Source organism: Cyprinus carpio, chromosome B5 (assembly GCF_018340385.1).
Source record: "Cyprinus carpio isolate SPL01 chromosome B5, ASM1834038v1, whole genome shotgun sequence".
Lineage (NCBI taxonomy): Eukaryota > Metazoa > Chordata > Actinopteri > Cypriniformes > Cyprinidae > Cyprinus > Cyprinus carpio.
Genome location: NC_056601.1, coordinates 19,926,883 through 21,065,920, shown reverse-complemented (window position 1 = coordinate 21,065,920; position 1,139,038 = coordinate 19,926,883). Strand labels below are relative to the sequence as shown.

The window sequence follows — 1,139,038 nt, the reverse complement described above, 5'->3', positions numbered from 1 at the left end:
CTCAGTCGTGGTATTGCCGGCCCGAGACTTGAACCCACAACCTTAGGGTTAGGAGTCAAACTCTCTAATCATTAGGCCACGACTTCCCCTAATAGAAAAACACCTAAACTGCAAGCATAAGTTAACACATAATTTTAGAAATAAATTATAAAAATGAAAAAAACATTGAGATAAATGTTTGAGATGACGTTTTGAGCTGCAAATCATATGTTCACAATGATTAGAAATTATTATGTGATTTGTCTAAATTTAAATGTTTAATATAACATTTAAATTTATGATCACATGCCTTAAGACAGTAAACATTTCAAAGGGTTATTTTGACTTTTTTTTAAACAGTAGGAGTGAGTGATTTCTTTTGAAAGTCAGTTGCTCTTTTTGACAGCTGTGTGTTGCTGTAAACTGTTTCATTAAACCCTTTCAGTGAAGCTTCAAGTTGGACTTTTCTATAAAAACCACATCATGAGATTCATTTCAGTTAGATTACTAAACATGCATATAGGTGCTTGCACCCAGATGTTTGCTCCTTGCAGCTTTTTGTTTTTAATTATAGTATATAGGTTGTAGATTATATAACATACTATAGATTAAGTAGGCCTCACAGTCCTCATGCCACCCCCTTGCCACCCTAAAATAATTTTCTAGATCCACCCCGCTTAGTGGAGAAAAGGAGAGAAGCATCCTCAACTAAACATTGTTAGAAACAAAAAAATAAATAAAAAGAGAAAAACACAAAAAGCTAAATTAAAGACATTTTAAGTATTAAATTATTTACCTGTCGAGACTGTGTTGACAGTCTGTGTAGTTGGATGGTTGAACCCCAGAAAATCAGTAATGGGGACATTACAGATTTTAAATAAAAAGAAAAAAGGCGGGAATAAAGAACCCTAAACTGAAACACAAGAACATTTCAGCGTAAAAGTGTTCTTCGACTATAAGGTTCTAAATAGAGCTATTACAACGTGTAATAACAAACAAACATGTATAACGTACAAACAAATAAATAAATACAGCTTTTAAAACGTTACTATGCCATTACTTCAATTAACCATCTTATCATAACATTGTAATAAGGGGATAAATCAAAATTAGGTTTATGTTCCTACCATTTCCACTTATAAAGGAAGAATCTGCATCCAACAATTAAGAAATGTAGCCTATAAGATGTATAAGTTTGACACCTTTGTGTCAGTGTGTTGAAAACTGTAAAATATAGACAAAGTATTCTATAGTATTTGATATAGACTATATTTCGCGTAAGCATTTTGTAATAAGTAATTTTATTTTATAGCTCTTCGCTGCCCTCCAGCGATCTTCAGTCAACACTGCACTTAAATACTGACATTATCACGCCGAGTAATGCGCATGCGTCCTACAGTGTGCGTCCATTAGCATCATCGCTGTTGGTTTTCAAACAGGATGAACGCGCCACCGGCATTCGAGTCGTTTTTGCTATTTGAGGGAGAAAAGAAGTAAGTGCAGTACACCGCAGTTTTAACTTTTAAGTGATACTAACTGAACTAACTTAAAGCTGTAATGAAACAGTCAGCTAATACAGGAGTAAGCTTGCAAAGCGTTTAGCTTGTTGGCTGACGACAAGTGGTAACATGTGTAACTAGTTGTCTGACTACGTTTTGTACTCATTACATGACTAAATACCTCACTGAGCTTTATATTTTACAGGCTATGCCCTAGACATAAATATATATCTAATAAAAATGTTTATTATGCTCTCTCTCTCTCCCTCCCTCCCTCCACACACGCACACACACACACACACACAAACGTTTTTGGACATGGTACCATGACATTTTTTAGTATACCGTGTAAATAACTACTGTGTATATATCAAAGTACCATGTTATTACCATTATTGTACCATGGTACCTCACAGTACTGTTTGTAAAGGGAAAAAACCTGTTCAACTTCATTTTTCAGGATCACAATAGTTAAAGACACCAAGGTGCCAAATGCATGTCTGTTTACACTGAATAAAGAGGATCACACTCTGGGGAACATCATCCGGTCGTAAGTGCACCAGCATCTGATGGCCAAACATATCATTGTGATCACTGTGATGCTCTGGTGGTTTGTATATTCAACCTTTGACACTTTTGTGTAGCAACTGCTGAAGGACCCGCAGGTGCTGTTTGCTGGATATAAGGTTCCTCATCCTCTGGAGCACAAGATCGTGATCCGTGTTCAGACGACACCAGACTACAGTCCCCAGGAAGCATTCACTAATGCCATCACTGATCTGATCAGTGAACTGTCCCTTCTGGAGGAGCGATTCAGGGTATGTGACGTACATAGCAGTCAGTTTCAGTTCAGTGAGGGGTGCTGTGTTTTATTAGTGGTGTTTGCTAAGACAAGCATCACTGTTACTATTGCTCATACATATAGTAATGGATTTGAACAACCTAGAACTCCAGGTATGAAATTTAAGTGTATAAAGCCCTGTTTGGTGCGATAATTTTAAATTTAAAGAACAGCTGTTAAAGTGTCTGTTTAGACCGACACTTTAACAGCTGTTCTTTAAATTTAAAATTATCGGCCAACCAATAATTTTAGTGCTTTTTTTTTCACACATGCCCAGAGCTGCTGCTTTTATATAAAACTATGACTTGATGGCACTCACAAATAGAATATTTGGCTGAGGGACAGTGAATAGCTGTGACTTCATTGTGACAGAAATTGATGTGACTTGTTTTTTATTGTAGGTTGCCATCAAAGACAAACAAGAGGGAATAGAATGAAGACCATCACACTCCATTGGAACACAACAACTGATACACAATGGACTGAACTGTAAATCTTGAGTTTCTATAATGAACTCGGTTTCTATAATGGACTACAATATTCCTATTTATTTATTTTCTTGAAATCTTATGAGGTCAGTTGACAAGCTCTCATAATGAATAATAAGAGCTCTTTACCAGCTTCTAACAACATTGAGGTTAAGATCTGTGGAGTTCCTCCTCCAATATTGAAGCATGTTGGTATAATGAATGATCAAATCTGAACATTCCTTGAAAATACTTCATTGCACACCAAATTTGTGTACAAGGAAATCATTTTCTCTTCATTGTCCCACTCCATTTGTGATGTAGTTCATTTTTTGTTATTATAATAAATTGACTTTTTTAAATGAAATACAATAACTGGCATTTATTTGGATCTCAACATTGTGGCTTTTATTGTTTCATGGATTTGTTAAACTCGTAGCTTTCAATGTGGGAACTATTTGGGACCTTCAGTTGTTTCGAAGGGGACGCATTAAAATGATGCACAAATGAGACTTGATGGCTACTGGAGAGATGCAGAATATCAACTGTGGTTGTAAAGGAATAAGAACATGCCTAAGATGCGAGGCAGAGGAGTCTAAACAACATTTCCTACAGAAGAACGAGCTGGTGAGTCCACAACACCACGTTCACAAGCGCTCGTCTTGAAACGCGGATTTTGCGCTAAAATGAGCCGACGCTGACTCTCTCCATCAGCAGGAACTGAGTCGAACTGGGTTCTCCGTTCAAATTAAGACACAATTTTTCTGCCCTGACTCTCAAAACTGTTAATAATAAGCTAAACACACTTTCGTTCAAACGTTTGTTGACAGTAATATTGTGTTTGAAATAATTCTCTTCTGCTCACCAAGGCTGTATTTATGTGATCAAAAAATACAATAAACGTTAACATTGTGAAATGTTACAGTTATTTTTCTATTTTAATTTAGAATTTATTCAAATGTAATTCATTCGTGTGATGGCAAATTCGAATTTTCAGCATCATTGTTCCAGTCTTCAGTGTCACGTGGTCTTTCCGAAATCATTCTAATATGCAGATTTGCTGCTCATGAAACATTCCTCATGTTGAAAACAGTTGTGCTGCTTAATATTTTGGTGAAAACATTGATACTTTTTACCGTTATAAATGTATTTACTGTCACTTTTGATCAATTTAATGCATCCTTGCAGAAGTATTTTTTTTTTTTTTTTAATATTAACCTTAGTAGTATATAAGAAAAAAAAATGATTTATTCTGTTGCAGATACATTATGATTTCACCTATGATCCAGTATCAAAGTCAGCAGTCCAAGAGGAGGAAAGCGGCACTCAACAGTCCTTTGCGTTTCCAGGAATATTTTTGTGGGAGAATTTTGTGTCAGAATATGAAGAGAATGAGCTGATTGCTAGAATGGATCAAGATGTCTGGAGAGAATCTCAGTCAGGCCGTCGAAAACAGGTAAATGAGGGGAAAAAACTGTGAGAGAGTAAACGAATAAATACACTCTTTTAACCTTTTATTTCTTAGCGGTGTGATTTTAAGTGGATATGGAAGTCAGAATAATTCTGATAAAGTCAGAAGAGTGGTTATGAATGTCAGAATAATTCGGATAAAGTCAGAATTGTAAGAAAAAGTCACAAGTACCCGTTTCGTTTTATATTCTGTGGCAAAAACAAGCTTCCATAGATAGAAGACATTGTGATTTATTATTTTATTTTTTTTTCTATTTCTTTTCCATCTCCTTTTAGGATTTTTGCTGTTTAGTTCAGAATTTTCATTTAGTTTCTCAGTTAATGTAAGGTTATAAAAGTTGTTAACCAGTTCTTTTGTAATAACATCCAGATAACAGTATGTGTGTGTATATATACATGCAGTAGTCTACATTTGAAGTGGATCAAAAAATTTGGTCAAAGTTGTTCTAAGACAAGAATGCATTTTGATTTTAGGTTTTAGGACAACTTTGATGAAAGGTTTTGATCCACTTCAAATGTTAACTACTGTTTATATCCACAGGACTTTGGGCCAAAGGTAAATTTCAAGAAACATCGTGTCCGTGTGGGAAACTTTACTGGCCTGCCTGCTATCAGTCGTCAGCTGGTGGACAGGATGTCAAAGGCACCTCAGTTGGCCTCCTTCAAACCAGTAGAGCAATGCAACCTAGACTATGATCGCCTCAGAGGCTCTGCGATTGACCCTCATTTAGATGATAGCTGGCTGTGGGGAGAGCACCTGGTCACCATTAACCTGCTCTCAGACACTGTCCTCACGATGAGTTTAGATCAAGGCTGGGGAGACATGGGCGATGGAGAAGTGCGAGTGGCTGTGCCTTTACCACGCAGATCATTGATTGTACTCTATGGAGAAGCACGTCATCGGTGGAAACATGCCATCCACAGGAAAGACATACAGGGGCGCAGAGTGTGCAGCACCTTCCGGGAGCTGTCTGAGGAGTTTCTACAGGGAGGGGAGCAGGAGAAACTGGGCTCAGAGTTGTTAGATATAGCACTGAGCTTTAAAGGTATACCTTTATAAATTGCCTTTACTTTGATATGTGAATGTATGTACAGTTTTCTGTACACACAACTGTAAAGTGATCATTTTTAACTCTTAATTTAAATAAATGCATATTATTTTTATTCTGTGTTGTTATTTTCTGAATGAATTATGGATCTGATATGAGATGCAAAAATATCTGACAAGGTCTAACACCCTGACGAAGGACTGCTTGGGTTGAAACACATTGGTGTCCTTTTAATATGTAGCCCTGTCTTAGAATAAAGGCTTCGTACTTTGCTTACTGTGTGTGTGTGTGTGTGTGTGTGTGTTTTGCAACAGGATCCAGCTATCAGTTTTTTAAAAATTGTTTTATACTTTGTTATTTTGAGTGGTGACATGCCATATCCTCCTGACTACCAGCTATAGAGTTTTGTCCTCTGTAGAGGACATAATTCTTTAGCAATTCCTCTGAGATGTTACATGTCACAGTTTTGAGTCTGGATGTCCTGTAAAAAGCACTCTCAGGACTTTTCAGTTTTTTTTTTTTTTTCATGTTTCACAGTAACCACTCCCTCTCTTTGGTCTTTAAAAATGGCTGACATTTAGTGATCAAGTGTAACACTTCTTCTTTGGCTCTCAACGAAGGCGGTCACATTTTCTTTCCCTCTCCTCCCCCTTACCTTACCTTCCCTGCTTTGCTCCTCTCGTCTATTGTCTTATACTTTGAGAGACTCTCTCCGCACTCCTCTCCAAACTAAAAATCTAAGAAATCATGGATTTGATCAACTGGTCTCTCAACGCAATTGACACCATCTTCTCGACGAGAAGCTTAGGTTCGGGGGAACCTGACTGCCCTGGCGGAAAGTTCGCAGTTGGCTACATGATGGACACGTGGGAGAGGTGGCGGGTCGTGTGTCTGGCGGCTCTTTCCGTGGAGGACATTGAAGATATCTACCTATTCGGAACCATGATAACAGGTCTTCTGCTGTTTGAATTAGGCATTTCCCTGGTTTATCGAGGAATTCAGGAAATGGTAACAGCTGTCCAAAGCCTCACAAGGCTGTCCGTCATGATTGAAGCAGTGGGCAGAGCGGTCAGCACTGAGACTGGGACTATTATCCGCAATATGGATAACATCAAGGAGAAGCTCATGGCTTTGCAAAGGCAAGTGGATCGATTCGGAGACCAGAATGAGTAGTCGTGTAAATTGGAATGTGGCTAGTCGCCCAAAGACCAAACAATCTCAATCTTATCTGCTTTTGGCTCCCCTCAGCCAGCACTGGCCTCAGCCAAGGCCGCTGTTGGAACAACAACTCCCCCGGAAGAGCACTGCAGTGAGACGCTCTTGCGTTCCTCCCCCCAGTTCCACAGACACCTGCCGATTGTTGACTCTGTCTGGGACCTGATTAACGCTGTCTCCATGGCAACTTGCTGTGTATCGCTATGACAATCCTGCTGACTGAGGCACCTAGATTTGATGCCAGGCGTGGCGGCTCTCCAGGCCTACACATACAAGAACTTCTACATACATACACACACACGTACGGACACATATAAAGATATGCATTCACCCCCAATCCCTTGCCTTCGCCGCTTTGTTCCGCCAGTCTGACAAGCGGGTCTGTGACCAGCGCCGAGAATGGCTGCAGGACCGGATGGCTGCTTGCCTGTGCTGGATTACCTCCACCCCCCCACTCCCCTCCCCTGTCGTGTGTTTTTCATGCTGTACTGATTATGTGCTTATGTTGCTGAGGTGTTTTTTTCTGTTCCCACACTGTACTCCCCACAGGAGCATAGTCTGGGGGTTGTTGTTTTTTTCTCCTCCCCTCCCTCATGTTATGCTGTATTTCTTCCTCAATTCCCTGTCTTCTTGTCCTGTCTACCCCCTTGTCATATTGTATGTATGGACAGGTTGATGGCTAATTTCACGGTACCAGTGACAATAAAGGCTACTGCTACTACTACCCGTATGGAAATATGATAATATTTTGTAATAATCATTTAAATTTGACAAATTTTTAAATTGTTTGTAATCAATCAATATCTCAGGAAAATGTTATGGGGTTTCAAATCAAAATATGACCTTCTGTTATGAAACAGGACATTGATTTCATACATGTCCTCATATAAGGAAACTGGGACTTAAAGCATGTTTATTACACATTTTGGGAGACACAACAAATGAATGGAGAAAAAATTATATATCAATATTCCTATGAAGTATTCGATATTATAATGAAAATCTTGCTAATTATTACTCCCATTATTGCATTTATTTGTTCATTCTACGTTGTCCCAAAAACACATTAATATGCAAATTATAGTTTATATATATACATTGTACATAATGGGAAAACGCTCTTATGGCCATTTTACATGCATATTGCATAAAGAAAAATGGTTTTTAAAAATATAAGGATTTCTATATAAGCCAAGAGGAGACTGGTTTTCCTTTGCTAAAGTACGGAAACTTTGCTCCTGTTAACAAACGTTGGTTTTCACGAGACTCACTGGCCCTGATGTTTAAGCCTTTATTTTGGGTAAGTTTCACTACTCACTGAAACACTATGAAAATCACACAGCGTCAGTGTGACATCAGTAAGAAAGTATAGTTTCATAGATACTTTTAATAATAGTTCATATTAAAATATGTATGAACTTAATACATGACAGACTATTTATTTATCAAAATCCTGTCATTTTAATAAATATTACACAAAATGTATTAAAAATTGTGGTAACACTTTACAATAAGGTGCCATTTGTTAACATTAGTTAATGTATTAACTAACAATGAACGATAGGCCTACATTTGTTACAGTACGCTATTTATTCATCTTTGTTAATGGTAATGAAAATACAGTTATTCATTGTTCATGTTTGTTCACAGTGCATTAACTGATGTTAACAAATACAGATTTTGATTTTAATAACGTATTAGTAAATGTTGAAATTAACTAAGATCAATAAATGCTAAGTTCATGTTAACTAATTCAAGTTAATTAATGAACCTTATTGTAAAGTGTAACCAAAATTGTTGCTGCTCCAATTAAGCTCAATGTGCTCTTCCACACTGAATGTCTATGTAAATAATTCATAAACAGATTTTAAGTATTAACTGAAGGATATCACTTAAGTTAATCTTTATAAAACCTGTCATATCTGTCCAGGAAAAAAACAACTAAAGGCTGTAATACACTACATGTCATTTAAAATTTGAACAGATTTTTAAAACACCAGGCATCATTCACTTACCGACTTTGTAAATCGTCACAAAGGAATATGAAGCATTATACATTAAACGACTGAGGATCACTGAGGACTTTAAATTCCTTCCAATCACAACAAACTCGCACAGAAATGTAAATCGATGAAAAATCGGGGCAAAAATCACGTAGTGTATTCCAGCCTTTACATCATAATAAGGCTAGTTTCTATGTTCATCCCCATGAAAGAAATGTTTTATTGGTTTATTTTATTTGATTTTTGAATATGTGTTACTTAGCTGAACATGTAGTCTAGATGTGCAATGAGCTTAAATGACACTTCACTATGAAAACATAACTGATTAGATTGAGTGCCTTGTTACTTGATTTTAGTGTTGTTGTTTTTTGTTTTTTTGTGATTGACTTTGTACCTTCAAACAAAACATTTTTCAATTATTCTTTAAGAAGGTTGTTTAAAATACACAATAATTTTTAATAAAACATGACGTGAGTTTAATGGGAATAGGGGTGTGCTTAAAGGATACAGAAATGTACCCATAAAGCACAGCCAGACTTTTTGCATTTAATGATGTACATCTTAATTGAAATGCTTTTGTCATTTAAAATGAAATTCAATATTTTTGTGTGCATGATTAATATTTTAACATAACTTATTGTACTGAAAACAATATCTTGTGCACTAAAAATCAGTTTCAGTGTAGATTTTGGTGAGCTTAGGTACTTTTACCATATGTTGAAATTAATATTAAAGCCCTCCATGTTTACACAAGATGGCGATAAATAGCTATTTTTGTATGTTTGTGTAAGAAAAGAAACAGTGGAGTGGTATATTGACCAAATACAGAAACAAGACACTGTTATATTTTCAAATAATTATTTTAAATTTTATAATTACCATAAAACAATAATCAATTTAATAAAAAAAATATTAAAAATGTATTTTAAAAGTAAATCAAATATAGATTATAAAATTATGGAAAGCTAGAGCAAATATTTAAATTCAATCACATGGGTTACACTCATATATTTTATATAAAAATATATATTTTTTACTTTTTATTTATTTTATTTTATTTATTTTTTTGTCCTGTCCTCAGGCATTTTTGTGTAGTTGGATCATATTAGCCTGTAACCGTTGACTTGCGTTTGTCGGCCACGGTCTCCGCTAAAATATTTCCTGTTCTACTTAAGTATCTCTTAAAGTACTTCTGTGCTGAGCTTCACTCTTCAGGGGAGTAATATTCTTCTTTATCATCATCAGAAGCTGCAGCAGCTCCCTCAGACGGAGCCTCGCGGTCTTCAAACGCCTGGCACAGGACTGCGTGCAAGTCGATCATCACAGGCTTCACTAAATGTATTTCAGTGGCGTGGCTCTGGATCATGTAGTTTTTGGGCTCATCTGGTTCTTCCAGAAGCAGACTTCTTATAGGCCACTCCTTCGGTATATCCAAATACAAGACCCGATATTCATGTGGAGGTACTTTTGGGGGTAACATGTCCCACCACTCATGCTTCTTTTTGAATAAGGTTTTGAAATTCTTCCATTTAAATAGGCTCTTTTTCCCACGCAATTTGATTTGGGTCTTGTCCCTAATCTCTTCCCTCCAGTCAGGTTGATAGCCTGGCATTATGACGAACTCTCTTTGAAGTAAGTTCTCGCGTCTTTTAAACTTCCGATGCCACTCTTCAAACTCCTCACGCTTTTCTTTAATCAGTTTTTCCCACATTTTGCGTTTTGTCGTGTTCACTCTATCACAAGAAATCGCGGTAAAGGAGCTCAAGAACAAAGGGACTCGAGATTTTCGCGGCTTTTATATGCCGGGAAAGGTCTAAAAATGACGTCGTCTCATTGTGACGTCACAGGGACGCGCCGATGTAATCTCTTCGTCATCATCATCATCGCGATCATCGCGATGGCCAATCAAATCAAAGAAGGCGCGTTTTACTGTCATAAACGGTCAAAGAAGGGCGACTGTGAGTTGTTTCTTTTGGTGTTGTGTACAAAGACTGTATAAAAACGGTTGTGTCTAGTGATTTAGATCCTTAGTCCACACTCCAGATGTGTGAATTAGCTAAATTATTAGTGAATCAGTTAAATTCTGAATTAGCCTAACTGCACAAGTTTTATTAAAATCTTTAAAAACAAATTACATTATTTATACTTTAATTTCCTTCAATAAATAGGAAATCGAGTAAGACGATGTAAAAGGTGTGTGATTGTGGATTAGTAATCTGGCCCCTTGGTATAAAGGAGAAAAAAGCTGACCCTCATCACTATCAAAGTTGCCCATCTCTGCTATAGAGCATGTAGCCTATGAGCACTATATTAAAATCCCAGGACACCCCTAGTCCAAACGTTCACTGCTATTTATTACTTTGCATTGTCTGATATGAATATTCCATTCATTCATAAAGAGACAGCAGCGATTCTACAATGGGTTACATTCGAGAGATAGGTCTACTGAGTTAGAAAATAGAGTAAATGAAATCGCCTAAAAGGTGATAAGTCTTATTAACATAACACACACACGACACACAGACATGTGAATACTCAAATTGAAGAATTCTGTTGTTTCAGGTTCCTAGATTCTTTGTTTATTATTGTCATATTATACATTTTTTGTTCTGCTCTTTTTATAGATTTCAAGTATTTTAGTTCATACAATAATAGATTTATTTAAATCCCCCGCTGAAAAAAAAATAGAAACCATCACATAATTTGTAATGGTTTTACTGGTTATAGTGAAATTGTATTGGTTTTAATGGAAACTGTAATGGTGCCTGTTGGTCTCTACTGGTAAGTGGTCACCTTCTGTTGGTGGCTTCTGTTAAAACCACTAAATCCTATGTAATATGTTCCAAAACACACTAAAGGATACCATTATTTAATGGTTTTAATGGTTAAAAGTTAATGGTTTGTAGTGGAAATCATTCTAATTTCTGTGATGGTTCCTATTGTTTTTGTCAGCGTAATATTGTGAGATAGTAGCGACTGTTTGTAGTTGAGGTGGGCCTATTTGGGGGAAAATCCAGGGCCGTTTTTCACTCCCAGTCCGTCCCTGGTCTGGTGTAAAGGGTGTTAAACCCTTGCGGTATCAAACTGCTACCAGCTAAGCCTATTTGTTTTTTTATATAACACATTGATTAAAAATACATCATGAGACATGAATGTAATTTCACATAGCCTATAGTATGTTAACACACATGCAACATGAAGTTTATGTTCTATGCATTTTTAAAATATATTTTCAACATATATTTCAATATATTTAGCAGTGCTTCACATATATGCGAATATATTACCTTTCCGTATGGGAGTGTGTGGCGGTAATGCACGCGAAAGCTGTTTGCCAACCGCTTATAAAAACAAAAGAAGAAGAAGCCTGTGAGGTAAGATGTAATTACCTGTAGCTGAACTTTTAATATTTAATAACTGTTTCTTGATGGAAATGTTAAGAAATTGTATGTTTTGTGAAGGGATGATGTTATTTGAGATGAAAATTTTGTAAAATGATGTGATACTTTATGTAACAGATTTGTTTGAAAACATTTTTGAAGTTGTGGTTAGGACAGTCATTTAAATTTTTACACGTTAAATTGATAGGTATGAGTGGTTGATTGGTAAAATTGGATGAAGTGTGTGATTGTTGTTAGAAGGAGTTTCTTGATGTTAAAAAGAAATTGATAGGTAAGAAGCACGAGCACAGAGAGACTTTCAGAGAGATGTTTCTTTCACAGCTTATAGCACTTTAATAGTAAATAAACACAAAGTTATTGGACAAAATGGCTTTTGTGGTGAGTATAGTCAGTTGTGTCTTTAATGAATATAAATACAATTACATACTATGCATTTTTGAAGACTGAACCTAATTTTTCATCTCAGAACTGATTTTGCATTTGAATCCAATTTTGTGTTATTGTGATTTTGAAGTTCATTTTTTTGTGGATATTTATATGTAGATTTTTTGTTTCTGTGTACAGGTACCGCAGTATGACTGATCTACTGATGGGTCTGGTTCGGGTCTTGGAGAAGACAGTGAATATTATATATGTTATATATAATATAATATGATATAATATTATATTATATTACAATTATTAATATTAAATTATTAAATTAAAAATTATTATTATATATTATACTATTATATAATACTAATATGTTAACTTAGAATGTTTCTTAAATATCTGCAAACATATTGTGGTATTTTTATGCTTTAGTGGAGTCAAAATCTTACAAACAGCACCTTTAAGACTTAATTTCTGCAGAAACTCCATCAAAAATACAATGCACAATAATTTGATAAAAATTTCATGGTGTCTGGTTCTTTATGTGAACCAGCAATGATGAAAGGTTTAAAATGTTTAGGCCAAGTATGACTTTATTACATTTTTAATAACTTATTACTCTGTAATTAAGAAATGTGTATATTTAAATGTATTTATATTATGTATATTTATGTATATGTATTTGTATCATATATCTTTATCATATATATTATTCAGTCACTTAAACTGGCAGGTGGCAGGAGCTGTAAATCTGAAAATATAATATCTCTGAAGTTTGTTGTCATATGTAGCATAATTAACATAAAAGTTCTGCGAAGAGAAATGGTTCCAAAAATGCTAAAATTTTAGTATTCACCATAGAGTAAACGTACCTATTAAGCTCACGTGCCTTAAAGCACACTTATTAGATAGAGCCCAGATTATAAAAAGAAAAAAAAATTTTATTATCCTACTTGATGTCTTAAAGGGGTCATATGATGCGATTTCAGTTTTTCCTTTTTCTTTGGAGTGTTACAAGCTCTTGGTGCATAAAGAAGATCTGTAAAGTTGCAAAGACAAAAGTATCAAATCCAAAGAGATATTCTTCATAAAAGTTAAGACTTGTCCACGCCTTCCTAAAACGCCTAATTTATACAGTCTATGGTTTAAACACGCCCCACATCTACGTCACTGTGTGGGAAGATTTGTGTAACACTGCCCAAATGTTCACGCAAAGAAAGAAGGCGTAACTTTTATTCTCGCTGTAGTATTGTTGTTGTTGCTGCCGCCATGTTGTGGAGATGCTGTGGGTTTCATTGTGAAAGCGAAACTACTTTGTTCAGCCTTCCAAAAGAGGACCATATCCACTTCGTCATGCCTAGAGCTGATCCGTACTGGTCGCTGAGGAAATACATCAACTTTGCGCTGTGGATCGCTGGATCGGCTTTCACCGTGGAGTCCAGCCCGGGGTTGTCACATGTGGTCACACACAAGCCCGCTGGCCGTTCGTTCCTCACTCAAGCCAGCAGTGAACCTGCAGAGTAGCCTACAATGGGTCTGTGCTCAAAGGCTGTTTCTGTAAAGTGGGACAGTCTGGCGCTTCTGACTCACAGACTGTAAATATATATTTTTATATTTAAAGAATTTGCCACTGATGATTCAAACGCAAGTTTTGAGCAGTGTAGAGTGGCACTTTGTTGTTTGTCGTTTCTCCAATCACAAATGCAGACATGGTTTTATGTTTACGCGGCGCTATACGCAACGCGTAAAAACACATTATAAGTCATTATAATCAGTAATTATGTCCCCACTGGATGCAACAAATGCCTCGATTGTAATGGGTTTTATTGATTTTGTCTCGTTGTGCCGGGAGACGGCATCACAGTATGTTAAGGTGCATAACATTTCCGTCACACGCTTGAGGTATTCGGCCAATCACAATGCACTGGATAGCTGGCCAATCAGTGTACACCTTGCTTTTCAGACCGATGAGCTTTGTAAAAATTGACGCGTTTCGGAAAGGCGGGGCATAGAGGAGCAACAGTAATGTACATTATTGTGGAAAATAATGTGTTTTTTGAACCTTAAACTGCATAAACACATTGCATTAGACCAAATACACAACATAATGTTCTTTTTAGCAACGTCATATGACCCCTTTAACCAATGTATATGTTTGTTAATATATACCTCTTGTAATTTCAAGTCAATCAGATCATTGCACACTGAGACATGGGTCTCCTAGGGTGTCTATATTTTAGTTTTTCAAAAAGAGGACAGTGGGGGTGGGGTTTGTAGGCGGGGACAGGGGTGGGGCTTCATGTAACAGTATACATAGCAAGGTTTTATATATATTGTGACGGGGTGAAGAAGCACACGACATGAGGATGCAGTTAAGTTCCCAGTAGGGTGGATTTTTATTGAGAAGTGATGGGGGAAATGACCAAAGTGAGGTGTTCTGGTGCTCCGTGCTCTGCCTCTCTCTCTCTCTCCTCTTCCTATTCTTCCGTGCGCTGTGAGGTGTGGGTCCATGTTATCCGTTTGTGGCGGGTCTGGCGGTCACAAACTGCTGTCTGCAAAATAACAGAGGGTACGGTTAGCCGAGTCTTTGGAGACATCTCTCACCTCTGTGCTTATGAAGCCGGTGCCTGATGGGGTGCAGGTGTGGCCGCTCAGCCCGTGATGAGCAGGTGCAGGTGTGGCGGCTTGGTTTCCAGGGTGACGCTGACGAGAACTCGGGACACGTGTGGAGTAGCGGGGAGATTGGGGGAGGGCAGGGAGTGGACCCTGACAGACCTGCGAAAGCTGCCCATATCCTGGAGAGACCGTCGGCGTTCGCGTTTGTAGTAGCCCGCCCACCCCAAAAAGGCCCATACCTGAGTCTTGGAGGCAAGCCGCAGCACGGAGAGGATAGCCGTCACCTTCTTTTCTTGGGGTCTAATGAGACCGCGACCCACCTGGTAGCCCAGGTACTTTGCTTCAGCGAGGGCCAGGTGACACTTCCGGGGGTTGGCGGTCAGGCCAGCCCGGCGTAGTTCCAACAGCACCTTCCGCAGCCGCTCCAGATGGTCCTCCCAAGTCTCAGAGTGGATAAGGACATCGTCGAGGTAGGCAGCCGCATAGGACTGGTGTGGCCGCAGGAGGACGTCCATTAGGCGCTGGAAGGTGGCGGGGGCCCCATGCAGACCGAAGGGAAGGACCCGGTACTGCCAATGGCCGCTTGGGGTCGAGAACACCGTCTTCGGTTTGGCCTGCTCCGTTAAGGGGACCTGCCAGTAGCCTTTGGTGAGGTCTAGGGTCGAGATAAACCGGGCCCTTCCCAGGCGGTCCAGTAGCTCGTCAACCCGTGGCATCGGGTAACCGTCGAACTCAGAGACTTTGTTTAAGCGGCGGAAGTCATTACTGAAGCGGAAGGTGCCGTCGGGCTTTGGAACCATGACGATGGGGGTGGACCATGGGCTGCATGATGGTTCGATGACCGCTAACCTCAACATCTCCTGTACCTCTTCCTCGATGGCGTGTCGCCGAGCCTCCGGGACACAATAAGGCCGCTGCCGGACAATGACTCCAGGTGGTGTGCGGACGTCGTGCTTGAGGACTTGGGTCCGCCCAGGCTGGGGGGAGAACACATCGGAAAACTGACTGACCAGGTGTTGCAGCTCTGACTTTTGGGCAGCCGAGAGATGAGGGTCCATGTCGACAACCACGGGAGGTGTGTTAGCAAGGGCAGAGAGCTGGAGTCCGGTCCCGACCCAGTGCTTCAGGAGATTCACGTGATACAGATGGTCCTCTTTTCTTCTTCCTGGCTGCCGTACTCGGTAGGTGACAGGGCTGACTCTTTCCGTTACGGTGTATGGCCCCTGCCAGCTGGCCAGGAATTTGCAGGCGGCCGTGGGGACCAGGACCATAACGTGGTCTCCGGGCTGGAACTACCGTGGCTGGGCCGCCCTGTTGTAATGTCGTTGCTGGGCTTGTTGGGCCTTGACGAGGTGATCCCGGACTATAGGCATCAGTTTGTCGATCCACTCTCGCATCTCCAGCACGTGTTCCACGCTGGTTCGGTGTACCGCCGGTTGTTGTTCCCAGGCCTCTCTGGCGACGTCAAGCAGGCCGCGGGGCTGCCGGCCGAAGAGGAGTTCGAACGGGGTGAAGCCAGTGGATGCTTGGGGCACCTCTCGGATACCGAAGAGTACATAGGGCAACATCTTATCCCAGTCCCGCTTGTCCTCGGCAGCCACCCGACGTAACATCCGCTTCAACGTCTGGTTGAACCGTTCAACCAGTCCATCGGTTTGGGAGCCTTCAGGAGCCGGCAAAGGTCAGCCATTAGCCGGGACATAAACGGGGTGCCCTGGTCAGTCAGTATCTGGTGGGGTATGCCAACCCGACTAAACAGCAGGAACAGCTCCTGGGCGATGGCTTTCGCAGTGGCTTTACAGAGGGGGATGGCCTCAGGGTAGTGGGTGGCATAACCCAGGATGACCAGGATGTGTTCGTGCCCCCGGGCGGACTTTGGTAGCTGCCCTACCAGATCTATCCCGATCCGCTCTGAGGGCACCTCAATGATGGGCAGCGGTATCAGCGGGCTGGGGGGACATTCGTTGGCAGGTTGGGCAGGCCTGGCAGAAGCGCTTGACCTCAGCCTCCAGGCCCGGCCAGTGGAAACGGTCGCGGATGCGTTGGATAGTGTTCTGGGCCCCCAGGTGGCCTGCCATGGGATGTCCATGGGCTAGTTCCATCACCGCTTCCATCTTGGTCCGAGGGACTACCAGCAGGGTTTTTTCCTCCCCCCCTATGCTGTGCGACACAGTAAAGCAGGCCATTTTGCACCACAAAGTGAGGAGTTGGATGGGGCGCTGGCTGGAGCTCTTTCCCTTCGGCGATCCTCACCTGGGCCCAGCAATGTTTCAAACGGTCGTCCTCGTGTTGCTTTCTTGCGAACGCTCGGCCCCAGTCACCTGCTGGAAGAGATCAAAGTAGAGGTTAGGATTCTGGGAGGGTGACTCACCATCTTTGGGGCTGTCCGAGGCCAGCAACACGGGGCTCCGACGGGGCTTCCTCACCGTCCTCCGTTTTTGGCGGTTCCCGGCAGGGCTGTCAGGCTGAGTAGCGATGGTGAGCAGGCGGTCGAATCCCGGCCAGTCCCTCCCGAGGTATGATGCAACAAGCTTTGCACATCATCATTTGGCAATTATCTGCCATTCTTCTCCATATCTCTTCACCTCTTAAACTCTGTCAGGTTGGATGGGGACAGACGCACATTTTCAGGTTTCTCTAGAAATATTTGATTGTGTTCAAGCCCAGGATGTGGCTGGCCCACTCAAGGACATTCACAGAGTTTTCTATAAGCCACTCTTGCTGTGTGCTTAGGGTCACTGTCCTGTTATAAGGCAAACCTTCTGCTCAGTCTGAGCTTCTGAATGCTCTGAACTAGGTTTTCATTAAGGCTATCTCTATATTTTGCTGCACTGAGTGTTCCTTCTACTCTGACAAGTCCCTCAGTCCCTGACACTGAAAAACAGCCCCACAGTATGAGGCTGCTATCAGCACACTTTACTTTTGGGATGGTATTCTGCAGGTGAGGAGCAGAGCTGGTTTCCTTCAAACATGATGCTTAGAATTGAGGTTCATCAAACCAGAGAATATTGTTTCTCACAATCTAAGGGTCCTTTAGGTGCTGTTTTGCAAATTCAAAGTGTGTTTTTGAGTGTCTTCACTGAGGAGAAGATTGAATCTGGCCACACCTCTGTAAAGTCCAGATCGGTGGAGTGTTGCAGTGATGTTTGTCCTTCTGTAAGTTTCTCCTATCTCCACATATGATCATGGAGCTCAAATAGAGTGACAATCAGCTTGTTTTCTCCGCTCTAACCAAAGCCCTTCTCCATCAATTGCTCAGTTTTGCCAGGAGGCCAGCTCTAGAAAGAGTCCTGGTTGTTCCAAATGTCTTCCATTATGGATTATGGAGGCTACATGCTTCTGTGAACCTACTTCTACATATAACCTACATAACCTACTTCTGTAAAACTACATATATATTGTAGTTAGGCTTACTCTCTATTAAATTTGCTCTTAAAGGGGTCATATGATGTTTTTTTAAAGATCATTATTTTGTGTATTTGGTGTAACAGAATATGTTGACATGCTTTAATGTTCAAAAAACACATTATTTTTCCAATACTGTACATTATTGTAGGTCCTCAATGCCCCGCCCCTTTTGTAGTTTTCTACAAAACCCCTCCTTCTGACAAGCGCAGTCTGCTCTGATTGGCCAACTGACCCAGTGCATTGTGATTGGCCAAACACCACAAGCACTCATCGGAAATGTAAGGCCCCTCTCCATTATCGTGAGCTTCATCTTTCAAAATAAATGTAAAGACAATTAATAATGTTCTTAGTTTTATCATCAGTTCAAGCCCGAAAGGGGAACAGAGTCGTGTGACAGACACAGTGATGAAGCTCCTATGTGTTTGCAGTACACAAGCCACAGACGGTTAAGACAGCTGACTCCACTGTGTGACCCTCTCTCTCTCACACACACACACACACACGCACACGACGTGCAAAACTCTGCATTTGAACAGTCAATAGCAAATACTTAAATTAATAACAAAACATACTTACAGTAGCTGATTCAGAAGCGCCAGATTGTCGTAGTAAAGTCAGAATAATCTCCTCTCCTAGGTTCACGAAACGGTCGTCCATAAAATGTGTGCTGTTCTGTTGTAAGTAATCTTAACAATTCCTAAGTGCATCTACTTTTGAATGGCAAATAAAGTGCTTTTGCTTTCACCTAGAAACACAGCATCTCCCTGACATTGCTGCTTCAACACTAACTGCTGTTACTGAAACCACGCCTTCTTTCTTTGCGTGAACGTTTGGGCAGCATTATGCAAATATTTCCACATCGTGACATAGACATGTCGGGGCGTGTTTGAATGAGCCATTTTAGGGGGGCGTGGACGAGTGTTAACTTAGTCTTTACAACTTTACAGATCTTCTTCATTCACCAAGAGCTTCAAGACAATCCAAATAGAAAGGAAAAATTGACACACTGTGGCTTTTCTTCTGTCTGATACTGAAGGCAATAATGATGTTTGTAATATTTCCTCCCATCATCCAAGAGCCACATGCAGGGCTCTATCTACCTGTGGAGCTGGAGTGCCACACAGGCAGAAAGAAAGAGGTGCCAGCTGTTGTGCTAGCAGAGCTGCAGTGGTCCAGCATTGACATCCCATACCTGTTTCTAGGCACCTGTCCAAGTATTCATGATATTTAAATGAAATATGGGAGAGCTGCGCAATAAAGCATATTTTAATTGAGATCATGATTTCTGCTTTTCTCGGTTAATTAAACTATCTTCTGCTATATTTGCCTGCTGAAAAATTTTCATGTGCTTTATCTTGCATTGATAACAAGCCTCCATAAGCTTTCAGGCTTGCAGCTGCCAGCGTGTAGGTCCCACAATCAGACATTTTCTGTTAAATGGATACAAGATTCCGGGCCAGTGTTGTACTTAATCTTCCCATTCTTCTGCTCTGAGAAAAAGCGCTAATGATCAGAAAACTCTAGGCAACATATGTTGGGATGTGTGAGCAGGCCTCAGTTATGAACTGTAATAAATCTGAACATTATGACTATACTGTGTGCGGAATAAATGCATGCAACATCTGTGCCACTATACAAATTAATTTTTGTTGTTGTTTTATTAGAAATGTGTTAACATAATGTGGAATTGAGTTAATATTAGGAATTTCAGTGGGTTAGCTATTGAGAGAAGCTTTTTGTTTTACAAGTTTTCATAATGTAGAGTGTTCATTTATATAATAAAAATAATACAAATTTTTTTTTTTTTTTACATTTCTTCTTTATTACTAAAATATGTAGGATATGCCTAAGCAGTGCTCATAATAATGTACCAAATCACTGGTGAGATTTTTATGTGTATTTATGCACGTTCAAACAGCCGAGAAATATGGTGTCAGATATGCAGAAAATCTGAAAGCAAAACTGATGTGGACTGTTTTTCTTGTAGGCTATGGTTATGTGGTGTGGGGATGAGCAAGGCAGGCTGTGGATCTACCATATCACAGGCACCATGATGGAAAAGTTCAAGAGTGGAAAAACAATCTCAGCTACTGAGGTAAGTTAATCATTGCTGGGTGAGCGATACAGTATGTGTTAATGTAAGATCTTGGATTGGGAATTAATGATAATCTTACATGTGCCAAATAAAAGATGGCATGTATTCACAGTTTTGTTTTATTTATTTAGCCATTTTCCGTCATGCAGAAACATTTATAGGCATTATCTCTCACTAAAATAATCCTATTAGCTACAGTATAGAAGCATTAAATCCTTTAAGAAGGTATTCTATCTTTTCAACATGTTAACTCTAGAGGAGTGGTTACTGTTGATGTTTGAATACAAAGCCCCTGGATCTTATTTTCCTCATTGCTCATGTTATTTCAGGTGCTGGAGTTGCCATCACGGGTTAGAGCTGGAATGGACCATGTAGCCATCATGTTAAATTTGTTCCTATTCCACTGTGACTACTTTTTGTAGGTTAAAGTCAATTGTTTTGTAACCTCTTTCATAATTTTAGGACTTTCAGTATTTTTTCTTGTTTTAGTTTTTTAAACATTGTTTTCAAAATATATTTCAGAGATGTAAGAATAAATATTTGCAGATATGTAAGAATAAATGGCATTGTTAAAAACATGACGACTTAAGTTTTCGTTTTAATTAATAAAATGGTGCCATACACCATTTTCTTATTTAAATGATTCCCATTTGTGCCTCACTCTTAGATGTGAATGTGTCCAAATAATTGTCCTAATAATAGTGTGTATTCTGTACGTTTGAGCCTGCTTTGTTATCGTGTTTTTGTACATATTGTGACCACCCTAAATATAGTTTGGGTCACATATTAAATTATTTATATATATTTCCTTTTTATTTTTACATATGTTCATTTCTATTTACATGTATATATAAGTTGTATTTTAATTACTTAAATATATGATGAGTTTGCACTGAATAGTTCAAACTCATCAGAGTTCATTTTCTGAACTCTGGGTGGCAGTTGAGAGAGTAGAGTTACCATGACGATTGCAGCGCATCCTCAGACAACAAAGAGGACCGTTAAGGAAACAACTAACTCTTGTCTCTCTCTCTCTCATTTAATGTCAAGGTTAGTTAAATTAATTAAATTTCATACCAAACTGTAATTTACATGTTTTAATGTCCAAATAATTTGTTTCAATTGATTATTTATTTAATTAATCATTTTAAGACACTTACAGTATGTCATAGAAAAGTTTACTCATGTAACATTATCACTTACCTGAAATAAGTTACTCACTTGAGTTGTTTACTTAAGATACTTAACATTACCTGAATTCAGGCCAGTTGTAAGAATTAGGGCATTCCTGTACATTTGGTTAAGGTTGTTATCATTTATTTATTTATTGTTTATTTGATCTATACAGTGTGTATTATTTTGTACCAACATGTTTATGAATCATTTTGTGATTCAAAGTGTCTTACTGACTCTGAAATGCAAACGTGTATGTGTATTAAAAGACAACAAAGAGGACCGTTAAGGAAACAACTAACTCTTGTCTCTCTCTCTCATTTAATGTCAAGTTGATTACTGCTTACAGTCTTCCCGACTGCCCGGGACCTGTAACAATATACTGCAGTTTTTAGTCGTTTGGTGCATTTAGAATTTTTATTTTTTTTGCTACAAACATGTTTTTTAAATTATGGATAAGACTGCAGTCCTGTTCGTTGTTGCTTACTTCTTTAGGGTTGCATTTTCCTGCATGTAAGATAGTGAGCTTCAGCTACATCCTTAAATATCACTATTAATTTAACCCATTACTTACAAGTACTTCAAATTATACCATGTACCACAAGTAAATACATGGTATTGCACATATCTATGGTATTACAATGGTATACTTCTAAAACACTTGGTATTAACATTTATACGTTATAATGTTATATGCCCTTTGTTCAAAATGTTATATTCGCTCAATTTCATTTCATATGCAGGGCTTTGAGGCTAGTGTTTTGTGACGTCACAGTGCAAGATCGGTATTTATTGATGGCTGCCGTGCGATACTCCTGTCAGTGTGAAGGTATGAAAATAGTTCTTCTAACGTTTTATCGCAGTTATGGTTCGTTTACAATTTGCATATTGCAAATTTTCCTGTTTCTATTTGGAGTCATTGCTGCTTCAAAAAGAAAATAAGCAAAAAACAATTATTATGTTATGTATCACAATTATCCGGTGATAGAGGCTAACTTAAACTGAACTTCTCCACTTATTTCTCTATATTTGTTTTTCTGCTTTAATGTAACCGACTTCACAGGTCTGACCATGCAGAAGAAAAAATTTAACAACACCTCACCTTTTTACCTCTGACAAATCTCTGGATATGAGAGACAAAATAATTTTACCAGTGCTAAGTCTTTATAAGAAAAATCAAAAGTAACCTTGAAAAACCTTATTTAATATATATGTTTAGAATACATTTTAGAGACTTTACTTGGCTTAAATAATATGTTTATCAGTGTGTGGCTTTTAAGCTGTTCTTAGTACAGTACTAGCATCAGTGGACAGAACAATCATCTGTAGGATCTTAAAAGTCATTGTTGGAGAAACATTCATACACTGAGAAGTATGATTCAGTCATTTCCAAGGATCACCTGTGCACAGAACGGTCACATTGGTCATGCTCATTGTTCATGTCAATCTGTGTTGGAGCCAGGAGGATGAAAGACCCAGATGGAGCCATAGAGAAAATGAACCCCAGCAGAGCCAGAGGAATCGATGAGCCATCTTTTATATTTGAGTCACCTATGCTTCATACTTTGTGCTTGCTACATCTCGTTCATGTGCATTTTCCTATTTTTATTTATTTTGATTTTTTGGTCATCTTTTACTCACATCAGTTTGAGTGATCAATGCTTTATACTTGTGCATTTGTGTCATCTCTTCATATTACAGAGGACCCCAGTGGAGTCGGAGGGTCCAGACACAGCCAAAGGCCTAGAAGTTCATGTAGGACCCAGGGGGATCGACAACCCATCATCTGTTTCATGTGTATTTTGTTATTTTGGATTATTTTGCATGTATATTTGGCTCACATAGGAGTTTTCCATCTCATGTTTGAGTCATCAGTGTCTTATAGTGTATGCACACCAAAAGCTAATTTAATTATTTGTGTGAGTAGTTTAAATACAAAGTCAATGCAAAGAAGCAAATGGACGCAAATTTCAACTCATGTGGAAAATTCGCATGAAGCGTAGTCACGCAAGCCAATCAGCGAAGACCTTATTGACACGTCCTGTTTGACATGTCCCAGAAAATCAGAAAATGTTTTTTTATTGTTATGTTTTATTTCATGCAAAAAAAAACATCCCGCAAGTAATCTAGAGTAAGTAACGTGATATTCGCTTTAATTTTGGTGTGCACACACTACTGTATTTGCATTTTGGAATATTCACAACTGTATTTTACATTTTTAAATGTGCCAGCCAGAGGAGGATCGCATTGTCTCCTCATATTAAAAAGGACCCCAGTGGAGGCAAAGGGTTGAAGGGTCCAGATGCAGCCAAAGGCCCAGAAGTCCATGTTGGTACCAGGGGGGCGACAGACCAAGAAATTTCCTATTTAGATTTTTTTAATCTTTTGCTCACATTGGCACAACATTGTTCTTATCTTTGAGTCATCTGTGATTTATACTTGCGTCTCCACGTAATTTTACATTTCTTGTCTTCGTTGTCACATTCGTATATTTTGAAGCAGTTTTTGCATCATCTTTGGCTCACATCTGGTTGAGATATTTCTCCATCTCATGTTTTACTCTTATACTTGCATATTTGTGTGATCTCCTAATAATTAGCATCTCCTCATCAACATCTCATTCATGAGGGGGACAACAGAGCAAAGCAGAACTGAAGAGATGCAGAGACCCTGCAGAGCCAGAGGGATTGATGAGCCATCTTTTATCTGTGAGTCACCTGTGCTTTATATTTGTGTGTTCACTACATCTCCTTCCATTTCTTGTCTTCATCGTCTCATTCATGTGCATTTAGTCTATGGGTTCTTGGGACCACAGACCAAGGTGGAGTCATAGAGATATGGAACCCCAGCAGAGCCAGAGGGATTAACGAACCATCTACTTTTTCATGGGCATTTTGTTGTTTTGGATTATTTTGCGAGTATATTTGGCTATAAGCGAGATTGTTCTTCCTCTCATGTTTGATTCATCGATGTTTTATGCTTGTGCATACATGTCTTCTCATATTATGGAGGACCCCAGTGGAGCCAAAGTGTTGGATTTTTTGTCTTTATTATTTCATTTATGTGCATTTTCCTATTATTTTTTTGCATTATCTTTTGCTTACATTGGCTCAACATTGTTCTCGTTGTCATGTTTGAGTTACTGGTGTTTTGTACTCGTGCATTTGCATTGTCTCCTCATTTTAAGAAGGTCCCAAGTGGAGCCAAAGTGTTGGAGGGTCCAGAAGTAGCCAAAGGCCCAGAAGTCCATGTTGAAGCCAGAGGTATGACAGACCAAGGTGGAGCCATAAAGACAATGAACCCCATCAGAGCCAGAGGGATTAACAAACCATCATCTCATTCGTGGGCATTTTGTTATTTTGGATTCTTTTGCGAGTATATTTGGCTCACATAAAAGTGAGATGGTTCTTCCTCTCATGTTTGAGTCATTGTTGTTTTATACTTACACATTCACGTCATCTCCTCATATTAAGAAGGACCCCAGTGGAGCCAAAAGGTTAAAGGGTCCAGACACAGCCCAGAAGTCCATGTTGGAGCCAGTGGGACAACAGACCAAGACGAAGCCATAGAGACGAGGAACCCCAGCGGAGCCAGAGGGATCAAGGAACAATCTTTTTTATTTGAGTCATCTGTGCTTCATACTTGCTTATTTGCTACATCTCCTTCCATTTCTTGTCTTTATTGTCTCTATCATGTGCATTTTCCCATTTAGATTTTTTTGCATCATCTTTTGCTAACATCGGTGCAAGAGTGTTTTCTCAGTCATGTTTGAGTCATCTGTGTTTTATACTTGTGCATACATGTCTTCTCATATTATGAGGGACCCCAGTGGAGCCAAAGTGTTGGAATGTGTTCGCTACATTTCTTGACTTCATCATCTCGTTTATGTGCATTTTCCTATTTTGAATTTTTTTAAATCACCTTTTGTCAGCTCCAGTGGTGCAGGTGGTTAAGCGTCTGTCCTTGACTTTTGGGGATGTCGTGGCTTAATGGTTAGAGAGTTTGACTCCTAGCCCTAAGATTGTGGGTTTGAGTCTCGGACCGGCAATACCACAACTTAGGTGCCCTTGAGCAAGGTACCGAACCCCCAACTGCTCCCCGGGCACCGCAGCATAAATGGCTGCCCACTGCTCCGGGTGTGTGTTCACTGCTGTGTGTGTGCACTTTGGATGGGTTAAATGCAGAGCACGAATTCTGGCTGTATGTCACATCACTTTCACTTTTCACACTTTCACTTTTGCTCACATTGGATTGACATTGTTCTCACTCTCATGTTTGAATCATTAATGCTTTATACTTGTGCATTCACATCATCTCCTCATATTAAGAAGGACCCCAGTGGAGCCAAAATGTTAGGGGTCCAGACACAGCCAAATGCCCAAAAGTCCATGTTTGAGCCTGGGGATGACAAACCAAGATGAAGCCATAGAGACGAGGAACCCCAGCAGAGCCAGAGGAATCGGGGAACCATCTTTTATATTTGAGTCATCTGTGCTTCATACTTGCTATTCACTACATCTCCTTCCATTTTCCTATTTGGAATTTTTTGCATCACCTTTTGCTCACATCGGTGCAAGAGTGCTGAGGCGGACAGGGGGACAACGGACCAAGGTGGAATCGTAGAGAGACAAGGAAACCCAGCAGAGCCAGAGGGATCGACAAGCCATCTTTTATCTATGATTCATCTGTGCTTAATACTTGAGTGTTTCACTACATCTCCTTCCATTTCTTGTCTTGATCGTCTCATTTATGTGATCATCCGTGTTTTATGCTTGTGCAATCATCATCTCCTCATATTATGGAGGACACCAGTGGAGCCAAAGTGTTGGAGTGTGTTCACTACATCTCCTTCCTTTTCTTGTCTTCATCGTCTCATTTATGTTAATTTTTCCGTTTTGAATTCTTTTGCATCATCTTTTGCTCACATTGGCACAACATTGTTCCCACTCTCATGTTTGAGTCATCAATGCTTTATACTTGTGCATTCGTATCATCTCCTCATATTAAGAAGGACCCCAGTGGAGCCAAAATGTTAGAGGGTCCAGACGCAGCCAAATGCTCAGAAGTCCATGTTGGAGCCTGGGGATGAAAGACCAAGACGGAGCCATAAAGACAATGGACCCCAGCAGAGCCAGAAGGATTAATGAACCATCATCTCGTTCGTGGGCATTTTGTTATTTTGGATTATTTTATGAGAATATTTGGCTCACATATAAGTGAGATAGTTCTCTCTCATGTAAGAGTCATCAATGTTTTATACCTGGCATTCACATCTTCTTCACAAAAACAGAATGTGAAAAAAGTATGTCTGAAATCACAGGAAAAGAGTACCCGGATAACCTAATAGCTCCAGTGAGATTCTGAAATGTGCATTCAGTGGAAACTTTACTATCCCATAAGGCCACAGGAGAGGATTTGTGAATGGCAGTGAAGCATTGCAGCTGTCATTGGTAGGTGATTTTGATGATGATTTTAGGATGATGAATATGATGATTTTGGGTAGACGTTTGCTTTATCTGGTTTATGGAAATGATTGTATTTTGTGTGCATTTTAGTTCACTTATTCCCTAATGATTTAACTTAGCCCTTGATATTGTGAAGCAAATTGTGTCACTGAACTATATTTTAAAAGTTCTATTTCTATAGTCCTATGATGTAGATTCCTTCTTTTAATTTTAATTATGAGTATTGGTTTTACTTACATCTTTCACATTTCCCATTGTGAACAACTTGAAGGAACAATTCACCCCCCAAAATTACCCACCATCATGTTGTTTCAAGCCTGTTCCAGGCCTTACTTTCTTAGTGTAACACAAACAGAGAAGTATAATGACAATGACTGACAGTCTCAGTCATCTTTCACTTCCATTGCATATTTTACCATACAATGAAAGCAAACAGTAAATGAGATGTTTCAATAGCATTCCACTAAAGGTTTAGAACAACCTGACTAAGTAAAAGAAGAAATCACTTTTATGGGTGTATCTCTTTAAGTATAACATTGCAGATTTTAACAACCCCCCCCACCCCTGCTAATGGGTGTTGATCCTTTGAACAGAAACTTGAATTTATATCTACATCAACATACTACAGAGCAGAATATATAAAATAGTCTTGCTTTTGTAATTTTTATTTCTCTGCAACTTAATGCATTTCATAGCATAATCTGCGAGTGTTAGTCAAAGGAAGTACACCCTGTTCTCTGTCTGTCTCATTGTCCTTGCAGTGCGCCGTGACTCATTGGCTTTTAGTTGCTGCTGAGGTCGTGATGACCCAAAAGCCCCGCCTCCTCTGCTCGCTGATTGGCTGTTCATGAGGGTCTTCAGATAAAACACCAGAAGAAACGGGTATTTTCACATTTAGAGACGTGATGGTACCAGAGACGTGCCTTTGTGCACGAATGAACTCGCTCCATTGGATGGCGAGGTAGACGGTTTTTAAGCTACAGGCAGGGGATTGAATTTTGTTATTTTCGTTATCAGAGAGTAAAAATGCGCGGTCGTGTGACAGGCCAGGCCATGGAGCTGCTGGGCAGCAGCGCCTCCAGGATCAGCGGGACCAGGCTCTTTCTGTCCACACCGGCCAAAGCAGCCGCTCCGCTCAGCGACAGACGATTTCGGTCTACATCGTCCATGTCCAGTCACACTGAGCTGGCTCGGGAGCGGTCCAAAACCGTTACGTCTTTCTACAACCAGTCTGCCATCGACGCCTCTGCCGAGAAGGTCAGTCACCGTTTCCCGATAAGTTTCCATTAACTGCTGGGTAATAACGTTATGCCGTGGTCTCCATCCATCCATCCATCATGGTTTGGATGGCCTAAGGATCACACTTTTGTGGGTTTTCACGAGCCTCAACTAAACTTACAGTTTTTACGTTAACTAGTCTCAAGTGTTTCAGTGGTCCAAGAGTAAGTTAGTATTTACTGAAACATCCGGTGAAATGCCATTTAGCTCTTTAGCAGCTAATAACCTCTATGATAAAACCCTCTATCGCAAAACCTAAACCCAGTGACCATAAAAACAAAATACAGTGGGCCCCCAAAATAACTGATCTTATCAAATTTTCATTGCATTTAATTAAGCATCAAACTTCACTTTCTGGGTGCATGGCATCAGTGCACTAAAGAGAAAGTTAGTTGCTTTGTTTGCCTTTTGAGCGAAATGGGTCTTAATAGTAAGATTATTATTATTATTATTATTATTATTATTATTTTGTAGTGAGTGCTTAAGCTGTGTGTTGATTTCTGATATCTTACATCAAGGCAGATAAACATCTAGTATATTAGGTGTCAGCAGTTACAGAGTCACACCAAGTTACGGGTCACACCAAGGGCAGAAGACTTCATAAAGGTGCCAATCATTTGGGATTGCATTTTATTATTTCAAACTCTTGGTTTTATGTTAAACGTGCATCTAAAGATGTTGTGTTAAGTCATGCTGGTGTGCACAGTATCCTTATGTAACCTGTCTACTTTGAGCATCTCACTGGGGACTGTGTTAGTGACTCAACAACAAAACCCAATGTGATTACCACTCTGCCACAGCTGAACCAACACACAAGAACCAATGGTGTTTTACATTGTTAACCTTGTGAATTGAAAATATTAAATATAGATTTGTCCTTTGCTGCTGAACTCTCATGCACTCCCTTCACTTACACACAGGCCTATTAATAAATGTAACTATACCCATGAATCACTCCATGGATAATTATATTTACAAGATACAGATCTAGCTAGATCCTATAAAACTAAATGGAATAGTTAATATTTCTTTAACTTTTCCAACACAGGCTGAAACCTAGATTAATAGACTATTCAAGTGAGTGAACACTTTTATAGTTCGAGTATATGCTATTTTTAACAGTAATGTTCTCTTCACAGCCTTCTGTCAGACTGACACCAGCCACTATGCTGTATGCAGGGAAGTCTCCTGATGGACATCATATCCTGGTAATTACACACTCCTGTCCTCTGTCCTGCATTTATCCCAACCCACATTGGAGCCGGTCTTCTAAAAACTAGTCGTTTGTCAGTACATAAACCATACTTTGTGTCTGTTTAGCATCATTATGTTGATTTGTCATGGGATACATCTTATTTAATTTTTTTTTTTTTTTTTTTTTTTTTACAAGCAGTGGTGGTATTACGATACATTTATGGTGTGAAATGGTAATACTGTGATACTTTGATATATGTAATATTGCACATAATTAACATTTTCACATACCATGGTATAAACATGGTACCCGGTCCATAAAGTCCCTTTTACTTGGCATTGGAGAAATGTTCATTATGACAGTTAATATTGAGTTCTAATTTGATTCAATGCAGAGCAGTGCCAAGTATCTACACAAAGAGCTGCCTGTCCGTATCGCCCATCGCATCAAGGGCTTCCGCAGCCTGCCCTTCATTATCGGCTGCAACCCAACCATTCTCCAAGTGGTAAGTCCCCCTTCATCTCTGTGGGATTTCTCTGCTATCATACATTGTTGTGATAGGTAGTGTTACCGTCTCCCTTTCAAGCTAGTTTATTGGAGAAGCTCCCCCCTTGACTCTCTCAGAGGGGATATTGAGTGATGAGGAGCTGGGGCTGGTAGGCGTAGTGTTCAGACAGAGAACTGAACTGATCATGTTCGGTTCAGTGCCAGTCTTATCAAACCCCTAGTGTTCTGAAGTGACGTCTTGCTGAGTGTGACTTCACTTGAGTCCCTCAAGCAGAGTCCTAGTATTGATTTTTGATGGACAGAAAAAGGCTTTGTCAATACAAGGAAAGAAATTAAACTGTTTATTCAGCAAGGATGCATTATGAAAAATGACAGTAAAGACATTTATCATGTTAAAAATAATCATAGAAGACATGTTATTAATCAAAGAATCCTGAAAAACAAAATTCTTTAGTCAATAGAAAGTTTACTCTTCTCAAATTAAGCAGCATTCAGCTGTGATTAATTCTGGATTGATTTCTGAAGGACTATGTGACACTGAGGACAATAGTGAACATTCAGCTTTGCCATCACAACAATTTCATTTTAAAATGTATTTAATAGAAAACAGTTATTTTAAACTGTAATATGATTTCACAGTAATTACAGTTTTTACTGGATGTTTAAACTAATAAATGCAGCCTACTTTCAATAAAATTTAAAAAAGCCCACATTTTATGATTTCCTGGCCTCCTTGAGCTGTTCATCTCTACAATACAAAACCATAAATAACTATAATGAGCATTGGAGGCAATTCTCGCTTTCATGGTTCACTAACAGACAAAATAAACACCAAGTGATAAGCAGAAAGAGAAAACGGGTTCCCTCCCCTTACTCCTCCTTGTTTACTTCCTTCAGCAAGTTCTCCTCCTCCTGTGAACTTTTACCTACATCTGCCCCAGAAAAGAGTCTCGTCTATAGCTTGTTTTGTTTTCTGAGCTCACCAGTTGATTTCAGAGGTGTTCAGAACAATTGAGTCTGCAGAATTACAAATAAAAGCTTAATTAGTTTATTAATCAGTGTTTTTTTTTTTTTTTGTAAATGTATCTCAACATCCTCAAGTCAAATACTACCATTTAAATGTTTGGGGTTAGTAATACCCTTATTCAGCAAACATGCATAAAATTAACCAAAAGTAACAGTAAAGATATTTCTAATGTTACAAAAAAATATTTTTTTATAAATTATTTTTATTTTTTTTGTTTCTGTTTATCAATGAAATCTGATCCATTTCAACACTGACAATAAAGAGAAAGATTAAGAAAAAGAATGAAATATATATATATATATATATATATATATATATATATATATATATATATATATATATATATATATATATATTTATTATTATTTATTATTATTATTATTATATATATATATATATATATATATATATATATATATATATATATATATATATATATATATATATATATATATATATATATATATATATTTTTTTTTTTTTTTTTTTTTTTTTTTTTTTTTTTTTTTTTTTTTTGCATTTGCATTTGCAGTGTATATCATCCCAACCAATGAAAGTGGAAATTGGCTATAAGTCAGTTGCTTTCTCCATTATGGTCATTCAACATTCAGCACGTTTCTGTGTTTCCCAGTCACTCCTTCTTAATTTGTTCCTCGAATCAATAGAAGAATGTAAGCCATGTGCTTCTAGAGGGTTGGTGAGGGGCCAGGAATGGGATTCGGGGAAGGCTGGGAACACCAGCTCTAGGAACTGCACCACAGCACATTTGTTACCCATATATTGTACTCATTCATTCTCTCTTTCTCCACAGCATGAGCTTTATATCAGGGCCTACCACATGCTGAGCGACTTCCCAGCTGTAAGTCCAAGATGACCAAACCTCCACAAATGAATTCATACACAGCCTAGTCAACTGTTGACCAGCTTGCAAATTTCCATAATAAATTCTGTAACCTGAGAGGCCTGTGAGTTTAGTGTACTGATTGAGCCGCTGTAGAAGCTGGTGTGGAGGTATCAGCTCTCAGCAGTGAAACATAAGTCTTTGTTGACTGACTATGTAAAATCTTGGCTTATGAATATGGCAAATGTGAGTTCAAATGAAAAATACCTATGTTGCACAATATCTGCTAACTGTAAATATGAAACAACTGAAGGTTACCTCATTCTGTTACCTTTGCCTTTTCCCATATTTTAGAGCAATAGTAAAGTCATCCAAACTTTGAAATGACACACGTTCACTAATTGTGCACTACAAAAGTGGGGTCTGTAAGATTAAAAAAAAAAAAATGTTTTTGAAAGGTGTCTCCTATGCTTAATACATTTATTTGATCACAAACACTGTAGTAAAATGTAATTTATGCTGAATTTCTTAATACTTTGTCAATAGTATATTGAAGGAGCTTCATCTCCACTGTCTGAAATGTATTTTCCTGACCATCCATCTTTTTAGAATTCTTTGTAAGAAGATTTGTAGTCGCAATTTATATTTCAATAATTCAAGTGCAACATTTACATCAAAAGATTGTAAAGATAACAAGAAACAAATTCATTAACGTGTATCAAAAGCATTTTCTGTTAGCGTAAATGGATCCATGTGTTTGTTTCTTAAGAAGCCACATAATTAGGGAAAATAACAGTTAAGATATGATTATTACCCAACCAGACTTTATTTATAATTTTAACTATGACTGTAAATTGTCTATTACATATGAACGTTTAACAATTAATATTATTTTGCTAACCTAACCAATATTATTTTGCAAACCTTTATCTTCAGATAAAAGACCAGGAGACTGAGGCTCGCTATAGCAAACTTGTAAAACAGCTTCTTGATGATCACACAGATGTTGTCACCATGTTAGCTGAAGGATTCAGGGAATGTCGTAAACACATAACGGTAAAGTTCACTATCAGCAGAATAATCTTACTGTAGCATCTTTCTGCATGGTGCATATATTATACTTTTGTTTTGGTAATCATCAGTGAATTGGACCTAGTTCTTTCTTTCTTTTATTATTTATTTGTTACATTCTGTTTGTTCAGGACGAGACTCTGGTTCGTAATTTCTTGGACACAACGTTGACGTCTCGTCTGGGCATACGCATGCTGGCCACACACCACATTGCCCTGCATGAGGATAACGTACGTCCCTTGCTTAATATTTTAGCACCACCACCATTTCTTACAGTATTAGGGTCATTTCCAGCAATTAGGGATGAATCTTAAATTTCTTTGCATTAGATAAGTTCAAATGTGCTATGTACAGTAAACAAATCCATATTAGGAAACTTTCCGCTTCTTCTTTAAAATACCCATGAGCACATGGACATCACAGCAGTAAGAGCAATGCAGTCCTGTGACGTAAGTGTCTCCTGCAGGCAGCCAAGTGGACCACCAATATTTTCGCATGACCCACATGCATAAACTAAATATACAAGTGGAGACCCCCACCCACATCTGCTGTCAAATTACAAAGAGCCCTGTTGCAACATACAATATATTTGCATACTTGTGGAGTCTTTTGAGAGCTGTAATGGTTCTGGACAGGAAGCTCATTTTCTAGTTGATTGCTGTAATTTAATCAGAGATAAAAGCAGGCTGATTTATTGAGACTGAATTACTAGAATAAATAATAAAAAGTAGGAATTGTCATCTTCAGCTTTCACAAACTGAATATGTACTTTTTAATGCTATTGATGTTTATTACTACATTTTGGTAATCAAGACTCAAACTAGTACAGACTGACTCAAAAATGAGATTGATTCAGCTCATGAAAAACATCCGAGCTGAACTATGAATGACTCAAAAGCAGTATAAGTGATATCTCTTTCAGTTGGCATGTTTCTGCTGTAGCACGGTTATTACAGGCACATTACCCAGCATTAGTACTGATGCTCATTTACTGTGTGATTTTGTTACTTGACATTTTGTTCTTTGCACTATTTCAGCCTGACTTTGTAGGCATTATATGCCGCCGCTTGTCTCCTAAAAAGATCATCGAGAAGTGGGTTGATTTTGCTCGGTGAGTGTGCCGTCCTTTTAATGTCTGTTTGCATATGTGAGTGCTGTTTTAAGAGGTTATTGAGCTCTTTTGTTCTGTTATCAGCACAGTCAGCTCCATTTACAGCAGCTTGTGTGTGCGCTCTGTTTGCCCAAGGAAAGGGTCAAAGCCCAGTTCTCATTTGTGATTGACCAAGATGAGTGTTAAAGGTCACTGTTTAACTACTGTCTAACATTCGCTGTGGGAGCAAAACATGTATTTACAACTTCTACATGAGTTTAATGTGTCAACGGTCCAGGAATGATTTGGATGATATACATGTGAACATTTCTTTCACTGTTTGCTACTGTTGGGAATTTATAGTGCCATAATTTCTTGCTATTATTCTGAAGTAGAAAATAAAAGAAAATATATTAGAAATAATTTTATTGTGAAGAAATCTTAAGGTTTAATATTTTCTGGTGAATGCAGTTACTGCATACCATGTTGAGCCAGCAAATGAACCAGCATAAAAACAAACAAAAAAAAATTTCCTTATTTTTGACATTGAGGTCTTTACATTCATCAGAGACCTTGAATTTTCATAACATTGCTACTCGCGCACATTTCCTAAAGATTATCATATATAGTGACTCACCTTTATCCATTTATGTCTTGCATTTTGTAAATTCTGCCTCATAAATCATCTCCTGTAAAATGATCATGTAAATGACTGATTTAACAGATTAACAAGAAGTCACCATAACTTTTTTTTGTTTTGTTTTTTTTGCTTCTGTTGTAAGAGAAAGAATTACCTTAACTGCATTATCCAATCAGAACACAGTAATCTTGTTTTGTTTTTTTTCATGTTTCCCCTATTGTCAGCCTACAAATGGACAGAATATCTCTGTATTTTTATTCTGATCTGAGAGATCAGTTTCTCCTCCTCTATACTAAGCTGACTTTCAACCTGAAGTCTGGTGCAGTTTGCAGCATATTCTGCCCAACAATAGTATGTTTGTTTTGGTTTTCTGTTGCTTTCATGTGGATTGATCTGAAATAATGATCGATTAGTTGTTACAGTCCTAAAAACCTTCTGCAAGTTTGGATGTCAGGCTGCTCTGCTCATCTCATGAGAGTCTGACAATGAATATGCTGCATCAGCAGAGCTGCCCTGTTCCTCTTCACGGTGGCATGATCAAAGCCTTCCATCAAAGACCAGACAGAGACCACATGTTTCTGGCTATGAATGAGACACTCTCTTTAATTAGTGTCAAATTATTTGAAAAATGGCTTTAGACTAAATGAAATGCTCAAGACGGCAATTCATTTACCAGTACTTGTGTAACCTGGCGAGGCAGAACCAGTGGCATGTGCCTCATTTTCTCTGTATGCAGTTTTGTTTGTATCATGTATAATGCCAGTGTTTTGACCAGTTCATTTTATGCTTCTCATAGTCTTAAAAACATCTAATTTTGAAGACTTGTGCTTAAATGTGGAAATAAATTGTGCTAAATTTCTTTAGAAGACTTGTAATGGTAGTGTAATGTCTTGATCTCCTCTGTTCCCCTCAGACGGCTCTGTGAGCATCAGTACGGGAACTCTCCACGGGTTCGCATTAATGGCCATGTGGCGGCCCGCTTTCCCTTCATTCCACTGCCGCTGGATTACATCCTGCCTGAGCTGCTAAAGAACGCCATGAGGTAACATTCCTGTCACATATAGGTCAATGTGACACACACGAGTCGGCACACCTCTCGTTCTACTATGCTATCTGAACTATCTAATCCTGTTGTGACAGTCAGATTTGCTGTTAAAGCAGTTGCTTTATTTGGACTGTGGTGAGTGTTGTCTTAGCAACCACTCATATGGATAGTATTGAACTTTTACCAGTATAGTACAGTGTTTTTCTGTTGCTGCATGAAGTACAACCAAAAATATATGCCTGAGCAATTTCTCCTGTCTGTCAGTGCATGATGGGGTTATTGTAGTGTAACCATGTGTTAACACTATAGCCTTTGGTGAAACGCCAGGAAAAAGAAGTCGTTTACATTTCAGACACGTTATGCAAGAAGCCTGGAATGGAATTTGAATTTGGAACTTTTCCTGGTGGTACAGGATTGTTGGCCCTTCAATCTGAGGCAGTTATGGCAAGCATGGGTCATTGTGACCCAGCCATCACATGCACAAGTTATGAAATGCCAAAAGCATTTCAGCTAAAAAGAGACAATATAGTGCCAGATATTATAGTGAGAAAAAAATAAAACATGGAGCTCTGTCACTGTTTAGAGACTTTCCTCCTCTAAATCCTTATTGAAAAGGTCAAAGTGAAATATTAATTCTGAAAAAGGTTTAATGAAAAACGTTAAGGTTATTTGAAAGGTTTTGCCTAACACATTTATCTTGATTTATGTGGCTTCACTGGTACTTATTAATTTAGCTGGTTATTTTTCTGTTACTATGTTAAAGGGATAGTTCACCCAAAAATGAAAATGTGATGTTTATCTGCTTACTTCCAGGGCATTCAAAATGTAGGTGACTTTGTTTCTTCAGTAGAACACAAACCAAGATTTTTAGCTCAAACCGTTGCAGTCTATCAGTCTTATAATGTAAGTGGATGGGAATCATGGCTAAAACATACAATAAAACAAAAAAAAAACATACACAAACAAACCCAAATTAAACCCTGCGGCTCGTGACGATACAGTGATGTGTACAGATACAAAACGTTATGACTTTGCAAGAAACTGAACAGTATTTATATAGATTTTACCTCTGATTCACACAATGTCCGAACTATTAGAACTCTCCTGAGCGCGTCCTCAGCAGCAGGCGCTTGAGGCGTCTTCTTGTTTTATGGCGGATCGCAGACTTATAAGTGCATTACCGCCACCTATCTCTCAAATGAACCATTGACACTCCTAATTGAGACTGTAAATATATGTCATTGCTCTTTTGTTGTTTTTGATTGCTTCCATTGTCCTCATTTGTAAGTCGCTTTGGATAAAAGCGTCTGCTAAATGACTAAATGTAAATGTAAATAGTGTCAATGGTTCATTTGAGAGATAGGTGGCGGTAATGCACTTATAAGTCTGCGATCCGCCATAAATCGAGGTAAAATCGATATAAATACTGTTCAGTTTCTTGCACAGACGGGTCGTTTTGTGTCTTTACACATCAATGTATCGTCATGAGCTGCAGGGTTTCATTTGGTTTTGTTTGTGTATGTTTTAGCAGTGATTCCCATCCACTTACATTCTAAGATTGATAGATTGCAACGGTTTGAGCTAAAAATCTTGGTTTGTGTTCTACTGAAGAAACAAAGTCACCTACATTTTGGATGCCCTGGGGGTAAGCAGATAATCATCATATTTTCATTTTTGAGTGTACTATCTCTTTAACAGACCTCCTAAACGTCTTTTAGCTTGCTTAGACATGCATAACTGTCACTGGTGCTGATATATTTTTTTACCTGCTGGATGATAAAATCAGTGCAAGTATCTCATGGACTTGAGGCTAGGCCCCCTTTTAACTTTTGACCAATAAGCAACTGCAAAACAGTGCCCTAACAACACTTGCCCATATAACATATTTTAGAAAACCTTAACATCTAGTTGAAAGCTACTTTGATGAGGACACAACTATGAGGTCTTTATAAATGTATCCATAAGAAAGCTGAAATTCCTGTTATGGGACCTGTCCTAGTATAGCTCCCGTCTCTCTCTCTCTCTCTCTCTCTCTCTCTCTCTCTGAGATTTGCAGTCTTAGTAACGTTCATATAAGGTCATCCACACAGACTCCATGCCAAGTTCAGTCCAAGTTCAAAGGCAGGGTACAGGTTTTCTATGATGGTGGCAAACTAATCAAAACAATCTCTAGAGCTAAGCCTCTCAAAATAATGCAGTGCACTGAAAACCAACCTAAAATCAACTTTTTATTTTTAATGGATCTCCATACAATGGAGGAGTAAGTAGGTCTATAGTTATTCTACAAATGAGATGGACACCTTTATATTATGGAATGTTCTGGTTTCTATACAAGTTCAGCTCTATCAACAGCAACTGATATGTTGTCGCCTAAGGCAAAAAATAATTCTGACTCGTTCCTCTGCTTTTAAAAAAAGAACAAATCATGTTTACCTCATGATGACAGACTTTTATCTATTTGTTGTACAACACTTTGGTTGCAACTCCTGTTATTTTTAAATGTGCTTTGTAAATAAACTAAACTAAACTTCAGGGAAAAATATATTACATTGGGATAAAAATTAAACTTAATTTTTTTAATGATTTAAACTTTATGTGTGGTAACATGAGACTAATGCGATTAAATTGTTTACTAACCTTGTCTGTGCAAGTAATCACGGCTAAATAGGACCGCTAAACTCTTAACTTTCATACAATATGCGCAAGCGTGAAACAGGACTGTTTACTTGGAATGTTTAGATGCTCTTCATCTGTTGTAGTACAACCTCCATGAACATAAGCAGAGAAATATTCTTTTACAATAAGTATAAAGAACTTTAAGCCTTGGCTCAAATACCTCCAAAGCCCTGTATTGTGCTTGTCTTACAACTTGAGAGAGATGTTTCTGGTCTGGACTCATCTTCAGCCAGTCACTAGAGAACGGCATGTTCTTGGCAGAAGAACAAGTCACAGTTGGTTTACTGAGAGTGACCCAAGACACAGACTGTGATACTTATCACATCCCTAATTTTTTTGATTTCTGGGCATGGGCATGACTTTGTATTAAAATTGGTAGGGACAGTGGCAGCTGAAGAGCTTTTGATTGGTGGAAATTTATAACTTCACAACATTTTTCTTATGGATATTGATTAGGTCTTGTTCAAATATATTAATATGAACTAATATTACTTTGGACAGTGATGTACTGATCTGGCCTGTAGTAGTTTTACTGCAGAAGATTAGAATTAAGCAATAGGGATGCACAATAAATATTGGTACGATATTTAATGCGCATCTCGTCAGCGGTAAATCTCTACACGCGCGTGCATTCACATGGAACAGCACTTACTACACAGAGCCATTGTTCACTGACAAGATGCGCAAAATATGATCGTGGTTTTGCGCAGCTTGCATTGCACTTATGATCAGTGCAATCTAACAAAATTTCCGATGCCTGTCTTTAGTAAATCCTGACAATAGTTAAATGGTAAAAGAGGGCATGCGCTGGTGTAAATCTATCCCTAGGTGTTCAAATAAGAGTATTTGTCCTATCTTTATGGCAGTAGATGTATATCAGCACTGTATACTAGCCTATATATCATAATACCCACAAAGGAAATGAACTTTCTGCTCAAGATGCTTCCAGTCCCTTAGATAAATCCCTGTCACATGCAATTTTCTTGCTCACAAAACTTTTTATTATGTTTCTCAGTCAGAGGAGAGCTTTCACAGTTATTTCAGGCCTCTACTGAGTTTTCATCATGAGTTTATGATCAGATGTTCATACGAGATTGCTCATGAATGGATTCTTTTGTGTTCTTCAGGGCCACAATGGAGAGTCACTTGGACACTCCTTACAATGTGCCTGATGTTGTGGTCACAATCGCCAACAATGACACAGACTTTGTCATAAGGTGAGTCTAAGCTAATGCTATATAAACATCACACCTGCATGATAATACATTGTATGACTTTATGCAATAAAGCAATTGAGTTGCCGACTGACCATTCACACTGAAACATACAATACAAATTTCAAAAATCCGATTCATGCTGAGTTTTCATGTTGTTCGGAGCACGAAATTTAAAGAGAGCTGAGTCAGATCTCTTGGCAAAACTTTGATTTATTGGCTGTCTGAATGAACACATGGACACTTAGGCTTTTAGGTGTGGTTGGTCTGCTTTAAACTCAGCAGAATGGAATTAATGCTTTTTCCTGGAAATAGTGAAGCATTGATATTTGAGCTATTGTTTGCACAGAGACCTCGACATGTGGAGTGCTGCTGTCTTTATAACCAGGTCCATTATCCCACTGTGCACACTCAGCAGTCCGGTTAAAACCTCTTTCCACACTGAGCATATTTACTCATGGACCATGTTTATTTTACCATAAACTTATGGGAAGCGTGAATCTCCATGTCTGTATTTGACTAGTTTCAGTGGTGTTTGGTGGATGTCTGAAGTGATGATGCAAAGTCCTCTCTGTTTCTGGGTTTTTGCTCCAATGTAAATTCATGCTCTATTTGATGTTTACACGGTTTTCAGAAGGTTAAAGGTTTATGAAACATGATCGTTCACCTTACAATTTCAACAGGAAAAGTCATGTTGTTGTATGTATATGTGTATGTACACTACCATTCATTCAGGATTTTATTTTTGAAAGATATATATTTATTCAACAAGGACACATTAAATTGATCAAGTGTGGCTGTAATCGTTTAGAACATTATAAGTGTCTTTACTATTTCACATAAATGACATTGCTAATTATCAAAAAATCCTACAAAAATGTATCATGCTGATTTTCATTCATATGTTCGGGGGGGTGAGTTGTTTACATCCACTTGGCCATTTAGGCTGATTTTCAGACTGGTTAAGAATGCGATGGTAATTTTTCATCATTGTTTGATGAAATATATGTAAATGCATTGCACAAGTATATGAAACTGATTTGTCTGAAACAGCAGAGTGATGTTTGTATTACTTCGCAGGGCTTCAGACCGTGGCGGTGGCATTCCTCACAGCATTTTGGATCAGGTGATGGATTACCACTTCAGCACCGCTGAACAGAGCGCACAGGATCCGCGCATGAGCAACCTTTTCAACAACATTACCAACAGCGGCCCCCAGTCTGGACCCATGCATGGGTAAGAGGAGCTAGACCTATGTGAAAAAGAGCACAAGCTCAAATCAAAAGCTGCTTCAAAGGTTTGGTGCTAAGGTTGGGGTTTTATGTAAATTATTGATGGACTCTTTTCATTTATAACATGCTTTTCACCTTTTCAGGAGTAAATATTTATGTCTTGTCCACATGCAGCAGCTGACTTTGCAGATTCTGTGCATTCTTGCGAGATCAGTATAGTAGCTAAAGTGGCTTAACCAGTTCGATCTGGATCTATAAGTGTAAAGTGTTAAGCCATCACTCCTCACTACGAGCAGTCTCAAATCACAATTACAGAAGACCAGGTGGCAACTGGCATCTTTTTCTAATTAAGACAATTAGTTTTTCTGCTTAGACTAGTTTAAGTTATTTGGCACAGTTTAAGGTTCATTTGAGGATATGGATAAATTAGGATGCGCTGTGGTGATTTTTAATGGGAATTGAAGAACCTCTCAGTCATGCCACTTGTTTTCTCCTCCAGGTTTGGCTTTGGCCTGCCTACATCTCGGGCGTACGCCGAATACTTGGGAGGTTCCTTGACCATCCAGTCGATGCAGGGCATTGGCACGGACGTCTACCTGCGTCTCCGCCACATTGATGGCAAAGGAGAGAGCTTCAGAGTTTGATGTCGTGGTCTGTTCATAGAGCTTTTGGTCATTTTCTAAGCTGAAGATTTTAAGGCTCGAGGTCTAACCGAAACCAGGACGTTCAACAGTTGTCCTTTCTCTCATATTACCCACCACTGCATCAGTATCACATTTCTGCAGATTATGGGTGTCATGCTTGCGGTTCGCACTGCCTTGTGTTTGTATAGTGCACTGTGATTTCTGTAAAACTTTCAGCCTTACGATTACAAAGTGATTTCATGATTCAAACCCAATGTGTTACTGTCCACCGTCTCCAGTGGGACGAGTCCTTACACTCCAGACGGCTGCAGAAGTTGCTCTCCAGACAGCCATATCCTGCTTTTCTTCAGAAATATGAGTGAATTTTGAACTCTTTGGAAATTGTTCACACTCCACTGGTGAACACAGAAATCTTCTGTGAACTCTGAATAGAGATTGACTGCCTTACGAAAAAGACTCGTTCAAAAAATGTTGTCATTCTTGCTTTTGACATTTCACATTAACCACATGAGCTTAACAGTTAGTTGTAGATTTCATGCTTGAAATTGTTTGCTAAAAAGCCTCTTGGGTTTATAGCACAGCGTAGAATATAAATAGTTGTTTTTCTTTCTCTCTCCAGCAAACAGTGTTTATAGAGATGTTCATGTTTGAATGGATGTTTTTAAACTCTACCCCCCTGCACGTGGTCTGTTGATCATTTTGTTTAGCTCATTTTCTAAAAGGATGCGAACTTGTATGAGACTGTGAGAGACCATGAAATTTGTTTACATGAATTCATTTGAATTTTACCCCAAATTACAAAAGTAATATTGAAATACCAATTGAACTGCTGGAGGAGTTCACAATACACATACACAGTAGAGGTAAACTGTAACATTTTGTCTTGTAATGTTGTGTCTGAGGTTTCTTTTCTCTCCTTTTGAAACGATTTTCAAGATAAGGAGCCTTCGTGTGTTTTCTGCTCATTATCTGTTCTCAAGAGCTGCAGATTTGTTGCCCCGGTTTGCCCCCTACTGGTGGAATCTGAGTATTAACAATACGGACGTACTGATGATTTAGTGTAAAGAATGATGTTCAGTGGGTTTTGGGTTATTTAGAAGGACTAACACGCACATATTAAGATGTTCTTTTGTTTATATTAAAGGCCAAATTGTGGCATTGACGCACCCAGAATGATATCAAGGATGGGATCATTTTATTGTATTTTGTTTTCCTTTTGATGTTGAGTTTGCATTACATAGATGCCAAATACGCATAGTTTTTTGGGCATTATAAAATTCTGGATGAGAACATTTGTCTTTTTCTTGATTTCCTTCTTTTCTCTGTTGTTTGTTGGTTTTAAATGAATGCACTGGCACTGTTCGTGTTGTGACATTTTCTGGTTGTTGAATTTTGGTGGACTGTGCTCAAACTTAAGCATCTGTGTGAACAGGACGGAAACTGACTTCATTTACTTAAAAGATTCAAGGTAGGTTGGAGAAAAGCTTTTGCATAATTTGCTTGCGGATGCCACTTTGTATTTGTGGTTTGATATTTTGTATGCAGAAGAATGCCATTTATAATGCATGTACTTATAATACTTTTTGAGTCACTGTAACCGTTTTTTTTAATGTTATTATTATGTCTTTTAATAATTGAATCACGTTCCCAGTTCTAGACTGTGAACAGTAAAAGGAGGAGTAAGGGGCCTGGCTCACTTATTAAACTGGCCAATCAGAGGACGCTTTCTGCCTGTCACTCAAAAATGCTTTAGCTAAAAAAAAAAAAAAAAAAAACATTTATCTAAATCATAAATTGCGAATTAAACAACACTTTAGCTGGTAATGAAGAGGCACACCCTCGTCACGTGTTGCATTCGGAGCCCATAGGGGAGATCACGTGACAGCTACAGAAGCCTGATTAATTCCCGCGAACCGGTTCTTTCGAATGGTTCAATTCATGAACCGGTTTGAACAACTGATTCAGTGATTATTTTATCTCCGCACGTATTTACATTTTGACATGGTCCCTGACATCCTTGCGTAGCATACTACCTGTTCTAAACGAACATACATGAATATCTGGCTGTTAATTGTGTTTTTCTATAACATTTTTGAACTAATGGTATTTCATGTATAAGTTTCCTTTTTTAGTTCTTGCAGCCAAACTTCGGCGCATGAAGTTCTATAGAACCTAAATATAATTTGTATTTACATTACGGAAAATTCATCATCGATATTTATACTCTTATTTCTATGGGTTGATAAAACTCAGTCAAATCATAAACATATTTCCAGTAGATTTTTGTAACATTTCTGCATTTGGCTCGTTATGAGTCATCGCAGAGACGGTTCTCAGTTCAGTGAACTGGTGACTCGAGAACCGCACAGACTGATTCAGTCCAACTCGTGAACGAACAATTCAAGTGAACCTGTCTAGTTCAACCGATACATTATAAAGATCCGATTCAAAAGAACCGATTCGCTGGGGAATCGGACATCGCATTCGCTGAACGGAAAAGCGAGTCCAGCTCTAGCTGTCAGCGTCCATTTCTCTCCCAGATCTCATGTGGATGTGAATGCAGAAAGTGACTGGCAACAAAGGTGAGTTGGATGCGAGCGCAAAGATGATTTCAGTCCAGCTGTGCAGTGTGATCGGTGATGCTTTTATATCGTGTACTTGTGCTGGTCTGGAAGGGAAGTTGAAGTGTGTGCTGAGAAACACATCTTTGGCCTGGCGTTCATTGTGCTCCGATTTGCAAGTTAATAAGTCGACCTCACAGAAACACACCTTGTTTTGACGTAACGTTGTATGTTTGCACAGCGGCTGTTCACTAACAACCTTTTTTCCTGCAGTTTTATTCTGGTCCCAAGCGTCTGACGTGGCGCTCATTTAAATAACCAACACACCGCAGCTACATTCATCTGTGAAAATAACCACACGCTGTTGTAAGAATGTGGAAAGCATGTGAAATGTATTGTGGCTCAACTGTATGATCTGACTTGAGAAGAAGGTGCTAAAATATTGCGGAAATACCATTGTTACAGTGATGGTGTCAGATAGTAGCATTATGAATCTTTGATATGCAAGGTTGCGAAGTCATTACCATAGTTATGTTCCATGATATTCACATGCTACTGTAAAATACTACACCTGGAAATATATCAGCTTCCTGTATTCAGTTAGTTGGCTTAATCTTGTTGGTATTCACAGTACTTTTATTCTGTTTTTGATGACACAACTCATTCTGTGTATCACTTAGGAGGTTAGAAAGATTAATAGTCATTCTTCCTCATAAAGGAGTCGGGAACCAGTAAATGAAACATGCTCTTCTCTGTTTAAATGGTTAACACGTGTGTAGACAGTCTCTGTCTACAGCAGAGAGTGTATTTTTTTGTCTAGGCCCCTGGCTGGGCCCCTGATAATTTTTAAAATAACATTTAAAACATGTCAACTGGGCCTTTTGAATTGCTTCCGCCTTAAACACTATAAGCTACAGCCCTAGACTTGCATGAGGTAGATCAGAAAGGATATTTTTTTCTATTTTCTATTTTACCAGGCTGTAGTAGAAAACAATGCAATACAGATGCTGAGATGCACTATATTTGCTTTCAGTGCAATTAAAAGCGAGTATGTCTGATGCAGATGTCTGTGAGGATGAAGATAAGACTAGAGTTATTGTGTGAGCAGTCAGGGAAGAAAAAGATCTCCGCCTGCAAGATATCAGGATCTGTTGTTGGGGTTTTAGTTTAGGTATTTGATAAGTCTGTGTAATGTTTAAAATTGATTATTTTTATATATTAATTTATTGTTAAATATTTTACTTTTTAAAATACTTTTTATTTATGCTATTTTTAGCATATTATTTATCTTTGTTAATTTTAGCATTTATTAATTCTAAATGTTAATTGTAATTTGTAATTATGTAACACATTAATTTTCTGTTTAACCAGAGATGTGTGATGAAAACCAGTCCTAAAGCAGGGCAAGGCCAATCAGGTATGTTTCACATTTTTAAAATAATTTCTGCCATCTTATATATATATATATATATATATATATATATATATATATATATATATATATATATATATATAGATATAGATAGATAGATAGATAGATAGATATATAGATATTTTGTAATAAAGGTAGCAGATAGTAATACCATGACACTAAATGATTGACTTATTCATATAACATGGTATTTAAATAAGGCTCTTCAAAGAATACCATGGAATTATCATGATACATATTAAAAAAATATTAATATGTATACACCTCTTTTATGTTATATAAAAGTGAATGTGAATGAAGTATATGATGTTATGTTCACAAACTGTTATTCACAGTTACTATGAGCAGTGAGCTCAGTGTGCCAATGGGCTCCCCCGCGCCCGGGGGCTCAGACCGGGTGCAGGATGGCGGTGGGATGGACTACAGGGATTGGGTTCGGCGCAGCTATCTGGAGCTGGTCACCTCCAACCACCACTCGGTCCAGGCTCTCTCATGGAGGAAACTCTACCTCAGCAGGGCCAAGCTCAAAGCCTCCAGCCGAACCTCAGCCCTGCTGTCTGGCTTTGCCATGGTGAGTATATGACACTCTGTGATGAGTGTGGGATAAGTGTGGGAGCTATCAAATGTATGTGAGTCTTATCATGGCCACACTCTTGTGTAGATTGTATTTCAGTGAATTTATCAGGAAACTGTTGCTAAACTGTGGGTGGTTAAAATTCTTAGAAGTGTGAGATGGTTTTGGAGATAAGTTTGTCTTGAATCATTGTCTGATGGAACTTTGTGTCTAACCACTTTTGGTCAAGATCGAGCATAACAGTGACCACCCACTTGACTTGACTGGAAGTATTATTACATTCATTTTCTCCACAGGGACTTGAGACATTCTTCAGTAAAGAGTTATGAAACTGAATTGTAACATGACAAACCTTGATCTGAAGCAAACAGAACACTCAGTAGTTCAGTTATTATAATCCTAGCTATTTTACTATAGGATACAATAGAATCTTTATGTAAGTGATTTACAGTTATTGACTGAAATATAAAACAAGTGTGACAGGACAGATTAGAATTGACAGGAAGTGAAGTTGGAGAGAGTGTAGGGGTGCAGGATCGGGAAAAGTCCTTGAGTCTGGATTCGAACACGGGACGCCCGTAGCGCAACGGCACTGTATGTTGGCGCGCTGCCCACAAGGATATTGATGCCGACAAACTATTTATTTTTAGTTTATCCCAAAATATTCAGTCATAAACAAGATCGTGTAGTTGGTGCCAATAGCCGCTATGAGTTGCACTCAAATTTAAGTCCTGCCTTGTGGACCTTTCCTGATCCCACCCCGCTCCCCCTCCCACTTCGCTTCCTGTCTACAATGCTGTCCTTTCCTAATAAAAGCAAAAAACGCCAAGAAAAAACAAACAAAAAAACAAGAGCGTGTAGGCCAACTGCATCATATGCAGTGATTCATGGGAGTGGGCATTAGTTATTGAGCTCAATCTCTTCTTTAATTGGTGGATTTTTATTCAGGATTGCAGGAAATTCAGGCTGCATTTATTTGATTTATTCGATCAAAAACAGTGAAAGTATTATTGTGAAATATTAACATTTTAAATAACTTCTCTATTTTTTCTAAATAAATTTTAAAATGTCATTTATTCCTGTGATTCAAAGCTGAATTTTCAGCATCATTACTCCAGTCTTCAGTGTCATTGGAATAATTCTAATATTATGACCTGCTTCTCAAACATATTCTTATTATTATCAATGTTGAAATCCATTGCGCTGCTTAATTTATGTATTTATTTTTATTTTATTATTATTTTAAACCATGATTCTTTTTTCATGTTTAATTAATGAACAAAAAGGTCAAAATATCAGCATTTATTTGAAAATGGAAACCATTTGTAACATTCTAAGTGACCATTGGCAGTTTTATTTTCTTGTTTCTAATGTGGTTGTGACCAGGTGGCCATGGTGGAGGTGCAGCTGGAGATGCAGTACAACTACCCCCGGCTCCTGCTCATTGCCTTCAGTGTGTGTACCACAGTGCTGGTGGCCGTCCACCTGTTCGCCCTCCTCATCAGCACCTGCATCCTGCCCAACGTGGAAGCTGTCAGCAACATCCACAATCTCAACTCCGTCTCCGAGTCTCCCCACGAGAGGATGCACCACTATATTGAGCTGGCCTGGGGCTTTTCCACCGCTCTGGGGATCCTTTTGTTCCTGGCAGAGGTGGTGCTCCTCTGCTGGATAAAGTTCTTGCCGGTTGACTCTGGGGCACAACCTGCGTCAGTCCTGGCAGCCCTCAAGCAGAACTGCAGCTCTCCTGCGGTTCAGCCCGGCCACAGCGGCTGGCAGGCGGCTTTGGCCTCCACCATCATCATGGTGCCGGTTGGATTGATCTTTGTGGTGTTCACCATTCACTTCTACCGCTCGCTAGTGCGGCACAAAACAGAGCGGCACCATCAAGAGATCGAGGAACTGCACAAAATCAAGGTGCAGCTAGACGGCCACGAGCGAGGCCTGCAGGCGGTGTGAGATCCAGGGATGCTCTTCGTTTGCATCGCTTGACTCTTCAAGCTTACAAGCACATTTAAACTCCTGCTTGAGTCTTTCGTGTTTATTTTCTGTTTTCTTCTGCGACGAAATGCGTTGTTACCTAGTGGGAGGATTACTTGTGTAGAAACTGAGATTGACTTACAGAGAAAAGGCGCACATTTACAAGATTTCTACCGCAAGGGCTATTTATTTTGTATTTCTTTAGGCTGTCGGTCAGTTGGACTTGTTTTTGAGTACCATTTTCTGTTTCCATGCCTCTAAATATACAAAAATGGATATCACAGAGTGGCCTGCTTTAATATTGTTTGCCTTTTTCTCTTCCTTTTATGGTGCCATCCTGGATTGATAGTGTGCCACAGATAATGAGACCAAATGAGTTGGTCTTGGATCCATGATGGATCAAAGCTGCCAGAGTCACTGCCAGAGTCTCTTTAACTGCAATATCCAGCTTTTATAATGTACATGCCTCTTTGAGCTTCAGTTGAAAGTGATAGTTCACTCAAAAATGAACATTGTCATCATTAATCACCATCATGTTGTTTCTTCCAAAAGAAGATATTTTGAATTGCTTTTGTCCATACCGGGAAGGTCAGTGGTTCAAAACAACACTGGACTTTGTTGTCTTTCACTGTATGGACGAAATAGCATGTAAGAAGGTGATTATGCATTATGTGAGGGCGAGTAAATGACCAAATGTTCATTTCCCTTTAAGAAAACCGAAACGGAAAAAAATGAGGCACCCTGTATAGGTTGTCTGTGTTAGTAGTGGATCTATAATACTGTAATCTTCCAGCCTGCAGAGGATTCATCTTCAATCTGTTACAGAAGTATCGCTCGTACTAGGTCTATATGTAGTGCAGTATTTTTAGCTTGGGTGTGAAATGTAGACGCTTTAGCCAGACTCACTGCGCGCTTGTATTTCATTGAAGGTTTTGCATGTGTGATATAATGCACTGTTACTTATCAAGCACAAAGATGGAGTTTTTATCCATATTTCACAAAAGGCCTATTGAATGTTATTCCTGTGGGCTACTAGAAGTTTACATGGTCGATGTCAGTAACCAGGGTCAGTGATGATTTGCTCCAACAAATGACTTTAATGGGCAGTTATTTATAAAAATACTTACGAAAGACAAAAAAGCTTTGCCGAGCTGAAACGGTTTAATGTGAACCAAGTTGGCAGTCCTATCATCAAGCTCAAAATAATGTCTGATATTTAAGTCAATTTGAGGAAAACATTCCAGGGGGGAAATGAAGTCGGACCAATTTCTGCCTGCCTTAAATACTTAAACTGACAAAAGTGCACTTGTAGTATAGTCCATGGAAATGATGTGTCCGGTGTGTTTTCGGAGTATGCAGACTGATTTTATCTGCTGTTATGGTTTGCTGCTTCATTTCATGCCTTAAGCATTAATTTAATAATAAGTTCATGAGTCAGTTCTGTAACCAGGCATAGTGAAGCACTACTCGTTTCATAGCTCAGACAAGTGAACTTGACCACAATCGTGTGTACTCTGCTTGTGGGGGCTTTAAAAAAAACATTTTCTTTTTGTGGATGTGTGGAAAAATACTGTTAGTGTCATTTTTGATGCTTCTGTTGCTTTGTGCCACAATATAAATATATAAACGCATATAAAATGTGAGAGGTTTTTTTTTTTTTTTTTTTTGCATTTAGAACATGTAGCCGACTATTATCCAGTTATTTTGTTGAGCATGTCCTTTCACTCTGTCTGTACTTGTGTGTTAATTTATGTCAATAAACGCAACTTATTTTGTTTACTTCAAATCTTTATTTATCATTTCTGTGTCCAATGGAACATTTGACATGCCTCTGTGATCTGTTCAAGAACAGACTGCTGTTTTCTTTCTGATTTTCATATTATCTTGTTGCAATAACTGAATCACCAGACAACCTTAAGAAGATGAGTCATGAAAATGCCTGGGTCATACCACTCAAATCTCATGTCCATTACGGTATTTTATTAAAATTGTTAATTACTTATAAATCAATGTAACTAATGTCACAATGCAAAAAAATTGTTACAATGCAAAATGGTACAGAAATGGGATTCATTTTCTCTTCATGCAAAATCTCTTTTTTTTAATTTTCAGTTTTTTGGTAAAATATGGCTGAACAAGTTTGTGTGAGATTCACATGATCCTGGTCAGTATCTATTGCACCGGGGGAAGCATGTGAATGGTCAGGTTTCACAGCTGTGATTGGCAGGCACACATGAAGTGAGGCCACACGCTGGCTGAGAAAGGCATTGCAAATGAGATTAAAACAAGAATGCGTCTAGTTACAATGCAGAAAAGTGCTAAATGCCTAATACAGCTTCAAAAAAACAAACAAAAATAACAATAAAACAGCAGCTTTTAATGGTGATTGGAGTTATTCTATAATTATATGGATTTCTCAGCTTCTCCAAAGTGATAATAATAATAATAAAAATACATTTTATTTGTAATGCGCTTTTCTTAAACCCAAAGCGCTACAGTAATAAAGTAATAAATAAAATAAAATAAAAAACACCAAAAGCAATACAACAATTCATTAGAGAAAGACAGTCTTAAATAAATGTGTCTTAATCAACTTTTTAAAATAACCCAACGTTGGTGCATTTCTGACGGGCAGAGGAAGGTCATTCCATAGCTTAGGGGCTTTGTATGAAAAGGCTCTTTCCCCCATGGTCTTTAGCTTATATGATGGCTGGTGAAGTGAAAGAGAGTTAGTAGAGCGAAGAGAGCGTGATGGAGTATAAGGACTGATGAGATCACAAAGATACTCAGGTGCAGTCCCATGAAGTGCCTTGTATGTTAAAATAAGAATTTTAAAATCAATTCTCACATTTACGGGAAGCCAGTGTAATTGTGAAAGAACCGGTGTAATGTGTTCACGAGGAGAAGTACAAGTGAGCACACGAGCGGCAGAATTTTGTATATACTGAAGCTTGCTCAACGACTTAGCTGGAAGGCCAGAGAACAAGGCATTAGTAATCTAACCTAGTTGTTATGAAGGCATGTATAAGCCTTTCTGTGTCTGCAAAAGAGAGAAAAGGTCTAAGTCGAGCTATGTTTCTCAGGTGGAAAAATGCAGTTTTAGAGATGTGTTTTATGTGTGCTTCAAATGATAATTGTGGATCAAAAATGACACCAAGATTTCGCACCTGTGAAGTGGGGATTACTGTACAGAAATCAACAATCAAACTGATCTTCTCGGCCTTACGAGTAGCTGCCACTGTACCAATCTGCATCAGTTCGGTTTTGGAGCCATTCAGCTTCAGGAAGTTGTTATGCATCCAGATACTGATCTCTGCTAAACAACCTCGCAAAGCTATTAATGAGCAATGGACATCAGGACTAGTGGTGATGTAAATCTGCGTATCATCCGCATAGCAGTGATACCCAAGACCATGTTTCCTAATGATCTGCCTAAGTGGAAGCATATTAATGTTAAATAATATTGGACCAAATACTGAACCCTGAGGAACTCCCTGTTGAACAGGCACGGTATCTGAATTGTAGTTACCCAAGCCAACGAACTGGGCACGATTCGTTAAATAAGACCGAAACCAATTGAGGACAGCTCCAGAAAGACCCAACCAATTTTCCAGCCTGTCAAGCAGAAGAGACTGACATATAGTGTCAAAAGCAGCACTGAGGTCTAACAAGACCAAAATACTGCATGTACCGGAATCCGCCGCCATAAGAAGATCATTTACGACCCTAATTAAAGCGGTTTCAGTACTATGCCCTCTTCTGAACCCAGATTGAAAAGGTTCAATCTGAGACTGTTCAGAGCTAGGTGATTATTTAACTGAACAGCCACAACACACTCAAGAACTTTAGCCAAGAATGGGAGATTAGAAATCGGCCTGTAATTGGATAAATCAGAAACATCACAACCAGTCTTCTTAGGAACTGGTGTAATGGCAGCTATTTTTAGTTCTGGAGGAACAATTCCAGAAGTCAATGACAAGTTCACAATTGAAGTCATAAAAGGGCTGATTGATGCAAGGCAGTTCATAATGACCGAGCAGGGAACTGGATCTAAAATACTGGTTGTAGAGTTCATGGACTTCACTGTACTTATAATAAAATCATCTCCGACCATTTCAAAGTTTGAAAAGGTAGTAGTTGGGAAGTTTGAAGGCTGGATATTAACTATCTCAAGAGGAGCGATGGTATTTAAAGTGCTATATATACCCTCAACCTTACCGGTGAAATAATGAAGAAACTTATTACACTGGTCAACAGAGGGATGAACAACGGCCTTAGTTGGTTTGAGAAGATTGTCAACAGTCTTAAATAGCGATTTAGAATTTGTTGCAGCATTACCAATGATGCTTGAATAGTAGCTCTTACGTGCACTATTCAAAGCAGAATGGTAAGCAGACTGTTGTTCAGTGTAAAGAAGCCTGTGCACTGTCAGGCCAGATTTTTTGTACTGCCGTTCTAATTGTCTTCCGGCGGCTTTCATTAAACGTAAATCCGGGGTAAACCATGGACAGGGTTTCCTAAAAGTAACAAGCCGTTCTCGCACAGGTGCGAACTCATCCAAAAGTGAGGAAAGCATGGAATTATAGTGTTATAGTGCTCAGGGGCGGATTTAGTGAATTGGGGGCCCCAGGCAAATATAGGAATGGGGCCCTATACATTTGCACACATTTACCTAGATCAACCCTCGAGGTCCTTTTTTGTCGTGATGCTTGCTGCTGCACAATGGTGCCAGATTGTTGTGTCCAATGTTTCTACATTTTTTATGTACATGTTCTAATGGGATTCTTTAATTTACATTTATTCATTTAGCAGATACTTTTATTATTTCATGTTGTAGACCACGAAATAGCAATTGATTTACCGTTTTGTTTTTTTTTAACATAAAACAAAATAAATTATAAAATGATAAACCTCACAATTGAAACTTTATATTTCTGGGATGAGTCAGAAGTATAAATTATTATATTATTTAAAACAGATTTATGTGAGTGAATGTTCGCATTGGTCTGAACAAAAACTGCAGACTGGATTATTGAAAATGCACATTCATTCTCTGACAGTAGGAGGTGCTTTTGGAGTCAGAAATATAGTGGTTTCCCCGGTAACAGCTCTAAACAAAACAGCTCAGCTCATAAATTGTACTTTATCAGGTAAAATGAAAATGTGAGTTACCAGCGTAAGCCTACATTTTATTTTAGTCATTTTAACTTAGGGCTGTCAATCAATTAAAATATATAATCACAATTAATGGCATGATTGTCATGAGTTAACTTGTGAATAATCGCAACTTAATTGCACATTTTTATCTGTTCTAAATGTAGTACCTTAAATTAATATTTTTCCCATGGTTTCACAGACAAGGCTTAAGCTAGTCCCAGACTAAAATGCATGTTTGAGCTGTCTCAACTGAAAATATCTTGCTCTGACATATCTTAAAACTCATTGTTCTGTGTCAATATGCACACCTGTAACACTTTCTTTTAAGGCATTTTTGTAATGCAAAAATTAATTTATGCAATAAATGTTTATTATTAGTGAAACCAGTTAACAGAGCATGAAGAGTAGACATGTTTCATAGGTCATAGATGTTTTTCAAAGAACTTGTTCATGTCTATTAGACACATGAAAAAAAAAAAAAAAAACAGAAATACTAGCTTCCTATTACTTCTCTTTCTTTCCACTGAGCACTTTACACAAACCTGTTTGCATTTTCGCATGACAGGGCAGCTCACTTCTGAACATGCAAAATGTACATTTATTATTTATTATTACATTTGTTTGCCTCTCTGTGCCACATACTGTATTTTGATGCAGCTAAATTCTCAAAACTGTTTTCATTGATACATTTGACTGTTTGTTGTCAGACAACGGGATGAATATGAAATAGTGACTGAAACGCGACCCATTAAGACTAACCAGCTCTCCCTTCCGAGAAGTTAATCTGCACAAAAAATATATAATCGTGCCGTCGTCTGATAAAAATCAAATAGGCTACAGAATAGCTTGAAGACAATAGCTGTGCTGTGATTTCAGCTATACTTTTATGTAAAATTAGAGAAGCAACATATCAGTGTTTTAACTGAAAGCGCAGCTCCTTTCAGCCGCGCGCTGAACGCAGAGAGAGAGAAGAGTGTGCGCGCGCTGGGAAAGAGGGACCTCGCGCTCGTGCGGCAGTCAGCTTTAGATGCATAAAATTTTATTTTGCTACAAGCTGAATACACAAGAAGCACGTTCAACTCGGACGCGCAGACGATTGTCGTGCATAAACACCGTAAACAGCAACCGTTCGCGTGTCCGCGCTTAATGCTTATCTCCTATATGAAAAGCATTAGGGGGCCCTTGGCTTTTGGGGGCCCAAGGCAGTCGCCTACCTTTGCCTAATGGGTAAGTCCGCCCCTGATAGTGCTTAGATTGCAGTGTACGTGCAGTTAACAGTATGCTTGCTTACACTTCACACACAGCCAACCCTCCTGAGCCTCCCCATATCAAAATCCACATTCAGTCCCGAAAGCTACAAAAGCTGATGTTTGATTAATTTAATGTGGGTTGAACTGTTAAAAAAGCTCTCGTTTTTTATGTTTTTGATAAGTTACAAATGTCCAAACCAAATGAATTAGCAGCCAGGAGTTTGGGAGCAGCCTAACCTCTTTCGACCTGAGTGACATGAATTAACTCTCGTAATTGCTGATGATCTCTTGGGCTTGATTAGTAATTCAGGTGAAGCTGTGTTACGCCGCAGGCTAATGATGATAAATGTGAACAGGTGTGCAGAAGAGGCCTCTAGTGATTAGACAAACTATAAAGGTTAAAGGGGAAAAGTAGTTTCCTTGTTACCTAATCAGTCAATAATGACTTGACAAACAGTGGTTTTGTGTGACGATGCTGCTAAAAACCAGTTTCAAGCAGGTTTCCAAGATGTTTGAAGTGTTAGATCAAATTCACATGTGTGAAAGCAGGTTTGAGGGAAAAAGTTGTGATTTGAAAGTTCAGTCTTTGGAAACTGAACAGACGGTGACGTCTTCGTTAACTGAAAAGATCATTTATTTATTTTTAAATGCTTCTTGATGCCAATTCCTACTGTGACAGGTTTTGGTTAAAGTGTTTGTCAGTTATTCAAACTTTGGTAGATGTTCAATGGTAAGTGATTCTGCTTAATTGTTGAAAAGGACCATGCAAAGTTCCTGCAGCGATGATGAAAGAACTTAACTGACTTGGTATTGTTGCCCTTTGGCATCATTGACCAAGATCTGATTGACTAAGTTTAATCTTCTCTCTGAGCTGCTGACATCTCATGTTTGAGTTTGAGCAGAGAGCCAGTTTGCATTACTAATACGACAAAGGTAGTAACCAAAGATAGTTTAACTCTGTACTTTGATGTCCTTATTGTCTTATTCTCTTAACTTGTGGCACATTCTGTAATGCATTTCAGCAAGTTTTCAGGGAGTGGTAACACCGGTCTCATGGGTTTGGGAAAATTCCTTGGCCCTAGATGGGAGTATGAATCTACCAGTTCTGTGACCTCGCTGGTTTAAACGCTCTTGCAGTCTCAACACTCAATGTCCTGGGCCCCTGAGAGCAACTGCCACCTCCCATTTGGAAACAACCAAAAACAAAGTGTGAGTGACGATCTAAATGTTCTCTGCACATTTTTTTTTTTTTTTATTTTTTATTTTTTTTTTTTTGTAGCATAAGCTACACATGCTTGATTTTCAGATTGCAGCTTTTGCTTCAAAACAGTGTATTTGATTTATTTTTGAGCTGATTGGATTTGGTTTAGCTCACTGTTGTGCTCTGTTGAAATATGCTTTTGGTTCTGGAGTGACCTTATACCTGCTTGTTTTAAACCAGATTATTTACTTTATTCAAATACACACAAACGAGCTAAACCAACCAGGTTTACTTGAACATAAGCAGGTATATAGAGCACTGCAGTGATGTATTTTTGTAGGCCAACCCAGAGTTTATTTTTTTTTTCCATTGGCTTATGGATTATTGCAGAAAAGCAGCTCTTTGGCCAACAAATCTCATGATGACTTTTGCAAATAAACTTTTTTTTTTTTTTTTTTTTTTTTTGTAGCCTAAACATAGGCTATAAATGAACGCCACAGTTGCATGGCATCAGTATCACCATAACAAAGCTTCCGACAACTCTTTCAGTTTGAGTTAGACTAGTTTTGCAAGAGTGTGAGAGCAGACTATTGAGCAGATGTGTTTATCTGTTTTTATCATCATTAAATGATATTTTGATGCATATCATAAAGAGGTATTTAACATCCCAACTTCTGTAGTCTTATTTAACCACTTGTTAGCAACAGCCTTTTTCAAGACAAGTAAAAGTACTACTAGTTAATGTCATAGAGGAAAACATGAAACTATCCAGAGCTTGTTAACCACAGACCTTATTTCAGACAATTAACCACAAACCTATTCAAAAAAACCTCCCGACTTCAGGACAATGAAACCACAAGTGGTAAAGTGTAAACTCATTTCCTGGTTTTGACCTACAAAAAATAAATTCTCCATGCAGTGCTCTGTTACAGAAAAATCAACTTGCTTTTCCTCCATCTGTAATCAAATCAGTGATGTAAGGAGCTTCGCTATCCTTTGATCATTTGGTTAATTTTTCAAAACTTCATTTCTCTGTTTCTTGCACAATGAATCTGCCAGTCAAGACTTCATATCAGTTTTCTCTTACAGTTTGAGGCGTTCAGAGGCCCCTCGGCATGCATGTTGATCTGTGTTTTAGTCAGCTGTAAATTGCTGTGACAGGAGGCTTTACACATTTGCTGTCACTAAGCTACAACAGATGGCAGAGTCAGACCCTGTAAATTTGAGAATAAGCTCTGACTTGTTGCTATATATAAAATGTTCTGTTAAGATTAATGAAATGGCTCTATTTGAATGTAACTGTGAAAATAGCACCATATGAACTGAATTAGTTTGATCAGCTGTCATCAGTATCATAGACTGTCCTATGCTCTTCTGTAACTGTCTGGATTCAATAAACAAGTGGTTTGAATTATCATACTAAAAATTAATATAAGCTTATGATTAAAAAATATATAAAAATGTGCAAAATACACATTTCAAGTGATTAGCCTACTTTTGAATTCATTTTACAAAAAAATAAGTTTTCTGAGAAACTGATCAAAATGTGTTTATGATTAAAACAAGAAGAAATATCTGGGGCCCAGAAAAATCAACACAATTCAAAAGGGACATCTTCATACCCCACTGACAGATACAAAAACTCACTTGTGAACAATGTCTGAGAAAACCATTTTTCATCTAGTAAATATCTAGTAAACTAAATATATCTTGATTTAACATACTTGTACTGGAGAACAAGACAAATATGTATTTTTGCAATCAATGCTCCATTTAATGCCATGACTTTATGGATTTTAGACTTTCCGCATCAACTTGTCAAGGCTTGAATTTGCGGCAGGGTGAATTAAGACTCTTTATGGCCCACAATAACCCTGTTCTGGTGAGAATGACAGACTTCTTGAGTGACTAGCCTCCACTTTTGACTGCAACGAACATCTCAAAATCCAATCGACAACGAGTGCGTTTTTATTTTTTTCCCCAGGAATTACATTTGAATGCATGTCACAATATGAAAGAAAAGATCTGCCATTACTTCCATTGCATTGCAACTTTAAATAAGAGTCGGCAATGATGATATCTATGCAAATGTAATATTTACACATTTCACAAATTAATTATCCATTATAACCGTATCACAAAAATGAATTATAGTAACTAATAAAAAGTATTTTAGCTTCCTTAGCATAACAATTAACACTAAACCTGTTGTTCACTTGAACAATGTGTAATAATAATGTAAAATCAGACAGATCCACATTAATAATGCATCTTGGAAACTAAACTAAACCGATGTTACCAGTCTATCCATCAGGTGAGTATATTTTAATGAGGTGCTGCAGCCCTGAAGGGTAGCCAGTGAGAGGACACCTGTGATTGGCTTTTACATACACATATATACACTTGTAACAAAACACGTAGCCTGAAGTGGCCAGCGCAGTGTCATTGGTGCGCACTTTCCTGCAGAGCGGGCAGACTTTGATGTGTGTGGGTGACGTCTCCTGGCTGTGAAGGTGGAGAGGTGGCGGAGGGGTTGGAAGGGAGGTCAAGGATTTAACGGTGCTCTGGTTCTCGGATGAATACCACCACTCCAGGAACTGCAGGAAAAACACTCCAATCGAGAGGCTGGTTGACAGAGACACAGCCACACCACCAACCGCTGTAGAGACCCAGCGCTGACATTTCTCTCTCAAGCTGAAAAGAGAGATTTTTGCTTTAATTAAACGTCTTTATATTTTAATAAACCTCAAGAAAGTAATGTAGCATGGACTCATAATAAACTCACCTTTGACTGGGACTCAGTGCGGGGCCCGATGGCTTAAGATCCAGGCTAAGGATGTCATTAGCCGTGAGATATGAGAGTTTAACCCCTGCCAGCCACAGGAGCGGAGAATGTGTCCGTGTTTTGCCGAAAACATACAAAAGCTGTTGGCAAAAGACCCAGCCATCCCAAGCCATGCACACAAAGGGGTACGCAGCCAAAAAAGCCCTGTACAACTTCTGCATGAAGGACTGAGGCAAGCGGATGGAGAAATCGTCCTCGTCTCTCTGTCGAGCCAGGATTTTTTCCAGTTTGGTGTGTAGGTAAGGAAGGAGGGTCAGAAGGAACAAGGAGCGCCAGTGCTGTCTGCGCCGGAGTCCCAGATGAGCTGCACGTGTGCCGTCTTCTCCTGCGCGCTTCAGACCGTAGAAATTCTCCGAAAATGAGGCGCTGGTGCGGGAAAGGAAATGATGCTGCAATAACACGTCCAGGATAACATAAATCTCATCAAACCTCCTCCAAAGAACTCCATAGCGAGCGGGGTTAGACGTAGCAAGGATCTGTGGACAAAGACAGGGTTTACATATCAATGTTATTCAATGCCAGTAAATACTGTAAAGTTTATTTCATTACTATATTTTAATATATGTAAAACAACAGAGGTATGTTTGCAATGGTACACTAGGAGGTCCATGGAAATGTTCAGAGAAAAAAAAAAAAAAGTGTAAAAAAATTATTAAAAATAAGATTAAAAACTAATAAAATTGATTTAAAAATCTGATTAATTTAAATGAAAATTAAATTAAACTAGATTAAGATTAATAAATACATAATATACAACAGTACAGGACTAAATTAAGTAGAAAAATAAAGTAAAAATGTATCTTAATATAAACAAAATATTTTCCAATTTATGATTTAGATGTATTATAAAATTTTTGTTTTTCACGGTACAAATTCAGTCTCTATACAAGGAACTCTATAGATGTCTTTTATATTTTATCATGTGGATCGCTCACATGAGAAAGATCATATTTGGGGGTCTGTGGCATCTAAAAGATGGCCTATGCTCACAAATGTGGTTATTTTGTGTTTTTAAATTAAATTTTGTGTAAATAGCTGCAAGTCGTCTAATTCAGCCTTTGTTCATTCTTCTTGCTGGAGATGAAAGGTCAGGTTGAACCCACTGCATTGTGGGATACTGGTTTCAAACAGTGTTCTTGGGTTGTATTCTGCTCATTATGGCAAATATAGTGGCTCATAAGGTATTCAGTGCGTATACTGCTAGTATTGTATTTGGCACACAGTTTCAGTTCTTGTGATTCACTTTATAATCTGTCAGGTATGTTAGAGCATGAGGCAAAGACAGATGTTTGGAAGCAAGATTAATCTTATACCATAATGTCATTTACTGTACAGTGGTGGCAAATGCAGTACACGATATATTAAATGCGTAAGCATACCTTCACAGCATGCAGTAATGCAGGTTTAACAGCACTCATCAAAGAGTCCTGAGCTAAAACCTCAAACACAGAGGGCCTGTCTTCGGCTGGAGCCGCTGTTGTTAAGTGTGCTCCTCGCTCTGCCATTACACTGGGATCAACACAGATGTGAGCAAGCACGGAGAACTTCACCGTTCCGACAACAAAGCGAGCGATAATATTATGATTAGTCCTAAGAGTCTTTTAATACTAATATTTTCATCGTTTTATTAACCAAGACAATTTGGGCAGAAAATTACCCTGCACAAAAACAATGTACGATGCAACGGTCACAAGCTGTAGCAATACGCGATATTAGCTAAATTGGGCCACTTTTTGGTAAATCGTTTGGGACAATAATACAATACCATATATGCCTATTTCATGTGTATTTATGATTAATAATGACTGTTTTTGATCATTTTGTGTTGAAATTATGTAATAAAATATAATTATTTAGGCCCTACAGTTCTTTAAACATCAGTTGTGCCAACTTTTTTTGCATGAGCAGTTTCAGGTAAATGGGCCAGCTGTTTCAGGTAAAATGGGCCAGTCAAACTGCAAAGGGAAATAGTAATTTATCATCAATTTTAATTTTAAAACACAACTGCTTATACAGCCACATAACATTTAAACTGCATTAAACAAACATATTCATATGTGCCATTAAAAAAAAAATACATTTTGGGTGCAAACCCACATATTCAAATGTGCAATTAAAAAAGTCCATTTTGTAACAACATAGATCAGTGAACTGATGTCAGTGGTGTGTGTGTGTGTGTGTGTGTGTGTGTGTGTGTGTGTGAACAATACATTTAGAATGAAATGTGCAAATTACAGAAATTCACATTCAAAATTTAGAACTGATTTGTGTGTGTGTGATGAAAACATTTTTCAAACACAGTCTTTGCAAATGAAACCATCGTCATCACAGATACCATTCTCTTCACCACAGCTCTCATGAAACCAGGCAGAACATGGATCACATTTTACCCATTCCTCAGTACCCTTAGGGTCATTTAGGTCACCCATAGTGGGTGTTGCAGGCTTTGCAAGGTGATTTGCTTCTCTTGCCCTGCTTTTTTTTTCTTTTGGTTCTCTTTCCACAGATTGTAGTTGTTTGGTCTTACTTTCCCTCCCTGTTTTATCTTTGTATCCTTTCCTCTCTGGTCCTTGCTCCTCATCTCTTTTCTCTCTTTGTGTCTCTTCTCATTTCCATTGCATTCCTTTCTGCTCACCTGTTCTCTCACTTCCTGTCTCCTCTGTTTGCTTCCTCTTTATCTTTCCTCCTCCTCTCACTTCCTCTCTTTCCTTTTCCCTCTCTTCTCTCCTCTCGCTTCCTTCTCGTTTGCCATACTCACTGTAAATAAAATATCTACTACCATTATTACTGTTGGGGGGGGGGGGGGGTCATGGTGAGTGTGTGTGTGTGAGAGAGACACACACTCACACTCACACACACACACACACACACTCAAACACATGTGTATGTGTGTTTGTGAGTGACACAGATGATGGCCCATTTTAGCTGAAACCATGTGGCCCATTTTACCTCAGTGGGTTAAGGTAAATTGGGCCGCCAAGAAAAAACATCACTTTTTTCAAAAAAATATGTTCCTATACCAAACTAACAACATTATTTCTGATTGATGCCATTAAGACCAATATTATGCATAGTTTTTTTATGTGAATGTTTTTTTTATTAATATATTTATCATCCTTATAATAGTTTAGTTAGATTTGGTATGCCAGGCTACTTACCGTGCAGCTTTCTGGTGCAGTCTTGATAAGAATTATTGCCCCGCCCACCATAGCAACCATAAACCAATCAAATCACCTGTTACTTGTCAAGCACAGTTACGACAACAGTTTGAAATCCTTTGTAGTCATTGGTTATAAATTCCAGAGGGGCTGGGGACCCCCAAACCTTAAATGGCCCATTTTACCTGATGGCCCATTTTTACCTGATATCACCCTGTAGCAAATTTTTCCTGTTACTGGTGTTATTCTTCTGTCGTCTGTAAGTCAACAAAATAGGTTCATACTGCCACCTACTGTGCTGGGGTACTCTATAAAATATTCTATTCCGTTCCACTGATTCTAATGAATGGATTCTGAAACAATCAAAAACTACATTTCTCAATAAAAGTTAAAAGCAAAAACGTTAGATAGTAATGTCAAACTTCAAAACCAATCTATATGCATTTCATACATTTTATTTTTTAGGATACAGTGCCTTGCGAAAGCATTCATACCCCTTCATTTCACGTTTTATGTTGTTCCACATCAGTCTACACACCATAGGTCTGCACCATAATGACTGTCACAACTTTGTAAATTTATTAAAAAGAAAAAATCAATCTCAATTATTTTTGTGTATGATGCGCCAAGCTTTGCACATCATCATTCGGCAATTATCTGCCATTCTTCTCCTCATCTCTTCACCTCTCAAGCTCTGTCAGGTTGGATGGGGGCAGACGCACATTTCCAAGTTTCTCTAGAAATATTTGATTGGGTTCAAGCCCAGGCTGTGGATGGGCCACTCAAGGACATTCACAGAGTTCTTTATAAGCCACTCTTGCTGTGTGCTTAGGGTCACTGTCCATCTGAGCTTCTGAATGCTCTGAACTAGGTTTTCATTAAGGCCATCTCAATATTTTGCTGCACTGAGCGTTCCTTCTACTCTGACGAGTCCCTCGCTACAAGACAACACTACAAGAAATATCAATGCTCCTGAGCTAAATTTCAACTGTCCCAGATGAAAATGAATACTTATGCAATGGAATAATTTAAGTTTCTTATTTTTAATAAATTTGCAAAGATGTTAAAAACCTGTTTTGTTTTTTGCTTTGCCATTATGGTGTATGGAGTGTAGAATGATATGAGAATATTTTATTTTACTAGATTTTACTAATCATAAAAAAGTAATTTAAATAAATTTAATCTAAGGCAGCAACATAACAAAACACAAAAAAAAAAAAAAATGAAGAGTATGAATACTTTCGCAAGGCACTGTAAATGTATAGTACAACTAATAATGTTACTGGGAAATACTATATGCACAAGAAAATGTGGGCTCTTTGAGCTAGAATTTATATGTGACTAAAGCTATCATTTATAGCCTATGACTTCTGTTCAAATTTATTTAATATATTTTGTTGGGGGACAAAACATCTCAAAGAATACATGAAAGATCTTCCGTTAATACGTTTATTCTTGCAATGTTAATGTGGTTATTAATGGTTATTAAATGAGATTAAGTACAAAATTCAATTAAAAAGGTTTTAGCATTAAAGGTATTTAATTAAAGGTATCAAATACTTGTATTTATGCATTAAAACAGTACTTTTTATATCTTGTTTTAACAGCACATACCTGCTTATGTAACTATATTTGGTGTTTCTGCCATAAAAGCGAAATTGATAGACTTATACAGTGTACTTTGTGTTGACGGCCTTTAATACCCTGTAGTAATACAGTTTTCCCAATTTACAATGAGGCAGCACTTAAGTCCCCAGTACTGCCAAGTTCTTCGCTCACCATTAAAAAAAAAACAGCTGCACATACATTGTGATGCTGCTGGTGCTACTGGAAGGGGAATTTACATAAGTATATAAAGATGTGCTGTGTGTTAACCTCTCAATAACACAGCAAACACAAACTTGATAGAAGCTACAACATGCACCACAATATGTGGCAGAATAGCAAGATGTTCCAAATACAATGACAAACAAGTAAAAAAAAAAAAATAGATATTACGAGTCTTTGCTTCAGCTTCCTGAACTACATTTGAGAACACAAGAACATTATGCAAACAACTAGTTTCATAAAGTAGAATAAATGAACTAAGAGTAATACACATGCATAAGTAAATTACGTGAAACTTTAGAATAAAACGTCTTTTGGGAGGAACTCATCTCTGCTAATTTACTAAAACTCTTCTCACTTGGAGGGCAGCGTCTGCAGCTTCTCTCTAGTATGGATCCCCTCATGTTTTTTCATGTTTCCCAACAAAGAGAATCCCTTGTCACAGTGCGAACACTTGTAAGGTTTCTCTCCAGTGTGACTGGTCTGGTGCTGTTTCAGTTCAGTATTTGTAAAAAAGGACCTCCCACACTCAAAGCACAGAAAAGACTTCACAGAGCCGTGTCTTCTCTGGTGCAGTTTAAAAACACTCAGCAGACTAAAACTCTTGTCACAGAAAAGACAAAAATAATTTCTGACTTTAGCATGAACTTTCAGGTGGCTCTTCAGGGTTGATTCCAGATTAAAACCTTTGCCGCATTGATCACAGTAAAACGGTTTATGTTCAGAATGGGTTTGTAGATGTTTTTTTAGCGTGGAACTGTGTGTGAAACTCCTAGCACATTCATCACAAGCGTGTAGCTTTTCTCCAGTGTGGATTTTCTTGTGTACCATAAGGTTGGATCTTTGTGTGAATTTCATCCCGCATTGCTCACACGTGTGCGGCTTCTCTCCGGTGTGAACTTTCATGTGTTCATTAAGGCTTTTTTTGAGTGCAAAACTCTTCCCGCACTGATCACATGTGTGTGGCTTCTCTCCAGTGTGGATAGTCATGTGTACCGCAAGGACGTTTTTTCTTATAAAACCCATCCCACACTGATCACATGTGTGCGGCTTTTCTTCAGTGTGAACCAGCATGTGGCTCTTAAGGGATTGCTTTAGAGAGAAACTCTTTGCGCACTGATCACACGAGTACTCCTTCTCTCCAGTGTGGATAAGCATGTGTCTTTGAAGGTGTTCTTTTCGTGTGAACCCCTTCCCGCATTGATCACATGCGTGCGGCCTGTATTCAGTGTGGATCGTCATGTGTTGCCTGAGATCTATTTTGCATCTGAATCTCTCCCCACACTGCTCACAAACATGTGACTTCTTTCCATTGTGGATTTTCATGTGTGATAACAGGCTTCTTTTGACGTCAAAACTCTTCCCACATTGATCACATGTGAATGACGTCTCTCCAGTGTGGATTGTCATGTGTCTCTGAACGCTGTCTTTTCGTAGGAAACTCTTCCCACAGTGATCACATGAGTACGGCCTTTCACCGGTGTGGATTTTCATGTGCTCCTTAAGGTGTGCTTTTTGTGAGAAACTCTTCCCGCACTGATCACATGTGAACGGCTTCTCTTCAGTGTGGATTCTCGTGTGTATCCCAAGATGTCCTTTGAGTTTGAAACCCTTGCCGCACTGATCACACGTGTGGAGCTTCTCTCCACTGTGGATTTTCATGTGTTTCTTCAGGTCTTCTTTGCATGTGAAACTCTCCTCACACTGATCACATGTGTACAGTTCATCTCCAGCGTGGATCCTCACTTGCTGCCTGATGGCTTTTTTGTGTTTCTGCTTCTTTCTAGTACGAATTCTCGTGTGAGAAGAGCCATTGACAGATTTTGGGGTTTCTTTTTTTCCTTTCTTGCTCACTTCCATCAGGTCTAAAATAAACATTACAAATCAAAAGAGATACCAATTAAAATTGAGCACCACAGTTAATGAACTTACAACACAAACATCTTTTCACGTTCTCATGTTTGATGTGCAATAACTGCACAAATATCAGCATTTTTATGAGCGTGATTTGTAATGCTAAATGATAAAAATATATTTCTAGGACATATTACAGCTGCCTTGTAACATCTCTAATTCCTTTTTACAGTACTTTTAGCATAAGAATGAGGAAATTTTAAACTGAGCGATCTTTTGAAGGCCCTTTTAATTCAGAAATATGGCAATATCTCCATGGTCTCTACGTACTTACAGTAAAAAAGGGAAAAAAATGATGTCAGTCATCGTGATATTTAGTTGTTTTAGCTTATTTTAAAAGCATTTTACATCTTGAGGCTCCATGTTTGGTGAGGCCCCCTGGTGGCACCTGGGGCATCGGTTGAGAGCAACTATACACACACACACACACACAGTAATATGGTGGTTCACTGGCTGGGAGACAAGGATATTTTTTATGGATTCTACTGAAAGAGAAGCTTCGGGATACTGAATACCTTGCTTTTATGAGAAAACCTCTTTTTGCTTAATGAGTTATTATCAAATAATTATTTTGCAGTGAGCTACAGTTTGTCTACAAAAAAAATGCTGTTGTATTAGCAAAGTTTTTGCGACAGCTAGTATCAAAAACTGCATAGTACATCAAGATGTTTCACTATAACTATAATCTCTGCATTCTATATAAAAGTGCTGATCACTAGTTGGTAATGCATCTCTGCAACTTCCACTAGAAGCTCTTGTTCTCATAAAAACAGTTAGCAACCTACAATTCATGCATAAACATTGGCTGAACCATCCTAAAATATGCATCTTTTCATTTAACACGATTTGACCATAAGAAATACCATATGAGACAGTTCATGGCTTATGTTATTGCTGATTTGAAATATGTTATTGAAATAGGAGTTTGGCAAGCATTTTTTTTTTGTTGTCATTTCCCCATTCAAACAGGTAAAAGTTGGTCTTGCACGCCTGAAACATCTTTATGCAAATGACTTCAATGCATTCATGAAATGCAAATATTTTATTTAAAAAATTTTTTTTGGCTTCTGCTCATATGTGTGGGGTACGAAGAAAAATGCAACTTCATGTCTGATCTCAGTGTGCTAACACCACCAGATACTACTGCAGTGCAGGACATATGAAATAATATTATAACTTAGTGGATTGAGCACACTTTCTGAATAAAAACAGGGTTGCTTCAAGAAAATACTTGTGCCATGAATGGCTTCATAGGAATACACTGGTTCAGGTCATGTTTTGAGTGGAAGGGCTTATAGAATTTACAGTAGCCTAATGAAGTTTCAGGAGCAGACACCGACCTCTTTGTTCTTCAGTCTCATGCGGTTTCCTTCTGCAGAGATCACTCATGTTCTCAGTCAGTGTGAAATGTGATTGTTGGGTGGCAGTTCTGCTAAAAACAAACAAACAAAAAAAGTTACAATTTCCATCAAGACATAATAGTAGCGTGGTTTTGAGTTAGTTTAGTCAACTCAGTGTTTGACTTTGAAACTCGTGAGTTTATGTTTATCTACGGACATGCAAACCTATCCATTCTCAACAGAACGCCGAATCCAAACCACCACAGAAGCAGGCAGTAGCTACTTCTTTAATTTATATATACTTCTTAATATGTTTTTGATGACTGTGAGCAATGTTTTCTTTGCTTAAAACAATGTATTGTATTGCTTGTTTAATGCTAAATAAATAAAAAGGAAAGCTTGATCCAAAGTTAAAAAAATAAAAAAGTAGGAAATGAGACTAGCCTATACAACATATAGGAGTTGCACTATGCAGGTTTTCTTTTTACAAGTTAAAATTAAGTTACTTACATTTTAGACACAATAGTGTCTGATTTTGCTCTTTAGTCGATGAAAATAGATTTAAAAATTCACAGCACAGCCACTGCGCATCTTCTAGCAACACACAGTAAAGTTAGTGATTATTTGCTAAATGAATCCGTCTTCTGAATGCTTTAATGACCCCTTCATAGGTTACTTCTCAGACTTATGATCCCAGTGAGGCTGTGTCCTGACTCCTTCCTAGACCAGATCTTTTGAGGCTTCTAGGCTGCTCAACCCCCATCTCACACGCCCTTTTAACAAACGCATGAGCTTACCGTGCAAACCAGTTTGAGACAAGACTTTTTTCATCTACATTTTTAATCTTACATTATTTGTTTGTTTTTAGTAGATCTCATTTTAAGCAAAATATAAAAATGGTCCAGACTTCAAGAGGAAAACTCTGAACCCCTATTTTCTGTGCTTTACGTATGTATCTAAATGTAAAGAAAAAATAGTCTGATAAAACATCTGATCTTACATTTTAATAATCATATCTGAATGAAATTAATTTATTTTTTTTACTACATTGCCCTATGGCTCTGAGGACCCAATATCCTAATTTATAAAGACTATCCATAGTAGATACTGGGTCTCTTTGAACTTTAATTGAACACCCCTGGGGTGTAGAGGGTGGGAAATGAAGAGACAACAACCAATAAAACAGACATCTGCACACCTTCAACACACTCGTTATGCAGAAAATGCATTTTTAAGTATTTGCACATTTGTGGTATCTTTTGAAGGGAGACATTTGTAATAAGGTTGAACCAAGTACAGTACAGTAAGAAATTATATATATTATAACGTGATAATAAGATTGTGCACAATGTGTAGAGTTATGCCATACTTAATCAAAACAATCAAACATGCGATGGTTGGCAGTGTTCAAGGGATAAAATGTAACAAAATTAAACAAAAGAAAAAAGGGGAGGCTCTTTAGGCACATAGTCACAAATATTTTGGAATCTAGTCTAGATTTCTTGACTTTATGTAGCACACTCACTGGTTTCCACGCAATCTGAGACAAATAACACTTGCCGTGATATTTCCTCCTGCATCACTGAATCTAATATGACCTCGTGAACTGATGTAATAAACTCGCCGGGTTTGTATGAAGCCCACTCACGTTATATAAGAATGGTGCATGATTGCAGCCACACACCCGTGCCCTGTCTGCATCCGGGGTAACATCTGTGTGGCTCCGGTCGGTCTCACGCGATCTTCCCGGTCGTTGGTTCCGCGCTTCATTTTGTTTTTCCGGGTGCGCTCCATCTTCCAGGGCCGACCAAAAGCAGAGGAAGCAACCGTATCTCCCATATCTCCGGGAAGAGCTCCAGTAAACGAAGATTTTCGTATATTGCGTCGATTCTTACATCCCTTGTGCGTATCGGATTTTTTTGTGTTTTCATCACTTGTTTGCGTTATAATTTTAGAAAGGACAGATGTCTGTATTTCAGTCGATAAAGGTCCTGCTTCCAAGGTTTTCGCTAGCATAGCATAACGTTAGCTGGATAATTTTTGGGTCACGCCCAATTAATAAACTTAACAGTCATAACATTTGTGAAGTACAGCTGCAGATATTAAGTTTGACGTATATTTTCAGTTTATGTAATCGTTTGTAATGCAAGGCTGTGTTACTGTGTATGTTCATGTAGCAAATGGTCTACATAACTGTCCCTGATGATTTTCTGTGTTAATTGGCAATTACAGGCACGTTTCACATTTGTATCTGTATTCTAATGTCATGAAAATTGCCAGCCGTCAATAAAGGATCATTTGAGATTATACTGTTGCTTTTATGCGTTTTTAAAATGTTGATATGTAAATGTGCTTTATTTCCTCTTCTTCAGATCTGAGAAGCTGTCAGAATGACTGACTCCAAGTATTTTACCACCAACAAAAAAGGCAAGTAAAGAGCTTAAATTTGTTTGTTTAGACTATGGGATGGTATTAGGATTAAAAAAAAGAACTGATCTAAAAGCCCTGAACAATTTACAGTTTGATATGATATTTTAGACCATGTTTGTTCGGTTCTGGTGTTTCGTTCTTTATTATGAGTCGTGATAGTTTGGGTTGGACTCGGACTGAAATCCTGAGATTTTTAAAAATACTTTGAACCAAGACAAAATAAAGAAAAATTATAACTGAACTCAAAACCCAACACCATATAAAAATAATTGTCTGTAATAAAAATGTACTTAAAGTTTACTGTAATAATACTACAATGTCTTCAGATCCCATTAAATACTTTTAAATTATGAACTGGAACAGGAACAGGCATTATTAATAAGATATTATCATTGATTCAGTATTTCAGATCCCCCCAACCACCCACGTGTAAAAACTCATTGGATAAATATGCACAAATCATAGAGGCTAAAACACACATTTTGGCTTCAAAATGTGAATTTCACCAAAAGCCACTGATTCTGAGGCATTATAAGTTCTGTTCCTGCAATAATCGTGGAATAGAATTATAAAATGTAAAAATATTTCATTTTTGTCTTTTGAAATTTGCATTCAAATATGTTTGGCTCAAAAATCTGAAAGGCAAGTGCCCCGAGCTTTGAATGGTCACGATGCCTCTGCATTTGCACGCTCATTTCTGTAAATGATCCAAGTATAAAACACACACACACAGTTCCTCGATCTTTTCAGTTTGCATACAGGCACTCTGACACACCACCAATCTTTATTAAGTTGTTGATTTCCAGGTCATTTTAGGGGTACATTTGTATCAAGAACACTGTAGCAATCATTTTTGATTAATTTAAAAGTGGAAATATGACGAGTAAATATTTCAAGAATCAGTGGAATAGTAGTAAAATAGTAAACAAAGTTTATTTTGACTAAATATAGTGTAGAGTAATTGTGAATTTAATACTACCCTTCTGCTCTATAGAACTTGTATAAGCATTAACACTGATCATGTTACTCTCTGTTACAGGTGAAATCTTTGAGCTGAAGGCCGAGCTGAACAATGAGAAGAAGGAGAAGAGGAAAGAGGCAGTGAAGAAAGTCATTGCAGCCATGACTGTGGGCAAGGATGTCAGGTGCTTTGAATCTGAATCAGATATGCACTCTTACGTCCCACATTTCTTAAAAGATGATTATTTTCACCCTAATAGTTATGCTAATACCCTTTTACTGGTTTATTTAGTTCCTTGTTTCCAGATGTGGTAAACTGCATGCAGACCGATAACCTGGAGCTGAAGAAACTGGTTTACCTGTACCTTATGAACTATGCCAAGAGTCAACCTGACATGGCCATCATGGCCGTTAACAGCTTTGTCAAGGTGAGAATTGCTGTTAAAGTCTGGATCTAATTTGGATATGATTTTGTCAAATTCCACCAAGAGGTCTGAATATTCTTTCTTTCTTTTTAGGACTGTGAAGATCCAAACCCTCTGATCCGAGCTCTGGCTGTGCGTACAATGGGCTGTATTCGTGTGGACAAGATCACTGAGTACTTGTGCGAGCCTCTGCGAAAGTGTCTGAAGGATGAAGACCCCTATGTGAGGAAGACCGCTGCAGTGTGTGTGGCTAAACTGCATGACATCAACGCCCAGATGGTGGAGGACCAGGGCTTCCTGGATTCTCTCAGGGACCTGATCGCTGATTCCAACCCCATGGTTAGATACTTTGGATCTAATTGTCCTAAATGCATACTTCCCCATTCACAATTCTTTACTGATATCTGATTTTCACATAGGTTGTGGCTAATGCAGTTGCTGCCCTGTCTGAGATCAGCGAGTCTCACCCCAACAGCAACCTTCTGGACCTGAATCCTCAGAACATCAATAAGCTCCTGACGGCCCTCAATGAATGCACTGAGTGGGGTCAGATCTTCATCCTGGACTGTCTCTCCAACTACAACCCCAAAGATGAGCGTGAGGCCCAGAGGTGAGGGGCTAATAATCCTCATAGTCACTGGTTTCTTTATCTCGTCAGGTGTATGGAGATAATGGAGAGTGAATGATTTTATTTTGTTTATATATGTATACATATATTTTCTGTATCTTATGTGTATCAGCAAGATTTGAATGATTTGAAGGTTTTGTACCCTTTAGCCAAGGCTATTTTATTTATATAGCACATTTTTCATACCTAGTTAAATTTTAAAATAGGCCCAATTTGGAGAAAAAATCTTATTGCAATTGCGATTTTTCTGATAAAATTTGCATTTAAAAAAAAAGTTTGCTTTGTTTATTTGTTTTGCTTGTTTGTAGAGCTTCACAATTTGGCCAAAACTGTGATTACAGCTAATCAATATGACTATAAAATAATGATTATTAATGTTATTGTTATTTACTATTATTATTATTAAATAAAATATAATACTTACTAAATAAAAACAGAAATGACTCTTGTGAAATTTCAATGTGAAATAATAAAATGGTAAAATATTATTATAATAATAATAATTTTATTTTACAGCCCAAGTGTAAACTTAAAACAATACTAATATTTATAGCTGTCTTAATTTTCAAACATTAATCCACTGAAGATTTATTTTTATTGAATACTTAATTAAAACTACATTTAAGGAAATGCAATGCACATTATTTTAGAGACTGCACAGGCAAACTAATATCTTAAGACATTTTATAGTTTATACGTATATGTGGCAACTAGTATCTGAAATCTTATGAAAACTGGTCTCTTTAACGGTCTGGAGCAGTTATGTAGTTTACAGGTTTTCTTGTCCTGTTACTATGAATTTGCATTACAAAAAACCTGAAGTGGATTAGAGACGGTAAAAAGCTTGTTTTCTGCTTTGATCGGTTAAATCAGACATGTCAGAGCAATTTTCTAGCCGTTAAATATCAACAAGTTGATTCTTGTACTTGTGATTGTCAAAGAAGATTAATTACATATACCAGGCATATAATAATATTGCTGTTTATTTTAAGACTGCAAATAGAACAGCAATAAAAAGTGTTAGTGCTACCTTAGATTGAGCTGTTACAATTCATTTAGTCTCCTCAAAGGCTTATTTTAAGATGAAATTTCATTAGAGCTGAGATTTTATTCACATGATAGTCATTTTCCTTTTCAGACTGTTATTAAGAGATAAACAGATTTGTTTGGGGATATGTCTCTGAGTTGAAATAGAGACTTGCCTTTAATTTGTAGGTGTATTGCTTTGATTATATTCATAGAATTCATATGTAATTTTTAGAGAAGCATGAAGAATAGTTCAACACAGGTCACACAAAGTGCTTATGAATTGCATAGATTATAACAGGAAATTCAAGGGAAGATCAAACAGAAGAAATTCAAATCAAGGATTTGCTTTTTAATGCAGGGATTGATTTATTTAGTCCAAGGCAATTCAACAAATTACACTCTTTCTCTGTCTGAATGTTATTTATTAATATAAATATTAAATAATAGTAATGTTAATATTTTTGTGATAACCCCACATGTCAATTTTGTCCATGCGGCTGAAATCACATGGTAAAATGTGCTATAACTAGCTAAATGAATGAAGTATATAGTGTGGGGTTTTGTTTGGTCAAATAAAAGTGACATAAAAAATAAATTAAAAAAGCATCCAGGATAGAACCTTGAGGTACTCCACAATTTATATTCCATTTTGTTCCATTCCATGCCAACTTTAGTGAAACATTTTGAAATCATCCAAATCCAAGGTTGAAAAACTGCAAACAATTTGTTGTAAAGAAATAGGGCTTTTGTCTTCCTTGATCAATCTTTTGATTTTGGCAGGTACTGCCTCAATAATAGAAAATATATCAAGTTATCTTTTTCTGAAAATAAATATAGTAAACCTTTTCTGCAAAAAATACCAGCTCATCTTTCTGAACTCCCTCTTTCTGTCTCTTTTAGTATCTGTGAGCGTGTGACCCCACGTCTCTCTCATGCTAACTCGGCCGTGGTGCTGTCAGCGGTGAAGGTACTGATGAAGTTTCTGGAGCTCCTGCCCAAAGACACTGATTACTACAACACTCTTCTGAAGAAGCTCTCTCCTCCCCTCGTCACGCTGTTGTCTGGGGAACCCGAGGTCCAATATGTGGCCTTGAGGAACATCAACCTTATTGTGCAAAAAAGGTTAGTCTGTTCTCCTTATATTTTTCAGTCTTGTTTATTGTTTTCTATGGCACTAGTTTAAGAAATTTGCTAATCACTGTTTTACACATGAGCACATTCTGTATTGTCACTAGATGGCAATATTGTCCTGTTGTCTGTTTGCTTAGCAATTATAAATGTTTTGACTGAGCCTCAATGGTGATCTCTCTCTCTCTCTCTACCTGCAGGCCTGAGATTTTGAAGCAAGAGATCAAAGTGTTCTTTGTCAAGTACAATGACCCCATCTATGTCAAACTGGAGAAACTGGATATCATGATCCGCCTGGCCTCTCATGCCAACATCGCCCAGGTATTTCAAACTGAGTTTGACTCTTAGCTTTAAACACAGCGTGAACAGGATATTTACACTGTAAGAAAATGAGTCATGGGTCTTGTAATTTTCATTAAAATAATTTAGCTGATAATTAAAAATAGTGTATATATTATTAAAAAAATTGTGGTTCAGTGTTGTATATAAAATATTAAGAACTTTTCACTAATAAAACCAATGTTTTCCTCATCTATTAAGAAAACTTATGCAGATTTGAGGCTTGAATTGAGGAACTGATTAAACTGAAAAAAAAAATAAGGAAAGAAGGCTACCTATTTATTTTAAGAGAATTAGTTAAACTTTACAGTTTTATTTTGGCGGTGATTGTTAGTCCCCAGCATGCATAAAGCATACTTTATGTTTTTGAGTAAAGGGAAACATCTATTAATTACTGTTTAGTGTTCAGTAGTTATGTTTGACATTTGAAAGTGTTTCTGTTATGTTGAAGTTTCTATCATTACCATTGTGCAGAAGAGTAGCGCTTATAGTTATGGATAACTGCATGTACTACTACTATGAGGCATGATGCTCTGTTCAATGAGCAGTAGCTTTGCTAATGTTAGTGCAGTAACAAGTTTTTTCCTGCTAGAGGTGTCTGACTATATACAGTCTTTTAATTGTACAGAATAACTCAGTCAAATACAAACAGGCCTTATGCAAAAGTAATAAAATTAAATTTATTGTGTCATAGATGAAATAATTCAGAAGATTTTACATGATTTATTCAGGTAGATTCCATTAAAAAAAAATCAAGCCTTAAAATCTTTAAAATGTGTTAAGCCTTAAAATGTTACGATAATTTTTTTAAGTAGATAGCTCATACCATTTTTACAGTGTATGTATCACATGATCTTATCAAGGACAAGGTCTGAAGTAAACAAGTTTGAGCATTTAAGAATCGGTAGTTTCTTTAGTTTCATTAGTAGCCAGAGGCAGTCAGCTAATCCAGGCCTTTAAAAGCTTCAAATAATAGATGTATTTCTCTAACTCTAATTAAAGCTGCATTAATAACGTCATCTTTAATGATTTTTACTGTCATTTATGTAAAAGTAGAGATCACAGTCTCTCTCTGATAGATCCACAAAGTCCTACATTTCCTGTGATGCTAACAAAAAAATGTTGCTAGGATATTGGCCACAGTCCTCTGGGATTTAGATTGCATTAACTGGAAAATAAATCAACAGTTTATTTCAAATTAAAAATTAAATGTTTAGCTGAATGTTACACAACACTGCAAAATGGGCTGTTATTTGATTTTGTCTTTTTTGTATGAGTATGTAAGACCTAAATTGCAAAAGATTACAAATTCAGCTTCAGTAAAGCTGCATTGTTGATTTCTTCTTCTATTTACATTGCTCTGAATTGTGCCTGAAAGGAACATAGTCCCTTACACTTTCTATTCAGTGAAGTCTATCACTGTGTTCAGCAAAAAACACTTGCTTAAGCCCATCAAGCTCTAACCTTTCTCTCATAAATTGAAAGCTGTGCTTACACTGCATATGACAACAAATTACTTCATTGCATTTTCATTCTAATGCATCTCTTTGCTGTTTTTCATTTAGCTATTAGCCCCATAAACATGTCTATTTGTTAAATGTTAACATCAGACTCTTCCCGAACTTTTCCCCCAGAGCTTATAACCTTGTGAGAGACCGAGCTATCCATTTCCTGTTCTTTCTCTTGTGAAGGTCATTCAGCATTTCATCTCAGAAGTACGATTGATTTCTATAGAAATCCACTCAAAATGATGTTGATTTCCATAGGTATTGGCTGAACTGAAAGAGTATGCCACTGAAGTGGATGTAGACTTTGTTCGGAAAGCCGTTCGAGCTATTGGCCGTTGTGCTATCAAAGTGGAGGTATGTCTTGCCTCATTTTTCAGCCCTGTATCTTTTTATATGTCACCTAATTCCATAAAGAAATGTTTGAAAATCTCTACTCTTCTATAAGCAACCTCATAGCTTTTTTCATTGTGCATCATGGTTGAAGTGCTGTAGTGCTGTGATGAGTTTTGTCATTGTGATGTGTAGCTAACACTGAGTTTTCTTTTTCTATCTGTGAGTACAGCAATCTGCCGAGCGTTGTGTTAGCACTCTGCTGGACCTCATCCAGACTAAGGTCAATTACGTCGTGCAAGAGGCCATTGTGGTCATCAGGGACATCTTCCGCAAATACCCCAACAAGTCAGTCCACAGCTCTCATCTCAACTAATTTCATTGAAACTTTTAAGTACTCTTCCACCACTTTGGATTTATTTTTGTCACTCAGCTTGACACAATGTATTCTGGGATTGCATGTTTTGTACAGTGTACATTCTGTGCTGCCTTACAATTAGACTAAAAGGTATTTTAGGATTATTAAGCAATGCTGTGTATGCAACTCACTATGTTTTGGAATTGAGTATATATTACATTGTCTATCTAAAGAAAAAGAAAAAGTCCATGTAGAATGAAAGAACATATAATTAATGGGCAGCTTAAAGACCTCTCTGTTGTCTGCGCAGGTATGAGAGCATAATTGCCACTCTGTGTGAAAACCTGGACTCTTTGGATGAGCCAGACGCTCGAGCTGCCATGATTTGGATTGTGGGTGAATATGCTGAGCGTATCGACAACGCTGATGAGCTCCTGGAGAGTTTCCTTGAGGGCTTTCATGATGAAAGCACTCAGGTTTGATATATATATATTTTAGTTTGTTTTCTATTTTGTTTTTGTTCTTTTTGTTTTGTATTGTTTTTAGTTTGTTTTGTTTAGGTGTGTTTTGTTTGGGTGGTGGTGTTTGTTTTGTTTAGGTTTGTTTTGTTTTGTTTGGGTGGTGGTGTTTGTTTTGTTTAGGTTTGTTTTGTTTAGTTTTTTTGTCAGTTGTTTGCTGTTATGGTGTTTTTTGTTTATACGGTATGTAGTTTGTTTAAAAGCAGGGCTCTGATTCAGTATCTGCTGCATTTGTTTGTTTCAGGTGCAGCTGACTCTGCTGACAGCCATAGTGAAGCTGTTCCTGAAGAAGCCCTCAGAAACTCAGGAGCTGGTTCAGCAAGTGCTCAGTCTGGCCACGCAGGTGAGATGGAGATGTGCTTGGGGATAATAAACTGTAGTGTTACACTATAATTTGATATTAGCAGCTGAAAATAGCACAGATACATTTGTTTGGTCTTTAGTCACCCGACATTTTGAAAATACAGTTAACGAATGCTGGCACACTTTATATCAGATAAAGGTTTGTTTATTTGAATCTATTTGTAATGAAAGACAATTGCGTACTTATGCTCATTGTATACAACATTGGGTATTGTTGTCCATCAGCATCAGAACACATCCACACCATCATAAATATTACATTAACATGCAGATGATAGATAAAAGTCAAATCTCAAAATGAGCTCAGCGTCTGGCTGTCAGTGTCACGTTTCCTCTCCATTCACACTATGCTTTTTTCTTCATCTCGTCAGGACTCTGATAACCCTGACCTGCGTGATCGTGGCTACATCTACTGGCGTCTGCTGTCTACTGACCCTGTGACTGCTAAAGAGGTTGTGCTGTCTGAGAAGCCTTTGATTTCAGAGGAAACAGACCTGATTGAGCCCACCCTGTTGGACGAGCTCATCTGCCACATCGGCTCGCTGGCCTCCGTCTACCACAAACCCCCCAATGCCTTTGTGGAAGGAAGCCACGGCATTCACCGCAAACATCTGCCCATCCAGCACGGCAGGTACTAATACGGCTAAACCTCCTAAAAGGTTAATTGACTGAAAATGGCTCTTTGTTAGTGTGAGCTCTATAAAATGGTTTAAAAAGTCTTTATCACAGATCTGGCATCCCTGTTATTAGTGTTATTGTTGTGTAATTCCCAGTTTTTAAAAAAGGATGTCTGAATCCGTCTCAGTGCAGTAATACAATGGGGGACTCATCGAAAGTAGTGCCACAAAGAAACTATGTTGTCCTCTCTCCACTAGAACAATGAAGAATCCTTTGTTCACTTCGTCATCTCACTGTGAATCATCATTCTTTTGTAGTATCGACACCGGGGAGAGCCCGGTCAGTGCCGGCCCGGCTGCATCTATCGATCAACCCCAAGTCATTCCATCTCAGGGTGACCTTCTGGGAGACCTGCTTAATCTGGACCTCGGTCCCCCCGTCAACGTGCCCCAGGGGTCTTCCATGCAGATAGGCGCTGTGGATCTCCTCGGAGGTGGTCTTGACAGTTTGGTGCGTGTTCTTCACTTATAATTGTACTGTCTTGTGTAATGTCCAACATCCCTTAGTTTAACTCTGTACAATGATAACCATAGTTTCCACTGGAGTGCCATGGTTACCTCAGATATTGTTGCTATAGTATGCAAAAATCAGTTTAATATTCAGTATTTTTGTTTTGTTTTTCAGTACAAATATATAAACAACTTTTAAAACTATGTTTATCTGGCAAAATTGTGATAATAAAGCCTCATTTCCACCGAGCTGTATGGTTCAGTTCAGTAAGGTACGTAATTATTTCTGTTTCCATTGACAAGTTGTGAATGGTACCTAAATAGCGAATCATACCGTAGCACTCTTTGGGACCCTTCTTTTGGGGTACCTGTCACAGAAGTCTGGTACCTAATGGGTGACCTAGACTTACTGCAGATCATTGATTGTTTGACAGAGAATCGTCACTTGTGCGTGCTACAAGGAGAATGACAACACAAAGGGAATGAAGCGTCTCCTTCACTCGTTCCACCATGCTGCTGGGTGTTTGGCTTGTTTACATCAGAGGGCGCAAACATAAAAAAATACAACATTGTATTTTAGAATTTTATATTTTTACACACAGGCAATGTTGCGCTTTCTTCTTTGTGCGAGTATGACGTTGATCACTACTTTCCAGCATACACTATGTTTCCACAGTGGAAACGAAAGTTTGATTAAGGTGTGCTGTCCCAAATCATACTGTACTGTACTGTACTCTACCGTACTGCTCGTTCGAAACGAGGCTTACGATTTTTTTTTTCTTGTCTCATTGCCAGTTTTTTTATTTTATTTTATTTTAAGTTTAGAAATTTATTTTTAAGGAGTGTTTAGATTTTTTATGCAAAATATTTATACAAGACATTTATACGAAATATAAATTTTGTCAATATTTATTTAATTTTTTTTTACAATGAAAGAAATGCTGTTTAAAGTTTTGATATCAATTTGTTATGATTTTACAGTAGTAACACCCGTATTACAGTAACTATGGTATTTTGGTAGAAACTATTCTTACTTAATTGTGAATATGAAGGGAGTGCATATTTGTTTAAACAAAACAGTGGAAATGTTTAAATGTTTTAGTCTATTTTATTTTCAATAATTACATTTGAATAGGTTTTGTAATTATATTGCTTCACAAGTGAGCTGAAATTTATAAATCAGCAACGTTTGCCGCAATCATGTCCTCAGGTAAGCTCATGCAGCTGTTTTCACTAGTTTCTCTGAGGCTTGTGTTCAGCCTGGATAGCGTGTTCACTGGTGCAGGTGTGGTTTCAAGGTTTTAGGGCACTCCACTCAGCGTGAGATGATTGCAGCAGTATATTTCACATTTGAGCGATAACCACACTCGTTACCATGGCAACCAGGTCTCACAAGCTTCTGCCTGATGACAGTGAACAGCAAAGTGAAGAAGCTCAGAGTGAAACAGCAGCGAGGTCAGCGCTTCTTAACTGGAATGTGAATTGCGTAAGCGTTCTGACTTCCAGTCAAGCGCTCATCATTTATTGACACGGTGCTGAATGCTGCTCGGTACTGCAAATCCAAACTTGAATAATAATGAAGGATGATTGTGACTGTGCAGTTTATGGTGTACATATAATGGAAATGATTTTTCCAGTTTGATGCGTGTAGACATACAGTGGGTCCAAAAGTCTCACTCTGATGTGCCTGTCCTTTTAAAATATCATGCTGCTGAATTATAAATTATTATTTTGAGCATTGATCATAGCTGCAGGACTTGTGTTGAAGTGGAGAGAGTGAGGTATATGAAGTGTTCTGACTCTGTTTGAGAGCTCAGAAGTATTATATCATTCCCTGCTCTCCCAAACTCACCGCAACCACAGCACCAGAACCCCAGGGCTGAAAGTCTTGCCACTTTATACGCAGTCATCAGCCCACGTAAAATCTTCCACTCAACACACACATACACACTTCCTGAGGGAAGTAAAAAGAAGATTTACATTTTTGGTCAGTGTTAAAAATTATTTAGCTCTTTATCTTTCGATGCAGTCCGACTGTTCTCAGTCCTTGCATGGGCCCATAGGAAGAATTATGAACATGAAGCCAAATTGTCTGTTCACCAACTTCTTCTTAGTTTATTATTACATCCATACATTATTGAGCATTGGCACTTACCATTTAAACCCTAAGTATCCTAGACATGTGAGTATACATTGAGAGGAAACACAGATGGAAGGAGGGAGAAGCACAAGGGGCGAGAAAGGGAGGGTACGAGAGAGAGAGCACAGAAAGGCAAACTCACAAAATATCTTGCATATAATCTAACAGTCAGGATCTGTGCAAATCATGCTCTCTAAATGGATATCAAAATATTAAAAAAATCTTACTTTATACACTTATTTTAGTATTAGCAATAACACTTAATTTTAAGATTACAGTTACACGTACTTATATTGTTAATAACAGTAAATTATATATGATTACAGGTGACTAACCTTAAAATTAACCCAATAGTAAGTAAATGTAACATACTTATTTGTGTAATTACACTGTAACAACATCACCTTAAAACATTTAACTTTCTTCTGTGGAACACAAATTAAGATATTGTACTGAATGTCTAAGTTGCTCTTTTCCCAAAATTGCTGGTAAATTTCACATTTAATTACAAGAAACGACAACTAACACACTGAATGAAATGTGAAATTTTAAAGTAGGAAGACTGAAATAGTATTTTCTTGTGTGACATACTCCAATAATCTTTGATTTATTTACAGCTTTAAAAAAGGCAGTAAATGATGGGTGTTGAGCTTTAAAAATAAAATGCAAAAAGACTGGCACACTATTACTTTTGCTTCTCAAAGAATGCTTTATTATTTAATGGATTGCAATGTTTCGGCCACAAGTGGTCTTCGTCAGGCTTTGAATTGAGAGCTTTCAAAATTGAACTTCTTACCTTTCTTTAACAGAATACCTTATTTTGTGCTCCACTAAAGAAGATTGTATTGTCTGGAATGACATGAGGGTAAATAAATCCTGACAGAAATGTTTGGGGTGATCTGTCCCTTTAATGAATATTATTGGAAATATTGTGTGTATATGCCAGGATCTTCACATCCAGAAACGATTTGTTCATTTATTTTTTCCTGGAGCCACAAAAGGCCTATTTCCTCCTCCTTGTGTATAATTGGATTTGTCAAGCAGGCATCTTGCAGGCATTACCAGCATGGCACATGTGAGGCGTTTATATCTGGGCAGCGCAGGTGCTGCTCCTCAGTTCAATCTTCTCCCAAATTGGAGGAGTTACTGTGTCAGAGCTTTGCACGGGTGTCCTATATAAACCAGGATAGAGAGACATGCCACTTGCTGTGTGAAGATGCTGTTCTAGCTCAATCCGTGTTGAACAGGGTGTTAGGAAAGGTGTTGCAATCCAGTCTCTAGACTAGTGATATACTCAAAATTGAGTTTCCCTGCTCTGTAAAACTCCTGATGAATTACTCCTCTGCCAAATGACAAAACACGGGTGGTGAGACTTGAAATGATGGGAAAAGTCAAGGTGCTGATTCTTGTGCCCCAGGCAAGATGAGATAAGAACTTACAGTAAGATGGGTCACAATGGTTTTCTGACAGACTAGTCACTTTAGATTTATTCTCATATACATACAGTGCAAAGAGTTTGAAACATATTTGGTATATTTTGTTCTGGTTTAATAATTCCGCCACTGATTTCTGTTGCTGACATTGACATTTTGACCTAAGTAAATTCTCTAAATGGACATGAAATCCAACAAAAATCCAAGACTCAAAATGGACTGGAGTAAACAAGATTTAGAATGGATTGTCAAACAAATTGCCAATTTTTACCTTTTCCACCCAATTGTTAAAACTGGTTGCAACTCGCAGCTTAACAGTGGCACAAAGCTTTGTATTCAGTCTGCTGACTAAATGAGTCAATATAAATGAAATACCAATGTGTTCGTCATCCTTGTCAAGGAGACAGTGTTCAGAGCTGAGGAATGTTAAACACTGAGCAGTCTGCAGAGCCATCTGACTGCTCAAGGTCATGAGTGTTTCAAAGAGACGAACACTGCGGACTCTGCACCTGAATGGATGCAACGGCCTCTTTAGCTCATATCAGATGTACATTGACATGTAGCAGGTCTCTAAGTCTGTCTAATCTGAATCATATTATGACTCAGAAAGTATCAAATGTTTTTTTTTTTTCTCCTCCATTGAGATTTGGTTCAGAATATTTGCATTTGACATAACCCTCCATTTCTGCCGTACCCTAAACGTTGCTTGTTGCACTTCATGGCTCAGCTTGTGATTTGTGTCCTGCTGAGTGTGAAGCTGCAAGGTTGTTTAATCTCACTCATTTCCTCAGTGAGAAAATCAAGGTGACTGTACAGCTGAAGGTCAGCAAGAAGAATGTGGACTAAGAGAAAGAATTTACATTGCTTTAGCCATCATAGAATCAGAAATTACCCTGTTTACTTTCTAAATGCTTATTTATAGTATTATTGTGCGTGATGCATCAGTGAACTTTATTCCGAAGAAAAATAAATGTTTGTCTTTCATCCAAATGTAATACTTTGGTATACTGAAGCATGTTTCCTTTATTGCTGATATCAGTAGGGGTGCACGATATATATCGGCCGTTGATTAATGTGCATCTCGTCAGTAAAGCCGGTTCTCTAATCAGCAGTAAATTCCATCAGGTGCATGATTTCACATAGAGCAGGTGTTACTACACAGAGCCGTTGTTAACTGACAAGCTGCGCAAATCCAAGCTTATAATGAACGTGGATTTGCGCAGCTTGTCTGTTTACAGCGTCTCTGTCTAGTAAAAGCTGCTCAATGTGAAATGCGCATTAATCATCGGCCGATATATATCGTGCACCCCTAGATATCACCAAACCTCTCGTTTTTCAACCTCTCCAACCACCTGTTATATAAAACATTTACACAGTCCGATTTATGTCAATGGATAAAATAGTCTTGTCTTGCTTTTATAATAGTTCTCTTATTTTTTGTTTGTATTATTTGTTTTACGATAAAATAGCTCTTATAGCAATATTTCCCTCAGGTTATGGACATGGTTACATTTTTCATTTGTCATATTGTTCAGAAAGTCTAGTAGATTTGTTTTTATTTTTTCCTTTCAGTATTTCAGTGCAGTAACGTCACTCACAAATCAGTTTTTTTCTTAAGTTCTGCAACACCCAAGCTGAATCGTTGCTTTCAGACTATGACAGGAACACAGGAGCGCTGCTCATCTCTTTCTTCCTGCAGGGACGCCTCTGTCATCAGCTTCACTCGTCTTAGTCTCGGTCAACAGCTGAGTTAATGGCTGCGGGTGTCTCAAAGATTACATTTTCAGGTTGATTTTAGCCATGGCAAAAACAAAGTTTAAAATAGCAGGCTTTTTAAGTTGTTTGTGACATGATGTCTTTTGTAAACAGGAAAACTCTGTTATTAGTGGATCCTTGACGTGTCTCTCTGTCTCTCTCTCATGTTGTTTGTTGGCCTGGAAATGGGTCTTCTGTTCCCTGTTTTAGCTCGGGGGAGACCTGGGAGGAGGTGTTGGGGGCAGTCCTGCAGTAAGTGAGCTCCTCTGTCTCCGCTCGTATCCGTCTGTCCACACTCAGCATGTTGTGTGCTGTTTATATGATTCTGTGTAGAGTAGGCACCTAGCTGTGTGTTCTGCTTTGTTTCTGTCTTTTGCATGCACAAAAATCCATCCTGCTTTTGGATGAAAAGTTCTTGATATGATGAACTTCTCTAAAGATTTTCTCTAAAGACCTACTTTGTCATTGGGGTTTTTTTTTTTTTTTTGGTACCTAAATGCCTTGTTTTTCCTTGGACTGCTCTTATTTAGACTGCTGGTCAAAAGTTTGGAATGATGATTTTTAAAATGTTTTTGAAAGAACTCGCTTATGTTCATCAAGGCTGCATTTATTTGATTTATTAATAAAATATGAATATTGTGAAATGTAATTACAATTGAATATATTTTAAAATGTCAGATTTATTTCTGTGATGATAGAGCAGAAATCTTTGCAGCCATTACTCCAGTCTTCAGTATCACATGATCCTTCAGAATGAATCCTTTCTTATTATTAACTAAGTGGTGAAAACCCATTTTTTGCTGCTTATTATTTTTTGGAACCCCAACCGCTACACTGATTAAAAATCAGTTATTATTTCATTTATTAATAAATGAGCACCAGTGATATTTGATAATAACTGGAACACCAAATCAGCATATTAGAATATTTTCTAAAGAATCATGTGAGACTGAAGACTGGAGTAATGACTGCTGACATTTCAGCTTTGACATCACAGGAATAAATTACGTTTTACAATATATTAAAATAGAAAACAGTTCCTTTAGGTTAAAATATTAATATATTTCACAATATCATATCAAATAAATTCAGATTAGCTGAGCAGAGGAGACTTCTTTTAAAAACACTGCAAAATCTTAATTATTCCAAACTTTTGACTTGTAGTTTTGGTTTTTCTGGTATCGCCTGCATGAAGAAATCCTGTTGCTGTTGTTTTAAAGATTACACAGATACTTGCTAGAGTGATTTCAACTCTTTTGACACTCAGAAGTCTTACTATGCTATGTTTGTGTCATGCAGGTGGGCCAAAACTTCATCCCGTCGTCGGTGCCCAACACCTTTGCACCGTCTCCTACACCTGCTGCTATCAGCAGCGGCCTCAATGACCTGTTTGAGTTGTCCTCAGGAATGTCCATTGCTACAGGAGGATATGTGGCACCTAAAACTGTGAGTATTACTCGGCGTTAAACTGTAAACCATAACACCTCACCCGTTTCTGATCTTTTTTTAACACCTCTCAAACAAACAGCCAGAACCTCTCCAAATCCAATCCAACAGCAGAGCAACTCACATCTCAGAATTAACTAGAGCATAATCTCACTAGCAGCCATTTCATTCATAATGAAGAGCCTTTCAAGAAGGGAAGTTCAGTCTGTTCTCGTTCTCCAGCATGAGCATTAACTTCATGTGCTACATAAATACAGGCGTACAGAACGGCTCCCGGGGGAACGACATCATTAATAAGAGCTCCATTAGAGCCAGAGTAGGTCAGTAGAGTAGGACAGAGCACAATTAGTTCTTATTAGGATACTTTATAAACTACCTTGTAGAGTTCTTCCAATTCCCCTGGTGCTCTGGGTGCCTCATGCTACTTATATAGATGTGTTAATTTGTCTCTTTTAATCTGATTTTGTTTCTTTTTGGATGCCAGCTCAGTTCTTGTATGCAACAGTGTTTGGGTGAGTGAGTGAGTGTAGGTGAATGTCAGACTCCTCTGTTTAACTGCCCTTCAATTTAGAATGACTGTAGTTATCCTCTTAGAGAAGATCATAGCCTTACTTTATTAGTTAGACAAACTGTAAATTAGAGAATGTACCGCGAACACTCATTTCTTTGGTTTGTGAAGTATGGCTGCCAGCAGTCAAAGCAAAAGGACTGGAGATATCTGGAACCTTCTCTCGGCGTCAAGGTCACATGTACATGGACATGTCCTTCATTAATAAAGCCCTGCAGCACATGACTGACTTTGCCATCCAGTTCAACAAGAACAGGTCTGTGCGTGTGTTTCTGTTTACAGTCATTGTGATAATAGTTGATGATGATCATTGTGGCATATTTTCTTATAACCATTTTAGGAATGAAGCTTTTAAATTTAAGCAATTGTTTATTTATATTAAATAATTCAAATATCTTTGGCTATATAATTGAATTTTATATATATTGTATTTTATAAATTAGAATATATATAATTGTATGTAGTATTTTTGTTTATAGATTTTTTAATTTATGTTGTGAAATATATTTTTATGACATTTAATACACTACGATTAAAATATTTTTGGTCAGTAGGATTTAAAGGAAATTATTATTTTAGCATGGCAAATATGATTTAAATTGAACAAAAGTGACATTTATAGTGTTATAATAATCAATCTGTACAACTGTTTTCAGCATTAATAATAATGACACATTTCTTGACTATTTGTTGAAATGTTTTCTGATGTATCATGTTTGCCATCACAGGAATACATTGTTTTAAAATGAATTAAAATGGAAAACAGTTTTGAATTGTGATGTTTCACAATATTACTGTTTTTAGATATTTTGTATAGTTTGTGTATTCAGTGGTTTTATATATTCTTTTCCATTTATGTATTTTAGCCACTACAACAACAAAGAAAATTAATTACTTGACAACTTCTGATGATCATTTTCTGCAAAGTTTAACAGTAGATCTGTTGTTATTAGATAATCTAAATATCTAATTAGACTTAGATGATTATTTTCACATACCTCGCTGTTTAAACCATCAATTGGTTTTTTGAATCTTAAAAGTTAGAGGCCACATAGCCAGGAACTTTAATTTTTGCTCTTGTTGCCAAGCGTTCATTTGCCTTTTCTGTAACTGATACATGTACATAGAGCAATTAGAGGCTATGTACATATGTTTTATTGTCTTTTTTTGTGGGGTCATTAGTTTTGGAGTGATCCCCACCACACCTCTCGCCATGCACACTCCACTGATGCCCAGCCAGAGCATCGACATCTCCCTCCCCCTCAACACCATCGGCCCTGTGATGAAAATGGACCCACTCAACAACCTACAGGTACAGTGCATTATTGCCTTTTGCCATGAATTTTTATGACCTCATACACACCCACACACGCCCATTGGGTCCCCCCGAGGTCCTTTCTTTGCATTAATCATCCCACAGGAAATAACACATTACAAATATGCGGTTAATGTTTAAATGACATCTCTGTGTATCCAAACCTCCGAACTCTCAACTGCACATCACGCACGATTGAGTCTGTCATCCCCACGTGCTTCATTAGTTACTGAGATCATTTGTGTGAACAGCGGCTGCAAAACATTCAATTTCATGCCTTTAAAACACTCTAGATAATGAGTACTTGCCCACGGCATCTAGTCTACTAATGCAGATAATCAATCAGATACAAATGTCATTATGAATCATCATTGTTTCATATGATTAGTATCGACATGTTTCTGCCTCATTACTTTTACACCAGTGTGTCGGTTTATCTTCAGATGGACGTCCAACAGTGTTTGCTCTGACTGTTCCTTCCTTTAGAATTCATTTACACCGTGATGTCCCACCTCTGTTTTCTGCCTGTGACATCCTGCTGGGTTGCTCTCTTTGCTTCATGCGCCCCTGTTTAAAGATCACCTTCTGTGACTCTTCTCCTCTTCACTGTTGTTAGTGTCAAGCATCTGGGTATTCAGTATTAAACTGAGCTGCCTGCAGAGTGTTTATGACTTGTGTTAATGAGTTCAGATTTCTCATGAGCTCAAGAGTCATCACTGTAAACAGCAACTGAATGACCTTTGAGTGGCCGGGAGATGCTATGACCTGTCCATGTCCCAGTTAATTAAACAGGTGTATTTAATATCGTCCTGTCATCTCAAACCTGTACCAGTTTCTTTCTTCAGTGGAACACAAAAAGATGCAGTTTGCTGAGTGTACCAGCTGCCCTTTTCCAGAAAATTTTAAGTTGGCATAAAATAAAAATTCAACCTCTATTTTGTACATGCATGTTATAGATTACTCTGAATTATTCATACAAGTATATATTATTATTATTATTAGTAGTAGTAGTAGTATTTTTTAAACATCTGTTATTTAAGGAGGTAGAATAACCAAAAATGAAAAAATGTACTCACCCTCAGGCCATTAAAGATGTAGATAACTTTGTTTCTTCATCTGAACAGATTTGGAGATATTTAGCATTCAGTAAATGGGTGCCATCAGTCCAAAACAGCTGATAAAAGTGTCACAATAATCCACAAGTAATCCACACAACTCCATTCAATCTATTTGCGTCTTGAGAAGTGAAAAGGCTGCAAGAAATAAATCCATCAAACTGTCACTTCTGGCCAAAATATGAGTTCATAATTCATAATAATAATAAAAAAGTCAATCCTCTTTTACATCAAAATTCAGCGCTATATTTGTTTAGGACTGTGTTTTTATGAATTATGGACTCATTTCTGAAAAAAAAAACGTTTGAAGTTAAAACAGTTTAAAGATGGATTTGTTTCCCACAAACACGCAAATTTTCACTTCACAAGATGTTAATAGATGGACTGGAGTCAATTACTTGTGGATTATTGTGTTGTTTTATGATGTTTCTGACGGCACCCATTCACTGCAAGTGATGTAATGCTAAATTTCCAATTCTGTTCCAATGAAGAAACAAACTCATCTACATCTTAAGCAAATTTTCATTTTTGGGTGAATTATTTTTAAAACCAATCCACATTTTTTCTTAATTAGTCAGAAAATACAAAAAAAATAAAAAAATTCTGCCAATTGTGCTTCTGTGTCTAACCAAGAATAAAAATGATCTTCCTTTCCAACAAAAGATACTATGGGTGTTTAAAAATAGAGGTCAGTTATGCCATAATTTATTTTTTGGATTTCTATGGCTTGATTTGCAGTCTAATAATATTTTCATGGTGTGAAATATGAAAGAACTCATCAGCGGGGTGCAACCACTGATTTCCGCCACCCCTTTCTTCTGCTCTTGTGCCTTTCTTCTTGTTTCCCTTTCCATGCAACTGAAAGCTCTTTTTCCATTTGGTGAATAAGAACAGCATCAAAATGCAGTCGGGCTGCAGAGGCATTTTAGACCCTTATGCAGTGAAGTATATTTAAAAGTCTGACCACTCAACCTTTCTCACCCCAGGTGGCTGTGAAAAACAATATTGATGTCTTCTACTTCAGCACGCTGATCCCTCTCAGCGTCTTCTTCGTGGAGGATGGCAAAATGGGTACAAGCACTCTGCACACACATGCTCGATCTAAAAACAGTTACACACTGAAGTTTTGATTACGTTTGGGTTTAATAAAAGAGTGGATTGATTGGATATAATTAGGATTGAATACACTTTAGACATTGACTGGCCAATCCCACGTGATAATCTCTAAACTTTTCTTCAACAGAGCGTCAGGTGTTCTTGGCCACATGGAAGGACATTCCAAATGAGAATGAGCTGCAATACCAGATCAAAGAGTGCCACTTAAACGCAGGTGAGATCAACTAGCCCTCAACATGCATGACTCGGGAGTTTGTGTTAGAGGGGTTTTGTGATGTATGGATCTGTGGTCATTGAATCAAAGGCAGATAGAATAGAGGAAAGCTTACAAATAGCAGGGTAACTGGAAAGGACTTTTGATCTGCTTGCCAGAACGCTCATACCTCTTTGTAGTTGGGGCTCTGTCCATATCTAACTGGCACCTGATACAGATAGCTGCAACCTGCTACAGTGTCTCTGCTTGAAAAGCACTCCCATTTTTCTCATAGCACAGATACTAAAAGCCAGTTTATTTTACTTCAAAAAATATCTTAATAGAGAAACTAACTTCTTAGCATTCTAACAGGTGATTACAAATCATGAAACGGGTGTATGTTCCCTGACTTGGCACAATGCAAATGTAAATTTATTCAGTAACAAAAACGGTAACATCTGTAAAAATTACAACCTCATATTTATAGGGTATAAAGTTAGGAGTTAGGACTCTAATTGGATTATAATTAACCATTGGTTAATTATTGGACATCTACAGTATCACACAATTAGATCATGATAACCAAAGGTAAAACCACACAAAGCACCTCACTACCATGGTAAAATGTAACTATGTGGTTTCTACAGTATTTGTATGAAAGCAGCCTAAATACATTTAGTATAAACAAATGCTATAGTTTAATAACACAACCATTAGTCCTTTAATACATTTAATATACGTCTGCATTAATATAATAAAAATCCGTATGTATATCCCATATTTCAGCTACAATACCATGATGCAGTTAGTGTTAATACAGTAAATCCATGTAAAAGCCCTATATGGGATTGGTTATGGCACAGTGTTTCTCATGTTTGTCAGCACTCTTGCGTTTGGCTTTAAACTAAATCAGAGACATTTGTGTTCTTCACTGAATCCAAGTGCTTCTTAAAATTGATTGCTATAAATTTAGTTTGTTTAATAATTAAATTAATTTTGATATCAAAGGGTATATTTTTAGATGTTTTTTGATTCTGATATTGTGTTTGTGTGTATATATATTATGGCTGTCAGCTGATTACATTTTTTAATCTAATTTATTACATGATGTGTCGATTAGTTAATCTAATTAATCGCAAAATAGATTTGACTGTGAAAATACCCACAAACAATTATTTAAACATATTTTTGTGTTAAATTAGAAAGTATCAAGTAGACATTACAAATAGTAGCTTTAGAAAGAAATATTTTATTTGATTCAACATTAAAATTAATTACACAGCATTTAGGTTACAACGTCCTAACATAAATTTGGAACATAAAAGAAGATAATTTAAGAAACATCTCAGTATTTTTTGTTCATACAATGAAAGTCATTGGTAACTGAAACAGCTTTGTTACCAACAGTCTTCAAAATACTTTCTTTTATGTTCCACAAAAGAAAGGACTGAAACAACATGAGAATGGTTAATTAATGACAGAATTGAATTTTTTGGGGTGAACTATCCCTTTAATGTTTTTTCTGAAATTATACTCTTAATAAGAAACTAAATCTGCCAGCAGGTGGTGGTAAATGTCTTCACTCGATTCATTCAAATGGCTGATTCATTCAGGAATGAAGTAAATGGCTCTCTTTATGAATGGGCCTTTGAATCATTGATTCACACTATTCTTTCAAAACGCGGATTCATTCAGAAACTAAACACTGCTGTGTTGTTTGGAGATGCAAAACAATTCTGCTATGGCCTTAAAGGTAATATGTTCTCTTCAAAATTAAGCAAAAACATAATCTTGTGTTTAAAATATAACACAGTATCAACTTCTAATTTACTAAACTGTTGTTTAAAATCACATTTAAACTTGTGATATTCAGGACAAAATCAGTACTCGTGTAATACTGCTCTCCCTGTGATATAGTATGATATATAAATATGTGACAAACCTCATACAGGGGCATTTTTTGCACCGATATTTTGAATTTTAGGGCATAACTAAATTATGGAGTTGCATCATGGTCCTGCATCATATTTCTCGACAGTCAACAGTATGAAATGTAAGATGACATACAGGTCTGGCGGCGGGGCCAGTGCGTTAACTGCATAAAAATATTTTAATTGTGTAATTTTTTTCATAACTTATTAAGTTAAATAGTTAAACTGACAGCCCTAAGATCTGGGAATGGTTCACAAATTTTATTCAGTATAAGACATGACAATGTAATACATTCTAATCTTACTATTACGGTTTCTTTTTTTACACTCCTGGTATTAATGTTTGCACACGCCTCATTATAGTCACAGACAATGTTGAATAGCATACATTATTGATTTATGACTGTGGCTTCATGATGCTGTGATATTAAGCCAACAATTGAATTGTTTGCTTGAAGCTTTATTACACAACATCCTCTGCACAGTTTGAGAGTTCAAATTAAAAAAAAACAAAAAACAGAAAGAGTCTCTTGACTCCAAAGAAAGAAAAAAAAGAGTTCTCACCATTCTGTTATTATTCATACTTTATTATTTAGTCTGGTGGCAATGTTAAAATGTTGTGGAACGTGGCGGGTTGTGCACAGACTCTGACAGAGCTGGTTTATTTCAAGACTTATCATCTCGCTATTTGTATTCATCAACCTGGAGCCAATTTGAGCATGCAGACACAGATGTGGGGGGGGTGGAGGAGCGCCGAACACAGGGACCAGCACAGAGAGCCTGTTTCACTCTCTGGAATTACTGATCAGACGCCCAGAGGTGCCTTAATCACCAGACGTCAGACAATCTCCCTTTCCCTGCTTTCATCTGCTCTCATTTTAGAAAGCACACACACGGCACACAGATGCACGGTTTTAACCAGCCGTATAAAGTGTTTGTGATCAGATCTTCACACGTATTTCATGTAAAAACAGCAGTAGTTTGACAAATCCAGGCTTTGATTCCCCCCATCCCCCTTTTCCTCTGATGCCTTGTTTTAGGAGGAGAAACCATGCAGTTCGGTTTCAGTCGTGTTTATTAGTATGTAGAGAATAATCGAGTGCTTTTGTGAGATGCCGATTGGCTCTTGCTTGCCATGACTTGAATACCAATGTGAATATAATGGAGCGCACAAACGAGGGCAGGCTATAACAGAATGCCTTTTCCCACTCCGTGTCCATTGCTGTTATTTGTAAATGACTGAATGTTTTCTCGTAGAATTGAATTAATGGGAAGGTGTTTGGCGTTTTGTTGTTGTTGAGACTGGCTGATTTGTTCTTTATCAGGATGCAGTCGCAGTTCTCGAGTCCAGGAGGAGGAGATGCGCTCGCGTCCGTGTATCAACAGATTCCTAATTATGAATAATTTCAGCACTTAATTCAGCAGAAAATAAACATCACTAATTAGTTTTCAGCGTTAATGTTTTACAACCATTTACAAACGCCATTGATATTCTGCAGAATTGCTGCGTGTACATGAACATTACAAAGATTAAGAATGATTTCATCGCTTCATACAGGTTCTCATCTGTGGTGTGGACAGGATGTTCTAATACTTAACAATTATGAATGCATTTATTTGAAACTTCTTGAATCTTGGCTGATGCTGATATTACTAGACCGATTCAAAATTTAGATATTTGTCATTTCCCTGTTGAAAAAGTTTTTTTTTTTTTTTAGTATGTTCAAAATGTAATTTATTCCTTTGATGGCAAAGCTACATTTTCAACCATTACTTCATTCTTCAGTTTCACACGATCCTTCAGAAATCATTCTAATATGCTGATTTGGTGCTCAAGAAACATTTATTATATGTATTATTAGTGTTGAAAACCTTTGTGCCAGTTATCTATTCAAATTGTTTGCAAAAACTGAGATCATCATTTTTGCAGCAAGATGTGACAGCAATGACATCTGTTATATTACACTCATATTTTGTGGTGCTTACTGAGACAAGTATCACCATAACTGTTTTTCATATTTTGGTTGAGGATTTATTGAAATCCCTAACCCAGGGTAATAAACATTAGCCTGTAAATCACTACAGTTGTGAATGATACCTCAAGTCATGTGGCTTTGTTGAGGAGAGATGTGCTAATACTTTTCTAAGCGGTTAAACATGCAGTTGTCACCTGGCAGGTGATAAAATGGGTGAAAATATCCCATAATTGACCAAAATATCACAGAGATGCAGGTGGACTCTTCAGCAACCACATAGCAACTGCATAGCAATGTGCTAAAAGTCATTTTGTACACTTAAGCAACCACATAGCAATGCCTTGGCAGCCACCCACAAAACCTAGCATTGTAGCAGCATGTTTTGCATTTTCTTTCTCAAATTTTTATTAATATTGCACCGTGTCCCTCCTTATCCGCATCTCTCTCCTGTCATGAGCAGCTCAGTGTGTGTGTGCTGTGTATTGTGAAGGCAGACTCGCAGGACTGACAGCAGTAGTGTGAACTGGAGTGAGTCACCGCACGCTCCACATGTTGCTAACACCAGCTGTCATCACCTGATTCTGTGGCTTATAACACACACTGACTGCCACCATCCTCGGACCTCCCTCTCTCGGAGAATAAATGTTTTCCATCTTCTTTGTCCGTCACCCTTATGGCTTTTTATTTCCCCAGTCCCATCTCTCTGCTTCTTCTAACACTTCATTGCGTTTTATTGTGCCCCTTTACTTTGCTCTTGCGTCCTTGTCTTTCAGCGCATGTCTATCTCTGTTGCCAAGGGTTTCATCATTCCCTCTCTCTCGTTCCATGCCGTCCAGTGCTCCCAAAATGCAATGATATGGCTCAGGAGTGATTTGTTCCAGAGCAGCATCACTGAGGAGTTTCATAGTATTATGTGTAAATTAGTTTTAGGACAGTCAGTTACATGCAGTAAATTACATTCTAATGGTAAAAAGAGGTTTTTGTAAGCAAGTTATTGTTTTTTTTTTATTATTATTATATATTTTATGTTTACTTCATTTGTTTGTTGGTGTGCACTCCAAAAAAAAAAAAAAAAAAATAGAAGTTAAGATGTGCAGACTTTCTCTTCCATCCATAATACAAACAGGTTATTGCCATGTAGTATAGTCCTATTTCATAGGAAATACTCAACAAGTGCTCATTAGACCATTTCATTATGTTGTTTTTTTTTTTAAATGGACAAATTGTAGCTTTTCTTCTGATAACTGTACTCTAGTGAGAGACTTCTGTGAATATCTTGTTGGGTAACCATGCGTTTGTGGTATTGGCAGATACGGTGTCAGGCAAACTGCAGAACAACAACATCTACACCATCGCCAAGAGGAACGTAGAAGGCCAGGACATGCTGTATCAGTCGCTCAAACTTACCAATGGGATCTGGATCCTCGCCGAACTCCGCATACAACCTGGCAATCCCAATTACACGGTAAACGCTCGCAGCAAAGAGATTGACCAATTGTGTATTCAAACAAAGTCCTCCTCGAGGAGCGCATGCCAATTTGACGCAAAATAAATCTTGTCCCTTGACAGACAAAATGCTTTTGATATAGTCCAGAACATATTCAAGGACATCCTTCATCCCTAAGTTTGATAGAATGCTATATTAGCACCTGGCTTTTTTGTCTTTTCTCTTTTTTAAAGACCAATCCACTCCAAGGTTTCAGCACATTATTATATAATTCAGTGCTCTAAAGATCAGGCTTTTAAATCATGATAAATTTATGACAGTGAAAGTTGTGCTTTCTGCTTGACTTGCTTGCCTAATGCATTAAATGAACAGTAAGGTCAAGAGCTGTGTGAAGCATTCAGAAAAGGCTTGTCGCACGACAGGTGGAGTATTGATCCCCATTTTTAGCTCATGCAGCCCCTTTGCCCTTTGATTCTATCGTATCAAATAATTGTTCATTTGTGTCAGTGCTATTTAACGTTCCTGAATTATCTTCACAAACAGCGACATGCATACATACCATTACAAAAGCAGAATCTCAGTAAGTGGCAGCACTCTCCTCTGTGGTTTTGAATTGAGGTAACAATTTTAATGAACTACATTTAGTCTACTTTTTCTATTTTAGAGTGTGGCAGCCTTTGAGAAAACATACAGTCTATAAGTTAATCAGCTGTTTATTTACGAACCGCTTTGAATCAATTGAACAAATTACTCGTTGAATTTGTCAGAGACCTTTGAGTGAATCTTTTTAAAGGTCACATATTGTACACCTTCCAGAAGTTTTATTTTAGGTTTTCATGTCCATAAGAATATATATTTGCGGTATAAGTACCAAAAACCATGTCAATTTATTTTTACAGCTGCTTTCTCAGGAGCTCTGCTGAGAACAGGTCGATTTTGGCCTGTCTAATTAATATTCATGAGCCTCTCTTCTGATTGGCCTGTTGTTTTCTGAGTGACGCACGGCCAAGCCAACCCACAGGTAACTAGGGTCAGCCGACGTCACAGCGCTAGCTGGAGGCAGCAAAACAAAGTGGAAATTGGAGGCGTCCCATTCAAACCAGTGCAGATTTCTTGTAATATGATTCTTGCATCTCACGACTATGTCGTGTGTGAAATAATGTCTGCATGTGTGTAAAACAGCAAACTGACAATTTACATATAATCATTTGTACTTGTATATACATTGTTCTGATTTATTTGTGGCTGGAACAATAATGTAGCTGTAAAAATAGTTGCCTACTGAAATTTGGAATGTATATACATCTTCATCCTGACTAGATAGACACGGTGAGTTTGTCTTTACTAAACACTTTAGATGTGATCCACCTCACAGTAACAATCCTGTCAGATCATGAGAGTGTAACATTACAGGTCGGCCGATCTGGTTTTGTGGTTAAAGTTAACCTTTGCGACATGTTTCTGTGTTGTTGTTGCTCAGCAATGTTATGGATGCAATGTTGTCTGGGGGTTTGGCAAAAGTGGAGTGGGACGTGGACGGTGGGCGGTGCTCGGGGGTAGTGACTGAAGGCAGTGACTGTGACAACGGTTCGTGAAAAATCACAGCTACTTTATGAAGGCTTTGTGCATTTTACTGTGGACTGACTGTTTTGAAACCTATATGGTAGTTAAACAGCCCCTAGACCTCAGTTCTAGTGAAAAAATCAGGAAATTTCAGTTTTGACAATATGGGACCTTTAAGAACCAGCTAAAGAGATATTCATTTCTGATTCGGACAACATTAGTTGTGTGCAGCCAATAAGAAAAATGCATTAGAAATTATTTATCATCTTTGTATATTCTGTGGTTTCCCACACTCTAAAAAATGCTGGGTTAAAAACAACCCAACTTGGGTTATTTGGAAACCCTGGGCTGGGTAAATATTGGACTGAACACATACTGGGTTATTTTTACCCAGCTGGTTGGGTTAATGTTTTTACCCAACATGCTAGGTTGTTTCATTTAAGTCAACTATTGTTCAAAAATGATTATATTGTTGCCTTATAGGGTTTTTTCACCCAAAAATGAAAATTAGCCTGTGTTTTACTTAACCTCAAGGCATCCTAGGTGTATATGACTGTCTTCTTTCAGACGAATCCAGCCTGAGTTATATTAAAAACTGTCCTGGCTCTTCTAAGCTCTATCATTGCAGTCAGTGGGTGTTGCATTTGAATAGTCCACAAGTCATCAAATAAAGTGTGCATTCATAATAAACGTGCCTCACAGCTCCAGGGGATGAATAAAGGCCTCCTGTAGTGAATCCATATGTTTTTGTACAAAAAATATCCATATTTCAAATGTAATAAACACTTTTCTCTGGGCTAAACACAGGCTAATAAGTATTCAGAATTCATTAGAATAATTTTATGATTATAGCCATTTTATTAGTAGCATTTTAATTTAAGTGTATTCAACCATTCTCTGTAATCACTTTTTACCGAAATAAACCATACTTGCTCTTGTGCCAGTGTGTCGCTGAAATCTGAGCCGGTGGAGGGCTGCTGTTCGCAGAACAAGAACTGTGAACTTCAGACTGCAGCCACGCTTCACTCGTAGCTGAGAGATGCCATGACTGACTCCATAACCTGCCCAAAAACAAACAGAACTGAGATTAGAGAACATATTTTAACATCAAATTAAATTTAACTCAGTATTATAATGAATAAAATCCAGTTGTGTTATGGAAGGCAAAAGGTGTTTCCTTCAAGTGAAGTGACTGCTGCTGATGCAGCTGACTGACTCATCCTTGTGTTACGTTGCGTAAAATAATATAATTTACAGCACAGTAAAGACAAATGTAACAAAATGTATTACAAACCTTTATTTCGTTGGAGTACACCAAATCGGCGGCGCTGAGAACTGTTCTCTGCTGTAGAGGACACAAAAAGTTACACCAAATACACAAAATAATGATCTTTACCAAAGCATCATATGACTCCTTTAATTATAAGGTAACACCTAACAGTAGTTTTATTTGTCAACATTAGTTAATGCATTAACTAACATGAACTAACAAAGATTAATAATAATAATGTAGGTTCTCTAGTATTAACATAAAACATATATAAAACTTTAGTTTTTAGATACATTTCTCCTGTGATAACCTCATATATATATATATATATATATATATATATATATATATATATATATATATATATATATATATATATATATATATATATATATATATATATATATATATATATATATATATGAACCTTTTAAGTTTTTTTTTAATAATAAAAAAAACATACATAGTTGTAGTTTTTTAGACTTTCTTGCATTAAACAAAAGGATATATTTAGCAGAATGTCCAAGCTGCATTTTTCTTATGAATATGAATGGCAATGACTGCTGTCCCTGCTCCCCATCCATTTTCATTGTGTTAGGAAAAAAGCAGCTTGGACATTCTGCTAAATATATCCTTTTGTGTTTCACACAAAAAAGAAAAAAACTCAGACAGGTTTTACATTACATTATGTTGAAACAATTTTAATTTTTAAGTGAATCTCTTTAAGGTCCCTTTAAGTGTAGGTACATATAAACATGTATTATTATATACTTCATATCAGCCTATGAGCAGCAGCGACTCTCAGTATAAAAGGTGCTTCACAAACCTCTCATCTGGTATCAAATCTGGTTGCATTTTTGAAATTGAGATGCCAAATATGGAAGTGAGTGCTCATCATCCGTTCGAGGTCTGTACTTACATGTTTTATAATTCATGCGGAGCCAAACAGCAGCGCTCTGCTCGATGCTCTGCCTGGTGAATTGAAATCTCTTTTGCTCAGTGAGGCACAGAACACAGGTTGAGCACCTGCAGTGAACCTTTCCTTGGCAACAGCATGACACTGGAGATTGATAAGCTCCAGCTGCACTTTTGACAGTGGTTTGTTATAATCATATGAGTGAGCAAATGACTGCTTCATATTCAACCGTTTTTAATGCTTGTTCATCCAACACAAAGCACTTGGATAAAACTGGCTTTATGACAAGCTAGACAGAAAATCCCTCTTCAGATCTTCACAACTCGCTGCTAAGCATGCAGTGATGTGTAAATGTGTGTTTGTGTGACTGAGAGTGTGCATGAACACAGCAGATGGTCAGCGTCTGAAACCTGATAAATGCTGCCTGTGCAGGTAGTGAAGGGAAGGAAATCATAAAGAATTTAAAGGTTCTGGATTTGATTCCATTTATTCTTCTAGTACTTTGAAGGGATAAATATTTTGTTTATTTTATATATATATATATATATATATATATATATATATATATATATATATATATATATATATATATATATATATATATATATATATATATATATATATATATATATATATATATATATATATATAGATAGGGATATATATATATATATATATATATATGTATAGAGAGAGATATAGATAGATATATATATATATATATATATATAGATATATATATATATATAGATAGATAGATAGATAAAAGTAATATATAAATGCAGTAATTTACCTTATATGTTAAATATAAAGCAAATAACGTGATGACGTGCCATTAATTAGGCTAATATTATAATAATAATATTATTAATATAAATTAGTATTAGTATACTAAATACTACTGACAAAATGTTTACTGTGTATGGGACGTCCCATTTTGATGTCTGCATCAAATTAAGTTTACAAAATTGATTTTATATACTGTAAATAGAAAAGGTTTCAAAAAACTTTTGTGAAAATGTTAAAACTGGGTGAATTTTTCTCATTCAGCATAACATATATGTATGTAAAAATTTAACAACATTTTATTCTGATATTTACTTTTAAAAATGTTTATAAGAATCATACTAAATGTAATATTTTAAACGATTAAAAACATCTTGGTTGCTCTTGCTTGTTTTGAAGGATAGTGCCAAAGATTGATAAAGATTTCAAATTACAATGAATTAGTTTTTGGGGCTACACTGTGATCTTTAAATAGAGACTTTTAATGTCATCTAATGGTTCTTGTTGTAAATATGCCTGACAAGATTTTTTGTTACATAAATTATTGTTACACTGAATGACATTTTAACAATTTTTTTCTGCAAGTAAGTGTAAAAATGTATGGAAGTCGTTATTTTTGTAGCATGGAAAAATTTAAATTTAAAGCCATATAAAACTTATTATGATGCTTGAAAGCCCCTTTTCATCTTTGATCCATATATATATATATACAGTATGTTTATGCATTTTTTATGCATTTTAGCAGACGCTTGTATCCAAAGCAACCTAGTGCATTCAGGCTAACATTTTTTACTAACATGTGTTCCCTGGGAATCGAACCCACTAACGCAATGCTCTACCACTGAGCCACAGGAACTTATGTAAGAGCAAAAGCTGTTTGGATTTGATTCAATCATTAGTCATTCTAAATCACTTTGTTTTTGATTCACTTTTTATTTTGATTCACAATCTCACAAGAGTCATTCCTTTTTTGACTACAGTAGTTGCACTGATTGTTGTGTTGATTCACTAAAAAGAACTCACAGTCAGCTCTGTTTCATGCTATAGACTCAGGAACAGTGTTGTGCTTTATAATTAGTGCAGGAACAAAGGTGTCAGGACACATCCAGATTTAATGTGTATGGTATAGATTTTTTTTTTTTTTTTTTTTTTAAGGCAGCATAGATTGCTGCCTCTGATTTCCCACAATCCTGTGTGTGTGGTTGGCAGTTGGTGGAAATAATAAGAATGGCATCTGATGGAAGAGTTGAAATAAATCATGAATGTAATTTTTTTTCAACTAATGATTCCATTTCCAGTGAGAAATAAGCATTGTAGTCCTTAGGACAAAAACCAGTCTCAACTGACTGACCAGCTAGTCATCTGCTTTCAGCAGCCAATGTTCTCTATACAATTCTGTTGGGAAGTTGGTGGTTAAATTAAGAGTCTGCTAAATAGATTAATCTGTTGATTAGGAATAGACCCTTCTTGATTATTCAGAAGGCATCTGTTCAGCCACCTCTGCTGAGTTTGATTGCCTGTGGCCCCCTGAGGCCAGGTCGGCTCAGTGCGATCAGAAACCCTACCTGATCCCAGACAATTGATTTTTAATGAGACTTCGGCTCTCAGTATTCTGGCAGCAGCTGGCTCCGATCTGAACAGATGATAACTGGACACCATCGAGCCAGCGCGGTTTAACCTAACAGCCGGTGATGGAGTGCTGGTGTCTGCCAAGAGCCGAGGCCTCTGGAAACACATTCCTCAAGCAGAGGTAACCAATACAAGCCCTGCTGTACGAGGGATGATGTTCCTGGTGGTCTGAGAATTACTCCGTGCAATCAATTGGATAAAAGTCACTAAAGCCACTTATTTATCTTCTGTCAGTCTGAATAAACGTAGTGACATTTAAAGGGAAACATTCATTGAGGAAAAAAAAAGATAGAAATATGAATTTTCTGGTTAATTTTTTGTGTCCTTAAATTTGCTTCTCTGGGTGAATTTAGATCACATTTTGTGGTGAAGTAAATCCTACATAAAAACAAATGTCATTTCTACATTAAATTCTTGCCTTAACTAAATTATTTAAAAAATTTAAGTAAATTCTATGTTAGTACTCGATTTAAGCTTATAGAAATTAAAGTTGGAAATCATAAGTATATTTGACTTGGAACTTTTTTTTATGTTTACAAGGATTCTTTAAGTAAATATTAAAGTTATGATCCCATATTTCCCATCATTCACTGGGGCATGAATAATAAAAAATGTTAAATTTTTCGCTGTTTTTGAGTTGTATTTACACTGTTTTATGGTTGCTTCTGATGTTAGGTTTAGTAACTTACTGTTTTGTGACATCTGGAGTTCATTTTCTACTCAAAATGACCCATTCATACTCCATTGTTACCGTCATTGTGTATGGTGAACCAAGTATTGAGGTCTCTGCGTTCATTTGGGTAATAATTATATTGAGTGGACATATTATCTTAAAAGGATAACAATCTGTCTATTTGCTTACTTACAGATTTCATTTAATTCAATACTTAAATTTTACTTAAAATATAGGCCTATGTGTGCAAACCTTGCAAAAGAAAGAAAAATGAAGTGAATCTTACTTATTGTTTTTTTTTTTTCAGTGCATTAAAGTACTGTTATTTAACAGCACACTTTTTTACAGTGATGAGCACTATTTAAGTACAATTTACAAACAACGTGTCAGTAAAATTTACTGGGAATTCCCAAGTAAACTTAACTTAAACATTTCTATTTAAAGCTACTAATAATTATGTTTAGGCTTTTACTTGTCAAATTGTTGTAAATTAACTAGCCTTTTCTGAGTGAGAATTGTTTCCAAGCTTTTTTCAAGTAAATCCTACTCCACATTTTTTTTTTCAGTGCAATTGCAGCGTTCACAGTGCCGTTTTAAAAAGGTCCACTGAAGTGCTATGAAACAGGTAGCATTAATCTATGTGTTTACATCATTTTAACTGAAACAGGAGGACAGGACGGGATATATCAAGCTGCCCCTTCCCTGTTTTAAATAGCCAGTAGCGTTCGTTTATATCCCAGCTTGGGATAGAGCTGTTGAGCTGTATTATGAGCTGTCTTGTATGACAGCCACAATCTCATCCATATTGCTATAAAATATAGCATTCTGTAGAATTCAGATGGTTCCAATACATTTTGTGGTGCATACGATCCGCTCCATGCTATCGTGTCTCTTGAAAGGCGCAGACTGTAAAAATTGCATTTTGAGTTCTCAGTTCATGGCCCCTTGTGTGTGTGTGTGTGTGTGTATGTATATGTAGACACCTCTTGGGGGGTCAACTAAAAACAGAGAAATAGATTAATACAGTGTAGTCCAAAGGTCTGTGACTCACTTTCAGAATCTAATTTAAACCAGGAAATAACATTTTTTGGGTTTTGAAAATTTTAAACCAAGAAATGTTGGAAAATAAAATAAGAAATATACTGCACTGTTTCTGGATCACTAATCAAATAAGTGAATTGCTGACATTGATCATGTGGCTCTTTGTACAGACAGGCAGAAATTTTTGCCATGTTTGTTCTTTGGATCATCTGAAATGATTATCAGCTTTGACAAACTTGTGTAGTTCATGTTGTTGTCATTAAAGTAAAAGGGGCAAATTCTGTGATGTGAACTCAGATCAGCTTTTTTCTCAAATTTTGCGTATTTTACTCTAATTATGTGTGTGTGTGTGTGTGTGTGTGTGTGTGTGTGTATATATATATATATATATACTTTACTTGTCTGTCTTCACTCAAGGCTTCTTGAAAAGGTGAAAAACAGCTATAACTCCAGTACAAGAAAACCTCTTACAGCTCTCATTTATAGCACATGTTACTGTATTATTGCATATATGTAGCCCACAAGAGTGGTGGGTCATGACCCAAAAAGCTGCCCAGGTCTGTTCTGATCGCAATAAATGCAAAGAATGAATATTTGTGACACTTTTTCCACCTTTGTCTTATTAATTTTTCATTTTATTTGTAATAGTAATAATCGCCAATGTTTGATTATAAGGACTTTTTTTTTCTTTTTTATAAAATGAAAAAAATTATATTTGTATGACTGTACCAAAACAAGCACTTTGTTGCACATTTTTATTAGAGCACTCCGCATTTAATTTTTAAGTTACTCATTGCTATTTTTTTCTCTTTCAGCTCTCTCTGAAATGCAGGGCTCCAGAGGTGTCTCAGTATGTGTATCAGATGTACGATGCCATTTTGAAGAATTAAACATCTCTATCTTCCTTATCTCCCTCTACGTATTTGTCCGGGGGGTCCAGCTCTCCATGTTTTCTGCCATTGTTTTAAATCCATCTTTAGGTACCGGTTTACTCCATGAGCCCACTATGTAAAAATCATGTTCTGTTCTAGCCAAATGTCTTGATGTTGTTGATAAAGTGTTGAAGGGAATTTTGGAACACAGCTCCATTGTGATTATATATTTTTTAATGCCTTGTCAGTACTTCACCTTCACATGCCCCGGATTGGTCATATGCAAAGAAGGGAAAAAAGTGTACGAGTTGAATCTATAAATAGCATCAAGGGAATGTAATGAAGCAGATGTCTGGCATAAAGAAATGTGATATGGATGTACTTTTAAAAGTTATCCTGTTTTTAATGGTAATCACTTTAAAACCACTATAGTTACCGTTTTTGATTGACATCATGCATTTTGGCATTAATGCTTTTGTTTCATTCTCTGATATGCTGCAGTGTTGCTTTATGCAATTGTACAATGTGCCAGCTATCTGATATTAGCCTTGCATGCTTTGACCAACAGAAAAATGCCACATTCCTTTTACTGTTTTGTATACCTTGTTCATCTTAACCACTGTATGAACATGCAACACTCCATCAATGTCTTATAGTGTTTGAACTGCTATGAATCAACTTAATGTGATAGAAAAGACTGAAACATGTTTCCTATCGATCTTATATAAGTGGGCCATCCGATATTCATTCCCAGACTGAATCCATCCATATGTAATGTATTGTGCTTGTGAAAGTGAGTAGGTTTTGTGAGGTAGTTTTTGGTCATCTTGGAGTGTTAGAAATAACTGTTCAACATTATTATACAACCTTGCTCAGCTTTGGTTCAAACTAATACACTAACAAATAGAGATGCTATAAAAAAAATGCATCAATATAGACTCAGCGATACAAGGATGGATCACTTTTGGACTGTTGAGTAGAGTTTGTTTTATTCCCTTAAACTGTACTAGTCTTCATGGTGGTGCTAAATGTGAACTTTTTTCGTTGCCATAGTTGCTAATGTGCCTGTGAACCTGCATGTAAGCAGCGTCCAGTAAACATCTGCCAGTATCACACTTGTGTAAGAAGGTGAAATATTAAGACAGTAACCCTTATATGTGCAAATATGAGTTTTAATGATTACCATGTTGCCAATGTGATCAAAGTGCATCTCAGTACTGAAATGTGACGTCTGACATAAAGAAATTGAACAGAACAACTGATCAGATTGTTTCCGATTTATTTTATGGATGGTAATTCAAAATAAAGTCTGCAGTGTGTATTCACCCTCATTATCTTTGTCCTTGTGTAACCTACCTGTTTCTCAGATCACCTTTTTACTCAAAATATGTAGATAATATAACAATTACAATATGATATATAATTATATAAGAATTACAATAGTATGTAACATCTCTCTCACTAAAAGTAGCTGAATGCGTCTGAGTAAATGATGTCATGTTTAGTGAGATCAGCTCTGTGCTGGAGGTGACGCAGGCATGGCGTAATCACACTCAGAGCCCAAACTGAATACTGAACAGCTCTTACAGCACATGCACAGAGATTTAGGGGGCAGTCAAGGTTCATTCTCTAGATGCGTTTGAACAATTTGGAATGGCTTGTCTGCGTACTCATGCGTCATACTGGCATCTTTGGACATTGAACATCAAGTGCCTGGCGTTTTTTTTTTTTTTTATCCACTCAGAAAGGTAAAGTGTGTAAACATGTCTCAAGACTCTTTCAGTTCTATTTCATTGTGCTAAGTGGTTCTCAATCAGGGGCCTGGTGCCCAATGAAGGGCCTCAGCAAATTTCCATGGATAATAATTACAATTATTACAAATAAGACAAAAAAAGAAATCAACACATACACACAAATTCTAAATAAAACTGTTATTCTTAATTTTAATTTGTTATTTTCCCCTCAACACGTCATTTTTATTAGAGAAATGGTTCCATACGGTCATGAAAATCCTGGAATTTTAAAACTGACTAGACCTAATAAAACCCAAAATAAATATAAATGAAAATGTAATGGAAACTTCTATAATATATATGAATTGGCTTATTGTATAAGTAAAAACAAGCGGTGCTTTTGATTATTGTCTTGGAGCCAATTCATAAAGGAGCAAAACAAAGCGACAAAAAATAACTCAATCGTGGTCAGTGGTTCCATGTGATTGAATGAAGTTATTTGGACATGTCTAATTTCAGTGGAGTTTACTCAGTTTGCTTTAGTTCATCTTATATGAAATATTTCATAAAGATAACATGTTCTCATCATGCAGAACCACTGTCCATGCAACTTCAGCCAAAGCGTTATGATAACATACTAACAAAGTTACATAAAACTTTTCTTCACACATACCATGTTGGATGTTAGCAATCTAAAGATATCACTGTTTACATCCCTAGCCCTCCCATAGAGTTGTTGTTTTTTTATTAAATCAACTTGAAATGTTTTTAGCTTGTCCCCATCAGCCCAAGCCCATACTCCATACTTCACCAAAATGGTAATTTGCCCCAAAACACCAACATAACAGAAAAGTATTTTAAAATACCTACATAATAGAACATCAGACATTCACAAGTCTCCCTATTTTCTCTTGATAAAAATGCATAAAATAACACTTTATTCCAATATTTTCTCTCCCCATATCCAGCCCCTTGCACAGAATGACAAGAAGTGTAAAACTTATTTTGAGCTATTTGATTGAAGCATGTCCTTTAAAAAGTAAAACACGGATTTAAGCCCTAAAGTTACCATTTCAAATCAGTTTAACATGATGCAATTGTGTTTGAATAAGAAATCTGAGACAATGGCATTAAATCAAAAAGAGGTGTTTAAATAAAGTGAACAGCGTCAAAAAAAAAGTTTTTTTTTTTTTTCTTTTTTCTTTCTTTTTGGAGTTCCCAAAATTTCATAGTTAGATGCTACATTTGAAAATGAGCTTACTTTCGCACTATTAAAAATGTTATGTAGTGTAAAGACTAGATATAGCCTACTAAATTCGCCATGTTCTCATTGTCATAGAAAAGCTTTTAACAGCTAAATGTTATTTGTTTTGTTGTATTTGGAAATAAAGGTGAAATGTACGGTGACCATGAGGTGACGTTCGGTTCACTTAATTTTCTCGTGGCCACGAGTTTAATGCGGAAACAAACCTGTGTGACCATAGTAACTCGGGACTATATGGATAAACCATTTTTAATTAACATTTAAGATTTAATTTATAATAATAATAATAATTATTATTATTATTATTATTATTATTATATTAACGCTTTTATATTTATTGTTATATATGCCTATTTCCCCTTTTCTGTATGGCTTTACTTAATTAACGTTCTGTATAATTAGCCTATGCTATTAATTGCCACCACATATTTTGCAAATAATTTAAACTCCTGATAATTATGCCAATAAAGTTTTAACTTTATGATTGTATTTATGCCCTGTGTGATGATAAATGAGCGTGCATGTTCATTTACAAATGAAACTACGTGCATGATGATTCATTCCTCAATGAAACACTATAGTATTTATAAATATAGTCTATTAATGAGCCGAAATAAAATGAAACATGTTACATTTAAACTGCATTCCAATAAAATTCCAGCGAACCGAACATGTCACCTCACGGTCACCGTAGAAATAACATCAGATAATGGAAGTCATTACCTGAATAAATGGGATTAATAATTAGCTATGAACCTGCTCTCTTTTAACAGTACTGAGTTGAATTCCTGTCGCACCTGGATACATACAGCGACTGTAAGAGTGACGTGAAGCGAACAGGTAACAACCACGTGGTTACTTAGCAACAGAAGGAAAGATGAGGTTGCTAAGAGACAGCCGCGGTACTCACAGACTGTTGATACAGAGTGTGTTCATGTTCAGATAGTAATGACAATGGGCAATCACGACAGAGTCACACAAACAGAAGCCGCTGAGAGGGGGTGATCATTTATGTGAAACGGGTATCCATCGATTTTGAGGTAATAAGTGGTATGAGTTTTCTTGTACACGCTCTTCTTTCGCGTGCTGGTATTTACTCGCCGCTGTTTACCGCTCATGACGCGCAGCGTGTTTACGAAGGAGACCGAGAATGCTGATGACATCTATGGCAAGCCGTTTGAACATTTATTCTTTCGTAGTTTAAGACCGGTAACATACAACACACACGCAGACCCCTGACTTGATAGATGTCACTAAATGTCATCTCAGTAAATGTATGCTCTAATTTTATTAATCTAGACTTTTTATCTGAACATCAACAATTCCATCTGAAATGAGGTTGAATTATCTTTTTTTCCCCTCTTTGAATGAAATAGTTCTGTGGATTTATAAACTCAGCAAAAAAGAAATGTCATCTCTTTTTCAACTTCTTTTATTCCCTGCAAATTTCTTAACATAAAAACAGAACTAATTTTAATATTAGAAACAGTACTAATGGTATTAGTTAGATGCCAGATATATTAGTCTATGTATTTTTAAGCTATGATTCTCCCACGATTCTGAAAACAAATCAGACAACCAAACAAAATAAAAATTACTTGAGTTTCTAGCAATATGTTTTATTAATGTTATAAATGAGTCTATTTAAAAAATATTTATTAATTAAAATGATTTAGCCTAATTACGTAAAATAAAAATCTTTTACAAATAAATAAATGGAGACTTGTTTAGTTTTGAAATCTTGAATGAATGATTCAGACATGAATACATTTTACAGTCACTGTTTGCCACCTACTGGCATAATGTAACATATACAATCATTATTTGCAGCGTATCATTATTTCAAAGGCCAATTACCCATTTTGATCGCGGCTGCCACAACATCAGAGTCTGTATCCAGATCAGGGCTGTCCTTTGGGCGGTGCAACTGGTTTGAGGGGGCCCCGCGGTGAATGGATTGAACGCAATCATGAGCGAACTGACGTGGACCAAAACCCAAAACTAACTGCCATTTTGACCCCCTTGTAATGATTGAGGTGGATCAGACACAAGAGTATTTGTTATATTTGACAAATATTGGACAATACCCCTCCCCAACAAGCAAAACATGTGGTTGAGAGAACCAGGCCTCTGGTTACCGTGGTAACAAAGACACACATCAAGATAAGATTGTTTTAAAGGTCTATGGTTTGTTTGGTTTTAAATATATATTTAATTTTAAGATTGTTTTTGTATTTTTTTATTATGGGTTGGATATCAATTATATCGATCTCCCTCTAGATATAACCACTTGAGAAATGTAGGGACATGTATCCAATTTTCCCTATCTCATTATTTTTCCTCTTATGGTGTTTTGCTTATGTATTGATACAAACTCTTTTAAATGAACATTTGAGAAGTTTTCAGATGCAGAAACTCCAGGGCAAGATGCAGAGCTAAGAGTCCTCAAGAACACAATCTAAGCTTGTAGGTTTTGGCCTAGTCTTTCCATTTTAAGATCCTTTTACTCAAACTGGTTCTTTTTCATCAACCAACTTCAACAAAGATCAACTTGAGCCTTCAGGTTGCATCAGGACTCTCTTTCAGACAGACAAGACGTGCAAGTATCAAACTTAGTGTTATTAATTACATTAAGTATCATTTGTACCTTTAACAAAGGTGTGTTTGAACTAAGAAACTGACGTTTCCTTCAGGCTGTAGATCTGCTGAATATCAAATTTTACCATAACTTCATGCTTTATTTCTTTTCTCTTTACTGCTTAAGCTTTAAAGGGGTCATGAAATGAGAAACTTTTGGAATATAAGAGGTCTTTGTACCATTAAAACGTCCTGCAAGTTTCATAGCTTAAGACGTCCTCCCCATTATAAACGAACCATTTATTTAATCAAGCTCTAAATACAGCTCGTTCTGGATCCATGGTAAGAAGTGACGTCACGGTGCGAAGTGACGTTCCAACTATTTGCATATGACCGCCTCCAGCACAAGACAACTACGCTCATTTCGTATCTTTGTCGCGCCGCGCGCCTCACAAGTGTTCAGTCGACGGACAGCGAGTGGGTCTGTGTACAGGAAAACTACAATGCCACGCAGATGTGCTCAAACATATAAGGTTTTATCATTGCAAGAGCCATCGCTTCGAATGCATCACCCGCTACTAAAACAGTTACGCTCAATCCGCAAATTTTCTGGCTGGGGGTGTTAATAATTGATCCATAGGCACTGTCGTTAGCCAATCATAACAGTGGGCTGGGCGTTAACACTGAACTCTTAAAGGGGAAACAACCCAAAAACAGACTGTTTGAATCAAAGGATGAGAAACAGGGTGGGAAAATGTCATAATTCACTACATTTTAAAAGTTTCTTTTTTTAAAAAAAAACTATAGTAATACTATGATTGCACCTAGGGGACCATAATAATAAAATAAAAAACCCATGTCATGGCCCCTTTAACACATTTTCCTATCCCAACTGTATGTGTGTGTGTGTGTTATGAATAGTTCAAGTGTTTATGTAGTTAATAAAGTCTTACTTGTATCACACTTGAGGTTGTTCATTGTTTACTCAAAACTGGAGTCCCTAATTGTGCAGATTTTTGCTACATGCTCTGAGTAGTATTGTACAATAAAAAAGTTATTTTTAGAATAAAGAATTTATAGTCTACTATTATATTCTGCTTCAATTAAAGTCCTGTATTACAGATGCATCTTCAAAGTCTGAAGACTTAATGCTGCTGACAATTATAGCGAGCAGGAGCAGGAGACAAAATGACCGCAGTGGTTTACTTCTATCATCATCTAGGCAGTTAATGAGGGGATGCTTTCTGATGTCAGTGAGGCTGTAACTAAAGATTATTTTTCAATAAAAAAATCATTTTCGTTTATTCCAATTCAAGACCAATACATAATAACTGTAACTTCTGCTGAGAAACAAAAACTTTCTTATGCTTAATTTACAAATAAAAAATAACCAACGTAAAAGATTCAGTAATACAGACATTTGTTTTAAGGAATAAATGTCAACAAGGCTTGCCATAGACAAAGCAGAGCTCTCAGCTTTTTTCAAATTCAATTAACCTGTGACGCTGGCCCGTTTTGGCGCGGTCCTGCGCTCTGATTTTTCGCGCAAGCGTTGGTTTTATCTGTCTGTTAACACGGGCGAACATGCGCGCGCCGTGCTGTGCGCGAGGTCCACATGACGTGAAAGAACAGGATATTCCTCCAGGACAGTTTGAGGGTTACTTCTGCACCTGAATGCGAGCAGAGAGTGGGAACTCGACGAGAAAGATCGCGCAGGTGTTCAGCAGCCCGATCCTCGCGAAGAATGTAACTTCTCACCTGCGCATAAGGTAAGTCACCGGAGCCGATGCTGCTGCGCTCGCGATACGCTTGAACCGACAGTCTCCTGCTCCAAATCTAAAAATCTTTATGGGGAATGATGAAGTGTTGGATACAGTACGGGTGGGGCATTTAGACAGGTATTTAGCGCTTATATATGTAAGTAATTGAACAAATACATGACAAGTGCGTCTTTATTCTACAGGATGCAGAGAATGCGTTACATAAGCTTTGTGTCCATTATTATTGCTCTAATCACGCTATAGCTTGACACTGAGAAGATTTATAGTAAACTCTTGAATTAGCATCATTAATCCTGCCCCCTGCAGAAGCTCTATATGAACAGCTCACAAACATAGAGGTGCTGCTGCCAGTGTCTTATGGTTATATGTGGCGATTTCTATTAATATCTTTGCTCCATTTAAATAATCCCAACCCACTTTAAGTGCTTTATATCATGGGAACACTGTGACATATCATGAAATTAACAGACTATGATATATAAACAATAAATCAGATTACTATAAATATGTAGACTTATTGTCTAATATTTCTGCATAGGTGTAATTAAATGATTTGCTAGATCACAGGAGCTTTATTCATATTTTATTATTAGTTTTTTATTAATATTATTTAAATGTTTATTTTTGTATTTTTCTCTTCTTTTTCTTTGTATCTCATTTTGCAATTTTAATATTTTGCTTTCTGAATTGTACAGTAATCGGCTGCTGTTTTTAAATGTGCTATATAAACAACAATTTTAATTATTTTCTAGTAGATACACTACTAGATACCTATAACTAGTAGATACCTATTAAATGATCATACATTTGAACTATTTTGGAAAGATGTATGTGTCAGTTTATGTGATGTCGAACTAAACTGCATCCACATCGAACAATAATGACACTATTTCCTTCTGCTTATAGCTAGCTGAATTGAACTTGTTTAAAATTGATAAACTTAACACAGTTATTGAACTGAACTGGGCTGTGTTTATCAAAAGCATAGTAAGCATACATTGAACGCAGCCCTGAACCAACTCTGAGCTATGACACTGTTGCTTTACTTGGATTTATCTCGTATTTGATGTATTTTGTATCACTGTATCACTGATTCACTCTCTTTCTTAGAGGCTGCTGGCCTGTGAATGGGACTGTGCTGTGGCCAACACTGCTTTCGGTACTTCAGTCAGGACTATGTGCTGCCCATGTGCCACTCTGAATGCACTGGCCAGCTGTTTGCGAGAGCAGGGAGGGTGGGGCGGCCCACCGGGGGCGAGGTGGAAACAGGGCAATGCCCCCTCCGTTCCGGATCGCGGTGCTGGGAGCTCAGGGGGTGGGCAAGACGGCCATTGTGCAGCGCTTTCTTCACGATGACTACAGTGAGGTGGCGGTGTCCAGTAAGACACGGCGGATGCATCTTTCTGCCGCAGTGCTCGATGGTCATGTGCATGACCTTCAGATCACAGATTATCCAGCCATCAGCAGCTTTCCTGTCAGCTCTCTACAGGTACAGTTACCAACATACCACAACCCTGGACAGAGTCTAATAATATGACTCTGATCTGACCCTCTGTCAGGACAAGGTTTATAACATTTGAGGTACCCAAACGAACCCACCCATAGGGAAGGGAAATCACTAATGAGATTTCTGAGAGAAAATGACCCTGTGTGTCGCTAGAGTAGCAGAAATCTGTAAAAAATGGTATTGTTGTTATTAAAGTAGGGATCTATTTCTACCTGTTCTGGTCTAAAAATGACTAATTCATTCATTTGTTTTAATTAAGTTATGGACTTGTCTTTTCCCCTGCATGTCATATGTGGACCTTTGTACATTTTAGGGAAAACATCTAAGACATTTTTTACAGTGTGTGAAAAGATTGTCTACAGATCTAAATATCAACTCTAAAGATTTTGAAAATCGTCTGTATGTGTGTCAACAGTTAGTATAGTTATTGATAGTTATACTATTTTTTTATTTAAAACATAACTCTGTTATGCCTGTGTGAAAGTCACATGTTCATATTCATGTACGGCAGGTATTGATTCAGTTAATAATAGTGGTAATAACATTTACTGTACAAATAGTATGTTGTAAAAACAGTTTTCCTCACACTTTTTTATGAAGCGTAGCTGCTATCAAATGAGAATTCTTATTTTTTTTTTTAGCTGATTCTGATATGCAGTCTTGGACACTTTATAAACTCTTAATTTTTTTTAAAGCCATAAAAACATGCAATGCAATGAAATGCTTAATTTTAATCATATGTCCATGCAAAAGTCATTTTATACAAATTGAATGGTTCATGCACAATCTCTGAGATATTCAGTCCTGTGAGATATTCAGATGTAGCAACAGTGTCAGAGGGTGGAAGAGCTTTGCGAAGTGCCAATGAAGCAGAATATTTTCAGTATTTGATATGGGCTTTAGTATTGTAGAATGGTTTATAATGAACCAGTAGCTTGAGAGCGCATAGTTCTGTGTAACACTTGTGATTTCAGACAGCTCGAAAGGATAAAAGAGCCACTTGAGCAGCGAGGCCTTTTGTCTCAGTTCACTTTTCTTTTTCAGTGGTGTCATAATGATTCAGTGCTTTAATTAGTGACAATGGGAAGAGACGATTCTTTCATAATTTTACATTTATAATTTTATTCCCAACTGGAGTTTCCTGTCAGAGAACTAGAAGTTAGCTTGGGCTATCATTAACTAAATGATTTAGACAACTGTTTTTCTTGCTTCAATTGCAAAAGCTAGCATTTCTCCTCAAACCATGTCCATTATAACCATAGTAACAGATTTGATCTTAAAAAGCACCTTCTACTAAAACATATCATTTGTTTGTAACTTGCTGAATGTGCCTTCAGTGTGCCCTCTATCTCTATATTCTGTCTTTGTCTCATGTATCTTCACATGTCTGATATACACAAATAGATGGGGAGAATAAGAATAGGGTGCTCATCCTCTATCCTGTTTTAATTGCTAAATTTTATGTTTGTTTTCTGTATTTTTAAATTATTGATTATAATGCTTTATTTAGTATAGATGATTTGGTTAAGTAGATTTAGTAGTGGATATAATTATATTAATGAACTATAAGAATATGAAATAAACTATCAATCAGACAGCAGAAGGCATGTAGTACATTGTGTATAACAGGTTTGATCATGTTGATAGAGGACTTATGTAGGCTAATGTTAACTGAAGTTTGGATTTGTTTCACATGATTGCTCTGTGTGTGTGCAGGAATGGTCAGATGTTTACTGTCGAGGCATTCGGAGCGCTCATGTCTACGTTCTGGTTTATGACATCTGCTGTTTCGACAGCTTTGAGTATGTCAAGACCATGCGGCAGCAGATCTTAGAGACCAGGTACGTGATGCGAATACAGCCTCATTTTATTCCTTCACACCTTTACATCTTTGTGCCCTTCTCTCTTCCTACTGCACTTTATCTGCTTGGACCTCTGTTTTTGTCTATTCCCTGCTTTTTTCTGTGCTGCTTTATCTCCCTCATGTTTCCCAACCCTTCTTTTCTTTTTCTTCAATGTTTGATGCTTGCTGTAATTACACTCAAAAGGCGAGACCCTTCTGTAATCATGCGCTGCCAGCACACTGGGTCATTTCTTCATCATTTGGATCCAAATCAACAGAAATGCCTTCCCTTCTCCTCTGCTGATTGCAAAGGGCATGTAATGTCATCATCAAAAGCCAATTCAAAAGCCTCAGAGACTTTTTGCTTTGTACCAGAGTAGGTTTGATGATGATGATGATGATGCCTAATTGTGACTGGTTTGATATCTCTTTGATATCATTCACTGTTTGACTTGATATCCATATGTCAGCACTTTTAAAGAGGTGCAGCTTTAATTCATTATCACATTAATGTGTGAACAAACGCTTTTTTTCTTGCTCTGATTAAATAAGTTGGTGTTTTATAATCAATAACATACATATCTGAGCATCCCTTACACCACTTGACATGTGAGACTAATTTGTTACACACAAACCATGCAAGACCAAATAGGGTATTTTTAACAAGTTAAATGTTTTAGAACATATTTATATTTATATTGTCACAAACTGTAAACTATTATTGCACAGCTCTATTTATAAAATGAGATATTGTAACTTTACCCGCTTACATACAGCACACTCAAATAAAGTGATATAGCAATTCGCAACTGCCTGATATTTTTTAATTGATCACCAAATGCAACTCTTTTACCATCCAGTTATTTATATAAAGTTGGATTTATAAGTACATCCAACATTATCAACATTCATCATATAGATAAGACGATGTGTACTATTACATTATATCTCAACTGCTTGATTGCTTGTATCACTGCAATGTAATATAATACAATACAATATGACTTGTTTTCAGAGAATATATCTATGTACACAGTTAGGGTTTGTGAGATTTATGCTTAAAGATTAGAAAAATATTTTTTAAATAGGAAAAATAACAAAAAATATTTCTGAGGTGTATAAATTAGAATTGCTTAAGAGAGAACAAATTGGTTTGCAGAAAGAGGATCCAAGATGCCATGTCTATGAGAGTAATACACACAGAGGCAGTGATGCTTCATCATTATTGAAATTCAGCTCAGTCACTGATTGGCTTAAACGGTCCGTGTGGGCGTCCGCGGTGAGCCTGTCACTCAGAGGCAGATTTATTGTAATCAATGGCGTCAGCTGTCATGCTTCGCTTGCGTCAAGGCCTGAGCTGTGAGGCAGGCGCTTCCGGTGAAAAACATTCATGTTTTATTGATCCAGGCAGAACACAGTTAAGTCACCTTGGCCCGACACTGCCTCACAGCCTCTACCGTACAATACTCAGAGGATGGGCTGGTTCGATTCACTGATCTGATCTGCTAATACCCAACAGAAGTGAGAGCACGGGCTGTCAGTTGTTCCTGTGATAAGACAGACCATGCTACAGTAGTGTGAGGAATTAAAAGAAAGACAGTTAATTAATCTTTGGTGAAACAATAGCCATTGTCCTCATCTCAGAGAAAGTTTTGTATTGAGCTCTGTTAACATTTCTTATGGGTCCATGTACAGTAGCTGTCCAAAATGTACAGTAACTGACAGAATTTTAAGGCTGGGCAGCAACATTTTGTTGTCTTCTTAAGTTACCATCCTTTCAAGGTTTTTTTTTTTTTTGGTGTGTGTTAAATTCATATCTTCTCTGACCTTTGGCATCAACAAGGCATTTTAACCCACATTACTGCTACTAACTACATTTACATTTAGTCATTTAGCAGACGCTTTTATCCAAAGCGACTTACAAATGAGGACATTGGAAGCAATCAAAATCAATAAAAGAGCAATAATATGGAAGTGTTATAACAAGTCTCAGTTAGTTTAGCGCAGTACACATAGCAAGTTTTTTTTTTTAACTAGATATTTTTTGGACCATTCTCTGTAAAGCCTAGAGAGGGTTGTGCTGCAGGAAATTTCCAGCCGATTAGAGTTTATGAAATACTCAGACCAGCCCGTCTGGCGTCAACTGATGCCAAGTTCAAAGTCATTTAAATCACCTTCCTTCCCCATTCTGATTCTTGGGTTGAACTTCAGCAAACCTTCTTGATCATGTCTACAGTCCTAAATGCATTTGGCAGTGTGTTTGGCTGATTAGACATTTGTGTTAACAAGCAGTTGAACAGAGGTGGCCGGTGAGTGTATAGAGAAAGAGAGAGAGAGAGAGATGATAATAAATTAACAACAGTTTATCCGATTGGTGGACTTTTCTTAATCATTGTGGTGCTGCTGTGATTAATACAGGATGTTGTGGCTGTACAGCTTCACTGGAGGAGCATTATAGTGTGTGGTGTTTCTGCTTATGTAGAGCATCTCTAATTAGACGCCTATGGGATTCTGTTAAGGTTAGGACATAGACAGGCGGTTTTGGAACAGACCCTTTGAGTTTGTACTGTAAGTCCCCAATGGCAGTTAATGTTATAGTCCTTGCTTTCAGTCATGTCAGTCAGATCATGTCAGTGAAGGATGAATTGATGTACGCTGCACAGCAATCCAGACTGACAGTCAAACCATCTAAATTTTAATGACTAAATGAATGAATCAAAGAACAGATCGAGTTAGTGATTGAATGAAGAATGAATGCAGTAATAAATGAATTCTGTTGCAGAGGGACTCTGCTGTGTTTGAGAATGAATTGAGTGTGTCAGAGATCAGAGAACAGAGCTGTCTGTCACAGACAATGACTGATGGACAATGCTGGTGGTTCCTGTCGATTCAAGACCCAGAGTCACCCGGTGACTGACAGCATGAGGTCTAGAGAGGTTTGGGGCTAATTGTGTTTACGGTCCAATCTTCTTATCAGTACACGGACACACATCAGACACATTTTCTGAGGTCAGCTTTGAATGACTCTGAAGTTCTGTTATGAATCCACATCTATGGACACCCAGAGCTGTAGCTGTTGGCTCGCCATTTTTTCCATAGAAGAGATCTATAGTTAGCTTTCCTGCCCAGTTTATATCAGTCCGGTGCAGCTCTGTGGAAAGCCTCTGTGAAGTGCAACAATTGGAAATCTATTTGTCTTTTTTCAGAGCTGTCAGAAGCACAGGTCATCTCAAACGGAGATAAGCGAGGAGACATGAGCTGCTCTCCGGGATCTCTGCTCTCTGTTGGAGACAGGAAGAGAGGCCGACAGAGCAGCCCAGCTCCCTGTACAAATGACGGCTTCACTTCCTGACAGCTTGTCACCGGAGCAGTCTGCACACGCAATGCGTGCGGGAGGCTGCTTATAGTCACCGATGAGCTAAAGATCCTGTCTCAGACCAATTTCGCTGTAATTGGCATTCCATTTAAAATTGGCTGGCTTTTTTATTTTTGGTTGTATTTCAACACTGAACCAAAGGTTTTCATATTAATGTAAGATTTAGTTTACTTTTATTTTTAAAAATTTTTTTATAATAAATATTTTAATGTTCTGTTTAAGGACCCACAGAGAATCAGAGTCAGGAAATGTATGCCAAGGGATATGAATTTGTAAAATTATTTGTGTGTGAAGTGTGCAAGAGTAGTATATAACAAATAACACAGCAAATGTCAATGTTTATTAATCTTTTTTGAAAAACAAAGTATGTGCAACCTTTATTATATATCCAAATGATGTCTGTACATTTAGAATATAATGGAGATGTGTTTGGATTATAATAAGACATTATTATATGTATTATGCACAGGCAAATGCATAGATGTATACTGTACACAGAAAGTTGCATAAATATCTGAAATTTAGCGCAAAGGGCTGTGGGTGTGATGAAATAATTTCTGCATCTTTAGTCAGCTGAAAATTAAAGTAGTTTTCAATGGAGAAGTCGTGTGATCTAAAGCCATCCAAGGGCTAGTTGTGTCCTTGTATCATTTACACCTTTCAAAGCCCATTAACAAATATTTTCTAATATTTCAGTGTTGTGATGCAAGATCATCTCTTGCATCTGTGAAGTAACCACAGAGACAACAATTTGCCTAATTTCTATCCATACAAGCAATATGTGATATAAAACATTCACATAATACTTTTATAATATTTTTTCTTTTAATATTTTGAAGAAAAAAAGAAAAATGACATGCAACATCCTGACACAAACAGTTTAGGCATATTTTATAATATTTTTCACGTCTTTCCTACAGAAGATGACGTGTGATACACAAGCTTTAGGTTTAGGTTCATCTTCAAGGTAACAGCAATACAATTTGATTTGAAAAAGTATTTTCAAAGGCTTTTCCTAGAAAGTTGAAAAGAAGTTCTTTCATCAACATGAATGCTGCTGTTCTATATGTTTCCATGGATTTACACTAATATGCGCCTTGATGCATGATATGCCACTTTCTTCTGAAAGCATCCAGAATAGATGGATGCAAAGAGAGCTTCAGACAACACTGATATAGAGGTTGCTGAGTTTGGCCCAGACCACATTTATTGTATCAGTGTGATGAAATTGCAGACCAAATTGATTCTTTTGATGAAGACATTCCACTTCATACAATCAAAGCAGGACCTTTATAAAATATGCTATATTAAAATACCCATTTGAGGTTATTATTAAACCACATTTTATGAGCTGGAGAAACAGATAATGTATTAAAATCTGTGTTGCCAAAATGAGAAACTCTTAGTTTGTTGCCTTTTTCAAACTAAACGTTTTTTTTTTTTTTTTTTTTACATTTACTTATTTTTAGTTTTTAGTTTTTTTGGATGTCTGTAACAGAATCCTGTTGCAGAAAGACCAAGAGTCACGAGACACAATGTCTGTTATATTTTCCATTTATGTTTTTATGCGGGTGTTAGTATTACAGTACAGTATTATATCAGATAAATTTCTTATTATTAGCCGATACATTGCTGAAATTAAAATATAATGCTATTTTTTAGTACGTAATACTGTCATTTTAAATGCTACACATAAATTTAAACATAAAATTATTTTGTAGCTACTGTATGAAGTTGTATATTAATTTTGATATTTGCTAAAGATTAAGCAGTGCAATAAAATTATTAGTGTTTTTAAAGATTAAGATGACTGCAATGATAATCTAACGATAAATGTAAAAAGTAGTTGGAATGAGCATGAACAATTAAATATCCAAAATTCTGTGATACTAATATTTTTTTTTTTTTTTAAATTGACAATATGGTAACATTATATTGTGCATCCCTAGTTCTTTTTATTAAATTCCACTAGGGAACAAAAACATTTTAGCATTAGCCCTTCCTTTGTGTGTTAATTTCAACATATCTCCTAACGTCAAATAATGAACTAACAAGTCTAAGACTTTTTTTTCAAACAAACAAACAGAATCAGAAATACGTAAGGAAGACCTGACATATGAATGTTGAATTCACTTTTAAATGTAGCTCTCCCAAAAATTAGAATTCTGTCATCATTACCAAAGCGTTTTTTCCAGAGGCTAGCATATTTTTTCAGTTGTTTTAAATGGGAGCGCTGCATTTTTAAAAAATGCCAGGAGCATTTAGTGCTGAGTCTTTTCAAGCTGAGCGCTGGGCAAACAATAGTGTGTTCAGTATTAGGATTGTTAAATCTTGGGTATTTAAGTTTTAAGAGAAATAACAACATTATGTGCAAACAAATTGCAACGAGGTGGTTGTTTTGCAACAAGGTGTACACAGTTCTGTTAATAAAAGCTGACCTGCTGGTAAAGAAGTGACAGGTGTAAGAAAACAGGTTTATTTAATTTTGTCCCAGTCCATCCCTGGTTAATCTTTCTTGTCTCCGAGTATTCATGTCTGTACCAGATGGGATTACCCCTGAACTGCTACGAATATTGATATGAAAAATAATGCTTGCAATATTTAATTCACGATGTGTCTGCCACATTTATTCTGCCTATATTCAGTATCATAGTAACCAAAGCGTCTCACAGCTATGTGTTTTCAGCAGAGCGCCCGGTGTTTTCATCTGGCTTAAAACGCTTTTGTGAAAACACGGACTAACTCACTTTCATGTTGTTCCAGACCCGTATGACTTTCTTTATTCCATAGAATATAAAAGAAGATATTTTGTGAAACATTTCAATGTTTTTTGTGACCATCATTCATCAAAATATCTTCTTGTATGTCCACGGGAGAAAGAAAGTCATACAGGTCGAGTGAGTAAATGATGACTTTTTTCTCTTCATTTTGGATGAACTATAACATTTTTTTTTAATTGTCATTTTGGTTCCATAAAGAACCTGTTACATCCATAACAAGTTACTGAAAGTTGTTTTTCTGTGGTGTCTGTGGATTATAATTAGATTTGAGCCAACTTTATATTTAAAATTGTTTTTGTTTTTTATATTTATAGCATGTGTGTATCTTTCCACAGACTCAAGGGCTCTGGAGAGACGCCCATTCTGATTGTCGGCAACAAGCGTGATCTGCAGCGAGGTCGCGTCATCCCTCGACACAGCGTATCTGACTTAGTCCGAAAGAGCTGGAAGTGTGGATATGTGGAGTGCTCTGCCAAGTTCAACTGGCACATTTTACTGTTGTTCAGAGAGGCTCTCCGCAGCGTGGGTTGTGCCCGCTGCAAGCACGTCCATGCCACCATCCGTTTCCAGCGGGCGCTCAGGAGAGAGAGATGCGTCCTAATGTGAGGTCACTGTTTCTCTTCTACAGAGCTCATTCTAAAGCGGTTTATGTCTATGGACACTCTATTATTGTGTGGGCAGCTGGAACTTAACATTTGGGATTCTAACTATGGACAGACAGATGTGGTCTTATAACAGGAAGTCCCTGTTGCTTCATTACTTAAGCCTTCAAACTGATGTCTCTGCTTTTGGCCTGGAAGAACACAACCAATATCTCTGCCTCTTATCTTAGAAATCCAAACTGCCAAAAGGCTGGTGGAAGACAACTAAATTCAGCTTTAATATTACATTAATACACTTGCTTACGTTCAGGCCAGGACAGCACAGCACATAGACGCTCCTCTATGCTTATGAGTTTAAGGATCTTCCAGTTCCTGCAAGCAGAAGTGTTTCCCAGCTCAGGTGCCGCATGCAGGCACTGATTCTGCAATACACCACACAACACAAATTATACAAAGAATCTATGTTCTATGGATACTTCTGTGTTTTTAAAGGGATAGTTCAATGACAAATGGCATAATTTACTCACCTCTGTGTTGTTCCAAACCCGTCTGACTGTCTGTCATTTGTGGAACACAAAAAGATAATGTACTTTTCGCTCTTTTCCATGTAGTTATATACAATGGGGAGCTTTCAAGCTTCAAAAGGGATGCAAAAAATGATCCATACTGCTCCAATACAGTAGCTTTATATAGGAATTTCATGGGAATTCACCAAAAATCTTCCTCTTCAGTGATCATGATGATGTGATAACCCTCTGCTGCAACCGGAAGTAGATCTCAAACCAGGGTCCTCAATAAAATAAAATGAAACTGTCCTACATTTGATCATACGATCATTTCTCAAATGTGCATACGTGTGATTCAGAGAATGAATGTACGCACAAAAAACATGCATACGCTTCTCTTTCAGATGTTAAATTTATTAATCGCAAATAATCTTGAAATTGTGCACAGCTGAATGCTTTCAGATTTCATCTTGTAAACGCAGCCTAATTAATGTCATTAACATATAATAAGCAGCAGTCTACGTCCAAATCCTTTATTTGAGAATATGTACCTCTGCGCACTTTTTGTGCAACACCGTTTTTATGTACCTTACTGTACAGTTTCAAAGAGAAATGTCTACTGAGTGATGGTAAAACACTGGTTCAATTCGTGAACCTTTTTTTATGTTGAAATAGCTATGTATTTCTGTGTTTTTATTATGTTGCTTCTGGTATGTATTGCGGCGGTTCAGAATTCAAATAACCGGGGACTGTCGCTAAAAGTTAATGCTCTGTCGTGTTGGAAATACACAAAACCCAACCCTAAACCTACCCGATAGTGTTAACAAATACAAAACTGATATAAAAACACATTTGATGATGCAACCGTGCCATTTCAACTTTCTTATATGCAGATTTAAACTGCTTTGTTGAACCGTGGTTACACGGAATTCGAACCGGAGTTCCTCACCTCTCAAGTACATCTCCGTACTCCATGAGCTACCGAACGAACCAACTGCCTCTGAAAACCCATAGATATGAAGCTGGATATGTGCGATGCTAACATTCAAAAGCATCCGTTTTCAAATCTCCCAGCATATTAATATTGTTTTGAAGTCATAACCTGATTTTCTTCAAGTAATTGTGCGAAAATTTACTGCCTCTAGTGTTCATTTATTTTGGAAACTGCAGTGATATGTACTTATTGGTACGTATTTAGCGTCTCACTAAAAAGTGCACACAGGTACATTTATGCCATGAGACCAGGTAGGCTTGGACACTGACATGATAATAATCAGTTCTCCACAGACCGTTTTTATAGATCTGAAAGTTGGTGTGGATTTAAGCGTACACACCCTCTGAAAACAGTTTTGTGAATCAGATCAACCTATTCATTGAAAAGATCTAATAAAGGTTCATTCATAATTCAGACATTGCTACTTCCAAGAGCTTGGGCCTTGGGTAGATGTAAAGTTTTTTAGTGAATAACAACTTGAATTTCAGGCTGTTTGAGATACAAAGGTCTCAGATGGCTTTAGAAGACGTGCAGTACACTCTTAAAAATAAAGGTGCTTAAAAGGTTCTTCACAGCAGTGCCATAGAAGAACCATTTCTGGTTCCACAAAGAACCATTAAGTCAAAGGTTCTTTAAAGAACCATCTCTTTCTTACCTTTTTATAATCTGAAGAACCTTCTTTCACCACAAAGAATCTTTTGTGAAATGTAAAGGTTCTTCAGATGTTAAAGGTTCTTCATGGAACCATTTAGACAAAAAAAGGTTCTTCTATGGCATTGTGAAGCACCTTTATTTTTAAGAGTGTATAGTGCAGTACAGTATTGTTTAAGCATTATTTTTATACTATTATAATATTCATTAATATTTTGAATTCACTTTTATTTTTATAATTTCAGTGTTTATTTTTTTATTTGTCATTATATATATATATATATATATATATATCATGTATGATTGTATATATAATATATGTGTGTATATATATATGTGTGTGTGTGTGTGTGTGTGTGTATGTATACTGATATATATAAACAGCTTCTATATCGATTTATTTTATTTATAATTATTTTTTTTCTATATAATTTTAATTTTAATTCTAGTTTTGGGTTTAGTACTTCAAAATAAACGTGTTTCAGTTTGCTACCTAGGCAACATTTTAAATTTTTGAAGTTTTTCATGTTCATTTAATATTCATATTTTATTTCAGCTATTTCAATTACTGAAAACAAATTTTTTAATAGTCAAACACTTTTGTGGTGCTTTTGCATCCCTTTTGATGCATGAAAGCTTTAGTCTTCATTCATTGCATTTGCATGGAATAGTGACTAGAAAATAATTAAACATTCTTTTAAAAAGTCATGAGGATGAGTAAATAATGACAGATTTTGAACTATTTCTTTAGGGTATGACTTGATACTGTGTCTTATCCCAACGTAATTTTTGCCACGGTATGAGAATTTGCCCTACTTTGAAATGGTGCAGGCATATTAAATCATAAAGGAAAAAGGGAAATATCATTTCAATGTAAATGTGTTCTAAATGTATGCTCTTACATTGTGAAACCCACTTTGTCATGCTGAGGCTTGAACGATGTTTGTGTGCGGCAAGAAACAAACTAAAAATATACCCTACTTTAATAATTTAACTCACCACATCTCTGGTGCACATACAGACCAGCTTCTGCTACACACCCCTAGTCCGATCAAATATATGTTCAATACAAATGTCTTCATGTAAAGAGCACATTATTCAATAAATGGACACTGGACACAAAAAAAGCATCGTCGTCTGTGTGTTGTATGAGTACTAAATCAATACCTACATCAGTATCTGTTCTTCAGAAGTAATGTGTCTGCCCTGCTGTTTATGCAATGCACTACACGTACACAGTTATTACAAAGTGTGATTCACAGCTTGTACTATTTAAATCAGCGAGGCAGTGCGTAATATTGTGGCTCACTGAGGAACGACTGGTGCTGGTGAAGATTACTAATGTTCATTAATCTTTAAATTATCAAAGAATAATTTCAGGTAACATGACATATGGAAGCATGTTTTCACATTTTTATTTTACGTTCTAAGTAATTGGATGAGATTCTGCGTAATTTCAAAAAGCTGAATTTAATCTTTTTATCCCGAGTCCACAAAATTGAGGTCCCCACAGTATCATGCTCTCACAGTCCTCTAAAGATATCTTCAAAGTGCTCCTCTCCACTGACAAGAGTCAGGGGATGTTAAGGAAGGGGGAGCGGGGGATGAAAGGGGACTGGGGTTGGAGGGAGAAAACAAGGAGAAGAAAGTTGCAAGGGAGCACAGCTGCTGTACTGTGACAGACTGCAGTTCTGACGAGGCTATTATTAACTCCAGACTTATGCCGAGAGTTATTTATAAAACCAGCAGCCAAAACACTGAAGCACAAGGTGACTGGAAAACGCCAAGGAAGAAACGCTAGCGGGATGCTTGGTGGAGCTGACAGGAATAAACCGCATACAGGGCAAAAACCTTGTCCGGTCATGACATATTTACAGCATGTTACAAAATGTTAAAACATAATTCAAATCTGTTCATGGACATGAATTTTGATGTGGCAAACATTCACATAGCTCTGATGTCAGTGTATCGGTTTTTATTAAATGGGGCGAGTTCCTCTCTTTCATCATCCTCAACTATGAAACACCGGATTACATGGAACATCTGATCCGTCACGTCTACAGGCCTCCCTACTGCCCGAGTGTGACAATGAGGAGAAATGCTCAAAGAAAAAAAAAGGATATCAATTCAGATGACTCTCTTTGCAAACTTTATAATGTCTAATAAGTCAAAACCAAATTATATGTTAAAAAGCTCTGCATGGATATAGCATAGTCAAACCAAAAATAAAAATTTTGTCATCATTTATTCATGCTCATGTCATCCCAAGCCTATATGACTTTATTCTGTAGAACACAAAAGAAATATTTATTTAGTCCATACAATCAAAGCCAGTGGGCTCTTGTGTTTTTTGGACCCCACTGTTTCTTATAATAGACAAAAACAGTTGAAACATTCTTACAAATAGACTTTACAGAGTAGGAAAGAGTGGAACTGATGAAGTAAACATCTTGACAAAGAGTTAACATTTACATATTAATTCATTAGACACTAAAGAATAATGAAAAACAAAACAAAACAAAAAATACTTTGCTATGGCATTAACTGTTGTCAATGAGGTTTTGATTAATTTGTGTACTGTACTTTTTGATGTACAGTATGTATGTGTGTAAACAATATATGTACAAACAATTAACAAGCCACCAACATCTCTAATTTTAGTTAAGGCAACTTCAATCTTTGATGAAAGTGCTGTGATTTTTGTAACTGATCTTGAAGGCTTTCAGAAAAGTGCATTTTTAGCAGGTAAAACAGTCCTTGACCAACATATGGCTCATCTGAACTGGCAGTCAAATTTTCAGTAAACTCTAAAATGACAAAACTGTGAGTTTGAGTTGTCGGTTAAACCCAGGATTCAAGATCTTGATCTGCATGTGGCTCCTTGTTTGATCTTTGGCATGTTGTTGTACTTGGTATTGGGATCTGGGAGTTTGGTTTAGTCCAAGTGTTTCCTCCAAGGTTGTCTGTACCAAAAAGCCCACGTTGGGAATCGTTTCCTCTCTGGTTGGGAGAGTGTTCCTCGTTACTGTTTGTTCTTTTGTAGAAAACTGGCGTTGGGATCTTTGAAGGCTTTTGGTCAGACCTGTGATCACGTCTCGGTCGCACACAGGGTTTTAGTTTTATCTTGAAGATTGATGGCACTCTTTCTGGCTTCCTTAAGGATCTCCTCTGTCTGAATGAAGAACTCCTCTGTTTCTTTACATGTTCAGTTCTTAAACTTGATACTTTTCCTTGAGGAATTGTGGTCTCAGCATTGGAGTTGTCAAATGACACCTTCACAAGTTCAGCAGTCTCCTTTGAATCCATACTGGATCCCAATGAGGACCAAGAACTGGTCATGCAAGGTTTAGAGACCTTAAGATGATGTGTGGTTACGTGGTCTTCTTCCACCTTCCCTCTGAGACCGTGAAGAGTGTTCACCCACTTCTCGACTGACACCTTCTCCAACTTCCTTGGGCCACCGGAGAGTTCAGCAATGACTGCATCAAAAGCCCTGTTTCCACTGTTGGGTGTCGCTCGATCAAGACTTGCTGATCTGTTAGATCTTTTACACTGGGATGGGATCTCTCTGGAATTGTTGGGATTCTCATGGTTCTTCTCATCAGAGCTAGTGCTAGTTTCAGAGTCAACGCTTAGCTGCTGTAGATTAGACAAGATTTCCTCTTCTAGGCTCTTATAGACGATGGCTTCCTGAGCAGGGCTGAGAGGAGGAGGAGTGAAGAGATAACTTCTCTCAATTCCTCCCTCTTCACCTCCTAAATCTCTTTGAGACTTCTGAGAATCACGGAAGCGTTCGGAAGATTTACTTGAGCTGTTAATGTGAGGAGACTGCACAATGTTCAGCACCGGTACGGCCAAGTGCTGTACCTTCTTGCTGACTGATCTATCTGCTGTTTGTTCAGTTTGGCCTTTCTCATTTATATCCAGAATATGTTTAATTTTATTTGGGGACTCTTCTTGAGAGATCTTAGCTGGTGTTCTAGGTCTGGTGTGTCGTGCTTCTGAAATGGCCCCCACTAGCCCTTTAAAAGGAGAAAAGGTATTGATGAAATGTGAACTCTTTTTGGGACCCCCGGTGTCCTCTGGATCATGAATGGGGATGTTCGGAGGTTTGTAACATGTTTGTGTATTTCTCAGAGGATTCTGAAAGGTTCTTTCTGGACTTTCTTGCGGATCTGAGACAAGGTGTGTTTTGTCCTGGTTCTCTCGTCCTTTTAATCCAAGTGTGGAATTTTGTCTCAGTTTGGAAACAAACTGTGATTTGGTCCATGTTTGTCCCAGGTTCTTCTCAGGCACTTGCTGGGGTTGGATTTGACTGGCATTTCTCTGAAGGACCAGAGGAGTTTGAGGACGCTGTATCTCAGGCTGTGGTGTGGTAGGATGATGGGTGGCCCGTGGAAGACTGCTCGTGAGACGAGGTGCTGGTGACGCCCTTACTGCTTCTCTGCCTTTCCTGCTGGAGGAGTTTATTTTCAAGCTGTCTTTACTGTCAGCACAAGTGTACACACAAGATGGAGTACTCGGTCTCTCTCTTAATCTGGAAAAACACCCACACAGAACCTTGTCAGTGTCAGTGAGTCTGTGCTTCCTCAACAGCTGCTAATACTATCATGTATTTACAGATACATATATTCATTATTAAGCATATGGCCATTTTATATAATCAGAAGGGATTAGATGAAATGGACATTTCATGGAAATACATTAAAACAACCTATTTATTGGCCCCATTTAGACCTGGCATCAGCATGAGCTTTCTTTTGATTTGGCCTGGGACTGATTTTGACCACATTTAATGTAAATGCAAATGGATTTTTGTTATTGGCATTCAGTTATTGTTATTAGCATTTGCTTTATATTCTACTTCCACAATTTAAGTCATTATATGTCAACAATATTCAATTATTTTCCAATTTTACTGATTGTATTGCTCATTTCTCATCCCATAGATCCCACTTTTCTACCATTTTACTTATAATTATTATTATACTTTACTGACTGGGTTTATAAAGAAAGCAAATGCAAGAAATTACAGAAAGTTTTTCAAGTTATCTAGCAGTGTTTTAAAATTTGGTAAATGACAGCAATTAATGCAAACTCTCATATTATATGCGAGTATTATATATATATAATTTCAGAGAATGATTTTAATGAAAGTCATTTAAGATCATGGTTGCAAAAATGCAAACTGATGATTAAAATAGCAGTCTAAAATCCTTATGTTAAGAGTTACTATAATACTGCACAAATCAATGCACAGCATTAACATTATCAGGAGTGAAGCATGAATGTTGATTTCTTCCTTTTGTTATTCTACGAATTTTAATAGAACAAGTTAATAGCCAACATTAAATGTGGTGGTCATTAAATGTGTGTATGATAGAGACTATGGTATTAAGAATAATAATAATATGAATATGAATTAATAGCCCCTGTAATTACATGCTTGAAAAGGTCTTTGCTGAAAAGCGTGAAATTGCTAATGAGATGTCATGTTGAAGTGGAACAAGTTTGGTTTCTAGTGACTGTTTAATTGCTAAAGAGGCATGCACAGTTGTAAATTAAATAATAATAAAAAAAAATCTCAGTCCCTGTTTTTTGTCTTGCACACAAACTCTGTCTTGCTATGTTAATTCCTTAGACTCAGTGTGTTGTTATTGTTGGGGCTTTCAAACCTCAGATGACAAGTAATGTGTCTGTGAGAATCCAAGGGATTCAAGTGGATTTCTATCATCCTGTTAGCCAGATCTATGCCTGGGGAAGATTCTTTAGTAACCCAATCACATTTCAAAAAGTTCTGACTATATATACACAAGAAAATGTTAATTTAAAGCTGCAATCTATCTGAAGTAGTAACAGAAATATAATTTCAGTTTTCTTCCGTATTGTGTCATACACATGAGAAGAAGGATTATTGGGGGGGTGGGGGTTGAGCGGGGATTTGGTTCTATGCATCAGTTGTTGATTGAATGGAGGCAGATCTGAATGTCAATTTATTATTGTCAAATTATGTCAAAAGAGAGAATCTGCTCCACCGGAAGATCCAGTTATGATATTTTGATTAAAAATTACAAGGTCAAAATTTGCATATGCATGAACGAATCATTCACAATATCATCAATAAGATGATATTTGTGAATTTTCATTTCATGCCGACTTGACATCGTCACCGTGAAATCAAAATAGACCATATTTGTTGTCATAACACCAAAAGTAAACAGCTATTTTGGTAATGCTCATCAAACCGGAATTCAAGTATGAATGTGCTGTGGTCTGAAACGCCAACATTTCATGACCCAATCAGTAAAAGAGTCTCCAATGTTTCATACCAATGGTAGCTGACATCCTTTGACCTTACTCCAATAGAGAACTTACTTGTTAGGAGAGGGGCTGTTTTTTCGGCGGCTGGGCTGATGTTCAGGGTTAGGGGAGCAGGAGGAGCGTGGGGGAGAGGGCCTTCCTCTCTGGGCCCTGTAGGTGGCTGAAGGGGTCCAGACAACTGGCTGAAGAGGGGACTGAGTTCGGCTCAGCATAAGAGTGGTCTGAGAAGCACACTGGCCATCAGGTTGTGTTGTGGTAAACCGCTCTTTGATCTCATGGACCAGAGTACCTGGACGTGTGGTCAACTTATGTACTGATATGTATATGTGAAAGAGAAAAAAAGATAGGAAATACTGATTCAAGTCCTTAAAGAAGCTCTTTTAATATGCTCCAAGTGTTGAAATGTAATGAAATATTAATGAAGACTATACAAACACTATGCCACTAGGCATGATCCCACTACAATGTCTCATAATGTACCTCATAAAGGCAAACCAATCTTAAAAGGATAGTTCACCCAAAAATGTTTGGGTTGAGATACATGATAAACAACCACACACCTTTCACTGTTTATATCATTTCTTATACTCATTTTTGTAGGTAGTTGTAGGTGTGTGTTTGTGTGCATATCCACGTACCGAGAGAAGTGCAGCGGCAGGGATCATGTTTGTCGAGATAGTGCTCCAGGGTGTCCCATCCTCCGCCCACTCGCACCATAACATGATTCCTCAAAATCTACACACACACACACACACACACATCTTTATGAGCAAATGTCATCTGCAGTTGAGTCTGAGCCATTTATCTCTTGTTATCATATCCACAAAACAAACACTCTTCCATTTCTTTTCAACAAAGCTTCTGAGACAGTAAAATATCTGTTATTGACCATGATGGGTCAACACATATTTCTGCTTGTCTGTGCTGGAACAAGAGTAGTGCTTTGAAAAATGATAAATTGACAGTAAGTGATTTTATATACAGTACCCGCACAAATATGAGAGTGTTGGAGTCTCCAACCCTGTATTTGCCCTCTGATACCTTCACCATGGGGAACTGGGATGGGCAAGTGCATCGGCTTATCAGAAGCTGGACCTGCACACACACACAAACTCAGAAATGTTACTGGCATGACCCACACACCTCTGACAGTGTATTCTAAGCAGATGGAACCTGCCACTTTGAAAGCCTCCATAAATCAGTGAGGAAAGCCACAAATCAAAATGGCAGTCTAATTCAAAGTTCCTCTCCTTTTTCCTATCCCTGCAAATCATTTTAAATGGTTCAAAAGAGGCATGAATCTTATAGGTATAGGTGGATGTTAAGTTTTGACCTTTTGGGAGTCCTTGTTTCTGAGACATTCTCTTGCATGCCATATTGGTTTAATAACAGTGGGGCTTGTGTTATGGGGGGTGTAATGTCACTGGAAGGAGCAAGTGATGAGCTGCGTCACTGTGCCCTTGAGCAAAGCACTTAATTATAGATGGCTTGAGTCTGTAATAAGTGTACTTACACGCAAGTTGCTTTGGATTAAAGTACCTGCTAAATTACTAACGACTAACAACAAACAGTGACTGTGACAGAGAAACTGTTCATTAGACTTCAAGAGAGAAAAATATATATATTTTGAAAGCCAGAAATGTTTCTACAATTCTTTCTACAATTAAACATATTTCCCCTCTTAAATTCTCTTTAGTCTTATTCTCAGTACTGTACATACAGTCATGAAAATCATTTTGCCTGGACACAATTAAAAAAAAAGAAATAAAAAGAAATAAAATGTTATTTAAAATTACCATGATAAATAATTAGTTTATAATTTAAATATTTGTATATTACATTAAAAAAATTAAATATTATATATTATATAATTTATATTACTGAAAATAAGAGTGGGGAAGTTCTCAGTTGTTGTCAAACATGTTACAATGCAAAATCTTTATGATACTAATGTAGGTTTTATTTTCGTTATGGAGTTTTTGTTCTTTTAAATTTGCGGTGGGATGTGAAATATGTTCTTGACAGGCTTTGTGAGATTAACCTAAAGGCATCATTTCATCCAAATGCATAAACTGCTTAGATACTCTTATAAGCAGGTCATCCATTTTTTTTCTTTAACACTGGTCATAACTTTTTAAAAATCATTTACATAAAAACATATACTTTAATTTGAATCCGAAAAGTTTAATGAAGTTGACCGATTACTTCTTGGCTAACTGTTAGTCAGTTAGACTAGTTCTTAACACGTAGTTCTAATACAGTGGCTATGTTTGTGCAGCTGGCCCATCAACCGAAAGTGAATCTATAATTTTGACAGAATCAAAAATTGCTTAATTCATATTCTTTTCATAATTAAAATGCAATGCCTTCAGCACGTCAGTAAACATTAAGTAAATTTCATCTTTGACGCATCACCATCTCATCCAGATTGTGAATGTTTATTAGGCTCCTCTGTGGTTTGGGCTGAGCAGGCAAGTCCTCCATCTCTTCACGAATCTCCTCCTCTATCTCCTGCTCCAGCTGAATGAGGACCGGTGAAGCCATGCCGAAACGCGAGGCCCGTCTGGCCACCTCAAGAAGGCATAGCACAAAATTCTTCTCGTTCTTACGCAGGACAAGGTCATCCGTCTCAAACATCAGTACATCTGCATGGGGGAGAGTTTAGGATGGAAACAGAAAACAGAGTCTATAAGAACAGGTCTAGGACACTATAGTTCATTTATGTAAGTGAGGATAGCAAAATAAAGTAAACTATGACATATTATAACCAAACATTCTTCATACAGTGGACTACCAGTAAAACTGATAAAAATTTGGGACCAAAACTTATTTAGACACTTTGACCTGACTATGTTTTGCTTAAGTGTTTTATCTTTAATTGCTAATGTGAACTTTTTACAACACAGACTGAACAAAATTAAGCATTGCTTGGTAACTGGTTGACCTAAATTGGTATATCGTGTACTTAAATGTAACAGCTGACAGCTATTCAACCTTATTCATTACATACCTTCCAGTCAGAGTTATCTGACATTATCAAGATTAATTGGTTCTGACGGTTTAACTCAGTTTGAGTTCTTGTCATATTTTATTAACATTTTTTATTCACTAAACTATATCAAATAAACTGTGATAATGTGAGAAATGTTGAAGGTGTCTGATTAGACTTTGGTTTGACAGTAAATAAAGCAAAAACAAAGTTTCCTGTTAAGATAGATAGCATATAATAGAAAACATGTATTCAACTGGTCACGTGATTTCAGTGGTGGTCCCCATCTAAAGCTTTTATTAGACACTATAACTGGCGTCTCATGTGAGTGAAAATATGACATATTTATCCAATTCACTATTCACATTTTTACGTATAAAAAATTCAATGAGGAAAAAACTCGTTTAAACGTGAACAGCCAAGTTTCTCTAGTATCGTGAGTTCACAGCACTCTCTAGTGGTTCGTGTCATAATTGCAAATACGTGATTTTCTATCAAACTAATTGTATGCTCTGTTGAGTAATAATTTTATATTAAACAAATATGAAACGTCTCATTTACATTTAAAATAATAAAATATACCTGGAATGCCCATCTCTTTTCGACACCAGTTGATGAAATTGGTGACATTATCCCGAGCCAGGAATGTTGCCGGATGGGCAGAGCTGACGAAAGTGACTCCAGAAGCGGGCAGATGGATCTCCGTGGGTCCGCTCCTCTTCTCAAAATCATCCGCCACGCGTGTCACGTTATTTGCGTGTGCACACAGCAGCGCACCTGTCTCTAACACCTCCAAAATATTATTCACGTCAATCTCCATGCTGTATAACTCTCCCAGCCACTCTGCCAGGTCTTCTTTCATGGCATAGAGATATTCCTCACTCGATTTAAAAGGTTTGATGCTTCGACTGGATGCATGCTGAATTCCAGACATGGCTTGGATTGTATCAAATCAATTTAATCGATTAAAAAAAAAAACACACACATCTAGGATGACCCAGTATTATAAGGGGAAAAGACAGTCGTAAAAAATTACGTTAGCAGCCTAAGTTACTAAACTGACAACAAACCAGTACCACTTAATACTCTACTATTAAGTTAAAAGTGTACGTTTCATCGACTCCAAATGAAAAATATATATATATAGTCGTTCTAAAATTTAGTGTAAATATAATTTCATGAAATGAATCGGTTGTGCAGTGTTGTGTTGCAAAGTTTCATCGCTTTTTGATGTGTTGTCAGGGTGTGAGCGCAGAATATCGTCCCTGGTTACCACACAGCGTCTAAACCCAAACACTCCACTTAACCATTTACTGCCCGCGACATTAACACCAAATATCGAGGAATATTATATAAAGAAGATGAATATTTGTATAAACTCTACCGAAGTGTTACCATCTTAACTATAGCATAGCGAGATAAAACCGCAAAGGGGTAACGTTATATATCATAAACATTAGGACTACTGGTTAACATTTATATGTAAACAATTGTGTGCAAAAAATTAAAATAAAACCTTCTACAACTATCATATGGTATCTACCGCCACTCATAACAACACACTTTTTAAAATCGAAAATTAGGTCATAAAGCACATATTGTAAGAACTAGAATAATGTTAAAATGGTTTTAATTGAAATATTGCACGTATTTTGAGATCTTGTTAAAAGTTTTTAATTAAATATGACGTCACCCTGAAGGATCACTGCCACTGCCTGAACTGCCATGTCAACAACTAAATGCACATAAAAAAAGACATCATAATAATGCATATTATTAGAGGAAATGTAACAAGAAGGGAGTTAAAAGAGAAATTGTTGTTTCAAAGGAAACATGATTTACTTTAATAATATAATGATAGATCTTGGATGCTCATGCAAAGTAAATACAGCTTGTAGCCATTCATATTTATACATTTCACTGAAATGAATTCATCACATTTTTGTTTATCAAATTAAATAGTGCATTAAGTCATTTGAAACATTAAATAATAATTATTTTAGCATATTCCATGATTATTAGTGTCTTATTTAAGCATTTTAATTGGGAAATATTACCTCCTTTTAACATAAAGCTCTTTTGTTGTGCTGTTAGTTACAAAACTAGCACTAAATTTGTTTTTAATTCTGTTTATTTTTCTTCTTCTTTCCTGAAAATTCTCGTCTTCTCTTTCTATAATGATGACTACCTCCTCCCTCACTGCGACTGGTGAAGCTGGGCATCGGTGGCTCAATCTCTCCTGGACGTCCCCCTCTGTCTGGCACACTGCCCATCAGTACCTGCAGAAACAAATCTTGTGCATAAATCCATTTTTAAATCTTTTCTTATGCACATTGCAACACTGAATTTAATGCATTCAACCCTGGAGAAAAAAATCAATTATAGTTACAAAAATTGAGGTGAAGGGCACCTTGTGAACAGCTGTTGAAGGCCCTGCTTTAACAGGCCTAATGCGAGACTCATCCTCTCTGGCCGCCAACAGCGTAGCAATGGAGACGGAGGACTCAAGAGAAGTTGTGAAGGTTTTCATGGAAGAAAGTAAAGCACTGCGTTCCTTGAAAGAAAATAGGGAGAATTTGCTCAGTGAAACATATTATAATACATGCTGGCAGATTTGCAAAAGAGACAATCTTTATACCTTTCCCCTCTCTCCCCAAGTAAAGGATTGTAGTGTGACATGGAAACGCTTGATCATCATTTGGCGCCGACATTCATAATCCTTACAGAGAGCTCTGTTGATGTCATTAATCTTTTTCTAAGAAAAAAATTTATGTGAAAATATTTGTTTAGGGACACAGCTCTAAAAAAAAGGTCAATGTGACTCTGTAATACATAATAGAACAAAACGACAGCATACTGCTAAAATGCTCTAAAATGCTGTTTAAATAGTAGACAAAAAGTATTTTGGCCCGTTTGGTGTTTGTCAGGTAGTCAAAAAAAATTACAACTTGAACATCTTTAGAATCCAAGATGTAGTTTTCAAAAGATTTTGAGAAGTTTGGCGTTCCATCATTTGCTCAGCAGTGGATCCTCTGTAGTAAACAGGTGCCGTCAGATTGAAAAACTGAAAAAGCAAAACACTGTTTTTGTAATAAACAAACCTATCATTAAGATGTTTTTAACTTCAATCCTTTGCTTATAGCGAAAATCGATTTAAAAATCAATCTTGTCTGAATCAGAAGAGAAATATGCACAGATCAATTACTATTTACAAGTGAAAACAGTTCTAAACAAATATTTTGGTGGATTTTGGAGGACAACGGGACTTTTTCACTGTATGAAGTATTATTATGGACTGGTATTTAAGCTGAAGGCAATGGTACAAAAATAAAAATGCCTTAATGATGGATTTATTTCTTACAAACACACAGTTTTTCACTTCACAAGATGTTAATGACTCTCATTCTGATGGCACCCATCCACTGCAGAGGATCCATTGATGAGCAGGTGATGTAACAAAGTCATCTACATCTTAAATGGTCTGAGAGTGAGTAAAGTTTTAGCGAAATTTCACTTTTGGGTGAACTATACATACATACACCTGAGTAGGTATAAACAACAAACAATACATAACTACAAAATAAATTAATAAAAATAATTAATCAATATAAATCAACAATTTCTGGTCATGCTTCTGCTCCAAAGTTTGTTTGTTTTTCTCAGATGTGCACATACCATTTCACTTTAATACATACCCATTGCTCAGAGTTCAGACTGGTCTTCAGTAATGCTTCTGGCACTTCACCTTCTGGAAGTGATGTCAGCCGTGTCTCCACCTGAATACATGACGCACATGTTAGAGATCACCCAAAAAAAAGTAAAATCTCACTGGTGATGTTTCTTACCTCTGCACAGGTATCACTCATCTGAGAGGATGTTTCTAAGCCAAGAGTCTGAAACAGTTCTGCAAGATTTTTATTTACTTCTTTCCAATTAGTTTTATCCTCTTGTGCTGGACTGATTTCCTGATGCTCGTCTTTATTGCCCACATTAAGACTTTCCCACTGTCTTTGCTCTTTGCCCTTTGACTCACAGCTCTGTTCTGTGTCTTCTGGATGACTCTCTCTGTACGTCAGCATACGTGCAGCCGCCAACTCTGACACCAAAAACTCTGTCAATTGAAAGGTAATATGTACAGTAGCTCTTCACAGAAAATCCTAAAAATGCACAGATTGAAATCCAACCTTACCAATCACTCTGAACAGCAGAAGTGGGCTAAGGTGCTCTGATGTAAGAGCATTTTGAGGACAGGACATCTGCTTCAGCATGTCCCTCAACTCCCCGAACAGAACTGCGCCACCAACATGTCGTGCTGAAACACAGTTACATTTTATCCATAATGTAACACAATGAAGGGGAAAAAAAGGGGGATGGGGGGATGGGATGGTTAACTAAAGTTGTGCAAAATGTTGTCTTATTGTGAACACTGAATTTTTTTTTTTTTGTTTTTTTTGGTAATAGGTTTAATTCTGTTAGCACGCAGGCCTAGAATTAAACCTAAAAATAAATGATTGTTATTAGATTTCAAATTCTATTAATTCAAATAACTTATTTCTTTAAATTATTATTAATGATTTAAATATGATAAATTGAAATCCCTTATGCACTCATAACATATTACTAAAAAAAAAAAGAAAAAATATGTAAATTCGTCAGTGAGTTTAGGAGTGTGTAGGACAGGTCTCGGCTGTGTTACCTGGAGCATCAGGACAACTCTCTCTTAGTTCTGAGACCAACCAGGTGAGCAGCGGGCAAGGTAATTCGTCACATTTACATTTCTTCAAGCACTCTCTGCTTTTATACCTTTGAAATATTAAAACAGCTGTGACTGAAATTATCTTGACATAAACAGAACAACATTTTAAATTGTTGTTTATTTCAGCGTTACTCACCCAAGAGCTTTAATCAAACTGATTATACCAGTGTCTCGCTCCATTGTCAAAAGTTACACTGGTTGTATCGTGAGTTTTTCACTTCCTGTTTCACTATCTATGCCTGAAAACAGACGTCGAATAAAAGTCACGCTCTGCCGAATGCCGATAACCGACTGCAAGACGAGATTAATCGATCACAATTGATAGAAACAATTCAGTCGTCCTAATCAGCGACTGCGCGGATTCCTTTTGTTCTAAACTAATCAGATATTGCACAAATGTTGCACTTTAAGACACTGATTTTGACGTGTTGATCTTTCAGTGTCTTGACTGTTTTATCTTTTGCTTGCAAATGAATACCTACAACTTAAATAAAACGTAACTTTAAACGTAAGTCAATAAAATATACAGTAGATACAAGAAGATAAGTAATAAGTGATTAAAATTTTAAATATGTGTGACAAAAAATGAAATCTTTATTATTATTATTATTATTATTATTATTATTATTATTCTTTTATTGGCATTTATATTCCAGTTTATAATTGAAGAAATCTAGAGTGGATATATGGAGTAATACTAATTAATTATTAATTGCTTTGTTTATTTGGGAAGAAAATGTTGCATGGTTCTTTTAACTGAGATAAAAACATAATGTATTTAATTTACCTTTTTTTGTTTAACAAATTGGATCTATGTACCTTTTCCAACCAGAAACCCATTCTCTGCCTGTTCTCTGTGAATTAAAGCAGTACTTTAAATCTCTACAAAGATGTGATTTGTTGTATTTGACACGTTTACGTTGTTTTTATATGAACTTGAGAAAGGCTGCGTCTGACGAATATGATTGGCTACAGCGGGTCAGACAGACAGCAGCTTCAGCCAATCAGCTGCGGGGACCGAGAGCGCGCAGACCGTCGTGAGGCGGAGGAAGTGGGCAACCGCGGTCACCCTCCATCTTCGATACCACGGTAACGACAGTTTGCTTGAGGGGGAAACTGACAGAAAAAGGTAAATATTGTGTTTTCTGGTCACACGAGGTAGTATGTATGTTCTGTTAGTGACTTAAAATGATATTTGATTCTTTGAGAGTATGCATGTGAGGCGGGTGGATTTTGCGCGCTAATTCCTTGACTCATAGTTCGCTGCAATGCTAAGTGTGCAGACAGTGCATACAACGAAACATGACAATAGATTGTTTTGACACTTAAACGAATGGATTTTGATCTTTGCATGTTGTTCCGTTTGATGTACTAAAGCCTAAATACCCGTCCAAATGAAGTGAAGTTGTTTTTTAGCTGCAAAGACCTCGGCCTCTGTTGTCCTGTTAGCACGCAGGCTAATATTTTAGCGAGTGTGGAGATGATCCGCCGAGCGCGTACAGTAACCAATCAATGCCTCGCGTGTGTTTACTCTGACTGTACAGGCGCACAGTTTGGGATAAACTGCTGAAGGGGTGCATGAATCATGAGCGGGCTGAATGTCAAAAAGCTCAAAGTCAATGAGCTGAAGGAAGAGCTCCAGCGGCGAGGCCTGGACACCCGCGGGCTGAAGGCGGACCTGGCGGACCGATTGCAGGCGGCGCTGGAGGCCGAGGCGGCGGGGTCTGCGCCATCGGACGAGCAGGATCAAGACTGTGAGGCTGGCGGGGAGCCGGGAGAGGGCAATGATTATCAGGAGGAAGGTAATAAGGCTATATTATGAAGCTGCAGTGCAGGCTGTGTTGTTGCGAATGGAGATGTGCTTCACAGAGGTTAGGAGAGATCAGTTATTAGGGTCGCCGTGTGGCAACGTGTCAGGCCACCACAGGGGGACCCCTTCTGATGCAGGATGAAATACAAGAAGCAGCATCTAAGAAGTGCTTTGATTAAAGTGGAAAACTTAAAAATTTTCATTGTAAAACAGAAAAATTCTGGTAGCATAAAAAATATTTCAGTAAGAAATTATTAGATTCTTAAAAGTCATGGCTATTTTGTTGAAATTTCTTCTGTGTGAATTCTCTTAAAATTATTTAATAATAATTAAAATCTTTTTTGAGCACTTTCAGATAACTGAAAAATTTGTTGAAGACAATTTTGCAACAAACATCTGTGTGTGTGTGTGTGTGAGAGAGAGTGAGAGAGTTTTTTTTTTTAGGGATGCTTAGCTTCAAAATAAATATTTTTTTTTTTTTTTTTTTTTTTTTTTTTTATAAAAGCATCTGCTAACTGACTAAATGTAAATGCTTTGCTCATTTCCAGAGTGTTTTTATACATGTTATTAACACTGACCTCACACTAACACTAAACCCAAAAATAAAGTCAAACTATTGCAACTTTGACATTAATGTAGAAAAAAGCCATTTGCAATTTCCTGGCATGGGAAAAACGAATAAAAAAATAAATAAACAAAATTACTTGTCAAATAGAAATGTAATGTTGAATAAACCGTGATATGTTGTTTAGTTATACTCAGCTTTACATTGCTTTTTGTTGTCGTTTTGGAGTTGCTCTTTTTGATTATCTTAAAAAAAAATTACTCAAATACACACACTTGTGTGTGTGTGTGTGTGTGTGTATATATATATATATATATATATATATATATATATATATATATATATATATATATATATATATATATATATATAATTTTTTTTTTTTTTTTGAAAATTGTATTTGAGTAATCATATGACTGGAACAATTTAGTTCTAGGCATTAATGCAACAAAATATGTTTTTTCTGCTTAATTTCTACACAGAATTTGCAGCCAAGGAACAAGATTATGGAGAAGAGGCCAAGGCACAGTTTGATGATGGAAACAGCACAGACCTTTACCAGGGTGGATTTGATGATCAGGGAACCGAGAGTAACGAAGGCAATGAGGACAGCACCGAGACCCCCATACCTGGTTTTGGAACAAGTGATTATTCATCAGATGCAATGCCAGGACAGATGACGGAGCAGTCCTCCTATGACCAGGATGAATGCCAGGAGCCTGAGGCCAAGCAGCCGTATGCTGAGGAACCAGCCAGGCCGCACTCTAAACAGGATGAGGTGAAGCAGGAGTATGAGGAGACTCCTTCACATGCAGAGTCACAGGCTGAGCAGAAGGTCGACGAGCCAGCGTCACGGGAGATCCCAGAAGGAGACGCAAGTCAACACAGACAGCAGGAAGAGTCCGGTAAGTCTGGTCAAGTGTTTAAATAACAATGTAAAAATACACCTGCTGTACCATTAAACTAGCACATAATGCTCTTGATCAAGTCAGACTGTGTGCCATTAGTTAATATTATGCTGAAAAAAACAAGAAAAAATTGTTTTCATAAAGCTGTTAATAGAATCACTGCGTTAAAATGGTCCAACTAGAGAATTCATCACTTGTGGTTTAAGCTTCTTTTTTGTGCAAATTGACTTCAAAGTCAGTTGTAACATAAATTGTGCTCTAGAGTGCTTAGCGCTCAACCTCTTTTTCTGGAGATATTTTTCCCATAGGGATTTTTTCAAAGTCTGTAATCCTTAAACCAAGCCAAACAGCCAAAAGGTGCATCATAACATTACAAACTTTTCTTTTGGAATTTTCTGTACAGTGTCACGGGTAATGTAGTTTTTCACCAAGAACTATATTATTTTACAAACAAATTGAATTAACATGAACAGATGGCTTTAACAAAAGCGCATATAATCAATTAACAACCTTAGAGTTCACAGCAGAGTTATCAGTAATGGTCAAAAATCTATTTGCCCTGTAGAGAAAATGAATGGAGTTTTTACTTGCAGAACTTCTGACTGTTGTGATCTATTACCACATAAATATATTTGATGTAGCTTATGATATATTTATCCAAATCTTTGCAGAGGGTGATGAGGTGAAGACTGAGTATAAGGCCGACGAGGATGTTCCACAGCAGGCCGCTGACTGGGATGCACAGGTCAAATCAGAGGATGATAGGTGCTCGTCATACAGTCGCAAGAGGTCATATGATGATAGTCGAGGATACGGTTACTATGAACATCGTGAGGAAAGGAGGTAAGTTAGGTCTCATTGGATTTACTTTGTTTTGTATTGCTCAATCTCATAGTTCTCTTTGGTTATTATAGGGGAAGGTCACCACAGCCCCCAGCTGAAGAAGAGGAGGAAGACATTGATGATAAACTTGTGGTCATTGACACCTGTGAGTATAATTCAAGAGAGATGTTCTTGTGATGGAGCGGTTTGTATTCGCAGTAGGTGTGTAACAGTACTCAAAAGTTATGGTTTGGTATGTTTTCAGTACAGCAGAGAAAAAAGACAAAGTGCTTACACTTTTGAATGCAAGATATTTTAGTCAGAATTATTTTGCTCCCATTCTACTTCTGTTTGTCTGGTGCATATGTGTGCCTGCACTTGTTCGTTAAAGTATGTAAAATGAAACAGACTTGCTTTCTGTACGGTTACTCCTTTATACAAAATAATTAAATTTTTAATATTATAATTTATACTGTATCTGTACAATACTTGGTCTGGAAAAAAGTGATTCAGAGCATCCTTAATTTTCTCCTAGTCTCAAAATTAAGGAATAGTTTGTTTATTTTAAATGTGCTTGATAGTGTTATATTCACTGTTTTATTCACATTACAGAATGGCTTCTTATTTGTTTGTCTCTAGATAACTGTGACCTGCACTTCAAGGTGGCTCGTGACAGATACAGTGGTTACCCTCTGACCATTGAGGGCTTTGCCTACCTGTGGGCAGGTGCTCGAGCCACTTACGGTGTTACTAAAGGACGTGTGTGCTTTGAAATGAAGGTAACAAAGATGCTATTAAGTGTTTGAAGCCATGTTTGAGTGCCTGAGATAGATCACAGAGATCTTTATTGTCCTGTTCCTTGTTTAGATAAATGAGGAAATTTCAGTAAAGCACCTTCCTTCGTCTGAGCCTGACCCTCATGTGGTGAGAATCGGATGGTCCCTGGATTCTTGCAACACTCAACTCGGTAAATGACCAGACTTACAATAACCTTGCTTTATAGCATTTCTAACCCCTGATGCAATTTTCTTTAGATAGATTAATCAAAATGCTGGATAGACTTTGCTGGAAAGTGAGTTTTTTTTATTTTTATGCTGCATTATCGTTTATGTTCCTTCATGTTACAGGTGAAGAACCCTTTTCGTTTGGCTATGGAGGAACTGGCAAGAAATCCTCCAACTGTAAATTTGAAGACTATGGGGAAAAGTTCAGAGAAAATGATATCATCGGCTGCTATATTGTAATTATGTTTTTCTCTCATACTTCTAGATTAGATTACACACAATGCAGCTTAATATGGGCTCAGAGACTATTATTAACCATATCACTTTTCTTTTTTCCACTTGGATTGTTTTCCATAGGACTTTGACAGCAGTGAGGAAGTAGAAATGACATTCTCCAAGAATGGCAAGGGGCTGGGCCCATGTTTCCATGTCTCTCGAGAGGAACTGGCCGGCCGCGCTCTTTTCCCACATGTATTGGTGAAGAACTGTGCCGTGGAATTCAACTTCGGACAGAGAGAGGAGCCCTTTTTCCCTCAGCCAGAGGGCTTCACCTTCATTCAGGATATTCATCTAGAGGAGAGAGTCAGAGGGACACTGGGACCTGCTACTAAAGCTGATTGCGAGGTTTGATGTGGAAATGAACTTTTAAGAAATATAATAATGTACTGTAATCTAATCAAAAAGGATTTTATAATGAAAGATAATTGTGTTTTTACATTTTCAGCTGTGGCTGAAATGTATGCATCTATAATGTAATTCCATGGAGACTAATAATTTTAACATTTGTTGGAAAGTTATGCCATTATTTAATGTTGTAAAAACTATCTACCTTATTAGACTGGACAATTAATTCTTGTCAACAAAACCTCATCTGTGTAAATCAGCTATGTAAATATAGCATTGTAATGTTTAATACATAACAGTAAACCAAATGTTTACCTTTTAAAAGACATGTACGTGAACAGTGGAAAGAAGATATTGGTGATACCTAGCTTGTAAAATGTTGACTCCATATTTTCTTCTTAGATCCTGATGATGGTTGGTCTGCCTGGTAGTGGAAAAACCACCTGGGCCATAAAACATGCTGTAGAAAACCCTGACAAGAAGTACAACATCCTGGGCACAAATGCAATCATGGAGAAGATGAAGGTATGTCTGCTGAATATAATCTCTGTTATTATGGCAGCTGTGCATGGTCAAGTCCTCTTGAAAAGTTAGGTCCTCTTTAAAGTCCATGTGAACTGGAAGTAGCTAGCAACTTTGCTTCAGTAATATTGGAATATTGAATAGAGGATATTCTGTTAAGGTTTCATTTTAGCACACCTCCTCAGCATCCCTCGCTCACAGCAAACTATGTGTTGGTTTAGGATAGAGTGGGTAAGGATATTCTCCCCCCAAAAAAGGTTATTCTATCTTTTTTTTTTTCCCCTGTGCGTTAACTTGTACAGATTAGTTATTACCTGAAGACTAGCAATGTGAGCTAACAAAATAAATAGTAGGGCCTTTCGCACCGCTTTAGTTCCAGAACTAAATGTACAGTACTAAAGTACTGGGATTATTTTGTGTGAACTGTTTCCCAGTACCATTTAAAGGGTTGCATTCGCACCGAGAGCATGTACTAGGACGTGACGTAAGCCGGTCGACAGCATTTTCACTTGTGTATGGCTTTCAACAACGTTAACAAATGAAGAACAACGTTAACAACAGAAGGATGGAGGACGCTGTCATCAGAGTTGTGTTTTTGTTGTGTCTCACGGGTTTCACAGTAATGGACATGGAATGTCAACCTATATGTAAAGCGATTGAAAGAACGCAAAGGAGGACTAAGAATCTCCAACGACAACTGGCAGTGCTATATCTGCTACATGTGTCTGCACTTTGGCGTCCGTCCATCTATCGCTGTTCATCATACTTGCAAAATAAGTTGACACAATGTTTACAGTATGTTAAACAGCGTTTTAAATCATGGCGGGTGAGGGCGTTTTCGAACGCGTCTGGCCAGTCAGTGTCTACTTACATAATGGGTAGTACCAGTTGTGCTGGTTAGACCCTGCTTCGGAGTAGAAGCTAATTTGGTTCTCAAAAAAGGCAGTCCGGTACTAAAATCGCACCCAGTTCAAAAACACCCAAAAGTGGGTAGTTCCACAGTTAGTTCTGGTACTATGAAAAGGTTCCTGTGGTTCAAAAGGCCCTAATGTCAATTTTGATTTCATACAGGCTTTAAAGAACCACCGCTACAGCCATACACATTTAGGCAGACGTCTTGGCAATGGATGGGCAACTCTGGCCCTTGAGATCCACTGTCCTTTGAAATGTAACTTCTATCTAATCAAAAACAACCGCCTGTAATTTTCTAATAATCTTCCAGACCTTGATTAGCTGGTTTTAACATGGTCTGCAGGATTGCGGAACTCAAGAGCCAAAGTTGCCTACCTCTGGTTAAAACTAGTGGTTGACCGATATTAGCAGTTAATATCAGAAGCTGTTATTAAAATTCACAAATTGCACTTTAGATGTACTATTATAAGAGAGTCATTTTTTTAAATTATTTATATTCAAGAAATTTTTAATCATTTGACACTGAATTAAAGAATAAATGTGTAAAATAAACATACTTATACTTTAGATTATATAGTATTTTTCACAAATAAATAAATATTAAATAAAAAATATAATTAGAAAGGAAGTAAACACTAACCAGCAGGGCACTCAGAATTCTGGGGAGTTTGTGTGCATTGGGAATCATATTTTTCAAATAAAGCAAGGGTAACACTCATTTTACATACAGCAAAATGACATGAATATGACAGTGGGCAAATTTCATAAAGCATAATTTGAAATCATGAGTTTAAAGTTTCAAGCATTCAATTCACACGGACCGACCGTCACACAGAGAACACGCGATCATGCTGGATAAATAAAAATAAAAGTCCGGCCTTGAACACATCGGCCAAGCAGAAAAACTTATCGGCTGAAGCCGATATTTTAAAAGAAATGCCAAATATCGGCCGATATATCAGCGTTGACGATATATCGGTTGACCACTAGTTAAGACCAATAACTCATCTAGTTGTTCAGGCCATCCACCAATGAATCGTTTTGAAAATATGTAGTTATTCCAATCAAAGTCTATACACTAAAGTTTTATTGCTCTGTTTCCATCAGGTCATGGGACTTCGTCGTCAGCGCAACTATGCCGGACGGTGGGACATACTTATTCAGCAGGCCACGCAGTGTCTCAACAGGCTCATCCAGATTGCTGCCCGCAAGAAGCGCAACTACATCCTGGATCAGGTACTGCTGTACTTGCCTTCCTTTGCGCTGTCCTCACAGCTAAAACCCTTCCCCTTCCTTCTCAACCCTCCCCCCAAAAAAAAGCACATCCACTGCTGCTCACTGATGCACATGTTCATTAATGCACTTCTGTTCTCTCTGTAGCATTGGTTAGCCTATTGTGCTTCTGAAGACTTGTTTTTTCCAGTCCTTTTTCTTTGTCCTGAACATGTTGCTGAATTATGATTTGTTTTGTTTTGCTTAAACATTTAAAAAAAAAAAAACAATCAGGGAGAGAATGCAGTATAGTATGTTGCAGTGAATATTTTTGACTTTATGTATTGCCTTGTTGTAAAGAGATCTTTGCCACACTGTACAAGTAGTCCATGACATTAGTAAGATGTTGAAAAACAAGTAATCACTGCCTGGTGAGTAAGAAAACGCCTTCTGTTGCTATGGTAACTGTAAAGAAAACAAGAGAATTTTCATTAGATAAACTTGGAACTTTACATGAATGTTGTGTTTAAAAATGAATGGCAGGTAAGTGGAAAAACTAACCTGCTTGAAGTTTACAGGTGGACAGTTCCAGAGGTTGCAAGGTAGGTAAGGTCAAAGGACATGCTAATGGGCCCTAAGGAGTCAGTGAGTATGAACAGGTTGGTACTAAATGTTTGTCCGTGTCAGGCACGCTGGCCTTTTGAACAATGGGGAAGTGAAGGTAAGGAAGGGGACCCAGGCATTATTTACGTTCTTCAGAAGTTTGAGATAAAGGACTTTATAAAGTCAGGACAATATGTACCAGCAGATAATGTGTTAAAATCTCACTCACTGATGTTTGGAAGTGATTGATGCAAGTACATTTTGAGCATGACCAACAGTTTGGTTAGTTTGAGAGAAAACACCTCCATTATGAAGCTGTCATATTAGAATTTAATTTCATGTAATTTCTTGTAACTTGGATATTTGAAAGTATTTTATAGGAATACACCAGTTCTCTGTAACATGTAAGAGAACGGCTTCTGTTAATACTGCTAGTTTGAGGGAAGCAGAAAGGGTCCCCTGTACAATGTCAGTCATTCACAAACTCCCTTGTGTTGGTCTCTTCCTAATTCACGGTAAGTCAGTTGGGGTTGTGAGAGACAACCGCTAGTCATTCCAGAGCAGTAACTATAGACATGAAAGAAAAAAAAACTCTCTCACTTTCATCGTTGCAGGAATCCAATTCCCCTCCTACGGAACGCAAAGCCGTAACAAAAGCAAATAATAAACAGCTTCTACTTCTTTCTTGTCACCATTGCTAGACAAATGTATATGGATCAGCCCAGAGACGAAAAATGCGTCCTTTTGAAGGTTTTCAACGCAAGGCTATTGTAATTTGTCCCACGGATGAGGATTTAAAAGAGCGAACGTTAAAGCGAACTGATGAGGAAGGGAAGGATGTTCCCGATCATGCTGTGTTAGAAATGAAAGGTAGGAATGCCACGGATAACCAAAACAAATGTTCAAAACTACACACCAGATCTGCTTTTGCCTTTTTTTTTTTTTTGTTTGTTTGTTTCTTTATTTTAAGACTTGGAAGAACCCACCCGTCCCTCCTTCTGTTAAACCTTTTTGCCAGAAAAAAGAAAAAGAAAGAGCTCCTCTCTCCTTTAAAAGAGCTCCTCTCACCTTTTTTTCATCTCTTCCTGCCCTGTTAACCATATTTTCTTACATTGTCTCTCATGCCATTCCTCACCACTGCAAACCAGCTCAGATAATCAGGATTGAGGATAAGGATTGCTGCAATTGGCTCTGGCTCTCCAATTCACTTCAGCAACCGAGCAGTTTGTATAAGCTGTATTATTAAACGTTGAATAAATTTAAGGACGGCTGTCCTCAGCTAGGTACTTCTTAATTTAATCATAACGCTCTTTTTCTGGCAACTGTTTTTAGTTAAATTTTCATTCCCTAAGACCCCCCCTACATTGTCCTCATATTTCAACTCTGGGACAAGTGTTTTCTTACACAGCTAAGGCAACGTTTGTCCTAGAGCATGTTAACTTTATCACCACATGCTCTAGTTCTCTCTCTCTTACTCTCTCTGTCCACTTGTTCTGTCCCCTCCCCTGTATTTTTGCTGTCACCATTGTATGGTGCTGATAATGATTCTCTTTGTCTTTTGCCGGCGCGGCTGTTCTGTCCCTCATTGCGTGCCTCTGCTCCCGCAGCAAACTTTGTGCTGCCCGATGTCGGCGAGTTCCTGGACGATGTGACATTCGTAGAGCTTCAGCGGGAAGAAGCCGACGCTCTCATCAAGCAGTACAACGAAGAAGGCCGTAAAGCTGGCCCTCCTCCAGAGAAGCGCTTTGATAACCGACAGGGTGGTTTCCGCGGCCGTAGTAACTTCCAGCGCTATGACAGTCGCGGTGGACCTCAGGGTGGCAGAGGTGGCTACCAGAACCGGGGCGGCTCTGGAGGGGGAGGCTACCGAGGAGGTAAGAGTTTTGTGCTTTTCAGATTTGGGGACAGTAAATTATTATTTTTTATTATTCATTTATGTATGTATTTATTTAGCTTGGACACATTAAAAGTGACAGTAAAGACATTTATAAAGTTATAAAAAATATATATATTTTAAATAAAGGATGAATGTTCTATTTATGAAGGAATCCTGAAAAAAAGTAAATAAATTAATTAAAAAGCTTTTGAAAGCTGCGTCTATTAGCAGATCCATAATATATCTGCACATAAACTGATCCGCTGATAGAAGCGGCTTTCTTTTTAGCCAATCACAGTTATATCTGTTGAGATTACACAGAGAGAACACTATGGTAAATCAGTGGTGTTTAAGAATCTGCTCAATAGCGCACACATGTAAGTCTGTACTTTTGACAACACTAGTATTGGCCGATTTATTTAAACAGTATAATGGGATAATATTGTTTTTTTGTTGTGGATTTTTTAAGATATTATGGTGGTAATTTTATAGTGTTTTTGAGTCTAATATATATTTTTTTTTGCGTTTTGTTCTGCATTGATGGTTAGATTCTGCCTACAAGTTGTTGATAATCAGTCAATTAATTCATTAGGATACAACCGTGGAGGCTACAGCCAGAATCGCTGGGGGAATAACCACAGGGATGGAGGCTCTGGAGGCCGTGGTGGATACAGCCGCAACCAGCAGTCTGGAGGCAGTTACAACCACAACCGCCAGGTCTCCTACAACAAGAGTGGCTCTGGATCATCTGGAGGCTACAGCCAGTCACAGGTATAAAGACATGGCTTACATTCTCTAAGTTAGCTTTTGAATCTAACAGGACATGAAGTCATTGCTTGCATCCTATTTTAATGTTTTATTTTTTGTAGCCTCAGTCGTACAATCAAGGCTATAACCAGGGCTACAACCAGAGCAACTACAACCAAGGGTACAACTACGGCAACTACAGTCAATACCCAGGATACAACCAGAGCTACAGTCAAACTCCAGCACCCACTGGACAGACCTACAACCAGCAGCAGCAGAGCTACAATCAACAGTACCAGCAGGTGAGAGAGTCTGTGGAAGAAACTGCACAGTCACCAGGGCCAGGAATCCACTCTTCCATTAGGGGGCATTATACATTTAACTATATTTCAGATATGTAAATTTATTGCATTACCTAACATGCCAAGAACCTTTATGAATTTTTTTTTTTTTTATGCATTAGAAAATTAGTTATTTTAGTAAACAGTTATTCATACTAGGAATACATTATATACAAGCAAAGAACATTTCTCATCACTGAAGCGATTCCAAAGTTATACATTCTTGCAAAAACTGTTATATATGGTTATATATATATCGTTATATCACTCAAGCGGTCTCGTACTTGGTTTGTATTTGCACTTTGTTGTTTATGATGAGAGAATTCATGAGTGCAGAGACTCCTAAAAAGAAATCCAATGCAAAGTGAGCAGATCTAGATGTAATGCCACAATCAACACTTTTCACATTTTAACCTTAAATAGTGACAGCTGTAATGGATTTAGTTTAGGAATTTTTTGCATGCATGTATTTTTATACACTGTATCTTACTTCCCCCAGTATGCTCAGCAGTGGCAGCAGTACTACCAGAACCAGAGCCAGTGGAACCAGTACTATAACCAATACGGCAGTTATGGCAACTATAACCAGCAGGGCACCCAAGGCAGCCAGGGCGCCCAGGGAACACAGTAGTAGCATCGCAGCAGTTTCAGACGACCCATTCCCTAAGCAGCATTCCTCATGCCTTTTTTGTGCTCCTTCTCTTACCCAGTCTTACCCTTTTTTTGCCTGCTCTCTGTATTTATGCCAACCTTAAAGGTAACCACATTTCGGTGGCCCTCCATTGCTCTGTTTGAGTTTTGGTGAGAAGTATCCCTTTTTTTGCTCTTCTGCTACATATTTGTTTACATAAAGCTTGATCTTTTTTTCCTTCTGTATACTTGTAGATGAGAGGTTCGACATTTGATTTTAGTAATGTGTGGTTTAGTCCGCTGCAAACAGCTCACACTATGATGTGCTTGAATGTTTCAAAATAGAGCAGGAGGAATTTGAGAGCTTTGCACGCTTAGATTTACATCTGATGTATAGAGCGAAAGAGAGGCGAGGTGTTTCTGTGTTCCAATAGTTTTACCACTGATTTTATTTTATTTTGTAAGATTAAAGAACCACATTTTGCGGTAGATGGTTATGGGTGTTGTTCTGTGTATGATCACATGCCTGTATGTATACATCGATGTAAGACCATGTAACACTTTTGTCTAGGTACATCATATTGGAAATTTTAATAACCTAAATCTTGAATAACACTTTTCTGATGTCTCAAGCCTGTGAAGGTTATCATTTTCCTTTTTATATACCATTTTTAAAATGACTCTGATTGGTCTGATGCACATCTACTCCCAGATTGCAGATTAGTAATGATCCGAATTAGTTCCTTGTGTGGATGTTTTTACCTTGTGTCTTGTCTGTAAAGCAGTATCTGCATATGGTTTTGTGTCAAATCAAAACACATTATTTTGTATTTGAGAATATAATCAGACGAACCATCCTGTTGTTCTGTGTTCTTGTTTAAATTAAGAATATGTGAAAGATTAAATATTAATTTTTAATTTGTTGGCCATTAAGTTGAGACAAAGGGTCAGCCATTTTATTCCAAAAATGTTTACATTTTATTTCCACTATTATTTCCTCCACAAAATCCTAACAAACAAAATGCAGTTTGTGATGATGCAAATAATATTGTTGAAATTTTTTTAACATTTAAAAAGGTGGCAAAATTAACGATTCCCATTTGATGCATATGTTTCAACATTTGGGACATGTTTAATATACTAACCAACGTAACTAGGCAGAATGTGAGGAAAAAATACAAAAACGCAGAGTTGTGGGTGTGTCAGTGAGAAGACATGTCGGCTGCAATATAGATTTGCAGTGCTGGTAAATATGTTGAAATGAATAAAATTATTTTTTTGTCATGTACAATAAAACTATAAGTTACATATACAAAATAGTATATTATTGTATAATTACCATAGAGTATACAATGATTCAGTTTACATCACCTTCATCAATTGAATAAAAAAAGCAAAAACAATAATGCACATTCTTTATTTATCAGTTTGTAGATGTTGTAGAGTTAAAAAAAAAAGGTTAGATTTATTTAGAAAAGTTAAATCGAAATCTTGTTCTGACCAAAGTGACTTTAACGCAGCTGACGTGATTACGACTCTTAAATACGAACTTTTTTAGTTCCATCTCATACAAGTACAAGGCAGATATAAGGCAATGTTGTACAGTTTAAAGCATGTAAGACAGAATAACAACAGCAACAACAAAATTTTTTATAAAAAACAACAATAAAATTTAATACATTTTAAAAATTACTTTAGCCACGGAAAGAAGGAGGAACACACACACACACACATATATATATATATATATATATATATATATATAATAGGGCAGTTACATTCATTTGAAAAGCTTTAGAATTTTTATTTTTATAAGTTTCTTATTTGGTGATCTCATTAGAAAGGGTTTCAAAATATATTTTAAGATCAGTGTTACAAAAGGTAATATATGATGGTTTCTTTTGAATTATTTTGACTTATTAATATAAAACTTTGCTAAGATAATCAGCAGATTAATGATGCAATTTTTGTTTATCAAAAAAATATAGGTTTTGAAAGCAAAGTAAAATGTGAGGTTCTAAATTAAGGGCTTTGTTTAATTTTTTTATGTTTTAAAGTCAACACAAAATTAAATTGAAAAAAGGCAATAGAAAAATAAAAGTTCAATATCTTCAACTGATATGTTACAAACGGTACATTTATCACAAACACTGAATATATCTGCTAACGGCTACATTTACAGGATAACGTGTGAATAAAAACTGTTTATTAAATAAATTAATTATTAAATAAAATAAATAAATAATAAATATTAAATATTTGTCAAAAAAGCCGAGACCATTTACAAAAAGTTGGGGATTTTGTAGGGATGTATTATTAATATTTACATCTGAGAATTTGGTTAAAATTATTATGCCACTGGGAATAGCCTTAATTACTTAAATTATTTTTCATTTACCAAAATAAAATTGCTATAAAATATGTGTATAATTGCCCATTCTTGTCAATAATTCAATCCCAATTTTTTAAAAAAGTTATTAATGGTATTCAAAGCCAGAGGTACGTCAGAACTATCACCAAGAAAAACTGTTGTCATCAGCAAGATACCATATTTTAAATTGTCTTTCATTAATTTCAATACCTTTGAAGGAATGTTGATTATTATGCTTACTTAAAACTTGAGCTACTACCAAGAAAAGGAATGCAGAAATTGGACAACCTTGTCGGATTGCCCGATTTATTTCAAATCACGAACTTCCCAGGAGGAATTAATGCACCATCTGTTACCCAACCCCTCCTGCTTTTGTGATGTGTACAGGTGTACCTCGCGTCTGAGTTAAAGACGCTTCAACCTAGATTGATAACACTGCTTCAAAACGTCCTGCTCTGGTATTTTCAAGATAGTGTCTGCTTTTTGAAGAAGGCCACGAACGAGATGGGTTTGCTTGTCGAATTAAGGGTAGGATAGGCAACATATATAGCGCTATATATAATTTTTAACGGTACTAAAACGAGGATGTGAGGGACAGATGTTGGTGCATTCAATGAAAAAAAAAAAACTTTGTTAGAGTTGCGTGATCCACAACATTATTACAGTGCGTGCTACTCGCATTCATTCATTCTCATTTTCATCCACTTTAAAATCAATATGGCATGCATCTAAACTTACTCGTCTACACTGATTGAAAGTCTTTTCCAATCCTGTTAGCAATCAATAATTAAAGTGCTGTTTTGTCCAATCATTGCATGCGGTCCGTATGCATCGATAAAAAAAAAAGAAGTGCGCTGACTCTGAGAGAAACTGCCACTGTATAGATGTATTTAATTTTTTCCAACAACATATCCAATATAAATCAGCAATTTAATGCAGATTACCAGCTTGGAAGGGGAGCTGGTTATGGGTCGCATCACATCACTGTTTATTCTTCCCATTTTCTGACAAAAGAAATAGAAAATTATATAAATTATATCAGTTTTATTGAGAATTTGTCTGTTTTAAAAGACAGTATTTAGTAGGAGAGAATATTACAAACAAATGTAGAAGGTTGACAGGCAGAATGCAAATATGACGCAATGGCATCATGAATATGCAAATTAGTGTATGACATTATCAAGTGACATTTAGCAAGTTTTTGAGCCATTTTCCATTAAAAGAAGTTTTTTACACCTTTATTTATATAGCGCTTTAAACAATACAGATTGTGTCGAAACAGCTTTACAGTATCAAATAGTGTGTCAATAATGCAAAAAGGACAATAGTAAAAACCAAATTTTCAGATGTCATCATCCAGCTCAGTTCAGTTTAAATAGTGCAATCAAGTCAACGATATTGCTGGAAATGAAGTGTCCCCAACTAAGCAAGCCAGAGGCGACAGCGGCAAAGAAACAAAACTCCATCGGTGACAGAATGGAGAAAAAACCTTGGGAGAAACCAGGCTCAGTCGGGGGGCCAGTTCTCCTCTGACCAGACGAAACCAGCAGTTCAATTCTGTAGAGGTCATCTCTAGGTGCTGATCCACCATCTGGGCTGGATACGTACTGAATCTGGTGGCTACGTTGACCTTGGAATAAGAAAGAAACAGACTAATATTAGCGTAGATGCCATCTTCTTATGATGTAACAAGTACATCGGGGGTTATGGGAAGTGTTCCTGGTTCTGGTTGACCAAATAAATGCAGCCTAACAATCCTTTAAAGGATTTAAATATTAGAAACTTGTTAGTGTGTTATGTATAAGCCAGGTTAAAGAGATGGATCTTTAATCTAGATTTAAACTGACTAAGTGTGTCTGCCTCCCGAATAATGTTAGGTAGATTATTCCAGAATTTGGGCGCTAAATAGGAAAAGGATCTGCCGCCTGCAGTTGATTTTGATATTCTAGGTATTATCAAATTGCCAGAGTTTTGAGAATGGAGCGGACGTGGAGGACTACAATACGATAAGAGCTTGCTCAAGTACTGAGGTGCTAAACCATTCAGGGCTTTCTTTCTAAGTAATTAGCAGGATTTTAAAATCTATATGATGTTTAATGGGGTTACTCCACCCCAAAATGAAAATTTTGTCATTAATCACTTATACCCATGTTGTTATTAAAAAGTAGTAGATTTTTTGTTTGTCTTTGGAACACAGTTTAAGATATTTTGGATGAAAACCAGGAAGCTTGTGACTGTCCCATAGACTGCCAAGTAAATTACACTGTCATATAAATGAGTTCTCTAGCCTATGAACAGATGAGCGGTGTAAACACAACACATTTCCTTTCTGAAAACAACAAAGCTGAGCTTATCCAAAGAGTGAGAAATGTTGATGTCATTTTAGATCACCTTGGTGACATCTTATTGACAACTTATTGTTCACAAACAGGTAAATAAAATCAGAGCAATGGGAACATCTCAGGAAAAAATGAGGAATATCTCTGAGATCATAGAAGGACAAGGTCTTTCATCAGAATGGAAGTTTTTTAACTTGCTTTAGAAGTTAGAACCAGTTCTTATGAAAGATATGATTACAAATAACTAAGGCCACTAATGCACGTGAGATGAACAATAGAAAAAAGGCGGAAGAGTATAAATGTTTTTTTTTTTTTTTTTTTAAATCTTTTTATGTTATTGTGTGTGTAATATTGTGTTATTTTGAAGTGTATGTCAGTCTTTTAATATTTTTTGAACTGTACTGCTACTGAAATGTGAAAATGTTTTGGATTGTGATTCGATGGGTTTGTCTAATTTATGATCACCTGTAAGGTAAATAACAGAAGTAGAAGTGACATTTAGAAATCACTATCTTTTATTTCCTATTTCACTTCAGTATAAAGAGGTGCTGTACTGTAGATGATCAGCAAATTATAAATCTTGTTAATTTAAATGTATGTTAAGTTTGGAGTAATAATATAAACTGTTGATTTTTTACAGCGATTTGGTTCAGTTCTTTAATAGCATTAATATTTGTAAATAAAACAAACACAACAAGTTGTGAAATATGGTTATGAAAAAAGAATATTCATCATATTAATCTATTTGACGTTCTAAATAATATTGCTGATGCTTATGATACGATGTTTAATTCATAAATGCTAATGAGTGATGACTGTCCCATTATACTCAAACCAATTTTTTTTAAACAAATATGGTTGACCATTTTAACCTTTTAGTATTGTTGTTATAGGCTATCTGTAGTATGCCTGTGTGTATGTTGCTCGAGTTTGTCTCAGTCTTTACTATTGTTTGAATTCGAATAAAACAGCAACAACAACAAATGGATTTCAAGTAATTTATTACCGGTTTTGTCAAGAGGATTAAATGATTAAAAATACATTAAAAAAACTCAATATCCCATGAACCTCACGTGCACGCTCAACCCCGGAAGTAGATTGTTCTCCTCTTAGCATGGCGCAAATCAATACATTGCAATAGTGATTGCTAGTACTGGTGAATTTGTAACAAAATTAATAATATGGATATGTAATTTCCACGCGAGAAGTTATCATAAAAAGACTGAGTAAGGTAAAATACGTTTTGTGCTTTTTTTTAAACTCTTTTCTTGCCTAAAAGTTTTCATAGTAGCGTCAGTGCTAACCGACAGTTGTTAAGTCTATGAAATTTATTTTAAATTTCTTTTAAGTGAATTTCTATTAAGTGTCTGTGTTATTCATCATATACTAAATACGCTAATTTAGGACAGTCAGGAGGCCTGAAATCCAACTAACGTTACAATGAGCCCAATTATGTAGGAGAAATTAACTATGTGCACTCTTCTGTAGTCTGTGTAAGTTAGACATTCCTAAAATTATTTAAGCCATTTATTTGCATCATGGACATGGTATACCCCATAATTGTATTTCTCGCTTTTGGAGTGTTTACTCGAGTAGTGGAGTAGGAGATGCTGAAAAAAGCACTGAAGGTAACTAAGTGTACTGTTTAATATTACAGTACATTACTGATTAAATCTGTCTAAAACGCGTATGCTGTAATATCTGTCTAAACTGTAACCATTAGGCATGATAAATGAAGATATAATACGGTGATAAAAGTATTGAAAAAGTATTAAGCACCTTGAGGAATTACTATTCTTGCCTAAATAATCTAATGTCTGAACTGACAATTGACCTTCTCAGATTAGGGCAATGTCTATTGTTTCACTAATTTGCATACATTCACAGACATCTGATGTGCTTTTTTTTAGATTTTATTGTGATGGCGTTAGACGTGAGAGAACAAGCTCATGGTAGCGTGGCCTCCCAGTTACACAGCAGTGAGGAAGACAGAGCCTTTGACATGACCACCAGCGAGAAGGTAACACACTGGGCCATCGCTACTTATTAAAAAGTAACCACACTAGTTAGTGCTGTTTTTTGTTAATTTGGTGTTGATTGCATTTCTCCGTCAGGTGGTGGAACTGTTGAACCAGGCAGCACTCATCTCTACAGAGGAAAAGCTTATTGTTCTCAAACAGGTTTTGAAAGCATTTTTATATTGTATGGAAACATAAAAATCAGATGTTTAGTGTATATGATTATTTAGGTCTGTTCCCTATATTTTTATTATTAGGTGCAGGAGTTGATTATCAACAAGGACCCTTCATTGCTTGATAATTTTCTGGATGTAAGTACTGAACCATCTTCACCAGCGTGTGTGAGTAAGTAGATGGGAATTACATTCACACTTTCTGTTTTATCCATCCTCTACAGGAAATCATCGCATTTCAGACTGATAAGTCAATTGAGGTGCGAAAGTTTGTCATCGGATTCATTGAGGAGGCATGGTGAGTGCTGGCCGATCTTGCATACGGGACAGTCCATCAAAAGTGGTCCAAAATCTCTAAAGTTGGTTGTCTGGTACCTCTTAAGAAATAATTGATCTGAAAGTAAACAATTGCACTTTCTTGCCCCCATAAAGTCTAAAATCATGCACACTCAAACGCATCCCATTATGAAAGTGGGAAAAAATATCATTTGTTGTGGGCCAAGACAGCAAGATACAAAACAAAATGTAAAAAATGGTGGTTTTGAATTACAATACATACAAATAACTCAAATTTAAAATAAAGGACAATAAAAATGGTCAAGTAACCTCCACTGGACCACTTGAGAAATAGATTGACCCTTACTGCACTTTGTACAAAATTCTTTCCAATACTTTATATACTCTTCATGACTAGTCCTTAAAGAGTTGACACTTGTTTATTTAGTAAAAGAGACTGTGAGCTTCTGCTGAGGCTGATTGCCAACCTGAACATGCTGATGAGAGATGAGAGTGTGAATGTGGTGAAGAAGGCCATTCTGACGCTCTCTCAGCTGTACAAAGTGGCTTTACAGGTATCATTCGTTTTCACTTAAATATACAGTATTCATTGTTTGGTTGGGCTGATATTTTTAAGTGTCTGACATGTTCTGTATTTGTTCTGTTAGTGGCTGGTGCGCACTAAGAGTGTCTCGGACATGCAGGAGGCATGCTGGGATATGGTGACCCAGCTGAAAGAGGATGTTCTGGCATTGCTAGACTCCGATAACGACGGAGTTCGCACTTACGCCATCAAATTCACTGAGTCCCTCATCATCACTCTGTCACCACGGACACCTGACTCTGATACGCCCAAGAAACAGGAAGGAGACATCAGCCTGGACAAAATCCCCAAAGACCACACGTATATTCGATATGGTATGGTTTTCTTAATTGTTTAATTACACTGTAACAAGGACATCTTAAAATAAAGTGTAACTGTTTTTGTGTATTCAATTTTTTTAATCACATTTAAGTATTGAAATTTTGTTTCAAAAATTTTTTTTTCTTTAATAGTCATATTGATATATAATAACAAAAATGACAAATTTAGCAGCCAAGCACAGCAAATCTGGAATTTATTTTTTTCTCACAATTTTTATTAGAAAAATCACTTTTTTTTTTCCCCCAAAGCGTACTGCCCTGATGTCAAGACTTTTAAAAGTTTTACAGAAACAAACAATATCATTCTTTATTGTTGCTTCCATTTCTTCTCTCCTCGTCTTCTTCACTTCCTCCTGTCCTGCTCAGACACCTTGTGTGATGAGGGAAAGTTGGCTCTGGAGCAGCTGTTAAAGTTTATGGTGCACCCTGCCATCTCCAGCATTAATCTCACCGCTGCACTGGGATCACTGGCTACGCTGGCCAGACAGCGGCCCATGTTCATGTCTGAGGTGGTGCAGGCGTACGAGACGCTACATGGTGAGTTCCGTCCACTGACGTTATTCAGTCAAACACAAATCTACTACTTTCTTTTGTTCTTTATCTGTTTTGTTGTGCTCCCCAGCTAACTTGCCCCCGACTCTGGCTAAGTCTCAAGTGAGCAGTGTGCGCAAGAACCTGAAGCTGCACTTGGTCTCGGTGCTGAAGCACCCCAGCAGCGTGGACTTCCAGGGCCAGATTTCCACTCTGCTGCTGGACCTTGGCATGTCTCAGAGCGAGATCTCCCGCTGCACGCCAGCCACCGTACAGCCCCGTAAGAGACTCCACCATGAGCCCTATGTCGAGGGCAAGAGGACCAAGATGGGTGAGTTGCTGTTTTAATGAGCTGGGTGGGTCATTGTTGTGGGTCAGTTGTTGGCATTGATTGATTGATGAGGAATAATGCTTTCTTTGTGCTTGCAGAGGCCACTCTAGTGGAGGATGATGATGATAAGGAAGAACCAGCTCCAGTCGTCACCCCAAAACCATCCTCCTCCTCTGGCACCCAATCATCCATCGATCTCACTGCTGAGTTCCTGTTGCCTCTGCTGAACCCAGAGAATGTGGCCAACCTGGTGTGTACTATGCTGAAATAATGATGCATTTTAATAATTAATAAATTGTTTAATGTTTTTTTATGTAAAAGTTCTAAATAAATGAATAAATTTAAACTATGAAATATGATTTCAAATTAAAAGTATTTTAAAATGTAAAACATTCATATTTAATAATTATAGTATTGTATTTTGTGCTATAACTTATAATGCAAATATGTCTCAAATTCTTAATTTACAAACATTAAAAAGTCTAAAGCTTTATTTTGGTGGAAAACTGCAGGGAGATCTTGAAGTATGTTTAGTTGATACTTCTTGCTATAAATATGGTAAAATGCTAAAAACATACGCACAAAAAATGAAACCGTACAAATGTGAAAATAAAAAGATCCTGGTGCATGTTTCTAAATGCACATAAGCAACATGCAGCAACAGAATTTGTGTGGAATAGTACTTTCTGCAAACCGAGTCACAGGAAGAGTGTAAATGAACACAGTGCCATGCTTTAATCTCAGACAGGCAGCAGAAAAAAAAAACTAAATCAGTATTTTTTATTTTTATTTTATACCTGCAATTTTATTTTTTATTTTATACCTTTGCATTAATTTATGTAAATTTTACATTTTTCATTTCATTTATTATATTTTCATCAACTCATGAACCCCCTGCAGTTCCCTTATGAACTCTGTTTGGTAAAATGCTGGTGTAGAGAAAAACCTGTTCGCAAGCATGCATAATAACATCAGTTTTCCATTGTGGGACTTTTTTTGAAAACATCTAAAAACAATAATCATTTAAATCTAAATCAAAAGACTAAATATAAACTAAGTATATATGCAAAAAATTATTTGTCAAAAAAATCTGAGAAGTGTGATGAGTAGCTTATTACTATAACTTATATGTGTAAGAAAAAAGATGTTTATTGCAGCATAGCAGTGACAAAGTACATGTAGCACCTTGGGTTCAACGGAGTCGGAATGAACCACGAACATCCCAAGCTCAAACATTTTATACACTTAGAGTTTACTACCCTTAATGTAAATGAAGTTGCTCTTGTCGTTGCAGCTGTGGTCTGTATGTTAATTAAGTTCTGACACCCCTTTGTCTGAGGTGGTTCTCAGTGTCCCACACCTGCTCACATTGTACAATTGGTCACCATTTGCACAGGATGTGATCATCCCAAATGGTCTACAAACAACATAACTGTTGACTTTCTTCCTCTCTATAATAATTAATCTGTTTTGGGAAATTTTGATCAAACCTATCATAGAGTGAAATCTGGTTCGGGGCAGACTATAGATTCTTACAAATGTGTGTTAACTTAGACATTTTCTATATTTTGTTTCAATGCAGGTGCTCATCAGTATGGTTTACCTGCCTGAAGTGATGCCGGCCTCTTTCCAGGCCACCTACACACCTGTAGAATCGGCCGGCACTGATGCTCAGATCAAACATTTAGCCAGGCTGATGGCCACACAGATGACAGCGGCTGGACTGGGACCAGGTGAAGGAATCATTATTTAAAAGCAAGGAGAGATAGACTCCTTTAGTTCTTGTCAGCACAGCTGTAAAGACTGTGAGGGGGTTTGTGTAGCATAACATTATATGATGTACATCATCTCCTCTCTCTTCTCCTGCGTAGGGCTGGAGCTGTGTAAGGCTCGAGATGAAGAGGTAAAGGAGGAAGATGGCGGAGTGGGTGAGTCCAGCTCCAAAGACCCTCTCATCATCCGCAAACTGTCTGCTGTGTCCCTGGGTCAAGCCATCTCAGTGGTGGGGGCGCAACAAGCGGCCTACAAGAGCCCTGTCACCGAAGAGGCACCTCAGATCAAGAAGCTTCCTGAGCCCATACTGCCCACCACACAGCCCAAGTAAGAGTGTCCCCATAGCACAACATACAGTTTGAAATACAGAAATAAATATTATCTATTCCAAAACCTAATGAGCTGCCTTGCTCTCTACGAAACACCTGGACAGCTGCCTTCTAAGGCAGCATCCTAATTAAAACACAGTCTCATAAGAAACTATTTTAGAGAGGCAGAAACCTAAATAGTTTCTGAACTTGAAGTTAAGCAGGGTAAAGTTGTGACTCGCATGCCACTAAGCTAATAGTGTGATACCCTAACAATCATAAAACACAGCACAGACAAATATTCAGTAAATAAACTTATGTGTATGTGTGTGTCCTGCCATTTCAGAGCTAAGCACTGTGTTATTTACACATGTTTAATAGGCTTGCTGCGATAGTCAGTGTTGACGGTGTTCAGCCGTAATGGTTACATCACTTGCCCACCGCGGCTCTGTCCCTTACCGTCGTTTTGATTTTTTATAGTAATAAAAATTATTTAGTTCAGTTAGAGAACAGACACTACAACTAAAAAGAAACACGGCTGCTCAATGCAGTGTGCCGAACAACAGTCATTTCATTTTTTCACGTGAGTCGAGCTGACTGACAAGAAGAGTGGAAGAGAAAGTGAGAAAGACCTGCTTAGTTTTGAAACGAAATGCAAAAGCACCTGTTTTAAAAATATTTTGGATTTTGGAGTTTATCTTAGGTGATTTTGGAAATTTTTTTGAAACATTTGTTTCTAATTTATTTGGTTCCACCGTGTTTGCTGATTTTCAGATTTTTTTATATTTAAACTTAACAAATAACTGCGTAAGTTATTTGTCATTTTATATTAGGCCTATAGTATGGTGTATTTTAATATTGTTAATAATTTAAATTTTCAATGTTTAATAATAAGTGAGTTTGTTGTACTGTTTTGTTGTTGTCCATTCATTCAATTGACGCTGAATTGCCACTAATTCGAAAATGCGCACATGCATTTACAAGCTATTTAAAGGCACAATATGTACTGTAAGTCAGTCCATGTCGCTGGTAATCGCTTATATCGCTGGATTTAAACATTCTTCAAAACATTTAAGATAATGTAAGTACACAAGTCAGCAAATTATATAACACTGTTCTAGTGGTTTTTGCATATTTTAATAAAATCGTACATATTGTGCCTTTTAAAAGCGAAGAAAAATGAGTAAAAGAGGGAAGACTCTAGCGAACTACCCCCACGAATAATTTTGCTATGGCGACCCCTAATGGGAGCAGCAGCAATGTTGTATTTGTGTGTTGTTTCTAGTTTTAATCATCTAGCTGGATAGATTGTCTCATTTTGTTCTCCCCGTTAACCCTCATTCAGAGCTCCTGGGGCCAGTGGCAGAAAAAAAGTGTTCAAATTGGCTGACGTGGTGCAGCCTTTCTCAGAGGCTCAGATCGAGAAACTCGCCAACATGGCCATCAAACGGATCCTTCAATCAGAAAAGGCCATTGCACAGAGTGGGATGTCCCATGTGAGTCTGTTTTCGGGTGCTTGCTACCTCAGCCACTATATCCGTTCTACTAAGTCCACATCTCGGTGTTTTAATCTTTTCCCAGGTTCGTGTGAAGTTGCTTGCACGGTTGGTGACCCAGTTTGAGGGTGGGAAGAAAAATGACTTGTTGCAGTTTATTTTGGAGGATATGCGGGGCAGAAGTGAGCTGGCCTTTTCTCTGCTGTTCCATGAGTACAATGAATACCTGGGTCAGCAGCCCTCGGGTTCTCTGGACAGCTATGAGCACTGTCTGTTCACACTGCTCTCCGGCCTGCAGGAGAAACCTGAGCAGAGGGATGGGTGAGAATCACCTCATAACACTACAAATTATTTATCAACATGATACAATCAGTCAATTAAAATAATTCGTCAGAATGTTAAAGGTGTGATTTTTTTTCGCTTGCAGATATGACAGTTCTCATACATTAGGAGAGTCTTTTTGTCACCTGAATCCCTTTGACCTAAAATTCTTATTTAAAGTCCTCTCTCTTCACAAATTCGGTGCTTGTTTTATGTGAAATAATAAAAATGTGTATTTTGAAATGTTTAAAATTTTTGTAACTATTCCTGAATTTCCTTTATCACAGGCTTTTCACTAAACTTGTGTTGGAAGCTCCGGTTATTACAGACTCTGCACTGGAGGTGATTCAACGCTACTGTGAGGACGAGGTTAGCCACAATACTACACCTAACCCCCATTATAAGTTTCTGATGCCATCATTTATACAGTGTTTTCTTCTCGACAAGCAGCGTGTCATCATCTGCATATACATTTACATATAAAATGTTCTTGTAAGGAACTCAAATGTTCCATATTTGTCTTTCAGTCACGTGTTTACCTGGGCATGTCCACATTAAAGGAGCTTATCCTCAAACGCCCCTCCAGACAGTACCAGTACCTCAATGTCCTTCTGAACCTCAGCTCTCACGAAAAAGAAAAGGTTAACCTCTAAGCATCTGTCATTCATTGTTTCATTAATTAATTTCATAGCAGTATAATAACAATCCCCCTTGATGTTCAGGTGCGGTCCACTGCTCTCAGCTTCATCAAGCGCATGTATGAGAAGGAACATCTGAAGGACTGCATTGAGAAGTTCGCTCTCACCTACATGCAGTTTCTGGTCCACCCAAACCCACCTTCTCTTCTGTTTGGAGCAGGAGAGGATACAGGTTCAAAGACTTTTCCTAGTCTTCAGATCTTTCACTTTTTTTATATATATAATTGAGTAGGGTTATGGTCTATTTGCTCATACTTGTGTATTAAATATATTTAATTTAGAAAGTAACTTGATACTATGATAAAGTAGTGTAAAATGAACTTTCTTGTGTACTGTGCCCTAATGCAGCAGTTCTCAATTCCAGTCCTCGCGACCCCAGCTCTGCACATTTGTTATGTCTCTCTTTGTTAACACACCTGATTCAGATTATCAGCTCGCTAGAAGTGAGCTCCGTGCATGAACTGTGTTGCCATTGACATGGTCCCTACACGGTGTCCATTGCTTCCTACTCCCTGAGCAGGGGAAATCTGTTGAAGTTACCTCACTTCAGAACATTCATTCATGGACAAATGTGACATCATATACCTCTGTAAATAAATACAATTTAAATTCACATACATTTAAAATTTATGTTTGCTTCGAACTGGATCATGGCGGAATATCCTGTGATGTCCACTTCGCAGGGCACTTACGTCTAAAGCGATAAGAGAAACATACAAAATGTTCAGAGCAGGGGGGCGTGAGGACTGGAATTGAGAACCGCTGCCCTAAAGCATTGTTGATTTTGTTCCATCCTTCATCCATCTTCAGAGGTGGCGGCTTCCTGGACAGAAGAGACAGTGCGGCAGTGCCTTTACCTTTATCTCTCCCTCCTTCCCGTCAACCATTGTCTGGTACACGAGCTGGCTGCTGTCTACACCGAAGCCATCGCCGACATCAAACGCAGTGTGCTCAGGGTCATTGAACAGCCTGTAAGACCTTCTCTTCCAATAATGTCTCTCATCCAAAACAGTTTTTTTCTAGGGCTGCCCCTTAATAGTTGACTAACCGTTAGTCGACCAGAACATGTTTAGTCGACCAAAATTGTATTAGTTGCTCACTGCATGACAGAGGCACTGGTGCGGCCACTTGCTCTTAAAATACTCTGTCATCTTTCGAATCTGTAAGGACTATGTTTATTTGTGTGTACTCACAATAACAACAAAATATTGTGCTATTGTAAAATAATGAAAGCAAACAGGATGCGCTTTCTGTCGTCTCGGTCTCTGTGAACTTGAGCGCTAAACTACAAAACTCCACGTATGCTTGCCTTACAGACATGAAAAATATATCTATAGAGAATGAAATGTCTACTTTTTAATGAACCAATTCAAATGGAAAACAGTAGGGGTGTAAAGGTACACGTATTTGTAATGTACGGTTCACGGGGCAAATTCCAAATGGAAGTGATCATCCCTATGCCTTTGAAGGCAGAGCCCTTGGCAGGCCCGGGAGCACTGGGAGAATTCCTGGTGGCCTGGCGGCTGATTTGGCACGCTGCCCTGTTTTTTTTATTTATTTATTTTTATTATTATTAATAGTATTTTATATTTATGCCTCCTCAGTGTACTAAAGTGATAATTTTTAATTTTTTCATTCGATAATAAATCATAAATCGGTTAGTGTTGACTGTCAGTGCTGCTCTGTATCGGATCACATCTGTTACGTTTTTCCGTTAAACGATTCCGAACAGAACCGATGCGCGGGACACAATTAAAGAGAGAAAGCAACCAGAAGAAGCAGTGAAATGTAGCTACATCACTGATCTGTTTATGGCTTCAAGTGCAGGTCAGTTTCATCTGTAAATATGCTAGATAGTTTTATCTTTATAAACTTAGTTAAGTATTAAACTGCTAGTATCTGGTAGGCTACCAGTAGCACCCCATTATTATCATCATTCAGAATACTGTGCTAAAGGACATCAATATTTATTGTAAAGTTACATTAAAAAAATGAGCAGAGATAGATATTCACATGGATTTATTGTACAGGGAGGAAGAGAGCTAGAGACAGCAACACAAAAATAATATGAGTCACAGCCTGATAATTTAATAGTGCGTTCAGTATTAGAATATGATATAGATCAACAAATATATCATACTAATTTTGACATTGTTTAGGCACTTTAGAAAATGTTTTAACACACAGTCAAAAGGTTTTGATCAGTAAGTTGTCTCTTCTGCTCACCAAGCCTGCATTTATTTGATCCAAAATACAGCAAAAACAGTGATATTGTGAAATATTTTTCTATTTAAAATAACTGATTTCTAAAAAATATTTTAAAGTGTAATTTATTCCTGTGATTTCAAAGCTGAATTTTAAGCATCATTATGTCAGTGTCACATGATCTTTCAGAAATCATTCGAATATTCTGATTTGCTGCTCAAAAAACATTTTATTATTATTATTATTATTATGTTGAAAACAGTAGATTTTTTTTCAGAATTAAAGAATATTTCAAAAAGTTTTATGTATTAGTTTTCATAATTATATAGCATATTTTTAAAAACTTTTTAAAATATATAATGCATGTTTATTTGCAACAGTTATGCTAACAACAATAGAAAAACACATATGCCAGTAAAACAGCGGATCAGCTGATGGACATCTGCTGCGTTGTCACGCCAAGGGGATAGGGATGATCACTTCCATTTGGAATTTGCCCTGTGAACTGTACGGTATGAATAGGTGTAAATCACATCATTTGCCTTGTTGTATGTGGCTTTCTGATTTCATTTGTTGGCTGAAAATTTGTGGACACCCTTGTGGACAAAATGTGTCATTGTTTTTATTTTATTTTGAATGCATAAATCTGTTAAGTTTATTTTGTCAGTGTTTTAGGAGTACACTACAGTGTTATTTTAGTAATATTTATATACTATTGAAGTAATTATTTATATTTTGAATTCGAATTTATTTTTAAATAAATGCTATGTTTTTTATTCCTTGAATTTTAATTTTAGTTTTATGTGCTTCCGTCATTATTTCAGTTATTCAGTTTTATTTCAGTACTTCATCTATATTTATTTGTTTATCTATATTTAGATTTTATTGCAGCTTTTTCAATTAACAATTTTTTTTTAATAGTTCTAATTTGAGTTAATAACATCATTGTACACTAGCATAAAACTAGCTTCACAATTAACAGATGTGGACTAAAAAAAAAATAAAAACCTTAATTGTGATTGCATTTAAAACAGTTCATTTTTGATCATTTTAATAGTTTTAGTTTAATAGTTTTTTCATCACTGTTTTTATAGATAAGAGGAATGGGAATGAGCTCTCCTGACCTGCTGCTCCTGGTGGAGAACTGTCCTAAAGGAGCCGAGACGCTGGTCACTCGCTGTCTGCACATACTCACCGATAAAGGTGTGTGTGTGTGTGTGAATTAGAGAAAGTGAATGTGTCTATATGCATCTCTGTACAGTAAATGCTGCCCTTTGTGGATTGTTTCATGTTCACAGTGCCTCCATCTCCTGAGCTGGTGGAGAGGGTGAGGGATCTTTATCATAAGCGAGTGCCAGATGTTCGTTTCCTCATCCCAGTTATCAATGGCCTGGAGAAGGTTTGCTCATGTCATCTGTCCTACTTAAAAATAAATATTTAAAACATAATAATTAATCACACAGATTTCTTTAATGAATCGCAATTAATTGCATCTAACTTTGACATTTCAAACACATTCACATTGGATCTGCAAATTAATGTGGAAACAACATAAGTTCAATAATAGGAATATTTGACATTTTTAATATTTTTAATGGCATCTTTTCATTAAGTCATGTCAAAGAAGGCAAGTATCGCTGATATTGATGCCTTTTATTTTTTCTACTTTCTGGGTATAAGATTAGTAATTATAACTAGTCATCATTACAGTATAATTAAAAAGCCAGGCCTAAACTGCAAATTGCTTGCTTTATATTTTATTTCCTAAGTGAAAAATGAAAAGATGAATTGCTGTGTTATTTGTCTTAATTAACTTTAACATGTTAATCACATCTACTCCTAAATTTAAAATTTGCATGGCTTGATTAAAGGTGGTAGAAAGGCAGTTTTAAGGTGAGAAGGGCTCTTTGAAGACTGCATTCATGTTGGTATCTTGATTGTGTTGAACAGAATGAGGTGATCCAGGCTCTACCCAAACTCATCAAACTCAATCCCATTGTGGTGAAGGAGGTGTTCAACAGACTGCTGGGCACGCAGCACAGTAATACCTGCTTATTCTCTTGTGCATGTGTGCTGCTACTGATAAAAAAAAATATATATCAGATCAGTAGAATTGTAGTGAATTGAATTGTTTGTCTGTTCTGTAGGTGAGGGCAGTCCCTCCATGTCTCCGCTCACTCCTGGAGAGCTCCTCATCGCCTTACACAACATTGACTCCTCCAAGTGTGACATGAAGTCAATCATCAAAGGTAGCATCTCACATTCATTCGATTCCCTGAACATAAATCCAGCCTTTTGCATCTTTTTCTTTCAGCAAATATGGAAAAAGATAAAATAACTTGTGGTGAATATTTGTTGTTTAAAGGGATAGTTCACCCAAAAATGAAAATGTAATGTTTATCTGCTTACTCCCAGATGTAGGTGACTTTGTTTCTTCAGTAGAACACAAACCAAGATTTTTAGCTCAAACCGTTGCAGTCTATCAGTCTTATAATGTAAGTGGATGGGAATCATGGCTAAAGCATACAATAAAACAGTTCGGACATTGTTTGAATCAGAGGTAAAAAACGATATAAATACTGGTCAGTTTCTTGCACAATGTATCATCATGGACCGCAGGGTTAAATTTGGAATTGTTTGTGTATGCTTTTTTTTTTTTTTTTTAGTTTTATTGTATGTTTTAGCTGTGATTCCCATCCACTTAGATTATTAGAGTGATAGACTGCAACGGTTTGAGTTAAAAATCTTGGTTTGTGTTCTACTGAAGAAACAAAGTCACCTACATCTTGGATGCCCTGGGGGTAAGCAGATAAACATCAGGGCCCGTATTCATAAAGAATCTTAATGCAAAGAGTAGCTCCTAGTGACAAAATTCTAAGAAAATTCTTAGAAATGTGGGCGTTTACTCTTAAAATTAAAGAAAAAATCCTAGTAAAGAAAAAAGTAATTCAGAAAGCATCTTAACCCTTAAAAGAGGTCTTAAGGTCAAACTTGTTAGGAGCACGGACGAGGACTTTTAAGAGGCTTAAGAGTTTCTTTAGCAGAGGAGAAAATGGCAGAAAGACGAAGAGGGAGAAGAAATGTGTTGCAGACGATGGATGATGGGGAGTTAATAAGACGCTATAGATTAGATCGTGCAGGGATCATGTTTGTGACTGATCTTATTAGAGACACGCTAACATCTCCGACACAGTGCAGAAATGCCATAGCTCCAGAACTGAAAGTAATCACTACATTACGATATTTGGCAACTGGGAAAATGCAACAATGCAGTAGTGATGATTTGGGTCTGTCACAACCTTCTGTAAGCAGAGTTATCACACAAACAATTACAGCACTTTCAGAACCTCTTATTGTGTCGCAGTTCATTTCGTTTCCACTGGACATTCCCACCTTGCAGGCTCAAAAAACTGCATTTATGAATATAGCAGGCTTCCCTGGTCGGCACAAGCAGGGGGAATGAACCGTTAATAGTTTGTGCTATACGCTCCCATGTCTGCTTCTTGTCCCGTGCTGTGACACCCGGCCCGAATTTTCCTTTAAGAATGGCCTTGTGTTCATCCACTAACTGGGCTAACAGTAAACACTGCTCCTCTGTCCAGTTGGGCTTTCTCGCCCTTCTTGGTTTTGATTCCATGTTTGATACATTAAAACCAACATTCAAACCACCACTTAAATAGACAGCAATCAGTGTAATTGGAATGAGTGGAACAATTTTTATCATTCTAAGCCAATCAAATGCCTTATAGGAAATTAAAAGCATGGTCAATAAAAAAAGGATTTATATACACACATATAATGTATGTGTGTGTGTGTGAGAGAGAACCGGTCAAATAGGAAAAATTACGCATGTAAATACAAAGTGAAGGATTAGAATAGACCCTATACTTAAAATCACTCTTTTTTTCCTTCTTGGACAACCAACAAATCACAGTCTTCAAAAGATTGTGTCATACATAGCAACGGGGTCAACCCCGCCTCCTCACTAAGATGAAAGTTTTTGTCTTTTCCTTACTCAGAGTTGCTCTCAGATCGGTCCCGAATTGATCTTAAGCTAAGACTCCTACGTAAAAGTTTTTAAGCTAAATTAAGAGTTTTCTGAGAGGATTCTTAGAATCTTTATGAATACGGGCCCAGATTTTTATTTTTGGGTGAACTATCCCTTTAACACTTGAAATTTTTTTTTTTTTTTTTGTATTCAGTAATTTTTAAACTAATATGGCTTGGTTATAAATAATAATTTTATCCCTAGAATAATAATAAAAAAAAAAAAAAAAACATTTTTGTAAATTGCTGTATGTAAGATTTTGACTCTACTAAAGCATAAAAATACCATAATATGTTTGCAGATATTTAAGAAACATACTAAGTAAACATACTTGTTTATCTGAAAAACAATGCTACAGTCAGTTATTCTCCTTTGAAAATGTGCGTTTCAGGCCAGAATGTCTGTCGTTGTTTTGGTTTGTGAAACCCACCCACTGCCAGTTTACCCAATTGTATTTTGGCACCCCGGGTTGCTAGTTGGCGGAAAACACAGCATACTTCATATCATTCATCGTCAAGTGTGCTCATTCCTGTTGGTGTCATCAATCTGGCAACCTCAAGTCAAGTCTGAGGAGGAGGGGCCGGGTGAAAATCAAAAAAAAAATAAATAAATAAATAAAATCTATTAATGCATCGAAACCTGTGTGATTTAATCATTTTTTTAATTGATCCACAGCCCTAATATATATATATATATTTATAGGTGGCCTCTAGTTTAATTAATTGAATTTATTGTAGTTTGTTTAATTAAATATATTAATAATTAAAATGTAAATGGCTCCAACATAGTGGGAACTCTGTTACTGCCTCTTTTGCTTTTCTTGTCGTTCTTTTTAATGTTTTTTTTCATCACTTTCCATGTTGTTCTCTTTTCCTCTGTAGCCACTAACCTGTGTTTTGGGGAGAAGAACGTGTACACCTCCGAGGTGCTGGCCGTGGTGATGCAGCAGCTGATGGAGCAGACCCCTCTCCCCATACTGCTGATGCGTACTGTCATCCAGTCCCTCACTATGTACCCTCGCCTGGCCGGTTTCGTCATGAACATCCTAGCCCGACTCATTCACAAACAGGTCAGTGGACTGAACTCTTTATAACTGCTCATTATTCACGCAAGTTCTCAAACATAATCTCATCAAACTCATCTCTGACTGACTGATGATTGATTGTACAGGTGTGGAAGTATCCTAAAGTGTGGGAGGGCTTTGTAAAGTGCTGCCAGCGCACCAAACCCCAGTCCTACAACGTTCTCCTCCAGCTGCCTCCACCTCAACTGGCCAGTGTGTTTGAGCGCTGCCCGGAGATGAGGGAGCCCCTCCTACAGCACGTTCACGCCTTCACCCCTCACCAAGTGCGTATCACAAAACTTGCCGGTTTTATCCCAAACAGGTGTTCTCTGGGAAATGATTTGTTAGTGAGACACAGTATAGTGTACACCCTTGTTATTGTCAGCAGAAACGATTAAATACTGTTTCAATTCATTCAAATAAAGCTGAAATAAAATCTAAATAAATTAATGAAAATGAGAAATGTTAATAAAATACATTTGAAATATTAAGATTATATAAAAAATGTAATATAAATAAAATATATAATATAAAAAACAATAAAAATGACAAGCACATATAATGACTAAAACTAAAATTAAACTGAATACTAAAAATATAAAAATAAAAGCTGATTCAAAATATTATTATACTAATATTATAGTATATTATAATATTAATTTATAAATGTTATGTTAACAAAAACATAAAATGTTTTTGTTTTTGTTAACATAACATTTATAAATTAATATTTATAAATGTTATGTTAACAAAAACATAACATTTATAAATATCAAATTAATTAAAAACAAAACCACATTAAATAAGTTTTTTATTAATTTGATATTTATTATAATATTTACAAATGTTCTGTAAAAACATTTATGCATATTGTTATTATTATTTTAGAGGATACATGAAACATGTACAGTATTTTTTTTATTGTATCATAATGCTATTCCAAAACATGGATATAGATAATAGGAAGTGGAAATAGTCTTTTAGAAGAGAAAAACTGTTACCTGTAACTTATACTTCTGTAACTGTTATACATTTTCACTTGGTGTTGTTTTATTGTTTCTGTAGCAAGCCCACATTCCAGCATCTGTAATGGCTGTTCTGGAGGCCAACAGCAGGAAGCCAGAACCAGAACCACAACCTGAACTTCATCATCCAGAAATAATAGAAGAGAGAGAGGTATGTTGCGATGAAGCTGAAGTAGCGACAGATCTTTTCTTCTGTTTTGTGATGTATATCCGAGTGTAACAGATTTTCAAAAGGAGACAAAATGTAGGTTAGGTTTATGATTCTACTCATGAGTTGTTGATTTACATTTGAAGCAGTGGACATTGAACTCCAAAGTAAATGCAAGCTTGCAGTCGATTGTGTAGGGGCTGTTTAGGCAGACTAAATGACTGGAGAAGTCTGACATGTCACTATTGAGAAGTCTTTAATTTACACTGGACTTACGACATTCTAATTAAATTTGAATGATCAGAGTTATCAACCACATAAATGGGTTATTATATGTCAGTTGATCTCTACAAAATACAACGAACATTACAGAAATGAGTTGGATGTCCATGACTTTGGATTGTCCACCAATAAAATGCTGTCTTGCCCACTTATGTTCATTAAGTGCCAGTACCAAAGCATATATCAGTGCCTGCACCAGTATCACAAGCAGAACCTCCAGCCCCGGCTCCCATAGTGTTTACTGAACCACCACCACCTCAACAACAACAACAACAGATCCCGGCCAGGAGGGAAGAAGAAGAAGAGCAGTCCATGGAGCAGGGAGAGACGGACCATGCTGCTCTGGAGGTCACGTCTGAAGCCGCATTGCAGGTAAAACATCATCATCACCATTATTCATGGCACCCATGCAGACCAGTACAAGAGTGAATAGCACTGGCTGACTAATGACTTTAACCTTCAGCAGATGGAGGTGTCTGAGGAGGCTTCACAGTCCAACTCCATTTCAGAGAAGACAGACGAACCCATGGAGGAGTCAGCTGCGATGGCTATGGATGCGCCTGACCAACCCAAAGATGAGTCTGAGGATGTGCTTCCAGAAGCAGAAGAAAGCACTGTGGACTGATGCCATGTGAAATACTGACTCTGAGAAGATGTCATTCTATATTGCTTTGTTCAGGTTACTATGTATCTTTAAGTTAGAAGTAAAAATTAAATGGAATATTTTGGTTAATTTCTTTAAAGTTTATCACTTGTTAAAATTACTTGGAAAATAATTTGCTTTGTATGTGCCACACTGTTTTCATTTCTAGAATAAAATGCAATCTCCAACCTGTAAAAATGAGAAACAAATCATTGGTCTCTGCACTTCAGTCTCTCGTTATTATGTTAATTTTGACAGCATTTGGCAGGGGTGTAAAATACTTGAGTAATTTTACTAGATTACTGTACTTGAGTATTATTTTAAGGTATATGTACTTCAAGTAAAATTTAAAGTGACTACTTCTATTATGTTTCTGAAGGAAAAACAGTACTTTTTTACTTGAAAAGTACTCGTTACAGTTTTGCATTTTTAATTGATCTTACACACATTAAATATGGTACATGGACTCAAACATGCACACTAATGAGGTTTGTTTTTATGCACCAAGCACATCCATTTCAGCTTCGGTTATAACTTTCATCAGGCAGATTTCTAGCTTCAAAATTTCTTTGGCATCAAATGTGAGGAAGCATATTAAGGTAGCTAAGTTTATTCATTATTAAATTGTCTGTTCTGATTTAGCCATTCGCTGTCTGTGTACTATATTAGCTGAATGCACAAGAATAAAATCATTTAAATACACGTCATCATGTTTAATGTCCACGATTACTCTTCAGATTAGATGTTACAAAAATCTCAAAAAAGTGAATGACGTGTGTTAAATTAATTGTAAATCATGGTTAGTGATGTTCTGTTGATAAGTTATGATGATATATTGAGTTACAAGTAGGACTGTCAGTGAATCATTTAATCTAAATAATTACATGATTTGATGATTAATTCATCTAATTAGTTGTAAAAAAAAAAAATTAGATATTATATAATTTTATATATATTACAGCCGGGGCGTTAAGTAGACAACACAAAAGAGTGACTTTTTCAAAAGGTCAATATTGTATGTTTTAATTTTATGTCACTCATCTTTAATTCAACACAATTTCTTATATTCTGTCTAGAATATATTTCTGGCCTCTGCATCACATCTGGTTCATTAAAGGGATACTCCACCCAAAAATTAAAATTCTCTCATTTACTCACCCTCATGCCGTCCCAGAAGGATATTACTTTCTTTAGATGAAAACAAGATTTTTAGTGCATATAATGCAAGTATACGGGACCACTTTAAAAAGTGAATACAACGGTAAAGTAAAATTTTTTTTTTTTTTTAAGTATTTGTTTTTTACAGATGCTTATTTATCCACTAAAGAAGAAATCAATAGAGGTTACATGGGTTACTGTTGTCTTCTCTTCGTGTAGTTTTTGAAGAATCATCTTTGCACATGCCATACACTTGCATTATATGCCGAAAGATATTTTTTTCTAAAACTCTTAGTTCGTGTTCATCTGCGGAAAGACAGCTGTATACAGATGGGGTGGTATTAAGGTGTAAAGGCTTTTGTGTGTGTGTTCCACTGTGCTGCATTTTAATTGTTGTTGTTGCAGATAGGTGTGTTTGCCATTGCCACTGCTTTTGTTTTCTCTCTTTAATCAAACCTTTGTATGTCTGTCTGACAAAACATTTTATGCAGTTTATTTTTAAGCAATTTCACTTTCCATTGAGATGGTTCAATATGATGAAACAAGAATCTCCTTTTTCTGTTTTGTTTTGCTGTTCTTCATACTTGAATTTAAAACTTGAATTTAAAGTTGTACTTTTTGCACTTTTTCTCAAGTAAATTTTTGACCAGACAACATTTTCACTGAGTATCTGTATTTTTGTATAATGTTTAAGTAGCCTCAGAATAAAGCCAGGTAACAAGTTTGTTGTAGTTAACGGAATAGCAACGGAAGTGAGCTGCGGGAAATGCGCTGATGTATGTGCTAAGCCAGTTTGATGATGTGCCATAAGAATAAACTCTGAAAAAATATACAAATTTAATTAGTCGGCGACAGTTTGTAAGTTTTAATAAAATGGAGATGGCCGGCTGCGGCGCGTTTTAAAGCTTTCATGATGAAGAACAGCACAAAAACAAACCTGAACCTGTAAGTTCATCATCACATTAACGTTAGCCTCACATAGTAAAATTTACTTTACTTGCAGGCTGATCCTCCACCCAAATCGACATACAAGACACCTCCGCCTGTGCCAAAGGAAGAAAATCACAGTGGTGTCAACAAATACACTTATTTTGTGTGTCAAGACCCAGACTACCAATGGTCACCCCTGCTCAGATTAGAGTAGCCCGGCAGACCCCCAGGTTCATCACAGGAAGGCTCGATGGCACGCACGTCAGCCCTCTGGGATTCTATCAGTTTGGGGAGGATGAAGGCGAGGATGATGAACTTTGAGACAGCTATGAGGAGAATCTTAACTTTAAGGGCATCCGTGTAAATGAGTCTCTTAATCTATGGGTCCATCATATACAGCATATACTTACACAGGTAAGATACAGACTGCCTGCTGAGAATTAATCTGCTTTAAAATGTCTGTGTGGATCATACGTCTGTTATTAAACTCTGGTGCATTTAACTGAAATTAACAAAAATTTAACTGAATTATTACAATTAAAGTACAGTGATCTCCTCTAACCTCATTCCTCAGTTTTCCATCGCTGTGCTGCGCTCTCTGGCCTGGATCGTATGCTTATGCTAGTGGCAGGTGAGAACCTTGCTTTTCAAAATTTACTGTCTGATCAACAATTTCCATCAAACCAATACATTTTCTGCTGAGGCAAACCATTCTTCTGCCCCCTCTCAGGAAGTTTGGAAACATATACAATAGGCTGGGGGATAAAATATATTGGAGAGGCATTCTTTCACCACCCAAAAATGGGTAACCCCAGTGGGCCTGAAATCACAGAGGCCCTGGACCCCAGTGTGAAGGAAGAGGATGAGACAGAGGATCTGGAAGATGAGGAGGAGGAGGATTAAAGCAGGCAAAAATAAACCTGCTTCAGAAGGTGTGTTGATGGTCAGATGCTTAAAGTTTTATATGTGCAGTTCCTTAAACAATCCATTTCAATCTAAACACTTTGTACTGTATGTATGCCCACATCGTTGAAATATTAATACTAAACAAAAATGGAGGGAATCAAATAATTAATTAGCTTTTTAAATCAGTTTAACATAGATTTTGATGAATTAATGCATGCTTCCACTGCTTGCCTTCAAACATTATACTTCAGGTTACACTTCATTTTTTGATACATTAAGCTTATTCTGCCATGCTTTTTCCATGCTTAAGTTCCTGTACTGGTTTATGACTAGTCATAAGCATCTGAACATGTATGTAGATGAAACTGTCAACACAAAAAGCACTGAATTGCAAAATTTAATAACTTAATAAATAAGAAGCCTAATAATTCAAGTTAATTTTAGATAACAAACAGTATGACTTTTTATTATGAGCCTATTGTGATACATCAATAAATTAAACTCAGCTGATATTAGCTTAAGAAGAACTAAAACATTTTCATACCAAGCTGGTTCCTCAGATATTTCATTTACTATACATGACAAAACAAATTGCACAGTTAACCAGTCCACCTTCAGACAGAGTGGAAGGAGGACTGATAAATCCTCACATCCTAGAGTCCTGCGAAATACATTACCACTCTTGTGTTGGTACAAAATAATGTAAGCTAAATTTACTATCAGTTTTTTTAAAATAAGTTATTTAATTTAAGATCTAACTGAAGAAAATTACTTCTTGATTATTTCCTCCATAGAGGAAAACGAAGACAGCAATTAGTACTGTTTCAGCTGATTCAAGCTGATCATCACAGTTACACAGTTTTGCACAAATCTAGAATTATCTTCACTAATAAACACTATTAATAAATATTGACACATACAAGCCTTGTGACTTGGTCAGTAACAAATGAAAATCAAATGATTATTTACAACCATTGATAAAAGAATAATAAATAAAGCAACTACTGAAGCTGCACAAGCATGAACGCAAATGGTAACACATAAAATAATCAGATTTACGCATTTACAATAAAGGAACGTTGTGGTCATAGCTTGTAACCTAAATTCTACCCAGTGTCATTCTAGAAGACTTCACAGTGTACTTTTGGATAACAGTTAAATTTCTTTAGTAGGATTTGGGATGTGACCTTCATTTTCACATATACAGTGGTGTGAAAAAGTGTTGGCTCCCTTCCTGATTTCTTATTTTTTTGCATGTTTGTCACACTTTAATGTTTCAGATCATCAAACAAATTTTAATATTTGTTAAAGATAACACAAGTGAACACAACATGCAGTTTTTAAATGAAGGTTTTTATTATTAACGGAAAACAAAATCCAAAACTACATGGCCCTGTGTGAAAAAGTGTTTGCCCCCTAAACCTAATAACTGGTTGGGCCACCCTTAGCAGCAACAACTGCAATCTAATGTTTGTGATAACTTACAATGAGTCTGTTACAGCACTGTGGAGGAGTTTTTGGTCCATTCATCTGTGCAGAACTGTTGTAATTCAGCCACACTGGAGGGTTTTCGAGCATGAACCGCCTTTTTAAGGTCATGCAACAACATCTTAATAGGATTCAGGTCAGGACTTTGACTAAGCCACTCCAAAGTCTTCATTTTGTTTTTCTTCAGCCATTCAGAGGTGGACTTGCTAGTGTGTTTTGGATCATTGTCCTGCTGCAGAACCAAAGTTCACTTCAGCTTGAGGTCTCGAACAGATGGCTGGAGATTCTCCTTCAGGATTTTTTGGTAAACAGCAGAATTTAGGGTTCCTTTTATCACAGCAAGTCTTCCAGGTCCTGAAGCTGCAAAACAGCCCCAGACCATCACACTACCACCACCATATTTTACTGTTGGTATGATGTACTTTTTCTGAAATGCGGTGTTACTTTTATGCCAGACGTAATGGGACACACACCTTCCAAAAAGTTAAACAGTCCACAGAGTATTTTCCCAAAAGTTTTGGGGATCATCAAGATGTTTTCTGGCAAAACTGAGACAAGTTTATGTTCTTTTTGCTCAGCAGCGGTTTTCGTCTTGGAACTCTGCCATGCAGACCATATTTGCCCAGTCTCTTTCTTATGGTGGAGTCATGAACACTGACCTTAACTGAGGCAAGTGAGGCCAGCAGTTCTTTGGATGTTGTTGTGGGGTCTTTTGTGGTGTGGAATTACAAATTTATAAAATGTTAAATTTAGGTTCCAATGTAATAGTATATAAACTGAAAAAGTTATGTACATTGTGTTTTACATTTTGAGGTAAAAAAGGATCAAATCAGGAAGCCCAGGTGTCTGAGATAATGACCTTTTGTCTTTGTGCTCTTCCTTGCCATTTGGCTTTTTAAGACTGATTGGATTAGCACCTATGCATTTGAATGACACTGTTTTGCTGATGAGGTCAAGGCTGGGAAAATGCCAGTGTCGGGCTGATCCCTGTACTGCATTTGCATGCTTTGTTTAGATTGTCTCCACCTCTATGTCTCCCTCCCCTTAGAAATGTATATAAACTACAAATGTGTCAATGACTAGTTAGACTTTTGATGACTACAGCGCCACGCAGCGGCGTAAAGAATTCTACTGAAGATTACCCAAGAATCTCCTGGTTTTCACTTTTGAGTATCCAACAGTGACCTCTTGGATGAGTCGTCGCTGTGCGCTTGGGGTAATTTTGGTCGGCCGGCCACTCCTGGGAAGGTTCTCCACTGTTCCATGTTTTTGCCATTTAATGGCTTTCTCTGTGGTTTGCTGGAGTCCCAAAGCTTTAGAAATGGCTTTATAACCTTTTCCAGACCGATAGATCTCAATTACTTTCTTTCTCATTTGTTTCTGAATTTCGTTGGATCGTGGCATGATGTCTAGCTTTTAAGGATCTTTTGGTCTACTTCACTTTGTCAGGCAGGTCCTATTTAAGAGATTCTTGTTTGCGAACAGGTGTGGCAGTAATCAAGCCTGGGTGTGGCTAGAGAAATTGAGCTCAGGTGTGATAAACCACAGTTTTAACAGGGGGGCAAACATTTCTTCACACAGGGCCATGTAGTTTTGGATTTTGTTTTCCCTTAATAATAAAAAACCTTCATTTAAAAACTGCATGTTGTGTTTACTTGTGTTATCTTTGACTAATATTTAAATTTGTTTGATGTTTTGAAACATTAAAGTGTGACAAACAAGCAAAAAAATAAGAAATCAGGAAGGGGGCCAACACTTTTTCACACCACTGTATGAATAAATATTAAACATGGTAAAAAAGGAATCACAGTTAAGTGAGAGGAAGAACGGGAGAATGGGAAATGAGCTTGGAATCATGACTTCACATTAGCGAAGGTCATTCTCCTCGTCCTGAATGGTCTTCTTGATTCTTAGTAACATAGTGGTCTGCCACTGATCAAGCCGGGTGATGGAGTCAAATTCCCTTACCTAATGAAATAAAAGAAATCCAGATGGAGTAATTCATGAATGAACTACCACAGTTAAAATGTGTGCAGTGAATTATGAAACAATATACTAAGAGAACTTACTGCATCAGCATATGCATCAATATTCTGCTCTTCATGTGCATCAAGAAGTTTCTGTTTAGTGTGAAATGCAGAAACTTAAATTGTGATTGATTACTTTGTATAAAGTCTTACAAAATGTTCAAGGACTGAAATAGTTTTCAAAAGTTGGTAAGATTTTTATGTAAAGTCATTAATACTTTTATTCAGCAAGGAACCATTAAATTGATCAAAAATATCAGTAAAGACTCACATTATTGCAAAATATCTATTGCAACTTAAAGAATACTGAAAAAACTATAATGGTTTCCACCTAAAATATTAAGTAGCACAACTGTTTTCAACATTGATAATAATAAGAAATGTTTCTTGAGCAGCAAATCAGCATTGAATGATTTCTGAAGGATCATGTGGCACTGAAGACTGAAGTAATGGAAGACTGAAATAATTCTGCTTTGCCATCACAGGAATAAATCAATTTTTAAAAACACCTATATTTTTACAATATTACCGGGTTTTTTTTGGGGTTTTTTTTTTACTGCATTATAAATAACTTACCAACTCCAACCTTTCAAATGGTAGTGTATAAAATACAAAACAATATGACAATAAATAGAGACAATGGAAACCTAAAAGACAAGGATTTTGGCAATACAGCCACCTTCAGTCTCAAATGGATGTTGAGCATGAATCTGAGATCACAATTCTGTTCTACAGGAGAATCATTAAGCAACTAAATGTATTGGCAAGAAAGACCCCAACCTTAAGAAGTTTGCACTCTCTAGCATCTGAGAAGGCTGGATACATTTCTTCATACTTCTGTACAGCCAGCTATTGAAGAGATCAATGGTTCAATAAAGAGAAAGCGCAAAGTTACAAGTCATTGTAAATGTTTTCAGATGGGGAAGGGAGTAAATCAGTCACCTTGCAGTTGAGCATATCCACGCAGAAGTGACACAGAGCTGCTTTGAAGAAATGGTCTTTAGCACCATACCTCAGCAAAGTAGTGTCCATGGAGTAAGTCCCAATCTGAGCAGTCAACATGAAGGATGAATGAGACAAATGAACACAGGCTTTCAAAAGAAGATCAAATCGCACAGACCTGCTCAAATATTTCAGTGGCTTTCTGGTACTGTTCCATCTGAGCCGCATAGGTTGCCACTTTGAGAAGACATTTGTTGGCTGCACTAAAGAGAGAGAGAGAGTTAATTTAGTTTAAAAATACTAAATTCAATCATTTAATTACAACACAGCATTTGTGCTCAAACCTAAATGGTTCTACAACACTTATCAACACTGATAAAGGCTGTATCCAAAATCGCCCCTATATCCTCATTCACTATTCCCTAAATTAGTCCACTCATTCAGTTCACTTGAAGAAGTAAATGGTGCACCGGAAGGACTGCCGCTTTAGAATAGTTTGCTTGCTGTAATAATAATCATTTGAAATGGGCAGGTCCAGTAGTAAGATTAAAGGAATTATCTTGAACTGTCATGTAAATTATGTATAAACCCTAGTTGAACAATTTAATAGTCAATTTACAATGAATTTGTACATGTGTTGTATTAATTACGCCGTGGACAAGCGCATTGTAAAATGAATGGATGATTCAGCTGCAGATGCCATCTTCTGGTGAGACTGACATGGGAATAGACTCTATGCACGATCGCTTCCGCGTTTGGTCTCAGCCAGCTCAGTTACATCCGGTGCAGCGCCAGAAGCCATTTTCGCTTTTGCTGATAACTGTGTGAAAATGGCAATCAGCTGTTACACCCAACAATGAGAAAGAGAAGGGCTTCAAATTATATATTTCGAATTAAATCAACAATTTTGAGGGTGAGTATTCTCATACTATATACGAATAGCGATTCTAGCTGTCTTCGTTTCTCACAGTTCATACCTGTCTTTGCATTATTTGTATTTATTTATTTATTCTGCGCGTGACTCTCACAGTGCATTATCTGTTATCTCTGGCGGTTGATTGTACAATGGTTGTACCCTATTTGAGGGTATAGGGGGCATTTTCGAATATAGATAAAGAGTACCTGGTGGACTCCTCCCCTTTGTAATAATCTGCTGCCTGTTCATAATGAGCGATGGCCTGTAAACAAATTAACATAAGTTTTCTGGTCACAAATAATAGTAATTTAACAATTAATTTTCCAGAAAGGGCTCTTATTTTGGTCATTATGGTATCATCTGGATGCATTAAAAACACTACTTTTCAAATGTAAACACTTTTTTTTTTTTTTTTTTACTAAACATTACTACAATGCAAAATAACTGTTTTCTACTTTAATGTATTTTAAAATGTGATTTGCAGAGCTGAATTTTCAGCAGCCACTACTCCAGGCTTCAGCATCACATGATCCTTCAGAAATCAGTCTAATATGCTGCTCAAGCTGAAAACAGTTGTGCTGCTTTCTGGAAACCCTAATTTGGTCAGCACTCTGTGATGAACATAAGAGCATTTATTTGAAACAGAAATCTTTTGTAACATAAACATATTTACTTTTATTTTTGATCAATTTAATGCATCCTTTTCTGAATAAAAGTATTATTTTCATATCTTCATATCTGACCCCAAATGTTTGAGATGTAGTGTATTTTTTTAGTTATACTGTCGATATTGATCTGAGCCACTTGTTGATACATGTGTACGTTTACATAAATAGACCACTTTCCACTTACTTTATCTATGTCCAGTAACTCAGATTCATAAATTTCAGCAATTGATATGTGGTGTTTCGCTGCAATGTTGAAACGTCCCTGTGGAAACAGATTTATGAGAAAAAAATCCCTAAACAGATATTTGTATTTGAATGCTTGAATTAGACATAATTTTTCTCACCATGTCTGTGTAGATGTCAATGGCCTGACAGAAACAGCTTATGGCCTCTGTGTAGAAAAGTTGTAGAAAAGTTACAGAAAAGCCATAATAGAATTGCTTCTTTTGAATTACAGACACTCACGCTACATAATGAGAGATTTTTATTGCTCATAATGTAAACAATGTGAGTTGTACCTTGAGGATCAGCCTTTTTGAACGCATTGCCAGCATCAAGAAAGTTCATGGCTGCGTTGTGCTTGCTCTGCACCTGTAAATGCAGCTGTGCAGCTTTGCAGAAGGCATCTCCTGCAGCAAATGGAGGAACAAAGCAGCAATACAAATGACACGTGCTTATTGAACACCCTCATATTATGGTGCAAAAGTTGCTGTGTGTCGTACCACCCCAGTTCTTTGCCATCTTGAACATGTTGGCAGCTCTCACGTACAAGTCACAGGCCTCCTCGACCTTGGAGGAGCTCCTAGAATGAACAAAAGCAAAGGGGAGGTTCATTCATTCCACTGAAACCGATAGGAGGCGCTATTAGCAGCGTTCGCTTGCACTCACACAACGTGTTTCCAGACCTGATATGGCCAACATGAAGCAAGAGGAGTTAGAAATCAGTCCGAAATCACAGGCCCGATATTGCTCTGTAGCCTGGAAGTACTACATCAAAAATGAGAGCAATGCCACTGTTTACTGCAGGCTGTGTAAGACGAACTTTAAGTTCTCTTCGAATACAGCCAATATGATAAAACACCTCAGAGTGAAACATCGACTCAACATCCCCACTGTAGCCAACGGCGGCGAGAGACTGTGCACGGAAGAGCCCAACGAAGGCAGCATGGGTGAGTTTCAAAAGTGTTATATCGAAGCAAAAGGAGCTGTATATCTCAGTGAGCATTAGATTTGAGTTGCGTATGAATGCAGGCGAGAGGGAAACGCTACATTCAGCGCACGCAACTTTGTTTATTATGACGCTTTATACGTGCAATGCGATGCTACTCGGCTAACTGGCTGATTTCACTTTTGTGCGATCTGGAAAAATAAACTCTGGTAGATTGGCGACAGCTAAATGCGTCATTTGCAACATTGCATTACAAATAATGCAATCACGAAAGTATTGCTTATCGATTATATTTGTTAATTAAAATTATATTTTAACATTGCTTGTAGCAAACGAATTGTATTTGATACCTAGTATTTTTGTTAGATTGTTATGTTCAGGATTGGCACATTCAATATTGCAGAGGTGCAAAACCATCATTAATGGATTTACCCAAAAAACGATCCGAATAACGAATGTGACGTTTTCATTTTCTTGTCTGCCTCAGCCATGATGGCCATAGCTTCCTTTTCTTTTCCAGAGTAATCCATTTTGTCGGATTAAATTTGAGTCAGACTGTAGGGAATGATATCCAAGCAATATCCCATTCACATCGCCTGAAATGAAGTTATTTGTTTTATTGACACATCATGCGGAAATCGGAAGTAAATTCGCTAAGACTTTGGGGATTGTCTTAAAATAGTTGTTTTCAAAACAACTGAACTGTGGTTTCTGCATTACTAATTATTAGTAGTTATCAGTTAATAATTGCACATTTACAATTATGTAACGATTCATATATCATACATACACGAGCAGAATCGAGCAGTTATGATGTATATAAACGCGACTGATGTATATTTTCGTTTCTCTTGTCCGTGTACAACTTACCCTGGTTCCCTAGTGGACACCGCGCCAAGCACATCCAGTGTGCAGGTCGCAGACGAGCGGAGGGTTAGCAGGAATTCTGAGATTTTTTTTTTTTACAAAAACAATGTTATTAGCAAGGTATTATTTCTTTTCCGACGAGAAAATAAATTAGTTATATACGTCAGCATTGCGGAAGCGTGTACTATTTATTGGTGGTAACACACGAGCTGGAAGCGGATGAAACCGTAAAGGCCCTTCTGCTCGCCCGGAAGAACATCCAGAGACGTTTGATGTGAATAATAGCGGAATTGTTTCTTTAGTATCATATTGCATGTTTATTGTTCTCTGGCTAAACACTCTTGTAACGAGCAAGAGACAGCTATACCTGACATGGAGTTAGTCTCTTAATACAAATCTTATTATTTGTTCTAAATATTCCCGCGAAAAAATTCTATGCTTTTTGTTCAACATTTACAACCGTTTTCTGGTATAATTATTATTCAAACAGTTTATCAAGTAGTAAAAATAATAACAACATAAGTTACTAAGTGGATGGTATATTTGTAGTTTTAAAATAATTTCACACACTGTCAGACCTTTTGATATAAATTGCAAATAAGCCAAAAGTTGAAAAACTTATGAAATAGTGTCAAGCTACAGAATCAAAAATATCCAAATTCACCTTTCCCTCATCATACAATTGTGCTTTTATAGTATTTCACTGTTGCATTTTGGATGCATTTTTATGTTATGTGACAACAGACCACATCTGAGATAAAACAAATAGAGGACTAGTAATTAAGGTATTTGGATTAAAAACAAAACAAACTACATATTGATAGCTATATTTCAGCTGCAAAAACATCTTAATTTTATATAACCAAATACAAATACTTGTACATTGTGCAAGAGATTTTGAGCAGCTACAAAAACATTTTTACAGTGAACAAAAATTCAGACCAGACTACAATGTTTGTATATTTTAGCTAGACATTTTCATTTTAGATGGTTAAATAGCTTCTATTTCTTTCTCTCTCTAATACACACAAATGATTTTTACAACTAATTTTGCAGTGACTTGGACAGGTGAGGTGAGACACTTCAAGACAAAATATTAGAAAAGCTCTATGTGAGTATGTCACAGCATTAAAAAGTTACAATTAAAGGAATACCCAACCCCAAAATGAATATTTTGTCATTAATCACTTACACCCATGTCGTTCCAAACCCGTAAAAGCTCCGTTCGTCTTCAGAACATAATTTAAGATATTTTGGATGAGACTGCCAAATAAATAAGTATCAAGGTCCATAAAAGGTATGAAAGTCGTCGTCAGAATACTCCATCTGCCATCAGACGTGCAATCTTGGTTATATGAAGAGATTGGAACACTTTTCGTAAGCGAAGAAAACAGGACTGCTGACAAAGGAATTATTGAATAAAGTCGTTATTTTTGTTTTCTGTATTCTGATGATGACGACTTTCCTACCTTTCCTGGACCTTGACACTGTTATTTACTTGGCAGTCTATGGGACAGTCTCAAGCCTCCAGGTTTTCATCCACAATATTTCAAATTGTGTTCCGAAGACGAACAAAGCTTTTACAGGTTTGGAACGACATGGGGGTAAGTGATGAATGACAAAATTTTCATTTTGGGGTGAAGTATGTCTTTGAGTCAGAATATAAATTTGGTTTTGGTGTTGGTTATGTTATTTCTTTAGATTTACGAAGTTGTATACAGCACTGGGGTTTCTGTGTAATTGTGACATTTTGTTGACCCCAGTAAACAAGTTTGCAAGGACCACATTCTAACCATGGACTTATTTCTATGAAAATGCATATGTTATAAAAACTCTTGAGATTCATCACAATAAGGATTTAGGATTAAAGATTTTATCACATCTTTTTCATTACAAAGTAAATTTAATTGTAAATGTGCTAGTTGCATAATTACATAAGTTCCTGTGTAATCATGACAAAGACTCAAAAAAAAATTTTTTTTTTATTTCTCTTTCACCACAGACATGGATCTCCCACCTCAAAGGCATCCTGGAAGTCACAGCGGTCAAATTCTTCGTCGGAGAATGCAGCGTTTTTTGCCATTTTCTGATCGCCGCACGTCAAAAGTGTGGAACCACTACACACAGTTAAGTCTGTATCGTGTTGAGTGCAACCACTGTAAAAGGCAGCTTTCCTTTCACAACAGCACTACTTCCATGAGAGAACACTTAGGACGCAAACACAGCATTCGGGAAGGAGCAGTTCCCCCTCACAACACAGCAGGCATCCCCACTCCTGCAGCTTTGCATTCTCACATTCAGACCTCTTTACATGGTAACAGATGTAACACCACAGGTAATGTTCCATTTCAACCAGTGCTACCTGTTACTGTCAAAGAGGAGCAGGAAGAAATACTGCCAACTGAAATGGCAGAGACCAAACCTGCCCGGACAGCATATGCCCCTGATTGTGCTGCAGGAAGCGGTGCTTCCGGTTCAAATGCCATTGTGCACCAAGAAACAGATTTGGGCTGCCTAATGTATAATTTTCCTGCAGGGGAAATGAGCAGCACTGCTGCAGGCAGCAGCATCCGCAGTGGCACAAGGGCCTGCAGTGACAAGCGAGCAGAGGTATTGACCGATCTTATCTTGGAAATGGTCTTCAGAGACCTTCAGCCGTTGTCTGTGGTGGAAGAAAGGGGGTTCAAGCTCTTACTGAGTTGCCTAGAGCCTAACTACCCTGTGCCTTCTCCATCTCTGCTTGGCAGTCTACTTTGGCATCGCTACCACAACCTCAAGCAATGCCTTCAGCAGCATCTACAGACAAGTCTAGCTTCTCACTGTCTGACCCTCTGCACCGAATACTGGCGATCCGTAGATGGGTGTGGGGTTGATGGGGACGGTCAGTACTACCTTACAGTCAGTGCGCATTTTGTTGACTCTCAATGGCGCCTGGCTCATTGTGTGCTCGAGACCCGACCGATAGCAGAATTCAAAGGAAGCCCTTCTGAGAAAGGGCAAGCAAGCTTTGCGGACACCTTGAGAGCAGTCCTCTCCGAGTTCCAGCTTCCAGAGGACTTCGTTTTCTGTGTCGTGCATGACACCCCCAGTGGATCTGAGTCCAGAGGGCAGGACAATATGGCCATTGATCAGGAATATCAGCAAGAATTTGCTGGACCCAGCCATCCTCCTCCGGGTAATCTTCCAGAGGGATGGGCACCACTGCTTTGTGCAGGACAAGCCCTGAAACTCTGTGTCCAGGAAGGACTTTGTGTGGAGACTGTCAGACAAGCTCTGGCAGATGCTCGTGCCATCGTCCTACATTTCCAGCACGATGTGAATGCTTCTACAGCACTGAGCCAGAAAGCAGAGGCTGTTAATAAAGAGTCCGCATCCCTGGTATTAAACGATCCAGGGCGCTGGACCACTGCCATTGAGATGTGCGAGAGTCTGCTGGAGCTCAAGTGGGTAATAAGCTCTGTCCTAGAGGAGCAAAAAGTAGCAGCAAATCTGGCAGATCACCAGTGGCGTCTTGTACATGAACTGGTTCCCGTGCTCAAAACGGTTCGCATTGCAGCATCGTTTTTGAGCGAGGACATCAATGGACCCATTTCAGCCCTTATGCCATGCCTGCAAGGAGTGTCTCGGCTCCTGGGACAGAAAATTGCAGAGTGCACCTGTCCAGTGGTTAGGGGAGTTATGGAGAGAATTCGTGCTGGTATGGACAAACACTGGAGTCTGAGTGATGAAGATGCTCTTTTGGACTGCCCTGCTGTATTTTCCTCATTTCTGGACCCGCGTTTTAAAGAGTTGCGGTTTCTCAGCCCACATGCTCGCAGCAAGTTGCACGACAAAGTGAAAGAGCTGCTGTCTGTTCAAGCTTTCACAAGTAATGAAGGAATGAATGCAGAGAGGAGACAAAGCATGGTAATGGAAGAGCCTGTGGATGAACGTGGAGAACCTGCAGATTTTGGATTGGATGATTCCTTGCCAATTCCTGCAATGGCTTCTTTAGATTCTCCAGAATCGGTTGGATCGGCGGAGGAAGGTGACAGCGTTGAGCTGCAGCCGAGTGAGCCCTCTGTTGCCGTATCGTCTCCAGAACAGGTCAATGAAAACACGCTTGAGGTTGGATCACCTTTCAAGAATGCCAATAACCGTAAAAGACGTTCTAGTGGGACCAGTATGACCTCGCCACTGAGAGGAGATTTACAACTTGAGCCTCGTATACGGATGAGTCCTCTCCCGCAGAGCATGTACGATATTCTTCTGGGCGAGGATCCTACTGAGCGAATGCCAGAGATTCACCAGCAGCTGGAGAATTACATCGCAGAGCCACTTTGCCGAAGGAGTCTCTCGCCCCTGCAATGGTGGCGCAACAAGGAGCATCGCTTTCCTGCTGTGGCCAGACTGGCACGGAAATACTTGTCCATACCTGCAACTTCTGTGTCCGCCAATCGGGTCTTTGCCCCTAGGGAGTCCCCAGTGACCCAACGAAGGGCCACACTGGGGTCTAAACACCTTGACCACATTTTGTTTCTTCATCAAAACACTGACTATGTGGATCTGCTGAAAGGTGGCTCCTCTGCACGTGATATTGAGCAGTGGAACAGTGTCAGTGGAAACCAAAGCAGAGAAAGTCTTTACCAGACTCTAGTGTCCTATGAAAGTAAGGTTCGTGTGTCTGAGGAAGAGTCATGATCACTGTTTATGTACATATGTACAAAATCACGTTAAAGGGACAGTTCACCCAAAAATATAAACTCTGTCATCATTTACCCTCAATTTACTCACCCTATAGAAAAAATACTATGGAAGTCAATGGGGACCACAATGGTTTCCTTAAAGAGATAGTTCACCCAAAAATGAAAATTCTGTCATTAATTACTCACCCTCCTGTCGTTCCAAACCTGTAAGACCTCCGTTCATGTTCGGAACACACATTAAGATATTTTTAATGAATTCTGATAGCCCTCTGATCCTCCCATAGACAGCAATGTAATTAACACGATCAACGTCCAGAAATATAGCAAGGAGATCGGTAAAATAATCCATGTGACATCAGGGGTTCAACTGTAATTTTACAAAGCTACGAGACTACATTTAGTATGCAAATAAAAATAACGACTTTATTAAACAGTTAGTCTCCTCCGTATCTTCCTAGCACCATTTTGGAGAGTATCCACTGAACGTAAACAGTGTATTCTGTTCTGTTAGCTACGTTGTTTATGCTTTGATTTGAACAAAAACAACAAATCTGCATGGCGTGGCTAACACAGAACAGCATACGCTGTTTACGTTCAATGGATACTCTACAAAATGGCACTATAGGGTGACGCGGAGGAGACCGATTGTTGAATAAAGTTGTTATTTTTGTTTTCTTTGCATACAAAAAGTAATCTCGTAGCTTCGTAAAATTACAGTTGAACCCCTGATGTCGCATGGATTATTTTACCAATCTCGTTACGTTTCTGGACATTGATCGTGTTAATTACATTGCTGTCTATGGGAGGATCAGAGAGCTCTCAGAATTAATAAAAAAAAATCTTAATTTGTGTTCTGAAGATGAACGAAGGTCTTAACGGGATTGGAACGACATGGGGGTGAGTATTTAATGACAGAATTTTCAATGACTGAACTATCCCTTTAACCACATTCTTCAAAATATATTATTTTATGTTCAACAGAAGAATGAAATTCATACAGGTTTGAAATAATTTGTGGGTGAGTAAATGGTGACAATTTTCATTGGGGGGGGGGCTATCCCTTTAACAGTTTTATTTTTTTATTATTTTTATTTTTTTAATCAACGGTTTCCTTTGAACAGTTGTCACATCCCACAATAAGCTCCTTTAGTTACTTGGTTATTTTAGAAACAATGGTTATGATAAATACAGTTATACTGCTATGTAAATAGGTTTTGAAATGGCACACTCCTTTTACAAAGAATTTGTGACACTCATTTAATATAGTCTTTGGTCTCTAAGAGGTCTGAGGATTCGTTTAGTCATCGTCTTGTCACTAATGTAGATAATGTTTTACTAAATTTTGTCTAAATCTGTTTTACTACATTCTTAACTTGTCTCTGATGCATTACACAATTACGCAATATGAGCAACCATGCTGCTGTTCTGAATATCAGCACGGCTGTGATTTGGTCATAGAAAATCACAGCTGTGCAGATATCAGGCTAACTTTGATCTTATGGAACACCACAAATCAAATTTGGTCAATCAATTTCCAGGCCAGAAAGTAACTTGTATTATTGATTCATTCAGCATATACTGTTAGTGTTACAATATTATTGTTACTTTACACAGTGTTGTAGGCATTACATGGAATGCACTGTCAACCTCATGCATGCATTTCAACGTTATCACTTCCTCCTTTATATTTATGGGGGATATTATGTACATTCAAATGAGGTGTTAGTTATCTTTTTCATACTTGTAACAGTAGAAATTTACAATGTATCCTATCGATAGCATGTTCAGATTAAAGTGATCTATGAAATATTATGGAGTCTGGGAATACCAATGGAAAATGGTGTTTTTCAGTTCTCATTTATTTTGTATAACATTTAACAATACTAGTAAAACATTTGTTCTGTTAGAACAACAAAGGAATGCTTAGACAACCAAACACTTTATAGTGATATCAAAAACAGCAAACATGTTATGCATTGACATTGTGTTGTACATGGACATCATCAGCTGTTTTAATGACATAAGATAGTAAAACTGCAATTAAATAACCTTATTACAGGTTAAATGGATTGTAGATAATAAATGGAAAATCAGTAGAATTGTAAAACTATATAGGTTTGTAATGAGTGGTAGTGACATAAATCTAAACTCAAACTTGTCAAACAGTTGAACAAACATCGAAAATAAAAACCAAGAAACCTTTTTTATGAAACCCTGTCATGTTAAATTCACCAGTCTGGTACATTTTAAAAACATCAAATACTATTAACTTTAGTTCCTTGTGCACTTCTCAAAATTTGAACAACAAAAACTTCTTAAAGTTGGCTATTATTTTGATGAGAACATCTTGGATAAAATTTATGCCTAATTTCAAGGTCCATATTAATCGCTGGACAATAAGTTGATTATTGTAGTCTAAAACACACTTCATAAAGGATTTTTATGAAATAATGATTAGAATCCAGTTCACTTTAGTCTTCTGCTCTGACCTGTGTCCTTGCTTGCCAACCACCATCTGGAGTTTCTATCCAAACTGAGCCCCTCACACCTCTGGATTTAAAGGTAAAAGTAATTTTGATGTGTCATTTTTAAAAATGGCTAATATTTATGTAATGAATTTGTTGATTGTTTCATGTCACAGCTGCTGGTTAGAACAAAAATCTCATAACATGTCCTAAAAGTACCCATTATTACTATGAAGAAGAGACTAAAAGTGACAGGATAGTCAAAAATGTATTATTTTTAGCTTAATTTTACAAAATGAAATATTTTCTGAGTGTGTTGTGTATATATAGATATAGATAGTGTCTCTAACCTGGCACACACCTCACTCTGAGCAGCTGTTGTCTTCTGTCCTGTGTTCCCATTTATCTGTTTAGGCTTGTGCACTTGAATGCTTTTAGGAAAATAGCAGTACATGACCAATTTAATAAATAATCTGTTTAGATGTCTATAGTTAGATGCAATAACCGATCTTGTGTCCATTCACTGAAATGAAACTTACAGAGATCTCTCCACCTTCATCCTTTTTATTTGTGGCTCGGACACATTGCTTGAACTTTTTCAGCTTCTTCATGTTATAGTAATATTCCACACACTGGGCTATTGATTTTGTCTGCAACTATATAGCAAACACCAATTCAGAATATTTAGAGACTCAATTTTGTAGGCATGTAATAACAATAGACCTTTTTTCAGGTGTTTAATCGAAAACCCATGAAAAATGATGAAAAAAGAAGTTTAGGTCTCAACTTTTTTCTGAACTTTCATACCACATTATGAATCTGTTGAAAGTCCTTATGTTCAACCAGAGCTTTCTTGAACACTTTCATCTCTTGCACTGCCCAGTGGTCTGAGCCTGCCGATTACAATGAGCGACATCAAATTTATGAAGGACTTATGAATGCTTATCGTATTTGGACATATAGTAAAGAGTTTGTACCTGTGTAGTGGTAATCATTCAGAGGGTGCCAGGAGGTCCGAACATCTCCTCTCATTAAGAGTAAATCCAGTGCTGCCTGACAGTTGAATAACTGAGACGTTTTAAAAGAATATCTATAAATGACACACTCTGTATGATGAATAAGCTTACCATTAAGTTTCCATGAACTTCATGAAGGCAGTGGAGAGCAAATTCAATGTTGGTGCCTCCTCCTGGTAACAAACTGGAACAGCACATGTCTAAGAGCTCTTTGACTGAAGCACAGAAAGGACCAAGTGTGATCACTTTTAATCCTTTATACATGCTTAAAGAATAAAAGGCTACAAGTTGTAAAATTGCAACTTTGTCAAATTTTAAAGTATGATAATTACATTTTGCGAAACTTGGGCACATCCAGTGGTTTAAACAGTGGTTCTCAACCATTTTGAAAATGTTTTAAGTAAGTGTGTGTGTTGGTGTGTTTACCCCTCTGTTGTGTTTCTGTGTTAGTAGAGAGATCTTTCCAAGGAGTCCAGACAAGTTGAGCGGGGTGTTCTTCGTACAGCATGTACAGCGTGTCCCGCACTGGGGGGATCTCTGCTTGAAACCGTGAACCTACATTTATCCTTCTAAAGGACACAAGAAACTGCCATTAGCACAGAAGGAAATGAACAGTCTTGTAAATAAGAGAAATGCAAACAAAAGCATGATCATCTGTATCTAGGTAATTGATTCTAAATTCTAACTCTAATACTCTGTCTAACTTGGTGGACTAATTAAAAGCTTTAATTTAATACAAATTAATTTATTACAGACTCACGGCTGTATGTTGATGGCTGTGTTGTCGATTGGGAAGGAGACACCATCTGTGGGGTTTCAAAGTTGAAATGATTTGGCAAGAAATTGAAGCTACAATAAAAAGCATTTACATTATTTTTCTCAGTTCTGTACAAAAGTGAACTCAATCATTAAATATAGGTCGGACATCGAGTCAAAGCTGAAATCTTGGGTTGAGTGCTCACCAAAGGTGCTGGGTAGAGATGAGCATGGCTGATGTTGCGGTAGGCTTTTAGAATAAAGGCCTGTCCCAGAACGGAGAGGGCTCAGCATAGGCTGAGGGGTGTATGGTGGGGGATGAAAACTAGGGCTCAGCGGGTGGTCTGCCAGATAGTTTGGCGAGCGCAGCTGACTGGGGTAAATGCCTATGCCACAGCTTCTCTGCAAACCCTGGGTTTGCTTATTATCGGTGCATTGTGGGGAAGATAGGCGAGCCAGAGGTGGACTGGGGATGATGAGGCAGTTTAAAGGGTCAAGATGACAAGACCTCCTAGATGCACCTTTATGAGTCTGTGACCTCTTGGCCTAGGGAAGACAAAAACTTTGAACAATAAGTCATCTTGGCATATCCAATGTATATTGGTATTATATTGTTATCAACTATAACATTACTTCTTGTGTGGAAGCTTGGGGGCCTAAAATGTTTGTTGCAGAGACTGGGGCAGACACAGTATTGATAAATGGAGACAGGTTTGTCCCTTTGGACTTTTGTCCTGAAGCCCCCTTCTGTCCATCATCCTGTGACAAAAAATAATTAGGTTTCAATGTAAGTATTGTGCTTGTCACAATAATACTTGAGTTAATGTTAGCACCAGTGTTGAGGTGGATACTTTTAAATCATGTTCCTCAACAGCTTCTTGAGAACATGAGGGCTGCGACTGAGCTCTACGAACAGATGAAGTTCTTTTATATGTTCTACAGAGAAACAAACCAGAGTAAACTGCAATTGCAACAGTTAGTGTTCCCACAGTTGTGGAAACCACAAAATAACAGCAAATCATACAATTGTGATTTCAATGATGAAAAAAATCATTAAAATCCCAAAGTATCTTTTGATATATATTTTTCAGCTTTTTCAGTGTTCTAAAATGTTACATATAACTACTATATAAATACATATTTGCCCTTAAGTGAGCGTGATAATTTTCTAACCTGCAACCAGCCTTTGGTTCCTCTCCTTTTGATTTCAAAACGGGCTCCTACACGATTAAATGTAAAACACTGATTATCAAAACACTGATTATGATGGCATATGGAAAAAATGCAATCTTGTGTACCTTTTGTAAAAACTCTTTGCCGAGGTAAGTGCTGAAGGATGCAAGTGCCACTTGACTTGGTGAGACAAGGTAGGAAGAGCGTGGTCGTGCACGTTTATGACAAGTGGGCTGAGGAACAGGCAGTGGAGGAGTTGGAACATCAGACAGGATGTCCTTGGAGCAGGACTTCCTCTTCCTACTGTTGGGCAATGTTGCAGGAGGACAATCAAGTACAGGATCGGCAAGATTACAGTCAGAATCACTCTTTGGTTCAGGGTATAATACAGCAGGATAATTGAAACTGGAAAAGGTGTGCCGTCGCTTTAACTTGCTCGGACTGTGTTTCAGCAGTATGGGACAATGCTGTTTGGAGTAAACTGAAGCTCGCGGCCTCACAGGAAAACTCATGCTGGGGGTAAATGCCTCTCTGTTAGGCCGAAATGACAGCATCTCTTTCAATTCTTCTGGGTAAGTTTCAGGAAAATCAAGACCGGTTTCTAAACCATGGACATCAAATGGGTTCCGTGAAACCACTGGTTTTCCAGAATAACTGGAGTTCTTTAGCACAGGAGCTGAAACAGGCTTTGGTTGAGAGGTAAAGAGGTAGTCGGATGCAGTTAGATTAACCGCTGGCTCCCTCGCTGAGGCCGGCAGGTCATAGTTGGAAGAGAGGTTGGAGGAGGAAGGAGACATGAGGTGGATTCTGTGTCGAGAGGCACAGTGATGTTTTAGGGAGTTTTTGTCATCGTAGGTTTTGTGGCAGCCAGACTGAGTGCAGGTATATCTCTTTCTCTTGTGGTGGGTCATCAGGTGAGAAGTGCTGCAAAGAAAAAGGAAGGCAATGACACTGACACAGTTATAAACTGTAAAAAAAACAACATTTTATGCACACTGCAATTCCAATTTGAACTGCCCACACTGTTTTTTTTTTTCCTCCCTTCTTTTTTTCAGACAGTTTAGGAAATATCCAGTAAATTTACACTGGTTGTCATAGTAAGCACGGCTCAAAAATGGATGGCCCCCTCACTCAAGGCCAGTTTAAGTGTGTTTTAGGTCAATTTTGTACTTCTATGTACATGCAAACATAAACCTTTCATACATATATTCTTCATCAATTTCTGTCACCAATATAATTTTGATGAATTTACAAAATTCAAAACTACAAACCAATCAGTATTGTTTTGCATTGCATGGAGTTACAGTATAATGATAGCTATATAATAAAAATTGACAAAAATAATGGGGGGCGGGGATGAAAAATATTAATATTTGTAGAAAATATAAAAATAAGATTAGTGTAATTTAAAAGTGTATTAAATTAATATTTCCAGACAGTAGTCTGTTATACAACAAACCTATTTGTTATATTGCCTTTTACATGTTTTCTAGCTAGATTAAGCTGGTCAATTATGAACATGCTCTTGCAAGAGACTCCCAACCTTTAAATTTAAAGGAAACTATATTATATATGAAAAATATTATTTGGAAAATATGTAGTTTCTATTGTAACTACATTATTACATATTATTTCCACTTTTTACAGAAGTGTACTATTAAATGTATTAGTATTATTTGAATCACTTACTTTTTGTTTAAAGGAATAGTTCAACCAAAAATGGAAATTCTGTCATCATTTACTCACCCTTAAGTTTCTTTCTTGTGCTGAAAAAAAAAAAAAAAAGATATTTTGAAGAATGTTGGCAACCAAACAGTTGCTGGTCCCCACTTACTGCTATAGTATGGAAAAGATACTATGGAAGTCAATGGGATAAATGTTTTTTGGTTACACACATTCATAAAAATACATTCTTTTGTGTTCAGCAGAAAAAAAGAAATGCATACAGATTTGGAACAACAGCCAGTTGTTGTTAAGCAGGGGTCACCAAACTTGGTCCTGGAGGGCCGGTGTCCTGCAGAGTTTATGCTGTGTTCCAGGCAGGTTTTTGAGCCCATAAATCACGACTTCAAACCACGACTCACGACTTTGTAGCGTTCAAGGCAAGTCACGCCAAACTGCCTGAGCGCAAGGAATTGTAGCTAGATTATTAATTTTATTGCAACGTTATATTGTCCTAAAGTCTATTTCTCACCGTGTACCACTTGCTTAAACACCGCATCCGTAGGCAGTATTATCCGTAGGGGCTGCCATTGTTGTTTCTCGGGCTATGTGACGTCAGAGCTTGAAACTGGGAGTACATCGATCTCGTACGAGTTCACAGGTGGGAAGTCACAGGTTTGACTGCCGTTCTGGTGCACTTTCACGGGTAGAAGTTTGGAAAAACACGGGTTACGGGCCGCCTGGAACGCGGCATTAGTTCCAACCCTAATCAAACACACCTGAACCAGCTAATCAAGGTCTTGCTAGGTATACTTGAAACTTCCAGGCAGGTGTGTTGAGGCAAGTTGTAGCTAAACTCTGTAGGATCTCCAGACCGAGTCTGGTGACCCCTGAACAGTTTTCATTTTGGGTTGAATTATCCTTATATTATTATTATTATTTTTTTTACTTCTTCACAGAGCAATAGCACGCCCTTGTGGCCCCTGGGAGTCCCTGAATCCCTGTTTGAAAACCTCTGATCTAGAGAATCAGTAATCATTAATAACTGAATCACTCAGATGCCAGCATGTGTGATACGTACAGCTGATGATGGTGTTTAAATGCTCTCTGACAGACGCCACAGAACTGAGGCCCATCCTGTCTGTGGATCAAGAGGTGTGTTTTAAGTGCACTGGTTGTTTTAAATTCTTTCCTACGAACACGGCACTTCTTCACAGACACCCTGGTTCTCTTCCCTGAGCCCACAGGTGTCAGACACTCAACATCCTCTGCTTCAGGACAGACAAGGGTTGATGGAGGGGGTGTGGAAGTCTTTCTGCTTTCTGTATCAAATGAGAAAGACATACATTCTGGTTTGGACATGCAGGAGAACACAAAGAGCACAGAGATTAAACTTGCTATTTTTCTTACTTGAATCAGATATGGTGTCTGGCCACTTTATGACTGGGTCTTGCAGGTTTGAAGGTGATGGTATGATGTTGGTCGCATCTCTGGACACATGATTCTTGGACGATGAGAGCAGAGACAGACTCGGATCTGAAGGGTCTTCCATCTCCATTAACAGCTCAGTCGAGTCTCTGTTGATCAGGCGCGAAATGCATTCAGAAAAATTAAGTAATAAAGAAATGCAGTTCAGTTTGTTAAAGAACCACGGTTTAATATAACTATCAGTTTCGGTCAAAAACTTATTAACAGTCTCGCGAGCTAACTCGAAAAGCATATTTTTTTAATTTTTGAACCAACGGAAATTAAGGTCAAACGATGTTTTTTAACAGGTTAAAGCATTTTCCCCTAAAGATAAACAGCTCATAATTTCTGGGTGGGTACGTTAGGTAACTTAGCATGTATAACTTACTCAAGTCACATAACAAAAAAATATGCATGCAGCAAAAATAACGTCGTCGTTTATAACTAATACAAATCGCATGAAGACTAAATGTAAAATAAACAAGCCTATTTAATGGTTTAAAAATCAATAGTTATGTCTTTACCAAGCTAGTTGCGTGTCCCCTCAAAAGTTTGCTAATTAATAAATGCTAATAGCGCAGAAAAGCCAGCAGAGAGCGCGGCGAGTGATGATGTAGCGGTTCTTGAATTGTTCGATTCAGTTCATTCGAAGAACCGATTCATTTAGTTGCGCAAACCGTACAAACTGTTGCGAGTCTCAAAGAGTGCTTTATTATTCTATTATTTATTTATTTAGGCTATGTATTTTATATTTTAGCGGTGTGCTGTTTCATTTACAGGTGAATCGATACACAAAAAAGAAGAGGGAAGAAAAATAGAACAGTTAAAAATGTAAATTTCTATTTCATGGGATTACTTAAAGATTTGATGACAATCACACCGAATAGATTTACTTTTTAAAGAATAAGGACACTGTTATATGGGAAAACAAAAAAGGGAAAAAAAAGATAAACTAGAAATCATTTGTATTTTATTAACGGGTCTCATATGTATTTGCATGTTCCTGGTATAAATGTGTTTTAAAATTAGCAGGACTTTTTAGTAATGTGACTGAATATTTAGGATATTTAAAAATTTAATAGGCCTAAAAACTGAATGTGTTTCAATTGTGATACCAGCAGAGGGCAACCAAATGTAACTGCATTTACAAGAACATTTTGTTAAAACAATTCAAGGTAAAATTCATTAGTGACATAGGTTTGTTTACCCCTTGATCTTAACAAATCTGCTTTACATACCATTACTGATTTTTTACACATTATGCAGCCTACATAATGATGTAATAATTAAAATTAATAATAAAAAAAATAATTATTCACAATTTTCAATGAAATGCCTAAAATGAAATGGGTAGGGAATGATGAGGGTTGGTATAAAATAATTTAGTAAAAAATAAATGCATGTACAAAATTCAAACTGATTTCCATGTTTCCATAAATGTCACAAATCATCTTACTGTTACATGTGACTGAGGAAGTTATAACAAAAACATTCTTTGTACTTGCTTTTGATTTGCACAGTTTAAAGATAACTGTAGATTGAATAATTATATATTCAACCTTAATTTGTAGCAGATAAATGTGGGGAAATTATATCAAAGTCTATTGAACTTTTGTGAGAACAGTGATTTAAATGATACCTAATGATTTAAAGGCTTAGTCAGACGTCTTCCTTATAATGTCTCAGTAAATTATACATGTAATATAAGAAGATAGAACTAGAGGGACTGTTAGTGCTGAACAGGCGTGGAAAATGGTTGGCGATGCTTTACAGTTTCTGACTGGGGTGGAGGAGATTTGTCTTTATCCTGCATTGGATCTCTGCACACAATAGACCTCTACAAACCACCACCCTCTAAAACCTGCAAATACAATACTTACAACAAATAGTTTTAATGAGTGCAACTTGACCAAAAGGAAGAAGAGATGTGATAAAGTAAACTACAATTGCCGTTGCATCCATGAAGAAAATCCCATCTGGCTGTAAACGGGTAAGAGCTCCAGATATGGCTTAAGCATTAAGTTTATGATTTGTTTTGCCATTTTTGTACATTTTTAATATGACTAATTTAAGTGTGTATGTGTGTGTGATTAGCTTTGTTAATCAGTTACCATTATTGCTAAATAAATTCACTATTTCTACTTTTAAAATGTTAGATTGCTTTTGTAATTTAAGCCTAAAACAAGATCTGCTTCCCATTATTGTCTAAGCACTGTAATTATTGCTGTTTATAAAGACTTACATAACAGTGTTTTTGCAGTTTAATGCATTACATAAAACATTGTATGTACATGTCTCTATTATGAAGTAATTTGAATTAATCCCCACAGTCTGGTGTCCACCCTCAGCACTTTTTTCCTTTAAACCCATTGCTCCGGATCCATATCCACATGCATGTTTATGAGCTCTGAGGCTAAGATCCAGACACCAGATGCCATGACACTATCATATCTGAATGTTTCATATGTCTCACTCCACCCACTTAGACCACTTTCTTCCCATCAGGCAAATTTGAGAGTGTCCTGAGAAAGAGCAGGCTACGCCCCACTGTTGTCTATGGTAACCATTAGGAGCACATCTGTTCAGCTCTACAGCGCTGTCGAAGTGAGTCCAACTACATTTTAATTGCTAAATGTGATCTCTGAAACATGCAGTATAAGATGTTAAACGCCATAGTCAGTTAATAATTAATAGTTAAGCAGCGCCTTGATTAAAATATGATCGGATGGATTTGGGCCAGTAGAATGAGTAGTTTTTTGAACCACTTTAAAACTGTGCAGTCATTCTTACACTATTATGTACTTGGGTTTTATGAACTTTGACTCATTCAAATGCAGCTGTGCTTTGTGTCTTGCATTGGTCAACCACAATGTTTATAATCTTGGGATTTCTTCCTTTTAACATGCCAAGACACCTGCAACAAAAATGTCAATAAATGCTTTATGTCATATTAGTGCTAAACTTATATATTAAAATATGCATTATTGTATCCACACATACAAAGGCAAATTCTCTACTGAAGTGCAGCGGCTCAATGGCTGGCAAAGAAATGAAGAACAGAGGTGGTAAATGTCTGAAGGAAGTTCATACAGTAACTGAAGCTCTGAAGAGCATCTACCAGGAAAAACTGCTCCCGCTGGAGAAGTATTATGACTTCTCCGATTTCCACTCATCAAGCCTTGAAGATGCAGATTTTGACAACAAGCCCATGATACTAGTGGTGGGTCAGTGCTCTACAGGCAAGACCACTTTTATCAGGTGAACATTGTAATAATTGCTTTTAGCTTCAGAACAGTATACACAATAATAAGTGCTATACAAATAAATTAACTTCAAAAGTTTGTTACATGTCAATTAATCAACTGACTACATAAAAGTAAAAGCATACTAGCATTATACAGTGGTGGACAAAATGATCAGAACACTAGTATTTTCAACAGGTAAAAAATGGTTTTGAGTTCAAAATGAAGGTTTGGAAATGTAAACTTATATTTTCTCCTGACACACTACAGCAAAAGATAGAAATAACTGACTTAAAACCAATTTTTGCTGGTGAAAATACTAGTGTTCTAATCATTTTGGCCACCACTGTAATCATAATCGCATTAAGATTAATTTCACATCTGTATCCAGTTAATCTGTAATCTCTCAAGAAATGTCTGGGTCATTTTCACCCCAATTTTTCTCTTATGTGTTGCAGATATCTTCTTGAACAAGAGTATCCAGGAAGCCGAATAGGCCCAGAGCCCACAACTGACAGTTTCACTGCCATAATGCATGGAGAGATTGAGGGAATTATTCATGGCAATGCTTTAACTGTTGATCCCAACAAGCCTTTCCGAAAACTCAGCTCTTTTGGAACAACCTTCCTCAATCGGTGAGTGAGACAGAAGCAGTAACGCAATATGAAGAAATACAAATCACAGGGGGAGAGCTATGTTAAACTTGGACTGAAAGAGTCAAAATGTCTCCGCCAGCAGAAATCACTCCTGTGAAAGGGTGGACATAGCCAAGAGAGGAAAACATTAGCTAATGCATCACTATTTGGCTCAGCTGACTGCATCCCTTTAAGGGAGCATCTGTGGATGGGTTTTTCCCATGTCATGTCAGTTTAAAGGATACTGAATTTGAATGAAATTTTTTCAGATTCCAGTGTGTGCATCTGCCCAACCGAGTCCTGGAGAGTATCAGCATCATTGACACACCAGGGATCCTGTCTGTGGCCAAACGCAAAATGAGCAGAGGTACAAAGTGTCCTAAACAGTGCTGGAAGCAGCCAATTAAGAAATAAATCGACTTGCATGCAAATCATAATATGCAACCTAAGCCGTCTTTTATACTTCATGTTTAAGTAAACTCAACAAAACATATTTGGCATCTTCCACAAAGAACCTTTAACATCCATGGAACCTTTCAGAAGGTTCTTTATAGTGGAAACGGTAATTCAGATTATTAAAATATTCTTCACCATTCACTGAAATGTTCTTTGTCATAGTTCTTCTATGGCATCACTGCAATAAATAAATAAATAAGTAAAACCCTTTTGGAACCTTTTGTTTTTTAAGAGCGTGAAAGGGTGGAGTTGAATTTCTTCTCACTGATGTCACCCTTAAAAGATTTAAGTGCCCTTTGGTGCACGTTATGTGACACTAAAGTGTCTCGTATATCTGATCCAACACCTGTGAATTTCTTCAACATCTTATTCTTTTTTTCAGGGTATGACTTTCCAGCAGTCATCCATTGGTTTGCAGAGCATGTTGACCGCATCATCCTCTTGTGTGATGCACACAAACTAGAGATCTCTGATGAGTTTTCACACACTATAATGGCATTGCGAGGCAATGAGGACAAGCTCAGAGTGGTGCTCAACAAGGCTGACATGGTGGACTCCCAGGAGCTGATGCGAGTCTATGGCGCACTCATGTGGTCACTCGGCAAGGTATTCAGCACACCAGAGGTTCTGAGGGTCTACGTTGGCTCCTTTTGGTCCTCTCCAATGCGTATGACTGACAATCGAAAACTCTTTGAGCAAGAAGAGGAAGACCTTTTTGCAGACATTCAGAACCTGCCACGAAATTCTGCACTGAGAAAACTCAATGATCTGGTGAAGCGAGCACGACTTGTGAGGGTGAGATTTGGTTCCATGAAATCACAAGTTAACTTTAATAACTATTAAACCATGTCCATTCTTTTTGAGGTCATCTATATGCCTGTGTATTCAGAAACATTGACAAAGTTGTCATTGTACAGTCTTTCTCTTCTAGAAAAAAAAAGAAAAAATTATTATTACACATCCACATTCAACAACAGTCTTTCTCTTCTAGGAAAATGAATAAAAAATAATTACGACACATATACATACCACTTACTTTGACTACTGATATAAAGTAGCAAATCATGATGTGATTTAAACTAAACTATTAGCTTTTTTAATTAAAAATGGAACCTCCTGTTTCAAATAAAGCAAACTGGGAAAAATGTTCATCAATGTTTGTATTTGGATAAAAGTATAAATTAAATTATATATTTAAAATATATATATCCTTACATACCTCTAAATATCTTTAAATATCTTCATTTGTTGTTTCGAAGATAAACTAAAGTCTTATGGGTTTTGAATGACATGTGGGTAAGTAAATGACATAATTTTTCTCTTATTTAATATGCTGTATCTCTACTACACAATATCTGTTTTTATTTGAGAATGCAAGTGTGATTCTCTTGAAGGTCACAACATATGAAATGTGTGAAAGGTTTCTTTTTGAGAAAACAAAATACACTTTGTGTCTAATGTAGTAGCTGTGATTGAAATCGATCTGCATCCACCTGCTTGTTTTGTTTTAGTCAGTTAATATAGTCCTACTAAATCATTAATCTGGCTCCTCTTATTTCTTTTCTTCACCCACAGGCCCATGCTTATATCATTAGCTCTCTAAAAGAAGAAATGCCTTTAGTTTTCTGCAGAGAAAAGAAGAAGAGAGATCTAATTTATGACCTTCCTATCATCTATTCAAGAATCCAACAGAGATATCGGATTTCACCTGGAGATTTTCCAGATTGTGCCAAGATGCAGGTGTCCAGATACTTTACAATCAAGCATGCCCATTATGAAATGCATTTTCTGCCACTACTATATCCATGAGAGTTCAAATTGAGCAAACATGTATGATATATGTCTGATAAGCATCTTAATTCTCACATCCCACACAGGAGCGACTCATGAGTCATGACTTCAAGTTTAAAGCCTTCAAGCCTAAGCTCTTAGCAGGCCTGGATGAGCTCCTAAACACTGACATAGCCAAGCTGATGCCTCTTCTGAGCCAAGAAGAAGAAGAAACAGCTGACCAACTTTTAGTGCAAGGAGGACCTTTTCTAGGGTCACAAATGGGACCTTTTATTGTGGGGAACCCATTTAATCACTATGGATCCAATGGAGAAAGTGATCATGTCTCGAATGTAGAATGGGTGGTATTAAAAGATAAACCAAAGTACGATGAGATCTTTTACAACCTCTCGCCTCATGAGGGAAAGCTGAGTGGGTCTAAAGTGAAGGGCTGGATGATGAGCACTCATCTGCCCAGCTCAGTTCTAGGACGAATCTGGAAGCTCGCAGATGTGGACCGTGATGGCATGTTAGACGATGAAGAGTTTGCTTTGGCCGGCCATCTCATTGAGGTAAAGTTGGAGGGCTTTGGGCTCCCTCATGAGCTACCAGCGCAATTGGTACCACCATCCAAGAGACAGCGCAAGAACTCTGGCACAGAGATTAGAGACAATAATGATTAGTCTGCATGTCTTAATGTTTACAATGACAGCGTTTATTCAACATTTAAATCATTAATAATATTAAACAAATGTATTCACAAATATAATACCTAAAATCGCTTATTGCTTGCAAAGTTTGGATGTATAAATCCTCCATAGACAGAAAGAATCTCAAAAGACAAGTTGTTTTGATGTTTCAGATTGCCCTAGGGTTGAGAACAGCTTATTCTGTGAATCCTGCTTGGCTAGTTGCAGAAACCCCCTCGAGACTGTTGCTATGAGGCACACCAATGTCAACACTTAAAAGTGCCTTAGGGTGTTTCAAATACTATTTGTCAAGTGAAATTTTGTTTGTTCAAAAAATTGTTGGTCAATAAGTAATTAAACTTGTATGGTAGAGCTCTTTGTGTGTTCATGAGCTGTAGCAAAATATTTTCTTTGTATGATTTTGAGCATATCGTGGGATGTTATTTTGTAATAGCTGTATATTATTATTATTATATGTAATAATGACTGACCACTATCACATGTACAACGGACCTATTCAGGAAACCGAACTGATGAATATCATTTCAAGTCACGTCCATTTAATGCAGAATAAAATGTCCTAAACTGCCTGTTAGGAAAATTACCGGCTGATTGCAAACAAACTGTAAACTGTATAACTATACTGAAAATTCCCTCGTTAGGTAAGCACATAAAATCTCGCGAGAGGTGCACCACTTGCTCCGCCTCAAATCTTTTATAAGAGTCCAGGAAACAGCATTAAAATATTTTCCAGACGCGAAAGTGGTTCGCTCAGTTCAGCATCTGCCCTCGCCACAACACAACCAGCGCTTGATCCAGTCAAGAGCCGCAGCATGACCGTCAAAGTTCATATCATTTACTGGTAGGTCACTCTGCTGTTTATGTTGCCTCACTGTTGAGGCTCAATTCAGCTATTCGCCTTGTACTGTTTTTAAGAATCCAAATGACTGACTTAAACCATACGCCAAAATTTAACTTTTTCGAAAAAACAAACAACTAAATCGATTACCTGATTAAAGCTCTTTTAATTTTTGTCATGCAACAATCACGACAAGAACAGGCAGCGTTGCTGTTGTTGTTCTGGTTGCTCACGAACACCCGTGCGTTTCTGTTCACCAGCATTGTCCAGTTGAATTGTTTGGTTTCCAGCATAGATTGAATCTTTTATCTTTACATGTTCGCGAGCCATGTCTTGTAGATTACAAGATTGGAACCAGGAAGGTTACTGTAAAAAAAAATTGCATTCCTCATTCACTGGATCTCTCTTTTCACGAAACAGTCCCATAGGTTAAAAAACATAGTTACCATGTAAATTACTGTTTGACCAATGAGGTGAATGTTATTTAAATAATTGTGTGTGTGTGTGTTTGTCATTTCCTAGTGGTGGATGAGGGTACAGGCCCAAGGTAAGTTTTATTTACACACATTATCAACACAACAAACATAACTTGTGGGAGAATCTTGTCCAACTATATGACTGTCTCTTCTGTTTTGTGAACAGTTCACCAAACTCAAGACGTTGCTTGAGGATGAATTCCCAGGCGAACTTGAGATCGTACGTGTTTTTGATGATTGTTATTTGTTTTTAATGTATAATAATTTTGAAAATAAAACATGTATTGTTAAATGTAAATCTACAAAAGCTCAACGTATTGTTTTCTTATAAATATCTTTCTAATTTTATCAACATTTCCCATCCTCAGACCGGTGAGGGCACACCCTCAAGCACAGGCTGGTTTGAGGTAGAGGTAAACAAGAAGTTGGTGCACTCAAAAAAGGTAAGAATGAATCTTCTTTCACTGTTTTTACTTTCAAAGATCACAGTTTTCTATATTGCACTTACCATGATGTGGCAGATGTTGCCTTCATACTGTTTCTCACTTAAATTGCACGCGTTTGTGAAATTGTGCAGTTCTGTTTACTTCTTTCTGACCGCCAGAGGCAGTGCTTCACACTGAGTCATATCTCATCACAGATGCACAGGTCGAGTCTAATTCAAACAAAGTCCCTCGTGACCAGGATGAGTCTGGGTCCTCCCCTACTTTACCCTGTGACTTCCTGCAGACCGTCCCTATAATCTTCTCGTGTGCACGTATTACAGGTCGGAGAATATTAAAGTGCCCCTATTATGGGTAATAAGATTCATGTTTTGGTTTTGGCAGTCTCCAACAACAGGTTGATATGTATGCAAGGTCAAAAAACACTTTCATTGTCTTAAAATATGCATGTATTTTTTTCCTTTTTTGCTCAATGACTCCCAAACGATTAATTTTTCCAAACTCCTCCTTTGCATGATGCTAAACTGCGGTGATTGGTCTGATGACCCAGTCTGTTGTGATTGGTCTACTGCGTGCAGTGCAGGTCAATAACAGAACACCCATCACCATTACTGCGCCCACAGCTCGGTGGTAAACGTGTGTTTAAAAAAATGTTAGCCCAACGCAGAAACATATTGATAAAGCACTGCAGTTTGCATGCTAACATATTGCTCTATTCTTTATCAGAACTACAAGTAATAACAACGACAAACATTCACTATTCATCTATACAATACTAGAAAATTGTGAGTGAACAGATATTGCTGTTATACAGAGACCTACAAGTTGCGCGGAGCGAACACAATACACACAACTAAATACGTATTTTGCATGCTACAGTAGGCTTCAGAGTACATGACGGCAAGTTTTTAAAAGAATTACTCCACTTTCAAAATAAAAATATCCTGATAATTTACTCACCCCCATGTCTTCCAAGATGTTCATGTCTCCCTTTCTTCAGTCGCAAATAATTTATCAGTCGCAACTTATATAACAAAAGATTTTTTTTGGTAAAAAAAAAAAACTTTTTGCTTGTCTTGTTTAGCTCTGCGATGCGCATGCCAACTGTGTGTACAATGGTTCAAGACAGGGTATGTCTAAAAACTCCCAACACTTAATTTTTTTGATTTATAGAAAGAGTGTTTGACCACCCTTGCACTAAACACTGAATCAGTGCTTCTGCAGTGATTTCGGATGACTTTTTAGATTAGATTAGATTCAACTTTATTGTCAATGCACATGTAAGGTACAAGGCGATGAAATGCAGTTAGCATCTAACCAGAAGTGCAATAAGTACATAATATACAGTGTCGACAATGTTACAAATGTACAATAAATGTACAAATAAGGCAGTATTATGGACATAATTTACAGATTTTAAATACTATCAGCATGATATACAGAGAGGTGTACTATGAACATACTATACAGATGGATTATGTATAAGTGTATGTACACTAGAAGTGTGTTGGGAGTTGGAGTTGGAGGAGAAAATGAGTTGGGAGTTTTTCGACACCCCTACTTTATACATGGTGCACTTTTAGATTTAAAACTTTGCAGGATGTTTTCATTCACTTAGAGCTGTGTAACACTGCATGAAAGGTCATTTTTAAAAATCCATAATAGGGGCACTTTAAAGTAAGACACTTGGAATCCGTTTTTCAGTTTCGCAACAGATCAGCTGTTGGTGTTTAATGACTGTGCATCCTACAGTGACTGCATCAGATTCAGTTGAATTAACAGTGTTGGGGAAGATACTGTGATATTTTTGGTTTATAAGCTAAGGGCTTTTGGTAAATTAAAGTAGTTAAGCTACATTCAAGCTACCCTTGTGAAAAAGTTGCTAGCTACACTACAAGTTACTATCAAAAAGTAGCTAGCTGCATTGAAACTACTTTCAATTTTTATTATTATTTTTTTTTTTACAATTAACATTACAAATAACTAAATTATTAATGAAGACTTATAATGAAGTTATAAGTAAAATATTTGGAGTTTAAAACATTACTGCAATGCTATCATGATTTCAAAGAGCAGGGTGAATTCAGGTTTATTGGTACACATTTTCAAAGCCATTTCAATGACAAAGTGTCCCAATCATTTGATTTTTGTAAACGATCCAATACGCACAATAATAAAATAGGCTACTGTATAGTTATATAGTTATTATCTTAAACTGACTGTCAAAGTGCAAAATTGCTACTAACGTTACATCAATGCAAAAACAAAATGTATGCAACTTATACTGGATACTGAGGAGCAGTGTTGGGCAAGCTACTTGGAAAATGTAGTAAGCTAAGCTAACAGCTACTCTTCATTAAATGAAGCTTCACTACACTAAAGCTACAGCCCTGTGAAATGTAGCAAGCTAAGCTACAACAACACGGCAAAAGTAGCTTACTGCATCTAAGCTATTTTTTAAAAAAAAATCATTTTTATATTGAACCAACATCATACCAAGTCAATGCTCTCTCAGTGATCAATACAACTGTTAGTCAAGCAGATAGACAGGCATAATAGTTCAGTTTAGTTGTTTATTCAACAGCTGTTCCAAATTAATTTGGCAACAAAAATCAGTCTTAACCATCTTCAAGAATCAAGAAATAAAAGACTTGCACTCTAAAAAACTATTAATTTACTAACTGCTTGTTTTCTTAAAAAAAAAACTAACACTTGCTTCTCTAATCTTTTTGTATTCTATCTTTGTTTTCTTTTTATTTATTATACAATTAACAAAAGCAAAAAAGGCCTCTAAATTTAAAAAAAACAAAAAAAAAAAACCTTGCTACATGTACTGCGTTAAGCTAACTAAGACTTTTTATAGCACTTATATATCATTGCTCTTTTGTTGATTTTGATTTCTTCCATTGTGCTCATTTGTAAGTCGCTTTGGATAAAACTGTCTGCTAAATGTCTAAATGTAAATGGTAACACTTCACAATAAGGTTCATTAGTTAACATTACTTAACTAGTGTAGGTAACACGAACTAAGAATGAACAATACTTAAATTCAACATTTACTAATGCATTATTAAAATCAAGCTGTGTTTGTTGTCATTAATTAATGCACTGTGAACTAACATGAACTACAAATGAACGACTGTATTTTCATTAACAAAGATGAATAAATACTGTAATAAATGTATTGTTCATTGTACGTTCATGTTAGTTACATTAGCTAACATTAATGAAATCTTACTGTACTGTATAGTGTTACCATACAGATGTATAGGCCTACAAATAACTTAGGCTACGTTTATTTGCATCGTTGCATGTGTCATTCATTATATTATTGACGTTTCACCAAAATCAAGTTTAAATACTAAGTTTTTGAATGTTTCGAATGTTTTCCCCCGTCAACGCCACATTCGAAGGCAGAACGGGCATCTACGGGCATCATGAACTTGCAGGTTGTACAGTTTTCTGTCGCTATGTGGGCGCTCAGTTTTTTTCTGTTATTTGGCCAAAGTATCATATTATAAAAGATTCAGCGCTTCTCACAAGTTATCTGACTGTGACTTCACAACAAATGCTAAGACACTCTTCTCCGCTCCTCAAATACAAAAAACATTAGCCTTTATAAATATAGTGTTTCTTGAGTAAAGAGAACGCTGTACTTATTCAATCAACAGTTATTTTATTTACCTTCATACTGCAAACAAACTAAGATCCTCCAAACTGCGCGCCGCACTTCATTCACGAGAGAGGCGGGAAGAATAATGAGGTTTGACTGTTTGAGGAGCCAATGATGTTACGAGGTTTAGTGGTGGTGGCGTCACATTTACTGGTCCAGGATCAGTGATCCTTAGCTGTTATATTTCCGATTTGAGCTTGAGTTTCAGAAATGCTTTGGATAATGTAACGTCAGCTTTTGTTGACGCTACCACGCTACTTGATCAAAAAAAGAGCTTAGCTACTGAAAAGCTATTTATTTAAGAAAGCAGCGACGCTACCACCACGCTACTAAGAAATGTAGTTAAACTACTAGCGTCACTACTTGTAGCGACGCTACTGCCCATCACTGCGGAGGAGTTAAATAAACAGGTTAAACTCACAGCTTATGCGGTATTTATTGACTGTGAATGGAGATGTCAAGCATCAGCTGCGAGCATGAACACTGCACTTTGCGTGAATCCCGCTGCAACCATCCTTTGCCAAATAAGCACACTACTATAACATGATTTTATTTTCTGTTCGATTAGTGTTCATTACAAAACTGCGGGGCACAGATTATATTATGACCGTTCATCATTGTAAAATAGACGTTTGATCTAGAGTGCAATAAAGAAGAAAACTTAATCAGTTTAAAAAGGCTATTATTCACCTCCTGTATGTGCTTTAAGTCTTAGACGCAGACCGCATTTTAATCTTTTTAAATTATAGGGAAAAATTGTTTATTCAACTGAAAAACAAAGTGCAAAAAATGTAGGTTCATTTAGAAATCAACTTGTACTTTATGAAACTGAACTTCTATTTTGTTGAATTATTATATGCAGCAATAAACATGTAAACTAGAACTGCACAATTCCAGATAAATTGAGAATCATGTTTTTTTTTATTTTTAATATAAATTGGAGATCAAGATTCTCTCACGATTCTGAAGGAAAAAAGATTAGAAAACTAAACAAAATTATGTCATTTACTAGTGGTTCTGACAAAAATGTTCATTGCTTAAGTCTTTTTAAAAAAATATATTCATTTGAAAAAAAAAGTCAGTGTCTTAAATCATAAAGACCTGTTTTACTTAGGTCTGGAATCCATGGCAGGTTTCAATGGCTGAGGCCGTTTGACTGGCATGTCAAACAACCAATCACAGTTCGTTTCATTCAGTGTCACGTTTCGGGGCGTGGAAATGTCGCCGCAATAACTGTGTGTGTAAAACTCTCTGACGTATTTTAAAGATTCTATACAGCAAACTTATTTTTTTTTTTTAATTGAAGACTGTTTGTGTTGCTCTTTCTGGATCAGCAGCAGCATGAATGATTCATAAACATGGGCAGCGACAAATCGTGCTTCTCGCGCTCCACTGACACTCACGATGTGAATCAGACGTAATAGACCTAGCTGAATCGTTGTCATTCAGGAATAAGTTTGCATACGTGTTTGAATTGAAATCGCAATCTTTAAATGATTAATCATGCAGCTGTAATGTAAACACTGCAAACTGTTTTGTGAGGATATCGCCACGTTCTTGCGAGACCAGTCGGATCTTAGCGATGAGATAACATTCAGTGTGATGCAACTGCCTCTGGCGGTCATCCAGAACTCATAGAACCGCAGTTACATTCGTAACTCTCGTTCCATTTCTTAACTATTGCACAGAACAGTATTTTTGATTGACCACTGTGCTACCAAAATCTAATATGGCAAAGTACATCTGTAATATTTTACATTTGGCCAATATTTTCTTTGACAGAATGGAGATGGATTTGTTGACTCAGATTCAAAATTCAAAGCAGTTGTGACTGCGATCGAGCAGGCCATGGGGAAATAAGCATGAACTGATCATAGAGGTGAGAATAATCTGACATAGAGGTATTTGGTTGTAATATCAGCAAAATGCACACATTAAAGGGATAGGTCACCTAAAAAAGGGGTAATTTTTTTTAAATTTTTTTTTATTTATTTATTTTTTTTGCTATTATTTACTTTCATGTCGTTCCAAACATGTTTGACTTTCTTTTTTTGTTGTGGAAAGATATTTTGAAGAATATTGGTAAACAAATAGTATTGGTTCCCATTAACTTCAATGTGTGGACAAAAAATCCAGAGGAAGTCATTGGGCACTATCGGGTGACCAAAATTCTTCAAAATATCATCTTTTGTGTTCCAAAGGAGAAATTAAGTTAAAATGAGTAAGTGTAAATGATGACAGAATTTTTATATTTGGGTGGCCTATCCCTTTAACACCTCCTTTTCTTGTCTTTTGTCTTCTAATTCCAACTTTTTTTTGTATTTTCTCAGTAGGTTTTCTTCTGTTTGTTGGACTCCCGGGCAGTGCAACAATGATGGTGACGTCCAAAGTGTTTTTAGCACGGATGTTGCTTGATGCTCCCTGCTCTTCCTGGGAGAAGACACTCAGAGCCGGAAACTCCCTATGAATACTGCTTCAGATAAATGCTTCAACGGTTGAAAATAATAAGGGAAAATAAAAAGGGAAATTAGAACATTAGACAGAATTTGGACGGAACATGTCAAATTGAAGTACTTAAAAAAATAAAAAATAAAAAAAAAAAAATCTCTGTTTGCTTCTGTTACAACGCACAAGTTTACTAACTGTTTTGGTATTGTTCCAGATTTTCATGCAATAAAAGATGTTAATGGTGAAGTGTTTGTCTTTCATTCATTGGTGCGCTAACTAAAAGGTGGCAGCACAGACTTTGTCCCTGTACGTTTGAGAAATAAAATAGCAATAAACTATGTCACAAAGTGTTATATAGCAATGCATAATCTGAATGACCCAGAATATATGTATATCATGAAAATTTGTTCTTAAGAGATATTTGGTAATAATATCATAGGGCACATAAATATACATAATACCAAATAGTTAATTAAATGATAAATAAGAGTATGTTAGTAGTACGCAATTATTAAGTTGATTTGACAATGATACATTTGTAATGTCTATCCTACAACGACTGGAGTGATGCAGTCAGAATGTCACCGAGCTGCAGGAGCCTGCTGTCACTGCTCGAGATCTCATGTCATCTGATAACACCATATATTCTTCAGGAGATATTAACACGAGATATCTTATTTGGTATGTGCAGGAATGAAGTCTTTTCATTTGTCAGGTCTTTTCCCATAATTCCAGCAGCAGCGTGTGCCGCAGACACTCCGGAAGTGAGCCGTTTATTGACAATATGGCGACCGGGCCAGCTGAGAGGGGACTGGACGTTTTTGGGTTTTGCCAGTGACCGCAGATGTGGACGATCAAAGCGAAAGATGTGCGCGACAGAGTGTTATGAATGAAGGCACTCGGGAGCTGTCGGGATGTTGTGTCTGAGCTGAGCGAGCCTTCACAGCGTCTTCTTCATCATGTCGTTCTTCAGGCGGAAAGGTAAGGAAGTGCTCCGCTCGATCATGACGGGATGGTCGCCGGATAGAGTGGGCTTTCTGGACCGATGCTGAGCTCATGTCCACATGAATGTGACATTAAATCTATTTTATTATTGTTATGGCCATGAAATTCCTCTTATGCATCGCTGTCGGCTGCACACCGTCTACATTAACTCCAGAGAGATGGGATTTTCCTCTTTCAAGTGAACATTTTTGTTATTTTAGATTCCCACATGGTAAACTTTGAGTTTTTTATGAATTATAGACATGCTATTGTTCAAATTCATGCTGCTGACTAAAAAAAAAAAAAAAATCCCGTTGTGTCTTCGGTGTAAACGTTGAAGTAACACGCCTGATGTAGTGCAGTTAGGCTTGTCATGTCAGAAAACCCTCTTTTTGAAATGCTGTTTCTATTTCATTTGATTTAGATCAGTGGTTTTCAACTTTCTGGACTCCAAGGGCCCCTTTGTCCAAGACAATATTTGAAGGCCGGCCTATTTAAGCTGATATGTAACGCTGGAATTAATATTATGTTAATATAATTTAATTTACATAATTTTAAGACTTATTGGGGTGCCATTGGAAATTAGCTGAGGTTCCCAAGTTGAGAAGCACTCATTTGAGAACATTCTACAGGATTCCCATGGCCATAGAAAACCTGGAAATGTCTGCAATTTTTAAATTGTGATTTCCAGACATGTAAAATCTTTGTGGTGGAAATTTCTAAATAAAATAAAATCCTTAACTGGTGAGAATTCACTGGTCAATATAGTTGGGAACGCCGCTGTCTTTAGATGTTCCTACATACATAAACTATAATAATCTGTAGTTTTGTATCTTTACTGAAAAGAGTAACCGATCATCCAGAATTCCCAGAATCCCTGCCCACATGACAAAGACCATATACATGTATCCTGTGACTTCAGTCAGTGTGCATTAATCAATGTGGCTGGCCTAAGGGAAGGAAGGATGCCCTCTTAGCCCAGGTCCTATTTAACAGGGACATCACTTCTCTTTGTTCTTAGTCTGTGTAGTCTTTGTACTATAGTGTATGTTTTCTTCAGCCATCAGAGATCTGTGGGTTAATGTATGTTATTAGCACAGCAGAGGACTATGAAATGTTTGAAATTATGTAATACATGCTGCTCATTGTAAAGACAAATATCATCCCCACTTTTTGCTTGCACTTCTCCCAATAATGATAGGAATGATGGAAATTCTTGTTGTTTTGTGCTTCATGATGCAAGACTGTTTGCCACAGGAGTTGTTTTTCCACGCAAGGCCTCACCCCATGCAAATAATGCAGAAAACGGAAAGTGGAAAGAGTCAGAAATGTGGGCTTTCCTGGATTAACCCATACTGTTTGGTTTTATTTTTGGGTGTCAAAGAAAGACGGCTACTGTTCTTAAGTGCTGAATAAGCAGGTGCGTTAGGACAAGATGCTGTAAATTGTAAATTATATTTCCTATGTTCTTTATCTTATAGCTAAAGGAAAAGAACCTGAGAGACCAGCAGATGCCAAAGCCAGCAAAGGTGAGAGTCCTGTGTTGCATTACTGTGCTTATTTTATGCTGTTTATATACTGTATTATGTACACTGTATACTGGATATTTTCATCAGACTGTGTTTTGCATTCCAGCCTCACTTGTTTTTATGTTAGTCCTTTTTCATCTTAGTTTTTCATCGTAGTATTTTTTGTCAGATTTGTAACGTTGTAGTGAGATGTCATAGAAGATGCTGGACTGTAGAACAAAAGACCAGGTTAATGTGTATCAGGTTATAGTTTTAGTTCCTTGTGACCCTACATGTGGAAATGTTGTGTCTCTAAATGTGAGAGACTAATGGGCCATCTAATGACACTGTGAAAATGAGTTCAGCTTTTAAAAATGTATCTAGATCTTGCATATTTTTTTGTATAAATGGCCATTAAGACTAGCATGTTTTTTATCATTTGTTTTTTTATTTGAAATAATGGAAAATCTCTGCAAAGTAAGGATATTGAATTATGTTATGAATAGATAGGATTGGTTAATATGAAGAACAGATGCACACACAGAGCACATCACATATGGTAAACGCAGGAGCTCAAACATGTTTCCATGTTGACCATATGTGATGTGCTCTATGTATGTGTGTTCACATGTAAATAAAAGCCTGTATTATATGTCATATAAAGAGACACTATGTATATTGTTGTATATGTATATATATTGTTATCATATAAAGAGACACTATGTCTTCCCAAGACTCGGATTAAACACCAATAGAGGGACGGAAACCTCAGTTTTCATTAAAAATATCTTGTTTAGTAGATTAATCAAAGTAGGTAAAAATAGGTTTGGAATGACACATTTTTCAGTGATCTCTTTAAATGAATAACTAGCCAGTTGAGGCTTAGGCTAGGTTAGGACATGCTTCGGTTTATTCAGTTGTGTATTAATGTTCCTGCTCTGTGTGCTCCTCTCCAGCCCAAGTGTTGCCCCACTCCCCCTCTCTTAGCGGCCGTAATCATCATGCTATCCTGGAGGCAGCGGGACCCAGCCATGTGGCCATCAATGCTATCTCAGCCAACATGGACTCCTTTGCCCGCGGCCGGACTGCTATCCTCAAAAAACAGCCTAGCCACATGGAGGCAGCACACTTTGGAGACTTAGGTACACCAGCTATGAATTACACACACTGATTCAAAATGTAGAGTTAACATGTCCAAAGGGTCTTTTAACTTATGTGCTAAATGGCTTTTTCCCATCAACTGTTAAAGTCTGTAACTGAGAGATTGAGCCTGAATTTTTATTATAAACTGTTTGATCTCAAAGCTGCTGTATTTTTTTTTTTTTTTACTTAAGGTGTACTTGGTAGCAACATTTGATCTATGACTCACTGTTCTGTGCTGAGCAGAGAGGGAGAGAGAAGGAATTATCACATTAGAGGAGGGATTTTGTGAAGCTGTTACTGAAATGGCTTTTGCAGCGCACTGGCCTGCTGGATTTGTGTGTGAAGTGCCGTAATCTCTTAACCTTGTCATAGCTCTGTGATTGGTGAAAACCTGCACAAGCTCCTCCACTTTAACCTGGTTTTAAAGAAGACGGCGAATATGTCCATGCCTATCGGTCTGTTTACTTCTCCAAGTGCTTCTTTTTACAAATAGGTCTGTCACATTAAATAACCACCTGTTTGTCATTATGATTAGTATATGTTATCATTATTTTTAAAGACTAAATATGTAAATTTTAAATGCATATATTTTCTAAAAGTTAATTTTATCCACTTTTGTTAGTATACTTGCATGTAAACCTTCGTCAAAGACAAAAAGTAACTTATCACAAATTAAAGTGAGGCTGTGAAACATTTTGATTATACAATTAACAAAAATGCTTCATTCAAAAAAGCCAGAAGACTTTTGTTCCCTGCAGCCTGGGGGGGTCTAAAAACATTGAAAAAAAAAAAAAAAAATTCAGTGTGCTTGAAATCTAAGTGATTGCCCTACAGTGATAAAATGTGTGAAGTTTACAGAACTTCAAAAAAATGGTAGCTGTGGTTGCCAGATTACCATCTGGAAAAACCACTCTGAAAACACAGACGAATACAGAAGAACACAGAATACACAAAAACAAATAATTCATTTAATAACACAAGATGTAACAAAGCCCTAATGTACATAATTCTACATAAGTAGTACTAAGAATAAACATACAAACCCGATTCCAAAAAATTTGGGACACTGTACAAATTGTGAATAAAAACAGAATGCAATGATGTGGAAGTTTCAAATTTCAATATTTTATTCAGAATACAACATAGATGACATATCAAATGTTTAAACTGAGAAAATGTATCATTTTAAGGGAAAAAAATAAGTTGATTTTAAATTTCATGGCATCAACACATCTCAAAAAAGTTGGGACAAGGCCATGTTTACCACTGTGTGGCATCCCCTCTTCTTTTTATAACAGTCTGCAAACGTCTGGGGACTGAGGAGACAAGTTGCTCAAGTTTAGGAATAGGAATGTTGTCCCATTCTTGTCTAATACAGGCTTCTAGTTGCTCAACAGTCTTAGGTCTTTGTCGCATCTTCCTCTTTATGATGCACCAAATCTTTTCTATGGGTGAAAGATCTGGACTGCAGGCTGGCCATTTCAGTACCGGATCCTTCTTCTACACAGCCATGATGTGTTGTATTTGATGCAGTATGTGTGGTCTGGCATTGTCATGTTGGAAAATGCAAGGTCTTCCCTGAAAGAGACGACGTCTGGATGGGAGCATATGTTGTTCTAGAACTTGGATATACCTTTCAGCATTGATGGTGCCTTTCCAGATGTGTAAGCTGCCCATGCCACACGCATTCATGCAACCCCATACCATCAGAGATGCAGGCTTCTGAACTGAGCGCTGATAACAACTTGGGTTGTCCTTGTCCTCTTTAGTGCGGATGACATGACGTAACAGTTTTCCAAAAAGAACTTCAAATTTTGATTCGTCTGACCACAGAACAGTTTTCCACTTTGCCACAGTCCATTTTAAATGAGCCTTGGCCCAGAGAAAACGCCTGCGCTTCTGGATCATGTTAAGATATGGCTTCTATTTTGACCTATAGAGTTTTAGCCGGCAACGGCGAATGGCACGGTGGATTGTGTTCACCAACAATGTTTTCTGGAAGTATTCCTGAGCCCATGTTGTGATTTCCATTACAGTAGCATTCCTGTATGTGATACAGTGCCGTCTAAGGGCCCGAAGATAACGGGCATCGAGTATGGTTTTCCGGCCTTGACCCTTACGCACAGAGATTGTTCTAGATTCTCTGAATCTTTGGATGATTTTATGCACTGTAGATGATGATAACTTCAAACTCTTTGCAGTTTTTTCTCTGAGAAACTCCTTTCTGATATTGCTCCACTATTTTTCGCCGCAGCATTGAGGGAATTGGTGATCCTCTGCCCATCTTGACTTCTGAGAGACACTGCCACTCTGAGAGGCTCTTTTTATACCCAATCATGTTGCCAATTGACCTAATAAGTTGCAAATTGGTCCTCCATCTGTTCCTTATATGTACAACTTTTCCGGCCTCTTATTGCTACCTGTCCCAACTTTTTTGGAATGTGTAGCTCTCATGAAATCCCAAATGAGCCAATATTTGGCATGACAATTTCAAAATGTCTCACTTTCAACATTTGATATGTTATCTATATTCTATTGTAAATAAAATATAAGTTTATGAGATTTGTAAATTATTCCATTCCTTTTTTACTCACAATTTTTACAGTTTCCCAACTTTTTTGGAATCGGGTTTGTAGTTATTTCAGTGATAAACCATCATATGCAAAGTATCACACAGAGATTTCTGGGAATATCAATTTACAGCTTTTTTCCTTTTCACTTTCCAAAACTGTACATTTCACAGTATTTTACTGTAAACTTACATTAAATGCCACATTTCAACTTATATATATATATATATATATATTTTAACTATTAAAAGAACAATGATGATGATATGTAGAACTTTATTTATTTCTATTTTTCACTTGGCCATGCTTAGAAGGTTTGGTTATCATACTTGGTGTAGAAGTCATCTTCAGTGTTATGATCTGCCTTTGGATAGAATGTCTTTGTTATGATGTCCTAACCCCTCCTTTACATTTAAAAAGATATGTAACATTGAAACGTATGTGTTGACAAACCAGTGTTGCAAGGTAACTTTGGTAAAGGCAATGCTTCTAACGTCAAAAGTGTTGCCTCCTACACAAAGGAGATCAGTATTTTTTCATCTCAAGTACCGTCCTTTGTGTTTTCTGATACTGGACTCATTGTGTGGATCCCTGAGTTCACATCTCAGTAAATGTTTTAATCAGACCATCTTCTGGTGTCCTGTGGTGTTGAAAGAGGAAGGTGTGGCCTTTCAGAGCATTCAGTGGAGGTCACGGCTCTATTATAAGATCTGTTTTGTGTGTGTGTTTATTTATGAAACAATGTCTGTGCTTCTACTGAATATTATAAATGGATGGCTGGGTGTGGTCTGGAGAAGGCATGGTTCTGAAGTAGAGGCATTAAAGGTGCTCTGAGTTCAGTGTTGTATAGCAATTGCTAGTTAAAGGCATCACTATTACTGTTGTTGAAACTTTAGGGGATTTGTACGAACCTCTAACCCAAAGTATTAAACATTAAACATAAGCTGATTGGGAATACCAGAATATGGGGACTTGTGGTGGGCTCTTCTGACTTTAGACCAGTTAGCAACTGCCTATAGAAACAATCTAGAACTCCTTATAGCAACCGTAAAACAATGTCTTGGGATTATAGTAGAGAGGTTTGGACAGGCAGGGAGCACTTCATTTTTTATTTACTTTTGTCAAGTCAATTTAGAAAACCAAAACAAACCCCAAAATAAACAATATAAACATAACTAAACTAACAACCAAAAACAACACAAAACAAAGCAATCATAGCACATTTTAAACTTGTTTAGCTGATTTGATTTTAATTATTTGTTATTTTTTTATCATGTTTTGTTTTCGTGTTTTCTGTTGTTTGTTTATTTTGGGGTTTGTTTTTCATTTTGTTTTTTGCGTGTTTTTTTTTTTTTTTGCTGTGTTGATTTTAATGATTGGTTATTGTTTTTATCGGGTTTGTTTTTCTTGTTTTGTGTTGTTTTTGATTATTGGTTATTTTATATCTTATTTATTATGGGGTTTTGTTTTTTATGTTTTGTTGTACATTTTGTTTTATTCTGTGTTGTTTTTTGTTATTTTTTGTTTATTTTGGTATTATTTTATTGGGTTTTGTTTTGTTTTTTTAATTTTCCCTGTTTTTGTAAAAAAGGTGAAATGTAATCAGACATTCGATACACAAATCCGTTAACTGGTTGTTACCAGTCCAAATCTGTGATTGTGGGTTTTTAAGTAGGTTGTCTCTACATTAAGGAAATCTGGATTGTAACAATGGGGTTTAAAAAGTGTCTTTGCGTTTCAGGTCGCTCCAGTGTCAACTACCAGGTTCAAGAGACTCGGTCTCGGCTTTCTAAAACCGTAGACCAGATCTTGCGGGATAATGTGGCCATGCCCTACTTCATACAGTTTATGGAGACCCACATAGCTGAGCACCTGGTCCGCTTCTGGCTTGAAGCTGAGAGCTTTCGATCCACCACCTGGTCTAGGGTCAGAGCGCACAGCCTCAACTCAGTCAAACACAGCACCTTGGCTGAGCCTGCGGCTTCCCTGGAATCCCCCGACTCGCCAGACTCCCCAAACGACCCCAGCAGACCCTTAACTCTGGATCAGGGAGATGAAGAGGACACTTTCTCCTCCCAGACTTCTTCCAGACCTCACACCCCCAGCCCCCAAGACACTAACTCTCATACCGGGGCTCTGATTGGCCACCGGAACTCTGTTAGCTCAGAGGGGGCGGCCCGGCCTGGGACTCCCCACCTGCAGCCCAGCCTAAGATCAGAAACACCCACCAGACAGCCCTCCTCCAGGACAGGCACTCCAGTTAAAGGCCAGTCTACTAGTGGCCTCTCTGACAAACTAATGAAAAGTGAGTACAAGTTATGGTAGCCTCATTGTTGAAAGTATTTTACTTGTTTGTTTTGACTGTATTACTGCAATTAGTCCTTCCAACTGGTATTTTTTAACAAGTACTGGCTGAGATGATCTCCTGAGTAATTTAGGGTTAAAGGAGGACTTTTAGTTAAATTCTACTTAAGTAGCAGTAGCATGTTCTGTGGCGTGCTGTTGATCACCACAGTAAAAGCAGGTGACGTGTTTGTTGTATTGCATTTATAATTTAAAGCAGTAATTCAAAGTTTTAATTTTTTTTTAAGCACTTTTAAATGTTTGTTACTGGATACACTGATTTGTCTAAAAGGTCTTAAAGTGGCCCTACTTTATTACATTGATGAATCTCTGGTTATGTGTTATATTGTTATATAATTCCTTCACTTTCAAGGTAGTTATGTCACATTTCTTCCTGGTATTCTGACATGAACACTAGGCAGAGCTTAGTGTGAAACTAGTTAAAAGATAAAGCTTTGTCCGGGGCAAGGTTAGGTGATTTTATTACACTATTTACAAGTTTCAAAAATTGACCCTTATGATTGGTTATTTGGTCCAGGGTCACATTTAGATATTTGTATGTTTGTGCTCTTTCATGTTCTCAATTTTTATACTTTGATCAGAAACATACTACTTTAAAAACTAAATCTTTTCTACAATACCTTCCAGTATTTTATTATTGTGCATCATGTTTTAAATGCTTATGATGGTGCATACTTGCTTGCTTGGCTTTCTTTTCAAGTTCATAATGATAAATACATATTTAAAAAAAAAAAAAAGTTAAAGTTGGGTGAATTCTGACCTGCAAATTTGATGTTTGTTCAGTATAGCATCCACCTACATGACCTTTTGGCTGAGTTAAGAAAAAACTACTTTAAAACTGCAGGGTTTGCGGTATTCCTTAGTAATTTCACGAAAACTGTTTCTTAAGCTTGAGTTTTTATGAGCATTCCTTTATATCCGTAGGGAATATCCTGTACTTAAGTTTTTCATGGTTAGTGGCCTTTTACCATTACAACATATTCCTTTCGTATCAGACGATGACTTTTAATATCCATGCGGCATTGGTTTTATAGAGCAAGCTTGGTAAATGATCTCATTTAGCATCTTGGCAGTGGACTACAGTGAACAGAAGTCAGGAGCTGAGTATTCATTAATGGCTAATACAAAGAAGCTCTTGGCTGTAAAAGCAGTGATTGGAAAAAGTCAGTTGAGCCGAAAGACATCAAATCAGCTTAGAAGGGGAGTCAGATCCTATCAGTCCATGGCTTCTGCTGCGAGAGCCTTCGGTGTCTGAAAAAAGAACAAGACTTTGTTCACTTCATTGCGTTTTATAAGGCTGTCTCTGGCTTTTCTCAGCATCTAAAAATGAATTTTATGAAAATCACTTCAACATTTAAACATGCTCTGATGAGATTCCTCATCTCACAGACCACCATTAAACTTAAACACTTTCAACGTGGCCTTTAAACACAGTCATACTGCTCATGATGGCTTATCGTCAACCATAATTCAAATAAATCATTGGCCTTATATATTCATTTCATAAATATAGTTACTATATACTTTTTTTAGTTTTTCTGGTGTCCCAAGCACACTGCATACAAGCATACTGACATGCTTTTCTGTATGAAATATGCGCCCATCCTGTATTTGAGTTTGATATTAATGTTTAACAAGGTGTAGATGTAAGATTTGTCCCTAGGCCTTTGCTCTAATGGTACTATTCATTTGTTTGATTAATATTGACACTTAAGCACACATGAGGCTTTGATGAAAATGTGAACTAGTATACTTCTGTAAGTCAGTGAAGAGGGATGTTGATTATGATAAAGGTGTTTGTTGTGGATGGAGTCTGATTTGTTCTTCATCTTTATCCTCTGTATCCTATTTTCAATTTCCATATATACTGATTTTTCTCATTTCTAGGTATAGAGAGGGATGCCGTTAACATTTTCACTAAGTACATATCTCCAGATGCTGCTAGGCCGATTCCCATCACCGAACAGATACGCAACGACATTGTGGGTAAGAAAATTCCTTATCACAATGACGTCTCTCTTTAGATGGCTGAAGATGTCCTCCAGTGTTTTTTCTCTGTTTGAACAAGATAATTATATTTATAGGAGATACTGGATGATTAGAAAATAAGGGCCTGGTTTTATGGATTTATCTGCAGGGAGCTTGTTGTCCTTACATACCTTATTTAAGTTTTTAAGTACATTTTTTTATGTTAAATATCTTAAAATAGACATTTTTTGATTGGATGGAATAGAAGAGCTTTGCTCTTTAGGATGTGAGAGCACTCATACATGTTTAATTTCCTGTTTTCATGTTTCAAGTTTCTGTTAGGATAGAGTAATCAAAAGTTTTTTTCTTTTGTTAGCGAAAATCTGTGGGGAAGACGGACAAGTGGACCCTAACTGCTTTGTCATTGCACAATCTGTTGTGTTCTCCATCATCGAAGAACAGTAAGTAATTTCACTCTCAGTGTTTATCCTTCACACATATTGCTCTCATATCAAATCTGTAAGTGTACATTTATCAGTTTTTATTCATTACATCCAGTGTACTCAAGAAACAGACTGTATAAACATGCAGAGAGATGTCTTTGGCCATTCATTAAACATTTTTGTGAAGAATAATTTTGCCTTAAAGTAAACCTTATAGACATCTTGGGCCTCATTTACGAAACGAACGTACGACAGAAAATTGTTTCAATGCAAAACTTGGAATTTATCAATATGGACGTGAGCGGTGGCTACGATCAAATCTCACGTCTGGTCTCAGTTCGTGTACGCAAGTTTTTGAGTTACCTGAAATTGTGCGCAGCATAGTAAATGTGGAGAATTTTAGAATGGCAGCATTTTGTGCATTTTTATTTTCCTGACCATAAAACGAAGCTCATTAACCAGTAAGATTAGAATGTCTTCTTTTTTGGTTTTATACAGGCCTTTAGCTTTATATGTGTGAATAGCAGCGTAAACAAGACCATGAGGATTCAGTCGTTGATCATGCACCTGCAGTGCAGGTGAAAGATGCAGAGGTTGTGTTTAAGAAAGAAAGAAAAAACTGAAATTAAGTCTATAAAAGGAATAAAATCTATAATATAATTAACAGTGTAACAAAAGGAAAAAAAAAGCTTGTTTTTGTGACACTCTTAATGCATTTTATTTATTTTCTTTATATCTTTATTTGATTTAATCCATCTGATCACAAAGGCGCCTCACACACACACAAACAACATTAGTTCTAGCGTTGTCTGACATTTCAGCCATTCATCATCAAACTGAAATGCAGTCAACCAAACATAAAAGTTACACTGTTTATTTTAAAAGGTCAGCTGTAAAATCAGCGTGCAGCACCCAAAGAAACAATTTTGCGCATGTGAAGGATTTTACACGGAGCATGAGTGAAGTATAAAGCCATGTTTAGGCTACATAATGAATAATAGTTATGCAAACAAATGTTACAAATATGACAAAAATGGAAACATTTGGATTCTAGTGGTTTGAGACAGGCTCGTGAGCCCAGTGCCGTTTCAGTTTTGCTTGACACTTGTATGCTGTTTATAATAAATGCCACTATAGCCTAATTTGTTTTATTTTATAGTTTAATATATAATTTTATAACTACTTATTCTTCATTCTTGTTCTGTTCTGAATACCGTTAAATTTAAAATATTTGTTGTATGTAGATTGAGGGGAACTAAATAGGCTGTTTATATTTACCAGTATTTTAATATACATATAAATTACATAAATTAATATAGCCTAATTGTTCGCAAATTACAAGGTTAACGGGTGTTTTTGGAGTAAGATCAATTTCTCTTTCATGAGATTACTTCCTCTTTTTGGCTGAGTTTCGTTTCTCCGTGTCGTAAACTCTAGGGGCGAGGCTTCTAAACCGGGGTGTTTTTAGGGGCGTGATATTCAACAGACGATTGTTTTCTGCAGCCACATTTATCAACGTGCGATCATTCGTACAATGAGTTTGCCGGCATATCACTGTCTCATGAATCACACATGAACTCAGTTGTAAGTTGATTTGTGTGCACAGATCTGCGCTTGTTTCTATGTTAGATTGATAAATGAGGTGCATAGAGTTCTTATACGAAACTCTAGATGGCACAAGTTGACAGGTCCTTTACATGCAATATGCTAGCACTGCTGATTGCTGATTGATTAACAGTCATATACATTAACATGCTATTCAGAGAGTTGTCATGATTGAAATGTATTTTGTTCCACCCCATTTGTTCTCCTAACAAGGTGTAGAGTTGGGGCTACAAGGTTTCTCGTAGTGGAACTGGGGCTTTAAAGGGATAGTTCACCCAAAAATGAAAGGTTTGTCATTAATTACTCACCCTCATGTTGGTCCAAACCCGTTAAGACCTTTGTTCATCTTCAGAATACAAATTAAGATAATTTTGATGAAATCTGAGAGCCCTCTGACCCTCCATAGACCACAAGAGTCCTACCACAGTCAAGGCAGTGGTTCATCCGTAATTTTATCAAGCTACGAGAATACGTGATATTCTCGATAATGGTTGCGGAGACTGACCTGGGAGAGAAGAAATCATTTAATAAAGTTGATATTTTTGTTTTCTTTGCACACAAAAACTATTCATAAAATTACAGTTGAACCCTTGATCTCAAATGGAGATGGATGGATCTCAAATTAATGGATCTCAAATTATAAGAAGTCCTTACTACCTTTCTGGGCCTTGAACATGTCAGTTGCATTGCTGTCTATGCAGGGTCAGAGGGCTCTCGGATTTCATCAAAAATATCTAAATTTGTGTTCCAAAGAAGAACGTAGGTCTTAATGGGTTTTGAACGATATGATGGTGAGAAGTTAATGACAGAATTTACATTTTTGGGTGAACTATCCCTTTAATTGCTTGTATTTACAGGTCAGGGGGCATGAATTGTTATTATTGAATTCCATTGTTATGTTGTTATTTTTTTTTAATTAATCATACAAAATTGACAATAAATTGACAGGCCTAGTGTTTCCTCTCTATTTATTTGAAATGTATTTGAAATGTTTTACAGGCACTTTAGTGAGTTCTTGCGGAGCCATTATTTCTGTAAGTACCAGATCGAGGTGCTGACCAGTGGCTCTGTGTTCCTGGCGGACATCCTGTTTTGCGAGTCAGCCCTCTTCTACTTCTCTGAGGTGAGGGCACTCACTTCAGCCTCTGTTTAAAAGGAAATTACAGCATTAATGCAATTTTAAATATGGTTGTACAGTACATTTACAGCTTAACTTGTATAACCCAAATTTTTCCTGTAGATTATCTTTCTTATATGCACTTTTAATTATATTAGTATAGATGTTGAATTATATGTAATATTCTTTACCTTTTAAATGTGCTTTAAAATTGGATTGGAAGTGTTTTATGAGTTCAGATATTATGTGTCCTGTTAGAACACATTTTCAAGTTGAATTTGTGTTGAATTTATGCATAGAGCTGTAGAAGCACATGAAATATGCTGAGCTCGACAATCTGCCCAAAACCTGTTTCTAAATGGCAGAATGCACCAAAAGTGCAAGTGTGCGTAAAAATTGATGGACTTCTGATCCAAGTACATTTGAAGTGCCAAGGGATTATAAAGTAGGATTGAAAAATAATTCAAAATGTGTGTGTGTGTGTATATCAATATAGTACATGGAGAAGGAGGATGCAATGAATGTACTGCAGTTCTGGCTGGCTGCAGAAAACTTTCAAGATCAGTTGGCTGCCAAGAAAGGCCAGTACGATGGACAGGAAGCCCAGAATGATGCCATGATTCTCTATGACAAGTATGTCCTATTTGAAGTTCAGTGTAATCTTTGTTTTGGCACGTTATTTCAGTCTGCAGTTAGGGATGGATCAGGATGGGCAACTAAACAACTAGTCATCCAATTATCACCCCCCTCCCTTGATTAACTCATTAGTAGAGTTGTAAAGGTTTTTTTTTTTTTTTTTTTTTTAAGTGGTGTCGCAAAAAATATAATGGATTAATAGACTTCTGTCGACTTCTGAAAATTTTATTTTTATCCATTTTTATGTTTTTTTTTTTTTTTTTGCCCCTCAGTAAATACTGTTAAACTTAAATATTGTTATGCTGCTGTGTTTTTTTTCCTACACTAACATACAAATTGAGTTGGTCTCTTATGCTCACCAAGGATGCATTTGTGTGATCAAAAACATTCATGTGAAATATCATTACAATTAAGAACAACTTTTCTTTAGTTTAATGTATGTTTAACATATTTTAAAATGTCATTTATTCCTATTATGTCAAAGCTGAATTATCAGCAGCCATTACTCCAATCTTAGTGTCACATGATCCTTCAGAAATCTTTCTAATATGTTGATTTGCTGTCCAAGAAGTATGCCTTATTGGGGAGAAAAGCAAAAATCAAAGCAAAAAAAAAAAGAAAAAGAAAAGCTTCTTAATATTTCTGGCGGAACATTTCTTTTCAGGTTGCATTAATGAATAAAAACTTTAAAAGAACAGCATTACGTACTCCATACATAAAATAGTACTCTTTTGTAACATTTATAAATGTTTTTAGTGACACTTTCAATCAATTTAATGCATCCTTGTTGAAAATCTTAATGACACCAGACTTAAATATGTCTGTTTGGTTTATGGTGGACATGATTCTAAATCAGCATTTTTCTACAGAGCTTCCTTGTTGCTAACTAGTCATTAAGGCAACCCATAGGCCTGTTGATTTTGATACTATGTAATTATGCACATGCCTCTCTAGTGTTTAAGATGTGGCAAAATCATAACCATTACTTTTGGTAGACAGAAGACATGACAGTTCATGTGATCTGCTTAGGTATTTTTCACTCCAAGCCACAAATCCGTTGGGTTTTGGTGACTCTGTGCGGATGGAGATTGAATCCAATATCTGTCGAGAAGGCGGCCCTCTCCCAGACTGCTTCAACACTCCACTAAGACAGGCCTGGACCACCATGGAGAAGGTGGGTTATGTTGCCACAACACTTTTCTATAAAAGTATACAAAAAAATATGAAGTTGGAAGCTTGGTGTTGGGAAGAAAAATCCTTATGAAGTCCTTTTCTTGTTTTCTCAACCTCAGGTTTACATGCCCGGCTTTCTGTCAAGCAACCTTTACTATAAGTATTTGAGTGACCTTATCAACTCCGTACGGGTGGACGAGTTTACTGGAGGAAATGCCAACACGACCCCAGAGGTCGACCGCAACTCAAGCGTCACAGAAGGGTCACAAGCCCAGGTGATTGACTGGTTTGATGGTCACCAAAAGCTAAAATTGCACTTGTTTTTCATAATAATACAAGGATTCTTCAAGAATATGGTTGCATGTATGGCTAACTTTGTCCTGATCTTCAATTGCAGCAAGGTACTAAAAAAGCGGCAGTCAAGATCCTGAAGAACTTCGATGAGGCGATAACGGTGGACATCGCCAGTCTGGACCCTGAGTCTCTCTACCAGAGACCATATGCTGGGTGAGTCCGGGTTTAAAACCTTCATGCTACACTTCCTTCCCATCACTCGACCTCAGATTGGTACAACATAAACATCTTTAATCTTCAACAAAAAGGATTGTTCAAGGCCATTACTACATTAAACATTCGTTGATCATCGATATGTTTTTAGGCCTTGCAAAGTTGAACACTTTATACATCAAGGTAATATTTTTTCTCATTTGCTGACATAGATGAAAGTGAAAATACCTACTTTTTCAGGCACATAAAAAGTCAGCTAAAAATATTATGTGCATTTTTTATTGTGTGGTCCGCTTGGGCCAGCAGAAAAAGATTCTTATTGTTGAAGCCTGGTATTATGCACGAAAAACACTGGATTCAGATTCAGCTTTTCTTGCTTTCATCTCAGAAGATGACCTTTGGGAAGGTGAATGAGCTGGGCCAGTTCATCAGAGAGGCTGAGCCAGAGCCAGACGTGAAGAAATCCAAGGGTAGGACACACACACACACACGTGCATTTGCTCTTGAGAACTTTTTTTCTCCTCTCTCTCACTGATACACACTTGCACATGTTTTGTATTGTGCGAGTTGGCTCTTAGTTATGACTTCCGCTGAAAAGCTCTTGATGTCTTCAGTTTGTCTTCAGTGCAGAGAGTGTGTTGCCATGGCGATAAGTAGCCTGTGATTGTGTTGAAGAGCAGTGAAAAGCAGGATTCACCGCTCTGTCCAGCTCACTCACTCTTACTTTATTTCCTTTCTATCAGGTTCCATGTTTTCTCAAGCAATGAAGAAATGGGTGCAAGGGAACTCGGATGAGGTGTGCACCTGCGTATTTCATTCAAATCACGTGTCATCTTTTCTAATGTCTTTTTATTAAGTGGAAATGGATTTAAGCTGCTTATAGTTGATGATATGTACTGTCTTTGTTTTTGGTGTGCAAGCACAAGAAGAGATGGCATGGAAGATTGCAAAAATGATCGTCAATGATGTCATGCAGCAGGGACACCAGGGAAGCCCTGAAGTGAAGGCAACAAAAGTACATCTTTTTTTATCTTTGCATTCATAAAGATTTGTTTCTTGAACTTCACCCAAAAATGAAAATTCTGTAATTTATTCAAGTCGTTCTAAACCCAGACTTACCTTCTTCTGTGGAAAACAAAGGCAGTTTCTTTAGAATTTGTGCAGTTCTCTTTTTTTTATAGTGATGCACCAAATTTTTTACCAAATTGTTTGAAATTTTCGGGTATTAATTTTTTTGTTATATTTGGCCAATTGCATAATTCAATCCGGTATACTGTTCAGAGTGTTATGTTTTTAGACAACAAATTAAATCAGTTCTTCAACAATGATTTGCCTCTCAATATTTCAGCTTAAAAAAATGTTATATATAGTTCATATACATCATGTGTATCTGTTATATCTTATCCACATTATGTATATGAAATAGTCAAAATGCAGGGAAGTGCTAATTAAATCCATGCTTTGATCCATGCTTTTGGTTCTCCAAAAAACTATTTATTTATTTTTATTTATTTATGTTTCAGCTGAATATTTTTGGTAGCTTAAAGTTAAACGCATTACTATTTTTCACACAATAAATGTTAGTGTGGACAGATGCTTTCAAGCAATAAAAAAAGACAAATTTACAAAAGGCACACTCAAAAAAAAAAAAACATTTTAGAAGTAGACCATACAAATCTTTTGAAGACATACAATAGCTTTGTGTGAGGAACAGCTCTACAATGGAATTCATGTTAATTATAGTGAGTCAAGAAGTGCGTGACATTTTGTTTATTACACTTTAATTAATTTTAAGATAATAAACATGAGACGTTAAAATGGTTAACCTTGAGTCACTGTTTCATGTCCACGTAATTATTGATATGGACATGAAAAGCTGTGCAAGAAGTGGTATGACTGTACAACACATTATCTCTTTTATTTTAGTCATGTTTGAACTTATTTTAGCCATGCAGTAAATGGGATAATATACATCCTATCGGTTTTTATGGCCTGGCTGGGATTATTTTGCAATAACCAGTTGTTAGTATATTTTCCCTTACTTAAGTTACTTAGTGGATGCCTCAGCAAACCACAGTAAGGCAAGTTTAAATATGTCGAAATGTGCATTTTTCTTGTATGAAAAAAGCAGTCTTATCATTCCGCTGAACATCTCCATTTATAGATGGAGGTTTGGAAGAAAACTATGACAGAATTTTATTTTTGGGTGAACTAACACTTTTTTAACAGGCATTTATTGTGTAGCGCTGTTGGGATTAGTAGTCAATTTCAACTTATTTTAGAGTGACAGGAAGTTGTGCAGAATCTGACCTGTTCTGTTTTCCTCAGCTATGACCCTCTCGTTAAGTGTGGAAGCAGCTCCTGTTGCCCTCTGCATAATGACTGGAGAAGCAAACCACCTGAAGACGAACACAGAGCTGAACTGCATTAACATATCAGTGAGGACTTTGAAAGAGGCATTCCATGATTTCCTGCATGTGTTTGTGTGTGAGAGCGTGAGTGTTTAGATATGCACACTAATAGCCAAAATATGTTTTCCTCTGATCCACCCCATCATTTCTAGCGCTCGGAAAGGAATTCTGTTTATTATTTGAAGAGGAGCTAAATGAGTTTAACTACAGGCATGAATAAACCCGTAACAAACAGTCACACAGATCAACATTTCAGAACAAGACTGAATGAACACTGAAACAAAAATTTCAAAACGTACCTGCTGTTGAGTTTAGCTGTTACCATGTCGACCAACAGGAAGTGCACAGGAATCTGAACGAGAACTACAAAGTGGCTGTGACCTTAAATATTTCCTTCCTCTTCTTAATTCTTATCTCACACTTCTCTTTTATCTTTCTTTTTCATTTGCTTTTTTTTAAATAGTGGCTATGAAGTGCTTAGGACTTTTTTAGTACAAATAAACAGAAAAACAGAAATGCATAAATACCCAAGGTGGCTATGTACAGTTTTATTTACAGATTTACGGTATGCCATAGTGGATGTAAGTCAGCCCATGTCAGAGACGGTTCTGTCCCTCTCTCGTGGAGCTGAAGTGACTGATGTTAAAGTTCAAACTGGAATGGTAACTAACGAACTCGGGCCTGAAAAATGCTCCCTGACTGGAGAACTCCCTCTAGAACCCTGTCCAGATCTGATTCTAGACTGTAGAGATATACAAACTCAACTGCTAGGGCAGTGTTTATCCCCGTTCTGTATAAATGTGGATTCCTGGTTTACCGCCATATATTAATGTTAGTTCTTTTTATGGTGATTGTCTTTTTCTTTTCTTTCTTTCTTTTTCTTTCTTTTTTTTTTTTTTTGTATGATATGACAAACTCTGTCTAAGCAAATCTCAATGATGACTGTTCCTTTTGAAACTTGTACTTTGACATGAAATTATTGCTTTGGACCTCATTGAGATGTGGACGAGAAACAGGAAAAAGACTTTTGGTACTATGTACCACTAATATGTTTTCTGAAATATATGTGTACTTAATCTATAATATATTTAAATGTGTTTGATTTAAATACATATATTGTTGAAACGTCTCTTGACGCAGGCTTTGTCTTTTGTTTTTCTTCTTGGGTTAGATTGAACAGCGTTTTACAGTAACCTTTGTAGGCACAGTATTATTGATTTGCACTTTAAAACTGGATTTGTGCTAACGTATTGAGCATAACACAAATAAAATGAATTCGAAGAAAATAAGAATCATATAAAACAGAAAAAAAGAAAAGAAAATGTTATTAAAATAAAAAGCATTCAAAAAAGCAACTTTTTCGCTTTCACAGTTTAGGTTGTGGGGGCGGGTCTCAGAGATAAAGCTTCTCATTGGCTAGTTAGCAAATTTCTAATTTGTTTGTAGTGCACGTTTTTAAAATATATACTTTCCCATTCAGTGATTAAAATGATTAATGAATCTTTCAGTCTTCACTTTAAGTATTTTAAAGCATTTCAAAGAAATTGCATTCGCCTTCGCTCGAAAAAGCATTGAAATATATTATACAAATATACTATACATTGATTGAAATATAACTTTTCCTTCCATCTCAATTTTTTTTACACCACTGTCTCCCTTTAAGTAGTTTCTAGTTAGTGAAATTTGTTGAGCATAACTAGAATATATATATATATATATATATATATATATATATATATATATATATAATAATTTATATATATATATTACAGAAATTTCCATGATGCTTGTACTCTGTGATGCTCAATATTGTTCAATATTTGTTTCCATTCTCATAAATAAGTGAAAAGTCCACGGCAGGGTAAATCACCAGCAGAGGGCAGTGTAAGACACGCTATGCTTTCACACTTGTTAAAAATATTTCAGAATGCTAGAACTATAATAAATACAGAATTTTATTGTTCTTTACATTTTTATACATTTGAGTTGCTGAATTATGCTTGTTCATCCTATATTTAATGTGCTTTTATCGGTGTGTATGTTGATGAGGTTAGGCAAGAGAGCAAACATGAGTTTATTACACGAATGAAGTTTTGAAAAGAAAAGAAAAAAAATCTGTGATTCAGAGTTTCATGAATCAAAAAGTCGTTTGAACACCTTGTCAGTGGGGGTGACGCCCACATTCATGTGACTGAGGCAGGCGTGCAGCGCAGTAAGTTTGAGCTCTCACTCCTGCAGCGCGCGAGCTGCGTCTCAGAGCTGACGAAGATGATGATGATGATGGTGGTGTGCGGGCTGTGAGTAACGCAAATAAAGCGGATTCAGATCTTACTATACAGGTATAGTGAGCATCTGCTGGTGACAGTTCTGAGAGCTTGAGCTCTGGGTGTGACGGGTGTCTTTTGTCCTCCACCTGCTTTCCTCTCAGATGAATTAACTGGAATATCCTCTCTGTTGAACTGGATCGAGCTGGAATTACGTTTAATTGAAAAGTTAGGCGTGCTTATGCTCCGTGGTTCACTGGTGCATCTGTGTGTCAGCGCACTCCTGTGTTTCTGTGATTGTCGGTGCTCGTCTGATGTCCCCTCGTGAGTGAGCGCGCTCCAGATGCACGCGCTGTTTGATCGGAATTGGAAAGGGCTGGGAATCGATCTGTCGCCGGTCTCGCTGCCCCACGTTGCCGTGAGGATGTTCAGCTGTGTCGGGTGTTTTTGGGTGCTCCTGTCCTCCGCCCTGGTCGCGATTTGCAGTTTCAGTTTCATCTCGCCCGCATGGATAGTGAAGGAGCATCTGAAAAACAAGGACTCCGTGAGTTTCGGGCTCCTGTGGCACTGCTCCGAGTCTCTGGATCATATGTACAGATGTTACACCTTTGGCGGGCTGGGAAAATTTCAAGAGATTCCTTCAAGCTCTTGGCAGGTAGGCTGGATGTGGATATCTATGGTAAACGTGCACTAACATTTAAATGTATGAAATGTATTAGCTATAAAAAAAATTGAGGATACCGCAACTTTTGAATAAAACGTAGCCTGACTTGCAGAATTATTACAGTATGGCCCCTACACCAGCTACATAGGGGAACTTTTCTGTCCTAGGCTTTGATTTTAAAGAACATTGTTTTTTTTTAAACTTTTTTTAGTTTTAAAGAATAGACTGAAACAGATGAACAGTTTATTTATACTTGTTATATCTTATTTTTGAAAAGTTGAAATGTTAGATTTTGATCTTTTTCTCCATGCAGACATTTTAAATTCCTCTTTATATAGTAAACTCATAAAAAGTGTTAACATCAAGGCAATGCAATGTTGCATTTTTAAACTAAACAATCTTGATAATTTCCCCATTTGTATTCAATAAATGAAAATATAATGAGAGTAGCTTTAACCTGTCCGTATTTGAAAATCTAAATTAGAAAGAATGGATATATTTGAAGTTTTATACACTGGAATTGTTTTGATGCTTTTGTTGGCAACTCCAAGGCTTATCCAACCATCATTTTGAAGGCAGTCTAAAAAAAGTGAAGCAATCGTCATTATACAATCACACACAATATCAAGAATCCACATCATCATGCCAAATTAGATTATACCTCTTGGTTGGTTGAACAAGTCTATATTCAGATCTTTATTCTAGGACATGTAATGAATGTTTTAACAAAGACAAAACCATAATGTGAAAAAGTTTTCTTTTGAAAGATTTTCCTTTTGAATATTCACCTTTATATTGCTTTATACACTCTTGCTTTGAAAAAAAAAGAAGTAAAATATATAATCACATGGCATAGATGGCTCTTGGCACATTCCTTGTTTATGATGGGAAACAAGCAAACGTTGCTGATCTCAGTGCAGGGCATAGTAGTTTTGCTCATTTGACATAGGTCTATTCTTAGCAGCAAAGTGCACCAGTCATTTTCAATAATTCAAAGCTCATAAAACAAGAGTTAAAATTGGACCATCCCAGTGAATGCTGATCAGTCCTACTGGTAAAAATGAAAACATAGTTACATAGCCTGTTGAAATTTCCTTTTGCAGTTTACAAACTTATAAAGTTAAAAAATGATCTGGTGTGTCTTAAAACTGGGTCACTTGGAAAAGTCCATCACCTGAGCATAAGGGGACTGTGTCAAATAAGGCTCGAGATTTCTGGAGAGGTTAGTCAAAAGTGTTTAGCAGGCTTTATCGGACTGTCCTCACTAATGTTTGTAAATTCAGAGCTGATTTGTCCTTGGCCTGTTGAGTCTTTTCACTGCACCCACTGCTTCTGTGCAACTATATGATCATTATAATAACAAACATATCATATTACTTTCACATACATAAAATGCCCAAGAGGTTACATCATTTATTTCACACTTTTATTTTTTCCTTTGTCTTTGGTTCATTTTGACCCATTTTCAGGAATAAACAATACAATAGAAATATCACATTGTTTTTGATATTAAAACCAGGCTTTTTCACACTGTGAGGATATCAAAACCAACATATTTAACAAAAGCCTTTTTAACAAAGTGTTTCACTTGTATTTGACCAGTCAATGTTTTTTCAACTTGCAAATTAGTTTGACCTTAAAATATGTAGCATTTAGTAAGACTTGACCCCTCACATGTACTATTTTCCATGATAGAGATAAGGCTAAAGGTCACCTGGAGTAAAAGGCCCCTTGGATGTATTTTTTTCCTTAACTGTCTGGCAACAAAAACACTAAAGCTCTTTTCTAAACACTGTACTATTGAAACAGATTGTTGTGCATAAATGGGAAATGTGGATTTATTGTGATGGATGTGCAAAGTGGGCTCATATTGACAGCTCCTTACATAATGGAGATTTATGTGTGAAATATGTTTGAACTAAAACTGTAGATCAGTGTATGGTTAATTTTAACAGAAAGTTATGAAATATGTCAAAGAAAAGAGGACCCCGATTCACTATATATTTATTAAATGTATTCTTTATAAATATTATTTTTACAAAATATATATATATATATATATATATATATATATATATATATATAATATTCAGTTACTTTTTTGTCATGGAAGGAGGTGTTTAGACCTGTTGTATTCTATTCATGATTTCCAATAAGGATCAAATTTCTTAGGACAGTATCTTTAAAATAAATGTTCCAAAAATGGGTTTTTGCATGCCATAGAAGAACCATTTTTGGTTCGGCAAAGAATCTTTTAGTGAACAGTTCTTAAACTTTTTTTTAGTGTGAACTAGAACATTTTCATAATCTAAAGAAGCTACTTCCACTATAAAAAACATTTTGCAAAATGGAAAGATTCCATGGATGTTTAAGGTTCTGCAAGGAATCAAAGAATTAAAGGAATTAAAGAATTTAAGGAATTAAAGAGTGTAAGGCAAAAGTTGTGTTGTCTGTAAACAACCTATCCATCTTTTTCCTCAACGCGGAAGTAAGCCTACAGGTGAGACTTCCGTTTCATTAGCCGTTATAGGTAAATAGCGAGGAGAATAACAATGTGCAGTAAACGGTAAAACTCTTTGCAATACAAACCAGTGTGTTCTTAATTAAGATAACAGATTAAAATAATATGATAGGACACATCAATTGTCAATATCAAGCAGTAAAACGAACTGTTTTGTACATCTAAAAATAGATGGACGCAAATGAGACCGAAAGCTAGACCCATAGAATTTACAAATGGCGGCGCCCATTTTTACATCAGGAAAAAGGTGGATAGAAAGGAAAAATCACAAATTAGATCTATCTCAGCTGATGCTCATAAACAGCTAAAAGATAACTGCAGAGCAGTAAATGGAGATGTTTAAAAGAGATCTCGGCAAGGTCACCAACTGTGCTTAGATTTAAGTAAAAAGAGATTTAAATATAAGCTCATGAGGTTTTGTTTCTTATATACAATTTATATAATATTTTGAATGCTTTGCAGAGGCTTTCCATTGACTTCAGTTGTTTTTAAATTAAGCTACATCTCTACCCTGCCTCTAAAAATACACCTTACACAATCCTCTTCATGGTCTTAAATATTAATTAGTACATTATTTTTTCAGCTGTCCCAGAAGGACATATATAAAGTCCATAGTAATGTAGTTTATTTTGTGTGTTTGTTTGTTTTTTTTAGACATTTTTTTTTTATTTTAGTTAATTAACACAGTAGTCTTCCTCTTGTTCACTTAATTCCCTAAAGCTCTCTCTCTCTCTCTCTCTCTCTCTCTTTCTCTCTCTCTCTCTCTCTCTCTCTCTCTCTCTCTCTCTTTCTGTTTACTCTGAAGCACAAGCAACCTTGTGTCTTATGATTTATGTATGGATAAAAAAATTAGCATTTGAAAGTAGATATTAATAAATTGCATTTCTTGGATTTGTAGAAGAATTTGAAGGGCGGAGGATAAAGATGTTCTGTCCATACTCAAGGCATTACAGAAGGAAAGAAAGGAATGGATTTGAGAGCAACGTTTGGCAGTGATGTGTGCGCGGCTTCTGCTAAATGCTTCAGTACATAACTGAGTGTACACAGCTCTGACTGCTGAATCATTTATTTATGAGGATTGTTAGCACTGCCATCTTTGTTGTTTTGGAGGTGAAGGGTTTGATAATGTTTCTGAGTAAGCTATAAAATGCACATCTTTAAAGTTGATGCGCATTATTATGTTTTCAGTGTTAAAATACTTTCTCCTCTCAGTTTAATGTGATGAGACAGCTGTAAGTCAGTCATTGGTAGATTGATTCCTCAAAGAGCATGAACACTGTGGCTCTGTGCTGCTTTCAACATCGAGTATATTTGGGTGTTTGGTTGACTTCTGAATTAACCAAAGGTGTGAGTTTAGAGCGACACTGCTTGTTTGGACCAATGCCAGGATTGGAAGCCTCCTGAAAGCCTTTTTAGGAAAAATAGTAGTAATTATTAGGGCTGGGTTTTGACACAAATTACATGATTCGATTCGATTCTCATTCAAAAGCTTGCGATTCGATTAGATTCAATAACGATTATTTTGGATACAGTACATGCCAAATTTTCTCAAGGAAAAGAGTCAGTTGGTACTACATTATTATAATTTTGAAGGTTAAAATTGATTTGTTAAAATTACACTTAATGTAGTTTTTAAAATAATAAAGTTACAATTACATAATAAAAGTTCTACTTCAATTCGTTTTTTTAATATAAACATAATGGTGGCTGTCATAAAAACTTGATGGATTTATTCAAACATAAATTAAACATTGAAGAACAGTAAAAATTATAATGAATGTTATATGGTGCATATATTTAGCAAAATCCCCCTCTTTAGAGTTTATTTTTCTACCCGAGTTTATGGTCACTGAATATGTTTGTTTCTGAGGTAAATGTGATGTTACGTGACATTGTTTACAAGTCTTTATATTGACATATTTGCGTGGCTGAAACACTGATTGAGTGATTACATGAGACAGGATACAGATTGTAAAGTTATACTCTTTCTTTTAACTTACCTTCAGATGTTTAGTCATGTTTATTTTGTGCTGAAACTGGTATTGATGTGGAAGAGTTCATGTGTGCCGCCCTCACGCTGCCAATTTTATTGAATTGAGGCGCGCCATTTGTCACTCCACATTAAACGGTGCCAAAATCTGCATTTATTGTTTGAATACTGCAATACAGTGGAAAGAATTTGAAATCTCAGACTTTGTTTCATGGGAAAAGTACCAAAGGACAATGCTTATTGAAATTTGTTGGATGGGAAGTGCCCTTCAATGTTCCGTCCATTACCTGAAAACAGGCTACACTAATCGATTCTTGGGATTTAAGAATTGATATCGTTCCATAAAAATGAGAATCGATTAATATTGAGATATTGATATTTTTTACATAGCCCTAGTAATTATCAACATTGCTCACCTAATTGTCTCTGCACGTTTATTAACATAGAAAATGATTTGTTGAGGAACATCTGTTGAAGCTATAAGCGGCGATTATCGGGGTTCAAGCACCAATGACTCATGTACAGTGGTGGCCAAAATTGTTAGAACACTAGTATTTTCACCAGCTAAAAAATAGTTTTAAGTCAGTTATTTCTATCTTTTGCTGTAGTGTGTCAGGAGAAAATATGTTTACATTTCCAAACATTCATTTTGCCATTAATTGAAATAATCCAGTGAGATTTTAGTTTGCACAAAAAGTCTGACATCAGCCAGTGCTCCACACAGAGATCTGATCTCATCATCATCAGTCTGTCTGGAATCACATGAAAAACAGAACAAACTGAGACAGACTCAATACACAAGAACTGTGGCAACGTCTCCAAGATACTTCAAGAAACCTAAATGCAAAACTACCTGAAAAACTATGCACAAGTGCACAGGGCAAACAATGCTTTAAACGCAAAGGATGGTCTTACCAAATGTTGATTTAATTTAGGTAATAGAAGTTAATTGATAAAGAAAATCTATGTATGACATTTATTTTTGACAGCATCCTCATTTTACAGCATTTTTACACAAGTGCCTAAAACATTTAACAGTACTGTATCTTTGCAGGTAGGTTTCTTGAAGCAGCTTGGAGACATTGCCAGAGTTCGTCTGGATTTAGTCTGCCTAAGTTTGTTCTGTTTCTTCATGTCATTCCAGACATATTACACTTCAAATTGATAGCTCACACTAATATGAAAATTCTGTCATTTACTCAACCCAAAGTTGTTCCAAACTTTATATTTTGGAAGAATGTTGGTTACCAAACATCCCAGCAGCCACTGACTTCCAGAAAATAACATGGAAGTTAATGGCTGTTGGGATGTTTGGTTACCAACATTCCCTGTATGTAAGCATTATTCTGTGTATTAAGAGTGACAAATAATATTGTCTCTAAATTTTAATTAGACAGACAGTCTTGTCTGGTAGCAACTATTGTATGTTTTCAATATTATTAGGATATAAGCAAGGTAACATCTAATAATCAAATAGTGTTCAGATTTCTTCACAAACTGGTTATTAAACTCTGCCTTCATTTGTCTTGCCCATTGATATAGATGGCTTATATTTTAGAAACTGTTTCTTCAGAATTTCCTGTTGTCCATGTGTACCAAGTTTTGCCAAATTTGAACATTGCATTCAAAAGATACAGGCAAGTTTGTCATTATAGGCCACACCCACAAATATATTGGCCTATATCTCCACAATGAATAAATTTATCAAATTTAAAAAAAAATCTTTTTCAATATGGAACCATTCCACCAAGTTTGAGATCTCTATAGCTTATGGTTTCTCATGCTCAGACGATTTTATGGCCAGAAAAAAAGTTGTCAGATAGTACAAATATAATTGGTTTTGAGCAAGTTCTGTGCTTGGATGCCTAAAATAAGCAATCTAGCTTGCAAGTTTGCAAGTGCATTGATGTGAAAAGTCATTCTGACATGCTTTACGGGCTCAATCACATAAGATATCATGTAATTAGCACTGGTTTATCACTCAAAGGGGAGATCTATCTTTTTCCTCTCGCTTTTCCACTCAGATTTGCTGACAGAGTCTGTCATGCATGAATGGCTGCCTCTTTCAGGGTTTGGGTGGTCTCATGTTAAGTGTTGTGCCCACTCGGCCATCAAGCAATAAATACAGTACTTTTTCATCATGCCGCCACAGTCCTGCCTCGTCTCATTGATGTGCAGATTATTCCATTTATTTTAAGACCCCCCCATCACATGTTTCCCATATACAGACACACACTCATGTTTCTCAGCATGCCCAGTGCTACTTTCTATGTAGATGGCAAAGGCTCATGGGGCTTGTGTTTAGGTTCACAGCATGAACATTTTATGGAGTTTCGTAACTAATAGACTGCAGGTTTTGAAGAGGTGATGGAACGTTTGATGGTAAACTAAGTACTATAACTGACAATGCATTATATAGAGCTGTAGCTGTCCTAAATCACAAAACACAGTCTTGTTTATTGTCTAACTCTAGCTTTTTACATTTGACAACAAGGCTGTAACCATGTCTTAAACAATGGGACCAATTTGTTTTTTTCTCATTGGGAAGTAGGCATTTTGAACTATTTGCTAATATTTTAAAATACATTCACACTTATATGCCTAATATATGTTGAAAACACAAAATGTTTCTTGTCTCATCACATTCAGTTAGGAATTACATGAATTAAATAAATGATACCATATTTTCAATTCTAAATGGCAAAATTTTAAGAAAAATTAGTAGTTTGCATCACTATACTACTGTCAGTCATTTAACATTTCTTTCGTAAAATAATTGTCAAATTAAATGTTTCGCCACTTTAATCTTATTTCACTCTCTTTCAATGCTAAATTGACACTTTGTGCTGGAATTTGCACTCTGCTTCTGTGAACTGTAAACCTGGCCACTTTAATTTAATGGGGTCATATGACGTTATGAACATTATGTTGTGTATTTGGTGTAATGAAATGTGTTTATGCGGTTTAAGGTTCAGAAAACACATTATTTTCCACACACTGTACATTATTGTTGCTCCTCTATGCCCGCCTTTCTGAAACAAAGCTTTTTACAAAGTTCATCGTTCTGAAAAGCGAGGTGTGCTGTGATTGGCCAGCTATCCAGTGTGTTGTGATTGACCGAATGCCTCAAGCGTGTGAAATGTTATGCCCTTTACTATACTGTGATGCCATGTGTGTCCCAAAGAGAGAAAACAAGTAAAACCCATTACAAACGTGGCATTTGTTGCATCCAGTGGGGACATAATTACTGATTATAATGACTTATACTGTCTTTTTGCGCATTTTGTTGCGTATCACGCCTCGTAAATATAAAACCATGTCTGCATTTGTGATCGGAGAAATGACAAACAACAAGCACTACTTTACACTGCTCAAAACTCGCATTTGAATCATCAGTGCCAAGTTCTTTAAATATGTAAACGTACTTACAGGCTGTGAGTCCGAAGCGCCAGACTGTCTTTGCAAAGGTGGAATTGCCCCACTTTATAGAAACAGACACTGGCATTGTATACTACTATTCCAGGAAACAGTCGTCGTCCTCCATAAAATGAGCTGCACACATCTGAATATTTGGGTTGAACTGTTCTGGAACAGTGTTGAAATACAACTTAACCATTGATTTCTAGTTGTGTCCTCTTTTGGAAGGCCAAACAAAGTAGTTTCACTTTCACAACGAAACCACAGCATCTCCACAACATGGCGGCAGCGGCAACAGTGAGAATAAAAGTTACGCCTTCTTTCTTTGCGTGAACATTTGGGCGGTGTTATGCAAATCTTCCCACATCATGACGTAGACATGAGGGGGCATGTTAGAACGAGCCATTTAAGGAGGGCGTGGTTGACTCTTAACTTTTATAAAGAATATCTCTTTGGATTTGAGACTTTAGTCTTTGCAACTTTACAGATCCTCTTTATGCACCAAGAGCTTGCAACTTGCAACACTCCAAAGAGAAAGGAAAAATTTAAATGGCATCATATGACCCCTTTAATTGGTCGTCTCAATCATTTTGACTTTGATGGGCGCTGTAGGACCACTGAGGGAGACCAGCCTAAAAGTGGGGAGACTAGTCCTCCTCAATGTCTATAGTGATTACAACCCTGCTTCCCAATTGTATTCAGGCTTGAAAATTCATTAAAATGGTGTCCATTTTTTAACATTATCTTGATGAACAAAATGTGTAGGAATCATAAACCTTTGTTGGTGATAGAGCTGCAAATATGTAAAAAACGTCAGTGTTTCTGGTCTCAGATCTTAGTTCTTTCCATACATTTTTCACATTTTTCACAGAAAATTCTTGTGAAAATACCCTCTCATGTTTTTGTGCTGCATTATTGAGACATGTTCTTATTCCCCAGTCAGAGACTCTGTGTTTGTATTCCTGCTTCAGACCCTGTTGTTTTGTGGTTGATCTTTTGTGATTCTCTTTGCCTCCATCATCTCCATGTTTCAAAGCCCCCGTGGGCCAAAGAGCACATGCAAGACTCAATGCTGTCAGGCAACAGTCATGACCAATGTTGTTTTTTATTTTTTTTATTGATGTGATGAAATTTTTTCTATTGGGCGGGGTCTAGGTTGGCAGGTGCAAAAACATTCTTTATACGAGACATGTACAGCGCGCACAAAAAAAAAAGTGTGTAACTTTTAACTTTAATGTGCTATTTGTATTTAATTTGACCCGTGACTAAATGATGTACATTTTAGATTACCTGATTAAATAATAAATTTTATATATTTTTTTTTTTTTTTTTATGTATATTTATATGGTATTCAAAAGTTTGGGATCAATAATGTTTATTAAATAAGTTTCTTATGCTCATCAAGGCTGTATCTATTTGATAAAAATATTGAATATTATTTCACAAAATAATATTGTGAAATATTATTGCAATTTAAAATAAACGTTTTCTATTTTAATTTACTTTAAAATATAATTTATTCCTATGAAGCAAAGCAATTTTCAGCATCATTTCTCCAGTCTTCGGTGTCACATGATCCTTCACAAATCATTCTAATATGCTGATTTATAATCAATGTTGGAAACAGTTGTGCTGCATAAATAGATAATAGGGACTTGTGATATTTTTTCGGGATTCTTTGATAAATAAAAAGTTAAAAAGGACAGTGTTTATTCAAAATAGAAATTTTGTGTTACAATATACACTACTAAAAGGTTTGTGGTCAATATTTTTTCTTCTTTTTTGAAAGGTATTTATTTTTTTGTTTTTTGGGAATGTGTTAAATGGATAAAAAGTGATAATAAAGACATATTTTTAGAAAAGATTTCTATTTTGAATAAATGCTGTTCTTTTTAACTTTTTTATTAATCTAAGAATTAAAGAAAAAAGTAAAACGTTCCAAAAAAAAAAAAAAAAGTAAAAATATTAAGCAGCACAACAGATTAATCACTGATAATAAATTAGCATATTAGAATGATTTCTGAAGGATAATATGACACTGAAGGCTGGAGTAATGATGCTGAAAATTCAGCTTTGCTCCACGGGAATAAATTATATTTTAAAGTATATTAAAACAGGAAACCAATATTAGAAATTGCAACAATGTTTCACAATATTACTGTTTTTTCTTCTGTATTTTCGATAAAATAAATACATCCTTGATGAGCAGGGACTTCATTAAAAAACAAGGTCAGTTATTTATTAGGTTAATAATATAGCCTAACTAACATAACATATAATATCAAAACAAACTGAAGCATTTAAACTGATAGAATAGAATAGAATAGAATAGAAACTGAAGCATTTAAACTGAGATCTGTAAGTTAAATATAAAAAAAACCAAAAAACGTGAACGTCAATTCTTCTATAGCTATCTAAACATCCCTATGATGTACAGTTTGCACACTACACCTGTGTGACTGTAAATGTCTCTGAGTTTTGTTACCGTTCTGTGCCCATCATCCGCTGTTTCCAGCACTTAATCAAGCCACTCTTCTTTAATACATGATGACGTTTTATTTCACATGTCATTGCGTTTGCGTCGCCTCTCGAGTTGAGCTATTTCGTAGGCTACGCAACCATTAAAATATCCGTTTGCAACAGCGACTCATTTGGCGCACATCATTCCCTTTCTATGAAACTGTAAACCGCATTCACCGGTTCTAACTCTATCGTGATATCAACTCTATAGCGGTTTACCCGAGCATTGCAATTCATTCGCTTTTGCAAATAGCTTTCCCAACTCATTTATGCGTGTGCGCGGCACATTATTTCTTCTGCGCGGCAGCGGTGGAAGAAGTGCGCGGCTGCGCGCGCGCGCAGCTTAGAGGGAACATTGGTTTGATGGCATGATTTGATGGCAGGCTATATCCAGTTGCACTTTTCATCATCATGTTCAGGTGCCTTGATGCCTTAAAGTGAGAAGACCCATAATCACTAATGGAGCTTCTTTCCCTCAGTGTCCAAGTCCCCATGGGCACAAGTGTGCTGTTGACAGGCTGAGTTATTTGTTCTTGTTGAGGAAGTCATTCTTCCCTGGGCTGCAGCGGTTGGACAGTGTTGAATGCGCTGGAAGAGCCGGGTGTTGAGGAAGTAATGCTTGCCAACCGGTAAAGTCTCACTCAAACTGTTAGATGTGACAGAACGGTAAGGAAGTTAACATTGAATGTTGGACTGATATTAAAGCTATGCTGTCTTAGCTAGGGCAGTTAGGGTTTTTCTTAAAGTCTTGAACCCTGAGTGATAGAATTTGCTGGGTAACTCATCTTGCATAGTTTGTGCTACAGATACTTTCATATTGCGTTTCTCCCGGTTGGTGATAAAATGGAATGAAAAAAAATTATCTTCATTGTGCCCCGGCATGGCTCCAGCGTGGATGAATCTAATGTTTTGAGGAGTATGTGTGGCTGTCAGTCACCGCACCGTTGTGGATACTGTACTTAGGAATCCTAGCCTACGTCTTGGAATATATGACCCAAATAAGAATTTTCACCGGATATTGTCATCTGAACAAGTAAGTAACAAGTCTGCCACTTTTGTTCTGACCAACTGAGGAAAAAAGCATTACAATAAATTGTGCTAACAATGGTGATTAAATCTATCGATCGGTTAGCTCATATCAAATCAAACTGTGCAAATTATTATTATTGTTATACTTTGTTCTCAAATTATTAATATTAACATTGTGTGAATATGTGTATATAGTTTGTATTCACATGTAGATTTCAATTTCTGTATATTCTAATCTCTAATTGTCATACCATTCGAATTTCATATTAAGAAATTATTTTAACCTAAAAAGAAAATTATTCTTTCTTTGAACTGGTTCTCTTTAAAATACAAATCTTGTGTAATTGCAGGCTATCTGTAATCAGATGCACTTTTAAAAATGGAATATAATTTAATTTCAGTCACAGGTGTTTCGTAAACACACAATTCTTTCTGGATTACAATCCGCCATCAAAATAAGTTTAATTATTCCAGCTGCTGGGAGAAAAGGCTATAAACGGTCCACCACCTGCAGGATTCTTACATGCGATACAGCCTATTAGCCGGGACAGGATAGTTTTGGACACTGGCTAGTTATATACTTGTTCAAATATTGATTTCAGATCATTTTTATCCAAAAAAAAGTTGCGGACTGCAGCTTTAAACAATTTTATAATAAAATAAACACAAAATGAAAATAAAGGGGCAGCCCCTCACAGACAACTGCACAAACAAACAAAATAAAAACACAACAAACGTCCAGGCCTGGTCCTCTAAGGTCTTGCACTGTCATCCCTCCTTCTTTCATCCTTCCAGAGCTCGTCCGCTGGACTTGAGACCGGTGAGTGTCGCTAATTATGACGTACTCCACCTGCATCGCTCCTACGTCTCCTAGCCCCACTCCACTTGCAACAATGTGATTGCTAGTAGATTACATGTAAAGGACCTGTCATCCTGTGCCAGGAACTAGATGTATTAATTGTTGTTGTTGTTATTATTATTTATTGTTTTATTTTAGTTTAGTTTAAAACCCTCTTATTTAACATGCTATATAAATGTAATGCACTAGGGGATGGGCTCACAGTTCACTGAATAGCTCCTTGCATCTCTCACACTTTCCATTCGCTCTCTCACAACACATATGCTGTGACTCTTTATTTTTTCTCTTCTGTAGGTCCTTGTAGTCTGTATCTTGAGAAGGCAGCAGTAATTTCCTGCATCTGAACCTGTTAAGGGTTCTCAGCCCCCGGAACCAAACCACAGAAGCTGCGAGTTTTATCATGGCCGCCACATTGCTGTCTAATGAAATGATGGATGAGGCCTAGTTTCTCTCTCTCCCTCTTTCACTCTGCCTCTCTCTTCCTCTCAGTGCAGGAATGAGAGAGAGTGTGCACAGAGTAGAGCAGAAGCATGGCAGTCCCAGCAGAGAGAACCCACATATTAAACTGGCACAGGGGCCAGCGGATCAGCTGTCAGGATGAGAGATATACAACACCCCGACTCCATGCATTTATACTGAGAGCAGAGCAGCAAAAGGGGAGGAAGCTTTCAGATCGAAGTCAGTCACTCAGTACATGACCCAAGGTTTTTCTCACTGCAGATTTACAGGACCATAGTTAGAGCCCTCCTTCTTTATCTGTACAGTTCTGCACATAAGTTTACATAGTCCTTGAAGAATCTGTAATGTTCATTCTGTATTAAAATAAAAATGAGTTTTTTCTGTTTTAGTACTTAATAAAAATATAAAACGTATACAAAATATGAAACAAAATCTAACTGCAATTTTTATTTATTTATTTATTTTACATTTTGCAGTTTCTGTAAGTAATATGTAAACTGATGAGCAGAACTGGATGGTTCTCTTGTTCTTGTCAGGACATTCAGTGAATCAACAAACCCTCTGGCTAATGGAAATATCCTCCTATTGTGTGTGATGGTCGCTTGCAGGTAAGAGATATAATAGAGTTATGTTTGTGGAACAGGACTCTGGGGAGAAGTTACCTCCAAATCAGATCAAGCCCAGAGAGGATGGGGAAGCAAATTAGTGTCACTTATTCACTTTTTTCCTTCAGTCCTGTTTACAGCTTGTATTAACATCCATCTCTGGTGATTCTATCACAAGAGGTCTGGAAAGACATATTTGTCTTCTCCAATATGTATACCTTTTCTCTTATGCTCACCAATGTTGCAATTATTTGATCGAAATAAGTAAATACAGTAATATTGTGAAATATTATTACAAATACAAAAATATAATTTAGTCCTGTGATGGCAAAGCTGTATTTCAAGCAACATTTTTTATTATCATGTTGAAAACAGTTATGTTTAAAGGGTTCGTTCACCCAAAAATGAAAGTTCTGTCATTAATTACTCATGTCTCATGTCGTTCCAAACCTGTAAGACCTTTGTTCATCTTCGGAACACAAATTAAGATATTTTGCTTCCCAAACCTGTCCTGGAAGACCCCCTGCCTGCACATTTTGTATGTCTCTCTAATCAGACAAACACAGTTTAGTTCTTGCAGTCTCTACTAACGAGCTGATGAGTGGAATCAGGTGTGTTAGATAAGGGAGACATACAAAAAGTGCAGGGCAGGGGGGCCTCCAGGACAGGTTTGGGAAGCACTGTTTTACACACATGCACACAGACATTATTTCAAACATGACATAGTCGTGAGATGCAAGAAACATATGGTAAGAAATCTGTAGACGCGTCCTTAACAACCAAAGACAATACTTTATTGAACCTTTTCTGATAAGAAGCATGCGCTGCAAACGCGAGCATTTTTGATGTTCGTTTCTGTCCAGTCTGCTCGTTTTATCGCGTTTAACCACAGCTGTCGTCGTTTTTTGTTTTTCTTTTCAGTCTGAAAAAAACTACTGAGATTGGGTAACAAATTTCTATCTGGATACTTCATATCGGTCATGGGCTGTGTGTCTCATCTGGTTGCCCATTGATGTCAACATTAACCAAAGTTGCCCGGCAACATTGCTCAAAAAGTTGCCCCATGTATCATCAGCCTAATTGTAGCAAAAGCATCTGAATGCAATAAAGAGCAACAGAAGAGTGACATTGTGAGCTCAGCGTTTGATGGGATTTAATCTGGCTGTGGTTTATTGATAATACATGGCACATATTAAAATGAGTTTGGATTCCTTTGGGAACTGCAGTGAGAGGATTGTGGATGAGAGAGCTCAGCGTCAGCATCTGTGGCAGAGATATGGCGACAGTTTGGATGGCATGGCATGCTGGCATGATAGATAACAGTAAATAATAGAGACTGTGTTCTCACAATAGTGTAGAGAAACTGTGATCAGAGTCCTTGTTGCCACATAAAAACTTAATAAACAGAAAATAAACTCTTTTTGAGTGCAATAGAATAGGCAGTTTAATCTTACACACTGCGGAATTGATTGCAAATCTGTCCATATATCCATCCACTATAAAAGTGTGAGTCCATCTATCTATCCGCTACAGAATTACAAATCATCCATCCATTCAATACAGAATTGTGAGTCCATTCATCTGTCAATCCTTCCACTTAAGAATGCCAAAACTATCAATCCATCCATCCATTCCCTACAGAATTGTGAGTCCATCCATGCAATTATTCAGTACAGAATTGTGAGTACATTTATCCATTTATCAATCCATCCATCCACTTGAGAATACAAATCTATCAATCCATCCAATTGTCCACTACAGAATTGCAAATTAAAATCCAACCAACCAACCAACCAACCAACCAAAGTCTTGACATTTGAAGTCAAGACAAAATCTTGACATTTCTAATTAAAATTACAGTAACTTATTTCTATTTAAATTTCATTTTCACTGTGTGCTGTATGTAAAATGAGTGTTACCTTGGCTTTATTTGAAGAAAAAAAAATGTGATTCCCAATACACACAAACAGAATACTCAATCCCAGAATACTGAGTGAAATGTTGGTTATAGTGTTTACTTCCTTTTTAATTATATTTTTAGTAAATATTTGTTTATTTGTGAAAAAAACATTGTCATTTAAAGCATAAGCATGTTTATTTTACACATGTATTTTTTTTAATCCATTTTCAAATGATTTCAGATTTCTTAAATATTAAATAAATAAAATAAATTTATATTGGCCATCAGCCACCCTGCTTTCCAAGGTATTGGCATCCGCATCGGCTGTCAAAAAACCAATATCGGTCAACAACTAGACTAGAGCTTCATATATACCTAAAAAAAAGTGTTGTAAAAGAAGTTCTTAGGACATCCTGTATTTCAAGTGTTTGCTCTGTGGTCACTCTGAACTGTTATGGTATAGAAAACTTCTGGTACAGAAGATTGGCTACGTTGCTTAATGCTGCAAAAAATATTGTAATTAGAAACCTATGACTTGTGAAGATAATAATATAAAAAGCCCCATCCCGCAAGGTGACGGGATTGGTTACATGCTTGTGAAGATAGACCCACATAGTACCCACATTTGACCACTTGTCTACTTGCATGATGTATTTCCAATTTTTTGCCCAAGTGTTCAAGTATGTGTGAGGACCACTAGTCTAGAACTTTTCATTACCAAATGGGACACACTTAGGCTAATGACACATGGAACTTTTTGAGCAATGTTGCTGGACAACATTAACATTCATTAATGGTGCCGTCAGCAGGCAACCAACCAGGTGAAGCACAGGGTCCATGACCGATCTAAAGTATCCAGATAAAAACTGGAAAGTGCCCAAACAACACTGCTCGAAAAAAGTTGCCTAGCAAAATTTCGCAAAAAGTTGCCCCATGTATCATTAGCCTTATACTGTTTACACTTGGTCAAATCCAATCTTCAATTCCCACGCTAAATCTTCACCTCAACGAGCAACAGATATGTGCTGCATTTGACTCATTATCAGCTAATTTCATGATCAAAGCACTCGTAAGATAAGATAGTCTCACTAGTTTTAATGAAGATGATTGTGTTTTGAGCATCTGCGACTTACTTTCAGTTTCATTTGCACTAGTTTGCACGTCAGCTTGCTGAAGAGGTACTCAACGACTCATTCAAAGTGATGGAATGCATTAGCCTATAACATGCTCTCACACGTGTATATTATTTTAACATTTTGGGTGGAGTAAAATTTACATATGTGGCTTCAACAACCAGATGCATTTACACTTGTCCAGTTTTGTCTGGAATGCGTCCCAGACCACCTCCTGAAGTGGTTTGAGCGATCAGATTTAAATCCTTATCTGAAAGCATTTTGGAGGGCATTTACACCTGGTATTTTAATGATCAGATAGCTATCCGATCAGAGGAAACTCATGAAGTGACCAGGTGTAAACAGGCCCATAGTGTTCTAAAACTGTTTAAAATGAATGTCTAAATGTCAGCTCAGTTGTCCCTATGTAAAAGACGAAACAAAGTAGTAACTGTGGTGCTTCTAATTAAGTAATAAAAAGCAGTTGCAAATGTTGTACAAATACACATACTCATCTTTGCACCAATAAAATGTGCAACAGTTTACTTTTACTACCAAATCATATAATATCTAATTATTAAAACTTTAGTATAAGGACCAGTTCTCACTAGTTGCTTATTAGCGTGCCTGTTAGTAACATATTAGCTGTTTATTAGTACTTATAAAGCACATATTCTGCATGCATATTCTACATCCCTAATCTGACCCAATACCTAAATTTAACAACTACCTTACTAACTATTAATAAGCAGCAAATTAAGAGTTAATTGAGGCAAAAAAAATCATAGTTAATGGTTTGTTAATAGCAAGAATTTGACACATTTTGGAAATAATGTGTGACCATTATTATTAATATTTACCTTACACTGGAAAGGTTTACGCAACATCTCTGGATTTAGTGTGCATTACAGGCACTACTTTGGGGTTTTTAAGACCTTGGACAAGACCTAATGGCCAAGACCACAAATGTGGGTACTTGGACACTGTCTTTGGTACACTGCAGTTTTAAGGAATGATGTTGACTGATGATTTTGCACATGGTTTTTCTATAACCATATTAAAAACACCACAAAATATGTAAAGAATGTTAAAAACGATTTAATCTCTACATTTGAGTTCTTTGGTTCAACTAACATAATTACAAATGGACAAAGTGATGCTTTTAGAGCGAGCGGCAACCTCCCGCTCTCTTTTGTGAAGCCAACAAGGAAGTGACTAAAACTACAATTCATCGACTGGCCGCTTGAGGCTGGCTGCAAAAGGGAGTCAGTCCCATAGACTCCCCATGTTAAAGTGCCCAACTTTACAGCAGAAAAAAACATGTTTACAGCCTGGTTAAAAAAGTGGTTTTGGTCTATATAGCAAATTTTGCCCTTCATGACAACTGTGAGGAGGGTGAATTTTTTTATAACTCATCTCTTTAAATTATATTAAGCCTTAAAGTTCTAAGGGCGTGGCCACTTGAGTGACAGGTGGATTGCCGCTTGTGACACTGTCGTCAAACTAGGTGGGCGTGGCTTCAGCAACCAGCTCCCGCCTTTTTGCCCATTTTCGTTTATCCGGGAGAGTCGCGTGGTGAGGCGCTGCCAAGATGGTGACGGCCCGCTCTGCACACTTTGAGCTTCAAAATCACTCTTCAGGAGTTTACGGGTGATGTCACACTACGTCCATGTTTTTATACAGTCTATGGTTTAGAGATATAAGGTAAAAAAAACTATAAGGTAAATGCTGTTATAAGGTAAAAAATGCTTCTGAAAATCAGTGGAGCAAATATTGCCCCTTAATAAAAAACCTTAATTTGTGACAACATGGGAGGCGTGCGTTTATCGTGTCATGGTTCACATTGTTGAGCAGTTTCTGCTCTTGATTGATTTTTCCCTGCCATTGTGACATTCAAGATCCAGTTAGCAGTGCAGTCCGCCTGTTTGCATGGAAGATGAGTTCTGACTTATTAAAAATAGATTGTGAGGCATGGAAAAAAGGGAAGGAGGGAAAAGAGAGAAAATGAATACAGATGGAGAGAACTGAGAGGAATAGTCAGAGTAAAAGTGAAGGCTAAAAAGGGAACGAAGGAACACCATATCAGAGCTGAGGAAAATAGGTAGGAGATGAAATGATGAGAGAGCAGGCAGAAAAAGAACAGGCACCTTCTTCCTCTAGGTGGAGGACAGAACGCTGAGTCAGAGCTTTCACCTCACATGATGTCCATTACTTAAACAGCCTGTCCACTTCAGCAGCTCCACAGGAGACCCTCTGGGTAGTTTATGTATTGATTTAACCGTGAGCCCAGGACCATTTTTTAGCGTAAATGATTGTTCGCCTGGCTTGATGCGTAGGGTACATGCTCTGCTGTGGGCTTGTTTCCATCAGCGGTCCTTGCGCGCAAGCCATTTGTAACGTGCATGAGCAGATGGATCACTGACCGCACAACAGCCTGCAGAGCAGATGTGTTAAATCTTTTCAAATAAAGAGCTAAGCTGTTGATGTTGGGTCAAAAACCTTTATGAAGCCAGCTTCTCATAAATGTTTGTTCTTTGACACAAACAATACACAGAGTTCTCATTTTTCCCCAACCTGGGGACACTTTAAAAGAGCCATAACATGGAAAACTGGATTTTCTTGGTCATTTGAAGTAAGAGTTTGTGCTCTGTAGGCACAGTCTAGCTGTCGGAACTCAAATGTCTGTTGACAGAAAATGATCCCAATTGTCAGAGTAACATCACAAGCACATTAAAGAAGTCTATCAGTACACATTGTATGACAGAAATGCATGGCAAAAAAAACCAAAAAAACCTTGTTGAGTGTAAGGGTCTTATACACAACTTTCATCATGCTCATCCAATAATCAAGATGCTCAGCCTATTATTTGCGCTTCCCGCTCAACTGTCAGGGTGAATTTCCGTCTCATAGCGCACATGTCCACATCTCTGGAGTGGAACTGAGCCATTTTAATTAATGGTTGCACACGTTTTGACAAATGTTTTTTGATAAATTGTGAAAATGTTATCTGTGTACTGTTGCATCACTTTTAACAAACCGCTGACTGCAGAGAGCTCAGCACTGGTCAGGATGCAGGAGACACAGTTTTAAGTGAGTAAGTGAGCCCTTTTGAGGGAGTAAATTATTTTGCAGTCAGGCTGATGTAACCTCTGCTTCTGGGTTTGTAATTCACTCCATCGCATCATTTGAAAACGGCTGGCAACAAACTTGGAGTTTATTTGTTTTCAAGCCCTTGAAACCAATTTCCTTTTATTTTAAGCATGTTTTATGAAGTTATTAAGTTTTATTGTGGAAATAAGGATAGGATTGCTCTAGCAAGACACAAAACACCATGTTTGTGATTGAGATGATTATTCATTGTTGGTGGTTATTTAGGTAGTTGTGTTGACTCTTCAGATGGTGACATGATGACGTCTTCACCATCCTGGCCTGTATAGTGAGCACTGCAGTTACAGTAGTATTTCAGGCAGCACAAGAGAGCACTGACAGGCTGAAGCGCTCATGCATAAGTGCAGGAGAAAGTGTGCAGAGTGGCTTTATGGAGAGCGGGTGAGGTGTATTCAAGGACAACTTCCACAATCCTTTTCCTCATCTTTTCAAATCCTAGACAAATGCTAAATGCCCTTGCTTTTTATTCCTTTTGTGTGTGTACATCTACATATATGTAAGATTTGTCTTAATAGTTCATGTTTTGTTATTAGATCATATTATCAAGTTTCATGTTCTAGTTCATGTCTTTTATTTTGTCATTCTTTTATTTTGAACTTTATTGTTGTTGACACTCTTGTTTCCCTGTTTTGATTGTTTTCAGGTGTTTCTTGTTAAATTATTAGTTCATTTGGATAGATGTTTTCAGGGGTTTCTTGTTAAATTATTAGTTTGTGTAGCCCTCACGTTCCTCATTTCTCGTTGAGTTTAGTTTAGTGTAACCTGCTGTTGATGAGTTTCTTGTTATGGTTTTTGTTCAAGTTCAAGAACAAAACAAAAATAATCCACCCATCCAGTGCTGATTTTCACACAATGATGTGTTGTTTGTTTAATCTCACGGATGGATGTCATGGTCTTTAAGCATCATGATGCAAATGCTTTCTCCCTCATTTATTATATTTATTTTTATGTTTGTCAATTCGTCATCTCTGGCAATATGTTTGGCACAAAATAGGAAAGTGGACATGTTTATGTATCTCTGTTTAATCTTACATAATTCGTCCATCCATCCATCTCAAAATTCCAAATCCATCCATCCATCCCTCTCAAAATTCAAAATCCATCCATCTCAAAATTCAAAATCCATCTATCCATCTCACAGTTCCAAATCCACCCACCCATGCATCCATCCATCCATCTCAAAATTCCAAATCTATCCATCCTTCCATCTCAAAATTCCAAATCCACCCATTCATCCAAAAATCTCAAAATTCCAAATCCATCCATCCATCCATCCATCTCAAAATTCCTAATCCACCCATCATGATTCAGCTTTGGTTATTTGGTGCTTTCAATAATGGTAACTGTGAAAAGCAGCTCTAGAAACTTTACTTACTTTCCTTTTTGGAGCCTGAAAATTGAAACTTTCAAAAACAAGTTTTAAAGTGCAAGTTTTTTGAAGACTTTTATACTGTTATCGTCTCTGTGTAAACTATGAAAACACAAATTTGTGGAAATACAAAAGTGACATCGGCAGCTACTGGGCTGACATGCATAATACAGCGTAATTTGTTATTTGCATGGAACCATGCGAACATTGTCATCTGTACGCAAAGGAAACATTTTAGAAATGCAAAGGAAAAGCTTTTCCGTTTTTTAAGAAGATTCATTGTTTTGTAAATGTACCCAAAGTTAATCTTATACTTCCTTTGAGCCACTATCATGTCAAGGAAATATTCAGGGAATAGGAAGAGTCTGGAGAATCAGCGCATGATAGGGAAACCCATCCTCAGGACAGACCGGAGGAATAAATTGTCAGAATAAGTCAGTCACAGTAGTTCCATTAAACCATGAATGAATTGCTAGCATGCAGCTTAATGCCTACTCAGCAGAATATACTTTAAACTACCTGCTATAACTGGAATGTAAAATAGACTGTAACATACAGTAAATATTTCTAACTGTGACCAGTGAGTTACATCAAGTTATAATCTCAGAAATAACAAAATTCCATTTTTGCCTAAAATCATTACAGGTAGAAATCCCTATGCTCCCTAAAATCTACTTGGGTGAATCTTATTAAACCACAGACTCACACAGTCTCACACAGTCCTCTCACAGAGGACAAGAAGCATTCCTTCTTTCTCTACCGACCCTTAATGTCCATTAAAAGCATTAATATCCCTGCATCATTATACAGCACTTGTGAACAGGTTTGCTAATGTGTGTGAGTGCTGATTTTCACACAGTGATGTGTTGTTTGCTTACTCTCACTCTCTCATGATCGTTAAGCAAATGCTTTCTCCCTCATTTATTAAATTTATTTGTATTTTTGTCAATTCATGTCATCTCTGGCAATATGTTTGGCACAGAATGAGAAAGTGAATGTGTTTCTGCATGTATCTCCATGTTTAATCTTAGCCAGAGCTTTTGTCTGTGAGAAATGTAGGATATCTGCTTGAAGGCCCATATTCTTTGTTTTTAACAAGATGAAAAGATGAAGAACTCTTTCTCAGCTCTGAAGCTTCCATACCATCATTAGTGCACCTAGAAAATGCCTCCACATCCACAAACCCTCTCATTTGCGCTTAGACCATCTACCATTTTGATGTATTATTTACGGCCCTGCCGATGGGGAGGAAGGCTGCAAAAGAGGAGGACTGAAAAGAAAGAGTCTGAAAATGGTGAGAGCGTAATAGGGAGGGGGTGCTGTTTTATCTTTTCTTCCTTGTTTTTGCCCTACGCTCTGCGCGAACCCCCATGAGACATTAGCGTCCATTGAGCAGACATGGCTTTTGTGTCCAGTGAGCTGACATTGTGGACTAATGGGGTAGTTGCTCGGGGGCTTTGTGTCTTCATTACAAAACATCAGATTCAGGCTTTGCCCTGCATTCCTCAACTGGGTCCCATTGATCGATAGTTAGCTTGTTACTTATTGTAGCATCTGTTTTACAATATGCTCTGAATTATGGGCAGTTACATTCCAGCACAATGCTGGGTAGTATATCCAGTAGTGTTTGATTGCTTTAGGATTGTGTTTTCTTATTTTATACAAAACAAAAGAGAACTCTGAGGCTTCACACCATACACAATGAGGAAATCTAGACTTATGCATAATAAACAATACCTGCTGTAGAAATACATAAAGGCTACATTCATAATGAAATACTAACTTGATGCTTACTGTGCAGTGGGGCGGGAGATATGACCAAAATCTTACATCACAATATGAGTAATTTTATTTCACAGTAACGATGTATATCACAATGTAGTTATTTTTGATTTAAATGAGGTCTTTATGATTTCAAAATGGTTGATATCATAGAAATTTCAGAATTCACAAAAAACTAATACTAGCCTAAATAAAAAAGAAAAGCTTTTTTTTAATTGTCCAAATTTCAATGTCCATAAGAATAAGAAACAAATTACCAGCAATAGGAACAAAAAAAAACTACAGAAGAACAAATAAATGCTACATACATTGTATAAAATAATCAAATGTATGAAAGCACTGCATGTTGTTTACTCTGTAAATTAAATATATATTTCTTATTAAAGTTACAAAAGTGATTTTGTCAAAAGCAGTGACGTTTTACAAACCAAAATGCTTAAAAACGTGTGCAAATTATACATTTTAGTGACCATGTAGAGGAACGTCATGTGAGCGTGTAACCACGATAAAGACTATAATCCAAAATCTCTACTGTTTGATTGTGTTTTCTCCTAGTTAATTGTGTCTACCGTTATACACTCCTACTGTACAGTATACTGCCAACTATTTTTAGGTAGTAATATGCTACATTTTTGTCACATGACCTCACCATGTTGCATGCTTAAGTGGCTTTTAGTTATCACTGATTAAATAAAATAACTTTTTACATTTTTTTAATTTTATATGAAACAATTAGCCTTTTGGAAGACTAATCCAACAGTGTACAAAGAAAAAACATTTGGTAATTGGTTTACTTTTTCTATGATGTTGTATACACACTACCTTTTTAAAGTTTAGTAAAAAACTGCAATATTATGCCATTGTTTTATTGCAACAGCTTTATATTTTAATATATTTTAAAATGTAATTTATTCTTGTGATGGTAAAGCTGAATTTTCAGCATCATTACTCCAGTCTTCAGAGTCATATGATCCTTCAGAAATCATTCATATATACCGATTTGCTGCTAAAGAAACACTTATTATTACCAATATTGAAAGCAGTTGCTCTGCCATATATTTTTTTCAGGATTCTTTTATGAATCTTTTATAACTTTTATTTGAAATAGAAATGTTGTAGTTTTTATTTTCAAAACATATTTGTTACTTTAAGAATATGAATTCAGTGTTTTTATACCGATGCCTATTTATAGTGAAAATAAACACAGTATTTAAAAGTGCTAAGATGTAATAATAATGCTTGTCCTCCTTCAGTGTGTTAAGACTAATTTGAAGCCATGATGAGTCATTCAAGTGACCTAATTACTGCAATATGTTATCAAACTTTACATTTTTTGTTAATAAAAAAACAAACAAACAAACAAAAACAACATTTCTGGCTAATGTATTTTTCACCCAGGTGTTGTGGCTGTGTTTGGGAATGTTATTCCAGCTGGGTTCCTTGCTGGTCACTTTCTGTAAACATGTTTATTTTCTCACGAATGCTCAGATGCCAAAAATGGCTCTTTAGAACATCCATCCTGCTGCTTCTGCAGGCTGTGCTGACTTTCCTGTCTTAAGAGACTTACATAACAGCTTCCTTGAGTCCACCTCCATTGGTAGAGTGGGCATACTGTAAATCCCACACCCACCCACAGCAGCTCCGTGAATACCCAGCATACATTGAGGCTAGAGTGCTCTACAACCCTAGCTCAAGCATTCTGGTTGAAGCCCTCACAGGTAAAAGTTTTTCATGCTGAAACACAATACAAAGACAAGAGTGCTTTTTATAAATAGCAGCAGCCTTTTATTTTGAGTAGCATGAAGTCGGTGATGCGTTTGCTCAGTGTAGCATTGTATTTCTCTGTGTACCATTTTCTGTGAGCAAACTGATGGACAGAATTAATTGAAGAACAGAAGTGTTTTGATCAGTTCAGTGAAGCGCTGGGCACACCTTGAAACTTTATGTGCTGAATCATTTTGCCAGTGTGGTGTGTGTTTGTGATTAAAACAAATTTGACCCTATTTACTTTCATAAAAGTAAAGTGCTCACCAAAATGAAAATTCTGCCATCATTTACACTCCCTCGAAGCTGTATGACTTGCTTTCACCTGCACAGATACTTAATGAATATTTGGTTGGGTGAATTTAATAAATTGGCAGTACATTGTGACTTACTTTAAAGCATAGTAAAGCATCAGACAGTTAGCCAAAAAAACCATGTGGCTCGGTGATTACTTTTCAAGTGCTTTGATTGATTCTGGTGAACAACAAACCGAAACTTAAGCAATTTTAATGCTAAAATACTAAAACTGTGTATTTCTGTCCTGTGCGGCATCCAGCCATCCACTTCCTTCTCCAAACCAACGTGAAAACTGCATTTCCACTAAATCAAGGCTCCATCTGAATTTGCACAGGCCTACTTTCTCAGTAGATACTTCATTTGAATAAGAACTTTGTGGCAATTCAAAATGCTTGTTCTATATAAAGTATGAATTAAATCTTGTACTACATTCATCAAGTTTTCATTGTAATGTGACCTACTGGGTGTCCACCTGTGAGTTGTGCTAACTAATTTTAACCGTAATGAAAAAAAAAAAATGTCTTATAGGGAAAACGCATTTGAAAAATGGTGGATGGTCACATAGTAAGCACCTGTGGGAAAAGTGCATGACCCAGGTTGTCAAAACCAGGAGTGAACTGTATTAAACACTTCAAAGACTTCTTGGGGGTTGCAATGTCAGGTACGTCAGAAGGGACCTTGTGTGAGTGTGCTGTTTAATATGCTTGAGAGATGATTTTCCCTAGTGCGTAACTTAAATTTCATAGTTATATTCTTATCTGTAAATGCTATAAATTCATGCAAGTATTTGCATTTTGCAAAAAGGCTCATCCTCACAGCAAGCAAGACTCCAGTAAACTGAAAATGTGTTTGTATGCACAACAGAGAATGTCAGTGCAGAAATGTTGATTATTTGTTGTTGGAAGTTAAATTTAGCTTTTAAATTTACTATATATATTGTATATATATATATATATATATATATATATATATATATATATATATAAACCTACAGTATATATTTATGTATATATTTTTGTATTTTTACATGCAATGTAAATGTAAGAAACTCTTTACATTTATAGACCATAGTCAGTGTTGCACCATATTTAATTCTTGAAATGAATGAGAACGAGTTTGTGAGGAACAGAACAACAGTGACTTTAAGTATGTCCTTCACAGGCTAGTTTTCATCCATGTTAAACCTTTCTGTGCACATAATGTATTGATTAGATTCATGCTTTTTTTTTTCATAGCCTTCAATTTCCGCAGTGTTTGTAGGAGATCATTGGGCAGGATGTGGAATGAACAGAAACAGAATTTTCATTTTTTATCCACTTAATCGTTTATAGAAATAATTGTAAGTTACAGTCACGGTCACATTATGGAAATAAAATGCGTTATGAATGGCATTTCATGCTGACTGAACTTCAGGGCTAGTAATAAAAAGATAACTGGTTCGAACCCTACTAGCAGTAAGCAGTGAAACATCAGCATATTGCCCTTCACTTAACCCCAGGTTTCCCCAGGCAGGTTGTTTCTGTGATAAGTGTACTGTAAATCACTTTTGATAAAAGCAGCTGGTAAATTAAGGAGGGACTAATTACTAATTAAGGAGCAAGAGCTAAGGGGGTGGTGGTTGTGGAAAGGAGGGGAGATACAAGCCAAGTGGAAGGGCAAAAGGTTAAATGAGATGCAGCAAAAAAAATTTAGCTCTACGTGACACCTCTACATGGCCAAAAGTGTTCTTCTTTTAGTCAGTTCAAAGGACACATGGTAGGCTTCACGCTGCTGGAGGCAGGTGGACTGATATGCTGTTGAGTAGCCCAGACAGCCATGCATTTGGGCTGGAGTTTATATGAGGGATGGGTGCACCAGAGCTTGGCTGTTGGCTTTCAGTTGGAGCTGACTCAAATCCATTTAACACCATCTCCACGGGACGCCCAGGGTTTGCCTGTGGCGCTCAGATGGCAGGCTATACCCGTATGAGAAGACAGAATGGGGAAAGTCATGGTGAAGTTATGCTTTGCCCTGCCCTTGAGTTTTATCTTTAGTTGCAAATGTACTTACAAGGATGTTCATGCACACTAACAATGCATGAACACAATACTAACCCCTTGAACATCACATTCTGACCCGGACAACCATAAAACAAATCAGCCGAGACTTCCTCTAGCAGTGACTCTGTTAAGTGGAGCTATTTCATGCTGAGAGGGACAACAATAGCCTCTCTAGTGCTGTCGTCTCTTGTCGTCATGACATTTCCTTCATGCTGGAGTTGTATTTTGAACTTGACCTTTGGCTCTTCCTCCTTAGTCTCCAACCTCCTAATTCCCAAAGCATCTGTACATGGTTGTGCTGGGTGAGAGACAGGGTCAAACTGCTGAACCAATAGAGGGAGAATACACAGTCCAGACCCTTTACATTCTCTGTCCTTGCTCATTTGTTTAATAAATATTTTGCCTAATGTCCTTATCTTTTCAGCCATGGGTGATATTAGAGATGGGCTGATTTTTTTTTTTTTTTTTTTTTTTTTTACTATTTAGGAATTGTAATTTTGTAATTATGACTTGTCTCACAAGCCAAAACTTTTGACTGTTGTGATGTTGTCTTATTTTAATATTGGCATATTTTGTGTACTTTTGTCTGAGGTTTGGAGTTATTTTTAGTTATAGCTCCAGTAATGTTGCATGTTATTAAATAAATTACTCTTCACAGATGTTTTAACATTTATTTCATCAATATGCAGGTGCATCTAAAAAAAATAGAATATTACTTAAAAGGCAATTTTTTCATAAAGTGAGGCTTTCATATATTCTAGATTCATTACATGTAAAGTAAAACATTTCAAAAGTTTTGTTTTAATTTTGATGATTAGAGCTTACAGCTCATAAAAGTCAAAAATCCAGTATCTCAAAATATTAGAATATTTCTTAAGATCGATCGTATGTTCATTTATGCACTCAGTAAGATGCTCAGGGCATCTTTAGCAGAAATGACCGCATCAGTGAGGTGTGGCATGGAAGCGATCAGCCTGTGGCACTGCTGAGGCACTATTGAAGCCCATTTTTCTTTAATAGCAGCCTTCAGCTCGTCTGTATTGTTGAATAGACTGTTTCTCATCTCTCTCTTGAAAATGTCCCATAGATTCCATATGGGGTTCAGGTCAGGCAAGTTGGCTGGCCAATCAAGCACAGTAATATCATGGTCTGCAATCCACTTGGAAGTGGTTTTGGCACTGTGGGCAGGTGCTAAGTCCTGCTGGAAAATGAAATCAGCATCTCCATAAAGCTTGTCAGCAGATGGAAGCATAAAATGCTCCAAAATCTCTTGGTAGATGGCTGCATTGACTTTGGACTTGATAAAACACAATGGAGCAACACCAGCAGGCGTCAGTATAAATAAAATAATTAATGACTGAGTAAGGTTCACACTGGACTTCAAACAACTTGGATTCTGTGCCTCTCCAGTCTTCCTCCAGACCTTGATTTCCAAATGAAATGCAAAATTTACTTTTATCTGAAAAGAGGACTTTGGAGCACTGAGCACCAGTCCAGTTCTTTTTCTCCGTAGCCCAGGTGAGATGCTTCTGACGTTGTTTCTGTTTCAGAAGTGGCTTGGTAGCCCTTTTCCTGAAGATGTCTGAGCTTGTTGACTCTTGATGCACTGACTCCAGCTTTTTCACGATATTCTAATTTTTTGATGCACCTGTATATTACTTTTCAAAGTAATTTTTATTTTGATTAAACAATAAAGATATTTACATTGTTACAGAAAATTCTATTTCACATAAATGCTGTCCTTTTGAATCCTAAAAAAATCTTGGTTTCCACAAAAATTCTAAGCAGCTGTTTTCAACAATGATAATAATAAGAAATGTTTCTTAAACACCAAGTCAGCATATTAAAATTATTTCTGATGGATCATGTGTCACTGAAGACTGGAGTAATGATGCTGAAAATTCAGCTTTATTATTGCAAGAATAAATGACATTTTAAAATATCTTAAAATAGAAAACAGTTATATTCAATTGTAATAATATTTCACAATATTATTGTTTTCAGTATATTTTTCATCAAATAAATGCAGCCTTGATGAGCATAAGATAATTCTTTCAAAAACATTAGCAAAAACTTTCTTTTTTACCACATTTAAATCTATTAAGTCTAGAATTCTGCAGACTTTAAAATCAGATCAAAAAAATACAAAACTGATCCCATCTGGGCTTGGCAGTGGGTATGGAGAAGGAGCCTCTCTCTTTGTTGTTTGGATCAAATGTGTCACCTTATATTTTCACTCACATTAAATGTGGAGGGAGTTTTCCAGCACATCCTCTTAGCATGACAAAACACTGGGATATTTTTTTCCCAACACAAAGGGTCAGTGTAGTGTTACCTTTTGACTTTCATTAAATGGGACGACTCTCCCTAATCGGGAATGTTATGGGAAATTTTAGGCTACTGCGCTGCCTAACAAAAACAATGAAACCCAATTCCCTGATTTACATTCAAATATGAAACAGGCATCAAAGTCCAGAAAAAAAACCCACAAAAACAAAACAATTATTTAGTCACACTATCATTTATGGGAGAAAGGGATTAATTAATTATGGATCACAATTCTTCTCCCTTCCCTCACTTTTAATTGCAAAAGCATTTGGAGTTTGCTGGTAATTATCACAGATAGATTACAAACATTTGGTGCTGGATCTCATCAGTCTAATTTACATAGATGCCTCATTTTGCTTATTTAATGTTTAATGTCAACACTGTCATATGCTAACTACTGTATTGGTTACAGGTCATCAGGTCAGCAATCCTCCCAGCGTCTCTTGTTTATGTCATACTATTGCACTAAAGCACTGTGGCTCACTGCATTTTATTTAAGGGTATAGTGTTACTGTGCCACTAACATCACTAATCAGAGTAGGTCATTTATAGACTTTCAAACATGTTTCCTTAGGACATGTTTCCCTATTGCTTGGTTGGGATTTTTACACTTTTATATTTGACTCTTCATATAATGGAATAGAATGGAAAAGGAAAAAGAATATTGTGAGAAATGTTTTGGGAGGCTGAATGAATGAAGAAGAGAGAAGACCAAATGTTTTGGAGCTGTGCCGGAGCCTCATGTGTGAAGTGATGTTCATGAAGGTCTTTTACGACAATAATGGGCTGTCTTTGATGAGACTCTACAGGGGGAGAAAGCAAGAGAGATGACATGCTAGGGACAGACACTTAGAGTGATTGGTGTGGCTGTTACCCCTCCGAACAGGAGATGAGCGAGAGGTAAAACACAGGCTGCTTATACATGTTACCCTGCATGTGTGAAGTAATGGCAAAGACTAACCCATGCTGGTCAGGACACTTTAGTAAGGCATGAAGTACATTGCTAATGTTGATGTCTATCAGTGGCCTACTTGAGATGCCTCATGTTACAGCTAATTGCCATGTGTTAAATGGGTTATATCATTCTGAGTCAAATCTTTCTTGATCTGAAGAGAGGAGTTGCATGATTTTTCCCTGAAGCCACAGAGCATCTGTGTTTTCTCTATAGCTCCAAGATACTTTTTTAAATTAAATTTTTTGTTTTGAGAAAATAGCCTTTAAAGGCTGGGTAGGTGATTTGGTCCAGAAAGGTTTTATTTTTATTTTTTTTATACACCTTACCTTTAAAAATATGTATTGTAACTTAAATCTACAGATGCAAATTTATTAATATAATTAAATGCTTTAGATATTAGTATGAAAGAAGGCTATGCTATGAAAACAAAATAGGCAAATTTCAAAACTGACCAGTGTCACAAAAAAAAAAAAAAATGGCTGTAGTGTATTGCTTTAAATGAACTTTTTCCCTTGCCTTTTAAAAAGGGTTCCTAGATGTTCCCCAGAGGTTTCCAGCAGTGTGATCATCTGAACCCTAAGTGGTGCCCTAGTATTGGTACACTGTGACCTGAACTATAAAAAACCTCAGACACTTTTTTCTTTCTTTGTTTGTTTTCTGTAAAGGTTGCTCTGTGCCTCAAGGAAGAGGCCTGTGCAATGTAAATGCATGCAGCAGTTGTCTGAATTCTTACAGTAAGGGCAATAGGCAAAAGGGACACCTTTATAGAGTTCCAACAGAGGGCAGAATGACTAAATGCTGGTATAGATTTTTCCGCTTTGCCAAGAGAAGACTTTGTCAATATGCGTCTTGCTTTGACCTTTTATTGAAAAAAAAAAATGTTTTCTTTGTAGTTTAATAGATAATACACATAATAACATGGCGTGAGTGCATGTGGGTTTGAGCTTGATTGTAAGGAAATAAACGTGTATTAGAGCTTAATGTTCTTTAGGGCTGAAGGACTTTATTTCATTAAACAAGAGTCTGGGCTTTAACACACCACCCTCTTAATTGGCACTGCCCACTCTGCCTCTTAACTACAGCTAAGCCAGCTTTGGACCTGATCCACACACACACACACACACACACACACACACACACACACACACACACACACACACACACACACACACACACACACACACACACACACACACACACACACACACACACACAGTCACACACTCACACACACACTCTCTCTCTCTCTCTCTCTCTCTCTCTCTCTTTCTTTAGATATATGAGAAAATACTTCACCATGGTAACAAGACAGCTTCGACCTTGATTTTTAGTCTGTATGTCTAGTAAATCAAGTGCAGATTCCACCGAATATAAAACCCTTACAAAATAATAAGCCCGATCTTTTCGTTACTGTAGCAGTCCTCTTTCAAATGAAGTTGATGTTGGTGACATTTGGGTCTTTGAAATGAATTTGACTGTTGGATGAACCATTCCAGTTATTTCCCATCATTTTCCATCTCTTAAAGGAATAGCTCACCTGCATGAAGATTCTGTCATCGTTTACTCAGCCCCATGCCATTTAAAATGGTATGACAAAGAAGTTTATCAGGTTTTTCAACCTGTTTTTTTTTTTTATATAAAATTAAAATGTTCAGTCCATAAAACTTGTAGACTAAAATGTAGATGCATTTACGATTCGATTTTAATTCACAAGCTTTCGATTTTATTTAATTCACTATATGTTCATTTGAATATAAAGTATATCAGAGACAGTGCATGTGATTTATTCTCAAGCAAAAAAATTTCCCTAAAGCTATAAACACAATAATATCATGTCAGTTGGTGCATTACTATAATATATTATAGGTTAAAATGAACAACAACAGTTCAAACTATTAACTTCATTTGCTACGTATTTTTAAATATAATTTGCACTGAAATAAAAACGCTCCCCACTGGCGCTTGAACTGAAGTGCATGGCGATCTGTCATGCCATTGTTTATTATTTGTATTTAGTGATAAAATTGACAAAATTTTTGCAATTACTGAATTCTTGTGCTGTATGTTTTCTGAAGCCATACATAAGCATTTGCCTGCTTTAAAATTTGGAAATGGTCAAACACAGAAGGGCAGGGTTTTCAGCAAATAATCTTATTTTGAATTTATTCAAAATTTATTTATTATTTTTATTGTAGAATAAAAATTTTAGTTGTTAATGTTTCGTCTAGTGTCTTTCTAGTATTAAAGCTCATAACTACTGCAGTTATGGACTGACAGAGTCTTGTCATGTTATTTTTCTTTCTGTGCCCTAAAGAATTTGCAGAAAACGTCCATTTTTTCCTTGACTTAAATCAAATTAGCAAGGAACTCTGAATGTTTTGAGAGGGATTTGACAGTATGTCTGATGTGTAATTTCTTATAATAATTTTCTCTATTTTGTTTTCTTTTCATCTAGGTAGAGAAATTGGTTTCCATCATAGCGTGACCTCTCTCCTTCACAATGCACTTCCTCTGCAGTGCTGTTTACTGTTTGCAGTGTGTATAGAGGCAAATAATTAGCATCTATTTAGGAACCTGTTCTCTGAAAGAGGCAGCACTGTTAGGAGCCATTTTTCATGTAAATGAACAGCAGCTGGAGTTTGGAGTTTGGAAAGTCTTGCATACATTGTGTGAATATTGTGTATGTGTAATATATGTGATGTCGTTTCAGAAGCACAATGTTGGACACAATGTAATCATGGATTTTATATTCTAGTTTCAAGCAGAAGCATAATCTTTAATTATTGCTCACAGGAGTTGTGGCAAAAGCCAGGCCTGAAATGTCAAACTAATTAAGAACAATTGAATTAAGGTCTTTGAGGAATGAATAAAATTAGTCTATGACACACAGGGCCAGATTTGCCAAAGCTGATTGTTCATGCATATGCACATTAAATATTTTGCACTAAATATTGTACAAATAACATTGGTTTGATTGGTGCATAACAAATGCCAAGCTGTTCCGCCAAAACAAAATGAGTAAGAATGCGAACGGTTAAGCTGTATATTAACATTTCAATAGGTGAGGGCTTCTGTTTGCATCATCAGCTCTTTTCTCTTTTCTTCTTTTTGTCTAATTTTATCTTGGGTGCTTTGCACTTTATATAGAAAAAGAAAATATTATAAGAAATTAGGGGGAGATACAAAGCCAGGGGGCAGGAGCATGAAGTGGGTAAGACCTGAACTAGCCTCACCTACATGAGAATGGATTCTTTGTTTGGAGTCTATATTTACTTAAATGACTAGTTAACACATAATAATTTATTCAACCTCATGTTGTTCCAAACCTATATGACTGTACTGCTGTTTTCCTACAGAACACACAAGGTGATATTTCGAAGAATTTTCAGTTTTGGTTACCATTGACTTCCAGGGTATGTGCAAAAACACTTAAAATATAGTCTTTTAATTTTTAGGTGAACTATGCCTTTAATTTAAAGCCCACAGTGACACATCCACTGCCATCAGGGTTCCAAATCTGACTGAGTTAAATGTGGGTCACATGACTTGTCACTCAGCTGCGCATAATTAACATTCTGTTAACAGAAGCCGATGCCTGTGGAAAACTTACTGCCACAATACTAGCAATGTTGCCAAAATAATCTCATGAGAAAACATAACTATAGCTATGTTTCCATCACCATGTTTTTATGGACATTTTGAATGAATTGAATGAAAAATTAATGATGGAAACCCCGAATTTTGGGGGACAAATCCCTTAATTTTTCAAAAAATTTACGCTCGCTTGATGTTACTTTTGATTTGTATGAATAAGGGTTACTGCGAATTATGGGAGATGAAAACACATTTGCCGAATAAATAAAGTCATGTGATTTTGCACTATGGGATGTCTTAATCTCACTTATCAGAGGAAATGTTGTAATGGTCATTCTTAAATGAAAATTGCTATATTCTGTAGCTTCTACTATGTTTCTAAGTGATATTTAGAGTGCCAATTTATCAGGAAGTGATGATTTTGTTCTCTTTGACTCGTTGGATGGAAATGGTGCTTATTTGCAAATGTTTTATGTGATATTCCAATTTGTGTGCATAAGTTAAATTTGCAACTTTTTATTTTCATATGTTTTATATGTTTTGGCAAATTAAGAATTGGTTACGAATTTGTGGGAACTTGTACGATTTGATTTGTATGAAAATGTATGATTTACATTAAAAAATAAGCATGAAGGTATTCCCCCTAAAGGGATGGTTCATTCAAAAATTTGAATTCTAATTACCCTCATTTCGTTCCAAACCCATATGACCTTCTTTCATCTTCGGAACACAAATGAAGATATTTCTTATGAGATCCTGCATAGACAGCAACGCAACTGACACATTCAAGGCCCAGAAAGGTAGTAAGGACTTCGTTAAAATAGCCCATGTGACATCAGTGTTTAAACTGTAATTTTACGACGCTACAAAAATAGGTGAAAAAAAATAAAGACTTTATTCAGCAAATTTTCTCTTCGACGTCAGTGTCTGCCTCCATTCATGAGAGTACCATGATTCATTTTGTTTCCTTATTCTTGTAGCTTCATAAAATTACAGTTGAACCAAAATGTAAGATTGTTGATATTATGGCCTGTTGTCAGAGTGTAGCCATGCAGTTTCTGTGGTCTTCTGAGTGGTTGCCCAACTCAAAACAGCCCACCTCAAGCCTCTATTGAGATATTCTGGTCTCTAGAAATGGTCCTGCTTTCAGCATCAGTGTATAGAATTTTTTGATCAGTTTATCATCCACTAGATGAAAAATCATGAGTCTGATCACTTTGAAAAGTCACAGCACACTTGGCAAGCACCACTAATTAGTATTGACTTCAGAAGTACATTTCCATTTCCTAGCCATACGTAGACTATATACATTCGGGATGAAATATGCAAACTGCATCATGAACATTCCTGTCATAGACAGCCTATTTATGATTTTCCTGGATACCGTTTAGTTCTGGATCTGATCTGTTGCAGCCCTAATATGTCTCTATTAGTTGTAATGAAACATGGTAATGTTTGACAGCACAGTGGGCAAGAGCTCATTTCATCTAAAGGCTTCAGAGATGGCAAGATCAAGAGATGGCGCTGAGAAAACTAGATGTTTCTATGAATATATGAATACCATTTAAAGGGGAATGAGTTCTGTTTGAAGGAAATATGTCTGCAACATTCCACTTCTTCGTTTTCTGCGTTATTAGAATTTTTCCTATTTCCAGTGCACACATTTCATTATTGTAAAGGATGTTGTAATGTTGTCATCAGCACAAACAGTCATAATTACTACAAATGTTGTCATTACCATCAAAATGTTGCAGTTTCAGATGTCACCTATGAATCTGCCATCCCGTCTTTATTAGCGCTCCGCTCTTGCCATTAATGTCTTCGCCATTAGGACCACAAGGTGATGCAGTCACTAGCAGTTGTATTATTATTGTGATATGTACTGCTAATGTGACAATGGCTCTAAGAACTGCACTCTGTTGTGTATGTGTATTGTTTGTGCAAGAGATGTGCTGATAGCTTTTTGACAGATGCTGTGTTTACTTTGTTGTTTTTTTGGTCTAGTAAGTTTGATACTGCAGTGGTGTGTGAGAAAAAAAGCAGCATTTGAAAGCTCCAGCTGATCTAATGAAGAGGCAGTGAGATCAAACTGTCAGAAAGAAAACCTCAGCTTGAAACCTCTGAATGTTTCTCACTGAAAAGCAGCCACCTGTGACCCACCTCTACAGGAAGCCTTCATCTGAACACATTTTAGAATAGGCTACTGTGATAAAAAGTGTATTAATACTAAAATATTGTTTTTAAATATTCTTACAGTCTTGTGGCATGTCTATGGTCTGGGTGGTATTACAAACAGTATGTTTTTGTATTTTTATCCATATATGTGTATTATTTTTGTATGTTTAAATTGTGTAAGTGTACATTTCATACATGTATATTATTATTATGTGTAGCTTATTTGTTCTGTTTGTGCCAGATTTTATGGTTACGAAAATGACACTTTGTGAAATAATATAATCCTGACAATTGTTTTGATTTTTAAATGTTAGGCTTATGGGAAACTAAAAGATTGGTTCCACAGCAACATCTAAGCCTTAAGTTACAGATACTACCCAAATCAATCAATTTTTTTCACATCAATAATTCATGTCATTGTGTCCTGCCTCACAGGCTTAACTGTATTACATCAGAGTAAGATCAATTGCCTCTTGTCTCTGGTATGCATCCTCCGTGTTTTGCTTTTAGGGATTGTAACGCAAACTGTTAAGGTACTCTTTAGAGTTTTGTGTCATAGTCTAACAAAAACATGCCAGCACCTGCAGCCTGCTCTTGCAAACATCTGATTTAAAAAAGCCCAGATGAGAGATATCGATCCATATTTTAGAGATATCCTATCTGGGATGACCTTTATTTTTGTTTTTGGACCAGGCTTGTGGTCGTTGTGTAGTGCTGGAGTGAGCCTTTCAACTGATGAAACATTTTATTTGATAAAGGTGTTAGATTAGAGGATCAGTACACAATGTTTCACTAAATGAGTAAGCACTTAGAAAAAATTGATTGATTTCACACCTTATATTCCTGTCTACCCTGTGACTCTGTGCTTGGTGTTTAATGTTAAGTTTATAGTTAATCCAGAAAATTACATTTTGTCATCATTTCCTCATTTGTGCCAAACACATATGATTTTCTTTCTTGTGGGGCGAACAAAAGAAGATATTATGTAAAATTGCAAAGCTGCTTTTTTTTTTTTCGGAAATGGATGAGTAGCAGAGACGGTCAACATTTACTTTCACAGTTGTAAAAATTTGGTCACGCTTTATTTTAAGGTCCAATTCTCATTATTAACTACAACTTTTGCCTCAATAAACTCCTAATTAGCTGCTTAGTTTGTAAGGTAGTTGTTAAGTTTAGGTATGGGGATTAAAGGATAGTAAATAAGGTCATGCAGAATAAGATATTAATATGTGCGTTTAATAGTACTTCTAAAGCACATATTAAGTACTAATAAACAGCTAGTATGCTAGTAATAAGAAAAATCAATAGGAATGCTTTAAAGATTGTTAATTCAATGAGAAATGAATTTTGCCCTAATAGTACCATAAATAACAGAATTATATTAGAATTGATTTTTGTTTTGTATTTTAATTTTATATAAAGGCACTTATATATGCTTATATTATATTATATTATATTATATTATATTATATTATATTATATTATATATATATATATATATATATATATTATATTATATTTTTTATATTATATTATATATATACTGCCCGTCCAAAAAAAAAAATCACAACCTGGATTTAACTAAGCAAATAGTTAACATCCTCCCATTGGATAATTACTGCATGGATGATTATGTTATGTGCCCAAAGAATGAGGTCACCGGAATATACTGAATGACCAGGTTATTCCATCAATTAATTTTTTCTTCCCTTTTTTAAACTTTTTTTTTTTGGATTATATTATATTATATTATATTATGTATATTATATTATATTATATTATATTATATTATATTATATTATATTATATTATATTATATTATATTGTATTGTATTGTATTGTATTGTATTGTATTGTATTGTATTGTATTGTATTGTATTGTATTAAGGCTTTGGTTAGCCATGTTATGTTTTTGTTCAGTGTTTAGTGCAGTTTGGATTTAAAATCTGTGTTTTTACCTTGAACTATTAAATCCAGTTGTGGCTAGATTTACTCATTTTATGAGAACAGAATTACATTTGGATTGCTTGAGTAGTAAAAATCAATCAAGCCCCAGAAAGAGTTTGAACTCTTATAAGTGCTGTGTGTTGTGTGTGTTGCAGACGAGTGCGGTGCTGTGTTCAGGTGGATGTGCTCTGCTGGCAGTCAGCTCCCTGCTGGCCATCATCACCATCTTCCTGCCCAGTGGAGCCTGTGAGAGGAGGATCTGCACATTGGCAGGATACATGCAGATGGCTGCAGGTTAGTGTCCGGCTTACAATCTGACCTCTGATCAGCTCTTAAACACCAGCCCTTTGAGGACCCTGCTGAGTAGCATTACATTATCCTAGTCAGTAAAACCCTAATCTGAGGTTTAGACCGGATCCCCATAGACCATCTGAGGCACACTGCACACAAAAATTGCAGTAACTTTCCAAAATCTATGCAAGACTAGTAAAACCTCAACATATCTCTTTCTCACACTTCACTTTGAAGACTTTTCTCTTGGATCTTGTGATTTTGAGTACATGGAACAGCAGAGATCTTCAGAAAGAGGCAGAGACCTCCTTCTCTCACCTCCCCCTCTGATATCATGCGATACATGCTGGAGCTCTCTAACTGCTTTGGGCATCCCATCTGAATTCTGTTGTGTTGTCAGACATCACGTTTGAAGTGTTTTGTTCATTTTTGGCAGAGCAGGGGAGGAATGATTCAATTTGATATAATGTGGTATAAAAGCACTTGAGGCCGAATTTAGGTAGCGCTTCATATTAAAAATGCAAAGTCTCATGTTACACCTTCATTAAATTACATGAAAGAGTTTATTCAAACGCTGTTTACAATCCAGGCATAATATTTAGTGCGAGCAGATCTCTTCTGGGGCAAAATAACAGGTTAAGCTGGTTTTTGAAATATGGTTGCTGGTCCATGGTTGTCTGCCAGTAAGATAACACTGGGGAAAAAAAGATTTTCCTGCTTGCTTAATTTACTTAATGAGCAAAAGCAACACAATACATTTATTTTATTGTTTAGTCAACTTAAATATGTAAAACCGAAGTTTACTTAGTCCATTTATGTTGGGACTACATGAATCATTTTATTGTTTAAAACAAGGCAGTGGTTTGTTAGTTCCCAGCATGCTTTGCATAGGGCTGAATCAGGAGAATAAATGTTGAAATAAAACGAAAAAATTTAATTTTCAAAAAATTTCACCAGGCCAACTAAGATGAGTTTGTTTCTTCGCCAAAACTGATTTGGAGAAATGTAACATTACATCATTTACTCACCAGTGGATCCTCTGCAGTGAATGGGTGCAATCAGAATGAGAGCCCAAACAGCTGATAAAAACATCACAGTAATCCACAATTTATCCACAGGACTCCAGTCCATCAGTTCACTAATAATATTATGGACAGATTACTCATATTTTATAGCTGGAAACAACTGTTTGAAGTTAAAGATGCTGTATGTAGGATTGACAGCGAGTGGTTGAACTAGGTATTGCAGTCCAAATTGCAGTCCAAATTCAAAATATTGGAGAGGGTTTTTTCACCCGGCACCTCCTCCTCAGACTTGACGCACATGCAGGTTGCCAGATTGAAGACACCAACTAGAAGGAGTGCACTTGATGATGAATGAAATGAAATACCCTGTGTTTTCCGCCAACTGGCAACCCGGGGGGCTAAATACAATTGGGTAAACTGGCAGTGGGCGGGTTTCACGAACCAAAACAAAGAACTGCATTCCGGCCCGAAACATACATTTTCAAAGGAGAATAATTGACTGTAGCATTGTTTTTCAGATAAACAAGTATGTTAACATAGCATGTTTCTTAAATATCTGCAAACATATTATGGTATTTTTATGCTTTAGTAGAGTCAAAAACTTGCATACAGCACCTTTAAAATGTCTAAATTAATAATTACAAACACCAAGCTTTTCAGTTCACAAGGCGGTTATTGATGGACTGGAGTCGTGTGGATTATTTGTGGATTATTGTGTTTTTACCAGCTGTTTGGACTCTCATTCTGAGCAAGTGATGTAAGGCTAAATTTCTCCAAATCTGTTCAGGTGAACAAACTGTGTTTGTTGAGTTCATTTTCAGCCATTTTTTTATTTTTGGCTGAACTATTCCTTTGCGTTATTTTGTGTTTTTATGCATGTTATACTAATAATATTACAAGTTTTAGAAATGCACATTTGACAGTCTGAGTTGAGAGTAGCAGGAGCTTAACTTGGGATGCAGATGTACATTTTTCATTAACAAAACCAGTACCTGTGAGTATCTGTGAAAATTATAACATAAATTATAATCTTTCATACATTTGTAGATCATGATAACCACAGGAAAAGCACCTCACTACCACTGTAAATAGTAGCATAACTGTATGGTTTCTATGATATTTGCTATGAAAAACAGTGACCTGAAGACATTCAGTTTAAGTACAAATGCACAACAAACAACTGATATGACTTAATAACAAAAATACTATGATTATATTCCATACACTATTAACCCTAATAAAATTCAATATGAATATTCTACTTTTCTGCCACAATACCAGGGTTACTGTCACTGTTACTAGACTAAAACCATGGTAAATGTTGGTGATTTGTAGATTGAAACGTCTTCTAACTGGATCGTTGTTGCACAGGTGTTTCCGCATCAGTTGTTGAGAATGATCCAGCTCTGATTTATTTGGCTTCAAACTAGTTTAAATAGCATACCTATGTGATTTGTACTGGAGAAATCTGCGGTGAACTCGAGCGCGATTACTAGATCTCTCAGTGCTGTTTAGTGGTCTCGACTCGATCACGACTGGTCAGTATAGTAAATACATTTGCTTTAGCTCACACTGCGCTCTCTTTTCTTTTGAGCTGCGCTGATAAAAGGTCAGGGCGACGCGTTTCAAACGAGAAGTGCTATTTCTTTTCGCTTTTGGCACGTTTGCCATTTAATACATATTTATCATGCACAACAGAATGCTAACGCTTATCAGTTAGGCAGATTTGTAGTGGCACAAGCGCGACCTCTAACAAAATTTAGTGTCACCGGCAGGAAAAAAAATGTTGCAAAATATCCATTTAGTTGCATTCTGGAGCCCTGGTAGACTACTGTCAATTACACTTTTTTATTTGGGGTGGTTTTTTTGTTTAATTGTGGTTAGAGTGTAGTTATTAAATTTGAAGGGTTGTGAGTTCGAGTCTTGGGCCGGCAGGAATTGTGGGTGGGGGGAGTGCATGTACAGTTCTCTCTCCACCTTCAATACCATGACTTAGGTGCCCTTGAGCAAGGCATCGGACCCCCAACTGCTCCCCGGGCGCCGCAGCATAAAATGGTTGCCCACTGCTCCGGGTGTGTGTTCACAGTGTGTGTGTGTGTTCACTGCTCTGTGTGTGTGCACTACGGATGGGTTAAATGCAGAGCACGAATTCTGAGTATGGGTCACCATACTTGGCTGAATGTCACGTCACTTTTAATTGCCTTATCTTTACATTGTAAGCATATGATTTAAAAACATTTTATATAAAATTATTAGTGTAACATTTTAAAGATCTTTATTTGTCCTCAAAGCATATCAGCTCCCCCGTGAACTCTGGCGCCCCCCACCCCAGTTTGGGAACCACTGGTCTAGCCAGTTTACTACGCAGACCCGTTTAGGCCAACTATTGACTATTGAAACCATCAAAATCTGGGATTTCTGGGAGGGTTGGCTTGTTATTCCATATGGCAGGGGTATGTAATTCACAATTTCGGTTGCTATGTCCCAGACATTTCCTTCATATGCACCCTCTGCCATGATTAGACAGATATTTTCTGAACATGGAGAATTTTGAGACTGAACAGTCCATCCATCTGAAGCACTTTGTTGCAGAGCACATCAATCACAAAAGCTAAATTCGAATAAATACGGAAAGAAGTGTTTGCTCTCGATGCCGGTTGCTAGGCGACGACCATTGGCAGAATGTTGCGATGGAACGGTGAGGGTACTTGGAGATTTAGTGGCCGCAGTAAAAAGACAATTACAGCCCTTTAACACAGGTCAGCGGTTCAGGGGTGGCCACATGCCTCGTGCAGCACTGGCCTTCATTCAACAGGCAAATACTTCTATAAACAGCAGCATCCTACATATCTACTTGCACAAAAAGCAATTACATGCACTCATGCCAAATAAAAATTATGTTTATATGCCAGGAACATGTATATTTGGAGCACTGATTTCCAGTATGTCCTTGATATTCTTGAGGCCTTGGAAGTTTTTATTGGTGGTGGGAGTACCGTACATTTAAATGCTTGTTATAATTGAGCCTTTGGGCTCTACATTGATCATTACAGAGAAACCTTAAATAATTTTAACAGCAGAGAATAAGTGCCTCATGCTGATATATTTCCCTGTTCTAATTAGAAAGTAATGATATTTCCATAAAAGTACTGTAATAATGGAGAATGTAAAAGGGCACAGACTGCATTGGTATTCTCTGAGCATTGATTGAAGCATCTTTTCAAGGGTAAGACACATGTAATCAACTACAGCTCCGATAGATGCCCTCTTCCAAACAGACAGCCCTGCAAACAAGACCAGCCTTTCAGCAAGTTTTCACGCTGAAATATTTGCCGATAGCCCTTTTCAAGAAAGTTTTCTCTCTTTTTTGCTGTAGTTGGAGAAAGTTTGGAAATTAATAAGCCTCTAAAGTTTCTGAGTGTTTGCTTGAAGGCAAAAGACGTATAGATGATTATTTTAAATATTTTATGTGCTTCTTTTGCTTACTGAAAAACATTCTCTTATCACTTGCTTTTAAAGTATTAGCAGATTCTCAGCCAGTCAGACTGTCAAACTACAAAACAGATATAATTAGACTCAGTGATTCCCATCCAACAGCTTGCAGGGGTTTTGAATTCACTGTTCAAATCAAGATCAAGAGTCTCTATGATTTCACTCTTTAACTGTTCAAATTTATAAAAAGGCAAACAAGCTAAGCTGTCTTATTAAAGGAAGAACTGACAGAATCGGTTGTGAAAGATTATATTAAATGATAGGATTATATCAGCATTTTTATAGGTAGGCTATTGTATCGGCCAGTCTTGGATATGTATGGGCAGACATTGGATATTTAATTGTTTTTCTCTATTTTAAGATTTAGGTAGTCATTCAAGTTTTTAATGTTTTCTTTTTTAAACAAAACCGCATCAGTTGTTGGGCAGAATTTCATTATCAGAACACATCCCTACAAACATTTGTGAAATACTGCACTGTCCAATGCATATTAATTAATCTGTTGTGGAAAAAAAGCAAAAATAATACAAAATGGAGTCTTCAAGCATTTTTTTTCTCTGCCTATAGAAAACTTACTTAAAGAGATTTGGACTTTCACTTGGCGTTTTCTGCCAGCTTTGTATTGTTACAGTGTTTGTGCTCTAAGTAATTGAACAATGTGTAGCCTGCACCAAGAAACCACTATTTATTTGTCAGCTCCAGGGCTTTTATGAAAACTACTTCCACACTTGTATATTACTTCTCATGGATACTCTGATCAAGCACAGTGCAATTGGGTGTTTTCTTACCTTTTTTCACCATACAGTAGGTCTTTTTCTGTTTTCTCTAGTTGTGTAGCATTGATTAAAAAAGTCATGTTTCTGAATAGACAGCCAATGTATATTAAGACCCCATTTGTCTGTGGTGAATTACTACTCTAAGACATGACTTGGCCTTCATAGACTTGAAACTTGAAACTGAACTCTGTCAAAAACTTGTGAATACGTCTTCTGTGTTAATCAAGTTTAGTTGTTGGTTAGCTGCTGATGTATCAGATTTTCTCTGTGTCTTTCATCTATGTCTGTGTTTCCTGTATCTAGATTAATTATTGTATAAAGCACTGAATCACACTTAGACCGATGCAATATAAACCGTCTCATAAGCATTGGAGAGTCTGCTGCTTTGTCTACATTACATCCCGCACACGAGTAAGAAAAACTCTTGTTCGCAAACTCAGTGTAATTTTAGAGCAGCACACATAATAAGAAATTTAACTCTCTGGTGTGTTCACTTTGTTCTCTGTATCTTCATAAACAGGGGTTATTTTATAGCTAAAATATGGATGTGAAGATCACAGGAGAGAGTGTTTGTTTGCTGATGTGAAATGAGGGAACTGAAGTATAATGGCCCTGTGAAAACAATGAAGGTATTATGCAGAGGAAATGATAGCAGAGCTGCATTTAATGTGATGATGGCAACTTCACAGTTATTCACAACAAACAAGAGCCTCTTATGGCACTCAGTGATTCCTCTGTGTGTGTGTGATTGTTAGTGTGATGATATATACATGCCGCACATGGAGTTTACAGAGGCATTAAAGCACACTGGAGTGAGTAAACTGAATGTAAAAGTGAGTGGAGAGAACATTGAATCAATCAGTGACCTTTCTCTCACTTTCTTGGTGAGTCCCTGATACATTTACACCCTTCTTCAATGCCAGACTTGTAAAAGAACTGAGAGAATTCGACTTGACTGGAAACTGAAAGAGAAAAAAGAAACTAAGAGGAAAGTGATAAATGATGTAAGATGTTTACAGGAATGTCTTGATGGAAATATTGAGTTGAGTGATCTGCTTCTTCAGGTTGTTATTTATGGTTGTGCCGTCTTCTGATTGTCTGTCTGCCCTCCTGTGTGAAATGAAACACAGTGTCTAATGTATGTGAACCTGACACGGAAGGTCTGTGTGTGTGTGTGTGTGTGTGTGTGTGTGTGTGTGTGTGTGTGTATGTGTGCTCCTCTGGGTCAGGTAGTGTGAACCAGGCACACTACAGCTTTGACCCATTTGCAGTTTCTCCGAAGATATAGAGACTGAGTTAAAAAAGAGTGAGAAAAACGAATGCTAATAAATTACGATTCCTGAAAGAATCAGTCTAATGGAGAAGTATGCCTCTCTATCTCTCTCTCTGTTAACAGTGTTGGGTTTTTGTTTCTGTATTGGGCTGTAGCTCAAACAGTATCTTGTGCTTTGTTATTGCCCTTCATTATAAACGACAACATTTTACCTTCATATTAAGAATTATATGAAGATGTAAATTTGTAAATTTAACAAAATACAATGATTCAACAGCTTAACACAACCTAAATCTTTTTTTTTTTTTGTCACTACATTATTCCCATAGTTTATTTAGCATTATTTTTTGAGTTTAAAGAATTCGCTTTTTTAATAAATTGTTTAAGAGAGTGAGAATGCACCAATGTAAAAAGTTTGGCTGATTCTGATAATTTGCTGATTAAGGTAATTATTTATTCATGTTATAGTCAATAACTAAATGATAAATGATGTTGACTACTATATAAATGTATATTACATTTTTTTCTGAATAAATGAAAACACTAAAAATAAAAAGTTTGTCTTGCAGTTTAGGTATTATTTTAACTGAACATTTAAACTATTTTAAGTAAATAGCATGCATGTTCATTATGGGATTTTATAAATATGTAACTGTGTTAGTAAATTATTTAGGGCTGCAACTAACGATTATTTTGATAATCGATTAATCGGTCGATTATTTTTACGATTAATCGATGAATCGGTTTATGTACTTATATTTTAGTTTTGCCCATTTTTTCCCCAAGTAAATTATTAACAAAGGGTCTTTATCATTCAACATAGACTTTTTAGAGATTTTACACCATTTTGCATTGTCATATCCTCATCAAAAACATACCTGGAGTTGTGTTTTTATTATGTGTTATTTATCCTTTGTCAAACTCTTCTGCAATCAAAACACTGACCCATACATACTTTAGCAAATTTCACAAGGAGATTTCAAATAATGTTTTCACCATGGCAATCCTTAGGGCTCCTAAAGTAGTTTAACATCCCGAACAAAGCTTATTAAGGAATCTTTCAGAACATATTATCACGAAGAATAAGAATAAAACAGAATTAAAATTGCAGTAAATTGCATTTTATTATTTTTTTCCTGTAAACACACAGCTTATACCTGGGAAACAGCTTTATAGCTTATGCTGTGAAATTGTAAACAATCCTTCCAATAAAGTGCCAATGGCATGAAACCTGAATGGAACTCACATTTTAAAGTAAAATTTAAAGTAAAATCCATCAGAAGGTTGTCCAGAAAAAAAATTGGACACACAAAAAACCTGCTGTGTGAAAATGAGCAGTGAATGCTTAGAAAAAAGTGCATTTCAAATACATTTAAACATTAACCTCTCTCAGTCAGTCATAATTAGGCTGCATAACTGAATTATGAACTGGTAAACGACAAAGCTTTACATGTTAATTGTTAAAAAGCAATGTTATCAGCTTTTACGACTAAACATTTGCAAACAACATTGTACTGCATAATCTGCACAAATAAAAGTCTTTTGCACACTGTGATTTTCATCGGATTTAAATATGTAGTGGTCCTTATAACAGTGCAAAATTCAAAAATGTAATAAAGCGATAAAATGTTAACAAAGCAGCTTATGCCTGAACTGACAGGAATTCGACTACCTGTGGGAAATGAGGCAGAACACTATTCACTCATTATTTGAGAAAAACTTTGCATTGCAGTGCAAAAAGGTCAACATGTCCAAATGTTCAGGGCTTAACAGGTAGGCTTGCTCTCTTTTTGCTCCCACACTTTGGATGACTTCGTCCGATTAGTTTTATCTTCCGCTTTTTTCTTGTTCTTACTCGAGCTTACTTCACTGCCGCCTGCCTCACCCATCACGCTGAATGCTGCAGAGAGAGAGACGCTGTGCGGGAAGCACGTGACATAAAACGAGGCCAGCTATTGGCTATTCGCTACTTCTCCTGCTGTACTGGCTGAGTAAAACCTCCGGTGGCTCATTACTGCCACACTTTGGTCACCGCAGATTTAAAATATGCACGAAATGAGCCGCTTACGGCAAATAAAAATTATTTAGCAACGAATCGATTACTAAATTAGTTGACAACTATTTTAATAATCGATTTTAATCGATTAAATCGATTAGTTGTTTCAGCTCTAAAATTATTCATTTTTAAACAAATTAACTGAGCTTATATATGACAGCACGGGTAAACTAATTGATTAGCACAATTGATTATCTGATATCAACCAATACCATTATAACATAATAATAAAGAATGAAAAGGTGTATAAAAAGTTAAATTCTATTGTAATCATTTTTTCATCTTAACTAGACATATGCTTAGACAACAGAGAAATAAGACAGAAAAAATTTATTGGACAGGTTGTTTAGCACTGTAAATGATCTATGATTCAGGGTACATCCTCTCCGCTGGGTACAGAAGAGTGTACAGGCGCTCTGTGATCCTGCTTCTGTCTGCAGTGTCTCCTGGGATGTATTCAGCTAGAGATGGAAGTGCATTGATGTCAGGCAAAATGTTCGCATTGGGTTGGTTGCCCTGACAATCTGTTGCTGGTGATACCAAAGAAAATCATCCCATCCTTTCTGTCTTTCACAGCAGACAACTGCAGTAAAGCTGATGTGTTTGTGTAGAATTTTAAATACTTTCTTCTGTCCCAAAGAAATACTTCACTCAGAACTAAAAATAAATAAATAAATAAAAAACGTCTCGGTTATGTATGGTAACCCTCATTCCCTGAAGGAGGGAACGGAGACGTCATGTCCGTGACCGACGAATTGGAATAATCCTTCGATAGACCAATCTACTTCGAGTGTAAACTAAATGAGCCAATGCACATTGGCATGCAATTATTGCATCCAACTGCCGCTGATCACAGCGTGAGTATAATAAGGCAGCAGGTGCAATGCATACAAGGTTTCCGCTGCGGAGCTGAGCCGGTGACCCGACGGCTCAGTGGTGGTACAGCAACCGTGGCGACGGGACGTGACGTCTCCGTTCCCTCCTTCAGGTTACCCTACATAACTGAGATGTTCCCTTTCAGTTGGTCACTCTCGACGTCACATCGGTGACCGACGAATTGGGATCCCTACCAAAGCGGCATGGGTGCTGTCCCTTCCAGTGCCCTGTGAGAGCCCCTATTTTGTGTAGGCTGGGGCTCGGCACACCATTGTCAAAGCACTTCCTCACTGGGTGAGATTGGATAACACTGGGAAAATTTACCCGTTCCACTTGGAACAGGGACGCTGCAGAAGCCCCATCCTTCCCGAAGGAGTTTTCGGAAGCAAATACACATATAGCATCTGTTTAGGTGTATATGGAGAAATTGGAGGTGATTGTAACCCTCTTGGGAAGGCAGAAGTCTGCCGGGGAAACACGGGCTCTAAGGCTATACTGTGGACTATACACATACAAGTACTGCTTAGGTCTCAATATGGAACCCAGCCTTCCACGGTTCTCACTGATTCATCATGAAGGCCCGGCGCCAGACATCCCGCCGCGTACGGCTGCCTAGGGTGATGGAGGATCTCAACAGGGTCTACAGTACGGACACTCTGGAGCAGTTTTAGCAAGCCTCTCGGTGCCACTACCCATTTGAGGTGAGAACACAAGAGGATACCGGCTCTACATGAAGGCTATATAATCTAGCGAACGTGTTGGGGGTCGCCCAGCCCGCAGCTCTACATATATCTGTCAGCGAGGCGCCACGAGCCAGCACTAAGGAGGAAGCAACACTCCTAGTTGAGAGAGCTTGCAACCTAAATGGGGAGGGCACAGCCTGTGCCTGATAAGCCAGGGTGATGACATCCACTAGTGGGCCATCCTCTGCTTAGAGATAGTATTCCCGTTCTGCCGGCCTCCGTAACAGACAAAGAGCTGGTCTGAGGTCCTGAAGCTTTGTGTCCGGTCTACGTAGCATCTTATTGCTCGGACGGGACAGAGCAAAGCTAGGGCTGGGTCTGCCTCCTCTAGGGGCAGCACCTGCAGGTTCACCACTTGGTCTTTGAAGGGTGTAGTGGAAACTTGGGCACGTAGCCGGGCCGGGGCCTCAGGATTACCTGGGAGTCAGCCGGTTTAAACTCAAGGCACGAATCATCAACCAAAAATATGTGCAGGTCCCCTACCCTCTTGATGGAGGCCAGTGCAAGCAGGAGCAGAGTTTTCAGTGAAAGAAACTTTAGCTCAACTGAATGCACAGGCTCGAATGGGCCCTGCTGTAGTGATTCCAGCACTAGAGACAGGTCCCAAGAGGGTATGGAGGGGGTCTGGGAAGGATTTAACCTCCTGGCCCCTCTAAGGAACCTGATGACAAGGTCATGCTTACCTAAAGACTTCCCATTGACAGGGTTATGGTACGCAGCAATAGCAGCACTCTGAACTTTGAGGGTGGAGGGAGACAGCCTTCACTCCAGCCCTTGCTGCAAAAAGGAAAGCATGACTGCAATCGGGCATCTTTGGGGGGTCTTCTCAGCGAGAAGAACACCACTCGACGAACAGGTTCCAGAAATGGATGACAGAAATCCTTATAAAAAGAAGTCCACTTTAGCATACTTTTAAATAGAGCACTTATTACATAATAGTTAGGTTTGAACTGAATATAATATTTTCAGAAATTTTATTGCATGTTAATTGCATTTGAATGGTATATATTAGGGGAGAATGCTTTATTTGAACACTTTGACTTTCTCAGTTTGTGTAAATCCATATTGGGTTCAGTGTATAATTTTTGTCCACAATAATTTCACACTTGTCTGTTAAAAATATGTGGTTTGTTTCATAATTACAGTGTATACTTTTTTTTATTTATCTACCCCAAAACAATGAAAAAATTTGTGACAACATGCCTCATGTTGGGCGGGGCACATTGTAAAATCTGAGTGGCACATGACCATATGACAGCTTAAAATGTTGGTTTCTCACACCCCATTAGTGTGTGCCCTGCGTACAACTGTAGTTTATATTTACACTGAATGGAATTAGCTGAACTTTAGAGTGCGTTTTTGAGCCACTTACCGTAAGTAGGACTTAAGACCATCTTTATATGTAATATTACAATTACTTCTGTTGTCTTAGAAATTTGCTTAAAGTATACTGCCAAATATACTAGCAAGCAGGCGCAGATTAACGCACAGGCTTGCCAAGGCTGCAGCCTAGGTGCCCCACGGGTGAAGGGGCTTCGGTTTGGCCAGACTGTTTATTTTTTTTTATTTTAAATTTACTTAAGTGCAAACAGAAAAAACCCTCATTGGCCCATAAGAAACATTAAAGGGGGATTCGTTGCAGAGTGTCTGACAAAATGAATGTCTTGTATTGTATAATTCACGCCCAGTACTGCCGAGAGTTCACATGATTGTTAAATCCAAACCGAAAGTAAAACGTGCAAGTACATTCAAAAGTGATTTTAATATCCCGCATTTTGAAACCGACTCTTTGATGCATGCAAATTAAGCTACATAACATATCTAGGCTTTTACGTAAGGGATAATGTACATCCAGCCGGTTGTTATCTCAGAATCCCGCTTCGCTTCTGGGTCCTGATCACCCTGTCAGGGTTTATTCTGAGATAACAACCAGCTGGATGTACATCATCCTGCCACATAAGTAAATAATTAGATGCAAAATATTGATTTGAGTTGAAATATTTGAACGCAAAGCTTCCGTGAAGACAGCAGTTGCGAGCAAGCGGCAAATTCAAACAAGACGGACATTTAAGGGAAACGGTGCAGTCAAACCACTTAATGCACAACATTTCTTGAAAATGTTTTAAAACCTTACCAGTTTGTTAGTTCTCTTATAATCCATTAAAGTGTACAAAACAATCGTAGCAAAATGGCAGCAGCTGCGTTTGTATGAAACAAGAGCGAGTCCGTGATACCAGGATGACATAATTAAATAATTGTACAATATTTTGAATCGAGTTTTAATATTTTATTAGCTAAACAAACGCAAAGCTTCCACCAAGAAAAAATAGTTCAATCAAGAGTACAGCGCCGACTGCTGTTACCCGGATGAGCCTCTGTTATTAGCTTTTACAGGTTGTTATCCAGGGATAACAAACCTGGGAATGTCGTGACTGACCAATCAGAATCAAGTATTCCACAGAGCCGTGTAATAATAGTATATAAGCTATAATAGGCTGTGAAGTTGTCTATCTGTATCATGCTTGGGAAATTGGGTCTCTATTTGAACTTTGAATATTGAGAGAGAGTAGCATACTTTGATTATGGCTGCACTTATTATTTGCACTTAATACATTTACACTGCAGCATCCTCACGTGTGATATAGCCTACTAGCTAGGACTGTCACGGTGTCTGTTCTGTGTCTCCCTGGGTGGCCACTAGAGGTCTCACTTCCCCTTATCGTCACCCCACTTTAGAACTGCATTTCCCATAGTCTTGTCTGTTTCATCACTGCTCATTGCACTCAGCTGTCCGTGGTTATCAATCATTGCACTCAGCCAATTCCCCGTTAGCGTTGTCATTTCCCTGTGTATAAATACCCCGGTTGTTCTGTCATTGTCACGGAGTCCTTGTTGAATGTCACCCTGTGTTTCCTGGTTCCCTGGTTTCTCGTGTTTCTGGATGTTGTCTATGTTTCTTGTTTTGGACGGATTACCTGGATTTTGACCTTTGCCTGGATGTTTTCTGATTTTGGATCACCCCAATAAACATACTGCTTTTGGATCTACCTGTCTGTGTGCGTGTCGTGACAGAAGGACTCCGTCATGCCTAGATCCAGCGGTATGTTTTTTGGAGTTTCTCCCCCAGCCATCGAGCGGGAGAGAAGGATGGAGTTTGAGGGAACCCGCCTGGTCATCTTTTCGTGGGACCCGGGCAGGTCGCAGAGGAGTGAGTGGTCGTGAGGAGGCTCAGCATCGCTCTCAACCATGGCCCCACTTCGATCCGGGGCTCGTGTGGGATGGATCAGAGCCACTGTCTCACCATGGCGGACGGAGAGGGGAGAAGAAGCGCAGGTCCGCCATGGTGGCGCCACTGCCAATGATGCCACTGCCAGGGCCAGCGAGATGGACGCCAGCTCAGCGCCACAGCACAAGGTGGTCACCAGTCCCACGCCACGAGGCCAGACGGCCGCCAGCCCAGCGCCACTGTCCAAGATGGCCACGGAGACATTTTTGAATTACTTCTCCAGGTTGAACAAGATCCCAGAGGTTCCCAGGAGTGTTCACGTCACGTCTGCTGAGCCAGCGCCACAGCACAAGATGGCCGCCAGCCCAGCGCCACAGCACAAGATGGCCGCCAGCCCAGCGCCACAGCACAAGATGGCCGCCAGCCCAGCACCACAGCACAGGATGGTTGACTCAACGCCTGAGTCTTCCGTCAAGGAGCCACCGGCTCGCCATCATAGAGGGCGGAGGAGGAGGAGACAGGCGTCAGCCGTTCCTCAAAGCCCGGAGGGGGGTCTCGAGCAGGCCGCTGCCGTCCAGGAGGACGTTCCAGAGCGGGCCGCTGCCGTCCAGGAGGACGTTCCAGAGCGGGCCGCTGCCGTCCAGGAGGACGTTCCAGAGCGGGCCGCTGCCGTCCAGGAGGACGTTCCAGAGCGGGCCGCTGCCGTCCAGGAGGACGTTCCAGAGCGGGCCGCTGCCGTCCAGGAGGACGTTCCAGAGCGGGCCGCTGCCGTCCAGGAGGACGTTCCAGAGCGGGCCGCTGCCGCCCAGGAGGAGGTTCCCGAGCAGGCCGCTGCCGTCCAGGAGGACGTTCCCGAGCAGGCCGCTGTCGTCCAGGTGGACGTGCCCGAGGTTCCCGAGGCGGTGCCTGATGCCGAGGCGGTGCCCGAAGCGGTGCCTGATGCGGTGGCCGAGGCGGTTCCCGATGCAATGTCCGATGCCGAGGCGGGGCGGTGCCCGAGGCGGTGCCCGATGCCGAGGCGGTGCCTGATGCGGTGGCCGAGGCGGTGCCCGATGCCCGAGGCGGTGCCCGATGCCGAGGCGGTGGCCGAGGCGGTTCCCGAGGCAATGTCCGATGCCGAGGCGGTGCCCGATGCCGAGGCGGTGGCCGAGGCGGTTCCCGAGGCAATGTCCGATGCCGAGGCGGTGCCCGATGCCGAGGCGGTGCCCGAGGCCGAGGCGGTGCCCGAGGTGGTTCCCGATGCGGTTCCCGAGGCGGTCTCCGATGCAATGACCGAGGCGGTGCCCGATGCCGAGGCGGTGCCCGATGCCGAGGCGGTGCCCGAGAAGGTGGTCGAGGCGGTGCCCGATGCCGAGGCGGTGGCCGAGGCGGTTCCCGATGTAATGCCCGAGACCGAGGCTGTTCCGGAGGTCGAGGCGGTGCCTGATGTTGTTCCCGATGCCGAGGCGGTGACCGATGCCGTTCCTGAGACCGTTCCTGAGACCGTTCCCGAGGCGGTGCCCGATGCCGAGGTCGTTCCCGAGGCGGTGTCCTTGTCTGAGGCCGTTCCCGAGGATGAGGAGGTGGTTGTGCCCGAGGCCGTTCCCGAGGTGGTGTCCTTGTCCAATGCCGTTCCTGAGGCCATTCCTGAGGCCGTTCCTGAGACCGTTCCCAAGGCGGTGCCCGATGCCGAGGTCGTTCCCGAGGAGGTGTCCTTGTCCGATGCCGTTCCTGAGGCCATTCCCGAGGCGGTGCCCGATGCCGAGGTCGTTCCCGAGGCGGTGTCCTTGTCCGATGCCATTCCCGAGGCCGTTCCTGAGACCGTTCCCGAGGCGGTGCCCGATGCCGAGGTCGTTCCCGAGGCGGGGTCCTTGTCCAATGCCGTTCCTGAGGCCATTCCTGAGGCCGTTCCTGAGACCGTTCCCGAGGCGGTGCCCGATGCCGAGGTCGTTCCCGAGGCGGGTGTCCTTGTCCAATGCCGTTCCTGAGGCCATTCCTGAGGCCGTTCCTGAGACCGTTCCCGAGGCGGTGCCCGATGCCGAGGTCGTTCCCGAGGCGGTGTCCTTGTCCGATGCCGTTCCCGAGGCCATTCCCGAGGCGGTGCCCGATGCCGAGGTCGTTCCCGAGGCGGGGTCCTTGTCCAATGCCGTTCCTGAGGCCATTCCTGAGGCCGTTCCTGAGACCGTTCCCGAGGCGGTGCCCGATGCCGAGGTCGTTCCCGAGGCGGTGTCCTTGTCCGATGCCGTTCCTGAGGCCATTCCCGAGGTGGTGCCCGATGCTGTTCCGGAGGCCGATGCGGGGCCCGAGATGGTTCCGGAGGCGATACCCGTGTCCAAGGCCGTTCCCGAGGCGGTGCCCTTGTCTGAGGCCGTTCCCGATGCCGTTCCCAAGGCCGTGACCGGGCCATCGCCACAGCCTGCTCCTTACTGGCTCCCCGATTGGCTGGTTCCGTTCGGGTCACTCAAATGGCGAATTCCTCCCTGGCCGTCTGCACAACGAGAATGGACCGATCCACCGTGGCCACCTGAACTGCCTGGCCCCGTGGTCCCCTGAACTTTCGGGTCCACCGTGGCCACCTGAACTGCCTGGTCCCTCGTGGTCCCCTGAACTTTCGGGCCCACCATGGCCCCCTGATCTGACCGAGCCACCTGGGCTACCAGGGGAGCCATCGCTGCCGGTCCCAGTTCCCCTACATGGGCCTGGCCCGCCATCCCTCCCCCTGTTCTGCCTCCACCAGTCCACCTCCCTCCTGGGCTCTTTGTTTTTTGGTTATTTTGTTCTGAGGAGCATCTGGAAGCTGCTCCTTAGAGGGGGGGTAGTGTCACGGTGTCTGTTCTGTGTCTCCCTGGGTGGCCACTAGAGGTCTCACTTCCCCTTATCGTCACCCCACTTTAGAACTGCATTTCCCATAGTCTTGTCTGTTTCATCACTGCTCATTGCACTCAGCTGTCCGTGGTTATCAATCATTGCACTCAGCCAATTCCCCGTTAGCATTGTCATTTCCCTGTGTATAAATACCCCGGTTGGTCTGTCATTGTCACGGAGTCCTTGTTGAATGTCACCCTGTGTTTCCTGGTTCCCTGGTTTCTCGTGTTTCTGGATGTTGTCTATGTTTCTTGTTTTGGACGGATTACCTGGATTTTGACCTTTGCCTGGATGTTTTCTGATTTTGGATCACCCCAATAAACATACTGCTTTTGGATCTACCTGTCTGTGTGCGTGTCGTGACAAGGACTCCTTTATGATTACTGACGTGACGTAATGACACAAAGACGAACGATGGCAAGCTTGTATTTTCCACGAAAACCTGCCAGTACCACTCAGATTAGAAAACATTATTAGATGTTTACCGTTGTGAATCGGGCAAAGGTAAGGAGATAGGTAAGGTTGATTGTACTTGCCCAAAAATTGAGTTTGGATAATTTTTGACCAAAAAAAAATTACAGACTGCAGCTTTAAGGTAAACTAAATTATAATTCACTGTAACATCTATTGAAACTTTTATGTCGGTTGCAAATTCAATACAATTAAGCAAACCTTTTTTTTGTTTTTTCTTTTTTTTTTTTTTACATAGGAAGTGTGAGAAGTGTTAATTTGTGCAATTCAGTTCAATAATGCTAAAATCACATCAGCAGGTTAAAAAGAAATAAAAGCTGTTGTTTTGACCATAACTATAACAATCACAATGAGTCTCTTTGCTATAACCAAGCATATTAACTGTAATTCTGTACTGTCAGCATGAAACAAAACACTGTTTGCAGTCCGGCACATGCCTGTTATGCTTATTAGTCTTATTAGCGGTGATTGCAGGATTCCCTGTTCTAATAATTGCCAGTTTCAGTGCGAAAACTAATCTCTTATTCTCTCTCTTGTTATCTCTCTCATAAAATATTTCTCTTTCACAGTGCGAGTTGTTCTTCCCACTCTTTTTTCCCCACTTCAGTTGGCCTTCCTTTTTTGATTAATCTCTGAAAATAAAGAGTAAAAAGACACTGATCTTTCTGCCTCTGCTCCATCGCTCTTAAGAGAGTGTCGTTATGCCGAGCAGACTGTGGGCCGCCGTGTCAGCTCTCCCCAGGGCCCACGGAAACGCTCAGCTACATGAACATACGACCAGTTCAGACTTTCATCCACATCACTGCAGGACTGAGGTTGGTGCTTGAGGACTGATTTGATCTTATTCTACATTCAGAACAAGTTGTTTTCCTGCAAACACACCAGTTAAACACCAGTATTTACTGTATCAGTCAAACCTTCCTACAGTAAGTGTCATCCAATCAGACACTGGTGACATCACAGTCAGACATTAAAGAGCCTCTGGCAGTCAGACTGATTGGCTGAAATATTGTTTCTTTGAATATCTCAGACAAAGGTAATGAGGTCCATGGGATATTCGTAATGAGACAGGGGAGTTATTCATTGAGTTTGCTCCTGCTGTGCTTGTGGAGCTCACATATAGAGGAGAAAAGTTTGCATGTGTGTATGTGTAAGAGAGAATGTGTGTGACAAGGTCTGTATTAAATGGAAAGATCTATCCATTAATATTCCCATTCATCTCTATGGCCAGTATTTGCGTGCAGGTTTATTCAGGCTGTAACCTGAGCCATAAATTGGTTTCTTAAACTTTTGTCACTTTTTTGAGACATCTGACGCATTAACGAAAGACATCCAGGGAAATATCACTCACATTCAGAATTGTTGGGTGATTTTGTAATGGAATCCTATTGAACTCTCTGACTGAATACCACACAGTATATACTGCCTAAAAATATACAAAATTAGAATCAGAACACAAACTATTGTATTAATTATTGTATTAAATGCCATTGCATTCTATTAAACAAGTTTATTATCAAAATGTTTAATTTGCTTGCATTTAAAAAAACTCCAAGGGCCCTGACCAGAGAGGGGGCCCAGCGCAGACAAACCCCTATCCATAAAACTATGTTACATTACAAAATGACCTCAGAACACTTTTACCACAGTGCATGATTTATAAACAAATACATTTTAATGTTTGCATCGCATAACCAGAACCATATGTATTTGTTTTTCTGACATGGTAAACTTGTTCAGTAGCTCACCTGATACAAGCGCTAGGGTACAAGTCCTGTAAAACACAATTTAACAAAAACATGTAGAAGCAGACAAAAATGGCATGGTTGCTTCAGTAAATTTATTTTTATCTCACATTTGCTTTTATTGACACTATTAGTTACGTTTAGGCTGGGGGTAGTGTAGGGGGTACATTATTTTAAAGCATTAACCTTTTAGCACCAATCCCGACATTTAATTTCTGAACTGCTATGATCCTGTACATGTACAGTACAGTATGAACCAGATGTAAAAAAAATGTTGGCATATTCATGTTTTTCTGTTTCGGGAATAACTGAATATGCTTTTTAGCGCCACTCACTGGGCATCTCACTCAAACTGCCATGAAACATGCAAAAAGCAACATATACAATAATTTTTGCAAAAATGTGTCACGGTTGGTAAACCGTGGTCTCAGGTTTTCACTATGTGGGTGGAGTTTTGTGTGTCGCTCGTCTGCACTGATTGTTTCATGTGGGCGTCGCCGTTGATTGTTCATTTGCACCAGCTGGTACTCATCACCTGATCCCTATTTATTGCCCTGTCTTCCGTCTTGTGTTTGTCAGAGCGTTTTATGCAGTTTCCCGTCTGGTTGCCTGGTTCTTGTCCTTGTTCCTCTGTGCTGTTTGTTCGCTGTTGTCTTCCCTGGAACCCCGTCCACTCTTCACCACCGGATGCACCGACTACCACCACGGACTGCTCATCTCAGGCCTGTGTCACGCTCTCCTGCTGCATCTACTCACCACCACTTCCTGGATCATCGTCTGCCATCGCTGTTATCACCATTGTTTCCCTTGGACTCAGTTACATTCCTGTTATCAATAAACATTACATTTAACTCTTGCATTTGCTTCCTCACCCATTTGTTACCGTTACAGAACGCTCTGACCGACTATGGAAGCAGCAAGTTCCACCTCACTCTCCGAATTCATTCACCACAGTGTCAACCACATGGATCAGCAGCAGGAGAGCATCGTCAACACCGGACGCACTGTCCAAGCACTGGTGACACAGGTGTCCGAGCTCACCCAGCAGATCCAACAGCTGACCATTCCCGCTGCGCCACCCGCACCGTTGGTTCCCCGGGCTAGCACCGAACCCAGCTATCGACCCGAACCACGCCTACCAGTTCCCGAGAACTACTCCGGTGAGCCTAATTACTGCAGAACATTCATAACCAAGTGTTCCATGCATTTCTCTCTGCAGCCTCGCACCTTTGAGACCGAGGAGTCCAAGGTGGCGTTTGTGCTGACTCTGCTCTCTGGGAGGGCTGCCCTGTGGGGAACGGCGGTGTGGGAGAACCGAGATCCATGCTGCGCCTCGTTCCACTCCCTCTCCGAGGAGATGAAGAGGGTATTCGACCGTGCCGCGGCCGGCAAGGAGGCGGCCCGCGAGCTGACGGAACTCAAGCAAGGAAATCTCTCTGTGGCGGATTACTCCATCAGGTTTCGCACCTTGGCGGCTGCGTGCAAGTGGAACGAGGAGGCGCAGTGGGATATGTTCCTGCATGGGTTGGCCGACAGTGTTCACAAGGAGATCTACCTCCTCGAGTTGCCCACCAGCCTCAATGGACTCATCGACCTGGCGCTCCGCGTGGATGCCCGCATCGAGCGTCTGGGGGCACACGCCTGTCCCCCACGTCTCCCAAGCACCCTAGAGAGTGGCAGCTCGAGTAGAGAGAACACGGTCGGTTCCGTCTTCGATCATGAGCCCATGCAGGTGGGTAGAGCTCGACTGACCCGGGAGGAGAGAGAGAGGCGGAGGTCCCGAGGACTGTGCCTGTATTGTGGCGGCTCTGGACACTTTCTACTCTCTTGCCCAGTAAAAGAGCCAGCCCGGTAGTAAATTTGAGGCTACTATCGGGTGGGATCTCCGCCGGGAAGTCCTCAACAACATCAACTCTCCTTCCGGTGAAACTGAGATGGGCCAACAACACGCACACCTGTCACGCCCTTCTGGACTCGGGGGCAGAGGGTAACTTCATGGACACTAACCTCGCACACAACACCTGAAACTCCCCATCACTCCCCTTTCCCATCAGATCACCGTCAACGCACTCAATGGCCAAGTACTACCCTGCATCACCCATACCACTGGTCCCATTACCCTTCTTACCTCCGGCAACCACACTGAGAACATCCCCTTCCTCCTCATGGACTCCCCTGTGGCTCCCATCGTACTTGGTCACCCCTGGCTTGTCAAACACAACCCACGAGTGTATTGGGGTTCCAACACCATCACTTCGTGGAGTAAATGTTGTCATGAGTCTTGTCTTGTTTCTGCTTGCTCTGCTGTGTCTGTGTCTGTGTTTCAGGAGGAGGCTACGGTTTTGTCAAACGTGCCCGCGCGGAGTACCTGGACCTGAAGGAAGTGTTCAGTAAGTCCCGCGCTGCTTCTCTTCCTCCGCATCGTCCCTATGACTGTGCCATAGACTTAGTACCAGGGAAGTCTCCGCCTAAGGGCAAGCTTTACTCTCTATCAGTTCCTGAGAGGGAGGCCATGGAGAAATATATTTCTGATTCTCTAGCATCGAGGTTCATCCGTCCTTCTTCTCCAGCGGGGGGGGGGATTCTTTTTTTGTGGGGAAGAAGGATGGTTCTCTGCGACCTTGTATTGATTACCGAGAGCTGAACAACATCACGGTAAAGAATACTTATCCTTTGCCGTTGATGTCTTCGGCTTTCGAGAGGTTACAGGGAGCATCCGTCTTCACAAAACTGGATTTACGTAACGTTTGTGATTTGGTTTTTGTCATGTGGGGGGGTGATTGGAAAACCGCCTTTAACACCCCTAGAGGGCACTTTGAATACTTGGTTATGCCGTTCGGGCTCTCCAATTCGCCAGGGGTTTTCCAAGCACTCGTGAATGACGTGTTGAGAGATATGGTAGATCAGTTTATATATGTTTACCTGGATGACATACTGATTTTTTCTTCATCTCTCCAGGAACACGTGCAACACGTCAGACGAGTGCTCCAGAGATTGCTAGAGAATGGTCTTTTTGTCAAGGCGGAGAAATGCGTATTCCATGCACAGTCTGTTCCTTTCCTAGGGTACATCGTCTCGTCTGAGGGAATACGTATGGATCCTGACAAGGTTAGGGCTGTGATAGATTGGCCAAGTCCAGATTCCCCGTAAGGCCCTACGGCGGTTTTCTGGGGTTCGCCAATTTTTATCGACGTTTTTTATTCGTAATTTCAGCCAACTAGTCTCACCTCTGACCGCCTTGACCTCCCCCAGTACTCCGTTCAGGTGGTCTAATACAGCCGAAAACTGTATTTACCAACCTCAAGAGCCGCTTCGTTTCGGCTCCCATCCTAGTAGCCCCTGATCCCACACGGCAGTTCGTGGTGGAGGTCGACGCATCAGAGGTGGGAGTAGGTGCAGTTCTTTCCCAACGTGCTGCCTCAGACGACAAGATGCATCCGTGCGCGTTTTTTTTCGCATCGGTTATCTCCTGCAGAATGCAATTATGACATTGGTAACAGAGAATTGTTGGCCGTCAAATTAGCATTAGAGGAGTGGCGTCACTGGTTGGAGGGGTCGGGGGTACCTTTCATCGTTTGGACCGATCATAAGAACCTAGAATACATTAGAACTGCCAAAAGACTCAATTCCAGGCAGGCTCGGTGGGCACTTTTTTTTTCGGTCGTTTTGATTTTTTCTCTATCGTACCACCCGGGTTCCAAAAACGTTAAACCCGATTCTTTGTCACGTCTTTTTGATCCTTCCGAACGCCCGGTGACTCCCGAGTGTATTTTACCTGAGAATATAGTCGTCTCAGCACTCGTATGGGAGGTCGAATCGAAGGTCAGGACGGCCTTAGAAGGGGTAACGCCTCCGCCCGGATGCCCACCGAATCGCTTATTTGTGCGGAGGAGTTACAGTCCAACGTTATTCAGTGGGGTCACTGCTCTAATGTAGCTTGTCATCCAGGGATAAGCCGAACCAAGGGTTTAGTTAAGCAACGATTCTGGTGGCCACGTATGGCTCGCGACGTTCACGATTTTGTTTTGGCTTGTTCAGTTTGCGCCAGTGGTAAGTCGTCTAACCGACCTCCGGATGGGCTTCTTCAGCCGCTGTCTGTCCCTTCGAGACCCTGGTCCCATATCGCTCTAGATTTTGTTACCGCCCTCCCGCCCTCTAATGGCATGACGGTTGTTTTAACCGTAGTGGACCGGTTCTCGAAGGCGGCACATTTCATTCCCTTGCCCAAATTACCTTCAGCCAAGGAGACAGCGGTCACTGTTATTGATCACGTCTTTCGGTTACATGGCCTCCCGGTAGACGTGGTTTCTGACAGGGGATCCCAATTTGTATCCAAATTTTGGAAGGAGTTTTGTAAATTGTTAGGAGCGACGGTTAGTCTGTCTTCGGGTTACAACCCCCAGAGCAACGGTCAGTCTGAGCGAGCCAACCAAGATTTAGAGCGAACATTGCGATGTTTGGTCTCCAAGAATCCTTCTTCCTGGAGCCAACAACTCTCTATGGTTGAGTACGCTCATAACTCGTTACCAGTGTCATCTACGGGCCTCTCTCCGTTTGAATGTAGTTTAGGTTACCAGCCACCTATTTTTCCCAGTCTGGAATCTGAAGTCGCGGTCCCCTCCGCTCACGCTTTTGTCCAGAGGTGCCACCGCACGTGGACCAGAGCCCGTGAGACTCTGCTCCAAGTGAGGAGGCGTACCAAGGCCAAAGCCGATCGCCACCGGTCGAAGCCTCCCGTATACGTCGTGGGTCAAAAAGTGTGGCTTTCTACTACTAACATTCCTCTCCGTTCCGTTTCTAATAAGTTAGCTCCCAAATTTATTGGCCCGTTTCCTGTCACCAAGATAATTAGTCCGGTGACAGTCCGCCTCAAACTACCTCCGGCGTACAGGAGGATTCATCCCGCCTTCCATGTGTCCAAAAATAAACCTGTGTTTTATTCACGAATTAACCCGCCCACCCCCGGTTCTCCCCCCGCCGCGTCACGTAGATGGGGAACCCACTTATTCGGTTAATTGTATTCTGGTCTCGAGACGGAGGGGACGAGGATTCCAGTATTTGGTGGACTGGGAAGGTTACGGTCTGGAGGAGAGGAGTTGGGTACCTGCTAGGGACATACTGGATCACTCCCTGATTGATGATTACAATCGACAGGTAGGGTCGGTTGGGAACGCCAGGGGGCGTTCCTAGAGGGGAGGGTACTGTCACGGTTGGTAAACCGTGGTCTCAGGTTTTCACTATGTGGGTGGAGTTTTGTGTGTCGCTCGTCTGCACTGATTGTTTCATGTGGGCGTCGCCGTTGATTGTTCATTTGCACCAGCTGGTACTCATCACCTGATCCCTATTTATTGCCCTGTCTTCCGTCTTGTGTTTGTCAGAGCGTTTTATGCAGTTTCCCGTCTGGTTGCCTGGTTCTTGTCCTTGTTCCTCTGTGCTGTTTGTTCGCTGTTGTCTTCCCCGGAACCCCGTCCACTCTTCACCACACGGATGCACCGACTACCACCACGGACTGCTCATCTCAGGCCTGTGTCACGCTCTCTCCTGCTGCATCTACTCACCACCACTTCCTGGATCATCGTCTGCCATCGCTGTTATCACCATTGTTTCCCTTGGACTCAGTTACATTCCTGTTATCAATAAACATTACATTTAACTCTTGCATTTGCTTCCTCACCCATTTGTTACCGTTACAAAATGTCACCCCAGGCACATATTTTTTTATGTTTCTGGGTTGGAAAATGATCATACTGTGCACAGTAACATGCTACATACTGAAGTGTATTTGAGAGGGACAGAGAGATTGACTGATAGCTGGCTTCCTCATTTCTCTCTTATCTCAATTCTCTCTTTTTGAAAGTCTTGAGTTATGGTTGTCGTTGGTTTCTCGATTGCGGTTCAGGTTTTTGCAGGTTTGTTTCGTCATGCGTGCAACTGGAGCCGCAGTCCAGATCATAACACACAAACACATTCGGGGGAATACGATGAGCGACTGTCCAATGGTGACACGGTTGCTAAAGCGGGTATGAATTAAGGCTGTTTGCATCCATTTGTTTGGCTAGCTTAGCTCATGTTTCATACTATGGATGACTAATTGGCTTGTGCGAATGTGTGCAGAGAAAGACTGAGAGGCAGATGAGAGCGCCAGTTGAGTTATGATATGCGTTCCTCTTGTTTGACTGTAATGTATTCAGTCACATCTCACTTCTGGTGCCTGGAGCTCACTGCACTGGGAGCCTAGAGACCATCCCTATCTCTCCCTGTCTATCCTTTGCTTCACCCTTTCTCTGAACATAATTCTTCTCGCCTTAAAATGTTAATTTTCACAATCTGTCCAACACCATTTCCTTTGTTTCGATGGAATTATTCTTACATTTTATTTTCTCTCCTACTCAAATCATCAGTCATCTTGTGTTGTCTGTCTTTGTGCCTCACTCCTTCTGCCTCTCATCCCTTTCTGCTCATTTTTGTGTCTGTTTTCATGTCTTCTCTTTTAGTTTGTGATGCATCCTATTCTCCTGTCCCAAACATCCCTGTCTTCCCTCTCACTCATCTTCAGGAAAGACAGTTGACACTCTATAAGACAGCATCAGTGGCTTAGCAGGGCTGTGTGTGCTGTTTGTTTATTCTGTTTGTGTACATGTTTGTGGATGAGAATATGGCAGTGGTAATAGGATTGCGGATGTATGTGATGTTTGGAATTTGACTGTGGCTAGAATACAACTGTAAGCAGAAGTGCTATGTTACTAAACACTCCAACCAGTTAAAACAATAATGTAATGCAAAATTAGCTGATTGTTCATGTTTATGTCAGTTCATGGCATGGACATGGTCAGCGACATTTTTGGACCATTCTCTGCAAAACCTAGAGATGAAATGCTTGAAAATCCCAGTAGATCAGCAGTTTCTGAAGTCACTTAAATCACCTTCCTTTTCCATTCTGATGCTTGGTTTGAACTTCAGCAGGTAGATCATCTTGACCATGTCTGCATGCCTAAATGCATTGAGTTGAGTTCATAAACTCCAAATTTGCTGCTTATAATAGTTAGAAAGGTAGTTGTTAAGTTGAGGTATTGGGTAGGATTAGGGATGTAGAATATGGTCATGCAGAAAATGTGCTTTATAAATACTAATAAACAGCCAATATGTTAATAATAGGCATGCTAATAAGTGACTAGTTAATAGTGAGAATTGGTCCCTATTCTAAAGTGTTAACAGTTTAGCTAATAAAGTGGCCAATGAGTCGATATATACAGTGTATGCAGAATTGCCAATCAAGCACAGTTATCTAATGCCAATCATTTCAAAGTGAATTAAATATAGACCAGTTAATCAGGAATATACACAATATTTTGAATCCAGCAACAACAGTGGCTTCGTCTACAGTCTGTTTTAGTGTAACATGATTTACATATCAATTCCCATGCTCTCCGCTCTACATAGTGCACAAAATTAGATTTGGCCCATCATTGGCCCATCCCAAATCACAGTATGTTGAAAATAGCATTTGAAAGGTGCCCAGATGGCATACGGTTTCCTGTGTATGTGCTTTTGTGCATTGGCAAATATTGCCCACAGCACTTTGCACAAGTGGAGGAGTTTGTTACTGTTCTTATTTGACTTTTTCGGTTGATTAACACTTGAAACAAGCAGGTAGGATACAACAAAGAGGACTGTATATGCAAAGTCTTGGGTTCTTGAGAAACGAACTGCCTTTATTCCCTCTTTTCCAGTTAGAAATGTTGTAGGTTTGCACTATGTTGTGCTCTTAGACCCATGGCTGTGTTTCTTTACCTCCACTCTGAATCTGTTGAGCTGGCATAGCAGCTGTGTTAGCAGTGTTAACTCTTGATGGCAGTGTTGGGAGTGATATGATGGTGCAGGGGCTGACCGTGTTCTATCAGTGCACAGCTCTATAAATAACAGACTCAGTCCTCCACCAATGGTTCCTCTAAATCTTTCATGCTCCGAGGGACTCAGCAGAAATTTCCGCACCTCGGATACTGCACCTTGTCTTTTTTTTTTCTAATTTCTGCACCGGTTATTTTATGGCTGCCACATGATGGGGAACGATTTTGTGGAGAAGCCATTTTCAGAAGTCCTGCTCGTCTGCTGATCTCAGTTTTAAAGAGAGAGTTCACTCCAAATGTTCACACTAATTACATCATTATTTACTCACCCTCATGTTGTTCCAAACTCATATGACTTTGGTCACATTTTATTTTAAGGTCCAATACAGTAAGCATGTTCTTAAGTATTGTTTTCATATTTCATATTCAAAGTGTGCTGAAGAGTACTTCAGTACTCGACTCATTGAGTTTTGAGCTTTGCTTTTGGATTATCAAGCAAAAAAGGTGATTGTATCCTAACTAACTCATGAACTATGAATATAACTATTCACAGGGTTCAAATTGTAAACTTGATGTGTAAGTTACTGTCTGTGTCCCTAATAGATTGCTGTTCCTCTTTGACAGCTCTGGTCATTATGACAGCAGAATAACATCTGGTCTCTAGTGTGCACATGAGATGAGGTGACAGCACTAGTACCATACACGATGACTGACAGCATGAGTTCACAGCTGCGGGTACACCAGAGAGGAGGTCCCAACAACTCATCCTTGAATTTTGAGTGACAGTGAGGTTTTCCAGTGCCACTGTTTGCAGGACTGCTGTATGGGTCAACCCAAATTAATTGGATGGTTGTAACGTTTTTGTTTGCTACAGTAATTACTGCAATCTCATGTACTCATAAACACTGCAATATTCCATAAAACATGAAAATTGTGAATTTCGATTTCATGGTAACTTTAAAGGATGATGGTTGAAACGGATGTAGGCATAGAATAAAGAAGATGTGTGTTATTTTTTTCCCCCCTCAGCCACTGTAATATTTCTGGCCTAAAAACATGCAAAGACTTTCAATACCTTTAACAAGTTTAAAGTTCTCTGAATAAAACAAGGTCATTCTGATATAAGTATACTCTCAGATGATTACATAAGCATTCTACAGACACATACAAGATTCAGACTTAATATTCCTGCTGAGAAAATAGATTAGACTTGCCTGGTTAGCTAGACCTGCAAGCTACAGTATGTTAGGCTAGTTTAAGCTGTTTTTTTTTTTTTCTGAATTTGGTTTTGAAATTGCTGAAAATCTAATGACTAATCTACAGAATTACACTCCATCAATTACCATCTTGTGAATTTTTGTAATAATGAATTCAATGTTAAGACATTCATAACAGACATTCTTTTGTTGTTGGCTAAAATATGAATTCTCAATCCGTAATATTGCTCTCTCCAGTGAAAAAGCTGTTTTGTCTAAATAAGGAATATGCTAAGATCAAGCATTGTTTACAAAAAAAAAAAATATTTTGCTCAATTGAATGTGATGGACTTTTTCACTGGAATAAGCATTATTACAAATTATGGACTATGGTATTTTGGCCAGATGCATGTTTTAAATGGTTTAAACGCATACATAATTTTTTTAACATTCAGTGTTTCAATTCACAAGGTGTTAATTGATAGACTGGAGTCATGTGGATTAATTGTGTATTGCACATGTAAAGTTGTTAGCCAATCATAGCAGGGAGCTTTTACACTGAAGTCTGTCAGCAAAAATGCAACTCCAATGGAGCGATCACAAACCAAAGCTAAATTAAATGTAGAAACTGAACATTTATGTCTAAATTATGACGGTTTTTGATGGAGAAAAAAGCATATAGAGATTATAAGTGCACCTCCAGAAACATTTTAAAATAATTTAAAAAAAATGCATTTCATGACAGTTGTGACCCTAGACCACAAAACCAGTATTAGGTCGCTGGAGTATATTTGTAGCAATAGCCAAAAATACATTGTATGGGTCCAAATTATTGATTTTTCTTTAATGCCAAAAATCATTAGGACTGTAAATAAAGATCATGTTCCATGAAGATATTTTGTAAATTTCCGACTGTAAATATATCAAAACTAAATTTTTGATTAGTAATATGCATTGCTAAGAACTTCATTTGGACAACTTTAAAGGCGACTTTCTCAATATTTGATTGATTTTTTTGCACCCTCAGATTCCAGATTTTCAAATAGTTGTATCTCGGCTTGTCATATCCTAACAAACCATACATGAATGGAAAGCCTATTTGTTCAGCTTTCAGATGATATACAAATCTCAATTTCAAAAAATTAACCCTTATGACTGGTTTTGTGGTCCAGGGACACAACTGAAAAGTCAATTGACAGCCCTCATCTGAATCTTATATGTTTTCCAGCAGAAATAGTGAACTTCTAAACTTGGTGCTCTTCTGCTGAACTTACTGTTGCCTTTGATCAAACGGTCTGAAGATGTGCAGTGTGATAGTTGATAGATTTAGACAGTTTGGAACAGGAATAGATAAAAAGAGCCTACTCTAAGAAGGAGAAGCAACATTAATTTAGTTTTTAATGTCTGAACAGGAAAGACTTGAGAGGTGGCTAATGGAGCTTACTGAGATGATAAGAGCATCTGTGTTGGTGTGTGTCTATATTTTGATATTATTGGTGTTAAAAGCTCTGCTACTGCTCCTCATTTGTATTTTCAGCTGTTGGTGCACTAACACAGCGTGGAGTCACAGAGGATGTGTGTATCTCTGTAAAGTTTGATATTTAAAAGCCTGTACACAAGACACACAGGTAAAGCGGGTGAGTGTGTGTTTCTGGAGCTGGCTGTGAGTTGGACCAGCAGGTGATTTGTAAACAGGGGAGATGATTTTATTAGAGCGTGCAACAAGGTGTGAAGTGATTCTCTCTCTCTCTCTCTCTCTCTCTCTCTCTCTCTCTCTCTCTCTCTCTCTCTCTCGCTCAAACACACACACAGGAAGGAAATAGAATGAAGAGAGAAGTCTTAATTGACTGATACATGGGTTGCATCCTCTCTTTGTCATAGGACACTGGATGGATTTTGATGACACTTCACTCATGGTGAGACTGAAAATTGTGTATGGATTGATCTTCTGGACTTCTTGCCATTTAATCATGTTTTGCTTTGGGATAAAAAGATTGTTTAGTCTGAGCTAATGTGGAAACAGAGATTGATATTTTTTTAATTTCTTTTTGGCACTGCTTGAAGGAAAGTGAATTTGAGGGTAGGATGCAGAAATTCTGTTTGGCTAAAAAATGTCTTTCATTTGGGCATATTTTTTTTAATCCTATCTAGACTCTTAGAAAAGTTTGTAAAAATATGGCCCAATATACCATGTTAATGTGCTAATTTTCTCTATTAATTGTGCAATGCATGAATTACAGATTGCATTGTGTTGTGTTTTACGTTCAAAGGACGGTTTCAATGTCTGTCAAATTAACAAAATATATACTTGTAGAAGTACATGCTTGAAAACACTTCTTTTTGATGGAAATTTTATAATTAATTTTTATTTTTTTGGGCATAAAGTCAATCACATTTTTTTCATATTTGAAAAACTTGTCCGCCAAAATATAATGTTGTGCAGAAACAAATATGCAGGACAAAAAAGGAAATAATTATGTTATATTATGTTATATTATATTAGAAAATATATAATTTTTGAAAATTACACATACAAGATTGTTAATTGTAATCAAAATGTTTTATTTTTACTTTACTTTCAGTCTTTAAACTGAAACTTTTCTTGAAAAGGAGTACATTTCTAAGAACTTGCCATGTTTTCTTTTTTATATAGTATTGACCCGTTTACTAAATGTTATGTCATTCCAATTTACAAACCGATGCTATAGCGGCATACAGCATAATACATGATGAAATTGTTTTGTTTTGATGTGAAATACTCAGCTTTAGTAGTCTGTGCTCTGGTTGCATGGCCAGAGTCTTTACCACTGAGTGGTCAGTAGACATACATTTGGCCCACACACTGTTTGATTGATCTGATCAATACTGAGAGTCATGGAGCGGATCAAACCTGCTCGGCTGTAAACAAAGAGCACAGTGAGGAATTCAGACGCTTCTCGCTGTGAAATACATACATCCACAATACAGCTGACCTACATACAGTATAGCACTCCTCATCTGAGAGCGACACTGCTATGCATTTTTAATAGTTTTGTTAGATATGATTGAAGGACACATCATATAATCCACATTCCAGCTTTTATCAGCTTCACCGCTGAAGGACCCAAAAACAGAGTGAGGTCTATTCAATGAAAGTGATTCAAATAAAAGGTACTTCCTACGCACCATCCTTCCCTTTGGCCTCATTCCCTTTTCTCTCATACATTCTGTCAGTTTCAAGAGAAAGGCTCAGCAAGGGTCATTGTGCGGCTACTGTTGGGACTGCAGTGATTGACAGTGATGCCATGGCAACAGCATCCTAGCATCATTTCCCCCTTTTCCTAAAATGTGCACATATTTTGAGGGTTCATAGAGTTAAGGCAAGGAAACACTCAGTATTCACAAATACAGATCACAAACTGAGCTGAACATGGATGTGGAACTAAATGAGGAATATTATTGCAGTTAGGAAGAGTCTGAATATGAGGTCAGCAAGATGAAGAAATGGTTTTTAAGAGTGCGAGGAGATGTTAACTATTTACATAGCAGTGTACAGTAGATCTCAAAACACTTGGATTTTTCTGTTCTTTTTAATTCAATAAAATTGTCACAGTGAATACACTAATGTTTGGGGTCAGTAATGTTTTGTTTTGTTTTGATTTTTAATAAATTAATACTTCTATTCAGCAGCCATCTAGTTAAATTTTTTTTCCTGCTCTAGACTTCACTGTATGTTGTTAAATATACAAATATACTTCTTAAAATATAGTATGTGAAATAGTATAGTATTCAACAGTATTTCTTCAAGCTGTAGTACAGTATATGTCACACTGCATTGCATGTTTAAATTTTGTGTTCAAATGACACATTACTCATATACCTCATGTACATATATATTGAGTTTATCCTTTCCTATCATCAGCCATCATAGCTCACTGGTTAAGCACCACCATCCAAATATCACCTTGGCCCCACTTCAGTGAGGGCTTTCATTAAACACTTCCCCCCACACACACAGCCACTCATATCAGCTCTTAACACGTACACACTCGTTGACAACACGTTCTCATCCTACACTCACCTCAGTTATCCAGCACGTTCATATCACATGTTTGTGTGTCTGTAGACACGGTGAACTGTTTTCACAACCATTTTAAAGCTCTTTCATCATGTCTGGGAATCCCTTGATCAGCGTTAACCCACATGCACAAACGAACATGTGCTGTCAGACTCAGAGAGGAGCGACGGTGAGACTGAGTGTGTGTGTATGTGTGCATTTGAGGTTCTTGAGGATTTGAGACTGTGGGCTTAAGGAATTGTTTTCCTGTAGAATCGTGGAATTTTGAAGAATGCAGAGATTTTCCGGTGGGAAAAAACACACTGCTTGTTATTTAGTTAATTAAATTGAGCTAAAGCAACCCAATTCTTGAACATTTTGTCATAACTTCATTTATGTTCAGTTTATTTGTTACATTTCACCCGGTGTTATCTTATTTTATCTTATCTTATGTTTGAGTAAAGGCAAAGACTTTTTTCAGCTCTATTTTGTCGTCTTATGTTTTCATTTGTAGCTTAATTCAGCTTACTGTGTGAGCTTACCTCTCAAAAGATTTTACTTTTTTTTTTTTTTTTAAATGCTGTTTTGCGGTGAGATGAAACCATAACGGTACGTCCATTGTGTATGTGTGATATTTTTAAACTCCTCTCTTGTCTACTCTATCTGGTAGCCTGTGGCTGTTCTTGTTGATGCACTTTGATGATGAAATCAATCCTCCCACTCAGCCAGCGGACAGCAAGAAGGTCCAAAGCATCCCAACATCCCTTGAATATGTCACAACAGACTTATTAGAGGAAACACATCTGTAGGCACACTGTACACACACACACAGTGTCATGACACAAAATCCATATGACACAATATGCCATTTGTTTTATTAGACGTTTGTACCGAAGAAGATTGCCTAAATCCATTAATTCTGAATACATGGGATATACATGAATAATCGCTCCTGCAATATCTATGAAGTGCTTTTGTGTTAACACAAACAACTGTGATTGGTCATCCTCACCTCTGTTGAGAAAAGGAACAGGTTATTTGACAACTATTACTAGTTAAAACAAGATAATTATTATTGAGAATTATGTTTTTGACCACTTCGCTGATTTTTTTTAACTACCGACTTGACAAGCTACAGTTTCAGAATGATCTTCTTTAATACAGTATTTGAATACCGCACAGTATCACATGTGTTCAGTACAGGTACAGTAACACTGAACTCCTTGTCTGCCTGTCTTCACTAACCAATGAGGGGATTTCATTCTTTTGGCTCGGGTAGAACGACTAAAATCTGCTGCTTTAATCTTGACAAATCCTTGTTCGTCTAATCTGTGTTTGGAGCGGATTTTTTGCTGAGTAATCCTCTGCTGTACTGAGACTGTAATTTAACTTGTGTCACTCACCACTTAAACATGTCAGCCAATTAGCTGAAGGTTAAAGGCCCTTTAGGTTAGAAGAGACATGGTCAGCTGCAAATTAGGGATTATACTGTACTAACATGGAACTTTTTTTCTGATATTAGCAATGTTTTATCCACCTAATTTCTATGTGAATGTTGGGATATCGCATAAAAACCACTGGATGGAAATGTCAGTATGCTCATAAATTCTAAAATATGCATAAAAAACTTTTTTATTTTTTTTCAAATCTGATAAAAAAGACATGAATAAGTAAGTATGAAAACACATAGACTGAATAAATTCCACATTGTGCATCAAATGTCATGTGACTTTCGCCTCAACAGATCATGTGATTGGAAAACTGAACAAATAGTTGCAGCAACTTTCATTTTTATTATTGATACTTTGCACCAGTTTCCCAGGAAGTGAAGATTTTATTCTACTGAACACATGGGATGGAAAAATGTATTCTTTAACTTTAACATTCTTTAAATGTATTCTTTAATTCGCAAAAGATTTGTGTTATTCTAATTTTGTGCATGAGTTGAATTCGCAACTTTGCACTATTTGTGTTTTGACAATAGTGCATTTATATATCTCAGCATTTATGATATTGCTTTTAAATGGCTTGTGTTTTTTAATATCAGAGGAACCAGCCATTGTAGTCAAACAGATAAATTTTCTGTTAATTTTCTTGCCCTCGGTAGAACAGTAAAGAAGATTTTAACTGAAACCATGGTCCCTTATTGATTCATAAAATGCAAGTCAATGGCTATTGTCACTTTGCGAGTCATATCAGGCAACACAAAATTAATATCTGTGCTTCCTGATGATATTTTTAGGACTGATGAAGCGAAAAAAAATCACTGTGCGCAAATAAATGAACATTATTTACAACATTATTACCTAATCCATAGATTGTGTTGCTTTTTTTTTACTCTTAAAGTGTGTTGACTTGGACCTTGGTTTCAGAAAAATCTTTTTTACCTACATCTTGGATGGCCTGATTGTGATGGATGGACTTTGGATGAACTATGCCTTTAATCGAGGATAGTTATATTTGCTAAATGTTGAATAAGCAGTATTTTGGGTTTAATGTGGAATCTGCAAAAGCTACAGCAGAGAGTTTTTAGTTGCTTCAAGCTGTCAGAGATTTCAAGTTTGGACTGTTAACAGCCTCCTAGTTGTAGAAGTTGCAGTTTTATTTTCAAGGGTTGCCTGAGCAACAGAAACCAAAGTCTCAGGGAAGATTGTGCTGTTGGCAGGATGTGTTGACAACATGTCGCTTCCCTGTGTGTGACAAGCACTCATTTATTTGACTTTGTCAGTGTTGGATGAACTCAAAGTCCTTTACAAACATGATACTGCCCTGACTAGGGATGCCGCAATAAAAAAAGGATATCAGGATATGAAAATATATTACTTGAAGGGATAATGATAAATCATAACGCAAGGAAACATCTAGCACAGACCTAACCTCAGATCATTCGATCACAGATCTTTTGATAGAAGAGTAAATCGATGTGACCCAACCGGGCGAGTCTTTTTCCTGTAGTGTTTCACCTGTTTGGGTTTTGCCACACGCGCCACAGCTTTTGAGTTGTCAGCACTGTGAGAGATTCTCTCACAATGGCGGTACGGCTTTCAAGAGCAGGAGCTGTCACGCTGGCCGTCTGTGTGAAAGTGGGAGGCCAGAAGGAGACATTCTGTCTGAAAGCTCTGTAGCAGCAGGCCATCCTCTTACTTCACTGTCATGTCTGAGGAGAGACATGCCGCCGGCGCTGCAATTACCACCACAATCATATGTGTACGGCTGCTGAGGAGAGAGGTCAGTGGGGAAATTGCCACAAAACGTTTCATTTTTGGCCATCAGACTACACTAATTCTCCTTTTATTTTCTCTGTCTCTGGTGTTTCTCCTCAAAGCCACCGAGTTTTACTGGCAGTGTTCAGAGGACTTTTTGGAGTAAAGTGCATGTGTCAATATAAAATGTTATAAGTTTCTCAACCATACATTTTTGAAGAAGACCTCCTAAATTCAAGCTTTCGGTTAAAACACAGTTTCAGCTTTCAGGAATCTACTCTCTTTATATAGTTACATAATCTTAGTCATACACATGAATCTGATGTTTGAAACCAACTCACAAAACCACTACAAGATAAAATACCATTTCGTATAAGCTCAAGTTTGATTGGCTGAAGAATATGATGGATTCACATGTGAATTAAGAAAAAGGTCTCAAAATATACACATCCAAATCCAGTGCGATTGAAACACGTTTATTATTTAAAAATGCTATTGAATGTATATGATTAAGAATTTGTAAATTTAACACTCAAAACTTTGTGTACATATTTGTGTAATTTTGCATTTTATAAAACTCATTTTGTGTATTTCTTTATGCTTGTGAATTAGTATTTATGAATGTAAATTTGGTTAAGCATGTGCATTACATTTTGTGGAATTTTAAAAGCATTCTCTGTAATCAGTGTTGTTTTAATATCATTCATATAGTATTTATTAATATTTTGAAGTAGCTGTTGTTTTTAGATTTTAAGTTTTCATTTTAATTTTAGTTCAAGTTTTAGTAATTGTGTAATAATTTTTTTTAAAATAGTAAAATTAGAATAGAAATATTGAACAGAAAAATATCACTATTTAGCTTTAATGTATTTTTATTGACGTCTTAGTAATTTTAGTACTTCAACTGCAGCTTATTTTTATCTTATTTTATAAAGCAACATTTCTCTTTTTTAAAAAATTTATGTTTTTTTATCTAATATTTTACTTCAGCTTTATTTCCATTAACAAACATGCTTTTTAGCAACAGCAACACTGTCCATAGCTAAACAACATGAAGGTTGAGTAGATGATAAACACGTTTAGATTTTTTTGGTCTGTTCTGAGGTGTGGAATGTCGCTCATTAATGATTAAATCCCCTGATAGAGAATCCTCAAATTCTTTGCACTGTTTACATACCATCTAATTATGCCAATTCATATCCCACTCTGTCATTAATCTCTTTGATACAGTGCTGTTTTACAATAATGAGCTTTGTAAAACCTCACAGACGTGTGAAAGTATCTTTAATTAGTGCATCCACAGCACCAGAGCATCAGGGACCGAGAGCGCCTGTGTAAAATAACCAATTAGACCTTAATTGCTTAACAAGTGGCTATATCCTAGTTAATGCCAAAGCGCTTCTTCTAATGAGGAAATAATAAAAAATGTTAAGTGTGTCCAGAAGAAAGTAAAGCCAATCCAGTTAGTGAAACAATCATTTTAATAAAACATCTGATATTATCAGTTTTTACAGCATGTGGATGGTTTAGAAACTAAGTACTGCTAATGACATAACTGATGTTAATACAGCTGAAGTTAATTATTATCATACAGTCATTGGACATTGACATTATTGTCACTTTCCTCATTGTCTGTGATAAATTGGCTTTTGTATCAGATATCCTGCATTGCTGCCAGGCAGATGGTGTGGGACGGTGTACTGAACACCCCACAGAGGCTAATATTGGTCTCTCAAGGTCTCTCTCTGTGTGTGTGTGTGTGTTTATGTGTGTGTGTGTCTACACAAAAGCATATCATTACCTCTCCTTTGTCATCTCCTATAGTAAGCCCACTGATCTCATCGTATTTCTGAATCAGATCATGGCAGAGTGCGCTGGAAACTTAGACTGAGCCCGGGAGGCACAGAGACGGTCACTGCCACCCCCCTCGACAGTCCTCTGGAGAGACGGACTGGAAGGGACGTTTTGTACAAGATACTTTATATATATTTACACTACCAGTCAAAGTTTGAGGTCCTATCAAGACTGCATTTATTTGATCAAAATACAGTACAACTGTAATATTGTGAAATATTATTACAATTTAAAATAGCTGTTTTCTTAATATTTTAAAATGTGATGACAAAGCTGAATACTCCAGTCTTCAGTGTCACATGATCCTTCAGAAATCATTCTAATATTCCCCAGAAGCATTTCTCATTATTATCAGTGTTAAAAAACGTTGTGCTGCTTAATATTTTTTTTTTTTTTTTATTTTTTTTTGTGGAAACAGTGTTACATTTTTTTAAAGAATCTTTTGAAAAAAAAATGTATCACTGTTTTCACAAATATATTATCTTAAATAATAAAATAATGAATAATATACTTTTAAATAAAGAATTGTAAAAGTTTTGTAATTGTGTATATTTGACCTGTGGTGGCATTATAAGGTCGCAAATGGAAATGCATATTTATCACTTATCTTTAATCTTTAAACACGTTTTGGAGGTGGAACAACAGTGTATTATTTACATTCATATTTACTTACATTCAGTGTATGCATTTTACCAATATGTCAATTTCCTGGAAATTAATTGTGTGAAAAGTGAATTTGTAAAGAGCTTTATATTCTTTCCTCTTGCACATAATTAGATTTAGCATAGCAAATATTGATTTTTGTAGTAAATTTAAGATGTTGATTCATGATAAAATTATACTATATTGAACCAAATATAAGCTTATTAAACTGAAAAGAATGACATAGTAATCGATGCAGTAAAACATTGCTGTACATTGCTTTTTTGCAGTATATGTGATTTTAACATTGTCAGACAAGACCTGGAAGTTTAGACGTTCTCAGTGGACCTCCTGTGTCTTTCTGCTGCTGTTTACAATCGTTGTAAAGTCCTCCACGTCTCTTTTCTCTCTGCTTCTCCATTAGGACTGTATGTGAGGCTCTCATTGATCTCCACACATCCTCTGAGCTTACAGTGATGGGGGAGAGAGTCTGATGGCGAGTGTAGTGTAAAAAATGCTCTTAGGAGGCCCTTCAGTCTGGCAGTGGAGTGTGTATCAGTCTGCACTCGTGTAAACAAACATGTGGAGGTCTAGACTATCTTATCCCCCCTCACCACACAGAAAAAGAGGCAGATTTATATTCTTTAGTGGATATACTACTCCTCTCCATCATTGTCTTTCTAATGACAGTCGTTCTATTTTTATCGCTCACTGCATGGCATGTCCTGACTTCAGAGTTCATTCTGCAGTGACAAAGATGATAAAGATTCGGGTGTGATATTGCGTAGAAGAGAGCCGGAGGCAAACGAATAGGTATGAAAAGAGTAAAGTGATTGGGAAAGGTGATGAAGAACTTAAAAAGAAACAAGACCGAATGAAAAAGTAAACCTAACAACGTCGCCATGCATTGAGCGTTGACGTGCAATAAATCAATTCAAATGCACGCTGGTGCACATTGCATCCTTTTCCCCCACGCATGCACAACTAACCCTGCAGTAAATCACACCATCCACCAATTATAATGTGTGTTGCCTTGTGGGTTCGGTTTTGTGATATCAATAATTCATCAAGGAGAAGCATTTCAAAATGACTCAAATGGAAAAGCATGTGCCCTCGACATGCGCACACTTGTGTGAGAGCTACACTCCAAACACACACACACACACACTGTCAAATACTCATTTATGTGGGTGCGCTTCTGTTTCACGCCAGAAATTGTAGGGCCACTTGTCTTTGTGTAATCTTGCACAGTATTTTTCTGTAATTGTGCATGTCACAGATTACAGAGGGACAGCCAAAGACAACAGATACATACAGCGTGAAACACACAAGACCTGTATTCAGACGAGCTGTTGTCAGTGGATTTCCTCTGAGATGTGGGATCAACTGGCATTTGCACTCTTTTTGTTCCATTGAATGATTTTTTGTTTTGTTTGGATAGAGATTTAAGTGCAGAGAGTCTCTCACAAGGAAACATGACTCTTTGTGTAAACCAGTGTTGTTGTGCCATATACAACAAGATTTTAAGCAGTGCTGTATCCCACAATGCAGTGTGCGTGAGCTGTGATTTTTAGCATCTCATTCTTGACTCATTATTTCTTAAGATTTCATCATTTGAGATTCTTTAATGGAAAATAATAATAAAAAAATGCTAAATGCTTACAGCTACACATTTTAATACATTACAATACATAATAATAGGCAATAAAGTAATTCAAAGTGCTTAACATAAACATGATGAAAAAGAAAGAAATAAAAACATGTTTAAATATGTTTTAAATAAAAAAATCATTTAAGAACATAAATATAATTAACAGGAAATGTAAGCAATTATCATAGTCATATTTTGTTATATTAAAAACCATCATGTTATTAGACCATTTTTGTTTCCATCCATTTCCAGTCATATCTACTTGATTTTGTGAAGTGATTTATTTTCTTCAACTAGTAATTCAAATAGTAATTTCTTTAAATTAAATTAAATTAAATTAAATTAAATCTTTCTTTAAAAAAATAAAGTCTCTGTACATATAAATTTCAAGTGCACAATTATTTTATCCATTTCAACCATTTAATCTGTACTTTTTTTGTCTGTAAACATATGATTGCTGATAATCACACAGCCTGGGCCCTTTTTCACCACAGTTACTCCAAACAAGGGTGAAATAACCCTACCAAAGAAAAATGACTTTAATGTTACTGTGTCTGCTCAGGAATGGTTTTAATACCGCAGTGTGTACAAGATATTTGATCACAGGTTACAGTAAGTAATGGGTTGATGTGGTACAGGGAGGTGCTGCTGTCCCATTCTGACTGAACTAATAATTCACACTGGCTAACTACTGTGCTGCAGGCTTTATAGGATACTAAATCTACGTCTGTACCTGTGACCCTCTTTTGTTCCTGCTTGACCATAAAATGGACTCGTATGATTGGAGTATTATGAACCAGTGTACTTATACTCTCTCTCATTTTCTCTTTGTGTGTATGGTTTGACATTGCAAGGGAGAATATAGAATATACTCTATAGATATACAAAAGGGAAAGTGATTATTATAAAGGGTCCAAAGGTTAGAATGATCTGAATATAAAGAAATAGGCGCAGGAGGGCAGAGACTTGTGAGCTATTGCTCTTGTTGTAGGCCTATGCTGCAAAACACGACATTGCCTATATTACCTATCTATTTTTTTTATCTTAAAAAAAAAGAAAAAAAGGGGGAAGTCGTGGCCTAGTGGTTAGAGAGTTTAACTTCTAACCCTATGGTTGTGGGTTCGAGTCTCGGGCTGGCAATACCACGACTGAGGTGCCCTTGATGCCTTAAATCTTTAAAAAAAGATGCCTCAAGAATGTTATACATACATACATACAGTACATACATGCATACATAAATAAATAAAAACTGTATGTGTGTGTGTAATGGTATATATATATATATAATGATATATATATATATATATATATATATATATATATATATATATATATATATATATAATGATATATATATATATATAATATATAAATTAAACATTAATGATTGTAATTCTTTACACAAAAAAAACTGTACTGTACTGTAAATTTATAATTATTTATTGTTGGAGGTATTTTAACATTTAATCAATTTAATGAAAATATTTATATTTTCATTAATTATTATAAGAGTATTGTTATAAGCAGGGCCTAAAATTAACACTTGCCAAGCCCAGGTAAAAATTTGGCGTTGGCGAGTATATGTAACCGTGTCAGTCACCAGTTGGCAGGTAAAACTTTTACGAAATATAACAAATGCAATGTAGTGAGAACAACAGCCAGTTTTTAAAGAGATTTGCTGTTTCTGACATACGCAAATAAAATCCGAAGACCAGATCATTGTTCTGTCATAAGCGACAAGAGCGAATCAAATAATAGGATACAAACGGACTGATAAGGTCAGAGCAGTGATGGCCCGCTTGTCCCTAAATACAGTTCTAATAACTTTTACCTGAGAAGATTTTGCTGCTTCATTTCGGAAGATTAACTTCACCCTTCTTTATTCTTTAAAACCTGAGAATGTGGTGGTGACACACATACATGGGGTTACGTCGCCTAAACAGTGCAGAGAAGTCGCCTATAGTTAGAAAGGTTGTGCGTGTTCGGCTGTACACATACACTGAGCCGCTTCAGACAACGCACCAGTAACGCTTCAACAGATGAAAACACACACAATTGTCAAAATATGCAGTTTTGGCAAGTTACCTTGTAAACGTAGTCTTAAATGAGTTGTAAAGTCTTAAATGACCGTAAAGAGTTTGGAGAAAATAGGATATGTGTCAGATCCGCATCATTTGCATCAGGTTTTAAGAGACTGTGCTGTTTTTAAAGTAAAACCTGTGAAGTCTGTCACTGATGTAAGTCAAAGAACAAAAGATAAAGAGAAATCACTAGACTGCTCTAGTCGCTGATTAACTTTTGTAGCTTGAATAAAGATTAATCTGTATAGTTCATAAATATACAATTTATAGATTGTGTGAAGATTGTTTTAAAATCACTTAATATTTCAGAGCCTATTAAATGTTAAAAAAATGGCTTTCAATTATACTGTAATGTTGAATGGCTATAATTAATAGGTTAAATTGCGGGAAAATGCATTTAAAGGAGTAACCAGTAGCAGTATTGGTATAAATTCTTCATTAATAGGCTACTTAGTAAAAAGATGCCATTAAAAACATATTTAAAATATACTATCTTTATGTTATTTCTACATTAATTTGGAGGTTCAATGTGAAATCATGACAATATAAAAATGCAATTAATCATGATTAACTGTAGAAAAATGTGTGATTAATTATTTTTGTAATCGATTGAAAGACAGTAATAATGTTAACCTTTTATAGATTTTAGATTTCAATTTAATTTCAAATTTTATAGGTCCCCCCAGAAAGAGATTTACTCACACCCTTGGCCCGCTTCAAATATTCAGTTTGATAATCTGACCCTCAAATGAAGCTAATTGAATGGCCCTGCTCTAATCCGTTAACAAGGGTGCGGAAAATATATGCACCACATACACACTGCAAACTGAGTATGTGTGAAATAGGCGTAACATGATGGCCTGCTCCGTTTGCCGAAAACATGCAAAGGACAAGAATCTCAACATTTATATATATATATATATATATATATATATATATATATATATATATATATATATATATATATATATATATATATATATATATATATATATATTACAAATATATAAATAGATATTTTACAAATATTTAAATATTTTTTTACATAGACAATTAAAAAAAATAGAAAATGAAAATATGTAACATAATTTAAGAAAAAAATGTATATGGAGAACTATAACAAAACAGAAATAAATAAAGAATAAAAATAAATAGGTTTATTTTAAAAACTTCATTGTGTAATTTTAACAGTTGTATGCTATAGCTTACAAATCAGTCAATTTTAACCTTCAGTATTATAGTAATGTAGTACCAAATGACTCTCATGTATATTTTACAGCATTAGTTGAGAGATTTTTTTTCCTTGAGAAAATTTGGCAAGTCCTGTACCTGATACAGTATATATCCAAAATAATCGACATTGAATCAAATCGAATTAAATTGGTAATCGAATTGAATCGAAAGCTTGTGAATGCGAATCAAATCGTGAAATTTGTGTCAAAACCCAGACCTACTATATACAGGCAACAATATGCCACCCTGAAACACTAAAATCTTCTTTCTTACAATAAGTCTACTGTCAGCATCAGCAGTCAATTTTTTTTTTTTAACCATATATTTTAATAGGATATTTTTACACTGTAAAAATTAAAATCTCTTGCATAGGGTTAGGAAAATCCTTTAAAAGAAAGGATACTAGCAACATCTTCACATAACAAAAAAATTATATTGTTTCCTTTATTGTGTATTTTATGTGTGTGTATGTAATGTTTATGAATGCTTTGTTATGGTGAAACTTGTTTATCAAGCAGTAAAGCTTCTTTAAACACTGCATATTGAAAAAGAAAGAGATGTAATTGATTTCAGTGCAACCAAACACCTTGCGATGTCTTACCTACAGTCTGTCAGTGTGTGTGTGTGTGTGTGTGTGTGTGTGTTTCCTCTGATGTTCACCTCACAGACTCTGATGTTATCTTTGTGTCTGGGATTGGTACATCAGCTTTCTTTATATCACAGTGATAGTCTCAGAGAGCAGAGTGCAAGAAAAAGATAAAGAAGTGAAAAAACTGCACCCTTTAATTTTTAATAATGGCATCATTCAGCAAATTGATGGAAGCAGGTGTTGTTATATAGTGTTAGTGTGCGTGTGTTGGGCTAAACAAAGGGTCTGTGGAACATCTGGACTGTGGTGATAGTCTCATTCATACGTGCTTCAAGCTGAATTAATCAAGCACAGGTTGTCCATGTGTGTCTGTGAGATAGAGTGACAGAGACTGTAAGAATATTGCTGCACAGAAGATTGAGAAATGCAACATGGATTTCCTCTTATACGCAGCCAACTCAGAGAGAGAGAGAGAGAGGAGAGAAATGAGAGGGAGGAGAGAAAAGAGGAGTGAAGATTAGCAGGTACATCAATGTCTCATATGTCAATATTAACACTCGTATGACCAGAAGAGAGATGAAAATGAAGCCATCAGTCATAAAGACCAGCTTCACAAGAGCCATATGCAGAGAAGTAGTACAGTATGTGTGCTTTGTGCTCTTTGCATTTTCGGTATTAAGGAATATGAATGACCTTCTGTATCCCACAATGCAACTTACTTGACCATTCATTGTGAGCTATGATTTTTAATATCTTATTCTTGGCCCCTTATTTAATTGATCAAAATATAAAAAAAAAAAAAAAAAACATTCTGAGTATTATTTTGCATACATTCTGCTTACATATTCCCATATTTGAAAAAAATATTTAAATATTTTTTTACATAGACATAATAAAAAAATAGAATGAGAATATGTAAAATAATTTAAGAAAAAAATGTATATGGAAAACTATAACAAAACAGGAAAAAATAAAGAACAAAAATAAATACGTTTAAGTTGCATAATAATAATCATCATTAGAACCCATTTCTCAATGCTTTGACTTTTGACTGAGCACAACTGGCTGTGTGGGCTAAACTGTGGATCATTTTCCATTGTTTAGGCACAGAATGCATTCACTGACTAACACAACCACCACCAAAACTCAATGTACCTACAGGCCAATTTGCACGTTTTTATACATTTCTTTTTTTTTTTCAAAAAGGTTAAACTTAGGTCAAAACTTAACATTGCATAACTGAGTAAGACAGTGTTTTCTTTTCATTTCCACAGTAATAACATATTGAAATATGTACCAAATCTAGAAAATGAAATACTCAGAACAATTAGATGTAGTTGAACACCTACACAGGTTGTAATCTTTCAGTTTCATTAAAATCTATGCAAAAGGAAAAACTTAAGAAAAATAATATACTGTAATGTTAACATGGACCATGTAACGTACAGTACTTAAGTAAATTCTAAACAGTAGAGAGCTATCATTCTTGTTTTGTGAAGAAGTTTTAGAAAAGAAAACATTGTTTGATGCTAATGGTTGTTGGTGTTTTTAGGTCTTTGATAAAATGTGTTTGCTGACAATCTTTGCTAGTGTAGGAAGTATGTCTTGATTTTAGACATGTATGATGTGATTTGGTAGTTTTAATGCATTTAATGCTGAACTGTGAGAAGAGTTTTGAAAAAGTGACCTAAATATTGAAAAGAAAAAAAATTGTGAGCTATATAGCATAAGGTCTTTCTCTTTTATCCTCAATGTGGAGTCTTCTCTTTTCCAGTGATCTTTTAATTTGTCTGGACAGTATAGCAGTTCATGCTCACTCTCTGACTGGTCTGATGTGTGAGCTCTCCTTATTAAAGTCTGGCTAATGTATAGTTCAGATCAAATATAGATTTAGTAGTATACTGCTTATTGTATTTAAATGATATACTGTATTTTTAAACAATGTGCAATGTGAAACAATAAACATTTGTAACAGTAGTATGTTGCAATGCATTTGCATGTTAAATGCAATGTTGTGTTAAACATGTCTGAACACGCTGTAACTGCTGTTGATATTGCTTTCATCTCATCCATCACACTTGAACGGCTGACTGCTTTGAAGAGTGGCATACAGTATCTAGTATCTCTGGTAGTACACTGCACATTTGCAGTAGGCAGTCTGCATATTTCAAGCATATAAAAAGTTATCATACTGCAACAATGTGAGTAGTTGCAAGCCATTCTACATTTACTTGGCAGAAGACTGCAGGAGAGCATTGTGTGCAATGGAATAATGAATAATGAGTTCAAATAAAACTAGCATTAGTAAATGAACTCTACTTCAGCACACATGCATTGTCATACACATGCACATTCATTCATGTTATGTCTGGGTATTGAGTATTGATTTCACACATCCTGTGAGACAGACAGAGATGATTTAAAACATTATGTAAAGTGTTGAGGTGAGACCGCTCATCGATTCCTGAGGAGGTCAAGGCAGAGGTTGCAGGCATCATCTAGAATAGAGGCCTGCTTATATCCATCTCTCCACAGCGCTGACATTAATGAATCATTTCATTTGATCAGTTTAAAGGCTGAACACTTTAATGCAGATGTTCTGTCATGTATGATGACAGGTATTATCAAGCATGGAAAGAAGAGCAGCCATACACACAGTATTGATAGTGGGTGTGAAAAGTATGTGAAGGCAGCCAGTCCAGCAGAACTTGATTATTGAGTATACAGAGGAACATTTTATTTCTCAAAGGCTGAGACATGAAACGACAAAAATTGGTGTTTTGGATCTTATAGTTTTTTTTAATGTTTAGTTTTTTATTTTAAGAAATATGATTTCTTTTTTTTTTGTTTTTGGTTTGCTTTGCTTTGCTATGCGTTGCTTTGTTTTGTTTTTGCTTTTGTTTTGGTTGTTTTGTTTTATTTTGTTTAAAAAAATGTTTTTGTTTTGTTTTGTTTTGTTTTGTTCCATATGATGAGTCCATGGGCTCCAACTTTTGTCTTCCATAGAAGAAATGTTCATTGATTATCAACATGTTCTCAGGTGTTTTTCTAGAATTCTTTAGAATACATTTTAAAAAGACACAATTGAGGCAATTGTTGAGAAATAATATAAGTATATATCTATATATTTTATAGATATACATCTATAAAATTAAAATGAAAATCAGATAATTTGATCTTGGAGGAGTTTTACTTCATTGGCAAATCTAATCACAGTTTGATACATTGTTGAGATCTCTTTTGTCAAAACATACATTTCGAAGCAAAATCAGTTAAATTGGTTTCTTTCTCTGAAGAAGAGTCAGAAAAAACAAACGTTTTTTTTTATTTAATCTCATCAGAGAAACAATTAAGATTTGTATTTTCTTTTGAGCAGCATTCTTACCTTTTTCTTTTGTTTTCTTAACACTATTTCTGTCTTTTGTACACTGTATGTGTGAGTAGTGTGCTTGTTTCAGTTTTATTGTTTGTGTATGATTGTTTTCCCCCCAAAGATGATAAATGACGGTACATCCATATAGTAATGAGACAGAATTACGTTCCCTCCCATGGTCATGAACCTGGCAGCCATCCAGATGGAGCGAGTGCATAATTAAGAAGAATAAACGGATGGAGAGAGCTTCATTCATCTACCGGAGGAAAAGAGTGATAGCATGAGAAGATGAAGGAGAGAGATGTTTAACTCTTTGCCTACAGGGCGTGAATTGCTTTAGGTAACAAAGCATCCATGCACAAATTTTCCAAATGTAATTTAATTGACTCTCAGAATGGTGGACAATGTGACGTCCTACCCTTGAGTAATGAAGACTGACTGCCATTAGCTTGCTGTTAACCCCTCAAGCAAATGGAGATCCTCAGTGCACTTATGGATATATCCAAGTGTTCTTGAGAGCTTCTGCAGAGGTTCCATCAGTCAGGGAAGCTGCAGCGATCAGACGTAATTGGGACGACTGGCCACATTGCTCAGAGTATCATTATGTTAATGATGACCTTGTTAAAGCTGACAAGGGCTATGATGGATGAGTGGCTATGAGGAACATTGATCACTGAACATCTTGTTGTCCCACACAGACCTTTTTGAGACACTCTATATTAAAAACCAATTATCTCATTGGAAAACCAATATTTTTATAAGGAAAGATTATCCCACAGAGCTAGAATATGTGTAAATTGGTGCTGAAGTCAATGGGAATTGTCATTTGCAACCCATTTTACTTCCCTAATGTGACTTATTTTAAAGTGAAATAGGATATTCAACATTATTGACTACTATTAAGAGCCCTGAGGAACGTCAGTATAAAAGGATAGTCATTTCAGTGGAAGAACAAGTTACTACATGATTAAGTGTTAGAGAATTTTTTTTTGTTCATTGGAAAACATTCACCAGTTAATCCAGAAACATGCATTAAACAAAGTAAAATATTTTCAATTTTACATCAAGTCAGTAAATACAAATCTTTAAAATTCTCTTAAAAATTCAAGATTGTGTCAAAAAGTGCAGCTTAGACATTCTGCAAAATATCTCAATTTGTTTTTGACAGAAGAAAGAATTTCATACAGGTTTGGAACAATGAGGATGCTTGAATGATGACTGTTTTTTAATGGACAACACTATCTCTATAAATGTACAAAATCCCACACAACAGTTTTATGCCATGAAACCTGATGAATCATAAAGAGCAGTAACACCAGCTGCCCTCTCCAAAAAAAATCTGCCCCCAGCAGGTCCTGATAAGTAATTAACTAAGCCAATTAAACAGCTGGTTTCTCCATAGCTGTGCCCTTCTCCATCAGGCTTCTCAGTCTGGGTTCGTGCCCCAATCTCAGACGCAGCTCATAACTCATCCGCAAAGGAATTTCTAAAGTGCTTTCTGTCAGATTGTGTGACATTTTCAAATTGCTGCTTCAATCACTGCAACACAAATCATGTAAAGTCAAGTTTTCCATACTGAGTGCTGTACATGAACTGATGATGTTTAGGAGTCAATGACCTTATCCTGTAAAGACATGCTATGTTCTGTACAGTAATTAGTGCTTGCTAATGCACTATTGCTCATGCTTAGAGTTAATGATTTAAACAGTCATGCAGTTTGCAAACTTAATTTACTATCAAATCTTTGAAAGATATTTACAGTAGTTTGTTGAAAGCACTTAGTAGCAAGTAAACTAGAACAGTTTATTCTGCTTAATGTTCTGCTTTACTGTTTTCTAAGTAGTGTTAGTGAAATAATCAACACTTTTTACTCTGGAATAAAATTCAAACATAACGTCTGTATACACTAGTGTTACAAGGTTGTAGTTTTTTTATGTTTTTGTTTTTGCTTTTAAAGAAAGATATGCTTTTTTTCAGCAAGGACACAGTTAATTGATTGAAAGTGACAGTAAATGCATTTATAATGTTACAAAAGATTACTATTTCATATATGCACAGTTCTTTTGAACTTGGAAAAAATGTATATCAAATGCCTTATGAACAGGAAAATCTGCACATTACAATGATTTCTGAAGACTAGAGTAATGACTGCTGAAAATAAGCTTTGCCATCCAAGAAAAATATTTACATTTTAAAACTCCTGTCTAAATGAATGGTTCTTGGTCTGAATCAAGTATAATGTGGACCAGACTTTATGCTACAGTCCAGCATCTGACTATGTAAAGTTGAAAGAGCTCTCTCTCTTTTTTAATTTTTTAATTTTTAGAAATTGTAAAAAATGTAGTATATAGCATTCTCTCTCTCTCTGCCATTGGCCTATTCTCTTTATGAAGGTTTTCTGTTGCTATGTTTATTGTTAGTATCTGTCAACACGATAGTCCTGCAGCTGAAGAAATGAAGCCCCATGATATATCTGTGGGGGAGCAGCCCATCGAGAGTTCACACAGTTCATCCTCTTTAAAGGGAGTGAGAGACTGCTTCCTGCATTCATCTTTAATTGAGGAGGGGGCATGAGGAAGCTGGAGTTTAATATTTTCTGCTATCTTTTTTTTCTGGGGCGAATTAACTAATGAGTTGAAACAGCCATTTGTGTCCAGGATTTCAGTGCTTTCGCCTGCAGTCCAGGTAAAACCAGGATGGGAGTCCTTACTCCAGAAAGCGTTTGAATGGACAAAGTTTCTTGATAATACATGATTTTTTGGTCGGATTAACTGGAAGAATGAGACTGTACATTTTAAATCTGTTTATAACATATATATGTATCCATATATATTATGAAAAAAAAAATAGTCAGTGTTTAGAAATAAGTACTTAGCTTGAAGTTAGTAGAACTAATTTGAGTTGTGGTTTCATGAGGTCTTAAACAAACAATGAACTGCAGCGATGCTGTCCTATAATGTGTGTCAGCAGATGTCTGTGTAAAGCTGAAATTTTAGTATCGATATGTATAGAAAAATCTAGATTTTTGACAACACTATTGTCCTAGTAAAGCATGTCAGATTGTGATAGTCTGCTGCATCCTTTACAGCTGAGCACTCAGAAATGACCTGCACAAGGTAAAATTCACAGTGCAAACTGCATTTAACATTCTAGTTTGTGGATGCGGTTACACCGTTAACTGATTTGCATTATTCCTTGAGTGAAACGGAAAAGGAAGTATGCATGAATAAATGACACTATCAGCGGCCTTACTGAATTCTCTTTCCATTTTGTATTCTCTCTCTGTGTCTCTTTGGTGTCCCTTTCTTTGTCCTTTCAGATATGCAACATTAATTCCACAGCTGCTCCCCAATTTATGTTCACCGTCACAGTGTGTACACACACTTTCACTGACAGCAATGGGTGCGTGTTCATGTGCATATGGAGATGGGTTTGCTTTCTAGACCTCTTGCTCATTGTATGTGTAATACACAAACACATGTTCTTGTTGTTTAAGCATCTGTCTGTCTGTGGGTGAAAACATGTTTTGTGTCTCTGCACACACTGACAGTCCAGATGTTCTTCCAGTGCTAAAGGTGATGAGCTGTCAGGAATCTCTCATACCTGATCTTGTCATCAGTATTGTTTCATAGGGTCCTTTTTTCCCCCCATCTGTCATTCCTCTGTTAACTTGTCACACAACATAAGCCGAAAAGTTCTGGCCCCACTATTAAGCCACTGTTAAATTCTGACTCTCATATATGTGTAAATGATACTTGAAGCTGCAAAAAAACATGGGGGAAAAATCTGAGCAGGTTTTGCAACTACTTCAAATGTTTAAATGTAATTTTTAGTGCATGTTTGAAATAAGATATTTTGTCCGATACAATGCATTTTTTTTTTAGTGTATAACGTAAGTTTAAATATTTTGGGGGTCACTCTATATCATAGAGCCAGATTTACTAAATAGGTAATTTCCATAATGATCAATCAGGTTTGCCAAGAGAATTACTATCGCAGCCATGCCAAGTGCAAAACAGGTTAAAAGTGTCCTATTATGCTCTTTTACAAAGTCTTGATTTTGTTTTGTGGGTGTACTAGAACAGGCTCTCATACTAGGTTGTTTGAAAAACACATTATTTTTCACATATTTTACATTATTACAACACCTCTCTCTCAGTCTGGCATTAACGGCTTGAATAGTTCCTGTATCAAATGAAGGCCCGCCTTCTGAAATATGAAATGTGCTGTGATTGGTTAGCTGGGCCTGTGTGTTGTGACTGACAGCACTCGACGCCTGGCCGGGAAATGTCATGACCTTACTATAGCAGCCTGTTGCGAGCTTCAGTGTAAATATTGCATCAAAATCAAATCAATTTGAGTGCGAATTAAACCCGGATGATTGTAACCACTCTTAAGTTCGTCTGCATCGAGAAAGCTAGCGTGTCTCCGACATAATGATAACACTCATTGTCTTCTATAGTGCAGCTCAACCAGGTTTCGTCCCATTCATTGATATTTGTGAACTCACAAACCCTGGAAAATATGCATTGTAGTCCAAGCGAGTCATTCGTTGTAGTTTTTGAAAAGTGATTTCTGTTAAATAAAATATCTCCTTTTGAAGTGGACTTTGAGCTTTGTAACTTTGTAACAGATCTTTTTTATGCTCAAACAGCAACATTACAGACTAACTGAAGTTGGAAAAGTGAAAAAGCATAATAGGACCCCTTTAAGACATGCCTTTTGGCTGTTAAATAATCACACAAAATAGTAAATTGAATACCACAGCCCCTAGTAAATTACGTTGCATGACTTATTCAAATAATCACCTCCCATAAATTTTGCATCTAAGGGAAACTCCTACAAATGCATATGCAATAAGGTCAGATGCAAAAATGACTTTGTCCACACCTTTACATCGCTAATTTTTCACTACGTGTCTTTAGTAAATTCTGACAGCATTTTTTAATGTTAAAAGAGAGTTTGCACTGGCGCTGACTTTAAGTAAATCTGGTCCCAAGTTGTTGTTGTTTTTTAAAATATAAATAATGTAGTTTAGGCTATACATTGCACACGTTAGTACATTAGAAAACAATTGTACAACACTAACAGTGTCTCTCTCTGCTGGTCCAAGAAAAAAAAGTAGATGTTGTGTCAAACATCATTAACCTCCATCTGCACAGACTGTGACACACACACATTTAGGGTGGTAATTTCATTTTTAAAGTGTATTTTTCAGTTGTTATTCCAGTGTGAAGTGAAGTGTGAAGAATGATGGTTTTTTAATCAGCGGTGACAGTTTTGACATGTTTATCTTCAAAAAGATTTTGTCATTGCTAATAGCAGTGTATGATTTTTTTTTTTAAATAAACATTTAAGTGAAATCATATTAATAAACATGATTGCATCCAAACCTAAACAAAGTCTTATGCATAAATATGCTTCATTATTTATCACTTCAGTTTTCCTGTTTGTATTGATACAGTTCCATTTAATATATGTGACCATGTAAATTATATTTATGCACTTCTCATTAACCAGGTGTTGAATATTTATATCCACTTTCCATAATACCATTTGTGATTTGGGTGGGAGCGGTATATCATTGTGAAAGTTCTCTCTCTCTCTTCCTCTCTTTGGATTTCTCTGATGAAGTGTATGTGAAGGTTGTACTTCTGCGTTCAATGCTTAACTTAATGAAAATTGAGAAACAATCTGGCACGGGAGGTAAACGGCATCACATGTGACTGTGTGTGTGTATGATAACTGAATTACCGCTGGCACTGCTTTCTGGGATGTTGTACAGGCCTGCTGCTGTATTAAGATGAATAAGCCAGAAGCACCACATGGTGGCTCATATCAATGACATGCATGTTTCAGCAATTACTCTAATTGATCTGGAATAGAGAAATTAATCTAAAGTATTAAAAAAAGATGATAAGGATTAAATAAGGATTAAAAGACAGGAGGGAAGCTTAAGGGAGCCATTTTTCATGTCATTTTCATGTTTATAAGAGTGTGGATAAATGCTTCTCAAAGAAAAGAGAAAGACATGCAGGCACAATGATAGATGAAGATTGTGTGTGATAGAAACAGATTGGAAATAATAATAAAAAAAATAAAAATTCTGTATTCAAAACTCACATTCCAGGTAGCAGATAGCACTGGATTAATGCACATACATCTAGGCTTGCGATTGTAAAACTTTTTTTAAGTTATTTTAAAATAATTTTCTTTCAAATTCATGCACCACAGTCAATTTTAGGCAGTGTAAATGTAATATAAAGTAAAATATAAAACCGAATAAATAAATGTATTTAGCACTTTAATTTTATAAAAAAAAATTATACCATAACAAAAAGTAATTTCCTTTTACAATACATCCTGCACACACGCTCAGCTTATGCTTTGAAGATATTCAGTAAGTTCAATGAAAGAATTAATGCCAAACTTCCAAGGAATGCAGATATCCTGAAGACACAAGTAAATGAAACTGAGCTATTAATTCTGGAAAATAGGTTAGTTGTGACTCAGTATTTTGTTTCTTTTTTAAATACTTTATTTTTTTTTAAATAGTATTGTTTATTATCAGCTATTATCAAGCTATTTTTGCCAGGGTATATACAGTATAAGGTATATAAAAAGAGGAAATGACACTGAGAAGTAGAGCGCATGTTAAGTAACAAGTCAAGGAAAAATGTCCTTGATTGTTAAGTAATAAGCTATCACTGCATAAAAGTTAAAGGTCATGGTAGATAATGGAGGTTGAAATTATGTATTGACATACAAATATGAGTTCCTGCAGCAACCATCAGCGATGCTTCAATAATGCACCTCATTAGGATTCCTTTTGTGTGTGTGTGTGTGTGTGTGTGTGGTTATGCTTCTTTGTCTAACGGTTTAATACCTCACTTCTCTTTGTGTCCTGGTTTTAACTCCTTCAGCCACCCACCGTGACCTTTTGCATGATCACACACTCATGACCTCTGGCTCCATGACAACAAGTTGGTGTTTACCAGCTGAGGTTAAGAGTATTTGCACATTCCCTCAAGAGCCTGAGAATCCCACACTGAACATAACTAATAAAAATGAACTTTAATTTTAACAACACCAGCAAAACAATACAATGACACCATTCTTTGCTGCTCTTTTAAACACTTGTTTCATTGTTCCCTGAAACATTTTTGTCTGCTCTTTTTGACTCTCCATGCATAGACTGTCAAGACATGTAAATCTGCCCCGATGTCCTGTTTACTTCTTTCTTCCTCCTCCCGCATCTGTTGAACTCTTATTGTCAGCTCTATTCTTTCTCCACCCTTTGTTCTCATCCTGCCTTTAGAGAGCTGCCGTCACTGTCTCTCTTTTCCTCCCTCCCGTTATTGTCATCTGCTCTCGTATTTTATTAAAATTTTGCTAAAAATGTATTTATTCACCAGTTCTATATCAGATGAGTCTGCAAGGAATATTGTAATTGGTGCTGAAGTAAACACACTCCCACACTTGTATGCACATACATTGGCAAGGCAAGTTTCTATTTTACTGCGTCTCATTTACCAATGCACCCTCCCATGGGAGCCCTCAGTGCTTTGTTATAGTGAGGTGTAGATGCTTCGGCTCCAGTCAATGTTAATCAAATAACTGTCAGCTCCTTTCTGTGTCCCACTGTATTTTATATATCTCTTTGCATCTCATTGTTATTGATCTGTGCCCTTCTGAACTATTTTGAGACTAGGTTTGGGTATTTGACTTGTAGTAAATGTGGAAGGTTGACATACTGGAGTGTGATGTGCTTTACTCCAACTAAACTATTTAAAAAAAATACATTTATTTAATAAGTACATGCTGTATTTCCTGACCTCTTACTCTAGTTAAATGGCGAACTCACCTGAAAATGTAAAGTTTGTCATCATTTACTTATCTTGTTGTTGTTGGTTTAAACCTGTATGACTTTCCTTACGGTCTTCCAATCAAGTCACATCACTTTTATTTAAATAGCATATTATACATTAGGTTGCATTGAAGCAAGTAGCTTTACTGTATAAATATGAAAGAAACAGTGTCAATGTTGCTTTTAAAGTAGAATTACAATTTTAGCTTCTATTGTAAAGCAGCTGTTAAGTGTGTTGATGTTTTTACTCACATCTGACCTCAACAAACTGAACAGAAAAAATGAACCGGAAAAGAGAATAAAGAAAGTCATACAAGTTTGGAATGACATGAAGGTGAGTACATTTTCATTTTTGTGTGAACAAACCCTTTAATTTGAGGCTATAAGGAACATTTGTGCTTTGATGGCCTTGTCCCAAATGGTGGACTAAGCACTTGCCGTTTAGGCTGTGAACATGATACATGCAAACTACCCTTCAGTGTGATGTACTTCACAATAGCACTGATGGGAACTGAAGAACACGTGTCCTCTTTAAGATCTAAGTGGCTATTACTTCCGTTTCCACATTAGATGGGATGGCCATCATAAAATGCCTCTCTGATATATGTTTATGAGATAATTTGATATAAAATCAAAGTATGTGTTTGCATGCTAACATCACCCAACAGCATCTGTGGCATGCTCTAACCACAGGGAACACATATTTCAGTGACATTAATGGAAGTCAGTGGTGCAAGACATTTTGGAGGGTTTAAAAGCACAAATGTGCTGCTTGTATTTTTGTTCATACTTGTGTTCAATTGATAACTTAAACTTTTATTGAACCCAGGACATTCCTTTGGTTTTCTTTTAACATTACTTTAAAGGTATTATGCTATTTTTAGCTGTTAAAATACTTTGTTGTATCCCTGTAAGCCAACTGTTGGTTGAACCCTAAAACAAAACACACGTTAATGCGTCTATGGGAAACAGTCATGCCTAGATGGCTAGTTTCTTAATTTACATTAAATTTACATTTAGTCATTTAGCAGACACTTTTATCCAAAGCGACTTACAAATGAGGACAACGGAAGCAATCAAAATCAACAAAAGAGCAATAATATACAGTACAAGTACTATAAGAAGGATTGAGTTGGGCAGGTCATTGCACCAGGAGGGAACATTTCATTTAAAAACCCGTAAAAGTGATTTTGTGCTTCTTTGGGATGGCACAATCAAGCGACATTCACTTGCAGAATTCAAGTTTCTAGAGGGCACATAAATTAAGATTCTTTGGGAATCTAGATAATGCATCACACTATTGTAGTTAATCAGTTACGTAGTTGTACAGGAAATGCACCCCTGTTTGTCTTTTGAGCTTCTTGACTAGCCTGTGACCTGTGTTTGTTTGACCAGTGGAAAACAGTATACAGAAGCACTTGTTGGTTTTGAAATTTGTTTTGATTTGAAACTTAATCTTTAATAAAGGTTTTTTGCTGTTAAGAAACCTGTTCACAGTTTTAGTCAGGTCACATGTTGGCTTATTGATTTCTGGTGCTCAGATCTCATTTAGGCAGATCTCAACCTCCAAACCTGTATTTTATTTGTCGGTTTATTCTTTCTTTTTGTATGTATTTTCTTCTTTTTCTCCTATTCTGAATCTGTAGAAGATTCCACCAGCTTTTCTCATCATATGAGCAATTCAGAAATCCCATCATGAGTCAAATTCCCAAAGAATCTTATTTACTCCAAATCTGGCCTGCACAAATTATACGCATTAATGGCCATCACACAATGATGGTCTGGTTAAAGACTGCGCTAGACTGTTTCTTCCCCCTTCAGCTTTGGCATGGAGGCAGTTTGCGAGAGGCATCTTCTGTTTTGCATTGCAATAGCTACTAGCGGTATCCAGGCTGGATGAAGTCATGAGTCTGGCGACCCATCAAACACAGCCTAAATGTAGGGAGGACAGACTCAAGCCCTCCATAGCTAATTGTGTTTGAAGGGGAATGCAGAAGCTGAGCTATTCTCTGCTATTCAAATCCAAAGACTGAACTCACGAGCCATTCACTGCACGGTAGAGCGCTGTCTGAATGGAGGATTCAAAGACCAGGAGCGAGACGAAGAAAGACTGAATGAAGGAGGGCCTTTTTTCCTCTCCTCTCCTTTCCTTTTTAGAAAGGAGCTTTGCATCGCCAAACATTTGGCGAAAATACTTCCATTGAGTCTTTTGTTCTGTGACCCTGTACAAATTAGGGTTCCCACAACGGTTCTTTATATAACATCAGCCTCAGCAACAGGGGATGTTTGTAAACGTGGCAGTGTTGTTGTAAAAGTGTTAATAGACAATTATTTAGTTAATTAATAGTCTCAGAATCACTTTTTTCAGTTTTTCAAATGTACTGAGCACTCATTCACTCACTGTCAGTTTAGGGATGGTACAATTTCTAAATGGCTGAATTATTTGATCAAAAATATACTAAAAACAGTAATAGTGTGAAATATTCTTTGATGAATTCTTTGGTAATTATAAAGTAAAAAAACAGCATTTGAAATAGAAAAAATGTGTAATGTATGAGGCACTAAGTGCAAATAATGTATAGGGCAGCGGCTATTTGCAATAAATGTTATTTACACTAAGTGCAAATAGCAATGATTTCTATGTACACTGAGTGAAAATAGCAGTATTTTCTTAGCAATATGCTATTTACACTAATTTAAAAAAGCTAAAGATTCTATTTACACTGAAAAATAGCAGCATTTTCTTTGCAATAATATTAGTTAGATGCTATTTATACTAGGTGCAAATAATGGCAGATATTTGCACCTTTGTATTGTAGTACATTATAAAACAGTATGCAGTAATAACATATTGAGTATAAATGATAGTTTTTATTAAAATTATTAAATGGATGCTTATTGGGACAATAAAGCCCTCCCTACTCCCACCCCTAACCATAACCCCTAAACACCCTTGAGACACTTTATTTTCCACTTTTCGATTATTGTCTTCATTTTATTGAAAATAAATGCCTTTCTGACCAGATATGTTATGTGAAAAGGGAGAAGGAACTAGTTCGGCCGAAGGCGGATACAAACTCAGGTTGATCGTTTCAAAAAGCCACTGCTTCACCATCTACACCACTCTATATAGTAGGCGTCTTTTGTAATCTTGCCTACCTCAACCACACATTGGTGGGCAGAGTAAGTGTTAATAGCCTCTGCCAGCAAGCATAAATAGAATGTATAATGTCTTTACTTTACATCACTTTTGATCAATTTAATGTCCTTGCTGAATAAAATTATACATTTGGTTCAGTTTTTTCTTTTCATATTTTTGTGTGAAATGCTTGATATGATTATGCTCTTTTTCTTTTTTATGATACCAAGACAGTTGTATCACCCTGACAGGGCTTTATGCCCTCAAAAATACCTAAATGAATTTTAGTTCAGAAATTAAAAGCATGCTCTTCATAGAAAAGGCATATTCAAGCCATTGTATGTATGATTTTTTTGAATAAATTAATAGATGAAATAAATTAGAACAGGACAAAAATGTGTGTCACATATGAGATTTAAGTGCTGCAGAATTTTCACTGCATTATGATCTATTCAAACAGCTATCAAATGGTTTCAGTAACACTTTTGAGTCACAGGAACTACATTTATGATACTGTGCTTTTCCTTTAAGATGGAAAAGCATTGATATTGACATAATGTTGCATCAACTTAGTAGTAAATTAGTAATTAGAAGTATAAAGAATTAGTAAATTATCATTTATAATACATTAGTAAATTATAATCAGTAAATAAATCATGCATCAAGAATTAGGATGGCACTATATTGGCTGGTTTAGGAAAGTGTTGTGGAATGAATGAGAGGATAATTTAGTTGTTTATGTTTCTTTCTCAACACTGGTGCTTGACCTTGGTTATTGTAGGTTAGATTAATTTCATATTAGGGTATGATACAGGATACATATGCTGCGATTATGTACCAGAATGGTTGGACTCTTCTACAAGTCCCTTCATGCAACTCTCACTCTCTCATCTCTGAATTTTTGACCTTTGGTGTCAGGATATAACAGCGTGGTGGTGTTCTTTATGTTCTGACTTCGCTTTAAACATGTTTTTCCTCGACTAGAGTCTACCACTGCCATCCATCTCTGCTGCTCCCATAATGCAGCAATAAAGGAATAATTGTATTTCAGAGGTATTAAACAGCCAAAAGCCCCCGTCATTGGCGGAGCTGTGAGTAACAAGGTGAAGAATGCAGCCACACATTTATCAGCTGTCAGGCAGGACACTGGATATGTAGCTGGGGATGCAGTGAATCTTGCTCTTCCGTATATCAGAGAGGTGGACAGAATAATGTAGGTGATTTAGTTCTTCATGGATTCCTTGATTTTTTTTTTTTTCTGGTGAAATTTGCTGATACAGGTCAACTTTACAAGAGAAAAGATTCTCTAGCTGCATTTATCTACGCACCAACAAAACAGCACTCTGGGAACATTTTAACCTTGTTTCAGAGAATCTCTGAAGCTTTTATTATATTTAGCTGTTATCATGTGTTTGATGAAGACAGAAATTGCGAAATTAATATGACAAAATATCAATTATTGTAAAGTAGATTGTGAATTGTGAATTGTGCAACCCATTAAATAATGCAAACCGACATTCATTGTATACATGTAAATTTTTACAGTATAAAGTACAATTTTCAAGATAAATTTAATTTTTTTGTTAAAACACATTTTAAAAATCAGTGTGATATGGTGATGGGCAGATAAACATTGTAAAGTAACGTTTCCTTGTGACAGTGTATTAGCTAAGCACATCTTAACTGGTTTCACTTCTGTTTTTACTTTGATATTCGATACACAGTACCAAAATTATCACACAGTACCAAAATTATCACACAAAAGTTTTTTTTTTTTTGTTTTTTTTTTTTGTCTTTAATCAACTTTTAAACAAGAGGAGAAAATGCTCCCCATGCCTATTCCTGTTGACATCAAAGGTCATCTGTCCAATCAAACTCTACAGCATTATTAGGGCAAACTCATCTGCACTTGATAGAAACTAGCCAAATCACGTGGGATCTAGTATGGACAATAAAGTACTAATAATAATTTTAATGTTTGATCTTAACCTATTTATTGTGCTGTTCTAACTATACACAGTGATAGGGTTAACTGCACTTTATTATTGGGACTTTATTGCAGCTGACCACTGTGCAAGCTGTTAAACTCAGTGGTCATATCTGTTCTTCAGCTTCAGGTCTAAAATACTGCTTTATAGTGTCTCAGTGTTTAAAAAATACAATTAAATAATTCCAAAATTTCACTAAATTTACAGTGTTTATTTTATCAACAATATTACTGGCAGAATGTTCCTTAACAAAAGGTAACATCTTTCGGCAAGATGATGTGCATCAGAAGGCAGATGCTGTGACTTACTGCTGTGATTCAATTCATTCAAGTCAGAATAATAAAAGTCAAAACCATTTATACTTGCTGAATATTCTGCAGCTGTTATTCCAGTCTTCAGTGTCACATGATGCTTCATAAATCATTCTAATATGTTGATTTGCTGTTCAAGAAACATTTCTTCTAATTATTATGGTAAAAAAAAAGTTGCGCTGATTGATATGTTTGATAATTTTTTTTTGTCAGGAATCTTTGATGAATAGAATTGGCGGAATAGATCGGCTACTATGGTGCTGAATTTCTGCTGCTGTTGGTTATTGCTGTTGTAGATTATTTCTGCTGCTGCTGCAAGCAAATACAGGAACTCGCTACTGCTAGTACATACACCAATACGGTGGTGTGAGTATTTAAGACATACTGCTGCTGCACAAATAACATAAAATAACCCATAGCAGATCTAAACAGGTGGAGCTGGGGAAGGTGGAGGGTTTCAGAGGAACTCTGAAAGCGCGCTGCAAAATGCTCTAGTGAATGCTAGCCAGCCATTTAATAGTAAAGCAGCAAGCTCATTGGTTGCATATGCAACATGAACCAATCAGTTTGTGCCAAGTAGTTTAACGCTGTGAATATTATCAGTTTGTGTTAAGGACCAATCAATCTGTGCCATCAAGAGTTTCAAGACAGAACTTAAATATAGCAGAATCTATAACAAAACATCTCACATTGCAGATCAAGTCTCTTTCTCAGCTACTGTTGTTCAGCTTCTACACACAAACAAATAAAACCTCATGTTCATTTCAGATGGCATGCTTTTTCTTGTCCTTAGAACTGAAAGTCAAGACAAATGTATGAAATGGCAGATGCGAGTGCATTGGTCACTGTCATTAGCAGGCCGGAGCTCCTCTCAGCTGAAGACCACTACCATTGTACCATCAGATGTTTGTATGCTGAACGCGTGTCTCATTCATCCCCCAGATAAAAGCACGGCTCTGTAAATGAGTGGCCTCCACTTGAGTCACAAGTATCTGATGTTAAAGTAATGACAATTTTCCAAAATGTATCCCCCCTCCCTTCCTTTCCATGCCTGTGGTTTTGACAACAAATTCGGTCAGGCAAATAGGAAAGCCAGAGAGCTGGAGAGGTGCTAGCCTCTGATTGTGATCGGTAATCATTTCATACAGGAAAATGAGTCGCCTCATCAATCAAACATTGTTCGCCAAAGGTTACGTCTCTCCCTGAACACCAGGCATGCATTTTTGTCAAAGCGAGAGAATAAAAAAGTAATTATCCTATATCATCAGGCAAAGGAGATGTGCCATAATTACTTTTCTATTTCAAGATAATTGTCGGCTTCCTGTCCAAAAGGATTAAAAGTACTGAAGAATCGTTAAAAATGTCGGTGAAAAAATACCCCAATTTAATTTATAAACATCTTAGGACAAAAACAAAAGGGTAGAGTGAGATATATAGAATGAGAGAGACCTCTCTAAGCCTCCATATATTTATTGATGTGTTGAACATGGACACATCTGCCCAAGCTGTGTTAAAAGGCATTGTTTTGATAGCAGACAGCCCATGAATTGAAATGGCGTGTCTGTACTTCATCAGTATTCAGCAGTGCATTTGAGTGCCATCACAACCAAATACTCCGAACCTCCGTTAGACTGCTAAACACATCAAGCCTCACTCTATTTAACTCCAAACACAATAAACCTCTGTCATACTACCGTACACATCAAGCGTTATTCACTCAGATGACTGAACACACCAAACCTTGCTCTATCAGACTCCTAAATGCACTGAAATCTTTCTCTGTTAGACTATCAAAATAAAGGAAATAAGTGCCATTCAACCAGTGTTAATAAGGATCGATAAGCATTACTGCTCAGCACTCAGAAGATTCTGGTAAAAGGCTGAAATTTATGTCAGGTTGCTGAATTTTTCAGATTAATGCTACAATGTTTAAACTACAACACTGGCTCACTGGAAAAACATAACTTTACTTGCATTTATGTGCATGCATATTTTGTTTAGCCTATGTGCTTATAAATGTGCGCAGACATGTAGTGAGTCTTTACAATTTAACATCGCCATCTACTTTCCTGGCATGCATAATACAGTGTTTGTAGTCATTTTGAGAACAATGTTGTCCATATGCAAAACTTTAGAAAACACAAAAGAAAAACTTTTCTGTTTTTAGTGCAATCATTATAAAATAGCCTTTTTTTCACAGGTTAAAGCTGTATTTGTGTGTATGACCGCAAAATGCTTCTATAATTCTTAACTTTTTTCCTTTCAGACATGTTGCAAAGTGTGCATTTCTATGTGTGTATTTATAAAAGAGCACAAAAGCATTATACATGATCTATTTTAGCATCTATATGGAAAGCTAAACAGATGTACGCATATTTATGAGGACTGTGACTATAAAGAGCCCAGTGCTGAGCTGAAATTCTTAGCTTGCTAGATGATAAACTACAGTTGTGTTTGTGTGTGTGTTGAAGCTGGACAGTCAGCGCATTCAAATTAAGTACAAGGCCACGTCTGTCATCACATCATTTTGTTCAGAAGTGATATGTGTGTGTACTGTATGTTTGTGTTTCTTTCTTGTGTAGAATGTAAAGGGACATATCAACCAGAATGTCCACGTTGCTCTTTTCCACACAACAAATCTTCTCTGTCATCCAAAAAATTGTTAGATATTATAGCAAACAAAAAAAAGGTGGTTTTGCTTAGTGACATTTTTGAAGTAATCCAAGTGGACTAATCTGTAGAGAAATGAAAAAAGCACATTGGATTGAGGCCTCTGGGTGAACTCATGTGGGAGAAAAAGGTCAAACGGTGAATGGGTCACAGAAGCCCTGGAGTGCCTGCAGCTGAAGATGCATGTCAGATTGAAGCACAACGCTTAAGTCTGACTTTAACCTTCAGGAGTTTAAGCTTAATCTGAGAGACTTCTGAAAGTGTTGGTGGATTTCTGGCATCATATAACCAGGAGTATGTTATCTCCACTTCTCTGTAATTACTTTCAGACTGTTATAGTATGACTTAAAAGCACTGTCTCTCTCTCACTGTCTGTCTGTCTCTTATTCTCTCAGTATAATTGAGTCTATTCTAGTATGTCTTGCCCTTTTTCTTCAACACTCTTTCTTGGGTTTAGAATGTCTATTTTCTTTATCTCTGAGTTTTGCTCTGCTGGTTTCTTTCTTCTGTTTTTTTCTTTTTCCCCTTTAATTTTTTTTTCTTTTTGGTTGAGTTTTTCTTCTAAGCTCTGAAGTCAAAGGGTGAATCTCACAAAACCCTGTTAAGAACATGCCCCTGTAATATATTTCACCCCTAAATCAAAAGAAAGAAATAAGAAATTATATTTTGCTTAAAGAAAGTGAAGCCTACCCATTAAGATTTGGCGCATTGAGGCATTATTTTTAATGGAATTTCTTATTAAGGTAATGCTAAATAATCTTATTCTCATTACTGTTGTGTACAAATAATAAGAATTATATATCATTAAAATTATACTTACAATTTAAATGTCGGTGCCTCAGCTTTATGGGCTGCACTCAAGACCTTCACTTCAAATAAATGCTAAAAAAAATACAAATAAATATAGAAATAAATAGGTGTAAATGTCATAGTAGTATTTATAGTAGGTGTACTGACATTAATTTTGAAAAAAAAATTGTCAATATGGTAAACTGTGTTACTGTAATGCAATAATAGAAAATAAATAAAATAGGGGGTGAAATTGCCATTAAAATAATGTGACAATGCATAAAATCATAACTCAAAGCAAAATATAAGCTGAATAAAATTAATTATTTTTCTCTTTTGTTTTTGGGGATGAAATGTGACTTAAAAATTAATTACTACTTTAATTCAGCAAGCATGCATTAAATTGATCAAATGTGACAGTAAAGACTTTAATATTATTTAATAATTAAATAAATAAAATAAAAAACCTATTAAAAATAATGTTTCTTTGAGCTATCTATTCATCAAAGAATCCTGTTTCCACAAAAATATTAATCAGCACAACTTTTTAACATTGATATTATATACATTATATAACAGTTTATATCATTTTTAACATTATATATCAGTTATTGTAAATATAATAATACTAATAATATTTCACAATATTACAATACAAATAAATGAAGCCTTGGTGAACAGTGTTTTACAAAATCAGTAAAAGTATTTTTCGAACCCCAAGCTTTTGAACGGTATTGTATCTTTGTGATATTTACTCTACTGTAGACTGTGGATTTTATATAAAAGGTTGATTGTGTTTGTGTTTGTTCATCACTGAGGCCACAAAGTGAACTGAGATGCAATCAACTGTCAAATCTCTGAGAGTAAAGTGGGGACAGCAGAGGTAGAGAGATCAAGAGATCAACCCAAAGAGTAGATGAGAGCGAAATAATGAGCGGCGAATGCTCTACTGCATGCACAAAAACAAACTCCGCTCATTCCCCTGCGCTAAACACAGCCAAATGATGTCTGTCACTTCAGCTGTGTCTCACTGAGACGTTAACCAGTGTGATTAGTATCTCTGACCTTTAGCAGGATAGATGACGCCGAGCCGGTGGGGCTTTAATGTCTGATTAATAGATGTCAGACCTCATATGACAAAAAATGCACATTAAATCTACTGCATGATGCATTACAATGTACAATAAAAAGAAACTGTCTATGCTTATAACATGGCTCTTTGGTATACTTGATTCTCTATACTAAGACTCTATACTGTTTGCTTTACTAAGCATTTAATGCAGTAAATGTCTGTTTTTTTAGATAACGTTTCATGGAAAAAATAGTAAAAAAAAAAAAATAGTAGTAAATGTCTGTAACCTCTTGAATGCAGGAACGTGTCTTTTGTGAACTGCTCCTTATTCTCATTAACATCAAGAGCTCTTGGGTTCCTCATGCATGTTGTAGTCCTGCTCCGTGACTGTTATTAGACTTGTCTGCCCTGTCGAATGTTCATTTCTTCAGCTCCCGTTGCAAAAAAGAAGTTTATTCGAGTATGCTATTAGTATACTTAATTTAAACCAAAAAATAGGAAAGTATACTTTCATTTTACTTTTTATTTACTTCTCAGAAATGTGCTTTATGTACTTCTCAGAAATATACTTAAAATGTCATTCAAGTATACTTGACTTATACTTAGGAAAAAGTCAAAATATAATTTGAGCTATAGCTACTTGTGCTCCTGGAATCCATGTTTTCATTGTTATACGGTAGAGGTCACTATTACACATCTTCTGTACAGAAACAAGCCAAGAAGAAACCGAAACAACAGATGCTTCCACATGTAACATAACTCGATCAGACATAAAACAGCATCAAAACTGTGTAACGTTATGGAATAAAATGTCGACCCATGAAGAGGTAATAACTGTCAAGCTCTGGGGTGTTGATCGACTCATCTACATTTTGATTATCACTCTGAATCCAATTCATAGTCTTTTTCAGCTTTTTGTTCAAAATGTTATTTCTTTCTTTATTTTTTTATGAAACTTACCCACATTCAGTTGTTTACAAAAAGGAATGCATGAAGCTAGAATAAAATGTTTTTGTTTAAAAGCAGATACCCTGCTCATTCTTTTGATGTTTGTATGGTCAGATATTCATATAACAAACATATATTATCCGCATGTCATCAGTAAAACCACTCCTGTGATTAGCGATGTGATGAACGTGATTTTGTGTAGCTTGTCAGTGAACTACAGCTCTGTGTAGTAAATGCTGCTCCATCTGAAAGCACGTGTTGGAAATTTACTACTAATCACAGGAGCGGCATTACTGATGAGTATTTAATTGGTAAAACTATCAGTATAACTATAAGTTCACTTGGTATAGTTGCAGTACAAACTAAAAACATAGATGTAAACTAGTTGTGTACTCACAATTTACTACTGTTATACTTGTTTACTTAAAAGTATACTTTCATATACTAAAAAGTGGGCCAATTTAGTCCCAAGGAGAAATGAAATAGTACACTTACAAGTATACTTCTAGTGCACTGATATTTGTATACTTGCTACCTAAAGTATACTTAAAAATATACTTTAACTTTACTTTAGTATACTTAATAAAATAAACTTGAAGTATACTTCTTTTTGGTATGGGTCAGCATCTACAACCTCCAGGGCTTCTTGTCTGCTTCAGCCTTAATTGATTTATTAAATGCACAAATTACACCAAGATGTTGTGCAGGTTTTGCCAATTACTTCTTAATTGTGCAGCTCTAGCAAGGTGCTGGCCTTTCTGCAGCAGGATCCCAAGCTACGTTCAAGCACCTTCATTTAAAGTGTGTGTGTGTGTGACTGGCTGACCTGTTGAATGCTGTTTGAGGATATTGTTGATTTCAAGCACAATAAACTCTTTTCTGAATTAGGCCATTCTTATTACCTTGTCACACATTAAAGTAGAAATAAAAATAAAGAACAGACAACCTGCTTAGTTCTTGTAGCACCATTGAATAAAGTACAACTGAATATACTTTTGTCGTATGTGATTATGTAGGGGTGAATTCAGGTAAATGGGGACATTCTAACCCAATTAACCCGAACCATGTGTGGTATATAAAAAACAAATAATTAATCAATAGAAATTTATATATGCAATGAACTTAAATACACATTTTATATGCATATTTGTGTAAAGACAGGGTGATATAACTGTCTGGATATAATAATAATAATAAAAAACTTAAATTATTGAATTATTATTTACTGAAAGAAAGTCTTATTAATTAGTTTGCCATCATTTTTAAATATAAAATATATTTGAATGATTTCATTGCTTATTAATATTAATTTATTAATTATTTTCTGATTGTAGCATGTCAACAATTGTTTTTGGAGAGTATAGGCTTGTATATGGCTTATATATGAAGTTTGTACTGTATGTATGTCATGCCATATAAAACATTTTATTAAATGTAATCATGTGTATTTATAAATTAATAATTCATGAAATGTAGAATTAATGGACGAAAGAATGAAAAATAAATAAACAAACAAATGAATAAAGAAATATTTAATTTAAATGATACAAACTTTTTTTCGTTTTTCTTTTTTTCTAACCAACATGATTACAAAGTGTATTTCTAAGAACTGGGCCCATGTTTTCAAGATTTTTTTTTTCACTCTTTTGTCATTGAAATTTAAATTCATCATTCATGTGCATGTAATTCAAAATAGCAATATTTCCATCTCCACTTAAAGGCAGCTGATTTATAAATGGTAAGCAAATCAGTCATATGAAGCAGCTAAATCAATTTCTGACTGATTTAAAGGCATATTACACTCTTTGTGGAACTGCATTTATGCAGGAATATTCAGGTGACACTTAAAAAATCCTGTATTAGCACTTTTTAGCATTGCATTTCTATGTTTTATGTAAAGCATTTATCATGTCAGTTTTATGTTAACCTTGCTTTAAAACAATATATGTTTGTGTTGAGACTCCTAAATAATCCAATATTGTCACAATGTGTTTAGTCCAATCTGATCTGCATCTTAAACAGACTGTAATATTGCTTTGTGCACTGAGGACCACACCAGAAAGGATCACAGAAACAAAAAAAACTGTTTAGACTAAGGCCATTAGGCAAATTGAGCCGGGCATGTGTGTGTGTGTGTGTGTGTGTGTGTGTGTGTGTGTGTGTGTGTGTGTGTGTGTGTGTGTGTTCACAAGGGTTGTGAACAGATGTGAAGGTTGAAATAATTCATGGCTTGTTAATAGGATTTGTGCTGAGGTTTCTGAGCGGTTGAGAAGCTGGTTACTGAATTATTAAAAAGCCTTTACCTAAAACCCTTAGTGACATTAAGGGGTACAACACAGACAAAAGAGAGAGAATTACAAGGCATAATTTCTCCTTCAGATAAGAGAGAAATGCTTAAAAAAAACGTTCAACCATCATTGTACATTGTTTCAGTCAAATGTAAATGTAAAGTTATGCAGTTATGTGTCTGTTAGAGCAAAATTTGTTTTGGAGCTGCACATCGTTATCACCAACCACTGCTAGTGTATCTCTATATCCATGTAAAACAGAATATTATAGATGTATTGATTGTTCAGTATGTCTATTTCCATTCTGTTCTATATTTATTGTGTACTGAGCATTTATATCATTATTATTATTATGAGTGCACAAATAGTTCCTTTAGCTTCACTTGCATAGTGCTACAAATGCCAAAGTCATGTGTTCGGACTAGAGAATGCATAAGCTGATAAAATGTAGTTGCGAAATGATTAAATATTATGTTTTGTGCATGGACTAAAAATGTAGAGTAAAAATAATGGCAGTAAAATACTTTTAAATTGAAAATGGATAAAGAGAGATGCCAGTGACAGATGGGAAATCTCTGCATGTGAAAAATGTCATTGAAGCCTGAGACAGTGTGCAGAATGGAGATGTAGAAATGCTGTTAAAACAATAAAAGAAAAGGAAATTGAAAGTTTAGACAAAGAGGGAGAGAAAAGAACAGAATGAACAATGGAAAAGAAAACTGAAAAATGGAAATATTGTAGCTTTAAAATTGAAGAATCATAACCACGTAGGAAAGATTGAATACCTGTAAAAAAAAAAAAAAAAAAAAAAAATATATATATATATATATATATATATATATATATATATATATATATATATATATATATATATATATATATATATATATATATATATATATATATATATATATTTGGATTATTGTTCCATCGCCACCCCCATCGCTCTACAAAACCTACCTGTTTGCTGAAATCTCAGCTGGTTTTCATTTAATCTCCTGCTGTTATGAGATTAGAAAAAAACCCATTTGCATATTTAGTCTTACTTTACAAGTGATTATTCACAGATGACACTAGGACAGAACACTGTGTAGAGAAGAGAGGAGGACAAATGGACAGAGCTCAAGTAAGAAGACGTATGGAGAAAGAAAATCAATTCTGTGTATTTTTTCAACAGTGGTAATGTCAGCTTATGTGTGCACAGTGTTATGTCTGGTATCATGTGGGGTGAGTACATGTGCTGGCAGTGTGTGCGTTTAAAGCGTGGTGTTAGTGGCACACTGTCAGCTCTCTCTTTGCTGTCTGTGATTGGCTGTGCTGGCAAAATCAATGGGTGCTGCCCTTGGAAGTGGAATCTGTTAAACCTATTAGGAAAGCTACACGACGGCAATCAATCAATACAAATAGTCGCCATCCATCAGGTGAGGCCATGCTGCATTTTACATGAGTAATGTGTCCCCACAGTAGAGGAATAGAGACATTACAACAGTTCATTAACTCAACATCACAGCTAAACCCAGATCTCGACAGGTTGGTGAGAAGACAAACGCTTGAACTATCGTTGATGTACTGTGAAAGAACAGCAGATTGACTCCATTGTTCCAGCCTCTTGCAGAAAGAACAAAGAACTTGAACTTGTACTTGAATTGATAGTTTGCAGTTTCATGAAGCTGGAGCCGAGTTTGGGCCACATGTTACAGTTCACCCAAAAATAACATCATTTACTCACCCCCTTACCCCTTCTTATATTTCAAAATATATATTTTTTTTCTTATATTTTTTGTCTATCTCCTGAAAGTATAAATTGCACTCTCCGAAAATTCTCGCTATTAACAAACCATTAACTACGACTTTTGCCTCAGTGAACTCTTAATGTGCTGCTCATAATAGTTGATGAGTTAGTTGTTGAGTTATGTATTGTGTAGAATTAGGGCTGTAGAATATGGTCATGCATGATATTATATGTGCTTTATAAGTAATAAACAGCTTATATGTTAATAACAGGCATTGAATATGGTAAACTGCAGCTCAGCCATACTTGCCTCACTAAAAACAGAGGTCTGTTCATACAGTGTGAAGGTTTGGATGTGAGTAAACTTCATCATATGAAGTATTCATGCTTAACTTCTCAAATCACATGTTTGTCACTTTGTACTTTTTGATGAAAATTTGTTGCATGGAGTTTCAACAGTTGGACAAAAATGATGAAAGAATATTATTTATTTGTGTTCTGAAGCTGAACAGAAGTCTTATGAGTTTGGAAGGAAGTTTTTGGGTGAATTAACCCTTTCTTTTTTAACTCTAGACATTTACCTGAAAAAGAAAAGTTCTGTATTTACCATATTTTTCAAAACAAGTATTATTTTCTTTCTTCTGTGGAACACTATTTTAAAACATATATTAATTATATAGAAAGATAATGAGTTTCTTAGTCTGTCAAGTTCAAAAAATAAATTAATAAATAAAAGAACATGCATATGAAAAAAGTGTCCCTTAATACTCTCTTGTCATATTTCAAGTTTTCTTTTGAATTGAATTTTTCATTTTTGAACTATTTCTTTAAGGATGAGGTTGATTGGAATGATTATATTTACAGTATGAACACCAACAAATAAGTCAAACTTATCAAACTTAATTTCATAATAATTGGTATTGGTTGTAAGTAAGTACATGTAATTGTGATTATTGACAATTGGGACAATTATGCACAATTTTATATGCATTCCATTCACAGTTTATGAAGAAAAGCAAAAGCTTGGTGGAAAATAATATGCATTAAGCCGGTTTAAAAGGAAATAGTGTGTCATTCTCTCACATCAAATAATAAACATAATTCTATATCTAGACCTTCTACCTCATTAACTATGAGTGGGATGGTCTCGCAGTCTCTTTATTGAAGATGTTTTTGGAGGTCAGTGACAGGAAATGTTTCTGTGTTTGAGGTGATGGCCTAATGGATCAGTGGGATGTTTACTGATCATCTTTGTGCCAAACACAAGTGTACAAACATGTGCACACATCTGTCAGGACAGCAACAGTGACCTTACATACACCTCACACGTGCAGTGAGTTCTGCATTCAAGACGTTCACTAATGTTCAGAGGGGAATTTGAGCCGTGAGCTCGGAACGCTGGAGGTAATCTATAGCACAGATGTGCTGGGTCACACTCACACACTCGCGCACGGCTTCTACGTTCTAATTACTAATGCATTAGAGATGAGAGAGGCAGCGTGGGGTGGGCGACCGTGTAGAACAAGACATGTGTCTTTCGCTCCTCCAGGTCATTTAATGGGGGTGTTTTGTGATGCCCAGGATGGGTGTGTGAGAGAGTGTGTGTGTGTATGAAGGCCTATCTATATGCTTAATGGGTTGATTTCATTTTAATGATGCCGAGTGACCGTTCAAACAGTGTAATCTAATCCCTTTACTGCAGACATAGATTATCATTATAGTCCACAGTGCTGTGGAAGTCTCTTTTAGGGGACTGTGGCGTTCAATAACCCTCTCATCACACACACACACACACACACAACCAGAGATTTGACCTCATGTCTTTGTTCATCATCGCATTGTACTGTTAGCCACATTTCAACCCACAAAGAAAGTCATTAAAACCTACTTTCAAAACCCAAAACATTACAGGTCCATTAAAGAAATAATCTGTATAAAAATGAAAATTCTTGTTGCACAGTGTATTTTAATGGACAAAAGTAATCTGTTTGACTTTTGAGTTAATGACACTCTTTCTGTCCTGTCTATTAATTTTTTCAAAAATACATTAAAATGCAGTTAACACATCTAGTGACTTGAAATGATGTTTTAATTTCTGAATTAAAATTGATTGTGATTTTATGGGGCATAAAGTAAAAAAAAAATTAAGTAACATAACCATAGTAATTATTATTAACTAAAACTAAAATCATGAAGAAAAACTTTTCTTGACATAAAATGAACATTAACTTAAAAAAAATTAATTAATTCAGGTTAAAGCAAAATTTCTAATTTCTTTCAAAATTCAATTTGAAGCACTAAAATAACTTAATAAACTGAAATTAATAAAATATAAAAATATATATATTTACTTTAAAAAATAGATATTTACTATAAAAAATAGCTTATAGCAGTTTAACATAATATTATATATTATTTTTTAGAAAATGTAGACTTTCAGAAAACTGCTTCATTGCATTTTAATATATTAAAATTAAATCATAGCCATGTGCTGCAAGCAACAAAGTCATTCAGAAAGATGCAGATAGACAGATAGATAGATAGATCTATCTAATAAATAGAAAAAAAATAAAAATAAAAACAAAAGCAAAACTTAATCATATTCATGAATAAAATGCAGTTAACACATCTAGTGACTTGAAATGATGTTTTAATTTCTGAATTAAAATTGATTGTGATTTTATGGGGCATAAAGTAAAAAAAAATTAAGTCACATAACCATAGTAATTATTATTAACTAAAACTAAAATCATGAAGAAAAACTTTTCTTGACATAAAATGAACATTAACTTAAAAAAAAATGAATTAATTCAGGTTAAAGCAAAATTTCTAATTTCTTTCAAAATTCAATTTGAAGCACTAAAATAACTTAATAAACTGAAATTAATAAAATATAAAAATATATATATTTACTTTAAAAAATAGATATTTACTATAAAAAAATAGCTTATAGCAGTTTAACATAATATTATATATTATTTTTTAGAAAATGTAGACTTTCAGAAAACTGCTTCATTGCATTTTAATATATTAAAATTAAATCATAGCCATGTGCTGCAAGCAACAAAGTCATTCAGAAAGATGCAGATAGACAGATAGATAGATAGATCTATCTAATAAATAGAAAAAAATAAATAAATAAAAACAAAAGCAAAACTTAATCATATTCATGAATGAATAAATAATTTACAGTATTTGTTGAAAAAAGGTACCTTGAAAATGAGGACATACAGGTTTGAAATGTCATGAGGGTAAATAAATGACAGAATTTTCAAAAGTGTCAAGTGCAACAGCTGAATGCAAACAAACAAAGTTCAGAAAGTTCTTGCATATTGTGAATGCATCAGGTGAACTATTTATTTTATAAATGTGTGTTTGTGAAAGAGTGGGTTGCAATGCTTGGAGATCATTGGAGATTGGAGGCCCTAGAGATAAAGTCGTTGTGTAGGTAAATAAAATGTTGCTTTTTTTCTCGCACTGACTCGAAATAGACAGCTGCTCTTAGGTCAGGATAACAGATATGAAGTGAAGAGTGAGTCATGTTGTGCTAGTGTGTAAAGTGTGCTGAAGTGCTGTGTATTCTTCCACAGTGTGTTGTTAATGAGTGTCTGTTATGTTCACTTCACTTCAAAGTGCTTTTTCATGCATGAAAATATTCTATAATCATTTATTTTATTTTAATTAAAAATCATATGAATTAATAAAATATAAAATAAATTAATGAATGACAAAAATGGATATTAAAAGGTTAGTTAACCCCTCAAAAAATTAGCAAAGTCAAATTTAAATCATTATTCACAGAATTATACTATTCAGATGTTGTGCATTAATGATACACAATGACTTTACACAATGCTGTTTTTCTTTCTTGTGTTTCTATCATCAGTGTGAAGGATTTGAGAACTAGGGCAGTCTGCCATGCCTCCCTAACCTCCATACTTTGAGAAGCACAGATATAAGTCATTCTGTATGTGTTTTGTAATTTTCATCAATGAGCGCTATAATTTCTCCACCAGTGTCTCTCCCAAGAGCCCACTTTCCACACATACAGTACACCTGGCTGACAGATAACAGCTCCATTAGGTTTGCCCTGCCGCTTTGTGCTGATCGCTCCTAATGGCATCAGGCCACAGAGAGCATGACTTCAATACAGGCCAGCAGGCACACAGCTGTCGCTTACAAACATGCACATACATACTAAATAAAGTCAAGTAAGAGGCAGCTCTTATGAAATTCTCTGTTGTGTCGTTTCACCCTAGCCATGGCTCGGTACATGGCTCGGTGCTTGTTTCAGAGTTTTCACGGAATGAAGGTTATCTAGTCATTTCCCTATTCCCACATCAAATTCTATTATCTTCCAGGTCTAGCTTAGTCTAGCTTGTCTTGTAGCCTTGCTAAGCTGGTTTTTAGCAAGTCAGCCCGCTGGTCTACAGGCTGTCAAAAGTCCCAAGCCCATCTAAAACCACTAAACTTTTTTAAAAAACAATATGAAAACAATATATTTAAAAGGAAGTACTTAAGTGTGAACTAAGTGTAATGTTTTCAGACACTTAATTGCATATTAACTGCAATTAAAGGGATAGTTCACCCAAAAAGGAAAATTCTGTCATTAATTACACCCTCATGTCGTTCCAAACCTGTAAGACCTTTGTTCATCTTTGTATGGTCCAGTTAGCACCTTGGACCAGGATTATTATATTTTATTATTATTCACAAAAGAAAGATTTTTTTATTAATATTGAATGTATTGTCCAGATAATCTGTGAAATGTATTGTGCTATATTATCCACATTATTTGATCATGCATTACCAGCAAGGTAAAAGGGGGATACAGTCTGAACACCTGCATCCCAACGTTTTGAACGGTTTTGTTCGGGATCAAGCCTCTAAATTGTGGCTTATGGCCAAACCACAGTGACTCAGTGATTAAAGCGTGTGGCATACCTGTGTTAGACCATGTCGTCAACTCTCCTCTGCCTCTAAAAACACCTTTCAGACCTGTCTGTACACCCATCATTTCATGTCTTGTGTTTCTTCATGGGTGAAAATACCTCATCTTAGCATCATAGCAGTGGAATGACAGGAAATTACACCCTGTCGACCTCTGAGACACACACAGAATATCAGACACAATGGATTAAAAAAAACTGAGTAAACAGCCTGCATTAGGATAGTTATATACCAAAGAGTTTCATTATATGAACATATTTGTTAGGCTACCTGAAACATGTTCATATGACGTGATATTAAAGGAATAGTTCGCACAAAAATTTAAATTAGATGAAATACACTCAGTCTCAGGCCATCCAAGATGTAGATGACCTTTGTTTCTTCATCAGAACAGATTTGGAGAAATTTAGCATTACATCTCACCAATGGATCCTCTGTAGTGAATGGGTGCCGTCAGAATAAAAGTCCAAACAGCTGAAAGAAGCATATAATCCATAATAACGCTTCCTCCAGTGTAAAAGTTCATCCCCTGTTTTCTTCTCTCATCAAAATCCACCAAAATATTTGTTTCCACTTGTAAATGCAGCCTGATCTTTGCATATTTCTCTCTCAATTTAGACAAGATGGAGAAAGCAGTATTATAGATAGAGGAGAGGGAGCAGAGTTTTGAAGTTAAAAACATCATGATGGATTAGTTTATTCCATACAGAGGATCCACTGGTGAGCAAGTGATGTAATACTAAATTTCTCCAAATCTGTTCCGATGAAGAAATAAATTCATCTATACCTTGGATGGCTTGAGGGTTAGTAGATTTTCAGGAAATGTTCATTGTTGGGGAACTATTCTTTTAAAAGAAAGGAATCAAGAAACAAAAATAAAGAAAAGAAAAGAAATAAGGAAAACTTTTCAAAAATGTTTGTTTCAATTTATCTTTGTCCTGTAAATAACTTTTTAAAGAAAGAAAGATTTTTTGATCTATACAAGCTGATCATCTCATGTCTTTTTATTACATCAGAGATGAATTCATGAGATTGAGAATTCTCAGGCTGTTCTCGTCCGTTGTGTGTGTTTGTGTGGAGGGTTTATGTCCCACTTAGAAGCTTGACACAAGAGCTGTGTGTGTGTGTTAATGAAATATTTTATTTAATTTTAATGTCACAAGACGTTAAGTTAATAAAAATTGAATATTTAAGAATGGCCACAAGGCTATTCTTAAATATTGTATTGTTGGTTTGAGCACTGCTGACATATCCGTAAACTGTGCAAGTGACATTGAGGCCACATCCACATTTATCTTGAAAATGCATCTTCTTAACTTTTTGGCCTTTCATCCACACTGAACTATTTTTATCCAAGCTTTTTGAAGACATTGGAAGTGGATAAACTGGAAGTGAGAGCATTTTATTAGCATTTTCAGACATGTCTGTGTGGACGAGAGGGCATTGTGAAAACTGATGCAACATGTTTTGACACATAATAATGTTGTTATAATGAATGATGTTGTTTTCAGTATGTTCCCCAGACAAAGCTATCAGGCAGCCTTGAAACATTTGGAATATAGTGCACAAGACACATGGACTGTTTGACCTTTTTTTGAGCTTGACAGTCTCTGGTCCCTAAATATGTGTGGTTTGGTCTCAGCAGGGCCATATTGTCTCTCTGACGTTTATTACCAGCAGAGGTTAACTGGGGAACAGACCACAGACAGGAGCAGCTCAGGGATTTGAGGGTGTTGGCAGACAGGTGGGGAACAACAGGTGGTGTTACAGTGAACTGTAACTGCATGACAAAGCATAAACACAACCAGATAATACTAACTTCAGATGAATAATCCAGATTTGCAGGAGTGCATGAGTTGTTGATATTAGCAATCAGGATTTATTTGTTTGCGTTTTGTTGAAAGATTTCACTAACACACATAGAGAGACTGGAGAAAACATATTGCTGCTGTGGCTTCACACGAATGATAACCATTTCAGCTACTAAAAAAATTGAGGTTCTTTGTATTGCTAGATTCATACATAGGAATATATTGTAAAAACCACTGAATGTTTTAAATAAATTTTTAACAAAAACAGTAACATTCAAAAATGTGTGCCTTCATTGTACATGACTTTAGCCTAAGGAAAAACCTTTTGGAGTTGAAGAATGAGCAACTGTTGAATGACATGTTACGGTCTATTGTTGATCTTTTCAGAAGTTTTCGAATCAGAGCATATAAATAAGTTCTTTCTTTGTTTCTTTGCTCAGCTTGACAGTGGTGGTCACTACAGTGTGTGTGTGTGTGTGTGTGTGTGTGTGTGTGTGTGTGTGTGTGTGTGTGTGTGTGTGTGTGTGTGTGTGTGTATGATGTGTTCGGTGAGCTGTGTTGATTAGATAGCACAGTGTCTGAACAGTTAAACTGCCCAAGCAGAGGATCAGCACTGAACTGAATCACTCACTGTGTTCTGGCCCTGGATGTGTTTGGTGTGCAGTGATGGCTGGGTGAGTCTGTTGCTTTGTGAACATTTTCTTTTTCTTTTCCAACACACAGATACTGTGTGGTCTAAATGCTTGACACTACTAGTGACAATTCTTCCTTTTAGCATGTTTTAATGAAATTTTTATTTATTTTTTTTATTACAAATGGTACTATTATTTAATATATAATTGATTAAATTATTTATAATTTAATAATATATTAATTTGTATATTTTATGAACTTAAAAGTATACAAATTAAATATAAACTATTATAAAAAATGTTAAATATATATATTTTTATTTTAAATAATATAAAAACATATAAAAAATATATATAAAATATAAAAAGTGTCAGATAGCATTAAGAAAATGTTTCTTGTGTTGAATTTAGGGCTGTCCAAGCAATAATAATGCATTAACACAACACCATTTAAGGTACACTGAAGTGGCTTGAAACACGCAGCGTTATTCTGTGTTGACGTAATTTCAACTGAAACAGGAAGACAGGGCAGTACATATCAAGCAGCCCCACCCCCTTTTTTAATAAGCCAATGGTGTTTTGTTTATATCACATCTTAGGCCAGAGCCATTGAGCTCGGTAAAGCTGCAATTGACAGCTTATGACAGCCACAGTCTAATAGATTCCTTTAGATTCAATATGAAACTGTTACTAAATCAAAACAGTAATTATAGTGATTCTGAGGATGTGTAGTTTGTAAAGTGTGTAATATTTTAGCGAATGTGTTATCTCTTCTACTCGTCAGTACCAAGTATGTTTAATTGTTTCTCCTCCTAATCTCATCCATATCGGTATAAAATGTAGCAAACTGCATAGAATTCAAAAGGGTCCTATATGTTTTAGGGTTTGTGCCGACTCACGCATATGATCCGCTCCATGCTAGCGTATCTCTGGACTGTAGCACTTCGCGTGACACAATGCAATACCAGACTTCATTCATCCCAATGGAAAGCATAATTACACTTAATCGTTCCCTATCCCCTAGTGCAGAGGTCCCCAACCACTGGGTCGTGACCCACAGACCAGACACCACTGCTTGGCACACTTGTTATTTCACGATGAATTTTAACGTTCAAGCAATTTTAAACCTTTTAAATTTCTTGTTTCATGGTTATATGAAAAATCATCCAATCTGTGACTCAAAAATAACCATATAAACCATATAATTTATAATATATCATTTATTTATACCCCTTTTTTCCAAACGTAATCAAACAGAAAACACTAATTCTGTATTTATAGTGTTCCACTTCAATACAAGTTATAGCACAAAATAAACATGAATGAACATCAGAAGGTATTTTGAAAGATACTGTCTCATGTAAAAGCTCAGTCAGCGTTTCAACTGGAAGAAAGACATAAAATAAAACAGTTTGCGAACAATGCATCTTAACATTGCATTTACCTCAGGAAAGTTATCCATTGTTCACAGTTCATTAGTTAGCTATTAAAAACACTAGAGGGAGCTTAGTTACTGTTAATTATGTCATCCTCTGAACATCCTCTGAAGATCCTCATCACTGTCCGTCAAGTTTCTTAAAATATCGGATAATTTGACCTTTTTATGACATGGCATGGTTAGTTAAGTATCGTGGTGTGTCACTCCCCCAAAGTAAATGATATTTTTTAACTAATTATTACAATATGCAAAAATTCAAATCCATTGTATTTTAATGAATGAGTGAATGAATGATTGAATACCTGTTAAAATATGTAAAAGCTGTTTAGGAGAAGATGTGCACTTGTGTATTTTGCAATACATGTGTATTCAGAAAATGAAGTTATTTTTCTACTTTTTACTAATGATATTTTTGAATCATTAAATGTAAGGTTTTCTTGTAAATGATTAAAGAATTTCTCAAAAAACAACATGAATACAAAGATTTTGGCATGTTATACACTAGATTTTAGAAGACATTTCCTTGTCTTTATCATAGACCCTTTTATTTGTCATTGACCCACATGCAAAATTCAGATGTTGACTTCACATGAAGCACTACAACATATCTCACACACACATACAGTACACACACACATTCTTTTAGCTCACACACTTGCACTCAGATCTATCAGATATGACTTCTCATCCTTCTGTCTGGCTCTTCTTTACCTCCCACGTGTCTCTCTCATTCGGGCAGCTGTCAACCCTGTTGGCCCCCTGCTGGTCCTAAAGCGGGAAATGGGAATGGTTTTTATCTCATCTTAATTCCAGCGGGGCCACAGACATGACAGACCCCAGCTTTATCACTGCGGCTCTGCATGAACTCTGTCTACTCCTGAAGGAATTCATTACCATTCAAACCATCTCTCTCTCACACACACACACACACACAGACACACACACACACACACACACACACACACACAGATAGCTATATATGTGTGTATAAGAATATATATGTATAACAGACATGGCCATGAGATTGAGTCTGGACTGAGATTGAGAAATATCTATGCAGGCTCACCTCTGCAAAATCAGGACAGTCTGACATATATTCATAGATATGCATTAAAAAACTAAGGATGTATATCAACACACACACACACACACACACACATATGCACTCATACACACTCTCAGACAGATTAATGGTAGCTCAGTGCTCAGGTGTGTGTCCTTTGTCTTTCTGACAGACTATATTCTCTTGAGATGAACCAGCTACACCCAAACACACACACACTGAACGGCGTTCAGATACTTGATTAAGCAGGGCTTCACCAAGAGACTTGCTTGAGCTGAGTTAGTTAGTCATCTTAAAGCATGTGTTCATTCTCAAACAGACAGGTCTGGCTGTAGCTCTAATTCAGTCATCACACCTGAGTGAATCCTCTTGTATTTACTGTAGTGTGTCCACCTGCATGAGCAACAGAGCATGACACACACGCACACACAAACACACAGTCTGCCTCACTGTTTGGAAATCGATGTTCTGTTCACAGGTGATGAGGTCGCAGGAGTGTAACAAGTCTTTTCAAAAGCTTTTAGAATTAAGTTGAGACTTTTTTGACTTGCGTTTAAGATTAAGAACTTATGAAAGCATGTTCAATTCACATAAATTAAAATAGAGAAATTATATTTTGTTTAAAGAAAATTTTATTTTTTCTTTTATTTTATCACTTATTGTATAAATTCATTTTAAAATAACTAACATATTTTTTTCTTTTTCTTTTATTTTATTACTTATTAAATAAGTAATTTTTTGTTTTGTTTTGTGTTCTTGTGAGATGTTCTTGGAATATTCCATTTAAATTTACCCCCACCCTATTTCACATTACTGTAATCTTATTGGGATTTTTACATTTTATTAAATTTTTTTGTTTATTTATTTATTTTGCATTGTTCCATTTGGAATTATTTATTCTAATTATTTTATTTTCCTAATAAAAACCAGACATGTTCTTGACAAAATTCATCCGTTACAACAAAGGGCTTCTACAGGTCCTATGAAGTATATATAGATTTAAAGATGAGCACTTTGTTTCGCATGTAAATTGGCTGTATGTGTTACGATGTGAATGGATACCTGGACGTGAAAGCAATTAGGAAGATAGATGGCCTGTGACATAGAGACAAATGCCTAGTGCCCAAATAGATCTTAAACTGAATTATCAATGCATAGAGTCCTCAGTCTTATTCAGATGACTGGTTAAGCGCTTACATTGATGCATATGACCAGTTTATACAGGTTCCACAAATCACACATGAAACATGCATGAATAGATACAGTACCTCATGAATGCACCTGATACATTTTTAATGGCAGTGTGCACTTACTAGGATTGTGTATGTTTAATCATTTTGTGTTGTAGGATATAGATTTAGTATATGTGTATTGGAGAATTTATAGTTTAGCAAGTAAGGTAGTCTGCCTGCCAACAGCTCAGTTATATTACTGTATGTAAATACTGTAACATAGTAACTAAAATGAAAATTACCCATGGTAGACATAACTTCCACCAAAATTGGAATAGCGCTGTGGTTAGTATAGACTTACAATATAAAATGAATAGAAATATTTATTAATAAATATAATGTTTTCGTAATTTTACCCCATTGTTTAAAAGAAATATTTGAATTTTTTTTAAATAATTTTAAAATGTATCTTGCACCCAAACGTGCACATTTAGACTACTGAAGATCTTTATATTCCGCTTGTATTGAGCATTTTAAAGAAGCATTCTCTTGCTGATAGCTTTTTGTCAAGTGTTTTGCTTGATTCCCTTATTATTCCTGTTATCATTTGTCTTTAGCACTCAGGCGCTGAGTATTTCACTTCCACTCTCTTCTTTCTCTTTCATTGAGCTTTTATAGCTTTTCGTGTGTTGTGTAGTTGTTCCCTGCCGCTGTCTCTCTGAGATGACCCTCATAACGAATGATTCTGACAGACAGTAAACACTTCAGATGTAATTATGATTGGAGTGAGCGCAGAAAATCAGACTCCATTCGCTGGAATTTGACAAATGCAGTGATTACAAACGGCCGCTCACTTTCCGCAGACTTCCAGCTCTCTGCTTTATACAGAATAATGCATGTGCCATGATTAGATTTGCTGTACTTCAGTATCTGTTTTAGATAGAAACCGCCAATATTTAATTTCCTCAGCTTTTTTAAATTGAAAAAAGTGTGCTGTTTTTTAATCATATTCAACCTCACACACAGAGAGACAGAGACAGAGCTCTGAATTTCAGCTAGGTCTGTAATTTAATGTAATATTGGACATTTGAAGGTGCTCCTCTTCTCTTCTCTTTCTCAGACTGATTGAGCGACAGGCGGAGAGAGAGAGAGAGAGAGAGAGAGAGAGAGAGAGTGAAGGGGAGCAGAGGGTCAGCTGGCCGCATGCACAGGGAAATGGAAATGAATAGCAATTTCCAAGAGATGTGTGCTTTCCCTCCACCACATCTCCTCCTCTCATTATTGAGACTTACACTTGGAAATGACTTACAGGATGATGAAAGTGTTTGTGTGAGTACAGTGAGGTCCAGACATGTGAGACCACTAGTAAAATTTAGCATTTTACTTTTTTTTTTGGTTGCAAAATTTTACAAGTTGATTCCCCTGAAAATGTAAACAGTGTGGCTATCAAACCTTTGCTTTGTTTATTAGCATACCGCCCCCAACAGTAAGATAGGCTCAACCAATGGCATGAAGTTGGGGCGAGACTGCCTGTTTTTTCTGACCAATGGCAAACTGGAGGAGTGTTCAGGAAAGTATTTCTAATTCTGTTTACAGAAATAGTGCAGAATTTTAACACTTACTTAAAGAAAGGTTACACTTTATTTTGATAGTCCACTTTAGACCTTCTGCTAACTATAAGTAACTTTGCAACTACATGTCAACTAATTCTCATTAATTTGCAACCACATGTCTACTAACTCTCAGAGTAGACTGTTAGGTTAGGTTTAGGGTTAGTAGAATAAGTTGACATATACTTGCAAAATATCTTATAGTCAGGGGTGCACATAAGTGGTCCGCAGGTCTGCATGCGCGACCAAAATAAAAAACGCACTGCGTAAATAAGTTCAGAGCGCCCATTTGGGTACCGACATGGTTGACAGCTGTTAATACACAATTACCATTTTAGATCGACAAACTGTACTATATAAGGTTTCTTTTTTAACTGAAAGCATAAATCTAGGCTATCCCATGCCGTTTTCATATGCAGTGTGAGGACCAAACCAAATCTCCAGGTTCTCATCCAGACTGAAAAAATGATGTGCACCCCTGCTTATAGGTTTTTGAACCCATCAAAAAAAAGTGTTAGAAGATATTAAGCAGACAGTCCACTAATACACTAATGACTGCTAGTTGACATTAAGTTACTTGCTGTAAGTAGAATGTCTAAAATGGACTATCAAAATAAAGTGTTACCTAAAGGAATAATTCACCCTCAGGACATCCAAGATTGTTTTTTTTTCTTCATCAGAACAGATTCAGGAAAATTTTGCATTTAGCACATCACTTGCTCACCAATGGATCCTCTGCATTATGGATTATTGACTAAGGCTATTTTGGCTTGAAGTGACGATTTAAAGTTGGCTTTTCACTTCACAAGACATTAATAGAGTCTACTTGTGGATTACTTGTGATGTTTTTATCAGCTGTTTGGACTCTCATTCTGACGGCACCCATTCACTGCAGAGGATTCATTGGTGAGCAAGTGATGTAATGCTAAATTTCTCCAAATCTGTTCAGATGAAGAAACAAACTCATCTACATCTTGGATATGGTCAATATGGCTCACATCTTTGTGTGTCTTTAGGGAGGTTTATATACTTTCATATATTTGTGTTTACAAATGCTACTTATTTAAGTACTTATTTATCTGTTCTGAGTTGCTGCAGAAGCTTCTGATCAACAGTAAGAGATCAAAAGAAGCATTGAAAATTATAGTAAATGGAGTGGTAGAGGTTGAGCACCTGTCCTTTTGTGTTCTTTTTTCCATTTTGCATCAATAAAAGAGAGCGAAAGAGAGATACAACAAAGAGCTTAAGCAAAAAAGGCAAAAACAAAAGCAAGAACAGCTTTTGAAAAAGTCGTTTTGATATATTGCACCGTCATGGAGGCGTAATTAAACAATATTTCTGGGCTTTGGTAGAGCCCCTCAGCATATGCCGTATGTCACCTCGCTTCATCATTGACAAGCACACAAGCCTCAGCAAATAAACCAGAGCAGGGCCGGCAAATAAGGATTTATTAGACTTTTATATATTTATACCTTTCTTGTGCTTTTATTCCAACCCTTTAAATATATTTACATGGGAAACAAAAACTATATATATATATATATATATATATATATATATATATATATATATATATAACACAATATCTTTTGCATGGGATGTTTTTGCATGAGATAACAACAGAGCAAATACTGGGCATTAATTGTTGGTTTTCTGTTGTTAACCTTGTTAGTGTATTATATCGGCCATTATAGCAGAGCCATGCAAGTTTTGAGATAGTAGCCTGGAATATTTGCTAAATCTGCAGCACAGATACTGTAAGTGCAAACACAACCCTGAGGAAGAGAACAACAGACAGCTGATGAGTATGAGGGTGATGACTCTCATATTACACAAACTCATGGGAGACCCATTTCCCTCATGTCTATTCAGTGTGTGTATGTAAATGCATGCGTGTGTGTGTGGGTGCCTGCTGGCTTCAATGCCGGTTCATAGTGCAGAACAGATAAGCACAGCAACATTTATCCTTGTATTTAGACTGTCTTTTCCTCTTTTTTTCCCTCTCCCTGTCTATATTCCATGGGTGTTCAGAAAAAAATTCCATGGGTGTTCAGAAATTAAATGAATTTATAATTGATAATTCTTTCTATAAATAGTATATTATTTTTTTAAAGAAATTATTACTTTTTATTAAGCAAGGATGTATTTTAAAAAATTATTTTTTAAAATACATAAGTTCTTTTGAACTTTCTATTAATCAGAATCTTGACAAAAATGTTAAGAATTTCCTAGAAAATATTTATTAAGTTAAATGAAGCCTTCTTTCAAAAACCTTAAAAAAATCGAACTGACCCGAACTTTGAAATATTATTATATTATATTATGTTATATTATATTATACAATAGAGTGTATAAAAACATTAGAAGTGCCCATTTAGATGAAAGAAAGAAAGAAAGAAAGAAAGAAAGAAAGAAAGGAAGAAAGAAAGCAAGAGGGGGAAAATGTATTTGTAGAATGGTGAATAGAGGTAATCATGCAGAGATAGTAATCTTTGCATGATCTCTAGCTGATTAAGCTTGTTAGGACAAGCTTGACAGACATTGTGAGCATCTTTCTCTCTCACGTCCTTCAAAAGTAACTCAATCCAGTCCTGTGCTCCTCCCAACACTAACCAAATCACAACATCCCACTCCTGCTGTTAATTCATTTTGACCAGAGACAGAAGTTGTGTGGTTTCAAGGAGCAGACATGAGCAGAGATGCAGAGCAGCTGTAATGAAGCCATCACGCAGGGACTGAGAGGACTCCTGGATGGCCTGACTCAATCTGGGTGGCGTTCACTGCTGTCTAATTAACTCTAAATGCATTAGGGAGCAGTTAGACTGCCTGCCAACAGCTCAGAGACAGGCCTCTAAATCAGCCCGCTGTTAGATATAGTGCAGAGTCACCAAGAGAATTATGGGTAATAAAGTTTTGCTAACCATTTATTTGTCTGGTCATGAGTTGTAGCTGTTCGTGAAATGCATAAGATGACAGTAGAGATTCATTTGGAAAGGCCTGATACTAATCCACACACCTGTGAATAATATTAACACGCTTTACTGTTTCAGCAAACAACTCTGATAAGAGAGCTGCACTTTTTTAGAAAAAAATATTGATTTTATTAAAAGTTAATGTATTCTTGTTTCCTGATGTACCTTCATCTAATTGATTTTTGAAGGCAGCACAGGTGTATCCTTTGCTGTTTTTGATATCCCACAATCCTGTGCGTTCAATTAAGCATTTGAAAGTTGGGGCTGGTAGTCAGTTTGTGTGTAAACGTAGGTTTTTGACACTTCCACGTTTGATGTCTAGCAGAAAATTTGTCTTGTAGTAATGAAATATTTGCTTAGTTATCAGCAAAGCTCACTCTATTTTGTTGTACAGTACATCATTTTTCTGTTATGCTGCTTCAAAAGTCTATTGAAATGAGGTACCTTCATGCACAATCACTGCCTGCAATGTCAGTGCCTGCTGCCTAAGCTTTCAGACAGCCACAGTCACAATTGTGAGATGCAAAGTTGCAATTAAAATGAATACTAAATCCTGTAATTAAATAACATTTCCCTTTTTTACAATGCTCATGAATGAATTACATACTGACAAAAAAAACATACTAAAGCTGTTTATTTACAGTAAAAATGTGATAAGTTTTCATCAAAAGAGACCGCTCATTTGCATGTGAAAATATGAATTAGCACAGTTTACCGGGGAAAGAAAAACTGTAAATAAAATGTAAAATGATTTTCCAAATGCACTGTTTTAATTTAAGTCAAACATATACAATACAAATGTTCAAGTACCTAAATTACATAAAGTACTTAAATCAAGTACCAAAAAACAAACAAAAAAACTATTTTTTAGTTTCAGAATAATGGTACAAAGGTAGAAAATAATGATAACACTTTTCACAATCTAGTTCTCAACCTTTCTGACTCCATGGCCTCCATTGTCCATAAATACACTGTATTTGAAAGCACCACAACTTTTCCAGTTTGTTGTGATTTACTGAATGAGATAAAAAAAAAAATGTACTCAAAGTTTCTACTCAATAAAATATATTAATTCTAGAAAAGTTTAATACAGTTTTTTGAGTTTAATTCAACTTTGTTGTATTGTTATTTTCGAGATCTAGAAATCAGCCCTGGGTTTTCATAGGAAAAAATAAACAAAAAACAATTTGGGTAATTTAAAATAAGAAATATTATAATTTTGAATTGGTTCATTTTATTTTAATGCTTGTTTTATTTTAATTAATAAAGTCATTTTATTCCCACTCAAAAGCTTGCTGAGGACCCCTCTATATTTTCATCTGTATTTTTGTAACAGTACCTGTGATGCATGGTTAATATAATTAATAATTGTGTTAACACTTTTTTTCTCTCTTAAAGCCTGAGATGAATTGTAATGCGAAGAGTAGTGAGAGAGGAGACATGAAACGAGAAAGAGGGGGAATGGGTTCAGGAAACGGCAGGAGCCAGACTCAAACTCGCACCTCAACAAGTCAGAGTGCTGCACTACCCTTCAGGTCTGCTCTCTGATGTACACTGATGTAACTGTTCATCTGAAGGCTTAACAGTTTGTGCTGTAATTTGTGAAGGATTCAGAGACTCAAAGAGAGCACAGCGCTGGCCGAGTGTTGCTCGATAATTAAGTATCATTAGATTCTCAGTCACTACTCTAGAGCTGTATTTACAGAGACAGAGCTGTGGGTGTGAAGACAGCTTGCTTCTGCTCATCTGTTTACTCTATGTGTGTGTGTGTATGTGTGTGTGTGTTTCAGAGAGTGAGCTTCAGAAGTTTGTACAGCCTCAGTACTCATGAGACTCTCAGATCATATGTGGTGAGAGAATAAAGAGAAAGAGAGAAGTCTGTAGTCTCAAGTGTAACTTTAAACTTAGAGAAAGTTTGAGTTGTTGTTTTATGGTTAGTGCAGGGTTTTCACATCTTTTCTATCAGCTGAACTCCTGTGACTAGGCCCACACAAAATACTTTATGTTTAGTCAATATTTAGGCTAATTTGATAATGTTTGAAACTACCAAAAAGAGTTTATAAAAAAATCTTTTCCACAGATTTTCCTCCAAATATAAATATATAAAAATATAAAATATAAAATATAAATGAAGTTTTCATATTCCTTCTAGACCTGTCATCTAAATTATTTACTTAAAAGTTTGGAAAGAAAATAATTAACTGTAAAAATATATATATATTCCTAAATATCAATGATGTATATATATTACTGCTGTTGATGAGTTTAAAAAGTAATTAATTAATCAAACAAATGTATGTAATTAATACATTAATCACACACAAAACATAACATTTGTAATCATAACTGAATCTCCAAATTTATGTGGAAACAACATAAAGCCAGTATTTGAAATATTTGAAATGTTAAGTATTTGTCATCAATATCTGGGGATAAAATTAGTAATCATCATTCAGCATTAGAGTATAATTGATTCATGTATTTTCATGACAGCCAAAAGTATTTTTGAAAAATTTGCATAGCTATCTCAGGAAGTGGAAACATGGATGCTGCATTAATTGCATTCTTTAAAGTGCTAAACAGACAACACCAAATATTAATCCAAAACCTTTTTTCCAGCTGTATTAAATGTTTTCAACAGCGACACCAGTGGATGAAGTGCCTCACATCTCAATAAACTCCTCATTTGCTGCTTATTAATAGTTAGTAAGGTAGTTGTTAAGTTTAGGTATTGGCTAGAACTAGGGATGTAGAATAGGGTCATGCAGAATATGTGCTTTATAAACAGCCAATGTGTTAATAATAGGCATAAATAATGTTTTCAATACATGTAATGAATTTTAAACCATCTTCAATTTTTGTGATCAAGCTTATGCATTTATTCTTTTTAAGCATTTATTTCACAGTTAACATTTCCAACTCATTTTCAGTAGCAATTCAATCACAAACATAACCCTCTGTTATCACGTGTCTCCCATCATCCCCAAAGAGACTGGTACAGCACTATCATTCAAAGTAATGGTGACGCTGACCTCATCACGTCCAATGAACATGTCATAATGAATGGCTGTGCTGGAAACGCTCTGCTGTGGTCTGGGTGAGCAGATTCAGAATCAAGCCCTGTGAGACGTGTGCCACGGGAGGGGCAGGGTAGAATGTTATTACACTATTCACTGAATCTCATCATCAAATCATTTGTCACCAAAGCACATATTGCCAGTGGATTACAGCAGCGGCCACAGGTCGCGTGTACTCTATGTGTGGTTAGTCAACCCTGCCAAGCAAGAAATGTGCTTCTGCGGCTTAGTATTGCTTTAAGATTGAGGATGGGAATAGGACAGATAACCTCTAACCTCTCACACCAAACACAGCGCTCACATAGGAGACTACGAAAAAGTTTCAATTAAAGAGACAATAGAATATAGTTGCATGATATATCCAGCTTTGAAGGTTGGAGGAGAACTGATGTTGACTGCATAACCGATGTCATGTCTGTGGCTACAACACTCGTGCTTGCAAAAATCAATTTCTGGACTGAGATTAAAGGATAGATCAACCAAAAATGAAAATTCTGTCATGATGTACTCGCTTTCATGCTATTCCAACATGTATTCTGATTTCTGACCATGTTCACGGAGCAGCAGTCAATGTCATAAGACTTGTTTATGAATGTCGCCATCTTTGATATTAATTTAGTCACTGTGTCTGTGGTTACATCCGGTAATAGTCACAAATAGAATACAGGCTTGACTTTGGTTACTCGTTCTTTCAAGCCAATATTGTTTGATAGAAGAAATCACACATCAATTGTGTAAAATTTGTTTTGAGTCTTTGGTTTAATTTGCCATTTTGTCCGACAAACCAACCAGACAGAAGAGTAGATTAACATCGGTGGACTTTGAAAAATGTTGTGTATTGACGTCTTTCCGCGGTTGAAACTACATACCTTCTGAAGTTCATTCATATTTATTTTGTGCTATAACTAGTAAAGAGGAAGAGATGATCAGTTCACAGTTCCAAAAACTCAGTGGGACCCTCCGTTCTGCACATTCAAACTGCTGTGTCCACATTTGGTTACAACACATGCAAGAACTAGTGACATTTGTTGGGCAGTTTTTTTAATCTGAAAGTGGACACAAATGAGATTCTGAGATGATTTCAGACCTTTGGTGGAGAGGAAACATTATTAGCGAATTATGACTAAATTTCAGTCTGTTCCTCACACAAAGTTAACATACAAATAGTCATTACAAGTAATCTGCAGGTGGATTGGAGAATTAATTGACCATTTCATCAACTCAAGGTATGAAAGTCTTCATCAGAATACTCCATCTGCCATCAGACGTGCAATCTGGGTTAAATGAAGTGACGGGAACACTTTTTGTAAACGAAGAAAACAAAAATAATGACTTTTTTTATCAGTTTCTTTTTAACAGTCTCCTCTGTGTCTCTCCATATCGCCGTATGCTGCGTATGCTCTTCTGTGTCATCCACGCCACAAGGATGGGCTGTTTCTACGTGTATTTAGCTTTGATTTGAAAGAAAACTGCACATGGAGAGACACAGAGGAGACTGGTGACAAAGGAATTGTTGAATATATTCGTTATTTTTATATTTCTTCGTTAACAAAAAGTGTTCCCGTCGCTTCATATAACCCAGATTGAACGTCTGATGGTAGATGGAGTATTCTGATGACGACTTTATTACTTTTTATGGACCTTGACACTGTTATTTACTTGAAAGTCTATGGGACAGTCTCAAGCCTCCAGGTTTTCATCCAAAATATCTTAAATTGTGTTCCGAAGTGTAAAGGTGCTTTTAAGGGTTTGGAACGACATGGGGGTAAGTGAAAAGAAATTTTAAGTTTTGGGGTGGTTTTACTGTTTTTGTGCTATATGGAGAAATGAGTTTTGAATATTGTCAGAGATTTGGCATTCTGGGTGGGGTTAGGAAGATCATTCCACCAACAAGGTACATTGAATGAAAACGCTATGAAAAGTGATTTTGTGTCTCCCTATGATGGTACCACAAGGCGTCACAGAAATCTCAGGCTTCTGGAAGGGATGTAGACTCATAAGAAAGAGTGGAAGTATTTCATAATTTTACAAGCTAATAGATAAGTTAAATCACCATGAAATCGCAAAATCAACTGTAATGATTGAATTAATTGGGGGTGGATAATTAAATCCCACCCTACATTTTTCTTGGTCAGGAAGCAGTTTCACTTCAATTTATGTCACTTGCCGACTTTAAATGATTTACTATGGTAGCTGACAATATGCCTTAGATGTTGTCAGTAGAGCTTAAATGATATGTAATATTTCTTTAAAGTAGGTCTTTGGTGTTGGAGTATGTCCTTTTTAAAGCAGACTCTTTTTGCTTTATGTACTCATTGACCCTGAATCTAAGTTTAGCCACTTTTAAGTGGCTACCCTACTGTATATCATTTGTGAGTCAAAGCCACATGTGAAAACAAATGAGCAAAATACCATCAAGTCCACTTTGTAACACTGCAATTTGTGAATCAGGTTGATGTGTACTTTCAAGTGTCACACAGCAGTGTGCCATTCCTTACTCGCACACACACATACACATGCTCAAGATTTTATCTGATCCAGACTGCAATTGGCCCTGAGCTTTGCAAGCCTCTGCATCGAAGCCCTTGTTGATTTGACCCGCTTTAATTAAACTCCATACAGTTGTGCTATCTGTGCGTGTGTTTTCATTGAAGATTGCCTTCGAAATGAAATTTTATTGAATAGCTTGTTGAGTCTCATTGAATGCCCTGTCATCTGAGTGTAAACATCCACTGATAGCGGTTATTTCCCTCTGCTGGAGAAGCCGCGTTTGACTGCGTCTTTGTGCAGATACAGTCAAAGACAGAGAAGGACATTATGATGTCATTAGCAGAGCAGCTTTGAGATGTCAGGCCTCCGCTGATAAACACAGGCCAATGTAGAGCGCAGCTGGATGTGAGGCCATTAAACTGAAGGCAAAGCACTGTTCTTAGTGTGGTAGCAGAGATGAGAGGGGCTTCTGGGTGGTTTTGTGTGGAGAAGCTGAAGAAGGATAATAAATAGATGAATTAAGATTTTCTGCGCCCCGGGTGAAAAAAGCCATTAACCGCTTATGCAGAATGGATGCTGATTGGTCAAAACTGTCATGCTAAAATACTGTATATAGAAACCCTGTTCACCACACCACTGCACTGCAACAGTGGAACATCATGCTGTTATCTTTTATAATATTTTAAAATACAGTGCCATTCAAAAGTTTGGGATTGGTATGATTTTGTGAAAATTTTGAAGAAAGCCTCTATCACCAAGACTGCATTTATTTGATCAAAAATACAGTAAAACCAGCAATATTGTGGAATATTATTACAGTGTAAAATATCGGTTTTCTATATTAATGTATTTTACATTATCTATTCATGTGATCAGAAATCACTCGAATATGCCGATTTGGTACTCAAAAACATTTTTATCAATGTTGAAAACAGCTTCATATTTTCATGGAAACTGTCATAATTTTTTTGATTAATAGAAAGTTAAAAAGAATATAATTTATTTTTGAAATAGAAATCTTTTCTAACCTTATACTGTGACTTTTGGTCGAATAAAAGTATTAATTTCTTTTAAAAAAAAACTTTTGAATGGTAGTGTATGTGTATAATATTATTTCATAACATTATTTTTATTATGTAGTATTTAAATAGTCATTAATCTTTTAACAGTTTATAATAGTTAGGCATTGCTTTTATTGGTGTGACCATAATTCAATCAAATTAAAGATGCATATACTCTGCCAGCATAGTAATGGATCCTGATTCAATAGATATTTGACAGCAGATGATTTTAACTCAGTTGTTCTGCCATGGGCAGTGAGCACTGATACTGTCTGAGAAAATGGATCGCCCAGAAACTCTCCTAATGGCTTTTCTCAGTCACAGTACACCCCCCACATTCAGGGAATGTCAGTCATCATTCAATGAATTTTGATTTCAGACATACATGGGCTGATGGTTTTGTGTATATTTGATATTTCCATGGCAAAACTGGAAACAGTATTCTTCCATTAATGGTCAGTTCAGCAGAGACACAGCCCTCTACTGCCACACTGAGCATTGTTGTTGCTGCTACAAGTATTAGTCACTGATCAGAAGTAAGGAGGTACTGTATGGACCCTTTGCACATTTCTGGGGGTTTTAAAAAGCAGAAGTCATAGGTGGATAAACTAACAATAAATATAATTTTTGTGTTCCTAGCTGCTCTAAAAGCTAAGGATAAAAACAATAATGTTTCTATGACTTTACAAAAAAGGAAATTAACTGATAGACTATGGTGGTCAGAAGAGAGAAAGATGTCAAAATTGCTGTCGCTCTCTCAGCCATTGTATTAAAAAATTGAAAATTTTTTTTATTTATAACTTCAATATCAATGTTAATAACTGTTGAAAAGTGTAATCAGAGTCTGTGAAAATGATCTATTATGGGCAAAAATTATGAATTTGGTTGGACTGAACAAAATAAATAAATAAATAAATAACCAACAGAATTTATAAACATTTAAATGTAGATATTCATAAAATCTCTCATTTTTATAAAAGGTGTAATTTATAATTTTAGAAATTGTTTCTTTAATAATAATGCTGGTAAAACAGGTTTTTATTTTAGGTCTTTTTTTTTTTTTTTTTACTGATTGATGTATATTGAATTTATTGATTAATTTAATGTTTTATTTTAATAATTATGTATTTGCTTAAAATAAACAAGACAAAATTGTCTGATAATAACCAACCACTTAGTTGTTAATCATATTAAAACCATTTTATTTTCTGTGGGGTCTACAGCATGTCATTCTGATTAATAAATTGTTCATATTTAACAATGTTATGATACCATACAAATTGTATGTATTTTATATGTACTTCAAAATGAGAGTTTTGAAATTAGAATTTTTTTTTTTTTAAAGCAAAGCACAATTCAAAGTAAACACTAAGTCATGTTTGTTATTGTCCCGTGTTAATATTTACACCTAAATGTCAATGGACTTCTCTCAAATGCACCCATATTTCATTTGCTTCCTCTCTTGTCTCTCCTCTCTAGTGGTCATTATGGCATCTGGTTTACTGGTTTACCCCTTCGGTCTCAACTCCAGCCTGGTCAAGTCTTTCTGCGGAGACTCGGACATCTACTACTCCGGGGAGTGTCAGATAGGATGGGGCTACATGCTGGCTATCGTAGGTGTCATGCTCACCCTCTTCCTGCCCTTTTTCGCCAAGTACGCCCCCAAAGAGCAGCTGTCACCCACCCCACTGCCCACTCTTTTATAGAGCACTAAAGACCACCACCTACAATATTCAACCTGCTCAGCCATCATAAATAATTATTAAATGATCAAAGATTTGAGGTTGGACAGATTGCAAAGTCTCAGCATCATTTGCCAGGGTTAGTAATAATGATGTCATGAAGATGATGTTGCTCTGGAGCAGAACTCAAGACCCTTCATTTCTTCTATTCTCATTGTTTTTTGTTTTTTAGTGTCTTAATTCGATAAGGTCTTTTTTTTTTTCTCACAGTCAGCCTGCCAGGTGAAAAATTTGTTCATATGGATTTTGCTATTTTTTTTTCCTTCTTTCCAATTTATTTTCAAGCTCTGTTCTTGATTGAAGACCTCTTAAGGATTAACTACTGAAAATATCGGACAATGGACCATGGTGCAAATTAGTATTTTTGAAATTTTGTTTGCAAGGATCAAAACTAAAAATAGCAAATTAAATTAAATTTGAGTAACAATTTCCAATACTATTTTACTAAGAATTGTCAGCATGCAATTAAAGGATAACAAAAACAAATGGTAGGCCCTTCTTAAATGGACTTCTTCTAAAGTATCCAACAGGTTTAAAGGCACCGTTTCAAGTTCATTGAGAGAAACTGAACTCAAACCCAAATCTGACAGTCGGAAGGTTTCTAGCACATGATATAGTACCTATTCAAGGACCAACACTGTGGCTTTAGTAAACTGAAACATTTTTATCCTCCGAACAAGTTTTAATTTACAGGCATCTGTCTAAATTTTCTTCATTTTGTTTCTCATAACTCCGCGAGGGCCATTAAGGAACTGTATTGACAGTATGGACCAGGCCGTTGCTTCAAACTGCCATGGATGGACCACAAGCATGGACTTTTCTCAGCTGTATGTGAAAGTGAAATGATCCCACAAGTAAAACCATTTGTTTTCCCAAACTGAGTGAACAGGATATGTTGTGAAGTCTCCTTTTGCGTTCTTTACTGTAACACCTACTAGTACTGAATTAATCAGGATTACACAAATCAGGAGCAAGGCTGTTCTTAGTTAAAGTTGGGCTTAGTTAACACTGAGACACTACGTTCTGGAAAATACCAACTGCTAACCAACTTGTGCCTTTTAAACATTGCTAAGACTTAAGTACCTTTCATCAGGTAATCTTTGTAAATGCTTTCTTGTTGGATTAACATTGTGTGATTATTTCTGTACGTCGCCATCTTTAATGATGATTAGTTTAAGCTGAACGTTTTTAATGTTGGCGCCCAGCCGATGGCCTGTTTTGTTTTGAAGGGGTTGTAAAAAAGAACAAAACAATAAGAGCTAAATTAGCAAGTCATTGAACAAGACAGGACGACCAATTCAGTCCTGATTTGTCATGACAGATTTATGTATTTCTTTGGGAAATTTGCTGTAACCATCAAATTAAGCTAGTGTGCTATTGCATTTACACTTGGCACAGCAATACGGTGAAGCTAAAGTTTCTACTTGGATCATTCCACATTGCACTTAGCTCACTTTTGCTGTTGTGATCCATTTGTGTGTTATGTGTTCAGACTGGCTAAAAAATTGGCACTCAACTGCCCTCTTTCGTAGATTTAACACAAAATTCTATTATGATATAGATGTGCTGACAGTGAAACAAACCCACTCCCCCCCAAGATGTGTGTACTTGTAACTGTTAAGGGTAGCTGAGGCTCCGAGAACAGAGCACAACTTTAAACTGGCATGAGATGTCAAATATAACAGGCCCTTTAAATGTGTTTATGCAGGAGTACACTGGTGTCCTCCGATTGCCTTGATGGTGATGGCAACTTGCATTCTTGAGTTCTTGTATGTAAAGTCTGACTACTGGTAGATCTTAGATCTTGTAGATTAGTGCTGTGGGTTTCCCACTGTGTTTTGGTTGTAAATAATTCTGTAACATGGCACCCTGATGGTTGGTTCCCTTCTGAAAGATATATTTTGCGATGTTACCTCATCATTGTGTTTGTTTAACCTTTGACATCTTTAAAAAATTGTTGTTATGTGTTTCTTCTTTGTAATAAAGCATTTCATAAACTTAGCAAATGTATGTCTTTTGAATGAAGACACCAACAAATCTTTAAAAACAATATTTGCCATGTTTGGGAATGGAGTAGAAATAGTTTTTAATGCAACAATTAACAATATAATAATGTATAAATTAGAACTCAAATATGCACACAAATTTTAATAAATACAAAATAAATATATTATCACAAATTTAAATAAACTATGTCTGCATAGTTTAATGGTAACTAAATTTATATAAATCTAAATTATAATTCAAGATTACATATGCATATAAATCATAAGCTGTTTTACAGTCACTGACCATTATAGGTCATTCTTTAACTACTTAACAACTAAACCAAAACCAACCCTAACTTCAGTCTGTGCTGTGCTAGTTTAATCTTTCTCCTGTTACTCACTCGATCCACATCACATTTCACTGAGAGCTAGCACCACATCCCTCATTTTTGCATCTGACACTCTCACAGCCTCCAGGGCATTCCTTTGCTCTGACATTGATGCAGCTCGGACTGACACACAAGTCATTGTGTCTTTTTGCCTGTTGTAGTTTCCAATGCAGCGATGCACCTGACCTCTGATCAGTCTGGGCAGTGTCTGATCCTGAAGAACAAGTACACATACAGTAACTTGAAACTAAAGGTTTATGATGTCTATACCACTGCCAACATCACATAACAATGTGCAGTCATAATGGTCTATCTTATTTGAAAAATAGAAAAATGCGCAATGGAAAATAAGTGGGTGTCAAAAACTAAAGACAGCAACCTTGTTTCTTTAATTGTTTCTTCAGATCTGTATCTGTAATGTCATCTCTGATATAAACCAAATACTTCAATATTTAAAAATAACTTCAAAAAAAAAAAAAAAAATATATATATATATATATATATATATATATATATATCATTATATATATATATATATATATATATACACACACAAACACACACACAAACTACCATTCATTCAAACACTTAGGGTTTAATTTTTGTGGAAGAAGTCTCTTATGCTTACCAAGGCTGCATTTATATTATCAAAAAATACAGCAAAAAGAGTAATATTATAATGAAATATTGCAATTTAAAATAACCATTTTTTATTTTATTATATTTTAAATGTAACTGATTCCTGTGATGGGAAAGACTGTTTTTCAGCAGCCACTATTCCAGTCTTCTGTGTCACATGATCCTTTCTCAATCATTCTAATATGTGACCCTGGACCACAAAACCAAAAACTATAAATGAATAAATAAGCTTTCCATTGATATATGGTTTATTAGGATAGGACAATATTTGGCCAAGATACAACTGTTTGAAAATCTGGAATCTGAGGGTGCAGATCAAAATATTGAGAAAATCACCTTTAAAGTTGTCCAAATGAAGTTCTTAGCCATGCTTATTACTAATCAAAAATTAAGTTTTTATATATTTACTGTAGGAAATTTACAAAATATCTTCATGGAATATGATCTTTACTTAATATCCTAATGATTTTTGTCATAAAATAAAAATCTATCATTTTGACCAATACAATGTATTTTTGGCTATTGCTACAAATATATTTGTGCTACTTATGGTTTTCTGGTCCAGGGTCACATATGCTGATTTGATGTTCAAGAAACATTTCTTATTATTATCAACGTTGGAAATAATAGTGCTGCTCAATATTTTTGTGGAAACTTTAATACATTTTTTCAGCATTCTTTAATGACTAGAAAGTGATTAAAAACAGTATTTGATTTTTTTGTAACATTATTCAATCTAATGTTTCCTTACCAACCCCAAACTTTTGAATGGTAGTGCATTTAATAAAAGACAACAACAACAACAACAATAATAATATTAATATAAAATGATACAATTGTAAAAATGCATTTGTTACAGGGGAGAAGAAAAGATGCACCTCTGGAAGAAAACCAATATTCTCAAACTCACAATTTCATAGTAAAGGCAGTGGACCACCTCTTTACCATCCCTCATAAGAAATTTCTTTGCTCCGTGTTCTCCAACTGTAACTGCAGAGTCCAGTGTAGCTGTAAAGAGAGACAGGACAGTAAGACACAGATTTAAATCAAGGGGACCGCATGTGTGATGGTCTCCTCACCAAACATCTCAAACAGCATTGGTACTCTGTTCTTGTACTGGCTCCAGTGCTTCATTCCTTCAATAACAGCAGTAATAACATGCAGCAATGTCTCATGAGGGGGCTTCTATCCAGCAGGAGAGAGTGTAAATCAGAAATGTTAGCCGAAAAAAATAAAACGGCATTTTATATTGTGAGGCAGAAAATATTTGAAAAAAGCAGTGCACAAAAATGCTGCAGGTTCGCAGCATTGCAGTAAAGTGGAACAGACTGTTTTTTTTATATATCTTAATATATTTTTAATATGAATGTGACTTGCCCCTTAATAATAGAATGGGGTGCCCCTTAAATGAAGTCACACACACCTGCTGCTGAGGGGTGGTCTTTTCTTTTGCCCACATTCCACTGGCTGATTGTCCAACAGGTCTGAAGTTCTCCTTTCCAATGTGACTATGAGCTCCAGGGCCCTGAGTGCTTGCTGCTGCAGGGGTACAATGCTGGGGACGGTACGGCATTCTGGGGGAATTTGTCGGCCTGTTAAATGACTGTTGATTCTGGATGCTGCTGGACCATCTGGGCTGGCCGAGTGAAACTGAGCTGCTCCTTGGAAAACCACCATGAAGCTGGGATCCAGCTGCTGGCATCGAATCCTGTCTCACTGGAGGCCTCTGTTGCCCTGTCTGTGACCTGGAGGTAAAATGGTGACAAATGCAAAATTTTATGTCACACATGTTTACTAAAAATGTGCATAATGTGGTAAAACTTCTAAACAAGCTGTTTTTATTCAACTTCAAACTATTATACTGTATAAGTTAATCAACCTGAATACGTACCAAGGTTAGGTTACACTTTACAACAAGGTTTGACTATACAGTATAACATGCATTACCTTCCCTGAACCAACAATGAATGGTACATTTGTTACAGTATTTATCAATCTTTGATGTTAGTTAATAAATACAGCTGTTCATTGTTAGTCCATGTCAGCTCAAGTCAAATAATATTAACAGATACAAATTTTGTATTATTGATTTTAATTTTTAATAATTTATTAGAATATGTTGAAATGAACATGAACTTAGATTAATAAATGATTTACAAATATTTTCATTGTTAGTTTATGTTAACTAATGTAGATAAAGGAATAGTTCATCCAAAAAAGAACATTTTCTGAATATGAATTCATCCTCAGGCCAGGTTTCCATAATTGCTTCTGACCAAAACACAAGTCCATAATTCATAATAATGCTTCCTCCAGTGAAAAAGACCATTCCCTGTCGTCCTCTCACCTCAGAATCCACCAGCATTTTGTTTAGAACTGTTTTATACTGTTCTCACTCGTAATCACAGCTTGATCTGTGCATATTTCTCTCCTGATTCAGATGAGACAAATTTTTCACTACAGAAAGAAATATTATGGATAGAATACTCATATTTCAGGTAGAGGCAACAGTTTGAAGATAAAACCCCTCAATGATGTTTTTTTTATTTAAGTCTATAATTGCAATTTTTTGTTTGTTTTTTTTTTGATGGACTGGAGTCATGAAGATTACTTGTGGATTTTTGTGATGTTTTTATCAGCTGTCTGGACTCTCATTCTGACGGCACCCAATCACTGCAGAGATCCATTGGTGAGCAAGTGATGTAATGCCAAACTGAGGATAAGTACATTTTCACCCAATTTCCATTTTGGGTGAACTATCCCTTTCAAGTGTTACCTAAGGTTAGTTAAATACTATATAAGTGAATCTTAAGGCTCAGGTCAGGAAGAAATAGTTTCTTTACAGTCTTCTACAAGACCTTTCTGGTATGTAGTCATGATTTCTTAGCATAAGTTGTGTACCAGACATAGGCAGGTTTTTTTGGGTGAGGTAAAGGTGCATATCCCCGTCCTGCCACACCAGGTGAAGGAGCAGATCTCATGCTGGCTTGCTGTGATGAAAGGTAGGCTCCCTGGTTCCACTGACCTCTCTGACCCAAAGCTAAAGAGAAACCTTGGGTTATATTTGAAAAAACATAATAGCGAAAGGCAGAAAATGACATTATTTTAAGAAATGACAATCAGTTTTGTCCGCATACATACTGTAATTAGTATGTAATTGCCTTACATTTCAAAATTTACAGATTTTCCATACTACAGCGTAATGAATAATTCCAACTCACAATATTTGCAGCTTTACCCCCATACATACAGTACATTCACATATGTATATACTAAACACCAATTCTTTACTGATTGATAGTTAATATCATCACCAATGAGGATAAAACTATCCTATAACCCAGCTCTAAACTGCGCAATTTATTATTTAAATAAATAAATAATTTGAATTAATCTGTGAATATAACCTATGAGCTGTCTACTGACTCCTATCAAGATAAAAAAAAAATATATATATATATAAAATGTGCAAGTGTAATTTATTTAAAATTTTACTTTGAATAAATAAAACAGTTAATTTAGATGCTACCACATTAAGTACAAACTAAAGTTAGCTGACAAATAATTTCAGTGTGTTATAGTGTAACATAAAGACCATGAATTAGAAATGTGAATATCTGGCATCTGAACATTGGAACAAAGCGCTGAATCAAGATTTGAGTGGAAATTTCAGTGGAAATACATACGGGGAAGAGCAGAGGAGGAAGAGGAGGAGGTTTGTGTCTCGTTGTAGTGGCTGGTAGTGAAGAGCTGACTCTCTGAGGGATTAGATGTCAAAGGCAGCCTGCTCCTTTTCCTTTGATTAAACAGAGGCATGGAGAGACAGCCTGAAGAAAGACAAAACACTGCTTTGATTTCAGGCTCTAGCAACCTGAATAAAACTATAACTGCAGCTAAGTGTTGTATTAGCAGATAAGGAGTTCAATTATTTTGACGGATTAGGCAAATTTATGTCCAGGGAGGTCCCTGAAAATAAAATCTATTCAATTGCAAGCAGGTAGCTAGATTATTTTGATAGATGGCAGACTTTGACTAATCCAATTTATTTTCTGTTGTGTTTTTCCATCCAAGTAACACAAGCATATAATAGACAGCAAATCCTACCTGCAGTTGGTCTCTGGTTTTCATTCCTCCACATCCTGACAAATCACTTCTCACACTGACTGAGAGTTAACAATATTATTGTGTAAAAGTGAAACAGTAATTCATTGTCATTATTCATTCATTTACAATAATTCAATAATAACTTTTATATGTACGTTAACGTTATATCAGTAAGCAGTTGCTTCAGGGGGTCTGCGTTCTCTTGTTAATAGTTGTCTTAATTTAACTTATGTCCTTTTCTGTCTACTGTTGTTTTTACTCTCTCAACTCAGCTCAAAATCTCAAGTATTGTTGAAATATTAAGTAAACATTACTTTTATGTAACACTTAAGCTGTTTTTGTTGTTGTTGTTCTTGTTTTTAGGATTTGCTAAACTGATTTTGCTAATGGTAAAAGTCCTTCATGAGCAAATCAAACTGTGCTTACCAGTACGAAATGTCGTCAATGAAGTGAAAAGATGTGAATAAGAAGCGCTTATTCAGTAGTTTAAGGCGTGACTGTGGTATAACCTTATATTAATTATTTAATATCATTACATTTTTGTTTGTTGCGTCAAATTCGTTTTGGCGCGAGTGGCGCGTGCGCTAATGAACTCTGAGTCATACCCGCGAATCGGTTCTTTCGAACAGTTCGTTTCAAAGTGCTAGGAATTACAAACTGATTCAGCGGTTCTTTCTACATAACGGCCCGGTTTCACCGAATGGGCTTAGTTTAAACCAGGACTAGGCATTTAAATTAAGATTTTAAGCAGCTTTTATAAAAATGCCTTAGAAAAAAATGTTATAGGTGTGCATCTTGAGACAGAACAATGGCACTGACACATTTTAAGGTATGTCAGGCCAAGATATTTTCAGTTAAGACAACTCAAACACGCATTTTAGTTTGGAACTAGCCGCCCTTAAGCCTTGTCTGTGAAACCAGGGGCATATGTCTCATAAATACTGTCATCTCATTTGTAAACAAGTAGGCTACTCATAAGAAAAAAGAACAAATTTGGGACAAAACTTGTTAGGGGAAAAATTGTTGGATATAGAGACAGAAATTAGGCCTATGCCAAGAGGCAGCTTATAATTATTTACACACAGTAAATCTTTGTGCGAATTTTATGATATATTTTCATATTTTAGGGTTACAAGCCTTTGTTTGGTTAGGGTAAAACAAAAAATTATATTATGAAGACCAGTAGCGGCGCCAGGATTTTTATTGTAGGTGGGCCTCCAGAAAACTGGATGGGCCAGTTAAAATAAGACCCCCCCCCCCCCCCCCCCCCCCCCCCCAAAAAAAAAAAACGTGTTTCCCTTCATCTCCGTTCCAGCGCTTTTCTGCGGCACTGAGGAGGACAGCAACTTGTATCGCTGTCCTCCGCTCAGTGCTGAAGGCAAGCGAACAAAGAAATACACCTTAATTGTTGGCAGTAAGCTAAATTCATTTATCTCCTATGAACGTTCAATACACAAAAAGACTGAAACGGAATTATATCTTTGGAGGTTCTGTTTCTCTCCATTTATTTACAACACGGCGGGCAGGGAACTGTCCAAAATTATTTAATTGTTTCTTATGAAATTCAGAATGACAAGAAGAACTATATCGGCATGAAATAACAGCAGCATTGAATCTGACACAGCTGCTAAACACAAACAGTAGGAAAACGGCCAGACACTAACGATATCGTTACCCTAACTTTTAGCCTATACTTGCCTTGCTGGTGTGAGGGTGTGCCTACTACGGGAGGACTTGATGGGGAGAGGGCGGCCGAGCAGGATGGTAAGTCGCAACTTAAATTTGCAGGAGTTTCCTCCTGCTGTTCCTCGGAGCATTTCTTGCTGAATTTAAAATAAAATAAGCAGCTTTGTTTTGTTTTACGTTTCATATCGGCAAAAACTGTCTGTGTCTGTCTTGAATGAATGACGTCCGCCAACGTCATTCACTTCATTGGATCACTTGCTGGTGGGGTAGAAGCCGCTGATTGGCTGAGAAGATTTCGCTCAAAGCTTTCCTCGGGCTGGTTATTGGATGAACCGCTAGAATGAAAATCACTCACTACTCATAGGCCTGGGCCAAAATGGGTGGGCCCGGACCTTAAATGGGTGGGCCCAGGCCCACCCGGGCCCAATGGTAGCGCCGCGGCTGATGAAGACAGATGGTTTTGATGTGATCTTGATGTGACAGTATAACAACAAAATTTTTTAATAAAAAAAAATAATAGTTAATAATTAAAAAATCATCCAGTCATGAGACAAACGGATCAATCAAAACATTGCTCTGTTAGTACACTTTTTTTCTACCATCTTATTTCCAACCTTTCTGTTGTTCTGAGATTTAGAGGTTCATGTATTTGAATCTGTTCTCCTGTTTACATCTATTTACATTATTAACATCTTAATTTTATGGTTCGTTTAAAGGGGTCATGCGATTTCAAGTTTTCCTTTCTCTTTGGAATATTACAAGCACTTGGTGCATAAAGAGGATCTGTAAAGTTGCAAAGACTAAAGTCTCAAATCCAAAGAGATATTCTTTATAAAAGTTAGAAGAACAGAGTCAACCACGCCCTCCTAAAACAGCTCGTTTGAACACGCCCCCACATGTCTGTGTCATGATGTGGGAAGATTTGCATAACGCCGCCCAAATGTTCACGCAAAGAAAGAAGGTCTACCTTTTATTCTAGCTGTTGCCGCCACCGCCATTTTGTGGAGACGCTGTGTATTTCGTTGTGTAAGCGAAAATACTTTGTTTGGCCTTGCAAAAGAGGACACAACTAGAAGTCAGTGGTTAAGCTGTTCCAGAACAGTCCAACCCAAATATTCAGATGTGTGCAGCACATTTTTTACGGAGGAAGAGGACTGTTTCCTGAACCAGTAGCCTGCAATGCATCTGTGGCACAACAGCTGTTTCTATAAAGTGAGGCAGTTCCAACTTTGCAAGGACAGTCTAGCACTTCTGACTCACAGCCTGTAAGTTCATGTTTTATATTAAAATAATTTGCCAATGATGATTCAAACGCGAGTTTTGAGCAGTGTAGAGTAGCACTTGTTGTTTGCCGTCAGATCACAAATGCAGACATGGTCTTATGTTTACGTGCCGCGATACGCAACACGTAAAAAGACAGTATAAGTCTTTATAATCAGTAATTATGTCCTAACTGGATGCTACAAATGCCTCGTTTGAAATGGGTTTTATTTGTTTTGTCTCATCGTGCTGGGAGATGGCATCACAGATTCACAGTATGGTAAGTGGCGTAACATTTCCGTCACATGCTTGAGGTATTCGACCAATCACAAAGCACTGGATAGCTGGCCAATCAGAGCACACCTCACTTTTCAGAACAATGAGCTTTGTAAAAATGTATGCGTTTCAGAAAGGCAGGGCATAGAGTAGCAACAATAATGAACATTATCTGGAAAATAATGTGTTTTTTAACCTTAAACTGCATAAACACATTGCATTACACCAAATACACAAAATAATGTTCTTTTAAGCAATGTCATATGACCCTTTTAACATTTCTTGTATTTTCTGGTTGGAAACAGCTAAGTAGTATGTGACTGTCAGAAATTTGACTTTTCCCACAATAGTTTGTCACTTCAGAGAATTCATATAGCCTACACAAAATAGCTGGCTCTGATCCACCGAATTATCCTGTTTTACATGGATGATTATGCAAATGACAAAGAAATGAAAATTTTGTGCTCCTGGAGCTGTTTTAGTTACCAGAGTGATATACGTCTGGATGATGAAAAGTCATATAGGTGTTTTGAGAAAGTGTTGAGGGTAATGTGCTACTGGAAATATGATAAATTCATATGATATCTAGCAAATATAACAAAATAATAATAATAATAATAATAATAATAATAGCAAAGAGTTTTACATGGAATTAAAGTATACATTTCGGTGTATAAGAAAGTATGGATGACCCATTTCAGGTGTTGATAGTGCAAAGAAACACAAAAAGGATAACTTTTGACTAATTAAATCATAGGATGTCAAATTCAGTTACTGCAGAGCTGCAGAGTTAAGCTCCAACCCTAATTTAGCACACGTGAACCACTTAATCAAGGTCTTCTGGATTACTAGAAATTTCCAGGCATGTGTTTTGGAGCTCGGCAGGACAGTGGTCCTCCAAGGACCAGAGGCTGACACTTTAAATAATAAAGGATTAATTTTTAAAGATATTAAAAATGTTACAAACAATTTCTGTTTAATAAAATGAAAAAAAAAATGAAAATTAGCTTGTGTTTTACTGAACCCTTTCAGATGAATCTATTAAAAATTGCCCTGGCTATTCCAAGCTCTATCATTGCAGTCAGTGGATGTTACAGTTGAACAGTCCACAAGTCATCAAATAAAGCTTGTGCATTCATAATAAACATGCATCACACAGCTCCGGGGCATGAATAAAGGGATAACTTTTCCATATTTCAAACATAATAAACACTTTTTTCTCACTTCCGTTATCTGTCATATACGCGGAAGCCGTTCCAGCGGATGACATAAGACATCGGCGTTGTGTGTTGTACGTCGGAGTTGCGTGGTTAGTGAAGAATAATGATGGTGATGTATTTGAAGTGCTGGTCGATGATTTGAAGTGAAAAATGTGAGTTTGTTTAGATATATGTCAGGGGGAGACTGGTTATCCTTTGCTATATTAAGGAAACTTGTCAGAAGCAAGACCAGGATCCGACTGCGGATGAGCATCAGCCGGACAGTGGGGAGGGAAGGTGGTGAGTCAGCACTGGAAAGCCGTCGCTGGAATCCAGAGGCAATGCAGAGAGAGAGGTGAGTGGAGTCGGCTGCCTGGTAGATACAGGCTTCAGAGTAACGTGAGGCAAGGCAGAAACCACCCCGGAGTCCTAGAGGGCCAGGCAGGTAAAAAGGACAAAAAACAGGAACACCAGACCGACTAGACAGGAAAAAAATAAAGCGGGGTCAGAAAACTTCGACTAGCAAGTAGAAGATTTGAGCTTCAAACAATGCTTATGGACTGACACAAGACAGCAAACACAAGGGCATGATAAAGGGAAGATAATCAGCATAAAAGAGGGTGCAGGTGAGGGAGAACACATTAACAGGGATAACAAGGGGGTGGAGAAAACATAGTGGTGATTGCGAAACACCTGGCGAGCCACCAAAACAAAAACCATGTGCTCCAGGAAAACAAAAGCCTTAGACCCCACCGAGATCGTGACAGTACCCCCTCCCCCAAGGAGCGCTACCAGGCGACTTAAGGGAGGGGCTTACCATGTCTCCAGCAGAAGTCATCAATCAGTGACCGATCCAGAATATCCCGAGCCAGAACCCAACTCCTCTCCTCTGGACCGTAGCCCTCCCAGTCCACCAGGTATTGGAAACCCCTGCCACGACGATGAACATCTAGTAATCTCCTAACAGAATAGACAGAAGAACCATCCACTAGACGATGGGGGGGGGGGCAGGGGATGAAATTTTGGTATTAAGGGAGGACCTGAAAACAGTCTTAACCCTGGATACATGAAAAAGAGGGTGCACCCGACCAAGAGAGGGGGGCAACTTGAGCCGTATCGCAACCAGATTAAGGACCTTGGTGATCTGGTAGGGCCAATGAACCTGGGTGCCAATTTGCGAGAGACAGCCTTGAGAGGCAGGTCCTTGGTAGACAGCCATAACTTCTGAACACAGACATAATGGGGCGGCGGAATCAGGTGGCGATCAGCCGCTGCCTTGGTCCATCTGGAGGCCTGGACCAGGGCCTTCCTAGCCTTCCTCCAGACACTAAGACATCTCTGCAGCATCGGGTTCCTGAGAGGGAAATAAAGGAGGTAGGTAACCAACAGAACATTCAAAGGGTGACATACCTGTGGATGCTACAGGAAGAGTAATATGGGAATACTCAATCCAAGTGAGCTGTTGGCTCCAAGAGGCAGGATTGCGGAATGCCAGGCAGCGGAGAACTCGCTCGAGATCCTGATTGGCTCGCTCACACTGGCCGTTGGTCTGGGGATGAAAACCTGATGACAGACCTTTCCAACCAGTGACACCACTCATCCAAGGCCAACCTTACTGCCAGCAGCTCACGGTTGCCAATGTCGTAATTTCGTTCTGCAGGGTTAAGGCGATGGGAAAAATATGCACAGGGGTGCACCTTCCCATCCTTACAGGAACACTGGGACAAGACTGCGCCTACCCCAACCTCAGACGCATCCACCTCAACAATGAATTGCCGTTCAGGATCTGGAATGGAGAGAACAGGAGCAGAGATAAATCGGGACTTTAAATTATCAAAGGCCTCCTGAGCCTGAGCACTCCAGGTGAACGGTACCTTGATGGAGGTGAGCGACGTTAAGGGTGCAGCTACCTGGCCAAAATTCCTGATGAATCGCCAGTAGAAGTTGGCGAAGCCCAAGAAATGCTGCAGAACCTGATCTGGCTTGATCTCCCCCACTGAGACTATAAAGCCCAGGAACGAGACTGACTTGGCGTGGAACTCGCACTTCTCGGCTTTGACATAAAGCTGGTTCTCCAGCAGCCGTTGGAGGACCTGGTGCACGTGCTGAGTGTGTGTCTGAAGGAATGGAGAAAAGATGAGAATATCATCAAGGTACACAAAGACAAATCAGTTAATCATGTCCCCCAACATGCTATTGACCATGCCCTGGAAGACAGCAGGGGCATAAGTAAGCCCAAACGGAAGGACCAGGTATTCATAATGTCCCGTGGGGGTATTGAAGGCTGTCTTCCACTCATCGCCCTCACGAATGCAGATGAGATGATAGGCGTTGCGGAGGTCTAACTTAGTGAAGACCTTGGCTCCATGCAAAAGTTCAAAGGCAGATGACATTAACGGCAAGGGGTACTGTTCTTTATAGTAATGTCATTTAACCCTTGGTAATCAATGCAAGAATGCAGAGAGCCATCCTTCTTCTTAACAAAGAAGAACCCAGCGCCAGCAGGGGAAGACGAGTGGCGAATGAGACCGGCTTTTAAGGATTCTTGAATGTATGTGTCCATAGCCTCTCGTTCAGGACCTGAAAGGGAAAATAGGCGACCCCGGTGCAGAGAAGTGCCTGGGAGGAGGTCGATGGCACAATCGAATGACCGGTGAGGAGGCAGCGATGTGGCCCAGGACATGTTGAAAACCAGCCGCAGATCACAGTACTCCCCCGGGACCCCAGTGAGGTCAGCAGCCTCAACCTGCAACACAGGAGACACAGACACAAAAGGAGAGGCAGAACCAAGGCAATATGCATGACACGACTGACTCCAAGACACAATCTGACTGCGGGACCAATCCACATGAGGGCTGTGCTGAGCCAACCAAGGGTGCCCCAGAACAAGACTAGCGTGAGGGGACTCCAGAAGAAACAGCAAAACCGACTCATGGTGATTGCCCGAGACAACAAGACTTACACGGGGGTGGTGTGGGTGATAGTGGCTACAGGCTGACCAGAGAGGCCCCAGACAGTGACAGGAGAAGAAAGAGGAATGGCAGGAATGCCCCAGCCCTTAGCAGTGCTGTAGTCCAGGAAGTTGGCTTCAGCGCCAGAATCAATAAGGGCCTTGCAGGAGTGGGCGGAGCCTTGGTACATGATGGTGGCAGAGAGCTGGGTACGTGACTGAGGAGAGATAAGAGAAGCGCCCACCAGGACTCCCCGGTTGACTAGTGGGCCTTGGCTTTTAACGGACACGATTGAGCAAAGTGACCTGACTTCCTACAATAGAGGCAGAGGCCCTGCACCAGCCTATGTTGTTTCTCATGGGCAGATAATCGAAGTCGGCCCAACTGCATGAGCACAGGTTCTGTCTGGGACGATTGAGGCGGTCGTTGAGCCTTGAAAGGCTGGGTCTCTTCTAGCCCCCAAGACGGACGGGAGGCCAGGCATCGCTGATGCAAATGAAAGCGGCTCTCGACTCAATTGGCCAGATCAATAAAGCCCTCCAGGTCTTTAGGTAACTCGTGTGTCGCAATCTCGTCCTGTATGTCAAAGTTAAGCCCCTCCCGAAACATAGCCCGCAGCGCCCCCTCATTCCAATCGCAAGAGGCCGCTAGTGTCTTAAACTGGATGGCATATTCAGTCACAGAATGTCCCCCTTAACAGAGCGATCAAACAACTTTGTCATTTCACAGCAAATTCCTCAAAATCCAAGCAGAAGTGGGCTCTCGCATCCCAAACGGCCTTCCCCCACTCGCGAGCTTTTCCTGTCAGCAGTGTGATGACATAAGCAACCTTCAAATGCTCTGTAGCGTAACGCCGTGGTTGCAGCGCCAATACCAGCGCACATTGAGATAGAAATGCCCGACATGAATTAGGATCTCCATCATACAAGGGCAGATTGTTGGCGTGTGGCTCGGGCTCATGCAGAGTGAGAGGCTGGGGAACCGCCGAACCGGCGGACGACTGAACATCTTGCAGTTCGCGGAAGCGACTACTTAACTCGGCCATTTGGGCAGTGAGGGTCTCCACCTCCTGAGTGGTGGATGAGAGCTGGCTGGCGTGGTGGCCAAGGAGAGCGCCTTGATAAGCAATAACTGACCGAATGAACTCCTCACCAGCTGGATCCATCTCTGGTCAGTCCGTACTGTCAGAAGCAAGACCAGGATCCAACTGCGGATGAATGAATAATAAAAGTTTATTAACGCCAAAACTCTGAGGACTTAATCGGCTGGATAACGAAACCACCAGCACTCTGTCAGAAAGGCCAGCGCGGAGATTTCATCGGCATCAGCCGGACAGCGGCGAGGGAAGGTGGCGAGTGAGCACTGGAAAGCCATCGCTGGAATCCAGAGGCAATGCCAAAAGAGAGGTGAGTGGAGTCGGCTGCCTGGTAGATACAGGCTTCAGGTAAAAAGGACAAAAAACAGGAACACCAGACCGACTAGACAGGAAAAAATAAAATAAAGCGGGGTCAGAAAACTTCAACTAGCAAGGAGAAGATTCGAGCTTCAAACAATGCTTACGGACTGACACAAGACAGCAAACACAAGGGTATGATAAAGGGAAGATAATCAGCGCAAAACAGGGTGCAGGTGAGGGAGAACATGTTAACAGGGATAATAAGAGGGGCGGAGAAAACATAGTGGTGATTGCGAAACACCTGGCGAGCCACCAAAACAAAAACCATGTGCTCCAGGACAACAAAAGTCTTAGACCCCACCGAGATTGTGACTCTTTGCTTCTTTTGCTCCTATAAATAAACTTGTGAGACTAGTATATCTCTCACACTGCGCATACGTACAGCATCATCCACCGTAATGGCTTCCACCTATGACAGATAAGATAAGAGAAAGAAGAAAGTCATATACAACTAAGATGCTTCGAGGGTAAGTAAAACACAGCCTAATTTTCATTTTTGGGTGAACTAACCCTTTAAATTCAATTAATTTCAAGTTTATTTGTATGGCGCTTTTCACGGTACAAATTGTTGCAAAGCAACTTTACAGAAAATTTAGTTTCTACAATATATTTAGTAGTAGCTTATCAGTGGTGACTGTCAGTTAATGTACATATGGCAGAAATTTACAGAAAAATCTATTAAAAACGGAATCAAACAGACGATGAACACTATTAACAGCAATTGTTATATGGTGCAATCAGACTTATAGCAAAATTTGGTTATTCTGTATGTTGTTTCAGGGTTGGCATCATCTGAGGTCCTCTGAGGGGTTGGCATCATCTCTTCTCAGGTGTTCTGGATCCAGACCGAAGCTTGTGTAAATCCTAGTTACCTGTGTTTCAACCAAGCAAAACTGATTTGTTTAACCCAAGCTAAAGAATAATAATTTGCACTTGATCAGACATAACTGCTTGTATATGGTTTATATGTAAATCATGTCAAATAAGCTGTCAAAGACAGTCCTTAGGCACAGAATTCACACTCTGATGGCTAGGAACTAAACTCCACACTCTAAAGACATTAGATCTCTAGGACTTCATATTCAAGGAACATTTACGGTCCTAAATATATCCAAGCACATGTAATACTAAAATAAATCAAGCCATTGCTGTGAATACACAAAAATTTTCTGCATTTGCATTTTATGATCACCTCAAGACATATCAAACATTCAAGGCACAAATGTAAATCACATGGAAACCACATAACAAATTATTAATATTGCGCCTTTAGAATATCTGCTATATAAGTTTGGTTTTTGCTGCATGTGAAGTATCAGTGCTCATCAGTGCTTGAGTTGAACATCTCGGTAGTTGACTGGTTGAAGAGGTACAGTAAGACTTACAATCATCTTTCACTCACTCTCTAAATGTGATTGGTATTTGGTTGATGTGTTTATTTCAAAGGAACTTGACCGAAGATGGATTTAAAGAATAAAGTGGTTGTGGTGACTGGAGGTGCTCAGGGTTTGGGCAGAGCCTTTGTCGAAGTACTCCTAAAACAGGGGTCAAATGTAATCAGTCTTCTTGTTTGCTTGCATGTGTATAAATATCAGTCAACCAGCTTCAGCGACATTTTAGTTCTACGAATACTACACCATAGCACATTAAACTACAGATTCATTTTGATTACAGGTGGCCTTCATTGATGTGAATGAACCTTTGGGAAAAGAGTTAAAGGCTACGCTTGCCGAAGAATATGGACCTGACAGGGTTGAATTTTACGCTGCGGATGTATCATCTAAGGAGGAATTTATAGGTATTTTAAGATTTTTTTTTGTCTTTTAATTTGTCTGAGAATAAAGAAATAACATCAGCAGATTTTCTTTTCAGGAGCTTTTAAGAAAATTGTGGACAGGTTTGGCCACATCGACATTATGTACAACAATGCAGCGGTTGTCAATGAAAATGACTGGGAGAAAACCATTGCCATTAATATGGTATGATTTTAATAATGCCTCAGTTCATCTGTCTGTCTGTCTGTCTGTCTGTCTGTTCATTGGTCAACATGTTGAATTGTTCATGTGGCTTTTATAGACTGGGCTGGTGAGGGGCACATATCTGGCCCTGCAGTACATGAAGGACAATCCTGATGGCAAAGGCGCAATTATCAACATATCATCTACTGCAGGTTTGGAACTTAATACACTAAAGAAGTCAATCAATAATTTTTTTTTTTTATAATATGTATATTATATAATATTTATTTAATAATATGCATTTATTTGATTGAAAATACAGCAAAAACAGTAACTGAGAGATATTTCAGTTAAACAGTCATTACATCAGTCTTTAGTGTCATATGATCCTGTAAAACAGTGGTTCTCCAGTCCTCCTGGAGGTCCCCCAACACCGCGGCTGCATCCGAAATCTGAAAAATGCTGCCTTTGGAGGACGCATTCCAAGGTAAGAAGGCATCAAGGCACGTCCGAATTCAATGTTAGCTTCAGTTCCTGCCTCTTGAGATGCCTTCATCTGGCCGATTTTTGAAGGCAGCATAGATGTATCCTTTACTGCCTTTGATATCCCACAATCCTTTGCGTTCCATTCCGTGACAATTAAGCTAAAAAATAAAGATGGCATCTGAAAGTTGCGGCCGTTGGTCAGTTTGTGTTTAAAGTATGTTTTTGATCAACTTTTCCCCCTTTTGATGTCATTTCTAGCGAGAAATTAATATTGCAGTAATAAAATATATGCTTAGTTATCACCAAAGCTCTCTATATTTTGCTGTAGATCATTAAACCGTTACTCTGCCTCAGAAGCCTGTGCGAAATCCATTTCATGAGGATACACTTCTATTCAAAAGTTTAGGGTTAGTTAGTTTTTGTATGTATATACAGTATATATGTAGCGCCCCCTACCTGTCTTTATGTTGATTAAATAGGGCAGCGCACCAGATTCATTAACTATGTGCCTACAGATGTTGAAGTTAGGCCCCTCTGGTGTCACAAATTAATTACTTCTCCTTTAGAAGTTATTAATAATTATGTACTATACTCAAATGTAATATATATAATATATTATCTATATACTATAATAAATAGTCAAGCACAAACTCTTAGATAAGTAACAAAATATAAAGAATTTAATTAGAACAGAAACAGAAAGTCAAAGATAGAAATTTGAATGCTGTGATGTATTCACACAATCACATAGACTTTAGATCTGACCAAATTAACCCCCCAAAAAGCTATATCTCAGGGGACAGGAGTACAGGAATGGTCTCTGTAACAAAACACTCAGAATTAAAGGAACGAGTGACTTCACTTGAAATGAAATGTACAAACTTATTCACTCTGGAGGTCAGAAATCACTTAGAATATTCACAGTTAATAAGCACGCTGAATAAACACAATATGAAAGAAAATTAAACTTTGTGGGCCCACATACACAAACATAAACATACACACACACCGTTGCAGGCCTGGATCGTAGCTTGTGTTCGTGGTGGCAGGGAAACTGACAAATGGCCCCTTCACTCTCCTGAGCACAAACAAAATCAACACTGGTACCTCAATTTGATGTGTGTGAAGCAAACCGCGATCCTGGACTCCTGTATTAGGCCTCCCGCAGCTCCTCGGTCTTGCTCTCTCGCCCGCCGAGGAAACGCTCCTCCCACGCAGCCAGAGGAACCCCAAATATCGCGGGTATTTGGGGCGCTATCTGGTCCTCAATTTCCCCTGCGTCGTGCAGGAAACAACACTGCTTCACGGATCAATCGGTTCTGTTCAAAATGTTCCGCTGATTTAACAGTCTGGTTCAGATGAATAACGTGTAACTGTTACTGGATATTAACGAACAGTCCGTGAGCGTGACTGAAGATTAAAGATAACGGAATGTCGTATAAACACTCACAGCGAACTCACAATAAACACAAATAAACATGAATCGTGTTTCACACGCGATCAATATTACAGTTCAATATTTTAAACTTGTAAAACTCGTAAATCATTCACAACTCTATTTTCGCATACAGCGCGTCTCTCTCATCGCCTGCATATCGCCTCCCCGCCTTGTCAATCACCCCCCTCAACAACCACTCAAAAAACAGAAGACATAGGCGCGGGCGGGACTTAACTCTCTTGAACCAATAAAATAAAGAAAGACCTAACTTGTAGGTTAAAACTACGTGTGTAAAACAATCTAACTTGATATATGCTCGCGTTCTTAAAAGCATACACATTTATTTATATATCAATATATAAAGCAGTAAACTCATTACCTGTAGAATATTATTCTACTGGGTTACATATATATTTATTTATATATCAATATATAAAGCAGTAAACTCATTACCTGTAGAATATTATTCTACTGGGTAGTGATGCATTTAATTAAAAGCATCACTGACTGTAATAAAGACATTTATAATGTTACAAAAGATTTCTATTTTACAAATAAATACTGTTTAATTTTTATTCATTAAGGGAAAAAATGTATCATAATATTGCCACGACCCTGGACAATCTGTGTTCCTAGGTGCGTTCCAAACGGGATATATCACCCTCCGAATGGCACTTCGGAGTGAAAACAATCACTGAAGGGTCGTTCCAAACCGAAGTGCTCAAAACTGGCCCCTTCAAAGGGCCCTTCGGAATGAAGGATTTCAAAGGGTACAACTGATGGACACTTCGGGCTCCCATAATCCTTTGCGCAGATTCTTTGCATGACAACGGCGCCTCCGTGTGGGCACGTGATTATGTTTCGCAGAAGGGCACTTCAAGAAACAGTTGTTTGGTCCCCTACACCCTTCAACCCTTTGAAGCTCTCACTCCGGAGGGTAAACCCTTTGAAGAGATTAGGGCATAGGGATGAGCCCTTCCGTTTTGTTGTTTTACTTCCCCATGTGCTCTGTGAACCTAGTTTCCCTCTCGTTTTGATTAGTCATTTGGTTCAGGTGTGTCCCGTTAATAACCCTTATTTAGTTCTGTATTTAAAGTGTTGTCTGTGCCTTGGTTCCTTTGTCCGGTGTCGTCTATGTGCTTCGTGAGTCTTCCTGTCTGCCCTGTTTAAATCAATAATCTCTCCATTCCTCGCCTCCTCAGGAGCATCATTTTCAACATTGATAATAAGAACCATTAATAAAATAACTAATAAATATAGCTGCAAGCAGCGATGGCGGGCCCGAGCTGTCAGCGCAAACGCCACCCCGGTGGCATCAGTCAAAGTGTGCCCAGCGAGCACATACACAGTTACCGTCTAGCACAGGGGTGTCCAACCCTGTTAATGGCAATCGACTGTCCTGCAAAGTTTAGCTCCAACCCTAATCAAATACACCTAAAGCAACTAATTAAGGTCTTCAGGATCGCTTGAAAATTAAAGGTAGGTGTGACTGACTAGAGTTGGAGCTGAATTTTGCAGGACAGTCGATCGCCAGGAACAGGACTGGGCACACTTAATTTAGCAGTTTGGATTTAAGGGATACAGCAATGAAAGGGTTAATCTGAACCATCAAGAGACACACACACAACACAATATATAAAACTTGAGTAACACTTTCAATAAGGTTTCAGTTATATAATTATTTTAAACAAACAATAATTGTCTAGGGGTGGGCAATATGACCAAAATCTTATATTACATCTATCTATCTATCTATCTATCTATCTATCTATCTATCTATCTATATATATGTATGTGTATATATATATTTATATATATATATATATATATATAGATAGATAGATAGATAGATAGATGTACATAACGTAGACAGTGAAGACTAATTCATTTATCAGTCAAATAGCATATTAGCATTATTTGTTTATTTATTTTCTTCTTATTTTAGTTACAAAAGTGATTAATCAAGAGCAGTGAGAGATTTTCATGAATGGCAGACAGGACGAATATTGGACAGCTTCCGCTTTAAGACCGAAGTCCAGATCCAATATACTGTTACATATACGCTTTCTCTCGCAACTGTTTACAATCATTTAAAACCTAAATGACTGTGTTTATGAGGATACTTGCATTTGGACGCATATAAGTGTTTATGCAATCGTTCAAAGCCAATAAAGCGACAAAAATTCTCACGAGCTCTATTAGCAGCTGATGCGCAGCTCACGCACTCCTCTCACACAGAAACAGAGACAGCGCGCGCAATAGCTCTGTTTTTTGTGTTTCAACGGCCTAAAATCAGTAGTTGATACATTTAAAAAAAAATAATAATATTTTTGTTTTTATGTTTGAGCTTATATATCTTTATTATCATAACTGAGTAATTCTGAGTAATTCTGATTCTTGAACAGTAAACTTTGTAGTGTCAGCTTTGTGAACATATGTTGATTATGTATCTAGTCAGAAAGACTCATGAGCAGAAACCTTTTTATTTTGGGTATGTCATTTCTGTCTCTATGCCGAAAATGGTGGTATACTGTTAAGGGGTCAAACTGCAGTGCTTAAAAACCATGACCACGCGCACAGCAACGTGACGTGAGCGCACGCATGCTGTTATTCACGCGTCTGTCTGCATACACGTGTAATGCATGTGACTGCCGTCATTCAAATAATGAAAACGTATTGCCGTAAACAATGTATTTTGCGGCACCAAAAAATAAACGATAGAGCACAACATGAATCGATAGACTTTTAATTTCGTCCATCCGATTTAAATCGTCATATCGCCCAGCCCTAGCATTTAATAATGTGAGTCTCTCTCTCTCTCTCTCTAACACACACACACACACACAGAGAATATATATAAAATTCTTGTAACATTTTTCATGATCTATAACCATTTTAAAAAATACTTTTAATGATCTATAAACATTTGTGAAATGATTATATAAAACTATATTACCAGTAAAATTCATTAATTTTTTAAAATACATATTATTATTCTTTGAAAGTTTTGTTTAAATGATTTAAATCAGTGGTTCTCAACCTTTTTTTCCAATGGGCCGCACTATGGTCCAAGTGCAAGTCTCGCGGGCCGCACGCATATCATTTACATATTACGTCACCAATACAAACCAACCTGATTTATAATATTATAGCCTAAATATTATGATATTTAATCGATTACATTCACTGAAATAAATTAATAATTCTACTCCCCATAAATAAAACACCTGATGCTGTTGGGAGCTGACCAATTTTGTGAAATTCGGCTCGAAAGGAGTAACAGCACAATGAAGTTGCGATTGTAAGTTGCAGTCTGTAAGACGCGCACGGGACCATGACTTGACGCGCGACATTGCAGAAAATGTGCGTTCACAAATGTAGCCTATGTTGATCCAAATATGGAAAGCACTTTCGAATTTAATAATATGAGGTTCTCTCCAGAGATGTTTTGCCACATTTCTGCAATTAAGGATGATTGCTGCGTAGTATGGGTGTTTCTATTTGCCTGAACTTCTTCAAGTGAGTTACGGCGCAAACCGAAAATCCAGCACTCTCCTTCACTGCTGATACTGTGACTATTCTTGTTTGTGTGTGTTCATTTGCTGGCATTTCCACACTTCTTTTTACTCCCCTTAAAAACAAATTTGTCTATTCTGATGCTCAATTTTACCGAACTAATGGCTGTTGATGACTATTTGAATTGAATTCTGCCAAAGTGCGCGCTTGTATGTGTTCATAAAATGCGGAACGTTATGTGAGTAGGTCTGAAAATAATATATGAAAAACAAAAAAATTTTACATATAAACATTAGGCTATAGCTTATATTTCTTTAGTACATTTTTAAATGAATGTAAAAACTAAAATGAATTGTATAACTGAAAGTAATTTTTTTTAATTGTGTTCAGCACGGTGGGCCGCATTTGAATTCGTGACGGGCCGCGGGTTGAGAACCGCTGATTTAAATGCTCTATACGCGTTTCTACCATAATTATTTAAAAGTAATCCTATAGCTCCATCTGGTGGCCATCACTGGTAGTAAAAAATGCATGCTAGATCCAGAAGTTATGATAGTTTTAATTTTATGCTGGCTCCTGAAGATGATAAATTTATGAAAATTACTGTGTTTTCTAAGAATGACTTCTACTACATATGTAAAAAAATATAAAGGGTTAGAATAAAGAATTCAAAAGATATAGGAAAATAACTGTTGCATTTTTTAATGTTACTTTAATTAATCGCTATGGCCACACCGTTCAAGGTATCCTAAACCCGTTCGCAATTTAACATCTTCAGTATTTTGGCATCATGTAGACAAAGTTTGGTGTGTATACTGTAATTCTCCTCTGCGGAGTATGCATTAATTCACAGCCATATTTTTCCAAAAATCCACATTTAAACCAAAATAGCCGACTTCCTGTAGGTCGCAGCTGATGACTGTAAATTAGAAAGTTGTTCGTCTTGATAAGAACAATATATGTACCAAGTTTGGTGTCTATAGCTAAAACTAACCCCCCCACTTTTGACAAAAGGTGGCGCTATAGAGTGCTTCCTCCACGCCCTTTCATGTGCTTTTGCCATTGTCTAGCTATCATTAATACTGATATGTGTTTGGAGTTTCGTGTAATTCTGAGCATTTTATCTGCCTCAAAATCACGAGAACAGATTATTCAAGTTTGACACGTTGCCATGGCAACACTATATTAGCTATCAATATCCCCACAACAGATTTACATCCGCCGTGTTTTGTCATTATTCTGATGAAGTTTGAAGCAAATCGAGTGAAAATAAGATGCTGAATTCAAAGCATTTTGAAAATGGCACACTTCCTGCTGCCAGTTGGTGGCGCTATAACTTTGACTCCTAATAGTCACATCTATGCGATTGGCATCATACATCGAACAAACTGATGAAGTTTGATAAAACTCAGGTAGTGTATGTGGATGTTATTAGACATTTCCTGTTTCTTTTATTTTTTGCCCTAATTTCAACGCCTCACCATGGACAAACCGTTCGAGATATCAAAAATCCCCTGGCAATTTTTCATCCCCAATGTCTTGAGATCATGTTCACCGAGTTTCGTGGAGAACGGGTGGAAAACCTCAGAGGAGTATTTCAAATTCCAGAGCATGCTTTTTTTAAACAGCCCTGAATAGCTCACTTCCTGTTGGGCGGAGCCTATGTCATAGAGCGCGAAAGTTGTTCGGCTCAATAAGATCTATAAGTGTACAGAGTTTCATATATATACATGCAAGTATGTGTGAGCTATGGTTCAACATTTCTGACTGTGTTCCAGGGGGCGCCGTAGAGCCCCTGTGCCACGCCCGGATCGCAGCCTCTGCGGCGTCCTGATGGCCGCAGGTTCCAATGTGTGTGCCAATTTTCAAGAGTTTTTGAGTATGTTAAGGCCTCCAAAAAACCCCGGAAGGTTAAGAGAAGTTGGTAAAAAAATTATTATATTTATATTAAAGCAGCAATGGCGGGCTCAAGCCGTCAGCGCAAACGCCACCCCGGTGGCATCAGGTAAACTGTGTCCAGCGGGCACATGCATTTACAGTAACCCTCTGGCAGTCAGGTTTTGAGGGATACGGCAATTAACGGGTTAATCCGAAGAATCAAGACTTTGAAATCACGTACACAGAACAATATTCATTAAGAAAGTGAAATTAAATGATTAATAAACTATTTATTCGAACCCTCGCTATTTTCTATTCTAATAAAAGTTTTGGCTGTGGAACATCTGTAATAGAGTTGGCTAGCTGGATGCAAATAAAGTCATGCCTTTTTTTTTTTTCCCCTGTTTGCTATTTCACATTCGTGTCACTGAAGCGTTGTGGTCTAAGACACAGAAGGTAACTGAAACAATGTGGTTTAAGTCAAGGTGATTATTAGGGGTCCAAGCACATTGGTCTGTGTAGATGATGCAGTTACACAATGAACGTGTCTCTTTTCAAGTAAATTATGAGTCCTTATGTGAGTACTATTATATGCACAACATGAAAATAGATAACTAATATAGTGTCCCTTCTACACTTTTTCAGTAATGTGTGATAACTTGAGAAATATGTTGTCAATACAATTAAAATAACAAAGTAATGGTATTTAGGAGATGATAGCTTTTGCAGAATTACTATATTGGGCTTTATTAAAGTTTATGAAAAAAGAATGAATGTTTATGCATTTTTTATTTATGCACATAAATGAAACATTTTCAAGTCTTTGAACAGATCTTGAAGTATTTGCTATCCTGTGGTGCCATCGAGTGGACAACATTAGCATTGTGGCCTTCATTTTTGAAAGGGGCCAGTATTTTTTGAATGATTATAAATATTTAATGATTAGTTTACTGATAATATACCCACATTAAAATCTAATTTACTGATTCTGTATCTTATTTTCATGCTTAAACATGAGTTTAATTTTCAACTTACATTTTTAAGCAGTGTTGAATGATTACTATGTGAGTTGCTAATTTTTTTGTTTTGTTTGTTTTATTTGGTTTTTTTTTTTTTTTTGGATTTACATTTAAAAGAAATTAGCCTACTTCAAACATTTTAAGCAGCTTGAACAAAACCTGTTAATATTTATTACAGACCACTGTAACTGTCTATAATCTAAAAAACAAATTTATTATGAAAATAAAGGTGTGTACACCAGTTAAATTGGACGATAAAGAAATTGCTAACAATAGTTCAATAGTGCATGTTTTAAGTTTATAGGTGTTTGGATGCAGAAATGGACAAATCAAATGTAAAATAACATGTCATCGATTTAGTTAAATATAGATTAATTCTTGTTAGAGCAAAATAATAATAATAATAATAATAATAATAATAATAATAATAATAATAATAATAAATACATGAATACATACATACAAAAAAAAAAAAAAGCAGCCAAGAAGAATGATTTTCTGTTTTTTATAGATTAAAATTGAAGACAGAAAGCAGCTGGTAAATGCAGTCACTTTAATATTCAAATCCAGTATCATGATCCACTTCAGATTTATTTCTCAACAGTTAATGTTCACGTGGCTGTTTTCGTTTATATTCGCCAAGCTATTATGTATTTTGAAATGATATTGTACGCGATTTGTTCGTTCTTGCGACGAAAAGCCAGAATCAGCGTCCTCTGGGGCTCGAGAGATCGATGTTATTCTGCCCTTAGACTGTCTCGCGCTGTCAAATAGTATTTCTTTTCACAATTAAACAGCTCAAAAACACCTGGATTCAGCTCTTGTTGTGTTCTAATGGGTGGATTGTGTGCATTCGCGGTAATATTTTGTTTTAAAAAGCTCTTAAAACTATAAAAATGCTTTTATTGTGAGCTCGCGGTGAGACTGCACACGCTGATGCAGCTGTGATTTCTCTCTGGTCTTTCTCACTGATCTCCGGCCAAACATCAATTATTAATGAGATCTGAGCCGGTAATAATAACATATGTTGGTTCAGCTTGTCAGTGTGAATGAAACATGTATTTATTTGTCCGTTCTCGCCGAAAAACCATCACAGTGTTCTGGAGCGCAGAGCAATCGATGTGATGTTCAGCCTTTAGACAAAGAAAATCTCACAAGCACTCATAAACACTAATTTTCATCTCTATAATATGTTCTTCTAAATGTTTTGTGTTAATTCGCTGCTGTGTTTTAATGTAAAAGGCTGTAGTAGACTTTTTTCCCTTCAAGTGTTCAGAAGTCTCGCGCTGTCAGACAGGCTGCAGCAAATATTTCATTTTAACACTCACAAACATCTGAATTTAGCTCTTGGTGTGTTCTAATTGGCGGATTGTGTGCAATCGCTGTAATATTTTATTTTTAAAAGGTCTTAAACAAGAATAAACTCGTTTGTTGTGAGCTCGTTGAGACTGCAGGCGCTGATGCAGCGGTGATTTATCTCTCGTCTATCTCTCCGTTCTCTGACCAGACATCAATTATTAATGAGCCCTGACCCTCTAATAATAATATATGTTGGTTTAGCTTGTCAGTGTGAATCAATTTTATTTATTTATTTGTATTTTTAACCGATTTAAAAGTGAAACTAAGGCAGACTCCTCCCTCTCAGTCCCGGGGATTGCTCCTGTAGAGGCGCAATTTCTCTCAGACAATGAAAGTCTCAGCACACATACACTCCTCACACAGAGCCAAAAATCCATATTCAAATCAAAATAGCCGACTTCCTGTTGGTCGTAGCTAATGACTGTAAATTAGAAAGTTGTCCGTCTTAATAAGAACAATATATGTACCGAGTTTGGTGTCTGTAGCTAAAACTAAGCCCCCCACTTTTGACAAAAGGTGGCGCTATAGAGTGCCTCCTCCACGCCCTTTTATGACCTTTTGCCAGTGTCTAGCTATCATTAATACTGATATGTGTTCTGAGTTTCATGAAATTCTAAGCATGTTATCTGCCTCAAAATCAGAATATATTACAAAGAAAAATATTCCAGTTTGATATGTTGCCATGGCAACACTATATTAGATATCAGTATCCCCTCAACAGTTTTACATGGGCCGTGTTTTGTCATTATTCTGATGAAGTTTGAGGCAAATTGAGTTAAAATAAGATGCTGAATTCAAAGCATTTTGAAAATGACACACTTCCTGCTGCCAGTTGGTGGCGCTATAATTTTGACTCCTAATAGTCACATATATGCGATCGGCATCATACAATGAACAAATTGATGAAGTTTAATTAAAATCAGGAAATGTATGTGGATGTTATTAGACACTTCCTGTTTCTCATTTCTCGCCATAATTTCAATGCCTCGATAAGTTCAAACTGTTCGAGATATCAAAAATCCCCTGGCAATTTTGCATCCCCAATGTCTTGAGATCATGTTGACCAAGTTTGGTGGGCAATCGGGTAAAAAACCTATGACAAGTATATCAAGTTCCAGAGCATGCGCTTTTTACATAGCTCTAAATAGCTGACTTCCTTTTGGGCGGAGCCTTTGACATGCAATACGAAAGTTGTTCGGCACAATGAGATCTATATGTGTACTGAGTTTCATATGAATACGTGCAAGTATGTTTGAACTATACATCAACATTTCTGACTGTGTTACAGGGGGGGCGCCATAGAGCCCCTTTGCCACGCCCGGGTCCCAGCCTCTGCAGCCTCCTAAAGGCCACAGATTCTAAGATGTGTGCAAATTTTCAAGAGTTTTTGAGCATGTTAAGGGCCCCAAAAGCCCCCAAAACTTTGATGGAAAATAAGAATACTTAACCCTAAATAGCCAACATCCTGTTGGGCGGAGCTTATGACATGCAATACGAAAGTTGTTTGGATTGATGAGATCTATATGTGTACCGAGTTTCATATGTCTACGTGCAAGTATGTATGATATATGGCCCTCCATGTTCCAGGGGGCGCTGTAGAGCCCCTGTGCCACGCCCATGTATCAGTCTCTGCCCGGCCCTAATGGCCGCAGGTTCCAATGTTTGTGCCAATTTTCAAGACTTTTTAAGCATGTTAAGGGCCCTAAAAGCCCCCGAAACCTTGAAAAAAAATTAGAATAATAAATAATAATAATAATAATAACAAATAATCCTAAGGAAAACAATAGGGCTCTCGCCCTCCAGGCTTGAGCCCTAATAATAATAATAATAAGAATAATCCTTAGAAAAACAATAGGGCCCTGCGCCCATTGGCTCGGGCCCTAATAACTGAAGTAACTGAGCACCAGATCAGCCAATTAGAATGATTTCTGAAGGATCATGTGACACTGGAGACAGGAGTAATAACTGCATGACTGCTGAAAAATTCAACTCAGACATTAATTACAATTAAAATAGAAAACAGTTATTTTGAATTGTAACAATATTACACAGTATTACAGTTTTTTTCTGCAATTAAATCTATATCAAATAATTGCAGATATACACATGTAGCTACAAACACACATGTATACGTACACTCATCTTTCTTTCCTATTGGCCACAGGTCTGTGTTATGTTCCAACAGCGCCCATCTACACAGCGACTAAATATGCAGTGGTGGGCTTCAGTCGTGCTATTGCGGTATGTTTAGTAATGTATAAAGAAAACAAGCTTTTCAACATTTGTAATATAATGACAGCAATAACTCATGACCTTAAAGCCTTGATAGATAACGAGGAATACATCTCTTGCTAACAATAAGGCAGATTTGATTAATTTTGTATGTTTAACAGGCTGTTGCTATGAAGTCCAACCTTGGGTTGAGGATCAACACTCTCTGTCCAGGTGTGATGAAGACTAACCTGCTGTCCTCTTCTAATATAGAGGACCATTTTGGACAGTTTTCACAGCTAGAGGAACTAAAGGAGATGGTTCTGGAGAGAAATGACTTTGTGAAGTGAGTCAGTCCTTATACTTTTCAGTAGATTTTGCAGTGAAAAGTACTTCAGTGTCATTGTTTTATTTATAGGCCTGAGGATGTTGCCATGGCCTCCCTTCCACTTGTGATAGATGAAAGCAAGAATGGAAAAATTCTGAAGATCGATGCTGATGGTATGGAGTTCATATCCCTTCCTGAAATACAGCCATGTGAAAGTAGCCAATCAGCTTTTTTCCCTGCCACAGCCATAACTTTGTTACCTAATTTCAGATTAGAATTGAAATGTTAAAGGCTTTGCTTCTATAATTTTGCCTGGTTGAAAATGTACTAATCTTCCTCAGTTCTAGTTGGCAGTAGACAATAAGTAAACTTGATGCAGGCCTAATATAAGGTCTTGACTAAATAAACAATCACGTGAAAGGTCTCTTTATATTATTCTTTGGCTTTACATGTGAGTGTTACAATGAATACTGAACACACTATATTTTTCAAATGTTTAATACACCACCAGTCAAAGGTTTGGAATGATTAATATGTTTTAATATTTTGAAATAAGGTTCATAAAGGCTGCATTTATTTGGTCAACAATACAAGTAAAAAAGCAATACTGTGAACTGTTTTCCAATCTAATGGATTTTAAAATGTAATTTATTTCTGTGATGGCAAAGCAGAATTTTCAGCAGCAGTAACTCCAATATTTAGTGTCACGTGATCCTTTAGGAATCATTTTTGATATGCTGATTTGGTACAATATTTGTTGCTGTACCAAATCAGTTGCAAAAAGGTATTACAGTTATCAAAATTTACTAATCAGTTCACTAATGTTTTAAAGGGGTCATATGATACTTTTTTAAAGATCATTATTTTGTGTATTTGGTGTAACAGAATATGTTGACATGCTTTAATGTTCAAAAAGCACATTATTTTTCAAATACTGTACATTATTGTCCCCCCCCCCCGCCTCTCTCAAATGCGTCGTTTTCTACAAAGCCCCTCCTTCTGACAAGCACAGTCTGCTCTGATTGGCCAACTGACCCAGTGCATTGTGATTGGCCGAACACTGCAAGCACCCGTCGGAAATGTAATTACCTCCTCTGGTTCACGAAACGGTCTTCCATAAAATGCGTAATAAAGTGCTTCTGCTTTCGCCTAGAAACACAGCATCTCTCTGACATGGCTGCTTCAGCACTAACTGTGAGTCATTCTACGAAACCGGTACGATTTGAGTCCCTCTGACCTTTTTAAGTGTATTTTATCTATTAGGTCAAAAAAATAAATTTTTAAAATATTTTTGTATTAATTGAAATGTCTCCTTTAATAAGGTTTAAAAACGTGACATACATTTTTTTCTATATATTAGAAATTATCTTTTTTTCAGTGGTCACCACCTATTTTGTCATGTCCCTCATGGCCTTCTATGGAAGTGTACTTGGGATAATGAATAATAACATTAGAAATTAATTATAAATTAATTAATTATAAATTAATCAGCATAGCGCCATTTTGGCAATTCTGAGCAGTACGCAGATGACGTAGGCTCTTCTGTGTCAGCCACGTCAGATTTGTCAAAATGGCGATACGCTGATTTGGAGAGACACAGAGGAGAGGAATTGTTGAATAAAGTCATTATTTTTGTTTTCTTCGTGTACAAAAGTATTCTTGTCGCTTCATATTGTTACGGTTGAATCACTGATGACAGATGGAGTATTCTGACGATGCTTTTCATACTCTCCTGGACCTTGACACTGTTATTTATTTTGCAGTCTATGGGACAGTCTCTAGCCTCCCTGTTTTCATCCAAAATAACTTAAATTGTGTTCTGAAGACGAACAGAGCTTTTACGGGTTTGGAACGACATGGGGGTAAGTGATTAATGACAAAATTTTCATTTTGGGATGGAGTATCCCTTTACTACCAGTTTCAGCACAAAATAAACATGAGTCATGATTAAACATCCGAAGGTAAGTTAAAATCGAATCGTGAAATTTGTGTCAAAACCCAGCCCTAGTGTTTGGGGTGTTGTCTATGTAGTAATGGCCCCCCCTCACCATAGTGTCTGAAGCCATGTGTATGCTCCACTCTCAGGTCAAGACCGTGTGAATTGGGAACAACAGAAATGAGTTGATATGAAATATTTAGAGAAGATGCATAAAAATATTATATTTTCAGTTCCATCACATCATTTATGCTCCAGCATTTTGAAGTTTAATCCTAGTTCAAGATGCTACTTTATTCTATAGAGTTTATCAGTGACTGCTTAATAGGCCCTACAAATGTCTATTTTTAAATTATGTTTTATTTTTTTACCATGATATGGATCTTTGCCTTCCCCTTCTGTATGACGAAAGTTCCCCCCAAATCCACGCTCTTCTTCCCATAATGTTCTTCCATGGTCTTTCTTATGCAGCTCACAAGACTGTCCTCTCCAGTCCTTCTGCAGGCTCTCGGTGGAAGTTTTTCAAACCTCGTTACAGTTTGATAATAATGTTGTGTAATGAGAATGTTTGTTTGTTGTGTGTGAAAACTGGTAAATGAATAATAATACATACAGTACCATTCAAATGTTTGGGGTCAGTAAGATTTTTTAATTGTGTATTCACATAAAATTTTAAGCTCATTAAAAAGTGACATATAATGGTACATTCACACAGGGCATCGATGCTTGATGGAGGGCATGTTTAAAGCTTGGTGCTGAACAGCCATTCACATTAGTTTTCTGGTGTTGCATGAACGTGATTGGCCAGCATCTGCGCTAGGGTATTCATAGGTTTCATGTGACATCACAAAGTGGTGTGGCCGCCATTTGTAGGACCGAATTGCAATCTGCTGTGCTGTGCTCTGGGCTGTGATAACAGCAAATCACAATGGATTATTTACCAAGAGATGTGGATTTATGGGATTTTTATGATTAAATATTTCTCGTAAGCATAGATGCGTTTTTACATTTTAGTATTTTAGTTAGCAAGTTCATAATTAAACTTGCAACAGGAAGCTATGGATCTACTGAATATGTATTTTTCAAGCATCTAATTGTGGCATTCACTGTTATTTTTCTGCACAGTGATGACTAGTGAAAAGTGTTTCTACTAATTTACTTAAAAGTATTTTTAACCCAGAATTCTGTCATCATTTACATTATTACATCAATTCCCCCTCTTTTTTCTTTTTTTAAACCCCTGACTTTTGTTTTTCTGCAGAACTCAAAAGAAGATACTTTGAAGAATGCTGGTGATCAAAACCAACAGGTGTGTCACATGTAGGGTGGGAATCTTTAGTCAACTCATGATCTGATCCGATTCTGGGAGTCACGATCCAATTCCAGAACCATTCTTGATCTACCCCCCCCCCCTCCTTATTAATTAATTAGTTTACCAACTTGAGAATCTTAAAATCCTTACATTTACACATTCTTACATAAGTAATTAAGTACTTTAAAAAATAATTACAAACTGAAAAAATAATTTAAACTGTTGTATGTTAAGAATTTTAAAACTAATAAAACTTCAAAACATAACTAACATTAATTATAATATATTAATTTATCTGTCTAATCATGTCTAAAAATATAATAATTATGTCTACCAAGCTCTGATAATGTATGGAATATAATATTAGCAGACTATCCAAATGTCAATAAAACAATAGGCCTATACCTGTAGAAGCACGGATGTGTCTGTCACTTTAATGGTATGGTTCACACAAAAATGAAATTAGTCATAATTTACCTTCTAAACCTGCATAAAGTTCTTTCTTCTGTTGATCACAAAAGAAGATACTTCGAAGAATGTCTCTCAGCTAAACATCTGATGGTTGTTACTGCCATAGTAAGTAAAAAAAAAAAAAAATATATATATATATATATATATATATATATATATATATATATATATATATATATATATATATTATTTAAACATTTATTTAATGTTTTTTTCTGTATTTGTAGAGCGAATACTCACTGTGATTTCTTTCAGAGTCTTTCAAGATATTTTGTGTACTTTTTCCATGGCATGTTATATATTATATTAAATTATATTATATAAACTTGTATTTTTTCAGTTTTTCTTAAACATTGTGTCAACACCCACAAAATAATGTGTTTAATTATAGGTATACCATAAAGGTTTCTACTTGAATTGTATTTTAAAAAGAAAGAAAGAAAAAGCCTAGAAGTGGAATCATTTTATTGAACACCACCCTGCTGAATGCGTTTTTGCAGAGCCTTGTTTTTAGATGGATGACGTGCGCATGCGCGCTACCAAACACTAGCAGATGTATTTCCTGGGCGAGTGGGCAGAACTGAATAGCGCACATCAGACAGGATTGTGTGAGGAATGTCGAGAAGAGGAGTCAGTGGAGCACATATTTATGACTTGTAAAAGATATGAAGCACAGAGGTAGCAGTATTGCCAATTTAGCAATATTGTAGCTAGATTTAGTGACTTCCCCGCCCTTTTTTAGACATTTTTCTCAAGTTTACAGACATATACCAACTTCTTGGAAAACCCTTTTCCAAGTTCTCATCTTACCCACTGATCTATACTCATCTTTATATAGATCAGTGAATTTACCATTACGATGTCATCTAGTGACACTTAGCTACCAGTTTCAATTGAAAGCAGTTGGCAACACTGAGAGGCAGGCAATGAAGGGAGATCGGGGTGCAGGAGATCACATTAAGGGTTACTAAGCATAGTAAATAGGACACAGTAAATAGAGTAGAATATTGATGACATTTTTAAGATAAGCATGAGTCATAAACAGGATTTGATGGATAAACCAATTTTTGATTGGCTCCAACCAGGCCCAAATCACACCTGCTTGGATGTTTCTAGTAATCCTGAAGCGCTTGATTAGCTGATTAGGGTTGGAGCTAAACTCTGCAGAGCTGTGGCCCTCCACGAATTGAGTTTGAGACCAATGGATTAAGATTTATTAATCGATTATCTGAGCCACACTCCGGAGCAGAAGGGGGCGGTAATGCACCAATAAGGTGGATGCCAAGCGCCGTTAAACCATAGACAGTAAAAGAAAAAAGAAAAAAAAGAAGACGACGAAGAAGAAAAAGAAGAACCAACTAAATGGCGCCCGCTAAATAGAAAAGAAAACAATAATTACTTGACTTCGAATTGGACATTCTGGTTTAAATAATTCATTATTCACAACAGGGAACATCAGTCAGGATTATGTACTACATGCAGTGAAGCAGAGACTATTGATCATGTACTTCTACATTGTGCAGTATATTCCCAAGAAAGAGAGGAGTTATTTAAGAAACATAGGAGTAATTAATTTCACTATATCAAATCTTTTAAGTTGTGCCTCAGGGCAGACAAGTATTAACTTTTTAGTTATCTGAAGATAACAGGATTAGAACGCAGAATATAAATTTCATATTAATACTACCGGTTGGTTTATTTATTTATGGAATTTTATATATGTAATTATTATTATTAGTTTCCCTTTCACACTCCAGTCCAGTTGGTGGCGGTAATACACCATAAGTTGGCTTGTCAACCGCCTTTAAATCGTACAAGAAGAAGAAGAAGATGGCGCTCGCTAAATGAAAACAGAACCGTGCAACACGTGGAAATGTTTAGCCTATAGACAACTTTTTCTGATTTGTTATTTAATTTTGACCATTGCTTTTGTGTTGGTGCTTAATCTGTTGCAGAAACAGCCGTCGAGGCTCCTCAAATCAGTGCTATTCGACAAATCGCGCAGGTCTCCCGTGTCAGGAATACATGATACTTCACAGATCAGTGGATTAAAGAAGTATGGCTCTCGGCAGCGAAGACAGCACGACCCCGCTCGCGTCGCCGAGCACGCGGAAGAATGTAACGTTACCGGCCGTGTCGCACGTTGGAGATCTGATCGACATTGATCCGCACTCGGAGCTCATCTTCGAAACCCCCCCTCCTGATGTTGTAGACTCTATCAATGAGTGTTTTGAGCAGTTCACCAGCACCGTGGAGAAAACAAGTGATGCTACACTCCACCAGCTTTCTTCGGACAGGTGAAACTAGACCTGCGGTTGTGTTGCTTCTATCAATCTTTAAATATTTTGCCTTATATACCTCAGTGAGAGGCTAAACATACACTGGAATCAATTTAACCTAAGTTCATGTTAATTGATTAATTTTCCTCAGCACTTATTTGTGAAATTACACTAACAGGGACATCTTAAAGTAAGAAATAAAATTGTTCTAAAAAAAAAAATAGTAATTTATTTGATATTTTACAAAAATAAATTATTTTAATGTATTATTAAATTATTAAATTATTAAATATTTTTAAAATATTCATAAGTAAAATTATATAGTGCAACATCTGGAAGTTGGTGCCAGCTGTGCGTGGCAGAATTGCTAAACAGACTCCTTTATTTGAGTGAAAACTTTAGTATTTTTACTGACTTTATTAGGATGAATTGAGTGATCTTTTAGGTTTATTCAGAAAGAATACAGTGTCTATAAATATGTATTTTAATTCTAGCCTAGGCCACTAAGTGATTTATTAACAGCTAATAGCCAAGTCTGTATATAACTGTAAGCCAAAGTGAAGATCTTAGATTTGGTGTGATGTACTCGTTCTGGTCATTATCCTGGCAGTAGCGTTCTGTGCAAGATTTCTGGGAGCGCCAGTGAGTCCCCTCACCTCACTGATGTTACACCCTGCTAGTGATAAAAGCATGAACAAGTTTCTTGAAGTCTTGACTGGATACAAAACGTATTTTCGCCAAGCTTTTAGACACCAGAATGTGTTCACTTCAGAACTACTGAAACTCCAGAGTCACACCAAATAACTGAGTCATGATTAGGGGTGTGCGATATTGACAAAAAATATAATCTCAATATTTTCTGGGATTTTATTAATAATGATAATTAGATGATATTTTGCTGAGTGTTTTATATTTTGCTGAGTGCTGGTATCTTAAGGACTGCCATGGACAGCTGACTCCTAAAGTTTTTGATATTCTTCATATTCTGTGTGGTGGTCAGTTCACACTGATACAAATTTGGCTTTTCCAATAAGTTTAAATTGATTTTTACATTTTATGGGCATTTTTACATTTATAAAGCCTTTTTTTTTTTTTTTTTTTTTTTTTCTAAAAGTGTCCATTATCTTGAGTCAAATTCTTACATTTAATCAGTAAATTATGAAATCAGTATCAACAAAATTCAACATTGCAATGCAGAGGAAACGCAGAAGCTGCGTCTAAAGTGGCAGTTAGATGTATTCACACACTGTTTAATGCAGGACATGAATGCAATTAACCTGCAATTACAAATGCATTAATAATGTTTTGATATTTTAAACAAAAACGTTGAATACTGTTATTTGAAATTGTTTAAATAATAAAAAGAAACTTTAAATGTGAAATGATAACCTCCAGTAGGTGGCAGCAAGTCACTGTTAATGAGTGATTCACTGCGATTGAACCGAATCATTTAAACGGTTGATTCATTCAGGAACGAAACGAGTCATTTTGGTCAGAGACTCAAAACAGTGCTGTGGCTATGTTTGGAATGTTTTTTTTTTGTTGTCAAAATACTGCATAAACAGGAAATATGGTGTCTAAAATGTAAGTCTCTTACTTAACGTCTTGTTTATTGAACTGTTGTAAAAAAAAAAAAATCTGTATGCTGTGTTTTGAATGTTTTTTACTAAATACTCGACAATGTCAAATCGCACATTGTTAAAACAACAATTATGATATTATTGCAGATGATATATATCGCACACCCCTGCTGTATTTAATACATTTTCAAGTTTCAAGCCTCCTCTGCTCCATTTCAAGTTTCAACAGCTGCTTATGAGCCCCATTTATAGCACAACTTCAAGCTAAGCTTCCAGTGTACACTACATTCTCTGGCCTCACCAGTTTTTATTTTTATATGATTAACAAAAGATGAATTAGAGATTTTGGTGTGGAGGTAAAGGTTAGGATTATGATGCAGTCAGATTATTATCCAAGTATACATTAGTTTGACAAATGCTTGATTGTTTCTCATGTGCTACAATACAAAGTCTTTTTTTGTTGTTTTAATAGAAACATTAAGATAATCTGGAATTATTGTAATATTTGGAATTTCAATGTTTTAGCTTTTGAGAGAAGCTCCTTAAGGTTATACCAATTTTCATAATCAGAGAAATAATTTAAAATAAACCTTGCAGGTGAGTTGACATTTTCTTAATTTGCTCATATGAGCGCAACAATTCTAATAAATGTAAAAAGAAATTTCTCAAACAAAATAATCCCGATTAATAACTGTGATTAGAATTAGATTGAACAAAATAATCAGTTATTAGTTTAATCTTTGTGTAGCCCTACCATAAAATCATCTAATAATGATTTGAGATGAAGTTTCAGTGAATCGATAAGTTTCCATAGACCACAAATATGATCTAATTTTGCTGAAGTCTTTCACTTGAACATGTTTTCTCATGCACTGCATCACATCTCTGCATTCCCCTGTACAGTGACTCTGGTGAAAGCCTGTTTATAACACAGTCTAGGACTAAAGCAGTCCGAACTGAAAGACGACTTCGATCATCTAGGAGACCAGAGTCCGTCTCTGAGGATTCTGAAGAGAATGAAGAGTCTGAAAATGAGAGGGGAAGTGGAGGTCAGCGTGCGGAGTGCCCAAAAAGAAGAAAAAGTTCCATCTATATTCCTCCTCGAAGAACTACCTTTCCATTTCTGTTGAAATCACTCAGACGACAACACCTGTCCTCAAAGAAGCACCAGATTCTAGAGGTGGGGTTTATTTATGTTTATGTGTTATTAATTTGTGTATACAGCTCATTTCATTTTATAATTATTTTATAAACATTAATTAAATATATATAAAAATGAAATGAATAGTACGTCTATTTCCACTAAAAATCTCACTGGATTATTACAATTAATGGCAAAATGAATGTTTGTAAATTCTTACTGACACATTACAGCAAAAGATAGAAATACCTGACTAAAAACTATGTTTTAGCTGGTGAAAATACTAGTGTTCTAATATATTTGGCCACCGCCTTACACAGATGCCTCATTAGAAATGAGGAATGGTCAAAGCCAGCACGTGTATAATTATGCAATTGCTCGTGTTCACATGTCTGAATATCTATATCTGTGATGGACCTCAGCAAATGATTTTGCTAAACTAATACAATAACATTAGGGTCATTCCATGTCAACTCAACCAGCTAATATTTTTTCTGAAGAAAGACAGACATGTATAGTGATGAAAGCCAAAATATTAAATGTTGTTGATGAATATTTACTGAGTAATCCACTATTTTGTAGAGGGGGGTCAAAATGTCAGTTTTCACCTGAGATTCAAAGCCAAATTACAGGGGGGTTAAAATGTCTTAGAAAGATGGCAGCATCAAAATGTAATTTTTACACAGAGATGGGTAGATCTGTTAGTCAAATCTGTTGACTTTAGCAGTCTTTGTTGCATTATGTGCCAATGGTGAACATTCAAAAATGGGCAAACAGCACTTTTCAAGTTTGCATGCCTATAACTCAAGAAGTTTTAAAGAAATCTTAATGCACTTTTAGATATTGGGTCTTAAACTTTCCTTTTGGTATCTTAATTTTTAAGGCCCTATATGATTCGGTTCCAGAGATATTGGAATTTCAATATGGCTCCAGGAGCAAAAAAAATGATACTTTTCTTTGAAAGAGGAATGTCTGAATAACAAAAAATGTTGAAACTAGAGGCGTATCTTATTTACTTCTGTCAAAACAACTGCATTTAACAGACAAGTGTCATAAATATTACAAATTTTGCAATATGATTTTAGATTCTAGTTCTTAATAAACTTTTCTTTTGGAAACTTAATTTTCAAGGCCCTACATTGTTCAGTCCCTGAGATATGGGGATCTCAGTGAGGCTCCATTTTAAGATTGTTGAATATTACATATTTTCAGTTGATTGAAAACCAAATGTTGGTCACTTTGTATACAGCGGATACTTATTGTATTTAAAGCAGAATGTCTGAAGAATAAGTTATTAAAACTAGGAATGCATCTTGTTTCCCTGTATCAAAACAATATGCACAGAACATACCTGTCAGAGTGCTTAAAATGCCCTGTAATGGTCAAGTTAGCTATGTTTTGTAAAAGACTAAGCGCCATTCATGTTGATTGTCTCATTCTCTCTCTGACACAGACACACTCCCCATACATTTATATATAAAAATACCACAGAAAGAAAGTCAATATCACATGAAGAGTGTCAGGTTTCACCTCTAAAAATCAGCATGATTACAAATGTGATGCTGATTTTATGCAATGGTTCAATAAACAAGAAGTTAATATTAAGAGACTTACTTTTTAAACACTATATTGCCTGTTTTTGCTCTATTTCGCCAACAAAAATCATTCTAAGCACAGCCACAGCACTGTTTTGAGTCTCTGAGCAACATGTTTCGATCCTAAATGAATCAACCGTTTAAATGATTTGGTTCAATCACAGTGAATCACTAACAGTGACTTGCTGCCGCCTACTGGCGGTTTTAATTTCACATTTAAAATATCTTAATTTTTAAAATAATAGTAAAATATCAGTATTCAATGTTTTATGTTTAAAATAACAAAATATTATTTAAGCATTTGTAACTGCAGGTTAAATGTGTTCATGTCCCTCTGAGTGGAATTAAATGGTGTGTAAATAGGCAATCATCTAAATGCCACTTTCTAAAGGCAGCTTCTGTGTTTCCTCTGCATTGCAAAGATGAAATTTGTTGATACTGATATCATTTGTTTGATAACAGCCCAAATGTCTTATTATTCTAATTCACTGATTAAATGTAAGGATTTGACTCAAAAGATTATGCATACTTTTAGAAAAAAATTGCTTTATAAAGGTAAAAATATATTTAAACTCATTGGAACAGATTCATTTCTATCACTGCCAAGAACTGACCACACAGAATATGAAGGATATTAAAAACAAGTTTTACACGCGCACACACACACCAGTACGTAGAGAGACATTTAAGTGGGTTTTTTATGTTATGTTATTGTTGGGTTTATTTTTATGTTGTAGAAAAATGTGTTTAGAAATTGTGTATGGACTCTTGTTCTTGTTCCATAATTTTTATTACTTTTATTTTGATTTATGCCTTGGCTTTAGGTTTGTACTATTTACCTTTTTTTAAAGTAATGTGAAATAGATTTTTATATTTCTTGATTTATGCCTTAGTTTTAGGTTGTAATGTTTACCTTCTTAAAGTAATGTGAAATAGATTTTTGTTTATTTATTTATTTATTTATATATTTGTATTTGCATTTTGAATGTAATTTGGCAATTAAATGCATTAAATGGGTTTAGGTTTCATGGTTATTAATGTATGATTATAATAATGTATCTTTTTTTGTATATTAAGTATTGCTCTTTAATAAAGAAAAATAGCTTTTTATCCAAATCCTCGATTAATCGGTAGAATTCATGATTACTAAAATAATCGATAGCTGCAGCCCTATTACACACTATAAATACACCAATTATATTTCTACTTCAGTAGTACTTCAGTGCAATTGCAAAAGTATACTAAACACCAGATATTTAAATGGATTTTTAGTGCATTGAAATAAAGTGTACTCTTGCATAAATTTACGGAGGACTTCAATATTAGTACACTTTTTATATAGTTATCCTAAGTTTAAATTGATTTTGTTTAAAATATATTAGTAATGTAATAGTTATAAGTACAGTTTCTCAACTGTGCTACTTAAGTACACTTAATATAAATACACTAATTGGCACTAACACAATTAGCACTAACTGATTTTAAGTGTAGTCAGATAAAGTACCAGACGTGTTTTATAATTGTATTGCTTAAAAGTGTGCTATGATAGATTTTTTTATATATGCTATCTACTAAGATATTATACTATCTATAATATACTATATACTAAGTTCTGTTTGGATTTTCATAAAAACTACAGTAGGAATGTATTACTTAAGTAAAACCCTATAGGTTACTGTGCTTAGGCTACTATAAATGCACTAATAGCACATGATTGGATTACTCATTCATATGTGTTTAGATGTGTACCAAAATTCACAATTTAACAGTAAGTATAATATTAGTATAAAGTACTTGAAGTATTGTATTTTAATGTGGAAAAGTTTTAAGTGCTACTAATGACAGTAAAAGTGTACTTGACTGTACTATTTAAAGACACCATAAAGTATATCATATAAAGGAAATGCTAACATAATTACAATACGTTTGAAATTATTTAATCTATAAAAATATGTGGGCAGTACATTATATATACATTTTATATATATTAATCTTATATTTTAAATAAGTGTATTTTCTATGTATGATGACTATATTTAAGTGTATAAAAGTTGGTTTCAGTTGTACTACAACACTTTTTTTGTTGTTGATTTTCACAGAGAAAGTATCTTTAATAGTACATTTTAGTTAATATGCATGGTGTTCCAAATTAGCACAGTTGAGCACACTTAGATGCTCTTAAAGAGATAGTTCACCCAAAATGAAAATTTGATGTTTATCTGCTTACCCCCAGGGCATCCAAGATATAGGTGACTTTGTTTCTTCAGTAGAACACAAATTATGATTTTTAACTCCAGCCGTTGCAGTCTATCAGCCGTATAATGTATGGCAATTTTAACAAAATCTATGAGAGTAAAAAAAACATGCACAGAAAAATCCAAATTAAACCCTGAAGCTGGTGACAATACACTGATGTGTAAAGACACAAAACGATCCGTGTGTAATGTGCGAGTCGAAAACGCTAGGTACGTTAACTTTCACTTAAGCTGGCGAACGATCTCGGCTCCAGCGCGGATAGTGAGGAGCTAACTGATCTCTGCTTCATTACAGTTTGCACATAGATTTTTCGTTGCGAACGCTGATTTGCCTTCAAAACACCTGGTAAAAGAGTTGCACGATAACATGCGTCATCACTACTACACAGCCTTTACGGCATTGGTTCTGGCTTTTCTTCACACAGCGCTCATTCCGGGACTGAACCCGGCAATGTTACTAGGACCCCAACCCGGGATAAGAAAGGTTATCCCATTTCTTCAGGAAATTAATTCTCTTTTTGGCGTTTTGGCAAAGTCTTTGTTTTTTACTGTGAGTGATGACACATTGACCGTTCCAAGGTGCCAGATGAGTGGACAGGTCTGGAGTGGTCAAATCTGTGGCATCTACAGTACATCTACATTCCTGTGCTATAACATGTTGTTAAATTATGCATGTGTGTTAAAAAATTATATTTGTTTTTTAGAACTCAGAAATGGGGGGGTTCTTAAAATGCATAAGGAACATCGAGGAGGGTTGTGTGAACACAGGAAGAGCAATCAGTCCATCTATGCTGGAGTCTGAGTAAGTTCTAATCACAAACAAACAAAACAAATATAATTTTAAACCAAATATAATAGCTTTTCATGATGAATGAACTTCAATTTCAGACTAAGTGATAACTCTGAGGGGGATGAGCACAACAGTGATCATGAAGTCACAAAAGTGGTATGTAAATACTTTGGACTTACATAGTACAAAATATGCTTTAGTTTTATATTTATTTATTTGTTGTTTTTGTTTTTGTTTTTTTTCTCTAAGAAATTTAGTCACTGTAATATCTACATGAATTCATGTTGAAGAAATTGTATTAAGTAGTCAGTGTAAAATGTTAATTTTTGACAGTACAATACTAATGTATTTTAGGGGCAGGAAAAGTTTTTTTTTTTGTTTTTTTTTTTTTTTTTTTGAAAGAAATTAATAATTATATAATACTAAGTAATGTTTCTTGATCAGCAAATTAGCATATTAGTATTATTTATGAAGGATCATATCATGCTCACCTAATCTATTGATTTTTATTTAATTTTTTTCAGGACAAAACCATTTTTGTTCCAAGTTACTTTAAAGAAAACAAACACAAATGGCTTCCACAATCCTTCTTGGAGATTAGGATCCAGGGTTCTGTTTCAGATGACAATGAAGAACAGCTATTCAACACCAAAGCAAAAGAGAAGAAAAGAAAAACTAAATCTACCAAGAAAAACAAGGCTAGTGCTTCTGTTAAAAAACAATCTAACAGCAAACTCGAAGCTCCCAAAAGCAAAGCTACAGTCAGGACCTCATCAGAATCGTCTGGTGACTCTCTCTTTATGGAGCAGGAAAAACAACATGAGGCGCATGAGGTTTTAGCTTCATGTTCAGATGCTGAACACTCAGATTCTGCCCATTGCAGACATCGACTTACTAAGCAGACTGTCCAGTGTGCTGAGAACTTGGATGGAGATCATTTAGTGGTAATTGAAGAGACACAGAGAAACTCAATAGAGGCAGTTACAGAAGCAATAGTTCACATGGAGCATGATGATAATGCAAGTTCTCCATCTCAAGCTGATGACATCATTGGACTGGAAAACACTGTGTCAAACTTGCAGTCAGAAACAACAACAGAACATGTGGAAAAAAATAATCCACCTGTCTTTTCAGACAGCTTGTTTACCAGTAAAGAGAAAAAGAAGAAAAAGCACAAATTAAAAGAACAAGAGGAAGCCGAGTCTGGTGCAGATACTCATAGTGCAGACAATGTTCATTCAGTTGAGATGGAGCAGTTCAGTGAATCACAAACAACTGAGATGCAACCCAAAAGAACAAAAAAGAAGAGAAAAGACAAAGAGAGGACAAAGATGGCACACATAGAGGACAATAGTGGTACAGACATCCTGTCAAATGAAACTTGTGAAGCTCCTGACACCGAACAACCTGAGCATATACAGACATCAGAGGAAATCACAGGATTAAAATCAGTGAGGAAGAAAAAGAAGAAGAATGGCAGAGAAGAATCTCAGTATGAATCAGTTGATGCTGCTCTGGATGTGAATTCAGTGTCTCAGTTTAATAATGTCACTGATAGATCAACTACTCAAGAGACTGTTGAAGAAAGACCAAGTGATGTTTTTGAACATACAGAAACTGAATTAATTGATGCTGAACACTCAGATTCTGTCCAGTGTGCTGAGAACTCTCATTTAGATCATTTATCTGTAATTGAAGACGGACAGAGAAACTCTGTGGAGGCAGTTACAGAACCAGCAGTGGATCATGAGGATGACCTGACGTCAGACAATAACCTGCTCAACAAAAGCAATTCTTTGTTGCCACCCCAAGGGGGAGACATTTCTATACAGAATGATATTCAACAGACTGACAGTGACTTTGGCTCAGAGGATTTATTCACGCCATTGAACAGTCATAAAGCGGCATCTGTTACAGCGAACATGGAGGAGAGCGATCAAGACAGTGATGTGACTCAAATAGAGACAGAAGGACAGTCTGTGTCCATATTTGGACCAGGAACACCAAGATGGTGTGATGGTGGCCACCATGCACATGAAGACAATGACAGCGATGAAACTCAAATAGAGACTGAGGGAACATCTATGTCCGTGTTTGGGCCAGGAACACCAAACAAGCAGTTTACAACTCAAGACTTGAACAGTACCAAACACCCAGAATCCCAAAAGACTGACCAGATTCCTGTTGGCCTAAATGCTGAACTGCTCTCAAGGAAAGAGGAAAAGTGTAACAATAAAAATAGGAAAATGGTGTCGAGATCTCATAAGGATTCTGATGTAACAAAGGAGACCATAGATGTGCAACCAGCATCTAAACATTTACCACTAGCTGATGAACCATTAAAAGAAGTTTACTCAATTTCATCTGAGCGCCTCAATCGAAGGGCGATAGAGGAGATGGAAACAGATCCTCAGGAAACTCCTTTGTTTCAAAATGGTGGACTGAGCTTTATTAAAAAAAAAGGAAAGAGAAAGGAAAAATTGGGTGAGATTAATTTCATACAGTGTGTTTCAAATGTAGATGTGAGCTCTGAATCTCCAGTTGGAGTTAAAACAACACCCAGAGAGAAGGAGAAATTGCATGAAGTGGAAAACAGAGTAACGACAAATGAAGAGCAAAGGGAAGCATCAGTTTTGCATTTGGAGGAGATACCAGAGATCTTGGAGGAAAGTGTTTTATCTAGGGTGGCAGATGATAGTGTTATCACAAAAGTTAAGAGGAAAAAGAAGAAAAAGTACAAATTAAAAGAACATGAGGATGTTGAGCCAAGTGTAGAAAATCAGTCGGTTGAGACGGTTCAGTTCAGTGAGTCCCAAACTGCTGAAGTGACATCCAAAATAACTAAAAAGAAGAAGAGAAAATATGTAGAGGAGAATAGTGCTACAGACTTCCCATCAAATGAAACTTTGGACTCTGATAGACCAGCAGAGTTGAGAGGAAATTATCAATCCAGTGAAGTTCAAGCGACACATCTACCTGAGCATATACAGACATGTCCAACACCTAATTTAACTACATTAAAATCAGTAAAGAAGAAGAAAAAGAAGAAGAAAAGAGATGAGACTGAAGAGCCAGAATATGAATCTGTTGATCTGGATGTGAACTCTATGTCTCAGTTTGATCATGTTGATGGAGTAGTTGGACAACAGGTCATTGAAGAAAGGCCAAGCGATGACAACACAGCTAAACATTTAGAAGGTACTACAGCACATATCTTAAAGGTTGCCAAACACAAAAAGAAAAGTCAGAATGCAAGTTCTTGGTCTCAAAGTGATGACATTATTGGACTGGAAAAACTAGCATCAGGCTCGCAGTCAGAAAGCACAGAAGAGCTCTTGGAAAAGAAAATGAAGAAAAGGCAGAAATTAAAGGAGCAAAAGAACGCAGAACTTGCTTCAGATATTGGAGACAATGTGCTGTTGTTTCAACAAAGTGAGTCTCCAACTACGGATTTGCTATCCAAAAAAACAAAAAAGAAGAGAGCCAACAAAGACAGGGAAAGAACAACAGATAGCTCATCAAATGAAATTTTGGACCACATGGATGATAGACCTTCAGAAATGAGAGGAAATAATGTGATTCAGTCCATTGAGGCCACCGAGACCAATCAGTTTGAGCATTTACAGACATCAGAGGAAATTACAAGATGCTCTTCACCCAATATAACCAAATTAAGCTTAGGGAAGAAAAAGAAGAAAAAAATGGATAGAAGTGAGAAACAACAGTGTGAATCTGTTGATGTCAATCTGGATGTGTCTCAGCTTGATGTCGTCTCTGGGCTGATAGCAGAAAAGATGACTGAAAGAAGGCCGAGCGATGGCAGTGCAGTGGAACATTCGGAAGGTAATGCAGCACATGTGTTAAAGGTGGCCAAACGCAAAAAGAAAAGTCAGAATGCAAGTTCTCCATCTCAAGCTGATGATATCATTGGACTGGAAAACTCAACAGAACATGTGGAAAAAACTAATTCACCTGTCCTTTCAGACAGCTTGTTTACCAGTAAAGAGAAAAAGAAGAAAAAGCACAAATTAAAAGAGCAAGAGGAAGCCGAGTCTGGTGCAGATACTCATAGTGCAGACAATGTTCATTCAGTTGAGATGGAGCAGTTCAGTGAGTCACAAACAACTGAGATGCAACCCAAAAGAACAAAAAAGAAGAGAAAAGACAAAGAGAGGACAAAGACGGCACACCTAGAGGACAATAGTAATACAGACATCCTGTCAAATGAAACTTGTGAAGCTCCTGAGACCGAACAACCTGAGCATATACAGACATCAGAGGAAATCACAGGATTAAAATCAGTGAGAAAGAAGAAGAAGAAGAAGAATGACAGAGAAGAATCTCAGTATGAATCTGTTGATTCTGCTCTGGATGTGAATTCAGTGTCTCAGTTTAATAATGTCACTGATAGATCAACTACTCAAGAGACTTTTGAAGAAAGACCAAGTGATGTTGTTGAACATACAGAAACTGAATTAAATGACACTAAACACAAAAAGAAGAGGAAACGATCAAGTCTGTCTGTTAATAACAGTTCTGAGTTCAGCTCTTCTGATGCACAAATGCAGGAAACTGTCGCACCTGAGAGGAAGAGGAAGAAAACAAGAAACTCTGATCACATCACAAATGTAGGTGGTGAACTGACTTTGGAAAGTTCTGATCGTACAGTGCCGTTTGAAAAGTCTCAGAGCCCGATGTTGAAATCACCTGAAGTAATTACAAAGAAATCCAAGAGAAAGAAAAACAAGGAAATGAATGAAAGCATAAATTACATGCTGGATGATAGTGCTGAACTAGAAACTGAACAAGAGACTGACTCAATCATACAACACAACAATGCAGACAGACAGGCCAACATTATGATCTCACTGGGAGATTCTGCAGATATTAGAAAGAAAAAAAAGAAGAGGAAGAAAGATACTGAAAATAATATCACGGAAATCTCCATGTCTCAGAACGCTGACTCCGCTGCAGCAGTCAATGGAGATGAGACAACCAAAAGACCTGAAAAACACAGACAAAGGTGTCATGACAGAGCAGGTTGTGTTCAAACTGAGTGTAATGCAAATAACTTTCTTGATTCACACAGAAAACAGGATACATATGAAGAGAATCACCTAAAGGAGGGATCTGGGGCAGGAGAATCATCTGTGTTGCACAAAAGAAAGAAAAAGAGGAAAAGAAGGGAGGAAAGTTTATCTGTACTCGATAGCTAAAACTCTTCAGTGCACAATAGAAAAGTGTGTGCAGAAGTTGACAATGGTATATTTGTTACACAGAATAATAAGGAGAGGAGGAAAATGATAAAGAGTAATTAGTTTTAAAGCTCAGTTAAACCATTTCAAAAGAAAAATAATCTTAACCTCTCAGGCATTTAAGATGAGCTATATGCATAAAGTGTTTTCTGTTTATGATAAATGGCCAAGAAAAATGTAAAAGCAAAGAGAGGTTTGCAGATTAATATAAACAAAATGTCTAAATCTGTGATTAAAACATTGTTTAATTTATTTTTCAAGAATTGTTTTGTGAGACACAAACCCACAAACACATGTACATTATTATTGTTACTTGTTTTGTAGATTAAATTTTTAAATAATCAAAACATTTTCATTCGGTTTATTAAATCATTGTACTGCCAAATTATATAATGTCTTCTAGAGCACTGTATCATTTTTATTATCAGAATCAGAGTATTTTATACAGAAGCAATGTGTTTGGTCAATATAATATTGACCTATTTTATACATTTGCATTATGGACACTTTGTTACTCTGCTTCAGAGAAATAAAATATAACGGGTTTCCCCGTGTGATAAACATCTTTACTGTTCTGATTTTTTTTTTTCTTTCTCTTTATCAAGAGCTAAATCTTAACATTTTGTTTGAGTGATTTTATATTATATATGGGGATAGTTTCATGTCTTTGAATTCATTTGCTGGATGTTGACAGTTATTACTATCTTTCTGTCTGTCTGTCTATCTGTCAGTCGTCTCTTTAAAATGAAAATCACTGGGCACCAGAACAGTTTGGTTAGTAACATTCATCAGAATTACTTGTTAAACCAAAGAAAGTATAGTCAAGTTATACAGGTTCGGGACAACCACTAACATACGATGACATGCACCAGTCACTTTGTGCAGCATTGGTCTGCTCACTACCTCATTCACCATGGAACTGACGTCATTCTACCTCATCAGTCAGTTTAAATTAAAATAACTGCTCTTGAGCCCTTTTGTCACTTTTAATCAGACTGAATAAGCTTTTTTTTGCACTAAAATTTTTTTTATCTGCACTGTTTGGTCACTGGTTTGCACTCTATCTGCCATGTGCCTTGCGCTGCTTTTATTTAACATTATTTTAATTTTTTTATGTCTTTTTTACATTCCCTTATTGTATAGTTATATCTTATATTTTATATTGATCTAGATTTTTAGGCTCTAGTGTTAGTGTTATCTGTATGCACCGGGGGTCTGAGAGTAACGCAATTTCGATTCTCTGTATGTACTGTACATATGGAAGAATTGACAATAAAGCAGACTTGACTTGACTTGACAACATCAGACGAAGTATACAATGACAATTATAATTTTGGGGTAGCTATTACTTTCTTCCTTATATTAACATTTAATAAAAACAGCACATCCATTCTTCGAATTTGAAATAATCCAGGTCAATGCATTAGTGGTGGGAACTGTTCAGTGATTTTTTCCCCCCTGCAAGTTATGTCATTATGCTAGTCAATGATAAATCAATCAGTAATCATTCACTAAAGCAATTCATTCAGAAAGTTCTTGCATAGCTCATGACATGCAAAGGTTGAAGGTCTGTTTTTGTATTGTATTGTTTTACTTGTTTTTTTTTTTCTGTTTTAAGTTTGTTGAACTGGTGTGTAAAAGCTAGATCACACTCACGAATTTCATCATTATTACTTGCTGCTTACAACAGCGTTACTTGTGTGATTTCACAGTCTTTCTTTAAGTCTTTTTTATTATCGAAATTTCTATAGAAATAGTACTAATATTTAAAATCCCATCAACTTCGATTTTGCAACAGGGTAAATCTATAATAATAAATACTAATCTCTGTATTCAATTCAATATATAGATTTTTTGAAGGGGGGGGGGGGGGGGGGGGTTGACCGACGCACTATGTTTAGTTTGCATAGGTGCAGAGGCCACCTGCTCGCGTTTATGATTTATTTTCCGCGTATAATCTCCTGTAACATTATGACCACGACTAACATGTAATTGCTCGATAAGCCACAGCGCGATTGTGAAACCCGACCCATGCGCGGTAAACGTAGGCTACATGACACACACAGACGCGGTTATGCCCTGAGTTTATCCTTCAAAAAACCATTATATAACAACAGTCACCTCGCACCGGCGACTGGAGGTAACAGCAGTTGTGTGGAAACTTTGCGTTATCGTCTTTAGTAAACCGCGCGCGTCCGTACGCTGTCGCTATGAGTTCGCGAACTAATATTTCTTGTTTACAAGAAGCCGCACGAGTGGCTATTTTTGGAGGCACACATGGAAATGAGATGTCTGGCATAACGCTGGTAAATATGTGGATACAGAATTCAGCCGAGATAGAGAGAAACGGACTGCTGATCAAGCCGTTCATAAGCAACCCTAGAGCAGTGGAGAAATGTAGCAGGTATATCGACACGGATCTGAACAGAGCCTTTACGCCTGAGAACCTCAGGTAAATAACACCTTGCAAAATGCGCTGTTTTCTGTACAAGTCCGCCTCGTTTGTTTATGCCTTGAACTTTAAATTGGAAACGCTTTCTTAAAGGAGAGCGCTGATGCAAATGTATCGCTCTTGTTTGTTAGAGGTGTTTATTGTTGTCATGCATAAGTCACATCGACGGTTTTGGCCGATGTGTGCCAGTCTTATGTTTTGCGTCTCGCGCCTTGTTTGAACGCTGCGGTCTGTTATCGCGTTGGGCTCAGTAGCTGGTTTAGAACGAAGGAACGCATCCTTTGTAGACAGTAGACAAAAAACAGTCCCGTTTCATGACACAACATCACTGAATCGAGCGATAGTATATCAGTGGAGCGAGCTCATGTCAGGACTTGTTGAGAGACGTGAGTGAAGCGTGATTTGGGTCATGACAAGATCCTGCTATATTGCATTCTAGACAACACGTAACAACTGTTGATTTCCAGGATAACGGTTTTTGAGGATATTTAACTAATTATATACGTGTTTGTATGTATTCTATTACTATTCTATTCTAATTATGCGCTCCAAAGTAAAATTCCTGTCTTTATATTTGTTGTTTCATTGGTTAAATTGACCAGAAAGCCAATAACAAGCGGTTTAATTGTGATGGGGCACATTGTCACAAAAGGCCTACGTGTTCAATAAATCTTTCATTGAGTAACATCAGCTGAGCTGTTGATTAACCAATTATGTGTAGACTTCTGCATACCCAAGAATTAAAGAATAAATAATTAAAGAATAAAAAAAAAGTAATAATGTGTGCTATACTGACAGTAAAATGTCACTTTTATAAAACTGACATTCTACAGAAAGTATTCTAGATTAAAACAGAAATTGGAAACCAATATATGAAACAAGTCCAAGAGAAAATGCATACACTTAACTCTTATTATTATTTTTTTTAGTAAAGTAATTAAGTTGAAAAACATTCATGTTTATAGGATAAATGAGCAGTACAATGTACCAATGTCACATTAAATACAGGGATTTTGATGCTTTGTCTCTTTTTTCCTATATAAATTGTTTTGCTCAATTACATTTACATAAAATCTTTTGAAAAACTTTTCCATTTATTGAGAATAGATCATTTGAATACAAAATGAGGGTTGCAAATTAAATCTGGCATGTTTTGGTGGAAATGTAAATACAGTTCACCTCACTCAATGCCAGGTGACATGTCATATATTATACTACGAGGGGTTACAAAACATACACAATACATCACAGATGTTCACAGCTGATTGTTTTTAAGGATTCTTTATTATTATTATTATTATTATTATTATTATTATTATTATTATTTTTATTTTTTTGGACCAGCTGGAAAGCCTAATGAAATTCTCAGAGCTTTATTTTTCAGTTCCCCCTTGCTTTCTGTGCATGGTTGTATGCATCTCTTTGCTTTCTTATTCCTGCTGGTGACAAAATGTGTAATTTTGTCAATTTTGTAAAATAGTAATATTTCTGGAACATTTTTTCCAAGCAGTTTAGAGCAAGTTTCTAGTTTAAAATCTAAACTAGAAATTTGCTTTTTTTAAAAAAAAAAAAAAAAAGAAAGAAAATAATTGTTATTATTTGTTTAATAGCTGATCTTTTTGTCATCCACTGCTCTGTTAAAAGAGTTAATGATACTGCTGCCCCTAACTGCTATTCAAGGGATTTTTAAAACCAGTCCCTGCATGCTATTTTTTTAGGTTTTGTGTATGTTTGAACTTCTAGGTGTCTTATATTTTACTGGTGAATGTTTATTTAAGTCACTAATTGTGGAATTAAAACTACTTCAACATGCTTCAAAACGTATTTTCTGTTTGTGTTTTGTATTCAATATTAATTGTTTTATTAATTGACCATTTTGTGACGTCTTTGTTGTTTACAGACCTGCCAACCTGTACACATTTTCTGTAGCGGCTATGCATTTTGACCTCAAAGTACACTGGTACGATTTGTCACTCTAAACTACGCACAAATCTAGTGACGCCCCTGTCCACGCGCAATATTCAAAACAAGCAACAGAAAAAGATGAAGAGGTAAACCAATCATAGCGGGGGTTTTTTTTTTTTTTTTTGCATTTAAATAATTTTTGCCTTTTATTTCTCTCTTAGTAAATCAAAATAGCCTGTGCTTTTTATTATTTTCATTTTTAGTTTAGTTACTTTAACTTCTGCTTTATTTATTTATTTATTTATTTATCTTGTTTTTAGATTGCGATGTTACAGTGTAATGTGATTTTAATCCTTTTTGTACATAATATATGCCTAAATGCTTACATTCATTTTATTTGTTTAATCCAAATACAAAATACCGAGATAGGCTACTGTATACCGCAAATCAGCCAAAAAATACAGAGATATGAATTTTTGCTCATATCTTCCAGCCCTATACAGAAGTGTACTGGAGTTTTAATTAAATTGTGCTGGAGTTTATTTATTTTTTTATCACACTGATGGTACTCAAAAAAAAAAAAAAAAATTCCAAGGTTGGCAGGTCTGTGTTTATGAATGTTGTATTGTTAATATTTATAAGTATTTTTTCCAAACATAGTGCTCCAGATGTTGAAGGTCTGCCATATGAAGTCCAGAGGGCCAAAGAAATAAATCGGATGTTCGGACCCAAAGGAAGCGCAGATGCATATGATGTCATCTTTGACCTTCACAACACCACCTCAAACATGGGCTCCACCCTCATCCTGGAAAGCTCAACAGACCTCTTCAACCTTCAGATGGTGCATTATATAAAAGTAAGAAGCTAGCTCCCATTTTAGCATACAATGTTATTAAAATAATTTTTAACCCTCTGCACCTACACTACTGTTCAAAACTTTAGACTTTTTTTCTTTTTTAAACACTTTTATTCGGCAAGGACACATTAAACTAGTCAAACGTGACAATAAAAACATTTAAGATTTATTTTAAATATTTTTTTATTCATCAAACAATGTTGAAAAATCAACATTGACCGTAATAAGAAATGTTTCTTGAGCACCAAATCAGCATATTATAATGCTTTCTGAAGGATCATGTGACACTCGAAGACTAAAGTAATGACTCAATGAAAATGGAAAACAGTTATTTTAAATTGCAATGATACATCACAATATTACTGTTTTTACTGTATTGTTCATCAAATTACTGCAGCCTTGGTGTGCATAAAAAAGATTTTGCTTTACGTCTTAAAATAAGTCAAAAAAAGCCATCTTTACACAGACACCTGTGCTCTTCCCCCTACAGAAAGCTATGGCTCCCCACACCTGTTCAGTACTGTTAAACGAACACCCACAGCTGAAGTATTCAACCACACGCTCTGTGGCCAAACACCCTGTTGGTGAGTACCAAAGTCCTTGGATACTCAGCAGGTCAAACCTAATGTTAAATCAAGTTTAATATTACCCCTGAAAGTCAGCAAGCTGCAAAGAAGTGGAATAACCAGGAATAATATGAAAAGTTTAGCGATTGCTGTGATGAGAATAGTGACAAATATAGATGTGTTTGTGTTGCAGGTCTTGAGGTGGGCCCTCAGCCACAGGGTGTTTTGAGGAGCAATGTATTTGAATCCATGAGGACGATACTGAAGCATGCGCTGGACTTCATCGAGCTCTTCAACAGTGGTGAGGTTAAGCAGAGATTAGCACGCTTACTGCATTGAACCTGGAATGTGTTTCAATAAAGGTATTTTAAAGTCAACTGAGGTGGCCACAGTAGGATTAGTTTCTATATTTCTTTTACAATAAGATTATTTTCTAATATAAACCAAACGTAATCATGCGTGATAGTGTTGATAGTGACAGTATAGAACCATAATGTTGTGTTTTTCAGATTTCAATGTGAAATAACGCTATTTTATTGATGATGTATTGTTTATAGATGCTTCACATTTACGTAACTTTCTCTCTGATGTGGCCATCTGTTTCTCTGCCAGGATGGTGTGTGACATTTCAAGACAAACGGTTGTACTATATATAAACACACTTAGACACACACCCACTGCCCAAAAGTTTGAGTTCTGTAAGAAAATGCTTTTGAAAGAAGTCTCTTATGCTCTCTGAGGCTGCATTTATTTGATAAACAATACAGTAAAATAATGAAAGCCTTTGTACCTCGAAAAAAGTAAAAACAGAATTCTGACTTTATTCTTGCAACTTTGAGTTTACATCTCCCAGGTCTTTTTTTCTGCTGGGGAGTAAAAAATAAATGTAAGTCCTAGTTGTTATCCCACAATTCAGACTTTTCTTCTTAAAATTACGAGTTTATACAATTTTTATGTTACTATTCTGAGTTGCGTCGGGGAAAAAAAGAAAATTGTGAAATAAGCAAGTACCTATTTTATTCTGTAGAGGAAACAGTCTTCCATGAAAACCAGCACTATTTTGAATATTACCATTTAAATAATTATTTAATATTTTGTAATTGTATATATTAAAATGTTAGTTTTGAAATAGGTTTCTTATGCTCACAGAGGCTGCATTTATTTGATCAAAAATATAATAAAACAATAATATTGTGAATATTACAATTTTAAAAAAGTAATTTATTCCTGTGATGTTAAAGCTGAATTTTCAGCAGTCTTCGGTGTCAGATTCCTATATTTCCTATACAATAGGATTATTTTCTATTATAAACCAACAGTAAATGTGCAGTGACAGTGTGGATCCATAATGTTTTTCAGATATCACACAATTCACATTTTGAGTAGTTTTCAATAATGCATTTGAATAATGTGTTGCTCACATCATTTATAGATGCTTCATGTTTACATAACTGACTTTCCCCTGTGGTCATGCGTTTCTAAGCCAGGCTAGAGAGTGACATTTCAAGACAAACGGTTATGCTCTCAGGTCATTGAGTCAGCAAGCACTTATTTAAATATGAACTGTCCGACCTCGGCATTTCAGCCGGTTTGAAGCATAGACTTCTTCTTAAGCGTTTATCTTCCTGTTTTTTTTCCCTTCAACTGTGGAAACATTTAACCCTTGTGCGGTCTTTGGTCATTTCTGACCGGAGAATTTTACATTTAGAATTTTTAAAAATCGTAGCTTCACCACAATGGTACGAAACTTGGTGACTTCTATGGCACTTGGTATGTGAAAACAAAAAAAATTTGAAGGCATGATTCGAAAAAGCTAAGTGGCCGTAAAAAAATAGTCACACTCATGGTCTTCGGTCAAAAATGACTGACCATAGGAAATGAATGGGAAATTAGAAAAATACAAGAACATTTTTATGTGAACAATATACAAATCCCCCACAATGCAGAAAAAAAATGAAGGGGTGAAACTTTAAAACATCTAGAGTGTAAAATCAACACACCAACTCACACACGCGCGGACACACATACACACCTATGAACTGGTGTGACTAACACTGCAGCTATGTAAAATAAAATCAATAATTCGACTACAATGCAGTAAAAAAAGTGGACAGCAAGGAAGGGGTTACACTCTAAAACATCAAGAGTGTAAAATGGATACATCCACTCATACACACTTACTTACACACACTCACAGACACACACATACAGAATTATACATCAAATGAATTGGTATGGCTATAACTATATAGCCAAAATGAGTCAGAAGACTGAAAAAAGAGGTTAAAATCAGATCAGACCCAGAAGGATTAATATCCACAACCTAACAATAGTAAACAATTATATATAAAAACAACTGGGGAATTCACAAACCTCTCTATAGAGTCCTATACACTGTATAGTATACAGGAATCTAGTGGTTACACCATGAAATTACAGGTTTCTTTTTTTTTTTTTTGCTCTCATTAGGAGGTGCTATTCCGCCTTCAAAAATTGGATTGTAAAGGCCTAGTCTCTATTTTAATCTGAAATATGCAGTAATTGAAAAAAAATGGTAAAAAATTAGAAAAAAAAAACTATTTGTGCTATTTTCAATGGGAAAATTTGATCATAATTATTGCATAAATATTAATTAGTACCATGAAATTCTCTCAAAATACAAAGGAAACAATATACAGTTTTAGATTGATTTTACTGGAGAAAAAAAAAGTTACATTTCAGCTGTCCTCAAATGAGGAGCGCACAAGGGTTAAACAAGGTAGTCACGTGTACTTTCAGCCTGACATGGATACACATTTCTCCATGCTTCACACCTAGCAGGGACATGTTGAGCTGGGCAAGCGTTTTGCTGTTTTGTGAATACTTGTTTGCTATTTGGTTAGTTTCCATGTCATTAGTAGCTTGCTGGGTTTTGTAGTGTCATGCTGTGTAGAGGGGCTGCATTGTTGTGAGAGCTCAGACATGCTTTCCGTTTGCCAGCGTGGAACCATGTTTGGACCACATCAACATAAGCAAAACAAGAGATCTGACATAATGGAAACTACTAATTAGAGGATTTGTTATGAACGCAAGCTAACAGCAAAGTGATCCAACTGTTTTAAGAAGACATTTAATATTACTCATATTACACTTCAAGGGATTTGGAACATAAACCTTGAGCGTTTTTTTTTTAATGCATATGTTCATCTTTTCATTACTTGTGTAAATGGCTTGTCTCATATGCCCACAAAAGCTGCATTTATTTGATCAAAAATACAGTCAAAACAGTACATTTGTAAACATTGCTATTTCAAATATTTCTATTTTAATATTAACATGTCAATCCTGTGATGGCAAAGGTGAATTCTCAACAGCCACTAACACGATCCTTTAGAAATCATTCTAATATAATGATTTTTTATTATGATCTATGTTGTGCAGCTTAATATTTTAAATTGTGACCCATTTTTTTTCCAGAAATTATAAATGTCTGTCACTTTTGATTAATTTACATGTCCATGCTGAGTAAAAGTGTTAAAAAAAAAACATACTGACCCCAAACTTTTGAACAGCATATTATAAAGTAATATAATTAATTGCTTGTATCAAAAGCAAAAAAAAAATGAGTAATACTCAGAATTTCTAGACAAATGAACAGAGAGAAGCAGGCAAATAGCTCTGCTTATTTACAAAATTTTTTTGGTTTTATAACATTTTTAGGGCAGCTTGATCCCACTCCCTGCTAAAGCAACAAAAGCTGAAAAAATACAGCATGACCTAAGCATAATAAACATGTTTCTAGATTTAACTGTGTAATGCATCTCTATATAAGCCACTGATTAATACTTAAAAGAATTAGTTGCCTAAAAAAAAAAAGAAAATGTGCTGAATATGTACTCATCCTCAGGCCATCCAAGATGTAGTCAAAGTCTGCTTTATTGTCAATGTACTGCACATGCATACAGAGAATTGAAACTGTGTTACTCTCAGATCCTTGGTGCATATGCAGATAACACTAACAGTAGAACATAAGAATACAGATAAATACAGATTAAATATATATAAAATACAACTATTCAAATATACAAATAAGGACTTGTAAAAAAAAAAAAAAAATAGATAAAGTAGCACAAGGCACATGGCAGATAGAGTGCAAACCAGTTAAATAAGCAAACAGTGCAGATGTTATGATTGATAGATTGATGATCAGTAGATGAGTTTGTGGATCCAGTGCAGTGGATCTGCAGAGAATGGGTGCCGTCATAATGAGCGTCTAAACAGCTGATTATAACATCACAATAACCCACAAGGAATCCTGTCACTTCTGGCCAAAATGATCTATTAATGAGCAAGTGATATAATGCTAAATTTCTCCAAATCTGTTCCGATGAAGAAACAAACACATCTACATATTGAATGACCTGAGGGTGCATAAATTTAAGGAAATTTAAATTTCTGGTTAAACTATTCCTTTAACAGACAAGGTCAAATCTTTCTTTTTCCTATTTCTTTCCTTTTTTTTCTCTACCAACTTTTTTTTTTTACTGCCATAGGTGTAACGTTTCCTCCTTGTACAGTGGATGTTTTCAGAGTCCAGGAGAGAATGGACTACCCCAGAGACACCAATGGCAACATCACAGCTATGGTGCATCCTCATCTACAGGTATTCTAGATGGACCATAGAGTTAATGCATAGAGAAGTGTGTTTCTTTTGAAAGGAAAGCATAAACCCTCGAAAGTCAAATAAGAGCGTTGCTCTTTATGACAGGGATGCAGGGAGCGGGAAACACATGTAAGAAAATGTGTCCTATGACTCAGATGTTTGACTCCCAGGCTTCACTTATTTTCCACAGTAATGGTCCTGTTCCATTCCCTCTCTTTCTCTTTCTGTGTAGGACTGTGACTGGGAGCCTTTGAACCGGGGTGACCCAATGTTCCTTACGTTCGATGGGAGAACAGTCCTTTATGAAGGTGCCAACACAGTGTACCCCACGTTTATTAATGAGGCTGCATATTATGAAAAACAGCAGGCCTTCATGACCACTGGTAGAGAAATACTAGCTGCTAACGCTATCAGAAAAGCATGCAAGTAATGCTTTCTCTTAACAGTCATTGTGACACTCACATGTTTGTCATGTACTGTACTTTATCTAAATGTCAACTTCAACATTTGTCTTGAATATAATGGGAGTTTTATGACCATTATTAAAAAATAATAAATAAATAAATAAATAAATAAATAAATAACTACCACACTACCAGTCAAAAGTTTTGGATCGGTAAGACTTATGTTTTTTAAAGAAGTCTCTTATGCTCATCAAGGTTGCATTTTTTTAATCAAAAATACAGAAAAAAAAACAGTAATCTTGCAAAATGTTATTTCAATATAAAATAATGGTTTCTATATTAATATACTTTAAAATATAATTTATTTCTGTGCTGCAAAGGTGAATTTCCATCAGCCATTACTCCAGTATAAAGTGTCACATGATCCTTAAGAAATCATTCTAATATGCTCATTTATTATTAGAATTATCAATGCTGCCATCAGTTGTGCTGCCAAATATTTTTTGCTGAATAAAAGTTTTAATTTCTTTCAAAAAGAAAGAATAAACATTTACTTACCCCAAACTTTTGAACTGTAGTGTATATTGTGAGAAAAGATTTCTATTTTAAATAAATCCACTTCTTTTTAACTTTTTATTCATCACAGAATCTTGATGTTATTTTTAACAGTTTATTCACCTGTATTAAGCAACACAACAGTTTCAATACTGATAATAAATCAGTATATTAGAACGATTTCTGAAGGAACATGTGACACTGAAGACTGGAATATTGATGCTGAAAATTCAGATTTGCATCACAGGAATAAATTAGATTGTAATGTATATTAAAATAGAAAACACTATCTTACATCATAATAATATTTATTGTATTTTTGATCAAGTAAATGTAGCCTTGATGAGCATAAGAAACTCCTGTTAAAAACATAAAAAAAATTCTGATCCCAAACTTTTGACTGGTAGTGTGCATATATATATATATATATATATATATATATATATATATATATATATATATATATATATATATATATATATATATATACATATATATATATATATATATATATATACATATATATATACATATATACATAATATTTCTGAAGGAAATATTTTCATAAGATTAAAAATAAGGATTTGACATCACAGGAACAATTTACTATATATAATCACTACATTATAAATGAATTTAAAAATAATTTAAAAGTATATTACAATAGAAAAGTGTTATTGTGTGTGTATACTTTAAAATGTAAAAAAGCTAATTTTAGTTTTTTATTAGTAATCTAAATTTAAGATTGAAATTAATATTGCTTTTTAAATTTTCTAACAGTTTGAGTAATTCAAATAAATTGTTTTTGTACTGAGAATGTTGATTGAAATCCACGGTATGTAACGAAGAATTTATATTCCTAGATTTTTTAAATACTATATAGGTCTACCTCTAGTGTATGTCTGTCTGCACAGTTCAGATCCTGATGAAATGCACAAGCTCTTCACTGCCCGCTAGTCTCTGATTCAACACACTGTTGACTCAAATATTGACCTGAAACAGCCTTAAAACAACCACAAAATAACCTCTCAGCACTGTGCTTATATGTCATGCATCCTGGGAGATGAATCATCTGTCAAAACTCTGTATTTTGTGCTGTTTGTGATGCGAAAGTGTTGTAGTCTGAGTCTTGAAGTTCCTGACTTTATCCTCATTTCAGTGGTGCAACCCAAATATTGCCTTAATTGAACAAGAAACTAATTTTTGTCTGATAGAAATAGTTCAAGAGCTCTTACAGTAGGAACATGCAGTAATACACAATATGATTTGGTATACTATATGTGGACTTTGCTCAGCAGCCACTGAAAAGCTTTGGCAGAAGTGTGATTTTAGAGAAATATGTGTGCATTTTCTGCTGTGATTTTGTTTTGGGATATATACGGCTTGTGTAAATTGTTGAAAGCCCAATTATTCTGCGTTGTTTTTGAAATAGTGTGATGTTTTAAAATGTCATATCTATCTATGCAAGGAATAATATATTCTCTTTATGTGAACTGATGTTTTTAGTTAATTTCAAATTGAAGAAGAACATTGGTTATTTTTAATACATTTACCAATTATTCCATCCAGTTGATTACATACTGTGTTGTATGATGTCGTTAAGGTCCAGGTGGAATTGAGTATTGCTTGAAAAAGTTAAATGTTGTCAAAATGTGAAATATAATGTACTTTAATGTAATAGGCATTGTCACAATGTATGTGTATTACTGTACATGAAGTCTCATCAGTCCTAATGAGATAAATTCATAAGGAGTAAATAAATTCATAATGTAAATGTATTATATAAACATTTACATAAAGCAGCGAGATTTCTATTTTGTCTCTCACAGATCTTTTAAAAAAAACAATAAAAAAGTTTGTTTCATTTAATCTTCTTTGCACTTTTTAATTCAACAGATCCGTAGTTATAAAAATCCAGATCCAGATTATAAAAATAGTTCACTTTAAAATGAAACATTAATTTACTCATTCACATTGTATACTGGTTTGGAATTACATGAAAATGTAAAAAATAAATAAAAAAAGATTGAAAATAGACATGACAATTAAAAGAACAGATTAGACAAAAGCAAGATTGAACAAGTGAGTTTTACATGATAAATGAAATAGAAGTATATATTTAAAATAATAATTTGTTTAAAACTAATCAGTTAAACTGAAGAGTGAATGACAGAGATATACAAAACAATATATACAACCTAATATACTCCAAAATATACAAAGTACAAAGACTATACAGTACATGCATGTACAAAGGATTACGTAAAAAATAATATATACCCATAAAAAAAAATGGAACAGCACTGAAAGAAGTCTAGGTCAATAGAAAAAGAGCCAATAATAACCCAAACAGGGAACCTTAAACACGACTAAATCAATATACAGTATATGGAGAAAAAAAAAAGACCTGTGACCAGAGAGTGTGTATTAAGGATGGGGGTGAATCTTCTTTATTCAAGTTAATAAACTTTTAAGCTTCTCTAAAGTATGAGCCCAAAGTCTAATGGTGTCCTCTCTGGCACCATGAAGGTGAGCAGTGGACAGTTCAAGATAGACCACGTCTATAAAAGTGGAATTGGGAAGTGAAAGTCCACCAGAGAATCTATCACGTTGCATCGTGGAAAGAGTGATGACCAATTTTCCAAGTTACATGAAATCTAAGACAGTATGCCCTCATAACTGGTCTTAATTATATACTGCAGTGAAGCACAATCATAACACCCAAATACCTAAATTGTTTAACCACTGGTATACACGAGGGTAATGCTATCATTTTCATTGCGTCATTCAGTGGAAGAAGAGCTGATTTTATCCAGTTTATTCTATATCCTGAAATCTCACCAAAGCTGTCAAAGATAGTTAAAATGTTAGGTATGGACTGCAAAAGGTTACCTAAATAAAGAAGGACATCATCCGCATATAACGATTAATAATGACTGGTCCAACATATTGAGATCGGGGTGATGCCTTTGTCCATACGTATAGTCTGTGCCAGTGGCTCGAGTAATAGGGCGAGGTCCTCTAGCTATATCAAACAAAGCAGAACAAGTACTGCCTGTCAGCACCATGGCTGTGGGATTCGCATAAAGTACCTTAATCATACGAATATGAGAGGACCCCAGAGCCATGACCATGACTTTAAACCACCTTCTATTATGGATAGAAGGTGGTTTAAAGTTAATTGATGGACTGGAGTTGTGTGGATTACTTATTTTGTTACAATCAACATTTTGGACTCTCATTCTGACGGCACCCATGCACTACAGAAGATCCGTTGATAAGCAAGTTATGTACTGCTAAATTTCTCCCAATCTGTTCTGATCCACATCTTGTATGGCCTGAGGAAAAGTACATTTTCAGCAATTTGTTCATTTTGAGGCAAACTATTCCTTTAAGATCCTACATGTTCCATGTTTGGTTGTACAGATTGACCACTAGAGGGCAGCACTTCATCATTGAGAAAATAACTTCCTTTTCTGTCCTTGATTCCAAGATATTAAAAAGCACTGTTGTACTAGCAGCTGCAGGATCCCTGGATTCACAAATCCAGTTTGTTTTAGATTTGGGGATCTTTAGCCACATTTGCTTTAATCAGCAAAACATATGTTTTCATTAGTGAACAAATGCCACATAGTGAATTTTTCCCTTGTACTAATCGGAAATGATCTGTAGGGTGGGCAAATATGCATACTCACACGAAATGGGCATCTAAATCTTTTTTAGATCACCATCATCTAGTCCATTCATTGTCATTTGTGTCTTACTCACAGATGGGTAATGTGGTGCATCATGCATGTCACTGTGTCCTTCCTTTTTCACAAATCCATTTAATCAGTTTTCTAGAAAGTGTGGAGTGATTTTAATGTGTGAATCACCATGGTAACTAAACCAAGTTATGTATTGTGCATTTACAAGTAACTGCTGATCTGTAAAAGTTGAATAGGCTTTTAGTAAAAATGACCTTGCAGTTCTGGGACAGAGTCCAAAATGTAACTGGAATAAAGAAACAAGGCCTTCTAAAGGTTTCTTTCTTTGCCAAATGAAAGATTTTGTACCGACCTTCCATCGAATAATGGTATGAGCTACTAAAACAAGCTTGAATTTACAGGAAGACTTTCTCTCTTTGGCTGCTATTCAAGCAGGAGTTAAATGCATTGATGCATATCAAATAAAGGATGACCTAATAGGGTCTTCAGTTTCTGACACATGCCAGTTTTATAATGGCTCTACACCCGGTGCCTTTGGCATAACTATTATATATATACCTAACAATTATTATATAATAATTGTTAGGCATGCTTAGAATTCTACTAGATCATGTTAGATGATTAGACCCTTCTGAGGGTTCATGCAGACTGAGTGTTCTGCATCAGCTGAAGATGTGATGAGACGAGCCCTCGGTCTTTCAGAGGTATGACTGCATTAGCTTCAGTGAATGCACTCGTCTCCTGTTTCTCGAGTAACAGACCATTCTTCCTCTTTCCTCCCCCAGCTACCTCATGATTACAATCTTACTCAGAGTTTTTTCCTCCTACATAGAAATCAAGTAATTTTCCTTTGTTTTCTTTTTTTCTTAAAATGTCATTTCCTTCACAAAGTTATACATGAAATGAAATATTTGACAATATTTACTTGCGTTATTTTAGTGTCATTGAGATACTATGGTTTTTCTAATATTTTGAATTAATTTTTTTATTTTAAATTTCTTAAATTGTTTTGTTTATTTTGTTTTTATAAAGGTGACTATAACTATTAATTTTAACGTTTAACGTTGACGTTTCAGTGTTTTTTGTGTGTTTTGTCTTTTACTGTTGTTAATCTTATATATTTTTATTTCAGTTTTAGTTTATTTTAGAAAAACTAAATGAAAACATGTTGCTTTGACAACTAGCTGAATATTTTTATAATAATTTCATTCTATTTCAGTTAACATTTTTTTCAAGCGACAATTTTTTGTTTCATAATTTTAACTTTAGTTTAGTTATAATAATCCTGATTTACTTACCCTCATGTAGTTCCAAACCTGAATTAAATTCTTATGTTGAACACAGAAGACAATTATTTGTTTGTTTGTTTGTTCATTCATTCATACAATGAATTCAAAAAGATTTTCAGTCTTGTTTTGGACCCCACTTGCTTTCATTTTAAGGACAAAACAGTTTAAACATTTTTTTTAAATAGGGTAAGTAAATGATGTCAGAGTTTTTTTTTTTTTTTTTTGGTGAACTATCCCTTTAAATCCCCTGTATGGTTGTTAACATGTTAAAATAAATATATAGTTATAGTGCTAAACCACTGAATGTCCCACACAAATACATATTACAAGGGCTCAGGTTGATTGTGGGATCAAAGATGCAAAATGTCATGAATTATTAATATGGATCCAGCTGAAACTACATTTGTATGTCTGGTGCTAATGCATAAGCACATATACTAAAACCCTTGTGAGGGCTTTGTTTGATTGTGCACTGAGAAGCTGCAGAAATGAAAATGATAGTCATTTTAATAAAGAAAGGAAAAATGTAGCATTTGTAGCATCTCAAGCTCCTTACGACTTTCTAAAGTGGATTGATCCATGCAGCAGACCCTCTGCCCCCTCTCATCTCTGATGTGATATGTGGCTATCACTACACACATCTCTCCTCTTCAGTTTCTCATAGAACTGCTGGAACCTGGCCATTCCCGTTCTCCAGTGACACGATGATACCCATATCAAATTTGTCCTGCACGTCTCTGCTAATGGTATTGACATGGAGGTGAGAAGGGGAATCTGAATGAAGAATAGGCCCTGGCAGCTCTGAACAGAAGATGGACCATGAATTAGACTCAACTCTAAAAATCTGACCTCAAATGTACTGGAGGACATTTCAGTAAAAGAGTCAGTAAATTTTATTTTTGTGTAAATGACCACTCTCTTCCCAACTATTATTATGTCAATAATCAATGCAATTCTCCAGTGATGTCTGCAATAGTCTTTCTTGTTAATAATGCATAGAGAGCAGAACTAGGATTAAATCCATTAATTATCAAGACACAAAATGCATTTTTACAGTTTGGTAGCAGCCGTTTGACAAAAAAAAAAAAAAAATACACCGAAGTCAAGGTTTTTTTTTTTTTTTTGCAGAAAGGCATGATACAGATGCAAAAAAGCAAATTGCACGTAAAACATGAAACCCCTCTTCTGGTTCATAAAATAAAAAGATTTTTGTATGCCTTTGCCTTTATTACTAAACTTTTACTCATCATTTCTTTTGCTCCACCTTTTTTTTGCATTTATATTTAATATTATATATTTTAGTACAATACATTATCATTAAATATTGGTGAATGATTATATTTACTTTTATTTTTGTAAACGTGTTTGCTATTATTTGGCTGAATTAAGTCACTTAATATGTTATTATGATGCTTGATTAACTATTGTTATTTTCATTTTAAAAATGTTGTCTAGTATTAAATCGAGCTTTTTTTTAATCTATTTAGGCCTATTTATTTATTTTTCTATCAGTTTAATTGTAACTATTGCTTTTTTATTACCTATTTTAATTTTGTTTACATCTGGGAGTACATTTATATGTAAACCTGTACTGAAATGGATATTAATAGGCAAACGCGTGTTTACTCAACAGGTGGGGCCTCAATGGTGTGTAAAAAAGTAACCGCAGGCTGGGATTTTGCACGTCTAGATGTAAACGGCTAAAGGATCTGATTGGCTCCGTGTCCAGCCGACGTCACGACTTTCCAATGTAGCGGAAGCTGAAAGTTTTTTTTCAGTTGTAAACTGATATGTGGTGTGTGAGTATGAGTGGATATGCACGAAAGAGAAAATGAACAGTCGCTACTTAACAACAGGCGTTTGAGACAGTGAACCCAAGTCGTGTGTTAGCAGGGACGAGACATATTCAAGGACTTTCCTGCCCTGCTTTGACAATGTGGGAGCAGGCGGAATTTGAGAAGCACTGGAGGAATGAGTTTCCCGACGGAGAAGCGCCCGCGATGAACCTCAGCTCGGTGGAGGACATAGAGGCAGAGCTGATGAAATGCAAAGCCAATCTGAAGGTGTTACAGCAGGCTCTCACGGAGGAGAAGTTCAAGGTGATCTACCTGCAGACCACCATCGCGCAGAAGAAGAAAACTTGTCACTTTGAAAGTCGGTGCAACAAGGCAGATTCAAAGAAGGACAGTCCTTGCGACTCAGACAGCAAAGGCGTGGACGAGCCGTTCGTCCGGGACATAGCGTTACTCCGGGGCAGCAAGACAGGTAAACCCATCCTCGTCCCTCCTCGGAAAAAGCCCGATATTCCGCGAGAACCCTCGGCGGCGCGCGACATCTCTCGGTGCGTTGCCGAGCAACGGATAAACGAGCAAGACAGTGACCACGAGTTCGAGGATGTGGAGCTCAACGAAAACTTTCTGCGAAAAAACATACTCAACCCAAAGGGTAACGTCCGCGAGAGTCAGCTGCGGAATCCTCGCGTCCGCTTGAGTCGAGACCTGGACTCGGATGATGGCAGACTGTCTCCTTCCCTCGCGCTCCGCGGCTCTCACGGGTCTGGACGCAGCACACCTGACGGATACCCGAGCTCCGACCATGACGACTCCTCCTCTGCAGGTACCACAGAATTATTAACAACCAAAATCTTTTTATATAAGTTTTTTTTATGATTTTTTTTTTTTTCTTTTGAGGGGTATCGTCGGCCTCCACTGTTTATCACTTATCAAATAAGCAATTATGCGTATGTCGTCATATGTCAGTCTATAGAAACATTTTAGGAATGTGTCTCACAGGACGTTGCTTACTCAAAACTGAAAATGTACTGAAAATATACTCACTCTCAGGCCATCCAAGATGTAGACGAGTTTGTTTATTCATAGAAACGGATTTGGAGAAATGTATCATTACATCACTTGCTCACCAAAAGATCCACTTGACTTTAGTCCATCAGTTAACCTCAAAGCAAAAAGCTGCATGTTTGTAATAAATAAATAAATTAAGACATTTTTAACTTCAAACCAAACCAGTCACTGCAGAGTATTCACTGCTGAGCAAGTGATGTGATGCTAAACTTCTTCAAATCTACATCTTGAATAGCATGAGGGTGAGTAAATGTTGAGTGAATAGTCATTGCTTGATCTTTTAACATTTTAAAATTTTAATAGTATTGGAGATTGATAGTTTACAATGGCCTCTGAAAATTTCTAAAATCTAGGCTATATCTGTGTTTTCTTTTGCTTGTGGTGGAGGTCTTTTACTAGTGAGGACATTCCTCTCATTTATGATCCAGTCCAGCTTTCAGTCAGTGTGCAGCTTGTTGACAAAGTTTGATGCTTTGGTTTATTTAGAAGCTCTTTTGGTTGGTGGTTGGTCACTCAACATTTACAGAACAGTTTAATAAAACTAAAATATCACACACTATCATGCTGTCATACTGAAAATCAACATGGCTACAGTCACATCACAGCCATAGTGATATTCACAACAACATTACTTACGCTTTTGTAATATTGTTTAATTAAATTTTACAAAAATACATGTACAGTTCAATATTTGATAGTTCAATAACAGTATTTGTATACTTCCTGGTTGTCAGACAGATCTTTTTCATATGATAAAATATACCTGTGGTAGCTCTAATAGGACATCTGTGTAAACTTGAGGAGAACTGACTTCATCCACTAAAATCATGTTGGCTTTAATGCTTGATTGTCATTTGTGGTCCATATACTGTCAACTGCAGTGCACAAGTCTTTCTCTTCTGACAGTTTTATCAGTTAAATGCAGAATGTATCAAAGCGTCAGAACTTTTGTAATTATCTTAAAATACGATCAGCCGAGTGTCCATAATTTGCTCTCACAACACCTCTGTAACATAGATATGAGTTTTATCTGATTTGACACTCTTTTAAAAACCTCCGCAATGACACTAAAACAGGAAAGAGGAAAAGGCACCAAATCTGATGGAACCATAAGTGTTGCTCCATGAGACATACTCACATGTTGCTACTGTCTTTGACCCATCTGCGTAAAAGTTTAAGCATTACTTTTATGCTGATCAAAGGTCAGATCCCAACCCCAAACTTTATGTTTAATATTTATAATTTGTGGATTAGTGCATAATGGAGACACAAACCGTTTCAAACGATTCAGTTTGATCTGGTGAACTGGTTTGTCCTTGCAAAGTTGGAACTACCCAAATTTATAGAAACAGCCTTTGTGCCTAGGCCTGTGCAATTAATCGAAATCGTAATAAAATCACGATTTGAGCATGCGCGATTTCTAAATCGCTTTATAGCACGATTTTCCGCCATCCCGACCTCCCGCAGTATGCTATCCGATCCAATCAGAATGCAGTGCACCTAAGTGGAGCGCGAGAACAGAACAGACTGGGCATATGAACTCCAGGTTCACACACTCTGTCTGTCATGCATATTTTTTTCCGAGCCCATGTTAATGGATCAGAGCGTTCACACTGCACACGGTAAAAGATGTGAACAGAAAAGTTTAGAAATCGAGAGGTGCAAAAAGAATGAATATCTAGCGCATGAGCATAGAGAGAGTTGTGAGTGAGTGAGTGAGAGGAGACATGTTTTAATTGCGCGCACTCTCTCCGAGCGAGAGCAGCATGTATATGAGCACGTGTGTCTGGTTTTGTGACAAAGCAAAGGAAATCTGCGTGCGAGCGGAGAGATTCGCGCTCGCGCATTATTTTAATGTGCTTTCGCGTTACAATAACGCGCACTCGCTGCTGCTTCTGGACCGCATACACATACTGTATACGCACTGCAAACGGAGTATGTGTGAACCTTGGGCAATAAATATATTTCTGCACCTGAGGCACCGCTACAGTGAGCTCTATAACCAATGCATGGCAAAAAAAAAAAAAAAAAGCCCTGGACACTGGTTTTTATTTTATTTATTTATTTATTTATTTATTTTTTTTGCCATATGTCTAGACATTTTGTTTGACATCTTTACTTTGTGATTATTTTGACTTATGTCTGTTCTAGAGGCATATTACAACTTTTTGATAAAGCTCTCATTGGTCTTCTTTTGGAAATATGTTTCAAATTTATACTGAATGCATTTATGACTGTAAAGCATGTCTGTGTGTGTCAAAATCGTGATTAAAATCGAAATCGCAAAATTGATCAAAAAATCGTGATAGTTTTTTTTGTCTATATCGCACAGCCCTATAATTGTGCCACAGACGCATTATAGGTTACTGGTTCAGGAAACAGTCCTCATCCTCCATAAATTGCACAGCACACATCTGAATATTTGGGTTGAACTGTTCTTGAACAGTGTTGTAAATACTGTTATGCAAATCCTCCCACATCATGACGTAGACACGTGGGGGCGTGTTAGAGGCGTGTGCTAAGGCAACATTATGTACATCATGCTAGACTGTATATTTGTTAGTTTAGGGAAGTGTATTTGAGCAGTGGTTTGACTCAGGACAAATATTACAATAAATTTGATGTTGTGCTGGGTGACACTGTGCAAACATTAACAAAAACATCCTTAAATAAAATTAAATCTGTAAAATTCTTGCCAAAATGTAGCCTGATTGGGTGCACAGCCTTTGTCAACAACAAACATCTTTGTATTTATTTAGCCATAGCATTTGGCATATTTTTCCTTTTTCCCAACACTTTTCTGCATCATACACCACTGCATTTGTGTTTTCATTTTTAAGTGGATTGATAAGAAGTATCTAGGCAAACAGTTTAGTTTCCTAGTATTGTTGAGATGTTCCATTGTGGTACAATGAAAACATAACAGCTCCATGCATATTTAGTGTCATTCACTCATCTGGACTGTCAGTGAAGTTAGCATGCACATTACTTGCTCTATTAGACTTTGTCTGTGTCTGATCCGGTTCATTTAATATGGGATAATCAGGGATTGGGCTTGATTGTGCTGCAGTGGGTTGGAAGGCAAAGAACATCTGGGCCTCTGGAGAGGATGTGTGGGTGTGTGAGAGAGAGTGAGAGAGAGAGTGATGGAGATAAACGCTTAGGAAGTATTAGAGAACCACTGACCATATCCATATCATGTTCATATCCATCAAGGGCACAAGTTTGGTTTTAAAATGAGATGGGACTTTTTAAAATGCAGTGATGAAAATGGATGATGTTTGTACACAGTACGAATGGCCTTTTATAGCTGGTTGTTTGTTCTGGTTTAGAAACAGTATTTATATATTTAGCCTATATTTCAGGTCAGTTTGTACACAGAATGTCATACTTTTTGTGTGTACATATGTATAATATGTTAAAAAAGTTTTAAAACATTTTTTTCCACATGACATCAAACAACCTGAACTTACCTTGCCTTAAAAGTCAAATTATCTAATAGTTTAAGAAATTTATTGATCTTGATGCACAGGATTAGTTGATGTGTCGGTCGGACCACATGACAGTTTTATTGAGCAGGGAAGCAGTAGTCTTTTTTTTTTTTAAATGAAAAGAGAAAAAGGGAGAACAATATAATGATAATTTGGCCATGTTGCATATTTTTATTTTTCTAATTCTCTTTACTCAGCAGTGGAACTTTTTATATAGTGAATCTTAAAATACCATTCATATCCATTGTTGACCGTGTGAAAATCAAGGCTTCAGCCACTAAAATTTAGTGAAGCTGATTTACCTTTGAAATTGATGTCTCTACACAACACTATGAAACAGTTTGAGTTTATAATTGGCCTCAGCCTTGGTTAAGCGCATCTTCTGACCTAATTATCAGTCAATTTTATAAAGCCTTGAAGGCTTTGAAAAGACTCTGTGTAGTTTCAGTTTTAAATGAGATCAGATTCATTCTGTGTAGTTTTTATGTCTCAAGTATGCACCAGTTTTTTTTTTTTTTCAGTTATAAAGTAGACAAGACACTTAGATCACAGTGTAGTTGACATAAGCTTCAACAACCTAGTCAAACGTTTGTTTGCACTGCTGCCTGGGCAGGATGCAGCTGGATCAAACATGAAAATGACCAAATAATATGTGGTTAGGATGTTCACACCACCTTCACGGTCTGTTAGACTTCTTCTGTGATGTTTCAGTTTCAAGATCTCACTAGATCCTCATCTGCAGGAAGACAGCTGCCTGCTTCACAAGTTTACAAACTTATATATATATATATATAAGACAAGGCCAAAACTATAAACAAAACAAATTTCCTTTAAAAATGAACCTAACTTCAAGCAAGAAAATAAGGAAAACATTAAAGCTGCAAGCAGCATTGAAAGGGCCCTCACACCTGGGCTCACCGCCACATTAGGAAGTCAGTGAAAGGTGAGCAATATGCATTTAAAGTAGTAAATATAGGAGCAATATGTCAAAGTCATTTATATGTGTCAAACTTCCTGCTGCCAGCTGGTGGCGCTCTGACTATAACTGAATATTGGCATGTAGATGTCTTCAGGCCAGCACTTTTATCAAACATGAAGTTCGGTGCAGATTGAACCTTGCATGTTTGAGTTAGTGTAAAAAATGAATTATCATGTCATTAACAGGTGGCTCTATGATAATAACTGAATATTGGCCTTTAGATGTCTTCGGGCCAGGAATCTTACCAACACGCCATTTAACAAAAACTCAAGATCTTCGCAATTTAACATCGCAAAAGCCTTTAGATTAGACTGACCAAATATAATGTTGATGTCAGCTAGGAGTCGGTCTCTAGGAGGAGTTTGTTACAGAGTAAAAGTTACTTCCTGTTGCCAGCAGGTCGCGCTATGACTATAACTGAATATGGGCATGGGCATGTGTTCAGGACAGGTCTCTTATCAAACATGTGAAGTTTGGTGCAGATCAGACGTTGTATGCCTGAATTAGGGCTGTGCAATTAATAGAAATTCAATTTCGATTTCGGCCTCCAATGATTATGAAAATACAGTAATTGAGATAAAACGATTTTTGTGCCCCATTCCGCCCCCTTTCCAGCAGTCCTCTTTCTCTCCTTCATAAAAGGCCAATTTCACATGCAAATCGGTAAAATCATGTAACGAGACTTTTGCAAAATGGGATGTGCTTGATTTATTGAAATATATTAGATTTATTCATGTTTTTCAAAGCGTGAAAGAGAACTTGTGCTGTTCCTCTGTAGGATTACTGTGTATGTGCTCAGAATCGGAACACAACACGGACATGTAAAGTCAACTTTTAGTGCCTAAACAGTCAAATACACGCAAAAATGTGTAAAAATGCAGCGCTTAGTGTTTATTCATGTAAACCCTCGCCGGTTATGTAATAAATTAACGTAAAGAGTTACAGGGTTATATTCATGCTGCCAACTGTGTGCTTTATAGGGCTGGGTGATATAGCTAAAAAATGTATCAGCGATATAGTTTCATATCGTTCTGTATCGATAATGATATTTTTTATACCGTTTTTTTAAAACAAAGAGCAATTGAATTATTTTTTTTTTTAATTTAACCACTGTATTTTTAAATAAACCCAATTTATTTAGACAAACAACATTTTTTTTGTTTGTTTTAACAGTCAAACACAAAATAAAAATTAAACAAATATCTAATATCTAATGTTTTATATGGAGATTAAAAAGGTCTTAAGGAAACTCTTGGCTTGTTTCCCGAGGCCACAGGGGGGCGCAATGAGCAAAATAATGCCGTGCATTAAATTGTCAATGCAAGGAAATAACTGTCTATAAAAACGTCCATTATGTTATCAAATATAATTTCGTAAATTGCATAAACAATTATGAACAAAACAGCATCATGTATTTATGCATTGCCAAGACCTGAATCGCCCATCACACAGATTGCATTTAGAAACAAATGAGACGCAGTGAGAAGGAATAAACTTCCACAAATTTGTGACGTGTTTTCTAAAAATTTAATCTGTTCTAACTCTGGATGGCCTTCTGTACATTTCTTGGCTTGGTTTCAGATTTAACCTAATCAAGATATTCTACGCATTGTGCTACTATATATCTCTGATATTTTGAATGAATAATGAAGCAGTGGCGTGTCTCGTAGGCTAGACTAATAAAACATTAAAATGCAAAATCACTTACATCATCATTACCGCATCTCGTGCGCAACTGCTGATGCTCCCTGATGCACACTTAACATTTGATTTTACTACTTTTGCATTCAGATGCAAACGTTTATTTTAAATTCAACTAATATTGATTTTTTTCTCCTCATCACAGACAGGCAGCACTCAATTCAGCAAGTGTTCGTGTTTGTGTGCTGTCTGTGTTACTCATAGCACGTGCCTATACCGTGCGCTATATAAAAAAAAATTCTATCATTATCGAAGAAGGTGTACTGTTGATAAATATTGATATCGTTTTATCGCCCAGGCCTAGTGCTTCATATTAATCAAACAACAAAAGACAAATTCAAAATCACTCACTGCTCTTGACTGAAGGACTTTTGGAGCTTTAATAAGAAAATAAGAATGTTTAATTCTTACAGTGAAGACAATGCTGTTTTATTTTACATTAGATTATTCAATTTATCTCGTAGGCTGTTAACTGAATAATTTAGACTTGCATTAAAAAAACTTAAAGCACAGTTTGTTTAATTTATATATATTTTTTATTCTATTGTATTTCTTTGCTTTTTTATTACTGGCAGTTTAATTATTTGTAATAATTTTGAGGACTTTTTTTTATTTTTTATTTTGAACTAATATTAGTTACTCTAGTAATCTGCTGTGTTTTTGAGAAATGTGACATTTCACTGGTCTCTAAAATGTAGATATCAGATATCAACCTTATTTACAGAAAATATATATTTGATATATATCTTAAGTGTTTACCATAAATTGATTTATTTGTGGCGGCCCTCCCTAGATCCTCCCTATATGCAAAATAGACAAGCTGAATAGGGCCCCCGAAACACCTGGGGGCCGGTTGCATCAGCTGGACATACACCAGGTTGTAAGACTAGGCTGGACGTAAAATGCGCTTTAAGTCGTGTGTAGAATATATACCCATTGCACCATCTCGGCATAATGCTACATCTGAGACTAAATCTTATGCCTAGTCAGAGGTAGGTGTAAAGTGAAAAGTCATGATTTGCTCGGACATTATTCATTTTTAGGATTCACGTCTGTTAGTTAATTCTTACTGCAGATGTGAACTGTAATGTTTATGGTCTTTTCGGGCAGGATAAGAGATATCAGTCGTGAAGCTCAGTGTAGACTATAGCCTACCACACTGCAGACAGTAATTGAATGCAAAATATATTTCTGTACAGCATGCAATAATTATGCAGTAAAATATTACATATGAACTGGGGTTATTAAAAGAAACTGAACCATTAGACATCTCGGATGGCATGCCTGCCATCCAATAATCGCAATAAGTTTTGTGCTTTGTTACTTTTATTCAGAAATAAATAATCAGTTTTCAAATTTAGCTTTCAAATATTTTCACTAAATACAAACTATAAACATGTTTTTCAGCCACAGAAAGATGCCATTAAAACACAAAATGTCACATAGTCACATTTACCTCAGGTAAGCCATTCATTGAACAAAAACTTTAAAGTCAGCTATAAAAATTAACTCTAGAGAGAAGCATTGTATTACATTCATTATATTTTACTTAAACTTGATGAAACATGTCGTGGGAATGTGCAGGGAGACTTCAGATATAAAAATGCGGACTTGTTAGTAAATGTTTACTCAATGAAATCATGGCGCGGTGGCTTTACTTGTTATGATGTCTTGAGCAATTCAGTTCTATATTAGTAGTTGTAACTTGTAGCCATCGTGGCGTGAATGTCGTCTCAGCTAGATCTATAACTGCGGGAGAATGTGTCGTGTAGACGCGCATTGTCTACGCCAGGTGTAGTTGCGCCTGATCGTGGTGCAACAGGTGTAAATATTTATAGTAAAGCCGGATGTTGCAAAGCCCAGCGTAGGACTTACAACCAGCTTTTTTCCATCTAGCTGGTGCAACCAGCCCCAAGGGACCCCCTTGCTCTCAAAGATGATTTAATTTCAGTTTCATTTTTGGCCAGAGGTTGCGGTGCGCTGTCGCCCGTATATTTAGGCTACAAGAATATTTACAAACATAGTCTCAAAATAAGAATCGTAGTCAAACAAGCAATGGTTAAAAAACTTGGAGAATCAGAAGTTAGGATTACAATAATAAACACACACAGTTTTACTATACTAAAAATCTCCCTCTGGCAAGGCACTTTTTCCCAACCAAACGATGATGAAATGAACAAAGGCGAAGAGAAACTCAGTCTATCAGGATGAAGACGAAACAGAGTGGCATGAAGCACAAAGTCAACAAGGCATGAAGGCAGAGGTCGAGTGTTTGGGGTGGTCCTTATATCAGGTTAAGGTGTTTAGCAGGTCTGCAACTGGATAACCATAGCAACACCCATCTGGAAATACAAAGAATACAAAGGTGTCTACACATACACACACACACACACACACACACACACACACAAAGATCATATATCCACCGAATCTCAGGGTCATAATAACGCTATATTATCACCAAATCTTGGATTAATCTGCATTCATTCATTCATTCTACAGGTTTGGTATTTCTTTTTGGAACTAATAGTTCTCATTAATCTGAGCCTGTGCATCTTAGTTTTTGAGTGGGGGAAAAATGTTATTTGTGGATAATTTTGGTAAAGTTCAATTAAGTCAAGTCAAGTCTGCTTTATTGTCAATTCTTCCACATGTACAGTACATACATACAGAGAATCGAAATTGCGTTACTCTCAGACCCCAGGTGCATACAGATAACACTAACAGTAGAGCCTAAAAATCTAGATCAATATAAAATATAACATATAACTATACAATAAGGGAATGTAAAAAAGACATATAATAAAAAGTAAAAATAAAGTTAAATAAAGCAGCGCAAGGCACATGCTTTATTGTAGGGATGCACCGGTTGACCGGCCATAAATCGGAACCGGCCGGTTTTTACTTAAAATACGCGATCAGCAATCGGCCAGTTTTTGGTCTTTTTTCGGCTGATTTTTCCAGAAGTGCGCCCGTGTGCAAAGACTACATTGTAATCATTCGCTATCATGTCATTTGTGTGGAAGTATTTCGAAATCTGTGCGCAGGACACGGGCAGCCGTTCAGCACTGGAGTTTGGGAGTTTTTTGTATTATGTGCGGATGGCTGGGGGTGAACAGCTGCTGGTGTACTGGCACACAAATAAGAGCCCCTTTCCTGCGCTCGCTGAAGCTGCGCGAGCGTACTGTACCTGTCCGCGCCCTACACAAGCGTACTAGATAGTGAAGGGATGTTCAGCTCAACTTCTCGCGAGAAACGAGACCAAACGGACTAAACTGTGACAAAATTGAAATGCGTTTTTTTTTTTTGTAAAGTAGAACTTGCATACACGTTTGAGAAGCCAGAAGTAAATGTCAGTTCTGTATAGGATGATTATTTGGGGGGGAAGTCGTGGCCTAATGGTTAGAGAGTCGGACTCCCAATCGAAGGGTTGTGAGTTCGAGTCTCGGGCCGGCAGGAATTGTGGGTGGGGGGAGTGCATGTACAGTTCTCTCTCCACCTTCAATACCATGACTTAGGTGCCCTTGAGCAAGGCATCGAACCCCCAACTGCTCCCCGGGCGCCGCAGCATAAAAAAAATGGCTGCCCACTGCTCCGGGTGTGTGTGTTCACAGTGTGTGTGTTGTGTTCACTGCTCTGTGTGTGTGTGTGCACTTCGGATGGGTTAAATGCAGAGCACGAATTCTGAGTATGGGTCACCATACTTGGCTGAATGTCACGTCACTTTGACTTTTCACTTTTTTTTTTTTTTATTTTTATTTTACCTTAAAATTACATTGACTTAATTTGATTTAAAAATCACCTGCTGTAGCACACTGAAAAAAAGTGTTTTGTTCATCCAATTAAATTTTTTTAGGGTAATGATTCACATCTATATTTTTTTAACTTAAGCCAATAGTTATTTATTTTTCATTGACTCAAGTAAAAAAAATACAGATGTGAATCATTATCCTATTTTTTTTTTTTTAATTGGATGAATGAAACACTTTGCATCTTTGTTTTATTCACACCAACATGATTTTAACATTTTGGAATAATTTATTTATATAGCATACTTTTATTTAGTCTCACTGGTAAAGACCTTTTTTATTTAAAACCAAATTTAAAAACTAAAACAAATATTGATTGTGTTGTTTGGATTGAAGAACTAAGCAGTTGTTGCCTTTAATTTCACATGGTTACAGTTAATCTTTTCATTTAAGGCCAGTTCTATGTAGTTTCAACCCAATTCAAAAACAAAACCTAAATGCTGATGTCTGTAACATCTATGTTTGTACTGAATATAGGCTACTTACTGTGCAGTCACTGCCGTTAATTTCAGATGGTTATGGTTATTGTTTTAAATAGCCAAAAGCCAGTTTGGCCTATTAAATACCAAATAAACATCTTGTTTATGTATATTTTCCTTCTTTCTTGTTTGTTGCTTAGAGAAAAAAAAATCGGAAATCGGTATTGGAATCGGCCAGTTTGCTTGTAAAAAATCGGTATCGGAATCGGCCATGAAAAATCATGATCAGTGCATCCCTACTTTATTGGTCAATGTAAAATGGTCAATGTGGCCTACTATCAATCAGTTCTTAAAAAGGAATAGAAAACCTCTGTCTATTATGTCTAATTAAAAAGACTGAATCCAATATTTGGTGGTAATATTGCATAATAAGAAATTTGCAAGCAATTTTTGGTAGGTCTGTCATTTTTGAAAAAGTCAAAATAACCAGAAAACAACATGAGGGTTAAGGGAGTTGTGTAACAGAAGAGTGTAAAACAATAAAACCAGTTTTAGTCTGTGCTGTAAAAAGGCCTAATTGAAATACATGATTTTTCCTTGATTTTTCCTGTCATGCTTTCCTTATGTGAAATATTCTGCTTGTTGAGGCGTGTCTCTACAAAGCTGGTTAAAGAAGCAAATACTCCGCACTACCTGCCAAGCCTGTGCATGAACTGTGTGTGTGTGTGTGTGTGTGTGTGTGTGTGTGTGTGTGTGTGTGTGTGTGTGTGTGTGTGTGTGTGTATTTGTGTGAAAGAGAAAGACTTTAGGGGATATGACCGCAACTAGAATTAGTGTCTCGGAGGATACACAAACAAAAGTCTGTCAAAACTCTCCCTTCTAATAAAGAATCAAAAGTAAAAGAAAAAAAATGAAAAGAGGTTTAACAGATCGCCCCATGGTTCATTCTACAACCTGACCTTTTGAACTCTGAACATCTTTTAGATATATTGTCAAATACTATGCAAATAAAGTCCCTTTAAGACAAGTCATGTCACTCGGCCATCTTTGAAATGCTTCTTGGGCATGCAAGTACAGCTCCTATCACTTTGTACGGGGAAACATTAAATTATACCAAACTGTTCACTAAGCTTACGATTACATTTCATATTTGAAATCACCAACGAAATCTGATAACAACTGTGTCATAACTGTAGTTTCTTTTGCACAAATAGCGTTATAAAAAGCTTATTTTTTCAGGCTAGATAAGCCAGTGTGTATGCGCAGTCCTAAGCACATGTTTAAGAACGCTGACTGTTTCTATAGCAACCGGGACACTTTTAACGGCAGCTGCAGTGACACGTTCACTTTACCGATTAGCGATTGGCTCCTTCATTCAGAAGGCAGGGCTTCCCTCGATTGAGCGGCCATATTGAGCATTGCATTTTCCCCATTCAAAACTATACGAGTGACATGTCTTGGGTATTCTATAGTCTTTGATGCAAATAACATAATTAAGAAAATCTAAATAATACAAAAATATTGAAGTTTTTGTATTTATATTTTAAGTTTTGATAACTATATTAAACTAAAGAATAAAAATGTAAAACAAAATACAGCTCTGTATAAAAGTAGAATAGTCTTGAATTAGCTAGCTGTTCACATGCTACTATTTTAAAGGTTAAGAAATAATTATTTGTCTGTTAACCTCCAAGTTTATTTGTTCACAGATTATGTTTACACTGCTCACTGTTCATATATTGAAAAGTGGAGCAGAGATGTATTAGAGTTCCATAGGTTCATCAGGTTTTCTTTGTACTAATATCTGTTATCTTTGGGAGCCTGTGTCTGTTTGTAGAGAGATAAAATGCATTGTAGTCTCCACAAAAGCTTTGCAGATGTGTGTAGAGATTCATTTATTTTGATTTGCTTTAATGTGTCATAGTATCTGGGCAGAAAACAAGCTGTTGCATAATGTGCATGAAAGACATTTTTGTTCTCTTTCTCTCCCTCCAACTGTCCTGTCTATTAAAAGCTTTTAAAGTCAGCTAGAACTGGATGTTACAACCCCGACTTTGTGATTTATTTCCAAGTAAAACAGAATGTTGAAGTAGAAAAGAGAGACTGGTGCTTAATTTTAAGATCTTGTTTATACCAAGAAATATAACTGTTAATACTATGTTAGCCAAAGGATGAAAACTGGTAAAAAGGAAGAGATTCAAACGATGTTGTTGCTCTGTGTCATTATTGTTATAGTTTTAGTTTAGAATTTCTTCCTCAGTTATGATTTAATTTGGCATGAGATTAGATATAAAGCTTCTTTGAGAGTTCACGTTTATGTGGAGTAGGGTTTTAGACCAATGAGGTTTCACTGTGGGTGTGGCTACCCAATGTAAAATAACAGCAATAAAGCCATGTGACCAACAATATTTTCTTTTGCTTGCTGTGGTTAATGGCTGTTTATCACAAAAACTCAAAACAAAGCTGCTTTTGTGTCTCACATAGTTAGGACACAGTAGTTGCATCAATAAATTTGCTGCAGCTAAAAATATAACAATCTATATGTCTAGTAGTTAACCATCCTGATCTTTGGACCTTTACTGAACTCTTAAACTGATAACCCAAACCTAGAAACTATTTTCTTGTAGATTTTAATGGCAACAGATAGTAGTGACTCTAGCTTTCTAACTTTCTGGTGTTACCATGCTGATTGTTCTGTAATAATGTAGGCTATGTAAATAAGATATCAAGTATAACAGACCCTTTCCTAAGTCCATGTGCATGGACAGAATGTGAAGTGTTGTGTGTGTGTGTGTGTGTGTGTGTGGGGGGAGACTTTTGTACTGTATGGTGTATATCAACTGGTTAGGATGGTCTACAGTGGTTCTGCACATGCATCAGCAACACTTTGCAGCTCTGCAACTGCGAACAAAGAAAACCATATCAAGTTCAAGATGCATCTCATTTCCTGCTGTGTCATGCCGATTTACCCCATAATTCATTCAGCACCATTGACACCTCAATGCCTTTACCGTGGTGTTAACAGCTTTGCAGTGTATCCTCAGAGGCTCGTCCTCCTTAACCGCAGAGACAGCATTGTCTGTTGTTCAAGCCCCACACACCGCTGGTTCATAGTCATTTGATACCTCTCAGATTGTGATAAGCATTCTGTAAACCCATTCTGCTGAAATCGGATGCTGATTTATTGATTTAGTGTTCCAGTATGAATCCTGTTCTATTCATTTGCATAATAAAGGATGTTTTATTTGCCCTTCCTGTGGTTTTAGTGCTGTTTTACTCTAGTACAGTTAATATAGTAGCTTATATTAGTTATTGCTGCTGTAAAACTATAGTAAATCAAAATGTAATGTCATTCAAACAGTCAAATAATTTTTCCGAAACCTAGTGAGCATTTAAAGACATTGGCTGCATCCGAAAACTTAGGCAGGTGACTTGCTGCCTCGTTGCTGTATCAGGCAATGACTTTGCAGGCAGCGTTTTTGCACGAAGGCACCTCACGAAACTGATTTTGGACAGGCTTCTGAGGCAGTGTAACGGTTTAATGATCTACAACTAAATATAGGGAGCTTTGGTGATAACTAAGTGGATATTTCATTACTGCAATATTAATTTCTCGCTAGAAATTACATCAAAAGTGGAAAACTTTGATCAAAAACAAACATTTACACACAAAATGACCACCGACCGCAACTTTCAGACACCATCTTTATTTTTTGGCTTAACTGTCATGGAATGGAACGCACAGGATTGTGGGACATCAAAGGCACCGAAGGATACATCTATGCTGCCTTCAAATATCGGCCAGATGAAGGCATCTCAGGAGACAGGAACTGAAGCTAACATTGAATTCAGACGTGCCTTGATGCCTTCCTACCTTGGAATGCGTCCTTAAAAGGCAGCATTTTTCAGTTTTCAGATGCAGCAATTATAGATTAGGGGTGCACGATAAATATCGGCCGATAACTGATGCGCATCACATCAGTAAAGCCAATTCTCTAATCAGCGGTTAATTCCATCAGGTGCGTGATTTAACATAGAGCAGCTGTTACTACACAGAGCCGTTGTAAAGCTGTGTAGTAACAGCTGCTCAATGTGAAATCACGCACCTGATGGAATTTACCACTGATTAGAACACAGGGTTTACTGACGAGATGCGCATCAATTATCGGCCGATATTTATCGTGCACCTCTATTATAGATACACTCCTAACAAGAAGGCTATTTCAAACAGTAGTCAGGAAAGTGTTGCTTTTTTGGCTACGTTATAAAGCAGCATTAGATATATTCAGGGGAGGCAACGCCTGAATCTGTTCTATTATTTTATTAGATGCAATGAAGTCTATAAAAATAGTTAAACCTAATCAAAAATAAAAAAAATTGTGTGTGTGCCATGTATGTTTGTGTATGTAAAGTTTCATGTCATTAGCATAGCAACATGCTAACTTACGGTTTTGGTAAGGCAGCTCATTTTGTAGATTTTTGTCATGCTGGAATCAGGTTGTTTTTGTGACTAATTTGGTTTTCAATGGTAGTATTCTGGTGGAAGCTATATGTTTATGTGTACTCTTTGTCCTTGTTACCTGCTCCCAATTGTCAGCAAAAGGCCATCAGATGATGCGTTTTAACCAATGCCATAGCCCTTTTTCTCTGTTTGATTCTAGCAGGTAGCACCTTGCATTAAAAAAAAAAAAATCTTTCTACTACATATACTGCAAGTTTTATTAAAAGCCCTTTTGCCAGAGGCAAATTACCCATTCAACCTACCAAACTAACCCTAACCCTAACCAAGATATTGTTTGTGCATTTGTGCCATATTGCATTTAACAATTTTGTGTACATCTCATCTCAACTGTATTATGCATATATTAGTGTTATTATAAGCCATCGTCCACACTGCTTGATACATATTAGCAGAATCGGCAAAGAAATATAGGTCAGGCACTATTTATCATGGTAAATTCTTGTGAGGTCAAGCGTGTCAAAAGCAATCGGAATCTGACAGTCCTGAAAATCGTGATGGATGCACAAAATTCTTCAGCAGTTTTTATCTCTCTGACCTTTATAGCAGATTTGAAGTACACGTTCAGTCTGCATGCATGTACCTCGTCATACGGCATGATCGAGGCAGTTTTACCCAAGGGACACATCTGCTAACAGCTTACTGGTCTGTCCTGTTTGCTTGATGATTTCCCGTCTGCTTTGCATGTAATGAGGGTAAGGCTGTTTATACTCGTGCTGGATAATGAGTACAGTGATTTCTACAGCTGTGCTGTGACCAAGCGACTTTGGAGCATGATTAGTGAGTGTTAGCAACTGACGATTGCTTTTAGAAACATTCCTGAGGAGCATTTAGGCTGACATCACAACTAATGTCATCAGGCCAGACTATCATGAGCCTGACATCTTTAGTAATTTAAAAGGACTTTAATCCAGCTTCATTTGTACAGTAATGAAAAGTCTTTAAAAAAAACACAGACTTGCCCTCAGTTATAGGTCTTTAGTCAGGGTAGAAGCCTGATTAAATGTACACGGATGAAAATGAGGCTGTGAGGGATTGACTTACAATGGCATGCACTGCTCTGATCCTAGATCACATGCAATTTTCACATCAATATTCAAAACTTTCAAAAACGTCAGTTCAGCAACAATCACTATGTTGTTAAAAAACAGTAAAATCCATGAAACACACTGTACTTCTATCTCTCACAGCCTCGTTTTCATTCCTGTCAGAAATTAAAGTATGAAATCTTAATTTACACTATTTACTAAATACACACATCGCTAGTCTTGAGGTGAAGAAATAATCCATGTAAGTTATTCCCATGAAAATAATTGTTTGTTTTAGTAATCTTAAATCAAATCTGAACATTTGCTTCCGCTCTGGAATTGCCTTCCTTCTGTCATGACGACAGTTTGTTGGCTTGGGCAAAATATTCTTAATTACTTCCCTCCTGCTGTTAGTTTGCTGCTAGTAAGAGATGAAGAGGAGAAGTGCTAAAATAATACCCTACCTCTATTCAATATTCAGTTTCAGTTGGAAAGACATCAGTATACTGAAATGAAGTCGGCAGCAACTTACGGTTCATGTGGACTTTAAATATGGCACTATAGTGCTACCCTGACTAAGGACTGTTGTGTCATAATGTAATTGTAAGAGCAGACTTTTTAGGTACATTTCCTGCTGCCCCCCCCCCCCCATTTTTTAAAAGTAATTTTCTTTTATTATTTTAATCTTTTCTTTTAAAAGTCATGAACTATCAGGATTGGTGCTAAAAGAACAATTTCCCATAATTCAAAGTCTGAATGAAATCAAAAATTGTACAATATGTTTTCAGAGCTGCACACAAAAACTTACATGCAGCACAAGCAGTGTAGTCGGGTTCAAAAATAAATGAATCTTTAATGAATGAGCTGCTCAAAGTGTGATCAGAATTGGTCACAAGTTAGCTTTGAATCCGTCCCACGAATCATTTTCTGAATCAGTCTGAGCAGTTACTGAATCAACATGCATGTTATTTCTTTTCTTAGAAACTCCCAGACTTCTTTCTAGTAATGTATAGCATTCTTTTAGTCCGCGAAACATTCTCACATTCATATGCCTTTGTATTTAAGCACAACACCCACATCTCAAAATCCTCTCAACAACCATTGGATAGGAACAAGTCCCTAGTACACTACTTTTTTTTTTTTTCCTTTTTCAATTATCCATTATACTCAGATGTACATTACATTATGGAATAAAAGATCTGCTGATACTTCACAACTTCAATTCATTGCTGACTGGCTGTTTGTGACAACATTTGCAACATTTCTTTTGGTAATAAATTCTAAAATGCATCAGTGGTGGATGGGGGCTCCCTGCCACAGGATTCTGTACAAAACAGTGGGTGGCAGAAACATCCTGCAATGGAAACTTTTTCAACTAATTCATTACAAAACCCCATTATAAAACCATGGAAGACCCCTTGTTACAAACAGACAGGACACAGAATGAGGTTTAACTGAAGCACCCTGCTGTCCCAGAAACCACAGAGAGGGGCAGAGAATGTGGACTTGTTTAGTGGTTTGTGGGAAGCAGGTTCGTTTTATGGTATTTCCCTCCTCCTCCTCCTCCTCCGTCTGTCTGTCTGTCTGACTCTCTCTGTGTCTCAGCGTACTTGTCTCACATGTCTGGCACAGTAACATATTGTATTTCAAAACCTGACATCTAAAATACTGAACCATGTGGCTCAGCAAGTGTGGTATCCCACATTTACATCCATCCTGCACATAAATGCTTACAGTGCACATTTTTTGTATCTTGCTTGGTCAGTTTTTCACTTTTCACCTTTTTTGTTTTCAGTTGGGTGTGTGTGTGTGTGTGTGTGTGTGTGTGTTAATATAAGTGCATCCCTGTCTTTTCAGAGTGTTCTTTTCTTCATTAGTCTCACTTCTGTCTCGGACCAGGTGAAACAGAGAAGTGCTGGACATTTTTGCAAGGCTTGCATTCTGTGTGTTTTGAAGTTTACAGATGAATTTGTCAAAAGTCATTGTCTTCCTATGACCTTGCCGTTAGTCTATCAGAGCAGAAGTATTATTAAAGGGATAGTTCACCCTAAAATGAAAATTCTGTCATCATTTACTCACCTAAATGTCGTTTCATACCTGTTTAAAAACATGAAAGAAGATATTTTAAAGTTATTTTATTTTTCACATATTTTTCAGTTTAAAAGTTTTACCAGAAGAGTTCATTCAGAGATTTATTTGCATTCAATAACAAGCAAAATCATTGAATTTTGTTGGATATTCTTTTACTTTTGATTCTGAATGAGTCTTTCATAGCTCTCTTTTTTCTCTTCGGTTGAATTAACTGTCAGTGTGGTGTGCAGGTTTAGTAAGACCAGGAGATGATGCACTTACAGTAGCAGTAGATTGTGGGAGTTTCCCACTATGATTACTCACCCTGGGGTTTCTCAACTGTCTGCTTATTCATGGATGATTCCCTCTCTTTTCTCCCTCTTTCTCACGTACACGTACAAACACAAACATATCGGGTATGGAGTGGGGTTAGCATTTCCCTTTGAGAGGGTGCTGTGTACTTCCTAGTCAAGCTATTCAACTTTTTTTATAGTTTCAAATCCTGTGGAACTTTTTTGAAACCTAGCCTATATTGTTATGTTTTTACTACTACAGCTGCTGCGATTACCACTGCAACTCGATTTCTGTACTCTCACAAATGTTTCATCATAAATAACACAGTGCAAACACAATACAAGAGATTCATTGTGCAGTGTAGGCAGCATAAATTGATTATAACTTGACTGTTTTGCCAAAGAATCCAAATGAACCGAACAAACAAATAATGCTCTACATGAGTCATTCAATGTTGAACATAGACAGCCAGTTTCCTAACGTTATAGGATCCTGGAGGTAATGTTATTAAGTTGGCTTGAGAAAGCCAACTTACTGAAATCCTATTTAAACTTATTTATTCTTCTGACCCAAAATTTTGCAACTCTAACTCCTCCTAGAGCTTTAACTCTACAAACTCCAAACTCGGGTCAGATTTTCAGACTGTTCTGACTTGGTGTGCTATATCTTTCCAGACTGATTTGACTTTCAGTTTTCCTAAAAATTAATATTAAAAATCATAAAAACCCCATAGACTTACATTGCAGAGTGCTCAAATTGAGTCAAGACTACAGTGGCCCATCTATCTATATACAGTATCTATCTTCAAACTTTTTCTATCTATCTATCTTCAAACTTTTTCTATCTATCTATCTATCTATCTATCTATCTATCTATCTATCTATCTATCTATCTATCTATCTATCTATCTTCAAACTATCCTCTCTCGGTTATATGTTTCTATATTTGTGTCTATCTATCTATCTATCTATCTATCTATCTATCTATCTATCTATCTATCTATCTATCTTCTATCTTCAAAAATTTTCTTTCTTTCTGTCTTCCTATCTATCTATCTATCTATCTATCTATCTATCTATCTATCTATCTATCTATCTATCTATCTATCTATCTATCTATCTATCTATCTATCTATCTATCTATCTATCTATCTTCAAACTTTTTCTATCTATCTATCTATCTATCTATTTTTCTATCTATCTATCTATCTATCTATCTTCAAACTTTTTCTATCTATCTATCTATCTATCTATCTATCTTCAAACTTTTTCTATCTATCTATCTATCTATCTATCTATCTATCTATCTATCTATCTATCTATCTATCTATCTATCTATCTTCAAACTTTTTCTATCTATCTATCTATCTATCTATCTATCTATCTATCTATCTATCTATCTATCTATCTATGTATCTTCAAACAATTTTCTTTCTTTCTTTCTTCCTATCTATCTATCTATCTATCTATCTATCTATCTATCTATCTATCTATCTATCTATCTATCTATCTATCTGTCTATCTATCTATCTATCTATCTAATATTTCTTCTATCTATCTATCTCCTATCTACCGATCTATCTATCTACTCATCTAATATTTCTAATTTATCTATCTATCTGACTGTTTCTATCTATCTATCTATCTATCTATCTACTCATCTAATATTTCTAATCTATCTATCTATCTATCTATCTATCTATCTATCTATCTATCTATCTATCCTAGCAACATGCTAAATGTTAGAAACATGCTAGTCGAATGCTAATCATCCTAGAAACATGTTAACGACATGCTAGTCACATGCTAATCATGCTAGAAACATGCTAGCAACATGCTAATCATGCTACAAACATGCTAGCGAAATTCTAGTCACTTGCTAATCATGCTAGAAACATGCTAGCGACATGCTAGCAACATGCTAATCATGCTAGAAACATGCTAGCAACATGCTAATCATGCTAGAAACATGCTAGTTGCATGCTAATCATGCTAGAGACATCCTAGCGACATGCTAGCAACAGGCTAATCATGCTAGAAACATGCTAGCGACATGCTAATCATGCTTGAAACATGCTAGCGACATGCTAGCAACATGCTAATCATGCTACGAATATGCTAGCAACATGCTTGCAGCATGCTAATCATGCTAATCATGCTACCAACATGCTAGTAGCATGCTAATCATGCTAGAAACATGTTAGCCAAATGCTAGTCGCATGCTAATCATGCTAGAAACATGCTAGTCACATGCTAATCATGCTAGAAACATGCTAGCAACTTTTTATTTCACTTCTTTTGGACTGATGCATGCAACCCGGTGAGTGCCATCAAACAGCTTGAAAGATCAATTTCTTTCTTTCTTTCTTTCTTTCTTTCTAATGAATCATTCTTTTAAACTAATCTATCTATCATTCTTTCTAACTAATATATCTTTCTTTCTTTCAACTAATCTATCAATCTAACTTTAAACTACTTTAAACTTCAAACTACTTTAAACTTCTAACTTCTTTAAACTTCTTCAAACTTTCTGGTCAGGCTTTCTCAAGCCAACTTAAAGTTTGTCTCAACAAACTTTTTTTTCTAGTTTTTAGTCTGTTGTTGTCTCCTGTCTGTCACTTCACTAACGTGTCAGTGGGTGGATTAAAGGGGAAATGGTGAAGTATGTTGATCTGTGTCTGCAGGCAGTCTTGTGGTAATGCATTAATCTCTATTACATATTATTTCAATAAAAACTGTTTTTGTACTAGCAAGGAAGTTTTGAGTTCTGAAACGTAGTATGCTTTTAGAATCCCATAACCTCTTATATGTCAAAAAATCATAGAAAATGTAATTTTTCCATTCATGACCCCTTTAAAAAGCCACATGAAATGACATGATTTCAGTTTTTCCCCTGTAGAGCAGCAGTACTTTGGAATGCTTTAGCAGTTGTGTCATGACTTTAACTACTTTTTTAAAAACTTGCATCTTGAGTGTCAAGTTAACTTCTGACATTTCTGTTTCTGTGGCCAAAAGTTTTGAGAATTACATAAATATTAGTTTCCAAAAAGTTTGCTGCTAAACTGCTTTTAGATCTTTGATTCAGTTGTTTCTGTGATGTACTGAAATATAATTACAAGCACTTCATATGTTTCAAAGGCTTTTATCGCCAATTACATGACATTTATGCAAAGAGTCAGTATTTGCAGTGTTGGCGCTTCTTTTTCAGGACCTCTGCAATTCGACTGGGCATGCTCTCAATCAACTTCTGGGACAAATCCTGACTGATAGCAACCCATTCTTTCATAATAACTTCTTGGAGTTTGTCAGAATTAGTGGGTTTTTGTTTGTCCACCCGCCTCTTGAGGATTGACCACAAGTTCTCAATGGGATTAAGATCTGTGGAGTTTCCAGGCCATGGACCCAAAATGTCAACATTCTGGTCCCCGAGCCACTTAGTTATCACTTTTGCCTTATAGCACGGTGCTCCATCGTGCTGGAAAGTGCATTGTTCTTCACCAAACTGTTGTTGGAGGAAGATGCTGTTGGAGGGTGTTTTGGTACCATTCTTTATTCATGGCTGTGTTTTTGGGCAGAATTGTGAGTGAGCCCACTCCCTTGGATGAGAAGCAACCCCACACATGAATGGTGTCAGGATGCTTTACTGTTGGCATGACACAGGACTGATGGTAGCGCTCACCTTTTCTTCTTCGGACAAGCCTTTTTCCAGATGCCACAAACAATCGGAAAGGGGCTTCATCAGAGAATATGACTTTGCCCCAGTCCTCAGCAGTCCATTCACTATACTTTCTGCAGAAGATCAATCTGTCCCTGATGTTTTTTTTGGAGAGAAGTGGCTTCTTTGCTGCCCTTCTTGACACCAGGCCATCTTCCAAAAGTCTTCGCCTCACTGTGCGTGCAGATGCGCTCACACCTGCCTGCTGCCATTCCTGAGCAAGCTCTGCACTGGTGGCACTCCGATCCCGCAGCTGAATCCTCTTTAGGAGACGATCCTGGCGCTTGCTGGACTTTCTTGGACGCCCTGAAGCCTTCTTTACAAGAATTGAACCTCTTTCCTTGAAGTTCTTGATGAACCTATAAATTGTTGATTTAGGTGCAATCTTAGTAGCCACAATATCCTTGCCTGTGAAGCCATTTTTATGCAACGCAATGATGGCTGCACGCGTTTCTTTGCAGTTCACCATGGTTAACAATGGAAGAACAATGATTTCAAGCATCACCCTCCTTTTAACATGTCAAGTCTGCCATTCTAACCCAATCAGCCTGACATAATGATCTCCAGCCTTGTGCTCGTCAACATTCTCACCTGAGTTAACAAGATGATTACTGAAATGTTCTCAGCAGGTCCTTTAATGACAGCAATGAAATGCAGTGGAAAGGTTTTTTTGGGATTAATTTAATTTTCATGGCAAAGAAGGACTATGCAATTCATCTGATCACTCTTCATAACATTCTGGAGTATATGCAAATTGCTACTATAAAAACTTAAGCAGCAACTCCAATTTCCAATATTTATGTAATTCTCAAAACTTTTGGCCACGACTGTACATAAGTCGTCTTCTGTATTGGAACTGCCAAAGCTGGGCCATGAACACTTCAAAGCAAGTTGATTGTGTGTCTGCAACTGTAGATGCATGCATGTATAAATATCTGGATTAGACTTAAATTTAAAAGTTAATTAGCTTCAATATTGAGTTAACATATAGAAACACAAACCAATACGTTCTCACCTTTGAAAGGTTATCCCATTTCTTCAGGAGTTTAAAGGGATACTCCACCCCAAAATGAAAGTTTTGTCATTAATTACTTATTTCCATGTCATTCCAAACCTGTAAATGCTTTGTTCGTCTTTGGAACACAATTCAAGATATTTTGGATGAAAACCGGGAGGCCTGTGACTGTCCCACAGACTGCCAAGTAAATAACAGTGTCAAGGTCCATAAAAGGTATGAAAGTCATCGTCAGAATACTCCATCTGTATTCTGCATTATATGAAGCGACGGGAACACTTCTTGTAAGAAAACAGTTCCTTTGTCAACAGTCTCCTCTGTGTCTCTCCATATCACTGTATGCTGTGTATGCTCTTCTGTATCATCCGCGCCACAAGGATGCGCTGTTTCTATGTGTATTTAGCTTTGATTTGAAAGAAAATAGCACATCCTTGTGGCTTGGATGAAGTTTTTTTCACCATTACCATGAGTGTCAAAACATTGACCGTTCCAAGATGGTTGATGCACCAATAGCTCCTTTCACACAACAATCCCGGTAAATTGCTGTAAAATTACCAGTATGACACAAATATGCTGTTTTTTTTACTGGTAAGAGACCATTCAAACATCAGCAACAAAATGCAGATAAATTCTGTGATGTCAGTCATCAGAAACAATCTTTAAAAGCTGCACCGTTGTCTTCATTCGCCTGCATGAGTAGAAGTGCTTTAGTTTCTGTCCAATTTTTGGCAACATTTAAAAGTCTGAGTGACAGACATAAGGGGATGGTCAGGATGGGTCTCGAGTGCAGCACATTGAAAAAGCTGTGAGAGGAGGTGCAATGGTCAAAGATGTCCATCTAGTGCAGATTCATTCTTTAAGGCATACTACATGCTCAAACTGGTAATCTCAATCTGCGTTCACACAGAGCACATAACTGAAATTTACTGGTAATATTACAGCTTCTCATACCAGTAAATTGCCTGAACAAATTTACCGGTATTGGTCTTGTTCACACATAATCTCTTAACAGTAATTTTCCAGTAAAGACTGTATGTGTGAAAAAGGCTAATGTGTGTGGAACAGAGATACTAAAGGACCTTATACACAATTAGATGTTTTTACATAAGATGCATGCTTGCATTCAAACATTTTTAGCACCAAGAACACATTATATGTTCATTTTTAGGTTAGTTGTTACCCAAAGACCTAATGAGGTTTACTGTGCTCCTGCAGAGGGTAAACGCTCTAAACAGGAAGAGGGAGGTGTGTGTGTGTGTGTGTGTGGAGGACACTGTTAACAGTGTCTGCAGGCAGACCCCACCATCATTTCCGCTGGGTTTAGAAAACCACTAAAACGTTTAAAATAACAGAAAATAGAAAACCCTGCCTTGGTTTTGTGAACTCTCTAATCAGATTAGAAGTGTTATCTTTTATCAAACACAGGAGGTGATGTAGGCTAAGTGTGTGAGTGAGAGGAATGCTGAGTACAGTAGGCTAGTTTTGTGCTCATGAAGCTCAATTAGAGTGACGCATAAGGAGGAGTAAAAGCAAATACTCATGTGTCCACCATTGTGTCCACCCACCTACAGACACAAACAGGGTTTATATATCTGCAATGACCCTAGCAATCCTACATCATTTCTTACAGTCAGCATGTGTCAAAACCCATGTTGAGAGGTTAAAAAGGGAGGACAAAGGGACTTCACACAGAATATATTTTTGTGCTGCTTTTTTTAAATACACATATGTGCTAGACAGACATGTTTGCGCGAGTAAAAATAAGTTCAAGAAATATGTCTCTAGCAAGTTCACACCAAGAACGATAACTATAAAGTTAACTCTAGTATTAGCATCCACATCAGTGCACAATAACGTTTTGTCGCCTGCCAATTTTCTATTATTTTACATTTTTACGGTTACCATTACTGTTTTACTGTTATCGTTACAGTTATTGTCCTTGGTGTGAATGAGCCTTAAAGGGTTAGTTCAGCCAAAAATGAAAATTATGTCATTAATGACTCACCCTCATGTCGTTCCAAACCCGTAAGACCTCCGTTCATCTTCGGAACACAGTTTAAGATATTTTAGATTTAATCCGAGAGCATTCAGTCCCTCCATTGAAAATGTATGTACGGTATACTGTCCATGTCCAGAAAGGTAATAAAACATCATCATCAAAGTAGTCCATGTGACATCAGAGGGTTCGTTGGAATTTATTGAAGCATCGAAAATACATTTTGCTCCAAAAAAAAACACAAATTACGACTTTATTTCGCTTTTTCTTCTCTTCCGGGTCTGTTGTGAGCGCGTTCACAACAGTGCAGTGACGCCGCTGACGTACAACGCTGCTGACGTGTTTTCTTTGTTATTGGGCGCACCAGAAAACACGTCAGCAGCGTCGTACGTCAACAGTCACAGCAGTCACGTTCACAACAGTCCCGGAAGAGAAGACAATCCTGAATAAAGTTGTAATTTTTGTTATTTTTGGAGCAAAATGTATTTTCGATGCTTCAATAAATTCTAACGGACCCTCTGATGTCACATGGACTACTTTGAAGATGTTTTTATTAACTTTCTGGACGTGGACAGTATACCGTACATACATTTTCAATGGAGGAACAGAAAGCTCTCGGACTGAATCTAAAATATCTTAAACTGTGTTCCGAAGATGAACGGAGGTCTTACGGGTTTGGAACGACATGATGGTGAGTCATTAATGACATAATTTTAATATTTGGGTGAACTAACGCTTTAAGTGATTATCAAAACTACACTTAGCCAAGAGCATGTTTTCTTATAAAATAAAAAGTTTATTGGTTTCTGATTGGTCAATACAGTGTTTCTGTTGTGCTAATAAACAATATAGTAACAGTAAAAATAGCTGGAAGCAAATGACACTGGAAGCCAAACATATTAAATTTACAAATGGCCACGCCCACTATTACGGGAAAAATAAAGTGGATATGACTTGATTTCTTCTGTGAAAACAAAAAAAAAGAGATATATTGACAGACATTTTTTTTGTAATTAATTTGTGATTTACACAAGGACAGACAGGTTTGGAATGACATTAGAGTGAATAAATGATGACAGAATTTAAATTTTTTTTGATTAGCCTTTAATCTTAGGTTTTATGCGTAAGATATTCTCTATTAGGGATGGCACTTTATGAGTTTTTTTAAATATTATATTTTTAATGTCTAATAACTGTTTTACTAAAACAGTGGTGCACTTAAGGCCATGTTGTTTTTCAATATGTTCATGGGTAACGAAGCATTTGCTAACAACAGCCTTTAGCCTTGACTCTATTCTCAACACTGTACATCTTTGAGTGCATTTTTATATAGAAACAGAGCCACAGTGTTAGGTGATTCAACCTACTATTGGCTTGCTTACAGCTGGGTAGGGGAAAGTATTTTAACCACAAAATAAAAAAGAACCTTTAAATATTACTAGTGCTGACTTAACAGCATCACTAGATGGCAGCAGAGTGTTTGTGTGGTCAGTGTGCGGTCAGCAGACTTTGAGTGCATGTGTATAAATGAATGGATTTTAGTTTCTCAGAGAGCAATGTTTGCACCTGGCATGATATGATTATTATTTTAAAAAAAAACATAATAATTATATGAGGAGCTCTGCTATCTACCTCTCACTCTATTTCTCTCTTAATCATTCTGTTACTTTATTCCTAACAAAAATGTACCTATTGTGGTGTAAATTTCAGACAGAGTTTGAGTATGGTTATCTACGCACAGCTTAATGGCCATCTATTGCCCCTAAGTAAACCTCTCACCAACTGTAAAAGAATAAAAATACCAGGTATATTATTCACACCACTGATATTCATATTTGATCAGTACGCTGTGAGATGCTCTGTGCATGAACGCAAGCAGATATCCGACCACCGTACCCACTAGCCAATCAGAGTGCAATGCTGTGACCTCAATAGATCAAAGTGATTTTGGTTGGTACAGAATGTAGCACATCCACTCAGAAGGGTGCGAGTCTTTGTCTCATTCTTCTGAATGAGAAGCCCTCCCTGACTGATCAGGGAACAGCTCTCCTGTCCCACCTGCAGACTGAAGCTTGTAAACACAGCAAATGCACTGTTAAATAAATGAAGCCCAGTACTAATTGTCAAAGCATGTCCAGATGAACTAGCCCACCATGTCAGCACACACATTATTTTTGATGTGGAAAATCCTGAAGTTACAGCTATGTGCTTGAAGAAATGAGACCATTTATCTGCTTCTGTGTTATGATATTGTATTGTTTGAATTCATGGGCGTTTTGTGTGTGTGTGTGTATTGGTATATATGGTTTATGAGGACACAAATGTGTATAATGATGACATGGGTACTACAACGTAAACATGGTTTATGAGGACACTTCCTGTGTCCCCGTAAAACAAAAGGCGCAAAAAACATACAAAAAAAGTTTTATGAAATTCTAAAATTGCCAGTAGTTTTCTGTAAGGGTTTAGGTGTAGGGTTGGTGTAGGGCAATAGAAAATACAGTTTGTACAGTATAAAAACTATTACGCCTATGGAGAGTCCCCATAAACCACAAATGCTAGTATGAGTGTGTGTGTGTGTGTGTGTTTGTTTGTTATGTTTTGAGTTTTGTTTTTGTGTTGTTTTGTATTTTTGTTTATTTGTATACAATCTTTAGCAGTATAGTCAGTTAAACAGCCATACTTGTTTTATGTTCTGATGTTTTGTTTTAGTCTTTTTTTTTAGTTGTATATAATCTTTAGCAGTATAGTCAATTAAACAGCCATAATTGTTTTATGTTCTGATTTTTTGTTGCGGTTTTTTTTTTTTTGTTAATGTTTTTATTTGTATAGAAGCCCTTAAAAGGGTTATTTGTGTTTGTGCTATGTTTTGTTTTTATGTTTTTGTTTTGTTTTTGTCTGGTAATTTATTTATTATTTTGCTATTTGTATAGAATCTTATCAGTATAGTCCATTAAACAGTCATGCTTTGAAATTGCACAGAGAGAGAAAGGGGGTGAGAGGGTTAATTGCTTAACAGGGCTGTTGATTTGAGGAAGATAGTGGTGAAGAGAACACACAGAGGGACAGAAGCAGAGTGGGTGATGGGAGAGAAAAGCTCAACTTGTTTGTGGTTTGGGGCTGATTATAGTGTTTGCAAGTGCATTACTTGACCTGTCAGTTTTAATTAATGTGATACTACATCCCCCATGATTCAGTACCCACCCTCTTCCTGCATGCCTTCTCTTGCTTTCTCTCTCTGTTTTATCTTTCCTCCCAGCAGTCATATGCCCATGCTGCTGCTGCCAGAAAGCAGAGGGTCTATAGCACCAGTCATACCCTCAGCGGTGGGACTTGTCTTCAGCTCAGCTCAGAGAGGAGATGAGGTGGGTGAAGGGTAAAGGAATAGATGGAAGACTAAGAGATAAAATCAGAATTAGAATCTGAATGAGATTTATTTCCAAGTATGTTTAGAGGAGCAAACAAGGAATTTGTCTTGATGACAGAAGAAGCTTTCAGTGCACAAAACAACAATGACAACAGGACGGACACAAATAGTAAAAACATAAAATATGATATCAGTAGTTTACTGTATTTTTATTAAATAAATGCAGCCTTGGTGAGCATAAGAGACTATATAAATAATCAATCCATAAATTATAATTATCTAAAAAAATATAGACAAATTGCATACACAAATGTGATTTAAAAAGTACACAGCACCATTTTGTTGGAAAAGCTCTATGGGTTTCCCATCAGTCAGTGGGGCAGAGGGCGACACTCTGTATGTTCTTGAGCAATGAGATCCAGCTCCATTCAGTTCTAATGACAGCGGGCTGGAGCTCTCCCCACAGCGCATGTTAATGGCTTTCTGACCGCTCAGCAGGATCAAGCATTAATTTTTTATTGGCCATTTGTGATTCAACAGGAAGAGAACAAATGTGGTGTGTGTGTGTGTGTGTCTTGTGGTGTGTTTGTTTGTTATGGTCTTCTATCTGCATTCTGTCTATACTTTTTGTGAAGTGGGTTTCTTTGTTTTGGTTTTCCACAGGACTGACTCCCTCAGTATTTAGGTTAGTAGATGATCATTTAGTATGTCTTTTTCAGTGACTGTTCCGCTGCCCCTGATATTGGTACCATATCAGTTATTGGACAATATTAGAAAGGTTGTGGTATTGACCAGTATTGGATATTTATTTATGCACATGATAATTTCTGCTATGTTTTACCTTTACTGTTATAGTGCTAAATTGGAGTTAATCTTTATAAACATTAATAACTTAATAACACTACTGAATGTTTTTTTATAATGAAAATAATGTTTATTTAATTATCAATTAATTAATCTTATTTATTTAATAATCACCTCTCAAATAATAAATGAGTTTTATACAAACATTTAAAGAATTAGTTCACTTCGAGAATAAAATTTTCCTGATAATTTAATCACCCCCAAATCATCCAAGATGTTCATGTCTTTCTTTCTTTAGTCACAAAGAAATTAAGTTTTTTGAGGAAAAGGGAAAAGGGAAATTTTTCTCCATATAATGGACTTCAATGGAGACCAACGGGCTGAAGGTCCGAATTGCATTTTCAGTGCTGCTTCAAAGGGCTCTACACGATCCCAGCAGAGGAATAAGGGTCTTATCTAGCGAAACCATCTGTCATTTAAATTTTTTTTTTTTTATGTTTCCTTTAGCGTGTCTGTGTAATGTAATGTTATTCTTCTTTTGTGCCCAGTTTGTGAAACACATCACTCACACAAGCCACCGTTGTGTTGGTGTCTAGTTGGCCTTCATCCAGAAACAAAGGGCTGTGTGTGTGTGTGTGTGTGTGTTATGCCAGATCTATATTTGATAAACTGCTACTTATCTCTGCCACGAGAAGCGCCCCACACACACATACACCCCCCCCCCCCCCACACACACAAACAAATGTTTTTTATGTGTGTGTGTGTTTGACCTATATTATTCTGCTCTTTGTTTTAACGTTCTGTCACTTTGAATTGTCTCATGCATAGACACAACTGGATTGTGCAGAGATTGCTCTGTGCTAGCATAGAGCACACACGTTTGCATGCCCACATGCACACACACACACACACACACACTTGGCAAGAGACAGTGCTTTAATTTGGGGTCTTTGGGGGCCTTTCTAACGGTCTGACTTCAGAAGACCTCTGACGAGACATTAGAGTATGTGTTTATTCACATATATAGATCTTATAGAAGTGTTTAAGTGGATACTCTGAGGTGCCCAGCTTATGTATGAATCTGCAATGAGCAAGTATACTGCACGTGTGTGTGTGTGTGGATGGTATTCTTTGTGTTGGGTTTAGTGTCGGCAGCTTGCTGTGAGAGGTTGGGGGGAACCCTTACAGAGCCTTTGTGTCCTAATTGAAGTTGTTCAGTCTGGCTTATCACAACCCATGCCCTGTGTGTATATGTGGGGGTGGGGTTTGGGGGAAGAGGGCTGTCTTTTTAGGGGTTTGTAATTGGGGTTTCTTGTTGCCCAAGGCATGATGCATGAAGTTCATTCTCTCTCTCTCTCTCTCTCTCTCTCTCTCTCTCTCTCTCTCTCTCAGTTAATTGGCATCTTTATCAGTGGAATGAAGGGAGAGCTTGTAAACATTGATTTCATTGTTATATACATGATCGGGTGAGATGTGTCTTGTGAAGTAAGCGGTCCTTTGTAGTTCAGAGAGATTAATTAAGGCATCCTAATGAAAGTGCATGATACCGTGTATTGAGCTGTATTTGTTTGGTATATAATTTTAATTAGAGGTATTTAGGTAATAGTAGTATTATTATTATTTTTAAATCTGATGCATTTTCTATAAGCATGAAATATTAGGGATGCTCAAATGTCCAAATTCTGTCCAGTAATGATAAGCCAGTAATTGATGTTATGGCCAGCAATAATAAAACACACACACACACACACACACACACACACACACACACACACACCAAAAACGTAAATAAAATAACAAATAAATACTGCTGAAAAAAAGCTGATAAAACTTCACTACCATTCTATTAATTGGAATCAGTAAAAATTATTTGGACAGAAAAAATATTAAGCAGTTAAACTTTTTTAATTTCATCGTTAAATGTTTCTTGAGCACCAAATAATCATATTAGAATTATTTCTGAAGAACCATGTGACTGTAATGACTGCTGAAGATTCAGTTTTACCATTTCAGCAACAAATTACATTTTAAACTAGATTAAAATAGAAAACTGTTAACTTAAATTGAATGATATTTCACAATATTGCTATTTTATGTATTTCTGTAAACGTTTGAATGGTATTGTTTGCATATATATATATATATATATATATATATATATATATATATTATATATATATATATATATATATATATATATATATATACATACATATATATATATATATATATATAGTATTTAAAATGTATGTTTTAATAGTGCAGAAAAAATATTGCATGACCCTTTCTTTCTTTCTTTCTTTCTTTCTTTCTTTCTTTCTTTCTTTCTTTCTTTCTTTCTTTCTTTCTTTCACAATGAAACATATAGTGTTTCCACATATGGTGGAAAATAACATTTTCATTCATCATTGGAAGTTATATAACTAACAACTTAAATCACATCATCATAACTAGTAACTCAGTTTCAGTTGAACTTATTACTAAAGTACACTAGTGCAGTTATAATCTGTGTACTATGTCATGATGGATTAATGCTGTGTGACATGGCAGAAAAACATACATGCCTCACCACATGACTGAACGTCACAACACATTATATTTCATGCTGTTAGACTTATTTTGATATTAAGCTTGAAATGCATAAAAAATAGTTGAGGTAACTGAAACTGAAATACTTCTATAAATGCGCTATTCAACCAATAATAGACCGCTTTCCTTTTGATCCATATACTGTATGAGACCCTGGACACATGGGAAGCACATTCGTATCATACATTCATATGGATGTATCTGGTATGTAGAGAGTGCCCGAGTGAGATGGGTGTCCTTGTGCATATCTCACACAGCATGAGCTCAACATGAGCATCATCAGCTTCTCCAGGACCAGGGAGAATGAGATGATGAGCTGTCACAGGAACCGATAGAGAGAGATTTGACACGGCCCATCTGCTCCAGACCTTACACACTCCTCAGTGGATTCTTCCCTCTGTCCTTCCCTCTGCATCCCTCATTCTTTCATGTCTCTGAACCGGCCTCCTGCTGCGTGTTTCTCCATCCATCCATCCATCTCCTCTCCTCCAGTTTAGTTTCGTTCCTCTCCTGAGGTTAGTAGTTCTGGTTTAGCTTTCCTGCTCTATTCGCGTGTAAATACACTGAGCAATATATTCAATATTTAGAATATATTTGCAGTGATAAGTAAGCAACATTATAAATATTTCATTATAAAATGGATCGTTCCGGCTCTTGATGCTGATTGGTTGAGCTGCGTTCGAAGCTGTTGTAGATTACATACACAAACATACACCTTTGTTTACTTCTGTGTGTTGACTTTGTTGGAACCTCAACTGTTTCTGAGGAACTACATTTGCTGCGGCTCAATTCGCCTACTTATACTATGCCCTAAAAGTATGTACTCTTTTTGTGAAGCAAAAGTGAATAATTTTAATACATACTTTTGAGTATGTGGAAGATTTGTGGGATAGTTTTTCGTCATGGCTGCTTCTTTAATGGACGCTCTGTTGCTTAGTTACAGTACGTGCATTCTGTCACTGTTTAAACTGCACTGTCAATCATCTTGTCACAGTTAGCATCATCCACATTTTGTTTAATTTGATTTCCTACCGTATTGGAGAGAAATGAAGAGGCACATTGACCTGCTAGTCGCGGGTCTGTCATGCCGAGAACTTTGCTCATGTGTTTGCATAATGATGCATTTAAAAGTTAATGACCAAACATATCATTATGAAAGTTCACAGTGTTGCTGCAGATGAAATATAACGTGGATAACAATAAATTAATGTTTTTCATCAGGTTAGACTTTCTCTACCTGTTTGTTGGTCGCATATATCTGCCATTTTTAAACACTTTTTATGCGTTTGTAGTTCTAATCGAAACCTCGTCCACCGAGCAATGTGTTGTGGGCAATATTAGCCGTTAGAGTGTGCACCGATCTGCACTTCGAATTCTAACCTGAAGTAGTAGACCATTCAGGAATCTTTTGCATACTTTTTTAAACATACTATGATTTGGGACATACAAATTCTATTTTCGAATACTGTTTAGGACGGATAGTATGCGAATTGGGATGCAGCAATTGTTTGGTAGAAGAATACTGTTATTATTTATATCATCACACTTTATTTGCTCTGTTTTATTTTGTGAAGCCTTACTATGTATATGGAATAACCGTTTTATAAAAGCAATAAGCCCCGTGGAGCCATGGTTTATAGTAGGGCTGTGCGATATGGACAAAAAAAAAACCTATCACGATTTTTTTTATCAATTTTGCGATTTCGATTTTAATCACGATTTTGAAACACACAGACATGCTTTACAGTCATAAATGCATTCAGTATAAATTTTAAACATATTTCCAAAAGAAGACCAATGAGAGCTTTATCAAAAAGTTGTAACATGCCTCTAGAACAGACATAAGTCAAAATAATCACTCAGTAAAGATGTCAAACAAAATGTCTAGACATATGGCAAAAAAATAAATAAAATAAAATAAAACCCGTGTCCAGGGCTTTTTTTTTCCTTTTTTTTTTTGCCATGCATTGGTTATAGAGCTCATTGTAGCGGTGCCTCAGGTGCTGAAATATATTTATTGCCCAAGGTTCACACATACTCCGTTTGCAGTGCATATACAGTATGTGTATGCGGTGCAGAAGCAGCAGCAAGAGCGGGTTATTGTAACGCGAAAGCACATTAAAATAATGCGCGAGCGTGAATCTCTCTGCTCGCACGCAGATTTCATTTGCTTTGTCACAAAACCAGACACGCATGCTCAGATACACGCTGCTCTCGTCCGGAGAGAGTGCACGCAATTAAAACGTGTTTCCTCTCACTCACTCACTCACAACTCTCTCTATGCTCATGCGCTAGATATTCATTCTTTTCGCACCTTTCAATGTCTAACCTTTTCTGTTCACATCTTTTACTGTGTGCAGTGTGAACGCTCTGATCCGTTAACATGGGCTGGAAACAATACGCATCACAGACCGAGTGTGTGAACCAGGAGTTAGGCGTATGCCCAGTCTGTTCTGTTCTCGCGCTCCACTTAGGTGCGCTGCATTCTGATTGGATCGGATAGCATACTGTGGGAAGTTGGGACCGTGGGAAATCGTGCTATAAAGCGATTTAGAAATCGTGCACACTCAAATCGTGATTTTATTACGATTTCGATTCATCGCACAGCCCTAGTTTATAGTGAATTTAAAACAGGTGAGGGGGTTTTAGGCACTTCGCGAGTTATAAATTCACTGTAAACCACGGCTTCTTGGGGCTTATTGCTTTATTTTATCACATTTAAACAGAAGTTTTTGTATCCCTTTTACTTTACTGTAATGAGAAGCATGTAATGATGTATGAAGCGACATAGACATTGGACCTGTTTGCCCACATACTTTCAATGAAAAAGTCTAGGGTTTTTTCCACAGCTTTTTTTTTTTGTCAATTTTTTATCATCCACCAAGTGAAAAGCGAAATCACCAAATGTGAGGCATTGAGTTACAAACTTCAGTATTATAAAGCATTTGTTCCAATCCCTAATCCTAAGCATAAAAAATAGTAATAGTGTACTTGCCTTAGCAAGCACCACTAATTAGAGATAAGAGTGAATGAAAAAGAAAGAGAGGATGAAAGATAATGGGAAAGAGGCAGTGGATTGAAGAAAAGAGGATTGAGTGAGTGAGAGAGAGAGAGAGAGAGAGAGCGGAGGAGGAGTGCCTCCCTTCTAATAGCAACCGTTGGCAGCGAGCGGCTCCAGTCTGTTGTCTTACATGTGAGGAGCCGTAGTACAAACCGTCACACACACTGACTCGTGGATCTCTCCTCAGCAGTACACAGCAGCTTCATATATCAAACTCAGATATGTCCAGCTCTCTCCGTAATCACTAAGAAGATCAGGCGAGTGAAGGGGAGTGAGAGAGTGCGTGAAGAGAGCGGGGGAGTGTTTGGAGGAGACGCAGCGCTGGAGGAGACGGCAGGCGGGGGGATGGAGCACCTGAGCACTCGCGAGCTGCCCAGGCTCTCCTGGATAGACACTCTTTACAGCAGTATGTACTGAAGCCCCTGTCCTCAGTGTGTGTGTGAGACAGAGAGAGAGTTGTGCTGAATTTGCTTGTGCTAATATTGTTTTCTTCAGCTCTTTTTGGCTCTTAGACATGTTGTGTTTTGTTGTTTAGTAACTGTTTGATCTGTGATGACTGTCAGGACATTAAGTACAATATTGAAGTAAAAAGTACCCTGGTATTCTTAATATGTCACTGTACTATAGTGTCACTTCAGTACTTTTATTGAATGTAAAAAGTCTAGTTGAAGTCTTCACATTCTGCCCCTTTTTCTTTCTTTCTTTCTTTCTTTCTTTCTTTCTTTCTTTCTTTCTTTCTTTCTTTCTTTCTTTCTTTCTTTCTTTCTTTCTTTCCTCATCCCTCTCTCATTCCTTTCTTCCCTGTCTTTTTCTACTTCCTCAGTTTCTTCTTTCTCACTTTTACTTCCCCTCCTTTTTTCTTCTCACACCCTTGTCTTTTGTATCTTTCTTTCCCTTATCTTTTGTCTTTCCACTCTCATCTCTGTCGTCCTTCCCTTTTCCATCTTTCTACCCTTTTTTCGTCTTGTCTTTTTCTACCTTTTCATTTACTTCTCTCTCACATCTTTTCTTCCTTCCATCATCTTTTTTTTTCTCTTATCATTCGTCACCTTTTGTTTTCCTTTTCTCATGCCTGTCTTCTCCTCACTCTCTTCTTTCTCTTTTCCTTCTTTTTTCGCTCTCATCCTTCTTGAGGTACCATTCCCTATCACTTCTTGTCACATAAAACATGCCTAATTTCCATGGTTGACTGTAATATGCCAAATTTGTTTACATGCTGTTCTCATGAATATTCAAATGTTGTGTTTACTGTTTACAGTCAGATGGGGTGTTTTTCTCTGGGTGGAAGTCATGGGCAGAAGCGGTCAGCAGGGGTTTGTGGGTAATGCTGGACTGAGGAGATGCACTTGTTGTGGTTGTTTAGTCTGCCGTTAATTTGCTCCGGCTGAAAGGTTGAGTTACATAAAGGGCTTTCAGAGAACGTTAAATGGAGGCAAGGCTGGCAGAAACGCACAGATCACACTGGAAGGGATGGAGGGTTAATGGAGCACTGCGCTGAGAGAAAGAGAGAGAGAGAGAGAGAGGGAGAGCTTATTTCATTCACTACAGAGAAACCATTGAGTTAACCAGGAAAGCACTAATCCACCACAAACACCACCCTCCCCACCCCATAATTTCACACTGAATTATGTGAGATTTGTGTGTGTGTCTGTATGATAATGTATATAATTGGTAATTCAGGAAAAGAGGCAATCGCCCCACAAGATGTTATTAGTTTCACCCCTCATCCGCCCCTGTTTACACCCTCACATGTTGTGTGTGTGTGTGTGTGTGTGTGTGCTAGTATTACCATGTCTGTGCTTCAGGACTGAGGAAGCAGGAAGCATGATTAGTGTTGTTTTACTAACCATGGTTCATGATATGTGTTTGTCTGGTTTGAGCACTAAGGAAAAACATTATTTCAAAATTATAAATAGGCCTAGATTATTACAAATCTTATCTTTATCAATTATTAATGTTATTAATATATATATTTGTAAATTTTTTTAATAAATACATTTATTTTATAAATACAAAACTTTATTTACAAGTATATAAATTTTAAATATGAAAATATTAAAAACAAAATTAACATAAAATAAAACAAAAATGAAATTAATTTTATATATATATATATATATATATATATATATATATATATATATTGTTTATTTAATATCATTGATTTATTCTAATTTTGTGTGTGTATATATACATATAACAATTTCTATTCCATGCTTGTTTTATTTTTCTCTTCTGTGGTAAAACAGATGCACACTTTCCAGTAAATTACTACATTAAATAATAATAGTAAATATCAAATGACTTAAAATAGAGTGAAAGGAAGATTTCAAGAGAACAAAAGAGCGAGTGAGAATTCATTAAGAGAATTCAGCCCCTGATATGTAGATATTTTCAGAACTAAATTACCTCACAGGGGGAAAACATCTCTTCAGCAGGATGCATTCAGCTTTTGATGAACCTAGTTTTGATGACCTTACCTGTGAAGGGACCATTAAAAACACAAACCCAAATCAAAGCCCTCCTCAGTCTCTGTCAGTCATGAGCTCTTTAACAAATTACCCCAGCATTCATTAACATACACTAACAAGCCTCATTAGCTGCTCTGAATCAGTTATAACAGTGTTTTTGGATTCGCTTTGACTGATACTGTTTTTATTGTTTGAACCTTTTTTGTTCAGTGCTGAAGGTACAGTCTTTTTAATAATTTATAGGCGTTATTAAACATTAAGAGGCTTTCTTGCTTAATAAAGGATGTACATTTCAAATGACATGATGTTTCCATAGAGGCTATTAGCGAGAGTATATTAACAGCAGCAAATATAATCGTATTTGATATTTCCATAACATGCCAATGGGGAATTCACGTTGCCAGATTTTTTTCTCACGAAAGCATAAAAATAAAATACATTAGTCATCATTGTATTTATGTGTCTCTTCATCAGTTTGTTTATCTGTTAATTTGAGTTCTGTCTCTGGAATGTAAATGGATTCATTCTGGTTATTAAAGCCATATATTCAGTTGATCTCTGTGGATCTCTCTTCCACCTCCTCACAGCATTTTCTCCATTTGCCTCGCTGATATCATCTCCTGTCTCCTCTACACTCTTTCTCTGCTCGGTTGTCATGGTTTCCACTGTTCAGAGTGGTTGAGAGGCAGTAAACTTAGTCAGACATTGATGTGGAGTGTGTGTTCAGGTCCAGCAGCTGTGGTCAAACTCTCTTTGTTAGACTGAAGCAGGCTGGTAGAACACGGGTCTCATGGGATTATTCTCTCTCACCAAGATATTCCCTCCTCCTGTCACTTCCTGTATATTTGCATCTTTTTTGAACTCCTGTTGTGTGTCAGATTCACAAATACACACATTCTCACACTCGAATCCTGTCACTTCCTATATATCGCCTTCTTTTTTTGAACTCCTGTTGTGTGTCAGATTCACAAATACACACATTCTCACACTCGAATCCTGTCACTTCCTATATATCGCCTTCTTTTTTTGAACTCCTGTTGTGTGTCAGATTCACAATTCGCACACTCCAGTCCTCTCCTATAGAGTCTCCCAGCTATCATATTGGTTTTATGTATGTTATCTGGAGTGAGTTGAGCACTCTGTAGAGCTTTAGTCGTGATGCTGTAAGATACAGTAACTGACTGATACACTCTTCTGCATTTTCCTGCTCTCTGGGGGTGTTTTTCCTTTCTTGTCAGGAACAAAAAATCAAGATAATTTGTTGTAATCAAACCCTTTTATAAAATAAAACCCCCTTTTTGAAAAGCACTCAGTAGATTTTGAAGAACATGTGAGACAAAGTGCACTGTAAATGTGTGGCAGGAAACAATTTACCTTTTTTCCACACAAAATTTAACTGCAGTTTCTCTGTGACGTACCTTTACTGTTCTAGAGTGTTGTCTGTGAAATTGCAAATTTCTTTACTTAACACTAGCACACCTCTTATCAAAAAGCCATTTAATTTTGTCATTCAGTGCCATTCAATAATCTTAGCAAGACTCTCCAATGTAAATTGTTTCATACAACCATCTTTATCATCCTGTATTCCATAATATTCATCATAATCCCCTTTGTGTCAGTTAGTTTCAGAGGCACACAGCAGTATTAAGCTCAGTTGCTCTCATGTGACTGTACAAGATCATCAGAAGAGCTCTGTTACATAAGAGAGGAGAGAGAGAGAGAGATATACCAACTGCTACAGGAGGGACATTGACATTTACGGACATTTTCTAAGTAAACTATCTTACGAGAAAGTGCACGTATTGTGCTAGTGGCATTTACCAAAGCAGCTAGACAAGAGCACAAGTGCAGTACTAAAGCTGGATGTCAAGTGTGTGGAATCCTGCTGACTGGAGAGGCTCTCAACAGCGATTTGAGAGGTGTGCAGGGGTCAGGGGTCTAAAAGAAGGTGTATTTGAGTTTTTAGGCTTGATGTGAAGCAGATTCTAAAATAATAAATACAGATTTTTAAAAAAGTATTTATTTTTATTACACTAATACAGTTTTAAAGACAAAGAAAAATAAAGGAAAAATATTGGTTTCATTAATAATAATACTAATAATAATTTATCTGTTGATTTATCTGTTGAAATTGGATTCAGCAGCACATGCTTTCATAGAAGAACATTTAAATAATTCATTATAACCATCCAGTAAGTGGATTAAATATACACAGCTGGTCAAAAGTTTGGGGTTGTTATGATTTTTTTGTAAAAAAAAAAAATGTTTTTGAAAATTGTGAAATATTATTACAATTTGAAACAACTGTTTTCTAATTTAATATATTGTAAACTGCAATTTTGTTTTCTGTGATGCAAATCTTAATTTTCGGCAGGCGTTACTGCAGGCTTCAGTCACATGATCCTTGCTACTTTGCTGTTCAAGTAACATTTCAAACGATGCAGTCAGGGCTCTAGACTAACTTTTTTTTTGCACTGATTGCACTGGTGAGCCTAACTTTTTTTCTTAGGTGCACCAGCACAAAAGTTAGATGCACCCAAATTTTCGACTGCATTGCATTTAACACGGCAGTTTTACAAGTTCACCTTTTTTTTTAATCTCTGTCCATATAGGCAATATTGACTTGTAGCCTAAATGATTAACTAACAATCTGGTCAACATAAAGTTTTTTATTTAAAGCACAATTCTACAAGAAAGGTAACTTACTGAAAAAGTGTTGGTGCTTAAAGTGGTTTTCACTGAGCTGAAATTTAAACTTACTTAAAAAAAACATCTCAAGATAAATAAAATAAAAAGAAAATCTAAATTAAGTGTTTTAAGGGCTTCAATACTGAACATCTCATGGCGCAATGTCTTATGGACTATCCTCCACTGCAGTCACATGCCCCTCGGATGGCCAACTCCTGTAGTTTGGCCTCTTGATCTTTGGCCTTGGCTAAACCAGCTGGCCAAACTCTCTCTAGCATCAAAATCTTCCAGACTTGGCCCCTCTACACTGATTTTTATCAGATCTTCCACTGTGTCTGAATGAAGGGATGCTCTAGTGTCTGATCTGAACAGCTAAACAGTCCCTAAACAGCTTATACTACTGTGTCAGCTATCAAAATAGTTCAGTTTTGTATGTAATAGCAAAGTGATTATAATTCATTTCGTTTTTTTATTAAGTTAATTTAATTTTTTGTTTGTTAAATTTTTTTTTTTTTTTTTAAGTAACGACCAAGAGGCCAGTGTTAGACAGTGAGCCTATGTTTGATCAATTTAGCCTTCTCAAATCATCACGACTCGCCTAAAATAAAATCTATAGATATAAAACAGTTCAAGCATATAACAATATTTAAACGTTAGACCCAGATAAATGTGCATTATATCCAATAGTTTGTGCAGAGATGCTTCAGGACATGAAGACGTCAGCGTGATCACTTGCATTTTTTTTAGTGGATACACCGTCATTTTTGCTCAAAGTTAATAGTAATAGGGGAGCGCGGGGCACAAAGTAACGCAGGGTTAGTTTTAACACACGTGGTTTGAATATTTCCACACATGCTAGCAAAACAAAATTTTAAGTATTTATTAGTTACCATATCAACATTATATAGAAAAAAAATGTGTGGCAAAATTCAAAAATCTATTGAAGATATCGCTGAACATTTATTTTACCATAGTAAAATTAAAATTCTGGCTTAAGTAAATTTTTCATCTCAGTTTTTTTTATTCATTTAAAATGAGACAAATCTGCTATTATTTTAATCTCCAATCTGTTATTTATCACTTCAGATCGTTTTTTAATGCTTTGATAACTAGCAGAAGACTATAAAAAATTAAAACAAACATGATGCGCTTTGTGCCGTCTCGTCTTTAACAGGAGTACAAAAATGAACCGAAAGTCAGTGCCTCACAGACATAATAAATAAATCTATAGAAAGCTTTAAATGACTACTTAACGAAATAAAACAGCTGCTGCTGCGGGACACTAAACACTTTCGAGCCGCTCTTGACAGTCAAAGTAGCACGGTCTTGTGTTGCTTCCACACGCGCAGCAATTGTTTTTTTCATCACTAATTGATGGATGTCTAAAATATAAAAGTAAGGAGAGGTCTTAAACAGGCGGGAAGCCCGGCCTGCGTCTGAACTATGACATGAAAATTATCCTGAAGCCCGGCTCGAGGGGCGTAAAAAAGTCGCGGTCCGTCGGGGTCGGGCTGACATGCAGGGCTGTAGTGTCTGTTGTTGAACCACAGGGAGACTTTCAGAGTCGCGGAGACTTTTTTTTTCCCTAGAACGGCTGGTTGCACCGGTGCGACCTCTGATTTTTTTTTTAAGTCACACCATTGAGAAATTAGGTCGCACTCTAGAGCCCTGGATGCAGTGGCGTCCATAGATCTCCATAATTCCTGTATTTGGTTTTTATAGGGCCCTATGATTTCTGTGATGCGGAAAATGCAGATGGAATCGCGGAATCCAGTCATAAAAACTGAATTCATAGTTTAATGTGGAATGTCACAGAATTTGTCAATTTTTTTATGAATTAATCAAAAGTAGGTCATTACACTTAAATTAAATTGCGATATAGACTAATATATGTAACTATTAAGCTGCAAAAGTCTATTTAAATATGAATCCTGCGTGTTCTGCGCATCTCTGTCAATGAATGGCTCAGACACGTGGTTCCATTTACTACACATATACTGAAGCACGCGTGATGCTCGCGGTGATTTCAGCGTCTGCTGTCTCACTAAATGAGGACATAAATACATGAACAACATCTCCAGAACTGCTCTGAGAGTCACTTCATGAGCATTTGACCGTTTGATTTGAGTAAAACTAGCGTCATATCACATACACAGAACTGTAAAGGTATTCATGGCAACCCGTCAAAATAAAAGTCAGATTGATTTGAAGTCTATTTTTCAGTAGAATGTACATCTACTAAGAATCTACTACTACTAAAATAGGCTATGAAACAAACATTTTTTAAGGAATAATCACACACATTTCTTCCATGTTTTAGTTTTAATAGTAAATCCCCTTTATTTGCCAAAAAATAAAGTTTGCTTAATTTTGAATAATTAAAAAATAAATGAAATTAATGTTTTATGCCTTCATTTGATAACCAGAAAAATGTAAATACACAACACATAATTTCTGAGGAAAAAATAAATAAATAAATAAACACAAGGCTACTTTAATAATAATAAATTAAAAAAAAGAATAAATTAAGTCGTTTTATGCATTCAAATAATTAGACATGATAAAACAGAATCTGGTAACCATAAAAATATGGTAAGAAAAAATAAAACATTTCATATGGCCCTAAAACATGTAATTTTTGTTAAACTTTTATTAAATTGATGTGAAAATGTATACATTTCATGGTTTTAATTAATAAGACATGCTTTTTTGATTAATAAACTTTAATTTAACTATTAAAAAGGAGTCAAGAAAAATTAAAACAAAAAAAACAGAATCCAGAAAAATTAAAATGGCAAAAATGGAATTTGGAAAAAAATAAAACGGAATTCAGGAAAAAATAAAATGGATTTCACAAGGCCCTATGTTTATTACAGAATTTTCCTTTCATTTATTGAGAAGCTGTCTCTGTGTTAGGTTTGTGTACTGTGGCCATGTCAGCCTTCATTTTGTTTGAGCTCTGTTCTCATAGATGCCTGTGGGCAGTGAAGTCTTTGTGAGAGATGGCTTTCCTGGGTTTTATGTAGAGCTGTAAAGGGGATTGTTGAAGCAGGGAGTGAGCTGCTGTTCTGGATCTCACTCACACTGCACAAGAACAAGAACAACACACACCATTTCAAGCCACATGGTCTAAGAACAGTCTTTAAGAGAGAAGCACTTGTGTATGATGTTTGAGCTCAATGGGTCTAGTGTGACCCTATTGATGCCCTGATGAGGTCTTCAGTTAAGCTCTTCAGTTAAATATATCAGCTTGAGATGAGTAAAGGTGCATATATTGCATGACAAAGACTTAACGTGTAAGTTCTGCTTGCAGTTGTATAGTGAGGTTAGGTTAAATTTGTTTCACAAGACTTAGAATGTAGCACACAAATTCTATGGACCACTTTTATGATACTTTTATGGCGCTCTTTGTCATTTTGGATCCCCATTCACTTTCATTATATGGCTTTTAATTAATTATTTATAAATAATGAATGAAGCTAGTCTAATGACTTCTAAGGTACAGAGAGAGAAAGAGAAGAAAGAGCTGTTCTGAATTTAGACAGTCGCTCTTTTGCTCTTACATAATGCTGCACTGATTTGATGATGATTCTGTAGTTCCCCTTAGTTTCATGCTCAAGTCACATTCTGCTGTAGTGAGTGCAACAGCTCTAGGCACCTGTTTGGTTTCTGGAAAACTTGAATCCATAGAAGGCTGGGTGTTTAGCTTGATATCAACCAGTGTCACTCCAATGAAGAACTTAAAGAGTTACAGTAGTTCACTTCCAGAATAAAATGTTCTTGACAATTTATGTCACCCAAGATGTTCGGGTCTTTCTTTCTTCATTTGAAAATAAATTAATTTTTTTGAGGAAAACATTCCCGGAATTTTCGCATTATAATTGACTTCAATGGGGACCAACTACTACTAAATCAGATGGTCCTGATTGTAGTTTCAGTGCAGCTTCAAAGGGCTTTACACAATCCCAGCCGAGGAATAAAGGTCTTATCTACCGAAACATTTGGTCATTTTCTAAACAAAATACTTTATATATATTTTATGTATATACTTTTTAACCAAAAATGCTCATCTTGCACTAGCTCGACCTCATGCATTACGTAGTCATGTTGAAAATGTCTCATGTGACTTAGGCGGAAGTATCGACCCAGTGTTTATAAAGCAAACGTGCAAAGAAACCTAAACAGTGATGTTGGACGATTTTAAAGTTGGAGGAGAAAATTAGATTGTTTTTTTCACCATACCCTAACTTTTTAAACCAAAGTACACAGAAAAGGACTAACCACATGTGACTTTTCCAACGTGATTATGTAATGCGTGAAGTTGTGGATGTGCATCGCAGGGCTAGGGCAAAATAAGCATTTGTGGTTAAAAGTGTATATATATAATATATATATATATATATATATATATTATATATATATATATATATATATATTATATATATATATATATATAATATATATATATATATATATATATATATATATATATTATATATATATATATAAATATATACACAGTACAGACCAAAAGTTTGGAAACATTACTATTTTTAATGTTTTTGAAAGAAGTTTCTTCTGCTCATTTGATCAAAAATACAGAAAAAACAGTAATATTGTGAAATATTATTACAACTTAAAATAATAGTTTTGAATTTGAATTTGAATATACTTAAAAAAATAATAATTTATTCCTGTGATGCAAAGCTGAATTTTCAGCATCATTACTCCAGCCTTCAGTGTCACATGTAACATCCAGTCTATCACATGATTATTTAGAAATCATTCTAATATTCTGATTTATTATGAGTGTTGGAAACAGTTCTGCTGTCTAATATATTTGATTAATAAAAGGTTAAAAAGAACTGCATTTATTCAAAAAAAAAAAAAAAAAAAAAAAAAATTCTAATATATATTCTAATAATATATTTTCTTTACTATTAATTTTTATCAATTTAACACATCCTTGCTGAATAAAAGTACTGATTTTATTTAAAAAAAAGAAAAAAAAAATTACTGACCCCAAATTACTGACCAGTAGTGTATATTGTTATTACAAAATATTTATATTTTTAAAAACATAGCTTCTTTTTTTTTTTTTTTTTTTTTTTTTACCTTTTATTCATCAAAGTATCCTAAAAAAGTATCACATGTTCTGAAAAAAATATTAAGCAGCAGAACTGTTTCCAACTTTGATAATGAATCATCATATTAGAATGATTTCTAAAGGATCATGTGATAATGATCCTAAAAAATTCAGCTTTGCATCACAGAAATAAATGATAATTTAAAGTATAATAAATTTAAAAACAATTATTTAAAATTGTAATAATATATCACAATATTACCTTTTATTTCTGTATTTTTGATCAAATAAATGCAGGCTTGATGAGCAGAAGAAACTTCTTTCAAAAACATTAAAAATAGTAATATTTTTTATAATAAGTATTTTGTTTAGACAATGACCAAATGTTTCGGTAGATAAGACCTTTATTCCTCGGCTGGGATTTCACTGAATCTACAATCTGGACCTTCAGCCCGTTGGTCCCCATTGAAGTCAATTATAATGCGAAAATTCTGGGAATTGTTTTTTTATTTATTTTTTTTGAATGACCAAATGACCAATCATTTCGCTAGAGAAGACCATTATTCCTTGGCTCTGATCGTGTAGAGCCCTTTGAAGCTGCACTGAAAACTGCAATTTGGACCTTCGACCCATTGGCCCCTGTTGAAGTCTATATGGATAAAAATTCATACTTTCTCTGTGTGATGTAGCCATTTAAATACAATTTTTTTTATTAATACTGATTTTATTTGAACGGCAGTGCTGTCTTTTTATTGTAATTTAATTTATTGATTAAATATAAGAATTTACCTTAATTTCTACACTTTATTTTGTCATTCATTCATGGATATTTCTTTGTCGAACTTTGATAAGTAGCACTGTGCAATATACATGATATAGCAAAATATCTATCGATTGACACTTTATGCCGTTACCACAATTAGAGCTGAATAATATTGAAGAAATGTGCAGTATATAGTTAATATCAACCTTAAAACTTGATATCAAGAACATCCAGGTGCACACACACACACGCACACGCACACAACCCCATGTCACATGCATAATCTGTTTTCTGTTATTTGTGTCAACCTGTCACTTTTTGAAGTATTAAAATCAGTAATTTATTGCATGCTGCTGTGATATGCATATCACAATTAGTACAATTGTGATAATTTCAGTAATTTGATATATTATGTCATGCAGCCCTCTACAAAATATATCACCAATTCACCCAGTCTAACAACCGACCATTAGAACTTGTATCACGAACACATACAAATAAACACATACATGAACGCAAACAAAATATAACACTAATTTCAATATTCATTCTCCCCATTCAGTCCTCTACAAAGCATGCTGGGGAACTACAAATCCCTGCCCAGTTTATGCAATTTTACATTAACATCAGCGAAAATTATTCATGCACTCTCAGAAAACAAGGTACAAAGGTTGTCACTGGGGTGGTCCCTTTTCAAAAGGTACACTTTTGTACCTTTTAGGTACTAATGTGTACACTTTAGGTACTAATATGTACCTTTAAGGTACCAATATGGACTCTTTAGGTACAAAGGTGTGCCTTTTAAAAAAAGGTACCACCCCAGTGACAATTTCTATACCATTTTTTCTGAGAGTGTGTAGTCTTAATGGAAATGGATTAAGTAAACCTCTGTTTTAAAATAGCAAATTGAGGTTCAAATAATTTTTGACTGAAGAGACACACAAAGTGGCAGTTGATTTATTTGCAGTTCTGAGCTTAAAATGTGAAATATGATATGTTTAAATATTAAATTTATGTTATATGTATGCATAATTAGATCTCTGAGCCCTGACTCATATGCCTTTTGGGTCTTTGTCCACAGAGTAGCATGTGTGTGTGTGTGTGTGTGTGTGTGTGTATTATGTGTTTTGTCATGGTTGAAGACATGCCCTGCCCTGCCCTTCTCGGCTGGTAACTGGGGACCTCTTAACTCTGCCCTCAGATTATTAACCAATCAGAACACAGCATCACAGACCACACACCAGACGGCTCAGCCAATGGGACCTCCGGCCTCTTTTTACTCCACTGGGGAGACGAGGCGTGATTAAGCGTTCAGGCCAGTCAAGAGGAAGAGAGGAGAAAGGGGTGGGGAGGAGGAGGATGAGAGGAGGGATGGCCATGAAAAGCTCTCTCCTCTTGTACCTCCAATCATTTTCAACCTTTCATGTGTTACATGTTTTAGTCATTAGTCAGAGGGTGTTCTGGGTGATAACATACTAGAAGGTAAAACAAATACATCTCGAAGTCTCTATGATGGCTTGGGACCCTCCTTCAGAAAGTATTATTGTCCTATTATTGTATTATTTTTTTGCTCAGCTTTGAACTTTGAGGCTGTCTCTAATAGAAGCTTTGATGGAGAAATCAGTCTTTGTCTTCACTCTGTTGAGTTAATATCAGAGCCACATGCTCATGTTCTATAGATGTCATCTTTCCAGACCAGACTAATCTGCTTTGAAGACAGCTGATCAATGTCAGGGATCCCCAATGGCACGATTACAGCTCACACCCTCTGTTTATTCATGCCTTTCTTTGTGTTTGTCTTTTTCTTCTTATCCTTTTTATTCTTCATTATTCTGTTGTTCATCTTCTTCTCCTTCTCCTATATCTCATCCACCTTCTCCTCCTCCTTGTCTTTCTTGTTCACCTTCTACTTCTTCTTCTTCATCAGTGGTTAAACAGCTCTGGTGTGTTTTTTTTATTTTATTTTATTTATGCCGAAGCCAAACCTCAAAAACAAACTTATTAACATTTATTCTCTGAGATCTGGTATTTCCTTCTGGAAATGCAAATCTAGGTATTCTGCCACCTTCCTTTCATATTTTAAGAATATCTTTCTCCCTTTCTCCCACATAAACACGCACACGCACACGCACACACACACACACACACACACACACACACACACACACACACACAAGCAAACACTCTTTTCCTTGCTGTTGTTACATTTTAGTCATGTTTTAATCATGAGACATGCATTTGAATATATTTGGAACAATGTAGATTCAGGCTTGTGTTCACACATATGTCAACATTTCTTAAGGTTAAGCTTTGTTTTTTAAAAGTGGTTAAACGTTAAACATTGTCGGTCACACTGCTTTAGGAAATGCAGTCAACAGGGGGTTTGACTGACTCTGCTTAAGGACTTCTGAAGGACTTCTGGTCTCCATCCATCCATCCATTGCTCCCTCATCTCTCATACTGTCAGAGATTGATTGACATGTCTGCGTTTGGTACCAGGCCGATATGAAACGAGATTTCATGGCTGAGCAAAATTGATTCACGTCAGTAATCTGTGGAGACGGAAATATGTATGGCGCTGCATAGACACTGATTTAATGTGTGTTCTTTCCTGTATACAGCGAACGAGAGACGATACAAACACTCTCTTTGCCTTCACATGAAAAACACCTCCGCTCCAGATAATTTATGTCATTTAATTCACACAGCCTGCGTGTGTACAGCTGCTGTCAGAAAGATACTCACAATACGCTAAAACAACTCTGACTTTCCCCTGAGAACCGTGTGGAGATGTATTCACTCTTATTAGAATTGCAAACTATCCTTTACACTGGGTTCACTGGATGATGTTCAGAGCTTTTGAATGAAATTCATGACCATATTAAATGCTGCCTGTGGAAGAGCTGTCAGCCAGTGACCCCTTAATCATTACTGCATGTCAAGCCAGCGCTGTTCACTGACTTGAACTGTATCCTTCTAAATCAATACGGTTACACTTCGCAAATTAAATGGCTGCCAGTATTCTTGGTTTTTGAGTTTTCCTGAGCTAACACTGCTTGAAATGTCCACTTTTGAATCTGGTGGTATTTGAGCATGGTTAAAAAAACATATCTGGGTCCTGAACTGTGTATCTTACATCAACAGAGTTCTCTGAGGTCTGTCTGTAATGACCGATCTGCATTGACAGACGACAGCACTGCATTCTATGGGAGGAACATTGCTGACAAGCCTTTTATGCAGTTGTTATGCAACATTCCCACTTGCTCCATACCCTTCTATTTTTTCTTCCCATTTTTTTTTCAGGAGGAAGTACAAAAGTGAAGTCAAGCACTACAGGTTCTTCCAGTACCCCCAACGCAATTCAATTAGTTTGTAAATACAATACTTCGATATAAATAATGCGATTAAACTCATAATCGCAGCAAACATAATTGTATTAACATGGGTGGTGTACGCCGATTTTAATCGAAATATACAGGCATGTAAACACCTTTATCACGGTATTGCTGCTCTGACCAAAGTGCACACAATGCTTGTGACATACAGGTATGATGTGACGCGCACCTGAAATAATACGCAGATTAGAAACGATGGCGGGGAAGAAAGCATCGCATTTCTGTGAAAAACACAATTTGCTGCCACCAGTCTGTTCCTTACTCTCATCCAGAAACAGTGAATAGAATGCGACGGCAATGTAGGCAAACAAATTGGCATCACATTTCTATGGGACCAAAAAAGCATGGAATACAACCATACAAACGTGTTTTGCATTAGACTTAAATAAATTAAATGCAGTGGGGTATGTAAATAATGGCAGTAAAAAATAACCATGTTCTTAGCGAATAATAAGAGTAATGGAAATTTCATTTAAATGGGAGTGAAGAGCTTTGTTCTTGACATGTAAACATCATAATGTTATTAAGTCCTTACTCTGATTATTGGAAATAATTGCATTATTTGTGCACATTAGGGGTGTGACGAGATGTCGCGAGATCCGATGTGTCTCGCAAGATCTGACTGGTCTCACGAGAAGGTGACTATATACTTGTGCAGACCTTACAGATATATTTGCATTACACTGGCCCTTTCACCAGTGGTATGTAAGATATTATGTTCACATTATGCAAGTGGCCGCAGTGAAGTCTTTATCCAGTCATAAAAACAAAATTCACAGTTTAACGCGGAAAGTCACGGAATTTCTCAAATTTTAAATTAACCAAAAGTAGGTCATTACACTTAAATCAAATCACGATATGGACTAGTATCTGTAAATATAAAGCCGCAAAAGTCAATTTAAATATGAATCCTGCATGTTCTGCCTGTCTGAGAGATGTTACACACACCCACACACACACACACACACACACACACATACGGAAGCGCGTGTGACGCTCGCGGTGATTTCTGCCGTTTCACTAAATGAGGACGTAAAGACATAAACAACATTTCCAGAACTTCATGAGCATTTTACCATTTGATTTAAGTAAAACTAGCGTCATATCGCATACTGTACATAGAACTGTAAAGGTATTCACAGAAACCCGTCAAAATAAAAGTCAGATTTGAAATAACAACAATTAAATGTACACAGCCTACTACTACTACTAAAATTAAACAGACATTATTTTCAAGGAATAATCACACAACATTTCTTCCATGTTTTAATTTTAATAGTATATACCCTTTGTTTGCCAAAAAAGTTTTCAATAATTAAATGATAAATTATGAAATTAATGTTTTATGCCTTCATTTGATAACCAGAAAAAATGTAAATACACAACACAGAATTTCTGAAGGAAAAAAATTCATAAGGCTACTTTAAGAAAAAAATCTAATGAAAAAATTAAGTTGTGTTATGCATTCAAATAGTTAGACTTGCTAAAACATAATTTGGTAACAATAAAATATATAAATAATATGGTGTGAAAAAATAAAACATTACATAGGGCCCTAAACATGATTTTTTTTAAACCTTTAATAAATTGATGTGAAAATGTATATACTATTAAAAAGGAGTTGAGAAAAATTAAATGGAAAAAAACTTATATTTTTTTTTATTAAAGTGGAAATCAGTTTACTAAATAAACTTGACTGACTGCTACTTTAAAGGGATATTATTTGTGTTCTTTATTTATTTTTTTATGTATACTATTTAATTTTGTACAATTATTTACCTGTCAGTTGAGTTTGTGGCAAAACCTTTTGCAGTGTTTACATGTTGTTTATACCTGCATAAAATTTATTAAAATAGATGTTTAATTTCATAAAGTACAATTTGATTTCAAATTCATTTTTTTTTTTTTTTTTTTTTTTTTTTGCATTTTGTGTTTTTCATTTGAATAAAAGACAATTTTCCCCTATATATTTCATCATTGAGGATTTCTTTTAAAAAGTTTAAAAATAATGTCTCATCTCATTCTCGTGAACCCAGTCTTTTGTCTCGTCTTGTGGGATAAGTGTCTCGTCACACCCCTAGTGCACATGTAAACGTAGTCATTGAGGCTGCCCAGTGGTTGTTAGGATTTAATCTGTGCTGAAACTAGTCAAACAAACAATGTTCAAATATTGTTTACAAATAAATTAATGTTCAACTTTTATTTGTATTTAGCATTTATACAAAGAAGAAATGGGAAATCACTGTCAAATAAACATAAGACACTCAGACTCATCTTATTAATATTAATATATTTAACCTTAAACTATAACATAGGCTGATTATTCTTATAGATTGAAACTTCAGCCAGGATAAAGAATATGAAAAGTGCTCAGAGTTGCTGTAGAAAACTGAAAAAAGAGTGAGCAACAACAAAAACACATGTTCATTCTCTTCCAGCAGGAGGCGCTTTTTGGAGCGGCAAAAACATCGGCTTCCCCGAAACGGCTGTATAGCAGCGCATAAACGAGCTCATAAATGCTGCTTTATCAGATAAAATTAAAACGCCAGCGAAACTTTTCTGGAGACAATCAGTTCCCTTCAAAGACACATTCATATAAAACACCCATGCCGTGTTTTGATTTTGAAAATTGCAGTGCTCATGTTTATTTAACGAAGTTAATATCAGTAAAATATCAGTGTTTACATTTACATTTAGTCATTTTGCAGACGCTTTTATCCAAAGTGACTTACGATTGGGGGATACATAAAGTGATTCTTCTTAAAGAGGCAAACAGACACAGGAAGTCCTTGTCATACCAAGTTTTAGACATTGTTCAAATACAGGCTAGAAAGAGAAGGAATTAATAAAGAGAGACAATATTATTGTCATATATTTTAATGCTCTAGGTGTTATTTTTTTTTTTTTTATTATTATTATTATAATTATTATTATTATTATTATTATTATTTTTTTTTTTTTTTTTAAGATGAAGTCACATAGCTTCAAAAGAGATGAGTTTTCAGCTGTCGCTTGATGTTAAAGTTGATGTTTTGACGGGCTGCCACAAATAAATCACTGTATGGAAAACAATGTATATTGAAATATCCTAAATGTGTTTAAAAATCATATCACCATTATTGAAAAAAATTACATTGCGATATATATATATATATATATAGGCCTATTGAATTGATATTGAATTATTGTCCAGCCTTAGTTAATGTTTGTTAAACCGATGGGTTTGATACACAATGACTTAAGAAATTAAGGCACTGCTTTTTCTGAACCCTACATTTTATTGTTAATTCTGTTAGGTTTTGTTTTTTGTTTTGAACTAGCTCAAGTTTGCAGAATTCTTCACCTCAGGCTGATGTCAAAAACTTAATATGTTAACTGACATTTTCACCTTGATTGCCTGGCATGTTTGTACTCCTGTAATCAGGATAATTAAATCCTTCTAATTAAAAGCCCTTCAAACTTCTAGTTCCCCATGACATTGCATCACTCAGTGTAATTATGATGCTCGGAGCGCTGCCGGTGCTGCAACAATGTTAACGTGAAGGTTTTAGATCTTATCATAAATTTGTGGCTTTTTGTCTCTGGTCTGTTTAAAACAGCTTTGTGGGGATGCCTGTATGTGACCTGGTCAGGTCCTAATATGGATAGCTTGACTTGGATAGTGGATACATTCACTGCATACTAATTGAATTTAATGTAAGGGAGTCTGGACACAGTTAGCGAAAGCTAGAGATTACGGTTTAAAATGTTGTAAATATGGATATTTTTCTTACACAAACGCATTGCTTTGTTTAAGAAGGGCTATACGTTAACCCCCTGGAGCTGTGTGGAGCTCTTTTTATGATGGATGGATGCACTTTTTTGGGATTCAAAATCTCAACCCCCATTCACTGCCATTATAAAGCTTGGAAAAGCCAGGACATTTTTTAATATAACAATTGTGTTCATCTGTATTCGAATGATTGTATTCGTGTGAAAGAAGAAAGTCATATATACCTAGGATGGCTTGAGGGTTAGTAGATCATGGGGTAATTTTCATTTTTGGGGGAACTATCCCTTTAAAGGTACTGTTGTTATGCCAATATATGCCAATATATTCACAGTATGTGTGTGGTGTGCTTTGGGAGCTTGGTGACCTAAAAATGGAAGCCTTAAGACTGAATCTGAGCAGATGAAGGATGTGTTCATATTGTGATTTAAACAGACATCTCTCTCACTCTCTTCCTCCCTTCGCTTTGTCGTCCAGCTCATACCAAGTGGTGGAATCTCTGGGAAACTCATTCAAGTAATTACTGAAGAGTCATGTCACCTCCATCTGGGAGAATCGGAATAATTAGGACATATGGGGGGATGCGCGAGACTGTTGCCGTGGCGACAGCGTGAGGTGCTTGCATATGGTATTTACAACACATCACTTATCTTCTCGGGTGCAGGCCTACTTCACATAATCTCAGGAGCATCCCTGTCATTTTATATGTCTCTTTTTCTCTCCCTCTTTCTCTGCTTCGATCCAATCAGAGTGTTCTTATATTGAGAAGAAGCCTTTTATATGCCATTGTTGAGCTGTCAGGACCTTTGAAAGGTTAGGCCATCTCCAGCATGCTGTTCTTTGTGAGTGTTACCGTATAGTTCTTATTGCTGAATATGGATTTGTTGAATAAATAGCAGAGAATTGTAAATGTCAAAGTTCTTCTGTCAAGTTGACAAAGACCCATTTTCCAGAAAAACTCAGTGGACTGTAGTAGTACTTAAGTGCTACCTGATCTTTGTAACCTTTCAAATGAGTCACACATGTATCATATATAGACAATGCTTTGGATTATTCATAAACAGACTTTTTTCCTTTTTTTATCTCAGCAGGGAACAAAAAGGTTCCAGTAAGCAATACTGATACATTTCGAACAACTCAAACAAAACATAACATAACCCAACAAAGCAAAACAAATGGTTTTAAGTGGTTGTTTATTGTTAAGAAAGATGCATATGTTTGTTTGCAATGCACTGAAATGATTTTTTAAATCAAAACACAAAAGCCAATATTCAAGTTTTTATTTTACTGAAAACTGCAACTGAAAATAAAGTTAATTTAATAATCAGTAAATTAATCAAATTTAGTTGTATATCAAATTGAGCTGTGTATGAACATAACTTGCATAAAAGGCAATTTTAATATAACTTTTTTAATGATATAATTGTTTATACTTCAGTTTGTTTTTGAAATATAGACATTTAAAGGTGCCATATAATGGAAAACTGTATTAACCTTGGCATAGTTGAATAATAACAGTTCTGTACATGGAAGAAATGACATACCGTGAGCCTCAAACACCATTGTTTCCTCCTTCTTATGTAAATCTTGTGCATGCAAAAGACCACTGAAAAATAGGCGAATTAGAACATTACACCTACTGTGAAGTAACAGTCGGGATCACTAAAAGTTACGCCCCCAACATTTGCATATACCCGCCCATTTTCTATGCCAGCCGCCAGTTGAACCTGCACAGCCGAATCATCAGAAGTTCTGCAGGTATTGTGAAGAAACAAGTGAGGATAATAGCGAAAATGGCAGATCATGGAAATAAATGTTAGGTTCCAGGCTGTGCAGGGTATGTGATGTCCAGGGATGGGTTGGTGTCTGTATTCAGAAAGGCACAGAAAACAAATAACGTGCATTCTAATAAAATAAGGGGAGCCACTAAAGGGACATGGTTAGCTTTTTGCTAGCGCTAGCCTGTTACATTACAGTACATAAGATTTAACTTACCACATAAACAGAGTAAGGATGGATGACTGAGGATGATGGCGAATGATTTACAGATCCTGAGCACCACTGACAAGCATCTGATCTTGCAAAATGTGTGTTAAGTACTGCTGCTGTAGTTAACACAGAAGCACGTATGATCGCAAATCTAGAAAAGTGAAAGTAAAAAGTGATCCTGCATTTTTTTTTTTTAAGGTGAAGGTGACGAAGGTGACGTGACATACAGCCAAGTATGGTGACCCATACTCAGAATTCGTGCTCTGCATTTAACCCATCCAAAGTGCACACACACAGTAGTGAACACACACACACACTGTGAACACACACCCAGAGCAGTGGGCAGCCATTTATGCTGCGGTGTCCGGGGAGCAGCTGGGGGTTCAGTGCCTTGCTCAAGGACACCTCAGTTGTGGTATTGCCGGCCCGAGACTTGAACAAACAACCTTAGGGTTAGGAGTCAAACTTAGGGTTAGGAGTCCCTGTGTTTACTTCATGCTGTGTGGGCTGCTGAAATGAGCCGCAGTGTGAAATAGCCAATCAAAGCAGAGCTCGACATTATTATTCATGACCCTTCCAAATAAGCTAAAACAGGCAATTTCATTCTAGGCACAAATCCTACGGTTGTAAAAGGACACCATTTCTGGAGATTTTTTGCTCTTACCTAAGCCACATAGTTTCTATGTAGATATCAGAGAACAATTTAAAATATTGTATCAATGCATTCTATGGCACCTTTAAATGGTGGCTTATTTTCATGACAGATTTCTCTCTCTCCCTCACTCTCACTCTCTGTCTTTCTCCTCTCATGGGTTCAGGTATTGTTGAACGATGCAGTCTGGAGTGCATTAGAGACTCAAGCAGCCTGTTGACCTTTTAGATCTTCTCAAATCTCTCTGCATGAGCTTCAGCCTCCTCTGCTTATGTTCAAGCTTGCAGGTCCCCGCCAAGTTCAATAATATTACTAAAACAGCCTTTTTGTTGTATAAATGGCCTTATTATTGTGGTATTACAGATAAACAGATCACATGCACAGCCTCTTCTATTGTTTTTGTCCAGTCTAGCCCAACATTGTGGAATTTTACTAAAATGGTGGTTGCTAAAGAACAGTGATTATCTTAGAGGTGTATTAGAGCAATGAACTGAAGGAATAACCAAAACAACTAGATACATTTTCTGGAAATAATATGAGTGGTGCTTGCCATTAATGTGTCCATTAATTATTCAAAGCATAACAGACAACCACATGTTTCAGGCATCAGATCCAATGGAGCCCAGATCCAATGGATAGACAAAATGAGTAAGAATGGAGGGAGATATAGAAAGAAAGTGAATGAATGTAGTGATGATGTGTGCGAGAGAAAGAGAATACACTGTGGAAAATAGATGTGTCTGTTCTGCTAAACAGCTTCTGGCTCTTCAGATGAGATGCTTCCATGGAGAGAAATTCCAATTTAACGCTGTGATGGTGAGACTGATTGGAATTTTCTCTGCCACTATTAGCTCAGGTGTTGTATAAGGACTGTGTGTGTGTGTGTGTGTGTGTGTGTGTGTGTGTGTGTGTGTGTGTGTGTGTGTGTGTGTGTGTGTGTGTGTGTGTGTATTGGCCACTGGCATCGAGTGCTCTCGAAATAGTGTTTGTATTGATTACTAAAGTCGTAAGTGAATTGATATTTGTGCTCTACATGTTCTGAGGTGTGTGTGTGTTCTGGTCTCATCTTAACAGAAAAGAACAGATGGCAAAACTGTATGTCACCACCCCACTTTTTCCTCTCAACCCCTCCTCTCATTTTGTTCATCTTTTATAGGCAAGCTTCACTGTTACTGTTTTTAATGCCTGAGGGTAAGGGGTTCTATGGACATTGGACAAACAGTTTACCAACTTTTATTTCCTGTAACCATAAGAATATAACACACATACACTAAATAATCTTGCAGAGTTTTGTTTTGCTGGGAAGTGATGTGCTGTTACCTTTTAAGTGATTGGTTTTGAAATTTTCGTCTTGTGGAAAATTTAAAGATCTAGTTTTGTGTCATCTTTATACTGTGATCACTTATCTTTTTCACACCATCCCTCTCTTCTCTTCATCTCCTCCTCATTCTTTTCCTAATGACGTCCCTGAAGAGACACTGTGTTTCCCCTCGTGCCCTCAATAACCCTCACCAGATGAGACTGACATACAGTACACGCAGACACACACTGATATTAGTCTTGCCTCTGTTTCCACAGGGTTAAAAATCTAGACAGGGTGAGCCAGAGAGGTTTGCAAAAGATTACATAATTCTCCTGAACAGTTGCATAAAAGTGCTGAGGAAGGACATTGTGCTCTTATTTTTCTGCTTCTATATATTTCAAATGTAATATCTGAGTGCTTATTTGGCAAGTTTGTTTGGGTACAATATAACATGGGTAGAAGCATTATCTCTCAGAAACAAAACAAAACCAAATAAATGCTGTGTCCCAATTCACATAACATCTGCCCTAAATATTAAAAATAAGAATTAGTGTGTTCCTAATCATAGCATCTAGAAATGAGTATCCCAAGGTTACCTGGATGGTCTATTATTTCTAGTAGGAATTTGAAGTGCAGATTTATACACACTGTAATGGCTAATCATTGTGCTTTGTGTGATAAGATGTGTGCAGATGTGCAGATCCAGCAGTTAAGTAAAGCGATTTAGATGAAGGGATTTAAGTGATTAATAATAAATATTTAACCTGATGGAAGAATATTTAATGTGCAACAACATTGTGAACTTTTGTAAAGATATGCTTATCCATTTATTTTTAAATGCATCATTATGTAAAAACACGAGGAGAGTTCTCTGCATAAATAGTACACTGATCTGCAGTTGTGGCCTGGGCACATCTCTTCTTTTCCAGTATGGGAAAAATATGGTTGACAGTCCAGTTTATGGTGACGGTATGCATGTAACTATGTGGCAAAACTTTACTTTAAAGATGCAAATATGTTCTAAAACTTGCCTACTCTTCTGCTACACACTCTTAAGTACAGAATAAAAGTATATACCTTAAGGACATGGTATACAGTAAGTGTGTGAAACAAAAAAGGAAAAAAAAAACAAGACAACAAAACAGGATACAAAACAAGAAAATTAAAAAAACTAAAACTAAAAAAGGTTCTTTTAAAAGACTTTTTTTCCCCATAAACGTGCCTACTCTTCTGCTACACATGTAAAATTATATATATATATATATATATATATATATATATATATATATATATATATATATATATATATATATATATATATATACACACACACATACTTTTAGAGCATAGTATAAGTATTAATTGGGTGAATTGTGAATTGGGATGAAACAAAACAGCAAAACAAAATAAAGCAATAAAACAAAACAAACAATAAAATAAAATACAAAAATGCAAAATAGAAACAAAATTTATTATTTAAAAATACAATTAAGTAAATCAAACATTCAATGAGACAAATGAATACTAACCAATTAAACCTCAGCAGCTCTGAGAGCTCTTCAGAAGGGAGTGATGCATAAGGAGCTTGTGAATTCATTTTTTTCTCTTGGCTCATGCTGAGATCAGTGTCGAGAGGCAAAAGTGTGATCTCAGATCCCCTCTGAATTGTGCTGTGGGCTTTAAAGCAGAGGGACTAATCATCACTCTGCACTCAGCAAATTAGATTAGAGCTGGTCTTCAAACACAGCAGAGTACTGCTGTTGAGATCCTTTTATTTGGTGCTCTGTTTGTTTAACACATGCACACATAATACAAACAGCAGCAGCCCAACACTGTGTTGGAGGTCGTCTAATACCTTACATTTAATTGCATTCACTAAAATCAATTTCCTATGAAATGACATTTAAGTTGGCCACTTTAACATGGGCGATGTGCGTGTGTGTATCTGCTGCTCATCAATCATCTTGTCAGAGTGGAGTCGACTGGGTGGGATGTACGTGTGAACCAGACATGCATCCCCTCAGTCTCTCCATTACAGCGGAGAAATGAGCCACCGCTCAACATCAGCCCTCAGAGGAAACAGGAAACACTTATTTATGTTAAAAACAAATGTGTGCCAGTTGTTATGTTAAAATACATCATAATCTGCAGAGATCCTTCGTCTTTTTTTTTTTTACTACAGCATCTGTCAAACTCTTCATCCTCAAATATAATATATAGTAAGGATCCTGGGAAAAGGGGTGTAACATTAAGGAGTAGTTGTAATCTCTTTACATTTTTATACAGCTGTAAGATTTTGATGCGTCTTTTGGTCTGTTTTTGCAGCAAAGGAAGACTGCAGATGTAAATATGTGCATACACTATACTGTTTCAGTTATTGCTTTTAAATAGCAAGGATGCATTAAATTGATTTTTATTTTGTAACATTTATTATGCTACAAAAGATGTTTCTGTTCTGAGCTTTCTATCAGATTTATTCAGAAAAATATGTCCACAAAATAAATAAATAAATGAAAAATAAAATTAAGCAGCTGTTTTTTACATTGCCAATAATAAAAGTTTCTTGAGCATCAAAAAAGAATATTAGAATGATTTCTGAAGGATCATGTGACACTGAAGACTGGAGTAATGCAGAAAATTGAGCTTTGCCATCACAGGAATAAATTACATTAAAAAATGTCAAAAATATTTGATTACGATTTCTAATCAAATAAATGCAGCCTTGGTGTACATAAGAGACTTCTTTCAAAAACATTAAAAAAAATCTTACAGACGCTAGACTTTTAACAATGTCTGCTAAAATGATTTACCGTCAAGAGGACACAAATATTTTGATATATTAACCTAAAAAAGGTCAGACATGTACTAAAATGGTGCAAAATTCTATGATTTTATGGCGTCTGAATCATTAGCAATGCTTAAACATAACCATAACCATTTACCGTCACTGGTTTACCATATGAGATTTTATGTAAAATTTTCCAACTGTGCAATTATTTCTTCTTATCTTCCATTATCATACAGTACAACATTTACAATACTTTTATTTTGAAGCTGTTCATTTGATCAAAGTATTAAATCTGAATCATAAAATGGCACAGTCAAAAAAAAAAAAAAAAAAAAGATAAACCATGAAAAAAAATAAATAAATAAAATGTGATACTGATTTTTGGTCAAACTGCCCTGCAGTAACAGCATGTATGAGTTTAATCAGCCTTATCTTCCTCTTAGCAGCTGTGTGTATTGTCCAGGGATGACTGGATACCTGTTGATGAATGATTCCTGCTGGGATCTATTCTATTTTAGGTGCATGCATGCTAATTCAGCCCAGGTTTGGCTAGAGACAGACTTTTGATTGCTGGCATAGAGTCTGGTGCACACTGTAGCCTGTTCTGTCCAAGGACTTTCCACTTACACTGGAAGTGAATCTGAAATCGATGCTACCGCAATAATAGACCGTGGTGCAACAAAGTGGTGTCTGATTTAGAATGATGACGTAGCAGTCTCCGTGAATATTGTATAGACAACAATAAACAAATTAGGACAATGTGTGTAGACCTTTCATCAGAAAGTAATACGTTCTGGCATCTTCATTGCCATTTTAGTTTGCAGTATGCATCAGACGTTGTGTGAATGATCCGTGGGTAGACTGTAGGTGTGCAATATGACGTTAAAGCTAATTTTGTCTTTTTTTTTACACAGTATTAATCATATCATGCCTTTATCTTATCATATTTTTGCCACAGAATATTGGGCTTTACATGAAATTGCACTTGAAATGTCTCTCTATATATAATAGTAGTGGTTAACGTAGATGCAAAGTAACAAAAAGCACATACATGAAAAATGTGTTTAGTGTATGTGTTTTGTTGTTTTAATTTTCACTTTCAAAGAGTCCTGAATCAGCAGTCAAGTGGTAAAAGATGTTTCAAACTCAATTTAATAAGAAACTATTTTTAGACACCACCAACAATGACAGTAACCTATTTAAATACTTATTTTGCAAATGTAGAATCTTTTTCTCCCATAATTAATCCTTAATAGGAGGTTTATTGACTCCCAATACTGGCTGACAACAGTTTGATGTGTGTGTCAGTGTGACGTGTTTCTGGTGTTTTCACTGTATGTCCATTATAGTTGGCACCTTTAAACTCACTCACATGCCTATAAATAGAGAATTGTTTTATATTCAGGATCCTCTCAATCTCATTCAACCAGTGAATGCATTGAAGAATCTCAGGTTGTCATGGCAACCCGGGCACTCGGCATGGAAACAAGCAGTTGATTGACAGTGACGGGGCTAAAGGGTAGCTGGCTGTCCATCAGAAGGGATCCGTGTGCCTTTGTGTGTTGTTGGGTACAAGTACTGTGACATCATCAAAACTTCTACCCATGCCATCATGAAGCACTGATGTAACATCATGACTCATTACCATTACATGGTGTGGAAAAGTTGTGCCAACTTTGTCCTTTATACTTTACAATGAAGTTCAGTTCATTACATCACAACATTAGTTAACACATTAGGAATAATTAACTAACAATGAACAATACTATTACAGCATTTATTAAGCTACTGTAGATTAATATTACTTTCTGTATTTACTAATCATTATTTTAACACAAAGTGAAAGGAAGACTTAAACTAAAAATGTCTTTTTCAACCTTCATTCATTAAAGAATCATGAAAAAATTATGACCGTTTACACAAAAATAATGAGCAGCACAACTGTTTTCAACATTGATAATAATAAGAAATGTTTCTTGAGCAGATCAGTATATTAGAATGATTTCTGAAGGATCATGTGACACTGTAGACACTGAGTAATGATGCTGAAAATTCAGCTTTGCCATCACAGGGATAAATTACATTTTAAAATAGATAAAAATAGAAAATGAATACTTTGTAATAATGTTTTCATATATTTTACACAATATTGCTTGCATAGCTTGAAGTGCTTGTGTTCCTGCTTCTGTTTACACAAAACCGTTTATCCATTTAAATGCAAAATGCAGTCATCACACTGGCGCTTGGCCAGGTCATGTGATTAATGACACAGGTTTAATGTGTCTAGAGCTGAAACAACTAATCGATTTAATCGATTAAAATCGATTATTAAAATAGTTGTCAACTAATTTAGTAATCGATTCGTTGCTAAATAATTTTTATTTGCCGTAAGCGGTGCATATTTTAAATCTGCGGTGACCAAAGTGTGGCAGTTTGCATGAGCCACCGGAGGTTTTACTCAGCCAGTACAGCAGGAGAAGCAGCGAATAGCCAATAGCTGGCCTCGTTTTATGTCACGTGCTTCCCGCACAGCGTCTCTCTGTCTGCAGCATTCAGCGTGATGGGTGAGGTAGGCGGCAGTGAAGTAAGCTCGAGTAAGAAAAAGAAAAAAAGCGGAAGATAAAACTAATCGGACGAAGTCATCCAAAGTGTGGGAGCAAAAAGAGAGCAAGCCTACCTGTTAAGCCCTGAACATTTGGACATGTTGACCTTTTTGCACTGCAATGCAAAGTTTTTCTCAAATAATGAGTGAATAGTGTTCTGCCTCATTTCCCAAAGGTAGTCGAATTCCTGTCAGTTCAGGCATAAGCTGTTTTTCTTAACATTTTATCGCTTTATTACATTTTTGAATTTTGCACTGTTATAAGGACCACTACATATTTAAATCCGATGAAAATCACAGTGTGCAAAGACTTTTATTTGTGCAGATTATGCAGTACAATGTTGTTTGCAAATGTTTAGTCGTAAAAGCTGATAACATTGCTTTGTTAACAATTAACATTTAAAGCTTTGTCGTTTACCAGTTCATAATTCAGTTATTGCAGCCTAATTATGACTGATTGAGAGAGGTTAATGTTTAAATGTATTTGAAATGCACTTTTTTCTAAGCATTCACTGCTCTTTTTCACACAGCAGGTTTTTTGTGTGTCCAATTTTTTTTTTCTGGACAACCTTCTGATGTATTTTACTTTAAATTTTACTTTTTAAAATGTGAGTTCCATTCAGGTTTTTCATGCCATTGGCACTTTATTGGAAGGATTGTTTACAATTTCACAGCATAAGCTATAAAGCTGTTTCCCAGGTATAAGCTGTGTGTTTACAGGAAAAAAATAATAAAACGCAATTTACTGCAATTTTAATTCTGTTTTATTGTTATTCTTCGTGATAATATGTTCTGAAAGATTCCTTAATAAGCTTTGTTCGGGATGTTAAACTACTTTAGGAGCCCTAAGGATTGCCATGGTGAAAACATTATTTGAAATCTCCTTGTGAAATTTGCTAGAGTATGTATGGGTCAGTGTTTTGATTGCAGCAGAGTTCGACAAAGGATAAATAACACATAATAAAACACAACTCCAGGTATGTTTTTGATGAGGATATGACAATGCAAAATGGTTAAAATCTCTAAAAAGTCTATGTTGAATGATAAAGACCCTTTGTTAATAATTTATTTGGGGAAAAAAATGGGCAAAACTAAAATATAAGTACATAAACCGATTCATCGATTAATCGTAAAAATAATCGACCGATTAATCGATTATCAAAATAATCGTTAGTTGCAGCCCTAAATGTGTCCTCTTGAGTGTTTTGTTTCATTACAGTCTGTGAGTTATGGATCACATTCACCTATAGTAGAAACTTTCTGGCAGTTTGTGAGCACAGTGCTGGGTGTTCAATCATAAGTGTGGCAGATATAAATGTCCTCAGGGTCAATATTACTACTGGAACTTTCTTCCATACAGTCGCTCTGAGTTTGATTGATTTGAGTTGAAATACTGAAATTTTAAGGGGATATTTGCAGTCTCCTTTACCATACCTGATCTTTCCAGATTCTCCTTCATCATGGTAACCTTGGATGTATAATGCATGGCCTTTTCGGTTTATTGCTTTAATAGCAGATTATTTAGTGAGGTCTCTGAAAGGGAACATGGTGTGACAGTAAGCAGATGTGTGTGTTTCCTTTCATTCATATCATGAAAGGCTCAGGCAGTAATCAGTGTTGATGTGGCATGTTTTAACAGGGCTGTGTGGTGGTAAGACAGGCCTTTCATACAGCTCAGCACAAAGACCGGACTGTTGACCTTTCCGACCGGCTGCTATTATGGAAAGCAGGACAGTAAACAACTATTACAAGCCTTTTACCATTTACGCCTGAGCACTTTTTGTCTGCAGGAAAATGGCTTGAAATCAAATTTTACAGTTTCACTTCAGCCACTCAAGAAACAGGATGTGCACTCATCATTTCCAAGACATTACAAATGTTTTGTAGCACCTTTTATGTGCAGTGGACAAGTAAAATGAAAAAAACAAACAAAAAAACTGACAACGTTTACATTTGTCTCCAAAAATAAGAAAAAAAACTCCATGGCTCAACTAGTGTTAGAAAGGGAATTAATATCAAAATATCAATGGGGAACTAATGACAGTATAGTATTACTATAAATTGTATTGTACTAAAAATACTATGTATTTTTCTGAACTCTAGGGATGGGCGATATGGGCTTTAAAATGTATCGTGATAATTTCTGATATTTATTGCGAAAACGATATCAATGACGATAATTTAGGGAATCCTGTTTTTTTTTTTAGAGAAAAGCATTATATTTCCTATTTTTACCCAAAATAGGGTGTTGTGAGCAGTACACACAACTGTTTAATACATACTGGAAGCCGGAGGGCGCCCCCTCGCGCAAAAACTCCACATATGCATAGTAGAAGTAATGCTCCAGGAAATCACGAATATGGACAGAGGTATCCAGTGATCGCTGTAGCTGAATAAAACGCAGATAGAGAAATTTTGACTGAGGAAACCTGAAGACAATAAACTTGTGATTGCACAAAATACATGGTCTGTGTTCTTCAAGCAATCTTGGGTATTTGTAAAGTGTATTTATAATGCAATGGTAATCGACATAGCCTTTATCACTGTATATAATGCTATAAAATAGTATGATTTCTGCCTTATTCTGATACGAAAGCACATCTGATCTCAAAAATAAGTTATTTCAAACACTCGACTATGTTATGAAGTTAATATGGAGAAAAAGCACGTTAATGAATAATATCTTTGTTGGACGACAGGTTTGTAATCGACTCATACACATGTAAAACTGTATTGCACACGTGCTACTGTAGTACATTTATTCAAGGCTCAGACCGATTTTTGTAGCACTGTACAGTGTTATCCAAACCTGTTCCAGATTGTAGAAGGAGCTGCTGAATTTCATGTTCGCCTTCCTTCACATCACTCCACACAGTCGCACAAAGAAATATGTGAACAACTAGATTTTATCATTATTATTGCGGGAAGACTAATTCTTATTGTGGGGAGAATTTTTACCAGTATATCGCAAACGATAAGATATCGCCCATCCATACTGAACTCTATATGATTACCAGCAAAGGCTTGACAATAAGGACTCATGATGTCTTTTTATGTCTTGCCAGTTTGAACATTAAACCAATTTTAAACCATTCAAGCATGGTTTGATGCAAAAGATACCTGAAGCACACACACAGAAAGCTGCTTCTCAGACAGTGTGTAGTTAATAAATTCAGTTCTTTTTCATGTCTTAATGTGCTTGAATGGACAAATATACACAAAATTGTCAAAAAGCCCACCTCTATCCTCGGTCAGCTATGTCTTAAGTGAAAGTAATGTATTGCCTAATAATAATATATATATGATCTGTACCAAAGACTGTAGAATACCCAAGACATGTCACTTGTATAGTTTTGAATGGGGAAAAATGCAACACTCAATATGGCCGTTCAATTGCAGGAAGCCCCGCCTTCTGAGTGAAGGAGCCAATCGGTAATCGGTAAAGTCAGCACACACTGCAGCTGCCATTAGAAGCGTCCTGGTTGTTATAGAAACAGTTAGCGTTCTGAGACGTGCGCTCAGGACTGCGCATGCGCACTGGCTGATCTAGCGTGATTAGTAATGTTTTTGTAAAATTATTTGAGCAAAATAAACAACATTTATGACACAGTTGTTATCAGATTTATTTGGTGATTTCAAATATGAAATTTAATCGCAAGCCTAGTGAACAGTTTTGTAGAATTCGATGTTTCCCCATTCAAAGAGATAGGACTTGCACTTGGATGCCCGAGAGGTGTTTCAAAGATGGGTGCCAAGTAACATGACTTGTCTTAAAGGGACTTTGTCTGTACATTTGGTCTTAAAGTGACAGCAGTCTGTCTGTGTCATTAAAGGTGACATATGAAATTCTGGCCTTTTCTGTGCTTAAATGATATAATCGGGTCCCAGGTGAATCTACCATTCTAGGAAACTTGAAAAAGAACAACTCAGTAAAAAAAAATTGGTATGCCTTTCTCTGCAAGCTTGAGAAAAAGCGAGCTGCTCAGATTTCGCTCCCCCCGTGATGTAGAAAGGGGATCTTATTACATTACCGCCCCTTAACCTGCACGTTTCCACCTATGGTGCAGTCACTGTATTTTTGCAAGTGACAACTGTGTACCAGTTCTAATGCCATGGCAAAAGTTTTTTCTGTAACTCTGTATGTTGATTTTAACATAAACTTGTGTATATTTGACAGTTTATGCTCAATACGACATGAAAGAGGCCTTAGTTTAGTGCTCACATGCCATGTGACAGCCATGTTCTGTGCACGTGTTTCGGATGTTTGCGCTCAGAAAACTGTATATCAGAAGTGTAAACTAATATGGTTTAAAACACATGATTTCAGTGTGACATCATAAACAACACCAAACAGATGTTTTTTGGTGGAGTATCTGAGATACAAGCTGTAAAGGCAGCCCTATTCTGGAAAAGAGGGTAGGGAGCAGCAGCTCATTTGCATTTAAAGAGACATGCACAAAAACAGCGTGTTTCGGCTTTCACTCAAAATGGGGGAGTGTTTTGAGCTGAAACTTCACAGGCACATTCTGGGGACACCTGAGACTTATTACATATTGTAAAAAGGGGCATAATAGGTCTCCTTTAATGTTTATCAAACAACACGAAAAAGAGAAAATCACTCACTGCTCTTGGCTGAGTAACTTTTTGCAGCTTTAAAAAGGATTATATTCTATATTTTATTCTATAATTTATATTTAATTTATACAGTGTAGACTATTCAGTGTTATTTTATATGTATAGATTACTTCATTCAGTTTGTATAATATCTTACCTGAATACTACTTTTAGACCTGCCTGAAAAATTAAAGCATTGTTTACCTAATCTGTATCTTCATTTTATAAGATTTATTTGTGCTGTTGCTATAGCTATTTGTATATTTGTTTCAATTTATTTCTTGTTTTTATTAATGTTTAAACTAGGGCTGCTTGATTATGACAAAAATCATAATCACGATTATTTTGGTCAATATTATAATCACGGTTATTTAACACTATTATTAGTGGGCCATATGACCAAAAGTTTATATGAAAGATTAATATATATAATATATATTTTCTGTAAATAAGGTTGCTATAACATCTACATTTTAGAGACCAGCGAAATGTCACAATTCTCAAAACCACAGAATACTAGAGTAACTAATATTAGTTCAAAATAAAAAAAAACAACATAAAAGGTCCTCAAAATTATTGAAAATAATTAAACTGCCAGTAATAAAAAATCAAAGGAATACAATAGTATAAAAAAGATACAATTAAAAAAAACTGTGCTTTAAGTTTTTTTTTTAATGTAAGTCTAAAGTATTCAGTTAACAGCCTACAAGATAAATTGAATAATCTAATGTAAAATAAAACAGCATTGTCTTCACTGTAAGAATTAAACATCCACTGTAAGAATTAAACATCTTATTAAAGCTACAAAATTCCTACAGTCAAGAGCAGTGAGTGATTTTGAATTTGTCTTTTGTTGTTTGATTAATATGAAGTACACAGTTGGCAGCATGAATATTAGCCTGCTGTCACTTTAAGAGCCACACGGATCCAATTTACTGTTACACAATCAAGCAAAGGGGGCGGAATGGGGCGCAAAAATCATTTTATCTCAATTACTGTACTTTTACTGATTTTTGATTAATTGCACAGCCCTAGTTTGAACGTTATGTTAGCTAGTAGTTTTTGCTGTGCTGTTCAGTGTGGACTAGAGAATTGTGAAATTTCCCTGGTTTCTAAAATTTTGGTTCTATTAAAATACAAGAATACATGGGTTAAAGACAACAAAAATTGTCTTTGTGGCAAATAATAACAACTGTCTCAAACAAATGTGTTCCTGTCTATTCTGTCTGTTGAACTATGAAGCACTTTTCATATACAGCTCAGCCTCTTGTTTACCTTGAATTGTATTTCCATATATTTGAATAAAACCTTTTTAAAGGTTCCTATTTGTTACACCCCCCCGGTGTGTGTGTATGCGTGTTGTTCCTCTGATAACATGAGGTCTGTGTGGTGCTGTCTGCTGTGAACCTAGTAAAGTTTAGGATAGCATTCACATGGCTTTCTTCTCTGATGCTGCATGCATCCTGCGATCCATCATTTCACCCCATAGTAAGACGGATTAAGTGTGTGTATATGTAATAGTGTGTGTGTGTGTGTGTGTGTGTGTACAGTTTTTTCTTAAAATGTCTAAATATTGGCAGTTGCAGCTATTTGATTATCTAATCAGATTATTTACTTTAAAAAGACTGAATATCCCATGTTGTTTAGCTTAAATGCTTAAACTGTTTGCCCCCACACTATGTGGGATCTTGGTTAATCTCTTTAAAACATCTCTTATACCATCAGATTTATATTGTATTTTTCTTCTCTGTGGCTCCGTAGCTAAAGAAACCAGTTGCTAAAATCCCATAATGCATTCAGCATATGTACGTGGAGCCACATGCAACTACAGTCTCTCTCCGCCAATGCGGATGTACAGTAACAATCGATTTTTCATCCCATGTATGCTGTCTAAATGCATTAAACTGGCATCAAGGCCAAACAGGGCAGTGTGTTGTGTGTTTGCTGCTTCATGAGGGTAATACGTTTTTGAAAAAAGGAAGTGTATATTAACTTTTACTGGTATGTTCTTGGTGTTTAGTTCTCTCTTAAACACATTTATACACTGTGTGATATGAGGCACACATGATTTGCATATGATGACTACATTTAGTACTGTACTGAACCAGTTTTGACAGTTTGGTTACCTACTTTGGCTACCTTGATAATTTTGACTACCTACTTTTGGTACAGTAGATAGTCAACCAGAAAAATACAAAATACAGATACAAATCAGACACATGTGAAACTTGTTTGCGAAATCACCACCATGTGACTCAATATTAATCTCTCACACATAACTATTTAATTTTGTTTTAAATGAAAAAAGCATTTTAATTCAAAAAGTCTGGCTGTGCTTAATGGGTACATTTTTGTTCCCAATAAGCTTATACTACACCTTTACTGTACAAACTGTATTTTCTATCGCTTTACAATAACCCTACAGCTAAACCTACGCCTTACAGAAAACTACTGCCAATTTTAGAATTTCATAAAACACTGTTTTGTGTTTTTTAAGCCTTTTGTTTTATGGGGACACAGGAAGTGTCCTCATAAACCATGTTTACCTTGTAGTACCCATGTCATTATACACACATGCTGTAGGCAAAACGGATATGAGAGCCTGTTGACCCACATTCAGCCCATTTTTCTGCTCAGCAGTTAAATGGCACAGTTATTTCCTGTGCTGTCTTATGACCAGCCTCTTTATCGAACACTATTAATCTCTCCTGATGTAAACATGCTCACATACATAGACCAGCTAGAAGATCAAACTAAATCTTTGTTTTGTAGCAGAAAGATGAAAAATGAGTTGAAATAAATAAAACAAACATTAATTTTACAGTGCCTTATTATATTTGCTTTGTTGCTTCTTTGAGTATTGAGTGACAGACAGTGTCACTTTGATGTGACACACAATGTATTTTCAAGGGGAAAGGAACATGCCATTGTAACCAAGTTGAGTTACAATTGGTCTGATCCTGTGTTGGTTATCAATAGTCGTCACGGTAACAACCATGGTGACAGACTGGCTGGCCCCACCCCTCAGGGTTGGGTTGTCAAGCAGTTCTTTTGTTTATGTGCTAGTCTCTGGCCATGTGGGAGTGTGTGTCTTGACACAAACACACTGCATTTTCCATTTTAATGAAGACGTAACTCCTGTGAATGCTGTTAAACTCATAAACACTTTAACAGGAGATTTTTGCTCCTCTTTGTGCTCTTAAAGTTCCATTTAAGTGGGAATATTTTGGGTTCTTTTCAATGTGATTTCTGTGAAATGCTATCATGTGTCACAAAAAGACTTAATTAAAAACTTCAAAATCCTGGTCAGAAAGTTTGGAGTAGTTTTAAAAGCGTTGCAGTCTAGACAGATACAATGGATAGGTGGATAGATCAAGGATGAACAGCATGTTTTATCACGTGGCTAAATTGTTTGACGTTTCTAGAATGATTTATCACATTGCTAACATGTTTCTGTCATACTTCTACTGTGATAGAGTGAGAAACGAGGTAATTAACAAAGAACAGCCTTTAATAATCCACAGGAGGAAACAAATACAAACTGAATGGACTGGGGCTTTTAAACAGGATAATTTGGAAGACACAGGTGCAAGGAATGACTAATTAAAGGGAACACTGCACATATGGGGAGGAAAAACACAACAAAATGAGTCTGCTGGGGTTACAGTTTCTAGCATGTTTCTAGAATATTTTAGCCTTTTGTTAGGTGTTGTTAGCATTAATAGAATAGGGTGACCAGACGTCCCCATTTTTCCGGGGACAGTCCCGTTTTTTGTTGTCCTGTCCCCGACTGGAGTTGTCCCCGGAAATGTCCCCGTTTTACTGCACGGTCAAAACAACCTGCAATTAATCTGGGTTGTTTAGTGTGATTTAGAAGGTTGGCTGTGATTTGATTGGGATTATTTTCACCAGCAGAGAACTGATTACTTGATCGTACGCCGCTACTGTAGCCATGAAAAGCTTGGACGAGAGCAGATCGCTATTATCATCAGTTATCAAAAGAGACCGCTTTATTTACATATTAAAACAAAGTAATACTGTTTGTGTGCAGTGTATGACAAGACATGTAGGTTGCAGGATTGTTTTGCACACAATAGGCCTATTAAACATTCCTGAAACTTTGCGTCACAACTCTGAAGTCTCGGATATGAATGATATAAAAAATAATAAACTAATCAATTCCACTTGCACAATTACATTTGCAGAAAGCACATACTTTGTAGTCAATATGAGCCTAAAATGCTAAATATTAACCCTGATTAGGGATAGAAAAGATCCATTTCCAGAAGCATATGTTTATAAACATAAAATTTAAAAGGTTGTAGGTATCTACACACAGTTGTGAAAATGTTAAATACAGTTAGAAAATAACATTTGTTGTTTTATTTATCATATGTTATAATATTTATTGTTTTATTTTAATGTGTTTTTGTAAAGCCATAATTTCGTTATAATACCAGCCTGTTTTGAGATGTTTGCTATTTGCAGCGGTGTAACATACTTTTAGTAATTTTACTGGATTACTGTACTTAAGTATTATTTTGGGGGTATTTGTACTTTATTCATGTAAAATGTAAACTGATTACTTGTACTTTTACTTGATTACATGTCTGAAGAAAAAAAAACTGTAGGCTACTTTTTACTTAAGAAGTACTCATTTTTTTGCATTTTTTTTATTTTATCGGATGCAAATATGGTAAACGAAACTCAAAAGTGCTTATGATGTGCAAGAACCTATGAGGTTTGTTTTCACGCATCAAGCACACATATTTCAGCTTCAGTTATAACTTTAAGCAGGTACATTTCTGGCATCAGAAGTTTGCTGTTGAATCTGAGCAAGCATTTTGAGGTGCTTCATTTTTTTTTTTTTTTTTTGTCCATTTTGATATATTTGTTAGCTGTAGTATATTGGCTGAATGCACAAAATGGCTGATTGCAAATACTATCAGTGACGAGAATTTAAGTAAAATTCATGTTTTGGTAGGGATGACAGCTTTTTTAAATTAAATGTTTCAAATTTCCAAAACGTGTTTAAATGAGCCTTGTATGTTAAATTAATTATAAATCATGTTTAGTGATGATGATTTTTACACACCAGGAAATAGTTACTATTTTTCAGTGTGATTTTTGGTGAATTGTATTTAATAAAAAAAAAAAAAACCTAGGGTAAGTTTGATCCTCAAACACCACTGTATCAATTATGATATTAATGTATGGAACCCACAACAATAAAGAAAAGAAAAGAAAAAATACAAAAACATACTGTCCCCGTTTTAAAAAATTCATAATTAATGACAAGTGAGATTTCAGTGATATTTTGACCACTGAACTTGGAAATGTCCCCGGTTTTCTTTTCAGAAATATGGTCACCTTATATAATAGAATGGACCTGGCATATTTTAATACATTGCTACTATGTTTCTAGCATGTTTTACCATGAAGCTAGCATGTTGCTAAGATGTTTCTAGAATATTTTAGCCTTTTGTTAGGTGTTGTTAGCATTATTAGAATGGACCTGGCATATTTACATACATTGCTAGCATGTTTTAGCATTAATCTAGTATGTTGCTAACATGTTTCTAGAATTTTTTTAGGTGTTGCTAGCATTTTTGGAATGGATTTAGTGTATATTAACCCTCAATCATCCTTCGGAACAAATTTGGGCAACATCATTTTATTTATTTTTATTTTTATTTTTTTTTTACATAGTTTCCTTAATCTGAGTGGTTCAGGCTACTGAACTTTTTATAAGTTTGCCACCTGAGCACACACAAAAAAAGAGGACTCGATTCAACAATGTTAAGTGGTTTAAAAAAAAAAAAAGTCCTTAATTTGACCTTTGTGCCCAAAAATGGGAAATGAATGGGGAATACCAAAATTCAAAGCATTTGTTCTTTCAACACAATGCAGATCAAACATACACAGAAATGAAGGTCTGAGCCTATACAACATTCTCAATTTGTCAAACACTTTCTCTCTCTCTCACACACACACACACCAAAAACAGCCATTGAGTAGCCTACTAAAGCCAAATAGTGGCATTGAAATGTTTGATATTTTTATACCATCATACAGTGTGTCATTTAGGTTTTGGCTGTCTGAACTTACTGCAGTTATATTTTTTACTGAAGTAAAAGAAATATTAAATATAACATAAAGAATAAGCACATTTGTCATAAAAAGCCATCCTTTGTTTCTTTCTTTTTTTTTTTTTTTTTTTTTTATTAAGATTTTATTTATGGGCTTTTTATGCCTTTTATTTGAAAGGACAGTGTAGAGTAGACAGGAAAGTGTTTTTTTGGTGAAGAGAGAGGGGAGCGGGATTGGCAAAGGACCACAAGCCGGGACTCAAACTCGGGTTGCCGTCAGCGCAGTTGCGCTGTATATGTCGGCGCACTAACCGCAAGGCTATTGGCGCCGACATCCTTTGTTTCTTTCTGTTTTTTTAAATAGTTTCTTTAATCTGAGCGGTTCAAGACTTGGCTACTATTCCCTTAGTATGCCACCTGAACACAAAAAAATAGAGGACTTGATTCAACAGTCAAGTGTTTAAAAAAAAAAAAAAACTCCTAAATTTCTCCCATAGGAAATAAATGGAAAATATTAAAATTCAAAACGTTATTTTTATATTTGTATATCATCATTAGCCAGAAGATGTCACCAAAGTCACCAAATTTCTAGGTTTTGGCTGTCTGAACTTACTAGAAGTTTTTGTTTTTTTTCTGAAGTAAAATAAATATTAAATATAACATTAAAAATAAGCATAGTTCACATAAAAATGTGATACTTTTAGAGGTAAATAAATAAATAAATAAACACCAAAAATCACAATAAATTGATAGATTTTATTGAAGATGGTGATATGACATTTATTTAAAAAAAAATTGGGATCACACCTGAGACGGATTAAGGGCTGTTATACGAAGGATGCTTGAGGGTTAATACATGCATATATTGCTAACATGTTTCTAGAATGTTTTAGCATACAGTCTTAAACAGGCATTGTTAGCATGTTTTATCTTGTAGTTAATATGTTGGTAGCATGTCTGCTAGTTGGTGGGCTTTGCTAGTGATAGATTTGTCTAACAATACACTAACAATAGAAAACTAGGGGGATTTAAATGCACCACTGTAAACAGTATGATAGTAGCATAGGCCTATTTCAGATATCATTTAAATGCATTTCCGTTTCAAGTTGGAATACAATTACTTGGTTCTGTTGTGAAGCTGGAGTTTTAGTCTAATTGTATAAATGGAAAAGTAATAAATGGTTGTACATTAGTTAGCTGTTCAAAGGTTTTGCTTCTCTGCTGGTTTCTGCTTTGGATCTTTAATATTGGCAGAGCTTTGATAAATTACTTTCTCGCCCACTGCACGGTCAGCCATTATAGCCGATGTAATACTGCATTACAGCATCTTAAAATGCCCACACATTTCCCACCATACCCTACAGATCCTGTCAGTCATACCCAGAGTCTCCGCCCTCTTCTCTACTTGCAGATCAGCTATGAAACACACCCTATGTTATGCACAGCAACTAATTGCACCATTTGTGGATTGGTTTTCTTCAGAAATGTAAACACTGTAGAGCTGTCAGCATCGCTAATGTTTGAGCGGCCAAACATGATGATACTAATCTGTGGTGTGAGCCAAAGTTCCTCTAACTCTATCTTACACTCCTCTGTTTTCTCCTTCCAGACTTTAACTACAACACTGATGGCTATGAGGGAGATACTGCAGAGGACAGGAAGTCTCAGGATGGCTCAGAGACCATGCCATTCATTGACGAGTCGCCCACCATGTCCCCTCACCTCTGCGCACAGGGACAGGATGGAGAGGCCGTCTCACCCACACCACCAGAAGGGGTATGACTGCATGTTTAAGTGTTTGTGTGTGTGCTTTGAATTAGAAGGAAAAGTCTTTAAACAGATAACATGCTGCAGGTAAACATCTCTTTGTCATCTTAAGGAGATTTTTTTATTTTTTATTTGTTATAACAGGTTTACTGGTGCGATTGTAAAAGTACTTAGTAATTAGTGAAATCTGTGTTATGTGTAAATCTGTCTGTCCGCTTGCCTGAAAGGTTTTGGGTCTGTAAGATTTTTGAAAATGTATTTGAAGACATTTTTCATATGCTCACCAAGGCTGTATTTATTTAGCCACAAAAATACAGTAAAATGGTAATATTGTAAAACATTATTAGTGGGGTTTTTTTTATGATGGCAAAGCTGAATATTCGGCATCATTATTCCACTCTTCAGTGTCACATGATCCTTCAGAAATCATTCTAATATGCTGATTTGCAGCTCAAGGAACAAACTTTTCTTATTATTAATGCTGAAAACAGTTGTGCTGCTTAATATTTTTGTGGAAACCAAGATTGTTTGATTAATGGAAAGTTTCAAAGAACAGCGTTTATTTGATATAGAAATCTAACATTATAAATGCCTTTATGGTCATTTTTGACATGCATTGGTTGCTGAATAAAATTATAAATTTTCTTAAAAATAAAAATGTTACCAACCCCAAACTTTTGAAAGGTATAGTGGAAATTCTGAATCATGTATTCATTGTTATTTTATTGAGTGGTCAGGACATTCTTCAAAATATCTTCTCATGGTTTCATGGAAGGAAGAAATCAATACTTGAAGGAGAGTAAATGATGACAGAAACACTTAAAGAGTGTTGAAGTGTCTGTAGTGTTATATACAAAGCATAGGAAGGTTATAAAAACACTATTTTTAAGATTAGCTTTATAGTGTGTGACAGACATGGTGTGTAAATGTTTGGGATCTGTTGTTGTATGCAGTATATTTTGTTAAAATTTGAATGGCTGTTACAGAGAACAAGTGACACACTTCACCTTTAATTTAAAAGCACCGATTGAGATTGCGGTGGGTCTGAGGGACTTCACTGTGTCTTTCCAGCAGCCGTTGTTGTAAATGTCAGCATCACTCTCTTCATTGCTTTCACTTTCACATGGGCGTGCTGTATTGACATGACAAATGACAGTGTGGTTGTTTTGCCAAATCACTTTCATAGCTTCAGGCAATGAAATAATTGCTTTGCTGAGTCCATTCTCACCTGGTGTGTCTTAGGATACCAAGAATAATGCAGTGCCCCAATGCCAAAACAATAAGAAGTCATGGAGCTTTCCTGTGTGAAAGCAACATGCATATAAAAAACAAATTACCGGTTAAATTATTTGGACTCTGAAGTTTGTATGTCACTGCATTAGATCAGGGTTTCTCAAACTGGGTTTCACGAGAGAGCTTTAGGGTTTTTGTGAGTTGATGAAAAGTTAATAAATTCTATCATAAGGTAAAATGTACATAAAATCATTTTAAAATAAAAACATGAAATATTTAATTTGTTTACCTGCATGTCATGTGATCATTACGCAATATTAAAAAAAACATGAATGTGTTTTAAATGACTGAAATATTCACTTAAAATCTCAGGGGGTAAATATTTAAGTCTCATGTTTGGCTGGCAAAAACGTTTAGATAACATCCATAATAAAATACCAAACCAACAGTCATTTATTTTACTGAATGAAAACACACGCAGGTCAAAAGGTTAAATATTCGAATAGATTTCAGTCAAACGGAAATGGAATAGTTATTTCTGTAAATTTAAGTGTCACGATGCATCACATCATCCTGTAATGATGAATGATTATGGCTGTTAATGTGCAGTTCAGAGATAAATTGACATTGAGGGTGTATGTGTTTGTCACATGTGTTTATGCCTATTATGAACATGCATGACTGTTTCCATTGTGTGACAGATAATTAGAGTTGAAGTGTTGAAATTGATAGTGATGTGTGTGTGGCCACAGGCTCAAGCTTTTAGAACAGCATCTCCATCTAGTGGTGGAGCAGATGAAGTGCTTTCTCACACCCTAGTAAAAACCCTTTGCCATAATTTATTTAAAATACATTTATTTCATTCTAAGTATACTTCAAATCCATTAACATATTTATTGACATATCACTTTACAGATGTAAAATTATAGTTGGAGTATTACTTGGATTATTTCTTTATTGCACGATGCACATTTCTTAATATTATGCCTTAATGTGTTTTAATATTAATACTGATGGTATGATTTCTGTATAATATCAGTCTTGAAATGCAAGATATTTTAAGTGTAGCTGAAGTATACTGGCAGTAGTTCCACTTTAGCACAATCAAGCACTACGTCCACACAATTAAAGTGCATTAAGCACAAAATTAGTTTCAATTTAGCAGACTTTAGGTAGGCCTATACCAATTTAGTATGCCAAAAATACAATTGAGAAGTGTCTTTTGAAATTTTCTTCTAAAATTAGTGTATATATATATATGTGTGTGTGTGTGTGTGTGTGTGTGTGTGTGTGTGTGTGTGTGTACAGTACAGACCAAAAGTTTGGAAACATTACTATTTTTTATGTTTTTGAAAGAAGTTTCTTCTGCTCATCAAGCCTGCATTTATTTGATCAAAAATACAGAAAAAACAGTAATATTGTGAAATATTATTACAACTTAAAATAATAGTTTTCTATTTGAATATAATTTAACAAAATAATTTATTCCAGTGATGCAAAGCTGAATTTTCAGCATCATTACTCCAGCCTTCAGTGTCACATTTAACAGCCAGTCTATCACATTATAATTTAGAAATCTCTTCTAATATTCTGATTTATTATGAGTGTTGGAAAACAGTTCTGCTGTCTAATATATTTGATGAATAAAAGGTTAAAAAGAACTGCATTTATTCAAAAAAAAAAAAAAATAGAATTCTAATATATATATTCTAATAATATATTTTCTTTACTATCACTTTTTTTATCAATTTAACACATCCTTGCTGAATAAAAGTATTGATTTTTTTTTAAAAAAAAAAAAAAAAAAAAAAATTACTGACCCCAAATTACTGACCAGTAGTGTATATTGTTATTACAAAATACTTATATTTTAAAAACATAGCTTCTTTTTTTTTTTTTTTTTTTTTTTTTTTACTTTTTATTCATCAAAGTATCCTAAAAAAAGTATCACATGTTCTGAAAAAATATTAAGCAGCAGAACTGTTTCCAACTTTGATAATGAATCATCATATTAGAATGATTTCTAAAGGATCATGTGATAATGATCCTAAAAATTCAGCTTTGCATCACAGAAATAAATGATAATTTAAAGTATAATAAATTAAAAAACCAATTATTTTAAGTTGTAATAATATTTCACAATATTACATTTTTTTTTTCTGTATTTTGATCAAATAAATGCAGGCTTGATGAGCAGAAGAAACTTCTTTCAAAAAACATTAAAAATAGTAATGTTTCCAAAAACTTTTGACCTGTACTGTATGTGTGTGTGGTGTTTGTGTGTATATATATATATATATATATATATATATATATATGTGTGTGTGTATATATATATGTATGTATGTGTGTGTATATGTATTGTGTGTGTGTTTGTATGTATGTGTAGGGAGTGGGGTTCAGTTCAACACCAGAGAAAACACCTTTTTTTATTATCAAGCTCTTCCATGTATTGCTCTGAGTCTGAAGTGATTGAACTGGCCAGTATCTTCTGGTACAGTATCTCTCACCCCTATAACCTTATATTTACTCTAGCATACCTGAGTGACTGTTTGTAACTACAGGATATAGAAAAAAAGCAGTCACCTGCCCCTATTTATACCCTCCTTTGAGCTTGGCTGCAGATAAAGTCAAGCGTGGAGAAGCACACAGGCAATTTGCTTGTGAGAAATGCGCTGTGTGTTTTCTCTGCCTCCTCTCTTGCTTTCATTAGAGCCTCTCAGAGGATCAGATCGTGTGGGCAGTGCTGTGAGGAGCTCTGAGAGTCCTATATAACTACTGCACAGAGACTATATATCACCTCCTCTGACATCAGTGCTGATCTTACAGAGCAGAGGCCTTTCCGCTCTTCACTCACACCACTACATCAAATGAATGAGAGATCAACTGGTGTGTCGTTCATTTATATCAGTTCCCAGTGGTGGTTAATGTTGTGTCAGCCGGTGTATTGAAATTCTGTGAGAAAAAGAGAAGCCTGGAACACTAAACTATTATGCCATCTTTTGACGTGTCGCTTGCTTCTAGTTCCTCTTTTGAGCACTAGATGAGCATCATCAGGGATTCCTCATTGACTTCTATTCAAGGATTACCATTAATATTTCACATGTGCTATGGAAATCCCACGATAATTTTATCACGAAGGTTAATAAAGAGCTTGACATCATGAGTGTGATGTGTGCTTGGGTGTGATAGTTCAGAAGTATGGGTGGAGTTCAAATTTTTGTCAACCAGATTTTAATCTCGTTCTTCACACAGTCACTTACAAAATGTGTGTGTGCGCACTGCAGGCACACCTATTAGAGGGTCACTTTATAAGTGTTTTAACTTTTATTAAATGAACAAATCTATAATACCAGCTTACCTTAAAACATAACATGAAGTGTCGATGACTGTAATGTGAATTGAGACTGTATTTCATTGATGTGTTGAGGGTTATTACCTGGAGTACAGGAGAGCATGCTATCTGTTTAAGGAGAACCTTGTCTGATCCAGGGAACCCCCTAAAAATGCCTGAATTGTCCTGGTACCACACTATAACATTCAACTTTAACAAACATTATTAACTGTCTCTGACATGTCCAGTATCATCTGTGAATTTCTTGTTGGAATTTTCAGTGTGAACACACTACTCACACTATTTATTCTACAAAATTGCATAGAATAGTGCATAAATTGTATGCAAATTTTGTTACCCGTCTAATTAATTTCAGCAAATTGGTGATTGTTGGTCACTAGGCCCAAATTCGGGGTGTTATGGTGCTCTGTTTTACTGTGCGCAGACAGCTTGAGAACCACTGTCTCAGTGATTAAACCTGCTATTAAACTCATTCAGATTTAAGTCACTTTTATAATACTTAGTTCCTCAACAGGAACAACCAAACAAAGAGAGCAAGAAACTAAGAAAGAGACCTGTTAAGGCCAGAGAGGAAAATGGTGGACAGTCTTTTAACCCAGGGCACCCGGAATTGACACACATCAGGAAGACAGAACCGCAGTCAGGGGGAGGGACGCCAGCAGCTCAAGCCTGTGTGTGTGTGAGTGAGTGCAGAGGCGGGCCATTTGAGGTTGAAGTGTGCGTGTGTGTGTGTGTGTGTTTGTGTATATGAGAGAGAGGAAGCAAGTGGCTGTTTCTGTGCTTGTGTGAGAGGGAGGACACGTTACCGTTTTAGAGAGAAAGAAAGAAAGAAAAAAAACCTCTGTGGACAGAAGAGGTAGATTTCCAGCAGAGGCACCAATGTGTCACGGGCGGCTTGTCAAAACTTGAAAGAAAGGAAAGCGGCGAGTGAAACGGAGGGAGAGGAGAGAGAGGGATCGGCCGTCAGCATGGAGGAGGATGAGGAGGAGGTGTTGGGTTTTCTGGACAAAGTTCTGGAGGATGAAGATGTGTTTGACAATGAGATGGACTTGGACTGTCCGTTCACACCAGTGGACTTCAGGACGTTCAAGGTGAGAGAGAGTCAGGCTGAGTAGCACTTCTCTCTTCCTCTGCTGGCTTGCTGACAGAAGTTTCAATGGCTAAAAATAGTGAGGTGGAAAGTATTAAAGCTTTTTGCGACGTGGCGTTAGTGTTTGTTTAGTTCCCTGAGTGTGTGTGATCTTTATCCTGCTCTACGAGACTGAAATCAAGGACAGAAACAGTGCTGTGATTTGGACTCTGTTTGATTTGGGATGTTTAGCATCTCTATAAGAGCATGAAGAAGTGTTGACTAAGACTCCAACAGCAATGACTTCACATTGTAGCTGTCAGTATAACAGTATTCTCTTAAAGGGACAGTTACCCTGAAATTAAAATTCTTTGTTATGTATTATTATTAGGAGTGTGACGAGATCTACCTTTTGATTTGCGTAAAACTATAGCGTCATGGGGAAGTTGTGGCCTAATGGTTATAGAGTTTGACTCCTAACCCTAATGTTGTGGGTTCAAGTCTCGGGCCGGCAATACCATGACTGAGGTGCCCTTGAGCAAGGCACCGAACCCCCAACTGCTCCCCAGGCGCCTCAGCATAAATGGCTGCCCACTGCTGTGGTGTGGCACAGTGTGTGTTCACGGTGTGTGTGTGTGTGTTCACTGCTGTATGTGTGCGCACTTTAGATGGGTTAAATGCAGAGCACGAATTCTGAGTACGGGTCACCATACTTGGCTGTATGTCAGGTCACTTTCACTTTTCACATATCACATACACAGAACTGTAAAGGTATTCATGGTAACCCGTCAAAATAAAAGTTTGGTTTGAAATAAAGACAATAGAATATACACAGCCTACTACTACTACTACTACTAGTACTACTACTAAAATGAAACAAACATTATTTTTAAGGAATAATCACACAACATTTCTTCCATGTTTTAATTTTAATAGTAAATCCCCTTTGTTTGCCAAAAAATAAAGTTTGCTTAATTTTCAATAATTAAATGATAAATGATGAAATTAATGTTTTATGCCTTCATTTGATAACCAAAAAAACGTAAATACACAACACAGAATTGCTGAGGGAAAAAAAATTCATAAGGCTACTTTAAGAAAAAATTTAATTAACAAATTAAGTTTTATGCATTCAAATAGTTAGACATGCTAAAAAATAATTTGGTAACAATAAAAAAATATAAATAATATGGTGAGGAAAAAAAAACATTGCAATGGGCTCTAAACATTTAATTTTTGTTAAACTTTTAATAAATTGATGTGAAAAGGTATATACTGTTAAAAAGGAGTTGAGAAAAATTTAATGGAATTTTTTTTATTATTAAAGTGGAAATCAGTTTACTAAATAATAAACTGACTGCTACTTTAAAGGGATATTATTTGTGTTGTTTATAATTTATGTTTATGTATACTATATAATTTTGTGCAATTACTTGCCTGTCAGTTGAGTTTGTGGCAAAATCTTTTACAGTATTTACATTTTGTTTATGCCTGCATAAAATTTATTAAAATAGATGTTTAATTTCATAAAGTACAATTTGATTTCAAAATGCACCTACATTTTTTTGCATTTTGTGTTTTTCAGTTGAATAAAAGACAATTTTTCCCTATATATTTCATCATTGAAGATTTCTTTTAAAAAAGTCTAAAAATCATGTCTCGTCTTGTTCTCGTGAACCAAGTCTTGTGTCTCGTCTTGTCTCATGGGATAAGTGTCTCGTCACACCCCTAATTATTATTTATTATCATTGTTTATTTATCATCATGACGTTCCAAACCTGTATGACTGACTGACTTCTTTGGAGGTAGAGTGGAGAAAAGCATGGCCGAACATGCTCCGTTTGCTCCAAAACATTCCCATTTGTTTTCCATGGAAATAAGAAAATCATAGACACTAGACATTATGATAAGATTTTCATTAGTTTGGCTAGGCTAATGCTTTACAACATTTTCTCCCACAGTGCATTGGGTGCACGGTCACAGATTTTTGTAACACCGTGCTTCTAAACAGGTTTAGTTTAGTTCAAGACTTTAGAGCTCAAGGACTGACCTGAACCATCAGAGTTTGAGATACTGTTGTCCATGTACACAAAAGATAGGAAAAAATGGTGCTGAAGAGGAAAAAGGACTGTTGAGCAGCACATGTTCTGTTTTCAGTTTAGACTTTGACAAGAAAATGTGACTGGTCAAAAGATCTAAAATAGCCCACCCCATGATATTTTATTATATCCATGGATCTATGGCAGTCTCTATACACAAACGTTTCAAATTTTGAGTTAAGGTTTTTTTTTTTTTTTTTTAAGTCTAAAAGCTAACAAATTGAACACAATTTATGTGTTAAAAATAGAATCAACAATACTATTGAAAATACAATTACAATTTATAAGAACTTTTTTATTTTAACACATTTTACAATGTAATTTATTCCAGTAAAGGCAAAGCTAAATTTTCTTAGCATCATTAGTCCAGTCTTCAGTGTCACATGATCTTTCAGAAATCATTCTAATGTGCTGATTTGGTGCTCAAGAAACATTTCTCATTAACCGTTAAAAACAGTTGTGCTGCTTAATATTTTTGTGGAAACCATGATAGGTTTTTTTTTCCTCAGCATGATGATTTGAAATGAGTTTAAATATAAATCTTTTGTAACATTATAAATGTCTTTACTGTTACCTTTAATGCATCCTTCTGCAATAAAAGTATTATTTCTAAAAAAAAAAATAGAAAAAAAGTTGAATAATGGTGTATAGGCTAAATCTATGGATATGGTTGGATAGGTCCCCTCTTGAGTATAATATCCACTTAGTAATAGCACACCTTTCCTCCACCCTAGATTTGAGGATTGTTGATGTCCATAGCTTTAGGGATTTTAAAAAGAAAGCACTACTGATGAATAGTGATTCACCGAAATGAAAAATCTTGGCTGAAACAGAAAGTAAAAAACGAAACTGCCACTTTTAGATGAGCCTTCTATTAGCCAATTTTTGGAGGGCCGAAATGTCAATGGTTCATTGATAATATGATCGCTAAATCCAAAGAACTTTTGATTTTAGATTGTTTAAGCCTGAAATGTATTTCTAGTTTCTGGATATCTCTGGATAACTCAATCCTGCATAAACTTAAAAATGTGAGCAGCACAGCTCAACATGTGAAGAGCAGGTGCAATACGATCATGCAACGATTGTGTCACAGTTCTGATCTGAAATAGCAGTTCTGCTGAAAATAAGGCTTGCAAATACTTTTACAACCAAAGTGACACTTCAAATTGTTTTCTGAACTAACCTCTCCAGACATTTATAATGGCTTCCGTAGAACAAATAAAAAACTATTTCAGGTACAGAAATGTGTTTTTTTTATATATATATACTGTATCTGGCAGTACATTGTCTGTTTAGTCAGTCTAGAAAACTTCTCAGTCTCAGTAACTTCCTCTTCTGTCCTGTTTGCCCTTTCTCTGTCTCTCACAAATGATAGTAATTTTTATAAATAATTTCCTTCCTGTGTCATTATTCCTTATCAATATCTTATCACTATAAGCACTGGGCGTCGAACAAGAAGTCACAGCTATTTATTAAATAAAAGCCTGTGACACTCAGAGTCTGCAACTCAAATAGCTCTCATTTGAAACTAATGACATCGAGGGGGGGGCAAAAAAACCTTTTACCTGAAAATAAAAATGATATCATCATTTTCTCACCCTCATGTGATATGACTTTCTTCTGCGGAACATAAAATAATTATCCTTTTTTTTTTTTTGTCCCTACAATGAAATTCATTGGTCACCACAACCATTTGGTAACCAACATTTCCTCGAAAATATCAATCTATATTTGGTTTTCCACAGAAGACAGAAAGTCATTCAGGTTTGAAATGACATCAGAGAAAATCAATGATTAAAATTATTTATTTATATTTTTGGGAGGTAAACTATGCCTTTAATGTTTTTAAAAGGGTTTCTCAGGGTTTTCACAACCTGTTTCAAACGTAATACCCTTTTTATTCATACCATAAGTTCTTAACGTATGTATCAGTGTTAGCTGCCTCACTGCAGAGTTACAGAATAAATCCACTAGTGCTCTGGACAAAGGAGTGTTTGTCAGTGAATTATAAGGGCAACGGTGGGTATATTTGGCTGCTCTCTTCAGATGTAGTTAGTCATAAGGGTGGTACTTCCTGTCGTTTAAGATAGAACTGCTGTTTATTCCTTTATGTAATCAACTTTCATGGGTTTTTGAGCTGACTTTGTCATGTTTTGATTTATTCTCATATATTTGTGGTGGTTTTGGTGGACAGACATGGTGGGAGAATTTACACATACAGTAATTGTTTTAAAATATTTTTTATGAAGTCATGTAATAAAAGCAAGAGCTGTTGTAAATGGAAAGTTCAAAGGGAGGGACTTGGTTTAAATGCTTATGTGGAGCTCAAAAACATTGAAGCAGACATATGAAAAACGGATTATACTTGAAGGCTTTGACGACTTCTCGTTCACTCAGACTGAATCATGTATTTGTTCAAATGGCTGGGTTTAGATAGCATGTCTGTGCCTTCGCTTTTGTTTGAACACACACACACACACACACACACACACACACACACACACACACACACACACACACACACACACTTGTATTTGTGGTTTATGGGGACTCTCCATAGGGGTTATGGTTTTTATACTGTACAAACTGTATTTTCTATTGCCCTACACCAACCCTACACCTAAACCTACCCCTTACAGAAAACTACTGGCAATTTTAGAATTTCAAAACACAGTTTTGTATGTTTTTAAAGCCTTTTATTTTACGGGGACACAGGAAGTGTCCTCATAAACCATGTTTACGTTGTATAACCCATGTCTTTATACACATTTGTGTCCTCATAAACCATATATACCAGTGTATACACACACACACACACACACACACACACACATACACACACACACACACACACACACATAGTTTGAACTCTGTACCTGAAAGGGTGAATTCACAGGGTGTGTCTGTACCTGAAAAATTTCACACCAGAGAGAAAGAAAGATCAGAACAGACTAGTACAGTAGATTTACAGTAAAGCTAAACACTGGATTTTATTTTTTTACCTACAGATGGTGCTCATTAGCTGAAACATATTTCTCCTGTCTTATTAAGAGGTCATTTTCTCAACTTCATGTCATTAAAATCTGTCACTTTCTTTTGTGGAACTCCCACAAAAGGTGAATTTTTGAAAAATAATCTGGTCACCCTTGTTGCTTTTCCCAAAATTTTTCAAATCTTCTGCATGAGAATAGCTGCCATTTAAATTGTTATTTATTGAAAATATTGACATCTCCACTCTATTGGGGTCAAAAAAGTGAATTATCAATAGTGTAGCAATGTATGAAGCACAGCTCACACAAAAGTCACTTTGAACATGAGTGAAATCTACATGGGGGATTTTTTCCCTCTTGCCCAAAACTTCAGACTGAGCAGAGTACACTATTGAAATGGTATTTTGCAGAGCAGTAGTTAATGTGACTAGACACAATATTTTTATTAAAAACACACTGTTTGTGCTCCACAGAAGCAGGAAGTTTTGGAATGACAATACATGAGTAAATTATGATTTATTTATTTTTTTTAGTTGAACTATTCCTTCTATATGTCTTAACTCCTAATTAACTCCTTCTAAATCTTTAAATTGCTAGCATTTTTGAGCATTTTCACAAAATTATGGCCCCAAAGTATTTTGTTGTATGAATATCTGAACATGCAATATTTTAAAAGAAGGAACGGAGCCTCTGCTTTTGAACAAAAAAACCTGTTTTATTCTAGCTTCATGCATTCTTTTTTATCAACACTTGAAGTTTCATGAATTTTTGAACAGAAAGCTGAGAAAATCATGTTTTTGTCAAAGACCACATCTGGATCAGTCCATCAGCTTACACGCTGTTTAAAGTTTGATGATCACGTTATTTTACATATGCATCTGCTTACATACGCGATCGTTACTTTCTGCTTCTTCTTCACCAGTGTTTGATCCAGATGTTCAATACTCTTTCTGAAGATGTTTGATAGCACCTCCTACAGTATCCCAGTGGAAACACGGAAAGCTAGACATTTCTGTCATTGGCGGGGAACGAGTTCAGAAACTCATCATTTCAAAGAATAATTTGTTATATGTTTTCAGATTCACTGATTCTAGTGTGTTGTATGTGTTTCTGTGTTTCAGGGAGACACAGAGAAAGGTCTGGAGATGAAGAAACTGGTTCTGTCTGGTTTTCTGGCCAGTGAGGAGATCTATATTAACCAGCTAGAGGCGTTGCTGCTGGTGAGTACCACTGCCACAAATGTCGTCACTCACACTACATGAGAAACCTGATGTGGGAACTTCAAAGTCCTGTTCTGTGTGACTCTATGTGGAGTGTTTTAAAGCTGGTAAAGGGACCTTTTGTGTTATTTTATTTTATATTACAAAAACAGTGACCCTTGTTGTTTGCTGTACTACTTTAAACTTTAAGTTATTTTTTTTTAATCTAAATTACCCCAGCTATGATTAGCTATCAGTATTTCTTTAGAATAAGTTTACTCTTATATTTCATTAGAGCATGTTTTCCGCAATATGGCTGCTTGGAGTGCAGCGTAAAGGGCATGCGTACACTCAGCCAATCAGGAAGCAGCATTTCATATTTATAGAAAATGCTGAAATCTAATGTCTACCAATGCTTTGTTCCTCTGCTGTTTGAATGTGTCATTTCCTGTCAGACTTTTCTTTCTCTTTTTTTTTTAACTGCTGTTCAAAGTATTAATTCTTTGCAATAATCTATCACAGCAGTTAAAGGTTGTACCAGTATTATCTTGATTTGCCGTTATAATAATCATAGTCAAATGGAAGCTGAATCAACATTGGATTTCTGGATCATTCAGTGAGTTTGATAAGAGTGGACGCAGAGCAAAAATAAACCCTGAAACAGAACAAACTAGTAACAACTACACAAATCCACCGTATTTTTTTAGTGTGCTCATTATGCGGGACACACACTGTGCTACCTGCTGTTACAGTCTTTAAGGAACACCTGGATATCTCCTGTCTTCCTTTAAGTAAACCTGCTGATGAATGAAGTTAAAGCGGTACTTCTGCTCTCTGCTGCACACTTCCTGTCCAAACATTACTCAGCAGTTTGGACCTGCAAGGAAAACAGCTACAAGTACCGTGGCAGAGCAAGCACATGTTTATTCATCTTCTCCAGTCATTTCTTGAAATGACGGAGGGGAACTTGATCTTGATGTCTGGCACTGCTGATAAGATTGTGAATATCCAGTAATGTGTTTTTTGACAGAGCCCACTGCACATGGCACTGATAAATGCTCTTTCCACTACTTGTCCATGAAAGATTTATTTTTACACTGTAGTTCAAAGGTTTGCATTTTAGAATAGTTCATCAAAACTATGAAATAACACATGGTGGTACTGACAAATTAAGGCCTCAAAAATGTCTTAAATCAGAGCAAAAATTCTTAAATTCATAAAGTCATTGCATTAAATGTTGCATTCATTGCTAAAAATTGATATCTTTCTCAGAATTTTTGTCTAAACATCCTTAAATCAAGATGCATTTGCTGGAGATGGAGATGTTTTCGGAGAAAATGTACAAAACTAAATGAGTTTAGGCTTAAAACAAGAACAAATAGGAATGAAAACTTGTTTTGAATGAAGTTGATTTAAATGTCGATTAAGCATGAATTAAGTTGTTTTTTCTGAGCCCATGTTCCTTAAATTTCTTTGGTCTTAAAAATGTCTTTAAAAAAATCTTACATTTACCTACAGTATAAGAAACCTGCAGAAACCCAGATAATGTTCAGATGTTAAACACATCGTGACTAACTTATTTTTATCTTTTTTAAAGTATTAATTTTTTCAATTAACTCCATGAGGTGCATCCTGAGATGCTTTTTAAACAGTATTGAGCTATGTATGTGGGAGACTTTTAAAAAAATGATTCACATATAAACAACATTCATTAACACATAGAGCACATCAAATATTGTAAATGGAAGCTCAGTCCACTTGCTTGATGCAAGATGTTTTATGCGTTTGGAATGACATCAGAGTGATTAAATTATGACAGAACAGTTGAATTACAATGTTTACCACACCAAATTTTAACAAATATTAGCAAAAATGTTTAATTGTGCTGGTGTGAACACTCCATAATACTTTATATCAAAATTGAGTCCTTCTGTTCTGGTAAAGGATGGAAGACATCATACCCTTTGGTTAGAAATGCAGATACAGTGACTTCAAAAGCACTGTGGTAAAGATGTGTTCAGACTCTAAGCTGTGAGAGGACATGTGCTGGTAGTGAAGGGCAAAAAATGTGGTCAAAGATTTGACTCCAGGTCAGGGAATCTCTATTTCTATTTAGAATAAATTGTTCTTTTGAACTTTTTATTAATCAAAGAATCTTGAAAAAAAAAATGGTTTACACAAACAGTATTAAGCAGTACAACTGTTTACATCAGAACCAAATTAGCATATTAGAATGATTTCTGAAGCATCAAGTGACTCTAAAGACTGTCACATGCCTACTGAAAATAGAAAGCATTTATTTTAAATTGTAATAATATTTCACAATATTACAGTATTTTTGATCAAATAAATGCAGCCTTGCTGAGGATGAGCGACCTTCAAAAACATTTAAAAATCTTACTGAACCCAAACTTTTCAGCGTTTATGCATTCCAGATGTTACTGTAAATCTTTCTCTTTTCGGAAAATGGACAAAATATGATCAGTATTTTTGATCCGATCAAATGCTCCCTAATACCAACTACAGATGACTCACATTGAGCTGCAAATCATCATGGTTTGTGACTTTGATGCAACAAAAGATTATGGGTGATTTAAAAAGAAACAGGCTCTTTGACATGCCCCGCTCAAACTTCCTGCTTTAATCGAAAATACATCAATACAAGGAAAAAAAAACCTGCACTCATCAAACAGTATCATGATGCAGAGGAGAGCAACTTACAATGAGTCACCCCTATCTGAAAATAACCATCCTGCACTTTAACACAGCGTTATCAGCCCTGAAGAAAGAACACATGTGCTGTGCAATGTTTGTTCATGTGCTTTCTCTTGTCAGATTTACAAAGACACAGAGCACCCCTCTGCCCTGTTTAGTCTGGACAGCATTGAAAATGCAAAGGAAATGAATGTAATTAATACGTCAATTCACAGGAAGTGGAGAGGGAAATTGAGTCACCACTCAATGTGTACTACATGAGAACTTCATGAATTTTGGCTGAACTAAATGCATTGAAAAGTTTAAATCACCTCAGAAGTGATTGCTAGGCAGTTGTTTGTGGGTGTAAAGTGCACAAGATGGAACGGTGCCATTATTATGATCAGGGGTCACATAACCAAACCACATGTGTTTTCATGTTAACGTTCAGTTAACATTAAAATGCATTACTTAATATATAAATGCATTTGAGTAGCGAACATGTTAACTAATTGACCTCTCTCTCTCTCTCTCTCTCTCTCTCTCTCTCTCTCTCTCTCTCTGTCTCAGCCCATGAAGCCTCTTAAAGCCACAGCTACTACATCAAAGCCAGTGCTGACAATGGAGCAGATTGACACTATTTTCTTCATGATCCAAGACATCTTTGAGATCCATAAGGAGTTTTATGATGCTCTTTCTCCCAACATTCAGCAGTGGGATGAGAAGGTCACTGTCGGACATCTTTTCCAGAAACTGGTGAGTGCACCTGCCACATAGTGTCCTGCCAAACACACTGTTCAAAGGCCCTAGATGGTACTTCAAAATACAGCGATCCTCTATGTAGTGTACACTACAGACCAAATGTTTAAGGTCAATAAAATAACACATACATATACATTTATAATGTTACAAAATATTTCAATTTCTAATAAAATGCTGTTCTTTTACACTTTCTATTCATCTGAAAATATCACGGTTTCCACGAAAATATTAAGTAGCACAACTGTTTTCAACATTTATAATGCTAATATGCAACAAATCATCATTCTAGGCAGCTGTTATAGTAAATGCACAAATATTATAGTAAAAATATTTGATTTCCTCATGTAATGTTTATTTGATATGTAAAGATTTTAGTCAGTCATACAGTATGATTTTTACTTGAACACTGGGTTTAGTCTTTACTTTTTAAACCTTCTTTGAGACTCTTGCATTATATATTGATCTCTCTTTATATGGGCATGTACTGTGTGTGCTCGTATCTAGAAGACACTTTGCCACACTATATAAATGCACTTGATAAGAATCATCTTCCTCTGAGAGTTACAGCAGTAAGATAGAGGAGCATCTGTTGAGACTGAAAGAAACAGCAGAAAGAAGATGTCTAAGTACTGCCAGATGAAAATGAAACACTCAGCTCTATTTACATTTACATTTATGCATTTAGCAGATGCTTTTTTTCCAAAGCGACTTACAGTGCATTCAGGCTAACATTTTTTACCTAACATGTGTTCCCTGGGAATCAAACCCACAACCTTTGGGCTGCTAACGCAGTGCTCTACCACTGAGCCACAGGAACTCTGTTATTTAGGCCTGTGTGTGTGCAGACTGTGCACGTGTTTGCATGGAACTGGAGAAGCAGATGCTCCATGTGTCTATGATGACTGGAAAGCTGTCTAGGTAGACAGCTGACTAGGGATGGGCTATTGTGTGTCTCATTGACGGACTCTAGATGGAGAACAGTGCTGGAGTTAGCTCTCTCTTCAAACTGCAGTTAAATATTTTATTAATCTTGTTGTTTATTCTCTATTTATTTTCAGTTGAATGGCATTAATGGATGTTCAGGTTTTTTTACATTTTCTGTACTGTGAGTTTGGAAAATCAAGATTTTAAATACACTACTGTTCAAAAGTTTGGGTTGGGCAAGAATGTTTTTTTTGACAGTCTCTTATAGTATGTTCACACAGGCTACATTTATTTGAGCAAAAATACAGTAAAAACAATAGTATTGTAAAATATTATTACCATTTAAAATAACTGTTTTATATATATATATATATAAATTATACATTATTCCTGTGAAGTCAAAATTTTCAGCTTTCTCAGTCATAATTCCAGTTTTCAGTGTCACATCATTATTCAGAAATCATTCTAATATGCTGATTTTGTGCTCAAGAAACATTTCTTATTAGTTTCAATTTTGCAAACTTTTTTGTGGAAACTGTGATCCATTTTCCCCCCATTTTTTTTTCTCTCGGATGAACTGAACGTTCATAAGAACAGCATTTATTTGACATGGAAATCTGTTATGAAATGATAAATAATTTTATTGTCACTTTTGATCAATTTAGTGCATCTTTACTGAAGAAAAAAAAAAATCTTAATGACTCCTAGCTGATGAATGGTACCATATGAGTTAAATAGAACCAGGAATATACAGTACTATACTCTACTACAGTAACTCAGAGCTAAAGGAATTATGCATGTTCACATAACAATTAACATTTATTAAGGGTCTTGATATGTGAACGACAGGTGATTTCTGTAGAGTTAAAAGTTAAGTGGGCCACAACGTTCTGGGCTTTTGTGGATATGGAGTAAAGCTGAGTGATATAGAATATGTATCTCAATATTTATTTTCAATCCTTTTGACAATATTTGACGTGTATTTCAAAGATTATGTATTTTCTGCATGACTTGTAAATGTGATTTCCCTTTCCAGTTAGAGGAACCATATAAGGCCCAAAAACTATTGTTGCTAAGCAGATTTCAAATGTTTATGCACTAAAAAAAATTCTTGTTAAAATTATTCAATCATTATATCAAAAATCTCACTGATATAACTACAATATTATCCCGCTAAATTTTACATAAACAACAAAACAATAAAGAATGCATTGTAAATGTAAGTTGTTATCTTGTGCTGTTAAATTGATTGTTCCACTCTGAATGGATTTTGTAGGTCCTTACCCAGCATGCATTACTGCTCATCATTACAGGTTACACTTCATTTATCTCCTAAACCAAACAGCAGATGGCAGGAGGTTATGAAACAGGACTTTTCTAAAGACACACACACACACACACACACATATACACACACACACACGTGATTAGTAAAACATTGTGACAGTGGTTGAGTTAGCAGATGGAGTAATTACAGGCTCCCTATTGCTCTGGAAACTTAGCGAAGAGGAAAAAAAGCACAAAAGAATAAGACTAAAAGAGACAAGAAGAAAAAAGTTTAGTTTTTGAACAGAAGGAAAGGTTTTGGATGAGCAAATCCAGACGGAGTGGATTGGAGACTAGAGTTTCTCTCTATTAGTCACCCTTCACTCTTTCTTTCTTTCTTTCTCTCTCACTCCCCCACTCATTAGCTCTACACTTCTCTTCCCACAAATGTTTCTCTCTTCACTTCATCTTTGTGACGTGTGCGTGCGTATCAGCGTTCTTCTTTGGACACGCTTGGTGAAGAGTCAGAGCGCTTGATGCGGGGTTGCTAGGTGACGACAGCATGTCCGTGTGATGTGTTGTGTTCCAGACTTCTCTCGAGCAGTGGGAGAGAGGAGCATGCTGGGATGGAGATTGAGAACACAGGGTCTCATCATGCAGTTCTCTCCTCAGGGCACAAATATACAGCAATCCATAACCTTACACAAGTCAGGAATCACCACAGAGAAGATGGATCATAAGACAATAGAAAGAAGAAAGAGCGAGCTAGAGGTCAAGTTAGAGTTTGAATGACTGTGATGTTTTTGAATGACTTAGATCTTAGAGAACCTGGAGATTTGGTTTGGTCCTCACATGGCACATAGTGTGACCCATTGAATATACCTATAAAAAATAAATTAATAATTGTGACAATATTATTGCACTTTATTTAATTTTGTTTTTAAATAAAATAATAAACTCAATAATAAAGTGTGATAATATTTTATTTTAAAATAAAAAGTTAGTATTAAATACAAATACAATTATTGTATAGTAAACTTAAAAATAAAATGCTAATATTTTTATTATTATTATTATTTTAATTTGAACTTTCTTCATTTTCAAACTGAAAATCAGCAAGCTTTTATTTTGACGAGTTGCCGGCAGTATGCGCTTCTGGGTTTAGTGCTGCCGACTGTAGAGCGTCAGTGAATGAAATGTCACAGTTTTGCATTGTACTTTAAAAATTGCAGCCGGTAGCCTAGATTTAAGCTTTCAGTTTGAATAGAAATCTTATACAGTACAGTTTGTCGATCTAAAATGGTAATTATGGTGCATTAACAGCTGTCAACCATGTCGGTACGCAAATGCGCACTCTGAACTTATGTACACAGCGCATTTCTTATTTTGGTAACTTACGTGCACCCCTGAATATATCACCATGGCCTATACTGTATATTAAATTCCACAATGTTAGATCTATTAGATACAGTTGGCTGCCATGTCATATCTATGTCATATGCACTGTGTACTGTATATATTTTGTCTGGTCTTTATTTAAGAATACATCATTTAATTCACATATATACAGTATGTGTGTGTGTGTGTGTGTGTGTGTGTGTATATATATATATATATATATATATATATATATATATATATATATATATATATATATAATTCACATTTATTGTGTTAAATACATTTATTTCTAATAATAAAATACAAATTATTTGCAATTATTTTAGTAAATGTTACATCAAATAATAAAATTATTTGCAGTAGGTGGTATGCTTGTGTTATTTACTATCTTTAAATTAAATAGTGTAATAAATGTACAACAACACATTGTATTGATAAAAATTATCCAATTTTTATTTTATGCAAAAAATCATTAGGTTATCATTAAGTAAAGATCATGTTCCATGAAGATACAGTGGTGTGAAAAATTGTTGGCCCCTTCCTGATTTCTTATTTTTTTGCATGTTTGTCACACTTTAATGTTTCAGATCATCAAACAAATTTAAATATTTGTTAAAGATAACACAAGTGAACACAACATGCAGTTTTTAAATGAAGGTTTTTATTATTAAGGGAAAACAAAATCCAAAACTACATGGCCCTGTGTGAAAATGTGTTTGCCCCCTAAACCTAATAACTGGTTGGGCCACCCTTAGCAGCAACAACTGCAATCAAGCGTTTGCGATAACTTCCAATGAGTCTGTTACAGCGCTGTGGAGGAGTTTTGGTCCATTCATCTGTGCAGAATTGTTGTAATTCAGCCACACTGGAGGGTTTTCGAGCATGAACCGCCTTTTAAGTTCATGCCACAACATCTCAATAGGATTCAGGTCAGGACTTTGACCACTCCAAAGTCTTCATTTTGTTTTTCTTCAGCCATTCAGAGGTAGACTTGCTAGTGTGTTTTGGATCATTGTCCTGCTGCAGAACCAAAGTTCACTTCAGCTTGAGGTCACGAACAGATGGCCGGAGATTCTCCTTCAGGATTTTTTGGTAAATGGCAGAATTCATGGTTCCATTTATCACAGCAAGTCTTCCAGGTCCTGAAGCAGCAAAACAGCCCCAGACCATCACACTACCACCACCATATTTTACTGTTGGTATGATGTACTTTTTCTGAATTGCGGTGTTACTTTTACACCAAACGTAATGGGACACACACCTTCCAAAAGTTCAGCTTTTGTCTCATCAGTCCACAGAGTATTTTCCCAAATGTCTTGGGGATCATCAAGATGTTTTCTGGCAAAACTGAGACGAGCCTTTATGTTGTTTTTGCTCAGCAGCGGTTTTGTCTTGGAACTCTGCCATGCAGACAATTTTTGCCCAGTCTCTTTCTTATGCTGGAGTCATGAAGACTGACCTTAACTGAGGCGAGTGAGGCCTGAAGTTCTTTGGATGTTGTTGTGGGGTCTTTTGTGACCTCTTGGATGAGTCGTCGCTGTGCGCTTGGGGTAATTTTGGTCGGCCGGCCACTCCTGGGAAGGTTCTCCACTGTTCCATGTTTTTGCCATTTGTGAATAATGGCTCTCACTGTGGTTCGCTGGAGTCCCAAAGCTTTAGAATTGGCTTTATAACCTTCTCCAGACTGATAGATCTCAATTACTTTCTTTCTCATTTGTTTCTGAATTTCGTTGGATCGTGGCATGATGTCTAGCTTTTGAGGATCTTTTAGTCTACTTCACTTTGTCAGGCAGGTCCTATTTAAGAGATTCTTGATTGCGAACAGGTGTGGCAGTAATCAAGCCTGGGTGTGGCTAGAGAAATTGAGCTCAGGTGTGATAAACCACAGTTTAAACAGGGGGGCAAACATTTCTTCACACAGGGCCATGTAGTTTTGGATTTTGTTTTCCCTTAATAATAAAAAAACCTTCATTTAAAAACTGCATGTTGTGTTTACTTGTGTTATCTTTGACTAATATTTAAACTTGTTTGATGATCTGAAACATTAAAGTGTGACAAACATGCAAAAAAATAAGAAATCACGACTTTTTCACACCACTGTATTTTGTTAATTTCCTACCATAAATATATCAAAACTTAATTTTTTATTTTGTAATATGCATTGCTTAGAACTTCATTTGAACAACTTTAAAGGTGATTTTCTCTATATTTAATTTTTTAACCATACATCAATGGAAAGCTTATTTATTCAGCTTTCAGATGATGTATAAATCTCAAAAAATGTATCCTGTTGTTTTGTGGTCCAGGGTCACATATATATCAGCATCTGCCATTTGCCAACCTGCTGTCTAAGATACCAGCATCGGCCATCAAAGAAACTTAACACACCAATCTGAAAAACATAAAAAATAATATTTGGGATGTTTTAAATTATTAAAAACAATCTAATCAAATCACATACAATCAAATTAATTTAGGTGATAGAAAACATTAGTTTAAAGCGAAACTATATTTTCCACATTTTTAGAGTAGAAATATTACATCAAATAATAAAATTAATTGCACCATTTGTTATGTTTGTGTTATTTGCTATCTTTAAATTAAATAGTGTATTGTCCTTCCATAATAGTATACAGTATAGTGGACTGCTAGATGGGTTCAGTCCTATCTTGATGACAGAAGCCAGAGAGTTGATGTTAAGGGTATATTGTCTTTTTCTTTATCAATCAATTGTGGAGTTCCTCAAGGGAGTATTTTAGGTCCCTTATTTTTTCTCTTATATATAAATTATCTTAAAGCAGCATGCTCAGGGGAACTTTTTCTTTATGCTGATGATGCAGCAATTTTAGTATTTCATCAAGATAAAAGGGTCCTGGAGAAAATAATGAGTTTGCAGTTATAAGAGAAGTCCAAGTGGTTTCTAGACAATAAACATTATCTACATATAGGTTAGGGGTGGAACGGTTCAACTTTATCACGGTTTGGTTTGTATCACGGTTTTATAGTCACGGTTTCGGTATGGTTCGGTATGTGCTATGTTTATGGAAAAACTAAAGAAAAAAAAGAATATTCTATCTAACTACAAGCAGCAGCACAAATAAATAAAAAAAAGAGTGAAGATACAAATAAAATAAACAGTGATTTTTCAGTTTTTTTTTTTAGGTAGGTCTAGCATTAGTTTTTAGGTACAGAAATTGAATAATCAAATGTAATACAGCATTGCATATTTGACTGTATAAGTTAAAGATTAATCTTTATTAAAGTAACAAAAGCTATTCAATCAAGAGCAGTGAGTGATTTAATTGTTGTTGCTGTTCGATTAATATTAAGACACTTTAAGAGAATGCACTGATCCAGTGCACTGATACAGTACATTCAGTCGGCTATGTCTGCTATAGGATACTTACCAAGACGGGGATTTTGACATAATTTTTTTGTCAACTTGTCCATTCAACGGGTTTGCGACAGAATAAATGACTGCTCATATTACAGCACACGGCATTTGCATTAAACAAGAGTGAATGGTTTGTCCATGGGTTTTTTTTTTCTTCTTTCTCATCGCTGTTGTTGTAATGTACTGGGAAGCCAGAAAGCGCATCCATCAACACAAACATACATTAGCAAAACCCTGTTTTTCTTTTACGTGTTATTTATAAGAAACCATAGCCTATTACAGATGCGTCGTCAGATTTAAGTTGAACCACGGTCCTAGCGTACGGTATTTGGAGAACCGTATGGTTTTATTTTTTTTTTGCGAAGCATCGCACCCCTAATACAGTATAGGTAAAACTGAAGTCATTCTCTTTGCTTCTAGAATGGAATTAAAGAAGGATGACAATTTTTTTTTGGATAAGATTAATGATATGGTAATAGAGTCAAAAAATTTAGTAAGTTATTTGGGTTGTTTAATAGATAATAAATTAACAGGTGATTTTATGGCTAGAAAGGTATTTACGAAATTTTTTTTGTAAAATTAGGTTTTTAGGGAGGCATGCTGACTTATTGGATGTTCATTCCTTAAAATTGTTTGCAGGGGCCATGATTCAATCCCATTTTGATTGTTACCTCTTTTTTCGTGTAGTAGTTGTTTCCAGATAATGAAAGATAAATTGCAAAAGGCTTAAAACAAATTAGTTAGAATAATTTTTAGAATTCATCCTCAAACGCATTTGTGTAGTGAATGTTTTAATGATTTGGGTTTCTTAACTGTGGAAAACAGAGTATTTTTTTAATTGGGTGTGACACTTTTTTTTTAATAATGTGGTTTCAGGTTATTTAGAAAATTACTTTCATACTGTATGGTGAGACAACAACATTCTTATGATACTAGGGGTAGGAATTTTAATATTTGTCCATGTAAGTTTAAAAGTTTAGTGGGGGAAAAATATATTTTGCATGAAGTGCAAATGCATGGAATAAATTACCAGTGTCAGTAAAGGGAATAAAAGACTTGGAGAGTTTGTGATTAAGTTTTTTTATTATTATTATTATTAATATTTGGTTAGGATATATTGTTTTTTATTTCTTCTGCACTTCTTTACATAGTCTCTATCCTTTATATTAACAGTGAGGACCGCAATGGAAATAAGCCTAGGATTTTTTTTTTTTTTTATCCTTTACAGTTTTTTAAAGTGTTTGGGGGAGTGTTTACAAAAAAATAAAAAATAATAATAATTTTTGTGCAACTGTTCTTACAGCAAATGATCTGAAGTGGTGTGGTGAAGCCTGCTTTAAACTTCCTCTCTCAGTCTTTCAGTCTCCAGAGCTCTCAGCAGAAGCTCTGTTGTCTGTATCTCATGTCTTATCCTGAGGATGAACTCGCTTCAGCAGAAAGCATCCACTGTGAACACACTTTGATGATTGTTCTAAGAGGTCTACAGATGAAATGAATGTTTCAGCATTGCCATTTTTCAGTCTCTTTCATCCTTCTGTGTCTCCTGCTTCTAGTTCTTCCATCCTTTCCTCCTCTTCTCTGTGGTTTTCCTGTACCATCACCTTTCTCTCTCTGTCTGTGTGTTTGTACTGCATTTAACACTGATTTTCACTGCTTGTTTCCTAGGCCAGTCAGCTCGGTGTGTACAAAGCCTTTGTGGACAACTATAAAATGGCAGTGGAGACAGCAGAGAAATGCAGCCAGGCCAACAGCCAGTTTCAGAAAATCTCTGAGGTGAGCTCATCTGCCTCCTACCTCCCGACACTATAGGCCTGATCATTACTGTCTGCAGTACATACTTCACTAATGAAGAGCTAATGTTTGAAATGGTCCAGAATTGTCTGTTGTTTAGTCACTGATCAGTATTAAATGTTCCCCAATGTAAATGAAAATCTGTCTAACATTTTGAATATAGATTTGAAATGATGGAAAAAATAGATGATAGATTACTTTTAAATATGAAACTAAAACTGCCAGTTATTGGTGGCAAGTTACTGTCTTAGTGAGTCTTCGAATCAACCAATTTCTTCAGAATGGCTAAACAACTAAACATGTCACTGTCTTTAAGAATGTGTCATTGAATCATTTACTCAACTGATTTGTTCAAAAATGTAGATTCATTTAGTAATGAAACCACAGTGTATTCCTTGGAGATGAAGATGGTTCTACTGTTAATTAGTTTGTAACCATTTAAGTTGACAAATAGATCAAAACAGACAATATTTGTAATATATAATCTAAAATAAGTAAATAAGTCTAAAATAAGTAACTTAATATTAACTGTTGTATGAAATTGACATTATATGTGGAGTTGCGCAGATATTCAGGAAAATTGCTCCATATCTTAAATTTTGAAGGCATTTTTATTCATTTTCGTGGCATCCCCATTAATTTACGAATTTGGCATCAAGAAAGCATGTTTTTGAATGCTAACTTTTTAAGAAGAATTAATTCATTCATACATTCTAAAATCAACATCGAGGTTGCAAAACATGATTTTTTTTTTTTTTTACAGCATCAAGCTCTTTAAAACATTCAGATATCCATTATATACATATAACCCCAAACTATTAAAATGCTCACATCTTTTTCTGCATCTGCGTCGTATTTTAATGCCTCAGACCTCATTTGGAAGATGATTAAATGGGTAAAAATCTTACACTGGAACCACCCAGCCATATCTTAACCCCCCATATCATCTGGGGTGGACCCTTTTGACCTTGCAACACCCTAGCAACCACATAGGAATTGACTAAAACTTCTCAGGACATCTTAGAAACCACATAGCAACGTTATTGCAAGTTATTTACATCACTTAATGTAAATCTAGTTATAATCATCAGCTTGGTGCAATTTCTCACACACACATACACAAGAAGCCTTCTCCATCACATTTCTCTTCATTATTCCATTCAGGAAGTATTTGTCACATTCTGCTGCCTGAGCCAGGCATGAGCTCTGTATATGTGTGTGTGCTTGTGTCTGTGTATATTTATAGTGGGCATCTTCTCTTTTGACAGAATCTGAAAGTTAAAGGTCCTAAAGAATCCAAGGACTGCACCACATCTGCTACCATGGAGGGTAAGAGCATATCTATTGATCAGTGGTGGGTGTGACATGCATGAGCGATCTGCATTTATAGAGCGGTAGAATGTGTGTTGATGTGTTAATTGATGGTTCGTTGAGAGAGTGGATGGTTATGTTTGAACGAGTGAACTGCGAGCAGTGTCTCTTTAAGAATGAGTTCAGCTCTACATCTCCCTACTTGTGTATGCAGCATCCACAACTCAAATGTGTGTGAGTGTGAGGAAGAGTGCGTGCTTGCTCATTCTGAGTGTTTTGGAGAGCAGGAGAGCATGAGTCTCTCTCTCTCTCACTCTCTCTCTCTGTCTTGGTGGTGTTTGTGAGGGACGGATAAAAGGGGGTGCAGAATGAGAAGGAAGTAGTGAGAGAGCAGTCTGCAGGATCAGTGGAAGTTTGTCATGGAGGTTCTGCTGGTTCTCCGGCTGTGTTGTAACTGCACCTATGGTAACTATATCGCATTTTAAGGCTTTGATAGTCTGGATAACTTTCAATTTGTGATTGTTGTGCAGATTGGTTTAAGAAATGATTTTCTGTCTGTGGTTTTGAACCATTCTAGAGCTTAGTTCTGCTGGTAAACAGGTTTGCTCTCATTTCAGTGCAGTTGTCTGTAATTGTGCATGTCTGATATTTCAATGCAGTTGTAAGACCTCAAGCATAATGGCACTTATAAAACAGATAATTCTGATTCTGCTTCTAATTGGTCATTACAGAATTCCAGCCGTGCTAAATATGCAATATAGTAACAACACTTTTACTTAGCTATTGTTCACCATATACTGTAGTGTCAGTTATAAATCTTAGATGACATGTCATGGACTAAATTTTCAGATGGAGGATGATGTGATATATAAGCTTCAAATAATGTCTTATGAAAATTTATGTCTTCAATTTTTCATTTGTTGTTCCTGATAATGACCTTTAGCCATGACTGTATTCATAACATTTTTTCTCATAACTTATTACTTAAATATGCACAAGACAGTGCTCTGGCAAAGTGTCTGATGGATAGGAATGTGTAAAATCCATAAGGAAACATTTGAATGGGTTTGAAACCAAGTGGGTATACAGTAAAATTTAAAGGGATAGTTCACCCAAAAATGAAAATTTGATGTCGCTTAGCCCCAGGGCATCCAAGATGTAGGGGACTTTGTTTCTTCAGTAGAACACAAATTATGATTTTAAACTCCATCCGTTGCAGTCTCTCAGCCGTATAATGCATGGCAATGGTAACAAAATCTATGAGAGTAAAAAAAAACAAACAAAACCAAATTAAACCCTGCAGCTTGTGACGATACATTGATGTGTAAAGACACAAAACGATCCGTCTGTGCAAGAAACTGAACAGTATTTATATAGTTTTTTTACCTTTGATTCACGCAATGTCCGAACTGTTAGAACTCTTGTGAACGCGCATTCAAAGCAGCAGGCGCCTGAGGCATCTTCTTCTTCTTCTTGCTTTATGGTGGATCGCAGACTTATAAGTGCATTACCGCCACCCTTCTCTCAAATGGACCATTGACACTCTATCTTGTTTTATGGACATGCATTCATGTGTATTTGTATGCATTAGCTCTCTTAAAGTTCCTCTTTCCATAGACAGATGATAGACAGATAAAGACAGACTTCAAAGTGCACAAGTGACATAAACAGGAGAGAGGAATAACAATTTGGAAAGATAGGAACAAGCACTGAAGAATTGATCAGTAATCTCCTGTGCACTCTCTCTCATGCAATCAGATTTTTAGCTACCAAATTATAGCCAATCAGATGTAATCAACCCCCTCAAGAGTTGAGCCAAGTCTGTGTCAGAGTGTAAACAAGTGATGAAATGGAGCAAATGAAACCCATGAAATTGTGAGAAGTGTGACACTAAACGAATACACACTGTTGTAAACGGAAAGATTTGTGGCATACAGTATGAGACATCAACAAAAATTAGGTTTTGTTTTGTTTTTGCTTTGCTTTGCTTTGTTTTTTGTTTTGTCTTATTTTATTTTATTTTTTTTTTTTTGAGACATAGAGAATGTTTTGGAGAATGCAGCAAGTTTGCAATCCTTCTAATTAATAAAATATCATGGCCATAATAGACAGTTAAAGATTGTTACAGTTTTCCCTGCAGTCAGCTAGTAGAGTATGTCTATATGAGCTAATGTCAACTCTCATTTTCGGAGTCCATATATTAAGTTTGCTTATGCTTTACATGCCTCTAATGTCTTCTGCCACTGAGTGAAACCTGCTTTGTCCAATCATATCACAGAGTACAGTATGTCCCATCCAACACCAGATCTCGGTTCTTCTCTGTCAGGCCCTAGCTGATGTGACAGAATTCCTCAAGCACTTTTTTTGTGTAGCAAAGCATAAGAACTGACTAATATTTGCCTTGTGTGAGCATGACTCAGACGGTGTCAGCCCACAGCAATTTTTAGAATATTTGGTTTCCTCTTCCAAAGCTAGTTAGACTCATAACAGTGACATTTAGATTAAATCATCTCCTAATGACACTCAAATCACAGTGCTTTGTAATTATATACATGTGGGTGTATTGAGAAAATATGGAAAATACTGTAGAAAGATGTTTTATGGAGTTAAACGTTTGAGATCTGACTCAGAAGCTAATCCAAATGTATTTTCAGTTCCCTCATTTATGACAGTTGCATATGAATTGAAACCGTATTTTTCGTTGAAGAGATGCTTGTTTATACTTTAAACAGTGTATTTTAATGCATATAATACTGCATGTGAGAATTATTGTCATTGCTGTCATTATGGAAAGTGCTTGTAATATGTATATAAGTGTGTAATCTGTCATCTATTATAGACAAAGATTGAAAGTGACCCAATTTGATGATTAAACACACAATGCTGTCCCACTTGATCTTGACAACTGTCCCAATACAAAGACACAAATACAAAAACATACAGATGTCTACAGTACCTACTGTAATCACTCCATCACTTGCTGCTCTGTTTCTTTCATATTCTCGAATATTACTCTGGTCCCTTTCCTCTCAGTCCAGCAGGATGAATGTATGGGAAATCAGTAGTTCTATTGATCGAGAAGGGTTTATTCTTTGACTGACTGTGTGAAGGGCATCTTGAACTCAAATTAGTATGCAAGTGTCTGTGCTGAGATGTGCTTCAAGGTTGTGATTGGATGTCACAATCTAAAGCGACTGTCCTGGGCTGCATCTCTCAAAAGCATTGTTAGTCGGAGTAGCTCATAGAGAGCACTGGTGTCAATGCTTTTGGGAAATGAAGAACTGATTGGTTCCCTTCCAGATCCAATCAGCTGGGATTGGTTAGGATTTGTGAGGTAGAATGAGCTAAAATCCACTGACTAGGGACTAGAATAGAAACTGCATATCACCAATGCCATTAAAACAGTTACAGTAACCATTAATTTAGTAAAACTTCCATCACAACACTTGCACCCACTTAACAAGACTGTAGCAACCACAAAGAACACTGTAGCGTCTGCCTAACAAGCACCAGGACAATGACCCTGAACAGCATAACCCATAGTAACCACCTACCAATACCCTAGCAATGACCGTGAACACCATAATCCATAGTAAACACCTAGCAATGCCTTCGCAACCTCCAAACATACCATAACCCATAGCAACCACCTAGCAATGCCCTAGCAACCAGTTAGCACACTGTAACAACCACACAGAACAACCTAGCAACTGCCTAGTGATCACTCAGAACACTATAATCCATAGCAACCACTTAGAACTCCATAACGCATAACTCCATAACTAAACAACTGCCTGGCATTGACCTAGCAACCAACCAACACCATAGTGACCACAAAGAACATCTTAGCAACTTCCTAGTGACCATCCTTAACACTGTATTCCATAGCAACCGCCTAGCAGTGCTCTAGCAACTACAAATAACACACTAGCATTATTCTAAAAACCACCCAGGAAAATGCAAAATGCTTACACTCATTCAGAAGATCAAACAACCGCAGCACCATTCCAACCACCCCAACATTGTGGTGACATGTTTTGCACAGACAAGCAAAATTCCACGGATTTTGCCCCAAAACCAAAAAAGAAAATGCTGATGAAGCCATTTGAAGGCTAATGATAATGAACACTGGCATGAGAGAGACAATACTGATTACTGCTTTTTTGTCTTAATTGATAAATGACGCTGTACTAGTTCAGCTCACTTCTCTGTTCTGCTCCTCAATCCTTTCTTTCTCTCTACTCTCTCTCTCTACTGTAATCCATCAGTCTTGCAGAGGCTCGTGGGAAATATGCCCTGTCAGAGAGCTCCACTCTGTTGCGATGTGATTCTGTAATTAGATGAATTGAGCGTGAGTAAGAAGGGACTGCTGGGAATCGTTGTCCATTAGAGTGAAAGACAGCAGGATCACCATAGGACCCATCATAACTCTGTCAGACGATGAAGATGTGAACGTGCAGAATTCTCCCACTAGTACTGTCAAAGAAATGAGAGACAAAGCTCTTTCCTGAACATTGCTCACAAGTCTGTGTGTGTCAGTGTACTTTTCAACATTTGTGTGTAGCAGTGCTCCTTGTGTGTACTGGTACTTCTTGGAAAACAGTAGTCCTACCTTGATAAGCTGCAAGCAGAAGCAGAATAACTTTTTGAATGATTTTTTACAGATGACTTTAAAAGAGCTTGTGCATTTATATGGAAGAACGCAGAATTTTATCATCTGTTGGTGTGAACTCTTATGTCTTTATAGTTATCTATCATTGGTGTGAACAGGTGTTTAAAATTGCACTTTTACTACATAGATGAATTTTGATATAGGCAAAAATCCAATATCGTGCATCCCTAATTCTTTTCATTGCATCGTATTGCATCAAATCACATTGTGTTGAATCGAATCAAATCTAAATCAGATGTCACTGCATCGTAATAATGTGAATTGTATTACATCGCATCGGTAGCTGCTTCATATGTATCTTTAATGTATCATATTGTTGGCTCTGCATTGAGATTCGTAACGCATTGTCCTTAGTTATGGAGATGCACATCTCTAATAGTTAGTAGTTTACCTCTAGCAGCTATTGAATTCAAAAGCCTTGCACATTTAAAGAAATTAGCTTACTTCTGCATTGCAAAATGAGGTGGATAAATGGAACAGAATAGCAGGAGTTTGGTCGAGGGTATATGGTATGAGGTATTCATATCCCACTGCAGTGTTCAGAATCACAGATGTGGCTAGAGGGAGGGCATGATACTGTGAGCTGACAGATATGCGTTTCCTTCTCTCTCAATCTGTCAGCTTATTGAGAGTGTGTGGATTTACAGAGAGTAGAACTAAAGACATAAACTGAGTCTCCTCTCAGTGTTTGCCTTCATTTGTCCTGGAAGCTCATGTTTGTGAAGTGCTCAGAGATGATGCTATTATCCATAGTGTCTGGCTGCTCAGTCAGCTGTGTAATAGAGTTTGGGAAAGGGTATTTCTTCATTTTTTTTTCTCTCTCTTTGGGTTTGTTTGGAGCATTTGTAAGATTGGAAATATGAGTGTTTTTTTTAGTTAGGATCTTATACATCTTACTGTATAAAAGGATATATCATGACTGATGATGACTCTATAAATAATTCTTTAATGTTTGTCTTTGCAGCTCTCCTCTACAAGCCTATTGACCGTGTTACTCGCAGCACTCTAGTTTTGCATGTGAGTTTCTCTTTCTAAAAATGTATACGTCTATTGATTGCATGTAGTCAGGTTTAAAACTGTAAGGTCACCTTTACTAAGGCAAATTCACATGCTATTATGTTTGTACTCTATTTGTACAGTATGAGTCTTAAAATTTAACCAAGTTAATCAAACTCAATAGAGTTTGTCAATAATAATAAAAAAAATAAACCACTTGATTTGTTAACTTGAAAGATTTAAGTGACAGTTGGACTGTCACTTAAAGAATAAACATACTGTAAATCTCAGATATGTTATTTGTTTGTTTTATTTATTTATTTTTACTTTTTTTCAGGACTTGTTGAAACACACTCCTAAGGATCATCCAGACTTCCCTCTGCTTCAGGATGCTCTGAGAATATCCCAGAACTTCCTGTCCAGCATCAATGAAGAGATCGACCCGCGCAGGACTGCCGTGACCACACCGAAGGGAGAGGTGTGTGACTCTGTGTGTTTATGTGACCGACAGAGAAAGAGGATACAATATACCGAGTTTTACAATTCTCTACTGAGTATGCAAAATTATAGAATGAGGCATTTGTAAGGCGGGTGAGGTGTCAGTCCGTTTATAAGTGTGTTTTCACACCTACTTTATTAATAGCTTTTAAATTTGGCAGCTGGTATGTGAACTTAGTTTCAGTTTGAGGCATTTATGTTGCACTCGTTCCCACTGCACCAGATGCACTTGTACCTACAGCAAAACCATCAGTCCAAGACCACCTCAGTTGAGTCTTAATTTATTAAAAGAATCAAATTTTGTTTTCTATTACCTGAATATTGAATTAATCAAATAAATAATCAACAGATTAATCAATTATGAGCTGCGATCATTCAGGGGTGCGTTTTGTGCTTTATCAGTGCTGTCATGAATTCGCATACCACTGTGTGATTTTCATTTTTTCAACATGACATTGACTATATACAGTACATTCTCCCAAGGTGAAAATCCTTCAGTGGACAAGTATTTCACCCAATGAAAATACATGAGCAGCACTCCCCATTAAACACCAGGGCATTTAATGAGGTTATCCCCCAGGTGTTAAACAGGGCAGATGTGACAGTTTTTCATGAACTTGTACACTTTTTGCCTAGAAGGGTCAGAGCAGAATATTTAAAATGATGGAGGAAATACTAGAATATTATATATTTGTTGAATTAAATCTAGGGTGTACTCATTTCCGCAAGCCTTAATTTAATTTAATTGTAGTCATTTATGCTGTGCACTGTATGTATTTATGGGGGGAAAAAAGATATAGATTGAGTTGCATGTTAGCTTGCTTTTTGCTGAAGTCCACCTCATACTAACAGGAAACTATTCATATAACCACAGGTGGAGGGCTGTAGTTGTAACCAGATAGCTTTGTAATGCTATTAGCTAATGTTCACTGAAACTGTAGTTTTGGGAAACACTGAATCGTTTAACTATATTGGTAACAATGGAACTTGTTCCCATTGACAAAGGATGCTTGCATGAAATGCATCTCTTAAAAATAAAAAATAAGACAAAAAGATGATCCAATCAGATTCAACTTTAATTTAAATTAATGTTTTCTTTTTTTGGCCAATGAATCAAGCTCAACATGAAAGTGTAAGGAGGCAGATAAAGCGTTTGTAAGCATTGTAAGCCACCTGCTTTGAGTGTTAGCCACATTATTAGCACTGTATTATTTACGATATTACACAGTGTATGTAGTATTAACATTATCACCAATAACAGTATTTTGCCACACTCATCCCTGTAATAATTTACTTAACAAACTACAGGTCGGAAAATATGTTTATTTTCAACCTTAGATTCTTGAAATTCTCTTTTGTTTATCATTTATGTTGGTTTTCTATCATGAGTTCCAATCTCTGTCTGTGCTGTTTGATGAGCTCATCATCCACATGGGAGTATGAGTGGATCAACTGTATTTATGTATTAACGTATCTCACTTTTCTTCATCACACTTATTTAAAATAAATATTTGATGTTTGAGTGTCAGCACTTTTTTATGATCAGGCTGTACAGTGTCAGTGATGAGTGATGGCATCCCTCGGTTTTCCAAAAGCGCACATGTTCTGTGTGCCTCTGCTATGATGAGTCCACAGGAAGTAACGGTGGGTGTTTCGTGTCTCTGGCAGGTTCGTCAGCTGGTGAAGGATGGCTTCCTGGTGGAGGTGTCGGAGGGGACGCGTAAACTCCGTCATGTCTTCCTCTTCACAGACCTTCTGCTCTGTGCCAAGATGAAAAAGACCGCAGTTGGGTATGAACATGGACACTCACACACAAACTCACTTTCTCTCTCATTTTATGTTTTACCCACTCATGCATACAGCACGCTAAAGGCCACTGTGTGTTTGGTGCCAGTAGATGAAGTGTTTTGATTTACAAAGGTGCGACCTCATTTGTCACTCTGTTGTTGTCGTGGTTACAATGCCAAAGCAGCGTAATATTGATTGATAGCTGCTGTTATCCTGATGCAGCTCTGTGTTTCTTTATCTAAAGCTCTCCTAGAAGAATAACACACATAATGTGTATACTAAACACCAGTCTTCTTAATTTACTTATTGTAATCTACTCTGGGACATTTAATTTTGGCTTTTATCCTCAACACTGACAGAGACTGTAAAGTATTCAGCATCTTAATCAGACTGAATTAGGCAGAAGATGATTTTAATTGGTTGTTATGCATGGTGATGAGCAGATTATATTTTGCTGCAAAGCCATGCTGGGCATCATGATAATTTCATAATAAGAGCGCATTATCAAGCATTTAGAATGTGGAAACACATTCTGATCCCTGAAACATATGTGCGAGTGTGTATGTGTACTCTACATAATAGAAAGTGCTTAGATTAATTAGTTCCATCAGTCTCCACATAGGCATTTCCTGTCAGGACAGGAAGAGAAAGACATCACGAGGCATGTGCTTTTGTGTATGTGAGCAGGAGCAAATTGTACACTTAAAGGGGTCATGTGATGTTGCTGAAAAGAAAATTATTTGGTGTATTTGGTGTAATGAAATGTGTTTATGCAGTTTTTCAAGGATGAAAAAACACACATACTGTACATTATTGTTTCTCCTCTATGCCCCGCCTTTCTGAAACACATCGTTTTTTACAAATCTCATCGGTCTGAAAAGCTAAGTGCGCTCTGATTGGTCAGCTATCCAGTGCTTTGTGATTGGCCGAATGCCTCAAACATGTGACGGAAATGTTATGCCCCTTGTCATACTGTGATGGGTGTCCAGGTCAGAAAACCGGTGCTACAACACAAAAATAATAAAACCCATTACAAATGAGCCATTTGTTGCATCCAGTGGGGAAATAATTATGGATTATAATGACTTATACTTTGTTTTTATGTGTTGCGTTGCATTGCACCACGTAAACATAAAACCGTGTCTGCATTTTTGATTAGAGAAACAACAAACAACAAGCCCTACTCTATACCAGCGGTTCTCAATTCCGCCCCCCAGCTCTGCATATTTTGCATGTCTCTCTTTGTTAACACACCTGATTCAGATAATCAGCTCATTAGAAGTGAGCTTCGTGCATGAACTGTTCCCATTGAAATGGTCCCTACACAGTGTTCATTGCTCCCTGCTCCCTGAGCAGGGGAAATCTGTTGAAGTTTACTTCACTTAGGAACATTCATTCACGAATTTGCGCTGCGCAACGTCTTCACACACGGACAAGTGTGACATCATATACCTCTCTAAATAAATACAATTTAAATTCACGTCTCACACACTTCAATGCAATTTGAATGGAACATATATGTTCGCTTCAAACTCATCATAGCGGAATATCCTGTGATGTCCACTTCGCAGGGCACTTGCGTTCGAATAGAACAAACATCTGAAGCCATAAGAGAAACATACAAAATGTGCAGAGCAGGGGGGCGCGAGGACTGGAATTGAGAACCACTGCTAAAAACTTGTGTTTGAATCATCAGTGGCAAATAATCCTTTACATATGTAGACTACTTACAGACGGTGAGTCAGAACAGCTGGCATTGTAGTCTTCTCTCCCAGAATCAGGAAACAGTCCTCCATAAAATGCGTTGCACACATCTAAAAATTTGGGATGAACTGTTCTGGAACAGTCTTGTAAATACAACTTAACCACTGATTTCTAGTCGTGTCCTCTTTTGGAAGGCCAAACAAAGTATTTTCGCTTTCACAACTAAACACACAGCGTCTCAACAGAGAGAATCAAAAGTTACACCTTCTTTCTTTGCATGAACATTTTAGCGGCGTTATGCAAATCTTCCCACATCGTGATGTACACTGCGTGGGGGCATGTTAGAATGAGCCGTTTTAGGAGGGCGTGGTTGAGTCTTAACTTTTATAAAGAATATCTCTTTGGGTTTGAGACTTTAGTCTTTGCAACTTTAGGGATCTTATCTATTCACAAACAGCTTGTAACACTCCAAAGAGAAAGGAAAATGCAATGAAATCGCATCATATGACCCCTTTAATGGACTCAAATCATATACTTAATATATAAATATACTATGGTTGTCAATTTAAAACATGCTCCTATTTGACATTTAAACATTTCTCTGTGTTTTTCAGGAAACATCAGCAGTATGAATGTAAATGGTACATCCCGCTGGCTGATCTGAGCTTCCAGACTCTGGATGACTCTGATTCTCTCCCTCACGTGCAGACGCTCCCTGAGCATGAGATCGAGGAGATGAAGATCAAGATCTCCATCATCAAAAGCGATATCCAGAAAGAGAAGGTACAGTTTTGCTTACATTAATTTTATATATATATACAAATACACAAACTTTCTATTTTAAATAAATACTGTTTCTTTTAAACTTTTTATTTATCAAAGAATCCTGAAAAAAGTATCACAGGTCCCAAAAAATATTAAGCAGCACAGTTGTTTCCAACACTGATTATAAATCAGCATATTAGAATGATTTCTAAAGGATCATGTGACACTAAAGACTGGAGTATTGATGCTAATAATAATATAGATTTGCTTCACATGAATCAACAATATTTTAAAGTATATTAAAATATAAATCTCTTATTTTAAATTGCAATAATATTTCACAAAATTACTTTTTTTTCTCTGTTTTTGATCAAATAGATGCAGCCTTGATGAGCATAGGAAAAACATTTAAAAAACATTAAAAATCTTATTGATACACACACACACACACACACACACACACAAACCCACAAACATGCAGTGATGCCATGAAAAAAAACATTCTTTGTATCCTAACAAACTTTTTAGACAACAGTGCTTAAAATAACATTTTTTTCTTAGTTTAAATATCATTTAAAAAATCTAAAGAGCCTCTATCTATCACAAGGAACTATGAGGTTCTTCACCTAATTATCTGTCTTTTTCAATCTCAAGTCATGCCAGACTCTGAAGCATTGCTTTGTAGACCTCTGTTTGGAATTAGGGAGAAAGTGGATTTTGTGGTTTGTTTACTGATGTTTGGCATTGCTGAAGTAGGTCAGAGTATCTTAGACCGCCCGCTTCCATTGTTCAGCCAAGGTCAGCACAGGACAGCTAGGCAGTGCCTCACACGCAGAGGAAAGGTGACACCTCAAATCTCAGCTTTGGTAACGTGAGTGACTTCGCTGCATGAGCGGGTTTGTTTGTGCTAGCTGACACTGAGAGAATCGAAGTTCCCCTCTGAGAGCACTCGCTCCTGGGATTGTCAGGGTGTCTCTTCTGGGAGTTCCTTCTGCTCAGAGCGATTACTGCACCAGAGTCATGTAGCCCATTCCATTGTGTCACAATATAATCTAACATTGACACACACACTAATGGACAGAGCAGTGGGGCTCTGGAGTCTTTAATTAGCTGCGGAGGCCTGATAACATCATTTCCAGTAAAGCTCATACACACAATGAGAGGAGGACAGCATCGACTCTAATGCAAACTCTCACAGACACGCAAGCATAAAGACACAATTTCCTTTGAATTGACTTCACAAACAAACATTTTGTACTGTTTTAAAATCATGGTTTTCAAAAAAATATTAGGTTGCACAACTGTTTTCAGTATTGATAATAATAAGCAATGTTTCTTCATCATCAAATCAGCATATTAGAATGATTTCTGAAGGATCATGTGACACTGAAGACTGAAGTATTGGATGCTGAAAAGTCAGCGATGACATCACACAAATAAATTACATTTTAAAATAAATTAAAGTACAACATTTATTAAATATGTAAATTATATTTGATTGTTTTAAAATATTATTTTTGCTTTTGCTTTTTTTTTTTAAATCAGATACATGTAACATTGGTATGCATAAGTGATTTCTTATATATATATCTCCTCAGTTTGTCACGCTTGGCTGTTCCATTACATTTTGGCCTGGTTTTGTTAAATAAATAATGACACTGTGTGATATAGCATGTGTTGTTGTTCATCTGAGGTTTTATTTTCAAAATTCTAAGACCTGCCAGGACCAGATGATTTTTTTATTATGTCCTGATATGGAAAACCATGGAATAGAAACATTTCTAGACTTTTGGACACTACTGTACATTGGCATAGAATCAGCTGGGGGATTTCAATTTGCAATTTTGCTCTGTGGAGCTCTTGGTTTCTTCATTAACTCTGAGAGGAATACGAGAGAATGAGAAGCAAAGAGAGGGCTAATGAGAGCAGGAAGTTGCTCTGATTGAAATGCAGCTTGCTGATTACAGTCATGCTGGCTGCTGTGTGTGTTAGTATCCGAGAAACACATGCTGACAGATGTCTCAGGCATATTTTGCCTGTAAGCACATTTTTAAAGCATTAATATCAGATTGATTTGTGTGTGAACAGAAAGCACAGAAGGGTCAGAGTCGTAATGTGGATCGTCTCAGGAAGAAGATGAACGAGCAGGAGTCGTGTCTGCTGTTACACTCCCCCACCATCCCATTCCGCATCCACAACAAACACGGCAAGGTACTGCATCGCACAAGCATCTGATTTACTGTGCTGTGTGGGGAGGCTAGCGTGATGTTTATTTGACATGATCTCTCAGATATCTTGCTAGGTTGGATGTTACATTAAATATTTTGCAGTGAAATTACATGTTTCTGCTGTTTATAGCGTTCCAGTAGAGGGAGCTATTGTTTTTCTTGAGCTCACTTTCTCTCTTTGTCTCTCTCTCTCTCTCTCCAGAGCTACCTGTTCCTGCTGTCCTCAGATTATGAGAGGTCAGAATGGAGGGAGAGCATTCAGAAACTGCAGAAGAAAGGTAAGACGTCTTGTTCTATTAAAACATCAGTTTATTATTCATTACAGTATCACATCATCAGTGCAAAATGACACTGTCCTTAATTCCTGATTTGGCCCCACTACCTCTCCTGTACTGCTCTCTAAGGTCCACTAGCTATGGGGTCCACTAGGGGGCATCAGCAAACTTAGCAAAAGGGCAGCAAGATGGTTTATTTATAATAATTAAAAAAAGTTATATTCAAAATGTATATCCTAATATTATAGTAAACTCTAACTATTTATTTATTTAGATTTCATTTATTTTATTTCCGTTTTAGTGTTTATTGAGTTTGTTTATTTCCAGTTAGTAATTTTGGTGATTCATGTGTTTTTTTACATAATGTTTTTATTTAATTTTTTTGTTGAAGCTTTATTTTTAGAAATGTTTTTAATAGTTTTAATTCATGATAATAACCTTGATGTGTAGAGCTCACTGTGTGTGTGTGTGTGTGTGTGTGTTTGTTTGTGTGTGTGTTTCAGACTTGCAGGCCTGTGTGTTGAGTTCAGTAGAGCTACAAGTGTTGACCGGCTCCTGCTTCAAACTCCGAACTGTCCACAACATTCCCGTCACCAGCAACAAAGATGGTAAGAGACAAACAGCTCTCTGCTCTCTGATTCAGTGCTTAGAAGCTTCATCTACAGATGGAGGGATCAAATGCAAATACTATCTGAATAAGAACTTACAGTAGAGAAGAGTAGGGTTAAATGTGTCGGTGATATCAATTTTCAGTTGTACAGATGTCCAGAAAGTAAGTTACATTTAGAAGAACTTCATTAAAACAGTACAGCTTATCCCTTGTTTCTTTCCCTTCTGTTTCCAGTTAAATTCCTTCAGCTCCCTATCACAATAGTTTTTATTTGTACTCAGTACTCACTACCCAAGTTTCTTTGTTCCTCCATTTCTCTTTCCATCACTTGGAAATTCAAATAGGTTTTTCAGAAATCTAGGTTACAGTCTGGTTTTACTCTACTGATAACCCATTCCATGTAGATGCTGCTTATATTTACTTCTGTGCAGAGCAGTGTTTCAGGACTTGGCTGTTTATTTTTGTGTGGACCCTGACATGTTTCAATTTGGATGACATTAAAGCCATCTGTCCATCACCTCCCACATGCAACCCCAGTCAGCAGAGCTGGAGTCGGTCACTATCAAAAGGGCAACACTCCCATAGTGCTGCTGCTGTACACACACTGCACACCTCTCCTGGTGAATTATGGGTGATTGGTGGTAGGTTCAGAAATATTATTGCATTTAGCCATTGTGCCATATGCCATAACATTATTATAGTGGGTTTCCTGTGATAAAATCACTTTAACACTCAACCTCAAGTCAATTTTATTTACTTAGCGCTTTTCACAATACAGAAGCTGCTTTACAGAAAATCATGATTTTAATATTTATAATAATGCTTAAGAATATCACCCAAAAGTGAACATTTACTAAAAATGTACTATTGTAAAATGTATTATTGACCCTAAACATTTGTTCATTGGAACAGATTTGGAGAAATTCAGCATTACATCACATGCTCACCAATGGATCCACTGCAGTGAATGGGTGCCGTCAGAATGAGAGCTGATAAAAAACATCACAATAATCCACAAGCAATCCATAGTCCATCAATTAACATCTTTTGAAGTGAAAAGCAATGTGTTTCTAATAAATGCATCCATTTCTTTAACTTCAAAACAGTCCTCTATCCATAGTATTGCTTTCTCCACTGAAAAAGTCATAGCATCTGAATCAGGAGAGAAATATGCACTGATCAAGCACTGTTTACACTCGAAAACAGTCCAAACAGTCCACAGCTCTAAACACATTTGTCAGTGGATTTTAAAGTAAGAGGACAACAGGTGATGGACTTTTACACTGGAGGAAATTGAATGTGGAATCATATTTTAGCCAGAAGTAAAATGTTATGTTGGATTTGTTTCTTACACACCGGTGTTTGTTTCACAAGACGTTACCTGATGGACTGGAGTCATGTGGATTACTTGTGGATTATTGTGATGTTTTTATCAGCTGTTTGGGATCTCAATCTGACGGCACCCATTCACTGCAGAGGACCCATGGCTGAGCAAGTGATGTAGAACTACATTTCTTCAAATCTGTTCTGACAAACAGACATTTTTCAACAATATAATAGTCAAGCAGTTGATATACGCTTCAAGCAGTCTTGTTGCTTTCAGTAAATAATAACATTATTTTTAATAATCGAACATATCACACTAAAAATGTATTCATTATTTTTGTTAGCATTGTTCTGACCAAACTGCAGCCTAAATTAATACATGTGTAAATAAAAACTGGATATGAAATATTGATTTGAGATGAGAATGCTGTACTCTAGAGAGCTTTGTAGTATACATGCTATAATTGTTACTGTATGTACTGGTGCCAATATTATTTAAAATAGTTAAATATTATGTAAAATAATTAATGTAACTTGATCTGCGGAAGCACATTGGATTTGAAGCATAATTTGAGTTCATATATAAATATCAGTTTTTTGAGCATGTATAAAGAGTGCTGCTGGCAGGTTGTATCCGGCCCAGGGGTCTTGAGTTTGACTTGTGTTGTAAGAAGTAGGTGTGTTTACTGTAAGTGACACACATAGAAAGACCCCCTCTGATCTTGCACTGAACCCCACAACATCCCTCCTGCTACGAAATTTAAGATGCCGAGAATGAGGTGAAATGAGGAGCAGCTGGTGGAGGAATGTAACCCCTGCCACATACCCTCACATACATCCCCCATGAACCCCATATACACACTCACACACTCACAAATACTCTCTTTCCTCTGGACACCAGCAGTCTGAGCTGACAAATCAGGGCTGTAAGGAGCGTTTGTCTTCATTATGACAGAAACAGTCTGACATTGAGAGCTCTCAGATGGAGGGGAACAGTAATTAAATGATGGTTGGCTGCTGTTTTGTGGTCATCGGTGAAGGCCCCTTCACGTGACTCACATCAGGGTTTAAGCATCAAGTGCCGCTTTGACCTCCACATGAAAAAGAATTGCAAATAGTGTTGTGGAAGGGTGATGTTGCAAGAAGAAGTGGAAATGTTTAAACATGTTTGAACTTGGAACAGAAAAAAGTCCTGGCAATTGCTTTGATACATCAGAAAAAGAGCGGTTGAACATGGGTTCACAAACGTTAGTGTTTTAAGGTGCTTGTGGTGAATTTAAATTAGTTTAGGAACTGAGGAACCAACAATAATATGAAGTTTATGGCTTTCAAGATCTCTTCATGTTTTAAACGGTTCTTGTTGCTTTGTACTCCAAGTTCGGAAAAAAATTCTGAATTTCAAGAACTGAATCTTTTAATTCATTAGCTGAAATCGCTAAACCACAAAGGACGCTGGAATCAATTGCATTACAATTCAGTGGCTAATGATATTTTTGGCTAAAACCTATAAAACTTTCAAACGTCAAACAAAGTTTAATCAGTCTATCAGAGTTTGTCTTGACAAACTTTATTTAATTTTCTTAAACTTAATTTCTTCAAATTTCAGTTCACTTTAATTCAATAATTTAATTAAAAATATTTAAAAGTTGAATGTCAATTCCACAACCTGCTTTCTACCTCAGTAAAGTTAGATTCAAATTCAAGAATTAACTTGGATTATAAAATTAAATTCAAATTCAGGATTTTGTTTCAATTCGAGAACTGAAATTCTAATTCAAAAATTTTGATTAGGAATATTAAAGGCTTATAAATTCAACCCGGAATGGCACACATCCTTCTTGTTCTCCTAAAAGACATCATCAGAAAGGCCAAAATGTGCATAACATGTCACTTTATTGGGCCCTATTATACACCCTATGCCAGGGGTGTCAAACTCAATTCCAGGAGGGCCGGAGCCCTGCAGAGTTTCGATTCAACCCTAATTAACCACTCCTGATCCAATTAATCAAGTCCTTCAGGCTAATTTAAAAACTACATGGTATGTGTGTTGGAGCAGCGTTGGAACAAAACTCTACATAGTCCCGGCCCTCCAGGAATTGAGTTTGACACTCCTGCCCTATGCAATGCGGCACCAGGCGCGAGGCAAGTGTTTTCCATTAGTTTCAGCCTGATGCAGTTATAATTTTCATGTCCTGCACCACATTGTTTAAATAGCAAATGCATTTGCGCCCATTTGTGCACCCATGGGCATGTTGGTCTGAAAATGTGGTATGTTCAGGTGCATTGTTGGCGCATTGCTATTTTGAGGCCACTGAAATAGACTGCACTATTGACCAACTAAACTACACCAACTGGTCTACAGTCAATGGCGCAGTATTTTTTGATTCAAAGAGCATGTTAGTAATATGCGCCTATAGGCGGGTCCACAACACATGTACACTGCTTATTACACACTCAGGGATGAGCAGCAGCACACAAACATGCCAAATATTGAAAATTAAAGGATTACAATGCAAAAGATTATTATTTTGTAGGCTACATAAATATACAAATGGCTACATGCCATAATGGATAGTAACTGCATGTATTCCGAATTAGGCCACCTATTTGCTCGTGCACGAGCAGTTTTCTCTTTGGAGAAACGTTCAGGCTTTGCGCTTGCAAATTCCGCCGTGTAAATAGCAAATCCTTCATAGATCGTTTAAATTGGACCCACTGACTTAAATGCATTGAGCAGCATTGAATCATATATATGAAAGGGCCTTAAAGGTCCTAGTTTATTCAAAGTGCTTCTGGACTGTGTGATGAGATGACATTTGATTCTTACTTTTGGACTGGATTATGATCACATGTCCACCAATACGCACAGGTCTGTGATTGTTTACTCTGATGAGGCAGTTTAGGTTCAAAGAGCATCTAGGCTAGTTTACTTCCTGCTAAATAAACGCAGAGAAAGGGAGACTGCAACTTGAGCACTGCCACCCACTGCTTCTAATATTGATACAATAAGACTCTGTGTGTGCATGAAGGTCGGTCAAGGCCACCCTGAAGTCATGCCTGGTTCTGTGGGCCCAGAGACCCCTCACATGCAGCAGGTTTCCTCTCAGGATGAGAGCCTTAAAGTCCGGAAGAATCCTCTTGTTCTCTCGCACTTACTGTAAATGTTGTTTTCATGAATCATGTTTTTTAACACACTTCACATGATGTTAAACTTTTTCGGTGTGGTTATCTAAACTCATGGTTTTAGTTAAGGCAGCTGTAGACTTTCAGTTAAGTGACACTGTTTTTATTTGCTCTGACATCTGCATTCTTTCCACCAGCACTAATTTACAGAGTTCTTCATCAGTGTTTCCAGAACAGACAAGCCAAAATTGTGGCTGTGACACTTGGTTTTATCTGATCTGTATGTAATATATAGTGCAACTTGAGCAAAACTTGACATTTATAAATGTTTCTGATCAGCACTGACCTTTGATTCTTATAGAGTGAATCAAATTCTTAGTCAAGCTGACTTTACTGTTACTACTTTACATTACTAGCCAACTGATTTGGCTTTTTTAGTACTGATACCAAAGCTGCTATCTAGACACTGACAAAATTTTTTGGACATATTGGAATTGATTTTGTATACAGTACAGGTACATTGTATACAAATTATGTATATATATATAAATAAACTCTGTATATAAGTATAATACATGTATACATTTCTTTTTTCAAAGCTAAAATAAATAAATAAAATGTATTACAAATAAATGTGATAATATATAATAATTATAATGATAATAATACTGTAATACTTATGATAACAATACTAATCCTTATGTGCATTAATAATAAGCATAACCACATATATGTATATATGTGTATAACATATATACATATATGTATAACCACATTCTAATCGCAGTGTCTTATTTCATGTTGTAGAAGGAAATTTGAGTAGTGTGATGAGCATCAAGCAAACACATAAATAACACTCAGATAGCCTGATGTTTATAACCAGTCTAGCACAGAAATGGACCACACAAACAAGAGATATTCTGTAAGAATAGCACTGTTCACATTACAGCAGATATGCATTCACCAGCTGATGAGCACAGAGAGAAACACAGTGGTGACTGGATACTAGTGCAGGTGTCTTCTTTCCCCTCTTCCATTCACACACTCTTCAAAGAGCCTTGAACCTACTCTTGGGTGGTCTGGGTCATTTCTGTATGTATGTATGAGTTTTAGCAGCATGTGGGTAACTAGACACTTGCATACGTGTCCTTTATCTGTTATCTGTCACTAATAGGCAGAAAAATGGAGGATTGTGGGTAGATTAAAGACAGAGATGCTGAAAGATGACTAAAGGAAGGGCTTGAAAACTTTATAAATTCATCTCCCTCTCTATCACACACTAACACACACACACACACACACAATAACTGAGTGTTTCTTGTCTCTTCCAGATGAGGAATCTCCTGGTCTGTACGGCTTCCTGCATGTGATCGTCCATAAAGCCACGGGCTTCAAAGAATCTGCCAGTAAGTCAAAGTGTCTTGTCTGTTTCATTTTTTCTAGAATATAAAAAATATCGAAAACACATTTATCCTGCATGATAAAGAATAATGGAAACAATTCCTTTGTATGAATCAGCATTTCTCAAAGTGTGGTCTGTGGCCCACTAAGTATTGCAGGGGAGCTGCAGCCCACACTTTGGGAAATGCTGATCTATACAGATGTATTGTTTTATTATGCCGAGCACAAGTAATTGACCTCATATGTTGGGGAGAAAGGAAGGAGTAAGGTTGTTACTGAAAAACTACACTTTTTTTTCAAGTGTTCACCTTGGATGAACTCTCCATCAGTTAGCTGTAGACACTATTGCATATTACTGTAGCAAGTGTGCTTAGAGTAAGTTACTGTGATTGTGTAGGTGAGCAACAAAATGAAAAACAAAACAATATGAATGAACTCACAAACCTCCCTACAGACTTTTTTTTGAATATAATATGTATGCCCTTTACTGAATGCAGATTTCTGAATGACTTATGGGTACAACATTCACCAAAATGAGCAGTGTACAACAGAGCATACTAGGGGAAGTACCATTCCACGTTTCAATAGAATGTAGTTCGGTCCTGGAAGTAAATTAATGTGAAAAATATTTCCAAAACCAAGGCGGCTGAAAATTGGGCAGGCACTGATACACTCTAAGCACTCGACCTTTCATTTCTGGAGTGATAAATGTGTGTGAGTATATATGTGACCCTGGACCACAAAACCAGTCTTAAGTCGCTGGGGTATATTTGTAGCAATAGCCAAAAAATCATTGTATGGGCCAAAATTATCGATTTTTCTTTTATGCCAAAAATCATTATTAAGTAAAGATCATGTTCCATGAAGATATTTTGTAAATTTCCTACTGTAAATATATCAAAACTTATTTTTTGATTAATAATATGCATTGCTAAGACCTTTATTTGGACAACTTTCATTTCATTTGGACATACATCAATGGAAAGCTTATTTATTCAAAAAATGTACACTTAAGACTGGTTTTGTGCTTCAGGGTCACATATTGTATATATACTGTATGTTGTGCAAGGTATTTTATTCAGAACATAGCATTTTCTTTCTGCGTATTTCCTATTTTACATAGAAATACATTTCATTATCTTAACATTGTCATGTTGCCTTTAAATCAAGCTGACAAAAGCCTCTGCAAAGGATGAAATAAGTGCACTGTGGGAGATGTACAACATTCATGCACATAGAAACTCCTGTTATATAAGTTCCTTTTCAGTATAGATGAAAGTGGTCTCCCATGGCTCCATCACACAGGAAAAAATATGAAATGTATGTAGTATAAAATTTTTTTTAACAAGAGTACATCAGCAGTACTGTGGTCACCACGGCTGCCGGGTCATAACTTTATCATTTGTAAGAGCTTATCCTGTGGGGGCTTCACTCATGAATATTTGCATATATATTTACCCATTATGTCTCTTTGCTTTATGAGGTCAGGGCTTGAATGAAATACCCAAATCACTGTTGCATGTGGGCAGCAGACTCTGTAGATCAGCTCAGCCCTGATAACAATGCCCTAATAAATCACACAATATTGTTCCTCAAGAATGATTCAAAAGAGCCATTGTGTAAGACTGCTTTATGTGTTTTTTTTAATCCTTTTTTTCTTGGTTCATTTTTTGTGTTTGGCTCATCTGAAGTCATTTGTCATGGAGTTTGTGGTGTTGTGGTCTTCTTGAATGTGACAGTAAGAGCAAACGTGTTGTCCATATGGATATACAGGTGTTTGAATATCTTTTTATATTGGGATGTACTTGCTCCATCTCAGCCGCTGATTGAATCCTCCTCTCCAAGTCTTATTAAAGGCCTTGAACCACTCTGACAGGAAATGCATCCAAATCCTCGCTCTGGGCCATTAATGAAAACTGGGTCGTGGACATTGGCTTCCTGATAAAAAGAGTTTGAGGGAGAAAATACTGACCCAGAATACTAACCATAACTTTTGATGCTTGCAGTAAATGATTTATCTTTACCTTTCTGCTAGTTTACAACCTCTAATCCCTTTGTTCCAAGAGTTCCAGTCTTATCAGTTGCATATGGCTAGTTCAAACAGCAGCAGATTCCTTCAAGTAGCACAACTGTTTGATAATAATAATAAAATTTGTTTCTTGAGCAGCAAATCAGCATATTAGATTGATTTCTGAATGATTTCTGATCATATGATACTACAGACTGGAGTAATGGATGCAAAAAAAATCAGCTTTGTGCAAATTCACATTTTAAAATATTTAAAAATAGAAAGTAGTTATTTTAAATGTAAACTTTTTTTTTAAATCATCATATAAAAATCCCCAAACTTTTGCACGTAATAATCACAGTAAACATAAATGTAAATATAACAGCAAAGCACTGTCTCTGCATATTCATCTGTAAAAGAAACTCATCTGCACGTCTACAGTATATGTGTGTGAATGGACTGGTTGCCATATGGCTCTCATCACCGTCTCATCTGGGGACATCAGCCCGAGGATGCGGTTCCTCACCCAGATGACGACACTTCCCATCCGCCATTGTGTGTGGCAACCATAAACATTTGGGTCAAATTTAAAACTCCAAACAATTACACTCTTTGTATAATACAGAGCCATCAGTGGTTATTGTCTTTCTTCATATGCACCAAAGTGCCAAACCTCTTAGTTTTATGTCTTTGCGATTATTTATTCATCACTTTTTTATATAATGGCACCTCTTCTCAATAACAACCTCTTTGAGTTTTTTTTACTTCACAAACCTCTCATGTCAAATCAAAAGCATGGCTAGAGTTATGACGGTGCACTATATCAGTCTTTAAGAGCCCACTAAAGGTCTTTTCTTGCATCTGACCCATTTTAAAAACACATTCCATGGAAGCACTACTCTCACTGAGGGTCGATTTGCACTCAGTGGTGACCATCTGCAAACCTGAGCACCTTTCCTCACCGTCCTAGTCCACTCTCTGTCCTGATTCATGCAGGATGTTTTTATAAATACATTTCCTGTTCTCTTAAGAACTAGGTTTCTGTGCCTGGTGCTGCTAAAATCTAAAGCCTCCTCTGACCATGTGGAGAGATATAGCTGCCCTTATTTCATGTTTTTAGTATTGAGAGCAAGGAAATGGGCCTGACTGAGAAGTACAGCTCTGCTAAATGGGACAGGATGGGTTTGGGTAAAGGTCTTTTCATTTAAGACATCATTCATTATTTAAGAATGGATTTTTTTTCTTTAGCAGATGCTAAATGGATATTTTATGCTTCATATTTATTTTGGTTTACATTTGTGCTGCCCCAAACAGTGATAGCTAAATATTGTGTTTATTTTTTTGAGTTCAGTTATAAATGCATACAAACTAAAAAAGTATGGTCAGCAATTATAATTAAAGAGAAAGTTCAGCCAAAATGACAATTTCTCATCCTTTATTCACCCACATGTCATTTTAAACCTGCACGACTTTCTTTTTAATGCAAAACACAGATAGTTTGTAGAATGTTGGTAATGAAACAGTTTGGCACCCATTAAATTCCATTGTATGAACCAAAACAATATATCTCAAAATATCTTTTTATGTTCCACAAAACAAAGTAAGTCACACAGATTTAGAATGATATGAGGGTGAGTAAATGAGTTTTTATTTTTGGGTGAATAGTTCCTTTAAACTTAATTTGGACGAATAGCTATGTGAAAAAGAAGTGCAGAAAGGGTTAGTTCACCCAAAAATGAAAATTCTGTCATTATTTACTCTCCCTTAAGTCATTCCAAACCTGTAAGACCTTTGTTCATTTTTGGAACACAAATTAAGGTATTTTTGATGAAATCTGAGAGCTTTCAGAACCTGCACAGACAGCAATTATGGTTGAACCGCTGATGTCACACGGAATATTTAAACAATTTCCTTACTACCTTTCTGGGCCTTGAACGGGTCAGTTGCGTTGCTGTCAGAAAGCTCTCGGATTTCATCAAAAGTTTCTTAATGTGTGTTTTCCCAAGATAAAAAGAGGTATACAAGTTTGAAACGACATGAGGGTAAGTAATAAATGACAGAATTTTAATTTCTGGGTGAACTAACCCTTTAACTGTGCTAAATGTGCACTTGTACTGTGTACTTTATTAAAAGTATATTTAAAAAAAAAAAAGGAAAAGGCCACTTACTCAAATATATTTTAAGAGAGTACATTTTAAATCATTGTTTTGATCATCTTTTGTCATTTTATTTTATATTTAAAGTTAATATGTTTTAAAAGTGTACTTCTTTTTCACAAGGGCCAGGTTGCTTCCACCACAAATTTTTTAACTGAATTGCCCCCAGATCAAAAAGCTGGCCTCAGAGAAAACCCTAAAAATTCTCACTGGTGACATTGTGGTGTTATCTAATTAATTTGAGCATTTTGGCACGAGCTGAAGACGTGTGTGCTGACACAGCTGGTGTGTATGTGTGCAAATACAGCTTCATTATAAAGCAACACACCCACCCCACATTTATTAACATACACATTATACATCACACTATCAATTACCAGTGGCCTGATTGACTGCACACTCGTGTTAAAGCCACGCTCACAAGCCCCACGGTGTGTTTTGAAGCCGACTGCTCTTGTGTGACACCACCGTCATACTAATTGAACATCACCTCATTTCTCTCCTGTCTCAACAATACACCCCACGCATGGCAGAGGTCAGAGGTCATGGCGTGCTGTAATCCATCAAACTGTCAGTTGGCCACACAAACTATAGCAATGTGATAAAGTTCATTTGCTATTAGAGAAGTGTGTGAGCACGTGAGGCATGGTGCTGTAAGACACATAGACAGAAAGATAAGACAAATGCCCTGTTCCTTTGTGTGTGTGTGTGTGTGTGTGTGTGTGTGTGTGTGTGTGTGTGTGTGTGTGTGTGTGTGTGTGTGTGTGTGTAGGAATCCTGACCATCACTGTATTGTGTTTCAGTATTGACACAAATGGATGTATCTGAAAACAGATGGTAGACCAGCAGGGTGTAAAAATCATTTAAGGTTTTAAATGCTGACACCATGTCTACACAGTGAACCATGAAGTGTTAGAGCTAAACTTATATGCCTTGATTAATTAAAAGAAATGAATCATACTGAGGCTACGGTTTTCTTTAACTGCACTAAGCTAAAGTGCTAAATTGCTAAATTAATATAAACACATTTTTTAAAGCAATAAACCCCGAGAGGTTTTGCATTACAATGATTGGTATGGAGTGTTTTTCATATTTTTAATTCTTAAAACCCCCTTAACAGTGGCAAAATCTGTAGTGCATGGATTTGTATGGCTTGCTGCATTTAGCCACACAATTTACTGTAATAAAAGGTACAGTACCATTCAAAAGTTTGGGGATTTGTAAATGTTTTAAAAAATGTCTCTTGTGCATTTATTTTATTTGTCAAAAGACAATAAAATAATAATATTGTGAATTTTTTTTTTACAAATTTAAATTCCATTTAAAAATAGTAAATATGTTGGGGGATTTTTTTCGTGATAACAAAGCTTTCTTTTTTTAACATCATTACTCCAGTCCTTCAGAAATCATATTAATATGCTGATTCGGTGCTCAAGAAACATTTCTTATTATTATCAATGTTGAAAATGTTTTTATGAAAACTGTGATACTTCTTTTTTTCAGGATTATTGGATGAAAGTTAAAAAAAAACAGCATTCATTTGAAATAGTAATATTTTGTAATGATTTAAATGTCTTTACTGTCTCTTTTGATCAATTTAATGCATTCTTGCTGAATAAAACTATTATTTTAAAAATTCTGTCCCTAAATTTTAGCACAATGTGTGTTATTTACTTACATGTTTTTAAGTAGTAGTAGTGATATTGATATAAATATTAATATAACATTATCTATTACCAATTATCAATGTCAATTTCTGATTTTTAAATAAAAATAAATGAATAACATTGAATAGAATAAATAATTCTGCTTCCAAGTAATAGATCTGTAGGTTGTTTATTGGTGTCAAACATCAAAGCAACTTAGCTCATTGATATGGAATTCAACTTTGAAAGTGTGTGTATGTAAAAGCTTCCAAATGACCTTTTTATGAAAGTATATGAAAGATTTTTTTTTCATTATTGTGTGTTCTATGTAGATCTGTACTGTACGCTGGAGGTGGACTCTTTTGGTTACTTTGTCAGTAAGGCCAAAACACGTGTGTTCAGAGACACAACAGAACCACAGTGGAATGAGGTCAGCTTTTTAAAAGTGTATCATTATAATAAAGAAAAATCACCTGACAAATCACCAAATGTATCTGTCATTAATTCATTTGTCCTCCTATAGGAGTTTGAAATAGAGCTGGAGGGCTCTCAGTGTCTGCGGATCCTGTGCTACGAGAAGTGTTACGACAAAACAAAGCTCAATAAGGACGATAATGAGATTGTGGACAAGATCATGGGAAAGGGACAAGTACAGGTAGGACAAAGAGACAAGCACATTGCTAAACCACGATACGTACACAAACAGCAAACACTGGTTTAGACCACAAAAGGTCAGACTTAATTTGTTGTGGTTTCCTGATGAGAGTCATTTCATTGTTGTCTGGTTTGAGCATGTGCTCTGCAGATGGTGTGTTGTGGTGCTGTATTTTTGACATGGGCAGCTTTACTTCCTGAGTGAGAACCCGTGGTTTATCTTTCTTTCACTTCACATACGTGGGAAATGCACCAGTTAAACTGAAGTTAGAGTGTGTGTGTTGAGATCAGTGTGTTTGCTGTATGAAGCTGACGTTAGAAACAGTTATCAAGATTTGCATCAACACAAGAAAATTCCCTTTCAGTTAAATTTTTTGAAAAGTCTCACCCTTTTTTTTTTACTGTAATAAATCTTTCATTGGTATGCATTGTTGGTACAACCATTTTAGCCATTAATGCTATTCTTTTGCTGTCATTATCAAGCCATTTTTTCTTGTTTTGCTAAGCTTTACACTTAAACCCCAGTCAAATTTGTTCTAAAAGTATTGCATTCGTTTTTCTTCTTTTAAATCTAGAGCAGCTTTTGGAGGCTAAAAATGAGGTGGATTTAATTGCACCGGAGGTTTATTTCTGTTTTATGTTCATGTTATTCTCTTGGGATTGTAGCCAGAGGTGAATTAACAGCACAAGAGATAATTCTCTGTTTTCACAGAGAATGTGGTGTGTGTCATATACACACGTTAACGTGCACAAATAAAACGCACACATTCCTCACTGCTTCTACACACAAAAAGGGACTCACAGTGATGGTCCCAGAGATGCTTTATGCCAATGAGGGTGCAAACAAATCAAACAAGTCTTAAGGAAATGAGTGGATTTTAGTTTGAATATTATATGTTGCAGTACATTACTTTTAAAAGAACAATTCAAATTACAATATTGCATTATTCTGTATAAAAGTATTTAATTATGCTACATCTGTACTTTTTTTGTGTGTAAAGTAATGTTAAAAAACTTTTCCTGGCCACAGTCTAATAGAGACACTCTCTCTCTCTCTCTCTTTTGCGCTATATTTGTTTTTTTTTTTTACTAGAGATTTCTTTATTTTTATTAAATTTTTTTGCCTAAACCTCAAACCCCACCTTGTAGTCGATTCTTAATGTTTCATTGGATATTTCAATCACAGTGCTGATTGCTTACATAACACTGAAACCCTAATCCCTAAACATCCCTAGTGTTGGTTGCACAGCCTTACAGATAGAATTACTGTTTGTTGCAGTTTGATACATGCTTGCTATAAATTCCACTGATATACAAGGATTTATTTTTGTTTGTCTATATCGTAAGAGGCCCTTCACAAGATGCATGACAGTGGAATAATAAAAAAATGTCCTTTAAAAAAAAAAAAAGACACTGCAAAAATCACAGAACGTAGCAAAACGTTCAATGATGTCCAGCTAGCCAAAAACAATAGAAAAGCACTGCAGTAGAACACAAAAACACATTTTGTGTGAACACCTAACTGGCTACAAGGCTAAATAAATAACAGAAGTTATTTAATTGTGTATTATTCTATGTATATTCCATTACTTGAAAGATTTAGTCTGATTATGTATATTGAATCTGATTATTTACAATATTGTTTACTAATATTGAGAGTTTCAAATATATTACCAATTTAAAAAAGGTGTTTTGGTGTGTATTGTTGGCCAGTATGTTGGAGCACATGAGCTATTGCAGAAAGTTTCACTGTATGTGTGTTTGTTGAGGGAAGTGGCACAATCTGCCAAACAGGCATCTTATATTCCCTCGTAATAGAAACCAAGTCTTCAAAGTGAGAAGGGCACAGCCGCTCTTATAGAGGTGCACTTCACTCTCACCCTTTAGTATGTGTGACCTATGACCCGTTTAACTCTCTCCTATGGTGTAAAGTATATTTTTATGAGATATTTGGTTGCTTGGCCTTCTAGTTAATACCTTCCTTCCTGGACAGGAAGACAAGCAGCTTCTGAAACTAAAGTCACTTCTTTCTGTGCATGTGAGAGGCCTTGTCCGTGTTTAAGTGAGTTTAAAGAGAGTGTTTAAATCGGTGGTGAGTAGAGACATTGTGCATTGCACAGGTCGATACTGAAGCAGATTTAGATTCATTTGAGGGTCTTTATACAGGTTATTACTGAGACACTCAACCCTTTAAGTCAATAATATATGCTTGATTCAGTGTGTGACCTTGAAACTTTCTGCATCCAGTTCATTTGGTTAGTTGGGTTTGTATGTCTAAATTCAGGACTTCTTTTTTAAGGATCTAACACCAGGAGCAGCACATTTGTAAAGCAATTGGCATGAATGTAGCTGTGGAATGATATGTTGTGCTGTGGATATAATGATGGCACATGCACACACAGTACAGTATGAGAGGGGTAATGAATGTGGAGTAGGCAGCTCAGAGAGAATGGGATATTTTGATGACTTCATCAGGTTTAATTAAAGTCATACTGCACCTGTCCGCTGGCCTTCTCTAAACCTCATCACAGCCCTCTAATGTGATAATGGCTGTGCAGTCAAACAGCTGCTTCAGAGAAACATGAGGATGTAATCGTGTATGGAAATGTGTAGTAGTGAAATATACCACCATTTTACTAGATTTGTTGCGTTTTCACGCACTAACTAGAAAGTATACCATTAAGCAACTGTAAGTATGATGTCACCATGGCTTCTTGATGTGCATACCATGCTGGTAGCAAGTGGTTTTTACATATGCTATGGTAATTTCAAATATATTTTCAAATACCGCTTGGTGTAAGTACTATGGTTCATCCATAAAGTACCATGGTTTACTTGCATGCATGGATTTTCAGAAGCTGTTACTCCATTGTTCAGTGTCACATGAAATCATTCTGATATGCTGATTTGATGCTTAAGAAGCATTTATTATTATTATTGTTGTTGCTGTTGTTGTTATTATTGTTATTATTATTATTATTTCAGGATTCTTTGAATAGAAAGGTGAAAAAGAACAGCATTTATTTTAAAACGTTAACTTTTTATCAATTTAATGCATTCTTGGTGAATAAATGTATTCATTTCTTTCGAAAAATTTATTTTTTACTGCAAATGAAAAAAATTACAGTAAACAGCAGTGTTATAATTTTTATTATACATTTTTATTAAATATAGTTTTATTCTTATATTAGGTATGTACAGTAAGCATCACTAGCATGACATTTACAACAGCAAAAAAATATATATTTCACGTATTCATAAAATACAGTAAATAAATATTTTACCCAGTATTGCTGTCTGATTTGATTTGTGAAACTAAGACAAAAACTTTATTTTATTCTGCAAAAAGCTGGCCAAAAGGAATGAAAATAAAGATAGAATTACAGAGAGCTAAATCATTGTCATTCATGTGTTTAGGATAATATTAAATACGTGCCAGGTGCTTTGTTACATTCTACTGACTTTACATGTCTGTGATCAGTAATATTGAGGGCAAGGTCAACATCTGGACCATCTTATGCTCTAAAACACACAATCCTCCAAACTAATCAGTCTCTGTCATTTCGATTATGTAATGCTGTGATTGTGTTGCCATCATGAGTATCTGAGCCTGATCTTCTGTTTCAATCTTTCCCTCTGAGCGTCTGTTTTCTTAACTTCTCTGGTTGAGGTGGACTGAGCCCAAATGTTTCCCTTCCCTCCCTGGAGAGATTCTGATTTATTTAACAACTTTTTGGCTCCTACATGTAAAAATCCTTAAATGGTCTCATTGTAGCAACTCCCTTCTGCTTTTAATGGACCTTGGTACTACAGTCATGTTTTATAGGGAGATGGGAAAACTTATATTCATCTATTCACATCCACAAAGCAACGTGATCATGATTCATGCCACTCTATGGGAGAAATAAGCCAAAGCCTTTTAATGAAGTGGATAAAATACTGTAAAGTAAGATGATGATCACAGTCACCAGATCTTCATCTACATTCCTCACCAAATTTCTAGCTTTAAGTCATTTTTCTGCCCACACTGAAAACACACTACTATGCAAATACAACAAAATGACAGCCAATCAGAACAAGCTGTGCATCACAGCTCGATGAATGGCTTTGTTGCTGTCACTGTAAACTCTCCTTGATGCCCATCCTGCCTGGTTAAGACATAGTGTTTCTAAAAGCCCCAGGATCATCCTGATTGAGTCAGAAGCTGGTGTGATCCATTAATATCACTCAGGCCTTTTTTTAAGCATATCTGCTTGGCTTGGGACCACTGGGAGTTGATCTTTGACCTCTGGGGGTTTCATCTGTTATTGTCCATTAAAGAGCTTTCAAGTGCTGTTCCCGTTTTGTAGAGAGTGAATCGGCCGGTTCCTCTGATGGAAAACTAATCAATATCTGTCACTATGTCAAATCAAATACAAACACTCACAGCACCTGTCAAATGAAGCTTTTAGGGAGCTTAAAGTGATTAACATTTACTGTCATGCTGATGCTTTTCATTAATAAAGTGTAAAATATCTATTTTCATTTTTGTCAAATTAAGTTTATCTAACATATTTAATAGTTCTCTGGAGAAGAAGAAAAAAAACCCTAACTTTTTGCTTTTAATGCTCTCTAAAAAGTTATTGGGTTTTGTAATTTACCAATTTGTGCACTGTTCCAAAGTACCAGAACTAGTATGAAAAACTAGTGAAAACAAGTTCATCGTCTAACTTTCTAAACACTTTCATCATACCAAACACAGTGACCTGAGAGTGTTACATCAATGTAGATAGCGATATGATGTTTTGCTTTTCTCTGTAGTGGCTTGTTATATAATGCCACAGATGACAACCGCAGCATTTCACAGGCAGGAAGTGTGTCAGATTGCTGTTATGCTTTTCTCCTCTCCTCACCAGCCTCCTCCTCTTCTCCCTCAGGGAGTCCTCTTTCTCTTCATGCCTTGCTTTCGCTTTATCTCTCCCCCTTTAGTCAGTATCTTATGGTCTTTTCATGTGTTTTCAGGCTGTGAAGTGTTGTGTTGAATGTCCTCGTGGAAACTCTTTCAGTTATAACGATCTCTCTGGGTGGGATTTTATCCTCCTCTACTCCCTGTAAGGCAACTAATGCTATGCTTTGTCAACACAATGCTCTCTTTCACACATATGTGGTTTAAAGGGAGCCATATCTTACACTGCAATAGCATTTTATTATTCCCTGATGATAAAACATTAGAAAATTTTCTAATCAGTGTTTAAAACAATTGTGCTGCTTAACATTTTTGCAGAAACTGGTCATTTTTAATGAGTCTGGGATGAATAGAAAGTTTAAAAAACAGCATTTATTTTAAAAATAAATCTTTTGCTGCGTTATACATGGCTTTAATATCATGTTTGATCAATTTAATGTTAATTATATAAAAAAAAAAAGTTCCCCAATCTTTTGAACAGTAATGCGCATGTTTATGTATATCATGATTTAATATTTCAATTTGAATCTGACAGAACTTATAGAATTAATATCATCTTACTCTAATGTTTAGGAGTAATGCAACAACAATAATAATAATAATAAATAATAATGATATTATCACATATTGATATTGTTTTCATTCTGACTAGGTATTGAGCTTAAAATATTTATTTATTGACCAACTTAATGAATGCCGAATAGACACTGATTTGTAAACCTAAATGGAGATATACAGTATGAAAGTTTTAGAACTTTTTTTGCATCAATTATTTTTATGCATTGGTGAAGGATTTGAACTGTCTGCACAGTGATTAAATTGGACTGGATCAGTGTTAGACCACTTTTGACTATACCACCACCATTAAAATGTCTTTTAATAGTACAGTATTTTGTAGCAGTGTGGAAGAATTCATGCCTCAGAAGCCTCTACTCTCATTGTCCATGTGCTGGTGGAACAGTATGTCTTGTCCTCTTTGAGGCAGTATTCTTATTCACTGTAACTCGAACTGCAACAAACCCATTGAGAACAGAACTCCTCTAGAGCTCCCCACAGAGACAAACAACAGCCAGCAGCTCTCTCCCACTGACTCTCTTTGCGCTTTTAGGTTTCTCCACAAACCCATACCTTCTCGAAACATAATTGTGTAAGAAAACAGCTTTCTGGCAGCCTGGTTGCAGATGACATGTATTAAGCTGTGAGCTTGTTCATAACACCTTCAGCAAAAGGTTCATCTGCCGTGAAGAGCATTTACACTTTATTTGTCTTCTTAGAAAGATTTGCGGTTAGCCACGGAGGTCTGGTGTCATTTTCTATCCTGATCTGGTTTATGTTACAAAATAAATAACAAAAACTAGTATGTCAGGCCTGATTTCTTGGTTTTGGCATCTTCGGGTTGTCTTTGTGTGGATACGGTTGAGGATGGATCCATGCACCGTTATTGTTTCCCAGTGGCTGTGCGTGCATGCATGGAGCGTATTGTAATGTGAATACTATGGACAGTCATTAATCATAACCACTCCGTCTGTCAGGGTTTTTGTAATATGTCGTGTCACCTCTGTTTCTCTCGCTTTCCCTCAAACATCCTACAATCCCCAGAGGCCCCTGAATCCATCAACCTTGACAGATGGGTGTTTTATGGCGCCCGCAGATACATACGCTCGCACACACAAACTTGCTGTAGGGTGCACATACTAACAAATTGGTGGGACAGATTTGTTGCATATAAATGGCGTCAGTTTGCCGGACCAGCTGATGCTAGTGGCTGTCTACATGCGACAGTCCATCAAAAAAGCTGCAACTTGGGCATTGCTACTCAGTATTTTCTCCATCATCTAATCTTTTTACCTTGTGTATGGTGTATTGATATTTATACTCATTTTTTGTTTTTGGTTTGTCTTCTGGCTTCAGGCTTTAACCTTTATTTTTGCTTTTTTGGCAGTGTTCCATCGTTCCATTATTTTCGCTCTTTGCATCAACAAACTAGACATCGCTAATAGTGAAATCTCCACTAATTGAAGTTATTGTCCTGCAGTTATTTCTGTCCATTCTAACAAAATCTGTTTATTCTGTTTTCAGGTTTATTCATTGTGTTCATAGACTGTTTTCTGTAACCTGACCTCTTTTAGTTAAATAATTCCAGGTTTACTGATTACTGAAATGAAGGCTTTTCCTTCTAGACTGCAGTGATCAGGCTATAAAAGCAGAATTTAGCAGTGAGGATCGGATATAATTGGGTCATGTTTAAACAGGAAGTTGAACACAAAGCCCCAGTGAAAACCTCTTAATTTAGCTGAAATTCACCGAAGTTTACAACTCTGCCAGCTTGTGTTGATCTTTGAGTTGAGTCTTTCTTTGGAAAGTCTAATCAGATTTAGTATTTACTGACTTAGTTTATTCACTTAGTTCTTGAGAACCAGAACAATGGGTCACTATAGGATGTTTTCTCTCTGTGTTCTAGCAATACATTTCCTCTCTCTTTCTCGGTTGCTTTTTCAATCTCCCTTCACGACTCAAATATTCATCAGGGCTCAGAGAGCTCAAAACAGTGATGCTCAAGTGCATTATGGAGCTAAGGAGTAGAACAACAATGAGTTCATTGAGTTCATTCCATTTTCCCAACTCTTATATCACCTCTACATCACTAACAAGGTTCTGGGATTGAGCTTCCAGTTGCTATATTTAATTTATTCTGTGTATGTGCATTGATCAGTGTTTTAATGTGAATAAAAGCCTAAATTTGTCATCATATAGTGTTATTTTTAGGGTGGGGAGTGAACTACCCCTTTTTGGGGGGTGGGGTGGGCACAAAATTTGGGATGGGGCATATTTTTTGCCATTGTTTGTAAACATAAATATGTTACAATACAACATGCAACATACATTACAAGTGTTATATAATGAAATGTTTGTTTACATTGTTAATAAAAAATTATGTCAACAGTATATCATCTGTGATACAAAGATACAAATGATTTGGTCATGAATAATGCATTGGCTGTACACTCATAAAAGTATACCAAGCAAAGCAAAAATATTATTCACACATTATGCCTTAATTCTGTTTCGTATTAAAGAATTGCAAAGTGCTACACACATTTTTTTCTAATACTGTTGAATGGCAAGGGAAGAAAATCAGCCAATCACAGTGTGAAATTTATCTTTACACTGAATAGAAATGTATTAAAGCATAAAGCACCAGCGTCTCCTCAGTGGAGCAGAGCTCCCTCACACTCAGAGAGATGTTAACACAGCTTTCTGTGGTGTGGAGTTACATCATCCTCATCACACATCATCTATGAAGCATTACATAACCGTCTAAAAGTCTAGCTATGCAACCGCTCTGAGAGAGAACATGCACATATCTTGATCAGTGACATGCATTGATCAAGCTTCATGTTGTTTTCATTTTGAAAATTAAAGACCCTGCAAAATCATTTGTTTTGAGGCCAACTTTATGCTAGTATACTCCAGAAAGTTAACGAAACTTAACTTTTTTCACAGCTGAAAGTTAGATCTAAAATGCATTAAAAATCGAATCCATTAGATTTCATGGCATCTGTAAGCTTTTTGTGCACCATTCTGCCAGCGTGTTGTCTTTTTGCTGTGGGGCAAAAACTGTGTACCTGAGCAAATGTATTCCTGAAGTCTATGACAGAAACAACAGTCAGAAAGAAAGAACAGCAACATTGTTTGGGTGGAGAGTATTTAATCAGAGATTGCAGCTGGCAGTTTTTTCCCCAGCAGAAAGTACAAGAACATGGAACAAAGAAAGAATGATGGCAGGTGGTCCAATAAAACAATATGTCAGCATGTCGAAAACATAAATCAGAGAGGGACGATGTACCCTCCACATGCACCATCAGCCCCACACCCCCCCCACACACACACACACGCTGCTCTGAAGACCCCGGGGAACCCTCCTCATCTCACAAACATCCTCCATCCACACCAAACCTTCTCAAGCCCTACCTTTGTACATTCAGGCTCAAATTTCAATTGATCATGCACATTACATTTACATATATATTTACATTATTTTGCAGACTCTTTTATCCAAAGCAATTTACAATTAGGGCCAATGGTGAGTAAATTGAGAAAATGCACTGGTTATGTATTGGCAATATTCAGATCATGAAAGTAAATCATTATTTCATTATTATTTCTAAAATATTTTGTCCCTTTGTCAAATGAAGCATTTAGAAGCTTTCCTCTTGTGAATCTGTGCCAAAAAGAATGTTATGTCACAGAACATCATATCTGATCATATTTTAGATCACCTATACAGTGTATACTGTATACACACACACACACACACACACTACTGTTAAATGTTTTGGTGTGTGTGATGTTTTTTTTGAGGGGTGTCAGTATTTTGTTGATAAAGTGTGAGTGTAATATTTTATGATGTTATAAAAGATTTCTATTTCAAATAAATGCTGTTCTTTAAAACTTTTGTGTGCAGGATTAGACTATAATTTATAGAATTTATTATATTATTAACTTATTTTGTTGTATGTAGTCTACAGTACATACTTTAGTACTGTACTATTATGGCTACTTTTGGCTATTACCTAGTAGTAATTTTGGACTTTTCTTTTGAAAAAAAGTAGAGCCCAGGGTTATTGAATGCGTGTTTATGTGTTGTTTTCGCTGTGTAAATGAACATGATTCTCTGCTGTCAGGTTCACAGGGTTTGTTCATGGTATTCCTTTGTTTCAAAGTGTCGCTGCATGCTGGTTGCATAAAGGGATGCTCCAGCTCGTCTTTTTTGCATCCGATATTGTTTCCGATACCTGGGGTTCAGTATTGGTTCAAAGCACCAAGGGAAGATATATTGATGAGTAATGTATTTTACCTGAGCAATAGTTTATTGAGCTTTTTCTTTTAACAGTTTTAAATTTCAGTTAATGTGCACGTTAAAAACTATTTATAGTCTTTTCTACTCCTTGTTTGGTTCTACCCAGTAACAAGTCACATTTAGAAACAATAAACTCCAGTAAGATAAAGCCATTTTATGCAAACTCGTAGACATCTATCTACAAATCAAGTATAATAATGGGTCCACTGAATGATCTTGGAGAGAGTTTTACAGAGCTGACTGTTGTAACTGAACGTGACCAGACAATGGAGAATGGAGCACAATGCTGCTTTTCACTTGAATGCTGGCTTGCAGTCCCAGCTCCTCCTTTACTCTTTTTTTCCTTTTGTTCTGCTTTTGTTTCAAATTATATTTTTGGATCTAATCAAGTGCAAGATATCTGATATTCCAGCCTAAAATGGTTCACCCACGGGGGTGTTTTATCATGTATGGCATGTGTTTATGTACAAAAGAGCTAAGAAAAAGTGGGAAGTCTGAACCCCTATGTATGACTTTCTACAGGAAATACAGAGCCCATGAGAGCGCATTTGGACCAAGGGCCTGTTTGAATACCAGAGATGATTGATTCAGAAGTGACACGATGAAGCCAGAGAGCATTCCTGTTTTCTTCTCTCTCTTCATGAATAGCAGATGATATTGGTATGAAGGCTTGGTGGATGAAAGCAGTTGTTCTCTCCTGTTTGTGTCCCAGAGATTTCATATCAGTGCACATAAGTAGAGCAACATACCAAAATGGGGAAGTTGTGGCCTAGTGGTTAGAGAGTTTGAATCCTAACCCTAAGGTTGTGGGTTCGAGTCTTGGCCCGGCAATACCATGACTGAGGTGCCCTTGAGCAAGGCACCGAACCCCCAACTGCTCCCCGGGCGCCGCAGCATAAATGGCTGTCCACTGCTCCGGGTGTGTGTTCACGGTGTGTGTGTTCACTGATGTGTGTGTGCACTTTGGATGGGTTAAATGCAGAGCACTAATTCTGAGTATGGGTCACCACACTTGGCTGTATGTCACGTCGACTAAGAAATGAATCAATTACACCAAGTTAACTTTTACTTTTTTTGGGCACTCGTAGACTGTTTTATGTATATATTTTAAACTGTTTAAACTTGTAAATTATTATAACTTCCTTTATTCTAATAAATTTCATCAAGGTCCTCAGATTTTCATCATGTTCATTTGTATTATCAGTTTCATTTTTCAACATTTTATGTAGATTTTTTTTTTTTTTTTTTTGATGCACCCATCTTGTGCGTTATTTTTATATTCAGATTATAGTATTCTAATTAGTTATACATTTATATATTTACTTTATATTTCAATTCTGTTTTTAAAATATGTATCTATATTTATATTAGGGCTGTCACAACATCAACTTTTTGAATTTTGAATAATGAAATTATAAATAATAATAATAAAAATACTTTTAGTCAAATTTCTTGAATCGAGTGTTGGAAGACATGTAGAAATGTTGTTATCATAACGGTACAAAAGCATACAATGTTGATCGGCACTTTGTTGTCGTCAATACTGCTATATTGTGAGACCTGTAATTGATGTATTTAGTTCCAGCTGTACTTGTTACATTTTTCTAGTAATGTGTGTGACTGATATAAAGAGACTTTTTGTGCTGTGTTTGAGGATGCATTTGTGTTGTTCTTTTCTTGGCATTCTTGCTGGCCTCTGTTTTTTTCCTGAAGATATAGTGAGTTCACACACACATTGCCCTGGGCTTCCATTTCTATTTGCCAGCCAGCTAATCAGATTTCCCATTATTAATCGTGCCAGATTTTTGCCCTCAATGTAATCCGTCTTTTCTCTTTTTGTCCCTTGAGGAACCAGGACGGAACATTTTGCGTCCCCTGCTTTTCCCACTCTTGGTTTCAGATCTCTCTATTTTTTTTCTTCCAGCTATTCTTGTATTTTTCCAATGCTTCACTTTCTGGTCAAGCCCTCTGAGCATTTCCTATCTCCTACTCCTAATTTCCTGCTGGTCCTCTTTCCTATTTCAGTATCTCTCAGTGTTTCTCTGCATTGGTCAGGCCTGGTGTTCTGTGTAGTGATCAGTTGAGAGACCCGTCACAGATGATGTGCTGTGTACTGCAGAAGATTGTGACCAGACACCCACAAGCCTCAAATCATGCTTTGGTGTGGGCTGTGTGGCATAGTGGCTAAAGCTCAGGATGTTCTCAGGATATGCTGTAGAGTAACAATTCTCAGTACCCAATATGTGACTTTCACTATGTGGCCAAATGTGACAATCGTACAGAAATGTTGGAGAAAGTGGAAAGACTACTTTAAGCTGGGATACTGTGTTCATTGTGTAATCACTGTACTGTACAAACATCAAACAACTTCTAAGTGGTTTTGAAAATTTTGGCTGGAAACATGTCACATTGTGGCTATTTAGAACATGGTTTTACAATAGTGCCCAATAAAGTGCCCCGCGTGGAAGTGCTGAGAATTTTCAGAAAATATAACTCTCATATATTATTAATAATTGGAATAACAGCAGAAGGACATTTCATACCTGCAGAATCCCTGCACATGGCTGTAATGTGTGTTTGTTCTTATGGTTATGGACAGTGCCTGTTGTCCACATGTGGTCAGGTCTGATCAATACTGTCTGCTCCTCGGGGATCCATCACACAATGAGATCACACTTCTGCTATCTCAGCACCAATAGCTGATGTGTAGTATAGTGACAGCAGAGACACCATGTGATTTCAGATGTCAATATTTCTGTGGGATCTAAGGAATAAACATTATTTTGTGTAGATAATAAGATGTGTGTGTGTGTGGTCTGCTTTAATGTGCTATAATTCTCCTGGGCCGATGTTGTGTTCAAGTGATGACATCAAATGGTAGTGGAGTCAGCGTTTTCATACAGGTAATAAAAGCACTTCCTCATTCAAGCATTTTCTGATGCTTATTCACTCGAGCCGAGTGAGACGCAATGAATAGCTCAGCCACTGGGCTGCTTTAGACGGGCTTTGACTGCCTCTTATCTGTAGCTACAGCCCTACTGGATGAGGATTAACTATTTAGCCATGAGGCTATTGCTTTAAATCACTTACAAAACACACACACACACACACTTAGCACATAAGATATTTGCTGTTGACACAACTATTAAGGGCTTTTTTGTAAAAGACAATCGCCTTATCCATTGTAAACAATCTGAAATTCTGCATGAACCAATAGTTCAGCTTCATAAAACACACACACACACACACACACACACACACACACACACACACACACACACACACACATGCAGTGGAGTTTATAGACCTGTCATTTTCCCTCAAGTATCCCTTTAAGATCAGTTCTTATTTGGTTCTGTTACACACTCAAATGTCATTTCCTGAGTTAAAGCAGCAGACTGACCGAAAGTGACATTTTGGCACAGCACAATTCAGTCTCATGTAGTTTCTGTTTTCTGGGTGATATTTTACAACCCCCCCCCCCCCCCCCCCAAAAAAAAAAAAAATTATAGAGAGATAGATAGATAGATAGATAGATAAGATAGATAGATAGATAGATAGATAGATAGATAGATAGATATATATATAGATAGATAGATAAAAAATATATGTATTTACCATAGATCTTATAAATGAGATATTTAAAAAAGCAATATTGAAAATAATCTTTTTAAAATCTTAATCTTTTTTTTAAATCCCTGAAGAACTTTCAGCTTATTTTTAAACACTTTGTCATTGCTAAAGTTGTTCCAAAGGGAAACCAAATGAGAATCCTCGAGAGATGAGCAATAATATTGTTATTTTGGCTTTAAAATAGGCTACTGACAATGGGAAGGCTGATTTGGGGGTTAAATATGACAGAGATTTTTCATGGCGGTTTTTTGTGAGATTCACCAGTTGAGCTGATTGCCAGTTAAAGATGACCAAAATATGATGAGAGCGAAACGGATAACAACAAAGAGGGAGAGATACGGAAAGGTTACATCCCTCATTCATGACCCAGACATCATCAAGTCCCCCAGTGGAGATATCCCCTTCTTCACCACACAAATCAGTGTAACTCCGAAAGGGAGTTTGACAGAAATGTCAGAGGAATATTTTCCCACACCTTTAAATGTCACTTCCTTCTCATTCCTGCAGACGCACTCACACTCATTCAGCTGTAGATTTTAGGTTTTAGAAAGAAAGCTTATTGTTGTTTTAACTTTGCTCTGTTAAGGTAGGTGGTGTGTTATAATGGGAACGTTTGTGTGTGATAAGATTTGATATGGTGAAGGCTGTTCTCTTGAGATATAAAGATGCTCTCTGTAATGAATCCAGGATTCCAGTCTAGCTGTCGCCTGTACATTGCGTCAGATGTCACAACAGTGTACGTCACCCTGCGATATCCAGGGTTTGTTTTCAGTACAGGCGCCTCGGCTCGTCCACATATAATTTCTTTGATACCATGGGATTTATGTGTCTCTGTCTAAATGTTGTCTGAGAGGTCAAGTTTTTCAGTGAAATTAATGCAATGAAGAGATTATTATTGTTTTTCATTTAGATGACGTTTTGAATTTACTTCAGTGGTTGTTTCACCAATGCCATATCAGAACAAAATTTTCTTCATGTATATACTGCATTTATTTGATATAAAATGTAAATATAAACATATCAAAATAATTTGTATTACATAAAAATGTAAAAATATTTATAATTTAGTCCTGTGACGGCCTTACTATTATTCATGTAAAAAGTTGAAAACAATGATTCTTTGAATAGAAAGTTTAAAAGTATAGTGTTAATTTAAAAAAATAAAATAAAATATTTTGTAACATTGTATTTTTGGTTAATTTAATGCACCCTATATATACAGGTGCATCTCAATAAATTAGAATATCGTGGAAAAGTTAATTTAAATTTAAAGCGTTAGTCCAGCCAAATATTAAAATTATGTCATTAATGACTCACCCTCATGTCGTTCCAAACCCGTGAGACCTCCGTTCATCTTCGGAACAGAGTTTAAGATATTTTAGATTTAGTCCGAGAGCTTTCAGTCCCTCCATTGAAAATGTATGTACGGTATACTGTCCACGTCCAGAAAGGTAATAAAAACATCATCAAAGTAGTCCATGTGACATCAGAGGGTCCGTTAGAATTTATTGAAGCATCGAAAATACATTTTGCTCCAAAAATAACAAAAATTATGACTTTATTCAGGATTGTCTTCTCTTCCGGAAGAAAAGTGCTTATCTGAAATATAAACATTTTATAACATTAAAAAATGTCTTTATCATCATGTCTTTTGATCAATTTAACGCATCCTTGCTAAATAAAAGTATTAATTTCTATAACCACCCCCCATACTGAATCCAAGCTTTTGAATTTTATAGTGTATAATGTTACAAAAGCTTTTTATTTAAATGATAATGCTGATCTTTGGATCTTTCTATTCATCAAAGAATCCTGAAAAAAAATGTACTCAACTGTTTTAAATATTGATGGTGATAATAATAATAATAATAATAATAATAATAATAATAATAATAATAATAATAATAATAATAATAATAATAATAATAATAAATGTTTCTTGAACAGCAAATCAGCATATTCGAATGATTCCTGAAGGATCATGTGACACTGAAGACTGGGGTATTGATGCTGAAAATGTATCTTTGATCACAGGAATAAAATACATTTTTAAATATATTCAAATAGAAAGGAGTTATTTTAAATAGTAAAAATATTTCACAATATTACTGCTTTCGCTATGTTTTTGGATCAAATAAATGCAGGCTTGGTGAGCAGAAGAACATTTTTTTAAAAAATGTAAAAAATTTAATTATTAAAGATCAGATTTAAGATCAAGATGTATATTTATTTTGTTTGTTTATTTGTTTCGGCTATGTATGTTTGGACGTGGTTCTCTGTGTATGTAAATGCTGGAAGGGTTGCGTTAGACACTTTTTTTTATGCTCCCAGAAAATCTGATCCAAATGGGTCGAGACCCAAATAAACACTCAAGAGGTGCCTCAAGACAATCTGTTTAATCAGCTGACTACAAGCTCTCAGACCTGCTACTGGACCACAGAGAACCAAAAGCTGAGTAAATACATCTTATTATTGAATCATATCAACTAGATCTGGTCATCAAGGACCTAGTAGAGGGGGAAACATATGATAATGTACAAGTTATCTTTGGCATGTGTCTACAAGCAGATCTTAGAGTAGCTGGTGGTTCCAGTCAGTATGACCACATGCAGGAAGTTAAAGTGCTGATGAGAGGCGATTGGCCGTTTTTTGAGTTCAAGATGCTTGTTTGGTATGACTACTGAATCCCAGCTGTGGGACCCTTCTGGAAAATATTCCATGTGTGTGTGGAAATTTCTGACGCAGAGAGAATAACAGAAAGGGCAGCATAACAGGCTTTTGTAAAGGTCTGTTTTTGAATAATGAATCATAAAACAGCTCACATTAACTTTTGTGGTTTCTTTATACAGCTTTAAGGCCATGTTGTTAGCTATGTAAATATGTTTCAGTGATGGGTTTATCTGTGTTTTTAGTGTTAATATTTGTAGCAGTGGTGCTATAACAGTAGTGACGGGTTTTAGGAATTTTTTTAGTCTGACTAGAATTAACCTCGTTTAAAGCATCAGCACAGAGGCTTCGCAGAGAGACTGTTTTAGCTATCAAAGTGTTAGCGTTAGCATGCTAAAACCCTCTTTGAGAAGTTGCATCACTAAATTCATTCCTGTTAAAGCACCACCACTACAGATATCAAAGCAGAAGGTTAAGAACAAATCCACTGACTTTTACGGTAAATATCAAGAACTATTACCGTAGGCTTTCATATTGTCTACTGTGACCAATGGTCTTTTTATAATACGTTCAGTAAACCTGCGTTTTATATCATTTCTTGTATAAATAGTGTGCTATTAGTCTAATTATTGAATATCAGTCATTCTATTGGAAGGCTGTGATCATAAATCTTGATCATATAATGCTTTTAATATGTCTTTGATGGACCCATAACCAGTCAACTATACAGGGTTTGAGTTTTCTTCCTCTGATAACCTGAACTTTGAGTGACTGTTATGCTAAGAATGTCAGATTTGCACATCAACATAATTTCTGAGAATAGATTTCCAGATCATTCCTTCATTCTAACTGTGTGAGCTCATTGTTATGCACTTCTGTCATTCCTATGGAACTCCACGACACAGTCCAGGTCATCACAGCGCACATTCCTTTCACACAACCGCTTGTCTATTCTTTTGCTTTGAATGTTGATGTACTCAGCTTGAAAATTAAATCATCCCTACAAATGTTTTTTAATAGTTCATTTCAATTATAGCTTTAAGAAGTAATTTAGTTTCCTGTATTTTACTGCAAAACCCCTTCTTCTTACTTTATAACACATTGTTTACATTGTTTTCAAGTAGTCTATAACAGTGGTTCTTAACCTGGGGGCTGGAGCAAACTTTGAAGGGGCCTACAGAATGACTTCAAATTACTGAATTCTTGTTGATTTATTCAAATAATCAAACTCTGAATTAAAATGCTACAAAAAAGCCCTCAATAAGTAGTGTTTTTATTGAAGAATGTATATTAATATTATTTTAAATAATAAAAAAAAGTTCGAAAACAAGCAGCTTTGTCATATAGAAGTACTGGAAATCTGACCTTTGAATATTATGTTGGACAACGAGAGGTCTTTAAATCAAAAAGAACCAATGGTATGAACACACACACACACACTCACACTGTCATTCACCTTTCACCCTTCAACTTCCCATTACCAGTCCAACAAAGACTGGAGTCATATCCAATCCTGTGCCTCATTATTCTGCTCAGAGGTCACCTGTGCTTGACCCCAGGGATCATTTTGTGACCTTTTTCAGGGGTTAACTGCTTTAGAATGGGTGAGACTGAAGTTAAATACTTAACTTCTAAATTTTAAAAAAGAAAGAAATTTATTGTTTGTGTTTTATTGTCAGCATCTGTTTATTGTGTGTTTTTTTAAGCTGGATGCCCTGAATTATCATTGTAGTTCCTTCTGTTAGATAAAAGAAGATTAGCAGATTAAGGAACATCGGTTGCACTTGAAATTACAGTATGTGCACTTACGTGTATAAGAGAACTACATGGGTTAAAGGGTTAGTTCACTAAAAAAAAATACTGTCACCATTCACTCACTCTCAAATTGTTCCAAACCTTTATGAATTTCTTTCTTATGTTGAGCTCAAAAGAAGATATTTTGAAAAATGTTTTGTTAACAGCTGGCCATTGACTTCCATATGGGAAAAAATACTATGGAAGTCAATGGCTACTTTCAACTGTTTGGTTACCAACTTCAAAATATCTTCTTTTGTCTTTAAAAGAAGAAAGAAACTCATACATAACTTTATTTTGTATTGAATTATTGAAACAATAATTGTTGGACCCCCGTTGAAGACCCTAGCTCTAAAGAAAAGTTGTACTAGGGAATTATAATTGTCTTAGCTGTATTTAAGCCTGGATTTTTTACTTACATCTCGCCAGGGTTCTTTCGATGTCCCTTTTTGGAGTTCTATCTTACATAATAGACGTCATACCACATTCAAGCGTATTAGTGCCAACGCACAACACTAAGAAACATAGCACTCCTGTATGAACATATAGCAACTGGAAGTGCTGATGTAGTCTTTAAACCAAGTGTTGCGTAACAGAGATTGAAAGTAAGTGGCTGGTAATCACACATATTTACACAGAGTTAGTGTCGCCCACTGCACACCCACTATGTGAACACAGGCACAGTGCGTTTTTTATTTTGTAGTCTCCTATTTGTCCGTCCCTTCTTTCTTTATCTTTTTCTCTGCACATCAGTCTGTATCATTTGGAGCATCTGTCAGCCTCCATACAAACCCCAACCCGCAGCTTCATATATTCCTGTCCCCTGCAGACTGCTTGAGCACTTGTGTCTGTTATTACTGAGGAAGTGCAGGACAGATCGGGCACAGGGGGTCGTTCTCATAAACTCTTTCTAAATCACTGCTGTCTTTCTCATGAGGGAATCAGTCTGCCTAAATGTTGCATCTTATGATGTGTAAGTGTGTGAGAGAAAGATAATGTGGGTCCTGTGTGAAAGTGATTCCTTTTGCAGCAGGAAGTTTGGACTCAAATGTTCATTTTGCTATATTTTTATTTCAACATCTGCAGTTCACTTGTATCGTGTGTAGATACTGTATATAAAGCATATGTATTTTTACCATCACAGGAATGAAATACATTTTAAAATATATTCATATAGTAAACAGTTGTTTTATATAAATAGTAATATGTCATACTCTTTTTACTGTATTTTTGATCAAGTAAATACAGCCTCAGTGAACATAAATATATATATTTATGTCAGATATATATATATATATATATATATATATATATATATATATATATATATATATATATATATATATATATATATATATATATTAGGGCTGTCAAATGATTAATCACGATTAATCACATCCAAAATAAAAGTTTTGTTTACATAATATATGTATGTGTACAGGGTATATTTATTATGTATATATAAATACACACACAAAAATTATATATTTAGAAAATATTTACATGTATATACATTTATATATTTATATTCTTATATTTTATATTATATATAAATATATTTAATATATAAACATAACATATTCTTCTTAAATATATACATGCATGTGTGTGTATTTATATATACATAATAAATATACACAGTATACACACATATATTATGTAAACAAAACTTTTATTTTGGATGTGATTAATCGTGATTAATCATTTGACAGCCCTAATATATATATTATATATATATATATATATATATATATATATATATATATATATATATATATATATATATATATATATATATATATATATATAATAAATATATATATTTATGTCAGATATATATATGCTCCTTGGACCCAGAATATTTTTTTTTTTGTGAATTTTTTTTTGTGAATTTTGTATTTTTTCATGTAATTGCATTGTTCAAAGCATAAGAAAAAAATAGAAAAATAACTATTTTGAAAAATTATATTTTATTCATATATAATGCTATGTCCTCTGAAAAAGACACCAGGAATTTAAAAAAAATAATAAAAATACATAAATGGACATGAATGGGCAAAAAGTTTTTTTTTATTTTTGTTTTTTAAATCACCATCAAACTTTGTATACAGATTATTCTTAACTATGTTATTAAAGATGTAACAGAATTATCTGATTTGCCATTTTGCTAATTGCAATATGTGTAAAACGGCCATAAGAAGGTTTTCCAATTATATACAATGTATCCATACACTGTATCTAATTTACATATTAATATGAATAATTAAGTGTAATATCTAATATTTCATAGGGATATTTAAATATAATTTCTTTCCCTATTCATTTGTTGTGTCTACTAAAATGTGTAATAAACATGCTTTAAGTCCTGATATCCTCTACAGTGGACATGATGAAAATGATGTCCTGCTGCATAACAAAAAATCATTATTTGTGAATGCTAAAAAACTATTGTGTGAAACTTTAGTTCAGATGTTGTGAACTGTATATATCATTTGCTAACTTTAGATTATGTATGTGGACCATCCAGCTTTCTAGATATTGTTATTTGCATCTGGCATTGAAAAAAAATCAATTGATAACTGCACATTTTCTGATATCTCTGTACTTTACCTCATGATAACACTAGCAGTCATGTCTAAAATCTCTCCTCAGTGTAATCATTCAACACCCTGACTATGAGCGAGACAGATAAACACGCAGGATATAACCATGTTATATGTGCTCTGTACGCCTCAGGATGCTTCTCTCTCCTCAGCACTGCTGTAATGATGTTAGCGCCGTATGCGGGTCTGTGGAAAAGCTCATTATGTGAATGTATGGCTTGTGTTTTCAGGCTTGATATTGATTGTGTTTATATGAGCTTTCACATGCTAATGGGTGTGTTTGCCCACTGTGATCACAGATAATGCTCACTCTCTCTGTATCACTGTGTCTGCGGCTCTGTTCCAAATCCTAGTGCACTCCCTACCTAGGCTCCCTACATTTAAGGCACACTCCTAATGTGAAGGCATTTGCAAAAGGTTAGCAACAGTATTATGCTGAGTTTGAAGATAACTTATTATGGCCAAATTTTAAGGCAGCATTGGGTTAAGGCAATCTAAGAATGCTTTGCTGAATGCTAGTGATATAATATCATTTTATATTTTATTCCACTATCAATACAAATTACTGTTACTCCCAATAGTTTTGTGTGCTGTGTATTATTGTGTGGGGTGCAAATTTAATTTGAATAATTTACTATAGCAACTCCAGTGATTTAACCTTTGTCAGCATGATCGCATCTTTACAGGGACCTCCCTGGGTTTTGGAACAGAGCCTTTATTTCTCTGTCTGTCGGTCCCTCGGTGGCAGACAGTTCCTGTGCCTGTTCTTTGGTGTGAGACTGAATTATTAACTTCTGAAAAATCTCTGAACTCTGCTTCCTGCCTCCATCTGTCTGGAAGTAGGTCACAGCACACACACCTGTCACATCAGTGTCCACTCTTACACACACTGGAGTCACCCCACAGTCGAGGTACACTGCTTACACTCATGTCAGAACCAGCACACACCCCCAGAGACCATCTGATAGATGCCCGACATGACATGACATGAACCCCTGCTGTGTACGATGATCCGTACTGTAGAGTTCAACTGATCTGAGATCAGCTGTAAGTTCACATATGCTCCTTGTATACGTACTGTAGCAGTAACTGTACAGAAACTCATCTGCTCTGTCTCTCCATTCATACCTCCGTTCCTCTGGCAGGATGTTTACCTCTGCCTGTCTCTATGGTATTCAGAAAGGGGAAACTGCTTGATCTCAAGGGTTATTGGATTTCCCCTCAGAGAAAAAGAATGTGAACGAGTTTTCTCCTTTCATTACTCTAGCCATATGTGTCAAAGAGCTGCAGTTAGACACTCCGACTGCATGAGAGTCAGTTGTGGGCTATTAAACTGTATAAAAATAAATGTAATTTTTTAAAAAGCTGAAATAAAATTTAATACCAATATTAAATGAAACACTTAAATTTGGAAATCTTGCCTGACTAAAAGTTGAAGTACTAAAATGACTAAAAGTATAACTGTAATAAATAAAAATAAGCTAAATAAAAAATAAAAATAAGCTAAATAGAATATAAGAATATTAAAAACAAAACTAATAACATTTTTAAAAGCACCATAAGATAATTCTGATAAAACTGAAAATATAAAAATAAAACACAAGTTGATCTAAAGCTATTTTTATATGCTGTTGTATGATTTGTGCATGGATTCTGTCACATATGCATACTTTAAACACATTCAGCATTGTGTCATTAATATGCTGTGTACTGTATATACAGTGATAAACTGTAGTACTCCAATATGAAAATGCAATATTTTATTTGTTTATTTTTTTAGTTTAGGAAAATATTTATACATTGTACTATAATTATATCAGTAACACTTTACAATAAGTTGTCATTTGTTAATATTAGGTAATGTATTAACTAACATAAACGAACAATGAACAATACATCGTTAATTGAATGATTAGTTCACAGTGCATTAACTAATGTTAACAAATGTTAAATTTTAATAATGCATTAGTAAATGATGTAGTTAACATTAACAAAGATTAATAAATGCTGTAGAAATATTGTTCATTCTTAGTTCATGTTAATTAATGTAATGAACCTTATTATAAAGTGTTACTATTATATCATACTAAAATAACTTCTTAAATATGCTTTTTTAATAATTGTATATTTTTTACATTTTGTTATTTCTTTAGATTTTACGCTGAAATATGACCCAGGTATTTCCTCATGAGATTCACCCAGAATCACCCAGAATATTAGGAATCTTAATCATTGCTGTGGAATATCAGACGATACAATATCATCCACATGAAGCTCAAATGAGATCAAACTGGGACAATCTGCCGAGTTCAGCGAAAACACACTGACACACAGATGCTACAGTGACATTTCACAGGCTGCTTTTGTGTGAAGCCTTTAGATGAGAAGGGTCTGTATTTTGTGTTGTCATTGTTATTAAGGTCATTTTTAGTCTGTAAAATGATTGCTGCATATCTAATGATGCATGCATAAGAGCTGTTATTAAATTTCAGTTTTCCTCTTGCAGTACATCAGAGTGCGGCTGCTCTGAATATTGATTCAGTTAAAGTGTTTATAGTAGCGCAAACACAGTCACCCTGGCAACCCGGCATCATCTACGGATCTGTCATGTGCTCTAATACTTTTTCTGCCCCTCAGGTGCTGCATACACACACACACACACACACACACACACACACACACACACACGTGCAGAAAGAGGTAATGTATGATAACTGTGGAGCTGCTTTTGTTCTTAAAACCATCATTAAGGTGGGTTTGATGTGGGACGGGCTCTGCACTCCGCACATGAAAGCGGGGTCTGCTAATGCACTCAAAGCCCCCCTCGATCCCTCAGGACACACCCACATCCACCCAACCCTCAGCCCTTCACATGAAAGGCCAGAGCCCCGATCCTGTTTTCTGTCCTTGATTCCTCCTCCCCCTCCATCCTTTCAGCATCTTTGTGATTCACTGCAGCAGATCCATGTCAAAATGACTTTTGTGTTACATCTACATTCTGCCATGGGCAGTGATGGTAATATCACAGTATTTTGATGCACACCACAGTAATGAATAGCCACCACATTAATTTATGGTATTTACTCTGTATTCTAAGCTACTTTAAAAAAATACTGTGGAAATATGTCCTGTGTAGTGTCCCAGATATCCCAAATGGGAATATTGTGGTATTTTGTGATTGTTGGCTTATACAGCATCCAGTATGTCCTCACACACACACCTCTCACCCCTTTACCAGCCCCCTCCAACCCTCCCATCATCACCATTACACACATCTGTGCAGTTCTGCTCATCATGTTTTCAGCTCTCTATGATCATTTGTATTCCAGTGGCATAAGGGTAGCACCAATCCCAAATCATCCCAAAAAATATTAAAGCTTAATTAAAAGCATTTTTAATTGGGGATTAAAACGTGGAAAAACACCTAGATTTTAGGTTAATGTTAAGGAATATTTTAAAATGTTTAAAATATTACAATGTTAAATAAATAAGACACACATATAAATATGCATGTTTGAGAACAGTTTTTTTTTCTTTTTAAAGAAAAAAAAAGGCCTTTAATTGTTCAACAGAAATATTAAGCAGAATAATTGTTAATGACTGAATAATGAGAAATGTTTCTTGAGCAGCAAATTGGCATTTTAGAACAATTTCTGAAGGAACATGTGACATAAAATTCAGATTTACCATCACATGAATAAATTACATTTTAAAATATATTAAAAGAGAAAACAGGGATTTAAATTATAATAATATTTCACAATATTATAACTTTTACTGTATTTTTGATCAAATAAATGCAACTTTTTTTAATGAAATACCCTTTAAACACTGTTTAATTGTCACCAAATTCACCAACTGTTGATGTCTTGTAGTTGCTACTGTATCTGTAGTTTCCACATTGATTTGGTCTACGGTAAACCATGATGTGTCTGCCTAAACCCAGACATATCCTATAATGTGTAATGCCTGTAAGACCATCTACATTTTAAAACATGCCCAGATGACGTCTTCACAGTAAAGTCCATATAATTTCCTCGCCCCACTTTCCCCAAAACTGGAGCTCTTATTGTAAACAGACATTATTATCTTGTGAAGTTGAGTTCTGTGATTATGAAGTCAGTATAAGCAGTATGTTTGGGATTACTGTGAAGTAACGTCTGAAAATGGACCTATGTGGTTTAGACATAAGCGTATGGTTACCAGACCGCCCTTTTTGTGTTTTTGTGTGTGTGGTTCTGGTCGAAATGCCTCTTTCAGATGTAGTCATTACATCCATGAATAAATAGTGAGTCAAGGTTGTGGACTGAAATTGTTATGATTGAGCCTTTAGTGTAAGTTCATCCGTTGTCACTCATTTTAATAGTTTAGGTCACCAAACACCATTGTGAGCTTTGCTTCATCCACTGCTAAACTTCCACCTGAAGATATCTCAAGCCCCTCAGGGATAAGCCCTTATCAATTCATCCATTCATAAATTCTCCTAACCACTTGTCCTAAATAGGACTGTGGGAAGCCTATCACTTTTAACCAGTGTAATGGAAAACTACATAGAGCAAGACGTAGCCTCAAAAATGAGAAGAAAAGAAAAATGGCTGTGAGATGAAAACCGTTCCCCTCCCTCATGCATTGTTGTCGTAAGCCAGTCTCTGACAGAGAAGAAAGAAAAAAGCAAGAGAATAGAGTGTCTGCCCTCATCTAAACTCCCTCTTTCAGCCTTTAGCTTCACCTGTTTAATGAGCATCACTGTCACTCATTTCTGAAGAGATGAAAGGGAGAGCCCTTATAAAGCACTTACCATCCCCTTTATATGCTAAAGTCGACTCAGTTCATTTATTTATTTTGCTCTACTTTCCTAGAGAAGACCTATTTTAGTTTTGTAAGGTGCACCTGAAGCAGTCCTGACTCACTTGATGCTGTTCACTGTTCACTTTCAGTTTTTCCTTATTCACAGAGAAACCTTAAATACTCAGATACAGATAAGAATAAAATCAATCAAATCTAAAAAGGGCGTACTTTTATTTGTGTACACTGACAATAACAACAAAACATTGTGCTTTTGCAAAATAAACAAAGCAAACTGTACAATATCTGCCGTCTATGTCTCCGTGAGCAACTTTCTACATGTCATAAACGAATATTTGGCACAGAGACAAGAGAAATATGTCTATAGAAAGCTTGTGTCTACTTTTAAATGAACAAATTCAAATCGAAGACGAATATTATCTGATTATGTAATCCGTATGAAACTAAAGTGATGTACAGTCTTTCCCTTATGTGAGCTCATTATATGCAGTCACCTGCGCAGACACCCTCATCTAGATACAAAAAAATAGATTAAAAAAAAATCAAGATTCGTCTAATTTTCATAATTTTTGAAAGAAGTCCTGCTATGAGGAATTTAATTTCAGCGCGATCTGACACGGCTTTATTCAGCAAAGAAGATAATTTATGTTATTTATACTTACCTACATTAGTTAACATGTTATTTTTACATAAACCTGTATGGATTTTACTAGTTGGGCTTTTCCTAAACATCTTGCCAAACTGAAATGTATTGTTTAACTTTTCTTAAGCTTTTTTGTTATTCAGATGTGTTATTATTCAGAGTATTCAGTGTTTCATTAAAACAGGAACTAAACAGGGAGTTGGAGACCGACTGGGAGGAAAGATGCCACAATAATGTCAAATATGTGATAAATAATATGCTTTTGGAATAAACATGTATGAAAACCTATTCTAGTACCAAACCAAGACTTTCTAAAATGCATATACGACCCTTTTAAGAAAAAAAAAGAATGTTTTTGTAAGGGTGTTTTTTTTTTTATTAATTTTTTTTTTCCCAAAATCTGCTCTGCTGTAAAGGGGCATGATGCTTCTTGAGAAAATTTACTATGGTAAAAACGGGTTTCACTGATAAAACATCCCATAACACGTGTTTAAGGCACGTTTAAGCCTTGCTGTCTCATTCTAAAGCGCCTCTCAGTTTTTTCCCAAACATTCTTTCCTCAGAATGATGACGCATAGACCGAATGAGTCCGCTGCGTTTTATCTCCATTTTAAAAATAACCAGTCGCAGTGTTCTTACATGCCCTCTCACCACAACCCTCTGGAGGCAGAGAGAAAGAGAGGTAGAGCGCTCAAGCTGCTGAGAACACCCAACGCATCTTAATCGGTAATTATATCACTGACGCCGCAGCCGTTTCAATCCCTCTGTCTCCTTTTGGCCCATTAAGTCTTCTTTGAAGCAGCCCTGGGGCCGAAGCCGTGCCCTCAGATTGGAGACTATTTAGTATGCCTCACACTGGTCTTTATCTAAAGAAGAAATACATACAAATTCAAATGAATTTTCCAAGAGTTACTTTATTAACAGAACCTTGGCGTAACAGTGAACACTTTGAGCTCTGGTGCTTATTTGGGAAATTCAAGTTTGAATCTGGCATGGGTCCAGGTATTTTTTTTTTTCCACTACGCTGCTTTCAGTAAGAAGTGGTGAAATGCCAAAGCTAAAAGTATGGGTTAGATTCTCACTATCCAAGGACGTGCCGCTGTGTGTCAGACATTCACTTCTCACTATCTGCCTTTAATTCACTCTTTATCAGTCTTGTGTCAGACTGAGATAAACTTATAATCTGAAGATTTTAGCATTAGCACATTTCTGTATGCACACGTCAGTAATGTTATCATATATTCACGTCATAGCTCATCATTGTTCCATATGTTTTTGTACACGTAAACCACCACCACAGCGCACACACACACACACACACACACACACACACACACACAATCACACATACACTACAGAGAGCAAGGATTCTGTTAATGGTAGCCAGTTTTACATGATTTCTAGTTGGTCAAAGCCAACACTTAATGGTCTTTAGCTGTTGTAAGATAGTCTAGATGAGGGGTTTAAACTTTTTTATATTAGTGACCACCAAATTTAATGATGTTTAATGATGATAAATATAAACATACCCTAGTAAAAAGTATATTTACTGATATCCAAATTTTAACTAAACTTTATTTGGAGTACTACTTGTACACAATGCCCATTTCCTAATATTAAGTCTAAAATATGTTTTAATGTCACTTGATGAGGACTGTATGATTTTTTTAAATAATATTGGTCTTTAAAAGCAAGATATTTAAAGTGTAGCTGAAGTATACTTGCAATAGTCTCACTTTAGCACAATCAAATATACTTCAGTTTATCTTTAGTTGGACTTCAGCACTACATTAAGTACAAAATTATTTTTTATAATTTTTAAAGCTTTCATTTATTACAGTTTTGTTTGTTTTAATTTAGATTGCTTTATTTTTGTATTAAGTACATAAATATGTAAATGTATTAATAGTATACTTAGCATGAATTAAACGTATTTCCAATACATTTTAATAGATTTATTTTTCACTAGGGTACATTATATGTAAAGACTAGTTTATACTGTGAGAGATGAAAATGTGATATTAAATGGGACTGTTGCTGTATTTTATATTATTGCTGAAGCCAAAATTATTATATATTATCTGAAGTAAGTGATTTTCAGTTCAGATTTCTTTGCATATATATTTTTTTTTTTTACCAATAAGGTCCTTTTAGTTCATTTAAAAATACACTTTAGCTCAGGTCCATTAAATAATATTAATGGACAGAATGTATAATCAGATTGTGAGTTGGTAAGGCTGAGTTTGAATTGATAGACAGTCTTAATAAAGCTAGTTAGAGCTGTTAGACAGCCTTGAACCAGCAACAAATCAACAACAGCTTGACTATGTTAAACTGGAACTTTTTTCCTGCAGGTGATTGGAAAGACTGGCCACTGTGACTTCAGTCTTAACCATTCTATTGTGATAATTCCAAGCCACTCTCTACATTGATTTTAATCTATGGAAATCTGTCTAATACATTTAAAATGGTTTACACAGAGCTGAGTTATTTTTGGTAGCTGAAAGCATAATCAAATTAGACAAAATATTGAATAAACTAGCACGCAGGAAGCAGGGAATACATGGAAGTTTTTGTATTTGAAAGTGCTGCAGGGTTTTGTGGATGCTGATTCTGTGGGGGCTTTAAAACATGGAGTGCTCAGATGAATCCTGGGTAACTGGATGTGCTTAGGTGCAGCACTAGTACCGCATTATTTTTAAGTACACCCGTTTGATCTTCATATACACCAGGCACAGCTCCTGCAGCACCTGCGAGGTTTTCACAAAGAACTAGTAATACAGGGATTTTTCCGGGTCTTATGCAATATAAATGAGATTTGGATGAAGGAAAGGTGGCAAGAGGACAAATGGAAAGAGAGAGAAGGATGCAGAGCGAAATTACCTGGTAGGAACCATTGCGTGCAGCTCTAAAGACTAGCATGAGGACAGAAGATATAGAGCAATCCCACTCCTGCTTACATAACCAACATATATACAACAACACCCGCCTCAGGCTCCCAGTCACAAACACTGCAGAGATTACAGAAGCAGAGAATGTGCTCTGTAACAATAGTGTCAGATGATGAAATGTGTTTGTGTTCACTGACGCATAAACTTTAAGGGTATTTTTGTCTCTAACTTTGTGTCTGTTGTGTCTTTGAAGTGAAGTAGAGAGCGTGGTGGTTTAGGTCAGGTCTCACTGGGGTTTGTGTGCGAGCGTGAGGAAAATCTGTCATATTTTACCCCAAACTATGAAATATGACAAGTAAGATTTCTGTGTTATTAACATTATTTTTTTTTTGACAATTACATAAGTTCTACATTAAATTATTAGTTTGTTTTTATTTTGATTTTACTCCTTTTGTAGTAATTCTAATTAATCACAGTGGTGATTCTTATTACTGTAAATAAATAAATATGAATATATTCATATAAATATGATTAAATATATATGGATATAATATAGATGGTAACAATTTAGTATAGGGACCAATTCTCACTATTAACTAGTTGCTTATTGGCATGCCTATTATTATCATATTAGCTGTTTATTACACACATATTCTGCATGACCATATTCTACTTTACTAATCCCACCCAATACTTAAACTTAACAACCACCTTACTATAAATAAGCAGCAAATTAGGAGTTTATTGAGGCAAAAGTCGTAGTTAATTGTTTGTTAATAGCGAGAACTGGATTTAAAATAAAGAATTAAACTTAAAATAAAGTGGGACCATATAAATAAATAATTATATATACACTGCTGTTCAGAAATTTGGGGTCTGTAAATTTTTTAAAATGTTTTTAAAACAGCTATTACTCCAGTCTTCAGTGTCACATGATCCTTCAGAAATCATTCTAATATGCTTATTTGGTGCTCAAGAAACATTTGTTCTCATTATCAATGTTGAAAACAGTTGTGCAGCTTAATATTTAGGTAAAACCCATGACGCTTATTTAAGGATCCTTTGATGAAAGTTTAAAAGAACAGCATCTATCTTAAATTGGAATTTTTATTGTAATATACTTTTGAATAATTTAGTGCATCCTTGATGAAAAGTATTAATTTTATATAAAAAATGACACACTCCAAAATTCTGTTGCATATTATATGTGTGGTTTTACACTACACTTGCTTTACATTAGGAGTCGACGGATTAGCTGCGCCGATATTAGTCATTCTTATGGTTATCGGGATTGGTCGTTTTCAAAACCATTTTTTTCCCCCGATAAAATAATTTAAAAGCATTTAAAGAAAGTTTTTGTTATTCTTAAGTTTGACATTAATTTTCATTTTACAGCAGACATATATATCAGTTCAAAATATCGGTTATCGGTCTGCTTGAACTGTAATAATCGTATCGGAATCGGCCCTGAAAAACACTTATCGGTCGACCCCTACTTTACAGATAATGTGCATTACACATCATAGTTGGTTTGTTTATTTATTTATTGCATAATACTGATCTGATTGTGGGAATATTATTTGTTATAAAATGTCACAATGAAAAAAAAAGGCATTATTTTCTTTATGCAAAACATAATTTCTTTAAATTATATTTCTTTTTTTCATTTGGGGGTTAAATGTTCTTGACATGTTTTGTGAGACACTGCGGTAACTCCGCACACAAAGAATGCCTCCCCTTCCGTCTCGCATCTGGAGACTTAAAAACTGCTTGGTGATAGAATCAGCTCACCCACTCCCTCTCTCCCTCACTCCCTCCTGCTCTCCTTTTCTCCTCCCACTCTTTCTTCCTCTCGGTCTCTGTGTTTTCTGGAGATCAGATGTTGAGAAGAGCGCAGGAGAGAGCAGCAGGAGAGAGTTACTTCAACATTCATTGAAGGATCTATAGTTCAATTATTAAGCCTGAGAAAAGACGAAAGCATGGCAATGTTTACTTTCCTCCAGAAATGAGCCCTTTATTTCACAGGGTTAATTTCTCGGCTGATTTTTAATCACTCCATCCTCAGAGAGCATTTAAGACACAAAAAGTGAAGAATTTTGTCTTGTAAACTAAAAAAAAAAAAAAAAAAAAAAAATTATTTTCTAAAAATATATTTTTAATCAGTCGGCTGTGAATAATTTGGAAAGAGTTTGGTTTTGCATTTGGGAATCATTCTACTGGTCTTTTGGGGGTCAGTGCCCCTTCTCTTTCCTTGTGCGCGGCTGCGAGAGGAACACAGTCAGGATGACAGAGATCGTGGTGACGGACTGTAATCTGAACTCAGTGTGTGAGCGCGTGGAGCAACACTGCTGCGTGGACGATCCTTCAGCCATCAAAAGACACACCAACACCGGCGCCAAACTGTGGGGCCGTGTGCGCAGTAAACTGCTCCGACAAAAGGTCACTCGCTCTTTCATTCTCTCTCCATCTGTTACTTCCTCTCTCTACAGCTTCTGCTCTCATTCTCTCAGTCTGTTTTCTGCCTGTTTCCTGGTCTTAAACTGACTGAAAGTCTGATTGAACCAGCACTTTATCATGCTGTCTGTTTATGGACATGAAATGCAGAATGTTGATCCTTTAAAATGATTTTTTGTCTGGTATTTTTGGTGAAAGGTGTTTGCATCTTTGTAGCTGATCAATTCTTGTACCTGCTTTCTTCATCTGTATATAGTTTGTTCTTTAGAAGATGAGTACGTATTACAAAGTTACTGAACATGAAGATGTTTAAATATATTTTGGGGGTAATTAATAGTAATGAAAGTATGTCTTTCCTCCTTCCTTTACTTTTATACATCGGTAGTGTGTTCAGCATTGTTGGATGTTAGATGTTAGTTGGGCTGTAGTGTTTGTGTGTACTTGTTTATGCTACATTGTGCATATGTTAATTATTATGTTAAGGATAGTAAAACCTGAAATTTTTGACATTGTGGGGACTGGTCTGTGGTCCCCATGAGGAAACAAAAATGTGTGTGGGCTGACTGCAGCTACAGGTTAATTATCACTTTAACCTGCTGTCCTCAGGGCCCCTGGAAAGTATCACCCACGCACACCTTTACTCTCACACACACCACTGAATAATCTTTTATTAAAAATTACAACACCAGCATGCAATTGCAGAGGCTCTTATAGGACCAAAGTTGCTGTGATCTGTAGCATGGTCTCTAAATGAATCTATGAATCTTTATTAACTGAGGCAGAATCAAAATCCAGTATTTTTCAGGCAAATGGAGGTTTTGATGGTGGAACTGCAGTCTCTTACTGTCTCAGAGGTTGCATTTACTATTTATTTAGAGTAAATTTGTGAAATATTATCACAATTAACTGTTTTCTATTTTAATATCTTTTAAAATGTAATTTATTCTTGTGATGGCAAAGTTAAATTTTCAGCAGTCACTAATTCAGTCTTCAGTGTCACATGCTCTTTCAGAAATCTTTCTAATATGCTTATTTGCTGCTCAAGAAATATTATCAGAAGTATTATTATTATTAGAAGTATTATCAGTGTTAAGTGACTTAATTTTTTGTGTCTGTGTGTGTGTAAACTGTGATCTGTGAATTTGAAATCTTTTGTAACATAAATGTGTTCACTGTCACTTTTGATTAGCTTAAGGCCCTTTTGCAGAATAAAGTTTTGATTTCTTTAAAAACAATTCGTACTGACCTCAAACATTTGATCAGCAGTGCAGATCAAAATTTCACACAGCAAGAAAGGTTGTGGACCCCTGCTATAGAGAGAAGGATTGCTCGTCAGTGTCATTTCTAGTGTGACTAGTATAGCATTGATGGAATTTCACATGATCTAATTCATTCTAGCTCAATGCTCAGTGTTGCTGAATGATTGTTCTGCTGTGATGAGATCAGTGCCTTCACACTCTGCATGTAACAGTGGGAGAAGGTGTGCAGCTGTGTGTGTGTTTGTGTGCCGATGTGAGTTGGCGAAATCTAGGTCTCTCCACGTGGGGTATTTGCCCTGCCAGCACTTTGAGCAGTAATTTATGTGCATAGTTTTTCTGGCTATAAGAACAAAGCATTTTAGCCCCTGCTGTATTTCTGTGTGTGTCTTCTGCCCAGTCAGGTCAATGTTCTTCCTGATCCACTGACACAGGACTGACTATAGAGACAGGTAACAGACAAAGACCCCCCACTTTGACTCTAGGATAATAGATTTTGTTATTAATACGCAACAAAGCAAGACCCATGTCTTTCCATGTGCCAAGCACATGCTCGTTTGAGGTTCTCTGTCTCTTGTCTTTCTCTGACTTCCTCTCCTTCTGTTGTTTCTGAAACATCATCTATATTAATTTGATCTGATAACATATTCGTTCATAGAAGGAATTCTGCCTGTAAATCATATACACGTACTGTACAGACACACCCTGTCTTTTTCTTTGTCTTCCCACAGGTATTGACACATAAAGACTGTCTGTCAAATGTAGACACAGACAGTTACTTACATATGCTCATACTCAAACACAGGTGTAATAGATACACACATAATTGCCACTTACCTCCAATTACATTTATAAACAAACCTCATTTTGCAGTCATTTGCACTTTAAAATGCTTTGAAACACACTCTCTCACAGATGGCCAGTCTCATTGACTGAATATTGAATGAGTCTTTGTGAGTGTGTGTGTTTATCTGTATGAGTGTGTTCATTTGATATGGTCATGAATGATCCAAGTGTTGTCTTATGACCTGCTCATAATGTCTGACCTCCACAGACACACTTTCATTTGATAAACGTAAATCTCAACAGAACACACCCCTCAGGCCAGAAACAGGCTGTGTCCAAAATTGCCCCCTAAATCCTTTGTGAAAGGTATATGGTGCACTATTTGAGGAAACCGCCGTTTGAAGTGGTGTCCAAATCCATAGTGAACATTATTAAGTGTACACATTCAATCCCAGAATGCACTGCAACCAATGTACACTACTTATTTCTATTTCCTTGAAGATGCCAGCCATAGTCACTAGATTGACACTAGAATCACTGCTTTTGGTGCAAGATCAGATGCAAATACTTTGCCAACACATTCGAAATGTAATTAATTTGTACATACTGTACAGAATTAGATTTCATTGAATTCTTATATGTTCCACAGAAGAGAGAAAGTCATACAGTTTTGGAACAGCATGGGGGTAAATGATGGGTAAATGATGACACTCCTTTAATTTTAAGTTGAACTACCTCTATAATAAACCTCAATCCTCAAAGAGCATATGCTATTATGCTGTATTAAGTAAATTGTTGGTTGTAGTTGACCTGAAAGAGAAAACTGATTGTTAGAAGACCGCTCACACTAATGCTCCCTATAGTGCCTCTTGTGGAGAAGAAGAAATTGTTCCTCCTTTCAAAGGAATGAAAGAACAGAAGGAGGGAGGGTCTGTGTGAAAGAGATGTATTATGCAGAAGAATATATCCCCAGAGATGAACCCATCCTCGGCTGTAACTATCTTCTCTCCAGCCTATACTGCTCCAGGTTATAACATGCTAATGACTGAACCACTGATGAACCCTGCTCCTCTTTAAAGGCCTTTAAATGCCAGCTATATGCTAATGGATGCTTTTATCACCTGCATAAATCTTCTGCTGCCAGTGTAAGGGCACCAGACCCCTACGAGGGGCTACTGAACCCCCACACGGCCTTGCTTATTGGGCTAATGAAATGGAGGAGGGTGATGGTGAGGCTCGTTACTGGACACAGCAGCTGTTGACCTGATTGGATTTCTTCTTTATACAGTTAAGAGCTGTGGCAATACCAAGGTACTTTGATAAATATCATGGCACTGGATGTTTCCACATTACTTTGTTTTACAGTGTGCAGTGTACACGATTGTACTGTGTTAAAAATACAGGTCATGCTTTTGGACTGTTTGTGTCTGATTCAGTAATTCTTTCACATTTTGTTTCATGATAATTTGTCCAATCGGACCATTGATTTATGACACTGTCCTTTTTTAGGTTAACTGGCTTGCATTTATTATCAATGGAGTCATTAGCATCCAATGGTAATGACAGTCTGTTACAAATATATCTTATGCTTCATAAATTTCAGGGTATTTATGTCAGCTGGATTTCTTGTTTTAATTTCTGTAGTTACTTCTATTTTAAATTCTTTTTTTTAGCAGTCACACAAGCAAAAACCTTTTGGTCATATTTTTGGACACTTACAAAAGCAATACCATGTTTTATAATTATGCTATTGTGTTCTTTGAAGAAACCTGTACTCTGTGGTTCTTTCAGGAATACCATACTGCCTTTAAAGTAATTCTTTTTACCACACTATATGTACTATACATGATAATCATTCAGTACTATGGTATACATCAAAGTTCTGTGGTATTACCACCAGTACTTCCATCACAAGGACGTCACAAGTAGTGTTTTTACATTCCTTAAATGGAAGAGCTCTAAATATGTTTTACAAAAATATGTGTGATGATAGTAAAAGATGTGAGCATGACATCGATGACCATGTTTATGAATCAGCAGATTATTGGCATTTCCTGTGTGATTAAATTTACTGGAAGAGGCCCAGTCCAGAGCCTGTGACATCAGCACAATGCATCAGAACACTACAGCAAACTTCAGTCTGACCTCCACACCACCCTCTGAATACCACAGAAATTACGGCTTTTTCCCATACACACCACACACTGAGCAAACACGCGTTTTCCTACAAATGCCAAGATTTCTCCAGAATGAGAGCTGTAACTACTGGCCACATGCTACAGAGAGATGTGTGAAGGGTAACGCTGGGTGTCTGGCTGTATCGTGCCATATAGTCATGACAAATAAGGCGATCAGGACATTTTGAAACAGGGCTTGATATTTTACTGAGAGCTTGTTGAACAAAGCTGTTTGTCGTGTTTATTTTAGTGCTTTAGCCTGCATTGCTCCCTGTGGGTTCTTACAGTATAAACAAAGCAGCATCAATAATACAAGTTGTGTTTTTGCTGTATTCATGCATGTTTGCTCACAGCATGAGTCACATTACATCTTCAGCCATGCGTTAAGCTTTATTATACAATACCAAGGCTCTTTATGTAAGGAGGACGAGCACACAGCTACACCAGTCACACAAAACTGCCTCCGTTCATTCATACATCTGACAGCACACTGGACGTTATACTGTATGAAAGATGGATTTGAGAAATGGTTTTCCTCTGAACCAATTCCATTTTCTGTTTTGTTATGACTTTTTCATGACATTTGGTTCCAATATTGGTTCTCCAGTGCCTGGATATTCTGCCCTTGCTGACAGATACTAAAATACTCTTGACAATGTTTTCTGCACTCTTACTGAATCTACACTGCTGGGACAAAGAAATTTGTTATGAGCTTGAAGTCTCATTATTGAAGTCTCATTATCTCTTGCTGTATATTAATACACAACCATTCAAAAGGTTGAATTTTTATGTTTTTGAAAGAATATTATTAAACTCACCAATGGTGTATTTATTTGATTAAAATACAGCAAAACAGCCAATTTTAAGTATTATAACAGTTGAAATTTACTTTTCTATTTTAATCTATTCTAGAATGTAATTTATTCCTGTGGTGAAAAGCTGAACTTTCAGCAGCCATTATATTACTTTAGTCTTCAGTTTCTCAAGAAATCATTGAAATATGCTAAATATTTGCTCAAGAAAATGTATTCTTATTATTAGTTGTGCTGCTTAATATATATATATTTTTCATGATTTTTTTATTAATAGAAAAATGAAAAGAAAAGAATCAAAAGAAAAGAAATCTTTTGTTATGTAACTTTATAATTAATTTAATGCATCCTTGCTGAATGAAAGTAGTTATTTTTTTCAACAATATTACAACCCCCATATCTTGATAACGTGGTTTACGGATATTTACAATAGTAAGTGTTTCCCTTTTTTCTCCCAGTGTATTTTTGTGATTGATCCCATTTTCAAGATGAATCACCATGTGGCTGTTATTAGAGGGATTGTTTGAGGTCGTCGTGGACCAGAGCTCCTCAGAATCGCATTCTTACCTTTTCAAAGCGTTAGGATCAGGACACATAAACCCCATACTCAGGTCTGCACGAATGCTCTTAATTCAAAACATTTCAGAGCTGAGGAGCTTCTGTTGTGCAATCCCTGAGCGGTTCAATGAGGACATTGAAGATACAGTACCATTGTCTTGAAGACTGTTGGCCAATGCTGAGGGTGCTGAGAAAAAGTTTCTTCTCTGACCTTCACCCCACCTTAACATGATCATCCCGTCTGGCTTATTGGGGATCATTTGAGTACACTGTTAAAATAATCTCATAGACGTTCGTTTTGAGCTCTTTTATCCCAAACTTTGAGATTTCCCAGAGGAAAATGTGAGGTGAAATCCCTCAGGACATTTACTAAGAGTTTGGAGAAAAGAACTTGGACAGATGAGGTGTCTACAAGGCGAGAATTTGTAACGGTAAGCCCTTTAGCTGTATTAAAGGATTTTCTAGACATATCATGGCCTCGTTTGATTCCATAAATTTTGAATAAAGTACTGTAAGAAGCACCAGAAGGTTAGAGAAGGGCTCAAGTAAGGGCATGTGTAGCATAGATATTTAGGATCTTTAAGGCTATATTCACACTGCAGAAGAATATGATTGTTAGTGATGTTTGGAGTGATAAATGTTGTTATTTTCATTAACAGTTCATAAAAAAGTGACAACTACATGTTTTGACATGCGTAGGACTTAAAAGTTTATCAGAGGATCAATAAGTTGACTTTCACCTATATCTCCAGATCTTGTAAGTTATTCAGAAATACATTTATGATGATTTGAAAGCACATCTTTTATGTTGAGATAATTCTGATTTATTATGATTGTTATGATTGATGATGAGCAATTTTATTGTCATAATAAAAATTTTTAGTCTTCCAAATCAAAGTACAGAATAAAACATTAAAAATATAATTAAAAGAAGAATGTGTGTGTGTGTGTGTGTGTGTATATATATATATATATATATATATATATATATATATATATATATATACTGTATATAAAAAAAATAAAAGATATCATTGAGACCCCTGCAGCTGATCCTCATCTCTATGTCAAGGTCAATACATTCAAAGCATCTCTTAAAATATCCGAAAATATCAACATCAAGATTAACCTCAGAACCACAGTCCTCACTGCTGATCTCAAAATATCCATTTATTAATCTGTTAATTTGATTGGTGTAAACAAGTCATATTGGTTTAGCCGTGGGATAATAACAAGGCTGCAGCATGCCATAAATATCCAATAAGAATCTCATTATAGCCCTAATATGTGTATAAACAACATCAGTAATGATGATTGCCCACTAATTGTATTGAGAGAATTGATTTTAGTGATACAAGCTAATGCAGTTTTATGTGCTTGACGGACCTTGTCAGACATTCTCATAAAAAGCTACTCATCCTACGCATGTTTTCCTGTAAATCTTAATTTTATGGCAGATTTGTCAGCATGTGTGCTGTTTGTGTTCCCTCATACATAAGTCAACTTCATGTTGATTGTCAGTGAAGTTTAATTAAATGCATATGTGCAGGAATTGCTTTGGATTGAGTCTTAGTGTGCAATGGCACAGCATATCTAGTTGATTTCTAGTAACTGGATGTGGTCCAGATGGTCATATTGTTTATTGTTGTGTCTCTTACCTTTGGGTTTGATTGACAGATTAGTTTAAGAGTGGGGAGAGCCCTCCCTAGATAGCCCTTCCCATCATCCATCTTGTCTGTGGCATGTAGCATGGGAAACTGGTGTGTATGTGAGAGAGAGTGTAACTAAGTCTGCTCTCCTTAGAGAGTTGTGTGTTCATGGAAACAGCACCGATTTTGTCTAGAGTGATTTTCCTTATATCTTTATAGGACAGTAGCCCGAATTTACCTAAATATCATATTGTGAGTTCTTATGAGTTATGGGTAATACTAAACACTCTAAATGGCCTGATCTCTGAATATAACAGTTTTGTCACTGTAACAGCTCATTGAAGTAGTGATTCTTACTATGATTCATGTTGTGTTTATAGTGCTGTTTCAATGAAGAACGTGTTCATTATAGAGCTTCATTCAGGTTTGATTCATCTATGCTGGACTCCTGCTCTCATGCAGCAGTGCAATACAGTTAGCTTTACGGTCTAAATATGTAATAACAAGGGAAGAAATCTAATGTGAGTTTCTCAGGGTTTTTAATAGAAAGGACTGCCTGGGAATTTTTAGATAGAATAGCAAAATGATTTTGAGTCATCTTTATAAAAGGGGGTTGGGTGGGGGGAAAGTGTGGGGGAGGGAAAATAGAAATAAGATGCTGTTGTAGGTTTAAAATGTTCACATAAAGAGTTGGCATGTTGGCATTTCTTGTATCATCTGAAAATGTAAACTATATTATCATCACCTATCTCTAATCTCCTAAATGCAACTATAAGGCATTAAGAAATACTGAACTTTTAGCATAATGGTGTTTAAGCTGCTTTGAAGCCATGTGTGTTGTGAAGAGAGCTATACCAATAAATACATTTGAAATTGAACATACAACGCAGGTGTTTACTGATATATTGCTCAAAATATTGCATCATGAACCTGAAATACCTTCATGCACACTGATACTGTACTGAAATACTTAAAACTGTGGCTGTTCTGAGCCTCAGGCCTTTTTCGTTCTGGAGGCAATTTATTGGTATTCATTGTTGAAATATTTTTCTTAATTTAATAATAATCCAGCACTCTTGGTCTGCTGTAGTCTCTCAGCACTAACCTTTGACCTATGATAATATTCTCTGAGGCTATAGTGTTTGCATTAATATAATCGCATCATAATGTTCTGTGCTAACGATGAAGTAATTCTCACACTCATTTCTCTCTGTCTCTTTACAGCTGGACCCACAGACTGTGCAGTCCAAAAACTGGCATATGGACGTCATAGAAATGAATGGGGTACTAATTTATTTCCCATCAAACATATTGATACTTTTTGCATTATTCCCCTATACACATATCTAATTAATGGTTATTTTTTAGATTAAAGTGGAGTTTTCCATGAAGTTTACCAGTCGGGACTTAAGCTTGAAGCGGACGCCATCTAAGAAACAGAGCGGCGTGTTTGGGGTCAAAATCAGTGTGGTAACAAAGTGAGTGAAATCTCAAGCCTTAGACATGTTTTCTGAATGCATGTTATTAAACCGATTGTGAATGATTCATCCATGAATTTGTTTCTTCTTTTTTTTGACCTTGTAAAGTATAGCCTAAATTAAATTAAAAAGGAACTGGATTACAATTAGGACAGAAAAGTCAGTTTCACCATGACTTTAAACACTCAGAATGTACTGCATAAAAAAACACTACATCATTGTGGTGAATTTAGCCGTACTGAACAGCAATATTTGTCAAAGCCTGCACAGTTCCTCACGTACAGTACATTAACTTTGCCTGTTGTTGTTCCTCAGGCGTGAACGCTCCAAGGTGCCTTACATTGTGCGGCAGTGCATTGAGGAGGTGGAGAAGAGAGGGATTGATGAAGTGGGCATTTACAGGATCTCTGGAGTGGCCACAGACATCCAGGCCCTCAAAGCTGCGTTTGACGCCAGTAAGAGACTCTGAAGCAATTACACTTCACACACTCATCCAACTACTATACACCACGTGCAATTATTAGGCACGTTGATATTCTGATGATATTTTTTTCCAAACACATTTTACCAATTCCAAACCACATCAATCTTAATAACTATATAATACTGTTGATTTTGTATTTTATCATTTATAAGTGATATATAATTGTCCATGAAGGCTGGAAGTGAAAAACTTATATTCAGGTGTGCAGAATTATTAGCCATGTTTTCTTTTAAAGATAAAATGAGCCAAAAAGGAGGTTTATCTCAGGCTGCATATCAACGTGCTTAATAATTATGCATGCGGTGTATATGCAAAAGTGCAAAATGAGCCTTTATTTTTTATTTTGTGATACCTTGCGGTCAGATTGGCTGGGAAGCCAATTTGCGAGGTGGCAATTTGCATCAGCAATGCACACAGTAGTGAGATTTTCCTCCATTCGGTTATTCTTACTACATCTTATACAGTATTTTGCTTTGATTTCCCATCAGTCTCTGGTTATGTGAGGTCAGTAGAGGCCTGTGTCTTGAGTCTAAAAGCAGAAGCAGTGTTGTGGGAAAGGCCATGCAGAGGTCTGAGCCCTTCCAGCTGTCAGCTGACTCAATAAACACACACACAGAGTCTGTAGGGACTATCCAGAGCTGTACCTTCATGTGTTGCTCACTGTTATGTCATATGTCATGCCGGAAGCTTATTACTCAGCCTGCATGAGCATTTGTTATGATGGCAAATCATTTACTCTTTCTCTCTGTCTCTCTTTCTCAGATACCAAAGATATCCTGATGATGTTGAGTGACATGGACATTAATGCCATCGCAGGGACACTGAAATTGTATTTCAGGGAGCTGCCAGAACCTCTTCTCACAGACCGGCTATACCCAGCCTTCATGGAGGGCATTGGTATGACCTTCCACCTTCGATCTTTTTCACACTTAAAACTGCATCACCGTGTGATTAGTAGCAGAGTCATTTAGAATTAAGGTGATTGAAGTGTAATAACATTCCTCTTCGTCAAACTCTTTATCACAGCTCTCTCAGATCCTGCAGCAAAAGAAAACTGCATGATGCATCTGCTGCGGTCGCTACCAGACCCAAATCTCATCACATTCCTCACCCTACTAGAACACCTGAAGAGGTAAACACACACACACACACACACACGTTGGGTTTCCATGTTTTATGGACATAATGACTTATATTTTATACAGTAGAAACTGTATATTCTATCTCCTACCCCTAAACACAACCCCTCACAGAAAACATTCTGCATTGTTCAAAAAACATCTTTTCGTATGATTTCTTTATTATTAGTTTGTTTTCATAATGGGAACCAAACAATGTCCCAATGAGATCAAACATTACTATCCTTGTGGGGACATTTTGACATTTATTTCATTTAACAATACAGCAAAACAGCAATTTTATGAAATATCTAAATATTTTAAAAAGTAAATACATACATTTAAAATTTGAATTGTAATTCATGTGATGGCAAAGCTGAATTTTCAGCCGTCATTATTTTAGTTTTTAATGTCACACAATCCTTCAGAAATCAGTTTAATCTGCTGATTTGTTGATTTATTATCAATTATATGGTACTCATTTTTTCATTTAATTTAATAATTTCTTATGTTTAATATTTTTGTGGAAATCATTTGATAAACAGAAACACTAGCCCTAGCTGCTGCTTTTTTTTTCTTATTTACCCCATTCTTTTAAAAACATCATGGTTTCCACAGAAATATTAAGCAGTGAAAACAACTATTTTCTTTCTACCTTGAAATGTTTTTTGAGCACCAAATCATTATATTAGAATGATTTCTGAAGGATCATGTGACACTTAAGACTGAAGTAATGGCTGCTGATTAATTCCATCTTTTTTCCGGGAATAAATTACATTTTAAAATATATTAAAATGAAGGGAAGACAGGACTAACTTGTTGTTGACAGTGACTCTTTAAAGCTGGCAGCTTCACATGAACATCATAAAATACCCACGGTTCTGTTTTATTTTAGTCCGTGTGAAACTGCTGTGGCAATTCACACAAATCTCTCTGAAACTGTCAGTAAATAGCCATCAAGGCCTCGGGTTTATAAACACTGTCACAAATAATCTCTCTGGAGGCCTTATTGCCAACTCTTAACTCATTAACACATCACAGACACCGCACATGCTGGATTGAGTTAACAACGCTGCTCACTGTTGACACCTGCTGGCCACCTCTATACATCACACACATTCTAATAAACTGTGTTCAGCTTGATGATTGTTTATAAGATGTGATCCAGTTCTGTATTGGTGTTTGTTTTCTCTCATTTCAGGGTTGCAGAGAAGGAGCCGGTCAATAAGATGTCTCTGCATAATTTGGCCACAGTGTTTGGCCCCACTCTGCTGAGACCGTCGGAGTCAGAGAGCAGTAAGGCCCACATCACGCTGGCCTCTGACATCTGGTCACATGATGTCATGGCACAGGTCAGTCCTGGCTTAATACTCACTGCTCACTCAGTGGAAAGGACTCCTGGAGTCTTTCCCAGCATGGATATATCATAATATCAGCATAATGGGCTGTGTTCTGGTGTGTTTGACAGTTTGAAGATGCACATCAGCGCTCATCGTGATGCTGATGTGTTCTGTGATTATTCCGTTATCTTGATTTCCATACTATCAAAACACACTGAGCTCAGGTGGAGAGCACAGTCCTGGCATCTTCAGTTCACTCGTGTATTTATGCGCTCATGTGACAGCATTAGGGTTGGGAATTGAAAATCGATTCCGATTCCAGAATCGGATACGTAAGGTCAGGAATCGGATACTTGTTGTCAAATTAAAATTTCGATTCCGCCTATCGATTCCTATGCGCTTTTTTTTTCTTCATCTGTGTGGACCTGACCTAGCGATCTGCCAGGGCCTTGCTTGCTAATCTAAGCACTCCAAAGTTTGGCTACATTTACGATCGGATGCCAAAAAAGCTTAAGTATAATATCTGTGATAGCTAAACATGTTTCAAGAGAGGTGTCACCACCAACACGACAAAGCGATTTAATATAATAGATCATTAAAGTTTGTGAACACGATTCAAACACCAACGTGATTCTGTTCCTAAATTACAATGATTCGTCTGTTTCAATGTTGATCAATGTTGTGATCACTTGGTTCATCCGTGCAGCGTACGATGACACCAGTGTGATTTATACATTTAAATCTGCATTCGCGCTGCCGTTGACCTAAAGAGAGCAGCTGTCAACTGTCATGAATGAAACAGCTTCACAGTCTTTTCAGCCACAGTATCATTATTTCTGTGTTACAAACATTCAAATCACAGATGTACTGGGATAAAAGTTTATAGTTCAGATATAAACTCTGATGTGTACGGTAGTGATTAAAATGGATTAAATCACCTTTTGAAAGTAGTTTGACACTTTAAATGAAGATTTGTCGATTACATTATTACACCAGTAGGTGGCAAAAAGTGGCTGTTAAAATGTAATCGTCTTTTAATCATACAAGAGATTCGTTCAAGAACGCTGATTCATCCAGTAATGAAACGTAAAAGGAGGATGAATCATTTATTCATAAATTACATGTGATTTTGTTTAGTTGTCTAATGTTTTTTCTTCAGAATTATGAGAACCACAACTTCCAATGAAAAAACAAAACAAAAAAAACTAATTTTATCCAGAATCATGTAGTTCTATTCTGCACACAAACAGCTCTTAAAGAGTCCAGTTTTTATGTAGCCTGTTGATTTTTGTTCATGGTATTCAGCTCGAATAAATGGACACAGGATAAATGTTTGATATTATTATTTAATCACATTGGAATCGAAACTGGGAATTGAAAAGAATCGGAATTGATAAAATTCAAATGATACCCAACCCTAGTCAGCATGTTTATTGTGTGAGTGGATATGAAGAGACTTTTTGACTGTTGATGTTGGCTGTTATGGTTTGTTCATGATATATCAGAAACTGAATGGATGGCCTGAGCCAAACGTCTTAACCAGCCATAACATGAGCTGTTTCCACGGTTAACCAATTTAACGTGCGTGCGTGCGTATGTGTGTGTGTGTGTGTAAAAGATATACAAACACACACACACACACACACACACAAGTTATTTTGGATAAAACTCTTAAGGGGAAATAACTTTGGAGCTCACATTTTCTAATTCTTATTTAATACAGAATAATAATTTATAATAATCATGTGGAACTTATACAACAACAACAACAATAATAATAATTGTATTAATAAAGCTACTACAAATAGTTCAGTGCTTTCTTGCTCTCAATGCTAATTATTGTCATTGTTATTATTATTTATAGTTTGGAGCTCATTATAACTACTACTACTACTAATAATAATAATTGTATTATTACTGCTACTACTACAATAATAATAATAATTTTTTGTTATTATAATAAATAATGTTGCCTCTGGTTAGGACACAATGTTTTGCTCATTCCCTCTTCTTCAGTCACTACTAAAGGCCTGTTTGCACTTAAGACAATAACAATAAAGATGAAGATAAAGGAGTTATACTTTTAAAAGTGTTCTCAGTATTAAAGAATAGCAGAGACCACACCACAGCTATAACGATAAAGGCACAGAAAAACGATATTGACACTTTCAGAATTATTTCTTCAGCTGATGAAAGATAAAAAACAATGACACCAAAATGAGCTCGAGAATTTAAAGAGACAGACGAGCATGTGCTTAGAAACAGAAGATACCATCCGCTGGTGTAGACAATTTAATAGTTATCTTTGTAGATTTCATTCTTATTGTGAACGGGCCTTAATTCTGAACTTCTATCATGGATCTTGCATGTTCTGTGCTAAAAAGTAGTAGTTTCCTTTTTTTTCTTTTTTTTTTACAGACTAAACTCACAGTGTCATTCATGCAGGAGTTAGAGCACCATCCAGTGGTGTGGATGAATAATGCTGACAGATCTCTGCATCACTGTAAATGCTCCTCTCTCTTCACAGGTTCAGGTATTGCTGTACTACCTGCAGCATCCACCCATTTCCTTCGCTGAGCTGAAGAAGAACACTCTCTATTTCTCAACTGACGTCTAACCCCAACAACAGACTCCCTTCCTCTCAAACATTGTCTTTTTTGTGTACAAAGCCAACTGTCCAGTGGGGGGACAGTGAGAGACTGTGACCACTCTCCCCAGTGTTTGTTGTCTCCAGTCATGTTCATGTGTAAAGGGAGCTTACGCTTCGCTCCAGCGCGGAGAAGAGCTGCAGCGAGAGGAGGACCATCTCTAGCGAGCCCAGGATTCGGCATCACCTTATACAGACATTGCACTTATCACACACGTGTCCTGCCAAACACAAACACACGTCCTACTACGTCAAGCACCTCGTTTACCGTCCCCTCCGAAGGTTCGTGTCTTGGGATGTAGGTTGGTCTGAGTTGCAGATGCATGCTGGGATGTCTGCATCCGTTGTGGCGTCTCCTCTAAAGCCCAGTTCAGTGATCCCGGAGCTGGAAATCAACTGCAGATGCTCTCTTCCCGAAGAGACGTTCTAGTAAACATCAGCATTTACATGTTTTAGAAATATTTTTTGTTTGGTTTCAAAAACTTTTGTGCATGTGATAATGAGGACAGTGAGCTGTGAGTGTGTGTGTGTGTGTGTGTGTGTGAGAGAGAGAGAGAGAGAGAGAAAGAGCAAATCCATTAGTTCAAAATACATGTCTCATGCTGTGAGTGTTTCCTTCTGGGGAAAACATTGAAATCCCAGACCTTCCTTGTCCAAGTACATCCAGGCCAAAAATCGCCCTATTTATTATGAATATATACTGTTAATTGTGCCTGTACAGTTCAGTACACTTTGAGACTCTCTGGAGTCCTTCATTTTTTTATTTGTTTTAACTTCCTGTCAGTATAGACTTGATTATACTGTAGAAGAGAGAAACTAACTGTTAAATCAGCCAGCTTTTGGGACAAGTATGCATTGTAGTGAGATTATACTTGGGAAAATGCAAAACTATGTCTTGATTTGGAGAAAAATCATCTCCTGTCATCTTTGCAAGTTGAAGTGTCTGGTGATGCTTCAGTTTATTCTGTAGAAAGATCTGTGTTATTTGCCCTTTTTTGCATGTTCAGCTTGTCAGATAAAAAGTGGCAGGATAACACAAAGGTTCATTTTCTTCTTTGTATTTTGATTTTATTTAATGATTAATATTATTATTATTATTTTTACTCCACTGCTGAAGACCACTGGCAGAGCGGAGGGAAGAATGAAACTTTTCTTCTATAAAGCCAGTGACATACTTCATAAGCACTGTTAGATTGCAGACTATTTGATATTTTAATATAAAGGGAAATTAAAAACTGGTGTATTTTATTTCTGTTGGAAGGATATTGAGTATGCTGTATTAACAAGGGTAAATGTTGATGTGACCTTTTTTCCCCGTTTTTAGTAAAATAAATAAAAGTACATTGAGCACAGCAAGTTTTTGTTTTATTAAAAGGTCTGCTTGAAATCAAGTATCTTACATAGGTGGGGTGGCTTTACAAGCGTGAATTGTTGGATAGAAGGAACAGTAATCTATGCATAGGTGTAAAAACGGATATAGCATGACATATGAAAAGCATCTACAAAGCCAGGTACCGTATGGCCACATGCTCAAGCAATGCTACATTACATTCACAGCTTTATCACAAAGTTATCAAATATTTTCAGCATGATTATGCTTCTGTGTGAGGTCCAAACAGAAATATTTACTGAAAGATCTGGACTGGCCTGCACAAAACCTGGACAGGAACCGGACTGGATGAATTAAAGGAGCAAGTCAGATCCCATCATTCAGTGACAGAGATTGACCCCACCGATGGGAGCAAATCCATACACCCATGATCCAGTATCTCATTAAATGCTCAGTAACCACATTTGGCGTTGCTGTATTTTAGTAAAAAGGATTTCATTAGCTCAAATAATTAACAAATAGGTAGCACTTAATTTTTTTGTTTTAAACACACAGGGACAGTTGTCACATGGGAAAGTTGTCCGTATCTAAAAAGGGTTTTTTAATCAATAGTTCATTTACATTTATGCATTTAGCAGACACTTTTATCCAAAGTGACTTACAGTGCATTCAGGCTATACATTATTTTTTTACCAGTTCACTTACACAAATGTGTGTTTCCTCTAGCAGAGGTTTTGTATGCTTCTTTCAAACATCCAGATCTAAATCCTCTTAAATTACAATCATGTTTGTGAGTCATTTAGTCCATTAAACTAAAATTACAATATCATCATATTTCGTTTGGGGTATGGGGTAACAAGTGAACACAATAATACCACACTTACATGGTCTATAGGCTATATGTTTTATATGTTGTTGAATATTTTTTGTTTGTTTGTTGTTTGATTATAAACTGTTAATAAACAATATGTGTGTGTGTTTTATAATTTCTAATTAAGATACACATTATCTTTTTTTATATAATCAAAGTTGGCCCAGCCTGGAGTATATGATCTCAGAATGTTTATTGGTATACAGTAGTCAACATTTGAAGTGGATGTTAGAAAGTTAATGTTAGTTTTGCTAGGACAAGAACGCAGTTTGGTTTTAGATTTTCGGACAACTTTGATGAAAGGTTTTGATCCACTTCAAATGTTGACTACTATATCTTGCAAATAACATATGAACTAAAAAAGGGGGGAAAGACAACAAAGTCAATGAAGAAAAGAAAAGTAAAGTAAAGAAAAGAAACATCTGGAAAAGGCAGTTTACCTGAATTCACCCTATAATTTAAGTATACCTCTTTTTAGTCTAAAAGAAGTATACAAATAGCACAGCTGAATAAACTTTGTTTTTGTAAGGGTTGTTTTGTTTTATAATTCTTTGCTTACATTTTGTGAAGCTGTTTACTGGTAGGTTCTGGCAACTTATTTCTAATAGCAAAAGTTGGCATGTGCTAGTTGAAAATGTTACAATGTTTGCACGAGACAGACAGACAGACAGACAGCAGCGCTCACGTGGTCTCCGTCTGGCACGTGCCGCTCAGTAAACTACACGATCACAAACAGGAGCACGTGTGTGACCCTAGTGACCTTGCGACGACCTCGGTCAAGCGTGGGCAAGGGGTTCATCGCCCCAGACAGACCACATTCCTGTCTGGAGTCTGCTGTTTAAATAGCTCGGGATGAAGACGGGTGACACACACCTGCCTCAAACCAGACATGATGCAGTCCTCCTCTCTGCCCGAGCGCGAGAAGAGCATCCCCGCAGCTGACGGCTGTTTCCTGATGCGGCGGGACTACATGCACCTCCGCAGGACCCTGACGCAGCTGCTGGAGCATCGCGACGGAGAGCAAGCCGCGGAGAGTTTCGTGAGAGCAGGTGTTGTGCCGAATTCTTCACCCCTGCCAGATTCTGCATCCCCTCGTTGAAGTCGCTACCTGATTGCCTAATCCCAACCCCACCCCTAATCCTAACCCCTCCCCTACACCTACTCCTAAACCTACCAATACCAGGGGGTGCATAATCTGGCAGGGTGCAAATTTCGGCACTACACCGGCTCCAGCAGCAGCGTCTCCAGCACCTCCGGCTCCTCCAGCCGAGACCTGCGTACCCCGCGGGACTCCTGCGGATTCTGCCGACAAAACGGAGAGACCCCGGTGGTGTACATGAGTCACAGACTGAAAGCCCGAGACGGACGGATCCTCTGCCCGATCCTGAGGAGCTACGTGTGTCCGTTCTGCTCCGCCACCGGAGACTGGGCGCACACCCGCCACTACTGTCCGCGGAGAAACACACCGGAGACCGGCGACGCGTGAATCCGCGGACTCCGTCAGGACTGTACGTCTGGGTTCGACGCTTGTTGGGAAAATGTGTTCGAAAAGTTGTTTATATGTTAATGGTTGAAACGTGTTTTTTATGGTTCATTTCAAAATAAAAATATTTTTCTAATGCATCAAAAACAGGTTTGAGTTGTATTTAAATCCGTTCCTCGTTAATATGATTTAGCGTTTAGTCATATAATAATAATCTGTTCCATAATAATTATGATCCAAATCATAATCCAAATTTAATATATTAATGAAAAACAACAAAATCAACACATGCTGAATTGTAGAATTTTAGGGTTACAAATATTACAAATTTAACAGGCTTCAGTTTAACATTTGATTTAAATAAACAGGTTTGTCTCTTGATTCCTGTCAGTTCCCAACAAGTTAAGGAAAACCTTTTCAGGTATTTGACTTCTTTGATTTTAAAAACATGCTAAAATATTTTGAAAGTTAAACTGAAACAAAAGAAGTAAATTCTATTCTCTGAAGTATTATTATTATTATTTATGAAAATAATTTGGCCATGCTGATTGCACTAAGCACAGTAGGTGGTGCTATAAACCAACGGTATGTTCTGCGCCCTGCACACAAACCAGTGAAGAAGAAAAGCCCACGGTGGTGCGGGAAACATGAACACGGTAAATGTTTGTGCTTGTGTGTGTCGTTGAACGTTAAATATTTATATATTCAGTTGATGCTTTCAGAAGCTCGTGTCGAAGTTACTTTGACAGATACGATGTGGTGGTGGTTGGTTTTCAGAGAACGTTAGTTTACAGATCCTTTATTAGACAAATGTAAATATAAACAATTTCTCAACATTACTAAGCAATTGTTAATTAGTTTGTTTTCTAGTTCTCTTTACTTCGTAATTAATTCCGCCTTTATAGATATGTAAAATAAAGATAAACATTACGTAATGTAAATAATTACCGATCCCCCAGACAAGCTTTCAAAGTTTAAAATCATGTCCATTCTTATGCAAATATATCTGAAACTTACGCCTCTCTCTCTCTCTCTGTGTGTGTGTGTGTGTGTGTGTGTGTGTGTGTGTGTTTAGTTTTCAGGTGCATTATGGGCTCATCTCTGCTTTCTGTTGCTGAGCAGCTTTTGAAAGACCTTCAGAGAACTTTCTTGGAGACAAACCAGAGTAAGTTTAAAACTCACACACTCACTGATGTCTTGGCAGCTGGATGAAGCCATGGGGGGATGAAACATTAAGTTACATTTGCAGCTGAAAAGCAGAAAAAACTACTGGACATCCTGCTGTTATCTCTTCACTCCAGAAATCTCTGATCACTAGTGAAAATGTGCATATATTCTGCACATTATATTAGTACTACTGAATACCAATTGTACTAACTAGAACAATTTTTAGTTTTGATGTTAGAGATGATTCGCTTCAATAATGTCAAGCATGAATTTGGACAGTGTACTGTAGGGTTAGTGGTCTGATGCTGATATATGTATATCATGCTTCAGTGGAAGCATTTTGACCTAAAACATAACCTTTTTTTGTTTTCATTCATGAAACTTGTTTATTTCTGGGTTTAAGATTTGGCAGCAGCTATATGCACTAAGTGTAATAGGATATTTTCTTCGTGATAGATGTTATTTACACTAAATGAAAATAGCAATGTATTCTATTCACACTAAGTGCAAATAGCTATAGATTCTATTTACACTGTTAAAATAGCAGGATTTTCTGCTGTTTATACAATTTATTGCAAATAGTGGCAATTCTCTGCACCTCAGTATTGTAGTACATTATAAAACCGTATGCAATAATAACGCATTTATTGTAAAGTATAACTTATTTAAATGATAAGTTATTAACTTGTATAACTTCAAAATTATTAAATGAATGCCACCTTTTTTGGGACAATAAAGCCCTCCCTACACCTACCCTACCCCTACCTGATACTTTATTTTCAACTTTTTGATTATTTCTTGAAAATAAATGCCTTTGCAATGTGATATGAGATTTGAAAAAAGAGGGAAAAAAGTTTGTCAAAAGGCAGATTCGAACTCGGGTCGATCGTGTCAAAAATACGACGGCGTATGCTTTACCATCTACGCCACTGGAACTGACTTCTTACAGTAATAGATAGTAACTCTGTTCAGAATCAACATTTTACCCCATTAACAAACCCATTTTTTGGATTTAAAGGTCATAGCTTGGCTATAATTAAATACAATCAAAACATCATTCAGTATATAATAATGAGAAAACTAAATTAATAAAATACTAAATTCTTAAATAAAATACCCATTCTTATATCACATTTACACTGTCACAATCAGCATATTTCTCACACACAGCTATTATTGTACCATTTCCAAACAGGTTAACCTGTTAACTGTTGGTTCCACTTTTTGAGCATAGACCTGAAAATGACATTTCCAACTTAAACTGTTATCAATTTTGAATGCTTTGGACCACAGACTTGAGGTTGGTGTCTTTTTAAAGTTATAAAGATTATATAACAAAAAAGTTATGGAAGTTTAAGTTTATGAAAATATTAAATGTAATAATTTAAATATTTATATTTTATATAAAAATATATATTTTACAAAACATCTTTTACTTCAAAACTGCTAGAAAATCAAAACCAAAATTCTGAACAAGTTATGTTCCAAATTTGAGGTTGATATCACATAAAATGAGTTTTCAGGGAGATTTTGTTTGGGCGTAGTACCAAGCTTTTCCACTAGATGACCATCAAACCCCATTAGTAACCATTTAAGTACTTGGACCATTTTTTATAGGTTTAGCTTTTCTGTCTGCTTATAAGACATTTTTTTTTTTTTTTTTTTCAAATGCAGCCACTCTAGCTTGAACAACAGACATTTGATCAACATTTAAAAAATAAAAAACGAGGCTTAATAGTAAAAACTGCATGTGTGGAAGTGAACTGTAATGTCTGTGAGTATTTTGAAAGTAGAAATAGCTGCAATTTCTATTACTGACACCGGATGGTGCACTTATACCAGTTGCATTAATTTTTTACTCCACTGCTGCAGTTTGTGATTGCTTAAACAGACATCACGTCCTGTGGAGTTTCTCATGGTCCATGATGTTGAGGTTTCCTTTCGCATAGGCTTCAAAGTATGGAGATTTATGTTCCTGTTTTTCCTACAACATCATGTTCCTTGGAGCCTATTGCTTAATGAGATGTTCAGTAGTCTAAAGCCTTGTATCAAATAATTGTGTTAAAATGTCAATATATTGATTGAAATTTTTATGTGTGTAGACAAGACTTAATGCAGAACATCTGGATAAGATTAATGGCATTATTCTGTTGGAATTTTGATGTCAAACAACGTCAGAGAGAAATATCAAGGGAATAATAACAGCTGTAGTGTTTTTGAGATTGAGATGTAGTTTCAATTTGTGCTTGTCTGGGTTTTTCTCCAGAGAACCATGGTGACCATAATAAACAACCAAAATAGTACTAATAGTACCAAAATAAACTAATATTATCTCTTTTTCTCTTTCTTATAGTACCAGATGACCTACTAATAGCGTAAGTATTTCCCCCATCTCCTCCTCCCTAAGTTAGATTTACCATACTGTGAGATTTGGCCTTGAACTTCAGACTGTTAAATATTTTGAATGCTCTTGACCTGAAGTTGAGGAGGATCAGTTATTGCAGATGTGTGTATTATTGCCACTGAACACTGTACAGAAACCAGCACTTGCCTGTGAACTGCCAGATGTACTCAACACAGGCTTTGTCAAGCACATGTGTATGTCTTTACCCAGCGCTCTCTTTCTAGACGTTATTGATTGAATAAATCATGATGTTAAAAGCATCCTCAAACCCACAATGACAGTCATCAGGCTGCCATTGAGGGAAGTTCTAAGCCACAGTAATTACTCCACTCTGGGAATCACATTCCTCCATACATGGCTGTTTACATCACAGGTCAGCTCTTTTTGCTTTATTGCGCAATTGATTGTGGTTTCAGTGTCACCATCACGTCATGTCTTCGCCTTCTCTCTGAGACATTATTTAAATGTGGCTGGATGACTTTCAGATGACGCGGTTCCATACTTCCACTTTAGAATGTATTGCTATAAACTTGATGTCAAGACCAGATTGGCTCACGAGTGACACTGTTTTTGAGTTTTATATGAAGACAGGAAACAGCACCTGCTTTTAAAAGAGAAAGCTGAGGTTTGTTGCCCCTTGGCTTCCTGTGTACATGTCACTGTCTCATCTCACCTAGCATGGCTTCCTGTACCTACAGTTAAAGGAAATAGTTCCCCCAAAAATGAAACTTTGCCGAAAGTGTGCTCACTCTCAGGCCATCAAAATGCAGTTGGTTTCTTCATCAGAACAGATTTGGAAAAATTCAGAATTACATCACTTGGTCACCAATGGATCCTCTGCAGTGAATGGGTGCCATCAAAATGAGAGTTCAAACAGCTAATAAACCATAAGTAATCCATATGACTCCAGTCCATTAATAAATGTCTTGTGAAGTAAAACGTTGCTTGTTTGTAATAAACAAATCCATCATTAAGATGTTTTTAGCTTCAAACCATCCTCTATCTTTATAATATTGTTTTCTACAGTGAAAAAGATGACTCGTCTGAATCAGGAAAGAAATATGCACACAAGTGAAAACAGTTCTAAACAAATATGTTGGTGGATTTTGATGTAAGAGGACAGCGAGGGAGGACTTTTACACTGGTGGAAGCATTTTTATGAATAATGGACTGGGATTGTGGTCAGAAGCACTGGTTTATGTTTGAAACGCCTTAATGATGAATTTGTTTCTTACGAATATGCAGCCTTTTAATTCACAAGATGTTAAATGATGGACTGGAGTTGTGTTGATTATTGGATAGTGATGTTTATCAACTGTTTGTACTCTTATTCCGACGGCACCCATTCACTGCAGAGGGTCCATTGCTGAGCAAGTGATGTTGAGCTTTCGACTTTCTCCAAATCTGTTCATTTTATTCTATTTTACAGATTACGGTTTGTGTTTGGCCAATGTGCTCTTCAGGCATTGGACCTGGTGGACCAGCGCTCTGTCACATGTGTGTCATCACCTAGCGGTCGAAAGGCATTTCAGGTAGGAGTGAATAAATGTCTCCAAAAACATTTTTTTCCCACAAAGCAGCTGAACAAAACTTTTTTTAAAGGTATAGTTCACCCAAAAATAAAAATTTGATGTTTATTTGCTTACCCTGCTTAATCGCAGACTTATAAGTGCATTACTGCCACCTATCGCTCAAGTGGACCACTGACACTCCTAATTGAGATAGTCCATTTGAGCGATAGGTGGCAGTAATGCACTTATAAGTCTGCGATCTGCTGTAAAGCAAGAAGAAGAAGACGCATCACGCTCCGGCTGTTGAGAACGCACTCAGGACAGTTCCGACATTGCGTGAATCAGAAGTAAAAAAAGATATAAGTACTGTTCAGTTTCTTGGACAGACCGATCGTTTTGTGTCTTTACACATCAATGTTTTGTCACGGGCCGCAGGGTTTCAGTTGTTTTTGTTTGTGTTTTTTTGACACTCAAACCATGATTCCCATCGACTTACATTATATGACTGACAGACTGCAACGGTTTGAGTAAAATTTTTTTGTTTGTGTTCTACTGAAAAAAGAAAGTCACCTACATCTTGGATGCCTTGGGGGTAAGCAGATAAACATCAAATTTAATCATGTTTGTCTGATAATGATGTACTGACATTTCTGTAACCAAAATATTCAGGCAAAACAAGCAAAATCTTCAAATTCTTGGTTTCGAGTATATTAGTTTTGGAGGGCCGAAATCAATGACCAAAACGTATTTTGACTGTGTCAGCATCTCACACAATATAGATAAGCTACAACAGGTGAACCTGTCAGCAGTGAGGACCAAAAAAAATTGCTAATATAGCAATATGTCAGATTCACCAAATATGGAGAATGGCTCATTGTCTTATCATTTCAAACATTATGGTAAATCGATGATGCAACATAGTCCTATAATTATTCACAAGACTGCATGTGCTTATCTTGTTGCTTCTTCTGATTATTCACAACAGCACATTTTTTCTGTCATAGATTGCAAGTGAGTGTTTGTTTTGCTTTGCAACAATGCTTGCATTGCATAAATTTTCCCAATGAGTCTCCAACATAAACGCGGTCTTTAGAGTTCCTTGATATGAACACTGCACACACAAAATAATCCCAAAAGGTACTGAAAATGTCTTCTTACATTAAATTGAATCTATCGCAGGATATGTGTGTATTTGTATAATGTATGTCGAGCTTACATGCAGGCATAATATGTTTGTTCATTGTGATGGTGATTTGCAGTGGGAATTTGTGGGAAACTTGGATGCTTTTAATTCAGTGAGAGCAAAATAAAACCGACTGGATCAGAAGCTGTTGTTGCGTGTGTGTCTGCCCTCTTCCCCTCCACTCCTCAGTTTAACATGGCCTATTTTGGAGCATTTTTCAAAACTGTGGTAAGAACAAACCAGTGATGAAATAGGAAGTTTTGTAACCCTTTAAAGAGTTCAGATGTGTTAGTCAGAGTGACCTAAATCCCCTCAGTTTATGACCAGTCAGTCCCTGAAAATGTCCACCCTATAGTCTACAGTCAGACGTATCAACACCACGCACAATGAACTCATCATGTACTCTGTCCCAGAGTGTCTAGAACGGTCAGCCAATGTCCAGGAGGGAGTAGGTGGGAGGAAAAGGTTTGGTTTCCCTATAATTCCTCACATGACTGACCGTAGATCTCAGCATATGTCTGTTACACTGGGTTAAGTTTCCATAAAACGCCTACGACGAGACCAAACAGAAGAAAAGCAAATAAAGAGCAAACATTACCAGAAAACAAAGTATAGTAATAAAAGATAATAGCCCTTTTTATGACCTGCTGTGATTCATCTTTAGACAGTCATTGATGTCTGTGTGCATTTATCATCTCTATTTGTCATTGGTGATTATAGGCATAATTGTCTTTTCTTTTCTTTTTTGTTACAAAGTGATGTAGTTCCTGTAATTGCATTTTTAGGTATTTTCCAGGAATCTTGTATGTTCTTGTACAGTAAAGTGATGTTTTTTTCATCTTTTTTTTTTCATTTTAAATTCTCATTGAGTTTACAGGATGTATTTATCTCAAACAATATTTAGAGATTTGAGAGCTCTGAAATGTAAGGCTATGAGATGTACTTCCTTGCAGTTTGACTGCCTCCCATTATTTCCCATTTCAGTCACTCACATAAATATGTCCTCCTTTATTCTAGATTCCAAAAGGAAGGTCACTCTTTAAAAATCTTTTGTAATGCACTGAAACCGTTTGAGCTGCCTCTCAATTATCTTTTGTCGCCAAAATTTTGGTGCTTCTCTACTTTGTCAAATTCTAAGTTCTCTGCAAAAAGTAGTTTTATATAATAATGAGAATGAAATATTACAACATTATGATTTTGTATTTTTTTTTAATGACATCTTCGTGTTATGACAGGACGCGGTGCGAATTTGGTCACTGTGTCTTGTGGCATGAGAAAACGGAGTTTAAAAGATTGTTGAGTGACTTTGGTGTAAGGATGTCTTTGTGCTTCAGGTTCCTTAATATGCAGTATAACATCATTTTTTAGAATTAGTGTGAAGATGTGGCACAATTGTTTTTAGGCTGATTGAATATTTCCTGCTTGTTGGAATGATCGGAGCGATATTAAGTAGATCAGTTTGTACACTAAAGAAGACAAAGCAAGTGAAGTGATGTTGTGGATAAATGTAGCTGTTGAAATACTGTGCTGTGCAGAGATCAGTACTTCTGCAGTGCACAGTTCCTGAGGTGCTGAATTGTTCCGATCACATTCCCAACTCTAAATTGGATTTTTTTTCATTATCATCTTTAGTTCTGGAGCTCATTCATACCGAACGCAAAGGTGAATGTGAATTTTTATTCTGCAGTTTATGTGGTTTAATATTTGATGAAAACACTTCACAGTGTTTGGTGTTCTCGTCAAGAGGAACAGTATAAATGCAGGGATATTCAGACCCACAGAACGTTGCAGGTTTTACACATCCTCCATAAATATTTAGTCTAACCTGTTTATGTTTTCAGTGCACTTCAGAATGTGGTACAACCAGATCTGTTTTCCATGATTAAATTTTCCTCTGAAATCAGCACAGAAAATGTGGAAAGAAGTCCACCGTTTCCTTTCGGGCCCCGGGGTTGTGTGTTGGCGAGTAAGTTTATGTACGTGTACAGACCACATGCAGAAATCCGGCGGCATTGCTGCAGCAGGCATTCTCTGGTGGGTCGCCCTTCAGTGGAAGGAAATGTTTCCGGTTGGTCCAGTAGCCAATATCCTGTCAGTCAGCCCCTCTCTGGGGAAAGAAGCTTCATTAATATGTCATTGAGACTGTCATACTGTATTAAGATCAGCTGTGCTTAATATTGTCCTGCCCTGGGGCTGCTGTCCAGCTGTCATAGTGCTCTCACTGACCTTCACTTACCATCTTTATGAGTCCTGACCTACAGTTGCATGAGTGGAGTCAAGAAATAACATGGACATAGATGTTTGCCTGACAGCATGAGGTAGTTTCACTGTTGATAGAAATCTCAAGACACTTTCACTGGCTGAAATACACTATGAAAATAGAGTTGTTTGAGCAACTGTGTTCGAGTTACAGTGTAACTTACAGTTTACCAGTTGCCTTTTATGTTATTCTTTTTTATTTTTTTATTTTTTTATTTTTTTTTTTTTATTCTGGACATTTTACAGTGGAATGGAAAATCCTGTTTACATGTGAAACTTTGCCTCTGATTTGGACTTTCTGCTGACCTACAGAGGCACATAACCAGAACATGGGAGCTTCTCTATTGTTCTAGTGGTGAAAGTCTCTTCCTCTGTATAATGTTGACTCACATTTGCAGCAGCAGATCAGTGCAGGCTGTTGTGATGATGCTGCACTGACACTAATGACTTCTCTGGCCTTTGTGTCGCAGGAAAATAATGCTTAGTGTTTGTCACACCAGCTGGTTTACCAGCCTGTGCCAATCCGCATTGTGCCTTAATAAGGTGAGATGTTTCACTATAGGGCAACCATGGAAGGAATGCAGGTAGTTTGAGAGGATCTTGGTATTTTTAAAATGTTATTTTTGATTGATGGAATCAAAATTGTTAGTTGATATTGCATGTGTTAAATAAGTTTGTTTTAGTCTTAAACGATTATGAAATTACACAAGACTTTAAAATTCTCTGTTGTGCAAAGACGCACCATAGTAAGTTCTGTAAATGTCAAGTTGAGCAAGACTGTGCTTGCCTGCACTGTCATACCAATTTTTTTTGTGTTGTTAGCCAAGAGGCTTGGACTAGGCTGGCAGTGCCTTCAAATCAATAGAGACACTCATGAAAAAAAAAAAAAACATCAAAATAACCATATTTACTTTATTAATGCATGTTCTTATTGTGATTTATCACCCATGCAGCCCCAATTAGCAGGCTGTCAGGCATCTTGCATTTAAACACATTTAATGCTTGGAAAAGGGGATGAAAAGCATCCATGGGATGTCAACATGAAATTAAAAGCTTGCTATATTTAAAAAAAAATTCTTTTTTGAAAAAAGTTTATAATCTTTAATCAAAATGTAATTACCTGCTCCACCTCTGAAACAACCTTTCTTTTCGGCTGACTTCACGCATCACTTTTACTTCTATGCTTTCCCTCCTATCCACCTGACTTCATTCTTGCAACAGCCTCTTTACACAATACATTACATTCTATACCAGACTGATAAAATCCCATCCTACATTTTTTCATGTTTTGCACGTCACATGAGCGTAAATGGGCTGCAGATAAAATGTTTCATGTTGACTATAACTGATATCTACCTGTAACATGTACTCACATCACCATTTGACGATCTTCCAAAAAGTGCAAAAGAAGATCCAGATCAGTGTGTTTGAGATTGAGATTGTGGTTAGTGGTGTGGCGACATTCCAGGAAGATTTTTAAGAAAGGCTACAAAAGAAAAAGCTCTGTAATAAAGTTAAATGCAGTCCATTTCTTTCAGCAGTTAGTAGAAATCTGTTGTTTTTCTCTACTCCCACCTGCCAGTTTTTATTTAATGTTTTATGCATATCCGTACAGAAAGGTAGCATCTACTCTAATCACTTCTCCCATCTCCTCACTATATGCCCTGGGCAGTTTGAAGTGTGGGGGATGTTCAGTGCTGATGGCCCAGTCCTGTTGTTGAAATGTGTGAAAGGGGCACATTTTTCAAACTGTATTTAAGAGCAAAAACCTTCCTGTTATTCACTGACCCCCTGCAGTCCAGTTTAAACCAGTCACTATGTGCTGGTATAACGCCGTCTCATGCAAATTTAAATTAAATCATTGTCAATACAAACACGCCTACTTTCTATGTAAATTAGGCTTATTAGATTGTTTCTTATTTGCAAACTGCCTGGTGTTATTACCGCCCACGGAAAGCAGATGGCAAATGAAATTACATTAACCACGTGAAGCCTGACATTTGAAATAATAGTCTGAATTAAAAAAAAAAATAATCATATGGTTGTAAATGTGGAGTAAAACATTACAATTATACTAAAATAACTTTTACTTGCTAATAAAGTATAAAATATTAATCAGACAACAGAAGATTGTAATAGATTGTACCACAGTTTTTTTAAGCAAAGTTTTTACCATGTTGATAATTTAGAGATCTTAGGAATTTGTATCAAATATTCTACAGTAGATTATGGGGTAAAAGAGATGTAGGTGTTAATTTTCTATTGATTAGAGAAGCAAGAATTCATCAAATTATGGAGAAAAGTGTTTAGACCAGGCATGTAGTCATTAGAGAGCTCAGCACTGAGCATTTTAAAGCCACAGGGCTAAAGAGATGCTCTACAGTCCCAGTAATATATGCCAGATCACAGTAGTTATCTGTAGCCTCCATAACCTATCACCCAGAACCAACCCACAGATTGCACCGTTACCTTGTTGCCCAATTTATTTTTAATGTATCCTCTAGTCTAGAGACTGCTCATGCTGTACCCATGTTGACATGATGGGATATAAAACAGCTAAAGGAAATATGAGGCAGTTTGTTTTTGTGTAATCTAGATGTTTTATTGTGATTTTATGTAATAGATGTTTTTTGGCTTATTAATAGATTTTGTTTCATAAAAATGGGAAGGGATAAAAAAAAAAACTGTATGTAGCCCATATGTAGGTATCTGTTTTAGATGCATTGACTTTCCTTTAGTAGTGAGAGTAGTAGTAGCATCTCCAAGTAATATGATAACTTGTATTTGCAGGATGGTAGCTGGTGTCTAGTTAGGCCAAGAAGTGTTTGACAAGCAGTAGGTTGGCATCAAGAATGAACTGATAGACCTTAGATCGTAGACCTAGAATGATCTTAGATGAGCAACAAACCAGCTAAGATAACATTAGCGTATGTATATGCTCAAAAGCATATTTATTTTATTATTACTCCCTAAATGTATTATCCTAACTCTATCAAGAAGCCTAAAAATGCTGGATGTTTAGTGAAATTATGATTTATGAACCTAAGAGTACTCCTCAAGTTTGTTTTGTACATTATATCTTGTCCAAAGTGTTCAGCCAGATTGCCACCAGCTGGTCATCTTGACTGGTCAATTCATCCAGCATGGAAGAACTAGAAGTTATCTCTCATGTTCTGGTTTCTGTGTTTGTTTGTTTTTCCCCCAAGGTGGAAAATATAAATAAAGATTAAAATAGCTGTTTTAGTACATGATGAATAGTTTTTCCTGTCCTTTGCTTTCCTGTTCTGTTTCCTTGTCATGAATATCATGCAAAAGTACGTTTTAGAGGAAAACCAGATTGCACTGGGCTTTCTTTCAATGAATGTCCTCCACTTGTCCCATCCCATTAATAATACTTACATTAGACCTCTTACCCCATACCTTTTAACTTGTCACATATTTCTATTTTTGTGACATGTCCAACCAGATCTAACCTTCACCACATATTAGATTCAAGCCTGTGAATGAAACGTTTTATTCCCCATCTAAGTCTAACTAACTTCCCACAAATCCAAAGTCAACCACTCCCCGGAGGACCGGCGCTGACATCTCTTTGGTCTGACTGATTAAATACTGGCCTTTCCAAACCACCCCAAACATATCTGCCACACAGTATCTGTTTTTGAAGAGGTCCCATGAGGGGGAAGAGAGTTAAGGGTATCGCAGTGTTCCATCCAGAGCCTACATATCATTTTTATGTTGTGTTGGAAAAATATGATTGATTTATGTGTCAGTGGTTAAATGTTCTTCCAGCAGGGGTCCAGAAGTCCGAAAACACACTGAAAATCTGTCTTTAAACTTGAAATTAAATCTGGAAGCAAACAAAGATTTAATTAAAAAAAATAAAAATAAAATAAAAATATGCTATTAAAAAAGATAAAATTAAGATATATTGACTAACATATTCAAATAAACAAATTAGCTACATTATTTGACATTATTTACTGTTTTGCTAATTAAATTCTCAGTTTAATTCAGCTGTGTTTTACTGATCATACATAGATATTCTAACAATTTTCTAAATACAGTTGTGCTCATAAGTTTACATACCCCTTGCAGAACATGCAAATATGTTAACAATTTTAACAAAATAAGAGAGTTCATGAAAATTGCATGTTATTTTTATTTAGTACTGTCCTGAATAAGCTAGTTCACATAACAGATGTTTATACAGTGCCGTGAAAAGGTTTTTGCCGCCTTCCTGTTTTATATTTTTGCATATTTGTCGCACTTAAAAAATTCAGATCATCATACAGATTTTAATATTACACAAATATAAGTACAAGTAAGTACAAAATGCAGTTTTTAAATGATAATTTCATTTTTTAAGGGAAAAAAGCTCTCCAAACCTACCTGGCCCTATGTGAAAAATTAATTGCCCCTCCTGTTAAATGTTGAAAGAACTGTGATTAACCACATTATTTTAGAAAGCTGAGTTAAATTTCACTAGCCACAACCAGGCCTGATTACAGCCAGACCGGTTGAATCAAGAAATAGAACCTGTCTGATAAAGTGAACCATGCTTAAAGAGCAACATATCATGCTGCGATCTAAAGAAATTCACGAACAGATGAGAAACAAAATAGTTGAGATGTATCAGTCTGGAAAGGGTTATAAAGCCATTTCTAAGGCTCTGGGACTTCAGAGAACCACGGTCAGAGCCATTATAAATGGAGAAAACTTGGAACAGTGGTGAACCTTCCCAGGAGTGGCGGCCTACCAAAATTACTCCAAGAGCGCAACGATGACTCATCCAGGGAATATCCTTCCGTCAGTTTGTGACCTCAAGCGCACTTGGGGTTATGCAGCAGGACAATGATCCCAAACACAGCAGCAAGTCCACCTCTGAATGGCTCAAGAAAAGCTAAATTAAGGTTTTGGAGTGGCCAAATCAAAGTCCGGACTTAAATCCAATTGAGATGCTGTGGCATGACCTTAAACTGTCCTTTCATGCTCAAACCCTCCAATGTGGCTGAATTAAAACAATTCTACAAAGAAGAATGGGCCAAAATTTCTTCACAGTGATGTGAAAGACTCATTGCCAGTTATCACAAATGCTAGATTGCAGTTGTTGCTGCAAAGGGTTGAACAACCAGTTATTAGATTTAGAGGGCAATTACTTTTTCACTTAGGGCTAGGCAGGTTTGGACAGCTTTTTGCCCTTAATAAATGAAATCATTGTCAAAACTGCATTTTGTATTTACTCGGGTTATCTTTGTGTAATATTAAAATTTGTTTGATGATCTGAATCTTTTAAGTGTGACACATATGCAAAAAAAAAAAAAAAAAAACAGGAAGGGGCGATAACTTTTTCACACCACTGTATATATTCCACAAGAAGAAAAAAATAGCTGAATTTATAAAAATGACCCCATTCAAAAGTTTAGATACCTTTGAATCTTAATACTGTTTTCTGGATGATCCATGACTGTTTTTCTGTTTTGTGATAGTTGTTCCCTTTGTCAAGGTGATTTTTGATTCTCTGATGATTCTCATTAGGTTGTGGTTAATATGTAAAATTTGCTACATTATATTTATCTGCTAATTAAATTCTAAAGGTTTAATTTTGCAGTGTTAAACTGATCATACATAATTACTGTAACAATTTTAGTAAAAAGCATTATAAATTTTTTTCCCCCCACTGGCACAATGAAAATATTTAATTGCATGTAAATATGCCAGTAAAAAAAAAAAAAAAAAAAGGTGCATTAACATCTAAACAGCAATAACCACATAAGGAAGTTTATCACATATGGTAAACGTGGAAGCTTAAACATGCATGTGATGCATGAGGAACAATGACAGTTTGTTGTAGCGTGTGATGTTTGCATAAGATATGTGTTTGTATGTTGTATGCCATATGTGACCCTGGAGCACAAAACCAGCCATAAGTAGCATCGGTATATTTGTAGCAATAGCCAACAATACATTCATTAGGATATTAAGTAAAGATCATGTTCAATTTTTCATTACACCAAATACACAACATAATGTTCTTTTTAGCAACGTCATATGACCCCTTAAAGATGTATCTGATTTTCACATTGTTGGTCATTTTGTATCTTCAACAAAATCATTGACTTTAATGCAAAGCAACTTACAAATGAGGAATACCACAACAAAAGCAGTTCATCTTAGCGAGGAACTGTGCAATACAAAGTTCCAGAAAAGTTTGTACAGAGATGTAAAGATCACCCTGGTTCTTTTCTCTTGTTATATGATGCTGTAAACACTGTTGGCTGCAGATGCCTCTAGTGTGCTTTATGCTGATGCCATTGTAATGTCATGCTGTATCTAAATGAATCTAAGAGGCTACATCTGTAATCTGACCTGGCTGAATTTTCAGCACCACTAGCCATAAAACGAATGTTACCAGACGTTTTGACGTTTTGCTGGCTGTCGGATGATGGTCTGTCAGAATCTTACTCTCAAAGCCAAGACAAGAGTAATGTATGTTGTGCAGGCTGGATTATGAATATGTGAGCATGTGAAATGAAGCGCTGTGCTGTATTAGCCTGTGAGTGTTGTATTTTTTTTTTCAGCATCAGTCCTGCTCTCTCCCGCTGCGACGGCTCTGGCCTTTGCACTGCTTTCACTCCTTTGGCTCCATGTTTCTAATTATCCTCCGTGTGACTCACCCACAATGAGGTGTCAGTCTTTGACAAAGCGAGGCCTTTTCTCTTCACAGGGCAGAGGAGCAGCTTCACTGCAGGGGATTTATCAATGTTTGCCTGATAATGGAGTGTGTGGTCTGAGTTTTCCGCAACGCTAAGATTTATTCATCAAGATAATACCTTCATGAGTTATATTCAGTACTGAGACTTCAGCAAACACACATGGAGAGCAAGAAAGAAGCTTATGGAAAATTAAAGGTATTTTATAGAACCAGTTTGTGGAAATGCAGCAGTTGTAAGATTCAAAAAGTTTCCAACCCTTGAATTAGGGCTGCACGATTATGACAAAAATCATAAATGTCGATTTTTTTCCTTGAAATTGTAATTGCGATTTATTAATAACGATTATCACAATTTTTACATTGAATGATGTTTATACCATTGTTTGATGCAACTGCATGCCATATTTTTATATAAAAAATAAACAAGCTGAAAACACTAACTGAAAACCTTTTTGTGCTTTTCTGTAGTATTAAGCCTCAAATGTCAACTATACATCAGGATTGGTTTCTTCTTTAAATTATAAAAAAGTAAAAATACGAATGATATTATAATGTTATACTATAACTAACATTAAAATAATGTGGGAAAACCCTTAAGATAACATGTAGAAAGAAAAAAACACATCTTAAGCACACAGAATAACATAAGTGGACTATGAACGATTAATTGCTGCTTTGAACAATTACATAATTGTGGCATCCATAATTGTAATCGCGATTAGAAATTCGATTATTTGTGCAGCCCTACCTTGAATCTTAATACTATGTTTCATTTCCTGGATGATCCATGATCCTTTTTTTATATTTTGTGATAGTTGTTCATGAGTCCCTTGTTGGTCCTGAGCAGTTCAACTGCCTGCTGTTCTTGTGTAATTTCCTGGATGTTCCACGACTTTTTATATTTTGTGACATATTTGAACCCTTTTCAAAAGTGACTGTGATTTTGAGATCCATATTTTCACGCTAAGGACAACTGAGGGACTTATACACAACTATTACAAAAGGTGAAAACATTTACTGATCCTCAAGAAGGGAACACAATGCATTAAGAGCCGGGGGTGTAAACTTTTGAACAGGATGATGGTGTAAATTCTTCTCATTTTGTATAACGATCATATTTTTTCATTTAGTATTGGACTTCAGAAGCTACATGAATACTTGCATGTTTCCCAGAAGGCAAAATAAGTACAATTTACCCTGATCATCCAGTTGAAAAAGTTTACACCCCTCGTCTCTTAATGCATTGTGTGGCCTTCCTGAGCATCAGTACATGTTTTCACCTTTTGTAATAGTTATGCATGAGTGCGAACATAGAAGCATTTGAGTAGATCGGGGCGCATTCAAAAACAAATGTACTCCAACGTGTATTCAGTGGCTCAGATGTCAGGAGTGAATGACGACTGCTATGTTCATTATTACAACAACAAAACACCTCAACTGCTTAGGAGATGATCTTGTCTTCCCCTGGTCTGGCATCAAAACAATGGTGGACTGTTTCCAGCTCACTCAGGGCGGGTCTGCGTTATAAAATGGCCGCGTCAGTCAATAGTAGTGGGAGGGGCCTGTGCAGAACTACGTCATTCTGCCAAGAATCTCAGAACAGCCTGATCTGAGAAAGTGATCATCATTATTGGGGTTATAAAAATGCACTGGGTGGATTTTTATCATTATAGGGTGGATGTGTACACACTACCAACACACATTAATGTTCATTTACCATTTAAAAGTGAATTCTGCTTCTGATAACCCCTTTAAAGCTAAAAGTTATTGATTTTCTTTTTCTTTGATTAACAGACATCACAGCTAGCTGGTTATTAAGTTATTTGGCTGCTGTTACTTTAAGATCTGACACACATGCTCATAGTTTCAATTGCACTTTGTATGAAATGATACAGGCAACAGTATAACTGCTGACAGGACAGGAAAATAAATTTTTACTGACTTGGCCTGACAACATCTCATCTGACTGCAGTTCAGTGGTGTTCTACTGAAGCTCCTCGTCCCCTGAAGCTTTTCTGCACTCGTTTGACTGAAACCTGGTGCTGAGGCAAAGTGTAGTGCGCGTCTGAAAAGTTTCCTGTTTGATGTGGTCATAAAGATGTTCTGCATCTAAAATGCAATTCTTGTCAAGAAAAAAAGAGACAGAAGCAGCAGTTGTGAGTGGGGTGGCCAACCCTAGCTCTGCCCCCGTGTTAACGGAATTATTTGCCTGCGTTAATAATATAATATATATAATTTTAATGTATCTTTTTTTTACTTCTTAATTTTCAGTCGTTATACTGTCAAGCTTTTATTTTGGAAAACATAATGGAGCCCTTAAAGCTTCTCTTTAGTTGAGAAGTGTTTCAAGTATGGGTAACTGGTTGGCACTTATTGCATTACTATATGACGTTAAAGAAACCCAAACTCACAGCAGATGCTGAGATGGAGTTTGTGTGGAACAGAGCTGCTCTAAGATGCTGTAAACACTGGCTGATAATGAACTATTCATGTGTACAAACAGTGCCACGCTTCATTCTGAAACACACAACCCATGTATTTAATTCAATTACATCCTCTGCGATCCGATAATTGCACTGAGCCACGTTTTCGGTTTTATTTCGATTAATCATGTACTGTATGTTTTTTTTGTACTTGATTATTGAGATGTATGATTGTTTAACAACCAAGAAATATGAAGCTATTTTACAGAAACACATTCCCCACATGATGTTCCCATATTCCAGCATGGTAATGCTCCCATATAGACTGCTAAACAAATCTAACACACTCCATGACCTTGCCAGTCATCAGATCTACACATCATTGAGTCTCTCTGGGACGTACCAGAGCGCAGAATGCAAATAAGATTTCCACCTTCTTCATACCTCAAACAACTGGAGGCTTTTCCTCTTGAAGAATGAAGACATATCCTAATTCATACCATGACAACGTTTCAAAAAAGAATTGAAGCTGCTCTGCAAAGTGTCTCTACTTATTTAATTTTGTTAGTTCTTATTACCCTTTTTTATGAGATTTCTTTCTTCAATTACAAAGCCCTAAAGGGGATCGGCACTGCAGTCCTTTCGAGGCAGTTAAAAACCCTTTTAAGTGAGGTTGTGCATGAGATTAAATGGTTTACTGAAATGTCAAGCCTGACTTTCTTACTCTGATTAGTTTGAATTCTATTAATTCTATTCTATTCTATTCTATTCTATTCTGCTAATAATTATTTAGTAACTGAGAGAACAACATTAAATATGTGTACTTTACTCACCCTCATGTCGTTCCAAACCTGTATGACTTTCTTCCTTCTGCTGGAAGCACAATATTTGAAGATTGTTGATAACCCAACAATACTGGAGTCCATTGACTTCTATTGTGAGGAGGGTAAAATTAGGCAATTCTCAAAATAATCCTGTTTTATGTTCGGATAAAAAGTCATTTAGGTTGAAAACGACATGAGGGTGAGTAAATGATGACAGAATTTTCATTTTTGGGTAAACTCAAAAAGTGAACTTGTGACCAGCTACAATACAAAACATACACTTTTCTTTATATTACACTTGCCTAAATAATTTAGATCTAAATCTAAAATCTGGGCACACATATGTGTCAATTAAAAATAACATTTATTAAGAGCACTGTTTGGTTTGATGTCTTGATTGTTGACTCATTCACGTAGAGACTATCGAGCGTTCTACCTGTATTTAGGCTGCACTGTATGACACTGTAAAATCAAAGTCTGTATTTTTAGAAGCTGAAATCCTCTAGAGATGCAGCAGTGATGGCACAACACTCGTCTCACATTTCAGTGTGGCTTTTCTCTCTGTGTAATTCTCTCTCCATCAGGTGTTAGGTGGATCAGGGCGTCTGTACACGTGCTTCACGTCCTGTCACTACTGCCCATGCCCTGCCTTCTCTTTCTCTGTGCTCCGGAGAAACGAAAGTTTGATGGTGAGGTCACTTCCTCTTTCGGTTCATATACACACTCGCACAGCTGCACTCACAGACCCTGAGACCCTCATCCTGTTTTGTTGTTTGTAGAAGTATTTCTGTCAATACGTGTTTACACACTGTGGGTCGAAAGTTAGGAATAATTAAGATTTTTCATGTTTTTGAAAGAAGTCTCTTGTGCTCACCAAAGCTGAATTTATTTGATACAGTAATATGGTTAAATATTAGTACAGTTTAACATGATTCCATTTTGTATTGATATCAATACGTTTCAGTTCAGTGTTTACACAAATTAATGCTTAAGTTGACAATATTACCAATTAGTTGACCACATTATTTGATATGCAGAACTGACTAATTAATTATTGAAAACCGTTTTAGTTGCAACACCATTTTTTTTTTTTGCCTGCTTTTGTTTTAAATATCTTCCTTTGCGCTCTTCTTCATCTGCCTGTTGCTGTGGTTATTTCTAGCGATTTTATTTGATTTCTGGTCTCCACTGACAGTCTGTCCTTTGATGATGTGGCCCCGTTTCAACAGTGTCTGTTGCATGTGCATCAGCCTGGTTTTGAGCCCAGGGGAGCAAATGAGACTAAAATTAGTCCTTAAGTCTGAGAAAGCAAATCCAGAGACTACCCCAAAAAGCACTGCTTCACTCTGTTAGCATGACCTCACTTTATTATCGAACTGCAAAAAAAAATATAAATGTGTTTTATACCCAATACCCATGTGATCTGAGAGGAATGGTTTCCTTGTTTATTTATAGTCCTCTGTGTAATGCATTAGCGTTTGCTTGATGCGCTAGAAGATGTCTCAAATGTGATTAAGCTGCCTGCTCTTAGCAGCCGTCTCTCCCAAAGATAAAACACAAGAACATGACGTGAGATTCTCATCGGACACGAGTTGTTGGGTTGGTGGTCTCTGTATCGAGGGTCTGGGGTGCAGTCAAGCCTGTAGTGAACCAACAATCAAAAGAGAATGTGAATAATAAAGCAAATACAGTCCGTTCTTCATAGGCTGTTTCATTGTCAGTCTTCTTGTTTTGGGCGATACTAATATTCTCCTTCATTGTAATCCTGTTTATATTTCCATTACGTGACGAATGTTTAGCTATGGTGAATGTGCATCCAGCTGATGCATTTTTCATGTGTGCAGTCACCATAAATTGAAAACAGATGGCTGCATTGTGCAGTTTTATCATTGTACAATAAATAGTAGTGTGAAACATATCTGATCTTTAGTCTATACTGTTTCTCTCTCTCTCCATATATAACCAAACTGGTGTGAGAATAGCTGTTATATAATGTTTAGTGAGTCAAATCAAAGCTCTGTTTATAGCATGCTTAGGCATCATTTTATTGAGCTGTTTTGTGTATCTGTGTTCTCTAGTGTAAGCACCTCTTGGCTGTCTGTCTGAGTCAGGCCATGGGTTTGTGCCAGCAGGAGCAGGTCTCAGATCAGCAGATGACCTTTATTCTCTCAGGGAAAACTGAGGCCAGCACATAAACAACTGATCCTGGAGTAGAGAACACCCATGCAGGAATTCAGATATTTGGAGTCATTATGGATTAGAATGGACTCGTCTTTTCAAAGTTGTTGTTGCACTTAAATTATTATTTTTTTTTTTAATGAGAGATGATCTGTCATAGAATGTTAAAAATTGCTTTGAAAGTAAATAAACGAGCAAAGCTGTGACCCTCAATATGATGTTTGTATATATGCTTGCGAACTATTTTATCAGTTGCAAGAGAATGTACATCTGTTCACTGAGCAACATGGCGTTTACTTTTGTATTTTCCGTTTGTTTGAAGGTTCGGCACCCTAGACTGACTCTCATCAACAAACAATGAAACCACATGGTTTAAAAACTGTGCTTTTGGATTTTGCATTCATAAAATAGTGTAGTGTACTATTTATTAAACATTCAAGTAGCTAGATTTTAGCATGCATTCTAAAAAGAAAAATTAACATTTTTTTAGTGACTGCTACATTATATACTAAAAGAGGACTGTTGTTTTTATGTAAGCAGTGAGGTACGAGAGGCTGTGCTGTGCTGCTTCACTTCATGTCGTGCCTAACAACTCCCTCAGCCGTGATTCACAATACAGCACAGCCTCTTGTAGCTTATTGCTTTTATTAAATTGTAACCACACAATAAAAAAAAATAAAAAATAAAAAAATAAAACCAAAAATGTATTGATATTACTTTTTTTGAAGTAAATTTGTTTTAATGTTAAATGCTGTCCTTCCTCTAAAAAATAGTTCCTGACAGCAACAGTAACGTGGTTTATCTTATGGAACTCACATAAAAACAGGAGCTGTTTTTTTTTTTTTTTAACAACATATATATTTTTTCACACACATATACATGGGCCGGAGTTGAGAAACCATGCACTATATTATTGAGTGTTTATGTTGCTAAAGGTTGCTAAGAGTGTTGTGCAGTGTTGCACACTGGGTGAAGTAGTCATAACACAGGTTAAAGCAGAATAAAACACAGCTGATTTGTGTGTGTGTGTGTGTGTGTGTATATATATATATATATATATATTTACATATATACATATATATATATATATATATATATTTTTTTTTGTGTATGTATATATATGTATGTGTGTGTGTGTGTGGATAGATTAAGTCCAGAAAGTATGTCTACATATAAACACTCCTAATGAGTAATTATTTCTATACTGACAAGCAGAACATGGGCAAAAGATGACATTTTGTTTTTGCACATATCTGTAAATTTGTAAAACATTTCTTTTGCACATTAATATTTTTTTTTATTATTTTATTTTATCTTTAGTTTTTCACATACACGTTATGTAGCAGCAATACTGTATGACATGTTAAATGTTTATCTTAATTTTACTTATTTTTGTGTTTATTTCTTATTTACTATAATTATTTTACATCTTTGTCCTTTTCCCGACCTTAACATCCTAATGAGGACTCTATTTATTTTTTGTAACAATATTGACAAAGGATCTTTATTTAGTGAAAAAGTTCAAGGAAGAGGTATTGCTTATTGAAATATTAAAAATGAAACAAGAAAGAACACAGAAAGCAGTAGATACAGAAATATATCATGTGAGATGTATGTACATGTAATGATGTATCTTGCCATGTCACTCCATGCTGATATGTATATTTCAGTTTCCACGTTTGACAGGCGTGCCTACACACACCTCATCTGTCGTCCTATTAGATTTCACTTCCACCATGGCAATGGAAAATAGAAACCTACACTGCATCGAGTCTGCAACCTGACGAGTGCTTGACAATGACGCTGCTTACATTTCCTGCCTGTATACAACCAGACAAACATTTCATAGTGTACAGGTGCTGGTCATATAATTAGAATATCATCAAAAAGTTGATTTATTTCACTAATTCCATTCAAAAAGTAAACCTTGTTTATATTCATTCATTACACACAGACTGATATATTTCAAATGTTTATTTCTTTTAATTTTGATGATTATAACTGACAACTAAGGAAAATCCCAAATTCAATATCTCAGAAAATTAGAATATTGTGAAAAGGTTCAATATTGAAGACCCCTGGTGCCACACTCTAATCAGCTAATTAACTCAAAACACCTGCAAAGGCCTTTAAATGGTCTCTCAGTCTAGTTCTGTAGGCTACACAATCATGGGGAAGACTGCTGACTTGACAGTTGTCCAAAAGACGACCATTGACACCTTGCACAAGGAGGGCAAGACACAAAAAGGCATTGCAAAAGAGGCTGGCTGTTCACAGAGCTCTGTGCCCAAGCACATTAATAGAGAGGCGAAGGGAAGGAAAAGATGTGGTAGAAAAAAGTGTACAAGCAATAGGGATAACCGCACCCTGGAGAGGATTGTGAAATAAAACCCATTTAAAAATGTGGGGGAGATTCACAAAGAGTGGACTGCAGCTGGAGTCAGTGCTTCAAGAACCACTACGCACAGATGTATGCAAGACATGGGTTTCAGCTGTCGCATTCCTTGTGTCAAGCCACTCTTGAACAACAGACAGCGTCAGAAGCGTCTCGCCTGGGCTAAAGACAAAAAGGACTGGACTGCTGCTGAGTGGTCCAAAGTTATGTTCTCTTAAGAAGGTAAATTTTGCATTTCATTTGGAAATCAGAGTCTGGAGGAAGAGAGGAGAGGCACACAATCCACATTTCTTGAGGTCCAGTGTAAAGTTTCCACAGTCAGTGAAGGTTTGAGGGTGCCATGTCATCTACTGGTGTTGGTCCACTGTGTTTTTTGAGGTCCAAGGTCAACGCAGCCGTATACCAGGATGTTTTAGAGCACTTCATGCTTCCTGCTGCTGACCAACTTTATGGAGATGCAGATTTCATTTTCCAACAGGACTTGGTACCTGCACACAGTGCCAAAGCTTCCAGTACCTGGTTTAAGGACCATGGTATCCCTGTTCTTAATTTTCCAGCAAACTCGCCTGACCTTAACCCCATAGAAAATCTATGGGGTATTGGGAAGAGGAAGATGTGATATGCCAGACCCAAGAATGCAGAAGAGCTGAAGGCCACTATCAGAGCAACCTGGGCTCTCATAACACCTGAGCAGTGCCACAGACTGATTGACTCCATGCCACGCCGCATTGCTGCAGTAATTCAGGCAAAAGGAGCCCCAACTAAGTATTGAGTGCTGTACATGCTCATACTTTTCATGTTCTTACTTTTCAGTTGGCCAGGATTTCTAAAAAATCCTTTCTTTGTATTGGTCTTAAGTAATGTTCTAATTTTCTGAGATACTGAATTTGGGATTTTCCTTAGTTGTCAGTTATAATCATCAAAATTAAAAGAAATAAACATTTGAAATATATCAGTCTGTGTGTAATGAATGAATATAATATATAAGTTTCACTTTTTGAATGGAATTGGTGAAATAAATCAACTTTTTGATGATATTCTAATTATATGACCAGCACCTGTATATTGATTCTGCACATTGATGGGTATTGCTTTTAAAATGTAGATAAACTAAATATTATTATTATTATTTTTTTGTTGTTGTTTTTTTTTAGTGTGTTTAAAGATGTGAGAATGTGGTATTTAATAATGAGATTATTAGTGTTTATCATTTAGGGAACTGGAATATGGTTACCGCCAAATGAATGAAAACAATATATCAGCTAGGCTAGATTCTTGGACTTTGTGGCTTTGGCTCTTATAAAAGGGAATTTTTTTTTTTTTTTTTTTTTTTGAACAAAGGCTGCACTTGCAGTTTCTCACAACACACACATCCAGACACACTTTCCTTCTGAATAAACGACAGTTGAGCTGAGCTAAAACTGAAAGAAGGTGGCACAAAAGATATATAAACAGCTTTTATTAATAAAATAATTCACCATACATAGAGATTTATTCATGTTAAATAACAAGACTCCATTTTGATGCCAAAGGTTTTTGTCACAAAACTATTTTTTTTTTTTCAACACGTACAAGAGAACATCACAGTGTATGTAGAATAGTGACAAATACACACGTCAAAAACATACACATTTAAAAGCACAGACTCTTTTCTGTTTGCTCCAAAGGCAGGAATAAATTTCAGGTACACTTGACTGGTTAAAAAAGGCCTTTAGTTTTACTGCTTTCACCAGACAGTACTTCATAAAACATCAGCTAACACAGTTGCAGTGCAGTACAGATTCGTCTCCATTGGAATGTCCGAGATGTCTGGCACACTCCTATAGTTTAGCCCTTACAAAGTGTAACAAATATTTGTACATTTACATCATTTAGAGACTACAAACACAAAAATACTGCTCAAGAATGTCATTCTTCCCCTCAATAAATAAAAAATGTTGGCACAGCTGTGGTTGGGGAAGGCATGTCATTGTCAGGGGCAAACACATCAGTGCATCTGTCAGAAACCAAAGCTGATGAAATCCACACACTGTCCCAAACTACTGTTTCCAGTAATAAGTCATTTTTCTGTTCATACTGAAAGCAAATAAAGAATGTGACAATAACAGTCAAGATTGATGATTGTTAAAGGAGTTGTTCACCTAAAAATGACATTTGTGTCATCTCACCCTCAAGTTGTTTCAGACGTGTAAAAATTTTTCTTCTTTGGTTGAACACAAAGTAAGATATTTAGAAGAAGGTTTGTAACCAAACAGTTGACGGTAGCCACTGTCTCGCATAGTATGGAAAAGAATACTACAGAAGTCAATGGCTACCGTCACTTTTTTGGCTACCAACATGGACAAAAGAAATTCCGTGGGTTTTTAACAAATGACCAGAGTTTCTGAATTGCCTAAAATATTCAGGTTTTGGCTTTATACTTGGTGAAAGTAATGACCAATAGCGTGCAGGCATTGTACATAATGAACCAATCATGGTGTGTGAGAAGGCGGGATCTCCAAAAAAACAGTCAAAGCAATGCAAATACGTATACATATAATGCTTGTGAGGACTGTAGAGAGCATGTCAATAAGAAAAGCCAAAACCTGGATATTTTAGGCAATTTAGAAATCCCAGCCAAGACATGTCCTGGAAGAAGAGGATGAATGGTGATCCTAGATTTACTGCTTGCTGCTTTTCCACATTTCATCTGGACACAGTTACAATTCACTCCCAAAAACACAATTATACATTCCCTTGATTTCAAAATAACTTCTAAATATGGGCTTATTAACTTATGATTATATTAGACCATCATCCCTATCTGTCCTTATTTTTACAATGCTGCAGATAGCAAATAAACCAATAGATACATTTACATGCACCCAAATAATCTGCTTATAATGGATTAGTCAGACTGAAAAGTGTTCATGTAAACGCCTCAATTGATCTGAATGAGCTTGATCGAATACAAATTCCATCCAACTGAGTGGTGTATATCTAAAATCAAAAGGAAAATCACTGCGACGCAGTGTCATGATATGTATGTCTACATGCATTTTACATCTTATGAATATGCCTATGTTTCTTGTCTTACAAACTGCACATGTAAACAAATGTCTATCACATTGCATCTTTCAGGTTTTATATGAATAGCGCTTTCAGAATCTTAAATCAGATTGCATTCATTCCCGTTTACAAAAATCAGTGCATGTAAATATACCTAGTGAGTTTTTACATCTAAAACAGTCATGACTATCAAAATTAGGCTTATTATAAAACATAACAATCAAAAAGACAATAAATATTAAAATAAACCATCCAAACATCAATAAAGTTTGTTGTTTTTATATGTATATACAGTATATATACAGAAACAAATTGAAAAAAGTGCAAAAAATGTTTGATGTTGCTTTAAGTGTTTATGACCAATACTTTAAGGCACTGACATGACCTACACTTGGTCAGATTATATAATATAATCTGATATAAAAAATGAGTGTAAGATCTAAATACACTCATGTTATTGAAAGAGCAGGATCTCTTCAGATGATACACTAAATATAGTTTTATTTTTCCTATTTAACTGGACAAACATACAATGGATGGAAAAACTAGTGACAAGATATTAAGATTGGGATGAAGACACATTTCAGTCCGGACTAAAACCTACATCTCCAAGGCTCAATGTCTGAAGAGCATGCACTCTAATCAATGTGTCACAGCTCTGAGATTTTAATCATTTTATAATCATAAGTTATTCTTCAAAATGTGGTCTAGATGAGCCAGTTAAGGCACTGATGAATGAACGGCAGACCTCTCTCCTGATCTGTAGTTCTACTGTAAAGGTGGTTGGTGATTAATAGAATAGCGAGGTATTATTGGCACTACAGAGCGTTATTTAGCTCCGGTGGTGACACTGTAAATCTCTCTCCAGAGGAGACAGTCTTTGCTGCAGGTCAACTGCTCTTGTTTCAGTCTGGGTAGTTTGTCACACTCAGACATTCAATAACAAACTGATTCCTAAGGGCTGTGACACATGAGCAGACAGACATCAGAAATCTAAGGACACTGATATTACATTGAGCTCCAAACATCTGAGACCACAGTGAAAACCTGCCTTTTAAATCTAATTTGACTTGCAAATAATCTAATAAACAGGTTCTAAGTTTAATAAGGTTTTTTTCTACTTTTTGAAAAGGTTTAAAGAAAGAAACATGATATAAAATCTTCTGCACTATTTTCTGGTCACTAATTAGAAAAGTAAATGTGACATTGATCATGTGACTGTAGACCATCAGAAGTTCTTTCAATGAATCTCTAATTATACTGGAGAACATGATCATCAGGTTTGACAAACTTATGAAGTTCATGCAGCTCAACTAATGATAATATAATGCAAAGTATCAAAAAAAAAAAAAAAAAAAGTATAAAGAGTGTTAAACAAAATCACTAGTTGTCTCAGATTTAGGACCCACTGACTGTGTAGATGTTAGAAAGGAAAAGAGTGTAATGGTCATTTAGTAACATGCTGAACCAAAACGTATTTGTACACTTCAGCAACATTTACAAATATCTAAATGTATTTGCATTAGATAACAAAACATCAAAGTGGCGTTTATGTTAAAGAAAAACAGCTGTTTATTGGTTATAAACTATAAAACAATATGATATAAAAATTCAAACAGAGAATTACGACACTTTTTGTTATATAATGCAATACATTTCCAAATAATATTGGGGCCACTTTGTACCCAGTGTATCTTTTGGAGTCATTTTGGTTACAGATTTGAACTTCTTGGGTTAATTAAGTTGTGAATGGACCAGCAGTGTATTTTAAGTAATGAAAACGGGGGTAATTTTTCATAACTGGCTGTACAGAAAATCGTTTTATGATTTCCTTTCTATTATGGGTTCTTAAATTAGCTTTTATCTCATGTGTGTTCCTGAGCAGTCTAAACCAACCATCTCAACTGTAAAAAACAACAAAAGGTCCTAATACATTCAAGCATTCAGAAACGGTTTCTTTGTGTTCTCTGTTCCACGATGGCGTGTTCAGCTTATTGTTCCTCCGGGCTGCACAAAATGAGTGTTTTATTGTTCTGCAGGATCCTCATGTAGGTCTCTCATACATGCTTCAGTTCATCGTTCAGCACTTCCAAAAGGCCCAGCAACCACTCGTAGCTTTCAAATCCTTGTGCTAAGGCTTGACCAATAAGTTGCTGCAAAAGTCTGCTTGGAAATGCAATCTATACATTTTTCCACAGATTTGTAGTGACGAAGGCTTTTTTTTTTTTTCTTTTCACAGTTCAATGTTAAATTCTGAAAATGTGTCCACAATGTCTTCATGAATAGTGGGCCACACTAGACGTCATCTCAATACATGATCAAGCTGTTTGCAGTTCTTTGGGCTGTAAACATTTCTCTCATATTTCGACCAAGCTGTCTAAAGCAGAGGGTCAATAGTCATTGTAATCTGGTCTCTGTGACAGCTGCTTCCAGTGGAGCTGCGATACAACTCGTCCCGTCGACAAAAGAAATGGCGGTTCAGAATCTTCCTAAAAGTGAATCTAAACTCCTGAATACGGTAGGCGTAGATGATGGGATTGACGGCGGAGTTGGCGTGTGAGAGGATGATGGCGATGTTCATGATGAAGCCAGGCTTTTTTAGCTCGTTGTAGAAGAGTGTGAGGCAGTTCAGGATGTGCACGGGCAGCCAGCAGAGAGCGAACAGGCCCACGATGATGGAGAGCGATTTGGCGGCACGAATCTCCCGCTGCAGCAGACCGTGGTGCTGATTCTCACCGTTACTCACGCTGCATTTGAGCTCGATCTGACGCAGCTGTTTCCGTGCCACCGTGAAGATCTTGACGTAAATGCCCAGCATGATGAGCAGAGGTGGCAGCACGCAACCGAAGAAATTGAAGTACACCATGTAGCTCATGTCCACCACTTTCTCGAAGAAGCACTTGAGGCAGCAGCTTTGCAAGAAGCCCTTTTCCATCTCAGCGGGGTCACTGCTATTGCTAGTCTGTGTCAAGCCGCTTTCGTTTCTGGAACAGGCCAAGTCTTTACGGTTCCAGCCCACGAATGGGATGAGTCCAATGATGAAGGATAAGATCCATAAAATAGCAATGATCTCTCTTGCCCTTTTCCCTGTGACAAGCTCCTTATACCTGCACAGAGGAGGGGACATAGAACAAAGAATATTAAATTTTTTTTTTTTTTGTTTATTTTTTATTTTGCAAACAGACTATTACAATATTTACAAAAAACAAATGAAATGCAAAAAACAAATTCAGAGACCAACATAACATACAAATCAGTACGATTTGTGTGTGTGTGTATGTGTGCGTGTGTGTTAGTGTAACTGGGTGAGGGAGTAGAAATATATGAATAAAGAGGGCTGTAGGGAAGTACAACAGACTTAGAAGAATATTAACTTTGCGAATTTGAATCTGGCTGAAGGTATGGCTAGTGATGGTTGAGTTCACTGTAGGGTCCAAAAGTCTGAGATCACTAGCAAAAATGCTTCTGTTTTGCATTTACTTAGACTGTACAAAGAGCCACATGATCAATGTCACAAATTTACTTTTTTATTATTATTACTGACATAGAAAAATTGCAGAATATTATTTCTTCATATTAAGCCACATTGCTTATTTCTGCCATGGGATAAAAAAAGACTAAATAAAAAAAGGTAATTGCAACTTTTCATATCACAATTCGGACGTTTTTTGTCCCCTTATGATTCTGTTTACATATCAAAATTCAGAATTGCAAGATATAAACACGCATTTTTGAGAAGTCCGAATTGTGAGATGAAAAAGTAACTTTTTATTTTATGATGGAAACAAAAAACATAATTGGAAGATGTAAACTTGGAGTTGTGAAGGAGAAAAAAAGTAGTTTATATCTCACAATTCTTAATCTATCAATTTTGACTTTGTTTTACAGATTTCTCAGAATATTGTGAGAGAAAGTGGCAATTACCTTTATTATTATAAATTTTTATCCTGTGGCGAAAACAAACTTCCACACATATCTTTGATTTAAATTGATCAAAATTCAAAAATGTAATTTATTTCCAGGTTTAAATTGCATTTTTTAATCAAAAACTTCAGTTTGCTACTAGAATTTTGGATCTCACATTATATATATTTATTTCATTAAATAGCAAAAGCTTGTTAAAACTTTCAGCCTCAGAGTGAAAAAATATATACAGTACCTATTTCTTTATTTCACTTCTTTTTTTCTTTTCTTTTTTAAATCACCTACTCTGAGGCAGGGCTTCCATATAAAATAACAGATGCAAGCAGATCATGTTTAAAGTGATAACAATCATTGCAACACCAACTAGGTAAAAAACATTGCAAAAAGTGCCACATTTCTTTACACTAGCCATTAGCTTTATATTCTGTATGTGATATAATACCGCTCATGTACATGTAAGTGTTCAACTATTTCTTGAGGTGACTGTACTTGTACTGTATGTAGGTTAGAGAAGGGGAAGAAGTGACTGATGGCTTGGAGACTCTTCATCAGGCATCCTCAGCCAGCTCTGATTCTGCTTCTCCTGATGGACTGAAGTGACTAATACATGAGGTGCATTATTCATCACACCCAGCACAACCTCTCTCAGAGAGACCTGGGCTGCCACAGCCATCAGAGGTGCTGCCCCAGCACCGGATGCAGGGATGGAGGGGGTTGGGAAAGTGACTTGAGTGATGACATCATGTTGGCCCACAGATAACGAACTACATTATTTTACACAAGCATCACTGTTAATATTCCATACACTTAGGGCAGTGTTCTTAAGTAAAACTATAAATAGTTTTTTTGTAGCACATATATATATATATATATATATTATTTTTGATAATTGAAATAAAATATAAATATTAGATGAAATACTTCTAAATTAGAAATTTTAACTTGGCAACTAAGTTAAATAAATTGAGGTAGAAGTACAAAAGTTATAAAACTAAAAGCTGAAAATAAAAAGCTAATCCATAATATTAATAAAAACTATAATACTGTATAAATAATACAAAAATTATACTGACTTAGGGTAACTTTTGTGCAGCATTTTTTGAGTTAATACTAAAAAAAAAGTGCAGCTTTTCTAAGTAACTGGACTACTGATTTAAAACAGAGATAAAACATTTAAAGACAAGAATATTGTAGTGTTTGTTTTTGTTTGTTTGTTTGTTTGTTTGTTTTTGACCAAACAAGAATAAGAACACCTTAGAAAGCATGTACAGTATGGACCTCTTCAGCAACTCTATAGGAGCAACACCATAGCATTGAAAATTAATAAAATCTATTTTATATTCTCAGGAATAGACACATCACCCATAGCTTGAAAAAGCCGTTCTTGGCTTTTTTGTAGCACAACATTTAATCAACTCTCTCTCTCTCTCTCTCTCTCTTTTTTCCCCCCAGATGCAAGGACACATGATGTCATTGCATTTAGCTCCAAGAGCACAGTCTCCTTTTGTTGGACACTTCTTTCAGCTTTAGCACATTTTTCTCTCTCTCAGCGCCAGCTCTCCTCAACGCTCAGGGCACATGAATGGAGGGAAGAGTGGATTAGTTGTGGCATGACAACAACCCGCTGGCATCCCCATCTCTCTCTCTCTCTTTCTTTCACCCCTTCATTCTATTCCACACACAAATCCCTCCTCTAACCCTTCCGTTCTTCAGCGGCCTCGCTTCCGCTTTAGACCACAGCGCTCTGCCAGAAGGCTCCAGTTTAAGTAAAAACAGTTGACACAATGGCTCTGAAGGGAGAAGGTCTCAACTGCTTTTCTTTTAACACATGTAAGCAGGTGCATTAAAACAATAGTTCGCCACAAAAAAACTGGGTTGGAAATAAAAAAACAGCTTGTTTGAAATATGTTTATATTTCAGTTATTTGCCAAGGCAACATTTAGAATTTTGCTTTACTGAAAAATTTTCACCAAAAATATATATATTCGATTTCAGCTCTCTTTTAATTAACATTATAATGCAATAACATTTTAATTAACATTAATATTTTCAGTATTTTTCATTTTAATTAATAAATGGAAATACAAAAAGAAAAATGAAAATAATTACTAAAACTGAACAAGAATGTAACTGAAATAAAAATAAATAATAGTACACAAATTAAATTTAAATGAACAAAACTATAATACTTTAGAATTAATACTAAAATGACACTGTTCTGTATCTTTTATTTTTTATTTTATTGTCCATAAAATGAAAGCCAGTGGGGTCCGGTATAGGGACCACACTGACTTTCATTATAAAGACAAAAGCATTCCTTAACAGTTAAAAGAATTATCTAAATGATCTTCTTTGGTGTAACACAAAAGAAAGTAAGTCATTAACTACAGCATTCCACTTCCTTTGGAATGCAATAATAATTTGATTAGTAGTTAAGGACATTGTCCTGAATTCACAGTGTGAAAAGAAAAATCATTAATGGATTTTTTTCCACTATTTAAAAAAATCGATACGTTGACCTTAATGCATAACTAGTTCATCAATCCACTTTGCTCTCACTTATTTATGACGAATCAAAAAGGGTCACTGAATGCTCAATAAAAACAATAGTTCATCCAAACATGAAAATTCTGTCAGCATTTTCAAACCATGTCATTCCAAACCAGTATGACTTTTTTTTTTTTTTTTTTTTAAAAGAAAATATATTTTGAAGATTGTTGGTAATTGAACAGTTGGAGAAAATTAACTTCCATTGTATGGTCAAAAGACATTTCCCAAAATATTTACTTTTGTGTGCCATAGAAGAAAGAAAGTCATACTGGGTTTGAATGACATGAGGGACACTAACTAAACTATCCCTTTAAAGAGAATTTTTAAAAAATTAATAAACAGAAGCATCTGGTAGAACATTATATTAAAAAACACATTGTATGATATATCACACCACTAAAAGGGAAAGTCCTGCCATTAACCACCTTTTATTACGATTTCAAAGTACAACCAATGACTCAGAGGAAAAAGATGCTTTGGGTCTTTTTTGCTCAACAGTGGAAAGACCTTCTGATTCAAGCCCACGCTTACATATAAATAATTGCAGCCTTCTGTTTTGGGAAATTTGAACCCTATTTAGATCCTTCAGTCAGTGGACATGTAGCTAAACATAGCCAGCCCTCAGCTTTCGTGTTTCTACACGGGAAGAGAGATGGAGAGACAGACAGATGAGCAGAGAATGTGTAAGAGAGCGATGAGGTGACCAGTCTAGTGAATGAATGCTGAACAGGGAATACTGTCTGGCAGCAAAGTGAGGAAACTTGGTTCCTCTTGGATCATCTGCTGACAGCATTCATGCCAAAACCCTGTATTTCCAGTAACTACACCGTAACAAGAAACATACTTTCATCTTGGCCATGAAACAGTGAGCGTAACATGACAACCCAGGATCTGAGATGATTAAGAGTGCACTTCACAGCTTTATCATTAAAGTCAGTCAGCAAGTAAAGTAAGCATTTCCTTGTTCAACACTATCATTAAAAACACAGTGAACTGAGAGAAACTGCATTCCCACTGGACTTAACACAGCGTTGGCTGCAGTGAAACCCCGGCCCTACACAGCAAAATACCCTGTGCTGGGGACTTTTAGAGTAAAGTGTTAAAGTTGTGCTGTTGTATTTTAGAGGATTAACACTACTGGCCGGTGTAAATACTCAGAGTTACCTTTATTAACACTGTTGAGTGTTATTAGTCACATCCGGGACATTTGCTGGTGTGCGCGCCTGAATGTAGTCATAAGTGTGCTTCAGTAATTACATGGCATGAAGCAGAAAGTGAATGCATGAAATTACACATGCACACTTGTTTGTATATCAGTCAGTCAATATGTAATTCCTTTCGTCAGTCTTTCCATTCATTTTAAAGAAATATGACGGGACAAGTAACATTGAGCAACCCTCTTTCTTTAATTGCCCTCCTTAAATTTACCTATTAACACAGATTTAGAAAAATAGGCCGATTTCGCTCTGTCCAGAATAAGTCTTTAACTTCGATAAACTAGATTAACTTTGAACGAATTGCAAAAGAGACACGAGCATCAATAATATTGATCGCACAAAGCCTACAATCAATACTGCAGCCTTTCATGAAAGATGCTGGTCGTTTTGTTGTGTTTATAAAGATGAGATGAATCAATTATATAATATCAATGATATAATATTTATGAGAACGTGTACTACTTGATAGTTCACTCAGGACTGAAAATACAGAAGACCGCGAAGAACAGGTTCATGGTGCACGCGCGAGCTTGTGTCAAGACAGCTGTGAAAGATATATAAATATAATAGATATATAATGCCTTTTGTACCGCTTCAATTTAGGAACATAAATAACAGGTAATGATGAATAATGAATCACTGAGTTGTAATGAACATGAAATGCTAATAAACGGGAAAAACTCACCTCAGGGGGATCTTTACAGCCAGATATCTGTCGATGGCCACCGCCAGAAGACTAAATATTGAACTTTGAGTCAGTACCAGAACAAAACACGCCAGGAAAAGGCATCCGTAAAAGTCAGAGTGCAGACCAATGCTTATTGTAATGGCAAAAGGGATGGCAAGACATCCAACCAGAATATCTGCCACGGCCAGAGACACCAGAAAGTAATTGGTGGCGTTCTTGAGAGTGGAGTTGATGGCCACAGCCCAGCACACCAGCACGTTACCGGCGATTGACAGGACAGCGATCACCAGCTCGATAGCGATATACAGCGAATCCATTGCTGCTCACTTGACTGAGAAACACCTTCAGACCGTAGTTAGGATGTCATGAGTCTGTCTGTCACTCTGTGCTGCTTGTCCAGTGGTAAAAGAACTGATTTGCAATAATCCACGGATGTCCAAAGTTTGTGATTTGCCAACACGGCCATCTGTTGATTTAAACAAACAACGTTATTTGTATTCATTGTCTGAGAAAAAAAAAATAAAAAAATCAAGAGGCAGATTAAGACGCGTTGTTTCTTTCCTCACTTCTAGAAGTTCCCACTGACGAGAAGAAACATTTTCATTTACATTTTGATGAGGTGGAGTTACTTACCCTCATTTCAGAGTTTTTCTTCTTATTATTATTATTGTTTGACGTTCCTCTTTATACTAGCTTGCATTCGCGTCTTGTACATGTTGCAGAAGAGGCAGGGAAGTAATCTGACGCACCGCGAGCGCAACACATGGCTTTTCAAGCAGCTCGCGGAAACCAGCCTGTACATCACAGCTCGACGCCACGCCCAGCGATACGCTGCCACACACGCTCAAATACTGTTAATGAGACATTTCAAATAAAACACACATTTTGGATTGTCCGCTGACAACTATTATAAAGAGGAATAAATGATAAAGAGTAAATCTAATCAAACTAGATTTGTCTTTCCTTAAAGAAATTGTAATACTTGGAAAGCAGATAAAAGAATAGCGTTAAAGTAAAATCATAGTAAGATAAGTTGAAACAAAAATATAGGCTAGATAAACAAATGGAGAGGGATATATAGCTGATTTTACGGTGACATTTATTTCTTGCGCGTTGAATTTGAATGGCGAATATTCTATCAGTGGCTTTAATATCATTGTTTAAACAAAGTTTCATGATGATTATAATGAAAGTTTAATAATGTAGTATAAGAAATAATTGCAGATATTCATTTGGTTCAGTGCAGACTCTTACTGGAAAAGTTGGAAACATTTGCCATGTTTATTTGTCCCTGTAAAATCTGTTTATCTGCCCTTTAAGATAGATTCTATTTTTTTCCTTATTGACATTTGACATTGATTGAACTTATCTGTGTGTTTATCCTATAGATGTTTGGTACAAAACATCTATAGGATTTTCTGAAAATTGAGCGTGTAGTATTTCTGAGATCTTGGTGAGTGAAGTGACAATATTGTGTAATTGCCAAAGATTTACAATGTGGACTCTGTGTATCGCTAAGTTTGTCTGTATACACACACACACACACACACACACACCTTTAAGCACATAATTTTAAGGGTTTGTAGCAGACCTATAAAAACCGGAGCCAGTTTGACTCCTAAATTGTCAAAGTGCCCAATTTCACTTCTGCGTGAATCACATGGGATGAGAAATAATATTAGCATTTTGTGAATTATTATGATATTTGTCTCTTGAGATTCTCTATTTTGTTCTAATAAAGGTAATAAAGGTGACTAGCATTTTAATTGAAACAAGTAAACAATATATATGATGATGACACAAACCTTTATTGCCATTATCATCAATTAACAGTCTTCTATCATGAAGCAAAACTGAAGTTTCAAATAGAAAAAAACACATTCCTTTGCGATCTAAATATTTAGGAGCAAAGAAGTCAATAAATAGCATTGCCAATAAGAAAACATTTGAAAACATAGATGCAGTGTTTTTTTTTTGTATACATGTTTTACTTCTTTTGAGAGAGAAATTATAATCAGTTGCCCATGCGTTCGAATTAGTTTTTGTTAGAATTTGGCACAAATTACACTGCTGACCAGCCTAAACACATTCCTTTGACAGTATTTTCTCAAAGTGATATATTTTTTAAAGATGTTTAAAATATATTTAATTTAAACACATCCCATCTTATTTAAACAGGCACAAAAAGCATTAAAGAAACAATAATGGTTGTTTGAAACAGTCTCATAATATTGGCATTTGGCATTTTTTTCAAGAAATAATTAACTAGAGTAATATAGAAATAATCTTAGTGTTTGTTAATAAGGAATACCTAAATGCACAAAAGTCAGTTAAACAACTGGGACATGGTAAAGTTTCTGATGGTTATTGTCTCTCTAAGTGACAACCTACAACTTTTCAACAAAACACATGAAACTTATTTTCATAGTTCACTAAGGTTTGATGTCTTACCAAGACATATTACAAGTCAACATTATTTGTGGGAAAACTAACATTTTAAAAATACTTTATAAGTATATCAATATATAAGTATGCCAATATATAGATTTGGGTAATAGTACTCTCTATAAAGATTAGCAGCTGCACTTCAACTCTTAGCAAAAATGTAGCTAACTAAAAAACTATACCAGTTTCTGTGCAAGATTGCAAACCTACAGTACACTCTGCAAGCAACTTCAAACTTCAAAAACTGAGTTAGGTCTATATGACACAAATTGTAAGGAAAAGAGAAGTTGTTTGAGGCTAGAAGGATTGTGTGTTAGTGTATGTGTGTTTGACTATTGTACTGAATATGACATGCTGGTTGTATTCAGAGAGAGAACCTGACTGGTGTGAACACTACAGAACTGTGTGTTTGTATTTAGAAACACTGTGAAGGGAAAACTGGACCAGGCAAATAAAAGTGCTTCTGTTCCCTCATCTTCGTCTTCATCTTCGTCTTCCTTTCTTCCAGTCACAAACTAAGTCTCAAAGTACTTATAGATCTGAGATACATATTGCATGACACTTTGCCAGTCCGGTCGGTCTGTGTGCATCAACTCATCAATGTCCTACAGAGAGAGCAGATGTAAAAGTTTACATGCAGGAAATACTTTTTCACACATTTTCATGCATGCTTATTAACTATGTGAACTTATGCATTGTATTTTGTTTTATTTTATTATTTTACCCTTGCCTTAGTCTTGCATTCCTGAACTATAAAAATCCATCTTAAAGATGTTATAAATAATATTATTTATTTGTTGTTGATTTTAAAAAAGGAGTGAAATACAAACAAACCATTTCAATATCTGTTGTGTACATATCAACTGTTTTTCTGACAGTAGTGCTGCCATTTCCACCGCAACAAACCATTCTGGCCTTAAAAGAATAGTTCACTCACAAATTACAATTTGCTGAAAATGTACTCACCATCAAGCTATCTCTTCTTTGGAACAGATTTGGGCAAATTTAGTATTACATCACTTGCTCATTAATTGATCCAATGGAGGGAGTAAATGGGTGAATGAGAGTCCAAACAACTGATAAAAACATCACAATAATCTAAAAGTAAAACATGTGACTCCAGTAAAGCAAAAAAAATAAATAACTAAAACGTTTGTAATAAATCCATTATAAAAATGTTTTTAACTTTAAAGGTGGGGTATGTATTTAGAAAACAAACTTGTAGCCAGTCAGCAGTAAGGGGCGTGTCAACTCATGATGGGGACGAGAGAGCGCTGAGTGCACAGGACGGACATTAGCCGAGCGACGACAGAAAGATGCAGATGGCGGATAAAAAACAAAAGAGGAAAACATCTGTGGGACAAAAGAGGCTTACGATGAGGCAAGAAGTAGGACCCGTGTACATTTCAGATCAGCTTTACCTAGAGCGAACTCAAGGAGCAGGAAGGCCTGCGATCGGACACTGAGGTTACTTTGTTTCTTCTCGATAGGTGAGAAACATTGGTTTTGATTTGTTTCACAGAACTAATATATGCTGTTAAAACACATATACCAGGGATCTCCAACCCTGCTCCTGGAGAGCTGCCATCCTGCAGACTTCAGTTCCAGCCCTGCTCCAACACACCTGTCTGTAATTATCAAGTAGCCCTGAACACCTTGATTAGCTGCTTCAGGTGTGTTTGATTGGGGTTGGAGCTGAAATCTGCAGGACAGTAGCTCTCCAGGAGCAGGAGACCCCTGACATATACAGTATGCATGTTGAAACACACAGTCCTACCAAAACACATTCGACCAGCATTACCATGGTGACACACATTGGTTTCACTTATTGATGACATCATACCCTCGGCCGGCTGGCACAGCAGATTCTGCCATAATCGTTGCCTGTGTTGCGTATGTATGTGTGGGGCGGAGCTATCAAAATAGGGGCGAGACCCTTTTGGGGTAGGGGCGTGTTTGTTTTGGTGATTTGAAATATCAACATTGGCTACCAGAAATCACTTACCCCACCTTTAAATCTTTGCTTCTGGCTAAAATAAGAGTAATCTATTTTATTTCTTGTTTTTTTTTTTTTTTTTGTATCTTGTACAAGTTTCCATTGTTAAGCAACACCTTAAAAACCTAGAATCCAAACACAAAGTTTAACAACATCAGATAATTTCCCAACAACCTGTTCAAACAAATATATCCCTTTTTTTTTTCTTCAGGCATGAGAAGATTTTCACAAGCCATTTTAAATACCGCAATTTTCTCACAAGCAAGCATAATTTTCCTTTAAACCTTCTGCCAAGTTTAACAATTTAGCGACTGGAGTTTGTGACAAAAATAACTAGCATTTCTTAAAAAGCAGCCTCTGACAGGCACAAAGAATATTTCGGGGGAAAAAATCATTACATAAACTTATATTGTGAATGGCTGCCAATAACACAAAGCACTTCATGAGAGACATGACAGAAATCAACAGGTTCATATGAATCCTCAATTATGACAGCTGTAACAGATTCAAGAAAATGGATTCAACAGAAAGATACACTGTATTTTTAACACCTCATTGTGTTTAATTAACCATATCCAGATTAATTCAGGTAATTACAATCATAACACTTGTTTAAACCGATCCATAGATCATAATATTGAATGCCTTCTCCAGTGAAAAAGCCATCTCATCTGAATTAGAACAGACAATATGCACAGATCAAGCTCTGTTTAGACGAAAAAACAAACAAACAAAAACAGAAAAATAAAAATAGTTCTAAACAAATAAAGTATGTTGGTGAATTTTGATGTAAGAGGAAAACAGAAGATGGACTTTTACACTGAAGAACAGTTTAAAGCACTTTAATGATGTATTTGTTTCTTGCAAACATGCAGCTTTCAACTTGACAAGATGTAAATTAATGGACTGGAGTCATATAAATTAATTGTGGATTATTGTGATTTTATCAGCTGTTTGGACTCTCATTCTGACAGCAGCATTGACTGCAGAGGATCCATTGTTCAGCAAGTGATGTAAAGCTAAATTTCTCCAAATCTGTTCCAATGAAGAAACAAACTATATCTTGGTTGGCCTGAGGGTGAGTACATTTTTTAGCAAATTCTAATTTTTGCTTGAAATATTCCTGTAATAAAGTTTCATCAATAGGAGCATGCTTGAGATGAAATGCGATGATGTGTACAGAAAATTAAAAGGAATTAATGTAAATATTACTTGAACAGAATATTTAACTGTGCATCATTTAAAATCGAGCTGCAAGATTGTCAACATTATACAAACAGTGAAGATATTATGAATTTTATGAATTTAAAATAATGAAATTATCCTCAGCAAGGACACAGGAACAACAGATTTGGAATGTCTGAACTGACATTTCCATCACAAAATGATAATAAACACAACAAAGTACAGTACATCATTTGAGATGTGGTAGAAATTACACTGGTTAAAATGTTCAAAATGACAAAAATACCGTAAATAAGTTCTCCTGGGATGCATGTATGATGTACACACACACACACACACACACACACACACACACACACCGTTGTACTTTGTTAAACTAGTGAGCGAGAGTAAACAGTAAATTTTATTTTCTAGAAGTTCACAGGTCCAAAAGTCCCTTTATTTGAAGATATATGCAGTTGATTGCATCAAAGAAAGAGCAAATCAGCTGGATGTGGGATTTTCCAGTCATTCCTTAATGTTGTTGTGAGGAGATTTGGGGATGACAACAGGGCAAAGACCTTCACTTTAACATCATAACCAGTAAGAGGTCACAATTATCATGTGTTCGACATCAAATCCACACACACACACACACACACACAGTGGTAAGGAAGTTAATAACACAAATCTCAGCTGGAGTTATCAAATTCTCAGCCAGTCCATCAGAGACATCCATGTAATATATATGTAGAGTGTAAAAATGTTTCGGGGCTGTTATATTATAGGCTTGACAATCATCGAGTACCACCGATTTAAAGGAACAGTTCACCTAAAAGAACCTTCCAAGCTGTGTGTGTACCATCTCTATGAAAACAACAGCTTGCTAATGTTGACTAACTGTCTTTATATTCACATCACAGTTTCCTCCTTGTGTCTACAGTATGTTGGGTGAAGTGAACTCCATACTGTGGCATTTTCCTGTCATAGTATTTATGGATGTGTTGGAACCTGGAGAATTATTAAACATTTACAGGTCATTTTAAAAAGCCCACAGAGGGCAGTGAGGCATTTGGACACATTGTCCTGTTTTTCCAAACACGCCTCTTTCTTACCACACTCGATCTTAACCATATAAAGCTTACTGTGAGATAAGCAAATTCTAAGGTCTTGAAATGATCAATGTTAAAAACTTTTCTAAGAAATCTCAGAAAAATACAGTCTGTCACATGCCTTCTTATGTTTGATATACACTAGTTTATACTTTTTTTTATCAAGTAACAGACCTTTTAGTATAATTGGAAAAACGTTCACCTTCAGGTCGTGGTTGTTCATGTCTTTTTGCTGCAAAATCTTTAATGATTTTTATTAAGTAAATGTAAAAATGTATTTTATATTGTTCTTTATATTTCAGGATTAGCACTTATTGGACAAAAGCAACTTATTTGATTATCCATACATATTTTGGTCTCACTTTATTTTAATGTCCAATTCTTGCTATTATCAAACCATTAACTATGACTTTTGGCTAAATAAACTACTAATTTTGTGCTTATTTATAGTTAGTAAGGTAATTGTTAAGTTTAGGTATTGGGTAGGATTAGGGATGTAGAATATGGATATGAACAATATAGGCTCTATAAGTACTAATAAACAGCCAATGTATTAATAATAGGCATGGCCTAATGGTTAGAGAGTCGGACTCATAACCCTAAGGTTGCAGGGATTGTAGGTGGGGGGAGTGAATGTACAGCGTTCTCTCCCACCTTCAACACCACGACTAAGGTGCCCTTGAGCAAGGCACTGAACCCCCAACTCCTCCCCGGGCACCGCAAGAAAAAAAACACTGCTTCGGGTGTGTGTTCAATTCTGTGTGTGTGAATTTTGGATGGGATAAATGCAGAGTGAATGTCTTCACTTTTGACTCTAGAATTCTTTGATACAGAGGAGTTCATGGTCGACTCAATGACTGTGAGGTGTCCAGGTCCTGTGGTTACAAACCAAGCCCAAAATCATCACCCCTCCAGCAGCATGTGTATCTTTTGAGGTGTTTGTGCTGATATGCTCTTTAGGTTTTCACCAAATGTGGCGTTGTGAATTATGGCCAAACATCTCCACTTTGGTCTGTTCAAAGGTCATTGATGCAACTTTGCAAACCTAATCCGTGCTGCCATGTTTTTTTAGATAGAAGAAGCTTTCTTCTGGCAACCCTTCCAAATATGCCATATTTGTCCCATATTTTTCTAATTGTACTGTAATTAACTTAATCATTTAACATGTTAACTGAGGCCTGATGTGAAGTTCTTGCGTCGTCTGCCATTTCTCTGAGTGTTACTCTGTCTGATCCTGGGGTGAATTTGCTGGAATGTCCACTCCTGGGAGGATTGGTATCTGTTCTGAACATCTTCCACTTGTGAATAAACTTCCTCACTGTAGAATGATGGACTTCAAATTGTTTGGAAATGACAATTTTAATCTTCCCAGATTGATGGCAGCAACAATTGCTTCTCTAAGATTATTTGCGGCAGTGAAAACGTTGTGCCACAACATCCTTTAAGGTGGTTTATTTTTTTTATCTTTGGATGTTTAGAGGATATAAGGAAGTGAGTCATACCTGAGAGTAATTGCGTCATCTTTAATAGTTTGCAGTAGTGTGGGAGTGATTGTTTGGAGATCCCTGCGAGGTGGAAAGATGGCTGTTTGTTCAAACGTTTTCTTTTCTTGTGAGTGATGTCTGGCGCATTGTGAAGTTCCAAATTACTTTTAAACGTGGTTCAAACTTATTGTTAATCGTTCAAACTGGTATTTTTCTTCTTTCTGTGTCATGGACAATGGTGGAACATGTCTTATCTTTGATTTGTATTGTTTTTTTTGTGTGTATGTGTTTTAATTTATTTTGTGGTGGTTTTTTTGTTTTTTATATTGTGTTTTTTTTTATTTTTTGTGGGTTTTAAAATGTGTCTGGCGCCCGAATATTTTCCTTAATAGAGTTTATTTATGATATGGCAGCTACCACCGATATATATAGTTGATGTCTTACCTCCTTGGCATTGTGTTAATACACACAAGAAGGCTCCAGGTAAGCAAACTGCCAAAACTTTTATACTGCTTTTATAGAGGTGCTCACACCTGCTGATGATCAGTTAATCAAAGGCATTTGATTAGCAGTGCCTGACCGCTACTTACCCTCTTAATTCCTTTTAACAGTAGGGGTGTCCTAACATTGTCACACATGGTTTTATTTTTGTTAAATAAAAATGTTAAAAGTTTTAAGACCTTCCAAGGACAACATAACATATATATATATATATATATATATATATATATATATATATATATATATATATATATATATATATATATATATATATATTCAAACCCATACACATACATTCAGATACAGATCTTTATGATATAATCCTCTTTGCATGTTTCTGTTTTGTGTCTGTGGTTAAGTCATGCTGAAAGGGACAAACATAACCTGCTGAGTGATGTGTCAAGTCAAAATATTGTGCACACTTCTGTAATGAAGTCATAAAAACACCCTCAAGTCAGTAATTAAACAGTCAGTGGCTAACAAAAAGTGTTCTGAGACACATTGAGATGTAATATGTTTAAACAGCAGCCACAATCTCCATATTAACTGGACATTTACTGCAAAAAAAAAAAAAAAATAGCCATCACCCCAAATGACTGAATTGATCAAAGAGTAAACAAGTGAAGTTTGAAGCACAAATAAAGGAACCAAATGTGTGCAAAATCACACAGGATACAGTTAGCATTCTTACTTCTGCACAAAGCAGCCAATAAATGATCAAAAAAAGCATAAAGTCATGTGAAAAAGAAAGTACACCCTCTATAAATTCTATGGTTTTGCATGTCAAGACAACAACAAAAAAAATTATCTGGTCCTTAAGCAGGTCTTGAAATTAGGTAAATACAATCTCAGATGACACTACAACACTACCTATTACACCTTTATTTATTTAACAAAAATAAAGCCAAAATTGAGAAGCCATGTGTGGTATTCCATGATTCAATAGCTTGTAGCTAACCACCTTCAGCAGCAATAACTTGAAGTAACAATTTTTCTGTATGACTTTATCAGTCTCTCACATCATTCACAATGTTACTTCAGTTCATTGAGGTTTGCAGGCATTTGTTTATGCACAGCTCTCTTAAGGTCCTGTCGCAGCATTTTAGGTTGAGGTCTGAACTTTGACTGGGCCATTGCAACACCTTGGTTATTTTCTTTTTTTGTCCATTCTGTTGTAGATTTGCTGGTGTTCTTGGGAGCATTGTGTTGTTGCATACAGCTTAAGCTTAAGGACAGATGGCCTCACATTTGACTCTAGAATACTTTGGTATATAGAGGAGTTCACAGTCAACTACATGGTTCCCAGATCCTGTGGCTGCAAAACAAGCCAAAATCATGACCCCTCCACCACTGTGCTTGACAGTTGGCATGAGGTATTTGTCTAATATGCTGTGTTTGGTTTTTGCCAAATGTGGTGCTGTGCATTATGGCCAAACATCTACACCAGGGTTCTCAATTCTGGCCCTCGAGGTCCACTTTCCTGCAGTAATTTTCTAGTAATCCCAAAGACCTTGATTAGCTTCAGGTGTGTTTGATTAGGGTTGGAGCTTAACTCTGCAGAAAAGTGGACCTTGAGAGCCAGACCTGAGAACCCCTGATCTCATCTGTCCAAAGGATGGAACACTGTCCTTTTTTTTCCATCATAGTTTTCTGGTTTGTTCATATGCAACCTTGCAAGCACAAGCCATGCTGCCATGTTCGTTTTAGATAGAAGAAGCTTGCCATCCTTCCAAAAAAGCCACTTCTTTTTCTAATTGTACTGTCATGACAAATGTCATTATCATCTAACATGCTAACTAAGGCCTGTACAGTCTGAGATGTAGCTCTTTAATCTTCCTTACTGTAGACTTCAAATTGTTTAGAAATGGCTTTCTAACCCTCCCCATCTCTTACATTTATTGCTGACTTTCCTCCTTGGCATTGTGTTAACACAAACTTGAATGCTCCTAACCATGCTTGCTGATCATCAATTAATCAAGGGTATTCTCAATTCTTATGAAAGTAGTAAGGATGTATTTTGTTTTTCACACATAGCCTTTTTGGCCTAGTTTTTACAAAATAATGACACGGTGTAATATGTCATGTACTGTATTGTCGGTCATTTGAGGTTAAGACTTGCTAAGGATGATTTTTTTAAGTTGTGATCACAAAACCATAGAATTCAACGACTTCAGTTTTTCACATGACTGTGTGTCAGAATATTGTATTGTGTTTTGTTTTCAATAAATGCAGCTGATAGAAACATTGTAAGATACTTTGGAGTCTGACAGTCTAAACATCACAAAAGGTATTTACAATGTTAACCTGGCAGAGGAAGTTTCAGGATTTTGAAAATTGGGTAAAAAACATGAATAATGAATTAAAGAAATATGTATGATTCTGCACAATTTCTACAGAATCATAAAGTATTACTATTACATTCCACTATTATGAATATAATGTAATAATCATTGTTTATGGGCACTTTTAGTTTTTTATATCAACTTTATGCAACGAATTAGCAATTTTGGGGGAGGAATAACCAATATAAGAGATGACGGTAGAGCTCACGTGATCCATCTCTCAGCTGCTGCAGTGATGGAAAGATAAAAAAATATGATCCTGTTTTTATTTTTTTAAGTGACATAGCTCTGACCATGTACATGGACATTAAAGAAAATTGCAAAGCAAATCTAATCTACTGAAAAACTGATGCAGTGTCAATGGTCAGTTCAGCAAGACTTAAATTTGTGGCCTCCTGTAGTTAAAAAATAAATAAATAAATAATAATAATAAAATTTAAAAAATGCTTTGAGCCAGATTTTTTAATGATTTTCTTTTAGATTTTGTGTGGTATTTACATATGATTCAGTGAAGTTGATTACTGCTGCCTGGGGAATGTACTTTTATTTTACTTGTGGAGACTTGCTAAAATATACAGCATTCTGAAGTTCCTTTGATTTAACTGGGTGTTCTAGATTGTTTGTTTTTCTCAAGAATGGAAAATTAATACAGCTTGATCTCACAAAGGCAATAGCCATAGGGATGTGTGAATAGCTCTATAAACCCCACAAACCTCGACTGCTGAATTAAAAGCCTCTTCAACTGTCCATCTTTGGCTCACAGTTACAGTGCAGATGCAAATGACCTGTATTTAAATGTGCTCGCTGTGTCAGGCACACAAAGCATTGATTAAAGATGTGCAAATTACTCACCAGGGAAGGCCAAAGTCTACTGAGGTTGTCTTTTGCTGTTTGCTGTAATTATTTGCCGTAATCATGCTTGTTTGATTATAACAGTATTCATTTATATTTAGACTCATGAGTTATGAGTTATTTATTATCTATTTATTAAAAATGATACAATCCAATAAAATAATCCACACAGTAGTAAACGTATTGAGGTCACATCAGTGTTATTTTAGTGTAATTTATTTACTATTTAGTTTTTATGGTCACACCATATAGTTCAATTATTCAAATAGTAAACAAATGAAGTTTGAAGCACAAAAAAAGGAAACAAACAATTTATTATTTATTTATTTTTTACTGGAATGGTTTTTCTTTTTCATTTTAATTTTAGTTAAAGTTGTAGTAATTTTGAGGTTTATTATTTGTTAAATATATACTGTAGTTTTTATTTCAGGTTCATTTTTTTTTTTTAAGTTAAAGGGATAGTTCACCCAAAAATGAAAATCTGATGATTATCTGCTTACCCCCAGGGCATCAAAGATGTAGGTGACTTTGTTTCTTCAGTAGAACACAAACAAAGATTTTTAACTCAAACCGTTGCAGTCTGTCAGTCATATAATGTAAGTGGATGGGAATCAAGGGTTTGTTTTTAAAAAAAACATACACAAACAAAACCAAATTAAACCCTGCGGCTCATGACTATTCATTGATGTGTAAAGACACAAAACGGTCAGTCTGTGCAAGAAACTGAACAGTATTTATATAGTATTTTACCTCTTATTTTCACCGCAATCTCTGAACTGTCCTAAGCCAGGGTGTCTATAGATATGAAAAAGTAAAATTTAAGACTTTTTAAGACCTTTTTAATACCACCTGATATGAAATTTAAGACCAAACCTCTGATGGAAATCACACATTATTTTACGTACATATAATGTAATATTTAAATTGTTAAATGTAAGAAGATATATATACTGCAGTCAGAAATGCTATTTATTATAAAGATATACAGCAAACTTTTCATATCACGAAATAACCCCACAAAAGCACCACATCACAGAGATTTCTGGTTTATTCTGAAGCAATATTTTATCTGTGTTCTATTAGCTTTTACATTTATCTGCATATTTTTGATATTAACTTCAAACTGTTATTTACCTTTATAAAGGCCATTTTTTAAACCTTATTAAATGTATGCATCATATTTCATGTCAAATTCTTACAGCTGATCATTAGATTCAATTTACACTAAGGCTCTTTACCAAACAAATTAAATAATTTATATTGCACAATACAACTGCAATAAATGATGTTATGATATTAAGGTTTTAAATACAATTTTGAATTTATAAATAAGAGATGTTGGGGGGAAATACATACTTTTAAACATACAAAGTGCGCCAGTAGGTGGCGGTAAGTCACATACTGAGTGAGTCACTGAGTCATTCAATTAACTGATTCGTTCAAAACGCTGAATCATTCAGTAAAAAAACACCGCTGCGTGCTTGGAGATTACACAATACTTCTGCTGTGATCTTTGTTTGGAAGTTGGAACTATCTTAGTTGTTGAAACGTAACAAAACAGTCAATATAGTGTCTAAAATAAGTATCTTAATTATGTGACTAAACTACTTGTTTAACTAAAATCAATTTAACATTTGCAATCGTGAGAATATTCGGCAATTAGCTCCCTTGTCATGGTATGTTGCTTAACTACATCATGTTATAAATAAAAAACTTAACATTTAGAATTTTTACCTCAGTATGTTTCTTCTGTGAGTTTCTTTATGTGTCCCTTTCAGCTCTTTTGCTCATTTCATACATTCATTTGATTTGGTTTCTCCATAAAAGTCTCTTACAAAGAGACGGACAGCAGCGCAAGCCTAAACAGTGCGACATTGATACCAGAAATACACACTATCCATTATCACTCACTGTTTATGTTGAATGTAATAAAATCAGAAGAATCATTCTCGTGTTTCGATGCTTCACTGGTTAATTTTTGTCACTTAAGTTTTAATCAGGCAATTTGTCCGGTCGGGAAAGTAAAATTAAAAAAAAAAATACAGTAAACTTGCATTTAAACTAGCTAGGAGGCTGGTCAGCTAACTGTAGCATGCAGTAACTACAGCGGGGGAAAAAATCTCTGTTCAATGATTGTAAACGGTCACTGGTTCCATCAGATTGGAAAATGTTTTGCAGTAATAGGACCGAAAATATTTAAGACCCATTGAATCTGAATTTAAGACATTTTAAGACTTTTTAAGGCCTTTTATTAGGAAAACTTTTTTAATGACATTTTAAGACTTTTTAAGGACCCGTTGCTACCCTGTGAGCACGTCCTAAGCTCGTTCTCAACAGCCTGCTCATGAGGCATCTTTTTCTTCTTGCTTTACGGCACCTCACGCAGGCTGAAGAAGACGCAAACGCGCTCAGGACAGTTCATTTCAGAAAATCAGAGGTAAAAAAACTATATAAATACTGTTCAGTTTCTTGCACAGAACGATCCTTTTGTGTCTTTAAACATCAATGTATCATCACGAGCCGCAGGGTTTCATTTGGTTTTGTTTGTGTATGTTTTTTTGACTCTCAAAGCCATAATTCCCATCCACTTACATTATATGACTGACAGACTGCATCGGTTTGAGCTAAAAATCTTTGTTTGTGTTCTACTGAAGAAACAAAGTCACCTACATCTTGGATGCCCTGAGTGAAACCAGATAAACATCAAATTTTCATTTTTGGGTGAACTATCCCTTTAAGTTAAGTTAAACTAATTTAAATGGGAAATGTTGTCTTGGCAACTAGCTGAAATAAATCAAGTTTTAGTTATATATTTAATTTTACTTCTGGTATGAATTCATGTAACAAATTTTTTATTTGTTTTTTATTTTTAAGTTAACTACAATAACCCTGGATCATATGGATGAATTTTACTCACTTTAAAATAATAAATAATGATAAATTATTTCTAATATGAATAAATGAATGAATTATGTGTGGGTGTGTGTGTGTGTGTGTGTGTGTGTGTGTGTGTGTGTGTGTGTGTGTGTGTTTCTATGGACATAGACTCACCAGAGAGGGCTTAATACCAATGCTTTCGGCTGCTTGGAAAGCCAGGGTGAGATTTCGCCCCTATAGGGAGAAAACAGCACTCGCTGAATATTATTTACAATAGTGAAAAGCAGGTGTCTTAACCCAGCTGAATTCTCCAGCGATGCTCTAGAGAGTGATGAAGCTTCCACACAACGAGGCCTTTCAGTAGCTTTGACATTCACAACACACCCAAAGAGGCTTTGTGAATAATTCAAAAGCATAATGTACCATCTCTTCCTGTAATCACTATTATACTTATAGCTGCAATTTGTCACACAGCTCTAAAGACTGCGGCGCTTTGCCTGTTCATGGGTGAGTGTATGATTGAATAAACACAGAGGGAGGGCAGAGCAGCCATTTATTTATGTATGTTGTTTCTACACCTTTCCATGTGCCATCTGTTTATGTATTCTGTCAACACTAATCCATGAAAGCAAGTAATTTGTTACATTTGGCAGGTCAGAAGAAAGGAAACCTTGACTGTTAACACGCTATGCTTGATTGCTAAATGTGTCAGGCACTAAAGTGCAATGATCTACTAAGACACTTCAGTAACCAGTGTAACAAATATATGTATGTGTGTTTGTGAGTACCTTGTCATGGCTGATGAGCTCTTGGTAAGGGATGTGTGCAGGCAGATAGGTGTGTAACAGAGCACAGAAAGCCAGGCCATCACTCCAGCTGCTGCTGAAGTTTGTCACATCTATATTCTACAAGGAGAAAGAGAAAAGTTTAAAAACATCATGTAGCTGAAATAGGAGTTTTTAGCCCTTAAGTGTATGTCTGTTTGCACTATTTTTTTTTTTTTTGTAAAAGACGCATGCTACAGATGCACAATCAACCAGCTGCCAATTGTTTCATTCCAAACCTGTAACCAGAGACTGACCAATTATGCTTTAATTAATGCTACATGCAAGAAAGGCACTGGTAATAACTGACAGAATAGTCTGGATGCCTATATTGCCCACTGAAATTAAAGTATAATTTATATAATATAATATAATATAATATAATATAATATAATATAATTTATATAATATAATATAATATAATATAATATAATATAATATAATATAATATAATATAATATAATATAATATATGAAATTTGGGAGCAGTAAGTTTTTTTATTTTATTTTTTTATTTTAAACACAGCAAAAGCAGTAAGATTGTGAAATATGATTACAATTTAAAATATTGGTCTTTTATTACAGTATATATTAAAATGTAATTAATTTCTGTGATCAAAGCTGATTTTCAGCATCATTACTCCAGTCTTTAGTGTCACATGATCCTTCAGAAATCATTCTAATATGCTGATTTGGTGCTCAAGAATGTCATTATCAATGTTGAAAACAGCTGCATAATATTTTTTTTTTGTGGAAACCATGATAGTGTTTTTTTCTCCCTCAAGATTCTTTTATGAATGAAAAGAACAGCATTTAGGCTATATGAAATATATATAAGTCTTTACTTTTTATTAGTTTAATGAGTCTTTTTATTCAGGATTCTTTGAAATAGATATATTTTGTAAAATATGAGTTGTGATCATATTACTTTGGAATGTTGGCGTATAACATCAGTTTTCAAGAGTATCTGTCACTGTATTTTGCATTCATTTATGTACATTTTAAAAGCTGCTATTATAAAAGTACCTGATGAGTGGTGTCAGACTGCACATACATTTGAGAACACTGTCTCATAACAGCATTGCCAGTTTTCAGAGCTCACTGGAGACACTGTATATCAATACACAACAGTCCTGCAGTACTAGTACAGTGAAGTCTTCTCTCAAATACTCAGTTATTATTGATTTGCATTAACCAAAAGGGAATCAATGATTCAGTTGAAATCAATCATTGATTCAGGTGATTGTTCACTGGAGCAGTTTTAAAGCTAGTATTGAATAAAGTACTGGATATATTTCTCTTGGTTTTGAATGTGTTTCTAGGCAGTGAGATGCTGAACCCTCATGGAGTTTTCTAGTGTGTCATAATGATCTTTGACTGGAATTATTCATGTCTGTTTTCAATTAAATATTTATATAATAGACAGAAATCTGCAAAAATGCAGAATTTGGAACAGAAATGGAACACCTATCTTTCATAAAGTTCTACACATGCCCTGGTTAATATGTATTTGTTATAAAATATTTTAATTAAAGGTTAATTCACCCCAAACTGAAAATTCAGTCATTTATGCACCCTCATAACATTCTAAACCTTTTTTCATATTCAAAACACAAATCAGAAGAGTGGCTTTATAAGGTGAACATATTTAATTTAGGATTTTATTTAAATATAAACATTGATAAATGCAAATACATAGAGATCGCTCACCAAATATGGTAAGCGAAAGCTTAAACGTGCTTTCTTGAAGTGAGAACTGTTCTAGCATGTCACACAAACATTTCTGAGCTTCTGAAACAAAAATTTGGTTGTGAGGACTTTCAATGGATGGACAAAAATTATGAGAGATTATTAAAAATATTGTAAGATGAATGATTGTATTATAGGTTTAGAATGACATGAGGAATAAATGTCATTTTTGGGTGAACTAGTCCTTAATTTAGTGTAGTACTGTGTAGCGTGAACCAGACAAATTAAAGATTCGATCGGGAGCCTGGTTGAAACATGAGCCGAATTCCACAGAAAGGCAGGATGTTGTAAATCAACTCCCAGCACCACAGTCTGGTAACCAACTCTTTCACAGAACAGCTTTCAACATTAACACCATTAGAACAATTATTGACAATTTCAATTCGAAGAAGAGATTGTCTAATTTGGGGCAAGTAATCGAAGAGATGGACAGTCTGACCCTCACATGTAAAGCCATGAGATTAAACAAGATCGTTGGATTGACTTCCCCCCACCTAGCAAAACCAGGACTGAAATTCCTAAGGAGACCTGTTAACCCCTCTGGTCTTCACAGGACATATCCTTACTCCCCAGAATGGCACAGAGAATGCCTTCCAATGCATATATGCACCAAAATGAACTCAAAAAAGACTTTCTAAATGGATATCAGTCCATTGCTCAACTCCATATCATACATGTAACCCCCACATTTGATTATAATGTTTCTAATCACTTATTGTGTATGTCTTTTTAAATAACTCTTGAATAGCTTAAGGGATCATATTCATGTTTAGTATGTGTGTGTTCGAATCTTCTTGCTTGAAAGGTTTGTGACCATCAGTTATTTGTCAAATGTATCATATTCTTGTTATAGGAATCATGTCCAAATTATACCCTGCAAGAGCAGGAAAATTCGGACCACGAGCTTGATAAGATAACATATGATTTATGAATGGGTGGGACAAACATCGCAACACCACGAGAAAAGACAATATCTAATTGGTCAAGACAACATTTGAGGTGTGGCCAAAAGGCCAGTTTAAATACTCAGGACACCATCAAATTTTGGCTTTTAGCTTTGCTTGTAGTTTAAGCTTTTAGTCATGCTTTTAGTTTTGAGCTTGCGTTTAGCTTTTGCTATCAGTCATGCCGGCTTTTAGCCTGCTTTTAGTCATGCTTTGTCATCACTTTTAGCGTTCTTCGAGCGCCGTTCCAGCGTGCTTCGGCCTGCACGTCTGCTGCTACTTAGCCACGATGAGAAGAAACACCACCTAGTCTCGTCAAACTTTACTTATTTTCTTTTTCGTTTGAGAGTTTCGTGTTCTGAGTTAAGTTTTGTAACTCTGTGTCTCCGAGTCTGACCTCGCGTGCCCGTCTGAAACTACAACCAGCCTACAACTCTGCATCTTCAGCCAACGCCCAACCACGGGCTTCCCAAGACGTCACTTCAACGACTACTGAACTTCCAGCCAATCAGCAACTTCGGGAAACCCCCTTTTCAGCGACAACAAAAGGGAACCCCGTTAAACAGGCAACGCAAGTAACCTCCAGACTCACATCTGTACTGGTGTTATCTACTATAATTTTAACCTCATTGAGGAACTCAGTGCGAGGGTTAATTAAGTGATTAAATGGTTGTTCATGTCTATGCAATTTCACGTATTGCTGTAAACTTGGGATTTCACATTTTCATTCTCTTAAACTCACTCTTTCCTAACGTTCTATCCTCCTGCAACTTGTGTGAATGTGTGAGTGCGTGCGTGTGCTTATGTGTTAGATTAGTTTATATGTCTTAGATTTATCTAATAAAGCCTTATTTATATTGAAAAGAGAAGTATCTTGTGTTTTGTGCTCACAAGTTAATGTCTTAAACTGCCGATCTTGTTACTGTGCTAATTAATAGTGTTTTCACTATACTTTGGATATTAATATCCAGCGCAGATTTGATGTTAAACGGCTCGTTCAGTGAATCGCTGGCCGTTTCAGTGATCAGCCGTGAAACAGTGATTCTGTTCAAATTCCCTTTAAAATCTTAAATGATTCCCTTTGAGCTAAATTGACCTGTTTCCCTTACAACTGTTACGTTTTATCATGTTTTAAATTCAGTCCACCAAATTTACAACAAAACATTGCAGAAAACGTGAGAAAAGACTGCAGATATATTTTAAGTGAAATAGCGTGTTACAGAAAACAAAGGACACAGAAGGAAAAGAACTTTTGCATCAATTGAAATATTGGGATGGACTTCACACACTCTAGACTGTTATCTCATTGTGTTTCACCGGACTTCCTGCTACTTCCTGTATGTCCCAGTGCAGTCATTCTTCTTTGTATAAGTGCATGTAGTTTGGGAACAGGGCAAAGGGCCAGTGGCGACCCTCTTGGGCTCAGCCCTCATCAGCCCCTTCTGGGCCCTCAGAGTCCCAATACTTCACAAACATCTTTTGATTTAAAATCAGATGTTAAATTTGAAAGGAGACCCCCATAGAAGCTCCATCCTCAGCTGGGCCATTGGGGCTGAGATGTAGAGAAGAAGAGAAGTTCATTAGCCGTCTCTCGAGCAGGTCAGAAGTTCTTCAGTAAGGACGACACCCACAGAGGGACAGTGAAGAAGGAACCATGTGAAGAATCCCACCATCTGTGCTACACTCTGACTGAGAGGACATGTCTTGACATTTATAATCAAGTGTGTTCGAGGCACCCAGCCTAAAATGTCTTGTGTTTTATGTGAAATATAGAGATTAAAGAAAAATGAAAAAAAATACATCAGACAGAAAATAATAATATGGAGTACCATTGATCCTACTAAACCAAATTTTAAAGGAATAGTTCTCGCAAAAAAAAAGCATCATGAATGCCTTTTTCCTTTTGTGTAACATAAATGAAGACATTTTAAATAATGTCCAAAAATAGACAGTGACTAGTGGCTGTTAAGCTCAAAAAATGACAAAAAGCACAATAAAAATGACCTGTGTGCTATATTTAAAAAAAGCCATCAAATAGATTTTTTGTGAGAAAATATTCACTGCAAATCTTCCATTCTGTGAAAGTTACCAAATTTCATTTGCACTTGTGTCAATTCAAAACACTGAAAAGTGCATTAGCCATGAGGTATGCGGGAGCCAATGATGTTTGGCATCACTGACATGTTGAACCTTGTGCTGTCATGTTTCAAAGTTACAAGCACAAATGATATTTGAGAGCAGTGGAGGGAAAAATAATCAGCAAATAATGATAGTCTGTTTCTCACAAAGTTATCGTGTATGGCATCAGAGACATTATGTAGCAACATATGGATGGCTTTTATGGTGCTTTTACATCCTTTTTGGATCCTGATAGCCCTCTCCATTTGCTGTACTGTATTATAAAGAAAACAATCTCCTTTTGTGTTCTATAGACCAAAGTATGGAATGACATGATGGTAAATAGATGATGACAGAATTTACATTTCTAAGATGAACTATCCCTTGTGAAAAAGAAGTGCTCTTAATTGTATTGAGTGTGCACTTCAAATCTTAAAAGTATGTTTTACTTGCACATACTACGTATAATGTTAATTAAATAAAAGGCCATTAAAGAGAGTAAACTTTCATGAATGTTTAACTCAATTAAATGCACTTTTAAAAAGTGCACTTAGTAAAAATGCTTTTGTCATTCTTTAAAATAAATGTGCTGACTAACATTAAGCCTGTTTCCACCTCAGAAACTTTCCCCAGGAACTAGGAACTTTGAGCCGGGTACTCTGTGTTTCCACCGTGGGAACCAGGACCTAAATAAAGTTCCGGGTAAATATTTGCCCCTCAGAATGTCACTGCTCACAAGGTAGTACTTTTTCAAAGGTCCAGAACTTTGAGGGTGGGACTTTGGCACTGAACATGCTGACTGGTTGAGTTCACGCAGAATTGTATTAAAACCACCATTTATTTGCATAATTTTGTGAATATTGATATTATCGTGTAATGAAATGTAGTTTTAAGAGTTGTTTTAAACTCAAATCCTTCTGACATTTTCCACTGGTTCTGATGTTTCTGTAGTGGTTAAACAATTTGTTTTGTGTAAATCTAACAGGCAGTCTTTTATTTGTTCCATGTCATATCCTTTTGGCTGAGCACAAAGGTATATTTCATAACTTTATATATTTATATAAAAATGATATAACTTTATTAAAATGAAATTGAAAAGAGGCAGTGCTGTTTGATATAATATTTTGTTTCATTGTAATGTATGTACGTTCCCTGAACTACATTTCTGCAGCTATTAATATGTTTAAATGTGAAAGAAAATAGGCAGTGGTGTTTGATATCATATTTCTACTTATTGTAAATACAGTGAGGAAAATTACTGTAGGCAAGGTGAGCTGACTGACGTTATCAAGTATGCTGCTGTTCCATTTGCAGAATTACCAGATTTGCGTTGTCCCATCCCTGGGAGTTCACACTTTCTATTTGTATTTTTGAATTAAGAAATTAATAGGATGCAAGTCCGAAATTTGCATACTTGGTATTGAGAAATGGCCTTGAACTGGGAGGAGCAGTCGCACGCAGTCCTACGTCACCAGACTAACTTATTTGCCTAATTCTCATGGTACTTTAGGCTGCAATGGAAATGCAGCAACAGGTCTGAGAGAAAAAAGTTCCTGGTAATTTCAGTACCAGGTAATTTCGGAGGAAAAGCAGCAATATTAAAACACATAAATTACTTGATTCTAATTTTAAAGCTGCAGTCCGCAAGTTTTTCCTCTTTGTCGCCATCTTTGTTTGAAACCTGCAATTGCAGTTATTTGAGGAATTAATTTCTTAACGTGGGTTGTGCACCAGCACAGCTCCAGCACAGATGAATCTCATGTTTTGAGGTTTAGCTGTCAGTAACCACACTGGTGTGGATACTGTACTTCAGAATCACAGATTCTATCATACGTCTTGGAATATATGACCCAAATAAGAATTTTCACTGGATATTGTCATCTGAACGAGTAAGTAACAAGTCTGCATCTTTTGTTCTGACGAACTGAGGAAAAAAGGATCACAATAAATCACGCTACAATGGTGATTAAATCTAATGATCGGTTCGCTAATATCACATCAAACCGTGCAAATTTTTATTATTGTCATCCTATCAGCATTGTGTGAATATGTGTGTATAGTTTGTATTCGCATGTTTTTTTTTTTTTGTGTAGTCTAATCTCTATTTTTGTTATAATTTTAATTTTTTATAAAAATAAATTATTTTAACCCCAAAAGCAAATTATTCTTTGTTAGAACCAGTTCTCTTTAAAATACAAAACTTGTGTAATCCCACATAGGCTGTAATCAGATGCACATTTAAAACTGGAATATAATCTAATTTCAGCCATATGTGTTTCATATACACATAATCCTTTCTGGATTACAATCCACCATGAAAATGATAAATGTAATTATTCTAGCTGCTGTGAGAAAAGGCTATAAACGATCCGCCACCTGCAGGATCCTCACATGCGATAGCCTACTAGCCAGGCCAACTTCTTTATGTTTACAGACATGATGTAATGACGCAGCGGCATGCTCGAATTTCCCTCAAATTCCTACCAGTACCACTTAAATTAGAAAACATTATTATAAGCTTTTACCATTGTGAATCGGGCTAAGGTAAACTATAATAAATTTTTCTTTAGTGTCCAAAAACTTTTTATTCAGTTCATACTTACATAATAAGTAGTATTCTTTTTATTAAATGCATATTTTAGTATGCTAAATTGTAATCTAAGTAATAAAACAGCAATAAATAAACATTTGAGAATTTCTTATTTTAGAAGTGAGTTTCTTTTTTTTCATGTAGCATCAAACTACAGCAATCAACCTGAACATACAGAGCTAAAGTGCTTCTTTTGGCATTTTGCTCTTCCATTGATTTTCTAATATCTTCCTCTGACAAAAGACCTGCACAATCATGTAGACTGACATTCCTCACATGCCTGTGCTGTCTCTTATAGCACAGGTGGCCCAGAGAGGGTGATTATACACACATACAAAGCCAAATAAACACTCACTGGTGTACACAATTCTACATGGGCTTCAGGAGGCGATCGGGGGGTGTTTGTGTGTGTGCTGTGCAGGAATGCTAGGAGTGAGGCAGAGAAGCACGGAGTCACATCCCGGATGGTCTGAGTGTGCAGAGATGGGGGGGTTGGGTGGTTAATGTCATCAGAGCAGAAAGAAAGCACAAGAGGAGGGGTACAAATGTTATAAAAACAGTAGTTTCCATCAGTACATTGGGACCCAGCTTCAAAAAGCAAACACAGCATCCAGTGACAGGAAATCACCCTTGCTCTCTCCAAAAGACAGAGACAGAAAGTGGATGCAAGACAGACAGAACACAGCCTGGTAGTTTTCGTTCAGTTAAAACAATATTGGCCCACCAATGTAGCTTACGTTTCAGGTTGGAAAAAAGCCAGATGTATTTTCAGCTTCTGCAGTAGAAACAGAAAGCAAGCTTACTCATGTTAGCATGTAGTGGTGAGCCTAAATTGTCTGGTAGCAAAGAAAATGTCACTTCCTCTATAAATATGACTCTTAGTGTAATTGTGTGTTTATGGTTTTGAGTCATTGGTTTTAAGACTATTAACACATCTCAGCTGTTTATACGCTGAGAAACAGAAGTCTTACTGAGAAATTTACTATTTATATATAGACTTTCATAAGCACTTGACACAGGTTAATAGAGTCTACATTTAATTGCATGGTTGGAGACAGCAAACACACACACATACATTGCAGCTGGATTGTCGACACACACAGAAAGGGCTTTCAATGATGGGTCCACATCCTCTCCAGCACTTGTCGGCTGTTATCTAACAAAGCCATGACGAGCAGTGACTTCATTGCAATATGAGAGACAGGCTTTTAGAGAATAGCAGCGTACAATCTTCATGGCCATCTCCAGTACACAAAAGCACACTAAATGACAGACATACTACAGTACATTATACAAGTTAAAGGAGTAGTTCATCGATTTCTGTCTGAATTACATACCCTCATGTCATTCCATACCCATTTGACTTACATTCTTCTGTGGAACACAAAAAGAGATGTTTTGAAGAATGTGTAGGTAGCTCTTTCCCCAATGACCATGGGCTGCTAACATTTTTTTTAAATAAATAAAAACAAGACAATGAATTAATAAAACATGGCCACAGATGAAAAGATAATGGATTCTTAATTCTTTGTTGCGATTCTTATTTATGCATTTCATGTGTGGGGTGTACAATAGCCTTTTGATGCCATAAAGTACTCCGAGGTACTGTAGCTCTTAAATCTAAGGCACACTTATGCTTATTTAAAATTGGCTTGTCACATTTGGTTAAAGTACCCCTGCAGACACTGATTTTATCCCTTACAACTCAAAATCAATCAAATCAAAGAGCACTAAAAAGCTGTCACTAATATTAGTTCATCACATTCTCATTTTGTAATAATCAATAAAGCTCTACTCTGCACAATGAATCTCTTATTTACACTGGTCTACACTTTGTTCTAATGGGAAGATTCGTGAATGTGCAGAACTCAGCATGGAGATGTGGATGAACAACCCTGCAGGTTGATGGGACTGCTTACTTGCCTTTAACGATAGAAAGCAGGGGCTGTTTCAAACCATGTTTTTGAGAATGTCTTTGGTACACTGCAGTTTTAATGGGAAAATGCTCAACAATGGTGTTTACTGATGAATTTGCACATGGTTTGACTTTAAGTACATTAAAAACACCAGACAGACATATAAACCATAGGGAGTCTTTAAAAGACCTTTAAGAACTAATACCACTGGCCACCATTCACATCAAATTTAGCTAAATGTGCCGTTTCTTTGTAATTGATTGTGACCGATTCTCACTATTAGTTAGTTGCTTATTAGCATGCCTATTATTAACATATTGGGTGTTTATTAGTGCTTACAATGCACATATTCTGCATGACCATATTCTACACCCCTAATCCTACCCAATACCTAAACTTAACAAGTACCTTACTAACTATTAATAAGCAGCAAATTATGAGTTTATTGAGGCAAAAGTCGTAGTTAATGGTTTGTTAATAGCGAGAATTGGACCTTAAAATAAAGTTTGACCAAAAATTCTACACTGATTATTTTTTTCAGTGTACTTCTATGGTGCTTGTCCTTTTCATTGTTCACCAACATCTGTCCTTATTTACTTTCTTTGTGTGTAGTAGTGCAAAGTGTAGCAGTGCCTAACATCTCCACGTTTGTACCACAGAAAGTCATACTTTTTTGTATTGCTTAATCATCTGCAGCTTAGCTGCATCTGTGTTCTCTTTGTCTTTATTTAGATGGCATTGGTGGAAAAAGTACCATAAATACAGGTGGTGAACAAAGCTGAGGTGAGGGGGGCTATATGATGAATTAGAGATTTAAGAGGAGAGACACAAATAAACTAGAGATGTCAGGGTCAGAGCTCCTCAAATAGTCAACCACTGTCTGTCTGACCTCTCCATACACAGCAGAGCTCCACCTCAGCAGTAACCACCCTCAGACCGCCACCGGGCCATGAGGAGGTGAGGAAAGGAGTAAAAAGCCGCGTTTCCACCGCTGGAACTTTACCCAGGAACTAGGGACTTTGGGCTGGTACTCGGTGTGTTTCCACCGCAGGAACCAAGCTCTAAATAAAGTTCCAGGTAAAAAAATGCCCCTCAGAAAGTCCCTGCTCGCGAGGTAGTACTTTTTCAAAGGTCCGGAACTTTCGGGGGCGGGACTTGGACACTAAACATGCTGATTGGTTGAGTTCACCCAGCATTGTGATTTCAACCACCATTTATTCTCATCATCTTCAAAACTTTACTGTTATTGTGTCATGAAATGTAGTTTTAAAAGTATTTCAGGCGAGAATGTAGTTGTTTAAAACTCAAATCTGCGGTTTATTTATAAAGACAGCGCCCATTTAAAAACCTGTTTCGCCGATTTCTGAGACGATCAGCGGGAGCTCGGTGCTCATGTATCCGCCTAGAGCAGTCTCAACTCGGCTAGACCTTCTGACATTTGCCACTGGCTCTGATATCTCTTTAGTGGTTAAACATAAAATATAATTTATTTTGGGTAAATCTAACAGGTAATCTTTGGTCTTTATTCAATTTATCTATATGTTAAAATGAAAATAAAAAGAGGAAATTTATATAATATTTCGTTTCATTGTAATGTAGGCTGTATATATACACATTTCCCTGAACTAAGTACATTTCTGCGGCTATTATTATGTTTAAATGAAAACGAAAGGAGGCAGTGGTATTTGATATCATATTTTGTCTTATTGTAAATATACAGTGAGGAAAATTGCAGTAGCCAAGGCGAGTTGACTGATGTTATCAAGTACGCTGCTGTTTGCAGAATTACCGGACTTGCATCGTTTCGTCCGCGGGAGATCACACTCCCGAATCGAACTCGCAAAGTCTGAACTACCGAGGATGCAAGTCCGAAATTTGCGTACTTTGTATTGAGAAACACGTGCAGGCATACGTCACCAGACTATCTGCCTAATCTTCACGGTACTTTAGATCGCGGTGGAAACGCAGAAAGCAACAGGTCTGTGGGGGAAAATGGTTCCTGGGGAAAAAAGTTTCTGGTACAATTGTTCCGGGTAATTTCGGTGGAAACGTGGCAAAAGTCAGTTAAACTATAAATGACTCTTGGGTGATTGAAGACAAGTAGAAAGATGTATTATTCGAGAATGCTGCTTTTGGCTTCGTTTGTTGTATGTTGAGAATGCTAGAGCTCTGCACTGAGAAAAGCAGCAGGAGAGGAAGTACAGTGTTTTCAGGCATTGTTTGGTCTGATATTTTTGGATCAAAGTGAATGATCTAATCGGGAACCAGAGGAAAGAAAACACACAAATAAGATCACTTTAACAATTCCTAGACAGCTGAGAGGCTAAATGGAAGGCAAATGGAGATTTTTATGTCCTTAGACCAGGCATGGGCAAACTCGGTCCTGGAGTGCCGGCGTCCCTGCAGAGTTTAGCTCCAAACCTGATCAAACACACCTGAACAAGCTAATCAAAGTCTTCATGAGTACTAAACGGCTACAGACAGGTGAGTTTTATCAGGGTTGGAGCAAAACTCTGCAGGTCACTGGCCCTACAGGACCGAGTTTGCCCATGCCTGCCTTAGACTGTTCTTCTCCTCAGTGATGCTATCTCAACAACATCTCAAACTGTTCTCAGATTAGCCAAGATACCAAAGTCTGCAATGAAAAGTCTTGGATTCTTTTTATTTCTTTTAATGAATCGTAAAAAACACATCTAAGAAAAAACTGAGATGTAAATGTTACCCAGAACAGAACATTTTGCCTAGTGAGCTACACTCTTTAAAAAGGTGCTTTATTGGCATTTATGGTTCCATGAAGAAACTTTAACATTCATTCCTGAATCATTTCCATTGCACAGGTTCTTTAGAGTGGAAAAATTTGTTTAGATTATTAAAATGTTGAAACCAGAAAGGATTTTCTTTAGCATCACTGAGAAATCCCTCTTCTAGAACCTTTATTTTTAAGGGTTTGTGTGCTAATAACCTCTGAGCTATATAGTTTTCCTGAGAAGCAGTACTGTAAGGACATCTGGGGTCTTGTTTCCAAGAATATCTATCCTACAAGGGCCAAGCTAGGTGTAAGTGAGAGAGGGACAGACAGAGGGAAATAGAGGAAAAAGGCCCCCACTTCCTCTGTTCTCTTCCCCTATTCCTGGAGGTTTACGCCACACATTTTTCCGTATACTCAAGTCATTCTTCATCTCTGAACCAACCCCTCCTGGATAGACCAAGGCCCCAGCAGTGCTGTTTTTGTTTGTCTTAGAGGATGAGAAAGATGCAGAGAGGCGGATGAAGGGTGGCGGAGTGCCGGCCCAGCTGATTCCTCTGTTTAAAAGGACCAGCCGACCCCCTGTTTTCATTCCTCATTGTCTCCATCCTGAACAAACAGCACTAGGGCTGTCTTTTTGTTAGCTTTTTTCTAAATAAAATCCTGCTGACCTCAATAAAGTACTTCAAAGAAAGTTTGAAAAAAAAAAAAAATCAGTCTACAGTGGGAAAAAGACTTTGACGAAATTGATGTTGAGAATATGATCATTTTTAATAATATTTGTTATTTTCCAGTTAAAGGACTGTCCAAGTTCAACAGGTCAAACTAGACACCAGACATGTAAAAAAAACTTGATTTTCCCCAAAGGGAGTCTTTAAAGTCTTACAGGGAGTCGCCGTTTCTTTCTAACTGTTTGTGAAATTTACTTGGAACTTCCAAAATCAAAAAGTATTTCAAAAGCACAGCCATAAGACTTCAAAGGCATTAAACATTTTAATATATATTCCCAGTGTCACAGAATATGACACTGTAATGCAGACAATGAGCCTGGAAAATACCATTTTAAAATTGCCTAAATGCATGAAGTGTAAATTCTAGTAGCTTTTGCATGATGGCTGTTAAAGTTACAAAGAATGAACTATTATTACAAAGAATAAACTTACTGTAATTTGTAAATATATTTTTAAATATTAATGGTATCTGTCCAATAAGTAAAATAGGCCAATATATTTTGAGTTGATCACTTATAGCCAAATAATCATGGGACCTCATATCTTTTGTTAAACACAAATAAAATAAAATGTTTACTCTTATAATAAAATACTCTGTATTTTTATTACGCTTGCTAAAGTTATATTTTAAATTTTTCAAAGCAAAATGCCCATTTTTTTTTTAATTCTACATTTTTGCAGTTTTCTGCAGTTGTACATGTTTTACATTTAAAACTTTTTCTTCTGTACATGATGTTTGGTGCCTTTTGAAGCCTGCATCTGGACTTTTAAAGCAAGGAGGATAATCAGTAAAAAAGTAGATTGACATCTAAACAATATCTAGAGGAATATCATATTTCTGGGTATCAGTATTCGCCAAAATCTCTATATTGGTTTATCTCTAACAATTATCTAGAGATTTGTCTGCTTACAGCACTAAAAGGATAGCTTAGTCGATTTAGAATTCAAATAACACCCATCTTTGTACAAAATAACTAATATACTGTTAGTGCTATTATGAAAATACATACAATAAAATACTTCAAACCCTCCAGAATGCTTTTCCCCACAGACAATAACAACATGCCACAAATGCTGTGAATAGAGCTCCAGAAGCCAGCAACAGAAAACATGATAACTCCATCAGACACATCCTTTCACAATCAATGACTAGCTTACACTTTCAAGTGCATAGTCAGTCCTCAGTGCATAATAGACTGGACAGAACAGGATGCTAAAAATACCACAAACAGAACCTTCAATTCAAAACAGAGGTGATACTTGTTGACAATTGTGCCTTTATAAACAGTGATTTGGGTGGATGATTCATTGGAGCTGCGTTTGAGTCTGTGTGCTCATTAAGTTTCCATCATTCACACTAACTGTGTTTCTGCTCTGCAGGAAACACATGCAGATAACTATGAGCTCATAAAACTTTATATATGATATTTTGACAAGTTTAACATGAAGTGATGTACATGTCTGCTTTTAAGCTCATGTTGAGCGGACTGGAGAAACAGTTATGTGGGACTATAGGGAGTAACTCATCAAGAGGACATCCCATGTTAATTAGCATGCTGTTTGACCAGTTTTATGAGATAGATAGATAGATAGATAGATAGATAGATAGATAGATAGATAGATAGATAGATAGATAGATAGATAGACAGACAGATAGATAGATAGATAGATAGATAGATAGATAGATAGATAGATAGATAGATAGATAGATATACATCATCAGTTAATTTTATGGACATTTCCGTTAGCTTTAAACACAACGCAATGCAATGCAAAGCAAAATTCAAAATACAGGTTAAATACCTGTAAAAATTAATATGGAAAATTCCTTTATATTAATACAGTACATTGCACCCTGTATTCTTGAAATATTTTAGAGTGTATAATATAATACAGTATAATAATATTTTTAAATTGCAATATATACACAACATAAAGTAATCATATTATACAAAATATATTAAACTATATTTTTAAATGACAGTAATGAGAAAACAATATGTGCCTAATTTTCATAAAAATAATATTGCAAAAAAAAAGTATCTTTCATCAGTACTTTTGTGAGGGTTGGGGTCAGACACGGGCCATACAGACTCCAAACAAGACAAATGAGAACAATAAAGTAGCCAGTTTGGTGACACCTCATTTAGACTGTGCAGGAGAAGGCTGTGCTTATTTGAATGTGAGTTTGAGTGACGTCCGATACTCATAGCGCTGAAATGAAAATGCGTCTTTTAATGAGGCTTATCCCAAAGCATATGGGATCCAAACTAAATGAATGTTTTCTCAACCTTCACACACTATCAGTGAGGTTCCTGCAGTTACACTCTTAATTACATTAACACAACCCACCTAGCTGCCACACAGCCAACACAGTGATTTGACTAAGGTCAACACATTATTATTAACATTCATTTGTGGGAAATAGGTGGTAGAGGGAGGATTGTGATGTGAATGGATGGGGGGGATTGAAATTGCTTTGAGGATGGGCAGGTTGGAGCAGGTGACAACGCTGTCCATCTTAGCGTGTTAGTGGGTAATTAGTTGCTCTCTCGCTCGCGCAGCTGATGTCTCTTATGACATAGTGGACCAGTAGCCCTACTTGACCTTTTCCTCAGCTCATATTAAGCTCAATTTGGAGCATGTGTTGAGCTAACCTTTTCCCGGATCTGCAGTGTGAGAAGAGGCCTGTGGCCATTGCTGTTCCCATCAACACAATCTCCTACCCTCTTCTCTGCACAATATGAAAATGGATAAATGCATGGTCGCCCAGTGAACAATGAACGAGAAAACACTTACTCAGAAATATGGAATAATTTATATATACTTTGCATAAAGAAAACAATGCCTTTAGCATAATTATAATAATGTTTTATGTATTCCCCTTCAATTTTTAAATTCTCGTCACTTTTGAAATTACTATATATGAAAAAAAAAGTCACTAAAATATGGTCACTAAAATAGGCTAAACTTACACATAAGTGTAATTTTCTTTATATATACATTTTACTTATTCTGTGTAGTCAGTGGGAATGTTTAAATCCCCATATATATACTAAGAAATTTATATTTTCATTCAGCAATGATGCATTTAAATGATCAAAAGTGACAGTAAAAACATATGTAAAAGATGTCTATTTCAAATAAATGCTGATGTTTTGAACTTTCCATTCATTAAAGAATCCTGAAAGAATGTAGCATGGTTTTCAACATTGATAATAATAAGAAATGTTTCTTGAGCATCAAATCAGCACATTAGAATGATTTCTAAAGGATCATGTGACACTAAAGACTGGAGTAATGATGCTGAAAATTCAGCTTTGCTTCAAGAAATAAATGATCTTTTTCAGAGTGTCTACTTACAAGTGCTTTTATTGGCAGAGTTTATTTACACTAACTCCGCCCACCAACGTGTGATTAGGCTAGTCAAAACAACAAAAGATGATCATCCAACAACAGCTCCAGTGACATAGATGGTAAAGTGTGTGTTGTAGTAATTTTTGACGCGACCAACCCGAATTCCTCCTTTTGCAGAACTTTTTCCTCCCATTTCAAATCTCATATCACACTGGAAAGGCATTTATTTTCAAAGAAAATAAAATAAATAATCGAAAAATTTAAAATAAAGTATCAGGTAGGGTTAGGTGTAGGGAGGGCTTAAATTGTCCCAATAAGGTGGCATCCATTTAATAATTTGAATTAAAATTATAATTTGCACTCATGCTTTATTATTGCATACTGTTTGAGGGGCAGAGAATTGCCACTATTTGCAATAAGTAGTATAAACAGCAGAAAATCCTGCTATTTTAACAGTGTAAATATAATCTATAGCTATTGGCACTTAGTGTGAATAGCAGCTGCCTTATATTTTAACATATATTAAAACAGAGGGCAGTTATTTTAAACTGTATTTTTTTTTTTTTCACAATATTACTATTTTATGTTACTGTTTTTGAGATCAAATAAATGAAGCCTTGGTGAGCAAAAGAGACTTCTTTCAAAAACAAATCTTACCAACCCCACACATTTGAATTGTAGTGTATTTATTTCTTTATTTTGGTTTTGTAAGTGAATTTGACCCAGATATTTTCTTTGAGATGGTTTTATGGAATTCAACAAAATGTAGAAATCTAAGAAAGCTGATTTCATTTCAGTTGAAGGCGGTAACAGAGTAAAAAGTCCACTGTTAGTCACTTTACCAGTCACAAAACCACACAACACTTTACAGTCATGTTAAATTTAACTGCTTAACACACCCAATGTCTGGGCCAGGCACAAACAAATAATCTGACTCCATGTCAGGATTTACTGTAAGCATCGCCACAGACCGCACAGAAAATATTTACATCATATAATCGCCAGAAGCCTAATTATTTTCAATGCTAAAATCCACAACTACTTTAAGCCTCTTATTGCAATCTGGCCATCGTGCGCTGATTATCTTACCCTCCAGACAGCGAGTGGTTAAAAAATCCCAAACTGCTGAACAGAATCTCTGCAAGCCAAAGGGCAAAAGATGAATAAGCACTGTACTGACTAGAGTTTCTCCATATTCAACAAAGCTATGTTTATCTCTTCATATACTGTTGTCTTTGCTAATGACATTTAAGGGTGTACACACACTAGGCACGGTTGTCTAAAACCGAGGCAGAGCACATTGCCCCCCACCCCCCACTCCCCCACTGGCCTGCTCTCCACTCACATTGCACTTTACGTTTCGGTCTGGAGCACGCTTTATGCTGCCTTCACGTGTTATCAAAATTATCGTAATTATGAGTTTTCAAATTAGAACTTGGACATGAACAGCCTCTGAAGTCATATTTACTATTTTGAAATTATTTTGATACACCACTTTCCAAGTTAGGCGGACCAAAAACTTTAAACATGTTAGGGGACAATGATTGCTGCTGTTAATGCTATTTGTTAAAAAGGTCTGCTGTAAATGCACTTTTATTTTGAAGTGTTCTGGCGATCAGCCAGTGTTTGAATGCGCTCATCACAGCAATGTAAAGATGCTATGCTCCGCCCATTTCCAGCAGGTAGCGGTGATTAGCATTTTGTAGAAACAGACCCACAAGGAATGGGTGAAAGAAAAGGGACTTGATGTTTTCTTCATGTTTGGTGTTGTGTGTGTATTATATGAACCAAGTAAGTTAATTTATGTACTTAAGCTCATGTTAACTGTGACCTATCTGAATTGATATTCTGTTCATTTGATACTCATTGTTTAAAGGTACTTGTATAGTAGTAATTACTGAGTTTAATTAATTGTTTATTCTAATTTTGTTATTATATGCTTGTTTCAGACCACACACACACACGGAAAAAACAAAGTAATTTATTGAACATTAATGGAATTGTTGTGGAGAAAGTAAAAGCAACAAAGAACTTTAAGCTGCATCTTCGTCTCTGACCGGAGATCTGTGGTGAACTAGTCCCCCACTGGCAACCCCAACTGGCTTAGTTCTATCAGTTTTCATTATGGTCCTTCGAGCCAGAATCAGAGTTTTCCACAGTTATGGAGATGCAGCCATCAGATGATGTCCCTGTTGAGCGGCCCAGGAGACAATCATCTCTTCCAGCACAATTGCAGGATTATGATTTGACTGGTTATAATCTACATAGATTCTTATCACCACCCAACTATACCCATAAATCCCATAAATAAAGAGGATGTCAGGATGGACACCCAACATGTAGCAGCACATCATAGTGATTTTCACAGTCCGCAAAAGTGGTATATAACAGATCGATGGGATCAGCATGTAGAAGCCCTGCGAGAAGAAAATGCTGATCGAAAGAAACTCCACAGAGACTTGATTACTACAGTTCAACAGCTGAAGGAGGAAAGAGATGATCTTAAGCAGGCTAACACAAAGTTTACGTCACAGATGTCTCAACTCCAACCAGAGGTGAAACAATTGTTAAGTTGGCAAAATCAACAGTTACAACTTCCTCAGGCATTGTCTACCCTTCCTGTACCTTGACAGTCTAAAGCCCTAAACTGCCCTAAACCAGTCCCAGCCCCAAGAAAGCAAAGAGTAACTGAACCCGTGACAAATCCAAACTATCCCCAAGCCACTCACGATGCATCACAAGATAGTAGATCAGCAGAAAGTGTGGAGAGCTCTGAGTATTCAAGCAGTCAACAAAGTTTGTCCTCTTATGTTGATGCTGATGAACTCATCCAGGCAAAAGAAAGTTAATACCAGTCCAACAATTGATAGACGAATGTGTCAGAGAAAAGATGGAAGAAATTAAGCCAAGATGGTAAGAAGTTATGTTAGATCTCCCTCTCCACAATATTCATCCAGACCATGGCACAACCTGCCTTCTAGGAGTAAGAGATGGCACCAGCACTCTCCAAGTACACCTACTGACCAGGAAAGAGTATAACATGGCTCTACTCCTACAATTCCTGACCTGATTCACCCAAACCCCAGAGAGTTTGTACGGCTTAAGATTGCTTTAGAAAACATTTGCTTTAAATTTCATATCCTGCTAGAACATCTCAAGCTTGAAGAGTCTCAGTTAATTGGTGAATCTTACAGCAGTTCATGTCATCCTTAAGGCCGGGACACACGAAGCCGACTTAAAAAAAAAAAGAGGTGATGATGAAAGATGGTGGCATCGTAGGAAAAAGATGCTGGTTAACACACCACACAGACTACAGCCGACTGCAAACTAAACACATACGTTCTGCGCCTGTGTGAGAGGAATTAGTTTTCTATATCAGTAGCTATCAATTGAAAATATTCGTCATTTCAATGGAGAAACCGAAACAAAGATATATGCGATAAACACAGATACGAAACGTAAACAAGCAGTGCTTGCTTAGCATTTTGAATATCAGTAACGTTGATAACTTTCATCATTTTAAGCGGCTCATGTTGTTATGAAAACATTGGCATATTGGAATGCTTGGGTAAGATCATGTCACATCAAAAAACAGCCTTCTGTCTGTGCCGCCCTTCATTTACTTGCCCGTTTTCATCACTTTTGCTTTAATTCTCCTGCACGGACTCATTCGCTAAACTGAGCATCCAATTAGAGTTCTCACTCTCACCGACGGCCCTGACGGCAAACTGCCGCAGACGAGAGCTGACGAGTGGAACACACCAAACAAACAAGCTCACTGATGGCTTGACGTTGGCTGATGGCCGACCATCAACTTGGTGTGTCCCAGTCTTTATACCAACACTATGGATGCCCTCAATCAACAGTATGGCCAGCCACATCAGTTAGCATTGTAGCACATAGTGGAATTGATGGATGGGCCCAGAAACAGCACTGGAAATATTAAAACTTTTCGAATGTATGCTCTGAGGGTGAGATCCTTGGTGGGAATGCTGAGACAACTAGGTAAAGCCTGACATGGTGGAATTAAGATGTGGCTTGTATGTGTCCAGACTGAGTAAACTGCCACATGATCTGCGGAGCAGTTTCAGAAGATTTGTTTATCCATTAGACATGAAGATTCAGAATCAGAAAGAACTTTATTGTCAAGTATGCTTGCGCATACAAGGAATTTGTTATAGTGACATAAGCTTCCAGTACACAGAGACAACAACAACACACAGACAAAAAAATTTACTAAATATACATACTCCATGTAAATATAAATAGACAAATATTGAAAAATAAATAAATTGTATGAACAGTTGTGCTATAGATGATAGAATGGAATAGAATAGAGTGAGATGCAGGGATGTACTAGGATGGAGCTGGTAACAAATAAATATAAGGTTATTGCACATTTAATTGCATGAAGTGGGGAACATTTAACTATTCATGAGGTAGATTGCCTGGGGGAAGAAACTGTTCTTGTGCCTGGCTGTCCTGGTATTTGCGGCTCTGCGCCGGCCAGTTGGTAAAAGTTCAAAAAGGGGATAACTTGGATGTGAGGGATCCAGAGTGACTTTCTTAGCCCTGTTCCTCATTCTTGATGTATACAGTTCTTGAAGGGTGGGCAAGGGAGCACCAATAATCCTGTACTCTGTACTCTTTTAATGTCTGAATTTGTAGCTGAACCAAACCAGACAGTTATTGAAGTGCACAGGATGGACTCGATGATGGCTGAGTAGAATTGTTTTTAGCAGCTCCTGTAGCAGGTTAAACTTCCTCAGCTGGCGAAGGAAGTACAAACTTTGTTGGGCCTTTTTAACAATGGAGTCAATGTGATTGTCCCACTTCAGGTCCTGAGAGATTCTGGCACTCCTTAACTTTTCAGACCGGTTAGAATATGAAATCCAAGTTCAAGAAGATTTCATGATGTATGCAAGTTATTCAAGCGGATGATACTCAACCAGTTTGTCCAGGGATATGTCAAGGAAGGTGAAATCATTCCACAAAGGCACAGAAGTTCTGCTTGGCACTGAGAAATCCCTTTCATCACCTCCATCACATCTATCACCGGTCTCAAGACCACAAAGGTTAAAGCTTACTGCCCTTACTGGGATAACAATAAACACACTCTGAATAATTGTGTAAATTTCTCTCCACTCTCCAAATCTCAGAGGCAGAATTGGATCATGGGGCACAACCGTTGCTGGCGCTGTGGATGGGGCTAGGGTCTACCAGGGTGTCCGGCTGCGATCAGACCTCTCCTTGGATGGACTTCACAAGAACCAGTTCAAGCTGTACAACATGGCTTCAGAGAGCAACAAGGCCTGTTCACCACAAGATGTGAACGCTGTGGATGTGCTATGTGTATTCACAAAGTAATCCTGCCGATGACATCACTCTAAGTAAAAAGCTGGCAGAACTAGGGCCACAACGTCGTTGGAATACAGGGCCATCATTCCTTCAGCTTCCATCTGATTAGTGGCCAGTTACCCTGCCATCATGCATTATAGCTGATGATGAACTAAGAAACTCTACATTTTGTGGTCTGATTAATACTGTAAATGATTTGTCTATACCTGATCCAAGCAAATTTCTGACCTTTGAAGAATTATTGACTGCCACTGTAGAATCTCTCAAGGAACATGGGACCAACGTATCAGCTGAGGACTTTAACAGGCTGAAATAGCTATTTTTCTATCTCAATGGGAAAGCTTTCTTTCTGAGATGGCACAGCTTACAGCGGGAAACGGAATACCAACAACTGAAACAACCAACAGTCGACTTAGCCTCGCCCCTGAACTTGAACCTGCAAGTCACTACCCTTCTCATTAAGGACTATGACACAAAGCTATTCCACCCAGGTCCTGAGAGAATACTGGCAGTGATATGTAGGAAATACTGGATCCTTCGGGGTAGGAAAGCAATCCGATGCTATCAGCACAAAGATTGTCCAGCATGTCAGAAGTTTCAAAAGAACCCAAAAACACCTGAGGAAATCTTCACACTGTGCTCACTGAGATTGAAGGGATCCTAAATTCTAACCCCCTGGGCTATATATCCGCTAATGCTTCTGATCTGGATTTGATAACCCCTAATTCGCTCCTTATGGGGCGGCCTGATTCTTCCCTTCCTCAAGTGATATATCCTCTATTGAGTAAACTATTCCATCATAGCCAAATCATAGCAGATCACTTTTGGAGGCGGTTTATCAAGTTCTAGTTACCTGGTCTTCAGACTCACAGCAAGAGTCACCCGATATCAAGCTGTTATGATTGTGGACCGTCATTTTCCAATGGCCCATTAGTCAGATATCTCAAGTATTCCTTGGGTTGGACAATAGAATCAAACTGTTAAAGTGAAAATTAAATAAAAATAAAAGCATCAAAGAACTGCTGCATCTTCATGTCTCTGACCGGACATCTGTGGTGACTGATATCTTTATTTAACCTAAATCTGTAATTACAGTTATTTAATTCTAGTTATATAATTCATATACATATCATTTCTATCATTTCGTTATATAATAATAATCATACACATAATTTGATTTAATAATAACCCAATCTGAAGCAAAAACCGAATGTTCTGACAAGCTTTGTGAAATCATACTACATGCCAGAATGAAACAAACAGCAGAAGCTCTGAATGAGACGCATATTCACTCTCTGACAGCAGAAGGCACCTCTGGAACACCAGATACAGACCAGATACAGTGTTTTCTCCTTACTGTCAATGGTTTTCTCAGTTACCGCTGTAAACAAAGCTGCGCTGCGCTGCTTTAAGATTTATACAGAGACGAGATGAAAAGAAAATACCACGTACACTTTTCAGAAGACAGTCAGCTCCCCTCAGAAACACATTCATATAAACCCCCAAATCAGTATTGAGGATTTTGTTCCAATAGTTCATGCATCATGAACAGTGAGTGATCTGCCTGCTACAGTATTTTTCTCAGTGTGTCCGTCTTCAGCGTCTCTGGCCTGTGTTACCGGGCGTTAACAGAATATATATTTTCACATAAATTACATTTTGGAAAATGATTGCATTGCAACGCAGTTTGTTTAAGTCCAGAACAGAGAGTTGCAATAAGGCAAAAAACATCCGGCATTACGTTATTTTCGTCATCAAGAGGGCTCGCAGACAGCCGCGCACAACGTGGTACTGCGCGTGTGTCGAGCTCATCCGTCCGCGCTCATCTGCAGTTGAGTTCACTTTTGAAAACTGTGCGGATGCGGCTGTGCGCGAGACCGAAAGGAACGCTGAATGTCAAGTTCCAGGGGCAGCTCCTTAAGTTCGGCCATCCTACACACACGTGACTGACCGCTCGCTCGCACCACCAGGAGGAGCAGGGGTCAGTGTTACTCTCTACACTGCACTCAGTCTGAGGGATTCCTACTCTTTCAGTCTTTGAGGAGACATGAAAAACAACGCATACCGCAGGAACGGTATAATGGAAAATATTAGTGGTTTTGAAACCGTGACATTTTCAAATCGCTGTATACCTTGAAACTGGTAATCGGCCCATGCCTAGGTGAACTAGTCCCCCACTGGCTTAGTTCTACCAGTTTTTTTTACTATTCTTAATTTGAACAATAACTACATAACCTTTTCTTGTCGTTAAAGTTGTGCCTATTTATAGATAGGCATTTGAGGCATATTGTATTCAACCAATGAAAAATTACATTGGTGACACATGGCCCTCTCACAATATATTGCTTAACATATCTATTGCTTTTGCCACTCAGAAATGTTCATACAATCGTGCTGCTCTTAGCCTATCAGAAGTTCCGCACTGCGGTTAGTGCTCACACTACATGCTTACCATCCCCGAGTGCAACTGAACCGCGTTCTGGCCCACCTTTCCCAACCGAGACAGGGATGGCTAAACGAACCATGCAGTGATCACACTAGTTAAATAAACTGGGCTTTGGGGGTCAAACGCACTTGGGCATGGTTCAAAACGCCTATTGTGAGTACACCCTAACAGCCAGCTCAGGTCACCTGAGAGCAGTTGGCCAGTATCTGGTGCTTAAAACATCACTGCAAACCAGCTGAACAGGTCTCTGTTTTCCAATGTTAAGCAAAACATGATGAAAGCGGTAGGAGGGGGGAAAAAAACATGAGTGACCCTTTCATCGTTTTGTTTACCAGCTGAGGCTAATAGGGAAGGTAAGAGTGATAGCGCTAATCTTCCTCTCACACATGACATTGGCGGAGCATATAGGGTCTGGTCCCCTGAGGGTTTTAATGGGCCTCAGACAGGCTATTAGAGCAGTGAGTGAACCTGTAGAAATATTATCTGCTCACATACAATCGGACGTGACCGATTACACATTATTTGCTTCTGGGAACACAAACACTGGCTGATACATCTCAAGTGGCACAAATACCAATTTGTCTTTTAGGTCATTCAGTATTGGGTAGATTACATATGAAATATAATGTGGTACTGATTAGGAATTCCATGACTAAAATGTTTTTATTTAACTCTTATTTAGTGTCGTAAAACTAATCTCATATTATCTGGGCAAAAATATAAAGAAAGGCTTAAAATGTTTCTTGTGAAAATACTGAAAAAGATGCCCTTTACTGATAGATGATCTTTAACCAGCTCAATTTATGTAATAACATTCCCATTTGTGACAACAGTTTGTGAACCAAGATTTTCCAAGTAAGTGTTCCCACAATGTTTGTTGTAATTGGTCTTGGCAAAGCAATCCAGACTTATTGGTTATTTCTGTGGATTGCACAGCTAGAAGCCCCATGAAATAGTTTACTCTATTTAAAATGAGTTCTTTGATAAATATACTTTGTTCTGGAAATTTATTAAAGCTTTTGTCAGGATATTGATGTTTATATACAATATCATTATTGTTAGATAATACTGCAATTATTTGATCAAAAATACAGTAAAATCACTAATAATGTGAAATATTACAATTTTAAATAGCTGTTTTCTATTTTAATATATTTTAAAATGCAATGTATTCCTGTGAGGGCACAGCTGATTTTTCATCATCCATTACTACAGTCTTCAGCCTCACATGATCCTTCAGAAGTCACTCTAATATGAAGATCTTGGTGCTCAATATTTCTTATTATCAGTGTTTAAAACAGTTGTGCTGCTTAATATTTAAACCGTGATACATTTTTTGTCTTTTAAGAAATATAAAGTTCAAAAGAACAGCATTTATTGGAAACAAATTTTTTGTAACAATGCAAAAGGCTTTACTGACACTGAAATTAGGTTGATAAAATTAGCTTTTAATTTTTAATGATGCCTGGTGACAAAGAAATTGGCAAAATGAAAATGTTTTCACTCTACATAAGGAAAGAGATTTATGATCATGCAACACAGTACCATCTGTAATGATTTCTCATTAAAATAAGTACATGTAGGATTTTATGAAACTCACACCAAAATCTAATACAAAATGATGGTTTGACATACTGTACAAACCACTAAAAGTCCAGTTTGCTCATATAACCATGTTGTGATGTATGTTTCACTGATCACTCTACTGTACAATTGCTTCATTACCCAAATCAAGTCTAAGCATTAAATATGAAAAATCCCTTTCAAATCTCCAAAGTGACACATACCCAAATCATAATTCCAATAAATCCCCCCCAAAACCGAACAGACTGTGACCACAGTCTAGTGAAGAGAGAAGAATGTTAGATATCAGAAGTACAGAGAACACATGCGTACTTTGAGGTAAAAGAAACAGTAGATGAAATCTGTTTTCTGCTTGGTTAGAAAGTAGAAATTTAGGGGGGCCTTTGTCATTTTTACTGGGAGGAAATTGGGGGTGGGATCTGGAAACACAAGGGACTTATTTTATGAAGTATGGGATAAGCATGTTAAGACAGTAGATGACCACTTAATCTTTTGTAATGACACTTCTGATAATCCACCATCACAACCAAAACTCAAATGTAGTTAAGTATTCAAACTATGTAAGACCATAAAACGTCAAAAGCTTAAAAATGTGTTTAAACTTTCAGCCATCACACTTTGTATAGTTCTGTTTGGTGGCCTTAGTGGTATTACACATTTCACTTTTAAACATGTCAGTTTTTTCACTCTGCATTCCTTTGACAATGTTGTATTTAAACAGTCATGGCTATAAATCTTGCCTGAAAGTTGGGAGAGAGGGACAGGGTGAGAGAGGGGGTCAGGGCCTGTGCTCCTTACCGGATAGCCTTCTGTTTTCTTCTGGCACCACTTCAGTAGAGCGTTCCTCTTAGATCCACCATACTCCCGCGCCAGAGCAGACAGAGGGTCTGTTCTTTCCACACTAGCAACAGGGGACACACACATACACATGTACGGTCACTAACACTGCATCTGTACATGTGTGTGTGAGACCTCGTGGTGTTTTGGACTGTGTGACATGCACTCGTAACATTTAGTTATTTCCTAAATGTGATTATAGCATTGAAAGAGCTAAATGTATTTGTGTACTCTGAAAATCTGCACAAAATATATTCTATACTTGGGATAAATAACGTAACGACAGATTGTGAGTGACTTTCACTTGACGGGTTTAGTGTTTAACCACTGCTAAAATCCTCACACACATGTGAAAGTACATCAGTACATCAGGAGCGTCTGTCTGCGAGAGACACAGCGTGAAAGCTAATCAGATTGCCTTGTTGTGTGTTCGTGGGAAAATTGGATGACTCTGTGGTCAGTGCACTGGAACTCCAAACACTATATGCGTCACTGTTTTATTACCTTTCACACTGATGTCTGTAAGGATTTAAAAACAAATACAAAATTCAATATATATATTTTCCAATACATAATATTTAATATGTTATAAAGGGATTACATTACTATTTATGTGAAAGAGATTAATACTTTTTTCCAGCAAAGATGCATTAAATTGATCAAAAATTACAGTAAATTTTTTTGAATGTTATATTTTTAGTAGCACAACTATTTTCAGCATTGATATTGTTTTTGTTTTTTTTTTGAGCTGCAAATCAGCATATCAGAATAATTTCTGAAGAATCATGTGTCACATGTGTACAGAGTGGAGTAATGACTGTTGGAAATTTAGCTTTGCCATCACAGGAATAAATTACCTTTTAACAACATATATTGAAGTAGAAAACTGTTATTTTAAATTGTAATAATATTCAAAATATTACTGTTTATGTTTGATAAATGAATGCAGTCTTGGTGAACAAAAGAGAATTTCATTAAATTAAAAAAAAAAAATCTTGAAAGATTATTATTTTTTTTTAATCAGGAACATTTAAATGGTAGCGTATATGAAGGCAATTCTGTCATTTTTAATAGTAATGAAAATTACACATCAAACAGTGTCTGTTTTCACCGACACCAATTTAAAACACATCAAGGAACTTCACTTCACAAATTTAATTAAAAAATTGTTTAAAAAAATGTAAGAAGTAACAAATGGTAAAATGATTAAATTATATGTTACAGGACCATGACAAATTTACATATTCATGTACATTTTAAACAAAAATCTTAGAAAATTTTGAAGAGTCCATGAACACATTATGTGTCAACTTCCCAACAGTGTTTTTGAAGCAGGACAAAAAAAAGGTCATGACAAACGTTCTATATCAAAATCTTTTTTATTTGTATCAGTTTGTGCCAAGTATGATTCTGTTCAAATTGTGAATCACCAAAGAGACTGACTTGCATAACTCGAGGCATTGTTTCTAAGCAGGACAGCAGGGGTTAGCGAAACGAAAACAAGGTGAAACTGTTGATGAATGTGCAATGCAAGTGTATCATGGATAAGAAATGCAGTTCATGTCTTTATAATCTGAGTCATCTTATTAGTCTACCTCTCAGCTTTATTCACATATATTTAGCAGCGAAAGGAAGCTGTGTGTCTTTCTTTCATAAGACTGAGTCATCTGTTGTTTTAGTGCCCCTAGTGAGGAAGACGTTCACTGCATCTGTGCTTTTATGTTTTTGAAGCTTACTTGAGTTTGCTGTTGGCTCTGTTGTAAGTAAAAGAGGATGTGGTGCCATTGAAGTGAGTTGGAGTTTTAATCACAGACTCGAGGGACGGACTCTTCCTCATAAGAGACGAGGGCTTCAGTTCATCACATGACCCTGAGAGAGACAGAACCACAGACACAAAGGGGAAATTTAATATTGTGTCCAATTACTGCCACATTTCTGGAGAATATCCTCTCTAAGGACATAATAAAATCCACAAAGAGAAGACATGAGACAATATATATATAAAGCAAACCACTTTCTGAAGAAATAATACACCAACATAATACATGATACATGATCAAAATAATAAGGTATGGGGTCATTAAATATTTTTTTGTAATAGATTAATAATTTTATTCTGCAAGGGTGCATTAAATTGATCGAAAGTGAGAGTAAAGAAAATTGTTACAAAATAAAATAATTAAAAAAAATTATTGCTCAGCAAATTAGCACGTGAATGGTTTCTGAAGGATCATGTGACACTGAAGACTGGAGTAATGACCCTGAAAATGTAGCTTTGCCATAAAATGAATAAATTACAATTCAATATTTATTACAATAAAAAAACAGCTATTTGAAATTATAAGAATTTTTCATAATATTGCTTTTTTATGTTTTTTCATCAAATAAATGCAACATTGGTGAGACATTAAAATATTTTACAGACCCCAAATATTTGAATGACAGATACTTCCACTATCTTCTCGGCTTGTTTTACTACATATTTATTACACTTCACTATCCTGAAGAACTGTTTGCACTATAAATGTACACATTTTTCTGTTGTTGTTTTTTAATATTATTATTATTATTATTATTGGACAACTCCAGTGGAAGTCAACTGTGCATTCTGAAGACTAATGCACAGTTGACTTCATCTTAGACACTGATGTTATCTGTAAGACAGATTTCAGACAAAGATAATGACTTTGTATTACAAGTGCATACATGCGCACAGTTTCACAATTTCTGTGGTAAGCAACAACATGCCACAGCTGCTATGAACAGTTTAAATGTAAATGTTTCTCTACAGTATAGGTGTTTAAGGATAACTGAAGTGTTGTTTCAAGGACACTCCTCAATTCTATGTCACTATGAAGTACCATTGTGGGGGAAATCTCCAAAGACGATTTTTCTCTCAAGGGTCTTTGACAGCGGCTTGATTCCAGAGTGCCTCTAGAAACATAAAACACATGTCAGTGATAGCATGGCCCATACTCCAGTATAAATGCATGGTTTATTGTGAGATTTGTAGTACCTGAATGGGTGAGACAGCAGCAGCAGGGGCTGTACGGACTGGTATGCCACTCAGGGGGCTTCTGGGAGATGTATGCATCTGTACTGAGCTGCTGGGTCCATCTAGAAGAATACAGTGAAACACTTTTAAAAATGGACATAGAAAATCCTCACAGACAACATAAAAAATCTTAATGGATAGTTCACTCACTGGATAGTATATCTTTACTTTCTTATGTCATTCCAAACCTGTATGACTTTTGGAACACAAAAGAAGGTGTTTTTGAATTTAGAACAGCTAAGGTGCGTTGTTAGACATAATGTGGAGCGGAGAGACTAAAACCAACTCATCTGTTCTAAATTCACTGTAAAGCATGGCTTTATAGGGCTTATTGCTTTTATAAAATGTTAGCATGTGCTTAGCCCACCCAATAAGTCAAAATTTTCAACAAAAATCTAACATTTTAAAACATTTTCATAGTTTTATAATAATCCTGATGTAATAAGGGTCACAGATGTATGTATCTAAAGTAATTTTCAACAACTTCAAATATGGCTAAAACAATCATAATCAAGGACAGGTACTATCCGCTGACTTCTATTGTATGGACAATAAAAAAAATCTGTTAGTAAATTTGGGCGGGTAAATGATGACAGAATTTCAATTTGTTGGGTGAATTATCACTTCAAGATCATTTACACAGGAAGTTCAGTAGGACATAATACAACAAGTCAAGAGGATACTGCATAATATCGCTTTTAAAATTCTTCATCCAATATAGTTTTTAACTGGCCCATCCTTGAAAAACAGCATTCAAATTGTTACAAATGAATCTGAATGAATATATTAAATGTGAAAACTGGATTTGTCATAATACAAACTGCTTATGGTAAAGAAATGGTTCATGAGGACCCTTATGAGGACAATTATATTTGATGAAGCTGGAATGACTGTTTGACGGCACCACATTAGACTTTCTGAAATACCCTATTGTATTCTGCAGAACAATTTATAAAAATCACAAGCTGTACTAAAGGTTATTAATAATGGGACTCTTTGTCTTATTATTCTAGGAACATTAAACAACCTCTCCAATCTAACATGACATTTTTTTGTGATTAATGAGCAGAAGTCCTGCTGTCTCACCACCCGTAACTTACAGAAGTATCTGTCCAGCATAAAGCAAGGCGGGAATGATTTGAGAGGCCTGGCTGCTGTAATGAGAGGCAGACTTTCCTGCTGCTGTGTTACTGAAAGATTGTGATGGCAGACAGATGTTTGGAGAGAATTACATCATTCGCTCAGATTAAAGCACGGCTTCTGTTAGCATCTGTTTCACCATGATAGCACCATGATCTAAACATTTAATCACTGCCTAAATATTTTTTCATCTGAGGCATTTTACTCATTAATGGCTCAGATATTTAAAATTAATGTTACATGGAAGAAAAGGGGGAGGACAAGAATGAGAATGAGGGGAGACTGAGGAAAAAAGAAAAGCAGCGAGAAAGGTTGTGTCCTCACTCGGCACAGCTGTGTCGAAAGACTTGATGAGAGATTTGACCGTGGCTCCTGGTTCTGAGGGCATGCTGCATCCACTCTCATTGCCGTTGGTTAGGAAGCCACCAGGTGCATTCTGGGACAAGGTCATTCGGCACCAATGAGGACCGCCATCTGAGTCAGAGAGACTAACATCTTCACTCCATGACCTATCAATCACAGAACACATATACAGATATAGAGAGGCCACAGGGATGTGAATGTATTTTTCATGAGGTGCATTATGTGTATATGAATAAACTATTTTACATGCTATACAGTAAAAAAAATAAAATACAGACAATTATACAATTTTCATTGTTTTTATGACTTTAAAAATACAAAAAATGTAAACAAAAAAGTAGATTGATACCAATTCATGTTTAATAATTTAATAATAGTAATTTCAAAATGCCATTTAGTACTAATGAATTATATAAATCATATTTGGTTCACATCTCACCCAAAAAATCAAAAGGTAAATTATATTTGCATTAAAAATAATGACATAAATTAAGATATTTTAGGACTTTTATTTCAGGACTTTTAAGATACTTTAGAATTTTTCTTCACAGCTTTTTATTAAAATGCAGTATTTTATTAAAATACTGCAATAGAGTGCAATGCAATACAATTAAACAAATTAAAAGCCTGACAAATACTTTGCAAATACAGTTTTTCCACATTGTAGTAATGAGTTTTTTTTTGTTTGTTTTTACTGCAAAATGGGGGTAAACATAAGGAAATTAATGCCACAATCTAAACAATCTTAAAGGTTGTACAAATATGCATCCATGTTCTTTATGCACAATATCATTACTTATTTCTGTCTTTTGGTTTTGAAATGAAACACGACCAGCCGTATCTTTTGACAGGTTTTGTGGGATTCAAAAATGATGGCTGATTGTTAAAAATTCACATATAATGTCCACAAAAAGAACTACATTAAGTGACTAATTGAATAATTTTAAGTACAAGACCATAAAGATATACTTTCTCAAATATAATCAATACTCAGTAGACAACATTGGTATATTAGAGCTAATTGTCCCCACATCACACAGTGTACTGGAGACAGTACAGTATATGCACATTTGAGCACATTTAAGTGAAGTTTACTACCTGAGGCAGACATTTTCTCTTGTGCAAAAATGGTTCAATATAAGAACAGTATTGCATAATATAAAAATGCTAAATATTAGCAAGGACACAGTTCTAGTGATGCCTCTGCTTAGGATAAAGTCCCAAACTGTCTGTGTCATGTTTCTTTACTGTAGATGCATGTAAACAAACATGTGACAGCAAAAAATGAGAAGCCCCAGTGGAAGCAGCCTTAAAAACACAGACATAACATGCTGGAGTGATCTGATTTATTGACTTTAAAAATACAGAATACACTGATGAAAATGTTATACATAAAACCCCATGTGTTAGAGATACTGTAAATAGTATTGTATCTCTCATGAGTACAAACGTCATTGCAGTCACATGAAAACAGTACACAAGTTACATTTACACATTCACTGAATCATAACAGAAACTGCATCATTTAAAGGCAGAGGTGTGAAACTACTAAGCATGCAATCATATTTTGGCACAGTCATGTCCTGAACTGTTAATACCAGCATGAAATATAATTTCTGATAAACTGCATCTAGATGAATATGTTCCTGTGAGACATACAACCTGAGATTTGACAAAACGGCAGTTGAGGTCCTAACTTCAAGTCTTTAAAAAGCTCAAAGTTGATTTTGTACACTTCATATTTGAGAGTCATATCTCACTCGCATTCATAATATCATGTGATATTCACATTCACTGAGAACTTGCAAACTGAAATTGGCCACAGATGAGTGAACAATGCAAATAGGGACGTGGAGTGGAGTAGAAGGATTCACGCATAAGGAACACAAACAGAAGTGCTTAGCTAAGTTGTTTACTTTGAACGTGAGGTAAAGCACATTTCTCAAAAGCTCGACTGATTTCTTATCACTACTTCTAGTGATAGTGATGTAACAAAAAACGACACAGAGACGACACAACCACCTTAACCCTACAGCAAACATCATCCAATACAAGTAATCTCCATTGGTTAGTGCTTGAGTAAATCAAATAAAAACATTTAAAAGTTAGTGGGTTGTAAACCAACTGGGTTTTAACTATAAGAGTCAGTGTGTTTAAAGACTAAAACGAGCTTGATATGTTGGAGTGTTGATAGGAATGGTTTGTCTGCCATCTAGTGTTGGACTTACTCACAGCAGTACAAAACTAAAATTTCATCATTTGAAAAGTGGCACATGAAAGTTCCCAATGTCTTCATGTAACTGAAATAGATGTATCTGCTCTGCCCAATATGTAAACACAGCGAATATGAAAGAAATGACCTGGAATAGAGGGAATTAAATGTTTTACCCTGTTGAGGCTGCTGTTGAAATACAAACCATAAACACAAAATCAGTAAGTGCTGGTGAAGTATTAAAGGTCCATAAATGTTGGCTTTATTCCTAAGGCAGCACAATACACAGCTAATTTTTGTACTTTAAAAAGACAGGGCCCAGTCAGGGATATAATAAGTTAATGTTACAGATACATCCTTACACAATCTGTTCGCTTTTTCTTCCAATTATCCCCAACATTTGAGTTGGCCCTGCTTAAAGGTATAAGAACACAATCCTAAAGCAGGCCACATGATCACACACTTCAAATAGTGCAGGTGCTGTTCGCTTTAAAACAAACACTAAATATCTCCTCTGAGCAGCTGTGGAAACATAAGGGTTTTGTGATATCTTTTTCATCAAAAAATTTAGAATTTGTCTTCACTTTCTCTTCATGAATAATACTGACACACAGATAACTCTGTATTACAATACTGTAAACCAGTCATCAGTTTTAACCCTAGACATCTATCGGCCCTCAACTGCAGTCTTGGAGGTCTCAAATGCAGGTCCAGTGGCAATTCTGGAAGATACAAAGAAAACAAAGGTATATTTAAGGTTCAGAATTCGTTTCGGAATGAAGATATATTAAAAAATATTTGCTAAATTGAGAATATTAGGATGAAAGCCTCAGATTGACTCAGTGAGATGAGCAGCATCACCAGTAAATCGAGCATCATTTATGAAACAAATGTTTTCATCATGGCAGCAATTGCTCATACGTCATCATCAACCTTCATGCATCTCTCTGGAAATCAATAAAACATTTGATACTTTTCATTAGCAGATTGTAAGCAGATGAGTGAAGGAAGAAAACCTTCAAACATTTCCAGAAACCTGTTTGTTTCACAATATATGTGCAAAAATCAGAGCAAACAGCAGATGTCGCCACATACAAAGTTTTCGAGGGCAAGAAAGTAAGGAAAAGTAGAACTGGCAAACAAAGCAGACCCAGCCCCATTTGAATAAAATGAGCACAGCCAATCAGATAGCAGTATTGTTCAAAGCAGTGGGCGTGTGGCTAAAGCAGGGAAAACAGGCAAGACACAAGCTGCTGAACATCCTCAATGATTAAATCACTCTGACCATCCATTAGCATTCATACTAGCATTCTGTATGAGTGCTGGGCTGGTGATAGCAGTGCACTCACCTGGGTCAGAGGGAAATCCTTTAGAGAACAATCTCAGGGAGCATCTGAGGGAGGGGGAAATCGACGCACACTGGCTGTCCGTTTGAACGGAGGGGAAGAGTTTTTAAAGATCTAGCAACTCAAACGCACTACTTATAAAAGCGCCCATCTCAAAATACTTCAACTGGTATTTAATACATGCACTCATCTTATTTGATTCCTATAATGAACCACACAGGTCTAGTGTCACATGATAATGGGGAGACAATGTTGCTAATGCTCTCCAGTCTAAAGCAAAATATTTTATGAAGCTAGCACACAAAACAGACATGAACACCAAAGCATTAATGCCAGCCCAACACCAAAGAGTAAACACCATTTGACACTGGTTACGATGTTGCTGGGACATTCATTTTCCTCAAACAGTTTGTTCGGTGTATCAGATGTTTTTCTTGTGGATGAAATGTATAAATTTGCACATCAAATAGATCATCAGTTCATTATCAGTCCCAACTCAGTTCATCTAAATGAGTGTTTATAATTTAAGTGATATGGCAGGTACTGTATATTTGTGTGTTAAAAATAAGGTTGTGTATGAAACCTGAAAAAAGATGTATTCACTTCCTATGACATCCCACATTCTCTGTGTATGTGATTTGGTGGCTAGTTAAAGAAATAAAAATAAAAATAAAAATTATGTTAAATTGAGTGGTTGAACAAAGTAAACAACATTTAGAGTCTTGTTATTGTTAACTAGGGATTTAACGATTAACCACGAGCTGCTTGAAAATCAATTCAAATATGTGACGATTCAAATCGGTTGAGATGCTAAACAAATAGCAATTCATTTAGGGGTAGGAGTTTATATGAAAGTATGTCTGAGGGGAACTTACTGTCTTAAGAAAAGTTTAGATGGTATTTTTTCTTTTCATTTTGCCTCTGTATAATGCATATTAAAGTTCATAAGTGCAGCGCTGCTTTGTTCACAACACTTTAAGCGCCACCTGCTGGTAGAGTGAATCTGCATCTCATTCAGCTTGTCTGCTGTTTCTGTTTCATGGAGATATTTTTTATGTATAGTTTCACAAAACTGAAGTCAAACCATTCTGTTTTTGCTTCAGATTTTGAAATTATACAATCTAATTTAGATTAAAAACTGCTCATGTTGCATGTGTGCAGCATCTTTGTTTGGATCACGATTAAAATGCAGTGGTTGCCTCTAATTTTAAATGGAAAAAAGCACAGACAAATCCTTATTTTGTTTATGTGAAGATATTTCTTTTATTTGTGTTATTTATTTGATTTGGGGCTTGTTTTAAAATTTCAATTTAGCTTTGTTATTTACAGTTACATTATATTTACAATTTGTTATTTAATTTATCCAAAGGAACTTACAAATGAGGACAATAGAAGCAATCAAATCCAACTAAAGAGCAATAATATGCAAGTGCTATATTAGTATAATATTAGTGTTATATTTCAATTTCACAAAGAAACACGCAGCATATTTTGTCCAAGCAATAATAAAAGGAAACATTTCATTTATAATTAATAATCAAAATCGTGAATCGAATCAAATCGTGAGTTGAGTGAATCGTTACATCCCCATTAAAAACATTAGTGCTATATATATATATATATATATATATATATATATATATATATATATTATATTTTTAATGTATATGTAATATTTAAAAATGACAAAAGCTTTAACTAAAATTTAAATGAAAACAGAAAATATGAAAACACAAGGTAATTCAAAATATTAATAAATATTATAATCATAACTATAAATGATAACTGATATAACATTGAACATTTATAAATGTCCAAATTTTTATTCAATTTCTAGTAAGAGATAATCAAGCAAATATTTGATGACTACAATACTTAATGTCTAAAGTTCATTTGAACTTGTCTTTTATCTTTGTCTTTTAGTTTCCTTTTTTCCTCAGCAGTTAAAAGGAATATTTACAGAGCTGCCTTTGGTTTTGAACACAGAACGTAGTCGTTTTTTTGGGGCCATATCATAGTTTAAAGCTACTATAAACAACAACAACAACAACAACAACAACAAAAGAGTAAACAGATGCAAGATAGTGTGTAAAAGCAGAGAAGTGAGGCTAATTTTGCATGACTAGTGATTTGAGTGTTCATTGGTACAGTTTACTGCAGCCTTTAAAATGTGAGACATCAATTTCAGACTCTTAAAATGTCAAATTCCAATTCTTTATCTGATCTTGAGATTGTAAAATAGCTTAACTTTGGAATGTAGCAAACTATACCAGTGAACCCAGTAATCAGCTGTCAGAGATTGATATTTGAATAGTGGTGATGATTGTAAGAATTGAGAGCCCAGATGGATAGCAGAGGGGAGGGCAGTATTGAGTTCATGAGTAACTGTGTACCTGGTGCCCTGGATCTGCTCCAACTCTGAAGCCATTCTTGCGCTGTGCTCCTGCTCCTCCTGCAGACGTCTGCGCAGCGTGCGCAGCTCTTGCTGAGCTTCCACCTTTATGTCATTGGCAACCACTACTGCTGTCTGGAGGTCAGCCTGGAAACGGCGCCACTCCTCTGTCTCATCCTGAAAGTCCGCACACAAACATGCATTTTTAGTCATGTGGAGCGGAAGTGTTTTGGCCTTCTTGTGAGCTCATGGGGCTGGTCATGGAAATGTCATTTTCAATCTCGGTGACTGATGGACACTGACATGGTAGGCTGCAATCCAGCTTGCATTTGCAGCTCAAAGTGTGCTCTAATGAAGACCGTTCTGGTCTCATACACATAGCACTGTTCTGCACAGATGGAAGATATTCCTCCTGAATTATACAAACTGACATCCACTGTCAAACATGCATGGCTATGCTGTAGTTCATTACAAAATGAAGAAAGTACAAGAAGAAAAACAGATAAACAATTCCACCTTCATCTGTTTATTCATGGCCTTAATCTGCTTCTCCAGCTCAGCCTTGTTTTCTTCTAGCCTCTTGATTTGATCTGAAAAATCAGGACAAAATTATAATTCACAAAAATTATATAAACACTACAATTTAAAAGGGTTGCATCAGTAAGATTTTTTTTGTAAAAAGAGATTCATATTTTCATTCAACAAGGAAGCATATCATTTTTTGTTTTAAATAGACAGTAAAGACATTTATAATGTTACAAAAAATTATATTTAAAAAAAAAAATCCTTTTCATTCGAACTTTCTAGTCAAAGAATCCTAAAATAAATAACTAAAAATTAAGCAGTGCAAATGTTCTTAATATTGATAAGAAAAAGACATGTTTCTTAAGCACCAAATCAGCATATTAGAATGATTTCTGAAGGATCATGCGACACTGAAGACTGGAGTAATGATGCTAAAAATTTATCTTTACCATCAAAGAAATAAATTAAAATAATAATAATAACAAAGAAAGCAGTCATTTTAAACTAAAAATTTATAATAATATTAATGTTTTTATCCAATAAATGCAGACTTGATAAGCATACAAGACTTCTTTCAAAAACATAAAAAAATTAATAGACTCAAACTGTAGTGTATAACATAAAATAAATGTATTTAAATAAATAAAAACTAAGCCTACAATTACATTTGTCTCTTAAAAATCTTAATTACTGTGATATATCCAGACATTTTTTTAAATAATATTTTTTTACTAAAAACAATTTTAATTTCTTTTGAATTTGGGGTAAACTATGACCCGGGCAAGTTCGTGAAACTTAGGACTTAAAGCCAAACAGAGTCTTGAAATATAAATACTGTTTAGCTTATATAACTAAGGGTAATAACAAGGAGCTATTTAAATTTATTTAGTTCACTGCAGCTGGACAGACACAAGCTGAGTTGCAATAAAACTACAGTCTGCAGCATGAAATTTCCTCCCCCCTGCATAGAGAGGAAAAGAGAAGAAAACAGACACGCTCACAGAGCATAAGAATCCTGCATGATGCAGTTTGGCAAAGATTTAAGATGGAGAGATCTAAGTACAAAACAGCTCAGTATCTCAATCCATCCAGGCTGCCAGAACCAATCAATGTGTTTCACTAATCACAGCAGACTCCAGCCAGGGTGTGTGCATGTAGGCCAGATTCTGCCAGATGATACTGTATATTTAGCATTGGCTGAGGGCGAACAGTTAAACATTCACAGCATCAGGTTCTGATCATTTGACAAGGTGGTATACTGAGATTCAGAGACAGATAATCGTCATACTCTCCAGGTCCAGAATGGTCTGGTTGGTGTGCAGTCTAACTGCCCGTTGCTGCTCCACCTGGTCCTCCAACTCAAAGATGGTCTCTTTAAGGTCCTTGATCTGGTTCTCAGCATCTCTGTTCTTCTCATCTAAAGCGATCATGTTGGTTTTATGATCTTGTTCCTGTTTCTCCACCCTCTCCAGCAGCTGCAGCCTGTCTACCTCCACCTGTACATACAGACACATCAAGCCATGCCTCAAAAACAATGTTACTATTTTTAAAATACTGTAGTGCAGCAGGAAGCATGTCTCTTATTTAATAAGGCTCTTTTATTGCAGCTCTAACTGGCCAGTACTGCACACTGACTGCAATCCACAGCCTTTGACTAACACAAACAGAGGTTACTGGCAAAACCTAACAACAAACCAAATTATTTTTTAAACACTTGATAATGATTTGAGGAAGAAAAAAAAAGATTGCCAGAGCTAAGGATTCAGATCATAACTGCTCATCCCAGGCCGGCACAATTCACACTTCCTATCGTTTTTGACCAAATACCCCTTGATTTGTAGGCATTTTCATGTAATTGTAAGATACATAAAACAGATAAGGCAATTGATATGCCAGTGCAGAAGGGGGCTCGTCCATACCCCCGACCCGCGACACTCCCGGTGGTGGAGGCATCCGTGTAACACACAGCATGCCTGGAGACCTGTTCCAGGGGCACTCCTGCCTGGAGACATGCAAGATCTGACCATGGGGTTAAAGTTTGGCGACAGGCTGGTTTAACTTGGACCCAGTGTGTGCCGTGCTTCCACGCCCACCTCGGGACTCGGCCATGAAGCCAGTGCTGAAGCAGTCTCATATGCAATACCCCTAGCGATGTAAGTGCTGCTGCAGCTACCATATGCCCCAGGAGCCTCTGAAATAGTTTCAGTGGGACCGCCGCCCTGCCCCTGAACGAATTCAAGCAGGTCAGCACCGACTGCGCACGTTCCTCTGTGAGGCATGCTGTATGTTTGACCGAATCCAACTCCATACTGAGAAAAGTGATTCTCTGCGTTGGGGAGAGTTTGCTCTTTTCCCAGTTGACCTGAAGACCCAACAGGCTGAGGCGCCGGAGCACCAGGTCCCTGTGTTCGCACAACTGATCCCAAGATTGTGCTAGTATAAGCCAATTGTTGAGATTGAGGATGCGAACACCCTGTTTTCTGAGGAGAACAAGAGCCACCTCCGTGCCCCAAAGGGCAGGACCTTGTACTGCTATGCCCGTCCTTTGAACGCAAACCACAGAAATGGTCTGTGGCACGGAAGGATTGACACATGAAAGTACGGGTCCTTCAGGCCGATTGCTGCAAACCAATCTCAGGGATGGAGGCACCGGAAGATGTGTTTCTGCGTCAACATCTTGAATGGTAACCAGCTGAAGGGCCAGGTTCTATACACGCAGGTCCAAGACTGGTCGTAACCCACCGCTTCTCTTGGGTACAATGGAAAACCCCATCCTCATATCGGCTGGAGTGACCGGCTGTATCGCATTCTTCGCCAGTAGAACTGTGATCTCCGCACGCAAGACAGGAGCATCGACTGCCTCCACTGTTGTGAAGCGGATGCTGCTGAACTTGGGGGGATGCTGGGCGAACTGAATCGCAAAGCCGAGGATACCGTGCAAGCGGGACCAACAGAACCAACGCCATACCCACAGTGGGGCAGCGAGGTGGAACACAGGGACCCAACTTGGGTGGCTTGTGAGTGGACCGGAGAGGGGTCTTAATGCGCGTTGCAGCGCTTACCTGGTTCCACAGGTTGGCAGAGGGCTGCTGCCGGCTGGCGAAGGAGGAGGTTGAGTGAGGTCCGGCGTTGGGCCGTCCTTTTTATGCTTACGTTGTAAACAGCTGCAGCTGGATGTAATAATTGCATGCCAATGTGCATTGGCTCGTTTAGTTTACACTCGAAGTAGATTGGTCTCTCGAAGCGAGATCCCAATTTGTCGGTCACCGACGTGACGTCGAGAGTGACCGACTGAAAGGGAACTTAACATCTGAATTCTATAAAATGAGTATTAAATCAGACAACAGGAAACAATATTGCTCCAGTGTTGCATATTAATTAATTGAGAATTAGATCATTCTTGTTGCGGTACAGGCCAGGTCATAATTCACTTGACAGCTGGATCAGCCTATACAGAACAGAACAGCGTCTTGAGTCACACAAAGCTCTTTTTTCAGAGCTTTGTGAACAGAGACGTGCTCACTGAGTGTGCTCTAAGACGAGTGTGGCATCTTAAAGTTCTGTCCAGTGGCAACTCCCTCAATGACATCTGGACTGAGGGTGTATGCTGAAGCCAAAAGGCTTGGCTCACTCAAAGCGGTTAGGTCAGAGAGAAAATTAAAGTTCATTTTGCATTTGGAGGTGAACTGGGTTCATGTGACAACCACGAAGTGCCAGTGATGTTCATGTTCTTGTGGGTTTATAACGGTCCTTTCTGTGTATAATTGTATTTTAAAGGATGAGGAATGCCTCTAAACACATCACTACAACATTTACAAGTGCAAACTAGGCAGCTACAAAAGTTCGCCTATTGATATTTATGTAGGTTCCTCTCTAATTTTCTTGTGCTGTAGGCAGAACATGAAAACATGCTCTATGGTTGGATGTAATGCAACTGTATATGTAGTGACATTTTAATAGGTTACATGCAGTCCTTTTTTGACATTAAGAGAAATAGAGAGCTGACAGAGTTTTGTAGAACTCAGAGAGGGTATTAGGCAACAAAGTTGTTTACCCAAGTTGTCCTTTTAAAACTGTATCACATAAATGTTCCTGAAGGACTATTAAGGGAAACATGCTTGTTGCTTAAGGCTGCATGGATGCACAGGGAGTTCTTGCCCAGTACAAAACCATACCACCAATCCAAACTGTATGCTAACTGTCAATCATCAATCATCTTTGATTATAGTGGTCCTGACAGAAATACTAACTGACTCTGCCTGAGAGGTAAGGAAAAATCCCCTTACTTGAGTTGTTTTTTTTATATATGAAATCAGTGCTTCCCAAAGGTTTGAAATGTATATGCATTGTAAATTATGCAAAATTTCAGCATTTAAATTGTAGAGTTCTCCTTTGTCATATAGTGCCTCTCTCAGTGAATGGGACACAGATTTTACTGATACTAGTAAAATATATATATTGAATATTCCTGTGGGGAAACATCCCAGCCAGAAACTACAATAGTTTACTATGAATGAAATGGAAATTAAATGAAATACAATTAATTGTGTAACCAAAATACAAAAACAATTATAAACCAGCCCGAAAAACACTGGGATTCTTATTTTGAAATGTATATGCTATTGTGGGCTGATCCTTAAGATCAGACAGAAAATATGCATTCTTACAACCGTCTAAAACATTATATAAAGGTCATAAAGTAGACATTATCATAATTCATCAGCTCGAGTTCATATGCAATCGCTTGGAATAAATGTGCGCTATTCATTGATTGAGAATCACTCTGAAGCAGTCTGAACTAAGCGCTGTTGACCCTGTTGAACACACAACAGCGCTGCCTTGTGACACGGCAGCGTGCAGTGCTCTTTTTTTCTTTCTTTATTTTAATGAAATCATTTTGAAGTTTAATAATCGATAGGCTGTATCGTGATTTATGTTTTTAAATCTCCCAAATATAAGACGACTTAAAATGATCATTAAGACGTTCGTTTTAACATTTCATGTATTGAAGACTTTTTATGACAGGGATTTTGCTTTATTCGCACACGTGCAGTATGCGCACATATATTTTTATTTGCAACTGAAGCACCCGCGCTGTCGAGGCCTGTGTCTGTGAAATATCTGCCGTGACTCTGCAGCACACAAACTAGGTATGGGTCATGATATTCGAATATTTGATTAGTCGATTTAATTACGGAATATGGATTAGGCTGTGCGATTATTTTCTAAGGATGTGAACCGTGCCTGAGCGCGTCTGACCCCCAAAGCCCGGTTTGGTTGACTAATGTGATCGCTCTGTGCCGCGCTCGGACGTGGTTGGTTGGAAGGGGTGGGCCAGAGCGTGGTTCAGTTTAATCAGGGCGCGGTACACATGCAGTGTGAGCGCTAACAGCGCCGGAGCAGGGAACTACTGATACGTGCAGCATGATTACGTGAACATTTGTGAGTGGCAAACGCAGTAGATCTATAAAGCAATATGTTGTGAGAGGGTCTTCTGTGTCACCGCGTCCCAAACAACTCAAAATAATAAATCACAAAGTTAACAAAACGATGCTGTGCGGAGCAAGAAACTTCCTGTTTCCCATGTATTAAGTCGTGATTACGAGCTAGCTGCATTAAAATGATTTGTTATTTGTTGAAAGAATAAAATGTAATATTCCACTGGTTGATAACCATAACCATTTACTGCCCATATATAAAAACATTTCGACTCTGTTATGTTGAATTTTCTGAAGTAAATAACGTTATGTGACTATTCACAAGCTTTTAATTATGGTATAAATGCTTGAAAATAATATGTAACGTTTTAATATCAATAAGCTTTGGGCTTTGTTACTTTTATTATAACACAAAGCCTCAGCCTTCTGTCAATTTTAAGATAAAATACAAACAATAAATGTTTTTACGCTCTTTAATCTGTAGTGAGATATGCGCCTCCTTTCAAGCGGCATGTGAATCAATGATATTTTCCTGTTTAATATTTCAGCACAAAATAAAAACAAATAAATATTTGAGTGCATGTTGAAAAAAAACTGAAAAATTTAATACAAACGAGTGTCTCGTGAAATAAATCAATTTGAGTTTAAAAAATCGTCAGTAAGCCTATTGCTGTTTTTCGTGTTATATGTGAAGAATGACAGGTGCCACATACTTTTTTTTAAATTATTTTTTTGGCTTAGTATACAGGTGTAATATATTCACTTTTACTTCACGCAATGTAACATGATTTTATTATCGTAATTTGACTTTATTCCTAAAATATTATGACGCTAATCTTATTTATTTTTTTTAATTTTTTTTTGAGGATAAACTGCTCAAAAATGCTCAACTCACTGTCTTGCGCTGGCCGCTTTGTAGGCTATTTAAAAAACAAACAAACTTGAATTTAACAAACATAAATTAACTAAATTAATAAAGAATCTAAACGAAATATGACCACTTTGCCATTAAAAACCCAAACTAAACTATTATAATGGCTGCAACAGTGACAGCGATGAGGACAGCGACACAGGGTTGGGTCTGACTCGGGCAGAGAATTCTCAACAGGTTGCGCTCCCGTCTTCTTCCTGAGCATGTGGACATGCTCATTTTTTTGAATAAAAATATGAAATAGGTTATTGTTATAAATACAGACGTTAAAATTAATGTTCACATAAGTGCCATCATTCAGGCGGTTCACAATATGTTTTAGTGCGTACTGTGTTTTAAGAATGATATTCTGTTTTAGCGCGTAATGTGTTTTAAGCCTAATATTCATGGCTGAATTAATATTTTCTAATCTTAATTAATCTGTAAACTTTTATTTAAAATGCTATTAATGTTCATTCTCATTTTTAAAATATAAATGTCCTAGGCTCCTACAGCCTTGTGAGCAGTTGTTAATCGACGGACTGTTATGTTATTAAGTGCCGTCGTTCGATTATGTTATATTAATATGTTTCAGCAATCATACAACCATCAATTGGCTTGAGTTAGGATAGAATATTCTCTAATGAATTAAACAGTTTGTTATCATACAGATTGAAAGCCTGAATAGTCTCTCTCCCTCTCTCTCTTTTTATGGGTGTGTGTTTATGCGTGCGTGAGTGCATGGGTGCATGCGCTGGAGGGGTGTGATTTTCTACTACTAATCGAATAATACCCAGCGATTATCGAATATTACCTTTGCTTAAAATGCACATCCCTAGTGGGAACATCAGCGGGAGTAAACCGTTCTCATGCACACAAATGAGCAGACACAAAACGTGTAGGGCGAGGGTAGATTTAACACTAGTTAATCGATCGCGGATGGTTTCATTATCTTGGGCAGATAAAAAACTGCATGGGCCACAAGCTATACAAATGTACCAAGTTTCATGCTTTTATGAAAAAGTGAACATTTGACCTCAAATTTTATCACCTGGACTACTTAGCATTCTTGAAGTTATACTAAAATAATAAGGTGGAACTGGAACTGTTAGTTTGTGTATACCAGGGGTCTCCACCTTCCACCTTACCAGACCTAATTATACACAGGATGGGCATTCCAGGCATCGGTGGATTTATTCTAACAATATTCTAATAGCATTCAGGCACTACCAAATTAAAAGCTAGTGATGAACAAATAATTGGCAAGTATTTAGGTCACTTCAAGACTATTGGAAGTGGGTGATACCTGCATCTTTATATTATAAACTACCAGTGTAGTTCTACACCTTGTCCAGCTGCTGTAGCTCTTGTCGTAGCTCCGTGCAACTCAACTCCAGCTTGTCTCTATCTTCATGCGCTGCTTTAAGCAGACTTTGCAACTCTGTGTTGTTACTGGCGCTCTGCACTGCCTTCGGCTCAGCTATCTTCTGCCGCTCCACCTCCACTGCCGATCAAACTTCCCAAAGTAATTATCAGCTGATAGCTATCAGTAGCCGATCAGTCGGAGCACCCCTACAAAACTCTGCAGGAAGATGGCCCTTTGAAGGTGCCATAGAATGGAAAACTGTATTAACCTTGGCATAGTTGAATAATAACAGTTCTGTACATGGAAATGACATACCGTGAGCCTCAAACACCATTGTTTCCTCCTTCTTATGTAAATCTCGTGCATGCAAAAGACCACTGAAATATAGGCGAATCAGAACATTACACCTACTGTGAAGTTACAGTCGGGATCACTAAAAGTTACGCCCCCAACATTTGCATATACCCGCCCATTTTCTATGCCAGCCGCCAGTTGAACCTGCACAGCCGAATCATCAGAAGTTCTGCAGGTATTGTGAAGAAACAAGCGAGGATAATAGCGAAAATGGCAGATCATGGAAATAAATGTTAGGTTCCAGGCTGTGCAGGGTATGTGATGTGCAGGGATGGGTTGGTGTCTGTATTCAGAAAGGCACAGAAAACAAATAACGCGCATTCTAATAAAATAACGCGAGCCACTAAAGGGACATGGTTAGCTTTTTGCTAGCGCTAGCCTGTTACATTACAGTACATAAGATTTAACTTACCACATAAACAGAGTAAGGATGGATGACTGAGGATGATGGCGAAAAATGTAAAGATCCTGAGCACCACTGACAAGCATCTGATCTTGTAAAATCTGTGGCAAGTACTGCTGCTGTAGTTTACACAGAACACGTGCAATCGCAAATCTCGAAAGTGAAAGTAAAAATTATACTATACAGTATAATTACCCAACGATATAACTGTGAGAGACAATATTGAAATATATTTTCCCTGTGTTTCCTTCCTGCTGTGTGAGCTACTGAAATGAGCCGCAGTGTGAAACAGCCAATCAGAGCAGCGCTCAACATTATTATTCATGACCCTTCCAAATAAGGTAAAAAAAAGGTAATTTAATTCTAGAGACAAATCCTAGGGTTGTAAATGGACATGTCTAACCGTTTCTGGAGATTTTTTGCCCTTACCTAAGCCACATTCCTTTTATGTCCATATCAGAGAACAGTTTAAAATATTGTATCATTGCATTCTATGGCACCTTTAAGAGCAGGATGGGCATCCCGGGCATCTGTGGACTTACTCTAACAATATGCTAATAGCATTCAAGCATTACCAAATTAAAAGCTAGTGATGAACAAACACAAATACAGCATACCTGCTGTAGCTCTTGTCGTAGCTCTGTGCAGCTCAGCTCCAGCTTGTCTTTATCTTCATGCACCGCTTTAAGCAGACTTTGCAACTCTGTGTTGTCACTGGCGCTCTGCACTGCCTTCAGCTCAGCTATCTTCTGCCGCTCCACCTCCACTTGCACCTTCAGACTAGCACTCTCCACTCTCAGAGCCTCCATGGCTTGCCGCTGTTCCTCACTTTTCCTCATCGCCTCATCTTTAGCAACCTTCTCACTCTCCAAATGCCCTTGAAGAAGCTCTACCTCTTCTTTTAAGCTCTTCACAGCGATTTGTTCCTCCTGATTCTCCATTTCCAAAGCTCTAAGACTCCCTGTCAGCTGCTGTTGGATGTCTACCAGCTTCTCTCTTTCAAAGCGGGAGCTCTCCACTTGCTCAGCCAAACGCTGTTCAAGCTCTGCAACCCGGGAGGCACGTGAAGCCTCAGCTTCATTACACTGAGCTTGTTCTCTGAGCCTCTGGAGAAGGGAGTCATTCTGTTGCACCAAAAGTTCCACACGATCCCTTTGCTGCTGTAGGGAAGTTTGTAGTAGGCCCTTCTCCTCTGCCAGACGCTCATTCTCAGCTGTTAGCTCCTGGACAACCTGTTGCTGGTCAGCCAGCTCCTGTAGAGTGGCCTGAAGTTCTTCGGCTGTACTGTGGTGACTCTCTTCCATCTTCTGGATGCGGTCTGTCAGGGACTCCACTGAGAGCTCTTTCACCACACCACTGGGCACAACACTCTTAATGCTGCTACTGACTGAATCGGAGCGTGAGGGAATCTTCTCAAACTCTGAGGATTCTGAGGACGGTAAAGGAGAGCCTTTGGTTTCACTACCAGATGACACAGAAGTTTTAAGGTGGCTTCCACTGACTGCACTGACGGCATCTGAAGTGGTATTTTCTGGAAAAACCCCATTAACTGAATGCATACTAGAGCTGGTAAGCAGTGTTGTGGTGCTCTCCAGTGTAATAAGCTTCTGCTTCAAAGCCTGATTCTCTTCCCGTAGGGTGGCCAACTCACGCTGAAAACGTCCGTTCTTCTCCTTCAGTTCCCCTACAAGCACCTGGATGTCTCCAGATTGTGCTTGAGCCCTTTCCATCTCTGAATTTCCCTCTGGTGTCCCAGCCTCTGATGATGGATCCTTCCCTTTATGCCGTTGGAGCTCCATCCGTAACTTACTGATCTCAAACTCTTTGGTCTTGGCCTCAGCCAGAAGCTCCCTCACCTGACTCTCCAGCAGGTTCTTATCGAAAACAACAGACTCTGCTTTGGTCTTGACAGAGCCACGTGAATGCTTGGACAGCGTGGACAGACTAGAGGTGCTGGCACTGGTGACCATCTTTTTGGCTATAGAGCTTTTCTGTTGGTCACGCAATGAGACACGTTCTCTGGAGATGCTTTGTGGGATCTCACGAGGAGCTGGGATCCCTGACTTTTTGGTTGATTGGACACCTGTGTAGAGAGGAAATAATGATATTCTGTTAGTGTTGTAAGTCTTTGTCTCAGTATATGCTGTACAAAATAGTTTGCTTGAGAAATACAAACCAACCAAAACCATTCCTCTGGGCCTAATAAATGATGTAATAAAAATTAATGATGTTTACATATGACTAAGGCCATAAGAATTAAATAGCAATATGCTGAAACTGCTTAAACAACAATATTGCTTTAGTTAGCCAACTCCTGTCCACCAGACCAGAGATAAGTGACAATGCCACCATTTTTCTCATTCCATTGTACAAGGCCTGGTGTATCTGTGTGAGAGGTCATTCATTTAGAGTGATGACAGGACAAAATGTGTTTTGTCTTGTCACATTCAAATGGCCACCAGGCACTGCCTCACTACACTGTAGCCATAGCAGCAGAAACAAGAACACAGGCATCTAACTGGCATCAGAATGGGTGTGGGTGATGTATATCCCCTCTTTATGCTGTTTGCAAAATGGAGGTTAATTATTCTTTAGGATGGGAGGCTGGTGAAAGGATTTTGTGGGTATTGGAATAATCAGCAAATACAAACACAAAAATATGCTGGACTGAGGCTTGTTAAAGCTGATCCCTTAACCTAATACAAAGATTATTTCAAAGTGACAGTTTTCAAAGAGATAACTGTTCCTTAGGGCAAAACAAAGTCAACCCAGGGGGTGTTGAGATGGTAGAGAGAGATAAAACTACAAATATAAATGGCATATAAAACTACAAATACAAAGGGACACACAACATCTTCAATGAGCAAGAGAGACGTATAGGATGCAAATGCACAAATGCAAACACTTTAATTAATACAGGGTTCTTACACCTTTTCCAAAGTACAATTCAAGCACTTTCAAGTTGCAGTTTCAAGATTTTCCAGCACTTTACACTATGGTAAATTACATGTTTACATACTGTACTTTACATACTTAAGTTCTCCACTTTAAATCAGATGTTATTGTGCTATTAAAAACCACCTGCCTGGATTGTATATAACATTGCCTTATATAAAAAGCCAACATACAGTATATAAATTATTAAATGTAAAAAATGAAAGATTTACAGGGTATCTGTATAATGTATACTGTATGAGTGGGATAGGGCAATGTATATGGCAACATATTAATGACTGGTACCATAAAATTACTGTAAAAACATGATTTATAGTTAAAAACAGGTTTTTCACAAATAAATAAAGTTTTATATAGTGATAAAACTCACATTTTAGCCTTTAAACCATTTTTAAGAAACGGGATTAGTCAAAAGTAGTTATAAGTTATTACCTTAATTTAAAACACACACACACACACAAAAGTATAAATTATTATCTTTTACACACACACAATTATTTTACACACACACACACACACACACACACACACACACACACACACACACACACACACACGCACCTTTGTTAATCGTTTGGATTTTTGAAGGCACATTAGCAATTTCACATTGTTCTGAACAAGAACGTCAAATTGCCAGCAGGTGGTGCATTTGGAACAGCACAACGTCTGTTTCCCCAGTAACAACTGTTCATAAAGCAGCATCAGACATTATGCATAGGCAAAATGAAACGAAAATGCCATCAAAACTTTTCTGAGGGCAGGCGGTTTCATTCAGAGATATTTTCATATCAAAACACCCACGATGCCTTTTGACATTGTTTTGTTTGTTTATTCTATGAAATCATACCCTTATGAAGTTAACGGGTTAAAGCAAAAAAAAAAAAAAAAAAAAAATAATCTGAGCCTGAACTTTTTTCAAGGGGTGGGGTGGGGCAGGGCTGGGGGGCAGCAGTAGTTTATTTAGAATATATTTAATTATCCCACAAAATAATTTGAGATTCAAGTGCAGTTAAACAGTTTATTAGGAACAATCAAAGCTGACTTTCAAACTGAATTTTTAGCATTATTACTCCAGTCACACGATCCTTCAGAAATCATTTTAATATTCTGATTTTTTACTCAAAAAAAAACAAAAAAAAAAAACATTTATTGTTATTATTATTCATGTTGAAAAGAGCTGAGAATATTTTTTTCAGGTTTTCTGATAAATTGAAAGAACAGCAAGACTGGATGCTGAAAATTTAGCTTTGATCACAGGAATAAATTACAAACCCGATTCCAAAAAAGTCTGGACTGTACAAATTGTGAGTAAAAAAGGAATGAAATAATTTACAATTCTCATAAACTTATATTTTATTCACAATAGAATATAGATAACATATCAAATGTTGAAAGTCAGACATTTTGAAATGTCATGCCAAATATTGGCTCATTTTGGATTTCATGAGAGCTACACATTCCAAAAAAGTTGGGACAGGTAGCAATAAGAGGCCGGAAAAGTTAAATGTACATATAAGGAACAGCTGGAGGACCAATTTGCAAATTAGGTCAACTGGCAACGTGATTGGGTATAAAAAGAGCCTCTCAGAGTGGCAGTGTCTCTCAGAAGTCAAGATGGGCAGAGGATCACCAATTTCCCCAATGCTGCGGCGAAAAATATTGGAGCAATATGAGAAAGGAGTTTCTCAGAGAAAAATTGCAAAGAGTTTGAAGTTATCATCATCTACAGTGCATAATATCATCCAAAGATTCAAAGAATCTGGAACAATCTCTGTCCATAAGGGTCAAGGCTGGAAAACCATACTGGATGCCCGTGATCTTTGGGCCCTTAGATGGCACTGCATCACATACAGCAATGCTACTGTAATGGAAATCACAATATGGGCCCAGGAATACTTCTAAAAAACATTGTCGGTGAACACAATCCACCGATTTTGAAATGTCACGGCTCATTCTGGATTTCATGAGAGCTACACATTCCAAAAAAAAAAATTTTAAAGAAGCCTGCATCTCTGATGGTATGGGGTTGCATGAGTGCGTGTGGCATGGGCAGCTTACACATCTGGAAAGGCACCATCAATGCTGAAAGGTATATCCAAGTTCTAGAACAACATATGCTCCCATCCAGACGTTGTCCCTTTCAGGGAAGACCTTGCATTTTCCAACATGACAATGCCAGACCACATACTGCATCAATTACAACATTTATCTATAAAATTTCTCATGTCGACATTATCTTTTTTTCCATTAAACTTTAGCGCATAAATTCTATATCGATACTTCAAATGTTGCAAAAAAAAATTTGGAAATACTTTTTGTCGAGAAAAGGGGCTTTAACGCAAATAAATGTGGTGTCACATGGCAGAATTAGCCTATAGGCAGTGTTAGTGTTCATGGTGTTGCTCACCTTAAGGCACCTTAAAGTTTTCTTGCAGCTGAAAAGCGCATTAAATTATATTCATATCATTAAAGAGCAGGTCATATGGGTTTTTGAAAAATCTCTCTTTCGCAGTACATAACGTAGCTATCCTTAAATGAAAACAATCTGCAAAGTTGTTAATCAAAAAAGTGCATGATAAATAAAGATATTGTCTCTCAAAAGAGAGAGTTGACTCAGAGTCGCCTTTACGAGTCGTTACATTTTCAAATCTTTTGTCTGTTACCGGTGTACGTCACTGGGTAACACATTTGCATAATCCCCACCTGCCCGCGAAATACGAACAGAGTCTGACCTGCCCACAAACACTTTTGCTATTAGTGCGTTTACATCATGTTGAGAAGACGCGGTGTTCAAGGATACCACAGAAATACAATTCGAGCCTTTTGTTGTGTGCTTGTCATTTTATCAAGAACTGCTTCTCTAATCTGGGCTTTTATCTTTGTTAGCTTCTAATCTTCTTAATTTGGACTAACAAGCTCTCTGAACCACGACCTGTAAGTAGTACGATTGATACGTTGGGTGTACATTTTCAATTGAGTGATCAAAATATAATTTTTTTTGTGCCAATATGTGATGTACACCTAGTGCAGCTTTAGGTTTCCAGGTAAAGCACGATATTACTGTCTTACTGAAGTAGTTCTAAAAATTCGCAGTGAACCTAAGAATATGTTGATTATTGTAGACTGACGTTGTTCTAATTACTTTGTTTAATAATTAAAGAATGTAGTGTAGCACACAGACTTTATAATAATTGTGAAACTGCTGTTTATTGTGCTACACTGGCAGTTACAGGGTTAATGCGGGAGAGATGAGTGGTTTCGGCTGGTGCTCCTGTGATACAACTGTTCTGCGTTCTGATTAAAAGTTAAGACCAAGCGTCTTTTGTCTGTCGTTCTTCAAACATTACAGTCGACATATTTTGGTTTATAAACTGTATTGTTTAATCAGTTAGTCACGTTAGCACTTGGCTAACGTATCCACCTAGTGTTCACAGTTTAGCAGCTAAACTTTAGCTGTGGGCACGATTCGCTTGCATAAGTGTTTTTGTATTTTATGTCATTATAAGAACGGATTGACTATATTATTGTTTTATGTAAAGGTGCTTTGTCAATGGTAGCGCTGGCTAACTGGCTCAAGGATTCATCTCTGTGCCAATCACAACAGGTTTGGCCAGCTGACCAATCAGAGCAGAGTAGGCTTGAGGAAGGGAGGGGCTTGCTCTGAACTTGCTTGAAACGAATCATTTCCTAATCATTGGCAAATGACTCTAATATTAAATGTATATTCTGAGAAAATTACAATGTTTTCTGACCTTAGATGCATTTTAACCTGATGTAGGGGACTCCAATACAATATTGGGACACTTTAAAATACCATATGACCTGCTCTTTAAATTGCATCTAAATTTTTTTTTATATTTGGTAAGAAAAAGATGAGTTACCTCTCAAACATACTTATCTTAATTTGATGTTCCTTTAGTAGCCTACGTTTCCGTTATTTTTTACAGTGCACTGCTCAGTTTAAATAGCCTGTAGTCCTTGCCGGTCAGCATGACCAACATACCCCTGTGATATTACTATGCCAAGAACATTTTGTTTTACGTGGATATTGGAATGCGAAGTACAAAATGTTAAAATAATTCATTTTGGCTTGTTAGTAACTTCTTATATTTTTTTTCTCTTATTTTGTTCTGAGTTCTGTTCTGTTTTCAAGCAATCGCTGACTGAAGCAGCAACCTCACGGCATGTTTGTATCTCCCGCTCTGTTCCATCAGAGGTGGACGTCAATAAAAACACCTGCAGATCACACTACAGTCACACACACAGAGTCGAGTGGAGCTGTTTATTTTATGTAAAAAATAAATAAATAATGAACTATTCTGTAAGAAAGCTAATTATTATGAAACCAATGCAATTGCATTTTCAAGCACTTTCAAGTACTTTATCCAAAATCCAAGGTTGGATTTTGAAAACACCACATTAAAATTTAAGCATTTTCAAGGAATTCAAGCACCCATATGAACCCTGTTAATACAACATAACATACAAGTGTTTGTGCATTAATATCTCCAGCATTGTTCATGCTACCCCAGCAAGGTGATGCCAAGTTTTGCATGTGCAAGCAACATTCACTGTTTCTAAAGAAAATTTAATAATCTAGTTTGCAAAGCCCTGACTTCATCTCCACTTAGCCACACTGGTTGTTAAGCAGCAGTCTTGTGTTTTCTGAAAACAAATATATCAAATTATAATACAATAACCTGCGGATCTATGAAATTGTTTAGTGCTGCTGTAAAAAGAAACATAGCATGAGGAATGGTACAGTTTAGGTAGGCTTTAAGCAAAGACTGATTTTAAATAACTCATGAATAATTTTATTTAGTTCTCTCTCTGATATAACTCTGAGAGGAGTGTTCTGAGTGACGGTACAAAGTTATTCAGATTAATATATTTGAGTTTTTCTTCTTTATCTGAGAGCTGAAACTAAATGAAACACTCCACGTGGTAAGGCTGTGCTAGGACCAGAGATGCTATAAATCTGTAATCAACCACTCTCTCACACACACATCCATCAAATACAAAACCAGGACACTCACTCCTGCATTATACATTACCATTTTCATCTGCAGCAACTTCATAACTTCTCAGAATTGCTTCTTATAAATTCGTAATGCTTAAGAATTGCTTTTTATTTCCTAATACTAAATAGTTGGTTTTAGCAGCACACGTTCATCATGCCACCAGAATTGCTTCTTACAGAGTTATTACATTTCAGATGTATAAATTCAAACACATACATATTATCATGTGTCGGTATTCGGTAATGCAATATATAATAAATATGGATGATATTGTTATCGTGGGCACTTCAAAATACAGAGAATAAATATTTATAACAAATTATTCTGATTTTTTTAATGCATTTTAAGAATATTTTCCCAATCAACTGGTCACAATGACACCGCTGTATGCTGTGTCAAAGACGTGTGTGCACTCTGATGTAAACAAGCACGGATGAGAAGTGCATGGCATAGCACGTGAGAGACGCTCTTGATGACAGCACTTTCACTCTCTTGACAGCAGATGGCGTTGAACAGCAGAAATGCAGCCATTACCCCAGAAACCCTGTTAACAAAGCAGCTGCACTACTTTCTAAAAATGTATTTAAATGGTTTAAACCATAGCAGGGCTCGACATTGACGCTTGTCCGCTTGTCTGGGACAAGTGAATGTTTTGTACGGGCAAGTGAAAGAGAAATTTACTTGCCCAATCGGACAAGTAACTTGAAAATGTCACTACCAAAAACAGTAAAGACTGCATTTGTTTTAGTGGTGTGTGATATATATAGTTTGCAATAACATCGTAATTGTTGTTTTAACGATGTGCAATTTGACATTATCGCGTATATTGCATAAATCAAACAAAACACACCTACAGAGTGGACGCATACATTAGGCCTATGTAAAGAAGTCTAGTAGGTTAGACTAGTGCACGTGTGCGTTCTTTCACTGCATGATTAAGTATTAAAATGCATGAAGAATGATCAGAAAATTCAAGATATGGGGCCAGAAAATGTAAATATTTACTTAATTTCATATAGTTAAAAAATATCACACGAAGATCGAGCGCCACTTTTTTTTTTGCTCCAAAAATCTGCATGGTTACAAATGTGATTTTATAACAGTTCAATAAACAAGAAGTTAATATTAAGAGACTTATGTTTCAGACACCATATTGCCTGTTTTTGTTCTATTTCGCCAAACAGAAATAATTCCAAACACAGCCACAGCACTGTTTTGCAACTATGAGCAACATGATAGCATTTCGTCCCTGAACGAATCAACTGTTTAATTAAATGATTTGGTTCAATCGCAATGACTCGCTTATTAACAGTGACTTGATGCCACCTACTGGTGGTTTTAATTTCACATTTAAAGTATTCTTTAATTTTTTAAATAATTTCAAAATATCAGTATTTAAGGTTTTATGTATCAAAACATTATTTATTCATTTGTAGCTGCAGGGTAAAGCATTTCATGTCCCGCAGAGCTGCATTTAACAGTGGGTAAATATATCTATTCCACTTCAGATGCAGCTTCTGTGTTTCCTCTGCATTGCAAAGATGAATTTTGTTGATACTGATTTCACTTTATTATTTTGTTTATTATTTTATTTAAAAAGACAAATCTAACTAAAACTAAATGTGACATGCTCACAAAAATCTACTACATATACTCTATAAACACTATAGTATGTTTGGCGTAACTACAATAAATAATTATATTTATAACTCAATTTAAATGTATTTTTTTCCTCTCAGGGCAAGTAACTTTTATACTCAAAGGACAACCACATGAGAATGCTTAATGTCAAGCCCTGCATAGATACTTATATTTATGGTTTGATGGTTTGTATTCACAGTGGTGTTCATCACATAACCAAATACTTAAATATTTAGACTTAATAGGCTATTTATTTTCAATGTTTTTTTTACATTTTAATCTGGATTACAACATGCCCTTGATATTGTTTGAAAATGTTTTGATTCTTTATTGTTTGGTCGCACTTTATTTTTTACTAAATAAAGTTTTTGTGTATTACTTTATTATGTAAATGTTCAGTTCTTTTGTTATAAGAAAAAGTTATTAAAGGGGTCATATGATGTTGCTAAAAAGAACATTATTTTATGTATTTGGTGTAATGAAATGTGCTTATGCACTTTAAGGTTAAAAAACACATTATTTTCCACATACTATACATTATTGTTTCTACTCTATGCCCCGCCTTTCTGAAACGTGTAATTTTTTTACATAGCTCATCGCTATGAAAAGCAAGGTGTGCTCTGATTGGCCGGCTATCCAGTGCTTTGTGATTGGCCAAATGCCTCAAGCGTGTTACGGAAACATAACGCCCATTGTCGTACTGTGATGTGTGTCCCAGTCAAAACACCATCCGACAAGACAAAAACAATAAAACCCATTACAAACAAGGCATTTGTTGCATCCAGTGGGGACATGATTATGGATTATAATGATTATATTGTGTTTTTACGCATTACATTGCATTGCATTGCATTGCATCGCTCCGCGTAAACATAAAACCACGTCTGCATTTTTGATCGGAGAAACGACAAACACAAAGCGCTGCTCTACACCAGCGATTCTCAATTCCAGTCCTCGCGCCCCCCAGCTCTGCATATTTTGCATGTCTCTCTTTGTTAACACCCCTTAATTCTGATTATCAGCTCATTAGAAGTGAGCTCTGTGCATGAACTGTGTTCCTATTTACATGGTCCCTACACAGTGTTCATTGCTCCCTACTCCCTGAGCAGGGGAAATCTGATGAAGTTTACCTCACTTTGGAACATTCATTCACGGATTTGCGCTGCGCAACGTCTTCACACACGGACAAGTGTGACATCATATACCTCTGTAAATAAATACTATTTAAATTTATGTCTTGCACATGTCAATGCACTTTGAATGGAACATATACGTTTGCTTCGAACTGAAATCATGGCGGAATATCCTGTGATGTCCACTTCGCAGGGCAGTTGTTCGAATAGAACAAACATCTGAAGCCATAAGAGAAACATACAAAATGTCAGATTCAAAGTCATTTATTGGCATTCACTGGACAATGATATAGGCCTATGTTTGCTGCATAACAAGTTAAGAATGGGATTAATGATTTTCTTTTCCGTTAGTGTGACTAATGCCTGGGCAGTGCCATTTCTCCACAATCTCATCTTAAAACACCACATGAATCACCCTTTACTGAATTAACCCTCTGGAGTCGATCAACGTGGATACACATTTTGTGGCATCTTCTCCTGATAACCTTGAAAATAACTCAAATTACACTTTCAGTTTTGATCGTACAGATAAGGGCAATACATCAATCGAATCTGTAAAGGGTCTACTTTTATTTGAATACACATAATAACAACAAAACTTTGTGCATTTATAAAATAAAGAAAACAAACAGGGTGCGTTGTCTGCCTCCTTGGTTCTGCGTGATCTTCATTTTGAAACGCGTCATTAAAATGAACTGTAACTCAGCAAATACTCAACAAATAGATGTGTGATTTATGTCAGAGGCTTGAGAGGTATGTTTTTAAAATGATAGACATGTTTTTTTTTAAAACAAATATTCTGTGATAAAGTAATCCATATGAAAACAACGTGATGTCCAGTCTTTCACGTCTCCCTTCATTATATCTAATGCGATCATGCCCACGCGCTGAACACGCTATTGATATTATAATCGTCCACCTGAAGCTCGCGGTGGGTAACCGCCCACATCAGAGCAAACAAAGCAGCGAGACTGTACTTCAAGTTTTTTTTTTTTGGTCCGCTTCGCACTGAGAAGAATAATACCGGTACATAATTCACCCCAAGAAGACGTGCTGAGAGGAATAAGATTTGGATTACCTCAAAAAAAAGAATGAAGCGGCTTAAACCAGCAGAGATCATAAACTCATAAACTGTCTTTTTTTATTATTAATCTACTTGTATTAGTTTTCATTCAACTTGTACACATTTTACTAGTTAGACTTTTTCTAAAATATAATTCCTGACTAAATGTATAATCAAGTGAAACATTATGAAGTTTCATTTACATCACCTCAATGTTTCACAATGCCAGGATGTTTTTTTTTATATATGTTCTAAAGTAATATGAGGTATGTGCCAGGTATGTGATGTTCATTTATATATTTCAGCATGACACAATACCAGTCAAAACTTTTGAACAGTAAGATTTTGAATGTTTTTGTAAAGAATTCTCTTCTGCTGACCAAGCCTGCATTTATTTGATCCAAAATACAGAAAGTTGCATTTGCTAAAGCAGTAATATTGTGAAATATTTTTACTATTTTGAATAACTGCTTTCTGTTTGAATATATTTTAAAATTTAATTTATTCCTGTGATCAAAGCTAAATTTTCAGCATCATTACTCCAGTCTTACTCCAAGTGTAACAATATACACTATACCATTCAAAAGCTGGGAGTCAGTATATATATAAATTAAAACTTTTATTTAGCACACAAGTTATGATAAATACAATAATCATGTTACAAAACATGCTGTTCTTTCAATTTATCAACAACGTTTAAGATTCTTCCAAGTTTGCAAGAAGATTGCAAATCTGCTGCTGGTTCATTTAAGCAAGTAAAGGGAACAAAGAAGTAGGATTATTCCAGCAATTGATTAATGACCACACAAAAGAACCTTAATTCTTGTGCAAGACAAGCTCTTCCTGACTCCAAATGTATCTGTGCTTGGCTGCCCTCATGCTTGAATGACTATGAAAACTTCCTATTTTTAGCCTTTGGAAGGGGAAGGAAAAGAAGAAAAACTAAGAAAGATAGAGAAAGCAAGAAAGAGGTGGTGTGTGACTGAGAAGGTAAACATCAAGGTAATTATGCATTTGCAAAAGCAGGTTAATTGCTCAAGAAAGAGGCAACAATAAAGGCTTGAGATCCAGAAAAAAATGGGATCTAGGGTCCTTGAAAAGCAGTGTTTCAGCTTTGTGTAGGAGACCAGACTGTGGGAGATATACAGGACTGAATCATCTGTCCATTCTTGATCTTGAAAACCAAAAGACAATGTCTATATTGTCCTACTGCCACTAAGCAGAGGCTCATATTGGTACATGGAGTAAATAAAATGGGACATTTTATTCAGAGACAAATATATTCAACATTACAATGAATAGGGTTTTGGTTTCTATAGTGCCAGTAATGAATCCATTCTAATGTGAGCTGGTTTAGTGCACAAACATCACTCAAATAAAGAGCTCACTGTTGGCTGAGTTGTAATGTGAGGGAAGCTAATATAATCATCTAAGAAATATGTTGTTTTGTGAAACATGACAGCATGGGGTGAGTTCAAAAAGAGAAGCCACTGAAAGCCAAAACCAACAGTTCAGACTGCAATAATGTAGCCATTAACTGCATTTGTGTTTCCTCTTAGCATAAAGCAGCTTTACCATTTAATAAAATATTTTACTTAAAGGGGTTATATGACGTTGCTAAAAAGAACATTATTTTGTGTATCTGGTGTAATGCAATGGATTTATGTAGTTTAAGATAAAAAAAAAAAAAACACATTATTTTCCACATAATTTACATTATTGTTTCTCCTCTATGCCCCGCCTTTCTGAAACGCATCGATTTTTACAAAGCTCATCGTTCTGAAAAGCGAGGTGTACACTGATTGGCCAGCTATCCAGTGCGTTGTGATTGGCTAAATGCCTCAAGCATGTGACAGAAATGTTACGCCCCTTACCACAGCGGTTCCCAATCCCAGTCCTCGCACCCCCCTGCTCTGCATATTTTGGATTTCTCTTTTAGTTATCACACCTGATTCATATAACCAGCTCGTTAGAAGAGAGCTACGTGCATGAACTGCGTTCCGATCCGATCGATATGATCCCTGCACTGTGTTCATTGCTCCCTACTCCCTGAGCAGGGGAAACCCGCTGAAGTTTACTTTACTTCCAAACATTCATTCATGGATTTGTGCTGCTGCCTGCAGTGTCTTCACACACAGACGAGTGTGATATCATATATATCTGTAAATAAATACAATTTATATTCACCTCTCGCACACTTTAATGCCGTTTGAATGGAACATATACACTTGTTTCGAACTGGAATCATGGTGGAATATCCGGTGATGTCCACTTTGAAGGTTCATAAAAGTAAAGTGTATGGAAAGCAAAGTTACAATGATATTAAATTAGTGTCATTAATTTAATTTATTTGTATATTCACACTGATGTTAAATTCATGACATTTTCTGATTTGTAACATTACTTTTTATGTAATGCTAAAACACTGCTGGTCACTTTCAGAAGTTATAGTGATTCTTTCTTTTCCAAGATTATATAATTTTCATTTTTAAATATTTTAAAATATAATTGAAATTGATTTTACACACTTTAAGCAATATCGTATCGTGTATCACATATCATATATCGAATATCGCATTTTTTAACAAGGAATAGCAATATCGCACAGCCCTAGCCCCAAAACACCCTTAGACCCCAGAGGTTTAACTTTTATAAAGACTATCTCTTTGGATTTGAGACTTTAGTCTTTGCAACTTTATAGATCTTCTTCATGCACCAAGAGCTTGTAACACTCCAAAGAGAAAGGAAAAATTGAAATCGCATCAAATGACCCCTTCAGAACCTCAGATCAGAACCTCTGAATTTTTTTTTTTATTAACCTGTTCCATTAAAAAACACAGCTTCTTCATTCAGAGATGTCCTGCACTGCTGATTATTTAACACTAAAGTAATACCACTGCATGTTTCACTGCATTAAGTGGACAACACATTCAAGCATCTGTCTGTAATTGTGGATCAAGTTTTGAATTACAGAAGTAATCAAAGTCTGAACAGCTTCTAGTGTGACCTGCCAATAAATTATGGAGTGTAGTGCATCATGAAATAAACCTGGTGTAATTAACTGCAAAAAGTTGACAGATAAGCCAAAGCAGGCAAAGTACAGTCAGCTGTCATTGCATTAGCTATTAGCAGTGACATGACTAAGTCACAGCAATCAGAGATACATTTGTAAGATGAGTAAAGATCTTCAGATTCGGAAACTCATTTTAAATGGATAATAAAAAAGCTTCAGCCTCCTCTGGGATTTCAGGGATACCAGGGATTCCCAAACTTTTTTGTCACCCAAACTTCTTTGACCCAAAATATTTACTTGAAGTATCCCATGAGAAGTCAATGTTTCCATAATCTAATCTAAAACAACTTCAAACTTTTCAACTGTCATCATCTTCCACCGCCCTCTTTAAGAGACCTTACCCCTCCACCCATATGAGAGGAAGTTCCAGTAGGCCGGACTAATGTTTTCCAATCAAGTGTACTGTATGTAAGAGCCACAGCTTAAACAGAATTTTTGGTTTTCTGCCACGTTTTCCTGTTGTCCAGCTAATGAATGTCATGGGCACACCATAGCTGGCTGTAAACATGTAAATGTAGCCAGACAGCCCTGCTGATATTCCACTCCACATCCTGCGTGCAAGGGAAAATGGAATCAATGACTTTCCATGTACGTCAGACCAGTGACAAACTTTGCCCATCCTGAATTGTGAGAATGACCAATGGTAAGGGAAGCTAAAGTCTTTTATGATCCTGCTATCACTATGCTAGTCTGAGTGATACAAAAGTTAAAGTTGTCTGAGAAACTGTACAAAGGACTGTAAAATCAGAGCAACCACTTGAAAGTATGGCTATAAATAATTCCATGATAAATAGAAAGATAATGTGAATATTTCAAGATCTCAAACAATTTGTTGAAGGGGTAGTGTGTCATGTTTTGTGCCACAGACTATAAAAATATCCTTGCCTTGTCAAAGCAGGAAATTACATCATGTGGAGGTGTTTTCAGTAAGTGGACCTGGTCCTTTTCCATGTGTGAATCTTCACAATGTAAAGCCTGACAAATAAGATACAGTCAGAAAAATCCATTTTTTTTTTCAAATGGTTTTCATAGATCATATAGTATGATATAGGGGAATATGGAATTCATACAAACTTATTCAGAGGACCAAACTGAGCAAAATTAGCAATCATGTGGCCAAAAAGTAAAATTAAATTCTGAAAAGCTTGTAATGTAAATCAATTAGATATTTATAACAGCATAGCAGACTGTTTAAATAAAATATAAAATATCAGTCACTCTATATCTCCTATTAATATAGTAAGATGAAATTTACAGTAAATGCTTGGTTTTATGACCAAAGTTCCTTAGTTTTTATTATGGGGGACAACACTAACAGTATAATGCATTACAACACAATGGTGATTGAGAGATAAATAAACATTCCTCAAAAGCCTGGCATTTTAACATGATTTTTCAAAAAAATTATGAATGGATAGTCAAGTAAACTTAAGTTGCTTCAGTCAAGCGTTATTATTATTATTAGAGTTATTCTTATGCTTTCTTTTTCAATAAAGATTTCACATCAAAAAGACACGTACTACAACCTAAAAAGGGGACATTTTGTAGAATAATATCAAAAGGCCTTTTACTTGTTAAAAAAAGACTGTGTGCAATAGAATTTTAAGTAAGGTTTTGATTATATTGATAATTTAGAGGCCTTAGAATGTGCAAATCAAATATGATACGGTAAGGTTTACAGAATAAAGTTTGATTGTATAATTTCAGAGCAGGGACTGTAATTTGGCTCTTAGAGCAGCATGAAGTGTATGTATTGTATGCAGAAATGAAGATTGCTGTGGTTGTTTAATATGCATTCATCAACTCACTGTGTGGTTTGTGGTTACTTTTCATGATTAAAATGTAATTATGCAAATATTTAAACCACACTGGTTAACCATAACAAAAACCAATTTAGGAAAAGTATCTGAAATCCTCAAAATAGCCTTACTATGTACTTGCACCTAATAACCTCCCTTTGGCATAGACTTAGATTTCCTCTGTTCTGTTCTTGGTGGGAAAACTTCCTACTTTCTGGTCTGCTATACTGCATACCAGTCTTCTGTGCAATCTACTGATGGACTTTTAGTGCTTTCTCATTCATGAACCAATCACATTTCAAGCCATCAACTCTAATACTGAGTCAGCAGTTTGATTCTGCTTGGATTACTGCCTCTGTCATGTCATTTGACAGTACATTGCCTCTATTTACTCCACTGGATTACCTCCTGCTCTGGTCAGCTTAGCTGTGTAGTAAAAATTAGCCTAAATTCTTAAAACAGAATCAGATTAAATGGAAAAAGACAAGTGAATCTCAGTTTAGTTGGGCTAAGGAAAGACAGCCAACACCTGATTGGGGGCTGTATTAAATCTGGGCAATTTATAGCTACAGAGAAATAAGAATCATGTATCTTAGTATGCCACTCATAAGCAGAAGTCCAATACCTACCAAATACACCACTCACTTTTCTTTCTAAGATTTTGAGTGGCATAAAATGATGTATTGACATTGAGCAGAGCTTGATTGAGCAGTCCTTGATAAGGACATTTCAGCACTTGGTTCATACATTGTTCTTGGTTCAATCCCAATAACAACTCACCAACTTATTCTGGGAGAGACAAAAACAAGCCAGATATAGCTCTGGAATAAGGTTTCTTCAGTGGCAAATACACCAAATTGTCGGAGATCATGTACGTTCACTTGATTTTAATTAGTTTCCAAATTATCTCTGCTATGTGCATCCTCCGAAGAATCTCCAGTTATATTAAAAATGTCCACTTGCACTGGGTATGCAAGAAAACAAGAACTTCATGTGCACTGGGATGGATCTGAGCTTGAACTTGACATTTTTGAAGCTTTAACCTAATTTTCTTGCTCATCTTTCAGATGATAGCAAATTGCAAAAGGTCCTTGCAGCCTTACCCAAAGAATGAGAGGCAAATACCAGCTAAGCAGATTCAATGGGTGCGTCAAGTTGTCCTTCGTCTGTTGACTGCGAAAGCTTTTTAACACCACCACTTTAACGTTTCATGACAGGAGACCAACGATTCTGTAATGGACAAATAATTGCAAAGGTATGTTTATCTATCTATAGTTCTGCAAGCAAATGATTTTATGATTATTTGCTTATATCGTGGTGACCTTATCCTCTTTTTACCAGCATAATAACCGATACTGCATCTCTTTATGATCCAGCAGCATAAATACACATTTACTTGTATATGTGCTGGGATACAACACCCATAGACTAACAGGACAGAGAAGTACACACCTGAGCTGACAAACATATAGTGTGTATAAGAGAGCATGTTTAATAAAGTGAATAAAACTCTCATATCAGCCACAGAAAAAGGAACACTATGAAGAAAAGAGACAGAAATACATTGACATTGTTAAAGTCTCTCAGTGTGTTCATGCTGAACAGGCAGATGTTTTGTCTGTTTGACATTGGTTCAGCTCAGATTGTTTTGACAGCTATCAAAACGATGCTGCTCATTTAACATCACTTAATCATACTAACATGTAAGAAAGAACAAAACCTTCCTTCAATTGTCCTAAACTCTGTTCTCCTTTTGGCACTGAAAGTCAGATGCATTCCAGTCTAACCTCTCCTGAGCTTACTGTGTGCAAGAGACTGTTCTTGCAACAATTCTTTTGCTGAGGTTATCCTTTCATACTAATCTGGAACCAGCTCTGTCATTACTTCTGTAATGTAATTTGCTCATTACTGATTTTATGTGACTATTAGTAAAAATAAAATAATAAATGCCAATAATTCTGCCCACTTACCTACCACCTGTCTTACACTACTGTTCAAAATTTTTAGTTAGGGGGTGTGCCCGAAGTGTGAATCTGTATTCTGAAAGGCATGGAAAACAAATAACGGTTGCCTGTTACATAACAGTACTTAAAAATTTACAACATTAACAGAGTTAGGAGAGATGACTGAGGACGATGGCGAATGATTTGCAGATTCTGAGCACCACTGACAAACATCTAATCTTGCAAAATATGTGGTAAGTATGTGCGATCGCGAATCTTGAAAGTGAAACTAAAAAGCAATCGTGCATTCAAAAGTTTCAATGCCAGGCATAATAGCGGCTCCCTGATGCCCGCAATTTATATACAGTATAATTACCTAATGATAAAACTCAAAGAGAAAGTATTGAAATACATATTTTCCTCCCATCTCATATTTATTCCCTTAAGGGGTTCTGTAGTACACGTCATTTTCTTTCCGAACACGGTATTGGGACACGCCGGACTGTGGGAGATATGGGGGGAGGGGGAAATCATGATGCCGGCTCAACATTGTGATATCTATCAGCCATCGGCGATGAATGATGGCATCGTCTATTGGCCCAACCTTAGTTCTCGCCATGAATATAGCCATAGATGCTGGATTGGTGTTAAGAAAGAAATAAACAAAAAAACTTGTAAAACCAAAGCTGAATTTTCAGCAGCCAGGCTTCAGTGTCGCATTGCATGATCCTTAAGAAATCATTCTAATATGATGACTTGCTGCTCAAGAAACATTACTTATTTTTATCAATGTTAAATGTTGTATCAATTTTTGTATCAGAAGTTTTTACTCTCATATTTAAGAAATCCAATGCATCCTTGCTAAACAATATTATAAATTTCTTTCACAAATATGTTATGGACACCAAGCTTTTTAACTGTAGATTCTAATATATTCCAATAAATTACTATATATATACACAAATATATATATATATATATATATATATATATATATATATATATATATATATATATATATATATATACTGAACAAAATTATAAACACAACACTTTTGTTTTTGCCCCCATTTTTCATGAGCTGAACTCAAACATCTAAAACTTTTTCTATGTACACAAAAGGCACATTTCTCTCAAATATTGTTCACAAATCTGTCTAAATCTGTGTTAGTGAGCACTTCTCCTTTGCCGAGATAATCCATCCACCTCACAGGTGTGGCATATCAAGATGCTGATTAGACAGCATAATTACCTGTGCAATACACCTGTGCAATAATTATGCTGTCTAATCAACATCTTGATATGCTACACCTGTGAGGTGGATGGATTATCTCGGCAAAGGAGAAGTGCTCACTAACACAGATTTAGACAGATTTGTGAACAATATTTGAGAGAAATAGGCCTTTTGTGTACATAGAAAAAGTCTTAGATCTTTGAGTTCAGCTCATGAAAAATGGGGGCAAAAACAAAAGTGTTGCATTTATAATTTTGTTCAGTGTATATATAACAGTAGGTGGACAACCAAAATGCCTATTACCGCCACCACAGGGCCACGGCATTAATTGCAATCAGTCGCGTGTTAAAGTCGTTCACGAAACTACCGCCAGGTGGCGCAAAGGGACAGTTTGCAAACTGACTGGAATTATATGTTGTTTTGTAAACGGAGATCAGATAACAAAATAAAACAACAGTAACATGATAATATAACATTATAACATCTTTAAAAATCATTAGAAAATGAATTTAAAATGAATTTTTAGAAAGTTTATTTCAAAACATGAGATCGTAGGTTGTAGGCTGTAGGCCTAATACATCCAAAAAAAAAGAAAAAAAAAATTACATTTACACAAAGGCTCTTACTTCATGTTATGTTTATTAAACAGTCATTATGAAAACCATTAAAGCTACACAATCTCCTTATGTTGTATTAAGGGGCTTTCATTTCGATCAACAGGCTAATGAAAGTTTTTGAATGAAAAATCCTGACCTTGGCCGGTAGTCCTCTGTACAAGGCTGCACATTCATGAGACTCTATTCGCGTCACAATTTACTTTGACTCACACCATAAATAAATAAATAAATAAATAAATAAAATAAAAAACCTTGAAACAAAAAAAAGTTGTGAGAAATCAAGATTAATAGGCTTAAAACAACATGAAAATCTAGAAATCGTACAAAAAGTAGGATATTAACTTGGAATATTTAGATTACATTTAAGGAGGTGTGCATTATGGCATAAAAAATAAAACGATTGAAAAGGTGTCTTATTGTTGAGTGTTATAGGCTAGCACATGTTCTCAGCAATGTTTTCAGAATAGCAAACAGTGGTCCCGGACTGAAAAATAAGCGTAAATCAAAAAATTAATAACGTATTTTAAAAAATTAATAAGCATTTATCAAAACTTTAAACATGTTTAAAATCATATTGCACAAAATGTAAATATTAATGCTAAATTATCTGACTTGCGCACAAAATCACGTTTTCTTTGGTTATATTTCTTTGCTTTTTCTGCTCTCAGACGATTTCTGCTAATATTTTTATTTTTTGTATGCTTATGCTGCTTTTCCCCTCGCTCTTGTTTCCATGTTCCGCGCTTGCTTTTCCAAATGTTGCGGTTAGAGTTTCATGTAAATCAGGGTGGGTTTAAGCGTCGTCATTGGTCCACTAGTTCTAGATTGACAGCTCCTCCTCTAGCCAATCAGATGAAGAGGGGCCGTGACATCACTCCAACGTGCCTCATTAGCTGCCGATGTTCAGTGTTGTTCACTTGTACAGGTGAAAATGGACAGCTGTCAACTGGGATACATCTTTCTATACAGGACACCTTTATGTCTGCCTGTCACTGCTGAACGCCTGCCTGGCAATCTGTAAATTAATTATGAATAAATGAATGTAATGTTTTGCATTGATTAGGCTAGATCTGACTACTGATCAATGAAAGCGATAGTGTTGCAGAGGAGACAGTTACAGAGGCCAGGTGGATTTGATATACACAATGATTTATTTGCAAATTGTGTTTATTTTACATAAACACTATGCAACATATGCAACAAGCTACATATATAATTGCATAACACTATCATAATGTTTTTAATATATAAAGTTAGAATACAGCGACAATATGAAAGTGAAACAGCCAGCAGGTAGCAGCAAGTAGCCTATCTTTAGAGTAAGACATTAAATCATTAATTCAAACGGCAGATTCATTCAGTGAGGAATAAAGTGAATCATTCAATATAATGCTGCTGTGTGTTGCTTGTAGGAAACTGTTCTGCTGTGGCTTTGTTTGGACTCTTCATCAAGCAAAATGAGAAAATAGGTACAATATTAAACTATTGATTTTATACTACAGTTCAATAAAGATTTTCAATGGAGCTGATATTCATGGAAAACACTCTTCCTCATGTGATATTGCTTAACTGTATATCATTTTATAATCTCAGAGTAACACAAAATGTGATAAATCTTACATAGCCTACTGTACATGAAAGAAAAAGCTGCAAAACTGTTTTTGCAACAAAACAAAAAAATCCATGACAAGAAATAAGCAAAATATTGCCTACAGACAGTTAACAATTATGAGCAATATACAGCAAACTGTGTATAATAACCATAAGACTTATTATCAGGCAGGTATGGGTGAGCCAGGCACATCAATGACTTTGCGAGGCCGGTGCTTATTGTGGCTGCTCCCTTTCGCAAAGTGGCCATAGGCGAATAAATACAGGTTAACCACGACAGGTCACTAGGACGGCTCATTTAACGCAAACGGATCACCAGGCAGGCATAAAGCAGTGAGAGGAAGACACATATAAAGGTGTCCTGTATAGAAAGATGTATCCCAGTTGACAGCTGTCCATTTTCACCTGTACATGTGAACAACACTGAACGTCGGCAGCTAGTGAGGTGCACTGGAGTGATGTCACCGCCCCTCTTCATCTGATTGGCTAGAGAAGGAGCTGTCAATCTAGAACTAGTGGACCAATGACGACGCTTAAACCCGCCCTGATTTACATGAAACCTTAACCGCAACATTTGGAAAAGCAAGCGCGGAACATGGAAACAAGAGCGAGGGGAAAAGCAGCATAAGCATACAAAAAATAAAAATATGAGCAGAAATCGTCTGAGAGCTGAAAAAAAACAGAGAAATATAACCAAGGAAAACATGATTTTGTGCGCAAGTCAGACAATATTTGCATTCATATTTCAATTTTGTGCAATATGATTTTAAATGTGTTTAAAGTTTTGATTCATGCTTATTAATTTTTAAAAATGCGTTATTAATTTTTTGATTTATGCTTATTATTTTTCAATCCGTGACTATTGTTTGCTATTCTGAAAATTATGCTTTCACTTTTAAATCTTGTACATTATATTTTTACTTGCGCTTTTTAAATTTTGTTTTCACACTTGTTATTTTTTATCCTTGACTGCAATACTTTAGGCGGGATTCTGATCCCATAGGCTTAAAACTTACATTTAATAATTTGCTGATGTATTTCAGCAGGTCACACATAGCCTACTTATTCGTTATTTGGCCTTTTTTAACACATTTTATTCCCGTATACAGAGCCCATGACATGCCGAAAATTATGTCTGTGAATTAAGAAATTTATGATTTTTTTATTGTTCCTTTATTTTTATTCAAAACGTGTTTAAATAATAATTAAACCTTTTTTAATAATAATAATAATAATAATAATAATAATACTGATAATAATACAGTTTAGCATACAGAGTTTGGGCGTATGGGAGAGGCAGAATTAGCCTTATAATTGTGAAAAAGGAGACATTTAATTTATTTATTCATAAATTAAAGTTTTCTTGTCGGCTGCAAGATGAAATTCATGGTGCTGACTCTCATCTTCAAGTACTGGACGCGCCTTTAGAGAGATATGCAACCTTCAAAGAATACATAATCAGGGAGTATTTGATTTCGTTTTGAATTGGTTCATTTCAAAGTAGACATTTCAAGCTTTCTGTATAGGCCTATATATTTCTCATGTATGTGAGGCACCCCAAATTTAAGTTATTTCATTACCAGGAAAAAATTAAAGTGATCGCGAGGGTGCCTCCCTGTCATGCATGCACATTAATAATTTTTCACAAAAAAACTTGAATATGAATAAAAATACAGCACATTTCTTTTAGGTTACAGTATGGTATCTGTATTAAAAATAAATCTTCACAAGTCTACAACTGAGACAGATGCAGTTATAACCTGTAAATTGAAGGCTATTTGACGTTTTAAAATGATCTAAGATGTTCATGCTCCAATTTGTTGATCATAAGTTGTTCTTGATCAAGATTAAACGGATGTGTGACTCTCATAAACTTGTTTTAATAAATCTCTTTTGCATTAGATGATACAGATACAAAGCAGGTTATGTTAAATATTATTGTACAAATAATTATAAAATGCTATAGACTGCGAAAAAGATTGCAGTTTCATATTTTGCATATGCATTACAAAGTTATGTTGTAATAAATGAAAATATTTTTTTTACATGCAGTGATACAAAATAAAACCAAACAAGATTTGCAATGAAGGAAAAATATGTAGACATAAGAATAAATTATGTAACCCGACAGCACATCTCTTGCGTGTCGCACTAAGCATCATGCGCGCTGCACAAATCTTGCACTCTAATAAACTCCTGCATTTAAATGCGGCTGCAATTTTTTATTATTATTTATTTATTTATTTATTTTTTACTTAAATTGTATGAAAGTGAGTAAAGAAGGCTCCCTTTAAATAGCTGAAGTTGTAAATAATTTTTTTTTCTTTAAGCGTGAGGACATTTTATTAATCTGTCACTTCTTTTCAGTTTCAGTGATTTAGCTAAATCATGGCAAGGTTTAATTTATTCTTTTCTTGTTTTAATTAGGCCTAAATAATGGGATTGAAATTATACAGTGCCTCACGTTTTACTAAAATAAAGGAAAGAATTCATAAAACAAGCAACAATTTCTTAATGAGTGTATACAGATATCTTTTCCCCAAGTAGTTCTCTGTCAAAATAAAGGACAGGTAATGAATAACAAAGTATGTGCGTGACAAAAATGTATGCTGTTTTATTAAAGGCATTTTAGAAATATAAATTAAAAACATACTTGACAAATATTAAGTAATGTGAGAATATTGACATTTTGCATATAAATCCATGTATGTAGCCTACCCTACTAAAATAGGCTACCACTTAATGCTCCAATGCAAAGTAAACTGCCATTTCTTTAGGATAATATAACATATTATTCATATTATATAAATAATACTGCACACCTGTTAAATGTTTCAAATCTAAAATATGATGTAATACTGTGTAGCTTAGTGTAAATATAAGCACAGGCTCATAGGCCTGACATTTATCCTGCTTGAATTCTTTCTAAGATGTGATTACTTCATAAGTAGGCTACTAAATTTTAATCTGTGAATATTAAATATTTTTACTACTGTGTTTTTCTTTAATCTTCCCCAACTGCAGTCGTCAAATGTAACACATTGGCAAGGTAAAGCTGATGGCTATTTGCGAAAATGCTCTTTGATGTGTTTGCTTGATAACTTGTGGTTAAAGTGCCACTCAGCGGTCAAAAGCTGCAAATGCACTTTGCAGACGCAGCGGTGGCGGCGGCGGCACTGGCACCCACGGCGGTAAAAAGCTAATTCTGGTTGGCCACCTACTGTATATATAATTTTTCTACCACATGTAAAAGCCTGCAGTACAACTTTCAATGTGCAATGTAAACTAAATTATTTTGTCTGGCACAATAATGTAATATCTTTTATTTTATCTTTTAATTATCTTTTCTCATCAAACTGATATATGAGCAACATATTGACACATGAAGTTAATTTCAATCATTATTCAGAACACAACTGATTTGATTACAATGGAAACTTGATTGACAGCTCTAGTCTACATCCATTTGGCTGCAGCAGGGAAGTGGCACTTTTAACCATGAGAAAGAAAACTTGCTGATGAGAGCGAGGGCAGAGCTGTGCCCTTGAGCACAACAGCAGGTCACCACTCTTTCACAGGTGAAGCACTTTGCATAATCTCCCCATTAAATACACCTCTCTGCACACAGGACACAGCGACTCACACAGTGAATACCTATCAGACTGGAGAACATTAAGAGTTCAGAATGAAAATATCCTCTGTTGAATTAACCTGTCCAGAGAGAGAGAGGATTTCAAATTATCTTAAAATAACTGCTTAAGTGTGCTCATGTAAAACCTCTTGCTCTGTGGTTGCTAGGTGGTTACATACTGGACAAGACAAAATGTCCACCCTCAAGCCTCTATAATATTTTGGTATCTAGATATCCTTTTATGGTCCGGTAGAGGAAAATCTGGAGAAAATAAATCATCTTTTGAACCACTAACTCAAGCAAGACCATCTTTATAAACTACAAACTGCTTTGGACAGTAAACATTGTTAAAATAACTAGGTGAGTTTGTATATACAAGTATCATGAACCATCAGTACTGTAGCTGTTTTCTTTGTAGTGGATAGAGAATTTTTTGAAGTTCAGAAATCCAGAACAAAATTCCTTTTCCTTTGTTGTTGTCCAAAACAACTAACACTGCTGACATGTAGATATTGCACACTTAATGACTGATGAGCTGGACAAAGAAAACAAACAGAGCTGTTGTTCTAATGACCAGTACTGTTTTTACTGCTCCTTCACCAAATGCTCATACAATACGATCAAAACGCTCTCTCTATCATTTCCCTTCAACAAAACACTTGGCATCTAAGTTCAATATTACACAGACCCTAAAACACGTGGACAATGTGAACCTAGTCACCCATGGGGTGTTGGAACTCTCTTCAATCCTTTTTTGAACATGCAACTGCATTCTTTTCCTCCAGTTTCTCACTATTTTTCTAATCCACCCTGACCTGCCAACAGAGCACAGGCTGGTGCTTTTCATTTCAGAACTGATCTGAAAATAGCCTCACTGTTGAGCCATATTTGAATGAGAGAGTCATCTGAATGGCTGCTTAGCGCAGGCACCAGTTCATTCTCCACTCAGCTGACTGCAAATAACACCCTATTGCTTCCAACACTGCTGCCATTAAACATGCGATCCGTCTACTTGGATAAACACAAATGGAATAAAGTTTCAAAGTCACTTTGATTTCGGTTCAAAAAAACTTATTTTATGGATTTTTAGGATAGTTGCTTTTGACTTCCTTCCTTGGTATATCTCAGCTGTAGCAGAAGGGAATGTGTGGACAGATAAAATGAGCTTCCCCTTCCAATGAACCACCTCATTCTCACAACATGAAGCCGAACACCAGCTCTGACTCAGAGACTATAACCTAAGCTGACCTTAAAAAAGTATTTCTACTGTGAAGATTACAAGGTTTGAATCTCTTCTGTCTCACTGGATCCAGGAGTTGGGGGAGTTGAAAAGTCAAAGAAAAATTATATACAGTTGTGTATGTTATACATATTTCAAACATTTTGGTCCAATTTAAGCCCAGTTCAGACTATGCAATTTTAGCCCGATTTTGGAACAATCTGCTTGACGTAGAGTGTCAGTGGGGATTCATAAATGACAATGAGCTTTGGGATGCAAGATTCACTCGTTATGTCTTGTGTAGTGTGTCATAGTGGACGACAACCAATGCCACGTCTGCGGTGCTTCACGATGTCACCTCAGAAAGACTAGCACATTTAATTTTTAATCCAAGAAGAGTTCCATCATATCTGTGACACTTGCCAATAGGAAGACAGAAGCGCCTTCGTACAAGCATTCTAACAAGCTGAAATGAAAGAGAGACAATGGTATCGATCCTGCTACTGTAGGTGGAATTTTACAAATGGAGGAAATGTTCATGGAGCTATGGCAATAATACTCCTGCATTTATGGATGTTTACTCGAGGGACTACTGTGACAGAGTGAAAAAAATCTTTAATGAACACTATTTTACCTCAGTTCTCTTTAACAGTCCATACTATTCTCTTCATGCGATCCAGATTTGTGTCCACTGTCAGGTTTTCTATGTTTTTTGGGCTTTTCTGATGCCAAGACAGGGCAAAACACGCTGGAAATTTGCTGGTCATTGTTTACACTCATAGCACCTTCTGTCTAGTCCCATCGTATCAATAACAGCATGCACGTTTTTGAAGACAGCAAACGATGAATGGTTGAGTAGAAACATGTAGTCTAACATGTTTCTTGTTCACAACATGACAAGATTTTAGGAGTCACAATCGCATAATTTAACACAGTGACTGTTGTAATCAACAACAAAAAAATTGTGTAGTCTGATCCAGGCTTTAGATGTAGTCATTACACAGTACTGACCCACTTTACATGAAGTGTCTTTAACTACTATGTATTATGTATAATTTCCCTCCTTTAGAATCAGTAATTCCCCTATAGCAAGAAAATGCCAATTCAAAGATGGACGAACATAATCATGTACTATTGCACTGTAGATAGGTTGTCATAAGCAAGAAGTGTCAATCAGTTCATATTTTTCATACTGTACAAGTTGTCTAGATATTGTGCTGGGAACAAAAGAAATCTGTATTTTAATAGGAATGTAACAAATGGATTTTCATGAAGACGTTTACAATCCTCTAAAGTTCAGCAAACAGAACAGAACAAAATATAAGCTACACTGTGATTAAAGATTCTACATGGTAAATGCATTAACAGTTTATCAGAGGGCATCTAACTCTAGCCAACCACAGACATATTTCATTGTACTGGGCAAGTGGTCAAAACACTGTGCTCTGAATTAATGATTTCATACAGATCGGAAGTTCAGCCAAAATATGAGGGTTTGTAGCCATATATTTAGCCAGACATGTTCCAACATACTGTTATCACTTAACTTATATAGTACTGAATATTGCATTTATTATTCACTAACTCATTGAAAATTAATATATTTGTTACTAAATTACGTTTACAGCCATAATACACCCACAACTGTAGGTCTAATTTTAAAATGTTAAAATATTCCAGATGTGAGGCATCTAAATGTTATCTTTATAGCAAAATGTCTATTAGGGTGGTCTTTATGAGGGGGAGGCATCCACCTATGGTGGAGGGGAGCGTTTCACTCTGGTCCTTGTGGAAACTCATTCTTATGACTGAGCTGCCTGACATGAAGTTAGTGACGACAGATCTACAGCGTAGACTCATGGAGTGCAGCTGTTTCAAAATGATGTTCAAATCACATTCTTGGTAGATTTATTAAATGTTGACTCTTTCAAAGGCAGACTCATTTATCAGTCCAAGCCTTCTACATCATAAATGAATCATAACTAAAAATAATATTTTATAAATCAGAGATCTAGTTTGAGATTAAGAGTGTCATAAAAATGAACATTCATAGCACTGTAACTGATAGTTGTTCAAACAATCTTTACTTTTGCCAAAGGGTGTAAACCTGTAGAGGTAGATAAAGCCTAACCTCAGCTGAGGAGTGTTTGTGTGTTAGCAGCATAAGAACCTACTGTTTCATCTCAAATGCACACACACACATATACACACAAACACACAGTGTTTGGCAGCATTTTCCATCGTAGATAAGGCTCCTGCAGTGGTAAACTGGCAGTCAGCCACGATCTCTGTGCCAGACAACACACATCCTCATTTACCAGCCACACACACATCAAGACTTCAAATTCCAGTAAATCTCACAAAGACTTGTGGCCTAACAAAGAAGACAAACCTCTGGGAACTCAGTTTTCAGAAAACTCATGATTTTCACACATGTATCAAGCACAATTCCATCACCAGGACAGAAGACGATTACAATAACACTGTAATTGAACTGAATGTCAGCTTCCATGAGCCACTGAAAGTAAGTCAAGAACAGATACAGCTATATCAAAATATGAAGTGATATGAAGAAAGAGATACCCAAGAGACTGAAAGATGTTCAGGAGGACAGAGATATAAAGCAGACTGTTGCTTTCCATCTCTGCAGTTAAAGCTGGCTGAAATGAAGCAAACTTTGAAATGGAAATGCAATAGAAAATTTATCCCCTGGGGTGGATTGTGGACATGTAACACACACATAGAGTTAATCTCTTTTTCTACCACACTGAGGCTCTTTTCATTCAGTGATAATCAGCACATTTCTAGCACACACACTGATATCCACATAACTAGATTTTTAAATATTCAGAAAAAATTTGAGTGGTTCTTGCAAGTCCCACCACAGCTCTAAGGTGGTTGTCAAGGTGTAGCTATGCAGTTGCTAAGGTGTTTCTAAGCCCAAAGAGCCTATTCTTACTCTGTGTATCAACCAAAGCATTTTTTCCCTATACTAGCATATTTCCTTAATTGTTTTCAATGGGAGTGCCGTGTTTTTTTTAAACACCAGCAGCGTGACGAGCACTGAGCTCTTTTTCATGTTGAGTGCTGGCCACTTGGGAGTTTTTTCTTGCCACCGAGAGATGAAGAATGTCAAAAAGGGGGGAAAGGGGTAGGACGACACTTTATTTTGACTTTGATTCAAAATTGAAAGGGAATGTAGAAAGTGGACAATGGATGATGATAGATGGATAATCGTTTCATTTGAATGACATATATGACTTAAATATGGCTTGTGTGTCTACTTTAAAGTAAACCGTGGGATTTCTTGTTATTTTATTGCCCGCAGTATAAAAAAATGCAAATCTTTGTAACAAGCCACATGATTTGAGGTATCAGTCATGTTCTTGGCAAAAACGTGTGGTGGGAAAGTCTACGTTTACTTAGTGTTAGTGGTTTGATCAAATGTCTAAACTTAAGTATAAACAACAGGAAAATTATGCTTGCTGTTTCTGGGATGTGTCTTGACAGCATGTACACACAGCAGTGATGAAGAGCAATGGGATCCAGACAAGTGTGGATAAAAGCTCCATTTATCATCCAACCTACATTTACCCCCTACAGCTGCACACTGATACTGGGCACAACTGTGAGTGAAACAGCAAAACAGAGCCAAAGACACAGGAGAGGGACGAAAAGATGCAGAACAGACAGAACAAACCAAATATATAGAGAAAAAAAGAGAAAATGTAGGACATAATAAAAGACAGACAGTAATTATATCATGTGGTTAAACACGAATGAATGATAATACAAGACATCCACAGCTGTGATATGTTAGTCAGACCTGTGTCCGGATCTTCCACCCGGGTTTCCTGGTTCCCCATGCCTGCTACTCGCTGCTCCACAGAAGACACTAATCCATCAGAGCAGAGCTCCAACACACCTGAGAGAGCACACTTGCTTTGCCGCCCGTGTGTACTGTAGACAATGAGACAGAGTTGTTTGTCCTCTCCCCTCGTCCTGTCAGCTGTGAATCAGCAGCCAGACAACCTTCCTGCTGACTGTCAGTCTGTCCAAGTGCAACTCTCTTAGTCGTCTACTCATTCACTTGTTCTGTCTCTCTCTCTGTCCCTCAGCTGCAGCAGGAGTGTATTCAGTGTGTTATTAGACGTGTCTCTGTTTTGGGGGTGTGGCTTCCCTCTATCACATATCTGCTCCTCCTCCTGCTGAAGCATGAAAATTAGAGCAAGCAGCTCCCTCTTCTATCTTACACTGTCTCTCCTTTGCTTTACCTCTATCTTCAGAAATGAAGAGTATATAGGACTTGATGAGAGGAACACACTAAAAGAAATGGATGAGGAGGCTCTATTTGTTTCCTTCCACATGTGCATTTTATCTGACCTCAATCGTCTGCTCTGTAGCAGAGAACACTGTGTGATACACTAGGACACACATGTGCAGAGCCACACCGTGTTTTTGTCATAGACTGCTGCTGCATTATCACAGAATAGGAGATTAGAGCCCCCTAGTTAGACTGATCATTTTCTGTTCTCCATAGGAGGCATGAAAAGATAAATGTGTTATTTTCTTTAGCTCCTTCCCTCCCCCTCATTCTCTATTCATGTAAAATGCATATGAGTTAAATATTCATGCTAGCAAAAAAAAAAAAAAAAAAAAACACGTCATCTTTGCCTGAATCTGTCCCTGGCTTGACAATGCAGACAGAATGCATATCTCTGCTGCTCATTTCATCTCTCTTTTTTTTTCTTCTCAATAAGTTTTAATATTATATTTTATCTCATGTAGAGTGGGGTCTAAAAGTCTGATACCACTGGTGAAAAGGTCTCTAATTTACAATTATCTAACTTAATACATTAATTTCATTACAAATTATACTATCGGCATAAACAATTGATTTAAAAGTTTAATTAAAAATCAACATACGTTCCAGTTTTTTTGGTTTGTCTCTCTTTTGCTTTAATGACAGCAACACTTAAGCTGAATGAACTCCACAAGCGTCAAACCTAAAGATCGTGTTCTCCAGCTTGATTTGACATGAAGTTCAATAGGCTCTTTGAATTAAAGGAGACATATTTATACCCCTTTTTACAATATGTAATATAAGTCTCTGGTGTCCCCAGAATGTGTCTGCGAAGTTTCAGCTCAAAATACTCCACAGATCATTTATTATATCATCTTGAAAATGATATAAAAAAAAAGTCAATATAAAAAAGTTATATAAAAAGTTATATAAAAAAGTTCTCATTCACACAGAAGTTTACGTTAAAAACGCATGAGTTTCAAAAAACAGTCAGTTATGTCTGTGAAGGTAAATTGCTGGGAAATAAATCACATGTTCATTTTAGATCTGTGTGGCAGCAGCAATATACAGTAAATAAATCAATAAATCCACTGCCCTCTTGACTCATCTGAGGCTGGGACTCTAAATAATGTTCTGTTCTAACATTTCTAAAACAGAGGGAGTTACTATGCATGTCTCAAATCCCTGCTGAGGTAATGGCCCTACCAACGTTGTGCAGGTGGCGAGATTTCAGCAACCACAATAGTCGTTTAGTGTTTCAAACTAGTAAGTGCTTAAGCTGTTTTAGCAGCATTAAGATTGACATACTCCTCTAATAATATTGTATATCATGGCACAATGCAGATCAAGGTCAAGTCAGTGATGGGTAGCCTTACTTTCACACAGTCTGTGAAAACAAATCCAAATAACTCAGCACAGGAGAATCATTTCTTCACCCTGCCATGTTAAATGCTGGGTTAAATACAACCCAGCGCTGGGTTTGTCCATATTTTACCCAACACTGGGTTGTATTTAACCCAGCATTTTTTAGAGTGAGAAGGTCAAACCAGCATTAATATTTAAAAAGGCAATCCGTATGGTTTGCAATATGGAAGCAATCAGGGAACACACTGAAGGCAGAACCTCTGATTAACTCTGGGCTAAATAGACAACACAAGATAAAGATGAAAAAATGTCAAAAAATATTAGTTGCTAGGAATATAAAGCAATTTTACGGGCATTGCAAGCATCTCTGCTATCAGCCAAGTGTTCATGCTGTTAATTTTAAATGTCAATTTGCTACCTAATTTTCTAGAAAGAAATTGATCAATTTAATGCATCCTTGTTAAGTAAATGAATCAATTTCTTTCGAACAATAAAGAAAAATCTTTTGAACAGTAGTATTTTTACAGAATTTATTTTGCAGAGCTGCAACACTGCCTACATTCAAGAGAGATTACCACGGCAGCTCTAACTAATTATCCATCAACGTCAGCTGAGCCAGACTGTGAGTCTGAACTCCTGTAAGCTGACAGTGCCAATGCACTATTCACACGTATGCTAAATCCACAACACTGAGTCATACACTTAATACGTCTCACAATGACATAAGCGCTATTACATCCAGCCTAATTGTCCACATAAGCACCCAGTCTCTATATGGTGACTGATACAGCATCACAGATCTTTGTGAAGTGTTGTGTATTGGAAACTGAATAAATAGGATCGTTAATTAATGAGACAGAATGACATTTGACCTTAAGCAAAATGTTGTCCACTAACACATGCATAGATGTTATTTATAGAAGAGAGACCATGGATGTGCCTCTCTCTTCATTTCTCTTTGGAGACCTAACAGCAAAGGAAAGTTTAATTTAAATATTGATGAGGCCCTGTTATGGTTGGCTAAGGTGACGTGAGTTGTCATATACTGTAGCAGTGGCTGCAAAGGATTCTTAATGCCTGCTTCAAACTTTATTTGGCGATTCATAACTATTTTACATTCTGACAAATTGGTGGCTAATTCATGTGAATCTTATTTGAACATTTTTGTATGAACTAATGTCCCACTAAGGGTTATGTGTAGGGGTGGAACTTTTTTTTTAAATAAATGCAGCTTGGGTGAACATAAAAGACATCTTTCTGCCCGCTCCTTTTTTTTAATACCCATAAAACATCAAAAAAAATTAACGATCTCAAACTTTTAAACCTTTTTCTATTTCAGATAAAGAATATAGGAATGCTTTAAAAATGATGGGCCACAGAAGATTTTTATTCCACATAAATGACATGAGGGTGATGTGAATAACGGCACAATTTGAGGATTTAGGTGAACTATCTCTTTACAAAAAAACAAATAAAAATCCCATATTTCCTAGAATAATTTTGTCTAGTATGTAACCATGATGATATCAATTATATTCTATCTATTCTATTTTTCATGTCCTCATTCACCCCACTAATTGAGCACATTAGCACCTCCTTTGCCTACAGATAAAACAGCCATCCTAGCATCACAAAGAATTTCAAAGAACTCTGCTACACCCTGACACTGGCATTGTACCACAGAGCCAATCCCACAGAAGTGATGCAGGCAGACAGCATTCCTGTTCAACACAATGTCTAACTTGCATCTTTTTTCCATGTGTGGGAATGTTGATGAAAGAGCAGTTATTAAAATCAGATTCCATCAGTCCAGTGCAACAAGTTAAATATGACCCTAACAATGTTCAAAGAGAACACATGCACTCTACAAAGACACAGTGCCTCATAACATTTCTCAAAAACAATCCAATTAGAAGTGAATTAAACCCTTTTTATACCATTTTTAACCCTGTTTCCATAATCTAAGACTGGAGAAAAATCATGTTTTCCATATTATATCAGCTTTGGATTCTGTTTATTTCTGCTAAGAACACAAATCAACTACCTTTTTTCTTCTAGTACAGTCCAAGTCCAATGAATGATCTTTTTTAAATATTGAAGTGCCCCCACCTGCATACAACAGAGCCTGTCCATAAACCAACAGATGCATTAAAAAGGAACTCAGAGTCAGAACTAATGCATCGCAGAACAGGAAATGAATCAAAGGGATCTTCATTATCAGAAAACAGTGTCCTGGTGCCCTCTAGAGGTGATCATCTGCACTCACAAAACCTGTGCTGTGATTTTTTTTATTTATATTTTATATTTTATTTATATTTTATTCCAAGACATTAAAGGGATAGTTCTAACTACTTAAAAAATTAAATTCTTATATTATTTACTCATGCTCATGTTGTTTTAAACCTGTACGACTTTCTTTCTTTAGATCATAAAAAAAGTTTGGTTACAAACATTTAAAAATATATATATTTTAGTCTGTACCAAATTTTGGACATAAAGGTTGAGTAAATGATGACAAATTAAATAGTCTGTTTGTTTGTTTACAATTTCATCATATTTCATGTACTGAGTGCATCTCCTGTGTTTAAATATCTTTATTATGAAAAATGGACATTTGAAATATAAAGTATTCAATCCAAACAATACTTCCCAGTTAAGATATAAATTAAGCATTATTTAAGTCATTGCTGAGTAATTTTAAGACTTCACACTATTAGGAAATCTTGCATGACTTTATTAGTTTTATGAGATTGTAAGATATAAAATCCTACTTGAAGCGCTGCGTGGTCTATTGTCTGAAAGCTCAGAGATGGCTCCTGTGGTGACGGTCTTCTTTATGCGGGAGACTGCAGCCACTGAACCCAGAACAGGTTTAGCCAGAGCATCATCACTGCTCGCTCTTTTTATCTATGCACAAAAACATTAGCACTGTCAGTGAATCAGATGAGAATCTAATTTCTGATTAAATATAATACGTAATACTTTGTGAAATGAAATTACAATTTAAGTATTGTGACTTTTAATCCATGTCTGTTATCTCAGAGGCCATCTATGAAATTATCTTTTAGCATCATTCATGCATCTATAATGTACATTTGTCTAGGAAAATGATTCATATATATTATATAGTACCTACTTCTGACCAGCAACAGCAAAGGCAATGCAATGACAACCTCTTTGGATCAGAATAAATAACATGACATTATTCTGGACCCAAACAGTGAATTTAGCCAAAAGGTGGCAAGTTTGCAATTCTGCCAAATATTTGTAAATATGCCAAAAATTGACATATTTCACATATGAGGATGATGAGGAAAATATTGTAATTTTAATTTGCCCTATGTACAGTACATGTGTACATCTTTGGGCATCACATCTTGCAGTTTATTTAGTGTTTTCCACCACTTTTGTTCTCCATTCTGTGTGTTTTTTTTTTTTTTTTTTTGTCAGTGTCCCATCACTCCCACCACTCATCCATACCACTGGCTTATTAGATTAGTGTTACAGCTCACCTTGCTGAGTCGCAGATCAGAGGCAATGGTGCTGGACGATCTAGAGGTCTTCATCCCAAAGTTGCTGGAATATGAGCTTTGGGAGCTGTTGGCAGACAGCTTTGCACGCTCTGGGGCTCCCATCCTGGGCAGTGCTGCCTTGGCGGTGCCCCCTTTCAACATGGTCTTCTCAGTTCACAACTCTCACTACTAGTTCTGAAGACAAAGCAAGAGGAAGCAGAGGTTCAGAGTTAGATGGTTGAGTTCAGATTGTAGCACAGGAAATAGTTTAATCCTTATGGGATTGCGGAATACAAACACTTAAAACAATCTAAATTCATCAGAATCAGAAACATCCATTGTTCATTATAACACACAGATTCTATGTATTCTTGCATGTTTGTTTAATAAACATTTTGGCTTGCTTGGTAATAAAGCAAACATATTTTAACAATATTGTACCCAACCCAAACCCGACAAAAACTGAAAAAAAAAGAAAAGTTTTTTGCTTATATCTTAGGGTGTGCATTGATTTGGATTTGTAATTAATGGAACTTTTTATAAAACTATTCAAATATTTTATTCTAAAATAATTTATTGTACGGTAAAATTACCATTGTCCTTAAGAATCTGTGCATAGGGGACTACTTGATCATGGAGGGAAAAATAGAGAGTAATTTCAAGTTGGTATTAAAATTTCACAGTAACGCCTGAATCAGACAATGGTTTATTTGTTTCCAGGATTCAATGTAGTGCTAATTAAATCATTCAGAATTCTGCAAGTTTTCAATCCAAAAAAAGTGAAAAAAAGAGCAGCAAAGAAACCGCAAGGAATACCCTTCCAGGAAGATGCAGGATCCTTCAAAAGATATCTTCTTAATGCAAGTGAAAGTGGGCCAATTTAGTGGGAGAGAGATGAGGAAGAGAGAGAGAGCGAAAGTGAAAGAGACACAACCTAAAGATAAATCTGAAGAGGGTTCCTGTGACTAAACATGTCCTATTATTAAGTAATCAAACGCCCCTATCAGAGACCCAGCATCCTGAATGCAGTGCAGGTCTCACCCTAGAAGATCTCTAAAACTATTAATGCACAGAGACTGAGTGACTCATAATGAATGCAGGAAATATCAGTGAACAAAGCAGAGGTAATTTGAGAGGAGTGGACAGGTGGCCATTGACTGAAAGAGACATGAGTGCTCTTCAAAACAGAGGGTGAGGGAGCTAATGTATTTTGTAGAGAGCTGAACATTTACCCTTGTGGGTTGCTCTCACTGATTTGAATGATGGTGGGGTGCAAATGTACACAGGCCCAACTATTAACAATGTCCCAAGAGATATGTAATAATAAATATATGAAAAGCAGAACCTTACTAGTAAGACTTCAGTTGCTCCACCTTTCACTCTCTCTGTTCTTATCTTCCCATTCAAAAACAGCAATAAATAGCCTAATATTCAAGTATAACTTGAACTATTCGTCTCACTGTAGGGTGTACTGAAGGTCACTATAACAACCTATGACTAATAAAATGGTACCAGGTACTTCCTGGTACCAGGAGATGAAAACAATATATCATCTAAAATTTGCTCAAAATATCAAACATGTCTGATATCTTCTGACTAGATATGACAAATTACGAGTTTTGGCAAGTACTGAATTTTGTCTTTGTTCCAACAAAATTATGACAAACTAATATTATAAGTGAAATTGAGGGGGAAAAAGAATTACAAGTTCAGACGGAAAAAAAAATTAAAAATGGGTCTCAGGTCAAAAAATTGTCAAGCTGGTTTATCATTTTTAATTTTCCTAAAATTAGTGATTATCTTCATGTGAAAACCACCAGTGTTGTATGTTTATTGTACTTATTTTCTGCCACAGCAGTCATCTTTGTTTGTCACGGTTCACACTGCAGGGAGGAGCGAGGAGACGAGGAGACGTAGAATAACATAAATAGTCTTTAATAAATGAAAACACAGGCGATATACCAACACAAAAGCTTGAGCATGAACATAAAGAAGCTCAGAGAACGTAACGAGTTGACCAGACAAAGGAGAACTGAACAGGCAGGAACTTGTCTGTATTTATTTCAGCAAACATTTAAAAGAAGATCTGATTAATGTGAATCTTTAATTAGACTTCTCCACTAGATGTCACCCTCTTATTTACCTTGTGTAATGTGAAAGCCTGTCACTCATTCAATGCTTATCATGGTGGAGATACTGTTGACAAGAACTAAGAACAAAGCAATATGTGTGATTTGCAATGCTCAGGTAAATTTGGTAATACTAAAAATCTGCGCAAGCATTTGACATCACACATAAGGCGACATAATTTCCGCAATGAATGAATGAATGAATGAATGGCGGATGGTGCAACACACTGTTTTATTTACACCAGTGCAGACGACGCTTGCAGAGTTTTCAGCCTCTGTCATCTAACTTTGATGATATGAATACACGAATATCATCCTCAGCTGCTCTGAGAATTACTTCATTAGCATTTTACCATTTAATTTGACAAAACTACTGTCATATCACATACACACCAGCTGCAAGTTCCTCACGGCAAATAAAAGTTTAGTTTAACGTGAAGAAACAGTCAAAAATACATTACTATTTAGCAGTCTTGAGACTCAATGTAACAACAATGCTACTACTACTACTACTAATAATAAATCTTTATTTTTAAAGTAATAATCACATTTGTTACAAATAATCAAAGTGCTCAGCAACCCCCTCCCTTCTCGTTAAATTTTTTTGGGAGAAAATAACGAGCTCCAAGACCCTCTCAGAGTCAAAACCGGGGACTGGAGCCCTCCCTTGGCTTAACTGGGGATCTGGAGCCCTTCCTGAGCTTAACAGGGGATCAGGAGCCCTCCCTGGGCTAAACTCAAGTACAGGAGCCCTCACTGGGCTAAACTCGGGAACAGGAGCCCTCCGTAGGCTAAACTCGGAAACAGGAGCCCTACGTGGGCTAAACTCGGGTACAGGAGCCCTCACTGGCCTAAACTCGGGAACTGGAGCCTTCCGTGGGCTAAACTCGGGAACAGGAGCCCTCCGTGGGCTAAACTCGGGAAAAGGAGCCCTCACTGGGCTAAATTCAGGTGCTGGAGCCGACCAGACAAAGGAGAACTTAACAGGGAGGAAATAATATACACTGGATGATTAGAAAACACAGGTGCCAGGATTAATCAATGAAACTAAACAAGGACAGGAAGGTGACCAAATAAGGAAAGACAGGAACCAAACAGGAAACACAAGGAAAACCATAACAAAACAAACTGAACATGTGACAGTGTTATGGTACACAACAAATTTTGGTTGAATAGAATGTCAACTTATTGTTTCAGCTCTAGTAAACATGGTGACAGTCCATTGGTCTAGTCTAAGTCCACTGGACTACTTGAGATGGATTGAACAGGAGCAGGAATAAAAATCCTAAAAGCCAAACACTCCAATTCAACTGCATGTAAAACTACACACTGACATGCACACTGACATGCACACTGACTGCTGCTAGTGAGAAGGCAGCAAATATATGGTGGGAGGGTGTAATTAGAGGAAGCTTGTAAATGCTTATCTGATTACAGCACAGTATGCAGACTGTTTAAAGGAACGGTCATATGATGGAAGTACCCAACAGTTCCTTCTGAAGATCACATAACAAACAAAGAGCACACAAGGATACTGTGATACAAACCTTTAGACTGACAAATTTAAAGCCATTATTTTATATAATTACTGTACATGCTGAACTTTTAATTTAAGTGTTAAACCCATGTTAATCTATATCACAATAGGTAGTAAAAAACATTTCATAATCAGCCACCTTAAAATAGAGCATCATTTCAAGTCTAACTGCCATTTCTTCAGGTAAAAATGTTATTATTGGATTAGTTACGTCTTGCATATTTGCATCTCTTTGTAATGCAGCCAAAATTTCAGCCTTAGGGGCTGAAGGGAATTTAACATTTACCCTTGCTGTTAAATAGACTACAAAAAACTAGATCAGCAGTTTGCAGGACAGGACAGGCTAGCACGCTTCGCTCTAATAGCTTTCAAACAGACCATGACACTGTAACAGAACATGTACAGTTATCTGTAGATAACCTTCAGTTTGCCTATGAAAAACAGGTTGGTCGCTCACAATGCTGTACCATATAAAGTGACCCATATTGAAATCCAGCATCCCAAAAGCAAGGAGGCAAAACCTAAACTTCTAAGAGCAGGCTTTAAAAATTAACCTAGCGGGTATGTCATACATTTAAGTGAGTAAGTAAGTGAGTAAGTGATGTGACATACAGCCAAGTATGGTGACCCTTACTCAGAATTCGTGCTCTGCATTTAACCCATCCAAAGTGCACACACAGCAGAGAACACACACACACACCGTGAACACACACCCAGAGCAGTGGGCAGCCATTTATGCTGCGGTGCCCGGGGAGCAGCTGGGGGTTCGGTGCCTTGCTCAAGGGCACCTCAGTCGTGGTATTGCCGGGCCGAGACTCGAACCCACAACCTTAGGGTTAGGAGTCAAACTCTCTAGCCTATAGGCCACAACTAACACCCTCCGCCAATATTTTTAATCTTTTAAAATAAGGAACAAAGTATAATATTCTATAGGGATGCACCGAATGTTCAGCAACCGAAATTGTTGAAATTGAATAAGCGAAAAGACCGAAAACATTGTACCGAACAATGACGTGACATGATCAAATAGAGGCATGCACTAATGCAGCAAACACGTCTGCAGTGTGAAAGTATTTAAAACTGTCTGAGAAAGATGCAAAAATCATTACAAGCACAAAGCACCGACAGTGAGAGACTGCTTAGTCTGATTGCACAGATACTATTTAAACTGAACTGAGATGAATGACATCACTTAATTCAATGATGAACTGCCTTTAACTGTCATTTTGCATTATTGACACACTGTTTTCCTAATTTTTGTTGTTCAGTTGCTTTGACGCAATCTTTTTTGTTTAAAGCGCTAAATAAAGGTGACTTGACTTGACTTGACTTAGTGCTGCATCTCATGTCTCCGATTAGAAGAGGTGGTTGATGCTGGTTACTGTGATAACTGAAATCGCGAAATGGCCTCAAACGATTAATCATGTATTCAAACTTCACAAGCTCCCGGCACCAGGGTTCAAAGTCTAAAGTGCAAGGAAAATCTGCGCTGAAACACTGTTACTCGTCATTTGCTCAATAACATCTTTATTATTTTTTTATAGGCATGTGACAATGTGATACGTGCGACAAACATCTTCCCAAATTTGTAAGAATCATTTATAAATCTGCTGTTGTCAACAAAAAGAAGCACTGAGATCTTAGAAGAATGGCATCTACGCTAATGTTTCTCTCTTATTCTGAGATCAACGAAGCGACCAGATCCAAAATGTGTCCAGACCAGATGGTCACTGCAGTCACCCGGATCCAGAACGTATCCAGCCCAGATGATGGATCAGCACCAAGAGAGACCTCTACAGCCCTGAACGTTATTTAGGGCTGGGCGATATATCTAACGATCATGCGCATCTAGTCAGTAAATCTGGTTCCTTGATTACCGCTAAATCGCCATCACCTGCTTTCAAATGGAGCGGCATTTAATAGACAGAGCCATAGTTCACTGACAAGGTACGCAATATCGCGTTGATTATCGAAGGCGATTCATCTGGGATAATGAACGCGATATTGCGTAGCTTGTCAGTGATCTACGGGTCTCTCTATTAAATGCCACTCCATTTAAGAGCAGGTGATGGCGATTTAGCGGTAATCACGGAACTGTCACGGTTCATGAATGCACCGTCTCCTGCTGGTTTGTTGTGACGTCATGTTAATTGTTTTCATGTGGGTGTTACCGCTGATCGGCTGATCAGCGGCAGGTGCGGCTCGTTACATCAGCCTATATAATGCCTGGTCTTTCGTCTCTTGTTTGTCAGATCGTTGTGTGAGGTCCGCGTGGTGTATGTCTACTCGTTGTTCGGCGTTCCTGCCTCTTGCTCTGTTTCCTGTTCGGTCGTCACTGGATTACAACCTTGTTTACGGATATCTCGCCTTCACCCACTCCGCCAACGCACTCAAGGGGAGTGTTTGTTCCTCACCATCTCCACCAACGCACTCAAGGGAATCGTCGGGTCTTCACCAGTTCTATCAGCGCACTCAAGGGAATCTACTCACCTGTCTGTGCTGCCATCAAAGTCCCTGCGTCATTCTCCAGGAGCCTGTCATCATCTCATAGTGTCAATAAACATCATTATTACTCGCAGTTGCCTCCTGTCCTTTATCACGCCGTGACAGAACGATCTGACCAACTTATGGAGGCAGTGAGTAATCAACCGTCTGCTCTGGAGGATTTCCTCAGCGCCAGTGTTCGGAGGATGGACTCCCAGGAGAGGAATCTTAACGACACTGGTCGCGCGGTTCAGGCTTTGGTGACGCAGGTGTCCGAGCTCACCCAACAGCTTCAGTTACTACGAGCTCCCACTGCGCCGCCCACACACCGCCCGTTCCGGCAGTCCCTTCGGAAGCCCCCTCCCAGCCGGAACCACGGCTCCCCATTCCGGAGTCATATTCGGGTGAGCCTAACTATTGTAGAGCTTTCTTGACCCGTTGTGACATGCACTTTTCCCTACAACCCAGAACCTTTGCCAATGAGAGAGCCAAGGTGGCATTTGTTCTCACATTGCTCACTGGGAGGGCGGGATTATGGGGAACGGCGGTGTGGGAGAACCAGGATCCATGCTGCGCCTCGTTTCAGTCACTCACTCTCCGCCGAGATGAGACGGGTCTTTGATCGGGCCGTCGCCGGGAGGGAGGCGGCCAGGAAGCTCGCGGAGCTACGGCAGCACGAGAGATCCGTCTCGGACTATTCCATCGAGTTCCGAACCCTGGCGGTAGAGTGTCATTGGAACGAGGAGGCGCAGTGGGACATGTTCCTGCATGGGCTGGCTGACCGCGTCCAGAAGGAGATCTACGCCCTGGACCTCCCCAATTCACTGAATGGCCTGATCGAGCTGGCTCTGCGGTTCGACGCACGGCTGATGCGGATGGAGATGCGGAGCTTACCCAGTTCCACATCGGGGCTCCAGCCTAACGTGCGGTCCAGCGGCGGGGACGCGGCCAGCCCCTCCGATCACGAGCCCATGCAGGTAGGGGCGAGCTCGGCTTTCCCGGGAGGTGAAGGAGAGGCGGAGGTCCCTGGGCCTTTGCCTTTACTGCGGGGGGACCGGGCATCATGCTTACACCTGTCCGGTAAAAGGCCAGGCCCGGTAGTACGTATGAGGCTACTATCGGGTGGGATCTCCGCCGAGAAGACCTCATCATCATCCACGCTCCTTCCGGTAAGACTAAGATGGTCAGCACAGACCCACGACTGTCAAGCACTACTGGACTCAGGGGCAGAAGGTAATTTCATGGACAGTACGCTGGCACACAGACTTCACATTCCCCTCAGAGCCCTTCCGCACCACATCACGGGTCACGCCCTCAATGGACAGAAACTCCCAGTCATATCTCACGTCACTGAAGACATCACCCTCATCACATCAGGCAATCACACGGAAACCATTTCATTTCACATCCTTGACTCTCCCCTGGCACCCATAGTCCTCGGTCACCCCTGGCTCCTCCGCCACAACCCCAGGATAGACTGGTCCTCTAACTCTGTTCTGACTTGGTGTAAAGGATGTCATGAGTCTTGTTTAGTGTGTCTGCCTGTCCGTCTGTTTCTATGTCTGTGTGGCAGGAGGAGGCGGTGGATTTGTCTAACGTGCCCGCGGAGTACCTCCACCTGAAGGAAGTGTTCAGTAAGTCTCGTGCTGCTTCTCTTCCTCCGCATCGTCCCTACGACTGTGCCATAGAATTACTGTCGGGTAAGTCTCCGCCTAAGGGCAAATTATATTCACTTTCGGTTCCAGAAAGGGAGGCTATGGAGAAATATATTTCTGATTCTCTAGCTTCCAAGTTCATCATTCCGCCCTTCCTCTTCTCCAGCGGGGGCGGGGTGCTTTTTTGTGGGAAAGAAGGACGGATCACTGCGACCTTGTATCGATTACCGGGGACTGAACGACATCACGGTCAAGAATACTTATCCTTTGCCGTTGATGTCTTCAGCCTTCGAGAGGTTGCAGGGATCGTCGATTTTCACAAAACTGGACTTACGTAATGCTTATCATTTGGTCCGCATCAGGGAGGGGGATGAATGGAAGACCGCTTTTAATACTCCCAGGGGGCACTTTGAATATTTGGTCATGCCCTTCGGGCTTTCCAACTCCCCAGCGGTCTTCCAGGCACTCGTCAACGACGTGCTGCGAGATATGATTGATCAGTTCATATATGTCTACCTGGACGACATATTGATTTTTTCTTCTTCTCTCCAGGAACATGTGCAGCACGTTCGACGAGTGCTTCAGAGGTTGCTAGAGAATGGGCTTTTTGTCAAGGCGGAGAAATGCGAGTTTCATGCACAGTCGGTTCCATTTTTGGGGTATATCGTGTCGACTGAGGGAATACGCATGGATCCCGAGAAGATTAAGGCTGTGGTAGAGTGGGCAAGTCCAGATTCCCGTAAGGCCCTACAGAGGTTTCTGGGGTTCGCCAACTTCTATCGGCGGTTTATTCGCAACTTCAGCCAACTAGCCGCACCTCTGACCGCCTTGACCTCCACCAAGACTACGTTCAGGTGGTCAGACACAGCCGAGGCTGTGTTTGCCAAAATGAAGAGCTGCTTTGTTTCAGCCCCTATCTTAATAACCCCTGACCCATCACGTCAGTTTGTGGTGGAGGTCGATGCGTCGGAGGTGGGGGTAGGAGCGGTGTTATCTCAGCGTTCTTCCTCAGACGACAAGGTCCACCCTTGCGCGTATTTTTCTTATCGTTTATCTCCAGCCGAACGTAATTACGATATTGGTAACCGAGAGTTGTTGGCAGTCAAGATGGCATTGGAGGAGTGGCGCCACTGGTTAGAGGGTTCGGGGGTTCCTTTTATTGTATGGACTGACCACAAGAACTTAGAATATATTAGTACGGCTAAAAGGTTGAACTCCAGGCAGTCTCGGTGGGCACTTTTTTTCGGACGTTTTGATTTTACTATCTCGTACCGCCCGGGTTCCAAAAACATTAAACCCGATTCTTTATCACGTATTTTTGACCGTTCCGAACGCCCGTCCACTCCCGAGTGTATTTTTCCTGAGACATTAGTGGTCTCCACACTCACATGGGAGATCGAATCGAAGGTTAAGACTGCCTTAGAAGGGGTAATGCCTCCGCCCGGGTGCCCACCGAATCGCTTATTTGTGCCGGAGGGATTACGGTCCAACGTTATCCAGTGGGGACATTGTTCTAATGTGGCTTGTCATCCAGGATTTAACCGTACTAAGTTTTTGGTCAAGCAACGATTCTGGTGGCCATTGATGGCTCGCAACATTCACAGTTTTGTGTTGGCTTGCTCGGTTTGTGCCACTGGTAAGACTTCCAATCGACCTCCTGATGGGTTACTTCAACCGCTGCCGGTGCCTTCGAGACCCTGGTCCCACATCGCTCTAGATTTTATCACCGCCCCTCCCGCCCTCCCAGGGCAACACGGTAGTTTTGACCGTGGTGGACCGGTTCTCGAAGGCGGCCCACTTTATTCCCTTGCCCAAATTACCCTCAGCCAAGGAGACAGCGGTGGCCGTTGTAGATCACGTCTTTCGGTTACATGGCCTCCTCCCGATAGACGTGGTGTCCGACAGGGGACCCCAATTTGTGTCCAAATTTTGGCGAGAGTTCTGTAGATTACTGTAAGTCTGTCCTCAGGGTTTCATCCCCAGAGCAATGGTCAAACCGAGAGAGCCAACCAAGATTTGGAAAGGGTGTTGCGATGTTTGGTTTCCAAGAATCCTTCCTCCTGGAGCCAACAATTGTCGATGGTGGAGTACGCCCACAATACCTTACCCATATCAGCTACGGGCCTATCACCATTTGAATGTAGTGTAGGTTACCAGCCACCTGTTTTTCCCAGTCTGGAATCCGAAGTCGCGGTCCCCTCCGTTCACGCCTTCGTCCAGAGGTGTCACCGCACTTGGACTAGAGCCCGCGCGAGACTCTACTCCAAGTGGGGGCGCGCACCAAGGCTAAAGGCCGATCGCCACCGGTCTAGGCCTCCCGTATACGTCGTGGGTCAAAAGGTGTGGCTTTCTACTAAGAATATTCCTCTCCGCTCCGTATCTAATAAATTGGCTCCCAAATTTATTGGCCCGTTTACTGTCACCAAGATCATTAGTCCGGTGGCAGTCCGCCTCAAACTCCCTCCAGCGTACAGGAGAATTCATCCCGCCTTTCATGTGTCAAAGATCAACCCCCGTTTTTCATTCCCCCATTAATCCGCCTACCCCGGTTCCCCCCCCGCCGCGACTCGTAGATGGGGAGACCACTTATTCGGTCAATCGCATTCTGGACTCTAGACGGAGGGGACGCGGTTTCCAGTACTTGGTGGACTGGGAAGGTTACGGTCCGGAGGAGAGAAGTTGGGTACCTGCTAGGGACATCCTGGATCACTCTCTTATCGATGATTACAATCGACAGGTAAGGGGTTCTGGGGACGCCAGGAGGCGTCCTTAGGAGGTGGGGGTACTGTCACGGTTCATGAATGCACCCTCTCCTGCTGGTTTGTTGTGACGTCATGTTAATTGTTTTCATGTGGGTGTTACCGCTGATCGGCTGATCAGCGGCAGGTGCGGCTCGTTACATCAGCCTATATAATGCCTGGTCTTTCGTCTCTTGTTTGTCAGATCGTTGTGTGAGGTCCGCGTGGGTGTATGTCTACTCGTTGTTCGGCGTTCCTGCCTCTTGCTCTGTTTCCTGTTCGGTCGTCACTGGATTACAACCTTGTTTACGGATATCTCGCCTTCACCCACTCCACCAACGCACTCAAGGGGAGTGTTTGTTCCTCACCATCTCCACCAATGCACTCAAGGGAATCGTCAGGTCTTCACCAGTTCTATCAGCGCACTCAAGGGAATCTACTCACCTGTCTGTGCTGCTATCAAAGTCCCTGCGTCATTCTCCAGGAGCCTGTCATCATCTCATAGTTTCAATAAACATCATTATTACTTGCAGTTGCCTCCTGTCCTTTATCACGCCGTGACAGGAACCAGATTTACTGACTAGATGCGCATGATCATATCGTTAGATATATCGCCCAGCCCTAACGTCAGCGGAGACCAGGACAACTAGACGAGCCCCAGATTCCCCGTAAAGACTTTGTCTCAGACGGCCACCGGGACAAGACCACATGAACTAGTTGAGTCCTCTGCACAATGTTGACTTTGCTGCAGCCTGAAATTGAACTGTCAGTTTCATCTGGCCAGAGGAGAACTGGCCCCCCGACTGAACCTGGTTTCTCCCAAGGTTTTTTCTCCATTCTGTCACCAATGGAGTTCTTTGCCGCTGTTGCCTTTGGCTTGCTTAGTTGGGGAGACTTCATTTCCAGCTATACCGTTGACTTGATTGCACATTTCCGTCACACATTTGAGGTATTCAGCTAATCACAACACACTGGATAGCTGGCTACATTAGCGTACACCTCCTTTTTCAGAACGATAAGTTTTGTAAAATCAACGTGTTTCAGAAAGGCGGGGCATAGAGGAGAAACAATAATGTACATTATGTAGAAAATAATGTGTTTTTTGAACCTTAAACCATATAAACACATTGCATTACACCAAATACACAACATAATGTTCTTTTTAGAAACATTATATGACCCCTTTAGAAAAAAATAGCCCTCTTGCTCCTGTGATATTGCTAAACTATATCATATGATACAACTAAATGAGAACTCATTCTAACTTTATTCTAATAGGCTATATCATACACTGAAAGCATGGACTCTAAAGGTGTGTTTTCGTTTGGTTTTTGCAAAGCCAGTGACATACTCAATGTCAGTTTTCACATTTCAGTATTACTGTAGATAAGCAATGGCAAACCCTTGACGGGCATTCAAAAGAAGTTGTGTACTTTTAGCTGAGCATTTGCCACTGAGATGAATGGAAATGCTAACAGTTAACTTAGGGCCCTATGAAATCCATTTTATTTTTTCCCAAAGTCGGTTTTATTTTTTTCCTAATTCCGTTTTTTCCATTTTCATTTTTCTGGATTTCCGTTTTTTTCCGTTTAAATTTTTCTCGACTCCTTTTTAATGGTTAAATTAAATTGTATTAATCAAAAATCATGTGATTAATTAAAATCATAAAATGTATACATTTTCACATCAATTTATTAAAAGTTTAACAAAAATTACATGTTTAGGGCCCTATGAAATGTTTTATTTTTTTCTTCCCAAAGGTTTTATTGTTACCTAATTCTGTGTTTTAGCATGTCTAATTATTTAAATTCATAAAAACAACTTAATTTTTTTTTTTTCTTAAAATAGCCTGAGGGGGAAATGTTTTTTTCCCCCTCAGAAATTCTGTTGTATATTTATATTTTTCTGGTTATCAAATAAAGGCATAAAACATTTTAATTGATCTTTTAATTATTGAAAATTAAGCAAACTTAATTTTCTGGTAAACAAAGGGGATTTACTATTAAAATGAAAACATGGAAGAAATGTTATGTGATTATTCCTTAAAAAATACTGTTTGTTTCTTTTTAGTAGTAGTAGTAGTAGTAGGCTATGTACATTCTGCTGAACAATAGTAATACATTTCTGGCAAATACTTGCCTTTAAATTAAACCGGACTTTTATTTTGACAGATTGCCGTGATTACCTTTACAGTACTGTGTATGTGATATGACGCTAGTTTTACTCAAATCGAACGGTCAAATGCTCATGAAGTCACTCTCAGAGCAGTTCTAGAGATGTTGTTAATGTGTTTATGTCCTCATTTAGTAAGACGACAGACGCTGAAATCACTGCGAGCGTCACGCGCGCCTCCATATATGTGTAATAAACAAAGCCGCGCTTCTGCATCATTCAATAACAGAGGCACGCAGAACATGCAGGATTCATATTTAAATCGACTTTTCCGGCTTAATATTTACAGATATTAGTCCATATCGTGATTTTAAGTGTAATGAACAACTTTTGATTAGTTCATTAAAAATTTAGACAAATTCCGTGACATTCCGCATTTAACTGTAAATTCAGTTTTTATGACTGGATTCCGTCCGGCATCACGGAAATCATAGGGCCCTAATAACACCAGGAATTGTAGTCTCTTGAAAAATCAGAGAGAAATCATATTTAAGAAAAAAAAATCTTCCCCCAACCTATCATCATGCTACATGCAAAATTTAGGGAGAGTTACACAATTTTTTTATTCTCAAAGATGAATTCCTCCTACTTGCAAAGTGAGGATGATGCTGTAACATATCTAACTTCCTGTTAGTGAGCTACTAAGGAAGAGAGAGAGGAAGCAAATAATGACTCGAGAGTTCTTATTTCAGCTGTTAATGCACATGGACTCAAGCCACAATACAAAAGAACTAACAATTTTGTTCTGGCCACTGCTAATTTCAGAAAGATCTACATGGTCCTTCCTTTTTGACAAAAAAATAAATAAACCAATTTTTTTTGCAAAAAGTTAAAATGGACAAAAGAAAAACCTTTAGCATAAACATTTTCTTTTCAGATGAGGGTGAGGCAGACCCAAATCCTTCTGGTTCCAGTAGTGTGTGTGCTGCATGTTATCACTGTGAAAGACCAGTCATGTGCAGGCAGAATCAGTTCAAGAGGATGTAGAAACTAAATATCAGGCAGCTTCATCACATCCTCTCAACATGTTTCTGGCCTCAGCTAGAGTCTTAAAATAAATTAACAGCATTTCAACAAAAGAGGACATGAAAAGCTATCACAACATGAAACCAAAGAACAGGGAACTTGAGGTATCCCTACTTAAAATGTTTGAAAAACTGTTTGTGCACTTAAAAAACTGTTTGTGCAAGTAATTGGCCTCTGCTCTCACAAACATAACAGCATACACAAATAGGGGTGTAAGAAAATATCGATACACATGAGTATCGCGATATTTTGTTTGGCGATACTGTATCAATTCTCAAAAATGGAATATCGATATTTAAAAAAAAATAAAATAAAATCATACAAGATTTTTGGCAGTTGTTTAGTTTTGAGTTTATATCCCGGCCACTAGAAGGCAGTGTTCGTCTCTGAACAAATCCTGAGTGACAGGATATACTAGCATTAAGGCACGCTACTAATGTTAGCGTTAATATAATTCGCTGCTAGTAATAGAGGAGGAAAGAATTGTCCCAGTTCCTGTTTCGGTGTACAAAGCTGAAGTGTGCCGTCATTTGTGTGCCGGATGTGATCTGTTGTTAGACAATAAAGTCCAACACTGGCAAAACATACGGTGTATAAATATGTTTGTTTGAGCGCCCCAAATAATACAACATCAGCTGCGTTTCCATTAAGCTTCAAATTGCACAAACTGAAATTGCAAATAAATAGTATGCCTAATGGAAACACGTCAATTTCGCATAGAATTCCAAAATATTGCAAAAAAGTTTTTACGCTTGCATGAGGTGGTTTTTCAGGCAATTCAAAAAAGGAATATATCGCAAAAATGTACACAAAATAGGGATGCACTATAAATCAAATTTCCAATCGCGATTACAATTATGGATGCCACAATTACATAATCATTCAAAGCTGCAATTAAATCGTTCAAAGTCCACTTATGTTATTCTGCATGCTTAAGATGCATTTTTTTCTTTCTACATGTTATCTTAAGGGTTTTTCCACATTATTTTAATGTTAGTTATAGTATAAAGTTATAATACCGTTCATATTTTGACTTTTTTATAATTTAAAGAAGAAACCAATCCTGATGTATAGTTGACATTTGAGGCTTAATACTATAGAAAAGCACTAAAAGTTTTTCAGTTAGTGTTTTCAGTTTATTTTCATATAAAAATACGACATGCAGTTGCATCAAACAATGGTATAAACATCAGTCAATGTAAATTGTGATAATCGTAATTAATTGCAATTACATTTTCAAGGGAATAATCGACAATTATGATTTTTGTCATAATTGTGCAGCCCTAAGTCACATGATCATTCTATTATGTACTATAACCTCCAAGAAACACCTCATATGTGGCCGCTCTCAAGTATAAATGGCTTTCCATGCCATTAAAAGGATAACCCCTTATTTACACTGCACACATCTGTGGTGCATTACGGCTCCGACACGACCACTGTAGTCAATGCTTGTGTTTATACCAGCTGTGCCGCAACACGTTCAAGAAGTGTCTCGCTGCAATGCTACACTAAAGATACACGCATGTGTCTCCTTCGATTAAAAATTAACGGCTAGTATGGTGGCTGCAATATACTGTACATAACAACAATCCAAACAACATCCGTTATTGCAAGAGGAAAAAATTATGTTTTAGTCACATAACATTGGTTAATAGAAACACCGTCATTTCGCAATAGATTTTTTTATCAACATTTAATAAAATATCACAAAAGTTTTGCACAAATCTGTAATGGCAATTAGGGCTGTGTATTGCCAAGAACCTGGCGATACAATACGTATCACGATACAGGGGTTGCAATACGATATGCTGCGATACTGTCAGCAAGGCGATATATTGGGATATTTCTTATTCTAGTAATAGGATATATTTTTAGGAAAGCTGTCATTAAGAACACAATTCAATTCAAGTTTATTTGTATAGCGCTTTTTACAATACAAATCGTTGCAAAGCACATTTACAGAAAATTTAGTTTCTACAATATTTAGTAGTCACTTATCAGTGGTGACTGTCAGTTTGTATACATATGGCAGAAATGTACAGAAAAATCAATTAAAGATGTAATCAAACATACGATGAACACTATTAACAGCAATTATATTATGTGATGCAATCAAACTTAAATTTGGTAGTTCTGTATGTTGTAAGAACACACCACCATATGCAAACCTTAGCAAAAAGTAAATAAAAATTATTCAACCAGAAGACAGTGGGATCTGCATTTGCAATAATCAGTCCCTGTAACATTCAACATTATTGAACCAATTTTTGTGCAGTATGAGTAAAGGGTGGGGGTGTTGGGAATTAAAGTGCTTGCAGGATTCTTTAGTTAAATGTATAATATGTATTTTATAAAAGTGTATTTCTGTTTTACTGTCTATATATATATATATATATATATATATATATATAGAACCTGCTTTAAAACTTCACAGTTCCAGTTTACAATTGTGACATACAATGTCATAACATTTTGAGCTGAACAAAAAATTACATCTGCTTAATATAAATAAAAATGTGCTTACGGGATTCCTAAAGAAAACAAAACAATTGTTAAACAATAAAATAAATACAGATGTAGAACCTTTCCACTTGGATTTCACAGGTTTTTCATTTTGTATTTATGTTCTGCGTGGAATCGCCAAAACCGTGATGCGAACACCGCCCCAACTGCACAAAATGCACCCAAAATGAGAGAAAGCTGCAGCCACACCGCGCTGCGACCCTACCACCCACCTTGACATCCCACCCCCAACCCCACGCAAGCCCCTCTTCACACGGGTCGCGGCAAGCGGCGGAACCGAGGCAGCGCCCTCACCACGGTCCCGCGGTGGACGTTACCACAAAAGCCCAAATGACACACTTCAGCTTTGTACACCGAACCAGGAACAGGGACAATTCTTTCATCCTCCATTACTACCAGCGAATATCGATATTAATGCTAACAGTAGTGGTGTGCCCTAATGCTAGTATTTCCTGTCACCCTCACTGTCGTTCAGAGATGAAGACTGCCATCTAGCGGTCGGGATGTAAACTCAAAACGAAACAACTGCCATGAATCTTGTATGATTTAAAAAAAATAATAATTATATCGATATTCCGTTTTTGAGAATCGATACAGTATCGCCAAACAAAATATTGCGATACTCACGTGTATTGATATTTTCTTACACCACTAATGGAAATGCACCTATTGGCTCAACCAACTTTACCTGTTTTATCAATTTAACTTAAGGGGTCCTATTATGCTTTTTCACCTTTTCAACTTTAGTTAGTCTGTAATGTTGCTGTTTGAGCATAAAAAAGTTACAAAGCTTAAAGTCCACTTCAAAAGGAGATATTTTATTTAACAGAAATCACTTTTCAAAAACTACAATGATCAACTCATTTGGACTACAACGCATATTTTCTGGGATTTGTGATATCACAAAGATCGACGAATGGGATTATACCTGGTTGAGCTACAAGAGAAGACAACGAGTGTTATCACAATGTTGGAGACGCACTAGTGTTCCCAAGGCAGACAAGATTAGAGTGGTTACAATCATTCAGCTTTAAATCATGCTCAAATTGATTTGATTTTGATGCAATATTTAAACTGAAGCTGGCAGGTATGGAGACAGATTAGTCTCAAATATAATTCACATGGCACGCAAAAAAACACGATTCACACATGCGTAAACAATTTCACATGCATGAAACCTAATTCACGTACACACAAAAAAAAATTCACGTGCGTGAAAAAAAAAAAATATATTCACAAGAAGCAATTCACATGCGCAAAATAAAATTATATATTCATAAAATACATTTCAAAAATGCAAAACACAGTTCGTAGATATACAACTGTGCACAAAAAAAACCTTTGAATGTTTAAAATGTACGAGTGTCTGAATGTACAAATCGTCATTTACTACGAATCCACTAGTGTTTGTGTGTGTGTGTTTTTGAGACTTTCCTGGCAGAGCTCTCTTCCCACGTGGGTCTGTCGTACTCTTTAGCCAATCAGATGCGAGCTTACCATTAAACCAATCATATCATAAGCCACCGAGAGTGCATTCAGAAGCTCGCAGGCAATCGGGGAGACGTCAAGAGAGAAGACCATAGAAGCCCTGGCGTTACATTTTAAAATACTATACAAAATAATTTATCAGAATACTTACTCCTGCTCACTCACGCCAAAGAACTCCCCGCTGAAGCTCGCCGTCTCTGCAAGATTAACGATGGCAGTTTGCACGCACAGCTACTAGAAGATTTACATCTGTCAGACAGGTTGCTGACGTCATCAAGCTTAGTTTGAGTCTGCGCGTCAGAAACGGAAGTTCTAAAAATCGCTAAAAATGGGCTTCACGTGTCTCAAATGAGTTCCAATTGGGTCGCTGTGTCCATTTCTTTTACTGTCTATGGGATTACTGATGTAAAGGCTTAATTTCCGTTCTAATTAATCCATATTGTGCAAAAGGTGCGCAGAATCGTGCTCCTTGAATGCACTCTAAGTGGCTTATGATATGATTGGTTGAATGGTAAGCTCGCATCTGATTGGCTAAAGAGTACAACAGACCCACGTGGGAAGAGAGCTCTGCCAGGAAAGTCTCAAAAACACACACACACAAATTTGAGTGGATTCGTAGTAAATGACGATTTGTACATTCAGACACTCGTACATTTTAAACATTCAAAGGTTTTTGTGCACAGTTGTATATCTACGAATTGTGTTTTGCATTTGTGAAATGTATTTTATGAATATATAATTTTATTTTGCGCATGTGAATTGCTTTTTGTGAATATATTTTTTTTTTTCACGCACGTGAATTTTTTTTGTGTGTACGTGAATTAGGTTTCATGCATGTGAAATTGTCTATGCATGTGTGAATCGTGTTTTTTGCGTGAATTATATTTGAGACTAATCTGTCTCCATAGGCAGGCGGCTATGGTAAGGTACATGACATTTCCCGAACAGGCGTCGAGTGCTGTCAATCACAACACACAGGCCCAGCTAACCAATCACAGCACATTTCATATTTCAGAAGGCGGGCCTTCATTTGATACAGGAACTGTTCAAGCTGTTAATGCCAGACTGAGAGAAAGGTGTTGTAATAATGTAAAATATGTGAAAAATAATGTGTTTTTCGAACAACCTAGTGTGAGAGCCTGTTCTAGTACACACCCAAAAGTAAATCAAGACTTTGTAAAAGAGCATAATATGACCTCTTTAAAGCAGTTAGGCTATTAAAGCAGTTAGGCTATTAAAGAAACATACAATCATTATTTACAGTCCATGATAATGTTTGGTGCTGTTAGTGGCACAGAACCCTGTTGAAAAAAACAGCATATGCTGGTTAGGTATGTTTTGAAACATGGTAGTTGGTTTGAGCTGGTTTAATCTGGTCATGTACTGGTGCTAAGTAGGGATACAACCAGGGCTCCAGACTGTGACCATTTTTTCTGCCTGTAGGACTAAATTTTGTTTGCGGTCACACTGACACAACCACCATGTTGTACAACTCATTTCTGTTGCATATGTGAAACATCAAACGGCATATGCAGCTGAAAGCATAACGAAACCACGCTACTCATTTTAACTGCGCAGCACTTGTGTGTAAAACCAGCAGGAGCGCGAAAGTCCACACAGCAAAAATGATGCAAATATTGAGGAAACTACGGATGGTTTTTCATGCTTAAGTAAAGTAAAATGTTGGTATTCTTGTGGAAGAAAAAAAAAACATGCAAGCACTGTCATCGACAGCAAGTTTAGTTTTACTTTTCTTTTTGTTTTCATTTTTAAAAGCTTGCTATCTTTGCTGTTTACCTCACGTTATGCTATGGAGGCTCTCTTTTTTATTTGATTCCTCAGTTTTTGTTAAACGTTCTGTAATTTATTAGTATATAAACCTTGTCAGAGCTGTAATCTGGCACAGAAGTGTGCAGTGTGTGTGCTTGCCACGTGTCTACATTTCAAACAACAAACTTCAGCAGGCAAGACGTGATGTGAACAGCTATTTTTCCCTGCACATCATGTGCAGAGCTCCGTTTTTATGATAAGAGGAGAGGAAAGCACTCCAGGTAAATTCTGAAATGTCCCAGGGCCCGTATTTATCAAGATTCTCAAAGTGCCATTTTAGTCTTAAGTGCTGAGAATTCATTAAACTAACTCCTACTTTCAAACTTAAGTATAAAAGCAAGTTATCAAATTTCTTAAGGCTAAGAATCATTCTTACTCTCCCAGTTTTTTAAGACAGCTCGAGAGGTCTCTCAAGTGGTTAGGAATTGCCAGTAAGGGCTTGTGATGGCGCTGAGGAGACAGAGACTTGCGCAAATCTTTCAGGAGAGGAAGAATGTTTTTGAAATGTTTGAAGATGAGCAGTTAATAAAAGTTACATTTCCTCAGTTATTCAAACAGAAACGAGCAAAGAATATTTACATTACTAAAGAACATCATTACTGACTTGAGTTTAGCGTGAGTATTATATGCTCTTTAAAAACACTCCCATTATAATCAGTGAAGCTACCTACACTGTATCATGAATAAATGTCTTATCCCTTTCTTTACACTGCACACGTTATGGCTCTGACACGGCCACCAGAGCTGATCACAGCTACTCACCAGCCATGCCGCTGCAAGTTTCTGAAGCAGCTCTCCGTGCTGCATCACTAAAGATAGGGGCCTATATTTTTGACAGACAATAATAATAATAATAATCGTATTGCTGTCGTCAAAGAAATCCCAGGTTTATATATAGCTAAATAAAGTTGATGAGCAGTTAAATGTGTTGGATTTCACACAAAGAAAAGTTTAAGCTTTTAATTAGTCCAATGATAAAATGGTTAATTTACTTAACATGTTCAATTTGATTTACAGAACCTTTTGTGCCATTTTTTAACAGTTTGGACTGTCAGATCAGGGTTAGTTCACCCAAATATTAAAATTATGTCATTAATAACTCACCCTCATGTCGTTCCAAACCTGTAAGACCTCCGTTCATCTTCGGAACACAGTTTAAGATATTTTAGATTTAGTCCGAGAGATTTCTGTCCCTCTATTGAAAATGTATGTAGGGTATACTGTCCATGTCCAGAAAGGTATTAAAAACATTATCAAAGTAGTCCATGTGACATCAGAGGGTCCATTAGAATTTGTTGAAGCATTGAAAAGAAATTTTGGTCCAAAAATAACAAAAATTATGACTTTATTTAGGATTGTCTTCTCTTCCGGGTCTGTTGTGAACGCGACTTCTGTGACTGTTGAAGTACGACTCTGCTGACGTGTTCTCTGGTGCGCCCAATAACAAAGAAAACACGTCAGCAGCGTGGTACGTCAGCGGCGTCACTGCAGTGTTGTGAACGATCTCACAACAGACCCGGAAGAGAAGAAATTGCTGAATAAAGTCGTAATTTTTGTTGCACTTAACCTTTTCACAGGCATTTTGTTTTCATAGTTAGATGTTGTGAATGATGTATCATTATAGGATTGTCAAGCAATATATTGATTATCGCAATAAACATTGTATCGTGATATTTTCGTATCATGAGCCATGTATCGTGATTTGTATCGTATCGCGAGGTACCCTGCAATTCCCTCCCCTAGCTTATAATGAATTTTGCAGAACTGCAAATAAAGTTCTTACATGCTTTTTGTTGTGAGATCTTCAGAATGACTAAGACTGGAAGAACTAAAATGTGAGCACAGTTGTTTCGGGAATATCCTGGCCTAAAGTTTGGACAACGTGAGAGAGCTCCTCTGTGTGAGTGTTCGGAATCTGTGAGTGTCGGGAGAAGACTGCCATGACAAGGCTTGCTTCATTTATACACATTTTGCTTTTTTTGTGGTTGGCCACTCATAAGCCATGACTGATGCCAAGACTATAGAGCAAAAGGGCAGAGACAGCAATCAGGGTGGAAGAAAAGAAAGAGAAGCAGGGACTTTCAAACTGCATTAAAGGCTGTCTTTGTGTCCTTGTTTTAGTTTCAAAGTGAAAAGGCAGCAGTTTGCAGTCATCAGTAAAATTGAAGCTATGAGTGGCCACGCCTTCTGAGACTTTGCTAATGAGCAAGACATTTAAAGAGAGCTTTATGAGCCGCAAAACCCTGTTTACACCCAAGAAAGAGATTTCAAACATGATTAAGGATCACACAAGGAAAAGAACCCGCCTTTTAAATGGTGTCAGACAGGCCACAGCATGATATAGTGGCAATGTCTTCTAAACAGCCTCCATAAGGTAGACAGAAAGAAAAGTAAGGAGAGTGGGGAAAAATTGCTCTGATCAGCCAAGCTCAAGCCATGCTAAAGTATAAATCAAGAAAGACATTTGGCTGGGATCACTGTAGGTAAACCAATTGTGTGTAATGTTCTCACAAGCAAGACTTTATCATATTATGGGTGGGCTATTTTTCAGATTTTATTGAATTTTTTTTTTTTTTACATCAAGGAATTGTGGTTTTAAGGAAAACATTATTGAGAACATTAAAATTATGCACATTGACTATACGCCAATAATAATAAAAAAAATTATCCAACTGCATGACAGGGCACCTGATTAAGAGCTTTTTGAAGGACCATAACATACAGTTAGGTTCATATATATTTGGACACAGGCACTATTTTTTATCATTTTAACTGCTGACCAAAACATATTTAAAGGGGTTCTGAAATAGGAAATGTGATTAGTTAGCTGTGAAACACTGGTGGAGCATGGTGATGGCTAGTGTTGTCACGGTGCCAAAATTTCAGTATTCGGTACTAATACCAGTAAAAATCCACGGTACTCGTTACGAATTTCAGTACCAAAGCAAAACACAAAAACATGCTAATTAAAAAATTTGACCATACTTTCATTTAATCCAAACTGTGTACATATTTAATTTGAAAGGGCTTTTGAGTTTTAAAGCCAAGAATAACAACTAAGTTAGATAATATTTTGTTTTTATATATATATATATATATAAAAGGCCAGAACTGCTTTTTTTTTTTTTTTTTTTTTTTTTGTGATCATTTTTTTTTTTTTTTTTTTTTGTGTTAAAAGATTTTTATTCAACAACAACAGACATCCTCCATATAATCCAGTACTTTAGAAAAAGAACACTGCCAAACATCAACAGCGCCCGGCTCGGCCCCATCAATTCGTGCCGCTGTACATTAATGAGACAAACTTGGCTTAACCATATTATCAGTTTGTAGTAACGAGGATAAAACAAAGTTTACATATGTCCATAGATTATTAACAGAGTAGGACACTCCCCGAACATATGAAGAAAAGTACCTGCAGACGCAGTATTACAGAAATGGCCATTGTAATTTGGTTGTAGTTTCATTTTGAATCTTTTGCGAGGAGTTATTATACATGCTCTATGAATAACTTTCAGGTTTTTAGAGGTTAAACTAAGCAGAACTGCTTTTCTGACTAATATGACACAAACAATGTAAACATTCTCTAACATGCATATTTTAGATTCACAATTCATTTAAAAGCCTCTGATGTGTACAAATAGTAAATATCATCATGTCCTCCTGTTTTTTACCCTAATAAAAGTTATAGGGGCATTAAACAGTTAATAAAGAAACTTCATTCTAATGCTCATTATTTTAGCGTTAGCTGCGCTTATGCTAACGATTAACTACTCTAATAACAGCGTTCATTTCAATCTGACATTCAAATTAAAATACTGAATAATATTCATAACAGATTTACATTGTTTCCCACAGCCTTGCCCTCCATTTGTGGTGGCATATATATGCAAACTCTTTCTCTGCCAGCAGGAGGCGCTTGTTGAGCGGCAAAGATATAGGTTTCCCAGTAACAGCTGTAATCAAATAAGCGCTGCACTCACAAACACTGCTCAGGCATTACAGGCAAGGTGAAATAAAAATTACATCCATAATTTTCTGAAAACAGTTGGTTTTTCTTTAGAAATACAGTTTTATAAAAACACCCGTGTTTCTGTTTCAACTTTGAGACGTGCAGTGCTCATGTTTGTTCAACGAAGTCAAAGCCTTTTGGAAAATCTATTTGTGGCGGTCAGTTTTGATATAGCAGCGGGCTGCCACAAATAAATCAATGTATAGGAAACACAATGAAACTTACCTGCTTGAAAGCTTTCATTTGATCTGGGTGTCTGTCTTTAAAGTGTTTTGTTAGTTTGGTGTGTTTCCTCCTTTTGATGTCGCCACGTCTCAGTGCTTTTATGAAGAGAGCGCATCTGCGCACCTTTCGTATAGCACATCAAGAACCAGTTTGACTGGGTACTGATCGGATAATGTATTTATGTCGCGTGCAGAAATCTAAACAAATGAGCGCAACAGCACCAACAGAAAGTTATAGATGCATACTGCGGTAGTAAAACAATGTATGTATATATTGCCCAAACAAAATGTTTCAACAAGATTGCAATGTGATTTTATACAAAAGTAGTTCAATAAACAAGAAGTTCAAATTAAGTGACTTTACTGTAGAAACAATATTGACTGTTTTTGATCAGTTTCGCTGATGAAAATTGTTCCAATCAGAAGTGAGTCAGATTTTGAACGAATGTGTTGAATGAAGGACTAAATGACTCAACTCGTTCAAACAGTCATTTGCCGCCACCTGCTGGTTTGGTTTCATGTTTAAAACTATCATTGCATTTTTCCCAACATTTCTTATTTGTATGTTTAAATTTTTTTTAAAACATTAGTCTTATAAAATTCCTCACACATTTGAAATTTTGCAGCGTAAATGCCTTTATGGCACCTCAGCTTCATCAAACAGTCTGTGTAAATACATCTAATGCCACTTCAGATGCAGAGTCTGTTTCCTGCAGTAGAAAGATGGAGTTTGTTGATGCTGGTTTCAATTGAATGGTAACAGCTCTTCAGTTTCTTTTTATTCTAACTGAATTAATTGAAATTGAATTAATTGAAAAGAATCTGATGTGAAAGATGACACATTTAAAGCAACACTATGTAACTTCTGTGTTCAAAATTTGCAAAATGTATATAATGGGCCGAAAGACGATCACTTTCTATTCTATTCTTGGAAAAAAAACATAGCTACGTGTTCTGTGCTAGACTAACTGAGACTTGTCATGGCACTTGTATACTGTTGTTGTTCTCTCGCTGATCTGATTGCTTATATTGTTCTCATTTGTAAGTCGCTTTGGATAAAAGCGTCTGCTAAATGATTAAATGTAAATGTACTCTGTTTATACTATGGAGCGGCAGTACTTACCACACATTTTACAAGATCATATGTTTGTCAGTGGTACTGAAGATCCCCCTAGCCCCACCCCCCCCGCTCACCCCCGCCCTCGCCCCCGCCGATGTCAACGTCCATCACAATGTTTCACTGTAGACATCGCCCAATGGTAATATGCAGTCAATTATAGTTTTTAGGATGAAAATTGGTATCAGCAAAAATCTGTATCGGCAGGTCACACTTACAAAAAAATCGGAAATCAGAATTGGCCAAGAAAATTGCAATCGGTGCATCTCTAGCGTTTAGTGATGATGTGACAGAGGACAGAAGCAGCCAGAAGAATTCTGAAGTGTATAGGGATATACTCTCTGCCCAGATTCAATCAAATGGAGGAAAGTTGATTGGGTGGCGCTTCATAGTAAATGGATGATGACCCAAAACATACTGTACAGCAGAAGCAACCCAAAAGTTTTTGAAGGTAAAAAAGTGGAATATTCTGCAATGGCCAAGTCAATCTCCTGATCTCAATCCGAGTGAGCATGCATTTCACTTGCTGAAGATAAAGCTAAAGGCAGAAAAGACCCTATAAAAACAACAACTGAAGTCACTTACAGTAAAGGCCTGGCAAAGCATCACAAAGGAGGAAACCCAGTCCCTAGTGATGTCCATGAGTTCCAGACTTATGGCAGTCATTGCCTGCAAAGGATTCTCAACATTTTATTTATGATTATATTTATTTGTCCAATTACATCTGAGCCCCTGATAATGATAATGTTATATCTTTGTTCAATCCCTTGAATTAAAGCTTTAAGTCTGGACTTCAATTTAATGCTGATTGCTTTATTTTTAATTCTGCTCTGGTGGCAAGGTTATGAGACACAAGTTGAACTTATTTTAACTCGAGCACCATATTTTTTAGAACACCATTTGATGTGCATGACATGCAAAAGACAACAATCAAATGTCCATCAAGCGCATGTTTACACAGAAAACAAAAAAAGCAGTGCAGTGAAATGCAAAAACCTGTAAAGACCTACTAGTGTATGTTTGATATGTCATGTTTGCATGATGTTGACAGGTTAAAAGGTTCTATTATTTTCTTTGCTTTTAAAAACATTTACAGTTAATATAGCCTACTACTCAAAAACTGGATCTCTACATTTTGAAATATTTAGCATTTTTCTTATTTTATATTATTTTTGAGCATGTTTAAGACAAGTTTGTACAATATTTGCCAGAATATTTCATGTATCTTTTCTGCAAAGATATTTTAACAAGTAAATTTGTTTGATGTGTGGTGCACTCAGAATATAACTTTCTTTAACCAGATGGTTCTGCAAGTTTTTAATAAAGAGAATGATATTTGAATCATGTTGTAGTTGCGCTTCTAAGCTAACCAGTTAAATCTTAAATCAAAATCGTTACCTTGAATAGGGCAAACATTTGGACATTATAAACTCTGATCCCTTCAGTTATGCTGAACAGTGTGCAGTAGACTATGAAAATGTGGTTTTATTGTTATATAGGGTTAAATGGGATAAAATGTAATACCAGGCTCATTACAACAGTCAGCTCCTTCCGTTACCACATACAAGCATTGCAAAAAGATGCAGTGAGCAATAACATGCAAAAGCAATAGTGCAGAGTTTAACAGTGTTAATAATGCAGAGGAGTTGGTAAGACCTACAGCCAACAGTCTCTCTGATATCGCCACCTGTTCTGTGATGGGAAGAGAAATTGAGACAGAAAGTGAGTTTGTGGGCTGCAGCTGACTGAATCACTCTATTCTAAATTTGTCCATAGAGATGGAACAGAAGGATCTCAATAAATAAATAAATAACATCTGATTTAGTCTTCTACTGTTGTTTAAAAGGTTTCTATTTACAATGTACAATGTACAATTTTTGCAATGGTTAAACTCTGTAAACATGCAGACCCATGTTATTTGTATACATTTGCTGTTTGAATTAGAATATATCAGTAATTTATTTATTAATTTATTTTGGTCATTACTATGCAGTATGCATTAATGGTGAGATTTTTATTTGTAAAAGGGCTGGACTGGCAGGAAAAGAACCTGAGCTTTTTTTGAAGTGCTCTATTGTTTCGACTTCCTTAACTATGTCTAACTAAATGCTCAGTGCACAAACTGTCATCAAAGTGAAGCCATGAATAATGACACTGACATCCCATGGTTTTATTTACTCATCCATTTTTGAAACCACTGTTTGAATTCCTTCATCAAAGCAATCTATTGTGATCCTTTTCGTACAAATGCTGCAAAACTACAGCGTCAAATGCAAATAAATCAAGTGTAGACTAACCAAACCCAGAGTAAACATTACCCATCCACATTCAACGTCTTTTAGCCAATGAACAGTGAGGCCAACACCTACATACTGGTATACAATAGATCCCTTTTCAATATTAACATGCTGCAATGCATAAATAGAAGACGGAGGCATGTGTAGTAGGGACATCTATTCATGTCTTTCAAATGTCCCAAGACAACAAGGCACCTACGCAACGGGCAGACAAGGGTCTCTATTTATGTACTACTCTATGACATGACTAGTCTACTGAAACACGGACAAGGGTCTCTATTTATGTACTACTCTATGACATGACTAGTCTACTGAAACAGTCGTGGCCTAATGGTTAGAGAGTCGACATCTCGGGCCGGCAGGAATTGTGGGGTGGGGGGAGTGCATGTACAGTTCTCTCTCCACCTCAATACCACGACTTAGGTGCCCTCGAGCAACGGCATCGAACCCCCCAACTGCTCCCCGGGCGACCCCGCAGCATAAAATGGCTGCCAACTGCTCGGGTGTGTGTTCACAGTGTGTGTGTGTGTTCACTGCTCTGTGTGTGTGCACTTCGGATGGGTTAAATGCAGAGCACTAATTCTGAGTATGGGTCACCATACTTGCTGAATGTCACGTCACTTTCACTTTCACTTTCCAATCCACATACTTTCTGCCCTAAATCAGATGCAATATTATAATTACTCTATCTCAAATCATGATGCATTAAAAAAGTATGTCAAAGGTCTGTGCTTGTCTTCTCAGTTAATACTGCCCACAACAAGCCATTGTGCTAGATATGAAGACCAAGAGCATGTCTATATATTGTCTCCCACTTTAAAAGCTTGAGCTTTGTAAAGTCTGGTAGATTCTGATTGGCTCTCAATGTTTTTACCGTTTTTCAGTTGTGTCATTTATCGTTCCTCTGTGTTGTTATTGTTATATGTGTGGTGTAGAACAATTATTAAAACTTCAAAGATATAATAGTTGTCATCCTTTGTGTAAATGGCCCTACATGTTTACATAAGTACATATCTACTATATAGTGCACAGTCTTGTACACATATGGTAGGTCACATTTAGTCATTCCAGTCTCAGAAAACTCCCATAAATGTCACATGAATATATGAGATAAATCCATCACATTTTAACATTTTAACTCAGTTTCACTTCATTGTCAACTGCTACCAAAACCAAAGTGCTTTTCATTTTTATTGCTGATTTGACATAACCAGTTTACCACAAGACCTGTTCTGCAAGTCTGGACAACATCTGTATCTCATATGAACAACTGTGGTTTCAGTCCACTTTATTTAGACTCACCTTTAACTGAAGTCTTGCATTCTACTTCAAAACTCTGCATCTGAGAGAGGAAACTTTTTAGTGGTAGATTTGACAAACAACATATGTACCTTGATTTTCTGAGCTAACAGCTGATTAGACAGCAGACACATGCAAAGAACCGCCAATTAGACGTGTGTAACACAAGTAGTGAGAGGCTGTCACCCCATGAGTCCACTTAGAAGGGCTAACAGTGCCTTTTACTTTCAGACACCCATAAAATAGTTAGTAGGTGGCCTGAAAAGCTTAATCTAAATGTGACTTACAGAAAAGGGTAGTACTAAGCTGAGACAGCAAACCACAGACAGACAGAAACACAGAAACCACAACCGTATGACCTGATTTCACAGTATTCAAACATTTTTTGATACATGCAACATTTTTTTCATTGGAGTAAGAACACATTAATAGTTGATTTAGTATTTAGTTAAAGTATTCAAGCAATCAAAATAATCAAAGTGCACAACCGTAATACATGTCAAAACTGAATTTAGACAATAACATTTAAAACTCGTCAACTGTTTTATGTGCTGACTGTCAAAGTGCTTTCATGATGCCTCTAATGGTCTGTATCATCTCAGTGATTGACCTCTGCTCCAGATGCACAAATGCACGCAGAGGATTAGTTGTGTGTGTCCACATCAGTGAAGTAACATCTGTAGAGCACATGGGAGCAATAAATGTGTGTTGGCCCTGAAAGTGCCAAGTCATAAGCCTTGAATTACAGAGCAGAACAGGAAGTTATCATTTCCATCCATATCTGTGCTGTGGAATAGCTATCTCACAATCCCCTCTGATCTAGCATGGGATTATAGAAACACCGCCAAACAAATTATCAATGATAAAAACTCATTGATATATAATATAATAATTACTGTTGTAATGTCTCCTCCTCTCAAGGCAAAAAAACCACCTGTATATCCAGTAAGAGATGAGAAGAGTGCTACAAAGAAGATGCACTTCACTCTGAAGCAGAGCAGCCCTGATAATAGCCATAGAACTTTTATCACTGCTGTCCTTTATACACCACAATCAAGCTTGCAGTCTGATTCATTTCTGGTTTTGATCTCGATATGATTCAATATAGATTTCTTTGGATACAAGTTAGGTACAGTACATGTAATTTTTTCAGATGGAAAAAATTCTCTTTCAACTAAAGCTTTAAATATAGCCCTATGAAATCCGTTTAATTTTTTCCTAAATTCCGTTTTATTTTTTTCCAAATTCCGTTTTAATTGTTTTTCACTTGAATTTTTCTTGACTCCTTTTTTAATAATTAAATTAAAGTTTATTCATCAAAAAGCATGTCTATATAATTAAAACCATGAATAGTCTAACAAAAACTACATGTTTAGGGCCCTAACAAATATTTAATTTTTCTCACCATATTTTTTTTTTGTTACCAAATTCTGTGTTTTAGCTTGTCTAATTATTTGAATGCATAAAACAACTTAATTTATTCTTTCTTTTTTTCTCTTAAAGTAGCCTTATGATTTTTCTTTCCCTCAGAAATTCTGTGTTGTGTATTTACATTTTTCTGGTTATCAACTGAAGGCATAAAACATTAAATTCATTTATCTTTTAATTACTGAAAATTAAGCAAACTTTATTTTTTGGCAAACAAAGGGGATTTACTATTAAAATGAAAAGATGGAAGAAATGTTGTGTGATTATTTTCTTAAATTTTTTTTAGTTTGTTTCATTTTAGTAGTAGTAGTAGACTATGTACATTCTACTGAAAAATAGACTTCAAATCAAGTGTGCCGCACTAGTCTCTACTGCGCAGACTCTGGTCCCGAGTTCGCTACTGCGGAGACTCTGGTCCCAAATCAGCGCAATATGGCTGCGCCCTATTGGGACAATGGTGGCTTCACTTTTCTTCAATGGAACTGAATGAAGGTGCGTCGTACATCTTTTTTACAGTCTATGCTTCAAATCAAACCAGACTTTTATTTTGACGGGTTGCCGTTAATACTTTTACAGTTCTGTGTATGTGATATGACACTAGTTTTACTCAAATCAAAAGTTCAAATGCTCACGAAGTGACTCTCAGAGCAGTTCTGGAGATGTTGTTAATGTGTTTATGTCCTCATTTAGTGAGACGACAGAAGCTGAAATCACCGTGAGCGTCACGTGTGCTTCAGTATGTGTGTAGTAAATGAAACCCCGCGTCTGCACCATTCATTAACAGAGACACGCAGAACACGCAGGATTCATATTTAAATAGACTTTTGTGGCTTAATTTTTACAGATACTTGTCCATATCGCAATTTGATTAAAGTGTAATGACCTACTTTTGATTAATTCATTAAAAATTTGACAAAATCCATGACATTCCGCGTTAAACTCTAAATTCCATTTTTATGATTGGATTCCGGGATTCCGTCCGCGTTTTCTGCATCACGGAAATCATAGGGCCCTATTTAAACTATGCAGTAAACCATTCATTAACAGATATTTAATATTATTTTTATATTATATTAATAGGATATTTTATATTAACAATATTAAGTACAAGCTATTGAATTAATTTGCTCTTTTATTATTTATTATATTATATTGGATATATTAACACTGATTTGTATACAAACGTTTTAATGACATGAGGCTGTTTTTTCAATAACTTGAAGAATATGATTATGTTTCTAATACAATTAATTTTTTGAAATATAAACATTTAAACAGTGGCTGTCATAAAAACTTCCATGACAGATTTATTCAAACATACATTAAATAATGAAGACATCACTAACAGGTTAAGTAAAAATATAATGAATAGAATATATAGTGCATAGGCCATATTTAGCTAAATAAAAAGATATTTTTTCTAGTTGATTATTGAGTGATTGCTTTGTTGAAGTAAACGCAACATTACATGACATTGTTAACAAGCTGTTTCACTGCCGTCTTTCCATGCTTGAAACACTGATTGAATGATTACATGAGACATGATACAATTCAGTAAGTTGGATTTCCATTAGGGCTGGACGATTAATCGAAAAGTAATCGAAACCGAAATTCTGAGACTCTGACCAACGAAATTTTCCCATGTCGGTTATTTCGTTTTTTTAATCCTGTTAATACTTTCCCCTTAAAAGCATACTACCGCGTGTAGGAACATGACCCGTCCAGTCAGTGGCATAAAAGCAAAACACAGAGGTGGACGCCGGTTCAACACATAGTGATGGCATGCAAGCGGTGAGCCTTGCGTCTTCACTAAACTCTGTCAGTTGTATTTGTTTTATGGTTTGGACATTCAAGCGATTAGACTATCGGATGTGTATTATTATATCGAGCTACCATGTTCGCGCAGCTGCATTGTGGCACGAACACTCATATAAACAGTAGCTGTGAAGATCGCGTGCACAGAGGAAGGCAGAATCTAGTTGTCAGCGCTGTCCTGTGATTTATCACTAAAGTAGCTTAGTGATTAAAACGTCAAATCAAAACGTATTATAGCATATTTTTCTACTTTTGAAGGAACTAGGCTATTTACAACCCACAGCTTCACAATTAATATAGAGACGGTATGACTAATTCACACACGCAATCACTCGTACTGGTACTGTGCTAATTTATCTTTATCTGATCTTTATTTATCTCTTACACTGAGCAATAATCTGTAAGAAATGTTACGAACATAGATAAAATAACTGCTGATAGTGAGCTATGATGTCAGATCGCTCTTTCAACAGGAAAAAAATGTCCCACCTTTAATAGTCAATCATATTTACAGTAAAAACCTTGTCAGTGAACTATGAGGGCAAAATAACAAAACAAACAAAATAATCGTTCATTAATCGTAATCGAGGTAAAATGTTCAATTAACCGAGGTTTTGATTTTAGGCCATAATCGTCCAGCCCTAATGTCCATTCATGTTTACTTTGTGCTATAAGTAAAGAGGAAGAGCTGATCAGTTCATCCATGATCACCCTACACCACAGACTAAGAGAAATGATATTGGTTCATCAAAATAAGAATCGAGAAATTTAAAATCAAGAAATTAATATTGTCAACCCTGGCTAGCAAACACATTTGTGTGGAAATTTCATTGCAGAAATGATTAAAATTGTGTGCAATACACATGCTGAATCTCAGGCCCAGGAAGCTCAGAATAATGAAGGGACAAAGGTTTGATAATAACTCAGAACTCAGAAAAGGACAGAGTATGTTCAAAGGTAATACTACCAACATTTCCTTATTATAGTGTCATATAAATCATTACTTATTAACAGAAAAGTTTTCTATTCAATTAAAAATACATTCATCCCTGAGAGATAATTGATATATGAAAATCTATCCAAAAAGAATGAGAACATAGATAAAAGAAGAAAAGGGATAAAAAGAGATGAACTATGTCAAACTGCTCATGCAGTATTCACAGCAGAGTTCATCTTTCTCAGAGATCTGCAGTCCCTATGGAGCACTGCTTCCTCTATGTGTGGTCTCAAAGCACTGGATCAGTAAACACTCCACTGCTCACACTAGGGATTCTTACTTCTGAAACACTGACCTCATCTGACCTATACACAGACTGAAGTCAGGAGGATTCACAGGCATAATATATGGACACTTAAATCACACTTATAACGTATGCAAATGCCAAATTAAGAAATATCCTCAGTATATTTGTAAGCCTCTATACACACATTTTTTGACTATGTTCTTATATGTTATAATGCTTTATTGGAGTTGACTGTTTGAAGCCACACACTTGTTAACCAGCTGTTGTGACTGTACATTGACTGTAAGAAATTTTGACACAACAGCAATTTTTTAATTTTAATTTTAAATTTCAATTTAATTTTAAATGTAATTGAATTAAATTTAAGATATATTTAATTTAAAATATATTTCGATACTTACTACTAGTCCGCTTCATAGATGAATTAGGGACATGCCGATATCACATTTTTATGTTGCGATTAATTGCTAATGCTTTAATCACAGTGTACGGTATTATCACGATGTAAAAATTTAGTTGCAAAAAAGGTGTTGTCATAATACAGTATAACAGATTTAATAACTTTTTTCTTATAACAAAAATAACTAAACATTTATTTTTATATTTATATTTAAATACATTTATATTTACAATAAAGCAATATACAAAAAAATTTATAAAGTTTAACATTGTACACAGATTAAAGTGCAAAAGAATCACTTTACAATAAGATCTTATTAGTTTCTAAATAAGAGTTATCTTAGTTAATGCATTAACATTCACCATGAGCAACAGCTACATTTGCTGCAGAATCTTTGTTAAAAAATACAACACTTACTTCATGTTAGCTCAGTTGCAACTTTTGATTTAATGTTAAACAGGGATCAATGCTAAGGATTTTTTCTACTGGCCCCTTTGGGCCACGGGTTCAAATTTTTACTTGCCCTGCCAACATTTTCACTGGCCCTGTCACAAAAAAAAAAAAAATTGTTGCTGTTATCATTGTTTTTGATCTTATCTTGTATTCTAATAAATAAGCTTATATAACATCAATATTTTAGATACCAATTAAATTTTACAATTCAAACAAAAACAGCAAAAATCACTAGACAAAAATAAACATAAATATAAAGTTCAAACATTATTAAAGACAAGTGACAGCCAGCAAATAAAAACAAATGAACAAATTACATGTAATAGCACAACTGAATATAGGCCTATAAGATGAATGAAATTATGCTTTAGGTTATGTTTGTAGTATGTTCAGGTACTGAAATTGAAAATTACACATAAAACAATATTTGCATATTCTTCACTCTGTGTTGCACCTTGATTTTTCAAAACCATTTGAAATTAGAAGCAGCCACTGCATTTAATCATGAATTGGTCAAAAAAAAAAACATGATTTTTATTAGACTGTATAATTTCAAAATCTGAAGCAAAAAAGAGTAGCCTGACTTATGCTTTATGAACTTATGCTACATAAAACACCTGCATGACACAGAAACAGCAGGTGGGCTGAATAAGAAGCAGATTCACTCTCTGATAGCAGACGGTGCTTATGGAACAGTCATACAGTGTTTGCTTGGTTACCACTGTAAACACAGCAGCGCTAATTTAAATGCATTATGAAAATGCCATTTCTAAAAACAGTCAGTTCCCCTCAGAAACACATTCATATAAAATTCAATGTTGCGGATGCGTGTAAACCATAGACTGTATAAAACATGGACGTATTGTCTGTGATGTCACCCATAGACTCCTGAAGAGCGTTTTTGAAGCTCAAAGTGTGCAGAGCGGGCCGTCGCCATCTTGGCAGCATGTCACCACGTGACTCTCGCGGATAATCGAAAATGGGCAAAAAGGCTGGTTGCTGAAGCCACGCCCACCTAGCTCAAGTCAAGTCAAGTCACTTTATTGTCACATCACCACAGCACATGTGCCTTGGTGAGTGAAATTCTTGGGAGCGTGCACCAGAAATTGCAGAAACAGTTAACATATAACCATACAGACTTCAACAGGTGAAAATATGCAATATGCACATACATATAGTCAGTACACACAGTGTACTATTGGACATACTTACAGTTAGCACTACACATTTTACGCAATATGTACATACATACAGTTAGCACTACACATTATACACTATACACAGAAAGTACACATTCTGCATTATGTAAACATATATATGCATGAAAATATGCTTAGGTGCAACAGAGTGTACGTGGGCTGGATACAGAAATGTTATGGATGTGCATTGGATGGTATCCAGTGGTAGCAGGTAGATTATTGTATTAAATAGTTCGGTGTTGAACTGTCAAAGTTAAAGTGCAGTGTGTGGCATACCATATTGTGGGAGTATGCTGTAGGGTGTATTAGTTCAGACTGTTCATAAGTCTGATAGCCTGAGGGAAAAAGCTATCCCTCAGTCGGCTAGTGCGGGATCGGATGCTGCGGAGACGTCTTCCTGAGGGCAGCAGAGAGAGCAGTCTGTGGGAAGGATGGCTGGAGTCACTGATGATCCTCCGGGATTTCCTTATACACCGCCTGGTGTAGATGTCCTGGAGGGAGGGAAGCTCACCTCCAACAATGTGGCTGGCAGTTCGCACGACCCTTTTCAGAGCTTTGCGGTTGCCAGCGGTGCTGTTTCCAAACCAGGCAGTGATGCAGCCCGTCAGGATGCTCTCTATAGTAAAGGTGTAGAATGATCTGAGGATGCTGGTGGCTCATTCCAAACTTCCTCAGCCATCTCAGGAAGAAGAGGCGTTGATTTGCCTTCTTCAGCACTGCATCAGTGTGTGTAGACCAGGTGAGATCCTCACTGATGTTAACACCGAGGAACTTGAAGCTGCTTACCCGCTCCACAGGTGTCTTGTCGATGGTGATGGGTGTGTGTGTTCTCTGCTCTGTCTCCTGAAAAATCCACCACCAGCTCCTTGGTCTTGTCGATGTTGAGTGAGAGGTGGTTGTCCTGACACCATTTAGTCAGGGTGCTCATCTCCTCTCTGTAGGCCGGCTCATCGTTGTCGGTGATCAGGCCTATCACCGTTGTGTCATCAGCGAATTTGATGATGACGTTGGATGCTGTGTGTGGCTGTACAGTCATGTGTGTACAGGGAGTACAGGAGCGGGCTGAGGACACAGCCCTGAGGAGCACCAGTGTTGAGGGTCAGCGGGGATGAAGTGTTGTTGCCCATTCTGACCACCTGGCTTCTGCCTGTGAGGAAGTCCAGGATCCAGCTGCACAGAGATCTGTTTAGTCCCAGAGTCTGGAGCTTCGCAACAAGTGTGGCAGGCACTATGAGAGACGGAGAGTGCACTCACCTCTTCTGCAGCAGCTGCGGGAGCGCTCTCTGTGTGGGCGGATGTTGTGAGCCTCGAAACGAGCATAAAAGTTATTCAGCTCGTCCGGTAGAGAGGCGGCAATGTTCACAGTAGCTGGTTTGTTCCCTTTAAAGTCTGTGATTTTATTGATTCCCTGCCACATGCCTCTTGCATCGCTGGTGTTGAATTGTTCTTCAACTTTGTTTTTGTATTGTCTTTTTGCGGCTTTGATGGATTTCCTGAGATCGTAACTGGCTTGTTTGCGATCATCAGCGTTTCCGGATTTAAAAGCGGATGTCCGCGCTGACAAGGCTGCTCGAACATCGCTATTAATCCACGGTTTTTGGTTGGGGTAGATGTGGATTGTTTTTGTCGGCACTACATCTTCTACACACTTCCTGATGAAACACGTTACAGTTTCTGAGTACGCCTCTATGTCGTCATCAGACGCTGCCCGGAACATGTCCCAGTCCACGTGATCAAAACAGTCTTGTAGTATAGCGTCTGATTGGTCCGACCAGCATTGAATTGTTCTGAGGGCGGGTGCTTCCCGTTTCAGTTTCTGCCTATAAGCAGGCAGCAGCAGAATGGAAGAGTGATCCGATTTGCCGAAAGGTGGGCGTGGGAGAGATTTGTAGGCGTCCCGGAAAGGAGAGTAGCAGTGGTCCAGTACACAATCACCACGCGTGTGTTGATGGTGATGTGTTGAAAATATTTCGGAGCTATTGTTCTGAAGTTGGCTTTGTTAAAGTCCCCCATAACAATAAACGCTGCATCTGGGTACGCGGTTTCCTGCTCACTTATATTCCCATACAGTTCCTTAAGTGCCTGGTCTGTGTTGGCTTGAGGGGGAATGTAAACAGCGGTGATTATGACCGCTGTGAATTCCCTCGACTGCATTGTCTACGGCATTGCTCGACGGCATTGTCAGCAGCAGCAATCCACCTGTCACTCAAGTGGCCACGCCCTTAATTATGCAGAAATTTAAGGCTTAATATAATTTAAAAGGATAAGTTATAAAAAAAAATTAACACCCCTCACAGTTGTCATGAAGGGCAAAATTAGCTATATACACCAAAATCATTTTTTGAACCAGGCTGTAAACATGTATTTTTCTGCTGTAAAGTTGGGCATTTTAACATGGGGAGTCTATGGGACTCCCTTTTGCAGCCAACCTCAAGCGGCCAGTCGATGAATTGCAGTTTTAGTCACTTCCTTGTTGGCTTCACGAGTGAGAGTGGGAGGTTGCCGCTCGGTGTAAACCCGAAATGAACGAATCCCTCGATGAGACGACTCGATGTTCCCAAGTCATATGAAAGATTCGTATGATCGTTCATGAACGACAAATCATTAGCCAGTTCCCTTCAGAAACACATTCACATAATATTCAATATTTGAATTTTCTTTGTATATTTCACACTTGTGAACAGTGATCTTGGTCTGACTGCTACAGCATTTTTTCCTCTTTGTGTCCGACTTCATAGTCTCTGGCCTCTGTTAATGGCTGTTTACAGACTAATTATAATAATAACATAATATTTCCACATAAATGGTATTTGGGAAAATGATCGCAGTGTAGTTTGTGTGGAACAGAAGAATAAAACAAAAATTGGATAGTCGATCGTTGCATCTGTACTCCAGTTTATAAATTAAATATAGATTAATCATTGTTAGAGCTACAAATTTACTTGCCAAGACAGGTATTTTGACATACTTTAGTATGTATTTGCCCATTCAGGCGGCTCACGCGTGTCAGAGATGTGGCTGTCTGTGCGCACGCTGTTCACACAAAATACAGCTCATTACGCAGTGCGAGTACTGAATGTAGTTGTCTTTCGTGCACAAATGCTTTTTAATCGCTTGAATTTTTTAATTAACAAGGATTAAAAACACATCAAATGATAAAATTTCATGACGACGCTGCAGTGGCCCGATCGGCAAGTGACAAATCCGTCTACTGTCCCAAACGTCTTTCACGCTGACACCGGGCCATAGGGCAGTCCTTTTTGTCGAGTCCTGTTAACTATTGGAGCCTTAATGTAAAGTGTGACCGAACAATAATGATTTAAAACACTTTCAAACAATATCTAGGGCATGTTGTAGTGCAGATTAAAACTTAAAAGTTTGAAAATAAATAGCCTATTAAGTCTAAATATTTAAGTATTTGTCGCTGTGATAAACACCATAGAATACAAAAATCTTAATGGCTATTTAAATAATTTAAACACCTTTCAGAAAGTAGCGCAGCTGCTTTGTTTACGGGTTTTCCGGGGTAACAGCTGCATTTCTGCTGTTCTGCATTTCAGCTGCCATCTGCTGTCAGAGAGTGAAAGTGCGCTTTCATTTAGAGCATCTCTCACGCACTCCGCCATGCGCTTCTCAGCCGTGCTTGTTTACATCAGAGTGCATACGCGTCTTTGACACAGCATACAGCGGTGTTGTGCATTGTGACCAGTTGATGGGAAAATAAATACATTTTCATAATTAGAAATAATTTGTGATAAATAATTATTCTCTGTATTTTGAAGTGCCTATGATAACAATATCGTGCATATTCATTATCGTGATATAATGCATAATCGAATACCGCCACATGTCTAGCATTAACTAAACATCATCTTAACATCAGTTGATTAAAGGGCAATCCTGATCCTAGAGTAGGGGCATGTGATATGACGATTTTTGATCCTGAACGATAAAAATGTCTCCACAATCTGCTTTTGAAGAAATATCGTAGTATTGAGCTACAGCACACATTCAATCAATTTCAGTTCTGGTGCCTCTGTCTCAATCTCAATATACTGTAGGTGACATACATGCACAGCAGTGTTAATTCAGCGGTAGTTACTCTCACGTAACTCTATGACACTGCACTTATTCGCAATCACAAAAGTACATTATTTGCATCTGCTTTAAAGCCTTGCCGGTTAAACGTTTCATTTGTGTGCTGTTCTGCTGTGTGCTCTTTCTGAGCACCTACACCCGAAGCGTGCAAACTAAAAAAACCTTTCAAACAGCGCCTGTTTACTGAACTAAGTTATCTCTTGCACTAATACTGTCAAAACACACAAGGTTTACATATAGTCTCAGTTGATTATGTCTAAAATGAAAGTAAACAGATACAGGGACAGTACTAAACATGCAATGTTTGATAGAAACTCATTCAGGTTTAAAACAAATTTTGAGTGAGTAAATGATGGTATAAAAATAAAACACTATGACAGATTTGACAGAAAGATGACAGACGTTTTATTTTTGGGTGAACTATTCCTTTAATGTTAATAAAACAACAAAACACAAAAAGAAAAATCACTCACTACTCTTAACTTAACTTTAATACAGTTTCTTTGATAGGAATCAATCTAAAGTGTTTTATTTTTATATTTGTTCATTCAATTTCTTGAATGCTCCTGCTAAATACACCTATTGAACCTTAAAATAAAGCACTGTTGTTTCATTTGTATAATTTGTGCTTTTAAAATGTGTATCTTTGTTCTTATTTTTTAATAACAAAGATAAAATAATGACAAAGATTTTTATCTTTGCCCACTTTGGCCTAAACATCTGCCATTCTTTTTTATATTTTGTTACCTTGAAAGGTTTTGTCTTTATAATATGGAAATTAGATAATGCTCAGACAACTTGCAAAATAGTAAAAAACCAACATGACAAAGAATCGTGATAAAATCATGATTTGTGATATTTCTTTTTAAAAAACCATGATATGATATCTTTGTCATATCGCCCAACCCTGTCCTAAAGGATTCATGTCCTCATGACTGAACATAAAAAGCAGACTATTATAGATATAAATTGCATTTAGAAGACATTTTTGGGGGTGTTATTATTCAATACAGCAATCGGCTATTACACTCTGGCCACACAAAAGCCCACTAACTTATTAAAAATGAAAACAGGCCAAACACAGTTATCCCAGATTGTCATTGGAGGGTAATGCTTTTTCTACCTAGGATATAAACTACTCCATATTACTATTTCTATTGCCATTTATTTCATATCTGTTTACATATATTTGAATGCAAAGTTTAAAATAAAAGCACTGCTGTCCTCAATTGTCAAGAATGTCAAAACTCAATGTACTCAATGTATGACTGTATGAAATTACCTATGCCATATCACTATCCGATGTGGCGACAGCATTCCACGCAGTTACCCAGACTGAGTGAGCTTTACACAGCAAGTATGCAGTCCATTTCCTCCACACATTCCTGTCGTCTGAATGTAGACCCGCCAAACGCATTTTGACTACACTTCCAGATATTTGGCTTTGGGACAAATCAGTCTGTTCTTCAAAAAGCTACACTTAATTTTCCTTAAGTCAAAATGCAACAGGCTTCATTGAACTACAGCACAGTCCGTCATTATCCTAATCACCATCATCAAACATGTTCGCAAAACAAATTCACTAATAGGGTCAGTTAGGGTCAGTTAGACAAAGGGTGTGTACTTGTGTGCTTGCAAAATTGCAAACCATGCAGAGTGTAGTATCAGTGAAAGCATCAGCGGCGTTCACGTCATGATCAAGTGGCAACTTCCCGCTCTCTCTCTTGAAGCCAACACGGAAGTGACTAAAACTGCAATTCATCGACTGGCCACTAGAGAGTGGCTCCAAAAGGAACTCAGTCCCATAGACCTCTGATGTTAAAATGCCCAAATTTACAGCCGAAAAAAACCTTTACAGCCTGGTACAAAAAGTTGTTTTGGTCTATATAGGTAATTTTGCCCTTCATGACAATTGTGAGGGGGGTGATTTTTTTTTTATAACTTATCAGTTTAAATTATATTAAGCCTTAAAGTTCTGCATAATTAAGGGCGTGGCCACTTGAGTGACAGGTGGATTACCCTACAAAAGACAAAAGACCTTTGTGAAACTCTGAAAAATGGCTTTAAACATTTTTATTTGTCCAGAAAAATTAATTATAGGTAGGACACTGGAAATCTGGCAATTAGATGTTTTAATGAAAATGATCTCAAACTGGATTTTTACCACTATTATGAAGTTATTGTACACTGCCTTTGCATTGTCTGCAAATGTCACGCCAAGGCAACTGGCAGCAACTTCCACATTATATACAATATTTGGGTGCTGATCACAATTTACAGAATCATAGTAACATCTGTATAAAATGTAGCGGCTATCTTACAGGCTGTAACATATAGTAATGTGATCCTTTTTTTCTGACCGTTAAACGATACCGTTTTTCAACCAATTTATTTGTAAATTGTAATGTTCACTAACATTAAAGAATTCAAGACATACTTGTCTATTGTTTTTACAATGAATTGAATGAAAATAGCCTAGCCTATAATAATGACTTGTCGATTGATGTGAACGCCAGCAGGAATAATGCTCAGAATAATTGTGAATTAAACATCTCCTATGACATTCATTGCAATGGATTTTATCGAGTTACAAGAAAAGTTAGGAAAAGGATTTGATTGCGAACAGATACTGATTTTATGTGTGATACACCTCATCTTCACCTACGGCCACACCTTTTTGCCCATTTTCGATTATCCGGGAGTGATGCACGGTGGCCCGATGTCAAGATGGCGGCGGTCCGCTCCACCCATTTTAGACTTCAAAATTGCTCTTCAGAAACCTACGGGTGACACAGACAATACGTCCATGTTTTTTTACAGTCTATGGTCATGATCACCACGTGGGAAGTGAAGTCTAAAAAAATGTTTTAAAGCAAGAAATTACAATCAGTAAGAGACAAGTCAAATACCTCTGGATGAATGTCTAGGGTTTCACACATCCAAAGACCAAGGTAAACTGGAGCACGTCCTTTCGCCCTGCTGTCTTTATGTCTACAATTAGAGACACAGCCCTCAGTCCTCCCGGGTACTGCTAAACTAATCCACCCACAAACCAAACATCAGCCACAGAACAAGAGAGGGGAAAAATACGATCAGAGAAGGAGGCCTGGATATGACTGTCTGTAAAGAGGTCATGAAATAAGTGAGTTTCTTGCTCCAAATTCAAGACAGGCTTCCCTGGTTTTCACAGTCTAACACTATGTTCTCAGCAGGTGTGACGCTGATAAAGATTCCAGCGACAAATAATTTCTGTGTGACAATGAACATGACAATGGGGTGTGACGTGACACAGTTGATCAAAGAACACAGCTAATCAGATCAGTTCTCTCTGTTTGTGTGCTCTCATAATGCACTAAATTTATTATAAATGGTTGATTTTTTTGACTTCAGGCATACTGTTTAGTCATATCTCTTGAGGAAAGCCCTGATGTCATTAACAGGTATTGGTTACACGTGTCACATGCAGTTTCCCTGACAACTACACATGTCTGATGTTGCCAAGCATTTAATCAGCAATGACAGATAACATGTTGTGTGTAGATCCAAATGACTAGTATATTACACATCAGTCCTTACACCACACACTATAGCTGCTAGGGCTGGCGATATGAGCAAAAATGTAGGCATATTACATGTAAAAAAAAAAAGTGTTAAAATCACATTACATTCATTGTAACATTGCAATATAAAAACAAAAATAATACTTTTAAAGCAGAAGTTAAATTTACTAAGCAAAAAATGAAAATAATCAAAAAGCACAGACTAATTGAGTAAAAAGACTATTTTGATTACCCTATTATAGTCACTTTACAGTTAGTGCTAATGCTATCATGCAAATACACTTGGTTGTAGATTTAAAATTCTACATGTCACATTTATTGTCCAACTGCAAATATTTCTGCAAAATGTATATTTTAGTCAGAATTATTGTGCTCCTATTTCATTGAGCTCTGATTGTTTGGCGCACATGCGTGCGGCGGCACTCGTTTTAATTGAAGTCTAGCGGAGAATCCCAAAGCAAAAGCCTCATGCAGTAATGGCAGCAAAATGGAACTATTTCTGTGGCTTTCTAACATTTACAAATGGAGAATATACTAGGGGTGCTCCGATCAGAATTTTTGAGGCCGATCACCAATCGCCGATCACAAAAAAGCAGTATCTGCCAATTCGATCACAGATACCAATCTTTTTAAAGCCTTTTTTATTAGGGCTGGGACGATAAATCAATGCAGAATTGATTCGTGGATCGATTCTTAGATTTTCAGAATGCATCCTGATTCCTCTGGAATCGATTCTGAGCTTAGATTTTAACAGCAGATGGTGCTCTAATCTAGTTTTTATCCGCACATTCAAATGCTCATGAAGAAGTGTGCTAAAGAGCGTTTGTGCGTTTGGCTGAGTCATGTAATTTCACCTCAGCTTAGAATGCTTTTATGACACGAGATTAATATAAACACAGCACACTGTGAACACCTTTATAATTCGCTTCAACCTTTTCAAATTTTATGAATTATTATTTTAGGTTCAAGTGAAGTCGTGGCCTAATTGGGAAGTCGTGGCCTAATGGTTAGAGAGTCTGACTCCTAACCCTAAGGTTGTGGGCGCCGCAGCATAAATGGCTGCCCACTGCTCCAGGTGTGTGTTCATGGTGTTTGTGTGTTCACTGCTGTGTGTGTGCACTTTGGATGGGTTAAATGCAGAGCACGAATTCTGAGTATGGGTCGCCATACTTTGCTGTATGTCACGTCACTCAATTAAATGTGTGTAAGAATTTGGAAACAAGCAGAGTACGGCTGTTTCTAAAGCATGCAGTACCATCTGCTGTTCAAAACTAAGCTCATAATCAATTCTAGAAAGAATCGCGATGCATTCAGAAAATCTCAGAATCATTTCTCGAATTCACGATGCATCTATTTATTTTCCCAGCCCTACTTTTTATCATGTAGAATTATTTATAGTGATGATCAAATCAAGATTTTTAGACATTTATTCAGGGCCTGAATTTCATTTTTGAAAATTAATTACTCTCTTAGGTGACATTTTCACTTGAGGGGTGGAGGGGCGATTTTTTTCTAAAATATATATTTATCTCACCTAAATGTTTGATCATGCACTGTATTTTTGTTTTTACAATCGTGTAATTGTTGCACAATAGCTTACACAGCGCAAGCCTGATTTTGTGAGGTTCACACATACTCCGTTTGCAGTGCTCATGTAGTCCATGTGTGGTAAAGAAGCAGCACAGACTGTGCTTTCACACAGGATTCTGCTCCTGATCCATGGCTGTTTACCATAAACACAACATTTATCCGTTATTTTGATTTTAAATCCAAACATTGTTACTTAAAATGCCTTTTCAACAGTGTGATTCTTTTTTTACACAGTACAGTAATACAATCTTTCATCAATTATTTAATGCTTTTTACTTTTGCATTTACTTTTAGATTTATATATTAAGTTGTTAATGCAAAACATTTAAACTACTTTTCTTAAGTTGTCACAAACATTCTAAATTAAAATTTACCATTGACAGAAAGAGTCAGCTTTACTGCCTTTTCTTTTGCATTTAAATCTTTATTACAAGCAATCCTGCAGTTCGAACTTTAATTAAGAACTTTAAAATTATTGCCTTGTTTATCTAAAAGTGCTCTTTTCCATTAAACCTAGCCCAGAAAACATAGCCTATGTGCTGGCTGTGAAACACAGTAGACTTTAATTATATGCAATTATGGTGTAATTACTACATTTTTGTGTCAATGCATGTACATATTCACCGCATCAATGCGCTGTTACTTTAATTCAGCACGTGCAGCACAGCAAAAAATTGTATTATGTCGAGAACCGTTCATCCAATCGACTTCACACATGGTGTGTGTGTTGGTGCGGACCCAAGGGAGTGCAGTGTTGCATTTTGGTGCAATATTGACACGTGACATGTTCAGAATTAATAAACTTTTAATAACTACAGAACAGCGCGAGTCAGAAGCAGCGCACCTAACGCAGGCAGGGTTTTTATGCTCCGGGAACGGACACTGCAGTGATGCAAAACACATGTCTGTTTAGAGCAATACTTTTATATAGACAAATTATTATTAGGCTGGGCTACTACGTCACAACCCTAATACCTATGAAATGTAAGTAATGCATTAAAGTTGATTATTCCCCTTTTTACATTATGTAATATAAGTCTCTGGTGTCCCCATAATGTGTCTGCAAAGTTTCAGCTCAAAAGCTTAAAAGCGCCGTGTGCATTTTACTTTCACTTTCAATTAGCGACAATTCGGTGTCAATTGCTTGAATGCAACAACAAAATACAACATCAAACTCACTTTAGCCTAAACATAGAACTTTTGTTAAAAATCAAATAAAAATACACCATGCTATAGGGCAGGCTATGCCTAATATAAAATAACAAATAGCCTAACCTACATAAAGTTTAAATAGGTAGGCTATACAAAACTGTAAATGAGTAAACATGTATTATATATACCAAAAAAATAAGAAACGTAGAATGTTTATTAGCAAAACGAAAAAGAAAGCTTGGAGGCACGGCATATACCTTGATGTTAAATAAAATACAAAATTACACAAAGTAAAAATCAGCAAACACTGTGGAACCAATTAAATAAGAAACAAATGTTTAAAAAAACTTCCAATATCACCTAAGATAAAGGCAAAAAAGTCAACAGACTTTTCAAAATCCAAAATATTGCCAAACAGGTGCTTTTGCGTTTCGTTTTGAAACTAAATCATCCACCATCATCTTGTCTTTCTCACCTCACTCTTCTTGTCAGTCAGCTTGACTCACTCTCCTCACTGGATAAATGAAATTTAATCTGTGATGCGACCGTCGTTCGTCAGGTTCTAATGTGATGAATTGTTTAGTTTTTGTTTGTGGTGTCTGTTTTTTTGCTTATATTGTTTTTTTTTATTACTATAAAAAATCAAAACAACGGTGGGGGTCAGTGCCGCGGTGGGCAAGTGACGTAACCGGTGTTGCAGCTTAAAGGAGCCATGTGTAATGTCTGGCCAAAAATATCAAGTCATACTCCACATTCCATACCAGATGGGGGCAGTATGCCTCAATAAAGTGAATTGGTCTACTCTAGAGTAACAAACGAGAAACGGCTCCGCCCCTACCTTCACAACAACCCTAGAGCCATAGCCGAAGCCTAAAGGACGTTTTGCCTCCAGTGGAACGTTGGGTGATGTCAAGTGATTTTGAAACATGACATCTTCAAGCTACTCCCCTTCACCTTTACCAGTGAATATGTTCATATTCGTTTTGTTCATATTACATTTTGAGTTGTATATACACATTATTTGAATTAAATTAATTTGACAGACAGCATTCTGTCAACATCACTGGTCAACATCAGACAGCTGATGTTGACCAAGCTAGCGCCAACCAACGTAACCAGAGCTGCCAACTCTCAAGCATTCACCGTGAGACACACGCAATTGACTCTTTTCACACGCTTTCAAAAACTTCACCGCTCTGAATATAGTGAGTGAGTGCGCGCGCGCGGCCGGGGCGCTCTCTCTCTCTCTCTCTCTCTCTCTCGGGTTCATTATCATCGAAGACATTTCAAGCTTCTTAGGTAATGTTACATTTTAGCATCAGCTTGGTAGAGACGGGCTTTGGTAGATAACAGGTGAAAACCGGATCGGATCTGTGGGGAAGTTATAGCTAGCTAATTATCAAACGCAGCTACGGTTAGCCATCGCTAACATTAGCACGTTTATCGAACAGCCTTCGATACATTTCTATGTTATAACTTCCCGAATAAAATAAGTAAACATATAAAACAAACTTCTGGCGAAATACTAACAGCATCTTACTTACCAATCCAAAAGAAATGTTGCAAGTTCGGAGTCGAAGCTCATTTCTTTCAAGTCCATCAGTTGTCTCCAGCGATGGAAAGCAGTGCCGATGTTTACTCTGGTTCGGCTCCTTTTCTTATCGGATTTGATTTGTGATTCCGAGCGCGGTTGTTTCCCTGTAGCGGGTGGTGGTGCTAGGTGTCTCTTGTCAAGGGCTTCAGCCATCCTTCCGCTCTCTTCCCTGAACTGAAATGAAGTAGTGGGCTGTACCTTCCACACGATTGACATCAGGTTCAAGTACGCCCACAAGCCGTGCGAGTTATTCGTGTATTGCAGGTTGGCTGGTGGTTATGTTGCCCGCATACCGCCTCCCATGGCCGAAACTGGTATTACGACACCTGTCGGGCCGTGGCTAGTAATGCTAATGCTAATTAAGGTTGATATCTCTGCAGCACTATAACTTGACATTTTTTTAATGATATCATCGCCCTTATTTCTTCTCATTCTTTTGATGCGTGTAGGTCATTTTTTTTTTGGATATTTTTACCTCAATTTTTACACATGGCACCTTTAACAACGGTATCACTGTTAGCACCATCTATCATGGCAAGGATTCTCGGAATTTACATCAGAAAAATGCCAAGCATGCCATGTACTAAAATAACTCCACTGAATCAGTTCTCTTCTAATAAGTCCCATTGATTAGAGCAGAGCGTGGAAATAATGTGGTGTTGTGGTGGGATGTGTGTCTGAGCTGCTGTGTAAGCAACATCCCTTCTGCATGTAATTAGGTTTTACTTTACACACACTCACAAAATCACACTGGCTACACAAGAACTAATGGTGCACTGATCACTTTTTAGAGCAGAACCAAATCATACATTCACATTTTCTCATAATTATTTACCCTAGTGCCTAAATGTTTTTGAATGAAGATTTAAAATTCCCTCTACAGGTATTCAATGACATGAGGGTGAGTGAATGATGACAATTTTTATTTCGGGTGAACTAAGTCAAGCCACTAATCCCATCTTCTCATCCATCACAGACACAGTCACACACACACACACACACACACACACACACACACACACACACACACACACTGCTACAGCCTTTGAGAACCATCCACTCCTGAATGTCTCATATGAAGTGAAACTGGAAGTGAAAGCTTCAGCGAAGGTTCTACCAGGAACACTCAAATGCCATGTCATTCAGTCTGACCTTACTAAATCATTTGCTGTTCATAGGTGAGGTAGCCAAAGTTCCCCTCCATCCTCTCCACCACCACTACCAGGTTGGCCCCTTCCTCAGTCAGGGTTGGCTTTACCCTGCCTTCATCTTCAGGCAGGATCTGCCAGCCCACCACAAGGCCTGAACCATGGACGGGGCTTACGCCAAAGGATTTCATGAAAGAACTGTAGCTGGACTTATATTTGTCTAATCATTTATCTTTACAATAAAATATGTAAAGCGTTCATCTGCCTCCCGAGTCCTTCTGGTGGCATGGACCTTCTTTTTCCAGAGGCCAAATACTATTAATAGTGACTTAATTTGATCTCAATGTGCGTGCTTTTGTTAGAGCAAAGAGGATGATGTGACTAGGAAGCTGGGCTGCATAATGTCATTGCTTCCTCAAATTATCAAAGATAATTCACTTTATCTGAAAAACAAGTCAAGGTCCTTGAACCATATGTGACTATTCAAAACACCTCAATTACACATGGATTAATGATTTAAAGCTGTCTTAACCGTATGACCTCGCAAATTCCAGCATCTCACACAAAAACTGTACATTATAAAAACAAAAGACATTTAACCCTTAACTTTTGAGACAGCAGGGTTTTATTATGATCAGACTTCTGCAACACAGATTCGTAGAAATGCAGAGAGCTCTATCTAGGACAGTGTGTTCTAGAGAGCCAAGCTGTCTATCCCAGAGACACTCTTGCTATTTCCTTTGATGGCTTACCCAGAAAAAAACTTGAGGGTGTAATTACCTACAAATAGCTAGACACTGGGTGCTTTATGGAAGTTTTACTTTGGCTGTTTTAACTTTATTTTGGTTGGCGAAAGAAGATGTATGAAAGTTTTTAAAAAAATTAAAAATGACTTGTTTTCTGCTATTTTTTTCTCTCTATCACTGTGTAATCACACTAGAGGACTGACTACGCCCAAGCCTGACCGACTTACTATGAAGATGCAGTAGAGGTCTAAACATTTCCTCTGTAAAAGGGCATCTGTAGTTCAGCTTAATTCTATGGTTGCAAAGCTGTATTTAGCTGCTTTATTCTGACACACATTGACTCTAAAAACACAGGCTTTTTAATGTAAAATGCCTGGTAAAGTGCTAATATACACAGATCAAAAGAGCACTCCCTATATGTCATTGGTTATCACTAGATGTTTCATAAGAAATCTTGCTTCCGAATTCCAAGAAAAAAAAGTGAGAATTGTGAGAAAAAATCTGAATTACAAGATGTAAAGTCAGGATTCAGAGGAAATGGGGCAGAATTATGAGATATTAACTTGGAATTGCAAAAAGAAAAAAAGATTTTATCTCACAATTCTGACTTTTTCAGAAACGTGAGTTTAAATCTCACAATTATGTGTTCAAATGAAAAAAAAAAATCTGAATTGTGAGAAACCAAATCCAAATCGTGAGATAAAAAGTCTCAATTTGATTTTTTTCCCATGGCGGAAATTAGCTTATATAGTTTCAACCATAAGGAACAACCCTAAACTAATCAATATGGCTAGAAAACAGTATTCAGCTACGCCATTAAGATGCGCACATGACAGCACCACGAACCAGGTGCTTTACAATCCCATAATGATGCCTTTCTGTCTGTTTTAATGTTTTTCACTGCTCTGTTAATAAGAATATGTACCAGACGTAAAATGCAGCTTTGTGGTCATATCATAATGTGTGTAAGCAGCACTTAATAAGCCTTCAGGGATCTATTAAAATTCAGAAACCAGCTTCTCAAAGACGCCCATAGTTAAAACAAGAACTTTTGCTTCCGCTGCACAATACTCTAACCAAGAACAAATGCTGAGAAGACTGGAGGTGCTCCAAAACACACAACTAAACACAACACAACTAAATCATACACATGTTCAACATATAAATTTACACAGTGTGTTTTAAAAGTGTGTTTGCTTAAAAGTTTTTTTTTTTTTTGTTGACAGTTCGGTTGTGCGAAACCTGTTTTCGAAATCAAGATAATTATCGTTACTGACAGATATTCCTGCAAAGTTGACCACCCTGAAACTCTCAAAAAGTCTAAAACAAATAGATAGATAGATAGATAGATAGATAGATAGATAGATAGATAGATAGATAGATAGATAGATAGATAGATAGATAGAAATTAAGTGAATTGGCAATACATTTTGAAATCTAAGATAGATGTGTGACACTAAATTACCTAACGTTACGTCTGAACCAGTGTAACACTTCATGGAACTTCATGGTTCAGTTTGTTGTTCACAGTTTGGCTCAAAAACACGCAGAATCGTAAAAAACATCTTCAAATAAATGAAATGTGTCATGTCAAACTGTCGACGCATCTCAGCAGTGACTGGAGTCTCAGAACTACTGCAGTCTCTCACCGCTTACTGTGACCGTGTCGCTATCCGAAGACATCACGCGAAATAATGAACATAAAATGAAAGGAATATGTGAGCTTTGAATCACTGTCCTTATCACAGCAAGGGGTCGGTGCGACAGCTCATCAGTCAGACAGCGGTCACCGTTAAAAACAGCAGCTCACACTCTCGCGCGCAATACGACAACATCCGTTGATAAAAGTGCGGGTAAGTACAGACAGTGTTGGTCCCAACGACGACTATAAATGATTCCTTGATGTGATGAAATGTATTAAACGGAATCACTACCATGACGATATAATCTCCGAAACAAGAAAAACAGTGATAAATTGAGGTTGCGAGTGGTAACTCACCTGTTCCCGAGCGCCGAGGAGCGCCGCCGCCGCTGTCACCAACGGAAGATGCTCGAGCGCCGAACACAACTCCTCCGCTAGGGGCAGCGCGCGACACTGGTGCAGTGAACGAGGGGCACGCTGGGAACTGTAGTTGGCGTGGTTGTATTATTTACTGATTCATAACCAAGAAAAATAAATAAAATAAAAAAAACCTACATTTTATTTTAAATTTTAAGATTTTTGTATTTGTATTTAAGCTGTTTGAGAGAGTGTCTTTATTGTCTTTGTTTATTCAAAATAGAGGGAAATAAGAATACTGTAAATATATTTCATGTCTTTAATAATCGTAAGAAAAGTAAGTAATTTTGAGATTCAGAGCACACACAAAAATTCGTGTTATTGTTATATAAAACATTCTCCACGTTGCAGGACAGTCTGGGTGGACTGCAGTGCCAATGCAAAGGTCACCCCCTTTCTGTCGAATCTGTAGAACCAATAATTATTAGAAATGTGTACAACATAAATGTGGCGTGAACAAGTCCTGTAAATACTAATTATTGCATCGCATATAAAACAAAATTATAACTATTTACGGGACTTAATAACTAACCGAGACGATTTCTGTAATTTAACTGTTTTTTTCTGTTGTAGAAAATTGACGAATGTGTTCTTGTTTAACGTCTGTGTGTGTGTGTGACATAAACCACACGCTTTCAACATGGCTGCGCCCGCAAAGAGCACGGATGCTTCAATATCACTTACAGCAGGTCAATCTGCAACAGTTTCAGCTGCGGAAAATGTTCCACTTCAGTATAGTCTTATTCTGGATCACCTTATCGGTGACAAAAGGCAAATTAAAGACCTGAACCCGACTGTTATGGGTGCTTTACCGAGCCCTCAGAAAACAGAGGAGCAGAAGATGATCGAGAGGGGAATGGAGAGCTGCGCCTTTAAATCACTCATAGCATGTGTCGGAGGTAATTCACTGACAAAAATTCATTTAATATGTCTCACGTGCCATACGCATTAAAACAGTCTAGTTACACTCGTTGCAAAGTTACCAGATCGAATCTGTGTTGTCATGTCAAATAGTCATATCTATATAATAATTTATATGTGGACTGGTTTTGTAACGAGGAGATATTACCATGATCAATATGTATTTAATTCACGACCAACAGCTCTAATGCAGGATTTCTCTCTCCTGCAGGGTTTGTGTTGGGAGGTGCTTTTGGTGTCTTCACAGCCGGTATTGACTCCAACGTTGGGCTTGATCCCAAAGACCCCCTAAGGACCCCCACAGCAAGAGAGGTGCTGAGAGACATGGGACAGAGAGGAATGTCATATGCTAAAAACTTTGCTATTGTGGGTGCTATGTTTTCATGCACGGAGTGTCTCATAGAATCAGTAAGTGCCATTTGTCTTATTTCGCCTGACCACCTTCTGTTGTGTCATGATTTTTTTTCCTCAAGTCAAATAAGCACAAGTTGTTTTTGTAAATGTAAATTTACGTTGTGATCAAATGCACTGTCCAAAAACAACTAGATATTATTTAGTGATGTTTTATTTCCAACAGTACAATGCATATTTAAACTACAAACCACTGATTGTTTTACAGGTTGCTTCTTATTTGTTATTTTTGCATCCTCATCACCTTACACCTTAGCTTAGCCCCACCCCTGTCAGATGACTGAAGGGAAAGGACAGTTCTTATGTGCATCAGGTGTTTTGACAGGAAACATTTCTGCATAGAATACACCTGTGTATCCTGTGGAAGACAGTTTTGGCCACTGAATTAAAAAAAAAAAAAATCATCTCACAATTCTGACTTTTATTCTCAGAATTCATAACTCGTATATAAACTCGTAATTCAGAAAAATAAAGTCAGAATTGCATGATACAAACTTGCAGTTGCAAGTTATAGTCACAATTCTGTCTTTATAAGATGCAATTGCGAGTTAAGTCAGAATTATGAGATGGTAATTCTCAATTGTGAGGAAAAAAATTCAGACATGTTAAATTTTTTATGGAAACGGGCTTCCATATTATCCTCACTTACAGTTCCTCAGGAAACATCCTCACTCCTTGTTCCTTGCAGTGAAATTAGACAATTTATATTTCCTACTAGATGGCCAATTTTGATTGATATCCAGGTCACGGTTGGAGGATGGTGAGCAAGGGAACCAGAAAGCATTGAGAAGCAAAATGTACTAATCATCATAATTTATATACTGATGTAGACTGTACTTTAATACTATAATATTCAGTTTAAAACACAATGTTCAGATTATTTATTCAAATTAAATCAGTTACATTTACTAAGATCTTTTGCTAAATGTCATTGAATTTAATATGGATTAATGGCTCCATCTGGTGGTTCTGTAAATGAACAGTCTTTCTACTCATCCATTCCTTTTAGGATGTTTTGCAAAAAAATTTCAGTGGCCAGTTTTTCCTCCATCTGAAGAATTGTTTTATTTCTCTTTTCTAGCATCGTGGGAAATCTGACTGGAAAAATGCAGTGTATAGTGGCTGTATTACAGGAGGTGCCATTGGATTCAGAGGCAAGTCATTTTTCAACTTGGGTTTAAAGAATAGTAAGGATTTAGATGTGTGGTCATTTTATATTATTATCTGGACTATATGAATAAGCTGTTTCTCTCTTCATTAGCTGGTCTTAAAGCTGGAGTTCTGGGCTGTGGAGGTTTTGCTGCATTCTCTGCTGCCATTGAATACTACCTCAGATGAACAGCAGCTTCAGGACTGTTACCGTGTACTGTTGTGAGTTCCTCACAGTATAATGGAAGACATTATCACAGGGGACATTGTGCAATCTTTTTCTGTCCCAGCAATCAAGAAGCGTTCCATCCCTCCAGAAGAAAGTGGAGTGGACCAATAGGACAACACTCAAGCAGTTGTTTTTTTCCTAAGGGATGTCTTGATTGTTCTCTGTCAGACCATCTGATGATGCACATCACCTAAAAACTTCCCAGGATGATATTTGTACATAATTGGACCTAAAATGATATGCTTTGTGCTGTTGTTGCACCAAGCAAAATAAGATCAAATGAACAGTGGTATACTTTGTCTGTGAAAGAAATAATAGTGGTATCAAGTAGGATGGGGTGTAACAGCACAAAATCTTCATATTTGTTCGCATTTGTTGTCTATATTATGTAATGTAATTAAATATTAACACACAGCTTCTTAATAAACAAAGGCTGCTCAGTTTAAAAGAATTCACCAAATCAGATTTATTTATTTTTTCAAAGTGGTGTTTGGATTTACATGTTTCCAGAAAATAAGCTCAATCAAGTGTTTCTATTAGTTGCACTCTGTAGCCCCTTTCTAAAAGGAGAGTACTTAAAATTTCATCCTACAAACAAACAGAAACCTAAATATTTATATGAAATCTGATTCAATATATATATATATGTATATGTGAAAATCTAAATATTCTCAAAAATAAGAGGCAGGGAGTGCTAAAGGTTGTGCATTAGGAAATCAGAATGAAATCATGCTTTGAGGTCAAGCTGACATGGCAAGGAAGTGTGTTTTCCTCACCAGGAAACAGATAATGCAAACATGCTTCTGGCTACTTCCCAGTTCTCTGAAAAGTTTCCTTTCCCACTGGCCTCTGAACAAGAGTTAATAATGCTGAACTGAGTTTGGAGATGCAACCACAGAATGAGTTGGAAAAAAGTGTACATTTTGTTATAGCTTTCTGGACCACTGATGAAATGCTTTTAAATCCACACAAAAATCGAAACACAGTAGATATGTAACTTGGATTTGAACTGACCTTAAAATGAAGCCAACATTGTCTGATTTTATGAGGAATGGATGCCGTTCAGAAAACTGGGTAACATTATAGACCTTTAGAGTTTAGATTTCCTTAAAATTAGTTTCACAAATGCAAATATAAAGACAATATAGCAAGAAAACAGAACTTCATTTAAAATCATTTTAAGACTTAGTATGTTTAACAGACAAAGTTGTTTGTAACAATTTATTCAAATTTTACACAGAAATCAAACCTACTAGCATAAAGAATTAAAGTGTGACTGTGATAGATGTTTTTCTTAGTTGTGTACTTTGAAAATTAAAACAACAAAAAAAGTGAGCAGAGATGGTCACAACCTTAAACACCGCCTGCCCAGGGCTCCTGTGCATTGAGCTTGTATCAATATCACACACAACTTTCATACAAGGCACTGTATTTATGATATTCCAGACAACACATCATTTGGAGTAAAACAGCTTTTATAGATTTAATAATATTTATTATAGCTTGATTTTCTATCCTCAGACTTTTCCAGTTATCTGCATATTTCTGCCTTCATCCACTGCTGTTGCAACCATTTACAGTAAACTATAAAGCTCCAAACAAAGCACCCATCAAAACAGCCTAGTCTAGATTTTATATGTATTAAAAATCAGTGCAAGCAGATACAAATTCTGAACATCTACACCTCTTTTTCCTCCACAACATGCCGGTCATATATTTAATATTTAAGAGAATGAACTCTTTCATGAATTTCATGACCATTAAAGGGATACTCCACCCCAAAATGGAAATTTTGTCATTAATCACATACCCCCATGTCGTTCCAAACCTGTAAAAGATTTGTTTGTCTTCGGAATACAATTTAAGATATTTTGGATGAAAACTGTGACAGTCCCATAGACTGCCAAGTAAATAATGGATTATTCTGACCCTGAGCTTCATACCTTTTATGGACCTTGACACTGTTATTTACTTGGCAGTCTATGGGACAGTCACAGGCCTCCCGGTTTTCATCCAAAATATCTTAAATTTTGTTCCGAAGACGAACAAAGCTTTTAAGGGTTTGGAACGAAATGGGGGTAAGTGATTCATGACAAAATTTCCATTTTGGGGTGGAGTATCCCTTTAAGCCTTTTTTAGTTTGAGAAACTATTTTTATGACAAATAGACATTAATTTCACATTACCCCTGAAAAAAAAATCCCACGCTGCCTTAATGCTGATTTATGAAAGGAAACTGGCTTAATGGCTGCATTTTTTGTTACTGATTTTGGGGGTGAAATATGATCCAGACATGTTTTCATCAGATTCACCCAGTTTGTTATTTTCAGTAAAATAACTAAATAAACTAAGCCAAATATTCCAGTGAGAAAAATTCCAGTCTTTTTGCTGCCTGAGCCATAAACAGAGTCAGTCCAGTAGAGATCTGAGCCTCTGTGGATGCCAAGCGAGTTTCACTACATTACTTGTCTGTAAAAAGTGCCTAAAAGAATCTTTGCTCTACCAAACCCAAAGGTGTTGTAGGTATTTTCAATTCTAAATGTTGTCTTTTTTGAAAATCAGAGTCTCATCTTTCACCTCTAAATAATTATTGATAAATGATAACATCTTTATCAAACCCTGAGCTGAGAGAGGAGGCCTTGAAGACACTAGACTTCTATTATTCTTTCCTAAAAAATATGATTATCAGCATCATATACTATACTACAAGTTCAAGCATGGCATAATTAAGACGAAATTTACTGATTTATGATTATTTAATTTCTGGATATAAACCTGTTTATACATAACGGATTTACACTACACGGCCAAAAGTTTGTGAACCTCAATTTATAATATTTATGCTAGGTCCCTTAATTCAAGTCACATATAACAGAATCCAACTTTTTGCGACAGTTTGGGAAGAATGTAAGATGTTAAAGCAGCAAAAGAATGACAAACCCCTTATTAATGCCCATATATATGATTTTAGATGCTTTTTGGGTGTCTACATGCTTTCGGCCATACAGTGTATTTATTAGATTATGGATATGCCTCATGATAAACAACCTTACCTCTAAATCACAGAGTGAAAAATGAGAGAACAAAAGAAAAGAATGTTGGTTATGGAAAAATGTACTGTAACAGATATCAGTTAACAAACAATGAAAAGCATCAACACAATACACTACAAAAAAAAAAAAAAAACATGCATCATGATTAGTATGGCCAACTCATCTGCCAAATGCATCAACAAAACTAAGGAAAGCATAGTGTTGCCATAGACAAGAAGCAGCAGCTTGAAAGACTGCATAGTTAGTTTTGAAAAGTACTAAAGCTTTAGAAAGGGAGAGCAAAACACATTCTCTCTCTTTCAGTCCAGCAAAGACCCCGTTCAACCTCCTAAAGAGTGAGCTGGGAGCTTATACACACTCTTATACAAGTCTTCTCTCTGTCTCTCTCTCTCTCTCACACACACACACACACACACACACACACACACACACACACACACTTGCTAAAGGCAATCTTTAGGTCCAGTTTGTCTTGGAAACACAAAATAGGAGTGCATGGGTATGTACTGGGCAACATTTTAATCTTACAGGTCTGCACCTCTGAAAGTGCTTAATGGAATCTAGAAGTCCCTGTTAAAAAAAGAAAAAACTCATACGCCACACAGGTGCATTCATACGGCATCCAGCATTCACTAAATGTATTATGAAATATGCTACAGGTTGTGTTAAAAGCCCTGAAACAAAGGCTTCTGAGTTCCTTGCTAAATCTGTACTTCCACAAGCTCTTATAAGCCACGGATTATCCCTAAATTGACCCTAGGCAACAGCAAATCACTCTTTTATACAGCAATATTCATCAATGTAGAATTAAATCTAATTTATTTACAACTCAAACTGTAGGCTCAGTTAATAGGACATAAAAATTCAAGCCCCATATCAAGAGCATTTCACACTTCACACCCAAAAACACAATTACCAGGGTTCCGAAATCTTTCAAAGCGACTTTTCTGGATACAATTTTCTAGAAATTATTCAGTAGACTGCAATCATAAAAAGTGTCTATCAAAAAAATATTCAGCCGAAGAGCAACAGAAATGATACTGACTACAGAAATTATGAATTTTAAAGACTTCTGATGACTTTTCTACACATGAAAATCTCAAATGTAAAATTGCCTGATATTTTCCTCCTTCTTAAGACTGTAGGAACTTAGAATTAATCCTTTCTACGTGCTTTCAGAGTAGGCTGTAATGCAGCTTTTCTATATTTACCCATGTGTTCACATGGGCTCTCCTTGCCTTGAATCCCCATGTTATTGCTTTGACTACTGACTGGAGATGCCCTCTGGCATTATGTGGCCTAAAAGATATGTCAAGCGTTATGTGCTTGTTCTTTGTACCCTGCAAAGACCTCATCCCACTATAGACTCGAGTCCTGTCTATGCCATGTAAACATAAGGACCGACTGTCTACTGCCCCCATGTGGATGGGAGGACTTCGGATGCTCAAAATGCCCAAAGAAGTGAAGCAGAATTCATTAGCAGACTCCAGAGTGTAAAGGGCGGTGTGTGGTAGAGAAGTGTAAACAGTCACAGCAGGGCAGTGTGTGTGCAAACACATTCACAGAACTCTAATGAGCTGTAAACAAGAACAGCAGCACTGCAGCCATGGAAATGCTTACCACGTGATGGAAGCTTTGCACCGAGTGGGATGTGATCTGAAATGCTGTGGGTTTAATTCAATGAATTTATCATGACGGCCGTGCCACTCACATAATAAATTCCCTAGTTTAAACCAGTGTATTTTTGTACGTCAGCATTTCATATGGGAAAAAAACAAAAATAACAGATAAAAAAGTAACAGATAATTCCAATGACATTCAAAGACACCAGTCCAAACTGTAACAGATCCTCCAATCAGAGAAGGAAAAGAGGGTCACAGCCCTCAATAACTGACCTAGAAGATGCTCCTTAGAAGTCACTGCAGTAAATCCAGTGAAGTGCCATTTTAACGGGCGAGTGTGTGAAAGTGAGTGTGCACATGGAATGGAGTAAAGTGAAGAGGAGTAATAAGGGTATTTCTAATATGAAATCTTGATTGTACTGTAACAGTAGCAGATGCAGTGCCGTAGCCTTCAGCTGTGATGTCTGTTGATTGTTTGTTCTAGATAAAGACAGACCTTCACTAATCAGCCTTGGAGATATCTGAGACTGGCTGAGGAGAGGACAGTGGAGAGGCCTGGTTTTGTGCATCCCGTTGCCGCCTGTAGAGTCGGTAGCCTTTACGGCAGAGGAGGACGAACCAGTAGACCTGCGGTGCCAGGATGCAGAGGTTTCCCAGGCTGGTGGAGAGCGGGAGATGGAAGGGAACGCTGTAGAGCGGGATGCCGTAGTGGGAGCCGTAGGCCCAGTACATGTAGGGGAAGAGTGCAATGCGGCACATGAAGAAACTCAGCAGCACCATGCCACCATTAACCTTGTGCAGCCAGCAGTCCTGCATCCCCAGCTACAGGAAGAGAGTCAACACAGAACAATGAGAGGAAGAGGAAAAAAAGATTAGAAAATGGGGGCAAAACAGGGGTAATTTTATAGAGATAGTTTCCCCAAAAATAAACATTCTGTCATAATTTACTCATAGCAAGTTTGTTCCAAATCCATAAGAATTTAGTTGAAACACAAATTAGGAGATCTTTCTGTACCTCCATTGAAAGTCCAGGTAACTGAATGACTGAAGACCCAAAAAGGTCATAAAGGCATCGTAAAACAAATCCACATGAATCGAGCAGTTTAATCCAAGTCTTGTGAAGACATACAATTGCTCTATATAACAAACACCTTAGGCTTTTACTTATTAATATACATGGAATACATCACATATGGTAAACATGGAAACTTCACAACTCATTGGTTCTCATGCATTGCACATGCAAACGTGCTCTGTCCTTGTGTGTGCATTGATCAATGTTTAAATCTGAACAAAAGACTTAATTAAATCTGTTCATCATTTTACGATGCCTTTATAATCTTTTTAGATCTTCTAAGTTTTGGTTACCTGGACTTTCAATGGAGGGACAGAAACCTCTCCGGTTTCATTAAAAAATATTTAGATTTGTGTTTCAAGGATCACCCAAACATCATACAGGTTTGGAACAACAAAGGGTGAGTAAATGATGATAGAATTTTCAATTTCGGGTTAAAGGCCTTCAAAGCATTTCTCAACAATTTAAATTGTGATTGATCCCTTCACATGTCAGTTTCATCCTGCTTAGTTGTTCTTTGTCAGAAAAAAACTCCAAAGTGGATCAGACTTATGATATTTTGTCACTACAACTACAGATGCTGGGACTGCTTTAATATGCAATACCCATGACTACCAAAAGGGGGCATGTGTAAGAATATAAAAGATAATGTCTGAAAGCAATTTCACTTAATCACTCCCAATAAGCAGAAACCAAGAATCAGCACAAAAAGAGTTATTTGGAAAAGTACAGAGAATGGAAAATAAGTGTGCACAGAGAATGCTCCATTTAGCAGGGACATACACTGCCATCGGGGTCATTTTTTTCAGTGATTGACAGTAAATAAATTACAATCTTACAAAAGTTTTCTATTAAAAAATGATGTACATTAAACACTCCCGGGGAAAAAATGTTAAAACATTAAGAGGATTTACATTTTTCAATGTCCCAGGGTGCAATACATGAAAAAATGTCAAATTCTTAATTATTATTATCACTTTCTCCAGTCAAAATGTTCCAGGATTGTCATTAAAGATGTGACCATTTTTGGTGGGAAAACAACAGCAGAAACATAAGCAAGTATTAGCGATGGATTTTCACTTTAAAGCAGGAACACTACTCTGACAGAGTACCAAACATCTCTGCATTTAACACACATTTATCTTGACTAAAGGAAACACGAAAAGTGTTGACTGGCAGCTCCTCTGTCAAGCTGGCAGGAACAGCACTATGAAGGACTGCTGAGTAAAATACACACTCTTGTGTTACCTGAATGAGGATTTTGCCCAGTGAAACAAAAGGAGTGCTGAGCTCTGTGAGGAAGAGACAGCCAATGAAGTAATCACCCTGGTCCTTCCTGAAGAACTGATGTACACAGAGAGAGCAAAAAACACAGTCAGCACAAACATGCGCGCGCTCACACATTCCACCAGTGTGAACAACAAGGATGTAAATATGCAATCCATCAGTCTATGGAATAAACAGATTATGGAATTTAATAACTGAGAATTTCAACAATAAAACCCAATGTACACAACAGTTCAAATGGGGTCATTTTTTTATAAAGTCTCTTATGCTCACCAAAGCTGCATTTATTTGATCAAAAATACAATACAAATTGTACTTTTATAAAATATTATTACAATTCAAAATAACTGTTTTCTAATTTAATATATTTCAAAAGTTATTTTATTCCTGTGATGCAAAGCTGAATTTTTAGCATCATTACTCCAGCCTTCAGTGTCACAAAAAAAATCCTTTAGAAATCATTCTAATATGTTGATTTTGGTGCTCTAGAATTATTATTATTATTATTATAAATGATTGAGGAATGTTTTTTGAGGATTAATAATGAAAAAAAAAATAATAATAATTTACTGACCCCACACTTTTGAACAGTAGTATACTGCCTTTTCTCCCAAAATAAAATTAATCTTTTTCAGTAAAAATCCAGAAATCCAAAATACAGATACTCAATATAATTCTAGAAATATAAACAAAATCCTAAAAATAGAAAAAAATAAGCCAATAAAAATATCTAAATTATCACCATATATTAGATTTCATCATAAATCATTACACTTAATATTAAAGAATTGTAATCTAAATGAATCATTGTCAATGAAATATTTACAGCCCTAGTGACAAACCTGGCACTTTACATCATAACTCACACCTCCTAGTCAGTGCTCTTCTGATCATATTAGGTTGAAGTCATTCAAACAGTTAAACCATTCAAATAAGGCTACAGTATAGTTGTAAATTATAGGCAATACTAAACTAAAAGACAAACAAGTGAAACAGACCCTCATGAGCAAACAAAAAAATTACACTAGACAAGATGTACAGAATGGTTCTTGCAGACCCAGAAGATGTGTAGGAATTACTCTATGACTAGTTTTGTGAATGATCCACATATATGTGATATGATACACAGCGGTGGATATGGTGTGTAATTCCTTTCAGCTAACCTGCAGTGTAATCTAAACCACACTGTTTGGAGGGATTTGCAAACTGAGTCTATAGCTTCTATAATATTTTTCTATACTTTATTTGTCTATATATCCTCTTTTCCCATGCAAAATACCCTACTAAATGTTACTGTAAGGTAATGTATTAGCTAATGTACATTTCAAAAATGTGTGAAATGTTATAGATCTTGTATAACTCGCGGGACAGCCAGATGTTTTGTTGTGGTGGTCTGGGGCTTCGTCTTTCTTTGGGTTATTAGCACACACGTCAAAATCTGTTTGTCTGTGTTTGTGACTTTGTTTCATGGGTTATTTTGTGGAACAGGAGCACAAAGCAGAGTGTGTGTGTGTGTGTGTGTGTGTGTGTGTGTGTGTGTGTGTGTGTGTGTGTGTGTGTGTGTGTGTGTGAGGTGGTATCCGAGTAGCAGCTGTGTGTGAATAATGGAAGCGTAGGTAAAGTGATCTCTTACAACCACTGACAGCCCAGAGACACCAAACAAAAGACCAGGTTTCCACCAGTGTGCGTGTGTATGTGTGTGTGTTCCACTGCATGTACTCTGGCAGTGTAACAGCTGCTATTTAGGTAATTGTTTCTCACGCATCAAGTACTTAACGAACACAAAAGCACTGCATCCCCCTTTTTACATTCCCTACCACTTGGTCCTGACTGTAGGTGGAGGTGGTTATTTGAGAAGGCCCATTACTCTCTCCCATCATATTATTGACTGTCATATCACTCATCCTATATATCTGTCCTCTCTACTTTTTCTCTCTCTCACCAAAGTCACAGGCAGTAGGATGGTGAGTAGTGCAATGTGATGGAGGACCAGCAGGAACTCTTTCCTCACAAATGAGTTGACGGTTCGTAGAGAGTGGCTTTTATAGTCCTTGTGATCTTTGACCCGGAAGCGATAGTAATGGCTGAGGTACATGGCGAAGATGTCATATGACATGTAGGGAACGCCATACCAAATGACAAAATAGGTGGTCAGCCAGTGTCTGGAACAGAAGACGAACAGAACAGGTGAACAAATCATGTGTGGAGTGATTTCAGACAGTTTTGTTTTCATCTTGTAAAAAACTATAACATTATAGAACATTACAGTTCAAACGTTTGGGGTCAGAAAGTTTTTTTTTCTTTTGTCTCTTTTATTCAGCAAGTATGCATTAAATTGATCAAGAGTTACAGTAAAGATTTTACACTGATACAAAATATTTCTATTGCAAAAAAAAAGTTGTTTTGAACTTTCTATTCATCAGTTGTGCTGCTTAAAATTTTGCTTTAACAAAATATGTATTATGTAAAAATATTTAAAAATCTTTTAATAAATTGATAAAATATTAAAATAATACTTTGTAATACAAAGTCACACTGATCCACAGACTTTGCATGTGTGATTAGTGCTGAATTGTTTAATCACAGAGAGAGCTTATGGCTACACTGACCTGGAACATCTCTATACTGTTCATACACACCACACACAGGATGTACATCAATTATATGGTAAATGTAAGTTTCACATATGCACAAACTAAAAGTAAAAAAAAAAGTAAGTACATGAAGCCCTGGCCATGCGCAATCAGTGAACATACACACTTGTCAATTAACAGTATGCATTAAAGCTTCAGAAGACTTCAAATATACAGCACAATTTAGTACAATTATATTTTTATGGTGATTTTTTTGTATTCTTTTTTCTTTCTGCCTTACATCACATCCTAATCCCATGTCCCTCCCATGTATGCTACTGTTCAAAAGTTTGGGGTAATTGTTTAGTACAATTGTTTTTTTGTGTGTGTGTGTGTGTGTGTGTGTGTGTGTGTGTGTGTGTGTGTGTGTGTGTGTGTGTGTGTGTGTGTGTGGTGTTTTAAAATGTTTGTTTGTTTTTTTGTGTGTGGTTTTTTTAAATTGTTTATTTGTGAAAGTAAAAAAATTACAAAAGATTTCTATTTCCAATATATGCAGTTGATTTGAACTTCATCAAATTCATCAAATAAAATCCTGAAAACATGTATCATGGTTTCTACTAAAACATTAAGCTGCACAACTATTTTCAACATTGATAATAAGATGTGTCCAAATCAGCATATCAGTTGAAGAAGGAATAAATTACATTTTAAAATATATTAAAATAGAAAACGTTATTTTAAATTGTAATAATATTTCACAATATTTCTATTTTTACTGCATTTTTCATCAGCCTTGATGAGCATAAGACACTTCATTCAAAAACCATTTAAAAAAATCTTATTGACCCCAAACAAATGTACAAACTGCTCTTTTCTATATAAATAAAGTGAAAGGTAAATGCAAACATCATTCTGTAATTTCCATCCACTTCCATTGTGTGAAAAACAGCAGCTAGGGCATCCTGTGAAATATGTGGGCGAGTAAATGATGACATAACTCTAATTTTTGAGTGAACTATTCCTTTAACACTCACAGTGTCATTGGATGCTCCTTGTCACTCAGGATCACTGCTGCGCATGTGCTCAAGCCAAGTATTAAGCCTCTGGGGGATTAACAGGGAGGTTGGGAGTTTTCTCTAGGCCTGCCTGGCAAGTGCCTTCTGTGGATTACCCTGTTACGCCATAAACACACGCACACATTTCCCCCATCCCACACGAACAGGTGGCAGGGGCTGAAATTGCAGGTGTCATTCTAGTGCCAGGGAAGGGCAGAGAGAGGAAGATAACAGCTGTTGCCCTGGGACTCTGTGTACCTAATCTCCTCCTCTCTGTGTCCTTGGGGTAGGGGCGGAGCCAAAGGGGTCAGCAGATGTGGCATAGAAACAGAGGTATGCACTTTTACCCTCGAGGCTGTTGTGATTGGCCACTGAGATGACGAAAGGCATGGGCAGGTAAGGTCTAAATGACCTCCTTCTTAAAGTGGCATTGCACCATTTTGAAGATCAAATTGTTTACGTACTGTAGTGATGCTTAAGAGCAAGAGGATTTAAGCTGATTTCTTATTTTGTAATGTATGCTGTATTTTCATAAATTATGAGAATAGAATTTTGGTATTGGTGAGATTTTTTTTTGTTTGTTTGTTTGTTTGTTTTAGAGAAGTCTCTTACGTTTACCAAGGCTCCATTTATTTGATACAGTGAAAACAGTTATATTGGGAAATATCATTACCATTTAAGATTGTATTTTAATATTTTTCATATATATATATATATATATATATATATATATATATATATATATATATATATATATATATATATATGTGGAAAATATTAAAATTGCTGGGCAATGATTAATCGCGATTAATCTTATCCAAAATAAAAGTTTTTTGGTACATAAAATATGTGTGTGTACTGTGTATATTTATTATGAACAGTACAGACCAAAAGTTTGGAAACATTACTATTTTTAATGTTTTTGAAAGAAGTTTCTTCTGCTCATCAAGCCTGCATTTATTTGATCAAAAATACAGAAAAAACAGTAATATTGTGATATATTATTACAATTTAAAATAATTGTTTTTAAATTTATTATACTTAAGATAAAGATATTTACGACAAATGTTATGTTTATATATTAAATAAAATTGTATATATATATATATATATATATATATATGTGTGTGTGTGTGTGTGTGTGTGTGTGTGTGTATATTATAAATAAATTAATTAATTAATATACATAATAAATATACACAGTACTAAGTAAAAAGTAAAAGTAAAAACTTTTATTTTTGACACAATTAATTGCGATTAATGATTGCTCAGCACTATAAATAATGTTAATATGATGATTTGGTGAAAGAAACATTTCTTTTTATCATCAGTGTTGAAACCAGTTGTGCTGCCTAATATTTTTGTGGAAACCATGACACATTTCTTTAGGATTCTTTGATGAATAAAAAGTATAGAGAAATAAAAAACATTTGTAGCATTATAAAACTCACTTTTACTGTCACTTTTGCATAAATTTAATACAACCTAGCTGCATAAAACTATTAATTAATCGTACTAACCCTAAACTTTTGAACGTTAGTGTAGAATTTAATTGTAATTGGTTGCTGAAATAAATACTAATGTTTGACAGGCACCTTATTTCTATTAAAGGCACAATCATATACACAATATATATGCCTTTATGTACAGGTGTTTTCTCCTCACTATACTGTGATTTTTAGCATGACGTGAACTCTATGTTGGCCAGTCAGTTTCCAGGCTGTGATGGATCTGGATCTGTTTTATCATTACCTTTATACCAAGGCTATTTGCAAAGATGCAGAATATGGTCCTTTGCTGCAGAAAAGTGTCTCATTGGTGCACTGTGAAAGGTGCGTCAAGGGTTGGCCAACTTACCGGTCCATAATCACATTGCCTTTGCACGAGGACACCACGACGATGCCAGCTGTGGTGGCCATAACAGCGTGAATGGATGACACCAGCCTTTAAGAGAAAGAGAAGACAAATTCATGCAGGTTAACGCCTACCTTATTATTTTAGATATTTTCACCCTAGAAACTATAATCAATATATCATTTATTTTCATGTAATGTGAAAAAAGAACATATACAATTAAAAAAATAACCTTTATAAGGTTCCTTTCATGAATATATCATTCACTTGGACAATCATTTGAAACTGTAACTAAATGTCACGTCAAGGAGAGTTATTGGAGGTTCAACAATCTCAGTGTATACAGTTGAAGTCAAAAGTTTACATACACCTTGCAGAATCTGCAAAATGTTCATTATTTTAGAAAAAAGAGAGGGATCGTACAAAATGCAAAAATATTGTTTATTTAGTACTGACCTGAATAAGATATTTCACATAAAAGATGTTTACATATAGTCCACAAGAGAAAATAATAGCTGAATTGATAAAAATGACCCTGTTCAAAAGTTTACATACACTTGATTCTTAATACTGACTGAGGGACTCATATGCAACTATTACAGAAGGTTCAAACATTCACTGATGCTCCAGAAGGAAAAATAATGCATGAAGAGCCGGGGGGTGAAAACTTTTGAACAGAATGAAGATGTGTACATTTTGCTTATTTTGCCTAAATATCTTTTTGCTAATGGTTACCGTCTGTTCAAATGTGCATGCTAGCATAGACTACATTAATGAATGGTGAACATTTGGTAAACTGGTAAATTTTCTTTTTTTTCATTTAGTACTTCCCTTCAGAAGCTACAGAAGATACTTACATGTTTGACAAAATAAGCTGAAATTACCCTGATCTTCAAATTCAAAAAGTTTTCACCCCCCGGCTCTTAATGCATTGTTTTTCATTCTGGAGCATCAGTGAGAGTTTGAACCTTCTGTAATAGTTGCATGAGTCCCTCAGTTGTCCTCAATGTGAAAAGATGGATCTCAAAATCAGAACAGTTCATATTTTATTCATTTTAAATTAAGTTAATTAAACATGCACATTTGAACAGACAGTAACCATTAGCAATATATAGCAAATATAGCAAATATTTGAGCTTGTTTCATTAATAATAGTCAGAGGTCACATGATATCTCTTTCCATGCTGACTGATGGTGTGTAATTTTCTCTTGGGTCTATACTCTGAAGATGCTCATAGTATACTGGTGAACAGGATTTAAAAAGCTGGTTAAATACTACAGTCCTATATGGTATCCTGCTCTTCACCAGTTCCTTGTTTTTGTATCTGTCCTGTTTAAATAAACTAAAAAAGAAAACTACCTGTCTGAGAAGCAAAACTGCAAAAGATTTTTCTCTCTCATTTTTAATAAAACTGTATCTTGTTTTCTTCCATTTAACTAAAATCTTGTGTGGCTTAAATATATCATTTGCAGATTACATTACATTTACATTTAGTCATTTAGCAGATGCTTTTATCCAAAGCGATTTACAAATGAGGACAATGGAAGCAATCAAAAACAACAAAAGAGCAATGATATATAAGTGCTATAACACGTCTCAGTTAGCCTAAACGCAGTATACGTAGCAAGGGCTGTAAAAATAATATAATAAATAAAAAGAAAAACAGATAGAATAGAAAAAAAAATAGAGCAAGCTAGTGTTCGAGGTCTTTATTTATAATTGTATAATAAATGAAAAGAAAATAGATAGAATACAAAAAGATTAGAAAGGTAGTTAGATGTTTTTTTTTTTTAAATAGAATTAGAATAGTGAGTGCAAAAATTAGAGATTACAAATGGAAATGGAAATAAAGACTACCGTATATAACAAAATTCTAACCTTTAAAACCACTTCCACAATTATGTAAAGTCTTTTAATTATGTTCATTTGGGGGCTTATCTTACTAAGTTATATGTTGTGTAATTATGATTAAATTGATTTATTAATATGCTGTATAATTTGAATGAAAGTTTTATTTTACCAACAATCTTTCTAATATAATGTAATATTATATAACAGCTTGATGTTTAAAAAAAGTAATAGATTACTTTTAGAGAGTTATTTGTTGAATAAGCATTTATATGTGAGCTATATTGAAAAATATTTGGTGGTGAAACAATTTTGACTCAGAAATTGCTAGTAAATTTCACAAATAATTACAAAGAAATAGCAAGTAATACATTAAGTTAAATGTAAATTTTTTTAAAAGAAAGACTGAAAACTTTGTTTTATTTACAACTTTGAAGTGTAATTTTGATGAGTTTTTAATATAATACCTTGATGTTGAAAAAAAATGCGATTCCAAAGTTTATTGTAGTTGTTATAAAGCACAATATTAGGGCTGTGAAAGCAGAATGAAAGGATGTGTAAGTGTAGAGCTCAGTCTAAGCCTCTGACTGTCTGGTGAACTGCACGGCTGAGCATTGTACACGGGGTGACGCTTGCTCGTCATGACAACGGTGGTCACATGACCTCGGCCTGACAACTTACGCCTGAGTTGGCCACTAGATAAGCGCTTCCCTTAACAAACACACACACACGCACAGTGCTCTGCTCTGCTCCCCACATCCCTCCATCCTTGGAGCCTTGCTGCCTGAATACTGTCACAAGACCCATTTCACACAATCCACTCTTTGTATCCCCCTCTCTCTCCCTTTTGCTCTTACACTAAGCTCAGAAAGAAAGCTAAAAGGGAGGAGAAGAAAATGCTTCTTTTGTGTAGCTTTAGGGGTGGCTGGCATGACATACATGTGTCCAAATATCATACATATATAAAACAAAAAAGTAGTCAACATATACTTAATTCTGCTTCTTGTGATCAAGGTCTAACTTGGTATAACTTACAACACAAGTCATTTTAAAGCAAACTGATTTACTCCGTGCTTTTCTTTGTAAATACAATATATACACATACAATATACATACAATATGTCAAACACCAACAAAATCTCACAACCATATTTTAATATTCTAATGTGTTTGATATACCATCTTCTTTATGCAAAATGTGTGTAAAATGGCCATTTTAGGATTGTCCCAATGTATACAACGGGGGTCAGCAAGTAAGTTTGGCATTGGGCCAAAAAAACATTTTCGCCACTAGATGACAGGCCAGAACATAGTCAAAGGATGATTTAAGAAATTAATTGATGAAATTGATGATTGCCTGTGACAGACTGTTACAGTGTCTTTTGTATCTGGTAGCGAGTGGTTACTCTGTGTTAAACCCTGTAGGAGGACAGTCATTAACAAAAAGCTACATTTGTGTCATTTGTGTGGCGGTGTCCGGCAGAGTATGTGAGTGGAGTGGCAACAATTTCCCCTCCGCGCTCTGTGCATTTAATAATCACTCCAATCCGTGTTCACCATTTCCCACACCAGACTGATTTATTGTATAAAAATATAATTAGAATTAATGTATACACTATTTATACACTATTTGCTTAAAGTTGTCTTGTGTTTGTTGCGAAATAAACCCAAAAGCTTAAAGGTGCTGTATGTACGTTTTTGACTCTACTAAAGCATACCATAAAAATACCATAATATGTTTGCAGATATTTAAGAAACGTGCTAAGTTAACATACTTGTTTATCTGAAAAACAATGCTACAGTCAGTTATTCTCCTTTGAAAATTTGCGTTCAGGGCTGGAATGCAGATCTTTGTTTTGGTTTGTGAAACCCACCCACTGCCAGTTTACCCAATTGTATTTCTCCAGATGGGGAAAACACAGCGTATTTCATTTTATTCATCGACAAGTGCACTCATTCTTGTTGGTGTTGTCAATCTGGCAACCTGCGTGTGTGTCAAGTCTGAGGAGGAGGGGCCTGGTGTAAAAAAACCTCTCCAATATTTTGAATTTGAACTGCAATACCTAGTTCAACCACTCGCTGTCAATCCTACATACAGCACCTTTAAGATTATTTTAATCAGTTTGTACATAAAGAAATTATTAATTCATCAACCCACTCATCATGTGAGAAGCCTTGTCCCAGCAAATGACTTCACACTGGTGATTCCCAATGGTTTTAGAGGAAAATTACTCATCGTCGCCCCCTGTCGTTTCAAAGAATAGTACAACGGCGAACGCGACAAGTATAAAAGTCTCGTCCATTTGGGAAGGTGCGCACGTTGCAGTCAGCGGAGTGGAGCGGAGCCGGGTGAAAAAATCCTGCATTCCCGCTCCACTCCCACTCACTAATGTCAGAAACACCGCTCTGTGTCCACAGTATTTCAGTTTGTTTGAAATATCACAGTTCTGTTCATAACATATATTAAAAAAACAAATAAATAAAATAACAAGAGAGTTTCAAAGTGACAAGCTAATAACATGGTTGTCGGCATTAAAAGGTAAAACTTTTGTTTGTGATGAAAATAACAGTACGTTTTTGTCAGTTATTTTACCTACAGATCGACGCATTTATTACAGATTTCTGCTCATACAAAATCGGATACAGATGAAGTAGCACTGTAAGATTACATTTGTTTGAATGCATTATTGAGAGACTGATTGCGTGTAAATAAGTCTTGTATTACTTGTTTAAATCATGCTTTCAGCTAAAAATATTCAGTATCCTTGAACTATAACTTCCCACTCATGTCCACTGCCATCATCATAGATATCACATACTTTCTGATTTGAGTGATCCTTCTCTATCAAGCTAGCTAAATATGTTTAACATGTGAATTCTAGATAAACATGCAGTTATATTACGGGCTGTTGGCATGAATTATCCTCGTGATGGAGCGGTGGTGGAGCACTCTTGGAGAAAGTGAAAACCACAACGACTTTTTAAAAAATCTGCTCTTCGCTCCAGTCAAAATCACACCGCTCCGCTCACATACTCTGATGTGAGTAACTGGTGCTGTCATGACAGATCTATTTCAGAACCAGCCGCTATCAAAATAATCTGGCTGCGGGCGTGGGCCAGATATTATTGCTGGCGGGCCAGTTTTGCCGCCTGTTGCCGACCAATGTATCTATAAACTATCTAATTTGCATATTAATGTGTTTTTAGGGCAACACAGAATTAAAAAAAAATAAGTGTAATAATGGGAGTAATAATTGGCAAGATTTTCATAATAGTAGGCCTATGTAATATTAAGTATTAAGCTTTAAGTCCTGGTGTGCCTCTACAGTGGACATGTATGAAATCGATGCCCTGTTTTGTAACAGAAAGTCACACTTTGACCTGAAACCCCATAACAATTTCCTGAGATGTTGATTCATGCAGTTTGATTTAAACAATTTGAAAATGTGTCATATTTAAATGATCATTACACAATATTATCATATTTCCATAAATTTGATCACTAAATTAATGTCAGCCATTTTTAAAGACCAAGGAGAGGGTGTGGTTATAGTCAAACCTCCAATCATTTGATATCTCTGAAAAGCTCTGAATGTGCTCTTTACAGGACATCCAGACTTAAAACTGTGACATGTAACATCTCAGAGAAATCACTAAAAAAATTGAAATTTTTTGGCAATTATAGCTGAAATAATATGTGTTTATAATTTATTTTATTTTATTTCAGTTAATGTTTTTTTTTTTCAAGTAATGAAAATGTTTTTTATGGTTTTAGTTTCAGTTAAGGCAATGCCTTTCACAATAGATGGATGCTAGTCTTGCTGCAATAGTCTGTGTTGACAGTGTGTTAAGCCACAACAACGGTTACATCACTTGCCCACCGTGGCACTGTCCCCACCGTAGTTTTAATTTTTTCATAGTAAGAAAAATCATTTAGTTCAGTTAGAGAACAGACACTACTGTTAAAAACTGAACACAGCTGATCAACGCAGCGTGCCGAACGACAGTCGCATCACATCACGTGAGGACAGTGAGTCGAGCTGAGTGACAAGAAGAGTGAGAAAGACAAGATGATAGCGGATCATTTAGTTTTAAAACGAAATGCAAAAGCGCCTGTTTGGCAATATTTTGGATTTTGAAAAGCCTGTTGACTTTTGCCGTTTATCTTAGGTGATTTTGAAAGTTTTTTTAAACGTTTGTTTCTTATTTATTTGGTTCAACAGTGTTTGCTGATCTTTACTTTATTTCAACTTTGTGTAATTTATTTATTTTATTTTACATCGAGGTGGAGCCTATGCCGTGTCTCCAAGCTTTCTTATTCGTTTTTCTAATAAACATAGTGTTTACTGATTGTCAGTCTTGTATACCTATTTAAACTTTGTGTAAGTTATTTGTTATTTTATATTAGGCATATAGCATGTCATATTTTTATTTGTTTTGTTAATAAACTTCCTTTGACTTTGTATTTTGTTGTTGCGAGTTGCGAATTGCCGCTAATTTGAAAGTGAACGTAAAATGTGCATATTGCTTTTACAAGCTACTTAAAAGCGAATGATAGTGACCCCCATCATGACAGTGTGTTAAACCACAACAACGGTTACATCACTTGCCCACCCCCACTTGCCCACCCCCATCATGGTATTACGGGTGTTGTCACATGTCAATTAAAGGGTTACTCCACCGCAAAATCAGCGTAGCACCATTTTTGGAAATCTGAGCAGTCCGCAGGCGGCTGACACAGATGAGTATACGCCATCTGCCAGATTTGCCAAAATGGCGCTATGCTGATTTGGAGAGACACAGAGAAGAGGAATTGTTGAATAAAGTTGTTATTTTTGTTTTCATATAGACTAAGCCAGAGGTAGGCAACGTCCGTCCTGGAGCGCCGATGTCCTGCAGAGTTTTGCTCTAACTCTAATCGAACACACCTAAACAAGCTAATCAAGGTCTTCATGATTACTAAGGCTACAGACAAGTAAGTTTTTTTTCTTCAGGGTTAGATCTAAACTCTGCAGGACATCGGCACTACAGGACCGACGTTGCCTACCCCTGGACTAAGCTATGTGTGATAGCATAAAATGCTACCTTAACAGTCAGTATCCAGAGGTAGGAACAAGGAGATCTATAATACCTAAATAGATCTCCTATATATAGCTATCCATTAGCATTAGCATTCAAAGGCACTTGTTTCACTACAGGACCCCAACAGGTGAGCCATTTGAAATCTGCCATACTTGCTTATTGACAGCCGGTACAAGGTTCTTTTTTTCACTTTGGAGCCACAGTAAAATCACAAATTAGCTTATGGCATCAAAACAATTCTACCTCTTAGTGACTAACAGGGAAAAAATATATAAACCCTACTGTTTATATATATTTGGAATATAAAGGCAATTCCAACCAATCAAACCTGGTTTACTTTCATACAAAACCACTGTCTGTTAAGCCACTGACTGATTGGTAAGCAATGCAGTGGCCTTGAACATTGCAATTCCTCTCAGGCTATGTTTACACGACAACGATGTAGTCAGAAACAGAGAAGTTTTTCCCTTGCGTTTTTTAAAAAGTTTCACCTATGCACGACAACGTTTTCAAAATTATTCCCGCTTACACATATCCACGAAAACGGACAAAAAACGCTGTATTACGTATGCCAGGCCAGTAGTTGGCGCTGTCACCTTGTTAGTAAACAGTACCTGTAGGGAAGTGGCGATTATATGATGTATATGTATATGGTTGTAATATTGGTGAAGTAAATCCACACTTTGTTGAAGAAGCGTTAGCAAACTCTTGAGCAGCAACAACAGTACCATACACTCTGCCATTTTTGTGTATGTTTGTTCGATCTTGCCCTTAAAATCAACACATATACTGCACTTTTGCATACCTAACACGTACTACGCACACACATGACGTCACCGTTTTCAAAGATTCCCGTATTGGGTGTTCACATGGAAACGACAATGGTGCCATTTTCAAAAACTTGCACTTTGAAACCCGTTTTCAAAAATATGCGTTTTCAGTCCCCAAAACGCCGTTGTCATGTAAAAGAACAGTCAAAATGAACAGTTAAAAACTTTCCTGTTTTTGGATTAAAATGTTGTTGTGTAAACGGCCCCTTATTTTTCTAGTTGTCTTCCTCCTATTCTCTGTGCAGTTTTTGATTTCAAGCATGCTACGACAATATGCCTGTCTGTCATTTTAAAGCGAATCCCAAAACCAGCTGTGGTTCAGCTGTGTTTGATTAGAGTTTAAACAAACAAAAAAAACTCCAAAAGCAGGGGTTGTCTCCTTCCAGATGCAGGGCACCCTGTTGTTAAATGTCTAAAAATCATGTTTGCATTGTTAATCCAATCAAGTCATGCTAGAGAAAGTTTCAGTTAGCACACACATTTACAGTTTCACCCTTCAATACGTCCTGTCTAGACTTCCAGTTTTAAATGAAAATAGAATAGAAAAACCGTTGAAACATTTTAGGTACATTTAAAGTTTTTGAAAGAAGTATTTTGCCTATAGGCTGCTATAGGCAAAAATGAAATAAATCAGTAATCTTGTGAAATATTATTACAATTTAAAATAACAGTTTTCTATTTTAATATATTTTAAAATGTATTTTATTCCTGTGATGACAAAGCTGAATTTTCAGCAGTTTTCAGTGGCACATGATCCTTCAAAAATCACTCTAATATGCTGATTTGCTGCTCTACAAACATTTCTTAATATTATCAATGTTGAAAACATTTTTGCTGCTTAATATTTTTGTGGAAACAGTAATATATTTTTTGTAATCGTTGTATGTCATATAAGCTACCATCAAGATATTGGTTACATTATGAGATAATGGACATTCTGTCTGCTTTTACAAGATTCTGTTAAAAGTTTTACGCTCATGAATTGTGCTCTTTTTAATATTCTTACCCAGTGCTGTGACAGAAAATCTATGTTCTGACACATAAAATGATGGAAACCAACAAGCTGGCTTCATTACAGTCTGGATGGCCACAGAGAGTGATAAAAAACCATTAGTGATTCAGTGATCAGTTGCCTCATTCTAGCATGTACACACACTCAGAATACTGATGCTTCATTGTAAAAGTCCAGAGTCTGTGTTACTTCATGATCACTCCTCCAACAGCCTTCATCCTCTTCACTGAGTGGAGGACTTCAGCACATCTTCTAAATATCATCAAGATCACAGATCAACTACCCATCCATCAATCCACATGTCCATGTATACTATCTTGTGTTAACTACACAATACACCTTGTTGCTGCTGATCACCATCCCTCACCAACTACTCAGTGTCCACTGGATCATGTTGATCAATCAATAACTCTTATTAAGAGAACAACATGTCAAGAAACATGACAAGAGTTTGGGCCAACACTCAATTTTATGCAATCTATTATCTTTTCTGATATACAAGGACAGAGAACAAACTCCCTTCGTTGATGCAGCTGTTCTTTTTTGTCATGGATTGGATATTGATTTTCCTAGCTATTTTATCTTATGGCTTCCTCAAACTGTCTGTGAAAATATATTGAATCGAAAAACAGCCTCTTTCTGTAACCTTTGTGCTGAGTCCATATGTTGGTTTTCTTGGAAGAGAAGGAATGTGAAGAGCTCATTCTGAATCAAGAGAACAGGACTCTATCTTTTTTGGTGTTTGACTTTTTGGTGATTGACATAGCTGCATTGGTTTGGGAGAATCTACCACAACAGGAACTCAGTGGAAGATTGAAACAAAATTTTAACAAAATATTTCGTTTAGCCATAATATCAACTGACCTCCATAGAAACACCAGAAACAATGATAGAATTTTATCTCATAAAACACAAAACACTGCAAAAAGAAAGATTGCATATAAAAAGCAAAGAGATCTGAAGCAAACCAAAGGTATTAGCTGGGATTATGGACATTGCAAACAATTGCCCTTAGCAAAGCAGAAACAAACTAAGAACTGAGGGATTAGGTTCAACAACATTTTCCAATTGCAACAATAACTCAGACAATAAAATTGTGGATTTAACTATGGATGTGAAATTTGTTTCATATAGCTAGGTTACAAACCACATCAACAGCCGCTTCAAAAAGAAATAAAAATACTTGTAATATTCTGCCCCACAAGACAAGCACTGTCAATGACAATTTATGTTGAACCCGCCCAGAACGGATCTGAAACTGCTTATCTGCAAAAACGTGCATGTATGGATGACCACAGATAAAGGTTCCCCTCAAGGTTCCTTTGCAAATTTAAATAATGATTAGTTAGTTTCAGTGCAGATGCTGAGTTTGAAAACATCTCAGTGGTTAAAGGGTTGACTTTGTGTACTGGGTTTATTACCCAGATTTGTTTGGATCTATTGGATTTCAAGATCAGTCCAAATCATTAAACACATATTTCACTTGTCATGTTTGCATAACCTTAATCTGTGGAAATATAGAAGAGGGCAGTACAACGCTGGTCAGTGAATGGTCATTCTGCATGAGCTGTCCATGGCTGAATTAATGAGGGAGTGATTAAGGTCATGAGATCAGCTGAATATAGGATAACATGAACAGAACCGATTAGAAACATAATTGAGCCCCTAAACACTCAAAGCCACAACATTTAACTAAATCAATCTAACTGATAAGTGTTACAAGGCCAATTAGGTACATGCAGAGCGTCCAAGAAGGTCCTGGACAGATACATTATACAAGGGAATGATAATAATGTTAGTAAATATTTTTATATGGAGGTCCCTGGTTGACTGAGAGTCTGTTTGGGGGTCCCTGGGACAGTGATGCCCCAAGATGCAAACACTGTAGAGGGATTTTAACAGCTGGTATAACGGTTTCTATTAAGGTGTTAACATTCACCACAGAAGCAAAAGAGTTTATTTTATGTGAATGATATTAAATGTGTACACTATATTCTGATGTTTCAACCAGACAGAATGAAACTCGTTTTGCTACTAAACAGCAGTAAACTAGCAAATGATAACACAAGAGCTGTCAGCAAACTCACCTCTCGCTGACCAGCACGACGTCTGCATCTGTCCACTGCTTGAAAATGGACGGGAGCACTTTTCTAAAAGTGAAGAAGAGACCGGGGAAGACCACAACGCCGCAAACCAACACTTGCAACATCTTGTCCCGCTGTAAAACCTGATCTGATGTTTGGTCGAAAACACGATACCGTGTTCAAATAGCAGCGCTGAGTCGGTGTGGTCAGGGTAGCATTAGAGCAGCGGTTCTCTTGCCTCAGCAGCGCTCACTGTCCTGTACACACACACCGAATAACGGTGGAGGTGTCCGGTGATTGATTGCTCTTCACTCGAGCCGGGAACAGCGAGTATTCTGTTACATGTTACGCTTCGTGAACCGAATCGGCATGCGTTATCAGCTTGTCATTAATGCGAAGTTACATGCATAGCGTGCGCAGGAACGATTAACATAGCTGTCGAGACCAGGCGCACATCCGCTGCTCGGCGAGCGTTGCTCATTCCTGAGTGGGAGAACAGTATGTCCGAATCGTGAACGAATCGTTCTTTTGAGCCGAATCTTTATAATGAATCATTTGAACCGGTTTACCAAACTGATTCGTTCACGAAGCGGACTGAGCGGTTTTCTTTTTATTGAACATGATAGACAGAATACGTTTATCACGGCATTTATATTTACAAATGAATATTTCTATCAATAAGGCAGGGCACACCATACAAATGAACAAATTGGGTTCTTTTCTTGCATCTTCCAATAAATTAAAGTCTATTTCCCCAGCAAATCGGCAGATCTGTTTACGTAAACTTAACACAATTTAAAATAGTTATAAACAAATTCTTTGTAAATAGAGAGATTTCGCTTTCAAACACTGATGAAGAATTTATCAAGAACCAACATAGGCTACGTCAATGAAAAATTCTACCTGAAAGGTTTTATAAGTAATTTTAGAGAATAGACTAATGCTAATTAAAATACTGAGATATAAGGCTAGTAGGCTACTTTAGATTCAGTTAAAATCTACAAGGTTAATGACTCAAACATCAAAATGAGCTTACTGAAACGTTTTTGTAGCATTATGCCATGCTGATATGCTGACTCAGAAAAACGTGATGACTAAAGACTGAATCTTTTTGTGAACGAACTGTTTGAATAAATTCGGAAACGAGTCAAACTTCCCAAACGGAGAGACTCCTCTCGCTCACACTGCAGCCGCACAACAGCGCCATCTAGGTGCTTCACCGTTAATAACCCCAAATCCATTCTGATTAAAATGTCAGTGAGAGTCTTTCCTCAAGAGTCTTTTAGCTTGTTTTTTTTATATGTCTTGAATATAAAAATGTCTTTTCAAAAGCTTGGATTAATGAGCTTTTTAAAACTTGTGAATATGTAGGCTATGTTTGTTGTCTATATCTTCGTGGAAAGAGACAAAAAGCAAGCATAAAGGCTTTAGGATCACTAACTTTAGGAATTGTGGGGGCTACAAGTGATCACCCTGTGCTGGGTACACATACAGGAGAGCCTTTGTTCCCAAACAGCCTACACAATCCTAATCCATCTGTCCCACCAACCCCCACTCCTTAGCTGCCCATTCATGCTGATCTAGGAAAGACGAGAGTGTGACTTCAACACTTCAGTCCCCAGGACATAGTTTCCTCTCACAGGGACCAATTACAACTGATCCTTGTACCTTTCCACGCCACTGCTCCACAGTTTTCCCAGTCCAGTAACTATGATCTAGGAACTAACCAGTCCTCGCAAGCCAAGTCATATAGTAACTTAATTATGTGAACTCAACAAAATTTCTTCAGACTTGAAGCCATTTAAGTGAATTATAACCCCATAACAGAATTTTTTCTATTGGACTACACTGAAACATCTCCAGACCTGACATTATGTCTACTTTAAAGATTTTTGCTAATAATTTCTAAGTGAGGCAGTCATTTTCTCAGGTGTTAAAGTGTGTACCAATGGGTAATAGATATTTTGGTTCTATCCTTCCAGTTTAATAGGATTACTTTTTTTTGCCAGTATGGATTAGGTAAAGATAGATGTTTTTGTTCTTGTGAAGAGTTAATGGATGAAAAATCTCCCAACAGAAACATTGAGGGTGATAGCAGAAGATTAATATCTAGGATCGCTTCTAGTGAACATTGAACTTCTGACCAGAATTTCTTTACAACTCCGGAAGGAATGGATATAATTATCTGAACTATTTATGCAGTATGTACATGTTAATAATGACAAAGCCCAAAAGAGACAGTTGACTTTTTGTGGTATGTACTCAATATAGTATTTTATATTGTATCAGATGTATTCTGGTATAACTGGCAAAAATAAGTTTTATATGTTTATATGTATACTTTTATATACGTGTATACGTTTATACGTATTTTATATGTATATTCACAGTGGATATCATTATTCCATTTGTTTATAGGCAAAGAACTTATGGTTTCATTGGAGGCTAAGATATTATAAATTCATGAAAATTTGATTTGAGGTAAAGAATTACTTTTTTCATAGAGTTCATGATTATGGTTCACTAAAGTATTAATATTAAGTTTACTTTTAATAGCTTCCTTTAATCATATGTATTGGTAGCGTGTATTTTCTGGAATATTATTAATACTATTTTACATGCTAAATAATTCTTTGTTACATAAACCTTTATTTTTGCATTTCTGTAGCCTATTGCTTTTCCCCAATACTCAGTTTTTATTGATATTATCTTTTGTCATTTACGGGCTTATAGATGGACAGACAAACATTATCATTAACTCAATGTAGAGAGCATCTGATTATTTCGACATTACAGAAAATACCATGGCATGAATGGTGACATATTCAGACCTGTGATAATGACCTATTATATCCACACGGGTAATTTGTGAGCAATAAATCCATGGAGATGGAGCTTTTTTATCACTTCACCCTCATAAAATGGTGCGTCAATGTAATTTCAGTATACAGATCTGGTGGGTTGTTCTAGGGATCCTGTTTGTAATATATAGGAAATCCGACATGAAAGATGGTATAAAAGTGGAGAGTGAAAGTGCCAAGATATCACATTCTGAACAGGTCAGTACTGTAATTTTGTCTAAAACAATATATGTTTACAGTATATCTGCAATTGACTTGAATACTTTCATTTTCTTTTGTAAATGTAGTTTCCCTATACAGTAACAAAAACTTGTTTTTGTTACTGTATAGAATTGTAAGAATTATATTAATGCATTGTTTTATTTTTTGTTTTATTAAAGTTTTTACAATTGTCTTCCTCCACTGTTCAAAACCTAATTCAGTTTAAATAACACAATTTTTCTAAAAATATGTTTTTTTTTTTTTTTAGAAGATTGATAATTCCAGTCGCTCTCTGAGTTGATGTTTGGTGATTAATATCTGAGCCATGTATAGAAACACCCTTATCTTTCTGATCCTGCTGCATTTAGGTATGGTAATTTTGTGAATTGTAAGTGTTATTTATTGAGACATAAGATATTTCAGAGATAACTGAGCAACACAGCCAGCTGATAATATGTACTATATACAGTAGAACTCTTGATTGTTCCTTGTTTTTTTCAGTGGTCTTCAGTACAAACACTACTACTGATACGCAGTTGACTGAAGATACATCAGTGACGACTGTGAGCGCTGAGTCTGACTCTACACACGCAAGCCAGTCTTCTTCATCCACATCCATGGATCCGGTCACTACACCGGTTCAGACCAACAGCTCTGTCAGTGAACCTTCTGAAGACCCGCAAGGTTTAACATCAGGGGAGATCGCAGGTATAGCTGTAGGATCCATCGCTGGGGTGGCAGCTCTGGGTACGTAGTTAATGAATGTTTGCATTTAACACTTTCTAATTTATTTATACACTATGCCTGTGTAAGATTTTAAATCCATTCTCCTAAATGCAACAATAGATTTGGGACTTAAAATGAGAGACTGTCCTTTTTAAATCCATTAAAGAACATGATTCTCAGTTTAAGCTCATACTGCATGTGAATCATACCTATATTGAGAGAGTTAATATTCATGCTCTGTATGCATATGTGATGAGTTCTTATCTAAAATGTCATGAATACCTTCAGAAATTAGTTCATTACTTTATATAAATTTCAAGTAAGATTTGAGACTAAGGCAATTTGTATATATGCGAAAATATACTACATATGAGTAGAGCTGTACTTCACGATGTCTGTTATCTATTAATATAATAAAAACAAATATGCATATGGCTTTAAAAACAGTTATTAAAATTCCATACTAATTATCTTGAATTTCTTATCCAGTTTATGTATTGATTAAAATTAAAATGCAAGGACAAAGTCCCACTCTCTGAGTGAGTTAAATCAATCACTGTAATAAACAGCAGCAGCAAAAAAAAAAAAAAACCTTTAGGTACAAAATTTTTTTTAAAACTTTTTAAACCAGAATAAAGACCTCTTTATTAATTCTAAACATTATAAACAAAACAGTTGTTTGAAAATGTTTCAGTAAAACTGTATTGCTGAACTACCAAACAAAGTCATATAAGGAACCAGTAACTTTTACCTTGTATTTGGTTTGTTTTGGCTCATGGTTACTGTTTGGGAGGGGAAAAACACCTAGCTTTATATTTCAGGGCTAATGTACACAAACATGACATATCATTATGTACTTTATATTATGTAACGCCAATATTATGTTATAGCAAATATATAGCAGATGGCAAGCTGATTTTCATATCTATTAATAACTACAAACTAATAAAATGCCTGTAATCAAACTACTTATTGCATTGTCAACATTTAAATGATAAAAATTGGAACTGTAAATGTTATCATATTTCTTGCTCTGTCTAGGCGGAGGGATATATGCTGGACTGAAGTACACTGGCAAACTGGGTGGCTAATTTGACTATATCTGAACCAACTGTATTTCATCAAACCATAATCATCTGATTAACATTAATTTTTTTATGTAGCTCTGTGTCAACTGACAAAATGGTACAAAAAATCATTATAATAGCTCTGACATGAACATGTTGATGGACAATGGGAGTGGTAACTCTTTTCTGAGCCATTTTTGACATGAGTGAAGACATTTCTCCACTAGTTCACAGGTTTAGTTCATCATATTAATTATGAACAAGATCCACTAATGTTTGACTTCCGCAAAGGGTCACAATACTTCTTTTGAACAGTTTTGTATTTTGTTTTATATTTGTGCTATTTCAAAACAACAACAGCACATTGTCTTCATGTTGAAATACTGTATTTCTCATTAATAATAATCTACATATAGTCTCTGTTTTTGCAAAGTTATTATTTTATGACATGGCTATGAGCAGCGATGAGTTGGCACAGACATACTGTGGTGTCGTTTATGATATGCCTGTATTTTCTTTATGTAAACATAAGCAATAATGTATTCTGGGAAACCACAAAGCATTGGTTGTTATGTATTTGTGTATGTAACCACAGAATTTATGAGTTAATCTTTGAACGAACTGATAGAAACAGCACATAGAAGGAAGGATACAGTCACACAGCAGGTGAAAGAGCGCTCTATCTCTCTCGCTATCAAAACAGAACAGCACATCAAATATTTATCCCTCCCTCCAGCAACCGCTTTATAAACACTATCCAGTTTAATCCCACATGCTGTGCATCTCTGAATGAACAGGAAGATACAGACAGAGATAGTCATCAGTTGGCTCTGAACTGCAACACTAAGAAAGTGTATCGGTGTGGGGAAAAGTGAAAAAAAAATTGAGAAGGTGTTACAAAAGAAAGAAAGAAAGAGCCCTCTCCAGGAACACAATGTGAGGGTTAACCAAGTAACCAACTATCCCTGCTAAGTGTGTCCCAAGGGATAAAATGTTTAAAAGAGTATGCCAAAAGTCCCTGGATGGTCTACTATTTCAGGTCGATTTTTGAAGCGTGGATCCGTGCACACTCTAATGGCTAATATTGTCCACAATCCATTGCGCTTTGACGAATGATTCGGTTAAGAACTACAACCACAAATAAAAATCATTAAAAAAACTACAAACATGGTGGATGCATGAGAGTAGAGAGGTTAAAAAAAAAAATCTTAAATTTTTAAATGCATCATTATGCAGAAAATATGAGCAGAGTTCTCTGCATGAAGACCCACGGCTCGCAGATCAACGTGCTACTTCTTTTCTCTCCGAATATGGAAGTTAAATGAAATTAAATGTGGAGGATGTTAACTGTGAAAAGATGATTGACAGGCCAGTTTTAACTATGCGACAGAGCGGTCCGTTAAAGACGCAATTGTAAGACGTTACAGTATGTCTCAAAGCTTGTCTACTCTTCTAATTCACACTCAAAAGTGTGTACTTTTTCTTAACCAAAAAAGTAATACTTTAAGGGCGTAGTATAAGTAGGCACATTGGGACACAGCATATGTATGAAGTTCTCCTCAAGTTCATACAAGTGTCAGAGTAATCACAGGTGTAGATTCTCACATTAAGTATGAACCTGGTTCACCAACATTTGGCAACCAGAAAGTGTCAAAATACTAAGAAATTAGTATATGTAGGCTATCATATTCTTTGAAATGTTTCACTAGAAAAATGTGCCTGTTCTAGTTGTAGAAAATAAATACCAGTTGATTTGAAATGTTAAAAACAATAACATTCATAGACCTGTGTAGCCACTGTAGCCTATATGAATCTATGGTATAATTCTAAGGGCATAATTAATCAGCACCACCCGGTGTGATATTTGCTCTTGTCAGTGTTACAAGACCTCTCTGACTGATGTGTAAACGTTAGTCTGGACTGACGGCGTCAAGATCAGAGATGAAAGAGTATGCTTTAAGGGTACGGGTTAAGGAAAGGGCAGCTGGGTAAAAGCAGTTTGTTACTACCGCTGAAAGGAGGCTTGTTTTACTAGTGGCACAGTCAGCCAGCAGAAGAGAGATAATTCTCTCCTTCTTCTCACAAACTGAGTTCTTCTCAAACAGATCTTCTGTCTTAGCCTGGAAACCTAATCTGCAAAGTCACTAAAAGCACACACACACATACACAAAGGTACTGTCTAAGGACATTAAAGTTTAAGTTTGTTACTGAAAAACAGTGGTGTATATACAGGGATTTGAGGTCCTCCTTTATGTACAGGTATATTCCAATAAAGATGTAGCCCAGGGGTGTCAAACTCAATTCCTGGAGGGTCGGATCCCTGCAGAGTTTATATTTAACCCTAAATAAACACACCTGATCCAACTAATCAAGTCCTTCAGGCTTATTTGAAAACTACATGGTATGGGTGTTGAAACAGGGTTGGAACATAATTCTGCAGGGCTCTGGCCCTCCAGGAATTGAGTTTGACACCCCTGATCTAGCCTATTAATTGCTTCTACTGAGAGCTTCTCTGACTGCTCTAAGACTCTCTCTCTCTCTCTCTCTCTCACACACACACACACACACACACACACACACTAATGACCTGTGGCACTAATAAACTCAGTGCCACAATAAGTAAGATGTGAGTTTCTCCACTTACGAGTCATTGTGAAGAGGGTGGTGACCAGGAGCATTAGTGTGTGTAAGTGAAGAAGAGAGGGCTAATGTCACCCTCTAGTGACCGTAAACGGTACAGAGCATGGAAATGAGCTATGCCAAATTTATTCGACTTTATTTAGCCCTTTAATATACATAGAATAATAACAATAATAATAATAATAATAATAATAAAAAATCCTAATAATAAAAAAAAACTCTTATTAATTACTGTGATATTACAGCTGAATTTTCATTCAGCTCATTCTACAGTCATTACTCCAGTCTTCAGTGTCACATCCTTCAAAAATCATTCTAATATGCTGTGTTGGTGCTCAAGAAACATTACTTTTATGTTTTTATCAATGTTAAAAACAGTTGTGCTTCTTAATATTTTTGTTGAATCTGTGAGAATTCTTATAATTCTTAAATAGGAAGAACAGCATCTATGTGAAAGAAATAGGTGTACAGGACAAGTGTGTGTGTGTGTGTATATATATATATATATATATATATATAGAGAGAGAGAGAGAGAGAGAGAGAGAGAGTTCATAATCACTACATACACTCTAATGTAGTAATGCAGACAATTCACAATGACTTCTGTAGACATTAGCTTTTATTCATATTCACTTCTTTTAAAAAGCCAAGAGCTCTTGATATGCGGTACACTACAGTCACATTTCTGACACAAAATAATTACCACTCACTTAAAATCTTTCTGTAGAAAAAACATTGCCTGGTTCAAGCACAATGATAAGCTACATTCACAACATTCACATCATAAATAGAGAAATAATACATAAAGGCTCGCGCACACACACACACATACATAACCCTCCTGGTGGCTTCTTATTTGATAAAGACTCATCCCCAAATTAAACTGAATATTGTAGTCCCTGACAGAATGAGAAAAACATAAGGCCTCTTTCAAATATATTGCCCCTGCAGGAAAATATTTATTCCACAAACACCTAAAGAGGGAATACTTTATATTCTTCTGGAGATGGACCCTTTTCACATTTCAGAAGCCATAGTTTGGTATGCTCTGAATAGAAAATGCAACAAGTATATTTTTTATTTTCCAATTTGCTCCAACTGCAAATGAATAATCCATGATAGTACTTCTATGACTTTCCAAAAGAGAATAACATAGATGATGTTGGTCAGAAAAGAGAAAGTTGTCAAAGAGAAATATTTTCACTCGCTCAGCCGTTATATTAGAATCATCCTCTTTGCTAGATTCGTGGTGTGAATAAAAAATGGTGGAAACCTATCATTCTGGTCTGTGAAAAAGGTCCAGTTTTTCTTTTGGGTTTTACAACTTCCAGCCACCAGGGGGCAGTCATACAATCTTCTCTGTAATGGTGAGGGTTTTTGGAAGGGGCACAGTCATACATTAGCATAAAACTTAGCCCTTCCCATATGCATATTCTGTTGAAAATCAGCAAATCAAGCAAAGCGGAGACTTATCTTGAAGGAACATATCTGTTCGAAATAGTAAACAATCCATTGAGCAATCCAAGCATCATTTACACATATGACCTACATGGTCCCTCAGCAAGATGACCTCTTTTTTAAATTTGTAGCAATTAGCTTGAAATTAAGTAAAACATTGAACTCATGTTAATAAATTAAATAAGGGATGGGGCATGTTTGAGTCGTGGTGACTGTCTGTAGAGCCGGACGGCTCCAGTTACACAGTGCATAGAGTCCTACAGTATCAGTCTGGAGACTGACTCGTACACACACAAATACACACACACACACAGTCCTGCTCATTCAAGAGAGGTAGTAGTTCATGTTCCTCTGTCTCTGTCCGTTTCAGTTTGTTAAATCCATCCCCGGTGCAGCAGCCTCTTTCAAAGGGGGAGTGATGGATGGAGGAGCCCTTACTTGTGAAGCTCAATCTGGGCTTGGGTTAAACTTTCATCCCAGGCTTCATTCCACTTCATAGGTCACAGCCATAATTCAGTTCCAGTATGTGTTTGGCCTTGGTTAAAAGGCCTGGGATAAAATCCCACGGTCCTGCAAGCATGTAGACACTGACCATGATTTAGTTCAACAGCAGCAAAGGGTTTATTTTATCCAAGGCTTGTCCGTTTCAGGCGTAATCACAAGCGTGAAGAGGTCGCAGATTCGTAGAACAGCACATATGCATCGCTGCTGCGCACCTGGCTGGATGACATGGGGCTCACTCTGAAATACAGACAGAAATGAGACGTAAGCTAAACAAAGGCTCAGCGTCAGCATCTACAAACACAAACATTTGACACGTAAGGAAAAATAGCACAGACTACTAAACAATGTATCCTACAACACTGTAAATGTACACTACTGTTCAGTAAGATTTTTTTTTAAAGGAATGAACACTTTTAATACATCTTATTCAGCGAGGATGAATTCAATTAATTAGTGACAGTAAAGAACCTTATGTATTTTAATTTATATACTTTTATATAAATTTATATATTTCAAATAAATACCGTTCATTGATGTATGGTTTGTTAGGATAGGACAATATTTGGCCTACCAAACCAACTATTTGAAAGTCTGGAATCTGAGGGTGCAAAAAAATCAAAATATTGAGAATATCGTCTATAAAGTTGTCCAAATTAAGTTCTTAGCTATGCATATTACTAATCAAAAATTAAGTTTTGATATATTTATGTTAGGAATTTTACAAAATATCTTAATGGAACATGATCTTTACTTAATATCCTAATGATTTTTGGCATAAAAGAAAAATGGATCATTTTGACCCATACAATGTATTGTTGGCTATTGCTGTAAATATACCCCAGAGACTTGAGACTGGTTTTGTGGTCCAGGGTCACATATGAACATAAATATAGGAGCCTGAGAAAACTGCTCATTTTAGAAGAAAATTTCAACAAAACAGAGGTTTCTGCATCTGACGGCAGAATACTCTCTCTCTCGCTCTCTCTCTCTTTATATATATAAAATATAATGTAAAGTAATGTAATAAAATATAATATAATAGAAATATCAACCCAAAAGCTGAAGACCCCATTTAAAGACTTATAAAATGGCTTAAATGTCCAACTACTTTTTGGAGCCACAGTACATACTAACTACATCATAGCCTATAATATTGTAAACTAAGATTTAAAAAGTAATGCAAACACTTATAGTTATAATATTACTCCACAAACTGTTTTTTATACTAAATGGTTATGTTTATTTACCTGGAGTCGTTGTACGTGTACCATTCTCCTGTGCAGGGATTGCGGCAATATGCTGTGTAATGACCACCCAAAGATGTACCAGTGTGATTGGACACAGCATACAGATTATAGACCGCATTTACTGTGAAGAGAGAAGAGAAACAATAGCAATTAAACACAATTATCATGGAGCTACAGTAAAATCCGCATTGCTCAAACTACTGCACAGAATACAGATGTAATGAATGACACTGCAGAACCTACCGCTGTTATCAGAGGCAAATTCCCTGAGGTCCAGCTCTTTGAGGGGGAAGTTTACAAAGGTGGAGAGTTTGCTGGTTCTGACTCGACACTCAGAGAAACGCTTCAGATCTGAGATAGTTCGAGAGTCAAGGGCAAACAAATACACAGCATTTTACCAGTGTTACATATTTAATCCATCAATACACATTGGTAAATTAGAATTAACTTGAATTAAAATGCAGTTCTTTTAAAGCAAGATTTGCTCAAAAAGGATACGAAGCACCAAGATTTTTGGAAATTTCTGAATGGTGAATTTTTTTGTGCATTTCCGTCTTGTTTTACATCTGTGGCATGTCTGCAGAAAAAAAGGCCATTAGGATATGTCTAAACATATATATATATCTATATGATAGATAGATAGATAGATAGATAGATAGATAGATAGATAGATAGATAGATAGATAGATAGATAGATAGATATACTTACTGGTCTCTCATTCCCATCTAATACATCTTCCTTGGTGAAAAGTCGAAGGCAATCCATTAAACTCACTTCTCCTGAAGTCTGAGGAAAAAAAACAACAACATCAAGCATGCACAATAACACAAACATGCTGTCATGTAAGCGTGTATTTGAATGCATCAGTCTTCATATTAACCTTAGCGATAGGCAGGGACAGGTCCCAGAATGGATTAAACACTGTTGAGCAGAATCCACACTCGCTACACGTCAGAGAGCTTTTCAACTGACCAACAAACAGATCTGCAAAAAAAAAAGACATTAGCACTTTATATTTGGAGCAGTGAAGACAGACAAACACACAGCGAGCGAGACTGTAGCTGGTGTTAATATAGCAGGTCAACTCACCGACTACTTTGCTGTCCTCACTCTCCAGGTACTTGTTCCACATTCTCTTGCCTTTTTCGTCGTCCCTGTAGATAAAACACACTTAGTTTAAGACCCCAGTCAGACTGCTAACTATTTCTGTCAGATTGCAACAGTTGAACCACACACTACAGGTGATTCATCTGTTACATCAATCAGCACATCATATTTTTGGTACTGTATGAAATAAGCACAACTTTTCACAAGTTTGGGGTCGGTAGGATTTTGTAATATTTTTGATTTAAAAAATCAGTAAAAACAGTGATACTATCAAACACTGCTACAAATTAAAATAGGGATTTTCTTTTTTTAATATGTTTTAATATGTAATTTATTCCTGAGGTCAAATAAATCAAATCGAAATCTTGCATAACATTATAAATGTCTTTCCTGTCACTTTTGATCAGTTTAATGCTTCCTTGCTGAATGACAGTAATTTCTTTTTAAAAAATACTACCGACTCTAAACTTTTGAACACCTAAGTAGGTTTTTAGAACAAACCGGTGCATTTACTTACGAGAGGTGATCAAAGTCCTCCATGAGGGATCTGGGTTTCACTGTTACTCTGTTTACTTCATTATGAAGCCCATCCAGCAGAAACCGCAAGAACTCCTGAGCATCCTGCTGACTACAGGACCGAACAGAGAAGTCAGTTTCAGCTGGTTCAAAACTACATATTAAAGAATACAAGTAGTCTACAAAAGCTTTTACTGTAGCTGTAACTTACTTGTAACCAACAAATCGAGGAGCATATTTCTGAATCTGCATTTTGAAGTCAGAAGGGCTGATGGCCTCACTGCTAGCTGATGTCCAAAGAGTCTGAGTGAGCTTGGCAAACTCTGAAATAAAAAACACACACACATTTGGAGGCATATGACTAAGACACAGGCCCAAAGTCTGTCTGGTATGTATGATAAAAGGAATGTGCTACTATATGAACTGGTAAGCTGTCTCTTACCCTCCATCAGCGCAGCTTTGGCCCTGCAGTTGTTGTTGAGGTCAGTGCGGTGCGAGTTACGCAGACAGTAGTCCCTCAGGTCATGAGTGTTGCTCAGACACTGCAGAACGGAGTTCATGAAACACTGCAAAGAAACATTTGAAAAAAGGGAGAATGAGATGATTACTCAGCATACATAGTCTGCAGTCCTTTTGAAAGAGTCTTTTTGAAAGAAGTCTGCCTCAACATAAGGGTGAGTGACCCTTGACAGAATTTTCATTTTTGTATGAACTATAAATCAAACGATAGATGATTTTCTTAGAAATACTTACAGTATTTCCCAGATTCCTGAGGCCGACCAGACCCTGAGCATTCTTTGAGTTCTATAAAAGAAAGGGAAGAAATAGAGTGACCTTTGAATCCAATGGCAATTTAGAGTCATACAAAAAAACGTTTTAATAAATTCAAATATGACTAAAGCACATGACTCACTCAGGCCATATCATTTGTTTGTCACCGATACTGACAGTGAAGTGAAAGTGCATGTTTAAGAAGGGAGTTTCTAGAAAGGGATTTTAATTCCATGCATGGCACAAAAAATGTTTCTAATTATAGAAAATTACATAATAGCATACTGTACATATCTGTGTTGCATTATGTATTATGTTTAGAGAACAATGTGTGTGAGCTGACCAAAACGTTCTCTCTGGGTTATTAAGTGGCATGTTAGCAGATTTAGACAGAGACCCCTGCTGTTGAAGACTTGACACAAACAAATGATGCCCATCTGCCACACCACAACAAAAACAACTTAGCAATTTATTCAACTAGGGATGAACCATCAGTGATAGGTCAGTTATTACTGTAAGTGATATATTAAAATCTTGCATTTCAACAAATTCCGACAGCTGGGATTGATGATTATGATTTCACACGTTTGATATTCTCGACATAAGTGCTCAGCCTGTTGACCATGACATAAGACGGATGGCTCCAGAGAACATGGACAATGCGTCAGAGGTTTCTCAGTATGAATCTCACGGATGAAACTGACACACAGTGATATCAAGGCCTGGAATAGCAGCGCTCATTTTCATGTGCGTCATTCACTGATTGCAGTGTTAACTATGTGGTTTTACAATGGTGTCTGTGATGCTCGAAAGAACTCAACGAAGTTTCAAACATCCCCTTGGACAAGTGATTTTAATGTGTTTGAGAAAATTGAAAACAAGTTGCTGGTGGGTGTTAAGCAGCTTTGAAATCCGTGTTTGTGTTGTTAAACTATTTTTAAATGAAATTAAAGCTGAAATACAATAATAATATAATACAATATTGTAAATGCTAGAGGAAAGACCTACACTTAAAAACTTTTGAAATGTTGCCTTGGCTGCTAACTTAATTAAAATAAATATATAAATACAAAAATTTAATTCAAAATATTAATAAATGATATAATAATAAATAAAATGAGCAATAAAATAAAATAAAATACTAAAATAACTCTGCTTGAAATATATCAAAAACTACGAATTTTGTTATCAGTATGCTCTCTACAGATGAGTCACAGGACAGCATGAGATATTAGAGATACAGCATGTTGAGTGTGTCACAAATTGTACTCTAATTGTATCATATCTAAAAGGTCAATAACAATTCAGACACACATTCACACACTACACATGCAGGGGAGTGCCATACATCTGCCAAGCAGATTATATATATATATATATATATATATATATATATATATATATATATATATAGTCTCTTAAAGTAATATGGTAATCATTTAGTACCATGATATACCATCAATGTCAGGGTGTGTTTTTATAAGGAACCAATCAGAATACACTTCAATTAAAAGTTATGAAGTGCACTAATCAAACACCTTCTATTAGCACCTCTGAGAGTAGACACATCAGGTTCAAACATGTTCAGCTGCGAGTTATCCCGGGAGTTTTTCTGTTATTCATATATTCATCCAAACATCTGATGAGATTTTTCTTCCCCAAAGAAGATGAGAGAAGGGGAACAGATGGTCCAAGGCCTTACTCTGCTGCTGAGCCGGTCTCTGGCTTTCACACCCAGCACTTAAACCAAACAGACTGGTATGACAACAGCCAGCACCCAGCAGCAGCCATGGGTACGGCAAGCATAGGGAGTTCTGCCTCAAAAGCGATTGGGTAACCAGAGGACAGCAGGATCTCACACTGGCTGTCTCTTCAAAGATCTTCTGAGAGCCGTGAGCTAATTGGCTGGCGCGAGTTGAAAGCAAGTGAGTACTGTAAGAACACTGTGTCCTGACATTAGTTTCTGGAAGCCACGGCTGTCACCAGCATAAGAACTCTATGTGCTCTTCTGCCAAAAGGCTGGTCACATGAGACACAAGAAGTTTATTCAAGAAGACTCCTAAGACTCGGCTCTTTTATACCTCGATGTGCATTTATGTATCTATTCAACCTCCTTCATTTGTGTGCTTGATTATTTTAGACACATTTGTAAACAGTTTATAGCAGCTGAAATTTATCCTATGTTTCAGTACATCTACTGTTGTAAAATAAAGGACACATTCGGGACAACTTGGGACACCTGAAAGAAACTGTCTGTTCAGAAATGGGACATCTGGTTGGCGTAGCACTAACTCCACCATCAATGTTGATGATAAGCCTCGAGAGTTCATTACACTGTTATCTTGATAATGATTTACAATGTTGATGGGCGGGATATAGAGAGTTTGTGCAAGGTCACAAGCATGTGATGAAAAGGACCTTTAGCGATTCTTGGAACGTAATCACCTAGATACACCGATAAGATGCATTCCTTCAGAAACGCACTGCTTAGGAGTCCATTTCTCCCTGAATATTACTGATGCTCTGATTGTTTCTTTGTTGCATAACAAACACTGGTTACACTGGGAAATGTGGTTATCAACCACTCCAATAATTGATGTCATGCCCTTTGAATTGTGTTGCTGTAAACTACTGCAAATAGTATTCCCATCATTAAAAGCCACAGATGGATTCTTAGTGTAATGGATTATTCTTGTTGTGTAAATAGCTACCATTAACTGTTTCTTTTCTGGTATTCCATATTTAACCTAAGACTGCTTGGATATCGTGAGATCCATCATTATTAATATGTTTGCAGCTATTAAAATTATATATAAATAAAATAATTGCTATTCATATAATTGCTTTATTTCTAGGTTTCCTTCCAACCCACTTTTAGAGTTATGTTGCCAGGTTGCTTTGGAATAGTATTTCTTTTCAAAAGTACAAATAACTAATTTATAGTACTATTTTACATCCAGCAGTTAATAAAATGTAAATATATAATAAGTAATGCTATTTTTTATTCATAAAAATATATAGCTTTCATTCTAATTGAAAAAGGGGATCAGCATGTGGGGGTCCTTGGCATACACTACAACATTTGTTTAATGTATGAAATCTAGTTCAGTATCAAGGGTCATCTTACTATGAATGTGTAGTTCAGCACAAATCTGACACATAAAATCAGACGTCATCCTAAAAGTTTGCCTTTATAGGCTAAATATGGCCCAAAGGTGTAATTTAGAAAGATCAACCAGCGAACAATGCACAACGAGGTGGTGACATGCCTCTAGTTATATCATTATGTGGCCTGAACTACATCATAGATGATTCAGTATCGTATTAATTTACACACTAATTAGCACTGCTTAATTGTAGCTACCCTGGCTTCTCTCGTGAGTAATGCGCTGCCTACTCACTGCTCAGCGCGACGCAGCAGCTGCGCAGGTAGATGGCGTCAATCGCTCAATCTAAAGCCAGCGGCTTTAAACGCAACTAGACGATGTCCTGCGTTACGTAACAGTCGAATGTACCTATATATATTTATATATATATTACAGGCCGTAATAATGATGCGTCAAACGTAAAGCTCCCATTATGAAGCAGCATTAAGAGTTTGAAAACACGCTGAAGTAAAAGCTGACGCGAGAAAACTGGTCACTTGGCAAGGTCAGAGACAGCAACATCTGTAACGTTACATCTGCTTGTTTGGAGGTCTGGACGCTGTCGGGGTACAGGTTCGCCTGAATGCCCCTTCAAATGCTACATTTGGATTTGGTCCCTAAAAGGTAGCCTAAACCTTAAAAACAACTACTGTGGATATATCAATAAAGAAGAAATTCCATATAGTGTCTAAAACTGTATCTAAGGGACTGAAATGATCAACATAACTTTCTTTTTAGAAGGGTACGTTCGGGTAGGGTACGTCTTAAATTAATCGCACATCATTGGGACTAAAACATGTTTTTCAGCACTGCAACTCTTAACTCACCTCAATCAAATTATGATATAATTAATCGAGTTTTTTAAATTATGAAACAGCTATGTATCGCCTACATAACCATTTCCTAGAATAAACAATAACAAAAACTAATTATTGTGAGGACGCGACCTTTCTCGCAACTTCCAAGTTCAACAAGACCCAGCAATATTTATTTTTGTGTGTCGAAGCCTATTGATATTCATGGACCAGAAAAGTAGCAAATCAGAGCTGGACCTGAATCACAGTGATTTACTGTTAATCTGCTTCCAAACAACGGTCTAGTAATTGATTGAGAAAAAAGCTGACGAGTTAAGTAATAGTCTGCATGACTACAAAGCAATGAGGCGTAGGCTATATGAGTGTGTCTGTGCTATAGTCACACTATATTAAACGTTCATATTTCAAAATATTTCCTCTGCTGGAAACGAGTTTCACCTCTATTTTAAACGCAGTATGCACAAAAAAAATGAGTTATCTTATGAGCTGTGAGTTAGGCTTACCTTAGCCTGGTTAATGAGAAGCCCCACAAATGTGGACACCAGCATAGAGCGAGACATCGTCGGACTTTTTCTGCGCATATCCTGCTTGATGAAGGGGAAAGCTGACGCCGGCGGCTCCTCTGGGACAGTGACCGTGTACGACTGTCGTATACTCGGCATTACGACTGGAGAAAACTAGCTGAATAAACGGCGCAATGTCTAAATGTGACTCGACAGCACCAAAGCCACTGTATTTCTGCGTATCAGTAAAGGTCCTCTTGTAATGCAGTCTCTCGGACTGTCCCTTATTGTATTCCTCAGGTGATATTCTTGTCATGCAGTATGCTCAGTCTATGTCCTTGGACTCACGAGAGCTTTACATTCACGAATAATGCGGACGAATCGCGCAGGTGGCATACAATAAATAAAGCAACAAATAAAAAGACAGAGAACAGAACTAAAGCGACGCGCGTTTAAATGCTCTCTACAGCGGTTCGTTCGGTCAGCAGCGCGAGCTCTGAGCGTCAGATACCAGCAGAGGAATAATGGAAAAGTCCGTGTGCTGTTTGCTTTTACTCGCGCGAGCGCACGCCCCCTCGGCACGAGGGATACGTCACCAAACGCCTCATGCTCTCCTGACGTCACCCAGCAGAGGACAAGACCTTCCCATTCATCTGTGACAGCAACACTGGACACACAACCAGAGAATGTCCATGTATGTATTTATTTATATTTATGTAACATTTCACTTGAAACCTGTATTGATGTACTATGTAGACGTATTCATACACAGCTATTCACAGGAGCTGGACAAAATAATGTAAAGCCGCATAGGGGTTCATGTCATTTAGCTAGAGGGAGAAAAAAATATCACAATTATGTTTTATTCATCTTTTCATTATCTATATTCTTATATCAGTGTAGTACAATTGTGTTTAGCTGCGTTTAGAAAATTGATGATTTCTCAGGCCTCCAAAAAGCAATAATCATGAGAGCCTGTTTACCAGAAGCATCTGGAACCTTAGCAGCCTAATTGATTGGTGTTTTAATAAGTCTTTACAATGACTGCGTACTGCGTACACCAAGCATGGCAAGACTTCATCAGAGATGAATAACAGAGGTTGAAAACTGAAAGTGAATAATAGAGACTGTCGAACATTTGAAGGACTGTGTCCAAACAACACAGAAGTACTGCAGCAATATTCACATCGGAGTCCCTGTTTCTAAAAAACAACCACAGAGAACTTCACAAAGTCAACATGCATGAAACAGCTGTCAAAACTGTAATCACAGACACCAATTCTATATAAAATGCAAAAAAGATTACATAAAACCTGAACAGAGCACCAAGATGAAATTAAAAAATTATAAATCTTGATCTCTTTTACTGAAATAACAATTGACATAATTAGCTGCATATGAAGACAACCTGAGGCCTTTATCAGTACTCAAATGTGCGCCCACATTTAAATGTTCTTAAATTAATTTTCACAAGATGCACATTGCAATAAAGAGCTGCTTCATCGTTGAAAAAAATAGAAGTACTGTAGGTAAATATCCACCTCCAGCACTCTTTTTGTTTTTTGTTACAATTATGGTGTGAAAAAAAACCGCACAAGTGAACTGTGCCAATGAATCAAAATGAATCGTAAAGAATTTCATAGTTTTTGCAAACCTGTTTGAATGTTTAGATCAAAAGAATGATTCATTTGCGAAATCTAGCATCACTGGTTCTGATTTTAAACAGCTGAAATTTTAGCAGAAAAAAATATTCTCAAGTAGCTATACGGTAATCTCCACTGACACAGGTTTCTCTGTGATATTTTATTAGAGTACAGCAGTATATAGGATCTATCGATGCCCCTAAACACAGCTAAGAAAAATCCTGATTTAAATAAATACACAGTGGCTCTTTTTTTCTGAAAAACATGTTCTGTTTTTGCATAATTTCTCATATATTTTTTCTACCAGTTCGGCCTCAGTGTATTACCAGCTCACAGGCTGAAATAAGACTAATTACAGTTCTTTGCACTGTAGGCCATTCCTTTCCACATGCATAAAGCTTCCCTGTTCAAGTTATTCTTTAGATAGCCAAAGGATTACAAAGTTTACAGTCAGATGTTGAAGAAGGAGTCATTCACTGCCCCTAGCCAACAAGAATATCTGAATTAAATGTACAGTTCCTTACAAAAAAGCTTTCAAATTCTTTGTTCTTTTCAAGGTATTTATTCTTATTTAATTTTTGTTTACTTTAGCATTATTTGCCTCTGTGGAAATATATTATATTATATTATATTATATTATATTATATTATATTATATTATATTATATTATATTATATTATATTATATTATATTATATTATATTATATTAAGCATTTCAATATTTTCTTGTATACAAATAAAAAAATAAAAAATAAATAAATGTTCTTTTCTAAGTTTTATGTGACGTGGTTGTGTAGCATCAAGACTCAATACTGTTACTAACATTACACTAAATCTATCCTCCAGTGACCCTATTACCTCACCCTACATTGCTCCACACTAAAAGGCCCAGCAGACCAGTGACCCAGAAGCAGCTGCAGGGAAATCTGTGTGGGAACAATTGCAAAAGCCCTAGTGGTGTTTCTCTAAAGCTCTCCTGTGTCTTTTCACCAGCCTATTATGTAAGCACCATCTAAAGAATGGCAGAGCTGGCCAATTCTGTGCAAATAAAGGGATTCATCTTATGAAACACACTCTGAATCAAGCTTATATAAGAGCAGTTTGAAGCTGTGTGCTGAGCCTTATATTCATGCCCGCCACAATCCACATCATCAGTGATGGACACGCCAAAGCATCACCATCTCGCTGCCACAACTAACAGATGTGCCTATGTGAGAGAGACACACTCAAAACGAATTAGAGGGGCTTTCTATTTGGAAGAGATCTGAATAACAGGTCTCTATATAAACAAACCAGAGTGACACCATGAGCACAAAAGTAGAGTGTGCCTTCAGAGAGCACACACAATCACTACAGAGGGCATCTACGCATACAGTAACTCCCTCTGACTATTACAGATTCAGATTTATTCTGTGGGTCAATCTCATGAAAACCTCTCCACGTCCAATTGCACCCCAAAATCAAAAGCAAAAAAGAAGTCTAAAGGGGTCATATGATGATGCTAAAAAAGTAAATTATTTTGTATATTTGGTGTAATGCAATGTATTTATGCGTTTTAAGGTTCAAAAAACACATTTTCCACATACTGTACATTATCGTTTCTCCCCTATGCCCCGCCTTTCTGAAACACGTTGATTTTTACGAAGCTCATTGTTCTGAGAAAGCGAGGTGTGCTCTGATTGACTAGCTATCCAGTGCATTGTGATTGGCCGAATTCTTTAAGCGTTTGATGGAAATGTTACGCCCCTTAACATACTGTGATGACATGTCCCGTTGCGACGAGTCAAAACCAATAAAACCCATTACAAACGAGGCATTTGTTGCATCCAGTGGGGACATAATTATTATATAATATTGTCTTTTTAAGCATTGCGTTGCATCGCGCCATGTAAACATAAAACCATGTCTGCATTTGTGATTGGAGAAACAACAACAAACAAGCACTACTCTACACTGCTCAAAACTCGCATTTGAATCATCAGCGACAAATCGTTTACATATGAAAACGTACTTACGGGCTGTGAGTCAGAAAGGCGGCATTGTAGTCTACTCTCCCAGGTTCAAGAAACAGGTCTCAGTAAAATGCGTTGCACACAAACAGATATTTTGAACTGTTCTGGAACAGTGTTATTTATACAACTTAACCCCTGATTTCTAGTTGTGCCCTCTTTTGGAAGGCCAAACAAAGTATGCAAATCTTCCCACATCATGACGTAGACATGTGGGGGCGTACTTAAACGAGGCATTTTAGGAGGGCATGGACAAATCTTAACTTTTATAAAGAATATCTCTTTGGGTTTTAGTCCTTTAGTCTTTGCAACTTTAAGGATCTTATCTATTTACAAACAGTTTGTAACACTCCAAAGAGGAAGGAAAACTTGAAATTGCATCATATGACCCATTTAAAAATACAATTTGATAAAAAAAATTTTTTTTTAGAATCATTAACATTACAAACAGTATTGTTGTATGTAAATACTCTCACAAGCCACTTTAGGTACACCTATTCAATTGCTTTGTAACACAAATTGCTAATCAGCCAATTACATGGCAGCATCTCAATGCACTTAGGCATCTACAGTAGATGTGGTGAAGATGACTTGCTGAAGTTCAAACCGAGCATCAGAATGGGGAAGAAAGGGGATTTAAGTGACTTTGAACGTGGAATGGTTGTTGGTGCCAGACGGGCTGGTCTGAGTATATCAAAAACTGCTAATCTACTGGGATTTTCATGCACAATCATCTCTAGGGTTTACAAAAATGGTCCAAAAAAGAGAAAATGTCCAGTGAGCGGCAGTTGTGTGGACGAAAACGCCTTGTTGATGTCAGAGGTCAGAGGAGAATGGGCAGACTGGTTAGAGATGATAGAAAGGCAACAGTAACTCAAATAACCACTCGTTACAACCAAGGTATGCAGAATACCATCTCTGAACACACAACATGTCAAAACCTGAAGCAGATGGACTACAGCAGCAGAAGACCACACCGGGTGCCGCTCCTGTCAGCTAAGAACAGGAAACGGAGGCTACAATTCATACAGGCTCACCAAAATTGGAAAATAGAAGATTGGAAAAACGTTGCCTGATCTGATGAGTCTCGATTTCTGCTGCGACATTCAGATGGTAGGGGCAGAATTTGGCATAAAGAACATGAAAACATGGATCCATCCTGTCTTGTCTCAATGGTTCTGGCTGCTGCTGGTGGTGTAATGGTGTAGGGGATATTTTCTTGGCACACCACAGCCTACCTGAGTATTGGTGCTGACCATGTCCATCTCTTTAGTACAGTGTACCCATCTTGTCATGGCAGGATAATGCACCATGTCACAAAGCTCAAATCATCTCAGACTGGTTTCCTGAACATGACAATGAGTTCACTTTACTCAAATGGCCTCCACAGTCACCAGATCTCAATCCAATAGAGCAGCTTTGAGATGTGGTGGAACGGGAGATTCTCATCATGGATGTGCAGCTGACAAATCTGCAGCAACTGTGTGATGCTATCATGTTGATATGGACCAAAATCTCTGAGGAATGTTTCCAACACCTTGTTGAATCTATGCCATGAAGAATTAAGGCAGTTCTGAAGACAAAAGGGGGTCCAACCCGGTACTAGCAAAGTGTACCTAATAAAATGGCCAGTTATATATATATATAACATTATGACCACCTATCTAACAACCTGTAGGATCTCCTTTAGCCCACAAAACAGTGGCGATGTAGCAATATCTGGTCTCCTGGAGTATCTGGTATCATAATGTCAGCAGCAGGTCCTCCAGTTCCCGTAAACTGTGGTGGTGGTGATGTAACAGGAACCCACTTTTCCAAGTCAAACTATAAATGTTCGACTGGGTGAAACTGGAGGCCAAGGCATTAACAGAAATTCAACATCATGTTCCTCGCACCACTCCTTGACAATTCTGGCAGTGTGGCATGGCGCAATATCCTGTTGGTAATGGCCAACACTGGCAGGAAACACAGTCTCCATGAATAGGTGCAATTGGTCCACAACAATGTTCAGATACCTGTCAAGAATTGTGCTATTAAGATAATGGGGCCTGAAGTGTCCCAAGAAAACATTGACCACAGCACTTCCCCACAGTGCATCCAGGTGCCGTAGACTCTGCTGGTAATCGGTGTATCCGCGCTCAGTTGTCGACATAATGCACTAGGAATCTTGATTCGTCAGAACCGGCCACTTTCTTCCAATCATCCACGGCCTAATACCTAATATCACTTCATACATCGTTGGCGATGGCATGCAGTTAAACAGTTATACACACAAACATTATAAATTGCTATATGCCAGTGTTTCCTGTCATAACTATAAAAAGATTTGATTTCAAAAATAGTATCATAGCTGTTACACTATTTCTCATTATGATTTTAAATCTGTATTTAACCTTAGAATAATCTCAAAGTAAAAATAGGTGCTAAAGTCTGATTTTGTAGTGGCTGTGGTTTAAAATGTAATTATTATAATCTTAATTATTATAATCCAAAGGATTTTGAAAGTCTGACAGTAATCAGTACTGAGTACTACTGAAAAGTTAACCCTGCCTAGTTTAAATAATTGAAAATTTTTTCAATTTAATTTTCAAAAAAGATTTTCAACATTCTTTAGAAATTTAGAAAAGTAATAAAAAAGTAGTCAAATGTAGTCAGTTACATTATGTGAATAAAGTAATTGAAATAGTTACAATACCTATTACATTTAATATATTGTAACAAGTAATCTTTAACCTATTATATTTCCAAAGTAACCTTCCCAAGGTTCCTTTCCACATTGTTTGTGTGTGTGTGTGTGTGTGTATATATATATATACAGTTCCTTCTCAAAAAATTAGCATATTTGGAAAAAGTTCATTATTTTTCCATAATGTAATGATAAAAATTAAACTTTCATATATTTTAGATTCATTGCACACCAACTGAAATATTTCAGGTCTTTTATTGTTTTAATACTGATGATTTTGGCATACAGCTCATAAAAACCCAAAATTTCCTATCTCAAAAAATTAGCATATCATGAAAAGGTTCTCTAAACGAGCTATTAACCTAATCATCTGAATCAACTAATTAACTCTAAACACCTGCAAAAGATTCCTGAGGCTTTTAAAAACTCCCAGCCTGGTTCATTACTCAAAACCGCAATCATGGGTAAGACTGCCGACCTGACTGCTGTCCAGAAGGCCATCATTGACACCCTCAAGCGAGAGGGTAAGACACAGAAAAAAATTTCTGAACAAATAGGCTGTTCCCAGAGTGCTGTATCAAGGCACCTCAGTGGGAAGTCTGTGGGAAGGAAAAAGTGTGGCAAAAAAACGCTGCACAACGAGAAGAGGTGACCGGACCCTGAGGAAGATTGTGGAGAAGGACCGATTCCAGACCTTGGGGGACCTGCGGAAGCAGTGGACTGAGTCTGGAGTAGAAACATCCAGAGCCACCGTGCACAGGCGTGTGCTTTTGAACCAGAAACAGCGGCAGAAGCGCCTGACCTGGGCTACAGAGAAGAAGCACTGGACTGTTGCTCAGTGGTCCAAAGTACTTTTTTCGGATGAAAGCAAATTTTGCATGTCATTCGGAAATCAAGGTGCCAGAGTCTGGAGGAAGACTGGGGAGAAGGAAATGCCAAAATGCCTGAAGTCCAGTGTCAAGTACCCACAGTCAGTGATGGTCTGGGGTGCCATGTCAGCTGCTGGTGTTGGTCCACTGTGTTTTATCAAGGGCAGGGTCAATGCAGCTAGCTATCAGGAGATTTTGGAGCACTTCATGCTTCCATCTGCTGAAAAGCTTTATGGAGATGAAGATTTCGTTTTTCAGCACGACCTGGCACCTGCTCACAGTGCCCAAAACCACTGTTAAATGGTTTACTGACCATGGTATTATACTGTGCTCAGTTGGCCTGCCAACTCTCCTGACCTGAACCCCATAGAGAATCTGTGGGATATTGTGAAGAGAAAGTTGAGAGACGCAAGACCCAACACTCTGGATGAGCTTAAGGCCGCTATCGAAGCATCCTGGGCCTCCATAACACCTCAACAGTGCCACAGGCTGATTGCCTCCATGCCACGCCGCATTGAAGCAGTCATTTCTGCAAAAGGATTCCCGACCAAGTATTGATTGCATAACTGAACATAATTATTTGAATGTTGACTTTTTTTGTATTAAAAACACTTTTCTTTTATTGGTCGGATGAAATATGCTAAATTTTTGAGATAGGAATTTTGGGTTTTCATGAGCTGTATGCCAAAATCATCAGTATTAAAACAATAAAAGACCTGAAATATTTCAGTTGGTGTGCAATGAATCTAAAATATATGAAAGTTTAATTTTTATCATTACATTATGGTAAATAATGAACTTTTTCACAATATTCTAATTTTTTGAGAAGGACCTATATATATATATATATATATATATATATTACACGGCTCTGTGGAATACTTGATTCTGTTTGGTCAGTCGTGACATTCCGAGGTATGTCATCCCTGGATAGCAACCTGTAAAAGCTAATAACACAGGCTCATCCAGGCAACAGCAGTCTGCACTGTACTCTTGCTTGAACTATTTTTTTTCTTGGTGGAAGCTTTGTGTTTGTTTAGCTAATAAAATATTAAAACTTGATTCAAAATGGTGTACAATTGTTTAATTATGTCATCCTGGTATCGTGGACTTGCTCTCGTTTCATACAAACGCAGCTGCTGCCATTTTGCTACAATTGTTTTGTAAGCTGTAATGGATTATAAGAAAGTCCCTCCAGGATTTTGTGGAACTTTTTTCAGATTTTTGCGGCCTAAAATGACTGATTTTGCTGCGGCTTTTCTCAAAATTTGCAATATTTGCAGCATTTCTTACTGTTTTGCAGTGAAAATATACCACAGACAACATTCTTCTATCACTGTTATGACTTTTCTGACTTCGAGAACCACTGTAGGTCTCCAGACTAACATTCGACGACACCAGCACCAGTGCCATTTAGTTCTACAGAAGGTGGCACCAGCACCTGACAGTAAAGCACTCACCCTAATAACAGATGTACATCTCGGAGACATCTAATGTCTGCATTTACATATGCAAGATGTATTTTTAAGAGTGCTTATTCATCTGCAATATGTCTCTAAGATGTTTCCTGTCAGATGTCAAATAGACATTTATTAGAATGCATGTAAAACTGCTTCTGAGACGTTTATCAGATTACACAGAAGATGATTCCCAGATCTTTAGCAGACGTCTTACAGACGTAATAAGTATATTACATCTGATAAAATGTACTTTTATTATTGTCACTCATAATGTCTAAATATAATTTAATAAATACAAAAATATGAGTGGAAATTGCCTATAAGTACTTCTCTGCAGCCATCTACTAGTGGTCATTTAATAGCTTTTTTATTTTTAAATAATTGCTTGCTTTCCTACATTGTGAAACTTTTAGTTTTATACATGGGAGAAACCTATGAAGGGTGAAAAATTATGGTTGAATTAATATTGTCTTTCAAATTTGGTAATACTTAAAGCTTTGAAGTGCTAGGGAAAGTTGTGTGAAGCATTTAAAAACACTAAAACATTAGGCCATTTCTGTCACAAGTTGTTCCTGTAGTTTTACTGTTAAATCCATGGTGAACTGTTGGAGATTTGTGTTTATTGAACATTGTTTTACCTGGTTTCCTCATCAGTGGCTTTTGTTCTGATATCAGCTTTATCAGTGTCGTGTGAACGAGATCAGCCTGTGGCTCCCGCTCGAGCAGATAAACGGTCTGCGCTGCGTAGCCCAAATTAGTAGGGCTGATTCGTTCCGCTTTCGGAAATTGTAAATTGGTCATGATGAGAACGCAAGGCTGTTCATTCCATTTTTGGAACTGAGAAACAACCTTTCTTTGACTGAATGCATATTGTGATGATGTCACGGGACGTGTCTAAGGCCAAATTCTGCTGAAAATTTGCGGCAACTACGAAAATGTACGAGCTTTTGCTAAAATTTTGGAGTTTGCTTGATTTTGCGATAAATTCAGCAATCGCAAAATCCTGGAGGGACTGCTAAGAGAACTAACAAACAGGTAAGGTTTTAAAACATTTTTGTCTTAATTCTTTAATTGCCTTAATTATTTTGTGGTGAAATGTTGTGTAATAAATGGTTTGCCTGCACTGTTTCCCTTAAATGTCCGTTTGGTTTGAATTTGCCGCTTACTCACAACTGCTCTCTATACGGAAGCTTTACGTTCAAATATTTCAACTCAAATCAATATTTTGCATCTTATTATTTACTTATGTGTCAAGTAGCGTCAGGGTCGCGTCAGGGTCCTGATCACCCTGTCGGGGTTTATTCTGTGAGAACAACCGGCTGGATGTACATTATTATATATATGTGTGTGTGTGTTTGTGTGTGTGTGTGTATGTGTATGTGTGTGTATGTGTGTGTTTCACTCTAAAATTCACATTACAACTGTAATTTTTCACATTTTATTTTTCTATTTTTTAAGTTGTGTTTATTTTCTTTCTCACACAATAAAAGTATATAAAGTCACTTTTCTAGATTAATGTAAAAAGATTGACAACATGACTGCAAAATGTAGACTATTGCTGTGGACTTTAAGCCAGTGATAAGCTTATTTTTGATGACATGGAAACAAAATGATTTACAATATAATATTATGTATCAATAAATTAAATTAAATATTACACAATAATAAATGAAATGTCTTTGAATTATATTCATTTGGGTTTAGCCCTATTTTTTTATTTTATTTTATTTATTTTTCATTTTTCTGAGACATTTCTCTTTCTGAGACATATAACACATTCTTCAGTGGTCCACAGAATCTAAATAAGAAATGCTTCCTGTCATTTGTTATTAAAACATTAATAGGGCAGGAAAAGAGCAAAAAACGCCTATCTGGACTGAAATTAAATGCCTTGCACAAGTATTTACCCTACAAAAGCAGTACACAAGCCATGAATGACTAGTGTTTACATAACTGAGCTAATCAGCATGCAGGGCGGTTGCACAACAGGCCTCCACAGCGAGACTGGCACATGGGTCACTGCTCTCAGGGAACCAACCAGTGGAGCCTGGCATGTTGGAGGATTTAAGCCCAAAAAGAATGAGAATAATTGGGAGTGAGCCCTTGTTTAACAGCAGTATATTCTTGGTAAATAGCCTCTTATTTAATTATTAACTGTCAGAGGTCCTGAAGACACTTTAAGCAAGTTAGTAGATAAAGTGTCAAGTCAGCACAGAAGAGTGCTAGTGTTGGTGGAAAGATACCAAGAGAGAGAAACATATCCTCTCAATTCTGCCACTGTTCACAAAACATCTTAGTAGAACATCTGCAGTAACATCTTATAGAAACATCTGAGTCTATAATAAGCAACAGTCCTCGACGCAGACGGACTGATGTCACCAGAACCACTGCAGTGACTCATTCTGAACCCGCCAGTCAAAAATAGACCTAAACATCACACTGACCTCTAAACGCTTCCAGTACACACCCACAACACACACAGACACATCACAACACGCAAAAACAGCACAGTGACCTCTAAATTATTCAAACAGTGCACTCCACGACACGCAACAGGCAGAGCAGCACAACTCATTGCTTTAAATATAATAATACAACACACACGCCTGGCTAAGTGAGAAAAAAGGGGGAAAAAAATTAAAAATATGGATTAAAATGTGAAAAATTCCACGTTCAAATGTGAAATATGGATTAAAAGTTCTTAATTTTATTATGTTTTTGAAACACTTTTAATCATGTACATATATTAATAATTATTTTAATATATTATATAATATTATCATATATACATTTTTAATACATTTTAACAATAGAAATAAAAACAAGATACGGTTTACTCTCAGAAACGTCTTTTGAATAAGTACTTACCGTTAAATGAGTATGTTCTGTATAGTATGAATATGTATATTATGCATGTAATCCGGATGTACAATGTTGTCATTGTCATGTGACCTGCAAGTGTCAGTTGCATCACTTCACTGCCATTTATGTAGCCTCTCGTGTGGCCTCATGATGCACATTTCAGAATCTCAATGGAAATTTAATGGATACTGTGAATTCGAATACTATTCTGTTTTCATACCGTACAGTTCACCTGCTATATAGAATCATGCGGTTTTCAGGGGTACTCTCTCTGATATCATTTCCTGATTCATTTTGCATTTCCATTACGTTTCTAAATTTTGGTTAGTCCACATGACTAAAACAGTTTATGTCAGTATTAGTATTTTTAGAAGTATTTTTCTTTTTCTATGTAAAAAAAGAATATGGCCAACTAATTATTAAGTTTGCTTTTCATCATGACATCAGAAGTCAGCATAATTGTATCACCTTGACCATTTTTGACTTTATGCCATTTAAAAATGTATTCAAGCCACTGTATGAAAAAATCTAAATAAATAGATGAGTGGCACATTATTGACAAAACTAATTTTTAAAAGAGATTTAGGGGTGGACATTTTGGTAACACTTTGGTATAGGAACCAATTCTCACTGTTAACTAGTTGCTTATTAGCATGCCTATTATTTACTTATTGGCTGTTTATTAGTGCTTATTTATGCACGTTTATTTATGCACATTCTGCACGACCATATTCTACATCCCTAATACCTGAACTTAACAACTACCTTACTATTAATAAGCACCAAATTAGGAGTTTATTGAGGCAAAAGTCGTAGTTAATGTTTTGTTAATGGTGAATTGGACCTTAAAATAAAGTGTGACCAACTTTTTTTAACTAAGCTAGTTCTCAACCACCAATTCTCCTACCCGAGCAATGCCCTGGTTAACACCCACAACTCCCTAGCATTGCTGCTGTGGTTTTTGCACCTGCATACTCCACCTACATTCTCTTGAGAACATTTACAATCTAATTCGCAATTGCAATCTTCAGCACCACAATTTGCTGTTGGACATCATGACCTACAAAACTGTCCTTTAATGACTTCCTTATACTTTCGAATCAGCTTTTTATGTTTTAATGACTTCCTTCTATATACTATACTGTGCATAGTTAAACAGTGCTCTGAACTTCTTGTTTTATATATAATAAAAAATCCTATGAGATCATTTTGACCAAAAACACCTCACAGTGTCATTTAGGGTGAGCAACATTGCTGTGACCTCTGTATAACAAGCCATACTTACACAGCTGTGTTCCATGAGCATTTTGTGTGTCATGGATTTTGAAATGTACAGTATGCAGAATATGCACATGTGTGTGCAGGTCAGATGACAATGACTACATGTAGCTTGAGCACTGAAGGTCCCCTGGTATGCACAACGGGTCACATAAGATATCACTATCATAAGACTCTCTTCAGCAATGCACAAACTCACATTCTTAGCTTCTTCTTCATTAGAAATGGTTCCCATTTATAATGGAAATCTGACTTCTCAGAACTATTATGACTTCTATATGTATTTCTACATATATTGTAATGAGGTGTATTGAGATTGGTGCTGATTGGTGCTGCTGCTGGTTAATGAATTCATAGTACCATGTAACACATTTGTGGCATCCAGGAAAGCTAAGCCAGAACTGACCCTTCTCCCATTCTCAGAATGCATGCAACCCTTAAAGCATTATCAATCTGCATATCTTGCAAATGGCTCCTGGCCAACAGTATAGGATCATGGCCAGCATGTTTCTACTGAAATCCTCTCTTGAGTTCTACTCATGCATGAATAGTGTGCTGTAAAACATGATTGGTTATTAACTCAAATGGTTGATGGAAAACTATTGCATTAACTCTTTACAATCCCATTTTAGACTTCATGTGCATGGTCTAGTTTACGCATAGTGCTTTATTCCCAAATACATTCATCTAGGACAAATAAACAGCAAAATTTTGAAGTAATTTATATAAGCAAAACTAAAAATAATAATTTCTCTCAGCTATAAAAAGGTCACCAGTGGTTAGGTGAGGTGAGGCAAAGGTGTGTTGTACTTCAAACATTTTTCAAATACCAGAAAAAGTACTGGCAGCTCATTACACACATTATCCATTAATTTAATTAAACTCTAAAACACAATACAGTGAAGAGTAAAATTCAAAATACTGGTAAAACACCTGTAAAAAATAAATACAGAAATACTGAATTTTTTTTTTTTAGAGTGCATGCCTTTATTTACAGCAATACTCCTTTGTTCCATAGTCATTGCACATCTACAGAGCAGAGACAGAAGAGCAGGCAGACAGGTGTCACAGTCATCGACCTTTTGTTGTGTTTTCACTTTGTTTAGTCATCTGGGCCCGTATTCATAAAACATTTTATCTTACCACTAAGAGTCCTCCTAAACAGCAGTAAAAGTTTTTAGCTAAGAGTTTTCTCTTAAAACCTATTCACAGAGCTGCTGAGACAAACTTATAGAATAGGAATATAGAGAAGTCTTAAGCTAAGAGTAAGGGCGGGGTTGGCCTCGTTGCTATGGATGATGTCAGCATACTTACTAACTATGCACACGGTGATTGGCTGATAGTCTCTGTCAGAGATTTATTCATAGAAATATTGTAGAGCGCAATATTATGTTGCCATATTCAAATAAAGGTTTAAAAATATAAATGTTAATTGCCACATTCAAATAAAGATTTTAAAATGCAGGCTAAGTGTCACTAATTATACAAGTATATGTTCAGCTAATCGCCGGCCTCTTACATGTATATTTCTTATAAACAATTAGTAAATATGCATTAGGGCTGCCATCAACTAAAGATTTTTCTGGTCGAGTAGAAGTCGTTAATTTTAAGCATTAGTCGACTATTAGTTGCACTTTTATTAATAAACCATATAAATAATATAATAATGACCCTTTGAATGCCTACATAGCCTAATAAGCGCTCAAGCGCACGCAAAAAAAGGCTTGCCACAGCACACTGGCAAATATAATAATTATGAATTTGCTAGGGAAAAACAGTAAGTACACTGCATTAACGTTTTAATTTATTGTAACGTTGTAATTTATTGTTACACTAGTGCTTTCTGTTTTCTGTTTAAGAGATGAAGTCTTCGACAGTGACTCATCTCCGCAGCACCTGTATGCATGTTTCATACGGATTACATAATGTGAGAATATTGTTTTCTGTTTAAATTGGTTCATTTAAAAGTTTCACTCTCTATAGATATATATATTTTTTATATCATGTCTGTAATAAGGCAAGCATCCACGGAGTTTTGAAGTGACGTGCTCAAGTTCACAGAGTCCAAGACGGCAGAAAGCGCATCATGTTTGTTTCAATTGTTTTACAAAAGCACAACATTTCGTTGCTATTCTGAGTGCACACGAATAAACATAGAGTCTTTACACATACAAAAGTTTTGACCAGAAATATATGTATATGTAGATGCCTTATTAGCAGCTGTTTCTATAAGCCGCTATACATAAGCAGTCCACTATATAAATGCTTTTCTATCTCTCTCTGAGTCTGATATGGCTTCAGTGTAAGTCTGTGAGGTTTTGACCTATTTTATCATATGCTAAGTGGAAGTGCAACTCTGGAAAGTACTGGTCCACCACTTCTCAACCAGCCATATGATTTGAGGTGTCAATCATGTGCACAGCACAAATGGTGAGGGACGAGGTACAAGCTGAAGTGCAATACTTGTGTGTTTGTTCAGTTCAGCCTTAGCAAGCAGCACTAACAAGGTCATTAGAGCCTGTTTGAGTTCCATGAAACAAAGCCTGAGTCACCTACCAGGGCAACATTCTTTCAGTGGCATGAAAACAACAGTGGGTAAGGCCATTAAACTGCTACGCTACAGCCAGCCAGAATAGCTTTTAGACTTACAACACATGTTACATTCGGACACAGCTAGACTGAACAATATAATGCAGTGGTGTTGAAAGACCTCTTTCAAAGTTGAACTACTTTTAATTTGACACACACCTTTATGGATGGAATACCTAGATATGACCCAAAAGGCCAAAAATGTCCACCTGAGTTATATGATACATGCAACAGTAATTTAAAATACCACTCTAAAACCACTGCACACAGAAAATTATGACATTCACAACTGTTGAAGAGTCATACAGGCGGCTGTGTTCCAAACCGCTGCTTAACTGCAGCTGGGTTTAGAAAGGAAATCCTAGGCTGTTTCAGCCACAATTACATAATATTAAGGTCTTTTACTATCAGCCCAAGGCAAGCAATTGCAGGGACATGTGCCGGGCAAATGAGTAACTGCTAATGTTGAACTGACCAATGAATAAATGCATGAAAAGAGAGCAGGTTTGGCAGAGAGTGTTTACTTATCGCTAATGAAATGTTCACAGTCATGAGTGGAAAAACTGTTGGGGGGCTTGATCCAGGTAGACCTCGTGGAAGTCTAAGAACAGCAATCAATGCTGTATTTCCTGTTGATTTCAAGGTACAATTTTATAAAATATAGAAAAAATATAAAAGCCACAGATTTCTATATTTTAAATATTCCAAATATACTAAGATTTGCAAACACCTAATGCAAATAGTGCTCAGCATGGGAGATTTGAGTCACAATATATTTCAAGTCTCAAATTTCATCTGTGTGATACTCTAATGAGTATAAAAATACATGGGACACTAATATTACATAAAATAAGCCAATTGCACTTACACTGAAGTATTTATAAGTATAATTTTCAGTGTGGAATGAAATATCTTTGATATTTATTTATAATCATTTCACTTGCATTATCAGCAATCTTAAATTGGTTTTTCACAAGCCCATCGCAATGCACTCCAGCATTGCCTTCTCTGCAACAAACATGTGCAATCCTGATGTATTGAGATTGGGTAATGTGCTTACATAATGCATTCATCAGGAATTCAAAGAATCACCAATATATTCCCATTAATATAGTATATGTTTGCATTTAAACAGGTTCAGTGTGTTTTAAAAATAATGTGCCGGTTCTGCTATCTTGTAGAATATAAACAGTATCATGTGAGAAGTGTGTAATAGTCAGAGGATTTACTAGAATAGTTTTGAGCTTTAAACAGAAAGTTTATTGTTATACCTTCTTTGTTATTTTTAGCCACAAAGCCGATAGTTATTAGTTATATAAAGAGGGCGTGACACATGCCTGGGCAGAATCTGTGGGCTTTACTGTGAGGCATTTTCTTTGTTGATTTTCAGAATAAAAATATTTGCAGAATTTTCTAGAATTGATTAAAAAAAAAAGTGGTAAAATGTGTGAATGGAGCTGGAAAAAAATGGTGTTGTATTTATTAAAAAAGCCAAACTGTACAATAAATATACAAAGGGCTGGAGATGTGTAGATGATTGCTGAGTAATAGACAACCCAATTTTGCATATGAGTCTGCATAGGTTTTTTTTTTTTTTTTTTTCAAATTGATTTGTTTGGGTCTGTTATCAAGCTTTGTCTGTTTTCCCAAAAAAAGCATTGTAACTGGCTGGTTAATATTTTAAAACTATATTTATGTACTATACTGTATATTCTTATATGTAGAAAAGGCATATTTCCCCTTTAACTGAGATATGACTGTGTGGATGACTTTTCACATTGTATTCAAACACTGTTTTCATGAGGATCAAAGGTTTTTCAGTGACAGCTGGAGTTATAAGAGGAATTACAGAGAATGGTGAGTATATGTGGGACAGTGGACACTGAGACAGCCAGAAAAATTGTGTACCCTTGTATCTGCTATGGGAACGCAAATAGACTTAAAGCCCAAAAACTTAAAAAGACTCAAAGGCTTACAAGCAAAAGAAGCACATGAGTGCACAACTGTGTTCTAAAGTAACTCTAGCAACGGCTCTTGTTGCTGCTTTTCTTTCCCATGTCTCTGATGTTTCCTCTAGTTCCCTCTGGACATTATATCATCACCATGTCAACCGCAGTGTGTGCTGAGAGTATAAGTAAAAACACAGTCCATTCTATATCCCATGTAATCTTAGTTAAATCATGATTTCTAGTCAGTGACTTTTCCTGAATCTGCCCTATAGGCATGAGTACTGTTACCTGTGAAGCCTGAAAATAGGGGCAAATTAGTCACATCATTAATCTGAAATGATAACAGAGACACAGCTGTTTGTGGCAGAGACAATAGGTTGGTGACAGGTCAAATGTTGATGTTATCAGAGCAATCTGAGATGGCTTAGTTGGCATGTTTGTTGCATAACCAAGTCTGAGGTTCCTAGAAAATCCAGGTCTGTATATATTCATTACAAATAAAGCAGGCAATCAGAAATTTCCCTAATAAAAAAAAAGCCATCATGCCCTAAGTCAATCATTATTACAAAGATATTTTGATCTTCTGAGACGGACAATACACTCAAAGTGTATTCAAATACAGACATCTGTTTCCACATCTCACTGAGAAAAATGTGAAAAAGCATCTCTCTCACTTACAGTATGCATTAGTTCCTTCTCATCTTCTTCCTTCCCCTCACCCATCCTTCCTTTCATTCAGCTCACTCAGAATGCTCAAAAGTATAATATAATGTTCTACATGAATGCAGGTGATATTTACAGTCATGTTTGGTATCATTTGAATTGTCTCTGTGCATCTGGTACAATGGTCTCATTCTTACAAGAAGTAAACTAAAAGGTAATACAGATCCTAAGAGTTTAGAGATATTTTGCTCACTGCTTTTCATGCAAAATTACCTTTTGTCCCAAAAGGTGTGAACTCGATCAATACAAATTCCAATTGTTAGTTCCTGTCTCCATTTCGGGGGATGTTGGTCTTGAACTGAGTACTAGTAAGGAAATCTTACAAGAAGATCAGGGCGATTCTGTAGCCAGAAAGCCTGTAGTGTGGTGTTTTTTTTTTCTATACTTAATATTTTATTTCTAAGGTCAGGTATGCATTTTTTACTCTTAGATTTATCTTTGAGAAAGTGATGTTTTGTATTGATATGATTTGATGTAATTGGCGTAATACATATTTACCTGTTTGATAATAAATTGTTACATTTGAATTCTGACTTACACTGAAATTATTTTCTCAAGTAGATTAAGAGAAGGCGTACTGTATGTTTCTGCAAATCTGTGTCCAGGGTTAAGTGCATACTAGATCTCAAGTTAGATGGAGCATGGAGCACATCAGGTGAGATTCTAGATTTCTGACTAACTGCTTGACTTTAGTTTAATTGTACTCAGTTGCATTAACTATGGGGGTCTAGTCATAATACTGGTCATAACCACTGGTTATTGTCTCAGCTTTAATTAAAGTTGTACATGGGTAACTGTAGGGGGCTAAACAGAACTACTATTTAAAGAATGGTAAGCATGGGCGACCTATTAAAGGGGTCATATGATGCTTTTTAAAGATCATTATTTTGTGTATTTGGTGTAACAGAATATGTTGACATGCTTTAATGTTCAAAAAACACATTATTTTTCAAAAACTGTACATTATTGTAGGTCCTCTATGCCCCGCCTCTCTCTATGGTTTTTTTTTATACAAAGTCCCTCCTTCTGACAAGCGCAGTCTGCTCTGATTGGCCAACTGACCCAGTGCATTGTGATTGGCCAAACACCGCAAGCACTCATCATGTAATGCCCCTTTCCATAATTGCGAGCTTCATCTTTCAAAATAAATGTAAAGACAGTTAATAATGTCTTCAGTTTTACCATCAGTTCAAGGCTTAAAGGGGAACAGAGTCGTGTGACAGACACAGTGATGAAGCTCCTATGTGTTTGCAGTACACAAGCCACGGACGGTTAAGACAGCTGACTCCACTGTGTGACCCTATCTCTCTCTCTCTCTCTCACACACAAACACACGCGTGCGTGCGCGCACACACATACACAACGCTCAAAACTCGTGGTGCCCACATAAAACTGCCGACGTGAGGCACTCTGAGCGACATAGATTCCTAATGAACAAGTAAATATAAAGTAAAGAGTTAAAAAGAATAATCGAATGTCAGAATAATAATAATTATAAATGGCCGAACAACCAATTCATTTGACAATCTAAATTTGAGGTCATAATAAATGAAGTCAGATTAGATAATAAAATGGAGTCAGATTAGAGTTTAACTTAAATTAAATAACTTTGTGCGCCGAAAAGACCGAACACGCAGGTAACCTACATCCACCATTGGATACCTCCATTGGGCTAAATCGTGTGGACCTTACAGATATCAGCTGTTTTTTCATAGAAAAATACACACTGACATACAAAATACTCCCTCAATCCTTAAGCCACTTGTGTGCTGACTCAACGGAAGTGTTTACTCAAGGGGGCTAATTAATCCTGTGCCATTAGGTGTTTGTTACCTCTGGGAAGGTAGAGCCCTATGCAATGGCAAACTAAAGCACCTTACTGTGCACTAAGTGTGGCCTGGAGGTGGATACATGCATACCTATCTTTCACGAAATCATCAGTTTAGAGGGTCATATTTCAAGGGTGTTTCTCCCATGAAATGATATGATATGATAGACGTCAAAAGATAACAAGTGACTTAAGAGCAGATAGTATGCAGAGAATCACCAAAGTTGTATTGCCTAATATATTACAAAGTTCACACAGAATCTGCACTCTTTACATTTCTGCAAGAACTGTGAGAGAAAAAGTGGAGAATTCTTCGGAACAGATTTAAAATATGCATTGTAAAATGTGTTGATTATATATATCTATATCTATATCTATATCTATATATATATATATATATATATATATATATATATATATATATATATATTTTTTTTTTTTTTTTATATGAAATGTTCTTCATCATGGAAAGGCCAAGATGCGAGCAATTTTGTAATCCACTGTTTGTAATTAACTCCAAAAACGTACCTATATATACTATTCATTGCAGTTTCAAGCTATAAATAAACACTAGTGGTACTAAAACACCAACAACTTTCTTTTCACACATTTCTCCTTTTCTTTACGATAACAGGGCATATTATAAATTAATTAATAGACTTATTTTTGTGTGGTTTTGTCCACAATACTGTTATGACTTCAAACACATGATTTGTGAATCCTATACAATTTTGACAGCTGCATCACAAAACCAGCTTCATATGAATGGCTTTTCTGACATAGAAAACTTGCTTGATGGCTCACCCGATACAGTGCCATAATGAGCTTGGGTTGGGTGAGTTTATATTTTCTTAAGCATTGTCAAGATGCTAGGGTGTTCTGGGTGATTAGTTAATCACCTAAAGGCTGGAATTCTTTATATGTGAAACCCTGGATAACTCTGGAGGATTATGTTTGTTCTGAACATTTCATTGTAGTTTTATAATCATTTGCAAAGAAACTTTTCTTGATGATGTAGTGCAGGCTGAATGAAGTAGTGCAGGCTGTATTGGATCTGACAGCAGCCATATCGCAAAGTGTGAGGAAGCAATTCCACAATGATTTGTCTGCCATTTAATATTTATATATTATTATTTCAAAACGTCAACTCTTATGCAATAGAGGGGGGTGTTGATGCTTTTTGCAGTGATGTTAGCCAATCATAACATAACACTGCAGTTTGCTGACAAGTCATGAAGGAGGTGCAACACTAAAACCAGAGGCTCAGAATTTGGGTTGAAAATCATAATCATTTTCAAAAAAGATTTGATGTCTAAATTGTTTTTTACTAATGTTATAAGTGAACCTCAAGGAACATATTGAAATAATAAATAGGGTATGTCATGACCTCTTTAAAAATCCAATATCATCTGATATACAGTATAGAGAGTATGAAAAAAAAAACTCTAATACTGGCCGATAACATATAAAATACCAATATTTGGTGTATCCCTAGAAATGTGGCCCAGTGAACAATGTTTTTTTTTTTTACTTTTTTTTTACTTTATAGAAATGACAGTGACTCTTCTAACATTGTACTTTGAATCATATAAGGGTACAGTTCTATTCAGGCCTTTACATATATTTTCAGGTATGACTGATCAACAAATGGAACTGACTTGTTGCTCAACATATGCAACCAGATGAGCAAATCAACAAAAATGCAGAACTGTATGCACACATGCTCTTAACTAGAGTCATCCAGATACATGGCATGTCAGGAATCTGGCATGTATGTTCTATAGCGCAGGCCAGAGAGTACAGAGAGCCATTACATCGTGTGGAATGTGGGTGAGTGAGTATGAACTCCTCATCACAGGATCTCAGGATCTCCAGATTGCCTCTTCACATCCCTTCGGCTGAGCCAATCAAAGCTTAGACAGGAAACACAATCTTGCATTGTATTTGTGTGATTGTAAAATGACATGAATCTGACAGCACTGACTCTTCTGATTCCCCTGAAGACATCTTGCTAAGGTTTAACCCAAATGGTAATCGGTTTACATTTTACACTGAATTTGAAGCCTAATTATATGCCTATAAAGTCATGTGGTGAAGAATTCTCAAGCATGGAGATGCACATGATCATCAAATCTAATTATGGGCATTTAATGTGGCATTTTGTAGAACTTTAAGTAGGGCTTAATTTGTAGGAAGCCTGCGTGATTGAAGCCATGGCTTCCCCTCGGCTTGTGCAGCCTATATGAAGTCATATTGTCTCTGGAATTTATCAGGGGAAGTCTCGCGCTGTCACTTCAAATGGCTCATACCAGGCCAAGTACACAGCTGGCCCCAGACCTGCTCTTACTGCGGGCCAAAATAAGCCAAATGGCCTTTGACACTAATTTAGATGAAAGTACGAAGTTGATCGGTCTGGCAATAAAGCATCTTATCTGGGCCATGAGTAATAAGCATGATCTTTACTGCTTTACAGTCCTCCAAATTGTAAATGTGCAAAATTTTAGTCATTCATTACTAAAATCCTTCTGACAAAACCTTTACTTATAATATGACCTCTGCTCTGCTAATAATGGAGCCAACTTAATGCCACAGAGAGCTGAGGCAATCATAATTGTTGTAATAAGCTTCCAGTTGTCACATTTTGGAAAATAAAACTTATAAGTATAGTAAATTTCTGTAGGTTAAAAAAAATGTAGAGGAAGTAATGGGTCAGTGACTTTCACTGACTTTTGTTCAACATGAGTTCTGTGCAACAAGCTTTCTGCGAAATTCAGTACATTTCCATTAAACATCAAAGGCAGTAAAACAGTCTAGTCTAGAGCCGTTCATTAATAGCAGAAATACCCAAAGGAAAATTTAATAGCTTTCCACAGAGCTCGGGAGACATACAGTAATGGAACTCTCGGTAATATTTTATGTATCTAATCTGTCTCAAATGTTCCTCCTAAAATGGAAAATTATAAAAAAAAGTCACAAATAAGACAGTTGTTCACATACAGAGCTGCAGCAATAAAATAAACATTAAAATTGGGATTTAATGAAAATGTTTGAGTTCATATTGAGATTGAGATTAAGATTTTAAAAAATGTCTATGAATGAAATCTCTTATGCACACCAAGCCTGCATTATATATATAGTTGTTAAATATTATTATGACTGTTTTCTATTTTGATATATTCTAAAATATAATTTAGTCCTGTGATGGCAAAGCTGAATTTGCAACATCATTACTCCAGTCTTCAGTGTCACATGATCCTTCAGAAATCATTCTAACATGCTGATTTGCTGTTCAGGAAACATTTCTTATTATTATCAATGTTAAAAATGGTTCTGCTGTTTAATATGTTTTTTGGAAACCATGATATTTTTTTCTTTTTGATAAATATTAAATTAAAAAGAATTCAGCATTTATTTGGAATATATTTTTTGTATCAACAAAAGGTTTTTGCTGTCGCTTTTGATCAGTTTAATGCGTTATTGCTGAATAAAAAATAAAAAAACTGATCCCATTTTGAACAGTAGTGTGTGTACATAAGCCAAGCCTTTTGAAGACCATTAATATTGTTTACATTGTGACATCATTTTTATGACATTTAAGCACTTAATGATTCTAAATACAGGCGTTATGTTATTTTTGTGTAATATAATTCCTATTTCTTTCTTTTGATCTTGCATTGAAACATGGCCCAGGTATTATCTGTTCTTGACAGGTTTCAATCTAGAGATCAACTAGTGGATCTTAGACAGGACAAAGATCATTGTTTCTGCCACGCAAGAATCTGCAAACTTTATTCACATAGCAACGCCCAGGCAACTTAATATTCTCTGGTATACTACTAACAGCTTTTATTAAGCTCACAAGAAGAGTCAACTCATTCTGGTGACTTGTGCAGACATGTTTGGTTGTCATGGTGAGAGATCGGCACAGATCCCAGGAGGTGATTCGTATGTGACAGAGGGATTTGGAATGCAGGACAGAAGATATGTTCTCATGCAATTTGACACCACACACCACAGATGTATTGTTGAGAGTTTCATGGTTTGTATAGGAATTTATCTTCTGTCTGTGCATGTGATGTGTGTGTACAAATACTTATATCCTGAACCTACCACATGCTTTGAATTGATGTGGGCGAGTAAAAAGGAGTTGCATCAGTATGAGACTCTCCCAATTATTTAACTATGATCTACTTAAGCACTCACTCCCTTTCTCTCTTGCACTCCACCTTTCTCCTGATGTCATAGTGCAAACCCTTAATTGAAGTCTGACTACATTTTCTTCAGAAACTATGCATCAAGAACAAAATTAGAAATGAATCACATCAGCAGCTCAGTGACATGACTTTCAAGCCATACAGTACAAATAGCTAAACAAATATTCCATCTCCCTAACATAAGTGTTTTTCTTTAATAGTCAGAGATTTGTTTGTGTGAATGCTTATGATGAAGGTCTTATGGTTCTAGATTTGGCATTTTTTGAAACATCAGTAAACTGTTGTGTAATACTGTTTGTTTGTGAAACTTTTTGTGCAAAAAGCGATAGTTCATCCAAACATGTTTCAATTGAACAACACTGGACTACACTGACTTTTATTATATCAATCAATCAATATATATTTTTTTAAATATGTTTTTTTGTGTTCCACAAAAGCCATACAGGTTTGGAACAGCATGAAGGTGAGTAAATTATTATAGAACTATCATTCTGGGGTAAACTGTCCCTTTAAAAATGTACTTTATGTGGTAACATCTACACTGTACAGTACTTTTTACAGAAAAAAATCAGAAAAGGTTACACTAAAAACCTTTTAATTGGTTTAATGTGTCATATATTATATATATATAAATATATATTATATTTGTAAATGGTTTAATATCACATTATGTGTAATTTTACTGTAAAATACTTTCAGATTTATGGTTTTAGCAAGTAAAAATTATGAATTACCAAATTGTTTATTATAAAAACACTAAAAGGACATTCTCAGAAGCCATTGTGTGACACATGACAAACCATTATAATAACTATAGGAATAGTTTTGGTCTTATTTCTTATTTTTGTAACCGGTAATCTACATTAGGGTGTTTTGTGTTACATTTGATGTTATTCAGTTAATTTTTATGGTATTATTTTAGTGTCATGTGTGTTACCCTCATGGTGTTTTGTGTGTCTTTCTTTGTGTGATCATGTGCAATCAATGCCCTATGTACAAGTATTTTGAGTTCAAGCAGAGTATATTAACTTTATATTACTTAGTTTTTTTTCTACTGCTTACACACAAAATCTTTACTTGTTACACGATTTCTAAAACCTGACACTCAAACACCAGAACTACACACCAAATCTGCAAAACCATACACTAATTCTCTGCCTTTGACTCAGTTTTCAATTTTATAAAACACTTTTTGCAAAACACAAAACACAATTCTCTACGTAACACAAAAATCTAACAGGAATTAATATTATGGCAAAGGGGTTTGCAAATGTTTGCTTTTGACATGTGTTTGTGATATTTTGAATGCAGTGCTTCATTTTGCAAGAGATGTGAGGCATTTTGCATTCTGTGTGTGCAATTCTTGGAATTGTGTGTAAAGTTTTGAAAAAAATTGGCAAAGTTTTGAAAAAGTGTGTAAGCAGTTGAAAAAACTGTAATGAAAGTTATAAGATGCCAATATGGTTTATTAACTGGCTTTAGTCAAGTAAATGTATTTAATATGACTAAACCTGACTAGTGACTGCAATAAATCAAGTAATGTTATATCAATGAAAGTAGTATGGATCAGGGCTGCGTTTCCCAGAAGCATCGTAAGCCTAAGCTGATCGCAGCTCCATTGGTGGCAATGGGTTTACGATGCACTTAGTCTTATGATGCTTTTGGGAAACACAGTCCAGATCAGTTAGAAGTAGGTAACCACATTTTCCACTGATTTTTCAGTGAAATCTGCAAAATACAGAGTATGAAAGAGAGCATGCAGAACTGCATCTGTGATCTTAGAATAATTTATTAACTCATTTACAATCAAAAAGTTGTAAACTATGATGAAATAAAGATAATGCAAATAATCCATCATTATAATGGACTTAATATGACACTGAACACTAAACACTGTTACTTATCTCTCTGTACAAGTACTCCAGCACTTGCAATATCTTTAAACCTGATTGTAGAGACTTATGTAACCTAAACACACATGCCAAGCATAAAATCTTTAGAGTTAAGGCAGATCATAAAGACACCACTTCATCTCTTTCATGGCCTCTCCCAGCACCACAAGACCATGGGAGTGGAATGAAGGAGAAGAGAAAGGAAAACAAAAACATGCATTCTGGCACAGTAATCTTTACTGATGTTTGAATAATGCATAATAAATGGTGAGATTAAATTTCAAAGCATCTAGTTATGTCACACTGTTAGGACAGGAGGAGAACGGGAACACAAATAAGCTTAAGTCAGAGTTCTGAGCAGAATTGCACCTGGTACTGCACATTTTTATAACGCCTGGATTTTGGCTGATCATACGCTATAGACCTGACAATGACAAAGTCCAAGCTAACAACATGAAATTGTGCTGATATACAGGGCTGCTACTGTGAACAAGTAATTATATTCAGCACTGTACAGACCTCTGGCACACTATGAGAGCAATCGACTAGCAATCAATGTGGCATAATGTCAGCTCATAAATGAATTATCTCAGCCAACTGCACAAAACCAGTTGTAATGTAATGCAATGTACTACAATGCAGGCATAGATTCTTTTGTTGTTGTTTTTTTTTTTTTTGGATAATATTTGTGTATCATATATCTCATCTTAACCTATTATCAAAGCTCTGTGGCCCTATAAATACAGCTTTATTTGTTGTTTTTTTTTTTTATTGTTGTTATTAGATTATTATCAAAGCTCTGTGGCCCTCTAAATACAGTTTGTGAGTTCGAGTCTCGGCCGGCAGGAATTGTGGGTGGGGGGAGTGCATGTACAGTTCTCTCTCCACCTTCAATACCATGACTTAGGTGCACCTTGAGCAAGGCATCGAACCCCCAACTGCTCCCCGGGCGCCGCAGCATAAAAATGGCTGCCCACTGCTCCGGGTGTGTGTTCACAGTGTGTGTGTGTGTTCACTGCTCTGTGTGTGTGCACTTCGGATGGGTTAAATGCAGAGCACGAATTCTGAGTATGGGTCACCATACTTGGCTGAATGTCACGTCACTTTTTTTTTTTTTATTTTGTTTGTGTGTCTTTAATTAAAAGAGGAAGGCGGCGCACTCTAGTGAATAAATCTGAGTATTACAGGACTACTAGTCTCGGTATAATCTTACAATTTTGTCGCCAAGACAATGCAACTCCACAAACTAGAGTTTAGCTCCATATCTAAAAAAAATCTGACTACAGTCTTCAGGATTATGTAAAAATGACCTGTTATGTGTTTGATTTGACATTTTGAAATGACTGTAAAATGTAAAACAGCTCTACAGTTTAAATAACACTTTCATTTTACTGAAAAATACAAAAATTGTCTCAATTTACTTCTGTTGTAAGCGCCGCTCTGTAACCTTGATTTTTGTCAGTCCTTTTGGGGGGGGGGGGGGGGATGGGGTCAAAGACTTTTATATTATAATTTTGACAATGCTTACCAACAATCTCATGGCCACAGAAGCAGAAAAAACATTTGGCTCATCTTAACAATGAATACAGATAGATTCTGATTCTCAGAATTCTTTTTAAACATATTTATTGTCAAAGTACCTCTGAGTACCTCTATTATCAAACTCACCTCTGAGCTCCAGCAGAGAGGCCCTGAGTAATCTGTTCGTCCTCTGATCGTGCTCTCTTTGACTGTGTACACTCCTCTCTCCACTGCTCCTTGGTCACAGATCTCCAGTGTGGCCAGCTCCCGCATCAGGTCTGACTGACTGACCGACCTGCGCTGCCTGGACAGGGGTGATGTGCAGCTATATCCAGTCCTTGACGGTGACCGGCCCCTTGGCCCATTAATTCGGGGAATCTGACCTTTAACCTGCATCCTACTGTAGCTTTCACTCCGGCGGCCGATGTGGGGCTCTGAATGGGGTGTAGCTCGCCCACGTTCAGGCTCCTGGGGAAAGAACAGGACGCCTTGGGCGAGGCAAGGGCTGGGGTTCAGGTAGCGGGAGGTGGAAGGAGCATACCTGGAAAGCTGAGGTTGACCTCGGACAATATATCCCAGCGTGGGATCGTAGGGGTCATAGGAACTGTATGGACTTAAGAGGGTGGAGCCAGTGGTGTATTTGGGGGGTGAGTAGACTGGAGACATGATCAAGATGTGAAGCGAAATCAGCCCCAAGGTAGAGAGAGCCAAACTGTAACAAAAAACAAATAAAGTCTGCTAGAAACAAAGCTGAAGCACATGAGACTAATACTTATTAGAGACTGCGTGTTAAATTTTCAGTCTCAGCAAATAATCTGTATTAGAATATAACAGAAACTCTTGCTCATGCAAACACAAAGACAACGTAATAAACGTGACTTGTCTCATCTTACAGGATCAGTTGTGTGGAAGTAGGACAACAGTCAACTAGAATTACTAGCAGGTAATGTACACTGATACTCAAAATGTTGATGATGAGTGCTATAATTGAAAAGTTAGTTGAGTTTTGTTGGACAAAAAGAGAAATGCAGAAGAAGAAGAGGATCTTTCAAAGACCACCACAGCCTTCTAGAAATGACTGAAGTCACGACTTCTCTGTGAGAACTTGAACAAAGGCACTTCCTATAAATAAACTTAAAAAAAAAAGATATTTTCACAAGCAAAAATTTGAGAAGGGTCTACGTCTAGTTACTACTCACTGCTACTATTTGTTACATCTCCTGTAAAGAAAAACATGGCTGGGTGGATAATTATCTGAAGTACATTTATTTTATTTATTTGTTTATGTATAAAAAGTTTGTAAAGCAAAATTACATTGCTTTCACAGCCGATGAAGTATGAAATAACAGCTGCAACATACAATAAATAATACAGTCAAATGCAGACCTAACAGTATGTTGGTTATAGCTACTCTAAACCCTGAACCCAACCCTAATCTTTCATGACATAAAACCTAACCCTTCCATAATATTAAAACTTACTGTAGAGTTTCATAATTATAAATATAATAATAGGCTACTTTAAAAACTGGAAAAACAAACAAACAAAAAAGATAGTATCAGATGGTAATGATGATATCAGATTGATACCTTAAGGTAAAAAAAAATTAATTACCATGGTGTCTAAAAACATAATTTTTTTTTTTACTTGGAATTGAAAGAAAATGACAGTTAAGACAATTAAAATGACGAAGAAGAAAATTATGAAAAAAATGAATGAATATGATAATGACAATGAAGATGAGGGTAAAAATGAAATAGAAGTAGAATATGATGATGACGACGACGATGACGATGGTAATGACGAAGAGAGTGTTTGTAGTGATGTAAAGAAGTGAGGGAAGAGGAATGGAGGAATGCGCATTGCCTAAGCTCTGAGTAATTAACTAATGCACTGCTACCTATTAAAGCAGTGGACGCAATCTGAGCGTGAGTCAAACAGAGACTGTTACTGTAGGATACAGCAGTTACTATAAACACTGCATTCACTGCCCACTCATTAACGCTGACTGTGGAAAACTGCCACTGAAAACGGCTGGTGGTCTCGTTAAATTGCATAAACGCTATGATCGGTAATAGAAGCTTAGCTAATAAGGGTAAATTATGTCACGTTTAATCCTGCGCAAGAGCCTCCCCCAGAATAACCTTTAAGATGCTTACCAGCGGAATTCCAGTTCATCCTCCCGAGTGACCAGCAAAATATTCCTGGATTTTTCTAAATACCACGCGCTACTTCAAGATTCAGCAGAAAATCGTACGGCACTGGCTCAGCATTACGCACTCGATCAGTTGGTTGGAGTGGCAGCATACCAGCACAGAGTCCTGCTCGGATATTTGTGCTTTTCTCAAGTCAGGATTAAAGGAACCGCCTCCCAAGCGGTCGCCATAGCAACGCGGATCGTTAGTTCTCTCTCTCTGCGCGCGCGCACGTTCTCTATCTTTGGCTTGCTGCAGAAGCCATGACTAATGCACTATGAATAGAATTAGAATCAATGTGAATTGCTCACTTTATTCTCAAATAAATCATATAAGATACGAAACAAAACAAAAAAACCCTAGAATAAGAAAACATTGTTACAGTAATTATGGACATCAAGGGTTTGGTCACCAAACAGCTGACTACATACGTTAACAATGGTTTATGGCAGTCCCAAACCTACAGGAAATGCAGAATAATTCAGTTCTGTGGTGTCATGAGCAAAGTGATTAGAAACAGTCCTTGAATCTTCCATTAATATCATCATCACCATGAAGTATGAGTGATATTGCCAGATTAAATTGCAAATGGAGTTGATGACTCTAACAATTCACTTTATGTCAGTGATTCATACAGTACATTGAGTATTTATAGTACAGGACAAAAGTGTTCACATCCATCAAACATAGCCTGCTATATACAGCTTAAATAAGTGATGCTTGAAAAGTTGACTACTCAAGAACATTTGTGTGTTGGTACCAAACACTATGCACTCATTTGCATTTGCAGGAATACAAAGCAATACAAATGCTGATTGGCATTTTGATCTCAGCAATACTTCAGTATGGCAAAAAAGGAGTTTAAATAAGAAACAAAATGGCATATTGAGAATTAGAGCAGTAGAGGGTATTCATTTCATCAAATCAACTAAATCAAAAACATTACAACATTACTGGTGTTGCGAATTATCATCCATTCTTGCAACACGTGCTTTCACGTTTCAGTGATTTTTCACGAGAATTCATCATCTAATAAGTAACGCTTGCTAATCTGTAATTAGTGGCTGTGAAATATTCAGTAGATGTCTTTCTAATACTACGTTTCAAAGTGAAAGTTTGATTTTTTTCTGGCATTTAGATGTTGTGCCAAAGAAAAGATCTGGGATTTTTCAGGGTCTGAAGGGTGTCAGGTTATTATATTGGACTGAGGCACGTTGTTTATGTCTGAGATATCCAGCTGGTGAAGGATCACTTGGTTGCATTTGATCACAGTTTTCACTTCGATGAAGGGAACTGCTCAGAGGTGGTCCTCACTGCAGGACTGCTGATGCATCACATGCATATCCCCTCACTGGCTCCTTTTTGCTTTTCTTTTCTCCTCCCTTTTGTCTGTATACGCCTCTGTCTCCCTTGACCTTGCTTGGTGTGTGTTAAGAGAAAAAAACTGAGGTGTGTGTTTGCAGAAAGATGTTGACGCTTACAACAACAGCTGCCAGAAGAAGCAGGGGTTGAAGGTCAGTACTCATACTGGTGACTGTTAAGAAAGAGAAAATGAGAAGAGAGATTCATGAGAACAGAGGGTCAAGGAGTTTACAGTTTGAGCGAAGTCATGAAGAATGCACAAGCTTTACGTTGTTACAGAGAAACAGGACGTCAACGGATGCCGCTGCTGACATTTAATATGCAGAGCATATATTTGTGCAAGTGTAGTTTACAAGAGTGTCTGATGACAACACTGACATTTATTATAAATGGAAAATGTGAAGAACAAAAATTATAAATGGACATATATGTACAGCAGTTAAACAACAAATCTCTGGTAAAGAAACATGAAGAAACATACAAAAAATGGTTCTGATTGGATCTACTACTTCACATTACATATTTTCAAGTTCAGTAATTTTTGTTTTTATATGTGAAATGTGTTCAAATCTTAAAAGACATTTCTTTTTGTAGTTTTTTGTAGTGGGTGTAACTTATTGTAGCTGATGCAACTCATAGTACTGTGGGCCACAGTTTGATATCCTTTGTTACAGTAATAGAGTGCTGCAGGGAAAAATTATTTTTGAAGACCAAACCCTGGAAACAAGTTAGCATTTTAGCAAATCTGGTTTCATCGTCCCAACTTCAATGGGTATTTTTTTTTTTTTTTTTTTTTTTTTTTATAAAATACATCAATAATACCAACTTTGATTTTTAAAAGCTTTTTCTTGCAGTTGCTAACAAGTTGCTAAATGGGACTATACAGGTTGTTAGGGACATTAAATGGCATCATGCAAAACAGGTAAACTCATCTACTCACTAGTTTGCTTTCACAGCCTTGTTGTGTTTATACTCACATTTTTGCAAGCTATTCTAACTCAGACTTAGCTTTTAACTTTTGGAGATTGTATTTAGGCTTCAAATTCATAAAAGTTGCATTAATTTGTGAAGGTCATGATAACGAACGAAATGTGTCACAGAGCTGCTTTTCTGCAATAAATGATTTTCTGCAGTTAAAAAATCCCACTGGCTTTTTGTTAACAGAGCTAGTGTGATTCTAACTCTCGGGTTGGCCCACAAAAATGCATAAGCACTGCATTGCTGTGATTTGTCTGAAACTATTTTCCTTAGTGGACCAAAAATACAATTGGCAATATTGTGTCTAAAATGTAGGTTTAATTAAGTTAATGTTTTTTTAAACTGTTGCATAAAATCAATGTCACACATTCAATAATGCTGTGTTCCAAGAGTGCTAATAATTCATAATACAGCCCTGGGATGTTTTATTGTTTGTAGCACACCACTTTCGGCAATGTCCGCCAATTTAAAGAATGTAAAACACCCCATGTGTGTGTGTATTTGTATTTCACCTCGGCAGCTCTTCCCATCTCTTTGCAGCATTCCTGTCACACAGCTACACACAGCGCCTGTTACTTGACTAGTGCAGATCTGCTCACAGCCACCATTACCCTCTTCACACCAGTCTAAATCTAAAACACACATACACACACACTGTTATAGCTGTAATCACCTTGCTAATATGCACATACACAAAACACCCAATTATACACCCACATCATATTGCCTCCACTATTAAACTACACACACATTCCGCACACATACACACACTCTCAGGACATGCACTCATGCATAAATCTAAAATATACTCCGTAGGCCAACCTCTTCTTCTGATTGGTCCCACTGACAGGATCTGTTCTTTATGCTGACTGTAATCCATATAACTTCGTTTGTTATGAGGGCAATTCTGTAAAAGCAAAAGGTGATTACAAATCCAAAAGAAGCAGTTCTCCAAGATGACTGATGGAGAGATGAACAAGCGAATCATATCTACATTGTATTTTTCATTTCAAGACATGTTTTAGTGGCACATTATGAACCAACCCCCTGGCCTGTACCATTGTCACTATTGTTTTAAATGGCAAAACGACTAAAAATAAAATAAAAAAGGTGTTTGTCGATGCGTGTGTGTGTACAGGCTCTCACCACTTTGCAAGCGTTGGTCTCTGAGTCACACAGAGAGACGTCGCAGTGCAAATGCACCTCATCGTAATCACCAATGAACTTAAAGACAGTGACGTGGAAGCGGCAGGTGAGGGACACGCCATTCTCAGCCATGCCTATAGTGTTATCCTTGATGTTAGGACACCTGGAATTACAGTTATGCTATGTGAGAGCTGTAGACTCATTGCTATGTGTATGGGTGTGCAGTTCTCTTCTGAACAGTATTTTTTATATGTTATGTTAAATATGGACTGAAATCATTTTTTTATATGCTATTTTCTTACCCTCTCTCTATGATAATGTAACGAAGGCGATCGCTGCTGAAACGAGATGGTGTAGCCCAGCACATGTTAACAATGAGAATAAGCTGTTTATCATCTGCTCCTTCTACAAACACCCCCACAAACAGAATGTCCCTGGTGCTCAGCACCACTTCTCCCTCGCGGTATGGATTCCGGTATGAGGCGTTCTTATACAGGGCCATTTTTGTGATGAAGTTGCCCTCTTGGGTCGGCAGTGTGAGGTTTATTACACTGTGGACAGCAGAAAAAAAGAGTGGTTATTATCTTTATCATTTGTCACATTTGTAGTGCATCCAACTGTGCATTGTGCATGTAATATGAGATTATGTTATCTGCTGTGTTTGTTTTTTATTATAATAAATGTGGTTGTTGACAAAGATAAAAAATATCAAAATATTAGGGTAAGGTACATATATATATATATATATATATATATATATATATATATATAACCATGGAAATTTATTGTACTTCAAAGAATAATATACTGTAATATTACCTATGTAATACTGTGCTAGTTTTTTTGTAAGGGGTTAATGTGTGACAGCTGACCTGAGCATTGGCTTCAATACTGTCTCCAGCGAGATCTTGATGTCCAGCTCATAAGCACAGGAAAACTCCACGTTGATGGTCTTATCACGTGTCACTACATTCCCTGTGTTGTTCACACTCTCGATCCACACCGTGTTCTTGTACATAATATGGGTTCCATTTGACTGGACTCACAAATACACACACACAAACACACATAAAAGTTACTGTAAATTTAATTACCTTTCCACTGAGAATAACATATTCAGCCCAGCAAACAGCACATCAAATATGCAAACAATGAAAATGTAACTACAAAAAGCAAAAAGAGTATCTTCTGCTGTATATCTTAAAGTCTAAATGATTAGTTGCAAAAGATCTTTCTTGAAAACATATTTGGAAAGCAATTTTAACATTTATTGTGTACCAACCTGAGTAATTTAGAACTAAATTAGGAAATATTTAAAAATCTTATACAGCAGACCAGTGAGCATGGGACTTTTTTTATCCTCAAAATTTGTAATATTTTTCAAAGCATAAGACTAACTTAAGCTCATTTTGAATTATGGATGGTTTAATGATTAAAAATAACTCTATTACTGTATCTACACCAAAACCTAACTTGCTGACTACACAGCACTTTAAAGCAAAAGCAAGCACTCCTGCTTAAAAGTTTTGGGACGCACTTCATAAATGGCCGCTTGCGCACGTCACCTACACGAGAGACTCATTGTAATGTTAATATGAACTGTTCAAACTGATGATTTAATACTCAAATAAGCATAAACGCAATTAACACACTCTTAAATAATGCATTGCAATCACATGGAACCATTTCCATTTAGACTCAAAAAATTAAATTAATAATATTATTTTCATCTTTTCCGTCCACCATATCGGAAGGCTCTTCACTGAACTCATCACAAGGCAGCAGTAGGATCTGCAAGAAAATGCCTGGAAAAAATTGGTTTCTCAGAAGGTAAAACTATTCCCTTTAGAAAAATGTACATAATGAATGTGTAATGCCAATTTTAGGATGTTAGATGACTAGTTTGTGAGGCACAGACAATAGTGAAATGAATACATATTAAACCTGCTTAAGCTGGTCCTAGATGGTCTATTGCTCTAATGTCTTTGTGCAGATGTGCACCAAACCTAAACTTCTTTGCCTGTATTCACCTGTATGGAAATGGATGTGAATGGCACAGTACGTTTTCTTTACTAGAACCAGTACTTTCCACTCTCTCTAAAAACCGAGACCGTCTGATCTTGAACAATTGTTAATTAGGGAAAGGAGGAATTTGTTCACCTGTACAATAGAGCCACAATGTCCCTTAGTATTGTTGATATGGAAGGAGATGAAATCCTCTCCCTCGATACCAGCACAGTGCTGGTCGTTAATTCGTACGTCTTCCCTCTCAAAGCCCAACTGGAACAGACGGCACTTAGAGATAGAAACCTCCATCTGAGCGTGTTTACAGGTCACCTCTGCCTGGATTATGTCATCCTCACCTACGTCAAAAGGTACAAGATATAAGGGCTTTTCTCAATATTTCATACCAGTTTATAATATGACCTTTTAATTAAGCACTTAGCCTGCCAATATAAAATAAAAGGTAACTAGTACAGGATAATGTGAATGGGTTTGATAATGAATGATTATAAGAACTTCAAAGAGACCCTACAAAGGATTTATATTTATTTCTGCCACAATATGTCTTTTTTTACTCACTAATTTCAGTGCTGGGTAGCTCAGGGCAGCCACACAGATCTCCTCCATTCTCCTGCTCACATGTGTTGTTCGAGCAAATCTCTCCTGCACAGGGGTCATAGATCCATTCTGCTAAAGACAGGTCCAGTTACAAAGTTAGCACAGAATGTTTCTAATAAAATATCAAATTTTGTCAAAATTGTGAAAATGACTTGTGATAGTCTTGGAAGCTGGAACAAATCATAATAAAATAAATAATAATAATAATAATAATAATAAAATAAATCTACATTTATTTCCCAGATACATGTAAAATGTACTTCTAAAAATGACAATTGAGCTGTGCTGCCTGTGCTTATCCAGTAGGTGGCAGCGTCCTCTTACAGCAGTTCTCCTGGGCGATCCACTTGGTGGTAAGTGTGCCGAAAGAGCGGCAGGCCTCAGCGTAGGCTGCCATTGAGCCGCACACCTGGGCCTTGCGGTGGTTGTAGCAGCCGTCCATGTAACAAGACTGGTAGAAGGGGTGAGGGTCCAGCAGGCCGTGGCAGGGCTGGAAGAAACCTTTCAAATCTGTGAGCTTCAGACAGTTGTCTTCTCCCTGGAGCTCTGATACTGCTGTATTATCACAGGACTGAGCCAGGGCCACATACTGCGTCTCATCACAACTACAGGAAAAAGTTAGGCAATGGAGGATAGAAAATGAGTGGCAACAAAAAGAGGACAGGGTGAAACTAACGAGATGAGTGATGAATATAAACCTGTTCTGCATGCCGTTGGTTTTCCAGCTCTGAGCCAGCTCCAGTGCACTGACGGCAGGTTTTCCACGAGAGGTGATGTAATCATCAGTGGGGTCGCCATTGAAGTTCCCACACAGTCCACACACCTTGTTCTGCAGCCGTGGGCCCATTGTAATGCTGAGGGTGTTGAATCGATTATAACGCACCTGGATGTCCTGGGGAGTGTCGATCACCAGGAATCCCTCTGATGTGGACACACGTGTCATTAGACCAGTGACAAAAGGTACGGACACGGGCGTACCATTTACCTGAGGTAAAAGAGGAAAACACTTAGCGTTTAGCTACATAATCATTACATAATAATTTCATAGTCAACATATAAAAAGAAATGTCAAAATCCATCCTGTAATGCTAGCTCCAATCTTCACTTTAGAGCGGTAGAGCAGGGCTGGGGAACTTCGGTCCTGGAGGGTTGCTGATTAGGGTTGGAAGTAAACTTTGCAGGACAGGGTCCCTCCAGGACCGAAGTTGTCCAGCCCTGCTGTAGAGTGTAGCTCCAACCCTGATCAAACTCAGCTGCTTATAACATTTTAGTAATCCTCCTGAAGACCTTTATTAGCCTGTTCAGGTGTGTTTGATTAGGATTGGAGCTCAACTCTGCAGGAGAGTAGACTTCAAGAGCCAGAGTTGAGAAATTTTCATTCTCAAATACCAGTTTTCTCCTTTAAATTCTCCTAGGAAATTCTAGACCACTTCACCTGAGTGATGTCATGTCCAAAACATTTTTTGTAGTATAATTTCGATGTTCCTACCTTAACTGTGTTTCCGGAGATGAGAATGTTCTCCTCGTTGATGTAGAGGTAAGCATGGGAGATGGTGGTTAGGTTGGGTGTACTCCACTTGTCAAAATTGGCAATGAGTTGAAAAGATAACTCAGGCAGCTTATGACAGATCGTTGAAAGAACAAAGGAGCATGAGGCAGGTAAACGCAGAAAGGCACCATCAAAAGTACGGAAGACGCCACCGCCTGATGCCACACAGTGTTGATTACGTCGGGCAAAGCATCCTCGCACACCATGACGTAGGACGCATTCCTCCTCTGCTTTGCATCGCCGTGGGTCGCACTGAATCAGATTCCGTCCAATACACTGACAGCGTTTAGTGCAGTCACTGTTCCAGAACAACTGCTTAGGTAAAGACAGAAAATAGAGTGAAAACACTTATACAAAAGTGTGTTAATTTTTGGGTTCTAGGGTGTCCAGGGTGGTTGATAATTGATAATACTAAATTCAGTTTTTTTTACCTTTATCACTCTTATAACTTTTATGGATCACAAATGCTTAATAATGAATTAAGTCTTATTATTTATTTCTTAATAATCTTTTAAAATGTGTTTCCTTGGTAAACTGATTAGATACAGAAAAAAAGTGGGGCAGTTAAATAATAATAAAAAATTGGTATTGTATTTTGGTACTGCATGCTTTTAAGATAGGGTTATTGTGTTGGTTTATTTTATTATTTGTATTGGCTTTGTCTAGTTTTGTGACATGCTGTCTTACCTCATAGTATTTACCATCCGTGTAGCATCCACAGTTCTGACTGAGGATACAGCTCTTGCCGTTGAGCACATAGCCTTGATCACACTGGCACCCCTCAACACAGTACTGGTTACAGTCTCTCTGTCCACGTGCAGGGGCACATTGCGGCTGGCACAGCATCATACAGCTGGAATAGTAGCTGTTCACGGGGCACGACAGCACTGGGCACACACAGAGTTCATTGGATGGGTGAGCTTCTCCAGAAGTAAAGGGGAGGATGTATTGCATTTCACTGTAAAGGGCTTATATGAATGTGTGGCATTCACGGGGCTTTGACTGTGATAAAATGACTTGTAGTTTTTATGTTGGCAAAACAGAACATTTGTAAATAAAGCCATGGTTTGTGGTTAGCCAGCATAACACCAAGCATTAAGAGGTTTTATAATAGTGTTTTCATGTCAGCCCTAGAAGTGCAAACAATTTGCATCTAAATGCATGAAAATGACAATACTTTTCAAGGCAGCCTCATAAATCTTTCTAAAATTTCAAATCTATTATTTCCTGAAGAAAATGTGCATGGTGCTTATGCAAAATTGCTAGGGCATTTTGGCTGGTTAAGTGGCAGTTTACTGGTCTAAGTCAAAAGTGGCCACCCTCATGTCTCTGTGATATTCAATTTTTTTTTAAACTCGAGTCCAGATCCTCCTTCATTGCAAGTCTATGTTTTTTCTCTGATTAATTAACTGCACATCTCTCTCTTAATAATCCACACAATTTACTATAGAACAAACCCCTAACCTCAAGTATAAGAAATAATAGTTGTGATGCATGTCTTAGAAAGCAGCATTAATTTTTATGCAAAACAAGATTGTGACATATGAGTAAATAAACTTAAATAAACATAAAATATGTCTCACCACAAGGTGTGGAACTTCTCCAGCCAATGACAGACACTCCTTGTGTCTGACAGGTACTGGCATAAATCTGTAGCCAATTACAGATGGTCTCTCTCGCACTTTGATCTACACATGTATCCTGCAGACAGCTCTGGTAGAAGTATGCTGGTGCCACTTTGCTGTGACAGCGTGCAAACACACCTCCGCGGTCTATAATGAGTCCACATAATCCCACTGCCTCAGGTTCGACATACACATACAACCCTTCAGCAAGGTGGAAACGGTTTCCTGGGTTACCGTTATCCATGTCAGTGTTACCAACAGCATCTGTTACTTGGGCGGGGACCTCAGCAGCTAGGCCCCTCTCAGCCAATCCACAGCGAGGGCAAGAGTCCCCACAACCCACTTGGCAGAAGGTGTCACGTTCTGCCCATGCCATGCCCCACTCTGTGACACTTAGTGCGGGACCAGTAATGGGCATTCCTTGGCAGAGCCCACAGGTGGCATTAAAGAGACTGCGAGGAAGAGTCAGAAGCAGTAAAGTATTCCAATCAAAAGCCACCTGTAGAGATATTAACTGTGTATTAGCTTACACGGTGGATAATGCTGTAAAGTTGCACAGAATGTGTTTTACAAGCAAAAAGTGGTTTGCAAAATGTCTTTTGATTTGTACTCCACCTTCAGACCAAAGTCTGTCTCCACAAGTAACTGCAGACCAAAGGTGTAGATGTTAACTTTCCCTGGACCAAGTTTTATAGGCAGATACAGGCGCTCTTTATTCACCTAAAAGAGATAAATAATGTAAAACATTGACATTTGTTTCAATATAGCAATCAAAACTGTTTAGTACATAATACATCCCTTTCAGTCTCATCTTCTGGCTTTGCGTCTTATATAATCTCATTTTATCCATTTGTTGTTCATCATCTATCTATATTATCTATTCAAAAGCCAGTTTCATGATGATTCCCTATGTGTCTCATTTGCTAACTTGGTTTTCTTCTTCCCTCAATCTTTATTTGATCTAAAGTTCCTCAGATCTTTCAGTGGTGTTGTGAATTCATTCCAGACATCACTCAGTTATAAGTTTCCCTCTGTATCTGCTCCAATGTGCTAACAGATGCTGGCTGAAATATTATATTCCTCATCTGAAAAAATGTACTGCTTTGTTTAGCTCTTCTGTCTGGTTGATTAAAATAACTTAGTGTCATAAAAATGAGGAGTTTGATCTTCAAAATGTGGTATTCTAGAATTACAGATGAATTCTTGTGATTATAAAATATCTGCCACTCATGCAAATGGACAAAAATTATATCAGTAGCTGTGCAGGTGCAGGTGTAGAATTTTGTACTGATCCAAATCAGCTTTGGCTGCTGGATCACATCCGTACACACAAATATGAACATGCTATTTGTGCCACTCAAATTCATATTGAGTTTTATGCCAATTACAATTCTGGGACATGGACCTGTTTAAAACAAACTGAACAAAAGCATAAGATTCATATTATTCATTATCTCAACACATAGCTCAGGACAATCTTACCATGACTGTGTGTTTGAAACTTCGTGACACCTCAATTTCATATCCATAGACCTCCAGAACAAATCCCCGCACCCATATAGCCTGGCCTGTGTCTCTCTCTTCATTCCGAGCTGAAAACTGGAACCTGGGCAGTCCTCCCAGAACGGTCTCTGCACTGTCTAGTCCCCCAAAGCCTTCCTGGTCCCCCTCTCCACACTCAGTAGTGGCCAGACGAAGAGTACAGCTGCTCTGGATGTCAAATGGTACACCTCCAAATGGCAAAACGTGTCCATAACCAGCAACAACACACATGGCCACTGTCCTTGGCTGACAGAAAAACAGCTCTTCATTCTCCTGGCAGTACTCCTCTGGGTGACAGGGTGAGAAGGTGCAGTAGACACTGTTGTCTGTGCCGTTGCAGTAGCAGCGCTCCTGGCACTCCCAGTCTGTCCAGAATGTCTCATTGGTGGCTAGCTGGCGGCCCAGGTAGAAGCAGCCACAGTCGCTACGTGCCACACAGATGCCATCACGGAGGACAAATCCCTCTTCACACTGGCAGCCCTCTGAGCAGGGTAGAGGGCATGGCTCCTCAGGATCATCCAAGTTAGAGCAAGTGAGAGGGCATGCAGATGTACACTCATCGAAATGACTGTTTTCTGGGCAGGGAAGAGCTAAAGAAAGAAAGAAAAAGGAAACTAAGGGAAAGGGATAGAAGGTGCTGAAAATGATAAAAGAGAGAAACAACCAACACTCTTACGGCAGTTGGTAGCACTCCTCCAGGCTCCCAAGTTGATCTGCGCATCCTGACAAGCTGAAGCATATGCCTGGAGGGAGTTACACAGGGCAGAACGGTTTCCTTCCTTCACACACATGTTGTAGAGGCAGTTCCTGAAGAAAGGAGAGGGATTAACAGCTATGTGGCAAGCCAGGAACGAGCTGTTTCCTGGGTCATTGATGTTTCCACACAGCCACGGGCTCTGGTACAGCCTTAAATCTGTACACATACGATACAAGTCTTCACAGTCGCCATTGCATGTCAGATCATCCGCAATGGCTCTCCAGCCTTCAATAAACTGTTCGGGTGTATCGGCCTGCCTTCCATTAGGTAGACGGAGGTCATCAATTGGATCTCCGTTGAAGAAACCACAAAGACCACAGGTGGTGTTGTAAAAGAGGGTGGAGAGAGTGATGTTTAGCAGGCCCTGACGTGAGTATCGGGTGCGGACTAAACCACTCCACTCAATCACCGTGGTATTACCAGAGGACCGGTATATCATTAAAGACTCCACTGGATGGACATAAGGAAGAATCGCTGGTTCACCGTTGACCTGGGTGGAGATGAGAGTTACAACATCATTAGCATGTCATACAATCAGATAACTTGGTCTGAACAATATATGAGAATATATTGAGTAACAATCAAAGCTATTGTACAAGTAATGATATTGCTATAGTGAAGTGTCCCAAGTAAGTATCTTCACATCTTTCGTCTTTCACAGAAAGGAACTGTAACTTTTTTTTTGCAGATTAGAGGATATGAAAGTCACCACAAACCTTTATCAAGTCAAAATCCGAGCCACCTATCTGTGCTTCCAAATGTCCCACCCTAACGACTACTGGCCGTAGCCATGTAGGGCCCTTATTCACCAGCTTCCTGCCAATCTTCACCTCCACTGATGTAACATTTGCAGGCAAGCGTCCCAAAGTCTTCACCAGGTAGAATGAGCTCTCATCAGGGAACAGCATTGTTGACCCATCAAACGTAGCCAGTATTTGAGTCTGAGACAGCGAACATACTGCTTCACGACGAGGGTAACATCCCAACAACCCATCTTCTGCTACACACACCTCGCCTTCACCACAAGAGTCATTGAAGCATGTTACTTCACCTGATGGGCCACACACACATCGCTGGGAGCATTCTTCACCCACCTCACCCCCTTCCCCTGCCCAGAAGGTCTCATTTAGGGCATAGTACAGACCATCACGTTCACATCCACACTCAGAGCGACGGACGCAACGGCTGCCACTCAGCACATAGCCCTGGACACACTGGCAGCCCTCAGTGCATGGATGGGTACAGTAGAGGTGAGATGTCAGGTCGGAGCAGGAGGCAGGACATGCACTCGTGCAGACTTGGTAGTGGCTGTTTTCAGGGCATGTCAATGCTAAGAGCCGATGGCAAATGGAAAAATGCAAGATCAGTGGAAAAGAAAACATAGAAAGAACGTATCTTTGATAGAAAGTGAGAAAAGGATTTAATAATGTGTACTTGATTTAACCTCTAAAAGAACTCTCTACGATGTCTGGACTTTATTGACATAGAGTTAACCTTAAGGTCACACCTGATATCACTCACCACAGAACGAGCGTGATCTCCAGGGTCGTATAGTGACTCCCAAGGCCTGGCATGCAAGTGCATATGCCTGTATAGCCTGACACAGGGTGGTGATGTTATCACGATTGCTGCACATATCATAAACACAGCTGTACACAAATGCTGTGGGGTCTACCACAGCTCTGCAGTCTCTGAAAGGCCCATCAGTCTTATTGATCAGCCCACAGTAGTCTGAGCGAAAGTAAAACGCTTCGGCTGCCGGTTCACACATGCTACAGTTCTGGGCACAGCCATCTGTACAACGAAAATCTGTGTCCTCAGCTCGCCAGCTACCACCCAGTTCCACTACACTCTCTGCCAAAGAGCCATCTGGCAACACGGGGTCATCTGCGGGGTCATCGTTGTAGTTACCACATAGACCACAAGTGTTGTTGAAATAAGAGCTGGGGAGGGAGATGGAGGCGTAGTGCAATCCGTCATAGGTCACCAAAAGACCAAAGTCTGTTTCCAAAGCGACAGCAACGCCAGATTGGTATACCTTGACAGCGCCTAGTTGAAGTTGAACAGGGAGAGTCTTTATCAAGCCATCCACCTGTAACAACAGAAACACAAAATGAAAGACATTGAGAAAGGTTATATTGCCTGTGTCCTGCAAGAACAATTTAATCTACTAGGCTGCTATTCATGCTGATTGCACAGTTGGTCAGTTTAGTAGGAGTAACAGCTTTAAATTTAAAGGACTGAAACATGAAGAAAGCTGACCTGCACAGTTCCCAGAGTCCCTTTGGGTAGTGTGACACGGTGGTTGTACACCTCTACTGTCACATCCCGTAGCCAGGACACAGTGGTCACACCACGGTTCTCATTCTTGGCCTCCACACTGAAGAAGGGCAAACCAGGCATTTCCCAGCATGGACGAGCCAACAGGTATGAGCAAGTGCCCTGGATGAGAGATCAAGGAAATCACATCGTTTTAGCCTACAGTTCTATACAAAACAAAAAACAAACAAACAAACAAAAAAAAAACACAGGTGTACTGCACCTGGAAATGATAAAGAAATCCATCGAAAGTGTGGTAGTGGGGGTCTCCAAACACCACACAGGTGCTGGTACGGGTAGGCTGGCAGTAGTAAGCCCCTTCCACCTGTTCACAGGTTTCTAACTGACCACATGGAGTTTCTTGGCAGATGACTTCATTATCCAGATCAAGACACCTGCATCGTTGAGTGCATTTGTCTGGTAACCAGAAAACCTCCCCACGCCGGTAAAACCGCCCTGAAAAAAAAAGATTGTGGAGACACAGAACATGAAGAGAGTGTAAGATAGGCCATGAATAGAACATGTTGAATAAAAAGTGTACATGGCAAATAAACAAGGAGCACACAATTAACATAGGAGTAAAATATCAATTTAATGTATCAAATACCAAGAAAACATTATAAAACTATAACTATATAGTTTTTGTTGTACCACTGTAGCCGCAGCCATTTGCTGGGTCTATCTGGTCAGCATCAATGCGGAAGAACCACCGTCCTGGCACGTTAACATTAGTGGTCCGTTCAATGTTGACCACTTCATTCGAGCGTGATCCGGGAAGGTTTAAGAAATGGCTGACATCTCCACCATTAAAACCTGCCTGGAGAGCGCAATCATAGCAGAGAAAGAAAAAGAGATCAATTATGTTGTGAGTTTTCAGAGGGTGAAAACATTTCCCAGGGAACTATCTGATGCAAAGAACCAGAACCCCTGTAACAACTACAGCAACCTCTGTAACAACTTATATCACAGATGAGAATTTATGATGAGCCTACCTGTGCTGTGGTTCCTCCCAGGCCCGTAAGAGGGTCTCCTCCACTAGCTGTGCCTGTGCTCCAGCTGATCTCTCCATAGTTAAACATAGCAAAATAAGCTTGTCCATCAGAGATCAAAACTGCCTGAAATGTATTTACCTGAAAAGAAAAAAGAATGGTTTTGTTGTGGTGGTGATTATTGTGGTGATCACACAGTACATGCTGCTCATTAGCAAAGTTTTGACATTGGTCATGCAAATAAAACTCTTTTTGGCTCACCGGCGTTGTCTGGCTGCCTCCATAAAAGGTGACCTGATTCCAGGTAGAAATGAAGACCCAGTTGGCAGTGAAGGACACCATATTCTTGAAATACTTTCTGACATCCTGAGTGGCCCTCTCCAGGGTCTCTGGGTCTGTTGTCTCACGGTAGTACACATCCCCACGGATACCATTATGCACGTCAGCCCATAAAGGGGCAATGAAGGAACGGCTGTCACTGAGGGGAAAAGCCTCTGGAGTGAATTGACTCACCTGAACGTTGAAGGAGATCACTCCATTATTGTTGACCTATTGGAAAATGTAAGATGGTGTGCTGTTACACAATTCACTGCTGAATTGAACAGCTAAGATGTTACATTGATATTTTGGCTGATTTTTCTCACAGTTCTCTTGCATATTTTGGACACTTACATAAAGGGACCTATAGGGCACATTGAAGAATATGAACGGAATTAGTAGTGGAACCTCTGGAGAACTGCCATCATCCATCTTAGGGGTTTCTAAATCCCTGTGAGCTGGTCCAAAGGGGTAGAGGGTATCCTGAGAAAAAGCTAAGCAAAGGAAAAGGAAATGTTTACAAAGAAATGCTAAAAAGCATTAAACAGTTGGCCCTGTGAGTGTGTTTGGACAGATTGTGAAGAATGGATTTAAAATACTTAAATTCAGTGATGTGTCTTTTTGCATAGATGTGGTACATCATAAGCTGTATGCCTATTGAAATCTGAAAATACTTTTCAGAATGAAGAAGTCATTTACACAGACTTGGAAAAGGTTTTGGGTTCTAACATCTCAAGGTCTTTTTGACATCATTACTTATTATTTGACTCTTTATTCAGTGCCTTGGCTCTTTTTGTCCATTAATCACTGTTACATCTTATGCTCGTGAGGTGTTGTGGAGGCAGGAGTGAGTTTGTAGGTAGTACATCACTTACCTCCTCTGGGAGCAAGGGTGCTGAAGAGCTGGAGAAGAGAGACTAAAGTGCCTGTTCTGACCATCCTAAACACCTAAGAAACATTGAAATATTCATCACAAAACAGAAGTGTTGTAATGCCACCAGCTCTCCAAACACGTTATTTTAAGATAAAAAAAAAACATTGATATTGTAATATTAAGAAAAATAGCACGAAAATAAACCTATTTAAAGAAATAAACAACTAGGCCAAGACACATTTTTCTCCGATCTTCCCTGGTTTAAAGAGCAGTCTCCCAGGTCTCCCATGAGGGCATTCTGCCCCTTTCTCCCTCTCCATGGTGGGCCTGTTCGCCCTGAGCTGAAAAGGTTCTATTATGTGACAGGGAACAATGTGTTGGGATCACATTCTCCAGCACTACCGTGTGAGTGGGCTATGGTAATGCAGTTCCAGGCCTCCACAGTGCCAATGAGCCTGCGGCTGGGAGAACTTGCCTTGCTCCTCTCCATCGTCTGAAGGGTCCATTACCAAGTGTTTATGTGTTATGACTTGTTGGCATCAGAGAAAAGGCTGTGAATAGTGAGGTTAATGGGTTTAATTTAGCAGGCTTGAGTTGCCAGGGTCTTTACGGCAACCCTGAGGGGCTGAAATTTGGGTTTCACTCCCTTTAGATTCACCTAGCCTTAGTGTGCCAAAATAAATGGACAACCTCTCAAATATCAGATGATGGAAATAAGGATAAAAAATTATTCTGATGGAAACTTTAAATTGGAAATGTTTTAGGTTGACCTATATTTTAATGAGGAGGACCAAATGCCTTTTAGAAAGTGCAATAACAAAACAGATAGTAGGCAATAGCAACCAAAACTCGATTAAACTGATACATCCAGTATAATTTAGTCTTAAGGGTCCTAGTATTCTTAGCATTAGGTCTTAGTATTAACTTATATGTCATGTGTATGGAAAGAAAAGTAAAATGTTATATAATTTAGTTGTATTAGGGAAAAAATACATTGCCTTGCCTATTGTTAATTATGTAAGCTCTTCATAGTATCACAAATCAGGAATTGTCAGATGTCACTTAACAAAACGAACCAAAGCTCACAATGTCATCATAGCTCAATTAATCAGGACATGTTGTCAAATGTAAGTCTAATTAAATTTTTCATATTTCATACAATGTTTAAAACTTAGAAAAGCAATCGGATGATCTGTGCCTTTGCCTAGCAAGATAAATATCCAGCGTTAGCAAATTAAATTTAGCATTGCGCTGTTGCATAAAACTATCATACAGTAAAGAAAGTTTCATAACTTAAAAAATCATTCTTAAATTAAGCTATTTCAAAAATGCAAGAAATTATCAAGTTACTACTAGGTTTTTTTTTCTTCTAGAGGAAATATGACATTACATGGCAATGCAAACAATATCAGGATGCCATTAATTATAACATTCTCAAATTGGCACGGAAACAACAGTAAATATGAATTCAAGCTGCTTGAATTTGAAATGGATCCTTAAGTCACAGTCTTAAGTGTAGCATTTCTTTCTATTGCCAAATGAGAAAGAATATCTACCTTCCAACATAACGGAAATCCAGTCTCCTGAATAGAGCCTATTTGTTTTGGACAATGTCCTGTATAACATCTTCCGTCATGAAACCACAGCACAGACAAAACTGGCATTTGATGGGATTCCCAAGTGAACCATGAGATACTGTGTGAGATGCCAACAGGCAAATCCATTGCTCTTCACACCACATTACATAGACTGGCAGAGTTCATTTGGCTAACCTCTCAGAAACTGATCTCAAACAAGCTGCCTGTCTGACGACTGGCATTAATACCAATGATAGATGTTATCAAAATTACTTAGTTACCGATTGGAAGTTAAAGCCTATCATTTACATTTTCACGCACAAAGTGTTTCCAAAACAAAGAGAGGGAAGGGAGGTGTAATAGAGGTAGAGAGCACCTGAACATCACTTGTGAGAAAGTGACAAGGAGTGGAAGAGAGTGAATTTGTCATAAGAAAACAAAACTAAACAAAACAAGAACAAAACACAAGAGCTCCAGTTCAGAGACCACAACTAAGAATTCAGCACTCACCTGCCTTCATAGGACGGAAGTTCAGCACGTCACCTGTGCATCAGCCTCTAAGTCACATCCAAGTGGGTACCATCAACGCAGTCTCAAGAGCGGAGGGGCTCTGCTCTTGGATGCAGAAAAGGGAGGGGGAGACTGCCCAGAAAAACCCTCCTAAATCCTCCACTCACACAGAGCTCTGTGTTGATCCAATTCCACCGGACGACCGCCTAGGACAAGAATGGCAAACACGGCCCAATCCGTGCCTCAGGGTACGCTTGATTTCAAAGAGCAAAAGTCTGGAGAAAGTGATCCCAGAACGAGAGGACAGAGGAGGAGTGAGTGTGTGTGTTCCCTGTATGGCTCTACTGGAGGGAGACGCATCAGAGGCAGGCGCTACCTTTTGCACCAGGGATAGTGTTAAAGTTAATCTGATATCAGTTTTTGGGGAAGGGGGAGGATAGGAGAGGGAAAGAGAGGGGTGGAGATGGAGAGAGGGGTTGAGACTTTCAAAAGAGGGAAAAACGAAGAACAAGAGCAGAATGGTAAAGAGAGAGTGGATAAGAGAAGGGGTTAGAGCTGTGGACCAGTGAAGGGTGGCGTTTGGTAAGTAACTAAAGGGAAATATTGAAACTAGAGCTGTAAGCACAAAGAGGATTTCTGAAGAAAATGTCAGGCCTTTGGACTGAACCCCAATTCCCTAGATAGCAGCCCTCTCCATAGCTAGTGCACAGTCCAATGCATCTCTTCAGGGGCTCTATGGCCCACCCTAGGGGCATTTATTTACAAAAGGAAACACAGCAGAAAAACATTGCTTTATTTGACTGAAAAGAGGGAGAAGAGCTTGGGTTACCGCATTAACATTAATCAACTTGGACACTCTTAAGTATGTGCGTGTGTGAGTAAATCAGTGCTCCCCCTCCTGTCTTACTGGGCTCCCTGCACCAATTAAGGACAGCCTCATTTGCAACAGCTCACTCAACCCTGAGTTGGTCTCCAAATAGGGCTCATTTCCATAGATGTGGTGGCAAGATAACGACAAGGGGGGGAATCATTGGTGTATCCACGGTGATTGGGTCTGGGAAGGAGATGGGAGTGAGATCTGAGTCAGACTCAGCATTGTTTCTAGGAGGACAGTGGACGTAACTAGATACTGTAGGAGGGCAGGATGTGTGAAAGCCGACTGGACGGACGCAGACCCCAGATCCAATCCCAGTGGAGGGTTCCTTTACACCTTGTTGCTTTGTTGTGCAAATGCAGCCCGTACTCTTAACTAAACTAGTGCACAACAGAAACAGAGAATTTGACAAAGAGCGCAATGTGGTCCCAGGCTGACTGTTGGACAATTGAATCATCTTGTGCTGAAATGACCAGATACAGAAAAAAGAAAGAGTGAGTAAGGACAAGGAGGAGACAGCAATCTTTATCTTTTCACAATCGTCTCCCTCTACGGTTGTAATGAGATTACTAATAGGGTTTATCATTCAGTGTCTTGTCTTTATATTTGTCCCTCATTCTTTTTCATGTTGACAGAAATGTTGTGGTTGTGGAAAAGGTCAGCCAAATTGAGACAATCCAGCATCTTTACAACCAGTTTCAGTCCCACCAAAAACAAGAGATGGTTATGAGCTTGGCGATAAGCGTTAACTCCACTGTCTGGGTATTGGAGTCAAGTGTCTGATAAAATGTAATCGCAAACTGTCAGCTCTATCAACCACCTGCCAACCAAACCTGGCAGATCCAAATCAGGCTGACCGAATTAACATAATGTCATCGGGTACAACAAGGACCTTTGGAGTCATCGAACCATTTCCGTGGGAAAGGACTCAAGCATAGTTGGACGCACTAACACTGTAGTTGCTTGTCAGTAGGTCCATCAGGCCTGACCCTGGAAGGTGGAAAAGGCCCTGGACTAGACCCTGCTGGGTCATCCAATATCTTAATTTTCACCCAAACCCCCTTGATGCATCCAATACCAAACAGTTGCCTTGCCCTCATTTTCTTTCCTTTACTCAACAATGTCAAGCCCCCTTAAGGTAACTGAAACCTTCTCAGAAAACATCTCCCCCTCCTGGCCACACAATGAGCCTCCTTCAGCATTCCTTTCTCTATGATGCACAGGGTAGATCAGGCTACCATCTGCCCAGCCAGTTCTTTTTGCTCTAGCTACAGAGTGAGGTGATAAAAAAACTTTCTTAAAACCCCCACCTATCCAAAACACACCAAATCCCTTAGCAGCTCCCAGTATGACCTTGTCTTTGTATCCCACCCCTGCTTTCATGCCCTGGTAACCCCTTGTCCCTCTTCCCTCAGATTGGCACAACTCTCGGTGTTGCTGATCCACCAGTGAACTCTGTCTACTGCTGCACTTTTAGGAGGTTATGCTGCCCAGTTGTAAGGCCGCTAAGGAGATGGAAGTTTTAAGCCTTGGTTGGACAGAGCTGTGCGCGAGTCTACGAGTGTGACAGCGATGCCAGGTTTGGCACGTGTAGCTTTCACCTGTAGGGGTGACAGGGATAGGCCAGCACTTCTGGATGTGATGAAACCAATTAGGCATGATGCTTTTTATCAGCCAAACTGTTGCGTTGATCTGGCTGGATAGACTCCAATTGGATGGTAGCATTTATAGGCTCTTAGTGAGGTCTCTGCAGTGGCTAGTCCCTAGTGTGAGCTGGGTAAAATACACAACTACAACTACGGCAAAAATAGAGGAATAATTAGAAGAAAGCACAGCAAAAAACAGAAAAGGCAATAGGCAAAGGAAACCCTGGTGAAGTAAACAGTTGCATGGTTAGCTTTATCAGAAATACCATGAAGGTTGTTATGCTGTACCCCTCAAGTTTTGCAAGTTCATTAGCTGGGCCAAAATAAATGAGGAGCTAACATGGGGGACCTCTGCTGTTAACATCATTAATATCAACATACAGGTGCTGGTCATATAATTAGAATATCATCAAAAATGTAATTTATTTCACTAATTCCATTCAAAAAGTGAACTTGTATATTATATTTATTCACAGACTGATATAGTTCAAATGTTTATTTCTTTTAATTTTGATGTTTATAACTGACAACTAAGGAAAATCCCAAATTCAGTATCTCAGAAAATTAGAATATTGTGAAAAGGTTCAATATTTAAGACACCTGGTGCCACACTCTCATCAGTTAATTAACTCAAAACACCTGCAAAGCCTTTAAATGGTCTCTCAGTCTAGTTCTGTAGGCTACACAATCATGGGGAAGACTGCTGAATTGACAGTTGTCCAAAAGATGACCATTGACACCTTGCACAAGGAGGGCAAGACACAAAAGGTCATTGCAAAAGAGGCTGGCTGTTCACAGAGCTCTGTGTCCAAGCACATTAATAGAGAGGCGAAGGGAAGGAAAAGATGTGATAGAAAAAAGTGTACAAGCAATAGGGATACCGCACCCTGGAGAGGATTGTGAACCAAAACCCATTCAAAAATGTGGGGGAGATTCACAAAGAGTGGACTGCAGCTGGAGTCAGTGCTTCAAGAACCACTACACAAAGACGTATGCAAGACATGGGTTTCAGCTGTCGCATTCCTTGTGTCAAGCCACCCTTGAACAACAGACAGCGTCAGAAGTGTCTCGCTTTAAAAAGGACAGTACTGCTGCTGAGTAGTCCAAAGTTATGTGCTCTGATGAAAGTAAATTTTGCATTTCCTTTGGATATCAGGGTCCCAGAGTCTGGAGGAAGAGAGGAGAGGCACACAATCCACATTTCTTGAGGTCCAGTGTAAAGTTACCACAGTCAGTGATGGTTTGCTGTGCCATGTCATCTACTGGTGTTGGTCCACTGTGTTTTTTGAGGTCCAAGGTCAACGTAGCCGTATACCAGGAGGTTTTAGAGCACTTCATGCTTCCTGCTGCTGATCAACTTTATGGAGATGCAGATTTCATTTTCCAACAGGACTTGGTACCTGCACACAGTGCCAAAGCTTCCAGTACCTGGTTTAAGGACCATGGTATCCCTGTTCTTAATTGGCCAGCAAACTCACCTGACCTTAACCCCACAGAAAATCTATGGGGTATTGTGAAGAGGAAGATGGGATATGCCAGACCCAACAATGCAGAAGAGCTGAAGGCCACTATCAGAGCAACCTGGGCTCTCATATCACCTGAGCAGTGCCACAGACTGATTGACTCCATGCCATGCCGCATTGCTGCAGTAATTCAGGCAAAAGGAGCCCCAACTAAGTATTGAGTGCTGTACATGCTCATACTTTTCATTTTTATACTTTTTAGTTGGCCAAGATTTCTAAAAATCCTTTCTTTATATTGGTCTTAAGTTATATTCTAATTTTCTGAGATTTGGGATTTTCCTTAGTTGTCAGTTATAATCATCAAAATTAATAGAAATAAACATTTGAAATATATCAGTCTGTGTGTAATGAATGAATATAATATACAAGTTTCACTTTTTGAATGGAATTAATGAAATAAATCAACTTTTTGATGATATTCTAATTATATGACCAGCACCTGTACAATCAAACATGGTTCGTGTCAGATGTAATGTTATGTCCACTAACAATAAAACAATGTCCTTAAAAAGAGAAACTTCATTACCTTTGCAGCTTGGGGGAGCATCAAGTCTAAAAGAATTTCATGCAAAGCCTTGGCTGCTATTTATTTGTAACATTTTTCAATATGGCATTCAACAGAATTTCACATAATGGTAAATACCATTACTTGTAACACATATCACACACTTTTACAACGATATTCCATATCAGTGTTCATATAATCATTAACACTGAATTGGTATCCATGGCATGCGCCAATGGCCCTCTTTACACTCTGAAAAACACAATTATACAGACCCAGGAATAAGTAAAGATGTCAGCACCTGCTCTGTTAACATTTTGGTTTTACAGGCCAGATGTCCTTAGGGAGCAGAACAGAGAGGATCAAGTGTCATCACCACAACCACAACACAATAAGAACAAAATATGAGCAATGAGAAACTTGTAGAGACACAGGCACTGCTGAAAGATGGGATAAATGGGATGCTGGAAGCAAACACACTACAGTTTGTAGATGAGAATAAAAGCAAACATGCATTTCTAGTGAGACATTGGCATAGTGCAGGATTATTATCCAAATGGGGCATTATGGGGTTTTGCGATTAGCAGTGAAGAGTAAAATTACACAGGGAGTGAGTAAATAAATGTGGCAACATTATGGTATAATCATAGGATTTGGATAAAAATATGACACTCAAGCTAAATTTCCAGTAATAGGACACAACTAAAACAGCGATGGAACTTTAAAGCATAACAGAGTCAGATTAAAGTGCAAACAGAAACTGGAGTTCTCGGTGAGAAGACATTAACAGATCATCAGTGTGACATACGCGGTTACACTGAAACGAAGCTGTCTAAATATCTCACAACAATACCCATGCAGACTCTTCTTCCCATCAAAAGCACTAATATATATAACCTCTTTAGCTAATCTCCCCTAATGGATTCTGAGCTCCCTGTTAACACCTTCCGCTGGGATAGGGTTTCATAGGGACAGCTTGGTAACTAGAGAGGGAGTCTCTATACTATATCAGTCACTCCAACATTGGAGCCATTCTGCAGGGAAATGGTATGGGAATGAATAGGACAAGCCCTGGTAATCCAATTCCTTATATGTATAGACTGGTATGTGCTGACTGTGGTTAAAAAAAAAGTCCACAAAGACTGAATGTTAAAATTAGTATGAATCTGTGCAACACATTTATATTACCCATTTAGTTTTATATTGAGAAAGGGCATGGTTTAAGTTTAACAAACTGTTCTCTTTGGGAAGGGAACAGGTGTTTAAAAAATACACTGACAGTCATTTGCAAGCTATAAAACAGACAAAATGAGGTTTGTGTATGGGTTCCCCTAATGTTTCATGCTTATCAAATGACAGCAAAAATATCTTCAATTTCCTTTAAACCTGTTATATGTCAAGATTTAAAAGAAAAAAATATAAATAAAAGTCAAAGTCAAAATTAAATATATCAGTGATATATATATATCATTAAATATATTCCACATTCACATTTTTTAAAATAATAAGCCAACAAAACGCATATCTACTCAATAAAAATTTAATTAACTTAATTTTCATTATTATTGGTCCCCTTGGGTTTTCCTTCTCTGTAAAATAGGGATGATAATAATCAACTGCAGATTTAAAATCTAACAGCACATGATCTGTCTAAAACATCAGTGAGATTATGGCACCTATATAATCCAAAGACTCTTTCCACCAGTGAGAGAGGAGACTACGGGATCGCAGTCAGTCTGAGGTCATAATAGGGGGAGCTGCATTTGTGAATGTAAAGTCTGTAAACTTTAGAGGGCTTCAAGATTGTATGTGACCCTGTTGTAATTCAAGCAGAAAAGAAGTGGCTGGTGTTACAGCTGGAGTATAGGGTTCACTTTCTCTATGCCCCCAACCCCCGCCAGACCACCATCCCGCCATCCCATCTCACGGCCTTAACACTATGTTAAGGGCACAGGCAGCCAAAAGACCTAAGGCATCTGTCTCTCCTGCTCTAAGCATTCACAGTCTGCATCTACATATTTTTTACCTAGAATTCAGTCATTTTGATATCTTTCAATTCTAGCCAAGATGTCAGAAGATGTTACCCCGATTCACAATGGTAAATTGAAAATAATGGTTTATAAACTTTACGATTTTGCAGGAAATGTCACTTTTACGTAATTTGTCTTTGCTGGGTACATTAAGTAAAACTAATGAGCAACATAAATTCAATGAATCATTCGAAAATGGAAGACAGTTACCTGCTCAAAAGACATTGAAAAGACATGGATATCTGTCTTTTTAGATTCCTTCTTTCTTTTAGGAGGGGGCCAGTTTTGATATTGATAATGACATTTGCCCTTATGAAATGTTTGCACACTGGTATACCTGTACTTCTCAAACCATCAGATTTATCCATGCTAAAGAGCTGAGCTGAAGCTCAACTCACATGTTTCCCAAAATAATGTTCCTCTGCTAGTAACTTGCAGTTTTACCCCTCAGCTGCTAGAGGGACAAATATTCCATACTGCACCTTTAATAAATGGTAAAATAATCTTTAGAGTAGAGGCATGTATGCGGTTGGGGGTAATTCCTGAGAAGCAGTCTCACACACACAAAACAAGAAAAGTCCACACATTTTTTTGTCTTGTATACATACATCCGCAGAGCAGTGGGAATTAAAAAGGTCTTTTTAATCCTGATCCAATGTCTCTTTTTAGGGACCATTTTTAAATAAGATTGAAGATGCTGGAAAACCAGAATGACAGTTTTTCTTAGTCTTAAACATAAGGCATGCTAATTTGTGCTCTGTTCACAGAATTCACATTGCCTTAATTGGAAGATGGCATTCCAATAACTCTGGAAACCAGTCATTTTTTCCAAACAGTGCTCAGTTGTTGCTCTCTTTTCTGTCACTGTGTCTTGGGCACCACCAAGATTTCATCTCCATCTCGTATACTGTAGGAATGAAGTGCTCGTGCTCCATACTTCATCTCCTGAGGCTCTAGTGCATAGCCAAGCTGCCGGTCGATATAGTACACACGTATCTTGTTTGGAGGTAGCTGGACCATGGCCCTCAACTGCTTCTTTAGGTCTGCCACTGTCTGATCCAATCTGAGCTCTAGGGGTTCTGTCTGGTCCCCAAAACGCACCTCTACCTGGACATGGCAAAGAGGGCGCAAATCCACCTCTGCAAGTGGGGCTAGGCGGCCATAGCGTGCTACCAAAGTGTGATACCTGAAAAGAGTGGACAGCAGTGAGAAAAAGAGAACCATGTTAATTTATCCCATGTATTTTAGTTAAGTTATCCCCTTTTAGTTAAAACAGAAAGACTGTCAAGAAACCAAGAACAGAGAGAATAAACAAAAGCTCTGTTCCAAAAGTATAGTGAACTGCCTAGCTAGAAAACATTTTCAATCAACAAAAGTATACTGACACAAAGGTTATTGCAGACAGTAGGCAGCAACATTTTGCTTCCAAGATAACCTCTTACTCTAACCAATACTGATAAAAAACAATTATATTGAATAAAAATTATTTCGATTTTTTAATGCTTGTTAGAGTATTTATTTAATAGAGTGTTCCACAGATGGTGTAATATTTTAGGTCGGGGTGGGCAAACTTGGCCCTTCCAGGCCACTTTCCTTCGGAGTTCAGCTCCAGCCCAAATCAAACACACCTGAACAAGCTAATCATTGTCTTCAAGACTACTAGAAGGATACAGGCAGGTGAGTCATATCAGGGTTGGATCAAATTTCTGCAGGAAAGTGGCCTGGAAGGGCCAAGTTCGCCCATCACTGTTTTAGGTCAACCGGTAGTCAATCTGGTTCTCTCGACAAAAAAAAAAGTTGTCCAGAAGTTAAAAAATGCTTACTCATTACTGGGTTTTAGAAGTCCTTTCTACGGCACCCCAGAGTAAGCTTAGCAATATGCTAACCCTACTGGGATCAGTTTTGAGTCATACTTTTACATCCAGCAGTCTTTCTGCAGAGTTGCTGCTTTTGTGGATTTCTCCAATTGTTCCAGTTCAGTCAAAAGTGAGGTTTCATGTCTTAAAAGTCAACTGCTTATGTAGACTAACAAGTCAACTAGCATTTGGAACAGAGCTAATGATCTATGATGATATATGCTCGAAAAACCTGGTATGTGTACATATGCAGACGTCTCACCCCTGTTAAAGGATTAGTTCATTTCCAGAATAAAAATTTCCTGACAATTTACTCACCCCATGTCATCCAAGATTCAATGCTTCTTTCTTCAGTTGAAAAGTAATTAAGGTTTTTGAGTAAAACTTTCCTGGAATATTCTCAATTTAGTGGACTTAAATGGGAGCCAACGGGTTGAAGGTCCAAATTGCAGTTTCAATGCAGCTTCAAAGGGCTCTACATGATCCCAGCCAAGGAATATGTATATACTTTTTAACAACAAATGCTCATATTGCACTAGTTCTGTGGTGCGTGTCCACGGCTTCACGCATTGCGTAATCACGTTGGAAAAGTCATGCGTGGTTAGTTCTTTGTCTGTGTACTTCTAAAAGGTAGGGTAGGGTGAAAAATTTAATCTCCATCATTTTCTCATCCAACTTCAAAATCGTCCGACTTTGTTTTACCTTTTTTTGTAAAGGGCATTTGACTTTTTTGCATGTTCGCTTTTTTAAACACTGGGTGGGTACTTCCGCCTACGTCACGTGTGTGTGACTACGTAATGTGTGAGGTCAAACTAGTGCAGGATGAGCATTTGTGGTTAAAAAGTATATCCTTTCTTTTCAACTGAAGAAGGGGGTGAGTAAATTATCAGAATTTTTTTATTCTGGAAGTGAACTAATCCTTTAAGATGTGTTTTTGGTGAAGTGGTCAGCCACATGGTCAGGAATTTATTGTGCTATCTCCCAGAAATGAGTTTTTGCAGGGTGGGACGTCTGCATATGTCTGTTTCCATCAAAAGTGTCAATTACCCTCAACTGTTTAAAAAAGACAACTCCTCTAAACAAAAATAATGTCAGTGCACAATGGAAGTGAGTACAGATCAATGTGTGTGTGTTTATGAGAAGATGCGGTTGTGTATTTGTGTACCTGTTTGTGTGTTTGTGAAGCACAGTGAGTTTTAAACCGTGAGAAACTTCTCACCACCACCCCGTTTACCCTCCCTTTCCCGTCTTGTTGAAGGATTGTGGGAAAGATAAGAGGAGATCGGCAGGAACAATTAAATAAAATCTCCACAAAAAAGTCTTTTAGCTTTAGAGGGCTACAGTAACCGACACAGCCAATCAAAGTAATTTCCCCAGCCTGTCCAGAAAAGTCTCCCTACAAAGCAGAGCCTGAGCCTGGGTAGGTGCCTGTGGCTCCCTGCCTTCGCCATGGGAATACTGCCCCCTCTATACAAAGTGCCACTCTGTCTGAGAGAAAGAACAGTCTCACTCAAGGGTCTCATTTAGTGTGGCTAAGCTCCTTAAATGAAGGCGAATGGGTGTTCGCTGTGATAACATAGTTGCATTGGAATCCTTGAACAGTGCTTAGATCAGTCTCGGAGATGGGACCGGACAGTCGCCACCATGCAGTGCACCAGGTTCATAGTGGAGCCATATAGTGAGTCTACTGTAGATACTGCCGTTGTTGATGCCCTCAAAAACAACATGATCTGTTTTCAGGTAGATAAAATGGACGCAATCACAATTAGCTCAAAATCTAGATACCTAAAACTTAAGATGGGAACCTGTCTGTTTGAAAGGTGCAGCAGAGATACAGAACCACTCAACACAACTGCCATTTGTGCTTTCCCATTTTTAGGACTGACGGTCATTTTGCATCAGTTGAAATTGAATCTGTTTTTAAGACAGTGTAGGCAATAACTAGTATATCTACATGGGTTGCTATAGTAATGATGTAGGTGGTTACATGAGACCTAGAGCATTGTTGTCTTTCCAACAACTGAGAGTCACACAAGACAAAATACCAGTAAAAAAAAAGCAATATTTCTGTATTTAACGCATACGTTATTGTCCAAAATATTCACTTTATATTTGGGACCCAATGCTATTGAGGATATTAGCAGGCCCAGGACAATGTTGTCGGTTGTCCCTCCTGACAACAGCCCTAATACTATGGAAAGAGTGAATTAAAATGAATTCAGACATAGCTGTAGACACTACCTTGCATTCTTTATGACGCTAGGTGTCCTGAGTGACAATAAAAAGTACTTGGAATTTGAACTGATTTCTCAGACTAGAATACATTTAATAATTTGTTAGCTAATAAATAAATAAATAAATAAATTTGCTGCCTGTTTGAAGAAAATGTTATTAACCCAGGTTCGGCACCTCAAGTTATCAAGTCAAGTCAACTTCAATGTAGTCACCACTCACCACTATACCATTAAATTAATTAAAACTGCAGTCCATAAGTTTTGCCTCTTTGTCGCCATCTCTGTTTGAAAACCTGCAATTGCAGCTGTTTGTGGAATTATCTTCATTACGTGGGTTGTGTGCCAGTGTTCTGTCGATTTGTCGTAACCTGTCAGATTTTGCTACCTCCCATTAAAACAGTGGGTAGTACAATTTGACAACGAAAAATGCTACTGTAAAGTTATGGTTTCTTAACGTCTACACCTACCACAACCCTAAACCTACCCTTACAGTAATGCAAATACAGTAATTATGTGTTATATTCGCAGTTGTAGCTAGAAAGGATACAGCTACAGTAAACCAACAATAAATAATTTTTTTCTACCTATTAGATTGTTTTTATTAAAGTCTACACCTACACCTACACCAACCCTAAACCTATCCTTACAGTAATGCAGATACATTAAGTATTGTTGTTCAGCATGAGAAAAAGGACGCAATATTGATGTGCGCTTGTGCAGTATACCCTGGTAGGAAAATCTGATGGGTAGGATAAAATTTCAGGACACCGGCACAGCTCCAGCGCAGATTAATCTAATGTTTTGAGGAGTATGTGTGACTGTTAGTCACCGCACCGGTGTGAATACTGTACTTTAGAATCACAGATTCTGGCCTACATCTTGGAATATATGACCCAAAAAAAAAAATTCCACTTGGATATTGTCATCTGAACGAGTAAGTAACAAGCCTGCCACGTTTGTTCTGACCAACTGAGGAAAAAAGCATTACAATAAATCGCGCTACAATGGTGATTTAATCTAAAGATCGGTTAGCTCATATCACATCAAACAGTGCAAATTATTATTATTGTTATACTTTATTCTCAAATTATTAATGTTAACAACATCAGCATTGCCTATAGTGTGTATTAGTGTGTAGATTTCAATTTCTGCACAGTCTAATCTCTAATTACCATACCATTCGAATTTCATATTAAGAAATTATTTTAACCCAAAAAGCAAATTATGCTCGCTTTGAACTGGTTGTCTTTAAAATACAAATCTTGTGTAGGATAATCCCAGGCTATCTGTAATCAGAAGCACATTTAAAACTGGAATACAATTTCATTTCATTTTAAATTTCACCAAAAAAATTACAGACTGAAGCTTTAAAACTGTAGCAAATGCATTAAATGCTTTAATGGGAACTTGTCTACATGTTGTCTATGAATCCTTCTATCTTGACATCTTTAGCATCGACATCCACCATGATGGATGCTAAAGAGCCTGGTTACGCAATCCACTTATCTTCTTAAATTTCTCATTGTCCGTAAAGAGTGATGCACTTAGATTTTCCCTATACATTGGCCTTCTTACATCCTTGTAGGCCCCATGTTGGCCTGTCACTGTCAAAATGTCAACAAGGTCCCAGGCTATAGTTACTCAAAGAAAGTAAGACCAATAGCCTCTTTCATTTTCTTCACACTCTTCTTCTGTCATCCCTGTCTTTGCATCCCTCCCCTCTGCTACCATTCCTGTGTTTCCCATTCCTCCAAGGGAGGATCAACATGCCCATGGCCACAGCTCAGGTTTTAGTTACTCACTCAAAGGCTGTTAAATATATAGAGCTCCTTCATCTATTTAACGGCCTCCCTCTTTCCTACATACACTATAACAAGTGTACCTCACAGCCTTGGTACAACTAAACTAAAGCTGAAGTATTTAACACTTTTTGTTAATAGGACAGTACAAAAACTATTTTAGTGCACATGAAGTAGTTTTGGAAGGGTATTCATAGGTATACACTAAACAACATACATAGGCCTGATCTAGAAAATCGTTGTGCGCAATCAAGCAGTGAAAGGTTTGAATTACACAAGCCAGCACTCAAATCTCTACATCTTCTCAGCTTTATAAAGATAACAGTCCCATGCCTACTTATACCTAAAGTTTATGTCTAAGCAACCGTAAATGCGACTAAGGTTACTGTGAAATCACTTTGAAAGTCTCTCAAATGGTTCTAACCATGCTATCACAGTTTGAGTCTCATATATTAGGCTGAATGGGTCTCTACACCAGTTATGTCTCATGCATTCAAAGAGGGCCCGGTCCAACGGTGTTTTTCAGGTCAGGGAGGCATAATTTCTTTCTGCCCATCTCTTTCTCTGTTTCTCAGATCTTTGTCGTCTTTCAGAGTCAGTAACATAGCCTAAGCTCTGATCTGCGCCCAAAGGGTGGGGGAAAGAGCAGGCTGGGTTCAAAGAGGGGGCAACCTTAACCCATATCTAGAGTTTACATCTACTTCTACACCTGCCCTTCCATCCTCCAGTGCCAACTCTCATCTAAACCTCATCCCTCTGGGAAAATGGCTTTCCCTCCAGAGAAACAGACAGAAAGGGACAGAGAGAAAGAAACAGATTATGTGGATGGAGTGAGGAGGTCAGAAATGAGGGTCAGTGTTCCCTGGTTTTAGTTTACCTAGGTATTGAAAAGAAAGTCTCTGAAGAAGTGGTCCCCGTGGACACAAGAAGAAATAAATAAAAAAATCAAGTTGTTAAGGAATGGTTCACCCAGTCATGAAAACTTTATCATCTCTTTTGAAACCGCTTCGATTTTTCTTTCTTTTTGTCAAACAATGAAAGTGAATGGTGATCACAGCTGTCAATCAAAATTTTATTCAGATTTCCAATAAATACATGCATACATTTCAGTGCGTTCTTCACTACTGAAGACTTAGAGAACTAGTTGTATGAACAACTTTTATAAGTGGTCCCCATCTACTTTCATTTTATGGAAGTGAGCAGCTCAGATTGCAGCTTAATCTGCTAAACTTCTCTGATGTTCGACAAAAAAAAAAGTCATTCAGGTTTAGAAAAACAAGAAGCCGATAAATGATGACAGAATTTTCAATTTTAGGTAAACTATTTCTTAAGTATGTGCCCTGCATATGTCATAAAAAATGACTTATTAATTTGTGGCCATGTTGTGCTAATTTGTTCCCTTCTTTTAATTGAGTTCAATCATTTCCAAAATTTAACTAAATCGGGGAATAAATGATTGCTGTGCGATGAATTCTTAATTTGTGGTTTTTATGTATTTATGCTATGGTATTTAGTTCTTAGTTTTTTCCTACACGTCATGTGTGGAGCAATATTATAATCTGTTTAAGGAAGGGTTATTTTAAAGGGTTGTTAAAAACCTCTCAATAGTATCTGGTACTTTAGACTGAAGCCACTATTTCTGAGAAAGGCCCATTTTCACCTCATCTCTAGTTTCCGACCTTCTATAGCTGGAGCAGGAACTGTGTCATAACTGTTTAGACAACTTAATCAATTCACTAGGTCTGAGAGTCATTCCAGAACAAAGGCAACAGCATCTCCATTGCTTAACGGAAAAAACAGGAGAGACTGAGTCAGGAACGTCATTCCATCCCCTTTTGAAAAAATCCTCCAGCTAACTCAATCCCCCCCCAAGCAAATGAAAAGGGGCAGGAGAGAAGAACAGGGAAGGAGGGAGGGGGATATAAGGAGGGGAAGAACGAATAAAGCTGCCACCTTGTGTATCGATTTTCTGATTGGAGTATTCCAGTACAAAGGCGTCTTTGAGGAGGGAGAGAGTGGACACATTGTCTCCCAAAGGTTAGAATACCCTGCTGGAAGCTGGGGCTTGCCGCAGTCACTGAAAAAGTCCTCTGCACATTCTCCCAGGTTAAGTGGAATGGGGTGTGCTAAGAACGTGGGTGATCCGTTTTCCGTGTCTTTGACCTGCAAAGACCCTCCAAAATATCCCCCAAAATGCCCACCAAAATATCCCCCGAAAGTCCCCCAAAAATACAGAAGCAATGAGGGAACAGGGAAAGCCAGAAGACACGAGGGATGGGAGAGTTAAACATCACCAGGATAACTGGAGACACCAAACTAAAGGAAAGGAAGTGAAAGGAAAATAGGTTGGAAAGTGTGGATGGCCACCATGAAACTTAAAACATGGCCAGATAGAGAGAGAGAGAGAGAGAGAGAGAGAGAGAAAGAGAGAGAGAGAGAGAGAGAGAGAGAGAGAAAGAGAGAGAGAGAGCACTTTTTGTGCTAAACCGGAAAGAGGTGGCTGGGCTTTCAAAATGTTAAGATTTTATTACATAGCTGCAAATAACTAAAGTTAACAATGTTTTATAGAAAAAAGCAATACTGAAAAATAAAAAACTGCAAGGACTAAACTAAACTTTAATGTCTGTGGAACAACTGTATGAGAATGTAATCTAAATTACAGCATAACACTTGTTCAGTAAATTATTCAGAATTTAATAGATAATATTTAATTGTATATGAACAAGAACCTAGTGCTCATTATAGTCATTATGAAATTAAAATTCATCTCTGTTTTCTGAATGCCTATTATGGATCTTATTTTGAACTCATTTTGGCATGTTGTTACATCTTTTATACCTCATAGTTCCACTCACATGTTTATATACTGTAAATAATTAAAAGACAGCCTTTAAGTGACTTTGGGAAAAAGGATAACATTAGTCATGGGTAACAAATAAAACTTGCGTTTTGCAGTTATTAGGGAATAAAAAGAAGCATATTTTTTAGATTTATATGATAGGTTGATTAAATAGAATATTTTAATACATAGACACTGGGATTTTCTGGGATGAACTGTACATAGTTCTCTAAAGAAACAAAAAAAAGAGACTGAGAGAGTTGTGTATATGGAGTCTGGTGGTGTTTAGGGGTGCGGGTGGGTCACCTTTGGGGTAGCTCATCCTCAGGGCAGTCCAGGTGGTAGCGGATGAAAAAGCGCTCTGCATCCTCTCTTTCTCCATCAGTGACAACACTGCCGTTCAAAACAGTCACGTGAGGCAATTACAAAACACAGAAGATGGAAAAGTTTGTGTGAGGGAGAGAAACAGAAAGAGACATGGAATGTATGTGGCCACATTGATTTATGCAATCATTTCCAACAATACTTAAAAATGGCAACTTCCAAAAGTGGCTCCTTTTGTGTACGATTACTTACTGTGCTACCATAAGACAACGTCTCTCCTGATCATTGTAGGGCTGCAGTAAAGGAATACCCATCAGTCTGACTTCTTGAAGCTTTGGGAAGAAATTCAATTTCTCAATGTCCTCCCAGCGACTTAAACCTAAATAACACAGCACCTACATTTCTGTTAATAATCCATGAAAGTGGATAAAAATAAAATCCAAAAATAAAAATTCGGTCGATTTTTAATTACTCACCCACGTCATTCCAAACACATTAGACTTGGGTTCATCTTCAAAACACAAATGAAAACATATTAATGAAACTTTTGTCCCTCTATGCAACACTCAATGCATCCAAAACTTTGACAGTTGAAGCATCATAGTTTTAGTGGAATATACTTTAAATGGAGGGACAGAAATCTCTCAGGTTTCATTGAAAATATCATTTGTGTTTTTTAATATGAACAATTATCTAATGGTTTGGAACAATATGAGGGTGAGTAATTCGTTTTTGGATTATTTAGATTAGGTACTTAAAAATATTTACAACCCAAAATCACAGAAATTTGCTGAATAACCCAAGAAGAATAGTAGAAAGCTACAGTGGAAGGGAAGATTTTTAATGAATAACGGCTTCAATTTTGGTCTTTTCCTTTTCCTCAAGACTTGGAGTACAGTGCATGAACCATGTGTGGACGACTTAGGGTTTGGCTTCTCAAATTAACCTAGATAGTAAAGGTTAATGCTGCAACTACCTAGAAGTGTGTGTGTCTGTAATGATATTCTTTCTACAGAGATGATGCTCATGCAATCCAGCACCTGAGTTGTGTAGGTTGATGCTGCACAGATTGGGAAAAAGTCTCTGTAGGGAGTCCTCAGGCTCGTGGATACACGAGAGTGAGTTGTTTGCCAGGATAAGAGACACTAGGCCTGGATACATGAGGCCCAACTTGCGCACCTCCGCCCAATCCTGCAGCTGGTTATCTGTGATATGCAGCAGGCGCAGGGACGGGCACATTGTAGATGACACACTCACGCTCTCATACTCGTTCAGACACAAAAACAATTCCTCTAGCCTACATACATACAACCACAACAAAAAGAAGAAAAGTTTTAGTGCATGACAAAATTACCCGTTTTCGAAACTAGTGCTATTCCACAACACAGTGCTAAAATAATATCTACATTTTAATAGAAAATGTTAAAATACATAAAGACAGTTAGTTTGGCATAATATTTGATTTGTTAATATGATTTAATTTCTCAATAAAATATTTAAACAAAACTGCTTCACTGTTTGCGGTAATTTAAAAGTAATTTTATTTAAAATCACTAAAGTAAATCATGGCAAAACATATTGATCTCTATTTATATTTTCATTTTTACAATGCCGAGAATTGCTGTTAAATGATTAATCGTGATTAATTTCATCAAAAATAAAAGTTTTTGTTTACGTAATAAATGTGTTTACTGTGCATATTTATTATGTATATATAAACACACACACATGCATTTAAGAAAAATACATTGTTATTATATTACATATATTTATATATAATATAAATTATATGAATATAAATATATACATATAAATACACATAAATATTTTCAAAATATATACCGTATATGTGTGTATTTATGTATACATAATAAATATACACAGTACACACACATATATTATGTAAACAAAAACGTTTTTGGATGCAGTTAATCGTTTGACAGCACTAATGAGAAACTGCACACCTAAATCATAAATAATGTATAAAAACACATTCACAAACACATTAGATGGGGCAGACCGAGGCACACACACTTACTCTGGGATCTCTCGTGTAAGTGCATGCACCATGTCCCAGGTGACATGCGTGTTATTGAGCACGAGGCGGCGGAGGCCTGAGAATGCTTCAGCAGCGCCAGGCTCTAGACTCGACCCTCTCAGTGGATTCATACTCAGATTGAGAAAGTCTAGGTTAGGGATGTTACACAGGATCTTGCTTATCTACAGAGAGGAGAGAAAAAGAGAGAAAAGAATGAAAAACTGACCAAAGATAAGCTGTTTGTCTTGTCAAGCCTGTGTCAGGTAGCAGACCTCGATTTCACTGTATTTTTGCATGTTACAGTCTAACATAAGCGTAAAAATAACACTTTAGTAAAGGTAATTTTTAAAAAATAAAATAAAGGTATATTTAGAAATTAGTTACATGAACAAAAATGCATAAAATTAGCCAAATATTGCTGGGAAAAAAGCTTGTCCAGACAGAAGTCCCTTTCAAATTAAACAGCATTCTGTTTGTCAACAGCAAATTTGTGTGAAAAGAGATAAGCCACATGCAAAATCTGTCTCTTATTCAAAATTCCATATCACATGGATTCCAATGGAAATGACCGGATTTCATCTGTGAAATTTTGTCCAAAAAATGGTACATGTGACCCAAAAAAATGAAAATTAGCTTAAAATGTACTTACTTTCAGGCCATCTGATGTTTATGAGTTTGTTTCTTTATCAGAACAGATTTTGAGAAATTTATTGATGGACAGTTATTGATTTACTGAAGTCATGTGGACTACTTGTGGATGTTTTTATCAGCTGTTTGTTTTATCAGTTCATTTTGACAGCACACGTTCACTGTAGAGGATCCAATGGTGAGCAAGTGATGTAATGCTACATTTGTAATTGAAATTTGTTCTGATGAAGAAACAAACTCATCTACCTGAGGGTGAATACATTTCCATTTATGGGTGAACTATTCCTTTAAGACTTATTTTCTAGCAACATCAGAGTAGTGAAATCTGATAAAACTTAATACGGCTTTATATATTAACCATGATTTAATGCAGTAATACTTTTACAACATTTTAAGATCTTGGGTAATCTTAATTTCTACACATACTAGCATATATATTTTTTTAAGTTGCATAAATTAACATTAAAAGTGTTGTTCATTGTTAGTGTATAATACCTAATGCATTAATCACTGATAATAAACTTCATTTTATGGAATTGTACAGTAAGTGTTACCTTACTGACATTCTTTGTGCTATATACACAAATGTACATACAGTGAGACAGAACCTGTGACTCACCTCTCCCCAGTCTTTTAACTGGTTGTGAGAGAGGTCTAGCTCAACCACGTGAGCACAGAAAGTGGCCACCTCCTCCTCATCTCCAGCCTCCGTGATTCCACAACCATCCAGAACCAGAATGCTGGGCAGATTCAGACGATCTATACACACAGAGGGAGACATAAACTGCCTTTAAATAACCAATTAATGTATAGATGAAAATTCATTTGAATTTGAAGACGTTACAACCACCCGTACAGGTTTTTATTTAATTTATTTTTTTTACTTTATTTATTTAAAGCATTTCACTTAATATCTTCAGAAAATCCTTATATTTTGGCCCTAGAATACATTGTGCTCTTCAACAGGTGCAGCAAAACCATGTTTAAAGGCAATAACCACTGTGTCAGGATCCAGATTGTTTCTAACACACCCTCTTTAACTAGCAGGCCCAGCATTTCACCTATGGCCAAAAATAAACTGACCTTTGACCGGTGAACCCTGGGGACTCGACCGGATTACCACTCCAACTCCTGGCCCACGGCAGTATGGGAAGTTTTCTGGGCTGTACTTCTCACTGATCACCTGCACTAAAGTGCGTCCTTCTGTCTCCTCTGACTCCATCTCACCTCTCCTCCCGCTCTCACACCTTCAGCTGAGCAAACAGAGGAGTAGCGTGTGTTTAGGTGAATGTAGCATCAGTTCCAGTGAAACAAACAGGTTTATCAGTTATGTCGACCAGGTGGACAGGCATATGCTTAAAAGAAACAATTTGCCAAGAGGGATGTCTGGAATTTTCAACCAGGGCAAAGATTAGTACAAGTTTTAAAGAGCTGATATTTTGGTCAACAACATTTAATTTTGTCCATGATAAAAAAGACAAATCATCTAAAAAAAAAACTAGTTTAAAAACATGCAGAGTTACAGAAATGTGCTATTTGTATTCATGTTGGTTTTATATAGTTTTTAAAAACTTTATTACTATTCACATAAACAGTTTACATTCAATTACTCTAAAAATGTCAAGTAAAAAGTAAGAAAAAACATACTCCTTACACCTTGAATACATATGGTGTGCACACCTTAATCATCAAATTGTTTTTTTTACATATTTGTTTTAGTGTGAATTTTTTTTTTTCTGCTTGTTAACACTAGAAGATTTTAATTTTGTGGACAAAAGTGTTTTAATACTACCAAAAAGTGAAAGCACTTTCTTAATATATTTTTCTAAGAAATAATAAAGGATTAATAATAAAGGACTTGCATTTTAATGTATTTTTGAATAAACTGATAAAACAAAAAAATGAGTGTTCCGTCACTGACCCATTTGTCGCATGCACCAATGTTCAAATAATCAAAACACTAATACTCTACGCTAAAAATCAACGGATTTCTATATAAAAAAGAACAATGTTACAAGGTTAAAGCCAAAAGAGTGAAATCTGTTGACTCACATTTGATCTGGAGGTCAAATAGGAGCACATTGATGGTGGGCCTCCTGCCAAACAGCATCCAGGAATGGATCTCTTAACCTGCGGCCTTGTGGGCCAGGGCTGGGGGTGTCCCACAGCCCCTGACTCAAGAGTGTAAAGAATAGACAGAAATGGACAAATGAGATGATGCACATGTGTCACATGGAAAGCTTGTGATCACAGAACAATCATTCTTCTATCCCTTTATGATGCCTAGACAAATGAAGTAACACCAGCACTTGTATGGAAAGGTCTGTCTTTGAAATCAGATCCAATGACGCTTTGTCCGACTCCCATATGCTGCTGTTATACACAGAAGCACAATGGGAAAACTCAAGTGGTGCAAACGGATGTTGCGCTCTGAGCATATGTATCAGCCTCTTCTAGATAGATGAATCTGTAAGTGTAAAGAGATCTTTATTGCTAAAAGACTGGCCTGCTGATTTATTCCGTCTGTGGGTTTCTTTCCATGAGCAGAAGAGTGATCTAAATCTAATCTAGCACAGAAAGATATCTGTCACAATCTTCTGTGAAGTCCATTCAAAGTACATCTCACAAACTACACTTCAAAGCAAGATTCATCTTGCTCCAAAACCTTGTCCGTCCAGACCAGACAAAGTTTTTTTTTCTTTTGAGAGAGAGAGAGAGAGAGAGAGAGAGAGAGAGAGAGAGAGAGAGAGAGAACACCCGTGGTGGCTGGATGGGACTGCATTTCCTATTAGAGACCAAACATTTTTGTTTATGTAACTAATATATAAGTGATATAAAGAACCAATCTGTATTCTTTTAACAGTTCTTTATGATAAGGTCCCATTAGATATGAAATAAATGCATCAAATAACATTGATAATGAAAAACACATTCATATTTTTTATCTTTGTTTTGTAAAAAAAAAAAAAAAAAAAAAAAAAAAACTGTTCTTTGTTGATTAATATTAGGTTTAATATTACCAGATTCAACTTTTGATTTTAATAATTTATAAGTAAATGTTAAACAATTTACATGAATAAGATTAATAAATGGTTTAGTAGTTTTTTTCATTGTTAATTCATGGTATCTAATGTAGTTGGAACGTTACTGTAAAGTGTTACAAAACAGTTGGACACTTCTGGACTTGGCTACTGCATTTTAATTATGATACAATCCACAAAATATTTAAGTTGGCATGAAATGGAAATTGCAATGGCTTTACTTTTCACTGTTGTTTGCTAATTGCTGACAAACAAATAGGTGTTTGGCTCTAAAAAATGAAAGGTGGGGCCTCCATTCCTGCAGGCGATTGGTTCTTTTATCTGTAAGGCAGGACTACTATTTGTTGCTTTAAAGTCTGTGTGAACCTGAAATTGCGACATAGTTTAAAGGGATACTCCACCCCAAAATGAAAATTTTGTCATGAATCACTTACCCCCATGTCGTTCTAAACCCGTAAAAGCTTTGTTCGTCTTCGGAACACAATTTAAGATATTTTGGATGAAAACAGGGAGGCTTGAGACTGTCCCATAGACTGCCAAATAAATAACAGTGTCAAGGTCCAGGAAAGTATGAAAGACATCATCAGAATAGTCCATCTGTCATCAGTGGTTCAACCGTAACGTTATGAAGCGACGAGAATACTTTTTGTACACAAAGAAAACAAAAATAATGACTTTATTCAACAATTGATTTAATCTTTGTGTTTTGAAATCAGTGTAGCACCATTTTGGCAATTCTGAGCTGTACGCTATTCTGACTATGCTTTTCATACTTTCCTGGACCTTGACACTGTTATTTACTTGGCAGTCTATGGGACAGTCTCAAGCCTCCCGGTTTTCATCAAAAATATCTTAAATTGTGTTCCAAAGACGAACGGAGCTTTTACGGGTTTGGAACGACATGGGCGTAAGTGATTAATGACAAAATTTTCATTTTGGAGTGGAGTATCCCTTTAATTCACCATTGTTACATATTTCCAAGTGAAACAGTATATTCCAAACCACTCCTCCTCCGAGAGTCAAACGCTATATTAAATGTTAAAAATAGAGGGTGGAGCATGATTTCATCTCTAGCTTAATTTTTTGATTTTGACCAGAAAATAGGAGAAGGGTCTGGCTGCAGACTTGCACTTGCACTCTCAGACTTGCACTCTCAGACACTTGCACTTCCGGTAGTGACATCACTTGCAGTCTTTATTTTATATTTTGTTCTATTTATTTATTTATTTTTGTTTGAATCTCTCAACATTTTACAACAGCAGCCAGGTGTTGAAGACAAGAAAAAAGAAACTAAATTACGAAGTCACTTGCAATCTCCATTTGCACTCTCAGCTACCTGCGACGTCACTTGCAATCAACAGAAATCGTGCATGTTGCCAGTGGAGACAAGACGCTGTGGTGATTAAACAATTAAAACTAATATAGTACTATAACGTACAGGGTCCTGCAAGAAAAAAAAACAAGACCCGCAAATCCGCAGCCACAAAACAGCAGAATATGAATGCAATGCGCAAAGTCTCTCATTAAGCGTTTTTCCCGTATGCAGCCCGCAAAACATAAACACTTAATATGGCTTAATCTATTTAAGATGAGCTATTCAAATATCAAATTCAATATAGTGTATTAATATATTGAATAATGTATCATGGCAAAAACATGCGCAAAACATGGCATAATGTGGCATAAGGCATAGACTAAGCTGATGAAGAAGAAACTCAATATGCCCCTCTATTAATTATTAATATATACATAAACAATTGTACAGGCAACCAGGTGAGCCCAGAATAAAATGCAACATGCAAAGTTTCGCGTTAAGCGTTTTTCCATATAGAATAACTGTCTACAGCTCTTTTAGGTTTCATTGTCTTTGTCCATTAAAAGCTACATTATGTTTTTATTTATAATGATTTTCTACGGGAGGAAATGAAACGCTTAACGAGAGACTTTGTGCATTGCGTTCATATTCTGCTGTTCTGTGGCCACGGATTTGCCAGTCTTGTCTTTTTCTTGCAGGACCCTGTACGTTATAGTACTAATTTAGTTTTAATCCGTTTAATCACCACCACAGCTTTTTGTCTCCACTGGAATGAGAAACGATTTGTGTTTTTTGTAGGTTGTGTGTGATGTAGCTGGTAGTTGAGGTTGCGATTGAAAGTGACTTCGTGATTTTGTTTCTTTTTTCTTGTCTTCACCACCTGGCTACTGTAAAATGATGAGAGATTCAAACAAAAAATAATCAATAAATAGAACAAAATAAAAAGAAGGATGTTTGTTGCTGGAGGGAGAGGTGTTTTATGGTGGTGGTATTATGATGATGGTATTATGGTGGTGGTGGTGCAAGTCTGCAGCCAGACCCTTTTGTGGAAAATAGAGATATATAGATATATAGATAGATATAGGTTTTGACTAAAGATTTTTCTGTTTTTCCCTGTGGATTAACTTAGTTCACAATTAAACTTGATTAATATTAATTGTTCACCACAAGACTAGTAATGAATGCTAGCAAATAAGGCAATTTTTTATTTAAAATAAGAAAATAAGCTACTTTTCCATTATCGTTAGACCTGAAGAACCAATCACTGACAGAAAAGTGTGAATATCAAAAAACCCAATGAAACCGATAATTAACGTTACATCTCTCAAAACAACAGATGTTTCACATAAAAATGTTTCAAGATAAAATAGTCGATCTGCTGTCCTGCCACGAAGTTAACGTGACTCGACTTGTCCTAAAATAAGCCTCGGGTCAGGAGTCAGCCGGTCTTTAACGCTGTCAACAGCTGCGCGGTGCGCCTTGACAACTTGTTGAATTTCAAACGCACGGCTGCCATGACAACGCGTTTGTTTGAGATTAGCGCTGGTTCGACCAGATTCTGCAGCTCTGCAAAATAAACTTTTCCCATATTTACACGCTCAACGGTTTTGTTTTAGAGTTTCATGAGATTTAGTGTTTCACAACAATAACGGATAATACAGTACATGTCCGTTTAAACCCGCTGTATGACTTCATGATCAGCTAAATATAGAGTAAAACAGGCGTAATGTTCTCTGAAGTAGGCATACACAAAGGTGACGACAGCAGCCCATAAGCGCGTGGACTTTATTTATTTATTTATATATCACCAAAACAATATTTGGCTGTACCGAAAAACATAGTTCAAGGGTTTAAGTAAAATAAAACATGTTTATAAATGCGCCCTGCAGATAAAAATGCAAATATCACACGATGACAAAAGGAGAGAATGTTTACGATGCGGGATGTTTGGATAAAATAAAAGTATACAGTGTAAGTCGAATGACTTCATTTATAGCGCATCGGCCGTCTCGTCCTCTACAGGCTCAATAAATAAACGGCGAAATATATGTGTGGCATTTTATTTGAGTAAGTTAGTTTGATACGCTTACCAATGACAAGGTTCAGCAAACCGCTCTGCTTGTTGTTGTTGTTGATCCGTTGACAGTATTTTGAACACGAAGCTCTGCCGTAGTTACTTCCTATCGGGCTGTTGTGCTGCTGCTCCAGTACAGAGGGCGGCAGCATCACATCACAGACGCCGATCACAGCTTGTAAAATGACATGAAAATGTTTATCAGTGATCATTTCGTTTTAATCTTTTATGAGGAAAAACTTTATTTATCTGAATAAATATTGGTCTACATGAATATTACATTCACAAATGTTGGTGGTCAAAAGAGAAGCCTCTTATTAATATACTGAGATGATAGAAAAACATTCATGTGTAAAGTACAAGAACAAAATAACTCTAAAATGAACTGCTGTCTAAAAAGGTAAGATCAAAGTGTTGCCAAAGTTACAACAGACAGTAGTGATAAGTTTATGCATTTTAGTTTAAAATGAATTACCTACAAAACAGAAAATTGCGTCGCAACTCTGACAACTAATAAAATCTACAATAATTTATTAGCCTGTGACAAGTCAAATGGTTTTGTTTGGAATAATCTTTTATACTATAATTATGAAAACATAAAAGTTTACCTTTAAATTTTAGTATAGCGTCACAATTATTCTGTAGTGATTAAGGAAAATTTGTTGAGAACGCTGAGAACATTTTGTTTATTACAACTGTTAATTATTTTATTAGCACCATGTGGTTGTTTTAATTTATTATCTACGCATATGTGTTATACATGACTTATTACATTTTTATAGTGGTATCATCTTAAAACCTGAAGCTAGAAGCAGATGCTGCCTTAATTTTGAATAATACTATAATAATCTTATTTTTTTTTCAGTCATATTTTTAAATGACAGATATAGTAAGAATAGTTTTACATTGTGAAATTTCGAATTCAGCTAATGTGTGCTAATATATTTGTTTGTAATGACTCTCCTGTCTAAAAGGTGGCAGTATGGTTGTTGTGTAACTGAGAGTGCAGTTTGTTATCGGTGACGAAGAAGCAGAATAGGAAGAACTGCGTGAAAAACAATCCGGTACAATGTTATCAAGTATTGAACGCTTCGCTTTATAAATACACACACACACACAAAAAAAAAAAAAAAAAAAAAAAAAAAAAAAAAAAAAAAAAAAAAACACCGTCCATTTTAGGTACACCTATTCAATTGCTTGGTAACACAAATTGCTAATCACATGGCAGCAATTCAATGCATTTAGGCATCTAGATGTGGTAAAGACGACTTGCTGAAGTTCAAACCGAGCATCAGAATGGGGAAGAAAGGGGATTTAAGTGACTTTGAACGTGGAATGGTTGTTGGTGCTAGACGGGCTGGTCTGAGTATATCAAAAACTGCTGATCTACTGGGATTTTCACGCACAACCATCTCTAGGGTTTACAGAGAATGGTCTTAAAAAGAGAAAATATCCAGTGAGCGGCAGTTGTCTGGATGAAAATGCCTTGTTGATGTCAGAGGTCAGAGGAGAATGGACAGACTGGTTAGAGATGATAGAAAGGCAACAGTAACTCAAATAACCACTTGTTACAACCAAGGTATGCAGAATACCATCTCTGAACACACAACATGTCAAACCCTGACGCAGATGGGCTACAGCAGCACTACAGAGGCTACAATTCACACAGGCTTACCAAGAGAATGAGAATGTGTCGTCAGTCCAATGTTGCCAAATTAGCAATTTTGTTGCTAGATTTAGCAACTTTTCTGGCTACCCTAGCAACTTTTTTTTTTTCAAAAAGCACCTAGCAACAAATTTAGCCGTTTTTTTTTTTTTGTTTTTAAGTTTTTGGCAACTTTAAGCAACTTTTGTAAAGCGACTCAAATGATAAAAAAGGCACATGTTTTCAACTAAATTACACAAAAAGAGGAAACCATTGAACAGCTTGCCAGACAAGCAGCACATCAACCCGGAGAGAGCTGGAGAAAGATGCCTAACAGTACAAACATCAAATATGCATTAAGTTGCTAGTTCCAGTTGGTCAATAATAAATGCACATTTATGATACAGCATGTTATTAGCTTGTATATATAACTGTTGTTCAGTTAGGTACACTGTAAGAAAAAATATTTAGAAACACTGAAAAGGTATACTAGTCATTTTCTGCCAGGATGTTATCCTTTAAGTTGTAACCCTGTAAGCTTAATACACAAAATACAATGTGGAATTTCAAACACAGGTAAAACACCTGTGAAAAATAAATATGGATTGTTCCTTCATACAAACAGTACACTGTGTCCTATTTTTACAGACTTTTGTGTATCATACTAACTACCAATACACTGCTTAAAACTATAATTGTTCAGAATGTGCAGTTTTACTGGTTAATAAGAAAATAAATAAAATGTGTAACTGTTCAATAATTAAATGTTGTAAAAAAAGGGTCATAAAGATTTTGTTACTTTTACAGATTGAAATATTTTAAGGTTTATATTTTTTATGAACATAAAATTTAAAAAATATCTTTCGCTGAGATTTGAGTAATCTTGTGTATTCTATGTAAAAACGCTGTTTTGTGTAATGGTTATGCAATGACGTCATCACGCAAGGACATCACAACGTCTTTTAGCAACTTTTGGCAACAAATCAATCTGTCTTTAGCAACTTCCCCTGAAAATTACTTTACATCATTTGCCATAGCCCTTTGCACGGCCGGTGCTTTTTTCAATGTTCCTCTCAGACAAACCACAGAGCGAATATTTTATTATTTTTTATTTAAAGAGATTTGCATATTAGTCTGTTTTATTCTAAGAGTATGTAAGATGGTTTTCAAAAAAATATTAATAGTAAACGGTCAGCTTTTTCTGTGGTGATTTGGGTGTTTACACTGTGTGCTCCTGAGCGTGACCTAAAACATGGCGGAATCAAACGCGGCGTGACGTAGATTCCCATTCTCTGTAGAAGATTGGAAAAACGTTGCCTGGTCTGGTGAGTCTCGATTTCTGCTGCGACATTCAGATGGTAGGGTCAGAATTTGGCGTAAAGAACATGAAAGCATGGATCCATCCTTCCTTGTCTTAATGGTTCAGGCTGGTGGTGGTGGTGTAATGGTGTGAGGGATATTTTCTTGGCACACTTTGGGCCCCTTAGTACCAATTTAAACACCACAGCCTACCTGAGTATTGTTACTGACCATGTCCATCCCTTTATGACTACAGTGTACCCATCTTCTGATGGCTACTTCCAGCAGGATAATGCACCAGGTCACAAAGCTCAAATCATCTCAGACTGGTTTCTTGAACATGACAATGAGTTCACTTTACTCAAATAGCCTCCACAGTCACCAGATCTCAATCCAATAGAGCAGCTTTGAGATGTGGTGGAACAAGAGATTCTCATCATGGATGGCAGCCGACAAATCTGCAGCAACTGCGTGATGCTATCATGCTCTACATATATCACAGTACAGGTGCATCTCAATAAATTAGAATGTCGTGGAAAAGTTCATTTATTTCAGTAATTCAACTCAAATTGTGAAACTCGTGTATTAAATAAATTCAATGCACAGACTGAAGTAGTTTAAGTCTTTGGTTCTTTTAACTGTGATGATTTTGGCTCACATTTAACAAAAACCCACCAATTCACTATCTCAACAAATTAGAATACTTCATAAGACCAATAAAAAAATAAAATAAAAAACATTTTTAGTGAATTGTTGGCCGTCTGGAAAGTATGTTCATTTACTGTACATGTACTCAATACTTGGTAGGGGCTCCTTTTGCTTTAATTACTGCCTCAATTCGGTGTGGCATGGGGTGATCAGTTTGTGGCACTGCTGAGGTGGTATGGAAGCCCAGGTTTCTTTGACAGTGGCCTTCAGCTCATCTGCATTTTTTGGTCTCTTGTTTCTCATTTTACTCTTGACAATACCCCATAGAGAATCAGGTCTGGTGAGTTTGCTGGCCTGTCAAAGCACACCAACACCATGGTCATTTAACCAACTTTTGGCAGTTTGGGCAGGTGCCAAATCCTGCTGGAAAATGAAATCAGCATTTTCAAAAAGCTGGTCAGCAGAAGGAAGCATAAGGTGCTCCAAAATTTCTTGGTAAACGGGTGCAGTGACTTTGGTTTTCAAAAAACACAATGGACCAACACCAGCAGATGACATTGCACCCCAAATCATCACAGACTGTGGAAACTTAACACTGGACTTCAAGCTACTTGGGCTATGAGCTTCTCCACCCTTCCTTGAGACTCTAGGACCTTGGTTTCCAAATGAAATACAAAACTTGCTCTCATCTGAAAAGAGGACAGTCCAGTTCTTCTTCTCCTTAGCCCAGGTAAGACGCCTCTGATGTTGTCTGTAGTTCAGGAGTGGCTTAACAAGAGGAAAACCACAACTGTAGCCAAATTCCTTGACACGTCTGTGTGTGGTGGCTCTTATTGCCTTGACCCCAGCCTCAGTCCATTCCTTGTGAAGTTTACTCAAATTCTTGAATCGATTTTGCTTGACAATCCTCATAAGGCTGCGGTTCTCTCGGTTGGTCATTTTTCTTACACACTTTTTTCTTTCACTCAACTTTCTGTTAACATGCTTGGATACAGCACTCTTTGAACAGTCAGCTTCTTTGGCAATGAATGTTTGTGGTTACCCTCCTTGTGAAGGGTGTCAATGATTGTCTTCTGGACAACTGTCAGATCAGCAGTCTTCCCCATGACTGTGTAGCCTAGTGAACCAAACTGAGAGACCATTTTGTAGGCTCAGGAAACCTTTGCCGGTGTTTTGAGTTGATTAGCTGATTGGCATGTCACCATATTGTAATTTGTTGAGACAGTGAATTGGTGGGTTTTTGTTAAATGTGAGCCAAAATCATCACAATTAAAAGAACCAAAGACTTAAACTACTTCAGTCTGTGTGCATTGAATTTAATACATGAGTTTCACAATTTGAGTTGAATTACTGAAATAAATGAACTTTTCCATGACATTCTAATTTATTGAGATGCACCTGTATATTTACACAGATGACCACAAAAAGAAGAAAAACTAAAATAAGAAACTGGAGATTGTAAGCCTGCAGACACCTACAGACAAAAAGAAATTTAATGAAGGAGTGGAGGTTGTCACAAGCCTGCATAAAGTAAAAGATAAGAAAACACCCACAGCAGAGTCACAAGAGCCTCAGAAGCCTGCTAAGAAAAAGAAAAGGAGAGCAAATGTGACACAAGCAGACTGTGAGGACAAGGCACAAGAAGAACAACCTGTAATCATCACAGAACATGAGGAAGAACCTGCCTTACTAATTAGTATTAGAAAGCGCAAAAGAAGGTGAACGTTGTTGGATGAACCAGAAGTTGATCCCAATCAACTGAATGAACTGAAAGAATTTTGTCCTAAAATTGAGTCCAAAAGCTCACATGAAATCAGTAAAATGATCATGTATGATTTGCCGAGGTTCAAGGAATTCAGAAAGCAAGGTAGGCTGATTCTATCTAATCTATTAATATTTTTGATTTGTCAATCTCAAACGTTAGAAATAATACTTTAATTTATTATTAGTCAGATAAGCCTATATAACTTATTTATACATGAAGATTAATGTCATAAATGTATTTTGTCCATATAAAAGAAGGCTAATAATTTTTCCCGTCAATTATTCACACTTGTGTCCATAGGCATCATGTTGAGGCATGGAAGATTCTCTAATGCAGAAAACAAGAGGTTAAGACAGAATGTTAGAGTTTCTATCGCTCTCATAGGAGTGAAAGATGCTACCAAGCTCTTTCATCCAAAACATTTCCCAGAAGAGAGACAGGAATTGACAAAGATGAAAAAGGTCTACAAGTTTTTTTAAAAGATAAGTGAGTCACAACAGTCACATTGGATTCACTCACGTCTCTGTTGATTTTGTTTTGGAAAGGTCTAAGGTCATCATCCTCACCCTCATCCTGCAATATTTAAACTTTTTTTTCTGTAGAGAGATAATACGAGACATGCTAGTCTTGCGTCCCAGATATGCCTTTACACGTTATTTGCAGGAAGATTTTATTTGTTATTTATAGTCTACCCAAATGAAAATTCTCACCCTCATGTCGTCCCATGTACTTAGAATTTTCATTTTTGGGTGGAGTATTTCTTGGAATATAAAGACTTGTTATATTTAAATACATATTGAACATTGTAATAGGCTATACTAAAAAAGGTAAAATTTTCATCGTTTAATCTGTCGTCATCTTTTTTCAAATCAAATTTGAACAGTGGAAGGAATTCCCAGTCCTTGCCATGATGTTTTTGGCAGGGGAAGGATAGTTTTTGATGGTGGAAACTAAAAGGGAAGGTAAATGAAATTACAGGTATTTGGTCTTAGAAAATTGATCTGCTCTGCTTTTTATTTTTGTTCTGTAATAAACCTCAGTGGTTCCTTTTCTTAAAAGATTTACAAGAGTCATCATCAAATCATTGCCTAAGTATCATTCACTGCATGGCAGTAACTGGCAAAAGATCTCTGAGCTGACAGGTCGAAGTTCTTACTCTCTTGAGAAACTTAATACAGGTAAGTCTGATTCAGCAAGCTGCTTTTCTACTGTAAATTTCCAACATTGTAAATTCTAGGGTTAATGATGGTTGGTCATTTGTATCTCATCAATTTGCATCACACAGCTAGAAAAAGTGAAAGTGACGTGACATACAGCCAAGCATGGTGACCCATACTCAGAATTCGTGCTCTGCATTTAACCCATCCAAAGTGCGCACACACAGCAGTGAACACACACACACTGTGAACACACACCCGGAGCAGTGGGTAGCCATTTATGCTGCGGCGCCTGGGGAGCAGTTGGGAGTTTGGTGCCTTGCTCAAGGGCACCTCAGTCGTGGTATTGCCGGGCCGAGACTCGAAACCCACAACCTTAGGGTTAGGAGTTAAACTCTCTAACCACTAGGCCACGACTTCCCCAAAGTGGGCAGAGGTCTGCAAAGTAGGAGCAGAGACATTTGAGGGCTGTGCGAGACCATATTGTAACAGTGCTGAAATCTGAGTCCCCTAATAAAACAACACCAAAAAGAGTCAGTAGAGAAATACCAAAAATTGCCCTAGTTCAATATTCTCTGAAGTTTAAAACTCGATGTTGGAGCAAATGTATAAAGAAATGGTGAGAGAGTCATTGAAAACTTGTATTAAATGGTGGCATGTTTAATACATGTTAAGGAATTCTCTATTTGTATAATCAGCATTGTCCCTGAATTTTCTTTTTCACCCCTAAGGATCTCCATCCTCGCTGAGCAGATGTCTTCAGGGACTTGTTGGAGAAGGAAAGCTCAGGAGGCCAAAATCAGACTCATTAAAGCGTAAGATATCTTGTTTTTGCATGCTTGCTTTGCTTTTGTTATCCTGACATGTTTTTCTTTATCTGGCTTCTATGTCATGTATTCACACAAAATGTATCAATTGCAAGCGGAGGATATTATGGACGTCAACTGGGATGATCTCACAGCTGTTTTCGGGTGAGGATTATATGCAGTTTGGGGTGGGTGATGTGGCAAATAGTATACATTTCTTTCGTCAAGATCACGATTTATGATCTTATCATGATTCTTTTGGTTATCATGGCTCTTTTGATTTTCTTGGTTTTTAAGACTCCATTTAAAAATTTCTCCATTTAAAAAATATAGCCCTACAACTAGGAAATCATTTAAAAAAGATTAAAAGGGATACTTCACTCAAAAATGAAAATTATTTTATTTAATCACCCTCAAGTTGGTCCAAACATTTAAAGAATTTTCTTTCTTCTGTTGAGCACAAAACAAAATATTTTGAAAAATGTTTGAAACAAGTGATTGAATTTACAAGGTCTTTTATCTTTGAATGGATTTTTAAAATTATTTCTGTAGTTTGTTGGTAAATAATGTCTTGGCAACATTCATCTTGTCTCTTTGTATATAACTATGATATTATATCCATTAAAACCCAGATTAATTGAAACCTTGCTGTTGTTGAAAGTATATTTGTTGAACATTGGAATCTTTTCCGATGATATGTGAATTTCATAATCTCTGTAGATTACCATGGTGATATTGCTAGTTTCGGAATAAAGAAAATCCTCTAAGGAGTTAAGTAGAGTAAATGGCATCTGAGCAAAATTACACAGGTTACATTATTCAGTTTCCCAGTAAGTAACTAGAATAATGCACCTGCTTGTTCAGGCATGATGATGCTGTTGGTGGTGTAAACAAGCTTGGTGTCACGTCTTTGTCCTTTGTCTCATAGGGATGTTCCTCCAGCAAGCAAAGTGGCACCAGCTTAAAGTTTGCTATGTGCCTGATTGGAAGACTAAGTGTTTTGGAGTTAGTGTGTTCATTTATTTCACATTAGGTTGTAGTTGTAGATCCAGCATTGTTTTCTTCTATAGTGTACTCCAGAGATGGAAACTGAAGCTGCAAAAAATGGTTTCTTGAGTCTTGTAAATCAATTGACTTTAAGTCTAAAAGGACTTCAGGGACTTGATAATGTCCCTAATGGAAAATAATGGATGTTTGTTGTACATTTAAATAATAATTAAAAAAAACTGGATGTAAAAACCTACATCTCGTAGGTCATGTAAGGATTTGACTACGATTTACCTACTGAATGTCTTTTAATGTATTGTATGTCTATGATGTTGTTCCTTCCAGACATTGTTGACTTCCTTTATGAGAGATACTTGCCAGGCCTAATGAAAGATTGTGAAGACCTTGATGACAGTGAGCTGAAGGTTGATCAGAAGCAGAGCTTCCTTCTATCTGACATTTTTCGGGACATTAATGAGGATCATTGCAGCGAACATTATGAGAAGAGTGGCCAGAAAGAGGACGACAAGTCCACTTGAACTATGTTCAGATCAGTCACACTAGTGATTGTGAGTAATATTCCACAAGTAAAGAGAGAGACATTTTCAAGATTTACATGTAAAAGATGTATGATAATTTCCTTTTTTTGTTAACCCATTTATTTTGATGAAGAACTGAATAAACAGTTTTTATTATTAGGTCTTGTAAACAAGGACATTTTTCCTTTTCCCATATGAAGGTAAAACAAGAATGAATGAGGTTAACAATAGTTGGTAAATCAGTTGAGAAATGTTAGGTAATGTTAAGTGTTTATAGACTATTTTAATCATTCGATCAAACAAGCAAACAAACAACTCTGTCCCTTCAGCCCTACGAGTCATCAGTTTACATTTTCAAACCAGCCATGGCCCGTTCTAGTGGGTTAGAACTCCAGAAGTCATGGTCCCAACCCAGGAACCACCCTGTAAAGGTGGGGGGTTCAAAGCCCTGCTTCACTGTAACAATGGGAGTTCTCTTGTCCCTGCTGGCAGGATCTGATTCAATATATTTGGCAGCTATATTAGGAGAGACAAAGATAAAGATAAATTGTTAGCTAATGAAAACTGTAGCAAAATGTTGCAGATGAAAATGGGATACTTCTCACCTGAAGTCAAAGCTTCACTTTTTTCATCTTCATTAGCTTCATTTCCGATCCAAACAAAGACTGGAGAAAATGGTTTCAAGCATTACAGTGTTAGTTTTCATTTTCTTGAGTGCATTTTATTGTCGCGCACACAAACACATTTTACCTGATCCCATGTGTCCAGAATCATGACATCATCTGGAGCCAAGTCCTCTTGGGTCATCTCTCCTGGCACCTCTTCAATCTAGATTGGCACAGAACGAACATAAATTGTGAAAAATGCAAGATTCTTTTCTGTTTTCATGGTCTATGTTCAGTGGACTAGAAGTTGAACCATTCAACATGGAAACTCACAAGGAATTGTCCTGTCTTGTTAGAGCATGCAAAAAGCCTAGGAGGATGGGTGTCCATTTTGCTCTTGAGCCTTTCAGAAGTGCGATACTCTGCTTTTCCTCCAAGAGCACTCCAGAAGCCATCTACATAGAAATTTGAGAAAGAACAAGAGTTGTTCAGTATGGGTTCATCCATATTCTGAATGCAACTTTTAAATAAGTACAGTAAAACATTCCTCTACCAATGACAGAAGTACACCTACCTCCCTCTGCTCCTTCTGACATCTCTGAAAGGTCCACTCCTAAAATGCTGCCAAGCTTTTTGGCTCCATTCTTTTCTGCATTACTTGCACCATGACCCAGCCACAGCATAGAGCCTGAAGCAGTCACCAAAACAAAGGCATCGTTGGAATTGAGGCTGGAGGCTACCGGCTCAACCTGTTTCAGGCAAAGTGTGCAACAACTGTCAATAGAGAACCAATTTTGCATATATTTTCAAAAGAAGAACATTTAACAAAATGAAACTGCGTCATTAATGATACATTCAAAGCACATGTCCATTCTTTTCACTCACCTCAACAGCTCGTGTGTGCCCAGCAGGATTGGCACGAACTTGGAAAAGGCGGATTGCAGAAGCCTTAGATTGGCCACCCTCTCGTGAAGTCCCACCCTTGTGCACCACCATTGGCTTCCCGCCAAAGATACTCATGAGATGAGGGGGTTCTTTGCCTTCAATTACTTGCACTTCATAAACATTCACATTCAAACTGGTGTTACTAATTAGTTTTGATGGTATATATCAAGGATGTCCAATTCTGCTCTTGAAGGGCTACTATACTGCAGAGGTCCAATCCTGATGAAACACACCCAAACCTGCTAATCAAAGACTTCAGGATTACTAGAAACCTTCAGACAAGTGTGTAAAAACTCTGGAGCTAAACTCTGCAGGACATTTGCCCTACAAAAGCAGAAGTGGACACCCCTTTTCTCTATTTCAATAGACATCAAGTAGGTGAATATTGTAATCGATGCAACAAGCAAATGTCACCTGCACAGGACTCCCACCGAGCTCTGTATCAAGCTGGGCAGCCAGAATGGCAGAAGCCCCCTTCTCATCTTGACTGGACTCTTCCCCCTGCCTGCGGACATAACAAACAATCCCATTTAATGAGTTTGTTTGCCCATGTTAGCTTTAGGAAATAATGTTTAAACTTATTTGGCTTGCTGTCCATTGATGAGGGGCTGGATGAAGCAGCTTCAGCTCAAGCTCTGATATACCCCCACAGAGGCTTGATATAGGATGATTACGAAGGGCAAGGTACCCAAGATGAAGGTGGAGATTAGGGAATGTGGAGGGATGCTGGAACAGCTGAGGCTGGAGAGAGGTAAGCAGCTGCTTATATACTCTGGCTGTTGATTGAAAGATTAGATGGGCTCGCTCCTCCCTAACTTGCGTATAGGAACTTCATTTAATAAACCTTTGATACAGTGATGACTCACATATTGACTAATATAAACCTAGCAGGGCTAAGAGATTCCGGATTTGATATACTGATTTGCAGAGATACATAACAACCATGTTCTGTAACATGAGCAGACAAAGCCCTTGGCTTAGGACCAAATTCTTTGGCATTTACTTTATTTTCCAGGTTCAGCATTCATAAAGGGCTGAATGAATTCCAGAAGTAGGTCTATAGCTCTTACCATATATATATTATCTGCCCCTGACGTCCCCCATGCTTGTAGTGGTACAGGATGATATAACTGTCTCCTCCAAAGAACTGCCCATGAATGGATGGGTCAACTGGTACCTTGTCTGATCCCTCAATGCGCCAAATCTTTCCAAAGCAACAAAACAAGACAAATTGTCCATTATTTTGTCTACATAATAAACTAAAAAAAAAAAAAACACTTGATCATTACAATCTGTTGTACAATATTACAGAACACATTTACCTTTTTCTCACCCTTTCCATCATCTACCATTCCATGCTGAGCAGCCATTGCCTCCGATTTGTGCAAAGATGATGCATCAAAGGGCACTTTCTTGATCTTGGCAATTTTGTTAGGCACATAGGCTTGTCCCATACCCTTTGTCTGGTCTGTATCCTGCCAGAACTTGAAGAACTGTTTGAAGAGAGGAGTCTCTCCATTCTCAGGGATGATCTGGACTTCAGTGTGTTTGGGATAGCCCATCTTACTGATGAAGTCCTCAGCAGCTTTCATACCTGCACTCCGCTCTTCTTTATTAGCCTCTTTACCTGTTATATTAAATAAATAAAAGGTCAAGATTTACACTTAGGCATGATCCAAATTAAAATTTTGAATTAATTTTATTGATTTGCTGAGCTGACCTTTCCAGACAAATATCTTGCCATTGGAACCATGGTCCAAGATGAAGCAGTCGGTGGACTGCAGTGCACTCTGGGTAAAGGGGTTTTCTTCAGCCACCAAAGTGACCGACATACTCCCACTGGCGTCTGACACCTAGGTAATAATGAGCACAAGAATAAACCATTTTTGTAAAATTTTCAGTATTTCTCACAGAAAACCTAGAGAGTGTAGCTTACTGTACCTTGTACAATTTTGCAGACTTCCTGTTGGATGCATCAGTCTTGGTGTCTTCAGTCTGTGCATCAGGAAGATCAGGCTTTGGTCCAAGTATCTGACAAAATATAGTAAAGCATTTGCATTCAGAAAATCTTGAATCCTTACTAAAATCTAAAATACACTACACAATGTTTGGCCTGATTTCTGACGATTTGCAGTCTTGGAGTCAACACTACTAGCTAAGCCAATTTAGAGCCAGTTCAGTTCAGTCAAATGTTAAATATGTTTGATATTTTACAAACTTTTACTTTTAGGAATAAGGCAAATGTCTCTATGCGAGTTTATTTTGTCCAGAATGACGGTCTGGAAGCGTGTGATCTTCAATTGTATAATATTTGATATCCAGTTCCTCTCTGTAACCATTTACAAAGTCCACAAGTGTATGATGCTTTTTTTTTTTAAATGTTGTGTGGAGTATTCTAGCACTATATCGAAAATGACTGAATAAAACGTCTTCTTTTTATTATACTAACCGTTAGTATCTTCTCATTTTCTGATCCTTCTTCACATACATAAAGTTTAGCTCTCCCACAACGTTCATTATCACGAATATCTTTGGAAACACTGGTTGCCTTCAGTCTCTCAAACTGGTTACACTTGGACCCACACCATTGGTATATCTCCTGATGCAAGTATAAAAGAAATAGCATGAATACATTGGATACCTTATGATTAAATGTAAGAGAAAAAGCAAAACATTCATTCATTCATGACATCTTTCACCTGTCCAAAGTCTAGGATGAAGCAATCACCCTGGTTGAAGCTGTCCCAACTCACAGGTACCTCAGTGGCCCGGACCACACGTCTACCACTCACATGGAGAACTCGCTTAACATTCACTTCACCGGAAGCTACGTGTTTAAATCCAGAGGCAACTCCACCTTGCTGAAGAAATTAAAAGCAGTTTGGTAAGAAAAATGACTTAGCATTTTGCTATTATGAACTGACCAAGTACCCAAATACATTTTGCATGAGACTCCATATTTGCATATTATGCATCAAAGCATGGTAAACGTATTAACTCTACCCACCATGTATTTGAGGCCTGATTTGAAGTAGCCTACAAAGGTTTTTGACTCGTATCCCTGTACTTCTCTGTACTGGATGGGTTTTCCTCCAAGGAAATCATCCATTTGGACGGTGAAGATAGCAGCTGCCCCACTCTCATCCATTGAGCATTCATCACCTGGAGATGCAATTAACAATGTTCATAAATAGGTTTTCAGTGAACTTGCACACCATTTACCCAGTGCACACAGAGGACCTTGCATTTACACTAACCACAGTCTCACCTATCCAGAAGTGAAGGTCATATTGTAGATTTCCAGAGTTTTGCTTTATGGTATTGAGGATTATGTAAGTATCGCCTGTGTAGAAGCCACCATGAAGATTCTTCTGGACAGGCACCAAATCCATGTTCTCAATCCTCCACACCTGCAGTCCTGGCTGCTTTCCTGCCTTCTCAAATTCAGGGTGGTTCACCATGGTGCTGTTTGAAAACAACAACTATTGTAACAGCTATACACAATAGCTGTATTTTGCATGATCTTGTGTTCCACATAGTCTATTGTTGAGAATAAGATCAAATAGAGCAGGGATGTCAAACTCAGTTCCTGGAGGGCCGGAGCCCTGCAGAGTTTTGTTCCTACCCTGCTTCAACACACATACCATGTAGCTTTCAGATAAGCCTGAAGGACTTGATTAGTTGGATCAGGTGTGTTTAATTAGGGTTGAATCTAAACTATGCAGGGCTGTTTCTATAAAGTTGACAGCCTGTAAGTATGTTTTTTATATTTAAATAATTTGCCAATGAAGATTCAAATGCGAGTTTTGAGCAGTAGAGTAGGCTTGTTTGTCATTTCTCAGATCACAGATGCAGACATGGTTTTATGTTTAAACAGCAATATACGCAAAGCAACGCGTAAAAAGACAGTATAAGTCATTATAACCAGTAATTATGTCCCCACTGGATGCAACAAATGCGTCATTTGTAATGGGATTTATTGGTTTTGTCTCGTCTAGTGATGTCCAGATCGCGAACGAATCTTTCTATTTAACCGGATCTTCTTAGTGAACCGGTCGAACCAATTCACCAAATCGAACCGAATCGTTTGAAATCGTTCGGGTCTCTACAGTACGCACTAATCCACAAATTACTTAAAGTCTGCGTGAACCGGTGTTGTGCCCAATTCTGACCCCCTGCTAGATTATTACCCCCCTAGTATTGGTAGGTTTAGGAGTAGGTTTGGGGGAGGGGTTAGGATTAGAGGTGGGGTTGGGATTAGGCAATCAGGTAGCGATTTGAACGAGGGGGGTAATAATTTGGCAGGGGGTCAAAATTGGGCACAACACTGGAAGTTGCAACTGACTTTTCTCCATTGTTGTGACGTATTTCCGAGAGAAACGGAATACTAAATGAGGAAAAATAGTGGGAGTGGCTTTATTTTCCAACTAGCACCTGATTGGATCTAGAACCAAAAATGCACCTCCTCGCCATCTCTCCTTTCACGCGCTGTCAATGCTCGCAAACACACAGGCAGCCTGTCTCCCGTCAGTTGGAGGGGTGTGGTTACGGATGCTAAGCAGACACCCAAACCGTCAAACCTACGTCATCAGGGAAGGTCCTCCAATGCAGAGGGGAGGGGCATTTTCAGATTTTGATTAATGATTAGAAGCCAAAAAAATGTTTTGTGTGGATTGACTTGCATGGATCAATTTAGGCAAAGTAAATATGGTCAATTTTGATTTCAGTTGGAGTTTAAGTTATTTGGTTTATAAACGTGCCTTACACTCCCTCTGACACGAAATAAACCAATATCCCGAGTTAATTAGTTACTCCTAACAGATGTGCACAATCAGACTGGCCTGGGAGCCGGCATCATAAGTTAAGGGGCATAATATTTCCATCACACGCTTGAGGCATTCGACCAATCACAACGCACTGGATAGCTGGCCAATCAGAGCACATCTCGCTTTTTCAGAATGATGAGTTTTGTAAAAAACGACGTGTTTCAGAAGGTGGGGCATAGAGGAGAAACAATAATGTACAGTATGTGGAAAAAAGGTTTTTTTTTTTTTTTTTTTTTTTTTTTACTTTAAACCGCATAAACACATTACATTACACCAAATACACAAAATTATGTTCTTTTTAGCAGCATCGTATGACCCCTTTAAAATTGTACTAAAGCTTCCACAAATTCAGACCGCTGGCCTGGTATGATGTGGGTGATGAGGTGGACGAGTCTTGTCATGCCCTCAGGCACAGATCTCCACCCCCAATGGAAAAAGGAACCGTCACAAAGGGCGGGTCTCTCCTACTTACTGCAGAGGTGAAATGCTCAACAATACACTTACTTCAACACTTGTTGAACATCTTTTGACATAAACTGACATAAAATGCAGTTTATTGGTTACTATAGTGCTAACATCATAATTAGCTGTATTTATAGAGAAAAGTATTTTTTTTTAAATACCACTGGTCTATAACAGATCAGTTTAGTTTTAGTTTAAACAGTTAGAATAATGCATTAATAAATGCAATAAATAATAATACTTTACCTACCCTAAATAAGTGATGCTTGAGAAAAATAAAAAAACAATAGCTTAATAACTAATTATTAATAAAGAATTAATAATCAGATGGTTACTATGCATCAGGAAACAAAATAATGTTTTTCTTTCCTAAAACACCATCAAATGCTACCCATCGAAATAGGCCTACCTGTTGGTCAAAGCTTTTTTAAAGGTATTATCAGCAGATGAGTCTGGGACGACAGCTGTAAGTTTGAGCAATGAACTTCCGCAGGTACTGGGAGTATTCAACAGGTTGGTCTCATTTGCATATGAAACCCCTCCTCTTATTAGTCAGCTCTACAAACATGCATTTACTTCTGGAAAAAAAAAACTCAGTCAGTCAATAAATAATGCAGAGTTTGCAGTTTATATATTATATAATACGTGCAATATTATATGAAAGTGCACAGTAAGTGTTTCCACTGATTCAGTTGCTGGTGATTCTTCTAGGTTTGATAGCACCAGTCATAATAAAGGAGACATTATTTGTCTACAGTATAAAGGTTTTGCTTTAAAGAGCGTGTAGAATCCTACAGCGTGTGAATATTAATCTGTCCATTGATATAACAGTAAAGGGGAGACCGGGGCAAAACATTCAATCAAACTGCTAATTACTCAAGACCATATCACAAACCATTGCCTTGGCCAACTAATATTGCAACTAAAATTATAAATACATATTTATGTTTATTTAAAACGTGTGGCAGCTTGCCTCGATCTGACATGTTTGAAAAATGCACTTTTTGGCTTTTTGAGAAAAGCTTCTCCCCTCTGAACCAATTTTATTCTGGTTTCGCTGTTGAACAGTCTTCTTTGAAAGAAGCAGTGGATTTATTTACCATCTGACCTCATGTTGTGTAGTTGGCGTGTATGGTGCAGTGTGCTGTGTCTCCAGTGGGGGTCGCTGCTCTTGCTGTTTTCATCGCAGCAGCACTTTTAGAGGAAGAAAGCGGCCAGACGGCTCACACACGCCGAGACCAACCCAAACCTCCTAAAACCACTTGAATTTATATTTTAGGTAAAGGATACACACACACGACAAGATACATTTCACAATACTGCATTTCAAAATCGTTGGATACTATTGACTGACACTGTTTTTAACGCTTCACGGGTCTAATTTTGGGAGTAGCTGTTAGCTTTAGCATTTCTGGGTTTGGTTCAGCGCGAGGTCAGCTAATGCTAACTAGTCCTTTAATGCCGAACATTAACACATTTACCGTCTGAAATGCGACACGGAAACGCAAGTGCCGCTGGCTTGCGCGTTAAAATAATACTTTGGAGTGATTTTATTAGGCGTGGTCTAGCACATAGCTGCGAAACCTTTGACAGGGTTGTGTGAGTAGCCGATTAGTCAGTCATGGCGCTGGCTGAGTGTAGCGCTGCAGTCAGTGTTTATGCTCCTTTAACTCAGTGTCACGTTACTCCGTGCCTGTAAACATTACTGTCGTGTTTGCTTGTCATTTCTACATTGATATTATCCTGAATTTGTCCTGAACGCTCACCACCGAGGCTAGGCAAACTTGTGGAGGAAAAGGGAAATGTGTCTTTATAGACAATAGTAGGACTAACATCACACAGTCAGCTGAGCGCTGCTGTATTGCTGTCAGTGTGCTTTCTTTTTGTTGCCGTGAATGCTCTACATTTGGTTTGTTTCTGCTGTTTATGGTTAATGTGTCATTTTAAGCTTTGAATCATTTTTCTTTTCCAGAGCAAAAATGACGACTGCACCATATAATTATTCCTATATTTTCAAATATATCATAATTGGTAAGTGAGCAGTCTGTTTTCCACTACGTGTGAACTGTTTTAGAAAACACATAATGTGTTATATAAACGGTGTATAATATTTACTGAGTTTGATTTTTGGGTGTTGTGTCTTTGTGACAAATCAGAAGTCTCTTTGTTGTATTTTGTCATGTTGAATATATATGAATATTTGTTGTCTTTATAGGTGACATGGGGGTTGGAAAGTCATGTTTACTCCACCAGTTCACAGAAAAGAAATGTAAGTGCTAAGAATGGTATGAATTGCACTAAAACAAGGGAACAGTGCTTTTTGAGATACAGGCTAATACCACATGCTAGTTTGATCACAATACTGGAATTAATTATTTTGATACAATACCTTGAAAAACCATTCCAATACCATTTTGGTGGCACAGGGGAAAGTTGCCACAAAAGTAAGGGGCAGGGCATACAATTTGAGCATTTTGTTCATAATCATAAAGTAGTACATTCTTTTTAACTTATTTTCTTATGAACTGTTGCCGGAGATTACAGTGGGGAAAATATTTATTTGCAGTTGGGACCACAGTCACCAAACAAAACATTGGTAACACACTACGCCGCAATGAACTGAAATCCTGCAGCACCCACAAGGTCCCCTGCTTAAGAAGGTACATGTACAGGCCTGTTTAAAGTTTGCCAAAGAACATATAAATGATTCAATGAAGGCTTGGGAGAAAGTGCTGAGGTCAGATGAGACCAAAATTGAGCTCTTTGGCATTAACTCGACTCGCCATGTTTGGAGGGAGAGAAATGTCAAGCACAGAGGTGGAAACATTATGCTTTGCGGCTGTTTTTCTGCTAAGGATACAGGACAACTTCACCGCACTGAGGGGCAAATGGACGGGTCATGTACTGTAAAATTTTGGACGAGAACCTCCTTCCTTCAGCCAGAACACTGAAGATGGGTCAAGATGGGATGAAACACACCGCCAAGGCAATAAAGGAGTGGCTCAAGAAGAAGCACATTAAGGTCATGGAGGGGCCTAGCCAGTCTCCAGACCTCAATCCTGTAGAAAATCTGTGGAGGGAGCTGGAACTTAGAGTTGCCAAAACGACAGCCAAGAAACCTTAAGGATTTAGAGAGGATCTGTAAAGAGGAGTGGATCAAAATCCCTCCTGAGATGTGTGCAAACCTGGTGACCAACTACAAGAAACATCTTACCTCTGTGCTTGCCAACAAGGGTTTCTGAATCTGCACCAAGTACTAAGTCATGTTTTGCTTGGGGATCAAATAGTTATTTCACTCACTGAAATGCGAGTCAATTTCTAACCTTTATATAAAGTGTGTGTTTCTGATTTTTTTTTTTTTGTTGATGTTCTGTCTCTAAACGTTAAGATAAACCTACCATAAAAATTACAGACCCTTCATTTCTTTGTAAGTCAAGTCAAGTCATCTTTATTTATTTAGCGCTTTAAACAAAAAAGATTGCGTCAAAGCAACTGAACAACAATAATTAGGAAAACAGTGTCAATAATGCAAAATGACAGTTAAAGGCAGTTCATCATTGAATTCGGTGATGTCATCATGCAGCTCAGTTCAGTTTAAATAGTATCTGTGCAATAATTTGCAATCAAGTCAACGATATCGCTGTAAATGAAGTGAAGTAGGTGGGCAAACTTACAAATTAACCAAGGGATCAAATAAATATTTTCCCCACTGTATATACAGATATACAGGTCCTTCTCAAAAAATTAGCATATTGTGAAAAGGTTCATTATTTTCTATAATGTAATGATAAAAATTAAACTTTCATATATTTTAGATTCATTGCACACCAACTGAAATATTTCAGGTCTTTTATTGTTTTAATACTGATGATTTTGGCATACAGCTCATGAAAACCCAAAATTCCTATCTCAAAAAATTAGCATATTTCATCCGACCAATAAAAGAAAAGTGTTTTTAATACAAAAAAAGTCAACCTTCAAATAATTATGTTCAGTTATGCACTCAATACTTGGTCGGGAATCCTTTTGCAGAAATGACTGCTTCAATGCGGCGTGGCATGGAGGCAATCAGCCTCTGGCACTGCTGAGCTGTTATGGAGGCCCAGGATGCTTCGATAGCGGCCTTAAGCTCATCCAGAGTGTTGGGTCTTGCGTCTCTCAACTTTCTCTTCACAATATCCCACAGATTCTCTATGGGGTTCAGGTCAGGAGAGTTGGCAGGCCTATTGAGCACAGTAATACCATGGTCAGTAAACCATTTACCAGTGGTTTTGGCACTGTGAGCAGGTGCCAGGTCGTGCTGAAAAACGAAATCTTCATCTCCATAAAGCTTTTCAGCAGATGGAAGCATGAAGTGCTCCAAAATCTCCTGATAGCTAGCTGCATTGACCCTGCCCTTGATAAAACACAGTGGACCAACACCAGCAGCTGACATGGCACCCCAGACCATCACTGACTGTGGGTACTTGACACTGGACTTCAGGCATTTTGGCATTTCCTTCTCCCCAGTCTTCCTCCAGACTCTGGCACCTTGATTTCCAAATGACATGCAAAATTTGCTTTCATCCGAAAAAAGTACTTTGGACCACTGAGCAACGGTCCAGTGCTGCTTCTCTGTAGCCCAGGTCAGGCGCTTCTGCGGCTGTTTCTGGTTCAAAAGCACACGCCTGTGCACGGTGGCTCTGGATGTTTCTACTCCAGACTCAGTCCACTGCTTCCGCAGGTCCCCCAAGGTCTGGAATCGGTCCTTCTCCACAATCTTCCTCAGGGTCCGGTCACCTCTTCTCGTTGTGCAGCGTTTTTTGCCACACTTTTTCCTTCACACAGACTTCCCACTGAGGTGCCTTGATACAGCACTCTGGGAACAGCCTATTCGTTCAGAAATTTCTTTCTGTGTCTTACCCTCTCTCGCTTGAGGGTGTCAATGATGGCCTTCTGGACAGCAGTCAGGTCGGCAGTCTTACCCATGATTGCGGTTTTGAGTAATGAACCAGGCTGGGAGTTTTTTAAAAGCCTCAGGAATCTTTTGCAGGTGTTTAAAGTTAATTAGTTGATTCAGATGATTAGGTTAATAGCTCGTTTAGAGAACCTTTTCATGATATGCTAATTTTTTGAGATAGGAATTTTGGGTTTTCATGAGCTGTATGCCAAAATCATCAGTATTAAAACAATAAAAGACCTGAAATATTTCAGTTGGTGTGCAATGAATCTAAAATATATGAAAGTTTAATTTTTATCATTACATTATGGAAAATAATGAACTTTTTCACAATATGCTAATTTTTTGAGAAGGACCTGTATATAATAGCTATTAATGTCACTAAAAATATATCAATAGTTTATTAGTATTATTATTTTAAGACAGAAATATATCACTATTGCAATAGACAATAGAACTGCACTGTAAAATAAAAAAAATGAATTTTACAATAATTATGGTTATTTTACTTTACACTGCTGTAGTAAAAATATAATGACTTTCGTTAATTTTGATTAAAGAATTAAAGCCTCAGGCTTTTATTTTGGTGGGAAACTGCAGGGAAATGTTTACAGAGAAACTGACAACAGAAAATTGTCAAATAATTACAAATGGCAAATCTTGTTAAAAGCTGTCATGATCTGTCCACAAAAATGGACATTATGGAATGTGAAAAGGCATAACTGGTGTATGTTGCGTTTTCAAATGCACGTTAAACTCACAGCACATACAGAGATGAAGTTTGCAGCATTTACTGTGAATCAAGTTGCTCTGAAATGACCAGATCATTAGCTAGTGAGGAAAAAGAATATCTGTGTATCAAAAAAAACTTTACAACACTACCATATATAAAATAAACCTAGTCTTTTTTTTTAGATCGATTATTGATAAAAAATACCTTTTGTCATTTTAAATGAAAAGTCTTTATTAAGTCTAACATGCATAACTTTGTCTCGTTGTAGTTATGGCTGACTGTCCTCATACAATTGGCGTTGAGTTTGGAACACGGATAATTGAAGTGAGTGGGCAGAAGGTGAAGCTTCAGATTTGGGACACTGCAGGGCAGGAGAGATTCCGTGCCGTCACACGCAGCTACTACAGAGGAGCCGCCGGGGCCCTCATGGTGTATGACATCACCAGGTAGATCAATATTCTGTTCAGATCACGTTGAGGTTAAATGTTTGCTATTACCTTTTGATTTGTGCCTGTTATTATATTACTTTTTAAAAGTCGCAAGGAACATATGCAGTTCATGTTATTGACAGGCGAAGCACATACAACCACCTCAGCAGCTGGTTGACTGATGCTAGGAATCTCACCAACCCCAATACTGTAAGTCCATTAGCTTCAACAACAGTCCAAACTTTGTAAATGATGCCTTTAACATTTCCATTCTGGTAAATGGTGTTGGAGCTTCATACGTATTTTAACTGCAGATGTGGTTTGCACAGAGATCAAACTTGAGCCTGTGTAAGGCAATCTGAATCTTTCCTCAGGTGATCATTCTTATTGGTAACAAAGCAGATCTAGAAGCCCAGCGTGATGTCACATATGAAGAGGCCAAGCAGTTTGCTGAAGAAAATGGTAAGTTGGTTGGTTTAAAAAGAAGTTCAAATTATTTGAATGGTTAATATTTTATATTGTGGTTTCTGTTAAAGTAGTAGTTCACCCAGAAAAGAAAATTTGCTAACATTTATTCATCCTCAGGCCATCCAAGATGTAGATGAGTTTTTTTCTTCACTGAAGCAGATCTGGAGAAATGTAGCTTTACATCACTTGCTCACCAGTGGATACTCTGCAGTGAATGGGTGCCATCAGAATGAGTCCAAACAGCTGATAAAGACATCACAATAATCCTCAAGTAATCACCACTACTCCAGTGTATCAATTATTGTCCTGTGATGCAGTAAGCTACGCGTTCAGAAGAAACAAATCCATCATTAAGGCATTTTAACTTTAAAATGTCACATCTGCCCATAATACTAGTCCATAACCATACCCTGTTGTCCTCACATCAAAATCCAATTCAGATTTTTAACTGTTTTCGCTTGTAAACAGTGATTGATCAATGCCTAGATCTCCCCTGATTCAGACGTGAGTCACCTTTTACTGGAGAAAGCAATATAATAGAGGACTTGTATTTTAGCAGAAGGCAATGTTTCTTAGTTGCTCTATTACAAACACTCAGTTTGATGGAGTCGTGAGGATTGTTGTGATGTTTTATCAGCTGTTTGGACTTTCATTTCGACGGCACCCATTCAGTTCAGGGGATTCATTGGTGAGCAAGTGATATAATGCTATCTGAGGGGATTCATTGGTGTACGCATTTTTTCGTACTCGGCACGCATTTTGACCATAAGTACGCTTGTACGATTCGCTGCTCTCTAGGTACGCATTTTGTTGCTTCTCGCATTTCGCCGATTTCAGTTTCTATGCAATCTATGACGCTGATTTCTGCCGCTGAGCCACAGCGTGTAAGTGGAGTGAAAGCTTTCGGCCAATCAGAGCGCTGCATGTTAACCCCGCCGCCCACCTGCCCCTCCTATCCACTTCTTCGCGCTCAATTCAATTCAGTCACAGTGCCTCTCAAGCAAGCCAGACTGGCCGGATAAGATACTAGGCTTTCATGCCATGGCTGAACCGCCACAAAAAAAGGTTCGGAAAACACAAAGATTTTTAGACCGCTATCGTGAGAGATGGCCTTGCCTCCAGATGTCCAGGCTACCTCATCATGCGTTCTGCATCGTCTGCAAGACGGACGTCGACATCAGTCACCAAGGGGCAACAGGTAACGAGCACAGTCTCACACACAAATACTCCCCATCCCCAGAAACATAATTATATTAAAAATAAAAGGATGATGAGAAAAAAACGTTCATGGTGTCAATATGCTAGTTTATCAAACCGGCCATCCTTCCCATTAGTTGGGGATATTAGTTGGCAGTTAGAAAAGTGGTGGAATGGTTAGAAATCTAGAAGGTTTTAGACAGGCCAGGTGCTGATTAACGTAAGATAAAGGTAACAGTTAGGCTATTTTTAGCCTAATTGAATTTATGAACATTAAAAAATGACCTTGACATCATAAACAGGCAGTCCAGCTGTGACGAGCTCAGTTCAGTTCACGCGTTCATGTAGGCTAACATGTAAGGGTGGCGCTGCCAAATAACGCACCTAAAAGCTGTCACAAAGAACCGGCAAAAGTAATGATTATGAATAATGTCAAATATAGAAAGTAGAGTTTTAATTGTTTATTGATAAACAAGTGTTTTCTGTATCAATGTCGTGTCGACTGCAAAGATAAAGTTGACGATGCTGTCTCGCGATCTTCGCAGTAGTGAACGCGCCAGAGAAATGCACATTTCATACGGATTAACGTTACATAAGCAGAGAGCAGTCTGTTTTCTTTCGTTTTGAATTGTTCTGTTTAAAAATAGACAGGTCTGTGAGTCAAGTAGGCGCTGAGTTTCGGTTAATTTATGAGGTGAGCTCCAGTTCAGGCGCTGGCGCGTCCGTGTCGTAATTATCTCTTGTCTTCTGTATTTACTTCTTATTTAATTAAATCCAGGCAATTGCTTGATGAAACATTGATTAAAATTAAGATACAATTTATACAAAACGAAATTCACTTTAAAAGAAAGGCTTTGTGCTTTCTTTTTGAGGTCTCTGTGAAAGTTGTAAAGCAACTTTTAGTGCCGCTTTCAGAGCGCTCACGTCCTAACTGAGAACTGTCACCTCCGTAACATTGTTTTTTCCTCATAAATGCGAACACGAAAAATAAAATAAAATGAATATTTTATGTTCTGTGAGAGAACCAGCCCTTCTTCCTCCAGTGGGTAGGATTACTTCTGGTTTGCGCAGTGTAATTCAGAAGGCTAAGTGTAACCTGGTCTTACTCTCATCTTTAACACATTACTACTTAGGCCTATTTATTAGCTCACTCCGCCTCCTATTGGTTAGACTAACAAAAATATGGGCACAAAATATTGGACGCGATATAAGACAACATTTGTGTATTTTCAATACATGTACAGCCATTCATCCACTCCATTACCACTACACAGTAATAATAATTTATTGTAATCTAGAAGGTACCAGTGATGAGCCAAACAATGTATTTAATGTAAATTACATGTATCCTTTGAATGAATTTTGAATGTTGATGTGTGTGTGTGTAACGCAATTCATAATATTGTAACAACATGCAGGAATATAATCCCCCGCCCCTCTCCACCTACATTTTCAGATTGCAGACGCCATGTGGAAGGGAACAAAGCACAAGAGAAACTGGAAAGTGCCATTGCCTCAGTCCCTAAGATCACCACAAAGTTTTTTGGAGATCAAGATCTACGGACCATCAGGGCAGAAAACACTTTTTTTCGAACTTTATTGCTGAGCACAATGTGCCAGTGTCTATAGCTGACCATGCTGGACCATTATTTAAGAAGATGTTTCCAGATAGTCAAATTGCCCAGCAGTACGGCTGTGCCCGAACCAAGACAGCAGCTATATTAAACACACTTTCCTCAAATGATAAACAGGTCATCAGTGACCTTATGTGCCGTTCCCCATTCAGCATTGCAAACCGATGGTAGCACAGACATGGATGATGTCAAGCTTTATCCTTTGGTTGTCCGTGTCTATGATCCCCAGTGTTGGAAAAATAGTTGTAGTACTCCTGACAAAATTGTTGAGTGTAGAGAGTCTACTGGCGAAGGGATATACAATCTCATTGACCAGGAACTAAACAAAAGGAAAATACCATGGGGCAATTGTGTAAGCTTTTCTGCTGACAACGCCTCTGTCATGCAGGGGTTAAGAAAAGGTGTCGCAGCATTCATTAAGTCACAGAATCCCCCACATTTACATGGTCGGCTGTGTATGCCACCTAATGCATTTAGCTGCGGAAAAGGCTTCAAGAAGTCTATGTATTGACATTGAAGACATGCTCATCTTGATCTACTACTACCTTGACAAGAGTAGCAAGAGGAAAGCTTTGCTGCCGTGACCTACAAATGCTGTGCGACACTGATGTGAGGAAGATTTTGAAATTATGCTCGACCAGATGGCTGGCTCTTGGCAAATGTGTCAATCGACTCCTCCAGCAGTGGGAACCTCTGACTCTGTTTTTTGCTGAAGAGGCAGCAGGGAAGAAGGCAGCTAAACCTCTCACATCCTCAGCTCATCCCTCTCTGAAGAGCCCAGCTGCCCCTAAGCCCTCAACTCTCACACCTACCTCGGGTAAGCTTGCTGTCTCAAAGACTTTGTCCTCCAGCTTTTTGAAGACCAAAGTCCACCAGAGAAAGTCCAAGACCGGACCAAGCTCCACACACCAACAGACAGGGCCTACACCAAAACGGCAGCAGACAGGACTTACAACCAAACAGCTGCCGGCAGGACCAAGCACTCCACGGCTGCAGACAGGACCTACAACCAAACAGCTGCCGGCAGGACCAAGCACTCCACGGCTGCAGACAGGACCTACAACCAAACAGCTGCCGGCAGGACCAAGCACTCCACAGCAGTCAGCTCAACCACCTAAGGGGTTTTGACTTAAACCAATTTGTTTTTAAACAAAAAGAAATGGGCAAAAAACAGAGGGATCTGTCCAAAAAGAAAACAGAAAAGGAAAAGAAGATAGAAAAAACAACAGAGGGTCACAAAACCACAGAGGTTGTATGCTTTCTTGATTGACCCACAGTCCAAGCTGAATGCTCTTTTTTTCCACAGAAGCTATACCTTTATTTGAAACCGCAAATCAGAAACTGCAGAAAGAAGAGCCATGTGTGCCCATATTGATGCAGATATTGGAGCTACAGTTGCAAAAAATGCTTTTGGCCTTCTGCAAACCTGAGTGTGTTGTGGAAATGATGGAAGAAGTAAAGAGAGGATGCCAACCCACTCTGTACAAATCCAGTGAACACCAGCTGCCTGATGATGAGCTGTCAATTGGACATGACACAAAGACATTTATCAAAAGTGAAGCTAACTTACCTCTTGCAGCTTTCTTCAGGGATATAAGGAAATATTTTACTGCAGCTGTTGAGTACATGCTCTATAAATTCCCCCTATGGCGACGAATTGCTGCGTCATGCTGCCGTAGCTGATATAAGCAGACGGCAAACAGCCAAATTCTCCTCACTGACATACTTCATAGACAGGTTTCCCTGCTTCTTGGGAAATGGTGTTACAGTGGATGAAGTGGAGGAGGAGTTTCGGCTCTTTCAGTCCTCCACCTTGAATGATGGTTTTCTTACCAAACGGGCTGATGAAGCTTGGAGAGAATTAGGTGTGATGGAATCAGGAGGGAAGAAAACTTTTTGCAAACCTCTCCACAGTTATGCTTGGGGTGTGTGTGATTTTTCACAGCAATGCGGACTGTGAAAGGATTTTCAGCTTGGTCACTAAAAACAAAACACAATGTCGTGCTAGCCTGAGCACAGAGATGCTTAGTTCTCTGGTGACAAGAAAAGTCATGATTGCCTCCAAAGGCAGCATTTGTTACAAAGAGACTTTCACTGACGCACTACTTAAAAAAGCCAAATCTGCAACCTTTAACAAGTTAAACAATGCAAAAGTTTTTAAACACTATGCATGGAAAATTATAAAAAAAAAAATTGTTGTTTGTTTTTAGCAAACTGATTTTAATATTGATAACTGCTGGTTTTGCACATTTATTTAATGTTTTTATTTATTTATTTACAAAGAATTTCCTCAGTTTACTTTTATTTCTGACAAGATTTTCAGGTGGAAGAAGTTTCCATGGGCTATGCCTCCTGTACAAAATGTTCGGAGTGATTGCAGTAATTGTATAACATTTATGGTCTACTTGTATATGTTATGGAGTAACTAATAAAATCTTAATTGGTGAAAGGATATTATGTGTATAATATGTATTATAGTGTTAGGTATCTCATAGGTTTTCTCACAGGTGTGTGTGCAACGGTGGAGCATACATTGGCGGTGGGGCTGTCAGGTTTCTCGCGCGTGCGGGGGGGGGGAGGGTGGGGGTTGTAGTACTCATAAAATTTATTTAAGGTTGGCAGGTATGTATCTGGTTTAATGACGAAACAAACTTGTCTACATCTTGAGCAATTTTTGGGTTAACTGCTTCTTTTAACTGAACCACTTTTAGATTAAAATGGTAAAGCGGTTCATTGTTGAATTGACTAAGGCAAATAAGTTGTAGGACAGGCCACGCTCGCTTTCACATCTTTAATCTTTTTAAACAGGTTTGTTGTTCCTGGAGGCAAGCGCAAAAACGTAAGTGGCCATTAGACCGTCTGCTGGCACAGCATACGCTGTTTGTCTGTAAATGTACTTTTGTATTTCAGTCCTCTTTAGCATCTTTGCATATGTTCATCCAACAGAGGCGAGAATGTGGAGGATGCATTTCTTGAAGCCGCAAAGAAGATCTACCAGAACATTCAGGATGGCAGCCTGGACCTGAACGCGGCCGAGTCAGGGGTCCAGCATAAGCCTACCGCTCCGCAGGGTGGGCGGCTCAACAGCGACACACAGCCCCAGAAGGAGGGCTGCAGCTGTTAATGACCATGAAGACTTCACTCTCTCTCTTTCTCTATTCCTTCCTGTCCCACATCCCACCTCTGCCTCCCTCTGTATCTAAAAGCCCCTCCCCTTCCGGTATGATTGCTCATGGAGTCTGGGGCCAGATGGCTGTGCGTGATGATGGAGGTGTAACATAATTCATTCCCTCCATACTGCTCTCTTCTTCCCCTCCTCCCCTTCTCCTGTGTCTTCCCTCACTTGTTTTGCTTGTTTCTCATATGCACACATCCCAGTGCTCCCAGCAAGCACTCGAGGGAAGACGGCCCCTCCGCCGAACACTAATCCTGAAGAGAGAAGCTGATTGTCCATAAACTGAAGAAATGCTGGGTTTATCCTTTACAGACGTGATGTGCATAATATAAACTAAACATCTCATGTACAGGAGCTGTCTGAGTACTAGCGTAATGTAAATGAAATGGAAATATTGGCAAACATTATTTGTGTTGACATGATGTTGAGTGATCAGGAGGATATGCATCAACATTGTATTTAACATTGTTTTGTTAAAAAATCTGAAACTGAAATATTGTATTCTGTTTTAAATAAGAGGTTTTGCAGTTTCACATCGAATCACCAAATATTTATCCCTGTTTGTACCTATTCAGGAAATAATATACATGTACTACACAAGATTAGTATTGTTTTGAGAAGAATCTCAATGGAAGGTCCATTGTAAAAAACAAAAACAGTCAATTCAGACAGTTATTTTACTTTAGTAACTGTTATAGTAATATATTAAAGAGAACGGGACGCATTTAAGGTCCTGAAGAATGTTTTCGGCACTTTGCAGTTTCAATTTGGTTTTCCGAGGGCCTGGAGCTTGTTTTGTGTTAATGTGGTCTACAGTCTGTCATGCTACGAGGTTTCAGATCCCCTTTGATCTGTTCTTGAGCATCTGTAAATATTTCAACATCACAGTAGCTTAAGAAAAACAGATCGACAGGAGCATCATGTACCAAACGTTCAGGCCCTGCAGACCCTCATCATATCAAGATACTTATATTGTTTTTACATAATTTCATTTGCCTTATGATATCCTCGTATAGCTTTTATCGAAAGAATTCCAGTGATTCACTTGTAATAGAGATTTTGCCTTTTCAAAAGCATTCCATTAAATTGATTTCCAAACACTGATCATGTTTTTGAGCTGAGCTGAATTTCTTAAGCATGATGCATGAGACAACTGCTTTTTACAGACATCATGGTTTCCCCCAATTCTAACAGAGTAAATAATATCTTGAAATTATAACAAACAGGCCACCACAGCATGAGAAACATCAGTGAGGGGAAACTCGGCCCAGATCTGATTTGTACAACCAGCAGTTGTTTCTTTTTCCATTGATGCACATTTGCAACAAACAGCTAAAAAGGCAAAAACAAGCACTCCAAATATGATTTTCTATTAAATTTGTGTATTATGGTAGCTTTTAGATGTGTTGTTTTGTAAACTGAAAATCCTTTTTAAATTTGCTCCTAATGTCTTGCTTTTTTTCACATCTTAATGACATCTGCAAAAATTAATCTTCTGCTCAATTCTGTCTTCTGTAAGTGACTTTTGTTTGTAATTATGTTAATAAAAACAATACTGTAGACAGTTTTTGTCCACATATTGTACACTGTATATAAGCAATAATGCTGAGACCTCTTGAGAGGAGAAACTGGACAAGAAAATTAAAGAGACTACTAATTGTATTGCACACTTAATTTAAGTTGTATTTAATTCGAGACAAACTGTATACAAAGAAAAGTACTGTAATAAATACTCTGCATATCTTGGCTTTGAATACAAGGTCATTTTTGACAACAGTCATGTAAAAATGAACTCATTCATTCCAGTGCACATCCTCACATGATGAAACATGCCTGCATCTGTTTCACCTGTAAACACTCGCAAAACATTCACAAGACACTGTCTACTTTAACATGAGCAAAAGTTGAGAAGGCACATATCTGTGTTAAAAATTTCATAAAGCAACAAGAACAAATCAGAGGTAGAGATTAAACTTCCACCATCTTATTTTTTACCTCAAGTTTCAGTTTCCTTATTTGTATATGGAAAGTGCTGAGGCCAGCCTATTTTTTTGACTGAAACACATCCAGACTCCACTCTAACTGAAGCAGGAACAGAAGTGGGTTTAATCGAGCTGCTCCTCTGATAAGATCTGTGCTCCTCTTTAACCACCTGCTTTCATAATCTGACAGAAATAATAGAAGTTAGTTCCTCCTTTATATATGCTGCTTTGTTACGTTTCTGCAAATGCAAATATTTGCTCATGTCAATACAAAAGGGTCAGTGGAGCATTGTTTTTGATCAGTTACATTGGCATGTTTTAGCAGAACTTCCTGCTCATCTAAATAATAGGAGTCTTTGGAAGAGTTGCTGAGGAGCTGGTCCAGTTTGTCGACATGTCTGTGCAGACCCTGAATGCTGCCTTCAGTCTGCAGTCTGCGCTGACTCAGAGCTTCCTGTTGGAAGAACATGCGTCTGCGCAGCTGAACCTAGATACCATGGAGAGACACTCATATTTCAAATCTTCCTAGACAAAATCTAAATCAGTGTCTCAAAGTCTGTTACCTTATCAAATGATCAAGATTTGACTGTACCTTCAAGTGGTCCTCCTGCTGCCTCAGTCTCTCCCGCAGCGCTTCACCTCGCCACTGTTCATCCTGTTTGTAGCAAATGATCAACATTAGCACATCTCGACTCCTGATGCATTAATGATACATGGTTTGCAAATGTGCCAGGTTTGAAAATACACAAGCATAAATAAGATTAGAGAGCTGAAGAAAATGAGGCACATGGAAATAGTCATATGGGCTACTTTTTGGTGCATTTTTATTCTTTTTAGAGCTCTCTTGTGTAGCACAAATAGAATAATCAGACTTTTCAGTAATGTGAGTAAATGTTACTTTATAGCAGTGGTTGCCAAATTATTTTTGAGTCCAAGGCCACTGCAGTTCATAAATATGTTTCAAAACGTACTATAATCTATGACCAGGCCTTGTTTATGTAAATTGAAAATAATTATTTAATTTCAAATATGATAATTAATGATATACTCGATAAGGAATTAGGATAAGGGTTCAAAAACATATTTTTACTCAACTGTTACCTGCTACTATATTTTAACGCATGTGTATTTATTATAAGAAAACGGGCAATGGATTTTAAGATTTTATTAATTTACCTGACTTTTCCAGGTCTAGAAATCACACTTTTGAAATTAGGCTACCTCATACAATATATCAAGGTTTTGTAAAACAGTAGAATCGCTCATTCTGCAAAGAAAAATTAAATGAAACTGACGTCAGTGACAACCAAAATTTTTTGGTTACCATCATTCTTCAAAATACTCTTTTTTTAAATTTTGTGCAGATGAAAGTCACTGGTTTGAGGGTGGGTTTTCGGGCTCCATTCCTTTAATAAAGGTGAATTTGGATCAAAAATATTTAGATTTAGTTGTTTAGGTTAGCAGTTTTAACCTATTTCATTGTTTGATTTAATTTATTTTAAATAATTTTCATAATTGTCATCTTGAGGCCCCCAAGTGAGAACCACTGCTTTAGAGTAATCACACTTATTAAAGAGGTGCATAGGAAAAGGCTCACCTTAGTGTTGTATGCTGGGTTCCTCACAGATAGTGTAACACCAGTACGGTTCTCTTTCAGGCTGTCTGTGTCTGAGGAGGCACTAGAGGGCGACTCCAGCTCCCTCAGCCGATTGTCAAGCTCTGCTCTCAGCTGGGACCTCAGAGAGTGCACGCTGACCTCGATCTCATGTAGCTGAGTGCTGCCCTCTTCTTGGCTCTGCAGCTGAGAGAGGCACATGACAGTCATTCTTCTTCCTCGTATTCACTGATAACCACATGTGCTTCAGAAATGGTTCCAGCCCAAACAAGCAGAACAAATATGTTTATCTGCAACAAAACTATTACAGCAAACAGATGTGGTGTGTTACAGTGCTATTTATTTCCTGTTTGTACTTTGTCTCTGAGGCAGAGCAGCTCTTGGGAAATGGTTTTGAGCTGTTCCTGCAGCGTTCTGGCTTTTTTATGGTTTTTTTGAGCAGCTTTTTCCACAGTCAGCAGGTCCCTTTGGAGCTGTGCATGCTCTTGAAACAAGCTCAAGTTAGCCTGACGGCTATAAACTATAGCAAAGCACAGCCAGAGGCGACCAAAGATTTTGCATAAATAAAGGAAGTTTGAAATAAAGTCAGCACAGTATACCCAACCGTGAAGGTATCATTCACTTAGATACAATCTAATTCTGTCGGATCACTGCTTCATTTCTCCTAGTCTTTCAAATATTTAACCGTAAATTGGCCAAACAATCCAATACAGATAATATCAAAATTGTTGAGATTAGTGTTGTTATTAAGTAAAATTATACACGTAACATACATCAAATAAAGTATAAATATAAGATGAAAAAAATTCAACTTGAAAAAATTTGAAATGTTGCAGTGGCAACTAACTGAAATAAAACAAGTTTATGTTTAAGTACTTAAATTAAATGAAAATGAAAATGAAAAAATTAAATTAAAATTAACTAAAAGGGAAATAAAAATAAACAGAAAAAAAGAAATAAAGCAAAATAGAAATGAAATCTAAAATCTACATATAATTTAAAATGAAATATGATTATTCAGTTTTACAATTAAAACTAATGCAAATGACAAAAGCACATAACCAAATTACTAAAATATTTACACTGAAGTATAAAATTACATTAAAGTGATATTTAATTAAATTTTTAAAAAATTCATTAAATAAAAACTAAGTAGGAAAAAAAAACACATACCAAATTTAAATTGAGTTAAAAAGAAAACCTAATATATATATATATAAATAATATAATGGAATATAAGTAATACTAAAGTAACACTGAACTAAACTAAACAGCATGAAAATATATTAAAATATGTTTTTGTGCATATAATGAAAGAACAAGGGGTCTAAAACAACTTTAATTGACTTTTATTGTATGAACACAAAAAACATGCTACAAAGAACAAAGTCAGTTAAGATAAAGTGCCTATGCAGCAGCTCCATGGTCCGTTAAACTGGCAGTGTACTACTTAATGGTCAGTGTGCCAATCACCTTTTCCACTCCCTGCAGTTTTTGCCTGTTTGTGCGGCTGTGGTTCCTCTGGGCCTCCTGACATCCCTCAGCGCTGGTCCTGTCAGACAGCAGAGCCTCCTGCAGGCGATGGGTCTCCTCAACCGTATGCAGGAGTCTGGAGTCCTCCTGCACTGAACACATACTCACGCTTCAGTACGACAAAGGCAAGCCGATCTGCATTTATCAGGCTAAGTGTAAGGGAACACATGGTAATGTTGCTCATGCGACTCACCTAGTTTCTCCATCTGCTCTTGTTTGTGCTCCCTCTGCAGGACCATTTCTGCGGCTGCGACCTGCTCCATCTGGTGCAGCCTGAGGCCCAGAGCGCTTTCTACTGCCTGCAGCTTCTGCTGCTTCAGCCTGTGCTGCTGCTCCAGATCAGTGCTCTGCTGCTGCTGAACTCTCATCAGCTACACAAGGAACACAAATATGATGACTTCATCACTCTAGCACCCCCAGAAAATGACTCGAACTCGGGTCGCCCACATCATGTCTCAGACATAATGATTTTAAAAGACTTTTAAAGGTTACAGTTCACCCAAAAATGACTTATTTGAAATTGTTATCATTTACTCCGTTATGTCATTCTAAATCCATAAAGGGGCAGTCACATTTAGCATTGCTTGACAGTTTTTCATTAGCAAAATATAAAATACTGGGAATGTTTTGTGTGAGGATGAAATTTTGCAATGGGTTCAGACGTTCGTGTGAATTCGCAGTGCAGATTAACAGAAGCTGCTTGGTTTGAAAGTGAATCCTGTGTGGGCGGTGCTTGATACAACTACACTAACAACAGAAAAATTACTTCTTTTTGCCCACAACATTTTGCAGAAATTTTGCTAATGTGACCTTAAGACTTTTGTCCATATAAGGAACAAAGAGAAATATTTCTGTATCAGCCGCGCCACAAGGATGTGCTGTTTTCTTTCAAATCTAAGCTAAATACACGTAGAAACAGCACATCCTCGTGGCGCGGTTGATACCGAAGAGCATACGCAGCATACGGTGATATGGAGAAACACAGATGAGACTGTTGACAAAGGAATTGTTGAATAAATTTGTTATTTTTGTTTTCTTCGCTTACAAAAAGTATTCTCATCACTTCATAACGTTACGGTTGAACCACTGATGGCAGATGGAGTATTCTGACGGTCTTTCATACTTTTCCGGACCTTGACAGTGTTATTTACTTGGCTGTCTATGGGGCAGTCTTAAGCCTACCGGTTTTCATCCAAAATATCTTAAATTGTGTTCCAAAGACGAACAAAGCTTTTACGGGTTTGGAATAACATGGGGGTAAGTAATTAATGACAAAATTTTCATTTTGGGGTGGAGTATCCCTTTAAAGATTTTTGTCCGTCCTTTCAAAGTCCATTATGCCTTAACTTTGACTCTTTAAAAAGAGGTGAGAAAGAAAAATGCTTTGAAAAAACTCATGCCACAGTTTTCCAGTTCTTCAGAAATGGATCAAATGCATTTGTTACAAAGCGTAAGACAGTTGAACTGCAGCAAATTAATTTTTTTTTGCTGTACACCCTCAGAAGACCAACTACTGCCTTGATCAATATCATCAAAGGCCATCATTGTACATTTATAATAACAATATGTTTTTTTTCTTCATGTGGTTGGTAAAAATTCACAAATAAGGCCCATACACTGAGGATTAAAAAAGCTAATGCGATATAAAACCCACCGCTTTACTGAGGAACAGCAAACATTTAATAAATGTCTATTCTATATTATATATTTATTTATGTCACACTTTAGTTTAGCGACCAATTCTATTAACTATTAACTACTAATTTTGTCTCCTAATTTGCTGCATATTAATAGTTTGTAAGGTAGTTGTTAAGTTTATTTACTAGGTTAGAGAAAATGATGTAGAATATGGTCATGCAGAATAAGTGAATTATAAGTATTAATAAACAGCTAGTAATTTGCATTCTGATAAACAACTAGTTAATTTAAAGTGTTACCTGTATTTATTAGCTTTTTTTTATTACTTAATAGCAAATTTAATTTGATACTCTTTTCTATTGTTAATTTTTAGTGTTATATTTAAATAGACATATATATTTACTGTTATATTATGTAGATTTCTTTTTTATTGTCATTACTTGTTTTATGTATAATACTTTAGCAATAATGTATGTAAACAAAATCATTCCAATAAAGTACTTTAAAATGAAAATTGAGATTTTAAGAGAAATCCATAATGGACTTCTAATGAAGGGTGAGTAATTGGCTACTTGTGGGTGAACTATCCCTTTAAGATCATTCATCCTCCAGTTTCAAAGGTAAAGGATATAAAAAACACGACACTGTCACTTCACCTTTTCATGTTCTTGAAGCTGTGTCTGTTTCATGACTACTTCTCCCTTGAGCTCCTGCAGCTGTTGACCCAGTCTGTCCAGCTTCTGTTGTCTCCTCTTGATCTTCTCCTCTTTCTCCTGCAGTTCAGCCTTTTGCTCCTTCAGTTGCTTCACTAGCTCTTCCCGCTGCCTTCTCGCAGCCTTCACCTCCTAAACACAAACAAGAGAAACACTTTTCATGCCATGGGACAGTAAACCCCACTAGATATGCAGTGTTTTGCTGTAAACTCACCTCTCTGATCTCATCTAACTGAGTCTGAGATTCCACCAGCTGTTTCTTCAATCTGCTCAACTCCTCTGTGAGTAAAAACAAGCATTACAGTGTGTTGATTTAAGTAGACACATAAGAGCTGATATTAAATAAGGCTGTTGAGCGGATACCCTCATGCTGCTGCTGCAGGGCTGCTGTGTCCCTGCTGATCTCCTGATGCTTATTGTGTGCGTGTTTCTGGCTCTGTTTCAGTATGTCCAGCTCAGTCTGTAGTCTAAGCAGCTCTGTTTGTGCAGTCCTCGCCCTCGTCTCTGTTGCTTCCAAACTCCTGAAACCACAGCAATATAATCCATTTAAGCTACACCATGAACATGATTTGAATCAAATTTGGACACACAGTGCACCAGAAAGGCTGTCCCTTTTGCCCCTACAATGAAAACTGTCACATAAACTAGCTTGAATAAACCATTTAAATTCAAATAAATTAAACTACTTAATAATTAAGACTCAGGAATTCATTTTGCATGACCCACACAGTGTATTATGGGTATTCTCTAGCCATTTAGTGTACATTGGTCATACACTCAATGGCTACTTTGGTTTTGGACACCATCTGTATTTTTATGCATATTTATGAAAAACTTCAATTTTGTTTTCTTGATGCTTTATTGCCACATTTTTGCTCATCCAGGATGTTTCTCTCCCCTAAGCTGAAACATAATAATAATATGCAGGTAGGCATGGATGAATGATTTTTTTGGTAAATTAAACTTTTATTAATTTTGCTTAAGTTGAATAAAAACATAGTTATTGTTGATTCTGGCCAAGAACTGATCACTTAGACAAGAAGGTAAATTACTGATTGACACTTAAATCAACCAACCACAGTTACATTTTATTAATATTTCATATATACATATAGATAAATCTGAAATCATAACTGTCATAATAATAATAACAGAACCAACATTCAAATATTGACAGAGCAGTCTTATAATATGATTCAACATCTTGAAAGATTGTTCAGACTATGCCAAAGAAATTTTCTCTACATTACCTCTGAGCATGTGTCCGTCTGGCCTCCAGGTTTCTGCACTGTTCCTGCAGGCCGCTCCTCTCTTGGACTGCTGTGTCTGTTTGCTGTTGCAGGTCGAGGCTTTTCTGTTGCAGCTCGGCTCTCTCTTTCTCCAGCAGGTTCATCTGTCTCTCAGCCTCCCCACGCTGCTCCTGTAGCTCCTGCTGCACGCGCTGCAGTTCTACACGCACCTGAGCAGCAGGCACTCGAACGTTAACTTCACATCTTACTCCAGTCTCAGCACAGACAGTACAGGTGAAGGTAAAATGTTTAGAACCGACCTGTAGCAGAGTTTCCTGGCTCCTCTCTAGCTGGTCCAGTTTCTGGTTATGCTGAAGCTTCAAACCCTCTAGCTCCCCTGTCTCCAACTGGACCATTTCCAACACGTGCTTCAGCTCTAAACACACACAAATTCCACACACCTGAACATAAATTAGGAGAACCACAATCTTTCCAAAACTGATACTATTTGCAGATTTTTCCACTCTCTCAACTTACAAAAGTTAGTTTGCACAGCCTGTTCAAAAAAGTCATCTGTTTAACACTTTTTTTCCTGCAGTAGTTTTTCATTTTTACTTAGTCTGACAACATTTTCACTGGACCCACCACAAAAGATGATTTGTTTTATATTTACGATATATTTTAGATTAGCTACAAAAAGAAAAAGCTGTTTAAAAATAAAGTTAAAAATGACAGAAATGTACAGTTAAAATGCAACAATAAATTCTTAGACTTTAGCACATCTTACTGGTACTTTTAAAACTATAAACTGTTTTTTATATAAGCTCATTTCTGTTATCTAGTTAAGTCTGCTTGCATTGTGACCAATGTGAATATACCACAGACGTAATGGATGTACACAAACCTTTAGTAGCCCTCAGGGGAAAGTGACTATTCCCTCAACTGACCAGAAACCCTCTCATGAGGGCCACTGCTCATTTTTGAGCCCTGTAATGGAACCGCAACAGTAAAGAGGTTTCCAAACAGCCCTAGTTCCTTCTACCTTTCGTCTTCCACTCACACCATTGGCCACTCTGTTGTAACACACCTGCTTTATGTTTTTTGATGGCTGAATGGAGGTTCTGCAGGGTTTCCTCCTCCTTCTGCTGCTCTTTCTTACACTGTGCCAGTCTGTTTTTCTTCTCGGACAGCTGAGAGTCCAGCTCTCCCTTCTGCACGGCCAGAGACTGCACATCCACACGGAGCTCCTACACATATCCAGACTGTTCATCAAAAATACTTCCTAGACATTTAAACAATGCGCTAATATTTTGTGCATGTGAAAAACCTGAATGCGCTGGCATAAGAGTTTTGCATCCTCCTCCCCCTGTCTGAGCACATCCAACAGCCCCTGCCTGTGTTTCTCCACACTAACTCTCAATACTTCCTCCTCCCTTTTCCACTGCTCCAGCTTCCTGTCCAGCAAAGACAGCTCCTCCTGCTGCAACACCACCTGTACCCCACACAAGAAACCCCACAAAGTCTTTATAGCTACACACTATCTAGAAAGTTTGCAGTTGATTTTTTAAAAAAAAACTTTTTTTTAGGCTCACACTGGCTGCATTTATTTGATCACATAAAAAGCAATATGTGAAATAATGTGAAATAATTTTATTTCATATATATATATATATATATATATATATATATATGCTTCCATTTAATTCATAATTAATGCACACAAATACATACAGTACAGACCAAAAGTTTGGAAACATTACTATTTTTAATGTTTTTGAAAGAAGTTTCTTCTGCTCATCAAGCCTGCATTTATTTGAGCAAAAATACGGAAAAAATGTAATATTGTGAAATATTATTACAACTTAAAACAATAGTTTTCTATTTGAATATACTTTAAATTATCATTTATTTCTGTGATGCAAAGCTAATTTTTTAGGATCATGATCCTTTAGAAATCATTCTAATATGATGATTCATTATCAAAGTTGGAAACAGTTCTGCTGCTTAATATTTTTTCAGAACATGTGATACTTTTTTAGGATACTTTGATGAATAAAAAGTAATAAAAAAAAAAAAAAAAAAAAAGAAGCTATGTTTTTAAAATATAAATGTTTTGTAATAACAATATACACTACTGGTCAGTAATTTGGGGTCAGTAATTTTTTTTTCTTTCTTTTTTTTTTTTTAAATAAAATCAATACTTTTATTCAGCAAGGATGTGTTTAATTGATAAAAAGTGATAGTAAAGAAAATATATTATTAGAATATATATTATTATAATTTTTTATTTTATTTTGGAATAAATGCAGTTCTTTTTAACCTTTTATTCATCAAATATATTAGACAGCAGAACTGTTTCCAACACTCATAATAAATCAGAATATTAGAATGATTTCTAAATGATCACGTGATAGACTGGATGTTACATGTGACACTGAAGGCTGGAGTAATGATCACAGGAATAAATAATTTTTTTTTAAAGTATATTTAAATAGAAAACTATTATTTTAAGTTGTAATAATATTTCACAATATTACTGTTTTTTCTGTATATTTTATCAAATAAATGCAGGCTTGATGAGCAGAAGAAACTTCTTTCAAAAACATTAAAAATAGTAATGTTTCCAAACTTTTGGTCTCTACTGTATATATATATTTATATATACACACACACACACACACACACACACACACACACACACACACACATATATAATTTATTTATATATATATATATATATATATATATATATATATATATATATATATATATATATATATATATATAATATAATATAATTTAATTAGTGCTGTCAAATGATTAATCAAGATTAATCGCATCCAAAATAAAAGCAAAATATTTTATTTGTTTACATAACATATGTGAGTGTACCGTTTATATTTATTATGTACATATAGATACACATATATGTATTTATGAAAAATATGTTGTTTACATATTAAATATATTTATATATAATATAAATTATATGAATATAAATAAAGACATGTTAATACATGGAAATATTTTCAAAATATATGCTGTAAGTGTGTGTGTGTATGTGTGTGTGTATATATATATACATATATATACACAGAACACACACATATATTATGCAAACAAAAACTTTTATTCTGGATACGATTAATCACGATTAATCATTTGACAGCACTAAATTTAATATAAATAAATGTTTTCTATTTCAGTTTATAATAAGATATAATTTATTCATGTGATGTCAAAGCCAATTTTCAGCAGCCATTACTCCAGTCTTCAGTGTCACATGATCCTTCAGAAATCATGTTAACACACTGATTTGAGGCTCAAGAAACATTTATTATTATTATTACTTTTGTAAACAGTTGTGCTGCTCAATATTTTTGTGGAAACTTGTCAGATTCTTTAAAACTTTTTTTAACCAAAGTAATTTGTTGCATTATAAGTGTATTTATAATCTATTTAATCAGTCTTTGCAGAATAAAAGTATCAATTTCTTAATTGTTACCTGAGCGCTGACTTGGTCCAGCTCTCTTCTGTGTTGTGCTAGACAGTCTTCTGTCTCTCTGCAGCTCTGCAAGAGTTTCACCTCCAGGCTCTGGGTCTCTCTGAGCTCTTTCTCAGCTGTTTCCAGCCTATATAGAAGAGACAGACAGTTCAGTGGAGAGACATTTCCTGCATTTAGTGATTTACAGAAATGATAGTTGTCACACCTGTCAGTCGCTCTCTCCAACCTTCTGTTGACTTCTTGAAACTTTGCATCTTGACACGCGAGGACCTCCTGTACTTCATGTAGAGTTTGTTCTCGGTCCTGTTTACTTTTCTGCAGCTCCTTAACCTCCTCTTGAAGATTCCTGCAGAAGCACATTTACAAGTGTCAGTTTTCACTATTAGCAATTCTCTAGCTCAAACAAAACTTGATGCACACTCACAGAAAAGCCTAAAAAGCTGGTATCATGCTTCATTTAAAAGTAGACAATTTGTAGGTTGATTTTCCCAAAAGGTTGTCACTTCAACACTGTGCTACCTATTATTCTGAACAATGGCAGACGGAAAATTGTTTGGTAAACCTTAGTCATTATTTTCGCAATTCTCTTTGGTGCCAATAACAGCATAAAGGTAAATGACACACGGCTTTAAAGATTCAGATTGAGAAATGTGTTGCAGCTGTGTTTACCTGAGCTGTTGTTTGGTTTGCACCAGCTGTGTGGCACCGTCTTGAGCTCTCTGTTCCATCTCCACCAGCTCTCGTTCGGTCTCTTTCACTCGCCTCCTAGCCTCATTGTGGCGCTGTATGCTCTCTTTAGTCTGCAAATACACATGCATTACATCATTAGCATCTTCTTATAGGACGTTGATGCATATATTTAGAAAAAAACAGTGTTTGGAAAGCTAAGTTATTCACTCTACTCTTTTAAATAAGTAGTTGTTTACACTGCAAGCTAGTAACAAAGAGTAGATAATTACAATGAAGCAAATATGATGTGGCTGTAATGTGAAATATTATTACAATTTACAATAACTAATTTCTATTTTAATGTAGTTTAAGTCATTTATTTCTGTGATGGCAAAGCTGAATTTTCAGCAACCATTACTTGTCAGCAGTCTGTGGTGTCACATGATCCTTTAGGAATCATTCTAATATGTGGATTTGGTGCTCAAGAAACATTTCTTCTCATTATCAACATAGAGAACAACTGTAATTGTATTTGCATGGTATATATATAAATATATATTTACATCCTTACTGACCCTGAACTTTTGAATGGTAGTGCATAAACTAATGTAAATATAGACAAAAATAATTAAAAGACTTTCATTATTTAAATAATTCATATCCACCTTATAGTTCCTGTAAGAGAAGGTGCGGCCATTTGTAAATTTAATGCAAAATATTGCAAACTGGTGTGTCCTCCCATATTATTTTAATATATTATCTTAATTATGAACACACTGGTTTGTAGTGCAAACAGTTTTACAGTTTACTGCACTTCATCTCATTATTTCCCTACAGCAGCTAATGAACCAGGAGTCTCGCACATTCACAGAAAACAGCTTACTTCTGCATTGAAAAATAAGGTTTATACTAATTCATAAAACAGTATGATAAACAGCATCATCTAGCTAAATATTTATTGCACAGGGAGTGATGACTGAATCACACTGAATTTTTTTATATATATGACACTGGAGATCTGACAGAAGTGTGAAGGAAGAGAGAGAAGCTATATTGAGCTTTTGTCTTGGTACTGAAAAATGTAGTGAGGTTAGTAGTGTGCCACTGAAGAACACAGTGTCAGACCTTGGCTCGAGTTTCTCTGAGCTCTGTCTCAGCCTCTAGCAGCAGCCGGTCAGCCTCTCTGAGCTCCACTCTGCGCTTCAGCAGGGTCTTCTCCACACACTCCACCTCTCCCAGCACACACTGCTCCTCCTCTGCATGTGATAAGGAGCTTTCCAGCCCACTCCTGATGAGCCAAAAACAGAAAGGCATCTGATATCAGGCGTACCCTGAAACAACATACAGAACTACGAACTATAAGTTTGACTGCATCATATAATAAATGATGTTAATAGTGTTCATCGTCTGTTTGATTATGTCTTTAATTGATTTTTCCATACATTTCTGCCATATGTACATAAACTGACAGTCACCACTGATAAGCTACTACTAAATATTGTAGAAACTTAATTTTCTGTAAAGTTGCTTTGCAACGATATGTATCGTAAAAAGCGCTATACAAATAAACTTGAATTGAATTGAATATTTTTGTGTACATTTCAGAGGTGTACATTTAGTGTGATGTATTAAGTCTATATTGAGTAGATGGTGTTGATATGCTGACTGACGTGTGGCGCTGCAGTGTGTGGACAGTCCTGCGCAGGCGTTTGATTTCCCGCTTTAGGTCTGCTGTTTTTTCTTGAAGTGCTTGCTGTTCTTTATCACTGTGAGCTCTATCAGCGCATTCCTCTTTCAGCCTACGCTCTGCCTTCTTCAGATCTCGCTCCTGAAACACAAACCAAAACTACTTATCTTGAAAATGTCGGACTTTTACATGCACATATGAAAGTTGACGAGAAAATATCCAGAGAAGATACATTAATATGCTGATTTGGTGCTCAAGTAACATTTCTTATTATTATCACTGATGAACAGAATTTCAACAGCATTAATTAAAAATAATAAATATTCTGTAACATAATTAATGTCTCTAATGTAACTTTTCATCAATTTAACTCGGCCTTGCTGAAAAAAACTTACTGATCGCAAACTTTTGAATTATAGCACACATAATTGGAATATGACCAAAATCTGATTACTATTAGAAAATCTTTTGTAACATATATACAGTACATCAAAATGATGTAATACAGTGTAACACTGTAGCACAACTCAACAGTTGAATCTCAATCTGCATATCTCATACCAAGTCCTGATGTCCAGGCACATTACAGTGCAGCGTCGTACTGGGCACCAGAGGAATAGTCAGATTGCTGGCAGGAGGTCCATACATCAGCCGGGCTCCATCAGGGGGCGGCCCATAGAGGACTGTACTTGAGCCAATGGGAAGTCCAGGCACAGGGTAACTGTAGATAAATGAACCAGGAGGAAAAGCAGTACCATCAGGTAGAGTAAATCCTGCAGAGACTGATGGAGGCATGAAGTGTGTCCCAGACACCCCCTCTATATCACTCTCTCTCCCACTGTCTCTGAACATCTGTGCATCTGAAGAGACATGAGGACAGATATTACAGCACTGACATGATAATGACCATGATGACGTTGGAGAGAAAATACTCTGAACTGGGGTTCTATGGCACTTGCCTCTCTTTCCATGAGTGTGCGGATGGGGGGAATAGATCCAGTATCCTCCATTAACAGGTCTTCTGTCCCTGTGTGCTCTGTGGCCAGACCGCCGGCCTCTCTCAGGGGTCTGTGGGTGCACAGAGCCCAGTCCTGAGTCTTGTGTGCCCTGAGATCCAAAACTAGGGGCCTGAGGATAAATAACATGCTGATTACAATACAAAATTGGCATTTACAAGTGAATTCCTTTTCTCATGCTAAAATAACATGTTTCTTACATTTTGATTTGACGGGACATAGTACCAACATCCTGTGTTTGGCAGGGGATCTCCTAAACTGGACAGGAAGTTATTCTGCTTTAGAAGAGTCTCCTTTAGTGCTCCAATCTCTTCCAGAAGCTCTTCTAGATTTACGTTGTTAGCTAAACAAACCACAATATATAACAAGACCCATTTTAGCCTTGTGCATGGTGTGTGCATGTGCATGGTGTTTGCCCACAAAACATGCCACCATGATGCTAGGGTGTTTCGAGGAGTTATTATAAAAAGATGGTTAACAAACCTTCTTTGGCTTGTGCTAGTTGATCTCTGAGACGTTTGGTTTGGGCCTGTTGTCTTTTCAAGGCTTGGTTTAATCTGTCCAATTCTTGCTGTTGAATATTAGAGTTTGGGACACTGTGGAGATTCCCATCTGTCTCATGAACCTATAGAAACAAGCAACAATTCATTAACATATAGAGATGGGGACAGTACATTAGTAAACTAAAGCCACCGTTTCACTATATCCAACACTATCTATCTCCTATTGACTTCACAACCAGTCTGAAAGTTCAGAGTGACCTCCACTAGGGAAAATTCGTTCTCAGAATGTGGAAATGCAGATAAGACTGAAGACTGAAGATTCCGAGCAGACACATTACCCTATCTATCAAAAGCTTCTGGAGAACCTCGATTTCTGCTTCAGCACTGGTCAAGTCCTGAATGGCCTGGGCAGCCTGGATCCTGGTGCTTTGTAACTCCTCTGCATTCTACACACATATAAACAGATCATCATCAGTGAACTTCTCTTACATTGATTTTGGTCCCGAAAGATCTCAAGCCATCTGTCCTGTGTCTTACCACTGCTCTCTCCTGATGTATTTTCTCTATAGTGCTATGAAGAGAGTGAAGTTTGTCCTTTGCTGCAGTCAGTTGTTGGGCAGCCATTCTGTCAGCAGAGTAAAAAGAGCTCCTGAGCGCCTGCAACTCCAGACTGAGAGATTCTAGCTGCTCCTGAGTCTGGCTCTCTTCAGCCTTCACCTAGAAAAACAACACACTTTTAAATACATAGCTGCTTAAAGCAATATCAAAAGTAAAATACAAGTTAAGCTCTATTGTGGAATAAATTAATCATGGCATTTCTATAATGGCACTGGTAACTCTCATGCAGTTTCCATAGGTTCCAAAAGTAAAAAAAAAAAAAAAAAAAAAGTTGTTCCTTGCTAAAGTTCCCTAAACCTTACATTTGATTAAAGCTTTGAAATGATAAAAAAATTAATTCTTGTTATTAACATATATTTTACAGAAAAGAATGGATCTGCTATGCTGCTGCTACTGGCAACAGTGAAGCTTACTGTTGAACAATATTCAGAATTACAGGGATTAGGATGCATATTCCTGCCTAAAAGTAAAGCATGAAGAACCCCACAGCAGATCTAGACAGGTGGAGCTGGGGAGGAGGAGGGCTAAAGAAAATTCTCAAGGCTCGCAGTACTGAGCTGTAATAAGGTTGGGTAGACAGGAAAAAGAGATTGACTGGCTGTGCTGCCAGCCTGGAAGAACCAATAAAAATAGAAGAAAATCAAGAAGGTAGCGATTAAAATCAAATCAAATAAATAAATAAATCACTCTCATTCTGGCACCTGTTTATCTTGTTCTTCTAATTCAGCAAGAAGACGGTCTCTGTCCATTTCCGTCTCCTCTAAACGCTGCAGCATCAAGTACTGCTGCGCATGAGCATCTTCCAGCTCCTTCCTCAATCTATGGAGCTCCACCTCCTCACCTCGTCTCTCTGCTGCCTGCTGGAATCAAACACAGGGAGATCAGCATCACTTTATACTAAGACATTATAATGGAATACGTAGGCATTATACTGGAATATGTGAGCTTTAGAAATGCCAATGTAACTGAAAAATCTATTTCAAATAATGATTCTTGAATTCCACAACATCTACTCACCTGAGCCTGGTATCTTTCTTGGTACTTCCTGAGTCTCTCTGTGAGGGAACTCATCTCTCCAGCAAGTCTCTCCTGACAGCGGTGGGCCTTGTCTCTATCTCTCTGAGCAGCAGATACCACATGATGCACCTCCTGTTGTAGCTCCATGAATTTCTTATTCACTGGTTCTCCAAGGTCTTCAAAGCTGCAACAGGACAGAATAACAAAGACATATCACCATCTGATAGACACATCTGTAGCCACACAGTCCACTTATTTTAATCTGCTAAAATATACAATAAGAATCTATAATACCTTAGTATTTCTTGTCCTGTAGCTATGGCTCTTTTCAGCTCTCCTAAATGTTTAGCCACACTTTCCGGGCAAAGCAGCTCCTCCCTAACCTGCTCCAAATCACACTGAAGAGCATCCACCTTCTCCTTAAAACTGTCTCTTTCCTCCTGTGAAAGACATTTTCCAAGATGTGAATCTTACTGGAGGCTAAATGATTCTCAATGTACATAACACTTTTTTCCAGGCAGTGAGAAGAGTTTGAATGAGCAAAGGGTGTCTGTATTTCAGTGGTCTTTCCAAGAATCCTCTCTTTCCAATAGAAGAAAAAGCTTTATTTTTCTGATATGAAGTCTGTTGTGCAGTAACACACCTGGAGAGCGTTGACCTGTTGCTGAAGCTCTGTGTTCTCAAGCTCTCTGTCGGCAGTCATCTGCATCTGTGCCAAAGCGTTCTCTTTTGCCTGTCTTTCTTTCTGCAACTCTGCCTGCAGTGCAGAGTGCTCCATCTGCAAATGTAGATGTTAGAAGGATTGTTCACTCAAAAAGTACTAGTATATTATGTCCCTAGTTGTCTTATGCCATATGTGTGAGGAACAGACTAAAACTTTACTTATTCACTGAAAATCTTGTTCACTCTTCCACATTTTCAAATTAAAATTTATATTTTAATTCATCAAGGATGCATTAAATTGGTCAAAAGTGATAGGAAAATTTTTTACATAGAGACAAAAAAAATAAAAAAAATTAATTAAATACACATTAAAAAAATCTAACATGGTTTCCACCAAAATAATTAGCAGCACAACTTTTCAACATTGATAAGAATAAGAAATGTTTTTTTAAGCAACTTCCTAATTTAAACTTCCTAATTAGTTCCTAATTTAAATAAATGCTAATGTTCTTTTAAACTTTTTATCAAATAATCCTAAAAAAATACCACAAAACTATTAAGCTGTGCAAATTTGATGTTTTCAGTATTGATAATAACATGAAATGTTTTTTGAACACCAAATTAGCATATAACAATAATTTCTGAAGATTCATGTGACACCAAAGACAATAATAACCACTAAAATAATGACATTTAAAATGGCATTTAAAATATAATGAAATAGAAACAATATTAAATATAATGAAATATTTCACAATATTACTGTTTATGGTATTTTTGATGCGGTCGTGTGTAATGCAGTCTTGGTGAGCATAATGTTTAAAACATCTTTAACAAAACATGAAAAAATATTACAGACCCTAATCTTTTGAACGGTAGTGTATGTTTAAGGCACAAGCTCCAAAATGAATGCCAAAACACTGATGTTTTCTGATAATACACATGAAAGTGTGAATATGTGAGATCTGAAAGGGTGAAAGATAAGATTTTCAGTGAATAATGACTTAAAATTCAGCTTGTTGATGAAGGATGTGATATGATATGTCCTCATCCATATTCTTAAAATATCCTCACATATTCAACAAGCTGAATTGTTGATGAAGGCACTATCACAGGCACAGCCTTAACTTGTTTTTATGGAAAAAGGCAACATGAATATTCAACCTAACATTTTGTGAAATTTAAAGGGGACCTATTATGCAGAAATCACTTTTATAAGGTGTTTGAACATAGCTGTGTGGTTGCAGTGTGTGAAAAAAAGCAGCCTATAATGGTACAAACCCACCCACTCATTTTTTATAATCCCAAAAAATTATAAACAGTCTCTCCAAACGAACGGTTTGAGTTTCTGCCTTTGTACACATCACTAAAGGGAAAAATTCCCGCCCATTTGTGACGCTCTCTGCCCTATTAGCATAGACACAGGCCTGAGTGAGATGCAGTGGTCCACCATTACTGTTTTCCTGCTGAAATGTTATACAATGTCAGCCCAAAGATGCATTACAAGTGTTGTGTTTTGGGATGCACCAATGAACATAGGAGTCTCCATAGTCTCCCTCCATCTGAGCCGCTGAGGACACTGTGGTTAAATTTTATTTTCGAAGGAAATATCCCGGAAAGAATCGGTAAAGTCCCCTATATGTTTAGGGATCAATACCAACGCTTAAAGCGCGAACGTCAGCTCCAGACCAAGTAAGTATCATGAGTTTGTTTTCCAAATTGCCTTTCTGAAAGAGCTTCTTGGCACTCTGTAAGGCTAATGTTGCTAAAGCTATGCCTGTTTTAACTGGTGCTGCCTTCATGTGCTACCAGAATTATCGTAAATAGGAATGTGGTCATTAAAAATTGCATATGAAAGCACTATGAAGTCGACCGCTTGAATTTGTCGAACTCATAATCACATGTGGGACTTGAAGTTTATGATAGCAGCTAAGGCACAATGAGACCAGCTGTCGTTATTTTTATCGCACCATGTTCCCCGTCTGTGTAATTCATAAACAATAATTTATTATGCACAGTACAATTAGATATTATTTAATGTGAGTTCATTTTATGTGATTTTATCTGAATTTTACTGGTTTTTATTAATAGTGTTTTTTTTATTTGAACAGAATAGGTATTGACTGGTATTGAGCTCTTGAAGCTCCGCCCTCTTCTGAAAAGGGGCCGGAGCACTAGCTAATTTGCATTTAAAGGGACACACAAAAATGGCACATTTTGGCTCATACCCTAAAAGTGGCAATTTTAACAAGCTATAAAAATGATCTGTGGGGTATTTTGAGTTAAAATTCACATACACACTCTGGGGACATCATAGACTTGTTTTACATCTTGTAAAAAGGGTCATAATAGGTCCCCTTTAAAAAAAAGTTTGGAGCAGATTTTTTTTTTTAAATTTCTAGATGAACTACGCCATTAAATAAATAACAATAATATATAATGCATGAATATGATTTTTTTAATGAAGTTATACCCTACTTGATTAAGTCGACGCAGTCTGCCCAGCTCCTCCTTCAGCTGTGTGGCCTCAGTATCTCTCTCTTGCAGTTGAGCCTCCAGCTCTGCCTCATATTCACTGACCTGCCCCTGAGCCTGCTTCAGCTCTTCATTCTCCTTCCTCAGATCCTCCAACTCCTGCTGCTGATGCTGCAGCTCCTAGAACACAACAAACAGTATGATAATGTTTTGACTTATTACAGAGTGTTGAACTCTTATATCAGAGACAGACTCCAACCTCCTGTGCGCTTTTAGCACTCAGAGCTTCTTTCTGCAGCTGTGTGCATTGCTGCTCCTTCTCACACAGGAGGCATTGCAGAGCATCTTTCTCCCTCTGCAGACGCCTGCAGTCTAACTTGGCTCTTCGTGCTTGGTCCTTCACCCCCTGCAGATACTCCTGGAGACCTGCGATGATGCCCTCCAGTTCACGCTTGAGTGCTTCATTAGCAGCGATCTGACCTGAAAGAGTTGAGTGGTTGCTTCTACTTATTTGATGATTTTAAACTATCATATTCATAAATTTATAATGGTTCAAAGGCTATCTTATTAAGGTTAAAAAACAACTTTTTAAAGAAGTTGCTGACCATCAGTAAGTTGTTGCTCTAGTTCTTTTATCTCCTGTGTCTCCTTGTGGATGCGCGTGATCATGTCATCCAGCCTGCTCTCCAGTTCCTGGTGCTTTCTGCTCATGATGGCCAGCAGCTGTGTCTTCTTGGACAACTGAGTCTTTACATGGGCCTGCAGGAACAATAGCAGAGAGAGTTGGGATACAATATATCTATTTCATGATCAATTCTGCTGGTTTTTGACTCTAAGGACCCTCTTTGTCCAAGATCTCTAACTCAATAACCCTTTAAAAAAACTGATATGTATCTTTGGTACTTCTTTTGTAATAAAAATAAGTACTCAAAAATATAAGTTTATTAAAAAATCTGTTTAATTTTGTACATCTTTAATGTTAGTGTTTTTTTTTTTTTTTTGATTAAGATTATGCTTATATAACTACAATGTAAATAATTTTAAGATTGATTCTGCTACTGTCAACTGTTTGGTTACCAACATTCTTTAAAATATCTGTTTTTGTGTTCAAGAGCTGAAAGAAAGTCATACATGTTTGAAATAACTTGAGGGTGAGTAAATGATAACAGAATTTCCATGTTTGGGTGAACTATCCTTTTCAGACCCATTTATACCAAGGTTTATAACTATAACAAATAATGATAACGAAAAAGTTTTTTAATAATCTTTTAAATATTTTACAATAGTCCACAACTGCAACAGCATAGCAACACCCTGACAACCACCCCAAACATCCTAACATCCTGGAGGTGACTTTCATTGGCAAAGACCCTAACATTTCTTGTAGAAAATGTAAAAAAAAAAAAAAAAAAAAAAAAATCTAGTGTTACCTTTTGTTTGTATTAATCAATAACATATTTAAATTGATTCCCAGTTTTTTTTTAAATCATTCTGATACAAATCCCAGAACTCAAAAAAAGTAAATTCACATATATTGAAAAAATTGATGTACAAATAATTTTCCCTGAGAAATTGCTTGTTAATATTACAATTAATTACAAAGAAACAGCAGGTAACACATTGCATTTAAATTGACAAATACATACTTTTTTTTATTATTTTATTTTACTTACAACTTTGAAAATATATATATTTTTTACAGTGTACAATATCCACCCAAAATAACAATCCAAACAGTATGTGAACTGGATGCTAACTGGAACGCAGTGACAGTCTTGGACTTCTGCATTTGTTCCTTCTCAACCCATTCACTTCCTCTTCCCTGCCAACACAAAATGATCTCAAAGTGAAAATGTAACACTTTCATTAAACATTCATTTTAAACAATGCCTCGTTCACAGGCAAGTCTGCTTTAAAACTTTAAACCAACACTATTTATATATAACGATTTCAAAGGTATATAGATTTATCTAGAGGTTTACTAATTTAATACTGTGCATTGTTTTTGTCCACTGCTAACTCTGATGACATAATGCCTTTGCAATTTCCTGTTATAAACACTGAAAATGTACAACATTCATGAAATATCATACTGTAATGATCAACTTTAAAAATGAAAGAACTAATGTTCAATGATGCTAGATACCAATAATCACTTCTACAAACAACATTACAAGCCCCAAACTGCAATAGTATGACAGCAGCCTCCCACGAGCCCCTCCTTGAGCCCAGTGGGGTACTTACTACAGCGGTGTGGCTGTCATCTCTTCAATTTCTGTCTCTATGTATCCATTTTTCTCATGTTGTTGCCCCACGAGGAGTAACATGGGCACCTTGTGCAGGAAGTGAACATTTCCTGTCTCTTTTAGCTGTTGCTCTAAACCTAAGAGCTTTTTTCCATGGACTCCAACTATCACTAACAGTAGCCCCCTCCTCTAGACTTCATTCTCCCCCTCCTCGTCTATCCCTGCACACTTTCCACCCTCCTCTCAACTCTCTTTGAATCAACACAGGAAACTTTCAGTGGCCTCAGCCAATCAGTGACTGTGTCTGTGGCCGGGTGGGAGTAAGGAGCCTCGCTGGCTCCACCCACAGCATCAACAGATTTCCCAGGACAGAAGTGCTCTCTTCTTTCTTAAAGAGACAAGAGCCTCATTTTATATGCCTGCTACTCGCTGCTGAGCATCATGGGTTAGTGATGATTAATTCCATAGAGAACCTAATCTTGTTATACACCTTTGTTGTTAGGGAGTTTCCACAACACATCAGTTATTTTACACTCATATTGTCCTACACTGTTTGCATGCCATTTTCTTGAACAGAAAACAGGAAGACGTGCATTTTTTTGTTGTTATATAATAAACTGATGATCTCACATATGAATAAAATATCTGAATAGTTCAGAGGCTTATGGTATCAACAAAACAACATATAGACAGACAATAAAACTCTTTACAGTCATGAAAATGATTTTGTGGCATTTGCAGATTATTCCTGCAGAAAACAGGTTTTTGACTATATCTATAACATAAAGCATTACCTGCAATAAATACAAGATTTGTTCTAAGTGTATTTATCAATTAGATTTCACATTCCAACTATGGTAAAATAGCAAATATAGACAAACTTGTACTGTACATTAGTCAAAATCTATTTTAATGCTTTAAGCTGTCTAGCAACAGCCTACAAAATATTAGTAATTTTGACAGAAAAATAATGTATGTGAAATATAAAAAATGCTACAGTAAAACTTGTTAATTGTTAAAGTGGTAACTCATTTTTCTCACCATATATTGAACTTATTAATATGTAATTTTGAAAAAAAAAATTTTGTTGTTTTTGCATGTAAAATGTATAAATGACAAATAAAAAGTTTATATTACAAGTATATTTACATGCACAGTAAGATTTTTTAATGATTTTGAAAGAACTCACCAAACTGCATTTATTTTAATCAAAAATACATTAAAAACAATAATATTGTAAAAATGTATATTGAAAAAAAAAATGTTTTGTAACAATGTAAATGTCTGTACCATTACTTTTGATCAACTGAATATGTCCTTGCTGAGTAAAAGTATGAATATATTTTATTTTGCTTATGTAAAGTCCGTTGGATTATTTTAAGTGTCATGCAGGGTTGCCAGGTTTTCACAACAAAACCCGCCCAATTGCTACTCTAGACTAGCCCATTCACGTTTTGAGGGGGATCGCTCGGTAAAAATCCATTCTGGTGGGGTAAAATACACTTTTTTGGTTGGGTTTCCCAATAAAATTTGCATTTTAGGGGCTAAATATCACGTTATTGGTGTCGCTTAAACCCGCGGACATGAAAAACAACCTGTGGCAACAGTGTTAAAGTAGCCTGACTTGGCAACACTGGTGTCATGTACTTTTTCATACCCTGGTGCTGTTTGTCTTTGTGTAGATTAATTAGCCATTATTTTTAAAATGTCCATTAAAATTAACCTTAATTCTTAATAATGTGGCCATCTGTACTATTGTATCTAAACTGTTTACAATACAAAGATGATGTATATAGTTTAAGTATGTTAATATATTATCATTACATCAGTTCATGAATAACAATACATACTTAGATTTACTTAAAACATTTTTACTGTAAATTTCTAGTGACCACTGACTTATATACTGTAAATCTAACAGGATGTTTTATGCTCAGTTAAGGCTAATAAACTGCATTACTAAGAATTGTTTTATCAATTATTATTAGAAAAACATTTATTCTTTGAACAGTTGGTGTGTTTTTCCCCACTGTGTTTTACAAATAATCCTGAAGATAACTATTTTAATGGGGCTGTTCAGGCATGAGTGTTACTGACATGTCTGGGGTCACTGGGATCCAGGCTGTGCAGGAGATTCTGCAGCTGCTCCATTTCCTCCTGGGCTTGGTTCCTCTCAGCATTCAGCCTGTCCAGCTGCCTCTCCATAGCCTCCATCTCTCCTCTCATCTCTCCCAGCCTCTGTATCCTCCTCTGAAGCTCCTGCCTGAGCTGTTCTTTCTCAGCCTCACAGATCTATGTGCAAATCAACACAGATAAATTATGAATGTGGACTCTACCATTAAGTTTTACTTAGCTAGCGGTGTTTTTAAAAAAAAAATTTTTTTTTTTTTTAAAGCCATTCACATAAGACGTTTAAAGGGGAACATCTCACCCGTCTCTGAGAAACTGTCTCCTCTAGCTGCCGGAGCTCTTCACTGGCTTTAAGGATCTGCTGCTCTTTTGCCTCAATTTCTTTATGCAACTGCTGTAATCGCTCCTCAGCTAAACCAATGCATTGCAACGATGCATTAGCAAAAGTGCAGAGATTTGGATATTACAGCGGCCACAAAAAAAGAAGGGAAATGTCCTTCATTATTTGTTGGTAGCGCTGTTAATAAGAGCAAACAACTACAGATTGTCCCAAGTAAAGAGAGTAAAAAAGGAATAGCATGTGTTATATACAAATGTTATTTTATGAATCTATTTAGAGCCTTTAATATAATATGAGGGTGCAGTGCACTTGAACTTTTGTACCTCTAAGCTGAGCATGTTCTCCTGGGGTGTCTGTCTCAGTCAGGTCTGCTGAGGCAGGCTGCTGCTGGTTTTGTGCACCCTTGCTATCCGTCTCTGATGGAAATGTGATGTTTCTTTTCTGACGAGACTTTCCTATGTATGGACTCTCGCTAGAAATGTTCTTCACCTCCACCTCCTGAACAACAAAGAGAATAATCTCTCTAAAAATCATATAATCCTACCATATACAAATCAGAATTGTATGATGATTGAGATTCTCTGATAAATGTCTATAAAGAAACCAGCTAATGTCAAATATATTGTTGTTATTAGGACTAAAGTAAAGTCATCTGAAGCTTTTGTATTTAAGAATTTAATCGTCAAACATCGAATGTATGAAATGTCACCTATGAATGAATCAGAATGTAACACACAATTAAAGCCTAGCGATGACCAATAATCCTATATTATTATAACATATTATTTAGTTTTCTTTGCTTAAAAGTGGAACCGAATCAATTCAAACTTCATATACTGTACTACATTTTGAATGATGCACCAGCATTCAAAAGTTTAAGGTCAGTGAGATTTATGTATGATAATAATAAGAAATGTCTTTGAGCACTAAATCAGAATATTAGAATGATTTCTGAAGGATCATGTGACACTGAAGACTGAAGTAATGGCTCCTGAAAATTCAGCTTTAGTGATGACTTGCATATAAAATATATATAAATAGAAAACGTATATAGTTACACTATTACATTATATTTTGAATTGTAATAATATTTCACTGTATTATTGTTTTTACTGTATTTTTGATTAAATAAATGCAACCTTGGTAAGCATAAGAGGCTTTTGAACAGTAGTATAAATTTAGAGACCAATTTTAAAAAAAAATCCCTCTAACACAAAAAAGAAAATCACAATAAATAGTCGATTTGAATCTATCCAAATATTGCTCTAGTTATTAATAAATCCAAGCAAATACTTACAGTATCTGGATAAAACGGAAGAGGTTCAAACTTGGCATCTATTTTGTGGAAAGCCAGCTCCTGCTCAAGCTCATAGTGTTTCTGACAGGCCCGGGTCAACTCCACTGTTTTCTGCTTCAGCTGTGTCATAAGAAAGAGCTTATTTAAACACAACACTTTACAACACATCAGCCACACTTCACTACAAACCTCTCAGCTCAGAACGAGATTGCATCTTAAGGATATATGTAATACAAAATTGTTACACTCATGGAAATACACAAAGCAATGAATGATATTTTAAGATGTCTATTAATACATAAGTCATACATGCAAAAACCTCAGAAACATGCTAAAGAACATAACAATGTCATACCATCAACATCGCTCTCTAAAGCGGACACCTGAGAGGACAGGAGAACATAATGTTGACATCATACAGTGATTGGTGGGGCACATGTGAATACCTGACAGAGAGAATTCAGCAGAGGAGTATGACGTGGAAGCTGAGATTGAAGCACCAATGAAGAGAAGAGACAGTAGAAGGTGTGCAAACAGTTTATGTAAAGGCACAGGAGTGAAATATACAAAATACAAATAAAATCAGCATGGAAAAGAAAAGTTTGAGAATAGAAAATGTGTTTTGCCAACATAGGAATCAAAGACATTTTACAACATATTTACATAGAAAACATAAATAAATACTGTGCAGTGCAGTGAAGGAATAAGCAATAATTTGCTGTTCTTATAGTTTGAACAGCGTCAGTTATTTTCTTTTTTTTCAAATGCAGGCTCTCAGAGAAGTTCTGTTTAAACAGATGGTACACACACGCACACACACGCACACACAAAATTTTCAACACCGTTCTCAAAGTACCTTTACAGCAGGTGACAAAAGCATGGAGTGAGAAGAGAGAGCTGAACAGGAAATTGTCTAGAAAAGACAGGAAAGAGAAATTTTGGAAAGTGAATCTCTGGGCTCACTGTGAGTTTGTAAGCGCAGAGATTTGTAAATTAGTCTGAAAGCAGACATAAGGAAGTTAAAGTTTAAAGTCAACATGACATTATTTTCACTAACATTATTTCCATAAAAGTTAAGATGTTTCAGATATGGAGCAAGTTATTCAATTCTAAAGAAGAACTAAGAGAATGTAATTTTTTCTCTGGTTCTCTGAATCAGTATGCAGTGATGAATTGTGCATAATAACATCAGGACAGTATATTAAAGGGTTAGTTCACCCAAATGAAAATTCTGTCATTAATTACTAACCCTGAGGTACTACACTCACAAGTGAATAGGGCAAATATTTTAAATAAAAGATATCACAAAACCTCCCTTGTTGATTAATCACATTACATTAAGACGACCGTTTTTTTTAAGACGTTTTCTGGAATGTAATGAGAATATGCAAATGAGGCATTATCTACTTAAATATGTACATTATCTAATGCAACAATTTGCATACATTTCCAGAACAGAAATCTAAACATTTGATAAAGCCTGGCTCAAAATTCCTGTTTCATATTGCTGACATATTTACACTCACATTTACATTTAGTCATTTAGCAGACGCTTTTATCCTAAACGAATAAGTGTTGAAGGTTTTGGACACCTCCTTTCACTTTTTATCATAAATCAGAAAATCCTGTAACAGCCATTAAAAAAAATTTAGGAACAAATTGTTATGTAAATGATTTGGGTTTTCATATGATGTAATATTATTTGATGGAATTGGAATGTGTGGTTTTTTTTAGTGATACTGAAGTGGGAATGTTCAGCTCAGTGCGTAGGAAAAAATTAAGTAGAAACAACTTTTATAGAAAAGTATTGTAATTGTTACTCTTCTTTCCACTAGTCATGCTATGGAGGCAAAATAGCCCAAAATCTCCGAATTGACTAGTGTGTGTAAAAAGCATAATATTTCATTTGGCTTTAAAAAGAGGCTTTTCTTTAGGTGGTGCTGCCTAAGGAAATGCTCTAAAATTAAAATATTGTTTACATGTGATATTACAGTTGTGTTGGAGGACAAAACGGTCAACCCTATTCACACTGAGGCCGATGACAGTGAAGACTCCATTACCCACCAGTTCAGATTTGGTGTCAAGTTCTCTCCGGAGTTCCTCACGGCTCCGTTGTTGTTCCTGATGCTGTTGCCTCAGGTTTTGGTTGAGCGTTTCCCGCCGCTCTAGTTCTTCCAGGGCTGTGGTCCGCTCTCTCAGAAGCTGTGCAATCTCTTCAGCTCTTACCTCCAGCTCTTGCTCCAAACGCTCCACTTCCTCTGTAAGGACAGCACAAAGAGTGTTCAGATTATAAAAGCACAAAAGAAGATAAAATTAATGTAGAAGATGGGATGATGTACCCATGTGAAAGCGTTGATGTGCTTGCTCTCTTTCCTGTGCACTGATTGGTTGTTCATCCAACATTTCCAGTGACCTCAGATGGAAGATTAGGAAGAGGTGATAATGGGACAGGCTGGAGATGGGATTTTCTGCTAATGTCAGACTCGTCAGGTTCTTCAGGGGCTTCAGTTTAGTTATCTCATGAAGCTAGGTCACAAATGTAGAGAATGTTGCTAGTAACATAAATGTGTATAAACCAAAACTGAATATCAGTGATTTACTTTTAATGTGAAATATATGGTATTAAAGGACCAGTTCACCCAAAACTGAAAATTCAGATGAAAGAAAGAAGAAGAAAGAAAGTTTTTGAGGTGAGAAAAACAATACTTTTTTTTTTTTTTTTTAAGTGAACGACCTGTTTGAGAACTTTTTTGACGATTGGCTCTTTTAAACACGATTAACAAAAATTGTACCCACTGAGAATATCTTGTTTCTCTGTAGATTTATAGTATGAAGAGATCTGAGCTTCTTTGCCATCCAAACTGGAAGATGTTCAATGCTGTTGAAGGCCAAATTCAGAACCTGAAGGTTTGTCATGTGCTCTAGACCTTCAATTTTTCTGTAGATAAATGAAATATAAATGTCAACTTGTATTGGCCTTTAGGACATTGTATCTTTCATTCTGTAACAAGACAATGAAACAAATATATTGAGAGGAAATGTTTCTTGTTAAGCAGACAAATGTCCCATTCTTACCGTATCCTGTTACTGGAAAGGTGGAGTTCCCGTAATTGACATAGTTTCTCTAGTTTCTCAATTCTCTCGATCCTGTTGTTACTGAGGTTGAGAACGTGTAAGCGCTCACACTTATCCAAATTTTCAATATACTGAAAAAAAAAAAAAAAAATGCACAGAAGTCAATAAATTAATGCAAAAATGAATGCAACTAATGTTACTTCTCACGCTGAGCATTAACCAGATAATGTCCAAATCTTACTCTAAATTGTTTGTCACTTCCTGTAGGCATAGACAAATCCAGGCTCCGCAAAAGGACTAAATTTTCACATTTAGTCAATCTCCTGATCAGGTCTTCTGTGATGTATCGCGTCCCCTTATATTGCCTTTTGTCTATGAGTAGATGTTTGTGTAAATGAGTGACAAAATACAAAGTGCAGATATTGAAAACTAACTGGTGGCAGCCAAGTAATTAATGATATGACAACTGAAATATTTTGCTTAATTTGTCTACTTACAATGTTCAACAGGAGACATATATAATGCGTCAGGATTATTCTGTCATTTTCCAAATATTATGCCTTTTCTTTGTTTCACACAACACATGCCTCACGTCATATTTGATCTCAAGGTTTGGTCCCACTTTATATTACAGTGTACTTATTGTATTTCACAACACTTTTGCTACTATTGAGGTGGGAAACGGGGTAAGGTTAGGGACAGGTTTGGTTGTATGGGTAGGTTTAAAGGTGGATTAAGGTGCAATTAATTACAGATTAGGGCTGTGCAATATATTGAAATTATCGAAATATCGCAAATGTACATATCGCAATATGCATATCGCTATGGCTTGCAATATATGGGACCATGAACAAAAGGCAAAGGGAAAATCACTCACTGCTCTTACCTAAATAACTTTTATAGCTTAAATAAGAATCAGAGCATACTGAATTCATAGAGTAAATACTAAGCAGTGTTGTATTTTTCCTTTTTATTATTCAGTTCCTAAACCCATTTTTCTTCAATATCGCACAGCCCTATTACAGTAACATGCCGGCATTCTTTTAAAAATATAAATACAATGTAAAAATGTGTATGTAAACAATAAGTGAATTGTTACAAATGATTAATTTAAATGTAAGTTAATATAAAGTGGGACCAAATGTTTTTATAGACACTGCTGTCTTTTTTGGCTTCCAAGTACACTAACTGGTAATGAAACTGTACTAGGGCCAAAACTGTTTATGATAAATGAAAATCATAATAATTGAACAAAAAAGAGGATATTTTCACACAATAAATATTAAAAGGATTAATGCTTATTTCACTCTTTCTCTTCTTTTAAACAAGAAATAATTATCATTTTACTGATGGAGTTCCATAGTTTTAGAGTAAACGGTCTGAGACAAGAGTAAAAATACCAGAAATAATGAAAGCATGGTGCAATCAGTAAGTTTTGATAAAAATCAACCTCTAGGATACAAAAGTACACAAAGCTGAAGAAACATCCACTTGTTGAAGGAGTTTGGCAGAATGACTTCAAAAGGACCTAAAAAGACAGACAAGAGTGGCCCCTGTGCAGTATGATAAATCTAAGCACTGAAACTGATTTACCCTCATCACTGGGATCTTCTCGAGGACCTCCAGCCTCAGTCTCCGACCATGAGATGCCGTTTGGGGGCACAGGTTTGCTCAGGAGGGTCTCGGAACATTTGGATTCCGCTGTTGGAGATCGTTTGCGCATCTGATCCCCTCTTTTCATTTTATTCTCATGGGTTATTAATATTATCTGATGCCAGCGAATACGAATCTCATCCTAAACCACCTCGACTGCTAAAACGTTTCTGCTAACATAGCAGTTTATTTTGCTTTATGTTAATATTACAATGCAGACCAAATCTGACAGAATGCAAAGAACTATAGTCATCTAATAACTAAAATATTTTAATATATATTAAAAAGCAGTTTTACATTTAAGTACATGTTCATTCAGTGTTTCACAAAGACTGGACAACTTTTGTTAGCCCAGTTTCCATAGCGACCGATTATTAGGAGAGCTAGAGATCATCCAGCGACCGTCAGGATATTATGATTCTTTCTTAGAGAAACTGTCAAAGCGGATACAGGCCTGTTATGTTTATTTCGTGTCCCAGGTCTTATTATTCAGTCCATGTGTTTCTGAAGGCTTTAAACTGAGCTAACACTCTCTTGTTGTCTCAATCTCCAGCATAGACTCAAATGATTCGCGGTGATGTTTGGATCATGTGACGCAGCTGCAGTTATTTCAAAATAAGAGTCCTGTGCCTATGTATGGCTGTGTACCCTCAAAGCAGACTTTAAACAACCTTATTGTGTTTTCACACTAGTGTTAAGCAAAATAATATATAATAACTGCCTGTACATACACGAATAACAACTAACACTTTCCTAAAAATCTGTTTGCAACGCATTTTTTTTAGGTAAACTGCATGTAATGCTTTTTGTTTAATGTCGCATTTGCATGTGGTTGATAAGAATCACATATTTTGAGGTACTTAAAAAAAGTTTTATTTAAAATTTTCTGTTTATTCTCAAATGCCATTTTTTAGATAATATTGCTATAGAATAGAAGAGCATACGAATGAGCTCTTCTATTGACATGCAATTTATCACTTTTTACAGCCAGATAATAAGAAATCAAATTCAAAACCCTCCAAAATACTGGCGTATTTTTTGCAGGCAGCATCTCTGCAGTCATAGTCAAGTGGCCACCATTTGACCCAAGCATGTGAGTCCAAAGGAAACTTATACCTAAAACATGATATAAAGAAAATCAGTTTGGAGACTTCTGTACATAATAGTAAATGAGAAACATTTTATAACACGCCATACTAATTGACCCTACAATACAACCAATTAAGGAATTAAAGACAATTTTGATTAATTTGTGGCTTTTAAAAAATGATCAAAAGAAAACCGATCAACCAAACAAACAAGGACTTACGTATAACCACGATTCACTTTTATCTTCATACTTTCAGCAGTCATAATCAGATACTGCTTGCCAACTTCAAAATTTGTTGAATTGCAGGTTGCCTTTTTTACCAAATCAATTTCTGAATCTGTATTTAGGTCATCTGTTCGTTCTGCAGAAGAGAATTTAAGAGGTTGGATTGAAGCTGTTATGAAACTTGTTTCTTTAAATTGCTTATTCAAGTCACTTTGTTTTAAACCATTCAAATAATTAACAACTTGACTTGCCAACAAATCATATTCAGTATACTCTTGCCTTTTTTGAGCACTGCTTTAACTTTTGCTTTGTAGGTCCCGAAATCTCCTGCTGCCTCAGATGATTCAATTAACACTTTAAATGCTAGAAGAAAACACACACACACACTGTAAATGACATGTACCATTGTGCACATGCGTATTTATGTGACAATAATGTCTTGTGACTTGAAGCTTCATGCAGGTCAATATTTACCATATTTCATGTTGTCTTTGCACATGTCATTTTTAAGCCGTTCAGCAGTGATTGTGGGATTAATGGTGGATTTAAAATTGCAGCATTCCGCTAATTTTAAAAAGGACATGAAAATACCAGCAAACTGTTATAACACCAACACAGACACATTGAACTCACATATGTAAATGATAACTGCAAGAGCAGCAGTGGTATAGCAAATGCAATGTTACAGGTCAGGATTGACAGAATTGACCCTAGAAGTGAGACGCAACAAAATGATTCATGTTTTTTGTTGTCAATTGTTTTATTTCTGTCCTTTATATGGCTTACCTGCCATGCAATGGCATTGGTCTCCCTCACAGAGTTGTAACAGTCTGCGGCTTTGTTTGCGGTACAACTTTATACACGTATTTTCTATTAAAAACAGATGAGAATGCTGGTTTATGTAGCTAAAATAAGTTCAGCCAGACATAAAACAAACATTTGTAGAAATGCTGTACCTGGAGCATAAAATTCATAAACTCTGAATACTGAGGCTCTGGTCATGCCAACTTCAAATTCCTCTTGAATACGGAAACCCACACAGTATAAGTCTTCTGATGGTATCTGTATGGTAGAAGTAATGCATGGTAGAAATATTCTACAAGATCAAATACACATATTTTAATTTTTGCTCAGTGATGCTCACCGAATTTATCTGAAGGATGACTTGGTCACCTGTGATTTTATAGTCTGATATCCGAGACTCAAGTCCATTCTGGTACTGCAAAATATAGAAACATAAAATGTCACCACAATTTTCTAAAACAATGGATGGTTTCTATGAAAATGTATTACCATATCTAGATCTTCCTGGACTGGGGTCACACCGGTCGGCAAATTAATTTCCATCACAGTCATTGACTCCTTTTCATTTGAATTTTCAGGTGGCTTGTATCTTCACATATAATGGCATTTTCATTTTAATGGATTTTACAAATCAGAATTTTACAGAGAATCTTAAACAAAGTTGCTTTAAGACAAGTCATGTCACTCGGTGGCCATCTTTGAAACGCCTCTCGGGCATCCAAGTGCAAGTCCTATCTCTTTGAATGGGAAACATCGAATTCTAAAAACTGTTCACTAGGCTTGGGATTAAATTTCATATTTGAAATCACCAAATAAATCTGATAACAACTGTGTCATAAATGTTGTTTATTTTGCTCAAATAATGTTATAAAAAGCTTATTATTCAGGCTAGATCAGCCAGTGCGCATGCGCAGTCCTGAGCGCACGTCTCAGAACGCTGACTGTTTCTATAGCAACTAGGACGCTTCTAACGGCAGCTGCAGTGACGCGCTGACTTTACCGATTAGCGATTGGCTCCTTCATTCAGAAGGCGGGGCTTCCTGTGATTGAGCGGCCATATAGAGTGACATGTCTTGGGTATTCTATAGTTTTTGGCTTAAAACATGTCATTTCTGATTGGGAGTTCCTACAGACTTACTTTGCACAGGCCACAATCCGCTGTGACGAAAGCATAGGATCTGCTCACCAAGAAAATCAAATTAGCTGAACCAAAGGAAAGGAAACCAAGAGAAGAGAAGTAGACAGTTGTACCAAACTTACCATATGAATTTGGGTCACGTTCGCTAATGATAATTGATAAATCAAAATGGCAATTTTCATTGTTTTCCGTCATCTCATAGTACACTGTTCTCAGCTGTAAAAAAGAAGTTGATCAGTAATTGAATTTGGTTCCATGCATGGAATTTTTAAAAACAAGAAAACTCTGGACTGTTGTAGTGTTTATTATATATACATTATATTATATACATATATATATTATATTATATACACTGAAAAGAACCATCTACAAAAAATAATTTGTCAAAAGGGTGGTATGATAAAAAATGTTGAAAAGTCAAATTAGAAACACTAAAAATAAAATGATATGAGAATCATAACATTATATATGTAAGTATGAAAGTACTCTGAAATATCAGTCTATATGTATGTAATATCAGCCAGCATCATACCATTATGTTGTATATTTCTATGTTAAATAAAAAGCTCACGTACACTGGCAAATGTCACACCAGAGCTCATTGCAGTTTTGATGATAATATCATCATTTTTGATCACTTTAAAAAGAAAATAGAGAGGCATTTAATTCAGAAATCATTTATGAATAATTTTAGATTCCTCTCTTTATAATTCAGTTAAAATTATAAAAATTGGAAATCTTACGTCTATTGGTTTATGCACTGGCATCTGTTGAGTTAGTCTGATTCTGCTGATGTCACCTTTAGTCTTGTATTCAATGTTAACAACCATGTCTAATGTGGCTTGTCTGGCTATAATGCTGTACTTGGTAAGCGCCTCCAAAGTGAGAATGCTGTCCTGAAAATTTGAGGAAAGACAGATCACATTGGATAAATACAAAATTAAAATTAAATATATATATATATATATATAGACAAGACTAGCATTGGAGTACCTGTGTTGAATGGACGCCCCTTCCATATCTCTGGTCTTGTGTTAACCAGTTCAGGATGGGTTTTGCATAGGTGGATTCACCTCTGGTTAAAGTGTTAAGCAGGACGTAAACAGTAGTTTCCACGGTCTTTGCTGTCACATCACTGGGTTTTAATAAATCCCTGTCTGCTTTGGACTCCTGCCAGAAACGAACTGTGGCTGGTTTCCCTGAAAATGTGAGATGTGCGGACAAATATTGTGTTAAAAATATGAGAGGGTCTAATCTGTGCAGATTTTTTGGTCAAAGTGACCCAAATAAGATTTTACCATCAACTTGAGCCTGCTTTTTGATTTTTTCATAAAGACTGACTGCAGAAATACTGTGGATGTCTGCAAGCGTCAGAGCATAAGATGCAATTGCTGTAGCATATAAACTTTCAATCTTCTTTGAGTTAGAGGTGATGTACTGCGCGGCACGATCTATAGCAGTTTTAAAGGCCTGGAGAGACAAGACAAACAAATCTGTATGACTTGCCTGAAATATCTGACATTTAGCTTTCTGATTGGTTAGATCGATACCTGTATGTTAACGTCTGGGACCTTCATAGCATTTTTAATTCCAATCAGGACAAAAGATGTGAGGGAAATTGTCTTTTCAGTGACATCAGCTCCAGCACCTTAGAGAAACAAGACAATATTGATCAAAACACTGCAAAATACAGTATTATATCATAAACACTCATTTTTTCCCCATACCATGAGTTTAAGTGGAATAGATTGTGATTTCTCAGAGAAGGAGCCATCATCATTCTGACAATTTTTAATCAGCCAGTTGATGGTGTTGGTCAGAACTTGAGACTCCAAAGAGACATATTCCTGCATGTCAGCAAGGGTCTTGACCATGAGAGCCGTCACCCTAAAAGGGTTTGCACACATGTGCAAAGTAGCATGTGAATTGTACTATGTGTGTAAGACTTTTAACAACAACAACAAAAAAAGGCATGCTTCATTCCAGCTACCAGTGAGGAAAACTAAGAAACTGAGCGGTTGATTACCAGGTGCTGGCTGATTTGTCCTTGTTCGACCACATGCTAAAAGCATGTTCATTCTTCATCTTAAATGACATGATGCTGGTGATGCCTAGAAAGGAACAGTCAAGGAACTTAAGAAGCAAAATGACTTAAGATACTAGCCTTGTTTCCTAAAAAATTAAACAAAAATAATGGAATTGAGTGTTATTTCAATGTTAAGTGAGTTTAAGATCAAACCAAGAGGATAAAGGATAAAGGCAAAAGGATAAACAAGACTTTTTTTTTACCCCATTGGCAGATTTTTCAAGTAAAAACTCACTTAATTTTGATGCATTTCTCAGAAAACAAATACTTAATATCTTAAGTCATTATGCTTCTTAAGTTATATATCTTGATTCAAGAATGTTAAGATATGTATACTGGAAGATAAGACAAAATTACAGAGTAAGAACATTATTATTATTATTATTATTTTTTTTTTTTTTATTATTATTTTTGCAGTGTGGAAAATTTATTATTTTAAGTAATTTGTAAAATAAAAAGTTATTTGTAAGACAAGCAATTAAAAAAGCTGGTCCTGAGCAGGAGCTAACCAGCTTAGGACCAGCACATGACCAGCTTAAACCAGCTGCTCTGCTTCAAAACATATTCCTAACCAGCAAATGCTGTTTTTTTTCAACAGGGTTATTAGATAAATATTATTAAATAATTTTTACTGTTATATGTACGATATAAATAATACAAAATAAATAATGAAATAAATAATAAAAATCTGATATACAATCTTCAGTGATTTTACAATTCTTATGCTGTTTTACTGAAATAAACATCTCACCTGCTTGCATCTTCCTTCTTAATTCCTTTTCACTCGCAGCAGCCTCTTTCCCCAGAACGCCCCATTTTTCAGTTTTTTCTAGGTAGTGGTAGACATAGTAGATTGGCAGGAGACCCATGAGCTCCACTTCAGCACTTCCACGTGGCAGGTTAGTCAACTGTTTTAAACCTTCTGGGTTGTTTATTATTGACAGAAGCTCTCCCAACATATCACCTGAACATGAAAAGGGTTACTTTTGGAACTCCAGTAAAGTCATTTTAATCGACGCAGTTTATAAAAGTAACATTATTGCACAATATCTGATATACAAGTGTCATTTAGCATCTGCAAAAATGTGCTCAAACTTCACAGGCATCATACCATAAACTGTCAAAATACGATTCACAGTTGACTTGGGCACAATGTTTGGAGGAATTACATTTTTAAACTCAAGCGTCCTCATGGATGTGCCTAAGAAAGGAAAAAGAAGTGGTGTGAAACTCCATCAGGATTCAGCACATGAGCAGAGAGCATGCTGTTACTTTTCAGATGTCCTTACCAAACACTCCATTTGGATCTATTCTTCCACCACTTTGTATTTCCTTTCTAATTCCCTCTGGCTGTGAATAACAGAAAATTGCATCATAATCTCATAAAGTCATACTAAACTAATTTATGAGTGGTTTAGTTCACAATAATCATCATTTTAAAGTAGAAATATCATGAGAAATCATAGAGTTCAGTGAAAACACCTTGAATTCAAGACTCTGTACTCAAAACTTCTTCCTGTATTAGTTTTCAGAGAGAGACATTTTGTGTATGGTTGTCCTATATACTAAAGTCCTCGAGCACTGACTGTGTATTGCCTCTTACCACAACTTTCAATTTCTTGACCACACTCTCAGTGCCCCATGTAGTTTTTAAAGTGAAAGTGAGCGTATGAGTGCCCGCTTCTAAGGCCATGATGTAGAACGTGACCGAGGACACTGAAAGACCTTCTATTAGCCCCTTGTTTTCATGTGGTTTTCCATGTTTCCCCTGTTTAGCGCCACGAAACACACACACTCCCTCTGTTGCCGTCAGGGTCACACTGAACTGTGTGTGTATGTGTGAGATATAGGAAGATACAGAGAGAAAGAGAAGTGTAGTTAGTTGATCATGTGGTAGTCACATAAATAAACAGATACATATATTTTGTATAGTTTAGGGGTCAGTTCGATATTTTTATGGTTTTTAATTAAGTTATTCTCTTATGCTCACCCGGGCTGCATTTATTTGATCAAACATGAAATAAAAACAAGAACATTTTGAAATATTATTACAGTTTAAAAGAACTGCTTTCTATTTTAATATATTTTAAAATGTAATTTATTCCTGTGAATTTTCAGCATCATTACTCCAGCCTTTAGTGTCACATGATCCTTCAGAAATCATGATGATTTGCTGCTCAAGAAACATTATTTTAATTATTGTGGTGCAGCTTTTTGGGGATGTCTGATAAAGAGAATAGCATTTCAAAAGTTTCACAAACTTTTGTAACAAAGTAAGAGACTTTATTGTCCCTTTTGGTTAATTAAATATGCCCTTGCTAAATAAAATTAATAATTTCTTAAAAAAAATGTACTGACCCCAAACTTTTGAATGGTAGTGTAGGTTATAATTTAAAATTTCTATTTAAAGTCATCCTTCTGTTTGAGAACTAAAGCTTATACCCGAGTGTTTGAAAGACGCTGATTGTAGACTGAACCCCGGAGCTCAATCTGCTCTCCACGAACCATGGAATAAGGCAAGGGCACATCCACACTAATGTCCTGGGACACCTGAATCTTATCCTCTGACACACAGATCCCTGACCAAAGAAACAGGAGAGTTTGAGAGTCTAACAAAAGTCTACATGCACAATACAAGGCATTATTTCTTGAATGCATTGTTGGTAATAAATGCTGTTTTGTGAAGCTTAGGCATATGGTTGGAATGCTACTTTTTAAACAGTATTTTGTTGTCATGTGACCCAGTTATGTGGCCTGTGAGTTGCATCCTATTATCATCTTGGAAACAGTTTCAGTCAATTTGCATGTTAATTCAATTTTGTTTAAAGGATCTTTCTTTTTGTCAGTCCAGTTGAATAAGTTGAATAAAATGAGTTTTAAGAAAATGGCTGTAATTACTTTTGGTTCTTCAATCACAGTGGAAATGTTAGGTCCATTTGAGCACACTGCATTCTGGGATACAGTATTCTGTTCTCTCAGAGATACTTACTACAGTAGTCAACATTTGAAGTGGATCAAAAAAATTGTCCTAAGACAAGAACACATTTTGAATTTAGGTTTTAAGAAAACTTTGATGAAAGGTTTTGATCCACTTAAAATGTTGACTAGTGTACTTACTATAAACTTACTAGACCCATTATATATAGCCTTCTATAAAATTCTATCATCATTTACTGTCATGTCGTTCCAACCCTGTATGACTTTCTTTCTTCAGTGGAACACAAAAGATATTTTGAAGTATGTTGATAACCAGAATGTTGGAAACTACATAGTTTTGGTCCAAATTGACTCTTATTATATGGATAAAAAAATAAATAAATTTGTGTATTAGTAGGTAACTGACATCATAAGAAGATCAGTCACATTATCTCAAATATTAACATTCAGCCTATCAGATAGCAATTTAGATGCAAATAATTCCCTTTTCAGCCACCAGGTGATGCTAAAACAAATCATTTCGAACCAGCTTGTTCACTCACCCTCACTGAATACCCCAACTGCTTTCAGCTCCCATGTAGTCAGTGAGTCTGGAAGATTTCTGGTAATGCTTACTGAACCAGACCTGAAACATTTTAAAATGAAAGGTGTAACTGCATAATAATAATAATAAAAAAATCTTCAGAAGTATCATTTTATGTTTATTTTTTAATCCATGAAATAAAGCAATAAAATCCTAATGTATATTTTGTAAAGAATACTTTTGATAATCCTTTTACAAAGATTAGGATTATCAATTAGACAGAAAGGATGGTTATGGTTCAGAAAGTTTTCTTACTTGCTGGTGTGTTCCTCCCATAACCAGCTCTCAGGGAAGTAGCTCCTAGTCTGAGATGGCATCGCATCCAGCAGAAAGTTGACTGCTACATTACATAATGGAGAGTATTAGATCCTGCCTTTCTATGTGTTTAGTCAAGTTACTATAGACGTTCAATATGATAATGATGTATGTAAGAAACCCATACCTGAGCGACTTAGTATGAATTTATCCTTATTCTCTTGGCGCTGCTTCATAGCAAAGCCACAGCATTCCTGGAAAGCTTGCTGACACATTGTCTTCCTACGTGAATCAAAATCTCTATAGGTTTTTCAGAGAGATCAAATTAAATGTCATATGAGTGATTCACTTGAACACGTTACACAGTGTAAAGCTATGGGCCCATGTTAAAGTATAATATATTGTTTATGTTTTATTCAGAATGGCTTAAATACACACACACACACACACACACACACACACACACACACACACACACACACACACACACACACACACACACAAAAGCTATATTAAAGAAACTAAAAACACATGTATGTAATGTTATACATGACATTAATTACAGTAGCAACATCTAGTTATAGGCTAAAGAAAAAAATTGCATAGTGAGTAGATACTTATGATGCACTTTTTAATGAAAATCGTATTTATTATGAGTAATAGGTATTAGGTGTTTATGTAACAATGGCACTATAAAACAAATAGCACTAATGCCTAAAATGCTTCAGAGAAATATGTAAGATTAAACTAAAAAAAAAATCCCTAAAATATGATTTAATTTAAGTGTAAAATAAAAAGGACTTCATAACTTCTTACGCAGGATAAGACAGTCTCTCTGAGCGCTGCTGACAGGTTTCAAGCGTTGGGCTACTCGCTATCCCGAATGTGCAGCAACTGTAAAACTTCCCATACTTTTTGGCTGTAGAACAAACATGGGGGCATAAATGTATTTTGATGATGTTGCTATGATAAAGAGGTTATTAGATTATATTATTTTTTAGACATAAAGTGCTTGCAAATATACCCTTTTGTTCAAACATTTGTGCCAGGTCAGCTGAACGCTTCGGCCTAGCCAAGTCAGAACAAGCCCCCCCTACAAAAAAAAAAAAAAAAAAAAGGGAATACATTTGCCAGTGTTTCAGAAAATGATCCTGTGCTCTAGTGAGATGTTAAAATGTAACAACTCACACACTGTAACTTTACAAATAAGCATGTACCTGCGCTAGAGGTTTTGGCATTTGTATTGGTGATGAACATAAGGCCGACACGCTCAAACACATCAGCATTATTTTTGCCTCCTCCTCTTCCACATCCCAAGTCACTTCGCTCAACATGTTGTAGCACCTGCAACAATGAGAAACATTTCTTTATCATGATATTCATTTGTAGTTATTGTCTTTAAAAGCATAATCCGCATTGATGTTATTGTCATATCCAACAAATTTTCTATTTCACCTTTTTTAATGGGTCCTTGTCATTAGATTTCAGGTTGTACAGGGCTGTATCTACGGCAGAAAAAGCCACCAGTGACTCTTCTCTACTGTTAGTTGACACTCTTAATTCAAGTTTATCTTTGGGTTTGAAGACATACTCAGAGTTGCGAACTGATATGTCCACCTGAAATATATATTTAGATGAGTCAGGACTTCTCAATGTATAAATAACATGAAACATGACAACTACTGATGGCAGAGAAAAAGGCATTACGTTTAAATTGTTAACACATTTAGCCTTCACATCAATCCACGTGGAGTCTGCAACCAGCTCTGCTTTTTCCTCCCCATACAGGACGTAGTACACCACTAGCCGAGCAGACGGCACCATGTCGGGGGTGATCTTAATGTTGAGGTTCTGATTCTTTCCACCGCTCCACTTAACTGTATCAAACTGCACAACTTTTCCTCTAGAAAGGATCTGAGAACAAATGATTGCATTATAGCAGATGATTCACTGGAACAAATGAATTCAGTGCAGCACCAATTCAACTATAACATATGTGGCTGATTAAAAAGTTTGGAATTAATACAATTATTATTCTTTTAAATGATGACTTAATTTAAAAATCTCTAGGATGCATTAAATTGATAAAAAGTGATAATAAATGCTGTTTCCACAAAAGCATTCAGCAGCACAACTGTTTTTAACATTGATACAAATAAAAAATGTTTCTTGAGCAGCAAATCAGCATATGAGAATGACTTCTGTGTGACACGGAAGACTGGAGTAACGACGCTGAAAATTCAGCTTTGCCATCAAAGGAATAAATGACATTTAAAAAATATGATAATTATTCTAAAAACAGTTCACAGTATGTATTTTTTATCAAATAATTCTTGCCTTGGTGCAACTTCTTTTAAAAGCATTAAAATAATCCTACCAACTTTTGAATGGTAGTGGGTTTAAATAACATTGACAGAAACCTTTTAGATAAATATATAATGTGAGCCTCAAAATGATACCTTAAATATGTTGTCACATAAGAGAAAACTGAAAAGAGCTTAATGACTAAGCTTAACTAAATAATTTGAAATCTGTTGTGACTATATAGTATTTATAATAATGCATTTTTATGATCTTGTTCCTCTTTTGCAAGCCAATTTGACATCTGCTAAATGCATAGACATATTTTACCTGAAAGCTGAAGGTCTTCAGAGAAAGATTGTCATGAAAATCAAAGTAAACATTGACGTTAATGTACTGTCCAACTTCAAATGCTGAGGATACAGGTAAATCGATGTACAGGTAACGATGGTTGACAGACTCGTATGATTCAGCCTTTAGTTTCAGTGGAGCCTGACTCCAAGAAGGATCTTCTGTCTCAAACTGAAATGAATACAATATAAATGAATATAAATATACTATTTTGCTTGAATATTAATTACCTGATTAAACTGTTGTCTATGTATTCTTAAACTACTCTTGTTTATATCACTCAACTCTACAACTTCCTGAAATATTCACTGATAGAGCCCATCAGGGGAAAAAAGGCTACAAAAAGGTTTTACTCACAGTGAATTCAGCTTGTTTCACATTAGCTGGTATATTACAGGTGAAGTATGCAATTCCATCCCTCTGACTTGTGCTTGTCAATGTATTCAGGTGCCCTAAGAATTTGAGGGTGTCTAGTCTATTGTCAGCTGTGGTTATTGTTGCCCTTGTCTTGACTGACACACCTTGCACTGGTTTACCCAAAGGATCCTTCACCAAGACCTGTGGGTCCAAAATGTCACCAAAATGTTCAAATGCATGAAACCTTTGTGTATATACAGTGTCGTACAGTGCCTGTTTTTTGTTTTGTTAGTTTTTTTGTCACACTTAAAAGATTCAGATCAAACTAATTTTTATATTACACAAAGATAACCAGAGTAAATACAAAAGGCAGTTTTGGAATAATGATTTCATTTATAAAGGGAAAAAGCTGTCCAAACCTGCTTGGCACTACGTGGAAAAGTAATTGCCCCCATAACCTAATAACTGTTTGTGTCACCCTTTGCAGCAACAACTGCAATCAAGCTTTTGCGATAACTGGCAGTTAGTCTTTCACATCACTTTGGAGGAATTTTGGCCCACACTTCTTGAATGAATGGACTGTTTAAGGCTCAAACTCAATTCCTGGAGGGCCACAGCTCTGCAGAGCTTAGCTCCAAACAGCCCCAAATCACACCTGCTTGGATGTTTCTAGTAATCCTGAAGACCTTGATTAGCTGGATCGGATGTGTTGATTAGGGGTGGAGCTAAACTGTGCAGATCTGCGGCCCTCCAGGAATTGAGTTTGGGACCAATGGTTTAAGGTCATGCCACAGCATCTCAAACTGACGGCTGGATATTCTCCTTCAGGATTTTCTGATGGAGCGCAGAATTCATGCTTTCATCAATTATGGCGAGTGGTCCAGGTCCTGAAGCTGCAAAGCAGCCCCAGACCATCACACTGCCACCACCATGTTTGACTGTTAGTATGATGTTCTTTTTATGAAATGTTGTGTTGGTTTTACACCAGATGTAACGGGACACCTTGCAAAAGTTCAACTTTTGTTGCATCAGTCCACAGAATATTTCCCCAAAAGTCTTGGGGATAATCAAGATATTTTTTGGCAAATGTGAGACAAGCCTTTTTGTTCTTTTTGGTCAGCAGTGGCTTTTGGTTTGGAACTCTCCCCTGGATGCAGTTTTTGCCCAGTCTCTTTCTTATCATTGAATCATGAACACTGAGCTTAATTGAGGCAAGTGAGGCCTGCAGTTTTTAGATGTTGCTCTGGGTTCTTTTATGGCCTCCTGGATTAGTCGTCGTTGTGCTCTTGGAGTAATTTTGGTAAGTCGGCCACTCCTGGGAAAGTTCACCACTGTTCCAAGTTTTCTCCATTTGTGGATAATGGCTCTGACTGTGGTTTGCTGGAGTCCCAAAGCCTTAGAAGTGTCTTTATAACCCTTTCCAGACTGATACATGTCAATTATTTTGTTTCTCATCTGTTGCTGAATTTCTTTAGTTCGCGGCATGATGTGTTGCTCTTTAAGCATGCTTCACTTTGTCAGACAGATTCTATTTAAGTGATTTCTTGATTCAACCGGTCTGGCTGTAATCAGGCCTGGTTGTGGCTAGTGAAATTTAACTCAGCTTTCTAAAATAATGTGGTTAATCACAGTTCTTTCTTGATTTAACAGGAGGGGCAATTAATTTTTCACTTAGGGCCAGGTAGGTTTGGAGAGCTTTTTTCCCTTAATAAATGAAATTATCATTTAAAAACTAAATTTTTTATTTACTTGCAATAACTTTGTGTAATATTAAAATTTGTTTTATGATCTGAATCTTTTAAGTGTGACAAATATTCAAAAAGCAAAAAAACAAAAACATTTTCACGGCACTTTATGTTTGTTCAATTATAATAAAACTACTTGAGAAGACAGGTTTCTTACTCTCATAGCGTATGGTAGACCTGGTTTGATGAAAGGAGGGGTTGAGAACAGATTCAGTGTGAATGGAGTTTCCACAAATTTCACATTTGAGAGCACTGCCTCCTGGGAGATTCCACCTGACAATTAAGAGGGGTTTCCAATGTTGTCAAATGGTTGTCACATTTATTTTGCTTTAAATCAGGACAATGCAATCCTGTGTCTGTGGAACTAACTGCACCTACCAGTTGACTCTTGCAGCAAAACTCTCACTCGAAGAAAGCTGTTTTCTTTCATGGCACTCAGACTTTGAGGCCCATCAGGCATGGATAATAAAGCTGACTTGATGTCTAAGTGGACTTCTTCTTTTCCATTTTCCAGCTAAAACAAAAGCCAAAAACAAATGTATTCTCAGAACTCAAACATTAAAAATGTTTTGTTGAGTACACACTGACCATGTATCTGGCAAATGTCTCTGGTATCATGACAGTTTCTTCTGGTGTACTGTATCCGAACGTCAAGAAAATATCTGCAGGGCTAACTGGTGTTCCACGAGCATACCTGTCAGCACACATGTGCACAAATTTAAACAATTTGCAACACTTGCAAATATATTCAACAGCAGCTGAAATGAATATACTCTACAGTTCAGTTTTGGAGTTGAGAAGATTTTTTTTTTTATGTTTTTGAAAGATAAAAAAAACCTGAAAACAGTAATGTTATAAAATATTCTTTTTTAATGTAAAATTGTTTTCAAACTTAAAACATTCTAAATTGAAATTTAAAACTGTCTTCCAACAGTTTAATATATTTTCAAATGTAATTTATTATTGTGTTGCAAAGTGGAATTTTAAGCATCATTACACCAATCTTCAGTGTCACATGATGCTTGAGAAATTATTCTTATATGCTGATTTGATGCTCAAGAAACATTTCTTATTATTATCATTGTTAAAACAGTTGGACTGCTTAATATTTTTGTGGAAACTGTGATTCATTTTTTCACTAGGCTATTCTTTGATGAACAGAAAGTTCAAAAGAAAAGCATTTATTTCAAACAATAACTTCTTGTACGTAACAAAGTTTTTACTGCCCGTTTTGATTGATTAAATGCTTACTTGCTGAATAAGAGCATTAAATTCAAAATTTAATTAAATATAATACTGACCACAAATGTTTGAATGGTAGGGAAAAAAAGGAAACAGGAAAAACCTACTTGGCTGAAATCTTCAACTTGAAAGACTCAAAGTTCTTCTCACTGACGTAGTTGGCTTCGGGCTCAATATGGAGTAAAATACTGGGCAGCACTGAGAATCATAGCTTGAATTTAGATATAATGGAAACGAAATGTCTACATAACACTTTTTGTTAAAAAAACAAACAAACAAAAACATAGTCTTACCATATTCTTTGACCTCAAACTCAGCAGTGGCAGTTGTTTCAAAAGTGTCTGCATAAGTAGCCACAATCTTCCAGATTCCATAACTAATGAGATTTACATTGTGAAAAAAAAAAAAAAATAACTAAAAAAAAATGTTGCAGAGGCAAAAAAGTAGGCTAATAAATAATGACTGTTTTAAGTGTCATCTCTATTCAATAAAGACAGACTTCTGCAACTAACTTGACTTTCTTTTAATAAACTTGAAAGCCTCTACACTCATTTCCACATGCGTTTACCCATAGCGTGCTTCCCTCTTCTGGTTCCCCACTACAACAAACATACAACAATTGTTCCTATTGTCACATCCTTTCTCTTTCTTTTTTTTTTTTTTTTTTTTAAACTTTTCTTTTTTTTCTAGCCGCATTTCTGAACAGCTCTTGATTTCTGATACGAACAAAAATAAATTTTCCTTATAACTTCTGTATAGTAATATCACATTTCCTTAGTACAGTTTCACTAAAATTTTTTTTTTTTTTTTTTTTTTTTTTTTTTTTTTTTTTTTTAACTTGTGATATAGTCTTTTAAGTATTGCGGTTTCTTTATCAAATCGCCCTGCTTTCGTGACATTAGATGCTGGGATGTCTGTCTGTTTGGTGTTCTGCATCTGATTTTCCACATTGTTGGATGTTTTGTGATTGAGAATCTGCAGTTCCTGTGTGTTCTGTATTGTCAGCAACAACAGTCTCTGTTTGGTTGGAGACTCTGAGGGTCATTCCCTGGTCCCTTCGGAGATGTCTCCTGTTCCTCCTTATAACACCTCCAGACTCCAACTGGACATTGTACGATCTTGAGTCAATGGGCTCCACCACCGTCCCCTTTCTCCAGATCTTATGAGGCTCAAATGGGTTGTATTCTGACAGGGTCACCTCGTTTTAGTGTGTCTAAGTCTTTGGCTGATCTGTCGTAGTATGTTTGTTGTCGTTGTTGATTTGTTATCAATTCTTTCAAAGAATTCTGAATCTTTGGTTTGTAGGAGGCTGGTTTTTCGTGGGTAGAAGCGTCTTGTGTGACGGCTCAGTAATCTCTGTGCTGGGCTGGTTGACAATCCGTGTTGTTGGTGTGTTTCTATGAATCTAGGATTGCTAGATATGGATCCTGTCTTGACATTGGTGCTTTACGCATCAATCTCTCTTGGCAGTTTTGACTGCTGATTTTCTGCCTTGCCATTCCTCTGAGGATAGCCAGGTGATGAAGTTTTGTGAAGAAATGCCCAATGGTCACTGAACTTCTGAAAACTCCTGTGATGAAAACTGTGGGCCATTGTCAGAGATGACGATGTCTGGAATACCCTGGCGGGCAAAGTGACCTTTCAGCTTTCTTATAACAGTAGTCGATTTGGTGTCTGTCAGGTAATCAATTTCCCAAAAATTGGAATAATAGTCTACTGTAATTAGATAGTCCTTGTTGTCAAAAGTAAAAAGGTCAGTGCCTACCTTGGCCCAAGGGTCTGTCCGGCATTTCATGTGGACGCAGTGTCTCCTTTTGCTGGTTACAGTCCACTGCGTGGCAGGTGTCACACTGCTGTACATGTGATTTGATCTGCTCATTCATTCCTTGCCAGTACACACACTCTCTGGCCCTCCTCAGGCATCCATCCACACCTAAATGCGAAGAAGAGTGTATACCTTGTTTTATTTCCCTCCAAAGCTGCTTAGGGATAACAGCTCGTTCTCCTCTGAAAACAATGCCATCCTGGTAGCTCAACTCCTCTTGAAACAGGTAATAATAACCTATTTCTTGTGGTGTGTCAGCCTTGTTCTTTGGCCAACCTTGTAGTATAGTTTTAATCAGTGTTTGCAAAGTTTTGTCCTTTTTTTGTTGCAGAACGGATAGACCCAAATCTGTCTGCTGAGATCGGTAAATGTTGTGTCATGTTTATTGTCTCTAAACTCTGCTTCAACATCTCCCCTGGGTGTGCTCTCGGGCAGATATGCTCTACTTAGCGTGTCTGCTAGCCACATCTCTGGCCCTGGAACATACACAACCTCCACATCATATTTTTGAAGTCTCAGCATCATCCGTTGGAGTCTTTTAGGTGCACTCAATAATGGCTTACGCAGGATGTTTTCCAAGGGTTTGTGATCACTTTGTGCTGCTACTTTCCGTCCGTATGTATAATGGTGAAACTTTTCCATCCCGAACAGTAGAGCTAGTAACTCTTTCTCTATCTGTGCGTAGCCCCGTTCTGTCTGTGTTAGGGCTCTGCTTGTGAATGCTACTGGCTTACCTCCTTGCATGAGTGCAGCACCAAGGCCTCCCTCTGAGGCATCACATTGGATGGTAAGTTCTTCATCAGGGTTATAATACTTTAACACTGGAGCATTTGCAATTGTTTCTTTTATTTTACAGAATGCTTCTTCGTGCTGTGCAGTCCATCTCCATTCACAGTTTTTGTGTGTCAACTGTCTCAGAGCCTCACACTGGTCTGAAAGATGTGCACAAAAACTTTGAGAGGTAATTTACCATCCCTAGTAGTCTCTGAACTGCTTTTTACATCTGTTGGTTTCTCTGCATGTGTGTTATTGCTCGAACTTTGTCTGGGTCTATTTTCAATCCATCAGATGTCAGGAGGTGTCCGATGTAAGAGACTTCTCTTTGTCTCAATTTGAACTTATCAGCATTTAGCTTGATACCTTTCTCTCTGCATCGTGCTAGAAATGCTTTCAGTTTTTCATCATGGTCTCTCTCAGCTGATTCTTGTGTCTCTCCTTGTCCTGTAATGAGCACATCATCAGCAATGATGTATACTCCTGGCAGGCCCTCTAATGCGACTGTGAGCTTCCTCTGAAAGATTTCAGGGGCCGGACTTATGCCCATGGGCATGCGCAGCCATCGATACCTGCCGAACGGGGAAGAAAATGTGGTGAGATAGCTGGAGTCTTCCTCCAGCTTGACGTGCCAGAATCCACTTTTAACATCGCACACAGTAAACACTTTGGCTTTTGACAGTTCAGGGAGTATGTCATCAATAGTAGGTAGTGGGAAATGACTCCGCTTTAAAGCTCTGTTTAAAGGTCTTGGATCTATACATACTCTGAGACTGCCGCTGGGCTTCTGTACGACCACCATACTACTGATCCAATTCGTGCTCCTCTCTACTGGCACAATGATTCCTCTCCTCTGCAGATCTTGCAGCTCTTCCTTCAAAGGTTTCAATCATGGCTACTGGAACCCTTCTTTTTGGGAGCTGTACAGGTTTAACAGTGTTGTCAATCTCTATTTTGTACTCCCCCTCCAGGCAGCCATCACCCCTGAATACATCAGCATATTCAGTCTTTATCTGCTTCTAGTGACCACTGGCTGGTCGCAGGCTTTTCTGTGGTGACTATACTGTCTATTGCAAGAATGTTCTCATAATGTACTTTGATGAGCTTCATAGCTTCACTTGCCCTCTTCCCTATTAGGGGGACAGTACAGTTGTTATCCACCAACCTGGAATTCCAGCCTGTACAGTTTTGTGGTTTCTCGGGTTTCTTACTTTCAGTTTGCACTTTCCTAGTGGTCTCACTTTGGCTTTGGTTTGTACATTATTAGTACAAGTTTTTGTATCCTCCAGTTTTATATCTGGGCTCAGCAGATGATAGGAATTACATTGCAGCTTGCTCCACAGTCAATCTGAAATTTCACAAGGTCCTTTCCCAAAAGCATCCCTGCGTACAGCTGTGTGTTTTCTTTTCATTTTCTTTCCTCTTTTTTCTTTACAGTCCCTGGATTTTGCTACACCCACAGTGAGGATGTCCTCATACTCATCACTGTCCTGTTCAGTCACTTTGTTTACTGATTTATGGTTTCCTTGTCTCAGCTGGGCTCTACATTTAACTGCAAAAGTGATATGGCTTTCCACACTTTTTATATTTCTTACCAAAAGCTGGGCATTTCTGTTTGTTCTTTTCATGGTCTTTACCACAGAATCTGCACGTGATCATACTGCCGGGTGGATGGCGATCTAGGCGTGCTCCTTGTCTGACGGCATGCACCTCTTCTACCGCGGCACCTGCAATGGCTTTGCTGTTCTGCCGCGACAGCTCCGCTGCTCTGCATATACGTATGCACGTCTGAAGGGTTAAATCTTTCTCACGAAAGCAGTCTCTCTCTCAGTCCTTCGTTGTTAAATTCCGCATACTATTCTGTCACGTATGAGTGAGTCTTTGATTTCTCCAAAGTTGCATGTTTTAGCAAGCATTCGCAACTCCGTGACGTAATTATCGATCGACTGCTCTGCTCCCTGGCTTTTTGAGAAGAATCGATAACGTTCTACTGTCTCGTTTATACTAGGATTACAGTGTTCATCAAACTTTGCAATAATATTCGTTACCGTTCGTGCATCCGCGGCTACGTCACTCATTAGAGTTTCCAGCAGTTCCCGACCGCTCTCGCCGATGAGGTAGTAAAAACAATTTGACCTTCATCTTTTCCTCCGCGTCCGACATAGTCAGCTCCAAGTAGAGATTAAACTGGGTCCCTCCAGGATTTCCAGGACTTGGAAAGGTTGTCGGCGTCCATGCACAACGGTGATGGGGGCTTTAATCCATCCATCTTGCAACTCTGCACAGGAGCAGCTCTTCGCCGTCTAAGTCTTAACTTCTAAACTAACACTCTAAAAGTGCCCACGCTGCCACCATGTTTTAAGTGTCATCTCTATTCAATAAAAGACAGACTTCTGCAACTAACTTGACTTTCTTTTAATAAACTTGAAAGCCTCTACACTCATTTCCACATGCGTTTACCCATAGCGTGCTTCCCTCTTCTGGTTCCCCACTACAACAAACATACAACAATTGTTCCTATTGTCACAATGACAACTCTATCCAGTTGCATAGACCTGCTGGATTCACCAGGCTTCTTAACTAGCTTCACCAGCAAGACTATCATTTCCCAGCAAACTTCAACTGGTTGACTAACCAGTAAGATCTAGCCTGAACTATGAAGCCAGAATGAGCTCAATAATAATTCATGCGTAACCCAATTCACATGCATGAGAAATAATTCACGTGCACCAAAAAAAAATAAAAAAAAATAAAATAAAAAAAAATATATATATATATATATATATATATATATATATATATATATATATATATATTCAAAGAAAAACCAATTCACATGCACAAAATAAGAATATATATTCATAAAATACGTTTCACAAATGCAAAACACAATTCGCAGATGTACAACTATGTACAAAATTTTTGAATGTTTAAAATTCAGAGTTTATCATGGGCTGTGAAATGCAAACTGCCTTGGATTTGTGTATGTGTTTTTGAGACTTTTCCGGCAGCAAACTCCTCCCACAGGACACTGTTACTATTTTAGCCAATCGGATTTGAGCCTGTCAGTCGACCAATCATAACCCACTATGGGCGTATGAATCGCGTGCCCTGGGCGTGCCTACCTGGATGCTGACGTAATCGGCGAGAGACCACCTTTCAAGTTACGATTCAGCAGAGGTATGTGCAGCTGGTTGTTTTATTTCTGATAACTAGCCAATTAAAGGTTTATCCTTTTATTTTTGCATGTTTACTTAAAACTTGGAAGTAACATCGGTCGTTTAGACACTTACTAACGTGAGTAATGTAATCCAGAGGCTGCTGTTTAGAGTAGCCTATTATGATTTAATATTGATCAGTTCTTATGTTTATTTAATAAAGAATCATTATTCAATTGGATACCACAACACATTACGATATTAAATTCAGAAACTCAGTGTAAAGCATATAATGTTTTTACTGATGGGACATGTGGTAAATAAATATAAGATTAAGAAAATATAATTTTTGTTTATTGAGAACATGAAAGCGCTGTCACAGCAGAGCTTGTCTTGTGCGTAAAGTCCTGTGATGGCTCGCATTCAAGTGATGACAATATGATTACATGAACACATTGGAGACCGTGTTACGTGTAAATTTCATTTAAGTTTGTTTATGCTGCAGATACTATTTATTTCAGAATTGTGAGGCTGATGATGAATAAGTAGCTGCTGAGACAACCCATGACTCTACTATTCCTACTTCATCCCCTGCCACAAGTTATGAGGTGATGTGAATCTAAGAAGTTTCAACTGTAACTCTTTCAAAACAGTCATGTTGCAACCCATTATTTTGACAGTTACAACAGGTTTTTAAGTCATGAATTATTACCACATTGTGCATTGTTAAATCTTCTTGTTATTGTTCTGGTTTTATGTCAGAATTAAAGCATTCAAAACAAATCAGTTGTTACAGTTGCTGTGTAAGATTTATTAATTTATTAAAGTTTTCTGAATACTTTTGGAATAAAATGTCCTTGAAATGGCCTGACCATGATCAGTTGCAATGTGCCTGTAACGTGAAATATGAATTGAAAATTATGGAGTACAAACGTAGCACAGCTGAATATATGTCTCTCGCATAGGTCTGAGATTGGCTCGATACCAGTTTGACGCTAGAAGTTCACCAGTATTTAAACCTCAGTTATGATGAATGGCTGGTATAGTGTCCCATTTAGAGTCTTTAGCATTCTTTTAAAGTAAATTTTATGGCTGAATGATAATTGTATCAGTGTAATACGTCATGTGAAAAGTCAGTTAATTAAATGTTTAAAGGGGTCATATGCGATTTAAAATTTTCCTCTTCTCTTTGGAGTGTTACAAGCTCTTGGTGCATAAAGAAGATCTGTAAAGTTAAAGACTGAAGTCTCAAATCCAAAGAGATATTCTTTATAAAAGTTGAGACTCGTCCATGCCCCCCTGAAACGGCTCGTTCTAACACACCCCCACATATCTACGTCAGGATGTGGGAAGATTTGCATAATGCAGCCCAGATGTTCACGTTGTTGTATTGTTGTTGCTGCCGCCGCCATGTTGTATAGACGCTGTGTGTTTCACTGTGAAAGTGAAACTACTTTATTTGCCCTTCCAAAAGAGGATGATATCGGCTTCGTCATGACTGTAGCTGATCCGTGCTGGTCGCTGAGGAAATACATCAACTTTGCACTGTGGATCGCAGAATGGGCTTTCACCGTGGACGAAGTGGAGTCCAGCCCGGGGTCGTCACATGTGGTTGCTGCAAGCACAAAGTAGCCTACGCTCCTTTGAAGAATCCACTCTGCTCAGTCAAGGCCGCGGTGTGTGAAGCTGTTTCGCTGAGAAAGGGAAACTACTTTGTTTCTGACTTCCAAAAGAAGACACACTAGAAATCATGTTTATATCATGTTTATAATGAGTTTTATGTTAAGGTCTCGTCGCTCCGCCCGGACAAGACATCACAATATGTTAAGAGGCGTAACATTCACACGCTTGAGGCAGTCGGCCAATCACAATGTGCTGGATAGCTGGCCAATCAGAGCACACCTCGCTTTACAGAGATAAGCCTTGTTAAAATCGACGCGTTTCAGAAGGCGGGGCATAGAAGAGAAACAATAATGTACAGTATGTGGAAAATAATGTGTTTTTTAACCTTAAACTGCATAAACACATTTCATTACACCAAATACACAAAATAATGTTATTTTTAGCAGCATCATATGACCCCTTTAAGATCCAGTCTTTCACTAGCCTATCTCTCTCTGTCAGTACGTGACAGATTTTGGTCTGATATTCAAAGCAGTAAATACCTTGAAATGTTAACGTGTTTTTTTTTTTTTACAAGAGATGCAGATACAGAAAGAGCAGAAAGTATGAGATATAGTGATAAAATAACTGAATAAAGATTACTGAAAAAGAGAGTTTGCTGTCGGGGAAAGTCTCAAAAATACATAGGCTACACAAATCCAAGGCGATTCACATTCACAGCCCGTGATAAACTCGTGAATTTTAAACATTCAAAAATATTGTACTAGTTGTAAATCTGTGAATTGTTTTTTGCATTTGTGAAACGTATTTTATAAAATATATTCTTATTTTGTGAATGTGAATTGGTTTTGGTGAATATATATTTTTTTTTCGTGCACGTGAATTATTTCTCATGCACGTGAACTGGGTTACGCGTGTGTCCATCGCGTCTTTTGCAATCATTCTGGCTCCATATGAACTAGGCTACCACAGGAAATTCACAAGCAACAGAGTGTCACTATTATACCTGACCAAGCATTTAAACATCAGATCAACTCAAATATAATTATAATAGTCTGTGTCTTACGTTGGCTTTAAAGGTATTTTGAATGGTGGAAGAAGTGGTTTTGCTCCAATGATATCTGCCACATCAATCATCTCTACTTTGATACCGTTAGGGTCCTAAAAGGAAACACAAGGTTCACATGTAGCCTAGCATTCAAAATTCAAGTGAAGTATGAGGCTGTGAAGAGAGACACTCACCACGAATGTAAGGGTGACAGTTCGTCTAGATTTCCTCAGCTCCTCGTTGAGGGAGTAAACACGCACTTGTACTAGAAAGCAAACCGATTCAAAGGATGGAATCTTTCATTTACTCATCATACATAAACTCGCACTCTTAGGCTGATGATACACAGGGCAACTTTTTTTGAGCAATGTTGCTTGGGCACGTTCCCATTGAGAATGGGTAAAAAAATTCTATCTGGATATTTTAGATCGTCATGGGCCCTGTGTCTCACCGACGGCAACAGTGTCCAAAGTTGGCCGACATTGTTTAAAAAGCTTCCCCGTGTATCATCAGCCTTACACACAGATTCTTCTCATACTGACCCTCTTGTTCAGGTGTGTACAGTGGCTTGTCAGTTTGGATGAAGAGAAACCCGTTCATAGTAGTGACTGGGATTTTTTCATGTGCAGAGAAAGCAGAGGAGATCGCCTGAAGGTAGACAAACTTGTCCTCTTTAGGGAAATCTGCAGGCATTATCTTTGAAACAGAAAAAAAAGCATTTCTGAAAATAATATTCATGGATAACATAAAATCAGTAAAAAAAAAAAAAAAAAAAAATTCTTGCAATTGTAAATAACAAAAGTCATACAAAAATTGTCTTCTGGGATCTTAAATTCGCAGTCCTACCCGTAAAGTAGCGGAAGCTTGATAGTTATTCACGGCGTTGAGTTTCAGGGACTGAGATGCATATTCTTTATAAACTGGTGCTAGTGTGTTCTTCAGGTAAAGATGTACTGTAATTTCCTGGTCATATCCAAACAACTGCACTACCACATTTTCCAAAGCATCAAGTCGCAGCAGTTTAGGTGCAGTGATTAAGTATCTGCAAAACAAAATATTTTGTTGTCTGTGGGTCGCTAAAAAAACAAATAATGTAGCTAAAATGTAGACTAAATGCCTACTTTCAGACAAACATGAAAGATTACTAACAGCTGTTTTTCAAGAGAGTACGGAAGTTTACAGTTTAGTTATCATTGTTTGTTTTGCCGTTCTGCTTTTTGATAATACAGACCAGTTTTTCTGTTTTGTAGATTTTTTTAAATGATGTAAATTGCAACTTACACACTTTCCTGGACAGTAAGGCAGAAGAAGAGATGAAGTATACAGAGAAAAAATAAACGCGCCATCATAGACTGTTTGCTCCTCACATAAACAGGTCATGCATTTGCTTAGTTTTTGTCAGCCAAATCAATATCTGCTATGCTTTTTAGAGTTACTTATTAGCTCAACTCTTGAAATAGGTCCCAAAATGTTTCTTGAGGTTTAGTATTAGTAACGATAGCTATAGTCCAATTATGCGAAATACATCAGTCATAATGATTAGTTTAACTGTTTTGGTGTAATGTTTAATGTTTGATTATGAAATGCTCATATCATCACTGTGCAGTTTGCTAAGTCATTGTGCAAGTCAGAATGAAAATAAAGCATAGTTCTGTTTACAACTAAAAGGGGTTTTTATGGAGATGTTTTCTTCCCATGGATTGTTTTATTATTTGTGTAATTCTAGTAACATTTGGACATCAGTCCGACTATTGACTTAGTCATTGATTTACTGAAATTGAGTAAAATGTACACAGACACCCACTAATATGACAAGATTAAACCGGTCCCCTGGGCTTCTGGGCACCTTCCTAGAAGAGCTCATTCCCAGAGGACAACAGTCCACTTTTAGTCTTTAGCGACTTTAACATTCATCTGGACAAGCTTTATGCTGCAGACTTCCATTCACTCCTAGCTTCATTTGATTTCAAACGCCTTACCACTACAAGCACTCACAAATCAGGGAACCAACTTGACTTAATTTACACATGCAGTTGTACTGCAGACAACATTTTGTTAAAACCTCTACACATATCTGATCATTTCTTTATTACATTTAACCTATAGTGTGCCACGAACCCCTCTACCTGTTACTTTTAAATGATACTTGCTCTCCCTTTTACCCTCCTATCTTTCCATTGTATTGTCTCTCTTTCTTCGCTCACCTACCCATTTCTCATCTCTGGACGTTAATGCAGCAACTGACACTTTATTCTCTACTTTAAATTCGTGTCTAGACAATATATATCCTCTTTCTGACAGGCCAGCATATGATTACCACTTCTAACCCCTGGTTATCGTGATTGTAACATCGTGATGTTCTTCGTGATTGTAACACCACTTTGCTTTCAACTTTCTCTGCTCAAGTCCATACTGCCAAATCTTCATATTGTCACAACAAGTTAAACAGCGCTACAGACACACGTAACCTCTTCAAAACATTCTACTCTGTCCCCCTCCACCACCTCCCACCACATCTACACAAGCTGATGATTTTGCCACATTCTTCACAGACAAAACTAGAACAATCAGTAGTCAGTTCTCAGCTCCATACACACACAAACTGAAAACAACCACATCCACGCCTAAAATTGTCCCTTTTCCTTCTGTCTCCTCAATTATGCAGAAGTATCCAAACTTCTCCTCTCCAGCCATCCTACAACATGCCCTCTAGACACAATACCCTCACACCTTCTCCAAGCAATGTCCCTTACACTTTTACCACCACTCCCACACATCATCAACACATCTCTTCTCACAGGCACTTTTCCCACTGCATTCAAGCAGGCTCGGGTAACCCCACTGGTAAAAGAAAAAACCTAAACACTTCTCTAACAGATAGCTACAGACCTGTCTCTTCCTTTCATAGCAAAAACACTCAAATTAGTTGTTTTTAACCAGGTATCATTATTTCTTACACAGAACAACCAACTGGATCCTAAGCAGTCAGGTTTCAGGAGTGGCCATTTAACTGAGACTGTGCTACTGTCAGTCACTGAAGCAACCAGATTGCAAAAGCTGATTCCAAATGATCAGTTCTTATTTTGCTGGCTCTATCTGCTGCTTTTTACACAGTGAATCATCAGATCTTCCTGTCCACCCTGTCATCATTGGGCATCACAGGGATTCCACTTTGCTGGTTTGAATCCTATCTCACTGGTAGGTCTTTCAGAGTGGCCTAAGGGGTGGGGAGGTATCCAAATCACATCAACTGGTCTCTGGGGTTCCTCAGGGATCAGTTCTTGGACCCCTTCTCTTCTCCATATACACTAGATCACTACAAGCAGATGGTTTCTTCTACCATTGCTATGCTGATGACACACAGCTCTATCTCTCATTTCAACCAGATGATCCAACGGTAGCTGAACAGATCTCAGGCTGCCTGGCGGACATCTCGGCATGGATGAAAGAACATCACCTACAGCTCAACTTGGCAAAGACTGATCTTCTAGTGTTCCCGGCCACTCTAAATCTACATCATGACTTCACCATCTAGTTGGGTTCATCAACAATTACCCCATCAAGTTCGGTTAGAAATCTTGTTGTAATCTTTGTTGACCAGCTGACCTTCAAATACCACATTGCAAAGACTGCTCGATCTTGCAGCTTTGCATTTTACAACATCAGAAATATCAGGCCCTTCCTAACAGAGCATGCTGCACAACTTGTCATTTCTAGGCTGGACTAATGCAATGCTCTTCTGGCTGGACTTACATCATGCACAGTCAAACCTTTACAAGTGTTTCAGAATGCAGTGGCACAACTGGTCTTTAAAGCCCAAAAGAGCCTACGTCACACCTCTCTTTATTTACCTGCACTGGTTGCCAGTTACTGCTCGCATCAAGTTCAAGACACTGAACAGTATAGAATAGAACAGCCACTGGCTCAGCACCCGCCTACTTCCACTCACTCTTACAAAATCTACATCCCCTCCAGAAGTCTAAGATCCACTAGTGAGCGATGCCTTGTGGTACCATCACAAAGAGGTACAAAATAACTTTCCAGAACATTTTCGTTTACCGTTCATGGCTGGTGGAATGATCTTCCAACCCCTGCTGATTCCCTGACATTTTTCAAGCAACAGCTGAAAACTCACCTCTTTTGTCACTATCTGACTTCATCCTGAAAAAAAATAAAATAAATAAAAATCTTTTTTTCATCTTTCTCTTTCTAGCTTGTACTTATTTGAACAATGCTTGAAATTTGGTATGACGAGCACTTCCTGTGTCTTTTTGCCTCTTTAAGATGAATCGCTTGATGTATTCCCCAATTGTAAGTCACTTTGAATAAAAGCATCTGCTAAATGAATAAATGTTAATGTTGTTGATGTTGAAAAGTGCTCACTGAGGATTCTCAAAGAGAAAAAATGAGAAAAGACATAATAGATATTTTGTACCATTAACTGTACAAAATTAGACCAATAAGTGATATGTTTTTTTCATTACTCATAATAACCAATTTCAACTTTAATTTTTGAGATTCAATAAGACAACATTTTTAAAAGTGAGATGAAATGACTTGTACAGCCAAAATGATTATAGTTTCTAAGTTAAATTAGGTGGATATTTTTACAGCCATTTAAATTTGCTCTGTATTATCATAGCACAACAAATAATTAAAAAAGTGACAAAATCTGAGATTATTTGTTAATTATTTATTGAGCATACAAGTGAATACCCAAAGAATTTTTTATAAGCAAACATAGTATACATAATATAATAGAACCAAGTTTTGTAATAATACTTTAAACTTTACATACATACACAGATAAAGTGACTATTCCATGTTGTTGGAAGTAAATCTTCAAATCATATATACATTCCTTTACATACTTCATATTGTTCATTCACAATAAACATGCTTTGAGACCCACTACTCTGATTGGGCTGCAGTGACACAAATCAGTCACTAAGTGGTGCTTGATCCCAGTGGATCCTTCATAGTGGCTAAAGCGAATGAGGTGATGTGGCTTTATCCTTAGTGGATTGGGACAAAACAATACTTTTGCATGCAAATATGAATAAAAGATACACTGACTACTGTTTAACTTAAATGATCGTGTTTGATCAGATATAATGTGGCAGATATCCGCCAGAACAAAGAGCCATCGGTGCGTGAACAGTAGTTCTGGCAATGAATTCAACATGAACATTCCTTGACCATCCTTTTCACTTCAGTGCTGTCATAACTGAGTTCTGCAGGAGTCGTTCATCATATCTGACCACTTCTTCACCTTTAAGGAACCGCGAAGAATCCGCTAAAGGTGAAAGTACTCAGGGCCAGCTTGTCATAGACAGACTTCAACACATGAGCTGGCAGCACTGAAGAACAGCCTGTGAGATTGCAAACATCTAAGACGCTTCATGCCTTCTCATAGCACCATGGTGGGTATGTGATGCACCAGCGAGGCCGGATGAGGAACCTGTGCCAGTTGAGGAGGTGGAGGAGGGGGCGAGTGGGCCTGCAGCCCCACTACAGACCCTGTGTTGGCCGGCCGGTGCCTGGCGCTCTTCTGGTGCGCCCGCAGCCCTGCCAACTGGGAGTACGCGCTCTGGCAGACGTGGCACTTGTAGGGGCGCTCGCCCGTGTGGAGGCGCACATGGTTACGGAGGGTGGAGGACTGGCTGAAGCGGCGGTTGCAGAAACGGCAGACAAAGGGCTTGTCCAGAGTGTGTATGCGCATGTGGGAGCGCAAGTTACTGCGGGAGTTGAAGCCGCGGTGGCAGATGACGCAGCGCATGCGGCTGGCGGTGGAAAGCGCCGTAGTGGAGGAGGTGTCACACAGGTGGAAATCATCTGTGGGGAGAGGAGAGCGCTCGGTCACATGCTAATGGAGTTTTAACTAAGGCTATTATAGCACTATGATAAAGATCAGCCTGAAGGCCACCCAAAGCCCTGAAGTGACTGAATTACTCACCACTTTTTTTAATCTTCTGTTGTTCATCCTCTATACCAGGGACTCCAGGGATACCCAGGAAAGTGTTTTGGGAATTCCCATACCACACAAGCAGTTCTTGATCTGGAGGTATTGTCTGTTAATGAAAAGAATATTAATGTAAATACTTTAATATTTCAAATTATTTACATTTTAAACTAAAATCAAAGATTATCTTTTAATGTCAACTTACTTTTATGCTGCCTTACAATTTGAACCAAAATCAAAGTTTATTTCTAGACAAAATCTAGCTTAATCTCTAAAAAAGTAATTTTATTTGAATAAATAGATGTTAAATAACAATGATGGAATAACATTTTAAAGTCTAAGTGCTTCGACGTATGACAATTCTAAACATAAAAATGATATAAATATCAAATTATGAAAAAAGGTAGGTTATATGAAACGAACCTCTACTGCTTTGTAAAATATACTGCTTCCGATCTGCACGACCTCCAGGTTCTGTTCTTGCTCGTTGCGCGCGCATTTGATGTAAGTCATCCAGCTGCGATGATCCTCTTGGCTGGCATCGATGAAATAGCGCACTGTGCCATCTTCATTGAAAACCTGAGAACAACAAAAAAGCTTGCCATGAATCTCTGGCTAGGCATGGAAATATGGGAGGATAAACTCCCCGAAAAAAATAAATAAAAATGAGCCAGTGCATGCGACACCTGTTGAACGTTGCTTACCTCCCACATGAGATTGTTGTTCTTGAAGAGGTCCACATGCTCGGGTGAAATGACCCTGCCTGTGAAGGGACCCATCTCGGTGCCAGCTTTTATCCAGGTCTTGGAGAAGATGCCAAGTCCTTCTCCAGGGATTGAGCTCTGCGCAATGATGACTTCACTTGGCAGCACTAAACTGGAGAGTTTCTGGACCTCTGGAGATAGAAAGCAGCAAATAAAGTATAAAGTTAATTTAGAACATTTAGTTTAAATATCTATTAAAAACCAGGATACAAATACATTTAAACAAAAACACTTGCAATGACGCAACCTGTTTGCAAGCGCATTTAAAGCAAAAGAAAAAAAAACTAGTTACAGAGTAAATTTAGAACAAAGTGCATAAAATCTTTTATATTGTAAAACTATTATATTTTATTCTAGGCCAATATAAAGCAACGCGCAATGTGTCCATCAGTAAGACTTTAAATGCGGCTTTCAGGCGAGACACAAATAAATGTCAAACGCGTCTTTACGTTTAAGAATTCAGCAATTTTCTACGCTTTAAATGTGACGAGGCTATATATTCATAGGCAAGAAATAGCTTATTCCGTATTCATTATCCTTTCAGAAACTTTGTAGCACTAAATGTGCGCTGAAAGGAACGAGAACTTTCTTTAAACGGCCCTGGAATTTCTGACAAAACGCAGAAAAGGAGATTAGCTGCTTGACATGGTATGAATAGCGATAGAATCAGCTTTCACGGCATATTACCAGCGGGACGGAAAACTTTAAATGCGCCTGAGAGAAGAGAAAAGTGTCAAAGCGGGGGTGTGGAGACTGTCCCGAGCTGATGAATGACGGGCTTTTCTCTGTCTAACGTCCTGCCTTCACTGGTAACTTTCTCAGGTCAAGCACGACGTTACCTCATGATTTTAATAGCCTTATTTAAATAGGTTTCCCTTGACTGTAGGCTGTGCCATGCTCTAAATCCTGATTTTATGACAGCCTATAGTCTAATGCATTTAAAATAATTATGTTTTATTTGCATATATTCAGCGTAGAAACCATGTGCTAATTATTTAATTACTTTTAAAGAGTTTACTTTAAAAAAAGAAGTAATTTCTAATCTTTCTGCTGAAGTCCGTCTCGCGCAACCCAAAATTGTCTTTCGGCTCCACTATAACACATTAAGCATTAGCTGTCAACAGTGAAATCATTATTAGCTTGCAATATGTAAATCATTTATTGGAAAGTAGTAATACAAATGACAGTAGGCTACTTATGTTTTATCAATATACGACCCCCGGAACTTGAGCAACTGTTGCCATTTCCTCAGGTGAAGGTGCGAGCTGCTATTTAAGCAATCTGACTTCTATCTAACTTTTGTGGTTATTAAAATGTTTAAAAATGCCGTTGAAATGTATACTGTAAAAAGAACAAATTTTAAGACCCCCCAATTCGCATGAGCCAGACTTAAATCATCCATGTATTTTTACCTGTACAGTCTCTGAATAAGCTTATTGTACTGCATTATTTTAATCCATTTTCCCAATTTTTAATCTTCATATAAGCCACTTAATTAAGAAACTGTCTTTTACATTATTTTAAAATAGACTTTTACATATATTTTACTTTTTTCTCTTTTAATGTGCCTATTTCAAACACTTTTAATTATCATTAATTGTATTTTAAATATGGAATACACAAAAAACTTGCCTTGCTTCTACAGTAAGCAATTTCACATCAGATCTAATTTGCAATAAGAATAAATAAATACTATAGCAAACACATACATTTAAAACTTTCCCTTCAACCCATAATCAACGAATGAGGTGAAATCTTGCGGACTCACCTCCGGAGAACGACTGCGCCAGGACCTCGGCGGTGAAGGCAGTTTTGGGGCTGACAGTGCTGGTCTTCTCCTCGAACAGGTGTTCGCCCAGGACGTTCCTCCAGCGGCCGTACAGGAAACTGTGCAGGATGTCTGATGTGATGATGTCGGACAGGGCCAGAGTCTGCTGCTTAAATCCAGCCTTCAGAACCAGAGCATCTGCAGGCAACACTGAACCCATGATGAAACTCTTAACTAATATCCCTGCGATAAAACAGTACCCCCCTTGCTGTTAAATTTAAAGCGAATATCTATGTGGTAAAAGGCGAATGTAATCGATGAATCAGTTTGAGCCCAATGCAATGCCAATGTGCTCTCTTCTTGCTAAGTGTCGAGAGAATGTTTCGCCTTACCAAGGTCCCGGTGGGCTTTATATGCGTCAGGTCTGACCCACGGTAATTAGTTATTAATGACCCTCCCCTTGTGTTCTTTAGACTTGTTCAACCAGAGGAAAAAAAACGACACACTCTTTATTGAGTGGCTACTCCTGAGGGGGTGGGGGAAGAAGGGGGAGCGATGTGTGTGTTGATGTTCAGGATCCAACAACCGCGTTTTGGCTAAAATAACAAGCCCCATCTCAGCACCGTGAGCTCCGCTCCAGCTGTTTGCTCCTAAGAGACGAAAAGGAGCACTTCTGGCATGAGAAACCTAGACGCAAACTTGACTCTCAGCGTGAAGACTCTTTACTAGACCCAGGTTAAAATTTGTTAGCTGATAGCTTATCTCGTTAGTCTACGAGAAATATCCAGTTATAGCCTATCAGTCTTTTTGTAAGTGCGACTTCACGTCCGAAATAATAAGACAAAAATAAGGCATACGAATAGCTATCGTAATGTAGAAATTGTGTCTTACATTTTGAGCAATATATTTTCTTCCTGAGAGGAACAGAGTTAAAAATGTCCAAGTGTTTTCTTCATTTTGAGCCACAGCATTCATCATTAGATCAATAATTATATTCATTCATTATTCGTTTATTAAAAATATTGGACAATTAATTATATGAAATTATTGCGTAATTTCCTATCTAATGCAACATGTGGATGAACTAGCACAAGCACAAACACTAAATTTCTGTTCTTTTTTATTAATGTTCAATATACAGTAATCATATCGGAATTAAATTCGCATAAACAATTTGAATAGGTTTTAATGATGTGCTTTGGAGTACGAAAATATGCAAAGCCGTCTGGGTCAAGTATATCTTTTATTCAATCTTTTTCAGGCCGAAGTAATTTAATATTCATGGATGTTAATTTAAAGTCTTTTAGCATTGTGTGAGGTGTATATGGGCTTATTTTCTGAATAGCCCCTTGCCTTTCCCCCTCTTTCTCCAGGGTTGATGGACTGAGACAAAATGGGCAGTTTCCCCCCTTTCCAACAGGGAGGACATCTTTATTCCTTTCCCGGCTTGCGGGTTTCCTATTCAGCTCTCTTCAAAATAATGCCGGCTGAATGAAAAGTGCTGCAAATCAATCTTTCATGGTGTTTTTGAGGGCAATTTGACATCCATGCACTCTTCTTTTCTTTGAGATAAGTACAAGGAGATGGCCCGAAAAAAAATCTGGACAAGGATGGGGTCTGGCGAGTGGGGAACTTCCAAAGGGAGATGCGAGGAGAGCGCTGAGGAGAATATAGGTGAGTGATAGGGCAAGAAAAAAGATTAAGACTCAACAGCTGCTTTTGGGGGCTAACCCCCCTCCTGGCTTTTCTTTTTCTGCAGGGGTTTCACCCTCCCTGCTGAATTGGATTTGCACAAGTACAGATTGATTTGTTTTTATTGCACTATTATTGGTTTCATAAACAAGGGCAAACTAAGCCAGCATGGGGTGAGAGATGCAGTCATGTTTTTTCTCATTATAGAGAGACTGTGGGCTTTTGCAATTAATATCGTGACGGAACTAACAGATCATATCTCAAGCATTTCATTAATATTATCATCGTTTGGTATAACTTGCAGTGACAATGGCATGCGACTTGAACTTTCTTATGCATGTACTACTGATTATTGATTTGGAGGATATGACAGTAGAGATCAACATTCATTCCTAAAGGACAGTCAATAAGGTCAGTTTCCTCTAAGTGATTTTAAACGTATAAAGTAAAGAGTAAAGAAAAAAATTCGTTAGTGTGGCAGAAAAATGTTATGTAACTGACTAATGTAAAAGCTGCTTATCAACTGGCGACAGAGCATATGATAATTAACAGACGGCAAATCAATATTCTATGAAATAATCAGATGCAAAGGACGGCGTGGAAATAATTGTGAGTTCAATAACAGGGTGATAAAGAAACTTGCTGCTGCGCGTAATGCCTTTTGCATTCATGGCCTTCGTCTGTCCCGCGCGTCTCGGTTGCACAAAGCTGCAAGCTGTTCCGCGGTGCTTTTATCACAACAGAAAGGAGACAAAAATCCCACAATAATGGAGATTTGCAAATGTTTTTCTATTGATTTGACTCAATGAACACTGGATTTTTGGGGCAAGGAATAAGAGAGGACTTGGGCTAGAAAGCTGAATTGGGAGCGTGGAGGAGAGAAATGGTTTTTATATGGCTGGATAAAATTTAATTAGCGTAGTACAGCCCTTGAAGGACAATAGAGGACTCAATATGTACCCAATCTGAATCTCATTGGGGATCCAGACCGCAGAAAGTCAAAAGAATTGGAGAGAGAAAAGCAAGCTTTGAGAAAGGAAAGGAGCGAGGCAGACGGCAGGTGACTGGCACGCGTAAAAACAAGAGGGACACTTTTGGCACACGGCTGATTATTTGAAAGAGAGAGAAGACAAAACAAAAATAGAGGTTTCTTCAGGTTTGGCCCACTTAGACCAGCTGAGACTAGGGAGTGAATAGAGCACAGAGACCAGAGGGGGGCTGGAAAGCAAACAGAAAACGCGAACAAGCCGAGTCACATCACACAAGTGCTTATGGGAATGTGCCCAAATGGTGGAAGAAAACCGTGGCCAAGAGCAGATATCACGCGAGTATTATGTATATTCATCGTCTGTGTTCGTACAGTGCAAATCAAAGCTCTTATTGAGCGATGGATATTGCAGGAGCACGTGCGCAATTTCCATGGAGAGATTTAAGGGAGCAAAGCATCTGGCTCGCTGCCGCTTATGTGGATTGACACTTGGATGAAGAGGAAAATGTTTGTGTTTTATCAAAGACATTATTAAACGCCTGTTTTGAGTCCAGAACTGTGGCGTACTAATTATGCTGCTAGCTCTTTGGTCATCGAAATGACTTATTTCAAATAGCAATAATATTATGATTTCATTTGTTACTAAAACTAATTCATGTACAAAGAAAATACAAGCACTACCTTTTTCATTGTCCCATAAATAAAGTATCGACAAATGTCTGTCTGATTGCACAAGCACTGTCATGCAACGAAGAAGTGTTTTAACGCGTCTCCTCAAATTGCATTAGGAATTGAGAGAGTGCGCTGGAAATATTATTTTTCCTTTCAATTTGAGTTGACATTATGTTATAGACTGGCGTGAAACTTGCGTCAGGTTATATTATCAGCCGTTAATCGTTTGGTGTTTATATAATTTGGAATCAACTAGACACACATGACGTTAATGACAACATTAAACTAACATCGACACAATTTAAATATGTAATACATATGTTTAAAATAAATAAACATTAAAAACTAAACATTAATACAGTTTGTTAAAATAGTTTATATTTCTTTCCCCACAGGCATATAAACTGGAAGACAAGAAATGCAATCATTCTGATTAAAAGAGTTCCACAGGTGACAGACAGATGGCAGAAATGCTACTTTTATTATTATTTATTTGTGAAATTACAATATTACTCTTATTATTAATTATTACAGTGCATTTTGAGGTGAGCAGAAAAAACCTGAAGCTCTTATTTGTGTCTTAAGAATTCATGATCCAAAGATTACTGTAGTTGCAAACACATGGATGACTAATTTTATCTTTTTACAGAGAATAGCCTACATTTAAGACAAATCCAGGTGAAATAAATTCTTCACAGAGACACATGCCAATTGAAAACCCATAATGCTGATGTAATGGCATTAATACTAAAATCCTATAGGCATCTTCCAAAAATCTGCTTGATATTTTTTTATTCATGATACAGTGTACCTGTATAGCTTCATTGATCAGCCAATCAGCATGCTCTGAATGCTCACAGACAGTGATTTGCCGTTAATGATGGCAGTTTCTTTCAGCTTTAGTAATTGTATTATTTGTTGACTCATCTCTATGAGTTCAATACAGATTGATTATTCTATAAAGTGTCTTTGAACTGCAGAATGAAGTGTTGTATGGGAGCATTATCTTTTCTCTAAAGTAGATTACAAAACATAAACAATCAATGAAGTGTGGATTCTTCAGAGTAGATTTTAAAAGCTTATCGGTAATGGGAATAAAGAACGGAATGATCTGAAAAGGACCAGAATTTGAAAACAGCTGCTGATAGAGTCAGTGGGAGATAGAGACAGATCTCCCGGTGGGTGGAGACCACAATATGCACCAGCAGCGGATTTGGCAAATCAGTGTGAGACAGTTTAGTGAGAAGGATCCCAGTAGCAACCAGCAAAGCCTTTTTTTTCTTTTTGGTTATAGAGCAACAAACCTGTTGAAAATACCAGAAGATTTGTTGAAAATAAGCTTACTGCTTGATTTTAATTTATACCATTAAGTATGATTTTTATAGTGATTCATTTGATTATCTGCCATTTAATTAATTACACCTGTAGCTCTGCTGTTTTTTATGGTCTGAAAAACAAGGTATTTCAAATGGAATTTTGAGACTCAAGAACAACACTCTTACACTTGTTTTCTTTTAAAAAGCTTTGATTTGTAACTGTCTAACAAGCAGCACAACAGTGCATTTGTGATCAGATGTGTCACAAATAATTACGATTGTTTTTTCCTGTTTTCATTGCCAGTTATTAGTTAAGTTCTAATGAATTAATTGTTGTTAACACAGCAAAAACTTTATATGTTAATTTGAACAGAATTAAGGTTTAGTTTACTCAAATGATGAAAATTCTGTTATCATTTACTCACTCCAAACCTGTATCACTTTTTTTCTTCTGTGGAACACAAAGAATATATTTTGAAGAATGTTGGAAACTTTTTATTGTGTGAACAAAAAAATAAACAAAACAAAACAAAAAAAATTGTACATTTATGAAATGACAAAATGATAACAGAATTTAAATTTTTGCGTGAAATATCCCTTTAAGATACATCCACATACATAATAATATATTTGGTAAGAAAGGGGCCCCAAACATTATTAATAGACATAAAGCACCCGCTTATTGTACTCAATTCACAGAGACCCATTTGATACATTGTACAGCAACCTGTTACACTTACAAAACTCAAGGTGAGAGTACAAGGATAAGCAGCAGTAAAGACCGAACATATCCGAAAAGTGAAGATGTGATCAAAACACGACCCGCATCATTCTTGCAGATAAGTGATGGCAACAGCAGGCAATTTCCTTTGAGAGATAAGTGCATTAAAAGAAAAGGTAAATGCTTGTAAAAAGTAAATAACCGATGCTTGCATTTACATAATTTACCTATCATTTTGCAAAAAGGGAGAAAAAGACATACCCCACTCGGGCATTGTAGTCATTAGAGTGATCTTGACATTTCGCTGGGAAAAATGTCACTGCATCAAATGATCTCAAAACAAAAGACCTCTTAGTCCACACAATAGTCCACTTACGGCTTTTCCTAAAGTTTTTTTTTTCCCTCCCCGCACACGTCAATTTTGTGACTAATGCATTTAAGAATTAAAACTGAATGTGGTGGATAGAGGTCTATTATGGTCAGAAAAAGCAAAAAAGTAAAAGCAAAAACCTCTTCTCCCACTAGAGCCTAAATTTTTAATCAGTGGTTATCTATCTAAAGGTCAGAGAAATAAATGCAGGCTCATCAGTATTTACCCTTCCACTTAAGAAGATATTTCCTGAAATAATCCATCTGCTTTTATTACAGTGTGGCACCACTCTCCCTACTTTCACTATTCAATTAAGGGACACCTTCTGGGTCATTACCCAATAATTACTCATTTGCTACTGATGCCAAATGTGCTTTTGGCAATGGGCTCTGTGTGTCTATTACTGCAGAGCGTGTACAGTACAGCTGCCCCGGCAATTCCCATGCTGACACCCTCATAACACGGCCTTTCTCTCAGCTTCCTGTCTCAAACTTTTAAAATGGCCACTTAGCGCTCATGGATAGGGCATCAATTTTAAGTTGTTGTCATCTGATGTGTAATTACTGGTAAAGACTTGATGGCTGACATCATCATCCGTCTGACCGCAGATGTGGGAGAAGGAGATGCATCGCACACAAAGGGATAGGCACTGAGATGGGTACATGCTTGCTTATACAGTATGTGCACTCTCAGAAAAAGGCGGGTATCACAGTCTTTTATGAGTAGTCAGTTATTTCTTTAAACCATATACTTTTTGGTTTTGATTTTACTTTATTTTCACATATGAAAACATCTTAGATCATGATTCATTAATTCATTAGAATTAAGATCAAAGATTAATTTCCATAAAAGTGTGAACACTATATGGTGCTGTCAAATACCTGCTCTGTTAATTAGGCATCCTGACCAGAGGTGCATTTTACAAAAGCATTACTACCAACCTAGTTTTATGATCTGGTGTTTCCTGAAACAATAGTTTCAATAAACATTTACAAACAGCATCACAAAGTTGCATTGTTGTAACTACAGCCAGTTACAGAAACCTAGTTACTTGTTAGTTTCCAGTGTCCTGTCCCCTATACATGCAGAAACATAGACGAATAATAAAAAAAGAATAGAAATCATAGTAAAGATACTAATATTATATAATATAATAGTAACACTTTAGTAAAGAAACTAATTCTCACTATTAACTAGCATTCCTATTACTAACATATTGGTTTTAGTGTTTATAAAGCACATATTCTGCATGATGATATTCTACATCCCTAATCCCACCCAATACAGAAACTTAACTGCCTTATGAACTAGTAATATGCAGCAAATTAAGACTTTATTGAGGTAAAAGCCATATTTAAAGGGTTGATTCACCCAAAAATGAAAATTAGCCCATGTTTTACTCACCCTCAAAGCATCCTAGGTGTATATGACTTTCTTCTTTTAGACGAATCCAATCTTTCTGGCTCTTCCAAGCTTTTGAATGGGAGTAGGTGGGTGTTTTTGTTCAACAGTAACAGAGCCTCACACGGCTCCAGGGGGTGAATAAAATCATATCCATGCGTTGTTGTAAAAAAAAAAATCCATATTTGAGATGTTATAAATACTATTTTCTCACTTCCACTAAGTGTCATACGTGCAAGCCGTTCCGGGCGGATGATGTATGTATGTGTCACGGACGCGCCTGTGAGATATGCTAGTCTCGTGAGTTTGTTTACAGGAGCAAAGGAAGCAAAATTTATTTACTTTACCAAAGGAAAGCCAGTCACCTTTTGGCTTGTATCGAAATCCCCAGACATTTTTCTTTACAAATCCTCGTTTTCTGCTTCTAATTCATGATCGGTGTTTTTTTTTTTTTTTCCTCTGCGCTTCTGAGTTTGTCACTAATCACCAGGGTGTGCACGACTCATACATCCTACATCATCCGCCGGAATGGCTTACACATATGATGTGACATATGACACGTATTTATCACCCAAAAGTATTTCAAAAATTTTAAATATGGAAATTTTCCTTACAAAAACGCATCGATATGTTACAGGAGGCCTTTATTCACCCACTGGAGCCATGAGGCAAGTTTTATGCGTACTACTTTTGGACTGTTGAACAAAAACACTCATCTACTCCCATTCTAAAGTTTGGAAGAGCAAGGATTTTTTTTATATAACTCAGATTTGATTCGTCTGAAAGAAGAAAGTCATATACACCAAGGATGCTTTGAGGGTGAGTATGGGCTAATTTTCATTTTTGGGTGAACTAACCCTTTAATGGTTCGTTAATAACGAGAATTGGACATTAAAATAAAGTGCGACCATATAATATAATATGAAATTAAATTCCATTACTGATCCCAGAAAAACAGATTTAGAAATAAATAAATAATGCAGAGCATAATAAAGCACACACAAAAACACTGCTCCAAAAGTAAACCTGGACTTAAAATGTCTATATGGTTTGGAAAAAAAAAATCTTCCATATTGGATCTCATGTGTTGTTCCCGTATGATTCATAGGTACATGCATTAAAAAAAATCATGCCTCAACATCAGCCAGCTAATGCTCTATGGTAATTTTTAAAAATCCAATTATATATATTAAATAAAATTGTCAGTAGCACTTCATTTTATAGTCCTGTTCCGGATGTACATACTACATACTTAGTCATAGCTAACTAACCTTGAATCTACTCCTAAATCCTTAACCAATGCAGTTACCTTATACTACATTACTTTCTAGGGTAAGTACACTGTAGGTACACTGTAAATAAAGTGTAACCAATTTGTCTTAAAACAATTATGGTAAATGTACCATACAGTGCATTCTATATACTTAATTCTTAACAGAGTCAGTCACTTTTGCATTATTTCTGACGTAGTTGTTGTTTGGAGAAAAAGACATGCTTACGTCATTGTACTGGAAACGCACGAGGGAGTGTTTGAGAACACTGTCTGAAATAATAATTACTTTTTCACAATTTCGTTTGAAAAATGACACTTGTCCAAATGTTTAAAAAAAATGCAAATTTCCAAATCCAAATTAATTTGGAACATAACTTATTTACCTATGTTCATTTTTAAAAAGAGTCACTAGTGCATCCTCTTGGCATTCATTGGCATGTATTGCTTCATTCTACAAATTGCTGCCGGTTGTTATCCAAAGGTGAATATAAAAAGAGCGTTGAGTGTTCCTGTTCCAACACAGCCTGATAAAAGGCCTGTGACTCCTCTCGACATTTTCCACTAACATCCATGAAAATCAGAGACAAAAACAGACAGTGGTCCCAGCCTGGAGGAGAAAGAGCATTTCAGGAACACCAGCAGTGTATACCACCCCCATCACGACCTATATGCGGGGGTTGCATTTCAACAACAAGCAAAACAGAACCGATTCAGCAGGGGTTATAAAGGGAAAAATCCAGGAGTGCCCCCCACACACACCCCTTTTTCAGCTTGGCAGATTGTGCGTATTCATGAATCAGTTTCCCCTTTCTGTGAAAAGTCCCTCAAAGACCAGACAGCAACCTCTTCAACGGGCCAGGCTCTAAAAGAGTCGGCCGGAGATGTCCGAACATCAATTACATGTTTGTTCACTTTTGGGTGACACACAGTTGACCCAGGGTGAACTTACACTGAAAGGGCTGTAAAAAAAGCCTCCTCCTCCTGTTGGCCTTCTCCCAGTGCCAATAGACTACCCTCGGGCCATTAACCCATTGTCAACCAAATGCAACTTCTGCATTAATGAAGCCATTATGAGGTCTACAGTCAGAGAATGAGAGAAATAAAGACACCGACTATTCAATTCATAGAGTGGGCCTTGGCAAGAGGACATAATAAGAGACTCTCAATGAAGCAGGTTAGGGGTGCCACAAGAGAAGGGAGGCTGGGCGGACAGCTGCGTGAAGGAATGTCAAATGGCTAAGTCGCAAAATCGGCCCGTTCACGAGGATTCAGCTATGTGCAAAAGCGACACATTTCAAGGATTTGGTAGAGGTGCATTTTATGCAAAAGTGTATTTTAGCAGTTTATGTTTTTCCTGGGAATCGAACCCACAACCATGCCGTTGTTAGCGCAATGCGCTACCAGTTGAGCTACAGGAGCAAAAGAAAACTAGTAGGTTTGCATTATGATAAAGACAATGAAAATGATTTACAGGAACCCAAATGCTTTCGATGTGCGCTGCAAATTACATAAACCTGACTCCAATTCGAGGACTTCTGCGCAAAACTAGAATGTCTAAATGGCATGGCAATCTGACGAGTGTGGGTCCAGCACAGCGCTGGCTGTGTGCGGTATCGTAAAGACATTAATCACCACTGCGAAAAGATCCGCTGACAGCACCCAGACCGGCTGACTTCCAGCCATATTGGCCTGTTTCTTATGTTAATGCAAGGATGGGGCCCTCTAAAACCAGGTCTATTTGTCCCATTCACTTCCTCACAGAAGGCACTTGACATTTCTATTGCTCGCCTTTTTTCTTAACTATCATAGTTGGAGCTGCTACCCATCCATCCATCCCTGCCCTCCAACACAAACACGGCCACCACCGCTCATTGCACACTCACTGCGACCAACGGCCCGTCCCTAAATGGTCAATGACTTTTAAATAGCAGGCAATAGAGTGTACGTGAATGGCAAATCAGCTAATTTGACTCTGTCATTCACTCATTCGAGTCCATCGTCTTGAAAACGGCTTTCATTTAAAGCCTGAAGCAATCTTCCAGATGATTGAGGGCTGTTATTATCAACCTCAAACAATTAATGTCACATTACTTTACATGCATTATCCCCTTCATTAAGCACTTTACGTAGGGAGCAAATGGTACTTTTAAAAGCCATATATACATGAACGGAGAGAAAGATAATGAAAGTCTGAGAGAGAGAGAGAGAGAGAGAGAGAGAGAGAGAGAGAGATAGAGAGGGAGAGAGTGAAAGAGACAAAGATACACACTCACACACATACTGGCCACCCATGTGTATAGTCCTCATTATGAAACTTAAAATGAATTCCTTTCCAAGAGATGAACTGGGAAAATATTGAAGCTGTACAGGAAGAATTAACATAATAAAACCTTTTCATTCTTCTCAAGCTATGATAGAAAAGTCCATTTAATCAAATGTTACTTAGAAAAGGAAGATCCTGACCTCATATTAAAAAGCAAAAATATGCCATTTATAGAGAAGCAATGGTGAAGCATCTAGTCAGAACTGTTTAGAAGGTTGAACATTGAACATAATTCTCCAGTTTGTGTTTTGACGAGTGATAGGAATTCATAAGACATCTCTATCGATCACCTTGTCAATACATTGGGCAAATTAAGTAGCTTTTGCTTGTACTGTCTAGTCAAGCTGGTTACCCACTGTGAGAACAGAATGAGAGAAAAAGATGATGAGAGAGACCAATTTAAAAAATGATTGGACAGCATCGTAAGTTAATCTAACTTTTCTTCTCTCTTAAAAACTTGATACAAAAACAAATTCTGTAGCTGTTGGGCCAAAACACCAAATTGAAAGTGTAATGATCCAGGACAGATCTGATGAAAATGGAATGAAATGGCTATGTCAATATTTTCTATAACAGATTCTCAGTTGGGCGTTCAGTGCAACAGTGGGTTCAGAATACAAGACTGACACTCCAACACCTTAACACTCATAGACTGAAGAGCTAACTGATAATATCTGAGCCCTCCTCGTCTTTCACTTTCAAATTAACAACAGAACAATAAACAAATGAATGTGCCAAAGATGCAATGTGCCAAAACGTTAACAAAATTCTTCAGCCTAAAAATGAATTCAAACGCTTCCAGGTGTCACAATCATAGTTATCCCATGAAGGAATTGGCACAGCATATTTGAGTAGCGTGAAAAAAATCCAGACTTGTTATTGAACCTCAACATGGAGATGCAGTTAATTGAATTATAAAACAGTATGATAAAAGAACGTGTCAGAAAGAATGTGTGGCTGATTATCTCTGAAATGAATCACAGTTTGGAAAACAAGCAAAAAAATGTTGACAAAAAAACTTTGAATAGAAGTCTGTGACACCATATTGAGAACACTGGCCTGATTGTAAGCAAATTGTTAATCGGCAGATAACAGAGTAGTAGCCTATTTAACCCGGAACATCTATTTAAACTGCTCATTTTACAATTTTGACTACGTGAGAGAATAAATCTGAACAAAGCTTGCAAAAAATATGTAAATAGGACTTTAGGAGAGCTTTGAGCAAAGACACGTGCTGTTCAGGAATGCCTACAGTAGACTCTCCGAAAGGATTTTGGCTGTGTGTATAATCTCGTCTTTGAAGCCTGCCGTGTTTCCCTCGTTGCAAACATTCTTGTCCTCAAACTGAGCTCAGTCTTAAGTTCATCCAGTGGATACTTCACTGAACCTTCACAGACATGATGGCATGGTTCCTCGTACCCCCCCCACCCCCATCCCATGGAGACTATTTACCTACAATAGGAAATAATTCAGAGCTTGGGGATCATAGATGAAAAGATCAGTGCCAGTGGACAGTGCCATCATATCACACAATAGTGTATGTCACTCATGGCTAACTTAAAGCCTCTTTGGATGGTTAAGATCTCTTTCTCTGTTTCTCTCAACAGGACAAGCGGTGCGAGAATTGGCAAAATCTTGTATCAGCCAGACGCTCTATTCTCCAACTGTTTGCCATTTCAAGGTCCTTTTTGCATTTCTGCTGAAAGGACCCCTGTGTGGCTGGGATTTAATGGATGGGCCGACAAATAAAACTCTCTGCATACCAACTGTCACTTTTTATTTTTTACTGTTTGTCTTTGAGTGCCGAGCGCACATTGCATAAAATGTTATTTTAAGAGGATTTAAATATATTTAAAACACTGGTAAGTACTCCAGTGGAGGGCTTATTATGCCTGCATACTTCCATTTCATGTTTTACTCAATATTTTTTTTGTCTGTAGATCAATTGAGGCAAGGCACAAGATGTAAGAATTTGCAGAAATTTAATAAATGAAATGAATGACTTTAATAAATAAGTGAATAATTTTAAATCATTCGAACTTGTCAAAACTTGCGAATACCGGCATCCATTGTTGAGAAGCTGTATATTGTCATGCTTAATGAGTCATATTCAAAAAAAAGTATAATTTTCTGACATCCCTGAGCAGTTGAAAACACTGCGTTCCACCTGTCCATATCAATGTCTTACAGGTTTAATTAGCCAGAGAATGCCAGCATTCAAACCCTCCAGGTGAGTCATTACTCCAGCTAACGTGACAATCCTTTTCTTTTCAAATGCTCTGCTCTTTCAATTAAGGCTTGTGACATTTCTCTCAACAGATATGACTGGAAAAAGATGCCTCTATAGGCTCAGCTAAATGTTACAGCCTCCATTTATCACTTGCTAAAAATGTCAACTAAAATGGATAAAAGACTCATATGCATTTTCATAAAAGAAGTCATATGCATTTTCTCAAAACTTACACAAGAAAATATCTTCTACTGTAAAAAATATGGTAGCAATATTTTACGCTTTAAATAGCTGTTGTCTAACATCTAATATCTATTTTGTACCATTATAATAAACTGATAACCAGCAAAATCAGGTGGTAATGAGAAAGTCACGATGAAACAGCTCATCACAAGCAGCTTTTCCACAAGCTGAGAAGGTAAATGTGTCATTCACACAAACACTAAACATCATCATGGTAACACATGTGATATTGAAATATTGCAACAAACATTCATTTAACAACATCTGATGCAAGATAAAACCCTAATGTACACAGCTGATAAGAAAAAAACTAAGAAAAAATATAGTTATTTCAAAGAAAGAACATGAAATATGAAGTGTCATGCAGGGGATTTGGGGGATTTCAATTTATGTTTTTTTTTTTTCACTGTAAATTATACAATGACGTCCTTTTTCACTCCCAAAGAACATAATTTTAAAAGTATTTTACTATAAATTAAATGTAATTACAGTAATATATTACGGAAACTTACTGTTAAACAATTAGCAGGTTTTTACTGTTGTATTGTACAGTCATTTACGGTTAAAAGCATGACCAAATATATATATATATATATATATATATATATATATATATATATATATATATATATATATATATATATATGTGTGTGTGTGTGTGTGTGTGTGTGTGTGTGTGTGTGTGTGTGTGTGTGTGTGTGTGTTTAAATACTTTATCTACCCAATAAGGATTTCTTTTTTTTTTTTTTATAAACATCCTTAATCAGTTTATTTTAAAACTGTCATCATGAACAACAAGACAAGTAGAAACAACAAGGTGTTGCCACAGAAAAGAACATTTCTGTGGCAGCCGACCCAGGGCATCGTTGGAAATGGCATTCCTCGTCCGTGTCTTGCGTGGGAGTTTGTGTTGGTCTTGTCATAAAGACTCAGCACAAACCCACCGGTGTTCTTGGGATCAGGGAGGGACTCTAAACTGTCATGTGCATTTACTTATATGCTGGATATCACAGTAATTCTTATAGTTGGATCTTGAAACTTAACGTTTCATACAAGCGAGATTCATCAGCTGTGAGCAAGGTGAAGCACAGTAATCAGTAGGATTATCCAGCTTTGACAATGAATACAATTACATGACCTAAACCATAAGTGCCACACTGTATGGGGCAGGGTTCCTACGAGGTTTGGAAAAGTATGGAATTTCATTTAAGTATTTTCCAGGTCTGGAAAAGTATGAAAAAATAAAAAGAAAGCGAAGTAAGGAAAAATATTTGTGTTTTCAGACTTTTGCCCCATTTCATTTTTTTTGTAATGGAAAACTAAGAATTTCAGGAAAATAAATTTACTGTACAAGAAAATTCATGAAAATCCATGGACAACTCCGTGTTAACAGTATGAATCCTGAAATGTAATATACAATAAAGAAAGCAGAGCAACAAGTGACTCATTATGTTATGATTTCTATTTCTGGAGGAGGGAATTCACTTTCACCTACACAATGGTCTTCTCAGCGTGTCTGACAGGTGATCCTCATGGAGGAAGCCTGACTTGCACCTTAACGGCCCGAAATCCAACCCCAGAACTGAAGTGAATGAGCTCAATGCATCTCCTGCTCTGACCCCTCAGAGTGACAGAGGTGACCCAAGACCTGCCCTGGTCACACACCTGGCCTGTAGGTCCAGATGGCACTGATTGGAGCGATAAGACAGATAAGAGATGCATTCTTACTGTAGTGGCATGTGTGTGTGTGCGAATGTGAGGGTGAGGGGAATATCGCATTACCTGTTCTTGCATGGTGATGACTTATCTACATAGTGAGAGTGAGATGTAGTAGTTAACAGAATATCTGACTGTTGGGTGCTCAAAGACAGAGATGAGGAAAAAAATCTGGTTCCTTAATAATAATAATAATAATAATAATAATGTTATTGCCAAATAATTTATTATTATAATATACTATAATATACTATAAATTAGTATTTTTTTGCCTTTTCCACATTCTCTTTAAAGATAAAGCAATAATTGGCAACATACTTTACTAATCAAGATTTTTAAAACTCTACACCATAAAAAATAAAATAAAACAAAGATTTTACAGGGAATATTATTTCAGTTTTTCTACTTCAGAATTTCATGTTTAATTCAATGTGTTGCTTGCTGTTTCCTTGTAATATTTTTTAAAAATTACTAGCAATTTCTGAGCAAAAATGTTTTCTACATTTGTTTTTGCAGTGTACGGGCAACATGAATTTGGCTACATGCTACCATATGAAAAATCAGTTAAATAAACTGTATATTGTATTTGTTTGATTCACTAAAATGATATTTGTATTTGAATGGATTCATTATTTTGAGAATCGCACTACACTGGTTGCGCAATTTGTTACTTATTCCTTAAATAAATAGAGGTTTCCATAAAGCCATATGAATATCATATAAAATTAAGCATAATTTAGTAGTATGCTACTTTTTGTTATGCCAGCCCTAATTGCTGACATTATTATACATTTTATCTCACTTTCTAGAAACACTTTTGCAGGCTCCAGCTGTAAGAGGTATTCTATGAATGCAATGTAAGTCTGCCAAATGCATAAATGTAAATATATTCCCCTAGCACACATCTAGCGGGCTAATTAAGGAAAATGAAATAAAAGAATAATTCACCCCAAAATTTATTTACTGGCAAACAGTTTCTGGTAGCCATAGACTTGCTTAGTACTTTTTCCCTACTATGAAAGCAAGTGGCTTTCTTCAAAATATATATATTTTTTGTGTTTCACAGAAGAAAGAAACTCAAACAGGTTCGAAACATCATAACCTCAACTTAACACAGAAAACAAACAACTGTCATCACATATATCATCAAGTAAGATAGAGTACAAGAGAGAAAGAAAATCAAGCATTCCCTGCCTCCACCCTCTGATGTCTCAGCTGCCCAGGAGCACCTTCACCTACTGGCGAAAACGACGGTCTAAATTTTTTCATGGTTGGGCTGTTCTCCTAATTACAACGTCAGACAAGTACTTTAGGTAAATCATATCATTATCAGGCTCACATTTAAAATTCACAAGCCCCAAGATAAAATTTTTATGGGCGGGCCTCATCTCCCCTAGGCCCGATGACTACATGATAATGGCCCTGAATTTTATATTGTTGATACTATATCACAATGTTATTAAATTGTATTTTAAAGTTATTACAATGTGTGTAATACTCTGTTATATTTTATATAATAAAGTGCTGCAGGTATGATGCATTTTTGTAGGCCAAAACTTGAAAACGAGTAAGCATTTTAGCACTTCCAGTTTTATCGTAAATAAAATATATTTTTATTCAAGCTACATCTACAACATAAAATGATCTTGAAATGATGGATGCTAACAAGTTGGCAAAAGTTGTGTTAATTTGTAAAGATTAGAATTATGAACAATAAAAGAATCACAACCTTTTGTTTATCTTCTGCAATAATCCAAAAAATCCTATTGGGTTTAAGGGGACCAGGTTGATGCTAGATTTTGGGTTGGTCTGCCAAAAATGCTCAGCAACACCAGACAAATACAAAATACTATGCAAGACTAATTAAACAAAACAGGCAAGCAACTTCAGCATTATGTTGTCAGCCTAAAGAGGCAACCCTGTGACAGTGACCTCTCCGAAGTGAGAAAGAACCCTTTTAACAAAAGGATTCTCAGATAACTTGTATTGCTTTACACTAGAATTAGAAGTTAGTTTTGTAAACCTCAAATTCAGAAGAGAGCCAAACAGAAGTACCATTCAAAGATGAACTCAACAATGGCGATGCTACGCTACAGAGTCATTTGGTAAATTATCAAATCTTCCCGAGGAAAGAAACGTCCCAAAAGCGATATTTCCTTTCAGAACAAAAACCCACATCTCACTTGCATTCACTAAGTGAAATCTGTCTTCAAAAGGCAAGAGGCCATCTGAGACAAATTGCCTTCATTCTTACTAAAGGAAAGCACTACAAAAGGAGCCAAATGAAAACAAAATTACTTGAGGTAGGTATCTGGCTGAAATGACAACACATAAAAGCTCTGTGGAAGAAAAGAAAGAAAACAGTTTCCGTTCTTGTAAGAAATCGTCAATTGGATCTCCGGAGGGTACTCTTCTGTCTTATTACCTTCCCCCTTAGCTTTTATTCATCTATGTATCTGTATTTTAAATGACTCAATTACCCAGGACCCTGTGGTGAAAATTACATATGTTTCCCCCATGTTTCCTTTTTGGGGCTGGGGCACAGGAGACCTCGGTGTGCCCAAACCCCTCCCCCGCTCACTCTTTCTGGATCGCCTTTCTTCATCGCTCTATTCTCTTCCTCCATCTGTTGCAAAATGCACAAATATCGTGCAGCGCAAGTTCACTGTGAGGAAAAAAAAGCACCTGGAAAGATGTTTCGCCAGCTTTTAGAGTATAAAATATTGATGGTCATTATATTGATAATAGTTCCTATCCCATCAAACCGCTCTTAAACTTTCTGAAAATCAGAGTGTGACATGTTCACAATTTGCTTTGTTTGTTTTGATGTCCGCCAATTAAATAAAAGTGGACGGAAATCCTAGATCTGCATCTCTTATTCTAAACACTCAACCAATTCTTCTCAGAAGATTAGCATCATTAGTTTTCCCATCTGTCTCTATTAATGGAAGGCTTTTCATCCTTGAACTGAAGCAGTTTTACAAGAGTCAGTCTGTTTTCGAGAGAAATGGCTTTTTAGTGGAGTCCTATGTTACGTCTTAGCATCAGGAGTTTGTTTGCCGTAATTGGCTTACCATTGTCTCTCTGAAATCTCCTATATTTACACACATGTAGCTACACATTTGACTTTGTCAGACACCATCAACAGACTGCAGCAAACTGTCCTCTGCTGAGTCCCATCTGGAAATGCATGAATCCTTAAGAGCCTTTAGCCATTAAGGACACACTTGCATTTCTTGTTGGTTATGATTGTTTCATCCCACTGCGGGGAGGGAAAAGAGGTTATGCAGAAGCACTGTTAGTGGGCTGATGTCACATGTGACCTGCACCGTGCTCTAAGGCACTCTTAGGGTTGTGTTTTGTCTGCTTTTGTGTGAAGAGCTCTTGAGCGTCCATGATTTTCCACTTGGTGAGGCCTCTTTACACAGACCAACACAATCAGGAGCTGAGCGTAGGCTGTGTTGATTGAGTCAACACCCCATCCCGCACACAAATATGTCACGCTGGAGCATTCACACGCTTAGATAAACAATTGAAGTGAACAACAGCATGCGCGCATAAACACTGAACGCTTGCACATCTCACAACAGATCGTATGGTTACTACTACAATGCGAAACACTAACATGCTTCTACAAACATGTTTGTGGACCTATTTGCATGGCTTTTTTGAGTTAAATTCATTTACTTTTTAAATTTTAGTAAAAGTAAATGTCTCAGCTAGACTCTAAATACCAAGCTGCTGTGAAAAACTGGCATCACTGTAACAATAACCTGCTTGGATTAAGCGAATCTAAGGATATTCCTCAAGTATCAGATTTAAAATAGTGCTACTCAGAATTTTTGCATTTATTTACATGGATGTTATCTGCATCATCTAATATTTTCTATAAGAAATGTACATGTCACTGAGCAAACTACTTGCATTTTATTACCATGTTATACTACATTTACAACATCACTGAAATTACAAATTATATATGAAAACCAGCAATTTTTTTTTATCAATATTAATGATAAACTGGATAAATTAAATGCTAAAATAAGATTGAATGTATTATTATGAAATTTATCATATAATATCATATGAGTTTATCATTTATAAAATTATGAGACAAAAAACAAAAACAAAACAATGTTTACTAAATGTGACAGAACAAATCAACAACACCAATGTAAATAAAACCGGTAAACAGTCAAACAATGCAATCATATGAATTATTCATGCCCCAGTGCATGCTGGGAGGAGGGTGAATGGGACTAACGCACAAAACCTTTTTAGTAGCATAAACTCAAAAATGCATTAATCTAAGTCAGCTGCTCTACTTGTTGGTTCAACTTTAAAGATAAATATATATCAATGAAGGAAAGCTGCATTACTTGCATAATATTGCATATGTTATAGTTAGTTAATACAATACTTAACATGAATTAACAATGTATAATATTTAATTCATTCTTAAATAAAATATAATTTAAATAAATTAAAATTAAATTTTAGCATAAAAAGTTGTGTTTATTTTATGCTTCACAAATAATGAACATTATAAATTAACATTATTAAATGCTGTAAAGAGTTAATCATACATGATTCATTAACACATATAACACACTTATTAGAAAGTGTCACAGAAACTGTAAGTTTGGAATAGTAAGAAAAACAAAAACCTAAAATAATAAAATTAACCTTTTTTTCTGATTTATTTACTTGATCTATTTTTTTAAATGTTCTCCGCAGAAGTCAAACAGTTCAATACATAACCCTTTGATAGCACAGTTTTGTTTTGCAAATGTTTTCCCAGCAACCCCCAAGGAAAAAGAAAAACATCAAAAACAGATCAAACATGCCATAATTGTGCTTGCAAACAGACCACTGCACTCTGGGGACTCAGCAGTAAAGCCCCCAAAAGTGAGATGAAGGTATTGATTGGGATAAGCTGCTGTTGCATTATTGCTACCCCGGGGTGTTACGGAGACCAAACCGATTGAACAGCCAAGCAGCTGGTGAGAGGTTAGACACCCCTCACGCACTCACCTCTTTTCACAGTCTAGTCAATACTTGACACTAGACTTACACTCTGGTGTTCATAAGAGGACTCTAGGACTGCATCTAGGCTGAGATTAAGTCTCAGCAGGAGGGAGAGTGGGGACTAAACCTGTAACATCTCCCACATGATTGATAAGAATATCATTACTGTGGAATCTGAGAGAGGCAGACAGAGAGCTGCAGCTCTGAATGGATGGAGGAAGATCAAGTGTGACATTAATCAACTGTTAAAGAACTCGTTTTGGAGATGGGGCAATGACAAACAATAAAAAAAGAAAAGCATAAGCATTTTATATTTCTTACATTTTCTTGAAGACAAAGTAGTGTAGTTATCGATTTTTTAGGAACTGAAAGTGACATTAAACAGACTTGGTTGGTATTTATCATACTGAATATTAAATAACAATAATGCACTTCATTTCATATATAAAAGGCCTGAAACTATAGCTCAACAAAAACATGAACATTTGTTGAAAATGTACTCACCCTCATATCTTCTAAATAAATGAGTTTGTTTCTTCATCAGAGCAGATTTGTAGAAATTTCCTCTGCAGTGAATGGGTGCCATCAGAATGAGAGTCCAGACAGCTGATAAAAAAAAATCACAATAAATCACAAATAATCCATACTCCAGTCTATCAATTAGCATCTTATGAAGCGAAAAGCTGTTTGTTTATAATAAACAAATTCATCACTAAGGTTTTAAACTGACTTTAAATTGCTGTGTCCATTTCCGCTGTTTGGAGTCTTGTTCTGATGGCACCCATTCACTGCAGAGGATCCATTGGTGAGCAGATGATGTAATGCTAAATTTCTCCAGATCTGTTGTGATGAAAAAACAAGCTCATCCTGGATGATCTGAGGGTGAGTACATTTTTCAGCAAATTTTAATGTTGGGGTGAATGCACTAAAAGTTAATTTTTTGGTTACACTATATTTTAGCGTGTCATTGTTACAGTAATCATACATTTAAGTACTGAATAATATTAATTAACTACATGTACTTATTGTTAGGGTTAGGATTAGGGTTTCGTTTAGGGTTACTTACATTTAATTCTGCATAATTTATTTTTATTATAATAGTGAGTACATGTAACGTGTAACAAGTACACCTTAAATTGTATCTTGATTCAAACATATATTTATAGGTGAAAAAGAAAATGTAATGGCAGAAAGCATTCTAACTTTACAAAAAAAAATTACACATGCCACCCATTAAATATCAACAGAAATGATATGTGAACTTCTGGAGCATCATACTGACTGCCTTTAATCAGCTTCACCAATTCCAATATTTGCTGCTAAAGAGAAGGAGCAGAGCAAATCTCGGATCAGTTTCCATGAGTGAAGACCTCAGACCACCAGGGGTGTGTGGTGGTCCTCCAACCAGAGCACTGACACTGATTCTCTTGCATAACCAAACACAATTCACCACTCTGTTTAGAAACAGCCATATTAATGTATTCAGCATGACAATACAGAATGTTCACTAACAGTTCAGGAGCAAGATTATAAGACAAACATTGATTAAGCAATTTCTTGCAAAAGGTTGGTTAATTAAATAATTAATAAACTAAAACATTAAAAACCTCAAAATTAAAATAAATAAACCTTGTGGATTATCATATGTACAAAATAAATACAAGCAATTTTTGTGTTTTTGCATGAACAGTAAAGACTGCTGTAACCTGTCTAAAAAATACCCTTAAAATCTATAATTAGCCTTGTCATAGTATTTCCCTGTTTGTAACCCCAGCTTTGGTTCCACAAGAGCAGAGAGTGTAACTAATGTCTGAACTCTGTGTCACAGTCATCTCCTGCTCTTTAACAGGATGAACAACACAGGTCCAGGTCTTAGGTTACACCGGCCAAACATTTTACTGCCCTCATTTAGTAATTGAGCGCCTGCACGCATTGTTCCACAGGTTTAGTGGAATCTGCTTCACAGCGGGCAGGTCATCAGACCGGGACCTGGATACCTGAGTGTCAGAGATTGAATGAACCTCAGATATGCTGATCTAGAAGATGGAGGCAAATTAAAGGAGAGAGTGAGAGAGAGAGAGAGAGAGAGAGAGAGAGAGAGAGAGAGAGAGAGAGAGAGAGAGAGAGAGAGGAAAAGACTGCAAAATAACTGAAGAGAATGAGAATAGGGATGAGAGGAAAATTTGACAATAATTAACCAATCAGTCAGCAGTTTGTTAAAGGACTCACTTAAACTTCCACTGCAGTTCAAAAATTTGGGGTCAGTATATACATTCATACTTTTAAATATGTTTTAAATAAATATATTAAGTGTGTGTGTGTGTGTGTGTGTGTGTTTATATATATATATATATATAGTATATACACACACTCTATATACACACATAACCATTTATCATGGTTTCCACAAAATACTAAGCAGCATGACTACTTCCAACACTGATAATAATAATAATAATAATAAAAAATATATATTTTATAATTTTAATATTTCTCAATATTGTGTTTCTTGTATTTCAAAATCTTACTGAACCTTAAACTTGAGAATTGTAGTGTATAAGATGGACTTATACAGACTTTTAGACTTGATACAGAAAAATAATTTATGAGTGAAGAAAATATTATATGCTGTACAAAAACAAGTAAAATAGGAAATGGCAAGCAGAAAGTAAAACATGTATTGTGGCTTATTGTGCAGCGAGAGTGAGATTGTCTTTATAAATTAGATAGGGTGGGTATATCACCTTAAACGTACTTCCCCCTGAAACAATAGCTAATATCTTAATGAGTGTCTAAAGGCTCCCGCAGGAGGCCGAGAGGGTCTTGTACTGTTATTAATGGGATGTAATGGACGCAAGTCAAGCATCATTAATTTGACCTCCCACCACTGACAGGTACCTCTTACAGCCCCTGGCATTTCAGGAACATGAAACCTGTGAGTGGAAGTGAACTGAAGATCTTACCGAAACTCAGGGCCAGACCCTCGTGCCAGAGTCCATCATTTTAACAGAATTATACATGTATTAACTTTTAGCACAAGTAAATGCAAAGCCACTGGATATTTGTAACGCAAACATGCACTTAAACTTTCCATATAGCCTAACCGCTATGCTGATTAATAAACTGACTTCATTTTAAAATCATTTTCTTTAATTAGCTATCATGGCAGAGTAATTGAGAGGGTTGTGGCTTAACTGATTTTGATGACAACATACTACTAATGTAACTGAGAGATTTGTTAAATGGAGGGATACGCTTTAAAAGTGATTGAAGAAGACAGCTAATTATAGCTTAATTAGCCAGATGGGGGACCTCGGGGGATGAAGGCTTCACCTCTGCGTTGAACTACTGTGCTGACTTTGTCAAATAACTGGCCAATTCAGGAAAAACTGGTGGATCATTAGCTTTCGTACGCCAACATTCACTGATATTTTTCATCACATTGTGTTCACTTTTATTAATTATCAACTTTTTTTTTAATATATGCAATTTAAAGCTATATTATATTTATATAATGCATTTATATGAAAAAAAATGTGTAACAGTTCAAATGTTTGGGGTAAACATGTTTTCCAAAGGAATGCAGCAGCGACATATTAAATTCATTAAACGTGACAGTAAAGACATTTATAATGTCACAAAAGATTTCTATTTTAATTAAATGCTGTTCTTTTGAACTTCATCAAAGAATCCTGCCAAAATATGTATCATGGTTTCCACAAAAACACCAAGCAGCACAACTGCTTTCAACACTGATAATAATAATAAATAAAAGGATCATGTGACACTGGAGTAATGAAACTGAAAAAATATATATATTAAATATATTAAAACAGAAAACATTTATTTTAAATATAATAATATTTCACAATATTTTTCAATGTATTTTTTTTTTATCAAATAATGCAACCTTTCCAATATTAGATTGGAGTACTTTTCTACAAGAAAATTCTATTTCAGTGTTTCTACTTCAAAATTTTATGTTTAAAAAACAAAAAAAAGAGTGAAAATGAGAGTAAAAAGTACACCAATTTTTTTTTTTTTTTTCAGCATAAGACACTTTTTGAAAAACGTTTCACTTTTAAACAATAGCGTATATATAAAGCTTAACACTTTTTTTGGTGCAGGAGGTAATATTTAGAAAGTAGAATAGAAATACACATTTAGGACTAAAGAGAAACCAAATATTGTATATGAACCTCAACATAAGAACAGACAATACCGTACCAAAAATAATAAAAAAAAAACACTCATGCATCTGAGCAGAAAATGTCAGTCATGTTACAATACACTTCAACAATAGTCCACACCATACAAGAGTTCCCTGCAGTCTTAAACACTATGTGAGAGGGTGTCACAATAACTGACACACCATCCAGACCCTGTCCTGCCCCCGTAGCCCCTCTCTGAATGCTCATGTCCACACAGGTCTCACGACCAGCTGACCAGCACACCTGCTGGGTCCAAACCCATCTGCAACAGATTAGCCTTTCCTTCCACTACAACAGAGCCATTCCAGCCTCAAATAGTCCCATCACTTCCGCTAGAGCTGAGAGATTGCCTATCGACCAGACTTGACCTCACATCTTTATACATAAAGATATATGCAACGCGATTCTTTTTCCTGCCCACTATCGCACCTGCTTGCCCTCGAGAGAAGAGAGCTGCTCTCTCTGCTATGAATGACTAAAGTGAGACGGTTATTATTTACGGCTGAAAGCAAAATTTCAATAATTGTGCGAGGAAAAAGTAGCGGGTTTCAAAGCACTTAATTTTTATGTGAGGCGGACCTTAGTCTTGACTCAAGTGGTAATTGATGATATTTTAAACATGACCTGGACCTGTGCGAAATGGAAAGATAAAATACCGCCCAGAGATCACAATACAGCGCAGAATGTCGTGACAAAAGCGGAGCCTCGATGAAATGTCATCATTTCATCTTTTTGACCCAAGATGCTGTTGGATTCACAGGCTTTAACAAAAGCACAACACTAACAAAACGTGTAAAATTCTGATTGAGGTGGAAATCTTTTTATATTTTATTACCTGTTAAATGTATGCTTGAACGCTCTGTTAATTATAACCTTCATACATTAAAAGGTCAGAACAGCCAGAACATTTGAAATGAAAGACAATCTATAAAAGCCACAGACCAGATGATCAAATTTGTGAATTCAGCAGCGTCCTTCACATTCACTTCAATTTCTCAAGTCTTCAGTGGAAAAAGGGGCTTTTAAGGCTAGTAAAGACAACCACCGCCGTCCTGACTTGGAGTGTTTTTATGCCCATTTAAAGGAAATCTTTCTTTTGTAGAAGCAAATCCACTCAATTTTCTAAATCAATATTGTGAAGATTTGAGTTTTTCTGGACACTTATGCATCCTTCGGTTTAGTAACGCGATGTTGATATACAGTAGGAGTAGGGCATCCGATATTAAGATATAATAGACTGAATTCACATCTGCTCATCCAGGTTCAGTCATTCAAAGCTGAGAGGTTACATAAGGAGGTTTCATTTATTCTGCCTGAGAGTCACACATCACAACCAGTTACACTATTGATCAGCCACTTTAATAGACATTAATACGTATTTCTGCTCATTTTGACCACACTAATACCTTATAAAATAGTATATATATATATACAGTATTATATATACAGTATATTAAATGACAAAATAAATGAAAGTGAAAGTAACGAAAGTAAAAGTGGCGTGACATACAGCCAAGTATGGTGACCCATACTCAGAATTCGTGCTCTGAATTTATTAAACTTGAAATAATTAAACTTAGGTTTTAACCAATCAAAAACCGTGAACACACACCCGGAGCAGTGGGCAGCCATGGGGAGCAGTTGGGGGTTTGGTGCCTTGCTCAAAGGGCACCTCAGTCATGGTATTGCCGGCCTGAGACTCGAACCCACAACCTTAAGGTTAGGAGTCAAACTCTCTAACCAGTAGGCCATTGGTCCCCCCCCCCCAAAAAAAACAAATATATATGTATATATTTTGACAGTGATGTCATCGTCCAGCTCAGTTCAGTTCAAATAATGTTATTGTTATATGTAATTTTAATGCAATGTATTATGTTTTTTTGTTTTACTGTATTTTGGATTAAATAAATACAGACTTGGTGAACATAAGATATTTTTTTAAATGTTTAAATTAATGAAATTGTTGGAAGATTAAATGAAAAGAAATGGGAGCTCAAATGTGTCATGAACATGCACTACACACTAAACCGTATCTCAGATAAGTTTTGATTTTTGGCACAGATAAGTAAAGACTTGACCCAGATCTAACAGCTCAAATAGTCTGATAGTCTGTCCCCCATTGGATCTTTGGTCTCGGAAGATAAATTACAAGCAGTCTGTGCAGAAAATACTGCAGGTTTTGACTTACAAATTAAAAACAGGTCAAAAGACTCAAGTGAAACCTAAAGCATAGGTGCAGGATGAAGAAATAAAAAGTCTTTACTGTTCATTAATGCCACTAGTGTCAGTGCTGCCAGAAACATGAGTGAAATATTCAGCTACAAAAAGTAAGCTATTGAAATTTGAACTGAAACACATCAACACACGCACATCTGCACGCAGCCCATACAAAGAGTTGCATGCATCCACCGAAAACAGACAATTCTTGTTCGGTTTAAGCTCTTTCCTCCCATTACAAACCCCTACTTTCCTCTCTTTTCTCTCCAATTTTTTCTTTTTTTTTTTTTTTTTCATGATGAAAACACACTTGCTTTTATTTTTGCGCTTTTCTTTTTTAATGTGAGCTGCGTGTTCGGCCTCCTTTTCTCCTCCTCAGTGTGTCTGTGCTCTATAATTACGGTAGTTTCTACCTACTGCGCCAAAGAGCGCCCACCCCTCTTCCTCCCCTCCCCGAGCGGCCGTGTCTCCCCATGCTTAATGTGACACCGTCAGTCAAAGCCTTTGGAGAGCAGCCGAGCAGAAATCAAAAGACAGGGGATGAAGTGTGAGGGACAAAGAAGACAGTGGATGTGATAAACACAGAGAGAACCTGCGCGTTACCTGACAAGGGCCCTCTGTGCGCAAAACCTGGTTCCTGCTGCTTTTCAAGGTGTAGGGAGTGTTTGCATCTCTGTATTCATCCGAGAGTGATTTCTCTAAATGAACTGAAGGAAAGCAATCCGTGTGACTCCTGCCAAAGTCCAACCTGTTATTTTGTGTCATCAAGTAAAAGACTGAAGAGATAGGAAGTTAGTTTGAGAAAGAGAAAAAACACACTTTGATACAGTTAGTAATTTCTATTTACTCATACATGATAAATGGAGGTTTTTTTTTTAAATGTGCAGCTTTTCAACTAGAGTTAAGCTGGTTTTTCCTCATCTTTTTTTGTCTTATGCAACTGCACAGTCAAATCAGTAGGACTCAAGTAACCCTTCAGTGACATCATAACAGATATGTTTTGGCTGATACCTGTCGTTTACATTAATGAGAAGACCATCCTGCGGCATGGATATCTCAAATAATGTATGTAATTTTAAGTCCATAGAGTGTGGAGAAAGTTGTTATATTTAATTACTGCTGATTGAAAATACCTGTTGCAACATTTCTGCAAAACTATATTATAATGCATTCTAGTCATGTTGGAAAGATTGTAAATACGAGTTATATGCACATGAACCTCACCACAAAGTCATAATAATGAATGGGATTTTCGTTGTGCTCAGAGTTTCCAAGTTTGATGTCAGTGAGAAAACATGTTGTGACTTTTACGACTTCCCAACTTTTAAATACGAACTTCTCAGGAGGACTTAGAAGGTTACGTTGTTTCTTGCACATTTTGAGACTCTACAAGTGAAATATCCAGTGAGTAGGACTCCAAAACAGATGAATATGAATCTGGCAATGTTTTATTACATTGTTGTATGTATCACCTTCCCTAAACCAGCTGATAGTGTTAACAAAATGAAAAACGCAAAATAAAAATGCATTTGCTGAGGCAACCGAGACATTTAAGCTTGCTTTTACAAGTTTTTGAGTTCTTTTATCGTGACTCACGTTTCATGGGGACTTGCAATGCTGTACCAGGCGTGCTACTGAGTAAGTTTACTATAAATGAAAAGCCCCACATATGGAGCTGGGTATGTGATACATACATGTATTAGTTTACAAATCATGCATTATAGTAAATGTGTTTTGAGCTCATTACATAATTTTGTGCAAGGAGCTGCACGAAAAGAAGTCTTTATTAATTGATAATCTGTCCTGAAACTGAATATAAGCTACTGTATATTTGTTTTACTGACACTATGGGGGTCATTTCAGCTGTAAACTGCAGTAAACTGTATGCATAGGTTTTGAAGTTTTGCACTCCAAATGCAGATAGAGGCATGTTTTTTTCCAACAAGAAACCAACAGTATCTGTGCGTTTTAATCCAGTTTGATAAATAATGAATCTCTGTTTGTTATTTTATAATTTGATGTTGGTTGATATGTTTTTTAATGGGTTTGGATAAGAATAGGACAGAAAGTCTTAGTATTGTGGGGGAAAAAATAGAAATATGAGTGAAAAGATTAAAGAGCCAGATCTCTGTTTGGTGGCTTTAAATGCACTTTAGTAACACAATCGACTGATGGTCGGTCATAAATACACAAAATCAAAGCCTTTCAAGTACACATACCCCTGGTTGGGAATCACCTCCCTGTTCAAGAGATGACCATCAGATAATCCCTTCAAATGGCCATTGATTTCTTTAATCTGCCTATCATTTACACAGGGGCAGGTCTGCCAGATACCAAACACTAAGTCACCTCTGTGTAAGATTAGTAATTCTAACACATATGTTACTTGTCTGCCTTTCAAATAGGTGAATCTCACCTTTCCCTCTGTCTCAGTGCTCTCTGACAGCTGGGCTGGAGCCTGAGGACAGGCTCTCTCAATGGAGACTTTCACTGGGCCCATCTGTCCCCTTCTGTTCTGCACCTCTCAAACACACAGCCTGAGGATAACAGAGCACAGCTCTTCACCTTCAGCACACACATCATCTGGACAACATGAAAACTTGAATGAAAGAATTGTTATTTCATTAAAATGTAATAATATATATTTGTAGTAATAATAATGTAATAATAAATATTTACTATTACATTTATAAAGATATATAATTAATAGAATTATTTACAGTTATATTATTTATATTTTATAATTGTTAAAAAATAATATACATAATATATTTTATAATAAACTACATATCTGTAAGACAACCAACAGCAATAATAAGTATATTTAATGTATTATACAATATAAAATAATGTTAAATATACATATATATATATATATATATATATATATATATATAATTATATAGTATATCTATCATTTTTGTTGATTTGTTATTTTATATTTAATAAATGTAAATGATATTTTCTAAATACTTTTAATTAATTTATTTATTTTACAATACTATACATAGATTTCTCTGGCAGTGTTAAGTTAATAATAATATGGCTTTAGTGCATGACAACGAACTGTGTTCATCTTCATCCATTACACTGAGAAGCCGCGATGAAATACGAGCAATAAGACCCAAATGAACTCTCACTGCACTCACAAACTCATAAAGGCATCAAAAAGGAGCAAATCAGGGAAAAAAAGATTAAAAACATCACATCTTGGTGACAAAAATGATCCCCCTTCACATTGACAGGAGCCCCCGCAGTTTGCCCCCCTTCCTTTTCTACCCATGCAGCCGTTAAAAGGCATCTGTCATTATGGCCCCGCTGAGGGGCAGACAAGTCCACTCTACTCTCGGGACCTGCCGTGAAAATCTCCAGCTTCCCCATGGCTGAGCCGAGCTTGACGCGAGTAAATGACAGGGTAGGGCCCCGTTCGGCCGCGCGGCATCCAGGGGCACTGCGCTCCCGTAACCCTGCAATTAAACCTCTCCTGCAGAAATGGGAGGGGGCAGTGTTAAAGGAGGAGGACAACACAAAGAGAAAGTAAATCAAATGAACATTTAAGTGCAGAAATGAAGCTAGTGGCGATGAGTCCAAAAAAAGGCTTCGTATTCCAAGATGTGAATAAGGGCAAGAGAAAGGGTCTTTTTTCTCTTTACTTCTTTTTTTAATCATCCAGACACATTTAGGATAGACACAAACCATGTCCAACCTGAATGCTGTTGAAAGTTAGCGCTCCAGATAGGGTCAAGATGTGTGTGTGTGGGCTGTGTGTTTGAGGCTAAAATACTGCTAAGTGCTGTGTTTGGTTTTAAAGGAGGTGGGGTCGTGGTGTAAGTGCTGTGTGTGTGCTGTCGGGTGTATTGTGTTGAGTGTAAAAGGTCTGTGTACGATGGCTCAGTGGAGTGGGGAGCAATTCACTGCTCCACACCTCCCCAAAAATGATATCCTCCATTGTGTCATACGAACAACTGAAACCAAGCAGGACACAAACAAGTTCTGCAGTAGATCGTTCCAAATGGAGGGTCCGCAAACTGTTCCACTCTCAAGGCCCTGGGGACTATTAACGAGAACAGAGACCATCATTAGGTCAGAGAGATAAACAACTAGCATGGGAAGAGATGTCTAAGGGTCCACCTTCAGGTGTGTGTTTAAAAGTCCATGACGCCGGTGACAGGCATCGTTAACAAATAAATCACGGGCTGGACCTGCACATCGGAATTAATTAGCAAGCTCATCAATCAGTCAATCAATTAGTAAGGTCTTGATGGTCATGAGATAAATCAAACCAATGAGGGCCAAGTCAATCATCTCAACACCTTGGCTAACCACACTGTGCACAATTGTTCTCCAGGGAAGTTCTTGGAAATAGTAATTACGATTTGATGTGTTAATTTTTTTCTTCCAACCAGGAAGCATTTTAAAGTCAGTATGAAATTCACTCTATTTGTTTTTAAAATGCATCTTAATTATCTTATTGTAAATGATTCATCCATTCATATGTTTCTTTTTTTTTTGACCTGTTTGATCTTTGAAGCAACAGTTCATAACTTGATCTTATTTTTCTCTGGTGGGATCAGATTTCTCCAATCATTTAGTCAGATTATACTCCACCTCTTTCTCACAATCGACTGCAAGCTTGCATTCAGAACAGCCTCCATCCAATCAAAACTGACAGATAGCACGAAATTGTTTCACTACGTACATGTCAGTATGGGAGAAAAGATCTATCTCTACTTGTTACATTGAGATTTTAAGGTTAATTCAACAAAATAAAGAGCGATGATGTGCATTGGATGCATTAACTGTGCATTTTATCATTCCTGTGAAGCCACAGAGAATGATGGGAACCTGGGGTCAGTTGAATAAAAATAGTGGCTATGTTAGGACTGTGTCTTAAGACCTAGTTTGAACAACTAGCAGTTAGCCCATGCGTAATCAATCTTACTTCCAGGATTCATATTAGACTAATCTACCTTTTTGTAACTGACTTTTAAAAAGTTATGACTAGTCTTGAAGAAAAAAAAAAAAGGATAACTAACTATTAGCGGCAATGATCCATCAATTCCTGGATAAAAACATTTTCTCATTTGAGAAGTCATTTCAGCCAGATATACGTGACAATAGGCAATAACAATAACAAAATCGTAATTTCATGCCAACTTTAACGAGACCAGTTAGTGCATTAACTTTGGCAACCCTAAAATATTAAAACCAAAACTAAAAACTAATTTTAAAATATACACTGAAAATAAAATGGAAGCCAAACAACTCTGCAGTACACAACATAGCTGTGCATATAATTTGTGCAGTCTATCATCCACAATTATTTCTTATCATCAGCCCCAATTGTTTTCCACAACTGAACTCAGAAATACAAAGTAGGGGCCAAAACACAATACCGAGGATCCTACTAGTAATTATGGTGCCGTTCATTAATGCTCAGCTCATAAATACAATCATTCTGACACAACAACAATTGTGCTTTGTGGCGATTACGTAAGGCTTTCAATAAACAAAGATTGGACACACACGATATAAAGTTGCACACATTTTCTTTCCTTCCCTGTAACTAAGAAAGAGCAGCATGGGCTTTGAAATGAACGTTTAAAGGCAGTTATAAAGAGAGAGGGGCGAGTAAGGTAAGTGTACCTCATTTAATTGCTCTCTTGGTGGCTCGACTCACTGGGAGAGGGCTCTTTTCAGCCTCTTGTGTGACTGCACAGCAGGGGCTCCGTAATGGAACAGGTAGAAAAGGCGTTTATCAAATTTGCTTTTATTAGGAAGAGAATTTTAATAGACTGAGAAAAGGTAGACCTGCTGGGGAGAAAGCCGCCACTCTCGCAGGCCTATCTTGGTAAATTAGAGGCTGCCAATGTCCACCGAAGGCTCTGCGGGCTTAGCAGCTGACAGTCATCCACACAATAGTGAAGATCCAGAGTCGGATGAAGACCTCTCGACACCGCCGGGGTGATTTTCAATCCGTTAGGTGCTTAAACGCTACGGCGAGGCAAATAAAGCAACACTTGAGTGACACAATCAATGGAAGGATGGATTGTCTGTCAGGTCGACATGGACGGCCGGATTCAGAGAGTGACACAGCAGATGACAACAGCTGCCACGACTCTATTCTCTCCAGCCATCATACACATGAAAACAAGGTGACAAATATGACACACTCTCCCCCTGAGCCTCTTTCCAGTCCCAGTTCCCACCTTCATGCTCAATAGACTACTTGTCACTGGGCTCGCTAGTTACAGCTAGTTATGTATTTACCGCATTTATATGAAAAGGAAGGAGCAGAAAATAACCTGATGCTGAGAAAGAGAAGGAGAGCGCCGGTAATCTTTTGAGCAATCAGCGGAAAAGTGCGCTTCACATTTTTCAATTTCTACCTGCCACTCGCAACTCAGGCTGCAGTGGATACGCTTGGCAATTTGCCAATCAGTGTGTTGTGTTGCACAGGGGGAGTCTGTCATGCTTCTGTGAGTCACACACACACCACCAAACAACCACACACACATCAGCTTCATTTGAAGTAACGTAGCACCAGCTAGAAGATAAAACAGATATGTCTAGTAAACAGGAATGATGCGTCTTGATTTAAGTTTACATGACGGAATATTATACATTTTTGACATAATAGAGATGTCAATCAGGTGATTTTCTGAAGCAAATTTAAGAGGGGATAGACATGCATCTGCAGGAGTGCTTGCGATCATGTTTATTCACAGAAGTGCATGCGTCTGAGATTCAGCCTCCTAATTGGCCCTCCTCCTGAGAGTTACAGGATCATTTAATAAGGAAGAGGGGGGCTTTACTGAAGAGAACCACAGGAGAAGATACTGATGAAGCTGTAAAGTCAGACATCTCTAGAAAGTGTAACGGTTCCCATTCTTTTTTATAAAATTCTCATCATTTACACACCCTTATGTTGTTCCAAACCTGCATGACTTTTGAAAAATATCTGGGTTTTGGTGAACAAGAAGTGTGCTTAACTATTGATTGTGCACTAGTACTTCAAATGTTAAATTATATTTGGTAATCATTTTGAAATAAAAGGCCACTAAAGTGTACTTCTATGGATGTTTCTTAAAACACTTAAGTACACTTTGTAATGTCAAATTAAAAGTTTAACTTTTTTAATCCTTAGGTTTTAATAATTTTTTGTCGTGCTTTAAAGAAGTCTATTGACTAACATACTAAATCACATGTAAAATTCTAGATTATAATTTTAACTGTAGTGTTATTCAATATTACATTTAATGCTAATATATTTTAAATATACTGTACTAAATTTCATTATTATAATCATTATAAATAGTTATTTTAACAAGTCTTGTTATATCAAAAAACAAGATTAAAAAGAAATTAAAAACAAAAAAATATATTTTAGTTTATCATAACTCATATTCAGCATTACATTTGAACTATATTTCAAAGAAGTAATTGTGGAATTTCACAAAGATGCACTTAAGTGGGTCAAAAAAGCCCTCAAAATTTCACCTAATTGTAGTTCACAGATATTAATTACACTTCATAAGTGTCTGAAAACATTATTTAGTTCACACAAGTATATTTATTGAAACTATATATATTTTTTCTTTAATATGTAATGTTTTTAAAAGCATTTTCTTACATGTACTTATTGTTCATAAGGGAGTCCAACTGCAATTTTCATTCTATGGACAAAATATGTTTCTTCAGAATATCATCTTTTGGGTTCCACAAAAGACATTTAGGTTTGAAACGACATGAGGGCGAGTAAATGATGACAGAATTTGTACTTTTAGGTGAACTATCCTTTCTTACAGACCCTATATATTAAGGATTTGACAGACTGTTATCTTGATATCCTTCAGGTGTTCATGAAGCAGGCTGCATTGATGAAGGCTCTTCACCTTATATGACACATCTCCAGTTTGCTTCTGCACCCATTGACATTGCTTTCTCTTTTTTTGCATTTTGCTGCATTCTTATTTTAATGTAAATCATTCTGATCCTTACATTTCTTCCAGGCGCATTACCCCATAATACATTTAGACCTGTGAATGAATGAGCCTACATAAAGTATTAAAAAAAGGCTTTTTCTATCAATCTACCCAAGGTCACCAACTCTGCTATTCAGATCTCTCCATCAGACATGGTATGGTGTTGGACTGTATAAGGCGTATTGTGGCACTGAATAAGGAATATGAATGTATTTGATATTGTATGGAGTCTAGCAGAGAGAAGCCTACTTACCCTTTCCTACAGAGTTGCTGTTTGTGAAGCAAACTCTCCCTTAGCCGCCATAATTAATCGCTCTCATTAAAATTACAATTCTTTCAAATTGGCGTCGCTTCATTTGTTAGGCACACATATGAGCCTGAAAAGAGAGACATTTCTAAGGCCAATTCATTGAACGGGCTGTGCAAGGAGGAGTGGTGGAAAAAATCGTAATTAATGTTTTTGTTCGGGCGCCGAACAATTCTCTGCTTTCTGTTACCTTGATGCGTTAATGTCTTTGTGCTTATCTAAATTCTGTTTTACTGATGGCACATTGTACCGCTTGTTTTGTTTTGATTATAACCACATGCAGTATGCAAAGCACAAATTTTACTTTCTTTTATCAGAGAGACACCGGGATGATTATTTTCTAGACAAATAGAGGAAGACAAAAAGGGGAAGATTCTTTGCATTTGTTTCAAGGTGGACAAAACAATGTGTGTCCGTATAACGATCCGCAGCTGATTGCCAAAATAAAGGCGGCCATATTAAGATGTTAATGTACTGACTGATGAAAGCACAAGCTCTCGTTAATGCGATTGTCATGCGGTTATCAATACAAGAACAATCAGTGAAGAGCCTCGATGTGTTTGTTTATGAATAGAAAAAGAGCGGCAAACCTGAATGACAATTTTCATTTGCACCAGGAGCACACGTCTTCAGACTTTGCATTTTTTGTATTACATTAGAAAAAGTGAAATGGAAGAGAGAGACTGACTATAAACTAAAGAAAAAGCTTAAAGAAGCTTAATGCTGCACACCGTAAATTTTGGTTTATATTGCTCTCAGCGCTGTGAGTGACAGTCTTGGACTTTGTACTGACACCTATTGGTGTGGATGCAGCATGACATACAAAATGAAAATTTGCACTTTTCAAGGAATTTTAGAGAGTGATAGGCTACTGGTGTATTTTATGCTAATGAAAATATGTGAAAATATCTTGAGTTTGTGGTAACCACAGACTTTATTTCAATCATTCATTCAAAAACCAGTGACTACAGGACAATGGAACTGGAAGTGCTAAAATGATAACTTAGTTTCAGGTTTTTCCCTACAAACATTCAGTACATCATCCCTGCAGCACTCTATAGTATAGAGCTGGTCATGAGATCACAATTCGGCACCCCCTTGAAGGACCCATACTATATAGAATAAAAATGCCAGACTGGAGTCAGTGCACATGATTTTATACTTATCTAAGACTTTATAAGAGTGCACCTTTAAAGTCCCTCAAAACTAATAAATCTGTTTCCATCCACTAGTGAGCAATATGCTATATTTGGACCTCTGATCTAACATTTTACCTGCACTTACTATGCTAAGTGCACTAACATGCTCTTAATTCATGTAGCATAGTGGCGAGGATCAGCTCTCAGGGTCATAATGTGTAGCTTTGTCCAGCACACTTCACGTCCATTATCCACTTCATTACATGTCTCCTCTCATGCACAGTGCAGCCTTATGGCCTTTCAGAAAAGCCTTAATAACCTCAGGGCCATAAAGTTAAAGCTTTAGGATAGGACGGCACATCTAAACCTTGAGGCACAGGGCCCTCAAGGTCACCTTTGACCCCCACCCTAGGACCAGAGACGGGAAAAGCATCAGGCCACACAGGGGCTTGTGGAAGTCCAAACATGAAGGAAAAACGGCAAAGAGCTAAAAAAAAGGAGAGAAGGGCCTGTGACACACCACCAGCAACTGTCTCATACTGCTGTCGACAGTAGTCATTCCTAGTTTTGGTTGGGTTGCCTAATGAATGTCACTACTGGCAGTAGATACATTCAAAATTTGGGGTCAGTATAGATGTATGCATGGATAGATTTTTTAAAAGAAATTAATACTTTTATTCAGCTAGGATGCATTAAATTGATCAAAAGTGACAGTAAATACTTTTTAATACTAAAGGTTTAAGTCAGCTTTTGTTTTGATGTTTTTTTTCATCATAGAATCCAGGGGGTGGGTGGGTTGGTTGATACTGAACATCAATGCTACCTACAAAACCAAACCAGATGAAAGCATGTCAGTAAGGATGTAATGCAAACAGTGCATTTAGATGTACCTCCATTAAGTGCCTGCCAGTTTTCAGACACTACTAGGGAGTGAGGGAGAGAGGAAGAGGGAGGGTCCGAATTCCTCCCCAGGTGTGTGTGTCTGAAAAAAGGTGCTCCTAATCAGAGCTGATTATCTGCAAGTTGCATCTCTCCTAATAGCACCTCGTCTGTCACATGCTCAGTCATCTGGGGTAGCTCTGACAGAGAGACCCTGTCAGAAGAGGAGGGATAGAGGAACTTGAGAGGGAAACTTAAACCAGTAATTAGGTTCAGCTCTTCTGGGTAGGGGAAAGGGCCCCATTTCTTCACTGTGTTAACCAAAGGGCACCCAAAAACAAGTAATGCTGACACCTTTATCACTTAATAAGTATTAATGTACAAAGTCATTAGGGTGCTTATTTTGAAATAATGACCAGCTGACTGTGCATTATCCCTCTTACTATGCAGCTTTTAACCTAAAAAAAAATACAATGTAATTAGTATGAAGTATGCTTGTGAGTTGAAATAATTTGAGAAATAGAGACCACAGAGTGAGATGACAATTTAAGCAGTCATTATACGATACAAAAATATTTACTAAAATATTACTATTTAGGGGTAAATAAGGTACAAACTACAAAGATGTATCTTTTAGGTTTGTACCTTATAGGGTAATGACCCAATGACAGTTTTGCACTTTTTTTCTGACAGTGTGGTCATAAATGAGGCTATAGTGTGTGCAACATCTGCAGTAAATATGCATCACGGCATATAAGAGGGGCAGCCAGAACCTGACAGCATTGTGCTAAGTGTTGCATTTATATCGATAATGACTAATCTAGTGTCCAAATCTAAACGATATTGAAAAAACATCATCTAATTTGGATTAATTGCTATTAACGGCCAAATGTTTAATTGGCAGTTAGACATACCCTTTTATCTCAGAGTGGTCCTTCAGTGAACAGCCCCCCTCCACACACACACAAAGGGATGAAGAGAATTCATTTGTCAACTAATGGATGAAATTTATTGTCATTTAATATGACATGCATGTTTTCTATAAAGTAACAATGTAAATTGTATTGAATTTTTAAAAAGTGAATTTTGTGAATTATAAAGGGAATTATGCGCAGAATAAATAAAATATTTATTGATATGTGATGGTGGTTAAATAGAGCTAATGAGGGAAGCGAAATATTCTCTGCCTTCAAGCCATAGGGTAAAAGAGGCTTTTGAAATGAGTTGAGCTCTAAAGGCCTGATTACCTGTACAAACCCATTTACTGCAGGTCAAACAGCTCTACTGGGATAAAGACAGTAAGAGGGGCTGGAATGAGATATTTGTCTTGCATCAATCACTTGACATGTTGCAAAGCATGTGCAAAGACCTTTCATTGTCCTAAAGCTTTAATAAAGTGTAGGTCTGACTGTCCACCAGAAATGCATTTCTCATTTCAAACATTTATAAGTGGGTGAAATAATTGTTTGGCTATTAATTTATTCAAAACTACATTAGAAATTCCATTCATACTAACATGAATCACTTCATTAATGCATTTATTGCCTTTAATATAAGTATTCATTCATTACTGGAATGAAACCAAGGTTCTCATTAAAAGGTTTCATTTAAAAAATTCATTTTTATTAAGAATAGGCTGTTTTTGTTCAAAAGTATTATTAATATTTGGCACTTTTCTTTGCCAAATCTGGTATAGGTGACAAGAAAACCCACATGACCATATACAGTGACAGAAAATATGAAATATGTGGTATATTTATGATGTGGCAAGATAGGTTTTTCCATGTTTAAAAAAAAAAAAAAAAAGATTTAATGATTTAAAAAAATCTTTCACCATATAACCACTTGATTTTTTTGTCTTTAAAAATGACTAAATTTTGTATGAACTATTAATACACACATAACATTTCTTAGAAATTATATAATAACAATGTAAAAAACGAGATGTTTGAAACCAACATGCTCAATGTGGCTAGTAAAATACATTTTGTACACTTTAGACTTAAAACCTTATAGTTACTAAGATACACTTGAGCTAATACACTTGGCAAATGTGTTGTGCATTTTTTTTTTTTTTTTTTTTTTTAGATTTTCTGTTCAACACTGTGCATGTCCTTATTCATCAGTGACCCTCTGTTCACTGTGTATAGAGTACTCTCAAATCTGGTCATGTGTCTGATCAAACATATTTCCAAAAATATTTAAACAAGTGTAGCCTGTAATAGGAAAGATGATTAAGCCATATTCCTAATATTTAGGTCTTTACATGGTATGACGAATAGGGACTGCAGCCCCTGATCATTCGATTTCTATTTGTAACAATTACATGTCACTGTTTGCATGTCAAGCGTGAGGTGGGTCCCCATGACGCCCTTCTGGTCTGTCCTGAACTGGCGCAGCTGTGGGGGGTTCAGTCAAACAGATGGGCTCAGACTGCCCTCCGCCCTTTACGGGTCCCTCCCACACATGCATGTATACAAACTCTCTCCCTTTACCGTCCACACACAGCACACACTGACATCCATACAAAGGACAGCTGCCCGTACCTGCCAACTTTCAAGCCTGGACTAATTACTTCACAGTCATCAGTTACCCAATGGGCCCTGGACAACAAAAGCAGAGGGGTGGGGGATCATAACTTCACAGAGCTTCATAAGAAAGGATCATTTATCAGGACTAACAAGCCAAGCTACACAATGATGGTCTCTTCACCCGCATCTTCACAAAAGTTTCACCATCAAGCATTAATGTTATGAGAGCACAATATCACAAATGATTAGCTATATGCTCTATATGTTTTTAATGAAATGTAAATAGCACATAAATGCTGAAGGATGTAAAAATATGGATATAAGGATGAATGCATAAGCAATGCATGAGGGAAATAAAAAGATGGATGGATGATTTGCTCAGGAGGGCTCAATTAGGGCGGCAACTGAATAAAGAAAATGATTTTAATATGACCAAGGGGAGCTGGCCATATTAAAGTGCATGAATGTAAGACAAATTATGACATTGGATATATTAAAGCTAGATATGTCCTAAGAAAATTAAGTGCAAGAGGGCCTAGGGCTAGTTGTTATATAAGGAAATTAGTTCAAGTATATCTTAGTAACTATAAGTTTTTAAGTCTAAAGTATACTAAATTTATTTTACTAGCCACATTATGCATGTTGGTTTCCAACATCTAGTTCAAACATTTCTTACATTTTTATTATATAATTAATTACTTAAATTAAATTCTTTACTTAAAAAGTCATTATTCATTAGTAATGTTAGGCTTACAAACAATCAGTTCTAAAAAGATATAAAAAACCTGTGCTCACTGAAAGATAACAAGCTGATTAAAATATTGAATTGATAATAATATAGCATAACCAGAAATTTATTTTGTAGACCGGTCATTTTTTAACACACCAGGTTTGTTAGAAGGTGGGGAAAAATTGTACAAATTGTTTTGGGAAAGTTGTCATACTATCCTGTGTTAGCACAGACCAAGTTTTAGTCCAATGTGATAACACATTAACTATCATTTTCAGGAAAACAAAAAAAAAACCCTCTCCAAGCCAAAATGACCAGAACACAACATGAGGGTTAAAACACATTACACATATTATAATATTTATTAACCAAATATTGTGTGTTGTCTTATAGATGACAGAAACAGGTTCTGAATTACTAGACGACAGCTTGTGTATTTGCTGCTGCAGGACCTTTTAAACACTATAATAATACAATATAAATATAATGTTTACTTGCCATTTAGAAAAAAAGAAAAAAAGACAAGTAAATTAAAATGTACACAGATACAATTTAAGGAGTCACTTCCGCAGAGTGACAAATGTTGAAATGTTGAGAGAAAAAAAAAAGTTGTGAACCAACAAAACAGAAATAGATTTCTATCAGAGTTAACTGAGCCAGATCTCTGAGAGAGGGAGAAAGAGAAAAATGGAGAGAGATATAAAGAGGGAAGGAGATAGAAAGGGACAGGGAGGGCTGGAGGTGGGGTGCTTACTAATGAGAGCAATGCCTAGATGGGCTGTAAATAGGAGCACCAATATATCAAAAGCTATTCTCTTCAGTGAAGGCTGTGAAATCTTGAGCAGACCCTTTCCTAATTGAATTTCATGCCTTGCTTTTGTCATGTGCCACTGCAGCTTCTGTCCCACCAGCTCTATACAGCAGCAGGGTCCGAAAAGGAGGGAGAGACTGTGCGCATGGGACTGAGAGATTAACACGGGGTGTATGTGGCATTCGGCTCACCCGAAAAGTGTGCGCAGTCTTTAAAAAAAACAAAAAACATCCGAGATTGAAAGTGCAATAACGGAGACGGAAGGAACATGCAGAGAGCTTCTGTCAGGATACGAATGCAGGAGCGATTCCCCCACCTGCACACACTCCGGCCCCCATCTCGACCCCACCACAAAGGCCCCTCCTCTGGCCAGATCAAGAGGCTGGATCCCATGAATTAATTACTGTCCGCCTCTCCGCCTCTAGGTTATTAATAGTATGAAATGAGCAATAAAAGGGCTTAGGAGTGGGAACAGGGGTGGCAGACTGCAGAGGTGATCCGCCGGGGGACAAGGGGGGGGGGGATTTGCGGAGACAGAGAGAAACTTTTGTGGACGGGGAGAAAGAGCAGAAAACACTATGGTGCTAATCTTCAATCCATCTGGGGTTCATTAGCATTTAGTGTGTTTGCAGTTGCCAATCAAGCCTTAAAGGCGCCTTTCTCATCCTCTTTCAGGCCTCCAATGTAAGCCCTGTTAGAATGGCGCGTAAAAGACTTGACAAAATATTTTTGGACAAGTGCTTTTGTCAGCGCCCTCACCCCCCCAAGGATTGGCCTCTGTACCGGCGCTCTCAACGGCACAAGAGCTCAGGCATACAATTCGCCTATTACAGCCGCAAAGCTTATTATCCCCCAAAATAGTTAATAATTAGATTAAAACTTCAAATAAATGAAGTGGTACTGTGAATGAGCCAGGCGTAGTCTCCCTACACGCAATCTGTCTCGCAGTCTATCAATATGGATTGCCGGGATCTCTCTCTTTCAGAACGCACGCACAATGCCGTCGCAGATGCAGCCGTGAAGAAAAAAATATTATAGCCATGTGTCCTTTCTTTGCAGCACGAGGAATTCATGGCCTTTGCAATAGAGGCGGCGGCAGAAGGAAAGACGTAGCCATTTAAATGTGTCTGTGGTTAGGTTTGAATAGCTATTTGCATTCATTTTATTTGCTGATTACAGTTGTGATCGACGTTGAGGTTAAAAGCAAAGAATGAGGAGCAAAAATGCTGAGAGAGAAAATAAAACAGCTTTTCAAAGTATATATAACATCTCTTCCTGGGTTTTAATTCAGAATTTAAAACCTATTTGTGTTTTTATATTTTGCGGCATTATACTGCCATTGATGCATGCATTGATGAGTTTTCTGTTTATTATAAAGTGTTTACTGAGGACAACCTTCAAACTTTAGATGGAATAAAAGTATCTAAATATCAGCTTCAGTAACTGTAATAAATTCCAGACAGACGCAAAAGTCTGAGATGTCTAGTGACTGATTTTTTTTTTTGTTAATTATACAAATTTAATTACAAATTAAATAACCCACAATTTAAGTGAAAAATCAACACACTTCCATGGCATTTTGTAACTATTTTACATTTTGGCGAATTGGTGGCTAATTAATATGAATTCATATAATCTGTTTATTAACACTTACGATTAAGGAACACATATTAACTATTAAGAGTTTTTCCTCAAACTTCTCACTTGCTGCTTATTAAAAGTAGTTGTTTGTAGCAGTTATGTTTAGGTATGGGATAGGGTTTATCTAGAATATGGTCACACAGAATAAGACATTATATTCTTTACAACATAGAGCCGATATGCTAGATATATGCATGACAATGTTAAAAGTGAACAGTTTTCCCAATCTAAAGTGTTATGATTGTACAAATTCATCTTTAATCTCTACTTTGGAGAGATTTGATACATTTTTAGTATTTGGTACTTGTGGTTTAACGACAGAACTCAAGCTGCAAGAACAAAACCTGATGATCATGTTCAAAAAGCATCTTAAGCTTCAATAGAAGAAAAAACATCTGACCACATCTACAAAGGGTCGCATGATCAATGTCATGAAATTAATACAACCTAATAATGCATAATCTGAACTATTTCTTAACCTTTTCATGTTTTTTTTTTTCATGACATTTTTCATGTCAATGTTTCTGTTTTATAACCAAGCTCCAAGGAGTCTCAGACTTATGGCCTCCAGACTCCAGTGTAACAGTGAAGGAGAAGCAGATCAGAAAGAAAGAAATAGAGTCACAGAAAATGGAAAAGGGGGGTTGAATCCAACGAGAATTGAAGGAAGAGAGTGCAATGATATTTTCTCATCTTGATGGTTTCACTCCATCTGAACAAACATTCACAGCTGGAGGCTTGAGAGAGAAAAGAGAGAGCGAGAGACTCAGGGTGAGAAAGGGTAAATGAGAGCGAAAGAGTGCGTGACATGTAGACAGAGGCGGTCTATAGAGGTTAAATACCGCTTAGTTTGTGAGGTCACATATACTTGATCTGATGAGAACATGTAACAGTAATGAGAAAAAAAAGTGCATTTCTATCTTGAATTGAAGCCATTGTAAGGAATACCACTGATCATTAAATGAAATTCCAGCTGCATTCAGCATGAAAGTGAGTGCTGAAAAGAAAAAGTCATTTTTGTTTGAAGATACTTGTCCCTGGAGCTGCTATAGAATGTTTCTGCTTAAAAGAGAGGCGTTTATTTGAATGTGAAGAGAGATGGTCTTCACAAGCACATGCACCTGCCACTTATTAAGGCAGACAAAAAAAAAACCTTATTCTGTCAGTTATTCTAAAAGTCTGAAAAAAAAACAAACAAAAAAAAACCCATCAAAAATCAAAATATGAACTTTTGCAGAGACTACATCATGGTTGGCCAAAAAATCGGACGTGGCAGTGTAACACCATTCTCTCAGGCAACCTTCTCAATCGTTCTCTTGCTTTCTCTCTCCCTGACTCTCTTTAAATCCTTGGAACAGTTCAAGAGACAAATTGCTTCTTGTGCCCGTATCAATGCATTTCATTTAAACCTCCTCAGCAGGGGGGTCCGGCCGAAAGATGTCATTCTGCGAGAGAGGAAAAGATAAAAAATATGCGGGGGAGAAAGAGGAGAGCATTGGAGGCAAATGGGCCGTGAACTGAACCATCATGTAGCCGCTAAGAACCTGCTTGCAGGCTTTATTCAATCGCTTCTTATTGTGGAGCGGCGGGCAGCTGAATGCTCTCTTTCAGAGAGGTCTGCAGCATGAACTTAAAGCAAGTAAATTTCTATCTTTCTGCGCATTAGCTGCCTCATTGCCCTTCAATTGAGTCCCTAAGAGCCTAGAGAAAAGAAACTGGTGGCAGTGGAAAGAGGGAGAGAATGGAGTGAAAAGTTAGCCACATAGGCAGAGGATGGGAAAAAGAAAGGCAGGAATAGAAAAGAACCGGAATAAATTGAGCAACCATTTCCATCTCCACACTCCTGCACTTTCAAACGATGACTCTCGTACTCTGTCAGTACTAATGACAGTTATCATAAAATCCTTGCTTTTTGATCTGTTCCAAAATATGCCTTGATTTAACCCGTGACCTCCAGAGAAATCTGAGGACAGAGCCAATGACCATCCCTCGGGCTCCTGCCGTTGTGTCAATCAGACAACAGAAGACAATGGAAATCACCGGCAGATCGGTCACACTTCCTGTAGCACTGTGAGGCATAATCTACCCCTCCTGCTCTTTCCTCTCCACCACCACAACATCAACAGGTTGCTCTTGCCATGATCAAAGAGGCTCTTGTGTTTATCCAACATTGACAATAAGAGCAAATGTTAGATTTCGTGTCAGGGATAAAGGGCTGTAGGAAGTGTGTCGAGAGCTGGGAGGGCTTGATGCTGACAGATCCCCTGAGACTGGAAGAGCACCTGATCACCCGAGAGCTGCGTGAGAGTCGAGGCAACAGGTGGATCTTTGTGGTTTGCAGAGTTGGACATTTCAGATCACTCTTACTGTTAGGTCTGAATTAAGCGTGAAAGGGCTGCAACCTCTGCAGCTGTTACTACATGCACAATATAACACATCCCACATGTACTATATTGAAAGAGGTTACACTATATTTTAAAATGGCACAGTCTAATAAAATGTTACAGTCTAAAAACAGAAGTATTCAGCAATGTTAAATAATACATACTTAGTATAGGGATGAGATTATGTGTTTATGCATGATTTACTGTAATTACTATAGTAAGTACATGTAACGTGTAACTATGCTACCGTAAAATAATGAGTTACCTTCTAAAAATATTAACGACTCAAATTTAATTCATATTTTCATTAAAGATGAATTGTGTTATTTCTGTACCACTAGCATCACCAATTACAAAAATGAATGTTTCCCAAAATACTGAATGAAAGTTTTTCCACACACTCCCGCAGTCTGAACCCACACCAGACTGACTCCATTGGTTGAGTTAAATTAATTGAACTCATGGAATTTTATTTCCAACCCTTTCTGACTGGAAGGCCCCCTATTATGCAATCTTTTTGTGTGTTTATTTTCATCATTATCATTTAGAGTTATATTATTACTAAAATACATGAAGAATAATTTATTTAGATAGTTTGCTTTAAAGGGTCATCCTGTGGCCCCCGTGAAGTTTGCTGAGGCTCCCTGGTTGAGAACCACCAAAGAAACACAACATACTATTCTTCTATAACAAGTGCATGATGCAGCTAATTTAATGTTGTTATATTTTTTAAATATTGTATTCTATCACGATAAATTGAGGAGAAGGCACAAGGAGAAAATAAAGGGCATCAACTCTCTTAGGAGTTTGTGTCCTATGCAAACTGCATACTCTGCGTATTTGATCGGCGATACTGGAACCACTGTTTTGTTGTATTTAATCAATTACAACACATTCTTTGTTTTGATTTTTTATTTTGTGAATACTCTGCGTATTTGATTGGCGATACTGGAACCACTGTTTCGGTATTTACTTGTGCATATATATATATAATATAATATAATATATATATATATATATATATATATATATATATATATAGTAATTTGTAGTGTATTGTAACTGAATATACATGTACAACACTGTACATTTAACCCATCCACCATTATGGTTTTTAAATCGGAAGGTTTAGAGTAGGGATGGGGGATAATTAAACACATAAATATTTTACATTAGCAAAGGTGTACATACATAAATACCTCTGAAGGGATAGTTAACTCAAAAATAAATATTCTGTCATCATTTACTCACTCAAGTTGTTCTAAACCTGTATGAGTATCTTTTTTCGGCTGAACACAAAAGATAATAGTTTAAGAAAAAGAAAAGAAAAGTGGATTACCAAACAGTTGATCAGTATTTTTTTATCATGGACGTCAATCAATGGGGTCCATCAATTGTCTGGTTACCCATATTCTTCAAAATATCTTCTTTAATGTTTTACAGAAGAAAGAATCTCATAGAGGTTTGGAACAACTTGAGGGTGAGGAAATGAAGACAGGATTTCTTAATAACAATTAATTTGAAATTCATTTTTGGGTAAACTCTCCCTTTAGTTTTAGCATATAAATGTATGTTACATACAAATAGTTACGAATTCTTATGAGATAAGGCTAAAAGGATTGACAAAAATGTTTTTTTTTTCTTTTCCCAATTTTAACATCTCTATTTCTTCAGTTTTAAGCACAGCCATGAGCTATGATTTGATATGATATGATTTTTAATGCATGATATCACAAATTTAAGAGTTTACTACCAAAAAGTTGACCTCAAAGCTCACTTAAATGTACTATAAAATCATAAAACTCCAGATTATCATTAATATCATCCTTCCACTACAGTTAGACTTGTCAACCTACCCAGTGCTAAGGTAAACAGTTGGTCTCTAGGTATTAAACCGTGATGTACAGGTGAAGAGGTGATTTGTAGATGTAACTCTGTATTGACCAATCAGCACTTAGAATGATGGAGCCGTTTTGTGTCTTGGAGAAAGGAAATAAAAACATCTATGAGAGAACAGAAAGACCATTCTGACATCAGACCAGATCGCAATCACAAATCAACTACTGATCAAATTATCTGATGATCTGTCAGCAATATCACCAGCACTGAGTCAGACAACTGTTTAACTAGACGATCTGTCGGATGATTGACAGCACTAACAAGTGTGAGAAAGAAGCCACATTTCCACACACGTCACATCAAAGAGCAGAACAAGCATGACACCATTGAATCTGACTTGCTGAACTTGAGCAACCCTCACCGATGACCCCTTTTATGGCTTATGAGGAGCGTCGCTCATGAATGCCTCCGATTTTGCAGCGCATGGTTAATGGTGACATTTGGCTTTCGGGGTGCTCGGAGTAAAAGCGTCCCGCACACACAGTGGCCTGCGGCTGGGGCTCTAACAATGGCCCGGCCCACAGTGGACACACACACTTCCAGCTGTGGCTGACCATCCTGGCCTCTTCTCTGGCTCCCATGAAATTGGAAATTATCAGGGCCGTTTCTGGTGACAAATCATTGTCTGTGTGTTCCTGCCACTTTCCGTGGAGGAGAACAGAGCCAAGGAGAGAAGAAACTCTTTTCGATGGGACTTGAAGGCTGACCTCGTAACCCTTATCCTTCAAAATGCTGACCCCCACAGAGATGGACTCAAAGTGTGGCCTGAGGTTGACTCTCTTAAAGTGCTACATTGATCTTTAACCGTTCCCACATTTCCTGCAGAGGAATTGAGACCTCCAATATGCCAACGGAAACGTTGCATTCTTCCATCTCCTCGCCTATACCTTTAACTAGAGGCTTGTGAATAGGGTTTGTATGGTAAACCTGAGGTATCTCCATTGACCTGCGGCTGAACTTTGCTGTACCAACAGCATCTTTTCGAACTCATGCAACTGCGGCCAAAAAAGGAGGCAGTATTTATTGATAAATAACGTTTCCTTCACAGAGCAGTTGCTGCTTGGCTAAAGGCTGAGCAACTGAATTGAGCTCAAGGAGGAAGAAAACAAAAAGATAAAGGGAAAAGAGTGACCGCCAGTTGTGTTGCCAGAGGGCCTGATCTTAATATCAAAGCTACATTGATAAATATCTTACAGTTACAGATTTATCAAGGAAAACAAATGGTGCCAACTAGAAACAGCACTCTTGCAAAGAAGTACTGCAGTGGTAACGAATAATCATTACGGGGGAGCAGGGCAGTTTGTAATACAGATTTTTAAGTCAAACCAGACAAATGTGATTTCTTGATAGCAGTTATTTTGTTGTTGTTTCAAAGCCCTCTTTTATATTCGAATAATTAAGGTTTTAGTTAGGATTCCTGTAAGCTTAAGTTCCAGTATCATAAATGAAACAGGGTCCACACCCAGCCATCTAATGAATGCATTTCAGATAAGATGAGCTGTGTTTTTTATAAATGTCACAGCAGGGCAAGTTGTCACCATCTTATATTAAACAATTTAATTATCACCGTATTTGATGATGAATAATAAACCAACTGTTTGACAATTTTTTGTTATTGGTTACTCTTTAGATTTCACTATAGAAGTCTATATTTGGTCATTAATATTCTTGAACTTGCCATTATTAGCGAGTTATGGGTTTTTTATGTCCCATTTTTCTTGCGAATAACAGTGAAAATATCAAATATTTGTTTGGTTATCAAATCATTAAGCTAGAAACTGACATTAAAATGGCAGTAGTATCTTAACACAAACTGACATTATAAATAGGCCTAAGCCTAAAATAAGACTTATATTCACTGGAGCAAGGGGTGACAGCTAGTGCAGATACATGCTAGAACAGCTGATACAGTCAGTAGCAGTTTTTTTTAGAAATTACCTAAATACAAGATAATATATCAGATATTACTGGATTACATAAACTTTCCATTTCAGTATGAATATTGATTAATGTACTTTTGCACGTTGCGTTCTATACATAAATGTTCTTTAATATGTAGTTAACAGGAACAGTAAAGAAAACAACAACAATTACCTTAATAGATTAGCAATAGCTTATTTGAAGACTTGAGTGGGTAAGTAACTGAATCTATCATTACGCCTACATGATGAGATTAAAATATCGCATTTAAGAGAATGGCTTGAAGCAACTGGTCGCCACGAAGTCTCATAAAGCAGAAACAGCTTTAGCGCCCTCTACTGTTCACGAACGCCTGACCTTGCTTCAGACGAGCTTCCGCTGATAACCGCAGTTACTGTAAAAAACCTTAAAGAGTAACTAAACCCCAAACCAACTTTTTTAAGTTAATGATCTGTACGAATGGGGCTTTATTAGTGCTGTTCATTGATTCGAGTAACTTTTTTGACATTTGAGTATAAAGTGTTTTAATTCTACAATATATGGTGTAAAAACGTCTGAGTGCTGCTTCTATAAGGTCTATAAAAAAAATCTTAAACTGAAATGGACACAAATGTAGTATTGGAAATCACCTTTACGCTTTGCAGCTGATCACAAAGCGTTTATGACCTGCGCCTGGGACAGAACTGAAGTTCTGTGGTGGTCCTGTAGGGTTTTCCTGCCAGGCTTCATCTCAAACACTGTCTAGAGTCTAGACTGTCGTCTAGGTAGGGGAGATGATTTGTCATGTCAGGTGTTCTCTTGGTTAACAAACGTACAAGATAATGTAATGCACATGAGGAGACTTTCAGCACAGTCACAGTTTTGCTTTTTGGTGGTTTTCAAAGAGGAATCTGCAGAGATACACAAAATAATTTTAAAAGGATTTCCTTAACAAAACAGTTTTGAATCTGAAAGCTCAAACATTGTTTCTTTTTATATTTAGCCTTCAATGACCATTCATCTGTTTTCATGCCATGTAGACCAAAAGGATCGGTTTTTGAATATCACTAGTTTTATTGTTGATTACTAAAAAATAAAGATAAAAAAAAAAAAAATTAAACAACCAACGACATTTTTCCCCCTTTATATGTCAAAACATATTTAAAACACTTAGAAAACCAATATTTTTGTCATTTCTTTTTTTGTACAAAGAGGATAAACACTCAGGGTTTGAGGATAAACACTCAAGAGTCAAACCACAGGGTTTCAATAGTCATCTCACTCTCTGCTTGTTTCGTAAAACACTAGAATTCACTTTTTGTAAACTTCAAAGTGACCTGATGATAGACAGCGAACACGCTAATAAACTAACAGCTTCTTACACAGACATGAGAAGCCAATGAATCTTCAGAATGGAACAGAGCACTCTTTATAAGGGCCATTAAACTTTTTTTTCCTTACATTTAACTACTTTGAAATGGCAGAAAATATTCACGAATAAGAATCTCTCTTTGCGAAATCTTCTTGACCTAGTTTAGCCTCTTGACGGGGAGAGATCGACACATTTAAATGTGCAAAAGTTTTCAAGACCGCAACAATATCAGCTGAAATCCAGCCCAGAGACAGCACATGGAAGATGACTGACTTTCAAAAAAACTGACTTTCCATTTTACTTCAAATTCATTTTGCGATCAATTATATGGCTTAAATGAACTTAAAAGCAGAATGATGTATATATCTAAAGGATATGTCTTTGGTTTGCTGACTTGCAATTGGCACGGAAATAAAAAGGCAGAGAAAGATGGCAAAGGAGATAAATTTGTTATTCTTTCAACATGGTTGCAGCTTTTATAACATGGATGCTTCAGATTTTCAATGGGGTTCTCAAATAACAGAATCTGACCTGAACCTTAATAAATATGATAAACTAATATGTCTAAAAGTGCTGGTGAAAATAATTCAGTAAGCACGCAAGATGAACACACAGACAGTGCATGAGATGTGGAGAGCGGGTCGTTCTGTTGGTCCTGGGGTGTTTGTGAGGCCACGTCTCAATTGGCTCTTTCCTCCCTAAGTAGTGTACCTCCTCTGTGTGAAAGCTGTTGCCAAAGGGCAAACTACAGAGTGAGCGAGTGAGCCGTTTGAGTTCAGTCCTGTCTCACCAGTCTTTCTTCTTCTCATCCATGGACACTCCACCTGGACCTAGTGCTACTACCAGCAGAAGGCCTCCGATCACAGACGTGGTCTGGAAGAAGTCGTACTTGAGGAAGTCGTGCATGGGCTTGTAGGCTGGTATGGTCCAGAAAGCGTTGAAGTACACGTTGATCGCCAGCAGCCAGATGACCAGGGTTAGGGCGGCTAGTTTAGTCTTGAAACCGATTGCTACCAGAACAATAAGTGCTGTGCCCACCAGGTTCTGCAAGATCTAAATCCAAACACAGACACATTAGAACAGGAAGTCAGAGATACACCAGACAAAGGTGAACTGAGACACAGGAAACTTAATTTAACACTACAGAAATCACGTAGGCTAGAGAAAACCTGGTCACGTCTGACCTCTAGTGGTGAAATGGATGATTACAATATCATCATTATTATAGCCGTGAATTGCAATGCATCAGCTAAACAATATGGCAAATTAGCTATGTTTAGTTTACAAATATAGTTAATTCAAAATTTTGGAATTAGTGCATTTTTATTTATTTAAATTAATTATTTTATTCAGCAAGGATGCATTAAATGGATAAAAAAAATGAGTAAATACATTTTATAATGTTACAAAATTCTTCCATTTCAATAAATGCTGTTCTTTTGAACTTTACATTAATCCGAGAATTCTGAAAAAATATGCTAAAAATGCAAAAAATTCTCAATATTAATAATAATTAAAAATGCTTCTTGAGCATCAAATCAGCATATTAGAAAGATTTCTGAAGGATCATGTGACACTGAATACTGGAATAATGAAGCTGAAAATTCAGTTTTGCATCACAGGAATAAATTACATTTAAAAAAAAATATTTAAATAGAAAAATAGTTACTTTAATTTGTAATAATACAATATTGTTTAACAGTATTTTTGACCAAATAAATACAGTATTTGTGAGCATAATTCTTGCGGACCCAAATTTTTGAATAGTATCCATATTTCAGTCTTAATGTAGTCTGTCATTTTTTTTCTTGTGTAGTTTTGTTCATGGCTTCTGAGAAAGAGGAAGAGGCATCATGCAATACTGTATATATGCCTAATATGAATGTCAGATGAATTAATGGCAAAATACTGACATTGGGCCTATAATGTCAAAAACAAGATATGCAAAGCATTTCTTTCCTCTCTTTTATAGGTTGACTATGTATGTATTTTCCTGTCCTAACGATGTACAATGAAAAGATATGAACATTCTCTCCTTGCTGTGTATGACTGCATCAGAACAGATTGCTTTATTGTAACAGTGTTTGACATCAGTGCTGGTAATTGTCTTGCCTTTATAGCTTGTATGTTTGCAAACTATGAGCAGTCTGACTGCCCTTTCTATTATAATTCAACATTTATATAGATAAAGTGAACATAAACTGTGCGTGTCAGGCTGCATTATGATGCAACTGACACAAAAACTCCATCACCAACCCACTTCCTGAGCACCACAATCACAGCCTCCTCTGAGCCTGAAGCACTTATCTGCAGAAACAGCTGAACCTGGAGCAATAAACTTTTAGACGTTCTGCCAAGTCATAAGATGTGGTTTATGAGCACATTTATAAAGCCAGAAAAGGCCAACTATAAATGATAATGATTCCACATTCAGTCATATGTAAACAGGGCTGATTGAAGTCTTAAATCCAGTTCTAAGCTTGATTCTACAAAGTGTTGAAAGATAAGCAAAACATTTGTATAAAAAGTTGATTTTCAGAAACTGCAATATTCTAAATGCCAAAATTAACTTAGCAATGATGCAATGAATTGATCAAAAGTGACTGCTAAATAAATTGATATATAAAGACATTACAATATTATAATATATAACAAAACATTTACAAACTTTTTAAAAATAAATGTATATTACAGAAAACAATTAAATTATGTAAAATATCATTAAATGATTAATATGAACAATTTAAAACATAATATATAATTGCCATTCATTACTGTTACATTATTTTTTATTTTCTTATTTTCATAAAATACATTTTCACACAATTCTTTTATAGAAATATATTATTTTATTATATATTATACACATTTATTATTAAATCTCTAGTTAATTTAAAAATAATAATTACTGCCTATTTAAAAAAAAAAAAAACTTAACTGATACCAAGACAATTTTCATGACTGCATTATAGTAATCAGAATAATATTTTCTAGCATTACAGAAGAGATTATCATGAAAAAAAAAAAACTTAATCCTAAAGATTTTTAAAACTGCACAATACAATTTATTTTTTCCCTTTTAGTTTATGAAATTGAACCTAGAGATTTCTTCGTGATTCACCCATTTACCACGCTGAGAATATCTGCTCACCGAGAGGAAGCTTGTATCAAAGTGCAGCAGCGTCATAAACATAAGCACCAGCAGGACTCTGCCTCCCAGCTGCATGTACTGTTTAGGAGAGCTCTCTCTCATAGTGGGAACCCCAGCAAACATACTCCTGCCCTCAGAGCGCGACTCCGCAAGCAGCAGCAGCAGACCTCCCCCCAGAGCCAAATTCCTGAAACACAGAGAACATGACGAGATCAGAGCATAAAACACAGGATGATATACTCATTCCTAGCTTATCCTGCAAAGAACATACCTCATCAAAAACTTTGGGTCCCAGAGAATGCTATAGGCAACAGTCTGAAACAGATAAAGATCAGCACTGTAATTAAACAGTTTAACTTAATTACATTCCAAACCAAAGATAACATCTAATTACAATCTTAAAGAGCACAAACAGAATGCTCACACCTGTAATGCGATGAGTCCAAATAATCCAAAGCAGGCATACTGCACAAAATTCCTGCTCAGGATCAGTATACAACCACCTGTAAAACAGATAATGACACATTCCATATAAAAATCTGAAGATGATCCAAATCACCAGAGATATTTCCTCTCAACAAACTTCTTACCCAGCTGTCCGAGTAAGTTGATTAAAACAAACAGTGTGGCCAGGAAGACGCCACATCCCCACGTCGTCTCAATATATTCTTTCTGCTCACTCCACTGGAACCACATGCGAATGCCGTCCTCCAGGAAGGTGCTAATCAGACACAGACGCGCTATGTGGGGCAGGTACTGCTTCGTCACTCGAAGGAACTAGGGATGAACAAAAAGACAAAGATATAATATATGCAGCAGCAATAGTAATGCTTGCCTTAGCAAACACAAATAATGAATATGTAATGTCATTCTGAACATGTCTATATTTCAGGGCAATAATTACTGATGAAGAAGGCACAGCTTTATGATCATGTGCATAGATTTCAATTAGAGAACACATCCTAGGTCATCATCAAGGACCATGCTGTGATATATCACCATTCAAAAGGTGTGAGATCAACTTTTAATCAGCAAGGATGCGTTCAATTAATCAACAAGTGACTAAAGACATTCATAATGTTACAAATGATTTATATTTTTAATACAGCCATTTTAGTTCAAATAAATGAGGCCCTGATGAGCATTAGAAACTTCTTTCAAAAACATTTTAAAAAGTCTTTTGATCAGAAATCCAAGTCAACATAAAGAAGGATATTTATTATAGCCTAGCACAGATTTATGCAGTTAGAAAGCGGTTTTAATATCTACTTACAGATGTCAAACAAGATGAACAAAGGAAAAAAAAAAACTAAAAAGACATAAATCCATCCTAGTGTGAATAGTTTAGATTTACACAAGTGTTAAATTACTTCAAGTAAGTGCTGAAGCAGCTCTTCAAATGAATGCTGCTTGATGTTCAACCCCTGAGCTCCAAATACCCTTTTCACTTCCCCCCACATTTTCAGTCAATATCAGAGCACAGGTGGCCAAAAGCACATCCGTTTGCTGCTGATGCCTCATGAGCACGTCTCCAGCATTTAAATATCACTGTGGTGTACTAGTAATAAATCTTTTCCACTTCCTCATGCAACAGGTGTTGAATAGATATGTACAGGGAAGGAAAAAGATAAGATTACAGGATATTATATTCTCATTGCGTAACCCTGTAACGTGAGCTAGCTTGTTAAGTGAAAGTAAGAATTAATAATCTGCTTGTAAAAGCCAATGGTAGATTATAGAATTCTGTTATTTGTTAATGAAAATAAGCAGATTGCAGGAATACTAAAACGCATAGATTTGGTCAATACATGGCAGGGTTTCATAATAACACTCTCTAAACCAGCTGCTGATTAACTCACATTCTTATGTGAGCTTTGACACCGGCCTCTGCTAAGCCCCGCCCCCAGACGATCCACATCAGCACTAAGAAGAAAACGGGCCAATCAGCATTCAACAAGTACCAAGCAAGACCAAATGAATGGGAAGAGATCTCAGGGCCAATGTCTGCCTGTGTGTCAATACCTTACTCGCAGTCTGTGTGCCTGGAGGGCATTTGACTTGTTTCCAAGCAGCACAGGAATATATCGAAGAGTACAGGATTTGCCTTATGTTACATGTTTGCTGAATGAGAGTAGTATGAACCAAAATTGGGAATTTTGGTTAATCAATTTACTAAAATTACTTTGAAAATTAGGCCATAAATAATTAATCTGAGATGCTGATGTCAGTAATGGCCTTGTTTCAGCCTTGATAAACACACACAACTCCAGTTTATACACACATAATAATTACATATATTTATAAAGTGGATTTCTATTAAGCCAAAAACAAGAAGAAACAGCACAGCATGAAAAAAGGGCCCCAAATACATCCAATAATCCTGCAAATTATGCATATTCTGATACGTAAGCAACAAAGGCATCGGATTAAAGGCATATTTTTCTAACCAGTCATCTTTTATGTTGGGTATTATGAGTAACATACACTCTTTCGCTTCTACATATGAACACGTTTGAAGACACTGAGGAAAACGATTCGAGGATAAAGTTTGTAAACATTCTGAGTTCACAGAAATACAATATATGTACTTATATATCTTTAATAGCTATGAATGTCAAATGTTAGTACAAGAAAGCAACCAAACCACAGTTTTTCTGAAAAGTATTGCTAATACTTCAGTCAGTCCTTCTAGTCACAAGACTTGAATTTAGTCAGTAAACAAACCTCATTTGCAGCCAAGCAAACAAGACGAAACTATACACGCAGACAAGGACTTTCCTGAACTTCGAGAGCATTTGTTTAGCAGAGAAGAGCAGTCTCCGTGATTTACTGTGCAAGTTGACTGGCAGGGCCTTCTGTTCTCTTACCTGATCCGCCACGTCCTCCGCGTTGCTCATCAAATCATTTTGGGCCATGACACCAAACTCCGAGAGCCGATTCCCGTCTGCAGGACACCTTGGCTTGTTTGTGTGCTTTTAATCGAGATCTATGTCCGCTCGCAGGTGTTACAGGTCTCGCACTAGCTTTGCTTGCCGTCGTCTGTGTGTGTACTAGAATGCCATCTCCGCCCCATAATGCCCTGCAGTTTGCTCTGTCGCCCCCTGCAGGACACACATGTATCTGCATGCCACGTGTACTGATGCGGCCAGAGAGCTCCAGCTGCGACTAGTCTACTCTCAGCCTGTAATGACATACATTTTCATAGACTGCCTTTTTTTATCCAATAAATTAATAATTAAATATTTGGGGGGGTAGGGGACACTATAGATGTCACCACATTTTCAAGAAGGGGTTAATAATGGAGATTATACACAGGTTCATAATGTCCACAACCTTGTCCAAACTGTATATGGAAATATTAGTCCTATATTTTTAATACTTTTATTACTATTACTGGTCTATAACACTAGAGGCTTTTCTTATTAAAAAAGAAAAAAGAAAGAAAGTAAAAAAAGAAAGGAGAAAATTGGCAGTGGATGATCTGTGTGCATTTTAATCAAGAAATCTGTTCTAGATTTGGACATTAATTGTGGACATGAATGTTTTTACTTCCTTTTCCCAAACGATGCTAAATGGAGGTGCTGAAAAATACCTTAAGTTAATATATATTAACAATAGATATGATGAATAAGAATGAACAAATAATTGCAGCTCAAGTAACAACACCAGCCTAGATGAATAAACTGTTGTTCAACAATTATTATAATTATATGTAAAAATACAGTTTAAATGAAGGAAATGAGATTTACAATATTTATGAATTTAAATGAACATTTATTTATTTTCTTTATTTTTTTTTTTGAAAGTATCATTCTTTTCTCAGGTTTTCTTCACAGATTTCCCAGAAACACTCGATGAACTCCGATGAACATGAAGAACAATGAAAAATGATATTTTTGTTCGGTCTTTGCCAACTGTCTCTTTCTAACCTCAGTTGATTGTGTTCTCCTCTGAGTTCAACTGTGATGCATCACACAAACTGTTTGTGGGTGTTGAGCTCACATTTTCTTGCTCTTCTGAGTAATGCACAGGGTCACAGGATGTCTTTTGTTTTTCACTGGACACAGATTCTGTGTGCTGTAGCTCTTGGCAGTGTGACTCTTGGCTTGACCCTGAGCCACAGTGTGGAGAACATATTAAGTGCTTCATGACCACGGCAGGCTTCTGTGGAGCTCCAGAGTGTTTCGAGCGTGGAGACTTGGATTTGTGAGGTCTCTTAGATGGCTTAAGCTTCTTCAAGTGTAAGCGCTCTCTTGAGAAGTTGATGTGTGGTCTGTTGAGATCTGCACAGGAAGCAGCGAGCTCCAGGCACCGAGGGTCGCTCTTCAGGCTGCTACATGACGCATCACTCTCACAGTCATCCTGAGGTGGCTTCTTCTGCATTTTCAGAGCATTGTGTTTCTGAAAATCAAATACAAATCTGAGCATTTGGCATTGAATTCACTTTTTTGTTTAAAAATTCCTTCTACATTATTTACACAGATATATTTCTCAGTATTTTAGCTGCATTACGTTCAATGGACCATCTGATCAGACATAATGTCAAAATATTCACTAACACCCATCAGTGTTAAAAAAAAACATTTTATGCTCACCAAGGCATTTACTACTATTGTGAAATATTATTCATAAATATTATTTAAAATATATTTAAAAAATATTAAATAGTAGAAGATATTTCACAGTATTATTTTTTAACTGTATTTCAATCAAAAACAGGTTTGAGCACAAGAGATTTTATTTCAAAAACATTACAAAATCTTGCTGACCTCAAACTTTTTAACAATGGTGTAGTTAAAAAAATAAATAAAATTACAACAGCTTCAAAATTCACATTTGAGTTTTAACTGTGTGTCATTAATCACAATCTGACTGGCCATTACATTATTTGAGAGATCTACCACTACCACTTACACCAGGCTATTATTGTAGTATCACTGATTTTAGATTTGCCTTAAATGACACAAATTCATTTCAAATTCCATCATTTTCCTCACCTGTAAGTTCTGGAAGTGCATAAGAGACCTGCAGTGAGTTTCCCGTGCAGAAGCCTCAAAGTGGTAGAATTTATGACACAGCTTACAGAGGAAACCAGCAACAGGGACCACAAAACTAGTGCCTAAGGGTCAGAAAGCAGTCAGGTCTGTCAGATGAACTTACTCACAAACTATTCTCTGACAGTCTACTTTAGAGAAGTGGTTAAAGTCCAGTACTCACCATACTGTGTCTCTGGATCATATGCCTCATAATCAGTCGTCTCTTCCAGAGCCATATCCCTATGACCAGGATGCTATGAACAAAATTTAAATAAATATAAAACTCCAAAAGGGACTCTAATTTAGAAAAGCACATGATGTAATGCAACTAACCTTCTCAAACACTGCAATCTCTTCTTCATTTCTATCCTCCTCATAATCATCTTCCCCTTCAAAGCAGCCAATAGCATCCACTGTTATGAGCTCCTCCATAACCTCCGGGTCACCCTCGTTTCGTAACTGTAACAAATGTTGAAATAAAAAAAGTTTTATTCAATTTCATTTAATACATTTTAGATTAAAATACCTACAAAATATCCATACAAACCTCCTCAACCCTCTGTTTGTGCTCAGGAGACTTCATATGCTCAACAAACTTGCGAGGAGTCCTAAAGTGGCGCTCACACAGGGTACAGAAAGGTCTCGAGGATACCTTTGCCATCTAATGAGATGAAAAGACATAGCATTTTCATACAATCAAACTCTGCTCCTCAAGTATATGTGGATATTTCCACATATACATATATAGTGATTAGATTTGGTGGTATTTGTTTTGTTAATGTTAAGGTCACCTTGTGTTTCTTAGTTCGTCTGTGCTCGATGAGGTCACCAGAAAAATGAGACTGGCAGGTTGGACACCAGCGCTGATGACCCATCCGTCTCTCTCTGTTAAAGAGCAAAAAACAACTGTGTTCTACATAGTGTTGTGCAGTTATTTTTTTTAACAATAGGCAATGATGGAATGCTTAATATTTTAACTTTTTTATGTGAGTGAAGTACACTAACACATTACTGCGAGTTTTTGTTTCACAATTCTGACTTTTTCTCACAATTCTGACTTAAAAAAAAAAAAAAAAGAGCAGAATTTCGAGATATAAACTCGCAATTGTGAGTTATAAAGCCCAATTCTGAGGGGGAGAATTAATATGTTCTCAGAAATGGGATTTCTCACAATTCTGCTTCAAAGTGCCCCTATTATGGATTTTTGAAAATTACCTTTCATGCAGTGTGTAACACAGCTCTAAGAGAATGAAAACATCCTGCAAAGTTTTAAATCTAAAAGCGCACTGTGTATAAAGTTATTGTCTTTCAAAAGAAAGAGTCGACTCCGAGTCATAAAAATTAGTCATTTTTTAAAACGAATCTTAAGCTGTTTCCTAGTTGATGTCAACATGAAATATTAGCATATTTATGCCCGCCCCCTTGTTGCATGCTCAGACCCAGGAAAACTTAAACCTCCTCTTCCTCAAACACCGTAGCGGATTCCTGTGGAGAAGATGCTGTGCTCTGCACTGTGAGGGTAAATCCATTAGGGTACAGTTAGGGTATGTTGAAAAACTCCCAACTCATTTTCTCCTCCAACTTCAAAATCATCCTACATCGCTGCAGTGTTTACAAAGTAAAGTAGACTGACCACAAGGAGGGTATAAGTTAACCTCAGAAATATTCTGCAGCAGTAACAGTTTTGCATGCTCTGGTGCTGAAGTTATCATGAAATTCCCGCTTATTTTCAAAAAATATATAACGTTAATGCACATCAGTAACTCACCAGGAAGACCAATAATCTCAGACACCTTGGTCCAAGCATCTTTTTTTTTTTTTTTTAATGTTCCTGTACACAAACTTCCAGCCACTTTGACGCTCCCCCTGCTGGCAGTGTGAATGCACGGTAACAGCAATATCTGCTCACTCGCAATTGTCTAGAAATGTGTTGATGAATAGTGAATGTTTGTCGTTGTTATTACTTGTAGTTCTGATAAAGAATAGAGCAATACATTGGTGTACAAAATGCAGTGCTTTATCAATACGTTTCTGCGTTGGGCTAATGCAAATTCCATGGCTGTTTGGGTGTTTAACACCGAGCTGTGGGCTCAGTAATGGTGATGGGCGTTCCATTATTGACATGCACTGCATGCAGTAGACCAATCACAACTGACTGGGTCATCAGACCAATCACCGCAGATTAGCGTCACGCAAAGGAGGGGTTTGGAAAAACGAATCGTTGAGTGAACTGTTTGGGAGTCGTTGAGCAAAAAATAAAAAAAATGCATATTATAAGACAATGAAAGTGTTTTTTGATCTTGCATGCATGTCAACCTGTTGTTGGGGACTCCCAAAACCAAAATATGAACCTTTCATTACCCACAATAGTGGCATTTTAATACTGTAACTTGCAATTGTGTGCTATTAACTCGCAATTCCTAGAAAGTTAAAATTGCAATATAAACTGGCAATTCTGAGAAAAAAAGTCAGAATTGTGAGATTAAAATTTGCAATTACCTTTTTACATTTTTTATTCAGTGGAAGAAACAGGCTTCTATGCTATGTTTAGAGTCATTCAATCAAAAAAAGTTTAAGAAATAGTAAAAATTTTTTTTTTTCAATGTATGAAAGCAACATAAAAACAAAGATTAGAGAAGTGTTTTAAAGTCGATTTTTAAAAGTTTCCTTCCTTATCTTTGCTATCTCAGACTGTCACAGACTCAAAACAGTTCTGACAGGGTTAAATTGTTTGTTTTTACTTATAACTAAGCTAAACATACACACTACACCTCTAAAGTGCAGAGAGCATCACCTACCTGTTTGTACCCTGCAGGGACTCCTGGGTGGGGGGTAACAGTGTGGCCAGACAGGTGTTGCTCAGACGCTGGATTTCCATCATACGCTGCTGATGATCTAAACTGGTCATGTGAGTCTGGAAGCCCTGCACAGGTCAAACACCTCACTAAACACAATGATCAAACGACTCTTCTCTTCAGTAATGTACAGTCAAGTCTTACTTGCTGGTCAGAACAGGTGACATTGCAAATGTAGCAGGTGAATTTAACTGTGTGCTTGCTTCTCTCTTTCTCTCCCTCTTGGCCTGCACCTGCTGCCGTCTCTTCAGGTGAAGTGCTGAAGGCTCGACTCTCACTGCTACGCTGGATGGTCACCTTCAGAGACGTACCAACACCCTGCACCTGAATGACAGCTCTTATTAAACAAGTATACCAGGTTTAATACAATATAAGCTCTTATTGATTAAGTTGAGGTGGAGTTCTTTTCAAAGTGGAGAATGATTTAACTCCTATGGGTGGGGCTTCATGTAAACAGTGTTTTACAAATACAGTAACATCAGAACCTGAAAGACTGGTAAATACTACAGCTTTACACAGACAAGGATGATAAGTGAAACTAAAACACTACCATTTAAAAGTCTGCGGTCAAATGAATGTTTTATTCAGCAAGGATATGTTAAGGAAATTAAGTAAGGGATAATCAATGGCTTGCCATGCATTAAAGGATTTTACATGCACGACTTTGAGGCAAAGAACCACCCGACTTGAAGCCTCAGCAAAGTGCATTTAAAATCCTTTAATGCACGACAAGCCGTTGATTATCCCACTTATTCCTTGGTCATTTGCCAAGTTATAGACAGGTTAAAACTAGAATTGCTCTTTGCAGCGCAGTATTTGACTGAATGGGTAAAAATGACAGTTATTTTCGTCAGTTATGGCACCTTAGTGCTAGCATTCTGACAGCTTCAGGAGCTGAGGGTTTGTCCCGTAGCTAATTTTACACAATGATTACAAAATTTGTATAAAAACATTTTTATTTAATGAAAAATTAGCCTTCTTAAACTATTATTTATAAGCTTTTTTTTTCCTTCTGGGGCCTGAGATAGAGGAATTTGGTTCAATACCGCTAATTAAACAATTAGGGCTCTGCATTTAAGTGAAAGTGAAAGTGAAAGTCGTGACATTTGCCAAGTATGGTAACCCATACTCGAAACTGGTGCTCTGCATTTAACCCATCCAAGTGCACACACACAGCAGTGAGAAGTGAACACACACCCGGAGCAGTGGGCAGCTATATCCAGCGCCCGGGGAGCAACTGGGGGTTCAGTGCCTTGCTCAAGCGCACTTCAGCCATGGGTATTGAGGGTTAAAGAGAGCGCTGTTCATTCACTCCCTCCCACCCTCCCACCCTCCCTCCCTCCCACCTACAACTCCTGCCAGCACCGAGACTCGAACCTGCAACCTTCTGGTTACAAGTCCAATTCTCTAACCATTAGGCCACAGCTGTCCCACATCCAAACCCATCCAAAGTGCACACACACAGCAGTGAACACACACACACCGTGAACACACACCCGGAGCAGTGGGCAGCCATTTATGCTGCGGCACCCGGGGAGCAGTTGGGGGCACTTGAACCATTTTGCACGAAAAATGACAGAAACTTGCTTCAGCTTGTGCGCAGCTTGTTACAGTACCGAGTTCTGAAGGGGATGGTTAGGGGGGATGCTTTTTGTCATTTTTTTCCACCAGGAGGATGCCACCCCCCCCCACATACCCCCTCAATTCGAGCCCTGGTTGTGTGAGTGTGAGCCTACCTGCGTCTGCGTGTCTGTACTTCAAGCTGTACTTCAAAAACAGCGATTTTACTACCTCACTGCTGAGGAATATAATGTAACGATCTAGTATCTAGACTATTTTATAAATATAAGTTGCAGGGCAACTTTGACAGCATTGTCTTTCAGTTTCAATCTTTCTGAAAATCCTGTGTCGAAATTGTGCCTTGTTTGTAATTGAATCCGTGGTAAAATGAAGTGAACAAAATAACAAGTTCTTACTGACGAGGTCTGGAGCTTCATATAAAGTTCATCCATTTTTTCCTAACATTGGGATCAGAAGGAAGGAGATGCAAAGACTGTTTTTCCACAACTTGACACTGCACAGCATCTTATTTTCTTCATTTAGGAGCATCTTCATTGTTTGGTTTCTGTATAGATCTGGGTTTGTCTTTCACTACATGCCCGAAACAATGGGCGGAGCTAAACAGGCGTCGATGTAGACAGGGTTTAGGAATGTGTGAAATGTCTGTTAATGAATACCCAGGATTAACAGTTAACTCCTAGTAAGACGATCTCTGGGATGAGCAGTGTGAAACATGATTGCAGATAACCCAGGATTCTGTTTATCCAGGGTTTAGGATGACCCAGGGTTAACAAATTCAAACGTGAAAAGCCCTTTTGAGCTCTGAAACTTGCTGATTTTGATGTTTTTATAGTACAATGACCTCTTATATTTCAAAAGATCAAGGGAAATTTGATTTCTCTGTTCATGACCCCTTTAAGACTAGAGTAATGGCTGCTGAAAATTCAGCTTTGGCATAAAAGAAAACAATTATTTTTTCACTGTATTTTAATCAAATAAATGCAGCTTTAGTGAGGATAAAAGTCTAAAACATTTAAAAAACATTAAAACAATCTTACTGACCCCCAAAAGCACAACTAAACATGTATTAATATACGTTACATTTTTCTGAGGGTCACTGGAATGTATTAAGTATCAAATTATTATTTAAAACTGATGTACTGATGTTATTGGGAAAGTCCATAGGTAAAGATATGTTACTGTATAAAATATGTTACTGCACCTCTGCTGCTCTGTTCTGATCCACACTGTCTTCTTCAAGATGTGCAGTGCCATCATCATCCTCTGCATCATTTAGAGGGGAAATAAAAGACACTTCAACTTTTCAACACGACACAAGGGTACACAATAAGTTAAAGTTTGCAGATCTAGAGTTGACAGCACCGAAGTTCAGTAATTCAAAAGTAAACATAGAGTGTGACATTTCAGTAGATGTGTAGTTTGCCTGAGGCTAAAGAGACAAACACAGAGAGCTGTACACTACAGTCAGTCAACAAATACCTTCATGGTCTGATATGCTTGCGGAGTTTGCTTTTGGTGGCTGCTGCATCTTATCTCCATTTGCAGACTCCCCTAGTTCTTTCGGTCTATCCAAAAGAGGCAGTGGATTTTTGTTAGTGTATCACATGAAACACAAACACTGATTTATTTCAGTCTGTCTGCTTTAATATTACATTTATTGAAGATTACCTCTGAGCTCTGTGTTTTTTCAAAGGAGGCTCTCCTTGTTCTGGGACTGAAGAATGAATTTGTCCAACAGTACCTTAGTGTATGAGAAGGAACACACAATTTGTGCACTGAAGATCTTTTCATAGAATTTGACAACATAATTTCTTATGAATTTTACCACTGGTAATAGTCTTAGTGTGAGTAGAGGCATCTCCTCAAGTGTTTAGTGTGTACTCACCTATTTTCCCCATGTCTCTGTATTTGTTTTTCTCATCTGTCAGTTACTTCTCCCAGCTATGTTTAGCACATTCTTCCTCTTTCCGTTTAGGTGCACTTAACTCTTCTTAAATCAAAAAAGCAAAACAAAAAAAGGTGATACATGCACAATGCTCCTTCACCTCACTTTGATATATAATACGATGTAGCCGTATATAATAAATATATCTGTTACCCTGAATGATGATGGAACATTATTTCACCCATTTTTTGACATTTTATTTTTTTAAATTACATTTGACATTTTAATATCAATATTAAAGCAGACACTTTACTGGCATTTAATTGGCTTTCTATTTATATAAAATAACTTTAATAAATTTGATTCGATAGACACCAAAATGTGACATCTCGCCTTATTTATATGTATTTGGTCGTGGTCAGAACTGTTGGTACCCTTGGTAAATATGATCAAGATTCTAAAAAAAAAAGTGGATTATCCAATTGTTTCATTAAAAAAACAAACTATAAAAAAACTAAGCTTTAATTGAAAAAAAAAGAAGAAAAAAAAAAGGAAGGGGGGGGGGGTCACATTCTGAAAATAATTTTTTTTTTCTCTAATACACAATGGGCACAATTATTGGTACCCTTAGAAATTCTTATGACTAAAATATCTCTGAAGTATATTTCCATTCCTATTTCCATTTTTTTTTTTGCACACCAGGGTAACTAGGAACATGAAATTATCCAGCTTTGACTTTTCTATTTCACAGGAGTATGAATATGAGGTAATACAGAGTCCAAATTCCCTTAATCATTCATCACAATGAGAAAAACCAAAGAATATGGTTCTAATGTGCAGCAAAAGATTGTTAAGCTTCACTAATTAGAAAGTGGTTGTAAGAAAATAGCTAAAGCATTGAAAATCCCCATTTACACCAACAGGGCAATAATTAATAATTTCCAATCAACAGAAAATGTTACAAATCTGCCTGGAAGGGGACATGTGTCTATATTGTCTTAATGCAAGGCAAGGAGGAGAGTTTGAGCGGCCAGAGACTTGAGATCACAGCTTGAGATTTGCATAAAATAGTTGAGTCTTGGTGTTGGAAAGCCTTAAACAAAGGGTTTCTTTTTTCTTTTTTGGGAGAGTTTCAAGAAAAAAAAAAAAGTCCAGAAAAGAACATGCTCTCAACCGAAAACAAACTCCAATGTATTAATTTGCCAGACACTACAGGAACTTCAAACAGGACTGGATTCTATGGTCAGATAAACTAAAAAATGAGCAGCAAACACTCAAGATGGGTTTGATGCACACAGGAGTAAAAAGTACCCTATGTTTACCATTAATCATACTACTGTATCTTTAAAGTTGTGGGTCTATATTTCTACCGGAGGTCCTGGACATCTTGTTCAGATACATGGCATCATGGATTCAATTAAATACTAACAGATAAAAAATTAAAAACTGACTGTCCATGCTAGAAATCTTATAATGGGCCATTCCAGTCCTCTGACCTGAACAATATAGAAAACGAGTGTGGTGAACTGAAAGAAGAAGCACCAACATGGAGCTGTGAATCTGAAGGATCTGGAGAGATTCTGGAAGAAGGAATGGTCTCTGATCTCTTCTCAGATGTTCTCCAAACTCTTCAGACATTACAAGTGAAGACTCAGAGCTGGATTCTGACCACGACTGTATATATATCATGTTAATCTTGGCACTGCGTAAATAAATAAGCAATAATAAAGTTAAATGGGTGAGCTTGGCCAGAGCAACCTTCTTTGCTCTTAACATAAATACTCCGTTATATTATATTAATTTAACATTACAGAACTCTATGACTATAAAGAGCTTTATGGACAACAAGTGGCAAAAACCTGCAATGTAAGTTACAGCATATACTGCACACTTTATACGTGTTTAAAACAACATTATTGAAATGTACGAAACAGCTCACCATTTGATTTGAAAACAAGCTTCACTCCATCAGTGTTTATGGTAGATGCCTCTTCCTCTGCTGCTGTGGTGTGGAGCTTACGGACAATTAACAACAGTGCGCCCTCGCTCGGCTCGGAAGAAGCATTACATCATCAGGAAAACCGCTTTGTGCAAAAATACAAAATGACAAATTATTGTATGTGTACTGAAAACCTTTGCATTAAAGTTCAACACAGACAATTAAATCAGGGATAACACACAGTCAGCACTATCACAATAAACTCCAACATGTAAGGGACATTTTTTGCAATTTTGACTTCTGTGATTTATTTCCATATCTATCTAACACATTAGATCAACACATTAGACTTTTCTGAAATCCCTAAGATGTTTTCTAACCACACCAGAAGAAAGAATGTATATTATACCCAGAGGAGACATGCCACACCTATTAGTGTTTTTGTGCCAAAAATAAACAAAAAACAAAAAGCAATTCTGCCTGAATTTGATAATCTGGGACAGGTCACTTTGTAATCTGGTACATATGTATTAGGCCTAAAAAAGCCTACATTCACCATACTTTATGCATTCCAAACACAATATCACCAATTTTTAAAAAGCATTATGAAAAAAATGACAAGCACAGAAATCTCAGGAAATGAGATGTATATTTCAAAATCAAGAAAAATGATTTCTTTCTGTACTCAGGATGAACAATCTACTGTGTTCATTCATTTTAATTCATTTAAAACTATTACAATTTTTAACATTTGTTTAACATTATATTAACATTTTAAAGAATCAACTGAAATTTAAGCAACAGCAAGCAACAATTTGATTAATGGATTATTCAGTCAGTTATTCAAGTTCTCCATTCTATTACAACTGGGGCAACTCTGGGAAAGGCCTCCACCAGCTCTTTGTACTCAGCAATAGCTCCCTTCATTCTACTCTCATTCCATTGGTTTAGCTTTTTCTTATTTCTCTCATTCCCCTCTCTCTCTTCCTCGCTTCTTCTCTTTCCATCTCTTTTCCTGACACTGTGGTGCCATTGTATTCTGTAATACATGTCACTGAGTTAATTAAAGGCCATGGATATTTTCATATTTTAGCTGACTAATGACTGTGTGTGTGTGGAGAACGGGAGGTGGGTTTGCATCCATGTGTGTGTGTGCATGTGTGTGTGTGTGTGTGTGCATTTTTTTTTTTGTTTTTTTTGTGTGTGTCTTGGGCGCAGATACCCCTCCTGCTCAGTGGTTTGAACCGTTGTACATAATAACCCAGAATTTGGGAAATGAAATTAACGGTTTACTTCATCCTGATACCTTTGCTTGCTCCTGGAGTACGTTTCCCAGATTCCATCTCTGTAGCATCTCTCTAGCTAGCTGGTTTAGCTAGCTGTTAGCTAGTGTGAACTTATGCTAATGTTATAACCTCAAGTAGTCCACATTAAAGAGTTAGTGCACCCAAAAATGAAAATTCTGTCATTAATTACTCACCCTCATGTCGTTTCAAATCCGTAAGACCATCGTTCATCTTCGGAACACAAATTAAGATATTTTCGATGGAATCTGAGAGCTGTCTGACCCTGCATAGACAGCAATGCAACTGAAATGTTCCCAAGTCCAGAAACGTAGATTAATCCATGTGACAGCAGTGGTTCATCCGCAATTATACGAAGCTACGAGAATACTTTTTGTGTGCAAAAGAAAAAAAAAAATAACAACACCTTTATTCAACAATTTGTCTCCTCCGCATCACCCTGGTGCCATTTTGGAGAATATCCGCTGGACCTATGCTGTTCTGTGTCTGCTGCATCACGCCGGAACTGTTTCCTACATTGTTGTGATTTGATCTGAACGGAAACAACGTATCGGCATGACGCAGCTGACTCAGAACAGCATAGGTCCAGTGGATAATTAATAACAGAGTTTTTGGGTGAACTAACCCTTTAACACCCATAACCTTGTCATTAGACTTATAAAGTCCCTAAATACATATTTCCTCCATTTGAAGACTGTCCCAGATTACCCAAAGCATGCTGTCCCACATTCTCAATCATATTTGATAATGTGGATCAACAAAAAAATGTTTGAAAGAAAAAAAAACTAAAACACATTTTCAACACTTTAATACATATTTTGCTGCTTGAATAGATCACAAACATAATTTGACAACAATTATAACATTGTATTATTTATGACAGATTTATGTCCTTAACATTAATCTAGTCAGAATCATATGTCACTGACCTTGTCATGCAATTCCCAGGGGAGCTTATTGATTGACAAGTGCCCCGCCACTTTCTGTGGAATCGCCTCAATGAAGTCATGTGATTTCAGTCAGATGACGTCTATGCTAAATTATAGTAAAAAGTCCTGATGACTAAATTTTGTTAGAAATGTTAGAACAGGAAATATACACACTGGAGTTTAGGTGTCCCAGATTACCCGAATTCACCCTAAATCGTTTTAACATTTATTTTTTTTCATTTTAAATTGTTTTAATATTTATTAAATAATATATTTCATAACTTTCTAACAAGTTACAAGCTACATAAGGACTAAAACAGCTGTCCAATTCGGTACTACCTTTTTTTTTAAATACTACTTATTCATTAGATAGGCTTATTTATTCAACACTATTAGTAGCTACATTATAAGGACTATCTATTTAACAATATGTGCTAAGCACGTTTTGCTAATATTCTCATTAAGTCATGAAAACCTTATTTCTGAATTTTCTCTGAACATTCAAAAAGGTTTTGAACATAACATTAAATGGAAAGTTCAATTTCATTATTTTACAAAATTATAAGAATTACTTTGGAATGTTCTCTAAACCAGACAAACGTCCAACTAAATTTTTTTCTTCGTAAATGTAGAAATAATGTTTTTTTTTTTTTTATTATGTAGAAATAATGTTTTTGTGCTAGTATTTTGAGAACGTTGTTAAAGTCCAGACAACTTTGAATGAACGTTCTAGAAGAATGCTTGTTCAGAACTTTGAGAGACCCAAACAAGAACGTTGGCCAAAGTTTTTAATGAGCCCAGTTTTAGCAGAGAAAAACGGTTTCAATTCGTCAAATTCATGTTTGAGGTATGAAAACGGTCGTTTGATTGTGTCGTGCGCTCCCAGCGGCTGGTGAAGGTAACGCAGCATCCAGCGCTTCATCTCCGCATCGCTCCAGCAGCAGCAGCAGATCTCATCGCGGTGGTGACCAGGCAGGGAGCAGCGCATAGGGAGGAGGACGTATGTCGATTCGCCAAGGTGCCTGGAAAATTGAAGGAAGCGTTGCAAGGGACAGCTTTTAGATATTTCGGGGCCTGCCAATTAGGACTCCGTTCAGGGTCGATTACATCGGTTTTTCATTCACTCTGAAATAGAGCCTGTTATTTATCCCACAAGATGGGCAATCGGGGAATGGAGGACTTGATTCCTCTGGTAAACCGAATGCAGGACGCCTTCTCTGCCATCGGACAAAATGCCAACCTGGACCTTCCTCAGATCGCAGTGGTCGGCGGCCAAAGTGCTGGGAAAAGCTCGGTTTTGGAGAACTTCGTTGGGAAGTAAGTGACCGATGATAAATTGATGGGCAGCATCACTCTACCTGCTCGTGTGTCCAGTGTTTCTGTATCATTAATTTGGCTTTCTGCACCGGACACAAGCATATTCGGTAATTACTTATAATGCATGCGTACCAAAACCAATTTTTATTTAACATGAAAACGATTTAGTTATTCAAGGCAGCGAAGAGCTGCTCTGTTTTCAGGCCGGTTACGCTTATAAATCAGGTGCATTTGTTATGCATTGTCCCTTAACTGACAAAATTAAGCTGTTTTACCATGATTTACTTAAAGCTGGACAAGCAGCCCACGAAGCTTGACTCAGTCTCTCGACATGTAGTACATTTATTTGCTTTAGACAGCAGCCTCGTGAAGAAGAGTGACAGAGAATGATGCTCATGGCTGACGTGTGTGTGTGTGTGTGTGTCCTTGCGAGGCCATCATTCTAGCGAGCTGCCAACCTACACCAGCATTTTGGGCATCATATGCGCGAGCGAGCTTTATGTATTAGGAAGAAAAAGTGGTTTATGTGAAATATTGTATCATATATATTTACAATCTAGAATAAAAGCTAATCACGTATGCTTCAGATAATGATGTTTTGCTTCCAGGGTTTTCAGGGTTTTGTATATAAAGGTGTAGAGGCTGCTGATATAAAAAGGATCTAAGTCAAGGGTTTAATGTTCAGTGGTTGCTTGTATCGGGTGTAAAAGGGGTCATATGTGAGCCACAGGCCTGTCTTCCTCCCTGCTGTTCGTTTTCTGTTCACTCTAGTCAAAATCCTGAAGGAATGCTAATGGAATTTTGTGAATAAGTCGAAACCAATATTATTTGGACGATTTGATCCTTTAAATGATTAGGCCACCCAAAATGAAAATTCTGTCATCATTCACTCACCGTCATGTTGTTCCAAACTTGTGTTTGATTGCATCTTTTGAACATGCAATGAAAGTCAGTGTTGACTGAGACTGTCATTTTGCCTTTTGTAGTCCATGGAAGGAAGTCATGCAGGTCTGGAACAACATTCGGCTCAATAAATGATGACAAACTGTGTATTGTATGTGTTATATCTATTTATTTATATGACTCTCTGAGAGAGATCAGCTCTTGCTTAAACTAAAATTTAATTCAATTCCACAATTGCATAAAAAACAGCAGTACTGTGGAATATTATTAAATTCAAAATAACTGTATACTTTTAAACAGCATCATTATTTTGTGTTTGGCTCACAGCCAGTTGAGCTGTGCTTGTGTTCAGGACCAAGGACAGTTCTTTCAAAATCTGTGAAGGTGGCACTGTCTTCATTTGGATAACATTATATGAACCAAGTATTAATTGTAAGAGACACTGATCTTTAAATAAATAAATAAATAATATATAGTGAGTATATGAGAAAAATTGTACAGTAAGCAATTAATTCAGCTCCATTTAAACGTTATTATGTAGATACTTCTAAAGTTTCCCACTTAAAATGATTTTAAGATTAAAGTTAGAAAATCTCTCATTGACTTGGCATTGTTAGAATGTTCACATTTCAAAATACGAGTGATTATGTCATCGTATGCATATTTTCTTGGATTTATTTCATGGTGAATTGCATAACTGATAGAAAATAACATGTATTCTAAGTGTCATGACAACAACAAAGCATCTCTGTTGCTTAACACTTGTCCTCTATGCAAGTGCTGTTATTTGTTTCAGGAAATTCTAATCTAAGTATCTCATTAGATCTCTGTTAAAATCTCTGGTTTAGAAAACCAACCGTTTATGTTTTGCTAATCTTAGCCGGCCATCATACTCATCAGTCTGGTGTGGTTTGATAGCTTTAGGCACTTGCTCAGCCTAGTAGACCAGCTGAACACTTGTGTAGAGACCAGATGAGACCAGTAAACCACTTTAGGCTGGTTTTAATCTTGTATTTCCATCAGGGATGATTGTTTTATATGTCAAAAGGATTTGCAACACAGAGGGGTGTTTGAGTTAAAATATGCGTAGATCCCCATCATTTGCAGGTTGCTATTATGTCTAGCTCGTAAAGTTGTGACGTTCTTCGCTGCCTCGTAGACCTTCATTGTTATTCAGCAGGGCCTTCACTCAGTGTTATTGGTCACGCTACACTGTGAGCTCTGTGGACACTAAAGTGTCTGTCAAGCTTGTCAGCCACAAACAGATCCATTGACTGGCAGTACAATGCTCACAGCTGTTACAAGGACAGACTTCACAATGCTGTACGAGGACAGCTGTTTGGCTTGAAATGTGGTGTGTTGCTTGGCTAGATTTACAGTTTTCACAACTGCAATACTACTGTATATGTGGCCCTTAAAGGGACCGTTCATCTGAAAATCATTTGAATGATGACAGAATTGTCATTTAATAATTAGTTAATTGTCATTTATCTTCTTAATTCTTTTTTGGAAGATATTTTGAAGGATTAGAGCAACATGATTTAAAGCCATAGTTCTCCCAAAAATCATCATTTAGACACCATCAAGCTCAAACCTCTGAGTTCTTTCTTCTGTTAAACATAGAAGATATTTTGAAGAATGTGGGTAACCAGTCAACTGGTCCCCAAACTAACTTCCATAGTAAGGGGAAAAAATACTATGGAACTTGATGGGGACCAGAAACTATTTGGTTACCAACATTCTTTAAAATATCTTCTTTTGTGTACATCAGATGAAAGAACATCTTATTTTGAAGAGGTTTGGAAAAACGTAAGGATGAGTATACGATGACAGAATTTTCATTTCTGAGTGAATTATCCCTTTAAGAAAGAAAATGGCCTTATTTTTATTTATTTATTAAGGTTCTGTTTTGTTTTGGAACCTACTGTATGGACAAAAACCGTTAAAAAATTCTTTAAAATATCTTAGCTTATTTTCTTTCATGCTTGATTCATTTCCACATAGATAAAACTGTTCTTTGGACTTATAGTATATGAATGAGTTGAACGAACATGAGCTCATCTACACTTACACTTATGGTGCAATTCATCAGACAGATGTCATTATGAATGAGACATGGCCTTTAAAACGGAGGCACATGCTGATGTGGCCTATCACCATGATGACGTGACAATTAATTACATGATGGTGCAGTCCGGCGGAAAGCAGCAGGATGAATGTCATTAAACATTCATTTTTTTTTTCTATTCACTTTCTTAAAATAAATAATTCTATAAATATATAAAGAGTTCTGTTCCTTGAAAAATATTACCAACCCCAAAACTCTGCAATGGCAGTACGTACCTATTCTGCATGTAGAAACTTTTAGGCACTGTGATTGTATTATGACAACATTTTTATTTTCATTCGTTTAACTGACATTTTATTTTCAACTCATCACAGGAATAAATTACATTGCATTGCATTGTACAATTATAATGCATCATCAAATGTTAAAGCATTAATTAATTATTTTTTGCATGAAACTGGTCTGATTAGAAGAATTTAAGATGAGATCAATGAAGCCATGATTTTACACACTCCAGTATCGTAGGTGGCAGTATGCACCATTAATGTTGGTTTGTAGCGTGCCATAAAACTAAAAGGAACTCTGTAGGAAGCTACAGTTACTCTGACAAATAATGAACAATGACTAGATTTTTGCTGCTCTTGTATGAAAAACTCACTGTAGGAAGTACTTTCTCTGTATTTTTCTAATTCCTACCACTACATATATGTAGGTTTCCTTATATCCTACAAAATATGGACTGTTTTGAGACTGACAACTAGTGAACATAATTCACAGCCGTCCTAAAGTAAAAAGTCTGTTGCTCTATTTATTATACAAACATCAATTATTGTTCTGCACATTACAGCACTTCCATTAGGATTATAAAAGATTATATGAGAACCTATTATGATAAGATACCTGTATATAACCATCATTATTACTTTATTATGTTAACAAAGTCAGTATGAATTGCTTTCACTTTCACTGTAAAAATGCATAAATTACATTAGCTACCTAAAAAAAAAAGAGACAGATTAGATTGTGTAAAGACTGTTTTAAACCTCCAGTCTTCGAAATCCATAAAGGTGGTCAGTATGGCTGTCAAAATAGCTGAAAACTAAATTCGAATTTTGTACTTAAATATTATCAAAATTCGAATTATATTCTAATTTAAAATGCAAATTTTCACTTAGGGTGAAGAAAAGCTTTTGGCTTCTCTCCTGAGGCCACAAGAGGGCGCATCGAGCAAAATATTATTAATGCACGTTTATTCAAAGCATAAGAAAAAATGACTATCTGTGGAAAAAAGTGCATAATGTTTAAAATAATGTTTATGAACCAATTATAATTAATTAAGTTGCTTAAACAACTATAAACAAAACAGTATCATGTATGTATGCATAGTTTAATACAAAGGGCAGAAAGCTAATCACACAGAGTACATTTTTAATTTAATAACGAGACGCAGGGGGATGGGGAAAAATCTCCCCATAAAGTCTCGAGATATGTTTTTAAAATGTTGAACTTACATTAATTTTACATGGCTTTCTAAACATGCTCTCTTGTGCAAGTGCAACGGTGATAGATGTCCCTCTAGAAAATGCGCAAAATATGTGTTTTGTGTAAATGGCTTGGTTACAGTTTTGATGTAAACAAGATCTTCTCCACACTGATGTTCTCTTTTTCCTCAATATTTTGAATGAACAACGCAGCAGCACCGCATCTAGTGGCTTCAACTGGATAGGCTAACAATAGCACACCTAAAATTCAAATGCAGCGGTTTTGCATTCGAATGTGGATTTTTATTTTAAATTCGACGAATATTTTAAATTAGCATTTTTTTGACAGCCCTAGTGGTCAGTGGTGAAATGCAGTTACATGTTTTTCTTCTTTCTGAACATATCCACTAATGTTGAAAGCACTTCTGCCTAATGGCCAGAACTCACAGCACTCACTCACACTCCTTAGAGAGCTCTTTCTTCAACCCTATCTCCAAATCTCAGAACTAAGAGAGGCCTAGTTACGAATATACTGGCAACAGACATACATGAAAAACTGAACTAGTGCAACTAATATCTAGAACAAGTACAAAGCTGAGTTATGCAGTAAATTGCCAGAGCAGCACTAGCACTGACATGTTTTTAATTAAGTCAGTACATCTGTTTTTCAGGATGAGCTGTTTTACTTTGAATATACACTGAGAGTCATCGTTAGATTAAAAAAGAAGAGTTTTTATTCATGGTAATTAAATGTATTACCTTTCATTGAGTACATTTTTAAGGAGTTTTAAACATAGCAGCATGACTTTATAAAAGTATTTTTGTTTTTTGGATTGCTTTGAACTGATTTATTCTTCAGATTTTTAAAAAGATAATTTACATCTCTTTATGTAATATTTGTATGCCAGAAATTCACTTTGATATGCTTTGCATATAAAAACAAAGTGACTCAATGAATGCTGCCTCTTTTTCCTTTTAGAGACTTTCTGCCTCGTGGCTCTGGTATTGTCACTCGGCGCCCCCTAGTGCTGCAGCTCATCAACTGCCCTACTGGTAAATATCTTGCTTGCATTAGAGGGAAGCCAAAAAGCTCTGTCATTTTTAAAGGCATGTTTTTAAGGAATAGGTCACTCAGAAATTCAAATTTGTGGAAAATTTACTCAGGCCATCCAAATTATAGATGAGTTTGTTTCTTCACCAGAAAAGTTTTGGAGAAATTTAGCATTACATCACTTGCTCACCATTGGATCCTCTGCAGTGAATGGGTGCCGTCAGAATAAGAGTCCAAACAGCTGATAAAAACATCACAGTTTTCACCAGTCCATCAATTAATGTCTTGTAAAGTGAAAAGCTGCCTGTTTGTAATAAACAAATCCATCATTAGGGCATTTTTGTGTGAATTAATGGGCTGGAGTTTTGTGGATTATTTTGATATTTTTATCAGTTGTTTGGACTGACGGCACCAATGCACTGCAGAGGATCTATTGGTGAGCAAGTGATTTAATGCTGAATTTCTCCAAATCACTTTTGATGAAGAAACAAGGTGATAAATTAAAATTTTTTGGGGTGAAGTGCTCCTTTAAGGCAAAACTAAAAAGCAGTTTTGTTAAAATGTCTTTTCTGATTGGTTATTTCCAGAATATGCTGAGTTTTTGCATTGCAAAGGGAAGAAGTTTACAGATTTTGATGAGGTTCGTCAGGAAATTGAGGCAGAGACAGATCGCATCACTGGCCAAAACAAAGGCATTTCACCGGTCCCTATCAATCTGCGTGTCTGTTCGCCTCATGGTATTTACATTCATGCACAAACAGACGTTTAACCATGATCAGATCTAAATATTCTGTTACATATAACCATGCCTTGGACAATATCACATATAATCCTGTCACCCCTTGTTTTGATCGTCAGTTTTGAATCTCACCCTTGTGGACTTGCCTGGGATGACCAAAGTACCGGTAGGGGACCAGCCGCATGACATTGAGTCTCAGATCAGGGATATGCTAATGCAGTTTGTGACTAAGGAGAACTGCTTGTTGCTGGCTGTGTCTCCGGCCAACTCTGACCTGGCCAATTCAGATGCCCTCAAGATTGCCAAGGAGGTGGACCCTCAGGGTGGGTCATCATCCAGCAATGACTAAAAATCTTCTAAAATATTTGCATACTTGCAGGCTTACCTTAATGTGAGATTTGTAAAGCTCTTTACATTGTAAAATTGTATCTGATCATGCATCAATGTTTGTGTGTTTCTGTGTAGGTCTGAGAACTATAGGTGTGATCACTAAATTGGATCTAATGGATGAAGGAACCGATGCACGTGACATCCTGGAGAACAAGCTTCTTCCTTTACGTAGAGGTAAAGTCAGTGTGCAAAGAGAAAGCATTCATACTCTTTCCACATAAATAATGGGTGGTCGTGGAAAATGTGTAAATAACAATGAACAGTGATTCCCAGGCCTGAATGAGTGAAGATTATGTTCTTTTTATTTTTTAATTAATGCTTTAAAATATTCAGTTGGTTAAATGGTTAAATATGTCTGTCACCAATGTACTGGTCATTTTTATTTAAATAAATTAAATAATAACATGATTTAAAAGGGCTTTAAGGGAAAATAAAATAAGAAGAGAAGAAAGAAAAAAGTAAAAGAACAAGAATTTATATTTACTATTTACTATTTTAACTATTTGCACATAATATTTTTATTTTACTGAAAGGATTCCAGGAATCTGTGTTCATTAAATTCATCCACAGTATCCACACAATCACTCTTATGCTTAAGTTAATGTTCTTGTCTTGTCACATTCTATTACAAACTGAATTACTTCAATCACACAAATGATTTATTTTACATTTAAAATGGCAAAATTTTACAAAATTAGTTACTGTCAATCATTTAACATTTCTGCTATAAATCACAGATAAATATTTAATGTGTAACTACTTACAGCTTTACTTGCACCATCCTAATAACATACAGAGCAATGTGTAGTGGAGTACAGCAGAGCAGCATCAAGCATATCAAATATTTGGGGGGACAGTGATGATAAATCAGATTTATTCAACACTGCATGGTAAATAAATGTGTCTGGTCTTTTGAAAGCAAAATGCAAAATGTATAAAGAGGTCAGGCATTTATTTATATATTTATTTGTCTATAAGGGCACTCAGACACAAAAACACTCCAAAGATCCAGGAGAGCAAAAAATGGCTATTAAACCTGCAACACACTTCAAGGAGAAATATTCTGCAGAGAACATTTTTGCTTTTGAAGCCTTTGATGCACTATTATGTCTAAGTCTGCCAGTGCATTTTAGCAGCTGCTATTCTTTCTGCACTTATAGATGACCTTTCTCCCCTATTATTCACATTACATTTACATTTACATCATTTAGCAGAAGCTTTTATCCAGATTGTCTTTTACACAGACAATAGGAGCAATCAAACCAACAAAAGAGAAACAATATACAAGTGCTGTGAGAATAGAATAGAAAGTGCTAGTGTTAGAGGGTCAAGTGTAGAAGGAAGAGATGTGTCTTAAGCCATTTCTTGAAGATGCTTGGATCGAGTTGGGCAGGTCATTCCACCAGCAGAGAACAATGTTATAACATTATTGATTACTTGTCACATAGCATATTCTTTTTACCCAGTTACTTACTAGATAACACACTTCCCTTTAAAATCAGACTAGTTTATTCAGTGAACTTATTTAAATGAAGGAAATAAAGACTAAAACAAGTTCTTTTACACAAATGACTTGCTGGATTTAAGTTATGTTATTATTTTAGACAATAACAAGCATTAGCGTGCTAAAGAAAATGACATTTATTGTTACTATATGCGACAACAGATGAGCAGGTAGGAAGAGATTGGTCTCAGTGCTGGCATTAATGCTGTTATTGTTCATTAACTGACGCAACACTCATCATGTAGCCATCCATAATAACTGAACTCTATCGCAATTGAACATTAAATGCTAACACGTCTTTCTCTTCACTGAAAAACACATCAAATTACACTTAATTTCACCATTTACTCTCCTAATGCGGTTAGTTCCCATTTATTTCCTCTTAACTTTACATATAAGGGCTTATTTAGTCAAAATGTGGGATAGTCCACCTTGTGAAAGTAATTTAACAGCTATAGTTCTACATTTTCTGAAAGATAAGTTATTTGTCCAGTGTACTATGTTTGGTCATGCTGAATGGCTGTAACAATGTCAAACTGGATGCTCCCCGTAGGCTACATTGGGGTTGTGAACCGCAGTCAGAAGGACATTGATGGCAAGAAGGACATCACTGCTGCAATGGCAGCGGAGAGGAAGTTCTTCCTCACCCATCCAGCCTACCGTCACCTGGCCGATCGCATGGGGACTCCGTACCTGCAGAAAGTTCTTAACCAGGTTGAATGACAGCGAGAGTCACTCATGCAATGTTTTTTATAAAACCCACTGCCATTTTGATAAAGAAGAATATAGCCTTACGTATATTGTTATTTATAAACGAACACAAATCATGTTTACTGTAAGACAGATTCTGCCTAGCAACAAAGGGTTTCTGTTCTCCTTTAGCAATTAACTAACCACATCCGAGACACACTGCCAGGACTGAGGAACAAACTTCAGAGCCAGCTACTGTCCATTGAGAAAGAGGTGGAGGAGTACAAGCACTTCCGCCCTGATGATCCTTCTCGCAAAACCAAGGCTCTGCTACAGTGAGTCTGATATGTGTTGCACACTTGAAAATTTACAGCCCATGCACATAAACTACGGTTCGAAAGTTTTAAAGATTTGTTGTTGGAGGTGTCAACAGAAATTCATATTTTTATTCAGCAAGGATTCATTAAATTGATCAGTGACAATTAAGACATTTATGATGTTACAAAAGAATTCTATTTTAAATAAATTATGTTCTCTCCATTTTTTTTTATTTTTATCAAAGAACCCTGAAAATGAGCAAAATTGTGAATTGCCTTCAGAGGAATAAATTGCATTTTTAAAGTATATTAAAAACCCTTTGCAGGGTCACTTAGGGCTAGAGCCTAAGAAAACAGTTATTTTAAATCATAATAATAGTGTAATGATATTTCATAATATTTCTGAGCATAAGAGGCTTCTTTAAAAAACATTAAAAATCTTTTGAACCGTAGTTTATCATTATATGTGTGTATATTTTTCTGTGTGAAGGTATGAATCTGTGACTCACACATAAAACACTGTTCTTTGGTTTAAAGGATGGTACAGCAGTTTGCGGTGGATTTTGAGAAGTGCATTGAGGGTTCAGGAGATCAGGTGGACACAGTGGAGCTGTCTGGTGGTGCGAGGATCAATCGCATCTTTCACGAGCGCTTCCCCTTTGAGCTGGTTAAGGTAATTTCATCATACTGTTGTACTCCAAGAGCAAAATTACAGTATATCCTCTCAAATGATATCAAATAGGTGTTTCTGTGTCTGTTAATGATGACTAGATGGAGTTTGATGAGAAAGAGCTGCGTAAGGAGATCAGTTACGCCATCAAGAACATCCACGGTATCAGGTATGCAAACACACACAGTCACACACATTCAACAGCTCTCCTGCTCTGAGATCAAACTCGCTTTGATGCTACTGTGACATTCTGAGCTACTGCGTGCTAGATTTATATTACTGTACAATGAGAACCATGCCATGAAATATGAATTGCAATGACAAACAACTGTAAAGCACATCATTTAGTTCTCTGACTGCTCTGTTCATCCCTTTCACTCGTCAGAACCGGTCTGTTTACTCCAGACATGGCCTTTGAGACTATTGTTAAACGGCAGATTGCAAAGATCAAAGAGCCGTGTCAGAAATGTGTGGACCTTGTCATCACTGAGCTGGTCAATACAGTCAGGCAGTGCACTAAGAAGGTAAAACCCCACAGCTTTACAACACTACAGTTCAAAGGTTTGGGGTCAGTACATTTTTTTATTCTGCAAGAAAGCATTAATTTGATCAAAATGTCATTTTAAATAAATGCTGTTCTTTAGAACTTTCTATTCATCAAAAAATTTTGGAATCATGTTTTCCGCAAAAGTATTCAGCAGCACGAATAATTTTTTTTTGACAGTAATAATAATAAGAAATGTTTCTTGAGCACCAATTTATTATTTATTATATATTAGAATGATTTCTGAAGGATCATGTGACACTGAAGACTGGCGCTTTTATATTACATTCTATACAAGTAGGGAAAAAGGTTAGATTGTGGGTTTAAATTGTAATCACATTATTAGTGTTTCACTTTATTTCTGATCAAATAAATGCAGTGTTGGGTAAGCGACTTCTTTCAAAAACATTAAATAATCTTCCTGACACCAAATTCATGTTTCAATTTTCCATATACTGTATATAACCCTATATGATGCCACTTTGAGTGAATTTTAGTCAAGAACATGTACAGGTCATATTTAACCCCTGAATAAAATATTATTATTATTTTTTAATTCATTAATTTAAGAAAGTAATTAAATATGATTAATTAGTTTTCAAAAATATACATTGTTTAAATACATTGTGAAATATTGCATTTCCCAGAATACATTTCATTTATAAAAAATAAATAAAAATCAAGACACATTGTAATAATGAGAATGGGGGATTTGGTTAATTGTCAGCTAAATAATGCAAAACTGTTTTCCAGCAATTAAATGATTATTTTTACATTAGGATTCATTGTCTTCATGCATTTAAGAATTTATTATTTTAACTGTGGGGAGAATATCATTCAGTCAAGTTTTTCCGTGAGCTCCATTCATGAACTGATAATCCCTTTTCCATTTGTCTGCAATAATAAGATTTGCTTGAACAATAAGCTTATTGTCTCAGCCGTTGTAGTTGATCCAGTATGTTTTTTTGTTTTTTTTTGGGACAGCTGGCTCAGTACCCCATGCTTAGAGAGGAAATGGAGAGGATCATCACCCAGCACATCCGAGATCGAGAGAGTCGCACCAAGAATCAGGTACCTGCTAACCCTTACATATACAAACTCATGAGGTAAAACCAAGCTATAGCTTCAACTGAAAAATAAGTAGTGACATGTGTATTCTTTTCCTGCCATTAGGTCATGTTGCTAATTGACATCGAGTTAGCATACATGAACACCAATCATGAGGATTTCATCGGTTTTGCAAAGTAAGAACATTGTTAACCATTTACTAGCATTTACTTCATTTACTAACACTCCAACATAACTGTGAGGAGATCACCGGGTTCATTGAAACTAATACTGAAAAATGTCATTCAATGACTGCTTTCTGTAGAGCAATTCAGAAGACTAAAGAACCATCATTAAATGAGCTAAGGCTGAGAGCCTATTTCAAAGGCGCAGTGATGATAGACAGAGATTGTGTCCTCTGTGATCTCTAGATATGCACAGTAGATCTACAGACTGATTCAAATAGACAGCCTTAATGTGACTGTACAGTCATTTTGCAGCTTAAAAGTGTCTGTTCGCCATACATCTTAGTTCATATTCTAATCTTCTATCAGTTTCGACCTTTATAAATCCTTTGGCAGAATCAAATCCATGGAATTTATTATTGAATCTGATCACCACATGTGGCTGGTTTGTCCTATTGTGAGATTGATAATAGCCTAATATGTGGACCAGCATATGCCATTCTGTTTTCCAGCTTTTGCAATTTAACTGGTAAAGGTAGTTAACTAAAGGTTGGAATACACTACACTACTTTTGTACAGATCTTTGCCTGGATTTGCAGTCTGGACAATTTGATGCTAGCTGCCGAGAGTCAGAGTCAGTCAGCAGTCGGAGATGACCATGTTCAAAGAAAACCAGGCGGTGTATGATGGACACCAACTCCAGTTTTTTTTAGCTTTAGACGAATTCCATCCGATCTAATGGACATATTATTTTCATTTATAATGCATCTCTTAGAAGTGAGTCAAGATTCTGTGAGTTTGTTGTGTTGGGAATGACTTAAAAGCAATAGTGTGTGATTGTCAGTCATTTAGTGCATGATGACCAAAGTTGGCAAGTGCAAAATGTTTAGTTTTTTTAATTCTGTAGTGTATTCCAGCCCTTAGGAGGTCAGATGGTGACATCAGTTTTTTGGCAATGACCCCCAAAATTCAAACTCAATGCCAAATGGTCTTGTGGCTATTAGATATAAATAAGTTCCATTTGTTTTATGCTCTTTACAGATATATTTATATATATTTTTTTCTGTGTATCACTTCAGTGCCCAGCAGAGAAGCAGTCAGATGAATAAGAAAAAGGCTGCTGGCAATCAGGTAAGCACAAGCCAGAATGAACAGATGCTGCGTCCTGCGTGCATCATCACACAGCCTGGACAGATGTTTGCTGCCTCACTCAAACATTGCTTATGAAGAAACAGCAGACGCAGGACTATAATTGGACACCGCATCACTCAGTCTCTGTCATTTTATGAGATTTTAATTATTGAGAACAATGGTGGGTGTTGTTTTGTAAAATGCTCTTTAAAAGTAAGAAACAATTAGGAAGTGCTTGGTTGAAAAAAGTGCTTCATTAGCCACTGGCAAACATGAATAACACAACGATAACTCTAAATTAATTTTCATAAATCATGTTTTTTTATTGTGTTATCATGTTTTTATTGTGCTTTATTGTGTTAGTTAGCTGTATTTTTTTAGTTATTATTATTTCATCAAAACAACACGACTGCAGTTTGATTTATATTTATTGGAATGCAGAAAAAAAAAAAAGATTTTTAAACATTTTAAAAGCAAAACTATCTGTTTTTGCAAACGAACTCTTCAATTCCTAATCAGTTATTAAATAACATCTAGACTGACCATGCAATTACTGTATATCTGATACATATATCCTCTAGTATACCGTAGAAGACTACATCCAAAATGTGAAGCTATAGAAATGTATGATAGAAAGGTTTCTGTCAAAATCAAATCATCTTGTAAAAAGAGAGAAGCCCCATTTTTTGTTTAACTTTTAAAACTATGCTGAATTCAATTAATAAAATTATAAGAACTGATATTTAATATGTGATCTGTTTTAAAAAAACATACAAACAAACAAACAAAAAAATCTTCAAGAGCTAATTTTTTTAGACTGAATTTTATTAAGCATTTTCCAGTAGTTTTTAAATTTCTAAATATATGTAGCATGATATCTGTTGTTATTCATCATGAATATCATGAATTATCTTACAGCATGTTCTGTTTAGGTTTTTTTTGTATGTCTTGTGTTAGTGCTGTGATCTAGTTAAGGAACTATCCTAGCATCTTTCTGCTACTTTTGTATTCTGTACATCTAGTCTAGTCTCAGTGCTGCCTTTTCCAGTTTATAATTACCTATCTTAAACCCTGTCTTTGCTTCGCTACTGTTGCTATGCCAACGCGCCTCAGGATGAGATAATGGTAAGTGTGGATTGACTGTGACCTCTTTGGTGTGTCTGTGTGTGTGTTTGTGTCTGCTAAAGCACTTTGGCCTTTTAATATAAAATGGATTTAAAAAAATAGCATTGCATGTTGATTATTATGGTCCTCATTATGGTGTATTTGTTTAAAACGAAAACACAAATAACTTTTTATGATCATTAGTTTATCCTGACCTTTTCTGATAAAGTTGAGTGCTTTTGCACTGGAGAGGCTGCTGTGGAACTAAATAAGGTTTCCAGTGCAAACCCATTGCACCCCAGAGAGCTGCAGCTCAACTCCTAGAGACGTGACGTTCATGGGTTCCTTTCTCAGAGAACAAATGTTCTGAACAAATATAGTACACCTTGAATGCACTCTAGGTTACTGGTAAAAATAAGACTTCCTGATGTAATAACAGTAAATCCTGAAAGCGTACAATAGTCAATCACAGTATAACATTTGGAGAAATTGATTTTTTACATTTACACCTGAAAATAAAGAGTTTTAAAAAAGCATACCAAATGCTTAAAAACTGTGAAACTGTGAAAACAATTTATTTAAATTGTAATGCTGATTTATTTTTAATAAGTTATTAACATTTATATATTTTTTAATAATAATAAAAATAATAAACCAGCAATATTGTGAAATATTATTACAATTTAAAATAACTTTTCTGTTTTGCTCTTTTTATTTTGTGGAAACCAGGATACACTTCCATGATTCCTTGAAAAGGACAGTATTTGTTTGACATCATTTTGACTGAGATCAGTTCTGAATAAATATATTAATTAAAAAAAAATCTTACTCTTCCCCAAATTTTTTAACTGCATAGGTTTTTGACTAATGGTTGCAGGCTTTTGGACCCCACTGTATTTGCAATGATCTTTTAATTTGTTTTTCTGTGAAATCCCACAATCGCATTCACATTGCTTTCAAATTTATTATATTGAGTTCTGGAACACTTGATTCTGATTGGTCAATCACAGCATTCTGCATTCAGATATTTGTGTATAATGATAATTAAAATGCATAATTGGTCATTTTCCCAAATGATTTCTTACATAACAGTGCAAGTTCCTCTTCATTATTGATTTCTTGTCCATTTATTGATATATTTGTCTTAACAGTACATTATCCTCTACATCCCATTTCTTTGCCTTTGTCTAGGTGATCAGAAAGGGTTGGCTGACCATCAATAATATCGGCATCATGAAAGGAGGAGCCAAGGAATACTGGTTTGTCCTGACCGCTGAGAATCTGTCCTGGTACAAAGATGATGAGGTGAGTGCCCTGCTATTCATTTAGCAGTGCTTTTATCTGAAGCGACTCACAGTATAATCTCTACAGGGCCGGTCGACCTGTAGCAGCCTTGATTTCTTTTCATATACTGGGCTCTGTATTTTAGTATTATTTCCACCAGAAGTAAGGCTATATTTAGTCTATTTCACAATGAAAGCATCTTATCCTACCAGTAACGCATGCTGTAAATGCACCGCAACTCCGGATCCAGGAAAAGAGAATTGAGACGGATGAGGTCATACAGTAGAAATGAGTGCATTAGTTCTGTTTCTTTTTGTTCTGTAATGGCCAGGCATTTTGCCGTCTTGGCGGTCTGATCAATCACAGGTGTTACGGTACCGTCGTGACCCCCGCCCTACCCCCACTGTCAGTCCAGACCGGAGGCATGAGGAGAAGCAGACCAGGGGCTGGTGGGAGGGCTGCTCTGGGGGTTGGGAAGGTGGCATATGGTTTTCATTACCAAACATACCAGATTTTGGTCCAACACTTCCCAAAAGCCCTTGCTCTAGTTAGTTTAAGCATGCAGAGAAAGTCCTTTTAAAACAAAGGAGTTCCTGGTCCAAAATGACTTACTGTTTAGAAAAAAATACCCATTTTGTATATAATTGTTTTTTCATTTAATCTCCTCATTTTTAAAAACCACAGTTATGTCCTGCTTATGCCAAAACAATTTCCTTGTGGTCCAAGTGGATGAAATAAGAGTCCAAACAATGACAATTACATACAGAGAAAAGACTTTTATTTTCCATCAAATCATCATTTCACTTTCCATCAAGTAAAATTTTTTTCTTTCTTTCTTTCTTTCTTTCTTTCTTTCTTTCTTTCTTTCTTTCTTTCTTTCTTTCTTTCTACGTTACTATAGGCATCTGTTGTTTTATATATAACACTATATATACACATATATATCAACTATCGTTATATAAAACATTAAATGTCTACATTTACATTTAGACATTTAGCAGATGCTTTTATCCAAAGCGACTTACAAATGAGGACAATAGAAGCAATCAAAAATGTCTATAGAAGAGTAATAAAATATTTATTTCACATGCACTATAGATAGATAGATAGATAGATAGATACATGCATATGTGTGTGTGTGTATATATATATATATATATATATATTTTTTTTTTTTTGTGTGTGTGTCAATAGAACTTGCAAACAGAGTGAGAGTTTTTTTTAGAATTAATAAAAAAAAAAAAAATAAACATAAATAAACAGATAAGCATTATTTCTTTAACTTTATTTGCATAACTTTATTGATTTTTCTGCAGAGGAGATCTCTAAATGTCTCCTGGGAAAGTTTTGTCAGATTTAGCTAACCTTGCTGTGTAATCCGCTTCCCCAAAGACGCTTAAATACACAGACATTACTTAGCACATGAAGGCATGCACATTTCCATGGGAAGACGTACAGAGACATGATGACGAGACTGTTGATGAACAGAACTGTGCACCCCCCACACAGCCTAACCAATGTGCAGACTACTGTACAATCTCTACGCCCTGAACAGGTAGTCTGAACACTGGGAAAGCGGGGCAGGCATGACGCTTCACGGGGAGATGAGATGAGTCCAACAGTACTAAGGAATGAATGTGTACAAAACATTAATCATCACAACGTACACAATGTACATGCACATATTAAACTGTGTCTATGAACATAACGTTTTGTGAGTATCACCACACCCTTTCACACAAAGCAAATATTCTGTTACCCAAATTTTTTAGTTTTTTTTTTTTTTTGGAAGAGAGCATGGAAAATTGGAGATGAGAAAGTTACTGTTTATTATTGACCACTGATTTCGAATTCCCTCTCAAATGCTGTTGCGGTAATATCACATCTATTATTGATATATTTTAGTATTCATATATCCATTTCAGTTTGCCTAGCTGTGTGATAATATCCATCTAGCCCATTGTCCCTCCTTAACTTCAGATGTTCAGATCTGTTTCTACCACGCAAATGATAAATACTTTAAAGGGACAAGAAATACCTCAAAGTTCGTGCATCTGTGCCAGTCAGATTTGGCATTAGATGTTCCGATCGTCCTCCGAAAACCTTCATCCTTCCTTTTCTCCTTCTGTCTCTCTTTTTCTCTGGACGTCCGAGTGTGTGAGATGCCAAAAGAGTGTTAGGTGAGTGGGGGAGAAGGAGAGGAGGGTCCTTTAAAACCTCTGAGTGTTTGATGGTGGTACGAGAAGGCGAAGAATGTGGATGACAAGAGGCGTTGGGTTTCCTGGCCCTTTCACCCCCGTCGACTCAGAAAATCCATCTTAGATTAGGAGCAGAGTCTTTGAAAACAGATAAACAAAATAAGATATGCAGCATTCGTTTGTAACACACAGCATCTTTCGTACTTTCAAATGTGGATTTTTCAGAATCGACGTGGCAGACTTTTGACTCCTGGAAGAGCTGAAAGGAGGGAGAGAGAGAGGTGGAGCTTTTTCCCGTTTTCCCCCCGCCTTAATTTTATGTTTCTTTTCTTGTTAAACAGGAAGTTAAAGGTCAGAGGTTACAAAAGAGTAAGACGAGGAAAGCTGGTACTGATGAAGACCTGTCAGACTTAACATTTGCTTTGAGATGTATTTCTGACATCTGTGTGTGTTTATGTGTGTGTGAAGGTGTGGGTGGTGTTGCTGGTTGAATTTCTTGGCATGGAGATGGAATTGTAATATCTCCAGATGTGTCGTCCTGTGGTCTGTACCTCTCTTCATGCTGATATTTATTCTGAAGCTCACTTCCTCTGCTCGTACTGGATAAAGGGCTCTTTATACTGGCTTACAACCCCCTAACCATTACACACATGCATTTTGGTGTTTTAAAACATGCCTATAGACGAGGTGCTTCAGAAGTTAGGGCTCACCACAGAATGTTCCTCTGAAATGCAAGAGGGTTCTTATTAAATGTGGAGATGGTGACATGGTGGTGACCTATAAACAAGAGGCATTAATCATTCTCATGCCGTTTGATCCATCCTTGGGGTCAGGGGCTCCCCTTCCATTGGTTTTTGTGGACATTAATCTCTGAAACTGGCAGTTTAGATGGAAAGTTTATTGTCACAAGACGACTCCGTCTGCTCTGTCAGCGGTTCTGAAGCCGATCTGAATTTCTGAGGTTGTTAAAGGAATGTTCTGGGTTCAAGATAAGGTCAGCTGTATCAGTAGCATCTTTGGCTTGCCGGCAATTACCACAGACAATCATTTAGACTCGCTCATTAGTTGTAAAAACAAGCACATATGTGTTTACAGCAATGCAGTTACAATGGAAGGCTATTTGTAGATTACATTCATACATTCTTCGGTTTTGAACATTTATAGTTGGTATTTTTATTAATATATTAAATTCTGGAAATTATTGTAAGTGCATTAAGGTGTCAAACCATTATGATGTACAGAATAAAAATGGATATTAATTTAAATAATTTGTTCTCAACCAAAGTGCCAGGACTCACTAGTGCCTTACAAACTTCCACTGGGGCCACAATATGAAATTCTGATTTATATACTATTATTAATAAAATGTAGTAATACTTTAAATTAAGGTACCATTTACTACATTAGCTAACATTAACTACTAATTAATAATCTTAATTAATGTTAATTGCAACATTTACCAAACATTAATAAAATAAAAAATAATTTCTGTTGATATTAATGGACCTTAGCTAATTTGAACTAACAATGAACAGTTGTTCTGTTACTAATTAATGTAAACAAAGAATCTTAGATAATGTAACAAATTATTATTTTTGCTCTTTGTTAGGTAATATTACTTTATCCATTAACTAGCATTAACTAATATTCCCTTTTTTAAAGCATTATATATTAAAATAATTATTAATATATTAAAATATTCTAGCTTAAAATACAATATGAGAAATATTTTAACTTTTTTACATTATTTTATTATTATTATTATTATTATTTTTAAACATACTGTTAGAATCAAAAAATGAATTGTGTTTAATTAATATATTAACACGCCCAGTTAATATCTTACCTTATATATGAGTGACATTTATAAGTGTTTGTAGTATTTATATTTTTGATCAAAGAAACAAGAGGTTCCAATTGAAATGTACATCTTTTAACAGCTTATTTTGATTACATGATTATTTTGAGTCATAATATTAATGTTAACACATACAATATGTTTACTCTTTAAATTAATCATAGCATTGGTACAGTCATCTTTATATGTGTACTGATCATTCACTAAAAAAGCAAATACATCTGTTCCTGAACGCTACATACACAGGCATCTTCTGTGATTTTATGAGACTCTGCATGTGATTCAACCCTTTTGTTTCCCCAGACTTGGGAGTCTCTCTAAAGTCTGTTATTTCTGGATATGTTGCAGTGGAGGAAAATTATCATAAATTTCAGGCTAAATTATTGAACCATAGACTATGAATGCTGGTCTAAGAGAGGCACTGCCTTCTTTTGAGGGTTTTTTTTTGGGGTGGGGGGGCAGACAGCTGAAAGAAGACTGCATGAAGAAAAGAGAGATGAGGAATGGGATAAGATGAAACTAACTCCTTAACATTTACATTTACATTTAGTCATTTTGCAGAAGCTTATTTCCAAAGTGACTTACAATTGGGGGATACATAAAGCGGTTCTTCTTAAAGAGGCAAACAGACACAGGAAGTGCTTGTAATACTAAGTTTTAGACATTGTTCAAATAAGTACAAGCTAGAAAGAGAAGGAATAAATAAAGAGAAAGGCAATTGTTTTTTTTTTTAATTTTAATTTTTTAATGATGAAATCAAGTAGCTTCGGAAGAGATGAGTTTTCAGCTGTCGCTTGAAAATTGTCAGGGATTCCGCATTTCAGATGGGGTGGGAAGATCATTCCACCAGCCAGGAATGGGGAACGAGAATGTTCTGGAAAGTGATTTTGAGCCTCTTAGTGATGGTACCACGAGGCGTCGCTCACTAGCGGATCTCAGACTTCTGGAGGGGATGTAGATTCGTAGTAGTCAGTGGAAGTAGGCGGGTGCTGAGCCTGTGGCTGTTCTATATGCAAGCATCAATGTCTTGAACTTGATGCGAGTCGCAACCGGTAGCCAGTGCAAGGAGATAAAGAGAGGTGTAACATGGGCTCATTAAAGACGTGCAGTTGTGCCGCTGCATTCTGAATCATTTGTAGAGGTTTGATTGTGCTTGATGGAAGTCCAGCCAGAAGAGCTTCGCAGTAGTCCAGCCTAGAAATGACAAGGGCCTGGACAAGAAGTTGTGCATCATGCTCCGTTAGAAAGGGCCTGATCTTTCTGATGCTGTGCAATGCAAACCTGCAAGATCAAGCAGTCTTTGCAATGTGGTCTTTGAAGGTCAGCTGGTCATCAAAGGTTACACCAAGATTTCTGACTGAAGTTGATGGGATAATTGTAGAAGAACCTAGCTGGATGGAGAAAGGTTGAGCTGTAGGTGATGTTCTTTCATCCATGCCGAGATGTCTGCGAGGCAGCCTGAGATCCGTGCAGCTACCGTTGGATCATTTGGTTGAAATGAGAGATAGAGCTGTGTATCATCAGTATAGCAATGGAAGGAGAAGCCATGTGCCTGTATGTTCGGACCCAGTGATGTCGTGTATATGGAGAAGAGGAGGGGTCCAAGAACTGATCCCTGAGGAACCCCAGTGACAAGTTGATGTGCTTTGGATACCTCCTCTCCCCAAGCCACCCTGAAAGACCTACCAGTGAGATAGGATTCAAACCAGCGAAGTGGAATCCCTGTGATGCCCAGCAATGAGAGATCAGACAAGAGGATCTGGTGATTGTTAAGTTACTAATAATTGAAAGTAGTTAAACTACAGTACAGTTTCCCTTTTAAAAGAAAGTGTTTTGCATCAATCCACTAAGAAAAATATTTTACAATTACAACAAAGCTATTTAAAGGAACAATAAAAAATCTGATAACTGATTATCTGATTGAGCAAAGCAGTTCACTATGCTTATTGTCTTTTTATGTGTTTGATTATTCTTTAAGATGCAAATATATATATATCAAATATATAAACCCTTTCACACCTGAGTTTAAAAAACAGTAATGCAGCACTTGTTACACTACATCACTACATCATTGCCAAATGGATCTTATTTATGAAAACTACACTATATTTTAAAGCAGCTGCTGTATAGCTATAAGTTGGACTATCCGTGAAAAATATTCTTTACATTTATATTTCATGTTTTTACACCACATTAAGACTTTGAGTACTTTTTATTTGCCACAACAATAACTGATATACATGTGAATATTGTTGCTACATTGTAGTTTTTATATTTGTATCATATCTTTATAATAGAGTGCTGACATCAAGTGTTGTTAAGTATAGCTGATACAGATCATTTTGTGTTGATCCTGAAATGCATTCCTCTGGTGGTTTGTAAGTAGGTTACTCTATTAATATGTGGATGCTTCACACTGTGTTTTCATCTTCACTCCCTCTCCTCCTCCTACACATCTCTCTGCTCTCACTTTTGTATTCAAAAGGGATAAGCATCAATCAGAATGACAAATTAACATTTTTCTGTCCCCTTTAGGTATCGGAGAAAAACACATACTTTAATCTTTAAGAGCAGAGTTTAATTCACTTTATACAGGATTTCCATCTCCAGCTGGTGTGTTACTGATTAAGTGTGTGAGTCATAAAGCATGATACTTACTGTGCCATTGCAGACTTCCAGTGTGGAATCAATACTCACATCACAAGTACTTATTAACCCTTTAGTGTTATAGCTGATGGGACCGACATGTAAGCACTAACTGTTATTTAATTCCTCTGAATTTCTAAACGTGTTCATACAGATTTATGCACTCATAAAAGAGTGCTAGGCTAGCAGTTTAAAGGGGTCCTATTATGCTTTTTCACTTTTCAACTTCAGTTAGTCTGTAATGTTGCTGTTTGAGCATAAAAAAAGATCTGCAGAGTTACAAAGCTCAAAGTCCACTTCAAAAGGAGATATTTTATTTAACAGAATTACTTTTCAAAAACTATGATGAACAACTCGTTTAGACTACAACGCATATTTTCCGGGATTTGTGATATCACAAAGACTGACGAATGGGATGAAACCTGGTTGAGCTGCACTAGAGAAGACAACGAGTGTTATCACTATGTTGGAGACACACTAGCTTTCCCAAGGCAGACGAACTTAGAGTGGTTACAATCATCCGGGTTTAAATCGCTCTCAAATTGATTTGATTTTGACGCAATATTTAAACTAAAGCTCGCAGGCGGCTATGGTAAGGGTGCCAGGTGCCAAGTGGAGCCAATCACAACACACACTGGTTACACCAGCTAACCAATCACATCGCATTTCGTATTTCAGAAGCCTTCATTTGATACAGGAACTATTTGAGCCGTTCATGCCAGACTGGGGAGAAAGGTGTTGTAATAATGTAAAATATGTGAAAAATCATGTGTTTTTCGAACAACCTAGTATGAGAGCCTGTTCTGGTACACCCACAAAACAAAATCAAGGATTTGTAAAAAAGCATAATAGGACTCCTTTAAGTATTATATTTTGCTTTTGCCATATAGTTAAAGGAAATACAGGTTCAGCAGATACAACTCTTTAGTAGACAGTCCCTGATCTTGTGTTTTCTTTTGCTTTGTTTATTAACTTTTTAATTGTGCTCATTGCCCTCTGCAGGAGAAAGAGAAGAAGTACATGCTGCCATTGGACAACCTGAAGCTCAGAGATATAGAGAAGAGTTTCATGTCCAGCAAGCACGTGTTTGCTCTCTTTAACACCGAACAAAGGTTAGAAAAAATATTTTGCTCACTGCAGAGCTTTCAAAAATAAAGAAATACATTTATATACTTAATGCAAAATTAATCTGAATATAAACTGAACAAGAAGGTGGCTAGCTGCACACTGAATCCAATACAGACTGGAAAAGTCTACAAATTTTATTTTTTATTTTTTTTATAAACATAAATCGTGCAATAAGTGCAGAGTGCATGTGAGTTAAAAATAATAGCAATGCGCTGAAAGGTCTGCTTGCTCATGTCTTTTCGTTTTTAACTCGCATGCACTCTGCACTTTTTGCACTATGCAATTTAAAAAAAAAAAAAAAAAAATGTTTTAGTAGACTTTTCCAGTCTGAACTGGATTCAGTGTGAGGCTAGCCACCTTCTTTTTCATTTTCAATTATTCCATTGGCTCTACACACCTGCAGTTAAATGATTTCTTTTTTCCTGTTTGGAGCGCTACAATTCTCTTAAGTTAACACAATTTAAAATAGCTGTTTTTTATTTGAATATATTTTATAATGGAACGTATTATGATGGCAAAGCTGAATTTTCAGCTTCATTAATCCAGTGTCCTATGATCCTTCAGAGATCTTTGTAATATGCTGATTAGATGCATGTATAATAAACATTAACAGATATAATAAACATTTATAATAGATATTTATATAATAATTTAATACTGATTTGTGACCCTGGACCTGGATTCTTCTCTGAAAGCTGAATAAATAGGCTTTCCACTGATGTATGGTTTGTTACGATAGGACAGTTTTTGGCTGAGATACAACTATTTGAAAATCTGAGGGTGCAAAATATCGAAATATAATCAAAATATTGATAAAATCGTATTTAAAGTTGTCCAAATGAATTTCTAAGCAATGCATATAACTAATCAAAAATCAAGTTTTGATATATTTATGGTAGGACATTTACAAAATATTCTCATGGAACATGATCTTTACTTAATATTCTTGTAATTTTTGGCATTAAAAAAATGATAATTTTGACCCATAAAATGTATTGTTGGCTATTACTACAAATATACTTGTGCTACTTATGACTGGTTTTGTGCTCCAGGGTCACATCTATACAATTTACATCTCTTTTTTTTTTTTTTTTTTTTTTTTTACATCTCATCTACATTTTTATTTCGTAAACATAATATGACTCATTGCTCGTGCATGTTGTTGGACTGTTGTCTCAGGAACGTGTATAAAGACTACAGGCAGCTTGAGTTGGCTTGCGACACTCAGGAGGAGGTGGACAGCTGGAAGGCGTCCTTCCTTCGAGCTGGAGTTTACCCAGAGCGCATCACTGTACGTGAATGCTTCCACTGATCATCTCTCAGTCATATTAACTTATTAACTCATTACTATGCTGCAACAGCTACCACATGTATAACCAGTCACCAATGCGATTCTAACAAACATTGATAGCTTACTAACTCAATCAACTTATTGTGCTTTCTTTGCTACATCTGCAGGATAAAGAGAAGGTAAGTTTTTCCTCTGACTGATTTTTCTGTCTTCCAAATCTGTCATATGCATTCCTCTATGAATATGAGTATGTGTTGTATTTTACAAAATGATGGCGTAAACTCCACCACTTTTAATTTAATTTGATTCATTATTCCACTCTTTGTTCCTCACAAATATGTCTTGCTGGTCCTCAGCAGAGTGATGCTAGTGAGGAGAACGGCTCAGATGGCTTTATGCACTCCATGGATCCTCAGCTTGAGAGGCAGGTGGAGACCATCAGGAACCTTGTGGATTCCTACATGGCCATTGTCAACAAGACTGTGCGCGACCTCATGCCCAAGACCATCATGCATCTCATGATCAACAACGTAAGCTGTGTTTACCATGATGTTTGCTATCAAATAGGAATATGTAAGTTAGTTTCTTACTGGATGTTTCTTAGACCTGCAGTTCCATGCAAATACAGCTGGCACGGCACTTTTTCTTAGTCTGCTTCCTTACTTCCTCTTCCCATAGACTAAGGAATTCATCCATGCTGAATTGCTGGCTAACTTGTACTCATGTGGAGACCAGAACTCTCTGATGGAGGAGTCAGCAGAACAGGCTCAGCACAGGGAGGAAATGCTGCGCATGTACCACGCTCTGAAAGAGGCCCTCAACATCATCGGGGACATCAGCACCACCACCGTCTCCACTGCCATGCCCCCGCCGGTGGATGACTCCTGGCTGCAGGTACAAGGAGGACCTTCAGGACGCAGGTACTGTGTCAAAAATTTGTATTAAATAAGCAATGTTTTAATGTGAGTCTCAGTGTACACTTACTTTTTAATTAAGAATTTGAATATTGCTTTTCATTTGCTCAGTATTTCAGGAAATTGAGGTGAAATGTATCAAAGATCATTTTTGAATAGCCAATTGCCTTTACTTTATCCTAGCCCAGTTAAACCATCATTTGTTCACAAAACACTGATTTTGATTTCACGAGGTCTTTAATATTTGTTTGGTATTGTATTATTTGGTATTGTCTTAATAAGCCTGTTTAAGTTTTATGGTTTAAAGTAGTTTTAAGATCAAAGTAGTTTTAAAAACATAAAAAGTTTTGAGGTTTTAAGTAGTTTTAAGATTGAAATAATTTTAAAAGCTGGAAATTTAGATGTTTTAAAGGATTAGTTTACTCCAGGATTAAAATGTACTGATAATTTACTCACCCCCATGTCTTTCTTTCTTCAGTTGAAAAGAAATTAAGATTTTTGAGGACAACATTTCAGGATTTTTCTCCATATAGTGGACTTCAAAGGGGACCAGCTTGAAGGTCCAAATTGCAGTTTCAGTGCAGCTTCAAAGGGCTCTACACAATCCCAGGCAGTGAAACAATCAGTCATTTTCTAAAAAACAAAACAAAACAATTTATATACTTTTTAACCACAAATGCTCGTCTTTCACTAGCTCTGCCTTGCACATCCATGACTTCATGCATGTTGGAAAAGATTTGTGGTTGAAAAGTATATAAAATTATTATTATTTTTTTTTTTAGAAAATGACTGATTGTTTTGCTAGATAAGACCCTTAATCCTTGGCTAGGGTCAATCCTTTGAAGCTGCATTGAAACTGCAATTTGGACCTTCAAACTGTTCCCTGATTCTCAAGCCAAAATAAAAATATCTTTATTTTCTCAACAGATCTCCAATGTCTAGTCCCACTCCCCAGCGTCGGGCCCCACCTGGGCCCCCTCGTCCAGGTGGACGCACTGCCCCAGGACCCCCTACCGCTGGAGCACCTCCTGTGCCATCCAGACCCGGAGCCTCTCCTGACCCCTTTGGCGGCCCCCCGCCTCAGGTCCCCTCTCGTCCCAACCGTGCCCCACCAGGTGTCCCAAGGTGAGTCAGAGAAGAAGTTTATTCATACAGTAATTATGGAAAACATAATATATAAACAAAAGTAATAATGTTCCAGTGTAATTCTTCAGATGGTGCACATGCAAATGAAAGGGGGTCTTTGAAATATTTAACTGAATTAAATACAGCCTAGTGGCCATAGAATGTATTTAAATGAGAACTGTGGGGAGTAACACAAGTGTTAATGGTGATGAGAGCAATGATCTACAAACTACCCTCCATTTACACCCTTTACAGCCCTTCTGCCCTGACCTGATCCCTGGTCTTTAACACAAGAAAGACAGATCAGTAACACTCTTCCTGCTATTTCTTCTTCTCTCGCCTGTCACAATCCATTACTTTTTCTCAGCTCACACACTCCTACATACAGTCCAACTCAGAGACCTGCACTAACAAACCACTCACACATTTTTTCAACTATGCTGGTTTTCTTTCTCAATCTCCCTGCCATGTGCATATTCCTTCAAACATTGTTTTAAATCATTCAGTTCATGTATTGTTTGTGCTGTGTAGTAACATCAGTGCATCAGCTTTGTGAGATCATTCTCTCATAATATACATGTTTGGGAGGAAAATGTGAGGAAAATTGACCAGTTAAATGGGACAAACCATGGAGATAATACATTTTTGCTTCCTCCCATTGCCTCTTTTCTGTCGACCCATGTTCTCGTCAAACACAGTCCCACTAAATCCCTTCCACAATGATTCCCATTATTGTTTCAGAATTTCTATCAGTGACCAATGAGGAGTTACGCAAATGGTATGTCCGACATATTGTCCCTATGTGACATCAGCACGTCCTTGCATGGTTCCATCTTTAAATGTGTTAACATCTGCTGTTCCCTAACACCATGAGTATACCAGGCTGTCTATTACTGTCAATTCATTTGTTCAGAGTATTTCATTTTTCTAATGTCCTAATTTAAACTATGCTTAGAACTGCCAGTTAATTTTATAAGGAAGAGATTTAGATTTAGTTCTAGCAATAGTTGTATTTAAATTAACATGGTTTTAAAATTAATAATAATTTAAAAATGTTAACTTGGGGCATATAGATCCCTTAACACATATTGGTTTTTCTTAATACTTGGTGTATGACATGCTGTTTTTGTTTTTGTATGATGTGTGTTCCTGATACTTTTCTATTATTATAATTTAGTGTAATTTCTTTATTTTTTTTTTTTTTTTTTTTAATGTGTGTTTTTTTTTTTTTTGTATTGTTATAATTTTGTTTTATTTTGGGTAATGGCTTTGCTAACTTGCATGTAGATTACTTGTGAAACATCAAGCCCAGGTGAATTGGTTCCTAAATATAGGACATATGCTATAAAAGTTTGAGAATAGGTTGAGAACGTTTCGGCCCCAAGGCCTCTAGTCATTCGCTTTACCGGATAAAACTGCTTGTTCGAACGAGCGCCAGCTATCCTGAGGGGATATTTTTTTTTTTAAACTAAATTATACATTATAGTCTGATTTATTATTCCTGTAGGTGTTTAATAACATGTCATTAGTAGTTCATGAATCTCTGATGAATCCACCTTGTGTGTCATACAGTATATGTTCATTTTCAGAGTTCATTGTTACTGCCTTTGTCTTCATGTTCTTTTGTGTTGTTCCTAATTGTGTGTCTTTTCCCCTGTTGTCTGTCTGTCCTCCTGTTTATACATCTGCGTCCATCAATCTGTCTGTTGTCATCTCTGATCGGAGAGCGCCAGCCTCCCTCACCAGATCCAACAGAGACTCGCTCACTGAGCATTAACACTGGCGATCAGCAGACAGAGGAAAACCACTGACCACACAAGCACAGTCCACATACACTTCACATTTACTTGAAAGAGTATTTACTCTTCCCCAATTATACACCTGGAATATTATAAATTGGTCTAATAACTGTATACCGTTCACATTCACATGAGCGCAGATGTGGTGCCATTGTATTCCATTACCAGCATATATCCTGTATTTAGGAATGAAGAACACTAGTTATAAAATGCACAGGGATTGTCCATGTACCAGCCTATTTCACAGTTTGCTTCAGTATTTATTCACATAGATGCTAGATGACACTGGCATGTTATCGTCTTTATTAGCAACCACTAAGCCTTAACCAGCATCTGACCAGTTCTTAACCCCCGAATAAACGTGACCTGCATGTTTTTCTTAAAAAATACCATGATACTTGCCCTACTGCTTAGTTAAATTCAATGTTGCAGTCATATTTCTTAACAATGAACAAGCTGCATCTTACTCTTCTGGATTTTTATATTGCCTTATATAAAACTTTTTTTTAATTTTAATTTATTTTTAGATAATAACCACGTTTTAACAAGTTTTTGAGATTCTCCGATTTAACATAGTCCCTATTAATGTCTGAATGTTATATTGCACCTTTCTGATATTGATTTACATTAAAAGCGTTAACAGTAAATCATACAAAAAAAATTAAGCTAGAATCGATTCATATTCAGAACTGGTTTCAATTTAAAAAAAATGCTGGAACACAATTATGTTTCTCGACAATGATTCTCACACATGCATTATTCCGCAGAAGGAAAAAAATATACACTAATTTTCTCATAACTGGAGCTGTTAAATTCTATCTAAAAAAAGAGAAAATAAATATATATATATTTGATATAGATATATTTCACATTTGTCATCACCATCATATTCACAAGTGCTAATATTAACTTAAGTGAACAAAAACAAGCCATCATACCCACTTGACATTGACAAAGCCATTCTTCCTACTATCCATGTTCTCATTTCCCAAGCTTTTTTTCCTTTTTTTTGTTTTATTTGTTGTTCTTTTTTGTCTTTTAGCCGTCCAAACAAAGGAAGCCCTTCTCACAGTGAGAATCCACATCCTTCATTTGACTCTTAGAACCAATCGTCCTTTCTCCTCCTCCTCCTCCTCTCTTTCTGTCTCTCCACCGCCTCTCTTTCTCTGTGCTTTTCCTCTGGCCAAGTGCATCCTGGGATGGCTGAATGCAGAGCATTACTGCAGCAGCAAGTACGTGTGAAGCGGCTGAAAGAAAAGTCCGAAAGATAAATGAAGAATGCGGGAAGCTCATTCCCTCTGTCTGTACTATATACACTAATCACATTGTAATGGGCTTCTGAATAATACGCCCAGTGTGGACTTGTCAACATATAAAGTCACTGCAATGTTAATTATACTGAAGATGCTGTGTGGTGTTTGTGTTTACACACTAGTCAATGTCGACTTGATCTATATAGAGGTGTCACACGAGCTAAAGGTGTAAGCTTACATTCCTGTCTGCACGCCAGTATACATGATAGCAGATACACAAAATAAACTTCATGATTTTTGCACTTGTTATGTGGTTCTGTGTGTGAATGTATTCTTCCTGAAAGTTTGAATGTTATTTGATCCCACAGTGTTTGTTTTGGCCACAATGTCTCTTGTGTTTTCCCTAGCAAAATAATAAATCCTGTCTGATTGAAATGTACATATATTATATATATAAATTATGAAGTGTCTGGTATGAAAAATGTCTCAGAATTATGTTTATGTGATACTTTCAAGTTGGTGCGATTTATTTATTTGTTGATGCAGTAGTGGAAAATGTCCAACCAAAGAGAATGGTTGGTAAATTAATCTGTCAGCGGTTGAAATGTTATTGCTGAATAAATTCAAGAATCCTTCATACCCTGACATGAGTTTAAATGAATATAGCATCTGTTCTGACTGAGTATATGATGAACAGATTCTGTTACTGTGTTGATGTTTATTTGTTGTGCATCTCTGGGAGTTGTGCTTCTGTTGCCTTGTATCGACTTGTACATTTCCTAGGTATTGATAATGAAGTCATTGTATTGAAAATGAACTGATTGTAAAATACAAGTTCATGGTTAGTATGTGTGTGTATATACATACTGTATATGGAGGGGTCTGCGGGCAACACCAAAATCTCCACTCTGTCGTGGAATGGGTGTGTGTGTGAATCTTACTGCTGCCATATGTATCTTATTGTGGTCTGGTGTCATAAACTGGCCAGTGCATTGTGCTGAAATTAAAGTGTCTTTGTGTGGAAGATAACAGTGACGTTTGTTTTGTTTTGGGATTTTTATTAATGTACTTTACATTCAACACTTCAAGGTTTAAAACTGACTTTCAGAAAGCCTGAGAAATATTCACTGGAGTGAAAAGTGTAACTACTCGCCCTATTTGTTATTTATATATGTGACCCTGGACCACAAAACCAGTCATAAGGGTCATTTATACATCATATGAAGTTGAATAAATAAGCTTTCCATTGATGTCTGTTCTGTTAGGTTCAAATGTCTGCTATCACTTTCCATCACTTTTGTTATTTGTGAAGTGCAATTCAAATATGAATCTGCTTTATAAATGGATATCTGCTGAGCACAACTGACCCTCTTAGAGGTTCAAAACCAGTTCATCTGCTTTAGCTGAGGAAATTATATGTTGATGGGAATTCCGTAATTACCAATAAATACTCTGTGCAGTCGATGTAGACTACAGATAACTTTGTAAAGCACAAATTTCCTGCCTGTTTTTAAAGACCAGATGGCTTTTGAAAATACCCCACTTAATAGAGAGGAAAAATATGTGAACAAACAAATTTGGAGTTTTCCTTTAGTTATTTTAATCATTTTCAACCCCTTTTGGCTGATTCACAATATGCTTTACAGCACTCAATTTTGATCTGCATTTAGCTGCAGTGATATGAATTGCTAATCAGGGAAACTGCTTCCACACTGGACATCAGTGTAATGCAGTTCTCATTCACCTCCAGTCTCAGCTGGAGTCAGATATTTAGTGCTTGACTCACAGTGTGTGGCTTTATGTTAAGTGGGTCAGCAATACATAATGTTGTTGTTTCATCAATAGAAATAATACAGCAAGAGTGCTTTGCACGAGGGAGGAGGTGTGCTGTATATGACAGTAAAAACTAGATTTTTTCCTGTAATTATATATAGGCTAATACCAGCCAATTTAGCCAAGCACAGTGTATGTCAATGGAAGTCATAGGTTTTTTTTTTTTTGCATCGCAAAACTGTGTTCTTTGCTTGCCTGGCAAATTTTGTTGTTCTTTTTGTTTCTTTTTTAACAACTGTGTCAGTTTCTGCTGTTGTATGACCAAAATGTGATCTTTTATTACAGCATACTGAAAAATTACTTGTACTTACAATACAAAAATGTTTTTCAGTACTACTTGCTCTCCAATTATGCCTCTTAAATTTGGATTAGCAATGAAAAACCTCACCTTTACTTTTTAGTATGATGTCATTTCGCTGTAAAAAATGGCTCTTCCATTTTCCAAATCAAAGTAGATACATACAATTTTTTCACTAAAACATTTTAAGAAATGTATTAATTTTAAGAAATCATTTCCAAGTGAAGATCTCTCTGACTAGTTACTCAAATGAGTGCTTTCATATTAAAATGGGCCACATCCCATGTGTCGTTACGTCCTTGTTTAGTGACAAGCCTTTCTTTTGTTTTGCCTTTTTTATGTCACTTAATTGTGAACTGTTAATAGCTGAAGAACTATTGCTGCAAAAAGACAGTGGTAATATTATGACTTGTTTACAGTGTAACCTAATATTTAAGACCTTTTTTAGGTAACTGAAAACATTTTACTGTTTAATTGTTTCTTTACAGAAGGCTTTTCAACCTCAGAGTATAAATAAAAAAGTTTAAAAAGGAAATAAAGTCAAATTGTGACATAAAATCATACTGAGATTAAAAGACACAAGATAAAAAATTGAGAAGATAAAAAAATGGAGATTAAAAGTTAGAAACTAAAAATGAACAACAAAATGTGACAGACAAACAAAGAAATCTGTTTTGCAAGGGAACAAACTGTACTGTGACTTCCATTTACATACGTTACTGTGTACTTGGCTAACAGTCCAGAGGGAGAATGAAAAAAGTTAAATTCTTCCTGGACACCTGGCAACGGTAACGTCTTCAGTGGTAGTTAAACACACTGCTGTTCCTCACTTGAAAAAAACACAACCTAGTCTGTTAGTGAAGGAAAACAAGAAATACTTGAAATACTGTAAAAAAAAAACAAACAAACAAACTTGGAGCTAAAAAAATTGCATACACAATAAAAAAGTACACAAACATAGTTTTGGATGACTGGAACCCAGCAGAAATATTGTAAAAGAAGGAATATAACTACTGTGCAAAGAACAGTTACTCCCTTGGGGCAAATACTTTTCCTTGAGTTTAAGACATTTGTGTAAACGCAGTCAAACTCCGTGCGTTTCAAATGCAGCTCTCGGATTGGTGGAGAGATCCATCCAGCGCGTCTGCGGCGCACCACACACACTTCCTCTTCAGAGCGGGATGGGGGGAGTTTCTGCAGTTTGAATGTCAGACTCAGAGCTGGGAAATATAAACATAATAGCTGGGAATTTGTGTTTGTAAAGAAGATGGATTATAGCAGACAACACTCGCAAAATATGGACATCAGAGAAAGGTAAGTGTAAATGACCTTCGGCTGTGGAATATGTTCGGGTTACGTTTGGAAACGCCTCCCGAGAACCCCCTAAATACAGACAGTTAACTAAGTTCACAGATTCCTATATATATGCAGTGTAATATAAGCTGGCGCCAGTGTAAAGTTATGGCGGTTTATGGAATGACGGAACATGGAAGAAACTTAGTCGTAATTGGTTATTTTATTTCTTAATTCTGCAGCTTGAAATACTGCAATTTTTTCAAGCTGATTAAAACAGCATGTAATCTCAAGCAGTACATGGTTCTTTTAACGCAGTCCATTGTGAGGAACTGAAGGGCTGTCGAGGCTCAGCCGCTAGTCTGTGATCACCGAAGCGCGCAAGTTCATGATTACACGATGAAGCTGTGAAGATTTCAAGTTTAAGTTACCTCTGCTGACAGAAACAACACTTTTCAACAGCACAACAATCAATTGCATATTATTTGAAAAGCTGAACGCTGTTAATTAACAAAACAATATACAGTCAGTGGCACAATTTTTTTTTATTATTAATCTCATTGGAATATCACTCGTATCTTAAAACACGGTATGATCCATGTTTACATGTACATTAGTAATCATTCATAGCATATTAGGAATAGTTTAACTATTACAGTGCATCTATCTATCTATCTATCTATCTATCTATCTATCTATCTATCTATCTATCTATCTATCTATCTATCTATCTATCTATCTATCTATCTATCTATCTATCTCTGTCTGTCATATAATTAATTGTGTTGTACAATGCATACTTGCATATTCGCAAATTGTCTTTTGTGTATAACAATATGCATATTTGATCATTTAAGACTTAACAAACCTCGGTTTGTGAAATGTATTCCATGAAAAGTGAGCACTTGTAATCTTTAATTCAAATAAGATTGTTGTATTCCTCAATTGTAAATCACTTTGGACTAAAGCGTCTGCTGAATGAATAAATGTAAATGCAAATATGCTGTACGCTTTGATATTTTTTTAATCTAGTGTAATCAATACTTTTTTTAATCAGTTTGAAATTCCAGTTATTAAAGGCAGATGTGTTAAATGTTTTAGAATTCAAATTTGTAAAAGTAATAAAACATAAATTCTGAGTACAATTTCAATTTAGTAAGATGCAGTTTTGTGTGCTGAACTGTGACCTCTGACCTCCCACTGCTGCAAGCACCTGATATACTGCTGGGCTGTCAGAAGCGATTTCCTTCAGCATGTTCAGAAAACCTTAATTAAAACTAATCATTGAAACTCTTTGTTTAAATTTCTGAAATGTTATTAAATCATAAGCAAATGATCAAGAGGAACACCAGCCTCATACATCAAATTCATGTTAAAGTATTGTGACGTTCATGTCAGTTTAGCTCTGGCGACTCTTGACAGGGCTTCTTCATTGTTGGAGTTAATCAGCTTTTTTGAGAGAATTGAGATCATTTGAGAGCTTCCTGCTGGGTTTGCTCGTCTATCACTCTGTCATCAGAATTCATGTCAGAAGCGAGCGCACTAACCATGTAACACCTCCGGCTGTGCCCACAGGAACAGACTTCACAGGGAATCTCTTCGGCTACAGGATCCATTCCTACCCAAGGGGCCGTCAACAAAGAAGCTGTGTAGAGAAAGAACCAGGCCTACAGACAGCAGAGAGAGGAGATCTTCAGTGGCACACATCAGATCTGTCAGGGACAAAAAGCCATTGGCCGTGAGCCAGCAGGCAAAGTAAAGAACCTAAACACATAAAATGCACATGAATGGAATGTTTCTGTTTAATGCTGCCTGACCGTATCAAAACAAACCACACAACATTACCCACTGTCTACTGATTAACCGTTACAGCAGACCAGTAGAATAATGCATGATCCATGTGTTATAATCAGGGGGAAGGAAGTCGACCGGAAGTTGAAGTCGGCCGCGTGCCGCCATCTTGTAGCAGAACTTCACTTGCGTTAGCATCCCATTGACTCCCATTCATTTTGGCGTCACTTTGACAGCGAATAACTTTACGTCTGAGGCGTTTAAAGACTCCATTTGTCCATTATTTATTTCTAAAGATACACGACAATGTATAAAGGGCTCCATTACCTTCTATGTTACATTATGGCCCCGTAGAAGCAGTTTTTGTAAAAATAGGCTAACGATTGCGTCATAACCACTCGACTCTCTGTCGCACAGTAGAGAAATTACCGTACAGACAGGAGGAGAAGCTCGCAGGCAATCGGGGAGACGTCAAGAGATATGGCGTACTGACGTTACATTTTAAAATACTATACAAAATAATTAATCTGATCTGTTTCTATTGCTCACTCACGCCAAAGAACTCCCCGCTCAAGCTCGCCGTCTCTGCAAGATTAACGATGGCAGTTTGCACGCACAGCTACTAGAAGATTTACATCTGTCAGACAGGTTGCTGACGTCATCAAGCTTAGTTTGAGTCTGCGCGTCAGAAACGGAAGTGCTAAAAATCGCTAAAAACGGGCTTCACTTGTCTCAATTGAGTTCCAATGGGGTCGCTGTGTCCATTTCTTTTACTGTCTATGGTTATAATTTGTGTTAACAGTCACAAAGTAATATCAAACAAATACGAATAATAGAATCCTTCACGAAACAAAAATACATGGCAATATACTGGAAAATATAATGCAATATATTTAATAATACATTTCCAACTAGCTATATTATATTTTTCTTATATGCATAGACCAGTGTATATTGATATGTTTAAAAAATATATGTAGAAATGAATTTAAAAACAGCTCAACATTTTTTCATGTAATACTGAAACACTCAACTTCTCTTTCATGATTTATCACATGGTTTTACATAAAGCTGAGCACAGATTCATAAACGTTTATGACTTCATTGGTTATAATGAACCAATTCACATTGGTTATATGTGTTATAATATGTCTGAAAAAAGTGTTTACTGAAAACAAACATTAACATTTTAGAATTTTTCCATATATAAAGAAATTCCTTATGTATTATGAAATTATTCTTCTTTATATTTTCAATATATATTATTGATCCTTAATTTATACAGAAATATATTTTCTTTGTGTAAGGAAAGCCAATGAATAGTGGGGATTACAGTTAAGGAGCTCGTACATCTATTCATATAAAAATGTTCACATATTTATATCATGTAGATCAGTGGTTCTCTTTTTTTTGTTGTGATTCACAACCCAAAAATGGGTTGCAGATCTGTTCTGATAGGGTGAAAAAATAAGAGTACTGAAGTTAAATAAGTTTAGAACTGCTTATGTAGACATGCATTTTTCTCAGTTTGTTCATATTTTTGTTTCATCCTGTGATTCCTGCAGTCTCAGTGCTGTTAGACCTGCTGAGAGGAACTGGGCGAAAGCTGTCAGCCAAAGTTCATCTGCTCAAGTTAAAGTGGCCTCAGTGGTCAAAACTGTGGTAAAGGACAATACAGGATCTGCACCCAAAAAGAGGAGGAAAATTCACCCGTCTGGTTTCAGAGGAAAAGGTGAGTGATTGTTCATCTGATTACACATTAGAATTAAGCTCCATTCTGATGGAGATGCACGGATTCTCTGATATTGTGCACTGTGTGCCACTAGATGGCAGTGTTGAAATGCTCAGACCAAACTAATCTGTCCATAAAGTAACTGTTTCTCTCAGCAAAAAGGAAATAATTCATGGAGTTTTCATCCTTTTTCAGACTCAGGGACTCCCTTTCATCTGTAAAATTTTAGAACTTTAATTAAAAGCTTCAAAAATTTTTTTTTAGCTTGATAATGAGAGATTATTAATTATCAGTTCACATAATAAGATATTTGCATATTTTTGAAGCATATCCTATAAGACCACAGACTATTACCATGGTTAAAATAAAACAAATATAGAAATTAATTAATTAATTAATTAATTAAAAACTGTGGTCAGTAAGGTTTTAAATACTTTTATTCAGAATGGATGCACTAAGTTGATTAAAAGTTATCAAATAAATAAATACATATACATATAAATGTACACTACAGTTTAAAAATGTGAGGTTTATTCAGCTAGAGTGCATTACAATTATTAAAAGTTATCATTATTAAAAATAAAAAAAATAAATCAATTCATTAAAATTGTGTGTGAGATTTTGGGTCCCAACACACTTTTTTTTTTGTTTGTTTAAATTTTGAACTTATAAATACTGCATAATACTGTATACATTTGACTCTGACTTTATTAGGGCTATCATGTCTCCAGTCACTATCAATAATGTCTGATGGTAGTACATTAAGAAATGCCCTCTTAAAATGACAGAACAGTTATGTATCACACACAGAAAACAAAAGAAAATGTGTATTGTGTTACTGTCTGTTGGGGAGACAGTAGAGATAATGGCTGAATTAATTTGACTGAAATCCTGCATGCTCTGCACAAGCTGTTTTTTGTTATTTTTATCTGTGTGGATGTTGAGTTGCATGCATTTTCCATGGCTCTCCCAAAGGAGACCAGGAAACAGAGCTTAACACAATGCTTGATGCACTCAACATGGTTTTACTCTTGCAAAGGGATGCATAGCCTACTATTCACAGCCATATGATGGATTCACCATGGGGTTAGTTAGCATGATTATACAGCAGCACCAAATCACTATTCTTATTTTTCTGATGCTCATCAGTGAAATCTGTGAAGTAAAGATATAACCTCTGGAGAGGGGTTGCTTTATCCTGGAATTAAAGAGGCAGTGACTGTTTGATTTCCTGTTGTGTCAATGAATGACTCGCTCGGATTAAAGTCCTTTAACGGACAAGAACAAAGGATTGCCCTCAAGACTGCTTTTAATATATTTTTCCAAGAACAATCATATGTATTTTCAGAATTTTTTTTTTTAGAAAGTGGTATTCTGTCATCAAAAAGGAAAAAAAAAAAGAAAAAAGCCAGGGATAGCACAGTTTTGTTTTTATAGCTGGAGTTATAAAAAGACCATTAGGCCTTTTGAGGATTTATACATATCACATAATGATTTATTATTAATATGATTTTTGCATGGGTTCATTTTATGTTTTTCGAGTCCATGACAAACACTTTTCTGTAAAGAACTCAGAAATGTTTGTGAGCTGCTTTCAAGTTTTGTTGTTGTTGATCCAGTTATATATATTAAGAGAAATAAAGAAACTGATCTCAGATCAGCACAAAGGGCGACCTCAGTCAAAGGTTTTCTTTATTATCAGTACAGCAGGTGGACTTTCCCTCTCTCCCTCCCTCCACACACACCCCCTTTCACTCGTTCAGTGCTGCTCTCTGACCAATCACAGCTCCTCCTGTCTTATCAGCTATTCAAAATGCAAGGCGGTTGAAATTTATGCTTGTTTTCTCCTGCTGTCCTTTATCCTCCAGTGGCAACATATGCATCGTGGCAGTTAAGCTCTTGAATAGCTGTGAGGCATTGCATCTGAATTCATTAACTACATTTCTGAGAATTCATGTGGGATGCGTGCAATTTGGGACGTTTTTAAAATCAGTCAAGCTGTGGTTTTACGGTAACATGGACTGCCAGAAGGCACAGAAAGTGACACTGAGCTTTTTCAGGCAATGGCAGAGATCGTCCTTTCTTTTACAAACTCATGGTGAGTAGGGATATGCCAGTATCAAATTTTCATGTTGCGATTAATTGTTAATGTTATTATCACGGTATTGAAATTTAGTTTTAAAAAAGTGGTCATAATATAGTATAACAGATTTAATAACTTTCTTCTTATAACAAAAATAACTGAATATTTAAATACAATAAAGCAATACAGAAAAATATATAAAGTTAAATGTTTTACACAGATTAAAGTAGAAAAGAACTATAAAAACCAATAGGTATCACTATACAATAAGACCTCATTAGATAAACTTAGTTAATGCATTAACATTCACAATGAACAATAGCTACATTTGCTACAGAATTTATCCATCTTTGTTAAAAAAATATAAGTCTTAGTTCATGTTAGCTCATTAAATAACACAGTTACAACTTTCGATTTTAACAACGTGTTATTGAATACTGGAATATCTAAGATTAATGAATGTTCAGAAGAATTTTTCATTGGCAGTTTATGTTAACTCATGAATTAACTAATGTTAACTAATGAAGCCCTAATGTAAAGTGTGAACAAACACTAAAGAATCGAAACACTTTCAAACAATATCTATAGGGCATGTTGTAGTCCAGATTGAAATGTAATTTTTTTTTGAAAATGAATAGCCTATTAAGTCTAAATATTTAAGTATTTGGCGCTGTGATGAACACCATAGCAAATTCACAAATCTGAATGACTATTTAAATCTATTTAAATATGTTTTAGAAATTAGCGCAGCTGCTTTATTTATGGGATTTCCAGGGTAACGGCTGCATTTTCTGCAGTTTAGCGCCATCTGCTGTCAGAGAGTGAATGTGCTTTCATTCAGCGCGTCTCTCACGCGTTTCCCCATGTGCTTCTCATGCGTGCTGGTTTATATCAGAGCGCACACGCTCGTTCAAGCAGCATACAGCGGTGTTGTGCATTTTGACCAGTTGATCGGAAAAATATTCTTAAAATGCATCCCAAATTCTGAATAATTTGTAATGTATAATTATTCACAGTATTAAGAAGTGCCCATGATAACAATATCATGCATATTTATTACTGTGATATATCGCATTACCGAATACTGGCAAATGTCTAATGGTGAGTAATTATTGAGCTACTGTGTGTGTTCAAAAATGATGCTTCAATAGCATTAATCAACAAAAATCTTTTAATAATTACACACAGTTTTAAATATTTTAAGTTTAAACCTATTTGAAATAACTTCACTTTTACCAACCCATAATTCAAGACTGATTCTTATTTTATTGAAATTACCTACATGCTACTTTTAGCTAATGAAATGGAATCAGCATAATGTTAGCTAGACAACAAGTTGGACCTAACCAGTACGTAGAGTGATATATGCTACCATTTGAAAGTTTGGCGCTAGAAGGATTCATGTCTCTTAAGCTCACCATTCTGAATTGATTTGATCAAAACCAGTAAGATTGTGAAATATTACAATATAAAATAACTGTTTTCTACTTTAATATATTTTAAAATGTAATTTATTTCTCTGATGCCAAAGCTGAATTTTCAACAGCCTTTACTGCAGTCTTCAGTGTCACAGGATCCTTCAGAAATCATTCTAACATGCTGATTTGCTGCTCAAGTATCCTTTCAGATTATTGTCAATGTTAAAACAGTTGTCCTGCTTCATATTTTTGTGGAAACAACTTTGATGAATAGAAAGTTCAAAAGCATTTTACACTTTTGTAACAATGTAAAACTATTAACAGCCAAATTGGTTTGAAAAATTTAATGCATACTTGCTGAATAGAAGTATTTTTTTTTTTTTTTAAATCATACAGATTTTTTGTTGACGCCGATAACCTTATGGGCAGTGCTCCGACATACAGCGCAGTGTACTATATAATATATATTATACTAACTTTTGACCAGATACTTATTATTTTTATTACTTGACTGGATATTAAATTGACTAGAAAAGTCAAGTCATGGAAATTAATTTGGCATGTGGGAACCCTGTGTATAATTTAAATTTTTTCCCCACTGACTGCAGGTCAACTCAAACTGACAGTTACTCCAGGCAGCGGGTGGCTCTATGTTCAAGGTAAGCATGTTTGTGAGCAGATTTTGTACTTTATAATTTTCATGTATTAAGAATTTGTTTTTCAAATAGGACTGCTTCTTATGTTAAAATCAAATTTTAATAACCTGTTTATACTTACACTTAATTCATACGTAATTCATTAAATGAGTGTTTCATTACTCATGCTCTCATGTTTTTATTCACAGTTTTGGAGGCCAGAGGACTCATGGGAAGAGAGTACAAACCGTGTGACTCATATGTAAAGGTGGGCATTTTGACATATGCAGACAATATTTAGACGTCACAAGGCTGACAGCCTCATAAAACAACTCAAACCTGTTTTTCTCTTAGCAGAGAGACAGCAGTAACTTTCCCCGGTCACTGTTGGTGATGATGTGCTATTATTTTTGTCATTATTTGTCGCTTAATCCTCTGTGGATGTCTGCCCTTGAAATGAACCCGTTTTCATGTCAGCCTGAGCAGGTTTCGGGCATGAGAAAGCATCAGTTGTGTTGGCAGCTGTCCACTCAATTCTAAATTCAAGTGTTGATTGATTTTCCCTCTGAGTATGATGAATATATCCTCTAGCAATGTTAAACTAGTGGACTTAATAGAAACCACCAACATGTGTTTATTTATTTCAGATAAGTATTGCTCCAGATGTTGACCACAGCAAGCGATGGAAGACCAGGACCGTTCTAGACTGCAAGAGTCCTGTTTTCAATGAGACTTTTATGTTGTGAGTAATTCTTATTGTTCGTTACAGACAGAGCACTTGTATGAAGGTTTTTAAAAAGTGCAAGTGTCGTGTTATCTTATAGCTGAATAATTTATGTTAAACTCTCTAACCTCTCCTGTGACAGCCTCTATATCTCAATCAGTCTTTCCGAAAGAGACTTTAGGGCTGAGTTTCTCTTTTGTTAGCTGAAAAAAGGCTGTCTTTTTGAAGTCTTTGGAGGGGAAGGCCATTGTGTTTTTGGATGAAGCTGGACATTAATGGATGAGCTTTTGAAGTGTTGCATTTATGTTGCAGAGATGTGGATGATGACGATCAGAAGAAGAGGCTGTGGTTAACTGTGTGGAATCGCAGTCGAACTTCCAGGTAGGACTTTATCATCTTTTTTCATTCACGTGTTGATTTTCTACATGTATACAGCTGTAGATAGAGGCTATTTATATGTGTACCATATGTACAATTGTTCTAGTATGTATTTTATTTTCCTGCTGCAAAAGACACTCAGCAGTGTCACAGTCACTCAGTACAAAATCAGTATGTTATTTGCTGTGTTTTTTATATCAGCAGCGACACTGGTGGGGTTAACGAAAATGACTGTGACATGACTTTATCAGGAGTTCAAAAATTCCCGCCTGTTTTTGTTTTTTAGAGTGTTTGGTTTTGCCCACAGGCGCAGTGACTTCCTGGGCTGTATGAGTTTTGGTGTCCACTCCCTCATTACCTCATCTAAGGTAAATATCCTGATAGAGATTTTACCCTGCAATGCATTGAAAATCATTTGGATTTTTATTTTTATGAAATATGTAAGAAAAATGTAGAGCAATATACAGTTGTTGTAGTACAGTGGTTGCTGCTTTTTTATTTTATTTGATAAAAAAAATGCATATATGCATAAACATATTTTATATTAATTTATTATCATGTTATGTTATAAAAGTGTTGTAAAAGTCTCTTATACTCACCAAGGCTGCAATTGTTTTATCAAAAAATATAGTAAAAAAGTAATATTGTGAAATGCTATTACAATTTATTTTAGTAAATTTTAAAAAGTAATTTATTTCTATGAGTACAGCCCTGAATTTTTATGATCCTTAGAATATAAATTATTATAATATGCTGATTTGGTACTCAAGAAACATTCTTATTATTATCAATGTAGAAAACATTGCTGGAACGTTTAGATATTTTTGATGACTAGAAAGATATATAATAGCAAATAACTGTATTGACTTGAAAAAAAAAGTAACATTATGAATATCTTAAATGTCACTCTTGATCAAATGAATGCATGTTTGCTCATTTCTTAAAAAACTGAACTGACCCCAAACTTTTGAATGATAGAATATATATAGTGTATATATATGTACATGCTGAATAAGAGCAGTTCAGTAATTATACAAAATGAATGCTATTGTAAAATGTGACTGAAATGGAAAGCAAAAAGTGATATATTAGTAAACAGAAATTACTTTCGTAGATGTACTGCCACGATACATCATCCATTATTTACCTAAAATCTTCTTTCATTGTAACACAACTCAGCTTGCTTTATGAAAGATAGCATTTCATATCTATCAAAAGAAACGTTCCTCTTAATTTCATTCTCTTCTTGTCAAAGCATTTCCTCCACACCATCGTCTAATTACACAGTGGGGGAAGTGGCGACGGGACTGCTCACTGAGGCTTGAAAAATGACCTACAATTACCAAAGCAGCACATTGCAAACATGCTGGCATCGTGGCTGTATTCTGCATGCCCGCCTGCACAGACGAACGAGAAAAATCTCATCTGAGATCCCTGTTCCTTTACATTATGTCCCGTTGTCAAATTCAAGAGAGTTATACTCATGTGATAAGACAGTAAATCCTTTCTCGCAGGGTGATATTTTGAGAAAAATTAGATCAAGCCCGATGGATGTTTTATATAACATGATGCCATCTGGCTGAGCGGGAGAGTAAAATGGGCATCAGCTGTTTACAGCTGCAAAGGTTTCAAAAACACACACACACAACACTCTGCCGACGACCACAGTGCCTGATTTTAATACTCTCCCTATGAGGGACACATTACCAAGTCAACAGATATTGCAATTGCAAAACCTTTCAAAGGAAAGAGCACCTTCTTCCCATGGCTCTCTGTGTCTAATTGTGTTTTTCACATTTTCTGCCGACAGGAGATCAGAGGTTGGTATTATCTCCTGGGAGAGGAGCTGGGCAGGAGCAAACATCTGAAAGTGGCCTCACGTCGCATCAGACAGACCGCTGGTGAGATTAAACGCAGTTTCTCTTCTCTCTCCCACAGTTGGATCGTAACCACTTTCTGATAGCCATTAGCAGTTAAGACAGACAAATTCTACATGACAGTTTTTCCTCAGCAGCAGTAGATCTGATGATCTACAGACAGATGTTGCTGAAACCAAGCAAGCTCTTTGCAGCGGAAGTTACTTCTGAGTCTGAATGGAATTGGAATGTTTTACTTCTCACTAAATGCTCTGTTGAATTAACAAGCATTGCCTTGTACTTCTTGGAGGGATATAGAGGGCTCGGTGTTGAAACGTACAGCATCCCTGCGGAGAGCCGTAACAAAGAGCCGGGGGCCAGGGGGCTGACACAGTGTGCGCTGTGAGGAGCCGCGGGAATAAGATGAGAATTAAAAGGTTGAAGTGTCATGATGTGTCTAAGTCAGTTTAAATCCACTTTAGAGATCTCGTCTCCCTCCCTCTGCCTTCCGTAATGACCTTTGCAATGAAAAAAACATTCAGCGCAGTCATTTTTTGTTTGTTGTGTGTAAGAGATCATCTTATATATTGCTCACAAAATGAACGAATTTGCTCCTGGGGTGTGGATGAAATGACACGTGTCCTGTCAGAGAAATTCAGCCGAGATTAAGTTTGATTGGAGAGAGAGAGAGAGAGAGAGAGAGGTGCAGGAGAACAGAGAGAGAGAGAGAGAAAGAGAGGGGGCTTGAGTCAAGGCACTGGGCTGACTTTAATAGAGAGAGCCAGCTGTATTGTATCCCTCTTGAATGCTGTTTCCATGAAGAATGTTTAAAAAGACATTGCTTCCTGGGAGCATAATCTCTATGGTTACAAAGTGGGGGAGCCTGTCGCAGGTTGTCGGGGTGGGGGTCGACGCTTTTAGGGGAGTAGATTTCTTTCTCTCTTTCTGTTGTGGGGCAGTCAGCTCTGTGTCACAGTGATTCGGGTTGAGTTCATCTCTCATGGTGCAGACACACTCACTTTCAGCTGAAGCCTGTAGACAGCATTGACCAGATTCTGCTGTCCTCTCTCTAAAAGAGTGCTGGAGTCGAGAGATTTCTACCCAGGGCTAAGATGTACTCAAATAGCAATCTGTCGTCCTGGGACTCGTGGGACTCTCTTGTGTATCTTTCAGAAGCTGCTGCGTCCAACTATGAAGCTGGAGCCGAGACCACAAGTCCAGAGAACATGCAGTCATTTACAGTAAGTTGGATTATTTTATTTACTTTGAAATGTTTCTTTTTGTAAAACATTTTGTAACCTAAAATTTTATGTAACTTCTAAATTAATACATTATTTTAATAGTAAAACATGTTTAATATAAATAAACCTAATGTTACACCAATTAAAGTTTTTTTTAATGTTCAGATCGGATAGAAATAATAAATTCCACTTTTTAGAGTGTAGGATTTCATTGAGAGTTATGGATACTTAAATGTAAATTTTTTTGTGTAATTTGATATTTCATCAGAATTTTAAATGTTGTGTATGAGAAAAAAAGATTTTAAAATATTTGAAAACATTCTAGATTCCAGCTGATAATGCTTCGTATGGATTTTTTAGTAGACACAGCGAAGTATGCAGTGTTATTTATAAAATCTTACAGTTTTCAGGAATTATCAATACCAGCTAGTTTATAAGTTTAGATTTAGACAGGCCTTAAAATGTGTTTCAAACTGTATTATTTTAAATTAATATTTGAATTATATTATAGATTTATGAATATTTTGAATGAGCTTTTATTTTGATTTTTTCAGGTTTCATTTTAATTTTAGTTTTAATCATTAGTTCTTCGTTCTTTTTGGTTTTATATTTAGATTTTCAGTTTGAACTATAGTAATTGTAGGACTTTAGTTTCAATTTATTTTATTTTTTAAGTTTAATCATCTGGTATTCATATTTTATTTCAGTTCAGCTTAATTTCATTTGTCGATTTTTTTAGTAGTTTTAGTTTTTAGTGCATGATAACACTGGTTTGAAAATAGGTGTAGTGCAAAACACGATTCCTCCGCTTTGCTGGCTTGTTGGGAATAATTGATTTGGCTGTAGTGTTGGAAACTATTATTGCAGACTTACACTAAGCTAACAACCGCAACAGCTAGCGATGCTGCATGTAGTCAGAAGAGTTTTCCAGCTATCAGAGATGTTGGGAATACAAGCAGCTCTGTGGCGTGACGGACAGTAGAAATATGAGGAGGTGTGTGGATGTGCTTTTGGATGTGTGTGACACAAACACACACACACACACATACTCGCTCATTAAACCCTCCCATCCACTTTAGCGAGCAACTTTTCCCAGGACTGTTCTCCGCCCGCTCTGTTCTCCTCAGACAAAGCTGGGAAACGGGAAAAGCCAACAAAGTGGCTGCAATAGGAAGCCCAATCCCGCACAGTGTTTATGATTTATCCCTGTTTGATTCCCTCTCCGCTGACACTCTCGCTGGTTCCCTGTATTTTTACGTGGAGGCCAGTCAAATACTCTGCTAATCATTCTTCCATTTCCTTCCTCTCTTCCCGAAAATCCATTTTTTTCAGATTTCATACTTGACTTTCCAGGGATTTCTGATTGGTGATGACTGGTTTTAACTGGAACATCATTGATAGGGTGATGTAAGAGATAAACAAAGTATGGATTATGGCAGAGTGAAATGACTGTGTTGGTTTTACACAGATCCTGCTCGAGTATAATAATGGATTTCGGAACTGTTTTCGTGAATCGAGGTGTTATGCAAAGGCTGGACGGCCTCCACGTCTGTCAGCCTATGCTTGTCCAGCTTCTCATTAAACAAACATCGAATGTACTTTAATGTATCTGGCTCAAAATGAATGTTTGTGTTTACACTAAATCAAGCCTATCGGAGTGAGCTCCATCTCACTCGCAGAGAGAGCGAGTTCAGCCACTACTGTTGAGAGCTACTCAGGAAGCGTGTTGGCTTATCGAGAGCAGACATACTGCCTGGCCACTGGCTGGGGGGGTGGAAGGTGGTTTCCTGTCATTCTTCTACTCAGAGCAGTTCCCATGAGTGGGCATGCATAGACGCACTAGAGTGAGTGTGAAGGGAAGCAGCATCACCTGTGTGACTTTACTTTTATTTAAGACTCTGAAGAGAGCGGCGTAGATGTAGGCGGACATATATGCGCGGAGCGATGCATACGATCCACGGTCTGTGTCGGCTCTGCATCGAACGAAACTTGCCACAGGTTTGTCCATCTGCTTTTTTTTATTGAAAGTGGTATAACAGTTATGGCGTGTTTGGTCTGGGATAGTCCTCGTGAAATGGGTTCTGTAAAATGTCTTTTTTTGAGATTAGAGTGCAGCGGTGTAGCTCCGAGCTGATTGAAGCAAGGCACTTAACCCTAGGTTGCTCCAGATTCCACTGTAGTAAGCTGAGCTAGTAATAAGAGTTCAGACCTTTCTGTTACATTATAAAGGTTGATCCTTGAGAATGATGAGGGAATATAGATTTGAGTTGCTGTGCGTAATGGAAAGGCTCAAGCTCTGGAGCATCTCCAGCTCCCTAGGGATGGATGACTTCATCAATGAAAGTTAGTCAATATATGGCAGAAATATTAGAAATAAAAGTGGGACTGGGGTCAAGGAGAAATGCCGGATGACTAGTCACATGAGTGTGATAAGCAGCCACTTATATATCCTTATGATTGACAGGACTAGATGAAAAGGGTGACCAGATTTCAAGGTGTGGAGGGTGTGATTTCATTGGAGGTGCCTATACAGGTTTGTTTGTAATGATAGAAATAGCAGTTGTTACAAAAGATTTAAGGTATATAGATTATTTAATTAAGCAAGAGAAAATGTCTGATAATTTGGTTGGTGCATTACATTATTGTTGGTGTGTTTTAGCCACCTTTTAAGCCTGTTTTAGTCAGTTTTACATTTGAATGAAACAAATGCAAAGAACATAAAATGAATAATGTTACAAATGTGTTTGTAAATGTTGACATTTAAATATAAATTGACATTTATTTTAATCAATTTTAGTATAATATAATAAAGAATATAAAAATCATGTGATTTTTAAAAATAAATAACAAATGTATTTGTAAATTTACATGTATATTCATCAATTTGAACAAAAATTACCATAAAACAGAATAATAAATACATTAAATCATCATAAAACCATGAAATTTAAAACAATAGAATATAATAACAACTAGGGCTGGGCGATATATAGAAAAAAATTATATCTCGATATTGTCAAAATTTTTGCGATATTTGATATATATCTCGATATGTTTGCATTTGCATTTAAATAATAAAAAAACATGATTTTCTTTTGCCCATTAAAAAAAACAAACAACAAAAACAATTTAGATTGAACAGCTACTTTAAGCAGTTAAAAAAAATCTAGATCAAGTGATCACTTATTGCTTTTTATTAAATGAACACATATATGTAACTGAAGTAGAGCAAAACAAGTACAGAAAGTACATTCTGTCAGCTTTTTTAGTGCATGCAGTTCACAATTTAAACTATGCAACTAGGGAAATAACTAAACTGGGATAAGTATTTTATTTTTGTTTTACAAGTTTTTTAGTTAAGAACACAAGTCTGTCAACTGTCTGACAACGGTTTTAAGGTATTAACTATATATATATATATATGAATACCAAAGACTTTTGCACTCTCTCTGTCTATATTATGAAAACTGGTAAATAAAACTGAAAAATAAGTGAAAATCCCTAATAGTAATTCCAAATGGCTATAGTCTATGCTTCTCTATTCAAACATCAGCGGTCAAGTAAGTGCATTTATTCAGCGATCACAATCGCAAACAATACAGTCGAGATCTCATGACAGAACACAGACCGGCTGAACGAAGCTTTCATTAGATCGCTGAACTCCAGATTGTTAGTGTTTTCAGATCATCGTCGGCTGTGCTTCCGCAGTGAGGAGTAAGCATGTGCGCATGGTTGCCAGATTGCTTAAAATAAGCAAACACCGGGCAGAAAATGTATCCTTGTAACAGTCGAATCTCTGATTCAGGAATTTAAACTCTTGTTATCTGGCAACTGGTCACATGAAAGCTCTCATAGTAGAGGAGTGTAGAGCAGTCCGTAGTTACATGTTCCTTTTTTGGACATTCGGCGCGTTCTTTTGGGAAAGTATGCTTGAATTTGAAATATTTGATATTAACTGTGTTTTGTATTTTTTTTTATTTATCAAAATTATTCCGATATTATCGCTGATATTCGATACATTGCCCAGCCCTAATAACAACCAAATAAATTGACAGATTTTCTGAAGACTTATAGGTATACTCCACCCCAAAATGAAAATTTTGTCATTAATCACTTACCCCCATGTCGTTCCAAACCCGTAAAAGCTTCGTTCGTCTTCGGAACACAATTGAAGATATTTTGGATGAAAACCTGGAGGCTTGAGACTGTCCCAAAGACTGCCAAGTAAATAACAGTGTCAAGGTCCATAAAATGTATGAAGTCGTCATCAGAATACTCCATCTGCCATCAGACGTGCAATCTGGGTTATATGAAGAGACGGGAACACTTTTTGTAAGCGAAGAAAACATTTATTCAATAATTCCTTTGTCAGCGGTCTCCCCTGTGTCCCTCCATATCACTGTATGCTGCGTATGCTCTTCTGTGTCATCCATACCACAAGGATGCGCTGTTTTATTTCAAATCAAAGCTAAATAACAAGGAAGAGCACACACAGCATACGGTGATATGGAGAGACACAGAGGAGACTGTTGACAAAGGAATTATTGAATAAAGACGTTATTTTTGTTTTCTTCCCTTACAAGAAGTGTTAAAGTCACTTCATATAAACCCAGATTGCATGTCTGATGGCAGATGGAGTATTCTGACAACGACGTGACTTCATACCTTTTATGGACCTTGACACTGTTATTTACTTGCCAGTCTATGGGACTGTCACAGGCCTCCCGGTTTTCATCCAAAATATCTGAAATTGTGTTCCGAAGACGAACGGAGCTTTTACGGGTTTGGAACGACATGGGAGTAAGTGATTAATGACAAAATTTTCATTTTGGGGTGGAGTATCCCTTTAATGAAATGATAATCTAACGAAAATCTAAGCAAATCAAGTTGCATGGACAAAGAAACATATTTACATTTTTTTGTGAACTGTTGGAAAACTGGGACTACACCTCATGAAACCAGGTCATCTGCTCCCCCTCTTACGTTTGAAACTCCATTTAATGATGAACAAGACCTTTCTGCTCATCATCTTAAACTGGTTTATGGCATAATGAATGAATATTGTCATAACAAGAGCTAGTCCTCCTCATTCAGTAATGCTATTACTTTGACTTCACTGATCACACAGGTGACTGTCCATGTTTGAACTTGAACTTGAACAACAACCAGGAGCAGTGGAAAAGGGAAACAGTGCAGTTTGATGTGAATAATTATTTCATCACAGCAATTAATGGAGCTTGTAACGAGGGCGACCACATCGACCCAGAGGAGAAAAGAGGAATGGCAGTGAAAGTCCTAAAGCTGTCATCACTTTTTCTCTTTTTATTCTCTCTCCCTCCCCAAACAAGGCTCTTTGTTGTTGTGTGGTCAATGTCATGTTAAATGTGAGACGCCCCCTCCCCTTCAACATTTCCTATTTAGTTTGGCTCCAGGTTCTGTTGACATTTTGAACTTCTACTGTCCAACTTCTACTGTTTGTCAGTGCCATGGCAGTTTTCTCCCCCCCATCATTTCCTTTGCTTGCCAGGGAAAAAGAAAAGCCCCCTGATCACCCAGCAACCCTGACTAATTTCTCAGCTTGTAATTTTTAATATCCCTGACTCTTTGGTGCTATGGCATTTCAGTCTTCGTGCTGCTGGGGTACAGTGGTCGCTCTGGGGGGGTGTTTGTTTCTGGCACACACACACTCTCTGACCTGGTTACTGTGGTGTTGTTGCTGTTGGGGTGGTGTTTTTTTTTTGGGGGGGGTGTTTGTTTGTGGCGGTTACTGTACTCTTCAATGCTCACCAGATTTATTTTTAATTTTTTTTAAATGCTATATATTAATGATTTTCATTAAATATAGTTTGATTTTTATTAGGAGTGAACCCCAAATTTATTTTAGTTTTTTAAGATGTATTAAAGATTTTTAAATGTTTTTGAAATAAGTCTCTTCAATGCTCACCAAGGCTGCATTTATTTAATATTGTGATTTATATTAAATATAATATTGTGTATTTTTACAGTTTAAAATAACTATATATATGTAATTTATTCCTGTTATGTCAAAGCGGAATTTTCAGCAGCAATTACTGCAGTCTCCAGTGTCACATGATCCTTCAGAAATCATTCTAATATGGGATTTATTGTTCAATACCACGACTGGGGTGCCCTTGAGCAAGGCACTGAACCCCCAACTGCTCCCTGGGCGCCGCAGCATAAATGGCTGCCCACTGGTCTGTGTGTGTGCACTGGATGGGTTAAATGCAGAGCACGAATTCTAAGTATGGATCACCATACTTGGCTGTATGTCACGTCACTTTCAAAATACACTACTTATTACATGTTTTCATGATTCTTTGATTAATATAAAGTTAAAAATATCAAACAAACCTTTATTAACATCTTTATTGTCACTTTTGATACATTTAATGCATCCTTGCTGAATAAAAGTAACAACATCTTAAAAAAAATACTAACCCCAAACCTTTGAATGATATGTAAGTGCTCTTTCACAGGTGACCATTTTGAGAGGAAAAGATGGTTTTGGCTTCACCATCTGCTCTGACTCCCCTGTACGGGTCCAAGCTGTTGATCCAGGTAATTTTAAACACTCAAGAACTATCATTATTCATATTGTCCTTAATAATTTGCCAAGTTATTATAAAACTGTAGCCAGAATAAAATTGTATTGCCAAGAAGTTGCTCCTTCATAGCACAGGAGACTTAGTAAATCTTAGTTTGTTTCATTTGAGTTACAACTTTGACTCAGATGTTTCTCTCTAAAATATTTCTGAAGTAAAAAAACCCCAAAACATTTCTATTGTAGTATTTATATGGCACTCCAATATACTCAAATACCATGGTATTGCCACACTCTCAAAAAAAGTGCGTATTAGTACTTTAAGGGTACATAATACTACTTTAAGCTATTAATATGCACCTTTTAGGGGTAGATAAGGTAAAAAAAAAAGAAAAAAAAAGAAAGTGTCCCTTTAAGAGAGTTGCCCCAGTGACTGTAAATTTTTTACACATTTCCAAAACATAAAGGTACAAAAAAAAGAACACTTTAGTACCGGGTCCAATTCTCTACTATTAACAGTTGCTTATTAGCATGCCTATTATTAACATATTGGCTGTTTATTAGTGCTTATAAAGCACATATTCTGCATGACCATATTCTACATCCCTGATCCTACTCAATACCTAAACTTAACAACTACCTTACTAACTATTAATAACAGCAAATTAGTTTATTGAGGCAAAAGCCATAGTTAACGGTTTGTTAATAGCGAGAATTGGACTTTAAAATAAAGCATGATCAAAAAAAAAAAAAAAAAAACTTTTGTGTAAATACAACTTTATTTTAATGTCTTTCTTACATGTATTTACTGTAGTAACAACAGTAAATTATGCATAATTACAAGCAGTAACCCTAATCCTAACTCTAACCCTATAGTAAGTACATGTTATTGATTAATATTACTCAGTACTTCAGTGTACACAATTACACTGTAAATTAAAGGGGACACTTTTTAAAATATTTATGATCTTGAGGGTCTTTGTCTGTTTTGTTTAGGTGGTCCAGCTCACCAGGCAGGTTTACAGCAGCTGGACACATTATTGCAGCTAAATGGCCAGCCGGTTGAACACTGGAAGTGTGTAGACCTGGCTCATGCCATCAGGTGTGTGGGGATGTTTTTGGTCATTATTCTGTAGCCACAGGTTTCACAACAATTTAATAATCACCTCTCATTTTTTATAATAATAGTATAATGAGCTAACATTGGAACTGGTTCTACTGAAATACATTTATGGCTTATTGTTAAAATCATCCTTCTTCCTGCAGGAATTGTCGTAATGAGATCACAATGGTGGTGTGGAGGACAGTGCCTATTATGAAGCCTTACTATGAGGGGCTTATCCACAGACCTTCCTACAAACCTTCCGGATTTGATTCTATCTCTTCAACTGCAAAGACACAAAACAAAACCCCACCTTTACTCTCTCGACCCACCAATCACAAACAGGGTCGCCGTAAAAAAGGAAGTGGCCCTGATAACACAGGAAACGGAGTAGGAGAGTCATTGTGGTCTTGGACTGGCAAACGAGAAGAAAATGACTACAAAACACGCACACAGACCCTTAAAGGTACCCGTGTGACATCATCAAACGGTGACAACTACATCATCCTCTCTCCTGTCAGCCCTGGAAACCAGGTGGGAATCTGAAAGCAAATGTATTCATGTTCAGAATGAGTGGGGTAATGTGTTGCTTATCTGAATGTTTAATGTTGCAGATATTGCAGCCAGTGTATTCTGACTCCAATGGCACACTGGGAACTCTAGGTAAGACAGCCTATGAGAAGGTTTTATGTTTCTGTTCCCCATGTTCAGGCAAAGATCTGATATTGTCTCAGATCAGTTTGAAATGTAACATTTTTGCATATGCTCTTTAGGAAAGAAACATAAAAAATGTGCAAGAACAGTGTTGTAATGAAATGACAGATGGCAGTATCATGAGGCTCATAACCATAGTGAATGATTAATGTGTTCATATTTTGGTCTCAATAAGATGTTTTTTAAATAAATTATTTATTTTTCAAAGATCGATTGATATGTTTTATTTTTTAAAGAATGCATTAAATTGGTCAAACGTGACAGTAAATACATGTATAAGGTTACAGAGAAATTCTGTTTTAAATAATACTGTTCTTTTTAACTTCCTATTTATCAAAAAAATCATGGTTTGCACAAAAATATTAACTGTTTTCAACATTTATAATAAAAAGAAATGTTTCTCAAAAAACAATAATTGCTAAATTAATAGAATAATTTCTGAAAGATCATGTGACACCGAGGACTGAAATAATTGCTTTACTGAAAATTCAGCTTTGCCATAACGGAAATGTAACTTTTAATAATACATCGCAGTATTACCATTTTTACTGTATTTTTGAGCAAATAGCCTTCTTTAAAAAAGAAAAAAAAAGAGACAACCCTAAACGTTTGAGGTCTTTGCATGCTTATCCAGGGTACTTCAAATAATAACATGGTACATTTACAAAAAATATCATAATAGTGTGGTACGTTTTTATTTCATGTCATAGGAAGAATCTATCAGACTAGCAGAGGAGTGCAGCAGAGCCCAGACTACCTGCAGAATGGGGGGCTGCAAGCACAAGCCACCTTGTGCAGGTCTATAAACAGTAAGACCACCACCTTGCCTCCTTCATCCTACAGACAGAGCTTTGCCAACTACCAGAACTGCACCATCGTCCAGTCCCACCTGCCTCACTCCAACTATGGCACATACGTCAGTCTGGCCCCCAAGATTCTCATCTTCCCAGTGTTTGTTCAGGTATGTTCACGATCTGTTTATCTTCCAGGTTTATTATGTAGTCTTTGCAAATGTTTTATTTGAAAAATTCATGCTAGAGGTAAAAGATCAGTGGTTTGTGTTATTAAGTGTATCATACACATCATACAACTGTTATTAATAACAAATATTAATTATTGGTTAAAATCTGTAAGAGTGTATGTTTTCATATGTTTCCCGCATTTTTAGTAATCTTTAGTTTATTTCTGTAGTGTGAGAAAGAATTTTCCTCAAGTAATACAAGGTCATGAAAACCTGCATGTATAATAATTACACGTTTTTTAAATCAAAAATGTTACTTAAAAGAGTTGAAGTATAATGTGCCACACCACAGCATATTACTCTCACTGCTTGGCATTTCATTCCAATTTAATGACCAGTGTGCTGTTATTATAGTTCATCTAGGATGTGTTGTACTAATACACAGCTTTCAGCAAATAACATGATTGACATGATGCACACAGTGTAGCTGTAATGAGTCTTTAATTGCATTGCAGCCATTGGACCTGTGCAGCCCAGAGAGAGTCCTGATGTTGTCAGAGGAAATGATCCTTCATGATAGTAAACACATAGCTCTTAAGGTAACGCCACTAACTCTCTCCTGAGAAAAATGTGTTGCTCAGAGGTTGTTGTTGTTTTTTAATTAGGGAAGTTTTCTGTTGTAATTAATGATCACATTTTCATTTTAACAAATGTATTTATAACTAATGAGACCATTGTAAGCATATATTAAGACTACTCAGCCATGCAAATATTATGGATGGCATATCCCAAATATTTTTTTTTTTTATGAGAAATGTTTAAGTTCATATTGTGATTCATGACCTTTGATTCCAGACTGGTAAATCTGAGCACAATTTGTGAGATTGTTGAAAACTTCTCTGAAGAAACATCTAAAGCAAGCTTCGTTTGCTTTCCTTTTATTGTCATTGCTCTGTTAGAGAAACAATTGAGATATTAAAGGGATTTGGCTAGTTTATCCAAAAATGAAAGGCATTGAAAAATCATGATTTACTATCTACCATGGAACATAAAGAGAAGTTTAGCAGAATGTTTATGCTGTTGTTTTCCATACATTGTAAAAGCAATTATGTCATCATTTACTCACCCTTATATATATATAAGAAGATATTTTGAAGAATGTTGGTAACCAAACAGTTGACTTTCATACTATGGAATTGTTTCTACCGTCAATTGTTTGGTTACCAACATTCTTCAAAATATCATCTTTTGTGTTCAGCAAAAGAAAGAAATTCATACAGGTTTGGAACAACTTGAGGGTGAGTAAATGATGACAGAATTTTCATATTTTGGGTGAACTATCCCTTTAAGGTGTGTGATGGCTTTGTTATTATTATTTTATATCTGATGAATCTGCCAAAATTCATTGCAGATTGCATGTAACGTTTTTACATTTAGTTTAACTATTGATGACGTTTAGATCCTTTTAAGCAAGTCCTTGATCTGGTTCCAGGAATCTAGCGTGAGAAACATACTGTCTAAAACATCTCGTCTTGGATCAAATATGCAGAAGCGATTCTTGTAATGTCTTATTTGTGGTTTCGGAAGGTGACCTAGAGCTGGTGTCCCCTTTCAGGAGAATTGACTATTTTGCTTGGTCAGATTTGAGCTTGTTCTCATGATACCCCTCTAAAAGCCTGCTAGTCTGGTGACCCTGATGTTTTCTCGAGATGGACGAAACACTACCTTTTCTATTAGATCCGTTTCACTGAACGATCGTTTGGGAACTTCAGGAATATTTGTCTTGTTGACAGTAATGCCCGACACAAAATATCTGCTCCACGTAGCATGGAAGCAGATACCTTGATCCGAGATTTCTTTCTGCTGCAGATTTAAAGGAAACCTGCAGTTTGGGAATAACATGACCTCGGCTTCCTCAGCATGAGCAATATTGTGCAAAGATAAATCTCTGAGTGCCACAATAGCCTCCAAAACCGACTTCGTATCTATAGCGATTCCCTTTGAGAGTCTGTCACATCCTTTGTGCTCTCTCGCAGGGCCCCGTCTGCATGCCAGCTGACCTCAATTTTGCCGAGAGACCTGTTTGAGTAATGCAGTCAAGAGTTTCTAAAGATCAGAGTGTTTAAGAAGGATGAGCTGTACATCACTAAACACATTCCTCCAGTGTCCTAGAACGAGCGTGTGTGTGTTTGCCTGTGATTTAGATCAGCTGCTTTATTAAGCTGGCCTAATTCCAAGCCTGGGCAATGGGTGCCATGAAAGGCAAAGCAGCGCAACCAGCCTGCTGCTTTCTGTGTGGGAATCAGAGCTTTTCCTTTTTCTAATGACCTTAACTTGACTTTACCTGATTCATCATAACTTTAATGGGTGTTACAGGTGTGTTATATTATTTAAAGCATTGAGTAAAGGACAGTTCATTCCACCTCTGCACTCCAATCTAAATGAAAGGTACAAATAGTTAAAGATCAAGGCTCATGTTTTCCATTATAAAGAATTATGTTTGTCTTCACTTGGTAGAAGCTGAGTGAGAGTGACATAAGAAGGTCAGATGGAGATGATTCAGTGTGGTTCTGATTGTTGTCTGTATCGCCCTCTATAGGCTACAGTGTTCATCTACACAGATCTGATGCTGTTGACCAGGGAAGATGAACCGGGCCGCTGTAATGTTCTACAGAGTCCACTTTACCTCCATGAGATACAGCTGCAGGACGGTATGTCCTAATATTTTCCACTAACTGTGTGTAGAAGACTTTGTTTTATGTTTTTTGTCCAGCTATGATGGCTGTTTTTGGAGTACTGCATATAGTTTTTTTTTTTTTACTGTGTATATTTGAAAATCTTGTATACATATTATACATTGCTCAAAAGTGAGTTTTTTTTCCTGCTCTCATTTAGGTGGGGATTTTTAACTTCTGAACATCATAACATTTTTGGGCTTCATAATATATGATATGCAGCATATAATATATATATGAGGGGTGTAATGGTACATGAAAATGATGCGTACCGTTGAAATCACTGTCTGGTACAACAGGGGAAAAAACATGTACGTTTACGATTTAGTTTGAAGTGCTTAATATAAAGCATATCTCATTTTTCAGAATTTTTTTGATTGTGCATTTATCTGGCAGCAGCTCAATCTGTGTCTTTCATTATTTTTCACATGTAATCGCAGCATCAATGTAGATCTGTATAAATAAGTATAAGTATATATAATATAATATAAAATATAAGTAAATTACATTCCACACACAGAGAAGTTTATACAGTAATTAAAATAACACTGTATTACTGTAGTCCGCTACATATGTGTATTTAAAAGAATAATTTTCTTCAAAAATAATTGTCTTTAAAAAAAATACTTATTATTTATTATGCTCTTAATAATACCATTACTATAATGCTACTGTATAAAAGCTATACAAGATTTAAAAAAAGCACACACATATACTTTCACTGGAAAACATGTGGCATGATGTGCAAATCATGACTTGTTTGTTCGATGCTTATTATCCATCATAAAAAAATGGTATCCATGGGATATTTAAATGAGCAGTATTCAAATAAGCAATGTTTAATACATCACAGATAAGTTTGAAAGGAACATAAAGCACATGTGCACGATCAACAAACATAGAAACAATGCAGCTTTGGCCTGATAGAACAAGTTTTATTTCTGTCAGCTATTGCAAAACTCTTAAACTGGCCCTGAGCCTTCCAGCTATTCTTGTTGTTGAGCCCTGCAATGTGTTACTGTGTTTTAAAATGAGAGCAAAGGCAGTGCTAGTGCCTGGTTTACGGTACATCTGCTTAAGATAAACATCCTGTAGTAAACTAAATTTCTTCACATGTAATGAGTTCAAATGTTAGACTATAAGGAAGTCTATCCATCCGTCCATCCATCCGTCCGTCCGTCAGTCTGTTTATCACTCCATCTATCAATTTGTCAGTCTGGCTTACTGATTCCGTCTATCTGTATATCATCTCTCGGGGTTGATTGTTTAGGGTAGAGGGGATGTTAAGGAGGTCCACCCTGTGTTATTTGTGACTGTGTGTTAGTAGCGATAGTCAGGAAGGAGGCATCAGGACTGTGGGAATGAGTATGTGTGTGTCATGAGAGCGTAGATCTCTTTACTCTCTGTGTCTGCTGCAAACAATGGCCGTGTCTCCGGTATGGCCCATTATAAGCAGGGCGGGTGGGACAGTGTATTCTTAACCTTCCTGAGAACAGAAATACTGCAGCATGTGGCTCAGAGGGCAATTCTATCTTCAGCCTTTATTTGACATCTCTTTTTCTGCAATAGCAATCACTGTGGTGACCTATGTCCTTTTGGATATGAAGTTAGTTGTATAATCGAGGCACTTGACTTTGCAGTTAAAGTCCATTATTGAAAAAAACGGGTCAAAACGTGCAGAGGGGCCAAATATCACAATATTGGCTTCCCATGACCAGAGCAGGACCAACAGGAATAGGATTTTAGCTTACTCTACCCCTCCCAGAAAATATTTAAAGGGGTCATATGATATTGCTAAGAAAAACATTAGTTTATGTATTTGGTTCAAGAAACACATTATGTTCCACATACTGTACATGATTGTTTCTCCTCTATGCCCCGCCTTTCTGAAACGCGTCGTTTTTTACAAAGCTCTTCAGTCTGAAAAGCGAGGTGTGCTCTGATTGGCCAGCTATCCAGTGTGTTGTGATTGGCTGAATGCCTCAAGTGTGTGACAGAAATGTTACACCCCTTAACATACTGTGATTCGTGACATGGTCAGAACACCGTTGAGACAAGACAAAAACAATAAAACCCATTACAAACGAGCCATTTGTTGCATCCAGTGGGGAAATAATTAAGGATTATAATGACTTATACTGTCTTTTTACGCATTGCGTTGGATCGCGTCACGTAAACATAAAACATGTCTGCATTTGTGATCTGAGAAACGACAAACAACAAGCGCTACTCTACACTGCTCAAAACTTGCATTTGAGTCATCAGTGACAAATCCTTTAAATATGTAAACGTACTTACAGACTGTGAGTCAGAAGCGCCGGCATTGTAGTCTTCTCTCCTAGGATCAGGAAACAGTCCTCCACAGAACGTGCTGCATAAATCTGAATATTTTGGTTGAACTGTTCTGGAACAGTGTTGTAAATACAACTTAACCACTGATTTCTAGTTGTGTCCTCTTTTGGAAGGCCAAAGAAAGGATTTTTGCTTTAACAACGAAACAGCGTCTCCATGACATGGCGCCGTCGGCAACAGCGAGAATCAAAGTTATGCCTTCTTTCCTTGCGTGAACATCTGGGCGGCGTTATGCAGATCTGACGTAGACGTTGGGGCGTGTTTAAATAAGGCGTTTTAGGAGGGCGAGGATGAGTCTTAACTTTTATAAAAGAATATCTCTTTGGGTTTAAGACTTTAGTCTTTGCAACTTTAGGGATCTTATCTATTCACAAACAGCTTGTAACATTCCAAAGAGAAAGGAATACTTGAAATCGCATCATATGACCCCTTTAATAGATATAATTGTTGATAACAATTTACTTAAAGCCTTTATGTATAATGTATTTTAAAAGTTGTTTTAATTCAATAATTATGGCTTGTAATGCACCGTATAATGCATTGTACAATCTCATTATTACTTGTAACCACAGTTAATACATTATAACGCTTATCAATTCATTGTTGCACTGTGCATTTTAAATATGGTTATAATTATCTATGGCAAGAAATAGGGTTGCAAAAGGGTGGAAAATTTCTGGTGAATTTGTGTCCCAAAAAGTGCCCATCCTTAATAAAAAGTGTCTCACAAGGCTCTGGGGGGTGAACAAAGCTATATTTAAAATGTAATAATCAATTTAATCTAGCTTGCGCTCACTGTTGTACACGGAAGCAGTTCCAGGCAGATGACGTATTTTTATAAATATAAAAATCTGAACATATCCTTGTAATTTCTTGTAGTCCTTGTTTTTAGTAAATTTGAATAGCACTGTTTATGCAGTGCACATATGGGTGACATATATCACAAATATGAGTACATGTGGGTGTTCACATGTCCCAGAGTTAGAAAAAAAAAAAAACTGACAGCCTCGGGATGAAGAAATTCACACTTCTGTCTTCTTCTCTTCAGTTCCTGCAGACAAACTGCGGCTGTACATCTCCTACTGGATAGAGGTGAGATCCGGCATCTAACCACCGACCCACTCGTTCAGCGCAGATCTCTGCTCACAGCACATCATGCTTAACACTGTGCTCTGCACTACAAATCCTGCGCGATGTAATGTGTTTCCTATCGAAGCGTTGACCCGACTGGATGGCCTTGTGGTAAACATTTACAGGATGTAAATGTTGTGCGGCTGTTAAATGGAGGGCCTCTTGCATCTGAGGTTTACGTCACATATTAGATCCTTTATAGCTGCTCTTTCTCTCCAGAGTAAACGTGCCTGAAAGACGTAGCCTGCTCACTCGAGCAAACACATTCACCGACCCAGCCATCTGCTCATCTCCCTGACAACACCTCACACATACACACACACACACACACACACACACACACACACACACACACACACACACACACACACATTGACATGAATGTGTGAGTGAGTATGATTGCATCTCTCATATGCTGTTCTCCTGCATAACTGAGGTTTCTTTAGAGAGATGGTCTTGTATTGGTGGAACATCCTCGCATTATAAAAATGTTTGAGACCTTCTTGTTCCCCAGATTAATAAGACTGTGATGTGTAATTCTGTCCTTTCTCTCACATACACACACATTATTTCATAATCACTCCCTCAATGTGGCTTACACACTGCATTTGTGTGTCTCTGCAGAGGACTGAATGTCTGTTCAGCCTGGAAGCCTTTTCATCCGAGCAGAAGAGGAGGGTTGTTCAGTGTCTGAGAGACAATATTGACAAGCAGCTCGCCCTGAGGGATAGAATAGGCCCTGACCAGGTACTAAATCAAACACAAGCGCACTCGCTCGCAAAAACACCCACTTGGGTCTCGCTTTTAACCACAGCATGTCTGCATTTCTTAAGCAGTTATGGAGTATTATCGCTCAGGAGAGGTAGGGCTCTTTATACAGGACTCGCATCTGCAAAATGACCTTGATTTTCAAGAGCTTTATCTGTATTTAATTTCGCTCTCTTGCTCTTTCTATAAAGTTAGCATGAAACATATTATGCTTTTGTAATGTGAGGTATCCGGAGTGAAACAGAATATTCAATGAAAAAAAAAGTAGGACGGTACTTCTTTTTATCCATTAGAAACTGATTGGTTCGAGAAAGTCTCTGTGGTTGCAGGGCAGAGGTTGAAAATAAAAAATGTTTTGATGACATCAGATGAAAAGGAAAATCATTTCAGAGGTGGAGCAAATTATTGCAGTTTTATCAAAGATTGTGCAAAGAACAATTTCCCCTTAAAAGACCAGAAATATGTATTAAAGCCTCATGATATATGATATAAATGTTTATATATATATATATATATATATATATATATATATATATATATCAGCGATGGAGTATGTTGGGGTCAATATATATATATATATATATATATATATATATATATATAGATATATATATATATATAGTCAAACAAAAAACTATTCAGACAACAGATATAATTTTTTATATTTTTTTACTAGTGGGTGCAGGACACTATAGTTCATTTATGGAAGAGATGATAGCAAAATAAACTGAACTGTGACATATTATACCCAAAAATTCTTCATACAGTGGACTATCCAAAAATTTGGGGCCAAAAATTATTCAGACACTTTGAACTGACCATGTTTTGCTTAAGTGTTTTAATTGCTAATGCAAACTTTTTACACCACAGACTGAACAAAATTAAGCATTGCTTGGTAATTGGTTGACCTAAATTGGTAATATCTAGTTGTGTACTTAAATTTAACAGCTGAATAATTTTTGGTTGATTGTAATCCATTACGTACCTTTCTATCAAAGTTATCTGACATTATCAAGATGAATTTGTTCTGACACAGTTTAACTCAAAGATCTTGTCATATTTTATTACCATTTTCTAAACTATACCAAATAAACTGTGACAATGTGAGGAATGTTGAAGGTGTCTGAAATCATTTTGATTTGACTGTGTGTGTGTGTGTGTGTGTGTGTGTGTGTGTGTTGTGTGTGTATATATATATATATATATATATATATATATATATATATATATATATATATATATATTGTAGACAGCTATTTTGTGAAAAACAAAATGCAAGTGAGTTTAATAAGTCAGAGTCATGAACCATGATTTGCTAGATGGTAGAGATACTAGAGCGAATCTGATTGGGTAAAAATCTGTGTAGTTCAACATCATTATTATTATTTTTTTTTTTTTTTGGTGTTTTACCTGTAAACTGTAAATTTTAAATGAGTAAAACAAAGTCATTTTCATCAACATTTGGGAGTACAGGAGCATATAAATAGCTTTGAAGCTAAAAAACCAGGACTTAATACCATAACATTTCTATTTTGAGTTCTTCTTGGAGTCTTTAAGAACGTAAATACGGCCAATTATGATTTTGTGATCTACTTCAGCAGACTATGTAATGTGACAGATGCTCGCTCCACTCCATACAGTGCACGTAAGAGTTAAGCATAATGTTTAGTCCTCTGTTTCTTATTCATGCACTCTCTCACTTTCTCCACTCGGTGGGCGAGTGACATCAGGAGAGCAGCGACATCATCATCAGACTAGCACAAACAGACACGCGCATGTAACAGCGTGAAAGAGAGAGAGAGAGAAAGAGAGTGTAGAGAGAGAGAAAACAGGGCTGTTGTAATACATGCTAGACTAGTATGATGGAGGACTACATTACTTTACATTACTAAGGACAAAACATTACGAAGGTGAGGTCATTTACATGTTGCTTTCTGCATGTTCTGTGTGTGCCTTGTGCTTTTGCAGTGTGACTGGTGGAAAATAGGTTTTTTTCCATCTATAGCACCTTCAGTGTGATCTGATTGGCATAAAGGTGTGTGTGTGTGTGTGAATGTTGGATGTATGAATTTGTTTTGAAATATTTGTTTGAAAATGCATTGTATCTTAATATATAAAACATGACTAAAGTGAGAAGTTGATCAAGTAAAATCTAGTATGTTATTATCTAATGATCTTGGTTATTTCACAAGTGTTTACCATATACTTGAGTGAGCATCATATAGGAGTTCTGGCATTCTATCTACTCATATCAGTAATTTTTGTTTGCCTTCTTGTGTCAGATCTTTTGTGCTGTGTCTTTAAAGAGCAGCAGAGCTGTCAGCAAACTACTTTATGAACTGATTAGATGTGTAGGGCACATGAATACATTAACCTTTTCCTCTAAGAGAGGGAGACATAAAACAGAATTTTCATGTTTTTTTTTTTATTTCAATTTCTCTTTCTGCCTTTCCATTTCCTCTCTACCTGTCCCCCCGGTACATTAGAAAACAGTAAGTCAGTGTATTCTTTTTTATTTTTTCTAATGTAGTTTATTTAGGTAGTTTAATTTAGGTTTTATATTGTTTCTACTTTTCTTAAGCTTTTAGCTCTTACATTCTGTTGACTTGATATATGTGTAAAAATAACAGGATTTTTATAAAACATACCTATTTTCTTATTTTAATCTATTTTGTCTAAAAGAATAAAAACACAAGATTTTTTAAGCCATTCTAATAACAGTGTTAGCTGGGAATCAGTTTCACCCCCAGTAAAAAAAAAATAACATGACAAAATTGATTGCAATTACTGTTTGAAGCCTCTGAAACCAAATTTTGATTAACACTTTGTCTGGCTCTTTACTTATTCCTTCTCTTTCTAGCTTGTACTTATTTGAACAATGCCTAAAACGTGGTATTATGAGCACTTCCTGTGTCTGTTTGCCTCTTTAAGAAGAACTGCTTTATGTATTCCCCAATTATAAGTTGCTTTGGATAAAAGCGTCTGCAAAATGACTAAATGTAAATGTATTGACAGATGCTGGAACCAAAAGCAGCTGAACAGGTTGCTGATATGGGTCTGCTCGGCTTCAGCAATCACAGTGTGTCTGAGCCCTGTTCCCCATCATGCCCCTCTGCGTCGCCCATCATGAGAAGAACCAACTGCAGCTCTCCAGCTCAGCGCCTGCACTGCAGCACCGGAGATGCCAACCAAACCGCTCCGACCTCTCGAGACGCCTGCAAACCTCCATACCTGGAGACCTCTGAGGTCTGGAAGGACAGTCCGAAGGATGTGAAAGGAGGCGGCCAAGAGTCAGAACTGGAGAAAAGGGAGCAGGGGGAGGGCGAGAGCGCTTCCGAGACCATCAGCATTGGCGCCAGACCCACATCTTCATCGTCATCTTCCTCACCTCTAGTCATTCCTAGGCTGTGCCTGGATCGCTCCTTCAACGCAGAGGCTTTGACCTCACCGTCGACTGACGATGATGATGAGGAGGAGGAGGAAGATGATGAGGACAGCGATGAAGGCTTTCTGAAGCGGAGGAGTATGGTGGAGACATCTCCTAGCAGTGGGCAGCAGAGCGGGGGCTTGTGTGTGCAGAGGTCCCTCCACAGACGCACGCACAGCGAGGGCAGTTTGCTGCAGGAGCCTCGGTCTCCTCGCTTCATCTCCGATCAGGCCATTGACTGCATAGAGGCCAAGCGGGAACCTTCAGAGCGCTGGGCTGTTCCATCGCCACAGACCCTGAGGAAAGAGCTCACCAAGAACGGAGGATCCGTCCACCAGATCTGTCTGCTCTTTACTGGAAGGAGGGTGTGTACAAATTCCACGATTTATTTGATGTCACTTGAGTTAAATATGGTAAAATATGTCTTTTGTTTAAAAATTCAATAAAGATACACATTCGAAAATAATTTAATTAGTAGCTGAATTTAGTTTAATTCAAAATACGTCTTTCACAGGTTTGTGGCAAGCCAAACTGTAAATGTGACACAGGAAAAACAGGTGTCAAACAGAAGAAAACCAAGAATCTGTGAGTCAAACCATTTTCTACTTCTTCATTTGCAATTTTATGGAGTGAATATCATTACTGTCAATGGCATGTTTGGGACATAATTCACCCAAAAACCAATAATGTTTTTATTATTATTTTGCAATTAAGAAAAAAAAGCCTATTTTGAACACCATTCAATTTTTTCATTGTAACATTGTTTTCATGAAAGTGAAGCTGAAAATCTCACTGTCATTACTACATTATCAGAAATGTTTTATCAGGGGATTCATGTGGTAGCATCAGATTTTACTGGCTCAAAGCAACAAAAACGAGTCAAAGGAATTATTCAATATGGCAATATGACTAATGTCTTGACACCATTAGGTTATATCAACAAAAGTCATTTTGCATTACAGTAATGAGAATTATCATAAAAATGCCTCATCATCATGAAAATAATGTAACAAGAAAACATTTAATGGCCCTACAAATAGGCGCAATTTTCTTCACACAAAAAATTATTTCTTGTTTGTTCATTTTTTTCTTTTGATTTTAGGTTAATCTGCACTATTTATTATTTGCTCTGTATCATGTTTTTCATTTACATTAAAATACAGTATACAGTATTCCTTTTTTTTTTTTATCGGAATGTTCCTAAAAAATAGGCTTAAAGGAATAGTTCCCCCCAAAATTTACTCACTCTCAGGCCATCCAAGATGTAGATGAGTTTGTTCATTGGAACAGATCTGCAGAAATTTAGCATTATATCACTTGCTCTCCAATAGATCCTCTTCAGTGAATGGGTGCCGTCAGAATGAGAGTGATAAAAAACATCACAGTAATCAAGTATTCCACACAAGTCCAGTCCAACCAATTAACATCTTGCAAACTAAGCTGCATGTTTGTAATAAATTTTCAAACAGTTGCTTCTAGCTAAAATATGAGTCTTTTATTCATAATATTGCTTTCTACTTAAAGGGTTAGTTCACCCAAAAATGAAAATTCTCACCTTCATGTTGTTCCAGACTCGTAAGACCTTATTAAGACATTTTTGATGAAATCCGAGAGCATGCGTCGTGGTACTTCCATGAATGCGTGTCGAAGACTGACACAGAAGAAAATAAATTGTTGAATAAAGTCTTTATTTTTGTTTTCTTTGTGCACAAAAAGTATTCTCATAGCTTCATAAATAAATTAAGGCTGAACCACTGATGCCACATGGACTATTTTGATGATGTCCTTACTACCTATCTGGGCCTTGAATACGTCAGTTGCGTTGCTGTCTATCCGAAGGTCAGAAAGCTCTCAGATTTAATCAAAAATATCTTAATCTGTGTTCCTAAGATGAAGGTCTTACAGGTTTGCAATGACATGAGGGTGAGTAATTAATGACAGAAATTTCATTATGGGGTGAACTATGCCTTTAAAGATGGATTTGTTTCCATTGGTGAGCAAGTGACGTAATTCTAAATTTCTCCAAATCTGTTATAAATGATAAAGAAACAAACTCATCTCATCTGCATCTCAGATGGCCTGAAGGCGAGTAAATATCAGCAAATTTTTTTTAATCATTTTCTTCATGCTAAATATAATTTCTTGTTATAAGAATGTATAACGTAATAAGCCATGTAACCATGAGATATTTAGGTGTTCAGGATTACAGTTAGCTAATAAATCACCTGATGTGACGCCTTTTGTCTTGTCACACAGGGCCAAAGACATGAAAAACCGTCTGACTTTTCTGCGGAAGAAGACCAATGACAGACATGGAAGCAATCCAGCCAGCAAGCTTGAGAAAGTCCTTAAGTCAGACAAGTGAGTCCACGTGATTGTGTCCTCTTTCACCCGAGCTGACTCCCGGCGAGAGAGTCACTGAGGAACACTGAATGGGTGCCTAGGCTCAGCTGATGTATGAGTGTTGAGTGTGCAATCAAAACAACAGTGACGTTTCTGAGTTATGGAGTAGATGGCCTATTTTGTGCGCTATAATTATCTGTGAATGGGTCATTAGTGTGAGTCATGGCTTTGTTGACCGCTGTGTCTGCTCATCCACAGACCGACTCCAGAGGAAGCTCTCAGATGGGCAGAGTCGCTTGATGCGCTGCTTTCTCATAAATGTAAGATATGTTTCATTCGTTATGACAGCTGTGTTGATCTCTGCACCGCAGCAGCTGTTACTGCTGTTTAAACCATGTTGTTTATCCATATTAACCTCTGCTCATGAATCCAAATCTAGATTTACCCCACATTCTCTTTAGCACTTATTCTGTGTTTTCTAATAAGCGTTAGAGTCATTTTCTCTTCACTTCTTCAGATGGCCTGGTGGTTTTCCGCTCCTTCCTGCAAACTGAGTTCAGTGAGGAGAATCTGGACTTCTGGCTGGCCTGTGAGGACTTCAAGAGGATCAAATCACTGTCCAAAATGGCATCCAGAGCAAAGAAGATATTCACTGAGTACATCTCCATACAGTCCTCTAAAGAGGTACTGTATTTTTAAATGTTCTTTGGCAGTGATATTCAAGAGATTCAAGACAAATAAGCTAAGAATGACATAAGGTTTCAATCCAGTGTACCTTATCTAATAATGAATGTGTCAACTTCTTATAAATGTTTTATTTTTATTATTTATATTATGACAAAATGTATATAAAAAACCTTAATAATTCATTTATTATTACATTCTAAATGTTTTATACCATCTGACAACCTAAACTAAAATTGCATTTCATAAAAGGTCAACTTTTTAAGAGACTTGCTGAGCTTGACATGCAGTTATGAGGGTTTCTCGTTTTCTTGACACAAAAAGGTTCTTTGCATGTTGGTTATTATACCACAATGACTTTGATTTGACAGGAAAAGGTGTGCATATTAATAACGTATTACTACAGTCTTACTAGGTATTTGAAAGAAAAAAAATTACAAGATTAACCAAAATACTTAAGGGTTTTTGTACAAGAATTTCAGCCTTTGAAAGACTTTTTCTTCATGATCTCAGGTCACCATGACATTTTGAGTCTACGCTTAAAAGAAAAATCTAGACTCATATTAATTCGCAAATATAACACATTCCAGTCACAGAACTGCATTTGTAATGTTTTAGTTAGTCCAAACAAAAAAGTGATTAATATACAGAAATCATACATGAATTATACAGAAATGTACATACAGTTGTGTGTGTGTGTAGAATTGAGCATATAGAAATAATGCATTGAGTTGACAAAATTAACAATCAAAATTCTATTTCTTAGTTTACTTGTTTTCAGCAATAAAATGCCCCATGCAATTTCAACTAAAGTCTCATGCCGTTTTTCTTGGACAGGATTCTTTTGTGTGAGAATGTTTTTTTCGACTTGCAATTTGTAATTGATTCCAGAGAGCAGATGTGCCAGAAAACCAATCCAAAATGAATATGAAAAGCATCCTAAGCAGACTCTTGTTTTATTTCCGTTAATCTGGACTCGTACACCAGGGAGCACATCAAGGAAAACATGGAGAACATCTGCGCAGACTGCTTTGACCTGGCTCAGAGCAGAATCTTTGGACTAATGGAAAGAGACTCGTACCCTCGATTCCTCCGCTCTGACATTTACTTGGAATTAACCAATCAAAAGAGACCCGGCTCTGCCGCAGATCCATCTTAAAGCTATGACAACAAACGGCAGATGTTGAAACTTTTTTAGATCAGTATTGCTGGAGACGTAGTAGAACAGGACCTGTCTACAATCACATAATCCACTGATGCAACGTCAGTCAGCTAAGCACCTTGGAGAGCTCAGCCCAGTGGATCATTGCATGGACAGATTGTTTTTGGATGCTTCTGTGCTGCACTCTGTTGGACGGTTGCGGCAGTAAGATGGCGATAAATATGTAACGAACATGCTGGAAGTGTTGAGGCCAATCAATTTGCCAGAACACCTTTGCACCTGTTGACCCAGTGGCAGTACATAGAGGGTGCAAAGCATGATGGGTTTGGGAAAAAAAGAGAAATTTTGGTACTCTTTTGTTCAGCTTTACCAAGATACATTTTCACTTTTCTTTCCTGCAAAGACCTCAACATACTTAACTTTTACAAAGATCCTAGTGAGATGATATCGGACAAAACTAAATTAGTAATTGTTTTTCAATTTTTTTTTATCTGAGTTGCAGTTGACAGCTTGTTTTATATTCTCTCAGTACTATTGACAGAACACTAATTCTTATTACTTTCAAGGGCTTTGGTAACATTTCCACATCTGTTCTTCATGTAGTGGCCCCGTGGCTCTAATTCCTTATCTTTTACAAGTGCAATATATAGTTAGTTATTCTTATTAATATTTCCTTAACAAAAACCGTATATTAAAGGGGAGATGTTATATATATATATTATATATATATATATATATATATATATATATATATATATATATATATATATATTTACATAAACATAGTGTACAAATGTTCTCCCATAATGCATCATACAGGCAAAGTAAGTTCAAATGAAAGAAAATGTAATTCCTGATGTAAATAACAGAGGCTGAGCTACACAGACTAACGTTTATAGTGATGTTAAAACTGAAGGTATTCTGTTTGTTGTCGTTGCTGTTAGTCGGTTGATCACATGTCAAAGAAACCAGAATACCATAACAAAGAAGCCAGAGTTTGTGTTTAATAGCAGTCTAACATAGAGGAGCATGTGCTGTATGTAAATGTGTGTGTTCTGTGTTGATTTACACGTTTATTTACCAGTTAGCTCTTTGGGAGACTCATGTTTGGCAAATACAGTGTCAGTTTTCTCCTTCCTTCATCCTAATAATATCCTTCCTTCTGTAATAATATTTCTTGTATTTATTTGTGGGGTCATATTTCACTCACTGCTGCCTTCATATGTAACATACTCTCATCAAATAAAATTACATTCAAGCATGAGGTCAAGTGGGTATTTATTTATTTATTTATTTTTGAAAATGATCATTTGTATCATTGTTTTTTTTAAATGCCATAGGATTTTAATATGTTGCCCTTATGAAGAGGTTGTACATCTAAAATCATTTAAATTGTATTTAAATTGAAATGAAAGAGAAATATTTAAATAAAAACTTAAAATACTGACGAAAAAAATTTATCGAAAATTAAACATATATGAAAAGGTTATGCACCTAAAAATCCCCAGAGGGCAGCAAAGCTCTAGAATAATGCAAATAATCCAAAGCCTTCACGATTTGGAGATCATTTATTTATTTAAATTGAAAAAATTTCTTCTTTTTTTTTTTATACTGAACATAAATATGTAAATAGGGTTAAAAGACATGTATGAACTGTATATACAATGACAAAATACTACTGATATAATAATTGTAAAAAGTAAAAAAAAAAAAAAAATGAACGTAACTAAATGACTGTTCCAACATGAAAGCAGAGACGGTGGCAAATACTAGGGTGTTGGAGCACAGTGCTTCCTCTTACTTTCGGCTGGGTTTGACCCCTCATGCAGCTGTTGAAGGTGTGGAACACACTCCTTTAAACTTGATGTTGTACAAAAACAAATTAAAGGAAATGATCCGTGCGTAAGAAAACAGCAACATAATTAGAGGAAAGTGAAAACCATGTTTTGCCTAATATATAATGAAA

General features: G+C 36.9%; 41 protein-coding genes, 3 long non-coding RNA genes, 1 other non-coding gene and 1 pseudogene across 107 annotated transcripts; 26 read left to right on the top strand and 20 right to left on the bottom strand.

Moving 5' to 3' along the window:
* The first annotated feature begins 1,316 nt into the window (after positions 1-1,316).
* LOC109066872 (DNA-directed RNA polymerase II subunit RPB11-a) lies at positions 1,317-19,566 on the top strand. 3 transcript variants are annotated; one of them, XM_042724892.1, is made up of 5 exons: positions 2,123-2,296; positions 2,721-3,413; positions 4,048-4,242; positions 4,798-5,302; positions 19,397-19,566. In XM_042724892.1, the coding sequence occupies exons 2-5, from the start codon at positions 3,303-3,305 to the stop codon at positions 19,549-19,551; spliced, it is 966 nt and encodes a 321-aa protein (XP_042580826.1). In that variant the 5' UTR covers positions 2,123-2,296; positions 2,721-3,302; the 3' UTR covers positions 19,552-19,566. The 3 variants fall into 3 exon arrangements, with proteins under 3 accessions (XP_018939425.2, XP_042580826.1, XP_042580827.1); XM_019083880.2 differs by lacking the exons at positions 4,048-4,242; positions 4,798-5,302; positions 19,397-19,566 and adding exons at positions 1,317-1,472; positions 1,939-2,028 and having other exon boundaries at positions 2,122-2,296; positions 2,721-3,153; XM_042724893.1 differs by lacking the exon at positions 19,397-19,566 and having other exon boundaries at positions 4,798-5,420.
* Positions 19,567-27,896: 8,330 nt separating this feature from the next.
* LOC109045589 (branched chain keto acid dehydrogenase kinase) lies at positions 27,897-42,803 on the top strand. The gene is made up of 11 exons (XM_042724889.1): positions 27,897-28,310; positions 29,471-29,539; positions 29,921-30,031; positions 31,872-31,919; positions 32,838-32,957; positions 33,104-33,202; positions 34,010-34,083; positions 35,616-35,744; positions 39,551-39,640; positions 40,718-40,873; positions 41,369-42,803. Exons 1-11 carry the CDS (start codon positions 28,080-28,082, stop codon positions 41,511-41,513), a joined length of 1,272 nt encoding a protein of 423 aa, XP_042580823.1. The 5' UTR covers positions 27,897-28,079; the 3' UTR covers positions 41,514-42,803.
* A 1,158-nt stretch (positions 42,804-43,961) lies between these two features.
* On the top strand, positions 43,962-49,846 carry LOC109045312 (protein orai-2-like). 2 transcript variants are annotated; one of them, XM_042724890.1, is made up of 4 exons: positions 43,962-44,095; positions 45,446-45,491; positions 45,842-46,077; positions 47,467-49,846. In XM_042724890.1, the coding sequence occupies exons 2-4, from the start codon at positions 45,455-45,457 to the stop codon at positions 48,037-48,039; spliced, it is 846 nt and encodes a 281-aa protein (XP_042580824.1). In that variant the 5' UTR covers positions 43,962-44,095; positions 45,446-45,454; the 3' UTR covers positions 48,040-49,846. The 2 variants fall into 2 exon arrangements, with proteins under 2 accessions (XP_042580824.1, XP_042580825.1); XM_042724891.1 differs by lacking the exon at positions 43,962-44,095 and adding an exon at positions 44,112-45,245.
* A 4,994-nt stretch (positions 49,847-54,840) lies between these two features.
* On the top strand, positions 54,841-104,411 carry LOC109045313 (AP-1 complex subunit beta-1). 4 transcript variants are annotated; one of them, XM_042724878.1, is made up of 23 exons: positions 54,841-55,400; positions 55,490-55,676; positions 69,125-69,179; positions 70,222-70,327; positions 70,435-70,570; positions 70,661-70,906; positions 70,987-71,177; positions 73,125-73,346; positions 73,553-73,673; positions 75,458-75,553; positions 75,762-75,877; positions 76,198-76,363; positions 76,650-76,748; positions 77,140-77,399; positions 77,704-77,896; positions 83,434-83,475; positions 84,523-84,669; positions 85,348-85,493; positions 86,420-86,549; positions 88,654-88,738; positions 88,911-88,997; positions 94,194-94,348; positions 103,024-104,411. In XM_042724878.1, the coding sequence occupies exons 3-23, from the start codon at positions 69,143-69,145 to the stop codon at positions 103,096-103,098; spliced, it is 2,856 nt and encodes a 951-aa protein (XP_042580812.1). In that variant the 5' UTR covers positions 54,841-55,400; positions 55,490-55,676; positions 69,125-69,142; the 3' UTR covers positions 103,099-104,411. The 4 variants fall into 4 exon arrangements, with proteins under 4 accessions (XP_042580812.1, XP_042580813.1, XP_042580811.1 ...); XM_042724879.1 differs by lacking the exon at positions 54,841-55,400 and having other exon boundaries at positions 55,428-55,676; XM_042724877.1 differs by lacking the exons at positions 54,841-55,400; positions 55,490-55,676 and adding an exon at positions 68,512-68,654.
* On the top strand, positions 55,246-55,341 carry LOC122137524. Its single transcript, XR_006154927.1, has one exon. It is a non-coding gene; the product is annotated as a Z30 small nucleolar RNA (small nucleolar RNA).
* On the bottom strand, positions 57,208-68,913 carry LOC109045309 (peroxisome assembly protein 12-like). Of its 7 annotated transcripts, none has more exons than XM_042724888.1 (4): positions 59,893-60,213; positions 58,454-58,989; positions 57,927-58,362; positions 57,208-57,884 (listed from the first exon to the last, which is right to left on the bottom strand). In XM_042724888.1, the coding sequence occupies exons 1-3, from the start codon at positions 60,016-60,018 to the stop codon at positions 57,972-57,974; spliced, it is 1,053 nt and encodes a 350-aa protein (XP_042580822.1). In that variant the 5' UTR covers positions 60,019-60,213; the 3' UTR covers positions 57,208-57,884; positions 57,927-57,971. The 7 variants fall into 7 exon arrangements, with proteins under 7 accessions (XP_042580822.1, XP_042580821.1, XP_042580816.1 ...); XM_042724882.1 differs by lacking the exons at positions 57,208-57,884; positions 57,927-58,362; positions 59,893-60,213 and adding exons at positions 63,857-65,363; positions 66,753-66,844; positions 68,401-68,913 and having other exon boundaries at positions 58,701-58,989; XM_042724883.1 differs by lacking the exons at positions 57,208-57,884; positions 57,927-58,362; positions 59,893-60,213 and adding exons at positions 63,857-65,363; positions 66,753-66,841; positions 68,401-68,913 and having other exon boundaries at positions 58,701-58,989.
* LOC122137494 lies at positions 96,849-98,202 on the bottom strand. Its single transcript, XR_006154893.1, has 3 exons — positions 98,083-98,202; positions 97,188-97,238; positions 96,849-96,954 (listed from the first exon to the last, which is right to left on the bottom strand). It is a non-coding gene; the product is annotated as an uncharacterized LOC122137494 (long non-coding RNA).
* A 5,694-nt stretch (positions 104,412-110,105) lies between the features above and the next one.
* Positions 110,106-122,697, top strand: LOC109090732 (ras-like protein family member 10B). Its single transcript, XM_019104573.2, has 4 exons — positions 110,106-110,423; positions 111,546-111,924; positions 113,659-113,783; positions 120,277-122,697. Exons 2-4 carry the CDS (start codon positions 111,637-111,639, stop codon positions 120,545-120,547), a joined length of 684 nt encoding a protein of 227 aa, XP_018960118.1. The 5' UTR covers positions 110,106-110,423; positions 111,546-111,636; the 3' UTR covers positions 120,548-122,697.
* A 2,016-nt stretch (positions 122,698-124,713) lies between these two features.
* LOC109090719 (GAS2-like protein 2A) lies at positions 124,714-133,605 on the bottom strand. The gene is made up of 6 exons (XM_042724876.1): positions 132,587-133,605; positions 131,431-131,660; positions 130,003-130,110; positions 129,654-129,750; positions 129,070-129,328; positions 124,714-127,231 (listed from the first exon to the last, which is right to left on the bottom strand). The coding sequence occupies exons 1-6, from the start codon at positions 132,936-132,938 to the stop codon at positions 125,536-125,538; spliced, it is 2,742 nt and encodes a 913-aa protein (XP_042580810.1). The 5' UTR covers positions 132,939-133,605; the 3' UTR covers positions 124,714-125,535.
* A 279-nt stretch (positions 133,606-133,884) lies between these two features.
* Positions 133,885-137,052, bottom strand: im:7138535 (uncharacterized protein LOC797998 homolog). Its single transcript, XM_019104570.1, has 8 exons — positions 136,897-137,052; positions 136,701-136,807; positions 136,194-136,316; positions 135,850-136,115; positions 135,700-135,780; positions 134,643-134,759; positions 134,415-134,558; positions 133,885-134,283 (listed from the first exon to the last, which is right to left on the bottom strand). Exons 1-8 carry the CDS (start codon positions 136,938-136,940, stop codon positions 134,125-134,127), a joined length of 1,041 nt encoding a protein of 346 aa, XP_018960115.1. The 5' UTR covers positions 136,941-137,052; the 3' UTR covers positions 133,885-134,124.
* A 689-nt stretch (positions 137,053-137,741) lies between these two features.
* LOC109090744 (heterogeneous nuclear ribonucleoprotein U-like protein 1) lies at positions 137,742-150,191 on the top strand. 2 transcript variants are annotated; one of them, XM_042724875.1, is made up of 16 exons: positions 137,742-137,889; positions 138,305-138,562; positions 139,627-140,040; positions 140,715-140,886; positions 140,958-141,031; positions 141,505-141,644; positions 141,733-141,832; positions 141,993-142,105; positions 142,227-142,493; positions 142,896-143,018; positions 145,035-145,163; positions 146,444-146,612; positions 147,350-147,616; positions 148,211-148,389; positions 148,488-148,667; positions 149,206-150,191. In XM_042724875.1, exons 2-16 carry the CDS (start codon positions 138,346-138,348, stop codon positions 149,335-149,337), a joined length of 2,676 nt encoding a protein of 891 aa, XP_042580809.1. In that variant the 5' UTR covers positions 137,742-137,889; positions 138,305-138,345; the 3' UTR covers positions 149,338-150,191. The 2 variants fall into 2 exon arrangements, with proteins under 2 accessions (XP_042580809.1, XP_042580807.1); XM_042724873.1 differs by having other exon boundaries at positions 139,618-140,040.
* Positions 150,192-155,120: 4,929 nt separating this feature from the next.
* LOC109090743 (symplekin-like) lies at positions 155,121-173,581 on the top strand. Of its 3 annotated transcripts, XM_042724871.1 has the most exons (28): positions 155,138-155,277; positions 155,451-155,674; positions 155,957-156,066; positions 156,161-156,226; positions 156,322-156,375; positions 156,462-156,535; positions 156,962-157,088; positions 157,182-157,431; positions 157,804-157,974; positions 158,060-158,299; positions 158,398-158,549; positions 159,882-160,032; positions 160,171-160,399; positions 161,726-161,876; positions 161,962-162,197; positions 162,485-162,566; positions 162,725-162,838; positions 162,920-163,067; positions 163,706-163,866; positions 166,195-166,303; positions 166,399-166,499; positions 167,051-167,141; positions 167,248-167,349; positions 170,030-170,217; positions 170,319-170,495; positions 171,277-171,387; positions 171,829-172,038; positions 172,130-173,581. In XM_042724871.1, exons 3-28 carry the CDS (start codon positions 155,968-155,970, stop codon positions 172,289-172,291), a joined length of 3,756 nt encoding a protein of 1,251 aa, XP_042580805.1. In that variant the 5' UTR covers positions 155,138-155,277; positions 155,451-155,674; positions 155,957-155,967; the 3' UTR covers positions 172,292-173,581. The 3 variants fall into 3 exon arrangements, with proteins under 3 accessions (XP_042580806.1, XP_042580804.1, XP_042580805.1); XM_042724872.1 differs by lacking the exon at positions 155,451-155,674 and having other exon boundaries at positions 155,121-155,277; positions 172,133-173,581; XM_042724870.1 differs by lacking the exon at positions 155,451-155,674 and having other exon boundaries at positions 155,121-155,277.
* Positions 173,582-174,069: 488 nt separating this feature from the next.
* Positions 174,070-175,598, top strand: LOC109090162 (radial spoke head protein 6 homolog A-like). Its single transcript, XM_042724869.1, has 3 exons — positions 174,070-174,811; positions 174,972-175,028; positions 175,128-175,598. The coding sequence occupies exons 1-3, from the start codon at positions 174,778-174,780 to the stop codon at positions 175,298-175,300; spliced, it is 264 nt and encodes an 87-aa protein (XP_042580803.1). The 5' UTR covers positions 174,070-174,777; the 3' UTR covers positions 175,301-175,598.
* A 2,877-nt stretch (positions 175,599-178,475) lies between these two features.
* LOC109090730 (alpha-soluble NSF attachment protein-like) lies at positions 178,476-183,516 on the bottom strand. 3 transcript variants are annotated; one of them, XM_042724867.1, is made up of 11 exons: positions 183,383-183,516; positions 182,067-182,146; positions 181,863-181,979; positions 181,689-181,735; positions 181,529-181,606; positions 180,883-180,938; positions 179,939-180,023; positions 179,761-179,865; positions 179,599-179,667; positions 178,861-178,911; positions 178,476-178,759 (listed from the first exon to the last, which is right to left on the bottom strand). In XM_042724867.1, exons 2-11 carry the CDS (start codon positions 182,092-182,094, stop codon positions 178,658-178,660), a joined length of 738 nt encoding a protein of 245 aa, XP_042580801.1. In that variant the 5' UTR covers positions 182,095-182,146; positions 183,383-183,516; the 3' UTR covers positions 178,476-178,657. The 3 variants fall into 3 exon arrangements, with proteins under 3 accessions (XP_042580801.1, XP_042580802.1, XP_042580800.1); XM_042724868.1 differs by lacking the exon at positions 183,383-183,516 and adding an exon at positions 182,250-182,386; XM_042724866.1 differs by lacking the exon at positions 183,383-183,516 and adding an exon at positions 182,945-183,171 and having other exon boundaries at positions 178,477-178,759.
* On the top strand, positions 182,190-188,192 carry LOC109090725. 4 transcript variants are annotated; one of them, XM_019104560.2, is made up of 2 exons: positions 182,190-182,513; positions 185,382-188,192. In XM_019104560.2, exons 1-2 carry the CDS (start codon positions 182,255-182,257, stop codon positions 188,057-188,059), a joined length of 2,937 nt encoding a protein of 978 aa, XP_018960105.2. In that variant the 5' UTR covers positions 182,190-182,254; the 3' UTR covers positions 188,060-188,192. The 4 variants fall into 4 exon arrangements, with proteins under 4 accessions (XP_018960105.2, XP_018960110.2, XP_018960107.2 ...); XM_019104565.2 differs by lacking the exon at positions 182,190-182,513 and adding an exon at positions 183,402-183,499; XM_019104562.2 differs by lacking the exon at positions 182,190-182,513 and adding an exon at positions 183,515-183,653.
* A 925-nt stretch (positions 188,193-189,117) lies between these two features.
* On the bottom strand, positions 189,118-196,694 carry LOC109090722 (zinc finger protein 541-like). 4 transcript variants are annotated; one of them, XR_002017981.2, is made up of 15 exons: positions 196,547-196,694; positions 196,218-196,458; positions 193,600-194,398; positions 193,475-193,521; positions 193,153-193,237; positions 192,935-193,060; positions 192,508-192,847; positions 192,306-192,351; positions 191,972-192,114; positions 191,657-191,760; positions 191,507-191,582; positions 191,337-191,422; positions 191,069-191,185; positions 190,880-190,960; positions 189,118-190,614 (listed from the first exon to the last, which is right to left on the bottom strand). XR_002017981.2 is itself a non-coding variant. In XM_019104555.2 (15 exons), the coding sequence occupies exons 1-14, from the start codon at positions 196,692-196,694 to the stop codon at positions 190,940-190,942; spliced, it is 2,379 nt and encodes a 792-aa protein (XP_018960100.2). In that variant the 3' UTR covers positions 189,118-190,614; positions 190,891-190,939. The 4 variants fall into 4 exon arrangements, 3 of the variants coding, with proteins under 3 accessions (XP_018960100.2, XP_042580792.1, XP_042580791.1); XM_019104555.2 differs by having other exon boundaries at positions 190,891-190,960; XM_042724858.1 differs by having other exon boundaries at positions 189,118-190,960.
* Positions 196,695-196,909: 215 nt separating this feature from the next.
* Positions 196,910-203,769, top strand: LOC109090723 (EH domain-containing protein 2-like). 2 transcript variants are annotated; one of them, XM_019104557.2, is made up of 8 exons: positions 196,910-198,593; positions 199,109-199,207; positions 199,608-199,861; positions 200,304-200,480; positions 200,750-200,847; positions 201,319-201,731; positions 202,512-202,676; positions 202,814-203,769. In XM_019104557.2, the coding sequence occupies exons 2-8, from the start codon at positions 199,160-199,162 to the stop codon at positions 203,387-203,389; spliced, it is 1,731 nt and encodes a 576-aa protein (XP_018960102.1). In that variant the 5' UTR covers positions 196,910-198,593; positions 199,109-199,159; the 3' UTR covers positions 203,390-203,769. The 2 variants fall into 2 exon arrangements, with proteins under 2 accessions (XP_018960102.1, XP_042580793.1); XM_042724859.1 differs by having other exon boundaries at positions 199,090-199,207.
* Positions 203,770-204,098: 329 nt separating this feature from the next.
* LOC109090739 (selenoprotein W-like) lies at positions 204,099-211,540 on the top strand. 3 transcript variants are annotated; one of them, XM_019104581.2, is made up of 6 exons: positions 204,102-204,257; positions 204,777-204,801; positions 204,897-204,950; positions 205,099-205,173; positions 210,629-210,725; positions 211,180-211,540. In XM_019104581.2, the coding sequence occupies exons 1-5, from the start codon at positions 204,229-204,231 to the stop codon at positions 210,704-210,706; spliced, it is 261 nt and encodes an 86-aa protein (XP_018960126.1). In that variant the 5' UTR covers positions 204,102-204,228; the 3' UTR covers positions 210,707-210,725; positions 211,180-211,540. The 3 variants fall into 3 exon arrangements, with proteins under 3 accessions (XP_042580797.1, XP_018960126.1, XP_018960125.1); XM_019104580.2 differs by having other exon boundaries at positions 211,177-211,540; XM_042724863.1 differs by lacking the exons at positions 210,629-210,725; positions 211,180-211,540 and adding an exon at positions 205,371-205,521 and having other exon boundaries at positions 204,099-204,257.
* A 493-nt stretch (positions 211,541-212,033) lies between these two features.
* Positions 212,034-228,109, top strand: LOC109090232 (A-kinase anchor protein 10, mitochondrial-like). 2 transcript variants are annotated; one of them, XM_042724861.1, is made up of 13 exons: positions 212,034-212,275; positions 213,760-213,807; positions 214,743-214,928; positions 219,241-219,804; positions 221,751-221,849; positions 222,208-222,292; positions 224,879-225,002; positions 225,493-225,629; positions 226,662-226,806; positions 226,925-227,080; positions 227,203-227,312; positions 227,701-227,782; positions 228,056-228,109. In XM_042724861.1, exons 1-12 carry the CDS (start codon positions 212,254-212,256, stop codon positions 227,705-227,707), a joined length of 1,683 nt encoding a protein of 560 aa, XP_042580795.1. In that variant the 5' UTR covers positions 212,034-212,253; the 3' UTR covers positions 227,708-227,782; positions 228,056-228,109. The 2 variants fall into 2 exon arrangements, with proteins under 2 accessions (XP_042580795.1, XP_042580796.1); XM_042724862.1 differs by having other exon boundaries at positions 212,035-212,275; positions 227,203-227,316; positions 227,704-227,782; positions 228,056-228,103.
* Positions 228,110-231,919: 3,810 nt separating this feature from the next.
* Positions 231,920-365,828, top strand: LOC122137492 (transmembrane protein 211-like). Of its 2 annotated transcripts, XM_042724856.1 has the most exons (4): positions 231,922-232,062; positions 232,152-232,642; positions 270,637-270,775; positions 363,564-365,828. In XM_042724856.1, the coding sequence occupies exons 2-4, from the start codon at positions 232,331-232,333 to the stop codon at positions 363,788-363,790; spliced, it is 678 nt and encodes a 225-aa protein (XP_042580790.1). In that variant the 5' UTR covers positions 231,922-232,062; positions 232,152-232,330; the 3' UTR covers positions 363,791-365,828. The 2 variants fall into 2 exon arrangements, with proteins under 2 accessions (XP_042580789.1, XP_042580790.1); XM_042724855.1 differs by having other exon boundaries at positions 231,920-232,642.
* A 173-nt stretch (positions 365,829-366,001) lies between these two features.
* Positions 366,002-371,904, bottom strand: LOC109076745 (spermatogenesis-associated protein 22-like). 2 transcript variants are annotated; one of them, XM_019092411.2, is made up of 8 exons: positions 371,373-371,903; positions 370,947-371,005; positions 370,529-370,669; positions 369,744-369,882; positions 368,266-368,587; positions 367,922-368,027; positions 367,753-367,850; positions 366,002-366,417 (listed from the first exon to the last, which is right to left on the bottom strand). In XM_019092411.2, exons 2-8 carry the CDS (start codon positions 370,978-370,980, stop codon positions 366,226-366,228), a joined length of 1,032 nt encoding a protein of 343 aa, XP_018947956.1. In that variant the 5' UTR covers positions 370,981-371,005; positions 371,373-371,903; the 3' UTR covers positions 366,002-366,225. The 2 variants fall into 2 exon arrangements, with proteins under 2 accessions (XP_018947956.1, XP_042580788.1); XM_042724854.1 differs by lacking the exon at positions 370,947-371,005 and having other exon boundaries at positions 371,373-371,904.
* Positions 371,905-380,550: 8,646 nt separating this feature from the next.
* Positions 380,551-394,519, top strand: LOC122137491 (15-hydroxyprostaglandin dehydrogenase [NAD(+)]-like). Of its 2 annotated transcripts, XM_042724851.1 has the most exons (8): positions 380,551-381,143; positions 381,221-381,327; positions 381,449-381,572; positions 381,647-381,753; positions 381,851-381,944; positions 393,593-393,669; positions 393,822-393,985; positions 394,058-394,519. In XM_042724851.1, the coding sequence occupies exons 2-8, from the start codon at positions 381,235-381,237 to the stop codon at positions 394,254-394,256; spliced, it is 858 nt and encodes a 285-aa protein (XP_042580785.1). In that variant the 5' UTR covers positions 380,551-381,143; positions 381,221-381,234; the 3' UTR covers positions 394,257-394,519. The 2 variants fall into 2 exon arrangements, with proteins under 2 accessions (XP_042580785.1, XP_042580787.1); XM_042724853.1 differs by having other exon boundaries at positions 380,551-381,327.
* Positions 394,520-399,484: 4,965 nt separating this feature from the next.
* On the top strand, positions 399,485-413,146 carry LOC109083191 (microtubule-associated protein futsch-like). The gene is made up of 5 exons (XM_042724850.1): positions 399,485-399,983; positions 402,449-402,725; positions 407,241-407,338; positions 407,425-407,482; positions 407,851-413,146. Exons 1-5 carry the CDS (start codon positions 399,745-399,747, stop codon positions 412,540-412,542), a joined length of 5,364 nt encoding a protein of 1,787 aa, XP_042580784.1. The 5' UTR covers positions 399,485-399,744; the 3' UTR covers positions 412,543-413,146.
* A 1,381-nt stretch (positions 413,147-414,527) lies between these two features.
* LOC109092774 (aspartoacylase-like) lies at positions 414,528-423,645 on the top strand. Its single transcript, XM_042724849.1, has 6 exons — positions 414,528-415,033; positions 417,599-417,794; positions 418,285-418,378; positions 418,554-418,661; positions 422,893-423,002; positions 423,235-423,645. Exons 1-6 carry the CDS (start codon positions 414,792-414,794, stop codon positions 423,430-423,432), a joined length of 948 nt encoding a protein of 315 aa, XP_042580783.1. The 5' UTR covers positions 414,528-414,791; the 3' UTR covers positions 423,433-423,645.
* Positions 423,646-430,731: 7,086 nt separating this feature from the next.
* On the top strand, positions 430,732-604,946 carry LOC109062653 (active breakpoint cluster region-related protein). Of its 4 annotated transcripts, none has more exons than XM_042724845.1 (23): positions 430,732-431,573; positions 506,493-506,659; positions 518,518-518,616; positions 521,860-522,045; positions 530,702-530,809; positions 532,096-532,156; positions 537,775-537,827; positions 538,144-538,284; positions 539,973-540,094; positions 542,411-542,579; positions 544,650-544,772; positions 544,992-545,067; positions 545,568-545,672; positions 551,455-551,529; positions 557,667-557,764; positions 557,858-557,989; positions 597,748-597,807; positions 597,892-598,001; positions 598,317-598,456; positions 599,248-599,382; positions 599,512-599,617; positions 600,805-600,955; positions 603,471-604,946. In XM_042724845.1, exons 1-23 carry the CDS (start codon positions 430,892-430,894, stop codon positions 603,558-603,560), a joined length of 3,189 nt encoding a protein of 1,062 aa, XP_042580779.1. In that variant the 5' UTR covers positions 430,732-430,891; the 3' UTR covers positions 603,561-604,946. The 4 variants fall into 4 exon arrangements, with proteins under 4 accessions (XP_042580779.1, XP_042580780.1, XP_042580781.1 ...); XM_042724846.1 differs by lacking the exon at positions 430,732-431,573 and adding an exon at positions 466,765-467,080; XM_042724847.1 differs by lacking the exons at positions 430,732-431,573; positions 506,493-506,659 and adding an exon at positions 511,958-512,329.
* Positions 604,947-606,097: 1,151 nt separating this feature from the next.
* LOC122137376 (nanos homolog 1-like) lies at positions 606,098-607,421 on the top strand. The gene is made up of 2 exons (XM_042723420.1): positions 606,098-606,837; positions 607,015-607,421. Exons 1-2 carry the CDS (start codon positions 606,681-606,683, stop codon positions 607,275-607,277), a joined length of 420 nt encoding a protein of 139 aa, XP_042579354.1. The 5' UTR covers positions 606,098-606,680; the 3' UTR covers positions 607,278-607,421.
* A 444-nt stretch (positions 607,422-607,865) lies between these two features.
* On the top strand, positions 607,866-628,151 carry LOC109086700 (zinc finger SWIM domain-containing protein 7-like). Of its 3 annotated transcripts, none has more exons than XM_042724841.1 (6): positions 607,866-607,930; positions 608,350-608,439; positions 610,795-610,816; positions 612,275-612,377; positions 626,345-626,449; positions 627,839-628,151. In XM_042724841.1, exons 2-6 carry the CDS (start codon positions 608,364-608,366, stop codon positions 627,953-627,955), a joined length of 423 nt encoding a protein of 140 aa, XP_042580775.1. In that variant the 5' UTR covers positions 607,866-607,930; positions 608,350-608,363; the 3' UTR covers positions 627,956-628,151. The 3 variants fall into 3 exon arrangements, with proteins under 3 accessions (XP_042580775.1, XP_042580778.1, XP_042580776.1); XM_042724844.1 differs by lacking the exon at positions 607,866-607,930 and adding an exon at positions 607,970-608,086; XM_042724842.1 differs by lacking the exon at positions 607,866-607,930 and adding an exon at positions 608,009-608,056.
* Positions 628,152-631,777: 3,626 nt separating this feature from the next.
* Positions 631,778-642,597, bottom strand: LOC109073849 (adenosine receptor A2b-like). Its single transcript, XM_019089921.2, has 3 exons — positions 642,394-642,597; positions 641,758-642,226; positions 631,778-636,488 (listed from the first exon to the last, which is right to left on the bottom strand). Exons 2-3 carry the CDS (start codon positions 642,075-642,077, stop codon positions 635,759-635,761), a joined length of 1,050 nt encoding a protein of 349 aa, XP_018945466.1. The 5' UTR covers positions 642,078-642,226; positions 642,394-642,597; the 3' UTR covers positions 631,778-635,758.
* Positions 642,598-643,547: 950 nt separating this feature from the next.
* Positions 643,548-790,448, bottom strand: LOC109086671 (cytospin-B-like). Of its 3 annotated transcripts, XM_042724837.1 has the most exons (16): positions 781,437-781,577; positions 781,201-781,307; positions 739,357-739,551; positions 738,616-738,751; positions 703,854-705,319; positions 696,054-696,261; positions 694,757-694,830; positions 694,242-694,417; positions 688,252-688,436; positions 686,749-686,849; positions 686,594-686,666; positions 685,469-685,601; positions 683,694-683,796; positions 657,322-657,438; positions 656,708-656,767; positions 643,548-644,810 (listed from the first exon to the last, which is right to left on the bottom strand). In XM_042724837.1, the coding sequence occupies exons 3-16, from the start codon at positions 739,516-739,518 to the stop codon at positions 644,721-644,723; spliced, it is 3,084 nt and encodes a 1,027-aa protein (XP_042580771.1). In that variant the 5' UTR covers positions 739,519-739,551; positions 781,201-781,307; positions 781,437-781,577; the 3' UTR covers positions 643,548-644,720. The 3 variants fall into 3 exon arrangements, with proteins under 3 accessions (XP_042580771.1, XP_042580770.1, XP_042580772.1); XM_042724836.1 differs by lacking the exons at positions 781,201-781,307; positions 781,437-781,577 and adding an exon at positions 790,317-790,448; XM_042724838.1 differs by lacking the exons at positions 738,616-738,751; positions 739,357-739,551; positions 781,201-781,307; positions 781,437-781,577 and adding an exon at positions 734,003-734,340.
* Positions 790,449-790,977: 529 nt separating this feature from the next.
* LOC109086604 (mitochondrial import inner membrane translocase subunit Tim22-like) lies at positions 790,978-793,537 on the top strand. Its single transcript, XM_042724840.1, has 4 exons — positions 790,978-791,275; positions 791,509-791,705; positions 792,790-792,862; positions 792,970-793,537. Exons 1-4 carry the CDS (start codon positions 791,017-791,019, stop codon positions 793,044-793,046), a joined length of 606 nt encoding a protein of 201 aa, XP_042580774.1. The 5' UTR covers positions 790,978-791,016; the 3' UTR covers positions 793,047-793,537.
* LOC122137490 (ceramide synthase-like) lies at positions 793,528-817,341 on the bottom strand. The gene is made up of 5 exons (XM_042724839.1): positions 816,465-817,341; positions 805,608-805,694; positions 802,065-802,284; positions 800,084-800,179; positions 793,528-798,582 (listed from the first exon to the last, which is right to left on the bottom strand). The coding sequence occupies exons 1-5, from the start codon at positions 816,584-816,586 to the stop codon at positions 798,262-798,264; spliced, it is 846 nt and encodes a 281-aa protein (XP_042580773.1). The 5' UTR covers positions 816,587-817,341; the 3' UTR covers positions 793,528-798,261.
* A 2,043-nt stretch (positions 817,342-819,384) lies between these two features.
* On the top strand, positions 819,385-821,878 carry LOC122137489. Its single transcript, XR_006154892.1, has 4 exons — positions 819,385-819,520; positions 819,792-819,891; positions 820,025-820,270; positions 821,291-821,878. It is a non-coding gene; the product is annotated as an uncharacterized LOC122137489 (long non-coding RNA).
* Positions 821,879-824,557: 2,679 nt separating this feature from the next.
* LOC109086531 (ubiquitin carboxyl-terminal hydrolase 2-like) lies at positions 824,558-863,883 on the bottom strand. Of its 2 annotated transcripts, XM_042724826.1 has the most exons (13): positions 863,707-863,883; positions 861,695-862,259; positions 829,543-829,593; positions 829,232-829,355; positions 829,001-829,112; positions 828,791-828,901; positions 828,256-828,320; positions 828,047-828,150; positions 827,875-827,952; positions 827,664-827,742; positions 827,409-827,516; positions 827,166-827,286; positions 824,558-826,155 (listed from the first exon to the last, which is right to left on the bottom strand). In XM_042724826.1, the coding sequence occupies exons 2-13, from the start codon at positions 862,211-862,213 to the stop codon at positions 826,071-826,073; spliced, it is 1,557 nt and encodes a 518-aa protein (XP_042580760.1). In that variant the 5' UTR covers positions 862,214-862,259; positions 863,707-863,883; the 3' UTR covers positions 824,558-826,070. The 2 variants fall into 2 exon arrangements, with proteins under 2 accessions (XP_042580760.1, XP_018956417.1); XM_019100872.2 differs by lacking the exons at positions 861,695-862,259; positions 863,707-863,883 and adding an exon at positions 834,025-834,561.
* A 152-nt stretch (positions 863,884-864,035) lies between these two features.
* Positions 864,036-884,846, bottom strand: LOC109063245 (alpha-tectorin-like). The gene is made up of 26 exons (XM_042724834.1): positions 881,911-884,846; positions 879,825-879,897; positions 879,304-879,443; positions 878,893-879,180; positions 878,635-878,772; positions 878,294-878,459; positions 877,866-878,098; positions 877,586-877,765; positions 876,845-877,415; positions 876,040-876,653; positions 875,243-875,813; positions 874,507-875,156; positions 873,640-873,744; positions 872,983-873,523; positions 872,088-872,286; positions 871,340-871,721; positions 870,549-870,835; positions 870,175-870,455; positions 869,812-869,922; positions 869,389-869,591; positions 868,101-868,264; positions 867,531-867,779; positions 867,229-867,391; positions 866,905-866,989; positions 866,595-866,714; positions 864,036-865,276 (listed from the first exon to the last, which is right to left on the bottom strand). Exons 2-26 carry the CDS (start codon positions 879,886-879,888, stop codon positions 865,173-865,175), a joined length of 6,609 nt encoding a protein of 2,202 aa, XP_042580768.1. The 5' UTR covers positions 879,889-879,897; positions 881,911-884,846; the 3' UTR covers positions 864,036-865,172.
* A 1,668-nt stretch (positions 884,847-886,514) lies between these two features.
* LOC109070443 (tubulin-specific chaperone cofactor E-like protein) lies at positions 886,515-906,813 on the bottom strand. 4 transcript variants are annotated; one of them, XM_042724830.1, is made up of 10 exons: positions 906,673-906,813; positions 902,279-902,401; positions 901,310-901,479; positions 900,846-900,985; positions 899,579-899,760; positions 898,581-898,837; positions 898,017-898,051; positions 897,793-897,935; positions 897,523-897,609; positions 886,515-889,674 (listed from the first exon to the last, which is right to left on the bottom strand). In XM_042724830.1, the coding sequence occupies exons 3-10, from the start codon at positions 901,446-901,448 to the stop codon at positions 889,350-889,352; spliced, it is 1,308 nt and encodes a 435-aa protein (XP_042580764.1). In that variant the 5' UTR covers positions 901,449-901,479; positions 902,279-902,401; positions 906,673-906,813; the 3' UTR covers positions 886,515-889,349. The 4 variants fall into 4 exon arrangements, with proteins under 4 accessions (XP_042580764.1, XP_042580762.1, XP_042580763.1 ...); XM_042724828.1 differs by having other exon boundaries at positions 897,523-897,640; positions 897,794-897,935; XM_042724829.1 differs by having other exon boundaries at positions 897,523-897,640; positions 897,794-897,935; positions 902,279-902,397; positions 906,673-906,791.
* Positions 906,814-909,694: 2,881 nt separating this feature from the next.
* LOC122137356 lies at positions 909,695-914,982 on the top strand (annotated as a pseudogene).
* Positions 914,983-915,311: 329 nt separating this feature from the next.
* LOC109082350 (gelsolin-like) lies at positions 915,312-922,899 on the bottom strand. The gene is made up of 16 exons (XM_042724825.1): positions 922,750-922,899; positions 920,321-920,517; positions 920,060-920,214; positions 919,752-919,913; positions 919,502-919,651; positions 918,994-919,083; positions 918,773-918,905; positions 918,375-918,679; positions 918,123-918,256; positions 917,467-917,557; positions 916,993-917,163; positions 916,682-916,856; positions 916,441-916,562; positions 916,253-916,330; positions 916,108-916,168; positions 915,312-916,018 (listed from the first exon to the last, which is right to left on the bottom strand). The coding sequence occupies exons 2-16, from the start codon at positions 920,511-920,513 to the stop codon at positions 915,849-915,851; spliced, it is 2,190 nt and encodes a 729-aa protein (XP_042580759.1). The 5' UTR covers positions 920,514-920,517; positions 922,750-922,899; the 3' UTR covers positions 915,312-915,848.
* A 571-nt stretch (positions 922,900-923,470) lies between these two features.
* LOC109082352 (ras-related protein Rab-14-like) lies at positions 923,471-936,018 on the top strand. The gene is made up of 8 exons (XM_042724833.1): positions 923,471-923,619; positions 924,313-924,371; positions 924,556-924,609; positions 928,281-928,458; positions 928,584-928,650; positions 928,815-928,902; positions 934,548-934,578; positions 934,686-936,018. Exons 2-8 carry the CDS (start codon positions 924,320-924,322, stop codon positions 934,861-934,863), a joined length of 648 nt encoding a protein of 215 aa, XP_042580767.1. The 5' UTR covers positions 923,471-923,619; positions 924,313-924,319; the 3' UTR covers positions 934,864-936,018.
* A 558-nt stretch (positions 936,019-936,576) lies between these two features.
* Positions 936,577-967,082, bottom strand: LOC109082347 (centriolin-like). 8 transcript variants are annotated; one of them, XM_042724816.1, is made up of 41 exons: positions 966,459-967,082; positions 965,107-965,237; positions 964,866-964,996; positions 964,587-964,728; positions 964,130-964,316; positions 963,855-964,048; positions 962,647-962,703; positions 961,791-961,910; positions 960,817-960,991; positions 960,455-960,564; positions 960,121-960,315; positions 956,383-956,536; positions 956,037-956,257; positions 955,781-955,957; positions 953,283-953,417; positions 952,934-953,079; positions 952,640-952,823; positions 952,324-952,482; positions 951,542-951,721; positions 951,343-951,450; positions 950,985-951,126; positions 950,702-950,844; positions 950,445-950,613; positions 950,047-950,345; positions 949,469-949,626; positions 948,924-949,086; positions 947,799-947,929; positions 947,335-947,475; positions 947,130-947,256; positions 944,952-945,116; positions 944,712-944,871; positions 943,945-944,060; positions 943,646-943,854; positions 942,759-942,916; positions 942,610-942,674; positions 942,339-942,527; positions 940,238-940,415; positions 939,985-940,136; positions 938,494-938,697; positions 937,489-937,551; positions 936,577-937,383 (listed from the first exon to the last, which is right to left on the bottom strand). In XM_042724816.1, the coding sequence occupies exons 1-41, from the start codon at positions 966,604-966,606 to the stop codon at positions 937,156-937,158; spliced, it is 6,414 nt and encodes a 2,137-aa protein (XP_042580750.1). In that variant the 5' UTR covers positions 966,607-967,082; the 3' UTR covers positions 936,577-937,155. The 8 variants fall into 8 exon arrangements, 7 of the variants coding, with proteins under 7 accessions (XP_042580750.1, XP_042580751.1, XP_042580752.1 ...); XM_042724817.1 differs by having other exon boundaries at positions 952,324-952,479; XM_042724818.1 differs by lacking the exon at positions 962,647-962,703.
* Positions 967,083-967,375: 293 nt separating this feature from the next.
* Positions 967,376-991,543, bottom strand: LOC109082342 (complement C5-like). The gene is made up of 42 exons (XM_042724824.1): positions 991,342-991,543; positions 990,907-991,102; positions 990,603-990,756; positions 990,255-990,325; positions 990,079-990,173; positions 981,926-982,008; positions 981,740-981,830; positions 980,979-981,084; positions 980,769-980,904; positions 980,548-980,663; positions 978,646-978,846; positions 978,268-978,459; positions 977,344-977,550; positions 977,092-977,253; positions 976,854-976,980; positions 976,661-976,729; positions 976,453-976,555; positions 975,824-975,936; positions 975,637-975,721; positions 975,341-975,423; positions 974,304-974,440; positions 973,465-973,686; positions 973,151-973,211; positions 972,973-973,062; positions 972,613-972,825; positions 971,802-971,886; positions 971,503-971,662; positions 971,326-971,424; positions 971,074-971,245; positions 970,769-970,974; positions 970,519-970,671; positions 970,351-970,413; positions 969,898-969,991; positions 969,776-969,815; positions 969,127-969,226; positions 968,978-969,052; positions 968,790-968,895; positions 968,620-968,703; positions 968,308-968,397; positions 968,113-968,196; positions 967,828-967,969; positions 967,376-967,634 (listed from the first exon to the last, which is right to left on the bottom strand). The coding sequence occupies exons 1-42, from the start codon at positions 991,407-991,409 to the stop codon at positions 967,493-967,495; spliced, it is 5,076 nt and encodes a 1,691-aa protein (XP_042580758.1). The 5' UTR covers positions 991,410-991,543; the 3' UTR covers positions 967,376-967,492.
* Positions 991,544-994,762: 3,219 nt separating this feature from the next.
* On the bottom strand, positions 994,763-999,130 carry LOC109082349 (PR domain zinc finger protein 12-like). Its single transcript, XM_042724832.1, has 5 exons — positions 998,555-999,130; positions 996,727-996,917; positions 996,446-996,601; positions 996,017-996,131; positions 994,763-995,895 (listed from the first exon to the last, which is right to left on the bottom strand). The coding sequence occupies exons 1-5, from the start codon at positions 998,772-998,774 to the stop codon at positions 995,471-995,473; spliced, it is 1,107 nt and encodes a 368-aa protein (XP_042580766.1). The 5' UTR covers positions 998,775-999,130; the 3' UTR covers positions 994,763-995,470.
* A 49,830-nt stretch (positions 999,131-1,048,960) lies between these two features.
* On the bottom strand, positions 1,048,961-1,054,775 carry LOC109086522 (surfeit locus protein 4-like). Its single transcript, XM_042724815.1, has 6 exons — positions 1,054,551-1,054,775; positions 1,052,274-1,052,460; positions 1,052,110-1,052,186; positions 1,051,955-1,051,998; positions 1,051,684-1,051,870; positions 1,048,961-1,049,585 (listed from the first exon to the last, which is right to left on the bottom strand). Exons 1-6 carry the CDS (start codon positions 1,054,596-1,054,598, stop codon positions 1,049,319-1,049,321), a joined length of 810 nt encoding a protein of 269 aa, XP_042580749.1. The 5' UTR covers positions 1,054,599-1,054,775; the 3' UTR covers positions 1,048,961-1,049,318.
* Positions 1,054,776-1,055,463: 688 nt separating this feature from the next.
* ciz1b (cdkn1a interacting zinc finger protein 1b) lies at positions 1,055,464-1,065,097 on the bottom strand. 5 transcript variants are annotated; one of them, XM_042724812.1, is made up of 14 exons: positions 1,064,980-1,065,033; positions 1,064,587-1,064,742; positions 1,063,041-1,063,145; positions 1,062,824-1,062,896; positions 1,062,635-1,062,720; positions 1,062,357-1,062,418; positions 1,059,719-1,059,898; positions 1,059,518-1,059,642; positions 1,057,511-1,057,604; positions 1,057,267-1,057,380; positions 1,057,053-1,057,178; positions 1,056,901-1,056,973; positions 1,056,681-1,056,802; positions 1,055,469-1,056,084 (listed from the first exon to the last, which is right to left on the bottom strand). In XM_042724812.1, exons 3-14 carry the CDS (start codon positions 1,063,051-1,063,053, stop codon positions 1,055,614-1,055,616), a joined length of 1,539 nt encoding a protein of 512 aa, XP_042580746.1. In that variant the 5' UTR covers positions 1,063,054-1,063,145; positions 1,064,587-1,064,742; positions 1,064,980-1,065,033; the 3' UTR covers positions 1,055,469-1,055,613. The 5 variants fall into 5 exon arrangements, with proteins under 5 accessions (XP_042580748.1, XP_042580746.1, XP_042580744.1 ...); XM_042724814.1 differs by lacking the exon at positions 1,064,587-1,064,742 and having other exon boundaries at positions 1,055,464-1,056,084; positions 1,059,719-1,059,892; positions 1,064,980-1,065,034; XM_042724810.1 differs by lacking the exon at positions 1,064,587-1,064,742 and having other exon boundaries at positions 1,064,980-1,065,097.
* A 3,031-nt stretch (positions 1,065,098-1,068,128) lies between these two features.
* On the top strand, positions 1,068,129-1,098,878 carry dnm1b (dynamin 1b). Of its 6 annotated transcripts, none has more exons than XM_019100857.2 (23): positions 1,068,129-1,068,529; positions 1,073,961-1,074,034; positions 1,074,620-1,074,769; positions 1,074,891-1,075,094; positions 1,075,237-1,075,335; positions 1,077,219-1,077,379; positions 1,077,548-1,077,690; positions 1,078,210-1,078,345; positions 1,078,444-1,078,511; positions 1,078,728-1,078,866; positions 1,079,871-1,079,957; positions 1,080,060-1,080,130; positions 1,081,198-1,081,249; positions 1,082,363-1,082,374; positions 1,083,545-1,083,658; positions 1,091,342-1,091,451; positions 1,092,647-1,092,758; positions 1,092,926-1,092,937; positions 1,093,118-1,093,288; positions 1,093,437-1,093,678; positions 1,094,600-1,094,797; positions 1,095,539-1,095,575; positions 1,097,639-1,098,878. In XM_019100857.2, the coding sequence occupies exons 1-22, from the start codon at positions 1,068,369-1,068,371 to the stop codon at positions 1,095,558-1,095,560; spliced, it is 2,538 nt and encodes an 845-aa protein (XP_018956402.1). In that variant the 5' UTR covers positions 1,068,129-1,068,368; the 3' UTR covers positions 1,095,561-1,095,575; positions 1,097,639-1,098,878. The 6 variants fall into 6 exon arrangements, with proteins under 6 accessions (XP_018956402.1, XP_018956391.1, XP_018956359.1 ...); XM_019100846.2 differs by having other exon boundaries at positions 1,093,115-1,093,288; XM_019100814.2 differs by lacking the exon at positions 1,095,539-1,095,575.
* Positions 1,084,825-1,086,193, bottom strand: LOC122137488. The gene is made up of 2 exons (XR_006154890.1): positions 1,085,676-1,086,193; positions 1,084,825-1,085,261 (listed from the first exon to the last, which is right to left on the bottom strand). It is a non-coding gene; the product is annotated as an uncharacterized LOC122137488 (long non-coding RNA).
* Positions 1,098,879-1,101,127: 2,249 nt separating the features above from the next.
* Positions 1,101,128-1,138,336, top strand: LOC109086437 (regulator of G-protein signaling 3-like). 6 transcript variants are annotated; one of them, XM_042724805.1, is made up of 25 exons: positions 1,101,128-1,101,294; positions 1,102,849-1,103,028; positions 1,104,630-1,104,796; positions 1,108,906-1,108,956; positions 1,109,142-1,109,200; positions 1,109,580-1,109,674; positions 1,109,969-1,110,037; positions 1,110,342-1,110,402; positions 1,111,845-1,111,935; positions 1,113,067-1,113,131; positions 1,119,629-1,119,710; positions 1,120,690-1,120,795; positions 1,120,960-1,121,329; positions 1,121,410-1,121,458; positions 1,122,220-1,122,470; positions 1,122,986-1,123,069; positions 1,125,070-1,125,181; positions 1,128,606-1,128,649; positions 1,129,313-1,129,435; positions 1,132,472-1,133,248; positions 1,133,398-1,133,468; positions 1,135,140-1,135,244; positions 1,135,485-1,135,546; positions 1,135,744-1,135,910; positions 1,136,875-1,138,336. In XM_042724805.1, the coding sequence occupies exons 1-25, from the start codon at positions 1,101,248-1,101,250 to the stop codon at positions 1,137,067-1,137,069; spliced, it is 3,483 nt and encodes a 1,160-aa protein (XP_042580739.1). In that variant the 5' UTR covers positions 1,101,128-1,101,247; the 3' UTR covers positions 1,137,070-1,138,336. The 6 variants fall into 6 exon arrangements, with proteins under 6 accessions (XP_042580739.1, XP_042580738.1, XP_042580740.1 ...); XM_042724804.1 differs by having other exon boundaries at positions 1,101,129-1,101,294; positions 1,113,064-1,113,131; XM_042724806.1 differs by lacking the exons at positions 1,101,128-1,101,294; positions 1,102,849-1,103,028; positions 1,104,630-1,104,796 and adding an exon at positions 1,106,657-1,106,894 and having other exon boundaries at positions 1,113,064-1,113,131.
* The last annotated feature ends 702 nt before the right edge of the window (positions 1,138,337-1,139,038 follow it).

Coding starts and splice junctions, on each gene's coding strand:
- LOC109082350 (XM_042724825.1), bottom strand. CDS start 920,513: ATGGTGAACCACCCTGAATTTGAGAAGGCAGGAAAGCAGCCAGGACTG. Junction 916,857..916,992: donor GGCACACACGAGCTGTTGAG/GTGAGTGAAAAG, acceptor TGCCTGAAACAG/GTTGAGCCGGTAGCCTCCAG. Junction 916,019..916,107: donor AAGTGAAGCTTTGACTTCAG/GTGAGAAGTATC, acceptor CTCCTAATATAG/CTGCCAAATATATTGAATCA.
- LOC109045312 (XM_042724890.1), top strand. CDS start 45,455: ATGAAAACCAGTCCTAAAGCAGGGCAAGGCCAATCAG. Junction 45,492..45,841: donor AGCAGGGCAAGGCCAATCAG/GTATGTTTCACA, acceptor TGTTATTCACAG/TTACTATGAGCAGTGAGCTC. Junction 46,078..47,466: donor TGCTGTCTGGCTTTGCCATG/GTGAGTATATGA, acceptor GGTTGTGACCAG/GTGGCCATGGTGGAGGTGCA.
- LOC109082349 (XM_042724832.1), bottom strand. CDS start 998,774: ATGGGTTCAGTGTTGCCTGCAGATGCTCTGGTTCTGAAGGCTGGATTT. Junction 996,602..996,726: donor ACAACAATCTCATGTGGGAG/GTAAGCAACGTT, acceptor TGTTGTTCTCAG/GTTTTCAATGAAGATGGCAC. Junction 995,896..996,016: donor ACAGAAGATTAAAAAAAGTG/GTGAGTAATTCA, acceptor CTCTCCCCACAG/ATGATTTCCACCTGTGTGAC.
- LOC109090744 (XM_042724873.1), top strand. CDS start 138,346: ATGAGCGGGCTGAATGTCAAAAAGCTCAAAGTCAATGAGCTGAAGGAA. Junction 142,494..142,895: donor CTACTAAAGCTGATTGCGAG/GTTTGATGTGGA, acceptor TTTTCTTCTTAG/ATCCTGATGATGGTTGGTCT. Junction 145,164..146,443: donor GCAACTACATCCTGGATCAG/GTACTGCTGTAC, acceptor CACCATTGCTAG/ACAAATGTATATGGATCAGC.
- LOC109062653 (XM_042724845.1), top strand. CDS start 430,892: ATGTGGGAGCAGGCGGAATTTGAGAAGCACTGGAGGAATGAGTTTCCC. Junction 542,580..544,649: donor GCGATATCCAGAAAGAGAAG/GTACAGTTTTGC, acceptor GTGTGTGAACAG/AAAGCACAGAAGGGTCAGAG. Junction 599,383..599,511: donor AGCCTTCATGGAGGGCATTG/GTATGACCTTCC, acceptor TCTTTATCACAG/CTCTCTCAGATCCTGCAGCA.
- LOC109082352 (XM_042724833.1), top strand. CDS start 924,320: ATGACGACTGCACCATATAATTATTCCTATATTTTCAAATATATCATA. Junction 928,651..928,814: donor ATCTCACCAACCCCAATACT/GTAAGTCCATTA, acceptor ATCTTTCCTCAG/GTGATCATTCTTATTGGTAA. Junction 928,903..934,547: donor GCAGTTTGCTGAAGAAAATG/GTAAGTTGGTTG, acceptor CTTTTTAAACAG/GTTTGTTGTTCCTGGAGGCA.
- LOC109086604 (XM_042724840.1), top strand. CDS start 791,017: ATGGCTGCGCCCGCAAAGAGCACGGATGCTTCAATATCACTTACAGCA. Junction 791,276..791,508: donor ACTCATAGCATGTGTCGGAG/GTAATTCACTGA, acceptor TCTCTCCTGCAG/GGTTTGTGTTGGGAGGTGCT. Junction 791,706..792,789: donor CGGAGTGTCTCATAGAATCA/GTAAGTGCCATT, acceptor TCTCTTTTCTAG/CATCGTGGGAAATCTGACTG.
- LOC122137492 (XM_042724855.1), top strand. CDS start 232,331: ATGCACGCGCTGTTTGATCGGAATTGGAAAGGGCTGGGAATCGATCTG. Junction 232,643..270,636: donor TTCCTTCAAGCTCTTGGCAG/GTAGGCTGGATG, acceptor TGTGTGTTGCAG/ACGAGTGCGGTGCTGTGTTC. Junction 270,776..363,563: donor ATACATGCAGATGGCTGCAG/GTTAGTGTCCGG, acceptor TCTCCTCTCTAG/TGGTCATTATGGCATCTGGT.
- LOC109045313 (XM_042724878.1), top strand. CDS start 69,143: ATGACTGACTCCAAGTATTTTACCACCAACAAAAAAG. Junction 69,180..70,221: donor TTTTACCACCAACAAAAAAG/GCAAGTAAAGAG, acceptor TCTCTGTTACAG/GTGAAATCTTTGAGCTGAAG. Junction 88,739..88,910: donor CGTGGAGGATGGCAAAATGG/GTACAAGCACTC, acceptor TTTCTTCAACAG/AGCGTCAGGTGTTCTTGGCC.
- LOC109086522 (XM_042724815.1), bottom strand. CDS start 1,054,598: ATGGCCCAAAATGATTTGATGAGCAACGCGGAGGACGTGGCGGATCAG. Junction 1,051,999..1,052,109: donor TTGGACTCATCGCATTACAG/GTGTGAGCATTC, acceptor TATCTGTTTCAG/ACTGTTGCCTATAGCATTCT. Junction 1,051,871..1,051,954: donor GACCCAAAGTTTTTGATGAG/GTATGTTCTTTG, acceptor TCTGTGTTTCAG/GAATTTGGCTCTGGGGGGAG.
- LOC109086437 (XM_042724804.1), top strand. CDS start 1,101,248: ATGGATTATAGCAGACAACACTCGCAAAATATGGACATCAGAGAAAG. Junction 1,133,249..1,133,397: donor TGCTCTTTACTGGAAGGAGG/GTGTGTACAAAT, acceptor CGTCTTTCACAG/GTTTGTGGCAAGCCAAACTG. Junction 1,133,469..1,135,139: donor CAGAAGAAAACCAAGAATCT/GTGAGTCAAACC, acceptor CTTGTCACACAG/GGCCAAAGACATGAAAAACC.
- LOC109083191 (XM_042724850.1), top strand. CDS start 399,745: ATGGCTCTCGGCAGCGAAGACAGCACGACCCCGCTCGCGTCGCCGAGC. Junction 407,339..407,424: donor CCATCTATGCTGGAGTCTGA/GTAAGTTCTAAT, acceptor CTTCAATTTCAG/ACTAAGTGATAACTCTGAGG. Junction 407,483..407,850: donor ATCATGAAGTCACAAAAGTG/GTATGTAAATAC, acceptor AATTTTTTTCAG/GACAAAACCATTTTTGTTCC.
- LOC109090162 (XM_042724869.1), top strand. CDS start 174,778: ATGGGTCCATCATATACAGCATATACTTACACAG. Junction 174,812..174,971: donor TACAGCATATACTTACACAG/GTAAGATACAGA, acceptor CTCATTCCTCAG/TTTTCCATCGCTGTGCTGCG. Junction 175,029..175,127: donor TATGCTTATGCTAGTGGCAG/GTGAGAACCTTG, acceptor GCCCCCTCTCAG/GAAGTTTGGAAACATATACA.
- LOC109086531 (XM_042724826.1), bottom strand. CDS start 862,213: ATGTCTCCAGTCTACTCACCCCCCAAATACACCACTGGCTCCACCCTC. Junction 829,356..829,542: donor TCAGGAATCTGGGAAATACT/GTAAGTATTTCT, acceptor GTTTCTTTGCAG/TGTTTCATGAACTCCGTTCT. Junction 829,113..829,231: donor CAAAGCTGCGCTGATGGAGG/GTAAGAGACAGC, acceptor TTTTTATTTCAG/AGTTTGCCAAGCTCACTCAG.
- LOC109082347 (XM_042724816.1), bottom strand. CDS start 966,606: ATGAAAAGAGGGGATCAGATGCGCAAACGATCTCCAACAGCGGAATCC. Junction 945,117..947,129: donor TGGACCAAGTCAGCGCTCAG/GTAACAATTAAG, acceptor TGTGGGGTACAG/GTGGTGTTGCAGCAGGAGGA. Junction 942,528..942,609: donor AGTTAGATGAGATCAGAGAG/GTGAGTTTACAG, acceptor GTTTGTGTTTAG/GAGGTGAAGGCTGCGAGAAG.
- LOC109076745 (XM_019092411.2), bottom strand. CDS start 370,980: ATGTGGAGGAATGAAAACCAGAGACCAACTGCAG. Junction 370,670..370,946: donor AAACCAGAGACCAACTGCAG/GTAGGATTTGCT, acceptor GTCTTTCTTCAG/GCTGTCTCTCCATGCCTCTG. Junction 368,588..369,743: donor AAAAAACCTGCCTATGTCTG/GTACACAACTTA, acceptor TTTTACCTCCAG/GTCACAGACAGGGCAACAGA.
- dnm1b (XM_019100803.2), top strand. CDS start 1,068,369: ATGGGCAATCGGGGAATGGAGGACTTGATTCCTCTGGTAAACCGAATG. Junction 1,075,095..1,075,236: donor CAAGGAGGTGGACCCTCAGG/GTGGGTCATCAT, acceptor GTTTCTGTGTAG/GTCTGAGAACTATAGGTGTG. Junction 1,079,958..1,080,059: donor AGAGTCGCACCAAGAATCAG/GTACCTGCTAAC, acceptor TCCTGCCATTAG/GTCATGTTGCTAATTGACAT.
- LOC109045589 (XM_042724889.1), top strand. CDS start 28,080: ATGCGCGGTCGTGTGACAGGCCAGGCCATGGAGCTGCTGGGCAGCAGC. Junction 31,920..32,837: donor TGCTGAGCGACTTCCCAGCT/GTAAGTCCAAGA, acceptor CTTTATCTTCAG/ATAAAAGACCAGGAGACTGA. Junction 34,084..35,615: donor AAGTGGGTTGATTTTGCTCG/GTGAGTGTGCCG, acceptor TGTTCCCCTCAG/ACGGCTCTGTGAGCATCAGT.
- LOC109090732 (XM_019104573.2), top strand. CDS start 111,637: ATGCACTGGCCAGCTGTTTGCGAGAGCAGGGAGGGTGGGGCGGCCCAC. Junction 111,925..113,658: donor TTCCTGTCAGCTCTCTACAG/GTACAGTTACCA, acceptor GTGTGTGTGCAG/GAATGGTCAGATGTTTACTG. Junction 113,784..120,276: donor CAGCAGATCTTAGAGACCAG/GTACGTGATGCG, acceptor ATCTTTCCACAG/ACTCAAGGGCTCTGGAGAGA.
- LOC122137376 (XM_042723420.1), top strand. CDS start 606,681: ATGATGCAGTCCTCCTCTCTGCCCGAGCGCGAGAAGAGCATCCCCGCA. Junction 606,838..607,014: donor CGCGGAGAGTTTCGTGAGAG/CAGGTGTTGTGC, acceptor TTCGGCACTACA/CCGGCTCCAGCAGCAGCGTC.
- LOC109082342 (XM_042724824.1), bottom strand. CDS start 991,409: ATGATGGCGCGTTTATTTTTTCTCTGTATACTTCATCTCTTCTTCTGC. Junction 991,103..991,341: donor CTTACTGTCCAGGAAAGTGT/GTAAGTTGCAAT, acceptor TTTGTTTTGCAG/ATACTTAATCACTGCACCTA. Junction 990,174..990,254: donor CTGTCACCCTTACATTCGTG/GTGAGTGTCTCT, acceptor GTTTCCTTTTAG/GACCCTAACGGTATCAAAGT.
- LOC122137491 (XM_042724851.1), top strand. CDS start 381,235: ATGGATTTAAAGAATAAAGTGGTTGTGGTGACTGGAGGTGCTCAGGGT. Junction 381,754..381,850: donor AAACCATTGCCATTAATATG/GTATGATTTTAA, acceptor TGGCTTTTATAG/ACTGGGCTGGTGAGGGGCAC. Junction 393,986..394,057: donor GAGAGAAATGACTTTGTGAA/GTGAGTCAGTCC, acceptor TTTTATTTATAG/GCCTGAGGATGTTGCCATGG.
- LOC109086700 (XM_042724842.1), top strand. CDS start 608,029: ATGTGGTGGTGGTTGGTTTTCAGAGAAC. Junction 608,440..610,794: donor TTTCTTGGAGACAAACCAGA/GTAAGTTTAAAA, acceptor TCTTTCTTATAG/TACCAGATGACCTACTAATA. Junction 626,450..627,838: donor GGAGAAACGAAAGTTTGATG/GTGAGGTCACTT, acceptor TGTGTTCTCTAG/TGTAAGCACCTCTTGGCTGT.
- LOC109090723 (XM_019104557.2), top strand. CDS start 199,160: ATGGTAACCATTAGGAGCACATCTGTTCAGCTCTACAGCGCTGTCGAA. Junction 199,208..199,607: donor AGCTCTACAGCGCTGTCGAA/GTGAGTCCAACT, acceptor ACACATACAAAG/GCAAATTCTCTACTGAAGTG. Junction 200,848..201,318: donor CAAACGCAAAATGAGCAGAG/GTACAAAGTGTC, acceptor TCTTTTTTTCAG/GGTATGACTTTCCAGCAGTC.
- LOC109073849 (XM_019089921.2), bottom strand. CDS start 642,077: ATGGATTCGCTGTATATCGCTATCGAGCTGGTGATCGCTGTCCTGTCA. Junction 636,489..641,757: donor GCTGTAAAGATCCCCCTGAG/GTGAGTTTTTCC, acceptor TCCTCTGTGCAG/GTATAAGGAGCTTGTCACAG.
- LOC109086671 (XM_042724836.1), bottom strand. CDS start 739,518: ATGTTGAAAGGGGGCACCGCCAAGGCAGCACTGCCCAGGATGGGAGCC. Junction 686,850..688,251: donor TTTCGACACAGCTGTGCCGA/GTGAGGACACAA, acceptor GTATTCTTCTAG/ATGGACCCAGCAGCTCAGTA. Junction 683,797..685,468: donor AGAGCCAACAGCAAACTCAA/GTAAGCTTCAAA, acceptor CCCTGTTGCTAG/TGTGGAAAGAACAGACCCTC.
- LOC109063245 (XM_042724834.1), bottom strand. CDS start 879,888: ATGGTCAGAACAGGCACTTTAGTCTCTCTTCTCCAGCTCTTCAGCACC. Junction 875,814..876,039: donor CGGATTTTGACTTGATAAAG/GTTTGTGGTGAC, acceptor ATCTCCACCCAG/GTCAACGGTGAACCAGCGAT. Junction 873,524..873,639: donor AGACAGACTTTGGTCTGAAG/GTGGAGTACAAA, acceptor ATATCTCTACAG/GTGGCTTTTGATTGGAATAC.
- LOC109092774 (XM_042724849.1), top strand. CDS start 414,792: ATGAGTTCGCGAACTAATATTTCTTGTTTACAAGAAGCCGCACGAGTG. Junction 415,034..417,598: donor TTTACGCCTGAGAACCTCAG/GTAAATAACACC, acceptor TTCCAAACATAG/TGCTCCAGATGTTGAAGGTC. Junction 417,795..418,284: donor AGATGGTGCATTATATAAAA/GTAAGAAGCTAG, acceptor TTCCCCCTACAG/AAAGCTATGGCTCCCCACAC.
- LOC109070443 (XM_042724828.1), bottom strand. CDS start 901,448: ATGGAGTCAGAGGAGACAGAAGGACGCACTTTAGTGCAGGTGATCAGT. Junction 900,986..901,309: donor CCAGGGTTCACCGGTCAAAG/GTCAGTTTATTT, acceptor CTGTGTGTATAG/ATCGTCTGAATCTGCCCAGC. Junction 889,675..897,522: donor GAGGATGAGCTACCCCAAAG/GTGACCCACCCG, acceptor CACTCTTTTCAG/GTATCACACTTTGGTAGCAC.
- LOC109045309 (XM_042724882.1), bottom strand. CDS start 68,768: ATGCTAGCGAAAACCTTGGAAGCAGGACCTTTATCGACTGAAATACAG. Junction 65,364..66,752: donor TGAGACTGAAGAACAAAGAG/GTCGGTGTCTGC, acceptor TGTTTATTTTAG/ACCTGATGGAAGTGAGCAAG. Junction 58,990..63,856: donor CTGCAGACGCTGCCCTCCAA/GTGAGAAGAGTT, acceptor CTTTGTCCACAG/ATCCTTGCTACGTCTAACCC.
- LOC109090719 (XM_042724876.1), bottom strand. CDS start 132,938: ATGTCTGGAATTCAGCATGCATCCAGTCGAAGCATCAAACCTTTTAAA. Junction 130,111..131,430: donor TTCACAATCTGGATGAGATG/GTGATGCGTCAA, acceptor GTGTGTGTGCAG/GTCCAGCTTCTGATAAGCCG. Junction 129,329..129,653: donor CTGCCGCTGCACTTCTCTCG/GTACGTGGATAT, acceptor TATACATATCAG/TACATAAGTTGACCACACGT.
- LOC109090730 (XM_042724866.1), bottom strand. CDS start 183,042: ATGGATTACTCTGGAAAAGAAAAGGAAGCTATGGCCATCATGGCTGAG. Junction 181,607..181,688: donor TTGACATCTACACAGACATG/GTGAGAAAAATT, acceptor CTGTTTCCACAG/GGACGTTTCAACATTGCAGC. Junction 180,024..180,882: donor AAAGGGGAGGAGTCCACCAG/GTACTCTTTATC, acceptor CTCTCTCTTTAG/TGCAGCCAACAAATGTCTTC.
- LOC109090725 (XM_019104560.2), top strand. CDS start 182,255: ATGGCCAACATGAAGCAAGAGGAGTTAGAAATCAGTCCGAAATCACAG. Junction 182,514..185,381: donor GCCCAACGAAGGCAGCATGG/GTGAGTTTCAAA, acceptor CTTTCACCACAG/ACATGGATCTCCCACCTCAA.
- LOC122137490 (XM_042724839.1), bottom strand. CDS start 816,586: ATGTTGCAAGTGTTGGTTTGCGGCGTTGTGGTCTTCCCCGGTCTCTTC. Junction 802,285..805,607: donor GGCAATGTGATTATGGACCG/GTAAGTTGGCCA, acceptor CTTCTGTTCCAG/ACACTGGCTGACCACCTATT. Junction 798,583..800,083: donor TGGGCAAAATCCTCATTCAG/GTAACACAAGAG, acceptor CTCTTCCTGTAG/CTGGGGATGCAGGACTGCTG.
- LOC109090722 (XM_042724857.1), bottom strand. CDS start 196,694: ATGGAGATGGAAGACCCTTCAGATCCGAGTCTGTCTCTGCTCTCATCG. Junction 193,238..193,474: donor GAACCAAAGGCTGGTTGCAG/GTTAGAAAATTA, acceptor GTTTCTCTGTAG/AACATATAAAAGAACTTCAT. Junction 192,352..192,507: donor ATCTCTACCCAGCACCTTTG/GTGAGCACTCAA, acceptor GAAACCCCACAG/ATGGTGTCTCCTTCCCAATC.
- LOC109090743 (XM_042724870.1), top strand. CDS start 155,968: ATGGCGTTAGACGTGAGAGAACAAGCTCATGGTAGCGTGGCCTCCCAG. Junction 160,400..161,725: donor CTGCCCACCACACAGCCCAA/GTAAGAGTGTCC, acceptor ACCCTCATTCAG/AGCTCCTGGGGCCAGTGGCA. Junction 161,877..161,961: donor CACAGAGTGGGATGTCCCAT/GTGAGTCTGTTT, acceptor ATCTTTTCCCAG/GTTCGTGTGAAGTTGCTTGC.
- LOC109090232 (XM_042724861.1), top strand. CDS start 212,254: ATGTCGTTCTTCAGGCGGAAAG. Junction 225,630..226,661: donor GCCATGATTCTCTATGACAA/GTATGTCCTATT, acceptor TGATCTGCTTAG/GTATTTTTCACTCCAAGCCA. Junction 226,807..226,924: donor CCTGGACCACCATGGAGAAG/GTGGGTTATGTT, acceptor TCTCAACCTCAG/GTTTACATGCCCGGCTTTCT.
- ciz1b (XM_042724810.1), bottom strand. Junction 1,062,721..1,062,823: donor AAAAAACACAGAGCTCAGAG/GTAATCTTCAAT, acceptor TCTTTTGGATAG/ACCGAAAGAACTAGGGGAGT. Junction 1,056,974..1,057,052: donor AGATTGCAGTGTTTGAGAAG/GTTAGTTGCATT, acceptor TTTTGTTCATAG/CATCCTGGTCATAGGGATAT.
- im:7138535 (XM_019104570.1), bottom strand. CDS start 136,940: ATGGAGCGAGACACTGGTATAATCAGTTTGATTAAAGCTCTTGG. Junction 136,808..136,896: donor AGTTTGATTAAAGCTCTTGG/GTGAGTAACGCT, acceptor AATATTTCAAAG/GTATAAAAGCAGAGAGTGCT. Junction 134,760..135,699: donor GTCTGAACTCTGAGCAATGG/GTATGTATTAAA, acceptor TTTTTTTCTTAG/AAAAAGATTAATGACATCAA.
- LOC109066872 (XM_042724892.1), top strand. CDS start 3,303: ATGGCTACTGGAGAGATGCAGAATATCAACTGTGGTTGTAAAGGAATA. Junction 3,414..4,047: donor TCCTACAGAAGAACGAGCTG/GTGAGTCCACAA, acceptor ATTCTGTTGCAG/ATACATTATGATTTCACCTA. Junction 5,303..19,396: donor TATAGCACTGAGCTTTAAAG/GTATACCTTTAT, acceptor CCATCATCCAAG/AGCCACATGCAGGGCTCTAT.